A 1153433-nucleotide genomic window follows, 5' to 3' on the forward strand; every position below is an offset into this window, starting at 1 on the left:
AGATCCCCCGTATAGCCTTAACATACTGTAGGGGCAAGTTCTGTTAGCGAGCACCTATAAAGGCCGGAACGGTACACGAGGGGGTGGGTGGCCAGCACCACGCCCGGCCGCCTTTGTCTCCCCCAGTGTCGATGTTTACACACCGCACCAGGTACTCATTTGAGGCTGAGTCGACCTAGGGGAGGCCCAGGACCGGTTCAGATAATCGTCACCGGGTGTTGGCCGTTAGCGGGAGTCGAACTCGGGTGGCCAGGTTCGTAGCGCAGCGCGTTAACCACGACATTGCCCCAACCTGTTCAAAGACGTTTGGGCTCGTGTGGAAGAGTAGACCAATACACCCTCCAGAATTCCCTCGAGTGGAGGAGGCCCTTCTGTCAGCAGTGGCGTGAACAAGCTATTGCAAACTCTTTGGTTCTATTCGGTAAAGTCACGTAGGTAAAAAATAAAATAACAAAAATCACGACGTTTCGGCCACAACACAAGTGGCCTTCATCAGGTGAAGGGACCGTGCTGTCATGATGACAGTCATGAGGACAGTACGGTCCCTTCACCTGATGAAGGCCACTTGTGTTGTGGCCGAAACGTCGTAATTTTTGTTATTTTATTTTTTACCTACGTGACTTTACCGAATAGAACCAAAGAGTATGGATCCTTGCAGTCACGAAAGCATCAAATCTAGAGAAGCTATTGCAAGACTGAACCTTTAGCTTCTATCTCTCTATAACAATATTGCGTTGTATGAGTTTACCCGTAAATATGTGTGTGTGTATTTGCCACTGTGAACAAATCTTTTACAAATCCACGTTTTTTTCAAGCTACGTATATACGATCGAATTCCCGTCGTCTGTCGATGTGTAAAGCAGAAACAATGTTTCCCCCCACCCCTAACAACCTTTCCTTGCTGACTTATGGACAAGATGGCGCCGATGATGGCAGCCTCGGCCGGTTGGTGCGCCCTGTTTTGTCCAGTTTTGTCTTGTTTTGTCTTGAGAGGGGCTTGCTGTTCAACACACTCGTGCTGGTGAGAGAGGCCTGCTGTTCATCACACCCGTGCTGGTGAGAGAGGCCTGCTGTTTTGGGGCCTGCTGTTCATCACACCCGTGCTGGTGAGAGAGGCCTGCTGTTCAGTACACCCGTGTTGAGGGGCCTGCTGTTCAGCACACCCTTGCTGGTGAGAGAGGCCTGCTGTTCAACACACCCGTGCTGGTGAGAGGGGCCTGCTTTTCAGCACACCCTTGCTGGTGAGAGAGGCCTGCTGTTCAACACACCCGTGCTGGTGAGAGGGGCCTGCTTTTCAGCACACCCGTGCTGGTGAGAGAGGCCTGCTGTTCAACACACCCGTGCTGGTGAGAGGGGCCTGCTTTTCAGCACACCCGTGCTGGTGAGAGGGGCCTGCTGTTCAGCACACCCGTGCTGGTGAGAGAGGCCTGCTGTTCAGCTCACACGTGTTGAGGGGCCTGCTGTTCAGCACACCCGTGCTGGTGAGAGGGGCCTGCTGTTCATCACATCCGTGTTGGTGAGAGGGGCCTGCTGTTCAGCACACCGGTGCTGGTGAGAGAGGCCTGCTGTTCAGCACACCCGTGTTGAGGGGCCTGCTGTTCAGCACACCCGTGCTGGTGAGAGGGGCCTGCTGTTGAGGGGCCTACTGTTCAGCACACCCGTGTTGGTGAGAGAGGCCTGCTGTTCAGCACACCCGTGTTGAGGGGCCTACTGTTCAGCACACCCGTGCTGGTGAGAGGGGCCTGCTGTTCAACAGACCCGTGCTGGTGAGAGGGGCCTACTGTTCAGCACACCCGTGCTGGTGAGAGGGGCCTGCTGTTCAACACACCCGTGCTGGTGAGAGGGGCCTGCTGTTCAACACACCCGTGCTGGTGAGAGGGGCCTGCTGTTCAACACACCCGTGCTGGTGAGAGGGGCCTGCTGTTCATCACACCCGTGCTGGTGAGAGAGGCCTACTATTCATCACACCCGTGCTGGTGTGAGGGGCGTGCTGTTCATCACCCCCGTGTTGGTGAGAGGGGCCTGCTGTTCACTTCCATGCTGGTGAGAGAGGCCTACTGTTCATCACACCCGTGTTGGTGAGAGGGGCCTGCTGTTCACCACTCCCATGCTGGTGAGAGGGGCCTACTGTTCAACACACCAGTGCTGGTGAGAGAGTCCTGCTGTTCAGCACACCCGTGCTGGTGCGAAGATGGCGCTGATGATGGTAGCCTCAGCCGGTCGGTGCGCCCTGTTTTGTCTTGTTTTGTCTGTCAATTCAGTGTTTTGCCAAGATTTTCGGAGTTCTCTAACAAGAGACGAACTTTTAAATATCAGGGAAACAACTCCTGTGGATTTAATTCCTACTTTTCTGCTTCCAGCGGCAGAATTAGTAGGCATTCTAGTCAATGCCGCGCTAGGCTTTGCTCAAGCAACGAAACGCCGCCCAAGGGGTAAACGGTCGGGGGCTCTAGTACGGCTACGCAGACGCGGGATCCGAACAGTGCTTCCGAGCTTCTTCCTCTCCAACGTACGTTCACTGTGCAACAAAATGGATGAACTTCAGCTACTGATGGTAAAAAACAAAGACTTTCTTTCAGCTTCTGCATTGTGCTTCACGGAAACATGGCTGTGTGATTTGATTCCGGACACTTCGCTACAACTAGCAGGATTCCATCTTGTAAGATCGGATCGTGACATAGCACTCTCCGGCAAGACGAAAGGCGGTGGTATTTGTTTTTACATTAACAGTGGCTGGTGTGTAGATGTCACAGTGATTCTGCAACATTGTTCTCCACTCCTTGAATCAATTTTTATAACCTGTAAACCGTTTTACTCGCCTCGCGAGTTCGCGTCGCTCATTTTGGTCGGAGTTTATTTGCCGCCTTGTCCTCAGGTTAAAGAGGCCCAACGCATGCTCGCCGATCAGATTCTGAGTGTGGAGCGAGCAAATCCAGATTCGTTGGTTATCGTACTTGGCGACTTTAACAAAGGTAATCTCAGCCACGAACTCCCCAAATACATACAATTCATTAAATGCCCAACCAGAGAAGGGAACACTCTGGATCACTGTTACACTACAGTCAGTAGAGCCTACCACGCCGTCCCCCGAGCAGCACTAGGACACTCTGACCATGCCATGGTCCACCTGATTCCTGCATACAGGCAGAAACTAAAACTCTGTAAACCTGCTGTGAGGACATCTAAACAGTGGACCAGTGAGGCTGTGGAAGATTTGCGGGCGTGCTTAGACTGTACTGACTGGGATATGTTCACGACTGCTACCAATAGTCTGGATGAACTCACAGAGGCTGTGACGTCCTACATCAGCTTCTGTGAGGACTGCTGTATCCCAACACGTACCAGGGTGAACTTTAACAACAATAAGCCCTGGTTCTCAGCAAAGCTCAGAAGGTTGAGGTTGGAGAAGGAGGAAGCGTTTAGGAGTGGAGATAGAGACAGATTCAAGGAGTCGAAGAACAGGTTTAGCAAAGCGGTGAGAGAGGCTAAACGACTGTACTCAGAGAGACTAAAACACCAGTTCTCTACAAACGACGCTGCTTCTGTCTGGAGAGGGCTCAGGCAGATCACCAACTACAAACCCAGAGCCCCCCACACCACTAACGACTCCCGCCTAGCCAACGACCTGAACGAGTTCTACTGTAGATTTGAAAGACAATTGGACTGTCCTGAACCACCCCTTCCAACCCAAGAGGCCCCATCCCCCACCAATACTACAGAGACGACTATCTCCTTTCAGGAGGGAGAAGTTAATAGACTTTTCAAGAGGCAGAATCCACGCAAAGCAGCCGGGCCGGACTCTGTCTCTCCAGCCACCCTCAGGCACTGCGCTGACCAGCTGTCTCCGGTGTTCACCAACATCTTTAACACCTCCCTGGAGACATGCCATGTACCAGCCTGTCTCAAGTCCTCCACCATCATCCCTGTGCCCAAAAAGCTAAGGCCAACAGGACTAAATGATTACAGACCGGTCGCCCTTACATCTGTGGTAATGAAGTCTTTTGAGCGCCTGGTCCTGGCACACCTCAAAGCCATCACAGACCCTCTCCTGGACCCCCTTCAGTTTGCCTACAGAGCCAACAGGTCTGTGGACGATGCAGTTAACATGGCCCTCCACTTCACCCTACAGCATCTGGACGCCCCAGCATCCTACGCCAGGATCCTGTTTGTGGACTTCAGCTCTGCCTTCAACACCATCATCCCTGCCCTGCTTCAGGACAAGCTCTTCCAGCTGAACGTGCCATACACCACCTGTAAATGGATCACAGACTTCCTGTCTGACAGGAAGCAGTGCGTTAAGCTGGGAACACAAGTCTCTGGCTCCAGGTCCATCAGCACCGGAACTCCTCAGGGCTGCGTCCTTTCCCCTCTGCTCTTCTCCCTGTATACCAACAGCTGCACCTCCAATCATCTGTCCGTCAAACTATTGAAGTTTGCGGATGACACCACCCTCATTGGGCTGATCTCTGGTGGGGATGAGTCTGACTATAGGTGGGAAGCTGACAATCTGGTGACCTGGTGTAGCCAGAACAACTTAGAGCTAAATGCTCTAAAGACAGTTGAGATGGTTGTGGACTTCAGGAAGAATACAGCACCACTCACCCCCATCACCCTGTTAGACTCCCCAGTAAAAATTGTAGAGTCCTTCCGCTTCCTGGGCACTATTCTCTCCCGGGACCTCAAGTGGGAATTGAACATCAGCTCCCTGACCAAGAAAGCTCAACAGAGGATGTACTTTCTACGGCAGCTGAAGAAATTCAACCTGCCAAAGACAATGATGGTGCAATTCTATACAGCGATCATTGAATCCATCCTCACCTCCTCCATAACCGTCTGGTACGCTGCTGCCACTGCCAAGGACAAGAGCAGACTGCAGCGTATCATCCACACTGCTGAGAAGGTAATTGCCTGCAATCTACCGACCCTCGAGGACCTGCACACGACAAGGTCTATGAGGCGAGCGAGGAAGATTATGGCCGATTTCTCCCACCCTGGTCACTCTCTGTTTCAGCTACTCCCCTCCGGCAGAAGGCTTCGGTCCATCAGGACCAAAACCTCACGCCATAAAAACAGTTTCTTCCCATCTGCTGCTGGCCTGTTAAACAAGGCCAAGGGCTAACACTGTTTTTAACATTTGATCTACATAACGACACGTTGCTGATATTAACTATGTTTCCCTATTTGTATTTTTAAATTATATCTTAAAGCTATTTTATATTCGATATTTATTTAATTTTATATACTTCAGCCCCTTAGTGTTAGACTTTTAACCCTTATTATAGTAAGACTTGTTTAAAACTTATTTAAGATTTTAGATTCCTATATGTTGAATGTATGCACCATCCTGCCAAAGTAAATTCCGTGTCGGTGTGAACTTACATGGCGAATAAAACCCTTTCTGATTCTGATTCTGAAACTTAAAAGAAACGCGCTTATGTAGACTACAATATTCAAAACGAATGCACGGTAACGTGCTTATATGCACTACGCAATCAAATGAGCCCCTTCTGATCGCGAGGACCAACCGGCAGCCTAGCAACAGGCGTCCCTTAGCAACGGCTGGATGGAATGAGTGATTGAATAAGTGATTGAATGAGTGATTGAATGAGTGATTGAATGAGTGATTGAATGAGATTGTAATGAGAATGAATGAGAGAAATTAGTGATTGAATGAGTGATTGAATGAGTGATTGAATGAGTGATTGAATGAGTGATTACACGAGTGATTGAGTGAGTGATTGAATGAGGTTGTAATGAGAATGAATGAGAGACATGAGTGATTGAATGAGTGATTGGATGATTGATTGCATGAGTGGTTGAATGAGATTGTAATGAGAATGAATGAGAGAAATGAGTGATTGAATGAATGATTGAATGAGTGATTGAATGAGGTTGTAATGAGAATGAATGAGAGAAATGAATGGTTGAAGGAGTTATTGAATGAGTGATTGAATGAGTGATTGAATGAGGTTGTCACGAGAATAAATGAGAGAAATGAGTGCTTGAATGAGTGATTGAATGATAATGAATGAGAGAAATGAGTGATTGAATAAGTGATTGAATGAGTGATTCCAGGAGTGATTGAATGAATGAGGTTGTAATGAGAATGAATGAGAGAAATTAGTGATTGAATTAGTGATTGAATGAGTGATTGAAGGAGTGATTGAGTGAGTGCTTGAATGAGTGATTGAATGAGTGATTGAACGAGTGATTGAGTGAAGTTGTAATGAGAATGAATGAGAGAAATTAGTGATTGAATGAGGTGTGAATGAAAATGAATGAGAGGGATGAGTGACTGCGGTAAGAATGAGAGGAATTGAGCGATTGAATGAGGTAAGCATGAGAACGAATGGGAAGTCCGAGTGATTGAATGGGGAAATAGTGAATGAGATAAATGGTTTAATGAGGTGAGAATGAAAATCAACGAGAGGTGCGTTTCAAGAGAGCCGTGGGTGTCTGCTGAGTGTCAACAGAATTGTGTTCGGCGAGTGTCATCCGAGTGGTGAGATGGTCAGGTGAGTGGTGTCTGGTGAGGGTCAGGTGAATAATAACTGGTGAGAGGTTCTCATAGGTGTGGTGAGGTGTCTGGTGAGTGGTGTCTGGTGAGTGGTGTCTGGTGAGAAGTTCTCATAGGAGTGGTGAGGTGTCTGGTGAGTGATGTCTGGTGAGTGGTGTTTGGTAGGAGGTTGTCGGAGAAGTGGTGAGGTGTCTGGTGAGTGGTGTCTGGTGAGTGGTGTCCGGTGAGAAGTTCTCATAGGAGTGGTGAGGTGTCTGGTGAGTGGTGTCTGGTGAGTGGTGTTTGGTAAGAGGTTGTCGGAGGAGTGGTGAGGTGTCTGGCGAAATGTTCTCATAGGAGTGGTGAGGTGTCTGGTGAGTGGTGTCAGGTGAAAGGTTCTCATAGGTGTGGTGAGGTGTCTGGTGAGTGGTGTCTGGTGAGACGTTCTCATAGGTGTGGTGAGGTGTCTGGTGAGTGGTGTCTGGTGAGACGTTCTCATAGGTGTGGTGAGGTGTCTGGTGAGTGGTGTCTGGTGAGTGGTATCTGGTGAAAGGTTCTCATAGGTGTGGTGAGGTGTCTGGTGAGTGGTGTCTGGTGAAAGGTTCTCATAGGTGTGGTGAGGTGTCTGGTGAGTGGTGTCTGGTGAGGGTCAGATGTCATGTGAGTGGTGGGTGACTGTGTGTAATGCCTCTCTCGACATTTCCCGAACGCTTCTAGCCTTGTTTTGGAGTAAAGATTGTCAGCGTAAGGCACTACCACTAGTGTTCAAGATATGCCACCGAACCATAATAATTTTATGGCGTTGCTAATTATTATTATTGTTGTACTCTCTACAAACCAAATCAGTATCACGGGGACAAATAGAAGCAAGGTGGACGTGTGGCGTGCCAACGTCAATTCTGGAACAGTCGTTTTGGACAACCTCATTTGGCAACGAAGACACATAATATAATGGCACGGTGCAATTTACATTAACTCCGCAGCGCTGTTAGCAGGACATTAACGTGCCCTGCTATTTGCGCGTTGGCCGTGGTGGTGCGTTTGGTTTAACGTAATTCTAATGAAAGCAATTATTTGTAGATTTGCAACTATAATTGTCCCCCCCCTCCCCCATAGATAGCCACAGGTGAATTTGGCCGGGTCACCAGGAACATTCCACAAACGTAAAACAAATGCAAATTTCTGAAGAAAGCAAATAAAAAATATTGCAATGTGGTTAAAACTCAGACTCAAGTTAGTGGATAGGCATATGGATCTCCCGTTCGAGACAAGTACACGCACAGTATTAGGATTAGAGTAGTGTTGCAATATTTTCTAGATTATAGGCTCAATTAATTTCCCCATTATTTTCATGCAAAAGTAGGTGGTGCCTTTTATAATCCAGTAGAAAGTGTTTACGTGTGTGTGCAAGTTTTGGATGCATCTTACTTTCTAGAGTGTCTTATAATATGGAGAATACAGTATTACATATTAGGATTAATGTCGTAGTAGTAGACCTTTAAGACCAGACGAGAGCTCATTAAGACCATAAATATCCTTTTCAATGGAGATCTAAGTCATTTTACTTGATACTATATTATATTTCCGAGGGATATACTTGTCCCCGCCAAAGCAATGTGGACTATACACCTCTGGCTCAAAGCCACCGTGAGAGATGAGCGCTGTTTGAGTTGGCAAGCATTTTTATTGGCTATCATATTTCACAGATTGTAAACCGAAACGCTTAATTCATCAACCTAAACACACCAAGAATATACACTGCGCTCAAAAGTGAAATCAGGCAATATGTCGACTTGAGCGTCACAATCCACGCGAAGAACACGATTTTCATTGTTGATCGTGGGGACAATATATTTGTCACCGTTTAGCATGAGACAACGCAATGTAGAGCTTTGGGCACGAGCGGTGACATTGTCTAGCGGTAGCGCATTCGCCGTTAGTTACAAAGGTTCATGGTTCGGATCCGGTGGCTGTCCCAATTACTTTGCTGATCACGTCAAAGAAAATGAACCTTCACGTGAACTCCGTACATTCTCCCAGTGGCTTTTGGCTGGCCATTGAACAAAGACGGTCACTGCATCGCGCGCTTTCGGATGTGCTTCTGGGGCCGTCTGGAACGCTCTTCCCTCCGATACTAGGAAGCCCCTGGGGCCATGCACTTTAAAATAATCATCTAGATTGACAAACGAATGTCTGTAAAACTGCTTTTTGTACTCGTTGGTTCTTTCGGTAAAGTCACGTAGGTATAAAATAAAATAAATCACGACGTTTCGATTGCAACACAAGCAATCATCATCAGGTGGGAAAACCACAGCAAGAATTGTGTTTGCTGAAGTGGTAGAAAGATGCCGTGGTAAGAGGTTATATAGGTGAGAAAGGGGGGAGGGGCACGGGGGGAGAGAGAGGGAGCCGGGGGGGGGGGGGGCGCTGCGTGGACGCTAGGAGAGGGACGTGAAAAAAGAAAATTGTTGCTGTGGTTGTCCCACCTGATGATGATTGCTTGTGTTGCAATCGAAACGTCGTGATTTATTTTATTTTATATCTACGTGACTTTACCGAAAGAAGCAAAGAGTATGGATTCTTGCGGTCACGAAAGCTTCAAATCTAAATAGCTTTTTGTGTTTAGTTTGTTGCCCTTCTCCCGCACCTCCCATTAGCACGGTTCGCTAGTATGGTACGAAAGAAGTTCAACATACATACTGCAGGTGTATTAACTTTAAATATATCCACCGTCTGCTCCACAGCGAATGGCAAAGATCCCATAATGCCATACACGAATGTAGGCCATTGTGTGTTGGCGTCACAGTCCACATGTTGCTAAATCGAGTAATTACCCACAAATTACTCAATTGGAAAAAAAAACATAGCAATCATATACTCGCAACTGGATTCTTCGAGTTATGTATAGACTAAACCACATCTGTACCAAACGTATACTTTCTAGGCCTGCTAGAACATTATTCCAATTTGCTTCACTCAGTCACGATTGTCCACATATGCACCTGTCGGCTTCAGTGTTACATTCTTCCAAAATATTTGAATATTTTTATACCATATTTGGAGGATTCAGTGCCATTAAACACCTCCAGATACAACCCTTTTGTCCGGCTGTGTTTAAAAACGGAAATGTCCAAAGTTTTGTTTCCCCCAAAAAAAGATTTAGATTTTTTAATCTAAAATCCTATTTGGGGATTGAGCACCCTTGAAAAAAAACATATCAAACAAAATATATTACTATCATGAGTCTAAGTTCAAAAACAAGGAGTTGAAATTTCCATCCAATGTTCTTTTTTGTGTGGGGGGTGGTGGAGAGGTGGTGGGTGTAGAGAAAAAAATAAAACATCAGTTTTTATCTTTCAAAATTTGATGTCAGAGATTCAGATTGTCCAGGTACAAACGTTTTGCGGGCTTATGTTTAATATCGAAAATGCTGAAAGCATTCCACCTTCAGTTTAACATGCAGTAGTGGGCTTTCGCGACCAATATTATCCATAACAGAGGTGTTTGAGTTACATCGCGTAAATATAAAAGTGTCGTTAGTAAGGCTTGTCACGTAAACAAAACATTCCAATTCGTTACTAGTTCAGTGTTGGAGAGCAAACCCACAACATCTACAATTCGTTTACTCTCCAACACACCGGTGTGTTGAACTAGTAATGAATTGGCATGTTTTGTTACTAATTGGCTGTGTGAGGTGGTGGCGAGTTTAACGACTCATTTATATTTACGTAATCTAACCAAAAACCCTCTATTATGCATTCCACCTTCAGTTTAGAACGCCCTTAGAATTTACATCACTCACTTCGCTCAGTTACTACGAGGATACATTGGATGCAAAACACTGGTTGAAGGTGCAGGTTGTGCGAGATGGATTATGGCCCAATAATTTGGATGTATGTGTGGGACGGTGGATGAGTGAAGCGACCTTATTCCGGCAGTGCATAGCGAACGGTTAATTCTGATTGAGAATGCATTTGTGAGCCGAGCAGACACGAATCTCTTAAAGTTGACATTACAAATTGCCGACACTCCAACGAAGCACGGCGAGCTACAAAAAACAAACTCGCGCAGCTATGTAAGCATGCGTCGCACAGTAGGTCGGGGTGGGGGGAAACACGAGGCATGCTGGGGCTACCACCACTGCCGTTGTGACAACTCGCACACAATGAAACACCGGGGGGGGGAGGGGAGCTGCGAGGTGTCTTCAAACTTCAGACGCAGTCGACCGCCACACAACAACACACGGGCTTTCACGTACGCACCAGTCGTTGTTTGTGGTGGGGTGGACCATTATAGATACGTTGCGTTGAGAATGTTGACCTTGTTTTACCTGCATGGCAATAAACCACCCCCGCGCCTGTGTCCACCCGACAGTTTCAATGGGAACGCCACAGTTAGTGAATCGGTAGGTCGGCACGTGGTGGAATGGAAGTGTGTGTTGTTGCGCACCTCACCCAAGACGTATGTCCAGCGTGGAAGAGTTGGCCCAAATTCATTGCGAAAGGTGCTCTTCTCGAGATCTTTCTCAACCACCGACTGTGGTGTGAGCGAGTCATCGCAGGGATGCATCGTTTTTTACTTTTTAATTGCTCATTGTTATTATTATTATCACATAGAGAACGTCTTAATTATAGCACAGGGATATGTCTATTGTAGTATACATTTTAATACAACTCATAGCGGATCATAATAATAATGATGATGACATTTTTCCAGAAAAGGATAAAATGAGTTTTAATATATTTTCTTTCGAGATCTTGGGCCAATTCCATTTAAAATTATTTGGCATGTGGGAAAATCAGGACACAGTATAAACACAAAAGAAAACCCATACACAAGATGGAATAACGCTAAAACCTTCGCACAGATTGATTCAATCCATTACTGTATCACCATCGCCTGGCATCCTCATATTCATGTAAGGTAACAATTTTTGGGGATTATCGTTATAGCAACATCGTGTTCACCGCTTGCCAGAATGGAAGACAAAACAGCTGCATTGTGGAATCTCCCCGTGGGCGTACGCTCGTGCGAATCGACTGCATATATTTAAAAGGACATTCGGCACACTTTGCTTTTTTGAGGCAGATTTTCTCACACAATTCAGGGATATCCTATAATAACAGCCAGCCGGGGCACCTGGGAGCCTGCGTTACATGTGGATCCGTGCCCAGGCCACCGTCATCAATAAAAGGAGCAGCTTGCAAATGTATGCAAAGCATTTTAATCTTAAAGTGCCAAGCATCCCGCTTTCAAAAATGTAAGTCTTACCTATTCCACTCTGAAAAGGCCATTTCTCTTCCAATTTTTTTTGGTTGCTATTCACGTTTGTTATCAACATTGAAATCACGGTGATTACACACAGGCTATTTTAATCACAACATATTCGTAATCAGTGGGCCCTATAAGCTGGCGGGTTGCTTTGAGCGAGGCCGTGTTAGCTGTGGTGTAAATGCTGTAAACACTATGCTGCAGCATGGAGATACGTGAATACATCATCATCAGCCTTGGTCAATCCACTGCTGGATGAAACCCTAACCAAATCCACAGCCATCTCCACAATGCTGTGTAGTAATCCACCCAGCACCTGTACGCAAGCTGACAGGTTCCATTCCTTGGCTGGCACTCTGCGATCACTCTTGACCATCGGCCACGATACCTTCGAGTTTACATGTCCCGCCCAAGCCCACTTACGTTTCCCAACAAGTTATCTTGCAATATTCTCGAGTCCATGTGTTCCTCTGTCTTCTCAGCGGGATTCCAATCACACCAAGCAAATGTGGATGCATTAAACCGCGACATGTGTTCATGCGAATCATGCTGCTCTAAGTTGGATACAACCGATACGGTGACTTAGGATTAAACCCAATCTGGAGTCCCTCAAAATCTGAACCTTCTAGCTTTAATGTAAACAAGCCCCAGAGCCCAGACCCTTGATTATATATGTTGGCAGTGTACATTTTATATTTCGTCGAGGTTTATGGATAGTGGTGGCTTCGGGCTATTGCGGTGCTTAGGTTTGATATTGATACAATCAATAATAATCATTGTCAGCAAAATGTCGCCACTTGCTTTCTGCTGCTTTTGCTTACGATTCTGTAGCCGCTGCTGCTTCTTACTGCACCTGGTTCAATATACAGATAGTCCCCGAGTTACGATGGTCCGACTTACGATATATTTGACTTACGATGGGGTCGTCGTAACGCATCTCCATCGTAAGTAGAGGACTACCTACAGCTTCTGCTCTACTGCTCTTTTGCTGCTTCCGCTGATACTGCCCTCACTTTTCGATTTAAAGCTTTCGTGACTGCAGGGATTCATCTTTTTGGTTCTTTCGGTAAAGTCACGTAGAAGAGAAATAATAAAATTAAAAAAATAAAACATAATAAAATAAAATAAAAATTCTCACGACGTTTCGGCCACAACACAAGGACGGCTGCTTGTGTTGTGGCCGAAACGTTTTATATTTGTATTATTTTATTGTTTCCCTTCTACGTGACTTTACCGAAAGAACCAAGAATATGAACACCAGCCGTTTCTTGCTGCTGCTAATCCTGCCGATCCCACTCTTGGTTCTTATATCATTACCACTTCTACTACCACAGCTGCTACTTCTGCTACCGCTCTTGTTTCTGACATCATCATCATCATCCTCAATGATCAATCGCATCGTCACTCGCTACTCCAATACCAACAGCTGCTTGAGCTGCTTCTTCGTCTCCTTGCCGCTTGCTTGCTCGCCGCTGCTGCTGCTGCTGCTCCTGCTACCAGTGCTGCTGCTGCTACCACCACTGCTGCTGCTGCTCCTGTTACCGCTCCTGCTACCACTGCTGCTGCTGCTCCTGTTACCGCTGCTGCTGCTACCACCACTGCTGCTGCTCCTGTTACCGCTCCTGCTACCACCACTGCTGCTGCTCCTGTTACCGCTGCTGCTACCACCACCGCTGCTGCTGCTCCTGTTACCGCTGCTGCTACCACCACTGCTGCTGCTCCTGTTACCGCTGCTGCTACCACCACTGCTGCTGCTCCTGTTACCGCTCCTGCTACCACTGCTGCTGCTGCTCCTGTTACCGCTGCTGCTACCACCACTGCTGCTGCTCCTGTTACCGCTCCTGCTACCACTGCTGCTGCTGCTCCTGTTACCGCTGCTGCTACCACCACCGCTGCTGCTGCTGTTACCGCTCCTGCTACCACCACTGCTGCTGCTCCTGTTACCGCTGCTGCTACCACCACTGCTGCTGCTCCTGTTACCGCTGCTGCTGCTACCACCACTGCTGCTGCTGCTGCTCCTGTTACCGCTCCTGCTACCACTGCTGCTGTTGCTCCTGCTACCGCTGCTGCTGCTACCACCACTGCTGCTGCTGCTGCTCCTGTTACCGCTCCTGCTACCACTGCTGCTGCTGCTCCTGCTACCGCTGCTGCTACCACCGCTGCTGCTGCCACCGCTGCTTCGCTCGCTTCTCTCTCTGCTCCTGCGCCCGTGGTAACCCCACCCCCTCGCGGGCGGGCGGGCGGGCGGGCTCAGCCCGCGATGATGTCAGACGGAGCAGGCGGCACCCCCCCCCCAGTCCGGGCACTGCGCTCATCCCATGCGCACTCGCCACAGAGCAGCAGCAGAAGAAGCCAGCTCAGCTCAGCCAGCTCAGCCAGCTCAGCTCAGCCGGCAGGCAGGCAGCTGACACTGCGCGCAGCCGCTCGTACTTCCAGCAGCCCGCCAGCCCGCCCGCCCGCCACCGTACGGTGAGGAGTATGACCAGGAGCACTGGGGTTAGCGGCGGGGGGTCCATCGTGTGTGAGGGGGGTGCTCCCGTTGCCTCTCATTCCGGGCGCGTTTGTGTGACACTTGCGCCGCGAGTGGCCTCGTCGGTGTGTGGTGGTCTCTGTTGCTTTTAACAAAAAATTTCATTGCCCTTTATTTAACGATGTGATGTGACAGTCCCACATCTCAGGCACGCTGCGAGAGAGGTAGAGAGAGAGAGAGCGAAAGCAAGGAACGTTCTCTCTGCGTTCTGTTACTCGCTCTGGGACGGATAAGATTAACCCTGCCTCTTTTGGCGAGTGAGAAACCGCTGCTTTATGCGCGCACTGCGAATGCCGAAACATTTTTTTTTATATATTTTTTTTAAACAAACATTTAGCGACGTTTCGGGCAGTCGCCCTTTTTCGTTGCAGAGACGATGTCTCCGCTGCACGTGTTCAGTGAGCGTCGTTGATTGCAAACGCACCATTGCCAAAGCAGCACGTTCGGTAGCGGCATCACAAACAATTGCGTCCGATGATTGACGGGTGGATGAACGGGATGCGTGTTCGTTGTTCAACCGTGCCCGTTTGTGTACATTTGCAATAACTGTGCGTGCGGATGTGTACACGCGCAAATGGTGTGCATATGCGTGCGTGTGCACGGTGTGAGCACGTTGAGTATGTGTGTGTCTTTGAGTGCGTAAGCTCTGTAATGAATACGCGCATGTGGGTATCGAAGCGCACGTGGAATGTTCTTAGAATGTACACATGGCCAAAGGTAGAGTGTAGGGTATATTCCTGCTCGCGTGAATGTACGTATGTATGCGAATGTAGTGTGCATAAGCTTGCCTATGGTGTGTATTGGCTACTGTTTGTATACTGGTAATGCATACGCGCACGCATTTGTGTGAATGTGTGTTGCGTGAATGGGGCAGTTGTAGCGGTGAGTGCTACGCTGCGCTACGGACCCCGGGCGACACGAGTTTGATTCCCGCTCACGGCCACCACCAAATGACGATTATCTGAACCGGTAATGGGCATCCCCTAGGTCGACTCAGCCTCAAATGAGTACCTGGGGTGGTGCGTAAAAAAAAAACATCGCCACCGGGGAGACAAAGGCGGCCGGGCGCGGTGTTGGCCAACTCACCTCGTGTGCCGTGCCGCCCTTCGTAGCTGCTCGCTAACAGCACTTGTCCCAACAGTCTATTAAGCCTGTACGGGGGATCTTTGTCGTTGTGCGTGTGTGTTGTGTATCAACGCGCCACCTCCACACGGCAATGCGCGTGTAACGGTGTGCCCGTGCAATGTGATCGAATGTCATCATCATCATCGCCACCAGCAGCCACGATTAATCCACTGCTTGATTTGAGGCTTCAAACAAGCCGTAAGCGTAACGACACCGCGACGTAGCGATATCACAACAGCACCTGGCACCCGGGGCTGCAGAAGAGCGGAAGATTGTGCCGAGGGTGCCGCGAGAGCTTCGCTCGGACCCGGGCACATTTCTTAAGGCGTTTTTTTAAAAAAAAAAATTGTTTCCTTTCTTTCTGTTCTCCTCGCAAGCGTTTAACTTCGAATGAGTCCCCAAATCCGAAGAAGGAGAAAAAAAATCCACGCTGGGCCGATTCGCGAACGCTATCCATCACCCAGCGTGTATGTGTGCGCATGTGGTTGTGTGAATCATCAGCACTTGGGGAGATAAAGGCGGTCGGGCGTGGTGGTGGTGGTGGTGTTGGCCACCCCACTCCTTGGTGTTTGCCATTCCTGAATAAGTGCTGGGTGCTACTTAAGCACTTAGCCCCAGTAGCCTGGACGGGCTTTCTCTGTGCGCTATTCGAGCCGGTTGTGTGTTATCACGAGCCGCGCAAAAATCCACTGCTGGATGAAGGCCTCCCCAAGCCATCGCACATCTCTCGCTTTCATGCGATAGTACATCAATCCACGTGGCCACCTGCGCACGAGCCAATTTCACCGCTCCATCTCTCTTCGATGGTCGTGCTCTCTATCGAACCCGCGTTCCATCCCTTGAGCTGCCTGCCATGCCACTTGGTTATTATTTTTGACCATCGGTCCATCAAACCCTTCTCGCGGCGTTGTTATTACCCAAGCCCACACACGCACTTTTACTTTAACACGACGCTGTATTTAACCCGCGCATATTCTCTAATCCACGTGCTCACGCATTGTGTATATAAGTCGCATTGTGCCTATGTGTGTGTGTGTGCGCACGAGTGTGTGTCAGTCGTGCTTACCCTGTGTGTATGCACGTAGATATAATGCATGCGCTACACGTAGGATTAGTGGAGTGCAACACACCGTACGTATCCTGTTGTACGGTTCTTACTGGGAGCGGTGGCGCAGCGGTTAGCTCACCGCACCGTGAAGCCGGCGACCGTATACGTTCAATTTCCACTCACGGCTAACGTCAGTGGCGGGTGATATCTGGGGAGGCTCTGGGTCTCTCCCGCCCATGTGCCGAACGGCACGAAGCAGCGTATGGCCAATCAATCTTTGACGACCGACACGTGGTGGGGACCCAGTAAACGTGGAACGTTGGGCCAACGTTGTTCCAACGATTTTAACCTCATGCAAACGTTGGCTGAACGTTTGCATGATTACTGGGGCGGCCTTCATCCAGCAGTGGATTGACAAAGAGATGATTTTTTTTGTTATAACGTGAAGTGAACTGCTCGAGTGTTAAAACGCTTCTTGAACGGGGACGTATCGTCTGGAACATTGCAAGACTTACGCAGACCATATGCGGGTTATACGACGCCCTTGTTTCCCTTTGCAATTTAATGCAAAAGTAGGGGGTGCGTCTTATAAGCCAGGAGGCGTGCGCACACGTGTGCGTGTGTGAGCAGATTTGTGTAATTGTATTTACAGCGGGCACAGGTTTGGGAATGTGCCCTACTTTCAAGAGCATCTTATAATCTGGAGAATACGACTATAATATAAACTATATATATTTTTATTTTACCAGGTAAGGGCCACTGAGCTATATAGCTCTTTTTTCAGACGCGACCTGGCCACAAATGATAGCTCAACGAAGTGGCTTATCACGTGGAAATGTATCGCAGCCAAATACCCGGAACGCGTGTCTCTAAACGTGGAGGGAAAACCGGAGGACCCGGACATCAATTCACGCGACCACGGGGAGAATATGCAAACTCCAAATAAACAGGCATCAGGGTTGAGATCGAACCAACGACCTCCTGTATACCAGCCAAGATAGATAACATCTCACCACTGTGACACCTATATGGTGTTAATGACAAGGAATAAATAATTTTCATCCTCAATTAAAATATATTTTTTTGGTGGCGGAGGGGCGGGGCAAAATATAGGCCGCAGAATATAACAAAAAAAACTTGAACGATAATAAAACAGCCAAAAGATTACGACTGCTGTTGATATACATACGGTCACAATTTCCACGTCAGTCATCGCCACTTGGCAAAATGTTCTTTTTTTTAAATCTTGTGCAGTCGCTGTGCACGTGGTAGGAATATAATCCGGTTGTGGTGTGTGCAATGTGAAATCCTGAGCCCCTTGCCTCCCTGCCACTTGTGTCGCTGATGCGGTGAGTGTCCTTAGGTTTGTTTAGATTTATACCCAAACACTGTGTTCATTCGTACAATTAAGGCGTGATTTATGTGCGTGCGTTTGTTTGTTGTTCAGCCTGCCTGAGATCTGACTGGATTGAAATCAGAGGTGATTGTTCATGACACGTCCAAATGCATTTGAGTTGGATGATATGCTCATTTTTAGTATATATTCATGTTTTGGCATTTGCAGATATTAAGCTTTGGTAGCTGGGGTTGTGGGAACACGAGTGCATTTTTTCGTGGGTAATTAATCTTATCTTAACGGTATTTCTCTAGCACCTCATAATAATGATGTTCAGCCGATTGTCAGTACACTGCTCGAGGAAGGCATGCCCACACCTTTCAGAGATGGAGGTTGTCTGACTATACTCCACCATGGGATCCAGTGCAGGTTGGTACAGGACTGGCTCAAATATCGGTGATCTTCGGTGTGGCTGGGAATTGGACTGAATTTGTTTGCAATACATCTTACACACCTTTGAGTGAACAAGCATGTAAAAACAAGAACATTACTCAAAGCTGCTCTGAATAATGCACTTGATAGGAGGCCCAAATGCCAGTGTCAATATGGTAGTTGACCTACTAGGCATGGTTAAACGGTAAAGGTGAGTGCAGCTCACGCCACTGCTGGTGGAAAGATCTCAACTAGAGAGGCTGCTTTAGAAGGTATTTTGGCCAACTTTCACCAAGCTGGCCCAACCATCTTGGAAGTAAGCAAGTTGGTAAAACTCAGGTTTACATAATGCATTTAAGAAATGTACCCATTTATTCAACTGCCGTGCCTGGGAGATTGAATAGAACTTGGGAACTCTGGAATGCAAGTCCGGTGTGCTCGCCGTTATACCACGGTGGCGTTACATATACATTCCCACAGCTTGGGCTGCATCAGGGAACCGAGTCTTGGTGCCCTTCAAATGAAAGGATACCCTCTGCGTGTGTGCTGCTTTTTCACTGATCCCTGAAACGATGATTGGTTTTATTTCAACATCTCTTCCTGCGGAGTGCGCAAAGAGAACGGGGCCTCTAAAAAATTGCATTAAGGGGGCAGTTCGGGGTGGAGCAGGGCGAATAAAAGAAGGTGACAGTGAAGCATGTTTTAGTCAAATATCTATTAGGCGATGCAACCTCATTTTAACAAATCACCTCATTTGTATGACAGATAGGATACATCATGGACAGTGCTGGTGTCTCTGCCCAATGTAATCGGGGTCTCGTGGTGCAAACCCCTCACTTTAATAATCCTGAGAGAAACGTGTCTCTTTTTAATATGTTCCTAAAATTAAGTACATTCAACCCTTTAAACGTAACATTTTTGAACTGTAGGGCTTCTTTGTTACCATTGGAACCAGAACCTCCTGCTTACACAGTGAAGCCGCCTTCTTTCCTGTGCCTTTAATGAGTATTATTATTATTATCCCCTGGAAAGCCGTTTGTCCCTCTGCAAATTAAACACCGGCCACTTATGGGCACACCCCCTGTTTAATTATTCCTGGACGTCCCGCCTGTTTTGTGCTGAAAACGACTTGGTGATTGATGTAATTAGACATAGTTACAAAATGACCAGTTATGCCTTAATGAGGATCCATAATTTATTTTGTTTATTTCTATGTATCGTGCTTCAGGATTTAGCAATCGCTTATTGATTGACTTTCCAAGCAGATCGCTGATGGTATTAATGCGTTCCTGCAGCTTTCAGTTGAAAATTCAAATTGGCGATTAGGAGCTAGGGGTGGGAGGTGCAGCCCACTGTGAGAGAGAGAGGATTTGCTGTGCATTTTTTTAGCAATCATTTGTGGCCAGGTCGCTGCTGAAAAAGAGCGGATAGCTCGGTGGGCTTTACCCGCTAAAAATATTGTTTTATATTTTTATTATTTTATTGTTTCCCTTCTACGTGACTTTACCGAAAGAACCAAGAATATGAATAAAAATAAAGTATTCTAGTTGTTTTTTTTGCGTGTGATTTGCTTCTCTTCCGCCTCACTTTGCACTCCTATTGTAGTTTCTTATTGTTTGTTGCTGTTGTAACCTTCTGACCCGTCACTACTGTACATCTGTAAAAAAAAGAGCTTCATAGCTCATGGGATTTCTCCAGGATAAATAAAGATTCTTATTCTGATGTATCGCGTCCGACACCGAGCAGCTGGAGGCTTTTCATACACGCTGTTGACGCTGCAATTCTTGAGATCAGGTGGTCTGACTTTATTACAAATGTCACTGTGACATCGCGCACTGGTCTCTCCCGACATAGGGGACCTCATCCGACACCTCTAAAAGGCCTATTCGGGCGCGTGACTCGTTTTCAACCGGATGTTCCATCTTGCCTTGCCCTGCGGTTGAGTGTCCAAATCAGACCTGGATCAAAACGTGACTGCACGTAGGCTCACCCAAGGGGGACGCCCACATTCAACCTGGTGCTGCTCACGGATCACCGCACTCGATGGGGACATGCCTATCCAGGAGGCCTGGCTAGGGCGAAATGTTAACTACCTCGCCTGCCACACAGGAGGTCGTAGGTTCAAACTTGACCCTGACGCCTATATATTTGGAGTTTGCATGTTCTCCTCGTGGTCGAGTGGATTTTTCTCCGGATCCTCCGGTTTTTCTACCTCCACATTTACAATCAACATCACGCGTTTCGAGTATTTGGCTGCTGTAATTTTCCGCATGATAAGCCACTTATTCGGGCTATCATTTGTGGCCAGGTCACTTCTGAAAAAAGAGATCTGTAGCTCAGTGGGCCTTACCCAGTAACATTTAAATTAGTTTAGTAGATAGTTTAGGATCGTGGCAGCTGGCGGAACATTCAGATTGGTCCATTGATGGCTCAGCGACTGCTATGACTGCTGCTGCTCTTTGGGAGGAATAGGTTTAGTGGCTTCTTTAAAAAAAAATGGTTGAGAAGATGACAAGCATTCCTGGGGTTTGCTACCAGTCTATGACGGCTCGCACTTTGAAATGTAGCAACTCGGAGGAACGGGTATGTGGATCGCGCCGCTGAAGAACAAAGCGGTCTGCTGCGCATGCAAGGCTGCCAAGTGCCTGTAGGAGGCAGATAGCAAAGCAGGTCACACGTGCATCTACGCATGCCGCCTTTTCCCTTGTTTGTTTCCTCCCAATGTACGTTAAAATGCAAAAGAGACAGGTTCAGAAAGGTGATGGTTACACGTGGATTAACCGGCGCTTTTCCAACATGTGCTTGTCTGTAGAAGAATCGAATGAGCGGTTGTCGGTGCAACATTCCGCGCGCACGTTTGTAAATACTACATGCCTGCTGTGGATTGCGTCTGCAAGTTTTTTTTTGGGCAGCCCTTTTGATCAATTTGGCATGTGTGTCAATTTAGTGAGTTCCAACCAGCAACGCGGCTTTATAGAAAATGTTGTTTATATTGGCTCATCCTTATGGTTACCCCCCTCAGCCCCACACATTACGTCGGACAGAGCTAAGGCATAAGAGCTTGAAACCGCAGCTGGAAAGCGTAACGAAGAAATTGGCTTAATATCCCAAGCAGGACCAAGAACTCCCCTTGGAAATAGTATTTTGACTCCGTTGAGGATTTTCTGGGTAAATAATTAATTACATTTTGTAACTTACTCTGTGTACACGAGCCACTTCAGGGATGTCAAGGTCCCAAGTGGGACCAGTATTTCCCCAGGTGCCAACCAAGTCAGACACTCTTACTGGCCCGGTGCACAGCTCTCACTCTCTCTCTTAGGCAGTCTCCAATGTGCTGTCGTAAAATGTGCTCGGAGGGAAGCCGGGCCGGGGAAGGGAATCCCTGGTGGCCACAGATTTCTCTGATAGGCAAGATTGGCATTGCCTATGCAGAGGTTAAGGTGTCTGTCAGCGTGACATTGTGCAAATTCTCTGCCTAACTCAGCGTCGGCGCTCCCACAGACCTAGGCAGAGCACCACGCTGGCTCCAAACATGGCACCAAACATTTGTCTTCCAGGAACTGGGAAGCGGGGAAGGACCTTTGGCAAAGCAAACAGCAGCGGTAATATTTTTGCAACAACAACAAAAACAGCTTAGAGAAAACGAACGCTCCGCACCGGCTAATGCTGGTAAAAAAAAAAAAAACTGAAGTACATCTGCGTTGGCACAATTAAATTTAACCCCCTGGTAAGGACATCATAATTTGGGGTGATACTTGCATTCGCGCTGGCGCACAAGCACAAATAACAAAAAAAAAACCGCAACACGTTCGTCAATAATAACCATGCCCTGGATATACATGGAAACCAAACAAATAATCGGCGATGTTCCGCGCATTGGCCCTCCGCGATGGTCCCTTTGCTGTGAAGAGCGTGGCCATTGCCCTGTGTTGAACAGATGGCCAATTTTGAGGTGTGGGTGGGGGGAATCGAATTCCCAGGGAGGGGATGTGAATGTGGCTTTCACAGCTGACGACAACGACTTAAGAGCGGCTGTTGGTAAGCTGTTGCTTGTGCTGGGGCCGCGGAGGAGTCTTAATTAATTGTTAATTCATCCACAGGGCACACGCTGGGCTCGGTCTCCTAAGCGATAAGAAATACCGGCCGTGTCCAGGTCGTACGCCCCCCACTCCCTCCCTACGTTTCCCCGCGGCACGCGACCGCTCCGCCGGCTGCCTGTTTGAAACTCGCCCGTGCCTTTGTTCAGCTTGTGCTTGTTAGTACGGCGAAGCTTGAGACGATCACAAGGGTCAGCAAGATCGGGGTTTTTCTATACACCCCTCTCTGCTTTCCTTTTCCATCCCGTGTGTCTCCCCCCCCCTCTCAAACCCTTTTAAAACCATGATTCGGGGAGGGGGGGGGGGGTGCTGAGGGGTTTGGGAATATCCTCCTTTATTGTTTGTCATATTGAAACAACAACATGCAACTTCATCTACAGCTCGGCTACGAAACCTGGAAGATTAATAATGACAGCGTTAAAGCGTGAGTGTAGAACGGAGGGAGATTTTAAATCGATAGCTATTGTGTAGCAGCTTCCAAGGAAAAAAAATACTCGTGCTCTAATCATCAGACACCTCACTAAATCCCTAAAGGCACACCAGCGCAAATTTACCATACATAGCCTATATTGTTCGTCTGTAAAGAGGTGCAATTACGTCTGCAAAGTTGTGCATTTAAGAGATAAGTCGAAATGCTGGGGCGTTTAAAGGGTATGTGCACTTTCATGCGGCAGGATTGCGAGTTAACCAAGATGCGTGCCACGCCTTAATGCCTTGATTTGCATTGAACAGCGAAGTAATTTATAAAACCACAAGGCATAAAAGGCATTTCTTTCAAAAGAGGACAATTTCTGTGACCACGAGCTTTTGCCAACAATCGCACTTATAATAAAATTGAACACCGTGAATATGTAAATGTTGAAAACTGCCATTCATTCCGAATACTTCATTATGCCCTTGGCTATTAATTTTAAATGCCAGTATTCAAAATAACCTTTCCACAAAACATTGAACTTTAAAGCTGTAAATGCTATCCACTTTTCATGACATATAACCGCGCTCATTTTTTTTTTCATTTAAGCCCACCTTGTCCACAAATAAGTGGATTTTATTAGCCGTGTAGTATGTCGGCTGACCACAATTAAACTTGAACTCGTGTTTTCTGATGACTGAGCCGTTTTTTTTGGGTGGCTTTTTTGGCGACAAATAATGAGGGCAAAGCGGGGCCAAACGACTGTTTCAAGCAAATGCGATAGTAGAGGAAGGGGGTCTTATTGTGAGAGGCTACGCATTGATCGCGACCTGCATCCGTTGAGCCGCACCGAGCGAGACGAGCGCCTTGCATTGGCACCCTGAGTGCTCATTCGCAGGCACGAAGCCGTTGCCGATAGCTACCGGCAGCTCACACGAGACGCGGGGTCTCCTCCCAGCCAGTCTTAGTTCAATGACAATGTATTTTTTATGTTGTTACGCTTAGAGCGTGTGTGCATGAGTTTTGCGTTTGAATCGATAAGTGATTTGTACTTTCAACATTTGCCCCCCCCCCCCTCCATCGATTTTGATGGCTAGCTAACAAATTGTGCGTGTGTGTGTGTGTGCGCGCACGTGTGTGTGCAGAGTTTGGGGTTTGCGGATGGCTTTCTTATCGGGGCACCTTTGTTTGTAGGTGGTGCATCATCCGTCTCGGCGATTACTGGCAAACAGCAAGCTGAGTCATTCTGACCTCTTATTGGGCCTGACGAAATGAGACATAAATTCAGGGAAAAGAAATAACTGCGTGCAGTATGGCACGTAAACAAAAATTTAAAAGAGAACATTCAATAAAAAAATATTATAGAAATCGTGATGATTCTAATTTCTCGGCACTCGCTCATTGTTTGCCTTAAGTAGCGTTCATCGCTTCAAGGCAGGGAATCCATTAAAAAAAGGATTTAGTGCTTGAGAGACATTTGCTTCTGTCGACGTGTGAAAAAGACTTTTGGGGTTTACGAGAACGGAAGTTAACGGGCGAGGACACTTTTCCGCAACTTTCAGATTGTCAGTTGCGATTTTTACTGCAAAGGTCTGCGACGCATTTGTCTTCCGTGCTACGATTGCTATGGGTATGGATATATATTGATTTTTATATAAAATATTTAATATGAGTGTAAGTCAAATTCCGCTTCATTCGTGGCACGCTGTGTCCCTCAAGATGCCGCATATTTCTTCACACTGTCCTGTAAAAGTGTGAGCTAAAGAGGCTTTTTAGGAGTACATAAGCGTTGCCCGGCGAATATCCAACTTGTCTTTTGAACAGCATCTGGTAAAGGTCACGTCGAAAGGGCACTGGGGACTCCTGCGGGTGTCCGAAATGAACGCAACTCGAAAGAGTTGGAAGAAGTGCACTTGCCTCAAGCTATAGTTCTATTTTATTCTGAAAACATTTTGGCAGTTTAATAACAATAAGTTATTGCATGCACTACATCTGGCGTTCCAACGAAGACCATTACTTATATTGTGACAGTGTCTCCGGGTGTGTACAACGTATACGTTTTGCATATATTGTATCCGGTAGATGGATTAAGTTGTTCACGGGCTGTTGACAAATAAAATATCCAACATTTGCGCATCAAAGCATGATCCCGTGTACCCAGTGTCTGGTAAGCTCCGAAAATGCGAGCTACCCGTAATTGGCCACGTCTGCTATATTTGTCTAAACTCCCCAGTGGAACGCTTGTTTATTTTTTTTGAGCCGAGATAACCGACCCTGGGTGGTCCTTTTTTCTTTTTTGGTGTGCAACATCCTAATGGCTTTTTGTGGAAATGGGGGGGGGGGGAGGGCAAATGTCTAAAGGTAACTTTTTTGACCGCCGCTATGGCAGTCTCCTTCAGCGGCGGAACGGTGATGTCGGGAATTTGCCTCCACGATCTTCCTGCAGGAACACATCGCGTGTCTATTAATCACGGTTGTTCAGGCCACTCCGACCGGCATTAATACAATCAATCTTTGGGGTAGTTGTCAGGAGAGTGCAGATTCTGGGTCATAAAATCTAATTTTTGTGACGCATGTTTCGTGAAATCTGATGAATATCGGCTATGATTGTATTAAAAAAAGATGCTTTAATGAAATAAGGCTATGGCAGTATGTTATATGAATGCAACGAGGCTTTAGTGCTTAATGTAATATTAAATCACGAGACCTAACATTCTGCGATGTTGCCTATTTGGCTGCAAAACTTTGTTCCTTGGCTTTATATTCATAAAGATGTGTTTAAATATTCACAATTTTCTTGAGTTGTTGTTCGCAAGAGTTATTTTAGATATTAAGCTTGCTAGCATGTGCCGAGTACAATTGCCGTTTAATGAGGAATAAATGTGAGCAACTACTGAATTACTACTGAATTTTCTGATATAAAAATGTAATTACTAATATAACAGATTTGATGGTCAGGCTTGGTCGATAGTTTTTGATAAAAAAAATCTTGTTTATTTTGAGAATGGTATTCTTGAAAGGAGGAATTGAATTACTAATATCAATATATTCTAGCGTTAGGGTTATGCATGGTCATTCATCCTTTTGACACAAACGTTTTGAAATGAATACCAGAGACTGAGAGATTACAGTTTTAAGTACTCCATTCAAAGTTAACTCTGCGTAAAAAAAGTAGGTATGAGTACACGTTTTTTTGTACATTTGTACATATAATAGCTGATGTGTTTAATCTAAGGATTTATTTCAGTGGAAATTGCATAGACTTTATACCCAGCACAAAGAATAACAATTAAAATGTACCGGTTGGGTGCAAGCCGATATCTTGTCTTCGGGAAAATGGCTGTTTGGGATAGATATATAATAAAAAAAACTCCATCATTCTTTGCATTTACAGTTTATTTAAGCGTTGTGCATGAATGTTACAAATATTAGTTAGCTATGCCACACACAGCGGGTTGCTGGCGGATCAATCGTCCGGCGTGGCAGCTTAATCAACGGCCGCACATTTCTTAAATCCCTTCCCTCCCCACCTGTGCCAAACCAGCAATATAAATTTGTAACATCACAGTTAAGCGGTCCGCGGTTAACCCGTCGACATGGTAGGGGAAAAGTGTGGGCGCTCAAACCTCTTCCAAGATGTCTGGTGGACATCAATACCCTCCGAAGGGGGCTTTGTAGAGCGCCCTCCAATGCAAGCCCCTTCCGCCACCTAATGCAAAGAAGGTAACATCAACCGAGCAATAAATTATTGGATATTTTTCACGTGTGGAAGGATTTGCCAAACAAAGAGAAAGCATACAGTCCTCTTCGTTATCATCCTCGTCGTCGCCGTCACTCCCCTTATTAATCGACGGCTTGGTAAGAACACAATTTAATAGGCGAGTGCAGGAATTGCGAATAAATAGATGACAATCAACTCTTTTATCCTGAAGAAGCTCCTAGGACACTGAGCGCAACATTGGGCGTTATGTCTGACAGCACCCGGTACAACACGAAACACACGGCCTGACGGTTCAACGGCGAACATTTTCATCATGAAGATCAGAAGTCATTGCCTTCTTACTTTCCCGACCAAAAAAATATATTTAATCAGAGAAGACTGCTTTAGATGGAATTCAGGTACTTTGCAGAAGGGTTTGCTGGGTTATCCTAGGTACATGAGGCATCGCACATGAATGAGAATTTTTGGAATCTGGTATTTATTCCTGACACCAGACAGGTCAACACCCTATTGCTCGACTTCACTGAACAGGTCAAAGCCCTTGACCTTTGCAGGTAGATGTCACCACACGCACGATGACGATGTTGACGTCTGCAAAATCCACCAGCCTCGACGCTGAGTTGCAGTCATGCGCCACCACAAAGTGAGCGATGAGGAGGGGAGTGAGGATAGTTTGAGAGCAGCGGGCAACCCCTTTGCAGGATAGCGGTGGTGGAGCGGGGGGGTGGACGCAGGGTACAGAGTCCCTTGCCACGCGGCAGACATTTTCACCACATCTAGCTGCGAGCTGTGGCAAAACAGTGCAACGGGGGTCTGTCAGATGCCTTTGGCGGCTCCGCTTGTGACCGCGCATTAATATTTTTGCATAATTTTTTTGTTGAGAAAAAAAAGAATAACATCTTCAAGCATTAGTCATTCTTCACCAATAGTTTCCAAAAGAGTACGAGGCAGCGCGCTTGACGCGAAAGAGCCAGCCTGTCTGCGGGTAAACACGTTTTGTGAATACGGTCGAAATGCAAATGCCAAGTGAGTGTTTTTTCGGTGGTTAATTGGGGTGCTTGCCTCTGACCATTTAACGAGGCCGTCTGATGAGCTTGAACAGATGTGGTTTCAAAACACATGCCAGCTTTTACCTGTGTTGTATTTGAAGCAGAGATGTTGCACTTACTTGTCTATCTGTGGATGTACTGTAATCTAAATTATTAAATTTGCATCAGTAGGCCATTGTCACCAATGTCCTTGCGAAATTAACCCACTGTGCCAAAGGAGGCACAACCCCTATTACTATCTCATTGTGATTCCACTTTTCAGTGCATTAAAAATATATGAAGGAGAGGGATTCTCTGAGGATTTTTTTTTGTATGACCCATGGCCTCCGTGTGAATTCATTGTGTGGGAAGCCGTTCACTTCTGCATGCATATTAAAGAGTGCTTAACAAAACATTAAAACATCACGGTGAGGCGTGGCCGATGACAAAAACTCACAGCGTGATATGGCCACTTTGTTTCCTCCCCCCCCCCCTTCGCTTTCTTCACATTACACGATATTTTTTTTCATTATTTAGTCTGGAATTTGCAAATGCCAAGGACTGCTTGTGGGATGAAATCTCGGGCGCGCCTTTTCCGTGCCGAGTCTCGAGTCAGCAGCCAATCCCCGAGGCAAGCTGCGCCTAAATAAAAGCGCATCAGTGTCACGCGGAGGCGCACATCGTGGTAAGCAAGGTGGGAGGCAGGGTTGCAGGTGGGCGTGGGTGTTACCGACTCAGTCATTGCATTGCTACAATCGTTGGGAAAGGTGGCTGTCAGCCACAGACTGCTGTGTTTACGGCCCCAAAGCCTGACCAGCGCTATTGTGCGGGCAGGGCAGCGCGCGAGTGCGAATGTGTTGATGCTTTTAAATGCGACCCGATGCTTGACTGAGAAGCGGGGTGAGCTGGGCCGGTCTTGTAAGTGTAAACATCTTATTACCGACCCCAGGAGTCTGCTGCGTGAATGAGGCATCACCTATGACAAGTGCTGCTTTGTGTTCGGTTCGAGCGTAATGGAGCGTATTTGGGTTTGGATGGTATAATGCTATTAAAAAAAAAAACATTGGTTAATGTATATATATAAAAACGTAGAACCTTTAGAGAATGTTAAGTCTCAACGATTCCTAATATACGGTGGAGTCGCACGTTGCTGTATCTAGCTACTGCGATTAAGCAACATTTTCCGGTATAATAATAATAATACAAATAGACAGTTTGCATTGCATCCGAGCGTTTGTGTCATAATTTACAATATTGCTGGGACAAATTGTTATTTCCATTGCGTTCACAAAGCAATTTACAAAACAGCTGACGTGCCTAAAATAACAAATTATACATTCCTCATGATTATTCATTATTCCAAAAGCGAGAAGGTAAGACAATCTTGTTGTTTGTCTGCGAAAGTGCTGAGTCGGCTTATCCTCGTTATCCTTCTGAGCTGCCACGGTAATTTACGTAAGATTTTCGTTTTAATATAACGGCTAATTGTCTCTGCAGGTCACAGGACAAATAGGTGATACAAAGGAGTGCGCAAACACAAGACCGACAGCGTAAGCGTCGTGCCGTGGAACCCCATTGATGTCACAGGGGTAATGCCGCACGCGAGCTAATAAATACTCGGTGGTGTAAGGTAAAAATAATAATAAGAAGAAGGCACCTTTGGTTCACGTTGTTAATTCGATGCAAGTAGGGGGACGCGTGGCCAGGGGAGCGTTATTGTTGGCTTAGCGGCCACCGTCTGGGCTAAATGCCTTAAGCAAATGGTCCCCGTGTGTAGAATTCACAATATAGCTGCAGTTTAGGCACCAAGAGGGGGAAACATAATAATCAAGATTTCAAAATGATCGAGAGTTCTCCAACATTCCGTTTCCTTTTATTCTCCAATGTGCCCGATCTCCACGGATCTCAGAAGCTAAGCAGATTTTTTGAGCCTGGATAGTGCTTGGATGGGTGACCATCATCAGGCACGCGCACAGACACACAGGTTGTCGTGTGAATTGCGAGGCTACGTGGGTAGGGGCAGCAGAGGGCAGCGGAGCAGAATTCACTGTTGTATTGTACTTCTGTGCTCCCCGACATCGCCGGCTCACAACGACTCAGCATTATGAATTATTGACAAACCAACCCCTACGACTGGACACGAGTGTGTGGGTGAAGGCTTTCATCCATTCGCGAATTGAAAATGGCTAGGGTTTTTTTCTTGATGTCGACTCTTTCTTTCTTACAACACAAAAGCGTGGAGGAAATGTGAGGGCGAGAGCCAAGGCAATTGGAATGGGGTTGAGTGGCGGTGGAGAGAGGGAAGAGGGAGTTGGAATGAAATAAGCGCAGCATGCACGGCCTGATGATGGCTGGATGGGGCGGTGCGATGCACAAACGTTGTCCAATAATGGGCTCGCTCATGTTGAGAACGGAGCTGTAATTAACTGACATAGCAACCAACATCCTTTTTACGAGTTTTTTGTCGCGTGCTATGACCTCGCAATCAATGGGGGGATGGTAGGTGGTGGTGGGGGGGGTATGCAATCACGCTGCGGCGAGGTGAGCAACCCTCTCTTACCCCTGGGGGCCATGCAATGCTCATCCTTCAAATGCACACAGATTTATTTATCAACCTCAACGTCAGCAACGAGTAGCAAGCACGGCGGCGGGCGGGCGGGCGGGCGCGATGCAGGTCACATGACCCACACGGGTGCCGTTCAGGCCTTAATAGGTGCTCGCCAACAGCACTTGCCCCAGTGGTTATATGAAGCCTGTAGAGGATATATTTTTATTTTATTTATTTTGGTGTTATCCCATCAACGTGCCTTCGAATCCTGGCCATGCGCGGAAGTGGAAGATGTAAATGGATGTGTCTGGTGTGAGATTCTCATGGGTTGGACTTTAAATGAGTGCAGTACAAAGTCGCATATCCATCCGTCACGTCTCCACGCGGACCAATTAACTGCCCACACCCAGCGCAGTTTATGTGCGTGGCGTAACTGTAATTGTTTTGGATTCATGTTCACACATCTTACCTCATTGCCTCGGCCTCCAAGCCAAGTTGGATATGCGACGTCGTACGTGTGTACAGGGTGGTCTAGCTATCTCGTGACATCCCCCTCCCCACAATTAATTATCGAAAACTTTCACGTAAAGTTTTTGAAAGCAAGGTTGATTTCAAACAGAAATGAATATGTGAAGGAAAACAACGAATGTTCGGGGATGTCAATTCATTGCGGGGGGTCACAAGACGCCTGGACCACCCTGGTAAAAAGTACCTGGTGTTGCTGTGCTCAAAATCAACACAAAGCACGTGGCATTGACCCCCCCCCTCCACCGCCTGCCATGCATGCTGGTGCCACCAGCATTAATAAATGATTTCCACCAGCGCTTACCGCTGAATACACATAGGCTTACACGGCGATTTATTTATTTTCAAAATTGTCCATATTGTACGTGCACAGTAAATGTACCAAGGACAAGGTCAGAGAGCAATACGCAATGACAATTATGTATTGTAAGAAAACGGTATTTTTGTTATTCCGCTCTCATTCATTTTCTGTTTAGAAATCAGTATCTGGTTGAATAAGAATAATGATGACAATAGGGCCCTTTACCCTTGAAATCCTAGGATGTTCGGACAATCCTATTGATGACTTTTAGATATGTGGAAGGAGGCTAGATTATCCAGAGAACATCTACACACATGAGGGGGTGACACCCCAAGCTCCACACAGATAGATTCACGAATCCATTACTCTATTGCCATCTCCTGTACCATTTTTCCAACAGTACTTGCAATTTGAAGGGGGTGATGAGGGCAGCATTGTAAATTGCATCATGATCGCCCATTGAAATGGATGCAGAAAAATGCAAAGACAAAGATTCCCCATAAAACGTGCATAGACTGCTGGGGCAAGGGTCGTTAGCGAGCAGAGTAAAGCCAGTGCTGATGTTTACACACTGCATTAGATACGTATTTAAGGCTAAGTCAACCTAGGGGAGGCACAGGGCCAGTTCTCATATCACTCACTGCTAACGTTAGCCGTGGCTAGGAATTGAACTTACGTTTCTGAGTCCAAAGCATAGCACACAAATTCCCCGTGTCACCCTTCCTCGCATAAATGCATGCGTGCACACACAAATGAATGGGTGCGTGTATATAGGTCATCATTTATCAACTGCTGGATGAAGGCCTCCTTAAGCCTTTTACCATCTCTCGTAGTCATGAGTACATTAATTCATAATATGGCACACGTGGTGTTCAATCTCTTCTCATAGAGCAGGGCTATCACAAAGGCGGCATGTCTCTCAGACGTATAATGTGACAGCAGGGGGTGACGTTGCTATGTGTAATCCAAATTTAGTAATTTGCAGCGTAATTATTCAAATTGTACAAATTTGGACCATAGCAACCAACACATAATGGCATACTCATTTCGAATGACATCGGGGTTGGGTGGTGGTGGGGGTCACTGATCATCCACTGTAAAGTTTGACGGAGTGCGTCATTTGTATGGTTAATACAACCTCGGTATTAACCAGGGCAACCTGCCGGATTCGAACCACGTACGCTCGCTGCGATGGGCCGCCCGTATGGGCGTACATACGAACGCTTGATCTAGTGATGGGCCGAGGCCAGAGTAGGTGGTGCAGTGTGCATGACGTTAAGCGCCATGCAATGCGTTTCACTCCTAAATCACTTCTGTGTCTGTGCCATAACCATGAATGGACACTTTTAAAGCCATCATTGGCGCTGCTAATTGTGTTGCGCTTGCCCACAGTCACGTGATGAGTCTAACGTACACGTGCACAAACCGTGCAGACACTTAACTGTGTATATATATTTTTTATTTGTGTGGATGGGAAAAAAACAATCTGCATCCCTGGTGTGCAAGAGATTTAGAAGTTTGTGCTTGGGTAAGCAGAATTTGATTTTTTTTTAAATCTTGCATTAATAACGTCCATGATTTGGTGTTTACTCTAAATATTTTAAAAAAACATGCAGTTAGCTGCTGTCGCAAGCATGGATTCATTAAAATATGATATTGAAACTTAACCTAGGAGACACCACGCACAAATACAATTAGCTGATGTGTAAAATCAATGCAGAGCAATGCAATTAAGATATTAGGATAACAAGCTGGGCAAGCAAGCTCAACGATTGGGCCTTCATTTTTTTTGTCTCGATAAATCCTTAACGATGGCATGCGAAGGAAATAGATATATCTCGGCATTTGGAAGACGGTCAGGGTTTTTGCGTGTCATTGCGATAACACGGGAGTTATGTGTCAGTGTAAGTTGATGTACAAAAAAGTAACACAAGCTGAAAACTTAGTATTCACTTTATATATAAACAATACAAAGCACTCATATGTCACCACCAAACAACACATTTTGATGTGCTGTCTCCAGGTCGTTTCATAGACCTTGGGCTAAGTAAAACTGAGGTCAGTTCAAAGACAAAGATCTTCCATCTGTTGGGGTGAGTGCTGTTAGCAAGCACGTTTGAGGCTGCCATGACTCACAAGGGGATGGTGGTGTGGTCAGCCGCTGCACTTGGATACCTTTTAACCACACTCAGTTAAGGCTGAGTCAACTTAGGTGGGAAGCCCATGTTGGCAGGCAAAAATGAACCGCGTCACTGAACACACGCGACGGCCTTTTTGTTTTAAATATATATATTCCCCTGCAGAGTAGAAAGAGAAAGATGACTCAGGCAGTTACAATGTGTGAATATTATTCGCGTATTTAACTTCGTGTCGAAGAGTCGGGTTTGCACGAAAGAAATTAACGCGTTTACGAAAGTGCACGGCGTGTGCATGCAAAGCAGTGCGCAGGGTGGGGGGTGGGGGGGCGCTGAGGTGAAGAATAAGATCCTTGGGCTGTCGACAGTCAAAAAAACAACATTCGACGCGACGGTGGATGGTGGGCCAGGAACGGTCGCATCGGGGTGCCACGCGGCTGCCCCGGATAGCGGGCGACCGTGTCGGAAGCACCCAACCATTTCTGCTGGGGCACTCGCTTTGTGCTCTGGCTCTGAGTGTCTCTCTCTCTCAGGAGGTGCATATTGGCCATGTTCTCCTGGCTTTGTGCTTCCTTGGCGATGGTAGATAAACTAAACTGAACTATATATTTTTTTTTATTTTACCAGATAAAACCCACTGAGCTATATGGCTCTTTTTCAGCAACGACCCGGCCATAAATGATAGCTCAACGAAGTGGCTAATCATGTGGAAATTTATAGCAGCCAAATACTCTAAACGCACGCTTCTAAATGTGGAGGGAAAAACCGGAGGACCCGGAGAAATATCGATGCGACCACGATGAGAGAGACACGCACGCAAACTCCAAATATACGGCAGGCATCAGGGTCTGCATCGAACCCACGGCCTCATAAATACCAGGCGAGGTAGTTTACATCTCGCCACCGGTGACCTTCGTGAACGACGTGAGGACACCGCGTGGACACTGCGGGACACTTTACGCGCAAACGACGCTCGGCCCCGCAACACGAACGAGCGGCGTCGCACGATGCGACGATTGAGCGAACGAGCGTCTCCAGGTACTCGTTTCCCAGAAATATCTCCGAGATTTACTCCATATCTCCCGAGGCCCTTTGACCTTTTGTGTTGTCATTTTCCCCGCACCTCCGTTGAGCACGGTTGGCTGTATACGGTGTCAAAATAAGTTCATTATATGTACCATGTATACGACTGGATAGCAAAACTCAACACCGTACGTTTAAATGTCCTTATTTCTCTATACGACATCATCATCATCATTTGCGTATACAGAACTGATTGCAGAATAAAACTTGCATTATTTGTGCTCTTCAGGCATTTATACTTACCCTGTGTCTAAGTTGTACTTAAATGTAATTGGCTTACCAACTTTTCCGCAGGCTTCGCCAAGAGTTGTGTACACTCACCAATTAGCACACAAACCAACGACATGATGAACGTAAAATGAATGTGTTTTTAATTTTTTGTTTGTAGCGCTGTACAACAGTACACGTTCCAGGTTTGCTTTGCCTGTTCACTGTTGAACAAGAATAGATGTTTGCTGCTCTGCCCTCGATAGATCGCAGTGCCTCTTCCACGTGTTTTTGTGCTTGATCACCCATCCAAGAACAAACTTTCGTCAGGCCGGCTTAGCTTGCGAGGTCTGATAGGATCGGGCGCACTCCGTGTTGATTTGGTCATAGGCACTTTAACACAATTAGAGTATCCATATTTTTATTGTTGAAATGTTTTATTCAGATACGCAACACGGCTACAACAATTGGTTCACGGCACAGTGACAAATATAATTGCGTACATTAATTTCAGTGGTCATTTAGAACACCACGGCACACCATTGTTACGAACTGTTGAGGAGTCAATTTCAGAGTTTTGCTCCAAGCATAGACATGGGTTTTTCTCTGTTTGAAATGTTAAAGGTTTTGTGTTGTTGCGATTAAGTTGAGTAAAAATCTGCTGAAATATTAATGGGAAAGTCATTATCGTTAGGAAAATGGTCACGGGAAGATATTATGAAAATAAATATTTTCACCCGTGGTCAATCCACTGCTGGATGAAGACTTCCTCCACGCTGCTATGGCCACCTCTCACGATCTCACGATGTGATTACTCTACCAAGCAACTGTTTATTGTGTGTCTTTATTGATTATTTTTGGCACGGGTAAAAACCCTTTGGATAATAAATGCTCCTTTTCGACGTGGACCTGGTTACACAATACAAACAGCACCTGCTCTCGTACTGATTTCACAGCTCCATCTCCAAGGTGGATTAATCTCTAATAGCTTGCATTCCTTGGCTGCCAAGCCTTTATTCCCGAACATCGACTTAACTAACAACGTGCTTAGACTATTGTGACACAATGACAGGGTACAAATTGGAACTTGCCGTGGAAGCGTGAGCATTTTGTTTCACGTGGCAGAAACTCAGCATGCACGGCAATAAAAAACAGAGACTCACAGTGAGTGTATCGCACAGGGGTGCATACCTACACAGGGACACTCACCGCAAAATGCCCATCGGGCTTTTGTGTCAGGTCCAATTAGAGAGCCTGATCATTGCTGCATGGTCTGCAAGGAAGGTGAGTGGGTGGCCAAATGAGTGTGTGTCCAGAACCATAAACAATTGCTTTTTCTCCTTAAAATCTGAAAATATTCAACCGGTTCAATCGGGAGTCTGCCATCACCTGGCACATTAGGCATTAGGGTGCCAATTTATATTGATCGAGCTGAAACCCAGGGCAAATGGGCTCAGCATGGAGTCTTCCGCAACATCTTGGTGGCGAGATATTATCCTCCTCGTCTGCTACGCAAGAGTTCGTGGGTTCGATTCCGACGCTGAAAATACGTGTATAGTTGGAGCTTGCATGTTCTCTCTTCACGTGGCCGCGCGCATTTTTTTTCCGGGTCCTCCGGTTTTGCCCTCAACATTTAGCAACAATATGCGTTTAGATTATTTGGCTGCGACTAGAAATTCGCACGTGTGATGATCATACTACATAAGCCATTTCGATGGGCTATATCACGTGTGGTCACGTTGCCTCTGAAAAAGAGCTGATAGCTCAGCGGGCCTTTACCGGTAAATAGTAAATAGTAGTAGCATGAAATGATGAAGAATAAGCTCTACATTTTGGTGTTGTATTTATACTGGTAGGAAACGTAGTGGACTGGAAGCCCAACCGGGATTAATTCACAGGAGGCAGGGGATTAATTGTGTATGTCTGTGGATGTCTGTCCACGTGGGAGGGGTGGGGCTGGATGGAGAGGGGAGGGTAGGGAGGGGCTGGGTGGGGAGGGGCTGGGTGGGGAGGGGCTGGTCACCCCGTGGTGCCCTTATAAAACTTAACGTTTAACCTACTCACGCCGGCTTGTGCCCGCCCTCACAGTCGGGTATATTTGCGGAATACACCACGTGGTGCCGCCGTTGACCCTGGCCACTGACCGAGTCACCAACGTTCCTACCAGCCCCCTCCGCAGGAATGTGTTCACGTGTTAAACGCACCCACTAGCCTCCAGTATAAACGCCGCAAATCCAACTCGCTGGGGTCCAAAGTTTCGGCGATTATGCGAAAAAGGTCAGATATCCAAACAATTCCGGTTACACCTCTGTGCACAAATAGGTCAAATGGACAAAGAGACATCAAGTGCAAACTGCTTTGAACATGGGGCAAATGCTTCACCACCGTGCTCCAGAAGTTAGAGAATGTTGCGCGCGCGGGTGTAAGAGTGCATTACCGCGTGCGGACACTTTGGCTTTGTGAACAGCTGAAGAAAACGGCAGCCATCGACATCGCCCGGGGGGGGGGGGGGGGGGCGGGGGGGGCGGGGGGGGGCAGCAATTCAAATGGCCAGGGCAGGCATGTGACGGATATGCAACCGTGCTGTGCGTTTCCATCTCGTGGAACACAGTTTGAATACTTGAATGTAATACACAGCTCTTTGTCAATTCACGGCTGGCTGAAGGTCTCCCCCATGCCGTGCTCGTCGTTTGAAACGTAAACTTCTCCGTCCCGGCCATTGTGGGTTGTTGGTGATGGTGGGTGGGAGGCTACCCAGCTCCGGGTCAGACAATATTCCTGCCACTGGGCGTTAGCCAGGGGACCTGGAATCGAGCTCAAGTCGCCAGGTTCATTGCACACCACGCACACCGCTGAGTAATGAGTCAGAAAGTAAAATTATGTTTAATATGCCGTACCAGCATATATAACCCTCAAAACACACATCTCTTTCCACGTTTAACTATGCAAGGATATCCCTTTCATATTCCGGACTGCATCAGCCCATGTTATGTGCATGTATAACTGGCAATCGATGATTAGGCAGAGCGATATGGGGCAGCGCTCCAGTTAGTGAAATATTTCACTCAAAGTCCACTTTCATCCCATCAACAATTATTACCGCATTGGGCCCAGGCCGTTGAAGATTTGCGCTGTGGCGTGTAAAGAAGCCTGCTGTCACTTGCCTGCCCTTTTTTTAATGATTCTGACTGACTTCTCTCGTAATCCTGAGAAGCTACCTCTGACTCAACCCCCACACTCGCCCCCCCCGGAGTCTGCCCCTCACCCCCAAGACGCCCACATCCTTCCGCTCCCTCCCCCACTTCCCCCCTCCCCCAGCCCTGATAAGGCAGTGAGCCAGCCTCAAGGACGCCAAGCAATTAGAATTTCATTTTAGCACGATGGACTGTTGAAACAGAAATTTGATATTTTGATCAAATTGTAATTTGAATTTTTTTTTGCGATATTGCATTCGTAAAGGTAGTGTTTTTGAAATGTAAATTAAATTGCATAATTTAAAGGGGACATTTCATCTTTGCATCTAAGAAATAGTTACATTACAGAACACAGTTTGTCATTTCAACAGCCTTAAATTGCACAATATAAGGACCTTAAAAAGCTTTTAAAGCATTTTGGGGTATTTTGAAAAGTAATCAACAAAGAGCTCAGACCGGCTATTTGTGTCTCTCGCAAGCATTATGACTGCATCTCTAAGCCGCAATTAAACCACGGTAATATCAGCACTGCTCAAAGAAGGTGCACAAAGGAGGCTTTTCTCTGTGAAATGTGGGTGCAGAACCAGACCACGTTATTGAAAGAGGGGTCTCTCGCTATAGTAGCTGCTATGTCGAGCATCTAGCACGGGGCTGACCCGTGCGCTGGGGTCGCCTGGGTCAGTGTGAGAGAACAGATGCTTTGATTGTGGTGCCTTCGTGGCTAAAGCTGCCTTGCAAGAGAACGTTTCATATCTTCTGAGGGCTAGGGCATCCGCAAAACGAAAATGGGTGGCGAATTTTTTTCTCATCTATCCAAGGGTTGAGCTAGAATCGGCAGATAAAAGATCTCCAGATGAAGGTGGAGGGCATCCCTGCTGAGTAATTATGTTTATGCCAGCCAGCGCAGCTGCTTAGGGGGTTGTGCTCGACGGCCAGACTTTTTAGCCTCACCTGAGACGAAGAAAAGTCCTCGCGAGGTGTGTTAAGTATCGGCAGAAGTGGGGTGCGGGTGGTGGGGGGGTCCCTGTTTACCCGTCTGTTTTGTCGTTTTAAAGTTTGAAGGCTCGAATAATCACTGACAGCAGCAGATAAGAACGGTGCCCTGAAAGTCTTTTGAACATATCCCGAGGTTAATGCTGCAATACCGACGGCACCACAAATGTAGGGGATTAAACGATAAAATAAAATGTAATGATTCAAAAAATGGGGGGGGGGGGGAATGGAATCGAATCTGAAAAGTGCGCAAAGAAGCGTGACTAGAGATGCATGTTTGGAATTGCATCGAGAGATGGAATGAGGAGCACGTGGATTAGAGAGCATGTGCAGGACAGGTTAAAGACATTCTTGAAACTGTTAAGGGAAGAAAGTGGATTTGGGCAGGACACATCGCTAGAAGGGATGGTGGCGGCGGATTGGAGAGGGCCTCACCCCGCGGTGGATTTACCATAGGTGATGATGATATGGCAACATACAAACCTATAGTGCAATATAAATCATTACAGTTAGTACATTTGAGAAAGTTGTTTGGAAGTTTGTATTTTCTGGTGGCACAGTGTGTAAGCTTGTTTACTGAAAGTGAATTTTAGCACGGTAAAATTGTTTTTTTTTATGTTACGTGCGTGTATCTATGAGCGTAAATTATTACGTCTGCTGCATGAGCATGGTATATGTCAGTTTAACACGCAGGCTTTCACGACCAATATTATTCATAATAAAGGTTTTTGGGTTAGATCGCGTTATTTATAAATGTGTCGTAACCCTCCACCACCCGACACGGGCAATCAGCAAAAAAGTGTCACGTTGGCAAAAGACAATTAGTTCACTACTTTAGCCCACCGGTGTGTTGAAGAGTGAATCCACAACATTTACAGTTTGAATACGACGTTTCGCTGGTAATTACATCCAGCATCATCGGGCAATTCGCCAGAATTGGTATATCTATAGTCGGATAACACACACTGCCTGCAATAGATGCATCTATGGGGAGGGCCGCATCCAGCAGTGTTTTGATTGTCAGGTTGTACATTTGCATATGCATGCAAGTGCAGCATGCCTATAACATGTCTATAACATGTATGCTATTTATCCTCAAAATACATTGAATGTTTTTTTGATTTATGCAGATTGTGCTTGATTTAATATTCTTTGTGGTAATTCTAGCACGTAATTTGCTTTCGTGCATTTGCATACACGAAGTAGCTTTTTCTGCTTCGTGCAAATACTCCTCCTGTGTGTTACAGGTCCACTTCTATATAGATGTGAACACAGTGCAAGCACGTGGTGCAAAGAAACTGAATTATTGCTTAATCTGCATCAATTACACCTGGCCACGAATGTAACAAATTAAACTCGATGGCTTCTACCACTGAGATAAATGTTCATGAATGATTTTGAGCTCTCACCCGAGGTGTTTCCACGTTGTAACGAAACTGCGCCTGTACCGGACAACTGTGCAAACCTCCTCAGTAACTTACTTTCATTGCAAATATTACGTTTCGTACAATCCACGTTTCGGTGAGAGCGCGTGTGTGTGTGTGCTTGCGGTGGGGAGCGGTAGTGTAGCAGTTAGCGCGCTGCACTGCTCTATAAACTCGGCGACCCAGGTTCGATTCCCGCACACGGCCAACACCAGTGACGATTATCTGAACCAGTCCTGGGCCTCCCATAGGTTGACTGAGCCTCAAATGAGTACCTGGTGCGATGTGAAAACATCGCTACTGGGGTGACAAAGGTGGCCGGTTGTGGTGTTGGCCACCCACCTCCTCGTGTAACGTGCCGGCCTTCATAGATGCTCGTTAACAGCACTTGCCCCAAATGTCTGTTGAGGCTATACGGGGGAGCTTTGTCTTTGTGCGCGCACGTGTGTATGTATGCAGGCAAGTGTGCTTGGGTTTTTGATGAATAGATATCGTGTTATCCCAGTTGGATCAGAGTCTGCACAGTTGTCCAATGCCTTGTTGCATCCAGACGTAGCCAAGGGCATTCATCTGAAACACTGGAGCCCTGGGATAATGGGGGTAGATATGGATCTAACCAGGGCTTATATATGTTTGTCTTTTCTCTACGTTTCTCGTTCACTATACATAGGAGCAATAGTGTCTGTATGCATGCGTGTGCATATATTAGAAGTCGAACGCTAAATAATTCAATAAATGCCGATTATTTCCCCAAGACAGACTCATTACACGTCGAGCAGTGCGTGTGTGTGTGTTTGTTTTTTAAGGAGCGTCCTGCTATATCGAAATGCTTGGCCGATGCAATCAATGAGCGTTCGGCTCCACGATGTGGGCAAGAAAGCCGAGAACCCGGAGAAAACCCACACGCTCGAGGGGACGGGGCTCATCGTGGAAATTTCGTGGCAGCCCCAGGCCTACAGCACCTGGAAAGTCCCGGTTGCTGGTCACCCATCCGAGTACGAAGCAGGCCCTCTGCCCTGCTCGAGCGGGTGCATTTGACCGATGTGGTTACGGGCGCCCGCAAGAGTGATTATCATAAGTCCACGATGCATGCGTCGAATTCTGTACACGTGTCACGACCGAATGTGTTCATGATGATGATGATTGTATTTGCGTGTGTTGTAATAGATTCTTGTGATCTCTGTAGCTGGCGCTACCATGTATTGCATCGTTAAAACATAAATAAATTATGGCGTCAAATTTCGACTGAATCAGCGCATTTCATAAAATTGCAGACACACCGCACACTGCTTTTCTGTCTTCTCATGGTGGTTTTGATCATCGCGCCTCAAAGACAGCGGCAGCACTGGGCTGAAGCGAGCCAAGCAAAATCGTAGGGCCCCAAGCAGCTCAAGGGGCCGTGGCTTCGTGCAACAACAACAAAAATGAGCAGCGGGAAATTCATGTCTTCATAAACATAACAAGCTAATTATCTTGAAACAATCAGTTCTTCACTGTCTTGTCTCATCTGCCCTTATATTCATATTTGTGTGCGTATTACTTATAGAACCAAAGAGTGTGCGTATTACTCTTTATCTCACTACGTATGTATATATCACTTGCCCATGTTATCTTCTGTCATGGCACCAGAATATTTACACATCGAATGGGGTTGGGGAGGAGGGTGGGAGCGGGGAAAAACAGAATGTCTCCTTTTTTGATTTAAAGCTTTCGTGCCTGCAGGGATTCATATTTTTGGTTCTTTCGGTAAAGTCACCACGTAGAAGGGAAACAATAAAATAATAAAAATATAAAACAATAAAATTCTGCTTGAGACCTCAATAGGAGATCACTACTGCCGCCTCCTCAAAAAGATCCTTGTGAACAGCCAACGCGTTTGTTACGCGATGTCTCCTCCTCCTCCGCAATCACATCAAGGCAAAAGGCTGGAGGATTAAACACGATGTGAGACGCAGGCAAATCCAAGCCGACTCCTGCCGGCCGAGAGGCCGACTTGCTCTTCTTACAATGATGCCGCTACCACTCCCCTTGTGTGTGCGTGCTCGCGTTGCGCACGCCACTTTCGTCTTCATGAGTTTCGCATCTTCACGCTGATGCGCGAGCTGGGGTTGTGCAGAGTATCCCCATGTTACGGTGGCCACATGGTCAGCTGGCTGGCTATCTGGGTTCACTGGATATGTGCGGGCAGTGCCGGATTGAGCTAGTGTGGGGCCTGTAGCATATGTTATGAAGGGGCCCTAAATAATAATAATAATAAAAAATAAATAAATATGAAAACAATTTTTTTTACTTGCATAGTAAAGAAATTGTATTTTTCCATTTGCTATACAGCCAGATAATACGACAAATCGCTAACCTTAAACACCCAGTCGTTCATAAAAGTTGAAGGCAGTATAGTACTATAGTAATAGAGCAAGTGCAGAATCAATGAACCGGAATTGATAGCTTGAAAGCATTTAGCCCGTGGCCCTTGAAAGTGCGGGTCCCATAGCTACTACTACATATGTAGCAGCTACTACTTACGTAGTAGCTACTTTTGCTCCTAGTGCGTGGGTCACTCTATCTGGCTGTGCGCCTCACTGTTTCTGTATGGCTGTCTTTGTACTCGGATGTCGTTGCAATGGTCTCTGTCAATGAATGATGCACTCTGTATCAATCGTCTGTGTGTAATTTAGGCTCTCCATCTGTCTGTCCTATATGTCTGCGTCTCTGGTGTGTGTCGTTTAGTACTGTATGTCTATCGATTGTCCTGTTTCTGTCTGTCATGTCCCTCAGTTTATCTGTCCATGTCATACAGCCTGTCGATTATGTTCATTTGTCTATTATTCAGGCTGTCTGTCTCTTCGTCAGTCTGGCTGTGTATTTCTCCGTCTGCATCTGTCTGTATGTTGAGCTTCTTTCACACTGTACGTATATATCTGTGATTCATTCGGTCTGACTGTCTCTAATTCGTGTCTGTGATTAACTCGTCTGTCTGTCTGTGATTCATTCAGTCTGGCTGTCTATTTGTCTCTAATTCGTGTCTGTGATTAACTCGTCTGTCTGTGATTCATTCGGTCTGACTGTCTCTAATTCGTGTCTGTGATTAACTCGTCTATCTGTGATTCATTCAGTCTGACTGTCTCTAATTCATGTCTGTGATTTACTCGTCTGTCTGTGATTCATTCGGTCTGACTGTCTCTAATTCGTGTCTGTGATTAACTCGTCTATCTGTGATTCATTCAGTCTGACTGTCTGTTTGTCTCTAATTCATGTCTGTGATTTACTCGTCTGTCTGTCTGTGATTCATTCAGTCTGACTGTCTGTTTGTCTCTAATTCATGTCTGTGATTAACTCGTCTGTCTGTGATTCATTCATTCAGTCTGACTGTCTGTTTGTCTCTAATTCATGTCTGTGATTAACTCGTCTGTCTGTGATTCATTCATTCAGTCTGACTGTCTGTTTGTCTCTAATTCATGTCTGTGATTAACTCGTCTGTTTGTGATTCATTCATTCATTCAGTCTGACTGTCTATTTGTCTCTAATTCGTGTCTGTGATTAACTCGTCTGTCTGTGAATCATTCAGTATGACTGTCTGTTTGTCTCTAATTCATGTCTGTGATTAACTCGTCTGTCTGTGATTCATTCATTCATTCAGTCTGACTGTCTATTTGTCTTTAATTCGTGTCTGTGATTAACTCGTCTGTCTGTGATTCATTCGGTATGTCTGTCTATTTGTCTCTAATCCATGTCTGTGAGTAACTCGTCTGTCTGTCTGTGATTCATTCATTCAGTCTGACTGTCTGTTTGTCTCTAATTCGTGTCTGTGATTAACTCGTCTGTCTGTGATTCATTCAGTCTGACTCTCTGTTTGTCTCTAATTCATGTCTGTGATTAACTCGTCTGTCTGTCTGTGATTCATTCATTCAGTCTGACTGTCTGTTTGTCTATAATTCATATCTGTGATTAACTCGTCTGTCTGTCTGTGATTCATTCATTCAGTCTGACTGTCTGTTTGTCTCTAATTCATGTCTGTGATTAGCCGTCTGTTTGTTTGTCGTTCATTCGGCCTGACTGTCTATTTGTCTCTAATTCGTGTCTGTGATTAACTCGTCTGTCTGTGATTCATTCGGTCTGACTGTCTGTTTGTCTCCCAATTCATGGCTGTGATTAACTCGTCTGTTTGTTTGTCATTCAATCGGTCTGTCTGTCTGAGAGGTCGTCTGGCAGCCGGCTTCCTGGCCACGTGCTCCCCGTTCTTTGCGTACAAAGTAACTGAGAGATCAACTGTAATACAAATCTATTGGAAGCGTTTCAATCCGCTAACAATGGTGTTTTTGGAGTTGAAACGCCGTGTGCTTTTAAAAAAAATTCTCATAAAAAAATGAATTAACTTTCAAACAAAAGTAACAAATGCTGACACATTGCGGGCGTCTCTGAAGGGCATGGGAGTATTCGGAAGTGCTAATAGTTGATGGGTTATGACGGGTACGCAACTGTTGGGAGCGCAACGTGGATGAGAATGAGTCCCGCATTGATTAATGCCGTTGTAATTGACTGCTTGTAAGCATTGGGCCCTGACAACTGCTGCGAAAGAGTTTGTGTTGCTGTTGTTATTGTACATCCACAAGCTTCCCTGGCACAGTCAACACCTTCACACGCATAGCTTTGAAGCTGGATGTTTAATTTCAAAAATGAGCCTTGCTGATTGTCAAATTAGCATCTTGGTACAGTGGCAACAGCAGCAGCAGCAGCCTTTGTACCTCCAATGTTGTAGGGAGGACTCTTCCCACACCAGTGCCATCTCTCAATGTCAGTCATGGGGTGGTGTTTTTTTTCTTCTTCACGCCACACTTTCACAAGCTGCACAGTGCGATTTGATGAAGAGAGATTTTGGTTATCCCACCTCTCGCTGAATATCCGGCTAGCCGGTGTGGGTGCCCCAATGCAGTGCGGCTGGCTACTCAGGTGCTGAAGGCTCTCAAACCTTTCTTGTGCCACATCGACATCATCAAGGAAGTGCCCCATCGAAAAAAAACAGTTGAAAATATACAGGGTGCTTCAAAAACAAAATGTGAACACTTCTGAGAATTTGCTACGACGCCACAAGAAATGTGCTGCTGCCTCCGGGCTCTGGAAACCACCTGGAGAGGATTCCAGGCCACGCGTTGACAACGATGGCGAACAAGTGGGAGACTTTTGATTGAAAGCTTTCGTGACTGCAGGAATTCATATTCGTGGTTCTTTCGGTAAAGTCACCACGTAGAAGGGAAACAATAAAATAATAAAAATATAAAACAATACAATTCTCACGACGTTTCGACTGCAACACAAGCAATCATCATCAGGTGTGAAAACCACAGTAAGAAATGCGAAAAAAGTGGCGTTTAAAAAAAATATTTTTTCACATTTTCTTGCTGTGGTTTTTACACCTGACGATGATTGCTTGTGTTGCAGTCGAAACGTCGTGAGAATTTTATTGTTTTATATTTTTATTATTTTATTGTTTCCCTTCTACGTGACTTTACCGAAAGAACCAAGAATATAAGTGGGAGACTCTTTGACTTTTTTTAAGCTATGGCCGTTACATTTATGATCATGTTACAATGTATTATCCGTTCTTTTTCTATTCAGAACTATAGTCCCATGCAAATGTCAACATATTTTTTGAAGCACTCTGTATTTGCATGTACCACCCCTCTCCCCTCTGGTCTCCGCAAACGGAATAGGCTCACAGTAATGACATTGCCGTTGCTTTATTTAAGACCGTAACAGGAGGACTTATTCACAATTCTGGACAATCGCCTGATGAAGCTGGTTGCTGTGATCGCCAGCGAAACGTCACAGCACTCGAAATGTGAATGCTGTGGGTTCACTCTCCAACACACAACCGGTGTGCTCAAGTAGTAACTAATTGGCACGTTTTGTTCTACGTTACAAACCTTACTAATTGGCTATGTCGGTGGTGGTGGGTTTAACAACACAAATTTACGTGATCTAACAAAAGAAAACTCCCTTTATTATGGATATATGCACGTACTGTATATATACGGCGCTTAAATATTGTTTTTGCACGTATATGGGACTATCGTTTTTAATGTAACATGACAACAAATGTGATGTTAATCGCTTCAAAAAGTCAAAGAGTCTCCCACTTGTTCGCCATCGTTGTCAACGCGTGGCCTGGAATCTTCTCCCGGTGGTCTTCAGAGCCCCGAGACACGTTTCTTGTGGCGTTGCTGCAAATTGTAAGAAGTGTTCACATTTTTTCGAAGCACCCTGTATATATCAGCCCCCTCTCCCCGCCGCCGCCCCCTAAATCAAGAATAGTAAATGTGCTCGGGGAAGACACATTGCTCGATGAGATGGTGGCCAATGTACGAGACTAGTAACAGAATGACATGCAAAGGGGAGAAACACGTTCAAGAGAAAATGACCATCGCGGAGATGGGGCGGTGATATCAGTTGACGTGCAGGAGTGAGATTAACGATAGCAGCAATGGACCGTGAAGGATAGTTTCGGCTTGGGGAGGCCTTCATCCAGCAGTGGATAGACAATGGCCGATGATGATAACGATGATATACTGTACGTGCATTTTGCTTCGACATTTTTAAAGCATTGCTCTTTCCCATGGAATAATGGGATGTCAGTTTGATTGATGAAGTTCTGCTATTGCTGTTATTTGTATATTCTTTAGGAACATGCATATGACACAGAGTCCATAAGAGGAGCAGTCAAAAGCTTTTAGCCCAGGTTATTGCCGGTACACACAGAGACTCATGAACATGAATAGAATCAGGGGAAGGATGAGTCACTCTCCGGGAATTGGATTCACAGCCACGATTTAGGGTTGCTTTTTTGATTCAAAATTAGTTTTCTTAATATTAAGATGACTTTTAGCGCCTCTAGTGCCTGCAAGGGTGTGGGTGAACCCTGAACATGCAATATATATATGAATCAACAATAATATTTTCTACAAAATAAAACCTTCAGCGATTGAGCACAAAAGAAAGTGTTTTTTTTTTCTTCTGCCTATTACAGCAGTTGCTTTTCGTTATTTTTGGTTAGTTATTTATTTAAACCACCAACATGCATTTGACTGCATACGGTATCTGTAGAGTTAACATTATCCATGTTACCATCCTCCCCTTTAGAATTATCTGGGATATTGTAAAAATTAAACATGATTTGATCCCCCAATCTCAGAATTATACTATGGGGGGGCGGGGGGGGGGGGGAGACTGTGTCATTCTGATAAATTAATTTTTCATGCTCATGCCGGGGTCGAAACATGTACCTCATCGGCCCTGGAACATTATCTCTATCCCTCCAAGGCAACTCGATGATTGTAAATCAGCACACTCGTTATTAAACGGCGGCGGCTCAATTTAACGAGCGGTTTAAGTGTGGAATCCTACACTTTCGGTCTTTACCAGTCCTGCTGCTGCAAAAAAAAAACATTGGCTGGAGTTTCTGCAGGAGATCAGGGTACCCCGCCATCGTTTTTTTTCTTTTTGCATTGAACAGGGCCCCATAGTTTACATTGAATGCTCTTGTCAATTGGATTTGGTAATTCAGCATCATTTCGTTTAACGAGCCCAAACTCAGTTGATGAAAATATCAAATAGGCCAACAACAAGTGCTTAAACAACATTAGCCTGGAAAGCCAACGGGCTGATGGACTAAAGTAACGTGTTAACTTTAACGTGAAGACAGAAGGGAGTTCTGCTTACATGTGCTTCTGCCACAGCGGGGCTGTTTGTTGGGAGGACACAGAGAGTACTCCTTTTGCTGAGCGCCGTTCAAAGTGCTGTCGAGGCGATCAAGCGATCTTCCAACAGGCCTAATGCACATCCTGTATCTGAGCCGTCAGCGCTGTCATTTTATTGAGTTGCATTTATATATTTCTTAATAATAAAAATAAAATATATGGACTGCAGGTAATGGTAGTTCGTTTTCTCTCTGTTAGCTTTAGATTTATTTTGCTTTTGGTCAGTGCAGAATTATTTTTTTATGAGACGTGTTATTTTTTGTTTCATTGCTCTTTTAAAATAATTAGTTTTTCATCATCGGATGATGCCTTTAAAGGTAAATGGAAAACTGTCCGTACCACTGGAGGCCTCAAGTTAATTCTCTTGTAACAGCTGGCAAGTAAAGCATCACAAAAACAACACCCAGACCAATTTGATTTCTTTAAAATAAGGTTTGCAGGGCTAGATATGACGTTGAAAGCCGCTACGGATGAGGAGCAGACGTTCATTTTCACGCTGGTAAAGGGTTTTGCTGAGCTAAAACAACAAGTAGCCAGTGAGTAGAGCAGACCATACTGCCAGCCACACGTGGTCGCTGAGCCGTGTAATTACCATTGCGCCTTTTAGATTTCTCTTTATATTTTGTGTTGTGATAGTATTTTTTTTACTTATTTCGTATTTATTTATGATTAGGCATGCGTAGAGTATTGGGGGAAAACTTTTTTTTTTCAAAATAATTATTTATTTCTATTCAGCCAATGGCTTCTTTCAAACATTAGTTATTGAAATTGGCCGAACGCTCACATTGCAGGAGCCTCCTGAATAATAGTCTCCAGACTCAATATCGCTTTCCTAGATAAATAAAGAGCGTTGATGGTCATCCTCCAAGAAATAATGTGTTGGTGCAAGCGCTTTCCAGGTCGTCGTTGTGCATGTTGTGTAGCCCGATGTGTGACGTTTTCACTCCACGTGTTGCGAACTGAACCAAAGCAAAACTTTTTACACGTCTTCTCAATCAACACAGGGCGCTTCCCGTAAAATACATCTGAGAGCATGTTTCTGTTCTGGCGACCAGCCTGTGTAGCTGTCAATGGTTAACCTTATCAAAACTTTTTTTTTACATTTTCTTTTCCCCGCTCTAAACATATAGAAATGCATTAAAAGAAATTTGAAATCGTTCATCTGCCTTTTAAAAATACATCCACCACGAGGCACACTGCTTAGTTATTTGCAAAAAAAAATTGTATTTTAAATGTCAAGCTTTTGTGTCATTGAAATGGGCTGAAAATAATTCATCGCAAACGTGGAAATTCTTACTGAAGCAGGGACGTTTTTTTCATATATATTTCGTGCTGTTGTTACCCTTGCTGCTACAGCAGAATTTTTTTGGACACAATGTATTGGTCCTGAGCAATTTCATACCTGCCTGGACGCGTCTCGTCATCTGCCGCCGTTCGTTCACAGGAGCCAAGGCCGTTATTGTTCTGCAGGCAAATGTGCACCGCATTAACTGCGCCCGGACAAAGAGGTCATGCATGCAGGAGTAGCGCCTTTGTCCTCGTTGGTGCCGCATCAGCAGATGTGTGGTTAGAGTAAAAAAAATGAAATATGGGATGGCGATCCAATACAAATATCGTATCATATGAAAATTGATTAGCACGGTTGGCTACGTACGGTGCAAAAGAAGCTCAACATACACACATACAGGGGTTGATGCTTTGTTTACGTGTTTATGGATCGCACACATAACCAAGTTGTAATGAAATGCGTGTGCAAGTTGTCAGCTATGCAGAAGGCTGATGCAAGTATTCAGAAAGTCAGCATAGCGGTTACCATGCTATGATGCTGGCTAACAATGTTCGATACCCGGCCATGCATATCTATCCAAACCTGGCATGAAATTCTCTCAGCTCTGCTCAGCCTAAAGCGAGCACTTGTGTGGGTCAACATCAGTACCGAGGAGACATAGTTAGCTAGCTGGGCTGAGTGTTGGCTCCATTGCCACCCCGTCGTGTGCCTTAATAGGAATTTTTGTTATACAGAACTTGTCCCAAACATTCTGGAAAGGTAAAATGGTGGAATTTGTATGTATGTATGTTGAGCTTCTTTTGCACCGTACGTAGCCAACCGTGCTAATCAATTTTGAGGTTGGTGGGTGGTGAATGCTTCAGATATCTGAGGTGGCACTGTGGAGATGCTGAGTTTGAATGCCGGTGCGCACACATTTTTAAGAAAAAAAAACCTCATGCTAGTTACCAATATCCACACACACACACAACAAAATACCCATCACGTTCGATTTGTGTTTTCACTCAATTTGGATGATTTCAACATGTGAGAATCAACAACATATATCGGGTTTGAGTGTCAGGCGATGAACATTTTCTCTGCAGCGTGGGGTGTGTGGATTAATACTGGTCACCTGAAAGGATCCAAGAAGACGTTCCGTGACATCAGCTTCCACAGTTAGTTATTTTGCCCACAGGCTCAAATCTATGTTAAAACTATCCACGCACTTCTTCTTTCATATGGCATAAAAAAAACTAAAATCGAGAGGCTACAATTGCATATTAAATGTTGTGAGCTCTTCCATGGCATCTGGGGGAGCTGAGTGGAGTCTGCGTGTTCCAACCAGAGTACACGTACTGTATTGGGCAGCTATCAGTAATGGTTTTCACCTGACCGCATTTATAGTTTGGGCGAGTAATTGATCTTCCATTCATGGAGGAGGAGATCCCCACCTTCTATGTGTTGTTTGGACACGGTTGAGGGCGGTTCACCGTCTTCGTGCCAGAAATAAATCAGGCTGTTCTTTCGATGGGTACTCAATAATGTCGTCCATGGTTAAATTGGGTTCTCGAATGTAAGTGGGATAATGGTTGTAAGAGCCATCACAACAAACAAAAAAACCTCATCTGATTAAATTTCGTTTTCCTCTGAAAATGTAAAAAATATCGTTGGGATGTTTCTCTGTAGCGGGGCATGCGGGAATGTGCAAACCTCCCCCCCCCCCCCCCCCAATTGTGTGGATTACAAAAGGTCACTTTAAAGGATCTCATAAGTAGGTCTTTGAAATCAGCTTCCACAGTCAGTTTTTCTTAAACACGGGCGATGCACTTGTCCTGTCGAAGTTGCCAAGGGATTCTACAATTCTGTGGCGCAATGCAACCGCACAAATTGGAATAAAAACTCAGTGGGGAGCAAAGGGGAGGAACGTTGTGGTTATTATTCCACATTTTTTTTTAAATTGAAAGTTAATCTTATTTAACTAGGTGAGAACTCGAGAGACCAGGATATAGTCTATCTTGCAACAATGATCCTGGTGACCAAAATTACATGTTGACTCTTGAATAATTTACAATGATATACGGCTTCAACAAAGTGGTTTGCTTTCTCTTTTTTTCAGCATATGCAGTGCTGCACTGCCGAAATCCATAACAATGTGAACCGGCTATTTATCGCCCGGAAAAGCAAGCGCTGGCACATGTTCTGGAAGCTTTATTAAAGATTATGGATCGTGTCACTTTATTTTGTTTGAGGAGGAAAATTCACTTAAATGCGTCGAGATGTTTGTGACACATCTCCTCTGGCCAGATAGTCGTCTTTAGTGAAACATGTGGAAAATATTATTTAACATGAAAGAAAGCATTACATCTCATGCTCGTGGTAACGTGATAATTACGACGAATATTTCTAGAGATAAATGTAAAAATGTTCTCGGTATATTCAAAACTGGATAATAAAGGGCACACAAAAGCAGTGCGGACATGGCAGGAGAGATGCGATCTTGACTTATTCTGCACGCTGGTGCTTGACAGTGTTCTGCCTTTGAGGTGGGGTGGGCTTAGCCGTCAGCGTGCTGAGTTGGCACTGCTGAGATGCTGGGTTTGGATCTAGGCAGCCACCTTTAATTGAACTGGGTTATCAAGTGCAGTGAGTTTGTTGGTCTTTCCCTGGTCACAAATGACTGCACACACACACACACACAAAACAACAACCCATTGTATTCAATTATTTTTTTTTACTTTATTTTGCTACATTTTAGCTCTGAAAATAAAAAGATGTGTTTGGCTGTAATACAACGAACATTACTCTCAGTGGCAGAGTGGGTGGGAAAGTGCTGCCCCCTGATGTGTGGAAAGGATGTCACTCAGAAGGAGCCCTGTAATATCCGCTTCCGTGGGCCATTCTCTAACACAAAGGTTCTCGGCTGCTCTGCGAGAGTTCTGAATGGATCCTTCATCTCATGCCATGACACTGGTAGCACACACTGTGACACAATTGGTGGAAACGGTAAAACAAATATTTATAGTGTGTGGCTTTGAGGACGTTCCAAGCACACATGCGAAATGTGAGTAGCTCAAAATGGGCCAAAGGAATAGCAGCTGGAAGCCATGCATGGATCTGCAAAAGCACGATCATCATTAGCAGTCATGGCCAATCCACTGTTGGATGTAGACCTCAATCTGCTGCAATCAGTCAGGATCCTTGTGATGTAAAAAACAAAAACAGTCATGCATACAGAAAACACAATAATGAGCAGAAACAATTTAGCATGCTTTGAATTCGAAATGGACGCACAGTCAGTCATTATCAATAATCACAAATGTTCTCTATTGAAAGCTCTGCAGGCAGTGAGAGTTTGTTTTAAGGACGAAGTGTACCCCTGAGAACCTGTGTGTTCATCTTCTTGCGGCAGCTGTAGCAGGGAACACGCTGCGCTATGAACCCGGTGACCCGAGATCAGTTCCCGCTCGTGACCAACACCAACAGCGACGATTATTTGAACTCGTCCTGGGCTTCCCCTGGGTTGACTCAGCCTCAAAACGAGCACCTGGTGTGGTGTGTAAACATCGCCACGAGGGAGCCAAAGGCGGCCGGGCATAGTCCTGGCCACCCACTCCTTCGTGTGCCATGCCGGCCTTCATATGCTCTCGCTAACAGCACTTGCCCCAATAGTCTGTTCAGGCTATGCGGGGGATCTTTGTTTTTGTCACATACCTGCCAAGGTTGCCACCTCCGGGACGTTAAAAACCTGGGCATATCATGGGAAGAAGACTTTCACAATACCACAAGAGGGGAGAGCACGTAAGTGCACAGTCTCCCGTGGTGTGTTACCACGCAGCTGACAAAAACCGGGACTTTCAATGAAGACTCGGAGATATTCTCGGACAGCACCTCTCCGGATGATAAGATGCTCCAGAAAGTAAGACTCAAAAGCAAACTTGTGCCCGGTGTCAATAAAGTTAGAAATCTGGTTGTGCACACACACACACACCTACCGGATTATAAGAGGCACCGCCCCCCCTCCCCCAACTTTGAAAGTCATGGGGAAAAATATAAATGCATTTTATAATCCAGATAACATGGTGCCTCAAAAAAACGCAAGGATGTCCTTGGAAAAACCAGGATGGGTGGCAACCTTACTGGGTTGCTGTCCGTTTGTGCGATAAAATAATATGCAGTACATGCATTTTTAACACGTAGGCTTTCGCGACCAATATTATCAGTAATAGAGGTTTTTTTGGTTAGATCGCGTAAATATATAAATGTGTCGTTAAACCCGCCACCACCCGACACAGCCAACTTGACAACCCTTACAAGTTGGCTGTGTCGGGTGGTGGCGGGTTTAACGACACATTTATTTATTTACGCGATCTAACCCCCAAACCCCCCCCCCCCCCCCACTATTTTACGTGTATTTTGTTAATTCAGCAATTTTGAGGATTACATAAACACATTTGAATGCTGCGTCGTGCTTGTTGTCTGTGGAAATGCTTAAATAGTGTACGGTGAAGCCGATGACTCCGCTGTTGAACAACGTTCGTTTCTCGAAAACAATTTCAACATCCATTCGTAAAAAAAAGATATACATATTTAAACATCCGTGATTGTTATCACAAGACATTTAATTGTTGGACTTCTATCTATATTCGTATAGGTTTTTGTTTTCATTCTGCGTAGCAGTTAAAATTCATTTGGTACAATAACAATAGAGCATATTCTTAGTTTTTTCGGTAAAGTCACGTTGAAGAGAAACAACAAAATAATAAAATATATATATAAAACAATAAAAAAAATTCTCACGACGTTTCGACCATAACTCAAACGGTCGTCTTCAGGTGTGTTGGTTCGCATAAATTTATTTAAAAAAAAATGTATGCGAACCAACCAAAAATTCTCACGACGTTTCGACCATAACTCAAACGGTCGTCTTCAGGTGTGTTGGTTCGCATACATTTTTTTTTTAATAATTTTTTTTTAAAATAAATTTATGCGAACCAACACACCTGAAGACGACCGTTTGAGTTATGGTCGTGATAATTTTTTTTATTGTTTTATATATATTTTATTATTTTGTTGTTTCTCTTCAACGTGACTTTACCGAAAAAACTAAGAATATGAATTACTGCAGTCGCGAAAGCTTTAAATCAAAACAATAGAGCAGTTAATTGCAGTTAGTTGATTGCATTGCAGTGAAAGCCATTGGGTACAATAATATATATAGCAGTTAGTTCATTGCATATAAGTTTGCAAACGAATAAAATCAACGGTCACACACTATTGCTATTAATACAGCATGAAATGCAGTCCGGGAACAGTCACACATACAGGTGTGTGTGTGTGTGTGTTTATTAAGCATACAATTCCACGTGGATGCAGATAAACACAGCATATATGCAGTGGCACATTCAAGCGTGGAAATTAACATCAAGGCTAACCTCCCCTCCCCGCGTTCCCATTGCCTGACTGCGCGATCTGCGGCTAATTATACCGGCATGTGCGTGCGCGTGTGTGCCTGCGTGCGCGTGTGTGTGTCTGCGTGTGTGTGTGTGTGTCTGCGTGTGTGTGTGTCTGCGTGTGTGTGTGTGCGCGTGTGCACTGTGCTTGTGTGTGTGGCGGGGACTGATTACGGAGCATTCCGTCTCTTGTTGCGCTTACAAGTCGTCGCCCCCACCCCCTTTCCCTTTCATCTCCGCCACCGGACTGTGTGCTCACGTTCCTCTTGGCGGGAGTTTCACATTCGCGGGTACGGGGAGTGATATTGTTGTTGTTGTTGCTGTTGTTGTTGTGGTTGTTGTTGTTGTTGCTGCTGTTGTTGTGGTTGTTGTTGCCTTGTGCTTTGCTTGCTTGCTGCCGCCGCTGCTTGCGAGGCTGGAATCCCGCTGCTTGTTCACGATTTAGGGGTCCGGCGCAGACTTCGCGTCTCTGCGGAGGTCGCATCCGTGACCCCTGCGTGCCGAGCGGTCACGACGGGCGGCATTTCGGTGTTGCGCTACAATGACTCGCATGTGAGACAGGCGGAGCGATGATGATGATAATAATACATGGGTGCTGCACGTGTACGACGAGTGTGCATGTGAGTGTGGTGCTGGCCACCCCTCGTGTGCCGTGCTGCTCGCTAACAGCACTTGCTCCAACAGTTCTGTTAAGGCTAAACGGTGGGATCTTTGCCTTTGTACGAGTGTGGGGAGCGGTGGAGTAGCGGTTAGCGCTGCGCTACGAACCCGGCGACCTGAGTTCGATTCCCGCTCACGGCCACCAACACCAGCGGCGATTATTTGAACCGGTCCTGGGCCCCCTCCCCGATGTCGACTCAGCCTCAAATGAGTACCTGGTGTGGTGCGTGAACATCGCTACGAGGGAGACAAAAGCGGTCGGGCGTGGTGCTGGCCACCCACCCCCTCGCTAACAGTACTTGCCTCAATAGTATGTTGAACCTACGTAGCATGGTATACTATTGCTTCATCTCATATATTGGCATACAAATGTAGTACATTTAGTGTTGCTCTTTGTTATTGGCATAGCTTGTGAATTTATTATTTTATGATAGAGCCATGCTGCCTCTAAGCCAGAATGTTTCTGAATCACTGAAATCCCTTTTTGAGTTGTATCAAGACCTGCCCAGACTCTCAATTATTTTGTTCAATGTATAGTGTCAACTCCTAACATTAATGCAGTGAACTACGGTTTTATTTTCCGAGCCTCAATCTTGTTGAATGTTTTGACAGGGTATCATCAAATCGCACTTGGGATATACAACACTATTGCTTTGCAGATATTTGAAGCAGAGGCCTGGAATTATCTCTTTGCATATAAGTGTCTAACCCTGGTAGGTGAAGTGGCCTGGGTTGCAATACATGTTCTCATTATTACCTATCATCCAGCCATGCTTGGCAATTCGTCATTGGTATTTGTCCATGTTTACTGGTTGGGGTGTGTGTGTGTGCGCACGCATCTGTGTGTGTATATGTATGTATGTGATGTGCATCTGAAGAATGCTTTGATATAATTGAGTCAAAAATTACGTACTTTAGGTGCATGACCTCCCTATCTAGCTGGAGTTCGATAGTCGGTCAAAAGTCACGGGTCATACTCACATCGGTGTTTTTCAATATTGCATGCGTTCACATTCCCATTTTAATAACATGACGTCAAAAGTAAAGTAAATTAACGCTGCCATTGAACTTTGATAAGCTAATTATTGTTGACCAATCGGGCAATGTCGCTGTGATGCCATTGATCTGCAATGTTAATATTAAAACAAATGTGAAAACTACAAGTTAAATGCTAAGAACTTCACCACAAACATGAAGTTGCCGTTTTTATCGCACGTACCCTTTGGTTTTAAAGGTGCAACTGTGATATCACTTAAGTTTTATTTCATTACATATGTTATATTACAGCAGAGAGTACTAATTTATATTTTTTATAGCCATAGATGCTCAGTGAAATTGGCTTTCCAGGTGTGAATTGGCAGATAAATCCCCCCCCCGCCCATTCCCAGCTCTCCCAGCTTATTTGATTTATTCAGCCCATGGCGCAACAGTCGCCCACACCCTGGGCTTGCAATCCAGAGGTCGCCTGCTCCATGTCCCAGCATCTCCGTATAAATGGGAAACACCGCAGTTATTCGATAGTCAGGTCACGTGTGGTGGGGCAAAGTGTGGGTAATCAAATTGTTTTTAAGACGTCTGGCCAGCTTTGAAAAGTAGGCCTGAGACATCCTCCAGAGGGGGGTGGGGGTTCTCTTGGAGCTCCCCTTGACTGGAGGCCCTCTCTGCCTGCACCTGCAGTGGAGTGAGGAAGCCACTGCGAGGTTGCACCTGTATCCTTGTTTTCGAGATGTTAACTACCTCGCCTGGTATACAGGAGATTGTGGGTTCGCTCCCGACCCTGACGCCTGCTGTATATTTGGAGTTCGCGTGTTCTCCCCCGTGGTCACGTGGATTTTTCTTTGGGTCATCATATTTAGAAAAATGCGTTTAGAGTATTTGGCTAATTTAAATTTCCACATGATATGCCACTTCGTTGAGCTATCATATGTGGCCAGCTTGCTTCTGAAAAAGAGTCATATAACCTGGTTAAATAAAAACATATTAGTATAACATATTACTCATATTTACAAAAAAATCGCGTACTATCATACAAGGAAGCAAACATAAATGCTAACAAACAAATGACATTTTAATTAGTTTTTTTGTATTTCATTTTTTAAACCTCCAACATTCGTTTTCCCGTCCCTGGCACGACCCACAGTATTTTCTTTAAATGTACTTCGCCCTCAACCCGACTTGTTTTTTAACAATATTTTTTCCCTTTCTAAATCAATAGCCACGTTGAGACCCTTGGCCCCATCCATCGTGCTCACGCCCGCACCGATGTAGCCCCGGCCAACGCCGCTCGCTGCTCACCCTAATGCCTCCATCGCTTATCGCGAGGATCGCGCCGCTCCCTCCTGTTTTGCTCCACTTAATGCGTCGACGTGGTTACGCGCGGTATCCGCCAGTTTCCCCCTCGGTCACCTGGCAAAGAGGTCATTATTTCCCCCCTCCCCTAAGCAAGGGCCTTTGGGGCAGCACCGCGTCCTGACGGGAGGCCGACTAAAGGAACGGCAGCGATCAGCGGGGACAGAGTCTCGGCGATAAATAAACAGGAGGCGAGGCATGGAGCTGGCGCGGCACGTAATTCAGGGTTGGCACCACCGGGATTTCGGAATTTACACTGGGGCCCTTTCTGCTTTGCGTGACCAACTTCAGGAGGCATACGGTGGGGGTGTGGGGGGGTAACCGGGCTAAATGGAGAGGGCATTGATCCCAAGCTGCAGTGTCTCAGCTACAGCGCGATGAAAACAGATACGCGCAGAGCTCTCCCACTGCATTTGTGCCTTTGTTCTAAATCTCTCCTCAGTCAATTGCAAGCGATTTTACCGAATTAATTACAAACAATCTAAATAGATTCGAGGCGTGCGTGCTCGATCGCTCGAGATTCCGATTCCTTTCGAGTGGATGACGTGGGGATGGATATATTGGCTTCGAAACGGTGGATACGCGATGGAGTTTATTTTCCGTGCGACACTTACAGTGGCATCGCAATCGCACGGATGGCCATCGGGTGGAACCATAAGTAGTTTGCGAGACTTCCCGAAAGTTTGAAATAATCTTGCTGCAATAAGGGGGGGGGGGGCGGAATTAAAATACTCGCGGGCACTACACATTGACGTTTGTTCCTGAGACACTCAGCAGTCTGTAACTCAACAGTTGGTATATAACGTGTCACTAGAAAATTCTAAAATAGCAACAATGGCAAGGGGAATTGTTTCACTTACTGAAACAAATTATGCCATCAAAATCTGACGCTGAAAGAGACAATGTGTGCACACATATATAAACACAGTATATTTATATATATTCACATTCAGTGTCTAAAAAAAAAAACCCACGTTCTTTTTCCACTGCTCGCAAATGTTCCTACCCACTTTTTCTGAAAGGATCACGTCCATGCGTTGTGTTTCCCCAACAATGGGGCATCATCTGACCCCGCAAAAAAATCTCGCGCGATCATACGTCTGCAGTTTATTTACCCTAGAAAATGTGTGTGTGTGTGTGGGGGGGGGGGGGGGAAATCCTCATTTCGATTACATCTGACAGAACAAATGATTGCAATCATATTTACCCCCCGGGACACTTGGAGGATTGCCACTTCCACCGCCCCCCCCCCCGTTCGGCGTCGTGAACCACGAGGACTTGCCAAGCGGCGGAGAAGAATGACGGCTCACCGCAGGAGGGCTGCTCACCCCCTCACCCCAGGGTATGCACCTTGAACTTCCACCGCACCGTACGTAGCCAACCGTGCTAGTCCGAGGCGTGCGGGGGAAGGGGAGGCGAGGGTCACTCACCGGCCCGATTGGAAGTGTCCGCTGATCGAGTCACGTGGTACATGCGCTGCCTCTTTGGCCGTCCACTGCTGGCTCGACATTTTCTCCCCACGCCTTGGTGGTGGTGGTGAAAGTGGTGGTGGTCGTGAAAGTGGTGGTGGTGGTGGTGAAATTGGTGGTGGTGAAAGTGGTGGTTGTGGTGAAAGTGGTGGTGGTGAACGTGGTGGTGGTGAAAGTGGTGGTGGTGAAAGTGGTGGTGGTGAAAGTGGTGGTGGTGAAAGTGGTGGTGGTGGTGGTGAAAGTGGTGGTTGTGGTGAAAGTGGTGGTGGTGAAAGTGGTGGTGGTGGTGGTGAACGTGGTGGTGAACGTGGTGGTGGTGGTGAACGTGGTGGTGGTGAAAGTGGTGGTGGTGAAATTGGTGGTGGTGAAAGTGGTGGTTGTGGTGAAAGTGGTGGTGGTGAAAGTGGTGGTGGTGAAATAGGTGGTTGTGGTGAAAGTGGTGGTGGTGAAAGTGGTGGTGGTGAAAGTGGTGGTGAAAGTGGTGGTGAAAGTGGTGGTGAAAGTGGTGGTGAAAGTGGTGGTTGTGGTGAAAGTGGTGGTGGTGAAAGTGGTGGTGGTGGTGGTGAAAGTGGTGGTGAAAGTGGTGGTGGTGAAAGTGGTGGTGGTGGTGAACGTGGTGGTGGTGGTGGTGAACGTGGTGAACGTGGTGGTGGTTGTTGTTGTTACTATGCTCGCCAGTGCCAGGTGGAGCGGAGACGTTGAGGGGTAAAAACGCAGGGCTCAGACTTCAGCCGGAGCTGTCCAGGGCTGAACTCTCGAGAGGAGCGGGATAAGTGGTGGGGGCGGGGGAGGGGGTTGTCAGGGTCCAGTAGATTGTGGGGGGTCCCAGAAAATAACCCATGCTCTGGTAAGAGGTAAAGGAGCAGCCCTGTAATTGGTAGCTCATGCCACTGCTGGTGGATGTGCCGTCACCCATGCAAGCTCGAGAAGAACCTTCGGTTTCCTCCCAATTGTATCATCATCACGATCCATGCGCAGACAACCCATAGGTGTCCACTGCACATTTCGGCATTTGTTTCCACTTTCATCGCTGTCGTGCCAATATGAATGTATGAACCCTCATTAATTTGGCTGACAATATTTTTTAATAAAAACCCAACGGAGGACCCTCCTTAAAAAGAGTCTTACTTCTCGGCGTGGCGTTCCTGGATTAATAATTCACAAGAAAGCAACGTGACGAGAACAAGTGCATTCTGGGTGAATTGGTCATCGGTGGTGGTGTTACACCATGTGTATATAACTATTGATATTTAATTAATAAGGTTAGCTCGTTATTGTCAGGTCATTATGGAGTTGTGGTCCCTTGAAAGCGCTCGTGATTTTATCACAAGGTATTGCCTGCTATACCCAGTGGCGGTGTAACGATGCATCGATTACATATTAATATACATTCCTGAGCTCTCAATACTCGCATAGCATTGTGTGTGTGTGTGTAAGAATCAATGTTTTTTGGTTTATATATGTCGTATGCAATGGGTCCATGGGACCCCCTGGAGCCACTAGTGACTGCTAGATTGATCACAATGCAAAAAAATGGATCGATCCTGAATCATGAAATTGCTGGTGGGGTGACTAAATTGTCACACCCATAATACCGAGTAACATTTCTGAACCTAAGGAGGATTGACCTCTCTGGCCTCTCCATGTGCTGTCAAGAAGGGCCATTGCCAAATTGTCACCTATTATATACTTTTTACTGTTAAGGCAGTGTTATTGACAGATGTGTTGAATTTGGCTAGCATGGACGAGTAGGCCAAAAATACCTTATACGCGGAGACCCTTCTGCCAGAAGTAGCATGACCAAACAACGGCAGGGCTGCAACTTTACTTTCTACCAAGATATCGCCTCTCAAGCGATGATTTTTACTTTGAACAATACCCAATATTGCGACATGGTTCGCATTGCAGCCGCGTCGCCATCTGGTGTCAAGGCGTCCCCTGTAAAGATCGGCAACACTTGAGAGGCGTAACTTTTGACAACACACGAGGCGTTCCGCGCACCCCAAGACGCCTAAGCCGGAGTCGCGATGCCTCGCTGCACAAACATCATGCGGTCACCCCTCGCGCCCGACGGCTTAAAGATTTGCCTCCCCTCCCCCGGGTGAAAAATCCAGCGGAGCGCTGTGATAGTCCGTGACGCTCTCCGACATGCCGGGAGGGGTCGTAGCCTCTTCAAGCGAGATCTTCACTCACCTTCACCCCCGCCAACCTCCCGCAACCCCGCATCTGCGCGAAGACGACACGGTGTCCTGTTGGCAACAATTAGGAGGAGCAAAGCAGAGCTCGCCCGTGATCGGTTATGTCTTGACTGACACCGACTTAGCGAAGGATGCGTGTATAATACCGTGACAAATAATAATTAAGTTGTCAGCCACTTCGTGTTAAAATTGAGCAGAAGGGATTTTTTGGGTCATTAAATTAAGTGATATATTTTTAAAATATTTTTTTTCAACTATATATTTTAGAGTAACACATTTTTACTTAATGTTTCTTGGCAGTCAGTGAACTTTTTAAAGTTTATTCATCACCCTCATATTCACGTTATTTAAAAGTGGTACAATTGAGGTTGTTTTGAATGCATGACCACTGGTCGGTGTTCGCAGATTAATGCATGTACAACGTATCAGTGAATCAATGGAATTTAATTTAATTTAACGCCCTTCATAATAAAACCGTCACAGAGTACTTCACGTGTAAACATAACGGTTACATGCAGTTCGTATTTGAGAAACACGAAGTAGCAAAAAAAATACACAGAGTTCTAAAAATTTATATATAAAAAGATAATTTAAAATACATATTTTGCCTATTTTTTGTTAAACCGCAATACCTTCCTTATCGGATGGTGCCCATGGTGCAGCCCTTTGTCAACCTACTGGGGTGAAGGCCTCTCCAAGCCATGTCGGTAGTGAGAGTTCTTTTCACCATACTGCATGATTAGTCTTCTTCTTGCGTATGTCCTTTGAGACACATTTATCTCAGGTGGTTTAAATGTACTTTTTCCACCTAAAAAAATATTGCCCGAATGCATCGCTTCCTGCCACCTGCTGACTTGGAGAGACTGGCCCACGCTTTTGTGTTATCCCCACTCGACTACCGCAACGCATTACTGGTTGGGACTCCGAGCAAAGTACTGGGTAGACTCCAGCTTGTTCAGAATGTACCTGCTCGAGTGCTTACACCACGTACACCATTCCGTGAGCACTTTACAGCAGTCCTCTTATCTCTTCATTGGCTACCAGTCAAATTCCTAGTGGATTTTAAGATTCTGCTATTAACCTATACGGCTTTAAAAGGTCTCACCCCACATTACTTGCAGGAACTAATACATTTATATATTCCATCAGGGTCCTTAAGATCTTCTGATCTCCAACTGCTCAGATCTAGGTTGTGCTCTTTTGGTGATTGGGCTGTTGTTAGCGTGGCACTTGAAATCAGATAATCACGGTCGGTAGATCGATTTAAGTCTGTTTTGAAAAACCCAACTCTTTAAACTGGCCTTGCCTCTTTAGTTTGGTTGGTTGCCCTGGTTCTGTTTTTGTTTCCTGGTTTGCATGCATTGCGCATTGAGACCCTTAGATGGAATGTGTATTATACATTTGAATTATTATTAGTAGTAGCAGATGAAAGATGTAATTTTGGATTTGCTATCCAATCAATTGTCTGTTCAGAAGCAGAAGTGGATCTCGTCCGTTCATCCTTTAAAGGAGTGATGACAGCAGCATTGGAGTGTTTACGACGCGGTCGGTGGTTTGGGATTCGTGAATCTTTGACGCGCCATTCGAGCGTCGGGTGGCCGCATTGGCAGCGTGGAAGGTTGAATCCGTGGAAGGGAGGGTCGGCGGTAAGGTCGGACTTGCTTCCATCTCTCGCCTTCATTTGTACTTGTGATGTGCAGCGAGGCTGCTGCGGTGATCCAGAATGGGTGGCGTGATTTTAGGCGAACAGGCGGCACTGGGTTTATGTCCCGATGTATCGGAAGGTGCGGGTTGATGATAATTATTTTTGTTAGTGAAGGTAGGTAAGTAATATAGGCGCTGGAGTAGAGAAATACAAGAACAACAATGGATTATTTTCTGCACTGTTTTCCGCCTACCACTTTTCCCTGCAGCCTACAACAACGAAGCTGTGCGTGGTGCTCACCCATTCAAGTGTTGTCGAAGTTCAACCCTGATTGGCTTCAGAGAGCTGATGAGATGGACGCATTCCAGCTAATTTGGTCATAGGCAGAATAATGCAAATAATCGTGCAGTGTTATGTATCCAGCTCCTTCATGAAGCCGACTGCATGCCATATATATGCAACGAATATTCCGTAATTCTGCATATATACACACACACATTCCTGACTTAAACGTACATTATTCACAAATGGTATTAAAAAAAATCACAACCTAGTGTTTTGATTGGTCACAAGGGACCACCACCATCGTCATCATCGCCGTGCCCAGAGAATTCAACTTTGCGAGTGAGTGAACCAGGGCATCCCTGGAGGCTGATAGAGCATAGCCGTTCTCTCTCAGCAATCACTGAACCTAAACTCTCAAGAGGAGGAGGCAAGTCTGTTTTCTAGGGGCTTGTGAGGAGACACCACATTGCATGTCGCCTATGCACAATCCCCGCACAAATGCACAGGAATTCACGGGAGGCCTTTCAAGCCAACGTGACGCCGGAAAACACAGAAGGCAAGTTTGAGTCGCACGTCTTTCGAATTTGCTTGTAAATGTTTAGACGTGTGTTAATGAAATGCGCGGTGTTTAATCAGGCTCGTTCGCTGTCACAAAAGGAGCGTTGATGTGCGGCTTTTGTTTGCTTGCAGATTCAACCGAAACTGACACACTATTGTAATGACTGCGGAAGTTCTTAATCTAAAAAGGGAAACATGTATTTATTTAATTTCATAAATAATACCCTCCCCCCCCCATCTAATTGAAAGCCTTCAAGTTTCACTGATTGCACTCTTAAATTAAGGGAAGCTATGCTCCTTCATTACTGCGGAGTCTACATTCTCAAAGAACGCATTAGCTCGGCTGATGAAGTAAGTGCTGTGGAATATGAGTGTTGGTTGATACCATCTGCCACCCCCTCCACGTGCCAGCTCCTTGCCACATTTGTTTACGGATGAAGTGCAGGTGAGGCCCTCTCCGGGGGGGGGGGGGAGGGAGGGGGGTGATGTCAAAAACAGAGTTTGACAGGACGGTTGATGTAGCAGCAGGCACTCAATCTGCTGCTGGGGGAGGGGACCTTCCAGACCCTTTGAGTCGCACGTTTTCACAACCACGCTGTGATGATGTTGCCCCCTAAAGCATCGAAATCAATCCGCATGCTTTGACAACCTTTTTTATATTTCGGTCTGCGCGGAGAGAGAGAGATGAGCTGCGTTAATCACGGCTCTGCACACGTGTGAGTGTGTATGTGAGTACGTGTGTGTATGTGTGAGTATGTATGTGTATGTGTGTATGTGTGAGTACGTGTGTGTATGTGTGAGTATGTATGTGTATGTGAGTATGTATGTGTATGTGTGTATGTATGTGTACGTGAGTATGTGTGTGTATGTGTGAGTATGTATGTGTATGTGAGTACGTGTGTGTATGTGTGAGTATGTATGTGTATGTGAGTATGTATGTGTATGTGTGTATGTATGTGTATGTGTGTATGTATGTGTACGTGAGTATGTGTGTGTATGTGTGAGTATGTATGTGTATGTGTGTATGTGTGTGTATGTGTGAATACGTGTGTGTATGTGTGAGTATGTATGTGTATGTGTGTATGTATGTGTACGTGAGTATGTGTGTGTATGTGTGAGTACGTGTGTGCAGCGGTTGTGCCACAAACCCGACGACCCGAGTTCGATTTCCGCTCACGGCCACCAACACCAGTGACGATTATCTGAACCAGTCCTGCGCCTCCCCTAGGTCGACTCAGCCTCAAATGAGTAGCCGGTGCGGTGTGTAAACATCGCCACTCGGGCCACCCACCCCCTTCGTGCGGCCTTTATAGGTGCTCGTGAAGAGCACTTGCCCCGAAAGTCTGTTATGGGTGTACGAGGTAGCTTTGTTTCTGTGTGTGGAGCGTGTTAGCACGGTACACGAATGGCCACGGCTAACGTCAATTGCGAATATCGTCTGAATTGATCCTGGACCTTCTGCAGGGGGACTCTATCTTAAACGAGCACCTGCTGTGATGTGTAGACATGCACATCGGGGAAGGGGCTCAAAGGTGGCCTGGTATATTTGCGAGCCATGCTTGTTATCCAGCCTTCATAGGTGCTCGCTAACATCACTTTTCCAGTCTATGAAGGCTATTGGGGAGATATTTGTATTTTGTGGTGCGTGTGTGTATATCGTAGCATTGCCACCTCCAAGGTACAAAAATAAATCGGACATTTGACGCAAATAAAAATAACTCACAACACCATCAATGTGGGAGAACTCCACGTGAATGCATTGTCTGGAGCTGTGTACTATTAAACAACGGACAAAAAACCAGGACCTCAAATAATGAAAAAAAAAATGTTCCGGGGGGAAGACTCACAGATTTCCCGGGGACAGACACCACACAATGAGAACAATGCTCAGACAAGCAGGACATGTGGCCATCCCCATGCGACGCTCACAACCCTGTTGTTTGTCACAGCCTTGCCCCTGTGCACAACGCAGGCTGCGTGCATGCCGTTCGTTTCGAGTGCTGCGGAAAATGCAGCGATAGGGGTCAGCATTTGAAGGCAGTGCAGGCTGGGAGAAGCCTCCTCACTTTACATCATCGTCGATGCTCTATGGTCGCAAGCCCCTCCTCACTTGATAGCGTTGTGCTGAGGCCTCCTCACCCGCACTCCATCAGGAACTGACAAATCGCCTCGTTAAAATCGTCGCCCGGCCTGTAGGAACACGCCGGCCAAGTGAGGTGGAGTTTCCGTTGCAGCTCACTCGTGCCCCCCCCCCGCCCCCCCCCCCCCACACTTTCACCCCAGTGATCTGCGCGTCGATCGCAGCCTCTGAGGTCCACATTTCAAGCGGCTTCAATCGGGCTCCGCGCTGGCTGAGGGCCCTCTCCTGGGTCATCTCGACTCTGAAACCTTGGCACCTCGCTGCCCCGCTGCTCACAAGAAGCCGATGGGGGGAGTTAGGTGGGATGAGAACATCGAAGTGGATTCCCACTGCGGCCAATTGTCCTACCATTTAAGGGAATGGTGTACCTCGATATATATAACTACGGTATTGAACAAATAAAATTATATTTTAAATGGGTTAGTGCAATTGTGCAAACTGTGCCCTTTAGCGAAGGCAGCTGGCAGCTAAACAACAGGTGTTCTGACTCGATTATATTTTGGGACGTGTTAATTATTTATTCCGTTTCGTGCACAGAAGTGACTGCGTCAGAATCTTAATTTATGGTGGAGCAATCCGATGAGCTATAAAGCTCTTTTTCGCAGACGTCCAGCACTCACTGGCGTGGTATTCTGCATTGGTGTGCAGCTTTACCATTTTATGTTTTGACTGCTTTGGTTGTGACACTGGCAAGCAAACGTGTTGCGTCAAAAAATAAACTCGAAGGCACACCTCTGAAGAAACCCTCATTTCCTTTCGTTCTGTTTAACGGGCGCAACCTAAAATGTGCTTTCACAAGAGAATATTCGTGAATGGATGACGGCGCGAGTGTAAAACGCCTTCCTGCTTATTCAGAGGATAAAAAGAAATACGATTGAGGTGGGAGGCTGTCGTGGTGCAACGGTCAGCAGCTCACTTCGATTTGCAATCCAGAGGCCGCCGGTTCGACCTCTCCGCACGACCAATTGAAGCAATGGGGAAAGTTGATTATAGCCTCTCACCTCTGGCACGTGACAGTCGATCGGTAGGCCCTGTGTAGTGGGGTAAAGTGTGGGACCCCAACACCCCCCACACAAACACAAACACACACTGTAATTGAGGTTTTTTTGGGGGGTTAGATCGCGTAAATGTATAAATGTGTCGTGAAACCCGCCACCACCCGACACAACCAACTAGTAAGGGTTGTCACGTAAACAGAACGTGGCCAATTCGTCTCTAGTACAGCACACCGGTGTGTTGGAGAGCCAAGCCACAACATTTACAATCTGAGCACGACGTTTAAAATTATGGACTGCTTTGACTTCCGAACGAACATTTTGTTTCAAAACACGATGCCGACGGCTCAACTTAAATAACATTTGGGAAAAGGTAAAAATATAATTAAAACAACATTAACATCAACTAATACATTTCAAATTAGAATAAGGGTTACCCCTCCTTTGTAGATGCAGTTACTTTGATAATAATTGTAATGTCGAAGAGAACAATTTGAGCAATCTGTAGTGTTTAAAAAGTTACAATGTGGCACATTTGAAGATGAAGCCTTACAGGGATTTCTTTTTTGAAACAGCGGTTGCTTTGAAATCTTCCAATTGAAATATTTATTTCATATTACTTTGGGTTGAAAAAATAAAAAAATAAAACATTATTTTGTGTTATTACCAAAGATCATACGGAGGATGAGGGAAAAATTGCCAACACTAGGCAGTCTGGCTACTGTTTGCTGTTAGCTAAGTATCTGGAAATGCTTTCAAATTAAGTTTAGAGTCACTTAAGAAGCCACTAACCCAATTCTTGTCTGGTAAAACTTCCACCTAATGTAATGTCCAGTTAAACAGAATAACAGAATAATTATCCAAAGCCACATTCTAGGGAATGAAAGAAAAGATCCGGGATTCTCAGGCCGGTCCTGTCAACAATTAAAACCACCTCCGCTTTTATAAACTTAAACCACTGTCAATGTCGATGATCACTTTCAAACCCGTTGCATATGTCAATAAAGTGCGAATTAAACTAAAATGGAGTACAGTTTGAGCTTTTAAGATGTTTGTAGCTCTCGTGTGGCACAGATGCCCTGATAGTTTGATTAAAACCAATGTCGTAGTTCAATTTTGACTTGGATTTTAACCTCATGATTTTTGGCTTAGTTTCAAGAGAAACGTTGTGTATCTAATTGCTACATTTTATTTCCAGAATTGTTATTCAACTCATCCCGCTGAGCTAAAACAATAACAATTTGGCGTGTTAAACACCTCTTGTATGCATGTACGTTGAACTTCCATCGCACCGTACGTAGCCAACCTCGCTAATCGGAGGTCCGGGAAAATGTACATTGTTGACGATTTCATTTGTTTGGCAAGGTCGAGCGGTGGTGGGTCTTGCGACGCATGCTTGCTCAGGTCGTTACGTTGGCCTCGCCAAAGACAATTAAACATGCCTGGGACAAAAATTTACGTGTCTTAGTCTTGGTTCAAAAGTATTGGCGAGGTGGATGGCTAGCTCAGGAGTCAGAGATTGATGGATTTTGTTTGTTGGCGCGAGTTAGGAACACTCGGCCGTAAGTTGTTTTGCAAGAACGACCCGCGGAGCACTGAGCTGACACTGCTCATTTTGAATCTGAGGAAGACACCTGTTTGCAAAACCCTGGGTTCTCAGCCCAATTCCCAATTGCTGCACATGCAACACATGTAAGCCACCACTATTGTCGACCGTGATCGATCCACTGCTGGATGAAGGTCTCCCCAAAGCCCACGCCATATATCTCTCTCACGGTCTGGAGATGCAACGATTCGTCTGGCATCACACGCGAGGCTGATTTCATCGCCCCACCTCTCGTTGATGGATCTACTTCAGGCGTTATATTCCATCATTTGTCTCTACCACTTCACCTGTAGTCTTGACCACAGGTCATCATCTCCTGGAGCGATGTGTCCTGCCCAAGCCCACTTTTCTTCGCAGTGAACGTGATGTCTCTAACCAATTCACACGCTCCCCATTGTTATCCATGTAATGCACCTTTCCACGGCGGAAGTGTCAGCTTTTGTTCCATTTTCTCTGTCAATGTAAATGTTTCTGATCTGCAATTCGTAGGTATTAAATACACATATATTATAGTTTTTTTTTAAACACACTTTCTTCGTGAGACACAATGGTATCCTTTTCATAAAGTTTAGCTTTCATAAAGCACTTGAGCCTTGTCTCATCTACCACCCCCTTAATCATTTTGATCCTGCTCTCTCCTCAATAACCACACTCGGTGCCTATACTCCACTGTGTTGTCCAGTTGTGTTCCTCCGGCAGATATATTTGATTGTTTAACAAACTGGTTTAACAAAAAAATATTAGAAGGGAATCGAAGTCTTGCACATTCACCAACGTTATTGATAGCGATATCAGAAGATGCTTTAAGATCATTAGTATTGATGGAACAAAGCCCTAACATAGTCATTTTGTCTTTTCACTACTGTGAGGGAAAAAAGTATTTGATCCCCTACTGATTTTGTACGTTTGCCCACTGACATATAGATGATCAGTATTTAATTTTAATGGTAGGTTTATTTGAACAGTGAGAGACTGAATAACAACAACAAAATCCAGAAAAACGCATGTCAAAAATGTTAAAATTGATTTGCATTTTAATGAGGGAAATAAGTATTTGACCCCTCTCAATCAGAAAGATTTCTGGCTCCCAAGTTTCTTCTATACAGGTAACGAGCTGAGATTAGGAGCACACTCTTAAAGGGAGTGCTCCTAATCTCAGCTTGTTACCTGTATAAAAGACACCTGTCCACAGAAGCAATCAATCAGATTCCAAACTCTCCACCATGGCCAAGACCAAAGAGCTCTCCAAGGATGTCAGGGACAAGATTGTAGACCTACACAAGGCTGAAATGGGCTACAAGACCATTGCCAAGCAGCTTGGTGAGAAGGTGACAACAGTTGGTGCGATTATTAGCAAATGGAAGAAACACAAAAGAACTGTCAATCTCCCTCGGCCTGGGGCTCCATGCAAGATCTCACCTCGTGGAGTTGCAATAATCATGAGAACGGGGAGGAATCAGCCTAGAACTACACGGGAGGATCTTGTCAATGATTTCAAGGCAGCTGGGACCATAGTCACCAAGAAAACAATTGGTAACACACTACGCCGTGAAGGACTGAAATCCTGCAGCGCCCGCAAGGTCCCCCTGCTCAAGAAAGCACATATACATGCCCGTCTGAAGTTTGCCAATGAACATATATGAATGATTCAGAGGACTACTGGGTGAAAGTGTTGTGGTCAGATGAGACCAAAATGGAGCTCTTTGGCATCAACTCAACTCTCTGTGTTTGGAGGAGGAGGAATGCTGCCTATGACCCCAAGAACACCATTCCCACCGTCAAACATGGAGGTGGAAACATTATGCTTTGGGGGTGTTTTTCTGCTAAGGGGACAGGACAACTTCACCGCATCAAAGGGACGATGGACGGGGCCATGTACCGTCAAATCTTGGGTGAGAACCTCCTTCCCTCAGCCAGGACATTGAAAATGGGTCGTGGATGGGTATTCCAGCATGACAATGACCCACAACAGACGGCCAAGGCAACAAAGGAGTGGATCAAGAAGAAGCACATTAAGGTCCTGGAGTGGCCTAGCCAGTCTCCAGACCTTAATCCCATATAAAATATGTGGAGGGAGCTGAAGGTTCGAGTTGCCAAACGTCAGCCTCGAAACCTTAATGACTTGGAGAAGATCTGCAAAGAGGAGTGGGACAAAATCTCTCCTGAGATGTGTGCAAACCTGGTGGCCAATTACAAGAAACGTCTGACCTCTGTGATTGCCAACAAGGGTCTTGCCACCAAGTACTAAGTCATGTTTTGCAGAGGGGTCAAATACTTATTTCCCTCATTAAAATGCAAATCAATTTATAACATTTTTGACATGCGTTTTTCTGGATTTTGTTGTTGTTATTCTGTCTCTCACTGTTCAAATATACCTACTATTAAAAATATAGACTCATCATTTCTTTGTCAGTGGGCAAACGTACAAAATCAGCAGGGGATCAAATACTTTTTTCCCTCACTGTATTTGTTCAAAATTCCACGTCTAATAATGGGGGGGGGAAAAAAAGTTAAATTCGACTTCCATGCGGTGAACATTTCTACAGCAGTGTGTTTGTAAAAGTGGCAGCCCACTCTGGTATGAATCAGAGGTCACTGAAAGGGATCTCGGAAGTTGTTCTGTGATAGCACCTTCCCCAGGCTGTAACCTAACATGGGGAGATGCACTCGCTCCGTGAGAGTTACAAATGGACACTTTGCCTGCTCAAGCAGTTTGCAGTTAGGGGTGGAGGAGGGTGGGCAGGGACTGGCCATCCACCCAATAAATAAATAAATAAATGTGAAAATACAAAAGGTGGTATTGTGGTAAAAGTAGGTGAGACAAAAAATGTAATAACAAAATAATTTCTCTACCCTCCGTAAGCTCGTCGCGACAACACAGCAGCATAACCTTGCACGACCCTTCTGGGGAGTGAAATATAAGCGCACTGCTAAGAGGCGCAAAAGTTAAACCCTGTTGTTTACAGCCATAAATAATAGAAAATGAAATCGCTCGTCGCTACGTACAGTATTTCACGTGAGCCGACTTCTGAGAAGCCCGGTTCGAATTTCCTTCGGCGGAAGCGAAGGGCCCCGACAACCCCCCTCCTTTAGTCTGGAAAAAAAACCGAGCTCATACTTTAAAAACCTGTTTGGAATCAAAAACATAAAAATTGGGGGCGTTTGTTTTTATTTGCGACGCGTTTCTTGTACGCGGGAGCAATTTCTCGACGTCCACTTATGATTTCCAACAGCGTTATAAATCCGTGCGCTGAGAGGGCTGAACATAAGGAAGCAGCGCGCTAACTTTGATTAATGCGAAAGGGCCTGATCCGGAAAGCGCCTACTCACCGGCTATGCCGAGATATATATTCAAAAAGTTTTCAACGCTCTGCTGGTGGTCGAGGATTCTGGGGTTGGCTCTAAAAAGAACTCTGCTTCGCTTTTGCACGTTTTGTGTTCCGGAACTGGAGGGGGGGGCTCCGTTAAAGGTAAAAAAAGTCAAAAGACACGCAGAATTTTTCCCGCTACGAATTTTTTTTCACCTTGTGAGCACCCAAAAGGAAAGCTTAAGCTGTGTACAGACCGACTGCTATCCTCAGGTCGTCACGCGCCTTCCCCAAACTTATTGACAGCAGTATTAGAAGGTATTTTCAGCAATTGGGAGTGGATAAACAGAGGCGTAATTATTTGCGGAGAAAATGTTCACCGTCTGAAACAAAAAATACATGTATCTCAAAACAGTTGTCGGTAACGCTGGCTTCAAATGAAAAGTATGCAAACGGTGACGTTTCGGGCAACTCATCCCTTTTCATAACACAGGCCACTTTTAATTTTGTTTTGTTATGTGTGCTTGTCCACCACTGCCAAAGTCAGTATCACCAAACAACTTGTTTGGTGAACCATCTCAGGTTTGTTGGCGACATCGTCTTGACGTTCGATTGGGAATGAGCTGCAGGAAACACCCAGACGAACCTAATAAAGGAGGCTGCAAAGTTGGGCCCAGGATAATATTATGGGTAAAACCAAAGTCGCATGCAACAAGTCCCGCTAATGTTCAACGTACGATCCTCTCTGTTTTTGCGTAAGGAATGCGGCGCCCCAAAAACGCGAGATATTCTTTTTTTTTACTTAAACTCGGTGCCAACCGCGTCACATCCCCCCCCCCCTATTACTTCCCGCGGTCTACAAATGGGCCACATCATGAAACGCCCTGCTGATTTGAACATGTAAAAGAGGGCTCTAGGCTTGGTTTTAAAACCATTTTCAGTTCTCCCTGCCGCGCGATTTCTCACAGAGCCTGATTCTGTATCGGCAGAAAACAGCACCCCCTCCCCAACCCACTTTTCTTTTGTAGACAGCGCCAGGCTGATAGGGTGACCATCTGGACTTGAGCCTGTCTTTCACCTGGCCCCGTTCCCCCTTGTGCTCTGACAGGAGCTCTTACAGGGCTTTCATTAAAATGCCAGCGCCATGCGCCTTGTCTGGCTGTCAGCGTCCTGGAACCGGCTCAGGCCACGGACATCGAGGCACTACCTCTGCACACGTTGGAAATAAATGGAAGGATCTATTTATCTGGCCAGCAATCTGGACGTCCTTGCATCCTCGTCCGGCCTCCCCCCCCCCCATGTCTGTTAATCCATCCGCCCTTTGTGGGTTCGTTTCGTGCATATAAACACGTTCCTGCCATCCGCCCTTTGTGGGTTCGTTTCGTGCATATAAACACGTTCCTGTAAGTGTGTGCACGTGTGTGTGTGTGTGTGGGGAACGGTGGTGTAGCGGTTAGCGCGCTGCGCGATGAACCCGGCGACCCTGGTTTCATTCCTGCTCACGACCAACACCGGTGACGATTAACCGGTCCTGGGCCTCCTCTAGGTCCACTCAGCCTCAAATGAGTACCTGGTGCGGTGTGTAAACATCGCTACTGGAGAGACAAAGGCGGTCGGGCGAGGTGCTGGACACCCACCCCCTCGTGTACCATTCTGGCCTTTATAGCTGCTCGCAAACAGCACTTGCCCCAACAGTCCAGAATGCTATGATGGTTGTCTCTTTTTGTATGTACACATGCACATATATACGTGTGTATGTGCTCATATTTGTACGTGTTGTGTTTAAGATTTTACTCTCACACAGCTTTTATTTCCAAATATTACCTGATGATGAAGTTTTACCATCATCATGTTAGCTATTTTGAAAATGTAATTCAAGTATATAGATAACTCATGTAAACCTCTGTGCATCTAAAATGTTCTTCCTGCCTGTTTGTAGTGTATGTCATGTGCGGTATAAGTCCGTATTATGTCAATTAGAAGTAGTGGGGGCAGTGGTTGGTGCACTGTGCAATGGACCCAGTCATCCGAGTTAGATCCCTGGTCACAGCTAATATTAGTGGCGAGCAAATATCTGAACCCACATTGGCCCGGCACTGACCTGCACAGGAGGGTAAAGTCACACGACCCCAATGACCAGCATGGCATGGTGGGGGGGGGGGGCTTAATCTATAAATCTATTTGCAAAGGCCTGTAAATTATCCTCACGATTTATTATTATTATTGCTGCTGCTACATCCGCATGCACCCATAATGCACGAGTGATGCTCGGTGGTGTGGTGGTTCGCACACCCGGGCTTGCAATCTGCAGGGTGACGATTTGATCTCCTGGCACGGCAGATGGAATCCGCGTGGGCAAGCTTCATAAATCCTCCCAGGTTTTTTGGGGAGGATACCCCCCTCCCCTCCTGTTTTGTGGAACATCTGGCCAGCACGAAGGAGTTGAATAAAAATTGGCGTCTGCTCGAGTCACGCCAGCAGTGGCATGAGCAAGAGATTGCATTTACTATACATTTGAATGCACTCCGAGCAAAGTGGCTTTGAACGGTGGAGAAGCACGGGTTGCTGAAGAGCGGAGAGATGCGTGGTCTCGGTGGTCGGCCCTGGCTGCCAAACGAGGCTGACGCACGTGATTTGAAATGAGATAAACGCAAAAGCTGTCTACCACGCAAGCAGCATTGGAGTGGACCCGGGTGAGCGTAATGGTTGCGAGGTGGGACAGCGCGTACAACACACGTGCTGTTTTGTACCTAGTGTCCTTTACCACTCTATTATTATTCCACTTTTCCCACTCACACAGTGAGATTGCATATGCCCTCTAAGCTAATACTGTAATAACAACAACAACGTTAAGCCCCCCCCCCAACAAGGATTGTGTGATCCTAAGCGAGTAACAAACAAGGCAAAAAAAACAATGAAAGTTAATTAAACAAACAATGGTGGCATTTATATTGAAAAGAAGTCCTGGCTCGTGACGTGTAGGCCAACATGCAGTAAGCCGCTTGGCATAATAGAAGGATGTTTATTTACGTAAAACAAAGAGCAAAAACCTTTCCATTTCATGAAATGTCTAATAATGAATCCGTACACGACGTCGTTTCTAACCCCAGGTAATTGTGCTGACGCAACAGCCAACGGAAAAATACTTAATTGATCGCTGCTATCATGCTGCCTGTCATATCTCGGGTGATCGTGTGTGGGTAAGGTATACGCGCTGTAAATTATCTTGCTCTGACCACTTTAAGTGTCTGGTTTTGTCTCCGCCTGTGAAATTTGACCAGTCTGATAAGGTGGTGGGCAGAGTTAAGTTCTATCTCTATGGTTTTTGCTCACCCACTGCAATAAAATATTTATCCAGGAATTATCGATCCGAGAATGCGGCCTTGGTATCATAGGACTTTCGGTGTGCATTCAACCACAACAATGCATATTGATTAAAATTATATACAGTAACATTATTATAGCTATTTTTTTTAGCAAACATTTTTTTTGTTGAAATAAAACATTTAGTTTAAATTAATGATGTTTCGCTACAAACGATTAGATATAGAATATATTACAATCATAGAAAATCTTTTGCAATTTATTTTTCATTTAATCTGTGAGTTGTTTTATGGATTTACCTCGGTACCTTTTTTACATCACATTTTACAATGTCATGGAAACAATTAAACTTACCATTTATAAATACATTTATTACAGCCCCTGAATGAAGGCCTCCCGGTGCCTTGTTGGTCATCATGGTTGGGTGCTGAACGTATACGGCGAGTGTGAATGTGAGTGTGGTGCCCGGCCACCCCTCGTGTGCCGTACCGTCCTTCATAGGTGCTGCTCGCTAACAGCACTTGCTCCAACAGTCTGTGGAAGGCTATACGGTGGGATCTTTGTGGGGAGCGCTAGTGTAGCGGTTAGCACGCTGCACTACGAACCCACCGACCCAAGTTCGATTTCCGCTCACCGCCAACACCAGTGACGATTATATTAATCGGTCATGGACCTCTCCTAGGTCGACTCAGCCTCAAATGAGTACCTGGTGTAAAGTGTAAACATCGCCACTGGGGAGATAAAGGCGGCCGGGCGTGGTGCTGGACACCCACCTCCCTCGTGTGCCGTGTGCCGGCCTTCATAGATGCTACTCGCGAACAAAACTTGCCCCAACAGTCTGTTAAGGCCATACAGGGGATCTTCGTCTTTGCCTTGACCTTACTTCACCTTGCCAGGAGTCACTGCATCACCACTAATCACTGTGTCACTTCGCCACCACACGATGTATACTAGTTTTCCCCGCGTTAACGATATAATTCGGTTTATATTTTACTCATCCCTTGTTCCGTGTTTGTATTTTTTCTCCTGAACTCTCTTGTAAGCAACACGTTGTTTCAATGGGCTCTCACCTGGCTCAGAAGGGCTCACCCGATTAATCGACTTAAATTAACTTTCAACATTCATCGCACGAGGCCTTGCCTATTGAGATATATACAGAGTTTTATGTAAAATTGAAAACACATATCAGGCCAAATTATTTGCGTGCCATTTCAATCTCCAGTGAAGCCCCATTGTATGCGTTTCCTTCTGGGAGACTGGCTGTAACTATAAATTGCCTGCACGCCACTCAGCGTGGGGATTTCATGGTGATTGTAAAACATTATGCCTCCAGCTGCTGTCAGCAGCACAGGTCTTTCGGTACGCAGAGTGCAACGTCCCGAGCTCGGAAAGAAAGTACAACGCCTCCAGTAATTTGTCCACTGACATTACATAAAGCGCACGCGCGCACTGCACGGACGTGAGCGCAGACGCGCGCGGACAAACACTTTCTGGCGCACGTCAAAAGAAAAACCCCAACGCGGATACCTTTGCATTGTTCGTGATATTGAAGCGTTATTTAATTACGAGTGAAAAGGCCTCCGTGCCGCCGTTTTATTTTTTTGCGTTCCATATTCACCACGAAGGTCCCCAGTGTTCGCCAGTCATCTGCGTGTTCTTCAATGCGAGGATTAACCTGAACTTCACCCCTGATTAGATGAATGTGCCAGCTCGGGTTTTTTTTTGTGTGTGTGTGTGTCCAAATTACACACGTCAGACGTGGCCAATACAATCGTTTGATTGATAGGTTTTTTTTTCTCTCTTCTCTGCGACTTTGACATCAAATCATTTGGTCACACCTGATGTCGGGCGCTCCTCGGAAGCTCCAGGCCTGGCTCATTTGGCTAATCGGAGGATGGTTTAAGTTAATCCCTTTGAATCCATAAACATAACTTATTCCAGCAGCATTTTTTTAAATTAAAGGTGAGGCGTGGGTCACGCAGGGTGTGCTTGGAATTAAAGCAGCTCGCTCAAATAGGCACGTCCCTCGTACCTGCTATGTAAATTAAGTCACGGTGGCAGATGCGCATTGCCGCTCTGATGGCCAGGTTTTATTTAAGAGATCGGCCCCTTTTCGGCACCGCAGTATGCTCATGCTTGCTGTGGTACTACATTTTGCATATCTGTAACTACCTACCAAGTTATTACGTAGAATACACTGGGAGAAGGCGCAGGAGTCATCCCCAGTCAACAACCGTGTTCTATCCACTGCTGAATGAAGGCCTCCTCACATCACCACAATGCCGAAAACCAATCTTTTTGCCACACATGAACTGATTTCGTCGCTCCATCTCCGCTGGTGGTTGTCCTTTTGAGTTATTTTTTTCTCCCTTGACTGCAATTCCATCACGAGACTTGAACCTTCGAGCCAACGATGTGTCCGACACAAGCCGACTAACTTATTTTAACCGTCAATATGATGTTTCTGACTTGTATTTATTCCCTGATTCATAAGTTCTCTCTGTTGATGTATAATGTACGTTAATATGTTTAACTTCTTTCGCGCCATGCGTAACAGCCAACCGCGCTAATTGGAGTTGCTGGAGAATCCCAACAAACTAAACACAAAAAAATCAGTAAAAACAATGTGTTTGTCAATCTAGATTGTTGAAAAGGGCACGGCTCCAGTTGCTTCCTAATATCGTAAGGAAGAACATTCCAGGCGGCCGCAGAAGCGCATCTGAAAGCGCGCGATGCGGTGACCACCTTCCTTTTTACGATGGCTTTCCAAAAGCCACCGGTGCTGCTGCGAGGGTGACCAGAGTTGGCGTGATTGTTGTGGTTTATGCCCCTTGACGAGAGCGGAGAGGTATTGTGGCTCATTCATCAGTATAATTGTCAACGAGCAATTCTCCGCGCTTCTTTGCACAGTTTAGATGTTTGTCCCAGCGTTTAGTATGTGTGTATGTTGAACTTCTTTTGCATAGTACCCAGCCTACCGCGCCAATTGGTGGTGCTGTCCTTGTGACTGAAAGATGGGGGAGAAGTAAAAAGGCAAACAGTAACCGGGCAAAATCTGCAATGACAAAAGGAATCTGGCGGATATTGGGCGCATGAGAATGGCACATCAAGGATAGAATGCATGTGCCCCTGTACAGCTGGAAAATAAAGATTAGAAATCGGGGGAAGGCAAAGTAAGAGAAGGTTGAATAACAAACAGTACCAGCATCGGTGCAGCACATATTACATTGATGACGGGTAACTCTTAAATGATTGCTCTTAGAGACCAAGGTGGAAGCGTGATGCATGATCAAGACATTTCCATAACAGCAGTGAAGGCATTTTATGCAGACTCCTTTATCGGAAAAAATCATAAATCCACAGGACAACAATCCTCAGTTGAGGAGGAAGAAATGTTGCAAGTAGCCATTTGCCCTTCACTGTTGTTTTTTTTTTTAAAGGGAAAGCTCCCAGGCCAGATGGGATAACTGCGGACATCATCAAAGAAGCGATGACCAGGTGTTGAAACGTGAAGGGGGTGTAGCTGAAAATTGTATAAAGTGGGGGGTCAACTGTCACGATCCCACCATTAACTCGGCGTGAATTCGCTGATTACTCCACTATTCGTGCTACACCAAAGTATGCACCTGTCACATAAAGGTCGTCACTTTCGTATCGTGGCATCATCTCCTCTCTCTCGCACCAGCTCGCACGCTCGCTCACCCACTCACCCGTACGCTCTCATGCGCAACAGCTCGCACGCTCATATAATCATCGTTCACCCTCCCGCAACGCTGTTCTGCTCACCAGCTCGCATGCTCGTATGCTTGCTCGTTCACCGACCCGCAAGCGCTCCTGTTCACCAGCTCACATGCTCGCATGCTCACTCGTCCACCCTCCCGCACGCTGTCCTGCTCAGCCACCCGCATGCTGGAACGTGGTGCTCAGCTCATTTCGCAATGTTGTGCAAAATGTTTGTAAGGAATTAATTTGCAGTAAAGCAAAGAATTGACCGCGATTCTATCGAAATTGCTTAATGATGCAAGGACTTTTTAATAGCGAGACCCGCTGTAATGTATGGCAATGACAGATTAATGTTACAGGGCAGGGATTAATGCTGTTTGTGCCATGTGAGATTTTTTGCAGAATGATGCTATTACTTTATGCGATGCCAATTTAGTGGCTGATATACGTTGATATCTTGCCTTGTTTTCTGCGACCCCACGCGGATATGTTTGGGGATTATGTAAAAGAGAAATGGCTTATTGTGTTCTACTCGGCAGCGTTGGTTGAAGTGTTCATTTATTTCCAAATTAACACGTCATCTAAGAGGCCACCTTTACAAAGATTAAACGAAGTTGAAAATGCCGACCTGAAGGCACCTGCAGGAACTCACAGGCCAGGGTTTATTAAAGTAAAACTGCGTTATGACAATGCGATGAAACCCAGCTCGTCATTAATTAAATGCTTGGAACTGTTTCTTTGTGATGTGCTTTGAGATACTTCAATGTGAAAGGCTCCTTATAAAATAGAGGATATTATTATTATTATTACACGATTGTAAAGGCAACGAGGACATTGGCAAATACGTTCCTGTCCTGACTCGTTCAATTAGCGCAGCTCACTGCGGTTTTGCAATTTCAAGCGTGGACTTAAATCCCCGCCTTATTTTCCAGCCGACTTACAAACGCTGACTTTAGCTCGGTCGGAAAGTCGCCTCCGCTCGCAGCTCTCAGGAAAAATTTACGATCGTCTCCGCAGCGGTAGTCAACCCTCGGCGATGCGAGTCTCTCACACGGCGGGAAATTTAAAATGAATACACTTTATTGAAAAAGAGAGATGGCCTCTTCTGATAGTTCCTCCGATTGCAATTCCCCCCCCCCGCCCCCCGCAGAAACCATCCTCGGAAGCAGCTACATGCAATGAATACATAATAATGAACACAACACGAACGATAATAACAATAATACTGCATTCTGTAAACATCGTTATTGAAGGGCCTCGTGTAGAAAGGAACGTCGCGCGTTTCGTTGCTCCGCACACGACAGTTGGGGCTTTGGATAAATAAATCCGCGAAGCGCTGAGATTCTAGTTCAGCTCCGCTGATGTCCATCCCTGGCCAGGCATGAGAGAATCGCTGGTTTTATGAGAATCCGCAACGGCTCGGAACTAATGAGCGAAAGCAAAACCAGCGGTGCCAACTCCAGATAGGGCACTTTCACTTGTCCACTTTTTTTCTTTATTATCCGAGAGAGACCCAGTGACCCACGCCTCCTTTTTTTTTACGTGTGTGAGTGTGGCCACGGGCGCGGCGTTTATTCAGAAGTGGACGTCCGTGCCTCGCCGACTGATTTGCTGGCGAACGGTGGGACCTCGTTGAGAATCTGGACATGCCCCTGGGCGTTCGCGCGCGCACGAAACACTTTTCCCGTGACTTGTCATCGCTGTTTGAAGCGGCCATTGAAGTCTTCTCACGGACGCGACGCTTCATTTATGCCGTGCCACTTCCAGGCCTTTTGTTTTCTGTGCACCTCGGAGCGCCGGGCCCCTTGCATACATTTGTCGAGGCTGCCGTCCCTTCGGAAACCTCACGCAGCAAGCAATACGACGTTGCGATCGTGGCGTTATATGAATTTAACAAAAAGGTGCCCGTTTCGTGTTCTGGCAATGCGGGGAGCGGTCGTGCAGTAGCGGGTTAGCGAACTTCGCTACGAACCTGGCGACCCGAGTTCGATTCCCGCTCACGGCCAACACCGGTGACGATTGTCGGAACCGGTTCTGGGCCTCCCCTGGGTCGACTCAGCCTCAAATGAGTAACCTGGTGCGGTGTGGTGTTGTTCGCCAACCCTCCTCGTGTGCCGTGTCGGTCTTCATAGGCGCTACTCGCTAACAGCCCTTGCCCCAACAGTCTTTTAAGGCTACAGAGGGAATCTTTGTCTTTGTGCCGACGATGCAGTTCGTACACCGCCCTAACTTCTAGGAAAGACACGGGTTCAATTCATGCTCACCGTGCACGTCAGTCGAAGCGATACAAATTGGAATTTCGTGAACTTTGCTCGTGTCTCTGGCTTACGAGCATCTGGTACATCCTCACATCTGCCATGCCAGCCTTCAAAAAGGTTATTTTTAATCACAATTGTCTTATTTATCTACTTATTTATTGCAGTATGTATATTTACATGAAGCCGCCGTGGTGTAAGGGGGCATTGTGTTGCACTCACAATAAGGTGGGAGGAAGGTCAGATTCTTGGTTCAAAGTGACTGGAACGCCTCGGGCAAATGTATACATGACTGGTCTGTGTTCACCGAGCAGTAAATGTACATCATTAAGTTGATTGATGGATGGCTTGTGGTGGGATAAATTGGAGGTACCTCCACCTCTTTCAACCCATCTGACCAACATGAAAGTGTAATAGACATAATCCCCGTTGCATGCTTAATACCCCCGTGTCTGCAGTGATTGTTGCACGCTGGGCTGCCTATTTCACCCTTCGTATCTACAGAAATTGCATTTAATTGTGAACATTTTTATTGCGCACTATACTTTTATTGCTGACTTGAGCATAAAAAAGCCACCGCATTTGGCAATGCACCATTAATTATCGTAGGTTGTGACACAGTATAAAATTAGTAATGTGACAGCAATTAAGCGAGAATAGTAGGTGTTTCAGCAGAAACAGCTCACCAAATAGATGGTAAGTGAGGTAAAAAAAGCGTGCGTCATTTATTCAATTATCACTGTGCATTATTGTACTGTGTGCGGTTAAACCGTTTTTTTGTTGTGCGTCCATTTACATCAAAATGTAAGTCTGTGAAATTGAAATGGCACGTATCACATTTAAATTAGCCTTAATAATATAAGCGGCGTTCTTTAAAATGCCGCCACATGTTTAACTAACGGCCACCCCTTTAAATAGACGCATAAGGCTTTTGGGCGCAATTCGCTTGCACTTTATTTGGTAAATGCTGCAGTGGAGAGGAACTAAATTTAGATAGCACGTCGTCGAAGTTGTTATAGTTTCTGTTGCCAGGCGACTGAGTCTCAGATGATGTCAGAGACTCGGAGACAAATTAAATAAATAATAACATGTTACAAATACTCCTTGCGTGTGTTACATAGCGTCTGGGGAATGTGGCGGTTAGCACGCTACCTGGCGGTTAATTCACTGCACTCTGATTATTGCTTTATCCCCAGCCTTGACACATCACACCCATGACAATCGTTGTCACAAGCCGGCTTGGACTCTCCCCTAGGTTGACTCAGTCTCAGGTTATGACTCAGTGCAGTGAGTCAGCTAGGGTTGTCAACTGTCTTGGGAAATGAAAGGCGGCAGGGTGGTGCAGTGGTTACGCTAGGGCCTCACAGCAATAAACATATTAGTTCGATTCCTAACACGGGTGCCTTTTCTGTGTGGAGTTTGTATATCCCCCCCCCCCCCCTGTTCTACAAGGGGTTTGTCTAGGTCCTTCAGTTTCTTCCCATAGCTACAAAAATACACACAAAGTAACTCACCTCCCAATGCGAAAATATGACCTGCAAATTACTCAATTGTGATTACACATATAGCATCATCGCCTACTACTGGCAGAACCCTCCTTTGAAAAAAAGTATTGAGTCTCAGTTGCTGAACAACAATGAAGTATAAATATATAAAAATATTATTATCAATTGAATTATACTACAGCACTCGAGGAAATACATTTTTCTGGTAGCGCTCCCTTCTTCTAGTACCGTCAGATTTTCCTCTTGTTGTGACACGTCTCAGTTTTATATTTTGTACCTTGGAGGTGGCAAAGTCTCGCATCGGCACTCAGGAAATGAAGACGGCCGAGTGCCGGCCATGAAACTCTGCCCATTTTACGTGCAGGTCCCCGAGCGGGTGCTCGCTAACAAGGTGCGTGCGAGGCAAAGCAGGGTGCCATCGTGGCGATATGTTCACTTCCTCGTGCTGTATACAGGAGGTCGTGGGTTCGATCGAGACCCCTGTCGCCTGCATTTTTGGAGTCGGCCTGCTCTCCCTGTGGCCGCGTGGATTCTCCTCCGGGTCCTCCGGTTTTTTTCCCTCCACATTTAGAACCGTGCGTTTGGATTATTAGGCTGCGATACGTTTTCACGTGATAAGCCACTTTGTTGAGCTATCATTTGTGGCCAGGAGGTCACGTCTAAAAAAAAAAGAGCTATATATCTCAGTGACGCCTTACCTGGTAAAATAAACATTTTTTACAGTTTTATCTTTCTCTTGTTGCCTCGCGTAAGTCGGTGTCACTCGCTCTCTGAAAATTAGGAATGAGGAATGCCGCCGGTGGCATTATAAGTTTCTGCACGTCTTCGCTCGCCGGCGTGCCGTTCCACCGACAGCGTTAGAGCGATTCTTGGCAACAACAAAAAAGGCTAAAGTGTCGAGGAGGCCGAGGAAGGAAGTGCGCACAACTTTGTAGTCTGAGCAGGCGCGGCCACGACGGAAAGCCTCACGGCGGGCTCGCGAGCTCGCTACAATGACACCAAAATAATATCACGAAGTGAAAGATCGATTTCTCGTAAAAAGGTGAAAATAAATAAAAGTGATCCCATTGACTCGTAGGTGTGTTAACTTTCACATCAGAATGTAGCCATGAAGGTCGTTCAATCGTTGGCACTTGCAGTGTACTTTATTTCACCTTGTCTGCCGTTTTATATGTTGTTCGGGGATTATGTTCTTGAAAATGGTACCGCTACGATGTTTTTCTTCTTCAAAGATCGAACATTGGGTTGGGATGCTGTGAATGAAAGATTGTCACAGGTGTGTGCACCACATTTGTACGCCAGAAAGGCACCTTGCCTCAAAACATTGGGCAGTTCAGCATTTATTCAAGCAAGCTTGTCTCTCTGCTGGTGAGACGCCGAATGTCAAACTGCTCATGAGTTTGCTCATACAGCATTGAACCAATGCTGCTGATAAAGATGCACTCCCGGAAGACTCTTCAACCGACGGGTTTCTAAAATAAAAAAAAAGTTTTACGTGGAGTGACAAATATGGGAAGGAGGCATTATTTACTTTGTAATGTACCACGAGTGTTTCACTCTTATTAAAATTTTGGCCAAAATATGTGCTGTCTCCCATCGCCAAGCACTGGAGAAATTTACTCAACGCATGCCTGGCCCGATGCCCCATCTACCGCTGTCCCCATCGACGTCTGTGCTAATAAATAATAAAAAAAACCTCTGTTCCCAAGTCAGCGCTGTTGTCTTTGCCATTTTTATCCGCATCCTCAGAAGACGAAAAAGAAGTTCAATAAATCCGTGCCGTAAGTCAAGATTATCTAAATCCAGAGGGCAATGCACCGCCCCCAGTGTCTTCCTTCACACTCTCTGAACCTTGCTCCCAGAAGTGCACTTGCTCTTGGATTGCAGCAATACCAGGGATCAGGCGCAGTGACGTCATGGCATTAAGACAAAGACCCCCCCCCCCCGTCCTGTCCCGTGTAGCCAGCATAGGCCGCTGGTGCAACTGGTGTTAGCGAACACCTATTCGGACTGGTACGACACACCAAGGGGGCCTTCGGTGTTACCAGCGCCACGCTCATTTTCACCGATGCTTGCACATTGCACCGAGTACTCATTTAAGGCTGAGTTGACCTATGGGAGTCACATTGCACGTTCAGGTAATTGAGAAGTCACGGATGCTAGCCTCGGCCATGAATCGAACCCAGGTCGCCGAGGTTCGTAGCGCAGTGTGCTTACCACGATGCTGCCAATCTCCAGGTAAGAAACCTTGCTTGCTGCTCCGGTGTCCACAGGTCAGGTTAGTAGACAATCAGTGGTGATTTATGCCTCCAGTGTAACGAGGCACAATTCGACTACAGTACTCCATAGGTGTTGGCATTTTCGCGGTACGGTTTAACTCTGATGTGTTTTCTGGTCATTGCCGAGTATTGTTCGGCATGAAGTCTGAAGTCTCGTATCGTGCCGGGAGCTTCGTCAGCAACGGAAGTGTAGTTCCTGAAAACACATCGGAGCGCTATTCATGACACACCGTCAATCAAATAAAGATAAATTACTATCAAATACAATTGTGCCTAGCTTTTGTAGATCGTGGAAAGGCATTTGGCTAAGTGGAAATTGATTGTCATCCAAGCTCTCATAAATGCATTGATACAAATGTTTTGTTCCGGAAACTATAACACAAACGTTTACAAAGGCGGCACAGCATCGCCAAGGTTGCGTGATGAAATGAGCTCAAATTCAAAAACAAAGGTCCTGAAGGAGCTCCCGGTGCACGTTGGAGCGAAACGTTGGACTATAGGCGGAGCTGGGCAAGATAAACTCTGTTTTCATTCACGGCTAACGCGATGCAGGCGAGACGCTGATGATCGGAGCGTGACAGTGCCGAGCGTAACAACGCATCAAGCGTTGCCGCTCCCACCCATGGAAGATGCTTTGATGAAGCCACTTGGCATTCCTTTTATTTATTCACTCGATTGTTCGTGGCACCTTGTCTTTCCCCATCACACCTTGTGTTGTCATTTCCTCCCCGCACCTCCGATTAGCACGGTTGGCAACGTACGATGCGAAAGAAGTTCAACGCACATCAATTACATACCTGAGGCTGAGAAAGCCGAGAGCCAGCATTGCCTCTCTCATGCGGCCACAGTCGTGTGTTGTTTTGCGACTTCGGCTGCTGCAGTGTATTTTCTCCTGCTCAGTATTCACCCAAAGCACATCTCCGTGCGATGACATTACTCTCAGAAGATGATGTTAAGCTGTTTCCATTATCCACTTAATTGTTTTATCCCCAGCCTAATATCCTGAAGTGGGATGAATTTCAAAAGTTTAACAATGTTTAAAAAAAATATTATTTAATGCAATTTCGTTTTCAATAGCATCAGACAGCAAAATATATATATAGACGCTACAGTCATGGTAGTGTACATAATACGAGTGCTGTAAGAAATACACTTGGTATGAATTTACAAATATATATTTACGAGCTTTATTCTGTTGAATATATTCGCGTGGGGTTTTTCTTTCTCCTCTTAACAAAAGACGAGAAGTAAAATGTTATATTATACGACATTTTTTCCTCTGTTAGAAAATTCCACCGATTGATTGACCGCGAGCGTATAGCTTCTACAGTATGCTGTCCCATAAGTCACGGGAAAATACCAGCTGAGACCCTCGGCTATTTCCTTAAACTACGCCGCCGTTAAATTATTAACAATCGCAGTAATTAAACGGCAGTACCAATTATAAAGGCACTTCTCTACGAGATCCAGCATCCCGAGTACGATTCCTGGCTAACATCGGTCGCGGAGTGATAACTTAATTGCAGGTGGCCTCCACTTGACCAAACTGCAATGACCAGCGTGGTGAGGTATGGTTAAACATCCCGCCCATAACTGACAAAGCATGGGGAGGCCTTCTCCCAGCAGTAGATTAGCAACGGGATGTAAACTTTTTTTTATCAGTATTATTGTTGTTGTTGTTGGGTCTTTTCAACGATAATAACGAACAGTGCGGTGTCTTGTAAGCGTACTAATTTAAGAGGCCGCTGGCAAGGCTCCCGAGAGGCAGCTCTGCTGCAAGGAGATAAACAATTGGCATGCAGATGATGAGCCCTTCGTATGAAAGCGCCAACACTATTGCAGAAAACCGATATTTGTTTGAGACCATGTGTAGAATATCGTACATGTACTTTTTGGTTTTATTGAAACCTGCCAATCAGTTTCCTCTCGTTAAATGACGTGAAATTTAACTATTCATGGCCCCGTGAAGAGGGAGCATCGAATTAGCGTTGGGGTTTCACGGTGAACCAGTCACGCAGGCGTGTCCCAGAATTGCTGTCACTTAGTTTTATTACAAAAAAAAATCTAAGCGAAAAGGTTTCTCGGACAAAAAGGGTTCACAGACTGGTTACGTGATCATAATAACAATAGTAATTTACAGCCATGTGTCAATCCGCTGCAGGAGAAAGGCCCATCCGTGTCATGTAGGTCATGGGGGGGGTTGTCTTGAGCGTACTTCACGACGATGGTGGGTGCGGCGGTTTTCGTGAAGGAGGGCAGGGAAGAAGGACTGGTTCAGATTTCACTCGCCACTGGCCACTAATAATAGCCATAGGCGGGAATCTAATTCAGGTTTCTGGGTTCATCATGGAGTGCTCTTTACCACTGCCCCGCCGCTCCCCCCCACCCCCCCCTGCCAAACACGATCGTGTCCTGCTCCATCTCCAGCTTGAAGACTTGGAGGAGGTGCATTCTTAGCAAGACGGGGCACTTCCGCGTTGCGGTTCGTGGCCCATGAGGTCATAGACAGAGATCCTCATCGAAAAAATGTGTCGGACAAAGAGCGACTAACGAGTGGCACCTTCGTTCACTTCATCTGACTCTGTGCGGCTTCTTTCTGTGGGGACATCTGAAGGAGAACATCTCATCATTAGAATCATCCATAATAGAGGGGCTTGTTTTGTTAGATCGCGTAAATATTGATGCGTCGTTAAACCTTCCACCACCCGACGCAGCAAATTTCTGAGGTTTGTTACGTAAACAAAACATGTCAATTCGTGACTAGTTCAGCACACTGGTGTGTTGGAGAGTGAACCCACAATATTTACGATTTTAGTACAACGCTTCGCCGGTAATTACAACCTGCCTCATCAGGTGACAACCAAAAAAAACTCCATTTGGATAATATTTGGTCGCGAAAGCCTACACGTTAAACTGATTACAATCGTCATCATCATCATCAGCCATGGGCCATCCACTGCTGGATGAAGGCTTTCGGTACCCCAAGTCGTCGCCTTGTTTCACGATCCTGTCCCGTAACAGGACACTTGGCGCATGCACACGAGCGTGATTAACCACTCCATCTTTCTCTGGTGGAAGTCCTCCCAGACGGCCTACGATTCCTGGGGGAGGTCCATTCCCACAGAATTTCAGGCCTGCGGCAACAGCAACGTTAGCATTGCGTATGAATGTAATACCTCCCGCCCAGATATTGTGTACATTAGCCCCTTATCAAATGTAGATAATGTCTTCAAGAAGATCATAGAGAACTGATTAATCGTCGATTTTGGGGCCAAGCAGCTGCAAGAGCAAGCTGGTTTTAGAAAGGGTTAATCTACTCATTGCCCGCATACGATCAATGGTATACTAGAGATGACAAATTAACGTAAAATACTGTTATATCAGCTTTTGTAGATTATGAAAAGGCATTTGATTCAGTGTAAAACGATTCACTCATTCAAGATCTCACAGTCCTAGGCTGTAATGAAATAAAATATCGATATTATTAAAACCATTTATAAACAAGGGGAACAGATTCACTGCGAATGCATGATGAAAATAACACGATAGAAACCAGGATTCAGGCAAGAAAACACACTCTTGCAAAGGCTATTGTCAGCAACACTATAATATATATACACAACTTATATTGTATCAAAATAGGAATAAAGATAAATGGTTGCAATATTAACCATCTCACATTTCCCGACGGTAGAATTATTATAACCACCCATGATAATATAATGAAAGATAGATGATGATGGAACAAACAAAGAAATAAGTTGTCAGAGCGAAAGGAAACTTTCTGGATGGACACAATTGAAACTGCAACTGGGTATGTGTATCGAGGGCAGTTAATCGAAGCTGGACTGGGATGAAAATAATGAAATAAAGAACCAAGCAGGAGTAGGATGGAGTGCTTTTGGAAAATGTAATTTATAATAAAAATGAACATATCGATGTAGCCAAAGAAAATTTTTCAATCAGCACATATTATCTACCATGACAAAAGGGTCAGAAGTTTAGAATCTGACAAAGAATATGGAACAAAAGCTTAAAAATATATACTCGGAAGCACAGAGAGATGCATGCTGGGAATTAATTATTACTTAAACTATTTTTTTAAATTTAATTTGATCAAATAAGGCCCACTGAGCTATATAGTTATTTTGCAAAAGCAGCCTTGCCACAAATGAAAGCTAAGTGAAGTGGCTTATCACGTGAAAATGTATGAGCAACCAAATACTCTAAACGCACGTTGTTTTTAATTGTGGAGGAAGAAACTGGAGGACCCTGAGAAAAATCCACGCGACCACGGGGAGAACGTGCATCCTCCAAATGTAGAGGCGTCAGGGTCGGGATCGGGATCGCACCAACGGCATCCTGTATACAAGGCGAGGTAGTCAACATCCCGCCACCGTGGCACATATTAGAGACACCAGAAGTGCCGATAGCAACTGGACAAGACTGTCACCACGGAGGGTGAGTGGTGAGTTGTTTACATGTGCAAGGAGTGGCTATGTACTGCGGCATCACAAGACCATGCCGGAACGTGGTCTCCGAATAATGATTGCGATGATGTACAATATCATGTTTTGTTATCAGGGCACTGCTGTTGATGACCATTAGCCTCAATCATTTTGTATCGGTAGCCGTTCTTAATACTAATAATAATGTCGGCTAAAATTGTGAACGCAGTTAAACAACTTAGAAACATTTTACTCACAGAATGAATACATAATTAAATGTATTACGTGTTAAAATAATTCAGGGACACACCGTAGATGAATGTCTCCGGAGCTAATTGCCCATATGGACTACCGCACAGCAAGACGGGAAAGTGGAGTACACAAGCTATGGGAGATATACCATTCTGCTGGTGGTGATGTATGGTTTTGGATCATCGTCTAGATCCACATCAGTGGTGATGTTTGTTCAAATGAGGTTAACGCTTCTGCAGATTTCTACTCAGCCCCTTTGGCCCTCCTAAAATAGTTGTCTGATACGTGAAACTCATACTGATTTAATAGTGCTTCCTTTTATAAATGCGTCTCTTAGAGCCATATCGGTATTTCACCTCATTACGTTTTGCGAAAATTTTTTGTGAAGAATATTTCCGATTGCTGTGTGTAATTAGCAATGTAAAAAGGTATAAATAAATAAGTGAACACTCCCTCTTTATGAATTGCATTTTTAAAGGCATCCTATAAAACCTATAAAACCTATAAAACCGAACGTCGTGCTTGAAAGCCGCGGGCTTAGAAATCGGATTTTATAAAAATTGGCGAAAATCTACAACGCGATCACTTTTTTTGATTCTCGATTTCTGGAAAACGTTCCTAAAATGGTTAATGCCGTGATGTCTCTGTGGGATATCTTCCACCATTACCAGTGTCAAATGGCAGGTTCTTTTGTAACATCTGTGGAGCTTAGACACACGTTAATTAACAGAAAGTTTAATGCATTTCATTAATAAATGCCCATTTATTAAATTTACACGAAAAAAAGGCAGTTACACATGCTATAACAATTTAATGCTCTAATTATATAGAATAGCCACAGCCAGTAACTAATTAAGTTAATTGCAAATGTATAAATTAACTGTAACAAGTTCACTTAGGTTTTAGTGCTTTATTAAACATCTCAATTTGAATAGCATAACATGTACAGTACTGTATTTAAGTGTGAAAGGAGCAGAGAACGGCAGTGTCCTGTAGATATATCGTCAATGAGCTGAACATATTAATTAATCTATCTTTCTCATTGTCGAAGCAGTAGTGGTTTTGCAGCATATTGGATGTACTTATATTTTTCGCGAACACGATCATAGGGGCTAGACCTCCGATGTGTTTTCTCGTCATACGCTGCGCTGTTCTGCATCTTGTTCCGACGTATTTTTCGCTCCACGAGGTTATTGTTGTTGTTTTGTTCAGGCTCCTTCAGGGCTACCGCCAATGTGCGGAGCGAAACGTCGAAAAAACCCCCCCCAAATAAATCGGCGAGGTTTCGAGCTCAGCCGCGAAGACCAACACTGGAGCGTGATCTGAGGCTGATACTGGTGGCTCGTTTGAGGACCATTCTCAGATAATGTCGTCAATAGTAGCGGCTGTGTGATGCTCTTAGTCACGGGTCAGCTGTTTGATGAATGACACATCATATCCTTAGGCAGATGGATGTGGAATGACCCCCATAGGTTCAAGTTCTCTGGGGGGTCAACGTAAGCCTCTCAACAACCGAGGCACTTGAAGTGTGACCGTCAGACCATGGTGATGCTCCCAATGCCGTTACTGCTCATTATCTTTATAAATAGAAAAACAAGATACAAAGTGCACCCGTATTTGCCGCTGCTGGCGAACGGGGCCCCGAACCAAGAGAGGCCCTCTAGCGGTTATTCGGCCTGCTCTTCCACGCCGGCCAGATGTGTTGGAAGATGTGGGAGTAGCCCACACTTTACTCCACCGCACGCGACCCGCCGCTCGACTTACTGTGGTGTGTCCATTTGTACTGCCGGGTGTAGCCAGAGGCAGTGGGGATTGACGAAACGTGCGCCATGATTTCAACTGCGTTGCCAGAAGACCCAATCAAACTGGTCACCTCTGGATTGTATGCTCACCATTAAACTGCGGCAGGCTCACCCTATTGCATACATATGTAATATAATAATATTGCAGGTGATCTAGAGAGAATATTTCATGGGAAATAGAGCAAAACGATGCTTAGCTGTTTTTTTTCAAATTTTGGTGGGAGCTTCTGTTGAATTGTTGAATAGTCTACCAATGTCAGCAGTACATCGCTTAATTAAAACTGGATATCACATGCTCTACCAAATAAATTTTTAACATATTTTTTTGTCGAAGCTGAAATAGGATGTTGTATTCCTGTAATCCAAAGTCCATCAAGCAAAATAGTAAAATAGTGTGAAGGTATGAAGGTATAATGATTATCAGGGACCCATTGAACTGCAATTCTTTGAATTGCAATCCCTTAATTATTGGCCATGAACAAATGGCACACTAATTTTTCGCCCAAAAAATGGTGGTAATGTTTTCCTACAATTGTGTTATACAGTACACGGTGATTTGTTTATAGATTGTGCACTGATTTCCAATTACCCCTTTTGCTTCTCATTGAATTTTGTAAAAAAATATCAGGCCAGCTTGGTTGATAAAGTAGAGCAGGAGGGTGATGATTGATATAATAAGCACACCGCTGCATAGCGGTTTGAAGTTGTGCTGTGCTTTTGGGTTTTTACTGTTCGCCTTGATGTCTGATGTTTCGCTGCACGTGCTGGGAGCTCTTCCAGGAACTGAAGTGCAGTGATATAGTTGGAGACATGCACTTATAGAGCCTTTGCAATAAAATGTTGCCGCCACCTGAGGACAGGATGCGTGTGTGGCGAACGAAACGTCGTGATATATTATGTTTCTACCTACGTGACTTCTCCGAAAGAACCAAAGATTATTATAATTCATCATTAGACCTCCTTTGCCAGTACCAAAATGCAATAATAGGGTTTTTCCCCTTTTTTCTGGCAACAAAACTGAAACCTTTTTACGAGGATTCATGTCTGCATTAACCACAATACCTGCAGTCAAATGCAAACGAAAAACATACTATGATAATATATGCATTGTCTTGAAACTGATTGGCCCACACCAAGGGACAGCTTTCTTTTGAGCCTCGACCCAATTGGTGCTCGACCAGATGACGCCAAAAGGCGTACAGCTCAAAGACAATGCACTATCAAAGTAATGAGGGCTCGGGGTGAGCATCTACATCATTAGACCTACTTTGCCAGTACCAAAATGCAATAATAGGGTTTTTCCCCTTTTTTCTGGCAACAAAACTGAAACCTTTTTACGAGGATTCATGTCTGCATTAACCACAATACCTGCAGTCAAAATGCAAACGAAAAACATACTATGATAATATATGCATTATCTTGAAACTGATTGGTCCACACCAAGGGGCGGCTTTCTTTTGAGCCTCGACCCAATTGGTGCTCGACCAGATTTATTGCATTTTGGTACTGGCAAAGGAGGTCTAATGATGTAGATGCTCACCCCGAGCCCTCATTACCTTGATAGTGCATTGTCTTTGAGCTGTGCGCCGTTTGGCGTCATCTGGTCGAGCACCAATTGGGTCGAGGCTCAAAAGAAAGCCGTCCCTTGGTGTGGACCAATCAGTTTCAAGGACAATGCCACATATATTATCATAGTATGTTTTTTGTTTGCATTTTGACTGCAGGTATTGTGGTTAATGCAGACATGAATCCTCGTAAAAAGGTTTCAGTTTTGTTGCCAGAAAAAAAGGGGAAAAACCCTATTATTGCATAATTATAATTCCCCCCCTATTATTTTAGAGGGACATCTATAAATCGGTCATCCTTTCTTTTGCTGTTCTACTGATGGGCTGTATGTTCATTGTAAGCAGAGGCTTGCTGTGCACACAATGGGTAAGAACACAAAAAAGCTGATTAGCAGAGTGCCGATGGAAGGTGTGTCCAAGATCTTAACTGAGCAATTTGAATAGACTTAAAGTCAATTGCATTGGCACTTCACAAATGCATTTCATCTACAGCTGCGCAGAGAAACGTATAATGCGGTTGCCCTCTCTGCTTTCAAGAGACTTCCATTTGAATCAGAGTTTAGCGAGTGATGGACATTTGGCTCTTTGATTCAGACGCCGTAAATTCTTCAGGGGATTTTTTTTTGCTTGCGAGCACTTGCCTCTCTTTTTATTTTTTTTTGGTGCGCCGTGATGGAGTGGGTGCCTACGCCGCGCTCAGCCACGCTTTTACCCCTCGCAATTGGCAATAGGCAACTTGTTTCAGTTGCCTCATGCCTTGGGTGCAGTGGATGCCCTCTTGAGGTAAAAAATAAAAAAAACAGCAATTGAATCTCTGGCATTTGAAAATGTTGGCCTCGGAGGTTCAAATTAAAGTGGAGATATACGCAGGAGGACCAGGCGCAGTGCTGCCAGCGGTGAATGGCCGTCAGCTTAAATGTAGTTAAAGCGCAGCGAGGCAGCGCAAGTTTTTTAAAACTCCTCGTCATTAGTGAGCAATTTATACATCGACACTTTTGCGTATTCCTCTCTCGGCCACATCTGGTGCGGGTAATTATTTAACATGCGTGGAAGGTCACTGAGCTGCTGCAAATTGTCGTTTAAGCCTCCACTGGCCAGGGCAGCCCTCTAGGAGATGTGGACGTGTCGGTGGGCGCAGTCAAACGAATGGAATGGATTAGCGGGGACTTTGATGTAATTCAGTAATTTTGTGGTTTCATATATAAATACAATTCCCAACTGTACTCTTTGGTTCTATTGGGTAAAGTCACGTAGGTGAAAATAAAATAACAAAAAATCACGACGTTTCGGCCACAACACAAGCGGCCTTCATCAGGTGAAGGGGCGAGACGTGACTTTACCCAATAGAACCAAAGAGTATGGATCCTAGCAGTCACGAAAGCTTTAAATCTAGAATTCCCAACTGGCATTGCATTTTTTTTTTCTTTCTTAAAAATGTATGCGGTGTGTGTTTCCTGAAATGTTATTGTGATGATTTAATTGGAAAGTATATATTCTAACGAGAGAATACCGAATCAATGTATTTATAAATTGTTCATTGAAACGTAATTAGATTAATAATAATGTTCAGGCATTTGTCAAGCCACGTCTGGCTGAAGCCCCACCACCACACTATATCGGTTATGGGGCTTATTTGACCATACTTTACAATGTTGGTCAGTGTGGGTTAGCTGAAGGGGAGAGTAAGAACGGGTTCAGATATCATTCACCATTGATGTTAGCTGTGGCCAGGGAACGAATGTAGGTTACTGGATTTCACAGCGAAATGTGCAATGCACTGACGCCACCACACCACCTCAAAATATTGATATTTGTTACCATCTTTGCGCGTGCAAATGTTTTATATATTTTTTTAAAATAAAATCATTGGCTGATGCGTCGAAAAACAAACAAACTAATTAACGATTTTACACATGTTATCTATCCTACCTTTCGTCTATCTGTCACGTAAAGTGTGGTTGATTATACTCAGTAATTGCTTCATACATTTACAAACACTATATATGTACAAATACTCACACGTGTCTTATATTAAGGGTGAAGCGATTCACAATTCCCAACTCCAATGATTTAGGGTCACGATTCAATTCGATCGTAAATTTCTTCAGGATGAGGTGAATTGGAGCAGGTTTAGCGGCTGCATGGGTCATTTTGACCTATTAAATGCAATGTACCATATTATACAAACACTGAATCATGCATTGTGAGTTTAAGAATCGATATTAATCGATGCATGAATGCATCATCCTACTGCAATATAAATATATAAAAAAAAAATTCTGATGTAAAATATGGGTAATTGCTCATTTTCAAACCTTTATGAAGAAACAGTTGGTGGTGGCGCAGTGGTTGGCTGGACTGTGAACCTAATATACCTGAGTTCGATGATTCCCAGCCATTGACTAAGATCAGTGGCAATTTATATCTTGGGCTAGTGTTGGGACCCCCCCCCCCCCTTCACAACCCCGCACTGACCGGCATGGCCAACTATGATCAAACAACTCCCGTAACCAATTTCTGTGTGGGGAGGCTTTCGCCCAGCAGTAGATTGACAAAAAGCGCATGTAAGTTGGATTGCAGACGCATAGAAGCGTAGACTAAATGCACCGCGGGAAAGGCAAGACCCCACCTGCTGTGGCGAGCATGCGATGTTGTATACCCATGGTCATTTCTAACCCCCCATAGTAATGCATACATTTATGAGCTACAAAGCACGTGGCATTTTCTGTGGGTGCTTTCAGACACGGTGTTCTGTCACGAGTCGTTTCTTGATACCAAGGGGACAGTGGGCTTTTACCTTGCTCCTCCCAGTAGAAAGATAATGAGGCAGCTACCCATGGATTAGTTTAATTTTCACATTCTGACCTCACAAATTCAATCTAAGAATCGTTTATTTTACAGTCTCATTTGTATTGTTTCTTGATTTTTTTGGGTGTGCTGTCTGTAGGGCTGTGTTCGCTGCTTTCACCTCATTGTGACAGCACATGTTACATTGAGACTCATGCCATGTGGGAAGTCTCTGATCCATTGGTGGATTGACAAAGGGCTGTATATATCATGTACACAAGGCAAAGGTGCAGCTCTGAAACGTCTTGCTCATGCCACTGCTGACAGAAGGGCCTTTCAAGAACCCATCTCAGGGGGGATTTGGACCTACTCTTCCACAATCACCAGACTAACCCCACCACGCACGGCCTGCCGATCATCTAATTGTCGAGTATCCCATTCATCACAAGCGTAAGAATCAAGTTAATAAATGGGTCTATGCATCGATACATGCCTGCATGTTAAGACATTTTCCATTCGCTGGATAGAGCATACGGTTCATGGCAATGCTCTTAATCTTCACGTGATCCACCAACGCCTCATGGGCAGCCTGATGCCCTTTGATTTAAGCCATCCCTTTTGCAACCTTCATCAGCTTCTCTGATTGTCTTCCTTTCACCCGCGATATTCTCCAGGCCGTCACTTGCTGCTTAAATTGCAATAGAGTGCTGTCGTTCGCGTGATGCTTAAAACTGACTCAAGCAGTAGTCTCAAGGGAGACACTGTATAATCGAACGCACCTCTTCGGCGTTCGTGTCGTGTGCAGTCTTTGTAATTTCCACATGAACGTAACTTGAAGTCACAAAAGAACAGGCAGCAACCACGCCTCTGTCTGCCATGAATTATATTGCGACAGTGGGGCAACGCCACGAATGAGAACGTGGCTTCCCTAATTGGCATGTTCAAGATTATTCAACAGATAGGGCGTTTCATTGCGCAAATAAACAAAGGCAATATTGTGGCTAGTTATTTGCGCCGATAAAGTTGTTGTTTTCAAAAGCGAATAAACTTTTTGCTTGTTTGCCTTAATGCTGCGTGCACTCCAGCAGTTTTAATGATAGAAATCTTTTCCTGTATTGTGCCGCAGATTGAGAAGTCGTTGAAAATCATTCAAAGAGCCGCACATGAGAGAAAGAAACAGAAGCCTCGGCAGCTCCATGTGAGGGTAGACAATTATAAGGAAACGTTCTCACTAAGTGCAATTCACGTTTTGTTATTCGTTTTTCCGTAAGTGTTTTTTTTTTCTAATGAATGAATGGATTGGGTCCACTCTTGAAAGTATTGTAAATGCTAAATTGATGACAATATGTATGCATTTTGATTTAAAGCTGTCGTGACTGCAGGGATTAATATTCTTTGTTCTTTCGGTAAAGTCACGATGAAGGGAAACAATACAATAATAAAAATATATAAAACAATACAATTCGCACGACATTTCGTCTGCAACACAAGCAATCATCATCAGGTGTGAAAACCACAGCAAGAAAATTTGAAAAAAAGTGGTGGTTTTTTTAACGTTAGCACCACGGAGAGCGATTTGGCAGTTATTCAGATGGACGAGTCCATCTATGTTCGGAAAAGAGGAGGGGGAGACGAAAATAATGGATGCGGTCTCAAAGCCACTATAAGCGTGAACAATCAATTAAGACCCGAAATGGTGTATCAAATCCTTCCAATGATTGCTAAGCCATAATCCATCTTCTTGGTTGAAATTGTCTCTGTGTTTGTATATGTGCATAGCCTCATGAACGAATCTCTCATGGTAGCCAGATGGCTTGCAAATAACCTCTGTCTTGGAGAAGTCAATGTCATGTGAACCTACTGAATTATAACAGTGATCTGCCATGGCCGAGGTGTTGGTCCTACCGTGTTTTAGGTCTGCTTTGTGTTCACATATGCGGTCCGAGACATGTCGTTTGGTTTCTCCAATCTTTTACAGACGGAACCAGATCACTGATTTTATGTAATGTGTTGAATCGGACCTGGATCTTGTGTTTATTCAAGATTTTGGAGATCTTTTTGTGGTTCACCGCAATGTAGGGTAAAGTGATGGTTTTGAAAGGCTCCTCAAGAGGGTCCTTCTTCATGGTTGGAGTGATAACTTTGCGGATTGTGTAGTCAGAGTAACCATTACCCTTGAGAGCTTGGTGTACGTGCTTTAGTTCACTGGCTATGTGTTCCTATGTGTACCATGCAAGTCGAAAAAGATGGCAAGCTACCTTTTTTGGATGTCCTAATAAAAAAGAGACCTGATGGTTCAATGAGGCACTCTGTCTACAGGAAAGCTACCCTTACGGATGTTTACTTGAAACCGGATTCCCACCACCATCCATCCCAGAAGAATTTCCTCATCAAGACTCTGCACCATAGAGCCCAATGCATATCCGACCAGGAACACATATCCAGTGAACTCAAGCACGTACACCAAGCTCTTAAGGCTAATGGTTCCTCCCACTACACAATCCGCAAAGCTATCACTCAAACCATGAAGAAGGACCCTCTTGAGGAGCCTTTCAAAACCATCACTTTACCCTACATTTCGGGGATCACAAAAAAGATCTCCAAAATCTTGAGTAAACACAAGATCCAGGTCCGATTCACCACATTACATAAAATCCGTGATCTAGTTCTGTCTGTAAAAGATGTGATTCCGGACATACAGTACCCTGGCGTCTACAAACTAAGTTGCCTCTGTGGTAGTAGTTACATTGGAGAAACCAAACGACATGTCTCGGACCGCATTCGTGAGCACAAAGCAGGCCTGAAACACGGTAGGACCAACACCTCGGCCGTGGCAGATCACTGTTATAATTCAGTAGGCTCACATGACATTGACTTCTCCAAGACAGAGGTTCTTTGCAAGCCATCTGGCTACCATGAGAGATTTGTTCATGAGGCTATCCACATATACAAACACAGAGACAATTTCAACCGAGAAGATGGATTCTGGCTTAGCAATCATTGGAAGGATTTGATAAACCATTTCGGGTCTTAATTGATTGTTCACGCTTATGGTGGCTTTCAGACCACATCCATTATTTTCGTCTCCCCCCTTCTCTTTTCCGAACATAGATGGACTCGTCCATCTGAATAACTGCCAAATCGCTCTCCGTGGTGCTAACGTTAAAAAAGAACACTTTTTTTCAAATTTTCTTGCTGTGGTTTTCACGCCTGATGATGATTGCTTGTGTTGCAGTCGCAACGTCGTGAGAATTTTATTGTTTTATTTTTTTATTATTATTTTATTGTTTCCCTTCTACGTGACTTTACCAAAAGAACCAAGTATATAATGTGTATGCATCTGAGCTTATTTATATAAAGTCATGACCAACGACGAGTAATGTACCATACAATGTTTTTTTTTATTAAGAGCAGGCGAAGTGTCTGTTGGAACCTAGGTTTAATTAAATACATCATAACAGAAAACACATTCTAGGGTAACAAATTTACATTCAGAGTTAAACATCCTAACAGCAAAATGCTATGAAACATTAAAAAATATTTAAATATAATACCAGCAAACTTCTTTAAATGTGACATTTGAATCATCCCCCTAAACTGAAAAAAACCCAATTATTTCCTGATTATGCTGTTGTCAAGATCTGCATCTATTTATTCCGCTAGTTTTATGATGCTATCGCACATTCCGCTTCCATCATGCTCTCTGAGGTTTTCCAATCGTGATTTACCACAAATCTTCAACTTCACTTTTTGCCGATTCCATGTTCCCGTTGCTTGTTATGGCGTTTTCAATTATTTTTGTGCTGTGCTCTCAATTTTTTTTCGTTGTGGAGTTATGGAGTTCTCTGCGTTCCATCGTTGGCAGATCCATTTTCTGATATTTCCTTTTTTTGCAGCGTGCGCTTTAGTTTCCGACGAGTGGTTGACCAACTGTACACATTGGATCCAATTTGGCACGGACGCCCTATGCATGCAATTAAAAACAAAAACGTAAAAAGTAATAGCATTGAGAGATGCATGCTTCGGAATTACACTCAGCGACTGAAAAGACGTGAATGGAGAACGAATGAAAAATATAAACGTCACGTGAAACTGTGAAGAGAAGTAAGTGGACTTTGGCGGCACAGGACATAAGTTGGGGATGATGACCGATGGGTGAGATTGGTGATCGAATGGCAGCCACAAAGGGAGGGAGGAGGGGGGGGGGCACGCTTGAGAGGACGACTGTGACGGAGATGGAGCGATATGATCAGCTCATTTGCAGGGCAGGAGGCCTTCGTCCAGCAGTAGATTGATTATAGCTTTTGATGTTGGACAGCGAGCACCGAAGCTGCAAGAGGTTCTTGATTTTTTTTTATTTAAAGCTTTCAAGACTGCAGTAATTCATATTCTTAGCTCTTTTGGTAAAGTCACGTTGAAGGGAAACAATAAAATAATAAAATATATATTGTTTTATATATAATATATATTTTATTACTTTATTGTTTCCCTTCAACGTGACTTTACCGAATAGGTTCAAGATTCTGAACAAATTTAAATTCAGGGGTCGGTGAAAGGAACAGGATCAATATTATTACTTGAGACCGCATCGAAGTGAAAACAAGATCCAAAATTTAAACAACAATACAAAATTAAGAATACAATAATATATAGTCAGATAAAAAAAGTAATACAAATATATTATGTTTCACATTTTTTCGTTGAAATCACGTAATTTTTTTAATGAGTTATTGTTTATTGTTGTGATGCTCATAAGCTCGTTCATAGCAATAATAATAATCATCTCAGTTATGCCAATTATTTACCCAGGAAAAGTCTCAATGAGTCCGAAGACACAATTAAAACATGTGCCACAGAGTGACGATGTGTCGTCTTCATATAATGTGTGTCCACCGTACACGGTGACATCTTACTTTTGTTTAACCTTTCGAGCATCCTAACAATAAAGGTGACATGCATCGAAATGCTCCTCAACATTTCATTTCGATTGCTGAGCTCTGAACCCAAAGGTTTGTCCCGGAGAACATTGATCACTTTGTGTTGTATCAGCGAACGTGACAGAGGGACCTAGGCCTGGGCTCCCTTTAGTCCATCCAGGTGATTTAAACACAATAATTCCTCTAATGTTCGCCTTTCTGTCATATATAATTCATTTCCTTTTTTTTAAACTACGTTTTCATACTTTGTCTGTATTTTTTTGGCAAGTGTAGGTTTTTTTCATTTTATTTTATATACGTACGTATAAACGTTCATTTGTATGTATGTTGAATTTCTTTCGCACCGTACGTAGCCAACCGTGCTAATCTGAGGTGTTGAAGGCTAATCGGAAGTGCATTTCAATGCAATTAATGGTCACTTAAAATTCTCAAGGACTAGTCCATAGCGACGATGGTGATAACAATAATATTAGTTTTAATTTATATTAATAATTTAATCGTACACATTATTTACTCATTAAAGCCTCACTGAGCCCTTTTCTTCCTTTATCCCCATGAGGAATGTTTGGCCAATTCCAGACAGGAGTGTTTGGAATTTGGGAGTGAAGTGAAAATCTATTTTGATGTCTGAAATTCTCCTCCCCATTTGTGGTAAATGCCAGAATTTTGCTTTGAATATGGTGATTTCACGAAGGTAATTCAAATAAAGGCGATGTCTGGCTTACGACGATCCACTTTTACGACGTTGATAGAATGGCACATTTACGACGCATCTTCCGACGTGACTCTTGTTTTTCGACCTCACTTGGCGCGGAGCTTTTGTTATTCTCAAGTCTTTTTGTGGCGTTTTACCAATTAAACCCCGTTAAAGACGGCCGATAAAAGGAAAGAACACACCGGTCAGTGATGTTTCTACTGTTTCAACTGTCTATGGTACAGTCGGGTCCGATTTACGACGATCCTATTGGGCTTTCAGCAACAGATTGTCGTAAAAATCGGGGATCGCCCGCATTATGAACCCTTTTTTATCTTGGCAGGCAGCATTGTAGTCTAATTATTACACCAATTACCACCAAATATCTCATTATCAGGAATATGTTGATATATATGTACTATTCCCTACTTATCAATGGAAGCAAACCGTTTTTTTCTCCATATTTTTCCAGGCAAACTGTAGCGACGTAAATTCAACTCCACTTTGGGCGAAGGGGCCCCCCTGCCTCAATTATATTACTATGATTAAAACCTACAGACAGTGATAAAATAAAGCATGAAAGATTATTGCTGGGTGTGTGGATGCCCTAGAGGTTGCCTCTTAAGACCAAGGTTGGCTCGTTTAAGCTGTCATCTGGGTCTTCTGACATTATCAAAAATAATCTCACCATCTGTTTGCTCGTAGGCGTTAAGGGCCGGGTGACAACAGCAGCAGTCCTTTGTGAGTTTGTGTGTCGCGGCAAAATAAATAAATGATGTGTCCGATATGAGGACTGTTGCAACGCGGTGCCTCCGTTGAAAAGCAAAGTCCGAATGTTGTGATCGAGTAACCCTGTACAGCGACGGACGATAAATGTACGTATGAACGTTGCACTTCTTTCGCGCCGTACTTCGCCAACCGTGCTAAATCAGAGCTGCGGGGGAAGGACAACAAAGAAAAGACAAAAATGAGGAAAGCAAACGCATAGTGTGTATAGGTATACATTATTTTTATGCACTCAAACGTGGAAATTCACTCTCATTAATCTCCATGAATTCTTTAGATGGCAGTCATGAAAATGTTAAAAAAATGTTTGTATCTTGTCCACAAAGAGAAGCAGAGCTCATTTCCACCTCTTAAGAAAGAGGCATAGTGATTTATCGAATAGTGATACTCGAATTTGTTAATTACGAAATAACAAAAAATAATAATCAGACATTCTCAGATGAATTGAGAATGCAGTGGTGCTCATCTCGTGAGGATTGCTCACGGGCATAAGACAGAAATCCACATTCCTGTGTTTTCATCGTAATGAACCATTCACTCCTGGATGAAGGCCTCATGCTGTTGCCAATGCCTCATGGTCCTGCAATGCAATAATCCACCTCAATCATGCACATTTACTGGTCTCATCACACTGTGGCCTGAATTTACTCCTTTGGCTGCTTTTCCACCAGCAGTCTCATCCACCAGCCCAAGCACACTTCCTTTTCTTGTTCGCCAAAATTATATCTTTGATTCGTTCCCTAATCCATGTGCTCCTATTTCTCTCTTTCAGGTTAATTAAGGTTAATTAGTTTGTAATGATTAAAAATCCGCTACCATCTCCATTTTTAAAAGGGACAGTGAGGTACCATTCAGCGATTGAGGAATTAATTTTTTGTGAAAACATTTCATAAATAGGTTCGCTATTTGCATTTGAACAGCTGTTCCTGCTTCTGTGATTACATCCACAGTTATTCCATCTGGTCCAGATCCTCTCACTTTTTTTCGTGTACACGCTGTGTGAAAGGGCAATATCTACCTCTTCACTTGCGACATCTGGAACATAATCCTTATCTGCGCAATGATTTTGTCCCGTGGAAAAAAATTGTCCTCCACTAGTTTTATGATTATGTCTCTCATGCATTATGGTTCGATCTTACTCTTGTATGTCGTCCATTTGTGATTTACAAATGCTCAGCATCAATGTTTTTGCTGCTTTTATCCCATCGTTTATTATACTATCTTCAATCACTTTGGTGCTGCGTTCTCTAATTTCAGTTGCAATTATTTTCCTAATACGTTTACACACAGGTCTGCGTTTTCCTATCATCAGGGCTCCCTAGGCCGCCGCCATCTCTGATGTAACAGTTTTTCTATGTCATAGTTAAATAGATCCATAACACCACCTCTGTTCACCTTCCAAAAAGTGATACTCATCTTATCGACCCCATAGGGATGAAGGACGGTGTTGACTCCTGACCAGAATTTGAACTCAAAACCTTCCAATTGAGATTCTAACGTAACAGACCACTGAAGAATTTTTTTTTTTACCTTTAAAACGTGAGAAAAAGTGAAGAGAATTGAATGCCTAAATTGGCAAAATGTACATATTTTACGAACAATAATGCCTCTGACACCACTCGCGTATTTCCTAAACTATTATTGGCTCAGTAGAACCTCTGTTTGAAGAACAAACTACTAACAAACCCCTGTGTCGAGGCAGACTGATATAATAATTTAATACCGATAATGTGAGCTTTCTTAGTAAGTTATTCACATCACATGACCTCCCCTGGAGCCAATGCGGATTTTTTTTTCACGCTGCAACAAATTATATAAACGCCGGTGATCCACTCTCAGGATTATTCTTATTTCCTTTATTTGCTTACTCAAACACTTAAGCGCTATATTTACATTTATACAGTGTTTAACTTTTAATCGTATTCAGCAACAACAACAACAATAATGCTTCTTAGCAATTAAATAAAGGCTTGTTAACCATTTTTTTTACGTTGAATAAAGGTTTGCTCTCGTTTATTATTGCTTATTTATTGCGCACTATTTCTGCATAATTTGTAAATTAGAGCTTGTGTCGTCGCATTGATATTTGAATAGCCAGCATTCACCCTGGGAGACATTCAGTGCTCACTTGCGCCTCTTGGCTCCCTGTGGAGCGCAAGGCTGCAACAAGCCCACGCAGAATGCCGGACGGTCTCAAGCAGCTTTCTCTGCTTCACCCCAAGACAGGCCCGTGGTCTTTAGTTGGTTCTGAGACACTCAATAGTGGTCGGTTATCTTGAACCCCACGTTGCATCTCAACCCGGTTGCGTGACTCCATTTCAACGGGCGGGGGCGGGGGAAACCCAACACAGTCGATGTTAAACAAACTTCAAACTAATGTGTTTCTAACTTGATTTGAAGCTTTCGTGACTGCAGGAATTACTCTTTGGTTCTTTCGGTAAAGTCACGTAGAAATTAAATAAATGAAATAATAGCATACGACGTTTCGATTGCAACACAAGCAACCGTCGTCAGGTTGAATGAATGATAAAATAAACCTAGTAAACTTAGAAATGTAACGCAATACAACACAGAGAGTCGGCTAACACAACAGTCAACACCCTACCTGGTTGATTACGTTCTTCCAAAGATTACGAAATTTGAGAGAGAGACAAAACACAGACACGGAGACACATAGAAAGACACACAAGCAGAGACACACACAGAGACACACAGAGAGAGACACACACATAGCCAATACTGTAAATGCATGTTTATAAATGTGGAGGGAAAAAACCGGAGGACCTGGAGGAAAATCCACTTGACCACGGGGGAGACCATGCAAACTCCCACAGTACAGGCATTAGGGTTGGGATTGAACCCATGACCTCCTGAATACCGAGCGAGGTCGTTTAACATTTCGCCACTGTGGCTAAAGGGCCGTGGTGGCCATGCACAGCTGCAGTCCAGCACTTTGGAGACCGAGGGTCGTATGTATGTTGCACTTCTTTTGCACTGTTTGTAGCCAACCACACTAACCGAAGGTTGGTGGATGGTGGGAAACTCCATTCCCGTGGATGTCGATGAGGCACCATATTCTGGCTCGCATTGAGAATGCGGAACCGCAACTATGGACTCAATATGCTCCGTCTGTGTGGGATAGAGTGTTTTCCCCTCGCACGCATTCATTCTGACTGGGTCTTCTACTTTCTTACCACACGTAAACACTCATTAATTGGCCAATAACACCTCGATATATAGAGGACCACGGAGCTTGGGCAATAGTTGAGAGCACCGACTCACCGTGTGGCTGCCTTTCCACCTTGTCTGTGATTCCTCCTCGTGCCTCTTGAGTCAATATCTCCCTTTCAGAGTGAACGAACGCTGAGAATGAATGTACGAATGTATAGGGGGGGCTCAACATTCAATATTGCGGGGATCAGCTCCCTCCAGTTCCACCCAAAATCCACAGGGGCTGCTGCGCCTTCGGTCGATGATGTACTTTGTCAAGTGGGAGAGGCAGAGCTTGCTGGGGCCCTACTTCCAACAAAACTGCAAATGGGGATTCCCCTGAGTGGATTGCATTTGTTTTGAAAATGACAACTCACGAGACCTTTCGGAGGCGGCCTCTCGCCCCTGGCATTCGTCATTACTGGTTGCCAATGGCCCCCCAGATGTATTGACCCTTTTCTCCTTCTCACCCTGTAGGGATGTTGTCCATTGCGGTCCCTACCCCTCCGTTTCTCACCACGTTGACTGGACACCCCCGGCAAATTGCTTACAGTTCCCAAACCATCCAACCCAGACAGCCATTCTCACAATTCCTGGGTTTATTGCCGTTGACATTATAATTTTGACATTTCAGGAATGCCGCGACACGAATGTTGCGTTTAGTGCTGTGTCACTCCGTGAAATGTTCGGAGGTGATTGATCTTTATCACAATAATAATGAAGCATTAACTGCCGGTTGAGCAATAAAATAGGGAAGGGGTGACATGGCTGACAGGTGGTGACATGGCCGAGCGTTGGTGCTTTTCCATGCCTTGTTGCAGGAGGTTCGCGGTTCGAGCATGGGTGTATCTACCGTGCAAATACACACACCATCTGCTTCACATTGGATATTGAATATCCTGTGATGCGAGACCCAAAAACACGAGGCCATGTGTGCCGGCGACAAAATCCAAGTTTGTCAAATCACCCACAAATTACGTAACCCAATTTGTTAAAACCATATGGCAACGTATCCCGACCCCCGCCCCCCCCCCCCACTGGAGCAAAACTACTGCAGACTATGTTTGTGAAACATAGTGACCTCCTCCCTCGTGATAGCCTTGCGCCATAAGATCGGCACGATGACAAACGCACGAGTCGTTTGATTTCACTTGGGATTGATACAGCAGTCGACATTCCACTCCTGGTGGCCAGCCCAACCCGAGGCCACTCGGACACGAGAGCATCAGCAACTGAGTGCTCAATATAAAATGCTAAAAAAAACAAAACGCGTTGTACAAAAACCCATATAAATGTACCATATTTGTTTAAAATGCACCGTATTTCTGTACCCGCATACATATATTCGTCTACACGTAGGCGCATTTATTTCAATGATATGTTTTAAAAAAAATGAAAAATTATTACAGCTGAAATTACTCGTAGGCTTAGCCTCATTAGCAGCCGTTTCCCTTACGAGTTGCAGGAGCTTACCTGACTACGAACGCGACATTGTAAACGTGCGCTCTTGTTCCAGGTACTTGTTGCGTTGCCACAGTTCTTAATTAAATGCGGACCGTGGCGGTGTTGCGACGGAAGAGCTCGTTGCAGCCAATCACATGCCGGTGGTTGTAATCGCACGGGATTTCTGAAGAATTCACTGAGTGTTGAGAGGTAAAAGCAGAATAATGTGTTATCTAAATTCTTGGTGCTTTCGGTAAAGTCACGTAGAAGGGAAACAATAAAATAATTTAAATATGTATAAAACAATAAAATTCTCACGACGTTTCGACTGCAACACAAGCAATCATCATCAGGTGTGAAAACCACAGCAAGAAAATTTTGAAAAAAGTGGTGGGTTTTTTTTTAAACACGCCACTTTTTTAAAATGTTTCTTGCTGTGGTTTTCACACCTGATGATGATTGCTTGTGTTGCAGTCGAAACGTCGTGAGAATGTTATTGTTATATATTTTTTATTGTTTCCCTTCTACCTGACTTTACCGAAAGAACCAAGAATATGAATTCCTGCAGTCACGAAAGCTTTAAATCAAAATGTGTTATATGTTTTCTATTAGAGCATGCTAGGTTTGTTTGCAGTGTTATTGGCTGCACATCCCCCATCCGCCGCTCTATTGTCCTCTCTTAAGTGACAGAGGTCATAGTAAAGGCGTCCTTCGTGGGATGCAGGATCCCCTAACCTTGTGGAACAACAATCCAACACAACAATACGAACACAGCATTACGCATGGACTGTGTGTACGTGTCTGCAAATCCACACATCTCGCTCCGAATTGGCGCCAGATCTCCTTCGCGTCTCTTCGCACCGTGATCAATCTGGGTGCATTATGCCCTGGGCAATTTGCGCCGCAGGGAATGTAATATTTTGCTTTTAAAACACGTTGGCAATATTTTTCGACTCCTCATGCGGACGCAGTGGGGGTTTTTTTCCCTTTATTCCAATTTTTTGTTTTGTGTGTTTGCGATCGCTTGACTTGCGTCGGGTGCACTTTATCTCTCGCTCGTGTGTCATTTCGGTGACCCACGCCACTCCTGCACATTAGACTCCTGTCCGGGTCTCTTGAGTTCTCACCACCTGGTTAAACAAAGTAAACTTTAAACTGGAAGCCTAGCAGGGTTGAGCCTTGTTCGTACTCAGAGGTGTTTTGCTGTCCCCGGAATACCCAGGTGTTGTAGGTTTGGGGCTTTGCCGTGCGCAGGAGATGGACGCACAGAAAATTGATTCTCCATCGGGGCGACCGTCCTGGGCCCCGCGCTTTGGGGGTGGGCGTGCTTTGACGTCAAGCTGTCAGATGTAATACTTCCCGTTTAGTTTGAAGGTGTTGGGGCGGGGGGCACATACAGCGTGATTGGCCCTGGGCACTGCACCCCCCTCCCACCACCCCCCCACCTATGGACGTCCCTTCCTGTGTGTTTGTGCGCTGGGTTTTCTCCGGGCAATCTTCACTTCCTACCACATGCGGCTAAATTCGAATTTAAAAAAAAGAGTTTCGAGGTTCAGTGAGGCTTGCTTGGGTAAATAAAGGACCTTACTTTTTATTATCATAATAATCATTACATTATCTTATTTTAATGAGCCCGCATGCTCAATGTATGCAGCAATAGTATCACCAAGGGTGTTAATGTGTGCGAACAAGTGATTTTCTGCGTAATGGCATCCTTACGCTATATGGCAGCAAAACATAAATAGAATAGTTGTAAGTATACATGTGTATGCGATTTAATTATACTACATACAGGTGTTTTATGGTGTTAGATTTAATTATTGAAGAAACATCGGTGTATCCTTATTTTAAATATATTAAGTGACATATATATTTTTAACGTACTCTTAATTGACAATAGGATTTTGACATGACTGCGGAGAAAGAGAGAGGGGGGTGGGGTGTTAAGTTTATTTTTCGGATGTATTTCTATTTATACATTTGCCCTCCCATTCTCATGAATGGCATCGTGTGCGATTAAAGCATTTCTACTCACAACTGTCGCGGCTAACAGTGCAACATCTTGTGTCAGAGAAAGAGTTCCAGAAAATAATGCCACAGAGCTACTTCTGAAGTTTCCAATAGGACTCTGTGTTCACACTGTGACTATGTTTTTCCAAGAAAAAAATCCTACATATTGAATAAGCTAAATTCGGTGAAAAATATTGAATATTATGTATTTGTGTGTGTGTGTTGCAGTCATTTGTGAGCAGGCTTTGTCCATCAATTCGCTATACTTGAGAACCCAGTTTAATCACGAGTGCTTTCGCCGATTAAAACACAGGCACTCAGTGCTTCTGCCTCAGTGATCAGAATTGGTATTAGCCCCTGAACCATCTGGCGAATTTTTAGTTAGCTCAGGGTGTAATGATGTCCATGGTAATGTCCGTGGCCATCTTCTTTTGCTTTCACAAACCAATATAGTTGACAAAGAAGAAGGAAAGTTTGGACAGTCGCGCTAAGTGTATACATTTATTTATATATTTATATTCCCACCTCTAGTTTATCCTGATTGTGCTATCGGCATCACACCATGAGTTAAAGTATCCATCCAGATCTCCCACAGAGCGGTGCAACTCTTTGTGTTCGATGAATGGCCTACAGTATGCAGATTTCACAGAGCTACAGTAGCTATGAGATCCCTTCAAGTTACCTCTGGTCCATGCAATAGAGCGATGCATTTTTTCCCCCGACCCACTCTGCATGACAGTCAAACCAAATATTTTATTCTACGAGCTGGAATTTAAGCCAAATAAAGCACAGGAAATAAAAGAATGGAATGGTTTTTGATTTAAAAAATATATATAGTAATAGCTTATGAAATGTACATGTTCTGAAAGAAACAAGTTATTGCCAATAACTTCTAGCAAAACAATTGCGGATGATATCTTCATTGGAGGTTTAATGTTAAACAATTTATTTCTCAGCCTCAGTGGATTAATACAAATGTTTGATTAGTTAATAAAAACAAAAGTTGGACTTCACATTCATACAATGATTGTATGATGCAAAACCACGTGGTAATTGCGACATTCGTGAGACCTACCTGGCAGTAAACTTATCCACTTTCACTGTTGTACGATGATGGCCATGTATACGGTATTTGATGCAAGATGCATCAAATACCGTATACACAAAATAATTACGGTCTCATTGATGCAGTCGTGGATTCAAGCCGGGGACCCACGAGGCCAAGGCTGAGGAGTTATTTTACGTTGAGGCCATTATGTCAAGGCCAGTCAAAGCCGGATCCTCTGTGCAGAGGCCATTGTCAAGGCGGGAGCTTTATAAGCCAAGGCCTGGGACCGAGGCCACCACTCCCGAAGCCAAAGTCAAAAGGTGAGGCAATGTCCTCAAGTAGGCCTCGCCCGAGGACTCGTCTCAAACATCCTCAACTGCTCATATGCAGACAGACCTGTGAACTGGCCTGTCGAGTAATGTGTGTGCATTTATCACCAGATAACTATATAATTCTTCGATAAAGTACTTCATAGTAAAGTAGTGCTTGTTGAAACAGGATTCATTTGTTCCGTATTACAAATGTCAAACTTTTCGTATCATATTTTTGGAAGGTCACGTCAAGGATGTGAACGCTTTCGACTTTTGGAGATCATTTCTTTGCACGCATACATTTTTGTGCGCACTGAATTGGTAATGTTTTAAAATACAGGAAAGTGTATTATTTTGTTGGTTAATCCAGTCTTTTTTTTCGAGGAGACTGTTTCCTTTGTATGGACACTGTAAGCAGTTTAGATTAGGTCAGCTTAGAGTATCGATCCAAATTACGCAGGCTATTTCACTGAGCTCACCTAATTTCCTCTGAGAAAATGGTTTTCCTTCCTTCCATTATGAGACCCTTATGATTCAGCTATTGAACCACCGACAATGTTTATGTGTGTTTAAAAAAGTGTACCCCCATCATCATCATCACCACCACCACCAGTCATGGTCAATCCACGGCTAGACAAAGGCACCCCTAAGCCGCCACTATCTAATAACAATCCGGCCATGTAATAATCCAGCTAGCACCAGCTGATTTCATCGCTCCATCTACTCAGTTGATGTACCCCTACGTATCACGGTATTTGTTGCTTGACATCAATTATAAACAACTGAAAGTTTTGTATTACTTAAGCAATGAGGTATACAAGTAGGGTTGTGTACCTCACCATGCAATTGTGGGGTTTCAGCCAGAAAGTCTGGATTCTTCCTCAATTCAAAATGCTCCAGTAAGTGGCCAAACATCCCAATGCAGGACACTGCTGAAGAAGTGCCTTGAAACTGAGTGAGGTCCTCATAGATTGTGATAATTATCAGCCAATGATCTAACCACTCTTGAATACGGGCCTCCTGAAGTCATCGTCGTATTTCACGGCCTAGCGATGCAACGATCATATTTAACTCCTGCCCACGAGCTGATTTCGTTCTGCCATCTCTGTGGTGGATGTCCTGCCGGGTGATTCACCTCCTTTGAGCTCTATTCTGTTGTTTGTCTCATCCATCTGCCATAATCCCGTCTCCGGATTTGTCCTGCTCACGTACAATTACGTTTCTTAGCAATCAGTGCGACGTCTATAATTTGCACGTTTTCTCTAATATGTGTGGTCTTGTGTTGCAAAAATCCATCTCTAGCTCCTACACATGAGCTGATCTCCACAGGGCGACGTGCCCTCAGGAGTGTTCCATCCTTAGGCTTAACTGCATGGCCAGTCTTGACTATCGGCCTTCATGCCTTATAGCGATGTACTGTAATATGATGCACGACTCCACGCATCTTTGCTCAGGTATCACTGTCCACTGATGCTAGCCGTAGCCAAGAATAAGACTCAGGTGACCGGGTTCATACTAGTGATACAAAGCAGTCCATATAGAAAATACACATGTCCACCTGTTGTGAATGTGTTCAAGTAAAAAAAATACTGCAAGGAAAGAATGAACTTTGTTCTCCCAATAGCCTTAAAACTATTGGAAAAGGAATAAAACAGCAAAGTGGTGGCATCCCACCATCAAACGCGATGGATTTATAGACAGCTTACTTGGCAGTGGCAGACTTCATGAAGAGGGGGATGGAGAAGATCCATACAGAGTACTTAGTTTCTGGAGGAACATTGGATGCATTTGCGGACCAATTTCACAGAGCATAGTTCTTTGCATCGCTAAGACACATCTTTAATCTTCGGGTTGAGATCAGCCTCTAGTTAATCGCTGGGTTTGACCATGATGTTAACCTTCTTGCATGTCCTTGAGGAATATTCTTAATGGATACCTTAAAGATTTTATATGCACCAGTTACGCGTTAAAGCAATCTGCAGAATATATTAAATTAAGTTTTTCACTCCCACTCCACGTTTTTTTTTTAAGTTTTAATGCCCGCAGGGTGTTGTTGAGGCTGCACACATGGTCGTTACACATGCAGTGACCTCTTCTTCCACCTCCTCATGTGCGGGCGAGCAGGTTCCACCGCCGAGCTGTTCACTCTGTACGCAGACATCGGATTGCATCCGCTGCCTCTTGCCCTTGTGTGATTAAAACAAAATTAAAATGTCCCGCTGGCATACTAGAATTCTCTTGCATTCATTTAGCTTTTCTTAATGCATGTTCTGTAAATGCTGTAAGGTACACTGATGTTGTATCCCACCAATGTGTTCACAATGCGCCCCCTTTTTTTTAAGCACAGCAATAATTAATTGGTTTTCCTTGCTTGATGGCGCGATTCGTCGACGCAAGTGCAAGCATAGCGCTCCGGAGATATCTTGTAAATGGGCCTGTCTTGCTCAAGCGTGCAATTTTGGTGGATAAAAAAAATAAATGATAATTCCACTGCACACTTTATTATTTTAGGTAGTTGTCATGCATTAAATCAAATCTGGGCCTCTGGCTCACTGTTGTGACTCTTGCCAAACTGACTCGGCAACCTCATCCAGCTTTGACACATTTGCTAGCCGGGGGCGAGCGATGTAAGCACCATGCTTAAAAACAAAAACGGACTTGAGACTTACATAAACACGTCGCTTGTAAACGGGGCTCCCGTTAACACTTTTTGAGCTCGTTTATTTATTTAATTCCCGCCCTACATTCTTCGTAATGTCGTTGATGCTTTTTTTTTACTTGCCTGAAACATCCAGCCGAACCGATCTCCGAGGCGACCTCGACTCGTCTGGCCAGGGATGGACATTTGGAGACGCACTTTCCGTGCATTGCATGCTCGGCAAGTCTTGGCAGCAGCGCCCTGTCCTGTTCCAAGCGACAATCCCGAGTGGTTCACGCCGTGTGTTTTAGCAGCACCTGTGCAACGAGTAGCCAACTTGGGAAGATTCTTCCCCCCCCCCGCTCCCAAAACTTTTTCACTCCCCCCTCCACCGCTCCTTGCGTCGGGGGAGAAAAAAAAATAATTTTAGGAAGGGGAACGCAGAGACCGCCCGTGCTAAGTGAATTGCAATCAAATGGAACTGTGTGGGTGGCTCGCTAATGCCTGTGTCAGCGTGAACTGCTAAAAAAAAAAGATCCCCTCTCCTGAATGACTGGCGCATGCATAACGGATCACGATTACTGGAGTGCAAAGAAGGCATCATCAAATTGTTCTTTATAACTCATTTTTTTCGATTTGAGAGAATACATACGTGAACAACAAGCAGAGTCTCTGCACATTAGGGCTGCTTTTGTGAATTAAAATTGCCCATCCGGATTTACTTGGCGATGGGAGTCTACAAAACTAATAATAGATTACGATTGCTTAGTTTAACTTTCAAAGCGCAATCAGGGTCTGTGTACCACTCCGCCTCGTCCATCCTGTTTCACTCCAGCTCAAAACAATGTCGCTCACGTGGGCGGATTGCGGACACATCTGTTCAACTCGCGTCACTGCGGCGTAGCCCTGCACTGCACAATCGCTGGGAATTCCCTGGGGGGAGGTTGGGGAGGGGACGGACTATCGGAGTAGGTACGAGCGGTCTGCGCTCAGCCGCGAAGTGCTTATGACACATTGCCACTATTTGCCGTGTGCCTCGGCAGGCCGTGAGATTAAGGCGTATTGTTTTAAAGGATGTTTTGTAAACAGTCTTGTTTTGGGAGCTGATGAAACTGTGTTCGGAGGGGGAGGGGAGGGTGGTACCTGACTGAATGGGGACAAACTCTTCTCTCTTCTTAATTCAGGAGTGTGCTGATTTGCAGGGATTCATTTTCTTGTTTTTTTCGGTAAAGTCACGAAGAATGGGGATAAAATAATAAAAAGAAAAATTATCACGACGTTTCGGAGGCAACACAAGCTTCCGTCTTCAGGTGGGACAGTCACAGCAAGATCGCTGTAACTGTCCCACCTGAAGACGGAAGCTTGTGTTGCCTCCGAAACGTCGTGAGAATTTTTATTTTTATTGTTATTTTATCCCCATTCTACGTGGTGACTTTACCGAAAGAACCAAGAAGATGAATCCCTGCAGTCACGAAAGCTTTAAATCGAAAAATGATTTGCAGTGGTTAATGTTTTAATGAAATGCATGTTTCCATGATACAGGTGTTTTGGGTTAGATCGCGTAAATATATAAATGTGTCGTTAAACCCGCCACCACCCTACACAGCCGACTAGTAAGGTTGTATTTTTTTGTTGTATTTACAGAATAAAATAAATAAATGAGTCATCTTTGTTGGCTTGTAACACATGAGTGCATCATAGCTCATTTCCGTCTATTCATCCGCGGTACAATGCACGGCTGTACTGTAATAGGCTCAATACTTTAATTTTAATCCAGATTAAAGAGGCTTAATATGTAATCTGATTAAGACGTTGAAAATTAAAACCTAAAATGGGACTAGGTAGCCTAAAGAGGATTCAGGATTGTGCGGATGGTTTTAATGAGAACTAGGCTTGTACTGTGCCAACATCCCCAATATTTTACAAATAAGTTGTAAACATTCTGCACCAAACTCTGTGCAGCGCTCAGTGGATGACATGAGGTTGTAACGCACATCACACTCGGCAGCTGAATAATTTGTTCCAGTCCCACTGTGAGATGAAGGCCTCGCCAAGGTTCCACTACCTCCCGTGATCCTGTAACGTTTAACACCGTGTGAAATAATGTCATTGTAATGTAACATCAAATAGTTGTTGGGTTAGTTCGCGTAAATATAAATGTGTCGTTAACACACCATCACCCGACACAACCAGTTACTACGGTTTGTCACGTGAACAAAACGTGCCAATTAGCTATCACTTCGGCACATGAGTTTAATGGCGAGTAAACCCACGACATTTAGAATTTGAGTACCCACATTTCCCCTGGTGATTGCAACCAGCTTCATCAGGCGATTTGCCAGATTTGTGAAGAAGCCTACCTGCTTCCGGTCTTAAATAGAGCAAGATGATGTCATCATCTTCTTGTGATGAGCTGAAGTTGTAGCTAATTGGCACATTATGTTCACGTGACAAACCTTATTGATTGGCCGTGTCAGGCGGTAGTGGGTTTACGCCAAAATTTATATTTACGTGATCTTACCCAAATAACCTTTGTTAATAATTATATCGGTTGCGAAAGCCGACGTGTTAAAATGTAATTGTATGTTGGCTTTAAAGCCTACAATTTCAAGTTTCATAATCACGTACAACAGAATTGTGAAACATGTCCTGTGTATTTATGTGGGTCCCATTTCTATTCCCGCAAGAGACAATGAATCTCACGAGCCTGTCGGATAATTGCATGTATCAGTTTCCAATTTGTATGCTTGTCTAGGAACTGAAAAATGAAAATCAAGTCAAAACAAAGATCTAAATCTTGATTTTTCAAGCAAATAAACAAGCAAGATAAACAAGCACGCGAATGTAGAATTGTACATGAATACACAGAATGAACTGTGTCCTTGAAATTCGCAGTGCTGTTTATTGGAATGACAAAGTTAGCCCTCAGGTGGAGTCGCCTGGTTTATGGTTGGCACACAGCCCTAGAGGATGGCAGGACCATTTATTTATTTATCTGGTTATTTACTTATATTTTTTGTGTAGCATCTGATGGATCGAGCCAGCGTGTAATGTGGCGCACAAGTAATTTGTTATACTAACACGTACTAGGTGCACCAACGGGGGGTAATGGTGCCACTTCTTGGCACCCTCTGGTGAACTCATCTCTTAATGTGCCGTCGTGTTTCACAGCCGCTCCCCACCCCAAAAAAAAAATAAACACTTATCAACGTTTTCATTTTCTTAGCCGTTCTTTCGTCGGCCGGTGGTCGCGTAGAACACTGGAACGCACGGCTCTCGGTTCGAAGCTTGTGAGTTTAAATTCTAGTTGGGGTTCCCTCTCATTATCATTAGAATCAGCCATTACCAATTCACTACTGGCCAGATGTCTTGGAAGAGGTGAGGGCACAAAGGCCTTACCCAACGACGAGCGACCTGACGGAAAGAAACAGGAAACATGACCATTGTTTTTAACTGCTATGCTGGAAGAAATAATTCGTGATAGACCTCTGGATTCCAATCCCAAACATATATTACAACCACAGGATATTACAAAAGCAAGGCATCATATTTATAGTGGCTGTTGAAGACTACCGGGTTTAAATAATGTATAGCAAAGTGTGCGAGTGTCATCGCCTGAGTACAACAATGTATAAGCAATTGCGAGATTGTGGTTCATCAGTTTATAACAAGTAGGATATTTTAAACCGAAGAAAATGTCACTCAAGCGTAGAATTATATAGTTCAAGAAAGCTGGGATACATTTCCGATGCATTTTTCATGAATGGGGCAAAAGTGGCACAGTAGTTAGCATGCTGCATTGTAAAGCCGGTGCTCTGAGTTTGATTACTGGCCGTGGCTAACGGGTGATTGATGGAACGGTCCTGCCACCCTCCTGCCTTGCCAACCTGTATTGGCTAATTTGGTAAAGAATGATAAAACAATCTTCACGTCCAACAGGAGGATGAAGGCTCTCATCCTCCACTGGCTTAACAAAAGGGCTGTAAATTATTGTTTAAAAATCACGTCCTGTTCAGCTTATGACTTTCCACTGTTGCTAGTCGTAGCCTTAAATACAATTCATCTCACCATGTTCGCAGAGCAGAGCGGTGCTAACCACTGCACCACTACTCCACCCAGGGTATATAAGAGTGTAATTAAATGCCACTGAGGGTGGAATACATGACGTGAAAATTGAGGTCTCTCTTTACACACAAATATGCTTTGTATGTTATTTTCATTTTTTTATCATCAGAGGTTGCATATACATTGATTGGGCCACAGAATTACTTTACTGCGGCACTTTATGAGAAAATGCTGAGCTGATTGGACAATTTAATTCTGGTTTGGATTTGCTGAAATAGATTAGTTGGTAATCCTTTGAATTTGAGCTCACTGTTCGTGGCACAGTGAGTGTGGTAGCTGACAAGTAAAGAAAATGGGCTTTATCTCGTCATTATTTGTCATTTTAAACATTTTGAAACCGCATACCGGAGTCATACCTTTTGATGCATTTGATATGAATGGTACCTGTCAGTGTGTGAGGGTGCAAAATAATTATATAATTTTTTTGCAGAAAGTCCGGTTAATAAAATAAAAGCTAAGAATATATAAATGCTGAGCAGATCGAAGAGCGGAGACATTAAACCATGTTGTGGCATCAAGTTGTTCGTGTGTTCTTTTTTTTACATCTAACAGCGGCTCGTCAATTATTTTAGCTTTCTTTTGGTTGAGGCGACAGACCAGTGTGAACACCTTGCCACGGCAGACCTTGAGAGGGGGGTAAGGCACAGATTTAAATTCTCCCCTCTGCAAAAACCGGAAGGCCCCTGTGGACTCGGTTGACAGGTGTGCGCGTACCGCACGTACCTGCAAAAGGTGTGCAACTCGTTCAAGTTCCACTCCGCTTCAGAGTGACAATAATATTGCAGGCATTTTATAATTATAGGGTTTTTTTAATTTACCTATTTTATTATTGTTTTAAAAATGAAAAAAAAACTGAACCAGGATTTAAAAAGGATTTCAATAGGTGGTTGAGTGCGAGTGGATCTTGAGTAGAATCTAGTTGTGATCGAAGCCAGGAAAGAGAAGCAGAGGGAAGATGGGGAAAAAATGGAGAGGAACAAAAGAGTGATGTGTGTGGGGTTTTATTTGAATGCTTTTCAACTAAGGTTGAACGCATGAATGCATTGCCTCTGTCCGTCTGTCCACCTGTGCGTCTGTTCTGCCTGTAAAGGGTAGTCATGGTAACTCTCGTAAAGATGATCCAATGTGAATACTATTTTTTGCGTGAAGTTGTGTTGTCTGAAAGGCAAGGGGTAGAATCTTGATTTGAAGCTTTCGTGACTGCAGGAATCCATACTCTTTGGGTCTTTCGGTAAAGTCACGTAGGTAGAAAAATAAAACAAAATAAAAAATAATATATAACGACATTTCGATCGCAACACAAGCGGTCGTCCTCGGGCGGAAAAAATAATCCAGCAGTGCTGAAGGTTCAGCAATTCCACTGCTGGATTATTTTTTCCGCCCGAGGACGACCGCTTGTGTTGCGATCGAAATGTCGTGATATATATATTTTTTGTTTTATTTTTCTACCCACGTGACTTTACCGAAAGAACCAAAGAGTTAGGGGTAGAATGTTGAGACGAACGTTTCCGTCTTGATTAAGGGCCCTTCTGTATTTTGGTTTGTTAAACCAAATGCGTTGAAGAGTACATCTGCTGTGTTCCTACATACAAAGCAAATATATTTAGAGGACGTGCAAAGTCAAGAATACATCGACATAGTTTGCTTCCCCTCTTTTTTCAATGAATCCAGAATCGTGTGGGTTACACCACAATAGACTGGGCCACACTACAACTGCCCGTGCTGCTGAATATTTCATATAAAAAACTGCACCCATGGGTGCAAGTCAACGGTGTCAGCCCTGCGATATCTTGCTTTACGTCGCTGCTGGCGACTACAGCGGTCATCAGCTGGGCAGCGGTCGGCTCTGCACGTGCCCTGGAACCCGTGGGCATCGAGGAGGTGCCCAATGCCCCCGGCTCCCCAGGAGAAGGCGGTGCAGCGAGTGGAATAATCGCCATCTGTTTTCATCTGTACGGGGATTAAGCGTTGCCCCCTCGCGCGTGTGGGTTTTCTCTGGGTGCTGCGGTTTCCTCCCTCCCACTTGTATAATAATCAACACTCATTGATTGGCTGAAAACATCTGAAAGTAAAAGCAAAACTCAATGCAGGACACTCCTCAATGAGAATCCCAAATTCTAAGTGTGGCGTTCGTGGATAAATAAGGACCTTTAATTATTTATCAGCTGGAAACACTTAATAATTGTCTTTGAATCTCGCTGTTGACTTTATGGTAACCTTCTTGGTTACAGAGAATGGAAGTCCGTGAGAGCTGTTTGCATTATTGCAAAAGGTTCAAGTGTCACTCTCCGGAGACTTGCGCTTATTTGTTGCAGGTAATTAATTTCGGCCATGACACTGCACGTGCACCGATAGCCTTCAGAACGTGGCATCGTGAAAACTCTTTTGTATTCAGGAGGACATCCGGCTTAACTTCGAGGAAGGGAGAATGACGGACAATTTTCTGCAGTGTCAATTGCAGTGAGTTTATATATTTCACATTAAAAAAAATAGCCGACTCCGTGCCGTGTGATATATTTGCTGGAATCTCTGAAGGAAATTCAAAATTCAATTTAATATTAAATCTGACTATCTACTGATTATTCGTTATTAACCCCCCATCGCTGGAGAAATTATATTTGACGTGGTATGATGTGCAAAGAAAACACACATTGATATTCATCTCCGCGGTGAGTGAAGTACAATCTGCCATGCTGCGACTTGCGGTCCGCAGAGAAATTCGGGGGAAATGCAAAATATATTGGTACAATCTAGATCTTCTCTCTGTCATCACACGACTGGATACAAATGTAACAATGTATTGGATACTCTTTGGTTCTTTCGGTAAAGTCACGTGGGTAGAAAAATAAATAACGACGTTTCGATCGGGTGGAAAGATACAGCAGTATAACTGCTGAGCTGTATTGGATGTTTAATCGATTTAAATTCGAAAAGATTGTTACGCTTATGATGAATGCATCGCCTTGTGAATGTAGTAATCGCTGTTCTTAGACTCGTCGTATATTCCATCGTAGCTTGTCATCACCACTGCAGCCACGCTATCATAGACATCGTCTTATGATGTAATGTTTTGTCGATTTAAATGCTGAAAGACATTTGAGCGTTCATGATTACACGCATCAAGTTGTGCAAGAGTCACTTTCCTTAGATGTGTATATTCCGCATCTGCCAGTCATCTCCGTCTGTCAACCCATGACACCTGGGGTCTGTCCCGTGACCTCCTGCCAGCGGGCGTTCGACACTTCACGTGGCCTTAAAGTGCCAATACCAATACCCCAGCCATTCGCCACTAAGTGACGGTGACTTCACCACGGCGCCTATGCCAGGCCAGGTGCGCTTTGAGGCCACGTGAAGTGTCGAAGGCTCGCTGACAGGTCACGGGACAGATCCAGCAGGTGCCATGGGTTTGGTGACTGAGATGACCGGTGCCAACTTGCTGCATTTTAGCCGTCCAGCGCTCTGCTCGTTGTTGCGAGTGTCGCTCCTCTGCCCTCCGTTGTTGCTGGAGGGCGACTGCCTCCAACTGCCCAGTAGCCTCCAGTAAAGTGCACATAGCATGGCACGGACGCCTTGGTGACGTCGCCGACACTTGGTGGCGAATGTTGGGTTGTTGTAATATTCCGTCACGTGTTCGCATCACGACTGCAGCCACGAGAGGTGCTAACATTCGCCAAAATCATTGCTTGATTGCACGATGCAACACGATTTTTGTTCCTGGGCAGTAAGTGTTATTTTTTTTAATTGCTTATGCCTCAAAAGTGCAAAAAATAGCTATTATTCCCCACAAACGTTGCTTATGTGACCAGGACATTACGTGAAGGAATGACACAAATGCATACCACGTTTTCTCATTGAAAATATGTTTATTTCATGGAACAAAAACAATTATTTTGTTACCCAGTGTTATAACTGCAGAAATGATCAAATCGCTGAGGTAGGCCAGGATGGGGAGTGGGGAGTAGGTAGCATCATCAGCCATGATCAATCCACTGCTGGATGAAGGCCTCCCCAAGCAACCGCAACCTCTCATGCCCTTGCGATGCAAATATCCGTTCAGCACCTGCATATGGACTGACGTCATCGTGGTGCATCCCAACGTAAACAGAACAATTCTGGATTGTTGTTTCGCGCACGTTGACGGAGCTTCGAGACTTCGAGATCAGATCCACCTCGGGTTCTTTGCAAGCCCTCGTTTGATGGGAACAAAAGCGATAGTCGCTGCTTTGGTGTGCTTCAAGTCGCAATACGACAACACGAGACACAAATGAATTGGCATGGTTTATCTGGCATATGCCATCCCGCTTTACTGTGAAAATATAAAAAAATATACCCCGTGTTAAATATATATTTAAGCAAGCACAACATTTGCCGGCAGCTAATTAAAGTGGGGAGAGAGAGAGCGAGAGAGATTGTATTATTGTGTAATGTGATTGTTTGCGTCTGCATGCGCTAGAACCGTGATGGATGTGAGTAGAAATTCAGTCTGCTAATAATAATACACAATTAATCTTAATAAAAAATTATTTACATGACTGCACGATTGTTATTTTTCTAATATTTTTTGGCAGCGTGTCATTGAATGACCTTAGAAAGATCAATAACGGATAGATTTTATTTTTTGCTTGACATTGTCTACAAAAAGCATGTGCAGTTGGTGTGTGGTGCCGTATTGGCTTCTGACCATATTATTTATTTATTAACAAGGTGTGTTTGCGTAATGTAAACATTATTTTAAAAATTTGGCAACGTTGTACGTAAAGCCTCTTACATGAAACCCAATGGTTATAATTTTCGTTGGAATTGATGATGCAATTTTAACTTGTATATGTTTATTTATTGATTAAAGGGGCGCGACGTGACATGTTATTCTTCTCGCCTGGTGTGCAGGAGGTCGGGGGTTCGATCCCGACCCTGACGCCTGTAAATTTGTAGTTTGCGTATTCTCCCCATGATCACGTGGGGTTTTTTTGATCCGGGTCCTCTGGTTAATCCCTCCACATTTAGAAACATGCATTGAGATTATTTAAATTATTTTGGTGCTATACTGGTCCAAATGATGGGGCCACTTTGTTGAGCTGTCATTTGTGGCCAGGTCGCTTCTGAGAAATAAGTGAATACCTCAGTGGGCTTTGTCTGGTGGGATGGGGACGGTTTTATTTGTATGTGTTTGAGTGATTTGTTTACTCTTTTTATACTTTGCACTACTATCATGTTTTTGTACTGTTTGTTGTTGTAACATTCTGACCCGCGCCTACTAGACATCTGTGAAAAAGAGCTTTATAGCTCATCGGATTCTTCCAGTATGAATTCATATTTTTATTCTGATAATAAAAATTTGCATTGCATGTTAAACTTTGAATCTTCAAAGCATTGTATGCCAACACTTCATGGTTATAGGACTATCCCTTATAAGTAATTGAGTGCAAGAAGCCAATTTATTCCAACTTTCCCAGCTGTTCAAGATTTATTTTCCCTCAGATACCTCAAAGGTTCACATGGGTCCAGGAATAAGAGAAACATTTTAAATTTAATACAATAATTATTTACTGCCCTTTGTCAATCCACTGCTGGATGAAAGCATGACCCAAGTTAGTTTACCCCTTTCCAAAATGTTCCTTAAAAATTATATTGACAAAACATGTTTTAAATATGAAGGGGAACAATTACAGAAGCACGGTTGCTGAATTTTCAATGGAAATGTATTGCCATGGGATATCCATGAAAGTCTTACACACTTTATTTTCTCCATGAAATTGCCAAAATTTGTGTTCACCTTTTTGCCTCGACCGTCCCTCAATCGATCCTAAAAAATATAAACACGAAGTGCACTCGGATCAATAAATGATGTAAATGAATAGGTGGGATTGATACAAAATGTACGATCCAAATTTGCTTATTCACGAATACGGGTACATTAGGCTGGGAGAACATGAACATATACACGAACATATAAAACAGATCTTAATAAAGTTTATTACCATTTTTACGTCGCATTAACCGACAGTTAGATTTATAACTGCAGTATAATTATGCATTTAAAACTCTTTTTTTTCACAATTACTATAGAACGACAGTGGCATTGTTTTGTTTCATGATAAGGCATACATAATAATATTAAACATATCTCACAGATAAAAACAGATTATTAAATGCGTGATTTACTCCACTGCAGGGTTGGGCAGTACACTCGGTTGAGTTCTATATAAATGTATCCCTGCACAAGCACTGCAGCATACCGGTTCTGCACACTGCGTGTTGGAGTATTAAGGACGTGATTCAATATTTAACATTTCCATAAAAAAAAATTTCCGTTAAATGTTACCGGATTTATTTCAGATGCCACGTGCAATACACAGGCTTCAACTCGCCGACCTATGCCTAACCTCATCCTGTCTCGTGCTAGAGGCAGTTACATTCGTCTATATTTTAACACCACCTGGCGCAAGTGGACGTAATGCATAGCCTATATATTATATATAGGATATATAATGCATATTATAGTACAGCGTGGTTGTTAAGATAAAGGCGCAGCCGTGCGTTGTGCTTGCTCACCCCACTGCTGGTGGAATGACCTCCATGGGAGGCAGCTCTGGAGAACTCCGCACCACAGTAGACATTATTTTGGCCTGCTCTGCCACACAGGGCAGATGTCTTAGAAGGGGTCGATGTCCCCTCACTTTAACCCATGACACACGACCTGCCAGTCGACTAACTGTTGTGTACTTATATATATTTATGCTTTGAGTGGACAGGGCTCGGATGGACTTCAATGCACCATTGTTTCAACTGCCTCGCTGACAGATTGAACCAATGACATCTGGATTGCAAATCCGGCGTGCTAACACATTGCTCCAGTGCAGCGTCACCTATTATAGGCATTTAGACGACAATGTATACGGTTATTTATAGTCGAAATAATGCATCTGTTCTATAGTATAAGCAATAGGAGACACATGTAATACATTTGTAACTGCACTATTTTGTGGACATTAAATGAAATAAGGTGTATTGGGGCCCCAGAGATTTGCCACATTATAGCACACTATCCAACAATCTGTAATGTGATTAAGCGTTGCAGTTCAAAAATGTGCAACAGCAATGGCATTGAACAGTATCGACAATGTGTTGTTTAAGATGTTTTTCACATTTCTAAACATTTGTGCACTGAGTGTGTATTGACTCTCGCGTGTATGAATTGGTGGTGATGGGTTTTCACGTGGAAAACCCGTGGAAGGCAATCAGCGGCAAAAGGTTTCCATTGAACTTCCAATGGACATGAGCTTGACCTTAAAGAGTTCAGTGGCAGGCTACGGAATATCAACGGAAGGCGAGAGATGTCCACGGAAATGCACTAACTTGTATGGAATTTACATAAAGTATGTAGGTAAGGGACCCTACTTCACCACGTTGGGTCAGTCCAAGTTACCAAACGGTATGGGGTGGTAGGTGGTAGGATGCTAGTTGTATTACTGGCGAAACGTCGTACTCAGATTGTAAATGTTGTGGATTTGCTCTCCAACACACCGGTGTGCTGTACTAGTAACGAATTGGCACGTTCTGCTTACGTGACAAACCTTACTAATTAGCTGTGTCGGGTGGTGGCGGGTTTAATGACACATTTATATATTTACACGATCTAACCCAAAAAACCCTTATTATGTATAATATTGGTCGCGAAAGCCTCCTGCGTGTTAAACTGGATGGTAAGGGGTTGCCAGGACAGATTCAGATGTCATTCACCACTGATATTTGCCACGAGCTGGGAATGAAACTCAGGTGGCTGGGATCATAGTGCAGTGCGCTAGTCGCTGCGTGATTACTCCATCCTGTGACGTACAGATGATGCTGGAGATACAATTCTCATTGCTTTTCAGTGAGTATGCTCAATACGTGCAAACTAGCAATTCTGCAATCAGTGAATATTCTCATCTAAACCATGAATTTATGTCATAGTTTGTGAAGAGATGTTGAGTCATAATTGAAATACATCACACGAACTGAATGATTACGTTTTTTTTCTGTCATATATATTATACGAGTTTATAAAGCCTGTCTTCACCAGACAAACGTTTTCACTCAATATAATAATTGACCTGCTATGATTTTTTTACATTTTTTTTAAATCTACGAGCAGACACTAACAACTACTCCAAAAGTTGGTATTTTTCCGCAAGAAAAATTGTTGACGACTTGATTCAACTTCTTATACTTAAAGATGTACCCCTCGGAAACCGTTCAATTTAAAGATTCCGTTCTTTTTTTATTCTAAAAAACTAAAATTATTAACTTAATACTCTATGCGGGGAAGCTCCTATCTTTTACCGTTTTCGAATTATTCAGATTTCAACATCATAACATGCGTATGTTTTCGTTCAAAACCATTTGAATCCGAAATATCTCAAAAACAATAAAATATAGAATGGTTCTCACTTTAATTTTACTTGCTGTTTAAGGCTCTATCAAACGAAAAAAACGTTATATTATATTTTGAACGGTTTCTGAATGATACGCACAAACATTTTTTATGGGACACTTAAAGTTGAGATTTTGGGGTCTTAAAATGAAAAATCTTGGATTTTCTGATTTGTCCTGTTGTTTGTGTCCAAAAATCTACCTATGCACCACATTTCAACTTTCTACCTTGTCAGAGAGTACCATACAAGTTTTTGAGACATACAGATTAAGGTCTTCATTTATATGCATAATATATAATATTGTATAATTCATATTTAATATTAATATCTCCATATATATAAAGCAAAGTTGTGATTATGTGTGTCTGTTCAAAATGTTTAGCGTACCTCCCGCCATGCAACAAACTTGAAATTTGCCATGTGGGTACTTTCCAGACTGTACACCATGCAAAAATTATAAAAATACACTTTTTTTTGGGGGGGGGGGGGAGCTCAATAATGCATTTATTTTTATTGCACGGCAAGTGAGCTGTGACGTCAAATCTGTCACGTGACCCTCGCATGTGAAAGCGTAACGCATTGTAGTGTAGTGGTTAGTGCGCTGTGCTACGAACCCGGCGACCCGAGTTCGATTCCCGCTCACGGCCACCACCGGTTACGATTATTTTAACCGCTCCTGGGCCTCCCCTAGGTCGGGCGTGGTGCTGGCCACCCACCCCCCTCGGGTACCGTTCTGGCCTTAATAGGTGCTCACTAACAGCACTTGCCCCTACAGTCTATACGGGGGATCTTTGTCTTTGTGTAGGGGGAGCGGTAGTGTAGTGGTTAGCGCCACGCTGCGCTACGAACCCGGCGACCCAGTTCGATTTCCGCTCAAGGCCAATACCGGTGCCTCCCCTAGGTCGACTCAGCCTCAAACGAGTAACTGGGGACAAAGGCGGCCGGGCGTGGTGAATCCAAGTCCTGGGCGAAGCCGGGTAGTCTAGCTAGTATATAATATATTATATAATTCATATTTAATATTAATATATTATATAATTTGCCAGCCTGTTGGCAATCCACTTCTGGGATAAATGCCTCTCCAAGTCATGTCAATCATGGAGGTGTATTGACCATACTTCACCAAACTGGTCACTACGGATGCGTGAAGGGAGGGTGACCCAGGACTGGTTCAGATATCACTTGCCACTGATGATAGCCGTGGTTGGAAATCTAACTCTGGATTCTGGGTTCCTGGCACAGTGCGCTAACTGTTGCACCGCCACTGTCCCACCACATACTGCCGTGCTGTCAGGGTCAACACACTGGACTTTCTTCAATCCAGAGGTCACCGGTTCGATCTCCGGGCGTGGCAGTTGAAACAATGGGGCAGGTTATTAAATCCCCCCCCCCCCCACCCAATGACTCTGGTCACCCAGCATCATAATGGGTTCACTAAAGTCGATCAGCCGATCACGCGTGATATCGTGTGGACACTCCCACCTCTTCTAAGCAATCTGACCAGCATGGAAAAATAGACCAACATTCCTTCCAGTACTCCCTCGAGTGGAGACCCTTCCACCAGCAGTGGAATGAGCAAGACATTTGAGGGAGCGCACCTTGACGTTGTATGCATACACCCGCCCTAACCTTGCGTTGTCTACGTAACACAGCGCATTTGTTCTTTAGTGATGGAATGGCATGTTTATTCTTCATGTCTGCCTTCAGTTTTACAATCATAGGTATTGTATTTTAAAAAGTTTGGCCCTGAGAGCTTTTATGTGATCATTGGAGAGTCGAATCGTTGGGCACGCCTGGGATATGGAGACGCACGTCACACATTCAGAGGGGATGATTTTTTTCTTTTCCCCGAGGTGAGCTGGGGGGACATCCAGGGGTCGTGACCTCACATCGCTTTCAGTGTGGCACTGCTCATAGCCCCTTCCTTTTCAGTGTTACTAGTCATCTGTCAGAAGGACTTTCTCACCTTCAAGGACAGTCAGCGTTTTCAAATCTGGAAGTGCTGGCTTGCGACAGAAACAAAGTTTCCCTGTTGCTCTTCACACTCGGGGTACCGTTGTAGTTTTTTTTCCATGAATCTCTCCGGCGTGTTTTCGGCTTGTTACCGTGCGCCGCCGTCCAGCATGGCGTCCGACGTTTCGCTCCACGTGCTGCGAGCTCCTTCAGGAATTGAATCGAGCAGCTTTGCGTTCTGTCCCTTGGTTTCCGTAGCGTTGCTCGCCGTCAATTAGTCCTCTCCGCTTCTTGACGCTCATCGGCTCTCGCCCTCTCTGGCGCGAGCGGGAGCGATGCTTTTTTGCTTTGCGCTTCGTCTGGGAGGAAACACTCAACAGCAGCCGTCAACCCCGTTTAATGTGTGTACGTTTGCATGTTGAACTTCTTTCGTTCCTCGTACCTGTTACGTAAATTAAGCCATTGCCGCTCTGATGGCCTTGTTTATTTAAGAGATCAGCCCATTTTCGGCACCGCGGTATGCTCTTGCTTGCTGCTATACGGTACTACATTTTGCATATCTGTAACTACCAAGTAAATTAACTGGAAGAAACTGGGAGAAGGCGCAGGAGTCATCCACAGTCAACAACCGTGTTCTATCCACTGCTGAATGAAGGCCTCCTCACATCACCACAATCTCTTCAGGGTCTTGCAATGCCAAAAAACAATCTTGTTGCCACACAAGATTGATTTCGTCGCTCCATCTCCGCCGATTGGCTGACCTCTTCTTGAGTCTGTTCTTTCCATTGACTGCAATTCCATCACGAGACTTGAATCTTAGAGCCAACGATGTGTCCTACACAAGCCCACTTACTTTTTTAACAGTTAATATGATCTCTCTCATTTGTTTTCATTCCCCGATTCAAATGTTTCTCTTTTGTATGTATATATGTTGAACTTCTTTCGCACCGTACGTAGCCAACCGTGCTAATTGAAGATGCGAATCTGCTCAACGGAGTTCCTTGAGATGCTCCACCCAAAACGTGGAGCAAAACATCGGGCATCATTCAGAACAACACTTGGTACAAACTGAAAACTCATGGGAGAGCCGGAGAGTATGGCCATGAAAACCCAAGCAATCGTGTTTTTTTTTTGGCTTTATAATAACCTTCGGTTGCCAGTTTAGGTGAATGCATAATTTAAATGAGAACGATTTCCACCACGTTTAACAGCCCCGAAAATACATAACAACACAGAATAAGAAAAAAGGGGGCCTTGTACTGTAAGGGTTATTGCAAAGTCTCACATTTCTTTCATGTGTTTACATTTTAAGCCTCGGTGGAAAATTCAACTCTGTTCATTTTACATCGGGTGCCCAATGGGATGCGTGCTCGCTCTGACATTTGTGTCACCAACTGCAAGTGCGCGGATGCACTTAATTGTCGTCGTGGTGAGAATCGAGTGGCGTACAAACGCAAGGGAAAACTGGTTAATTTATGAAACTTTCTGTCGCTCAATAGGGGCGAAGTCAACACATAAAAAGCTCGCAAATGCATTGCAGTAGAAATATTTAATAAGTTAACAAGGGGAGCACAAAAAAGATGGTTGTGTGCTTTTGTCTGCACTTTATATATGTATATTCCCGTTGATAGCAGCACGCACAGCCTTGATGCACTTTTGTTGGTTCCATCCAACGCGTTGTAGCCATTTCGTATGGCGATCATCTTCAATGCCTTGCCGTGTGATCTCCCACCCTGCCAGCGGATACGCGGCTCGTGGTCTGATGCGTGACACCCTGCGTGTGACTTTTCTTAGTCCCCGGAGCACATCAATGATGCTGCTGATTTTTGGGGAGCGTGGATTGGCATCTGCGTGCTGTGTGTATATTCTGGTATTAGTTTCTGCGTGCAGTGAATTTGCCAGGTCTTGCACTTTCACGCGGATCTTGACCTTTGGGGAGACTCCTCGTGCTCGCTTTTTGTGCATTCGGAAACGAAGCCCAATATTCAAATGTCCGAATATCTTCTCTCGACAACGAGTCGTGGTGTGCCAAATTGGCCATCTGTGCAAAGGAAGATATTTTCGCCTGCTTAAGAGACTCGCCGGAGAGTAAATGATTACATTTATTACTTGGCAGTCACAGAGTATGCAATGTAAACACATTTTCAAATATAAGTGACTGGAGGTTTATTGAAAACATTTTTGCAATTAATTTAATAGCCAGACATTACAAATATATTGACCAACAAGCTGTTTATGCAATATTTTGGATTCCTTTTCTTCGTAATCCATGTGAACGCTACAGAGCACACTCGGCTCACACGTCTGTCATCGCATACACATCTGATTACGCATTTATATGCCTAACCACTGCTCATGCAGGTTCCTAGAATAGTTCTGTTTTTGCAGAGTACATTAGTCGTGTTGGAGGCTTCTGTTGGCAAATCATGCTTTCTGTCACAGCAGGTTTGTCACACTTTGTGCCAACTATTTACCGGTTCCATGCCCAACATTATAAAGCCTTGCATATGTGCCCTCCAAATTTTGACCTTGTACGATGGGGACATACCATCAACGATACTTACGTACTTCTGTTAAGGCTATTTATGTATTTATTGAATCACATGCGGATGCACACACACTCATGTGTCAAACAAATTATACTTGCAAAAATTAAAATAAATTAACATGGCACTGATAAATAACAATGCAGGTTTTTAAATGCTTTCGCTGATGTGGCTTGATGAGTCTAAAATAAATAGGCTGCAAGTGGATTGTTTAGAACTCTAAAGCCATTTTATTGTTATAAAGGAACGTCGTGGTATTTGTAACACTTCGGGCAGTCGATGTCTCTTCAAATCTCGTATTATTTGCTCAGCTGTTAAGAAATGCTGTGCCGCAAGCAAGGCTTTTATACACCTTCCAAGAAATGTCAAAGGATCGAGCCGCTGGTACTTACAAATCTACTTCATGAAAGTTCATTTCCTCGTGTCTCGCCTGGAGCAGTAATTTGAGCCAAGCCATTGGTCGCAGTGGCAGAGTCATGTCGGCAGTATGCGCTGAATTAGGGCCTTGACTACGGCACCGTTAGTGGCAAGCTCAGCAATCAGGCATCACATCCCGATGCAGACAGCATCACTGTTACTATCGGATGCCTCGTTAAAATTCCAGTAGCCGGGCAATGATTTCAGCTGTCTTCTGGCTGCGATGTCTGCTGGCCACCAATAGCGTGGCCAGACGGTGCTACTACAAGTAGGTCTCCAAAAATCAATTAATATTCTTATTTCCCCTGCTTCTCTTCGCTCTTACTCGTTCAAACGGCTCGTTCTGCAGAAACTTTGGCGACGTCCGTGGCCGCCCACACCTTTTCTTGAGCGTTCACGAGCACAACACGAGTGAGACACAGATCCACCGGTATAGCCTTGGGGCAAGTGCTGTGAGCGAGCACCTATGAAGGCCGGCTCGGCACTTTTGAGGAGGTGGTGCGGTAAGCACCACGCCCGGCCGCCTTGTCTAACGAGTGTCAATGTTTTACACACCACTCCAGGAAAAAAACTCGTTTGAGGCTGAGTCGACCGAACACGAGCAACACACACACACACCGCGCTCGCAGCTTTGCTGAGCAACAAACTCTTGCAAACTGGGTACATAGCTAGTTTAATTGGACGCAAGCCCACCTGCAGCATGGGAGACATTTCAAGAGTATCCAATGAAGAACAATTTTACAATGTGCCTGCTTGTAGTGTGTAATAGGGCTTTTGTTTTTGGCATTTAATTTATATATTTTCTTTTTACGAATTCATATCTTGCCGCGGTAGTGATGCTGTTAATTACCTCGCCTGGTATACAGGAGGTTGTGGATTCGATCTCGACTGTATGTTCTTCCCTCGGTCGCGTGGACTTTTCTCCGGTTCCTTCGGGTTTTTCTTCCACATTTAGAAACGTGCGTTTAGAGTATTTGGCTTCTATAAATGTTCACGTGGTAAGCCATTTCATTGGGTTATCATTTGTACCCAGGTCGCTTCTGTAAAAGAGCTATATAGCTCAGTGGTTCTAACCTTGCAAAATACAATTAAAAAAATAGTTGCTTGCTTAGTTCTGTGATTTAAAGAAGTCTGTCATCATTGTTACCATGTTTTCCATAATCATTGTTTATCGTCATCATCATGAGCATCATCATCATCATTCAAGCATTGACGTGTTTCAGTTGAATCCTCCCAAGGTGTGCGCAGAAACTTCCACCCCCACCGACAAGTGTTCCTGGAAGGGAGCTATCTGGTAATTTAGTAATTGTCAACAATTTTCCCAACAAAAAGTGACACCCATGACACCGATGTCCAATAGCCACAATCTTGCACAAGATATTTCATGTCTCTACAAATTGCACGGCATGTGGCACAGTGGACCTCCATTTTTTAGCAGATGCATCACCAGTGAGCTGGTTGGAAAGGCTACGAGGCACTGCCTCCCGATGTATTTTTTTGTTGTTTTAAAATTTCAAGGTTCAAGTGCTCGAGCAGGCAATCTGTGGAATATCTCTCCTCTTTTCATGTGCAACTAATTGCATAACCTTGCTCTGTACATTTGCATATCCTTCTGTAATTCTTCACTGTGCAATAATGAGAAACAACACGGATATTTAATTTCGCGAAGGGTCTGTGTGATGAGCGCACTTTGCATAGCCTAGGTAAAAATAAAAGCCGTAATTGATTTGATTGGGTATTATGGGAGAAAAAAAATATGAAGTGTTGTGGGATTTATTTTAATCGAGGAGACATGTACAAAATGAGTCGTCCTACCCTTTCAAAACTAACCTCCAAAAACTGTTAAATGAACACTTACATTTCGTTGTTTGTTTTCATACCTAGGTCAAATTATGATGGGTTGGCATACTTTAATTGGCCTCTCAAGATGCGAGTCAAGCCGTCTTTATAAGCATACAAATTTAGTTTGAATCAGAACTTCTTGGCTAATTTGATAGAACTACACTTTACATTTTTGTGCCTACAAAGCAAATTGCTGCACGTATTTTTTTCTGTTTGTAAAGCAGAAATCCGTACGGATTAATAATAGATTTGTAGGTTAGTGCTCGTAATGATCTGGACATGTTTGTGTTGTCAAGACCCTCCACCACTCAGCACATCCAAAAACACAAAATTGTCCCGTATGCGAGCACTTATCAGACCAATTATTATTGTTGCAGCTCACCGGGATATGATGAAGAACAATTATCACAAGCAAAATGAATCTAACTTCTGAATTTGCTCATGAAAATTGCACTTCAACTTATATCAGTAAGCTGGAAATATATGTAATTGGTGTGTTAAACACTCGTGCATGTGACAATTTAATTTACTCGGCTGTTTAAGGTGGGGGATGTTCTCAACGCCACAAATTTGGCCAGATGCTTATGTGGACGAACCCAAATATAAATTATGAATCATAATACTGCCGGCGAAGTCTACATGTTTATGAAATCAATACGGGCACTGTCATCTTGGTTTCTCTGTTTGATTAACGGTGCTCCCCACATTTCGATCAGATTTCACGACCCCTGCGATGTTTACATTCCCCGTGCAGGCCGTCATCCTCGCTTTCATCTCCACCACCATTCCTCCCCTCGTTCGTCTATCCTCCAGCAACGAAAGCCGAGGAACGGAAGCTAAGTCACGGAAAACGTTAAAATTCCCACAACACCAAAACGCCGACGTGACATTATTTATTTAGCTGTTGTTGAGGTCGGGCCTGCGAGCGCAGGGGAGAGGTTGGCGCGGAATTTGTAAAGTGGTCGACTGATTCTGGATCCCTTCACGGAACGCTGCGGCTGATCATCTCACGTTCTGGGGCAGAGCACCCAGCAGCCTCCTGTAATGCCCATTCAGGCAGCATGCCCTGCTTATTTGATATTGCTGTTTGACACGAGCCCAAGGAATGTTGACTCTTGTGCTGCACTCTTGCAGCACCGTCAGGCCCATCATGATAGTTTTTTTGTAAGCAGGGTTTTTCTTTTCGAGTATATCTTGCTTTGCCTATATTTGCATAAGGGCTAAACATAAATGATGGGATGGGATGCAGGAGGAACACAATCAACTCAACCACGAGCATGCTTCGGGTTAGTAAAACGTTTATTCTCACATTATTCCCAAAAAAAGGGTGAAGGCAACTTTTATTACCACATTCATTGCAAGGAAATCAGGTTGAGAAAACACACAAAGAGTTGTTCCAGATCGACTTTTTTGTAATTATAACGGTGCCTTTCTCAATTAACCTTTACCACGAAATCGCCAGTTGTGAAATCCATCCCATTGTGAGCGTGCTTACTGCACGCTTACGTCTGTGGGAATGTTTAAAAGTAACTTGTGGCTCATGCGGCCAAATGGCACGAGTCAAAAAAAGGAAGAAGAAATCTCATCTGGCTATTCTGCTTTTACCTGCACATTAGGCTGAATCGGCTCAGCAGGAGCTTGAGGTGAAGTCGTCGATGATTGTAGGACGGCAATGTTGCTGGCGTGCGCGCCTCTCCTCCTAAGTGCCCGACGTTGTCCCTGACTGCAAACAGCTCCGGACTCTATTAATAGCGAGCGAAAGTGATTTATGACTGTACTCTTAAAATCCCCGTGCCAGGTGTGCCCAAAAGGGTTAATGCAACTATACTGCTTTACAGCCGCTCATTAATTAACTACATTGGCCACACTTGGCATGAATAATTTTGAGGATGTATAATAGATAAAGAATTAAAGCTTTCGTGACTGCATAAATTACTCATTGGTTTTTTCGGTAAAGTCACGTATGTAGAAATACCATAAAATTATATTAAAATTAAATAAATAAATCACGACGTTTCGACCGCAACACAAGCGATCTTCATCAGGTGTAAAAAACAAATAGCACATAGGATGACATCAACACAACACATAGAGAGCGTTAAACTGCACGGAGGTAAATACAACAAGATGAGAGACGAGAATTCAACAAACCTAAGACAAATTTACGTGATGCAAAACCAGTCAGGCCAACGACACAGTTAGACACTTGCCTGGCAGACCACGAATTTCAGAAGAGTGCTAAATTTCGTGTTCATCCTCTGGGTTGAACATACCAGCATAGACAGAGTGAACAAATACGAGGTATAAGATAGCAGAAATACATATACAGGAACACAAGAGGTAAGAAGAGGAAAGACGGACAGAGACGCAAGTAAAAAGGGGCCGGAGGGATGAACAGACAGAGGCTGATGTATAATAGATCACTCTTTTCGCTTGCGAGCGAAGCTAGACCCGTCTTAAAAGGTGTTTTGGCGTTTTTTTTGTTTGCCAGATTCATTGCAACGCAACGAAATTGCGGGGTGTTGCATTTCATCGTGCAAGTCGGTGGCCCTTCTGCCTGCGAGATGCTGCTTGTCGCGGTCACCAAGACGACTCTCAGCGGCGGGGGGCGGTGGGGGGGCAGGCAAAGGGCCCCGTGGGCCTTCAACACGAGGCTAAGGGGACTCTGCAGGTGCGGGGCCTTTCTGTGCCCTGATCAAACGCGCTTCGCAAAGATGAGAGTCCGATCGATAATAACGCCCGTGACTTTGATGGCAGACACTGGGGAGATGGACTGGGTGGTTTTTTTTTCCTTCTCCAAGATTGAGCTGAGCCGAGTCAAACTTGGTTAGATGCTCGTGGGAGCCAATTGTCACGAAATGAGTTTTACTTAATTTCACACGTAGCCTATTATCCGAGAAGATGGGAGCAACCAATACCAGACTGGTTGGCAATGTTTGATTGCAACGGGGCTTTAGACCCAGACGCTGATGAGGCACTGACAAAGACGGTGGCAGCATCAGCATTCATCGTGGGCGAACGTGTAAGTGGGGCCTCGATGTATGGAGCTGAAGGATGTTCGGGCTGATAATGAATTCTGCGGCTGTTTTTTCATTAAGAAAGTCATGCACACAGGGGTGTTTGTGCACGGTACTTTTATACAAATACTCATGCTGGAAATCCATTATTGTAGCTTTAATATAAAATCTGAGCCTGCTCACGCTTGATAACTGCAGATATGTTTTTCAAAAAAGTATCTTTCATCTCAATACAGATGGTTCAAAGGAGATGAAGATGTTGTCAGTACTCATCCAAATGGACGACGAGACACTTGTTTGTTGACACATAATTATTCCAGACTTTGGTAGATGTGAAGGCTTTGAAACATTATGTAACATTTGAATGCTTGCACACACAGGGTTAAACCAATGTGAGTGATATTTTTCAGAACGCATTATTCAGATTACGTTTGTTTACACTACTTTAAGGAACTTTACATCAAAGTTATCCAAAACTTTAATTCGAAACGTATCCCGTGAAAGATTTCACGTGGTTCGAAAAAAAAAATACTTGTCTGTAAGATGTTTCCTGGCAGGATTTAAACTCGCAGGAACCACCCAATTGTGCGCTACCTTTGCCATCCATTTTTCTTCCTCTGAGCAACAAGGAATGTACACCATCACAATACGACTGTGATATTGAGGACACCCTCCCAGATGCACACTCTGAACCCTTTTTCTCTCAACACCGCCTAATGGGATTTTAGCCCATTTCTGTTAGCAGCGTAAACAGGCTATTTCTTCGCCTCCACAGAAGTGAACCCATAACCTTTCCTTGTCCCGTTCCCTTACTTTATAGATCAGCAGCTTCACAATCAATACAAAACAAAACATGAAAGCAATATGAAACTGTGGTTCTTTTTTCGTGTTTTACTTAAGCCATTGCAGTGATCGATGCGCTGGATGGAGTGATATAATTTCACAAGATGGATGGAATTTTGGATTTCACTCAAAAATGGAAAGTGATTGCTAACTTGGGGCTAAATGATGTCCGCTGTTATTTAGGGGACAGATACATCATCAGTGAGCTCTCTGTCCTCAGAGGGAAATTTAGCCTGATGTCCCGTCTGTTTTCCTGGGATGTAAAACATCCCACGGTGGTTCTTGCAAGAGTAGGTTATTGTGTTCCAGGGCTGTGGCCAAAATCGGTGATAAAACTGCCCAGACGTGTCCGAATTTTCTATTAAAAAGTGAGACAGAAAGAGCCTTCTTGTAAACAAAGTGTGCTCTGCCTAACGGAGCTGTCCTCTACAGATGTGTTAAACAATTTAACGGGATTTCGTTTAATTAATGACCGTGTCTTTTATTTTTGTGCATTTCAATATGGCGCCATGCAACGTTTCTCAAGCAGCAACTGCACAATGAACGTGTGATTCCTGTTGTATTCCTAGACTTGCGCAATCACACGTACAGTTACAGGCGTCAGAGTTAAGTTTTAACATGCACACGTATGGACTGAAGCCAAACCACACTTTCCAAAAGCGCGTAAAATTGGGCGTTTCTATTCGAGCAAATTGAATGAGCGCTAATTTGTCTTGTGAAATTCACGTGGAAATCTATTGGCTCCAACCAGATGTGTCTTTTGACAATCGCAGCTGCTGTGTGTTTGTTCCACACGTGGACCAAAAATGTGACCCTGAATGAAACAGTCAACGAATATTACGTCTAAATGACATTTTGAGGTAGGGCAATTCCTCCTATGATGCCACGGAGTGACCCAACATAGATTTTTAATATCCCACATGCCAGCTGTGTGAGATAAAGGCAATGTTGAGTGTTGGCTTGTGCTGCAGAGTAATCATGGTAATTAACAGAGGAAATGGTCTCTGGAATTAACTATTGTGATGAATAAAATAACTCTTGCCGCTAGCAAAAACTTGATTATCTCATCATACCTTAGCGACATCACTTTCTAAAAACGCGTGTTTTTTTTTCACTTGCTTAAAGCGACCAGGGTAATGTATAAATTATACCGTTGTACAACATAGCGGCGTACATGTATTTATTTGAGTAGGGCTCATTAATGCTGTCGAATGTCCTTGTGTGATATAAGCCGTAATTATTCGTCAAACGGCTAAATATTGTGTCAGAGTTAAGATTAGGCTACTGTTTAAAGGGCCGTCGTTTAAAAAAAAATGTTCCCATTCAAGACTACAAATCAACAAAAGCTCTTGATACACGTACAGTGCTCAATATGCATACTATGTTGATGTACGATCCTTGTAAATCTACTGCTGGATGCTGGATCAGGGTCTCCCCTACTGTGGGTGGTTGTTTCACCATATTTTACCACGCTGGTCACCAAAGCTTGGTTGTGAAGGTGGGTAACATTGACAGGGAGGATAGAAGTACAATACTGTAATCCACCACTTTGCCTCACAGCCTAAAACAACCTGTTTGTGCGTGCCGGTCACCTATCCCAGTACTGTATTACAGTTTACCTGCTAAGCTTTCGAGATCTGATGAGTTTGGGCAGGTATTCTGGTTGATTTGGTAATACCCTCCGTAACAGTTGAAATCTCAGCGGAGATTCGAGGTTCATTATTTTGTACAGCTCTGAAGCCCAAAATGTACTACAATATTTATGACTCTTGTGTCCGGTGCAACATTTAAGAATGCTACAAACCTACAATGATACATTCCTTGCCTGGGGAGTTCAATTACTTAATTGGGCAAAACTGCATAGTAACATCAGACCCCCACTGCCAGACTTCACCCATCTGTGAAACGTTAGTACCATCATGATAGCCTTGTGCTCTAAGAATGGCGCAAATACCACACGTACGAATTATTTGGATTACAAATTGATTCTCAATTCAACCGTCACGCCTTGGACTGATACGTGCTGGCGAATTGTTTACTGTGCATACTTTGGGGACGACGTTTTTTTTAGTTGTTTTTGTTTTCCACCCGCGGATATTAATTGGCCCTTAAAATGCACGTCGATGGTTGGTAGAATTGGCAGTGGTATTAAAGGGTTGCCACGTTTGGTCCAAGGCTGTTGCAATCCATCTGACTCTTGAGGCTCCCCCACCCCCTCTCGTTCCCCAATAGAGTAGCTTGTCACACGTGCAGTGGCGGGCAAGCCAACACCGCCCTCTTCCCCTAAGCCCTCCTTTCTGGGGACCTCCATCGGTCCAAGGCTCAGGTGTAATGCACCTGTTTCACTCCCCCGCCCAACTGCACTACTGCCCCGAGACAATTCTCTGTATGCCCATTATACAACCTCAGGCAATACATTTATGCCACCGAATTGTGCTTCCTTAGCACAAAGCCCTTCCCTTTGTTCTAAAAATCTAAATCTCACGTTTTGCTCATTAAACAGAATTAATATTGCTGTAAAACACAGTTATTATTGTTGTTGTACGGATTAAATTATATTATTAAAAATTCTATTTGAGCTTTTTGTTGACGGTATCTTTTTCAAAAGAATGCCGTTCGCTGGCTTGCTATTTAAAGCGTGAACGGAGGAAGGTTGATGTGTAATTAATCCCGCAAGGAGAGCTGTGAACTGCTTCTGGAATTGATTTTTTTCGACCACTGGAGCCGACATTTATCAAGACTCGCTCCATTTTATATGTTTTACATTGCATTTTACTGCAAGTGCAAACCCATCAATACAAGGTGGTTTTGTGTGGTTTCTCAAAATCATTTTTGAACGTGCATTACCTGAGAAATCTGTCTCTGTCCGTTATGCATAATATAAGGCCCGTTGACTGCTGGTGTGCGCTGAAGCATACCGATGATCTGGCATCAATGTACAGAGGTGGGCGGTTAAGGGGGCAGATGGTGGCTCTCCTGAGGATGGGATCACTGTACCACTTTGCCGTCATGTGCTTTGGTCTCTGCGCCACTGATCTCCTGGCCGTCTCGTCTGATGGAGAGCACCGAGCATGACAAAAGAACAGCGCACCAAGCCCACGCGCTCTCCAAATTAAAGTTCTCTCATTAGGAATTCAAAGGAGGCAACCATTTTAACAATAAGGGTGTTGTTGTTTATCTTGACCAAATTATGCTCGACAGAAAAAGTTTGAGCGCTTGTTTTCGCCGACGTGCCTTTGAAGTCATTCTGGCTGGACTCAAATAGTTAAATCACCTTGCCGTGTTATTTTACGGATTTGTTTTTAATTGCCTGATGAGGGATCATTTTATTTCATTGCTGAAATCGCCATTTGCTGGTGGGTTATAGCGCTGCAGATGCTTTTAAGAGCTGAGGCAGGGAGCGATGAGACATTTTGGTTACGGAGCAGCGGTTATGTAACTTTGTTTCAGGTTTGCATTTTTCCTTACGTGAAGAATTACATTGTAAAAACAGCCCATTGCAATCGAATTGTTTAAATCATAGGAAATTGACTGATGTATACAAACATCTGATTTTATTTTTCTATTTTGTTAGTCTAATTGCTTCGAGGATTATTGTGTTTGTCATTTCTAGCTGTCTGTTAGTGATGTGTACATTTCACGTGAAAATATATAGCTTTAAAAGAGGGCACATCTGGCCATAATTAGTAAAAAAAAACCAACTCTTTACTTTTAACATCCCAAGCTGAAATGGATAATTATACTGCATAGTGTTAATTTATAATGTCATACAAAATTACGTAATTACGTGCTTAGAGTACGTAGTTTGGGACTCGGCTGTAAATAAAAGCCGTATGAAATTATAAATTCTCGAATGCCATTTGGTTTGATTTTCTTTGATTCCAACGTTGGTATGTCACTTGTTCAATTACGGTGCCTGTAAACTCTGCTTTTTTTCAGTAATCAAGGAATTTTTCATTGCCTCAGGGTAGCTGGAGGGCTTCGTGCCTGCCCTCCTGCTGCCAAGCTGCAGGGAAAGTGCAAAGACAAAAAAATTAAGCACGCAAAGCTCCAGAGAAGACTTTGTACCGGCTGTCCCGTCTGCTCTGGGCATTGGAGACTCCATGGCACCAGCCCCTAGGTGTCAGTTATCTCCTTCCTTGGTGCAGTGGCCAAATTAACCACCTGCAAGAAGTCGTATTCCATACAAACATATCACGAGCCCACCCACCCCCCAGATATATAGACAGGCTGTGTGTATCTTAATTGAGGTGCAGCTTGCATACTGTATTTAATAAGATAGCCATGAACCCAGAAATCATAATTCAGAAAATATTTTTTAATCGCAATAACATTTCACTCTGGGTGGAAAAGTAAAGTACGGTGAAAATGAAGAATGGAAATCTCACTATGAGCTTGGAAGAAACGTTACGGATAACAGGAGCTGCCCTGAAATGACTTGCTCATTTGACTGCTTGTAAAAGGGTCTCAATTCTGTGCTCTTCCACACTGGGCAGACATATTAAAATGTGTACGAGTACCCACGATTTACCCCACCACACACGACCTATCCATCAACTGACTGTGGTGGCCCCCGTTTCTACTGCTGAAATTGAGAACGATACCTATTGTTTCAGCGGACGTACCATTGCAACACGAGACAAAGTTCCTTATGAACAGGCATTGCTGATGTACAATGAATAAAAAAAATATAACGATCACTTTATATTGCAGTGAAAAACAAACTAAACATAATTACAAATGATTCTATTCATAATGCACTATGGCTAGATGTTTGGTTTCTTTTCACATCTATGGATTTTAATGTTTCTAAAAATATAATTGTCCTGGGGCACACCCTTTGGCCATTTCTAGTTTTCTGATATTCCCTGAATTGCCTCCATTAAATTTTGAATTGTAAGAAATATAATTTTCACGTGTCCCTTCAGGATCTTAAATACACTCGTTCATTATCAGTGTTACATGCAAATACATCATGCAATGAAAAGCAATCATATAATATTATAATTTTACACATGTATTGCAGGATACAATTTATTGAAGCCTTATCTACATTAACGTGTGTGTGTGTGTATATTTCAGGATTGTGATAACGCAGTGTATTGAAGATTCCTAATATATTCGAATAAAAAAAACATATCTGTGGAATGGCGACACGTGTGTATGCAAACATTGTTGTGGCTTTTCGGTTATTTCAGCCCTGTATTTAGCTTACAAAATACAAAAACAATTTGAATTCATGTATTTTATCCCAATGAAATTGCTTCTCAAGATGCTGTACAAACAGCAGGACATGCGCATCATGGGGATAGAAGGGAGGTAGTTACATGATTAAAGTAAGGTATGATTGGTTTCACCTTAAAGGTGGTCGTGGGGGGAGGGGAGGGGCAGTCAATCACAGGCAGAGGAGGGGAAGGTGTTGAGCCAAGACTATAGTAGGGGTAGGGATACAGCAGCATGGATGGCCAGGGGGAGTAATTAATATAACTCCGTTATATAAAAAAAAAATGTATCTATGAAGATATGTAGTGCCCTGGTGTATATCAGTGACACTATAGCTGACCATTCAAGACAGGCAAAGGGTGTGTGTTTGGCATATACGCTGCAAGAAAAGCCACTGGAGGTCATTAAGCTGGAGTGCAACTTCATAATAGCCGTGTTTATCCATATTTGGAGGGGGACTTTTTTTAAATAAAAGTGCTGATCACTCGACTGGCCTTAAATTGAAGTTGGCTGCTGATAATGCACACCTGTGTCCAGTTATGTAAGGGCTTTTGCAATGGCACAGGGAGCAATTTGAACGATGGTAATGTTGGGAAATTATATTCTGCAAAGGGGGCGACAGAAGTTGTAATCCTTCCAGCAGTGGCATTGCTGTTTGTTAATGCATCATCAGTATGACGCTTGCTCGCAACACAACCCCGATAGAAAGTATGTACGTTTCGTCGCGTATGCATTATTTTAATGGGTCGTCTTATATCCGCGTACGGTGAAATGTGCCAAAATAGCAAACTATGTGTTCGCGTTGCGGTCACAAGAGAAGGCCGATTCTGCTCGTCTCCATAACGAGTCATAAGGCGCACAGGACACGGTAACTGCCGAGTGTGTGCGTCACCGCTGTGCGTGCGTGTGCCGTAGTGGTAGCGGTTAGCGCTACGCTGCGCTACGAACCTGGCGACCCGAGTTTGATTCCCGCTCACGGCCAACACCAGTGACGATTATCTGAACCGGTCCTGGGCCTAATCTAGGTCGACTCAGCCTCAAATGAGTACCTGGTCCGGTGTGTAAACGTCGTCACTCGGGAGAGACAAAGGCGGCCGGGCGTGGTGCTGGCCACCCACCCTCTCGTGTGCCGTGCCGGCCTTCATAGGTGCTCGCTAACAGCACTTGCCCCAATAGTCTGTGGAGGCTATACGGGGGATCTTTGTCTTTGTGCGTTACCGCTGTACGTGTGTGTGTGTGTTTGCGCGATAGTGTAGCGGTTAGCGCGCTGCGCTATGAACCTGGCGACTCGGGTTCGATTCCCGCTCACGGCCAACACCAGTGACGATTATCTGAACCGGTCCCGGGCCTCCCCTAAGTCGACTCAGCCTCAAATGAGTACCTGGTGCGGTGTGTACACATTGCCACTAGGGAGACAAAGGCGGTCGGGCGTGGTGCTGGCCACCCACCCCCTCGTGTACCGTTCTGGCCTTCATAGGTGCTCGCTAACAGCACTTGCCCCTACAGTCTGTTAATGCTATACGGGGGATATTGTTTGCGCGTTATTACTGTGCGCAGTAATAACGTTGCCGCTGTACTTGCACACCTGTGCGTGTGCGTTACCGCTGCGCGCGCGGGTGTGTGTGTGGGTTACCGTAGTATGAGCGTGCGTGTGTGTGTGTGCGTTACCGATGTATGTGCGTGTATGTGTGTGCAGCCTCGCCAGGAGCCACCCCTACACTCGCCCTTGCGTTCTCCTCGTGTGAAGTGTGAAGTTCATTGAGCCACTCCGCACCTTTTTTTCCCCAGCCTGCATTACATAAAGCAAATTGCATATTTTATTTCATATATATATACATTTTTTTGTATAAAAAACTATTCATTCTAAATTACTGTTCCAAACTTTGGAGAAAAGATGAGTTGACCCTGGCATGCCCAGCGAACATCACGTTTATTGGGCACGATGGAAAATGACAATTGACTCATTTATCCTCGTGTGGAAGAGCGAAACTGGAAGCATGGATTTGAAATGGCTCAAATTGAGGTACATGTTAGAGTGACTAAGAGCTAAGCACAGCGTGTTGAGCTCTATGTAGGTAATCATATTGAATTCATTTACGTACAATATACTTTTAATATTGAGCAAATTAATATGGGTTACATCTGCAACTGCACAGCTGCATTTCACCAAGTACGCGTGGAAAATGTGATCAATCCCATACGATGAAATGCAGTTGCTGGATTGTGCCATTAAAAAAATCTTAGAATTTGATAACTTAAATATTTCACCTGGGAACAATCCCTGAAGGTGGACCGTCTCGTTTGCATTGGTGTCCGAGGTAAGGCAGTCGATGGCAACGTCAATCCGTACGTCAGTGCATTACGTGTGTGTAGGTGTGTGTGTGTAGGTGTGTGTGTGTAGGTGTGTGTGTTTGTGGGGAGGAGGTAGTGTAGCAGTTATTTCCCTGTGCTACGAACCCTTCGACCCGAGCTCGATTCCAGCTCACGGCCAACACCAGTGACGATTGTTTGAACCGGTCTTGGGCCTCCCCTCGTTCGACTCAGCCTCAAATGAGGACCTGGTGCAGTGTGTAAACATTGGCACTCGGGAGACAAAGGTAGTCGGGCGTGGTGCTCGCCACCCACCCCTTTGTGTACTGTGCCGGCCTTCATAGGTGCTCGCTAAAAGCACTTGCCCCAACAGTCCATCAAGGCTATACGGGGGATCTCTGTTTCGTGTAGCCTTGCCAGAAATTGCAATAAACGATAAATAACAACTACAGATTTAACTGACGGCCACATAACTATGCATTGCATCGAGTACGCTGCTCAACGTCACAAATGAATTAAATTGCAAACAAATGTTTTGTCTAATTACTTGGTTAATTGTCTAATTAATTAATTGATCGGTTGCAACGTTTGACAGTGCGCTGACCTTTAAATGTCATCCAACAATCTGGGGGTGCATAACCCCATGGCCTTTTATTACGGCAATAAAAGCCATGTCCAAGGTGCAGACGTCGCTTGATTTAATTGTTTGGGACTCGCCACGCTCCATCATATTAGAAGAGTTGCCCTTTAAAGCTGGCTTAGACGGTTGACGCCTCCGCGCACAGCCCGACCCCGCGATTTTTTCGAGGCGTCGAGGGAATGATGATGTTGGAGGAGGCATGGCAAAAAACGAAATTACGTAATAACGTGGACGCGAGCAATTTGACTCAGGCATGGGTTCAATTTACATTGCTTCGCGCGCCATATGTAACACGGACACCTCCCTGCGGTGCTATAATGTGTTAGTTAACACACTTCGTTGTTTTAACACGTAGGCTTTCGCGACCAATATCATCCATAATAGAGGGTTTTTTTTGGAGTTAGATCGCGTAAATGTATAAATGTGTCGTTAAACCCGCTACCACCCGACACAGCCAACTAGTAAGGGGTTGTCACGTAAACAGAACGTGGCCAATTCGTTACTAGTACAGCAACACCGGTGTGTTGCAGAGCCAAGCCACAACATTTACAATCCGAGTGCGACGTTTCGCCAGTAAGTTAGTTGTAATTACTGGCGTCACGTCGTGATCAGGTTGTCAATGTTGTTGCTTGGCTCTCCAACACACCAGTGTGCTGTACTAGTGACGAATTTACACTTCGTTGTGTTGGAATTATGACCCCCCACCCCACCCCCCTTCGCCTTTTAAAATTTGGTGGATGACATTCTAATTCAAGAAGAAGTAGAAGAAAAACCTCAATTTCTTGGCAGTGTGCATTATTCCATGGACTCACATGTTTGCAAGGGAGACCCGGTGCAAATGGAGAGCGTTGCCCTGTTTGTGTTCGCCAGTGGAGGTTTAGCTTATTGGGCAGACCAATTGGCAGACAGAACATGGGGGCAGAAGCTGCATTTGAGATTCAGTTGTGAGCGCCACATTGAATCCCAGTGCCAAACAACGTCTCCTCCCCCCCCCCCGCCCGAATTCATATGCAATCATGTTCACAGTGAAAGCCGGTCGGTGTATTTGTATTCAAGTGTAACAAGCCTTAATGGACAAGGCACTCGCAGAATAAGTGGCCGCGCAGCGGCAGCCAGCAGCAAGCTCGCCCGCATTTGCATGCCAGCATTTTGTGCGTGCGTGCCTGTTTTGTTATTGCCGCTTCCTTTCCCGTGCGTTACGCAGATAGCATGAGCGTGTAACTTGGGGCTTGGCACGTGCGAGTCCGCGTGACATGGACGTGAATGAGCACCGGCCGTACCGCTCGCTGACCCAGAGCCGCATGGGGAAGGAGCCGCGCCACCTGGGCCCCTCCATGGAAGCGCAGAGTTGCCGTGGACAGCCACCGCACCGGCTGCACAGCGAGGAGTGCGTCGCCCTGCCCAAGAAGTCCTACAGCTCCAGCGAGACCCTCAAGGCCTACGATCAGGAGAACCGCTTGCTCTACGACAGGGAGGAGGAGCTGTCTCACCAAGGTAAAGTGGTTGGCAACTCGGGTGACCGCAGTTGGGTATCGTGGTTGTTATTAAAACGGGAGGGGGCGGGGGGGGGAGATGACCCCGTCGATCTTAAATAAACTTGAAACAAATTGTTAAACACCGAGTGGAATGGGTAACGATGCGATCTGATTTTGTCTGTCGTGCAGTCTGCACTCGCTCTCACCCCCTGTGTGTGTATGGTCATATTTTGCCAGTTGATGGCATCAGGAGTAGCTTGATATATCGCGCGGTCGTACATCCTACGGGAGGGGGTTGGGGGGGGTGGCTGGGTTAACCGTGTCATCGGCGGGCGTCTGCAGGAGTGACCAGCCTCTCCGTTCAGAAGGGCCTTCCGCCGGTGTTCACTCGAAGTGATGCTGTCGATCGCGTTCCACCAACCCCCCCCCATCCCCCCAGCCCAAACCGCGTCGCTGATTGTGGTTCTATGGCAACAGAGCGCGCCCGTCAACCGGTGGCTCGGCACCGGCTACCGGTGGCGTCGGTCGCTTTGTCTTCTCGAAACCCCCGGCTGACGGCGTGAATTTCTTGAACGCGTCACAGCACGCTCGCGTTGACCGCGCGGACAATTTTGGAATTGGTGAAGTCACCCGCTGGACTCTTCTCACAGTGATGCTGCGCAGGCGGGAGTAAAGTTAAGCGACCTGATAAGAACATTGCTGGAAATGTCTTCGAGGGAGAGATTAAGACGGCTGTCGTTTTTGTGTCGTCGGGCCGATGTCCTTTTCATCCTTTTTTTAAATATATATTTTTGCATGTCCAGTGCATTAGACTATCGTGTATGTGTTTTTTTTTTAATTAAAGATGTGAATTGAAAATGGTTTTAGATGGAAAAATATAGCTTGCGCTTTTGTTGTTGGGAGGGTCTTTGCACGAGACATTATTGAGAGCAGACATTTTTGTAATGCATTTTTAAACTGAATTAATTATGTAGAGGGAATTAATCCACACACTGGGTAGTTTTTTAAGCTGTGCCCAGGAATCCCCACAGACCTATTGATGGTAAATTAGGCTTATTAGAATGATTCATTACGTATAAAGAAATCAATTATGTACACAGCTGGGAGAGTGATCAACTAACTCTTATTAAATTAATTTTGGGCTTCTTTTATGAATTTAACATGGACATTTTAGACTTCCCAAGTTGTTCCCAAATGCGTTCCGCTGTGCATAAATTCAGCATTCCCCAACCGGCTTCAGGTCTCGGGGCCCAGTAGAACACAACTCTCCGTGTTCTTGTTGGTCCTTGCACGGGCTTCATCTATCTTTTTCTCGAAGTGAAAAGATTGACAGTTCTTTTGTGTTTCTTCCATTTGCGAATAATCGCACCAACTGTTGTCACCTTCTCACCAAGCTGCTCGGCAATGGTCTTGTAGCCCATTACAGCCTTGTGTAGGTCTACAATCTTGTCCCTGACATCCTTGGAGAGCTCTTTGGTCTTGGCCATGGTGGAGAGTTTGAAATCTGATTGATTGATTGCTTCTGTGGACAGGTGTCTTTTATACAGGTAACAAGCTGAGATTAGGAGCACTCCCTTTAAGAGTGTGCTCATAATCTCAGCTCGTTACCTGTATAAAAGACACCTGGGAGCCAGAAATCTGTCTGATTGAGAGGGGGTCAAATACTTATTTCCCTCATTAAAATACAAATCAATTTATAACATTTTTGACTTGCGTTTTTCCTGGATTTTTTTGTTGTTATTCTGTCTCTCACTGTTCAAAAAAACCTACCATTAAAATTATAGACTGATCATTTCTTTGTCAGTGGGCAAACGTACAAAATCAGCAGGGGATCAAATATTTTTTTCCCTCACTGTATCTGCACGTATACGATAGTCACCCATCACAGGTGTTATAGGCAAGAGGCTGTTGGTCAGCAAGGTGGACAGCATAGGTCAGTGTAGCAAAATCCATTGTTGTGGTGTTACTTCTATACTCTCACATCTCTGCTCCCTGTCTCAAGCAACCCGTCATACTGCCCAGTGTGGTGAAGTAGAGTCATCATCGATCAGTCGATTGACACAGGGCTGTATATATACACAAGCTGAGCGGTACTAACTTCCTCATAAACACACACTTATATTTGCATACACCATATATATTGGCACAGTTGTCAACATGCCTCAATGCCAGCAAGCAGTGCTCAATCAACCTGGCCTGTATTGTACATTGACATTTCGCTGTTGTTATTAAGACCACCGAGACCGCAGTTCAATGTAAAGATTTTTCTTATGGTTTAAGGAATGATGCATGTATGAGCAGCAATGGAATTTTTAAAAAGCCACATTTAGAATGAACATGAAATCTAGATTTTTTTTTGTAGTGTCCATGCTACGTGTGACCACCACAGTTAATCCATAGAATTCACATTCCATGCAAAGAACACATCTGACATGTTGGATTGCCACCTCCAACATACAAAACATCTGGACATATCACAAGATGAAGAATATCCTACGAGACCAGAATAATTATATTGAGTTATGTAGCATTATGTTTGTTATTATTACACAACTGACATAAACCAGTACTTTTTATGTCCCAGGGAAAACTTACATATGTATGTGTTGTTGGGACTACTACTTTAAAAAGATGATCCTTGGCAAACTAGAACAGTTGGGCCCTCTAAGACCCACCTGGTTCATTATTATACTGCACTCAGACTCAACATTGATACTTTCATATTCTTGGTTTTTTCGGTAAAGTCACGTAGAAGGGAAACAATAAAATAATAAAAATATAAAACAATAAAATTCTCACGACGTTTCGACTGCAACACAAGCAATCATCAGGTGTGAAAACCACAGCAATATTTTTTTCAAATTTTCTTGCTGTGGTTTTCACACCTGATGATGATTGCTTGTGTTGCAGTCGAAACGTCGTGATAATTTTATTGTTTTGTATTTTTATTTTATTGTTTCCCTTCTACGTGACTTTACCGAAAGAACCAAGAATATGAATCCCTGCAGTAACGAAAGCTTTAAATCAAAATTGATACTTTCATTATTTATTCTCAAACCCAATGCTTTCATATTTAAATTAAACTGTGAGCTGCTGCTGGTAAGTGCTGAACACAGAAATTGGCTCGTAAATGCTGAACACAACTGCTGATGCACCAAACACGTGATAGCATAGTAATCAGATATCACGCTGATATCACTTACATCTTTCCATTATCAATACCTCATTGAATTATTGATCTCAATTTTCGTCACCGATAGAAAGGTACGCATATATCGGAGTGACCCCTGACGACCTTGTCTTGCGTCATGACACGAGCTCGAAAATCTGCAGCATTACACATTTATACGTTTCATTATTTAAGTAATAACAAATATCAATGTGTTCTCATTGCAAACCATGGAGCACTCTGCTTGTTTACCTCCGTGGGGAAAATTTGGATAGGATTTGGGACCCCCGTGGCTATTAAATTAAGAGTTTAAAAGTCAGCAAGCCAAGGCACTCGAACTAACAGCAAATGCCAATTGTCACCTCCTGCCGCGCTCTCCACACTTACCCCTCCCTCCGCCACCCTCAAACTTTCCCTGTTGTTTACTTCTGCCACGACTATCATCACATACCCCGTCACCCTGTCACCTTTCAACCCATCCTACAACTCTCACTCTCTGGTACCCCAAATGTGAAGCAATGATGAGGTCTCCAGCTATGACACATGCACAGCCTGCACGTCAGGAAACTTGTTTAAAGCTCAGTGTATTATTAACTATTAAATTGTACGTATCGAGCGAATACACACAATAATTTGAGGGTTGTTTTAAGGCTGCGAGATATTTTTAACGCTGGTTATTTTATGTACATTAATGAAAATGGTGCAATTTAGCCAACAAATTGTTACAGAATAAATTTATATTGTCTTTATATTCTCGCTATATTTCATGAATGAATATAAATTTCAGTGGTAGCATCGGTGTAATTGATAGTTCCTTGTACCATACAATCAGCCGCTTGAGTTCGATTCCCAGCCATGGCTAACATCAATCGCCAGTGACCTTTGAACTGATCCTGGGCCCTCATCCTCAAACCCACACTGAACCATCGTCATAAAATGATCCCAGTGATTAAAAGACGTGGTGAGGCCTTCATACAGCAGTGGATTGACAGAAGGCTGTAAATGACTGTAATCCAAGGCAGTTATTATAATATATATTGGGGGGGGGGGACACATCCCCTCCAATATTAAAATGTGCTCAAAATGTCCCCCCCAATATTTTGCTATAAAAATATAATTGCTATGCTATGTAAATAAAAATAACAATTTACTAAACCTTGGCCACAATATCTGGACTTGTCTTCACATAAATCAATGCATAGATTTCTGTTTATATGACTGTGGTTATGGTTGTACTTTATTCATCCCTAATCTCTGCCATTACATACAATGAAACAAGAAAAGGTAAAAAAGAAAAAAAAAACAGCAATGTTATACAATACACTATTAGACATTATTGTAAAAAATAAATGAAAAGTCCATCCCATGTGTTAGTGAATTTTTAAATATTTTAGGCGGGAAATTCGTTTTCAAATTTAGATATGTTTCTGGGTTGGGACCTTCAGACACCCTGGAAGATTTGGTCCCCCCAATGTTGACTCCATGGCTACAGCCTTGCTGTAATCAATATATAAAGATATAATAAAGTTTACTGAAATTATGCTTCTAAATTCTTAAATGGATTGCATATGTAACATGGCATTTCCGCAACTCTCCTTTAAAATTATTGGACAAAGAAACCAAATGCAAAAAAAAAACTTTAATTAACTTCATTTCCCAGTGCAAGTGCAATGTCCTGTTTTTTGTAAACCGACCTGAGTAATGATTTTTGAAATATCGATGTCACTGTGAAGCTTTGTACAAAACACAGGGCTCTTCAGCAGACAGGTAATTGTGTTCACGTGCCAAATTAAGACAAGGTGACTTGATCACTGAGTGTTGATCTTCACGCCTTGAGCTGTCGCTCCATTGTATAGAAAAATGCAAGAGTGAAAAAAAGTAAAACACAACTGCAATTCTGCTAAAAAAAGCAAATCATTTACGTGTAACTAAACTTACACAATAACATTTTATTTAAGACAATGCCTTGAAATTGCTATTATACCAATCCTTCGTGTATAGCAGCATAAATGAGTTGCACAATATAGATGTTGAAAGACAATTCTTATTTTTTATGATAAAAGCTTACACGTATTATTCTTTGGATTATAATATGCATCCAAAACGTGTGCTGGTGTCAACAGATGAATACAAATCTGATCTCACACACAAACGTATACGATAATAAGACTCACCAAGGACGTTTTGCTTTAAATGGCAGGGCGAAAAAAAGTGCGTCCTATAATCTGGATAATTAGTGTAACAATTATAGTTGTTACGTGAAATCTTTTATTGATACACAAGGAAGAGATATGGAGGAGAGACTTGGGATTCGTTTGCTGTTCTCACCCCGATGCTCGGAATACATTTTAAACCACCAAAAAGCGACGCTTTTAGCAATTTTGATTTGCGTGCAGGAAAAAAGTTCCCAACCCAAGTCCGAATTGGCTGAATTCAGTTGCCCTGCTGTGTCTGTGGCGCGGGGCAATGCCCCAAGGTGGTCCCAAGCGTGATGTTGACTTGCGCGACGCTCTTGACGTTTGTGTTTTTAGGCGAACAAAGCGGCGGGTAAACTCGCGAGCCTCACTTTGAAGCCGCGCTGCTTCAGAGCCAATCCGGTCGTTTATTCACACGATTGTTTTTTTGGGGTTTTACGTCCGCCTTGGGTGAAGTGCTGAAGTGTTCGCGGTTTTGTTTTTTCTTATTATTTTTTTTTTACTCGAGTGCTCGGCGTTGCGCGACCGTGCACCGTAGCGACGCGAAATCAAGAGCGTGGCGTTTAAAAAAACAAACACACACACACATTTTGAGGGGGTGGCACCGTCCTGAAACCTTGAAGGAAAAACAAAATAAAAAGCGAGGCCCTCTCTTCCACGAGTCTCGCCGCGTCTCTCGCCAGTACGGGGGGGGGGGGGAAGGCGCTTGTGGACACAGCCTGCAGCAGTAGTTGTTGGGTGCGTGGGGCAGAGAGGTAAAGGCGCGGCGCTGTGATTGCTTTGCGATACGTGACTCGCTGGCGGGGGAGAACTCTGGAGAGCCCCGTCTCACCCCTCCCCAACCCACCCCCCGACTCTCTAGAGAGTATTTTTTTGTTTGTTAACCGACTCTTCCACGCTCGCGGTTGTGGATTCGTATAGCAAATGAGGTGAGGACCAGTCACGCTTATACATTTTGTGCACGCTGTTACAATACCGGAATACAAATCGTAACGAAGGGGGCTTCTCCCTCCAGGTGAATGAATGTTGTGCGGGCATCGAGCATCTATATGGTAAAAAAAAACCCCAGCAAATGGCAATTGACCCTATTCGAAAAAAACAATTGGAATTCAGATGGGAAGGAATAATAGCCGTCACCTCCAAGTCCCCGTGCAGAATTGTATCCCTGCCCGTTTGGGAGTTCTGCACAAAGATCGAGGAGGCAGCAGCCAGGAGTGGAGGCAGCGGGAAGGGCTCCTGGCAGGCAGGGCTATCGCTTACGTGTGCCGATCACGCCCTAAATGCATTCGAGGGTTAATTAATTTCTTGTCACGAGGCTGAGTGGAACAAAATTACGCTTGAATGCATAAATAATGGCTGGCTTGAGTAGCCGTTGGACGGAAGAGGCGGTGGGTGGTGCCTTAAGCGTGTGAAGGGTAAACAATGGATAGGCGTTGAGGGTGATCTGAAAGTCACGCGGGGCAAGTGATGGTACAGGATGGAATAAAGTACAATTACAGCGTAACACGCGGTTCACGAAAAGTTAAAGTATCGAGGGTGTTAAGTCAATAAAATTCGACGATAGGGCTTTGTAGAAAGTTGGATAAACATCTGCCTACAAGTGCAATTTGAAGAGTTTATTTCAAGAAAATGTATGTGAGCAGCAATCCCTTTCACCAAAGTCTATTCGAGCAACCAAATATAATAAAAACAAATTATTTTGACAAATATTCATTTGTATTCATCATCAGTTTACACAAGTAGGTTTACAGTGACTGCAGGTTATATGCAGACTCTCTTGTGGTGTATATTCCTGATCTATGCGACAGCTGCAGTGACAACTCTATATACACGTAATATATAGTGTATATACATCTCTTCGTGACCACCAATTTACAATTCCATTAAACCGAGTCATCCAGGGAATTCAAAAAAATCACCAAAATACAAATGCGATTTTTTTTAATGGACTGAACTATTTAAATTCCGTCGGAGTATGAAATAAAAGACAATAATTATTTACGCTCCTTTGTCAACCCACTGCTGGATAAACGCCTCCCCCCACGCTGACGTTGGTGATGAGGGTTTGTTGGACGACGACCAGTGCAGGTGAGTGCAGAATAGAGCTTCGTTGGACGAATTTGAATATCACCCACCGCTGATTTAAGCTCCCAGCATGTGGAGCAAAACGTCGGACATCACGGCAAACAACACGCGGTTACAACCCCGAACGCTCGACAGAGAGCTAAGCATACCATGCAGGTGTGGTTTATGCATGCACGCACCAGAATTTGGCAAACTGTTAATCATAAAAATGGCCTATAAAGCTTTCACCTTAAATCACCTCAGTGTATCAGCGCGCGCTCTCTCTCTCTCTCTCCTGGTTTTGTTTGGAGACGAAAAGAATGTCAAACAAATTGCTTCTCAAATATAAAATCTTCAACGAAAAAATGTCTGCTGATCACATTCTGGCTCTTGAATGTAGATTTGAAATTATTGCATTATCATCAGTTTGGCCTTTTCTGATACGCTTGTAACATATATTTGTATTGTGAGCTCAATATTGAAGACATTTCTTTTTTACTACTGCCATTTCAGTCGTGCACAGAATAATGGAATGTATGAATGAGATGCTATTTTAGTAATTCCACACCACAAAAGCTTTTAAAAAGTTATCACTTTAAATTTTCGTTATTATTTGTTAGACAACTTGCTATCACTGACGACAATTTGACGGATTAACCTCTGTTCGTGAAATTCTTTCATTTTTTTGTGGCTGTGGCTCAATCTCATTCGCAGGCTCTCCTGAGAATTTTTTTTAAGATGACAAAGGGGGTCACTAACATCAGCTCAATAAAAAATGTAATGCTGCTCTAGGATTTATTTAATCATGACAACTGCCAAGCCTTCCTCATTTAAAATTGGATGATGAAACAAAATACATTTTGAACACCTTAAAGGAGCTCGGGAAATGGAGAGATGCCGACTGTATCAGGATCCACTGCATGGTTAACCTGGGCCATATAAACAATAAAATAAAACACTGAATAGGTCTTTGGTCGATCAGCCCAAATTTGATCTTAGAATGTGTGCATTGTTTATTCGAACATATCAATATCATCATTCTCATCTTCACCAGCATTGGTCAGTCCGCTGCTGGATGAAGGCCTTCCCAAGCCACTGCTCTCTCTCGTGACCATGCATGCAAGGTAACACATTCACCTGTGACCAAATGGACATTTCAAGGGCCCTACTTTTGTCCTGAACATTTAAATACATTGGATTTATTTGTTTGGTTTTCGAACATTCTTTAAAAAAAAAAATAACTCGTTGAAGCAACAGCTTAAACATATGAGAATGCCAGCATATGACTGCAGAATGCTGCCTTTAATTTGCATGGACTGCGTGGGGAAATGTGTGAATTTGAAATTCTGTTGTGAATAAACACCTTTGCCAGTGATAATTGCCATTTGTGAGAATGCATGGGAGCACTCTGCTAGGTTGATTCTCTTGACATAGCATCACAACATCGCTAAGGTCATGGGGGCAGTATGTGTTTCATTAAGCTGTATGTACAAACACATCATCAGTCGTGTCCTGTCCAATGCGGGACGAAGGCCTTGAGTCTTCAACATCTTCGCAGCAGCGGCCTTTACCTAACCATCGAATAAAGACGGCCACCGCATTGCACGCTTTCAGATGCGCATCTGCGGCCGTCTGGATCGCTCTTCCTTCCAACATTAGGAAGCCACTAGGAGCTATGCACTTTTACATTTAGTTTGATAACTCATTTCTATAGAACTGCTTTTTGTGTTGAGTTTGTTGTCATTCCCCCCGGCACCTCCGATTCGCACGGTTGGCTACTTACAGTGCGAAAGAAGTCCAATAAACTTTAAACCCTCACCGTGCCCTGTGATTCCACGGTCTGTCTCGCTTCTGCGCACCAGTTGCTCCGATTGCTCTTCCGCTGCCATTGTCCTCTCTCCGGCGTCCTTCCTCCTTTGGCTGCCATTCAATCGTCAGTTTCGTCCACCGGATATCAGCCCGACTCACGATGCATTCTGCCCAGGCCCCTTTTCATTTTACTATTATGTCATTCATTTTAGTTTGTCCCATCGCTTTTTTTTCAGCTTTTCTTCTTTGTCATATTCCATGTTTCCTGTTCATACGTCAAGGCAGGCAATGGCAGAGCCAGGATTTTCAGGTAGGGGGGGCAACCCCTCCAGCAATGAAAAATGATCGAGGAGTAGTTAGTAAGTAAGGACTTGTCCCTTACTTTTTATTCGACGCGTGTGCGGCGATGGCGCAGCCATCGATCGAAGGTCGAATTCGAACCGCGTTGTGATCGGCATCGCGCTCGCTGAAGTCGTGTACTGTATACGCAACTGTGCACAATTTTAAGTCACGTATAACTGCTTTTCTGTTACTTATTGCCAATTATGGACTCAGACTATTGTCCTATCATCTTATAGAGTCCCTGGCACGTAATAATATGCTACACAGTGGCAGTGGGCGTCTCAAAATGCCGATTTATTACTAATAAACCCCAATGATCCGATCGAAATTAGGGATTTCGATCGGATCATTGGGGGGGCACGTGCCACCCCCCACCCCCACTGGCTCCGCCAGTGAAGGCAAGTAATATGCAATTGTTTGAAACTTTGTTTCTTTACGTATATAGGTACGTTTTTTAAATTCTAAATTCAAATGTCATTTAACAAAAGCACTCCCTCCTGCTCTTGCTCATCTGTTTATTAAATTAAATAATTTTGATCCCTGTGTGCCTCCAATAACACTTTGTGTATTATATGTAATTAATATTACATAACAATACACATATATTACTTTGGGTTTATTTAAGTCGTGGATTTAATTATCCTTTGATAAAAAAATGTAATAATCTGCATCCATGAAAGTTTTTTTGGGATCGCGTAAATATAAATGTGATGTAACTAAAAAAGTAAACATTTATTACGGATAAAATTGGTCGCGAATACCTACGTGTTAAACTAATCTACATCCCTCTGCAAAGCCTCTGTACAGCACTCTCCATGTAAGTCATGGGTGTAGAGTGACCATATTTCACCACACTGGTCAGCTGGGAGTCCAGGATTGCTTCTGATATCACTCTCCACTGATATTAGCCATGGCCAAGAATCGAACTAAAGTTGCCGAGTTCATAGTGCAGTGCACCAACAACTGCGCTCCTGCTCCACGCGGTTTTTTTTTCGTTCCAAAACCGCTCTCATAGTCTGGAACGACTTTGCCTAAGTTGTCCACAATTCAAACATTCCCACGTTGGTGACATTTCAAATGAAAAAATGTTCTCTTCTCCAGTGCGTCGGACCTCACTTTTCCTGCATACGCAAGCTGCATCTCAGCATTCTGTTGCAGCTGTGTTGTAGTGGAAGTGTCAGCGATTTATAACGCAAAGCCTACATAAAAGGCTATGTCCTACTTATCGTCGCACGAGAGTCTAAGCACTTTTGACGTTTCACTGGTCAGTCTCAGCGGCAACTGGAAGCAATTGACTTCCAGAAAAAAATACTTTTAACTTTATTTTACAAATGAACGATGAGAAAATAAATAAGTACACGCTCTGTTTTGCTGTCAGAAAGCAATACACCTTAATATAATGTATCCACTCGTGTAAAAGATTTGGATCTGCTCTGTGTCAAGTGCACTTGAGCCTGCTATTTAAAGGGTTAATGTCACAGGGTTGTTTTCCCATTAATTTTTAATATTTCAAGCGGAATGTTACTAAGCTGGTTCCGATGTTAAGGGCCAATTAAACTGAATGCAGAGCATTTATATTGGGCACTGTGTGCCGTGCACTTAACACAGAGTGATTGGACAAAATGCACGCTTTAAATGGAGTGAATTTTCCTCTGCGAGAGGCAATACTTGAGCACTATCATTCAGAGCAGACCGAGGGGAGTGCAGTAGCAATCGAGAACCTGTGCACAAGGTGTTAATTAAGACAGAATATTTGCATTAAGCTCCCCCATCAGGATTATTCATTTTGATGTAAATGTACTCAATTTTCCTCAGATGTCTATTTTGTGTTCTCTGGAGCAGACTGTTGTTGAATGTTTCTGCAAGCTGATTTCTCATCCTTTATCATGGACATTTTTCTGATGTTAGGAAAAATAAATTGTGAATAGGGCCTGTAATGATTTGACTACTTTGTGGGGAAGTCAACAGTGTTTTTTCCTCCGGAGAGACTCGCCACCACCAGAGGAATGGGGAATCTTCACCACCGGCTCAGGGATGTGAATGGGAAATGAGAACGCCTCAGTGCTCATATGACACACTTTGACTCGACTTTGTAATGATTTGCCTCAGTTGCGATTGAATGAATTGTCACAATTCTCGGTCACAATTCAGGAATTTATTCTTTAAAAAAAACCATTGTGTTGAATATGGAATCTCTAGTGGCTACAGGGAACACACAAATCCCATTACATCCAAGATACACAAATACAACAAACCATTGATTTTCTTACTTGCACGATTCAATGGGTTTAGTGATTGTGAAAATCTATTTCAGTCGATGAATCCATGGCATCCTTACAGCCCCTAAATGTGAAGCATGACGTAGTGGCAGTGTAGGGGGAACTTCTGATGGAACGGTACTTTGCTAAATAAAATGATAAAAGATGGACGAGTTATGGGCAATCCATTTCTCTGTGAAAAATTAACCCCCCACCACCACCACCCCTAAAAACTAAAAAAGTGGACAAATAATTGTTTTTTTTCAATCACCCACGTTGACAGGAGAAGGAACAAGTAGCATTAGCATACTTCCCCTTGGATTGTTACCGTACACACACAATGTTCATCGTGGAGGCTTTTTTCCCCACTTGCTTGCAGCTTCTTTGAGCCACGCGTCTCCACATGCTGCTCTCATTTTACGCAGTAGGCGACAATGGCTGTTCACCTCGGGGTCCATTTTTATTAACTTACAAATGTTCCATTTAATTTGTCAATGAGCAATATGAACATAGAAGAGGGGAAAAAACATGCAAATGTTATTTTCATTACATGCTATATTTTGCGTGTCGAAAATCTACACTAATTATTAAAGCATAAAAAAGGCAATTGCTTAGTGTTCTGTATGCAAATACGTGTTAAAGCATGTCAGCAGTTATATTACACCAGCATCTTTGAATATATAGATAATTGCTATCAGAGATCAATATAAAACGGCTTTCGCTGATTAAAAATTGTGTCACGAGCTGTTGCAATGGGATTAATGACCCCCTGCATAAAAATGAAAGTAAAAACAATGTGAAGGGCGATGTAATGTCACCACTACCTGTCAGATATTTTAGAATCCTGACAAAAGCCATCACACTGCGCGAGACTTGTTCTTTCTGCAACATCGAACGTTTTTTTTCTTTCTCCAATTGGGTTCGTCTTGCTGTAGGTGGTTAATTATACCCCACCGTATTTACCTTTCACTGCGTCAGATTGAGAGTTGCAGTGGCGGGAGCATTAATCTGGGTTTAATTCCCAGTTCCAACACATAAGTTTCCAACAGTTTAATTGGATTCTAATTGCTTTCTTTATGCAATAGCCTTAAGCCAATTGCATACAGGGTATCATAACAGACCTCCGTTCAATTTATGCATTCATTTAAGAAATGAAATTACAGTTACATCGTAAGGATGTTCAACATAAAATGCATGTAATTTGCATGCTCAATTTTAAACAAAATACACACCATTGTAAATGTTTTACTATCGTTGGATTGATGGGGATGATTATGTTTGAAGACCAGTAAATGAGCTTTTGCCAAAACATTGGCCTACCCTGTATTTTCTGTTCTAGTACAGGGCAGTCTTAATTACGATTGTATTGAGGTGTTTTGACCAGGCATGTACACATTCACAACTATATCCCTCTTGTTTTTCTTCATCTTTCGCTCGTAACTTTGCAGGAGAACTTGTTTTATAGTTTTTAGCAATGTTGTTCGTGAAGTTTTGCGACAATTTAATGGAAACTGAGGCCTCGGTTATTCCCTCCTCTCATGGAAGTGCGTGCACGTGTGTAAGATGTGTGTATAGTTGCTTTTCCTAGGATAATTCAATAAGGATTGAGGCGCCATAAGGATGAACGGCATTATTAAAAAAAAAAACGGTTGTAGAAGGCCATGAATTTTTATAACCGCATTCAAAAAATAAACCTTATATCAATATAATTCGAATCTAAAATATTATATCGTAGAGGGTATTTTCTACTGGAAATTTAATGAGTTTTATGAATGCATTCACTACAACATAAATATGAAACATAACCAATGTAAATCTAACCCCCCCCCTCCCCCAACCAAAATTATATACTGCACAGTCTAAGTGTGTGGGGTCTTATTCCCCTGGTATATAAATATAACACAGATCACCTCCGCAGTGTTGCTGGAGGGGACTGAGACCCCCTCCCTCCGTGCTGAATGCCTCGGCACCCCCATTAACTTCCCATCCTCGGGTAAAGCATTGGTGTAGCGACATTGAGCAACACGAGTGGTGACAATTACGCAGTGGGCGTTGCAGTCTTTTCTCAAATAAATAAATATTCAAAATTCTGATTCTGAAATGCATAGGGGATGAGAATGTACGATAAAGGCAGATGATTTCTTGGGGCGCCTGAGGGGGCGAGATGTTATTTCCCTCGCCTGGCATGCAGGGAGTTTTCTTGGGTTCGTTCCAGACCCTGGTGATGCCTCTATATCTGGAATTTGCATGTTTTCCCCGTGTCCTCCGGATATGCCCTCCACATTTCAAAAAGTGCATTTAGAATATTTGTCAACTATAAATTACCACATATCATAAGCCAAGTGGCCACATATGAGCTATTAGAGTTAATAGCTCCGTGCACTTTATCTGGTAAATAAAATAGTTTAGTAAAAATGATTGAGCAGTTAACATTTCTTTAAAGTTAGTTTAAGATCAACTGTATCTATGTACATCACTGTCTGATCTGTATATCTCATCTCTTATTTCACTCCATGGTGCGTGAATGTACGAGTGCCCGGTACGCTGCGGGGTAGCCCCACCGTTACATTTATGGCACATGTAAACAAACTTTCAAGCTTACCAAACGTTTTGGGGTGTTATCATTTCCTGCTCATGATTGCCTGCCTTGTTTAAGATGGACCTGTAAAGAATGGATGAACCTCCACTATAATATATATGGGACATTCTTACAAGTACAGTTGTCCAATATCTGTCCGGTTAATACAGACATATATACTGCAATGCATAATCTACGCATGATCAAAGTTGCCGTTGTGATTGTATGCAAGATGTATGTTCGTTTATGTCTATATATGCAATGCTCACGTACATTTTTTATTTCTCATGCATAAAAAGGGAAAACTTTAAATTAGCTAATTGGTCTCATTAATTTGGAGAAAGAATACGGTAATGTGCTTGACTCACAGATAAGTGTATTATAATGAAGCTATACGGAGTCAATCATAGCCTCTGAATGAAGGCCATTATGATAGTTACATGTAATTGTCGTAATGAAGATTTAAAAGATTATTGACTTATTTTAAAATATAGTAATGAAAATGTTACTTTACAAATATGCAGTATAAACGTAGATGAATATGGCTCGTAAGTTGTCTATATTTGATTAACTTTACGGAAATGTTAAATGTCACCAGGGAAAGTGACATTTTAGGGGCATTATCATGGCATGCTCACCTTGTTGGCAAAATGATTTCCTCCCAAATATAAATTCATCGCATAATTCGTTACAATGGAGCATGAATGTGAGGCAAAATTATACACAACTGTAATAAGGCACTGACGTTCGCCTAGGAGATGGAACGGAAAAAAATAGCTTGTGTGCTGCTGCTGAGAGGTGACGTTAACTTAGGGAGGCCTTCATCAAGCAGTGGATAGACCCCAGGCTCATGATGGTGATGATGGTGGAGGCTTGGGGAGGCCTTCATGCAGCAGGCCATGGCTAACGACGATGACAACGACAATGATGATGATAAGACACCATGCTTGGTGATGTTGAGTTGCGTACATAACAGCCTCACAGGCGTATTATTTGAAATTATATATTTTTCGTGAAAAGTGGCATTGTGTACCTGCGTTAATGCCAATTAATTGTCTCGATGCATAAAAAAAATTCACATGACGTGACACGAAATATTTTGTATTTTCATTGGTAATATATTTACGGGCATAAATGTTTAGCGCAGCAAACCTTACGTAAAGCTCACACAAAAAATGTTATGTGCAGCTGTTGGCTATTTAAGCATGTGTTGGGATTAGGTAATAATGAATCAATCCATTTTCGTAGGGGTTAATCTCGATGCCTGATCCGCACATACAGATGTTCCTGAATAAATAATTCGCCATGTGGCGTGATGCTATATCTGTTCCTAATGTTTTCTAATAAATGTAGGCAGGCGGATAATACAAAAAAAAGAATATTAAAATGAAGTGCAAACTTCTATTTTGGTATGTAAATTTGTAAGTTTGACATTTATAATCATGTCTTAACATTATTGTTTTGTAGATAAACGAAATGTGCTTTAATTTTGGATAAAACTTTCATTTTAATATACCTAAGACAATCTTAATATAAATATTTAACAATTATTGTCCTATTTGCTGCGTGCAGTTTAAATTGATATTTTATTTTTCTTCTCATTTAATCTCCTACATTAAAGGCACGCATTTGGATTTGCAGCATTATTGGCAATGTTGAAGGAGTCCAGCGTTCAAAGATAAAATTATTCAATAACAAATGCAAGCATAAAAGAAAATCAATTATGCCTTTTTATCAATTAATTAATTATTTATGCGCCAGCCATTTCAGTTAGTTTTAGGTTTTAGCCAATAAAGCATACGTAAAAATATTTTTTTATTATGAAGACCGAGCAAACTTTAACATTTTTTTTTTAGTTGCTGATATATATTTGAGGTAAACGCCGAGGGTAAAAACGCAGCAAAATACAACGAGACGACGTACAACCGTGCACGACATCTCGCACGCGAGTCTAACATCGCTCGCTCGGAAGCGGGCCTGCAACAGGCCTCGATCCCAACATACCCTTTTCACGTGCCCTTCGCTGCGCGGGTACTTCGTCGTTTACCCCGAAACGAGCCCCATTGGCGGTCACCAATAAGGTGCAAAAGTAAACGCACAGAACTCTCCAAGACGGCATCGCTCCTCTTCATCGCTTCCACCCCATTTGCAGAGGGAGCCGCCGCCGAAACGTCGATTCTGCCCGCCGAGCGTCTGCGCGTGGCTTTCACTGGGCAGCTCTCGGTTGACCGCCCACGCGCCGGGGCCGGTCGATCGTCGATGCCCCCCTGCTCCCCGTGGCGCGTGGTGTGCCCGCGAGTTGCTGTCGGAGCGTTGCAGCCAAACCGCGGACATTTGTTCGGGGCTTTATTTTGGTGACGTGCCTCATCCTGAATGTTGATGGATGCCGAGTGTGTGATGCAGCCTGCAGGGGAGCTGGTTGGTGGTGGTGGGGGGGGTTTGAGCTCGTGGTGAGACCATAAAGCACGCGTCTCCCACTTTACTTTCTTGCTCAAAGCTGGCATGCGGTCCTCCGTGGTTGCGATGCAATGCGGTGCGGCGCTCTGAGATGCGCCGCTGGCGGAGGTGACCGATGGAGACTGGCGGAGGTGACCGATGGAGAGTCTACAATGCTCGCGGCCCTCTTGTTCTCAGATCGCCTGGCGAGGCTTTGGGGCAGGGAGGTGACGGGTGGAAACTCCTGCGTTTCCAGCCGAGCCAACTCGGTCCTCACTCTCACCGACACGGAACACGACAACAAGTCCGACAACGAGACGGGTACTCCTGCATTCACGCACCGAAGCCTAAATGTTTGCACCCAGGGCAGGGTTGCCAGACAGTGGTGGAGCAGCCCCAACGGAGGGGCCCTAAGCAAAAAATATTTTTGGGGGCCGCCTCTTTGAATTCATAAATCTCCGAGCGAGATGGCAAATGAGATATAGACAACAGATAGAAATGTAGCGAAATGAGAGAAGAAAGATCCAGATCAGACAGTGATGCAGTGATGCAACAGACATCAAGACAATGGACAAGGATGGAGTTCAATGAGCGAACGGAGATACAAGATGGGGATGAGAGAGTTGAATTAGCTTTATACGTGTTAATTCGCTGTTAATGTGTATTAAGGTTTGAATTAAAACTAATATTTGCTGTACCCCAATTATTTTCATGAAGATTGGCACCACCCCATGTTGCCACCGCCGAGGTACCAAAAAAACCCCACGGCATGTGATGGGAATGAGATATCTCACAATGCCAGAAGACGGGAGGGCTACATGTAGGACAAAACGTCTTGGAGTGCTGCATTATTACACAACTGACAAAAAAACGGGGACTTTTAATGTCCCCGGGAAGACTTATGGATCCCACGACAGCCATCTCGAAAAGAGCATGTCCTGGGAAAAAGCAGCACCAAGTGGCAACTCTAACTCAAAGGCAGATTGGACAGTGGCCAAGCTGGGTATGACGACATTGGCATTAGATCACCATGACCTCTTGAACTCAAACGATATGGGTTGAGCCTGAGCGACATGTAGGAAGGCTGTAACGTCAGCAGTCGATCTATGTCGTTACTCGATACCATAAGCTGATGCGAAAAAGAGAATGGGTGATGGTGACAACGTTATGATTTGATTTCGACGACAAAATATGAATCTTGTCCCTTTTGTCTTTGTACTCGTATGGGGGTTTTGTAATGTTTGTTGTTGTAACTTGCTCACTCGCCCCGACTAGACATTTGTGAAAAAGAGCTTTATAGCTCATCGGATTCCTCCAGTATAAATAACAGATTCTCCTTAACTGATTATACTATTGTGAGCATCTTTGCGAAGTGTACCAAATGCATTTTGTCAAGATGGTCTGCAGCAGGTAATTATATACATGCGGATGTTGTGTATGTATAATAATTAATCTGCATATATACATCTGATTGGTTTAATGTGATATACTAAATAGGTCCTTATTCTAGTATTGTATTTAAGACCTCACCATCCTCTTCACACGTACAAAGCACACATTCACATCTATGAAATGTCAGATATATAAATACATGTTATTAACATGTTGGGCCCTGTTTTCCAATCCACTGCTGGATCAATGCCTCTCTCCATACCGTGTCAGTCATGGAAATTGTTTTGCCATACTTCACCATGCGGGTCAGCGTGGGTTGATTAAGAGCAGAGTACCTTGGAACAGTTCAGACATCACCCCTAACTGATGTTCACTTATATCGTGACCCTGAATCAAGGCAATACATTGTATCAAAGAGGGGGGTAAATCATGAGGTGCCTAGTGGCTAGCTAAAGAATCCGGCCTCATTGTTAGGTTGAGGTCAAAGCACGCATTCACACTTTCAGAGCACGCATTCACACTTTCAGAGCATGCATTCACACGTACAGAGCACGCATTCACACGTACAGACCACATTCACACGTACAGACCACATTCACACGTACAGACCACATTCACACGTTTCGACCACATTCACACGTACAGAGCACGCATTCACACGTACAGAGCACACATTCACACGTACAGAGCACACATTCACACGTACAGAGCACGCATTTACACGTACAGAGCACGCATTCACACGTACAGAGCACGCATTCACACGTACAGAGCACGCATTCACACTTACAGAGCACGCATTCACACGTACAGAGCACGCATTCACACTTACAGAGCACGCATTCACACATACCGAGCACAAATTCACACGTCCAGAGCACAAATTCACACATACAGAGCACAAATTCACACATACAGAGCACGCATTCACACATAGAGAGCATGCACACAAACACGTGTTTGTGCATACACGTGTCTGTCCCAAGCTATTCTTAAGGCACAAACGGCCAAGTCGATTTCTGCCCCTCTTCTGTATTGTTTGTCAGGAATAAATGGGATGCTGGTTTCCGATTGATTTGTATTAGCAGTATCCTCGTGTAATATAATTAAAATGATAATAATTCATAGCCCTTTGTCAATCCATTGCTGGATGAAGGCCGCCCCACGCCATCATGGCGGTTGATGGATCATGGCGGTTGATGGATCATACTTATCCAGGCAGGGCAGTGCTGGTCGGTAATGGTGGGGTGTTGGGGGCAGGACTCGTTCAGATATCACTTGCCACTGATGTTTGCCGTCGCTGGGAATCACATTCCGGTCGCTGGGTTGATAGCTGAGTCTGCTAACCACTGTGCAAGGGTCAGATTGTCGCAGGGGCTTAAGATGCTGCAGACTGAGGCCTCACATGCAGAGGTGCCCCAATAACTGCATAACCCACGTGTCATGTTTGAAATACAATATTTGGAGCACTGCGATTAATCCTCTCGGTAATTTGGTAATTAAATCGATAGTATCACCATGTGTATTACCACCAGTTACGTGCCGAAATGAAAATAGTTTTGTTCTTTTCAACTTGTATGTAGCTTTGCAATTCGTATCATTGTTGTTTTCTGTCCGTAGATAAGTCCGAGGGACAATTATCTCCGTGTTGCTCTGTCGTGCGCTGCTCTCTTCCACTGCCCGTTGGACATCCTCTCTTGTGGAACACACCATCTAGTATCGCTGTTCTTTTCCTGCCCCTTGGGTTTTCCCCCAAAGCATCTTCCTTTGGTCACCACCTTCAGAAATCCGTCCCCCCTCACCACCACCACCACCACAACCACCACCACCACGTGCACAATCACCTCCTTCAGCAATCCGTTACAACCTCATCACCACCACGAGCCCCAACCAGATGTTCCCACTCTTCTTCATTGATCTAACGAGGTTCACGTTGTTCTCCTACCTGACGCAGCACCTCTCCGCTTGTTTTTTTTAATTGTTTGTTTCTTCCCATATAAAATGCGATGTGCAATACGTTTATCACATTTAAAAAAAACACACAACCGAATCTGAAATAACCAGAGGTAAAACGAGAACGGAGTATTCGACATCGGGCGTGAGCGGTGGCAACACAGGTAAAGGGAGGCAATAGAATGGACAAAGATTCCCCAACCTCGTCTTCACAACTCCGAAAGGTCCCATCCAACTTAAACAAGCCTGTCATTGTGCCACTACTCCTTAACATTGCCAGGGTCGTGCTCTCTTGAGCAAGTGTAGCCGAAACTCGCGCGCGTAATGTGCAGAGAACCATAGGGGTTTACAGTGACTCTTTTTTTTATTTGGAGATGTAGTGCCTTTGGGTGGGATAAGGTTGTTCATTGCCATAGGGAAGCACATCCCTAGGGGAAGACATATTATTCTTAAATAATTTAATAACCGCAAGTTATGGACCCATATACATGGTAAATTCAGAGAAAATGTAGACTATCACAACCACTGCAAGTGGAGGATTCCAGAGAAAGAATGCTCCATGTTTGCACATGAATCAAAATACCCATTAGTGGGCCGCTTTTCATAATAAACGGCACGCAGACGGAGAGCAAAGCATTGCTCTAAATCAGATTGGATGCTATTTAAATGTGGGTCCACCACGTTTATTGAGTGTGCCGCTTGCGGAGGCCAGTAAGTGCTTTCATTGTGGTGCCTCTTACAATGCAGCTTGTCAAAGCTGTATGTCTGCGTAAGGGTTAGCAGACACGTGAGGTATTATCAATGAGTATTATTGTGCACAACAATGCAAGAGCTTTTTTTAAATTATTTTTTAAATACAGCTTTTAGAGATGTGTGCAGATTTTAATGTGAACAGATATGCAGAAAATGTTAAACGCCCGCGAAGCATGTGGCCACGAAATTCAGAGGATGTGGTAGTTCAATTATGTGTATTTAAAGCCGCTCATTTTCTGCGTATTCTTATTTCCATGCGCACTCACATTATATTTTATACTGTAAAAAGAGGCATTTTAACCTGAAAATTGTATATACTAAAGCCGCTAACAGCTGTCAAAACTGAGCAAATGAGTTTGTGTTACAGTTTTCAGAGAAAGGTTGTTTAAATGTGACATAAGTTGTAATTACAGTAGTTGTAAACTTTTTATCATAACGACGCAAAGAATGGTGGCAGCTCTGGTTAGGCAAATGCAAAAATGTTACCGTAACAATAACAATCGTAACACTTGCTCTGACAATAAAATAAAACAATAGAATTCTCACGACGTTTCGGCCACAACACAAGTGGCCTTCTTTTATTGTTTTATTTTATTATTTTATTCTCATTCTACGTGACTTTACCGAAAGAACCAAAGAAGATGAATCCTTGCAGTTACGAAAGCTTTAAATCGAAACTTGCTCTGGCCTCAACAAAAACGGTTGCTCAAACAACTGACGCTAACCATAACACCTTAACCTTCAAAGGGAGGCTCAGAAATAGATTTACTTAGACTACAACGCCAACCACAAACCTCGAATTTAAATATTATCAAGTGATAACACAACTAATAATATATTCTAGGGGGGGGGGGGGCGGGGAGGAGGGGGGGGGGTAGAAATCCAGTGGTTAACGCACTGCACTGCAAACCTGGCAATCTTTAAATTGTTAAATTCCCAGCCATTGATAACACCAGTGAGAAACGATTAACTGATTCTGCCCTGGGGCCCCCTGCATCAACCGGCACTTTGACCGGCATGGTGAAGTATGGTCAAAACAACCACCATGACTGACATGGTGTGGGGTAGGCCTTAACCCAGAAGTAGACTCTGAAATAATGTCAATTATTATTTTTAAATTAACATGAAATCTATATTTTTTGTGTGGACAACATAGCATCTATATATTTACTCTTGAAATGTATTTAAAAGACCAGTATATATGTGTTCTGTCTTTTTGTGAATGAAAATAATACTTATATAGGTGTCAGTAATATATATAAATGGATATAAAATGACATATACTGTAGATGCAAATAAAACATTGTATTATAAAAGAGGAATTTGTCTAGACTCAGATGCCCTTTGCGTTGTAGGCTCCAGGTCTAATGGTGCATGGCAGTGCTGGTCACATGATACAAAAGGCAGGTCCAGTAAAATGATGTGCGTATTGTGCAGTGGAGGACAGGTCTCATTGTGTACGGTACAGTGACTGCGAATTGAAATTGGCTTATTCATTCGTGGGACATTTCTGTGTAAGTTCATTAGGAAATGCAGCAGTTGCAAAACTGCAGTGCGGGATATTACACCCATTTTTTTTTATTGTTGACCACAAGTCCATAAAATGTAGTTCAATTACAGTTAAAATAGATCCAGTTGTATTTCGTTTCTTTTTCTGCCTCCGTGGAATGATAGATACAGCAGTAATGTTCCACGCCTTTGCGTCCATATTTGTAGTTATAAATTCCACTGAGTTCAATGATTTATCATGCAATGAACATTTTGTCTTTGGCCAACAGCTGTAAACCACTCCCCCCCCCCCCACACACACACACACAATGTCTCAAGCTGATTTCATTTTGAATAACAAATGTGTGGTCATTTAGAGAATGGGAAAAATGTCACGGGTTCACAGCACGACTGACTTACTTTAAAGGTTACCTACGGAGACCGTGATGCATGCTGCTACACAGTGTGGTGAGATTGTTTAGACACTGTCTTGAGTTGGGTGGGAAACACGGATCAGTTGTATAGCCATAGTTGCCGTTCTTTTTGTTTCCTTTTTTATGCAAGAAACTATTTGAATACGCCTGATGTGAAATAAAGTTGTGGTCATGAACACCGGCAACTTTTCAATCATCTCAGCCGATGTCATACTCAGCATCTTAAAGAATTTGCTAAAAAAATTGTTACGGGCTTCGTGTTAAAACATTGCTGTTAATAATAATGGATTTACCAGAGCAACTCTAAAGATCAAAAGATAAATGTTAGAGATCATTTGGCAATCACCTATAAGAGTTAGGGCTATAGTATGTTGATGCTATACAAGTTTTAAATTCTAATTTGTATCCTAAAATGATTTTTTTTATTTTGAGATGAAAATGTTTTTTTTTATTTATTGCAGCAGGTAAGGGCCCAATGCGCTGATAGGGTATACAGTATGTCATGATCATCCTGCGATGGTACAGATGTTGTACAGTATAAATCTTAATTACAATTATGGTTTCATCAGTCGCAGTAAAAAAAACAGTGTCGGTATATGCTTTACACATTACAGGAGTAGGGAACCAGTAGAAAACGTTAAAAAGACCCCACGGCTACATTATATTACGAATACAAATAAAGGGAGGGGAAAAAATGTGATTTAACGGACCAATCACAATCGGTAACTGGGGAAGCTTAAGTACAATCCACACCGATTTGGGCTCACGCTTCTCTGCCGATTATTGATTACAGCTTCGTCTATGAAGGATCTACAGCCCACGGTGATCCACCTGCTGCTGTACCCGCATGTGAACATTGTGCTGCGATACAGTCAGCGCAGTGTCGGGGTCTCTGGAACCCAGTTACAGGCAGCAGATGTTTGGGGTCCATCCTTGATCCTGAGCCAGCTTTGCAACAGACTTAAAAGAGTGTTGTTCAAAAGGCCTTGCAACGTACGTGTGATCAGTGCACATTCGTGACTGGACTCATAAGGGCGCAAATAAAAGGTCTTCAGACCTAAATTTTGATTTAAAGCTTTCGTGACTGCAGTAATTCATATTCTTAGCTCTTTCGATAAAGTCACGTTGAAGGGAAACAATAAAATAAAATAATAAAATACCTGATGATGACCGTTTGTGTTATGGTCGAAACGTCGTGAGAATTTTTATTGTTTTATATATATTTTATAATTTTATTGTTTCCCTTCAACGTGACTTTACCGAAAGAGCTAAGAATATCTGTTCAGACCTACTTACTTACTCAACCCCCACATTTTATCAGAATATTTAATTATACTGGAGTAATCCGATGAGCTATAAAGCTCTTTTTCACAAATGTCCAGCAGGTTAAGTGTATATACACGTATATTTATATTTTTGGCGGTTTCCCCATATTGCACGTCTCCCTCTTCTTAAGCAGTGTTTTGAGATGAAGTTGGATTTACACGCTATGCCAACCTGAACATTTCTTTACCTTCATTGTAATTCCACCCTGCAATGCTGTGATTCGTGTTTGCTATGATATTTTCAAAGACGATCAATGCGTACATGATTTGCACTTTTATCAACAACTATGTGACACCGGAGGCTCCTGATCAAAGCACTATGAACAGGAATGATATTCAACACGCACACAATTATATTATATATTGTCATCCGAGGGTAACGTCAGAAATGAATTTAATTATTTTGTAATGGTGCAGCCCAATGTCTGATGCAACCTTTTCCCATGACACCTCATGGTTGCACTGTGAAGCCGCATTCTGGCCCATTGGCCTGTAAAGCAATTCCAGGGTACAATGCCATCAGCCACGATTACCCCCTGGAAACTTCAACTTAGATTGACGGAGATGTTCAAGCAATGTGTGTTGGAGATGGAGCGCACATCATGTGACCAAATATCTGTGAAAGTCATTGAATCATTATGGCGTTACTCTTTGAGGATTGACCTTTTTACCTCTCTGCATGCGGACAGACAGACATACAAAGACACAAAAAGACACAAAGGTACATTCAGACAACACACAGACAACACACAGACAAACAAACACAGAGACAGACACGAGCAGAAAAAGGCAAACACGCAGACATAAATAAACAAAGACAAATACACAGATAGACAAACATACAGGACACAGTAAGACAAATGCACAGACACACATGTGGATAAAAAAAACACAGACAAACTCACAGACAGACATACATACAGACATACATACAGGCAGAAACAAACACGAAGAAAAACAATCGTGCATACAGACAAACGTGTAGGCAGTGAATAGACAAACAACACCTAGACCGACAAATAACACTCAGACACACACAGAGACACGACGATTATTTTGCACCTGGCAATGTCTTCCCTGAAAGAGGCAGGGGTATGGCTCTGCATGCATTACATCCCACTGTCAATTTCGTCCAAAAAAAAGTGTTTGTGTGTTGAGCGTTATTGGCACAATGACCACTTCCCGAGCACAAAAAGCACGCCTTGCATATACTTGTTATTGCTTGTGATATGTGCAATTGTAAAAAAATATATGCAAGATGCAATTTCACTTTTGCCGGTGCATCCCGACTGCAAAGTGCACATGGAAAGAAGTTGATTGCACCGTCTCCGTCTCACACTATTGGCGTGTTAGCACACAGCGGGCACCCGGCATTTTGAGCCGTAAGAACAAGGGCACAATCTCAAAGTTTTTCGAATTGACATTTGCGTCAATGGATGTACCCTCTTGCCGTGGCGAAAATTTGCGAGACTTATGGTGTCGTGTGAAAGGGCAGGTATGAAAGGCATCAGACTGGGCCAAACAGGAGTGATTTTTTTTTTAGGATGCAATCGGCACTCAAGCATTTTCGCGCTCAGCCCCCAGTGCGAGCACAGTTCACATTTTTGGAGGCTGTCAGCACTGAGGTGCGAAATGAGCTGAGTTGCAACAAATTGGTAGGAGAGTGGATTGGACCACAGATTCGTGGTGTGCAAGAAAAGAGGAAATTTAATTAACCTCTTTGGCAGTCCGAAGAGTACGCTGAGATAATTGCACCAAGATTCAAATTGGCACTTGGCGATGTTTACAAAGGTGTTTTGAAATGAGTAGGTTTAAGCAACAAAAAATTGCACTCGTTTCTTTGAGGTGGCTGTAATCACGTTCATGTTTGAAAGGCGCCTACTAATGCGGGTAGGAAGTTACGCGCATGTCCATGGGCTTGCCGTTCTCAATGCATTCCTTCACAGCCCCTCAACCTCGTTGTCTGTTGTGACATTGAACAAAAATGTAAGAGGATGCAGCAACAGGGCACAGTGCCTGACCCGTTGCAAAGTGACAGACGGTGACATCGCAGAACGCAAGAGGTTAATGGCTTCCTGCGTTTCAAGGCCATTTTTGAAACATTTACACATCGCTGTGAGGTCCTTGGAACTTGATCCAGAAATAAAATTATAGCATAATTGGAGAAAAATCTATGAATGTCAGAGGGGAAATTAACACCCATTTATAGATATGCCAGGCTGCAAAGAACATGGGATGTGTTTTCCATTTGCTGTTAAATGGATGCCAATAAGCTATCCAAAACGATGCTTAAGAGACAGTCCAAGCACTGTTAGGGCAGATGCAGTGAGGCCGATTAAAGTTATATATAGCCAGACTGATAATATAGCACTCTTGGGCATTGCAGTAGTACAATATTCAACGTTTCCACACTCCGAGGCCCTGTACACGGGCTGCAGAGCATAACTCAGTTGGTGCAGTGGTTAGGGGCGCTGTGATCTACGTGGGCATGGCAAGTGAAAATACATAAAGTTAAAGGTGCAACCCAGAAATAGTTCCCCACTGCCGGTAGAAGGGCATCCCTGTTTCACGCTCATCAGACGTTTCGGGAACAGATGGGAGTGACCACAATTTATCTCACTGCATGTGACTTGCCGATCATTTAATTAAACTGCTCTGTGGGTAGAGGTGGGAGCGTTTTATAAATAGGCAGCATTGTTTCAACTGCTGTAAGTACTTCATTTGAAGCTTTCGTGACTGCAGGAATCCATACTCTTTGGTTCTTTCGGTAAAGTCACGTACGTAGAAAATAAAATAAATCACGACGTTTGTGTTGCGCCCGAAACGTCGTGATTTTATTTTATACCTACGTGACTTTTACCGAAAGAACCAAAGAGTATAAATTTCGATTTAAAGCTTTCGTGACTGCAAGGATTCATCTTCTTTGGTTCTTTCGGTAAAGTCACGTAGAATGAGAATAAAATAATAAAATAAAACAATAAAATTCTCACGACGTGAGAATTTTATTTTTCTCACGACGTGAGAATTTTATTGTTTTATTTTATTATTTTATTCTCATTCTACGTGACTTTACCGAAAGAACCAAAGAGGAACCAAAGAGTATGCTGTAAGTACGTTGAACTTATTTTGCACCGTATGTAGCGAACCGCGCTAATCGGAGATTCACCAGGAGATCGAGCGGCAGCCTCTGGGCCAATGTATTAGCCGTTACACCGCGACAGCTTCCCTGCTGCTGCAGGCATTGCATGCAAACAGCTCGCAACTTCACATGACGCCACAGCCACTGGTGCAAGTCACAGTGGAGAAATGTACTTGATTTCAAATGTTCGTGTCTTTGGTAGGATGATTATTCTGCGTCCATGTGTCCGTTCAGATGGTTTTTCTTTTCTCTCGCTTGCAGCGTTGAAGGCAGCCGACAGGGGTTTGTCTCTAGGTTGCCTTGTCTTCTTTGATATAAGCCACGAGAAATCTTCCATGACATTTTTGTCATAGTAGTTTGATAAGTTTGACAGCACACTAAATATAGGCTAACCGCCATACAATACACGGAATCATACGCTCAGAATGCACAGTATTCGGTATTGATCAAAGTTTGCGTTTAAAAAGACAAAAAACTAAAACGGAACACATTCGTCAATGATACTGCCCTAAAAGAAAACAAATATATAATAGGCGACATCTCATCTTAGAGAGAAAGAGAGGTCATTGGTCCCAATGGGTTCCCATTTTGTTATTAAATAATGCAATCTGTCTGTCCAAGTATACAATTACAATCATACTGGACTCACGACTACAGCTTAATTTCACGTTGGCTGCCTCGTGAAAGAGTAAAAAAAATGCCCTCATGAAACAACACAACCTGTGATTAATAGGTGTGAGGCAAATTAACATTTCACACCTGTTAACTGTGGAGTGTTTCAGGTTTGTTGTCGGGCTATGTTTTCCGTGTACTCTCTCCCCAGAGCGTTGGCGAGCATGCAAATTCCTGTATTGTTTTCGATGGCAAGTGCACACACACTCGGAGAGTTCTCACCTTTAAGAGTTACTGAGGAGGGAAAAAAAACACTAAGAAGGAGCAGGGGCCATAGGGGAATGACAGGGGGGGAGGTGTGTGCATGCACGTACGTATGTGCCTTCATAGGTGCTCGCAAACAGCGTTTGCTCCTGCAGTTTGTTCAGGCTATATGGTGGGTTAAAGTCACGTAGGTATAAAATAAAAAAAATTAAAATTATTGCTGTGGTTTTCCCACCTGATGATGATTGCTTGTGTTGCAATCGAAACGTCGTGATTTATTTTATACCTACGTGACTTTACCGAAAGAACAAAAGAGCGTTTATACCTGCAGTCACGGAAGCTTCAAAGCTAGATATATGGTGGATATTTGCCTTTGTATATGTCTTGGGGGATTTCATTACTACATTCTAATTGGCTCAATCAAAGCTACCACCGATCACATTGAGAACGTGTGCTCACTTGATTTTGTGACATCCAACACGATTCCTTAATATGTAAATTCTGGCAAAATTTGGCATTCTCATTTTTTCCTTGTCAAAATGTACCAACTGTATGAAAGTGAGACTGTATATCTTTTTGTTATTCTTTTAATCTCAAAACGATTAATGGAATCCTATGAATCCTACTTCGTTCAATGTGATATTATATCGCTCGTGAACAGGGCCACATAGTAACACAAAAAATAGGTACGAAAGGCAATCTTAAAAGCGAGACATTTTTATTGTTGTGAGTAGCATTTTGGTGTTCCGTATTGAATAAAAAAGTGCTACCACATTTGCAGAATGTAGTGCTATCATTACCTCTTTGTGTCAGTCATATCTTATTCCCATGACCACATAATACCGAGCGAGCCTGGATGACAAACTGGGAAAGTGGGCTCGCCCCAGATTCCCACAGCATCCTTACACCGGGCAAAGCTAGCCTCTCCTGGACCGTGTAGCCTGCCTTTTAGCTCGCCGCGTAGATTTATTTGCAAAGTGAGCGTCATGCATTTAGCCTGGCCACTGTCAGAAACAGTTGTAATGTTACGAGGTCAATGCCGATGAGAGATATGCTGTCACGAGTATCTCTCAACTTCAGGGCTGTGGTTTTGAAAGCCGCAAAAATGTAATGTGACATGATCACAGATGAACCTAATTATTATGTAATTGCATGGTTTTTAAGTATTTTTTTTGGAGAAGAATAATTTATATGCAGGGGCCTTGGTTGAAGAAAGGTGCTTTTAAAGAAATAAAGTTTGATTGATTGCAATGATAGGCTATGAGCCTGGACAGTGCTTCTGTGGGTGACTACCATGCATGGCTGTCGAAGGACGAGCTGGTGGTCAGAAGAGGAAAGTGCAACAAAATGTATTGTTTGTTGTGCTGGCCATGGAATGGCCCATTACCTCTCGGGTCTGGTTTCTCATGCCCGTGAGGAAGATGGCATTAGTGGACCGATCTAAATACAATATGGTGCTATCCATGCAGATTGCTTTCATGCTTTGACGTAAATGTGGGCATTATCCATGCATTCGGAAAAAAGACGTTTGTTGCATATTCTGCCAAAAACTGGTAGAATTACGAGCACCATAGCTACACGGATTAGGCTCGATGCCTACATGCTGCGCAAGGTATTAGCGTGTGTGTGGATAGAAGTGGCTCCATTTGTGTAGCAGTTATTAATACTCTGAAATATACATCCTTGTTGAAAATACCCCCTTATTTCGGTCGGAATGGATATCGCTTGCTTATGTGTATTGAAAAATGTTAAAACAAAAATACAAGATACTCGGATGCATTAATTCTGCTATGATGAAGTATAATGTCAACTACTGGCCATTCTGTGTATAATTACCAGCCAGTGTGCACCCATATGCACATATGGGGTGTTCGCCACATGCATGTTGCACGGGGATTCACACCCGGCCCAGGCATGAGGCTCCAATTAATGCCATTCCCAGCAGGCAGTCAGCAGAAGTGAAAGAACTCACAACGATGTTTTGTTTCCGAGCACAATTTCTCGATACGATATAATTCAATGTAAGGCATTCAGGTTGATGGATGATCCAGCACTCCCTGACTAACTCAAGTCACTCGCTTATCAGTAGTCAGTCACCTGCCTATCACTCTTTGATCACTACTACGACAGTTCCTGTGACCACAATCTTCACTCGATGATTCCACCTATCATATTTCATCTCATCCATGCTGTGTTCACTCACCCCACTGCAGGTCACACCGCTTTTCTTTCTGCTTTTCTTCTTTAGAATTCTCGAGCATCGTTTCCTTTCCCAAGTTCTTGTAACTGTGCTGACTTCCAGAAATTTATTAACGTAATATTACACTTTCAATAGTGCCGTACGTTGCAGTGCCCTTGACATTTTGGGGCTTTGGGCCTGTGCTTATAGCAACCATGATAAAAACAATCCGATGCATATTGGCTAACAGCTAAAGCTGCTTCTGTTTCTTTTTTTATGTACTCCTGCACATAGAGTTAAAAGTTAAACTGCCAAATGTGTAGCGGCACATTTTCCATAGATTCAGAGGCACGGGAAGCCAGACAAGTGGGAAGGCAACTAGAACCCATTCCGACAACTGCCCAAGCCGAGTGACCCTAAATTGCGATATGTGGCCAACCCGCATTAAATGCGGGAAGAAACCAGAGCAGGCGGAGAAAGCACACGCGTTTGTGAAGGAAACACTATACAAATGGAACAGATGGGAGTCCACACTTGCTCTACCACAAGCCTTTGCCAAGCCAGAGTATCGTCACCTCGACGCTCAACGGGAAGGGAGTTTCGCAACAACTGCGCGATCCGCCAAACTTCGCTGCTGCCTCTGCAGTGCTGCAGTACATGCGTGCGCCAGCACCGCATTAATCACTTTACATGAACTGGCAAACAAAGTTAAAATGCGTGGGTTGGAAGCAACCTTTTTTGTGCCGAGTGTTTTTTTTGCTCTCCACGGTTTACGGCAACAGAATGCCGATGTTTAAAAATTACACGTCTAAGTTTTTTTCCCCCCAAAGCATGGCATGTTCTGTGCGTGTTTGAGTGCGCACATCGTTGTGGTATTGTTATCCGAAAGCGCGAGCGAGCGGAGGAGGAGGGCGAGTGTCTGGCCGGCGCGATCTGCAGATGCCCATCCCTTGTGGGATGCTTCCTGTTTCGTTGTAGAGGATTGGCCCGGGTTGTGCTGTTGGGACGATAATTTTTCACTAAAATGCGAGGTGGCGGTGGGTGGTGGGGGTGGGTGCACATTGTGTGAGGGCCGGGGAAGTTCTAGCATACGAGCGGGTTCAACACAAACATCATTGGCAATATACTCTTTGGTTTTATTCGGTAAAGTCACGTAGGTAAAATAAAATAAATAAAAGAAAACAATTGAATCACAACGTTTCGGAGGCAACACAAGCTTCTGTCTTCAGGTGGAATAGTCACAGCAGATTATCTGTGTCAAGTGCACAGCTCTGAGACGATCGGGTTTATATATAGGTTAAGGGGGGGGGGGGAGGAACCAGAAAGGAACGTGGGTGGGTGGGAGGGCTGAGTTAAGCCGTTTTTGAAAACGAAATAAGCAGCTAAAGTTTGGCATACCACCACTGAAAATTGCTGTAAAAATTAAAAGGTAGCTAACGTTTGACTTGATTTATAACATCTTTCCAATGGTTGCTTAATTTGAAACCATCCTCTCGGTTGAAGTTGTGTTTGTATGTTTGTATATCTGGATGGCCTCGTGGACAAATATCTGGTAATAACCGGGAGGTTTGCAGAGTACCTTGGTATCAGAGAAAACAATATCATGATAACCCACAGCGTTGTGACAGTGATCAGCCACGGCAGAAGAATTCCTTGGCAGATTTCGTTGGCAGTCCATAAATACAGGTTTATTTGGGTGAGATCGCGTAAATATATAAATGTGTCGTTAAACCCGCCATCATTGGCGGTGTTGGGTCGCTCCTGCCCATGGCACGGAGGCAGCGTTGATCATCCGGCCCGTTGGAACGCCACCAAGTCAATGTTGTGCGCACCGAGGCAAGCTGTTTAATTTTAAATATTTGTTATTTTCTCGGTCGCGAAATTAAACCCACACTGGTGGCCGGGCGGAGGATCGAGAACAAGAAGACGACCCCCCCCCCCCCCACCCGCTGTCGCATTAAACTTTCTGATAATGCTCTTCGCGTTGCGAGACCCGGCGGAAACACGACGAGTCCCTTTGAAACCTTTTACATTATCATTTGATTTGAAGCTTTCGTGACTGCAGGAATCCATACTCAGTGGTTATTTCGGTAAAGCCACGTAGGTAGAAAAAATAATCGATTCACGACGTTTCGATCGCCACACAAGCAATCGTCTCCCACCTGAAGACGATTGCTTGTCTGGCGATCATTTGTGTACTTCGCCTGCGAATTGCTTGACATTCGACGAATGGTGCCCTGTGAAGATATGGGGGCTTTGCGGGATTGTCACCAGGGGTTGTGTTTGATGAAGGTCTTGCATACTTTACATAGCAAGGGCCAAATATCCGACTTTTACACACTGACAAGGTATATCACAATGCTGCACTGTTGTAACGAATAAATAATTGTCAAATTAACATTGAGGCAGTGGCCATCTCCTGTTTCTAGGCCTAAGCCAGTGGTGGAAGTTCCCCAATCGTATTACAGGGTGAGTCTTTCCAAAGGAAAGCCAATAGGCTGAATCAGTCCCCAAACAGGAAATTAACTCACAATCCTTGCGATTGCGAGCCAGCCACTCTACCGCTGAGTACTGTACTTAGAAAGAGTCAAATACACAACTATTACACGCTGGTATTGCAACGTTACACTGTTGAGATGAAATCAAAAATACATGCTTTTGTGTGGATATATACAGTATTCATAAAGAGTATCCCTTATTTGATTAAAAACGTGTTTGGATCTTTACTGCAATCAAAACTTAACACAGCTTTATCAATTTCTTGACAAAGTATTAACATATTCTTAGCTCTTTCGGTAAAGTCACGTTGAAGGGAAACAATTAAATAATAAAAAAAATAAAACAATAAATTCTCACGACGTTTCGACCATAACGCAAACGGTCATCATCAGGTGTGAAAACCCAACGGCAAGAAACATTTGAAAGAAGTGGCGTTTTGCATTTATTTATTTATAAACGGGTGTTTTATTTATTTATAAAAACCGTTAGCACCACGGGCAGCGATTTGGCAGTTTATTTAGAAGGACGAGTCCATCTATGTTCTGAAAAGAGGAGGGGGGAGAAGAAAAATTAATGTATGCTGTCTGAAAGCCACCGCAAGCGTGAACAATCAAGTAAGACCTGAAATGGTTTATAAAATCCTTCCAATGATTGCTAAGCCAGAATCCATCTTCTCGGTTGAAATTGTCTCTGTGTTTGTATATGTGGATAGCCTCATGAACGAATCTTTCATGATAGCCAGATGGCTTGCAGAGAACCTCTGTCTTGGAGAAGTCAATGTCATGTGAGCCTACTGAATTATAACAATGATCTGCCATGGCCGAGGTGTTGGTCCTACCGTGTTTAAGGTCTGCTTTGTGTTCACGAATGCGGTCCGAGACATGGCGTTTGGTTTCTCCAATGTAACTACTACCACAGAGGCAACTTAGTTTGTAGACGCCAGGGTACTGTATGTCCGGAATCACATCTTTTACAGACGGAACCAGATCACGGATTTTATGTAATGTGTTGAATCGGACCTGGATCTTGTGTTTATTCAAGATTTTTGAGATCTTTTTTGTGATCCCCGCAATGTAGGGTAAAGTGATGGTTTTGAAAGGCTTCTCAAGAGGGTCCTTCTTTATGGTTGGAGTGATAGCTTTGCGGATTGTGTAGTCGGAATAACCATTAGCCTTACGAGCTTGGTGTGCATGCTCGAGTTCACTGGCTATGTGTTCCTGGTCGGATATGCATTGGGCTCTATGGTGCAGAGTCTTGATGAGGGAATTCTTCTGGGATGGATTGTGGTGGGAATCCGGTTTCAGGTAAGCATCTGTATGGGTAGCTTTCCTGTAGACAGAGTGGCTCATTGAACCATCAGGTCTCTTTTTTATTAGGACATCCAAAAAAGGTAGCTTGCCATCTTTTTCGACTTCCATGGTAATCTGATGGCTGGGTGTATGGAATTGATGTGGTCGAAGAATTGGTCTAGAGCAGGCCGGCCATGTGGCCAGATGACAAAAGTGTCATCCACGTACCTCTTCCATAAGGTTGGGCGCAGAGTGGCAGTCTGGATGGCGTCAGTCTCAGATTTCTCCATGAAAATGTTGGCTACAACCGGAGATAGGGGGGAGCCCATTGGGGTGCCCTCAGTTTGTTTGTAGAAAGTTCCATTCCATAGAGCCCAATGCATATCCGACCAGGAACACATAGCCAGTGAACTCAAGCACGTACACCAAGCTCTTAAGGCTAATGGTTATTTCAACCAAGAAGATGGATTCTGGCTTAGCAATCATTGGAAGGACTTGATAAACCATTTCGGGTCTTAATTGATTGATCACGCTTAAGGTGGCTTTCAGACTGCATCCATTATTTTTCGTCTCCCCCCTGCTCTTTTCCGAACATAGATGAACTCGTCCATCTGAACAAACTGTCAAATCGCTATCCGTGGTGCTAACGTTAAAAAACCGCCCCTTTTTTCAATATTTCTTGTTGTGGTTTTCACACCTGATGATGATTGCTTGTGTTGCAGTCGAAACGCCGTGGGAATTTTAATGTTTTATATTTGTATTATTTTATTGTTTCCCTTCTACGTGACTTTACCGAAAAAACCAAGAATATCATTGTAAATGTTTTCAAGGCTTCCAAACGATATAAATTAACGCAAATGTGGCCCTTTCCTGAGTAAAACAAAATCATAATTTACAGTCCCTTGTGATTCCACGACTTGATAAAGGCCCTTCCACGACGCCATAGCGGTAGTGGCTATGCAGACCTGTTTGCCCGGCACTGTGGAGGCAGCGAGGGTTCGTGGATCACACAAATGTTGTGATGCTCCCTTCACACCTGTGCGCGTCGAGGTGACCATACCCTTATGAGCCCGGGGAAGGCGGTCCCGCAGAGTGTGACCTCATACCGTCTGCCCCTTTTGTATGGGATATAGTGTTGCCCCCTCGCACTTGTGGGGTTTTCCCGGGTACTCCGGTTTCCTCCTACACATGTTAATGGTCTGAAAACTACGATACAGGGACTCCTCTACTTACGAACGAGTTAGGTTCCAGAGGTCTGTTCATAACTTTTCTCCTGTCGATTCCAAACACGTTGTTCGACATTTACACGGGGAATGGCTTTAAACGTTGTATCATTTCCTGTAGATGTATATGCCACCGGTTCATCATGTTTTGCACTTCACGTTCTGCAGATGTAGATGCCACCACCGCCATCTATTGCGCGGCAGTTGAACTTACGATTCTCGATCTGTACAGGCAACTGGACATACGGACAGGTTTGTTCATATCTCTGAATGTTCGTAAGTCGAATGTTTGTAAGTAATGGAGTCCCTGGATTTTGTGAACCGCAAAGCGTGGGTAATTGTTGGCACCAGCTTACTGCCTGGTCTTCCTTCCAGCTTTTCTGTTTCCTTAGAGATTGTGAGGTTTAAATTTGCATGAACGACGCAAAACACTGCTCGGCATTAAACGGAGCCCAGGACCAATTGAGTTGCCACTGATATTAGCCATAGCTGAGACTGAAGCTCAGGCCGATGAGTTCATATTGCAGTGCGATAACCACTTTGCCACCTTTTTTGAGGACGATATTCAGTCTACTGTTGTATAAAGGCATCCTCACGCCGTGTCGATCTTGAGATTTTTCGACCATACTTCACTACACTGATCAGTGCAGTCCGGGAGGTGGTGGGGGGGGGGCGGCTCTAACTGGTTCAGATATCACTCGCCACTGACGTTAGTTGTGGCTTGGGAATTGAATTCAGCTCGCTGGGTTCATAGCACAGTGCGCTAACCACTGCGCCGCCACTGTCAGAGTCAGCAACGTTGCGTGCAAGTGCGATCGTACTTGCACCCAACGTTGTGCATAAACCTCGTACGTTCATCGTGGGGTCTTTCTGCGGCGATAAGCCACCGTCATGCGCCTCGCCGCGGTACGTACGATGGTCGTATTGCCGCCGAGAGGAAGTGCATAATTGAAATAGAGAACACGCATGGGCAACAGCTGGGCTCTGCAGGCCCTGATGAATGTTGAATTGTTACAGCTGAGCCGGGTTGTGCGGGGTCGATGGGTCGATTCCCGCAGTCGCCCGGTAATTTCTACGGGGAATTACCAAAGCGTGCTGTTTGCTGTAAAGTTGATGTTAAAGATCCTATGACATCACTTGCAGGAGTGTGTGTGGCATTTGATCCATTGTTGGTCTTGCTTGTAGCCTGCATACAAAGTAACCTTTCAATGTATTAATATCGGAGCTGCTCTTATAGCAATGGGAAAATCCTTCCTCCGGCTTAAATGGAGCGTTGTACTCTGGGCGGTATAGTTTGTGAATATTAAACCCTGGTAATGAAGCAATTACATAGACACGCAGTTGACCAACCCTGCCCTTTTGAAACCCCCCTTTTCAATTAATTATGAATATTTTCCTTTGTGAGTGCAGTAATTTGGCTGGCACTCTGGCAAGTGATGACCCAATCTCACAAAGAGTTTTCTGCAGGATACCCAGCAATCCGGGACTAACAAGTAAGCTAATTGTAACACCTCAACTAGCATATAGTTAATTTAAAAGTCCTGCGCTCTGCAGGCAGCTTTGAGGTCAGGATTACTAATGAACCTGTGTCATGCATGGTCGTGTCCTACTTTTTTGTGCATTACGCTGCCCCCTTTATCCCCTTTGTGTATATTATATATAGAAAAATGCTGTGTTACGAGCATCGGCGGCAGACTGCCAATAATACTGAAGGTTATGTTTCATCTTGCATTTCCATTTGGGAATTTATAAAGTCAATGGTTATTTTTAAAGGGTACAATGCATTCGTGGGCGCTGGCTGACTTGCGATAGCGCTGCTATGGAAGGGGGGTGGGGGGGGCGTAAGATTTGAACGCATCGATTTTTAAAGAGCCGAAAGACATGCCACTCGCCAATATTCACGGGGCTTTATGCCGTGAGTAAGAAACGGCAAATTGCATGTGAAATGACAAGGTAAAACGCAGCGTAACAACAACATTGCTTTGCAGCGTCGGAAGAAGGGAGAGAGAGAGAGAGCACGATGGCTTAGAGCACAGTGTTGATCGATTCATGGAGACACCTGCACACTCTTGGCTTGAGTTCCCAGTAATTTTCACACTAACTTCGCAGGAGTGTCTGTTACCACCGATTCAGTTACCTGATCCGAATAGTGCAATGGTGGTAGCAGCAACGGGCTTAGAAAGAGCTTCCACATTAAAGCGGGGATTAAGTACAATCCTCGCGTTGATGAAAGTGGAAGGATTTTTTTATTTTTATGGGGGCAACCATAATAGTGTTTTAACCGCACCGGGGATTGTATGATTTAGTAGAATAGGTATGAGCTGTGGGCCTGAATCGGTGCAAGGTTATGGAAGCATGACGGGCAAAATGGGAGATGAGGCAGGGGGGATTTTATTATTCTTAATTTTTTTGACATTGTACGGTTTGAGTTTCTCCCCAGAGAAAGATTAAATTGTATCATGCATTTTTTTAGCTCATAAAATGTGCGTTTATCTACCCTAGAGACAGTTGAAACTTTTGAGAAAGAGATGCTTGAAACAAAAAGTGGTGGCAATCTAATGTTCATATCCTTTTGAAAGCCACAATTAATTTTAATGTTTAAAAAAATGTTCGTGGTTTATTATCAATTACTGCTTACAATTTATTTAATAATAATAATAATTCAGGGTGGAGTGGTGGCAGTGGTGCGGTCAGTAGCACACTGTGCTCTGAACGTGGTGACCTGAGTTTGATTGCCGGTGATGGCTAACATCGGTGGCAGGGTAGGTCCCTCCCCACTCGCTGACAAGTGCGGTGAAGTATGGGAGGGTCATCATCCAGTAGTGCATTGACCAAGGATTGAAATTTACTATTTCTTGAAACGTATAATTTATACAGAAATCCACTATACGTGTGCGAGTATGTGTACGAGTATCTCTCCAATGGCTTTGAAGCCACACGGATTACCATCATTGTTTGGATTTATCTGGTAAAAAAAAGATTAAATTTACCTCATAAAATCGTGTTATAAGCACTCAGTTTGTTATCCCTAGAAATATAACAATTACGTGCATTGTTCTGCTTAGACTTTGGTACTCTTATTGGACATGTTCTGTTGAAGGTGCATGCTCATGTCTGGATCAGGACCCACCGCGTTTGCCTTTGGGTTTAATGCACGTATGGAGAGATTTTCAACCAGGTCAGTAATCGTATTTGACAGGCTTCTTCCTGCATCCCAGGTTCTTCTCATTGCTTTACGTTTTCTTTCGTGACCTGTTTTAAATGTAGCTAAATGCCGAAGTAGTTATTTCAAATAACACAGCTTACAAAAAAAAACACTTTTACAAAGCACAATAAAATAAAAAAATAATAATAACACGAAGCATTGCTTCTTTTGGAAACTACAAAGAATAGTTCTAATATTGCACATATCTTGGACTTCAATCCAGATAACAACGCAATAAAGAGCGCTCACATTTTTACGACCATTGTACCAAATTCATTGCGGAGCACGGCAGATGCCTGAGAATTACTGTGCATCACTTGCGGCGCATTCCATTTCCATCCATGACAGTGTGCTGCTATTTTTCCATGCTTTAAGAAGATGCACTTTGGCTCCTGTGTAAGGCTGACTTTATATTACATTTTCAAAGCAAACCAATAGCTTTCCTTTTGAACCAATGAAAGAAGGCTGCGTATGAGCCAGTGGCATGTCACATCCCAGCCACCAGTGGCTCTCCGGTGTGCTTTTGGGTTGTGCGTTTTTATGAATGCTCGCAACGCTTAGAGCCTAGGTTTATCGCGGGAAGGTGCACGTTGTTTGGCACGTTGTCCGATGTTTGGCTCCACGTGCTGGGAGGGAGCTTCTCCAGGCGTTCGCATTTCTCAGTTTATCCTCCCTCCTCCCCCCTTTCGTACGGCTGATGCAGATGCAGAGCAACAACTAAGATTTCACATGCAGGTGGTCCAGACAGACAACCGCGTCAGGAATAGTGGAGGTGAATCGCTGTGATGCCTCCTTCGCATTTGTGGATCGGGCATTGCATCATTATACGTTGCACGGTCTGTTCTGGATGACCACAGTCTCAGACTGGAGAGTTTTTAATTTTCCATTTGTGCTTCAGGTATCCGCATCTGCCATAGTTTCTGCGCATGCAGTTTAGCGTGCACCATGAGCTCCGTGGAAGACCAAACCCAGGGATCTTCTGCGTTGGGTCTTTCGCAAGATGTTTGTTTGTGAGTCCTTTTGAACTCCAGCTCTCCAAGTGTCATCGGGGTTAAGTTGGCATTGTTTTAAAATTAAGCGCATGGGATCCAAGACGGCTCGTGGTGCCGTCATTTTTTGAAGGAGCCGAACGTCACACGGTACAAAACTGAACACGCGCCAGGGAGCTATACGCAGACGCAACAAAAATGGCAAACCCCCACAGAGGGCGGACACTGCCAGTGGGCCGCTCATTTTGTCGGCGTGAACGTCGAGGGCCGGGAAAATGCCCTTTCCGAAAAACGCCACGCTCAAGATGTGGCATTTTGCAGCGGGTTTCCCCCCCCCCCCGAGCTCGTTAGAAATAACCGCAGCAGTCAGGGAAGACGCGTGCATAAAACGAAATAATTGCGCAAAGGATTCTGCCGTTTTAATGTGGCGAGACATTTTGAAAGGGGAAGGCATGAAAAGGTAAAGGACTTCGTAAGGAATTGGTAATCTTCAGTGTCAATTGCTGTCGACAGGAATTTTTTTTTTGACATATATACACCACTCCCATCTTTTTTGTATAACTTCTGCTCCAAACAAAATGGAATTGGTGCATCGTCCATGACTCAGTTAAATCTCTTAGAAATTTGTAGTGAAATTTTACAATTCGAAGTGATGCCCGTTTCACTGACAAGTGACCACGTTGCTGTATATAACACTCACCAGCAGCTACATGTCAAGTTTATTTGGTGTGGATTTACGGATGTTCCGAACCAAGTTACGAACCAAACCAAAGAGGAATTATTCATGTAGCAAACACTGCAGATGCCACTTTTCTGCTTTGTAAAGTTCCTAGGATAGCTTGAAAATTGTCTAAATGAACACAAAGCATGACAAGCGTGAGCCTTGCCAAGTGGCAATTCATCTTAATTCGAATGTAGAGCCAAACACCCCATTCCTTGCCACGTTGAATTCCATCAGGGATGCACTCTGAAAGACATCATCATAATCAGCATCATCACTGGGGATATCAGGAAAGCAGGCATACGACGTTTGATCCATTTCAGAGGGCATTTAATCTTCTCATCTATGCTGACCAGATGGGTTTACGAGGGGCATGGAGAGTAGGCAGGTGGTCATATAACCGGTATCTACCCTCGTTTACTGCACGGCGTGCCCATTTTGCCCAGTTTTTTGGACAGTATTCTATCTGAATTATTAAGTACGTAAGTAAATCCTGTAACACGCTCGCTTGATTTTAAATGAAGTCTCAATGAGATGGCAGCACGGCCCCCCCCTACCCTGTGGCCAGAAACGAGCCACAAAAGATGTTCCTGCGATCCAAACCGAACGGGGCCCTTGGCCAACGAGCATCTCCGATTTAATGCCAAAGCCCCCTTTGAAAGGCTAACTCCCTTCTCTTTGTGATCCAATCCCAGAATGCGTGTCACGCTGTAGCATTTTAAGGGATCATGTATTATTTATTTAACATTCTCAGCACGGCAGTTGAAACAAGGGGAGAGTTTCTTAAATCCCCTCCCTCCCTCCTCCCGTCCCCCCCCCATCTCTGTCCACCCAGCAGCACAAATGGGCATACAGTGCCACAGTTAATTGATCGGCAGGTCGCTTGTAGAAGAATAGGCCCAAATACCCTTTGGAGGGCCTTTCTAGAGCTCTCTTTAGCGGAGGCTGTTTTTGTCGGCAGTGGCACATGAAGGAATTTGCAGGGCTGCGCTCTCACCTTTACTTACATTTCAAGAAAATATTTCCCGGCTTCGACAACCGAGATGCAGCATTATTAACCTTCATTGTAACATTCGTTGTCTCCAGGTGGCTTGTGCCTTCACACTTCTTTTCGTATTTGCTGGCAGACGTGGCAAATAAGCTTGTGGTCAGATTATACAAAATTATCCCTCACGCAGTCTACCAAGTCAAATTCTTGCTTCTGTAGTTTGTAAGATGGACCATATACTAATGCTTGGAATTGTCCGTAAGCCTACAATTTTTGCTTGTGAGCATACCAAAAAGCCTACCATTTAAGATGCACCCAATTGGACGGCATGTTACATTACGTCATTAGCATTTAGACAGTCGGGCACTTACTTGAAAGGTTAATGCTGTCAATAAATTTTCTTTACAAAAATGAAAGTGCAGGGGAATGTGCTCGCCTTGCTATCAGTTGGGGGGAGTGGTAACATTTGGAATTTAAAACGGCTGGAAATCGCTATTCGCTTTGGAGATGTCTGATATAGGCTATGCAGTCGGAGCTAAATATGTGCACACTGATACTGCATTGTCTTTTCTGAAAGCCCCCCACTGTACTGTGCATGCACGAGTCAAATACAGTCAATAGACTTCTTTAGTACCGGCTCTTCTATCTGTAATGGCATCTGACCCTGGGCATCATAAGCAGTGTCACGAAATGAGTCCTCACATCTCAGCTGCAATTCCAAGTATGTTATTTGCAGTTGATACGTGCGTGCACACGGTGCAAGGTTACATTCATTTTTTACTGTTAATGTTTCATTGCGTCTTCATGCCCGGAACAAAACATAAAAACCCCGTAGGGAATCAATAGAGCTGCAGAAATAAGAACTGCCTTTTATTGATTCTAAAGAGCAGTGCATGTCTCTACATTTGCATGACCACGATAACTTTTGTATGAGCGAGGTTTATTTATTTATGATTTTGTACATGAAACGATACCGAGAAAAACAACAACAGCAAAAAACTGTGTACAATGCGCGCTCCGAAATAGGGAAGGAAGAAACGGGGCATATTCTGTGGTTCTTTTGGTAAAGTCACGTAGAAGGGAAACAATAAAATAATAAAAATATAAAACAATAAAATTCACAGCAAATGTTCTTGCTGTGGTTTTCACACCCAATGATGATTGCTTGTGTTGCAGTCGAAACGTCGTGAGAATTGTATTGTTTTAGATTTTTATTATTTTATTGTTTCCCTTCTACGTGACTTTACCGAAAGAACCAAGAATATGAATCCCTGTAGTCACGAAAGCTTTAAATCAAAACGGGGCATAGTTTGCTTTGCCCAAGACAGGAGGCTGCTGCCAAAAAAGCATCGCGACTCGTCTCCTCGTGTCCCCTGCGGCTCTGCTCCTGAGAGCGGTTTCGCCAGACTCCTGGGCCCTCTCGGCTCACTGTACCCCCGGTACGTTGCGTCCAGGAGGCACGTACAATTATTGATTCATTTAAGTTTTTCGCTGTTTTTAGCCAAACGGTTTTATATCCGCTCTTGAAAATTTAATAACCTCGTGATAGGCATCTCTGACAGCGTTTGTGAAGGTTTTAGCGTAATCGATGCTCTATATTTTTGTAGTTTACCACACACAGTCGCTTACGCCCACGCGCAGTACAATTTTCTCATTTTCGCTGCAAGTGGAGCGACTGACATTTAGAGGCAGCAGATTATGAATTTGTAGAAAATTTTTCTAGCGAATTTGTGTGATGTTAATTAAAACCACGAAAAAATGCATAACCAGCTCAGCTACAGCCTCCCTGGGTAATAGGCGAATGGAGTGCCACAGCGGTAAGCGCATTCCACTCTGAACAGCTCACCTGAGTTCGATTCCCAGCCACGGCTGAAACCAGTCACGATCAGTGATAGCTGCCTCTCCCCCGCCCCTCACCTCTGTCACGAGTGTGGTGAAGGATGGCCAACCGACCTCATGCTGACATGGTGGCTTGGAGAGGCCTTCGTTCAGCATTGAATTTCATTGCGAGTATTAACTCTTGTGTTTGTGACATGGTTTAGTGCGATGAGTATTGTAACAGCATTCATGGGTGAGAAGGAGAAAATAAACAATTATGGAACCCTAATTACATTTTACAAAGTTGTCTTCAGTATAATTCAATGCAAATGTAAGTGAACGTTTGATCTGCAGAGGCCATATCATGAATATATTAGAATCTATTGGTTTACATTTTTTATTCATAAAAATGTATGGTTGAATATGTAAGCTTGCGCATTCAACAATGTGTACCATGTTACACACTTTCTGAAGCAATTTACAGTGTCGCAACATTTTTTTTGCACACACTGAATCATTCCGTGAAAACACACGTGGACCGAACATCTGCAGTGTTTGCTTGCCTAGGGTCACATGACGATAAAAAGCCCAATTTGTTGGTTCCTGGTAGATTGGCTGGGTTGAATCAGGTTAGTCGTCGGATGGGTGACCATCAGGCTCTTGCCAAGTATTGTAGCTGTGAGGCTGCAAGATAGGCCAGGAGATGGCAATGCTTAGTGATGCCCTCTCGTCCGTATGGGGTTTCCCCTGGGTCCTCTAACATCCTCCCACATGCCAGACACTCATCCAATGTAGCAGGACTCTCGTTGAAGAGTAAGCCTTGAGACTCGGTGAGGTTTTCCTGGGTAGATAATTTGCAGTATTCCTATCACTATTCGTATGTTTATTTTCATTAAAGAAGCATACTAATAGGGTGTGGTCGACTGATGCAACCGAATAAGTAGAGAGCGGGAGGTTGGGGGTGGGTCATACTTCACCAAACTGGTCAGTTTGCACCAATGCCGTAGCCATCGAGTCAACATTGGGGGGGGGGGACCAAATCTTCCAGGGTGTCTGGGGGTCCCAACCCAGAAAAAGATCTAAATTTGAAGACTAATTTCCTGCCTAAAATAAAAAAAAATTCACTAACATATGGGATGGATTTTTTTTACAATGTCGAATAGTGTATTGTATTACATTGCTCTGTTTTTACTTTTTTACCATTTCTTGTTTCATTGTATGTAATGGCAGAGATTAGGGATGAATAAAGTACAACCATAACCACAGTCATATAAACAGAAATCTATGCATTGATTTATATGAAGACAATTCCAGATATTGTGGCCAAGGTTCAGCAAATTGTTCTTTTTATTTACATAGCATAGCAATTATTATTTTTATAGCAAAATATTGGGGGGGGGGCATTTTGAGCATATTTGAATATTGGGGGGATGTGTGTCCCCCAATATATATTATGATTACGGCCTTGGTTTGCACCTTTATAACCATTTTCATCCATTACGATTGTTGAATGGCGTTTTCCTCATTTAGTAAATATAAATAATGATCTAGTTTTTGTTTTAGAGTGCTGTGCAGTTTTCTGGCAAAAAAAAAACGATTTAAAGCATTATTTTTACTATTGTCAAACATTGCCGGATTTTTTTTTTTAATAAACATTGCTTTTGTGTGAGACTAGTCCAAACGCCATTCACGCTTGCACAGTCAAATAGGCAATCGTACTGTAAAAAAAGATAATCTGTAAAATAACAATAGCAATCATCATCTGGAAATCATTTCCCTTTCACCAATATTATGCAACTTTCTAATCCACTACTACAGCACTAAGAATTACAGAAATGTATTGGGCTGGCATTGACCTTTTTTTCTCTTCCGAGATATTATTACCTGAGGTTATGTCACAAGCACACGGAAGGAGCTATGTACTTTGGGGATACAGAATCGTTTTGTAGCATGCACTTAAAAAAAAAATCTACAAATATTTTCAGCACCTTGAAAACAGTTAATTGAAAGTATTCAATGAGAGGCTAACCGAAAAGAAATAATTAAATGTAGTTATGCGAATGCACAACGACATATTGTTGTGTGTTTGTGGAGAGAGAATTCTTGCGATGTCCTTGCAGTAGAATGAGTATGATTTGTTCTATGTTTCAAGGTCAAGACATGTGTCCTACTAATTCTATAGCTGTATTTGTTTCTCTGTTGCCTTGTCTGCTACAACAGAGTAAAAAAAAATTACCAGCGCTCACAGATACATTTCGTGATCAAGGTGTGAAAATGATGTCGTTTTTATTTACCAAAAAAGAAAAAAAATAGCTTTAATTTTTTTTAATATACATGTAATATGTGTTAAACTGCCACAAAGATTCATCAATCAAATTGTATCATCTACCAGTGTGTCTTAATTACAAAGAAGTGTTGAATACCAATACATATGAATATTAATTCAAAATTTATTCTACACAAAATGAAAAGGAGTGTGGATTGATTATAAGAGTCTTTAAAATTATCCACGCATGCCAATGCGTGGATAATTTTAATATAGATAACGTGACATATTTCTTTTTACGAAATATAGTGATTTTTGCTACACGTTCTTTGAATATATGTAACGCAATTTAAATGTGTGGATTTACACATTAGAATGTGAAATAAATAAATAAAGAATACAATATAATTTAGAAGGAAACCAGCAATATTGATCTCGTAAGTAAATTTATTTGAAAAATTATAAATTAATAGTTATTTTAACAATTCAATTTACAAGTGTGTTCCTCCTTTTTAAATCCAGAACTCTACAAAATGGCATGGCCTAGTGTACTTGACGGGAATTAAATTTCTCCTTTGTACATTTATCAGGACATTAAATATGTATGCTTTATTTGAAAGAGTCTTACATCATTAAACTTGAAATAAAATAAACACTTAAAAAGTACTATTCATTGCAGATTGCATCGTGCGTTGGTATAGTTACAGAAATAATACGTATTTTAACCTTTTCATAAAATCTTTTATGATTAAGTTTACCCTTATGGAAAGATTGCGACAGTGGTATATTATTAAGTCCGCTGTGGTAGCGTCTCTTTATCTCGATCGGCATCATTGCCACCGTGCGATGTGATTTTTTTTCTTTCTTGAGCCCGGTTGCGTTTGCGCCAACGTGAACACAAACTTCGCTAAATCGGCAACATTGCCTCAAAAAACCCTCCATGGAGCGGGTTTCTCCGTGGCTGTTTGGGCCCTTTGCACGAGACTCATTGCCGCCACGTTCGTTAGAAGTGCTCTATCAAGTCAGAGTGGCTTCCTGCTCACGTGAGCACTGTTGTCGTTCCCCCGCACCTACAATTAGCACAGTTGGCTACGTACGGTGAGAAATAAGTTCAACATACATGCGTACATTACAATTCTGCATTCTTGTGGTGGCAGCGAGTCTACCCACGGCACAAACATTGTTGAATTCCCCCAAAGTGGTGCTGATTTTATTGACGCCAAACGGACAATGCGCTGAGTCAAAAGCCAACCAGGATTTCAACTCGCTGAGCAAGCTGGCCTTGTTCGAACAATTGTTCCATCCGTATGCCGGAGAAAATGACCCCATTTGAGCATAACCCCACGATGAGAAACCGGAATCTGGGTAAATAATGACATTTTTGTATTCGGCTGACCTTTGAAACAAATTGATGCGCGGGCAGATATTAGAGAGCCAAGGTAGTGTGATGGAGTGTGGGCTCGTGCTGGAAAAAGTCGTCGAGCTTTTTCATTGATTACGCGGGCGCTCGGACAAATCTCGCACCTTGAACCTGCGCTCACATTTCAAAAATTAAGGCTTGAGCTGCACGGTGCAGGACAATTAATGGCAGCGCGTGCCGTGGTCCCGTTCACGACCTTGGGAGGCTTCGTGAGAAGAGAGGGGCTGCCCTCGTGAGGCCGCCATGCGCGCTTGTGACAAACGCTTTGTTTTATTTTCGCGAAATATGTACGTGAAATAAAAACGAGCAGAAAATAAAGTACGTGGAGGTAATGGACGACTAGATTTTCCAAGAGAAACACATGGACACGACTATCCGTTCATCTATGCCTCCATCTTTTATTTTTTCACGTTAAAAAAGAACGAAAGTGCAGACAAAAAAATATCCGCTTAGTTGTAAAAGGACTACATTAAGAATGTTCTCCAAAGCTTCCCGGATATTTAAAGGACCTCTGAAGATTATTTTTCACTGCTTATTGGTGGGAATGGTGGGGGGGGGGGTATAAAGATGAATGCTCCAAAAAGAGTCGGTAAGGTAAAATACAATCAGGAAAGCTGTAATGAAATTGGGATGACTGGTGATTTTTGGATTGTGCTCTCTGAAAAAAATGAGCCCTACAGTAATACAAGCAACTGGATTTTGCTAAAAGACTCTGCTGGGATTCTCAAAATTAGATTTAGTTTAATTTATTGTCGGTATTTGCGAGTGGAGCGAAAATTATTGTCGTCCCGAGCAGTGCACAAGAGTAATGCTTGCGGTAGTGAATAACGGCTCAGCGATAACCTTCAACCAACTTATATGCGCTTTGTATACATTGACGATGTTTCTCACACCGCCGCGTAGTTACTTAAAAAGAGATAGAGGTAAAAGTTACGCGAATAGATTTATAAACAACGCGAAAATATATCAGGGGCAATGATCAACCACGCGTTGTCTTTCTCTGAAAATATTCCCTCCCTTCCTCAAAACCGCAATCACACGACGTGCTCCTGTGTACAGTCAGACAGATCGTGTCCAGGGGTATTAAATACTTCAATTAAAAAGTCATTATCTTCATCGCAATGGCAGATAAAAATAGCAATTAAATTAAGAAACATTTGTACTAAATACTAATGTGTTACATGTCGTGAATGAGCGCTGTGATCGTTCGATGCCACGTGACAAGAAGAAACTACAGATTTATGATGGAAAAATTAATCTGACGCAATGCAATATAATTAAGCCGTGAAATATGAATTTCGGTACCTTTTGTGAAAATGCTATTCCGCTCGAGAAATGCCTTTCTTAGGTTGAACAGTTTGAGTGGCTAATCTTTCCATCATTGCCGTTGCAATTTGCAATACATACTCGGGGAAACATCGACGGCCAGTCCGCCCATTCCGTTCATTCCACCACTCTCAAGAGGCCATTGACACAACAGATTGCTTGCAAAGTAAACCCGAGGTAAATACAACACTCCACACCGACTGTACCGTGATGCACAATTAAAACTTCTTTCTTTGTTTAGTTCGTTGTCCCCCCCCCAATCTCCGATTTGCATGGTTGGCTACGTACGGTGCAAACAAACTTCCACATGCATAGGTACATAATATAGGTTTTTTTTTGGGGGGGGGGGGTTAGATCTCGTAAATATAAGTGTGTCGTTAAATATAAACGTGTCGTTATATTTACGCGATCTGACCACCCCCCCCCCCCAAAACCCCCCCCCCCTATATTATGGATGATATTGGTTACGAAAGCCTACGTGTTAAACAAATACATAGGTCCATAAACATACGCACATTATATTATTGGACCTTCGAAGCCCCAATGTTCATTACAACATTGGGTGCGGTCGAGCTGCACCACCGCTGTGCTTCAAGAGCGCTTCATTCCGAAGGCTTAGCAATGACCGTGAGGATAAATTGTTTAGGATTGGGCTACCAGTGTGCTATTGGCTGAGGTGCAAATTACTCTGCCGTGTATAGGAGTGATTGATTACCGGGTTCAGGTATGGACAGAGCTGGGTGAAAACAAAAAAAACCTAAAAAAAACATTCTTTGTGCTGACAAGTGTAAGGGAACCGCACCTACGGAGTAGTGCTTTTTCAGCGTGGCGTCTGCACGCCTACAAAGATGTTCAGTGCATGGACGCCGAATGGATTTCACGGGATTTTGGGGCAAGCGCTGTCAGCGAGCACCACTTGAGAGGCAAGCGCGGGACACGAGAGACGACGGTCGTGTGGCCAGCGTCACGCCTCGTCGCCTTTGTCTCCCAACTGTTGACAATAACACGCTGGCACGGGCACTGGTTTAAGGCTGAGTCGACCCGGAGGAGGTCGAGGATCAGCTCCAAATACCGCTCGCCACCGATGCGTAGCCAATTGCCGGGAATCGAAATCAAGTTGCCAGATTCACGAACCAATGCACTACTTTCTTGCCTACACAAAAGACAAAGATCCCCCGTATAAACTGTGCTGTTAGCGAGCACCTATGAAGGCCGGCACGGCACACGAAGGGGTGGGTGGCCAGCACCACGCCCGACCGCCTTTGTCTCCCTAGTGATGATGTTTACACACCGCACCGGGTACTCATTTGAGGTCGAGTCGATCTTGGAGATGCCCAGTACCGGTTCAGATAATCGTCACCGGTGTTGGCCGTGAGCGGGAATCGAACTGGGGTAGCCACTCAGCGTAGCGCTAACCGCTACCACTACGGCTTGCCCGACACACGCACACTCGCCAAATCAACATCACAAAGATACTCACAATTATTTGAAATCATAGGCTTTGCTTTTTATATAACAACACAACCCCCACCCCCCCCTGCACCACATCCCATTGAAGGCGCGAGAGCACCCGCTTGCCTGTCTGAGGTGTACCTGTTCAGCAAGCCTTCGCCACCGTCCCACTGATTAACGTCAGGTCAGCAATGCTTTCCTTACATCGTCGTCCGTTTCCATTCCGCCTTCATCTCCGCCGTGTGATGCGGTGCGTTCATTAAGCTACATGAAAAATGACTGCTGTCCCCAGGTAGCGTAACACACACACACGCGTACGCGCACGTGTGATCCATTGAATAAATGCGCGAGCGTCAGTGGGCATGAGCATGTTGGACTCGGCCGATGCTTGTTCTGCTCCGCGGAGTGAGAGACCCCCTCTTGTATAACCGCAACACATACGCCACGAGCCACAGCTGGCAAATGATGAAGGACTTCACTCAAAAGCATCTCTCTGCACAGCCGTATTAGTTACACGATGTTGTGCAGCGAGCGTTTCTCCTCGGTCCATTAAGTGAGCTTGCCGCGGAGTTTCACTCCGAAAACAATCGAGCGATGTTTTCTTCAATCTGTGCACTCGCGAAGCACTGTCGATCAAACCTTTGGTCCGACACGCTCAACGTCTAAGTTTGGCGGCTGTATTCCTTGTCGATTGAGCGACCTACAAGCGAAAGTAATCCAAATCTACAACGGTTAAATCATTGCGTGTTATCAGCTTCTAACTGTGAAAATATTTTTGCTGCGTGCATTTTTTTCTTCAAAATTGTATGTAACGTTTTGATTTAAAGCTTTCGTGACTGCAGTAATTCATATTCTTAGTTTTTTCGGTAAAGTCACGTTGAAGAGAAACAACAAAATAATAAAATATATATAAAACAATAAAAAATTCTCACGACGTTTCGACCACAACTCAAACGGTCATCTTCAGGTGTGTTGGTTTGCACACCTGAAGATGACCGTTTGAGTTGTGGTCGAAACGTCGTGAGAATGTTTTATTGTTTAATATGTATTTTATTATTTTGTTGTTTCTCTTCAACGTGACTTTACCGAAAAAACTAAGAATATGTATGTAACGTATTATAATTCACTACCGTTGTGTGTTGAAATAACAACAGCAACAACAGCGGCAGCAAAACCTTCCCATATTTCAATCCACAGCCCGATTAGTGCCTCTCCACGCACATGTGGGTCAAGGAGGTTGTTTGGCCATGTGGCAGTGGAGGTTGGCGAAGGCGGAGAGCACAGATGTAGAATCGAACAGTGCAACATTTGACTTTGCCGCTCCGTATGTATGCATGTATGTTGAACTTTATTTTTGTTCGCACCGTACGTAGCCAACCATGCTCATCGGAGGTACTGGGGGGGGGTGAGCTGCAACAAACAAAAGACAAAAATCAGTTCTGCCCTCTGCTGGCTACCACGTGGCCCCGAACGAGTCCTGTCACAACCTTTTTGTGCATGTGTAGTGGGTTCACGGGACACGGAGACGGTGGAGTAGAGGCAGCACTGTTTATTCAACTTAACAGGGGTTACACTGGAATGGGGTAACGGCCCCTTCACCCGTACACACGCTGGGACACCCCCTAGGCTATCTAGCCTAATTCCTATGCTCCCAGTTCCTCCAGCTACAGGCGCTAGAGGAGGCTATCTGATCTGGCCCTGGTCAAGCACAGATCGCGACACCCCACCAACCAGACCGGCCCTTAAAAGGGCTTCGGCTCTGAGGCTCTGGGACCGCACCACCGGCTTACCCTGCCGGCCCTCAAAAGGACTGCGGTCAGGGAAGTCCCAGGGTCTATCTTAGCCGGCCTTCCTTCTTCACTGGTTCTTCATTCTTGACCCCAACACACTGCCTCGAGCTCTCTGGCTCCCCGCCCTTTATACCCATACACCCCTGAGGGCGGGGCTATAGCGGACGTGGTTGTAGCCACCAAGGTGTGGCTGTGTGTTACCTTCCCACACTGTGTGTTTCCTTCCCACAACACCCCTACACATGTGGTCACCTATCCTGACGCTATCCAGGCTCGGGATCCTGCTTAGCTTGCAATGAATGACGAGATCCGACACGTCCTGGGTGATTCGGTTATAGGCCACCGTGGGCAATTAGACGAATTACATTTGAATAAAAACAGCACTTTATAATAATGTAACTGGCCAAACATCACAATGCAGGACCCTCTTGAAATAGTCTTAGCACTCAGTGGGTTTTCCTAAATAAATAACATTATTTAATCTTTTTTTATATTCTTACTGTGAGGTTTATATTTAATGAGTATCTTGAAGGAATGTCAGCCAGGTAAAATATCAACTTTCTCTTTTGCCCATCAGCATAGAATTAAAATATATATTGCAAAGGATGTTACATCCTATATATAATTTTTTTCTCTTCATCTCCATCTCCGGTTTGTCTTCCCCTTTTCTTTCCATCACCCGATATTGTCTGTCCTTGCTCGACAGCCAGACAAATTACGTATTTGCTGGACTGTCAGGCATCAGTGCTTTGCCCTGGACAGGTGTGCAATAAATTGTACCCAGTCACTCAGCCATCCAGCCAGTGATGTGTGTGTCTGATGGAGAAAACATCTCATTAGAAGACTCATTACGAGTCCCATTCTGTTGCCGCTTATGTGAAGTCCACGTTTAAATGAACGGTTTTAAACACTCATACGTTTAACATGCTCGCACTCTCATTTACAAAAACACATATGTGCACGTATTCAAACAAACAAAGACAAAGATCCCCCGTATAGCTTTAATATACTTTTGGAGCAAGTGCTGTTAGCGAGCACCTCTGAAGGCCGGCATGGCACACGAGGGGGTGGGTGGCCCAGCACCACGCCCGGTCTCCTTTGTCTCTCCAGTGGCGATGTTTACACACCGCACCAGGTACTCATTGAGGCTGAGTCGACCTAGGGGAGGCCCAGATAATTGTCACTGGTGTTGACCATGAGCGGGAATTGAACTTGGGCGGCCAGGTTCGTAGCGCAGTGCGCTAACCGCTACACGACCGCTCCCCCCACGCATGTACATACACACATGCACAGTCCCGAAACAGATGGTTGTACATTACACCCTCTGGAGAGACATATAATTAGACGTAAAAAGAAGCTGCTGTATACATTAGAAGTGATATATTAATAATTTGAGCGACATACAAAGTGGCATTGGGTTGCCCATTCTGCCAATCCATGTTACCCTATGAATATAAATCCATGTTATATTTGTCAAGCCATACTGTGGAAGCCAAATGGAGACCTTGAGAATAAAATCTGCCTGCCAAATGCCTATTGCGGGTCTGGGTGGGTAGAGATCACAACTAACTTTGCATTGCTTATTGTGGTTGTCCAAATGATGTTTGTTGTTGCTGATTTTCTATCCCCCAATCCAAAGATTGAGCCAAAGAACGTGTTCAAAAGAATGATACCCTTAATATGCATCCTGCGTGTCTTTGTTCTGTGCAACTGTTATAATGCAACACATTTTCAGACAAATGATGAATTCTTCTAAAATGAATTACACGCACGCAAAGATTTTTTTTCAATAATATTGCATTCTTGCTTTCATTTGAAGTTGTCTGCACGCTTAATTGACCTTCTATTTGCATTCACCCCAGGTACTCTTTTCATTTAGCTGTCACTCAGCCCAAGCTAATGATGAATCCTTTCACAATGTGTTGGTGTTTATGGATGTGTGCGTCTGGGTGCACACTCATTGTTCGGGAAGGCACAAAATCGTACACAACAGTGGAAACCATTTGTCCAGTGAGACAGCGGTAAAGCATAAAAGGCATATAAGATCACTGCGCAATTATTGCCGTGTTGCCAAGAGGCACGTTTTGGCTTAAAGGGAATGAATAAATTAATCAATGTATGTTGGAATTACGGGCAGCAAGCTCTTTGAAATATAACCCTCTGAACAAAGTGGATTTTCTTTCAGGGCTATTAACAACACTTAACAATATGTGTCTGCTGTTCACTGGCTGAACCTAGATGGGATAATTTCCTTAACAGCAATTCACTCTATTGCAATATTACAAAATATACTGTATATGTTGCAATTGTTTTACGAACGGATATTTCAGTCTCAAAGTCAAAGCAATTTATCGCCTAGTTGAGTATTCATCTACTATTTATAACAAGGAGTCAGTGGTTGGAATTCCACATTCCCATGGTGGGGGTAAGTCTTTCCATTTAGCCATCTGCTGTTGATTTCCCCACAAAGTGGTACTATTTTATAGACCCTCTCCCCCTCAGGGATGAAAGGTTTTACCTGGTAAGATAATAATGGTTTAGTTTCATTTCTATATTTTTAAGCGATTTCTTTACCTTTCCTATGCTCTGCACTCCTTTCGTGTTTTTGTATTGCTTGTTGTTGTAACGTTCTAAACCGCCCCTACTGGACTTCTGCGAAAAAGAGCTTCATCGCTCATCGGATTGCTCCAGTATAAATACATTTGTCTGATTCTGACCTCTGACCAGGACGTATAATTCCCACCCTTCTGATTTGAGAGCCGTGCGTTCTACCACTGCACCAACCCGGTTGGATTAAGCCTCCACGCGTCTTAGCAAAATCCTAATTGCGGTGGTTTTCACAGACGTGCTGTATAACCCTCGGATGCGTTTTCTGGTTGTACCGCATGTTGTATCTTAAGCAAACATTTTATTTTTTTGAAAATGTTTCATTATTATGCTCCCAGTCTGCCTTGTCGATGTAGTCGCTACAATATGACTTCAGGAGGCACGAAGATGATCCACAGCATTGTCGCTATGTTATTTAATTCGTGCAGTTTGAACATAGCCAGTTACGGACTATCCAGTTTTTTGTAGTAATTATTTGCCTGACTCGACAGAAGCTCCCATTTATTGTGAAACATTTGCATCGCTATGTTTGCACCGCATGGACACTACCTGAGTGTTGTTTACAGGCCTACAAGAAGATGCCTGTTACATAAAGGATATTTCTACAAACATCACCGTGTTGTAGGGTTTTCATACAATGGGAATATTACTATCTCGTTATATCAGAAGAGGAAAAAAATACGTGTGCGAATGCTGTACTTCTTTCGCACCGTACATAGCCAACCATGCTAATTGAACGTGCAATTAAACATGCAAATACATTTTTTAGTGGTGCATTATTGCACAGCTGACGCAAACTGGAATATTATTTATGTCCTGAGAAACCTTAGCAATTTCCAAGAATAGCAACCTCAACAGAAGGACGATACTTAGGAAACCAGAGCAGGTGGAAATCCTACCACCTGCACCTTTTTCTATCACACCATACTGCTGCAAATGTACTATATACATTTCTGCTTCCCTTAAAAAAAGCCATTCAGATTTTGTTAACTCCAAAAGATAAAAAAGATGGGGAAGAGCAGTGGTGCAATGGTTAGCACACTGCGTAATGAACCCGGCGACCTGAGTTCACTTCACGAGCCATGGCTAACATCATCTGAAGCGGGACTTATCGCCCCCCTCCAACAATCCGCACTGACCAGCTTGGGGAAGTATAGCCAAACAACCCCCGTAACTGACACAGCATCGGAAGGATTTCGTCCAACAGTGTGTTGGCTGAAAAAAAAAAGATCGTACATTAAAAATGTTTCTCCTGAACCTCATGCGTTGCTTTGTTTAAAGGGCGCACATCGTTTCAGGTTAATACCACTGAGGATTTATTTTTTTCGTGAGTCTTGAAAGACGTGAAGATGAAAATATTCACGATGAGTACAGGGGAGTTTGACGAGCGATTTATGGGATTCTCAGTGGTCGGTTGGTTGGTTGGCGGGGAAGGAGACGTTATAAGGCGGTGTAATACAAACGGAGCATGGAGCAAGAACAACGGCTGCGCATTCGCCATTGCGAGTGAGACTAAATAGATTCCAAGCCGAGTTAATCCTTCCCATGTAAATGAAAAACATGGTTGATGTCAGGGTGTAAAGAATACTAAACGTTTGTTTATTATTTTTGTTGAAAGATTGCAATTTAGATACCGCAGGAGTCGAGTGTAATCTCATCTGCAACAGTTCTTCAGAGCCAATAGCGCATGGCACAGAGCTGTCCTGGTGTGTAACTATTGGGTTTCTTGATTTTCTGACACAAAGCAGTCTCTTTACAGCCTCTGCCGAACATAATGGTATGCCAATTTGTGACAATCAAGATGCAAGGGCGACGTTATTGTTGCATTTTCAGCGCCTATGCATGTACCCCCTCCACCCACCCCGGGGTATGTGCAGTTGTACGTGACCAGGGTTATATGAGTAGTAATATTAATGCAAGAGCGGTGGTGCGGGTGGTTACTGCATTGCGCAATTTAATCGAGTGACCTGAGTTTCATTCCCAGCCCCAACTAACATCAGTTATGAGTGATGGCACAAACGTTTGTTGGCCCACTTCCTTTACCAACCCAAACTGATGGGCATGGTAAAATATGATCCAACGACCCAATGTACTGACATGGGGGTTGCTTATGAATCCTCTCCCAATGTGACAACTACTTCGTCAATGCTCCCACGTTGTTAATTTTATTTGTTATTTATTTTCTGGTAAATGTATTTTATTGAAGTCTCCGAGAGTTACCTATGGAATAAGTAGTTTAATTACACGGTGTGTCATCTCATTGTTGGGTGCATTATCCATCACAATGCACTTTTTCAGACAGTTTTTTTTCTGAATGGAATGTCATGCTTAAGTCAGGACTGTGAGCGGTACGGTAGGAGTACTGTTCTGTGCACACACTGGCCAAATGGTGGGATAAGACCACAACATTAATTGTATTGTCAAACTAGAACAAAGTTAACCTATATAAGAGCATTTTAAGAAACGACAAGTAAATGTACGCTTTACAGTAAATTGCATAAACATGGAGAACTTACATTCACCAGTGGAGATATTGCATTAGATCAGACTTTGAATAGGAACAAAAATACATCTGATGAGTCACACCTCCGATTGGCGTGGTTGGATATGTACGTTGCGAAAGAGGTTCAACATGATACGTTTTTAAGGAATTCATCATCTTCATTTTCCATGGGTTAAGCCACTGCAGGATGAAGGCCTTCCAAAGCCACTGCCATCTCTCACAATCTTGCAATGTTAATAATCCACCTCGCTCCTGCACATGTGCTGATTTGATCGCTCCATCCCCTCGGTGGAAGTTATCTGTGATGCGTTCCATTCCTTATTTCCTTCCTTCCTCGGAATAATTAATGCTTGAATATCCCACCCCTGTCTGATTATAATTTCAATGCAGAATTACCAAGGATTTACACTCCCTGTTGCATTGTCTGTAAATAGTAGGTTTCGTGTTTAATGTCACAGCCGAGGCCTACAGCATGGAAATTACTCACTTAAACTTTAAAATAGTCGTAAACACCGATAGTGTTATTGGACTACTAAACTTGCATACAGAAAGAAAACAAAGGTTACGAGAACTTCCTCCGTTGACTTATACGGACTTTTTAGTGATTAAAATGCTCATAAAGTATGTATTATTATTTGTTGTTATTGTTGTCTGGTTATTACTATTATTATTGTAAGAAAAGTCAGTGGGCTTGGGCAGGACATTGCCGCTTGAATGAATTATATTATCGCTGTGGGTCATGGATAATAGCAGCGGCAGCCGAGGAATGTAACACATCTGAGAAGATCGTGGGAGATGGTAGCAACTTGGAGATGTCCCATCCAGCAGTGGATTGACCATGACCAACGATGAGGATGATGATGCTGACGATCATAACATGGTTGTGCGTTGACGTGTGTTACGATAGTACCGTAAACACATCAATCAATCTGTTTTGCACCGGATCCAGGCTGAGAGTCTGTGCGTTTACAAAAAGGAGAAACTGTGCTTCTAAATCAATGGAGAACCTTCCGGGGATTGCAATGGGGGATTGTGTAACGGAGGTATACATTAAGCAGATGAGCTGCAATATCTTTCGTAGATTTTTTTTTAAAGGACTGGAAGAGAACACAAATACCTGGTCCGGGAACGCGATCGGTTGCTTTGTGTCCTTTTAGAGAATGACTAGAAGAAGCACAAACACAGACAAAAGTCAGTGTCATGTCGTGGACACTGCCTTATAATTTTGGAATCAGTGTACACTATAGGAAGGGTTATCTGTCAGTGAATGAATGAGGGCTATTACTCCAAATGCAGCGTACAAAATACATGTTTTTTCCGTAATAAGGCAGTCGTCATAGCTCACGCGAAGCTTTGTTGGGTGTGTTCTTGTGCACTCTTGCAGTCTCTACATTTTGAATTTTAAGCACCTGTTTCTTCTTTTAAATAATTGCACATTTCAGGTATGTTTCTGCTCACAAAGGCAAAGTGAAAGTTTGAGCTCGATAAAGTGTTTGCCCTCATTTCCCGTGTTTGTTAAAACGTACGACAGAATCGCATGTAGGATTTAAAAAACAAATGATGGTAATTGGAGTGGTCACAACACGCACGAAATTAAATATTCCTTGCTCACAACACGTGCATGACAAGCATTGTTGGCAACGTTTCTTTCAACTCAAACCAAAAAAAATGCTCGCCCATTTTTTTGTTGTTGTTTAAAGTCTCGTCTGACACAATTGCCTTTCAATTTATTCGCAGTGCACGTGGATGTTGTTTTTCACCGCCCAGAGTAGCGGCGGCGGTGGCGGCACTTTCAACGGCTCCTCCAAGAAACCCCGTCCTTATTAAAGCGGAAGTAAATTCCAAGGGATGGCGTTCCTTTCCCGACTTGTTCTTTGTGTCCTTGCAAAAGAAACACTATTGATTTCTGTTCCATCACGGGAATCCCAGGGTAAGCCGTAAGTAAAACAGTTACTGAGCAGATTTATCTCTTATCATCCGCCCCCCCCCCAAGTGGCTGCGAATGTCTGGGATGCCATCTGCTATGCGGCTGGGTCAGCGGGGACTGAGTTGTGATTACAACGTTACTGTCTGCGGTACACTCCCTGCCACGGATTAATGCTTAAGCTGCACCTCCCAGCAAGAATTGAGGCTGCCTGTTCACGTGTGCCGGCGGCCGGAGAATCGTCGTTTTCCGCTGAATATTTTAACCTTGCGAACGCCACGGCATCTCGTCGCCATTTAGATGTTCCCTTTGGACTTAATCTAAAATGGATTTTTAAAGTACATTTCATAGGGCTGCCACATCGAAGCACAGTTGTCAATTAATAAATACATTTTGATGTGGGAGTGTGTGTTGGATATAAAACACGGGTCAATCAGCATGCCCTAACTGCTATGGCACAGACAAACTGCAATCTAATAATACAAGGCATGCTCAGGTTGGGAGGCAAAGTGAGCAGAATCTTCGCACAGAATAAGATATCCCTTTGCACATTTTTTTTCACCCTGACAGTATTGTGACACACAATGCAAAGCAGTCCTTGCTCTGTCACAAACTCTTCTTTTTTTTCATTGTATGTTCGTTTAAATTATTTCGCACCGTACATAGCCAACCGTATTAATCGGAGGTGCTGGGCAAGGGAAACAAATAGCACAAAAAACATCTTCTTTGGTTCTTTCGGTAAAGTCACGTAGAATGAGAATAGAATAATAAATTGATAAAATAAAATAACACAATAATATTCTCACGTCGTTTCGGCCACAACACAAGCGGCCTTCATCAGGTGAAGGGACGAGACTGTCTGGTAGGACAGTCAATTTATTATTTTATTCTCATTCTACGTGACTTTACCGAAAGAACCAAAGAAGATGAATCCTTGCAGTCACGAAAGCTTCAAATCGAAATTTAAGCACAAAAAACAGTTCTGTAGAAATTAGTTTTCGATCTAGATTTGATACCACCAGTGGCTTTCTAATGTCGGAAGGAAGAACGTTCCAGATGGCCGCGGAAGCGCATCTGAAAGCGCGCGATGCGGTGACCACCGTCTTTGTTCGATGGCCAGCCAGAAGCCACTGCGAGGATGACCGTGAGAGTTCGCGTGATGATGGTTTATGCTCCTGGACGAGATCAGCAAGGTATTGTGGTTCATTTGTTGTAAGTACTTTGTGTCTAACGTATTCGTTCGGAAACTGGAAGTCAGTGCTGCTCGGCGAGCACCGGGACCGACATGGTGGGATCTTGCAGTACCCATCACGACGTGTGCCAAAGAATTTTGTACATGCTGCATTTATTTTGGGAGTTAATGATACGTATATATCTGTCCAGCTCGTGCAGCGGTAGTGTGTGCAGTTTGCAATCTGAAGGTTACAAATTCAATTCCTGGCCAGGAGATCGACTCAGTGCTTCATTCCTCTGGGCTTGATAAATTACGTACAGTACCACTCTATGGGAAAGTCAACAGTGGTTGTGTTATGGATAGACTGACCGCTGTCATAGGAATGTGGAATTTTCAACAATGGCTCATATATAAAAGCTGGTCCACACTTAATCAGGAAATAACTTTTTATTAATTAATAATAATGAAGCTAAAGGCAGATGTGCTCGCTCACACCACTGCCAGCAGAAGGGCCCTCCAATAGAGGAATCTCTGGAGATACCCTCGGGAGGGTGTTTTGGCCTACTCTTCCACGCTGACCAGATATCTTGGAAGAGGTGAGAGTACCCACAACAAAAGCTGCCATTCACCACTCAGTGGCGGTGACGTCAGAAACGGCTCTTGTGCCACACCAAGTGCACTTTGAGCACCCACACTTCACCCCACCACGCAGTGACTAACTGTGGCGCATCTGTTTATGCTGCTGCGTGGGCAGACGAGGCTGGATCAAATAAATTTGGCCATTCTTTCGATTGTCCTGCCAGAATATGGAATTAAACTGGTGAACCTCCGGATTGCAAGTCCAGTTCGTCAATGGACACGGGGCAATTGTCCTTCTTTAATTAAGTCATGATTACATTCACAATCTCGTCAGTTATAATCACCATTTTCAGAAAGTGCGTGGTTAAGTAGTTTATCTGTTGTGCCTGCAGGAAAAATAGTGGGCTATTCATTTTAATATCGCACACTTAACGCGCGTTATTAAGGAACCGAATGACTGTTATTAAAAATGTGTCCCAGTCATTGGTGGGTGAATGCAGACATTTGTTCTCTTTTTTTAGAAAATTCAATCCTCAAAATGAACCGAATTGCTGATGTAATTAATTCCAGATTAACTGTCAGTTTTGCTTTTGAAACCTCGCACTTGAAAAAAAATAATGACGCGTAACACCCTACCAATTTAAAAAAAAACTGCCTGGGGAAAAAAACAGTCGGTTTTTAACATATAACTTGAGCGCCGAGCCAACGCTTGTGTGCGCAGTGTCAAAATGTTTTCAGAGCTGTCAATGAACGTGTGACAGATCTCTTGCAACGAACAACACAGCTGCTTGAATGGCAATTGCATGGGATTAGGTGCAAAATTAACATTCGCTGAAGGCGATGCATTTTTGTACTTTTGCTTACGAGCATGCGTGCACGCATGCTCTGTGGGCACTAGTGTTGAACGGCAACAACCCTGTGGGTAATCTTTCGCAGGGCATTTGTCCTTGGTGCACCTGTAGCCGGTTGAGCTACATGCTGATAATGTGATGGACATCAATGAGCAAGATTCACTATTTACTGCCAGAGGATACGGAGACCAAGGGACACACTGGGAGTCGGTAGCAAGGCTTAGAAGACCGATAAATTCTACAAAGTGCTTGCGCCGGTTTGGAGGGCAGACTGCTTATGTAAGTCATACTCAATTATTTGGGGGACTGACTGTGTGACCTGGATTTCAGATTTTTTTTACATAGATTTCATTTTTAGATATTTTTTATTACTTTTGAATTGTCAAGTTTCAATCCAGTTTTTCATGATTTTCCCATTGTTATTATTGTTGTCGTCTTTTAATAGGGATTTATTTTACATTCACAAACAGGTTGTATTTCTGCTAAACCACATTGCGTTGGTTATATTCATCACACATGCACATGCTGATGGGTGGTTTAATTGGTAACTCGTGGCAAGAGCCACATAGAGATTGACCTTCAAAAAATCAGATTTAACCCAGGTAACCTTCAATGGCGCCAATAACACCAGCTTCTGAACACATGCTAGGGTTGGTTTCTTGCGTAACCAAATGACAAAGGTCTACATTTCTTCGTATGAGCATTTTAAAGTTGTAATGCACTTTATATTTAAAACATTACAACTGATGTTAACTACCTCACCTGGTATACAGGAGGTCGTGGGTTTCATCCCGATCCTGACGCCTGTATATTTGGAGTTTGCATGTTCTCCCCATGGTCACGTGGATTTTTCTCTGGGTCCTCCAGTTTTTCCCTCCACATTTAGAAACATGCGTTTAGAGTATTTGACTGCGATAAATTTCCACATGATAAGCCACTTCATAGAGCTATCATTTGTGGCCAGGTCACATCTGAAAAAGAGCTATATAGATCAATGGGCCTTACATGGTAAAAACAAAGTTTAGTTTAGGAATACACGGACTTATGTATTTCTAAGAATGCACCCAAAATATGCGAGCAAACGGATTCTATTATGCTGTCCTATGTTGTATGAAAAACGATGGGGGCGTAAAAGTAAAAGTGATGGCTTCACAAGAGACTCTTGCTTGGAGACATGCTGTCTCCAATGCTGTACACATCTCGGGCACAGTTATGGCCATTGCCCAGAGGTGGCTGGAAGCTCTAAATTACTGGAGCACCGTTAAAACACAGTCGAGGTCAGTGGATGTTCACACTGAGAAAGGCTCAATTTCAAACAATTGCGGCCAGTTTAGGCGCAGTGTGAATCCACCAAGGGCTTATAATGTTATTAAATGTAATTGGTGTTGCATCGGCTGACTGCCTTTTAACATGGTATATTTCTTGCATGCTGCTCTCAATGATTTTGGAGGGAGTGAGGTGGGTTGGTGGGCGCGGGGGGGCAGGGTAAGGTATATTGAGACATTGCAAGTCTTGGCAGCCAATCAGCACATACCACACAATATGATGTTGTCTACATGAAACCCCAATCAGAGCTGAAAAACACAACGACAGCATAGAAAAGCCTTCCGATAGCCTGAGATTCATCTAACCCTGCAGCTCAGAGGGTGTGACACCAATGTGTACGGTGTGTGCGTGATGTAATCAGGTCATTGAGCAATGTTTGATCGCTGTTTGCCACAATTGCTTTTGAGCACGTGTCATGCAATGGAAACGGGAAGCCTTAATACCAGCCCCGAGTAAGCCAACTCTGAATCACTTAGCTGTGCTGATAGAGCACATCGGCATAAGAATAGATGTGATAATATTTGCAACAAAGCAAGTTTCAGGCATGAAATCACAATCAAAAATGAATCATTTTCGCTTTACATAAGGTCTTACTTTCAAACAAAATTTTATTGGATTTTTTTCCAATGTTTACAATGGTTATTTTGCTATCCTGTCATAATATGAAGAATTAATTTCGAAATCTTGCAGAACAGTGTGTCCAATGCATCAGAGCAGAAGGTATTTTTACATAAATAAAAAAAGAGCTGTAGATGCCTTGTTTTACCCTTCACTCAGTAGGTATGACACTTTTCTATACACTCTGCGAGGAGATAGTTTGTTGCGTGACAGTGAAACGAATATATATAATTGTCAGAGCTGAAATTTTGACAAATGAAATGCAAAACCCAATTTAGTGTTGCTTGTCATTTTTGCTGCAATCAATGGTGATCAGGCAAAGACCATAAACTTGTTCAACTTGAGAACCCAGTTTGATGACTGTTGGCTGCTCAGATTAAAACCCAGGATCTCAGCAATGCCGAATCGGCTCTTTGATCTCTAAACCACCATGCTACCTCCAAGATAAAGAAAAAAATCGAAGTTGCTGATCACAGGCCCAAAGCCTAGAACACAGAGCAGCCAGCAACCGTATTGGAAGAACACATTCAACTCGTTGTGCTCTCACTGACATACATGTGGGTGGGGGGATTGCTATTCAACTTCCATGTAGTGGAAATATTGACCATGGCATTGTTAGTAGGCTCCATGAATTTGTGAGTGTGTATGTTGAACTTCCTTCACGCCGTACGTCGCCAACCATGCCATGATAATGGCTGATGAGAGATGGGAAGAACATCACTTTGTGGTGGATACTGCAGGAAGGCCAAAGAAGCAGAGGGAAGAGAGTGGAAGAGATGGCAAGGCGACGTTAAATAATTCATAGGCCACTACTGAACTGGAGCTACTCAGGAAAAGAAGGAATGGAAGAAATTGGGGATGCCTTTGCCCAACAGTGCGAAGTTACAGGCGGATAATTTCCAACAATGTCAATGAGTGGTAGCAAGTGGCCTACTCTGGTCAATGATGTCATGGGGTTTATATGTTCAATTTATCCACAATGTCATGTTTTGGTTATTTCCCCGGAGTTATTGTTGGAAATTAAGTAACCACAGCATGCGCGCTGGCTTGGTGTCAGGCATGCTATCCACTCGCCGATTCAGAAACCTAAAAATGTGGACAACTCTATTGATTTTCTGCAATTCTTGTTTACTTCTTGCTCAAGTTTCGCTCTCTTGGGAACCAAGGCTGCTGACGTTATGTCTTAGTGGCAGCTTATGCCACCAATTCAACTATGTAGGTCTCGATGTGTATATTCAAGGTGCTTAATAGCTGAGTCCTCCATCTTGTTGCTTTTCGACCTGGTTAAGTACATCTTATGCAAAAAAAGTGTAAACATTCATTACGGTTCATGTTGGCCGCTGATAGTATTTTAAACAGCCCAAGTATCAGACAGATAGAGGACCACATGCGCCAGAGATGAATCACAAATAAGAGGCATCATGTCGATGATTGAAATACCAGAGGACCAGGCGTTAGGGGTGGGATGGAAACCCACGACTTCCTGTATACCACGTGAGGTAGTTAACATCTCGCCACCGTGGCGCCCTAACGATGTCCGATGGTCAAGACTGATGATGAAGTGGTAGCCAAAGGATAGTAACATAAGCGCCCGACAGGATGATGACCACGGTGGAGATGGGGCGATGAGATCAACCGGTGTGCAGTAACTGGATTCATCATTGCATCAAGAGACCATGGGGCATGGAAAGGTCTTGGGTAGGCCTTCATCAAGCACTCCATGCATCGTGGCTGATGATAATGATGAAGTGTATCAAGCATTAATTCTCAGTCATATATTTGATCTTTTGGTAAGATTTAATAATAAAATAATAATCATTACATTCTGCAATCTAAAAATAATACACAAATGCAATGTAATAGCATTTTTATTTTTCTTCGAGGCTTTAAAATAATTCACTTGAACGTGTGGTGGAACGCACGTAATGTGGATCACATCTTTTTTTATGCTTCCCTATACTGAAGCCACCTGTTTCAATGCAATTGTATGAACATAGTTGGTGTTTAAAAGATGTGAAAAGCAGGCCATGCTTAAGCAATCATAAACAAATATCTTGGATTTGAGGTTTCCACCGACTTTGATTAAAATTCACATTTCAACTTCATTCGGCTGCAACTCCGTTATCAGTTGTGGCTCGTGGTGCTCTCCTTTCTCCCGGTCTCCGGAGATCACAAAAGTAGACAACGAATCCAAGAGTAGGAATTTCACAGGATGGTAAATTATTCATTATTGGTTTCTTTTGGATGATATCATGCAGGTATAATTCTATTTTATTACAGTACTGTATATATAATAGTTATTGTAAAACGACAATTCTTCATGCAATTTTTATAATAATTGTTTTTGAAATTATTACAAAAATTGGCATTATGTTTAATCGACGATCTAACCCAAAATAAACTTTTAGAAATAACTCACTTGCTTAGTGTAGTTGCTGACAAAAAATAAAGCTAACCAAAACAAACGAATTATGAATCATAATATTGTTCGTGTACCAGAGAGTACAGATTATTACTCGAAGATTGCGACGATGTATGAACCATTTGATGTCAACTGAAGTTCCTTTTGTATCAGAAACAGCAAATATACAGCAGCAGCTGCAGCAGCAGCAACAGTTCAGTACATGAAACCTTTGGTATCAGAAGCAAACATTTTCAGCTTTGATTTGAAGCTTTCGTGACTGCAGGAATCCCTACTCTGTTTCGTTCTTTCGGTAAAGTCAACAGTTCTCCTGCTGTGTTTGTTTCACCTGATGACGGTTGCTTGTATTGCGATTGAAACGTCGTAAATCTACGTGACTTTACCGAAAGAACCAAAGAGTATTTTCAGCTTTGTTGTGAGTGGTTACACGCACACTGTAGAAATCTGGTACAGCCCTACTCGAGTAACAATTCCAAAGCGCAAAGGTATGAAACTATAATGAGTTGTTTTGTTGTTGTTGCAAGCGTGGAGAATATACATGCACACGGGAGATACTGTGTTCATCGGGTTATAAGACGAATGTTTATTTTTCCCCTGCACTTTGAAATCAAGAGTTAGGTTTGCGTATTATATTTTAATCGGTGAATGAGAGAGATGAGACTTCTGCAACCGTGTTGATGCTGGGACACAATTTGGACTGCATCTTACTTTTTTGTAGTGCTTTAAAATCTGCACAATAGGATAATTAATTTGCTCCAAACATTAACAAGGTTTGTTTATAAAAAGAAAAAAAAAACACGTTAAAATATTTGACCTATATTATGCTAGTTTAGTAGCATTTGTATTCATCTGCGTTTGTATTTAAGGTTGCCTGGGGATCGTTACAAAGACATTTATAATGTTACATCTTTTTTTTACTCGTATTATTGTTGATTCGTGCTTTTGTATTTGCCGATTATTTGTTTACTTCGGGGAATGAATTGGTCAGGTGTTTTTCACATGTATGTGATCTACAAATTTGAACTAAAATAACACATCTTTACACCTCGTGCCGCTTTTGTACTTTTATTGGCTGACCTTTTTAAGGAAAGAAACGCACGCAAAGCAGTTTAACACGTGGGAGGCTTTCGCGACCAATATTATTCATAATAAAGGTTTTTGGGTTAGATCGCGTGTATTTATAAATGTGTCGTAACCCTCCACCACCCGACACGGCCAATCAGCAAAAAAAGCGTCACGTTGACAAAAGACAAATAATTCACTACTTTAGCCCACCGGTGTGTTGAAGAGTGAATCCACAACATTTACAGTTTGAGTACTGTGGCGTTTCGCTGGTAATTACATCCACCATCATCGGGCAATTCGCCAGAATGGTAAAGCCCTCGCTTGCTCCCGGTCTTAAATAGAGCAGCAGGGTGACGTCATCAAGCAGTAACAAGTCTGTGACGTTCTGCCGAGAGGATGCGGGCAAGAAAAGCATTTTCAAATTGAGCTCGTAGGCGCGTCGATACCGTGGATCAACAACTCTCCGCTTGTCTTCATACAAATCCATTACGCCCCTTTTGTCGCGAGAGCACGTGGTTTGATGGCAATAATTGAGTTTGTAAAGATGAGCAATTATTTAAGATCTTGAAGTGCTTTATGTAGAAAGGACTGATTTAATTTTGCCACAGTGCAGCCGGCATTGTAGTTGTGCACTTTCCGCTACGTCCTGGTAAATCTCCTGCATATTCCGTCAGTGCCTTTCAATCACCCCGTCCCTGAAGGAAATGAGAGAGCCTCTGACAACAATGTCACTGCACCCTCTACGGATCCACCCAAATTTCTGAAATGCGTCCTTCTCTTGCAAGTGCTCTTGCTTTCGGCGTATTTGCATTATTTATCCAAAAGTAATGTTGCATTCAACAATTTCTACGTAAATATGCCTGATAGACCACCAGGGAAGCTTTTAGTACGAGTGCTAATACTGCGGTTGACTTAAAAAGGTAAAAGAGCCGGCGGAGGAAAGGAAATTAGGGCATTAAAATTCCTTCGGCGCCCGCCGTGAGAGTTTGTGTGGCTGTTTGGTTGACAGCTGCGTTCAATGACAACCTATGCACCGACAGTCTATAATTTTGTTTATTTTTGCAGTATCAGGGGGGCTAATCAAAAGGTGCACCGAGGCATAATCGTTTTCACGCTGTCCGTAATGCCCCGTCTGCATTTAAAATATCAACAACTCTGCTCCTGTGCGATGTACTGCGCGGTCATGTGCAGGGGTTAAGATTGTCCAGACGTTGCCTTACGACGACAGTGGCCCTTCAACTTTCAAAACGTCTTCGCATCGTTGATTAGGACACAGAAACGGGAATGCTTGCACAGTATAATGGCACATATTCACCTTGCTCGGGAATGAGGTACAGGCAAACGTGTGAGAAGGCGGGATACGTGAGCATCTTTTGGACAATGGCATGTATGTCGCGCACGAACAAAAACCTTTCGCTGGGTGTGGGCGATTAAGTGGTCAGTGCTCATACGTGACAGTCAGATATGCGACCTGGTATTCCGTTGCGGTGCCGTGCAAGTCATGCTCAGCTAAGATCGAATAATCTGGCCACTTCGACAACTTCCCCAGTGTTGTAAAAGCTGAATGTCCCTGTTCACCGCAACAATAAGACGCGGTTATGAACATTCACGAGATACATTCCTTTAAAAAGGACGAGAGACAGGAGTTTTCCTCACAGCAGTTTATTGCGAGGCCTCAACATTGATGGATGCTTTTTCAAACCTTGCCAATGTGGCGTTCACTTCATGATTATTCCCACTGTTTCGCTCTGCATCCCTGTACTTTTTAACATTTTAGCGTGGCCTGATTCTATCAAGTGTGTGCTATTCAAGGGTTTTTTGAGAGCTTTTGCAAATCCTGGAGAGGAAAGAATACCGACAAACACACACACACACACATTTCTATGTTCATATATGGTACTTGGAAATGTTTCCACTGCCTGAGGCTGATGTGCAGAGGCAGAATTATTAACCATGAGTCCATGTGAGCCAATTTGTACAACGTCTGTTACATTGCAGCTGCCAAGATCAACAGGCCCACCTCACTGTGCACTCGTGGCTGCTGCTGCAGAACTCTTGTCCAATGCCTCTCCAACGGATGGCTGCAATACCCACGTGTGGTCCATTTCCCTTGGCAACGGATCATCGGATCTCTGCGTCTTTTATCTACGAGGACATATCAAAGACAAACTTGTTTACCGTACAGCTCAGCCACGTTGGAGAACAGGCGGGAGAGGGATGTACAGCATCAATATCGTCCACGCTCACGAACGAGGCCAGTTTTCCTGTCCGTAGCACAGTGGCCCACATCAGTATACTCCCGTAAAAAAAGTGTCGTGGATTTTTCTTTTATAAATCCAATGTATCAAGGTGCACGTTCGTTTACAGTGCATTCTGTGTTACATGTAAAGGCGCTGCCCTGCAATTCCTATCTCGTGTCACTGTTGGTGGAATTGGCCTTGACTAGAAGGAGCTCTGGAGAGCCCCTATAGAAGGCATTTATCTTACACGCAGGCCAGACATTCTGTACGTGCTATAAATTTAATATTATAATTTCATATTTTTCATCTCTACATCAATCTGCTACAGGATACCGGTCTTCTCACAAGATGTTAGATCGTGGGGATTGTTTGACTATACTTCACCTTTTTGTGTTTTGTTTGTTGTCCTTCCACCCGCACCTCCGATTAGCTAGGTTGGCTACGTACGGTGCGAACTAAGTTCAACATGCATACAGACCTGGTCAGTAGAGATCGGTGAAGGGGAAGCGTCACGATAGTTCAGATATGTCTTGTTACTCATGTTAGCTGTGGCAGGTCATAAAGTTCACAGCACAGTTCCCTAACCACTAATTTACTACTCCACCCCTATCGAAATATAATACAGTTATTTACAAATATGTGTTGATGTTATTGAGTGTCCATTCATCGCAGATCGCACAATAAATTAGCTATCTAACATTTCATCAATCTGAAATATATTTATGTTCATGATAAATGCATACAATCAATGGATGTAGGAATTGATTGCTTTAATTATTTGCTTGTATATTCAGCACAGCGCATGTGTTCTTTTTTCATCGCTTGTTGGAATTCCTACAGCCATCTTAGAGTCTACACGAACCACAGCAAACAACAAAAAGGAATCAATTTTTGAATTGAATCTTGGCCCTGAATCACTACAATGCATTGTGGCGTGGATTGCGGTAAATCATTAGGTACCAAGTTGTCGAACTAAAGAATTCGGCTTCATTGTTATGTAGAGGTCACGGCGTGCATTCAACACGTTTGCGTGTGTACACGAGTGTGCCTGTGTAAGCTGTTCTCGGGGTACCAATGGCCAAGGTGATTGCTCCCCTTATTTGGATTGCCTTCCAGCTACCAATTGGATACTGGTTCCGACTGATATATATTATCAGGGTCCTAATGTAATGCAATTATAGTTTTGATTATGGTGCTCATGCGATATACTAAACTAAACTAACTTTTTTTTTATTTTCACTAGGTAAGGCCCACTGAGCTATATAGTTATTTTTCAGAAGCGAACTGGCCACAAATAATAGCTCAACGAAATGCCTTATCACGTGGAAATGAATAATAGCTCTTAAACGGCATGTTTCTAAACCTGGAGGGAAAAGCTGGAGGCACCGTAGAAAAATCCACGTGACCACAGGGAGAGAGACACGTAAACTCTGAATATACAGAGCGTCAGGGTCAGGATTTCACCCACAACCTCCTGTATACCATCAATACACCGCTTGATGAAGACCTCCCTTCTCTGTATTGGCAATGGGGCCATTTCACTATACTTAAGCATTGTTGCTCATGTGGGTTTGGAAGCGGGATTAGGAGTGGGGGGATCCGAACCATACTCTTTGGTTCTTTCGGTAAAGCCACGTAGCTTGACGGAAAGATCCAAAGAGTATGAATTCCTGCAGTGACGACTGCTTTAAGTCAAGGATCCGAACCAATTGAAACTTTTGCTGATATTAGCCAGAACTGGGAATCATACTTGTAGTGCCAGGTTCATCGTGCATGCGGTGTGCTGACCATTTCACCCTCTGCTCCGCCGCTATATATTGCGGATATTTTACATATGTATGCACTTTGCTGACATTTATGTGCTGTGAATATGCATGTAAACATATTACGTAATTTATTTCTGTTATTTGTGGAGTGAATCACTATCATAAGAAAAAAGAAACGGTGCTAATGGGGTCTGTCTGGATGTACTATCTCAACTCAAAATGGAAGCATAGAGGTGAACGTGGTGTTTTTGGAGTCTGCAAGAGTAATCAATTCATCAAAATTATTGGTCTAAAGACACCTTCTCTTGCCTCTGTTGCCTTGCTGATCAAGATTGATAGTGTGCGGTTCTCACGGCAGCTTGTGACAAAGCACTTGTTTGTAATTGGATGTACCGCCACGGTGGCATATGCCACAGATATGACATGCCCCGCGATGCAAAAGCATTCTAATTAAGAACGGTATTACGGTCGGTATAAAGAAGGTTTCATTATCATTGCAGGAGTTTAAAGTCCCCCGCTCGCTCTAATTTTTCAGCAGCACATGGAATTATTAATTTGCGGTTTATAATAGGTTACTGATTGTTCTCAAAGACCCTTCCGATAATTAAGGTGAATAATTGACACTCTTTTGTGTATGCTTTTTGGAAATCGATTAGATGAGCTTCCAAGGAAGTGGCTGAAAGGTATGTATGTTGAGGCTGTGTGCTTTTGTTCGGATTGATGACACTGGTTCGTGCACTGCACAATGAACCTGGCAAGCTGAGTTTGATTCCTGGCCATGGCTTAGCATCAGTGGTGAGCAATATCCGAACTGGTGCTGGTCCTCCGATAGGTTGATACAGCCTTAAATGAATACCTTCAATGAGCATTGTGTAAACATCAACACAAATTTGCCTCGGTGTGTGGTATCCAACTAACCCCCATTAGGGTTGGTTGCATCGCACATTTTTTTCTATTTTCTTACGTTCCACTTGGGCCCATGTACAATAACACATGTGCGTGTGTGTATTGGGGGAGTGACAGTGAGCAGTTAGAGCACTGCACTACGAACCTGGCGACTGGAGTTCGATTCCAGCTCACAACCAACACCAGTGATGATTATCTGAACCGGTCCTGGGCCTCCCCTGGTGCGATGTGTAAAAACATTGTGACTAGGGAGACAAAGATGGCCAGGCATGATTCTGGTCATCCACCCTCTCGTGCACTATGTTGGCGTTCATTAGGTGCTAACTAACAGCACTTTCCACTACAGTCTTGCAAGGCTAAGTAGGGTATATGTGTCTTTACCTCTGTATGGGTTGGCTGAAAACACACCTCTAGCCGTCCTGCAGTGCGAAACGGCGCATATTTATTCAAGTGTCTGAACTGGAAATTGAGCGAATCCACTCTTGAAATCTATTGGCTGGTAAGCACAATGTATATATCGAGAAGGAATTTTGGTGATAAATGAATCACATTACACTTGTGTTAATGTGGAATTCTAATAAGAATGTAACTTGCAAATTAATTTAACGTGAACTATTTTAAATTAAAAATGTCTTCTTAAAATCCACTGCTCTGTCAAATCATCTCTGAATGGAAGTTGTGACAGTCATGGTGCTTGATTGACCATTCTTGACCATACTGGTCAGTGCGGGTTGGTGAAGGGAGCTGGGTGACCTGTTCAAGAATGGTTCAGATATCGGCACCACTGTGGCGAGATGTTAACTACCTCGCCTGGTGTACAGGAAGACGTGGGTTCCAATTCTGACCTTGATGCCTGTATATTTGGAGTCTGCGTGTTCTCTCCGTGGTCGCCTGGATTTTTCTCCAGGTCCTCCGGTTTTTCCCTCCACATTTATAAACACGCGTCGAGGGCATTTGGCTGCTATGCATTTCCACGTGATAAGCCACTTCGTTGAGTTAGCATTTGTGGCCATGTGACTTCTGAAAAACAGCTATATAGTTCAGTGGGTCTTACCTGGTAAAATAAAACTAGTTTAGTTTTATATATCACTGCTGATGTTAGCCATACCTGGGAATTAAACTCGCGCCACGGGACACTAAGCGCAGTGCGCTAACAACTGCCCTACAATGCTACCCCCCTCCGCAAGAATTACACTCAATATCATACATTATGACAGACACAGTATAATTCCTGGTAGAGAAAAATTATAAACTAAATGACTGGTAGCACTATTGCTTGAAATTATTATGATGTAAATTTCAGCAGAACGTAAGAAAAGCAAGGCATGGCTTTTCAATGTCAGTGCTTTTCTTTTCTTTTCATAAACCAAAGTTGTTAAGTCGTTTTCCAAACACAAATGCACTTGAACCGCTATTCTCACTACTTTGTTGTCTCGTCAACACCGGGATCTGTGAATTTGTACGAGTTTGGGGATTTTTGGTCTCAATCATCGTCGTGGGGTTGACACTTATACAATCACTGCCTGAAAAATGAGGGACATTTAACCTCAGGGGGCTGAGCGATCACGATTTGGGGGCCAATGAGAAGGAATTATACTCTTTGGTTCTATTCGGTAAAGTCACGTAAAAGTATAAAACAACATCAAACAAAAAATAATTAAAAGATAAAAATTCACGACGTTTCGGCCACAACACAAGGGACAGTCTGGTCCCTTCACCTGATGAAGGCCACTTGTGTTGTGGCCAAAACGTCGTGAATTTTGTTTTTGTTTTATACTTTTACGTGACTTTACCGAATAGAACCAAAGAGTATGGATCCTTGCAGTCACGAAAGCTTCAAATCTAGAAGAGAATGAATTAATTAATGCGCAGTGTTTACATTTTTACAGTAGAGACCGAAATGTTAATTTAAAAAAAACAAATTCCATTTCGCACCACCCTCTACGATCCATTTAAGCATTTATTCATTTACATTCCCTTTCAAGCAACGGTTCACTTAAAATGAATTCATAGCGAAAACGCTGAGTATTATGTTATGTTTGCCGTGAGCGGATGTTAATCTGCAGCAAATGTTATGCATAAATTGCAATCACTTTGCTTTGCCGTTACGTACTGTAATTGCGGTGTTTATTCTTTATCCTTCACTAACTTCTCTGTGCATGAATGTTAGTAATTTTGGTCTGTTTATGAACATTTTCTTTAATGTGTTTTGTGCAGTTAACAAATGTTCCTCTTTAGATACAAGGCATTAAATGCCTTTAGGTTATTCAATGTTAATGTCAATTCGTCGTCACAGCTTCGCAAGACAAGTGTCGCCTTATGCAGACACGTGAACGCGTTTTGCGGTCTCAAACTTTGTTTTAGATTTGTTTTTTGTTCGGAAACGGCATGGGCACAGCGAGGAGGCTCGTAGCTGACTCGCTCGCTCCACAGTTCCAGAACAGAGCATTCTGTGCCTGGATGTCCCAGTGGACCTTCGTGATAAAAGAATAGCAGCTCAGAGAGCTTAGATTTAATCAATTTGGATAAAAAGTGCTCGTTTACAAAATGTTGATTAAAAATAATGAAATGAACAACATCTTTAAAACCACGTAATGACATCACCCCCCTTACTAACGGCACGTCTGTGAACATAGCACCTTCATGATCGTCTCGTGCCATAACATTGGGGCAGATACCAAATGTACTAAGTTATTTTTATGATGATGATGATGATCATCATCATGTCAATTCTTCCTTTGGGTGTTTTTGATCAGCCTGTCAAATGGTGCACGTGATTAAACGCTGCAATGCTACTGATGAGCACAATCAAGGCGGGGAAGCATGCTTCAAGCAATCAAGTGGGGCTCAAAGTTCCACGTTTAAATTTTCATATTTTTTGCACTGTGGGGAGTAACTGTCTTGGATTTGCATGGCTTTCTTGTTGGCCTGACATTGTTCCAGCAAGACATGGAAAGCCTATTAATAGGGTTGGCAGCCAGTATAAATCTAAAAAATATATATAAATAACGTTTGTGAACAGAAATAAAGGCTGTCCAGCAAATCCCAGTTGATTCACAGCATCTCTGTCTTAAGGCCATCCTTGTATGAGCATGAATTGGAACGTTATGAAAATATTAACTTAGCTCATTTTAACAACCATCGCATTATTTGTGAATCTACGCCATGAATATCAGCATGGTGATGTTAATGCATTAACTAACATCGCACCGTTTAAAGGTTCCTGCCCACTAAAAAAATAAGTGTTTATGAGGGGAGATACTCTACATAAAATCGTGAAAATTTAGATTGGAAATTTTCAGGGATTTTTTTTTTACGTGCAAAATTATTTTGATAACACCAATGTTTTTTTAATGAGGACACGTCAAATAAAAAATGAACAATTTCATAAATCTCCATTATAATTGTTTAAATTCCCACCCTTGTCGCATTTAAAAAAAACGTTGACAATCTCATTCAAGAGATGGGCTTGTGGTGCCATCTAATAGCTCTAGAGGTCATGTAAACTAGTTACTTGAAGCAGCATCATCAACCATGATCTATTTACTGCTGGATAAAGGTCCTCCCCAAACTGTCACCATTCCTCATTGGTCTCACGACGTATCAATCCATCTAACGACTGCACAGGAGCTCATATCATCACTCCAACTTCACCGTGCATGTCCTCTTGGGCAACTTCCCGCCTTTGTTTCGACGAGCAGCCATCTTCCCTTCTAAGCGACGTGTCTTGTCCACACCCGCTCACTTTTCTTAACTCTCATTTGAAGGTTGCTCGTTTGAATTTGTTCTCTGATCCATTTGTAGCTCTCTCTGCCATTATAATTCCAAGCGAGCACCTCTGTGCGCCGCTTCTTTGCGAGCTGTCGGGCTTTTGTTCAGTGCCCGCGATTGTCACATCTTCCGCATACGATAACGCGAAGAAACATCCGGCAGGGCGACACTTTCGCCCAATTTGTTCGCGAAGATATGAGAAGATGTTTTTTTTTTTACAAACATTGTATTGGAGAAACGAAGGCGTACGCATGAATGGGGAAATGATGAACCATTTCAAATTAATATTCTTGGTTCTTTCGGTAAAGTCACGTAGAAGGGAAACAATAAAATAATAAATATATAAAACAATACATTTTCTTGCTGTGGTTTTCACACCTGATGATGATTGCTTGTGTTGCAGTCGAAACGTCGTGAGAAATTTATTGTTTTATATATTTTTATTTTATTGTTTCTCTTCTTGTGATAATTTTATTGTTTTTATATTTTTATTTTATTTTCCCTTCTACGTGACTTTACCGAAAGAACCAAGAATATGAATCCCTGCAGTCACGAAAGCTTTAAATAAAAATTCATTTCAAATTTGCTCATGACATTTTATATATATAAAACAACCAATGTAAATGGATTACAAGAAATTTTTCGAAGTGTCAGTTTGTTGCCAGATAAAAGGGTAAAAAATACAATTATTATGAACGAAGAGCTTCATAAAGAAGGCTGCAAATCTGCACTAAATAGTTGCGTACGCAAAACATTTAGAAAAAAAACACTTTTAAGACAATATTCGAGGGACGAAAGTGGGAAAACACATGAGAGCATGTGTACCTCGAACAATCACTGAACGTGAACCAGGCTCAAATTGATGAAACACAGTTACTGTATATGCAAATCTAAGATAATTCATTCACATTACACACGACTCCACATGTACATCGCGAGCGTGAGAATCGATTTTAATTTATGAACTTTGGCGTTTCTTGCCCTACAATGAACTCCCGGCGAGTGCTGCCCGCCGAAGAGATTGGCAATTGTTGTTCTACCGCTTGTGTGGAACGTGAAGGCCACACAAACAGAGTTTACAAAGTAATGGGACATGGGAGTTGGGACTTGATCAAAGGTGGTAAGAAATTGCCTGTTAAACAAATCTTCTCTGCTTTGTCACTCCACGTAAAAACCGCCTTTGACGCGTCCCCTGGTATGGCAGCGCACGGATAAATTATTATTACGTTTCAGCATTTAATGCGTCGGGGTCACCGTGTTGCACGTAGCTCGGGGGGACACGCTGCCTCAAGTGCAAGCCCCTGCCACCGCCGCCGCCGAAATGCGCCCGCATTCTCATCCGCCAGAGCCCGACGCGTTTGCACGCGAATGGCCCGGAAAAATAAGAATGTCTACGATGGCACTGGGAGTGTCCATTTACATACGAGGCATCGTCATTCTCTGAGCAGAAAGGATGAGTTGCGTATGTATTTGTGTGTCCCGTGCTGGCCTTCATAGGTGCTCGTTACCAGCACTTGTCCGAACAGTGTAGGTATGTAAGTGTAGGCGTATATATGTGGGGAGCGGTAGTGTAGCGGTTAGCACGCTGCGCTACGAATCCGGAGACCCGGGTTCGATTTCCGCTCATGGCCAAGACCAGCGACGATTATGTGAACCGCTCCTGGGTATCCCCTAGGTCGACTCAGCCTCAAATGAGTACCTGGTGCAGTGTGTAAAAGCATCGCCACTGGGGAGACAAAGGCGACCGGGCGTGGTGTTAGCCACCCACCCTCTCGTCTGCTGTGCCGGTGTGCGTGTATGTGCTACGACCCCGGCGCCCCTAGTTCTATTTCCATGACAAATATCTCAGCCTCGAATTAGTAACTGCAAATATCGACACTCGGGAGACAAAGGTGACTGGGTATGGTTATGGCTACGTGACCCCCTCGTACACCCCTCTCAGCCTTCATAAGTCCTCACGAGCATCATTTTCCTCAACGGCCTGTTAAATGCTATAAGTGGGATTCTTGTAATTGTATGCGTGGTTGCGTGTGGGTGTATGTATGTGTAGTTGTTTATATGTGAGTGTATGTCTATATGTATGTGTGGGTGTATGGCCTTGTAGCACAAGTGAGGAGGAAAGCTGTTGACAGAAATGGGTCACCAGAGGCGAGCCCTGAGAATGGCCATGTGTCAACAAGATCAGTCAGTCTTTCCAACTAGCCCAAGCTCTTGGGCAATTTTCACTGCTGGGATGTGCAGAGGTCCCATGTGGGACATCAGTTGCTCCTAATCTCATCTCAGCGCTCCTGCAAAAACCTGGAACTGAAAATGTGAAAGGCGGCCAACATAGTGCAGACATTACCCTCCTCCGGAGTGGATGTTAAGCCGGCTGTCCAGTTAGCATGTGGACATTAAAGATCCCATGACACTCTTTATAAGAAAAGGATATGTTGTCTCATGGCCAAATTAGCAACCTGCTTCAAGTCGTATACTTGGAAATGGCCAAAATCTGGGCTTTGTCATGATGCCCGCTATCTTTTCAGGAATGGATTTTGGTTGATGAATATTGCCTTTTGGTTTGATAATGGGTGGAACAGCGGTGCATTTGGTTTCACGGACTGCGCTATGCAGCCCAACGGCACAAAATCAATTTCTTGGTCACGGCTAACGTCAGTGGCGAGTGATATCAGAATAAGTCCTTTGCCATCTTTCACCAACTCACGCTGACGAGTGCGGTAAAAATATGGTAACACATTTTTTTTACATTAATGGATTAAAAATGATGAGTTAAGTGATGACGTCACCCTGCTGCTCTATATAAAACCGGGAGCAAGCGAGGGCTTTACCATTCTGGCGAATTGCCCGATGATGCTGGAAGTATTTACCAGCGAAACGTCGTACTCAAACTGTAAATGTGGATTCACTCTTCAACACACCGGTGGGCTGAAGTAGTGAATTATTTGTCTTTTGTCAACGTGACACTTTTTTTGCTGATTGGCCATGTCGGGTGGTGGAGGGTTACGACACATTTATAAATAAACGCGATCTAACCCAAAAACCTTTATTATGGATTGAAAATGGTTGAAAATTATTGTTATTTGAATATTGCAATTTGTTACTGAACGATAAGAGCTACTACATATTAAATAAGTCCTAATATTATTTTTTAGCTTAAGCCAAAATTGCAAGTTTTTGCATTCACGTTATTAATTTTAGTGAAGGAAGCCACTGGAACTATGCACTTTTAAATCCAGATTGATTTTTTTAGAACCGCTTTTTGTGTTTAGTTTGTTGTCCTTCCCCACACCTCCGATTAGTATGGTTAGCTATGTACGGTGCAAAAGAAGTTCAACATGCATACATTTAATTATGAACCTTCCCAAAAAACTGTTTATATTGCCCTAATTTTAATCCAATACTTAATTTGACCCCAACAGTTCAATTAAAACGAATACTGCCCTTTAAACAATATTTTTTTTACGTGCTTGTGTCTGTGTGTGTGTTTATTGCACGTAATGCACTTTCATTGCATTATCTTGCATACTTTACATTCTTAAGAACGTTTGCATTTACATTGTATCTAGTTATATTTCCTCATGTTGTCATGATTAGAATGAAATAATAAAATAGTCACGATGAAATCAAATTGTGTGCAGTGAACGTTGGATCACAACATTGCAGGATCGTGAGAAGATTGACTATGCTGCTGATGATGATGATAGTGAATGATGTAGAGTTCTACGTCACTCCACTAATGGTTGAAGGCCTTCCCATGTCATTTCAGTCATGGGGTGTTTGTTTGACCATACGTCATAACACTGGTCAGTTCAAAATGACAAATGTGGCCCAAACACCGTTTAAACATGTCACTCACCAGTGATGTTATACATGGCTGAGAATCGAACTAATCAGATCACCAGGTTCATGGGGCAGTGCACAAATCACTACACCACCAGTCCCCACCGTGCTCGAAATAATATACTTCATAAGCCCCTATATATAATGCACTTTTTTAATTTTTACCTACGTGACTTCACCGAAAGAACCAAAGAGTATATAATCCACTATTCATAAAAAAACAAATTTGTTAAATAGCAAAAATAGTGCTGCAGTCCAATGAAATTGGATTGGTTTCACTGTCGATTGGCAGCCTGATTTTTACGGTTGCCATGCTTTGGCGTCCATTTATTTTTTTCTTCTGCACAATGACTGTTCGACATGAAGTGAAAACAAGTAGGTGTTTCCGATCTGACATCTTGGCGTTGATGCATCACGTGTGTGTGAAAAATAGCATGCCAAAAATATGTTTCAGAGAACCTCGGTTTTGACACGCATAACAAATTCTGTCAATCAGACTTTACACAGCCAGAAAGTGGCCCAGACTCAAAGCATCATGTTGTATTTTTTAATGCTTGTTTGCTTTGCTTTTAAGTCCTTCATTTTTCATCGATAAACAATTAAACGGTGACATTTTGCTGCCAGCAGCACACACATCTCCCGATTAGCACGGTTGGCTAGGTGTTGTGCGAAAGAATTTCAACATGCGTACGTACATCATTAATAAGTAGACCGATTGTAACCCTCCTCGTGATTAAACCTCAGAAGAGTCTGACCAGATAGTTGAGCCCCGTCTTCAGAGTAGTGAAAGAGCGAGGCAGGCTGAGCACCCCCTGGTGGAGTGAATTAATGTTGATGGCAATAGCGGTCTGGTTGCACAAGTGTTAATTTAGTCAACCTTTGTCATTTTAGTGGTAGTCCTTGTCTTCTAGTTGACTCCGATCTGTGGAATGTTTAGTCAGGACTTAGTGGAATTAATTTAATCACTTTCTTCGTCGTTTAAACAAAAGTAGTCTAAACTGTAGTTCGCACTTAGCGATTAAATGTTGCTTTGAGGGTCACACGATTCTTTTTCACACCACACACAGTATTATCAGGTGAGCCAATCGGTGAACTCAGTAAATCACGTTATTTACATATGCAGTTAGTTACCATTAAAAATATATATAAAAGTCTGCATATTCGTTGACACCTGAATGTCGTCTCTTCATCGTCAGGCACGCTATGTTCTCTCATGACGAGTCATAGGCGTCGCCACGCTTGACGAATGTCCTCCACTACATAGTCAACTATTGACTCATGAAATAGCATAAACACTTCCTTGACAAACGTTTGCATCGTTGATTTAGTTTCCTACTGCTAATGAATTAAGATTTTTCTCACTCGTCCTTGTGATACTGAACACCTGAAGGTGGTTTATATGATGAGGCCCGTCGTGCATTGGTGCGCATGCATTTGATCAAGAATGAACCCGTTTATTCAATGCACTACTTGCTCAGGGATACTGCTGTGGTGAAAACGGTTTGAACACTGCGCTTGCAATCCAGAAGTTGCCAGTTTGATCCGATCTCTCCGCACTGCAGTTGAAACAATGGTGCAACGTTTGTTGAATCACCAAAAACCTCTGTCCACACTCAGCAACATGAATTTGTAGGACGGTTAATTGTGGGCATCCCCACCCCTTACGAAACGGTCTGGCCACCGCGGCAGAGTGGTCGGTCAAAATACTCGGTAGAAGTCTAGAGGGCGCCTTTTGAGCTCGAGGGGGCCCTATAAAATTACCTCCAGGGGAGAGTCAGCCAGCAGTGATGTGAGCGAGAAATGTCAGGGCTGCACCTTCACCTTTTACTATTTGCATCACCATTCTTTTCGTTGCTGTTCTGATGAATGGTTCCTGCAACCAGGTCCAGTCGCAGTCATATACTGTCATTTAAATGGATTTTTAATTTTTGATTTAAAGCTTTCGTGACTGCAGGGAATCATATTCTTGGTTCTTTCGGTAAAGTCACGTAGAAGGGAAACAATAAAATTATAAAAATATAAAACAATAAAATTCTCACGACGTTTCGACTGCAACACAAGCACCACGGAATGGTGCTAACGTTAAAAATAACCGCCACTTTTTTCAAAATTTCTTGTTGTGGTTTTCACACCTGATGATGATTGCTTGTGTTGCAGTCGAAACGTCGTGATAATTTTATTGTTTTATATTTTTATTATTTTATTGTTTCCCTTCTACGTGACTTTACCGAAAGAACCAAGAATATGGATTTTTAATGTTTAAAATAATATATATATATAACCCAGGAAACGTGTTGCTTGAAAATATTGTGAAAACAATTTAAACTGTGAAAGGTAAGCAGACACTGCATTTTTTTATGCAACAGATGCTTGCTCCGTAGCCTTAGTCAGGCTGAATTCTCATTACATTTTTTTTATAAAGATGTGGTGTTTAAAAAAATGAATCTATTCCTCCGCACCAATTAAAAAAAGTGCAACAATTAACACCGGCAAATGTTGGGGATAGAGTTTGGTGTAAATGCTTCCATTGACAAAAGCTTAAATGTTTACATTGGGTGTTGTTTTCTTGTTTTTTTCCCCTTTCGGTTTTGTATAAATGTAGTGAAGGGTTGTTGTTTTTTTTGCACGTGTGTCTTCTGCATCTCTCCTTCGGTGTTTGTCCTGTTAATGCAGTGAAAAATAAATAAAGGACCCATGTTGTGCCACAATTTCACAGGAACACAGTGGGTTCTTTCTGTTGGCCTTGGACACCTTCATTTGAATAGCCACTTTATTTGTACCTGCATTATCCGATTTTTAAAAATCTAATTAACAGGCAAATGCCTACAGTGTGAACTGCTAATCCAGAAAAAAGCACCATTGGCTAATTTCAAAGTCAATATAATCAACAAAAATCGAATTTAGATTGGACGCTGTTCACATGAAATAAGTCGGCAGATATCCGCGCAAAATTAATGAGCTGTACTATTTTTCAACGTGTTTGCAATGGAAAACATCAACACTTGTGTTCACCATCTCTTCGATGTATACTTACTCATCTGTAGCCACACATTGAACACATCAAAATGTCACATTGCTTGTAAGCGTGTACTTACCAATTCAGCAGCCTCAGAATATATATTTTAAATAATGCAATAACAGAGACACCGGATAAGGCTTCACATGTACCAGCACAACAATGTCCTTTGAGCATATATGGTATATCTTGAAAATTGTACGTGCGTATATAAATTATGTTGGATTTTTTTGAGACTTGGTAGGCTGAACGTCGCATATTTCTGTAAGCTATTTATTGAAAGTCTGTGAACTGTAGCCCATTTTGTGTTGCTATATGTTATGGATATGATTACATTTTACATATAAACAAAATGGTAATGTTTAAAAAGTATTGTAAAAAGACGTATTATTTAAGTATAAATCAACATTTATAAAATTATAAATTATGGTTACCTGCTCACATCGCATTACTCATCTAGCCTGAATGGATATATTACAGAGTACCTAAACTACAATGATTAAATAAGATGTTAAAACACCAAACTGAAACCTTTTCCACACCAGATACAGCTTTCGAAAGGCCTTTTGGCGTCCTTTGGTCTAACACCGTTTTGAGACGAGGCTCAAAAGAAAGCTGTCTCTGGTGTGGACCAATCAGTTTCAAAGACAATGCATATATTATCAGAGTATGTTTTTTTTGTTTGCATTCATGCAGACGTGATTCCTTGTAAAAAGGTTTCTGTTTGGTGTTTTAAGATCTTAACACCTGTTTTGTTGCCAGAAAAAAGGGGAAAAACCTATGATAATATTTTGGTACTGGCAAAGGAGGTCCCATGATATATATTAATATTAACTAAACTATATACATGCATAGTATCACATAATCGTTAAACAGCAACAAATAGTCATTTAAATGCAAACATTAACAATCATCTTCATGAAATGTAATCTAGTGTTACGCATGATTTTGCTTATGAAACGGAAACATTTTCTACTTGCAAAGAAGGAACTGAGAATTCAAATCATCAATTCTCTCTCCAATTGTTTAAAATTGTTATGATTTGTTAAGGGTCCATTTTAAATATCATTCAGCAATGCAATCGCCAGCAGCTTATATTTCTTTTTCTCAGTGCCATTTTAATTCTCTTGTATTATCGTAGCCAATTAAGAAACATTGATGCGGCAATTAAAAATTCCTGTTGATTTATCAACCGTTATTATCTCATGTGCATGTTTTATAAGCCATTGACCATCGTTAATATTCATCAGCACATAATTGCCAATGTGCCCCGGCACAAATGCTTTACGTTCATGTAATTACGTTTTAAGCACACGTGGATTTTAAGAATAGGGGTTTTCCCCTTTTTTCTGGCAACAAAACTGAAACCTTTTTTTACGAGGATTCATGTCTGCATTAACCACAATACCTGCAGTCAAAATGCAAACAAAAAACATACTTTGATAATATGTGGCATTGTCCTTGAAACTGATTGGTCCACACCAAGGGACGGCTTTCTTTTGAGCCTCGACCCAAATAGAAAGAAAGCCGTCCCTTGGTGTGGACCAATCAGTTTCAAGGACAATGCCACATATATTATCATAGTATGTTTTTTGTTTGCATTTTGACTGCAGGTATTGTGGTTAATGCAGACATGAATCCTTGTAAAATGAGGTTTCAGTTTAGTTGCCAGAAAAAAAAAGGTGAAAAACCCTATTATTATATTTTGGTACTGGCAAAGGAGGTCTAATGACACACGTGGATTGTTGTGTGAAAGGGTAGTAAAGACTTGGGGAGGTCCTCATCCAGCAGTGGATAAATCATGGATGATAAAGATGATGATGTCACCTTGATGGACAAGGAAGCCGTGCCAGAGTCTGTCCATAAAAAAATGCTGATGAAGCAAAAACAAACCACTAAATTAAATAAAAACACAATTGGTGGGGGCAAAATTAACCATGTTTAATTCATGATACTGCGCAAATTAAAATGAGGCTTCCTGCTGAACAAGAGGCGGACATCAGTGATATCCTGCATTCAACTCTGAGAAGATTAAAGCGGGTTGTGATTAAACGGAGTTTTTACAGTGCAGTGGATGCTGTCACCAGTGATTGTGCAAAATGCACATTACAGCAACATGACATTGGCTTTAATTTAAGCCTTGTCCAGCTTTGGAAGGTGCTTTATTATAATAGACATCATATACTCTGGATAACACGCATGCCCCCCCCTTCCCCCTGTATTTAAAAAATATATATATGTATGGGTGCATCTTATTAAAACAAAAATCCATTGGGTGTGTGTGAGAGACCAGATTTTTTTTTTTAAACGTTTTATTGAAAACGGGCGAAATTATTTGGTTGTGCCTTACTTTCCGAAGTTATCTAATTACCTGGACAATTCGCTCGAGTGTGACCGATGTGGAAACTTTCCTTGAGAGAGCATAACGGAGCAGTTGATCTGTGACGGATAACAGGGACATGTGGGTATATTTTCAGGACCATTTGCTTACACGATGTGGGTGTTTTTTCTGACAGAATTATTGTAGAATGTGTTGTTGGTTTACCTCACAACTTGACTTCAGTAGCACTACTGCAATGCAATTAATGACAACATTCCAAAGTATGATTTGAAATATAATCTTCGTTCCTTCGGTAAAGTCACGATTGCCTGTGTTGCAATCGAAACGTCGTGAGAATTTAATAGTTTAATTTTAATTATTTTATTATTTCTCTTCTACGTAACTTTACCGAAAGAACCAAGAATATTAATCCCTGCAGTCACGAAAGTTTAAAACCGAACTTTATTATTTGAAGCTTTCGTGACTGCAGGAATTAACCCTTGGTTCTTTCGGTGAAGTCACGTAGGAAGAAAATAAGTTAAATAATAGAATACGACGTTTCGATTGCAACACAAGCAGTCGTCATCAGGTAGAACTACATGTGAGAGAGAGACAAAACACAAACACGGAGACACACAGACACACAAGCAGAGAGACTCTGTGTGTTTATGTTGTGTGTCTCTCTCTGTGTGTCTCTCTGTTGTCTCTCTCTGCTTGTGTGTCTGTCTGTGTATCTCCGTGTCTGTGTTTTGTCTCTCTCTCAAATTTAGTTCTACCTGATGACGGTTGCTTGTGTTGCAATCGAAACGTCGTACTCTATTATTTAATTTATTTTCTTTCTCCGTGACTTCACCGAAATAACCAAAGAGTAACTCCAAAGTATCTAAGGAACAATTTATGTAATTATTAGCAAACTGACAGATTTATGATTGGCTTGCTGGTAATTCTTTTCAGTTTTGTTTACTCGGGAGAATAGTTTTTTTTTTATATTATTAAATGCATATATATAGTTTACAGCTGTATATCATTGGCCTCGGTGGGGGGTATTTTTATGTATTCACCTTCCCAGTTTGAGGGTGCATAACGACAATCATGAGTTTAACGTGTGTCGTTGTCTCAAGGGCGCCGCGGTGGTGAGATGTTAACTCCCTCTCCTGGTATGCACGAGGTCATGCGTTCGATCCTGACCTTGACGATGCCTGTATATTTGGAGTTTGCTTGTTCTTCCCGTGGTCACACGTATTTTTCTCTGGATCCTCCGGGGTTTCCCTCCTTATTTATAAGCATGCGTTTACAGAATTTGGCTGCTTTACATTTCCACATGTTCATCCACTGCGTTGAGCTATCATTTGTGGCCAGGTCGCTTTTGAAAAAGAGCTATATAGCTCACTTGGCCTTACCGCTTCCCTACCTGATGATGGACGCTTGTGTTGCGCCCGAAACGTCGTGATTTAGTTTATTTTATTTTTTACCTACGTGACTTTACCGAAGAAAACAAAGAGTATTGATTCCTGCAGTCACGAAAGCTTCAAATCAAGATTGGCCTTACCTGGTAAAATAAAAAATAGTTTCGTTTACGAAAAGTTGCATTGATTAAAATAAAGTTTTCAAATGTATAGATTAATATTGTAATGGGATTCATGTTCCAAATATCAGCAAGATTTCAATGTTTATCGTTTGTTTATGTCTTTACAAAAGTTAAATTCAATTAATTTTTGAAAGCTAATTCATTTTAATTACGTGAAAATGTCATACCTGGGTATTCAAAATGTTTTCTCTTATCCTTAACTCCCATAGGGTGATGAACATTTATCTTTTCCACGTCGGGCACTTTCATTATCGAGCACTAATAGTGTTCCCATAAACAAGGGCATATCTTTGCTGGGCTCACTAACTCTACTGAGAGGCGAAACAGTTGGCTAATAAAGTGCAAAGCCGCGTGTGCTTGTGGAATTACTGAGCAGATGTGTGAGCAGTAAAGTTGTGCAGAGTAATCAGCTAATCTCTGGAGAGTGCACCTTGTAGAGGCTTGCACAGTGCTCGGTCAGTTAGTGATAATGTGTTGGCCTAGCAGTACTAAAACGAGACAGGCCAACACTGGCATATATCCATTATCAGACAACTCTTATTAAAGGCGTAATTACTTAAACAAACCTCCACTACACTCACGAACAAATAACTTGCAAACTTTTACCAATCCAAACTAAACCCTCCTCCCCAAAATCCATAAAGTTGTTGGAGGCATTGTTGGAGTGTAATGATATCTGGCGAGGGATGAATGAAAAGTCTGATGCAACTGATAGCATTTCATGCCCAGGTTTCACCTGTTATTGTCACACTCACCTTGACTATACCACACTCCTTTGCCCTGTTTATTAGACCCTCGGCTTATTTTTCCGTTTCACGTTGCTACGTCCGTTGCTTATATTTTCTTTGGTAGGAGGTTTCTATGGAGCTTGCCATTACATTTCTGGGCATCGAGTAAATTGGCAATGAGCGAGCTTGGCTGTTTACTCAATGGGTGCACAGTATCCCATGGGCATGTGTATTTTGGGCATTTCACAAGCTTTGGATGGTTGGCAATGAAGTAGTGCATGCAGCCAAAGCTTGCTTGGTGTACCACATGACCGTGACTGGCCATTACCCCCCCCTCCCTACCTTCCCGCAGTGAGTAAAGCCCCCGACACACTCTGTGATTTGGGCACCGTCAATGCCTCACCATCCGATTCCACTGAAATTGAAACGCAATTGGTCACACGCCCACTTGCTCTGCCTGCCGCCCCATCTCTCGCTTAGTTTTTTTACTCGCCGTTGCAACAACAAAAAAAGTAGAACCCAGGTGAATTTTGTGGAATAAGTATGGTGGTTTCACTTTTGGTGGCGAAGTGTAATATTTTTTTTGTTGGTTTTCATGTAATGCATGATTGCTATGGGTGTAATGGTTAGCACGCTGGACTTGCAATCCGAAGGTCGTTGGTTCGATGAGCATCCTCTGGCGTGGTAGTAGAAACAATGGACGAGTTTTTAAATCCCTCCACCAACTGCCCACCACTCTCTTTCGACCAGGAGGTCATGCGTTGGTGTTCAGCGTGCAAGTGTAGATCAAAATAACCCGATAGAACTTCCTCGAAATGTAGACCCACGTGCCAACGATGGTGTGAGAAAGCATTTGCAGGGCTGCGCCGTTGTGACACGCCTCGTGGGAGGAGTTGCCGCCGTTGTCTGTGCCTGCTTTATGGTGACTTCTCCATCTCAAGGACTGTTTGTGCTTCAATGAGTTCATTAATGTCAATTTGCATTCACTTAGGCAAGGTGTGACACAGGAGACCAGGTTTATTAATGTCACTTCATGACAATTGTGTGATTGGTATTGGTCTGTGGGTGTATTTATTTTCTTCGAAGTTTGACATGTATTTTTTTATTTTTTCCAACAGTTGTTAATGTTCACGTTTTGTCATGTGATGAACAGCTCACTCCTCAGGATTTTGATTAACGATGTTATTTGTGGAAATGTAACAACCCACACACTTTACAGTTGTTTTCAGTGTCCTTAATTGCTGGGGTGAAGATTGAATAGATAGTGTATTACAAATGAAAAATAAATCACAAAAAAAACAAGTTCCACCACACCAATTTAGGGAGCGTGTTCATCAATATAGACGCATTTACCATCCACGCCAAAGTTGCATTGATTGATATTGAGTGATGTGATCAGCGAGTACGTGAGAGCCAGATAGATTGTGGCATGGCAAGATCATGAGAACTGGCAATGGCTTGGGTAGGCCTTCATCTTGCAGGAGATGGGGCATAGATTTTTAATGACGATAATATCAAAACAAAAAACACAAAGTGTGAAGAAGAAGAAGAAAACAACCCCAAAATGCTTGAGTGTAGGTCCAGGTAGATGCTGCATGGATTTTTCAGGTAAAACCATCACACACACACACACCTACGCCACAAGAGAGCAAGTGTCCACGGGGGCCTGTCATAGATTAGCTTCAGGCGAGGAAAACCGATGGGGGAGGGGCAGGGGGGGGTGTATTCAGCTATAGATGTCGCTGGGCGCAAGAGCCCCCCCGTATTGCATTGCCAGCGCTCTATCACGCACAACATTCTGTTTGCGTGACTGCAGACAACGTGAACATCCTCCCTAAAACAATTTGAAACCGTTAACCTTCTAGCTCACAATCAATCATCGTCGTCGTCGTCAGCCATGATCAATCCACAGCTGGATGAAGGCCCTCCACAAGCTGCCGGTCCACCTTTCGCGATCCTGTCATGTGATGTAATAGTCCACCCTAGCACTTGAGCGAGAGTCGATTTCATTGCTCCATCTTCTCGGTGGGTTGTCCTCAAGGACGCATTCCATTCCTTGGCTGGCGCTCCGTCTCTATTCCTGACGATTGGTCCTCATCCCTGATAGCGATATATCCTGCTCAAGCCCTTTAAACAAATTAAGATCAATGGGCCCAAAAATGCAGCTTTGTCGAAGGCATCGATAATAGTTGTTTTGGGTTATATAATAGAGTTTTTTTGGTTAGATCTAACGCTAAAAAAAACCTCTATTTATGCATGATATTGGTCACGAAAGCCTATGTGTTAAACTGTTGAAGGCATATTTATAAATTTGTAAAATTTGTGTGATTTTGTTTTCGTTGCAGCATAGTTATTTAGAATATATTTTGTTTTTGTTTTATTTTCATTTCAACCGCAATGTTGCCTTCGATTTCCTCACTGCGCATTAGGAATGCGTGCAGAATGTTGAAAAATCCAATAGAAAATTCCAAAACAACAGCACCACACTCTGAATATGTAATGAGCCATACTGATGTAAAGCTACATCCACAATGGGGGGATGAACCAGAAGCACATCAGACTCGTTAAACACTGCCGCATGTATTAAGTTATTGCCTTTAGGCATTTCAGCGTCGGTTGCTAGGTTTTTATGCTGATTGACATGTTTGGGTAATTTTTGCTGAAAGTTTTTTTTTAATCAAGTTAATTTGACAATAAGCAAATGTATGCATACATTATTATCACACGGATAGATTAGCTACAATAGTGACTAGCCCATGGCAAATGCAGTAAAATCATTTATCGTGGCTTTAATAAAGGTGTTCTAGTATCGCTTCGGGTGGAACACGATATGGCAGTGTGCAGTGGTTGGGTTACCGTGCTCCGAGTTATATTCCCTGCCACAGCTTTCATCCTTCCGCCTTAATCACCTTCAGTGTCCAGCAATATAAGGAGGAGTGTGCGATTGAAAGAGTTGACACATCATAATACAAGGGAAATTTCAAATTGCTGGTGGTATAAGTTTGCGTGCCACTTTAGAGTGATGTTCTGGCAGATGGCCTGTATTTTTTTGTGGGTCTTTGAAGGCTGCCTCTGGCTGTTCCCCCATAAAAGTGTACTTGCTCTTCTGTTTGGTCAGAGACGCCTACGTTGGGTACACCAGTAAGATCGAACGTCCTCTCTTAAATGGAAGCGCATGCATAATTTACTCCACTTCCTAATGCAGAAAATTCACTGCAGCGTAATTCCAAATGGCCTAAATGGTGTAGATAAAACAAGAATTCAAACCACAGTAATTTAATTCAGTAATTACCAGTGTTGGAAGGAGCTGCAATCGTAACTGGCAGTGATATAAAAATTAGATCTTTGGGGACTGGTGCTGCACAGTCGTCCGACTTCAAAACCAAACATCAGTGCATTGAAGTCTCTTCCAACAGCTGTCAGATGCTTGCTATACCACTAGAGCTTCCCATTACAGGACCAAAAACTGTGACAGTGAGTGACTACTAACGTGCTATTGCAATTAGTACAGTAACATTTATAGCGTGTAATGATAATCATTTATAGCCTTCTATCAATCCATTGAGTGATGAAGGCCTCCCCATGCTGTATGCCCAGGACTGGTTCAGATATAACGCACCAGTGATGTGAGTCGTGGGCCTAGGAATCAAATTCAAATTGCTGGATTCACAGCGCAGCGCACAAATCACTGTGCCATTGCATAAGTCATAGATCCCCGGTATAGCCTTAAACAGACTGTTGGGGCAAGTGCTGTTAGCGAGCAGCTATGAATGCCACCACGGCACACAAGGGGGTGGGTGGCCAGCACCACGCCGGGACCACCTTTGTCTCACCATTGGTGATGTTTACACATCATACCAGTTACTCACTTGAGGCTGAGTCAACCTAAGGGAGGCCCAGCACCGGTTGAGATAGTCGTGACTGGTGTTGGCCATGAGCGGGAATCAAACTCGGGTTACCGGTTTCTGAGCACAATATGCTAACCACTATGCCACCGCTCCTACACTGCAAAGACAGAAGATCCCCCCTGTAGCCTTAACATACCGTTGGGACAAGTGCTGTTAGCGAGCACCTATGAATGCCAACACGGCTCACGAGAGGGTAGGTGGCCAACACCACGCCCGGCCGCCTTTGTCTCCCTCGTGGTGTTGTTTTACACACGGCACCAGGTACTAATTTTAGGCTGAGTCGACCTAGGGGAGGCCCAGGACCGGTTCAAATAATCGCCACTGGTGTTCGTCATGAGTGGAAATCGAACTCGGGTGGTCGAGTTCATAGCGTAGCGCGTTAACCGCTCCACTACCGTTCCCCACTGCTCAACCGCTATCACATACATATGTGCTTTTAACATGCACACGTGAACATTCATGCATTGTTTAACAAAAAAACATATTGGTGTCTTATTATTGTTAAAATTTGTCAAGGCACCATTATAGTTTGAAAACATTTGCAAAACAGGCATCAGGACGAGCTGGCAAATGTGATAGCCAAGCAATGTAAATATCGGTGGTGTATTAAGCCATGCCACAATATTCAGTAAATCACGACTACGAAGAATCTACTCAGGGTGGATATCGCAATGAGGTTACCGCAAGAGTTGATGCAATGGAAACCAACACACAGAAAGACAAAATAAAAGAGGTGAACACCTAGGCTGGGATGGAAAGACACATCAGACAGATATGAGATCAAACAAAAAAACAGCGGCAGAGAGACGGTGTAAGATTGTAAAGAGGTGGAAGAAACTCGCATTGACAACACAAGCAGAAATGCATAACGCTGCCTTATTATGATGTTTGATGATATTCAGTATTGAACCTGCTGAGGTGCTTGAGACAGCAGCAGTAAGGGCTGGGAGTAACGGACTGACATCAGAAATAGTGCACCTAATGTTACATCTGCAAAACTAAAGCAACCTTCACATTGCAGGTGAGGCACGTAGCTCGTATTTTGTAGTGCGTCATCTTTCTTTTGAAGGGATATAGTTTCCTACTTATTTTGGCCACACGGGTAAGGAATGTGGTGGTGCCTCGTGTTTGAATAGTCGAGGTGTACAATTTTAAATTCTGACCCATATTATGTATCTCGGGCAGTCAAAAGAGCGTTGTGAATGAGGCATCGAAAACATCCTTGGACTCGTAAATACTCGTTTGATTTTTAACACGTACCACCAATCAATATAAGTATATATATAGAATAAGAAAAACTTTTCTTTTTAATATATTTCACCTGGCAATATATTATCGCAAATAAACTGACGATGGGGTTTCCATTACCGTTTTTAGTGCCTCATTTTCACACCATTTCGACCATTATGTGTTTTTTCTGCCCCCCCCCCCCCCCCTCTTAACTAGGACGATCATTTAGCCATTTTTAATGCGTTTTATATGAAGTGCCCCCCATTTGTATGGCACCGTTTTGATGTGCGGACGTCAGCTGAAGCTCGCAGGGATTCCACACGTGAGTAATTAAACAGCAGACAGTGAGATTGATGGGCAATCACTTAGAACATAAGCTCTCTGTTGATCAGGATGCAGCACCCCCCCCCCCCCCCCCCCTGCTACCCACCCAGAAACTGGCCCGGGCGCGCTAAGGGCCACGAGTGACATTATCTGCAGTATACAACAAGCAATTAAAAGACACCATCTATTATGGTTAATGACGAGTGATGGCTGCGATTCACCTTGAATCCTGAGACACCCCCCCCTCCACCCACCCGGGGTGCTTTATAGTCAATCCTGCACCAGTCGTCAAGTCGACACTTTTATCACCTACGGCGCCGTAACATCTTGGTGGCTGGCTGGGTCACTGCGCGCGCGAGCCTCCGAGTGAGATCACTACCGGCTCGATGCCCCGTCGGAGCGGTCGCGCGGCGGTGGTGCGCGCGATGATTCAGGGAGATGGAGACGCGTTCATGCCAGCTATTCTTGAGCCTGCGGACGTGACGAAGCCCCATTCGCCTCTCGCGAGCGGCGAGCCACCATGTGCTGGTGTCACGGCCAATATCGTCATCCGAAATGAAAGAAGTATATATATAACAAAAAATATTGCCCGAAATGATCCCGGCCTTCGGTAAACAAGCTTCGTGCTGCCTATGGAACTGCCGTGCGTAAAAAAAAATGTCAAGTAAAATAACGGGAACCGAGACTGTCAATCTGCGATGGTCATGCGATGTGCACCATAGCCAACAAATCTTACGCTTTGTCACTCTTTAACAATGCATTATATGGGATGCTTTAAAAGGAAGGAAAAAAAAAACAATCCTTGCTGATACGCATTACGGGTTTTTTTTGTAATCTTTCTTTTTTTAAACCACTCAGAAGGCCTCAGCCAGGTGGGGCTGCAACACCGGAATCACATTTTACGCCATATAACGCCACTCAGTTCTTGATGTTACGTTTGAAACCCAGTTTTTCAAAGGCCTCGCCTTTTTGATGATCTAAACAATATCTTCTATTCATCTGCCGTTGTCTGTTGTGCATTGTGAAGTGTAAATACAGTACAATGTGATATATATATATTTTTAATCATCTGAGAATATATGTCGCTGCAAGTGAGAACCATTCCAGACCAAGCAGGCGCCATCCGTTTTGCGCGTGTCCACCCAGCACTTGAACTCATTATCTCAGTGTTGCTGGCTCAGTGCACTGACATGGTGCTGTGCAATCCCTGAGCCACCCCCTGCCACGAAGGTCCTGTCTGGTGCACAACATTTTATCAGCACTTAATTTTTTTTTGGTTCCAGCAAGACCTTTTAAAATGCAAAAAAAAGTGTGGCTTTTATGACATCAATTCTCATCGATTTGTCTGAACTAGTGGCCGGTCAAATTGATTTTATTTTATATATATACAAATATGTTACCTGGTGATTGTGTACTTTACACAACATTTAATTCAGTGGCCGAGACTTTAACATAATTAAACATAACAATGGTATTAGTTGCTCTATCATAGCATCGTTTGTTGATCAGGATGCATTACCAATTTTCCTTCACCTGTTGGTGCAATTTGGTACCAGTTCATTGTTTTAATTCAACAATAGTTTGACATTGTTTCTGTAATGCTAAATTGTAAAATAGCCAAAAAAGATGTTAAACATATGATTATTATTGCACGGCACTTTGTCAAACCACTGACGAAATAAGGCCTATCCATGCTCTACACGTCACGCGGGTCGCTTGACCATATTTCATCCCACCAGTGAGTGTGGGTTGGTGAAGAGGGGCTACCCAGCACTGATTGAGATGTCACTCGCCACTGATGGTAGCCATGGCCGCGAATTGAACTCAGCCTGCCGGGTTCAAAAGGATGAACTGCTGTGCCACTATGCCACCCACATAAAGAATATCTTCAGGAGAAATTTCGAGTATTTTTTTAAAAGTAAGATTAATTATACCTCCTTTATAGTTAAGAAAAATGTATTTGATGGTCCGCTTTCATTAAATAATCATTGTGGCAGAATCAATTATAATCAGGGGCGGAGCCAGGGGGGGTGATAGGGGTGACATTCTGCGTATAAGTGTACGTGTGTCGCCAACCGATGGCGTCTAGTTCAACAGCCTGACTCTCTAATCATTCTTGAAATTTAAAATTGTTGAATGTCACCCTGGCCTGAAATCCTGGCTCCGCCCCTGATTATAATATAACTTCATTCGCTATAATTATGTTCCAGAAGACTTTTTTAAATAATGTTGAATTGCTTTCCATAAAGCTAGTATTATTTTACAAATACATTGCTATACTGAAGACTTATGGAACATATATAACAGTGTACAAATTGGCAAATTACATGATTGTAAACATATTACGTGTGCTAGCTAAAATAGTCACGATATCACATGTGGGTTCTCCAGTCCTCTGCAAAGAGGTGACCCAATTCTTTTACGATTGCCCAGCGGTATGATGATCTCATCCCTGCTCTGTAGACTGGAGAGATTGATGCCTCGCCGAGTGGTGATATGCTAACCATCTGCTCGGCACTCTATCTGGAAAGTTAGTCTGGTCTTTTGATGCAAAATTTGACCCCCAGCAGTGAGAGTGAATTCCCAGTCTACCAGGATAGATGGGTCAATAATGCGATCATCAGTCCTGTGTGAACTCAAGGCATTGCGTGCACGAGATAAACTTTTTTAAAAGCGAGTTGATGAATAAGATAAGTGTGTAACGATATTGAATGCATAAGTCATTGTTTCTTGTCCTTAGCCCAGCTCAGTGTATGCTGGATTGAGATAATCCATGTGTTTACAGGAAGCTATTATTAGTCAAATAACAACATTTCAATGCATGATTGTGGAATAACAATGGAAACAGAGCTATTTGCTAAACGATTCATTCTTTATGATAAATAATTATCCAATCATCCATAACAAAGACATTTACTTTTTATTATATCTTGACAAAGGAGGTCAGAGTACATGGCTGATTTGTCGAAAGGTAGCTTCAGAAGGAGGTCGCTTCATGTTTTACCTCCAGACTCACCGACTGAAAAGTTCCAATTAAATCTACAAGGCTGCTTGACCAGAGCAAGGTACAGAGAGTGGACTTTACTTTTGTGGTGGTGGTGGTGGAGGCAGCAAAGGGGTGCCTTGTGTGTGATTGTTTGTGGAGCCAAATCAAACAAAGGGCACGACACACAAACATTTTATGAGAGTGAGCTTTTGTATTTGCTGGCGTAATAGCCGAACGATCCAACCCCATAAAAGAGATGTCCCAAAATGAGAAATTCTTCATTGTGAGAAAGCCCAGCTAAGCCTACTGTGCACGTCCTGCTTAATGATATTTGGCAGTAATTGGTTTCATTCTCACAGATGGGCACAGGAGGAAGCTCACAGAATTGTATTTTAGGAATTAGATGCGTTTCAATCTTTGCATCCTAAAAGTGCCTATAACTTTGAAGTCCGCAAAGGCAGCCTCAGCAGCTTTAGAAATAATTCATAACTGTGAATAATAAAACCCAATAATTATGACCGATGAAAGTTAACACATTTTTTGTGAGCTGTTATTTTTTTTAAACAGATAGAGGGATATTACCACAGCTCAATGAAGCTAGCTATTCTCCACTAAACGTTAATGAATGGATCATTCGTGGAATATCCCCCCCCCACCCAGGCAATATATCTATGCAAGGTCAGCTCGAGCGGATGTGTGTGTGTTAATAACAGCAAAAATATGATGCTTATGCATTCTAACATTTTTTCAAACATCTCTTTATGTGCCGTAGCACAGATGCATGTTGTATGAAGTAGGGGGGGGGGGTATTCTGAAATAATTGCAAATTTAATTAAAAATCAGAAAGGCAAATTGGAGGATATTGCGGCCAAGCCACAGAAAATTCTCAGCACTTGTTTGCTTTGATGCTCCTTTCATATGCATATAAATGCTATGTGGGTGTTTAGTGAGATAAATTAGTGCTCTGATAATCCTTTGGCTCAGGCCCCTTGTGTGTGCTGTAAAAATAAGTTGCACGCTGATTTTGCCTTTTGTTCGAACATTATTTTATCATTATTATTGTAAGTCATGTTAGTAACCGGGGCAACGTAAACGCATATGGTTGAATACAGTATTTTAATGTTCAATTGCACCCCACATAGCTTTATTTAATCCAAGTTTATTCCTTGTTATTGTCTGCAAGCTTGCTGATCATCAGTCGTGCTCTATCCACTGCTGGCTGAAGGCCTCCCTAGGTCACGGCCAATGCCACGTTATCCTGCGATGCAGTAATCCACCTCGCTCTTGACCTTGAGCTAATTTCCCCACTCCTTCCCTGCAGTGGTCATCCTCTTGGGTATGTCCTCTGCTTTTGCTGTCATTTTCTCATGAGGAGTCCTGTCCATCGGCCATCATCCCTTCTTGTCATGATGTGTCCTGTCCCAAGTCCACTTACTGTACTTTCATGACATCAACATGGTGTCTTTGATTTGTGTTTTTTCTCTCTCCTCGATGTATGTGCTTCCCTTTCTGTTCCTCCGTTTCTCTTTCCCTCTTGTCAGAGTAATTCCCGGAATGCGTATCTCCATGCTTATTTGTGTACTTTTGAGTTTTATTTTTGTGAGCGTCCATGCAACTGATCCACGCGGCGTAGCAGGCAATATTCCCTTATTTAATTTTTTTCTCCGTTTGAACACATTGATATGCGCATGTGTTTTTTTTGTTCTATGGTCATTTCTTTGAAATAAATATAAACAACGGCAAACTTATTCTTGGTTCTTTCGGTAAAGTCACGTAGAAGGGAAACAATAAAATAATATGTTTTATATGTTTTATATATTTTTATTATTTTATTGTTTCCCTTCTACGTGACTTTACCGAAAGAACAAAGAATATGAATCCCTGCAGTCACGAAAACTTTAAATCAAAATTTAACGGCAAACTTATTTACTTCGCGGGTATTTCGTATTTTACAGTCCTTAGTCAAACCACCGGTGGATAAAGGCCTTACCATTCTGTGTTGGTCATGGCGCTATTTGACCGTGTTCTGCCATGCTGGTCAATGAGGGTTGCTGAAGTGGGGGTAACTGGGGGGAGGGCAGGGGGCAGGAGGTGACAGGACTCGCCAGTGATGTTAGCCATGGCTGGGATTCCAACTCAAATTACCGGGTTAATAGTGTAAAGTACTAACCACGGTGACATCACTCCACCTCAATAGGCGTTTAGATGATATGTGGAATGGGTTGCTTTATTCCACAGAGAGCCCACCGTAACACCGTTGTTGTTTGGTTCTGAGGTCCTTTCTTCTGCACACTTGACCTACACGTGAGAATTAAATTTCGTCCGATTAAGATTTTTTTTTACTAAAATTAAAAGTGTTATGATTTCATTATTTAGTTTCTGAACCATTTCAAAATCGAATCAGCTTCCGTCCTCATTATAGCCATGCTGCAATTGAATTTGTCACAGCAATTGGTTTGGCCATCCCGCTAGTTCTCGTTGTTCAAGGATGGCACGAAGATTTTCTCTCGACAGACTTTCGCACCGTCTCTCAGGCTCTCTCTCTCGCCTACTCTTTCGCACTCTCTCACGCGGGGTGTTTGCAGCGAGTAACTTCCCTTCCAATGCACTTACTTTTAAATGTATCGCACGGCCTTGGTGTGTGCTCGTGTCACTACAGCATTCACGGCAGGTATTTCTTTTTTTTCGAATTGCAGCTTTCGCGCTGCACGCATCAATGAGGATGAGACAAACTGGGCTACGGTGTCACTCACAAAGAAGGCTCACGTTTTCAGGGTCCCGCACGGAAATGGGCCCGTCACATTTTGTGCACGATGCTTGTGTGCAAACGTGAAGAAGAAAATTGGAATTGGACGAGTGATATAATCAGGAATGTGTTTTTATTTGCTCATATTATTTTCATTACTCTGTAAATGATTACATGAGTTTTGAAAAGGGACGGTTTAAGAGATCGGCACGTGCCAAGTTTTTGATGCCAAAAGGACCCTTTTAAATACGTGTGCCAATTGTGTTCATACAAAAGCGTGTGTAGTATAGCTTTGCGTGTAGCAGTCAGCATCACCATAGCCATGATCTATCCATGATCTGTCCACTGCTGGTTGAATGCCTCCCTATGTCACCATGATCCCACATGGTTTTACAATGCCCTAATCTAGCTCACGTTATCGCTCTACCTCCACATACAACCACCATTCTCATCCAAGCACGGCTTTAATCTCCGCTGGCAATGTGTTCCGCCCCAAGTCCACTTCCTATTGTTAACCTTTAATGTGATGTCTCTGAATTGCATTTGTTCTCCCAGCCCGTGTTCCTCTTTCTATCTCTCGGTGTATTTCCCAGTGTGAAACTGTCTATGATCTCTGTATTTACTTATTAGTTTTTGTTTCATTACCTCTGTCAGCATCCACGCTTCCAATTTATATTGCATTATCTATATGACATTAAGTCCATTTTGCAAAAGCACTCCAACCTACTCTCTCTTGTTTCATTTATTTGATTATTTTGATCCTGATCTGCCTTCTTGTTATGTATATCCAACTCTTATTCATGTTTCAGAGAAATCTAATGTCGTTTTCATTTATTTATTCTGATATTTATCTGCAGCCCGACTCTGCAGCATTCTTTGTTGAGTTCTTCAATAATTAAATGCTGGGACAAAAAATGCCTTAGAAACAAAAAAATATATACTTGACTGCTTTTTAACATCTTTAGAAGTTATTGAATAATTTCCTACAGTTAATTGACGTTTGTTTGTTAAATGATTGTCGTCAGCAAATTTTAGGGGATTAAATATAAACGTCTGGCTTAAACAATCCAATCCAGTTTCATGAAAATAGCTTCTAACATCCATTTGAATACGTTTGGTGAGAGTGGATATCCTTTCCTGATCGCCTCCTAATGATTTATATATTTGTTACTTCCTACATGCATCGCAGTGTAACTGTCTCATCTTTAAAAATGGTTTTGATAAATTATCTCGATATATATTTATTTCGGCCTCGGTTAGTGAGGGCCTGTATAATATATGTTCTCATATTCTACAAACAGCAGGCGTTCGTTTGTCCTCTGTAGCATTTTATTGGGAGTTTGTGGTCATTGGTGGAGGGGGAAAAAACCTCTCCTAAATCTAGCTTGTTCATGTGACTGGTTGGCCTCTAATGTGTCTATTATGTGGTTGTCTGTGATCTTTATGACGCTTATTGCAAATGTAAAATGGGTGCATTGTTGCATCGCAAGACGTTGGAAATGGTGATGATTTAGAAAGGCTTTCATCCAGCAGTGGATTGATCATGGCTGACGACGGCGATGATGATGATGATGATTTTTAACAGATGATGAAGGCATCGTTCCACATTCAATTCTTTCTACGTCAACATGTGTTTCAAAAAAAAATCTGACCATCATGTGGCGAAGTATGCCTAAAAAATACCCCAGCTGTCCTCACAAGCGACAATACATCCTAAATCATAGTCCCCAGCGATTCTGGTTCCACCAGCCACAGCTTTGGCTGATAGATGAAGGAGCAGAGGGGAGCTAAGATTGGCTGGGTACAAACTGGATTTGGTTCTTGCTGAATATAGTCAAGGCACAGTATTATGTGATTAAATATGAATGAATTACCGAATTAATTTACATTTATAGAACACCTCGGATTAGCACGGTTGGCTCTGTACGGTGTGAAAGAAGTTTACCGTTCATATGCACATTCATAGTCTGCACTTTTGCCGAGCACTGCCAGTTGTGCATGAGAATTGCTCTGTCAGTTATTTTCAAATGGGAGTTAAGCAACGTTACTGAAATGAAATTCCGTGGAATAAAGTAGTCTGCCATGAAAATAATTTAACATTGCAATTACTGCACGACACGTATCATTATCGTCAACTTGTAAACAACCAAAAATTCTTGGTTAATGCTTCTGCAGATTGCTTAGCGCCAACACGCTTGCCATTCAGCAGAGAGTGTGATTTGTGGCTCCTCCAACAATCAAATTATAGTTGCATGGATTACTTCTATCAATACCAAAGAACATCGATAGCAAACTATAAAGCAAAATATGGATCGATACTTTGTTTTAGGACGCAAAGAAAAATGCGACTACAATTTGTCTCGTGATGCATTTTTTCCGAAAACTTAAAACAAATTAACGTATTGATTTTCACTTTCTTGTTATATGTATGTATGTTACAAGTCTGCAGTTGTACAGTATGTTGAAATGACGGTATTAGTATTATATCTAAACAGCTGTAAATAATTTAGATATACAAAATCATCATCAGTCTTGCTCAATCCACTGCTAGATGGAGGCCTGCCCGACCAGCCACTATCCCTATGTATGTATGTATGTTAAACTTCTTTCGCACCGTACGTAGTCAACTGTGCTAATCGGAGGTGCGGGAAATGGTCATGCGATGGTATGATCCACCAGGAGCCACGCAAACACGAGTTGATTTTATTGCTCCATCTCTCCCCATCGAACGTCCTTTCGGACGCATTCCATTACTTTGCGCCAAATCCTTATTATTCTGGACCATCTGCCACCATCCCTTCAAGTAAGGTGCCCTGCCAAAGCCCACTTACTTTTCTTAACTGTTTAAATGATGCCATTAACCTGTGTAATGCTCTATAATTTACATTAAACGAAACTGATTAAAGCCGTATATATTAGTCTTGTTGGAGACCTGGAGATATGCCACGTTTTGCCGTGTGCCTTTTTGTGACGGGCTTGTTACCTACGCACGTGTGTCACTCAAACCAGTGTGATGATGCGGACATTGTGAGGAGTGTGTGTCAAATCTTGATTTAAAGCTTTCGTGACTGCAGGGATTCATATTATTGGTTCTTTCGGTAAAGTCACATAGAAGGGAAACAATAAAATAATAAAAATATAAAACCACAACAAGAAAATTTGAAAATTTTCTTGTTGTGGTTTTCACACCTGATGATGATTGCTTGTGTTGCAGTCGAAACGTCGTGATAATTTTATTGTTTTATATTTTTATTATTTTATTGTTTCCCTTCTACGTGACTTTACCGAAAGAACCAAGAATATGAGAGTGTGTCTCAAGTCTAGCGACACGGTGCTCTTCCACAGGGCATGGACCAGAATGGATTTCACGAATTTAGGAGAATGTATGATGACCCTCGCGGTGAGGATAGCATGCAAAAATTATTGCAAGCTGCGCCTGAGGCAGGTTCTGGCACAACACTGTACTTATTAATTATTGCATAACATCGCACGCGAATCGAACGTGTGAGCTGTCAGCGGATTCGTTCGGCATGAAATTATGTTTGGAATAGAAATTGGAATTTAGGGGGCGCGGTTCGGGTAGCTCACGGGACTGGCAAGTACCGTAGCGATGGGTTAGTCAGCATTACCGAGATGATGGATTTAGAACCATCAGCTGACAAATGTGTGCATAATTAATCAGGTTCTCGTTTTCAGTGAGTGTTATTGGTGGTTGCGGCAGAAAGGCACTAAGCAGCCCACTTATTTGTCTCCATAGCTTAAGAGGGGATAGTGGTTAAGGAAGCCCCTTGATGGATATGATGTAAATGGCTGCGGTGTCACTTGAGATTGATCCAACGTTGTGGCCATGTTGCAGCAATTCCTCAAGGTAAAATACTTAACTCTTTTGACTGCATAATTGCACCGCAATCGGCATGTGTTTTTGTGAGAGAAAAAATACAAGTTTCGCAATCAGAAAGTGCCTTGCACTGCCTGTAAGAGCAAATATACATTTAAAATGTTTTATTTTGAATAGAGGCTTTAATATACAACAAGAAGGCCGCCGACCTGGGTTGTAGATAAACAAGAGAAAAAAGACAGCAACCTACAACAAGTCAACAAGACAATGAGGTTTTTTGTTTGGGTTACATCGCGTAAATATATAAATGTGTCGTTAAAACCCGCCACCACCCGACACAGACAACTAGTAAGGGTTGTCACTTAAACAGAACGTGGCCAATTCGTCACTGGTACAGCAACACCGGTTGTGTGTTGGAGAGCCAAGCCACAACATTTACAATCTTAAGTACGACGTCTCGCCAGTAATTACAACTAGCTTCATCAGGCGACAGACAGATTTGTGGACAAGTCCACCTGTTTCCTTCCTTATATAGAGGCGTAGATGTGGTGACCACACTTCTGCACTCTTGCACAAAGTGGGGGGGATTAATGAGTCAACGTACATTATGCATGCACATTTTGCGAGCCCAAAGAGATGATATTTGTTCGATGGTAAAAACTGTAAAACATAGCAATGTGCGATCAAACTGATACAGTACTTTGGTAAGGGCTAACAGATGGAAATATAAATGTCCAGGGCGCTGGGGTGGAAAGATGTTAACTACCTCACCTGGTATAAAATAGGTCATTGGTTCGAGCCCAACCCTGACGCCTGTATATTTGGAATTTGCATGTCTCTCTCCCCCGTGGTCGTGTGCTTTTTTCTCTGGGTCCTCCGGTTTTTCCCTCCACATTTAGAAACATACGTTTAGAGTATTTGGTTGCTGTAACATTTAGACATGATAAGCCACTTATTTGAGCAATCATTTGTGGTCAGGTCACTTCTGTGATAGAGCTGAATAGCTCAGTGGGCCTTATCTGGTCAAATAAAAAAAAACGTTTAGTTTAATTAGATATCATATTGACTGTTCATGAAAGTAAGTGGGCTTGTGAAGGCCGAATGTGATGTGAATGGTGATGGAATAGCAGCTCAAGGAGAGAACATGCCTGAGAGGACAGCCACTTTGGAGATGGAGCAATAAAATTGTCTCGTGCAGACGTGAGATGGATTGTGGCATTATATGTATCTTGAGAGATGGTGGCAACATTGGAAAGCCTTCATCCAACAGTAGATATAAGGCCGGAGATCGAAGAGTGCGGTCGTATCACTACAGTTCTCTGCGGTGAGTACAATGTCTTTAAAAACAGCGGCGCTGTGCCTCTCTAAATAAAATTAACGCTAACCGCTCGCACGTTCCGAGATTCAGCGGTGAACGGGACCCCCAACCCTCCAACATGCAGACGTCTCAAAATGGGAAAGGGTTAATATTGTAAAGGAGCAAGTACATAGTTCACGTGAGGCGTTATTTAGTTAACATCCTGCATCAAAAAAATATCCTCTTTACAAATACGGTCACGGAACAAACGTAAATAGATTGAGTCAAGTGATTTCCTTCTTGGTCTTCCAAAGTGTTCCAGGTGCCTTTAAACAACTTGGCTGACTTTTTTTTATTAAGTATTTGTTTCCAGTAGAAAACACAGCACTTTTCGAGAATGCAGCCAGGTTTTAAGCCTTTAAAAACTAAATCGTGGTGATGCACATTCAGTAATGGGATTCAGCTCGGTGATTGTATTTTACCTCCCATAAATTGGACTGCTGTGTTCAGCAGCCTTTCCTCCAGCCTGGTAACCACACTCCACAATTCAAATTGATTATCAGTCACCACAACACAGCGCTCTCTCAACTCAGCTAATATGAGTGGGCATGCCGAATGCGTGTTCCTCGAAACGGGTGGCTCCATCTCGCGAGATCGACTTCACCGATGCCAAAACGTTCAGCGGAGTTATGTCTCGCGTAAACCATAACACCGTTGCTACCACTTTGAAAGCAGCGGCGAACGAGCCTTTGGCTGGCTGTGTGAGAGGGGGTGGGGGGGGAGGAGGGGGGAGTCAAAAAAATATGTGTCTGTTGCATGCTCGTGATGCACAAGGGAACGTGTGAATACCTTTTGGGAACGAGTTATGGTGGGAAGAGGCTCGCAGGTCTGACGTAAGGTCATTCGGCCAAAAAAAAGTGTGATCTCCTAACTTTATCCTTCACTAAGTTCCTTGACATTCATGGTACTTCTAAATTCAGAAAGTACATTGGTGAGCGGTTGTGCACGTTTGCAATATCTCGGACAGCAATTTTTGTTTTGACAGCCACTCATGCCAACTTGCACGTTGCATGAGGCTCGCGATATCCGGTTGCAAGAAGCGGCATACAAATCCGCCACATTTTTACACACAAAAAAAAGGAATAACATTTACCATGACCATCTGGCTACCCGCTCAGCCTCCCGCCACCCACCTCTGAGAAAGCCCCCTTAACCCAGGAGAGATGGGCAACCCACGTTTTCTAGGCGCTGTATTATAATCGCCTCAATTCTCTACCTGTCGCTTATTAATTGAAACCCACTGGGAAATGTGGCATTACATACAAATGTTGTTTACAAATATCTGCCATTTGAGAGTTAGTCTCCTGTTAAATGAGGTGGTGAATTATACAAAGCAGTACAATACAAATATATGTAAATCAGCATTTTCCATTTGTGAACCAAATGTACATTTCATAACAGGTTTCCATGCTTTATATTATCCACAACAAAATATGCAAAAGAGGCTGTCTATGAAATCCCAGCCAAATCTTCATAACATTATTTTAGATTTTTTTTTAAATCCTATGCTATGTTATTGTACATATGCACAAGCATGTGCTTATATGACCAATCAGCATTACTTCATTCGCTGGACAATAAAAAAAAATTGGCTAAGAAATAAAGGTGTGTGTTTTGATAAAATTCCATCTCTCTTCTCAACACATTTGTCAATAACAATTGCATGAAAGAGGTAACAATATATGTAAAAATATTAAATAATATGAGATCATACTATAATTAGATGATCTCTCTGCTATGAAGATGAGCCATTGTTAAAAACGTCAACTATTATATCATAGTTTCCTTTTAGGACAGTGCTATTGACGCGTGTTGAGTTTCTATTATTGGTGCTTGTGTACCATTTATCCAACGCGCTAATTGTTTTTCTCTTTTCTTCAGATTCTGATTAGTAAAATACAATGTACTTTTTAATGCTGTGTTTAACGGCATTCATATTAATTGAAACCATTTCAGTGTTTACATTGTACACATTGCGTGGATGACAATGCCAGCGGTGCTCAAACATTTAGAATTTGTTATTCATACAGATGGCTGCTATTTAAATTTCCGGATATTGGACTTCATAAATGGATAAGCACATCAGCGTAGCTTTATGTCGACCTGTACAATTACTACCCTCTTATTATCAACATCGACTTAAAGGATTTTTCTCTGCAGGTCTCATCATTTGGGCCGTTACGAAAAAATCCATTGGACAGATTACATGTATCCCTCTCAGGCCATAATATATAGTATGTTTCTTAATGCCACCACATTATTTGGGTGTCAATTTATCATCCAAGGTTATTGGTGTTTAAATCTGCCCACAATCATGTCATGTGATGGATATCAAATACATTATAGCCTGTTCTAATTTTCAGAATAATGTATGCCAGTTTTATGCATTACTTATGTGTGGTACGAGTTTATTTGCAACTATTAAAAGTCCGGCTAAATGTGATGCCTGCAAGCGTAATGAGTAGATTGCACTGACAGTGACTCAATTCCAAATATTGTGCGGTGGTGAAACCATCCAAATGCACATTTTTTTCAGTATTTATGAGATTTCTTTTTAGGTGGGGTGTTGGCACAGTGGTTACCAGGGTTGCCAGCTTTTTGGTAAATAGCGCCCAAACTTATGGACAGAATAGCCAAACATTGCTCCATGTGCCAGAGTAAAGCCCAAACAAAGAATAATGGGAATACATTTTGTAAAAGTATTTTATTTTATGAACCACATTTGACAACAACTTTAACAAAAAAATACCAGTTGTGCACAAAATTGCACAATTGAGTCTGGAAGGGCACTGTGTAAATATACAAAAAGCTATTTTCATGGTAAAATAATAACGCAGTGTGGAAAACAGTGGAAACTTTCATAAAATGTGTTGCATATATAAATTAGGCAACATTTATCTATCTCGATTTGAAGTTTTAGTGACTGCAAGGATCTTTTTTTTACCTACGTGACTTTACCGAAAGAACCGAAGAGTATTTATCTATCTTCTTCACCATCATCATCAAGTCTTAATGTAATGCTGGATAATCCCCTCAACTATGCTATGATCAATGCCCACAATTGCAGAGGAGATTCACAGTATTTATATATATAAACACACACGTGTGCCCTGATTTTATTTCATTTTTGACATCCTTTCACGCTTTTATCTCCTTGCCTTCATTGCCATTCATTGTCGTCTCGCTTAGGCCATGAGGCCGTTATTCTGACCATGCAGGGCATGACCTGGGCATTTGTTCGCATGGCTTTTTGTGCCTTTGTGTTGCCTGCGTGTCGGTTGCTGTACATCGCATCTGCAAATGCCTTTTGTATCTTAGAAAATAATAATAGCAATGTATTCTTGTTCATTATTGGGATGCTGTCGTGGTGTAACGGTTATCAGACTGGACTTGCAATCCAAAGGTTGCCAGTTCCATCTCCTGGCATGGCAGTTGGTACAATGGTCTGGAATCCCTCCTGCCTCCCTTCACCCAGCATTAAAAACGGGTATACTCCCTGCACTGGAAGTCTTTGCCGGTGGGGTGAGCAAGCAATTGCAGGTCTTGCACCTCGCTGTTAATCGTACGATTTTGTTTTGCTTTGCGAGGACACTCACCTCAATTTCCACCGGCACGCAGGTGCGCCCTTCGAAGAGGAGGGCATCTGCCCACATACACAGAGACACGCTTTTTTTATTTGTCGTGTTGCCCCCCCCCCCCCAACTAGAAATTAACCATTGCAAGTGCACGACAGCTCACGTCCTCACTGGGGCTATCCATCAACGGCCACCCTGTAGAGCACGCTCAGAGAGGCCTCACCTACCGACCCCCCTCCTCGCCGCGTAGTTCAGACCATAATCTCATCGATTGCCATCTGTTCCCTCGGTTGAAGGAGCACCTTTACCAAGAGGCGATCCTCTGTGATAGTGGCCAAGTTTAAATAAATGCCTGCAAGAGGGAGCAGTGAGCCATCAAACGCCCCGGTATCGATGTCGTTCTCAGATTGTGTCGTGGACTCTGCTGTGGGCAGTGGCTGCAGCGGACTCTGCCTGCCAAATGCTTGCTGGCTCGCCTTGTTAGCCAGGAAAGTAATTCAATCGTATCTGCCGTTATATAACTGGCGTTTATGTAATTGGTTATTTTAATGTGTTTCCGAGGTCCGGGTTCCACGTAAAGATGAAGACAATTGGTGTTTGGAGAAGGGAATTAACGTAATCGCCGGATTATGAGATGCTCCCGAAAGTCATACTATTCAAAACTTGTACCCGGTGTATATAAAGTTCTTTAAATCTGCTCCCGCTACACACACACACACCTGCTGGATTGCAAGACGCACCGCCAAAGTTTACTTTATAATCAAGGTGAAAAAAGGTGTGTCTTATATAAAATTCGGAGAATATGGAAAGTGTAATATAGAGCTTGACGTTGGAATCGATGGCGTGTTAAAAGTGGGAAAGCAGTCTAAGTTTCACATAAATGCCGTTTTTCGTGCTTGCATATATGTTAAATGCATGAACACATTACCGTCGAAGTTGTAATAATAATTCATTGAGAAATAAATTACTCACATTTATAGTTTGTACACGCTGTATACAATTATGTTAATTGTCCACGTATGTTACTCACGCGATTTCTCACGGGAGCAAGCGCTTCAATTAAAGCATTGGACATGACAGAGGACCGGAGTTTGTAAGGGAAACCAACATCACTTTTCATTCAGTGATGTTTGTAAATCGATGACTGAACCTGAATGTGTAATATTGTTTGTAGCTTGGAAACAGACGGAGGACCCTGCTATCCTGCTGTTGTATTGAGGAGACCATAATGGTGGTCTGTTCTTTGTGTCTCAAAACCATATTCAATTAAGCGTTTTATTTTGATACATGCACAGCGCCTCGCAGTTTAGAAAAAAGCTTGGCCAGCAAGTCAAAGCTTTGGAGTCTATTGTTATTGTCATATGTTTTATTTCCATTTTCCGCTTAGCAAGAAATCTGTAAAATTATACTCTGTTTGGGATAGGGATTCAGTGGTTTCATTACACACATTTGCCTATGGCGCTGATCTGCCAGGCGTCTGTACTAGCAAAATAAACTTTCACATTTATTTAGATCACAATTTACTGAAGTCCATATTTTTTTTCAGATGGAAATAGGTGTGTGCAATGTTGTATGAATACTGTATTAACATCAATGCAACTTTAATTGTTTATTGCTATATAATATGAACACACTCCTTCCACAATACGCAGCCATTTAATTTTTTAGTTCAGAATATACAGTACGCACATAAAATATGTATCTCATTTTGAATAATTGTACCACTTTTTATTTGTATTCATTAATCACAGGAATGAACCTTATACTTCATATTTAAGGAAACTACATTTTAATTACTTTATTTGCAAAAGGACATCGAAAATTCCCTACATTTCTAGAAAGGTTTTATCAACCCAGTGCATGCTCACACAATGCATATATTAAGATAAAAAATATTGTTATGCTCACTATCCTTCCTAAAAAGAATACCTAACGTTTATGCGGGTCACATAATTGAGTTGTGGTCTCTGCGGAAGCATTGCAGCGAGCAGTGGTTAGTACACTCTTCTATGAACCCGGCCCCCTGAGTTTGACTCCTGGCCGCGGCTAACCGCATTTTGGCGAACGATATCTGAAGTGGACCTGGGCACCCCTTTCGCCCACTCACACTTACCAGCAGGGTGAATTATGGTCAAACAACCCCCCTGCCCGACACAGCTTAGAGATGCCTTCATCTAGCAGCGGATCGACAAAGAGACGCAATTTATGGTTATTATTCTTATTATTATTACAAAGACACCAAGGTGCATTATCTTGTCTCATCAGAAATGTGATTTCAATTTCAGCCGTCAGGTGTGGGTGTTATCGGCCATCACTCATGTTGAACTTACTCCTTCTCCAGCTCTGCTTCCACTTGTAGCCTCGCTGACATTGTTTTTTTTCATTCGACCTCTAAGAACAGTTGCATGAATGCGAGGCGTGTCATCAGCTCGGACATTGTTTATTTATTCATTGGTTTGCAGAAAGTGTCCAGCATTCGACACTTATGAAAAGAGTATTTGTCCATGCAGTTAAATGGGAGTTGCAATAAACTCTTTGTAGTGGCAAGAAAAGCATTGGCTTTCAAGCTGAAGTTATGATATCTGCCACAAACACAGTGTCGGGGCTGGCTGCGGTGTTCAAGCCAGTGTGGTTGATGCTGTATGTAGGTTTATATTTACATGACTATGTACGTTTCTGGCCAAGAGCAGGATGCGAGAAGCGTGCAAAAATGTTTTTTTTATTTTTAATTGATACAAAGTGTGTGAGAAAAGAAACAGAAAAAAAATCTCCCCCCATCAGTAGCAATTTCAGTTTCCATCTCTAACTTGTGTTTCTGCCGTGTACTCCGCAAAGTGGTTCATTTTGGATATAAATTTGCGGCGGCCCGTTTGTATTGCGCACATTATGCAGCCTAATCTAACCTCTACCTGCACCTGATCTCGAGCGCTGTCGCGTTGATGGATGACTGTTTGGTAAAGGCCATTTTTTAAAAGAAATATGATGCTAAAAATGGAGCTTTGTTCTCAGCTAAGGCATTGATGCCCTGCCTTCTAGACGCACCGATTTGAGTTTGCAAATACTAAACATTGTTCACTGACGAGGAATAGAATTGCATCTATTTACTCATGTTGACTATTTTGAAGTAAAAACGTGCATGTTGTGAAGATCCTACTTTTAAAAAAAGATTTAAACATGTAAATTGCTGCGCGGAGGAAAATATTACATAAAGTGACAAGTGGCAGGTAGTCTAATATTGGTGAAGGTTGTGAAGCATCTTTCCTGTAAGCGATGGTTCAGGCAAAGTAATAAATTATAAACAAGATTAATAAAATGTTGCTTCTGTGGGCATGTGCAGAAGGATTTTTCAGTAACAGTAATGAGCATTGATGGACAATTAATCACAATCGTCACGTCAATGCTGGTCAGCCTGAGATCCATTTGCTTTGTTATTTGATAGTAAATTTCCCCCATTGCTTCTGAAATGGTTCGTCTATCTGTATTTTCATTACAGGAGTGCAAGCATGGTTTATATGGAATTTATATTTACAACTTTTTTGTATTCATAATTAGTTTATTTTGGGTTAAATTGTTTAGGTCTAATGTAATATATTTTTATAACCCCTTCACCACCTTACAGAACCAATCAGATCAAGTTGTCACGTGGGCAAATTCATTTGATTTCTCAGATCGCACATGACAGTTGAGCTTTTTTCAGACCTGATGATGCTGGGTGTAATCTCCATAGAAAGGACAACATTGTCTAAAATTCTGCTGGCTTTTCAACATTCCTCCGGTTTTGCTAGAAAACCCCACAATCAATGGGCATATTTACCCGGATGACAACTGGATTTTATTGGTTCTGTTGGGTGGTGAACATTGTACCTGCACAACGATCTAACCCAAAACAAACTAATTATGAACCATAATCTTGGTCATGAAAGCCTACGTATAAAAATAAAACATTGGACATACAGCAGAATTAAAATAAAACGATGATATGCATGGGAAATTCAAATTTTGTGGTGACTTTTGCCTGAATTTAGATTTTTGTTTGTGTATTTGAAGTTACGTATATGCCTTCCAGAGAGTCCTTCCAGGTGGTTTATGAATTTTAAACAACATTTTTAAATGAATTCGGCTCCCGGGGAAAATAAAGGAGGCGCTTGGAATTCTGTGACAGCAATTGAATTATAATATTATTTTTCAACCAAAAATAATAGTCGCACAAGACATAGATTGGTGACACTTAAGGTATTTGAAATGTTTTGCTATTTTAATTTTCCTCTGAAGATCAATGGTCCATATTTACAAAGTGGTTCTAGTGTTTTGAAAACCAGCCTTTGAGGCAAGCACCTTTAAAGTGAGGCCTATTTTACTTTCATAAATGTTTGCCTTAGGCAGTGGACTAACACTAGGCCCAATCATTTTGTTTGTTTTGTGATTCCGTATTTATAGGTTTAAAGTGGTCCTGATATCACTTTCGGAATACAAATAATAGAATCTCTCTCGACACATGCAGTATGTATATAGGACAGTCAGTTACAAACGGTGCACAAACCGTTTTTTATTCACTATAATAACTCCTAAAACGAACCTGGGTTTTTGTCATTCAAGTAAAGCGTAAATATGAGGTTAAAACAAGTGTACTTTAGTTAAAGTGAGTTTTTAAGTATCTCACGATAAAACTATATCGCTGTTTGTCACGTATGTTGCATACCGTTCTTAGAGAGGAGCGATAGCATAGCAGTTAGCGTGCTGTGCTACGAACCTGGCAACCCGAGTTCTATTCCCGCTCACGGCCAACACCAGTGACGACTATCTGAACCAGTCCTAGGTCTCCCCTAGGTCGACTCAGCCTCAAATGAGTAACTGGCGCAGTGTAGAAACATCGCCAACTGGGGATACAAAGGCGGCCGGGCGTGGTGTTGGCCACCTACCCCCTCGTGTGTCGTGCCGGCCTTCATAGGTGCTCCCTAACAGCACTTGCCCCAACAGTCTGTTAAGCCTATACGGGGGATCTTTGTATTTGTCGTTGTATAGTTCTATATGAGCATTTATAATGTGAACATTTTTATAGTGCCACTTTTCTGGGAAGTCGTGAAGTCTAATTTTATAGTCATGTTTGGAGCTGTCACAGAGCATTGGGTGTAGAACACAAACACTATTTTTGACCATCTTTTGAGCGTGTCAGCTCACAAATTTTCAATACATACTTTCGTGCGGGAGCTTTTAAAATATATATATGAACTCCGTTACATTAAGAGCCCCGAGTTTGAAAACAACCGTCCACCATGCCCTTGTTCCTGTCGCTTCTCAGACCCGCTGACTCCATCCAGCCACCAGCAGCCGTCCACGATGCGCCCGCCGCTGCCACCGCACCCCAACGAACGCGCTCAACACAAGCTCGTCCACGCGCCGAGCCAGCACCTTCCGCACACCTCCAGCCCCCAGCAGTCCTTGCACGCGCCCCATGCCGCCACCAGCAAGCACCACAAGGCGCCTGGGCTGCAGCAGCAGCAACAGCAGCAGCACGGCCGGCGCGCTTCGGGCCAGCTGGAGCAACAGCAGCAGCAGCAGCAGCAAGCCTCCTCCGTTGCCCCCGCGCACCACAACTCGCTGGGCGCACGCAGTTCCCTGCGCGAGCGACGCGGGTCCCGGCAGGTGTCCGTGCAGCCCTTCCGGGCGCCCGAGCCCCTGCACCTGCGTGAGAGCTGGGAGCTCGTGAGCATCCCTCTCGACAGCAGGTGCCGACGTTTTGCTGCCTCTCTTTTGAACTCTTTTCAAATTTTTTTTTTATATATATAAATCCTACTCCGCTCTGTCCGCTGTGGGTTTTTTTTTTTTGGGGGGGGGGGGGGGGTTGTGCTGGGTGTTCGGCGTTAACGTCCGATGGTTTTTGCTCTGCGTGCTTGCTAGCTTCCGATTCTAAAGAAGTTCCTGAATAAACTTCCCAGCATGAGAAGCGATGATGATGATGTCTGACAGTTCGCTCAACCTGCCGAGAGCTCCCAGCACATCGAGTGCAATGTTGAACCTCACTCCAAGCGACATGCAGTATGCTCGGAAAACACATCAGAGAGCCATTCGGGACTACCACCAAAACTTGCGCAGTCGAAATCCTATTTCTTTTATACATTTTGCCAATGTATCATCACCACTTGTGGCAGAGAGGAGGTTTCATTATCCGTGAGAGGAACTTCCACTCTGAATAAGACATGCATCAAATTGTTGGAAACAACCCAAGATTGGCAGAGTAGGACGAGGAGTTAGGTCACTACCTGTTGTGCTGCTTATGTCACTTATGAGCTGTGAAGCAAGTTACATTTTTGCTGCTACCATCATCATCACATGTTGTACCAAAAAGTGTACATATCTATTTAATGATATGAACAAATCTGGCTGCCGCCTGATGATACCGGTTGTAGTTACTAGCAAAACGTCATACTCAGATTGTAAATGTTGTGGATTTGCTCTCCAACACACCGGTGTGCTTTGCTAGTAACGAATTGGCACGTTCTGTTTACGTGACAAACCTTACTAATTGGCTGTGTCGGGTGGTGGCGGGTTTAACGACACATTTATATTTACGTGGTCTAACCCAAAACATTTTTTTTGAAAATGTTGCCACTGATAATTATTTCCTTACCCCACCCAGGACTGCCTAGTCTGTGAACACATCACGTTCAGCGAGTTGGCTATTTGTTCACAGTGGACGTTGAAGATCGCCTGATATCATTCCATGTGACTGGGCCGTTGTGCGCTGGCATTAGAGTCCTCATTTGGCAAATTCTAAAAAAGACACGCACATCACTCAATCGGGAATGCACATGGCAACATCGCCGCCCGGCTGTGAAACTACGGTAGAATGCAAATCCTTTTTTTGTTGGATGAAGAATGTTCTTTTTGCGTGTGTTTATTTTTTCTTTCATGTTCACATCCAGCAGTGTGCTTCCTCGCGAGCGTATTTTGCACGGCACTCAACTTTATGCATCCTGAGAGCCGTGTGTTTTAGGACATCTACTTCGATCCTATCCACAGGCCTCTTCACTTGTCCCTTCATGTCCACGAGGAATGAATGTGTATAAAAAAGCGGCCAGAGAACTTCTACGAACAGGATACTGCTGACGTTAAAAATCGAATTATGATCACGTTGCAGTCACGTGTTTTATGTATCCCTTTAAGTTCTCATATCCAAATAGTTAGTGCATTCTTGATTTTAAGCTTTCGTGACTGCCGGAATCCATACTCTTTGGTTCTTTCGGTAACCAAAGAGTACAGTTAGTGCATTCAAAAATTAGAAGTGATTGTGACTGTATGTAAACTGGAATAATCCGGTTCTCAATATATTTTCACCAGCCCTTGTGTAACTAATTCAAGTGATATATTGGAGAAAAAAAAGTATTGCACACAAGAACCTTTATAAAGCTATACATGCCTATAACATACATCTATTTTCGGGAGTTCCTTCATTTACCAATCATAGCAATACATGATAAAATCGCAGTCACATCACCAATGGTGATATATTCTGTGGACATATTATACTGCAAGTGACATTTTATAGGATTGCATTTAATACAAACACGTGGTATATTTACTACGTGTGTGGGGATATATATAGGTACAAAATTAAATCACTGACCTAGAATTTTTTTCTGAAAGGTTGAAGTATTCCTTTCCAAACTGTTCAATTATTTGCCACAACCACATTCCCTGCTTGATATCAGGCATAGCTGGAAGTGAATGCTTGGGGCAATCTGTTGAGCCTCCTTGAATGCACGGAGACACATTAACCCTTCTTTGGCACCCACACTCAGCCAGGCACGAGAAGGACACCCTTGTGATGGCAAGACAAGGCTCTTTGACTTTTGCTCGCTCTCTATTCTAAAGTCTCAACTTGGCAGCCGAAGAAGTCGCCTTTCTCAAGTCTGGCACTCTGATCCCCATGCAAAGTGACCTTGCAGATTGATTTGTCTCTTTTTTTTCCTTCATGCAGCCAGATATAATAATATTACAAGAGAAAATATATACGGCGGAGTAGCGAAAGGTTTAACCGCGATAAGATAGGGTACAGTAGATAGCATTGGATTGGTTGATGCGCAGGCCAGATGAGATAATGTATAAAATTGTATTTTTAATATCATAAATAGAATTACTGATATCATCGGTTCTAAATTAAATGCCAGCCCTACTTTCCACTTTGATTGAACTGTACTTATATGAGCTAGAACATTAAATTCTCAGCCAGTGATGTACAGTAGTTCATGGCTGGTTTGTCACAGTATTCTAATTATGGCCTTTGGGGCTCTGGGGTAAAATACTTTTTTTATGATGCACAGCACTTTTAGCTATAAGTCAACCAGAGCATGAGAAAACCTTTCATCTATAACTTTTCCCCATTGAGAGCAGTGAAAGGAAGAAACGTAGCACAGAGCAGTGGCTCATTTACATGCCGCTATGAAATACATTGTTCATCATCCATAGATTGAGTTTTCCTGGCCCAGTTTTAGAATAAGTGAATTGTCTTTGTTCATGCAGGGATTGAGCTGGGATATGTAAAAATATATATACGAAGGCAAATTGGTCAAGTCTACAGCTTAAGACTTCAGTAAATTAAAGCTTTTTTCAGCGAGTTTTGACAAATTGCAAAGAAAAGTAATGCATAGCCATGGCGGTGATGTAATTTATGGGGATGGCAACCTGATAAGCAGCCTGAGAGGCTGCAATCGCAGGAAAAAAAAGACTGGGCATTCCTGAAGGATCATCTGGCAATGCAAACCACCTATTGCTTTTGCATAAAAAACGCCAAATAAAATACACTCACTCTATATTTCATACCCTAGCAATATTACAAATTTAACGTGAGTGGTCATCTATATGAGACGGAGAGTGTGGTGAGACTTTTAAACACACACTTCCCATCATGCAACGTCTTTCTAAAATGAGCGCACGGTGCAATTTTCATCGGAACTGTGTTGAGGAGTGCTGAAGCCAGTCGCTCTATTTTTGCAATAAGCCACCCAATAATGAATTCTGGAATTAAGGAATTAAGCACCGGAATTAATGTCAATAACTATTAATTGAGAACAGCGTTGTTGTAGCAAGGTAATTAATACATGTCAGCTGGCCAGACACAGCACCGGCTGCACATGGGAATGGGTTTACACTTGTTCATCCCTGGGCCATATCCAATGTGAATACAGAGACGTATTGGATGCAGACCTGCTTTGGGATCGGTTCACCAAAGCTCACCTCTCTGCCCATTCATGATGGGGTCTTTTCTTGCCAAATGACAGAGAAATGGTTTGGTAGTTTGAACGCTTTTAGCATCAATTGTAAATTATCCCAAACCACTCTGGGAATTCACATCGGTGCCAAGAAATTGTGGAGCTCTTATCTGGAAGGAATTTCTTGTTGTAAATGCTTGTTGCTGATTAAAACTGATCCCCCGCAGAAAGCCTCGGAGGTTGTAATATTTTATGTTATTCCTCGTTATGTTTTTACATAACGAGGAACGTTTTTCGCTGCCAACAGTTAAAAAACGCAACTTGTACCAGGCAATTGTTTGCACTTAGCATATCAACTATAGTGTTTATTTTTTTAAATTCTACCATGTTGTGAATACCACAAAAAAATCATCAGAAGTCTGTTGTGGAAAAGTCTAAGACATTAACATGAGGCGAATGATATTCTTAGCAATGTAATTATGTTTTTAGTGAAAAAAAGCAAGGTAGCATATCATAATACATTTACTGTACATTCAATAATAATACTAATACCGTAAATGACAAGCAAGCATGTGTTTTAAGATGTCAGTGTAAATGACAAAGATCCCCTGCGTACGCGTTAACAGACTGTTGTGGCAAGTGCTGTTCGCGAGCATCTATGAAGACGGGCACGGCATACGAAGGGCGTGGGTGGCCAACACCACGCCCGGCTGCCTTTGTCTCCCCAATGCCAATATTTACACACAGCACCAGGTACTCATTTAAGGCTTATTTGACCCAGGGAGGCTCAGGACCATTTGGAATATTCACCACTGTCATTGGTCGTGAGCGGGAATCGAACTCGGGTCACTGGATTATGTAGTCCAGTACACGAAAAAGCAGGTGCATTCCCAGGCAATACTGGAGGGTGTGTATATGATAGAGAGGCACTTGTTAGAAGCTTGGATAGTTTTTTTTGTCATCAACACTAAGGGTAGAATTGCATTTACTCATAAAGCAGGACCAACACTGTCAAGTCCACACCTGATTGAGGATCACAGTTATCATTTGATGGGGTTCTGCTGTGAGATTCACAGCCACACATCATCCTCTGTACCCTGGCCCAGCCATTAAAAGAAGCAGAGAAACAATCGTACGTTTTGAGAGCAAATTAGTCATTTGGCATGCGACATCACTATTAGGGTATTTATCAATCGTGACACACAAAGCTTTTAGCAAAAACATTGGAGCCGTTTTAATTACTATGCGTGAGATTTACACGTAATGAACATTCGGAAGCCGCATTCACGGCGGAACATTTCTGTAAAAAAAAAGTTAAATATCGCGAACATTCTCTGCACGTGAAACATTAGTTTGATGAGTAGAACTTGACAGCATTTTAAAATTAGGTGATTAAATACATTAACAAGTTTTGTTTAATCTTTATACCTGAATTACGTGTTACATTATGATAAACTTGTGCTCGCAGACATTTATTGGTAGTTTAGTTTTATATTATGATAGTGTAAATATCCGGTGCAAAATGTGATTATTAAAAAATAGTTTTTCGCTGATTAAGAGTTCATTGTTATTCACGTATAGTACGGGTAATTTTTTAGCATATTTCTAAAGTAAAACAAATGTGTACACTCCTGCATGTGTGTGCTGATGCACGTCCGCTTGTGGGGAGCGGTGACGCAGTGGTTTGTGCGCTGTGCTATGAACCTGGCGACCCGAACTTGATTCCCGCTCATGGCCAACACCAGTGAAGATTATCTAAAACGGTACTGCACCTCCCCTAGGTCGACTCAGCCTCAAATGAGTACCTGGTGTGGTGTGCAAACATCCCCACTGGGGAGACAAAGGCGGTCGGGTGTGGTGCTGGCCACCCACCCCCTCGTGTACTGTGCCGGCCTTCATAGGTGCTACTCGCTAACTTCGGTTGCCCCAACAGCCTGTTAAGGCTATTGGGGGGCATGTTTGTATTTGCACATGCGCTCTTGCTGATCAAACGTCTCTCTGCGAGATCCAATTCTTCTTGTGGATAGAAAGCAAGGAAACAATTGCAGTGCGTGGCACCAAATGGCATGATGCTTGGGAAAGACAATTGTTTAGTTGAATTGGCAGCGTCCATAATATGACCAAGTAGATAAGCACGAACGTGAAGTAACTGTGAATACAGTATATATGTATACACGGCTCGCAGAAAAAATATCCTGTTGGGCTTGAAGTCACTGCTGAAATAATGCTCCTACTGACCATATTTCATGCAGGTAGAATTAAAGTAGTGTTAAGTGTTAGGCTCATATAATAAAAATGGGAAAAGCAAAAGGAATTTTGCATTAAATACCAACTCAGCAATTCATGAGCGTTATCAGATCAGGACGTGACCTTTCTAAGTCCGTCCCGTTACTAATCAGAAAGCGCTGGGTGGAAGGGGGAAAAAAAAACACTCAGTACCAGCCTAAACGATCAAATTCGGGCGCGCGCGGTGTGAGCCACGAACGCGGAGGGCAGTGGTGCTCGCAGCAAGCACACTGCGTCGGCGCAAAGCGGATGGCTTGCGCAGATGCAGCGGAGCGAACTTACTGACCTCATCACTCCGCCAGTGCTCGTGAACTCTGGAAAGTCACGGGGAGGGCCACGTCTTTTTTTTGTTTTTTGCGCTGTGTGGCCACCGCACAGGCAAGGAGAGGAAGCCAAGAGTTGTAAATGCATCGAGGCGCGTGAAGGTGCCGCCAAAGTCACTGACTGCATGGGAAAAAGAGGAAGTTGTTCATGTCCTCCCATGTTAAAATGACACACTCCACGTGTCCTGTAAATTGAGCCCTGGAGCACGATGAGGACACGTGACATGTATTGCACTTAATTTATCTCTCATCCGTTCACCGGTCGCTTTAGCCATTAGGTGCGCTGAGGGAGTCGGGGGGGGGGGGCATCCATACCCAGCAGTTTTTTTCTATTTATCTCACAAGCTGATTCTCTCATGGTCAGTCCACTGCTTGACCAAGGCCTCCCTAAGCTGCCTGCCATCTCTCATGACCTTGTGAAGAAACGAATCCATCTAATACTTGCACAGGGACATGTTTTCTCCCGGGGTGAGCGTCTGTCGTGAACGCATTCCATCTCGAGGACGCCGCTTCGCCATTATTCTTGACCGTCAGTCATCACCCATCCTGGCGACGTGCTCTGCCCAAGCACGCGTGTTCTCTTACCAGTTTTAATGATGCCATTAACTTGTATCGTGCTCTCGAAGCCACGTGTTCCACTTTCGGGCTCTCTCAGTGCAATCTGAGCATGCATCTCTCCAAGCTTCATTGGGCACTTTTCACTTTTTAATGCGTGTGTTTTGCGTGCATGACCATGTCACCCAAAGTCTGTTGTACTCCAAAATAATTGCTGCTGCTCTGATTATCTGTGGTGGTATCACAGTTTGTGTGGTGTGTCTTGCAATGGAGACATTGTTTGCCTGTAATTATCTAATCCATCAAGCTGCGTATTCAGATGGTTTCCTGAGAAAACATTGCATAGCTGATGACAAGAATGCATATCCACAAGTGCATATTTGTATGAAAACGAATGATAATCACAGCAATGTGAATGCTAAGATGCAAAATAATCATTAATGTAATGACACATGACTTAAATATAGACATCAAGCAGATATGCAATTCATGCAAAATTATAAGCAATGCTTAACTCGTCATTATCTTTCCGAGTCATCGGAGTAAATCCCAATTAGTTAAATAGTTTTGACCGAGTTGTTCATGCTGCGATGTTACCTGGAAAGGGGAATGTCAGCATTCCTTTTTAACAGATAACAAGAATTACTTGATATGTAGCATACGTTAAATGCAAGCACATGCGTTCAATGAAACTCAAATCAGCATTGTGTTCATATCGAGAGTAAGTCCACATGGGAACAAATGGAGATACGTAACTAGATTCATCACCGGCTTCCGGGACTTCATATAAGTCTTAATAAACCGATCGTGGCAACGCTGCAGTCTAACGCAGCTGGCCACACGACCAACATTCGAGCTTGATCTTCTGCCCTCATTCTCTCTCCTTCTCGCTCCTTCCCACCCACACTTCACCCTCCGAGCATACGAGTCCCGACCCCGTACATCAAGCTGAAATGATGCCCCTTACGTGCCCCCCTGGGTAAACCATTGGCATCACGCCACCACCTCCACCTCCTCCTCCTCCTATAAATTATCCGGTGCACCTTCCGTACCTCCCGTTTTCATAATCCCTAGATGTGCCACTTGTCCCTCCCTTCCTGCCCTCTCTCCCTGCCCACCCTCCCCTCTCTCCCTGACCTCCCTCCCCTCCCTCCATCCCTCCCTCCCCGCCCTCCATCCCTCCCTGCCCCCCTCCTTCCCCTCCCCTCCCTCCCCTCCTTCCCCTCCCCTCCCTCCCCTCCTTCCCCTCCCCTCCCTCCCCTCCTTCCCCTCCCCTCCCTCCCCTCCTTCCCCTCCCCTCCCTCCCCTCCCCCCATGATTCCCTCTGCTATAATGAAGTGGTGCCTCTCTTCTGCACAGTCCTGTTTAATAACCCTTGGATTTCCCTTTGACTGTCATCGATGCAGTATATCCTAGGGCAGTGCGACTGAGAAAATGCTCTGCCCTGACAGAAAACAATTGCTTCTCATATCAAATATATGTTTTGTGTTTTATGTTGGGAATAAAACTATAAAGTTTATATTATTGCCTCGACGATGCTATATCAACAAAACACATTGACAATCCTTGATTTAATATTGTATCAGAAGTGTGTGCCATATAGATGAAACAGATATATTTTTCAATACTTATGAGAAACATACATTTTCCGGATGGCTGCATTTGAGCTGACCATAGCCTGCAGGATGAAAGAAAATTAATCTTCTGCCGCGAAAGAAACACAACCCAACATTCGTGAGCAATGCCATGCTGGCCGCTAGTCTCACGCACGTGCACAAATATACATGCCACCACAATGAGCTTCAGGTTGGATTCTCTATCTTGACATCTTTAATCGCCATATTTTAATGTAACCTTTTCATATATACTGGATACTCACAATGCATTCAACGTTTCACATATGTGTATATTTGTATTCCTGGAAGGTTGCTGAGCATAAAAATTAATATTGTGGCAGAGACATAACTGGGAAAGCAACATAGTTTTACATACGATGTTGCTTTTCCAGTGTATACACTATGTTGCTTATATATTTCTCTCTCTCTTTAGGGCTGGAATTAAGAAGGACCGTGAGCTAAATAATTAAATAAAATTCTCAATGAAAGTTGGTTCGACTCATTCTGGGGAAAAAGACATTGATTTGCTAATAAAAAAGCAAAATAGCAATGTACCCAAAAGAGTAGAGATTTCAATCAGTACGTACAACCTGTGACGACATATGGATCGGAAACATGGACATTGACACGTAAAATGAAAAAAAAAAACGGAATATTGCACGAGGAAGGGTGGATAAATGATTCCTTGGAATTGCAATGAACAACAGATAGAGGAATACGTGGTTCAGAGAACAAATGTAATTTCGAGACACATTGACTGTTTTCAAAAGTGGCATTACGCGGGGCACCTGACTACAAAGGATGATGGCCAATGAATGAGACTGGTGATGGAATGGGAGCCAAGAGAGGAGACATGAGGAAGAGGATGGCTATCTGAGAGATGGAGGCTAGCTATTGGCCCATGAAGGAGCTAGTGCTAGATGGATTATGATGATGATAAACTATAAATTATTTTTTTATTTTACCAGGTAGGGCCCTCTGAGCTATATAGCTCTTTTTCAGAAGCGACCTGGCCACAAATGATAGCTCAACGAAGTGGCTTATCATGTGGAAATGTGTAGAAGCCAAATATGCAAAACGCATGTTGATTAAAAAAATGATGATTTGGTCATGACTTAATTTAACAGTGGATTTATCATAGTTGTAGTTGATTATTGTTTTCTTTCACTCACTATATTTATCAACTAACCTTGAATTTCCCATCATATTTAGGGCTTAACTTTGTAAGCTAAGAAAGCAATGACTGCTTTCTCCGGTTGAAATATCCAGTGTAAGGATGTTCAAGCTACATTTGCTGAAACAGTATTCCAGTCAAAAGTAATCTATTACAGTATATTGTTTGTTGATACATTTTCCATTATGTCTTAAACAAGTATAACATTTCTTTTTCTCGAAATGAGTAATCTCCGTGAACAGAATAATTACAATTCGGTAAATGGATAGAAACAAATACGTTTCAGATGGTATTCACTCATATATCTTAGCACACGTAGTTTAATACACATGTAGGTCGTGTGTATCGCCACGACTTGACCACTTGAAACATTAACCATAGCCCTAGACAATTACATTGAAGTCGCATATTTCCCTAGGCAATCTACTTTCGAAGTCACTTTTAATTTTTTCATTGCATAATGTTTCCACGTTTCCCATAACCTCGTAGATTTGCATTGTTCAGCCGTTGATATGTAGGAGGTCATTTGAAATACTCGACGTTTTGTAACCGTTGTCTTCCATGCTTTTTGTTGTTGTTGTTTGGTCGTCTTTTTGGTGCGAAGTAAAAACATTGCTTTTTGTGTGCCCTGCACAAAGCTTCCGCTAAGCCAAATGCACAGCTCAGAAGGACGATGTAAAATATTCACCCATCTTTTGTTCGGTTTATATTGTTTTTTTTAGGTCCCATTCTCTATACTTTTTTCCAAGCTGGGCAACTGTGCGATTGTTCACGCCTTTGTTTACAATGTTATCCTCACGAAAGCACAGGACGGACTCATTACAGCCAGTATAGGCAAAAGTACATAAACAAGATGCATTGCGTAACATAAGAACGAGCCAATAAATGGACGATGTGCACTCCCCTGTGGAGGCCCGAATAGATGCTGGCTTGCCTGAATGTGCCACAAAGTGAACGCTCGTCGTCCTGCAGAGCGATGGCCAGGCCACGTGAATGTAAATAGCAGCCCATTGCTGCCTGCATTTCTATCAAAAGATACAAAACGTGTTTCTGATTTGTCTGTTTAAAAATCAAAACAAAAAAAAAACCCACATGGTTGTAAATTCGGTTTGTAAGAGCATATCTCTGATATTTGCATGCACGTTGAATATGGGCTTGAATTTATAGGCCCATTAACAGAGACCGCGATAATGAACATACTGTAAATGGAATACATTGCAAACTGTTATGGCCATATTATTATATGGGGACACAGCTGTAATGGTGCAACATTAGCATGACATACTTGGTCTCTGAACACATTTTCCTTTCAAACTGCTGATTTTGTTGTTGTTTATTTGTTCAGTTTTGTCTTTTAACCCACAAAACTACACGCAACATCTTTGTAGTATGGTGTTCACGCTGCTGTTAAGTGGAGAAAGGGCAGTCAGCTTTGTTTTACAACAAGGGAGCTGGCAAATTGTCTCGGGACATTTCTTACACTACTCTCTGGATCTTCAAAATTATGCTTTAAAAAAATGTTTCCCCGATATTGGATTGCCAGTACTACACATAGGCCGAAATAACAAATAACTCAATACCTCCGCCAATAACACTGCCCTAAAAAGGAAAAGAAAAATATATAATGGATGATGTTTCAGGAAATGGTCCTTTTTCATAATAGATATATCGCGGATAAAATACCCTTAATTCAGATGTAGGAGCCTTTGGCATTCACAACAATCTTAAATATCCTGGGGATGGTCACGTATCGACTTGAGCAACTTGCAGTCTTCTGTAAAAAAAAAACACTGGTTGTGAATATTTTTTTCTTCAATTTTTAAAACTAATTTTTAGTCATCAGAGTAGTAATATGTAATACTCGTCTCTTGCATAATCCATCATCACGCGAACTCCAGTCGTCCTCGCAGTGGCTTTTGGCTGGCCATCGAACAAAGACGGTCACCACATCGCGCGCTTTCAGATGCGCCTCTGCGGTCATGTTGAACGCTCTTCCTTCCGATATGAGGAAGCCACTGGGAGCTCTGCACTTTGAAATCTAGATTGAATACTCATTTCTTTGCGACTGATTTTTTGTCTTTAGTTTGTTGTCCTTCCCCCGCACACTTAGTGCTCGCATGCTGTGGCTTCCCCATGCACCACCACTACAGTGGCGCTGCTTCGTGGCAGACCTCTTCCCTTGTTTGAAATATCAATTCTTCATTTGCAAGTTTGTAAAAACTACAAGTGCCACTTTGAATTTCTGCATGCCACAAATTGAAGCTTGCGTTTGCAGGTAATGTGTGGATGTAGCAGATCGGACGCAGATGTACAGTGTAAAGATAACGGTGTATCCCCTGCAATTGCTTGCTCACACTACTGCTGGAACAATGGGCCCTCCACTTGAGGGACCTTGAGTGAATCCCTCTCGAGGACTGTTCGGTCGACTCATCCACGCTGGGCAGATTTCTTGGAGGAAGAGGTGGCAGTGCCCACACTTCACCCCACCAAACACCCTGATGTTCGATTGTTGTGGTGTACACATTCATCGATAGGTGGACATCGAGGAGATGGAACAAATGGCCTAACCATTACTCTGTGGCATCATGAAATATGTATACAGAAACTGAATGTGTATCTGTCAGTGGGAAAAATCATAATAAATAAATGAAATGCTATATATGACAACATATTGCTTAGCACACATTGGGATCATTGTGTATCATTATACACGTTCCATTGCATCATCATAGCGCACTTTTCCTGTAAAAATTTGTATTGATCCCATAACCAAGCGTAGTTATATGACTTTGCATTGCTCGGAAAGTTGTTCCAGAAAGACAGCATTGGTTTCATTTTTACAATTCAATCAAATTGATTTTTACCTCTTAGCATATTTTTCATGTTCCTTAAAATCACTTTTGCTTGTTTTTTGTATTATTATTTCTGCAAATTCGCTATTAAACCCCAGGTAATGGATTGCATCCGGTGAACGGAAATGCTTGCAAGTGCATTTTTTGTTGTAAATGTCTGGACATGCATATTTTCGACATTATAAATTTGCAATGTTTGCAAGGGGTATTTTTGTGCGTTTCCTTAAAGGGCCAGTACACAGATCGTTAGCCGATGAGATGAAAATATGTTGTGCATTTTAAATGCCCAATTTGCAACTTCCTGTTGTCATATGTACAGCACTTGCTGGTTACAAATCAACCACACGTGTAGATTATGTTAATTGTGCAGCCAGCGCGTCTCCAAACCTTAAGGTAATGTGCAGTGTATGTGCATATATATGTACACGTTGGAACATGCAACGCTGTAATGTATACATCATGTCTGGTTAATGTGCACTGCACACATTTTTAGCGAGAGTATCAACTCCAGCAGCGAATCTTTGCTTTGATTTTCTTTACTTGGAATTCATTTTTTTTACTTTAGCTTGTGTTTCCTCTTTGTGATTGTGGGATACGTTACATGTTACATGAGGTTGTTTGGCATTTAGGGTGTTTGCTTTATAGCAATATAAATACCTTACTGTCAACATGAAGAACCACAGCCGAGGGTGAATTATGAAAGCAGTGTAGGAGTAACCAACCGACCTGTGTCATCATGATTGCAAGAGCTATACCTAATTATCATGACCGAGGCTGAATTAGTTTTTTTTGCAAAAAATAAAATGTAATAAGTAACCAGCAGGTAGAAAATAATAGGACATACATGGGTTCCCGGAACACATCATTAGATCAACACTGGCTTTTGATGTGTTTTCTGGAGTTATTGATTTTTCTTAATGGCTTTTGGTCATGTTGTAAAAGTATTACTGTGTCTTCGGTAAAAAGGTTCACCAACGTGCACGTCACTTGAGAGTTTTATGGAAGTGTTGTATACGATTCCCCGCTCCGTGTTGCACAGCATGACCTCCGATTTTTTTTCTCTCTCCAACATTTTAAAGTTAGTAAACCGTCTGCTAATTCCAGTTATTATGATACTTATTTTTGATGTGATTGTAAACACAGTATAGTTATAGCTCATTCCATGAGGGTGGGGGGGGGGGTAGGGGCTTGTAACTAAATGCGGTTATGAGTTAAGATTGTAATAATAAGTGTCCTGCTGATAATACCTCATTCTAAGTGGCCATTTAATGGCAATAACACGTTGATGAATGCTCCGGTACTTCAATAACAGTTCATTAATACATAATGAATTTGATCGTAATGAACCGTTATTATGCATTAATTATTGAATTACAAACCTGCTATTAGGGGATTTAAGATTGTAATAGAACATAAGAAAAAAATGTAGTGTGTGTATATATTGTATATACATTCAAAAACGCACATGCAAATGCATAAATATAATTGCCATTATCCGCTGGAGACCTTGCAACAGCTATTAATTGTGCCTCATTTCATAATCTTTCCCTGCGTCTGCTTTGTGCCGGTGAACAGTCTGCACGTTTCGCATTGTGAGCTCCCTTCTCATCGGACCGGCTGGTAATTCCAGGCTCCGTGATGTACCCAGCCAGGGGAATATTTGAGCTGTTTGCCGCTGATAATTGGCACGCAAGAACGTGTCTTTAAGCAGTCATCATGCGAGACCACCTTTGCCAGTGTTTCTCACAAGTATTCACAATGTGACGAGAGGAGTTTTTGAATGTTTTTTAAACGAATGGGGAGGTAATATATAAGGGTAAAATGTGGGGGGGGGTAAAACGGGCGGGGGGGGGTAAAATAGAGCGGAGTAAAATGGGGGGGGGTAAAATGGGGGGGGGGGGATGAGACAAATGGCAGTGGGTGATAGTTTTAGCTCTGCTAGTTCATCCCCTCGGCCTCCCCAGTGCTATGTCACAGCACGTTGGATGTCACAATAATTTTGAGACTGAATTAACGGTACTTGTAAAAAAAAATATCCACAATGCTCATTACAAGGTCAAGACCTTGTGTGTCATTGTTATGGTGAAGGCAACGCTATCGCAAATTCCCGTTTTTTTTCGTCCCCAGTGGGAATATTCCTCACGTGTCACCTTCTGTCATTAAAAAAATGTAATTATAAAATAATATCTACAGCACAGCTTTATAGACATTAGTATTTGACTAGTGCAATGTAAGTTACACAGATTGTGGTAGGAAATGCTGGAGAAACTACTTACAAAACCAAGAATAAATTCCATGATCATGCCCATGCATTCAACTTATAATAAGAGATATGCTGCCGTGGTGCAATGTTTAGCACACTGGAATTGCAATCCAGAGGTCACCGATTTTATGCGATGTCCTGGTGCAGCAGTTGAAAATAATGGGCAAATGTATTAAATTCCTAACTTCTGTCCACCCACCAGTATAAATATACCCATAGTCGTTGGGTAAGTCACGTGTGGTGGGATAGACTCTTGGCACTCCCACCTCTTCCAAAATGTCCGGAAAGCATGGAAGAGTAGGCCAAATACCCTCTAGAGGGGCTCTTTAAAGCTGCCTTTTGCGAAGGCCCTTCTGTGGGCAGTGGTGTGAGCAGGGCTACGTCTTAACCTGTTTTTTTTACGTTTTGTGTTATTAAATTAATTATTTAAAAATACATACTTTAACTACGACCAATCCCTTGTCCTCCCTTGAACACTGACCCCTCCTGTGACCCCCGTTGTGCCCACCGACTCACATAGGACGACGGGGAAGCAGGCAGGCATGGAGAATGGGCAGGAGGGCCTCATAGAGATGGCTGTGTTCTCTCCGGCATACCAGGACCTCAGCTACGGCGATGGGTACGCTGCCGTTGGGGCAATGTCTGCACCTCCTTGAATGTCACCTCATTGTCAATTGTTTGCATCATGCAACAGTGAGCAAAGCAAGAATCAAAACTAAATGTCAAAAGTTTTTCCAACTCACTGTCCGATGTGTTTTTTAGGTTGTATCTTGTGCTGTACGGCATGATGCCAGCCAGCTCTTTCACTCCATGTGCCGGGAGCTTTTTCAAGAACTGAATTCAATTCTCCCAGATTATGAAACTTTGGACATCGTGCCAACCAACACGCGGTACTACCCAGAATATGTTCAGCACAAAAACAGTGAAAACCTACGCAAGGGTGGCCCCACTCGATGGAGCATTTAGAGGGCAGGGGTGGGGATGCACTCATGCCCCATTTTCCAGCCCTAAGCCAGCAGTCAAAATGCTATATTCCTATGGTGGGGGGTGAATTTTTAATCGGATAATCCCTGTTGACTTGCCCATACATTGGTACTCATTTTGTCAACTCCAAAAGGCATGCATGTTCCAGACCGTGAATGTAAGCCACCACACTCCACCGCTTGAAAACCTGATCGGCTAAAGCAAGAATATTCGATGCAAAATATAACAACGCCGCCAAAGTGACATATTAACAACATCCATGGCAGTCAATTAAGATGAAAATAAAACAACAACGCATTTTATTTTAAATGTTTGATGCGTGCTAGATATTCATGATGCATCCCGAGTCACATGATCAAGGCACAGTGCATCGCGCAATGTCTCCATCATGTTTAAAACATTTATTTCCATATCTGCCTAACCTCTTTACATATATAATCATATTTTGACTGCTTGTGTTGTGGTTATTGCAAACATGATGCCTTGAATAAAGGTGTCAGTTTTTGTGCCAGTTAAAAGGGTAAAACCTATTCCTATATATAATCATACTTTAACTATTAGCCGGAATTCATATGTACAGGCACATCACTCCGTGGTTTGTTTGCTGCTCGTATTGGCATATGCTTGCAGTCCCCTTTCCTCCACGTGGCATTGCGCAAAAAGCACAGCAAATGTAAAACAAGCGTAAAGCCACTTGAGAGTCGGTTGCTGCGCGTTGAGTCTGATTGACATGCTGTACGGTTGTGCAACGTTGTATCAAGTTTATTCTTGCATTGAAAGTGTTGTTGTTTTCGCGCTCGTAGACTTACGATCATGGATTCATGGATCCATAGCAAGTCTCAGCTTTGCAAGTAAACTTTAAATCCAGAGCCACATACAAGCATGCCCCCCCCCCCCCCCCCCCCCGGAGAAGGCTTTGTTTGAAATAAATGTGTGTGCAAGTTTTGGATTTCATGGCACTAGAGGTTAGCCTGGGTTTTTAGAGAAAACACTAGTTTATATGCAGTATTATACAATGTAAAAAAAAAGTGAAAGTGAAAAGCAGTATTTGAAGATTGAATAAATAGCGCATCGACCCGGCAAGGCTTCACACCGAGCGACTCCCGCTAATGATCTCACAGGAGAAAAAGGTGTATTTTCCCATCTTGCTGGTTAATCTTGAAGTTCTCGATTCTCCAAAGGGCCACACGTCGTCCACAGCCGCCTTGAAATAGTTTGTATGATTGGAGCACTGGATGCACCCTGCTGATGCAACCTAACAGGTTTAAAACGCTGCTGTTCGGAGCCAGACACGGTTCCAACGGTACAGGTTGCTGGCGAACACAATATCCGCTTAGCGATGTTTTCCTGCTTACTTTGAATTTTGGCCCAACTCTGCAGCATATAAACACACACACACTATTACGGGTATATAAACAAAATTATTCTACCCTTTCACAGTCCTCAAATGTGAACAGAAAATGTTAATGTCACCATATTTGCTGGGTTTTTTCAATATATAAAATATAACTATGACAGTTGTCCGTCACGCTCTATCCACTGCTCTATTAAGCCCCCCCCCCCCCTAAATCATCGTCACCCCTCTTGGCGTGGTGACACAACAGTCTGCATAGCTCCTGCACGTGAGCTAATCTCATTGCTTGATCTCCACAGTTGACGTCCTCTCAGGAGTGTCCCTCCTTCGGCTATCTCTCCATCGCCGGTCCTGACCATCGGGCATCGTTCCTTGCAGTGGTGTGTCCTGCCCCGGTGTTTTTCCTTCTGTCTCTTCATGATTCTTTTGCACATTTTTTTTCAGGCGTTGCTTCATTTGCTGTGTCGGAGGTCCATGTTTCCCAGATATACGTCCTAACATGCAACACGAACTTATTAAATATTTTATTCTGTAGGCACGGTGACAAAACGGGCATTGGAATTGCATTTCATCATCAACTGCCGTGGCAGTTGAAACAATGGACGGGTCTTTTTTTTTAACCTCCTACCCCTGCCTCTGTCCACCCAGCAGCATAATGAATGTCCACCACAGTTAGATGATCCGCAGGTTTCGTATCGTGTAGCAAAGCATCGGCATTCGCACCTCTTCCGAGATGTATGGCCGGCGTGGAAGTGTAGGCCAAATAGCCTTTAAGGCTCTCTGGAACGTCCTATAGTGGAAGCACTTTTGGACGCGGTATGTATGTACGTGTGTTGAACTTCTTTCGCACCATACGTCGCCACCCATGCTAATGGGAGGTACAGGGGGGGGGGGGGGGGTAAGGACAGCGGTCAGGCAAGCAGGGGAAGCAGGGCTGCACCTTTATCTTTTCCTCGTTTAATGAAGCACAGCAGAGTCCTTCCTGGGTTTTTTTGCAGGTAATCGTCAGTTCACGCAGGTCCAGGCGAGTAGATGCTTACAGCGTCATGAGCTGCCAGGAGATGGCTGGGATATCCATCTGTAAACCCAGGTCCTTGAACTGTCAACCCCCCCCCCCCCCCCCCTATTGAATATATTCTGCTTCTCAGTTACGATCTGTGAACGTTGTATTTATAAACATATAAATACGGCTACCCATTATTTTGCCTCTGCTGTCTACATGAATAATGCCAAAGTAATGCTGTGTTTGTGTGCGAGTCTATGTGTGTGTGCTGGGGGCTGTCTGCGGCATTCCTGGACCTATTTGCCAAATTAGTCCACACACCCTGGGTTTGTGTGAAAAATTCTGCAATACTGCATTATTTTTCTTCCAGCAAATTGGGTCCCAAAGAACGTGGGTTTAGGTAGCCGGTTTTTGGAGACTTGTCTCAGAGGCAACATGCCCCTCCCGAAGGCCAAGGTTCACTGCTTTAAGTCTTCATCTCGGCCCATAGTGCATGGCCTGTGGGCTAGCGCAGCTTGACGATGTATATGTACACCACCATCATTCGGAGGCGTTCCTGAGCCAAACATGTTGTGCATGCATCACGTAATCCCACGATGGTCTTTACACACGCGAGTCATGGTGGCTAGGGTTGTGTCATTTCCAAAACGAAGCACTTCCAACAAGTAAAATTCTGCGCTTCTCATTCCCCCAATGCGGGTTCTGCTGCAACTTAGAATATTCCTCTTAGGTGGTCTGTGTTGCTCTCAGGGGTAAGAGGACTGAGACAGCACTGCTGACATCCTGAGTTCAAATCCAGACAGCCAGCTGTGATTAAATCCAATGTTCTAGTGTTGCACATTGATGGTCTCAGTCTGTTCACAAATGGCTGGACAAAAAAAAACCCCATAATATTTGATTTGCCTACGCTTCAGCACTGAGAACTAAAAATATTATTTAGTGTCTCATCTGACAATCTCATAATATAATTTATGGAAAAATGCAACCCCATAGTGTAAGAGATAGGGCACTTTGGCTGTATTTTTGGCAACAGTCCTTTGAAAATATATTTTACAACCATTTTCTAAATCGTGGGGATGCGAGATTCATGAATAGATTCTTCAACCCACGATGCGATTTTCTATCGCACAATGGGATTTTTAAAAAAGACGAAATGAAGCCATGTTGTTCTGGCTTGGCGTGCAATGTTAAAAACCAAACATTCGTACCAATGAGGCTTCCCATTTTGATAATATTTTTCAAAATTCTTATACTTCCACCCCTTCCAATAATAAAATATAGACTTGACCAAAGCTGCTTAGCTCGTACATTTTTAATCATCGTGTTCCATGTTTAATCTTGTTGTTTTTTTACAAAGGCCATGTACTTCCTGCCAATTAAGGCAAAGCTAATGTAAAACATCAAGGGAACAAAGGTAACAATTTTGTAAAAAATGTGCACATTGTACGAGATACTTTAGTTTTACAATACTGTATTGTGAGTTGGTCTACTCATAAAACCCACACCCCCACACCGGCTTTTAAATATGCACACGTAAGCATAGGAGGGATCGGTAGTGCAGTGGTCAAATCATTGCATTATGAATCCAGCAATCTGAGTTTGATTTCCAGCCATGGCTGACATAAGTGGTGAGCAATACCAGGACCTGTCCTAAGGCCTCCCTCCATCACTTCACCAACACGCACTCACCAGTGTGGTGACGTTTGGTCAAATAACCTCCATAAAGATTTGGTGTGAGGGGGCCTTCGCACTCAACACCAACAAAACATTTAACTTTTCTTGACTCGCAGGTCTGTTAAATAATTGTTGTAAAACTACAGTGCAGGTTTATCTTGCAGAGTACACCCAAACTCTGAATTAAACATCCTGGTGCATCACAAACTAAACCCATCATTTTGTTTTGTTACGAATGACGGTTGTGAATCGCACGTCAAGAATATTCACCTTTGAGTTTTTGTCAAACTTTTGAAGTTTCGATGCCCAACATCTAACAGGTTTCCCGTGTTCGCTGTGTGGTGGCAAACTTGAGGGCAAACGGAGGTGGAATCTGTCCAGATTCGTGGGAAGTGAGCGAATCTGAAAGTAAGGAAGGACCCCCCCGCTGAGTTTAAGAAGCTTGTGGAGAAGCGCACAGTCTCCCATAGTTAAATGCGTTGCGCCGGCGTGCCGTGATTGCTTGTTGTCCAAATAAAAAAAAATCCCCCTGTGGAAAGGTTATGGGAAAGATGGTGTGTGTGTGTGTGTGCAAATTGAAACGTAATGCATGGTGCATGCAGACCTCCCTCGCGAATAACGAGTCAGCTCCAGAGCAAGAATATGTTTAGCGTGGTCTTGCGGGCGTTAACCCTCCAAGCAATGCCATTTGTTGCGAACCTGAAAAAGCATATTTTGACTTTGGCCAAAAGAATTCCTCATACTTTGCCCGTTGGAAAAAAAAATCTCCTTTCTTTGCTAAATTAACATATTTTCAATGCCTGCTGAGTCCCAGTGGCTCTCTGATCAATGCATAGGTGATTGCAACGGTTGCGATTAAACTCAGGGGGGTATGTAGATGTGATTGTATGTGCGGCGACATTGCGATTTTCTTCTTTTATACGTATAGGGTTGATTGTGAAAACGATTAACGGTTGAATTAAAAAAATACACTTTTTTTTTATTTTGCTAAATTAGAAATGGCTGCCCACTGTTTCAACCCTGAGAAAGTCTATTTGGTTGAGCTATGGCTACAGCTTGTTATGGTTCATGGAATGTCTATTATTTTACCAATGTTTCACCCTTAACACAGTCAGAAACATCAACAAATTTTCTCAAAAGATAATTAGGAGGTTGCACACGTGCGCACACATAATTTATCGAAGCTGGATTATTTACTTTAAGATGTTTTCTTGTTCGTGTTTTTGTTTTTTGTTTGTTGCGGTTGCACCCGATTCAAGAGCCGAATGGCTCACAGGGCTATACCAAATAAATGGAACTATGAACTATTAAATAGGGTTCATGTCCCTAGCCAAACACTAAAGCTCAACGGCAAATATTACACACATGGATATCGTGTATACGCTCACCTAAGTGTAGCCGTACTTAATTTGGGACGGTCCATTTTTACACGCTGGATCAGGCCGTGAGAACATGGCACCATACACCCGACTCATCTTGGCTAATGGTATGGCTTCCCAATCATTATGGATTGTCAGACCAATGACACGACCTTGAATTTTTTCAGCGTGGCTACATTGTGGTGCATGATAAACGACTCGTCCTGCTTATCGGCTAATTTACATCTCTCTAGCTTGCGATACTTAAACACCGTACATCTTCAATATTAACAATATGTAATCTTAATAGGTGATTGCTATGATTGTAGTTTTGCATACTGCCTTTATAAAAAAACATGATGCCAGTAGGAATGAAGATGCTGACCTACAAAATCATAATGCTGACGATGATGTCTTTGATTTTGTAGTGAATCCGAAAGTGATCTTTGGACGTTCATTGTCAATCGATTGCTTTGCGAATTGTGCAACATTAATTCGACAGAACAAGCACTTGTGTGATTATTTTTCAAGGCTCCAAGGGTACGCAGCCTTAACATGTCACAACTCCCGGTTACAGGGCTGCTGTGGGAATAGCAGGTGTACCGTTACCTTGTCATAATTAAATTTCATCCATCTCCTCCCGGGATTTCTGGGTGAATGGGTTAATAACAATCAGCATTATCAGACACTTGTTTAACGTGACTTATGTTTTCTAATGATTAATTTCTGCGCGGTAAATTTGCTAAACCTACTTATAGATTCAGTTCAACATACATATATACAGAACGCCTTAACAAGACACTTTTGTAAAGATACCCCCCTTTAATACTTTTATACTTTTAATTTCGGCCTGGTGGCTAAGGGGTTGAGCTAGTAGCATGCAATTGGAAAATGTTGAAGTAACAATCCTAGTTGGGGGTTAACTGAACCACTTTCAGGAGAAATAAACAGCAGTTGTCCTACGGAGAGACTCGCCTTAGCATTGAGAACAAAGAATTTCCACGACTGGCCCAGGGCCTGTAAGCAGGAGATGAGGACTGCCCAATTGCTCGTTCGAACAAAATATCACCTTGACTTTACTTTTAAACTTCTTTGGTTCTTTCGGTAAAGTCACGTAGAATGTGAATAAAATAATAAATTGATAAAATAAAATAACACAATAATATTCTCACGACGTTTCGGCCACAACACAAGCGGCCTTCATCAGGTGAAGGGACGAGACTGTCTGGTAGGACAGCGCTGGAGTGATGAAGGCCGCTTGTGTTGTGGCCGAAACGTCGTGAGAATATTATTGTGTTATTTTATTTTATCAATTTATTATTTTATTCTCATTCTACGTGACTTTACCGAAAGAACCAAAGAAGATGAATCATTGCAGGAAAGCTTTAAATCGAAATTTACTTTTAAAGATTTAACTTTCAATTTCAAGGCCCAACCATGCTTCCATCACCATCATCATCATCGAATAATTATTTCCTTTCTCTCTTTTTCTTTGTCCACAGCCACTTTGCATTTAAGGTGGGCACCAGCTCCACCCCGCTGTTCGGCACAACGGGGCCCGGGTACCCGCTGGGCTCCAACACGGTCTACTCCACCCCGCCGCGCCCGCTACCTCGCGGAACTTTCCCCCGCGCCGCCCCCTCGCTCAAGCCGGCGCCCAGCGCCTGTAGCTGGAGGTGCACCGCCCTGGTCGCCATCACGCTGGCCCTCGCGCTCACCATCCTGCTCGCCTACTTCGTCGGTGAGCGCCCCGCGGCTTTGCTCTCGATCCCTGCGGCCCTGCGGCCCCGTGTCACGCGCGCGTGTGGGCTCGTCGTGCGAGAAGCCGAACTGGTTCCTAACCCTCTGCTAGTTCGACTCGGCCTCAAATGAGCACCTGGTGCGGCGTGTAACCATTCAAAGTGGGGAGAATGGCCATAAATTGATTGTATTTTCTATACCAGTTTATTTGGATTTTTATAGTTATTATTTTTGCAATACTCCATGAAATGTGGATGCCAATTCTTGGTGAGGAGTAGAAATCCTCTCCAGTCCCGGTGCCTGGTGCCATGCTAAACCACACCACTAAAAACGGTAAAGGTGCAGCCCTGCAATTGCTTGCTCACACCACTGCGGCCAGAATGAATTCTGCTAGATAGCCCCTATATAGGGTAATTAGCCTACTCTTCCTTGCTGACCAGACGTCTTGGAAGAGGTAGAAGTACCCCCACTTTACCCTACCATGCGCAACCTGCCAATCAGCTAAGGTTGTACCCATTTATTATCCTGGGTGGACAAATATGGGGGAGGAGGAATAAGCAAGTTGCCCAATGCCCACAACTACTGACCTGGAGATCAAATTGAACTGTTGACCTCTGGATTGTAACTCCAGTGTGCTGACCATGCACCACAGGAGCATCCCAACCACATGTAACTCGGGAAAATGGCATTTCTTATGGTGCCTGCTTAATGGCACCTGCCCTGGTAGATCAGCCAAGTTGGCCAGAATTATCCGCAATCGTTGACATGCTGTGCTCTCACGGTGGAGATTCATTGATATAAGTTCCTCCAGTGTTTTTGTGACATTACTTATGATTGAACCCAGCCCGACCTAGCCAAACTTGCACCTCATAGAGGGGCCCTTTTGAAAACCTGATATAAAACGTTATTTTTTCCCTGTTAACCGCCCCAAGGGCTTGAACCCGGGATCAGAGAGTTCCTGGCTCAGTAACCTGACACGAGATTTAGATCTGCCACATTCAAGGCCACCTCTAGAAGCGACTTATCCTTTCGGCATTTATTTCAAATCATGTAGCTCCTTACAGGCTAGAATGAAAGTCAAGTTATACGCGATTGCAAGAGTGTAAGTCACTATTATAACTATTTGTTTCTGTGATTCTGGTACGCGGTTGGCATAGCGTGCTTGGCATAGGCCTTGATTTATAGAATAAAATGGGGCCTCACCAATTCACCCTCAACCCCCCAGTCCCTTACCGTAGCCCGGTGCCTGGGGCCCTCTGGCCTTGTGGAGCCTCTGTGCAGTTGTGCCGCCTGCACACTTCGATAGCTACGTTGGCGCAGACGCTGCCAGGTCTCAGGTTTTATCAGATCTGGACAAGGCTTAGTTCGTTCATGTTTTTGTTGTTAAATATTTGCATTATATTTTTTGCGGCACACAAGAACAAAGGCCCGCCGCAGGACGTTGAGGGCGACAAAAGCAAAAAACCACACGCGAATATCCGCCAGGCCCCATGTACTCGACGCGTCCTGGTTGATGGGGGGGGGGGACAGTCAACCTGGGGAAGGGGGAGTGGCAGATAAACTATTGTCTCATTTACACAGAAGAATACCGCAGGTAGAACATTGGTTTTTTTGTAACGTAGGGGCGGGGCGGGGCGGGGGTGTGGGAGAAAGTAAAAGAGAAAAGGGGTAGGGGGAGCGTGGCAGGGGGGTGTGTTTAACATACGGGTGGGGATCAGTTTGTTCATATTTACGCACGTCACAATGTATTCGTTGATTTCGACGAAATGCTTCCCTACGCTTTACGGCGCTTTGAATTGTGCACGGTTTAATTTCGTACAAAACACACGTGTGCACGTTACATTTCGCCTCGCAGTGAAATAAACTGTACATACAAAGCAAAGTAAAACAAAATAAAACAAAGGAGAAACAGTACAAACAAGATAGCAAAAAAACGACGATGAGGATTAGAATCTTAAATTACATTGTGACAATACTCTTTGGTTCTATTCGGTAAAGTCACGTAGGTGACTTTACCGAATAGAACCAAAGAGTATGGATCCTTGTAGTCACGAAAGCTTCAAATCTAGAATACATTGTGACAAATTATTGCATCTCCGGGGGTTGGAGGTGAAATGTTACTTACCTATAGATGGTGGTCAAAATTAAATTTGAGTTTCTGGATTTAAAGACAGCTAGATCTCACTGAGATAATTTGTCCATGTTTGCAAGGGAGACAAACACAGATATGGATATTGAAGATAAAACACGCTTTAAATTCTAGCAGTTTGCCTCCTGTTACAACTTGATATCCATGGAAATGTATCGGTATTAGTGAGTGAACGAAAGTGGCTTTCCGCCGTCACCATTTCCCACACCCGTCGATCTTCGTGATTTTACGATCGGCAAAACATTTGACGGTCTAAAGACCAGATCAGCGCAACATTTGTTTAAACGTCATTCAATAATGCACGCTTTTGTGAATGCGCTAAAATCTTAAACGGACCCCACGGTCGTCGTTTTTGGTACAATAAGCAATCAAGAAGGCTCGGCGCCGCTTGAAAAAAATAAATAAAACGGCAGGCATGGCAGCAGGTGGTAAGGGCAAGCCAACGTTTAAATAATGCAATTAACCTTTTGCATTGCGGCTTAGGAAGTCTAAGCCCCGTTCTCGTTGCCGAGGAATGACACCAATTAGGGGGTGTCACTTAGGCCACAGCGTATTTTCTTGACATTTAATATTTATACCAAAATATACGTGACCAGTGATGCTTGCAATAGTAACAACACCGCCGTCGGAATATGAGGTCGCTTAATTCTGCCACAGGTTTTTTTTGTGAGCCTTCAAAAAATGCACGGAATTTGGCAGTTTATCGATTTCTTTCGATGGGGACAGAAATACATTTTCCCATTTATATTCGTGCGCCTTGACAATGAAAGGGATTTTTTTTAACGTAAGGGTGGTAATTACTGTGACACTTTTGTATTCTCTCATGCTTGATGATTTTGATTACTTTCACGCGTGGGATTTCCTAGTGTGTGTACTTTCATGAGAGTGTTAGCGTGCTAAAGCAACAACGATGGGATTCCGAGGTGAGTGGAATATATTTATTCGTACTGGTGTGGATGTTGGCATTAACATTCACTTTCCACGCGCGCGGAAAGTGAGTAGCGGGATATTTATCAGCTCGAAGCAGACTTAGCAGCTCGCTTAATGTTCTCATTCAAGGATGTCGAGCTCCATGTAGTTAAACTTCACTAATCCTAACGTCCCGTGGGATGCATGCGTCTTCAAAATTGTGATCACGTTGGGGCATAATGAGGGTGCGAGACTGCGTTGATGGTAATAAAACTTGGGGCTCTTTGTCTTCAATGTTGTAAGTTCGTGTTAATCCTCTAAGCCTCAAATGTTAGCCCTCACATAGTTCACCCCGTGAGGAAATCCCACTTTCCCCGAATTAAAATCCATTGTCGCTGGGAAATGCGAAAAGGATATCATTAGTCAGACTCGTTTTCCATGCTTTCTGCCAGCACTATTCAGCACACCAGGGCCACCCCCCCCCCCCCCCGGAGCGCTGAATTGTGGCCCATAAGTTATGAGCTGGCAAGATAGGGCCAATGCGGCCAAGGCTTTAATTAGTGCATTTGCAATAAAATGATGGGCCCGTGTGGTGCAATGGGAGTTTTGTGTGTGTGTGTGTGGCCCACAGAGGTGGTTTGCTGTGCTTGCACTAAATAAGGATAACATGCGCTGTATGGATGCCATCATCCACTTAGAGCAGTGTGAATGAATGTTGCAGGAGTGTGTTCTATAATGCAGGCTTATTTGGGTCGTCCTTATTGACAGCATCAGGCATTGCCATCCCTCTCTGGTTCACAGGAGACCCTCCAGGCGTTTGGAACACATCTTGACACGTCCTTAATGCTAGGAACCGACATCAATCAATGAACACCGATTTAAATTAACGTTCTGAGACTCCGTATCTGTGGTCTCGTGGCGGTGAAACTATAACACATCACGAGTACGGCGAGTTTTGTTTTTTGTGCAGATGATACGATTTATTCTTGATTTGAAGCTTTCGTGACTGCAGGAATCCATACTCTTTGGTTCTTTTGGTAAAGTCACGTAGGTATAAAATAAAATCAATCACGACGTTTCGGGGGCAACACAAGCGTCCGTCATCAGGCACAACACAAGCGTCCACCTGCTGACGGACGCTTGTGTTGCGCCCGAAACGTCGTGATACGATTTATATTTACTTTAAAGTGTGCTTTTCGGAGGATCAAAGGGTGACCTGATTGAATTCTGTTCATTACTGGGGGGGTAGATTTGAGCTCAGGTTCTCCAGCGAGTCGGCGAGTCTGAGTTCTTATTGGGAGCGAGCAGAAATTAGTTCCATTGCAGGTGTGTGCCCTCCTTGCAGTGCATGGTTATTTTAAAGCGAGACTTGCATTGAGCAAATTCACATGAGCGAATGTAAAGTGTGTCACATCATTACTAAGTTGTGTAGACTCTCTAAATATGTAGTTAGGCGTCTGGCACACGAAACAAGGCATGTTTTTAATGCTGCTGTCAACTACTTGTGGGTACGTTCTTGTGTTTTCTGAATTTTTTATCGTGAATATTTTTTTAATCATGAACTCAAAAGCACTTGAACAACTAGCATCATGTGTAATTATTTTGTATTGAACATGCAACATAATGGTTAGGAGGCATTTGAGATTAATGATATTTAATATGGGCATAATGTGAGAGTATGAGAGTAATTAGATATATTAGAGGTGTGTTGGAGGCATATGAGATTAATTGCAACATTCTGTCTCATTATCTATTTCTTACATTGTCATAACAGTATAGTGAATTCATTTATTCAGCCTGCGGACTAATAATCTGTTTCGGTAAAATTTAGTTTTCTTGTTTGCTTGGTTGCCCCCATGCATTAATGTGGTAATTGGCACTTCGTGCTGAAGTAGATCATCAAGACTCCGAGTTCGAAAAACGCATTTCACACGGCCTGATTCCTGTTTGTTAAAGAGAAGAACCATGACAATGCCAGGAGATCCGCCGTGGGATGTTGCAAAGCAGCCTGGACGTTTGGAATAGGTTGAGTGCCACAATTTAAAAACGGGCGATGTAATCATGTGGAAGGCAATGTGTGTTCGGCATGGAACAAGGGCCGGTTACGAAGACAGCTATTGAAGTGGCACCCAGTTTCGGTGGTCAAGCCAGAGACTATATGATAACTGTGTGAGCAGGCCTCGGAGGCTGAGTGTCAATCTGCAACAACAACAACAACAATAAAAAATATATTATGTTCTAGTGGAAGGAATGCAGCAATGATAAGATGTTGGTGGTGTCAGCAATAGCATAGGCTTGTTGGGTTATATCGCGTAAAATATATAAATGTGTCGTTAAACCCGCCACCACCCGACAGCCAATTAGTAAGGTTTGTCACGTAAACAGAACGTGCCAATTCGTTACTAGTACAGCACACCGGTATGTTGGAGAGCAAAGCCACAATATTTACAATCAGGCGACAGCCAGATTTGTGGAGAAATCCTCCTGTTTCGTTCCATAAATAGAGGGATAGATGTGATGGCATCACTTGTGAGCCCTTCTTGAGCGAAGTGGGGGGTAGGGGATTAATGAAACCTTCCTAATTAACTGTCTCGGGTGGTGGCGGGCTTAACGACACGTTTATATATTTACGCGATCTAACACCCCCCCAAAAAACTGTGTTATGGGTGATATTGGTCACGAAAGCCCCCTCCGTGTTAAACTGATGTCAGCAACATTTGCCGTGGTGGCAAGTGCACCTTCATCTTGGTCGTCTTCACAATGGCCATTTTCCATTGTGCCCTCTCATTCGCAGTCATTGTCATGGTTATACCACTGCTGATGACGGGCAACACGAGACCGAAAGAGAGATTTCATTATCTTACATTTTCCAGTCAAGGTCATTCAAAATTAATTGTCCCGACATCCCGAAGCAGTTCGCTTAGAAAAATGAGCAATTCAGAGTAATTTCTGTGATTTTAAAGTAGGTAGGTAGGTACGGCGAGGAGGTGGGATGAGTTTTTCTTTTAATCTTACGAAGCGAACAACATGTAATTAATCTTCTCTTAGCGGCATCCAGATTAAAGTCCCTTGGTAGCACCTATATAAACAACAATTTCCCGTTTTTAGATAGATCAACTTTGTTTTCTTTTGGCAATTAACACACATTGCCTCCTTGCTTTTTTGAACATTCATAATTTCATTGAACGAAATTTTTAAAAAACGTCCTCCGAAATGTATTGGCTAACGAACTGTTAAAGTAATTGGTAAAAGTGCAATCTTGCAATTACTTGCCCACTTCGCTGCTGGCAGAATGGAGCTCTGGAGAGCCCCTCCAGGGCATGTGTTGGTCCACTGTTCCATGCTCATCAGACGGCTTGGAAGAGATCATGGGACCTCCCTTGCCAGTATAAAAATATAAGAATGGGTTGCAACCTTTTCTGGCAATAAAACAGTTGTGTTAAGGTGTTAAAACACCAAACTGAAACCTTTTTCAAGGAATCATGTCTGCATTAACCACATGTACTTGCGGTGAACATGCAAACAAAAACATGCTCCGATAATATATGGCATTGTCTTTGAAAATGATTGGTCCACACCAGAGACAGCCTTCTTTAGAGCCTAGTCTCAAACAGTGTTAGACCAGAGGACGCCACAAGGTGAACAGCACAAAGACAATGCCACTATCAGGATGTTGAGAGCTCAGTTTGGTGTTTTAACATCTTAACACCTATTTTATTGCCAGAATGGGTAAAACCTATTCTTATATTATGGCTTGGAAGAGGTCGGGCTATCTAGACTTTACCTCGCCAGATGCGAACTACCGATCAACTTAAGAAAACATGTTCATCTACAAGTGCCTTTGCTCATATACTTTGGAGCAATTTTTGTATCGTTTCAATCTAGTGTTCAATAATTGTTTCGCGAATGTATATTTAACTCAGTTGTTATTTTTGTAGTAGCAATTGTGTGCCTGCCAGTGCTTGAATTGTTTGATTATCCTCAGTTGGATTGCAACAAGTAATTTAATAACATAATCCTGCTGGGCAGCACAAGGTCCCCCATGTTATTCCACAGACAGATCTACAACGACGGGCAGTGCAAACTGCATGTTCGTTTAAGACGCATTACACAAAAAAAATGTGCTGCTCAAATTCTGTACGTTACGTCGCCTGCGTTTATATTCGTATCACTGGCCAGCGAAAGATTGGCGAGTTTCTTAGAATCCCCCCTGCAGGCATTTGTCAGAAAGGTTAAGCGGCTCTTGCATCCCATGTTATGGTGCAGAATGGTGGACCATCTGGTAATGAAAATTAGTTTGTAAAAAAAATCTGATTTTCTTTTCCACTGTTATTGTTTTCTTCTGTTAGCCTATGTGCATTAAAAAAGAGACATTGATGCAGTATAATTGCATTAAATCTATTACCTTGGTCGGTTGGAGAGAATGTTGTTGCCATATGTGTTTGAGCGTTTGAACGATGCGTTAATAACTGGACAAGATTTTCACTGCTGTAGAGAAACTTTGAAAGGGGAGGAATATTTACAAGCAGTTATAAATGGACCAAATATTTGTTTTTCCTATTTTATGTTTTTGCTCTCTGTACTATGAGTTATCCTCCCATCACTTCTATCTGAATTGAAATGTGTTTACTTCATATTTTAATTAGTGTATATATTTGAAAAATATATCTGATCTATTCTATGAAACAGAAATAATAACATTTGCCAAAATTTTCCTGCGTTTTCTTTTTACTGTAGATGTATTTTTTTCCCCTCTGAAATATGTAAGGTTTTGGCATTAACCTGGGTATTGTAATAAAATTGTCAGATCTTGAGCACCATGTCAGGTGTCAAGTGCAAGAACACATGGGTGAGTGCGTCTTACAGTTTTCTTTCTTGATTGGCTTCTTACAAGTGGCTTCGTTTGATTACCGTCTGCATCGTAAATACTTAACAAACAGATACCGAATTCACCAATCGTGCAAAATGGATTGAAGGTAATATTGCTCTGCCTTGGAACTTTGGCATTTCAACTGATGGTGAAATGAGAAGGCAAGTAAAGATCGAAAAAAAAGAGACGATGTAAGGCAGAGATGATGAAAACACAATTGGCTGCCACAGTGACATAGTTGTCCCTGAGGATGGACTGCATTGCTCTTGAAGCTGCCAAAAATCTTGGGGAATATCAGGATCTGTCAGATAAGGGGGCACATATTTTTGATTTGAGCAAAGCTGAAATCGTACTTGTTATAGCTGTACCACTCGGAAGCATGCTAGAAATGGGCCGCAACACCACCGCAGAAGCGTCACGGTGGGGGTGAGAAGGCATTGAACTTCATTCAAAAGGGGGGAGCCTCTTAGGGGGATCCCATACCTCGCAGAATGAATAGGCAATTAAATGGAGTTAAAAAAAACATCACCAACTCATTAAAATTACCTTCGTTTCAGTTAAGGGTGTGTGCTAAAGGGAGGGCCACGAGGGAAACAATTTTAAAAAAGTATAATTGTTGTCCACATATATTATATCTGTATCATTTTATAATGGCTTGCATGGGTGAATTTTCTTTTAAAAAAATATAAAGGTGAGAAAGGTAGCCGTTGTAATTCCTGGGAGGGGCTCAGATATGATGCACACTTGTATGCCAAGCCCGAATATAGTTTTTCTTTACTATTAAAAATGATCGTTCCATTTTGCGTGAGTTTCACCGATTAAAAAAAACAGGTTTATGTTTACCAACTGGAGTGCTTGCATTTTGCCTTTTATTGTCTTAAATAGAAGGGAAAAAAAATCCCAATTAATTCCAAGGTGTCATGTCACGAGATAAAGAATGCATTTGTAAATCGCACATGTGCCAGAGAGGAGCATTTGTCACAGTATTTCTCCCGTCTTTAGATTTTACAAGATAGAGATGGAACATCTCTATCTTGCACTCTGCAATGAGATTTTGACATTACGTCAAGGCAAAATATATTTATAATTTTGGAATTTATCCAAATCAAATGCAAAACCAAATTTAAAACGATTCCTTTAAGAATCGTCCAATTGTCGAATCATCAGAATTAAATATGATTATTTTGGGAATTTCAAAGCTCTCACCTTGGGGGACTGAATACCATACTCAAAGCCAGGATTCAAACCGAATTTCAGCAGCGCTATCTCTGACCTCTTGGCCACACGGTCACTTCTTGCTCTTTATCTTCTCATCATGTTCGATATCTGAATATAAATAACTAAGCATCATACCTGAGTCACAAAGCTTCTCGCAAATGTACTGTATCTTATTTTACTTCATAATGTAACTTTCCACGGCACCAGTTTAGTATTTCTTTTTTATAATTCGCAATAATGCAATAAATTGACATTTAATCATGCCCAATAAATGATCTAACGTCATGTTATATTCAATGTAAAAAAAAACTGGTCAAAAACATAATTACTTTGAAGAAGCTTCATGGCAAATGTACAGCATTAAATATAAAGTAACATTCTGACTATCATTTTGACACTCTTATTCTTTCACCTTTGCGGCATACGCATATATTGGCAACAATATTAACACCGTTGAAGTTTTATAATGAAAGCGATGAAAGCAGAAAAATAGAACTCAGATTGTCCTCTTCATCTCAAAGGTGAGGGCACTAAAAAGGTAGCGTGCTTGCCTCAGGCCACCGACAAAGAGATGGCCTCTTTTTATCCTGATGAGCAGAATAGCACAGCAACCAGCGGGGATATGGGCAAGTCACTGAAAGCACAGAATTAGACTGCGAGCAGCCTGATTGATGTTCGTGTAATTATTGGAGTTCATTGAAGGGCATATTTTGTAATCAAGGTTTGTAATATAAAAAAAAAACCAAATCAAAGTTGTTGATTTTATGCAACAATCTCCTAACGTGTGCACTTTTGTAAATATTCGTCACTTTGCAGTGTAATATTTATTTTTCTTCCAGGCATTGCTTTGTTGATGAGGTTGGTGTCATACTGGTAAAAAAAAAAAACAATTGTTAGACACATCATTACTGTCATAAAAAGTGATTCATAAAAAAAAGCCAATTGTTAAGCTAGCCTTTTACAGGTTTATTTCAAAAGCCCTTGAAAGAAAATGGCCCATTCGTGCCTTTTGAATGTTGCTGTTGAATGTGAGTCAGGAAGGATTCCTGTCAATTTTAGCCATAAATATCCCTGAATATCCACATTTCTGTGCTTGCCCATCACCTGCCACGTATGAAGCACATTGTCTGTCAATCCAATTTATTCATGGTACCTACTGCACCGTCCTTCATCAAGACCTAACAAATAACCGTAGCCACAATGATCCATGAGATATTTTTTTTGGCGTAAATATTTCGAGTAGAGGTGCAGCAGTGGCACATTTGATTGGTGCACTGCACTGTGAACCCGGTGACCTGAGTTACAATCCCGACCACAGCTAGCATCAGTGGCAAGCGATAGCTGTACTGGTGCTGTGGTGAAATATGGTCAAAAACCCCGCTTGACTAACATGGCATGGGGGAGGGCTTTTTCCGAGAGGATGAATCGACGAAAGCTGTGAATGTATTTTAAATTGAATTATGTAACAATTATATTTACGAAATATAAGTTAATTCGTGTACGCAATTGCAATTGTGAATGGTGTTTCTTGACTGGGGGTGTGGATGTTATTGTCGTGAGCTTGTGGTCATCTGAGCAATGGAAGCCCTGAATCTAGTGATTTACAAATAAATACTGTCATCCTCATGAGCGCAAAGTAGATCAATTCCTGAGAGAATAAAATCCAATACCCACTTGAAATAAAACAATAACTCGTTTGGTGTGCAGCAGATATGTTTGGACAATCGTTTAAATGATGTTTTGAGATGCCAACTAATGGAGGAAACACGTACAAAAACATTCATACAGATTAGATATATCCATCTCTCTCACTTCTCTGCCCAAGGGCAGCTCTATGGCTGTTTGGATGAAAATCCCCATCTTCAAGTTTTCAGCACTACACTCCATGCCAGTGTTCTTAATCCATAGTCAGAGAGGTTGAGATGTTTGCGCTTGCTTTCCCGAACACTGCGCGTGTTTTATTTATGTGACACCGATCGCGAGATGCAGTTTACCACCTGACCCAGGACGTTTACACATTAACTATAATATTCATCAACATAATGTGTTGGTATGCTAGCAACATTGAATGATTTGGACCACTTGACAAAGAACATGCAAGCTTTTAGAGCTACGAACATGCATGTTGGTAGCTTTAAATAAATAGCTAATATATTATCAGCTCGGGTATTTTTTTTGCTTGAAATGTTAAAATATGCTAATTCATGTTTTATTCTCAGAGGAATGACATTTTTGATCTCGTGTTATTTTTGTTTCACATTGGTATTTAAATTCAATTAAAATGATAAATGAAGCCACCATAACTTTAAAGGCATGAAAGAAGCCATTAATCTTAAATTTGCCAGTTTATCTTTATTTCTTGGATGCTTCACCGTTGTCATTATCTGTTCAAGGTCTATTAAAAAATAATCAAATATATTTAATGAATAATTTACCTTTAGGAGTGTGCACCTTTGCAACCTATCGTGAGATGAATTTCGTCTGCTACCACCAAAAACTAACAAGCCACTCCGTCTAGGAATGAACTATTCCACATCCACTCGGAGATGATTCGTTGCAGGCTGAAAATCGTAATTAAGTAGGCGAAATAATGAATTTTAATTGCACCCAATGTTTTGGAATTGTTTTAATGAAATTAATGTATTACATGATGGATTAATAAGCCAATTAAATGTAATTTTTTTAAATTATACAGCATAAAAAATATATATCTGTGATTGGCAGCATGTTTAATTTAAAATGTGTCGGTTGGATTAAAAATGTATTATTCAGAAACTGCTTTTTATCTTGTCTCCAGGATAACTGCAGTATTGTCATCATCTTTATTTATCCTAATGGAATTGATCAAGGGTAATAAATTAAATAACCATTTTCCATCTCATAGTTATGCACATCGATTCCAGTCGTTCGTGGAAAACCTCCCCAACACTACAGCTATGGTTGTCTACAATTGTTAATAATTACATTTATTTTTAACAGACATTTAATTCACTAATCACGTGGTTATTACCAAACGCCATGCACATATGTAACAAACGACTTGTTTGGGTTAATTAAACATTTAAAAAAATAAAACATAGTCTAACTGGGGGGGGGGGGGGGGGTGTGATTAGTGAAACTGTGCTGTGAACCCAGCAACCCATTATAGTGCTCACCCCTTCACCAACTAGTGTGGTGAAGTGTGGTCAAACTACCCCCCCCCCCCCATGACAAATACAGCATGGGGGAGGGTCTTCATCCAGCAGTGGCTTGATAAACGCCTCCCAAATATGACTGAGTAAAGTAGAATATATCACAGCAAAACACTCCACTGCTCCTGATGCAGTTATCTGGCTTGACCGCCTAAACGTGAAACTGTGCTTGTTGCTCCGCATCTGCATCAACCATACGAAAGAAGAAGAAGCAGTGTCAAAAGAACCCGCTGAAGAATAAAATAAAGCGAGATTAGCATAATGAAATATTAAACTACAGTACTTAGCATAGGTGTAATTGAATACAAACATTGATGCCATCATTGGCAAAATATGTTGTATTTTAAGCCTCGTCTGTTTATATTGTAAAATTCACAAATATGTGGTTAACATTTTTTAAAAAATATGTGGTTAACATTTTTATAAATTACAAGTGCCTACATTCTTTTGAAAGTAATTTCCAGCGGCAAGCACTGAAAGTGCTTCGGTTTCGCTTGACTGGTCGTGGGAAAAAAAAACGAGTCAGTTAATTAGCTTCAAAATGAGCAACACATGAATGTCTTCTAATCATTATTTTGTGAGCGCATATAAAGTGATGTGCGCACTGCTACATCTGTGCAATCGCAGTGATCGCGCCGCCAGATCACTTGATATGCACCCTCGCTGCTGGAGGAGGGAGCTGGTCCCCACATGAGAGAGCTGGTCCCACAGGAGAGAGCTGGTCCCCACATGAGTGAGCTGGTCACCACATGAGAGAGCTGGTCCCCACGTGAGAGAGCTGGTCCCACAGGAGAGAGCTGGTCCTCACATGAGAGAGCTGGTCCCCACATGAGTGAGCTGGTCACCACATGAGAGAGCTGGTCCCCACGTGAGAGAGCTGGTCCCACAGGAGAGAGCTGGTCCTCACAAGAGAGAGCTGGTCCCCACATGAGAGAGCTGGTCCCCACATGAGAGAGCTGGTCCCCACATGAGAGAGCTGGTCCCCACGTGAGAGAGCTGGTCCCCACATGAGTGAGCTGGTCCCACAGGAGAGAGCTGGTCCCCACAGGAGTGAGCTGGTCCCCACATGAGAGAGCTGGTCCTCACATGAGAGAGCTGGTCCCACAGGAGAGAGCTGGTCCCACAGGAGAGAGCTGGTCCCACAGGAGAGAGCTGGTCCCACAGGAGAGAGCTGGTCCTCACAAGAGAGAGCTGGTCCCCACATGAGAGAGCTGGTCCCCACAAGAGAGAGCTGGTCCCCACAGGAGAGAGCTGGTCCCCACATGAGAGAGCTGGTCCCACAAGAGAGAGCTGGTCCCCACATGAGTGAGCTGGTCCCCACATGAGAGAGCTGGTCCCTACATGAGAGAGCTGGTCCCCACATGAGTGAGCTGGTCCCCACATGAGAGAGCTGGTCCCCACATGAGAGAGCTGGTCCCCACATGAGAGAGCTGGTCCCCACATGAGAGAGCTGGTCCCCACATGAGTGAGCTGGTCCTCACATGAGAGAGCTGGTCCCCACATGAGAGAGCTGGTCCCCACAGGAGAGAGCTGGTCCCCACATGAGAGAGCTGGTCCCCACAGGAGAGAGCTGGTCCCCACATGAGAGAGCTGGTCCTCACAGGAGTGAGCTGGTCCCTACATGAGAGAGCTGGTCCTCACATGAGAGAGCTGGTCCTCACATGAGAGAGCTGGTCCTCACATGAGAGAGCTGGTCCTCACAGGAGTGAGCTGGTCCCTACATGAGAGAGCTGGTCCCACAAGAGAGAGCTGGTCCCACAGGAATGAGCTGGTCCCCACAGGAATGAGCTGGTCCCCACATGAGTGAGCTGGTCCCCACATGAGAGAGCTGGTCCTCACATGAGTGAGCTGGTCCCCACATGAGAGAGCTGGTCCCACGTGAGAGAGCTGGTCCTCACATGAGTGAGCTGGTCCTCACAGGAGAGAGCTGGTCCTCACATGAGAGAGCTGGTCCTCACATGAGAGAGCTGGTCCTCACATGAGTGAGCTGGTCCCCACATGAGAGAGCTGGTCCTCACATGAGTGAGCTGGTCCCCACATGAGAGAGCTGGTCCCCACATGAGTGAGCTGGTCCTCACAGGAGAAAGCTGGTCCCACAGGAGAGAGCTGGTCCCAAAGGAGTGAGCTGGTCCTCACAAGAGAGAGCTGGTCCCCACATGAGAGAGCTGGTCCCCACATGAGTGAGCTGGTCCCCACATGAGAGACCTGGTCCCCACAGGAGAGAGCTGGTCCCACAGGAGAGAGCTGGTCCCCACAAGAGAGAGCTGGTCTTCACATGAGTGAGCTGGTCCCCACATGAGAGAGCTGGTCCCCACAGGAGAGAGCTGGTCCCCACATGAGAGAGCTGGTCCCACAGGAGAGAGCTGGTCCCCACAGGAGTGAGCTGGTCCTCACATGAGAGAGCTGGTCCCCACATGAGTGAGCTGGTCCCCACATGAGAGAGCTGGTCCTCACATGAGTGAGCTGGTCCCCACATGAGAGAGCTGGTCCCACGTGAGTGAGCTGGTTCTCACAGGAGAGAGCTGGTCCCACATGAGAGAGCTGGTCCTCACAGCAGAGAGCTGGTCCCACAGGAGAGAGCTGGTCCCACAGGAGAGAGCTGGTCCTCACAAGAGAGAGCTGGTCCCCACATGAGAGAGCTGGTCCCCACATGAATGAGCTGGTCCCCACATGAGTGAGCTGGTCCCCACATGAGAGAGGTGGTCCCACAGGAGTGAGCTGGTCCCCACATGAGTGAGCTGGTCCCCACATGAGTGAGCTGGTCCCCACATGAGAGAGCTGGTCCTCACATGAGAGAGCTGGTCCCACAGGACAGAGCCCATACAGATGTCCAGTATGGGCTGGTAAGCAAGTTCCAACAGCAACTAATAAATCAATAAACTGATAAGGGTGCAAAATAAAAAGTAAGCAGTTCACTAAATATGAAAAAATATATATACATTAATAAATTAATTACATTTATTCGATGTATCATGCTTGGGCAAGACAGCAAGAACGACAACAAAACAATCCCAGACTCCACAATAATAACACACGGTCCCTCAATAAAATGGCACATTGAGCTGTCGATACACAGGCAAGGATCAAGGTTACAAATCACATTTGCAAATGTGATGGTGTCCCAGCACTAATCTTCTGCTTCAGGATATAATATCACCATTAACCTCATCGAAAGCCAGTTCTGTCCTGCTCAAACCAGCACGATGTAGTGCTCTGGTATCCCTGAACAAGGTCAAGGTCCAGTGACAAACTTGGCCAACGCCACCATGCCACCACATCTCGCCATCACCTCATCCCTTCAGCAACATCTTGCGGGTTTCACCAGACCTTGAAGAACCACTCTTACAGTATCCAACCATCTGGTGTAATTGTCTTCTTCTAGTTAACTGGCTACGAGTTGTGGATATTTCACATCCCTATAATGAGTTGTTAACCCCCCCTCCCTCTCTGGCCTTCGCGCCTAATTGGCTCACAAGTGACGACATCACATTTATCCCTCAATTTAAGACCGAAACAGGAGGATTTCTCCACAAATCTGCAAGTCGCCTGATGATGCTGGTTGTTACTCCTGACGAAACGTCGTACTCCAATTGTGAATGCTGTGGGGTTGCTCTCCAACACACCGGTGTGCTGTACTAGTGTAGTGGAGTAGAAAGGTGCGTATTGCATGGAAACAGAGGCAGTGCGGTTTATGTTGGGTCAGCCTGTTGTGAAGGCAAAGTCATTGGGGTTCATGTTGGGTCAGCCTGTAACGAAGGCAAATACAGTGCAGGTTATGTTGGGGCAAATAAGCTGGGAGAGCCAAGGACGGCTGTGATTGGTTGGTGCTGTTGCCGGGGCCGGAGAGGCGTCTGGAAGTCTGGCGAGAAGCAGGTGTACGGATCACGTGGGGTGCCGTTGGGACGCGGACTAATTAATTGGGGCGTAATGAGAGCGGGGATAAATTGGGGGGTCGGCAATTGGAGCGGGGGAGTTGGAGTTTGGAGAGCTTGGAGTCAACAGGGGGAATTGAAGTGTGGAGAGTTTGAGAGACAGAGTTTGAGAGACAGAGTTTGAGAGGCAGAGTTTGAGAGGCAGAGTTTGAGAGGCAGAGTTTGAGAGGCAGAGTTTGAGAGACAGAGTTTGAGAGACAGAGTTTGAGAGACAGAGTTGGGAGAGAGAGTGGAAGGGAGATGGAGTTGGAGACGGAGCTTGGAGAGAGCGTAGCGATAGCGAAGCTGAACAAGGACGAAGTAGTTAGCGGTGGAGAGAGCGTAGCGATAGCGGAGCTGAAGACGAGAATAGCCCGCAGTGGAGAGAGCATAGCGATAGCGGAGCTGAAGACGAGAACAGCCATCAGTGGAGTGAGCACAGTGACGGTGATAGCGCGGGAACAGGGATGAAGCAGTTAGCAGTGGAGTGAGCATAGTGACGGTGATAGCGGTGAACAGAGATGAAGCAGTTAGCAGTGGAGTGAGCATAGTGACGGTGATAGCGGTGAACAAAGACGAAGAAGTTAGCAGTGGAGAGAACATAGCGACGGTGATAGCGGAGAGCGGAGACGAAGAAGTTAGCGGCGGAGTAAGCGAAGTAATCGTGGGGAGTGGAGAGACAAAGGTGGCGAGCGAGTCGAGTGGAGCAAGGCGAGCGAGCCGTGGCGACCAGGATACTGTGGAATGTGGAGGACATGCTGAGAGTTGTAAATAAAGCGGTGTTCGGAGAAAGACAGAAGTTGTCCGAGTGATATCGAACACTACACTAGTAACGAATTGGCATGTTCTGTTTACGTGTGTCGGGTGGTGGTGGGTTTAATGACACATTTATATTTACGTGATCTAACCCAAAAACCTCTACTGTGGATAATATTGGTCGCAAAAGCCTACGTGTTAAACTGACCAACCTCTAGTTGTGGATATTTCACATTGCTATAATGGGATGAAACAAATTTATGTTATGTTGTCATATATGAAGTATAGGCAATGTATTAATTACACTGTTACATGCAATTGATATTTTTAAATAATATATTCCCGTGCAATTAAAGAAGAGTTTTTTTTGTTCACATGTTTAATGTTGAGAAGTCTGTTTTGATGCCTCAGTGGTTTTGGACGTGCAATGAATGTACAGGTGTAGGTGTGGATTTCGATTAAATTATTCCTCTAAAACGTATTCATTTCCCACTAATGAGCCCCTAATGGGCTCCTGGTGGTAATGGCAATGATATCCTAGGTGCCATGTATTTAGTTACTCAGGATTTCAAAGTGTATGTCGAAGACGGTCCTCATTAAGTATTAATTGTGTGCGAAAAATAAAGCTGTAAAAGTGTTCTGAAACCCATAAGGAAATGCTCTTTTTGAAATAATAAAATAAAAGTCTGCGGGGAAGGTTTGATCTCAATTTTTAGTAGTTATGAACATTCTATTTTTTTCTTTAAAAAATGTAAGTTTTCTCCAATAAAATACGAGGAAATATGACCATCAGCTTTACGTGCTGAGATGTATTTGATACGTTCGGCAGAAATTGCAATTCATGTATGAATTTATAATCACTGCATTGCTAACAAATAGGTCTGACACAGTTCACCTGCCAATACACAGCAGCTCATAAATATTAAAGAAAATTCCATGAATATGACATCCACAACAGTATCACAGAAAGCATTTAACAAATCCTGTGATATGGCAATGAATAAAAAAACAACAGATTTCCCTTTCGATGCAGAGAAATAAACTTTTTCTATTCCACGTTGTCATCTCACGGCGCAATTCATGCTGCCTTTTTATCGTATCGTGCTGTATTAGCAGTAAGTTTGCTCGCTGGATTCCTGCCTGGATTCCTGGCTGGTGCGCTGCCAAGTGTGCGGTCAAGTCACCGTGCACATGGAAGCGTTGTGCCGTGTCCCAGCGTTGTTGTGCCGTGTCCCTGCGTTGTTGTGCCGTGTCCCTGCGTTGTTGTGCCGTGTCCCTGCGTTGTTGTGCCATGTCCCTGCGTTGTTGTGCCGTGTCCCTGCGTTGTTGTGCCGTGTCCCAGCGTTGTGCCGTGTCCCTGCGTTGTGCCGTGTCCCAGCGTTGTGCCGTGTCCCTGTGTTGTTGTGCCGTGTCCCTGTGTTGTTGTGCCGTGTCCCTGCATCGCGCGAGCGTAGCGTCACCCCGGCCTCCCACCCTCTACCCCGGCTATGTATCCCACACAAATACGCGGGATACCATCATATAATATACTGCGTAAGAACAAGTTTTGCCCGCTGGCTGAAGGGAGGGAGGGGACGGTTACGTCTAAAGGACGCAAATGCGATAGGCAACAGAGATAGAGCGGAGCGATGAGGGAGGTAGGGAGGGAGATAGAGGACGGATATAGAGGAGGGAGGGGGAAAAAATGAAGAGGAATGTGGGAGTTAGAGGGGTAGGGAGAGGGTGAAAGGGAATGAAACGGAGAGGAAAAAGAAAAACTGAAAGAGGAGAGCGAGCGAAAGTGACGAAACAGTGGGAGGATTGTGGAGAGGCAGGAGAGATTGAGAGGTGGGAATGAGGAGAGCAAGGGTGCGGGGGTGGACGCGGGTTAGATAGAATGGAGCGGGGAGAGGGATAAAGGGGGAGGGAGAGGTATAAGGGGACAGAGGAAAAAAGAAAAAACAGAGGCAGAGCAGCAAGAAATTGAGATACACAGTACAGGGCTGGCGAGAGAAAGGTGGAGAGACTTTTGACTTTTAAACAACTTTTATTGCCGCCAGCAGCAACAGCACTGGAGGCGATTTCGATATGAAATACGCAAAGTCACCAGCAACACAAATGAAAATAAACACTACAAATCCACGCGCTGTGGCGCTAAAAAGCACCACGCACAACACGAAAGACAAGTCACGTAGTTGTGGTGGTCATTCGCGCACGCCACGTTGACGAGCGAGCGCTTCAGAAGGTGAACACGTGGAGGGTGCCGTCCACGCTGGTACAGAGAGGGCCTTTTCCAGCTCCCCAGCGTTCGAAGAAGACGTGCACATCACCGATATTTGTGTGGTACGTGGCGTGCTCCAGCCGGAGCCGCGCCTTAAGCAGGCCTCTGAACACTGGAAGCACGGAGCAGCCGTCAGTGTCACCTTCCAGCAAAGGATAGCTATAAAAAATAGTTTTCTGGCTGGCTGGGAAGAATGGATGGACTGTCATGTCCAAACGACGTGCGGGTTGCTCGTTACATTTTAAAGTGCACTGTCGTATTACATATGAAATGTCATTTATGCATGCGATGTATGGGGGGGGGGGGGGAGGGAGGGTTGCAAGGATATTTTCAGTCCCGGTCTTCTCCTGTACTGGAAATTGTTATTGGACTTGAATCGCTTTCTTCACTGACGCTCGTGGTGCTTCCCGTGCGTGTTCCCCCGTGCAAATATTGGTGCCGGTGGTGTCGTTTTGGCAGTGCTGCACGTGTATGGGCTTGACTGGCGCCTGCAGCGACCCGTGGGGGAGGGAGCTGCCGGAAGCCCTGATGGCCCGACCAGAGGTCCCGTCGTTTTCCCCGGAAGAGGTGAGACCCAAAGGCCCGGGGGGCACGGAGCACCACGCACATCGCTCGTTTGCACAGCGCCTGGGCCCGTGCCACTCACTGGGTGGGGGGTTGGGGTGGGGTGCTTTGGATCGATGAATCTCCCCCGTTAAAAGCCAAAACGCCTCCAAAAGCAACCACGCATCGCTTCCCATGTCACTTTTCTTTTGACGGACTGTTAACTTTGTCGTCTTCTGTTGCTAGCTTTTGTGCCACACGGAGCGTGCATGGCAGCAGTGTTTAACTTTGGGGCGCCACTGTGGCGAGATGTGAACTACCTCGCCAGGTGTACAGGAGATCATGGGTTTGATCCTGAAGCCTGTATATTTGGAGATTGCATGTTCTCCCCGTGGCACCGGTTTTTCCATCAACATTTAGAAACATGCATTTAGTTGGCTGTTATACATTTCCACATGATAAGCTACTTCGTTGAGCTATCATTTGTGGCCAGGTCGCTTTTGAAAAAGAGCTATAACGTTGAGTGGGCCTTACCTGGTAAAATAAAAAAGTATTTATAGTTTAGTTTAAATGTAAGAACGCAGGATTCTCACCTCACAGATCCTTTGCTTAAATCCAACCAATTATGATTAAAGCGCATTCTCATGCATTTTAATGGTAATTAGTCTGTTCAGCGAAAACTGTACACAAAAACAAAAACTATGGCATAAATATATATATATTTTTTGTCATGATAATTTCGAACAAAATTCCATCTTTCAAAATTTCATATCAGTTTCATTGTCATGCGCGGAAACGTTACACTCGTATGCAGAGATGGTGGGGAAATGCGTCCCTTTGTGTGAACCAGGTGTTGCCTGAAGGGATCTCCCAAGGTAGCTCTGGGGGGAGGAATTACATCAAACAACAATGCACGGCTTTTTTCGAATGAAGTTTAATTCTCCGTGAATTCATGATTGGTTTTCAAATGAAAACCCCTCCCCCGTGTATATTGTCATTGCATACCTTTGCATTATTTCGCAACATGCGCCATGGAGCTCATTACTGCAGGACATATTTAGTACTGTTGCATGAGCCACGGTGCAAAAGGTCAGACTGACTGGGCACCACCAATCCATCCTCCTTCCTTACTCACAGTTCCGCCCTTGCTCTCTCACGTCAACATGACTATTCAATTAACAGGATCCCGCGGCATACTCTATTAAATCATGAGGGTGTGCTGTGTGTCTAGCCCGCCGCTCATTACTGATTAAGCGCTCAGCTCTGCCCACCTTTCAGTTAAATAGCCATTTAAGCCATACTTCCCTCCTAATTGTTTAGTTTACAAGCCACTTTTCTGGCAATTGATGGCTGCACTCCCAGTGATATAGCATTTCCTAATAGTAAAGAGTTATTCTGTTGTTGTAAACCATTGCCCTCTCTGGCTACAAGCCTCAAAATCCCATAAATACGCGCTGTGGGCGTTCTGAGATCCTCAGGGCGTCCATAGAGTCAGCGAAGGCTGAAATTTTGCACTGAATCTTACAGAGCGAGGGAAGGCGAATCGCGGCTGTGGGATGCTTTGGGCCAATTGACATGTGCCTGTTAGCGGTCTTCCGGTCTTGTGCCCGTTATGGAACGTTGAAATGATAGGTAGCGCAGTGCGCTACGAACCCGGCGACCCGGGGGTCGATTCCCGCTCATGGCCACCACCAGCGACGATTATTTGAATCGGTCCCGGGCCTCCAACTAGGTCGACTCAGCCGCAAACGAGTACCTGGTGCTGCGATGTGTAAACATCGCCACTGGGGAGACAAAGGCGGCCGGGCGTGGTGTGTTGGCCACCCACCACCTTCGTGTGCCGTCCCGGCCTTTAAAGGTGCTCGCTAACGGCACTTGTCATTGCAATCTCTTCAGGCTATACAGCAGATCTTTGTCTTTGTGTGGCACATTAGGAATGGACCACTCTTTTAATAAGTCCTTATGTGCTGTGCATTACATCAACGCACGTGTGTACACCAGCATGATGACTGAGTTGGGCCTGTGGGGTGGGGGCTGGCAGGGTTAATGATTAACCGGACTTGTACACCAGTCACGTGGTTAATGGTGAAGATTGCTGTGCGTTCAGTTCAGTTTATTTTGGTATAGCCCTGTGAGCCATTCGGCTCTTGAATCGGGTGCAACCACAGCAAACAAAAAAACTAAAACACGAACAAGAAAAACATCTTAAAGTGACTATGTGACTGTGCAAACAGAAAATCCATGGAAAAAAAACAGCAAAAATATTCCTGAAAAAAGCACCGTACACCAACGCTGTGTGCAAAAAATTCCAGTGGGATGCAAGTCAAACAACAACAACCACAAAAACTTAGATTAAGGCCATCAGTCTAACTCCGTACTACAACAAAACAAACATGTCCAAACCAAAAAACGTTTTCCAAATCACCAAAAAATAAAGCCATAATTGCAACGTAACAGTGATCACAAGGACTGTGACCGAATTTTTACAATAAACTACATAAATAACATGTAACACCAAACCCTAGAGCCATAGCTGGCTGCATGAGTTACTCCACAACAACAGAAGCATCGGTCGGAGTATCACATTTTTCAATGGACCTTTAAGATCAGCACGCTAAATGAAAATACAGATAATACTTTGCAGCATCATCCGGAGCGAAACATTTTATTTTATTTTACGCCAATGAATAGCAGTGGCAGCTAGGGGTGTACAACTCCTCTAGAACAGTTTTGAGAGAAGATCTCATTGGTAGCGATTCAAGTTGCAGTTTATTGGCAATAGCATTCCAGACCCTGGGGGCATCAATAGCAAAGGCCCTTCCTCCGGTTTTTGCCCGGCAATCCAGTTTTTGTACGGCAATGACACACGTGCTGTTGCATTCTACAGATTAAACACAATGTGTGTGTTGCCCTCGTTATGGAGCACCTGCCCAACGTCCTTCATTTCGAGTGTGCAACATTTGTTTCAAGTCGGGTGTAACCTCAATACGTCCCATTAACGCTACACCCCTGTATCAGCAGCGAACGGCCTTGGTGTGACAAACGGCACAAATCAGGCCGTACAGAAGTTTTTGGGGGGAAAACTTCTAGGTTGGCGGAGACGTTGGGAAAACGAACAACAACAAAAAAAGACGAGCTGGGTCGTGGTTAGCCACTTTAGTTGCTGAGGCTGTGTGTTTGTTAGCGGCGTCATGGCCGCGTGATGAATGTGCCGGTTCCTGCCGACCTCCCCACATGCCGCCTGCCACCTCAATTAGCGGCGCCCGTGCCCCCCACAGGGGCAAGTGTTTGCGCGCACTCCCCGCTTCTTGCGATGGCTTTAAGCATTAAACGTGGCCTCCTTTTACAGTGACCAGGGGTGTGGAAAAACCCCGATTTTTTTTTGCCCGACAAATCGATTGAAACCTGGTTTTATTATCGGCGTCTCGTGCACACTTAAATCCTGCTCCTCGTCGTCGTCTTCGTCGTCGCTCTCGCTGCTGGACTCCTCGGTGTTGTCACCGTCGGGCGTCTGGTAGTCGTAGAACGCTTTGAGGTTCGACTTAATGAAGACGCCGCTAACGGGGTGCGTGCGACTGAAATCCCGACTTAACTTTAATAAAACCGAATAAAACCGGATTTGGGCAGGATCCAGGTGCTCCGGTTTTATATAAAAACCGATTAAAACCCGAATGAATAAAACCGGGCACGTGCCAGCCTTGTTTTCCACCCATTTCGCGTCGTCGATTTACACCGCCCCCCACCCCTTCCTCGCAACAAATGTACACGTTCACGTTCGCAGGTATTAACGGTGAAAACACTAACATTTTGATTTAAAGCTTTCGTGACTGCAGGGATTCATATTCTTGGTTCTTTCGGTAAAGTCACGTAGAAGGGAAACAATTAAATAATAAAAAATATAAAAAATACAATTTTCACGACGTTTCGACTGCAACACAAGCAATCATCATCATTGTTTTATATTTGTATTATTTTATTGTTTCCCTTCTACGTGACTTTACCGAAAGAACCAAGAAGGTGAAAACACTCTTTGCCTTTTATGTTTGTTTCAGCTACGCGAATGTAGTTAACTCGTTGATGTTAACAGCAAGTGTTGAAGGGGGAAGTGCTTTAATTTTGTTAATTAGGGAGAAAAATTAGTACATTTATTGCCTTGGTATTACAGAGGCGCTTTGGGTAATCACTCCAATCCATGGCAGAGAGATGTTATCATTTGTTGATGTCAATTTGCTTTTTTCGATTTAGTTCATAAAACAACTAAAATTTACAATCTAACTTGAACTGGGCCAACATCCCAAAGCTGAAACATTTAGCTGTAAATTCCTCAATAGGGATTACACACAACAAGCCACTCTATTGAGCTATCATTTGTGGCCAGGTCACGTCTGAAAAAGAGCTATATAGCTCAGTGGGCCTTACCTTGTGGAATATAAATAGTTTATGGTTTATTTATATAGTGTATATACAGGTACATAATTTGGGATCAGTGTTGTATCGGTTAACACACTGCTGTGGAACAGATAACCTGAGTTTGGTTCCTGACCACGACTAACATAAGTGGCAAGTGATATCTGAATCAGTCCTGTGCCCCATCTTTGCCAACCAGGACTAAATAGTGTGGTGAGTAATGGTTAAATAACCCCCGTGACTGACCCTGCATAGGCTTTGGTCATCCAGCAAGGGATTGTATGTATGTATGTTGAACTTCTTTCACACTGTACCATGCTAATCAGAGGTGTGGAGGAAAGATAACAAACTGTTTAACAAAGGGCAGTAAATTAGCATCGCTATTATTATTTATCTGTACACAATTATAAAAGGCATCATTCATAAAAGGAAGTGTGCACTATTTGAGCTATGCTTAAAATTATATAAAAGCCTAGGCAATGGCCTGAAAACCCAAACCAACATTCGACTCAATCTGCGTCTCCGTGTACACAATAACGTCATCACCCTTGTTCATTAAATTGATTTGTAAACTTGAAAGTTTTCAGAGTTTTCCATCTTGACCGACACTCGTGCTACATCATGTAGCCTGGACAATGTGTTCCGGGAATCATGCTATGAAGTGACATTTTAAAGCTTAGCACGCATGGGTGCAATTTGCAAGACATTTTTGTTCGTTCTTATTTTTGTATTTTGTTACACTAGTTTTACGACTTGAACCTCAAAATAATGGAATAATATTTGAAAAGGTCAGGTGTCGGGCGTTGCTTCAATGTCCTCGGTAGATGTGATGTTGATACAATTTCAGATTGTTGCAGGGTGGCCGCAATGATAAGACTCATGCCTCACAGCAAGAAGGGACTTGAATGGATTCCTGACTCGGGTGCCTTTCTGCGTGGAGTTTGTACGTTCTCCCCCTGGTTCCCATCGGTTCAAATTCGATTAATTACGTGCATGCTATTCGCATAGCAATCATTGACCCCCTACTGGCAGAGAAATACACATCGACAAGCCAGCCATTAGGTACATTTGTGCCGTACAGGGACAGCTCCTACCAGGGCAGTGTTTCCCTAACTTTGTTTGGCCCGCTGACCACTCAGACCTCCCATGCCTGGTGACAAAGCTCATTCACTTATGTCTCTAAATACCAGTAATACAAAATGATTCATATGACCGGAACGTACAAAACTTGTTTCGTTTTATGCAGCTACAGTTTTTTTTATATAGGGGGAGGCATTTAGATCTTAGGGTGAGGGTAGTTTAATTAATTATTTATCATGAGTAAAACATTACCTTCCGGATCAACCTGCGTTTGCATCACAGCCCCACGCACCACCTGGAGGACCGTCGCTGACCTCCTCCGGTGGCCTTGAGACCCACACTCCGAGAACCACTGCACTAGGGGGGGATCTGCGGTTGGAAACGTATGGTTAGGTGATAGAACGCCATATGATTGGACGTTCATTTATCAAACATACAACACACGTGCATGCCAGCACTCATATACATTAATTAACACGACCCTTTTTTCGCATAATACACCTAAACTGAAGAAATACGTTTTTAATTAGCACCTTTAGCTTGTAAATTGGATAGACATGAATATTTATACAGTAATGATGCAATCATTGCTCACTAACAGAATTCCTACATTAATGGGGTCAAGGCAATGATGTTTTACATCTTGTAGCTTTCAGTAATAACCCTGTACGTGAAGGTATAGACTCAAATACAAATACAAACATGCAATAAAATATTAACGTATTTATATGTATGCATTGCCATGATAATTATATATATACTTCTTATAAGTAGAATGCGTGGTAATGTAATACAACCCTGGAGCATTGCGAGTTTTAATTAAATTTTTTGCTCTTGTCAAAAAAAAGTGAAAGTGATAATATATTTTTCACTCAATTTAGAACTGAAGCAGTGCTCCTCATTATTTACAGCCCTGAGCAGCAGTTAGTAATTTCACACTCCTATAGTGAGGGCGAGTCTCTCCAGAGAAGAGCCATTGTTCACTTTCCCACACAGTGGTACTTCTTTTATTGACCCCGGTGGGATGATGGGCTGACGAGGCAGTCGTCAAAACATGAATTTGAACGTGCAACCTTACGATTTTGAGCTGCTCGCTCAACTTGTGAGCCAACAGGTTTGTTGTTGGATCAGTCTCTTCAGAGCAAATACTTATAATAATTATATATGCTGTGCTGGAAATACTCAAAACACATCACTTCGATAAGATAAAATGTTTTTTTTTTGTCAGAATTTGCATGTGTCACTATGATGACACGAAATTATAGTAATTTTTCACACATTTCCTGGAATGGATGTTTTTGTCACCTATACTTTGAATAACAAGTGAGAGAGTTATGGGTTTACAATGTGTGGGAAATTATAATGTGAATGAGTAACAGATGGGTTATTGTGGCAACCAGAATTGCCTGCACAATGCTGCGCTGGACCAAGGGCAAGTGGTATGAATCAACGCTGCTTGTGGAGGCCATCGCTCGTGCTGTTTACAACAAGCTTGAGTGGACTGTCATCGCGGTGGGGTTTTTTTTCCCTCTCTTCTTTTTCCTGGTATGAAAGGTCGCACGAATGTGGTTGTGTTGCTATGCAAAAGAAACATGACAAAGGTTTCAAACGAGAGGGAGGGTCCATTTGGTTCCGTCTGGCTTGTCAGATTTCCTTCTACCCTTAATTGGAATATGCTTCTTGTGATGGACATATCCATAGCCGAGGTGTCCACTTATTACAAATACCCATTGGGAATTTTCAGTCCCAAGAGATGATTCCTGTATCTGTAATATTTAAGTCAGCATGAGCGCTGAGTTCTGGCTCAAGCCTGTCAAGTTGTTTCATGTAAATTAAGGCGTGCAATATCATGGAATCAGCAAAAAACATTTTCAGATGCCACACGGTTCATGCTGTTGTAATGCAGCTGCCTCACTGATGATTTGTCCCACTGAACTTTTGTGAGCGCTGCTTAGTCATAACCAAAATTGGAAAATTCAAAGACGGTGCAGTGTTACTTTAACGTATATATGGTTCGTTGCTCTTGAACATTGCTCACAGTCTGATCTTACATTTCGTTTTGCAAAAGAATTGGACATACCACTCAAAAGTGTGATTGGTAGTTGAGGTAGTCATCTTCAGCCATGACCAATCCACTGTTGGATGAAGACCTCCTCAAGCCATCACCATCTCTCATGTAATCATTCACTCTTGATTTGAAGCTTTCGTGACTGCCGGAATCCATACTCTTTGGTTCTTTCGGTAAAGTCACGTAGGTATAAAATAAAATAAATCACAAAGTTTCGGGCGCAGCACAAGCGTCCGTCATCAGGTGGGAAAGCATGATGCTAGGACAGTGATATTTAGAAATTGACCTAATTTCAATGAGGAAACGTGTGCATGTGTGTCATGATGCTTTCCCACCTGATGATGGACGTTTGTGTTGTGCCCGAAACGCCGTGATTTATTTTATCTTATACCTACGTGACTTTACCGAAAGAACCAAAGAGTAATCATTCACTTTGTAAGAATTTAAACAAATACAGAAAGTGGCTATTATTCCCCACAAACTTTGCTTTTATGACCAGGACACAAAAGCAAAGTTACTAATCCACTCCATTAATAACACTGTGTAACAAATTTATTTATTTTTGTTCCTGGGTAGTAAGTGTTATTTCCTAATTGCTTATGCCTCAAAAGTACAGAAAATTTTGATTTAAAGCTTTCGTGACTGCAGTAATTCATATTCTTAGTTCTTTCGGTAAAGTCACGTTGTTGTTTTCCTTCAACGTGACTTTACCGAAAGAACTAAGAATATGAAGTACAGAAAATGGCTATTATTCCCCACAAACTTTGCTTCTGTGACCAGGACAGTGATATTTAGAAATTGACCTATTTTCATTGAGAAAACGTGTGCATTTGTGTAATTCCTTCACATAAAGTCCTGGTCACAAAAGCAAAGTTTGTGGGGAATAATATCCATTTTCTGTACTTTTTAGGCATAAGCAAATAGAAAATAAGACTTACTACCCAGGAACAAAAATAGTGTTACACAATCCACCCAGCACCAACAGCTATACCCGCGGCTGCCGAGGTATAGCTAACTGACATTTCAATAAAGTTTTAACACCTACAACAAAGCAGTATATAGTTTGACTCACGTCCTGGCTTTTGCAGATGTTTGTTGGTACGATTTAGCAACCAACAGTAATTTTTCTCATCAATTCCCACCAAATGTAAGCAGACAGATTCACATTTGGTTGGAAATTATTCACCAGCGCAATTGCCAGCTTGGCTGCTATAACTTGGGCATGGCCAGGGTGACCTTTGGGTGGAGCCAACACAATTCCCAGAGCTGGAGAGAAGTTACACTTACATGAGTGATGGCGACGCATAGAATGGTGGTGGCACACAAACCGCGGTTAACACTTGAATGGCCGGGCAACATAGGCACTCCGTAAGTGTGCTCATTCGGCTCCCGGGGTTCTCTTGGATTCCCAGTGGTGTGATGTTGTCACCCGCCACCACCTCTGGCAGCTGTCAAAGCACACTTGCTGCACCGTTGGGGTGGCAAGGAGTGGGATGTCACCGCAAACTCGGCCGGGTACGATGCAAAGTTTTGCACTGATTTTAAGTTTTTTTGTTTGTTTGTTTGTTTCAAACCTGATCTTTGCGGCAGCAACCAATCACGCTCGGCGTTTGGCCTCACGTAATCAAGTCGCTGCCAGTTGTGGTGGGTCCCGCCCATCTCTGGTTGGCTGGTGGTTAATGTGCCGTCAGATTAATCGCTGCATTTTAAGGATGCAAATCTGTTACTGTGCAGAAGCCAGTGGTAGGAGTGTCTTAACAGGGAGATTAATCGCGCCCCCCCCGCCCCCCCCCATATTATGCCGTCGTGACAAAATGCAGCTATCATTTAAGTAAATAGATAAGCAAAACAGTTCGTTTTCATCTCTGTATTGATCAACTGCCAGGTGACGGTTTCCCCACGTCATGTTGGCTGTGAAGGTTTTTTTAACAGACTGCGACAGTGCGGGTTGACAAAGGGGGGCCCAGCAGCAGTTCAAATCGTGGCTCGCCTCTTGATGTTAGCCATGGCCGGGAATGTAACACGGGTAGACGGCTTCATAGCGCAGTGCGCAAATCTAAAACATCACCACTTTCGCCAAAGTCTGTATAAGTGTATATCGTGGGTTCACAACTTTTGCATTGATCAGATTTACGTAACATGCAAAATAGGGTAATTGTGCATTTGTCACCGAGACACTCAAAGCGCTTATAATTGTGACATACAGCAGATTATTGTTGTTGCAAGCTTCAAAGTTGGACATTTACGACATACTACATATACACATCTGTAGTCAATGAAACATTTTGTTTGACAGCAAGGGGTCCTTTTATTCTTACACATATGGAATTTTCCCGCAGGGATGTGTAAGTCAATTAAACTAACTTAATAACTTGCCATTTTGCACACGTTAATTGAAATAAACTGGTGCTAGACATAGCATGTTATTATTACTTCAAACATTTTTGAAAGACTAGTTGTGTAATAGATGAGCTTTGTGAGAAAGTCATACTCAAAAGTACATTTTAAAAGTTGTTCTTGTGCAAAATAGAATTGTGCATGAGCGTGTAATCCAGTGATTAGTGTCAAGTCAAAATCTGGTCAGAGATAATTATGTACATGAGATCAAAAACAATTCAAGTTAGTCGAAGAACGAAAAAGTTTAAACGCATTTTTTCGAACGTTAGATTTTTTTCTTCAGGCTGCGCTGATTAGCCTTTTTTTGTCCATAACATATTTGGACCGAGGAAATGTTGTTTCCTAACTCTTTCAGACACGTGTTACCTTTTATATTTAGTTTTAGTGTGTGAAATAAATATAATCGTGTTTGAACATCACATGCTCTTAAATTGACTACGCATGCCTCCTTATGAATTGATTATGAATTGACTACGCATGCCTCCTTATGAAAGCATGCATTTTATTTAAATGTTGGACAATGTTTATGTAGTTTATCTAAGGAAAACACCGATTATATATTTAAAGTATAAGTTGAGCTCTTCAAAACAGACAGTGTTCTCTCACACGAAAACATATAAATCTGTAGCTACATTTTCCACACACAGCAGGAAAGAGTTTTGCCACTTTAAGGCATGAAGAAACATGAAGTTGCAAGCCAGAGACAAACACAAAAAGGTCATTACTCCATTGAAATTCCTTAAACGTTTTTTAACAAGCTCTCCTTCTGACACTTTTGCTCGAGATGCCGTGCTGTTTAGTTTGTAACCATTTTTGCCTATGAATTGTATTTATTGAACTCCCACCTCCTCTCGATCAGTTCCATTCATTACATACAGTGAGGGAAAAAAGTATTTGATCCCCTGCTGATTTTGTACGTTTGCCCACTGACAAAGAAATGATCAGTCTATAATTTTAATGGTAGGTTTATTTGAACAGTGAGAGACAGAATAACAACAAAAACATCCAGAAAAACGCATATAAAAAATGTTATGAATTGATTTGCATTTTAATGAGGGAAATAAGTATTTTACCCCTCTGCAAAACATGACTTAGTACTTGGTGGCAAAACCCTTGTTGGCAATCACAGAGGTCAGACGTTTCTTGTAGTTGGCCACCAGGTTTGCACACATCTCAGGAGGGATTTTGTCCCACTCCTCTTTGCAGATCTTTTCCAAGTCATTAAGGTTTCGAGGCTGACGTTTGGCAACTCGAACCTTCAGCTCCCTCCACAGATTTTCTATCGGATTAAGGTCTGGAGACTGGCTAGGCCACTCCAGGACCTTAATGTGCTTCTTCTTGAGCCACTCCTTTGTTGCCTTGGCCGTGTGTTATGGGTCATTGTCATGCTGGAATACCCATCCACAACCCATTTTCAATGCCCTGGCTGAGGGAAGGAGGTTCTAACCCAAGATTTGACGGTACATGGCCCCGTCCATCGTCCCTTTGATGCGGTGAAGTTGTCCTGTTCCCTTAGCAGAAAAACACCCCCAAAGAATGTTTCCACCTCCATGTTTGACAGTGGGGATGGTGTTCTTGGGGTCATAGGCAGCATTCCTCCTCCTCCAAACACGGCGAGTTGAGTTGATGCCAAAGAGCTCCATTTTGGTCTCATCTGACCACAACATTTTCACCCAGTTGTCCTCTGAATGATTCAGATGTTCATTGGCAAACTTCAGACGGGCATGTATATGTGCTTTCTTGAGCAGAGGGACCTTGCGGGCGCTGCAGGATTCCAGTCCTTCACGGCGTAGTGTGTTAGCAATTGTTTTTTTTGTGACTATGGTCCCAGCTGCCTTGAGATCATTGACAAGATCCTCCCGTGTAGTTCTGGGCTGATTCCTCACCGTTCTCATGATCATTGCAACTCCACGTGGTGAGATTTTGCATGGAGCCCCAGGCCGAGGGAGATTGACAGTTATTTTGTGTTTCTTCCATTTGCGAATAATCGCACCAACTGTTGTCACCTTCTCACCAAGCTGCTTGGCAATGGTCTTGTAGCCCATTCCAGCCTTATGTAGGTCTACAATCTTGTCCCTGACATCCTTGGAGAGCTCTTTGGTCTTGGCCATGGTGGAGAGTTTGGAATCTGATTGATTGATTGCTTCTGTGGACAGGTGTCTTTCATACAGGTAACAAGCTGAGATTAGGAGCACTCCCTTTAAGAGTGTGCTCCTAATCTCAGCTCGTTACCTGTATAAAAGACACCTGGGAGCCAGAAATCTTTCTGATTGAGAGGGGGTCAAATACTTATTTCCCTCATTAAAATGCAAATCAATTTATAACATTTTTGACATGCGTTTTTCTGGATTTTGTTGTTATTCTGTATCTCATTGTTCAAATAAACCTACCATTAACATTATAGACTGATCATTTCTTTGTCAGTGGGTAAACGTTCAAAATCAGCAGGGGATGAAATACTTTTTTTCCCTCACTGTAAAGGATGTGAAGTATAATGAAGCAATGATTTATGGCTGTGTAAAAAAACAGCATTGTGTTCATTAAAAAAAACTCCCACACACTAAAAATAGGTTTTAAAACTACTCCGCAAATTCAGAGTTCAAAAACGCACAATTTCCGAAATGGTTAAACCTGCCTGAGCTTGTGCTGTTCGTGGCCTTGTCTATTTTTTTATTTACGCCATTTCTGCTTTGCATGGACGAAAGAATCGATAGTTGCCCCTCAGCTGGCCCCGAGGCATGCCTTAGCATGGCCGTGAGCTCTCTCTGATGAAGCTAGTTTCTGACAACATCCTTCTCATTACCACAAAAATATATGCAAATTACCTGTTGCCCATGCCCCCTTTTTTTACTTGGAGTCATGTGTGCTGGCAGGGCAGAGCTCTGGAGCATAAACACTCCCAAATGAGACAGCTGGCAGGATTGGCCCACTTTTTTGTACGGCGCATTTGCTTTGACGTGCGCCTGACATGACTTGATCTTGCAATTTTAGTCACTGTCTTCTTGGACAAGTTTTCGTTTTTGAATCGAGTGCGCAGAGCACTCGATACCTTACAAGCTCCAAGTTTCCTTCCATATTTGTTTTATTTTATTTTTAAACTATTTAAAATATTTTTTGATTTACCAGAGACACACACAATACGTAAATAATAGAGATATACATTTATTACAGTATGTAAACTCTATGTGTTGGCATGTCAGTGAATTCATGTTACTTTCTCATTTCAAAGGCTAAGAGTTACCAGTTTCGGTAGCTTACAGTGGTAACAGTTCTGCTCAGCGCCATCACACTGCACACAGGCAACGATTCATCGTGATTGTGTGCAGCGCAGAGAATGCCTTTTTGTGCATCTCACTCTTACAACTCTGCAGAGATGGTTCTATTTGCAATGGTCCCATCACACCTGAATGTGCCAGTCAAAATTCTCGAGCATCCATGTTACATCGGCACATCAGACACTCATCAGGTGACTGATTCTTGTCGAATGAGTTCATAATTCACCAGCCGTTTTTGAAATGGGATATGCCCATCACGCTATCGCCTGTTCTTGTGAAAATGTATCACGTTTTACGTAGAATTAATGCATTTGTTGTCGTAGTTTGTGTACGCGTGCCATATGGCGCATAATTAATGCAAGCAAAACTCACCGTGGGAATGTGGCTCGTGTTTAAATATTGGTTGTTGATACTCTTTGGTACTTTCGGTAAAGTCACGTAGATAGAAAAATAACTAATAGATCACTACGTTTCGATCGCAACACAAGCAGTCGTTCTTCAGGTGAAACAATACAGCAGGCGGAGAGGCAGGAAGAAATGTAGCGAGAGAGCTACTGCAACCAAAGGTTATATACGTTTTAGCTGGGTACATCCCGAGGGTAAGTGCTGTATTGTTTCACCTGAAGACGATCGCTTGTGTTGCGATCGAAACGTCGTGAATTATTAGTTATTTTTCTATCTACGTGACTTTACCAAAAGAACCAAAGAGTATGAATACCTGCAGTCACGAAAGCTTCAAATCAAGATTGGTTGTTGAGTTTGCTGACTTAATATGCAAATCTTTTTAGTTCAAACTCAAACACATTGAGACATGACAAACGGTTAGGTACTGAACTGAACTGTTTTATTATTTCGATTTAAAGCTTTCGTGACTGCAGGGATTCATCTTCTTGGTTCTTTCGGTAAAGTCACGTAGAAGGGAAATAATAAAATAATACAAATAAAACATCATGTTTTATTTTTGACAATAAACTAATTGATCAATAACACTGCCCTATACAGGAAACCACTAAATAAAAGGTGGCGGTTCAGGCAATGCCTAATCTCCAAAGGTAGAAGTGTCAATCACGATCTTTGCTGTCTTTGTTATTTGTGCTTGCGCACCATTAACAAAGGAGTATCACAATTTAGTATTCTTAATATTAATGGGAAGACCGATCTACAGCTAAAACAATCAACTTCTCACGAGGGTCCCAGAAGGAAAGTTTAACTTACCAACAGTTTTTTTCGTGTGATATCATCGGACCTTTTTTTGCTCATATCAAATCCACAACATTTACAATCTGAGTACGACGTTTTCCCAGTAATTACAACTAGCATAATTTTTTTTATTTAAAGCGTTCGTGACTGCAGGGATTCATATTCTTGGTTCTTTCGGTAAAGTCACGTAGAAGGGAAACAATAAAATGCATATAGATTACAATGGGTATCCATTGTCGGTTGGGTGATTCATATGGTAATCAACATACCTTATGCATGCACATTATGCATGTCCCTCCTGTCGTTTGCGTGAAATAAAATATCAGTACCTGTTATTGTCTCCGTACAGGTAATCCCCATTCATTTAAACAATATTATTTGATGATTCGCTTCCAAGCGGCACTAAACCTGTAGCTATCCGAACAGTTAACATGATTTTTATTTCTCTCAATTTCGATAGATTAGTCTTGGCCAGACGTAACTAGTTTTGCACAGAACGTCAACATGATAAAAATCAATTGAGTGTCCTTGTTGGCACGTGTGTTCTGCCACTGCCGACAGTTGTGTTTGTGAGTATTTAATAATTGAATTTGACTCGTTGACCAGAACCCTTGTGAACAGAAGTCACATCAAAACTTACGATAATAGCATTAGGGTTAAGCGTAATATCATTAATTTTATTTACGAGATGTTCTGAGTTTTTAATTAACGAAGATGTCTGACTGATGTAGGGCTGTATTTGTTTCGTTACGTATAATGCTAATTTGTATGTGGCACAGCCTATTGTAATAAGTATCAGTCTTAATGGGACATCAGGTTTGTGAATCTTTGGTAGCCCATAACGTCTTGGTGGTTTTGACGCCCTTGGTTTGATCAGGTATTGCTATTCCTTGGGAATTTATGACTTGGCAATGATTGCCGTTGTCTTACATTCCAGGTATCTATTTGGTGATTGAATATATTGACACCTGTTTTATTGCCAGAAAAGGGCAAAACCTATTCTTATCTTGATTTGAAGCTTTCGTGACTGGAGGAATCCATACTCCTTGGTTCTTTTGATAAAGTCACGTAGGTAGGAAAATAAAATACAGTGAAACCTTGGATTGCGAGCATAATTCGTTCCGGAAACGTGCTCGTAATCCAAAGCACTCGTATATCAAAGCGAATTTCCCCATAAGAAATAATGGATACTCAGATGATTCGTTCCACAACCCAAAAAATATTCATGTAAAAATTATTAATACAAAATACTATACCTTTTTATATTTACATTTAATATAGAGTAATCAAATGTATTAATTAAATTTAATCGTGGCTGGTGTGAGGGAGACAAGACAGAGGAGAGGAGGAGGGTTATTGTGTAGGACGACTTTCACTTGCAGTACAGTTTACTAAAGAACAGTCACTACACTTGGACACAAAATAAAAAAAAGCTTTACGCACACACATGTGGTCACAACACTATAGTAAACAGTATACACGTGGTCACAACACTATAGTACTGTAGTAAACAGTATACACGTGGTCACAACACTTTAGTACTATAGTAAACAGTATACACGTGGTCACATTACAGTACTGTAGTAAACAGTATACACATGGTCACAACACTATAGTACTGTAGTAAACAGTATACACGTGGTCACAACACTATAGTACTGTAGTAAACAGTATACACGTGGTCACAACACTATAGTACTGTAGTAAACAGTATACACGTGGTCACAACACTTTAGTACTATAGTAAACAGTATACACGTGGTCACATTACAGTACTGTAGTAAACAGTATACACATGGTCACAACACTATAGTACTGTAGTAAACAGTATACACGTGGTCACAACACTATAGTACTATAGTAAACAGTATACACGTGGTCACAACACTATAGTACTGTAGTAAACAGTATACACGTGGTCACAACACCATAGTACTGTAGTAAACAGTATACACGTGGTCACAACACTATACTGTAGTAAACGGTATACACGTGGTCACAACACTGTAGTACTGTAGTAAACAGTATACACGTGGTCACAATACTATAGTACTTTAGTAAACAGTATACACGTGGTCACAACACTATAGTATTGTAGTAAACAGTATACACGTGGTCACAACACTATAATACTATAGTAAACAGTATACACGTGGTCACAACACTATAGTATACAGTATACACGTGGTCACAACACTATAGTATACAGTATACACGTGGTCACAACACTATAGTACAATAGTAAACAGTATACACGTGGTCACAACACTATAGTACTGTAGTAAACAGTATACACGTGGTCACAACACTATAGTACTATAGTAAACAGTATAAGCTCGTACGTGTGTTGACTATACGAGTGAGGCACGCCGACTGAGACCGAGCACGGGAGACGATTACCCACAATGCCGCAGCGAGAGAGAGAGAGAAGAACCATTGGCTCAGCTGTGATCACGTGATGCTCGGTAGACAAAGCGTTATACTGTAACGTACTGCTCGTATTGCAAGACATCGCTCGTTTATCAAATTAGTATTTATTTAACAAATTTGCTCGTCTTGCAAAACACTCGCAGACCAAGTTACTCGCAATCCAAGGTTTCACTGTAAAACAGAAAATAATATATCACGACGTTTCAATCGCAACACAAGCGGTCGTCCTCAGGTGGAAAAAAATAATCCAGCAGTGGAACTGCTGAACCAGCGAGAGAGCTGTTACAACAAAGTTATATATATGCAATTTTTACCGAAAGAACCAAAGAGTACCTATTCTTACGTGAAAAAAGGGCTTCATAGCTCATCGGATTCCTCCAGCCTCAAGAAAGATTCTCATTCTGATAAAGTAATGTTATTCTACAGTGCAGGGATGGCTTCTAGCTATTGAAATATCCGTTTTATTCCATTTTCCACCGACAACATCACTTTGCATGCTGGGAGTTGAGTGCAAAAATTCAAGTAACACTTTGGGGCATTTTTTTAAGCCATTGAATAGTGGCAAACTTTTTTACAGTTGATATGCCACATTGGTTGTTGTGTTGCTTGTCTATACTTTGGGCCTGATTCAGAATCATAATCTTTATTTATACTGGAGGAATCCAATGAGCTATGAAGCAATTTTTCATCAGATGTCCAGTAGTTTCACGGATGTCAAGTAGATGAAGGTGTTGGCATATGGCGATGCATCAATTGGTCAATTGCAATGGATTCTTACACTCACAATGCATGCATCCAATTATTCGTGTGAGGATTTATTATTTACGATGTCTGCAAATTGTTCGACAGTAAAATCCTTGTGCTATATTAAGGCTAATTGAATGAACAGAATGGTACAAATGGGGATAGAGCAATGTTTCTAGTGACAGAGACATTGGCACAATGCACCCATTACTAACAACATGGGAAAATGTCTAGGTGATGTGTTTCAGCCATTGCAACCACAATGTGAATCTGGCACAAAATTTCACAACCAACGTGGTACAGTGGGGCATTTGTGAGGACACCACACAATGATCCCAACCACCAGAGTTTAATTCTCAGCCACAGCTGACATCAATGGTGAGTGATATCTAAACCAGTCCTGTGGCACACTCCACCGATGTGCACTGACCAGCATGGTGAAATATGGTCAAACAACTCCCCATTACTGACATGACGTGGGGAGGCCTTCATCCAGCATTTGATTGACATTGGGCTGAACATTTTATTTTAATTTGTTCCATAACTACCCATGATGCTTGCTTATAAAGTCCAATGATTTACCTCTATTGTACCTGTATTCAGTAATATGCATCAACCTGAATTCGGTAATAAAATGTAGAAATTTAAATATCTACAGCAGTTATTAACAAATAATACACTATCTTGCTCAGGGGCGGAGCCAGTATTTTAGGCCGGGGTGACATTCAACAAATTTTACTTTCAAGAATGATTAGAGAGTCAGGCTGTTGAACTAGACGCCATCGGTTGGCGACATACTCTGACATGCAGTTGCACGGAGTCCGCCAGACCGAGTGTCGTACACTTATACGCAGAATGTCACCCCTGTCACCACCCTGGCTCCGCCCCTGATCTTGCTGGTCTATAGATGAGCTCTAGGTCTGAGTCTAGGAGAACACTCAATTACGTGTGTGTGTGTTTTATGGTTGTGGGGAGCGGTGGTGTAGCGGTTAGCATGTTGCGCTTTGAACCCGGCGACCGTAGTTCTATTCCTGCTCACGGCCAACACCAGTGACAAATGTCTGAACCGCTCCTGGGCCTCCCCTAGGTCGACTCAGCCGTTAAATAAGTACCTGGTCTGGTGTGTAATCATCGTCACTGGGGAGTGGTGCTGGCCACCCACCCCCTCATGTACCGTACCAGCCTTCATGGGTACTCACTAACAGCGATTGTCCCCAAAAGCCTGCTAAGGCTATACAGGGGATATTTGTATTTGACTTGTTTAATAGAATTGTCATGCTCAGTACAGATAGCTACTGTGCGGTGGGTTGAGTACAGAGTAAAAGGCAATTGCTTGGAAATTGAGTAAGTAAATTCTCTGAAAATAAATACTTACATTTGTACATTTTTATATTACGCATTTGATTTACAACTTTAAGTACACATTGGGTGTAAAGAAAATGAAATACCTTTTTTTATTTTGAAAGTAAGTCATGAATCAAACAATGCATTTTTTTACAATACTTATTGTTGAATGTTAGACTCAATTGTATATACATTATTACATTCTTGTTACGAACCATAGCACATCAAACGGCTCATTCTATAAACCCTGAATGTTTGAATCGTGATGATTTTTTTTTACAAGCCTTTGTTAATTCATTCGCTGAGTTCCTGGGGCTTGCTCCAGTTGCAATCAGCAAACCCATTTGGGTTCTGTTACATTTCATAGCTGTGACAGGGATGTGTTCCAGATAACTGATTGGCAATTGATTTTATAAATGTGCTTTTGTGTCGTAATTAAACAAATTCATTTCAGGTTCATTAGCTGCTTTCATTAATCCCAAATTCTGTAGTGTAAGCGATATATGTGTAAAAAAAAAAACCTGTCTTTCGTCCCTTGCTATTCTATAGCAAAACATGACTGTCAAAACATATTGGTGATTCTGAAATATTTTCTCTTTATGAAGAGACCCCGTCGTTTAATCCGTAACTGCGTTTATGTAAAACTACATAGGATTCCATCTTTTTTGAAAATCTACTTTGTAGTCTGGGTTTCTTTAATGATGATGTTTTTTAAAATATATATATGAAGATAGTATACAGGATGAGATTTGCCATCAAAATTTGATCGCTGCTAATAGTGTATCTCCACATTTAATTTCTGCTAAAAATGTTTGAATGGCAAGCATATGACATTGGATATTTGTAATATTGTCGTGTGCTTAAAGCAACTGCGTATAATTGACTGTTTCTCTCTCACTCTCTCTTCAGGGAATAATTAAATAAATAAACATACATCCTGCCACTAGGATTCCCATGTTACACTATTTCTATGCAACACCTCGAGATGCCTTTGTATTGAGAAGTTATATATATATCCAAATTGTGTAAATTATAGTTCCTCATATATATGGCTCTAAATGTGTTGTATTCCAACCTTACGTGTGTAAGGTGCCCAGCACGTGAGTTTTAAAGTGTGTCACTGGAAAAAAAAGATGAAGCCTTGGCTTCACATACATTATTTTTTACAGACAGTTGTTGAACCGTTCGAGTAATAATAATAATGATAACGATAGTTTGCAGATTGTTGTCTATCCACTGCTGGGTGACTGTCTTCCCATGCCCGGTCGGTTGTGATGGCTTTGACCACACTTTATTTTGCTGGTCAGTGTGGGTCGGTGCCGGGAGGTGGGGACCAATGACTGGTTCAGACATCACTTACCCATGACGCTTGCCATGGCCGAGAATCATACTCGGGTCGCTGGGTTCAACGTGCAGTGCACCGAGACCACTGCACCACTCTTCCACTCCTGGGCTCGTTGAGGAGGCTTAATTATATCTTAGGATTTACTCGGGCAATGCACGCCTAACTTCTCAAACAAAATATTGGAAGTCAAGGAACGTGTTGTGCTAAATCCACATCAAAATGTCGGCACTGTGCAGGAATACAAAGCAAGACTTTTGATTTCGATGTGTTCGTTATGTAGTGACTGACATGGAGACGTCACTTCTTGGAGGCAATTATTTATTTTAAACACCGAGCACACTTTGCCCACTTTATACAATACACACCCTATACTGTTACACTCTCTCTCGCTTATACGCAACTCTAAACTGGTTGCTAGCCTACAACACAACGCTAGCCGTCTGACACTGACGGCGCTGAACCGAGACAGCCAACTACGTCTAGCAGCGCAATTATCAGCGACGAAATCACGAGACGACAACGGCGATGGCGACGATCTTCAACAGCGACGACAACGACGACGGGGATCCCACTCCAAACGACAGCACCGAGCTCCCGCTCGGGGTCCCCTTTTATCCTCCCAGCGTGGCCTCGCTCCACCCTGGCCACGCCCCCCTTTCTAGAACATTACTAGCGGGTTCCCGACGTGTCCCTTCCGTAACCTTTCCCCTAGATCCCTCTCGGGTCTATCACGTGGCCTGCTGTCAGTCAGGGCTGCTTCAAGTTGCAGATCCCCTTCCCTGCCAGCAGCCAGCACTATGCTACGTAGTGACCAATTCAATGTCACTACAGTTAGTTCGTTAATCCTCTTCATCCCCAGTGGGACACGAGGCCGCAATGAGTTCCCTCCACTTCTTCCCGTCCTTGGCAACATGTTGAGCCTCGCCCCGAGAGACGTCGATCGGTGCTAACGGCTCGTCCTTGACGGTGCAAAGGAAACCAGGGTCTCCCAGGTTTCCTTTTGCCCAGCGGTGTCCATGTAAGGGCAATTTTGGTGTACGGTGCCTGGTCCGTTCTGAGAACATGTCCGAGCCATCTGAGTCGCCGTCTCTCGATGTTTTGTGCGATATTAGGACAACCGGTCTTCTTGCACACTTCGGTGTTGTGGATTTCGTTTCGCCAGAAGATGCAGCCAGCCTATTCTCCTGAGTCATGTGTCATGGAAGGGTGCCATCCTCTACCGTGTCGGTCTTGCCATCACGCCAACTCTCCAAGCCGTACAGCGGCGCCGGTTTGACGTTGCTGTTATACGTCTGGATCTCAATGTGCAGCTTGTGCTTACTCCGTTTCCCAATATTTTATTTAATCTCTATGTTCCTGCAGCGACCTGATAGCCAAATACAAGCAGATAACCAATGCGTCATGTATCGTCGCCAGAAGTGAGGTTTGACATTTTAACATTGATGGGAAAAAATTTGATTTAAAGCTTTCGTGACTGTTGTTTCCCGTCTACGTGACTTTACCGAAAGAACCAAGAATATTGATGGGAAAGACAATGTGTTATTTATACAGGCATCCTAATGGAATAGAATGCACTAAAAATACTTATCGAGCGCATGCTGTGTTGACCATGGAGGTTGTGTGACCATACTTCATCATGCTGGTTAGTGCGGGTTTGTGAAGGGGTGTTAGGGGGGGCATGACCAGTTCAGATGTCACTCACCACTGATGTTTCTATAGTCATGCATTTAATTATTTTGGACGTGCATGCATACGTGCTAATTGTGGGGCACAGTAGTGTTAGCATTCGGCCTTCATAGGTGCTCCCTAACAGCACTTGCACAAAAAGTCAGTTAAGGCTATACGGCCGATATTTGTCTTTGCTATTTGTCAGATAAATAATTCCTCTGCTGGAGCGAAAAACTTCAGTAGAAGTGGCCGCTGTCAGAACAGTAAGCCCATTTGGTTGCTAAACCTATGAAGAATGACCCTTTGATACCATCAGAGCACTCATAGGAACTCAGCTCATGAGAGTTGAAAGGAGCATCTTTGTACAATTTATAAGAAACAGAGCCAGCATATGCTGGAAACACAGTATGGTAAACATACACATGCTGTTCATTACAGGGATACAATAAGTGAATCGTACTTTCATGCAGTTAGTGTGGATAACAATGAAAGGAACGGAATGAAAGGACAATTTACGTGAGTAAGCTGCTGGTACCGAGTAACGCCTCCCATGAACTCATATTGCCAAGGGGATTACCGTTACACATGATCACCTACTGATGCTCAGAAGCTCATACGATATCAAACCATAAGCAAAGGCAAACAGTAGATGCTATTTGCTCAGCGGGCGCCATTTAGGTTTAAGGTGAATGGCATTATAATTTCCCAATCGAATTTTGAATTAGGGAACCCGTTGGAGTGTGAAAGCATACCCAGGCACAGGAGAGCAGATCATGTCACGGAGTTTAAATGTGTGTCCGTGAGCTGCGAATGAAGCGCTGATGGCTTATTTACGTGTACGAAATGCTATTTTCCTGTCTTTTAATCCAATATCCTTGTAGCAGCCCCAGCTGCTCCGTATCGTCGTGTGGCTGGAGGGAGCTGAGCCCCTCCTACACCCCATACAAAGACAAAGATCCCCCGTTGTTAGCTTTAACAGCCTGTTGGGGCAGGTGCTGTTAGCGAGCACATATGAAGGCCGGCATGGCATGCAAGGGGGTGGGTGGCTAGTACCACCTTTGTCTCCCGAGTGGCGATGTTAACACACCACACCTGGTACTCGTTTTAGACTGAGTCGACCTAGGGGTGGCCTAGGACCAGTTCAGATAATTGTCACTGATGTTGGCCGTGAGCAGGAATCGAACCCGGATTTTCGGGTTTGTAGCACAGCGTGCTACCCGTTGCACAACCGCTTGCTCCCCACGTGTCATGACAACAACAGCCGGCATTCGCCATGAAGTGGTGGTGAGGTCACCACGATGCTTGTGCCAGGCCTGGTGCACTCCGAGGCCACGTGAAGTGTCGAAGGTTTGCTGACAGGAGGTCATGAGACAGACCATGGGTTGACTGACGGAGATGACTCGCAGATGTACCAGCTGTGCCCCCTACAGTACCAACTTGTTGCATTTTAGTCGCCCGGTCCTCCACTTGTTGTGATTGTCGCTCCTCTGCCCTCCGTTGTTGTAGCCTGACTCCCTCTAATTGCCCAGTATGCATCCTTCATGAGCCTCCTCTGTAGAGGCCGATCTTGACACCGCTGGTGCTGATCTTCGGCAAGTCAATTCAGCTCCACATCGTACCAAATCAGGCCATCTCTTTTCCAGCCCGTGTCATACCCGTTCAGCCCTCTCTAAACATCCAAACAGAAGCTGCTTGGGCATTCGGTGGCTGGGCATGTGGGCTACATGACCCAGCCAACACAGCTTGGCCCGCAGGAGAAGCTCACTGATGGAAATGTGTCCAGATCCTTCAAGGATTTGTGAGTTCCTCACACAATCCAGCCTGCAGGTTAAACCCAGGATGGACTGTAGGGAGGTCAGCCTGAATATTTCTAACGGGCGCAGATGTTCCATTAGAGGGGGTCCACATTTTGCAAGCATCGAGGAGGGGAGGGCATGACTGTGGCCAAAAAGACCCGAAGCCTCGTGCGGAGCGACATATCAGGTAGCTTTCGCACAGCGTTACGCAGCTGATGGAAAAATAATGCCCTCGACTGATTCTGAACTGAGACCTTTGCTGTCAAGGCAGAGCTGCTGACGTCATGAGGCCACCAATAGCACGGACATCTTTCCATCAATTCGACCAGATTTCTGTAGGGTGCATCCCTAATAGGAACACAACTTCATATTGCATTATCTCTACGGGAGTTACCGAGCGCCCCCCCCCCCCCCCCCACGTTACAGGAAGGACAGGAGCTATTGCCTTAACCCCTTTCAACCGTAGTTGGAAAGCATTACGAATGGATGAGCAGGGAGTTGTTTCGCGGTACAGTTTTGGATGAGCTGCCATGAGACGGGTCTCGGCAATGTTCACGTTGCATCAAATTTGACTATCATTATAATCGGAAAAGCAGCTTGTAATTCATGCTGTGTTTAAATGCTATATTAAATACCATACGTGTGCTCGTCTCGCGAGTGTCATGCATCATATTATTTTGGATTTCTAGATATATTTCCCTCGTACAAAGTTCAGGTTAGTTGATCTAGCCTTGTATATAAAATCTCCTTCCTTTTAAATTTTGACTCAAAACATTTCGTGACCACAGGAATTCATATTCTTTGGTTCTTTCAGTAAAGTCACGTAGATAGAAAAATACACCCATCTCTAAACCTTTATAAACAGTTTACCTTTAGAGGCTAACCCCCCTTTTCCTGATGATGACCGCTTGTGTTGAGATCGAAACGTCGTGTTTTTTTTATATTTAAATTACAGAAAGAACCAAGAATAAGTCTACATTATAGACTGCCAGTACGCTCACTCAGTTTAATATCCATTGCTACAGTCGACATCATAGACTGCCAATATGCTCATCAGCTTAAAAAACAGGCTACAGTCTACATTATAGACTGCCAGTACACTCACCGAGGATAAGAACCAGGCTACAGTCTACATTATAGACTGCCAGTACACTCACCCAGCTTAACCATTGCTACAATCTACATTATAGACTGCCAGTACACTCACCAAACTTATAACCAGGCTACAGTCTACATTATAGACTGCCAGTACACTCACTCCGATGAACAACCAGGCTACAGTCTACATTCGTGTTTTTTTGTTACTTTTTGGTTTTTTCGGTAAAGTCACGTAGGTATAAAATAAAATAAATCACGACGTTTCGATCACAACACAAGCGGTCGTCCTCAGGTGGAAAAAATATAATCCAGCAGTGGAACTGCTGATCGAAACGTGATTTATTTTATTTTATACCTAGTGACTGACTTTAGCGAAATAACCAAAGAGTGTGGATTCCTGCAGTCACGAAAGCTTCAAATCTTGATTGTTTTTGTTGTTGTTTATTGTTCTATCTTTATTTTATTATTTATTTTTTATTCACTCTATTTTTTTATTTTTTTCTATCTACGTGACTTTACCGAAAAAACCTAAGGATACTCCTTCCCTTTGTTCTATGGAACCCCTTGTAAAAACGCTCCTTTACCGTGTAATGTGCTTGCTACCGAATCAGTTGTTTTGGCGTGGTCGCCATTAACAAAAATGGCGTCTTAGCTTCGTGGGCCTCACCCAAAATAAAAGGGCTGACTGAAATTTCGTGAAAAAAAATCTCGAAATTAAAGGAAGCTGGAAAAGTAGGTCAGTTGAGAGAAATGCATATTAGAAGGCTCTTTTCAACTTTTGCTAAATTACGATATCCACCCCTCGACTATTCGGTTGCACTTGGATTGGATTGCTCGAGTATTTATCCACGCACATGGGCTCAATTAAGTTTCCATATGCAGGCAAAGGCTTCATCCAAGTTTCTGGATATTTTTTATTCTCTTTCTGAGCTGTACTATTAAGCACCATATGTAGCTTTTTGTAACAAAATAAAATTCCCAGTGGATTTGGCGCCTTTCTACAGCCGTCTTCGGTATTGACAAAACTGCAGCACATTTGTTGTCAATCAATATTCTTGCTGACTCTTACCAGAAACTACATTAGCGGCACATATGTCCGTGAAATAATGGCATGATCAAATTTGCATATATTTGTACAGCATTATGGATTCCTTGCAACTCCCGTTGGATACTTTTCCTGCACGATGCACAATTTGATTACTATTGAAGGCGTTTCATTATTAATGTACACTCACAATAATATGGATTGTTTATATTGAAATCATAATAGAATCTCATCACAATAATTACGTTTGTATCAGACCTTAATCACATGACAGCCTATGACCAAATCACCTGAAAGAAAAAAAAGATATTGCTCTTGTCAAAATCTCACAGGGTTGAATCTGGATGGTGCTTGGATGGGTAACCGCCATGCACAAAAACAGGTTTAGTAGGCATTGTGGGCATAAGGGGGCAGTGCAGCATTAACATTGTTGTGTACCTGTCCATCCTTAACAAACCTACACAGCCACATGTGGCGAGGTATGGTCCATCTATGCACACTAGGCATGGGGAGGCCCTCATCCAGCAGTGCATTGACAAGATGGCCTGTACGTGTGTGTGATCTGGTACAATTACATCTCAATGAAGTTCGCCTCTCAAAATGTTCACTCGCCTCTGCATTTTAATGTTTTTAATTGTATTAACAAATGTTTATTTTATGCATTCACTCAATCAATCATTGTCTGGAGATGAATGTATTTTATTCCTATTTAATGACAGACCAAAACATTAATTTACAGCACGGTTGAAAGTGTTGTAGTTATTTATTAGACCACTTTACATTTTTTTGGGAAATTCATTTTTTTTATTGCAGGATATTCATATTTATATTATCAGGAAATACATATTTAGATTATCAGGAGATACATATTTTTTCCAGCCATTTTTGCAATTTATTTGTGGTTTACATTGATTCACTGCACGTAATAAATATCACTGCAAAGTATAAAAGAGTACTTGATTATGCAAACTATTTAAATACTTTGAAGATTAACAAAACAATTCCCCATTATATTTAACAATGTTTACATACAAAGCGTCATTATTTTACGAATCACAATAACTACGTTTAAATAAGGAATGTGTGTGGCCCGCACATGGACAAAGCAATCGCTGCTTTGTAGAAGAGATTATCTAACTTTAGAAATATGTCTTGTCATCCTACATCGGCTGCTGCCACATTGTAATAGTTAGCACACTGGACTTGCAATCCAGAAGTAGCCGGTTTGAGCCCCTGACATGGCAGCTGAACTGATGGTACAATTTTCTTATCAGCATCGGAATCTTTATTTATACTGGAGGAATCCGATGAGTGATAAAGCTCTTTTTCAGAGATGTCCAGGAGGGTCGGGTCGGAAAGTTAGAACAACAAACAATACAAAAACACGATAGGAGTGCAAAATATAGGAAAGGTAAACAAATCACACACAAAAATAAACTAAATTTGTATTTGTAGTAATAGGTTTTACCCTTTTAACTGGCACACAAACTGACACCTTTATTCAAGGCATCATGTTTACAGTAGGCAAAGCCTACTGAGCTATGCGCTTATTTTTTTCGAAGCGACCTGGCCACAAATGATAGCTCAACAAAGTGGCTTTTCGTCACGTGGAGATTTATAGCAGCCTAATAATCTAAATAACTGGTCCCACCGCTATCCACCTAGAATTTTATCAGCAGTTAGTGTATGGTGGGATAAAGTGTGGATTAGAACGGTTGGCTGCATACGGTGTGAAAGAAGTTCAACATACATACATAATGGAGGCCCTTCTGCCAGAGTGGCAAGGAATTTCAGGGATTCAACTTAATATTTTATCCTATGTCGGATTCTCTATAATAGGTCAGGTATTTTGTGTAATTGGATTTTGTGGGGGTTTTTTATATACATGGTATAATCAATGTTTCTCTTACATATCTAAGCCAATTTCAAAACATACCAAGTGGAATCTTTTCAAATTGCATCCCATTACACAGTGGCATTCTTTTCTGTCGGCCAGTCATCTTCACATGTGCTGCTGCCCTCCTTTTTGTCATCTTTGAATCATATCTAATTAAACAGAAGCTTGCATGGTTGACGTTTTCTCAAGGAATCATTGAAACTGCTTTCACAAGAAGCTTCCTGCCAAGTTCAAATTACATAGTAGTAATATTTCCAAATAATTAGAATTTGCTCATTATCCGCTATTGTTCAGGTTTTTTTGTGAACTGTCAAAAGAAGGATGGCGCTATAAGGCATGAGCACAGATTGTGAGCACGGTGTTCAAGTGCAGCAATGCATTCTAACGTTTCCCGCCTTGCTTCCAATGAGACCAAGTGCTCTTCAGTTGAAACCCAAATCACCAAGGGTATTGTTGGTGTACATTTTCCACACAACAGCCAGCTGTGGTGAAGAGCATTGCTCTACAAGAAAGCAGATAGAAAAAGCAGCCCTCTGTGGACGGCACTCCTGTTGATAACGTTCCCGTAACACAGTGCCAGGAGGAGAGAGCCTTGTTTCCAGTCGCAAGGAAGCGATGGCCATGCCGCCTACATGAATAAGCAAAGGGCGCCGTCTGAATTCAGAGTTCCAGAAGGGCAACTGGAACTGCAAATTAACCGAATTAAACAAAAAAAATCGGCAATGCACATTTAAAAATAATAATATACACGCATAATGTATGTTGTTGATTAACTGTAAATAACTCAACTAGTAATACAGATCCGTTGTAATTTATATGACTACATTAACCCCCCCCCCGCTCCCCCTCTGGTCTTCGACCTGATTGGCTCACAGTGACGACATCACGTTTACCCCCTCTATTTAAGACTAAAACAGGAGGATATCTGCACTATTTTAGTTGTCACCTGATGAAGCTGGTTGTAATTACCGGTGAAGCGTCGTACTCGAATTGTCAATGTTGCGGGTTTACTCTCCAACACACAGCCGGTGTGCTGAACTAGTAACGAATTGCCACCTTTGGTTTTACGTGACACACCCTTACTTATTGGCTGTGTCGGGTGGTGGCGGGTTTTTTTTTTCGACGCGTTTATATTTTTACGCGATCCCACCCCAAAAGAACCCCCCTCCATTATGGATGACTGAATTGAAATCGTATTGAGTGTGGATGCGCGAGAGCAATGGATCGGTGTGCGTTACTTGACCGCCGACGCACATTAGCACACAGGCAGCATTTAGTTGGGTGAGTGGGGGGGGAGAGAAATGTGACATCTTTTGAGTGATTGCAGATTACGCTGGTTTTGCGGCCTCTTGTTAATCCAGAACCCTGCCACAGGGTGAATTTGGTTACATTCCCAAATGGGATCATGGTCTGCGGCTCGAGATTCAGCTCCCACCATAACCCTCGGCGACGAGCATCAGCGGTTCGCTTGAGAGGGAAGTCAAGCGACGAGACCCACGTGCTAATTGAAAATGTTCACAGAATTGATATTGCTAAGCTCCTTCAAGTAAAATGTGTAAATATAGAAAACTTTCTCCGGTTAAAATTAATAACAGATTCCTAATTAGAAATCGACCGCAATGTGAGATTACCGTTGTGTTAATATCACAGCAAGAGGACACTTAATTTTCATATTAGTTGATATGTGAAAAGGTGTGAAGTGGTGTTGCGGTGGTTAGGGCACTGCATGACGAACCCGAGGACCTGGATTTAATGCCCGACTAAGGCCAATGATTAGTGGCAAGTTGCATCTGAACTAGTCTTGCCTCCCCAATGCCCCATCACCAACCTGTACTGCCCAGCATAGTGAAGTTGGCTAAAACAACCCTCGTGAATGTATAACAAATGGAGACCTTCATTTGGCAAAGGGCTGTAAATTTATATTTTTATACATATTTTAAATCACACCTTTGTAATGAATATAAATGTACATTCCATAATTATGTTTTTAACACAATCTAGAATGTCCTGTGCTAAAATTTTACAAATGCCTAATCATGTGCAAAAATAAACTCTCCCACCATTTACAAATGTGCAAGTCAAGTAATGATAGCCTTCTTCAACGACTAATGTTGTAAATATATATTCCTGCAACTTGTAATGAATGCTATTTTAATATTACTGATGAAGTATTTCCATTCAGATGGAGCTGAACCAACCCATGTGAATTTAAACGTACAATGATTTTGCACATATTCTGATATTTCAATGTTTTGTTGTTTTTTCTTGTTTCCCCCAATATATTTCAATTGTGCTGTCAGAATGGTGTCATGAGATTAATAATCCATTTATAAATATTGCAGAGTGGTGTGCTCCGTGGACCTCTGAGCATGGCAGTAGATATGTCCACAGTACTTCTGAAAAAAGCATTCAAATTTCCTTTGTATCTTTTCCTCAGTTCGGGGCACACTTCTCCATACACTCCGCTGTTGAACTGTTTGCCATATGACAAAGCAATATTTAAAATGTAACAGAGCTGTAATTTGCCCAAAATAAGTATATGCATATAATTTAATATCATGGTTCTATTTGTGCAATCATTGAAGATCAGGCTGAAACCATCAACAATTTTCACTTTCGAAACTGTTTTAATGACAGGTGGCTAAAACCCATATTCAAACCCAGGATCTCAGCTGCACCAATTCAACACTCTGATCTCTGGGCCACCCGACTACCTACAATATTAAAAATGTTTGTGCATGATATCATACTGGTGAAATGTCCTAAATCCTCCCCGCCTCTGTCCACCCAGCAATTTATATGAGTAATACAATAGTTAGTCTATCGGCAGGCCACGTGTGGTAGGGTAAGGTGTGAGCACTCCCACTTCTTCCAGGACATCTGGTCAGCGTGGTAGAATATGCCACAACACCCTCTAGGGGAACGCTTCTGAGAGCTATTTCTGGTGGAGGCCCTCCCGACAGCAGTGGCGAGATGTTAACTACCTCGCCTGGTATGCAGGAGGTCGTGGGTTTGATCCCGACCCTGACGACGCCTGCTGCTGCTGTAGATTTGGAGTCTGCGTCTCTCTCTCTCTCTCATAATCATCATCATCACGGTGGCTATGAGATGTTAACTACCTCGCTTGGTATACAGGAGGTCGTGGGTTTGATCCCGACCCTGACGACGCCTGCTGCTGCTGTAGATTTGGAGTCTGCGTCTCTCTCTCTCTCATAATCATCATCATCACGGTGGCTATGAGATGTTAACTACCTCGCTTGGTATACAGGAGGTCGTGGGTTTGATCTCGACCCTGACGATGCCTGCTGCTGCTGTAGATTTGGAGTCTGCGTCTCTCTCTCTCATCATCATCATCACGGTGGCTATGAGATGTTAACTACCTCGCTTGGTATACAGGAGGTCGTGGGTTTGATCCCGACCCTGACGACGCCTGCTGCTGCTGTAGATTTGGAGTCTGCGTCTCTCTCTCTCATCATCCACATCACGGTGGCTAAGAGATGTTAACTACCTCGCCTGGTATACAGTGGGTCGTGGGTTTGATCCCGACCCTGATGATGCCTGTCAATTTTGAGTTTGCGTGATCTCCCTCTGGTCGCGTGGATTTTTCTCCGAGTCCTCCCGATATTTCCCTCCACATTTAGAAACCTACGTCTAGAGTATTTGGCTGCTATAAATGTCCACATGATCAGCCACTTAATTGAGCTATAATTTGTGATAGGCAGGTCCTTTCGGAAAAAGTGATATAGAACTCAGCGGGCCTTACCTGGTAAAATAAAAATTGTTCATGTTTTTTATTTTTTTATTTTTTTGCAGTGTCACGAGCAAGTAAGTGCAGAGCTGTACTTTTACCTAATGCATTTATATCATGCTTTCTTTTTCACAGGCAAGGCTGGAGGCTCCTCAACAGAGGTTTCCCTGGACAGTGGGAGGTTGGACCCGGGGCAGGTGGTTGTTCAGGATGTTCCCCCTGGAGAGTTCTGGAGGTCTCACCTGCACGTCTCCCAGCCACACTTCTTCAGCTTTAACATTTCAATCGACCTGGACGCAGCACTCGGCTTCTATGGACGTAAAGGGCTCCTTCCCACGCACACACAGGTGAGTTTGCGCACGTACCTGGGCACCAAGGCTCGCTGTTCCGATAACAGAATGAACGCTATTGTCGGCTGTGAATTAATATCGTCAGTGTTAAAAGCCAGCTGCATTGTTTACAGGTTGGCTGTCACATCAAAACGATGATGACTGCTGGACGATGATGATAATTATAAGAAGATAGACCAGAAAGTTGATGGGTTCGCATATGACTGACGAGCCCAATGGTGGCTGCAAAGCATTTTCTGCACTCTTGACGGACATGGACTCACACATGCATGTGTGGTTATCTAAGTAATTCCGTTTTTTTTGTCCTTCCCCTGCACCTCCGATTAGCACAGTTGGCTACGTACATTGACATGGAGTCTCACATTGCATCTTTGGTCAGAGGTGTTTTCTACAGTCTCTTCTGCTTGCTTTCCTCGATGCGTTTGGATTCAAAGGTTGCCACATCGGCCTGAATCAAGGCATGCCGTTTACCGTGATCCATTAGTGCCTTTCTTTTTTTCAAGTTGTCTGTGTCGATGTCGCATTTGTATTTACATAGCCGCAAGGACAAAGTACGATAACGTGACACAATGCATATTCCGAGAGCAGTGTTCTTCCTCCACCAATGCATCGATGTGCGTAGAGATATCTCGGGAGATGACACAATGATGCAAGCAGTTTGCGTATTACCGACTGAAAATGTATTGCGCTCGCCTGATGTAGATGCACAGAAGACTCTTGTGGATTCCTATATATGTTTACATCAGAGCTGTCTGCCCTTTGCCCATGAGAAATTCACCAACTCCTCATAACGCTGCTATACTGCACCACATTTACCTGCGTTTACAGGGATGGCAGGCAAAGAAAGCAGCAGTACTGATCACAACGATCACCACAGTTAGTACCTCTTACCCATGCGCTACTCTTTGGAGGTTGTGTTGATGTTCACAGGTGTATGACAGTAATTGCGAAATGAGCCATTTCTTAGTGAAGTGATCCTTTAAACCACCCACTTGTGATGTATGCCACTGCTGCTGCAGTGAATCTGGCAGCTCAGAGACAGCGCGGTGTGGAGAGGGATTGTATAGTTCTCTTCCAGATATGACATTAACGGGATTGGATTACTTTTAGCAAAAGGTTGACGGTCCATTGTTTGTAGAGAATGTATTGCTCGGATGCAGATATTGGATGCAGAATCCTTTTGTGAAGCTGTGTGCTGACCTTAAGATTTGCGGAAGCTGTAGCGTGTTTAGATATGCATCCCAAAATCCTTTCGAAACATCATTATAATTGGATGTAAATAAGGCAAGCCAGCAAGCCAGCCAGTAAAGAGAGTATCTTCTTGAACATGGGCATACAATTGCTCGAGCAAATTAATTTGCTCGAGCAAATTAACGTGACATTTAAAGCAGCTTGGAAAAATAATATCCTTTAGTGCTTATTTTTAAACATTGCTTACAAAGATATGGTGGGGGGATACATCAGCTTGTGTCTGCTAGGTGGATTATTATATTGCAGGATCATAAGAAATGGTGACAGCTTGGGATGCCTTCATTCAGCGGTGGATTGATCATGGCTGATGATAATGATGAATAAATAAGTATATATTGGCAGTGGTGCCATGGCATGGACACGCATCTCACCCTCAGAATATTTCAAAGTTCAAATCCATTCACGAGTTGATTCAGCTTCTCACGGCTCCAAGGCAGAAAACATTAATACCACTTTGTAGGTAAACAGTGTTTTTTTCCAAAGGAAAAAAATTACGTTACCTTCAGCATCACAATGCGGAATTTCAAACACTGCCCCGAAGCTGTGAACACGATATTGACACCCCCCCCCCCCCCTATAAATGATGTATATCGTAACGTTATCATACGTTGTAATTGTTACCTATATGCAAACTAATGATTACAAAGCGTATCTTTTGTATGAAGCCCATAATTTGCTACTGCAGCGCTCACCCATTTGCCAAAATTATATTCCTGTGGCATATCAGTCGACTGTGGGTTCCAATCCCACTTTCATAATGCCTCTAATACAAATAAGACCCCTGGGCACCTGCAACATAAATCAAGCATCTTGAGGGCTTCATGAACAAACGGAGAGGTATATCTGTGGTGGCTGAACTCTAAAGCGTACGTTGGGTGACAGTTTTCTGGGGGAGCTCCGCTGTATTTTCAGGTTTGCACCATTGTTGTTCAGGGTATGCTTGTCCGACGTTTTTCCTCCACGTTCTGGGAGCTTCTTCAGAAACTGGGCTACCAGCGTGTGCAGCAACGCGCCGGGCATCGTGCCGAACAACGTGCGGTAAACATCAATCAGAGGCCTATATAGCACAACCGCGAACAGCTACGAAGCAGAAATGTTACGGACGGCCATCACTAACGTGAATCCCTCCAATGCCACCATTTCGCATCATGCACATATTTATTAACTTGCATAAAACTTCACGCGGAATTGAGGGAATGGTTTCGTATAAGTGATGAATGCAGGCTGGCTTGAATGTGGTAAGGTAGTATTGGCGATTCATGGTACACTAACCGGTGTTTGTATTGGCTGGGTAGTTGCAACGCTTTCCCTGGTCTCTGTACGTACGCTTCATTTGGTGCTCATGATTTCCACTTTTTGTAGAAGATGGAACGTTTCTTTAGTGTGTGAACCCACTGACCTTGCAAGCCTCACCCTCCTGTGCTCATGAATATAGCCATCAGACGTGTTGATGCTTGCATTTGCAGACACATTTACAAGGCTAAGTTCATGACTGCTAAGAGCTTGCTGAAGGGGGGGGGGGAGAATGCACCACTGTCAGTGCCACCAATTCCATTTTATTCCCTCAATCTGTATGCCGAGCAATCGGCCGTGACGCTATACTTAATCCTGGTGAGCTGTATCTTGAATTTGTGAATATATAAGAAAAAAAAATCGCGGCCGGTTTTGACGCCTTAACGGCGGCTCTCGAACGGCCCCTTCCATCGCCGCGACGTAATCACCCCAGCACCCCCCCCCCCGCACCGCCTGTGAAGCTGCGAGGAAAAATAAATACTTCTGTCAAGCCCTCGAATGACCGCCTCGCACCTGGGCTCGCGTAAACCACGGCGACGTGGGCGAGGGGGGCCCCTCGCGGCCACCGCCTCGCGGCGGCCACGCACAGCCCCTGCCGCCCGCCGCCTTCGCTCCCGTTGCGCGCAAGAGCGGCGATCTCGTGCAACTCAGCTTCGCCGATAGATTTAATGAGCGTTCCCCCCTTAGGGTGCAAGGACAGGAAAGCCAACATGTTAGTGCAGATAATAAAAGGACACATAATAAGTTCATAATTAACACGTAATTGAATTGTGTGCGCACGCGCGTGCGTAGTGTGGGTCTGTGCACGTGTGCAGAGTGTGTTCCCGGGAAGGATGTATGCGTACATGCATTGGCCGTTGGGAAAATATGATCCAATCAAACCCTGCCGATGGGCTTCAGGACACTTGATGGTTAGCCTCAGAGAAGCAGCAGTCCAATTAGGGTTTATTGCCTTCATCTTAAAGATTGTGCCGCTCCAAGATAATTAAAGTTCATTAAAGATTATGTTTTTTTAAAGTTCTTTTTTTTCCTTCAATAATAACCTTATGTACACTTGAGATAGCACAAGTCGCTCGCCGCTGCAGGAGCTTCTGCAATAGCAATTGCATGCACGGCATTTAAAATCTAAAAAGCACAAACAATTTTGTAATACTTTTTTTTATCACAGTTAAATTTACAATCGCGAAAATAGCATGCAAATCCCAGCAGGATGATGCCCACGTGTTGTTATTTTTTTAAAGAGAAAAGTTTACTCGCAATGTGGCAGGACAGACCTCACCGACATCTTTTTAAGATTCCGGCTTCATCGCCACATGATGGTGGAAATAGAAACTCCTGTCCATGTTGACACCTGCCTTAAAAAAAAGAAATATCGAGGGCAGGGATTTGCCCATAGATGATTGCAATGTAAATAGCTGGAGCGCCACTGTGTGCACGCTGATGACTGATGGCAGCCTGTCAGACGTTAGATGAACTGCAGATAGACGGCACGACAATGTTAATGCAATAAAACAACGTGTCACAAAGTTTGCTAATGATCGCATGGGTTTTTTTCAGAACTGCCATACAAATAAATTGTCTGATGCCTACAATTCCCCTGGCAGGTCATTATTGCGTGCATATTTTTTTTATTTAAAAATTCCCCCTTTCACCGCGTCTTTTTTCATGCCGTTCAGTTTTAACCTTCAGAATGAATGTTTTTTTACTGATCCTTCCCCGTGAATTTCACGCGGCAGGGTTGTGACTCACTGCCCGTTAAAATTAGTTTCAATCAGCTTTGGTAAACCTCGTTCTCATCCATCCAACAGATCATATCCATTTGGATCACATTAACTCCCTCACTTAAGAGTGCCAAACTCTGGCGACAATATGAAAATATGACAGGGTAGTAATGCACATGTTTACATTGTTAAAGTGTCTTAATAGTGGTCCACGCGATATTAATAAAATTCCTCTCCGAGTACATTTTCCAAGGAAGCAATACATTTTATAGATATACTTAGCAGTGTAGATTACAAAAAAATACTCGCCCAGAAATCCCATGGGTGAAGTGGTTAATTGAGTGGCAAGGTGATTGCACACTGAAGTGCTCAGGAAAAAGGCAGTTGAGCAGGTGTCTGATGGTAGCAAGAATTGTTGTAAGTGGGTCAGGAATATAAGCGCTGATTCTCTGTGTTTATTGAACTGTCGCCGCTAATGGCTCCTGGAGCAAGCGCTGAGTGACCGACCATTGCACCTTCCCCCCCTCACCCCTTCATTATTTAAAATTACAAGGTAAAGGAACGAGTTATATGGGTGCAATTTCTCCACGGTATGCATTGATTCACACCAGCATTCTGAGTCAACGCACACGTGTCCCAGAGACGTATTTGTAAAAAAAAAATGCTTTATTAAAAGCGTGATTTATCCGCGCGCACAAGTGATAATACAGTAGTTATTTCCCCCAGTATGGGGATATACGGTAATTGGTGAACAAACAACCAAAGGAAATAATAAACCCATGAACACACGCATCTCATGGGGGCATTGTACAGGCCATCCTTGTGGCAAACCAATGAGATGTTTGGTTGCTAAGTCCTCCGGTCGAACGCTCTGTCACAAAGCATCAGGCGTGCTTCATCAACCGCAATGTTCCCTAATAGGCAGCAGGAGCACCTGGTCACCTTGGATGCTTACAATAAAACAAGCTTCTCTATAAATAAAGCAAAATATCGATTATAATGACGGTATGAATACAAATTAAAGGGTTTCTGCACGGTGCCCTTTATGGTTCCCTTGTTTTAATCCACGGTGCCATTCGTGCTCTGCGTGGCGCGGATTTCGCTATTTGACTCGAGTCCTCTTGAGACTCGTGTAATCGTAGACTCGTGAGGACCGCCGTCGCCTGCCTCGCCTGCGACTGCGGCGTTGTGCGTGAGCCGCGCGGTTACAAATTGCCGCGAGGATTGTTTTAGTCGGGGGGGTCAAATTGGAGGGGTGGAAACGTTAATGTCAGGCACACGGCCCCGTAATTTTTTTTGAAATCGCGGTAGCTACACACACTTAGAATGTCTGACCCCACCCCACCCCCACCCCCTCCCCACCCAATGTTCCATTTAAGCCAGGCTAGCGTTCGCATTAGCTTCTGATTTATTTTATTGAAATCGGATGGGGACTGGCATCTTGGAGTAGGGGCAAAAGTGATTTTTTAAAATCCAATTTAACAATTCATTTGGCTTACATCTGGGGGAATGTGGAGCTTGTTCGAGAGGGTGGTTCCAGTTGCTAGCCGGATTAATTAGAACACAAGCGCCGAGATGAGTCACGAGCCCCCGTGTGTTAAACATGCGTTGCAGTTGGAGGCACGTAGGCCGCATACACTGCTGCGAATCACGTTGGTGAGATGAATGAGATTAACAATGTCCAATGCAGTTACGTGTAAAATACAAATACACGTTTTATCCATTCGTCTATATCCAGGTACGAAGTGTGAAAAACGAGCGCGCACTTTTACAATACGTTAATATTACAATTTACAACGTGCATCTTCGACGCGTCTGAAAACGCGACCACATCTCAAGACGCTGCACGCGTGCCCACGACATGTACATAGAAATAGTCTGAAGAAGAAGAAAAAATATATTTTCTGAGGACACAGAGAGAGAGAGGAAAAAAATAATCGGTGGAAAAGGAAAGACATTTCAGGGACAGTGTGTGGTTTTAATTTTGGCGAGGCTTGCATGCAGGGGGCTTCCGTTAGATGGAGGGAGAATCGCATCTAGGAACAAGCAATGCTATTCAGTATTGTTGTTGGGGGTACATGTGATGCGCCTAATCTCTATTGCATTGCTTGAAAATGGTTTGACAGGCAGCAGTTGGTAACAGAGGTAAGTAAATACGTACTTTCTCTGATAGTGATTTTCGCTTCAGGCGTCTGAGACCACGAACTAGTATATACTCGATAGCTCACTGGACATCGATAACCACCAGGGCTGTGAAGTGACCAAGAGATGGCAGGGTTGTTTTCTGCCCCCCCGTGCTCCTCATTCATGTGGTGACTTGTAGTTCGGCATGATGTCCCACGTTTTGGGAGCTTCATTGGGAACAAGTTCGCAACATGTAGTGTGTCAGACATCATGCCAAACAACACGAGGCACAAGCCTGAAACACATCGGAGAGCTGTACACACAATTGCGTAATTTTCATGAACGTAATTGTCCAAACGACCCAAAATAGACCTACTGAGTAAACTATTATTTAATTTATAGATTGTAACCATGACAGCACAGCTGCCAATTAGGCTTTACAGAAGGACAGCCATTAAATACGATACAATATTTCTTTTTTGAAGACGTAGAATCTGCAGGGCATTCGGCAGGGTTCAAGATGGGATACAGGGCACATTATAGATGAGGCTCTCTTGGATAAATAAAAGGTATTATCATTCATAACCATTCATTGACGCATGCCAAGAATGCCTGAGAGGGTGTTGTGACAGGTTTTATACCATAACTACATTTGTCTGAGTGAGAACATCCAGTTACCCTCTGCATTGCCGAAATGAGGGTGCAATATCATTTTGACTGATTGTGTTCATGGAATCACAGCAATAATATATATGTATATGTCTTTGTGAAATTTCTCAGGGGAGAAGCTTTGATAGGCAGAGTCTAATAATGTTTTTACCCCATGTGCATTGGAAGCTCTGAAGATTGTCTCTAATTGTATTTACTGCAACCTGGCAACAGCCCACTCTGCTGACAGCATCTCTGTTCCGTCGTTGTGTGTTGTACGGTTTGGTGAGAATATTTCTACAAATGGATGACAACAGGTTCATGCCAAGTAGGAGTCATTTTGTAAAAAAAACATCTTGCAAGGTAAGGATAAAGTAAACCTCACACAACATTTACGTATGTATGTTGGAATTATTTCGCACCGTACGTAGCCAACCGTGCTAATCGGAGGTGCGGGGGTAAGGAGAACAAACTTAACGCTTTCACAACACACCTGCTGTGTTTTAATGATGCTTTTAAACTCTTGCACAATTTCCGATTTCAGGTGGTGGCAAGTGGGGGAGAGGAATATGTCCTTGGTCCTGTGCGGGTCCACAAAGCTCCTCCTTATGTGTGACTGTGCACGTGATCTTGCGTGGTTCTCTCCCTGTCAATCACTGACGTTTTAACATTCGGCTCATTTAATCTCCCCACAGCGTATAATGGCACGTTGAGAAATCGCCACATTTTGTGACGCCGTGCAAGAGGGGTATTTACCGTTGCAAACAAGCGGGCAGTGACAAAGAAAAAAAGAGAAAACAAAAGGGGTTGTTAAAAGATTACGGAAAAAAAGTTGCACCGGAGAAGGTTGGAGAGCTGCTTTTGGAAAACTGAAATTGATCATGAAATACCAAAGCCCCAATCATGGATTGGAAACACAGACAGAGATGGAGAAAGTGGAATAAAATCTCAAAAGTACACAAAAAAATAATTGAGAGGCCCTTGCTTGGAATTGCACTGGGTGGCAGTGCAGGAAGAGCACATGGATCAACAAAGAAAAGGCAATGCCTCGATTAACAATATCTTTGGAATGTGTGTGTGGCCGTCCTCCACGGCGTGGTGCTGGCCACCCACCCCCTCGAGTGCCGTGCCGGCCTTCATAGGTGCTCGCTAGCAGCACTTGCCCCAAAAGTCTATTAAGGCTATACGGGAGATTTGTGTCTTTGTCCCCCGCAGTACGACTTTGTGGAGGTGCTCGACGGCAAGCGGCTGGGCCGGGCCAGGCGGAGTGCCACAAGCGGCCCCCATGCTGGCTTCACGCAGTACCTGCAGGCCGGCGTTTGGCACCTCGCCCTCTACAACGACGGCGCAGACAAGGAGCACGTGGCCCTCGCTGCCAACGTCGCAGGTCAGGGGCCGCGTACCTTTCGGGGGGTTTTTTTTTTGTTTTAATTTTTTTTTTTATCGCTTTGCCAAATGAGTCCCGCTGCAGAGCGCAAACCACGACGTCGGCAGGGGGGGGGGGGGAGGGGCGCAGAAACTTCGCGGGCAGAAGTCCCCAAAAACTCTACGCTCCTGGGGTTTAGAGGAAGGGGAGAAATTGGGCTCACTGCCTCACCTAGGTGGGGACTGCAAGCGGGAGGAATGTACTTTTATACGGGGAAGGGGGAAGGTAAGAGAGGAAGAATGAAAGTGAGGGAGTAGAGGAGACGGGGAGAAAAAGTGGGGGGGGGGGGGGTGGAGGCGTTATTTATTAAAATATAAAAATAACACCTCCGCGCGTTATTTTTATAAATAACGAAGCCGTGGGCTGTGCTTGTTTCTATATATCTTTGGGGGTGTGACGACGTGTCAATTCGTAGAACAGATTTGATTCTGAAGTGCGCTGAATCGTACACATGAGCATAGACTATTTTCTATTTGCGTATATATAGATGTTGTGTTGAGGGATATAATCGACAGAGCTAAATAGAAGGAAGGCCATGATCGGCGGCGTCTTTGTGAAAGGATGTGGCACGTAGAGACAGATGAGTTATATGTAATTGGCTCACCCTCATCCCTGTAGCCACATATGATGGTGATCATTGAAGAGAGACCTTGATAAAAAACTTTAAAAAATAAAATAAAAATGAAGTTGCACTGGAGTAGGTTGGAGCGCTGCCTTTGCAAAACCAAAATTGACAATGAAATTCAAAAGCCCCACATAGAAGAGAGTGTTTTAAATTCGTATATATTACATTCTATGACATGGATTTGAAACAGAGACTCAGATGGAGAAAATGGAATGAAATCAGAAAAATACACAACAAATAATTGAGAGGCGCTTGCTGGGAATTACACTGGGTGGCAGAAAGAAGAGCACATGGATCAAAAAGGAATGCAAGTATATTGACAGATGCCTGTGAACAAATCACCCATAACGTGCCCAATCTTGTCAGATCTCAGAAGCTAAGCAGATTTTGAGCCTGTACAGTTATTGTATGGGAGACTGCCATGCGTAACAGGTGTTATGGGCCGCAGGGCTACGTGGTTGACAGCACAGGACCATGCAGGGAATTTAATTGTTCTGCTGTAGCTTTAATGCTCCAACCTCTCTGCCGGACATCTTCACGAACCTGCACCGAACTAGCATGGTGAGGTATGGTTAATCATAAACCCCATGAGCTGCGATGCGTGCAGAGGCCCTCATCCAGCAGTGGATTGGGGAGGAAACATCACGAGAATGTTGATGGCAAATGGTCGAAACCAACGATGGCTTAGCGGAAAATGGAGGGAACACGTCCAGGAGGATTTCCACCCTGGAGATGGAGCGAAGAGAGAAATGCTTGTGTAGTTCAACTGAGTCGCAGACGTACTCTTTGGAGGCAACACATTTATTTAACACCAACACACGGGGTAACTGCCCCTTAACAGAATAACAACCTATGGTGGTGACCACCAGGATAACTACACTAGTTACTACGTGACTGGTGTAGTTAGCCAGGTGGTGACCACCAGGCTAACTACACTAGTTACCACGTGACTGGTGTAGTTAGCCAGGTGGTGACCACCAGGCTAACTACACTAGTTACCACGTGACTGGTGTAGTTAGCCAGGTGGTGACCACCAGGCTAACTACACTAGTTACCACGTGACTGGTGTAGTTAGCCAGGTGGTGACCACCAGGCTAACTACACTAATTACAACCTAACTGGTGTAGTTAGCCAGGTGGTGACAGGTGGTGACCACCAGGTGGTGACCACCAGGCTAACTACACTAGTTACTACGTGACTGGTGTAGTTAGCCAGGTGGTGACCACCTGGCTAACTACACTAATTACAACCTAACTAGCTGCAACTGACCAGACAACATGTCGGGTCCAGGTCCACGTGTTGGAGATTCTGTAGGACGTAGAACTTAGACGAAGGTTTCTTCAGTAACCTTCAGGATGAAGAAACCTGGGGGACCCGGCTTATATCCTCTGTGGCGGGGCCGGCTCCGCCCCTCTCGATGACCACCTTCCAGAACCCTCGAGCAGGATCTCGACCCGGACCACGTGACCACCCCAGTGCCCACTTGGGGCCCCTCTGTAGACTTAACCGGTCACGTGTCCTCTTGGGTCAACCAGAGTGCACGGCCTTCAGTAACCCCTTCCCTGTGGCCAGCACTCTCACAGCCGATCCTCTGGGGCTGGCATTGCACGCCGAGCTTGATGGCATCCGGCGCTGTCAATCAGCGCCGACCGAGCCCCTCTAGGGCCGGTACTGCACCCACATTACAGTGGTGTCCGTGATGTCAAGACACTGCACGCCGTGCCTCTCTAGGACCGGCATACACAGTGACATCCCGCGATGTCACCACACTTGTACAGGGTCTAGATGGATTGCAGCTCCGAGCGAACATGATCCTCCCACCCCCCCCCCCCCCCCCCCCCACATTTAAAAGCATGCGTTTCGAGTATTTGGCTGCTATACATTTCCGCGTGATAAGCCACTTTATTGAGCTATCATTTGTGGCCAGGTCGCTTCTGAAAAAGAGCTGTATAGCTCAGTGAGCCTTACCTGGCAAAATAAAAACAAATGTAAAAAAAACGCGAAAAACATAAGGGATGACAATCACTTGGGGAGTTATTCACCCAGCAGTAGATAAATTAAGGCTGAAGACGAGGTTGATTCTGCCAGGAGCCACATTTTATCACATTGTTTAAAGAAGAATACGTTCCTTAATAAAATCGTTACCCAGAATCACGACAATTGAATTGCCACAGGGGTGATTCACTACATCCCTACTTTATGTGTATTAAATGCTTAGATGACCAACTTTTGTTATGCTGCGATGGCTAATGCAGCCAGTCCCTTAATTGATATGCATTTCTGGGCTAACTCGATAGTGTTTTATTTTATGCATTTATTTTCATTTTATACCTGGTTATTGCTCACACTGCAAACATTCAAAACACAATTTCTCAGCGTGGATTTTTTTTTTCCCCAGGCCAAGAAAGGGAAGTAACTCGTACAGTGATTTAATCACACCAACTTTGTGATTTGGTGGATAGTTGAATTATTAATGAGAAACTTGCAGCAGCAAATATGAGGCAATTTGGATGACATATGAAAAACGTCTCTGAAAAGGAAATATATTACCCACCTGAATTAATTAAAGGGATTAAGTGCAGAATATATTTCTCATAAAAAAGTAGCTGAGTCAGTGTGCTATAATTTGACGTAGACATTCGTATTGAATTGATGTAGAATACTTTCTCAGGCAGATCATGGATTTGATTAACAAGATAGCTGTCTTTTTCATTCTGTGAGAGTTAATTTAAAGAACGAAGTGACTATATATACACTTCCCCGGAACATGCCATCCTATCCATATAACACAATACACTCCAAAGATCTCCATTGCAGGGAAACCAAAAGCCTGGACTGAGCACGAATCTCTGAGGTGAGGTGGATACCCAACACAATCCACCAAAGCAGAGTTGGAATAATCAGTCAGAAAATTGTAATCGGAGATTTTTGTGTGGTCAATTGTTCGGGCGACGTTAAGAATGGTGGTCATCCCCACATCGTGCCTCGGAGGTGGCAAACCCCCACAATGCAAGTCGTGGCCAGCTTGACGTGACGGATGATGCTGATGATGTATATTTAAAACTAAAACGAGTTAAACTAAAAAAAATTCCAGGTGAGGCCCATTGAGCTGTATAGCTCTTTTTCAGAAGTGAGCTGGCAATCACAAATGATAGCTCAGCGAAGTGGCTTATCAAGTGGAAATCTATAGCTGTTTATAAATGTGGAGGGAAAAAACCGGAGGATCCAGAGAAAAATCCACGCGTTCACGGGGAGACCATGCAAACTCCAAATATACAGACATCAGGGTCGGGATCAAACCCACGACCTCCTGTATACCAGGCGAGGTAGTTAACACTGTAGCGCCCAGCCATGGTGGCAGCGCCCATCACCTCCCATCCAGCGGCACATGTGGACCAGAAAGTGAGACTTTTTCCAAACTAATTTCATGCCGTTCGATGAGGTGAGCATTCGAGCGATAATCGGCAGGGTAACTGAATCCTTAAATAAGCAGATAGCCCAGCTCTACACCAGATGATTGCTACCTCTTCAGGCTTTTTGAGTCAATGTTTTAAATGTAAGCCAGTCATTAACACACACTGCTTTTTCCCTCACATTGCCACCATTCCTGATTTTTTTAAATATATAATTTACCTTTAAACAATGGGTGATTATTTCTATCGTAAATATTTGTGGTTTACCAATGTATGATGTTTTGGAGGCATCTGCAGTAGTATTGTCACTGTTTGAGAACATCACTTTCCTTAATTCGTTTTGAGAGGAGGTTACTTGACCCCTATTGCTTAATTAACATAATTGTCTAAGGCATTAGCACATTGAAAAGTACGTCAAATATTCACTCAATTACTTAAATTCAGTGAGAAGATAATTAGGTGAAATATTTTTTGCTAGAGGGAGACCTCGGTTACCGTAGAGGGATGATACCATTAGCCAGACAGAAAAAACTGCTGTCCAGAACTCCATCAAGCAAGTGAATCAGAGCCGTAGTCTCCGAGCCAGCAGCGTACTCAGCATTTCTCTTCAAAGTACTCTGAGTTTTTAAGACCAATAAGAGCGTCAAGGGAAATTAGATGAATGGAGTCGACAAAACTTTTCTTTTTAAAACTGGTCACCTAAATCACGGGAAACTTGACACGTAAACATAACACACGCGCCTTGCGTGAGTCATCCGTGTCATCCCAACAAACGCACATTGCAGTTTTGAGTTTTATTTATAATTCTTCCAATGCTCGCAGTTTGCCAAAGAAACCTGCTTTACGATGAAAAATGTGGCGCCGCTACTTTTAAAGCGATGCATATGTGGCACGTTGGCCGGAGTCGAACCATTAATTCTTGCAGATATCTTTTCTCGATCGATGTGCGAACGAGTTCTGACAGGGACAAGCTTGTCCACGGTGTAATGAAAACAATGGAAGATTTTGCTCCCCTGAATTATTGAGCGTCGCCGACTGCCCCAGAGCCTTGCTGAGATTAATTGCTTTTGACAAGTCTCCCACATCATTTAGCGGAGAGGAGGGGTGTCATTCTCGCAGATGTTTCCATCGGTCTTATTGTGTGAGAGATATATATATCACTCTTCCATGTGTGCTGTAATTTAAGCAAGTTTTTTTTTATGAGAAATCCATGTTATTCGGTATAGCGGAAGGGGGAGGACTTTAATTGGCGTTCACTAACATTATGACATTCTTCTCATGAGTGATATATGATGAGATCTGCGTTTGGGGGAGGGGGGAGTGCGGGGGGGGGGAAGAAATAATGGTCGCTATGAAATGATTGCCAATCTGGCAAGAGCAAAATTTTGACTTCAACATAATGAGTGAACACTGCACGCTCACTTAAAAGAGATAACTGAGGAGGCCAAATGATTGTTAACGGCATTTACCATATTGACCACACCCCGACAGAATTGCCTTGAACGTGCCACCGATTATATTCTTATATCTCTTTTTTGTTTTTAGAATATTTGTTCATCTGAATTGATGCCACAAGTAGATACCATTGTCAACACATTCTTGTTTGTATGCGCATCACACCCGTGTGCGTATCGGGATGATGCATTTTTTTCAGTACTTGGTCTTATTCATCTTCGTGCTCATGATGGCATGTCGCAAAAAAAATGTAAATTGCAACAACCGTGACAGTTAAAGCCTAAATATAAGCAAGAGCAGAATTGGGAATGGGTTTTCAGTTTTTTTTTTTGTATTATACGAATTCCCTCAAACCATTTCGTTACATATGATTTTTTTTAAATCATAAAAAAAACATCTTGACATTCAACTGTCCTGCATTGCCGAAGTATCCAGGTTTTTTTTGTCGGTGGTCTAACAACTGCAGAGCTCAAGGTGAACAGGACTTGGCTTCAAGCGCACTCAGAAACCCTTTCAAAATGTTACAACTGTTCATTTGTCACACGCACAAATGTGGCAGACAGGTGAACATTATTCACAGGTCAGACCTTTTCATCAGGCACATCCCATTTAAACGTGTGTATGCATTTGCATAGAGAGATGTACATATGTTGGCACTTGTTATAGACACGTGTTTGTACGTACATTGTGCATACATATTCAATCACAAAAAAACACACACACGGCCACATTTGCATAAGCAATGTAAAGCCGTTGTAACGGATGTGTTCAAATGGTACACCGCTCCGTGAGAACGGGCAGGCGCGATTTTATTTGAAGCCTTTTAATCTACGAAGGCTGATAATTAGGCGCCGAGTAAAATTGAAGTCGGACTACGTGCAAGTGAAAGTCATCGGCGTGGGATTATGACTTGTCAAAACGGCCTTCGTGGACGTTTGTGTACAAAAGCAGATCTTAACAATCGCTTGTAACTGCAGGGAGCTCATAAAGGTATCATCCATCATTACAGAATTATAATTTGACCACAGTTCTAGTGAGGTCAATCAACCTCAAAGACAAAGATCCGCCGTATAGCCTTAGCACACTGTCAGGGCAAGTGCTGTTAGCGAGTAGCACCTATGAAGGCCGGCACGGCACACGAGGAGGTGGGTGGCTAGCACCACGCCCGGCCGCCTTTGTCTCCCCAGTGGTGATGTTTACATACCACGGATTGTAAATGTTGTGGATTTGCTCTCCAACACACCGGTGTGCTGTACTAGTAACGAATTGGCATGTTCTGTTTACGTGGCAAACCTTACTAATTGGCTGTGTCGGGTGGTGGCGGGTTAAACGACACATTTATATATTTACGAGAACGAACCCAAAAAAACCCTGTATTATGGATACCACACCAGGTACTCGTTTGAGGCTGAGTCGACCGAGGGAAAGCCCAGAACCAGTTCAGATAATTGTCACTGGTGTTGGCCACGAACGAGAATCGAACTCGGGTCACTGGTTCATAGCGCAGCGTGCTAACCGCTACACTACCACAAGAAATACATGGTAGGGGGAGACACTGCATCCACATCGCCACCATGGAATTCGTGCTGTTGATGATCTCTCAAGCGTTTGGTTGAAACAAGCTCAAGTATGTGAAGGACACCTCTGCCAACATCTCATCCACAACATTCAAACTTGCGATCGTAATTGCCTTACAGGTTTTTTTTTCGTGGTTTGTGCCGCTGTGCAGCTTCCAGCGAAGTGTCTTTTTTGGCTCCGCGCGACGTCCGACGTTTCACTCAAGAGCCTCAGTTTCACCGCAGCACGGGCGTCGCAGAAAACGTCGGCCATCACAGCGAACAAGACGGCAAACTTGCCCGAAAACAGCTACTGGCCGTCTTTAATATTTGCGTGCCAGATCGCTCCGCTTGCGACCCGCGCCGCTGTGTTCGTCCGCAGTTGCCGATGCCTCAGCAAAGTGCCCCCACCGCCGTCCCCTGTTGCTGTTCCAGCAGACACAGTCGGCTTTGTTGCTGTTCCAGCAGACGCAGTCGGAGGCTGTCCTGGAGGCTGCCACGGCAACGGGGTGTGTCTGGCTGGGATCTGCCACTGTAACCAAGGATTCCTGCCTCCGCACTGCTCGCGAGGTGAGGCCGGAGAGGGCACCGCAGCCTTGCCACCCCCCCCCCTTCCTAACACTTACAGGCCAAGGGGCAAGTGGTGCCCCCTAGAGAGTTTGGCAGCTTCTACACTCGGGGCCGGAGTTATGCAATGGGGGGTGGGGGGGGGGGCTTTAGGGGCTTTAGCCTGGGCCCTTGGATGTTGAGGAAGGGGAGGAGGGGGGAAATGTATCGACCGCTTTACAATGGTTGAAACGTAATGCGGTGGGAATAAGAATAGGTTTTCACCCTTTCTGGCAAATGAAACAGGTGTTAAGATGGTCAAACACGAAATGAATACCTTTTGCAAGGAATCAAGCCTGCATTAACACTGTGATCCTAAAGTGTAATTACGTCCATAGCATCAGATGTGTATTACTACCAGTTACGTGCCAAAATCAAAATAGTCTTGTTCGCTTTCACTTTGATGTAGCTGTACAATTCGGAACCTCACATTTCAGACCAAAGGGGCAAAAAGCCAAGGTATACATAGCAATGGAGTATTTGGCATTGGGCACGTGTGGTAGTAAACCAGTAAAGGGAAGGAAATGAATATACAAAGAGGGGTCCCTGAAACTATAATAACCCCAGGCTCCCATCAAAGTAAATATCGCTCTGTCTACAACAAAAAATGTTCCCTCCTGCCCGAGTTTCCCCAAAGTGCCATCGCATTGTCATTAGTGCATCTGATTGGTAGTCTGTTGTGTGCATCAACGTCACACCTAAAGACCACACAGATTCCTCCTGGCGTTGTTTTCACATGGAGTGTACATATCCAAACTAGGTAGAAATCTCTCTTCCTGTCCTGCCCGTTTAAAAAGATCACTGGGTCAACAAACTTCCTGCAGCAGCAGTTCTTCACTGTTGGAAATAATAATTTCCCATCGATTTTGTACGTTTCCATGTCATTCCACTCCATGTTGGTGCCTCGTCCTCTACACCATCACTACATCTTTTTCTCGATCATCCTCTGTCTCTGTTACCTTCCACTTGCATCGGTCTGACATTTCCATGTGATAGCAGTCTGCATTGATCAATTATTTATGTTGTTTAAATACGTACTTGGAAAATGTGCACTTCCTGCGTTGTGTTTATATGTGTGTGGAGCAGTGGCTTTAAAGGAAGGGTTTGAAATATGGGTGCTCAGTTTAGGTGCCTCAATGTACGAGTCACTCGTGTCATATCACATTTGTTTGAGTGCAAGACCACTTTCAAAGTAATATAATCCATGAGCACCAAGCAATTATCAACTTGCATAACAAATCTGTTAAATCTTGACTTAAAGCTTTCGTGACTGCAGGAATTAATCATCTTTGGGTCTTTCGGTAAAAGTCACATAGATAGTACTCTGTGGTTCTTTTGATAAAACACAGACACGGGAACAGCATAGGTAGACACACATGCAGATGATGGTTGCTTGTGTTGCAACCGAAACGTCGTATTCTATTATTATTTGATTTTATTTTCTACGTGACTTTACCGAAAGAACCAAAGAGTACTATCTACGTGACTTTACCGAAAGACCCAAAGAATATGAAATCTGTGAAAATTAAAAAGTTAAAGGGGTGTCAAATTGCTTGTCCGTTTATGACAAGACAGTGTTTTTATTATCACTAAACTCAACTTAGGTTGTGAAATGGTTTGGTCTCGGAAAAAACAATATCATGTGAGCCCACTGCGTTATAACAATGATCAGCCACGGCAGAGGTATTGGTTCTGCCATGTTTCAAATCTGCCTTGTGTTCACGAACACGGTCCGAGACATGTCGTTTCGTTTCCCCAATGTAACTGCTGCTGCAGACACAACTTAGTTTGTAGACATCAGGGTATTGCATGTCAGGAATGACATCCTTCACAGATGGGATCAAATCACGGATTTTGTGTACTGTATTGAATCGGACCTGGATCTTGTGTTTGTTTAAGATTTTGGAAATCTTTTCGGCAACACCTGCTATGTATGGCAAGGTGATGGTTTTTATTGGGTCCTCAGATGGTTGTTTCCCCATGGTTGGGGATACAGCTTTGCGGATTGTGCGGTCTGAGTATCCATTCATCTTGAGGGCTTGGTGTAAGTGCTCCAGTTCACTGGCTAGGTGGCGCTGGTCGGAGATGCAGTGGGCCTTATGGTGTAGTGTTTTGATGAGGTAGTTCTTCTGGGCCGGATGGTGGTGGGAGTCAGGCTTTAGATAGGAATCTGTGTGGGTGGCTTCCTGTAGACGGAATGTCCCAACGAGCCATCAGGCCTCTTCTCGATCAAAACATCCAGGAATGGTGCTTGCCTTAATTTTCCACTTCCATGGTGGACGGGTGTATGGAATTTATGTGGTTGAAAAATTGGTTCAGTGCTGGCTGGCCATGTGGCCAGATGACAAAAGTGTCATCTACATACCTCTTCCACAGGGAATGACGTAGGGTGGATGTCAGGATGGATGGCATCTGTTTCAAATTTATCCATGAAAACATTCGCTACCACTGGTGATAAGGGAGAACCCATTGGGGTACCTTCATTGTGTTTGTAGAATGTACCATTCCAGATGAAGTAAGTGTTGGTAAGGCAGTGCCTCACCATTCTCACTCTTGTTACACATAGGGCCACAATACACCTATTTATCTCGCATACGGGATAACTATAATTGGGTCAGAGCAGCTAACGTGCTGCCTGACCCACAATGACGTAGACATAACACTTGCGTTCCACTTCACCTGCAGACAGCCTTGGTCGCATATCGGGGCTTCCCTTTTATCTCTCTCGACGCAGCCTTGCTCCATTCTCGGCCGCGCCTACCTCTGGAATATTCCCGACGGTTCCAGGCTACACCACACCTGTTCCCTCTCTGGCTCTGCCCTTAACCACGTCCCCCTTCGGGAACTCTCCAGACGTTTCTCAGCTACTCTTCCCGTGTCCCCTCGTTCACCTTTGGCCCACATTCCATCACGTGCTTAACCCGTTGCCGGGGTGATTCGTCCTCACATGCCCTCCCCGGCCGCCAGCCGCCCCCACCACACTCCCCCAGTGGCCGACTCTGTGGCGATTACCTGCGGCGCTGGTGGAGGCTGTTATCCCCTACTTTGTCGGTAGGACTCATCAGGCTTCCTTCTGCTTGCACCCAGTACTATGCCCCTAGTGGTTGCACGGTGTGTTAGCCTCTGCCCATTTCCACGGCACTTGGCGCTACACACCGTAGTGACCCATTTAACATCACTACACATATACTATATCACCTCTGTGGCACATTCCAAGGACCCAAAAATTTGTGCTATAAACACAAGTGCAAAAAACTGTCAGCAATCGTTGGAATGATATCCTCGCAATTGGGTATCAAAATATTTGCTGTTTTATTTTATTCGTCACGCATCTGCGCCAATTCTGACAATTACAGTAGGTTGACCATTTCCATCTTCGATGGATTTTTGACCATCCAGTGTCGAGAGTATTTTAATGGGCACTCCTGTGGTTTGTAGCCAACACATTTTGGTTCGTAATTTAGTGAGAAGGAAAACAAGTGGTGTAAACTCTCATGAGTGCAGCTGTTTTTAATTTGGCAATCAGAAATGACAGAGATGCTGTCATAACCGTGGGCGATACAAGTGATGTAGTTAATAATGGGTGCCGTAGAAGTATGGTATGGGGACTTAAAGAAAGATATGGTGATTAATTGCAATGAAATTTTGAGTAATTAGGTGATTTATATAATGGGCATTTATAAATAAAAGTTGTGCCAGTATGTTGGCTAGATAGTATGGTGTTATGCCAATTAGTCTCAAATATGTTTTTCCATTTTGATTTAAAGCTTTCGTGACTGCAGGGATAAATATTCTTGGTTCTTTCGGTAAAGTCACATAGAAGGGAAACAATAAAATAATAAAAATATAAAACAATAAAATTCTCACGATGTTTCGACTGCAACACAAGCAATCATCATCAGGTGTGAAAAGCACAGCAAGAATTTGAAAAAAGTGGTGGTTTTTTTAACGTTAGCACCACGGAGAGCGATTTGGCAGTTATTCAGATGGACGAGTCCATCTATGTTCGGAAAAGAGGAGGGGGGGAGACGAAAACAATGGATGCGGTCTGAAAGCCACCGTAAGCGTGAACAATCAATTAAGACCCGAAATGGTTAATCAAATCCTTCCAATGATTACTAAGCCAGAATCCATCTTCTCAGTTAAAATTGTCTCTGTGTTTGTATATGTGGATAGCCTCATGAACGAATCTCTCATGGTAGCCAGATGGCTTGCAAAGAACCTCTGTCTTGGAGAAGTCAATGTCCTGTGAACCTACTGAATTATAACAGTGATCTGCCATGGCTAAGGTGTTGGTCCTACCGTGTTTTAGATCTGCTTTGTGTTCACGAATGCGGTCCGAGATATGTCGTTTGTTTCCCTTCTACGTGACTTTACAGAAAGAACCAAGAATATATTTTCCATGTTTTTCATTTTAACCTCTTGATTTTTAAATTCTCACAAATACATTCAATTATGCATGCCATACGACTGTATATAGTTTGAATGATGTACATTCAGGCTACTCATTTTATTTTTTTATGCAAAGACATTTGAACATGGGACACATTCAAAAAAACTTTTTATTAATATAGCCATACTTTGATATGTAAAGAATAAATGAGCATATTATTATTTAATCTGCTGTAGTTCATTACCTGGATATAATTTAATATTTTGGAATGTAGTTATTATATCCAAGGCCAAAGACTTGCCTTTAAGCCTCATTTGAAGAGGTCTGTGCATTTAAATATACGTGCATAGGATTGAATGTTACTGCACTATAATAACAAGGGGTTGTTTTTTAACACTTTCCGACCAAAGTTGAAAGCGTTGATGCATTTTCTCTGTCCGTCTGTGTATCTGTAACATGGGATCACGATTGATTTCGAAGAATATCTAATACAAATTACATTCTATTATAAAGTTTACTTGCTATGAGGGATTTATTGTAGAACAAAAATGGTCAAATTGATGCAAGTGCTGACAAAAACTTGGCGATCAAAAACGAGTCCTTATAAAAAGATAAAAGCCTTTTTCAGTCCGAGTGATGACATCATTACGTGTGAAATCACGAGATTATGTAATTACGTGCCAAATTATGCATACTGTGTGACGAATCTCGTTGGGAGGCTTAGAGCATAGCATTATTATCGCGAGGACGAACGCATGTTGAAAAGAGTTGCACATTCCATTTCATTACAATTTTTGTTAAGCTTAAGGAAAACTATTTAAGGAGGAAAACCATGCATGTGCATGGATTTTGTCTCCTCAGTGACAATTTTTTTTTTTACATTTAGTTCTCAAAGCAATTAAATCTCTACTTGCATGCAAACTTTTCTGCGAATATTGGAAGTTACGCATTTGTCAAGCGGCCACTGAAATAACATTTTGCAACATAGTTGCCAACATAAATATGCCGTGCTCGGTTTTCTTTGGAGCGCAGACCTGCGAAATTTAAGTGAACGTGAGATAATTGCGCTTTTTTCTAAATAACTAAAACGCGTGTTGTGAGGCACCATGTCTGGTTTTGGTGTGCTTCAGCATAGGGGCACGATATGCAGATGGCTCACAATGCAGCACAATGCAGCACATTGTGAGTCATCTAAATAAGGGAATTAGTACATGATCATTTACAATGTATACAATCTTGATTTGAAGCTTTCGTGACTTCAGGAATCCATACTCTTTGATTCTTTCGGTAAAGTCACGTGGGTAGAACAAATGATAATAGATCACGACGTTTAGATCGCCACACAAGCAACCGTCTTCAGGTGGGATGGTTGCTTGTGTAGCGTGATCTATTATTATTTTTCTATCTACGTCACTTTACCGAAAGAACCAAAGAGAATGCATACAATACAATTACAATGTTTGCATTACCTAAAATGCAACCTCATCTCAGGACCCTGCACAAAACAGTGCAACAATGGCTATCCTGGAGAAAGGAGGTACTGTATGTAAAAACGTATATTTTTAAGTGACAGTGACAGTCATTCGTAGGCAGGAGAAAAAAGAGGAAGGTCGCCTGGGTTTGAACAGGGGCAAGGAGTCCAACAACACAGATGGCTGGGGGAAGGGAATTCCAGACTGCTGGGAACACAGAAAAGCAGATCGTGCGACCGGCCACTGAGTGGAAATTGACTATGCGTATGTCGATTAGGCCTAAAACTATCCCTCAATTTATAAAAAATTGGTTCGAACGCTGCTCACAATACACGAATAGAATTGCACGTGCAAGTAACCGATTATAGAGAACTAATGCGCAATGTTACATTTTGTCTAAAGGGAGCAAACAATACCACAACATGAGACAAAAACCAAGACAATATAAGCAAGATGGTAAAAATGAGACCAACATTATTGATCCTTGAGCCTAATCAATAATCTTATTATGGTTCAGGGTAGGTTTTTAGGGAGAAGAGGGGCAGTGTGGGTATGAATTATTACGTGGCCTATTTTTCTTTACCAATATGTGAGCAATGCACATCTTTACCACATATCTTAAAACCACAAGGTCACCTGCGTCCAATGTCAAATTCACCCATTTTCTAAAGTGTGAAATGTGAATGCCAGGGCTGTTTTATATTTTTATCAACATTCCGTTTCTTTGAGTTCGTGGTCTGGATAAGGCTGAGTGCTTTTGTGCGTGTTGTTAAGTCTAAATGCCATCGCAGAGTATTCATACACGGTCCATTTAGTAATAGTTGTCCTTGATTATTTTAGTTTGTTTTGTTCCTTCATATGACTTTCATTGATTGGCTCATACATCGGGAACGTGTAAAGTGATCTGGACATGTGTCGGTGAACTGAAGAACAGAATTGTGAGACCCAATTAATTCTGTAAATGCGCTTCACCTTGGTACAAAATAGAGCACGGTGCGTAGGAAAACATTAACTCGCTGTCCTTGAGCAGCCCTAATAGAACCGATATAGGTTTTGCTTTGTGACGGGGAAGCCATTTACATTCTATTGAGGCGCAACAAGGGCTTTTTCTTTTCTTTCTGGGCGAGCCATACATTACAAAGCTTCTGTTCTGCTCCACCACTCGCGCGCACCTATTCACAATTCTTTGCACGCCTTTGTGGTCAGTGATTTGGAGGCCACTTGTTCATGGAGGATGGGTGGGTGGGGGGTCAGCATTTCAACACGCAAGTGTCACAGCGCCCCGTCCGCAAGAACGTCTGTAAATGCCCGGCCTCCTGGCTGGGTTAAAAGAGGACGCTGCCTCGTTACGAGTGTTATAAATAACAGAAATAAGACCGTCGTGGTTAGTTATCATCGTTACTCTCGGTCATCTATAATTATTATCAACGTGAGCCGCAGTATCATTCGTCAACGTTGTCCATTTTTTTATCATCGCTCTAAAATTGTCTTTAAAATTCTTCGCGTTAAAATGCCTTTGATACAGAAACGATGCTATTACCATCTGATTTCGAACGGAGTGCTTCACGTTAAAATAAAAATTTGAGATTGTCGTCATAAGTTATGAATATTTCAGTAACAATTGTGTGAACGCACACGAAGCGCGTTTTGAAACGTGTCTTATTTGGGATTAAAAAAAAATATATCTTTAAATATTTACTCATTATTTCCCTCAGCTGGCCATTCTTTAAATTGCACATTCCCCCACCCAATTTTTTTGCGAGCACCTTTCCCGTCGAGCCAACCCTGCTACGCCAACACGCTCTCAGACATTCCAGAACATACTCGTCATTTCTCGCTCGCCTCATCCACGCGACTCTTGAGACACAGCCATCTCCTTCACACACACACACACTTGTGCTAGCCCCCACAGCACACTGACTAAAAATCGGATCGCCACCCCACCTGCGTAGGTGGCCACGCTCCGTTTATTATCCACCCACTCGCGAAGGCGCATCCTCAAGCATGTCCATGAACTCAACGCCCTCCTTCGCTCATCCACCTGCTCTCATCCACTACTCTGCTGCATATTGCCCAGCTGTTTAGCACACACAACCGATTTGCCCACCGGACTGTTAACAAGCTTCCAAGCTCATTCACATGATTACACCAAGCCCCACCTGCCCAGCTGTTGCTCCAACACTCCAATCTCCTGGCCACATGCTTTGAAGACATGCTCGGGTGCCATCTCATCACCGCCTCACTCAGCACTCTGGTAGGTGTCTCGTGCACGTGCCAGAGATGTCGCACGAAATGTAGTCTTGCGTGAAGCTGCATGCAAGATTTTAAGCCATGTTGTCAATTTTATTTCACTTCACTTCTCTGGAGGAAGAAAAAAAAAGCAAGCCGCACAAAGCTCCGAATGAGCCACAATTCTTGAATTTAAATGGCCCCACTGCGCATACAAACGTGTTTTATCAGGAACCATTGCCACACTCTGAATGACTTCGACACAAACACACACACTGAATATTAAAGAAAACTTACCAATTATGCCGTCAGAGAGCAGTTATCACGTAGACATGGCTGTAACTTACACAGCTACAATTGTCAAATATTGATCAAATATTAAACATTTGCGTACCAGATATTCATTTCGGTGATTTTTCCCATCTGCCATGGCTTTGCAATTCCATCACTCCACATATTTTACGTGTTTGGGCACAGATATTATTTTGGAAGAAGTGTTGCCTGCCTCAGCAAACAAAGGCATGTGTGTTCTTAGAAAGCAGATGAATCATCCAGAATGCCTTTCCAACTTAAATCATGCATCACTATAACGTTACGTACGTGCAGCACTGAAATTACTTGACATACTGAACTGTAGAACTCATGCAAAGTATAATAGTTGTTATCAAATTAATAACTTGCAGCCGGATGCGTGCTTGTTGATTCTGTCGATTCCACCAACACCTCTGAACTTTAGAGACTTGCTGAGTGTACTTGCAATAGTGGTATTTTCTCGAATGCTGCTAAATTCGAAGCCATTCTGATCGGCATCAGAGAGCGTCTCACCACACCCACGCTCCCTTCTGGCATTTTTTTCGCTGGCTCCACTATCAAATTCTCCGACCAAATCAAGTTCCTCGTTGTGATTCCCGACTCAACATTTTCCTTTGACGTCTACGTCAACCACATCGTCAGACCTTGACAACTAACACCTCAGTGCCCTCCGTCATTTACGTCCACTTATCACCACCGAAATCGACAATACCTTTTCCCTGCAGCAAAGTCAGGCCTGGGCCTCGACTGTTACAGCTCCATCATTGTTCGACCAGGAAACTCCAATGCTTGCAATGTAATACATTCTCGTTCACATCATCCTCGGCATCTGTGATCCTCGACTAGACTCCGTCGCCTGCCTCCACTGCCTCCACGAACTTCCCATCGCCAGGAGGGTCAGCTATAATATTGCCTGCCTGTGCCACTGCGCCTCGCTTGCTGTCGTCCACCGTACAGTATCTTTCTTTTCACCTGTCACCCTGCACTGCAGCTCATGGTAGAGCTCTCCACAGCAGCGCAACTCACGACCTCGTCTCTACACCCAGGGCCAGGGCCACTGCCAGGCGTCGTTTCTCAATGCGGCCATCACTGCTACACATTCGCAGCTTTTGATCTACACCGACTTTTTAGGGACTCTGAAAGGCCTCCGCCTCTTGCTTGAAGGCCGTTCTCTTTCACCTGGTTTCTGAGTGACACTGAGCTTGGCTCCATACATCAGAGTCATTCATTCGCATACTGAAATTCGGTAATGCGAACCGTTACACCATGACAGTAGTTAATGCAAATAAATAAACATGTCGGTATCTGACTTTAACTGACATTGGTAGAAATGTACATTTAACACGTGCTTTGGCTTTGGGTCATTTACTCTGGATATGCACTCCAACTTATTTCACTTCATGCCTTGCGCTCACCGATTGAGCTGTAGCTGTCAGTCTCTGCAAACACGAGCACACACAGCCAAAGTGGTGCAACGCAAGCGCTATTAACGGGCTCCATTTCCAACAACATTCAACATACTGTAAATGTGTGATACTGCATTGACAGTGGTACACAAGCACACATAACAAAAAAAATCAAACACACGCGTCATTAAAACTACCTTCATAGCAGAGAGGTATGAAGGCAAGAGACGTTGAGTAAATATATAATATAGAGATTGAGTGACTATTTACGAATTTCATGCTGAGTGGGCGATTTTTGGTGGGAAGTGCAGATTGTATGGGGGGGGAGGGGAAGCACCAACTCTGTCCATGATGATATTTATTTCAGCAAATGCAGTTTCCTTTACAAGGCATCTCTGTCATGTCAGCTGATGTTTTAATAACATAAAGTGCTGCCCTGTTGTGACCTTTTGGACGGTTGAGGTCAGTGTTCTTGACCATTCTTTTCCGTGACCAAAATATCACAAAGTTCTGCCTTTATGAAGGCCACAGAGATCATTGTATTATATAGTATGATGCTTGGCAGTTGTTGTTATTATAGTGGTCTTGAAGGTTTAAATCGTGATGATTATATTTGAGCTTTCACAGCTATTCAAGGCATTCTTTTTGGTTGACTGCCATAGATTGGTCATTTTGTACATCGTACAAAGCAACACAATATTTCACATTCGGACGGCCTAACGGTACAAAATAAGGTTTTTTTTACAGAATGTATTTTCGATTTGCCAATGGCGAGTCCTTTGGGAAAATAGGCTTGTTTTGTCACGTTTGTAGAATTGCATCTAGAGCTTGCAAGTACAAAAAAAATCATCAAAAATATGAATGGCGATCATAAACGCAACATTTCAACTGTTTTGTGAGCACATACACAACTCGGGAAGAAAACATGAGGGCCTCTGATGCACGTGCGTGTGTGGCTTTGTGTGTCTGTTTGTTTGCTTTTTTGAGGACAGAGATAATGGATTTTTGTGTAAGCAAAAAAATGTTTGAGTTTTTAATCCTGTTTGCAAAGCTAAAAGAAATTGAAAAATAAGGGCTAATGCTCCCGCACCATGCTGAGCGACGGGAATATGATTCCATGCAGGGACTCGGGGACTCTTGCCATTACGAATTGACTTGCCTGCGGACATAAGAGAATATGCGTCTGCATATCACCCGAAAGATGTGTCATGGCATGTCATGTCTTTCCCCCTTAATTTTGAGTGTCATTTTCGTAAAGGATTGTCCTTAGCTTATTTTGTTCACGTATTGTTTTTGTCCTTCAGAAGATGGATTATTAAGGATTGCAATTACCATCTGCTGTGAATTTTTATTTTATTTTTACACTTGGAAAATGTAATCTTAATGACAGTGTTTTGGTGAGATTTATATATTCAGCATCCCATTCCCAAGTAGATCAAATACTCTTTTATGTTAATGAGCAGTTTATAATCCTTACACAAATGTAATGGGGTTGAAAAAATCTAAACACTAAAAATGTTTTAAATGCATTTGACACTATTTTGCACACGGGCTGTCACAAATTGCCTTTCTAAAACATAAAAAGTATTGAGCAATATTGTTTCAAGATGTAAATTGTAAAATAAGGCGTAGATGTCAAAACATATTAAGATGCAAATGTAGTACATGGTGAATACGAAGTTTAAATTGGCCCTGAACACACACCCAAAACGGGACAGAGCACAAGCACACACAGCATCCAAGCGCACCGCATATTCAGCTTAGCAGCAGCATTTTAAATGTAATAACACTCATCAACAGCCATGGTCAATCCACTGCTGGATGATAGCCTCAACATGCCACAGCCACCTCTCACGACCCTGCGATGAAAGCGGAATGCGTACGTCAGAATGTTTTACTTTGCCTTTGTAAAATAATGAAGTGACGTGCAATGTAATTGTTGGATGACATTTATTAATTTAGTTTTTGAGGGGCATGACGGAATTTGACAGGCAACATATTAAATACGCTCAAACTGTATGAAACGGATTCATATTTATTTTAAGCTTCACAAATTTTCAGTTTTAGTCTTTAAATTACAATGCTTGCTGCTATTGTCATCAAACCATGCACTACTGAAAGGAGGCAGTGTAAGTCCCCCTGCACCAAAGTTAATTTCACTTATTTTAGCTTTATGATGTTTTTTTAATTCTCATTTATGGCCAGCGTCGGTTGTTGAAAGTGTTCATTTTCAGATTATGGTAATTTCACTATTAGGTAACAATCGTGGTAAATTATATTTGAAAACAAAAGTGCAATGAATGTCATACATTTCAAATACTACTCTATTGACAGCTGACATGTCTTGAGGTATGTATGCCTAAATCTACGGTTATCATGCATCGTTACCTTGCCATTGTGCAGAATTTTATTTAGTGTGACTGACACTAAATGTTCATCGTGTAGTTTCCACGGAAAAACAACAGTCAGAAATAATTGTGATGTTCAAAGCCACGCAAAGGTGGAGCTTACCCGTCTCCCATCAAGGCTTCCCTCCTGCCACTGCTGACCTCCACAGAGATCCCGTCCAGAAGGTCACGCTGAGCCGCAGTCTCTCTCTGTCTCCCTACACCACGTGGCAATGTGTTCCACTTAAAACCAGCTGGGATACCTGGATCATATGGGCCAGTAGTGCTCGACGCAAAAAACCATGTTTTTTTAAGAATGTATGTTGACCTTCTTTCACACCGTACGTAGCCAACCGTGTTAATCTGAAGTGTGCGAAAAAGGACAGCTCACTAAACACACGCTACCGTATTTTAATGGGCTTCTTCATATGAATGTCAATTATAATTTGACATAACATACGACGGGTGGAAGTCCGTTGTGTCTAATGGTCAGCACGCTGGACTTGCAATCCAGAGGTCGGAGGCTCGGTCTCGCATTAAATCCCCTTGCCTGTCTAACCAGCACTGTAAATAGGCACACCACCGTTGGCTGATTGTCAACTCTAGTGCGGTGAAGTAATTTGCAGGTATTCTGACGTCTTACAAGACATCTCGCCAGCAAGGAAGAGTAGGCCAGATACCTTCTGGAGGTGCACCTCAGAGCTCGATCTCGTGGAAGTCCTGCCTTCTGTGGCGTGAGCAGGAAATTTCCAGGCTGCACTTTATTTGCATTCAATAAAGAGGTGCTTAAAACCAGAGATGCAATGAGTCATTGGCAGCCAAACCACCGTACCAGCGATTTAATGAATTGTCATGATTCAGATTTGCGATTCAATTGAGCAATCAATTATTATTTAATTTGCATTTTGGTGATGTTTCTGCGTTTAGTGGTTGGAACCGTTGACATACAACATATCCAAGTAAAAATAATCACCCAGTCTCACATGTGCAATTCAATACGCATGTATTGAGTTTAAGAATTTATATTATTTGATGAATCAATGCATGGTTGCACTGCAAGCTTAACACTAATTAGACCACATACAACAATCAGAATAATGTATAACTAATGAGGTTGCGTAGAGTCACTAAACTTACTTTAGATTGATTAAATATACTATATTTGGTATGTAAGTGTGGCTTTATATAAGAGATATTCAATTTGTTTTCCCCATAAAAATGTAAAACAAATATTCATGCAATTATTGCCGTTATCAATATTGACTATAATTGGCTAGCACTAAAATAATATTTGAACAATGTTAAGATATTCAGAAGTTATGGGTTTTCTTGGCTGTTTAACGTTTTACTTTGCTCTTGTGAAAGTTCTGGATCATCGTATTCCTTTGAAAATATCTTATCAAGTACCTAAAAGTTTTTACTTTGTAATTTCTCATCACAACCCATTGTCATATAACACAGATTACACATTTAATGGCGTTTAGCACAAACCACATTCATAAAGCATAAAAATTGTCCAAAGAGCTACACTTCATTAAAGTTGTCACGAAACTCTGTGCGCTGATTCAGTGTGAGAAGTTACACTTTAAAGTCATAAGGGTATCGCGAATTCTTTAAATTCTTTAAATTCGCGATACCCTTATGATTAATTTGTATTATTTATATGCATATATTTTTCGCGTGTATTTGATAAAACTTTCAAAATTAATTTTCCGCATGCGTGACTCGAAGCTTTTCTATTTAAATGCAACAAAAGAAGAGGATTTTTTTAATATTCTTTTTTAATATCGAGAATTTGAGTTTCGGCATTTCTATAACTGTTGGATGACTTTTCTGAATAAATTTGTACCGGGAAGTATAAAATAGGTATTTACAATATATCTGGGCCCTTGGGAAGGTCAGTCAACATGACTTTTAAAACCATTGTCTTCAAAGATGATAAGAAAACGTGACATTGCTAAAAAAAAAAGTGACGTACTTTTTTGTTTGTTTGCAATAGGCAAAGGAGCCTTCGATGTGTTTCAACATTTCCACTTCTCTTACGTCCACCGTAAGCACCTTGACTGGCCACTGAGCACGTTCTCCAGAGAGATAAGGCAATTGGATTGTGCGCTTTTTCTCGAGACGCGCCTGCCTCTTTCAAATACAACTTTGCACTTGAGCTCTCTCGCAGGGAGCTCAAAGAGGATATACATTTTCCTGGTCGTTCACAGGCATTAAGTTGGATTCCTTCTCAGGATTTAAAAAAAAAATCCTTTCAGAGTTTCTCGCAGAATTTGGTCCTTGGGGGACCAAGCCCCTCATCGTGACCAAGAAGAAGTTTCCAGCTTTCAAGAGCTCACTATGCATGACTGAGGAGAGACCTGCTTATTATTTTATTTTTTATTGTGACGAACACCATCGGGCTGCGCATGTTTCTTTCGAAGCTCGATACAACGGGTCGTATTTTTCACGCGTAGCCTTTTGCGACCAATATTATGACTCATCGTCGCTGTTGTTTTTTCGGCCTCAGTTAGTCGTCCGTAAACCCCTCCACGTGACACAGTGTGACGTGAATCAAGGGTGCCAATTTGCTTCGTGCTTTTAGCAGCACCGTTGCGGGAGAGTAAACTCACAACACTTAAATGGGTAACGACGTTTCGCTGGAGATTACATCCAGCGTCATCTATAAAATTGAACAATAGTGTCTTAATATAACTCAGGCGTATAAATAAATAAGATTGTGACGCGAGATCTGAGCTCACGTTAGCGACCTCATGATGCTGGATGTAATCTCCAGCGAAACGTCGTTGGCCATGTAAATTTTGTAAGTTCGGTCTCCAACAACAACAACAACGACACCGGTGGTGCACCTGAAGAAGTCATGAACTCGGACTCGTTGGATCCACGTGACACTTTTATTAATTGGCTGTGTCGGGTGGAGGAGGCTTCAACGACACGTTTATTACACGACCTCGTACAACAAAAAATATTATGAGCGTCAGATTTTTGGTTCTTTTTTCCACGACTGAGGCATTGCAAAGATGATGACGGTTAAAAAAAAAAAACAATGGTCCATTGAATCCAAAATCATTTACAGCGTCAACTCAAAATCTTCCGTGGCGAAAGTTTTGAAAATGTTGGCAATTTTGCACAACTTACATTTTTGTGCATCTTTCCACTGAATGTGCACTCCAAATATATAATGCGTTGCAAACATTGTGTGTTCCCTCATAATAGGCACCTGTAATTATTTCATTGCGATTGTAAATGTGGGTGTTAAATTGACAAATAATATTAAGATGTCAGCAGTGGTTCCATAGCGAGTTCGTAATGCATCGTTACGTTTGGAAACTTTTTCTTTGCTTATAATCCTATTGCAAAATATAGCGTTATATATTTACAATTATCCTACCTTGTGTTCCATTTGATTTCACTTTATTACACAAAATGTGTGCTCTACATTATTCATTTTTCCTTTGCACCTCTCGTTGGCCTCCCTTTTAAAAAGACTCGTGCGTGGTTTAGTTATAACATGGTGGTGTACACCTGCAATCCAACACTGCAGAGACTCGGGTCGGTGGATCGCACACATATTTTGAAACACCCCATGATGGTCGAGGTGCCATACCCTGGCTGTCCAGGAGAAGGCAATAAAGCAAGTGGACTCATTGCCATCTGGTTCCACCTGTACGGCAATGGAGTGTTGCCCCCCTCAAGATCGTGGGGTTTCTCCACGCACTCCGGTTGTCTCCCATTTGTATATACTTTATTTCATTGGCTGAAAACATTTGGCTAGCCATTGAACAAAGAAGGTCACTGCATCACGTGCTTTCAGGTGCGCTTCTGCGGCCGTCTGGAACGCTCTTCCTTCAAATATTAGGAAGCCACTCGAGCGAAGTACTTTTGAATATAGATTTGATACTAATTTATTTAGAACTGCCTTTTGTGTTTAGTTTGATGTCCTTCACCTTCATCTCCGATAAGCATGGTTGCCTACGTATGGTGCGAAAGAAGTACAACGTACAAAATAAAAATCCAATTCGGGACCCTGTTGAAAAAGAGTCATACGCCTGTGTGGCTTTCCAGGATAGATACTTTTTTTATCTTGTAATTTGCTTCTTTTTTTAAAGAAATATACAACAGAGTGTGCAGCAAAGGGAGGGATGGCACCAGGTCGTGGGCACGGCTGTCAAAGACGGAGATGGCTTTTGGAGGTCTTTATTCAGCGGTGGATTGATCATGCCGATGACGATGGCGATCATCGGCATCATCAATCCACACTCAAGCTAACCCTAACCCTGATGACACATGAAGTAGAGTTTAATATTTTTTGCCAAACCATGAATAAAGTTTTACTATTATACCACATTTAAAACTATCGTTATTCGTGAATATTTTTTTTATTTGCAGTCCTTGGGGTGGAAGTTCATGAATGCGGATCAGTCCTATTCAATTGGTGCTATTTACTGAGCAAGCCGTTCCATTACAGGCTTTTATTTTGTTCTAAATATCTCGAGCACGAGTGATTCCTTGGTATAAAGATATTAAATTACCCATCTCAATGTGTAAGTGCATTCGGCATTCACGCCATTCTCGTAGCACAGAGGCTATCATTAGCACCTGATGGTTGTCTGTCTAATGGCAGCCTCACATGCTGTTGTCTTCTGCTGTAGATCTTTCAATGTACCTTTTATTTTAATAAAAGGCTTAGGATGTCTGCAACAACTCAGCTGGCTTCCAATTATACGTTGCTCTATCAAGAGTCAGATCATTTGCTTCACCTAGTGTAGTGTCGGAAAAGAACCCAGAAAATGACGATTGTGTGTTTTGAAAAATCCATTATTTAAAAAAATATAAGTTAAACAATTTAAATAAATGGGTGAATGTTTAATTAAGATCTGCTGGATCGTTGCATGTTACGCTGGGTACAGCTAGTATATTTTATTGGTTCTTTGCCATTGACTGATTATACAATACCCTACGTTGAGAATACAACACAGGACACACTTTCATTTTTTCTCTCTCCTGATTTTGCAATGTTTAGTGAATGGGCTGACACCAACTAGATTGCCAGACATTTTCCCCTCCCCATCATCTTGTCAAATGTTCCCGCTTCTTCAACGTCATATTTTTGTAACAGTAAGCAAATGGTGTCATCATTTTGTGTTGACGATGAATAACAGGAGGCAAAAGCCAACACAAACATTTCATCTGACCAGCCTCTACAAAATATGATGAATCTCTGTTGGCCACGTTTCATTTCGCAACGGTTTATTTTTTCTCCAACTGATATTTATTCCGTATAGATGCTATGCTTTTTTTTCCATCGCCTTTTTTGTCCTGGGGCTTGACCCAGGATCAAAGGAATTTTACTCCTGATGTCAAGTAGTGAAGGTTATCAGTAGGGTTAGGTTTGAGATTTGTTTTTTTTCGCTCAGAAACATACACATGTACCGTTTTTTATATATAAATACAAGAGGAAATGTTACTCCAAAGTTGATTGCACGGATTATTCATCTTAGATTGAAATTCTATTTTTTGTGTAATTATAAAATTGTTGTAACATTGTTTTCTACGCATTGGCTTAAAAGCTATGCGTGCAATTCATTGCAATGCTCTTTAACCATTTGGGAGTCAACACAGCTGGCTCATGCATGGTGACGAGCTTCAATCTGTTGTCATTGTTGCCTTTTTGCCCTACAGACTTGCAACAACCTGGTCGTTGATGCAATAGAGATATGGAATCTCTTGACTCTTGTTTTGAGTGTGTTGTGCTTACTTTGAATGATTTAGGCATTTTGATAACGGATGTCCAGTAGGGGCGGGTAAGAATGTTACAACAACAAACAATACAAACACATGATCGTAGTGCAAATTACAAGAAAGGTAAACACATCACCCAAACACATACAAATAATAATGTCATTAAGAGGCTTGTAGTTTCTGTCCATGGAGCACTTCATAAAAAATATATTAATAGTGTCTTCAGAGAATTGACTCATGAATAAATAAATACTTTGACAAACAGGCTAAATTACATTTTCTTCCATAAGAATATTTTTTTTAATCTTCACAATCGATCTGAAATACTCTCCGCAACGTTTTCCTATCAGGGACAGTCGATCGGTGGGGTAGAGTGTGGGTACTCCCACCTTTTCCAGGACGTGTGACCAGCGTGGACGAGTCGGCTCTATAGCGCTCCCTCTTGTGGAGCCCCTTCCGCAAGCAGTGACCTGGGCAAGAAATTGCAGGGCTGCGCCTTTACCACATTGTATACTTTACCGAGGACTAGAGCGAGGAGTTAAAAAGTCCTTATAGCTTGGAGACTGAACCAACTTTATATGAGGCAGTGGCTTACTTTCCACAAAGTTTACAGACCATCTGAGGGGTTTTTTCTCCTTTTTTTAAACAGAAAACTGATCTAACCAGAAACGCAACAGAGAGAGCGCAGGCATTTGGCAGCACCATCATAAAAAAAAAGTTACGTAAGCTGATTTGAACCAACGTGGATTTTTCAAAGTTGCCCACGCCAAGGGTGATCGGTGGGCACAACTGGAGAACGTCTCTGTGTACCAAAAGCCTTCACTTTAAGTCTTTGGGCCACACCTAGCGTAGGGAATTGAGAAGGCATTTGACAGAGATTTCGTGTCTCCCAAATGGGTTGCTCCGCAGCTGGTGGTGTAATAACGTAGTCCTTATCAGTTACCGGCAGTGTGTTTAGAAATTAAATATGCAATTCGAAAAATTCAAAGTTAAAAAAAGTGAAATTGTCACAGCGTATGTATGCATATCCATTATTTCACTTGAAAGCTTATTATATCCCTGCTTAGATTAGTGTAAGGTGGTGCTTTTTACTGTTTACAACACTGAGAAAGTAATGTAAATTCCACATTGTCATGGCAGTGGGGGAGTCTATCCTCACAAATAAATTTACGTTGACTTTCCACAAGGAGGTACCCATTTTATGAAACCTCGCTGAATGAATGGATGGTTGAGTTGACTCTGACCGGTATTTTAACTTACAACATTGTGATTGTGAGCCATTTCTTGTTCCCATCGCATCACCCGGCTTAATTTAAGAAAAAACATATTTCATGAATACAGTAAAGTTATTCATTTTTATAAATTAGTTTCACAAGATATGCGTTTTCATTCTATAGAATTTGATTATAAAACGACGTTAATGTACATGTTACTGAATGGGGAACTGTACAAATTCTAACAAAAAAATTGTATTTGAAATGTTTTTGTCACTGCCATTTATTGGAGGTGAGAATTAATTGGAAAATTGAGCTCACATGGCCATGCCATACATAACTCATGATCCCATGATGCTCCAAGGCAAGCCTCATCACGTAATGGTAAATATTGCAACAACATAACAACATAAGCAGTCCCTTGACTCATTAAGGCAATGAAGGGAAGCTTGTGCAGATGTTTCCTTAGACCGGGCTTGTTTTCCTCTCCTGCACACATCCGCAGACGGTCTGTATGTATGTATATGTATGTATGTTGAACTTCTTTCGCACCTCGCATATCCAACCGTGATAAATGGAGGTGAGGGGGAAGGACACGAAACTAAATAAAAAAGCAGTTCTAAAGAAATGAGGTTTCAATCCAAATTTAAAAGTGCATAGCTCCAGTGGCTTTCTAATATCGGAAGAAAGAGCGTTCCAGACGGCCGCAGAAGCGCACCCGAAAGCACACGATGCAGTGACCGTCTTTGTTCAATAGCTCGACAAAGCCACTGTGAGGATGACCGGAATTCGTGTGATGGTTTATTGCTCCTTCACAAGGACGCCCGTAGTTCGAGTGACGGTTTAACCTCCTTGACTTGATGGTCTGACTCTCAGCCACCTCTCTTCTCCGATTGCCCCCCCCACCTCCCCCCCGTAGCCTCGTGCCCGGTCCTGTGCAGCGGGCACGGGCAGTACGTGCGCGGGCGCTGCCTCTGCCACAGCGGCTGGAAGGGCGCGGAGTGCGACATCCCGGCGTGGCAGTGCACCAACCCGGCGTGCGGGGGCCATGGCTCCTGCATCACCGGCGTCTGTGTCTGCAATTCGGGCTACACGGGCGAAAGCTGCGAGGAAGGTGAGCTGAGCCTGTCCACCACGCCTACGGCCAAAAGTCCGCCGATGACGCCCCCACCGGATAACCCTTCAGCGAAGGAAACATTAACTCTGGCCGGCGGCGACATTCAAATTGACTCTGCTGGCTCTCGGTACCATTCAGGCCTCCGTGCTAAAAGCCACGCCTGCTCGTGTAGACCTTCTCCCGGTTTTAGCTTTGCCAGCCCCATAAAGAGGCTTTTCATTCGTATTGAATGACAGGTGTGCGCAGGGCCATTGTCTCATGGCCCATTATATTTACATATCGGGGCACCATTGCTGACCTGTCTAACGCAAGGCTCACAGCAGCGTGACAGCATTGCCCGTACTCGGAAACGTTACCCTCCCTTATTCAGTCTTTCGCCATCGTGCTTTGCGGTGCGCATAGAAAGGGACGGACGCAGGAATTTGCTGTTCACAGCACATGGCATGTGTCAGCTTGCCCCCCTCGCCTGTGAAGCACGAACCCTTGTCAGAGCGCAGAGGTGTGTGAGACGCAACGTCTGTCCCTGCGCCACTTTCTTCGGTGTGTGTTTTCCTCTCGGCCTTGGTAGACTCTGGGTAGTTGAACTTACCATCTTGCACGCCACTCATGCAACCGCCACCCCCCCCCCCCCCCCGGGAGCATTTTTTGAACATGTTGCCCATCAGTTTGATTCGTGGACACGCGGGCACAAGGTGGGCAAGTGAACACGGGCAGGACCTGGTGGAATAAACAAAGTAAGTGTGGAGTGTCTGTGTCACGGTCCCCGTAGTGAATAAGAGGCAACTTGCTGCTAAATAATGCACAGGGTTGGGTCTCAGGCAGTGGCTGGCTCCTGTCCCACAGCTTTTCCTCAGATGTGGCTGCCATCCCACCCCCATTCCAGCAACAAGACAAGATTCCCTTGCTTCATGTACACAAAACGTAGACTGTGGCAGAACCAAATAAAGAGATTCATTCATTATTGAATGCTGTAGTTACTGGCACGTGACACAACGGTGCACTTCCAGAATAGATCATGTTTAATTTCAACAAAATGTGGCCCTTTCGCTTTTCTGTGATGGGCAAAAGTGTACTCAAAACGCATGCTTCCTTCTTCCAATGGCCCTCAAATGTTGTGCCTCACGAGAGCTGAGGAGTTGATTTGCATACAGGAGTGAGCCATTAATTAGCGATCGCTCTCTTTCGAGCTTAGAAGACGTACCCTGTCCTTGATACACGGCAAACATGGCCGCTTTGCACACGCCACTTGAGGGACGCCCCTCCCCCCCCCCCCCCGCATGTCTCATTGAGCACCGTAACGTCGAGTGAATTTGCCCACTTTATGGATGCGCCGACCTTAGGTCCCGCATGCTGGAATGGTGCCACGGAGGCTTGGCATCATGAACATTGAGAGCCGGCATTTCGTGCCCCTGGCAGGCATCCCACAATGCCATTTAAGCGGCCGAGGGTGCTGCCTGGCGGCTCACCCGATGCTCAAGGTGCTCGTTGCCGGTGGAGCCCCCTTCGGTAGTAGATTACGCAAGCCCATTTCTGCGGGCCATGGCCGATGGGCCCCTCTGTCGTTGGGTAAGTTGCCAACGAGTGAAATCCGCTCTATAACGGCTGAGTGAAGCAGTTGACCTTTGGCACAGACCCTTGGCTTATTGTAAAATAGGAGCTAAAGCTGCCCTGAGTGCTCTGGGCTGTATTGCATATTTTGTGTCTTTTTGTGCGTAGGCCATTGTTCGGTTTTCCCATGTTGCTTGCATGCAACGATGTAAAAAAAAAGTCAAATGATTATTGAAGCAGTGCTCATTATCTCCTGTGCATAACCCTGAGGCAGTGCTAGAAATTCCTCCCTCCTATGGCGGCGGCAAATTCTATCCAAAGGACAGCCACAGTGGACTGCCTGGCAAAGCGGTGCTCATTTTGATTGACCCTGGAGGAATGATGGGCTGAGGCAACCCCCAACCAGAATTTGAACTTGAAACCTTCCTTTTGCGAGCCGCTCACTCTACTGCTGAGCCACGATGACTGATCGCTAACTGGCGGCAAAAGCTACTTTACATGAAATCGTGTACCTCCTCGGGCATACAATCTGGATATTTTCACGACCCTCACATCCACTCTGTGGGTAGTGTGTGCCAGTGCGTTTTGTCAAAGTTGATGCATACAAGTTGAGCGCTCCATGTGCCCCTTTTTTTAATCTTATGAAGCTTTTTATCGAAGAACGTTTTATTTCCTGTGTCCTATTTCCAGTTATTTAACAAGCTTTACATTTCTATGAATGGCACGTAAAAAAAGAAGAGTACGTATTAGGAACGAGGGGGAAACAACTATAACAAGACATATCTTTCTTTAGAGCCTGCTTTGGAATTATGCAATTGATCTATGTACAGAGTGATTATGTAATCAGTGCCTTTGTGTAGTTTTGGTAGAGGGGCATTTTGTTTCGTACAGCTGTGGAGATAAGAATGAGTCTTGCTCCTGCACAATCAGTTCCATAGAACCCAGGCTGCGATTAGATAAATGAGATGAGGAGGAGTGTAAAGACATACAATCAATGGGACGAGGGTTAGTTATAGCTGTGGGCGAGCAAAAACAAAGGAGGGTCGTTAGATAGAATGATTAGCCTGCCAAATGTGGCGAGAATTGCGTCTGTGGAGTGTTAAGATGGAGATATGGGTGGGAGGGGGTTTGGGACCTCTGTGGTTTTATCGTTGACTGCTCGCAACGGAAGGAATGAATGCTGTGCGTTGAATTATGCACGCTTGTAGTACTCACCTTTCATTAACAGCATTATAATGCCTCTGCATCCCTTTGTTATGCAAAGTATTACGTAAATAAAAAGAAAACACATCGTAAAGAAAGTTGAATGAGGAAGAAAGTACTGGGCAATGTTACGGCCAATTGGTCATGGTTGTCGCAAAATTGGTGACTGCGTTGGATTTTCCTTCTGTACTCAATTATTTTATTAAATATTTCTAATTAAAAAAAAATTACCCCCTGTTATTTAGGCTAACGCCTGCTGCCGTATTAGAAAAATGTCATTATGATTTGCGGTAAATATAAAATGTAACAATGGTATTCGATCAACTATGCGGATGCAGAGATGGCTTTTTCTGAAGTTTCCCTTTCAAGTGGTGATTGAGCATTGATCAAACGTCAGGAATTAAAATTGGATGTTATGGATTTAAGAAGAAAATATGTGTTCTTTTCCTTTTTGATGATGATAATTAGATATTCCCATGACGGATCCAAGCCCAACATTCATTAAGCTGCGAGCTATTTTAGTTCTCTCGGGCACTGAGTAGTGCTGGGACTAAGTGACGATGCCTGGTCCGGTCAGAAATGAGCACAAAATCCCAGGCCTATAACATTATGATGATGCATGTGCAATAAAAGTGCACACACTGCATTACATACGGCAAATATTCTTTATAGCCCAGGGCATGCCTAGAAAACACAGTGGTATTGGTGTATTTCGTTTCTTTTTTCACGCAACGAATGAAGGTGATGTAAAAAGTACAGCTCATATCGAAATATATTTTTTTCTCACAAATTATTTGCTGTTTCTAGGCTTTAAATAATATACTTGCTTTGTCTCTGGACTGCTCAGAAAATTCTGCCGATCTCCAGCATGCATTATATATTTGAGTTGGTGGAATTCTGAACACTTCCCATTGTTCAGAAGATTCTAAATTTGCAGCACACGCTGTTCTTGTTTGTGCTGAGCATGAAGGCGCTCTTGTCCTGCTATGCTCCCATGTCTCGTGTTCTTTATCTCACTGTGAATATACAGCAGGGTCATCAGTGAATTAAGTATCGACAACTTGATAAGCAACTAGATTGCAGATCAGCACCTTTTCCCACCAGGCTTCCATTATGGATGGAAGGGGAAGATTTGCGGTTGTGTTATCACATACATACATTTTGATTATTATTTCCATAAGGGTGTCCACACAACAAATCATATGTGCAATCATATCACATTGTCTAAATATATATGAAATGATTCTCAACGTTGTTGGATATTCACATTCTGAGAGAAGATTAATCTCCCATTGTTGCGATTAAAAAATGATCTCCACCTAATATAATACATGTTGTGGTTAGAACGTTGCTCCATTGTTTGGAGTGACTCCCATGATGTGGATTAAAAATGTAACAGTGTTTCAACACATTTAACGTCAAGTGTTTTACCAGTATATAGATTTATACATATTTTGAGATCAAACGTACGATTTAACCCAGGACACTGTTGCGAAAAAGGTAATGTTTACGTTGTCTTCATAGGTTTTTATCCACCTCCTGGTGAAATTAAAGTTTGCCACTGCTGCTGCAGTGCTGTTGTCATTGTGTAATGCTTAGCACACTGCACTTGCAATTGGCTGGATCATTCTCCCAGCACGGCAAGTTTCTTAAATCCCCCAATCTTTGTTCACCGAGTAGCAAAAATGGGTACAGCCACAATTAGTCGATTGGCAGGTCGTGTGTGGTTGGGTAAGTGTGGGTCCTACAGGACTATTCCAAAACGTATGGCCAGCGTTGAAGAGTAGGCCAAAAATACCCTCTAGAGGTGCTCTCTAGAGCTCCTTGTAGTAGAGGCCCTTTCGGCCAGTCGTGGCATGAGCAAGCAAATTGCAGGGCTGTAACTTTATATTTCATCCATAATACAGGAACCTACTCACGTGATGCGCCTGCTCACCGTGACCTCTCTCTCTCTCTGCTCCCGTCTCTCCTGTGACCGCCGACCCCATCTCTTGCAGTGATGTGTCCACATCCAACGTGCTCTGGCAAAGGAGTGTGCGTCCATGGGACGTGCATCTGCCTGTCGGGCTGGGGAGGCCCCAGCTGCGAGACCCGCAAGCCGATGTGCGCCGAGCAGTGCTCAGGACACGGCCTCTACCTGTCAGAACTCAACACGTGCAGCTGTGATGCCAGATTCACTGGCGCCGACTGCTCGACTGGTAAGCTTTTCGCATCACGGGCGGTGTGCACTCGCCGCTTCGAGCACAGGTTGCCGTGAGGTGTCCAAATTTGGTAAGTGCCCTCTGGTCTACAAAGCAGAGGGCAGCACTTTCCCACCTGCTCTGCATACGTCACATGACAGTCAGGCCGATGTATTTATTCATCAGAGCAAAAATCTTTGCCAAATTAAGCGCATAACCAAATTTTACATGATATACTTTTTTGCGTGTGTGCACTCATTAGTAACTGGGCTGGGGCCATCAATTCACGACTCTTTAATCACCAGGCGGCCATCTGGATTAGAACACGAGATCTAAGTGGTGCCAGTTCGGCGCTCTGACCTCTGAGCAACCCTCGCTACACCGCAAGTTGAGCTGGGTGGGGGGGAACTCATGGCCCATGAATTAATTTAAAACTGCTCACCATATGAGACTTACCACTTTTAAATGGCACTCAAATTATGCTGATCCATCGCGGCATCTTTGCCGCATCTTTAGTTCCGCATCGTGGCTTCGTATATGTATACACGTATGTTGAACTTATTTCGCACCGCTCGACATCAGTGTGTTAGTGAGAGGGGAGAGCAACTGGTGCAGACATTGCATTCGTGCTCTAATGGTGACAGCCTTCGTTATTTTTATTGCGTTATTATTTGATAAGATTCAGGCTTGTGTTCAACATGTGTGGCCTGCCAAAGGTATTTGATAGTCCTATTCGGCCCTCAGGAAAATGGCTCCCCACACAGTCCTGCTATGGAGAATTTTAATTGGGGAATTAGTGCAGGTTCAAGGTTTGGCTCTGCCATGCTCGACAAACTCACACGCTCATCATACTTGATCCAGCGGTTTTGTAACACTTTTTGTACATCTGCTTTCTAGGAACGCGCAGCATAGGCGAGATGCGCTGCGTTTGAACAAGTGTACACGTGTCGTGCAGCATTCCCCTCGGGTGACTCATTGTACCTCCAGCCCTCGTCAAAGTACCATGCTGTGTGCAGTTTTTCCATTATAAGGCCATCACTGTCCGTCCGTAGACAAACTTGTTACTCTACTGTGAAAAAAAAAAAACACATTACAGCCCTCTACCTAAAGAGGCCCCATGCTGTGCATCGGCATGAGTTGATGTTATGGAGAGGGAATCACCTCCAGGAGCGTAAAAGGATCGCCTCTAAATTAGCTCGAGTCATCCTCTGACCGCGATGGTATCGGAGTGTTGGCGCACAGTTTCCTCATGCAATGACTCCTGCTGTACTCCCGATGGGAACATTCCTCCGGCACACTGAGTTCTGTAAATCTCTGTGCCGACCAGGAATTAGGATCGTTTTTTTTTAGTTTTGCACATCTCTCCAATGCAACACCTGAGAGTCAAACTCAGGTCACGTTTGGCTGCGTACCGTGCGAAAGAAGTCCAATGTACATGCGTACAACTTTAAAACTGGCTTTAATGGAATAAAATGCAAATTACATTGGGTTTCTTTGGAGTGCTTACATGCACATAAGAGTGGCTTCACTGACTAAAAAAAACAGAGGGGAATGGGAGAGAGGTAAGAGGTATAGCATCATGAGGAGGAGAGGGGCAGTGGTTAGCACGCTGCACTATGCAATAGCAACCTGAGTTTGATTCCTGACCATGGCTAACATTTGTAGCAAGTGATATCTGAATCGGTCCTCCTTTACCAACCCACACTGACCAACGTTGATAAAGTATGGCCAAGGCACTGAGGAGAGGCCTTTGCCCAGCTTTGGATTGATAAAGGGCTGAAAATGATTGTGAATTTACTATTTTATAGGATGGGGAGACTGGATTGTTAAACCTGTACTAAGTAGGGGCCTACTGCTCATGATGGTGCTGTTTGTCCCCAGTACGTCTGGCTATAAAATTGTTTCGATGGTGGGTAAATGGATCACGTCAAATTCTGGTAATTGCTGTTAAATATTAAACATCAGATAATTGATTCGTTTGTGTTTTGCTATGAGTGTTTTGGTAATTTGATACTTAGATACCAATTTGGGTATTTTGTCAATTCGTTTAAAAAAGTCCATCTATGGGGTTTTAATCAGTGTGCACTGTCATGCTGTGGCATATGGTTCAGAAACATGGTCGATAATTAAATATCTCCAAAAAATGGACATGTGCACAAAGAGGCATGGAATTGTATTTAGAGATAGAAAGAATAACACATGAGTTAGGGAATATACTATACGCAATTTAATACATATCTCAAACGTATATGTGTTTAGAATGTAAGTGAGCTTGGGCCCGACATTTCGCTAAAAGGATTGATGGCAGATAGCCAAGAATAATGATGGCAGCTAATGAACAGAACGCATTTGAGAAAAATGCTGCCCAAAGACATGGAGCAATAAAATCAGCTCTTGTCCAGGTGAAAGGTGGATTATTATATTACCAGATCATAAGAGACGGCAGTGGTTTGGGAAGGCCTTCATCTAGCAGTAAATTTACCATGGCTGGTGATATTGTTGTTATAACGTTCTGACCCGTGCCTACTGGATATCTGTTAAAAATAGCTCTATAGCTCATTGGATTCCTCCCGTATAAATATTCTGATTCTGAATGATGATAACGAGGTTTCTAAACATTGCACCGAAGAGTTAAAGCATGCTTATATACTACCTGAGTACAGTATAAGGCTTTTCATTGGCTCTTATAACTGGGGAAAACATAGAATATCCGGAAATACAACTTGAAATACCCTCTCAATGTTCACCTGTTCAGAGTTTGTGTCGGTACACTAATGACACGGGAGCCTGAGTAGTGTAGTCTGTCATCAAGCCTGACATCGCTCAATGTCAGAGAGCCTCACTCTCGCGAAAAGGCAACAGTGTCACATCAGCATATTGCTTACTCCATGGCGGCAACCCACGGTCTGTAGGCCTCTATTTGCGCCTTTCATTTGTCCATCCATTATGATATGTTTTAGCAGCCAATGTCTTCCTTTACGTGCATAGGCCGATTACGTCCCTGCGATCCAAACTTGTCCTAAAGAAGCGATTTTAATTCTCAGATCGCAAGACGTGTCGACACGTGTTAGTGCACCCATGCATACGATTTTAAAAATAAACGTGTTTGCACCCTTGTTGCCTATTAAACGGCAGCGATTTGAAAGCTTCAGTCGCCGTGTAAAGTAATAGCATTTGAGAAATGTGATGCATGTTATTCGGTGGAAATGCCACTCTTTAGGACAGTCATGCTGTGGTGTTGCCACAGGCATTGAAAACAGCTTTGATGTTCTGTTCTGGCTCTGGAGAATGTTGCGTTTCCTCAATGCAGGTTACAATGTTGACGCCGTGAGAATGCTGTTGTTTTTGTTGCAACGTAAGCATGCCCTTGTGGGCTCTTCTCTTCAGTGATCACACCGGTGGACATTGTTATCAAAATGATCAAGACAGCACCACGGGTTTGCAAGAAAGTAAAACCAAATAAATGGATAAACATGAAATATATTTTGGAAAGTACAAATCACATGCACTCAAAAAAAGGGAAACTTCTGGGAAATTGCAAAAAACTGAAATTTTTTCACGCGTAAAAAAAACCTACGGATTTTGTGATGACTTAGCCCCAAGGCAGTAAGAAATCACAGGCCCTAATTATAAGTTTCATAAATGAGCTCTCCGATTAGGGTCATGCTGAGCAGCAGCTGATGTGTTTTACCGCTTTGCTGGTCTGGAGCTGCACAGACTGGACAGGCTACACTGCATACATATGAGGCAGACCAAAGGAAATGTTTGGAAGCACTTCGTTTTTCCCAAAAAAAAAGAAGTGGTCGTTTCATAAGTAATTGTTTCCATGAATTGTATATATGTAAATAAATATGTTAGAAATATGTAGACTTTACATTTTAAAAAAGAAAAGTCAAAAAATTGTTTGATACTATTATCCGTGAGGGTCTTGTACTCCATTGGAAACCTCATTTGCCAGTAACAAAATATGATCATTGTTTTTTTACCCTTTTATCTGGCAACAAAACTGACACCTTTTTTTACAAGGAGTCATACTCTGATGGTGCATTGTCTTTGAGTTGTGCGCCTTTTGGCGTCTTCTGGTCCACACCATGTGAGACGAGGCTCTAAAGAAAGCTGTCTCGGGTGTGGACCAATCAATTTCAAGGACAGTGCCACATACATTATCAGAGTTGTTGTTTTTTGTTTGCGTTCCGACCGCAGGTATTGTGGTCTTGTACTCACCATACACACCACATATGTCGAACGGGCGTTTCAGTACAACATATCACGGTCATCTTTTGTTCATATAACATTGGAATTCCCATGCAATTTTTTTCAGAAATGTAAGTGGGATACAAAGGTTATCAGCAACTTGCAATACACTTCCAAACTTGCTGGTATGGTGTTGCATAGTCCTAGGACTGTATAGTATACAGCATTTGCTACATGTATAGTATATAATATAAATAATATACACAAAAGCAAACTTTAGAGGGTATTTGGTCTACTCTTCTACATTGACCAGAAGTGTTTTAAGAGGTGAGAAAAAACACACTTCATACCATATATACTTATAGGTGTGTGTGTGTACGTAGTCCATGCGTAGCGGGGAGCAATAGTGTAGTGGTTAGTGCGCCGTGCTATGAAACCAGCGATCCGAGTTCGATTCCCGCTCATGGCCAACACCCGTGACCATTCTCTGAACTGGTCCTAGGCCTCCCTTAGGTCGACTCAGCCTCAACTGAGTACTCAGTGTGATATGTAAACATCTCCACTGGGGAGACAAAGGCGGCCGTGCGTGGTGCTGGCCACCCACCCACCCCCCCGTGCGCCGTGCCGGCCTGCATGGGCGCTCGCAAACAGCACTGCTGTTATAGGCGATACGAAGGTCGTTGTCTTCGTAGTCCATACCACCGGCAAATCTCCTGAGAATTCTGCAGTGAGGTCGACGCGGGGTGCCCATATGTATGACCCGAGGTCGACTTGGCGCCTCTTCCACCTGACCGCATCTGTCGACGTCGGCCCTGCGCGCAACTCCGTTTCACTCCGCCTCTCCGAGGAGGAACCGAAAATCGGCGCGTTACGTTGACAAAGCCCTCGTGGTGTTGTTTTTTGGTCTGCGAGCGCACGCCAACACGACGCTTGACCACCGCGGCAAGGCCCCCGTTCGTCATCTTACTTGTGCGGCCGCCTCGGCACTCGTCCGTTCGTTTGTTGGGAAAGCAGCGACCGTCATTAGCCACTTTATCGCAATGTTTGCTTGAACTCCTAACGTGCCCTCTGATCTATCACTTTATTAAAGGATGCAGCGGCAGCAACAATAGCAAAAAAGCGACGCGTATCGGCAATTCGCGTTGGATTATCGCGTCCGCTAGACAATCCGCGTTGACAGATGCATCTCAATAAGAGAATGAGTTACGTGCATCAATCGGTGGCAGAAAATTGCTTTCCTTTCGGTACGTGTGTGCCCCACCGTGAAATATGTGCGAATTTATTGTGTCGTGCAGACTTGCCCAGGGGATCGCTGTGCCGCTTCCACTGAGTCAGGTGGCCGCGAGCATGTACACACTTGGCCGTGCAAGCTCCCAAGTGCAGGACCGGTGCACGAATTCCACATTTTGCACGCTGCTCCATGCTTTTTTTTAATTAAGGGCTTCTCATTATTTAGACATCTGCGTACACGGCAATTAAAAACGAAAGTGATGATAATTGTAATGTAATGCAGATTATGATTAGTAATATTTTAAAATCGTGTTGAATTGGGTTATCAACCAAATTATTTGTGGCTAATTTTACCATTTACATATTAAATGACAAATACGTCCTCGTTCTTCAAGCTGTTGCAGTATTCTTTCCTAATGGACGTGAAGACAGCATCGTCGCCTTGTAATTTGCGATGCTGTGTGTGTGTGCACGTGTGCTGAAATTCGTTCACGCCGTACGTAGCCAACAGCGCCAATCCGAGGTGCTGTGTGTCGGCAAGGGAGTCGGACGTTTCATACTTGTACGCTTGTCCTGTAGACCCCCTCCGTCAAGTTTTTCACCATCAAGTCTCGAGTGCAGACACGTTTTTGTTGTATTCGTGTGACATTCGATTGTGAGGCACGGTGGTTGGCACACTGTGCTTTGAACCCTTTATCTTGAGTTCAATTCCAGGCTAACATGAACAGTGAGTGATATTCACCAATGCACACAGACAGCATTGCTCAATTATAATGAAATAACCACCAAACAGCGTGGGGGAGACCTTTATCCAGCGGTGTATTCACAGAAGGCATTACGTTACTTTACTTATTATTTATTATTACAATGAACTACACGGCATGGAGAGCTCTTCCTCCAGCCGTGAATTGACAAAGGGCTGTAAATAATTTATTGTTATTGGATTGGATGTCAATTTAGTCTCACACAATATCAGTACTGGACATGCATGAGTAAGAGCGAAATTACATAACAATTGTCTCCACAATTAAAGTTGTGCTCTTGGTATGCCCACATGCTGTACATAAATCTGTGAGCTCATTGCTCAAAATAGTGATGAATTTTGTGTCTTTTCTACCCTAACTTTGCAAAAAAAGTGCTGTCCGCTGAATTTATTTTTTTGTTTTGTATACATCATCGATAAGTTTTACAAATATCTTGGCAAACGGAAACCAATTTAAAATGATTGCAATTCAATTGAAGCTGAAGTTTAATGCAAATATAATTTACAAACATTCGCAAGTGCAAATATAAATTAACGTGGTTCAAAGTTGTGATTTAAATGTCTCCCTCTCAGTGCCGTATTAAATTTCAACATTTCACGAGAACAGAGCTTCCATTCACTAAATGAACTTAGGCAGTGTTTGTAGCTAAATGCGTTTGCAATGAGGTGTTGAAATAATCACTTGATTAATGCATGTATGATTCCAAGATCAATTGAAGCAGTAACTGCTTTTACAACACATTTATCCCACGTTCGTTGCCGCTTTCCTTCTGAACAAAATAGCATTTTCAGATGTAATTGTTTGTTCGTACGTTGAGGTTATGAATGGTATCTTTTTTCCACAAATGTCAAGAAGTTAAAATGTGATTTTTTTTACTTCTCAGTTTCAGTAAGCTCTTGTCAAGCCCAGGTTTTTGGTCTTAATTAGTTAATTGATTCTCTTTTAATTATCTGAGCAGGAGGCTATTGTAAAGAGAAAAGATAAACAATCTAAAATTTTATAACTGGTTTTTTCTTCATGGAGTCGGTTTAATAATCATAAATTAAGCAACGCTTTATTACCACATAATTATGCTAAGAATAGGGATGTGTCCTCTAATATATTACTAATGATGTCCACAACTGTGCTTGGTTTTATACAAATTCACAGTAGGTCATTGTAATGTTTCTTTTAAGATTATTATTACAAATAGTTCTCTGTCATCTATTTTATGTTCTTGAAAAATTATTGCAGATGCTGTTATAGACATTAATGCATATGCATTATACAGTTTATTGCATATGCGGTTAACTGCTGTTGCATTGATATATATTCTGCATTGCAAATAGAGTCAGTGTGAAGAATGTTGATTACAGTTTATTTAAATTTATATAATGACGCACAACTCTTAAAAATATATAGAATTATAATAATGTACAGCCCTGTCATTCCACTGCTTGACAAAGGCCTTCCAATGCCATCTCAGACGCTTAACAACTATGCTTTGCCATCGTGGTCAGTGTGAGCCCATAGGGGAGGGTCCAAGACTGACACTTATGTTAGGAATGGCCTGAAATCAATCGCAGGCCATTGGGTTCGTAGGGCAGTACGCTAACCACTTCTCTATCACTCCTCATATATAATTATTGTAAGGATTATGGATGAGTTTTATGTTTTTAAAAATTAAGATTTTTCGGATTATATAAGGACAATGTGGATTTATTTTTCAGATCATGAACAAAAGTGTCATCGCCTTAATGCCACGTGGTTTTGGGCAGAAAAAAAAGAAGTGTCAGATTAGTGACTTCACTTTTGGTTTGGAATCAAATCCAAATGACATTTGGATCTTCCAAAATCTGTTATTTAGGCCAGACTTTCAGACTAATTTAAATGTCGGGAGAACAACGTTAGTAGAGAAATGAAGATCACGTCCCAGGAGGAATGCATTCCAGATTTTGGGATGAATCCACAATATCTGAAAATATAACATTGAAGATGGTATGAATAAAATAGTTTCGGGTTGATTGTAAAATATAACATCACGGGAAGTCATGAATCATATGATAATATCACACAATGTAAATGATCTGAAAATCCCCCAAAACCAGAAATGATCCTTAAAAACCCAAAATAATGTTTTTTTTTAATAAAAAAATATGGAATCCCTAACATATAATATGTCGCTAATATTGCACATAATGTTTGACCGCAGATGGAATTTCACAATTCAATGCCAAGGGCGGTTGTTGTGTTTTATCAGTGCTTCCTGTGTTCTCAAACATAATTGTGATGAGAGGTTTGAGACTGAGACTCTCGCCACTCTTGGGCCATTCCATGAAAGAGAGATTGCACAATTTCAGCATCTTCCAGCCAGGTGGCTGAGCAGCTGGCTCAAACGTATTTTTTTGTCTTTTGCCACGGGTGAATTTGTGACCTCCCGGGGTTGTTGTTAGAGAAGGCAGCGTGGAGCCAGCATGTTGCCTGACCTGAGTGAATTACACGATCCTTGCATATGCAAACCAGGCAATATCGGTGCATGAGCGAAACTGTTTTCCAAATCCGAATATTATATATATATACACTCAAATTATGATATACAGCTGTCACTGTTATTTTCACCTTTGATGGAGTCAACAAGTCAGGATGGCATGAGGAGGTGATGTGTAATGAGATTTGTCGAGAAGAACCACACAGCTGTTCTACGATATGTTCACCTATTTTGTTCATCGACCGTGTTTTTGCTGTCTTCCAAATGTAATTCATACTGGACACCTAACTCATGGTGAAAAACACTTTAGATTGGATGCCTGATATAAACATAGGTTGAAGGCTAGGTAGCAAGGCTTAGTACCATACTTTTAACCTCATATATGATAATATTTTAACAATAGCTGAAATATTACTCTAATCACATTACATTAATTTTTTGGAAATATGTCATTCTTGGCATGCCGCGTTGGTAAAATGTTAACTACCTCGCCTGATATAGAGGAGTTAGTAGGTTCGTGGGTTCGGTCCCAACTCTGATGCCTGTATATTTGGAGTTTGCATGTTCTCCCCGTGGTCACATAGAATTTTTTCTGGCTCCTCCGGTTTTTCCTTCCACATTTAGAAACATGCATTTAGAGTATTTGGCTACTTTACATTTCCACATGATAAGCAACTTTGTTGAAACAGGTCGATTCTGAAAAAGAGCTATGTAGCTCAGTGGGCCTTGCAAAATAAAAATAAAATGTTTCATTTACTCTATTTATCCATTCACAGTAAATTAAGCACTTCTTTCCAATGGACAGTTGCATGAGATTTGGCTCAGTGGGATTGAGAGTTAATTTTCTCTCCAGCCCATTTGGTTATTACATTTAGCCTATAAAAAAGATATTCGTATCAACAGTATTTGCCTATGGATCTGGCTTTTGATCCGTGGCAGAGCGAGGTTAAACAGATAAATGGCTCTCACACGTCCCATAATACTCTGTTTTCATGTTCGAGCCTGATAAATGTATTTTGTCCTTGCACGTGTTTCTCTAAGCTACGGTTATGAAACTACATTTGACAAATAGACAGGCAGTGAGGGTAATTTTGGTGGACTTAATGGTGCACCCTTACTACTATGGAAATGAAGTGCCGTGGCATTTTATCAATTTATGGGCATAGTTCGCATGGTATTATTCGTATTCTTGGTTCTTTCGGTAAAGTCACGTAGAAGGGAAACAATGATATAATAACAAATATTGTTTTATATATTTTTTTTATTGTTTTATTGTTTCCCTTCTACGTGACTTTACCGAAAGAACCAGGAATATGAATCCCTGCAGTCACGAAAGCTTTAAATCAAAATTTGGTATTATTGGTGTTTGATGTGAAGCAATTCCAGCTCTCTGATGGCTTTGGATATTATAATGATGTTCATGACCATTTCCAGAATAGCGGAATGTGCTCCAATGAATATCACACTGCGTTATAAACCTGGCAACCTGGGTTTGATTCCTGAACACGGCTAACATCGTCACCTCACCTGGGCTCCCCTTTCATCAACCTGAGCTGGCCAGCGTGGGGAAGTATGGCCAAAAAGTTATCCTTGACAGGCACAGCATGCAGAGGCCTTCATCCCGCGGTGGATTGAGAAAGAGCTGCAAATTACTTTACATTGCAGGGATTAAAAAAAAAAGCATTTGCTTCTTGGACCAGAGAATGATACAGTTTTTTCAAGAGCGGTTTTTGATGTGGCTGAAATATACCTCTATTTGGTTATGTATTAAGATAATGATGAATGTTGAACCGTGGCAGTGTTGTTGCATGAGCATATGTTTGCATTATTTACAATCTGTTACTTTGAAATTTACTAAATGAATCGGGGTAAACTTGGTATGCTTGTCAGGACAAGAATGAGCAGCAGTATTTAATATATTTCATCAAATATCATTTATATGTGCATAATGAATTATATATGAGCACAAACAGTAAGCGTAAGCAATTTGTAAATGTCAGAACACACCTTGTGTATTTATTTATCATTGTGTCCATACATTCTATTATACGTTTAAAAGTATTTCTTTTTCAATATATCATTCCTCTGTGATGCGATGCCGTAACACATCTAATATGTACTTAAAGGGGTGCACGATGGACTGTTATTATTTTCCTAAACTTGATAGGTACATAATTTCCATATTTAGTGTTTTTACAATTTGTCCCACTTCAGTCCACATTGTAAAACTGAGCAATGATCGTTATAGTCTTTAGAATATAGCAATGAAAAATATGCATCTGTTTATCTGCCCAACATTTGTATCATTAGGGTTAGAAATAAGCATCGCTTCTGAAGAAACGCCACTGTCTATTGTTAATATGTTGAGCGTGTATGCTGTGTGGTGTACGGTTGTTAGGTTTATTTTTTTTTACAAATGATACATAACTGCAAATCACCTAGGCCTGAAGTTAATTGTATTATAATGATCTTTGGCTATTTATAACCCATCATTCCTAATGACAGCATTATGGAAACAAAGAGTGAAGTTGAATATGTGTAAATACAGAGAGCCACCAGAGATACAAGTGAAAAGCATCGAGATACACGGAATTCAGAAAAAATGGGTTTCATGTGAATTCTTCTGAGGCTGTGCAAATGCAACGTCTATAAACCACAATGTGGCTCACTATTAAACGCCTGCAAAATTGGAGAATAATTTTAATAAAAATTGAATGAAAATGCTTTTGCATTAATAATAATTTCAGCTCGTAACGTGCACAGGTATTCGCTCACTCTGGAAGAGAGAGAGAGAACGACTTGGAGGGTGTACTGAACTGCAAGTAGGAAAGACAGCCAGGTTGGTGAGCTGGCACCAAATTTCCTCCCCCAAGCTCTGGGGTCCTCTGTCTATTAAGGTGTTATTGGCCAATTAATTTAGTGTGTATATGTGGGACAAAACCAGGGCACCTGGAGAAAACCCACGTGTGCGAGGGATAAACACTCAATCTCATACAGATGGAACAGGTGGGATCCACGTTTGCACACCTCTATTTATGTACGTATGTTGAACTTCTTTCACACCCGTACGTAGCCAACCGCGCTAATCGGAGGTGCGGGGGAAGGACAACGAACTAAATACAAAACTATTCTAAAGAAATTAGTTTTCAATATATAAAATTAGTTTTTTTTATCATGATGCCCAGGGGAAGGGAGTTTCACGACATCTGTGTGATCCGCGAACCTTCAACGTCTTCACAGTGATGGATTACAGGCATGCGTACCCGCTGCACATATTCCTTCCACTAGATGTGCTACCAGTCATAGGAAAAACATTATATTCAATATTGAACAAAAGCTATTGTGATTAGGAGGTGATTTAATTTGTTTGTGTTGCTGCAATAAAAAAATCTATTTTCATCCTGAATTTGGAACAATCTTTTTTCCTCCTTTAAAACCTAGTCTATATTGCTCATTCTGCACAAAGGGATTGGTATGCGCAGTGATTATGTGAACATTGTCAAAAGTTTGTTTATGTTATATTTGGATGCCTGAAGGCAAAGTTTATCTAAACTAGTTAGGCAATAGTGGCTCAGTGGTAGAGCGAGCAGCTCGCACAATCGTAGGTTGCAAGTTCAAATCCTAGTTGGGGATTGACTCAGCCCATCATCCCGAAGGGGTAGATAACATATGTACTACTTTATGGGGAAGCCAACATTGTTGGCCTGAGAGATACATTTACCCCTGCTATAGGAAAGAGATGTAAAGAGGAGATGCCTTCGTGCTCGTTGGAGCAGGAAATCATTTAGACCTTTTTTGCCGGATTTTCTGTAATGATTAAATCTCGCTGAATAAAGTACCGCACTTACAGCTTCCTGCAAGTTTTCCCATATACCGCTTGAGATGATGAAAGTGAATAATTATATTTTTCGTAATTACATTACTTTCAGTAAAAGCAATAAGCTTGCTCCCGAGCGCTATATTCGTTTACGTAAACACAGCTTTAATAATGAGATAGGAGTAGCATGCTGGGCCATGACCCTGCGCATCACGGAGATCTTTGCTTCCCAGCAAGAGCGTAATCATTTTGTTTTTGGTATTTCCCTCTGTGTACCATCTCGGGCTACATTTTTTTTACAACTGATAGAGCTTCAACATGCAAAGTGATTAAACACTTTAATCACAAGTCAGCACTACATGTGGAAAACCAAATGACTAATTAACGTAAAGCAATTACGGGGATTAAAAAAAGAAGCATCGTTATGAATATAGACGTACAGGTAAGCAACGGGACAGGTAAACAATGGAATTCGGTCGCCAAATGAGTTCATAATCATCATGTTCTAATACTCAATCGGACTGAAATGGATTCGTATGGATTTCGTGATATTAAAAATCAGCATTTCCCGCTGTAATCGTGAGATATCGCTCAATATGTTCCGTTTAAATGGAAGGAGTGTGCAGAGCAAATGCTCGTATTTATCAGCACTTCTAGCTTTAGCCAAGATAATTCATTTCGGAAAAAGAATCGGTGGACAACTTGAGCTGGGAAATGTAATTTGCCCCCTTAACATTTCCAACTCAAGAAAGCACAAAGTACCAGGTCTAATTGTAATATTTTTTCATGAATCCATAATTAAGTACAAAACTGTAGACATAAAATGCACGATTGCTGCAGGCCATGCTCAACATACCAGAAACACAATACCACCTCAAGTTAGAGATGAGAACCGATATCTGTAGGTGGAATTCACCGAAGAGAACGGCACAGTTGATGTGGCCCAAAAGGTCTTCGAGAATTTACTATGCATAAAAAAAACTAACGTAATGATTCATATCCCTTTGTCGATCCACTGATGAATGAAGGTCTCCATATATATGGAGCGCCACGGTGGCAAATTGTTAACTACCTCGCCTGGTATACAGGAGGTCGTGGGTTTTATCCCAACCCTGACACCCACTGTATATTTGGAGTTTGCGTTGTTCTCTCCCGTGGTCGTGTGCATTTTTCTCTGGTCCCTCCGGTTTTCCTGCCACATTTAGAATTGACGTGCATTTTAGAGTGCTTGGCTGATAGAAATAGTCACGTGATAAGCCACTTCGTTGAGCTATCATTTGCAGCCAGGTTGCTTCTGAAAATGAGCTATATCGCTTCAGTGGGCCTTACCTGGTAAATAAGATAAAATAGTTTTTAGTTTTCAGTTTTTGTCACCTCAGTGATGAGGGGTTTTTGACCGTACTTTACCAGGCTGATATCAGCGTGGGTTGCTGAAGGGAGTGGTAGAGGAAGGTTGGTGCGGGTGGCTTTAGATTTCACTCACCAGTTATGTTAGCCATGACCGGGAATTGACTTTACATCACCGGGTTCATAGTGCAATAATCACTATACCACCCCTCCCCCGCTCCCCCACCACGTCTGATGTTCCACGCAATGGTCATCAGCCCTTCTGCTCTGTTAAAGGACCGTTTTCATGTAAACATCAGCCAGTGCCCAAACACGAGGACCGTCGGGCCAAAACAGCAAACTTTTCTGTGGAAATTACAGTGTGACTGATGAATGCTGTAATCCTGTGTTTCTGTTTGCAACGATGCATAATCGTGCGAATGTGTACACTCTATGTACATGTCTAATGTACATGTGTACACTCTATGTACATGTCTAATGTACATGTGTACACTCTATGTACATGCGTACACTCTATGTACATGTCTAATGTACATGTGTACACTCTATGTACATGTGTACACTCTATGTACATGTCTAATGTACATGTGTACACTCTATGTACATGTCTAATGTACATGTGTACACTCTATGTACATGTCTAATGTACATGTGTACACTCTATGTACATGTCTAATGCGCCATTTTGTACCCCGACTGTTAAACCTCACTTTGAGTGTAAGTGCATTGCTGTCACGATCTGCCTCGCGTCGCACAGTGACTGTGTGATAAAAACGAAGCTTGTTTCTGGTGGTAAGATACCGCAGAGCAAACGTTCATGAGAACACTGAGGCATATATACAAAAACGCAATATATATCGGCGTAATGTTGAATTACGCTGCTTAGTTAAAAATGGTAGAATGATTTGAATTTGTTTAACAAATATGCTTTCAATCATGGGTCCGTTGTTCGATGCACAAGTGCACGGATGTGCAGGTGAGAGAGACAGAAAATAAGAGAGTGTGCATGGTTTACATACGTATATAGGACTGGCCAGTGCTGTGTTGGGATGCTATTGTGGTGTCATTATTAGCAACACTGCACCTGCAATCCAGAGGTTTGCTGGTCAACGTGGGCTGGTTATGTGAAGGGGAGGTGGATACCCATAGGTGGAGTTTGACTTTTATATTTGGGGTAGGGGGCAGTGCTTCGCTTTGTCACACACATTAGGAATTGTGGGTGCATATAATTAATTAATGCCTGTTGGGTTTTTTGTTAATTGTAAGCTACTGAAAACACATTAATAAAGGTGTCCAGTTTGGGGGGGGGGGGGCATTGCCCCCCTCCATGCCCATCCGCAAACTCTGCCCATGTTTATATCCCAATGCCTGAACCACTGCACCACCGTTAACAACGCTTTGTGTTTATTGTCAATGACAAAGGGGAGCGGTGATGTAGTGGTTAGCGCACTCTGCTATGAACCCAGCGGCCAGGTTCGACTCCCAGTCACTGGGCGCACATGAAGGTGGCTGAGCTACACCTCCCACCTTTGAGCCATGTTGCCATTCAAAGGTGCTCGCTAACGGCACTTGCCCCAACAGTCTGTTAAGGCTATAGGGGGCTTATTTGTCTTGTTTATTGACACTGTGAGAATTATGCTGGTGGGGATTAGGACGAGATCCATGTTAATCTTGAATATCCAGGTCACATTCTGCACTCATTCTTCCTTGACATGCGCTCATTGAAATTAGTTTACCAGCAGAATATACCCAGTGTAACTCAACTTTCATGGACGAATGTAACGAATAATTAGGTGACCTTTCATCGTTTCCATATGTCATTATAGTGAGAGAAAATGTCAGTTTTATAGAAAATTGCAATGGAAAGTTCCATCGAGTGAAACAAAATCGATGGTTGCATTGTGTGGTGCCCTCATTGTGTGGCTGCTAAAGTCATGGTCAATAACCCCTTATCATGAACGCGGAAATGGAGATGGAATAATATATATTTTTTAAAAAAGATTGAGTGCCTCAGATTGTGGGATGAAAAAATGCCGCAGTTTGAATTTCTTTTAAGTTTCAGCACGCATCTTGTGGATTTCATGCATGGTAGAATGATTTCAGACATGTGCCATTTACAGCTTCACATTGCTACACCTGTCATCATTGGGGAGGCAGGGTGGTAACACTCATGCCTCACAGTCAAGAGGGCTTTGGGTGCGATTTTCAACATTGGCTGCCTTTATGCGTTTATTTTGTTTATGATCTCCCCCAGTTCTGCATGTGTTTCCCCCCCAGGTTTGTATGTGTGTACGTTGAATTTCTTTCGCACCGTACGTAGCCAACCGTGCTAATCAGAGGTAAGGACAACAAAACTGGTTCTCCGGTTTCCTCCCATGGATAAAAAAGGGCCTATCATCTAACTAAAATTGACATTATCCCAATGATTAAAAAAAAATCCCTGCAAAATTACTTAATTGGGATCACACATAGCAACATCGGCCTCTACTGCAGAAACTTGGCAGGAACCTTCTGAAAAGAGAGCCTTTGGACTCGGTGAGGCTTTCCTGGGTAAACAAGCGTAGTGATAATAACAAAAATAATGGTTTATTAAGAGCGTGAAGGATCGAAGTGTCAACACAAAGCACCGTTTAGTTATCTCGTTTTAATTGACAATAAACCATTAATAGCAATGTCACTTCAAATGTTTTCAAATACACTTTTTTTTTACTTCACTTAAAACTTATCTTTATATTGCCTCTGTAACCCATTAATCCTCTTTGATGCATGTTGCACGGCTTGATATTTAATTGAAGAACAATGCGTATTAAGGGCATAAAACAACGGTATCTATCGCGTGCTTCAAAAAGCACTTTTTTAATGTCACTATGAGTAACATCCATGGGCTTGAATGAGTCCACCCGCTGTGTTTAGCGCAGACATCAAACCAATATGTGGACCTCTGGGGAGAACACATCCTTCATGCGGCAGTGTTATTATGCTTTGTGTTTTACTCTATTCTTTTTTATATGTACAATTCTACCAACAGCTGTGCCCGTGCCGTCATGTCGCGAGATTAAGAATCCACTCGGAAACTTTCGCATTGTGGTTTCACATCATCCCATGATAGAGGATCGTCTGCGGAAAGAGATATTGCAAAATTACATCTGACATCTGTCATCAAGCTCAAGTTAATCTTACTCCACCTTAGGGGATGGCACTTTTCAACCCACCTGCCCTGCTTTTAGCGAGCAATGCTTGCCATATGATAGTGAAACTGATATATATATTTTTACATCATTAGACCTCCTTTGCCAGTACCAAAATAAAATAATAGGGTTTTTCCCAATTTTTCATGGCAACAAAACTGAAACCTTTTTTACAAAGAATCATGTGTGCATTAACCACAATACTTGTGGTCAAAATGCAATTAAAAAAACACTATGATAATACATGCATATGATATATACATTCTCAGAGCTGGAATTAGCCAAATGAAGTACAAAACCGATTTATTTATGAAAGGATTTTTTTGCATCGTCATTGGTAACCGCGAGATATGATCTGCATTGGCTCCTGGTTGCCGAACGAATACGTTCTAAGTTTACACTCATCACGCATAAAGTGCTTGCTACAAATGAGCCACAATACCTCTCTGATCTCGCCAAGGAACATAAAACATCAAGTGAAGTCCGGTCATCTTCGCAGGAGCGGCATTTTGGTTAGCCTTCGAACAAAGACGGTTTCCGCATTGGGTGCTTTCAGATGGGCCTCTGCAGCCGTCTGGAACGCTCTTCCTTCTGCTATTAGGAAGCCACTGGAGCTGTGCGTTTTCAAATCTAGGTTGGAAACTCATTCCTTTAGAACTGCTTTTTGTGTTTAGTCTGTTGTCCTTCCCCCACATCTCTGATTAGCGCGGGTGGCTAGGTATGGTGCGAAAGAAGTTCAACATACATACAATGACTGCGCAAATGACAGGTGCCTGCTTGGATTCAAACCCAGGCACTCAGCGGCGCCGGTTCAGGTGGCCACATTTGTGTTTTACCACAGTTCGTCGATCAGCAGGTCATGTGTGGTGAGGTAACGTGTGGGAACTCTCATGTCTTCCAAGACGTCTGGCCATCACGGTGGCCAGATGTTAACTACCTCACCTGGTATACAGGAGGTCGTGGGTTCCATCCCGACCCTGACGCCTGTCTATTTAGAGGCTCCATGTCCTCCCCGTGGTCGCGTGAATTTCTCCTCCACAATTATAAACATTCATTTTAGAGTACTTGACTGCGAAATTTCCACTTCGTTGGGCCATCATTTGTGGCCAGGTTGCTTCTGAAAAGGAGCTTTATACCTCAGTGGGCCTTACCTTGTAAAATAACAAGTCGTTTTTGTTGTTTAGTTCAGAGTAGGCGAGGCCATATGCAATCCAGAGAGGATCCCTCGCGAAGTCGGTCAAATGTACCACTCTCGAGGTGATCTCTCGATCTCCCTCACGTGGAGAAACCTTCCGCCAGCAGCGGACGTGAGCAAGCAATTGCAGGGCTGCGCCTTTCCCTTGACGTTATCGGGTCGGCATAAAACCCACGCGCTCACCTCCTCCCGAATGCTGCGATCCGAACTAAAGTACAGGCAGGCAGCATCGCATTCATTCGTTTTCCCCACAGCGGCTAACGCGGTTTACTCGGGAGGCGGGTGGTGGTGACGTGGAGTCGCACGGTGTGGAGTCACGTGTGTCCCCCGTGCCTTCCAACGCCCGTCGCTCAAATGCTCAACATTTCCAACAACTTGAGGGCACTGCACGGGTCGTCTCAGCCAATTGGAATGGCGATGCCCCGTCACTGGTTTTTTGCATGCGCCCGCCGCAAAAACAAAAGGCTCCCAAACCGGTAACCGCGGTGGTTGTGGGTCATCGCTCCCTTTGTGCGCCGAGCTGTGAAAGACATTTTCGCGAGCGCCATTTGAACCTTGGTGTCCCGGAGAACTACGCGGCTGTGCAATTTTCAGCCACGACTTAATGTATTTTGAACCTATGTGGAAATTCATATCTGCACACGGTGGTTTGTGCTTATTTTTCGGGAAATGTCCAAATATATATCTTCATGGTGTGATGAATCCATAATTCCAATGCTATATTAAATTAAAATTTTCTTCTGCCAAACTGCGCATGTATTCAGTCTGCAAAGACGAGACCTTGTCCGACATATCATCTCTAGAAGAGTCCAGGGTGTTGTTTTTTATGACTTCTGCATCAAGCCTTAACTGATGCCACTAGCTGGTGTAAATCCTCATAATCGGATGAGTTAATCAGACACGGCTCTCGTCACATTTCTAGTTCAGTGGTATTTACTGCATCCACTTTGACACCAGTGACGTTCGCTGGACATGTGCTCATCTTTAAAGCGTTCGCAATAAGGTGTGCTCGACCGCATCCACACCATCCAGTTGTGGCCACGTGCACGAGCGCTGGACCTTGACTGCGCCGTTATTAAATACTTACAGTTCGATAGCATGGGGTGAAGCGATGGCACACTGCTCATCGTACCCTACTAATAACCCGGTAACCTGAATTCGATTCCTGGCCACGGAAAATATCAGTGGCGCTTGAAATCTTAGCCGGTCCTGCAATTTCCCCTCGCCCCCGCCCTCCGTCTTCTGCCTTCAACAACCTCCCGCAGCAGACTCAGCAGCGTGGCGAAGTACAATCAAACAACCCCCATGACCGACACGGCACGGGGTGGCCTCTATCCCCCAGTGGACTGACAAAAGAGCTGTCAATTATTTTCACATTAATTAAACAAAGTTTGAGCCCGACCGGTGAAGCTATAAGCACTCCGTCGCTTGAATATGTTTCATATAATCGGATTTCATCCCTCAAAGCCTCCACATATAAGCCATGGCGTTGGCAATGCACATCGTACGGAGATTTTAGAGCGTTCCACATGTTTGCCAATGGTGTGATGGTTTTGAATGCTTCTATTGTGCGCTGTTGAAGATCATTCAAGCCTTTTTTGGTATAATGAAAAAAACTACTTAAAATTTTTAATTGTTTATTAAATATGTTGGCAACATTTCAAACGCACAGTTTGAGCGTCAGATTAATTTGAATTCTTTAATCATAGACGACACCTCTATGGACACCTTGTACATCGATGACTCCATAGGGAATTGCCTCTTGCTCTAAAGGGGAGCTCGATACCTTAATTCAATATGCTTACAACTCTGATCACGAGAAGACAGCGTTTCCTTTTTGGACATCAGACTGTCAATACGGGTAGATAGCCCTTCCAACATACTTTCCATACATATATAAAGACTTTTAGTCATATACTTAACGCGTGCATCATCTCACCCTTCTGGCATTGATAGGACAGTTCTGTTTTCACAATTCCTCCATCTCTGTGGCATGTGTAGTGATGATGACGATTTCTGCAATAGGGCAACGATAAGATGGAGAGGTTTTGTCGCTGCTCAAATACCCCTGGAACAATTGTAGATGGTGTCCACCAATGGTATCACTTTGCAGGACTGGTAGTGCAACTGATTGTTTAAGGGCGCTTAATCAATTATCATTATTATTATTATTGGTCTGCCGAAGGACTGTGGACAAGTTTCTGTTTGCGGTGATGTAAAAAGTTAAGGGAGCAGCCCTGCATTTTCTTGCTCATGCTACTGCTGGTGGAAGGGCCTTCAGTAAAGCGAGCTCTAGAGAGTCCATCTAGAGGCTGATTTGGCCTAATCTTTCCATGCTAGCCAAACATCTTAGAACAGGCGGGGAGTGGCAATATGTGAACCCGCTACGCACGACCTGCAGATCGACCATTGATGCTGCTGGGTGGACAGAAACGGGGGATTTAATAAACTTGTCCTTTGATTCGACTGCCATGCAGGAGATTGAACCGCCAACCTCTGGTTTATTAAAGTTGCTTTTGAAGCGAACTTCCACATTGGATGGTGAACGAGTTAAATGTAGTGCTAATATTGAAAATGTGAAAAAAATTGTTTTAGATTTTTTTCCCCCAGCTTGTACAAGAACTTGCTCTCTCTCGCGTTTTTTATTTTTCTACCGCGTGTTTTTCGGCACAATGTCCGACGTTTCGCAGCACATGCTTGGAGCTCCTTCAAGAACTGAATACTTTTTTTAGAGCACAACTGTAAAAGCCTTTGCAATCATATTTTGTCGATGATTTCTAAGTGAAGTACATACTAAATGTGACCTGCTAAAATGTTGCCAGTGAAGATATCGTAGAAGAGAATAAAACTAGCGTTTGAGTTGTCCCTCCTCAGGGCAAGTGACTTTTTGAGAATTGCAAATGACTTAGCTGTGATGTTCAATTTCTGTATCCAGTCCGTGTAGCCAGCCCCAGTGGTGATGCTAGCCACTGGAAGCCCCTAAGCAGAGATTGTCTTTTTGGGGGTCTTCCTTTTCAATTTATAAAATTCATGTCAGGTGACAAGAGAGTTATATACACCAAAAATATAGATGTAATGAGATAAGATAAATGTAGTGACTAATTAAGGAAGAGAGATGTAGAAATGTATAAAGATGAGTGAGAGAGTCATTGTCGTTTTCACGTGAATGAGCTGATGTTTATTAGTGTTCGAATTTGAGCTGATATTAGATGCACGACTATTCTTTTCATAAATCTTGGGGCTCTCAAGCTACTTGAGGCCTGAAGCTGTTGCTTGGTTCGACTGCCCAGCGCCCTTCCCATAATGCAGTTCTGCAGTCTCAAATTAATGTGTATTTTTAATTTCCATGTGATTATGTTTTATCCGTGTTTGAATTTTTGAGGAATTGTTTGCTTCTAAATACTCCATTCTTAGAGAACTGTCCATATGTCAGTTCACGTGTCACATTTCCGTAAGGTTTTTAAGGCACCAAACTGCAAAGTGAAATATTACACAACAATAATTCAGTTAATCGGTCTGCCCCCTATCTGCTCGAGAGAAGGGCCTTTGCTCAACATCTTTACCCTGCTTCACCATTTACGTTACACTGCAGCATTAATGACAAATGTGGCGAGATTTTTTTTAAATGTGTTTTTAATGCATGAGGTTATCCTATTCAGTAGAAAATCTTCATGTTTTCCATTTCTTTACAAATTGTCTACTAAGCCTCTTTCATCCACTATCTTTATTTAAAATGACTTATGCTTGGTGTAACAATTTGGTCCTATTTAAAAATGTATGAGCAAGTATTTTATATGCACATGCTTGTGTGTAGTGGAGTATATTTACATAGTAATTGTATGTTCACCTCTTAAGCTGCCTAACCATAAGCACTGCTTATTAATATCCCCACGCTACACTGCTTCACAAAAAGGCGAGAGCTTGATTTTTTTTGTTCAGGAATATTTCATCTGATGAGCTAGTTCAGAAGGTGGGTAGAATATGAAGCACTCTCTACAATGTAATACGTTGCTCCTGTTTCAAGCGATACGCACATGTGCAGTTCATCTTATCTAAGACCGTAGGCTGTTGAGGATTCTATTTTGGCAATGGTTTATTTAGAATTGTGCCACGATATAAGAATTTTTCTTACGTGTCTTTTTGCTTCTCTGCAGTGAAATATAACAATTGTCTGAAGATGTTAAAGTCCCAATGAAATAGACGATTTTGTGTAACATCGAATGAAACTTTGTACATGCTCTTCTACAAAAAATTATAAAGGTATGGAAGTGGCATGCTAATCCTCCAACTGCAAGTGAGGACATTTTTAAATGTGTGTTTAATATTGACGCAACACCATCATGCAGTTTTGGAATTGTATGCACATTCAATCTACAGGCCCTGTATAGATATATTTGTTTCATGGTTTGTTGCTCTGTAATATAATATAATTCCTCTTATCTGTGTTCATGTTGGATTATGTTGGATTATGGATGTGAAAATGTAGTTGCAATAATTTGTTTACGCTTTAAGTTTACCATGAATTCTTCAGAATGCATGAATAATAGGAAGAATTGTGGACCCCACGTACAGTATAATGCATGTATTGTATAAGAAGATGTCAAACAACAGAAGCTGCGCTGAATATTCTTTTTTAAAATTCATGACTCAAAAATAGAGCACAATAGTGTAATTACAGATGAACTGCATGTTTTGTCCTGTTAGTATTTCACCCTATCTAGCTCAAGATGTCATCAAGGCCAATCTCATGCCATCGCACCTCGCGCCTACACTTTCTACCCGCTTCCAGATCCCACAGCCGCTGAACAGTAGACACGTGACCTCCAAGATCTGCGGAAACAGTATCCCAACCATTAGGTCTTAGGTCTCGGTCACTGAACTCGTTTAGCACTAAATCGGAGCTCTTGTTAAATGATGGGACCCCCTCAGGCGGTGTGCAGTTAATCCTTTGGGCGAAGCGAGCTCTTAGAATTAAAACCAAAAATATCACTGATGGCAGCGGCTCTGGCAACATTCAACAACAAAAATACTTCCGCAGTCTTTGTTAAAATAAAGCTGTAGTCTGGGGTAAATTAACAGGATGCGGGGGAGGGGATGACGGTCAATTGCAAATATAAAGGAGATATATATGGTGGGACATATCTTTGTCAGGGATGCTGCCATGGTGTAAAGGTCAGCACGTTGGACTCGCAGTCCAAAGGTCACCGGTTCGATCTCCCGCTGTAGCAGTTGAAACATTGGGCAAGTTTTTTTTTTGTACAAATTTTAACCCCCCCCCAACCCCACCCTCTGCCCTGCCAGGAGCATAAATGTGTACACCACAGTTAGTCGGTTGGCAGATCGTGTGCGGTGGGGTAAAGTGTGGGTACTCCGATCTAAGATGTCTGGACACTGGAAGACTAGGCCAAAACAAAAATACTCTCCGGCGGGGCTCCGTGGAGCTCTCTCAAGTGGGAGGCCTTTTTTTCCGGCGGCGGCGTGACCCAAAAAAAAATCGCAGTCCCGCACCTTTTTTGCCACCTTTTATACGCCACTCGGGATACAAAAAAAATAGATGGATAGAAGTTAAACAGTCCGTATAAATATTGTTGGTTCTTTCGGTAAAGTCACGTAGAAGGGTAACAATAAAATAATAAAAATATAAAACAATTAAATTCTCACGACGTTTCGACTGCAACACAAGCAATCATCATCAAGTGTGAAAACCACAGCAAGAAAATTTGGAAAAAGTGGCGGGTTTTTTTTAACGTTAGCACCACGGAGAGCGATTTGGCAGTTATCCAGATGGACGAGTCCATCTATTTTATTGTTTCCCTTCTACGTGACTTTACCGAAAGAACCAAGAATATGAATCCCTGCAGTCACGAAAGTTTTAAATCAAAATTTAGTCCGTATAAAGTGACAGTGTGAAGACTCGACGCACAGTTCTTATTCGACTGTGGCTTGTAACGAAAAGGGTTAACGATCTCTTTGCTACCTGTGATGTGCGATGCGGCAGTACAGGCATGGCAGAGCAGAATGTGCCACATATCTCTTTGCAAAAGCAATAGGGCTGAAGAGTGTGATCACCAGTTCATGGGTTTCACACTTGTAATAGAAAACATAAATTAGTTTTCCATTCAGAGCTTTGTGTTAGTTTCCCTCGCCTTTGACAACTGTGCTATCACATTGTGGTCTCTGCTGATGGAACCCACATTAAAGCATTACATTTGGCTCCCCTTCTTTGTTTTTACGGCATATGTTATAGGTGAATACCCAAATGTGCATTATAAAGCACATTTAGTTTTAACTATGTACTAAATTGCGGGCGAATTTTTTTCACGTTATGACTCTCAATTCCTATGCTACCACGGAGAATTGGAAATAATATTTTTCCTGAATTATTTTCATCACAATTGTGATCGAAACAATATTGAACTTTCAGCCCTGAAGATGAACGGGTTGTGTTTAAAATTTAAACAGGACCGTTAGGCAAAATAACTTTGACCTCAATTGAATTGGTGATTCAAGTATTAGCTTTAATTAATTGTTGAAGATATTTCTGATCAAAAATATATCTGCTCACAAATGCACAAACATGCCTGCACATGATTTTTGCATGGGTATCTCGGACTCACAGGGGCTGACTTGATTTGAACGAATTAGCCAGTTATGGGAATTTGGCCAGACCAGGGATTTTATTGGCATACAGTGGAATTTTACCAAGGACACCAGAGCTGACATCTCTGCTCTTATCAAAGAGTGCCGAGGGATCTTTAGTGTCCACAGAGTGGAAGATATTTCTATTTAGTTTCTCATTTGAATGACAGTACCTCCTACACAACAGTGACCCCTTAGTCTATGCTGGGGACATGGCTGCACCCTGTCCTACGAAGCAATCAAGTCTGTTTTCTCCCTTATTGCTCGGTGGTGTGTACCCATCAAGGTAGTGATGAAGCTTAATTCGTTATGCTTAGATTCTGATGAGATCATTCTCCAAGGTGGTTTGGCAAATATTGATCACCTTGACATACATATCAAAGCGTGTGAAAATCTAACCATGCTCTTGTCAGGTTTATGAGATTCCTGTGAAATTGGAATGTGCTTTCACCGACCATGAATATATTTGGACTTGTATGAATTGTTTATCGTTTGCCATGCATGCAAATGTTGTTAAACCCCAAAGTATGCATATTAAATATAATCAGAGTTATTCAAATACATGCAGACTTACAATAACGATTAACATTACATTTGTGTGTCTTGTCCTGCTTACTGATGTGGTGAAATAAAACATGTAAAAAAATAACATTTGCTATGTTCCTCTGGGCTAGTTAAAGAGTGTCCTCTACATGACTTTAGAATCACATGCATTCCACTAAACATTTTCGGAGTGCAAAATGTGTATATTATTTATTTCTTACATAATTCCACAGGGGTGTTTATTCTAATTAGCAAGGATCGTCAGCCACAGCACAATAATAGTTTGATTTACAAACTAATTACGGGTATTTTTGTTTTAATTTGGCAACTTTAGATCACGAATTTAGCGCTGAACAGCCTACTTTTTTTTCGTGAATTGTGTTTCAATGTTTGTTTGGTTCATTTCTTCTACATTTCGGTGCATGCAGAGCAACGTCATGTGGACAGCAGAACTGATATTACCGAATCCATGAAAATTGTCTCAGTGTAAAGCATGCCGACCACTCTATCATCGAGTTGCAAATTAAAATACGTTTTTTTTTAATTAGAATTATTTATGTGTAGACGCCGACTTGTTGGACGTTAAGCGCACCCTCCAAGAGTGAGATTTACAACTGCAACGTAGTGAGGGCCTCTCTTAGATCAAAGTGACCTTATATGAACAAGAGCCCCCTATATTTATAGCATGGGGGCAGGTGATAAAGATGGCCAAGTGCCCGGAGATACCACCCACTGCCTGCCAGCCACTAAATAAATGCATACGAGCAGTGCTTGCCCTACAGTAAAGCCATGGAATTGCTCATCCCTTTTGTGAATATCTGCTGCCCTCAGGTTGTGCTTGAATTTAAATGATGAATTCATATCCTCCCTTTCAGTGCTGCAGGCACAACGATTCACGTCACATCGTCCCCTTGTGGCATAGTCTGGCCGAAATGGCGGCGAACTTTGGATAGTCTTTTCGTGCGATGGGGAAATGCTGCTGTTGTGTAAATGTTAAGCGCACTGGACTTGCAATCCAGAGATCGCCAATTCGATTCAGTATCCCCGTTAGGCAGTTGAAATGATGGGTAGGATTCTTAAATCCCCCCCCCTACCTTTGTTCACCCAGCAGAATAATTTGTCATACCTCAGTCCATCGGCAGGTTGCGTGTGGTGGGGTAACTTGTGGTTCTCCCACCTCATCTAAGACATTTAGTGGAGGCCCTTCAGCGTGACCAACCAATAGCAGAGCTGTACCTTTATCGTGTTCTGTTTTAATAGTACAGGTTGTTGTTTTTTTTGTTAAATATAGGTAGGTGATGAAATGGCTATGGCGCTCACTGCGTAATTTTTGTTCACAATTTCAAATCCTCTTCCAGGCAAGCAATTGCAGGGCCGCACCTTTTACCGATTCTGCACACGCGCCTCGCCCGTGTGGGTGACCCTCGTGCGGCGCTCCGTGTCTTCCCCCGTCTTCTTTTTTCAGAGCTGTGCCCCGTGGACTGCGGTGCCCATGGCGTGTGCATCGGCGGGAGCTGCCACTGCCAAGAAGGCTGGGGCGGCGAGACGTGCGACCAGAAGGCCTGCCACCGTCACTGCGCGGAGCATGGCGCGTGCCGGGACGGGAAGTGCGAGTGCAGCCAGGGCTGGAATGGGGAACACTGCTCCGTCGGTGAGGCTTTCGGGTTTTTTTTTTTTGCCGTGTTCTCGTTCGCGACTCGGGCGTGGAATCTCAAATATGGACGGAACAAAGGTCACCCAAGTTTTCATTAGTCGAACTTTTGGCACGTCTCTCAAAAAAAAAACAAATGGATTACGCGAGCGGGATCTATTTCGTTTTTGAGTGCTTCCTCAAATGTGGTGTGCAACGAGGTCAGTGGCAAGTTCACTGCACCTCCATCCCCAGTGCCCCCCGGTCTGGGATAGAATATAGATTGGCGAGTCCAAAAATTCAGGTGCCATTTATTTTGGCTCTTATTCGAGGTTCGAGACCTCTTACCTCCTCGACTCAGTTGCAGAAGACAACATATTCCTGCTATTGTATGTTTTTGCAACGACAGCTAACCTCCACGTGAGGCTTTGAAACACGTGCTGACCTGCATGGAAAATTAGTCCTTTATAATATGTGCATGTGCTCCACCTTTGGCCTATTGGTGTAAGTCCAAGTATGCGCCTCCAAGTTTATTTGTGCACTCTTCACCTTTTGTTAAAATGTATTTATCAGTATTCTGGTCCACATGTCATCGCAAGTTATAAATACTGGATGCAAACTTTAATCCTTCGGTATTTTGGTATGGTGCTTTTCTAAACTAAACGATTCAACTATTTTTATTTTACCAGGTAAAGCTCGCCGAGCTCTATAGCTCTTTTCAGAAGTGACCTGGCTTCAAATGATAGCTCGACGGAGTGGCTTATGTAGAAATTCATAGTACCTAAATACTCCAAATGCGTATTTGTAAAAATCGGAGGACCCGGAGAAAAATCCATGCGTTTAGTAAAAAAAAACCGCTGCTGCTGTTGTTGTTGTGCCCTCTGAAAAAGGGGCCACCGGCTCTCTCATGTGTAAACTAAAACCAAACTATTTTTAATGTAACCAGAAGCGACCTGGCCACAAATGATAGCTCAAAGAAGTGGCTTATTACGTGGAAATGTATAGCAACCAAATATTCTAAACGCGTGACATTGATTCTAAATGTGGAGGTGAAAGCCGGAGGACTCGGAGTAAAATCCACACGACCATGGGGAGAACATGCAAACTCCAAATATACAGGCATCAGGGTTGGGATTGAACCCACGAACTCCTGCATACCAGGCGAGGGAGTTAACATCTTGCCACTGTGGGAAATACCATCTCATTGCACCAAGAAACACAACGATGAATGCATACATCGGAAAACAAATGCAAGTTACAGACATCATGTCGACTAAAGGAAAACTAGTGGGCTTGGACAGGCCACATCGCTGTAAGGAATTATGATCACTGGTTGATACTAATGATGGAGTGGCAGCCGAAGGAGGGAACGCTACAGAGGAGATGCCCATCATTGTGATGGAGCAATATTGTGTGCAGAAGGGAGATGAATTGTTGCATTGCGTGACTGTGGGGGATAGTAATGGTTTGGGGATGCCGTCATCCAGTGGTGGTTGATGATGATCATGATTATATGTGTAGTGTATGAATGTTATCAGCTTGCCTTGCAAATTTGTGTTATTTGACCCACGGTCTAATAAAAATATTTTTTTTGTATTATTATTGTATATGTTTTACAGTAACCATAATTATTGTAAATACAGAACATATGTTTCATATATTCACAATTACTAGGGGTGTGCCACCAGTTTGGAATTGAAATTCACCTGATTTTCGGCTTAACGAGGGTGTCAGTTGAGATTGACGCAAACAGCGTCGTGCGTGATCGGAACGGAGATCTGATCACGCTGATTATGTTAGATCGATCACATCCAAACCAAATACTAATTAACTTAAATAAATGGCCACAAGATCAATAAAAAGCATAACAATTCCACCTGATTGTTTAGCACGTAAAGATACGGTAAAAGCACCATTATGAATCCATAAAACAGGCATTAACCATTATAACATTGCAGCTAACTTGGTCTCGGTGAGCAATGCATTTGTGCTTTGCCTCGCTGAAGCTGCAGAATGCATTGCTTAGCGTTTTCTCCGATGTTGATACAGAGCCTTTGATTTCACGTAAAGTTACAGCCAATTGCTGTCAAAGAAAAACAGTAAAAGTGGAGGCCCTGCAATTGCTTGTTCATGTTGCTGCTGGCAGAAGGACCTCTACTTGGATGGAGCTCTTGAGAGCCCCTTCTAGAGGGAATCTTTCGCCTACTCTTCCACATTGGTCAGATGTCTTTACCCCACTACTACGCATGACCTACTAATCAAATTACGTTGGTATACTGGTGAATGTCGGGCAGTGGTGGGGCACGCCTGTAATCCAGCACTGTGGTGGCAGCAAGGGTTGGAGGATCAACCGCGCAAATGACAAAATGTTGCAAAACTTCCTTCCCGCGGGGATCGAGGTGCAATATCCTGACATGCCAGCAGAATACAGTACAGCAAAGTGTGCACTGACATAAGCTGTCCCTTTTCCATGGGATCGAGTGTTGCAAGGGTTTTCTTCGGGTGCTTCGGTTTCCTTTCACATGTGTAAACGGTCACTAATTGGCTGAAAAAAAACTTCAATTATAGAGAACTGCGGACCAGTTGTTGGCGCCAGCTCACCGCCTGGCAGCCTTCCAGATTGTCGGTGGTTCCTTAGCGATGTTGAGATGCAGTTTGCATTAATAACGCCGTAAAATACTAAATAATTCGATTTTGTTGAGATTACTGCTGGGTGGACAGACGAGGGGAAGGATTTTAATCAACTTGCCCTTGCTTCAGCTGGCACACTGAGAGATCAAACCGTTGACCTCGGTATTGAGAGTCCAATGTGACAATCACACTAGGAAGCCACTGGGAGCGATGCACTTTTAAAATCTAGATTTCAAACTAATTTATTTTGAATAGATTTTTATGTATTTAGTTTGTTGTCCTTTCCCCGCACCTCCGATTAACGCAGTTGGTTACATGCGGTGCGTCGAAGTTCGACGTACATACATGTAGCTACGTCAGCATCCTCAATTGCTATATTTATGGATAATTGCAGTACATTGTAGGCATACAATTCATTCATTTAAACACATATCAATACTTGAAATATCATAGGCGTCAGACGTTATGGTCAATCCCCTGCTGAATGACATCCTCCCCATGCCGTCCGCCATCCCTCGTAGTCTTGGGATGCCTCAATCCGTGGTATTTTCGGCTGCAAAGGTGCTATTTTTAATTTGTCTCTGTAAGACTATACCTTGAAGTGTTGTATTAACGGGCGGATAATCTTGCGGCCTCATCAGGATTTACAGGCAGGACCACTCCCCAGGTAGACATGCCATCTGCTTCCAAAACCCTTTCACCTGCAACCCCCTGGAAACTGGGTAGGAATAAAATTACGACATCGTCGGTTTCCCGCCTTTGTTCCTGGCAGCTGTTAAGCAATGTGCAGCCTTACAATATTCAGCATTATCATGCAAGCAGCCGGGTCTTAATTAATTTTCCAAAATTGTCCAAAAGCATTTCAGTGTAGGTGACGTCTGAGACAATGCATTAATGCCTTCAGTGAGAACAAGCTTATGCGTGTTAGTGTTTATTAGCCACAGTTATTTATATACTTAATGCCATTAAGTGGGCCGTCGAGGCCCCGAGTTAGCCGAGATTACATTACACATTATAAAAGTTAGTTGCGATCCTATTTAGGCTCAGTTTCTGCCCGAGTGCATTGATCCGCGCTGTCAGCTTTTGCTATTGCATTACAGTGGCAGCCGTGTGATCGAAATTGCTCACGTTTGAACCTGTGCACCATCCAAACAGCCGTGCGTGTTTGTTCGTGTGCACACGTGCAGTGTCTGTCGACATCTCACGTGACCTCAAATGCATCTAGCCTGGCACACAAGCACCGTGGTGTCGTCACCGCCACTTAATGGCGAATGGCGTTTAGATTTAGTTATGTTGTGTCTGTGTGTACCTGTCAAGGGCGTGCAGAGGCAAAGTGCTTAGCGCACTGCGCTACCAACCCGCCGATCTGAGTTCGATTCGCAGCCACAGCTTACATCAGTGGCTCAGTAATATTCGAACCGGTCCTGGGCTCTCCCCTAGGTCTACTCGTCCGTAAATTAGCACTTGCTGCAATATGGAAACATCAGCAGTGGGAGACAAAGGCGGATTTGCGTGGTGCTAGCCACACTAAACACTAGTGTATAATTCCAGCCTTGATGTGCTATCTCACAACACGTCTCCCAAAAATACTGCATTATTATAAAGGGGGGGGGGGGGGGGGGTGGGGACCTTTATCTTTATGTAAGTGCCAGTGTGCTTATGGACGTGTGCTCGTGATATTGATCAACAGTTTGGACTTAGGCAGTCTGAGCCCTAATAAGCCTATTTTCCAGAGTGTGAAGCATGAACGTGGTGACACGTTTCTCTCTCCTGTACGCTTTATTTACATTCACTCTAGACATAATTGTGTGAGGCGAGAGAAAGAGAGAGAGAGAGTCAGAGAACAATCATCATTGTCCTTATCCCTCTTTTGTGATGAGATACATTTGATGCACAATTAGATACTGTACTTTCCCAAGCTCACTTACGGCTTGCGTAAGACATCGTATTTCATCGCATTTTACTCCCTTTTGCTCCATTATCATCATCATCCCATCAACCCACTCAACCCACTCCCCCTGCACCAATCAAATACTTTAATACGTACCAAGGTCCCGTGATAATGTATCATCATTGATGCTATCACTGCTTTGTGGAACAACAGATTACTCTCCAAGCTTTTTCTTATCAAAAAATGATTTGTCTATCTGCCCGTACACCTTAAGTGTGTTATCCATCACGTTACATACAATTTTCTCCGTTAATGGCCTTTGTTGCTAATGACCGTTCCCTAAAGGTAATTCATTTCATATACTTAAAACAAATCTAAATAGAGAGAATACTGCATGGACAATTTAGGTTAATGTCGTACATGTGGAACATTTCTCATGGTTATGCCAAAGAGCTGATTATTAACTCGAATGACGGGCAAGTTGAATTAATATGTTGGACCTTCAGATGTCTTGATTGTCCACCAGAAATTGTCAGACAGCCACTGTGTGGGTCTCATTTATCTGCTAAATGTTAACATGGTGATTAGCAGTGGCTGTATTAAAGTTGTTATCAAATATATATTTATCGAAATGTCAAAGAGATTTTTTTTTAGGGGTGCAGGGGAGTAGGATGATGGAAATATTAGAAGTAAATCTGTACGCCAAACACGAATTAACAAACGCACAAGAATGATTTTGCTTGGTCAAAATAAACAATAACAAAGTAAATCAAATTTGTGCACTTGTATCGATTAGCCCTGGCTCTCAGTTGAGTGGATTTCTTGCCTGTGCCCTACACATTGTGTACATGCCATTGAGCAGTGCATCTGTCGATTGGCACAAAATGTAAGCTCGTTTGTGCCAGGTAGACTGCAGTCTCCAAACCCGGTCTGCCACCTCTGTGATGCTCCCATCAATGCACCCTGTTGCCGATTAGGCGCATGGATGTATTTTACATGTCTTCAACTGTTTCCCAAAAATATTCTCCAAATTTAAATTGTGGTATTGTTTTTTTATTGTACGTTATTATTCGTATGTATCTCCTATTTTATCCCAATTGTGCTCTTGGTGTGATATCGTTCGGCAAAGTATTTAATTGTATGTCTCACAGGGCAGTGCAACCTTCCCATGTTAGAGGATGATCCACGGAAGCACATATCAGAGAACTACTTCTGAGATCCCTTTTAGGTGGCAGCACATTCCCACTTGCCCTGAGTAGTGTACGTCACATGACAGTCAAACCAATATTTGAATTCTCATGTTGGAATTTGCACAAATAAAATTATAAAACGCGATTTTCTATGATGGATCTTTTAGCGCGGTCATCTTGGACCAGGCTTGAAACCTGAAACCTCAAAACATTTGATAACCTAATTTTAATCACATACGGCTGCCCTGATTTGAACCCAGGATCTCAGCAGTGCCAGCTCAGCACTCTGACCTCTGAGCCACCTGGCCACCTCCAACGTTTCTCTGCCTTGTTTTGTTTTGCAGAAGGTTGCCCGGCAATGTGCAGCGGTAACGGAGAGTGCCGGCTGGCACAGGGCAGCTGGCTGTGCGTCTGCGTGCCTGGCTGGAGAGGACCAGGCTGTGACACCTCCATGGAGACCAACTGCGGGGACGGAGAGGATAATGACGGAGGTGAGCCAGCCAGACGGCCATCCCGACGCCGGATCGTAGATCAGGGGCAGGTTGCACGGATGGGTCAAACCAATGTGCATCCAGTGACTGCCATCGTGAAGGGAAAGTGTGGCCTTGGTTGTCCCTGTCCGCATGGATTTTCCGCAAAATAATTGTCGTCTGGCCAGCGCACCAGGTGCACTGAAATTAATTTGAGTGAATTGAATGGGATGGCGAGATCTGCAGGCACAGCTTTTGGGAGGTCTTGAGGGTTTTGCATTCGTTCCCCCTTTTATTTGGCACTGTTGTGCCACCCCATGCTGCCTCCCGATTGGAGTTTCAGGCACTGCAGCTGTCCGATTCTGTAACCTGTTTAGACGTGATGTCACTACTTCCTGTGGTTCCCACTGCCATTGCCTCATCTCCAAATCCTCATAACCCTCCTTGAACAAAATCCAGGATTTTGCCCTTTATCTGACAGTGACGTATCACTTCGCCACTGCTTAATGTCATCACTGCCTCATATATGTGTTTGTTAATGCCTTGCCTACTTTTTCCACAAGTCATAGTCCCCATTAAGGATTTTTGGAACTATTTAGACTAATTTGTTTTTGTTTTCTGTTCAACTCTAAAACTTAACAACAAAAGGTAGAGCTTTTAACTGGCAACCGATGTTAATACACAAGTATCCATTTAAATGGTTCATCAAAGCAATGCCATGTTTATTATCTTCATGCTAAGTTTTTTTTAAGTGGCAGTTTTGCCTCAAGGAATGTATAAAAAGCTATAATGTAAACATAGCATGTGCATAAGGTCACGTGAAGGTGACACCCCCTCACATGAAGTTAGCCGGCAGATCGTGGCGAACATGCAGGTGGTATCAGGATTATTATTTTTTTTGGCACCGTCTGTGCACAGCCGTTTGTTTTAACCGCTGAAGTGCATCAACCCTTGTGACCCTCGTGTCAGAGTAATGTGTCGTCCGGGGTCACAGGTCACCTCCGCAGTTTACACAGTGAAGTATATTTTGCGACACACACTCACCACCAGCTTTACGGTCAGGATCCCCGGCTTCATAGTCCGCATTCAACGCCGGAGGTACACCCAAAGTGCCGTAGGCTTAGCAGCATGGCTGCACAATAGGCATGCCAATTTTACATAATTGGCATGCTCGTGCTCCTAGAATTGTCAACCCTTTTGCTCGCGAAGTAATGAGATTAAACGTCAATGCGCTTGTGTAAATTGTCATGCTCTCTTGCATTGTGATGGCTGGCAAGGGTCCACCCCCTGTATGGAATAGACCCATGCTCACAGATATGAAGCCAATAGATGTTTCCATCTTTGCCTTGTGATGCCACAAACATGCTGAAACACGGCTTGTAGTTGCGCACAAATGAGGCTCGTTGAGTTCGCGTATAGGATAGATAATGCTCACCAAAGGAAAATCCTAGGCAGGTTTTGTTTAGTAAAATCTTGCAATGTGACAGGCCTCATTTCAAGCTTGTGTTGTTTGGTGTGTTTTCATATCTGTGTGTATGTACGGGAGAACCTTGATTATCGTGGGTTTATCGCTCACGGTTTTGACCTATGACGGGCAACCTATTTGTGTACCAATTTAGCTACAGTGAGGGAAAAAAAGTATTTGATCCCCTGCTGATTTTGTACGTTTGCCCACTGACAAAGAAATGATCAATCTATAATTTTAATGGTAGGTTTATTTGAACAGTGAGAGACGGAATAACAACAAGAAAATCCAGAAAAACGCATGTCAAAAATGTTATAAATTGATTTGCATTTTAATGAGGGAAATACGTATTTGACCCCCTCTCAATCAGAAAGATTTCTGGCTCCCAGGTGTCTTTTATACAGGTAACGAGCTGAGATTAGGAGCACATTCTTAAAGGGAGTGCTCCTAATCTCAGCTTGTTACCTGTATAAAAGACACCTGTCCACAGAAGCAATCAATCAATCAGATTCCAAACTCTCCACCATGGCCAAGACCAAAGAGCTCTCCAAGGATGTCAGGGACAAGATTATAGACCTACACAAGGCTGGAATGGGCTACAAGACCATTGCCAAGCAGCTTGATGAGAAGGTGACAACAGTTGGTGCGATTATTCGCAAATGGAAGAAACACAAAAGAACTGTCAATCTCCCTCGGCCTGGGGCTCCATGCAAGAGCTCACCTCGTGGAGTTGCAATGATCATGAGAACGGTGAGGAATCAGCCCAGAACTACACGGGAGGATCTTGTCAATGACCTCAAGGCAGCTGGGACCATAGTCACCAAGAAAACAATTGGTAACACACTACGCCGTGAAGGACTGAAATCCCCCCTGCTCAAGAAAGCACATATACATGCCCATCTGAAGTTTGCCAATGAACATCTGAATGATTCAGAGGACAACTGGGTGAAAGTGTTGTGGTCAGATGAGACCAAAATGGAGCTCTTTGGCATCAACTCAACTCGCCGTGTTTGGAGGAGGAGGAATGCTGCCTATGACCCCAAGAACACCATCCCCACCGTCAAACATGGAGGTGGAATCATTATGCTTTGGGGGTGTTTTTCTGCTAAGGGGACAGGACAACTTCAACCCATTAAAGGGACGATGGACGGGGCCATGTACCGTCAAATCTTGGGTGAGAACCTCTTCCCTCAGCCAGGGCATTGAAAATGGGTCGTGGATGGGTATTCCAGCATGACAATGGCCCAAAACACACGGCCAAGGCAACAAAGGAGTGGCTCAAGAAGAAGCACATTAAGGTCCTGGAGTGGCCTAGCCAGTCTCTAGACATTAATCCCATAGAAAATATGTGGAGGGAGCTGAAGGTTCGAGTTGCCAAACGTCAGCCTCGAAGCCTTAATGACTTGGAGAAGATCTGAAAAGAGGAGTGGCACAAAATCCCTCCTGAGATGTGTGCGAACCTGGTGGCCAACTACAAGAAACGTCTGACCTCTGCCATTGCCAACAAGGGTTTTGCCACCAAGTACTAAGTCATGTTTTGCAGAGGGGTCAAATACTTATTTCCCTCATTAAAATGCAAATCAATTTATAACATTTTTGACATGCGTTTTTCTGGATTTTTTTGTTGTTCTTGTGTCTCTCACTGTTCAAATAAACCTACCATTAAAATTATAGACTGATCATTTCTTTGTCAGTGGGCAAACGTACAAAATCAGCAGGGGATCAAATACTTTTTTCCCTCACTGTATCCGCGGGGGTTAGTTTTGGCCTTTCACTGGTATAATGTACACGGTAGGACTGATCATTGGCTGGTACCGTGGTGCAGGGCGGGGTGGGCGAGGGACGTGAGGCAGTGGCACCTCGACCTTTGCCGTGCAGGCATCTCACGGACACAGGCAAAGATGCCCCTATAGCCTCGTAACAGACCGTTGGGGCAAGCGCTGTTAGCAAGGCCAGAACGGCACACAAGGGGGTGGGTGGCGAGCACCAAGCCCGGCCGCCTTTGTCTCTCCAGTGGCGACATTGACACATAGCACGAAGTAATTCACTAATGCTGAGTCGACTTAGGGGAGGCCCAGGACCAGCTCAGATTATCGTCACTGGTGTTGGGCATGGGCGGGAATCGAACTCGGGTTGCCCACTCGCAGTATTTATGCTACGATTTATTGTCTAGGAATGTTTTTTGCATTGGGTTTTTACATGTTTATTTCAATTATTGTTTTTAGTTTATTTGCCATACAGTACTTATTTTTATTGTGTCTTTTTTCGGTTGCTGTGTACCTAACCTCATTATTTAGCAAAGAAATAAGTTTTGCATATCGCGGTTGTGGCTTTCGCGACATAGTCCAAGAATTATAATGCCCGCGATATTCAAGGGTCTCCCGTATATATATAATTTCACCTTTAGAGCATAAAAAGAATAGTAATATTTGTTCGTGTAAAGTGAAAAGGGTGCAACCATGTAATTTCTTGCTCACTACTCTGCTGGTGGAATGGCCTCAACTGGAGGTAGCTCTAGAGGGCCCTTCTCGAGGGTGCTTGGCCTACTCTTCAACACTGGTCAGTCATCTTCTTGCAATAGGTGGGAGTACCCACACTTTACAACCGTCATGCAACCTGCCGATTGACTAAATGTGCAGCTGAATTGGGAACACATTTTGAATAGTAACTTTATTATCATATTTATGGAAAACGTGATTTGCATCGTTAAGTAACGTGTCACGATTTCAAACTTGAAAAGTCATCCCGAGTCTCATGTCAGACTTACAAACTTATCTGAAGATACTGTTCATATGCTTTTACCCCATGACATCAGACCGCGTGTAGACAGAGAGCGAGTCTCAATTGCAAAGTTGCAGGATTCACTTGCTGCTATAGCCAGGCGGTTGCAAGATCAGAGGTACTATAAGAGCATATATGCAGAGAGTGAGTCTAAGGTGTAAAATTCCAAGATTCGTTGACCATTACAGCCAGGTGGTTACTATAAACGTACTTTTATTGCAGTTTTTTACTGTGCATTCAATATTTAAGAGCTTAAAACTGCAAGGGTGGACGGCGGTGATATATTGTGGCCTCAGTAAGGGGCTTTACTGAGCGTCACGAGCAAAGTGGACTCCTTGAAGGAGTAGGGCCCAGATTCCATAGGGAGTTGGTAGCAATTTCTAGAAATTTCAGGCTTTTTTTTGTTAGTCGCATAAATATTGGATTTTTTCTTGCAATATTTTTTGCAGATTTTTCAAAGTATTTCCAATGTAAAAATTGGCCGTCCTTCCCACAAGTGTATGCAGCACGGCACTGGTTAATGTCTTTCCTATCACGTTATACCCATTTTTACGTTCATTTTTCAACAACCCATTAAAGTCGTTAAGACGCCGTTCTTGGTGTATTTCATGTTAGACGCAGTGTTCGGTATTTTATAACCTTATCAGCACCCCCTGAGCCATGTTCTATACCTAAATTAAATAAATCTTAGAGACAGTAAAAGGTGATGGGCCTTTGACCCTAGCAGCCTTTTTCTTGGCCACTGCTGCCCTCCGGTGATATCAATTAATTCGGCACAACCGTGGCCTGGGGGCTCTCGGCGTATTAAACTGCCAGGCGTTATTTACTTTATTTTGTGTTTCTGCGTCGGTTAGAAGAAAAACGAAGTAACAGAGAATTCAAATGATGCGGATAAACGCACAAGTTGGGCAACGTTTCACTTAACGCGCATTCATCGCGACACAAGCTATAACACGTTCCATCAGCGGATTAAATTGTTTCTTTATCAGAGAGTGCGAGAGGACTCCGTAGAAATCCTCTATGTTTGCGGCTGGGATTTATGGCGTTTGGGTGTAATTTGCATCGTGCTCAATTTATTTACATCAGAAAAGGCACGCGTACATACATTTCAATCAACAACAAAAAAATGCTGAAATTAACCATATGGTCACACCGCGCATTTCATGTTTTAAAAAAAAAAATATCCGACAATTATTTTCCACTCTGCGTCATATTTTGAGTCTTGAAGCCTGGTGTCTGAATTACTTGAGGGATGTAAGCACTGTGCTTGAGTTTTGCCTGCCAAATGCCAAGATAAGTCCCTTTAATCTAGAGTCCCTGAGTAACAGGAAACGCAGGAGAGTACATTGTTGTTTTGTATTCCCTGAACAGCCAAGGCACGACAGACATAAAATGCATCGGCTCCCATTGGTAAAATAATACTCAAGTTTTACCAAATTTCAATATAATGAGAATTTCTATGTAAATGGCCACATGCTTCCAATATGTATTCATTTATTTAGACCATTTGGAAGTGTTCGAAAGTGTTGTTGGTGTTGTCTTGTCTGTGTGGCAAAGGCAACACATTTTCTGATAGCCATGAAGGCTATTGGGGAAAATTCTCTATGCACAAGCTCCTGTTCAGTCCAGCACAGCAAATGAAGTGTTGTGGCCCCCCACCATGTCCTGCTAATGCTGGGTGTTCACACACTACTCTCTCACTCCACTGCATGGGAGCTGATGCATTAATTTGCTCACTGCACTATGACGCCAGCAACATGAGTTAAATTCCAAACCCATGGCACAGTGGCAAATAGTATCCAAACTCCTCTTGGCCCTTGTCTAAGTCGACTGAGCCTTGATGTAGTGCAGTACTTGTGCTGTGTGTAAGCATCAGCATTTGGAAGACGAAGGCAGCCAGGCATGTTGGTGGCCACACCACCTATTCATTTGCCATTCTAGCTTTAGTAGGTGCTTGCTAACAGCACTTATCCCAACAATCTCTAACTCTATATGGAGGATCTCTGTTTTTCTATGTGCGTGTACATGCATTTAAAGTTACGTGTTCTGCTTTTAATGTGGTAAAACAATGAATTCTCGCTTTCTTAGATGGCCTGGCGGATTGCGTCGACCCGGATTGCTGTGGCCTACCGGCGTGCCAGGCTCACAGCTTGTGCCAGGGGTCCCCAGACCCAAGGGCCCTCCTTCCTGAGCCTCCCATGGCCTCTCTTAGCCGGCCACCCCCTGGGCCTGCAGCTACCTTCTATGAACGCATGCGCTTCCTGCTGGGCACGACGCATCTCATCCCTGGCGGGAACCCGTTTCTCGGCCGGTGAGAGACCTGCCACAAGGCACTTTTTTTGCCCTGTGAGGGTCACATAAATGTAATGTGTAAGGTTTCTTGAACAATATTAGTCATAGTAAAGGTTTATGGGTTGGATTTCATAACTATAGGATAACATCACAACCCCCCCCCCCTCACTCTCGCCCCACAATCTCATGTGGAAAATGCCTTGGTATCCCTATGAGTCAAAAGTTGAATGCCGCTACTGGCCTGCAAATTCGTATTTGTCTACAGATAGGTGGGCAATGTTTTGATGTGTTTTTTTCCCAGTTACATTTGGAAACAAAACGTACCGTGTCATCGGCACACATAGCCTACTCTGTATCGAATTACATCACGGGAAATTAAAATTGAGGTTTGGCTTTACAATACACAGGCACCCCTGAAAAAAAAAGTCTTGTTTCTTGGAGCATTTGTAAATTGTTTATCATTTATTTTCTCCGAACAAATTGTCTTGACAGACCACATGAAAGCTGATCTAATAAAGCGTTAATTTGTTTTGAAAGTTCACCAATTAATATAATCTTGTACTGTTGGCATTGCATATTTGCTTAATAACGTGTCATGCTCATCTTGAACAGTTTGTTTGTATTATGCCAACGTCTCGTTCTTCATTAGCAACACGTATATATATTGCATACATTGTATATTTAATAATTCCAAAACAATTTAACAATCCATAATTAGTTTAAATATACATCTTGTACTTAGCTCTGTGTGTTTTGGAGTAATGAATTCGGAAAATAGCAGTAATGCATCTGTGATTGAATCATTGCAAATGCATCCGGGCATTTAAACTCCCTGCAGCACCAATGTCTGTTGCTTTCCATCAATGAATCCACCCCCCTCCCCGTGTCCCTTCCCATTCTGCAGAGGGGAAGAAAAAAAACTACCTCTTCCTTTTATTTGTTGATGTCGCATGGCTTTAGGAGCTATACTGCGTCTTGATTTGTTGACTTATTTGTGTGCAGCCGTCTGTCCCCTTAAGCCTTTTTGCCTTCTTTCGAAAACACAAAAACTGTGAAACCTGGAAAAAAAATGTGTTTGAGGAAAGAAAAGAAGAGGAGAAAAAACCCCTATCACCCATCCGCCATTGATGTGCTGTTGCAGGAGTGCCGTCGTGGTACGGGGAGTGGTGCAGACCTCGGAGGGATTTCCTCTCGTTGGCGTGAACATCACCTTTCTTAATGCCCCACAGCACGGCTACACGCTCACCCGACAGGACGGCTCGTACGTACCGCACCGCACCACACTGCACCACACCACCTCACGTCGCCTGGCCTCCCATTCCAGAGAGAGGGCGGCAATTTCGCTCACAGCTTTGCCGCTCTCCGCATCTTTGTCCACACATCTCTCCGCTAGCGTCAAAGCTCATGCATTTCAAAGCCACCGTAGTTACGTCAATGGCACGGCACACAGATGTTGGGTTTGTGGAGTGTATTTTATACTCACTATCAGAGATGCGAGGACGCACGTGTGAATTGATTAAAATACAATTCTAGCATTCGTGATATGTGCGTCTCAAATGGGGCGTATACAACATTTTTTTGAATTTGTGGAAAATATATGCTAATGTTACATTTAGGTCAATGCATTGCACCACAATGTACAAATGAGATGTAAAAAGCTGACAAACAATCACAAACAGCACCGTTAAAAGGGGATACATTAATTGAATCACAACCACGAATCATGATGATTAATCAGATTTCTGTGTGGGGAAACATTGGAGTACAAGCCAAGTTACTATGCTGCTAATACCTCGTGGGTTTTTATTTTGTTTGGTCGAATGTTTGCTGTTTATGTTCTCAACTCTCCGATTTAGCATCTTGATTTGAGCCTCTCTCCAACCTCACTTGAATACATCTATTTTTAATTTCAAAATAAAAGCCATGAACCATTGGTCAAGTTGTTGAAATGAAGTAATCGGTCCTGGTAAATGAATCTTGCCACTAAAACGCTGAATAGTTTATAAAGTCATTCACAGGGAATATTATTGGCAAACGAACATAATTAGGAGGCACCCTCCTTGACTCCGATGCATCTAAACTCAACTCTTTTTATTTCACCAGGAAAGGCCCACTGAGCTATATAGTTCTCTTTCAGAAAAACGGGGGGACCCGGATAAAAATCCACATGACCACGGAGAGAACATGCAAATTCCAAATATACAGCAGGCGTCACGGTCGGGATCGAATCCACGACCTTCTGTATACCAGGCGAGGTAGTTAACATCTAGCCACTGTCATGCCCATCTGTTGAGAAGTGCTGCGTACTTTTACAGTACTTGGAATTTGGTAAATAAAAATAGGTTTGGGGCACAACAACTGCTTATAAGAAAGCTGCCCAAAAGAGACCAAATTCTGCAACTGCAGAGTGACAAACGTGGCTTGAACCCACTTATTATACTATTAACGTGGTACTTTGTGTACAATTCAGCTGCCTATATTGAATGAGAATGTGTTGGGGGAGGGGAAACATTCATATCACGCCCACTCACAATCCAGGCTCAAACTGCTTGGCTTCCGAGGGCTTAACAAGATCGGATGCTCTCCGGGTGATTTGGTCTTCGGCACTTCTTAATTGATGATGTTGGTCGCGAAAGCCTTCGTGTTAAACTGACTCTTAACTTGAGCGCAACCTACGAAACTACGCTCCTTTATTTATTTATTCACAGCACCCAGGAAAATGTCACTGAGTCCTGCGACGTTTTGGCGATGTTTTGGCCGAAATAATAACCCCACGCATAGGAGGGGGGTGGGGGGGGCAACACTCAATCCATTTTGCTGGACTGCCATCTCCTTTAGCTACCATCTCGCAGCCCACGCTTAACACATTTGCCATTCCCAGACAGTCTCCTATCCAAGTACTAACAAAGCTCCGCATAGCTTTAGATAACTTATGAGTTCGACTCAATTCGGGGTTATTGGTCATAGGCTTATGGGGTGTCAAGATGCATGGGTGAATACTGACCATGTGATGCATTAATGCTGCCTTTTAAAATAGAAATATGTAATTGGCTAGCACAATAGTTTTCAACTGGTGGAATTAAAGCTGTAAGGCAGCATCTCACATGTTCTATGGTGGAATTGTGCAGACATTCTTTTTTTAAACGTTGCATAATTCCGCCAATCTGAAATGATTGCATTTTAATGATAGTGACAGCATTGTTCACTTCTCAAATGCCATCACCGCGGCATTGGCGTCTAAAAAGGTTTGAAAATACAGTACTGCGATTGCCATTGACGGGGTGGAGGAGTGGCACAGTGGTGAGGGCACTGCATTTTCTTTAAACCGGGGAAAACCTGAGTTTGATTCCCGGCCACTGCTAACGCCAGTGGTGCGTGATATCTTAACCCGTCCAATCTCACGCCCCTATCCCACCTCCTCACCTTCACAAACCTGCACTGAACAGTGTGGTGAGGTGTGATCAAACAACCTCCACGACTGAAGCAGCAATGGGAACATCTCTTATCTAGCAGTGAGTTGACCATAGAATGTAAAGAAGAAAAACAAAAGATGTGTAACCATGCAGCTGGGTTCTGGCACACTTTTATCGGGCTATTTCAGTAGTGTTGGGCATGACGACATTAAATGCCTCCCCTGCAATATGACCTCTGCATTGAACCACCCTTCTCTAAGCTATGCAGAGATATATTCATAAAAAAGATGTATTATTAAAATAATACATACTTTTTGTGTATTATATAAACCCATTTTCTGCATTTATGCCATTCATTGATGGCGTTCGCATACGTGCACATGCAACCATTTTCATCATTTTTGCTTTAACGTTGAACAGCTACACATATCTGGCTTGGCTGTTCCAAAGCTAAATCTTTGAAAGTCTGTGTTGTGTGCAGTTTGTTAATTTCTGCTTGTTAATTGGGGCTCATAGTCAGCAATGCGTGAGTTCATATGCCAGTGATCTCGTGTGTAACTCATTAAGTTGAATGTCATTTGAGCTGCCCGTTGGATTATTTTACAGCCAGAGGGGGCAGTGGAAACTCAAACCATTCATCTCGGCCCTGTAAATGAACCTCACCTCGAGATATGGGATCATTACTCTAACATCGGAGACTCGCAAAACCACCCATCTGTTCAATAAATCAGTGAAATCGCAGATAAAATTTCGTTTTGGATTGCTATAAGTGTACCTTAATGAAAGTAAACTCTTTTATACCATCGCCCATATGTAACTACGTGTCAATTTATAACGGTGTGCATTCACATTGCTGGTCACGTCATAACATTGGCGTCCTTTATGGTATTGAATCCCGCCCAAATGCCAAGTGCCGTTGACGTTCAGCCGTGCAATCTCTGCGGATGCCACGTGGCGCTTTCGGTTGTGTCTAGAATTTACATCCCGCTATAGCAATCTCTCCATCAGAATAACTGTCAACGGCGTATTACCACAAAAGCCATCCATACCTGAAATTACATCAGGGGAATGACTCAGGCCGCGGTATTTGAAGTGTTGTTGACGTGTATTTATGACTTGTACCTTGAAAAATTGCAGGGCCGCCGTTTGCAATTGGTGTGCGTGTGGGTCGAAGCGAAATGATGCTGTTTTATGCGCACGGCTTTCGCTTTCGCGATCCCTGTAATGACTGCAGTATTAATGGTGCTGGTGGACATTACAAATCATTTTCAAATGGTGTGTTTTGACACAAATTATATACATTCTGCTTGCGGCTTTCCTCACACTCGGCTGCATTGAGATGTCCAGCATTATTAAGAGGCGTCATCCGAATATTTCTTGTGTATGTTTTTTTTTTAATGCAAAATGCACGTAATTGTTTTGAAGGCTCGTTAATTTAAATGGTAATTTATAGGACACTTAAAACTGAGAGGAATACGGGACTTGCTAATTCATAGGGAAACTGACAAAATGCGTTTACATACACCACAGGGTGAATAGTGATGCAGTGGTGAGCGCACTATACTCTGAATCTGGCGACCTGAGATAGACATCAGTGGCGAGTGATATATAAAGGAGACCCTTGCTTGACCAATTCACACTGACCAGCGTGCTGAAGTTTGGTAAACAACCTCCATGGCCTACACAGGCCTTCATCCATCAACTGATTAACAAAGAACTGCAAATTATTATGTATATTGGATCAGCACGGTTGGCTAAGTACGGTGTGAAAGAAGTTCAACATCCATACATACAAAATATTAACAAACATTTGGACTCGTACATTGGTCATTCAGCAGTGGTTAGATCATAGCGGCTGATGATGATGATATTTGGCTAACCCGAGGCTCATCTACAGTACTCAAAGCCAATCCCACCATTGCAAGGAAATGCATTTTCCTTCAGTTACAAGACAATTTGCATAAAAATCTGTACTGAACAATTGCTAATATCCTGTTCTGTAAAGTAGCAATTGCTAGATATTTCAGGGTATGCATAATTTTCCAGGTGATCTTAACTCGTTCATATAGAATTTGTGAGAGTAAGTTTACTCCGGCTGTGTGCACTTGCCCTCCTTGAGTGAAGAGCCTCAGTACATCTCTTCGCTATCGGATGTATATGTTTTGTTGTTGCATCGATAATGTCAATTGCTTCAGTGCTGATCCACTCAGCACATCGTGTCCCAATTTCCTTTACACACACCAGCTCTCCATCAAGACGCCATTGCACCACATAGACACGTGTATGTTCATCGCGACTCCATCACACCACACAGACGCGTGTGTGTGTTCATAAACGCAAGAAGGTGACACGCTCGGCGGGATGACACAAAAGTGCAACGTTGTGTTTGATGCAAGCAATCAGCTGACACATTTTACGGCTTTCACGTACGTTTTCATTTTTTTGTCAGCTATTGCAAAGATCCGTCACGCTTAAATGAAAGTGTGGATGTTTTTTTTTTACACACAGACACACACACGTGCACACACGTCAGTTGTTCCGTAATATATTCATGTATTCGGTTTATAATGGGTTGCAAAGCAATTGCATTAAGGCACCAAGTATTTAAATGGAAAATGGTAACGAAGCCAATCATAATAATTAATTACAATAAACCAATAATGGGCTGCATCTGAATCAGGTCTGATTTAAGAATTGTATAAGCTTGCTATAATGATATGCTTTAGTGAATTAGTCATACCGGTTCTTATACAACATTGGTGACCGTGAAAAAAAATCAGTATCATCTGGAAAGCACTGCAATGGCAAATGTGAGAACAACAAACACATCAAGTAAATCCCTCACTTAAAATTGTCTCATCACGAGAGATGCATGAAGTGAAATTTCAGTTGCCCTTTTTTCTCTCTCTCTCGGTATTAATGTTTAATTCAACCCACTGTCTGGCAAGTACGTAGGAAGGCCACTCTTGTGTGACCACCACATTTGAATTAATAGCACTAAGTGTTTTTTAAGTGCATACCAACATGCGTAATGAAAATACATTTTCATTGCGCCAATATTTATTTATTTCAAATCACAATTATGGGCATTAGTACCGACGACTTAATTGCATCGGGATCGCCTGGTGTCAGGTGGTTGCGCCACACGGCCATTCTGCACGAGCTCTTCATTCTCATTATGCTTTGTCCGAGCTCTCAACTGCTTAATGGGCTGGCTCCTGGCTTTTGATCGTTTTTTTTTTCTCGACCCCGGGCCCAGATTCGACCTGATGGCGAGCGGCGGTGTCGCGTCTACCCTGCGGTTTGAGAGGCCGCCCTTCCCCACGCAGCTGCGAACTCTCTGGCTGCCGTGGGACCACTTTGTCGTCATGGAGACTGTGGTGATGCGGCGAGAGGAGAACGAGATCCCCACGTGCGACGTGAGCGGCTTGCCGCGGCCCTCGCCGCTGCTGCTGCCCTCTCTGCTGCCCTCGGGACCCGGGGCGTGCGAGCCCTCGGGCACCATCGTGCCCGAGATACAGGTGTGCCCCGCTGAGACGTGCGTCCTAGGATGAAAGGGACAAAAGATTAAAAAAAAAGGAACAAATATATCGTTGATTTGAAGCTTTCGTGACTGCAGGAATCCATACTCTTTGGTTCTTTCGGTAAAGTCACGTGGGTAGAAAAATAAAATAAATCACGACGTTTCGATTGCAACACAAGCAATCGTCATCAGGTGGGAAAACCACAGCAATATTTTTTTTTGGGAAGGATGTTATTAACCAGGTAAAACCTTAACTGCTTTATGGTTGTTGTCTATCATATCTGCCGGGTACTGTTCTATTTTTCCGAGTTAACTTCCCCCCTGCATCCCCAGCTCCATCGGCCTCCCACTTCCAGCCCAGCCCACTCCACCTACCCCAGCCTCACGCAGCGCTCCCCCCTCTCTCTCCCCCCCCCCTTGCCCCTCCCCCTTCTCTCACCTATATAACCTCTTGCCACGGCAGCTCTCTCTCCCACTTCAGCGAAAAAAACACATTCTTGCTGTGGTTTTCTCACCTGACGATGATTGCTTGTGTTGCAATGGAAACGTCGTGATGTATTTTATTTTATACCTACGTGACTTGACGGAAAGAACCAAAGAGTATACATATATAGTTTTTTTACATCATGTATATATATTTTTTTTTAAATGGAAGCTGCTGTGGTGTAATGGATAGTCCCACTGCGCTTGCAACCTCAAGGGTGCCGTTTTTATTCGGTCTCTGTCTGTGTTCACCCAGCCGTTTATGTAACTTGCTGACCCTGCCCTACTGGACATATGTGAAAAAGAGCTTCATAGCTCATCTGCTTCCTCCAGGAACAAATACATATTCTGAGTATAAATGGCTGCACCAAAGTTGATCGATCGGCAGGCCACATGCCGTGGGGTGATGTATGGGTATTCCACCTCTTTCAGGATGTTTAGCCACCGTGGAAGAGTAGGCCAAATTACCTTCGAGAGGGGCTCTCTCGAGCTTCCTCTGCCGGCAGTGGCGTGAGGAATAAATTGCAATTCTGCACCGTTCCATTTTCACTTTATAAATATATATTTTTTTTAATTAAACATAACAACACATCGTCCTTTACCAATCCACTGCTGGATCAAGGCCTCGTGTCGATCATGGGGGTTGTTTGACCATACTTCACCAGCTTGGTCAGCTCAAGTTGACGAAGGGGTGGTTAGTGGAGGACCGTTTTAGATATCGCTCACCACTGATATTAGCCAAGCCAGGGGAATCAAACTCAGTTCACCGGATTCATAGTGCAGTGACGTTAACGCCCTCGCCACCGCTCCACCCCCATCTTACATTAATCCAAGCGTAGTCCCACAATGCATATTCACGCGTCGTTAACCTGAGTAAATTAAAATAAATACCCACGATTCTGAAAATTTACGTAAACAAAAATACATTGTACCAGTGTCCCCCGAAGGGACAAACTCTTGTGAAGTCTTCCGGCCAAACATCATTTGGCAGTACTGAGGGACTGCGATGCTTTCCTTGGAGAGCCTTCACGAGCCAAAGGCTTCTGCCACAACTGGCCATGTGGGACGGCGTGGACCGGTTCCGACTTCTGCCATCTGGCCGTGTCCCATGACCTCGTGTAAACAAGCCTTCATCACCCTGCCGTGGTCTTAAAGTGCACACAGCCCCGGGCAGATGCTCTTCTGATGTGACTGTACAATGTGCACTAGAATGGCGGTTGTTGTTGTTATAATTTGTTGCCGGAGACAATTTTGTGCATAAAACCACAACTTGAAATTAAATACTGTGTTGTACTTATTATATTGTCAAAAATATAATTTAAAAAATAATAATAAAAAACCATTAAATATTACAAGTCGAAAAAAATGCATGTCACTTGGTATATCATTCTCGATTCAAGATAGAGGGAAAGCAATTTGCTGCTAAACACACGAAACCGAATAATGAATATGCGTCTTACTGAAAATTAATGTCTTCAGGTTCACGGGGTGGCTCTCTTCGACCATTTCCTCATGAAATGTTCTTCCTCTTCAACTATAATAACGACTCGGCCGTGAAATTATAAATAATTCATGCGCAGTGCAACAAAAAGTATCTGGCGGTGCAAACAGTGACGGAAATAAGGCCGCTGATGACAATGGTCACCGCAATCGCCATGACAACGGACTGAAGGTTGTTGTCATAAATTTCCCAATGGCGTCACTTGACTGCATTATGCCAAGCAAGTTTGGCTGCCACGTCACTTCACATCGAGACCTGTTATTTATTGTTGTTGCTATAAACAGCATTGGCATTCAGAAGTAAATCATTGTTGTCTGATGGCTATACACAAATTGCATTTGTGGGGGGGGGGGGGAACGGCGGGGTGACAAGAGGAGACACGTGAGTGAATATACACTTTGATAGTTATGTGATTAATAATGGACACAAGTACACAAGATCTCCATTGCCTGCGTGAGTGTGATCAGAAATGCACCTCGCCACTGCGATAACGAAACATGGCCGCAGTGAACTGCTCTGAAAGCTGAACTATCTTATACAGCTGTCAGCTGATGGGTTTCAAGCTTTAAACGGAAATGGCCAAACATCCCAATGCAGGACCCTCCTTAAGAAGAGTCTTGAAACTCAGTTATGTATTCCTTAATAAGTAAAGAACATCATTATTTCAATCTAATGCTAAGTGAACCTACGAACAAATGACCGAGAATGCATCCGATATCGTCTGATCTCGAAGGCGAACCTGGTTTGTGCCTGGGTGGTCCTTGGATGGGTGATCACCATGCATAAAGCATATTTCTGCGGGGCTATGAGAGCCCCACAGAACATGTATTATTGCACTGCACTCCAAATCTCCCACATCCATGCTCCCCATCTTTACCAACCCACACATTGACCATCACGATTAAGCATAGTAAAATAACCCCCATGACACACACGGTGTTGGGGAGGTCATTATGCAGCAGTAGACTGATAAAAGGGCTGTACGTGTATGTGTGCACGTGAACATGCTAAGTGTAAGGCAGGATTATAGGACACTGGTCCACTTTACCTAAATGCACAGTCTTACCATCTGCATTTTTACTCTGCTACTTTCCCACCATCATCTACCTTCTTCCTCCGTCAGGCTGTCCAGGACATCATCGCTCTACCCGGTAGCGACCTCCAGCTGGTCTACCTGAGCAGCCGTGCAGTGGGCTACAAGTCTCTGCTCACCATCATCCTCACGCCAGCCTCCATCCCCTTCAACCTGCTCAAAGTGCACCTCACCGTCGCGGTGGAGGGCCGGCTCTTCCACACGTGGTTCCCGGCGACGCCTGGCCTGCGGCACACCTTCCAGTGGGACAGCACCGACGCCTACGGACAGCCCGTCACGGGACACGCGCAGGCTGTGGGTTTACATGCAACACCACCCACTCGCACACCGTCCCCCCCCCCCCCGCCTCCTACGCTTTCCCCGTCAGAACGAGAGCATCACCCACACACACCCCCCCCCCCGCCCCGTGTGTGCCCCCCGCAGCTGGTGTCCGTGGGCTACGAGTACGAGCCGTGCCCCGCGCTGGTGATTTGGGAGCGACGCAGCGCGGTGTTGCTGGCCCTCACGGTGGACTCGGCCAGGCTAGGAGGATGGACCCTCAGCAACCACCATGTGTTCGATGTACACAGCAGTAAGTGCGCATAATCCGTCAATTGCACACTTCGGGATATGTACGTATATATTTTGCATCTGGTCGACATTGGATTCAAGGCTGGAACCCGTGAGTTGAGGATCGAGGCTGAAAACCACAATGCTGAGGTCAAAGTTGAGTGTAGCAGCCACCAGGTCAATGCCAAGTAGAGGGCAAGGCCCGGAGCCTTTTATGTTAAGACCAGTCAAGACAAACATCTAAGGTCATCTGACATTTCAAGTTAAATATGATTTACACAAGCATCATTTGACAAACATTTACAGATGAAGATTACCATAATTTCCTCATCTCATAATTGTAATGCTTGAAAATCATTCAGTTTTCAATTGGTTTATCAATCCTTTACCTGCAGTTAGATCACCTGCATATTTTCTTAATTGTATGTATGTATGTAGAACTTCTTTCGCACTGTATGTAGCCAACCTCGCTAATCAGAGGCGCTTTGCTGCGACCGTACGATCCACGCATGCGTGCCATAATTCTGCGGCAAAATATACTGGCACGTCTCATTCCTGAATGGCGGTGGGCTGACATATAGGACTTTATTTATCAAGGTATCAAATCAGTCTCGCTGAGATTCACTCAATTTCGGTTTCTTCACGGTTCGTGTCATACGAATTCTCAGCGAGCAATATACATGCCTGACCGACAACCGTTCTGTCCGCTTGGCCCAGGAGGGATGGTGCAAGCAAATGTGCACGCTTTTTGGATGTGTCGAGGCATACATGACCAAATCTTGCATGACTACCGTAAAGCCTGTAAAACAGCTCTTTGTCCTCTTCAATCAAATCTTGTTTGTTGAACTTCTTTCGCACCGTACGCAGCCAACCGTGCTAATCGGAGGTGCAGGGGAAGGACAACCAAGTAAACACAAAAAGTCCTATTTTCTACACATGGAGATTTCATATATGGAGATTCCATGTATGGAGATTCCATGAATCTCCATACATGATCAAATGCTCTTGTGGTTGTGTTACTATGAGGGTTAGTTATGTTACATAACTGGACGACTCATGATCCTCCTTAAATAATGGAACAGCTCAAACAAATGTGTAATTTGGTTTCTATTAACCACCTAGGTGCCCTTATGCAGGGGTCCTTATCCTGTTGTATACATTTGCAGAGCCCTTTTTTCTGTCCTTTTCACTTGGATTGCTGATGGCTTTGAGATCAGAGTTGACCCCCCCTCCCTTGCTCTCCTCATTCCCCTTTTCTGCACAGTTTAAACATTTATTATGTGACCCGGTTCATTAAATAATCATTCAATATTGTCACCATAACCGATCATGAATGTGTCGATTCGATGCACAGAAGTGGTTTCCAATCATCATTATAAGTTGAAACTAATGGGGGTTACCACATGACTCGGAATTAGTGATCATTCTGTTTTCAGTTTAGTTGTATTTTTTGGTTTAGGCTGGTTATTTGTAGCTATATATGAAGTAAAAAAAATGTTGCAATGAATCGTAGCACCTCTATTGGCTTCTGCGATGATGTGAACTCATTACATTCAACATACATCGATCGTAAACCATTGATCATTACAAAAACAATTATGTGCAAGTATTGTGAATTTGAGAATACACATGAATCGATTCATAATTCAACCCTACTTGCCTTGATAGCTGCAGTACATAAGAGTAAACGATGGTTATTATAAACAATGGAAGACGTAGTTTATAAAATAACTTAAATATGATTAATGTTATATTCTTTGGTTCTTTCGGTAAAGTCACGTAGATAGAAAAAATAACAATAAAATAATAAAAAATGAAGTGAATTAAATAATAATGATTAATGTTATTTTAATTGCTAAACACTACCAACAACAACAACCGCCATTCGCCACTAAGTGGCGGTGACGTCACCATGATGACGCTTGTGCCAGGCCATGTACACCTTGAGGCCACGTGATGTGTCGAACGCCCGCTGGCATGAGGTCACGGGGCAGACCCAAGTGCCACGGGTCGACTGACTTAGATGACTGGCTGGTGCACCACCTGTGCACCCTCCTGTGCCAACCTGCTGTGCTTTAGCCACCCAGCGCTCCGCTCGTTGTTGTGAACGTTGCTCCTCCGCCCTCCGTTGTTGTTGGAGGGCGACTGCCTCCAACTGCCCAATAGCGTCCTTCACGAGCCTCCTCCACAGAGGCCGATCTTGACACCGCTGGTACCAGTCATCGGCAAGTCCACGCAGCTCCACGTCCTCCTGTACCACATCACTCCTCTTCTCTAGCCCGTGCCGCGCCCGTTTAGCCCCCTCGATCCGGCCAAACAAAAGCTGTTTCGGCATGCGGTGGCTGGGCATGCGGGCTACATGACCCAGCCAACGCAGGCTTGCCTGCCGGAGGAGCTCACCAATGGGACCTTGCCCAGATCTTTCAAGGATTTGTGAGCTCCTCACACAATCCAGCCTGGTTAAACCCAGGATGGATCGTAGGCAGGCTAGCCTAAATGTTTCCAACCGGCGAAGATGCTCCATTAAGGGGGTCCACGTTTCGCAAGCGTAGAGAAGGGAATGACCGTGGCCGAGAAGACCTGAAGCTTAGTGCGGAGCGACAGACCAGGTAGCTTCTACACAGCGTTGCGCAATCGATGAAAAGATATTGCCGCTCGACTGATTCGGAGTGAGACCTCTGCTGTTAAACTGGAGTCGGTCATAAGCACACTGTCCAGGTATGGGAAACTCTCCACTCTCTCCACAACTGCCCCATCACCGATTGGGAGTTGTGGGGGTGGAGTGTCCGATGGTACAAAATACCCAGGCAGGTACTTAGTTTTGGTGGGGCTGATGGTAAGGCCCCATCTCTTGGTGGCACACTCTATTCTCAGCAGCAGCGTCTCCAACTCCTCTTAATGAGCAGCTATTACCAAATCATCGGCATACATAACGTGATTGAGCGGGCCCGCTCACCATCATGAAGGTCCTTAATGATCGTGAGCAGAGGGTCAGGGACTCCAAAAGCACGAAGAACAACCCAGAGCCCAGGCCTACTGATGGTATCATAGGCCTTGACCAGGTCAATAAAGCAGATATGTAGGTCTTGTTGGAATTCCCTACACCTCTACTGTAGCAGACGAACAGAAAATATGACATCTGTGAAACCGCATTGGGGCTCTGCAAGCCTCTCCTCAGCGTGCCTGGCAAGGCAATATTGAATAATCCTTGCCAGGACCTTCCCCGGCACACTGAGGAGTGAGATGCCCCTGTAGTTGTTACAGTCTGTGTGGTCCCCCTTCTTAAAGAGGGGGACCACCAGGGCATCCTTCCAATCCTGCGGAACCTGTCCAGTGGTCCAGACTGTTGTTATGATGTCATATAGGGCACTCTGTGCACAAACGCCACCCTCCCTCAGCATTTTGCTTGGGAGATCGTCTCTACCCGGTGCCTTTCCTGGTCTCAGACTCCGGATCGCCCTCAGTACTTCCTCAACAGATGGCACCTCACCCAGCCACTCACAGTGGGTGACTTCTTCCAATATTTGAGGCACTGCAGCCTCAGCGGTGTCATCCCCACTTTGTGCCACGATGTTTTCCTGGCTGAGGGATTTCCCCTCCCCCAGGACCTCACATAAATGCTCAGCAAATCTGCAAACCTGTTCCTGGGGGTCGGAGATTGGATCACCGTTTTTTTCCCCTAATGATGGTAATAGGTGTGGCGCTGCAGGTTACTTTTTTGATGGAATTAAATAGAGATTTGTGATCACGGGCCACTGAGGCAGACTCCATCTCCTCAGCAACCCGTGACCACCACCCATCCTTGCAGCGCCTCACGGCTCTCCGAACCTCTGAGCGGTAAGCCTCCTCATTCTCTGACGTGGGATTCTGTAGCCGATGACAGTGGGCCTGTCGCTTTTTCTCAACCATCCTGAACACCTCCTCTGTCAGCCAGGGTCTCTGGGGAGGTCTGGACCGCGTACCCAAAGCAGCCATTGCAGCTGCATGAGTCACAGTCCTAAACCTCGCCCATTTACCCTCGACATCAGGAGTAGTGGAGGACGATGCCAACCCCAGCCGCAAGCGATGATGAAATTCTCGCTTGCAACTTTCATCAGATAACTGAGACCAGGCCACTTTAGGTTGGAATGGGGTCCTGGGTGTACACCCACCACCGGAGTGGAAGAATAGCAGGTGCATCTTACAGATGACTAGTCGATGGTCAGAGGGCAGATCAGCTCCACGGTAGGTCCTGGTGTCAAGAACATGGGCTCGCATCCGCTGGTCCGTCACTATGTAGTCCAGCAGATGTTCCTGCTTGGACCCGGTATGCATCCATGATGTTGTGTGGATGCGCCAATGCCAGAACAGCGTGTTGGTAATTACAAGCCCATGGGCTGCACAAAAATCTAGCAGCCTCCTACCGTTGTTATTGAGCTGATCTGGCCCATGCCCTCCAATCACTCCAGATCAGGTGCCAGCATCATGACCAACTCGGGCATTAAAGTCACCCAACAAGATGACTCTATCCCGAGGGGCCACTTTAGCCAGCACCTGTGACTGTAGGTCATAGAAGGCATCTGACTCATCGGCTTTGCCTGCATCCCTCCACGGATGTTCGTCTTCGGTGGGGGCATAAGCAAACACGGCCACCACTCCTCGCCTCCGGTTGATGGGAAGGCGAGCCCAAAGTAGCCTGGGGCTTACAGCTTCCCACACCTCACCGCCACGCTCCCACGCCCCCTTCATTATTTTGTTCAAAAGAAGAGCCACACCCTGTTGTTTAGCAGTCTGCTGCCCCGAGTAGAGGACTGTCCACCCCTCATGGTGGCAGGAGCCAGAACCGGTCCACCGGACCTCCTGAATGCCACAGAGCTCCAGGCGGTATCGGTCCAGCTCCCGACAGAGGACTGGCAGCCTCTCCTCCGCAGTGAGATTTAGAACATTCCACGTGGCCATCGGTAGTGGCTTTTCATTTTTTCTGTAGGAGCCCCGAGGGTAGAGATTCAATCTCCTGGCTCCGCCAATTGGGGTTTGGCCAGGAGACGTCATAGACGCCTGTCCCCCCGGGGCCTCCGGCACAAGCTTATTAGTTACATATTATAGTCGTAGTTTAGTGGTAATTAATTGAAGGTGGAGGGGTTACCAGCCCCTCGCACCCGTCCAGAGCCCCCATTTAGCCACTGTGGTGGTCACAGATGTCATGAGGGGAGGAACCAATCGGAATTGGCCCTCCCCCCACAGCACTGTCCACGACAGAGTTGCCCATCCGGCACCGTGAGGAGGTAGGGGGTTGTATTGCCGGACACAAACAAGCTACTACCATGCCATGTTACGGATGGGATTATTTTTTTCTAAAATACATTTTTATCAGACTTACAGCTCGAGTTGTCTAGGGTTGAGCTCTTGAAAATATTTATGTCCCCCCCCCCCACTCCCAGGATATATTCCCGGAGAAATGAACCTTCGGGTAACTACACATACTTCGTAAGACGTAAGAACGATAAGGAAGCTGCTGCTGCTGCTGCTTTAACCGTGGCGTCGTGCTGCTCTGCTGCAGGCACGGTGCACAAGGGCAGTGGGGAGAGCGTGCTGGTGTGGCAGCTGCCCCCTGTGATCTCCAGCGTCATGGGCAACGGGCGCCGGCGAAGCATCTCCTGCCCCAGCTGCAACGGCGTCGCCGAGGGCAACAAGCTGCTGGCCCCCATGGGCCTGGCGTGCGCGCCCGACGGCAGCCTCTACGTCGGTGACTTTAACTTCGTGCGACGCATCCTTCCTTCGGGAAATGTCACGAGCGTCTTTGAATTGCGGTGAGGTGTCTCAATCTGACCGCGGCATCGTTACGTATTTGTACTCGCTGCATCAACACTTCTTCTTCTTCTAGGGGATGGTTAAAAACAATATTTTTTTTAAAGCACAAGGAGATTGAAATGATCCAGGGCAATGGAAGAAAAAAATCCAATACATGTGTTAAAGTAATAATAATATTTGTTATGTATTGGGTAGAGAAGACACACATGCTGCGTTAATATCCAGACAACAGCCCGTTCTTAAAGAGCTTTTTTACATATATAGTGATATAATTGATGGCAATGCCCAATAACGAGTTAATTCATTAACAGACAATGACATGGGGTTTTTTGAGCATCATATAGCCGAATTCCTTGTGGATACTGCGATATTATTAAGTCAGATAGCGTTGATCCAAGGACATGGATGTTTCCCCACCACTCCTAACATTGCGGCAGCTGTGACAACAGCCTGATTCATTATACCGAATGTGGCTTTTTTCAAAATAATCTTTCGCATTTTATTTCACCGTTCCCAAGAGACAATATTTTTCGGTTGTTGGTCATTATTTTGTGAAGGTTGTATTCCCCATCACTCTTCGCCACGTCTGGCGGATTCCACCTCTGCCCAGATTTCCATGGCGTCACCTCTGTAGGTCCAAGTTGCACACAGACACTGTCTCATGTCAACTAATGCCAATTAAGGAATGGGAGCGGAGAGTTTGTATGGCTTACATTGTACCACTGTAAGCAGGAATCAATTTCTCGTGGAATATTTCCCAGGGCCCCTCAACCCTGCCCACCCCCTCCCCTCCCACCCTCCAGACAATCTTGGAAAGGATACATTTTCTGGAACTCTGCCCCTGACAGCTCGGGCTGAAATTAAGCCCTGGGAGTAATATTTCAAGCGTAAAGGGCCTTTTTATATTAAAGATTTTGCCCACAAGTATTATTATCTTTGCTTTTTTATTATCTTGGCCACCCGATATTTTAGTAGGGGGGGCTAAAGTGTCTCATTTTGTACAAAGTGGATGTTATTCTTTATAAAACCTGAATTAAATTTATTTGAAACCTTAAGCTTCATATGGCCTGGCATATCTGAAATTTTTTCGAACTAATCAATTAGTTCCCAGCAACGATGCTGGTGCAACTCGAAATTTCTGAAGACAATTAGCAATGTAATTACGCAGCGCTAATGAATCGCAAAACGGATTGTGTGGTATGGTCATACATAACGATCACACATTTTTTTTCTAAATGTTAATGAATAAATGATTAATGTGATGTACTTTCACAGGAGATCAAATACATTTGCAGGTGGCGTAATTTAGTTTAAAAAAACTGTTATACATGGTATTTTTGAACAGTTGTGTGTAATGGAAAAAAAAATCGAAAAATAGTTCATAGCTAAAAACGTATTCTTTGGTTCTTTCGGTAAAGTCACGTAGATAGAAAAATAATACAAATAAAGTGAAAAAAATACAAATATTTTTATACAAATTATTTTATTTTATTTTTATAAAAATATATTTTTTAATTCACTTTATTTTCATTATTATTTTTCTATCTATGTGACTTTACCGAAAGAACCAAAGAATATGAATGCCTGCAGTCACGAAAGTTTAAGTCCAAAATGTTTAAGCTAAAAATGTAGCTTATGGAATTTGGTGTCATGTAATTTTTTTTAAATCCCTAACTTCCTCAGACCTTTTCTTGCTGCAGTGAACGCATATGTGAGATCGTGAGCATGGAGTTGAGTGGGCATGTGAATGGGTGAGTGGGTAAATGGATGGGTGGGTATGTGACTGGGTAAGTGGTTGGTTGGGTGGGGTGAATAGGTGATTGGATGGTTGGGATGAGTAAGTGGATGGGTGGGTTAGTGAGTGGGTGGTTGAGTGGATGGGTGACGAAAAAAGTGGATTGATCGGTGGGTCAGTGATTGTGTGGATGAGTGAGTGGGTAAATGTATTGACAGGTGGGTAAATATATGGGTGGGTGAGTGGATGGGTGAGTGGGTGAGTTAATGAGTGGGTGGGTGAGTAATTGAGTGAGTGGTTGGATTAATATATGGTTCTGTGGGTGAGTGGGTGGGTGAGTGTGTGTACTTTCTTACTCGTGCTTGATCTATTGCCTCCTCACTAAACTGTTCCTTGTTGTCCTTTGTTTCTGTGCCACTGCCTTCCCTGTTTTCAGGAATAAAGATTTCAGGCACAGGTAAAAAAAATACATTTCAATAGATTACATTTTAGATCTATTTATTTATATTCACCAACTGTGCACAATTAAGCCTCTTGGCACGTCTGACCATCTTCACAACAAAACAGCATTCATATTGTGGGTCCTATGTAGCCAGAAATGCACACATTACACACACACATACACCTATATAAAACGTGATCAAACTGTTTGAAGAACTGTAAGTAATAATTACCATCTACTTACTCTTCAATGTAGTATTTGATTGACATATCAAAACAGGAAACTTCAATATAAACCCAGCGCTAAGTGTGTGCAATTAACTTGCAGTACAGGGTATCAATACAGCTATCGTGCATTATTAATTATTTTTAATTACACGACGATTTGTAATTGGTCAATATACACTGTACGGCACACGCACGTTGTCGTATGAGTATTACGTTTCATCCCTCTTATCATCCACACGTCCACCATGGCATTGGTAACACAACTCATATCCAGATTTGAGATGGTCCCAGATGTTTGCGCGAAATCACAGTCGTGATTGTTTCAAATGCTTTCGAAATAAGTGCTGATTTTTTTTTTATCACTCAAGATCTTAGTTGTTCACTCTGTCTTTTTTTTCAAAACTTCACAATTCAACCACGCAGTTCAAACTGTACTAATTACAAATTTTTCTTTCATATAATTGCTCGATACCTTCATGCACTCCCTGTATCATGTTTTGTAAACATGTTGTTTTTAAATGTATGTATGTATAACCATACATATGTGCACGCACACACACACACATTCAGAAACTAACTTTTAATGATCACACCAGTCTCTATCAGCATGGCTGCAACACTACAGGACAGTGTGTCTATACCATGTCCTATTTCCTGATTTATTTCCATCGTCTTTGCACCTTCTGAGTATTGGATTTTAAATGTCAGATTGTGACCAACTAAATAGAAAGAGAATGCCATTTAAAGATTACCGTAGACTCCCACGAATGTGATCAATTTGTATTCGTGTTTTTATTTGCAGGGTTCACACGTGGTCTTTGAGAACGCATTGACCTTTAATTGCAGAGGGTGTAGGCAGCGCCAATATAAACGCTGAGACATTTGATTTGAAACCCGCATAGTCTTTTCAAAGTCGGCCATATTCACCCGTTCACTTGATCAAATGAAGCAATGATCCTTTCCTAAAATGTAATCAATAACAATATGTATCTGGATAAAAGGATCTGGTATCATGGTAAGGAAATTCAATGAAAGAAGAAAAAAATGAAGTAAAAATTTAAACGACCACAGATTATACCTATTACCAGCGTGCGCCCTTACTGTGAAAACCCATCTTTGCGTTGAGAGTTATTTTTGTCTCTCACTTCACCTAAAAAAACAATCCTCAAACTTACCAAAACAATACCAGATGCATAAGTGAGCAAATTGCTTGGAAGTGAAAAGTTTATTTTAAAATTATGTAACCCAGAAAAACATATATATATAACTCGCACACGCATGGGAATGAAAAATGACATTGGCCAAAAAGAGAGAATTACTGCTGGGATTTGTAATGGCAAAGGATAGACCTCAAGTAAGAATAAGGTGTAGAACATTTAAATCACTTGGTATGCATTGCTTTTTATCATTGATCATTTTTATCAAGACAAACAGCAGCAGGCTGCTCATATAAAGGTGTGTTTGTGCAGTAATGTGAGTTGCGAGGAAGACATTAAACACAATGCCATAAAATATTTGGTTCTTTCGGTAAAGTCACGTAGATAGAAAAAGAAGAATGAAAAATAAAGTCAATGAAAAGAAAAATTATATAATTAAAAAAACCATTAATGTAGACTGTAGCCTGGTTCTTAATCGGAGTGAGTGTACTGGCAGTCTATAATGTAGACTGTAGCCTGGTTCTTAATCGGAGTGAGTGTACCGGCAGTCTATAATGTAGACTGTAGCCTGGTTCTTAACCTTGTTGAGTGTACTGGTAGTCTATAGTGTAGACTGTAGCAATGGTCATTAAGCTGTGTGAGTGTACTGGCAGTCTATAATGTAGACTGTAGCCTGGTTCTTAACCTCGGTGAGTGTACTGGCAGTCTATAATGTAGACTGAAGCCTGGTTTTTAAGCTGGTGAGTGTATTGGCAGTCTATGATGTAAACTGTAGCAATGGTTATTAAACTGAGTCAGCATACTGGCAGTCTATAATGTAGACTTATTCTTGGTTCTTTCCATAATTTGAATATAATAAAAATAAAAACCACGACGTTTTGATCGCAACACAAGCGGTCGTCATCAGGAAAAGGGGGGTTAGCCTCTAAAGGCAAACTGTTTATAATGGTTTAGAGATGGGCGTAGCCCAAGTGTGTCAGCAGCATGGACGGGGCAGCTCATGTTAATGTAGGAGAAAGGAACGCCAACGCAGTGGGTCTACACCAATCAAAGAGCCGCCAGGCAATCATTTGCACCTCGCTCCACATACCCACACTGCTGATAGTGGATGTTGACAAGAAAACACAAATCAAGTCATGACCCAAAGTGGTTGATGACATCTTTTTAATGATTGCTGAGCTTATTACCATCCTCTCGGTTTAAATTGTGTCTGTATATATGGATGGCTTCATGAACAAATCTTTTTTGATAGCCAGTAGGCTTGCAAGTAACCATCGTCTTAGAAAAATCAATTTCGTGTGAGCCAGCCGCATTAAAATAATGATCAGCCACGGCAGAAGTATTGGTCCTACCGTGTTTCAAATCTGCCTTATCCTCACGAACATGGTCCGAGACATGTCGCTTAGTTTCCCCAATGTAACTGCTGCCGCAGATACAGCTTAATTTTGTAAACGCTGGGATATTGCATGTCAGGAATCTTGTCCTTCACAGATGGGATCAGATCACGAATTTTATGTACTGTGTTAAATCGAACCTGGATCTTGTGTTTGTTCATGATTTTGGAAATATTTTTGGTTACCCCTGCTATGTATGGCAAGGTGATGGTTTTGATTGGATCCTCAGATGGATCCTTCTGCGGATTGTGTAGTCAGAATATCCATTCGCCTTGAGAGCTTGGTGTATGTGTTTGAGTTCACTGGTTAGGCGTTCGTGGTCGGAGATACATTGAGCTCTATAGTGTAGCGTTTTGATGAGGGAATTCTTCTGGGATGGATGGTGGTTGGAATCAGGTTTTAGGTAGGCGTCATTATGGGTTACTTTCCTGTAGACAGAATGGCTCATTGAGCCATCTGGTCTCTTTTTGATTAGGACATCCAAGAAAGGTAGCATGCCATCCTTTTCTACCTCCATGGTGAATTTGATTGCTTGGTGTATGGAATTGATGTGGTTGAGGAATTGATTCAGAGCCGGTCGGCCATGTGGCCAGATGACAAATGTGTCATCCACATACCTCTTCCACAAGGACGGGCATAGAGTGGATGCCTGGATGGCGTCCATCTCATTTTTTCAATAAAATGTTGGCCACAACTGGAGATAAGGGAGAACCCATTGGAGTGTCCTCAGTTTGTTTGTAGAATGTTCCATTCCAAATGAAGTATGCATTGATGAGGCAGTGTCTCACCAGGGCCGGTACATCAGCATTCAATCCTTGTTGGACAAAATCTTCAATGATTGCAATGGTATCGGCCACAGGAACTTTGGTAAACAAAGAAACTACATCGCAACTAACGAGCAAATCACCTGGGGACAGTGAGATGTCTTTAATTGACGATACCAGGTGAGCTGAGTAAAGGACAGAAGAGGTGGTCTTACCAGTGAATGGCTGCAAGGTCTCAGACAGAAATCAGGCCAGCTTGTAGGTGGGTGAGCCAATGGTGGAGACGATGGGACGAAGGGGTGTACCTTCTTTATGGATTTTTGGTAAGCCATATAATCTGGGTGGTCTAGCAGCAGAAGGTTTTAAGGAAAACCGTTTGGTCTGTTCAATTAATGAAGCTGAATCAGTGATGATACTGTTCGTTTTTGTAACGATGCTGTTGGTGGGATCTCTTTTAATTTTTGTGTAGCTACTATCATAAAGTAGGTCCTGAATTTATTGTACGCGGTTTTGTCCATGATGACCATGGCATTGCCCTTGTCGGCTGAGAGGATGACGATATCATCCCTATTTTTTTATCGAGATAACTCAAAGCCCTCATCCTTACTGATATTGCTGACTGGTATCTTAGCGCTTTTGAGGGTTGCAGCATTTTCAGACCTTGTCAAGTCTGTAGCGATGGTGCCCCAAACCCTTAAGATCTGGGCAATAATGTCATCCACTGGTATGTGTTTGGGGGTGACTGCGAAGTTCAACCCTTTAGCCAAAACCTTCTTTAGACCATCGGAAATTGGGCTATTACTCAGATTAATAACAACCTTGTCAACGTCTAACTTATTCTTAGTTTTTTCGGTAAAGTCACGTTGAAGAGAAACAACAAAATAACAAAATATATATAAAACAATAAAAAATTCTCACGACGTTTCGACCATAACTCAAACGGTCATCATCACACCTGATGATGACCGTTTGAGTTATGGTCGAAACATCGTGAGAATTTTTTATTGTTTTATATATATTTTGTTATTTTGTTGTTTCTCTTCAACGTGACTTTACCGAAAAAACTAAGAATATGAATTACTGCAGTCACGAAAGCTTTAAATCGAAATTTAACGTCTAACTTTTTAATGTATGGATCTGGTTTCTTCTTGGAAAGGAGGTTGAACTTGGAAATCAGATTATCTTTACATTTAGCTGACATTGTAGCGGCTGATGAAGCAGCCATGTTATCTACATGTTCCCAATCATATGTAGACATTGTTTCTGTCAATGTTAAGTGTGATTTCAAGAGTGTTTTGTCTACATGATCTAGTTCAGTACGGAGCAGTCTAATTCTCTCTGAGATCAGGGCCAAGCTAGCCCTGAACAAAATTATTTGGCATTGGAAGATGTGACAGCAGCAGAGGTCAGTATTAATGAGATCGGTATTACCTAAGAGTTGCGGCATCTCTTCAGAAATGTGAGTGACTCGATCAGATGAGCTTTCTTGTCTCGGAGTTTGTTAAAATATCTTATGGGTATGTGAAAACCCTCCCCATAGAGGCGGTTAAATTTTTACTTTAAACTTTTTTATATATTTTAATTACTGAAAGAACCACGAATAAGTCTACATTATAGACTGCCAGTATGCTCACCGAGGTTAAGAACCAGGCTACAGTTTACATTACAGACTGCCAGTACGCTCACTGAGGTTACGAACCAGGCTACAGTCTACATTATAGACTGCCAGTGCGCTCACCCAGCTTAATAACCACGCTACAGTCTACATTATAGACTGCCAGTACACTCACCAAACTTAAAAACCAGGCTCCAGTCTACATTAGTGGGTTTTTGTTTTTTATTATTTTAATAAAAAAATATTTTTTTCATTCACTTTTTTTTCATTATATTTCTATCTGCGTGACTTTACCGAAAAAACCAAAGAATATTCATTCCTGCAGTCACGAAAGTCACAATGCCATATGTGGATTTTTTTTTAGTCGTCTGAATTTTAACTTTTACAAAACACATTTTCGGGTTTGTTATGTTTTCTGGAAAGATGTTCACATTACTACTCATTGTGGGGTTACATGTGCTGGATGCCAACATACTCAGTGCTAAAATATATCCTCACACACGTATATTTACTGTAAAAAACACACAAATTGTAACGTCTTTACTTTTACCCAGTTTGATTAAAACTACTAAAATGCTATCTTTCAATCAGCAATAGCTGTCCCCAGTGGAAAATGGATGTAGAACTATTCCTGGGATAAAAAAAAAACATAAGAACCACTTTGTTTTATCATTTAAATTGCAATCATAAGAATTGAATTCAGAGAGGGGGGGACCTGGTGCTATCCTAGATCTATCTACAAAACAATCTCACATGCCTTTTGCCAAGGACAGTAAATATTTTGTAATGATAATATACTGCACTCATTGTAAGCAAATTATAACCTCTCATCCTTGTACGTCTTGTGTGCACGTTGCTATTCGGATTTTGATCAATGTTTTGTGAAAATGTCCATTGTCACATCTGAGAGCATTGGAGACTTACGTTTCAAATTATTTGCCATCATCAGCACCGTTTTGGGTTGCACCTCCTTAACCACAGAGTAGAGTCTGGGGCAAACAAGCAAACGGTACACCGCGGAATGAAAGAGTTCGGAGGCCACTCATGGACAGGAACTGCACAGGCAAAGGAAGTGATTGAAGAAAATAGGGAAGGCCTTCACACAGCTATGGGAAGTTACGAGGGTTACAACAAAAACAACATTATTCGGAAGCAAATTGCCATTTTTGGAAGAAGTTGCTTAGTCTAGTTGCCCACACAGCATTGTCCGTCCACACGTGACTGGAGGATGCTGAGAAAATGAGCGCCACTCTCTACCTTGTCGCGGTGGGGCAGAGCCATCGTGACCCCCATTACATTTCTGGCCAATGGGAGTACCCAGCTGATGACTCTGGTTTTTTTTGTTGCGTTTGACATTCACACATTTTGAAAGTGTTTTTTTTTGTTGCAAAAAAAAGCCATCTGAACTAAGCTGGAGAGAGACACTTCGAAATAAAACACAAATGCTGTTACCGCAGGGACTAAAAAATAATACAGTGTATTCTAGATTGGAAAATAAGTGACAGCGGAAAGCGGAAAGTCTGTCATATGACTTGGAAGGTTATGATGATTACATTCTATAGTAAATATCTTCTATGTGTTCACGGATTAACGTTGACAATAATTTATCCTTCCAAGTTTGAGATTAAGCGCACACAATCCTGTCAAAGTAACTAGACTTATTTTTTCCTGGCAATAGTCAACACGGCAGATATATATGTATACACAGTATATACTTGTTATGTAAATACCATATTCTTGGTTCTTTCGGTAGTCACGTAGAAGGGAAACAATAAAATAATTAAACATATATAAACAATAAAAGTCTCACGACGTTTCGACTGCAACACAAGCAATCATCATCAGGCGTGAAAACCACAGCAAGAAAATGTATTATTTTATTGTTTCCCTTCTACGTGACTTTACCGAAAGAACCAAGAATATGAATCCCTGCAGTCACGAAAGCTTTAAATCAAAATGTAAATACCATTTAACTTTCTAATTACCTCTGGATACTACATCTTTGATATAGCATAAATACTTAGTACTGTATTTAAACAGTTTTTTTTTGCTGGAAGTGTTCATTCATAAACAATTATAAATATATACTTAAATTTGTGGACTTAATTTTTAATTCCTATCATTATTAACATAACTAGCAGCAGCAGCCATGTATAACACACGGCTATATTGAAGATCCTAATTCTACTGACGCAACTATTTCAATCCATTTGCTCACATACCCGCAGTACACATACCCACAGTGCACATACCCACAGTACACACACCTACAGTACACACACCCACAGTACACACACCCACAGTACACATACCCACAGTACACATACCTACAGTACACATACCCACAGTACATACACCCACAGTACACACACCCACAGTACATACACCTACAGTACACACACCCACAGTACACATACCCACAGTACACACACCCACAGTACACATACCCACAGTACACACACCTACAGTACACACACCCACAGTACACATACCCACAGTACACATACCTACAGTACACATACCCACAGGACATACACCCACAGTACACACACCCACAGTACATACACCCACAGTACACACACCCACAGTACACACACCCACAGTACACATACCCACAGTACAAAAACCACGGTAAACCTGCAGTACACACACTTACAGTATAAATACCTACAGTACATATACCCAGCTTTCATCACCCTCTCGCTCGGTTTTAAGAAGTGTAACGTATAGCTGTACCGCATATTGTTCCGGATGATGTCTGAAGCTCCACTCCACGTGCTGAGAGATTCTTCAGTAACCGAATTCCTGAAAAAAATCTCCCAGCATGGTCAATTGAATGCCATTAATTGGTGCAGAACCTCCACGCACGCGGAGCGAAACGTCGGACATCGTGCCAAACAATGCGCGTAACAGCCGAAAAACGCATCGGATAGCCGAACAGCGCGACTGCAACAAAAAAAATCGAAAACCCCACGCAACGAGTAACATCGGGATTAGCGGTGCTTCTCCGTAGACACGAAAAGGGGCACTGATGATCCTCCTTTTTGCTCATTCCTGCAGCACAAATCCCACGCACCGCTACTACCTGGCCGTGGACCCGGTGAGCGGCTGGCTCTACCTGTCAGACACCAGTAGCCGGAAGATCTACCGCGTGCGCTCCGCTGCGGGTGACGGCGCCGACCCCGTGTTGGGCGGGGAGGTGGTGGCTGGCACGGGCGAGCAGTGCCTGCCTCTGGACGAGACGCGCTGCGGAGACGGCGGCAGGGCCCTCAACGCCTCTCTCGCCAACCCGCGGGGTAGCTGCCACCAAACCACACCGACGGGGTCACGCACGCCAGCTGTTCCACGATGCAGTCCTTAAAAACTTTGTTTTTTTTTACTTTCCCCTTATTTTATCAGGTCGTACGCGAGACCGTGCATGACTTGCTGCTGACGTTCATTCGGGCATTTTGAGCTGCGAATATTTCATATGTTTTCACCACTTTAGCAAAAACATCTTGAATATATATTTACTCGCCTCCCCACCGTCCCCAATGTTATTCCAATTGTGCTATTGCCGTCATGTTATGAGACTGAGTATCCGTTCGGATCTCTCACAGAGCAGTGTGGCCCCGTGTGTCCAGAGATTGGCTGAAGAACAGATTTTAGTTTTTTTTTTCCCCCCTATAGGAATTCTCCCGGAAAAAAATCATTCAAGTGTCCTTTTTAAGTCAAGAATAAAAAGCATTGACATCTGCTCTTCTCTCCACACTTGTATTCTACGTTAAGCTGACATACAGATCATGAGCTGGCCGTGCTGAAAAGGCTAAATCCGAGCTTAGCTCAGCCGTGCAAGAGCATCTTTAGGGCGCCACACGGCAGGTGTCAGGTCAAGGGAGAGAGGGGGGGTGTATGAGACACGGCCACCGCGGGCATTTAACAGGAATTGCTAAACAGCAGCGCATTAAGTTGCGAGGGCAACGCTTCATTTTCAGCGCGACCTTTTACGGTGCGGCCAAACGTTGGCCCGAGTTGCGAGATAAATTCTGGGAGAGCGTCTTCTCGGAATGGAAGAAGACAAAATCCAATTTCGACGTCCAGCGCGGGCGTGCAGTTGGCGTGCTGTGAAAGGGGGGAACCTGCGCTCAGGCGAGCCACTTTATGGGTTTCCCTCGCAGAGAGGTCAGCGAGTGTAACTTGCGAAGCAGTGTGGGGTTAATAAATAGACAAAAGTGTCAACCGGTGGCAATTGGGTGTGTCGGAGACAAAAGTGCTTTTGAAAAGTGTAATGTAAACAGCAGTTTGCACTCCACCAATATGGAAAAAGGAGCTCAAACTAAATTTTAATTGCTCTATAATAATCCGTTGAACCAATATGCGTCGTGGTGTTCCTTACAAGACTGCAAGTGTTTGAAATTACGTGTTGGTTGCTCCTCTAAGGATTTGTTTGTGTAACTCCCACTGACAGCACCCGCTGCTGCCTTGCATAGTTTATTACAAATGGAAGAGCTTGTGTTTGCACCGTGACTGCCAATGCTGTTTGATTTTGATTTTTTTTTCCTTTTCCCAGGGATTGCTGTGGATAAGCATGGTTACATTTTCTTTGTGGATGGGTCAATGATCAGGAAGATTGATGAGAATGAAATCATTTCGACGGTGATGGGATTCAATGACCTGCAGGCTGGCCTCTCACTCAGCTGTGATTCCACCATGGAGATGTCGAAGGTATTGCACTCATTCCCCACACGAGGCATTTACGAGGTTTTTTTATATATTAATTTACTCGTTTATTTCTTGGCTTAGGTTTGTTTTTGTAGCTTCGTGGTTTAATACACAGCAATATGATGTCGCATTGTTGTCCGTGAGATATGTAAGATGATGAGAGTCCCGGGACGTTGCCTAGGCGTAATGGTGAGTACACCAGAGTTGCAATCCAGAGGTCGCTGGTTCATCCTCCCAGTGCAGCAGTTGAAACAAACGAAAACATATATACATTTCCCACCCTCAAGTTTATCCTGGTTGTGCTTTCGGCATCTGTCGAGGAGAAGTGCAGCCCAACGTGTGTGAGACAGCAGCGATTTTACGCAAAGCAACCTCTGAGTTTCCTTCAAGTGACCTCTAGACCTCACAGTAGAGGGCAGCAAGGTTGGGAAAGTTTCTTGAAGCTTCGCCACCTCTGTCCACCCAGCAGTATAAATGGGTAACACCATCTTCTGGGTTCTTTCGGTGAAGTCACGTAGAATGGGAACAAAATAATAAAAATAATAATAACAATAAAATTCTCGCGACGTTTCGGCCACAACACAAGTAGCCTTCCTCAGGTGAAGAAACAGGACTGTCCAGAAGACAGCGCTGTCTTAATACACAGCGATACGATGTCTTCCGGACAGTCCTGTTTCTTCACCTGAGGAAGGCTACTTGTGTTGTGGCCGAAACGTCGTGAGAATTTTATTCTGTTATTATTATTTTTATTATTTTATTCCCATTCTACGTGACTTTACCGAAAGAACCCAGAAGATGAATCCCTGCAGTCACGAAAGCTTTAAATGGGTAATACCAGTTAGGTTTAATCGGCACTTTGGGTTCGGTGGGGGGTAAAGTGTGGGTACTCCCACTTCTCCCAAGACATCTGGACAATATGGAATAAAAGGCCTAAACACTCACTCACAGAGAGTATCCTGCAAACAATGGCACGCGCAAGACATTGGAGGTTGCACCCTTGTGTGTACAGGATGTTTGTTGAACTTCTTTCGCAGAGTACATAGCCAGCCGTGCAAATCGGAAGTGCGGGAGGGGGGGGGGGGAACAACAAACTAAACACAACAAACTAAACACAACAAACTAAACACCTATAACTATTAGAGGCTCAGGGTCCATGGCCATCTAGAAGAGGGCAGCCAAAAGCAGACAAACCCCAAGTTCCTGCAAGGGGAGCACGTGCGGGGAACCGAAATGCACGCCTACATCCCCGAGTCAATCACCACCACTGGCTCGCGTACGAATAGCCGATAAAAAAAAAAAACAATAAGCGTTCGTCCACAGACAGTTTCCATTGGCCCAGCGGCTATTGGTGAGATATCACATCGGTAGCTGTTGGTAATTAGATGCTCGTTCTCCGACGACATGATGGGAAGCGTTTTCAGTCCCTCGAGAGACGGTGTGGGAAATTGCATTAAACTTCCTTGACGGCAGGATAGCACCCGTGCCCGTGGCAACTATCCCACCCTGGGTCAAGAATCGCCCGTCCACAAATGACTGGACAATGAGCACCTTGTCAGCGAGGGCCCACGAATGTTGACCCCTCACGGGCCTGTTTCTTTGATGAAGACATCTTGCGTCCGCCGGGAGCCCCGCTGCAATGTTTCTGCGGAAATAGATTATATGCATGCATGTATGCATGCATGCGCAGTAGTAGTATGCAACGTTCGTGTTGGACAACAATGTGGCATTTCATTTGCCATTTATGCTCACGTGGCTGCTTGGCCGATGCTTGCAAAATGCTGAACTTTCACATTGGTGCAAGTATAGCGTCTAAAAATGATCTGCGTTTTGTTTATGCATTGTACGGTCAGACTTTCTTTGTGCATGTACATCTGGTGCATAGCGGAGCAGTAGGTGTAACCTGTACGCATGTACAGTGGGGGTGGGGGGGGCATTGTAAAGGGAAGGGCTGTGTACCTACGTGGTATGTGAGGCATGAAATCGCACAAGCTTTGGTCTACAATTTCACGGTAGCAGTTCATGCTGCATACGGCACATGCATCGCACGTTCCCTTTAGCAAGTGCGTGTTTCATAATGGATTTTTTTTCGTATGCACACCTAAACATTTGCATTCAACAGGCCTCGCGTTATATACATGCGAGCATTACGATAGCTTTGCTCCCGAATCCTATCACAATATAATAATCTGAATCGCAGCTTATTTTAGATGGATGTAAAGAAACGTATTTCCTAATACAATATAGTCCCAAGACGGCAAAATGTTACTTTTTAAAGGCACTGCCAAAGTTGCCAACATTAGCATGCTGTTACATCGCTCCTCTTACATGTGTATTGACCGAATCTTTCACTTTCAGGTGCATCAATCATTCAAAACTATTCGTGCACTCAAAAACTAATTTTATTGTCACGCCATTGAGTCGGTAATTATACGCTTGCTTATTTTTTTGTCAACATTCATTTTATTGTGTAAATACAACAGCACCTGTGTCGTAATTTGAGAGGAGAGCTTTTTTTTATAATTCCCTGCATCTCCCCTACGAGCTTTGGGATGTAAGCGTGATTAATAGGAGGGCACCCATTGAGCACCACAACTACACCCCCAAGCTCCGGTAGACAAACGAGGGGCATAACAATTAATCAACCTCCCCCCCCCCCCCTTCATGCCACTGGCAATTCCATAAATTGTCAGAAATCCAGGCCGCTATTGGATTCAAGAATCAATTCTTATTTTTGTCTCCCCTTTAGCTGCATTCAGGTGCAGACTATTGCACCTCGCTTGTTTTGTTTCATTCGACGGCTCTATGATTAACAAAGCGGCAACTTAACCAGCCATATATAAATGAGCTCTTTGAGTATGAGATCTGCTCCATGCAGGCTGTGGTCTGACATACGCTTATTGTGCTGTATACATATAACACCTCGCGTACGAACATTAAAATTCCGTCCACGGTGCTGTTCACAGATCCGACTGGAGTGGCCTACGGCCTTGACCATTAGTCCTCTGGACAATTCCCTCTACATCCTGGACAACAACGTCGTACTGCAGGTGACAGAGGACCACCAGGTCCGCGTGGCCGTGGGCCGCCCCGTTCACTGCCCGTTCCACTCGACCGAGCAGCCGTGGCCGATCCGCGCGGCTCGCCACGCGACGCTGCAGGCCCCGACGGCCCTCGCCGTGTCGCACGCCGGCGTGCTCTACATAAGCGAGACGGACGAGAAGAGGATCCACCAGGTGTGGCAGGTGTCCAGCGATGGCGAGATGTCGCTGCTCGCCGGCGCCACCGTGGACTGCGACTGCAACGGCGACCTGAGCTGCGACTGCTTCGCCGGCGAGGAGGGCTACGCCAAGGACGCCCGGCTCAACTCGCCGACCGCCCTGGCCGTGTGCCCCGACGCGACGCTGTACATCGCTGACCTGGGCAACATCCGCATCCGCGCCGTCAGGCAGAACCGCCCCGCGACGGTCGCCGACGGCAAGTACGAGATCGCGTCGCCCGCCGACCAGGAGGTGTACGTGTTCAGCGAGGAGGGGCTGCACCTGCGCACGCAGAGCCTGGTGAGCGGCGACGTCCTCTACAGCTTCAGCTACAGCGCCGAGCGGGAGCTGCTTGGCGTGAGCAGCAGCAGCGGGCGGACGGCGAGGATCCGCCGCGACTCTGGCGGCGCGCCCCTGCGCATCGTGCTCGACGACTCGCTCTACCTGACGCTGACGCTCAACGTGAACGGCGCGCTCAAGGGCGTGGCCGCCCCGGGGGCCGAGCTGGCCTTCCTCACCTACCACGGCAGCTCCGGCCTGCTGGCCACCAGGAGCGACGAGAACGGCTGGACCACCTTCTACACGTGAGTCCGCCCCGGTTGGAGCACCCGCAGAAGCTGGCTCGTCGTGCCACTGTGACACGAAGGGTAGAGAGGTTATGCAGCTGCTCTTTTTTTTCATATTATTGAACCCAAAACAACATTCGCAGCAGAGGACACATACAGATGAATTAATGTATGTTGAACTTCTTTCGCAACGTACATAGCCAACTGTACTAATCTTAGGTGCAGATGCCGATAACATCAATATGACAGGGGAATGTGCTCTCTGGGTAGGCTTTCGTCCCTAACCAGGAGCTAGTTAAGGTGTACCCAGGTTCGTTTTCTAACCTCGGCAGGGAATGAGGACCACAAGAGGGGCGAGAGGTGGACAATTCAATTCAAATTTGACTTTTGTTGTATCGCAGAAGTTGCTAATTGTGTCATGTCATGAGACGTAGTCTGCTGGATGAAGGCCTTCCCACGCTGTGTTGGTCACTAAGTTCGTTTGACCATACTTCACCATGCTGATTAGCGTGGGTTGGTAAAGGGGCTCCTCAGAACTAGTCCGGATATCACTCACCACGGATTGTTAACAATGGCCAGGAGTCAAACTCGGGTCGCCGGTATCGTCGTTCATTGTGCAAACCACCATACCATCATACTAATATTTAAAAAAAATCATATGCCTCGAATTTCATCACTGGCTGCTGCCTAGGCTCCTCTCTCTACACCCCAACAACAACAAGTCTATTGTTAGTGGCTGCGGGCCGTTGCCACTAGCTGGGTAACTGGCTCAACTGGATTTTCCGTGTAACAAATTAACATCGAATTGAATTGAAAGGGCGGAAGAATTTCAAAAGGCAATTAATAGAGATACTGAAGAGGTGGGAGTAACGAACACAGAAGACTGACACGGTTAATTTTAGATGTCTCTATCTTTTTCAATTTGTGCCCCTAATAAAGTAATAATTTCAATCATTTGTTTTATTCGATTGAACATTTTTTTTACTCATAATTAATATTATAGTGCAATTCATTGGATAATGGAGCAGATTAATGCTCGTGCTCTGATTACAGGATTGCGAGAAGAGCATGAAAATGACAACAATCTCTCATTATCTGTTGCAAACCAACGGAATATCTACTAGTGAGCAATAATAATGTCAAATTACAAGTTCACTTATTACAGTGCTGATAGAGCTTGAAAAAAAAAAACCTTGTAATGCCCTAACATCGTCTGTATGTTGGGCCTGCAACAATACAAGAATCTCGGCTTACTACTCTGCATATGTGCAGATATTCTTGCATGCTGCAAAGAGGTATGACAGTATCAAATTATGCAAAAGGAGACTCACATTTTAAAGACTGAAACGGGGCAATGGCTAGCTACGGCAATTCTTTATTGTGTATTTATTTTACAAAACGTTTTGAGCACCCATCTTAGATGGGCACCAACCATAACATATGCTTATTGTGGGAGTATTATCTTATTATGTTAAACATTGGACAGAGTATCCGACATTATGTCCAGTGGCAGACCAGTTGTGAGTTTTGAGGAGCTTTTTTTGGATGAGTGTTAAATGGATATTTACATTTTCAACGTTACGCTAATTAACGGGTACCATGCCTCGCAAATCTTACCTTTAAAAGTCATTTTTTGTGTGTCCGTCCGTGTGTCTGCATGTCTGTCTGCGCGGGTACCTAAAAACGTTTTTTAACTGAGAAACTGTGGGGTTTACGTATCAAAAAAGTACACGGATACCACGCCGTATGCTCCGGGACGATCAAAGCGCTATTCGTATTTCACATCTGTCAACTTTGAAGTAGTTAAATTAACAATTTTTGTTACTTTTATAAGCACAGGGTGGCGCCAGAACATGCATCTGCGCATGCGCGAGAAAGACGACTCTGTGGTGGTGGTTGCCCTAGCAACGCACAACACGACCGGTGGGGGGGAATTCTCATCCGCGTTAAAAAATGCTAAATAAATACACAACGCTGAGGTTAATGCTTCACAGTGTGATGTCCTCTTCTCCCCAATGTGTGCATAGGGTCGGTAGATACTACTATTATAGTCCTTAGATAATATTATTGTAGAGCGGGTGGGGGATGGTGGGGGCGTAGCAGCCCAGCCCCAGCCTGCAAAGGTGCCACCTCGGCTGGCTGGGCAATCTAGGCGAGGCAAGGGGGCTCTGCACGGGACTAGGCCTCACCACTACACTCTGTGAAGTTAGTACTATTATTGAGTTTGTATAGCTACTATTACAGCCAGTACACACTGCTATAGAGTTAGTATAGCTACTATTACAGCCAGTACACACTATATAGTTAGTATAGCTACTACTACAGCCAGTACACACTGCTGTAGAGTTAGTATAGCTACTACTACAGCCAGTACACACTGCTATAGAGTTAGTATAGCTACTACTACAGCCAGTACACACTGCTATAGTCAGCAGATACTACTATAGAGTCAGCAGGTACTGCTATAGTCAGCAGATACTACTGTAAAGTTGATAGTTACTACTATAGTCAGTGGATACTATAGAGTCAATAGATATGACTACAAATTCCATAGATACTATAGTCATTAGATACTACTGTAAAGTCAACATTTCTACTACAGAGTTGGTTGATACTATTATAGAGTCAGCAGATACTACTGAGTCAGAAGATACTACTACAGTCAGTAGATACCACTATGGTCAGTCAATACTGCTACAGTCAGTAGATACTGTGATACAGTCAGGAGATACTACTATAAAGTCAGTAGATACTACTGTACAGTTAGTAGATACTACTGTCAGTAGATACTACTAAGGTTAGTAAATACTACTACAGTCAGTGGATAGTACTATAATCAGTAGTTACTATTATAGAGTCGAAACTACTATAGAGTCGGTAGATACTACTATCGAGTCAGTATACACAATACTACAGTCAGTAGATACCACTATAGTCAGCACGCTACTACAGAGTCGGTAGATACGACTATAGAGTCGGTAGATACTGCTGTAGAGTCAGTATTTACTTCTATAGAGTTGGTTTATACTACTATAGAGTCGGTAGATACTACCGTGGGGTCAGTAGATACTACTATAGTCAGTAGATACCACTATAGTCAGTATATACTGCTGCAGAGTCGGCAAATACGACTATAGAGTCAGTATATACTGCTATATTCAGCAGATACTGCTATAGTGTCTGCAGGTACTACTATGCAGTTAGTAGTTACTACTATAGTCAGCAGATACTACTATTGAGTCAATAGATAATGTAGAGTCAGTAGGTGCTACTACAGTCAGTAGTTACTACTATACAGTCAGTAGCTACTACTGGACTCAGTAGATACTACTGTAGAGCCAGATCCTACTGTAGAGTCAAATACTACTATAGTCACTAGATACTACTCACTCTATTGTATGTAGGGTGTGTAGGTATATATGCCTACGCGGGGGTAAACATATTTTTTGAGGGGGTGGACTGATCGACAATTTTCTGAAATATTTTAGATCAACTATTTACCCCCCACTTTCTACAAATGTTTGGACTTCTGCAAGCCTCTTATAATTTTGTTGATGAACAAATGGACAGACAAATGGCATGCCGGGCTTTCGCAATAGCTTAGTATTTGTGTATGTATATGTTATGTTTTTAAGCGTAGTTTTGAAATATATTTTCCCCCTGGGCAACGCCGGGTACTTCCCGCTAGTGCTATAATAAAGATACTTAACACTTGCGAGGCCTCTGTTGCCAAATGTATCAAAAGAGCATTCACACCCCCCCACCCCCAACTAATTTAAGTATTCCTGACGAAATCACCTCATTAACCGAAACGTTAACCAACTTCCATTTTTATTTTTCAGGGTCAATGTAAAATGTGGCCTGTGGTTTAACGTTGGTGAAAGGACTCCTTAATTTATGGAATATGAGAAGGGCTTTGCAGTGTGCTCATTTAAATATATATGCACTGCTGTGCATACCAATACAGGAGTTGCAATTCCCAGCACAAAGGCATACACTGCGATTGTTATTGTTTTATAATACGTGGATTTTTCTTCAATTTAAGACTTTCAGAGTCAGTTTAACACGTAGGCGTTCGCGACAAATATTATCCGTAATAGTGTTTTTTTGGTTTAGATCCCAAGAAAAACCCCAAAACCTCTCTTATGGATTTCAAAGTCAAGTTGCACGTTTATTTTGTACCAGGTGAGAATTCAAGAGAGCAGGAACCAGGAGTCTCATTTGCAAGAGTGGCCTAGGTGACCAAAAGGGCAAAAGCACAACCGATTAAATAAAGTATCGGCAATGAAGCAAATATAAATCCGAAACAAAATTAACTGCGTAAAATGAAAAATTAACACGAATATATTTTCACGGGCGTGAATCAATATTAAATAATGCATTTCCTGTAGGGTAAGTCAGCTTGGGACAAAAAAAAATCTACTGATCATAATATAATTACAAAATTAAGATTAAAAAACATTTATATGTAAATAGACAACGAAATTTGCAAATGCAATTTCAGATTATTAGTTTTTCTTCTTCAGATTTTCAGCTCATTTACAGCAAACAAAGTATTCATGCTGACGAAACAACAAATTAGATCATCATAAATTTCATATCTTGGCCCAGTATTAATATTTTTTTCGCTTCATCTGAAAATCTGGAATGCACTGTGGTGCACACCAGGAGTTTGTGTTATATGAGTAGTGGTATGTGTGGTGTGAATGGTTGTGTACACACTGTGCACACTGCAAGCCAGTTTGATGTGTTTTTTTCACATTTGGTTCGAGCCCAACTAGTCGTTCTCCAGACATCACCCACTCAGCAAACGATTGTCAACATATGCATTTAGGAAAGATACTGGTGAAATCAAAATGCCATAGTCATACACAAGGAGAAAAGCGCACACATACTGCACACCACTTGTAGTTATTATGGCGATGCTCGTTTACCCAGGAAGGCTTCACTGAAACCTCAAGACTATCTATCGAGAGGGCACTGCCAAGTTTTCAGAGTAGGGGGTGATGTTGCTGCTGTATAATCCTAATTGAGTCCTTTTCAAGGTATTTTTTCAGCATTGGGATGTTTTGACTCAGGCCACATGTGCACGAGACGGCCCAGGCATTCCGTGACAGGGCCTCCCCTCCTTTTCAGCATGTTGGCAGGTTGTGCCAAATGAAACCGTTCTGTCAGTTTTGTTTTATCTGGCAAGATCCGGCGACAGAAATACTTTCCTTTCACAGCTCACAATTACTAGTGGCATTTTAAACAAAGGATGTGAAGGTGATCACGAGGCGGCGTCTGCTGCTTGTCAAATCAATGCCACAAAATGACCATTACACTGACAGCGTTGATGTTTGTTGATAAAGTTCACCGCCCCTTTTACGGGACAAATCTATGTAAAGGTTTTTCAATTTCAAGAAACAGGCATGAAAAATAATCCTTGAAATGAAATCTTCAAAGTAGTTTTTTTTCTGTCTCATCCTCTCCTCTTTTGAAGCTTTGTATCAAGTGCATCATGCATGTAATTGATTCACGGACATAATTTGCCCAACCTTCATATATATTTTTTATGCGTAACAAAAAGCCTGCATTGGTACAGATGTTTTGACAGGGTAGTGACTGGAGAATATTGAGGGATGGTTTCTGCCTTTGTTCATTAAGAGACGCATGCAGGAATTCCATTAAGTTAGTATTATTATTAAACGTTAATCATATTCTATAAAGACTAGGATTTCTGGATAGTGCAGTCTCTTTGCGCATCTGCGTTGCGAGCATCGTTGAATGACTCCACTATTTTTTGACAATTTCTCACGCCACATTTGAGCGCAGTGCAGCACTACGCCTGTGCTTTGTCCAATCACTCGTATCCGGTTCACTTGAAGGAGCTCAGGCCTGGTCTGCATACAAATTGTTTTATTATTATTACTATCATTACCATTGTATTACCATTCCCTGGGTGGAGCAGTGGGTGAGTGGTTAGTGTACTGCACTGTGAGCCCCGGTTTACCTGAGTTGGATTCCCGGCCGTGGCTAAAATTGGTGGTGAGTTATTTTGTTGGAGCCAGTTCTCACTGATCAGCGGAGTGAAGTATAGTCAAATAGCCCTCATGACTGACACGGTGTGGGGTGGGTGGCCTTCATACAGAAAAGCATTGATAAGAGCTGTAAATTATAAATTAGTTGTATCACCATGACCACACTAAGTAAATAAAACAGTCCGGAACCATTTTAATGCCGCATTGCAGTAATGGTCTTATGTTCCAACGTGTACGCTCAACATCCACACATATAAGCAATGTCTGCTTTTAAAGGGAACAAAAAAAAACTCGGAATGGAAAGTTAATGAATTATATTATTCATGTTCATTTTTATTAAAATATAATGAACGTTATAGTTCCGAAAGGCTCAATGCTCATCTTTTTCCTCCCTATAAATACATTATCACGATCTCTTTCAAAACCTTTGCGGATGTGCTCACCTCTCGTGTGTTACACGAACGTACGCATCGGTGTAAAGGCATCAACACCTCGTTTCATCTTCACTCAGGAGCAGGTTCACTGAATCACGCACACGTTATATTACCTTTATTGTCACGGCTCCGCACCTCACATCGCCTGTTGTGGCTTTGCACACTCCTCATATTTTAGCTCTCACGGTGGTAACATTTTGACTTCAAACTTTCGTGACTGCAGGAATTCCTATTCTCTTCTCTCCACCTGATGAAGGCCGCTTGTGTTGCGATCGAAACGTCGTGGGTTTTTTGCTTTTATTATTTTCATTTTATTTTATTATTTGTTTTTATATTTTCTATCTACGTGACTTTACCGAAAGAACCAAGAGTAATGGCTCCCCAACGCACGTCACCTGTGCACGGCCTGCCGAGGACAATGGTTTGTCCAGAGCCACTATTTCATGCCTGCCGAAGCTCCAGGACTGGAGTCGACTTTTGTTACATATTCATATTGACGTTTCAGATGCTGTTTTCACTCTGCTGCCAACAATGAGCATGAGATCGCCATGTCTGGTTCATATAGCGAATTGCAATTAGCTAGCCATGTGAATATGCCTGATGTGATTATAGGCTGGAAGGTGACCAGGTTGCGATGCTACTGCAATGGATTTTCAAAGCTATCTGTGCAGAGGTTTGAGTGTTATTCTCTTGTATGCAATGGGGTTTTTTTTTCCTGGCAATCTGGTTTCATTTCCAGTTCAGTGGCTTTTCTGCCTTGGTAAATGTTACCGAAATACATTTAGCCAAAAAGGTTCACAGGCAGATAAATGTTATTTAATATTATTTTTCCTAGGCAAAATAAACTCGTGTCTCTTTATTTGTTATCTTCGCTGCAACTGCATAACTGCACCGCAACAGAACCCATCTCAGCGGGTAAACGTATTTTCACATGGGCGGCACGCTAAACTTTTTGTTTCGAGTTAATCACACATTTTTTTTCTCCAGTAAACGAAATGTATATTTGCGTTGACGTTTTCTTTATTACCAAAAAAAAAAACCAAGAGAGCGAGCACGGGGTGACTCCCGAGCAGAGCACGTGGTAGATTGACACGCGAGGGCGAAGGTTCACCGTTTCGCAGCCGGCCCACCGCACGCTCTGCGAGTCGTGGCCTTGTGCTCCCGCACAGAGACCGGCTGTGGGAGGTTTTTTCTGTATCGGTGGTCATCCTCGGCTGGCCATGGAACAAAGACGGTCACAGCATCGCGCGCTTTCGGATGCGCTTCTGCGGCCGTCTGGAATGCTCTTCCTTCCGTTATTAGGAAGCCGCTACGAGACATGCGTTTTTAAATCTAGATTGAAAGCTATTTTCTTCACAACTGATTTTTGTGTTACGTTTCTTCTCCTTCCCACCGCGCCTCCGATTAGCACGGTTGGCTACGTACGGTGCGAAAGGCGCTCAACATACATACATTCATACATGAATAAAAGCTAGTAAATTAAATTCAGGGGCCTAATGCTTGCTGGCTTCTTAGCCCCCGCCCCCCCCCCCCCGCCGCTCACACAGCTGCCACGCAGACCTCGCTAACCAAGCTGCGTCCGCCGTGTCCCTGTCGCGCACCGCCCACAGCTACGACGGCACGGGACGCCTCACCAACGTGACCTCGCCCACCGGCGTGGTGAGCAGCCTGCGGGCCGAGGCGGGCGGCTCGTGGCACCGCGTCCACGTGGACTCCTCGGGGGCCGACGAGGACCTCACCCTCACCACGAACCTGTCGCGCGTCGATGTCGTCTACAGCCTCGACCGCGGTGACGACGCCCGCACGCACCGGCACGCTCTGACCGCATCGCCCTGCCCAGTGGGGGCACGGCCACCCGGTTACCGACTCGGGGTGTCCTGCTAGCGATTGCTTCCCGGTGGTTGTTGGCCAGCGGTCCCCAACCTTTTTGGCACCAGGGACCGGTTTCGTGGAAGACAATTTTTTTCACGGACCGGGGGGGGGGGGGGGATGGGGGTCATCATTGGGTCTTTCACCCCTTTTCAAAGAAGCTCTCCAGCGACGTTTGTTTTTTAACTCATTGTGGTTACTAGAAGTTCGCTTGTGGGCTTACCAAAACTGTGACTGAGACAAGTGCGCAGTGCGGGAAAGAGGCGCGGATGGAAGTGATAAATAATATAATAATAGACTGGCCACGCGCGGACTCACCGCTCACACCTCCTGCTGCTGTGCGGCCCGGGGATTGGTGACCCCTGGAGTAGACCACAGATGGGTTTTGTGAAGTCATCAAAGAGCATACACCATCATCACGCGATCTCCGGTCATCCTCGCAGCTGCGGTGACCGTCTTTGTTCGATGTCGGCCATCGAACAAAGACGGTCACCGCATCGCGCGCTTTCAGATGCGCTTCTGTGGCCGTCTGGAACGCTCTTGCTTCCGATGTCAGGAAGACACTGGAGCTATAGCACTTTTAAACTAAGATTGAAAACGAATTTCTTCAGAACTGCTTTTGGTGTTTAGTTCGTTGTCTTTCTCCCGCACCTCCAATTAACACGGTTGCCTACGTGGAGTGTGAAAGAAGTTCAACATACATAAAAGTTTGCACCCCACCACCGCCACTTCATCAATGTTATTTATATTTAAAGTTCAAAACATAATAGGCCACGTATTTTCGATGTTTTCTTCGTTCGGGCAGTGCTATTGATGAAAGCATTGAACTTTTGTCGTTTGCCCTTCTGCACCCTTTGCGTAATTATTGTAGTAAATCTGCGCCTTCTGCTGCTGGCTACTAGCTCAGTACTTGAGCCGACTGTGCGCCACCGCGTGCTTAAATGTTCCATTGTCAGTCAGCGTAATCAGAGTTTATGTCACCTTGCTGAACGGGGAAAAACACTAACTCTAACATAATGACTCCAAAAGTTCCAGGTGTTGCAGATGTCTCTTAGCCATGTCTGAGCAATTGTCGGTGCCTGGATACCCACAATACTCTCAACTAAACTTAAACTAAGCTATTTATTATTTTACCAGGTGTAAGGCCCACTGAGCTACATAGTTATTTTTCAGAAGCGACCTGGCCACAAATGATAGCTCAACGAAGTGGCTTATCATGTGGAAATTTATAGCAGCCAAATACTCTAAAACGCATGTTTCTAAATGTGGAGGGAAAAACCGGAGGACCCGGGGAAAAATCCACGAGACCACGTGGGGGAACTTGCAAACTCCAAATATACAGCAGCAGGCGTCAGGGTCGGGATCGAACCCACGACCTCCTATATACCAGGCGAGGGAGTTAACATCCCCTAGCCACCGTGGCGCCACTCACAGCGGCTGTGATCCTGCTCCTCAGTGCAAACTTGCTGCTGCAAGGAAGCATGTCTGTTTGTGGCGGGACGGCTTAGGTGACATAAAGTGGCAGATTAACCGATAGTTGGTTTTATTTTTTTCCTATTATTAAAATTGTGTGTGGTTACTGGAGCAGCTGCAAATATATGCACGTAGAGGCCCCAATTATCATACCTTAAAGGAGACCACAAAACCGTAAGACTTCCCTAAGCAGTACTCCGAGGTGGTAGCAACTTAGCCATACTTTATACTGGTAGGAACCTCCTGGTTACACCAGCCCACAGGGGATTATTGTGTCCGTCCGTCCGTCCGTCGTGCATCCAAAAATGGGAGGGGTCAGGCTGGGTGGAGAGGGAAGGGTGCGGAGGGGCTGGGTGGGGAGGGGCTGGGTGGGGAGGGGCTGGTCACCCCGTGGTGCCCTTATAAAACTCAACGTTTAACCTACTCACGCCGGCTTGTGCCCGCCCTCACAGTCGGGCATATTTGCGGAATACACCACGTGGTGCCGCCGTTGACCCTGGCCATTGACCGAGCAACCCAACGTTCCTACCAGCTCCCTCCGCAGGAATGTGTTTTCACTCGTTCAGGTACATTTTTTTCCATTAAAACTCACAACAGCACATTGCCGTGGTGAGATCGAGGGCCCATACCCACTGTTCTCTGCTCCCGGCTATTGCCCTTCAACGTTCAGGTTCATCAATGGAGAATGCAAAACAGGTCTAATTTTACACAAGTGAACTCTGTAAAACTGCAGACCGTGCTCATCAACGCTCTTCCTGCACTTTCCCTCAATGCACCGCAGATATCCTTGAAGTCAAATTCCCCCGCGGTTTAGAAAAAAAAAATAAACTCAGAAAAACATATTTTCTTTTTTTCTTCTTTTCACTGAGCCATCACCCGGTAAAGTGTTCCCCTTGCCGAGCCGCCTCGCGCCGCTGCGAGCCTGCGGATGTCAAAACAGCAGGTTGCAGGGGATGGTCTGAATTAATTTTCCCTCGATATCTCCTCTTCACACTTTCACATTAATACGATTGGCGCCGGGAGCGCAGGGCGTTGGAAGAGAAACGCTTTGCTCAGCAAGCGACCTCGCATCTGGTCAGCCGTTGGCGGTGCTATTCCACTGTGATGCACTCCAGCCGGTCCAATGGACCTTACCCTTCCCCGACCCCTTTTCTTTGTCAACTGGTAAAATATTACCGATTGGGCAGTTGTTCACCAAAAGCATAGCTGACTGTGTGTAGTAGCACTTGCAATGCTCCCTTTGTGTTTTCCACCTCTGCTAGAAAATATTTTACTGCCTTTAAAATGTTGCTCTAAGTCGGGGTTCAGAAGGTAGGTTTAAATTCTTATGGGCTTTTATTTTTTGCTAAGACTCACTACATTGGCACAGTCCATGCCCATTTGTCTTGCCAAGCTATGGCCTAAATGCAAATGTGCAGTGTAAGCACTGATGAGCCCAATAACTTAATCATAGTGACAACATTCCCAATTACATGAGAGAATGTGTTCTCAGAATGAAATCCAAAAGGGAGTTTACACTTGGCATTCTCTGGTCTGTGGGTGTTTCATTGACTTTGTACAAATTAAAATTATATCACATAGAAGCTGGCCATGTGGAAGCAATTCCAGGTGTGTTCATATTCGATGTGTGCCTGTATCAGAAGTTGCATTTGGCATTCTCACCCTCCTCCCCCCCCCCACCAGCATAATGTATGGATGTGTTGCTTATATGAGAACATAATCTCTTGCTGAAATGAAGACATCTCCATGCTGTGTCGGTAACGGACGTTGTCTGACCATACTCTTACCACGATACATAGCAGAGGGATTTGGAGAGATGGATATATGAAGGCGATGCATTGTCAGCTTGTATATATTTTCGCATGCTCAGTCATGTGAGGGTTCATGATGGGAGTACCTAGCACTGGTTAATATCTCACTCCCCACTTAATGTCAGCCATAGCAGGGAGTCAAACTCAGGTAGCCTGGTTCATAGTGCCACGAAGTTACACGCTGCACCACCGCTCTCTTTTCCTTTGACTTTGTAGTCAGAATTTGCGAATGCATTCCTTTGGAGCGGTGTAGCCCATTATGTCTCATTAGACTTTTACCTCCGCTTTTATGGATTCACCGTTAATTTAAGATCGCCCATCAATATCCGATTTTTTTTTCTATTTACGAGCGCATTTTTACTCCTCGGTGAGTGGGAGTTATCTGTAGTGCGTGATTTTATAAACTGGCATTAATGAAACATCGGTATCGTGATAAAAAAAAAGTTATTCGGTACAATACGTTGCGACAATAGTGCAGGTTGCAGCGTGCTCAACACAGAAGTCATTAATGCTGCCTCGCCGATGAGACGCACGGACTAAGCGGTAACGGCACTGGCGCTTAACGCCATTGATTGGGCGGGTTTTTTTTCTTCTGGTGACTCTGCATCGCTTCAATGGTGACTTTTGTTGGCAGAAAATACTTTAATGAACTACACCCACTCGAGCCCCTTACATCGTACATTGTAGGTAGAATGCTTTGTAATTCTCTAGCTTCCTCCCGTCGTCGCTTTGTTACTCATTCGTGTTTTTTTATTTTATTATATTTATTTAACACAATATCCTTCATTGTAATTAAAACTTATTTTAGCCATATTTCCCGTATAAAATATACATCTCGTGTATCAATAAGTTCCCATCTGGCTTAATTAAATGTATCTGGCTCTCTGCCTACCTATCTCCTGTCTGTCTGTCTGTCCTACAGCTTTGTCTGCATATGTCTGTCTGCGCTTCGGCCCGTCTATCTGTATATATGGATATCTGTTTGGCAGTCTATCACCCTGTCTGTCTTTTTGCACCTATTCGTCTATCTGTAAATGCCTGTCTGTATGTATATCTGTCTGTCTGGCTTTCTTTCCGTCTGTTTGCCATTCCACCAGTCGATCTGTATCTGTCCATGTTGGCTTTTATCTCTGCTTGTGCGTCGCTGTTTCTGTCTGTATCTGCTATTCCGTCCACCTGTATGTGCTATTCCGTACCCCCGATTAGCACGGTTGGCTACGTACAATGCGAAAGAAGTTCAACAAACATACACCTGTCTGTCTACCCTTCTGCATGTCAATTGTCTGCATCTGTGTACCCCTGTCCGTGCTATGCATTGTACGAGAACAGCGTTCTTCAATGCTGTGCGGCCCCTAACAATACACACAAATTTGAGCAAGCCACTTGCGGGCAGTGTGGTGGCCCTCACGCTGATGATGTCTCATCGGCGAAAGTGGCTCGCCCCCCCCCCCCCCCCCCTCGGAAAGTTAGTGAAGGACACTGCGCTGCAAAGCGGCGCTGTGCCGCGCTACTCCTGAGCCGCCGGACTCACGCTCCGCTTCTGCTGCGCGGACCCCCGCAGGCACGATGAACACGCGCTACGTGATGGGCTACGACGGCTCGCTGCGCATGCTCTACCCCGACGGGCTGGAGCTCGGGCTGCAGATGGAGCCGCACGTCCTCGCCGGCACCAGCAGCCCCACCGCCAGCCGGCGCAACCTCAGCCTCCCTGCCGACGGCGGCTCCAGCAGTGCCGAGTGGCGTCTGCGTAAAGAGCAGAGCCACGGGCAGATCGCGGTGCTGGGTCGCAAGCTCAGGGTGAGACGCCGCCACTGGTGGTATCCACCAGCCAACCTGCCCCCCGCCCGATCCCAGTGTGCTCTATTAAGCAAGAGAGCGTGCGAATCAATGGCTCTGTGAATATATTAATCAATCGATTAGTGGCTCAACCGAGAAATTAACCGGTAAAAATTGATGTGCGCAAGGCCAGTTGTTTATAAATGTCACACTCAATCTTCCCCGGATTGACGTAAAAATTGTTGCAGTTAAGGCGAATTTATGATTCGAATAGGGATCGTTTCATGAAGGTTGGGTACGTGTGCATGGTTTTTCTTATATGATGGGATCGGATGGAGAGCACTGAATACCCGTACTAAAACAGCAGCTGTGACAGGCCACTGTGCCCCCCCCCACACACACATACAGATACACCCCAGATGAGACGTAATGCACACGTGTCCAAACACTTGTACATTATGCGACACAAAAAGAACATTCCATCATTTGTATGAATCTCCCGCCAGTCGCTGCTATCCACGCGTGTGTGTGTGTGTGAAAAGAGACTGAGTATTGCACGCAGAGTGAGTTGCGCAGAGCCGAATGTGAATGTTGATCATAAATATTGATGCCACGCACACGCGCGTTGTGATGGCAGCTACCAGACTCGGCCTGGGAGACACCAGGGACCACTTTCACTCCTCTGCTTTGCTGTAGGATGCATTGCGGCATGGACATTACCCCCCCCCACTCCCCAGAAAATGCAGGGGATCAGTGCAGCGAGCTCTGTGCTTTCGTTTCACGGACCTTGGCCCTATGGCAGGAAATACACATTTTGAGATGCTTCTCGTTGGACAGTGAATATGGATGGTTATCCATTGTATAGCATGGGCTTCATTTGTAATATGTATAGTGAGTGTGTATATATACACAAATACTTAAACGGCATTACAGGAATAATAAATATTACACACTTCATCATCTGCTGTGCCAATGCTCGTGGCAAGAGAAGTAAAATAATTTACATTTTCAAGATCAATAGTTTTTTTTAAGTCAATCATTATGATGATTACCATCGCAATACTGTACAAATTAAATTTTAAAGTAGGATTTAATTAAGTAATATAGATCAATGTATTAGTCTCGATTGGGGCGACTGTGTAAAACTTGTTTAATTTTCACTTTTTGAGGGATGATCCCAGGAGAAAGAGATGGTCTCGCTTGAAGTTCCATTTATAAATAAATCAAGCTGACATCATGCTCAGAGCTGTGAGAGAACAGGTGGGCTGTGTGCCCAGAGAGAAATTATTTTTATATTGAGTCTCTTGACAGGCTTCGGAGCCTTGAAGTGGGTGTATCGTTGTTTTTTTGTCCTCGGCTGTTAAAACCCCGGCACAAATAACCTTGTTACACAAATAACTATTAATGGCACCTCAGCTCAATTAATTCTCACTTTATCTCACTGTGGTGGTGAAATATAAAAGGCTGCTGTCTCCCCAGGTGTGAGGTTGCTAAGTGGCTCCAGTGGTACTCTTTAACGGAATTGACAGCTTCTTGGACAGTCGCTCTGGGTCTGGTTCCCACCACCGCAGGGAAGGAGCTCCGCCGGATAAGTTGAGCCTGGAGCACGGATAAAGAATGAGAACTGCTGGGAATTATTTGGCCAGAGTTGCTTGTGTAGTTCCCTTTCGAAACATCTTGCGCCAATACATAATTTTCTCCAGTCATTTCTTTTATTTAATTTATACAAAAAAATATTAAAATTGGGCTGGCACTGTGGTGTTTTATTATTACGTGGTTTGTCGTGGCTATGCCGCTCTTGATATTGGCTCTCTGAGTTTTTTGGGCTTTAATATTTCACCACAGGAATCCTAAAGGAGCCTTAGTCTGACTCTGTGAACTTCAATCAAAACAATGGGTCCCCAAGAATTCTGAAGGTGCCTTCGTCTGGTACTCTGGATGCTAGCGCATCATGCATGTGTGTGCAGTGACTAGTCATGTCCCCATAGTAATTTGTGTCCAAAAATCGAAATATTTGACAACAGTAGGAATTAAAACATGCCTACCAGATGCCATCACATTACGCAAGCTTTGCCATCGGAAAGTCCGTTATGCCATTGACTCTTTGGCAACAGAGATGACACTTTAATACTCTTTGGTTCTTTCGGTAAAGTCACGTAGGTATAAAATGAATCACGAACTGCTGCACCAGCGAGAGATCAGTTACAACAAGGAGAGGTTATATATGTGGCGATGACCCTCCCTAAGCCCTCTCCCTAATCTCCCCCATTAACACAACTGGCGTGCTTGCGTCCGTGGATGGAATTCCTTTCCAGCTCAGACCCCGCTTGCTTGCCCATCGCCGCATAAATAACCTCTCCTTGTTGTAGCAGCTGTCTCGCTGGTTCAGCAGCTCCACTGCTGGATGATATTTTTTTCCGCCTGAGGACGACCGCCTGTGTTGCGATCGAAACGTCGTGATTCATTTTATTTTCTACCTACGTGACTTTACCGAAAGAACCAAAGAGTATGGATTCCTGCAGTCACGAAAGCTTCAAATCAAGATTATGACACATTCATGTAGGTAATTATGTTCTGATGCTTTGCCATGGTATAATGGTCAGCAGACTGGACTTGCAATCTCGAGGACACCGATTCGGTTCAAATCTCCCGGCACGGCCGTTGAAAGAATGGGAAAGTTTCTTAAATACCCCCCCCCACCTCCACTTCGATCCACCCAGCAGTGAAAATAAGTTCACCACAATCAGCCGATTGTCATGGTGCATGTGGTGGGGAACAGTGTGGGTACTCCCACCTCTTCAAAGCCATCTTGGTCAGCGTGGAAGAGTGACGCTCCCTTTCATGGAGTCCCTTCCGCCTGCAGGGGCATGAGTAAGACATTTCAGGGCTGCATCTTTATATTGTACATAAGTTTAGCGCCTTTGTGTAGACAAAAAGTCACCTGAAGGGATCTCAAAAGTAGCCCTGTCATATCACCTTCCACAGGCCATTCTTTAACATCGGGGGGATATATTGCTCTGTGATCATTCTAAATAGCCATGTCATATTTTTCCTCATGACATAATGGCAGTGACACAACTGGCATAAAATTGTGGGGGAAAAGGCGAGAGAAATTAGATACTTTGAAATAATAATCTTGTCTTAATCTAGATGTTACATACATCAAGCCTACGCATGGCAAAAAAATATCCTCATAATACAAGGGGATCTCTGTCAAAGCAACTTATATTATAACAAGTCCAGAAAAGTGACACACTCACATGGATAATTATGCAACGCTTACCAACGTGGCTTTGTATTTAGAAGTATGTCATTAGAAGTGGGTAAGTTGACAGGTAGCTGTCAGTGCAAAATGCATTTGAATATTTGCAAATAGTCCTATTTGCTCGAGTTTGTGTCTATAAGTTTTGGGCATCCCCTTAATCAATTCGGCCAGTTTTATATGCGGTAACTCCCTAATACTCTTTGGTTCTATTCGGTAAAGTCATGTAGGTACAAAAATAAAACAACAAAAATGTCTTTACTACCTACCTGTCAGCTTACCCAAAGAGTATGGATCCTTGCAGTCACGAAAGCTTCAAATCTAGAACTCCCTAATAGGCACACAGCTGCATACGACAGCTTTGTTTATGTTGGACGGAAGGACAGTGCAAATGCATGAAATCTTTCAACCTCAGTTGTAAAGCATAAGCAAACACAGATCATTTAAAATAAAACATTAAAATAAAATCAAACTTTCCCACATTACTCCCAAAGAAAATTATTACATTATTGTTAACCATACCTGTCATTTTGCGACAACACGCCAGGTGAACGGACGAAACATCCTGTCCATCGATTTCGACCGCGAGACGCGGACGGAGAAAATCTACGACGACCACCGCAAGTTCCAGCTGCGCGTGGTGTACGGCCCGCTAGGCCTGCCCTCGCTCTGGCTGCCGGGCGACAAGCTGACGGCGCTGAACGTCACGTACTCGGAGCGCGGCCGCGTCGCCGGCCTGCAGTGGGGCTCCATGGTGGAGCACGACCACTACGACAGCCTCGGGCGCGTGGTCACGCGCGTCTTCGCTGACGGCAAAACCTGGAGCTACACCTACCTTGAGAAGGTGTGTGCGTGCAGACCCCTACCCCCCCCCCCCCCAGCACGGTTGGCTACGCATGGTACGAAAGAAGTTCAACGTACGTACAGGGAATCCTCTACTCAGGAACATTCGATTTACGAACTTTCAGAGGTACGAACAAACCTGTCCGTATGTCCAGTTGCCTGTTTGGCCCGAGAGTCGTAAGTTTAACTGCCGCGCAATAGATGGCGGTGGTGGCGTCTACATCTGCAGAGCGTGAAGAACCAGTGGCATCTACATCTGCAGGAGATTATACAACTTTTAAAGCCATTCCCCGTGTTTAGTGTACTGCCCTCTACCACCCACATGTGGACCCATAAGAGATATCAACCAGCATGTATGTACGTTGTACTTCTTTCGCACCATACGTAGCCAACGATGCTACTTGGAGGTCCGAGAAAAGGACAAATTAAACACACAATAAGATGGTGGTCACCCATCCAAGCACTATCCAAGGTTAACCCTGCTTACCTTCTGAGATCTGACGCGATCGAGCGCAATCCGGGTGAGTTGGTGTCACAGGCCTTGAAGAAGGTAGGCAGGTTTTTTTTTATTTATCCCTTGCTTTGCCATCATCCCTAATATTTGGCCACCTTCTCGCCCCCCACCCCTCCCCCGCAACAGTCCATGGTGCTGCTCCTGCAGAGCCAGCGGCAGTACATATTCGAGTTCGACGCGGCAGACCGCCTGGTGTCCGTCACCATGCCGAGCGTGGCGCGGCACACCCTGGGCACCGTGCGCTCCATCGGCTATTACCGCAACGTCTACCTGCCGCCCGAGAGCAACGCGTCGGTGTTCCAGGACTTCAGCGAGGACGGGCTGCTCCTGCAGACGGCCTTCATGGGCACGGGCAGGCGGGTGCTCTACAAATACGCCAAGCAGTCCCGCCTGTCCGAGGTCCTGTACGACGGCACGCACGTGACCTTCTCGCACGACGACGCAACCGGAACGCTCAAGCTCGTCAACCTGCAGGACAGCACGTTCACGAGCGCGATACGCTTCCGCCTCGTGGGGCCCCTGCTAAACCGGCAGATCGTCCGCTTTGGGGAGGAGGGGATGGTGAACGCGCGCTTCGACTACAGCTTCGACTCCGTCTTCCGCATCGCCAGCATGCAGGTGGTGATCAACGAGACGCCGCTGCCCATAGATCTCTACCAGTACGACGACATCTCCGGCAAGGTGGAGCAGTTCGGGAAGTTTGCAGTCATTTACTTCGACATTCACCAGATCATCACCACAGCCGCCATGACTCTCACCAAACACTTCGACTCGTTCGGCCGACTCAAAGAGGTGCAATACGAAGTCTACAGGTCGCTCATGTTCTGGATGGTCTTGAACTACGACGCCATGGGTAGGGTGGCCAAATGCGAGCTTAAAATCGGGCCCTACGCCAACACGACAAAGCTCGCCTACGAGTACGACACGGACGGACAGCTCCATAGCGTGTCCATCAACAACCGGCAGAGCTGGAAGTACAGCTACGACCTGAACGGCAACCTGCACCTGCTGAACCCGGGCAACAGCGCCCGCCTGACGCCGCTGCGCTACGACCTGCGCGACCGCGTGAGCCGCCTGGGCGACATGCGTTACGTGGTGGACGACGACGGCTTCCTCAGGCAGCGCGGCAGCGAGCTCTTCGAGTACAACTCCAACGGCCTGCTCATGCAGGTGTACAGCAAGGCCAGCGGCTGGAGCGTGCAGTACCGCTACGACGGGCTCGGGCGGCGCGTGTCGCGCAAGACCAACTTCCGGCAGCACCTGCAGTACTTCTACGCCGACCTCGCCAACCCGGGCCGGGTCACGCACATGTACAACCACACCAACTCGGAGATCATCACGCTCTACTACGACCTGCAGGGCCACCTCTTCTCCGTTGAGCTCAACAGCGGCGACGAGTACTATGTGGCCACCGACGGCATGGGCACACCCCTGGCCGTCTTCGACAACGCGGGGCAGGTGGTGCGCTACCTGCAGTACACGGCCTACGGGGAGATCTACTCTGACTCCAACCCAGACTTCCAGCTGCCCATCGGCTTCCACGGAGGCCTCTACGATCCGCTCACCATGCTGGTGCACTTCGGCTGGAAGGACTACGATGTGCTCACCGGCCGCTGGACGTCACCCGAGATCGAGCTGTGGAAGGAGGTCAGCGCCCAGCCGAAGCCGTTCAACCTCTACATGTTTCAGAACAACAACCCAGTGAGCGTCGGGCGGGATGCCCACAGATACGTCACAGGTAATGACGCCGCGTCGCTCGTCGCGTTGCACAAACAGTGGTGGAACAATGTGCAGGTGTTGAGTAGCCGTCGCGTTCCTGCGATATGATTGTCCACCATTCGACACGACAGCGGTGTTCACGCGTTGGCATTTACCGCAATATGAGATTCCCTTAAATTTGTAACATTTTTATCGTGTTGTTTGTTTGTGCTCTGCTGTATTTTCAGTAAGCAATTAAATGTACTTCAAAAGCCCCTCAACTGTAGTTCACTCAGCATGAGACTGTCATAATATTGTAATCATTGCAACTTTACATTCTCCCGTGTTTTTTAGCACTTATGTTGTTAATTACACGGAAATAAACAATGAGTGTCGACGATAGTCTAGGCGTATTAAGTTGTGATGCACGAAAACTAGCGGGTATATTTGGCAATCCAGAAATATATATTGTATCAAATAATCACGCCAACCCTATTACTTTGAATATGTTTTTTTTTATATAAATAGAAAACGTTAACATAAAAATAACATTCCGCCGTGCAATATGACAACGGTGCGCCATGTTGAAGTTGCGCGCTTGCCTACTCGCCTCGTCATTGATCTGGAATGGTGTTTTGCTTTCTGTAGACGTGAACAGCTGGTTGCAGACATTCGGCTTCCAGCTGCACAATGTGGTCGCTGGCTACCCCAAGCTCAGGACAGAGTCCTATGAACCTTCCCACCGGCTGAAGACAACGCTGGCACCTGCGAGCTCAAAGGTGACTTTTCGGATGCGGAGCTGCGCATATCGGGGACAGTTCTTTAACGGTGCTGCCGCGCGGGGCTCTCTCCCATAGAAGTTACCCAGCTGGTCACTGGATATTTCAGTGAATTAATCTCTCGGGCCAGGCCAGCCAGAATTAGCATTTACTTTGATCAATATTTCAACAGCCGCTGCGTACGCCTGCCGTGCATCTCAGTATTTTCACTTTCAGGCCACTATCATAAATTCTTCAACATGGTGTGCACATGACAAGAATACTCCATGAGTTCAAGCACTATACTTTTCTTCCCTTTTTGCATCTGGATATTGAACTTTAACCCTTCGTTCTCGACATGGTTTCAATACATTTACTGAATAGCTAAAGGCGCTGCCCTGCGATTGCCTGCTCATGCCACCGCTGGCAGAAGGGCCTCTGCTAGAGCGAGCTCTCGAGGACAGTACCCACACTTTACCCTACCACACACGACCTGCCGATCTACTAATTAAGGTCCACCTATTTAGGTGCACCTATAGGCGGGGTTCAAGAAACATGGCCATTGATTCAACTGCAGGCATCGTAAGATCGAGTCGATCCAGCAACCTGTAGAATGTAAAACTATTTCAGTACGCTGACGATTACAGAAACTCCCCATTGACGAAATGGTGAAGTTTATTTATTTGGTAAGAGATATGTTTTTGGGTTTGTTTTGCAGTCCTGTTGCTCTAAAACGTCGAGGTATTTTTCAAGACCAAAAAATGTTAAAACTGTTTTTTTTTTATGAAAACACCTATTGATGTTGTGTAGCAATTAAGTAATGTCATGATGGTTCCAACATCTATAGTTGTTAAATGCTGGATTCCGAGAAAAGTAAATAAAAAAACCTTTTTGGAATTCAAGATTATTACATTTTGCTCACCAGCCATCAAATGTTTCAAACGCTTTGGCAGTATTCCATTATATAATGTGTGTGTATATACTGATTGTTCGTGTATTTATTGCGTGTTTACATGGGGAGCGGTCGCAGAGCGATGAGTGTGCCAACACCGGTAATGATTATCTTGAACTAGTCTTGGGCCTTAAATGAGTACCTGGTGTGATGTGTACATATCGCCACTAGGGAGACAAAGACGGCCGAGCGTTGTGCTGATCACCCACTCCCTCATGTGCCATGCTGGTCTTCATAGGTGCTCGCTAACGGTACTTGCCCCAACAGTCCATTAAGGCTGAGACTGAGTCTTTTTAACTTTATCTTTGCAGCGGACATCAGTTGTTGTAAAGTGGCAATAAACGCTCCTGTGTTGGTCGCTCTGTGTCAGTGTAATAACGAAAATTACAGACGTTAAAAAAATCTCTCTCAAATAAATTGCAAATATATATCATTCTCATAATGATAGTGGGATACTTTTATGGCAACTATTGGAGGTTGCATGTCTAAAGTGCAGCAACTGAGGGATGTGGTCGAGGGTATAAAGTGTTGGCGATGAGGTCTGGTGGCAAAAATGACTTTGGCCTTGATGACATCTTGATCTTTTAATCTTTAATGTTCCCTTCAATGTAAAGTTGTTGAGGTCTCCCAAGTAAACATAAATATTCATTTGGTTCTATGTGCAGTAGTAGGCATTATTGGTTGAGATGTTCCCTTCAATGTAAAGTTGTTGAGGTCTCCCAAGTAAACATAAATATTCATTTGGTTCTATGTGCAGTAGTGGGCATTATTGGTTGAGATTAATTGCAAAACGTGGATGTGTTTTTCAGAGCCTGTCCTGGGTGGAGTGTCTTGCGAACAAACAGCTGAAGGCCTTCATGTCGCTGAAAAGCCTTCCTCCCCACTGGGAACCGTGCCGGCCTGGCCAGAGACAGAAGTCCTCCCAGCGGTGGTTCACACCCATGAGCTCCCTTCTGGGCAAGGGCGTGATGATCGCAAACAACCACGGACAGATTTACACGGACATCATCAACATCGCAAGCGAGGACTGCCGAAAGATCGCCACGGTCCTCAACAGCTCCCACTACCTGGAGCGCTTCCACTTCACAGTGGACGGCAAGGACACGCACTTCTTCGTGAAGAGCGGCTCGTCCGACTGGGACCTGGCCGTCCTGGGCGTGAGCAGCGGCCACAAGCTGCTGGAGAACGGCGCCAACGTGAGCATCTCGCAGTCGACCGCCATCGTGAACGGTCGCAGCCGCCGCTACATGGACGTGTCGCTGTCGGTCGACACGCTCCTCCTCAACGTGCGCTACGGCGCGTCGCCGGACGAGGAGCGGGCGCGCGTGCTGGAGCAGGCGAGGCAGCGCGCCCTCGGCCAGGCGTGGGCTCACGAGCAGCAGCGCGTGCGGGACGGCGAGGAGGGCGGCCGCCAGTGGAGCGACGGGGAGAAGCGGCAGCTGCTGGGCGCGGGACGCGTGGCCGGCTACGAGGGCTTCTACGTCCTGCCCGTCAACCAGTTTCCCGAGTTGGCCGACAGCGCCAACAACGTCCAGTTTCTCCGGCAGACTGAGATTGGCAGGAGGTAAAAAAAAAATAAAAAAATGGGGAGAGGAAAAACAAAAAACGTGCGCGTGAGAACGTAGTGAAAATGTTCCCTGCCGGCATTCAGACATGCCAAAGACAGCACCAGGTGGACTGCACAGAGTAGTTGCACAGTGTGATGGGGTTTATTAAAAAAAAAGCACTACAGTTTTACACTGGTGACTATGAGTTTAACTAATTTAGTTGTGATGTAAAAATGACGTATATATACTGTATATATATCACCTGGCACTTCGTTGTTGAAGTTCTGCAAATATGTAAATGTATTTTTACAGCAGAGAAACTGTGGTGTTACTTTTTTCAGGGTAGGGGTGACGTTATGCTTTTGCCTTCAGCTAAAATAGATGTGTATAATACTGTAACTGGTTACACATCAATCAAACATGTTGGAAATAAGGGCACCTGACAAACGGGGTTTACGCCGAGGCGGACTGCATTGGCAGTAGAGGAAAAATCCCTGACGGTTTCCCCGCTCAATTATTAACCTGGCACCAGTCGACAAAAGAAGCTCTAATCAACTTGCTGTGGCTGCTCTGTATCGAGGTGAGAGATAGAGGGGGGGGGGGGAAGCTGAGGATGAGGGTGGGTGGTTTCTATACCGACTGGATGACTCGTGACACAAAGAGCAAGAATCCTAAAATATTGAAAACAAATTCCCAGTCACTCGTGCCGACTCCCAACTCCCCACTGCGCCACGTGTCATCACGCGTCTCTCACAAGTTCCCAGACTTCACCAGCGTGTCCTGCCGTGGGTATCCAATAAATAGAATTGAAAGTTGGAGCTACTGCACACAGCAGAAGTGTGGCTCCGTGCCAGACTGTTTTTGATTACTCTGATCCACCAAACACATGTCAGGCATACGCACTCGTCGCCTGTATACACCTGATAGAATCCCCAGACTGCTTCAGCTTCAGCGCTTAAGAGAGGAGTGTGCCACTTTGTGTAGGGGTGACTCAGGAAATGCATTTTTGATTTATAAAGCCATGCTGCATGTTTGTCAACGTGTTTGGTGGACCCGTAACCAGATGATGGGCGTGTGAAACCCTGCGTCGCCCCTCCGTGTAGCTGAAGAAGAAAAAGATGCCACGACTCAACAAGGCAATGCATAACCTTTCATCTGCGCGAGACATCTACTGAAAGACGTTTTCTAGTTCCGGGTGACGCAGGGCCGGGTGAGATTTGTAGAACCCTTGTGTGTGTTTGGCTTTTTAAATTCTACAAGAAAATACTGTGATGGCACTTTTTATGTGTTAGGTGCTTTAAAGAACATTACATTGTAAAAAAATTAAATCAATCTGTGTGTATGTGTTTAAATTACAGTGAGCTTTGCACCTAGAAACCTTGTTTTTTCTCGTGAAATATTATCGTCTAATTTTGGGGAATTTAAAAGCTTTGACTTTGTGATAACATTAGTGCAGGCGTAAAAATGTTCCAAGAAGAACTGAACACAGTTCAGCAGCATATTTTGTGAAATAGTATAGCCTGCAATATCTAATACCACATGGTGCACATCATGCATACATGCACATAACCAATTCTCGATTGCAGTGGGTGGTTATAATTTCTACACTTTTCTTAATTCACAAATGCGATGCAAAACAAGACACTTGACAAACTGAGAACCTTTAATTAAGATGCTAAATCACCACCAGTCTGAGCATGGCTGGAGCTTGCTGTGAAGACCTGTATATCCTTTCAGTATAATTATATTATCACTAATCCACAGACTGGATATTTGCAGCTTTAGAACTCCAACCACAGCGAATGAGCCCAAAGCAAATTAACGTATCGTTGATTTCTTTCATTTAACAAGCACAGCGACTTTTTCAAGATGTCGGGGTGAGCTCGTTTTATTTTAGAATGGTTTTTGTTGAGCCATTTTTCAGGGCGTTTGTCTTCGAGAATAGTAACCGCCAGTTTAATACACTGATTTAAAAAAAAAGATGTTAATATCAAACTTTGGCACAATATTTAATAAAATCCAGTTATTCACGAACACATTAACGGTGAGAAAATAGGTGTTAGGTTTCATCTGCAAGCTGTGGCAGGAAGATGTTTTCAATGGGTGGCTGCTTACGCAATGATATGCCTAAATGTACACTTGTGTATAGATTTTTAATTGCTTTCGGAATCTCAATCAGGTTAGAAATATAGTTCCAAAAATAGAAAATCTTAGGAGTGTTCAAAATGTGTTTTTCATTGGAATAGCTGTCCATACTTTTGTTGAAAAATTTCAAGTTGGTTTTCATTCACCGGTAGCTCAATGTGTAATATTTTGTATAAAAAAAGTCTGGAAATGGCAGTCAATGGATCATTTGCCATTTTTTTTACTAGGATTTGCCAAGACTAAACATTTTGTAAACCATTGCTTGTCATTAACATGCTACTGCTTCATTATGTTCATGTTAAAATGCCGTACTTAAAATAAAATATTTAAGGAAATGACAAATTGCCTTCTTCCTCCTAACGGTGTATTCTGACGTTGCTTATTTGAACTCGAATGAGCGCGTCGCGATCGGCCAAGGAGTCGTCATGGTGCGGGAGAGCACAGCGCTTTCGACGACCACTGATAGATACTATTCTTTCGACGACCACTGATACATTCTATTCTTTCGACAACCACTGATAGATTCTATTCTTTCGACGACCACTGATACATTCTATTCTCTCGACGACCACTGATACATTCTATTCTTTCGACGACCACTGATACATTCTATTCTTTCGACGACCACTGATACATTCTATTCTTTTGACGACCACTGATACATTCTATTCTTTCGACGACCACTGATAGATTCTATTCTTTCAACGACCACTGATAGATTCTATTCTTTCAACGACCACTGATAGGTTATATTCTTTCAACGACCACTGATACATTCTATTCTTTCGACGACCACTGATACATTCTATTCTTTCGACGACCACTGATAGATTCTATTCTCTCGACGACCACTGATAGATTCTATTCTTTCGACGACCACTGATTCATTCTATTCTTTCGACGACCACTGATACATTCTATTCTCTCGACGACCACTGATACATTCTATTCTTTCGACGACCACTGATAGATACATTCTATTCTTTCGACGACCACTGATAGATTCTATTCTTTCGACGACCACTGATAGATTCTATTCTCTCGACGACCACTGATAGATTCTATTCTTTCGACGACCACTGATTCATTCTATTCTTTCGACGACCACTGATACATTCTATTCTCTCGACGACCACTGATACATTCTATTCTTTCGACGACCACTGATTCATTCTATTCTCTCGACGACCACTGATACGTTCTATTCTCTCGACGACCACTGATACATTCTATTCTTTCGACGACCACTGATACATTCTATTCTTTAGACGACCACTGATTCATTCTATCCTTTCGACGACCACTGATACATTCTATTCTCTCGACGACCACTGATACATTCTATTCTCTCGACGACCACTGATACATTCTATTCTTTCGACGACCACTGATACATTATACTCTTTCGACGACCACTGATACATTCTATTCTCTCGACGACCACTGATACATTATATTCTTTCGACGACCACTGATTCAGTCTATCCTTTCGACGACCACTGATACATTCTATTCTCTCGACGACCACTGATACATTCTATTCTTTAGACGACCACTGATACATTCTATTCTTTCGACGACCACTGATAGATTCATTCTATCCTTTCGACGACCACTGATACATTCTATTCTCTCGATGACCACTGATACATTCTATTCTCTCGACGACCACTGATACATTCTATTCTTTCGACGACCACTGATACATTCTATTCTTTCGACGACCACTGATAGATACATTCTATTCACAAGGCGGGGGATGGGGTAGTGGATGCGAAATCACGAGGCTGCAGCGCCACACCGTGGATCAGCAATGACCACTCGCAAAAGGTAAGGAAGGGGGGACATCCATTTAGTAGGCACGCAAAAAAATCTGTCAAAACTTGACGGCTCCCCTCCTCCCTGTACGCACGCGGACTATTTACCCCCCTCCCCACCTGCGTACGTACAGCTTGACGTAACCCCCCCCCCCCCCCGAATCCTATAGAACGGCCGATATTTAATCCACGCAGAAACGAACAAGGATTAATAATATTAATGTGTTTAAGCAAACAGTCCGCCGCCAGACTAACTCATTTGAAGACCAATGTCGACAAATTATTATCGAGGCTTCCCCCCCCCCCCCACCACCGTTTCCTATGTGTACAATGTCAGTAGACCCCCCCCCCCCCCATACGCAAGTGTAACGCATTTGGGTTAACCCCCCTCCATGCGTGAGTACTCAATGGATGGCCCCCAACGTCACAGTATAAAGCTTCCATTAGCAGAGCTTTTATGAGAACTGATATCTTCAAGCAGGGAAGCCAATGCGTAGGCAAATATTGGCAGGACAATGATGCATCACTGGCATTACAGGAACTCCACTCGCTCCCAACGTACTCCCAATGTTGTTTCCCCTTCAACGATTCTTTGTAACGAGAGCCAAAAATGGCAATGTTGTAAATGCTAAAGGTAAACTTTTTATTTTAAAGGTTACCCTTACAGTACTTTGTCACTAATGGGCAACATGGAACCGTTTTTAATCTCTTTGTAGTTGAATTTTGAGTGGAACGTGCACGTGAACAATTTTGCATGCAGAGGTAAAATGTGTTATAAAAATAAAGGTCAAATAAAATGAAATACAAATCATACCGCTTGGTAAAAATGTGGCCACTGTCTTCAAAAACTGAAATTTCTGAAAGTTATCGTAGTTGTTGATAATGAAGACATTTGATTAAAAGCTATTTCAGGAGTTTCTAACAACACGCAAATATGTGTAACATGCAGCCAGTGGATTATGCAAAAACTTGTCAGCATTTCCTGATGAACTGCATTGTGGTCTTAGGTCACCATCAAAATAAATTAAATTTGAGCAAATGTGGCTGACTGCATGTTTTTTTTTCATTGACAGATTTGAAAACTTTCAGAATAATAAATATATTTTTCTTTTTAATGGACGATTCGTTAAAATCTATTTTATATATAATTACAATTGCTAAATGTATGCATCAAAAACGCATTACTACTTTCAGAATGAATAAATGTACTAATACAAATCTATACTTGGCAACTTTTGGTTCAAAATATAAAATTAAGCATGTTTTTAAAATATTTACAAGTTTGAACCTGTATTATATTTCCTTAAATCAAGGCCGTAGCCATGGAGTCAACATTGGGGGGGGCCAAATCTTCCGGGGGGTCTGGGGGTCTCCCCACCAGAAAAAAATCTAAATTTGAAAACGAATTTCCTGCTATTGCCTAAAATATAAAAAACACATGGGATGGACTTTTAATTTATTTTTTACAATGTCTAATAGTGTATTGTATTATATTGCTGTTTTTCTTTTTACCTTTTCTTGTTTCATTGTATGTAATGGCAGAGATTAGGGATTAATAAAGTACAACCATAACCACAATAATATAAACAGAAATCTATGCATTCGTATATGAAGACAAGTCCAGATATTATGGCCAAGGTTTAGCAAATTATTTATATTACATTATCGTATAATTACGGCCTTGCAATAAATATTTAAACGCATTTCAAACTTGTGCCAATTTTTTATCATAGAATAATTTTGGTCGAAAACATTTAATGTTTTTGGAATAAAAGCGTTTTCTAATTTGCATACAATATGTATTGTTTTCAGCTTGATTACATTATCGTTTAGGTTGTTTCGTTCATTTAAATGTTAAGTTAAGCGTTTTCTCTTTGAAAAATTACATGACTGGGGGCCATTGTTGCTGGAGGGGAAAACCGGTGGTTGCTATTAAAACCGAAGATTTTGCCAAGGCGATATATCAATAAGAGCAGTAAGCCCAGATGGGGAACCGCGGTGGGAAGGAGATATATCCCTCGCCTAGCATGTCATAAGTTCGATCCCAAACCTGACGATGTCTGTATAGTTGACGTTCGCATGTTCTCCGTGGTCGTGAGGATTTTCCCTCCACAATTTATAAACATACGTTTAGATTACTTAGCTACGACAAATTCCCACGTGATATAAACCACTTATATGCACTATCGTGTGGCCAGATCGCCGCTGAAAAACAGCTCATAGCTCAGTGGGATTACCTGGTAAATTATCCAGAAAATCTTCTCTTAACATTCTTAGGTAAATAGGAACTGGGATGTTCGCACATGGCAATTTATGTAGCGCAGAAAGCGGGATTGTGGGGGCACAGGAAGGAGATCAGTACTGAAAAAGAAATTAGGATTTTCAGCACCATTTGCAATCGGAAGAAAAATCGAATTTTGATCTCGCCTGAGCCAACTGAAATTATTTATCAATACAAGTCTTCCAGCTCTGGTATTAAGATATCAAGGCAGGATTTCCATAATCTTTCAAATTTACCATTCATTTTGTATTCACCGACGGCAGGAGTTTACCAGGGGGTCGAGGAGGTTCCTAAAGTGATGCGAGTGCTTACAGGACCAACATCACAAACACAGAAGTCATTTTGTACACACTCCTTTGACACAAGAAATGTTTTCAATCAAAACTCTCGAACAAGGACACAACTACAACATGTCTACATAAGATTATGTTTATTCAGCTCCAGCCATAGTCCATGGCTGAAGAAGAGGAACCGAGTTATTGCGCGAGGCGGAAATGATGCAGAAAGTATGAACAGCACAATGCACATCACTCATAGCAGGCTGATCAATGTTAGCGTGTTTTGCCAATAATCCACTTGTCATTTCCGTTTATATTTTTATACAAGTTTAGGTGAATTGCATGCCATAAGGCTTTCTGCCGCCTGAGAGCCTGTCCACCAACTGGCACCGGTCTCTACTGGGGTGGCTTGTACGCAATCTTCCTCGACTTGAGTACGGACCATCGAATGCGCTTCATGTAGTAGAACAAAGGCAATACGATGCTCATCAGCATCATGAGCTGTGGGAAGACAGAAACAGGCTCCTTGGTTATCCCACAAACATTTTATTTTACAGCTAATGCAATTGTACCTGGCAGCAACAACTTGACCAAAGGAGGCATTAAATCACCAATAATGTATTCTCAACACGAGCCATATAATTTTTTAGAGTACATAACTGCAACACTAATCATTAAATGGAGACCTTACCTTCAGGCCCATGCGCTTGCGAGTGTCATGCTCCGGTTCAGCCGCCCAGCGCAGGAAGGTGCACACATCCTTTGCTACCTGGCTCATGCTAGCTGGTGTCCCTGTATTATAACAAGAGATGGCAACTCATTTCTGCAAAGATAACTACATGCAGGGCAATTTTACCAGTAGGTCCTTTACAAGAATATAACTTACACAACCCTCAGTTTGAAATGTATTTGGAAATGATCACTTGAAAATCTATAACACATTCTTTTTTGGAATTATTTGTATGGAAGTGTAAAATGCTGACAATTTATTTTGCTCCCATTGACACTGTTACGCAGTGAAAGATTGTGATAAAAAAATTCACACAGTGCATATTTTATTTATTACCCGATGAAAGCAAAAATCAATATCGGTAGCTTAAAATATACTGAGGTTGCACAAAAATGTAAATAATTATTGTTTTTATATTTTTATTTTATTGTTTCCCTTCTACGAGACTTTACCGAAAGAACCAAGAATATGAATCCCTGCAGTCATGAAAGCTTTAAATCAAAAATAATTATACTGTTCATTAATTTGAATTTATATTTTGTATTGTATTATTGTAAGTGCAATCATTGAAGAGAGGTGAAACTATTTCACTCTGCTCAGTGGGCCACATGTAATAAGGGTGGGAGCACTCAACCAGAACCCTTGAGAGATCCTTGGTCGAAAAACAGGTTTTGGATGCACGTGTTTAAGCCGGTTTCTCAAGTATAGGGAATGAACTTAGCCTGATCAACAATTACTGTGCAAAACTACTACCATATTACAATTTATTTTTCACTTTAGTAAAAATTAAGAAATTGCAGTATGGATTTCACTGCCAACTAAAGCACTTATCTACAGCAGGGCATGTGTGGATATGTAGTGTCAGTCGTGTGGATAAAGAGGGCACTTGAATGGTTCCCAGAAGTAGTTATGTGATGTTTCCTTCCACTGGCTGCTCTTTAACCATAGGTGATTCAATTCAATGCTCGACAACACACTTGGTCTCATGATAACATTGACAGCACAATTGGAATACAATTTTAATACATATATTTAAATACGCTCAAAATAACATAAAAAAATACATCTGTTCAAAACTAAAAATACAGATCTAACATTATCATTATCAATACAATACGTAGAAAAAAGCATTACATACCATCTTCATATTCCAAAATTTCATTGTAAAGAGGTGGAGCCATGCTGATAGCTTGTCCAGGGAAGTATGGGTTGAAATGCATGCCCTCGCGTATGGTCACACCAGCTGGAGGCTCGCAGTATCCGGTCAGCAGTGAGAACACGTAATCTTCTCCTCCGTGGCTACACGCGTACATACAAACAAGGCTTTGCTAAAAAAAAACTGTTTAAAAGACCGATCATAGCTAGCCTAACAACATCACTGGGTAGGCGGTGTGCCATGAAGCATCTCAAAATTTAGGCTAACGCCAACTTAACAGACAACGCAAAAAGACAAATATGAATTTCCACAAGTGTATAATTTACACAATTTTCATGAGAATGAAGCGAAGTAGGTTCCGACACCACTGCACAGCCCCACACTGATGTCCTGGCCTTCAGTGCCACTCACAGCCTTGCCACTCTATATAACCCTGGTATGGGTGGACGAGCCACTGGGGGCCACGCAGACGGACATCAGGAGACCACCGGAGCAATCGGCAGAGCATTCACGCCCAAATAGCACGTCTGGCTGCTACGTACATTGTGTTCTACCAATCACTGTGACCACATATAGGCCAAGTACTGGCCCATCATCGAGCTAAAGCTAGCCCATCATACCAATCAAGTACTGGCCCATCATCGAGCTCAAGATGGCCCATCATACCAATCAAGTACTGGCCCATTTTCACGCTCAGGCTGGCACATCATACAAATAAAGTACTGGCTCATCATCAAGTTCAAGATGGCCCATCATACCAAACAAGTACTGGCTCACCATACCAGTCAAGTACTGGCCCATCATCGAGCTCAAGATAGCCCATCATACCAATCAAGTACTAGCCCATCATCGAGCTAAAGCTAGCCCATCATACCAATAAAGTACTGGCCCATCAGAGCTCAAGCTGGCCCATAATACCAATCAAGTACTGGCCCATCATCAAGTTCAAGATGGCCCATCATACCAATCAAGTACTGGCCCATCATCGAGCTCAAGATGGCCCATCATACCAATCAAGTACTGGCCCATCATCAAGCTCAAGATGGCCCATCATACCAACAAGTACTGGCCCATCATCGAGCTCAAGCTGACACATCATACCAAATACTGGCCCACCATACCAATCAAGTACTGGCCAATTCTAGATTTAAAGCTTTCGTGACTGCTAGGATCCATACTCTTTGTTCAATTGGGTAAAGTCACGTAGGTATTTTATTTTTTATTTTCACCTACGTGACTTTACCCAATAGAACCAAAGACTAAGTACTGGCCAATCATTCCAATGAAGCTGAGAAGTCAATGACAATAACTGGCCCATCAGATGAAGACAACTGTGGTCCATCCTTTCACTCAATTATGATCACCAATCATTCCAGTTACAATAACCATTAACATGATGGCTGTAACCGGCTGTGGTAGCTTGTGTGAGGGGAATCATATGGCTGCTATTTAATTTTTTCTCTGTTTTTATGTATTAATGAAAGGTATTTAATAATAGGATTTTTCCCCTTTTTTCTGGCAACAAAACTGAAACCTTTTTACGAGGATTCATGTCTGCATTAACCACAATACCTGCAGTCAAAATGCAAACAACAAACATGCTATGATAATATATGCATTGTCCTTGAAACTGATTGGTCCACACCAAGGGATGGCTTTCTTTTGAGCCTCGACCAATTGGTGCTCGACCAGATGTACTTTGGTATTTTGGGGGGGGGGGGGGGGGGAGCGCATTAATGCATCTATTTTGCACGGCAAGTGAGCTGTGACGTCACATCTGGCATGTCACCCGCGCATGCGTAGTGGTTGGCGTGCTGCGCTACGAACCCGGCGACCCGAGTTTCATTCCCGCTCATGGCCACCACCAGTGACGATTATTTGAACCCGTCCTGGGCCTCCCCTAGGTCGACTCAGCCTCAAACGAGTAACTGGTCTGGTGTGTGAACATCGCCACTGGGGGGACAAAGGCGGCCGGGCATGGTGAATCCAAGTCCCGGGTGAAGCCAGGTAGTAAAGCAAGTAATAAATAAAATAGTATTATAATTAATGTACTGCACACCTTCATATGTATGCACAATTATTTTACAAATCAGATGTTAAATGTTTACCCAAATATATAATCCTTAAAAAAATACTTAATCATCGTTTGATACTTAAAACACAATTCTAACGTCACAATTTAAAAGCTTGCAGGCCATAAGCTTTTTTCCCTTTTTGGCAACAGGAGTCACTTGTGGGTTTTCATGCAAGTCCACAACAAGCCTGTCCACGGCAGTTAATCATGTAAATCCATTCAACAATTTTAGCATGTCTGTACATAACACAGATAAATGAATGACCACACCTAACATTGAGCACACTGGGGATACCTGAGCACTCTTATAAAACCTGGTGCTAAGCAAAAGAAAAGATTTAGAATCGTCCTTGTCCGTGCGGGACTAACTTACCGAGCATTGACGATGAGGCTGAGGTCGGGTGGTAGAGCTCCATTGTTGGCAGCGCGAGCTGCTTGCTCATTGGCGTAGGGCTTGGGAAAGTAGTCCGATAGTTTTCCTGGTCTTGTAAACATCTCGCCATTGTCATCCGGCCCATCGACCACCTCAAACTAAATGACAGAAAAATGCTACTGTCAAGAATGTCTTGTTTTTTTACTATTTTTGCAATAACTAAGGATACTAGTTAAAATAGATTACCACAAATTATGAAATCTGTAAATATTTAATGAAAAAAATTGTGCAAGTCAGAAATCCATACATTTAACATTTTATATAAAAATGTGCACTCTTGCCTTTACACACCATGCAAAACCAAAATCAGTTCCTGAAGAAATGCATTGTGGTCCTGTGTGTTGTTTGAAGCATATGGTGTTTCCAGCCAGCACTTACTAGCTAATGGCCCCCAGAGTATATGTGGCGACTCTACATGTTGCCAAGAACAAGACTTTGTAGCAGTGAGCATTGGTGACTATACTGTACTGATGAGTCCTAATAAGGAATAAACCAGTCTACAGTAGTCTGTGTTCCATTGATGCTCACCAGTGAGCAGTGAGCCACATTTGCCCAAATTTATTCTGATCGTGACCTAAGACAAGAGGACCATCGTGCATATTTTCAGGAACTGCTGATAGTTTTTTTACATAATGCACAAAGGCCAAGTTCTTTTTGCACATGGTTATTGTGTTGTTTGAAACCATATAATTAAATTACATTTCACTGATCCAAATTTAAACTGCTTACAGTCTACACTATGATAAAGTATACACTAAATTCCTTCTAATCCATCTCCAATACCTGGTAGCCTTTTTCCACAAGTGAAGTGGCCTGGTTCATGAACCTCAGTCCAGATTTCCTAATTGGGCCAACCATGTAACAACAGGGCCATGAGGCTCACTTTAACAGACAGCGTGGCTCCCTGTCCCCAGAAGCAACTGTGATATCATGGGTGTGGTTTATTTACATTACATTTAGGGCTGTGATTTTTGCCTAATCCAAACAGCTATTTAACATTCTTTAAAAAAAATCCATGATTTCCCTTCAGCCGCAGAAGAAGAGCAATGCAGACAACTTAGCAAAAGGGGCCCAACTCACAAAGGTGCGTAGCTCGTAAAGCACTGAGACAGAAAACAACCAACGCCGGACCGTTCATGAAATGGCCAAACATGGTGTGTTGGGTGGGCCTTCTAATGGCCCAGTAAAAATAACACAAATCTGGTTCCCTCTACTACTCGTGTGCAGTTATCAGCATCAGACCTAAGAGCCACAAACTAGCTGAACTCAAATCCTTGCAGAAACCAATATGGCTTAAATTATGTTTCTCTGGAACATGGCAGTGAACTCACCTCCTCAGCAAGTGCCTTGGCCTCTTTTTCCGTATGTGTCACGTTCACCAGGTTACGGAAGGCTACGTAGTCCATGCTGTGGCATGCCGCGCACACCTGTTTGTACACATAGTATCCCCTGCGCACACTGCAGAAACACACCCAATTAAATTAAAATTGCCCCTGTTACATGTCATCCTTAAACTGCGCTGCACGGTAGTTATCAATAAACTCCCCCTCCCCTCCTCGCCGGTCTGCACATGTTCACCCCCTCTACACCGTTCATCATGCTAAGTCCGCCAATTAAATGCTAATTTTTATGCTAATTCCTTTGTCAAGGCGCTCTGTTTCCTCTCACACAGCTTAAAGGTCGCGGTCTGAGCTTGGCTGTGTTCGCTCCAGCGCTGTCCTCGAGACAGTCACGTCCCTTCACCTGATGAAGGCCACTTGTGTTGTGGCCGAAACGTCGTGAGAATTTTATTGTGTTATTTTATTTTATTAATTTATTATTTTATTCTCATTCTACGTGACTTTACCGAAGGAACCAAAGAAGATGAATTACAAACCCATTAATCAATTACTGTTTAGATTCCAGGGATTAGAGAAATGGTGGTAGTGGTTAGCACACTTTACACCATATCACTCAGGAAAATGCGCACATCCAGGCAGGGTGGAGTTGTCTTCAAATATAATATCACTCATCCATATGGTATTTATGCCGTTCTTATAGCGCAAGGGTATCATAAACGTGATGCTTCGTACATGAGGATAATTTGCGTACGAAGTAGGGGGCTATATTGCTGTGTGGTTTTACCCAACAAGGGAATTTGCAAGTAATGTTCTAATTTGGATTGATGCCAGCAGACATGGCCGATTATTTCTTGAATAACGTCACAGGATCTTTAAGGTCCAATGTGAATTGGACAGCTGGTATGCTTTGTTAATATACCCGCGGTACTAGGCGCGATTGCTGAGCTTGAACCATGAACCTCTGCGACAAGTGGCAACAGCGCTACCACTTTTGCATCGTCATACCTGGCTTGGTCGAGCGCGGAAAGAGGGCCGTTGTGGTTCCACGGGTACTTGGGCGCATGCAGCTCCAGCTCTTCGGCCTTGATGGTGTGGTGTAGAGCCAGCGCAAGCCCCAGTCCGCCGGCCGCCACCACGCCGATCGTGGACAATGCCACCTTTTTTCCACGGGAAAGGCTCGCGAAGGACATGCCGGCCTGCAGGCGAGAGTACCAATTTATCCACAAGTTAGATACGCTCCCAATGTGCTACCCCTGAAAGCATAGTGGCAAAGCTCCCCCGTGTATCCTTAGAGAATCTGATTAAATATCATATACCAAAATAGGAGAGCTTGCCTATAGGCAGTCGTCAACCACATATCTTCAGTGAGTCCCTATTATTGCTTGCCCATTCAGTTAACAAGTTGAACAAAACATATCACTGCTTCAAGACAAAAATGTAGACATCTGATTTTTTGTCATGTACAAAAACAATGTCGAAACATAATCAGTAGTCATACAAACGCATTTCAGATATTTTTAAATAAACCCAAGCAGTCGGTACAGAAACATACCTAAACGTCAGCCGCGTAGATATAAGCTTAAGTTATTTAACCACTTTGGTGACAGGCATTTTACCATTTGGGTAACATTTAAAACGGAACTGTTATAAAACTACCAAGTAACATGTCAAAAACTGCAAATATCCACGCTCAATTAACAAGTAAATCGTAGCGTGTAGAGCGCCTTGTCCTTCAGGCGATTGTTACACAAGTAGCAATGTCAAAGTCCACGAACACTACACTGAATGATACGTTAATTACTTGGTACCTTTAATAAGTGGTTAAACAAAAATGAGCAGTGATATTACAGCCATCAAACTAAAATTGCAATGCCCACTAAAATGCCCTCTGGTATTCCAGGGTACAGATCCATTACATTGGAAGGACTGGATTTCACCTTCCTTTACAGCAAGGTTCAACCTCGCTGGCGTTTAACCCTTAAACGCCATTTCCGCACCGCAAGTATGTAAATAAAAAAGGGTATATTTCGATTTAAGCCTATAGTAAAATTGCATCCACAGCGAGGTCCTCCTAATCGAATGAGCTTTGACCCAATGTCAAGACAGTGTCCATTCGTCCCCAGACCTTCCAACATTCAAGCCCCGGATTGAGCACACACTTTACGCACGTAACTCTAAAAATAAGCAAATAATCGGCGTAATTAAAAAAAAATGCTCTTCAGAGTGAAAAACAGACCAAGCTTCGCAAAAAACACCCTCACGTACAGTCCACCTCCCGTCTTCCTCATCCGAGTTCAGAACCCAAAGAATCGCACTACCACTCCGTTACACAATGCCAGCCGCGGTGGTGGTGGTGGAGGTATCTCCGATTTTACAAGCAGAGGTCGCGACCCCGAGGTTCTAATTCAACTCAAAAGCCCCGTCGGGACACGCAATCCAGAGTCGTGGAAGAGCTTTCCCCGTGCTCCCGAGGAGCCCGAGACGTATGGAAAGGGGAAGCGTGAGGCCGAACCCCCCGTGCCGGAGTGACCTTGCCTGAGCAGGTGAAAGGGACCCGTCACCACCAACCACCACCACCACCCATCCCTTCCCCCGCCGCTTAACACGGGGGGGGGTCTAACGTGCAGCGACGGTGTCGACCTTAGGTGCTCGGTTCAATAAAACGTCGCTTACCTTGGGGGTCGTGAGCCCCCCGCCCGGCGCCTGTAGAAGGAGCCGGCCCGTGCAGCGTCCCGCAGCTCTGAGCGCGGCCATCTTCACCTCGAGCCGAGAAGCAACGGAAGGGGGCGGAGTGTGACTCTGACACGCCCCCCACCCACCACCGGCCACCCTCGACGAGGAACCCACCAATGACAACGCCGATGACTCCGCCGGCAGCCATGTTGCTTAGGGAGGCACTACCCCCCCCACTACCCCCTCACTACCCCCCACCAACACTACACCCCCCCACTACCCCCACCACCACTAATAATACCCCCCCCACGCCCCACTACCCCTCCCCTCACTACCACCCCACGACACCCGTTGCATTGCAATTATGGCTTTATTTTTTGGTGATTTCGAAAACTTTTTTTGTTTTTGCCATGTTTTTGTTTATTGTAGTACGGAGTTAGACTGATGGCCTTCATCTAAGTTGTCTTGTGGTTGTTGTTGTTTGACTTGCATCCCACTGGGAGTTTTTGCACACAGCGTTGTTGGTGTACGGTGATTTTTTCAGGAATATTTTGACGTTTTTTTCATGGATTTTCTGTTTGCACTTACCCCCCACTTACCACCCCCCACTCACCCCCCCTCCCCACTTACCCCCACCGTACGCTTACACACGGACCAAACGAGGGCTCCGCGTTGCGTCACCCGACAGCGACAGATTGGCGACGTCCCTAAATAAAAGCCCGGCGGTTCGTACCCCTTACAAACATGGCCGCCGATGTGTCGACTACATGACGTCACGCGCAATCGAGTATCTCACCCCCCCCACACACACCTCTCCACACCAAGTCTACGGATGACGTCGCCGTTATATTTACCAGAGCGGATAGGGGGAGAATCGGCGCAGAGCGCGGGGGGGGGGGTGCCCAATCCACGTCGCCAGAAGGTGGGAAGTCACGTGGGCCGGGCGCGGGCGAATCGTGAGGCGTCTCGCGACTTCGAGAAGGCGTCTATGCGTTGTGTGAAATGTAAAGGCGGGTGTCCGAGAGGCTGTCGGGTGAACTTGCGAAGGCCTTGCCTTGCTCAGCGGTCGTTAATTAAACGAAGTTTGCGCAAAAGCCGCGAATGGTAAATTGACCGGCTTAATTGTAATTTAACAACAACAAAAGCCGCGCGTGAAAGAGGAACGCTTAAAATGTATTGCGATTTTCCCCCAGCATTGCCCGTTCGAGTGCGCGCGTTCGCATTGCGTTGAATGAAACGTGAACGGGAGACGGACGCGGAGTGCAATCGGCGCTGCAACTCGTACAAACTAGCAAAACATTTTTTATAAATATAAAACATAAACCACACCCGCCTGCTCCATTCATTTACACATTAGGATTCACAGCCAATCTCTGTGCGGTGTGGTTGCTGAAAGATGTGATCTTAAGAGGTTTTTTTGGGATGATTGGATGGGGGGGTGCTACAACTAAAAGGTTAGCCACATCGTGTGGTTACAGCGGCGCATGATTGTGAACCCGTATGTGCGGAGCTGGTATGTTGCGAGATTTCTTAAAATGCTCCGGGATCTTTCCACACTTAAGTTGAATGCACATGACGAAGGATTCAATTGGCAAAGTAATCCCAAGGCATGCCCGAAACTTAAATGGTCCTCAGATACAAGTGCATTACATCTATGTTCACGATACGTGCATTGAAACTTGCTTGTTCGAAAGATACATTTTCCAATTGTACGTTTGTAGTTGAGTGATGTAAAGCGCCACAAGAAACTGATGGCCAGCCCTACATAGCAATAAAAACATCCGGGATCAAATTTCAGCACAATTATGACAATGTATTGAATCACATTGTCACAAGACGATATTATATACAGTACTGTCCTGACTCTGTAAGGTCACTGATCTAGTTCATGGAAAACAGGGGTTAACTTGGAAAATCACATCAGGGGTTAGGAAACATCACCTATTATCTATTGAAGCAGCAGTAGCACAATGAGAAGCAGGAAAATGTCCTATGGAGAGGATGCTTTCCACCATGAGAACGTGACATTTTCTCCACTCAGAATTAACAATGAGGGTTATGTTGTCAGCCCGTAACTTTCCACTGACGGGTCAAGACCTTCCCCCTCCTACCCCGATTTTACTCTTCCTTTCTTCCCTGCTGTTTTTGTCCAGTAGTGGCATCCAAATGTGTTTTTTATTCATTTCACCTAACAATGCAGGTGAGCACCACCAAATGCTCGTATTATTTTCTGGGCATTAAGACGAGTTTAACCAGTTCTGAATATAGACCATCTTCCAGTGTGTATGGATGCAATTCATTAATGTCAAAAGGATTTTAAGGTGAAACATGTTTGCAGTCCACTACCAAGTATATGTACTTATGCATTACGTACTCAACCACAGTAACTTATTTGCTGTACTTTATTAAGACAAAATCTTACCGGACAATACTTACAAACGTACATCCCAATATGCCAATATTTTTGTTAAAAAAAACAATAATTCAACAGGCACTTCACAAAACATCCTAATGGAGGAATAAAATGACCAGGTGGTTCAAGGGTCAAATACCATATCGGAGATCATTGCTGGAACTGCTGAGATTCTGGAATAGATTCTCATCGGAAGTTGTGCGAATCAGACTTGATTTTAATAGCTGCACATAAAATATTAGCTTTATCAATTAAACTTATTCCAGCATGTATAAATAACTTATTTTTACCACACGACAAAAGTATCTGTGGGTAGTGACATGGGCAAGCAATAGAGCATTCACATTTCAAGCACAATCAGCTGCTCTTATTTTTACCGTGGATGTATTAACTTTAAAAAAAATAGATACAGTCTGTTTTACAGTGGGCATTGCTGGTCCCATGATGTGATTCACCGATGTGTGCCAGTCATGGTCCAGATTTTCCACACTTAAAAAAAATACCCGAAAAGTACACAAATTTGATTAAACACGCCAACTCTCACCAACTCTGAAATTACAATCTCCAGATTACAAGTCCGGTGTGCTATCCATGACCCCCCATGGCAGCATCCCTATCATTAGAATGATAAATGGGTACAAACACAACAATGCTGATCCAGTAGTACTCTGGTTTCAGTAACCAAGCTGGGACGTGGCCTCCTGCAAGTGCTCGCGCACCACACGGTCCAGCACGGCGTGCACATCCTTGCAGGCACGTGTGGCGGCCTCCAGTACGGCTGGCAGGTGGTCCTGGTGGAGCCGTGAGTTGAGCTCCAGTAGTGCAATCTGCTCGCTCTTTGGAAGCAACGCAAGGGCGAGCTCTGGTCCCCCCGCCGACTCCTCCACGAAGCTGATGTCCACGAGAGGAGTGTCATCCACGAAGCCCACCGAGCAAGCACAGACGTAGTCCTTGAGCGGGATTCCCGCGTCCACCAGTGCGAGAGTGGCTGCATTAACGCAAGCGCAGTAGTTGCCTCCGTCCGATTGCAGGATCTGTGTACATGACGAACATTTGTTTAATATGACAGCCGAACAGTAGAGCATTTGCTGCTTGTTACAGAAGTCCATGGTATATAGCCAGCAGCCGCCCTGATTTATACCGCAGGTGTATCAACCAATAATGTCGTTTGCTTCACAGCAGACATTAAAGATCCTGTGATATTATTAGAAAGAGTAGGTCACGTGCGCTGGCATCACCATGCATTGTTTCTGAACTTAAAATATTCTTGTAAATTATCTACTTGGGCAAAGCCACATAGAAGCATTGGCTCCGACAGTGAAAATACTGTAGACTATGACAATCTATTAAACCGTAGTGGTGTTGTGATGCCATATGCTATGATAATGTACTAATTTGATTGTGATTTTTTTTTCGTATGTGCACATTAAATATATAATACAAATTGTAAAAAAAACTTTATGCTTGCATTGGTACAGGCTTTAAGTTGTGATGTTTATGTTGACGATAACTATACACATTACATGTTATGAATGTATTCTCAATCACATATGGCTCATACATTACCTTGCCTCTCTATCACTTCCCTCTCTATCACTTCCCTTTATAGAAATGCAATCAAAACTCATCTAATACGTAGATTGTAACAATCATGTATATGCTCCTGCTCAATGTGTTGTGACATTTGAATAAAAAAAATACTCATTATAGGCTCAGAATTTTGGAATCACCAGGCATGGGGCTGGACGGACCTAGATGGGTATATTTTAACCAGAAAATAAAATAATAATTACTGCAGGAATTGTCCAGGGTGGTATTGAAGGTATCAATTAGGATTTCTACAGAAATCAACCAGCTCAACGTAACATTTTGTACATGTTTAAACATTTTGGAAGTCGGCAAATTGTAAAAATGAGATAGAAAAATCCTTGGCAATACGGTAGATTTAAAAAATATATACTTTTTAGAAACGGACTATATTAGTAAATATCAATAATTCATAAACGCAAAAATGTTTAAAAGCGTAATTCCAGATCGCACTGCACGAACACCGCAAATGAAATGCCACGTATTCACACCTGTCAACCCCTTATCAGTGCCTACCTTATTGCAGACCAATTCAGACCTTATCGGTCACCCCATGCCCTTATAAATCTCAACGTTCATCCTACAAAGTCCCATCACAAGGTAGACACACAAATAGACACATGTTGCTCGTATTGAAACGGCTGTACGCCATATGGACCTGAAAACTACATTTCCCTGTACAAGAATATGGGGTGAACCGTATGAGTTGACGTGGTATGCGCATTGTAAAGGAAGCAGACGCACTTGCACGTAGATGTCAATCTGGGAGCGTGGGTACTGCTGCGTCATGATCGCCGCCTCGAAGGTCTGCCTCAGGTGCATCGACATCTCGATTGACTTGCGGTCACCGTGAGGCCGCCTCTTGCGCTCCCCCGTGCTGAAGGTGGCCATGCTGTACTGGCAGTTCACCAGCGCTCGGTCGTGCATCGCCTTCCCTCTGTTGCCACGCATCTGAAAAGGGGGCAAAGTGACAGGCTTCAACAAGGAGGCCCAACAGTTTAGTTTGTTTAAACCAGGTGAGAACTCAAGACGCCATAACAGTCTCCTTTGCAAGAGTGACCTGGGACATATTTAACATCGGACAGCAACGGATTTTTACGGTAAGTATTATTACAACAATATAGCGGCCACTGGATTCGCGCTACTGTTAGTTCACGACACCGCCCAGGTGATCGGTGCCACCAGAAGACAATTGAGGTTAGGAGGCTGAACAGACACACCTCGTGGGTGACAGAGATCACAGAGGAGATAGACCAGGAGACAAGATCATCGAGACAATAAGACCAAACGGACGCATTCTGTGGGATCCATAGCCCTCTCGAGAGGGGATGGAGAGATGCACGAGAGATCAGCTGCCTGATGACACTTGGAGCCCAGACATCATGGAATCGGTAGAACACTGAGGATGTGGCCAAGGCGTCTAGATTGGTGAGATCAGGAAGCCAGACATTGGAAGACACATCGACCACAGATATCAGAGGAAGAAATGCGATGGAGATCAAGAAGCCGGAGGAACCAGGAGACCATGGAAACAATGATAGACACCTCAGGAGAAGCCCATTGATTAAACACATGAGAGAAACCCATCGAGATCAGGAAGCGATGGAGATTGATCGACGAAAAACCCCGTGGGTCCCATTCGCCTGCACAGACACACAAACGACACGACTTGAGATCAGGAGACCAAAAGTCCAGAGACACGTCTTCGGGTTCAAGACACCACAACCACTGCAGTGTCCTGGGGTCATAAGAGCACGGTGAGCAGAAAAACCACAGCGATTGAGACACACCTCGTGGGGACCGTAGACTACGGCCAGGGCCTTGGTGTTGCCCTGCTCCACGTAGGCCGAGCCGTCGGCCTGCGCGAACACTCCCATGCGACACGCGATCTTCCTCAGCTCGGACGCCTTCCTGCCGTCAATGCGGTAGCCCTGGTCTGACAGCAGCTCCAGCCCGGCCATGCTTTGTTACCTGTACGTAGGGACGCTGGAACTTATTTCGTACCGTACGCACCCAACCGTGCTAAATCGAAAGGTGCGGGAGACGCAGATAGGACACCTGGCGTGTGCCGGAGTTTTGAGTTGATGTGTGCGAGGGGCTCAACGTGACCTATGAGACAACTGTAAGCGATGTCTACGTTTGTGCAAGGGATCTGTGTTCGATCGTAAGAGCTGTGCCCGACTCGAAGCCGCAGTGCGTGGTGGCCTCCTTACAGTGCGCACTGTAAATCCACGTGCGCGTGCGCGGGTGGGGACCGGATGTGACGCATTCCCAATTTATAAACAATCGACAAAACATAAAAAATATATATAACATAATAATAATCGATAAAACATGAAAAACAGAACAACTATAAAACCATAATCATAATAAAACAATCTATAAAACATTACAAACTACAAAGCATAATTTAGACACTTTTTTCATTAAATAGAGCGTATACATTTTCCATTGTTTAAAATCAATTAACTTAGATGGATCCACGCACTAACGTTGTATTAAACCTTAACAGTGCAGACTGTTTCAATTTGTTATAAGGGTACGAGATACTGCAATGTTCTACAATGGATTTTGTGCTACAAAGGGTCATTGCCCGAAACGTCGCCTCGCCATATACGATACTTGTTTTCTTTCAAGGCCACGATGTTATTGACGAATGTGAGTTTTTTTGTGAGCGGTTTCCATCGTAGTTAAATTTGTGAACCTTTTTTTATTTAAAGCTTTCGTGACTGCAGGGATTTATATTCTTGGTTCTTTCGGTAAAGTCACCACGTAGATAGGGAAACAATAAAATAATAAAAAAATATAAAACAACAATCCACTGCTGGATGATGGGGGGGTCTGTGAGCCGATGCCATTCTCTCACAATCTTTGCGATGTAATTTATAAAATATAATCCACGTGGCACACCAAATTTTATTCCATACCGTGTCAACCCATCACGGTTTACTCCGTATTCTGTACAGGGAAATTGAGTTTTCAGGTCCATACGGAGTACAGCTGTTTCAATAAGGGCAAACAACAAAAATAATACATTGTCTATATTTTGTGTTTCTCACTTGTGATGGGACTTTGTAGGATGGACGTTGAGATTTGTAAGGGGCACGGAGTCACCAATAAGGTGTGAATTGGTCTGTAATAAGGTAGGGGCACTGATAAGGGGTTGACAGGTATGGAGTTGGTGGGCAGGTGAAATGAAAATAAAGTGTTGGTTGTGTTTTTGTGTGTGTGTTGACGAGATAGAACATTTGAAATCAGGAGAGGTGAATCAGCATCATCACCATCATACCTGTCAACCCATACGGTTTACCCGGTATTCTTGTACATGGAAATTGAGTTTTCAGGTCCATACGGACAACAATCATACGGCCTAATAAAAAAAATCAGAACCATTGGTGACTGATTCTGTAAAGTATTTCTGTTGAGGATTCCCAGAAATGTGTACAAACATGATTGGGATGTTCATGAATGATAGTGTATTGTTTAACCCTTCGTAATTGCGTTTTTAAAATATATTTACAACATGAGTGTGTGCATCCACATATCAAGCAAACAAGCAGCATGCAAGATCACAGACAGTAGCATAATAAGTAGCATCATTAACACCAATCATCAAAATGAATACGTAAAACTGTTTTTCATAATAAAGGTTTTTGGGTTAGATCGCGTTTATTTATAAATGTGTCGTAACCCTCCACCACCCGACACGGCCAATCAGCAAAAAAAGTGTCACGTTGACAAAAAGACAAATAATTCACTACTTTAGCCCACCAGTGTGTTGAAGAGTGAATCCACAACATTTACAGTTGGAGTACGCCGTTTCGCTGGTAAATACATCCAGCATCATCGGGCAATTCGCCAGAATAGTAAAGCCCTCGCTTGCTCCCGGTTTTATATAGAGCAGCAGCAGGGTGACGTCATCACTTAACTCATATCAGGTGCAGTGATTAGAGGCGGAGGGGGGTATTGTAATTATATAATTGATTAGTAATCAGTCATTGGTTATGATTAGTAATGAGTTGTAGATTAGTAATTCTTTAAATCAAAATGTAATGTGTATTATTTAATAATACGCTTCCAGGCCGCACTAAGCCTGTAGCTGTCAGAGCGATTAAAGTTATTCTTGTTTCTCTCAATTTTAATGGATTCTCTAATTAGTCTTTGCCAGTAATAATTAGTTTTACACACCACTGCAACATTGTCAAAATCAATTGAGTGTCCTTGTTGACAAGCATGTTCTGCCACTGCCGACAGTTGTGTTTGAGATAATTTAATATTTCTCTGATGTTCTTTTAGTCTTACGCTGATGTTACGTCCCGTCTGTCCAATGTAGCAGCTGCCACATAAACAATTAATCCGATATACACCTTCTGTTGATAATTTAGGTAATGCGTCTTTAGTGCAAGATACTAGTTTTTGAATTTTGTGTACTGTACCAAATCTTACTGTAATGTTTTGCTTTTGCAAAACACGGGCTAATTTGTCAGTTACTCCTGAGATATATGGAATTTTTATTGTTTTAACAATTTGGTCGCTTTCAGCAGTATTGCTTTGCGATCGTGATTTGGCATTCAGTGCTCTGTTAATTTGAGCATTATTGTAGCCATTCTGTCGTAGTGCGTCTTTAACGTGTTTAATCTCTCTCACTAGACTCTCACCATCTGACACTGTTTTAGCCCGATGTATGAGCGTCTTGATAAGAGAGGATTTCTGAGCTGGATGATGATGTGATTCTACATTCAGATAGGCATCAGTGTGCGTTTGCTTTCTGTAAACGCTGTGTGTTATTTTACCGTTTAGGCCATGTCCAAGCAAAATATCTAGGAATGGGAGTATGTTATTCACCTCCATTTCCATGGTGAACTGGATGGCCGGGTTTTGTGCATTGAGATGATTTAGAAAATCATTAAGTGTATCTTTACCATGTGACCAGACAACCAAAGTGTCATCCACATATCTAAACCAAAAGGATGGTTTTAATGTGCTCGAGGCAAGTGCTCTTATTTCAAAGTTTTCCATGTACAAATTTGCTATAGCAGGGGATAAAGGAGAACCCATTGCTGCTCCTTCCTTTTGTTTCAAGAAATCCCCTCTCCATAAGAAGTAAGTGTTATTTAAACAATGGCCAGCAAGTTTTTTTGGTATTCTTTAGTAGTGTATCAAGTAATTTAAGCGATTCGTCCACTGGAACCTTAGTGAATAGAGAAATTACATCAAAACTTACCAGAATATCATCAGGAGTAAGTTTAATATCTTTAATCACATTCACAAGATGTTCTGAATTTTTTATGAATGAAGATGTCCTACCGATGTAGGGCTGTATATGTTTGGTTATATATTTTGCTAATTGATATGTGGCAGAGCCAATTGTACTGACTATGGGTCGTAATGGGATGCCGATTTTATGAATCTTTGGTAGCCCATACAGTCTAGGTGGTTTTGAGGCCCTTGGCTTAATTTGGTATTGCTCATTTTCAGGGATTAATGAATTTGCAATTATTGCAGTGGTCTTACGTTCTAAAGTATTAGTTGGATCTCGTTTAATTTTAATGTAGGTACTTTCCTCTAGTAAATTTCTAATTTTATTATCATAATCGGCTCGTGACATCACTACAGTAGTGCGGCCTTTATCAGCTGCTAGGATTTGGATATCCTTGTTTACACGCAGCTCTCTTAAGGCTTTTGCCTCGTTAGAGCTAATATTTACTTTTGGAACTTTGCTATTCTCAATTATTTTAGCAACCTCATGTCTAGTCATCTCTGCCTCATTATGTGGAAGGAGTCTAACTGCTGATTCTACCTCAGCAATGATCTCATCCACTGGAATTGTGCGTGGGGTAACGGCAAGGTTAAGGCCTTTAGGAAGGATAGAGACCATGTCACCGGTTAATACAGTGTTGACGGTTTTTGCCGCGGTGATGTTCACGATGTGACGATTATCGTGATATCAGTTTCCCCTTTGTAGTTGACATTTGTATCGAGCCGTTATTGTGCTCTTTTGTACTTTCAATAACATTAAACATCGTCGCATAGCTCGTCGGGGATTAACGGCTTACCGTGGTAGGCGATATATCGCGGTAGGCGATAACCGTGATATATCGTCGATATCGCGATACCCACGTTATGTCGCACCACGTGTTTCACGATATAAATGTTAAAATATCGCGTCGTAAATATCATGGTAAGTGGTTATCGCGATGTCCACGATATATCGTCGATATCGCGATGTCCACGGTATATCGTTATATCGTGGACATCGATACCGTGGACATCACGATAACCGCGATATATCGTGGTTATCGCGATGGCAACTATATATCGTGGACATCGCGATAACCACGATATATAGTTGCCATCGCAATAACCACGATATATCGTGGACATGGCGATAACCCCCTCCAGCACTGCAGAAAGGCATTTTGAACGCGCGCCTTCAATTACGGCTCTTGTGGGTGGGAGTTCCCACGCGGGCCAATCGGCGTTCGTTGGAAGGGGGACGTTTGTCTCAAATTCCCCTCCAATTAAAATCACCATCATAAATTACGCAAAACGAGGAGAGTGGAGGGAGATGTGGTTAGGACGCAGCCAACCACAACCACCATCAGCAGCAGCAGCAAGCGGTTGTGTTCGTGGAGGCTGCAGTGTTGTGGTCGCTGACAGTCTTGGAGGTGGGTGTTCGCTGTTGTTTATTAAACAAGGCTGCGGTGAATGCGAGATGACGAGAGGGTCCTGTGTTTGCATTGTTCCTGCGTATCATCAGCACCATCATCACCATCCAGACAACTCTTAAACAGATACGAATAAATGGCACGGGCACTTAAATTTCCGCGGCGGTCATGCGTGCAATATCTTGATGCACACGTGGCAAAGTGTGTGTCATCATCGCCAACTGGCTTCACTGTTTTGCAAGACACGCGTCAGGCCCCGGTGCAATTTAAACTCTATTGCAGCAAACTCGTCCACTGACCACCGCCAGCGTGCGTGTTGTCACGTAACTCCCCACGGCAGGAGAGGCCCTCGTCCAGCAGTAGATTGATCATGGCTGACGATTATGATACACATGCTGATTGTATGTTGTTGTACACTGTACTCGCGTTTTGTACCACCACCCCCCCCACCACCGCGGCAATTCTCACCGCCTTCGCCAACCTGCAATTGACCAGCGTGGTGAAGTATGGCCAAATTACCGCCACGATCCTGCAATTAACACAGAGTAATAGTTGAGTGTGGCTCCCTGTGTGTTGGGTGCTATTTCTCGTTTCCTGACCCCAATGGAAACTCCACATTCACAAACCACGCACTTTCACAACCACGTGGCGACCCAACCACGTGGCCCTCTTTAATTAAAGGCGAACGACGCCACCTGTATCATAAACCGAGACAGCTTTCTTTCTTATTCTTAGTTTTTTCGGTAAAGTCACGTTGAAGGGAAACAACAAAATAATAAAATATATATAAAACAATAAAAAATTCTCACGACGTTTCGACCATAACTCAAACGGTCATCTTGAATATGAATTACTGCAGTCACGAAAGCTTTAAATCCAAGCTTTCTTTCTGTTTCTCAGTCCGGAAACCGTGCGACACAATCGCATCATCCCTTAAGTCTTAAAAATAAAACCACTCGGTACTGTTTGCGCTGCAGCCTGATCAGATCGCCTGGGTAAAGCTACAATTTAAAACATCTGCAAGCGAACTACAACAGCACCCATTACCACGTGGCATTGAGTGACGATGCTTGCATTCAGAGTGCCGTGCTGCGTATTAGCCACAATTGTGAAAGCAAAAGTGTGCGTTGATGTCGTCGTTCGTGATGTGTATTTATCTACTGGATTCAGCCCCCGTTGGCCGTACACTGCCTCTCATGCATGACCTTGCGCAAGTGCAACGTTTAACAGTTAAACTTGTAACGCGCGGTACAGTATTCAATTACCGAAGCATAGAGTACAAATTCAAATGAGCGAGGGAGGAATCAAAGACAAGCGTTGAAGGCAGCCAAACGCAATGAACCAACAATTTGCCCGAGCTCTGCAATTCCTTTCATTAAGGTGTTATCGACAACAACAACAACAACAAAAAGTGTGTTTACATGTCGGAGGAAACTGGAGCACCTTCAGAAAAGTCTGGACGTGCGAGAGGGAAGCGCTCTATCCTATACAGAAGGAACACTGGAGTCGACAATTTTTCTGGAGCGTATTCTGGCCAGACATGGTTATATGGCTTCTCAGTGCCCACGGGAAGGAAGTTGAGCTACATTTGTGCGATCCACCAACCCTCGAACCCCTCCACAGTTCTGGATCACAAGGCGCATGCATAACGTCACAGAACTGTAACGTTATGAACGCAGATTGTAAACATTCATGTAAGATATTTATTGATACCGCACTGATTTCTAATGACCCTGTTATTTTCTCAACAGCCTATTGAATATTGTCAAAGTGATGATGACTATGCTGGGTAAAGTCAGAAGAGTGTTCAAAGATATCACGAGTGCGTTGAGATTGGTCAGAAATATGTAGAGACTTTGAATGAAACTTTAATAATGTTCCATTATTTTAGTGGTGTATCCAAAAATCGATCACCCTGTTTAATATTAAATGTCTAGACATGTCAATTTACATTCCAGTGGCAATGTATCTTCATAGCATTCGAAGTGCATGCACTGATATACTACAATATTCATGACCTCGTTTTTAAAACGAATGCCCATTGGTGATCCAGGCCCGCAGTCTGGTAAACGTGGAGTTACATAAAGAATAGCTGCCACATGGTGCCTCTTGGCTGCACTGCAGCAGGGCAATGGAATGGTTGAGATTGAGATATGATGTAGGGAAGGGTGCTTTAAGTTGCTGAGGTGTTTAGGTATCCTATACATGTACATCATTTTCCTTACCCATCATGCAGTCCATCGGGTTGCATTAGGAAGATCTGGAAAAAAAACATTCAAGAAAAACGTGGATAACTTTTTTGCAGTATCTCAACCTGGAAATTGTGGCATTGTTGGCACATTCTTTGTTAATAAATGACACTTCATGTTACCGTGTAAATCAGAATGTGTTGCTTAACAGATTTCCATCAATTAATAACTTGTGTACTACTATTACATTAAGATAAGGCACAGAGCGACTGGCCATGCAACCCAAACTTTAGACCATATTGTAAAACACTGTAGTCTGTGTTCCTTAAATGGAGGAAAAGCAAAACCTTCTCGTGGCAAGTAGATCTCAACATTGGCATTCAGCTCCTGAACATATTGCCATACGCAAACATACAATTTACATTATAGGAGCAACGTCTATAGATTGGTCTTTAAATTTTATGGAGTAAACCACTTGTGTCTTTCGATGGAAAAACCTTGAAAAGCTTAAGTGCACTTAATACTTCCTATGCATTTTATACAATAGTGAAACGGCCAATAGTGCATATTACTTAGCTGTACTGTTACTGCACGCGATAGTCATTTTAAAGCAATTGTGCTGTATCGCTGCCTTTCAAAGCGGTCGGTGGCATTCCCTGGAAGTGAGCCTAACATGAACGTAATCTTCAATGGAAACGTAAGAACATAATCTTCAATAGAAACTTCAGGACCATGGGGCACCCATTGGTGCTTGCGGGCGTTTGACTGTTTCGCCGCCCGCGCTGCGAACGTGATGGCAGTATGGCGACGCCGGTGACGGCCAAGGGGACGTTCCAGTTTGCCATCGACCGCGGCGGCACCTTCACGGACGTGTTCGCACGCTGCCCCGGTGGCCGAGTGCGTGTCCTCAAGCTGCTGTCCGAGGACCCCGCGCACTACCCTGATGCTCCCCGCGAGGGCATCCGCCGCATCTTGCAGGAGGTTCACACTCGGCAGCATCATCACCACCACCACGTTCATCATCGTCGTCACTGTTTAAATTTAACTTGTAAATATCTCACCGGCAAACGCTCACTGAATCTCAAACTCATTCGTCAAAAGGCAGTTTCACCAAACATACGCTTGTCTGCTTCAGAGTGGAGGTTAACAGATGATGTGGGATTAATTTAGCAAAGAGTAGGTCACGTGCTGGCATCACTGTCCAAATTTACAAACAAATAAAATGACTAGAAAGCTGCCTCATAAAAAATATATCACCCTATACTGTGAATGTACTTCAGCCTATACAGTACTCATCTGTAAAATGGTGCCTTTGTGATAGCCTTGTGTAATAATGATGGCATGACTAACAAATATACCAATTGTTTTATTTGATTTTACTGAAAAAATATCGGTAATAATGAGTATAATTTGCATTTAAGCTAAACACCGCACATAAATCAAAGCGATTTCCTGAATAATTCAGACAAAGAGTTGTAAGTCGCTATTCATCAATTTGAACGCAAGAATACGTATAAATATGAGGTGGCTTTTTTACGTGGCCCTAAAATTCAATCAGGACTGTAATTCAGATTGATATAATTTGTCCACCTTTTGTGATGAGGGAAACATCCTCAGAAAATACCACAGTGTCAGACGTTCTTAGACAAACTGACATTTCGTCCACATTGGCACAATAATTGTGCATTCAGTTTCGCGTGTGTCAAACCATTGACTTATTCTATAGGTAATATACATTTTCGAAACCTAGATAATTTCATTCGAAATTTAAACGGAATTTATATTGCGCCTTAATCAAGGCACTTTACAAATAATTGAGAACGGTACGTGTGTGAATGTAATGGTGGAGATGAGGTGAATAAAATAGACGAGAGGATGCAATGGGCATATCTGTGATGCGTGAATTCTGTGAAAGCGAACGTTGATGACAGTAGATGATGATGAATGGATTGAATGAATGGGGAATGAGTGATAGTCATATCATGAGAGTATGAAGAGGGAACAGTTAAGGTGGTGGTTATCAGGGGGAGATTAAGGGGATGTGTGGTTAGCTATGGAAAATAGTGAGTTTTGAGTTAGGAGTGGGAACTAGTGAGCGAAGGTGACTTTAATGGGGAGGGAAAGTTTGTTCCATTGAAGGGGGGGGCGAGAAGAAAAAAAAGAGCCAAAGCGTGGATTGAGCGCTAGAAGAAGGAAGAACAGACGGCAAAGATTGAGAACGTAGAGTGTGAGAAGACACTAGAAAGATACAAGAGTGGCAAGATATTGGGGGTTCAACAATTCCGAGGGCAGTTTCGCAGAGGTTGTGGCCCTTTAACAACAAGTCCCTGGGAATGAGGCGACTGGAGACCTTCGCCGACCAATCCTGTGCGACTTAACCCGTTGGAACTCGCAGGAGACGGGCATGGCAATGCCCGCGGGGCTGCCCCTGGACACCGCGGCCGTGGAGTGGATCCGCATGGGTACCACGGTGGCCACGAATGCGCTGCTGGAGCGCAAGGGTGAGCGCATGGCCCTGCTCATCACGCGCGGATTCCGAGACCTGCTGCACATCGGCAACCAGGCCCGACCCAAAATATTTGACCTGGTACGTGATTTTGTCAATGTATGCACTGTGTGTTTCAACTTCTTTTGCACCGTTGCGTGGTCAACCGTGCTAATCGGAGGTGCGGGGGAAGGGACAACAAACCAAACACAAAAAGCTGTTCTCAAGAAATACGTTTTCAATCTAGGTTTAAAAGGTTTAAAAGTGCTGCCTAATATCGGAAGGAAGAGCGTTCCAGACGGCCGTAGAAGCGCATCTGAAAGTGTGTGTCGCAGTGAGCATCTTTGTTCGATGGTTGAGGGGCACATAGGTGGTTAATAGAAACCAAGTTACACATTTGTTTGAGCTGTCCTTTACGGAAGGAGGATCATGAATCATCCAGTTATGTAACATAACTAACCCTCGTGGTAACAAACCACAAAAGCATATCCTCAAACCACAAATTCAACCTTTTCACATGCAGCAATATGTTCTTAATCTCATGTATATTCACTTATGAAACACAGTAAAACATTTTCCCAAGTTTAAAGCAGTTTGTGATTTATTTGTTTCTAGTAACCTATTTGTGCATTATATAACAAACTTTCTAAAGGTGTACTCAAATCCGACCTTTTCACATATCCACCTATACCTGGGCCTTACCTGGCAGGCCCCAGCAAAGCAAGATATGGAATGATGTATTGTACAGCCACTTGTATTTAATGGAGTAAAATAACTATTCGAATAAAAAATGCATTCATGAAAATAATTGTATTATTTTTGGTTTCAGGTGAGAACACACTGATGTGAAATAGCATGTTTAAACTAAACTGATTAAAGGTTGAATTAATATTCCACTGTTTTCATATTAAATTGTATATCCTAAAGTATTGTTTCAAACGGCTTTCTGCATCTCAGCTAATTTCCCAAGTGTGTGGTTTCATGAAGACCGATGTGCACATGAAAGCATTTAATCTGCAGTGGTTCTTTATTGATGGGAATCATTGTGGTTGAAGCTATTTTTTACTTGCACCCCAAGGGCCATATTCATTAGCCACAAAAATGTATATTCTGCCCTTCAGTCAATTTTGCTTTTCCCAAAAGGAAATCCGAATGCCCGAGGTACTCTATGAAGAAGTAATCGAGGTGGAGGAGAGAGTGGTTCTCCAACAGCAGAAATGTCAGCTCCCAGGAAAGGAAGCACATCCGATTGTTACAGGTACGGTGAGTCCTCGCTTAACGCGTTTTCGCTATAACACGGTTCTTCTATTAGGGAGCGCTATTAACACAACGCGGAAAGCACAAACCGTTATAATGCGGTTACTGGATCGTGACATTGCATGGGACCGTGATGGATGGTAATGACGCGGAGTGGTCTTCATGTTGCATTGGATAGAAATTGCCCTGTGATAAGGACTAGACAGTTACTTAAACTGCTCGCAATTCTTGTGCATTAGTAGGCATTTGCTGCTGAGCCTTCGACAGAAGATGAATTCGTTTCGCATGGTGGGTGGAGCAGGTTCGACCGGCGAGAAACTGGAGGTCTGGAAGGAGGTCGATCTCGCTGACCTGGAGGAGAAGCTTAGCAGAGTGTTGGCCCGGGGCATCAGCAGTCTGGCCGTGGTGCTCATGCACTCGTACACGTACGTGGGGCCTCCGCCGGAACGCCTCTCCGCGTCAACACCTGAGATTTAAAAAAACAACACTGACCCTATATTAGACACATTGATTCGTCAATTCTCAAACTCATGTTATGTGCATCGAATCATGCGTTTCGAGAATTATCTGCACAAAACCGTACAATCGATGTGCAAACAATTTACTTGCATTACAAACAAGATAGGGAAAATAATGCAACAGAAAGAAACATTTTTGAGAATCGTGACCTCGAATGTCAAATATCTTCTATTCAGTGTTTGAGTGAATCATATGCCCAGAATGGAACTGTGCGACACTAATACCCGACACTAGATGGAGCCGCTGTCACCATTACTGTACCGCTTTATCAACTTATGCAAGCGTAGTGAATTGGTAGTCAGTTATGGCAGCCATATTAAATCTGATTTACAAATTTTGGTTATGATTTTGTTTCAGGTCCCACTACAGTCAGAAATGTTTTCAATTGAAGAGATTCCTTCCGGCTTCTTGTATAATTTATAATTTGAAGTCCATCATAGATGTTCAATGACAGTACTCGCATACCTGCCAACCCCTTATCAGTGCCTACCTTATTACAGACCAATTCAGACCTTATTGGTCACCCCGTGCCCTTATAAATATCAACGTTCATCCTACAAAGTCTCATCGCAAGGGAGAAACACAAACAAATAGACAAAAAAAATGTTTGCCCGCATTGAAACGGCTGTACGCCATTTGAACCTGAAAACAAAATTTCCCAGTATAAGAATATGGGTAAACCGTATGGGTTGACAGGTATGTACTCATACCAATACATATGCCTATTACAATGTACAGCCATACACCCAAACGGAATGCCGAGAGAAAAGTGAGTCTGCATTGGTATTTTGGATTAGCGTTAAGTACTTTTTGTATATAAAAAAGCTACAGGAATGTGCAGTAGAACAGTTTTATTATAGATTAAGAGTAATTGCTGAAATTGGTAACCTTTGATATCCACACAACCTAACACATAGACACATTCTTGGTTTTTTCGGTAAAGTCACGTAGAAGGGAAACAAAACAATAAAAAATATATAAAGCAATAAAATTATCACGACGTTTCGATTGCAACACACGCAATCATCATCAGGTGTAAAAACCACAGCAAGAAATTTTGAAAAAAGTGGCGTTTTTTTAACATTAGCACCACAGAGAGCGATTTGGTAGTTTTTCAGATGGACGAGTCCATCTATGTTCGGAAAAGAGGAGGGGGGAGATGAAAATAATTGATGCGGTCTGAAAGCCACCGTAAGCGTGAACAATCAATTAAGACCCGAAATGGTTTATCAAATCTTTCCAATGATTGCTAAGCCAGAATCCATCTTCTCGGTTGAAATTGTCTATGTGTTTGTATATGTGGATAGCCTCATGAACGAATCTCTCATGGTAGCCAGATGGCTTGCAGAGAACCTCTGTCTTGGAGAAGTCAATGTCATGTGAGCCTACTGAATTATAACAGTGGTCTGCCACGGCCGAGGTGTTGGTCTTACCGTGTTTTAGGTCTGCTTTGTGTTCACGGATGCGGTCCGAGACATGTCGTTTGGTTTCTCCAATGTAACTACTACCACAGAGGCAACTTAGTTTGTAGACGCCAGGGTACTGTATGTCCGGAATCACATCTTTTACACACGGAAGCAGATCACGGATTTTATGTAATGTGTTGAATCGGACCTGGATCTTGTGTTTATTCAAAATTTTGGAGATCTTTTTTGTGATCCCCGCAATGTAGGGTGAAGTGATGGTTTTGAATGGCTCCTGAAGAGGGTCCTTCTTCATGGTTGGAGTGATAGCTTTGCGGATTGGTTACTCCGACTACACAATCCGCAAAGCTATCACTCCAACCATGAAGAAGGACCCTCTTGCGGAGCCATTCAATACCATCACTTTACCCTACATTGCGGGGATCACAAAAAAGATCTCCAAAATCTTGAATAAACACAAGATCCAGGTCCGATTCAACACATTACATAAAATTTCGTGATCTGCTTCCGTCTGTAAAATATGTGATTCCGGACATACAGTACCCTGGCGTCTACAAACTAAGTTGCCTCTGTGGTAGTAGTTACATTGGAGAAACCAAACGTCATGTCTCGGACCGCATTCGTGAACACAAAGCAGACCTAAAACACGGTAGGACCAACACCTCGGCCGTGGCAGATCACTGTTATAATTCAGTAGGCTCACATGACATTGACTTCTCCAAGACAGAGGTTCTCTGCAAGCCATCTGGCTACCATGAGAGATTCGTTCATGAGGCTATCCACATATACAAACACATAGACAATTTCAACCGAGAAGATGGATTCTGGCTTAGCAATCATTGGAAGGATTTGATAAACCATTTCGGGTCTTAATTGATTGTTCACGCTTACGGTGGCTTTCAGACCGCATCCATTATTTTCGTCTACCCCCTCCTCTTTTCCGAACATAGATTAACTCGTCCATCTGAATAACTGCCAAATCGCTTTCCGTGGTGCTAACGTTAAAAAAAACGCCACTTTTTTCAAATTTTCTTGCTGTGGTTTTCACACCTGATGATGATTGCTTGTGTTGCAGTCGAAACGTCGTGAGAATTTTATTGTTTTATATTTTTGTTTATTGTTTTATTGTTTCCCTTCTACGTGACTTTACCGAAAGAATCAATAATATGAATCCCTGCAGTCACAAAAGCTTTAAATCAAAACATAGACACATGTTCTGAGCAGACCTGGGGCCAAATATAATTACAATTACGGCAGCATCGTTAGATGACATTCCACTTGTAATTACATTGTTATTGGATTTCATTACACAAGATACATTTATAATTGTAATTGACCCCAGGTCGGGTTCTGAGATACAAGAATCAATTCCCCTGTCTGCGTGTCCCTTATCACGTGGGTGACTTCCATCGTCAGGTCATCCAGGGTGTGTGAGAGTTGTTTGCATTCAAAGTAGCACAGCTACTGTAAGATGTGTATTGTCCAGTGCCTATATGCAGCCAGTTCTGTCTATAAGCGACCTGGAATATGTTTTCATACTTGGCACACCACATCCAATAACAATTCTTAAAATAACTGTGGCTGTGAGTCAAGTACCTAATCCAGTCTGCCAATGACCCAGACAATATTTGGTGACAAATGTGAACCCCTGGCACTGCCTCGAGCCAAACAAGGCAGAATGTCAGATCTCCGATGTTAAGCAGGGTTGAGCTTGCATTAGTGTTTGGATGGCTGACTCCGTAGGCTTTACTATGTGGTAATCAGCAGAGCGCAGTGCAGCCAAATCCATTGTACTAAACTTCTTACTCCCACGTCTATGCTTCCTGCCTTCACCAACATGACCAACACGCTCCGATAACCCCCGCGTCCAGCATGGAGTGGAGAGGCTCTTATCCACCAGGGTAAATAAATGCCTAGGTTTAGTTGGGTTGTGCTGTATAGTTCTCCGATGCGTTTTCAGGTTGTACCGCATGATGGTCGCCATAATCTTCCGACGCATCGCACGCTGTACAACCCACCAAATAACACACACCGGAGAGCCGTACACGTACGAGTTTGGTACCAGTGTGCGAGCCAGTGCCAAAGCAAACGCAGAGCCTCATGGTGGCGTCCAGGTGGGCGGGACACGAGCGGAGCGTGGGCGAGCTGGCACGCCGCATGGGGTTCCGGCACGTGTCCCTGTCGTCGGACATCATGCCCATGGTGCGGGTGGTGCCGCGCGGCTACACGGCTTGCGCGGACGCCTACCTAACTCCGTGCATTCAGAAGTACCTGTGCGGCTTCACCGCCGGATTTCGCAACGAGCTGCAGGTGAGCGCCTGTTGCACGGGTGACGGCGTTCCTGTCAGGTGGCGGGTGTCTGGGTGGCCCGTTACGTTAATCTGCTGGCATCCACATTTCATCTACTGGACATCTGTTGAAAAAAGAGCCGTTACGGATCATCGGATTCCTTCAGAATAAATAAATATTCCGAGTCTGATCAGCAGCTATGAGATGTCCATTGTTGGAGGAAAGCTTCACCCGAGCCGTCGCCATCTCTCATGGTACACGTGGTACACGAGAGATGGCGACAATGCAGCCGCCTCCTGCACATCGCTCCACCTCTCATGTTGCACGTACTCCCAGCCTTGTTGCCTTCTTTGGCTGCCACCAAACTTATACAAGTACAGCACAAATTGATGCGTCGATGCATCGTTACATACCTAACATCATCGTTGCAGGCCTAACATTATTACATACCTAACATCGTTGCAGGCCTAACATTACATACCTAACATCATCGTTGCAGGCCTAACATTATTACATACCAAGCATCAGCGTTGCATGCCTATCATCATCACAATGTAATTCCAATTATATTGTGATGGTAGTTCATTACGAATGGCACAATTATTATTTGTTTTGCATTGCGTGGTTGCGACTACCGGTCGTTATCCCGTCCAGCGAAGTGTTTCCTGCCCAGGCCCACTTAGGTTTATTAACAATCACGATGTTCTCGAACTTGCATTTATTCCCCAATTCGTGTGTTCCTCATTTTTCTTTCTCAGTGTCCCTTGTCCACACTTACATCCATGTAATTTAGGTCCTGCTTTAATTTTCTAATGTCTCAAGAATAAATAATGCATTTGGAGGTAGTCTTTTTTGGCAATGGTGCTCTTCGTACATTGTGTCTTTCTTCTTATTAAGAAATATTCCTTGGCTTACTTGGCTACTATTAACTTAAGCGCTTTTGAACTATGCTTAATATCAAGAGCTATGATCCATCTTCATGTAATTTAAGTTCTGTTTTTAAATCTTGCGCTGCAGTGATGCGATGACTCTGCTCTCTCTCATGGTCGCCGTTCCCGCATGGCTATGGAGTTGGCGGCGCGCACCTCCCCCTTTGTCGCCAAAGCCACTTTCTTGTCCCTGTTTATGTTAATGCTTCCATCTCATCTTCGGTCTTCCTCGAATCTCTCTCTGAATGACTTTGTTTATGATGTTTCCCCTCCTCACTCTGCATCACAGGGAAAAAAACCATCACCGTCTTGCTTCCCTCGCTTTGTCGACAATACTTCGTACCAACCAAATTGTTTACCGACGTCCTTGTCAGTCACACTTTCTATCCGTCCCCTCTTCTCCACCCTCTGTACGCATCCCCCCCCCCTCCCACATCCGTGGTCTTCCGTCCGTCGCCAAAATAAATTTACCCAATGGCCGGCCGTCACCGCCAATGCTCTCTGCAGGACGTGCGGGTGCTGTTCATGCAGTCGGATGGCGGGCTCACCCCGATGGGGAGATTTAACGGGTCGCGCGCCATCCTGTCCGGCCCAGCGGGCGGCGTGGTGGGCTACGCCGTCACCACCAGCACGGCGGACAAGTGCCAGCCCGTCATCGGCTTTGACATGGGCGGTACGACCCGTGGCCCCCGGGATGGGGGGGGAGGGGATGCTCATCCACGAGCCCTCGGGCAGCATCAGGCCGAGTTGAGGGCCGTGCTCGGAATTTCCGCGAACGGATAGAATTGCAAATACGGCGGCGTGTCGGATGCGATTTAAGAAAGAAAAAAGATCTCGCGTTTTGAGACGTTGCAAAAAGTAAACGGCTAACTTTATTTCGCGTGAATTTGGCTGAGTACTGCCAAGTGCCCAGGGGCGGAGCCACAGTGGGGGCTGGGGGGGGGGGCTCAGCCCCCGCTGAAATTCTGGGAGAGTCGGTAATCGGGATAACCGGATATCCGGCTGCTGCAAAATGCTGCAGGCTGCCACCTTGTGCTGCCCTGCAGGCTGCTTGAGCGGCAGCCTTTCGAACTTATTAACCACATCAGCGGCTCCGACCTATTAATAAACTCCGCGTTCACATCCAATAAAATTTGTTTTATACATTTGTGGCGCCCATTGGAAAACATACACTGGATATCTCAGAACATTGAAGTCAGCCCTCCCCAAAGTCAAAATCCTTGCTCCGCCCCTGCAAGTGGCCCAAGTATATGGAATACACTTGGCTGTGAATAACTTGGCGTTTTCAGAGTATAGTTGTTAGACTTGTAATAATGAATCTCCTGGTGCCTTGGAATAAGGTGCTATCTAAGATAAGATTTGATCAATTGTCATGCGTTAGGTTGCTAATTTGATTCAATAATCATATTTGGTTTCATTATTTCTGTATCATTTGTATTTCTAGGTGTTCTGTTCTGAGTTTACAGTTTTGCTTCATTGCCATAAATGTAACAGGAGATATATGCATATACAGTACTTTACATAAATAATAAATATATCATTCTCGTAAGGAATTATTTAATGCATGTGTCGTGAGCTTAGGAATAGATTTTAGTTGATGAATCGATGCGTCATTACATGCCTAGCCACATCGTTGCATGCCTACTATCGTCGTTGGATGCCTAGCATCACTGTTGCATGCCTCACAACGTCGTTGCATAGCTAGCCACATCGTTGCATGCCTACTATCGTCGTTGCATGCCTAGCATCACTGTTGCATGCCTCACAACGTCGTTGCATAGCTAGCCACGTCGTTGCATGCCTAGCATCGCCGTTGCATGCCTAGCATCGTCGTTGCATGCCTCACAACGTCGTTGCATAGCTAGCCACATCGTTGCATGTCTAGCATCGCCGTTGCATGTCTAGCATCGTCGTTGCATGTCTAGCATCGTCGTTGCATAGCTAGCCACATCGTTGCGTGTCTAGCATCGCCGTTGCATGTCTAGTATTTGCGCAGGTACATCGACGGACGTGAGTCGATTTGCCGGCTCGTACGAGCACGTTTTTGAGACGACCACGGCAGGGGTGACGATCCAGGCACCGCAGCTCGACATCAACACAGTGGCAGCGGGTGGCGGCTCCATTCTGTTCTTCAGGTGTGATATAATAACTGCTTTTAGTGTCGACTTTGGTGTCTTTCCCCCCCCCCCCACCTCCGATTAGCGCTGTTGGGCTATGGACGGTGCGAAAGAAGTTCAAACTACATCTGTTTTGGCAGCGTAACTTTACTTGCTTAACTTGAATTGTCGGGCGGCATAAGGTAAACCTTTCCCCGTCGATCATGACCAAGTGAAAGATGACGCAGTTTGTCGTTTACATTTTTAATTGACCTGAAAACAGACAGAAGAAATAAAAAAAAACGTAGTGAGGCTTTTGCTGTGGCATGGTTATTGAGTGCGGGTGGCGAAATTACACTGGGGCTCATGGGCCAGAGGGGCCAAGGAGGTGAGCCACGAAGAGAGAAGGGATATTGAACAGGGGGGCCTCAATATAATTCCTTGCACCAGGGCCCATGCCACCCATGCTACTACACCACTGGGATTGAAGGTGATAGAAATGTGGAAAGGATATATTGCTTGATGTGTTCATATTCTTTTGGCAACGCAAATCATGGTTCCGTCAATGGAGCTCGTAAATATGAACCCTGCAGCTTGCTCACGGACATTGTGCACATGCCATGTGTGACAAATGCTCCTCCAGGGCTGGCATGTTCGTGGTTGGTCCGGAGTCTGCTGGCGCTCACCCTGGCCCAACTTGCTACAAAAAAGGTGAGAGAGCATTGTCCGATGTAGGAACAAAAGCAATTAGAATCAGAATCTTTATTTAGACTGGAGGAATCCGATGAGCTATGAAGTTCTTTTTTCACAGATGCACGGTATGGGGCGGGTCAGCAAAGCTACGACGAGAAACGATCCAACAAAAATACATATTACAAAGTGTCCCATTGGGAAAGGTGTAACACAATGTCGCTGACAATTACCTGCAGTAAATTTCTGAAAAGCAGAATATTGAGGATTTATTTTGGAATGAACTACTTCTTGTAAGGCTATGATCAAATAACCCATAATGCACCGTGTTTAATCAGATTTGAGACGCTGAGCAGAGTTGAGCCTGGATAGTGTTTCGATGGGACACCATCATGCATTAAGAACAGGTGTTATAGGCTGCTGCGGGGCTATGGTGTGGGCAGCAGAGGGCAATGCAGCAAACTACATGTTGGGCTGACTCAACACGGCCCCCAGCATGGCCTGGTCAGACAAGGGGCAACTGTTGTTCCCCTGGAAACCAGGTGGGCCGCTCACCGTGACCGACGCAAACCTGTGCCTGGGTCGGCTGCTCCCGGAGTTCTTCCCCAAAATTTTTGGACCGGATGAGACGGAGCCTCTGGGCAAGAAAGAGACATGGACCGCATTTGCGAAAATGACGGCGGGCGTGAACGACTTCCTGGCTGCACAGGCGTCTGGGAGTTCGCAGGCGCCCCCCGACAACATGAGTGTGGAGGAGGTGGCCATGGGTTTCATTCGAGTGGCAAATGAGGCCATGTGTCGCCCCATCCGGGCACTCACACAGGTACCGTCGGGGATTACATTAAAAAAAGACAATTTGTACTTGAGATTTTTTCACGTTTTTCGCTTGCCATTGATAAGATGGCGCTTGCAACCATTGTTGGGTGCAATGCCCCTGATGTCACCAATGTTTGATGGTTAAATGTGCCGCTATGTGTCGAATCACCCATTAATATTGATTCTAATGCTCACGATACACATGCATCGAATCGCATGTAACAGTCATTTTTGTTTGTACATCTATGTCATGGATTCACATCACCCCTACAAGCGACTACAGACTGTTTCGTCACAAAGTTAAAAATAAATATTTGATTCTTGAAAGGACCCTGAAAACTCATCGCCACATGCAGAAATGTGTTTTATTTTTATTTTATTTTAACAAGTGGTTTCGAGAACCATGTGGCTTCAAGGTTCGCCCCACAGCACTAGGCAGAATTGTACAAAAAACAAACGTGGTTCTCACTCATTCTCTGTTAATGCCCCAAACACCTGGAATTCCATCGCTTCCAAAATGCCCTGGATTGCGCTCGCATCTAAATCACAATAGGATACTAAGCTGTTGAATCTTCATGATAAAATTCACTTGCAATTGCATTTGACATGTATAATCTGTTAACGGATAGTGTCTATTGTAGTGATATGTAAAAAAATTACGTAATTGTATAATGATCAGTCGAAAAATCAACTGTTGAGTGGACTTGAGTTACGGGGAATTTATTATTTTACGTTGATTTATGTTCGTGCAATAGTTCCGATTTCTCATGTGACCGTTATTTTGTTCTGATTTGTTTGCTTCATTGTTTTACTTTATTTTTCTTTTGTCAGTTTGTTGACCCAGGTCACTTGCAAACAAGACTCTATACTGGTCTCTCCAATTCTCACTTGGTTAAACAAAAATGAGTCGACTTGACTTGTTCATGTACACCCACTATTTGCTTCCTTATCAAAACCTTTAAAGCCAGTACACTTTGCTGAAGCGAAAAACGCCTTAAAACCAACCCAAACGAATGTTTACCTCGAGCATCACACCATGCCTTGTGAATGCATTTGAATGTTTGCCTTTGGGTGGCTGGTGCCCAGTGCCGACAATGTTGTCCCGGGGGCCTTTGTTGCTGTGCTAGGCAAAGGGTCACGACACCTCCCAGCACGTGCTGGCATGTTTCGGCGGCGCAGGAGGACAGCACGCCTGTGCCATTGCGCGCGCCCTTGGCATGAGCACAGTCTTCATTCACAAGTCAGTGGCCTGCACCAGCAGAAATAGAGGCGCGACACTTGGGACATTCGGTAGCTCTTACGAACCCGCACCTCCGATTAGCACGGTTGGCTACGTACGATAGCGAAGGAAGTTCAACATGCATGAGGGTTGGGTGGTTCGCAGACATGTTTGAGAAACTCAAACCTGCTGGGCTGTGAGGTGGACAGCAGATGGCAGTACAGCAAGTGGATTGAATTTTGTTTAAAGCTTTGGGTGCTACCTCCTCAAAGCCATGGGTATTCTTCAGATATTCCCATTTCCTCCCAACATTCCAAACATCAATGAAATTGGCCAGATATCCCAATGCAGAGACTTAAGTGCAGCGTCGCTGAACACACAAAGGGCATTATTGTTACTTTCAGTACACTCGGGTTCATGTGATCGTCATGATGTGTAAATTGTCACTGGTAATGTTGCAATGGTTTATATTTGTACATCAACTGCGCTTCACTGACGCTGCGTGTTCACCTGTTAAGCGTGCTCCCCAGTTATTACCGTTGCACACGCGCGCCCGCATCCTTTCGCCCACACCGCTTCAAAGGTATTCTGGCATCCTGTCCGCGTACGGCATGGCGCTGGCGGACGTGGTGCACGAGTGCCAGGAGCCGAGTGCTCTCGTGTACGGACCGCCCGCCTTCCGACGCTTGGAGGAAAGGATCACAGCGCTCGATCAGCGTTGCGTGCAGGAGCTGCGGTCTCAGGGCTTCGCCCGGTAAATTTACTATGAAACTAAACTAAACTTTTTTATTTTGCCAGGTAAGGCCCACTGAGCTGGATGGCTCTTTTTCAGAAGTGACCTGGCCGGAAATGGTAGTTCAACAAAGCAGCTTTTCATCATGTGGAAATGTAAAGCAGCCAAATGCTCTATAAATGCGTGTTTCTAAATGTGGAGGGAACAACCGGAGGACCCGGAGATAAAAATCCACGCGACCACGGGGAGAGAACACGCAAACTCTAAATATACAGGTGTAAGAGTTGGGATCGAACCCACAACCTCCATACCAGGCGAGGTAGTTTATGCATTATGGCCACAGATGTCCAACAATAATTGGAATATCCTGATTGCTAATCTCTTCAGGGGTTTGTAAAAGTGGTACTAATCAATGGGGCTTCAGCATTCAGTGGGAAGATGTCCTGTGGAGATATATTACCACCATATGAACGTGGCATTTCTGCAGTGGGACCTCCAGCAATGAGCACCATTGAATGCTGTAAAGAACACTGCAGGCCTGATGTTTGTTAAATAATGAACCGATAGGACATTACAATCGCTGGTTTTGTAATTAAATTTGTCTACGTAAAAAGACCATGGTGGGAGAGATGGAGTGGGATGAACTAAGCCCAGGGAGTTTCGTAACTCAAAACGTCTGGAGACAAGGATTAGAGCCATGCTGTCGATCCAGAATTCGTCCAGTCTAAGTAAAGATTCTGATTCATTTTGATTCTGAATTGTCATTGCCGGGCTGCTGAGCCTTCTTATCATTGATCGGGAAAATGTTGCATGTGTTTCTATTCACTGCTAACCTGGTATTGCTCCCTCTTCAGGTCCCAGATCCACACGGAGGTGTTCCTGCACATGCGCTACGAGCGGACCGACTGCGCTATCATGTGCTCTGCCTGCGGTTTCCCTGGAAACGAGGCCTCTTGTAGCTACGGAGACTTTCTTGAGGCCTTCACGCAACGGTACACTATCAGACCTTCATTTTCATTGGCAGCCCTCGGTCGTGGGAGATGTAACATTTGTGGAGCATAAACGGAGAATTTCTGTTAAGGTTTTTCGTCGTTGTGCTGTGTAACTCTCCAAAGTGTTATTTGTTGTACCGCGTGTTGTTCGGCATGATGGCCAATGCTTTTGGTTGTGCCAAGGTGGCAAGATGTTAACTACCTCACCTGGTATACAGGAGTTTGTGGGTTCGATCCTGACCCTAATGCCTGAAAATTTGGAGTTTGCACATTCTCCCCGTAGTCGTGTGGAATATTTTCTCCGGGTCCTCCAGTTTTTCCCTCCACATTTATAATCAACATGCGTTCAGAGTATTTGGCCGCAATACATTTCCACATGATTAGCCACTTCATTGGGCTATCATTTATGACCAGGTCACTTCTGAAAAAGAGCTATATAGCTCAGTGGGCCTTACGTGGTAAAAAAACAAATAGTAGTTCATGTTTTCTCCATGTGCTGCTGGGAGCTTCTTCAATTCAATTTGGTTTTCAAAAAAATTCAGCATGTGGAGCGAAATGTCGAGACATCTTGCCCAACAACATGGGGTTTCAACCCGAAATCACATCGGAGAGGTACATCAAGACGGGAATGGGGGGCGAGGTGGGGGGGGGGTGGCATTTGCACCCACGTCTCGAGAGCGGTCTATCACCTGCCGCAGGTACAAGCAGGAGTTTGGCTTCACGATCCCTGGGCGTGCGGTGGTGGTGGACGATGTAAGGGTGCGTGGGGTCGGCAAGAGTGGCATCCACATGGAGCCCGAACTTCCTGCCAGCAAGGAACCGCCGCCTCTCAGGAAGGCAAGTTGCGTCTGCCGCCCGTGACCCCTGTCGCAGGTCCACACAATAATGAATAATCACGTAAAAGCTCATCCTCTGATTATGTGAATTGTTACGATTCACGGTCATGATCGGAGAATCATTTCTTCATCTCATGTTTACTGTCTCGTGTTTTTCATTCTTATCCCGACCTCCATAGCTTTATGGACATGACCGATTAAAGCCCTGTCCGCTGCATTGCGTGTGGTGTTCCACTACGCTCCTGTGTTAACGCCGAGTGATGCTGCGTCCCTCATTGGTGGTCGTGTCGTACAGGTGACGCGTTGCTACTTTGAAGAGGGTTACCTGGACACAGGCGTGTACCTGCTGGAGGAGCTGATGAGCCAGCAATCTATCACAGGCCCCGCCATCATCATCGACAACAACAGGTGCGGGCAGCTAGCATGCCCTCGGGTGCACGTGGAAGCGGCAGTTGTGGTCTCCTCCGTAATCGTGGCATTGCTGGCATGGTGTGATGGTGCGCACACTGGACTTGCATATCCAAGCGGCAGTATAAATGGGTAGGCCACAGCTATCATTGTTTGGAAGTTCGGTGTGGTGTGGTATAGTATGAATAGTTCCAAGCTGTCTGGCCAGCATGGAAGGGTAGGCCAAAATACACAAGAGATTTAGGTTTATCGAGTGGAGGCCCTTCCGCCAGCAGTGGCTTAAGCAAATAATTGCATGTGCGCACCTTGATCTAACTTTGGGGTGTTTTTTTCTATCCCATTTACTATGTTCATATTTACATCATGGGACCTCCTTTGCCAGTACCAAAATATGAAAGTAGGTTTTATCCTTTTTTCTGGCAACAAAACAGGTGTCAAGATGTTAAAACACCAAGCTGAAACCTTTTACAAGGAATCATGTTCATATTTGTCAGAAGAAATGGGGGTATCTGGAGAAGCCCACCCAAAAGAGGGGATAACGCTCATAGGTTCCCACAGATGGTTTTCACAAACCCACTTGCTGTACTGCCGCCACCTAACAATCTTGCGTGCCAGTGGGTTTGCGCGTTTCGCAAATCTCATAGGATCTGCCAAAGGGCCCTTGCTACTAAAGCGCACGTCGCAATTAATTCACGTTCGATTGTAAGATGTTATCTGCCTCGCCTGGTAAGGAGGAGGTAGTGGGTTCGATCCCAACCCTTGACGTCTGTTGAATATTTGGAGTTTGCGTGTTCTCTCCCCGTGGTCGCGTGGATTTTTTCTCGATGGTTCCCTGCACATTTAGAATGAACATGCGTTGAGAGTTACTCGGCTGCTAAACGTTGCCACGTGATGATAAGCCACTTTCGTTGCGCTATCATTTGTGATAGCCAGGTCGCTTCTGAAAAAAAGCTACGCCGCCCAGTGGGCCTTGCCTGATAAGAAAAAAAGTTTTTAGTTTTTGTAAACCCCCGCGCGTTTTTTTCTCGGCCGCAGCACCGTCCTGGTGGAGCCGGGCTGCACAGCGAGCGTGACGGAGCACGGGGACGTCCGTGTGGCCGTGGGCCGCGCCTCGCCCTGCACGGTGGGGCCGCGCCTCGACGCTGTCCAGCTCTCCATCTTCTCGCACCGTTTCATGAGCATCGCCGGTGGGGTCACGCAGGGGTCACGAGCGGGGTCATGCGGGGTCACGTGCGGTCGTGCAGGGGTCATATGGGGTCTTGCGGGGGACACATTCGGTCACATGGGATCATTTGGGGTCGTGCGGGGTCAAGCGAGATGGTGCAGAGTCACGTCTGGGCATTTTTTGAGCCACATGGCATGCGAAGGCACGGCACGTTTGAACATCCAGAGAAAATTACAGTTTTTGGTAGCTGAGTAACGCGCTGTATGATAAAATACCTTTTCTTAAAAAATATCTTTAAATTACGAATAAAACGTGTTTAAAATATGCAAAGCATTTGGGTAAGAGTCGTACTACAAAACAGGATGATGATGTGAGTGTATGTGTGCATTGAATTGTGCAGATAAAAGAATCGTACAGTACTGTGTTTACATGACTCCTGTTCGATCTGCTACAGGCCACTACATTCACCGTATTGTAACAAAAAATGTATTTAATTGAATTGCTACGCTGAATCGCGAAAATCTGTTGAATTGAGAGGGGGAACGTGAATCATTAAACCCCTGTTACTCCACTTCCATGTTTCCTGCCCCACGCGCCTCTTGGGCTGTGTGCTCCATCTTTGGACAGCCCTGGTCAGCTTAGTTGTACAGTGGGAGAGTGGAAAAGTGGTATAAAAATCTCACAAGGCACATTGTCGTCGCCGGCTCACTGCCTGGCTGTCTTTCCCGCTTGCTTGCGGTTCTCCCCACCCCGGCCTCCTCGAGTCGTTCTCTCTCGTCAGCGTTGAACTAATGCATTGTGGCGTGTTGCAAGCTGAAATTATTATAACACGAGAATTTACATTCCCACCACAGAGCAGATGGGACGCATTCTGCAGCGCACGGCCATCTCCACCAACATCAAGGAGCGCCTGGACTTCTCGTGCGCCCTCTTCGGACCCGAGGGGGGGCTCGTCTCGAACGCCCCCCACATCCCCGTGCACCTGGGTGCCATGCAGGAGACGGTGCAGTACCAGGTACGGCCGGCCTCGCCACATCCCGACTTAATCCGCCGATGTAGAAATGGGCAGCAGAGCTTGAGGGAGCGGTTGTGCTCTCGTTGTGTGAGCAGGGATGCTGCGGACACCAGACGGAAAAAAGGAAAAAAAATACCGGCTCGTATACAGACATTAAAGGTTGCTAATGTAAATAACCTGCGATAAGTATGTTGCACGTCGAATTATTCTGAAATGTAAAAAAATAAATTAGCGACTCGTATATAGACACTAAAGTGAGTTGCCCTTTGGCCTGCTGATTGAAAAAAGGATCACTGCAGGGGCATCAGCAGGGTGTCCCTACAGTGATCATGATGATATTTATACAGATATGTCTGCAAAGATGCCATAACCTGTAGTGGTATTGTCCTGTATGTTCCCTATGCTGGTGTGTTCTCGTGGCTTGCCCTGCACTTCAGATCAGAAACCTGGGAGATGATATCAAAGAAGGCGACGTGATCTTGAGCAACCACCCGTGTGCTGGAGGGAGCCACCTGCCTGATCTCACCGTCATAACCCCAGTAAGTGCTGGCCCTGCTTGGCCCAGGGGCCAGATTCAGATGCCTTTTGAGGTCCATTGTATTACGGTTTGGTTATGGCTCAGCACAATATCTAGCGGAAAAGCACCCATGCCAGCAGGGTCCTGCACTGGCTCGGCTCAGATGTGCCAGTGGACAAGGGGTGTTTGTGTCGTGCGGTGACAGGTGTTCCGGGCAGGCGTGGATCGGCCTGTGTTTTTCGTGGCAAGCCGCGGGCACCACGCAGACATCGGGGGCATCACACCGGGCTCAATGCCACCAAATTCCACCACGCTGCAGCAGGAGGGGGCTGTGTTCATCTCCTTCAAGCTCGTGAAGGATGGCATCTTCCAGGAGGAAGGTGTGGAGCAGGCGGTGCCTGTGATTCTTCTATCGGTGCAGCCACCAACAGACTGATGGACAGACACACTCCTTGTTTGCACAACTACTGATGCCGGGCACTGCTGGCCCAAGAACTGTCCAGTACTGGATCAGGAATGGCCACATGTTCTGAGGTCGTGTCTCCATGCCTGATTAGCCATGAGGCTCCGTGGGCTTGGACTGTCCCACTCTGTTCCATATGAGTGATTTCACAACTGGTTTCTGGATCAGCCAGGCTCTAAGGTTTGATTATGGAACTCCATTGGATTGGTTTGGCCAATTCGTGATGCCATGAGAACACTGGCTGACTGGCCCAGTCGATTACAAGAGTGCATTTGACTGCATCTGTATGTGTGGGTGACCCAGTAGATAGCAGTGGGGAGCAGTGGCACTGTGGTAAACATACTTCTACAAACCCGGTGACTTTAAATTCGATATCCAGTCACAGCCAACATCAGTGGCAAGTAGTAACTTGTTCTGGCACCTCCCCTAGGCTGACTGTCATATATGAGTACCCAGTGCAATCTGTAAACATCAGCTCTGAGAAGACAATGGGCCCCAAGTGCCTATCAAAGCCAGCAACGTTCCCAGTTGCTGGCTTTAATTGGCACATGGGGCTGTAATATCACATTCGTCACTTGTTGCAGAGGTTCGTGATCCATCCCCTGCAGGCCACTCTGGTTAATACTGTAGATGTATTAACTTAAAGGTCCTGTGAAGTCATTTAAAAACAATAGGCCATTGTCTCTACACCTGTTGAGAGCCATGGAAAAAAAAATATTTACCTGCAAGCTAGTCAACTGCAACATCACCCCATCCTGTACAGTGACCGCAGACTGCGTGAAACTTAGCGCCTCCGCGATCGCCTTGTGCAATAAACAACGGCGCAAATACCAAAACGTGCAGAATGATTCTGGTTACTCCATACTCACAAACAGCACTTGCCCCCCCCCCCCCCCCCCCCCGCTTGACGATTTTGGCAAAAGTTGTACAAGAGACGTCTCGAGCCGAGTGATTGCCCACGCGCCCTCCTCTCTTAACACTCAAGCGGTGACCGAAGCGCTCGTGGCTCCCAGCCTCGTGCCCGGCAGCAGCGGCACGCGCAACCTGCAGGACAACCTGTCGGACCTGCGCGCCCAGGTGGCCGCCAACACCCGCGGCATTGCGCTCGTCGGACAGCTCATGGACGCGTACGGCCTGGCCACCGTGCAGGCCTACATGCAGCACATACAGGCAAGACCGGCTGAACGGCGACCTGCGCCCCAGCCGCGGGCGATATTTGCAACCAGTCCCAGGGCACTCCGTTCACCAACCGGCAGCGACCAGCACGGTCAGGTAGAGGCATGCACATAAACCCCCGCAAGGGTCATGGAGAGGCCTTCATCCAGCGGTGGCTTAATAAAGGGATGTACGCTGCATTATAGACCTTACCAAAAGATATTTTGTTTTTCACTTTGGTGTTCAAAATTTGGACCTTTTTGGATTTAGTTTACTTGGTCCATACTATGTGAATGTAGGTAAGTATCCATAGCTTTCCTATGGTCTGTCAAGATAGGCCTTTGTTAACTATAAATGTATCAATAAGTCATTTTTAACCAGGTGATATGCAAATGAGACAGGAGACCCTCATAAAAAGCAATACAGAGTACCAACAAATCAATACAACGGTAAAAACATCAGGAACCATTTACACATAAGTTCATAATTGAATTCGACAGTTAAATGTACAAACCTGGTGAGGTGGTCTGGTGGCTTATGATCCAGAGCACTGCGCTGGCAACCACTAATTAATCATTAAACTGAGGTCTTGCGGGTTAATAGCCTCATGGGCATTATGTAATGACTGCGCACAGGCATCACGTGAAATGTGTTTTTCATTTCATTTGGTAAAAGTTCCAGGACGGCTTCAAAAATCACTCGGCACTAATGTAAGCCTTGGCCGAGAATCAAACCCATACCACTCCACCCAGTGCTATTGTACCACGCGTATTATTATTTTGTCGGCTCCTGCTCTGCAAGCATGCCAAGCATTTGCTGCTTGTTGCAGATGCACACGGCTCTAATCCAACAGCCGCCCCGGTTATTACTGTGGTGTTCATTAAACGTAAAAAAACAATGAACGCTGTTTGCTTCGCAGTGAATGTTAAATTACACCGTGGCGTCATTGGCAACAGTAGACCAATGTTTGCCGTTGTCATGATCCAAATTTGTAAGTTAACCACAAATTACCCAATTTTAATATATATAGCAAACATCGCCCCCTCCATTACAAAAACTTGGCAAGGGTCTTCTGAAAAAGATTAATGAGACTCAGCGAGGCTTTCCTGGGTAAACAAGCATAATAATAATTCAGATGGTAAGTCCTCCCTTAGCGTGTGTTTCATAACGCGGAACATGCCCGCTACAACGTGGTTATCTGAGCGGTCGACAACAAAAACTACTTTCTAGAGCTGTATGGCTGAGCAGTGTGATACAGTACGCGGAACGATACAGTATGTTTATCATGTATGTGCATGTGGCTGGCCCATTTAGTCGACAGTTGGGAGTGCTGGCGCAGTGGTTCACATTCTATGCTACAAACCAAGCAACTTGAGTTAAATTTCCGACCCCAGCTTATGTCTCCTTTGTTTTTACTCTTAATCATTTGCCCTACAGAATAATGCAGAGGTGGCAGTCAGGCAAATGCTCAAGGAGTTTGCGCTCGGTCTCTTGGCTCCCGGCAATGAGGGGCCCCTTCGGGTGGAAGCCGAGGACCATATGGATGATGGAACGCCTATCCGTCTGTCGGTGGAGATCAACCCTGCCGATGTGAGTGCTGCGCCGCTCTGCGTAGACATTTATTTGTTGTTCGCCTGCCTGTGAAGGCCGTGATACGCGAGGGCAATCGTCACCGGCGACCAATTACCGTTTGGCCCCATAGAGAGATCTCTGTGCCATAATGATGCATCAGAGTAAACAGGGTTTGTAGCCAGTGATTTTTACCCTTCATGTAACATGGCCTTAAAGCATTCAGCTCTGGCAATGCAGATGTTAGTGATCCTCACTAATGAAGGTGTGGCCTGCTTGTGATATATATGTATATTTGCTTACACAAATCTGGGAATCTCCACAATGCCAGTACATCACACCGCCATACAAGAGTTGAAGGTGTCTTCAACCATGTATGTGTGAGTGCTACCATACAATGCAGAGGTGAAATACGTTACGATGAACAGAAAAGTGCGTGCAGCATGGACTCGACTGAAACAAGTCATGCACGATTTAAAGCTTTCGTGACTGCAGGGATTCATATTCTTGGTTCTTTCGGTAAAGTCACTTAGAAGGGAAACAATAAAAGAATAATATAAAACAATAAAATTATCACGACGTTTCGACTGCAACACAAGCAATCATCATCAGGTGTGAAAACCACAGCAAGAAAATTTGATGATGATTGCTTGTGTTGCAGTCGAAACGTCGTGATAATTTTATTGTTTTATATTTGTCTTTTATTGTTTCCCTTCTACGTGACTTTACCGAGAGAACCAAGAATATAAGTCATGCACGCTTGTGGAAATTTAAAATGGAAATGAGGCGTGCCCTGCCAAATTTGGGACGAAAACCCATTGTATAGGAAGTAAGGTTTTTTTTCGTGAATATGAATGTTAAGTGCGTGGCTTGAGTGAATTATTAAATTTGTGGTGCAAATGTCTGTTTCTTCCATTTGCGAATAATCGCACCAACTGTTGTCACCTTCTCACCAAGCTGCTTGGCAATGGTCTTGTAGCCCATTCAAGCCTTGTGTAGGTCTACAATCTTGTCCCTGACATCCTTGGAGAGCTCTTTGGTCTTGGCCGTGGTGGAGAGTTTGGAATCTGATTGATTGATTGCTTCTGTGGGCAGGTGTCTTTTATACAGGTAACAAGCTGAGACTAGGAGCACTCCCTTTAAGAGTGTGCTCCTAATCTCAGCTCGTTACCTGTATAGAAGACACCTGGGAGCCAGAAATCTTTCTGATTGAGAGGGGGTCAAATACTTATTTCCCTCATTAAAATGCAAATCAATTTATAACATTTTTGACATGCGTTTTTCTGGATTTTGTTGTTGTTATTCTGTCTCTCACTGTTCAAATAAACCTACCATTAAAATTATAGACTGATAATTTTTTTGTCAGTGGGCAAACGTACAAAATCAGCAGGGGATCAAATTCTTTTTTCCCTCACTGTAGGTGGTGATACAACGAAACTATCCAAAGTGTGTGTTCGTGTGTTTTAATCAAGCCAGTGTGATTCATTTAACATTATCATCTCTTATGTGGATTATAAAAAAAATATCTTAAGACATCCCCCCGCCAGCATATCAACAATTTATTTAATTATTAGTGTTGCATTTCACAATCTTTGTATTTCGCTTAGTACCCAAAGCCTTTGTTATTTACGTCATTTCTTTGGAATGCTTCAAGAAGAAACAGACACATTGACTTCTTCAAACATTAAAACAGAACTGGTGTCAGGGCGCATTGACAAATTGAGCTCACCCCCCCCACTCCTCTAACGCTCGGTTTATTTACATTATGAGACCTCCTTTGCCAGTAGCAAGATATAGTAATAGGTTTTTACCCTTTTATCTGGCACCAAAACTGACACCTTTATACAAGGGATCATGTTTGCAATAACCACAACACAAGTAGTCAAAATGCAAACAAAAAATACAACTCTGATAATGGTGTCGGTTTTTGTGCCAGATAAAAGGGTAAAAACCTATTACTATATCTTGTTACTGGCAAAGGAGGTCTCATAATGTAAGTGCTTACCCCGAGCTCTCAATACTCTGATGGTGCGCTGTTTTTGAGTTGTACGCCTTTTGGCGTCTTCTGGTCCAACACCAGTGGAGACTGGGCTCTAAGAAAAGCCGTCTCGGGTGTGGACCAATCAAATTCAAGGGCAGTGCATATTATTATCAGTTGTCTTTTTTGTTTCCATTTTGACTACTTGTGTTGTGGTTATTGCAAACACGATCCCTTGTATAAAGGTGTCAGTTTTTGTGCCAGATAAACGGGTAAAAACCTATTGCTATAGCTCGGTTAATTCTTGTTGCCTTTAAACTCGTCACAATTGCATGCCCTGCAGGGTAGTGCAGTCTTTGATTTCACAGGGACCGGTCCAGAGGTGAAGGGCAATTGTAATGCTCCTCGTGCCATCACGCTCTCCGCACTCATATACTGCCTGCGTTCCATGGTGGGACAGGACATTCCTCTAAATCAGGTCTGTACAGCTTGACATTGCCCAAGCATTGCCCATTTAGAATCAACGTGCGTTTAAGAGTATTGTCGCTGCTATACATTTCCACACGTTGAGTTGTCATTTGTGGCCAGCTCGCTTCTAAAAAAGAGCTATACACCTCAGTGTGGGCCTTACCTGGTAAAATACAAATAGTTGAGTTGGACAAAGTTAACCAAGCTCTCTAATGTGTTTCCGGGTTGCACCGTGTGTTGCCCCCACCACTGTGCGTGTCCACCGGGCGGCAGGGCTGCCTGTTCCCTGTGAGGGTGGTGATCCCGGAGGGCTCCATACTGTCGCCCTCTCTGGGTGCCGCCGTGGTGGGAGGGAACGTCCTGACGTCTCAGCGCATCGTCGACGTTATCTTCCGAGCCTTCTCTGTGTGCGCTGCGTCGCAGGTGGGTGGAGAGGAGAGAGAGAGATACGGCGATGGGCAATTGTTTTACATGTTTTTTTTTCATACCTCCGATTAGCACGGTTGGCTTATGTACGTTGCGAAAGAAGTTCTCCACCATGAATCAGAATCTTTGTTTAGACTGGAAAGATCTGGTGATCTATGAAGCTCTTTTCACAGATGCACAATGGGAAATGCATTGCCACAAAACGTGAACACTGCACATGGTTACATTTTAACTTTACATATTCTCCAAATTATAAGACACTGGAAAGTAAGACGCATCCTTAATGCATACCTGCTTTCAATAAAGTTTTACAAACATGGTCACACATATGCATGTACTGAAATGTAAGACGCACACCCCCAACTTTTACTTTAAAATATATGGGGAAAAGTGCATCCTGTGAATATGGTAACATGCAATATTAACCAGGGGTGCGAAATTCATGGCACGCAGGCCAAGTCGAGCCTCTGACTTTGATTTCATATGGCCTGAGGCCACACGATGAGACCTACCACTTTTAACAACCCGTAAACAATATTTATCTGCCACTGCAGGCAATCTTGGTCGCACTACTCTGGTATTATAGAGGAATATTTTCGAACTCTGCTTTGAGTGCGCTTAATCACTTCTGTCACTGCAATGGTTTTGTTATACTCGGTCGACTTGTACATTATTTTACAACACTTTATTATTGTAAGGTGCTTGTTACTGTGTGAACTGCCAAAGGTATTTAAATGTCCTGAAGATGGAGTGATGAAATCAGCTTGTGTATAGGTGCTAGGTGTGTTGTCTGTACGTGTGTATGTTTAACTTATTTCGCACCGTACGTCGCCAACCGTGCAAATCGACGGTGCGGTTGTTACATTGTCAAACGGTGAGCTGAGAGGCCTTAATCTCATTAAGATTTAAGATAATCGTTGATGATGGCGACGACGATGATGGAAGTAAAAGGTTCTGCTTCTCTGGTATAAACGGAAGTCTGCTGTACGGTGTCGCCAATGGCCTTTCCAGGGCTGCATGAACAACATCACGTTTGGAGATGAGGAGGTCGGCTACTACGAGACGGTGGCGGGTGGCGCTGGCGCCGGCCCGCACTGGAGCGGCCGCAGCGGGGTCCACACCCATATGACCAACACCCGCATCACGGACCCCGAGATCCTGGAGAAGAGGTGCACTCCTCAGCACCGCCTCACCCACCCCACTTTCCCCTCTGCCGTCGCCGCGGCGGCATGGAAAGAAAAGCACCGATCTAGAGTGGAAGAGCTGCGTCTCGAATTTGTATCGATTTATGTCATCTATAAGTCCTCCCGGGACGTTGACATTCACTGGTTTTTGCCAGTTTGTGATGTAATACGCCACTCAAGTAGTAGTTACTCGCCCCTCTTCTTAGATGTTAACTACCTCGCCTGGTTTACAGGAGGTCGTGGGTTCGATCCCGACCCTTGACGCCTTTATATTATTTGGAGTTTGCATGTTCTCCCCTTGGTCGCGTGGACTTTTCTCCGGGTCCTCCGGTTTTTCCCTCCGGATCTAGAAACGTGCGTTTAAGAGTATTTGGCTGCTACACAATTCCCACGTGATGAGCCGCTTCGTCGAGCTATCATTTGTGGCCAGGTCGCTGCAAAAGAGCTCAGTGGGTCTTACCTGGTAAAATAAAAAAAATGTTTTAATAGTTTTAAATAGTTTGTACAGTTTCTTTCCGATATGCGAGATATACTCCTCCCACGATGTGTCCCAGATTTGTTGTTACCTGAGAGGTGGCAACCCCAACTCAAAATGGCATCTCCAAACCAGTAACAAATGCTTCTGCCCAGGTATCCCGTCGTGCTGCAGAAGTTCGCACTGAACGCTGGGACGGGGGGAAAGGGGCGGCACTCTGGCGGCGATGGAGTGACGCGGGAGCTGCTCTTTCGCCGCCCCCTCCTGCTCTCCGTGCTCACAGAGCGCCGAAGCTTTGAGCCGTACGGGCTGAACGGTACAACGAGTGCTGTTACCCCCTTTGCCCTTTGCCCTCTGCCCGCGTCATTTCCAACGGCAAGCTCGTCTCCTCCGCACCAAGGCGACTAAGTCGATAAGTCGGGACATCTTAACACTGCTACAACAACATTTGTATATTAAATGAAAAAAAATGTGATGCTGCATTGACATGTTCATAACATTGCCCCTGAAAGTAAAAAAAAAAAGTAGAAATAATTGACAAGGTTTTGGGCAAGCTGCGAAGAAGGGCCATTGCCTGAAACGTCACCTAATTTATATAACAAATGAGAAGTTACTGACGAGGTGGCAAAAAAATGCCAAAATTAAATCCTTTCACGAGCCAAAATTGAGATATATTTATAAATCTTTGGAGTTGAATTGTTATGCCAACGAAACATGCCCAGGACTGTAGTTCGACATTTACATGAGCCGTTTTCACATTCACAACGATGGCATTTTGAGATAATTCCTTTCATAGTTTATATATACGTGTGTGTGTGTTTGGATCACGTGAATTGCCTTAAACTAAATAGTTGACCCTCGATTAAATATCGCGTACCCACATACTTATGTAGTGACCCGTTGTGCCATCGTATCCGCCGGAAGTTTTGTCTGCGATGAATGACACCTGAACTTATGGAATGCCCTTTACCAGCCCGCACTGATCAGCATGGTGAGTTATTGTCACAAGAGACCCCCCACCACCATTATTGTGGAGGTCTTCTTCCAACAGTGGACTGACAAAACGCTGTAAATTATTATCACGATAACTATGGAAGCATAGTGATAAATATTGAAGTCAGTTTGCTGGTGTTTTCTTCCATCGTGTTAAATGTTTACAATGTACTGCAACGATACGTAGAACTAGCATTGAATTGCTGCACAAAGAGACAGAGAAGGCAAAGTATTGTAGAAATGTGGTCCATAAATAAGCAAAATTTTTTTAAATTTTGCTATTGGTAGACGATTACTGTGCGTGGTTGCTCATTCTCCTCTACAGGCCCCATAGCCACTCGTGCTGTCGACTTCTGCTCGTGTTCAAATCCAGGCTCAAGACCCCTTCCCCTTGTTCTCTGCCCGTGACTGAGGGTCTGTCTCTCGATCAAATAAAAACTCTACATATGCCTCTTTTTCCCCTGGATGCCCAATGTCGCAGTGTTCTGTACGGTGTCGAGAGTTGTGGTTGCTCAAACGATGTACCCTCCCAAAGCCCACTTGTCGTTAACCTACGTACGTTCTCTAATCGATGATGTCGAAGGCAAAGACAGCGGCAGCGAAAAGATGAAATGCACCCCGAGAGGACGTCCACCTCGTACATAGAGCTTTGAGATCGGCTCGTGTGCAGCAGGCGCTCTGGCTTGTTGCATCACAGGACCATGAGATGGTGATGGCTTTGGGGAGGCCTTCATCCAGCAGTGGATAGAGAGCTAATAACAATACACCTCCCTTGTGATACAATAAATTGCAAAGAATCAGTTATATTCCAACAGATTATGATGATAACGACGACGACGATGAAATTCAAATTGTATTGTTTTTCACTTGGGTTGTGCCATTGGGACTGCAGGAGGAGCTCCTGGAGCGACCGGACGGAACTGGTTCATCCGGGCGAACGGAGAGAGGCTCGAGCTGGAAGCCAAATCCTCCGTGTCCGTGCAGCCCGGGGTGAGGAATCTCCACCGCCAACACTCTCTGCAGGAAGCAATTCCAATAACACGGCCACACACATTGGCATTGGGATCCCAAGTGTCATGACAATAACGTTGACCGGCAATGCAGATGAGTGACAGGCACGGGGCTTTCCACGATTAAGCGAGGATGAACAGCTTCACATGGGAGCTTGCGGCTTGCTCCTCCAATCAGTGGAGAATCAAGGAGTTGTCTAATTGTGAATGCGGTGCGAAGTGCAATCCATCACTCGCAACACTTTTCACTGAACAAAACATACAAACGTTGTTTATCCCTGTTCACGAGTAGGATACCGATATCTTTTTATTTGGACAATGTATACGATTGTATCTGGCCTATGGATTTTACAAACAATGTGTTTTCAAATAAATTGCACTTACAGTATTCGGATAAAACAGTGACTTTTATCAACAGAAAAATTACGGAACGTTGTGAGACGGATTGCAGTGGATCTGGTGTGACAGGTCTATTACAAGTAGCATCTGTACAGTGATCACCAACACGACAAAATGCTGAAAATTACTTGTCAGACATCTGCATACTGGGGATGTGCTCCAGATTTTTATATTGATAAAAATAAAATCAGGCCAAGATATGAAATATCAGGAGATCCGAAACAAAACCATTCTTGTTTTGGATCGATCCTCTTACTGGACACGACATCACTGATATGACATCACTTCCACACTTTCCCGTCGCGTGACATCACCGTTGTTCCCAGGAAGATAATTTGCATAACTCCAAAATGTAATCCGAAACTCACCCTTACTCTTACACCCTTGTTGTTTTGAAAATACAAAAGGTTCTATTGGACCCTTTCCAACTGTTTTGCCTCTGGGGTTTTCATACAACGCAATGGTAGAATCCTACACCCCACAAGTACTCTTTAAAATGTCACCACACCGGTGGACACGTGCTCTGTTGGTCAGATGAGACGTGGAAATTGCAGCCGTAAGAGTAACAGCTGCAACCGAGTTTTAAAACGCGGCAGATAGCATCGTGCAAGCAATGTGGTGATCCACATAATACCGAGTGCCAGGGCATCACGGTAGTTGTTGGTGAGCACACCTTTGTGTTGTTAAGCCCGATATTTTGTTTGCTGATCTTATTCAACTCAATGGTGATTGCATTTTGGAGGTGAATGGGTGTTCTTTCAAATAAACTTGAGCATTTTAAATATAGTGATGAGATCACACACACACAAGGACATGTCAACCCCCAAAGGGCTCAAAATCGGTGAGATGACGACTGAAAAACCTTGGGAAAACCCCAAGAAATTGAGGCTAGTGAAACATTTAATACATTTATACATTTTATTTGTGAGCGCTTTTCTGAATACTCAGACAACTTTACATAAAATTTAAAAAGCAGCAAAAACAACATCAAACGGTAAAAACCACTAAAAACACATCAAACTTGGCTAAACGTTAAAAGCAATTTCAACTGTGACGCAGCAGGCAAGAGTGAGTCTGCTTTTGAGGTTGTTCGTCGATGAGTTTGTGTAGCGGTGGTATGCTTATGTGCACCGCTTAGTGAACAATGCCGTAGTAAAGGAAGCAATAATAACCTTATATAGTTATGAGTTTTTTTCGCTTGTTTCCCATAGAAAAGCTGTAAGTAAAGTAAGTAAAAAAACGTTTGGAGCTGAACCCCTTTTATATGAGATCTGAACTATATCGGTAGTTACCGGTGCGCGCTGCAGTTATCGGAGCCAGGTGCAGTATTTGCAATGGGCAAACAACCAACCATTGTGAGAATCCATACCACGGCAGGGCGTGAAACACTCAAAATAAACGTGACACGTTATGCACATAGAAGACTTCAGCCTCGAGGATCTATCCATGCAAAATCAACAATCGTGCTCATTTGCTTTATGCTGAAATAGGCTTTTAAAACAGGCTTTTCGCGACGCTACTAATAATAAGGCGAGAAGCCTTAACAGCAAGAAAATCAAATGTCATCTTCAGGTGTTGGGTTTTTTCGATTAAGGTGTTTTTGGGCTGTTATAAAAATAACCTGAGCCAGTGGTGTTGCAAGGTGTATGGGTATAATGAAAATGCCGTGTCTTTCCATTGACAACATTAAGTGACCTTGCCTCAATACACATTTTTATTGAATAGTCATGCATGACGCAGCATTTTAAAAAAGTACATTTGACAGTTATTTGTGTACAAAAGCATTAAAAGTGTTTTTTTTTATTTCAGCCCTTTTGCCATACCCCTCTTGGAAGGAGGCCTCACCACACCGTTTTGGTCGTGGGACTGGTTTAACAATGGGTCACCATGTATGGGGTTCCAAACTGGTTCAGATATCACTCGCCACTGAGCCATTTCCAGGAATTAAACTTCCGCATTGCACGGTTGGCTGCGTACAGCGGGAAAGAAGTTGAACATAAATTTTGATTTAAAGCTTTCGTGACTGCAGGTATTCATTAATATTCTTGGTTCTTTCGGTAAAGTCACGTAGAAGGGAAACAACAAACTAATAAAAATATAAAACAATAAAATTGTCACGACGTTTCGACTGCAACACAAACAATCATCATCAGGTGTTAAAACCACAGCAAGAACATTTGAAAAAAGTGGCGTTTTTTTTTTGCTGTGGTTTTCACACCTGGTGATGATTGCTTGTGTTGCAGTCGAAACGTCGTGAGAATTTTATTGTTTCCCTTCTACGCGACTTTACCGAAAGAACCAAGAATAAGTTGAACGTACATAAATAAAAACGCAGGTTCGCTGGCTTTGCAGCAGTGCTCTAACCACTGTACCACCGCTCCACACTGAACAATTACAATCTCGTGAATATAATTTATATATTGAAGCACAGTTCACGCCTCACACGTGCGTACAATAATATACTTCACCCCTTGCCCATCACCAAATCACCCCAGAATGCACAAAATTTCATCGCACCTCAGAGCCGGGGGATAGCGCTTGCACAGGTAACCACCGAGTGTGGACGACAGGTGCGTTGGAAGATGATGTGGTGAGGCAGTGCGTGGCAGTGCGTCAAAATCCGTGGCTCTTCCCTCCTCCCCTCCCGCCTTCACCAAATCGCACCGCGTGAAGTGCGATCAAATATCCTTCATGGCCCTGAAGGTGTGGCGGAGGCCCCTCATCCAGCGGTGGATTGACAAAACGGGCCCGTACCTGTAAGTGCATTTCGCCCTGAGGCAGCGCTGCAAGGCGATGCACGCACGCAGCACCTTTTTGCATTAACAGCGGTGTTGTTGGACCCTCCCCCCCTTTTCCCAGGACACGTTCTGCCTGCAAACACCAGGAGGCGGCGGCTTCGGAAAGCTGGAAGCCAACGCTGACCACGACGGCGGCGAAGAGCCGCGTGCCGCCCATGGGCGTGAGCCAGCCAGAGCTTTTGCCGAAAGAGGCAGCTTGTTTGACTACAAGCAAGCCCAGGAATCCGTTTAAGTTGTTCGCAGCACCCACAGCTGGCTCAGCACACCTCGCCTGCCGACAGACGCCGCACAACAATGCATTGTGATGTTGTAACGCAGAGGTGGGGAACCTTTTTTTTCTGCCAAGGGCCATTTGGATATTTCTAACATCATTCGCGGGCCGTACAAAATTATCAACTTAAAAATTAGCCTGTTATATTTGGTCAAACGTTTAATTAACTCGCCCCTAATGTGATGGCTGGAAATGCTTCTCTTTGGCGAGGCGTGTGATGATGTTAGCTGGTATTGACGATGTTAGCTGGTATTGATGATGTTAGCTGGTATTGATGATGTTAGCTGGTATTGATGATGTTAGCTGGTATTGATGATGTTAGCTGGTATTGATGATGTTAGCTGGTATTGATGATGTTAGCTGGTATTGATGATGTTAGCTGGTATTGATGATGTTAGCTGGTATTGATGATGTTAGCTGGTATTGACGATGTTAGCTGGTATTGATGATGTTAGCTGGTATTGATGATGTTAGCTGGTATTGATGATGTTAGCTGGTATTGACGATGTTAGCTGGTATTGATGATGTTAGCTGGTATTGATGATGTTAGCTGGTATTGATGATGTTAGCTGGTATTGATGTTAGCTGGTATTGATGATGTTAGCTGGTATTGACGATGTTAGCTGGTATTGATGATGTTAGCTGGTATTGATGATGTTAGCTGGTATTGATGATGTTAGCTGGTATTGATGATGTTAGCTGGTATTGATGATGTTAGCTGGTATGGATGATGTTTGCTGGTATTGATGATGTTAGCTGGTATTGATGATGTTAGCTGGTATTGATGATGTTAGCTGGTATTGATGATGTTAGCTGGTATTGATGATGTTAGCTGGTATTGATGATGTTAGCTGGTATTGACGATGTTAGCTGGTATTGATGATGTTAGCTGGTATTGATGTTAGCTGGTATTGATGATGTTAGCTGGTATTGACGATGTTAGCTGGTATTGATGATGTTAGCTGGTATTGATGATGTTAGCTGGTATTGATGATGTTAGCTGGTATTGATGTTAGCTGGTATTGATGATGTTAGCTGGTATTGACGATGTTAGCTGGTATTGACGATGTTAGCTGGTATTGATGATGTTAGCTGGTATTGATGATGTTAGCTGGTATTGATGATGTTAGCTGGTATTGATGATGTTAGCTGGTATTGATGATGTTAGCTGGTATGGATGATGTTTGCTGGTATTGATGATGTTAGCTGGTATTGATGATGTTAGCTGGTATTGATGATGTTAGCTGGTATTGATGATGTTAGCTGGTATTGATGATGTTAGCTGGTATTGATGATGCTAGCTGGTATTGATGATGTTAGCTGGTATTGATGATGTTAGCTGGTATTGATGATGTTAGCTGGTATTGATGATGTTAGCTGGTATTGATGATGTTAGCTGGTATTGATGATGTTAGCTGGTATTGATGATGTTAGCTGGTGTTGATGATGTTAGCTGGTGTTGATGATGTTAGCTGGTATTGATGATGTTAGCTGGTATTGATGATGTTAGCTGGTATTGATGATGTTAGCTGGTATGGATGATGTTTGCTGGTATTGATGATGTTAGCTGGTATTGATGATGTTAGCTGGTATTGATGATGTTAGCTGGTATTGATGATGTTAGCTGGTATTGATGATGTTAGCTGGTATTGATGATGTTAGCTGGTATTGATGATGTTAGCTGGTATTGATGATGTTAGCTGGTATGGATGATGTTTGCTGGTATTGATGATGCTAGCTGGTATTGACGATGTTAGCTGGTATTGACGATGTTAGCTGGTATTGATGATGTTAGCTGGTATTGATGATGTTAGCTGGTATTGATGATGTTAGCTGGTATTGACGATGTTAGCTGGTATTGACGATGTTAGCTGGTATTGACGATGTTAGCTGGTATTGATGATGTTAGCTGGTATTGATGATGTTAGCTGGTATTGATGATGTTAGCTGGTATTGATGATGCTAGCTGGTATTGATGATGTTAGCTGGTATTGATGATGTTAGCTGGTATTGACGATGTTAGCTGGTATTGATGATGTTAGCTGGTATTGATGATGTTAGCTGGTATTGACGATGTTAGCTGGTATTGATGATGTTAGCTGGTATTGATGATGTTAGCTGGTATTGATGATGTTAGCTGGTATTGATGATGCTAGCTGGTATTGATGATGTTAGCTGGTATTGACGATGTTAGCTGGTATTGACGATGTTAGCTGGTATTGACGATGTTAGCTGGTATTGACGATGTTAGCTGGTATTGATGATGTTAGCTGGTATTGATGATGCTAGCTGGTATTGATGATGTTAGCTGGTATTGATGATGTTAGCTGGTATTGACGATGTTAGCTGGTATTGACGATGTTAGCTGGTATTGACGATGTTAGCTGGTATTGATGATGTTAGCTGGTATTGATGATGTTAGCTGGTATTGATGATGTTAGCTGGTATTGATGATGTTAGCTGGTATTGATGATGTTAGCTAGTATTGATGATGCTAGCTGGTATTGATGATGTTAGCTGGTATTGATGATGTTGCTGCTACTCGCAACTGCTTTTCCAGGTTTGCTCCCAGATTTATTGAATTTCGAGTCCCGCCTGCGGTTGTCTTGGCAGGGCCAAACCGAATGATTTCACGGGCCTCATACGGCCCGCGGGCCGGACGTTCCCCCACCCCTGTCGTAACGTAAAGCGCCAAGTGAGGCCAACACTGTAAACTGGGTTGTGCAACAGTCCCCGGCGCTCCTGTTTAAAGAACAGGGATGTTGCTATGGTCACGGGTGCCCGATTTGCATTGGATTTAACAAAGCGGGAACTTGTTAAATAAAAGCATGCGGAGTGTTCAAATAATCCTTGTGCGTTCTACAAAATCCAGCTTAGCGTCGGCCTTTAAGCGTTAAAACGTGCATTGTGTTGTGTGCGTCTCTTGGTAGGCAAGGGTGTTGGCTGAAGCAGTTTCCACTGCCATGTCCGGTGAAGCTAATTGAATAACCGATAGCTTTGCCTGCGAGCCCCATACAAATCATATATTCGCAAACACCAAGAAATTCTATGAAATTACATTTCAAATCTACCTCATGGGGCTTTAACCCAATAGTTCCAATCCAAATAAGCTTGCTATCACTCTCACCGATGTATTTTGCGTGTCTGTATGCAACACGATTATCAGTTGAATAAAAATCGCTCACACTTGTAATGTTACTGTGCATTCGTCTGTTTTGACTGGGTCTTCAACACTTGCAACATCATAAAACAGACTTGGCAAGCAATATATACACATGCACGACAGTTGAAAATATGCATTTAGTTAAGTATTTTAAACGAGGTTCATGCTGTTCCAACCCCTTAGCATTTTGATCGAACTGAGGTAAGCTCCTTACAAATCACCTAAACGCGTTGGTGCACAAGACTGTTTTTCTGTTAACCATTGTTTTATTTTACCAGGCAAGGGCCCACTAAGCTATTTTCAGAAGCAACCTGGCCACAAATGACAGCTTAAGGAAGTGGCTTCAGATACTATTAAACGCACGTTTCTAAATGGAGGAAAAAACCAAAGGACCCAGAGAAAAATACACGCGACCATGGAGTGAGACGTCCGAACTCCAAATATACAGGTGTCAGGGTCAGGATCGAACCCACGACCTGTATACCAGGCGAGGTAGTTAACATATCACTACCGTCTTGTCACGGGCATTATAAGTATTTGCATGTCTAGTGATGAAGATCCGGTTTACTTTTCCCCATTTTGTCAACCAGGGTGTTCATGCTGCTACGTCAAGATTGTGAGTGAAACGTCATCTTACACCAATGGGCCCTCGATTATTAGAATGCACTCAACCATCAACACAAAGGCCTTAGTCACACCAATGTTGGGTTTTATTTCCAAAACAATACTGGACGTGTCAAATTAAACACCTTGTTTGTTGAAAGGTGGAGTACCTTGACAGAAAAAAATGTAATAGAACAAGTTTTGGTCTTTATTTTTTTAATAAAGTTACATATTGCAACAATCATTTAACAAGAACATTACTCCATAGGCTACTCAAACTTGAACTAATTTCAAGGTTTACACAGGTCGTTGGCTCAATTTGAAGCAAACATACAATGCGTTTTTATAACTTTTGCAGCTTTAAAATAAATGCGATTTACAACAATACACTTTACACAATGGCCAAAGAAGATTCACAATACCACGTGCAAATAATTTTCATTGAAATAACATCGTTTAAAAGATACTGTACTTTTTTTTTACAGAAATCCACGCAACAATAATACGTAATTATGTGCGTTCATAGCACTATACAATTTTGTTTGTCCCAGGGAATGAACCCAACAGGTCAAGCTTCTTTCTTTAAAAAATTGTCCATTCAAAATTGGATATTTGTTTACTACAATTGTTATGTAGCAACATTAACAAGTCAAGCCTTTTATCGTTGCTTGAAATTCTAATATCCGACGATTACAATTAAAGCAAATCTGTGTGTGGGGGGAGGGGGGGCGGTTGAGGCCTATTCCAGCGATGCAATGCGGTTATTGCGTGGAACTTTTAACCGACAGTGGTTGGGATATCACTCACCACTTAGCCATGGCAGAGAACCAAACACGGACTTTGCGAGGTTCATAGTGCAATGCACCAACCACTGTGCCACCATTCCCCCACCACCTTTAAATGCTAAACTACAGTAATATCAAACAAATTCACGAAATATATTTAATTGTCCTTGGAATTGTAAATAATACAAAGCAAAATGCTTGCTCTCATCAACAAACACTGCTGCACATGAGATTAAATTTTAAAAATTTGCGACTTCTAACGTTATATTCACATTGCTAACGCAAGTGCTCAAACTAAATCTGGCTTCATATTCTTTGAGTCTTTCGGTAAAGTCACTTAGATAGGTTCAAAGAAAATAACAAAACAACTTGTGTTGCGATCGAAACGTCGTAGTTTTTTGTTCTTTTCTTTGAACCTATCTACGTGGTGACTTTACCGAAAGACCCAAAGAATATGAATGCCTGCAGTCACGAAAGCTTTAAGTCAAGATTTAAATCTGGCTTATTACTCACGGACAGGATATTTCCGCACCGCGGCATTCTACGCGCCATCTGCAACATCGCAATTACAAATATGCAATTCATTACAGGCAGGACAACCATTTTTGTACAGAAGCCAGGCCCTTTCAGTGTTGCACTTCAAATGAGGTGAACACAGGTGGATTTCAGTAGATGTGTTTCTCTGAAGCTCGTGGAAATTCGGTTTGAAATTTTCCCTTCAAATTAGGAAATGAGATTAAAATATCCCAATGTTGCACTGTGCAGACGTGCAGATTTATGTCATCACGGTACAATATCGGAACCCACTAATTGCCGCGAGCCCGATAGTAAATTGCACGTGTCCACGTGGGCGTGAAGTGCTATACAAAGAAGGGGCTTGTGTCACATCACTACGTCATCATTTTATACCGAGACAACTTAAAAAAAAATCTGCAAAACACAAGCAATTTTACATTTAAAGTGGAACAATTAAGCTTCAAGGAATCGATGCTTTAGGTTTTGCCATATGCTCCTTATAACTATTTGGCACAAATGTCAAGAAGATTAATTCCCCGACTGTTCGATGAATCGCCGCGATTCACGGTTGTGATTCGATTGTGCAATCGATCATTAGTTGTTACGTCTACCCACTGGGTTGAATCTAGCGGCCACTGGTGGCTACAGGTGGGGAGGGGGGGGGTCACGTGAACCCAGTACGTACAACGCATACAAAGGTGAAAAGCATTCACTCTAGCGAGATTCGATTTTGGTGAAATTATAAAATCTTAAAGACAAAACTGATATATGTTACTTTTGACCATTGTCAAGGAGAACAAAACTTTAACCAGATAACCTACTTTATAACCACGTAGCAACGCAGTCCCCCACCCCACCCATGCATCTCGGCCAACCTCATTATTACCAAAGACAGCAGTGTATAATACAAACACACTCTTGGCGTGTTCACATTAAGTTTATGATGGATTAACAACCCTACCAAGTTGCAGTAGTAGTCATATTTCATGGAAAAAGTAAACAGGTGAAGATTTTCTTCACTGAAGATTCATATATATAAAACGTTTCACATTTCACTCTGACCATTATCAACACTCCTCTTCCAAAAAACTTGTCCTGTTTAAAACATCCGTAAACAGATACTGTTTGATGCCAAGCCGTCAATAGTGAACACCGTCTGTACAGTTAAGAAATAATACACGCGAGTCCTTGTGATCATTATGGTACAGGTAAGGGTGCAAAGCTCTGCACATTTTTTTTCTCTCACCACCTCCACCGCTGGTGGAAGGGCCTCCAATAGAAGAAGCAACGAAGAGCTCCTCTCCAGCAGGTACTTTTGGTCTCCTCTTCCACACTGGCCAAGATCGTCTTGCGAAGTGCGGGAGGAGAACCCACACTTTCCCCCAGCACACGCGTTGACGAGCCGTTCGACCAACCGATGCACCCATCCATGCCGCCGGGTGGACCGAGTTGGAGGGGTCTTTCGGGGAAAAAACTTGCCCGTCATGAGCCCGAACGTTAAGATTGGGCGATGATGCTGTTTATCCACTTGGTGAATGCGGTGACGCGGGTGTATACGCCGGGCTTGTTGACCAGCCCGCAGCCAACGCCCCAGCTCACCAAGCCGGCGAGGAACCAGGAGCCGCGATCCTCGCACACCAAGGGACCCCCCGAATCGCCCTGTTGCAAGAAAAAAAGCTGAGTGCATGCAGCAGCAAGAACACGACAAAGAACAACGTGGGTTTGCTCAGTTCATCTTTCAGGGCACGTGCCATTATAGCACGCGCCCGGAAATGACCGGGATCATTGCCGAGTGTTTGGTCTTGCTTTGCCAGGCACGGGTTTTGTTGGCTTACATTAGATAGACGTCAAATAATGAATGTGGGCATGGTTGAGAGGTTATCTCAAGTGTGTGTTGGGATTATAGCCACCATTGCTATCCAACGCGCTTAAGTAACTTACATCACACGGTACATTACTCCCTCTGCACACACCATTTACTATCGAGGCACAGAATTTAAAACAAACCTAATTCCATAAATAATGCCTTTGGCACGTAGGAAGCACAACCCATGGCATGCTTTTAGAGAAAACGATATCGTACGTGCCGAGCACACGAATGAATCGCGTGGCCAAAACTAGACTTGGGGCCACCTTTGTCTCCCTCGGGCTAAGTGTCTGGGGCCAGTCGGCCAACGCTTTTGTTCATTGGTGCTGCATGTGGCATGGAATGAAACCCGATGCCACTGCAGCGCGTAGAGCGCTCTGCTCAGGTTGCCGTTATATTGTTTTTTTTTTACAAATATAAAATTGTCACAATATCAGATTCCTGCAACTTTATAGTTGTATTTTACATTCACATTGTTTTTGTGCTTTGCTGCATTTCCTGTACAGTACATCTCACACCTCCGATTAGCACGGTTGGCTACGTACAGTGCGAGTGGCTTTCTGTCCTGGACCTCCGGGGACCTAAGGTCAGCCTTGAACCTATGCAAGTACACCAAGCCTACTTGTGCTGAACATCCATTGGTCTCACCTGGCACGCGTCCTTTCCTCCGTCAGGGTAGCCGGCGCACAGCATGCGTGGCGTTGCATGGTCGTAGCTGCCTATGCAGTCGCTCTGGCTTATCAGGGGCAGTTGGACCTCCTGCATGTTGTTGGATAGGGAGACTGGAACAACAACAACAAAAAAAAACCTTACGAATCATCACGAGGTCCATTTAATCAACGGGCATGCACACAACAAAGAATAATTCCTAGACGCCCTTTTAAAATCAGTCACCGTTAAACGGAGGTAACGATCTAGCGCGTGTGGCGGCAGCATCTGTAATGCAATGGTTCTGGCAATAATGGCTCTTGGCTCGAACTACAAACTCTACATGGAGTGCAGGCACCCATCTGGCGCAGAAACACCGTTGGAAGTCACTGCAATGGCATTTAAGTTCATTCGTTTCCCTGCGAAGATTTTCTTTTTTAAACCCATGGCGCAGGTTGCGGCTCCAAAAAGTGTAGTCACTGGGCTCTGTCATGGAATTGTGCCCTATTTACGCTAATTATGTTCTGTTTTGCCTTTGACGGATTGCAACACAAGCAATCATCATCAGGTGTGACAACCACAGCAATACATTTTACTGAAGTGGGAGAGAAGCCGGAGTCAAGGGATTTATACTGGGCATGGTGGGGGGGGGGGGGGGAGTGGGCGGGGCTGTAGGTGTGCGCGGGGGGGGGCTACGCATCTACAACGATTGCTGTCAAAACGGATGGTGGCACTCACACTGCTGAGCGCTGAGGACGTAATTAACTCGGTAAAATAGACTAGTATCCGGTAAATAAGATGGAACTGTGAACTGTTAAATTTTACTTGGTTAATAACATCTGTTTCAATGATTGCCAAGCGAGGTTGAGCAGCTGACAGTTCTGAAGTGGGTGACCACTACGCACAAATAGATAGCCATAGGGATTGTTGGGGGGAGGGTGGTGTGGGAGGGGGGGGGGGCAGCTATCTGGTCGGTAGCACCACCGTTTCCATCATGCCGTTTGGTTGCTGGGCCCGCTTGGCATTTTGGGATTTTTTTTTTACCGGTGTTCAGCAATTGTGGTAAAAATGATATGTATACATGCATGCGAGCCATGTGTCGAAACTCACATTCGTTGCCTATGACAGTCCCCCAGCCAGAAACCCAACACATCTGTCCCGGCAGGAAGGCGTGTGACGCGGCCGGCATGCACACGGTCTGCACTTGCTCCGTGAGGTTGACGGGCGAGTCGAGTTCTAGCAGCGCGATGTCGTAGTCATTCTCCGAGCTGACGTACTGTCTGTGCACAACGATCTGACGGATCGAGCGATGCTGCTCCATCGGGCCCTCCTTGTCCAGCAGCAGTTTCCCGAAGAAGAGCGTCCAGTCACTCAGGGCCTCAACCCTACAATTTCCATGGAAAAAAAACAACAAATATGAAAAAAAATTGTTTCATTAATGATCCGTTTCACTTTCAATTAATAGGGGATCAGTCAAAATGTCTAATCTCCATAAGCCATGGTCAATTTGATGAATGTTTAAAAAAAGCAGGCAGGGTTGTACACGTCTCAATATTCCGCGTAAGTACACATTTTATTTGCGCCGTTCTCATACAGCGAAGAAGCTACGTTTAGCAAGACAGTACAGAGTCTGAAAGTAGTCAGAGTCGGTATTGCTATGTGGCTTTACACAAATAAATAATTTGGTGGGAATGTTTTGCAGTAATAAAAAATATTATATTCAAATGTTGCATGTATTGGAGGTTCACATCACCACTGCAGCCACACAAAAAAAAACACATTATCCTTGACATCTCGACCCAGAACGGTGGCAATTCATTGAACTGCCACGAGAGAGTAGATGCATCGCCCACGCCTTCAGTGATGCAAGCCGGCTGCTGTCGCAGCCTCATTGCGCCACACGGTCAGAGAGGACACGCCGACAAGACAGAAATGTACGCACTTTCCGTAGACGCAGTGCGCGGCCGTGAGGACCCATTTCGGGTGGATGAGGGAGCCGCCACAGTGGTGGTTCTTGGTAAGGCCGCTCCACAGGCTGGCCTGCCATGGCCAGGCACCCGCCAGGGCACTCTCACCCCCCACGATACGGCTCTTCACCATCCGTTTGCCGCAGGCTGAGGGAGGAGGTGGAGCGCGGGGGGGGGGGGGGGGATAAGAAACAAAAATTGAGAGACGCCGATGAGAAATGCTGAAGAGAATTCAGAGGTGGTGAGCTCTGGACAGTATTTACATGACCGACTGCAGCATGCAATGCCTTCCATGAAGCATCAACCACCAGTCAGCTTCCCAAGTCATTTATGGTGATGCCGATTTGGGCAAAGCTCCTTTCAACATATATATTCTGCAATTTTACCCCTATGTCATGAGACGTAGTGTCCATTCAAATCCCTCTCACAGCAGTGCAGCCCTTTGTGTTAGAGGACGGCCAATAGAAACAGCCACTTCAAATCCCTTCAAGTGGCCTCTGGTCCACACGGGAATGGGCAGCACTTTGAAAGTCAAACAGATATCTTTATTATTATGATTATAATAATAATGATGATGCTTGTTCATCCAGGAAAACCTCACCGAGTATCACGACTCTTTTTCAGGACCCTCCTGAAAAAGTCATAAGACCCCAGTTTTTTTTGTATGCACAGGCAGCTTCCTAGATTCAATCCCAGGATCTCAGGGGTACAGGCTCATCACTTTCACCATCATTCCCCCCCCACCTCCGAGCCAACCGGCAGCAAAGCTGCTTTAAATCAGAATCGTTCAGACTCATCCATATTCGACATCCATCGACATGACAGAACAAAGTTAACGTCATCATTCTTAGTTTGTTATTCTTTTGCGCAGCTAAAAAAGGGATGTGTGTGTGGGGGGGGGGGGGGGGGTGTGCGGTAAAAATCTGTGAGCGCAATTAAATGAAGAGGATCAAAAAGAACAGCTGCTGTGGGGGGCGTGCTCACCACACGATTGCTCATCGGAGCCATCCGGGCAGTCGCTGTGGCCGTCGCACTCCGGGTTCGGCTTGCGGATGCACTGTCCGCTGTTGCAGTGGAATGTGAACGCACTGCACAGGACCTCTGCCAGAGGACAAGCACAGGGGGAGAGCAAGTTGTAATGCATAAAATAACAAATGTGGATTCTGTTCATGCCTTCTAGTTGACCGGTTGACCGTTCACCATGAATCACCACCTCCCATATGCCCAATAGAGAACTCTGTTCATGGGCAACATCTATCATCATCCCATTGATTGTTAGAACTGAGATTGGTCAACCCCTGGCCTACTTTTCCAACAAGATGAAAACATTGACGCAGGTTTGTGGCAAATCTCTCATTAACAAAGTTTGATTCTGGTCGAATCCCAAAAAAATGATAATTTTATGGGTCTTCGCTATTTTATACGATATTCATTGCATGACATTTCTTATATTTTGTTGCATTATTTCATTCCAGTGGTTTTTACGTTGAATGTACTTATTTTCTTGACACATTTACCACTGGTGAGCTAGTTTTCTGGTGGTTATGTATTATACTATTCTTTGTCAAGTATAAATGATGAAGATAATGGTAATAATCGTGCCTTAATTTCAGGCAGAGCTGTTTAGGGCCGAGTTTGGGGGTGAGGGAGGTGGGAGGTAAAATATTCTGTAAAAAATTAAGCCCTTTGATGGTGATGCTAAAACCTAAAACTATAATAAACAAACTGCAAGGTGAGAATACGTTTTCCCCTTTTTTCTGGCAACAAAACAGGTGTTAAGATGTTAAAACACCAAACTGAGATCTTTTACAAGGAATCATGTCTGCATGATTCCTTGTTACCACCGTTGGAGACTAGGCGTTTACACCGTTTGAGACGAGGCTCAAAAGAAAGCCGTCTCTGGTGTGGACCAATCATATATTATCAGAGCATGTTTTTTTGTTTGCATTCTGACCACAAGTATTGTGGTTAATGCAGACATGATTCCTTGTAAAAGGTTTCAGTTTTGTGTTTTAACATCTTAACACCAGTTTTGCTGCCAGAAAAAAAGGGGAAAACCTATTCTCATATTTTGCTACTGGCAACGGAGGTCCCATGATGAAACTGCGAGGTTTTCCCCACAATGACCCAGTCACAGTCAGCCACTCGACGCCTCACAGTGGGCCGTGAGATTAGGCACGGCAGCGGCGTGGTACGGGACGTAGCGCACCTTCTCCGAGACAGCTCTTCTCATCGTTCCCAGAAGCACAATCGGCAGAGCCACTGCAAACGGCGGACAAGGCCACACACTCAGCGCCTGCTGCACATTGGAACTGCATGGGACAGGCTGCACCGCAGATTGTCGGAGAGGAGAGGGCGTTGGGGGGGAAAGACACAAACAGTATTCTCTTACACAGAGTCCAATGTGGGGAAGATTTATAAATAACAACAAAATGTAGTTAACGTGTGAATAGGCGAGTAAAAAAGCACCACCAAACAAGTAAAAAAAAGTATCTCAATCCACTGCTGGATTAAGGCATGTCCCAGACCATGTAAGTTATGACGGTTGTTGACCATATTTCACGATGTATCGAACCAGTTCAGGTAACCCGCCCCACCCGGTGTTAGTCATGGTTGGCAATCAAACTTAAGCAGCGCACTGCGCTAACAACTGCACTTCCACTTCAAGTTGTAAGATATAGTAACAATTAAAAATAAAATAAATATAAACAGACGTCAGTACTGTGACTCCATATACACAAAAAATACGGTTATCCGTCTATTCGCTCTTTAGACCAATATCATCACTCCAGCATTTTGATTAAGCAAATAAAATCCTAGCCCGGTTTTAATTTAAATCGGCAGCAGAGTTGGGCTCATTAAACACAGGAAGGCGTTCAATTCGGTAGGTTCACAACGCTTATCGTTTGCCCAAACAATCTGTTGGTGCAAAAAGCTCACAGCAGTTCATCTCGTCGCTCTTGTCGGGGCAGTCGGGGATTCCGTTGCACTTGGTCACGCACTCCGAGCTGGAGCCGCACAGGAATCCTCCCCTGGGACACGCTGCTCACGACACACCGCACACCGCACTGGTTGCGCAAACAAACTGGGATGCCCGGAAGGCCACTCACAGCATGACGTTCCCTTGATCATCAGCATCACCGTGATCCATGGGGCAGATAGCCCGTAAGGTGTCCCACAGCACATTTCCTCATTTGTTTCCACTTTCCTCCGTCTTGTGCCAATATGTTTAAGGAATGCACATCTTTCCAGGCGCTTAGATGTCAAAAGGAATAAGAATTTGCATTTATTTGTGTGTTTCAGCAACTCAAAGTGCCTTACAATCACATCATCTCAACCATTCAATCGCCTTAATGCAGTTTAGCCGACAGGACCTCCCCCCCAGTGGCAGCTGTCCCTGTGTGCACAAAGTGAACACCGGGCCTGCAAATGCGTACATGGGTATTGGTTTACCAAAAAGGGTGGTGATGTTGCTCCATTTTTTTTTCTCCAAATTAAGTCATTTGTGAGCAAGTTATCAAATATGGACCAGGATGCCAACACACATGGCCTACTCTTTTTGGAATGGCTTTACGGGATATTATGGTTCTCTATTTATTTTTTTTTTTATATTTCAATCGGAGCCCAGTACAGACCCCAAACCGCGACGTAGGGAGGGGTGTATAAAAACTCCGCGGCTTTACGGGATCTTTTACATTTCACTGTGAAGCAGACGGCGTGTATTTAATGTTAACACATCCTCGCATTTTTAATGGGGGCAGCAACTGGCTCTCAAACCGTGAACCCATTAGAGTTCCATGTTCAGTGTTTCTGCGAGCTCTTTGTAAAGAAATACAAAAAAAAAAATCACAACTTTTTAAGAGACCGTGAATGTTGCGGCGGGCGGCTCACGGTTGTAGATGTCGTAGACATCGACAGCAGCTCTGATCCCGCCGCGGGTGTGAATTCCCTGCGACGTGAACTTGACAGAGACTGACAGCATCCCGGTGGAAACACGCAGGATGCGCGATCCACTCACGAGGCCCCCACAGTAGCTGCAACCAAAAAAAAGGGAGCGCAGGCGGGGGAAAAAAAACGAAACGCGTGAGACAGGACTGTGGATATGACATCGTATTCTTATAAAGGTTAAATGTGCAGCCCCGCGAATTGCTCGCTCACGCCCACTGCTGGCGGGAGGGCCTCCAATAAAGGGAATTTCAAGAGAGCCCTTTGAGGATATTGGTGGTCGACACTTCCACACCGGTCGGACCTCTCGTTCTGGAAGAGTTTGGAGTACACGCACTTTAACCCCGCCACACGACCTACGTATCTGGCCGACTGTGGTGAACCCATTTATACTGCAGGGGGGATTTAATCAACTTGCCCCGTCATTATAACTTCCGGGAGGGGAAATGAAAGCAAAATAATGACTTCAAAAAGATATACGGGCAAACAAACCACAGGGTTTGCACATTCTAAGCGGCTGCTTTAATCATCTTTAATGAGAACATGCTAAAAATACCATATTCTCCAGATTATCAGATGCTCCTGATGGTATGACACCCAAAGCTTTTGCCCATTGTCAATAAAGTTATGCAAATTTGGCGACCCACATATACTCTTACCGGATTATAAGATGCACCTGCAACTTTTGCTTTAAAATACAGAGGTGGGTAGGGGGGAAGCATGTCCTATTAACTACCAAAAAAATACGGTTCGTACTTTTGTCCGTTGATGATCCACAACTCATACTGGCATGGGCTTGTTGACGGTGACTGTGCTTGCAGCTCGTATCCGTCAAAGTTTAGAGAAAGCCCAAATGAGTCGTTTGGCATCTGCAGACACACACACAAACGCACAGCAAAAAAGGCTTGTATAAAATGTCAGTAGCATATCTTGAGCAAGGCTTGCAGAATTTTCTTTTGTATCCCCTCCCATGCCCTTGGCTTTTGCCATCTCCCCTTGCTTCCGAACCCCGTGGGCTGACAGCCAATAATCTGCTCTGGCTGACGAGTAATTGGGCCCCGAAAGATATGGCTTACTTAAAGGTCATCGTCTGATCCGTGGCTCATCATCGTTGTCTGCCGTGGGGAAATTTGGAAGTGCCACTGGTCTCAGCACCCTCCCCAGACATGCCTGGCACTATGCCACAGCATAATTATAGCTCATTTTCAAACAAACTATCCCATTGTGTTTCATTTCCTTGACAGAAACTCTGACCTGGAATCAAGTGGCTGTTGACTGCTTTATGTCGGTAAACAGAGCAGTGTTTATACAATCATATTCTCGGCACCTCCTCCGCAGTTCAAAGGTTATATTTTATGGGCACAAAGATTTGCTGCAGGACCCCAAAAGTGATAGTAACACTTTTCATGCTTCTATTAACAGATATGTATATGACCTTTTCAACGGTAAATATTTGCAAAAGATTTTATAGGTTCATAATGTATATGTCAATGCACAAGACCAAGTATTACAACTCAGGTCTGATCCGTTCCCACGGTGAGGCTTCATTTGAACAAAATCGGAGAGGAAAATATCCTGAACACATACCCCAACCTTGACTACGGGGTAAAGATTCACAGGTTTGGTGGATAATGTTTGATTTTTTTCCACCCTCCAATCACAATTCAACCATGTTATTGGTATGTCATGAGAAAAACAGTTTCAGTTTCATTTATTTGGTATATAGCCCTGTGAGCCATTCGGCTCTTGGATCGGGTGCAACCGCAACAAACAAAAAACAAAAACATGAACAAGAAAACATCTTAAAGTGACTATGTGTGACTGCAAACAGAAAATCTAGGAAAAAACATTTTCCTGAAAAAAGCACCGTACACCAACGCTGTGTGCAAAAATCCCAGTGGGATGCAAGTCAAACAACAACAACAACCACAAGACAACTTAGATTAAGGCCATCAGTCTAACTCCGTACTACAACAAAACAAACACATTTACATTCTGAACAATGGAGCTAGTTGTGTATCACCCTGTGTCAGAGAACAGCCCACAGAAGATGAATTAAAAAAACACTTCAGAAGTCACTTCGAATGGCCTCTTCATTCCTATTAGGGGTACAACTATTTCATGCTCTGCAAAAGACCGCTTGTTGTAATTAAATCAAACTAAAATTCTTACATTTCATTTTTGGAACCAGCCAATTAAAGTGAAAATTACCGATTTATTTTGTTTACAGTCCTTTGTGACCGAGCTTCTATTTTCAAAATGAAATTCACCAATGACCAGATGGTTTTTTTTTTGTAAATGGAATTTATTAACTATTAATTTCCATATAAAATGTTTATTCTAGTTTCCAAACGATGTGAATGAAGAACATAAAAGCGTTGTGCCAAGAGCAATGGCCTGAGGCGGCGCTGGTTGTTTTCCATTAACCATGAAAACGCTGGAATGATAAAAGGTAAAAGTGCAGCACTGTTATTGCTTGCTCAGATCACCGATGGCAGAAGAGCCTCCACTATGTAAGTATACAGTAAAACCTTGGATTGCGAGTAACTTGGTCTGCGAGTGTTTTGCAAGGCGAACAAAATTTTACAAAAATATTAATTTGATCAACGAGCGAGGGTCTTGCAATACAACTAGCACGTATACGCTTTGTCTGCCGAGCGTCACGTGATCACAACTGATTTACGAGTGCTTTGATATACGAGTGCTTTGGATTACAAACACGTTTCGGGAACGAATTATGCTCGCAATCCAAGGTTTTACTGTATTTGCTGAACTTCCTTCACACCGTACGTAGCCAACCGTGCTAATATCGGAGGTGCGAAATGGAGCTCTGGAGGGGCACCTCTAGAGGGAATTTGGCCTTTGCTTCCACCCTGCCCAGACATCTTGGAAGAGGTGGGAGTGCCCACATTTTACCCTACCACAGGTGACCCGCCGATCGACAAACTGTGGCAGACCGGTTTACACTGACGGGATAGACAGAGGCGATTGGGGGGCAGGGGACGGGGGTAATTTAAGAAATCTCCCACGTTTCAACTGTCGTGACAGGAGCTGGAATTGAACTGGCGACTCCTGGATGTGCAGGGCGAGAGCAAAACCTTACCATGAACGTCCAATTGCAGCTGAAATATGGGGGGTAGAAGTCCGGGTAGAAAGGCGTGGACACGAAGCCCTGAGGTTCCATGGTGGGGAGCAGCTGACGCACACCCCCACACTCTGGCAAGGCAACACAGGTCGAGCAGTCAACGTGATGTGGGTCAACGGGGATGTGGATCAACGGGGATGTGTATCAACGTGACGTGGATCGACGTGGTATATGCGAGCTGAAGGCTTACAAATTCATACATCAGAAGGAATGCATCATGTTATTTCCCACCGGCAAGTATTAACTTGTGCAGGCGTTTCAAAATACTGACACAAGTTCTTTGTGGTTGAGTGAACAATGTTTTACTGTAAAGTGTCGAGTTTAACCAGAATGGAATGCATTTGAGAAACTTTAAACAAACTTTCATGATGTCAGAGCAGAAAAACAGCCATGGGCTAGAATGTTGAGAAACGTGTCTCTTTTTTCTGAGCGCAGTTTCAACATCTTGTGAATTTGCTAACAATTGAGCAACACCTGCCACAGTATATATATAAAACATGTAATCTTGTCAAGTCATCTCAGGACTAATGGCCTTGCCTTCAGAAGTCTGAGAGCATAATGTCTTTTCTTGAGATTTACAACATATTTAATGCGTTCACTACACATTTCCCATTCAAATTGAAATGTCTTAAATGAACTCTGCTTTTCATGATTGCCTCTGCCACCAGCACCAGAATTAATTAAATTTGCACCAGGCATACAGCTTCCCAAAGAGCAGGTTTTTAGGCCGAATACTGCTCGACTGGGTGATGACCATGTACACAGGTTGGTAAAGCCGCAATATCAATTATTGTATTGTAACGTCTACGCTTCCATATCTCTGCTCCGCAACCTGCACCGACCAAGTAACCCCCCCCTCCACCTCCCGCACCCCCCCACAAACCACACTGTGTGGAAAAACTAATCCAGCAGTGCATTGACAAAAGGCTGCATATCTTCGAGAAAACATGCCTAACACAGTTAGCTGTGTAGCTTGTACAGGAGTGGAGAGTCTTAAATCATGCAGCGCATTAAAACTAGCTATTTTTATTTGATTTTACCAGGTAAGGCCCACTCAGCTATAAAGCTCCAGAAGTGATCTGGCCACAAATGAATGCTCATCAAAGTGGCTTATCATGTGAATATTTATATCAGACAAATACTCTAAATGTATGTTTCTAAATGTAGAGGGATAAACCAGGGGACCCAGAGAAAAATCCAAGCGACCACGGGGGAGAGCGAGAGACACACACAAACTCCAAATATACAAGCGGCGTCAGTGTCGGGATCGAACCCACGACCTCCTGTATACCAGGCGAGGGAGTTAACATCTCCTAGCCATAACTGCGGCCGATGCAAGTGCAGGAGTACCTTGTTTTTTCACAGCCTGGGCGACGGCGTCCAATTGGTGGCCACCGCCACTGCCACCGTTGGCGAGATTGTGCCACACCAGCAGCAGGATGCGCCCAGACGAATGGAAAGATATCGCCCCAGAGGCCGGGGTGCACGTGCTGCCAACGGGAAACGTTCTCAAATTATCGCAGTGTTCTTAAGCTTACAAACACTGGTGCCAATCCACCGCTGGGGGAGGACACCTTTCACACCGAGCGGGTCGTGGAACCTATTCGACCATAGTCCAGGGGCCGCTGAAGGCGTGAAGCATCGACGTGGGAACATATACCGTACGGTACAACAAGTGAATTCTGATCCACTGCCCACTCTGCTTACCACCACGTAGCGCAGTCACACGGTCGCCTGTGACAAGCTTGCATGCATTTGTGGTCACCCATCCAAGCACTATCCAGACTCAAAGCCTGCTTCGCTTCAGGGATCTGAAGAGATGGGTTGCATTCTGGGTAATTTGGTCATGGGCATCAAAACGTTTATATTGTCAGAATATTCTAAATCCACTGTTACACGTTCTGTACTCCTGTTGTGCCAAAAAATAATTATGGAAGTTGATACAATTTTACATGGGCGGCGTATATAACAACAAATTGGTTGCACATTCCAAGCAATTTAGTTTAAATAGGTTTGATTTCCAACTTAGTTCATCAGTAAAATAATGATACAATTTCCAATTATTTGTCAATTCAATTCTAGATGAAGGCCTCCCCTGCGCTGTGTCGGTGATGGGGATTGTTGATCAGTGCGAGTGCGGGGGGAGCATAGGGCCAAGGACTGGTTCACAGATGACGTTTAGCACTGATGTTAGCCGTGGCAGAGAAACAAAACTCAGATCAGCAGGCTAATACCACTCAATACGAGAAGAGGGGATAACTATGTATACATGCGTTGTCTTGAGTGGTGTATCTTAGGTTTTCCCAGGACAGGTGGCAACCCGAACTCCACCCCAGGAATTCTATAATACACCATTGCCACTTGCCAATCAACGAATCCCGTTGCCATTTTAATCATTGAACAGACCTTTCTACTGTAATCAAACACAACTGTAAACACACACCCCCAGCAAGTAATTCGACCCAGAAGCCACGGGGGGGGGGGGCCCCGTGGTAAATCTGCAAGTGCGGCCAACTCTTTGCTTACTCTGCGACGAGGCTGCTGTTAGCAGGGAGGACCCCATCATACAAGGCGACGGCATCGGTGCAGATGGTCGTGGAGGGGTCGGCCTGCAGCGCAAGTTGGACCAGGGAGCCCTCGGGCGCCACAAGCATCCATGCGCACGACTTTCCGGCCCGCGATGCCACCGACACCGTAGAGTCGGCACCCAAGTTCACGACCTCCAGACAGTCTGAAAACCAGGACCACCTCAACGTGCAACCAATGGACAAGACCTCGCAATGAAAGAGCCAATTCGCTATACGCATTGTTGTGGCGCATCATTGTTAGTCAATTAAATTAAAACCAAAACAAAGTAACTCGTACTGGGCAAAGATCCCGATGCTCAAAAATGATCTGCCAAGTTGGGATTACGCAGAGTAACATTGTCTTCTGCTGCGAAAAAAAACTTAGCAAGACCCACATGAAAAATAGTCTTGAGACTCAGTGAGGATAAACAAGCAAAATAATAATCATAACATTGTGCTGGGATGCCAGGCGAATCAGAATCTATACAGTAAAACCTTGGATTGCATCATTCGTTCCGGAAACATGTTTGTAATCCAAAGCACTCGTATATCAAAGCACTCGCATATCAGTTGTGATCACGTGACGCTCGGCAGACAAAGTGTATAGGTACTACTCGTATTGCAAGACCTCGCTCGTTTATCAAATTAATTTTTATTTAAAAATTTTGCTCGTCTTGCAAAACACTCGCAATCCAAGGTTTTACTGTATTTAGACTGGAGGAACCTGATGAGCTATGAAGGTCTTTTTCATGGACGTCCAGTTGATGTTATTGGCAAGAGCCTAGAGCCCCTTGCAAACGAGATAATCAAACTGAAGGGATTATCCAGCGGAAATATTTGAATTGAAAAAAAAGTGCACACATTCTTTTCGTGGAGCATTATTAATTAAAGGATATATAAAGCAGAATTCCATTCTGTCTCCACATATAGATTTATATTGACTAAAACACATTTTTACATGTGGAAAGAGAATGAAATTTTGAAAATATATGCCGATGAGACATAGAATATTAAAACCGGTCTAGAGTTTGCGTATGTCAAGTGCTGTTGGATAACATTGGTCTCGAAAGCCAACAGGGTGATTGATGGACTGGATCATTGTTACGTGGAGGCACATAACAGAGGCCTGTCTGTATATGAGCAAGTTACAAAATTTGGCAATAAGGTTCAGAGCAGAAATGTGATTGTGTTGCTGTGCATGTGAAATGTTACCTGCCACGATATCCAAATCTCCAGTCTTTCCATCTGGAATAACACATTTATTTTGCATTAAAGCTGTATTACGCTTTATGAGGGTTTGCACGATAGCACACAAGAGAGAGAGAGAGAAAAACACACACATGCATTCTGAACGAATAAAAGCAGCCAAAGTGAAATAGGGCTCAGCCTCTTAAAGTTAAGTCAATAAAGGAGTCAAGTTTGATCCAGTTGAATGTTTAACTTTGCTTACTTTTGTATAAACTTTAGTAGACATGACATCTTTAAAGAAACTACTCTTTTTTGCCCATTCACAGTTTTTTTCTCTCTCAGATATCACTTTTTCATATTTACATTTTTGCAAAATACTCCAATACTTTAACCACAAGCGAGGTTTTTGGGTTAGATCGTGTAAATATAAATGCGTCGTTAAACCTGCCACCACCCAACAGCCAATTAGCAAGGTTTGTCACGTAAACAAAACATGTCAATTCGTTACAAGTACAGCACACCGGTGCGTTGGAGAGTAAACCCACAACATTTACAATTCCAGTACGATGTTTTGCCAGTAATTACAACCAGCATCATTAGACAACAGCCGGATTTGTGGAGAAATCCTCCTGTTTCAGTCTTAAATATAGAGATAAATGTGATGTTATCACTTGTGATCCTGTGGTATTGTGTTGAACTTCACTGCAGTCTACTGCACAGTTGAGATAGAACTTGACTGACTGGGAAATATCTCTGGGTTTTGTCTATAGCGGAAAAGGTTGTAGGCAGAGATGACCGCCCCCACACCCCAACCCACGCTATTTAGCTCTGCTCGTTGTGATTTTAGCCGAGATTACTGTGAGATGGCCAATCGCTAACCAAGCAGAGCTGGCGACTTTGGCATCGTGCATTCCCGCTCAGCTTTCTGAGATTTTTAGGCGAAACCAGAGACGGCACTTGCCGAAAACCCACGCACACTTCCCGAAGCAAAGTCGATCGACGCGCTCGTACCAGAGTTAATGGCGATGGAGCCAGGGTTGATGCTCGTGCCTGTGGTGACATCGTAGAGGTCACCGCCGCGGAAGGCGTCCAGCACGTTCTGGCGGGTCAACTTGTTGCTGTCGAGCGACTGGACCGCGAACGCCAGTAGGAACCGCACCACCACGCTGCCGCTGCTGCATCATCATCACACAACCACGCGCGCCTTCACGTTGCAGACAATTGCTGCGAGCCCCACAAGATTGTGATGGGCGAAGGTCAGGGTGATGACGTGTTGCATGTGTGTACGTTGAGAGGTGGAGTGTGGAAGGGCGGTGGTGGTGCTGGTGATGGAGAGGTCGATGGGCCGATGTTGTCGAAGCAAACTCTTTTAGCAGGCAAAGGATAGGGATTTCTGAGCAAATTCCTCAAATTTGCTTTGGGATTTGATCGAGGCATTACATCGTGCAGCCCAATATGTAACTAATTGTTGGTGAATGCGCAATGTGCTTCGCAGTTCATTTACTTCGCCATCTATACATTCAAATGACGATGCCAGTTGTGAATACATGTGATTTTCCAAGCAACTTTGAAAGAACAAACCAAGACTTTTAGAGGGCATTGCCACGAATAGCTGATAAGAATCATAATTTGTAACGTTACACAACATCAAGTTTAAGTACTTTCTCCTTGCTAAACAAAACAATTCAGCAGCCAGAAGTTAGGATCTCTGCTGCGTAAATTAAAAATGCCCACAAGATTATCTTGTTATTGAGTCAGTGGCTCTTACCAGGCTGTGTGTTTGTAGAATATGTATGGGAATGGTGATGTCTTCTTGAAAGTCAAAGAATGTCGATATGCTTATTAAGCTTTGCTGGTGAAGTCACATATATATTGACGTTAAACAACACACTTCTCTTTCTACATGAAAAGGTTTGCATTAGTCACCTGAAGCCCAAAACTTTACTTTCTTTGAAGTATGGAGACAGCACTGATGACTGGAACACTTCATCGATCTGAGGACAAAAGATTGGCCATTTGATTCCAGCAAAAGGCATAAATACTCGCTCTGAGAAATTATATTTTATGGGCCCTTAACAGTAAATAGACATGTAATCTGTAATGAATAAAGTGGCTGAAAATAATATTGAGGACAAATAAATGTCAGCTTTTATTTTGCCTGCCTTTAAATCATTTTCAGTCAAACTGCTAAATGTTCTGGATTTCACAAAGTCAGGGTTATTCCATCTGTGAGGATAGCAGAACAACGGCCTTGATTGTTATGGTAAAGGTCACTTTGGAAAACAATTAACAATTGGGCCTTCAGATGCCCAAGCCAATTCCGAAACATAATGCGCACTTGAACAGGAATTAAGTTAATATAGCTGCTTCGCTTGAGCAATGCGCGCATGCACAGTAATGGTTTGAGTTCATGACGTCAATTTTACCACGATTACCATCTGACAGACTTGCGCTAAATACATTCAGGAACAGCTTTCCAAGTAGTCGATTGGTGCAGCGCTATAGAAGCCACGGCCGATTTTGACTAGGGGGAAAAAAAACCATTGCTACAAAGGGTATTCATGACAAGTGAATGTTAATGCGGCGATTGTTTCCTTGCCAAACCTTCTCTACCACGACCCTCTCCTCCTCCCCATTCTCCCATCGCTTTTGATCTTTTTGATAACTCTCCTACACAGCAGCCTATCCATATTCAACAGCACTTAGGACTGTGTTAACGTTTGCTTTTAGTAAAACACAGCGAGCTTGCGGACAATACATTAGCAGTAATTTTTCATTTACTGTTGAAACCAAGCACAATAGCAATTGTTAGGGGGGGGGGGGGTTTCCCATGAGGCAAAAGGAGTTAATGTATAAAACTAGTAAAACTTGTCTACGTAGGCCGTCCCGAGGAAACATGTCCAAAATGATAATCCAGCTCATGGGATGTGAAGAATGACAAGAGGAAATTCTAGAGTTAAAGCGTATTATTTGTGAAACATTAACGCCAAACCTGGCAGAGCAAGATAAATGTCATGTTTGTGACAGGAAAGAAATGACTTGTTGAAGTACATCTGAACGTTTAGTAGAAAGTACAGCGTGCCATGAAGCAGAGGGAGTTTATAACACGAGAGGAAAAGATAATAATTTCACACGTTTATAAATAAATGTGTTATGTTAATTTAGAATATTAATCAAACACTACTTATGCTCGTCTGTTTTGGCTTTTAAACAGACAAGTGTCCGGAAAATGTACATCTAGGTTCACATCGGACTACAAAGTCTTTTAGCCGATGAACCTAAATGATACTTTATTGTATGTTATAAATTAAATGATAATGAAACGGAGTACAAGTGTTTTTAGTTTGAAAGCTTTTACTTGGTAAAACGTGGTCATCATATTCTTAGCTCTTTCGGTAAAGTCACGTTGAAAGGAAACAATATATTTTATTATTTTATTGTTTCCTTTCAACGTGACTTTACCGAAAGAGCTAAGAATATGAATTACTGCAGTCACGAAAGCTTTTAATCACGTGGTCATCGGTTAACACCAAGACATTGTGCTCGTGGAAGTAAACTGATCATTCACCCAGTCCAACATGAGACCATTTAATGGACATTAGTGGCATGCACAGCAGAGTTTGCTTCTAAGATTACAGTTGAAGACATTTTTCACGCATATCTAAATTGTTTATAACGGAACGAATGTGTAGCACTTGCGAACTGTAGAGCTTTTGTTTGGTTGGGTCGCTGCAGGTTGAATGTTTTAATGATGGTCTGCCAGGGGACCCAGGTATCGGCATGCACACAACGATGGACGTGCGGTCTTCTTCCAAGGTATGTTCTATTTTAGTCTCAACTCCAAACCAAAACTAAAAATGTTTTTACTTTACCAGGTAAGGTCCAATGAGCTATATAGCTCTTTTCAGAAGCGACCAGACCACAAATGATAGCTCAACGAAGTGGCTTATCACGTGTAAATGTATAGCAGCCAAATACTGGATATACACGTTTCTAAATGTGGAGGGAAAAACCGGAGGACCCAGAGCAAAATCCACGTGACCACAGGGAGAACATGCAACCTCCAAATATACAGGCGTTGGAGTCGTGATCAAACCAACGACCTCCTGCATAACAGGCAAGGGAGTTAACATCTCGCCATCGAGACGTATTACAGTAGAAGTACACGCCATGCACGGGAGCGTGCCCATCGTCCTCCGGACACGGGGGAGACCGTGGGACGTGGGTGCGTGCAGGGTTTAATGTGGGGGGCAGAGGGGGGGGGGGGGGCTTCCCCCAGACTGCTACCTAACACCCTGTGCCACAAATGATAATTGCTTAGGGAGGTTTAAGTCTCTGGGTCCCTCCGCTCCTCTTTCCTCCCCTCATTTTTCCACTCCCACCCATCCCCCTCCTATGTTTTGTACTGTATATAGTATTATCTTTAGGTTTTATTTTGGCACTGATAAATCCCATAGAAACCCGGTTTACAGCAAACGATACACACAAAAAATTCAATGCAGTGCATCAACTATAGTACAACTAGCACACAAAAAAAGACTATAAATGAAACGAACTCACGATTCCCTCTTTATTGTGTTACAGTCGCCTGACGTTCGACTCATAAATGCTCGTTGAAAATTCCTTCGGCGTTTGGTTGGCGTTTAAAGAAAGTGTAACAAAAAAAACCACGTACATTACCTGATGTCCATTTAGGAAATTTCAATGCGCGACAAGTGAAGCGAGCGCCCTTTCATTTTTATTCTATCTACGTGACTTTACCGAAATAACCAAAGAATATAAACACACGTGTTTTGCTTAACCATAGAAAGCTGGGGAAGGGAACGTTTAAAATCACAATGTACAAAGTAAACCACTTCGTGTGACGAGAGAGAATTGATCCCATGATGGGAACACTCTTCGCTTTATGGTGAACTAAACCTCGATGTTTTATTTAGCTTCAGATCTACAAATGTTTTGATGAGGAGTGGAAAGGATGACGAACAATGATTCACTCGAAGCTCACTAAGGAGCTAAGTCCTGTGCTGGAATTGTTGCTCTCGGCAAGTCCAGCCTTTCAGGAACTGAGAGCTGTATCAATCATCTGCATGGCAACTTTATATTGACAAGTGTTTATTATAAAGTGATGAACCACAAGAGTATTCAATTTAGATTTTAAAACGGAATTTTTTTTTTTTTGCTATCGAACACTGTGTATAATGCTACAAGGCTTTATTTCCGTGGGAGCTGTCCAGGCCTGGGATCCAGAATATGTCCCCACCACCCGCCACTGTCAGCAAGTGGAGTCCAGGTTTGGGGACCCTTGAGAATATTCCATGAGCAATTAGGGGCTGGCCACAAGTACAATGGAATGGTTTTGTGTTTCTGCTATAAGGCAATGTTGATGACAAACGCACGCCATTCGATGTGTGCCTTCTTTCTCAAAAATGCAATATGCTAAAGGATATAAACTAAAACTATTAAACTAAACTTTTGTTATTTATTTTACCAGGGAAGGACCAATGAGCTATATAGCTCTTTTTAAGAAGCGACCTGGCCACAAATGATAGCTCACCGAAATGAATTAGTGGAAATTTATAGCAGCCAAAAACTCTAAATGAACGTTGGATTCTAAATATGGGAGGGAAAAACCAGAGGACCCGGAGAAAAAAACCAAGTGACCACAAGAACATGCAGACTCCAATAATACAGACGTCAGGATCGGGATGGAACCCACGACTTCCTGGAAATCATGCGAGGTAGTTAACATCTCACCACCCCTATGCACGACGTATACTCCAAAATGTGTTTTTAGATCTGTCAATTTCCTCAACAATGGAATTTAATTTTAAAAATTTGTCGAGCCCAATATTTCGAGATCGAGTGCCACCCTAAGTGCACCGACAATAAAATGCACTTTTAGAGATGCAACATCGGACTGACAACCGCCACTTACGTAATGAAATGCACCCGACTGCACCTACAGCAGACATGCGGGGAAACCCCGAAGCAACGTGCAGGCTCATTATTCAGATAAAATAGAATTTGAGAGTCAAATCTGATTATTTTTCAAGTCCAGCCTTATCCGGAACTGAAAATGGTTGTAGTTCATTACGTCACAAACACACTGGCCAGTTGAATCAATAAAAATATCAGCTATAAAGCTGTGTTAATGACCATTGTTGTTCTGAGCCTTTTTTTTACGAGCACTCTTTCCCCAAATGACAATTCTGTTAACAGGCATGCCACCAAAGAGCAACAAGCAAGAGGCACTTGTACAGAAGTGTAACATCACATTGACAACCGCCATTAAATTTAATCAAATGCACTTACACAGGACAGAGCAGACACGTGGGGGGCAAGCCCAATTCGACACGTGGGCTCAGTTTTCACAACAAGTCCGATATTACCCCCCCCCCCCCAACTTTGAGCAAGAGCGCAGAAGTGTTGTCACCACATCTACGCCTCTATATAAGGAAGGAAACAGGTGGACTTGTCCACAAATCTGGCTGTCGCCTGATGAAGCTGGTTGTAATTGCTGGCGAGACGTCGTACTCGGATTGTAAATGTTGTGGCTTGGCTCTGCAACACACCGGTGTGCTGTACTTGTGACGAATTGGCCACGTTCTGTTTACGTGACAACCCCTTACTAGTTGGCTGTGTCGGGACGTGGTGGGTTTTAATGACACATTATATATTTACGCGATCCAACCCAAACAAAAACCTCTACGGCCGATTATATCTGGTACGCTTTCTTCCCCGCCTTCTCTTCTGAACACCACGTCATCTCTGTCTTTATTCTAGTTTTACAGTTTTATGTCAATTTGCTATTAGCATCACATCAAGGGATGGAGTATCACTGTGAATCTCTTGCAACAGAGGTGAATCAATCCGTATAAAAAAACGGCCTGTGGAATGAGCTCAAAGAACTACTGCCGAGATTCCTTCAAGTGACCTTATATCCACACTAAGGGTGCTGCATTTCCCCCACATGCCCTGCAATAGAAATGTTCATCACAATTCATAATAATTCATAATAAAGGTTTTTGGGTTAGTTCATCACAATGCAGTCCATTTGAAATGTCATGTTGTTTTTTTAAGTTTCACAGCTAGAATTTTCCCCAAATTTAAGTGAAAACCTATTTTAATATAAAGGTGTTTTTGTGTGTGTGTGTGTGCATGCATTGTTTAATGGGCTGAGGCCATGAACGCCATACACTTCAGAACGCGGTTCAATCACCGCATTCAAATCCAGATTGATCAGCGATACCACCTCAAGCCACATGGCCACCTCGATCCCCGTCATCGCGGATTTATGGACACACCTTGGCTTGTGTGGAGCTCGCGAGGGCCCGGAACTTGCCACTGGACGGGTCGACGAGCGGCGCTTCGAAGGTGGCGTCCGTGATGCTGAAGGAGCCAATAAATCGCACCGCCACCGATGGCTCAGGGGAGCTTTGGTCGCGAGCTGCACAAGCAAACCGGGAGAGGATAGGGGGTGATGAATTGTGTGGGCCAACAAAACATTAAGTTATACTGTCCAAGTTTTGTATATGGCACCTCACAATAGGCTGGCAATAAAACAGGTGTAGGCCAATCAAGTTTAAAAAACAATGCATATCCTATTCTTATTTTTCATTACTTTTTTACTGGCAAACAGGTCCCATGATAAAGGGGGGGGGGGGGTGGGTTAACACGCATGTGATATAATTTCCTTTTTGACATCATCATCAGCCATGATCTATCTAGATGAGGGTGTCCCCAAGCCTAAATTATCTATTTTCCAGAAGGTACTCCATTGGGATGTTTAATAAATGTTGTCTCCTACAACATCAGAGTGCAGCACCACATTAAATACGCACTACAATGACAATAGTTTAAAGCGATTTGAAGCATGTTTTTTTTTTGGGGGGGGAGCTTTGTGACGTCATATTTGAGGGGGGTCTGACTTTTTGTGACGTCGTGTGACGAAGGGGGGGGGGTCAAAAATCGTCCAAAATCGCGTGACGTCATTTAGGGACGGTCCCTTATTTCTAAATGTATTTTGGTTTGGCAATCCTGCGATCAAACGATCAAATAATACAACAATACCTTCACTTACAATTGCATTATTGTCAATTGTTTATTTGGGCAGATCGGGAGAATGGACATAAGATTACTGCAGAGCATAGCATACTATCATAAACAATGTAGACTCACGTACAGATAGCCTACGTACAAACATCAGACAATCCCTAAAGCAATGTGACCATCACTTCAGCAGCTATCCTGTACCACTTCTTAACAGTACCAACATTCCCCTTATGCTTCACGTTTATGAGTAACTATCTCATCCAGGAAGAGTGAACATGTATTCACTATAGGCTGCAACATTAGAAAATGTAATTATTTCATATTCTTAGCCCTTTCGGCAAAGTCAAGTTGAAGGGAAACAATAAAACAATAAAATAGATATAAAACAATAAAAATTCAACGTGACTTTGCCGAAAGAGCTAAGAATATGAATTACTGCAGTCACGAAAGCTTTAAATCAAAATGTAATTATTTATTACATCCCACTTGCCTGGGTTACCTCAGCACACAGCTACGCCTTCAACTAATCCAGAATTATGCCCTTAGACTCGTTATCAAACTCCAGAAATCATCCGCATCATCCAAAGACTAAAACACTTACAATGGCTACCAATTAAACATAAAATACACTTCAAAGTAATCCTATTAACATGCAAAGCAACGCACAACAAAGCTCCACCTTACATCATAAACCTCAGAGATAAAAAAACAACGTATCACTTTGCTCCTCAACCTAAACAATCTTCAACCACCAACAACAACAAAGTACACAACCATGGGGGACAAATCGTTCTCATTTGCAGCAGCACACTTCTGGAACAAACTCTTTGAGGCAATACGCACAATCGACTCCATCACCGCATTCAGGTGACAACTCAAAACACATCTCTATCCGCTTGCATACCACAACTCACTTGCAGCCATAACTTTCTTTGGATTCTATTTTTTTTACTCTAGAGAATTGCGTATTTTTTATGTTAATGTATGCAATATGATGGCGTTTTGGGTGGCAGACTTGTGCCAAAAAAAAGGTTGCCACGTGTTCAGAAAAAAATTAATTGACTTGACATTACTGTCTGTGGAACTGCGTGAAAGCCCCCAAAACAAATAATTGTGCTTGGACTGCCTTCCAACGTGTTTATTGCCTCGTGTTTATTGCTTGGCCCTAGTTCTGTTGAGTCAACAAAACAAAATCAGACAATGATGCATACACCTCTTTGCCATATTTGTCCATTCACTAAAAGCCAATAACATCTGCACATCCCATCAGCCACCGAGGCCTTTTAGGAGACCATCATTTCAGCAGCATTGGGTCAAGATAAGCAAACTCGAGACAAGTATCAACATTATGCATCTCATCGGCAGTCAAAGCTTGCTTGAACCAATACTGGTGAACAATAAAATGTGTAGAGGAAAGGATAAGAGTCCCAGTTTGACACAACACATATCATAGATAACGCAAAATCATCCTCCTTATCTTTGCTTCAAAATAATAACTAAACATTCACGTTTACTGGTACTACGTGCAACAATCCCATAGATCCTGAAGTTTACAGTAAGGGCTCTACAAAGAGAGTCTAGCAGTGTAGAACCATATTCTTGGTTCTTTCGGTAAAGTCAGGTAGAAGGGAAACAATAAAATAATAAAAATATAAAATAAAATATTAATATTTTAATTATTTATTGTTTCCCTTCTACGTGACTTTACCGAAAGAACCAAGAATATGAATCCCTGCAGTCACGAAAGCTTTAAATCAAAGTGTAGAATAACTTTTCATAAATTGTATAATTTCAGGCTCAGTGTTAAATTTTATGCATACCTTATGCATATGAACGAAAAAAAGCATGCTTTAATAACACTAGAAGTAGGTTTATTTTTTTCAAGTGTTTATACATGTATGTTGAACTTCTTTTGCACCGTACATAGCCAACCGTGCGGGGGAAGGTCAACAAAATAAACGCACAAAGCAGTTCTAAAGAAATACGTTTTCAATCTAAATGATTTCAAAGCGCATAGCTCCAGTGGCTTCCTAATATCAGAAAGAAAAGGGTTCCAGACGGCCGCAGAAGTGCATCTGAAAGCACGCAACGTAGTGAGTATCTTTGTTCAATGGCTAGCAAAAACATATATGTAAATACTATATTTTTATGCCATTACACACTTTAGAGGTTCGTGCTTCTGCACTCCTATATACACTAATCTATATGGGGTGGAGCAGTAGTACAGTGGTTAGTGCAATGCAGCACAAACTTGGCACAACCTGCATTCAACATGGCATGGGAAGGCCTTTATCCAGCAGTGGAAGGAGAGCTTAAAACTATTATCGTGTATAGTGGAGCAGATAACAAACAATCGTAGCAAATTTGGCAGGCATTACCTCCTAGGGTCACTTAATAAGAAAGAAACGTTTGTCACCAAAAATAAAATATGGCCACCACCAAATATTGTGGTCTTCTGGGACAAATAGAAACTATCTTTGATGTTTAGAAGGCTAAGCTTTTTTCGTTTCATTGTGAATATTTCTAGCAAGTTTCATGCTTGTATCACACACAGTTCCGGTGAAAGAATGCACTTTTATACTCCACTAAAGTGCTGGAAGTGTTATAATATGTATTTAGTGGCACATGGTAGTTCTTATTCAGGCCATACCATACAATATAATCTTGCCATGACCTTAACGCAACGAGTTAAGTGACAGGTGAATTGGTAGGAATTCCCTGCATTACACAATTCACAATGTGTTTGTGCTCGAATTCTAAAGAGCATGCAAAAGCACATTTTTGGGTTTTTTTACCATACAAGTAAAGGTTAAAGAAGGTTCTGGGGCATTGCCACATTGTGTAAGATTGAGCTTGCGTAATATATTAAATTGAGGCAATGTAAGACTGAAACAATGTCTAACAATTTGCACATCGATCAAAATGAAGATATTTATTTTACGGAGAAGCCTTACCAAGTCAGAACCCACTTTGTTATCGGGATTTTGGCCCAAGAGTGACGTTTGAACATCTCAGAATCATTTTATTTATCACTGAAAGTGATCTAAATGTCAATGCACAAAGCACATCCAGAGGCATGTGCACACAACATTTAGAGAGCACACGGTTGTCTATGGACTGACGGCTTCAAAAGACTTGTCAAAAGTCCAATAGTCGCCACGTAGGTCTCTCTTGAAAAAAATGCTTAGAAATGTGTAAGTACACATATGTATGTTGACCTTCTTTTGAACAGTACATATCCAACTGTGCTAATCGGAGGGGTGGGGGAAGGACAACAAAAATAAACACAAAAAGAAGTTCAAAAAGCAGTAAGAGGCAGCAGACATGAGATGCACATGACCAGACAAATTACTGACGGGTCATTACAGTACTAAAGTTGGAAGCCTATACCAACCTTCAAAGTGGATATGAATTATATACTATATACGTGTATATATTTGTACTGACACTTCTAATGTTATTGTTTTATACGAGGAATTGTATGGAGTAGTGGCACAGCGGTTACTCGACCGTACTATAAGCCTGACAACCCGAGTTACATTCCCAGCCCAGGCGAATGCTATGTAAACCAGTCCTGGATTTTCCCCCTTCTACCAACCCATAAGGACAAGAGCATGATCAAACAACCCCCATAATCGACACAGCGTAGGGAAACCTAAAACCAGTGGGTTGACAAAGGGCTGTTATAAAACGAGGGTTGATCCACACCTAGTGTTTCGTTTTTTTCCCCCCAGCACCAACTGTTCATTGAAATGATACCACATAGACGAGTTCATAAAAACAATGTCTTACCCATTTTGCTGCCTTTTAAAAATGTTCTATTTTTTTGTGTCAACAACGAACCAATAACCAGCATTTCCATGATGGCAAAAGGATTCATAAGGATCACTAAACCATCTGTGAACAGCATAGCAGCAGCTTTTGGCTAGCCATTGAACAAAGATGGCCACTTCATTGCGGGCTTTCAAATGCGCTTCTCGCAGCCATCTGGAACGCTCTTCCTTCTGATATAAGGAAGCCATTGGAGCTATGCACTTTTAAATATACATTTAAAACTCATTACTGTGCAAGATAATTTAAACATACATACATCATCCTGCACAGTAATGTCAATTTAAAGCATGTGTTCTTTTGTAGGCCATAATTCAGAAGATCCAACAGATTCAAATATCAAGCTACCAAATCTGAGCTGTCTCGGCATCGTAGTGTTAAGAGGATAAATTCTGGCCACATTCACAGAATACAGACTTGAAATTTCCTCAGCATCTCAAAAACGTATGTCACATTTTAGGAGAAGTAAAACGTGACTCGTGGAGTTGTATCTCTCAGATAAACTCTTTCAACATGCCTACGACTAAATCACCCAGAATACACCCAATACCATCAGACCTTAAAAGCCAAGCAGCTTTGAGCCTGGATAGTGTTTGGATGGGCAGCCACAATGCACAAAATCAGGTGTAGCAGGCAATGTGGGCAACAGAGGACAGTGTGGGGAAATACAACTTTTTATGGACTTCCCCCACAATCCCCAACGTCCATTAGACCAGCATGGTGAAATGTGGTCAAATAACCCTCATGGCCTGCACACCATGATTAATCAGGCCCTCATATAACAGTGTATTGGGAGATACTAATTTAGCAGTGGTGCATCGGCACATATAGCAACAAAAACGAATCACATGCATCAATTACACCGCCTTAAAAGGAAATAATACATTGACAACTTGTATGGTAATGGCCTTTCTTCATAGCAGATGAATTATTTACGTGCTATAAAGCGTTTGTTTTGCTATCGTCTAGCAGTGCACTGACAAACGGGGCCGTGCCTGTATATGTCCACTGTTTATTTATCCTACATGGCTAAGTTAAATGTTACAGACATTTTACAAAAGCATTTCACAAGAGCCTTGCAAACTTGTCACTTTATATGAAAGTTCTAAGAGAGTAAAGTTTTTAAATGAGCGAGTAAGTTGCTGCGCATAACTTACCGACAAAGTACCAGATGATAACCCCAGCGCCTGCTAGGACCAACAACGAAAAGAGCGCCAACAAACCGATCGCCACCTTCCAGAAGATCCGCTTCGTAGGCTGCATAGGCAGCACCTGCAGTCGACACACATTGGTCAATTGAAATACATTCATCAACAAAGCTTGACAGGAAAAGGTAAGAAAAAAACGAACAATGTATGTATAATTGCAGTCACTACTGGCATCATAAAAATTGATCAATCCACTGCTGAATAAAACTTCCTCACAACATTTCGGTTATGAGGGTTGTGTTTGACTCTATAGTCCACGGAATATTCTGAAACGTGTGGAATATTTGTGGGGTATTTTCTATGTAAACAATTGCAGAGCACAGGTGTAAAGGCCCAAAAGGTCAAATGGCCAGCACCTATCAAAGGTGGTCGTGGGTTCGATCCCGACCCTGACGCCTGCTGTATATTTGGAGCTTGCGTGTCACTCTCCCCGTGGTCGTGTGAATTTTTCTCCGGGTCTTCCGGTTTTTACCTCCACATTTAAAATTAACACGCGTTCAGAGTATTTGGCTGCTATAAATTTCCACATAAGCAACTTCGTCGGGCAATAATTTATGGCCAGATCGCTTCAGAAAAAAGCTATATAGCTCAGTGTGCCTTACCTGGTAAAATAAAAAAAAATAGTTTAAATAGTCTAATTTAAGTTGTAAAATATAAAAGTTAAGACGTTTTTTTATGAGCAACATTATAAGAGTTTTAGAAAATATATGGTGGGAGGGAATTTGCAAGCATCAAACAATTCAAATATAAAATTGAAGGAAACCCATCAAACGTCAAATAAACTCGTGCAGGTACGATAACTAAGACAAAACGTGCACTTTGTGTTGTTGAATACACATAATTTTTAATTAAATGTTTTCTAGAGAATGCCTCCCCTTGTTTCAGTGGCGTGTCCATCAAGGCCGTAATTATAATATATATTGGGGGGGGACATATCCCCCCCCAATATTCAAATATGCTCAAAATGTCCCCCCCAATATATTGCTATAAAATAGATTTATGTTTATATGATTGTGGTTATGGTTGTACTTTATAAATCCCTACTCTCTGCCATTACATACAATGGCAGGAAATCCGTTTTCAAATGTAGATTTTTTCTGGGGGGGGACTCCCAGACCCCTTGGAAGATTTGGTCCCCCCCAATGTTGACCCCATGGCTACGGCCTTGGTGTCCATACATTGATCACCATTCATAGTACATATTTTATATTATGTAGAATGGAACACGTGTAAACAGGGCGATACATGTAGATACCCCAACAGGGGGTACATTTACCGTACAGTAACAGAGAAAACAATATTGTATTTTAACACAGGCATTCCGCGAGATATGCAGCCATCGATTCCACAGTATATAATCAGCTGTTGAGAAGACAGCATAGCGCTATTACAAAGCAGCAGCTGTATCGGCACACTAATCACTCTGCACTGTAACGTGCATTTATAGTATCGATTGACGCGCCTCAATTACATTAAAGTCGCGTCTTAAAAAGAGCACCGCATAATTTTGCACGGGTATAAAGCAACAATTAGGCAGCATTAATTGTGGATAAGTTAATTGACCAAAGTCGGTAGCGAAATGACCGTTGCGTTAAGAGCAGCGCGGTTCAGGCCGCCACTGCGCTGAGGGAAGAAAAAAAAGTTAGAGAAAAAATGTTAAGTGTGTATAAAAAAGTCAAGTGTTAAAAAAAGTTAAGTGTAAAAAAAAGTTAAGTGTTTAAAAAAAAGTTAATTGTCACAAGAGGCAAATTAGGGGGGTTTGGCGGTACGCATCGTGGCTAGGCCAGGTTGGTTCAACCAACGACGGCCGACACCGGTGACCGAATTGCTCGGTTGGTGGGGTGGTGTGGGGGGTAAACGTTCGAGACAGCGATCCACACCACCACCACCACCACCGTGGGAGAGATGGAGCGATGGAATCGGCTCGTGGTGTCGAGACGGAGCGTCGCCGTGGCACAGAGCGCGGGAGTTAAGGGGCCGACAGCTTGCGGAGAGAGAGCCCAATAATCCAGCGGTGGATAGACCCTCCACGACGACGACGCTCGCCGCAGTTAAAACGATCCGATGGGTGTGGGCCAATAACACCCGAATCTTGCAACCCAATTTCCCTCGTTTTTGTTCTTATTGGTAAATCTACAACGTAATCGATCGGGTGCTCAATTGGTTTTGCCCCACTGCTGTGCGTGCACGCGCGCGCGCGCGCGCTGTTGTGTCTATTCCGCCGGCAAGGTGACAGTAAACATGGGGAGGAAAGAACAAAAGGGCCATTTCGTCTTACCTGCACTACCGCCGGCATGGTTTCTTCCGTCGTGGTCTGGCTGCTCGAGAAGAGACGCAAAAAAAATGAGAAAACGACGGCTCGCCACACCACACCTGTCTCTCTCTCGACGACGACGTGGTGTGGTGTGTGTGTGTGCACGACACTTTTAAGGGTTCGAAGCTGTTTCCTTTGCGCGTGAGTGCGGCGCGTACACAAAGAACGCGGCCGGCTAAAAAAAATATATATAATAAACCTCACAGACGAGTCTTGAATGCGGGACGCGTGCCGTGTCCGACGACAGCAAGCGTGCGCGTGTGTTGTGTGCGTGCTGTTGTACCTGGGAGCATTCGTACACCTGAGCGAGGCCACCCCCCCACCACCACCCACCACCACCCCCACTACCACTCCTACCCACCACCACCCACCACCACCACCGCGTGAGTGTTCGGGGTAGAGAGGCGTGGTGCTCGCCAGAGATGGGTGGGCAGAGCCTCATGCCGCGTCAACCCCTACGGGTTTATATGCCTCGGGGTACCCCCTTTGGCACGGGTAAATTGAGTTTTCAGGTCCATACGGCGTACAGCCGTTTCGATAGGGGCAAACAACACAATAATTATACGGCCAAATACAAAAACAAAGTCAGAATTATCGATGGGCAATGATTATGTCAATAATTTATGTTGAGGATTCCCTGAAATTTGTTTCAAACAGGATTGGGACGTACATGAATTATAGTGTATTACTCGACCCTGAATAAATGTCTGCGTTAATTGTTGTACATTTACAACGTGTGTACATCCACATATCCAGCAAGTAGCAGCATCGGCTTACAATATCACAGACAGTAAGCGAAAGTAGCATTATTGACACCAATGATCAAAATGTATACATAAAGCAGTTTTGTTTTTGTGTTTCTCCCTTGTGATGGGACTTTGTAGGATGAACGTTGAGATTTATAAGGGCACGGAGTGATCAATAAGGTCTGAATTGGTCTGTAATAAGGTAGGGCACTGATAAGGGGTTGCCAGGTATGGAATCTGCGGGCAGGTGACATGAAAATAAAGTGTTGGTTGTTTTATTGTGTGTGTTAACGAGATCAAATATTTAAAATGAGGGGAGGTGCATCATCATCCAACATGATAAATCCACTGCTGGATGGACTCCCTAAGCCAGTGGTTCATAAACATTTGAATGCAGCCTTGCACCCCTTTGGTTCTAAAAAGTTAAAAATATATATTTAATTTGAATAAATACATAGGGGTTTGATTAAACAAAGTAGGTATACTTACGCGCCCGTGCTTGATTTGTGTTTTCGATTATTGCCTTCTGCAAAAATCTGGCCATGTCTCGCACCCGCAGAAAGGGCATCTCGCACCCCCAGGTAAAGAAGAAGCCCAGCCATGAACAGTCGCCAGCTGACACGATCTTGCCAATGTAATATCTCGTTTTGCGAGACTGCTTTCGCAGTGGTGCACAAACACATACTACAGAAAAACTCAATACATTCGTCAATAATACTGCCTAAAAATCAAGGCCGTAATTGTAATTTATATTGGGGGACACACATCCCCCCTATATTCAAATATGCTCAAAATGCCCCCCCCCCCCCGTATATTGCTATAAAAATAGATTTCTGTTTATATGATTGTGGTTGTACTTTAGTAATCCCTAATCTCTGCTATTACATACAATGAAACAAGAAAAAGTAAAATGGAAAGGAAAAAACAGAGCAATATAATACAATACACTATTAGACAATATTGTAAAAAAACAATTTTAAAAAGTCCATCCTATGTGTTAGTGATTTTTTTTTTAGATTTTAGGCAGGAAATTCGTTTTCAAATTTAGATTTTTTTTCTGGGGGGGGGGGGGACCCCCAGACCCCCTGGAAGATTTGGTCCCCCCCCAATGTTGACTCCATGGCTACGGCCTTGCTTAAAATTATATTTGGCGACGTTTCGGGCAATCGCCTCAATAGCACACACGTGCTATGAAATCCTGCTTCGTCGAAAGTGAGTGCGAGTTCGTACACCATGACAATAATTAGGTAGATCGGGAGCTGAGAACTGATGTCCCAACAATATTCAAAACATATTCTTGGTTCTTTCGGTAAAGTCACGTTGAAGGGAAACGATAAAATAATAAAATATATATAAAACAATAAAAATTCTCACGACGTTTCGACCATAACACAAACGGTCATCATCAGGTGTGAAAACCAACGGCAAGAAACATTTAAAAGAAGTGGCGTTGGTTTTCACACCTGATGATGACCGTTTGTGTTATGGTCGAAACGTCGTGAGAATTTTTATTGTTTTATATATATTTTATTGTTTCCCTTCAACGTGACTTTACCGAAAGAGCTAAGAATATGAATTACTGCAGTCACGAAAGCTTTAAATCAAAATATTCAAAACAGTCAATTTGTAAGCCTACTGGGCGGCGTCAAATTGTTTTCGCAAACCAGGGTTGCGACCAGATTGTGCGCGTAATTGACGGTGTGATCTCACCAACAAAGCATTGTCAATACGACTGCAACATCTCGTTTGTTTAAAATTGCACCCCGCTCCCCTTGCCTCCCTGATTAAATCGGTGTTTTCTAAGACTTGTCGCCCATTGAGATGGGCACACTTCGTTGGAGCATTCCGACAGTCGTCTTTTGTGGTGTGGACGTGAACAGACGGAAAAGACACACACACATTCAATGTGATTTTTGTTGTTTTATTTTTTACCTACGTGACTTTACCGAATAGAACCAAAGAGTACACACACACACATCCACTGCCTTGCCGATATGCGGACAATTACAAAGGCCAGCGGCACTCTGCCACTGTTTGCTAAAAGCTGCTGACTGCTGCTGTTACGACGTGCCGCGAGGATGTCACCCCCCACCGAGGATGTCGCAATCAACAAAATAAAGTATTCGTTGTTCATATTCTTGGTTCTTTCGGTAAAGTCACGTTGAAGGGAAACAATAAAATAATATAAAATATATAAAACAGTAAAATTATCACGACGTTTCGACTGCAACACAAGCAGTCATCATCAGGTGTGAAAACCAACGGCAAGAACATTTGAAAGAAGTGGCGGTTTGTATTTATTTTTAAACGTTAGCACCACGGATAGCGATTTGACAGTTTATTTAGATGGACGAGTCCATCTATGTTTTCGAAAAGAGGAGGGGGGAGACGAAAAATTAATGTATGCTGTCTGAAAGCCACCGTAAGCGTGAACAATCAATTAAGACCCGAAATGGTTTATCAAATCCTTCCAATGATTGCTAAGCCAGAATCCATCTTCTCGGTTGAAATTGTCTCTGTGTTTGTATATGTGGATAGCCTCATGAACGAATCTCTCATGGTAGCCAGATGGCTTGCAAAGAACCTCTGTCTTGGAGAAGTCAATGTCATGTGAGCCTACTGAATTATAAGAGTGATCTGCCACGGCCGAGGTGTTGGTCCTACCGTGTTTAAGGTCTGCTTTGTGTTCACGAATGCGGTCCGAGACATGGCGTTTGGTTTCTCCAATGTAACTACTACCACAGAGGCAACTTAGTTTGTAGACACCAGGGTACTGTATGTCCGGAATCACATATTTACGGACGGAACCAGATCACAGATTTTATGTCATGTGTTGAAACAGACCTGAATCTTGTGTTTATTCAAGATTTTTGAGATCTTTTTTGTGATTCTCGTAATGTAGGGTAAAGTGATGGTTTTGAAAGGCTCCTCAAGAGGGTTCTTCTTCATGGTTTGAGTGATAGCTTTGCAGATTGTATAGTCGGAGTAACCATTAGCCTTAAGAGCTTGGTGTACGTGCTTGAGTTCACTGCCTATGTGTTCCTGATCGGATATGCATTGGGCTCTATGGTGCAGAGTCTTGATGAGAGAATTCTTCCGTGATGGATGGCGGTGGGAATCCGGTTTCAGGTAAGCATCCGTATGGGTAGCTTTCCTGTAGACAGAGTGGCTCATTGAACCATCAGGTCTCTTTTTTTATTAGGACATCCAAAAAAGGTAGCTTGCCATCTTTTTCGACTTCCATGGTAAATCTGATGGCTGGGTGTATGGAATTGATGTGGTCGAAGAATTGGTCTAGAGCAGGCTGGCCATGTGGCCAGATGACAAGTGTCATCCACGTCAGTCTCAAATTTCCCCATGAAAATGTTGGCTATAACCGGAGATCGGAGGGAGCCCATTGGGGTGCCCTCAGTTTGTTTGTAGAAAGTTCCATTCCAAGTGAAGTATGTATTGGTTAAGCAGTATCTCACCAGGGGGGGTACCTCAATCTTGAATAAACACAAGATCCAGGTCCGTTTCAACACATTACATAAAATCCGTGATCTGGTTCCGTCTGTAAAAGATGTGATTCCGGACATACAGTACCCTGGTGTCTACAAACTAAGTTGCCTCTGTGGTAGTAGTTACATTGTAGAAACCAAACGCCATGTCTCGGACCGCATTCGTGAACACAAAGCAGACCTTAAACACGGTAGGACCAACACCTCGGCCGTGGCAGATCACTCTTATAATTCAGTAGACTCACATGACATTGACTTCTACAAGACAGAGGTTCTTTGCAAGCCATCTGGCTACCATGAGAGATTCGTTCATGAGGCTATCCAAATATACAAACACAGAGACAATTTCAACCGAGAAGATGGATTCTGGCTTAGCAATCATTGGAAGGATTTGATAAACCATTTCGGGTCTTAATTGATTGTTCACGCTTAAGGTGGCTTTCAGACAGCACACATTAATTTTTCGTCTCCCCCCTCCTCTTTTCCGAACATAGATGGACTCGTCCATCTAAACAAACTGTCAAATCGCTATCCGTGGTGCTAACGTTTAAAAATAAATAAATACAAACCGCCACTTCTTTCAAATGTTCCTGCCGTTGGTTTTCACACCTGATGATGACTGCTTGTGTTGCAGTCGAAACGTCGTGAGAATTTTATTGGTTTATATATATTTTATTATTTTATTGTTTCCGTTCAACGTGACTTTACCGAAAGAATCAAGAATATGAATCACTGCAGTCACGAAAGCTTTAAATCAAAATGTATTCATTGTTCCTTCAGTCGCAAGGACAGGCTTTACACACACACACGTGTAAAACTGTGAATTTACTCCGGTGTGTTTTCTGGTTTGGATCATTTGACGATTTACTCCCCGAGCCACGTACGCGTCTGCAGAAACTGAATATTTAATTTCAGTTCTTGAAGAATATTACAGTTGTTTCTGAAGCTCGCAGGACTTGGGAGTGAAACGTCGTGCATGATGCCGAATTAAAAGTTAATGACCCGAAAACACATCGGAGCTATGCTGTAACAGCACGAGCGTGTTCATTCCCTACTCCATCTGCCAAGGGAGTGTGGTGACAAGTCTGACTCAAACCATCCCTCTCCCAGATTTGTTTGTATATATTCCAATGTAGTTACGTTCTAACGTGAACGGGTTTCAATAATACGATCGGTTGCACGTTCTATAGACAAGACATTTAAATATTGTATTGGGCATCGGGGCATTTGCTTCCCAGCACTAACCAGTGCGGCCTAGACCAGGTTATTCTTGTACATACTCCAGTCCTCGCAACCCACCATGTAATACTGCCTCTCCCATGTTTACAAATCTCCCTCATTCAAAAACAAATTCTCATCTCACGCCGCACGCGTCTGACTGATTGACACTTTCCACGTGCCATACATAGCCCTGATTACAATTAAGAAGCTTTTCATGTCACGTGGGACACAAGGAATACTAGAGGTAGTGACTTTCGCTGATCGACACCCCCCCCCCCCCATAAATTCCCATCTCCCCACCCGAAGAACAGCGTGCTTCTTTTGTCTATTTTGTCTGACGCATGAAGACAATAACAAAAGATGAGCGACAAATCCATCAGGATTTGAATGCCTCTCACATTTCTGTGCTGTCAATATTTAGTCAGCATGTCCTTGTTTGGTCAGAAACAACTCCACTATGCATGCAAACATTTGCTCGTTAATACACGGCCCCAGGTGCTCGCAGGCAGCAGGTTTGACCAATTACGGACGCTCCCATTCTCTTGGAAATGCTGGTGTGAAATATCAAAAGCAACCTTTTTTTAATAAAAAAAAATCGTACTCAGCAACTGCACAAAAAAAATGCGTGTTTATTTTACAGTAAACACAGTGCTAGCGCAGAGGTTGGTGCACATAAGTACGAACCTGGTGATCTGATCGAATCATGGGATACCTGAATGAGCCTTAGGCCCCCATTTCAACCGATACTTGCGTGAAGTATGGTGAAAGCACCGACGTAACTTAAAGATGTGGTGAGGCCTTCATCCAGCAAAGGAACAAAAAGCTGCGAATAATTACTTTTAAATAAACATATTGATATCAAAAGCAAACACCTAGAATGTTTGCGTGTACGCAGATGTTTCACATTTTGTACATTTGGACATTTTCTGAATACAGTAAAGCCATAAATGATCAGCTGTGAGGATCCTGTATTCTCCGTTCCTTGTTCTGTTATCGTTTACAATTCCGACCAGCTCAGTTGGCCACACGAGGTAAGAGTGATGAATAACAAACAGCACTGCCCCCCCCCCGCCCCCCCCCAAAATGCTTTAACACCCCCTCACTGCATAGCCTCATCACGTGTCACAAAATAAACATACATCGTACAAACCAAACATCCGTCAATAACAATATTTTTTTTAAATAACTTTCATAAAATATATATTACTATGTGCATTAAATGACGCAAAACAATTATCGAGAATATCGCAATGTTGTTTTTTTCCAGTTTAAAACCCGATATGCACAACAATGGGCATATAATGATGGATTCGGCAATTATAATACATCCTGATGCTCACAATACAAGCATCGAATCATGCGTACTTGTGTTTATAATTTATATCTGTAACAATAGGAGTTTATAAATGTAACAAAAGCAAAACATTTGTATCAAACTTGCATAAATCAGAATCGATTGTCACATGAATGAGTCTATGCACGTATCAGGAGTATACACATTCATTTTAATAGTTGAATACATTCACATTGTGATAAGGTTGGGGGTTTATGGTGCTTTATCATGTTCACATGTACAAGATTGCAAATTGTGAGGTTAAAAAAAAAGAGCGTGAGATTGTAGCAGAGTAGCAGCAATGCTACGACGGTTAATGTTCTTAATGAAAGATAAAGGTGTGACCCCGGAATTTATAGCTCATGCCACTGCTGGCATTAACGCAGCAACTAGGGGAGGCACTATACAGCCCCTCTAGGTCATTTGGCCTCCTCGTCCATGCTGGCCCGACATCTTCGGTGACTACTCATACTTTTTCCCACAAGCCAGCTGCTGATCGACACTTATACTGTTGGGTGGATAGATATGGGGGCATTTAAGAGACTGCTCATCGTTTCAACTGCCAAGTGTTTAATATCCCTTTAAAATGAAATGGTCTGTAGCTCGAATATAATGTGTACCGGTTCATAAACACTTATACTTGTGCACGTGCTGCGGCAATAAAAGCTATTTATACAAATCCCAAATTGAACATTGCTTCTGAACTCGTTGTTGGTGGGTTTCTATCTGCTGTAGTTGTGTGTTTGTTGTTAGATTTGAGGTTCTTTGCAAATATTAAACCATGCTTGAGCATGACAATGGACCTCTCTTGCCATCGGATGGTTTCTTCTCTATTCTGAAGCAGGGCTTTCAGGCGGGCCAACTCCTCGTCCTTCTGCGACAGTTGCCTCTGCAGGCTGACGATAACCTGAATGGATACAAAACATTAACAAAGGTCATTTTTCTTTTCTTAGTCTTAGCTAGGCGCTGGTGGCCCACGCCTCGAATCCCTGCACTGTGGTGGATCACACAAATCCTGAAAGTAGCAATCCTACTGAGCTTTGAGGTCACAATCCCCTGGGGGTTGGCAGGATATGGTAGTACAGCAAGTTGATACATTTGCATTTATATTCCACTTGTATGCATAGGGTTTTCTCTGGGTACTCTGGTTTCTTTCCACATGTACAGTCTTTGTTAATGGGGTTGGCTAAACGCCCCAATATAGGGACACAGAGCTTGGACAATTATTGGTGCCAGTTCTGGCTGGTTTCCCATGCCTCTGAAATCAATCTGTATTTTCTGTATTTTAATTAATGAATAATGTTGATATATAGCAGAGGCTGGATATAACCAAACCTTATATGAGGACAGTTCTCAAATAAGCAACACATGCTTACTTTACACTTGTGGGGGCGAGGCGATGGGCAAACTAAACACACTTTAGCACGTCTGACCTTGCAAGAAGCAACAAGCAGATATTCAGCTTCAGCTGGATTCGCATCCTTTTGTACTCGTTGGGAAATCTCATCACACCGTTTACAATAAAAACTATTGCATCCTTGTATCAGAAATTAGTATGATGCTTATTTTCACTGAATCTGAAGGCATTTTCAGGAGGGTCCTTGTCAATGTTTTGCAGTAGAGGGAAATGTGACTGCGTGTCATCCCAATTGAGTAATTTGCAGGTAATTTCTCAAACCTGGGATGTTTATGCCAATGCCAGTTAAGTTTTTTTTTTTTGGGGGGGGGGGGGGGGGGGCTATGGGAGGAAACCAGAGAAACCCATGCAGAGCTGGGGAAGAGCATACACAATTCCATACAGAAAGGTGCCCGAGTCGGGAACCAAACCCACAAACGTCTCACTGTGAGGCACTGTGCCACCCTGCTGCCCCAAAAATTACCAACATTGATGCCCAACCAGGTTTTTTTTTATTCTTTGCACCAAACAATGGCATTAACTGCGTTTTCCTTCAATAATGGGTATCGCTTGCATGGAGCCCACACGTCTACAACCTGGACAGCTTAAACTCCTTAAAGCCTCTGTCCTGCTGGTTCTTCATACTCTATACCACCTACTGTGTCTAACACCCTGTACTTTTGATGTGGATTTAAATGTGTAATTATTAACTAAAAATATGTTATATATGTTTTAAATACTGTCGAATGTGGAGACAGATGTATGAAGGGGACACATATGCTCGTCCGTTCTGTTATTCATATTCTCCACGATGACGCCAACATTGAAGAGACGTGTTTATCAATGGTCTACGTAAACATTCACATGCAATGTTTGGGACTGCATTGGCATAAATTTAGAAGCATTGACAAAAACACAAACACTTTTGTACGATCTTTAAAAGACCTCCTTAACAAACAAATAATATGTAACGTAAGGCCTACCTACAAAAAAGAAAAATGGCCACTGTCGTAAGAGATAAGATTACTTGAAATGCGATACTCCTGACTGAACATTCCCATTAATGAACGTACACAGACGCTGCTTGCGATTTACGACTATTGCGCAACACTGCACTTCACAACAAAGAGCGGAAGGGGTGCTTGCCTGGTCCTTGTTACCAATGAGGTCTGTGGTGAGGATGTCTTGCGGGTTGGGACGCGCGGCAGGGTCATCCTGAGTCAGGAGGCCAATGTACTTGGCCTGTACGGGCCACTGTGCTGTGAAAGGGCTGGAGACAACTCCACCCCTAAGTTCCTGGATGGTCTTCACACGCTCCATCTCTGTTCCAAACGGTTGGAACAGCTCAAACAGCACGATCCCTACACTGTACATGTCCGACTGTCACACACACACACAGAACACAGTGGAGTGTTACTGCTACGGAAAGATCTCACTCCACATGCCGGGAGCTTTTGAAGGAACTGAATTTGGCTCCCAGAGCGTGGAGCGAAACGTTAAGACATCATGCCGGACACAATGGGCGGCACAACCTGGGAAACATGTCAGAGCTAAACAGTGGAATGTTTACGTGCCAGGAAAATTGGCTGTATACTGCTGATGAAGACTTTTTTTTTATTTACATAAAGGATCACTCCTGAAATAGTGTTTCACCCATATAACTCTTCAGTTACATTAATGTTCTTAATAATACACATGTAAAGCCCTTTTTGTCAATCCACTGCTGTATGAGGGCCTCCACATGCCATTAACGTTTTATGGAGGTTATTTCACCTTACTTCACCACACGGTTAACTGCAGGTAGGTGAAGGCGGGAGGAATAGGTGTGGAGGCACAGAAGTACAGTCCAACAATAGATTTTTCTGCACTGTAGTCCACTGACCACCAGCAGCCCTATGACAATCTCTTTGTGCATGGTGGTGACTCATCCAACCACTATCCAGGTTCAAATCTGCTGAGCTTTGGGAAGCTGTGTAATGTATTTTATAGTTTTGCATTGAAACCTGACCCTAAAAATGAGAGAGCGTTCTTATTTAGAACATCTGACAGTTCACCAGCATTGGTTTAAGCAAGCCTAACTGCTGATGAGATACTGCATGTCAAAACCGGTGAAGGTTTTTTTAAAATATTAAACCAATGCTGCCTGAAAAGCATCACTTCCAGAAGGCTGTGTGGTGAATGGGAACTTCTTTCGCACCATACGTGAATAAATGGATATGAAGAGGCATATTGTCTGTATCGCGCCCTTTCAGATGCGCTTCTGCGGCTGTCTGCAACGCTCTTCCTTCCAATATTAGGAAGCCACTGGAGCGATGCACTTTTAAATACAGATTTAAAACTAATTACTTTAGAACTGCTTTTTGTATTTAGTTTGTTGGCATTCCCTAACACCTCCGATTAGCACGGTTGGCCACGTACGGTGCAGAAAAAGTTAAACATATATATGAATATTTATTTAGTTGGCTCTCAGGATATGACGAGATTTGGCCCATTCTGGGTGATATGGTTACAGGCCGTTTAAAATGACACCACCATAAACGTATACGCATCGTGCAGAAGAACAGAATTTATTATTTTTAAGCATAACTTTACTACAATGGCTGCAGGTTATACCCAGAACACATAACCATGCCAACTGTCACAAGAGAAGGTCAAGTGCCAATACAGGTAGAACACGGAATAACATTTAAATTATGTTATGTTAAAATGCACTTATCTTAACCATTCATTGTCCCATGCAAAAACCCTGTTTTGCAACTATGGGTGTGCCCCCGAAAATGTTGTATGGCTTAGGCGATATACAAAATACAGAGATGTGCAAACATTGTTTTCCCATTCAACTTTGTCGTGTGTGCCACAATGGTCAAATGCAAACACAAAGGTATTCTTTGCAGATGTTTTTTCAGCAAATGACCAAACTGAGCAACTATATTGAGAAACACGGCACACACAGTGGTTGGGATGCTCAATCCTATGGCCAGCAGCTTCTCTTCTCCAATATAACGCTGTGTATGGGCCACACCAGATGCAAACACCAATTCCAAGAGCTAACAATCAAAATCTGAGCAATTAAAGTTACATCACAATAGGTTAGCACGGCCAAAAAGTATGCAAATAAACATGCAGATATGAGTGCTTGGAATTACATTGAGGGAAGAGGAACGCGTCGATTCGAAACCATAGGGAGGTTAAATAAGTCGGTTTATAGCAATATGATGGCTGATGATCAACAACAGTGATGGGAGGGGGCATCTAAGGAATGTAAAACATGCGAAGTACGTCCACCTGACTAAGCTTGTGTGCAGGTGCTCGGTGGACTGTTACGTCTAAGCAGTGGATTGACTACGGCTAATGTTGTCCTTCCCCTCCCCCCGCACCTCCGATTAGCACGGTTGGCTACGTACGGTGCGACAGAAGTTTCAACGCACCTAGATGCTGATGACGATGATAATTATGCGACCACACTTAAACAAATACTGGGTCGGCTGTTGCCAATGTCATCCCTGCTGATGAGAGAATGCGGAATCATTCTTTGGCCCACCTTAAAGTCGTAGTGGGAGCCCGAGAGCTGCTCGGGAGCCGCGTACAGGGTAGTGCCCACCCCTGACGTGTGAGCGCTACCGACAACTCCAGCACCTGTCAAGGCACAGAAGTGCATTGTATGGCAGGCGGGTAATAATGGCGCGACATCGAAATGTATCTCGCTCGCTATTAAGCTCTTATGTTACGGTCCGTTTTACAGATGGGATCTTTTTTTTTTGTGTGTTCAGACCATTGGTGGTGTTGCACACGAATGATGCTCAGCAGTTGGTGTTTTGCTGGTAATTTGAGTGGAGATTAAAGACTGAACAACTGGCTCCTATTATGGCTCATTAAATCAATCGCTATCATGCTCAAATTACCAGAAAGACAAAATACGAGTGTGTTATAGCTTCATTCTTCAGATGCTACCTTAGAGGACAGAGCGGCTTGCCAATGCCACAGCATGATTATATCTTGAGGCAAAGAAAAATGTATTCTGTGCCAATTTCTGAGGTCTATAAACTTTGGAAACAGGTTAACATTGAAACGGAAGCCACGACAAGCTATTCCACACTCTTCGTGTACTCATCCTATCTTACCCTAAAGCAAAGTCAATGCTTAAGGAAGTGGGCATGTCTCCTGCCCAATATATTTACATATAACGAGCCATTTTTGTTGCTTCGAATGCTAACCCTATCCCATTGTCATCAAGCCTTGTTTGAGGCGCACAGGTATCATTGTGCTCAAGACAAGTTTTCAAACAACATAAACAAGAAACTGGACAGATTCCTCATGATGATGATGATAACGGCTGCCAATTGCAAAAGAGGTATGCAAACAAGTTGATATCTGTTTCTGCGTCATTCGTCCTACTTGATATCTTACATTACATTAAAGCACGGGAATAATTAGAATGTTACTTTATTAGAACAGCATAAATTAAATGAACATAAAACGTTGCATATGTCCACTCTTTTGAATATTACAGAACAGAATGAATATCTTATTTTAACAAAGATTAAGCTTTCACTACACTCATACAACACTATAGAGAGGATGACTCTTTAATTTTGCATCCATGTTTCATGGACATCGCTTACAACTGTCACACGAAAGTATGCATTACTCAATGCATTATTAACAAGAGGCATGCACGTCATACCTTTGCATGCATTTTTAATGCACGTTTGTCTCTGCAACGCTATCAACCCGCTTAGAAATATAGTATAATAAAGAAATTACTTTTTGTGCAAAATCATGACCTCTGCACAGTGAAATAATTAAGTTAACTGTTTCGCATGGCTAAGATAACAATAAATGCTCGGTCGGTTAAGGGAGGGCATGCGCGCACACTGGCATATAACACACTGGCTATGGCCACAGTACGGCACATGTGTGCACACTGGCATATAACACAATGGCTGTGGCCACAGTACGGCACCCACACACACTGGCATATAACACAATGGCTGTGGCCACAGTACGGCATGTGTGCACACTGGCTTGTAACACACTGGGGCTGTGGCCACATTACGGCACCCACACACACTGGCTTGGAACACACTGGCTGTGGCCACAGTACGGCACCCACACACACTGGCTTGGAACAAAATGGCTGTGGCCACAGTACGGCACCCACACACACTGGCTTGGAACACAATGGCTGTGGCCACAGTACGGCATGTGTGCACACTGGCTTGGAACACACTGGGGCTGTGGCCACAGTACGGCACCCACACACACTGGCTTGGAACACACTGGCTGTGGCCACAGTACGGCACATGTGTGCACACTGGCTTGTAACACACTGGGGCTGTGGCCACATTACGGCACCCACACACACTGGCTTGGAACACACTGGCTGTGGCCACAGTACGGCAAGTGTGCACATCAGTTGTTGACGCGTGCCATCTGCGTTCTCCAGGAAGCCTACTTGGGTGAAACGATACGACAAATTCCAATCTCCACAAGCAAGAAATATCCATGCGAGTTTGGCATGTTGGCAGCGCAACTCGTCATACTATCACAACTTGAAGGTGCGAGTACAAAAATAAATATATATTAAAATTTTACATCACATCCCCACGTCCAAAATGTGAATGTTCTCAACTAATTTCATAGGGTGCTCCAAAATAATTCTAAACGAAAAAAAAATGCTTAGAAGCAATGATAAACAAATTCTGTTTACAAATACATATAACACTTTTCTATCCACTGCCGTGTTGATTGTGAAAGATGTTTGACCATATATCACCATGCTGGTGAGTGCGGTTTAGTAAAGGGGAGGCCCGGGACTGATTCAGCTATCACTTGCCACGAATATGAGCAGTGGCTAGGAATCAAAACACAGGTGTGGCTGGGTTCATAATGGAGTGGACAAACCACCATGCCAACCCCTCTACCCCGTTTCCAAAATAATGTTGGCATATTGTTTGTCTACCACATTCAGAACATTTATAACATCGTTAAATGTATTGGATTGTATCTGAGCCTGCAGCTATGTGTGTGTGTGTGTGTTTTGGTACGACGCCATAAGAATTAAATATATGATAATAGATCTTTACCCTTTTTCTGGCAACAAAACAGGTGTTAAGATGTTAAAACACCAAACTGAAACCTTTTACGAGGAATCATGTCTGCATTAACCACAATGCTCTGTGGTCAGAATGAAAAAAAAACACTGATAATATATGCATTGTCCTTGAAACGGATTGGTCCACACCAGAGACAGCTTTCTTTTGAGCCTCGTCTCAAACGGTGTTAGACTAGAGGACACCTAATGGACTTGAAATACAAATAACTGGAACAATTTAAATCTGCATAAGCAATTTCTGTAAATGCTTACTAAACTTTTCAAACACTAGGTAGGAGAGACATTTCAACTTATTCTCTGGAATGTACATTTACGTGAAGGAGCAAAGCAGCATAATACTACTAAGCCGGTGACTTCAGGTTTTTATTGCAAGAGGTTTACCGGCACGTATGAGCCTGGGGTCTTCATATACAATGTCCTGGCAAGCCAGCCCAAAGTCTCCAATGCGCACGTGGTGGTCCGGTCCATGGAGAAAAATATTCCTTGGCTATGAAGGAGAAAGCTTTTTGTTTACATGAGAGTCCCCAACAGTGGTTAATTTTACAGACACACACATGCTGCAGAATGGTTCAACTTAATAGGTTCACAATGGGGGGCAACTATCACAAATACAGAGGAGCTGGATGAAATAAAAACCCTGCTGGGCAGTGGTACACATTGTAATAAAAGTGCCACGGGCGATCGAACAAAAGTCCTCACCGCACACTCCCAACAGCAGCAATAACAACCAACATTCGGCACTAAGCGGTGGTGACGTCACCACGGCACTTGTGCCAGACTAGGTGCACTTTGAGGCCACACGTTAGTACATTCACAATTGGTCTAATATTGTTGTAAGTCAGCCCTTCAAGATTGTATCGATGAAATACCCCAGCTCAAGTTTTACAATGTGTTGTGCATACAAGTACAATGCAGGCACATTCGTAATTACTATTTCAGTTCACGCAATAAGAGAGACGATGCAATCTGGAAACTGTGAACAATGCGATAAATGTTATTGATGCACGTCATGCCATGATGAAAACACAATGTGTTTGTAACAATGGATGATGTGCTCATGCAGCTGTAGAAGACAGGCAGATTTTGTAAAGAGGATAATGCATAGTGTTTGTCAAACCTTGAGGTCACGGTGCATGATACCCCTCGAGTGGATGTAATGAACTCCCTCCAGAAGTTGCTGAAACATTCGAGTGGTCTGCTTCCCATCCACCAGTGCGTATCGCCCTGTACATTGCCAAAATAAAGAGTGAATGGTACACGTGTTCATGATTAGGATGACTGACTTGTAACAACAAGGATATAGAAGGCTGCAGAAATCAAACTTTCCTTTAACACTTTTTAAAAAATCTCATCAATTGTTACATCAATTATATATGCATGTGTCACTATATAGTAGTAATCACCATCATCATCCATGTTCAATCCACTAATTAAGCTGTCCCAGATCTGCTACCATCCCTCATGGTCCTGCGATGCCATATTGGTAATATGTAATATATGTATAGTATACTGTATGTTAAACATTTTTGTTATGCCCTTTGTCAATGCACTGCTGGATGAAGGTCTTCCCACATTGGGTTGTTTGGTCACACATCATCATGTTGCTCAGTGCAGATTGAAAGGGAGCAAGAAGTATGAATTAATATATTTTAAAGAATTGTGTGCTGCCTCTAACTTGTAAAAGAAAATGCTAGTTTATTTTGCATTCAATTATAAAAAATATTTAAAACAAATTTGCCTGTTATTTTCAAATTATATTATATTTGGTGAAAAATATACTCAGTGTCAGCTAATGTATAAGGAACTGTATGGGTTGTTGTATTGAGGGACCATGAAAGATGGTGACAACTTAGGAAGGCCTTCAATAAGCAGCGGACAGAACATGCCTTGTGATAATGATTGTTAGGGGAAGCACATTTTGCCTCAATTTAAATTCAATTCATTGTCACAATTCAGCGTCAGTGTTCGATTCAAGAATCATTATTTGAATTTAAAAAACTGCATTAAACGTTGTGGCCACTAGTAGCTGGGGGTGACTTATGTAATCCCATTATACATGACATTCCAAATCAAAGACTTTGGACCTTGCACAAGAAATGTGATGCATGTTATAATGAGCTATAGGAATTTATGTTAATTGATGCATCACTTGACCTCTAACCGCAAGTGTTTGAGAAGCTTTTGTAAGTTACAGTAACGATGTTCATATATATGGCTGTGTGGATACAAATAGGCTAAATGTGCTAAAAATGTTGAACCTCAAACCATTTACAAAAAGGTTAATATTTCTACTATTCATGAAAGGGGTCCCCCGGGATTAATCCCAAGAGATTAAATGTGTCTGCATAGCTGGAGGTATACATTTAAAATATACTCTTTGTTTTTTTCGGTAAAGTCACGTAGGTAGAATAAAATAAAATTGCTGTATCACTTGATACAGCAATTTTGCTGTGACGGTTTCCACCTGAAGACGAAAGCTTGTGTTGCCTCCGAAACGTCGTGAATTAATTTAGTTGTTTTCATTTATTTTATTTTACATACGTGACTTTACACAGAGACATGCTTTCAGAAGGAGGGTTAAATCCACACTGGTTTGGGTGGTCTGGCTCTTAAACGACATCCAAGACAATTATTTTTCCAACCGAGAGAATTGAAAGCAAAGCAAAACGAGTAAATTACGTCTTATTTTATACAATTCAATTTATACTCTTGTTTAAAGCTAAACGGCAGCTGTAATAATCATGTTTTATTCTCGGACATGAGGAATTATATAACACGAACTTTTTATTACAAATCATAAAATGCCCTGCAAATTCATAACACGTTAACAGGACCACAGGGCGGTTTAGTAATCCTTCATAGCTGTAATAGTGCCACGGGGTAACGCAGTAACTTGCCAGAAAGGGCAGTGGCGCCCTCTGCTGTGTTCTGGAAATGCTCACAAAGGGCATTCCGATCCATGAGCCACTCTTTGAGTGACCTTTCACACAGCTGCATCTGGATGTAGAGGACGAGGTGAAGGTCCCGCTGCAAACGAGATTGGGCTTTAAAACCTCCATCACGGCCACAGAGCGAAACCGTCGCACTGAGCTTGCAAACGCCTGCTTCATTCGTAGCATAGGAGAATTAAAGATATATTTCATTCACAGGAAGTAGCTGAAACGAGCCTAACAACCATTGTATTAAGTAGTACACTAGTAAACCAGATCCTATATTATCCATATTTACATGAAATAGTCTCAATTGCTTTATTAGTCTTATTAGTCGAACGCCAATAAATGCGCATGAGTGCATGTTTACCTTCATAAAAGCCATCTCTCGCCACGAACTCCCATCTTTGCTGTCAGACCCTGGAGTCCAACTGGTGTTGCTGTTTTCAGAATGTTCACTATTACTCTCAGAATGTTCATAATTACTCCCAACATGCTTGCTGTTGCTCTCATACAATTCCTTTCTGAGGTTTGTGGGTTTGCCATTGCTCCCAGAATGCTCGCTTTTTCTCCCAGAATCCTCGTTTATACTATTCTTATTGTGGCCGCTGTTGTCGCGGCTCTCACTGTTTAAGCCACCATGGGCCTGGACCAGAGAAGGCACGTGACATGAAGAAAATCTACCAGGTGGACACCAGCCAACATTTCTCTGGCAACCTGCCTCTGCACTTGGCAGGCTGCGAGACGCCAGCAGCTCAACACAGTTTTGATTTAGGTCCTTATGGTTCAAGGTCTCTTTATTCTCTACTTGCTTCACACGCTCAGGTGGATGTTGCAGAGTTGGACCAGGTGCAATTGCTGGTGGTGTATCCGTGGTCTGTTTCTCTGAGGATTGAGAGGCACTCTGGAAGATAATGCTATCGGAGCTGGCATTCATTATCTTTGCTTCACTGCAACAAGAATACACAAAATGAATGCCATTTAACACAGATTAACGTGATGTAAAACAGTACACGTTTTGCAACTACTACTACACGACGCAATTAAATATTAATTTCACGGACAAACAAAAAACAAATTTCGAGGAAAAGTAAGATGAACATTTTGTTAGTTTTTTTTTTTTAAATCAGACATTAATTGTGTTACGACTCTTGTATAGTTTTGCAAGCGTGCTGTATAGCTCACTTTTGTGTTTTTGGTTAGTACAGTATGTCGCTCAAAATGTCCGACGTTTTACACCACATGCTAGGAGCTGGAAAAAAACTCGCAGCATTTGGGAGCAAAATATCCACATCATGGCGAAGGGCATGCCGTGCAACCCGAAAACACATTGGAGAGCTATTGCATGTTTGTGTTCAGGTTTAACGCCGTGCTTACCTCTCACTGGCCGGGTCCAATGGACCACTGACAGCCAGAACATGAGCGGACGACGATGCAGTGAGACAGCCTTCAAACCATACAAAAGGAAACCCCTCTCAGTGTTAAAAATTCCCAACAAAAGTCAATGTGATTAGCCTCAATGTCAACATATGACAATGATTTTTTATCTTCAATGAAAAGTTCACATTACACAATTATAATTGGTGTTGATCGTAACGTTATGTTGTTGTTGTTGTTGTTTTCCTCGCACTTTCTGTTTATAGGTGGCGTTGTGTCGCCACTTTAGAAGGGTTTAGCCAGAGATCAATCGATTAAATTTTTGATCCGCGTTTTGGGAAACTGAGAAAATGGGAGACGTCTTCTGGCGTTGCTTGGCACAAAGGGCAGCAGCAGTTTGGGGCGTTTGGGTCGATTCGATTTTGGTAATCGGCTAGCATGGAGCAGTAACCTGAACGGGGTTGAGCCATTTTTGTTCGAGTTGCCCGGGTCAGGAATTTTCGTCGTCTGCTGTGGGTGGGGGCCAACCCCCTAGCATGACATTGGGGGCTTGTAGGCGTTCAGGCAGTGCATGGTGGCAGCGGTGTGCAAGTGCTTAAACATTTATTTGGTGGTGCTGTTTGGTGGAAGAGCGTTTAAAGTCGATTGCACGTTAGCAGAGCTGAAGGAAAGCATGGTGGATTTTATTTTCCGAGCAGGTGCAGGGGCTTTGAGTAGCTTTGTGCAAGGATGCGTTGTCGAGTGGCATGAAGCCAGATATTGTAGACGTTGATTATAGTGAGTGAGCCTAGATGGGATTTGATACGGACGCTTAAGACTTCTGTGGTGATATCAGAAGGAGGCATTGGTATTTTTATTTCTTCAAATTGAATGCTGTTATGGATGAGGAAAGCTAGACCGCCACCAGCTGTCGGTCCGTCTCGACGGAGGAAAGTGAAATTTTGAAAGTTGGGCGGGCGAGAAGTGGATTAAAATTTTGTTTCTTGGATAGCGGCTATATGAATGGACTTTTGTTGTAGGAAGGTGCTGAGTTCAAGAGATTTGTTGTTGATGCCGTTGATGTTTAGTTGAAGGATTTTTAGGTCGTTTCTGTTGTGGATGTTTTGTTGTGGTTGAAACGGTGGTTGCGATGGATGGGGTAGTGGTGCTAGTGTGGTTGTGCAAGCTGGAGTTGTTGGAGTGGATGATGTACAATATTTGCGGAACCAGCCAGAATTTGAACTGGGGATGCGGGCTAAAGTAGTGCAGCGTTTGTGGCACCAAGCTTCACAACCGTTGCACAATTGGATCGAATTTGCATTGACATTCTCGTCGCAGCCGCCACAAGGGAAAAAAACTGGCCTGGATTCAAATCGACGTCCCCAGCAATAATGAGAAGCCAGCTCCAGTATGCCGGGGGGGGCCTGGCCTGGCTGGCGAAAAAACAGGAAAGTGCGAGGGGTGATGTTGCCATTCGCAAGTGCTTTCCTAGTACTTGGTCTCTCCACTTCGAACAAGCGACAACACTGGAGAGGTCTTCAGGATGGTCGGCTTTTAACTGTTTCTCCAGTCATTATATCATGTCAAGCACCTGCTAGAGTAGGAGGTTGGAGCAACTCCAACCATGCGCCGTGGTAGCCCACAATGCTCAGGTGCTGCAGCCCGGCCAGCAACTTTACCTCCCGCAGCACCTAACACACAGCGTCAAGTTTGAAGACCATTGTAAAATTACCTATTTTGCATTCTACACCCGAGTCGTTCTGGAGCCGTGCCGAACCAGCCCGGTGCAGCTCTGGAGGCACACGTTTTATTGCTTTTCTTGCAGATGCCGAGCAGCGACAATGATGTCACATGCAAAGAAACGGGTCAAGTCACTTGCGAATGACGTGCTGATCCTATGTCCTCACACTTTTATGAGCGATGTTACATGCGATAAGACTCATTATTAGCCCCACCCCTGGCCCTGTTTGGCCCCCCCGAGTCAGATTCAGATGTCTTGTGAGGACAGGATATTATGGTTTAGCGCTGGCACGGTATGGCTAAGCGCCAGTGGAAAACAACCTGCACCGTAACGGCCCCATCCATGATGGCTCGGCTGTGCCAGAAGAAAATGGATACAAAATAATATTGGGCCTTGCATTAGTTTTCACAAGCAACTACAGCTTTAACTGCAAGGGAAGAAGGTAAAATGGTTTTGAAACCGGTATTCACAAAATGCAACTCAAGAATAAGCCTTTATATTCACCAAAAATGTTTCTTCATGCAACATTAACATAAAGTTAGGACGTGAGATTTGTTTTGAATAATGTTGATGAGGAATAACCTTTTTGCAAATACTTTCGCCGGATCCCTTGATGAGCACCTTTTTGACAGCGTACAGCTGTCTATCCAACTTGTTGCGCACCTAGGCCACAACACACAAAGGTATGTTCAGAAATTAATGCAAACGCCAATTTGAGCTTGCAGTTAAATCCTTGGGTTTCGAAAAAAACATTGCCAAACATTTGTGATATTCTTCGGGTCTTTCGGTAAAGCCACGTAGCAAGAAAAAAAATAAAAATAGAGCAGTTAGAGCTATATTTTTTTTCACATAATGACGATAGCTTGTGTTGCGATCGAAGTGTCGTGATATTTTTTATTATTTTTCTATCTACGTGGCTTTACCGAAAGACCCAAATAATATGAATTCCTGCAGTCACGAAAGCTTTAAGTCAAAACATTTGTGATCCAAACACCACCTTCTGGCAGGACTTGAAGAAAGTACAACTGTCTAGATCATGCTACACAGGCATACAAGTAGTCATACAACGCTGGCCCTGATGTGAGTCAAATAGGGAGTTTTACGACCATTAATGTGTGCCTGGTAGCACAACGAAGTGGGGAGTAGGGGGGGCAGTGGTATCTGCACAATCTGCTCGGTACACAGCGACTGTCATTGGATTCCCAGCCAGAACTAACATTAGTGGTGAATGGTATCTGGATCGGTCATGCCCCCCACCCACACCCCCCCCCCTCCCCGTTGCCCCCCTTCGCCAACTCACGCAAATCAGGTGGTGAACTTGGTTAAACGTCTCGTGAGATTGATACGGCATGGGGAAGCCATCGTTACGGAGAGTCGTAAAATATTAATTGTATTAACAAATGATTAGGAAACATTAATTGTGGATGGTGTGGGACCAATGCATACCTTGAAGACCTGACCATAGCCCCCGCGACCAAGCCGGCAAACCTCTTCAAACTCGCTCAAGTAACGCGATGTGTGCATGTGGAAAGCTTGCTCTTTCTGCCTGCAACGGTTGTAGGTCACAAGTTAAGCATGTGCGGAGTGTGTAGCACGCAGGCTGGGTATGTCCATGCTATCATCTCATGTTTATGATCCTTAGAAAGGGGAAAGATGCCATTACACCACCAAATCGATTTCATAATTTAATTTAATTATTCCACACGCTTGGAGTACCAGAGCTGTTTTGGAAAGGACATTCTTAGTGCAATGCAAATTACATTTTTATCAATTATTCAATCAACAATAATAAACCATTCCCGATGTTGTCTGAACAAGCATGGGCTTGGAATTTTGTGCATAAATGTAATTATATTTAATGAACTGAACAATATGAATAGGAATTAAAAAGTCATGTGTCTATATCAGCACAAATCTGCTGAGCTATTGTACAAAGCAGAACAGACACACAGTGTGGGTGCCAATAAGACAAATTATTCATACAAATGTTTTTGTATTACAAAATGTTGACCTCATTTACATGGACTATATATCATGAGCACTCAAATGACTCTTCAAACAATGAGACCTGGAGCTGTTTAAGAGGAATTATCCAAATAAACATACCGATTAGTCACTCACATCAATGACTGATATATAATCGGTATATAAGTTTGCAAACAACAGAATTGTACAAAACATAACTAATACATGACTAAATTCGCCCTAATAATACCTGGAGGGTAGCGCCAATGGGCGTGGACAGTCTTCAGGAAAGAGAGCCAGCTGCGAAAAGACACGCGGACATTTTATTTGTTCACTAAGCGTCACGACACAGACATCGGGACACATGCAGATGGGCAGAAGAACAAATGTCTGCGCCAATTTTGCTCACAATGAACACAGTCGATGGCAATATAAAAAAATATACAGAGAGTAATGATATACAAGAGTCACATATTATCACGTTATCAGTGCCATTTGATATTCAACTGTGAAACCATTATGTTAAAAGCACGACAATCACTTAAAGAAGTTGATCCAATTATAAAGATTTCACAAAAAAAAACAAGATAATTACTGTAAAATACATTTTATTTCACAGCCTCTACACGTCACCCACCAATCTCAATAAGCTCATTGAATCTCTGTGCACTTTCCCTCTATAAGATGCGAAGCTATCGTTTTCACAATCCAGTATTCAATTGCATGATGAGAAAAAAGGGCATAATGAGGATTCCATGGGATATCTACCAATGGATCACCATGTACATTTATTGCAAATTATTGTTTCCACTGAGGCCATGCTATCAAAAAAAGACTTGCAATAATGTTGTTTCTTAATAAGCATGAATGCTGACAAAAAGTGCAGACAAAAGGTGTAGAGAAGTGGTTCTCAACCTCTCTGAACCTGCAAGCCACCCTCAACCCTCAAATAAAAATGTGGTGGACCACCACAAAAGCAACGACATATTTATCAATTACAACGACTCTTAATCAGAGTATCTGCGAGAGTTCCACAGACCATTTCCCTCAACCTTGTGACCCATCAGTGGTCCACGGACCACAGGTTGGGAACCACCAGCGTAGAGGATACTAAAAGTACCTCAGTGTGCAGGTGGCTGGATCCAGAGCGCAGCAGGTCACACAAAGCCTTGCTGTACTGATTCCGCACCGTGGCAAATTCATCGCAGAAGGATGATGGAGAGACCAGCTTCAGTTTGATTAGGTGTGCACCAATGGCTGTTGGCATGCATAGGAACATAATTTAATACGTTGAAGGACCTCCACATGCCATCACATCTCGAAGAGCATGCAAAAGGCTTAACACGTGAACTAAATGCCCACAGGACTATAAATGCAACGTGATATTACTCAACAAAGATACATGTACATAAACACAATATAAGAATATTTACATTCGATATACTTCTGTCTACTTCAAAGCTAATTTTAAAATTGCAGTCTTGAGTATTTTCTTGAATTTATATAAACTTAGTGAAGCAGTGGTGTGATCACAGACCATTCCATAACTTCAGCGCTATTATGTGCCACAATTCAGACGTTGGTGTGAAATACCAGTCATTTTAAGAACTTTGTTTATTTCTGGGTCTAACAGGGCATTCAGGTATGTATGGTTGCAACAAGGTAGATAAATACGATGATCTACTATTGTGCAGTAACTTGAATGTGATAACCAGTACTTTAATTTTACAATGGTGGGTAAAATAGGCAACCAGTGTAAATCACAGAGCAGAGGAGTTAACGTGTTCATGCTTGCATTTAAAATGTATTTATTAGCCATAGCATTAACTAAATAAAGCCAATGATCTGTTTGTTTAAAACACAAACAAATACGACAAGTCCAGATAGAGAAATAGGTTCCGTAATAAGGCTGGGGGTAAGCGAGTGTAATACTCTAGCTATGTTAATATAAAATGGAAATAAGCTGACCTAAGAATAGTGATACAATGAGGCTCAAAAGTAAGGCCAGAAACAAGCCCGACTGTGAGGTTCTTGGACACACTACAGACAGGAAATATATTGACAGAAATATGCGGTACATCAATATTAATAACTGCAAGACACATTTTGGTCCAAAATGTAGAAGGCAATGGTATTATTAACACTAGGGTTAAGCCACATAGATTCAAACTTTGCATCAGCATTCGCCTAAAATTTGTCGAGCCTGCTCAGTCTTTTAAACTAGTAACTACAATTAATGACAATATAATACATTTATTTAATAACATTCAGTATATTAGTACACTAACTATCCGACATTCAGGTACATTTCACTTACATGTAAAATATGTTATACTTGGCCAAGTCGTGTACTTTAGATTTGCCAATTTATTTGAAAACTTTGCACCTTTTATATAGTTTGAGAACTACCACCGTTACCTGAAATTATTCTAATAAATACGGCGATTACACACGAAACAACTTTACTCAGTTTGGCGACATCCAGATCTACGAATACTCAATTAATATTAGAAATTGGTGCATCTGGCACAGAACAACGTGCCACAATCTAATCTATGTCACGCATTTATAAAGCACGACAATTCAAGGGAAGGGATCTGTGAAGATCAATCTCAATCAGATGTGCATCGATGTATTTCCGATTTCAAAATTTCCCATCAATAAGATATTTCCGGATGGGTAGTCTAGACACAAGAATGCTTTTGCGTCATTTCACTAGACGAAAAATTGCAATCGTAAAACATAATACAGAGCCGCGAATCACGACACCACGTACAAACCGTGAATATCTGCGTCTGCATAAAACATCTATAAACCCCATAAATATATAAAATAGAACAAGTCGGTAAACATTATAGAGCAATCCCATTTCACTGGCAGATACTGCAAGATCAAAAATTATGTTAACCATTGCAAATTATTTTAATATTTACAAGAGAGGCATATCAATACCATCAACAAACACTCAGTGGCACAAAATTGACCCTTGTATGGCATGTTTGTAATAACCGTGAAGCTGAGGAACCGTTATGTTTACAAGCACCCTCTGCCAGCAATTATAATTGTGAAAATTTGAAATGTACGATTGAAATACAAACAGAAAAAAAACATTTCTGCGTAGATGACTTTACTAGGACATTTTCCAGTTGTGCCATGACCTATGAGTTTTAAACCGAATCCTGGAATTAAATGCTATCAATATAACTTTAGTAAATTAAAGACTCATAATGAGTAATTCTATTCTATTCTGCGTATGGAAATATGTTCAGGAGCTAAATGCCATTGTCGAGGTTTGCTAGCCACGAAAGGGATGCAGGAGAGAGTTTGTGTTTTTTTGCAATTCGTCTTTTAAAGGAGATCAGACTATATTGGTTTAATGTGGTCTACGGTTTGAGCTGCATGGCCATAATCGCACTGTGAATTGACTTTAATTGTCCTTTCATAAAAGAGATGCGGTTGATGGTCACACCAGTGTCTTCGACGAATGTCAAAGCCAGGAGGTGCCATGCTTAGATCACGAATTACATGTTTATTCTGGATGTTCGCTTTGCTCCACTCTGTTCGCCACCATTATTCCGGATCTGTGTAAGAATCAAGGATGTTTGACAGCACGATCTCAGCAGGGGTTCGGGACTTGAGTACATTGATGAGGTTTTGGTTGATGGATAGGTCATTGCCAAGAAAACGTGTAAACTCCTTTGCAGTTTGCATGTCTCTGCGCATATTCGTTGGCAGAATGTTAGCCAGAACAGGGGGCCCGAGGATTGGTGTCGGTTTCAGTGTTCCGGTTAAATGTGCATTGCATTATTCAAGCAGTTTTGAGCATGAGCTCCCGGACCAGGCTGGTGCACAGCGACTCTGCCACTGAATCGATCAGTTAGAGTTGTCTCAAGTCATTCCTGCAAGCATCTGGAGAAGGATGATTTTTTATTTGGTCTTTTCACAGATCTGTTTAATGTGGATCCTGAAGGTAAGGCTTATGTCCGTGCTAATCCTTAGATATCTTGGAGTAGGGTCATAGCACACTGGGCTACGACAGAAGAACACATCAAGGGTGGCATCTATAAGTGTTTTTTTTTGGGTTAGATCGAGTAAATATGTGTCGTTAAACCCGCCACCACCCGACACAGCCAATTAGTAAGATTTGTCACGTAAAAAAAACCATGGCAATTCGTTATGAGTACAGTACACCGGTGTGTTGGAGAGTAAACCCACAACATTGTAAACCCACAACATTGCAAATGTGTTAAACTGAAGGGTGGCATTTGCTGCACGATTGTTCAAGTGGTGGATTTGTAAGCATTTGATCAGAGTCTAATATGCGTCCAATAAAGTTAGATCAGCTTTTAAAAGTTTTCGCAGTCTTCCCCAGGTTTGTGCTCTGAGCAGCAAGGGCTATGTCATGAACTTGCGAGATGATGTATATGACGTGTCACATATATATCTTAAATAATGATAGGTATAGAGCCTTGAGCGAGGCCATTGTTCATAATTCTCTTGCGAGTAATGAAAAGAATTACATAAAATAAGTAACAAAAATATATCTTAATAAGCCAACATTGGTAATAATATAAATAATTATAATGATATTAATTCGAAAACATACTTCATATGCGAATTGACTTTGTTTTTTTAATGGCAATCTTTAGAGCATTAATGGACATGTGTTACTGCTGTGTTTTTTCTAAGCAACAAGTTGAGGTCTAATAAATTTCCTAATAATCTCACCAAGCTTCATTCTTCTGCCCTGAGACCAATTGCAGTAAAATCAACACGAGTGACACGTTATCTGTGTTATGTAAATGTAAACGCAGTTAAACTAAGTGCTGCAGTTCAATATAAAATGTCGTGTGTCACTTAACCGTGTTCCACTCTTGTTAAGCCTCGACGGACGAGGCTACGTACCGTGGAAGAGCGCCTGCTTGTTTATGGGATCTCGCTCGTACAATGAGCATAGGTGCTCCAGCAGCGTGACCAACAGCAGCTGGTTGGACACAGAGTGTCGGAGTCCGCGTGGACTCAGGACGCCATCCTCGACTGGGCCTGCCGGGGCCTCCGTCATCGGGCAGTCCGAATCTGCACCGTGCAATACATGAGCAAGAGACAGCACGAGGGTCATCACTGTTCCTCTGTGTAAAATATGGAGGCATGCTTTCAAAATATTCAATCGCCTGTTGAAAGTATACGAAGCGGGTCATTATAAATGGATCACCCTGTATTCAGAAATTAATATACGATTAATAAAAGGTGCATCTTACATTCGAGCATGTTATCGGCGACTGCGAATGAAACACGTGCTTTTAATTTAACCAAGGCATTTTTGCAGCATACCATGTGTTACCGATACACACAGCCACGTGCCATGCAGTATGCAAGTTGATCATTTTCGGTCGATTGATGAGTTACCAAACTGGGTTATACTGACCCAGTGCCATGAAAAGGTTGTCCCAGAGAGTTATAGCCTTAGTTATGTAGAAAAATATATATATGCTTATGACGTACTCATAAGAATTGGCGCTATTCACAGGTGGTACAGTGGGAAGGCGGAAAGCAAGCATGTTATATAATGTTCTGGAATATTAACAAACATTCAAATTAGGATTACAATACTGATATATGTTTGGCAGTCTAATTAGTGGGATGAAAGCAAGAACTTTGTATTATGTTCTGTAATATCTACAAAACATTAAAATTAAGATTACAGTGGTATACTGATAACTCTATTGCCAGTTTAATTATGTATATCTTAATCAATTATAGTTTCTTAAGTTAAAAAAGCATGTTGCATGTAAAAAGTAACAGGACTGCCTCCTACCGCCACTAGAGCCCGCTAGGTGCATCGCAACGTTAAAAAAGTATACATAATCGATTTCACGAACTGAATTTACACAGGTACAATTACTAAAATCATTGGGACGAGTGTATCACAACAATAAGAGACACCACCTATGATTATGGAAGAACAAAAAACAACCGCTCGTGGCATGCTAGGTGCGCTTCATGGCACAGCACACACACACACAAAACCTCACACCCAGGGCTCAGCACACACACCCAGAATCAAACCCGGATATTATTCGCAGTTAGCTTAGGTCTACCAAAGCGTAGCAACTACACTGTAACAACGGTCAACACAATTGCCACCCAGGTGCTGGTACGAATTCCGATTCCTGACAACAGAACACAGATGTGTTCAACAGATGTGTTCTGGACATCTGGAGATCTGTGGACGTCTGTGAAAAAGAGCTTCATAGCTCATCGGATATCTTCAGTCAAAATAAAAAAAAAAAGATTCTGAGATGTCAGTCAGCAACTATAACCCGCATTCAGGACACATCAAGCCGCGTGCAGGCCACGACACGCAGCACCAACACCGAGGTCACAGTAGCCTGCACAGAGCACCCACATCAGGCAAAACAGAATCATATTTATTTTCACTGGAAGAATCCGATGAGCTATAAAGCTCTGTTGTCACAGGCGTCCACTAGGCGCGGGTCAGAATGTTACAACAATACAAAGACACGATAGGAGTGCACGGGGTCAAATCACTTAAAATATATACAAATAAAACAAAACTATGTTTTACCTTGCCAGGTAAAGTCCACTGAGCTATTGGCTTGTTTTTCAGAAGCGACCAGGCCACAAATGATAGCTCAACAAACAAAGTGGCTTATCATGTGGAAATGTGGAGCATCACACATGGGCCAGACCACAAGCACGCAGCATCAATCACACAGAACGCACACCCACGGCACAGCACACACACAGCACACTCAGAACACAGCACACCAAGGACACAGCACACACACAGCACACTCAGAACACAGCACACTCAGGACACCCAGGACACAGCACACACACAGCACACACACAGCACACTCAGAACACAGGACACTCAGAACACAGCACACCCAGGACACAGCACACACACAGCACACTCAGAACACAGCACACCCAGGACACAGCACAAGCAGGACACAGCACACACAGGACATAGCACAAGCAGGACACCCAGGACACAGCACACTCACGACACCCAGGACACAGTACACTCACAACACAGCACACCCAGGACACAGCACACACCCAGGACACCCATGAAACACCAGACACAGTACACACATGACACAGCACACACACAGCACACTCAGAACACAGCACAAGCAGGACACCCAGGACACAGCACACACCCAGGACACCCATGAAACACCAGACACAGTACACACATGACACAGCACATCCACGACACAGCACATCCACGACACAGCACACACAGCACTCAGAACACAGCACAAGCAGGACACCCAGGACACAGCACACACCCAGGACACACCAGACACAGTACACACAAGACAAAGCACACCCACGACACAGCACACTCAGAACACAGCACAAGCAGGAAACTCAGGACACAGCACACCCAGGACACACAAGACACAGCACACACATGACACAGCACACACATGACACACCAGACACAGCACACCCAGGACACAGCACACCCAGGACACAGCACACACATGACACACCAGACACAGCACACCCAGGACACAGCACACCCCACGATACATCGCACCCACAACCAGGCAAAGACAGCGGCAGCACCAGGCCTACGAGTAAGCCGAGAGGTACCAACGGGGGAAGACGTAAAGGCGTGGGTGATACGGGGCCCACCACTCTCTCAGCGACACAGGGGGCAGTGGTTACCCGCAGCAGAAACCCACCATCGAAGCGTTGTATCTCCTCGCCATGGCCAGCTTGGAATTCAATGCTGGCCTTGCCTAAGACGCCGGCTAAGGAGTCCGCCATGCGAGCGACGGGATAATGTTGTGGTGACGTCATCGCGCACAAGTCTGAACTCGGCGTTGCATCATCGGCGGCGCGGGGACGTCATCGCGCAACGAGGCTTCGCCGCGGGTGTGACGTCCGCGACGCGATGACGTCGCGCCGCCTCGCGCGCGCGGGGGGGGGGTGGCTGTGTTTGTGACGACGGAGTGATGACGCGAACCCACGTGTTTCGCAACGGGGTGGCTGAGCGAGGGGATGAGGAAAGAACAAATGCCTTCGATGCGAAAATGTTGATATGGAAATGTAATCCGATCTTTATTCCATAACTGTGAACCCCTGATCAGTGCCCTACCTTATTACAGACCAACTCAGACCTTATTGGTGACCCCCTGGCCTTATACATCTCGACGTTCATCCTACAAAGTCCCATCACGAGGGAGAAACACAAACATATAGACAAAAAAACACATTTTTTTGCCCGTATTGAAACGGCTGTAACGCCGTATGAACATGAAAACTGTACAAAAATACGGGTAAACCGTATGGGTTGACAGGTATGGCTAAGGAAAGAACGAAAGCTCTCGATGCTAAAATGTTGATATGGAAATCTAATCCGATCTGTGTTCATAGAGCGCCTTTCACTCAACGCGCTTGACGTACCGCATTTCTCCCGAGTATAAGTCGTACACCATCCTCCCCCCCGCCAGCCCAACTTTCGCTTCAAAATAGAGAGAAATTGCATCTTATATTTATGAGAATATGGTGCTACAACGTTGAGAGAGAAAAAAAACTACACATTTCAGTTGTCAAGCTTGCATTACACTATGAACCCAGTTGCTCTGTGAAAAAAAAACTACTGCTTTATAGCTCATCGGATGCCTCCAGTATAAATACAAACTCTTGATTCGAACTCCTGGTCACGGGTAACATTAATTGGAAAACGAGTCATATCTTAACCAATACTGGGTGCCTGCCCCCCCCCCCCCCCAACATTCCAACTCAAAACTGTACCTCGGGTACGACGAATTGGGGGAGACCGCCTCGGGCCCCGCACTTTGGGGGGGGGGAAGGGCACGCTTCGACGTCACAGCCTCGGGCCCCGCACTTTGGGGGGGGGGAGGGCATGCTTCGACGTCACAGCATCAGTGGCACAGCGGGGTTTGCCCTGGGCCCCGTACCCACCTACGGATGGCCCTATTCCTAGCTTCACCAACCCGCACTGACCAACGTGGTGAAGTATGGTCAAAACAAATCCCCATGACCGACACGGCATGTAGGAGAATTTCGTCCAGCAGTTGACTGGTGGAGGGCACAGGTTCAGTGTGAAAGTCGGCCCAAGTCTATCAGAACTGTTCAACTATTCAATTAAATAACGTGCAACACAGCGCAGTATCACTAGATCAATTCCTGCTACCAGAACACAGGTGTCAATTCCCATATTGTCTAGGTGAAACGTTATGATATCACTTGATTTGCTACAAAACTTCACTGTGTCTCAAGACTAATTTTTCGCAGTGGAGAGGGGGGAGTAGGGTGCTTGCTGCTATGTGTAACGTCTGTCGAGTAATTTGCAAGTGAAACAGGCGTCTCGTTGTTACCCCGGTAATCTTTCAGCATTGGGATGTTTGTCATTTTGTTCAGCTATCGTAGGAAACCAGAGAACCCAGAGAAACCCCTTGCACAACAGAGGGAGAAGATCAAAATTCTACACAGAAAGTTGCCCGAGTCGGGAATCGCAACCAGGAACCTCTTGTTGCGGGGCAAATAATGTCAAATGTTTACGCAGAATTGTAGAATGATTATTCTGTTTTAAAAGTTTAGGATGGTTAAACATGATACATGTAAATGTACCCTTTTGTCAGTCGACTATTGAATGAGGGCCTCTTCACACCATGCCAATTGTGGGTATCACTTGACCATACTTCACCATGCTGGTCAGAGCAGATAAGTCCGCCAATCAAATGCTAATTTTTACGCTAATTCCTTTGTCAAGGCACCTTAATCCCTCTCACACAGCTTAAAGGTGCACTGCCGCGTCCTACACCTTTCATCATGCTAAGTCCGCCAATCAAATGTTTATTTTTTATGCTAATTCCTTTGTCGAGGCACCTTAATCCCTTTCACACAGCTTAAAGGTCGCAGTCTGAGCTTGGCTCTGTTTCAATCCAGCGCAGTCTTCGAGACAGGCTGGTCCCTTCACCTGATGAAGGCCGCTTGTGTTGTGGCCGAAACGTCGTGATTTTTGTTGTTTTATTTTTTTACCTACGTGACTTTACCGAATAGAACCAAAGAGTAAGCATAGAAGCTGGCACATAAATAATTTAACATTTGATACAAAAAAAATATCCAACTTGCGCGCATTCAATTCTTAGTTCCTCTCCAACGCATATGCATCAGTAATGCCAACAATGATTCTGACCGTAAATGTAACCCTTGCCACCGGTTCCCATCTGAGCCAAAGTGCCACCAGGCAATAACAGTACTTGCGGGTGGAATGGATGATTTAAATCATTGTCATTACAACACTGTAACTAATAGCTGCAGATGACGTGATTTTACAAAGGGCAGCTTGGATTGAGTGGCATTGCTTCGTGGAATCGTGTTAATTGCATTAAGTGCTGTTCAGTTCTCAAGCTGCAGTGTATCGTTTGCGGCGAGTCTGCAATACCATTGTCTGGCGTGACTGTGTGAAGCTGGAAACCATTGCTAGGGCATTTGAGACCTACCACAGCATGTTTACATAATTATTAAAACATATATATGATCGGTCATGATCAAGCATGATCCCCCCTCCCCCTTATTTATAGGCCTCATTATCAACATACTTCTTTCCAAAGGTGCATGCTTTCAATTACACAGAGAGACAGAGAAGGGAATACATAGATCAGGGAACAAAAAGAAATTAATCTTGTGAACAATTTAAAGTAAATGGGCCTGGGCAGGACACGTTGCTAGAAGGCCTGAGTGCCGATGGTTAACACTGATGACCAAATGGTAGACAGTGGAGAGAACTGTCCAAGAGAATGACTACCGCGGGGATGATGTGATGGGATAATTTCCTTGTCAGGAGTGATATGGATAGTGACAACACGCTCATGTGATGGATGGTGACAGTGTATGGAGGCCTTCATCCATCAGTGGCTATATAATGGCTGATTATGAAGAAATAAATCAGGATAAGGTGGGAAATAGCTAAACTGGTAGAGTGCCAGCACTCCTCGTTACTTCCAAGTTCAAATCCTGGATAAGGTCCACTCAACTCAGAATCTCTCAAAATTCGGAAAAAATGAGCATGTACCAATTAGTGTGAGGTGAACAATTCTTGCTATCTAGATCGATCCCTGCCATGCAATTACAACTGTCAGCTCACCAACAAACAATCGGTTAGGGAAATGAGCATCAGTGGAGTTTGGAACCTCTCAACTATTGTTTGTGTAGGAACTTGAAATCAAGGTGGTTTGGATTGTTAATTATTATCATCAGATATCAGATACAGACAACCCAAATAGAACAAACAATTTTGATTTAAAGCTTTCGTGACTGCAGGGATTCATATTCTTGGTTCTTTTGGTAAAGTTACGTAGAAGGGAAACAATAAAATAATAAAAATATAAAACAATAAAATTCTCACGACGTTTCGACTGCAACACAAGCAATCATCATCAGGTGTGAAAACCACAGCAAGAAAATGTTAATTGGAGTATGGAATAATACATTCTTGTTCACAAAATGTGGCATATTACAACTCTGGTTACCATAATAAAAATGTCCACAATAGGATACGTATGATACTATATTAATTTTCACGATATGACAAACTATCATCAGTTTCCCATAACATTGCAATTGTATTTCACAATTGTGTTGCGTTCTTGCACTTTTCTCTATCTTCAGTACAAATAAAGCTTAGTTAAAAGTCCTTTAACTGCAGTTCACTCAATGTAAGCCTGCCATAATTATTCCAATCAGTGCATCTTTATATTGTATAATGCTTATAAATTGCATGCTGCTAGTTACGCTAAAATAATGTAATAATTAAATTAACTATAACAATTATTACAACTGTGAAGAGTTGCTTCAAATTGATACAATACCAGTTATGCAATACTTCTTTGGTTAAACATTACGTATATTGTGCTGACGTGGAGGGGTTTTGTCAAGTAAAAATCCAAAACGGGAATAAAAATTCATAGACAGCAGTCTTTAAGCTCTTCATTAAACCCTTTATTCTTTTATGAATGCAATTTAGTCACACTTTCAAAAGTTACACAAAATATGTTACGTGATGTACTTGGTTTCCCCTGCGCTTATACAGTATATACATTTACACAATAATTTAGTTGTCAAAAATCTTCCACCTTCAATGTTGAAACAATTATTTGAAATAACTCTGAATGTTGCAACACAGCACCACCATTGCCCTGTTTGGCCACAACTTCTAAGCCCGGGGGGGGGGGGGGGAATACCAAACATACCACAGGGGCCTGTGGCTCTCTTTATTTATTTACTTACATATCTTTCCAGTGCTGGCAATGTGAATTGCAACACATCTGACACACTGTGTTCCTGGGTGCGGGAAGGAATGTCATGTTTGCAGCGTGGACGCCAAATGCCTCGCGACCTTGGTCATTACCCAAGACGCTGCTGTCGTTTAAAGTGCTTTCTTTATCAATGCACTTCTTAGTTTCTCTCACAAAGTTCTCAATGTATATACGGATGTTGAACATCTTTTTGGCACCGTACGTAGCGAGCCGTGCTAATCGGAGTCCCGATGCAAACTTTTGCAATAGCCCTGTCCTGAGATCGTGGATATTTGGCTCATTCTCTTTGAATGTATATGTTTATACTATATATATTAAAAAAATAATGAAAATTAATTCCAACAATTCTGAATTCACCAATGGACAAAAATTTCGCCACACCATGCCGGTCACTATGGTTTTGACCGTACTTCACCACACAAGTCAGTGCAGGTTGATGAAGAGGGGGAGGGCAAGACCACTTCTCATATATCACTTGAAACTGATTGTGGCCAGGAAACGAACCCGGCCCGCTGGGTTCGTACTGCGAGCCAAAGTACCACCGCTCTATTCCGTTTATGCATACAGTGCCAAATGCTTAGTCAGGAAAGCCTGAATAAGTCTCCAGACTCTTTTAAGGAGGGTCCCACATTGAGGTGTTCGACCAATGCTATTAATATGTTTTGCCATGTAGGGAAACGCAGAAGTACCTGTAAAAAAAACATCCAAAACATACAAGGGGGTGACACGGACAACTGCTATCTCCTAGCCTGATGCCTTTACCACTTGCTAAGCCCTGGTGGTCAACCATCCAGGTATTATACCTGGCTCATTCCTGCTTAGCTTCAGACAAAATGAGCACATTTAGGATGGATTGGTTCTAGACATGTGTGAAGGCCACTGGAATATCTGAATAAAACCTATGCAATGCATATGTATTTGTGTGAATTTAGTTCAAGACTCATCTTCAGGAGGGTCCTGCAAAGTTTTAGAGAAGGGGGGCGACAATTTGCGACGTATTTCCCAATAAAGTAATTTTCGAGTATTTTTTTTTTACTTACCAAATTTGAACCATGACACCAGCACACAATTGCCTGCTCTTATTCCGAAACACGCATCATATAATAACATCCACTGTGGAGCAGCAGACAGCGCATACTTTAAGGGTAATACACCCAAAATATGAATCGTGGCTGTGAGCTCAAACCACGAACCTCTGGAACAAGCGGGAAAACGCACGACCGCTGGGCCAATGGCACTTCTCCATATGAGAGGATAATGCTCAAATCTGCAACATATCATACGGCGATACGTGTGCTGCGTGGGAAACCAATTCGTATTTTAATCTAATCCACATTAGACTAAATGTGCGAGAATTTCCAACCAATAAGCACGGGGCACGGAAGAACTTTAACACATACCGTCTAATAATGTGCTCACAAGAAACACATGATGGCATTGTCCGGATCATCCCACAACTCAAACCCCAATCCAAACACTGCCACAGCGTCACCCATAACACAGAAATACCCACCCCACCACGACCACCATCATCACCACCAATAACCCCAAATCCTTCCTCCAATCACATAAATACAGGGCAAATGGCAGACTTGAAATTAACACTGCTGGCTTTCTTCCAGATTAACCAAGGGTCATACTTGTAAGTTAACTGTGAAATATGAACAAAGGCTGACCCACTTCAAACCTACATGCTACATACATAAAAACCCTGTGTCATAATCTTTGCCCTATTTCACTATTTAATATACGGTAAAATCCCTTTTGTTAACCAATCATACCATTGGGTGGCAGCTTAGGTCCAAGGTATCGCCATGCCTGCCCCATAGTCTCAGGGTCACTGGCATTGAACTTTACTATCGCGTAAGGCAAGTGATGCCCGCAACAACTAACATTGCTTGTACAGTAATAGGTTTTTACCCTTTTATCTGGCACCAAAACTGACAACTTTATACAAGGGATCATGTTTGCAATGACCACAACACAAGCAGTCAAAATGCAAACAAAAAAGACAACTCTGATAATAATATGCATGGTCCTTGAAATTGATTGGTCCACACCCGAGACGGCTTTTCTTAGAGCCTAGTCTCCACTGGTGTTGGACCAGATGACGCCAAAAGACCATGCATATTATCAGAGTTGTCTCTTTTTGCTTGCACTTTGACTGCTTGTGTTGTGGTTATTGCAAACATGATCCCTTGTATAAAGGTGTCAGTTTTGGTGCCAGATAAAAGGGTAAAAAACCTATTACTATATCTTGCTACTGGCAAAGGAGGTCTCATAATATTGCATGTACAGCCCTGCGATTGTTTGCTCACACCACGCCACTGCTGGTAGACAGGCCTTCACTAAAGGCACCACTAGACAGCACCTACATGAAGTCCTTAACACTGGTTAGACTTTCTTGAAAGAGGTAGGAGCAGCGGCGTCACTATATATTATATTTTGTATCATATTTTGTTTGTTGCGGTTGCACCCGACTTAAGAGCCGCTTGGCTCACAGGGCTATACCTAAATAAATGAAACTTGAAACTTGAAGGGGGGTGTGGACCGCACCGGGTGGTGACACCATCAGAGGGGGTGACACTAACATGACTGTCTATAACATTTTGATTTAAAGCTTTCGTGACTGCAGTAATTCATATTCTTAGCTCTTTCGGTAAAGTCACGTTGAAGGGAAACAATAAAATAATGAAATATATATAAAACAATAAAAAAAATTCTCACGACGTTTCGACCATAACACAAACGGTCATCGTCAGGTGTGAAAAACCGTTTGTGTTATGGTCGAAACGTCGTGAGAATTTTTTTAAATGTTTAATATATTTTTAATTATTTCATTGTTTCCCTTCAACGTGACTTTTCCGAAAGAGCTAAGAATATGTCTATAACATTTTTGTGCAGTGTTTCAGCTGAAATTCATTAAATATATAAAATATCCCTGTAGTTAGTTACAGTATAACAACAAAAAAATGTTTTCGTAAGACCAGCTTACATGTACTGTATCAATATACCGACAAGGCTAAAACTCTATTCGTATTTACTCTTTGAACCTTCTAATGAGCTCCGGTCAGAGCTGTCATTGTTACCCAATTACGGTGACGCTTCGAGTCACGTGGTTTCGTCTGCACGCGCTACGAGCACGTGCTGTTGCGTTCGTCGCTGCTCGTGTTTTTATCGTCGCTGGTTTTGTCAAATTGTCTGGTGTTTTAGCTACAACACTGTGGTAATTAGTATTTGTGAACCTATATCAATAACTTTCTTGAGAATGGAGTAGTAATTAAAGGAAAAGAATAAAAAAGGCTTCCGCTCAGTTACTAATAATATTGTAACTAATGATGTTGAAATTCAATGTAGAACATTTTTACAAAGCAATTTTGTTGTTGGTATTCATATAATGTAAGAAATATTAAATTTCAGCAATTTACAACTATATCACATATTAGTCTATGATTAAAATAGATAATAAACTTACATGCAGAACAATTATTGATTATATAACTCTTTGATAACTAAATAGAGAAATTGACAATTTCAAACACGAAGTGGTGGGAAATGCTATGGGTTTTTTTTTGTACATGTTTAGAAATATAACTTAAATCTTAATTTCAGTTTTTTAATTTTAGTCTTTTTTTAATTTTCTTTAAAAACATCAATATCTTGTAAATATATATCTGATTTAAACCTTTTATGTTTTGACGTTTTTTTTTACTTCGAATTCTATTGGGTTTTTTTACCGAATTTTCACTTTAACCACGTGAAATTATGTAAAAGTACATTTAGGCTGTACGTATGATATTGTAATTTAAAGGTGTAATTTTTATTTTGATAGTTTACGTCACTACTATTGCCATTACATTCAGTGATATACGGTAATTACGATTTACGAGTAACAGTACAAAAAACATTACTAAGAATTTTGTATGGTCTGGTTCGGGAGGAGGTCCATGGGGGGTGACACCACGAGTTACCACACTGGGTGACACCAACCCTAGTGACGCCCACTGGGTAGGAGTACCTCCTACACTTTACCCCCACCACATGCAACCTGCCGATGGACTAACGGGTATACCCATTTATTCTGCAAGTTCGACTAAGGTAGTGGAATTTGAAGAAACTTGCCAATCATGGTACTTCCTTTGCCAGTACCAAAATATGAGAAAAGCTTTTCCCCTTTTATCTGGCAACAAAACAGCTGTGTAAAGATGTTGAAACACCAAACTTAAACCTTTTACAAGGAATCATGTCAGCATTAACCACAATACTTGTGTTCAGAATGCAAACAAAAAACATACTCTGATAATATATACATTGTCTTTGAAACTGTTTGGTCCACACCAGAGACAGCTTTCTTTTGAGCCTCGTCTCAAAACGGTGTTAGACCAGAGGAGAAAGCTGTCTCTGGTGTGGACCAATCAGTTTCAAAGACAATGCATATATTATCAGAGTATGTTTTTTGTTTGCATTCTGACCACAAGTATTGTGGTTAATGCAGACATGATTCCTTGTAAAAGGTTTCAGTTTGGTGTTTCAACATCTTAACACCTGCTTCGTTGCCATAAAAAAGGGGAAAACCTATTCTCAAACTTGCCAATTGTTTTGGTCTACCGTACCCGGGGAGATAGAACCGGTGACCTCTGGATTGCAAGTCCATTGTTCTAACCATTACTGTGTGGAAGATTCCCATATGTGCGGTATAGGTCATTAAAACACAGGTCATAAAGAAAAAAAACCCATAGAGAATACAATATTTTCTTTCTGAGTATCAATATTAGGGCCAGCAGTGATGTTTTATGAATTTACTGAGAGATAATCCTACTTTATGAGTGTTATCTATTTGGGCGGTGGTCCAGTGGTTACAGCACTGCACTGCAAACCCAGTGATACACGAAAGCCTACGTGTTAAACCAAACCCAGTCATCTCACCCACAGCTAGCATCAGTTGCGAGTGATATCTGAACTTGTGCTGGCCGTACCTCAACATGCTGGTCAGTATGGGGTGATGAAGTTTTTTTATTAGTGTTATTTTATTATTTATTTAGTTTCTTTAAATATTTTGGTATAGCCTTGTGAGCCGTTCGGCTCTTGAATCGGGTGCAACCACAACAAACAAAAAAACATGAACAAGAAAACATCTTAAAGTGACTATGTGACTGTGCAAACAGAAAATCCATGAAAAAAAACAGGAAAATATTCCTGAAAAAATCACCGTACACCAACGCTGTGTGCACAAAAATCCCAGTGGGATGCAAGTCAAACAACAACAACAACCACAAGACAACTTAGATGAAGGCCATCAGTCTAACTCCGTACTACAACAAAACAAACATGTCCAAACCAAAAAACTTTTCGAAATCACCAAAAAATAAAACCATAATTGCAGCATGATGATACATAACCTAAAAAACCCCAAGAGCGTTGTGAAGTATGGTTAAACAAATCAACCATTACCAACACGGTGCGTGGAGCTTTCACCCATCAGCGGGATTTCAAAGGGAAAAAAACTCATTATATCATGAATAATGAAAACAAGCAAGACGAAGAAATGCCGACAATTTAACCAGCAGGAAAGCACATGATCTCGTCAGATCTCGGTAGCTAAGCAGGCTTGAGCCCACATAGTGATTGGATGGGTAACCGCCATGCACAAACAGGTTGTTGAAGGCTACGTGGTGGGCATCAGAAGGTGGTTCAGCAGTCAATTGCTGTGCTGTACTTGCACTGACCAGTAATTCATATTCTTATTTTTTTCGGTAAAGTCACGTTGAAGGGAAACAACAAAATAATAAAATATATATAAAACAATAAAAAAATTCTCACGACGTTTCGACCGTTTGAGTTATGGTCGAAACGTCGTGAGAATTTTTTATTGTTTTATATATATTTTATTATTTTGTTGTTTCCCTTCAACGTGACTTTACCGAAAAAACTAAGAATATTTGCACTGACCAGTTTGGTGAAGTATAATCTAAACACCTTTTGTCAATCCAGTAGTGGATTGACAAAGGGTTGTGTTTTTACGATCCAATACCATACAATGCATATCAATTCAAAGGTAATCTCCCTAATACTACGCCATTATTATAGATACAACATCACATGCTCGATTGATATATTTTAATGTCCATAAATTCGGGAAAAAATGAACTACATTAAAAATATGACACTAATTGTCACATTCTAGACGCAAACCATTAAATATTTGCTGCTTTTGTTTAGCGAATGCTTTTGTGAGTCCAAAGCGTCTTTCTAGCATTGGATTATTGTGGTATGAGTATTATCATCATACTACAATGGAGCAAATATGCGTTTGTTACTCCGTCTGTCCGGATTTTTTTGAAAGCCCATTTTTGATCGCATAACATTTGTAAAACAGTATTATTCAAATAATTATCGATTTAATGTCCTTTTAAATGTCAGGGAAAATGTTGATTAAAAAAATTGGGAAACATTACATCCAGTTTATGATAGTCCGATTTGCGACGCACATTTATGACGCGTTTGTGTATGTGTATATATTTTACTTCTTTCGCACAGTACAGAGCCAACCGTGCTAAATAGAGGTGCGGGGGAAGGACAACAAACTAAACACAAAAATCAGTTCTCAAGAAATTAGATTTAAAAGTGATATAGCTCCAGTGGCTTCCTAATGTGGAAAGGAAGAGCTTTCCACACGGCCGCAGAAGTGCATCTGAAAGCGCGCGATGCATTGATCGATTTGCGATCAAATTATGATAAATCTTGATTTGAAGCTTTCGTGACTGCAGGAATCCATACTCTTTGGTTCTTTCGGTAAAGTCACGTAGGTATAAAATAAATCACGACGTTTCGGGCGCAACACAAGCGTCCGTCATCAGGTGGGAAAGCTTGGTCTGCTGCTGAGGCGGACTCTTTGAGAAAAATGATGAGCAATCGATTTACGACACAAGATTTACGGAGAACAGTGTGAAACCTTTCAAGTAGCCTCTGTGAAACTCTGACGTATTGAGGATGGTAATGAAAAGGATCGAGTAATGGAAGAAGCCAATGCCATAATATTTGGGCCTCAACTCGGTGATGTATTTGCCACTATCCTCCTCTACTGCACTCCGGCTGAACCATTGATCTTTGGGAACAAATGAAAGTACGAACTTGGAAAAGCCTTGATGCACAACAACAAAACGAATTAATTCACTCCACCCATTGAACATACGGTGCTCCTCCATCTTCAAGAGAGAGAGTGGGACGAGAGGGTCTCGATCTTAATGTAAACTTCTCCTTGCCTGTACCTGATACCAAAACGTTGTGCGGCAAGCTGAAGTCCCAAGAGTCATCCGGGAAGAAACCAATTTTTATGAAGCTGAACTTGAGGCCAATATTCAAAAGAAAGTTGCCCACTCTCAATCACAAACAAGGAAAAGTGTATGGCCACATCATGGAACCGATTGCATCAGAACAAGGCAAAGTCTTTGGCCTTAATGCAAGTGGAGGCACGAGGAAAATGGAGAGGCACCTGTGGTTACATTACTTGGCCAATTCAAAACTGAAATTCCAAATGAAAACCTACTTCCATCTGAGAACCTCAGTGATTCCAGTGATTTCGTCTTTGATGGCCTAAAGGATAACTTAAATGATGATAAATGGTTTGCAAACCATGCCATCATTGCTCCTATAAACAGCGCTGTTCATGCAATAAATACAATGGAGATGTACCAATTTTCCTGGTGGAGAAAAAGTCTAAAAAAGTCAAAATAGAGCGTACAATGAATACATCTATCATATTGAATTCATCAACCAGCTCAACCCATCTCGACTTCCACCTCACTTGATCAAAACTGAAGGTTGGCTCCTGTATTATGCTCCTTTTGGATTTTGATTCGAACAATGGAACACGTGATGTCATGTTTCCAATGAACAATCACATTATCGAAGACATGATTGAAAGTGGACCTCACTACAAAAAAAACTCATCATCCCTCAGATTTCTCTGGCTTCAGCTGAAAACATATTTCCATTTTCGATTACACGAAAACAATTTCCAATTCGTCCCGCTTTGGGAGTCGCCGCCAACAAAAGCATCGGGCAAACAGTGGAGGAAACTTTAATCTTCATCCCTTGTGGCATATTTTAGTCAAGGCCAATACTACACGTGGCAAACTCATACGTTGGAGCCAGCAAAACCATCAAGCTTTTAGTAGCTCAGAGTAAGTCTTCGTATCCGGGCAAGGATGGAAAATACGCGGATAATGTGGTCTATAAAGTGGTTTAGTAAAATTATTACGTTGCTTTTGAAATTAAATCAAACATATTCCTGAAAGTTTCGTGACTGCAGGAATCCATACTCTTTTGTTCTTTCGGTAAAGTCACGTAGTTATAAAAGAAAATAAATCACGACGTTTCGGGTGCAACACAAGCGTCCATCATCAGGTGGGAAAGCTTGCTTAGGCAGATCATGCTTTTTATTTTATACCTACGTGACTTTACCGAAAGAACAAAAGAGTATGGATTCCTGAAAGTTATTGTAATTTTTTTTATTTTTACATATAAGTAAGTACCTAAGCTTAGCCCTCCCCATGACCTAGGAGATGAGGGCCCCAAATCTTCTAGTAACAGTAATAGTATTGTTTGCATAGCAATGTATATCATTAAGTTTGATCGTTTAACAAGCATCGTACATGTGAGCAATACATTTGCTGTGCACTTTCAAAAATGCATTGAAAACTCATTTCTTGAGAACTGCTTTTTTCTGATTAGTTTGTTGTCCTTCACCCGCACCTCTGTTTAGCACGGTTGGCTATGTAAGGTGCAAAAGAAGTTCAACATACATATATATTATCGCCTTTCTCCACCCTTAGGGCAAACAGTTCAAGAAATGTCATAGATGCGCGCAAACGGTGGTCAGACTGGAAGCGTGGAAAGTCTCCTGCGTGAAATCTGTTGGTCCAGCAGCAGTCTGCCCGTGTTCACTGCCGCTTCCTGTCTGCGGAAACGTTGCAGAGCAGGGACAGGGACCGTTTCCTTTAAAGTGCCACCTCACGCGTTCGGCGTTGTGAGGACGTGCCGGAGGAACGTTCCTTAACAGCTCTTTTTTTGTTGTTAGCACTGCTCCCAAAGTATGCATTTGGTTCCCCAATTTGAATCTCTTTCTAACCGTGGAGAGAGCGAGACATCTGGACCGCTTCATTAAAAGGACATCGCAGGCTCGTGAAGGGGAAAAAACCCGTTAAAGGTCTTTGTTAAATTTATAAATAATCTCGGTCACCACCCATAAAACTCTCGCAAGTTTTAGATCTCTCCTAGGTTCACACGAACGTAAAACATGCATTTTTCTGCCAAACTCTATTCCAAGCAGCTTTATCGATAGATCGAGAGGGCTTACTTTACAGCAGAGTAATTTCTGGTAGGTCCAATAAGGTTATATTGGGCAATTACACATTATCTGGGTACGCTTTTAGTGTGACGTTTCAAGGTTGAGCCACACACCCACCCCACTCCATCCCACCCCACTCCATCCCACCGTGCTCACCCCCACTCCTGCCCCCCCCCGCACCCCACCCTCCAATTGAAACAAGACCCCGAGTCCACCCCCAGCCCTATCACCAACCTCTGGGATGCATTATATATACCGGGCACCACCGGGTTTGCAGAATTGCACCAAACGCCACTTCCCCGCGTGCTCTGTGACCGAACGGGCAGAATCGTCGGTCCGTCGAGCAAGTCCGAACCGCTGCAGACCCTCAAAGCCAGGCACCATGCACGCCGCAGTGACACGCGCGCTCGCCCTCTCGCTCGTCCTCTTCCTGCTGGTCAATATGGAGGTAAGTCGTCTTCGGGGTGGACACGCGAGCGTATCCTGCCCGTGTCTGTCGGTGCACGGTGCGTGACACCGGGGTTACTCCACGGTAATGGGTTGGTAAATCGTCGAAACGCAAATTAAGCACGGGGCACGGAAGTGCAAGTACTTTGTTTCATTAAACCGATGTGGTTATTAACATTATACATGTTTTAAAGATTGGGAACCAATGGGGTGTAAGGCTGCAGCAAAGATTAAGAACCACTGCTATGGACTTATCTAGAATTATCAGCATCATTATCATCAGAATCATCATCAGCATCATCATCAGCAGCAGTAGCAGCCATGGTCAATCGACTGCTGGATGAAGGCCTCCTTAACCTGCGATGCGATAAAGCCCATAGAGCACCGTTCACACGAACTAATTTCATCGTTTCATCTCCACGGTGGACATCACTCTCAGTTTCATACCCATTCCATTACAGAAAGCACAATCACATCTGCGACTTGCTAAAAGTGCTGTTTTACAAAGCTGCCACAGCTGAAAATGTCCAGTGGGGTGCCTCTCTCCCGTCCCTCTCTCTAAGTAACTCAAGAGATAGAAACGTGTTTCATTACATAGTCTGATGTTTGCTGCCGCAGGGATATGCAATGACAGGGAAGTGTGAAATCTCGAGGGTGGATTGCAGCAGCCACAAGTCGTATCTGAGATTTGGCACCAGTCCATTCTGTATCGTTGCCCATGTCCAAATATAAACACATCGATGTCAATCCACGTGGTGTGCTGCTCCCTTGTTAAGCACCCATGTCCGAGGTCAGGAGAGTGCAGTGGTTAAAAAAAAATGCACGCGGCCAACTTTTGTGCACGTGCAAATTAATCTATGAATCGCTGCAAATTGTGTAGACTTGTGAAGAAACACACTGCTTGTTTTTACATTTTTTTACATTTTATTTTAAACTCGTGCACGTGTTTTTACGCAACATTTCATAATATCTGAGCGATAACTGCGCTCTAATATGTTACGTGAAAAATAAACTATATTTAGATAATTGCTGTATGTTGTACTTCTTTCGCACTGTGCTAATCGGAGGTGCGAATGCACACAGCAAATTGGCGAAATTTTTAAAACACAGATTTTTTTTGTATAAAGACATGCCAAACAGATAATGTGAAAAAGCATAAAAATGTGTTTAACGAATTTGATAGCTGCCACATGCCACCCCCCCAAATATTCATTAAATGTGTAAATATTGCCATAACCAAAACAGTGTGTGTGAGGGTACATTTCAAAGTTGAAGTAATTAGATCCACTGTTAAAACACTTGTCGCGGTCACCATTCTGATTTCCAAATACTTTTTTTCGTCTAATTTCCAAATACTTAATCAATCATTGTTTTTGTTCTATTTGAATAAATAATTAAGGAACAGCGGTAAATTAATTGTTAAGATTTAATTGGAAAAAAAGTATTGTTTATACACCCTTCACTGAAACTGAATACACTTCTTACAACGATGAAATAAATAGGTCGTCAAAATATAAATACTTTTTGTTATTAATTTTGTATTTAAACTACTTCGTCTTGTAATACAACAATTGGTTTTCCAAGCCTGACACTGCTGATGAGACCCAGAAGGTCAAAACTAGTTCAGAATGTGTCTGCTTATAGAAATGCTATTATGAAACATTTAGTTCATTGGCTGATGGACTAAAATTATTATTTTTAGAGGGAGACATATCTCATTTTAAAAAATATATATATTTGATTCTAGGTGCTGTGTATTTTTTTTAAACGAGCATATGATGTTATACTCCGAAAATAAATAAAACCGTATTGGTATTTGTTTGGCGACAACTCGCTGATGAAATCAGTTAAATAGCTAACGCGCAAAAAAATATATAAACGTTTTTGGTACAAGATGCTTAATTAATTTGCCTCTATGTTATGGTCGGTGCTCTAATTAAGCAATAATATTCTCGTAAACTAAGTGCAATTATCATCATTGTGAGTCGTGACCAATTTACTGCTGGCCTCTGCAAGTCATTGCCATTTTCTATTAATTGTTTAATCTTGTGATGTCTATATTTTTCCAATTAAACCTAGCAAATTGACAAATAACACAATGTAAGTGCTCACATACCGAACATTTTATTCTATATCGTTGCTCTGCGTGCATTATCAAAAACGAGTACACATTGATATAGTAATAGGTTTTACCCTTTTAACTGGCAGGAATCTATCTACGTGACTTTACCGAAAGACCCAAGAATATGAGCACACATATGGCACAGCTCTCCAATGTTTTTTTCGGGTTGTCCCACGTGTCGTTCGGCATGACGCCTGACGTTTCGCTCCACGTGCCAGAAGCCGGGAGCTTCCTCGGGAGCTCAATTCACCCCTTGAAGGAGCAACCCATAAATTCAACGCACGCGTCCGTGCCGCGTCTAGCCAACACCCGTTAATGCCCTCTGCGGCTCTGCGCCGTGCTCCGTGCCACAGGGACAAGGGGCGCCCGTGCGAGGCGCCTCCGAGCTGGTCCATCGGCAGAAGCGCCTGACCCCGCTGTGGCGCTCAGTGTTCCAGTGGAAGCCAAAAGGCTTCGCCTGCCGCGCCAACTCGGAGTGCATCACCCGCCTATGCAAGTACGTGCTCGCTGCTTCCAGCATGACATGCGTCCGTCACGCTGGACGTTAACCGTGGCTGGAAACACCACCTGGAGGTGTAAATGTAGTAGGGCGACGTTTGTGTTAGGCGCACTCTGATGTCCACGCCAGAGCCGCGGACTGTGAAGTGGCTTGGTCCAGTAACGTCGCTAGAATGGCCGTGGTTGAGACGAACTACGGAGTGGCAGCCAAAAGAAAGGAACGCCTCGCCAATGAGGAGATGCACCGCGGGGAGGGAGCAATGAGATCGGCTCACGTACAGGAGTGTGGACGGATTGGCCATGTCGCGAGACCGTGAGAGATGGTGACAGCTTGTGGAGGCCTTCGACCAGCGGTGGATAGATCATTCCTGACAGTTATTGAGACACCAATGTGACGTTGGTTGCAGTCAACAAATATTTTGGCAGCTTCACATTGGGTGTTGGGAAAGGGCTCATCCATTTACCTCATAGTATGCACTGTATTTGCAAAGCACATGGGTTTTTAATCAGAGGAGACAAACAATTTGGGTATTTTGCTAATTCCTTCCTGACTGCTCAGGGTCATGACGAAGGCAGCAGGACAGAACGTTCACTTCTTTGCGTAATCTCAGCACATTTGAAATGCCTGTATTTGATAAGCCACAAGCCAATGAAGAAGCACTCAGGCTTGGACAATGCGATGCAATGTTGAGATTTTCACATTTCGTTGTTTTCATAAGGTCGAACCTGAACTGCATTATATTTTGTCTGTGCTGTTCATGTTGTCCACGCAACAAAATACAAACAATACTACTTTCTTTTCAGACAAATATTACCAAGCAGCATTTGTTTATTCAACCGGTTTTGACCTCTGAGGAAATTGCTTTTTTAAGCTGACACTCATGCACTACATGTATGTATATGTCCACTGAACATCTGTGAAAACCCACTGGACGTCTATGAAAAAGAGCTTCACAGCTGATCGGATTTCTCCATGATAAATAAAGATATTCTGATTAAAATTAATCTGTATTTAATACGTGTCATGTTTTCATTTTGCAGAGAAAAGAAATGTTCGGTTGCCAACTCGACTGGAGGCGATAACACGTTCGCTTGAAGCTGCGTGCAATAACGCTGCGTCAACTCAGGCGATCTCAGCTTATTCGCAAATGGACATTAAGCGCCACACGGGCGCGCGGGAGGAGGAAAAAAAACCCCAACAGATTTTTACCTTTCGCGTCCCAAGTCTTACGAGACCCTCTCACAAAAAGGGCCACGTGTGTAGCTTGCAGCACAGAAACTGTCGCGTTTCGTTTGACACGCACGCACACACACACACTACTGCATCGCTCAGGTTATCAAATCTGTACACAGTTAACACCATGGTCTGTTACATGGCTATATTCTGTCTTCTGACCGACACGGGCCAAGCACAAACCTCACACTAATTGCTAATTGCACCACTGACGTTATCGAATGAGATGGTTACCAAAGATGAACCATTGCGATGAATTTAGGTGGGTTGCACAGCCATCTGGCGCACATTTTGCATTTCACGGGTTTGAACAAAAAATGATCAAATATACATATTTTTTTCTACAATATTTTCTTAATATATTACATTTCACAATTAAACCAATTGTAGTGGCCTGATGAGAACACGTGAAGAACAAAACTGGCGCTTCGCGTCGGCCTCACCTGTGCCAATGAACTGACGCAGACGGACACTATCGCTGGAAGTTTTTGTTGTTGTTGCGGGTAGTGCTGTAAAACTCTCCCACGTGTGTTCGGACTGTGCACGTGGTACTACGACCCAAACACACACATCGGGCAAGGGACGACTGCATTTGTTTTGTGTCGATGGCTTTTCTGGCGATGTGATCACAATGCTAACCACGTTGCTCTTGGGTGTCAAGTCATACTCATGGCGGGGTCACATGGGCTGGAGAGTCGTCAGCTGGATGTTAGCACGGTTGGTTACGTACGGTGCGAAAGAATTTCAATATACATACGTATATCGTCGTTTCTATAGGGTGGAGCTGTCACACATATACCCCTTTTCCACTAGCACGTCCGAGCCAAGCCAGCATGGAGCCTCGCAGTATAGGTGATTTTCCACTGGCTATTTGCCATACTTAGCCACAGGCATTCTTGCTACACTGGCCTCACACAGATATCTCTATCTGGCCTGCAGCAAAGAGGGGCAAGGGCTAAGAATGTTCACGTCACTAAATACGACTCAACACAGAGTGTCATCGTGGCACGGGTCGAATATTGCAGAGGAAAAAAAAACCTGGTCCCTCTGGAGCCGTGTCGGGCTAGCTCGGCATGGCCCCCCCCAGTGTAGTTCGGTTGTGTAGTGGAAAAGAGGTAACTGGGCCCTGTGTAGCTCAAGGGGATTTCTGGAAATTGTGATTGTCACATAAAATGGTGCTCTGTGCAGAATAAGATATTACCAAAGATAATTCCTTTTTCTAACTTATTTATAAACATTTATCAAAATATATCCTAGAAAGCAGAAGTAAAAAAACAATCTAAAAGTGTAAGTTTAACGTAAGTATATTTGCTATTATATTTATAATAAACTCATCATTAACTGGAATTGATTGCAAATGAAACTATGCTAAAATAAAGTGATGAGCCACATGGGGTTTGAGCTATATAACTTAGTTTTCTGCACATATAGTGGATATCATTAGATTAAACATTTATCCAATGTTAATCCATCCGGCTTGCAAGTATGTGTCTCCTCATTTTGCTCTTCCTTTTATCAGATAATGGCATTTCACACGCTTCTGTTAAGCTTCATGCTGATGGCTACTTATCTTTTAGGCAGACTATTTTCTATGGTCATCTGCAATATATGGGCAACTGTTATATCCAGAATAAACAAAAATGGAATCATGGCAAGATAACCAAAATCCACACGCATTTCTCGCTTGCATTCTGCATACTGTGGCGAGCTTGATGCACGTGACGATCGGAGCTTTTGAGACAAAAGTGTGGATTGTAATGATCTTGTGCATTATGATGATCCTGTGCCTATGATCCAAAAATACAAAGTCATCATGCCCATTTCATAGGGGCATGCATGGGGCTTGTTCACGTTGAGATTATGAGCGTGCGTGGTGTGCACCCTCGTGATCTTAGCTGACACATTTCTAAATCAGAACATGAGCTACATTCCCAAGAAACAGCCCGCGCCAGGAATGTGGCTGCTGAGGTTGCAGAGACGCAATGCTGTCTCACGGGTGTGAAGCTCGCTGCAAGGCTATGCTCTCAATTATTGTGAATTGTTTTTGCTATAGACAGACATTCCCTATTCCATGCCCTGTCCATTAAAAAAACAAAACGCGTTACACGAAAAAAAATGTAAACCAATTCTTTGTCTATACAACTAAACCCATTTAAATGTATTGACACCCTCCATTTAACTTTAAGGAGAAGTCGTTGTACTTTTTAGTTTTAAGATTAACTATTATTGTATTTCGGTATGATGCCCATGATCTAATCACCCAATATGCGCCTGATCTCATCATATTTCAGAGGCGAAGCAGGCTTTGAGCCTGATTAGTACTTGAATGGGTCAGATGTTGTAGGTGTAATGAGCAGGAATTGTAAGTGTTGTGTGCATACATGGTGGGGTTTCCCTGGGTACTCCGGTATCCTCCGATATACCAAGCACTCTTTATCATGGAACTGGGCAAACATTGCAATTTTAACCCTTTCGGATAAAAGTCTAGGAAGTTAGTGAGGCTTTATATATAACTGGCTGAAGTATTACGTCATGATTCAAGGCTATTGACGGTCGGTAATATCACCACAAATATTTATTTGAATTGACTGCAAACGGTTCAATAGGTATACTGTACGTGTAAACCGCAGAGCAATACGAATTGTCCCACTTGCATTTGGTAAGATTTTACAAGTACCAGGAAAAAACGTGTTAAAATTCTGGCGACAATAATGCAGACCGAATTATGATGCAAAAGGGAAGAAGCCGCCCGTGCACATGTGTACAGAGTGAATAATTCTTACTGACCAAACTGTGTTTGGGACAATACAGCTTGCCGATGTGAACAGCAGCCAGCAAACTAATATGAAGGTGAACGCATGCTGAAATGTGCGTAATAATAAACCTCAAGATTTACAGAGCATTGCGGGATTATTTTATTTCTTTCTTGTCGAATGTCAAAACTGGGCATGCATCACTGACTTGTGTTTTACGAGATGCAGATCTGGCAGTTGCTACTCAATATTGTGATGACAATGTGGTAATTCATGGATTAAAATACATACTTATGTTCCAACATACATTTCTCAATCATGCATGTGAGAACCATAAATGATGTGCAAAATAGAATGTTCATGTTACATTTAGGATAATGGCACAAAACTGTACAAACGGACTGAAAAAAGTGAGAAACAATATAAATAAGCCACAATTGATCGATTCGAAGTAAATGTCCGAAGCGTGACTGTCATAGAATCACCGCGAGGGAATTAAACCACTAAACATTTAAAGCGTACGACCCAAACGTTCATCACGATGTGGACGATGCACCTTGTGCAGAATGCCGTGATAAAGCGGCACCATTAGCAGAGGGCATGAGAGTAAACGTGCGACGAGAAATGTCCAGCTCTTTTGCTGAGATGGTTGCAGGTTAACACAGTGGCCAAACAGATGCTCTATTATGATTCTGTTCCGCTTGCTGTGTTTGCACATTTGTTGAAGGCTCATTAATGTCCACAATAAATGAAAAGAATATGGAACGTTGGAGTCTTGCCTGTCTTCATAAAACTGTTGACAGGACCTCTCATTATTTGCAACAAAAACTTCGTCATCATCATCATCATAATGCGCCACGGTCTATCCACTGTCAGATGAAGCCATTCCTAAGCCATTGCCATCCTTCATGGTCCCGCGGTGCCACAATCCATCTCACTCGGACACTTGAACGAATCTGTCTTGTGTGTCAATGCAGACACATACGTGAACACTAACATGGACGTTACATTGACACAACAAAAATACCTTATGTATAACACTGCGTTAAATTAAAAATATATATTTCACGCAGTGTAAAATTGTGAATAATGTATTCATTTAAATAACCATTTTATTTAAATAAATAACCCAACCGGCAATGGATACCCATAGTCATTTATATGCATTCATTAATCCCCCCCCTTCACGCAAGAAGTTCTCACAAGTGACCTTTTCACATCTACTCATCTATTTAAGGAACGAAACAGGAGGATTTCTCCACAAATCTGGCTGTCGCCTGATGAAGCTAGTTGTAATTACTGGCGAAACGTCGTACTCAGATTGTAAATGTTGTGGCTTGGCTCTCCAACACACCGGTGTGCTGTACTAGTAACGAACTGGCCACGTTCTGTTTACGTGACAAACCTTAATAATTGGCTGTGTCGGGTGGTGGCGGGTTTAATGACACATTTATATATTTACGTGATCTAACAAAAAACAAAACCTGTATTAAATAATTTTGTGAACATCCCAGGGGTAAATTTTACCTTGATGTGCGCCAGCCAGCCAGCCAAAGTTTTTACAAAATAGTGTATGATAGTACAGTTTGATGTAAGGATTGGGGTCCTATAATCCAGTAGGTGTGTGTATAAACTTTGTACAACGTCACTGACACTTTGTACAAGTTTGGGGTGCGTCCTACTTTCTGCAGCGTCTTATAATTGTTGTACTTGCATGCGAATGCATTCGGAATAATTTCACGGTTTGGGCGAAGACATTTTCATGTCGTACAAAGTCTGATGCGGGTTGAAAAGAATGCGCAAATCGGCCATACAATTTACATAACACCCATCCTAAACATTCAACGTGGCACCAAATTCAGTCAAATATGATACTCGCTTGACACTTGTCCCATTGATCAAATCACGTATATTCAAATAAAATGTAATTTCCCCCCAAGCTTATACAGACTCTGCTATCAGCGTGAAGAACCCGTTGGAATCTACCGCAGGGCAGTGCCACCTTTTACGTTAGAGAACGGCCCTGGGAAGCAGATATCACAGAGCTACTTCTAAAATATCTTCAAGTGACCTCTGGTCCACATCGTAGATGGCAGCATTTTCATGCCCACTCCACATACGAGAGTAATCTTCATTGCATGACAGCTGGAATATAGGCATTGAAAGTGCAGGACCAAATTTAATGTTATTGATATTCGTGCCAGTGACCGGGCTGAGACCATCAACTCGTTAATATGGAGTAATCAATTTATGTATAAGAATAGGTTTTACCCTTTCTGGCAATAAAACAGGTGTTAAGTTGTGAAAACACCAAACAGAATAATTTTGCAAGGAATCATGAACTGCATTAACCACACGTACTTGTGGTGAACATGCAAATACAAAAAAAACATGCTCTGGTGATAGATGAATTGGCAAGAAAGTTCCCAGGAATAAATTTACCTGCAAGTGACACTTGCATTTGAACCCAGGATCTCAACGGCGCCTCGTCAGCACTCTGACCTCTGAGCTACCTGGACAGCTTTCATCGCCCACATTTTGAACGTATGTCTTCAGTCCTACTCCCTAGCAGTGTGTACAATGCCTACCGGTGCGTACTTGTATCTTGCTTTTCTGCAGTAATTCTCGGTGACATACCAATGACGCTCATTACATTTCAGCGTCGTTCATTTTGTAAAGGAGACGAGTGTTGTAGAAGTCAATACATCAAGTTTCCAACCCACCCGAACAATGCATGGGAGAAACCCAAAACAAACCATATGTGAATTACAGTATTGGCCAATAATCCGCGGATAAAAATGTTATCAACACAGAGTGTTATATAAAGCTGTTAAATGAACTATAGGGGGAAAAGATAACTATTATGGCATTCGTACCACATGTATGAGAATTCACAAAAATTGCCACATTCCGGTAAATCAAAGCAGCTAAAATAAAATGCAAGTTGTATGTTCCAAATGAACGTTAAAACAATGTCTTTTAAGGCTTGGAAATATGACTAATATCACACATGTTAACTACAGTATAAAGCAGCGTCATTGCTTGTCACCTATTATATATTTTCTTATTGTTTTGAGACCACACTGTTATTGACCAAATATGTTGAGTTTAACACGTAGGCTTTTGCGGCCAATATCATCCATAAGGTTTTTTTGGGTTAGATCGCGTAAATATATAAATGTAAATGTTGTGGCTTGGCTAACCAACACACCGATGTGCTGTACTCGTGACGAATTGGCATGTTCTGTTCACGTGACAACCCTTATTAGTTGGCTGTGTCGGGTGGTGGCTGGTTTTAATGACACATTTATATATTTACGCGATCAAACCCAAAAAAGCGTCTATTATAAAATATGTTGAGTTTGTTATTGCTTGTGCTTGTGCGTCACTGCCCATGCAGTATCGCTGAATAATTTGATGAACTATATAGTAATCACTTTCTGGCTACAATTATAAACATCACCATTTAATGTGGAGACCTTGGTCAATTAACTGATGCGGATGAAGACCTTTATACACCTTGTTGGTCCTGAACGTTGTTTGACCTCACTGATAAATGTGGGGTTAGGGGTGACGAGAGAAAAAGATCCGACATCCCTCGCCACTCGATTCAAGCCACGGTCAGGAATTTAACTCAGGCCGCCGGGCTCATAGCGCAATACGCTCACCATTGCACCATAGTTCTACTCCAAATTATTAACATATCAAACTGAGATTTAATCCAATGAGGAATGAGCCAGCACTTAAAGCAAGCAGAAATAAAATAGCCGATTGACGGATCGACTTACGTACAACATTCCAGCGAACAGGAATTTCTAGAAATGTGACTGCATGCAAAGGTCAACCGCGCACTCATGTACCAGATCCATCCAAATGCATATTAGAGTGCCATTGCCATGTAACCTCTCTGACACCTCTGAAAGCCAAGCCCACAAAGCACCACCCCCCCCCCCCACCCCCATTTAAGACAGCCGCCACTCATTATAGCCACGCTCGCACTTCTCTCTGCCCACTATGGCAAGTGACTCACAACTCTCACCTTCCGCCCATGCCTGCTGCTAAGTGCGCTGTTATTCAGCACCGGCATGACCGTGGCCCGACGACATCCACTGTGGCTGGGAACACCACGACGGCTGTTTTTCTTTCGAGGAGCGACACCGTTGCTCGTGCCAGACACGCGCACGTGCACTCGTTATTTGTCCGCGTGCCTTTCAAACCGCATTCAAGGTCGGAATCTATTTTGGTGAGATGATAGGAATGTGCCAGGCTTGCAGATGTATTTTTGACATCTTAATTTTACTACTCTCTACAGGATGAATTGCCCTTTTTTATATAGATATACATATGGATATGCCAAGGATTTATGAAGCCTTTATGAACTTCTTTTTGTGTTTCCTTTATTTTCCTTCGCCAGTACCTCTTATTAGCACGGTTGGTCACATACGGTGTGAAAGAAGTTCAACATACTGTACATACAGTATGGTTTCATCATTGTCATTATCTGCTTTAACCTATCCACTGCTCGATGAAGACCTCCACAAGTCACTGCCATCCCTCACAGTCTCACGATGCAATAATCCATCGAGCGCCTGCACATGAGCATTTTGAAATTCGTTATATACAAATGGAAGAACGGTGGGATGGTGGTTAGTGCAGTGCTTTATGAATCTGATACCTGAGTTTGACACCCCACCACAGCTAACATCAGAGGTGAGTTTTCGTCTGAACCACTTTTGTCTGTCCTCACTTTACCAATATGCACTGACCAGCAAAGCGAAGTATGGTAAATAAATACCCCTATGACCAACACGGTGTACAAAGTCTTTCATCAAGGAGTGCATTAGAACGTTCTAAATCATCATTATTGTTATTACCATATACACAAATGGTATTGTAAGGGAATGGGGATAGGGAAAATATAAATGTGCATGCCACGGTTTACTCAAAATAACTTTAGTTGGTCAGAGTTTCCAATCCACAAGTAGACTGAACAAATGGCTCAACATTGTCTCGGAGGGCCACGCATGGAATTCGATGGGCCACCCACTGTGAATGTTACTGGGCTCTTTGGCAGCTCTGTAGCCCAATAAGGCATCCACGATGCTTTTGGGGGGAAATTTCCATTTTGGCACGAAAACCCAAATAACGTTCACCAAGCGCTGAAGTGCAACTCAAAGGCGCAACTTATCTTCAAAGCTTCAAATACACTGCAAGTCAATGTCTCCAAACGCAAACGAGCATCTTCATTGGCCCCCCGGCACTCATCTTCGTTGACACTGTGCCAGTAATGAAAACTGCACATTTTCATCATCATCATCATCACCACCAAACACGGTGGCATGAAGCCCTTCACAAGTCACCATTACCCACATTCCCCGGCGCAACAATTCGTGTAATAGCTGCACACGAGCTGATTTAGTTGTTTCTATCTCCACTAAAGGTGTGCTCTCGGTCGAATTTTCCCTCCATTGGCTGCCACTGTTGCGAGTCTCGACCACTCGCCACGTTGCGAGAAAGAGCACAGAGAGAGAGAGCAAGCTATCACGGGACGTGTAGAGAATTTCGACTGCTTGTGCTATGTTGATTGGTTCAGCGCAGGTCATCTGTACAGAACAGCCCCACTTCAAACACCAATGCGCCACGTTCCTGCACTTATCTCACTCAAGACGGCACTGCAAGTCACACACACTCAGATAACGACAAATTATTATCCTCCCGACATTAGTTCTGCGGAAACTTTTCATAATTGGCCCAAGCTGCATCGTGTCATTTGACAACAAAGCATAGGAATATGCGTTTCCAAACTAATGGTCGGCTTATATAATTAAAGGTCAATGCAATTTTATAAATACATGAGTAAATGCACCAATCTGTTGGACTTTAGGCTTTGGACTCATTGATATCAAGTCCAAGTGTAAGTCAACTATAATTGCACCTCTTACATAAAGCATGAGTGGAATGGTGGCGCAGTGGTTGGCAAGCTAAGCTAAACATGCTGCGACCCGAGTTAGATTCCTGGCCACGGCTAAAGAACATAAATTGAAAGTGATATCAGAACCAGTCCTGGCCTCTCCCCCTTCACCACACTGTCCAGTGAAAGAACCAAGAATAGGAATCCCTGTAGTCACGAAAGCTTTAAATCTAAATTTGGTTCAAAGCACTTCAAGACCTCAACACCACAGAGGAAAACTTAGTGGAGAATAAATGGGACATCAAGAAAGCCAACAAAGAGGCAAGCGAGAAAATTATAGGTTACAAAAATAACTCAAAGCCATGGTTATTGGACTCCATTTGGAATTTAATCAAAGAAAGATCGAAAGCAAAAGGAAACCTGCCCAACACTCAATCTGCTCGGTTAAAGGAAAATAGGAAAATTGCATACAAATCATTGGACAAAGTAGTCACAAAGAAAGCAAGAGCTGATAACAGAGCTTACCTTGAAAACAAAGCTAAACTTGCTGAAGAGGCAGTGGCTGTAGGGTAAATAAGCAGTCTACAAAATCACAAAATAACTTTGTGGAACAATAAGTAAAACTCCACCAGTCAAAGAAAACTAATGCAAGACCATGGCCACTCAGAAAGACCAGGCAGAAAGATCGGCTGAGCATTTTAAAACCGTCTAAAAACATACCTTAACCAATTTCTTCATTACAAGATGTCACATATGGCACACCACTACAGATTGATTCAGACCCCCCCCCCCCAACTAAAGAAGAAGTCAGCAAAGCCATATCCACAATGACATCTATGCTGAGGTGCTCAAAGCAGATTCAGAGACTGCGGCAAATGTACTTACAGACCTGTTCCAAAGCATCTGGGAGAGGAACAGCATTCCCAAGGACTGGGCGAAAGGCCTAATCGTGAGACTCTCAAACAAGGGAGAGCTTGGAAACTGCGACAACTGGCGAGGAATTACAGTCCTTTCGCTTCCTAGCAAGGTCTTTTACAAATCCAGTTCAACAGGATTAAGTGTCCTTGACCAGACCCTGCAGAAATAGCAAGCTGGCTTTAGAAAAACGAGAGGCTGCATGGACCACATTCACTCTACGCAATATCAATTTCATTGATTTAAAGAAAGCTTTCTATCGAGGTTATTTCAAAGATCCTACCGACAAATGGCATCCCACTAAAACTCATTGAGCTGATGAAGAGCTTCTATGAAGAATGTGTATGTGCCAGCCTGGTCAACAACACGACCTCAGACCGGTTCCCCGTCACGTCAGGGGTTACCCCCAAGGATGCATCCTTTTCACCGATGATCTTCCTGGTTGTGATCGACTGGGTTACGAGATGCACCACGAGAGACTTCCCAAGGGGAATCCAGTGGACCCTTTTTCTCAGTGCTCGAAGATCTTGTTGATTTTGCAAGATGACTTCGCTCTCTTCTCTTCTCAACAAACCCGTACGCAGGAGAAAACAACTCGGCTGAGCCAGTTTGCTGACCAACTAGGCCTGCAGATAAATGTAGAAGAGTTTAAATTTAACACAACAACAAATACAGCAATCAAGGGAAACCCACTGAAACAGGTTGAACGTTTTACATACCTTGGCACTGTGATAAGCAAATAAAACTCCACCTCAAAAAGACATCAAGTCCAGACTAAACAAGGCAAGACGCACCTTCTTCCAACTGAGAAACATCTGGAAGTCTGGCCAATACAGTTTAAAGACAAAGGTATGAATCCATAACAGCTCCGTAAAAGCAGTACTGCTATACGATAGTGAAAGCTAGAAAACCACCAAGATAGACATGAACTCCCTATCAACCTTCCACAACATGCTGGGGAAAATCTGTCGAATCTTCTGGCTAAACAAGATTTCAAACCGGGTCCTGTATATTGAAACCAATTCAAGAGGTGTAACGCTGGGACATGTGCTTAGAATGGAACCCGAATCCATAGCGAAAACTGCCTTAAGGCAGACACCACGGGGCAGGCCGAATGGCGACGCAGCATTCAAGACCAACTAAAGACCATGGTTCTGTCTTGGGGTGAAGCAGAGGAAGTGTCTAAAGACCGTCCGGCATGGTGTGGGCTTGTTGCGGCCTTATGCTCTATCGGGAGCGAAAAGGATTAAGTTACGTTAAAAAAAAGTATGATCGCCAAGGAATGGAACGTGTCAGAGAGTACCTCTACTAAGGAGATGGAGCAATGAAATCAGTTCGTGTAGACGTTCACATCGCAGGAAACGTGGAAGGTCGCAGTGGCTTGGGCATATCTTCATCCAGCAGTGGATTAATCACGGCTGATGACTTCACCATTACACATCCAAAACAATACATATATTGCCCAAAGTAATTTTCAAGTTTGGCAATAGTTTATTAAAATCGAGGACACAACACAAACCATTACCGTTTCAGCATTGGAAATAACTGAGTACCTTTTACTAAATACTAAACCCATAAGAAAAAGTAAGTTCAAATCGGCTCGACTTGACACCATGTTCAACTTAAGCTTGAGTTCAGACTGGGTAAAAGTAGTACCCCTTTAAAATCACAACAGCAGAAAAACGAAATTCGTTCAATTAAACATGTTCTTTAGCAATTAAGATTACATTTAAAACTGGCAAGAGTTATGATTCTGACGCATGCGAACTATTACAGAGTTTATTGCAGTTAGCAGCTCGGCATAGGTCTGATGGAGTGGCATAAGATGCATTAAGATTATTTCAGAGAGCAGTATCACTTAGCACATAGGCCATTATAAAAAAAATTCTCGATAATTTTACATTCAGCATAGTGGTTGAATTTACATCAATCTAAAAAACATGTATAAACATACCAAAAGTTGTTTATTTAAACTGCATTAACGATTTACGGTTCATTAACCATCCCATCAAACTGCACACCATTGCATTAATGTGAAGTTACATTAAACGTTCACTAAAAGTTTAAAAGGACCGATCACATTAATAATTTCTCCAAGTGGAAATACCTTGAGTTGGAGTGTTGGAGTGTTGGCGCAGTGGGTAGCGCAATGTGCTAATAACCCAGTGACCTAACTTTGATTCACAGTCACGGCTTAATTCAGTGGCGAGTTATATCTGGAATGGTTAGGGCCTCCTAACCCCTATCCCCTCATCCAGCACTGCTCAGGGTAGTGAAGTATGGTCGAATAACCCCCCCCCCCATAATCGACACGGCATGGGAGGTCTTCATCCAGCAGCGGATTGACAAACGTCTGTCAATTATTACGAAAGGAAAACTCACATTTTGTGCGTGCTAATTTTCTGCAAAAAGGGCAACTTTTTTTTTATTTTCTATTAGATTCCACAACACCGTGCATTCATGAGGAAAAAACATGCAACATGAAAACATTAGCTTATTAAAACTATACACGCAGAAGTTGGTCAAGTGAAGAGGTTAGCTACACCTAGAATATGTGCAAGATGTGTAAACCGCCACATTTAAAAAATGTTGGCCTCGTGCTTTGTGGCTTAAGAAAATACCCTTATGATTACACAATGCGGTGATACTGCATTGACAGTGTTACAAAAAGACAATTAACATAACATTTACACATTCGGCAATAACACTGTGGCATTAAAAGGCAAAGATCTAACGCGGAACGATTTGGCCATAAGAGTTGGGAGACTGCATTTGACAGTATGGGGACTCATAATTAGAGTGTTCTTTAACAGTTTCATTTATTAAAATGTGAACTGTTAATTCCTTGATATGGAACACTTACTTTGCAAGGTTGTCCAGTGACACAGTGCAAACGAATCCAACACAAAGTTAAAACAAAACTTACAACTACTAAAATTTGGTCGAAACTGAATGTGTCTAATTTGTTATTTAAAAACTAAAATAAAGATTTTGTAACACTGATACCAACCGAGATCAACAGATAGTTTATGCTTACAAAATAAAGATTTTGAGTAGAATAGAGACCCACAAAACATCAGTATGAAATTTTTCATACACCTGAAAATTCAACCTGCTTACACAGTGAATAACTGTTAAAGACCCCTCGTCTACATTTTTTTGCTGGAAATGGTCAAGGAAAGCATTCCCATTTTGCAGAGGAAGCAGATACATCTCTTGCCACAAGAAAAACACAGATGCATTCTACACCGAGGCTATGCCAGATAACCAAACCAACTTGAACTTTATACCGAGCCTTCCTATTCAACGAATCCTCGCTTTTCGGGGGTAGAAATTAAATATTTTTGCATGCAGTGCATTGTGGCAACTCTGGCATCTGCATGTGGTCGCGTATACAACGTTGCAGTAACTGAAATTTTGATCACATACAAAACGATCCCGCAATGTGTATCGCGATTCGATGGATCCGGTTTTTTTTTTTTACGAATATGCCATCACACCCGACTTTACACACGCTTAAGCTGAAGCCGAGCAGTGGCTATTGAATTTAAGGTGGGTCAACGCCAGAGCGATAATAGGTTGCGCAATAAAATCGCGCAACTTACAACACCCGCTTCTGCAGAGTCGTCCACGTGTAAAGTAAATGCGCTTGCAAGCAGCCGCGTGGCGCAAATGACCGCGCGGGTGTTCACCCGCCGTTACACTCGCATCACCGGATGAACGGGGCACTCTCAGAAGGGAACGAAGACACGAGTGCGGGGCATTCGTGGAGCATTGCCCCGGGGGATTGCGCCCTCAAGTTCCACACGGGACAGTGTTCAAAGCCCTGTGGACAAGCGCACGTCTCTAAACGAGCGGGCATCTTCAATCACACACCGGAATCGTCTTCATTTGCGCACCGCTCACCGGCGGTGATGTTGAGGGACTCGGCATTGTTGATCCGAATATCCGTGATATCAGTGATTTTTCTCTCAAGCCCCCCCCCCCCCCCCCACGTCCGCAATCCGCAGATAATGGAACTAACTTGCTGCGGCTCTACACTTACCATACGAAATTTTTTGTTTAAGTTTTGCTGGCTGGTTGGCTGGCTGGCGCGCAGGCGGGCAAGTGCGCGCGGGGATGACGTAACCTGCATCCCACAGCGTTGAAGCGGGTACGTGGGTTGAGCTGACATTACGCCCACCCCCCTCCACCCTGGCCCGTGTATTCCAAACAAAATACGTGGGCAGTGCTAAGGCTGTGAAGAGATCTACAAATAGACAGCCACTCCTCAATGCAGATGTAAAAAAAAATGGGAACAATCGAAGCACGGATTATAGATCAGGGAACCTGCCCAAGTCCAATAGGTCATAGGGCAATCCTCCTTTTAGGGGTGTTTCGGGGATATTTGTATGCCTGTCAAATGGGTTTCAAGAAGCAGAGAATAATAATTTGTTCAACACGAGTCACAGGTAATAACGACTGTGGGCCAGAGGAGTTCTACTAGAATGCTACTTTTACGCAGCATACAATTTGTGTTTGTTTGTTACATTGAACACCCGATGAAGTCACCGAGCTGCAGAGAGGTCACCAGATTAGCGAGGCTGAGCAGAAGTCACCTTACACGTGTCAGTGAAAGGGCCGCGTACGATAAAATGTGCAAGAATCAGATCGGCTATTTACACAAGCACTCCCACACGGTCCATCTTAATAACCACCGGCCACACTCTTCTCCACGTTTGCAGTAAATGACGTGGCGCTAAACTAATGAAGTGCATTCGTCGTGGAATCGGCTTCACTCCCTTGATGCAACCCAGTACCCCGATGAATGGGTTATGAAGGCTGTTAAATCTTTGGACGCGTTTTTTTCTTCTTACAATACACCCCCAGCAGTAAAATTGGTGCAATGTGGCAAGATAATGACTTAAAGCGATTAAATTTTTTTTTATAATTCTCTGATTCTTGATACCCATCTGACCAACATTGCCGAAGCGCCCTAAAAGGAGAACGGACCCATGATTGCAGTGATGTGAATTATGGGTATATGACACTCAAATGAAACATCGCTTTTGTTTAGATTTGAAGTTTTCGTGACTGCAGGGATCCACACTCGGTAAAGTCACGTAGGTAGAGATAATTTATTTTATGCCTACGTGACTTTATCGAAAGAACCAAAGAGTATCGTTTTTGCTATCTCTTACTTTATCTGTCATTTAACCAGGTGCTCGACAAACATAGGTGGACCCGAAACTGACACAATGTGTATTGCACTTTGATATGATCGAATGTGAAAAAAAAAACGTGTTCAACTGCACAGACATGAAATATTAAACCGCTTACAAAATGAATGCACACGAAGATCATCGGGGTCTTGGAGCCACCGGCACAATGGGAAAGCAAGCAGTAGGACATGAGGTCCGGCAAATAAACCAATTCTACAAGTTCAGAGCTAAACGAGGTAGCCACGGTCTTCCTGCAGTGCGGGTGGCCATTGGGTTGAATAATTATCCATCGCAGGCAGCAGCCTTAACAGAGACAGTCGAGACCAACTAATAAGGGATTGTACCCGTAAATATTACATTTTATACACAGGGATTATCCCGTGATGTTAAGGTTTCCAGTTTTATCTCTTGGCATGGCAGTTGAACTGATGAAGCGTCTTAAATCCTCCTCTTCTGCCCACCCAGCAGTATAAAAAGAGTACACCCCAGTCAGTTGATCGGCAGGTCACATGTGTTGCAGAGTAACATGTGGGTACCGACTCGCACCTCTTACAAGACGTCTGGCCAGCATGAAAGTGGAGGCCAAACACCCTCTTAGAGGGCATCTCTTGAGCTCCTTCTCGCGAAGGCAATTCTGCTAGCAGTGGAGTGTGCAAGATACTTCTCGGCTGCACTTTAAAATGTTTACCTGTGAGCTTGCTTTGTAAATAAAAATGTACTGCCAGTGTCAAGCAAAACAATGCAACGTTCTTTAAGTCTATCAAGTTTCAAGGTGTGCGATGAAGGTTGTGGTTGAGAGGTTTTGGTCAACGCCTTTATCCATCACTCCAATTTGCAGTAAATAATAACCCATGCAGTAGAATGCAGGGAAAGAACCCACTCAAAACTACACACAAATCAGTATCATGCTTGCCATCGTGCATCGGATATAATAAAAAAAATCGTGAATATTTTTTTGCATGCAAACTATGAAAAAAATGCATAATTATCACTGACATTGCTTTGTTTAAATTCAGTAGTTAGGCAAAGTGGTTGAATCTTGACGACCGATGGACGGTGACTTAACACCTCCTTAATCTGGGATCGGCTCATATTCGGATACATTCTGCAAAAGACAAGTGACACAGAGGTGGGGTGTAAGTTAATTAATTCACAGCTGATTTTGGTCATCTAAAAATTGACACTGCCTCCCCTACCATGCAGTAGTAACATCTCGAGGGTCCCTGCGGCAAGAGACACCCAGCAGCAGCTGAGGCACAAGGGGAACTCGGCGTCGGCCAGCAAGTGGGTATTCCTTTTCCAGTAGACTTCGGCATTCATGGCCTACTCTTTTTCGATCTTTAACATCCCAGCTGTAAAGAATCAAGTTCAACGTAATTTTTTTTAATCTAGCAAAAACGCAAGAGACCAGGTGAAGTCTCATTTGCAAGCACGAGTTGGAATGCGTAACGAAAGATTAAGGAAGACATCTCTAAATATTCTACTCAGCGGATAGCACAATACGACAATTAAGAATGTTATCATACTCCGTCCTTTACCCTCCAACTGGACCAGCGAATTTCTTTCCGTCATCAAGCCACTTTTATTACTGCCCGCTAACCCCCCCCCCCCAACCCTGCCCCCGTTTTAACGCTTCGTGTCAAGGTAAGGGGTTGAGGTTAGACAGTGCGCAATATGTGATGACAAAGATCACGTCTGGGCCAAGTGAGAATTTGCACTCTTGAGCCGTGGAGCTACCTGGCCCTTCCTGCTCCAAGCGCGGTAAAGCAGGCCGGTGGCGACGAGCGCGAGCACGATGGAAAGGGCCAGGAGGACGTAATGCAGGTTGCTCAGCAGGTGCACCTCCAGAATCTGGCTTCTCAGCTGCGCTGCCGAGTCGTCCTTAATCAGAGCGCTCTGCGTCGAGGTGGGGAGGGGTGTGGGGAAAAGGCACGCGGGGGCATTGAAGGGCAAAATGCAAAAGGTGGGAGTGCCCACACTTTACCCCACCACGCACAACAACTTGCCGATCGACCAACCAGTAAAACTGCTTGGTGGTCAAACGAACACTTGTTTGTAGAACCAATGAGTTCCATTAATACATCTTTACAAAATCAAAGTGGATTAAGTGTGCAGCGGGGCTCATCTCCCGTTTACAGGCGGTGGTGAAAATTCCACATTCCCATGGCAGGAGACAGTCTTTCCATTTACCAACCACTGTTGACTTTCATGGAGTGATACTCATGTTATTAACCATTGTAGCATGAAGCACAAAGTCGATCTCCAAGCAAAACATTTAACTCGCAACCTTTTGATTGCAATCCACGCACTCTATCAATGTGGTACCCAGACACACGTTTCTATAACACAGATTGCAACATTCGACCAGGGATATCTCACCTCATTTATGAAGACAACAGGGAACAGAAGGGTCCTCACATTACCAGTTTGCCTGCAGGAAAATTTTTTAATGCAAAGAAGTCAACAATACCAACAGCAGGACTGCTAAAAGAATTCCCCTACATGCATTTACTTTTGCATTCTCAATCGTCACGTTCACTAAAACATTCCAATTTGTCGCTCATTCCAGTGTCCACCCAAGCCCATACGAAAGCTGATGGATGCCCCCCCCAATTACACAAGTGATGAGAACCACAGCTGCTACCAATTGGTGAAGCGTACGTGCGTATGTGGGCAATTCAAACATTGTTCTACTGATCGGACATTTCAACACAATGACACCAGATACAGCAGCAGGCACAATTAGGAACCCAACTGAAAATGACGGGACGTGCCATTGCCAAATGTAAAGGCCAATTAAATGAGACTGCAATGAGGACGGGTCAACCTTGAAGCAGCAGCACTGCCAAACTGTCTGCAAGAGTCACAACGTTGATTATAAGTCGTTTGCGAATTGACTTTCGGGAAGTTCTGGGCAAGACTCTAAACGTCACGTGGAAAGTTCAGTCTTCCGTGGTGTGAATCGGCAGTCATACGTTTCCCTCCCCTACAAAGGGTCCCATTAATCTAACTTGGCCGAGAGAGAATCTGGTTTAAACTATTGAACTCGGAAAACGGGGAATCGCCCATGAAAAGAGACGCATGGAAATCGATTACTTATACGAGTCATCGTGGGTGAAAAGTCAGTCGTGTACGTACAGAATGTTGGGAGCCCTTTGCACATGGACATTTATTTGGACTTTCTTCTCTGCCCTCAGAGGGAATCCTGTAACCTACAGAACAGAAAAGCGTGCAAATGTCAGTGGGGGGGGGGGGTGGAAACGAAATCACCAGTGAGACTGTAACCAATACCTCTTGTGCCTGCATTAAACACAGGTCCAAAACAAACAAACAAACTAACCCTTGTGGTCGATGCCAACACCAAGCAAACAACACCAAACTTTGAACACGTTGCTCAGAATTGTTAACCTCCTTTATGATGAGGCTGGGAGGGTTAAGCTGTATTCGTTGAGCGAATTTACCTGCCAACTCTGCACAACCTGCAATTGCCATTTAAAATTGCCGACTTTGCACAAGTGCATCTTCTTGATATCGTTTACACACGGGCAGTGCAAATACCAGTTAGTGCAAACAGAGATAACTTCCCCAAATAGGACGTCATTGTTAACGAAACCTCTTGTGGTCCCCTTGGTCATTTGGTCAAGGCATCTCCTTCCAGTGCCGTCTCGGCTTCTCTCTGGCCAGCGCTGCTCCATTGAACCGAGGTGGTTTCTACCCCGTCCAGCGTTTGATGTTTGACGTCCAAGCAGATCACGGTGTACTTCTTTCCCAAGCACCTTCGAGCGTCACCTCCATCACTCTGATTCAGCAACTGGTCGCCATTCATCCTGGTGGTCGTGTGTCCGACATTATAATTTCAGCTCGTGGCACGCAACAGTATTTGTTCACTCAAAGAGAGAATGACTTCCGAGGCATGAAAGACCACAGGCAAGTGGGAAGGCAGCCAGCAACGCAAATACTGTATTGTGCAGTTTTGAGTGCCAAGTGTATTTATGATTAATCTATGAGTCAAAGGCTATGTTAAGATGTTATATATATAAAAACTCCTGAATGTCTAAACATTGACGGAATAAGTTTCTGCTGTTTGTCGCACTTTGTTATGTTATCGTCGAGATGAAGATATAAAAAAAGCCACAACAACTTTTTAAAAGGGGTGATAATAATGTGCAGCCATTTGTAAATCTATGTCCATACTTCACCACTCTGGACAATGCGGGTTTTTGAATAGTTTGTAAGAAGCAGAAATAATTGCACTTGGGTAGGGCCCGGTTGCAGCCATCATTCGCCACTGATGTTAGCCGTGACGAGGAATCGGAATGCAGGTCGCTGGGTTCATAAGCCGGCGCCAACAATCGCTCAAGCTCTGCAGTCCCCTATATGTTAAAATATTTTTTAGTCAGTTGGGAGGAAACCTGAGCGCCCGAAGTAGAACCCACGCATGCGTGGGGGAAAATACCCCATCCCATATGGATTAAACAACACCTTGATAGGGATTACCGGTTGCTACGGCTATTTTAGTACACACACAATCGACAGGAAGTACAATGGGCTCGCATAATGCGCATGCACAATGCACATCGATTACCATATCAATATCTCAAACGGCAATGGATGCCCATTGTCATTTATTCAATAATCCCCCCCCCCTCCGAAAGAAGGGCACACAAGTGTTGTCATCACATCTACCCCTCTATTAGAGGAATGAAACAGGAGGACTTCACAAATCTGGCTGTTGCCTGATGAAGCTAGTTGTAATTACTGGCGAAACGTTGTACTCAGATTGCAAATGTTGTGGCTTGGCTCTCCAACACACCGGTGTGCTGTACTAGTAACAAATTGGCAGGTTCTGTTTACGTGACAAACCTTATGAATTGGCTGTGTCGGTGGTGGGGGGTTTAACGACATATTTATATATTTACCCGATCTAACCCAAAAAACCTGTATTATGGATGAATGAAACAAATGGGAGTCCATATTTTTTGCTGTACTGCATTCTCCTGGCAAACCAGGGTATGGCATCTGCTCGATGCCCATAGGATCAGCATGATTGGCTATGTACGGTGCGAAAGAATATCAACATACGAACATACAAGGGTGCTTCACAACATTTGTTCGATCCACCAAACATCAATTCACCATATTCTTGGTTCTTTCGGTAAAGTCACGTTGAAGGGAAACAATAAAATAAAATATATAAAACAATAAAATTCTCACGACGTTTCGACTGCAACACATGCAGTCATCATCAGGCGTGATGATGACTGCTTGCGTTGGTTTTTCACACCTGATGACTGCTTGTGTTGCAGTCGAAACGTCGTGAGAATTTTGTTTTATATATATATTTATTACTTTATTGTTTCCCTTCAACGCGACTTTACCGAAAGAACCAAGAATATGAATATCAATTCACCAGTCCTGGATTTCAGGCATACACCATCACCACCCGAAATATTGCAGGTTCCTGTACTTCACCTTACTTAAGAGTCCAGATATTTATCGAGCATACAGTACTGCCTTTTAAGCTGGAGTCGTGGTGCAGTGGATGTGCACTGCACTATGAACCCAGGAGACCTGCGTTCCGATTCCTAGTCACAGATATCATCAGTGGCAAATGATGGCTGCAACAAACCTAAGTGCAGTTACTATTGCTCTTAACAAAATATTTTAAAACCCACATTGTCGAGCGTGGTGAAGTATGGACATAGGTTTACAAACGGCTGCAAATTATTATCACCTCCTTTTAAAAATCTGTTATGGCTTTTAAAAAAATATCTGCATCTTGATGATGACATAAAAAATGCGACGAACATCAGAAAATGATTCCATCAATGTTTAAATATTCAGGAGTTTTTTTTTTCCCCATAACATCTTAACACAGCCTCGGGCTCGAAGATTAATCATAAATACACTTGGGACTCAAAATTGCACACCACAGTATTTGCATTGGTGAAGTCATAAGCAGTAAACAACACTTGTCGATAAACTTCCTTATACTCTTCATATATACTTCCTTATTGTGTGTTGTCAGAGGATTATGAGGGATCGATCAGCAGTTACTTGGGAACCATAAATTACTGTTACCCAAGTTAACTGGGGACTGTGCTTCACTGCCTGTAACAACACTCACGGACTGCACCTGCTGCCAATAATCACCCCACAGTTCCGGAGAACTACCTTCTCCTGAATTCACGTTTGGCTCCAAACACAACGCATATGAATAGAGTTAATATATCACGAAAAGTTGTGCAGTGTAACGTCACATATCCACCCTTATGAGGAAGCCAATGGAGCTATGCACTTTTTAATCCAAATCTAAAACTCATTTCTTTCAAAGGCAGCTGCATTTTGTAAACTAAAGTCCTCATCAAAAATGGTCATTCATCCTTAAAGGTTTTACGGCCGGGGATATCAAGGATCATGGTCAGAAAAATAGAAGTCATCTTACGTGGAATTCTCTTTGCGTAACTATGCTAATGTCCATCAACCAATTGTGCCGCTAAAATGGTTTGCAGTGTATGGCACAATTATAGTTTCTGGCAGGGCTGGGGGTCCAGGACTGGGCCCTGCACCACCACCAAATGTCCCTTTGGCACCACCCAAGTTAACTCTCCTCAGCAGTACATCACTCTTACGGTGAGCCCCACCCCCCAACACTATACCTCTGCTGCCCCCCCCCCCCCAGTCCAAGAGGAGCTGGAGCCGGGCCTGGTTTTTAGGTGTCAAGGAGGAAGCAAGACAAACACTAAACAACACGACAAAAAAAACACACCAAGGCAGATTTTTGTCGACCTCAGCATCAGATACCCGGAGCCATCGTGACCTTACAATCGTGAGACATACAACGCATTCTGTAAAAGGTCAAAACTCCACTCAAGTTCACACAGGCAGTGGGCCATGCCTCAAATAATGCGAATGATTACGTAATAGAGCATAACAAGCAAATGTATCTTAAAACTGTTGTTTTTTCACTTCCTTATCTTGTTTGTGAGCCATTATCTAGGGCAATTCGGTTGAACGAGCAAACGATCTTCAGGCAAGTGACATTAAACGCATAAATATTGCTGCAATTATTTAGGCAATAGCCGCATTGTCACCTACTTCACTTTAATGACGTGGAAATAAAAAAAAACTATGGATTGCTCCACGTTGTCCCAGACATGTCGACCTTCTGCGTGACTCTGCTTATGTAATCCATGCACGTTTAATTTAATTCATGGCTGCAAAAGAGGCCGATCAAAGTTGAGAGGGTGGTGTTTATGGAGAGTCTGCCAATACATTTCTATCTATACCAGACCAGATATAGAGTCTGTCTATATTTTTTGGAAAGGTCACCAAAATATATATTATTGGATTATAATAATCAAGTTTAGTGCACAGCAGTTGCATTTGTTTCAAAGCACAGTTTCTAAGCACAGGCCCAAAGGTCCAAGATGCCAGGAGGCCAGCAACAAACGCCACTCATGAAGGTGTACTATATTATGGAGTAATCCGTTTCTCGAATTAAGAAATGTTACAAGAACGTGGAAAAAGAGACAATGGGAAGGCATTGCAAAGTCCAGAGCCTGAACGGTTCATTGGCAATGTGACTCAGGTACATTTTTAAGAAAATGGTGCCGGTCGCATTTATATTTCCAGGCGATATGTTCCCTTTACAGAACTGGCAGCTCCCCCTTGTGAATTAAATTTTGCCCTCGCGAATCCTCCCGTCTCGGCGGCGACCAAAGCAACGCAAGAAATCCTCCGTCTCGGCGTCGCGCAGGTGACGAGCAGCCGCCCGCCGACCTGGGCAGAGGCGGCCGGCTGCTTAGGAAGGCCTAGAGGGGAAGTGTACCCTGCCCCCCGCCCGCGCTGAAAAGAGCGGTCGCCACGTGCACACCCGGGCCTCGCGTGTGAACGTGCGGCGCGCGTCAGACGCCGCCCCACTGACACGTCAGATAGGCACTGCCCACCCCCTAAATGGCAAACACCTTGGGCCAGAGTCCCTCGGACTAATCTCACGGTTGGAATCGACGCGCCGAGTTGCGAGTGTGGCTGACTACGGGTTTTTATCTTTGACGCAGACAATCGACACTTTTTCAATAACAAAGGCAAACGATTCAATCTGAAGACGGACGCTTGTGTTGCGACCGAAACGTCATGTTTTCTTTTATTATATTTTCAATCTACGTGACTTTACCAAAAGAACCAGAGAGTATGGATTCCTGCAGTCACGAAAGCTTCAAATCAAGATTGATGCAATCTAACTTTTGTTCTGCACAAAAGAGGGGAGAAAAGTGATAAGCTAACCAAGGATCAAAGAATATTTGTCATAGATTTTTTGAGTATTTGACCGCCATATATTTCCACGTGACAAGCTACTTCGTTGAGCTTTCATTTGTGGCCAGGTCGCTGCTGAAACAAAGCTATATAGCTCTGTGGGCATCACCTGGTAAAATAAAAAATAGTTTAGTTTAATGTATGTTAAGAATGGTGGTCTTCAGAGCAAATATTCATGGTGTGTCAAGGATATGCATGTCTCAGGAACCGGTGTTTTTGCTTTGTCACGATGTATTGACATTAGGCACGGCCTCCCAATACTCTTCTGACATTGTATTCATTATAGCCACGTAAATTACCAAATAACTATGAATATACCAGATCAGGGAAGGGGTGATGGGGAACCCACACACACTCGGACCAACGGACATAAATACTGTACAGCACAGGACTTGGAAACATGCCAGACCATAAGTACTTTGCAATTGTTGGTCTTTTCAATAACACACACGTACACTATACACGGTAATACATTTACAGTCATACAAATATCCCCCTTATCGCCTTTCAAAGACTATAGGGGCAATTGCTGAGTGGCCAGCACCACGTCTCCCTAGTGGCGATGTTTACACACCTGCACCAGGTACTCATTTGAGGCTAAGTCGACCTACGAGAGGCCCAGGACTGGTTCATATAATTGTCACGGGTGTTGGCCACGACCGAGAATCAAACTCGGGCCCCCAGGTTCATAGCACAGTGCACTAACCGGTGTGCCACCGCTCCCCACATGTACATGCACGTATATAGCAATAGATTGCTGCTGCTGTTCTTACATCGATCTTAATTAGTTCAGCAGCTAGCTGAACTTTTCAACTCACCAGACAAGGGTTCCCCCTTTTTTTTATCACACACGTAAACGGCCTGTCCTATGGCATGGCTACCTAACACTCAGCTGACACTCACCTGACCGTTGCAACGGATTCACCAGTCACCTGACACCGCTCGCAGTCATCACCTCACGTGACCCTCCCCACTCAAGCGTTTGGGCAACATAGCGGAATTCCCATTGAGATTCAACGTCAAAATGTTAAGAGCAGGTAGGCGGCGCATTGGCAAATGATACAAAATTATCAGATCAAAGGTCAATATTTTTTTATATCTGATCTCGTGCACAGACACTACAAAGCACAAGCTTTCAAATGATTCCTCAGTCATTGCAAGTTCGTAGCACAGCCTAGCACAGGTTCTCCAGAAAAAACGCGCAAGCAGGCTCCCCCCCTCCCCCCTTATTAATACAGCTAACGAAACGTAACCAATTGTCACCCTCAAATACGATTCAAGTGTGTTCACACAGATTGCGTGTGCTGCGTCGTTCTTACGGGCTCAACGTCGAGGAAGGTCTCGTGCTTGGCCTTGTCAGGATGCATCCCTCCGATGGCATCCACGTACGCGGGATCCGCCTCGTAAAAATGCGGCGACGACAGGAAGATGGGAGCCCCTGTGCCGCAAGGCGACAGGCAGACTGGACAGTTGCCACCGGTACACGCGTAACTAACTTTTTTTCATTTTACCGGTTAAGGCCCACTGAGCTACATAGTTCTTTTACAGAAGCGACCTGGCCACAAATGATCGCGTGGAAATTTATTGCAGCCAAACACCCCAAAACGCACGTCGATTCTAAATGTGGAGGGGGACCTGGAGAAGACTCCACCCGACCACGGGGAGAACATGCAAACTCCAAATATATAGGCGTCAGGGTCGGGATCGAATCCACGACCTCCTATATACCTGGCGAGGTAGTTAACATCTCGCCACCGCAGCCACCTGAATATAGTTGGAAATCCTTCATTTAAAGATTAAACCAAATGTGAACTTGCTAGCTCATTTAAATTGCCAAGTTGGGCGCATACCTTAGTGAAGTCGATCAACAGATAACGTGTGGTGGGCTAAATAAGTGGGTACTCCCACCTCCTGCAAGATATATGTACAGTGTGGGAGAGTTGGTGAAACAGATTCACGAGGGTCTCTCTCGAGCTCCCTCTTTCTGCCTGCAGTGGTGTGAGCAAGCAAATGGACGGTTGCACCTTTACCTATTACCACAGGATTTCACGTGTAAATTGTATTTTCACGTGTAAGGGGGGAATGTCCATGCAGATTCATTAATACATTTCGAGTCGCCAGTAGGGATCAATATTTCTCAATCCAAATACCATTGCAGTGGGTTCAGGTATCTCCTGCAGCCACTAGAGGCACTACCATTCACCACAATGTTTCATAAAAAAATGTGATTCTTAAATTGATACCCGACCCCGAGTAGAACAGAGATCATATATCAACTCTGGGGAGGATGGGGTGAGGGGGGAGGGGGAGTGAAACGTCCAACGTCTATGACATATATGCATTTGGAATCTGTTATTTGCATATTCATTTGAATCTACTTATAAACTACGATTTTGTTTCATGTCTGCATTTTCTCCTTTGAGTAACATTGACTGATGTGCAATTCAATATTTTGCCTTCGGTCTACCTAAAAAAACCTGCCATTAATAATGTATGTGTTGAATTTCTTTCACACTATACATAGCCAACCGTACTTACAATCAGTCTCAATGGCGTCTTAACTGGTTATAAATTAAGTCAACCGATATTAATTTAAACCATATGCATTGCAGCATAATCAAGGTTAAGCTTCGATTTATTTTTTTTTGCTCAGGATTGGTTATGAAAGTCATTAGTTCGCTTTGCAACCGAGTTCTTGGTATAATCATTAATAAGGTGTTCGATTTCGAAAACAAATATCAGAAACGTGCGCCACAGCAATGAGAAACAAAGAAGAAAAGGAATGTGTACACATGGGTGCTGGAATGCTTCCCAACTTGCGCTTGTCTTCGGGGAGTATTTACCGAGCGACAATAGGATTACATTCTATGCGGCACAACGGCCAAATCGATCGTTTGATCGAAGGGCAACGCTTCGACCAATGTGGCCGGTTTGCCATTGGGTGAGTCCTGAATAGCAACAAGATTTTATTGTAAACTAATATTTGTATTGGAAGATCTTTAGGGGAATTACAACGGCCCCCTGCTACAGACAGACAGGTGGAGAGAGCTAATGCATTGACACCAGCAACCTTATTTGGAAAGCATAAAAAAATCAACAAGATTACATTTAATTGTGGATTCTCTAAATTGCAAATGAAAGATATTTTCGACCACCAATATCATCGATCCACTCTGTGGGCACCCATTGCAGATGTGCACGTCGATTCTTCTTGTCGGAGCACCTCGTTTGTCAGCCAGCGACGTAACAAATTCCCTATTAAGTGCCTAGATCTGTCTCTCGAAGTCCTCGCACGCAGGCTGTCCTTTATTAAAATATGCTAAAGCAACAGCGTGCTGTGCGCATTGCATCGATACTCTGAACTTCTCGTCCAAAGAGACTCATTAAAAGGGCATTAACAACAACTATCGATGGCTGGACAATGGATTTCTTTAAAATCAGGCAAGTGAGATGAACAACCCGCCACCTTCACTTGAGCCAGGTGCAGTCAACACAGACGCAGTCGGGTAGAAGCAAAGTCTCTGGCGTCCCCTACTGGACGCACTCAGTATTAGTCAAACGGTTACAGTGTAATCTAGATTTGAAGTTTTCGTGACTGCAGGGATCCACATAATCTTTGGTTCTTTCGGTAAAGTCACGTAGGTAGAAAATAAATTAAATCACGACGTTTCGGGTGCAACACAGGTGCCCGTCATCAGGTGGAAACAACCACAGCAAGAAATAATTGCTGAGGTGGGCGACTTTTGTTTTTGCCCACTTCAGCATTTTTTTCTTGCTGTGGTTGTTTCCACCTGGTGACGGGCACGCGTAGTTGCGCCCGAAACGTCGTGATTTAATTTATTTTCTACCTACGTGACTTTACCGAAAGAACCAAAGCGTACGGTTACAGTGTAGGTTTTTCCCCTTTTCTTCTGGCAACAAAACAGCTGTGTTAAGATGTTAAAACACCAAACTGAAACCTTTTACGAGGAATCATGTCTGCGTTAACCACAATGCTTGTGGCCAGCATGCAAACAAAAACACTCTGATAATAGTGAGGGAAAAAAGTATTTGATCCCCTGCTGATTTTGTACGTTTGCCCACTGACAAAGATATGATCAGTCTATAATTTTAATGGTAGGTTTATTTGAAGAGTGAGAGACAGAATATCAACACAAAAATCCAGAAAAACGCATGTCAAAAATGTTATAAATTGATTTGCATTTTAATGAGGGAATAAGTATTTGACCCCCTCTCAATCAGAGAGATTTCTGGCTCTCAGGTGTCTTTTATAAGGTAACGAGCTGATATTAGGAGCACACTCTTAAAGGGAGTGCTCCTAATCTCAGCTTGTTACCTGTATAAAAGACACCTGTCCACAGAAGCAATCAATCAGATTCCAAACTCTCCACCATGGCCAAGACCAAAGAGCTCTCCAAGGATGTCAGGGACAAGATTGTAGACCTACACAAGGCTGGAATGGGCTACAAGACCATTGCCAAGCAGTTTGGTGAGAAGGTGACAACAGTTGGTGCGATTATTCGCAAATGGAAGAAGCACAAAAGAACTGTCAATCTCCCTCGGCCTGGGGCTCCATGCAAGATCTCACCTCGTGGAGTTGCAATGATCATGAGAACGGTGAGGAATCAGCCCAGAACTACACGGGAGGATCTTGTCAATGATCAAGGCAGCTGGGACCATAGTCACCAAGAAAACAATTGCTAACACACTACGCCGTGAAGGACTGAAATCCTGCAGCGCCCGCAAGGTCCCCCTGCTCAAGAAAGCACATATACATGCCCGTCTGAAGTTTGCCAATGAACATCTGAATGATTCAGAGGACAACTGGGTGAAAGTGTTGTGGTCAGATGAGATTAAAATGGAGCTCTTTGGCATCAACTCAACTCGCCGTGTTTGGAGGAGGAATGCTGCCTATGACCCTAAGAACACCATCCCCACCGTCAAACATGGAGGTGGAAACATGCTTTGGGGGTATTTTTCTGCTAAGTGGACAGGACAACTTCACCGCATCAAAGGGACGATGGACGGGGCCATGTACCGTCAAATCTTGGGTGAGAACCTCCTTCCCTCAGCCAGGGCATTGAAAATGGGTCGTGGATGGGTATTCCAGCATGACAATGACACATGGCCAAGGCAACAAAGGAGTGGCTCAAGAAGAAGCACATTAAGGTCCTGGAGTGGCCTAGCCAGTCTTCAGACCTTAATCCCATAGAAAATCTGTGGAGGGAGCTGAAGGTTCGAGTTGCCAAACGTCAGCCTCGAAACCTTAATGACTTGGAGAAGATCTGCAAAGAGGAGTGGGACAAAATCCCTCCTGAGATGTGTGCAAACCTTGTGGCCAACTACAAGAAACGTCTGACCTCTGTGATTGCCAACAAGGGTTTTGCCACCAAGTACTTAGTCATGTTTTGCAGAGCGATCAAATACTTATTTCCCTCATTAAAATGCAAATCAATTTATAACATTTTTGACATGCGTTTTTCTGGATTTTTTTGTTTTTATTCTGTCTCTCACTGTTCAAATAAACCTACCATTAAAATTATAGACTGATCATTTCTTTGTCAGTGGGCAAACGTACAAAATCAGCAGGGGATCAAATACTTTTTTCCCTCACTGTATATGCATTGTCCTTGAAACTGATTGGTCCACACCAGAGAACGCTAATGCAAACAGTTTGGCGTTTTAACATCTTAACACCTGTTTTGTTGCCAGAAAAAAAGGGAAAAAACCTATTATCATATTTTGGTACTGGCAAAGGAGGTCCCATGATGGGTACAGTGTAGTTGTGTTGAGCGTGTGCGAACCAGGGCTGGCGCGATAAGGCGAAATGATATATCGTACGATATAATCGTTCCTACGTTTTGCCAAGCGTCGTAATTTTTCACGATTATCGTTGCTCATTTTATGCCTATAAATTATTTCTGAATTTCTCCAACAACAATGAATGATATAAAATATGCATTCATATTATGAAGCAGAGCAAAGTAGAAAAACTACCAAAAGAAAAATGCCCAATACAAATACAACTTAGCTGTGGGAAAATTACAGCGCGATGATCGCCACATCAGAAACTGATGCGGGCATCACCAAAAATTATACGGCGGCAACCAGAGTGGCATCGCAGGTGGTCGACGGGCATCAGCTGACCTTGCTTGCAGACGCTGATGTTCAGGACACCCGAGCCGGGGCAGTGGGAGGGCGTCGTGCAAAAGCCGTGGTTGGCGGTAGAGTTGGCGAAGACGCTGGCCGGAGTGGTGAACCTGTAGGTGCTCAGCGCCTTGACGGACAGCTCTTTTTCGAAGGAAACGTAAATGGACCTGCAGGGGAAATGCACATCGCGCACGAGTCGGATGAAATGTAAAAATATGAGTGTCAATCGCGTTAATGTAGAATATTTGTGTTGTTTGTAGAGAGATTTGATGAGAGAAAAAAAAACAAGTCCGGATTAGACACTGGCAGAAGGCAAACGGAGCAGAAAAGATGATCACATGACATCACAGAGCTTGGAGGCCACTACGAGACAGGAACATGGAAGGCATGGAAGAAAATGGGGGAGGCCTTTATCCACAATGGGACGTTACAGGATAACAACAACATGTCTGCTGACTCAAGTATGTCACAATCAGAATCTTTAATTAGACTGTAAGAATCCGATGAGCTATTAAGCTCTTTTTCACAGATGTCCAGTATTTTCAAAGATGTCCAGTATGTTAGTACTTATTCAGACGTTTTGGAACACCCATTGCTGGAAGCAGAAATAACCTGGCTGAGAAGGATCATGGCAATACCGATACTACAAAAGGAAATGAGACAAAAGGAAAGAGCTGGGCCAGCAACAGACTTTAGTGCACCACGCTGATCAATACCGGTCAAGCATATATGTATGTTGAACTTATGTCGCACCGTACACACCCAACAGCGCTAATCGGAGGTGCGGCTAATCGGAGGTCAGCGCGATTGAAAGGCGGAAGGAAGGTGAACGTGGGAGCAGAAAAAAATATAGTACAATAAAGAGTTTAGCTTCAGTGCCCTCTGCTGCCCATCACCAAGCCCTGAAGTCTTTAATGACCTGATGGGCATGGAGCTCACCCATTCAAGCACTGTCCGGGCTCAAGCCTGCTTAGTTTCTGAGAACTGACAGGCACATTCTAGGCGATTTGGTCACAGACACAAGCAATTCAAGGTCGATTTTGTTCGTGTTTAGAAAACTGTTTTATTGATTTATTTATACAACCCGGTACTTGGCGATAATGATGATGGCCACAATCATTATCGTTATTGTGAAGATAATCATGATAATTCTTATGATTATCTCTTTGCAATCTTTCGGAAACAAACGTAGACCCATGTGAGCACACTTACCTACAGAGGTCGGAGGAGAAGAGGTAGAGGATGTCATTTTTGTTGATCAGGGGATGGAAAGTGGATCCGTCCGTGCCGTTAATCTTGTTACACGAGTCGGTGGTCCACCAGTTCAGCGAGCTGTGAGGGAAAGAGCAGCGATAATTTTTTTTTGGTAAAAATGTTTCTTTTAATGCGCACGCTTCAATTTGCACAAAAAATTATAAAATAAAAATGTTTGACCCAAGAATTAATAAACTTTGCTTTTCTGAATAAGAGTGGGTGGTTTCCTTTCGATGTAATTTTTTTCACTTGTATTTAGAACATCAAATTTGGTTAATTCTGGGGTCAAAATAATGTATTTTCTATTTTTGAGCACAAATAAAAGTGTGCGCATTTAAAAACTTGCTTTTTACCATTTTTTTAATTCAAATTTAATCTTGTACATATTCATTCAAAGATCTCAATCCAGAGAATAACAAGTTCATTATTGTTTGGATAATTGCCATATTTTAAACAGTGCAATAAAAAAAACATTATTTAAAAAACACCAAGAGGCCGAGGATCGTCGGGATCCAGATGGATTCTTTAAGCAAATTCTTGAACGGACACGCGAGACGACGAGACTGTGTACTAAATGTCAGCTCATCAGGCTTCGTAGTTAAACACGTAGGCTTTGGTGACCAATATTATTCATAATAAAGGTTTTTCGGTTAGATCGCAAAAGTATAAATGCGTCCTAACCCTCCACCGCCGGACAAAGCCAGTAAGGTTTGTGATGTAAACAACGTGCCAATTAGTTACTACTTCAGCCAACCGGTGTGTTGGGAGAGAACATCCACAACATTTACGACGTTTCACTGGTAATTACATCCAGCATCATCGGGCGTCAAGGATTTGAAAGAATATAAACAGACAACAGGACAAGTTAAATAAAAGTGCGTAAAAGAAATCGAGAGCAAACAGACCCGTCAAGTCCAGAACACGGTGTAATACTGCATGTCAATATTAACAATTCTCCTCCTCGCGGTACGATGAATCGTCATGATGAAAGGTCGTGATTTCGACTCATTAACAAAATATTTTTTTGTTGTTGGGTTATTGCGGTGAACAGGGGGGTTTATATGAACCAATTACATACAATGTACATGAACTGAAAACAATGGATTCTTAAACGCACTTTGATTTATCGCGAGCATCAATAAAATGATGAAGATTTCTCTTCAGGGGCGTCCTGCATTGGCAAGTTTGGATATTTCCATCAATGAGTGTTTTTGTTAGTTCGAGGCAACTGGCGTAGCTGAACAAAGGTCACGCACACACAGGGGTGACATCCAAAGCTCTACACACACACACAGATTTAAGAATCTATAGCCGTGCTGCTATTTTCTGACTGCCTCACAAGCCCAAGCTTACAATACCTTGGTATTCCCAGTCTTTCATCCAAGTGCTAAACGGGCTCAAAACATAAATGGCGTCTGTGACCCCATTGAGATCAGGTGCATTCAGAGTGATTTGGGAGGCTTACCTTTCTCCTTTCCACAGAGCGATCTTTGCAAAATCTGTCGACTTATTCTGTCCCGTGTGAAAGAGGTAAACGCCATCAGCAGAGCCATTCATCTAAAAGGAGAGAACCACTTTAGCACAGCTACACCATGGTAGTAAATAAATAAAAGGTCATGAATCATCGAGTTTATGACAGGTCACCATCCTTTTTAAAAGTCTTTTAAATCATTTGTTTTAAGTTTTAGACTGCTTGTACAAACTAAAATGGCATTGCATATTCAAAATAATACTAATAAAAGTTAACTAAATTAAATATGTACGTATATTGAACTTTTTTCGCAGCGTACGTAGCCAACCATGCATGCTAATTGGAGGTGTAGAATACTGCCACGGGAGAATGGTTAGTACACTGGACTTACCATCCAGAGATCACCATTTCTACCTCCTGGCCTGTCAACTCGGCAAGGTAAATGGGTGCACCACAGTCAATCGGCAGGTCGCGTGCGATGGGGAATCGTATTGGTACTTCCACATCTTCCAAGACATCTGGCCAGCATGGAAGAGTAGGCCAACATATGGTAGGGATATCCTCTAGAGCTCGTGGCAAGTCGAGGCCCTTCCACCAGCAGTGGCATGAGCAAGTAATTGCAGGGCTGCACCTTTGCCTTATTTTACCTATTATATTAACTCTTTCCCGTTCCGAGACATTTGCAAGTTCCGGAGTGGGTCCCCGTTCACTGCCGATTCTCCGGAACGCGCAAGCGTTCATTTTATTCAAAGGCATAGCAGCGCCGCTGTTTTTAAAGACATTGTACTCACCGCAGAGATCTGTAGTGACACGACCGCACTCTACGATAGATGGCGCCAAAACAGGGCCACACGCCCTCTCGCATGATCTTTTTACTTCCGATTCCATTCCGATGACGTACAAGTACAACATCAGAACGAAAACTGATGATGTACACGTACGTCATCGGAATGGAACGGGAAAGGGTTGAATACACCATCTCGCTCAGTGTAAGCACACGGCTTACCCCGTAGAAAAGCCCGAAGTTTGGGTTGACACTGTCCAAAAACTTGTGGATCTGGGCAAGGATGGGGTCCTCGTATCCCCAGAGCAGCTCGTGGACGGTGCGAGACTGAAACAGCGTCTCCTTGTGCATTATGGCCACCACGGTGAGGATTATGTCCAGCCACTTCTGTGGTAGGAAACTGTGCCTGACCATCTCCACCAAAGTCTGCAAGGGAACCACGTCACACGCACGCACAAACAGAAACACGAAAAAGCGCTCCCACGTATCCTTCAAGGACTGCTGCTGTAACGAGTGCTTTGCGCAAGGAGCTATTAAGGCTGGAATGCAACACAAGGGGGGGGATAATGTGGCCAGTAGTCCACGCCTGACTGCCTTCGTCTCCCCGGTGCTGATGTTGACTCGCTGCATCACGTGCTCATTTTGATGCAGAGTTAACCTTGGGGAGGAGGCCATAAACTGGTTGCGATAAGCACTCATCAATGATGTTAACGTGGATGGTGATCAAAAACCTTGTAATCATTCTTGTCCATCACGAGACTGTCACTGTTGCCATCCAGTGGTTGTATAATATCATAATCCATTCTTAGGAAAGTCACAGTACAGGGACTCCTCTACTTACGAACGAGTTAGGTTCCAGAGGTCTGTTTAACACGTAGGCTTTCGCAACCAATAATATACATAACGGTTTTTGGTTAGATCGCATAAGTATAAATGCGTCGTAACCCTCCACCATCCGACACAGCCAGTAAGGTTTGTGACGTAAACAACGCGCCAATTAGTTACTACTTCAGCCCACCGGTGCGTTGGAGAGTACTCAAATTGTAAATGCTGTGGATTTACTCTCCAACACACCCCGGGGGGCTGAAGTAGTGACTTACTGGCACGTTATTTACGTGACAAACCTTACTAGCTGTCGGGTGGTGGAGGATTACGACACATTTATACTTACACAATCTAACCCAAAAACCTTTATTCCAAAGGTCTGTTTGTAAGTTGATTTGTTCATAAGTCCAACTTAACTCCTGTCGATTCCAAACACAGTGTATGGCATGTACACTAAACATGGGAAAAAGGCTTTAAAAGTTGTATAAGCTCCTGTAAATGTAGATGCCACTGGTTCTTCATGTTCTGCAGATGTAGACGCCACCACCGCCAGCTACTGCGTGGCGGTTGAATGTATGACTGTCGGTCCGAACAGGCAACTGGACATACGTACAGGTTAGTTCGAAACTCTGAAAGTTTCGTAAGTCGAATGCTCATAAGTAGAGTAGTCTCTGTAGTATTGATCTAGTTCAAATGTCATATGGTGGTACATAGCTCATCGTCAACACCATACTCTCCTAGGTTCCGTCCGGTGAGAATGATCCAAAACTCGACTCTGTATAAAGAAGAAAGTTACTCAAGTGTATGAAGAAAGTTACTCAAGTGCTGGGCCTGACAATTAAACTGTGTAAAAAATATAGAAAACAATGACAACAGTATTTCTATGCAGAAATAAAATATGAACACTCGACTTTTAATTTAAAACTTTTGTGACTGCAGGGATTCATATTCTTGGTTATTTCGGTAAAGTCACGTAGAAGGGAAACAATAAAATAATGTTTTAGATTTGTATTATTTTGTTTCCCTTCTACGTGACTTTACCGAAAGAACCAAGAATACACTCGGCTTTGTTAAATAAGCAGCATTATTTAGATCACTGGTATCACGATTAACATTTCGACCAGAAAAAATGCTGTTTATTGAATAATATATATTTTCTACAACATAGATAGAATCAATAGTTTATACATCCAAAAACCTATCACAGATAAACATCAATGGTATTTTATATATTTTTTTCAACAAAAAAATTAGAGAAAAGAGATATGATGAGAAAGAGTAAATGGGTTAAATGTGACAAATTCCATTCATAGCTGGTTTCTAATCAGGACTTTGTACATCAAACACGTAAATGGATGAGAAAACCAATTATCTGTACATAGCGCATAAATCATAGCACACCTATGTCGGTGAGCTGTTAAGAAAAATAATTATGTTTTGGAAACAATAGGCCTCTCAGCTTATATGTAAAAGCATATACAAGCAGAACTCTGCTCTATGTCTGCTCAAAAATGTTGAAGTCCATCAGCCTATTGAATAAATAAGTCCATCATCCTATTGAAAAATGGCCAATTTTAAATATTATTTTTCTCCTACTTCTCAATAGTAACTGAGTGCACACTTATTAAAATCACATTAAAGGATTAAGATAAACTTCATAAGACAAGTCTGGGAAACCAGTTATATAAATGATGGCATAATATATGCGTGTTGAAACTTTGCCGGGACAAAAATTCGAGAATTTGTCTTACCATGAGTGGAACGTTGACGGTGGTGATTTTGTCTGTCATTGGGTCTCCCACAGACTGCTCAGGAACCAGCACGTACGACTTTGGCAAAGTGGCTGAAACTGTGTGATTTTCGTAGAACACAATATCTTGCCTGATCCGCATTTCCCTAATCACACACACACACAACACACAAAAACAAACTGACATTCGTGAGTGTACTTCGCAAAGAAAAAGGTGGTCGGATATGTTTCGTTTGTTATTATTTTAAACACGTAGTTAACATTTTTATATGTCCGCAAGACGGACATTTGTATGTACGGGTCGGTCAGAAAACAGCGATTGGCTTGCTCGTCGTATTCAATAAAGCTTCATTACAGTGGTAGTGACAATGACATTTAACATGTATTTAAATTTGCCCGCAGTATTCCTTCAATGGGGAAGTGTTGCAGGGTGTGTAAGGTAGGATGAACAGGTCGGTTAAATTTGGTGCCGAAAAGTGGCTGTGCTTCGACCAAGCATGACATTGCTATTCCATGGCTGTCGAAGTTTCATGACACAGGAAATCACGGCCTCTCTCACTCAGCCGTCCCCGGACGGCTCGCATTAACGCACAAACACACGCTGAAGCACAATTGATCACACCTCGCTGACCCAAACAAATTGTGCGTTAACGATACAATGATTATCGACGATACGTCACGTGCCACTGACCGGTAGGTGTAGGGCCCACGCTCTTGCACTAGTGGCTTCTCCCCAGCGAGCACCTCCTTGGGATTCACCAAGTGAAATAAGGTGAAGCTCAAGTAGATGTCTGCTGGGGGGTTCTTCCAGTTTTCGTAAACCGTCGAGTTCAGCTTCAGAACCACTTGCTGCAAGTTAACAGTTTGCACGCGGCACACAGCGAACATGTTCACTTCTGTAAACTTTATAATAAACGTTGATATGGCTGTCATAAACAAATAAAGGCAGTTAACGTTTTACAACGGTCCAAAAAATGACGGTCCACATTTACGACCGATTTTAAGACGCAGAAACTTGATTTATGACGAATCTTCCGATATGACTCCGAACACATTTGAACAGAGTCAATCTAGTGTCCAATGTGACTTGGCGTGGAGTTATTATTCTCAAGTGTAATAGTGCATTTTTACCTTTTAAACCCTGTTAAATATGGTCGATAAAAGGAAAAACACACCAACAAGTGATGTTTCTACTGTTTCCACCGTATTTTGGAAAACAGGGTCTGGGACCGCCTGTACTGTACGTGGCTCATGCCCCACGCAGTGCCCATTACGACAATAAAGAGTGGGGTAAACGGTCCGATAAATTACAGTCCACAATTACGACCGATTTTAAGGCGTAGAAACTTGATTTATGACGCATCTTCCGATATGACTCCGAACACATTTGAACAGAGTCAATCTAGTGTCCGATGTGACTTGGCGTGGAGTTATTATTCACGCCACTTCCTGTCCACGCCACAGCTGGCAGAAGGGCCGCCTCACGAGAGGAAGCACTACAGAGTACCTCTAGAGCAGAGGTCAGCAACCAAAATAACAAGAGCCTTTTTTCGTCAAATTCGGTATTAAAAAAACCCTCAATATTCCAAGACTTCATCGGGAAGCCCCTGGAACCCGCTAGTGGGTTCGAGAAGGGAGGCGTGGCCAGAGCAGAGCCAGGCCGTGCCGAGTAGAATAAAAGCAGCGGAGAGCGAGAGCTCCGGGCTGCCGGTTCTGGGAGTGGACTCGTCTTGCCGCCGCAGTTATCATCTTCGCTGCCTTCGTCGCTGCCGCCTTCACGTGATAGTTGTTTGGCGGAGTTGTTGGTTGTCTCGGTCAACGCCGTCGGTGCAACGCGGTTAGGGTTGTCTAAGCTGGGCTGTACGGCAACGGGAGCGTGAAGGAGGCGATCCTGGGTGTGAACGGCTGAAAGGTGTTACAATAAAAGGTGCCTGCTGCAACGACCTCGTCTCCGACTTGTGCTACACTACATATGGATTGATACAACCCTAGCCACAGGAACGTGGAATGCCCACCACCAGCTGTACGCTGTAAAGAGGAGGAAATAAGCACCGTCTCAATGCTCATTTGAGCGAGCAAAAAAAAAATCCTGAATTAAACTTTCGACTTGTATATTAGACCCATTAACGGTGCTGTTTGTTGCTGGCCACTTGACGTTTTTGGGTCTTGTCTTAACAAACCGTGATTTATAACAAAACAAAATAAGAAGAGAGACTGGCTACTGATGATGATGGCGATGATGATGATGACCAGCCTGGTGATGGCACTCACCTCCTTCACCATGCTGTGGGCGAGATTGGGGAAGACATCGAGCGTGAAGAGGATGACCCAGGTAATGCCGATGCAGACGGCAGCGGTGCCAGCACAGATGGATCCTTTCCCGCACCACATGGCGGGCGACCACCACACCAGCTGTGTGTGGCAGACCAGAGGGACCAGGCACAATTCAGTTATTTTTAACGAACGTGCTGGGTTGTCTTCCCCCTGCCCAGCGGTATATACCATTAGTCATCATGTGCATGACCTGCATAGCTGTGCTACGTGCCAATAATACGACAGTTAGCCACCTGCCCTCCTTTTGCAATAGACAAAGGTCACCCCCCCCCCTCTGTAAAAACAATCTAGTAACCCAAACAAGCAAAAAGATATGAGGCAGAGCAAACGACATTTGTTCTCCTTCCTCCATACCTCTGAGTAGCACGGTTGGCTACATACGGTGCGAAAGAAGTTCAACATGCATACATACATGGGGGGGGGGGGATGTGGTGCGTACTCCACGCCTAACTGCCTTTGTCTCCCCAGTGCTGATGTTGACTCACTGCATCAGGTGCTCATTTTGATGCAGAGTTAACCTTGGGGGAAGGCCAGAAAGTAAACTATATTTGTTTTACCAGGTAGGGCCCACTCAGCTGCATAGCTATTTTTCAGACGCGACCTGGCCACAAATTACAGCTTGACGAAGTGGCTTATCATGCGGAATTGTATAGCAGCCAAATACAGTTGTCCCTCACTATAACGCGGTTCACCTTTCGCGGCCTCGCTGTTTCGCGGATTTTTTTTAGTGTAATTTTGCATGCTTTTTTTTCCTGAGTACAGTATGAACGCGCATTGTGTTCGACGTCCTGATTGGCTAAGGGAGAACCGCACATGTGTTCTGCATCCTGATTAGCTAAGGGAGTACAGAATGCGTTCGGCTAGCCAGATTTACAAAAATGTTTGGGCTTGAAAACAGGTTTTGATCTTTGGTTTCATTTACTAATATTGTACTTATTTTTTTTTAATCTGCGAAAGTTTGAACTTTGAGAGTGTTTAAATAAGAGAGAAATGTGAGAAAATGTTAATGCCTGTCTGAGAAAAGTGTATAAAAGTGTGTGGTTAGGGGTTTTACGGCCTTAAAACATGTATAATAATTGTAAAAAATAAAGCTGATTACTTCGCGGATTTCGTCTATTGCGGGTTATTTTTAGAATGTATCCCCCGCGATAAACGAGGGACCACTGCACTCTAAGCGCGTGATGTTTATTCTAAATGTAGAGGGAAAACCAGAGGACCCGGAGAAAAACCCACACAATAACGGGGGGAGAGAGAGAGATGCAAACAGCAAATATACAGCAGGCGTCAGGGTCGGTATCGAACCCACAACCTCCTTCATACCAGGCAAAGTAGTGAACATCTCATCACTGATCTAAGCAAGGGATGGGAATACACCCAAGGCCCTCGGATCGGTCGCGCGGCACAACAACCACCATGCCACCACAAAGATACAGATCCCCTTTAATACCGTTTCACAAACAAGTTCGGGCGAGTGCTGTAAGCGAGTAGCCGCAAGCGCCTATGGAGGCCGACACGGCACAACGAGGGGGGTGGGTGGGTGGCCGTCACACAATGCCCGGTCGCCAAGGAGGAGACGTCCACCTGGGGAGATGGAGCGATGTGAATCACGTGCTGGTGCGCTCGTCGTTCTGCCCGGGTGGACGAGTCAAAGACATCGTGAGATAGAGCTGGCGGTGGCGGCGGTTTGAGGCCCCCTCCATCCGGCAGTGGATTTTGCATACCTGTCAACCCCTTTATCAGTGCCTTACCTTATTACAGACCAATTCAGACATTATTGGTCACGCTGTGGCCTTATAAATCTCAACGTTCATCCTAAAAAGTCCCATCACAAGGGCGAAACACAAACAAATGGAAAACAAATGGAAAAATATAAAAAAAAATGTTGTCCATATTGAATGAAACGGCTGTACACGCCACATGGACCTGAAACCGTACGAGTTGACAGGTATGGGATTATGAAAAAATAAGAATAGGTTTTACCCTTATTGGCAATAAGATGTTCAAACACCAAATAGTAAGCCTTTTGCAAGGGAATCAAGTTCGCATATTCACCACACCTACTTGTGGTTGTAAACATGCACAACCACAAGTTCTGTTAGTGGTTAATGCGAACTTAGTACCTTCCAAAAGGTTTATAATTGCCGCTTGAACATCTTAACGCTTCCTGCTTGATTGGCAATAAGGGTAAACCCTATTGTTATTTTTTCAGATATGGGATTGACCACCATACACACGGCAGCGAAACGACACGACGCTACGCTACGCGCATTTTACTCGCCGTGTAATATTAGTTGTGTGATTGGGGGGGGGGACAGCGGTTCCGGACCTCCCCTAGGTCGACTCAGCCTCAAACGAGTAACCTGGTGCAGGCGTGTAGCGAGGTGCTGCTGGTGGCCACGACCACGGTGCCGGTCTTCATAGGCAACTGCTGCTGCTCGCTAACAGCACTTGCCCCCAACAGTATGTGAAGGCGTATACGGTGGCGAGGTAAATTCTGTATCTCTTTGTAACACAATTAAAGAGGCTCGCAGATTATAACAGCACAGCGTTCGAAGCGTGCGGAGACGCAAAGCTTAGAGGGGGGAGAATCTTGATTTGAAGCTTTCGTGACTGCAGGAATCCATACTCTTTGGTTCTCTCTGTAAAGTCACGTAGGTAGAAAATAAAAATAAATCACGACGTTTCGGGCGCAACACAAGCGTCCGTCATCAGGTGGATAAAACATAGTCTGATTTCGATTTAAAGCTTTCGTGACTGCAGGGAATTCATCTTCATGGTTCTTTCGGTAAAGTCACGTAGAAGGGAAATAATTAAATAACTATATATATACACAACATAATAAAATATAATTGTTTTGGTACCAAACACTTGAGGGGGGGGGGGGGACCTCAAGTGTTTGGTACCAATGCGAACGCAACGGTGGCTGGGACTTTCTTTAGGTGGCGAAGGCAGTAATCTCTCTCTGCACGTGTTGCACGCAATGAATCACCACCCCCCCCAATCGCCCTTTAAACACAACAGTTGGGGGGCCACCTATGAAAGTTACCGGCACTGTGATACACGAGAGGGGGGGCGGGTTGGTGGCCAACACCACGCCCGGCCGCCTTTGTCTCCCCCCCAGTGGCGGTGTTCGCGACACACCGCGCCAGGTGAACTGGTTCGAGGCCGAGTCGACCTAGGGGATGAGGCCCCAGGCCCGGTGCAAGACGATCGCTCGCCGGATTGCCGGTGGCCGAGGTACCGTGTCGCTCGCCGCTGCCGCTACGACTGCCGCTCCCCACGCACACGGCGAGACGAGACGAGGTCGTCGGCGTCGTCAGTCGTAAAGGCAACGAGAGAAAATTTACGGAAGTTGCAGCCAGATGTCGCAACATCGCATTTCCTAACCCCAACTTTACATCACCACCAAACACCACAGATTCTCGAGCAGGACTGGCTTAGGTTAAGCGCCACAACACAAGACGAGCGGCACTGAAACTCGCCTCCGAATGTGTTCCTCACGGACGACGACAACAACAACAAACATACTTGCAATGATCTTTTTTTCTCTTGTTTGCTCGAATGAAAGTCGTTGATGTTCATCCGCTGTCAGCCAACACCGTGTTTTAGTTGTTTTTGTTTGTGTGTGTGTGCGCGTGTGTGCTAAACGTAGCCCAACACTTGCTCGGAGGAAGCCGTTGTGCTCTGTTGTTGTTGTAACGCAAGTTCCGTGCGTGTCACACCAAACCCCGCCGACGTCAAAACAAATGCGTGCGGCCCGCTTCTCTTTCCGGGATTTAAAACGAAATCCTCCCTTGAACTGCGCATGCGCGCGAACACGCGCGCGCGCGTGTGCTCGCGCGCGTGTGCAGTTCGCCTTCCCACGCGGCCAACCGATGTGGCACCCCCCGAACTCTGCCACCAGGGGGAGCAAAGTCCTGACTCGAAACCAGATGTAGGAAATAGGTTTTACCCCTTTTAACTGGAACTAAAACAACTGGCACCTTTATTCAAGACATCATGTTTGACTAGAAACCAGCTGTAGTAATAGGTTTTACACTTTTAACTGGAACTAAAAAAACTGGCACCTTAATTCAAGACATTATGTTTGACTAGAAACCAGCTGTAGGAATAGGTTTTACCCCTTTTAACTGGCACCAAAAAAACTGGCAACTTAATTCAAGGCATCATGTTTGACTAGAAACCAGCTGTAGGAATAGGTTTTACCCCTTTTAACTGGCACCAAAAAAACTGGCACCTTTATTCAAGACATCATGTTTGACTAGAAACCAGCTGTAGGAATAGGTTTTACACTTTTAACTGGCACCAAAAAAAACTGGCACCTTTATTCAAGACATCATGTTTGACTCGAAACCAGCTGTAGGAAATAGGTTTTACCCTTTCAACTGGCACCAAAAAAAACTGGCACCTTTATTCAAGACATCATGTTTGACTAGAAACCAGCTGTAGGAATAGGTTTTACCCCTTTTAACTGGCACCAAAAAAACTGACACCTTTATTCAAGGCATCATGTTTGCTAAGAATATACACAACACAAGCAGTCAAAATGCAAACAAAAAGACAACTCTGATAATAATATTCACTGTTCTTGAATTTGATTGGTCCACACCCGAGACGATTTTTCTTAGGGGCCCTTAGTCTCCACTGGTGTTGGACCAGAAGACGCCAAAAGGCGTACAACTCAATAACAGCGCACTATCAGAGTATTGAGGGCTCGGGGTGAGAATTTACATTATGAGACCTCCTTTGCCAGTAACAAGATATAGTAATAGGTTTTACCCTTTTAACTGGCACAAAAAAACTGACACCTTTATTCAAGGCATCATGTTTGCAATAACCACAACACAAGCAGTCAAAATAGAAACCAGCTATGAATGCAATTTTGTCACATTTAACCCATTTACTCTTTCTCATCATATCTCTTTTCTCTAATTTCTTTGTTGAAAAAATATATATATAAAGTACTGTTGTTTATCTGTGATAGGTTTTTGGATGTATAAACTATTGATTCTATCTATGTTGTAGAAAATATATATTATTCAATAAACATAATTTTTTCTGGTCGAAATGTGAATCGTGATACCAGTGATATAAATAATGCTGCATATTTAACAAAGCCGAGTGTATTCTTGGTTCTTTCGGTAACGTCATCGCGTAGACGGGAAACAATAAAATAATAAAAATTATAAAACAATAAAATTCTCACGACATTTATTTATTTCCTTATTTCCCTCATTAAAATGCAAATCAACTTGTAACATTTTTGACATGCGTTTTTCTGGATTTTGCTGTTGTTATTCTGTCTCTCACTGTTCAAATAAACCTACCATTAAAATTATAGACTGATCATTTTTTCGTCAGTGGGCAAACGTACAAAATCAGCAGGGGATCAAATACTTTTTTTCCCTCACTGTATATGAGAACAAAATTTGATATATACCGCGGTGGGCGACACGTTGCGCGAAAGAAGCTCAACGCACACATAACCCTGCTCCCAAACAACATCAAAAACGAATAAACAAATTTAAAAGTGTCACCAAAACCAACAAAACAAAAAACAGGAAAAAAGTTATTAAAACAAATAAATGTGTCCATTAGGTCTACACATCCCAGACTACAATCCCAACTTCCCAACCGAGCCAGGAAACCTTCACAGAGTGCAGCGCCACATTAAATACGCACTACAATGACAATAGTTTGAAGCGATTTGAAGCATGTTTTATTTTGGGGGGGGGGGGGGGGCTGAGCTTTGTGACGTCATATTTGAGGGGGGGTCTGACTTTTTGTGACGCCGTGTGACGAAGGGGGGGGGGTAAAAAATCAGGCCCACTGAGCTATATAGATATTTTTTCAGAAGCGACCAGGCCACAAATGATAGCCAAACGAAGTGGCTTGTCAGGTGGGAATTCATAGCAGCCAAATGCTCTCAACGCATGTTTCTAAATGTGGAGGGAAAAAAACGGAGGACCGGTAGAAAAATCCACTCGACCATGGGGAGAACACGAAAACTCCAAATATACAGCAGGCGTCAGGGTTGAGATCGAATCCCCGACCTCATGTTAACCAGGCGAGGTAGTTAACATCTCGCCACCGTGGCACCGTGGGCGTGATTTCGTAATCATCAATCATGGTCAGTCCACTGCTCGATTAATGCCTTTCGTCCAAAGCTGCCACCATCTCTCATAGCTTCGAGGTTGTGTTAATCCACCCATTACCTGCATGGATGCAGCCGAAAGCTTGGCAATTCAGTCGCTTTGAAACTTTATTTTTTTTGAACGAGCACACCTACCTGCACAATTGTGTTTTGCCGCAAGTGTCGGAGAATTAATATATGCTTAAATTTATGCAGAACACACTTGGTTTAGTTCATATCATAGATGCCCATTTTCACAGACTCCCACCAGGGCCTGGTTAATGCAGGTGCTTCAAGGGCCACAGCCCAAGGCCTCCGATTATTTTGGGAGGTTCCAAAATATATAAGCTACTGTTAAGCGACTGCAATATTGTTGCACCATAATACATGCTGATCTATAATATTCATTCTTTTAAATAATAAACGCTAACAGTAGCCAAGCTCAAATTACAGAGAAATGGGAACGACGCACGCTTTGGCACTTGGTGACGTCGCTGCGGATACTTAAGCACGGTCAGATGAGGCAGAGCGCTCAACTATTATGTACTAATATTATTTTACGTTTTTAAAAGGTGCAGGAGACCCTTTTTTATCTCATTAACCGATCAAGTTCAAAGCAGTTTGAGAGAAACGTATGTGAATGTTGAATGCAGTCATGAAATGTCTTATGCCACTGGCGAGGAGCTTTATTGGTCAGAATTTGATTGCTACGTTGTTACGTATAAATATATTTGTAAACATGAAAATTTTGTCGGATGGTGGACCGTTAATGACAATAATTATGGCATAAAACTACCACGTGGCCTAACCCAAAAAAAAATCCGGGTCATTTCATGGGCTATGAAAACATACGGATTAAGTTACAATAAGTACTATATGTAAATTGGTCATTAAAGTCGCGTGATATAGTGGCCACTTCTTTCACAACCCAAACCAATATGTACTGGAAATCTCCTGTCACCTTAGTTCTGTAAAGATATGTGCAGTATACCGTGCTGTGATGGAGTGCAACACAGTACCACCAGATGTCGGTACAAATCAATTCCAACAACGACCGCAAGTTGTATCTATGTTGAGCTTCTTTCCCAAACCCCCTAAAGAGCATCGCTTAGTGAATTGAAGTACTCCCAGTCATGTGCGCTAACTTTGAAAAAGGAATTGCTTGTTTTAACATGATTCATTTTTATAATTCGAATATCAAGTTCAAAAACTCAAACTGAAATGACCGAGGTGAACAAAAATGGAGTTGCATGGATGATTGTAAAATAGTAAAATGGAAAGAATTGAATACACGAAGAGTGCCTCCCAAATACCAATGCAACCAAAAGCCTCGGGGCCCCATCCATCTTCATGTATCCCTGCACCCGCCCACATTCAGACACATCCACCGCGTGCTTGCTGATTGTACACATTCCTTGTCTCACCCTCCTATTCCCCTTCACCCAGGCCACTTTATCTGAGCCTTGCAAGTGCTAATTTTACATGTGTATTTGCAGACTGGCATCTGAATGTGCTGAAAGTTGGGCTGTATATTGAGTGGCGTCAGTATACATAGCCCAGATGCGACAAATGTCTTATTTATGCTTAGAGAGGCAGGGGTTCATCCGCTATGAGTCTTCAGTTCCGAGTCATATTCTTAAGCATGGTTAACATCAGTGATGAGTGACATTGAACCGTCACTCATCAGTCATCGACACTCATCAGATTATTCTGATCTCCCAACTTACACCAATCCACATTGACCAGCATGGTAAATTATGGCCAACAATCCCCATGATCAACATGGCATGAGAGGCCTTCATCCTGCAATGGATGGAGAATAAAATTGTTATAAACTAGATGATCGTCCATGCCATTCTCTCCAAACTCCCTATTGAGCTCCAGATTTATTTAAACCTAATGTGATGATGGGGAATATCAGACATGTTGATTTTGATCACATACAGTAGCTGTAATTGAATAAAATATTACTGGTAGGAAACGTAGTGGACTGGAAGCCCAACCGGGATTGATTCACAGGAGGCAGGGGATTAATTGTGTATGTCTGTGGATGTCTGTCCACGTGTATCCAGACACCCGGATAAAATGGGAGGGGTGGGGCTGGGTGGAGAGGGGAGGGTAGGCAGGGGCCGGGTGGGGAGGGGAGGGTGAGGAGGGGCTGGGGAGGGTGGGGAGGGTGGGGAGGGGCCGGGTGGGGAGGGTGGGGCTGGGTGGGGGGTGGGGAGGGTGGGGCTGGGTGGTGGGTGGGAGGGGTGGGGCTGGGTGGGGAGGGGCTGGTCACCCCGTGGTGCCCTTATAAAACTCAACGTTTAACCTACTAACGTCGGCTTGTGCCTGCCCTCACAGTCGGGCATATTTGCGGAATACACCACGCCACCGTTGACCCTGGCCATTGACTGAGCAACTCAACGTTCCTACTACCAGCTCCATCCGCAGGAATGTGTTGGTGTGTCTGCCTTTGTTGTCACCTGTTATTGTTGAGTGTTCTTGGTCAGAGTATTGGCAGGAGTCTTGAGACTGAGTAAGGCCTTCCTGGGTAAACAAGCATAGTAATAACAATTCGGTATGTCTCTGGGACACATCTGTCCAGAGCATGGCTTTTAAATGTTCATAGAAGCTCAAGTCGTAGCACATAAACATGTATATTTCAGGTAAGAATCTGTTTAACCATGAAAATCAAATACAAGTAACTCTCAAGTATACTTGGGCGGATTATCCAAGTTGCAGTTTAACCGTGCTTGTGATATAATATTTACGCATTTGAACACTGCCGATTTCAATGTTCACCACTCCTCACTCTGCCGGTGTCAGTGCATTAGTGCCCACGTGAATGCGCACACGTGCAGGCACGTAAACGGATTACTTCAAGAAACAACGGAAAACATTGTCATACGCTGTCTTTGACCACATTCCACGTTGGTTAACTATAAATACACAAACTCTTTGGGTCTTTCGGTAAAGTCACGTAGGTAGAAAAATAAAAGAAAACAAAAAATAATATATCACGATGTTTCGATCGAAACACAGGCGGTCGTCCTCAGGTGGAAAAAATAATACAGCAGTGGAACTGCTGAACCAGCGAGAGAGCTGTTACAACAAGAGGTTATTTATGTGGCAATGGGCAAGCAAGCGGGGTCTGAGCTGGAAAGGAATTCCATCCCCGGACGTAAGCACGTCAGTTGTGTTAATTGGGGAGATTAGGGAAAGAGAGATTAGGGAAAGAGAGATTAGCATGAAATGAGCTTCCGTCGCTGCATAAGAGTATCATCCCTGCATATGCGCACAACAGCAGTGTTAACGGGAGATTAGCGCTATGTTGATGGGAGAGATTCGGCAGGGAGATTAGGGGATTAGCAAGTTAATGTCATGTCTGTGTGTATACAAGCTGCTGCGCTGTCAACTGGGCTGTGAGGCAAGCGCGTCCAGGCAAGAGAACCACCGCAACCGTGGTCACGCCAGTGAGATACACAGCCCATCACACAGCCAGAACCATCGATACATCGAGGCTAAGGGAGCAGAGGTGGCCATGTTAGTGAGACCCCAGCCTGTTAATGCAGAGGCGCCTAACAGGGCAATGCAACTCAGAGAGTCGGAGATAACAGCCAAACGGCAGGGAAGAATGGAAGCACACCACAGCAAGTTACGACTTTACTTGGTTAATAACGTTCTTCCAATGATTGCTCAGCTTATACCCATCTTCTCGGTTGAAATTGTCTGTGTTCAGAGACTAAGGTACTCTGCAAACCGTCGGGCTACCATCAAACCATCAAAGATGTGTCCATGAAGCCATCCAGATATATAAAGACAGAGACAATTTCAAATGAGAAGATGGGTATAAGCTCATCAGGTGCCTACCTTTCAATCACCAAATTATACGGGCAAAGGTCGCATCTTGGTTGGCATGGACGTCCATGGTGCTACTCTTGGGATCTTAGGAATGGGTCGTATTGGCCGTTTGGTGGCGGAGAGAGCCCGCGGTTTTTACATGTCCATTCTATACCACAATCGCACAATAAGGTATGTGTGGTGACCTTAAAAAGGACAAATTCACTGTGGGTCATGTTGTTGATGTAAATTGTAATGGTGCATTAACATTAATCAAAAAGGTTTTTTTTGCAAAACATGTCGAAAATTACTAAAACAATTGTAATTTACCGGCAACGTTTTACTCATAGCACACCACAGGAAAAGGTAAAAGGAATGGAAAAGGGAAGAGAGAGGATTTAGAATGGGAAATAAGAGGAAAAAGATGGAAAATTCATTAATAAACCGAGCTAAAGGGCCCAGAAAGACGAGGATAGGGAGGAGTAGTATATATAAGGGCCTTGACGTTGCACGTAGCAGAGTCTGTTTTCATATAGGGTGGAGAGAGGAGGAATTGAAAGTGGTGGTGGCCACACAAGTCACGTGATTTACGAGAGGCTTCAGCTGATTTAGATACTGTACATATATGTTGCATTGCTTGGTCTCAAAATACCGGCACAGACTTTGATATCATTGTTCAAGGATGCTTGTGTGTAATCGCAATTCAAGTCCCAGAACGAAGTGTTAATGTCTCAATGTAATGCTGATGGACAGGCATTGTGATAGACCAAGCTGCTCTCGTGGAAGCTCTCCAGAACAAGTGGATCAGAGCAGCTGCTCTTGACGTCACCGACCCAGCGCCACTACCCAGGTACAATGCATTTTTATTCATTTAGTGTCATAAATATAATAATGTACGAAGGTGGAGTAGGGTTGCCACCTGCCCTGGTTTTCCCAGAATGTACTGTCTTTGAGATAACTGTGCTGGGAAATCTTCAAGTCTTCCCAGTTCTGTTTTTTTTGTCTGTTGCACAATAATAAACATCACTCAATAAAATTCATTGACATGGAGTTCACCCCTCTTCCGGTATTATGAGAGATTCTTACTCTCGTGACATGTGCTGGCTTTCATATGTACTTCAGAGGAAAGAAACACCATCACCTGCATGATGTAGATGTAGGAAGACCTTAAGACAGCAGTGCAATTGACAAAAGCTAGAAATTCGCAATGGCTGGAAATATCACGTATTAAAGAAAATGTGGTTTCAACAGTCATTTTTAACCATCAGTTTAACACGTAGGCTTTCACGACCAATATTATGAATTGTTAACCATAATTTACCTTAGTAACTGTCTGTCGTAAAATAATGTACACCACAATAATACATTATTCTATTTTCTCATAATTCAATCGTGATTTGAAGCTTTCGTGACTGCAGGAATCCATACTCTTTGGTTCTTTCGGTAAAGTCACGTAGGTGGAAAATTTAAATAAAACAAAAAATAATCAATCACAACGTTTCGATCGCAACACAAGCGGTCGTCCTCAGGCGGAAAAAATAATCCAGCAGTGGAACTGCTGCAAAAGCCCCATATTATTTTTTGTTCTATTTTATTTTTCTACTTACGTGACTTTACCGAAAGAACCAAAGAGTATGGATTCCTGCAGTCACGAAAGCTTCAAATCAAGATTGAACCGCCTCTACGGGGAGGGTTTCCACACATCTGTTAGAGCTTTAACAGACTGCGAGACAAGGAGGCTCACCTGATCGAGTCGCTCACCTTTCTCAAGAGATGCCGCAACAACAAGGTAATACCGATCGCATTTACACTCACAAAAAAACGCTGGTTCAGCAGTTCCACTGCTGGATTATTTTTTTCCGCCTGAGGACGACCGCTTGTGTTGCGATCGAAACGTCGTGATTGATTATTTTTTGTTTTATTAAAATTTTCCACCTACGTGACTTTCTCATAATTGTTTTGGGCTGTCAACTTTGTGGAACGAGTTGGAGAAACTACAGCAAAGCATATCGCGTACCCGACTTCCTGGGGACGAGGCTACAGGTCGAAATGTGAACGTCTTAATAAAATGTGTTTTATCATGGACAAATAATGCGATGGATGGGGGTGGTTAATTGGCCAGGGTGGATATGTGAGTCGGATATGCTACGTTGTACTGGATTTATTTCAAAAGGTATTAACAAGCACTTTTGTGGAACTGTCCTTCCAAGGGATCACCCTCTGCTGCAACTTCCAAACGTGATCATCACTCCTCACATCGGGGCCTCCACGATTCGCACGAGACGAGAGATGCTTGAAAGTGTTGCTGCAAATGCCCTGGCAGCTGTGCAGGGCCGGCCCATCCCACACGAAGTGAAACCTCATCAGGGCTGAAACCCACTTCTTGAGCACAACCCAGCGGCGTTGCTATATTCAGAAAATGCCGCAATGTGGGTTGCTGCAAGAACTAAACCTTGCTTCGCACCTAACTGTATTAACGACATGCTGACTAGCACCTAGCTGCATGAACTACACACTGATTCACACCTACCTGCATGAAGTCAAATCGACAAAGGAGTTTACATATCAACTCCTTTGTCAAGGCGCTTTGCTCCTCCCACCCAGCTTAAAAGACGCTGCCAAGCTTAGCAGTGTTCATTGAAGCGCTGTGGTCCCGAGAGTTCGGTTCCTTCACCTGAAGGCTACTTCTGCTGTGGCTGAAACGTCGTGAGAATTTTATTTCATGTTTTATTTTTATTATTTTATTTCCATTCTACGTGACTTTACCGAAAGAACCAAGAAGATGAATCCCTGCAGTCACGAAAGCTTTAAATCGAAATCCGCCAAAGGTGTCCATTTAGGTGAATTGTGCAGTCATCTGTGAGAATATGCCATGATAAAAAAACGATCAAAATATCATTGTAAAGTTGTTCAAGGAAGATTGCATGAGTTATTTTAAATATATAATTTCATCCAGGACACCCCTACAATCATAGACTTAACTTGCCATCATGAAATATACAAATGTTATTAAAAACTTTGTACTCAAAAACCCTTAAGTGATCAGAGCTACATGCAAAATACAATATCACAGATCGATTAACAAATAATATCTAATTCACACAGAAAATGAAAATGTTAACATTGATGTACTTAACTGCATGATATCCAATGTGAAATTAAATAAATTCTGATGCTGCTTATTAAAAAAGAAATACATGTTAACTGTGACTGGAACTATTTTATAACCAGTAGTATTAATGTACGCATGAATTAAATTTTTTAAATAGGCAATGCACTCAGTGATACTGTTTTCCCGGTAATTTTACGTTATAATCTATAAAATATTAACTTATTTATCCAGGAAAGTCACACTGAGTCCTATTACTTTTTTTCTGGAGGGCAACACACTATCACCGTACTGATGGAAACAGATGGAGAAAATTCGCTTGCTGCACTGCCTTCCCATGGCAAGCCAGGGTGTTCATGCCTCTGCCCACGGGAAGGGAATTTCACATTCGGGCGATCCACCAAACCTCATCTTTAAGCATTTCGCCATGATTCATAAACCAAACATTTGCTTCGTGCAAGTACATAGCATAGTTGTTTATTTATAACGCTTGTTTACCCAGGAAAGCCTCGTTGGGTCTGAGGACTTTTGCGCAAGGGTCATGCCGAGTTTTTGCCGTGTAGGTCAGAGGTCACGTTAAGGGACCACAGCCAGTGACGGACTGAGACTAAATATCGGCCCAGGCATTTGTAAACACACCGGCCCAAATTTACGTGCGACCTCATTGACCCATTTGGGCTGGTCCAAAAAATATAAATGGGCTGGTGAGGAAGGTCTTTGGGGCTGTCGAATATGGGAATTAATTCCAACTGTGAGCGTAAATAAGCAACGAAGCGTATACATGGGAGAAAATGAAATATGATAATACGTGTAATTGCCCGTCATATGATGGGTTCATAAAAAATATATTTAATGAAAAAGACATTTATAAAATTGTATTTTGGATGTTTCGGGTGCTGGTGGGTTAACACACACAGTCACGTCGGGGACGCCGAGCTGACGTGAGGGAATGTGGTTTTTTGCTAGACGGTTGTGACGCTTCAGTTTGTCTTGAGCAGCACTCGTGGGTGAGCATTCGAATATATCACCACGTTGAAGTTACATACAGTAGGACTGTTGTCCCTCAATCCGGAACGTTGCCTTGACACGAAGCGAGGAGTGTAACGCAGCAGAGCGACTCGTTTGTCCCCCGAGTGATTTTAGCCGGCTGAGACTCGCAACCGCAAGAGCACACATTCTGTACCGGAGCTGTCAACGGGACAAAGTTAGGTGGGTTACATCAGTGACAAGTGACACATCCACCCAACAGCGTGTGAGTTCTGCGTGAGTGTAAACTGTGCGTGAGAATGTGTGAGAATGTGAGTGAGAATGAGCTGTGTGTGAGTGAGCCGTGTGTGAGGGTGAGCCATGTGAGGGAGACGTGATTATAATACTTGTGTGTTGTAAGGGCCATTGTTAGTGTGTGGTATTTTTGTGGTTGCGGCAAATTGATTATCCAGTAGTGATTTGCTACTGTGGTGTAACGGTGTCGCTTATTTTGTGTTTTGGTGGTTAGTGAGCATTTTCCCGGTGGGCGTAACTAGGTAAGGCCGTAGGCTTTCAGTTACCGTAACGGCCTCGTGCTTTACCGGGTAAGGTGAGCTTTCCCCGGCGGGAAAAACTAGTTAAGACCAGTTACTCTAGCGGCCTAGTGCGTGCTCCGTCCACTGCTGCCCTGAGAGAGAGTCGCGCTCTCTCCACTGCTGCTGCCCCGAGATGTCGCGGGCGCTGCCCCAGAGCAAGGAGGCGCTGCTGCAGTCGTTGTAACAAGCGGTTCAAGGACGACGCGCACTCCATCCTGGAAAACTTCACGGAGATCGTCAAGACGGCCAAGGGTCGTGAATGAAGAGTCCCCTGTGTGGGCTTCAGTGGGGCCGTCTGGACGGGCAGCAGAGACACGAGAGGCCAAGAAACGACATTGCAGTCGTGGGCTGCGCTCAAGGAGGGCTAGCTTGAGCACCATCCTGTGGCGGGGAAAGGAGGCGGTGCAAGCAGTTCAGCCGAGCCCACAACAGCCAAGAATCTTCTGTCCCTGTCTGGGGGGGCGCTGTTCCACCCTAGCACGTGGGCGAGAAGCCGTGCATGTGTGACGAGTGCGGCAAGACGTTTTTCTCGCGCTCGGCCTACAAGTATATTTTTTTTCTTTTCCGCTTGTGTGTTAATCTGTGTATACCCCGGATATTTAAAGATGACAATTCTGCTGTGTATCATACTGCTGTCCCTCCCGGCCATATCAAGTGCCACACTCAACTCTACAAATGGCTACCTCCGTTACTTTGCGTCCATACTTGTTGCTCGATTTGCCACTACACCTGCTAATGAAACAGCTCATAGACACTTCTACACTCCATCATTGTATCCTTTTAAACCCTATCATTGTCCCATTACTTCACCAGCACTCCTTCCAAACTTCATTCTGCTCTTAAAAATAACACCATCTGCGAGCTGCTGCTATTCGTCCAAGGTTCACCGCTCTTCATCCTTTCACACAAAATACTTGTGCAAACTATTAATTCTACTTTTATTATTTCTGGGTGGTATTGAGCTTCATCCTGGCCCAAATGTAAAGAACTCGTATAATTCTGTAGATTTTTCTGGCAGGAAAGGTGTTGGTGTTCTACATGTCAACATCAGAGGGCTTGTGATTAAATTAAGTCAACTAAAACTAGAAGTGGCAAATCTTGACCCGGACATTTTTTGCCTAACAGAAACATTTCTCACTCCTGCCGTCAATGACTTGCAGATTACGATTGACAACTACAACCTTTTTCGGCTTGACCGAGGATCTAAAGGAGGTGGAATTGCCATCTATGTTCGTAATACTATTGCATGTTCACCAGCTCACTCCTAGTTAAAAAAAATGTTGCCTTGAAGGTTTGGCTATCAGAATAACTCTCCCAAATAATCAACAGATATTGGTAGTGTGCTGCTATAGACCGCCTAGTGGGAAGGATGTTGAAGCTGCATCTGCTCTGAGAGAGCTTTTTGGGGGCCTCCCTAAAGGTGAAATAGTTTTAGTGGGTGATCTAAATTGGAATTGGCTAAACCCGCCGGCCATGGCCACAAATTTTACAGATGAATTTAACCTGTTTCAATAAATAAATGTCCCCACAAGACCCAACCTAAAAAATCCGGGACAGTGAACTCTGCTTGACGTCCTATTGACAAATGCCCCTCACAATTTTGCACTGACTGGTGTTATGGGTAATAACCTTAGTAATCACTCCTTCATTTTTGGGGTGAGATCATCAGCCAGACCCAAAGCCCCCCCTAAATTGGTTGAGAAGCACTCTTTGAGGCACTTCAGCACTCAGGCATTTACTAATGATGTGCTTCACTCGGATGTTGACAAGGTCTGTGATATCCCCAACCTGACTACGGCTTGGGAGACTTTCAGGTACGCGTTTCTCCAAATTCTTAACAAACATGCTCCGTTGGTTAGATTTAAAACTAAAGGCATCCGCCCACCATGGTATGATCCTTTGATTACAAAGCTCATGAAAACTAGGGACAAGGCTTGGGCATGTACTCAGAAAAATAATTTGGTCAATGACTGGCTAGAATACAGGATTTTAAGGAATAGATGTGTCAAAAAAATACGGCATGCAAAAAATGCCTACTTTTCCTCCACTCTCCTGGAATCACATGTAAATGCCAGGATTTTTTGGAAAGCAATCAAATGTATCAAAAAGGCATCCAAAACAGACAATCTGCCCATTGAGCTTAACCGAAATGGGAAATATTTTTCAGATCCCAAAAAAATAGTTGACAATTTGAACATTAATTTTTCTGAAGCTGGTAATCTTTTTGATAATGTATTGGGAGTCACCCCTGCTCATGCAAATTCCTACACCCCTGTCTAAACATTAAACGAATTTAGTTTCCAGCCAATCCACGAAAATAATGTTCTGAAACAACTGTCCTACCTCAAAGGGTCCTCCTCTACCGGAGCAGATAGTATTCCCGTCTTTGCTCTACTGTTGGTCACCTAATATACAAACCTATAGCCCATATTTTCAACCTGTCCATCAAAGAAGCATCAGTTCCTCTAGAATGGAAACATTCCTATGTCTGTCCACTTCACAAAGGGGGCCCTAAAGATGATCCCAATAACTACTGACCTATCTCAATTTTGTCCCCATTGATGATTTTTTTTTAAATGATTGAACTACCAAATTAGCAGTTTCCTGTCCACCAACAATCTACTACATCTAAAACAATCTGGGTTCCGAAAAAAATACAGCACCACATCTGCTGCATTAAACTCTCTGAATCAAATTTACAGTAGCCTTGATAATAAGCAGTACTGTGCCTGTCTTTTGACCTGTCCAAAGCTTTTGATACAGTAGACCACAACACCCTGCTTAGTAAACTAAGTTGCCTTGGTTTTTCCAAAAACACAGTAAAATGATTAAAAATGTACCTCTTTTCTCGCACCCAAACTGTATTCACAGATGGTTGGAGGTCAAACAGTGTTAAGATAACCAAAGGGGTTCCACAGGGTTCCATCCTCAGCCCTCTCTTGTTCTCTCTTCATGTCAATGACTTGGGCACTGACCTGGATCATTCCAGGGTAAATCTTTTTGCAGATGACACGATACTGATTACTGCTGGCCGCTCTCCGGATGACGTGATTGCTAAGCTCCAGGGTGATTTTAACAAACTACAACTTCAGCTAGTTGCTCTTAAACTAGTCCTGAATACCTCCAAAACCAAGGTGCTATGCTTCTCACCGGGACTAAAGCAGGAAGTTATTTTTCCCCAATTACATTCCTTAAATAATTATCAAATAGAGCAAGTCAAGATCTATAAGTATCTTGGGGTCATCCTTAATTCCAAACTGAATTTTGAAGATCACATTGATTATAATGGTAAAAAGACAAAAAAAATTGGTTTTCTGTATCGACACAAGCACTGCTTCCCCCCTATGTTCCCTTTGGAATTGATAAAAGCTACCATACTGCCTCTACTTGATTACTGTGATATCGTGTATAAATCAGCCCCAAGTACTGTACTGAAGAAGCTTGATTCCATCTATCACTCGGCCTTAAGATTTGCATTGAACTGCCCATATAGGACTCACCACTGTGATCTCTACATTGGGTCAAACTTAACATCTCTTAATGTTCGACGGATTGTGCACCAGATCTTATTTATTCACGATGTACTTACAAAAAAATCCTCAGACTACCTGCTGGATCTCCTCTGTTTCAAAGAACAAATTTGACCTCAGGTCTTCGCTCATTTACCAGCTTCACATTCCCTATTGCCGTACAAAAACCGGAGGAAGGGCCGTTGCTATTGATGCCCCCAGGGTCTGGAATGCTATTGCCAATAAACTGCAACTTGAATCACTACCTATGAGATCTTCACTCAAAACTGTTCTAGAAGAGTTGTACACCCCTAGCTGCCACTGCTATTCAGTGGCCTAAAATAAAATAAAATGTTTCGCTCCGGATGACTGCTGCAAAGTATTATCTTTATTTTGATTTAGTGCGCTGTTCTTAAAGGTGCATTGAAAAATGTGATACTCCGACTGATGCTCCTGTTGTTGTGGAGTGACTCATGCAGCCAGCTATGGCTCTAGGGTTTGGTGTTATGTGGGGGCGAAAGTCCCCCGCCATCACTGAATTGTCGGGGCCGTTGCCCACCGACTCCCCCGTTCCATTCATACCGCTACCCCCCGGCTGCTTTGTCAGGTCCAGACTACCGACCCCTAATGTCTCGCCCCCCTGTACCTCTGCCTGGGATGTCGACCGCGTTTGCATAGCTTAATTAGCGGCTCGTACGCTTTGTGCTTGCGGCGCGCTACGCTGCTCAGTGGCGCGTGCCGCGGGGAGCGCGCTCGCCAGTAAAAATTCCGTCCCGCCCGTAAACAGACAGGCGCGGTGCGTGTTTCCCTTCCACCCACGCTCCACGTGCTCTGGTAATAACAAACACGCCTCTACCCTCTGCCAAGCCCCGTACACCAATCGCACGTGAGGGGGGTTGGGGCCGAGGGATGGGTGGGCGGGACGTTTGCCGCGCGCGCCGCTGATTGGGGAGGGTCACTCAGCTCTGAGTTAAAGGGCCCGTTCAAACAGTCGCGCGAATACGCGCGCGCTCGGCGCTTAGCTCGCTACTTCGCGATTAGACAATCTTGCGGGCGTGCGACCGCAACACAGCCACACAGGTACGCGATCACTAAGCACTATTGTAAGCAATATTACAGGTACGCGAGCGCTGGACACCACCGAAAATTGCCACGTATGCCCGCACGCGCCGCACAGTACTGTACACAATCGCACAGGTGCGCGATCGCAACGCAGTCACACGGGTACGCGAGCGCTACGCGCTATTGTAAACAATCGTGCGGGTACGTAAGCACCAAACACTTCGTCTCGTGGTGAACAACCGCGCATACACATAGACACCCAGCACACTCTGCACTCCTCCCCACGCTCCCAAAAGACCACACAACGGTTTTATCCCCCGCTAGTGATTTTATTTACCGTGAGCAACCCGTTTAAAGTTTGAGAATAGTGTATGCGTCAGTGGCTACCAGCCTACTCTCCCGGGGATTCTAGGCCGAGCTTACTCGGCCTATCGCTCCGCTCTCTACGCTCGATTAACTCACTCCGGACTCACTTCTCTCACACACGCTTACTTCCCCTCTGCTGCGCTGAATGCTGTAGAAGGAGGAGATTGTAGGTCGACCCCGTCGAGAGTGGAGCCTGGCTGCGTTGGAGTTCGTCACACGGACGTCCCGAACGGCTGACTCTGCTGCTCCGTGGACCGTGAAGATTTTGAAGAAGACTCTCTTGCTACCCCCAACCTCTGCCTTTTTATCCACCCTAGCGGCATTCTGTTGTTCAGGAGCGTGCTCACCCGGGCTCTTTCGTATGCAGATATGTGACCTTTCCTGGAACAATAGGCACTCAGATGCTTGCTTCCGCCCCCGTGCCTGCCCTGTCCATTCAGGTGTTGAGTTATTTTCGTCCCTCTTACATGCAGATCTGTGACCTTTACCTGCAACAACAGCGTTCCGCCGGTCCCACGCCCTGTGCTGCCTTGTCGGAATATTCCTAAGTGCATCTTTTGGTGGAGTCCCTAATGGCATCTATAATAAAGGCGTGCTGCGGTTCTCACACCCCAGGTGGCCCTGTCCATTCAAATGTTGGAATGCTATTTTGCATTGTTATTGGGGGGCCCTAATGCTACCTATGACAAAGGCGTACCGCCGTTTTCACGTTCCGTGCCATGTGTGCGTAACTGCACCCGCGGCGGCCATGCGGCCTCCGCTGTGACCACGTAACTTTAATATCTGGTCATGGCGCTGCGGTGCGTATCAGCTGCGGGGGGAGATCGCCCAATTTCCCGGCCGCAGGAAACCATGAAACTTAATCCCATTAGGGGTTTCTGGAAGAAAACCTATCGGCCAGGTGATCTCCCCTTCCGGCTCTACTTAGGGTGTGTGTGCGTTCGTGTGGGAGAGGGGGGGGCGGGGAGGAAGCGAGGCGCGCCACGTCGGCGTTGTCACCCACCGGTGGTGGTGTCGCGGCGGTTGGCACAGTCCCCGACGGAGCTACTCCGCTGCGGTGACACCGCAGTTACATGTTATTTATGTAGTTTATTTAAAAAAATTCGGTCACAGCCCCTATGATCACTGTTACATTGCATTTATGGCTTTATTTTGGTGATTTCGAAAACGTTTTTTGGTTTCGCCATGTTTTTGTTTGTTGTAGTACGGAGTTAGACTGATGGCCTTAATCTTAGTTGTCTTGTGGTTGTTGTTGTTTGACTTGCATCCCACTGGGATTTTTGCACACAGCGTTGGTGTACGGTGCTTTTTCAGGAATATTTTGATGTTTTTTTCCTGGATTTTCTGTTTGCACAGTAACACAGTCACTTTAAGATGTTTTCTTGTTCATGTTTTTGTTTTTTGTTTGTTGCGGTAGCACCCGATTCAAGAGCCGAATGGCTCACAGGGCTATACCAAATAAATGGAACTGAACTGAAATTTGAACAGGTTCTCCCCCCTTCCTCCCCCAAGCATACATCAATTTACATTGGCCAGCGTGGGTAAGGTAAGGTCAACAACCCCATGAAGTGACACGACATGGTGAGGCCTTCAATACTGTTATAATCGTTGTGTGGGATGTCATTACTTATTAGGCAGTTGCATTCAACATGGTTGAATACAGTACTTTTTGTGATGCAGAATTGTACTTCATTAAGCGCTAGTTTACTCCTTTTGTGAGCTTTGACCCTCCTGTTTTATGTAGGTAAGTGAAATCATATTCATACTTTATAAGGTTCAAAGTGACAAGGAATTCAGTGAAACGTACCATTGTGAGTATATATATACAGTGAGGGAAAAAAAAGTATTTGATCCCCTGCTGATTTTGTACGTTTGCCCACTGACAAAGAAATGATCAGTCTATAATTTTAATGGTAGGTTTATTAAAGGGAGTGCTCCTAATCTCAGCTTGTTACCTGTATAAAAGACACCTGTCCACAGAAGCAATCAATCAGATTCCAAACTCTCCACCATGGCCAAGAGCTCTCCAAGGATGTCAGGGACAAGATTGTAGACCTACACAAGGCTGGAGTGGGTTACAAGACCATTGCCAAGCAGCTTGGTGAGAAGGTAACAACAGTTGGTGCGATTATTCGCAAATGGAAGAAACACAAAAGAACTGTCAATCTCCCTCGACCTGGGGCTCCATGCAAGATCTCACCTCGTGGAGTTGCAATCATGAGAACGGTGAGGAATCTGCCCAGAACTACACGGGAGGATCTTGTCAATGATCTCAAGGCAGCTGGGACCATAGTCACCAAGAAAACAATTGGTAACACTACGCCATGAAGGACTGAAATCCTGCAGCGCCCGCAAGGTCCCCCTGCTCAAGAAAGCACATATACATGCCCATCTGAAGTTTGCTAATGAACATCTGAATGATTCAGAGGACAACTGGGAGAAAGTGTTGTGGTCAGATGAGACCAAAATGGAGCTCTTTGGCATCAACTCAACTCGCCGTGTTTGGAGGAGGAGAAATGCTGCCTATGACCCCAAGAACACCATCCCCACCGTCAAACATGGAGGTGGGAACATCATGCTTTGGGGGTGTTTTTCTGCTAAGGGGACAGGACAACTTCACCGCATCAAAGGGACGATGGACGGGGCCATGTACCGTCAAATCTTGGGTGAGAACCTCCTTCCCTCAACCAGGGCATTGAAAATGGGTCGTGGATGGGTATTCCAGAATGACAATGACAAAAACACACGGCCAAGGCAACAAAGGAGTGGCTCAAGAAGAAGTACATTAAGGTCCTGGAGTGGCCTAGCCAGCCTCCAGACCTTAATCCCATAGAAAATCTGTGGAGGGAGCTAAAGGTTCGAGTTGCTAAACGTCATCCTCGAAACCTTAATGACTTGGAAAAGATCTGCAAAGAGGAGTGGGACAAAATCCCTCCTAAGATGTGTACAAACCTGGTGGCCAACTACAAGAAACGTCTGACCTCTGTGATTGCCAACAAGGGTTTTGCCACCAAGTGCTAAGTCATGTTTGCAGAGGGGTCAAACACTTATTTCCTTCATTAAAATGCAAATCAATGTATAACATTTTTGACATGCGTTTTTCTGGATTTTGTTGTTATTCTCTCTCACTGTTCAAATAAACCTAACATTAAAATTATAGACTAACCATTTCTTTGTCAGTGGGCAAACGTACAAAATCAGCAGGGGATCAAATAATAGTGTTACCAATTGTTTTCTCGGTGACTATGGTCCCAGCTGCCTTGAGATCATTGACAAGATCCTCCCGTGTAGTTCTGGGCTGATTCCTCACCGTTCTCATGATCATTGCAACTCCACGAGGTGAGATCTTGCATGGAGCCCCAGGCCGAGGGAGATTGACAGTTCTTTTGTGTTTCTTCCATTTGCGAATAATCGCACCAACTGTTGTCACCTCCTCACCAAGCTGCTTGGCAATGGCCTTGTAGCCCATTCCAGCCTTGTGTAGGTCTACAGTCTTGTCCCTGACATCCTTGGAGAGCTCTTTGGTCTTGGCCATGGTGGAGAGTTTGGAATATGATTGATTGATTGCTTCTGTGGACAGGTGTCTTTTATACAGGTAACAAGCTGAGATTAGGAGCACTCCCTTTAAGAGTGTGCTCCTAATCTCAGCTCGATACCTGTATAAAAGACACCTGAGAGCCAGACATCTTTCTGATTGAGAGGGGGTCAAATACTTATTTCCCTCATTAAAATGCCAAATCAATTTATAACATTTTAGACATGCGTTTTTCCGGATTTTGTTGTTGTTATTCTGTCTCTCACTGTTCAAATAAACCTACCATTAAAATTATAGACTGATAATTTCTTTGTCAGTGGGCAAACGTACAAAATCAGCAGGGGATCAAATACTTGTTTCCCTCACTGTATGTCACTGTTTCAGTATACTCCTGGCTACATTTGAATTATTCGTTCCTCGACTTACGGAGGCATTACATTACTGAGACCCGTTCGTAAGTCGATTTGTTCTTATCTCGGAACTCAAAATGCAATTGTACATACGGCCAGTGTTGTAAAACGTGTCATGGTTCAACAAAAAGGAAACATTTTGTTTCACTCATAAATAAGAAGAAAAATTGTTAATTTGAATGTAAAACTGTAGTAAATATTGTGTTCATTCTTGGTTCTTTCGGTAAAGTTACCTAAATAGAAAAAAATGAAAATAAAATACAAATAATAGGATAAAATTAAAATTTAAACAATTAAATTAAAATAATAAATTAAAAGTAATAAAAGCAAAAAACCCACGACGTTTCGATCGCAACACAAGCGGTCTTCATCAGGCGGAGAGAAAAGTGGGGGCAAGCCTCCAAATGTAGCTGCTTGTAAGGGTTCCAGAGTGAGTGGGCGGGGGAAGGGGTCGCGCAAGCAACGGGCTAATTTTATCTTATTTTCATTTTTTTATTTTTTGTTTTATATTTACGTGACTTTACCGAAAGAACCAACTATTTGAATTCCTGCACTCACGAAAGTTTTAAGTCTAAAACTATTGTATTGTAAATAAGACGTAAAACTAAATGAAACAAAATCAGTTTTATTTTAATTTACCTTGAGTCTTGATGCTTTCTTCCTTGTCACGCAGGGGACCGTCTGTATTATTTTCATTTTGGAGTCATACGGGTGGAAAGGAGATGTGTGAAAGGTTACAATATATTTGCACAACAAAATGTTAAATCAAAGGGAGTTCTAGATCACTTTTTTCACCATCGAAATAATGTTTGCCTTCTTGTGATATTTCTTGTTTCTCATAGACCAAAACGTCAATTTCTCACCCGGGGAATTGTTTCTGCCATGGAACATTTGCCATACATGTTGGTATCAGAAAATATATCTTCAACATACAATCAAGATGAAGTAAAGTGCATCACTAAATACTTCAATGTGGTGACTTTAACGAGTATTAAAGAAAACAAAGGCTTGGCAGGAAAAGTCGAGGCCATCGGTATTTTATGCTGGGAACTTGTGGTCACCAAAGACCTCTTGGATAGTCTTCCTAACCTGAGGACGGTAGCGAGTTTTGGAGCGGGGATTGACCATCTCGACTTGCCTCTGCTCTGGAGCCATGGCGTCTCTGTGTCCCACACTCCGGATGTTGTCTCTGCCACCACGGCCGACATGGGCATGGCCCTGCTACTTGCCTCTGCCAGGGAGGTGGTGAATGGTAATTCACTGCAGGGAAACCATGACCACCAGCAATCTGACACAGCCATGATCCGACAGTGACATGGTCTAGCGGCAGCATGTTTTCCACTTATTGCAAAAGATGGCAGTTCAAGCTCAACGGCCACCCTAGTTAATACACCTGCAGCATCTCAGCGTCCATTGTGAAACGGATGGCTCATGGTTAATACTGCAGGTGTACTAACCATAAACCAGCTGTTTCACAGTGGACGCTAACATTCTTATGTTATCCGAAAATGTAGGCCACGTGTGCCAGCATTATGGTTCACATTTGCCAAACTAGATAATTGGAAAGCGATGGAGCAACATCACCAGGCAAAAGCATTTATTTTGATGATTTGGATGAGCCAAGAGTCTGGACATTTGCATAATTTGTTGAACCGGCCTGAACTTGCTGATAGGACTCAAAAGTTAAACTAGTCTAGAGTTTGCCTGCCTAAAAATACAGCCGGGAGGCATAGGTTCCATAAGGTCTGTGGGCTGATGAACTAATATTTGTATTCTCAATGGAAAGATAACCTCTTGTCCTTTACTTTGTGGTATTTATAGACCTAAGATGATGTTTTATTTGGTTTCCCATCAGGTGCCTACCTTACAAAATCACCGAATTGTATGGATGGAGGTCACATCTTGGTTGGCGTGGACGTCCATGGTGCCACTCTTGGGATCTTAGGAATGGGTCGTATAGGCCGTTTGGTGGCGGAGAGAGCCCGTGGTTTTCACATGTCCATTCTATACCACAATCGCACAAGGAGGTACGTGTGTTCACCTTATAAAGGATGCATTCACTATGGGCCATCTCCCAAAACCAGCCTCATGACAAAGTGATTCGGCCCCATGTTAGTAACTCTCGTGATAAAATCCCCCAACCTTGTCAAGTACTCAATCTCATGGCTCAGCTGGTTGTGGTATTAGCCTGTCCAATCTGTTATATTCTGAAACCAAGTTTCTTTTTGTAGCCCCCTCAATGGTGCCATGTAGGATGGATTTGGATAGTTTTCCAGATCAATCGATATCCTCAAAAACACTGCAGTTTTTTTTTTTACTGAATAGTGGCTTGAGGTCATTTATCCTTACTGGGTGGTAATTGTGCTCCTTGAAAATTTGTGCTGGCCATAAGATTTGTAGTAACTTCAAAAAGTATACACTATGGTGACAAATTCTGTAATTTTAACTAGATTCGAAGCTTTCGTGACTGCAGGAATTACTCTTTGATTCTTTCAGTAAAGTCACTTAGAAAGAAATTTTATGAAATAATAATAGAATACGACGTTTCAATTGCAACACAAGCAATCATCATCAGGTACAATTGAATGAGAAAACAAACCTAGTAAACTTGGAAATATAATGCAATACAACATAGAGAGTCGGCCAACACAACAGTCAACACCCCACCTGGTTGTGTATGTTTTGTCTCTCTCTCAAATTTAGCAATATTTGGAAGAACGAAATTAACCGCGTGGGGTGTTGACTGTTTTATTGGCCGACTCTCTGTGTTGTATTGCATTATATTTCCAAGTTAACTATGTTTGTTTTCTCATTCATTTGTACCTGATGATGGTTGCTTGTGTTGCAATCGAAACGTCGTATTCTGTAATTTAAACCATTGGTTGAATGCTCCTATTTTGGGTGAATTACTTAATAAGAACATTAATTCCTGATGTAAAATGGTAAAGGTACAGCTCTGCGATAACTTGGTAATGTTGTTACTGGTGGAAGGGTCTCCAATAGAGAAAGTCTGTCTTGAGAGTATTTCATCCTATTATTTGGGTCTGTCGGTAAAGCCACGTAGATAGACAAATAATAAAAAATATAATTTATAATTATAATGTATAATTTTTCTATCTAATTGGCTTTACTGAAAGACCCAAATAATATGAATTCCTGCAGTCACGAAAGCTTTAAGTCAAGATTTATTTTATCCTACTCTTCCGAGTTGGCCAGACGCCTTCGAAGAGGTGAAATTGCTCACATTTGACCTCACCACGTGCGACCTGCTAATCGACTGTGGTGTAACCATTTGTACTGCTGGGTGGACACAGGAGGAGGGGGGGGGGAGAATTTAATAAACTTGGTCATTGTTTCAACTGCTGCACTGGGAGATGAAGAGGCAACATTTGGACTGCAAGTTCAGTGTACTAACCGTTATACATGAGTTTGCTTTCAGACCAATACATGAGGAGACAGCCTTGGGTGCTCAATACTGCCAAAATATTGACGAAGTCCTGGAAAAATCTGACTTCCTCGTGATCGCAGTCGATGCAAACCCAGGAACAGTCAAAATCATTGGAGGGCGGGAACTCAAGCTGATGAAGACCAATGCCACGATCATCAACATCTCCAGAGGTATGACAATGGATTAAGTGAGACTTTCCAATGTAGACACAGGCTCTTTCTTTTAATGAAAATATTCATTAAAGAGCGTTTTCTTTAAACATGCAGCACAGTACTAACACTCACACGATTGTCATGTACTAGCAACGTTTTACTCATAGCACGCCATAGGAAGGGGAGTAGACTCAAGGATGTATTGCATGGAAAAGGTCAAAGGAATGGGGAAGGGAAGAGAGAAGATAGAGAATGGGAAGAGGAAAAGGATGGAAAATGAATAAATAAACCGAGCTAAAGGGTCTAGTAAGACAAGGATAGGGAGGAGTCTATATAAGAGCCTTGACGCTGCGTTGTGCAGCGTCTGTTTTCACAGGGGGCGGAATCAAGGTGGTGGTGGCCACACAAGTCACGTGATATACGATAGGCTTCAGCCGATTTAGATGCTGTATATAGATGTTGCATTGCTTGGTCTCAGAATAAGGCCGCAGACTTTGAAAGCACTGTTAATGGATGTACGTGTATGGTGGCAATTTAAGCCCCGCGTTTTGCCACGTCAGAACGAAGTGTTAATGTCTCAACGTAATGCGGATGTCCAGGTGTTGTGATAGACCAAGCTGCTCTCGTGGAAGCCCTCCAGAACAAGTGGATCAGAGCAGCTGCTCTTGACGTCACCGACCCAGAGCCACTGCCCAGGTATAATGAATGCATTTGGATTCAGTGTCATAATATTAATGTACGGAGGTAGGGAAGGGTTGCCACCTGCCCTGGTTTTTCCCAGAAGGGTTCTCTTTTTGAGGTAGCTGTGCTGGGAAATCGGCAAGTCTTCCCGGGACATTAAAAGTCCCGGTTGATGTTAGTTGCACAAGAATAGTAATGGTTATACACCACTCAGGACAATTCATTGACATGTAGTTCACCCCTCCTTCCCGTATTGAGATTCGTCTTCTTGTGACATCCAGCTGGCTTTTATTTGTACCTCAGACATGGCAAACCTGAGGGCAGGTTCTTGCAAAGACACTCCATGAGCAGTATGGTGTAAATGTAGGGAAACCTGAGGACAGCCCTGCATTGACAGAGGCTGGAAATCTGCAAAGGAATGGGAATAGCACATATTAAAGAAAAAGTTCTAACTTTTATTATTTAACCACACATTTCCTTCGTATTTTTGACTGAAAAATAATGTACTGTACAGTGCAGTGATACATGATTGGATTTTATCATCATTGGTTTGGTTTTTCTCAACTTTGTGGAACGAGTTGGAGAAACTACAGCAAAGCATATCGCGTACCCGACTTCCTGGGGACGAGGCAACAGGTTTAAATGTAAAAGTATGTAGAAAATTAGGTATACCATTGGCAAAAAATGCAATGGTTGAGGGCGGTTAATTGGTCAGGGTGGATGCGAGTCGGATATGCTACGTTGTACTGGATTGTTTATTTCAAAAGGTATTAACAAGAACTTTTGTGGAACTGTCCTTCCAAGGGATCACCCTCTGCTGCAACTTCCAAACGTGATCATCACTCCTCACATCGGGGCCTCCACGATTCGCACGAGACGAGAGATGCTTGAAAGTGTTGCTGCAAATGCCCTGGCAGCTGTGCAGGGCCGGCCCATCCCACACGAATTGAAACCTCATCAGGGCTGAAACCCACTTCTTGAGCACAACCCAGCGGCGTTGCTATATTCAGAAAATGCCGCAATGTGGTTTGCTGCGAGAACTAAACCTTGCTTCGCGCCTAACTTTATTAACGACACGTTGACTAGCACTTAGCTGTATGAACTACACATTGACTTGCACCTAACTATTAACTACACACGGACTCGCACCAAGCTGCATGAAGTAAAATCTAAAATATTTCACTTGCGTAATACTGGTAGGAACCTCCTGGTTACACCAGCCCACAGGGGATTATTGTGTCCGTCCGTCCGTCGTGCATTCAAAAATGGGAGGGGTGGGGCTGGGTGGAGAGGGGAGGGTGGGGCTGGGTGGGGCTGGGTGGGAGGGGCTGGGTTGGGGAGGGGCTGGTCACCCCGTGGTGCCCTTATAAAACTCAACGTTTAACCTACTCACGCCAGCTTGTGCCCGCCCTCACAGTCGGGCATATTTGCGGAATACACCACTCCGCCGTTGACCCTGGCCATTGACCGAGCAACCCAACGTTCCTACCAGCTCCCTCCGCAGGAATGTTACAAGCGCAATGGGTGCTGCTCATGATCGGGCACGTACTCACAGGTGTGCAGAATTTTTCCCCGACAAAAATGTGGAAATGTTTTGCTCAACACTGCGGTTTTACGCCCTCTAAATTTTACGGGTCATGAAGTCAGTAATTTGTTTCAATTGAAACATTTCATGAAACAGACATGAAAAATCCATTGTAACAGCTGAGATTTAAAAAAAACATTTTATTGATACATAACACCAACATTTTTGAAGGGTGTCCTGGGAAAAAAATAATCTCCCAAATGTTTATCGTTAAGTTGGTAGATTAATTGTTGACAAAGGTGATTAATTACAGTAACGTAGAAGGGAAACAATAAAATAATAAAAATATAAAACAATAAAATTCTCAAGTTTCGACTGCAACACAAGCAATCATCATCAGGTGTGAAAACCACAGCAAGAAAATTTGAAAAGTGGCGGTTTTTTTAACGTTAGCACCACTGAGAGCGATTTGACAGTTTGTTCAGATGGACGAGTCCATCTATGTTTGTAAGAGAGGTAGTATTAATTTTCCGAACATAGATGGACTCATATTCTTAGTTTTTTCGGTAAAGTCACGTTGAAGAGAAACAACAAAATAACAAAATATATATGAATTACTGCATTCACGAAAGCTTTAAATCAAAATAGATGGACTCGTCCATCTGAACAAACTGTCAAATCGCTCTCCGTGGTGCTAACGTTAAAAAAACGGCACTTTTTAAAAATTTTCTTGCTGTGGTTTTCACACCTGATGGTGATTTCTTGTGTTGCAGTCGAAACGTCGTGAGAATTGTTGTTTTATATTTTTATTATTTTATTGTTTCCCTTCTACGTGACTTTACCGAAAGAACCAAGAATATGAATCCCTACAGTCACGAAAGCTTTAAATAAAAAATATTAAAATTTAATTGTAAAGTTGTTCAAGGAAGCTAGCATGAGTTATTTTATATATGTAACTACATCCAGGACACCCCTACAATCATAGACTTAACGTGCCATCATGAAATATACAAATGGCATTAAAAAACTTGTACTCAAAAACCCTTAAGTGATCAGAGCTACATGCAAAATACAATATCACAGATCGATTTACAAATATCTATTTCACAGAAAATGAAAGCGATGTACTTAACTGCATGATATCCTTTGTGAAATGCAATAAATGCTGTTGCAGCTTATTAATAAAAAAATGTTAACGGTGACTGTAACTATTTTATAACCGGTAGTATTAATGTAGGTATCAATTAAAATTTTTACATAGGCAATGCACTCATTGATACTGTTTTCCTAGTACAGTAAAACCTTGGATTGCGAGCATAATTCGTTCCGGAAACGTGTTTGTAATCCAAAGCACTCGTATATCAAAGCACTCGTATATCAGTTGTGATCACGTGAGGCTCGGCAGACAAAGCGTATACGTACTACTCGTATTGCAAGACCTCGCTCGTTTATCAAATTAATATTCATTTAAAAAATGTGCTCGTCTTGCACAACACTCGTAGACCAAGTTACTCGCAATCCAAGGTTTTACAGTAATTTTACATTATAATCTATAAAATAACTTATTTATCCAGGAAAGTCATATTAAGTCGTATGACTTTTTTATGCATTGCATTTTATTTGACGATGTGTTCTGCCAATTATTGAGTGTTTATACAAGTGGGAGGCAAATGGAGCACCTGGAGAAAACCCACTCGCGTGTGCGGGGCAACACACTATCACCGTACTGATGGAAACAGATGGAAAAAGTTCGCTTGCTGCACTGCCTTCCCATGACGAACCAGGGTTTCTATGCCTCTATGCCCACGGGAAGGGAATTTCACATTTGTGCGATCCACCAACCCTCACCTCCAGTGCTGGATTATATAGTCGTGTGCTGCTGCCACCACCCAGCTAATATCTGGCATGTCATGCAGCATAAACACTGCTAGCTCATGACATGCCACCGTTTTGCAAACATTACCGCAAATTTGATGAGGTTTAGGGTCATCATTAAGCATTACGCTATTATTAATAAACCAAATATTTGCTCCGTGCAAGTACGTAGCATTGTTGTTTATTTATTACGCTTGTTTACCCAGGAAAGCCTCGTTGAGTCCGAAGACTTTTGCGCAAGGGTCATGCCAAGTTTTGCAGGAGGGAACTGTTGCCATGTGCCATTCAAATTCAGCACTTTTCAGGGAATTATTCAGCATTGGGACGTTTGACCACTACCGGTTACATTCGAGGTTTTAATTAGTTACGGAGGAAACCGGACAACACGGGAGGATATTCATGCAGAACAGGGGGAGAACGTACAAACTCCACACTAGAAAGGCACCTGAGTCGGGACTCAAACCCAGACTTTTAGTCAGCATGACAGAACACCCGCGAATCATTGAGAGATTAGTCAAAGAGAGACTGTAGGAGCTGATATGATGTCTTTATATTAACTTCAGATCCTGTGAAGACAAAGATATCATCTCTTATTTATTCAGTAGTATACAGTAAATAATCGAGGTGCATTTGTTCATCAATTAATATTAATTCACAAGCTCACAATACATGCACACGGTCATGTCATAATGCATTTTCTGTATAGCCACCAGTGGCTTATTCATAAACTACAATGTTAAATAAAGTATTGATCCTTGAATTTGCACAAAAACCTAAATCATAAAAATATTTATCATTTAGAGGGTGAATATCTTTAACCGTAGTAATAATTTGTTTTGCCCATGAGTATAGTACAGCCAAGGTTAGTTGTAAGTACTGTTTTGATATAAGCAACACATCATTACACTGGTGGGGGGAAGGCAAAGGCCAACACTTCTGCAACACTTTGGGTATAAGCACACCTGAAATTGCTCCCTGGTGAGTGCTTAGCTTTGACCGTATTGCGGTTTTGTTTATTGCTATGAAGCATGGATAATTTATTTTACATGAATATAAAATGGACTGCTATGAACAGAGCATTAGTTAATGATTCCCTGTTATAGAAGTTGTCATGAGTGAACACCTCACCCTGTGGTTGTGGAAACTCCTCACCAAAACGCTTCCTGAATGCGGCCGCTAAAAAGTAAAAACACACGGGAGTTAAATTGGCACAGAGTGCTAAATATCCACGAAAGAGTTTTGCAGACACGTTTGCAAAAATATACATCTGTACCCTAAAAGAAAAAGTGGAAATCACGTTCGTCTTTTTGGCTGGAGATGCTGTGTATTTTTGTAAACGCGTGCCATCTAATCATTGTTAATCCATGGAAACGTGACACCGGATGTGCAATCCAGGTCGCCGGTTTGATCTCCCGGCGTGGCAGTTGTAACGACTGGCAAGTTTCTCTCATCCCGCCGTCTCCGTCCTTACCAGCAGAATAAATGTGTACAGCCCAGTCAATCGGAGGGCCAAATTGCCTGGCCAGTGTGGAAGAGAAGGCCAAAATACGCACAGGAGGGGGCTCTTTAAGGCTCCCTCTAGCGGAGACCTTTCCGATAGCAGAAACATTCGCGTTTTCAGAGCTGCACCTTTACCTTTTACCGAGTGGGAAACGTGGATAATCAGGAATAAACTATTTGTGTTTTTCCAGTTAAGGCCCACTGAGCTGTAAAGGACTTTTATGAATTTGGGCTAGTCGGATCACTTTTTATCCGTGTGAGGTTCAAATTATATGAAGAATTAAGAACCAATTCCAGGTCATTTCAGGTCAAGTCAAGTCAATGGAAGGGACAGTTAATGAGATGAATTTGTAACCAACTTATTTGTCACTTATCTGAATGACATTATGGCAGTAGCATTGGTATGGCAAATTCAGGGAGACTGTTTACCACAAATAGGAATTTTTGGTGTAATTGGTAATCTAATTACAGAGCTTTTAATCTCAATCCCAAAACTCTAACATAGAGGCAGAAATACGAAGCTGAGGACACCTTTGGACAATACTTGTGACTGTTGTTAACCCATGGCCTGGAGTTGAACCCAGTTTGCCAGGATAAAAACAACACCCTATATAAAACACCAGCTTACAGTCCCATCTTATAGATCACAGACATAGTCATTAAATAAGAAAAACGTTTTAAAAGCTGCTAGTTTACCAAAGATACATGGACAGAAGTATATTTGGAGTACGTAAAACCAGTAGACGAATGAATAAAGAATTAGAGAAGAAATCAGGGGCCACCGACGTTGTGAAAGCAAAGTAAATAAAGTCGTAACAGGCTGGACACGTTGTGAAAACAACTGACGAGATGTGGACAAACTTGATGTGGAGTAGATAAAGAAAGAATGCAAAAAAAGGGGAGGAATTGGGTTAGGTAAAGTCACGTAGAATGAGAATAAAATAAGCTCTGTCGTCCCGACAGGTATGTTCCTTTCACCTGAAGACGGCCGCTTGCATTGTGGCCGAAACGTCGTGAGAATTTAATTGTTATTTATTTTTTTTATTCTCATTCTACGTGACTTTACCGAAAGAACCAAAGAAGATGAATCCTTGCAGTCACGAAAGCTTTAAATCGAAATATAATTGAGTTAGATCGCGTAAATATAGAAATGTCGTTAAAACCTGTCACCACCCGACACAGCCAACTAGTAAGGGTTGTCACGTGAACAGAACGTGCCAATTCGTCACTAGTATAATACACCGGTGTGTTGGAGAGCCAAGCCACAACATTTACAATCTGAGTACGACGTTCCACCATGAATTACAACCAGCTTCATCAGGCGACAGCCAGATTTGTGGAGAAGTCCACCTGTTTCGTTCCTTACATAGAGGCGTCGATGTGGTGACCACGCAGCTGTGCTCTTGCACAATGTGGGGGGGGAGATTACTGAGGCAACGTACATTATTGCATGTGCATTTTGCAAGCCCAATAGCCCTATCAACGGTAATCCCTATCAAAGTACGCTGCCCTTTGTAGGCATGCACTTAAACAATGTATTATTTGATGATTCGCTTCCACGCAGCACTAAGACGGTAGCTATCCGAACGGTTAAAGTTATTTAGATTTCTTTAAATTTCGATAGATTCCTATAATTAGTCTCTGCCAGTAGTAGTTAGTTTGGCACAAAACTACGTTATCAAAATCAACTGAGTGTCCTTGTTGGCACGCGTGTTCTGCTACTGCTCACAGTTGTATTTGGGATAATCTAATATTTATCTGATGTTCTTTTAGTTTCGTGCTGATAATTTGGCCTCTTTGCCCAAGATAACATTTACCACACATGCAGTTAATCCTGTACACACTTTCTGTAGATAGCTTCGGTAATATATCTTTTGTACCAGATATGAATTTCTGTATTTTATATACCGTGCCAAATCTGACTCGGATGTTTTGTTTTTCCAAATATCTGGCGAGTTTATCAGCTACTCCCGCAATGTACGGTATTTTGATCGTTTTAATTACTTGGGCAGTTTCAATGCTCGTTATTTGATTTGGTTTTGGTATTCAATGCCGTTTTAATTTGTGCATAATTCTAACCGTTTATTTGCAGCGCTTCTTTAACATATTGAATTTCACGTCTCAGACTGTCACCATCTGACACTTTCTTAGCACGATGCATTAGCGTCTTGATAAGAGCAGATTTCTGTGCGGGGTGATGGTGTGACTGCATTCAGATAGGCGTCAGTATGTGTTTTCTTTCGGTAAACACTGTGTTATTTTACCATTTCGACCCCGTCCGAGCAGAATATCCAGAAATGGTAGAGTTCTGTCAGCTTCCACTTCCATGGTGAACTGGATAGATTGGTTTTGCGAATTGAGATGATTTAGAAATGCCTTCAGTCTATCTTTGCCGTGTGACCAGACCACCAATGTGTCATCCACATATCTAAACCAAGCAGATGGTTTTAGTGTGCTTGAAGCTATTGCTTTTGTTTCAAAATCTTCCATGTACAAATTCGCTATCACAGGAGACAGAGGAGAGCCCATTGCTCCTCCTTCCTTTTGTTTATAGAAGTCACCTTGCCACAAGAAAAAAGTGTTCTTTAGACAGTGTTCAGCTAGTCTTGGGATATATTTGGCTAAACCTTTGTTCGTTACCAGAGTGTCGAGTAATTTAATTGACTCGTTGACCGGAACCCTCGTGAACAGAGAGGTCACATCAAAACTTACGAGATGATCAATATTACAAAAGATGTATTATTGAAACTATAAACAGAAGGTGTGTACAGGATTAACTGCACGTGTGGCAAATATTATGTTGGGCAAACAGGACGAATGATCAGGACGAGACTAAAAGAACATCAGAGAAATATTAAATTCTCCCAAATACAACTGTCAGCAGTAGCAGAGCACGCGTGCCAACAAGGACACTCCATTGATTTTGATGTTGAAGTTCTGTGCAAATCTAGCTACTACTGGCAGAGAGTAATTAGAGAATCTATCGAAATTGAAAGAAATAAAAAAATAACTTTAACCGTTCAGATAGCTACCGCCTTAGTGCTGCGTGGAAGCGAATCATCAAATAATACATTGTTTAAATGCATCCCTACAAAGGGCAGCGTACCGTAGGGCTATTTTAATAAACACAATAGATAGGAAGGACAAGTTCAAAGGGTCTGGATAATGCACATGCATAATGTACGTTGCCTCAGTAATCCCCCCTCCCCCTAACATTGTGCAAGAGTGCAGCTGCGTGGTCAACACATCTACGCCTCTATATAAGGAACGAAACACCAAGACTTCTCTACAAATCTGGCTGTCGGCTGATGAAGCTGGTTGTAATTACTGGTGAAACGGTGTACTCAGATTGTAAATGTTGTGGCTTGGCTCTCCAACACACCGGTGTGCTGTACTAGTGACGAATTGGCCACGTTCTGTTTACGTGACAACCCTTACTAGTTGGCTGTGTCGGGTGGTGGCGGGTTTTAACGACACTTTGTATATTTACGCGATGTAACCCAAAAACCTCTATTATGGATGATATTGGTCACGAAAGCCTCCTACGTGTTAAACTGAAGTGGAGGAAGACTGCGGAAAAGATAGCGAGATGAAAAGGAAGCCACTACTGGAGTAAATGGAAGAGAATTGCAGTATTTTCCCAGCGGTGGGAACTGACAGACTGACGACAACGGAACAACAAAATAAAAGGGGGAGACACTTATTCGACTCAAGTCAGAGCTTTCATTAAATTTGTGCTCCAAAATTTCCGTGGCTGTACACAGAGGTTTAACTCACTCAGCTGTTTGTGCCTCTTCAGCTCTTTGGCGAATGTGAGCCCCTGATCTTGTGCAGAAAGCCCAGCCATGAGGTCATGACACATCAGCCCCTGTAGGAGTGACAGCCAAATGTTTTATGTTATTAGTTTTTCAGTTATTCGGTTGAGAGTGGCTTTGTCGCTGCTGTGGTTATCAACCTTTTTGGCTGGCAGTCCCCCACCTCCCCCTGTCCAGCCAAGTTACAAAGGCCACATTACACTGAGAAATCGCATGTCCAAGCCTCTAGTCAACGTGGCGTCAGTAGGGCATGTTTCATTTGTATGTGTTAGTGTGTATTAGTGTGTTTCGTTGGTGTGGGGAGAGGTAGCGGAGTCGTTAGCGCACTGCGCTACGAGCCCAGTGACCCGGGTTCCTGCTCACAGCCAAAACCAGTTGCCATTTTCTGAACTGGTCCTGGGCTTCCCCTAGGTAGACTCAGCCTAAAATGAGTACCTGGTGCGGTGTGTAAACATCGTGCCTGGGGAGACAAAGGCGGTCGGGCGTGGTGCTGGCCACCCACCCCCTTGAGTACCGTTCCAGCCTTCATAGGTGCTCACTAACAGCACTTGCTTCAACAGTATGTTAAGGCTATACGGGGGTCCTTTGTCTTTGCTGTCGTGGCACTGATGTTTACAGATCACATCCAGAATTTCCCCTGCACGGTATACATGCAGCAGTACGAGTCCTCCTTAAAGGCTTTTGTTGTGCCCCCCGCCAGCGAAACACAACCCACAGGTTGAGAACCACTGCCTTTGTGGAAGAACTTAAGAAGAAGCGTTAGCAGTGCACGGGAATGACACCTTCCCAATTGAGCGCAGCAGCATTACGTTACGCCCATTCAGACTGTGTACTTTCGCACCCACCGGTATGTTCTAGGGGCAATGACCTTCCTAAAAATGACTGCCCACACAGCCTCCCTGACGAATTGTATATTCTAGGTTCAGGCTTGCCTTGCTTGGCCGTGTGTACCTTTTCATTTTGTTTCTGTTCATATACGATCAAGCGGCTTAAACTATGGAATGTCTACGTTGACATTCACACTTTTTTGCACCAGAAATTCAACAGCCGACAATGTAATTAAGCATGTCACAGGAGGCTCCAAAATACAACTCAGTGATATAACGGAAGCGACACTGGCCATAGTGCAACACAATGACAAACGCAGTACTCGCTCACCTGACACGTGCGCAGTTGTTTATTTATTCTGTCAATTTTCTTGGCCGACTGTTCAATTATGGGTCTCATCTCCTCTAATCTGCAGGGACGTGCACACAAAGATACATGCACACAAAGATACATGCTTCTTGTGTTCTCGTTTAGGATTAAATATGCACCCGTAAAACGAATGACGAGTGATAAAAAGTACGATTTTCAATTGAATGAAAGGTTTTGGAATGTATCACTTACTGCTTTGCCACTGGGGTGGCCACTTTGCTTTGTTTTTGCTCTGAAGCTTTGTTGATTTGTGGACAATTGTTAATAGTAGGGCTAGACTCAGTATTTATCTCTAGGACAAAATGTACACAAAACCAAACCCACATTACAATGCATATTAGATTGCCTATAGGCAGAGCTAAAGTTAGATAAAGTTAACTGAGATTCACAGCAACGTACTGTACGTTTATATTGAGTTGTAAACTTTTTAATCGATTCAATAACTTAACAGCGTTAAATCTCAAGTCAAATCTTATATGGTGCTGTTTTTTTTTCAATGTATGTAATGTAACTCTGCAAGTACTGCAGACATACTAGGCTTTAGTGCTCATTTCAAGCACAGTTTCCTTAAGCAGCCAGGGATCTGAGTTCTGAAGTCATGCAAGGTTATTTGACCATACTTCACCATGTTTGTCAGTGCGGGTTAGTGAACATCAAGGGGCAGACGGCCAGGACTGGTTCAAATATCACTCGCCAATCACGTTAGCCATCGGCGTGAATCAAACTCAGTTCCCTGGGTTATTTGCGCCGTGTGCCAACCACTGTACCACCGCTCCATCACCATCTACGGTTAAGCGTGAACAATTGTCAGACATAACAGCAATATCTGCAGATTGATTGCAAGGTGTAGATAATAGCAACAGGGGATTATAGGAAGGTGGATCATCATCGCTTATTATTTGTCACTTTCCATGCAATACACAGAGACGCCTATGGAATAAACGCAACACGTGCATCAACAACACTGCCTTTAAAGGAAATAAACTCGTTTTAAAAAACAACGTTTTCATTAACAACTTCGTTTAACTCACGATCGAGAAGTACGTCAGTGGCGCCTGAGACACGTGGCGTCTGCGTTTTGTTTGAGCCGATTCCACAGTTTAGGGATCGCGGCGTTTTTGACCGACACAAATATATAAATAACAAGGCGTCCATACAAAATGTAAATTGCTTTGAAACAGCGAATTGATTCATTGATGCCGATTTTGATTCAGGCACGCATTGTCACCGGATCTGAGTACGTGTGCAAAATGTGGAATTGATTGGACAACGGGAAGTGGACGAAATTTTGATTACAAGATTTGACCACGACAAACAGAGGAATCAAGTTAAGTAAAACCGTTGATAAAAAGGGCAACATTTCAGGCAATTGTCCTTATTGAAAGCACATCAAATACATAACAGCTGACGTTGGGGACAATGACCCTTTCTTCATGGTCCTAAGCAAAAAAAAATGTTTTTCCCATTTAAGGCAGTGTTTAAGACAAATGCATGGAGTTTTTTGTTTTGTTATTTTTACTTGTGCACCACTGCCAGCATAATCACTGCCATAATTTGTGGCATACTCAAGATCCACCGTAAATGTGTGATAAGATGTGGATGAGGGTGCACTTGCCTGCTGCTTTTCTGTCAAGGGTTGACAAGCTGTGTTGACCGTCCTCGGACGGTGTCTGCATGATGGCCGAACACTCATCTAAAGCAGTGGTATTCAAGAATTCTTGAGGTCTCTTTAACTTGTTTGTCCACGTGTGTATAGTGCAAGAGACAAAGGTGAAAATGTAAAATGCACTGCGGAGCGGTCAAGTTTTATGAAATAAATATTAAAACTCGCACAAAACCTCAAACTACAGTAGTTTTTTTTAAACGATGGTTCCTATTGCTTATTTATGTCACAGTCAATTCTATAACTTAATTTACCATAAAAAAATAAACTCACTCCATAGGAGGTTTTTTTTTTGGGTTAGATCGCGTAAATATGTGTCGTTCAAACCCGCCACCACCCGACACAGCCAATTAGTAAGGGTTGTCACGTAAACAGAACGTGCCAATTCGTCACTAGTACAGCACGACGCCATTTCGACTGCAAGAAGATGAATCCCTGCAGTCACGAAAGCTTTAAATCGAACAAAAAAATACTAAATTATGTTCAAATTAAACATTTGGACAGATTTGTTTATGCCTCCCTCAATTATCCATCCCTCTATATACATCTTATCGTATCTATGATTTTATAAAGCTCAACAACATGTTTTCAAACCTAAATTCTATATATATATTTTTTTATAAACACTGTTGTGACATTTCAGAGCATTTAAGGTTGAATGCCTCACCGGAGTGGAAGCGAATTCTTTATGCAGAGACCTTGCAATACTGAAACAAAATTAAGTACAACCATCAAATATGAAATACAGAAATCCTGGCACTGCATCTGTTCAATTAAATAAGTGAGCATTGTTTAATTTTGATTTAAAGCTTTCGTGACTGCAGGAATTAATATTCTTGGTTCTTTCGGTAAAGTCACGTAGAAGGGAAGAGGCTATCCACATATACAAACACAGAGACAATTTAAACCGAGAAGATGGATTCTGGCTTAGCAATCATTGGAAGGATTTGATAAACCATTTCGGGTCTTAATTGATTGTTCACGCTTACGGTGGCTTTCAGACCGCATCCATTATTTTCGTCTCCCCCCTCCTCTTTTCCGAACATAGATGGACTCATATTCTTAGTTTTTTCGGTAAAGTCACGTTGAAGAGAAACAACAAAATAATAAAATATATACAAAACAATTTTGTTGTTTTTTATTTATTATAAAATTTATTACACGTGGGCAAACAAATTTATTTATTATATATAAAACAATTTAATTGTTATATATATATTTTATTATTTTGTTGTTTCTCTTCAACGTGACTTTACCGAAAAAACTAAGAATATGAATTACTGCAGTCACGAAAGCTTTAAATCAAAATAGATGGACTCGTCCATCTGAATAAACTGCCAAATCGCTATCCGTGGTGCTAACCACGGGGTGACCAGCACATCCCCACCCAGCCCCACCCTCCCCACCCAGCCCCACCCTCCCCACCTAGCCCCACCCTCTCCACCCAGCCCCACCCAGCCCCACCCAGCCCCACCCTCCCCACCCAGCCCCACCCTCCCCACCCAGCCCCACCCTCCCCACCCAGCCCCACCCTCCCCACCGAGCCCCACCCTCTCCCTCCCCACCCAGCCCCACCCCTCCCATTTTTGGATGCACGACGGACGGACGGACACAATAATCCCCTGTGGGCTGGTGGTGTAACCAGGAGGTTCCTACCAGTACTAAACACATCAATCAGTTGTAAATAAATGCGACTTCCAATCGGTACGATACAAAAGTGCCGCTGTATAATAGCTCCAAGTGGCCGATACTAACATCGGGAAGGTTTCCGAGCGTTCCAGACGGCCGCAATTCTGAAATCGCGGCGCGATGCACTGACCGGGGTCCACTTTCGTCCCATTGAATCTTACTGGCGCGCCGGGGAGATGGAACGGAACCCTCTCGGCGGATTGCCAACACTTTAACCCCTCGGCAGTACTCACAAGACGGATACTCTGACAACGGGCTGTGGTCGATACACGAACGGACGTCTCAACAACAACAACAAATACATTTTTGATTTAAAGCTTTCGTGACTGCAGGGATTCATATTCTTGGTTCTTTCGGTAAAGTCACCACGTAGAAGGGCAACGATAAAATAATAAAAATATAAAACAATACAATTCTCACGACGTTTCGACTGCAACACCAAGCAATCATTATCAGGTGTGAAAATATAAAACAATTAAATTCTCACGACTTTTCGACTGCAACACCAAGCAATCATCATCACCTGCTGATGATTGCTTGTGTTGCAGTCGAAACGTCGTGAGAATTGTATTGTTTTATATTTTTTATTATTTTATTCTTTCCCTTCTACGTGACTTTACCGAAAGAACCAAGAATAACAAATAAGTAATATAAAAAACATTTTAAAAAAACAACACGTTTTAATCAACTGTACCGTACTAGTAATGGCAGAAACTCCACGACTCCATGAAGTGGCCTCGAAGTTTGCCACAGCTTAAGGCGACCCAAGACGAAACATAACATGTTTAACAATAGCTTTAATTATAAAATATAGTATCGTCATCAGTGTGACATAAGTATACCAAGTTTTCAGTCGATACAACATTGGGAAGCGGGTTAAAATTTCGTTACAATATTTCAGGATATAACAACAGAGCGAGTTAAATAGAAAGCGTGTAAAATGATCGTTTACAAGTGTTTATATTTGTTTTTATTGTCATCAGCATGACACAATTATACCAAGGCTTGTGGCGCATTCGTACTTTCTACGCGGTTATTTTAACTTTTAGCGGCTTCAAATAAAGAGGGCCTCCCCCATCCTCCAAGGTCCCCGATAAGACTGGCCTAAAGACGTCTGAGGTTGTTGCGACTTGTAAACAATCACGGGCATCCCTCAAAAACCTTTAACGCCTTTTAGGTGATTATAGCAGCGATTAAATGTGTACGCTTTTACTCCACTGTACTCGAAATGAGCGGCGCAGCAGTTCCAAGGCAGCTCACACGGCGAACAATAATTTAACCACCATCACTCACATTTCATTTTAATTTACGCGATGTAAAAGCTGACCAACAACTTCAGCACGGCAACAAAAGTTGTGGCTTGGATGCGAAACCAATCGACACGACGGGAATTCCATCTGTTTTGTTTGTTTAAAAGACAGGAGAAAAACACCAACAACAACACCACCAACAACACCACCACCAACACGCAAACGAACGCGACCCACCTTCTTGTCGTCCTCCGCACTTCCAACTCCATCTTCGCCCTGCGTGTGTCGACTCAAGGAGGTGACGGCAACCTCCCAGCTCTTTAGCGACAGAGAGAGCGAGAGAGAGATTTAGATCTTGACGATCGTCGTCAGTCACACCACGACCACCACCACCGCCACCCCAAGTGCCTCCTTCACCTTGCCGTGTGGGGCACGTGTCTGCTACGGCAGGGCGGGCACCACCTCCCGTCCGCTCGACTTCCTCCGTGGGGCATTCGGCAGAAGCAGAGGCGATGGGCAAACTCGAACGTGTGTCGTGGAATGAACGAGCATCCACTCACTCGATCTCACTCAATCTCACTATATCTCACTATATCTCACTCACTATCCCACTCACTCTATCTCACTCACTATCTCACTCACTCCATCTCACTCTCACCATCTCACTATCTCACTCACTATCTCACTATATCTCACTCACTCTATCTCACTCTCATCATCTCACTCGCTCGATCTCACTATCTCACTCGCTCGATCTCACTATCTCACTCGCTCGATCTCACTATCTCACTCGCTCGATCTCACTCTCTCACTCTATCTCACTATATCTCACTCAATCTCACTATATCTCACTCTCACCATCTCACTATCTGACTCTCACTATCTCACTCACTATCTCACTCTCACCATCTCACTCACTATCTCACCATCTCACTCTCACCATCTCACTCTCACTATCTCACTCACTATCTCACTCAATCTACTATATCTCACTCACTATCTCACTCTATCTCACTCTATCTCACTATCTCACTCACCATCTCACTCTCACTATCTCACTCTCTCATCTCACTATATCTCACTCACTATCTCACTCACTCTATCTCACTCACTATCTCACTCACTATCTCACTATCTCACTCACTCTATCTCACTCTCTCTCATCTCACTATATCTCACTCACTCTATCTCACTATCTCACTCAATCTCACTATCTCACTCAATCTCACTATATCTCACTCACTATCCCACTCACTCTATCTCACTCACTATCCCACTCACTATCTCACTCGCTCGATCTCACTATCTCACTCAATCTCACTATCTCACTCTCACCATCTCACTCTCACTATCTCACTCACTCTATCTCACTCACTCTATCTCACTCACTCTATCTCACTATATCTCACTCTATTTCACTATCTCACTCACTCTCACTCTATCTCACTATCTCACTCAATCTCACTATATCCCACTCACTCAATCTCACTCTATCTCACTCTCACCATCTCACTCTCACTATCTCACTCACTCTATCTCACTCACTCTATTTCACTATCTCACTCACTCTATTTCACTATCTCACTCACTCTATCTCACTATCTCACTCAATCTCACTATATCCCACTCACTCTATCTCACTATCTCACTCTCACCATCTCACTCTCACTATCTCACTATATCTCACTCACTATCCCACTCACTCTATCTCACTCACTCTATTTCACTATCTCACTCTATCTCACTCACTCTATTTCACTATCTCACTCACTCTATCTCACTCACTCTATTTCACTATCTCACTCACTCTATCTCACTCACTCTATCTCACTCACTCTATTTCACTATCTCACTCTATCTCACTCACTCTATTTCACTATCTCACTCTATCTCACTCACTCTATTTCACTATCTCACTCACTCTATTTCACTATCTCACTCACTCTATCTCACTCACTATATCTCACTCACTCTATTTCACTATCTCACTCACTCTATCTCACTCACTCTATCTCACTCACTATCTCACTCACTCTATCTTATCTCACTCACTCTATCTCACTCTCACCATCTCACTCACTCTATCCGACAAAGTCACCATCACAAGGGAGAAACACAAACAAAGAAATACAGGAAAACTCAATTTTCCTGGACAAGAATACGAGTAAACCGTATGGGTTGACACGACATTTCCACAATGTGGGGCTGTTGTGAGTGACTTCTGAAAATGTTCTAATTAAGAAAAAAACCTCGTCATGTCATTGGCCTTCCCGTGAAATCTATAGAACTGTCTTATCTCTCAACGGTAGGCGTTTGTAAACATTACGAAACAAAACAAAGCACTTAAATGCCGTTCCCATGACCCTCAAGTCCACTCTACGCAGCCACTTTGACATTAAATTTCGATTTAAAGCTTTCGTGACTGCAAGGATTCATCTTCTTTGGTTCTTTCGGTAAAGTCACGTAGAATGAGAATAAAATAAAACAATAAAATTCTCACGACGTTTCGGCCACAACGCAAGTAGCCGTCCTCAGGTGAAGAAACATCACTGTGTATTAAGACAGCGCTGTCTTCTGGACAGTCCTGTTTCTTCACCTGAGGACGGCTACTTGTGTTGTGGCCGAAACGTCGTGAGAATTTTATTGTTTTATTCTCATTCTACGTGACTTTGCCGAAAGAACCAAAGAACACTTTGACATTGGCAAAAAGTCGTGACCTTTATTTGCACAGTGCAACTTCGCGTTGTGACATCGTCTCATCACAGCCATGGGCGACTCGTTCACGGCCCTGAATGGGTCTGAAACGGCGTGGCCAAAATGCTGGAAACTAAGAATGATGGGGATGGATGCCTCTCACTCGGGACACCTTCACAATCGTTCTGAGACAAATCAAGACTGTGGCATTGCCGCGGTTTCTAATACGAACAACCTAAATTGTTACCTTCATTAGGCTCACACTCGCGTTGAAAAATCATTACATTAAAAAAAACACGACAAAACTATTTAGAGAAAAGTATTAGAAAAATAATTTCTCATCTCCATCGGCTTGGTGGGGCGACGCCTCAACGCCCGTAGTGGACTTGCCGCGCCTGCCCAAATGATTGATTTAGTCACTTACATTATATGGAGTTTTGAGTTGTAACATTTATTACCGCTGAAACCCAATAATTCAGTAATTTATGTACAAACCTCCGAGACATTAATGATTGTGATATTGAGTTGACAGTGGAACCAAACCAGAACTTAAAAGCTCAAAACTTTACCAATTACACTGCCTTAAAAAAGGAAACAATACATAATAGGCAACGTTTCAGGTAATTGTCCTTCTTTGTGGCACATACCTTACCGTATATAATTTTGTTTGAAATACATTTTATGTACTGCAGTTATCATCTCAGCAACAATGGACGAGAGATCGTCACGGCTAATGGCGATATTGCTACCCCACCACCACATTCATAATTGTATTCTCAATATTGTAGTCCTTATAGACTCGACACCTGAAAGTCTCCAATAACGCCAACTCATAGTACCTCCCATGGGTACTGCACTGCCTTTGGCTCCCAGTGGCTCCCAGTGTGCACGTGTGCGGCACGTACTACTGTTCTCACAAGTAAAACTCTCAATCCGCCGATAAAAAAAAAATGAAAGTTGACATGACAACTACCAAACGACATGGGTTCATTGTTGTGTAGTTGTTGAGAGGTGATGTATGTTGAACTTCTTTTGCACCGTAAGTAGCCAACCGTGCTAATCGGAGGGTGCGGGATGGCCGATGATCAACTATGGCTGATGGTCAAGAATCAGCACCGCGTAGCATTGCAGGACCGCAGGAGCACGCGACGGCTTTGTGAGGCCTTCATCCAGAATTGGAATGGGGCTGGTGATGACGGCCACTACATTAGGTGTGTAATGATGCCCTGGAGCTTAAATTGCTGACGCTCATCAGACATATGACCCAAGCGACTTGCATTCAATGTGTTCTGATAACGCCTCAAGCCACAAGGAATTACAGGACGCCAGTGTCAAAATAGTCTTGAATCGGACCCTTGTTACAATTGATCACGAGGGGTGGGTGACTTGCCTGCATGGATGTAAAATCAGGTTAAGGATGGTAAATCCAACAACAAATGTATCGGTTGATGAAAAAGGCAAAATTCAAATGTGTGTACATTGCAATCACGTTTATTAAAATCACTTTATAAAAGTGTTATTACAGTAGAATGAAAAATCAGTATTTTGCATATTCATTTTGACAATCTTGCCATTTAAAAGTTGTACAATTCATAAACCTAATTGAATTTACTTAGTGTTCATATAAGCAGTGATAGTGTACACAAATTACTGATCGTGTAAATACCACTTTAGATATCACCTGGAGACTTCATTTCATGAGTTCAAACTATAAAGCGTGTTTCAATAATCCATTTGATTTAAAACTGAACAGAGTAAATATTGGACGCAATTCCAAGCTCTCTCCAGCGGAGGCCCTTCGCCATGCCGTGATGGTTACGTGACCAAAACATTGCTGGGCTGCATATTTACTTGTCATAGTTACAAAGGAGATTTGTGAATACACGTTCAATCAATACATCGATAAATGAATACATTTTGTTCTTTGGCACAACTGCGTTTACTAATCATTTATTATAGTCGTTCATCTGCCCTTGATTACGAGTTGGCACGGTGGTCTGCAGAACTCATAAGCGAGCGATACTCCAGTTGATTACGGCCCATGAGCATATACACCTTGTACTTCCTCTCATAGAAGCTGCACACATCACCAAATCAATATTTTAATTATATGAATGGCATGTCAGGCACTCGTGTATATCAAATTAAAATATGTTGACAACTGCAAGATTTTTTTTTTATTTCACATAGGCGACTTTTAACACAATGTCTGCTACAATGTATCACTAATATGTATCTGCATTCACAACAGCCTGCACACCACAATATGATGGTTAATAAAAATGTAAAGCCCTGTAAAGCCACTGCAGGATCAAGCTTCCTCACCATGTGTCAGTCATGGGGGTTGTTTGACCATATTTCACCACACAGCACGGTGCAGGGGTTGAGGACAATTTCAGATATCACTCGCGACTGATATTAGCTATGGATGAAACATTAACTAAATTTTCTGGCCTCATATTACAATGTCAACAACTGCACGATTGCTCCATCCCCGTTAGTACACTTAAGGGGCCAGATTTATATTTTGATGAAAAGGCTAAAGCACACGGACTCCGCAAAATGCCCAATTGTTAGTAAAGAAAACGTGAACACTTTTTCACCATTTTTACAAAAATGAACATTCTTTATAGTTTGATTCTGGCCCGTCGAGTTTTCCAAATGAATTAAACAAGTAACTCTTCACCTACTACTTTATATACTGTATACATGTAACTGGCAATAAAAGCAAGCGGTGCTTTAAAGGCTTACTGCACTACTCCTGGTCTCGGCTCTAAATCTATACGAGAGCAAGTTTTTTAAGCGTATAATGGCTTACCTTCTTACAGCAGGGTCTGGATGAATCACCTTGCCAACCCTTACCATGTGCTGCATTGCCTCCTGAAATTATGCACATCAATTAAAAGTTGTCAGTGCTGCGATAAAAGCTGACTGATCTATAATTATTCATGATTATATTCGTAATTTAGCACCGTCAACAGAAAAACACAAATGAGCCTCGCCTGCATGGATGTAAAATCCTTAGAGGCGCAAGCTCCCAAGATGGCTGCCCCAACCACCACAGCCTCGGCCTCTGCTGGAAGCACAACAGGGAGACCTGCCGGCCAGAAACAAGCACAACTTACCAACATATCGAGCACAAGCTATACATTTACTATCTCAACTGGTAGTGGTGTGTGGTTGTTTTACAAGACCGCAGACATACATATGGTTTCTGACGCAACTGAGCATGGGGTGATGCCAATCTCCTATCTATAACCCTGATCTTTAAGTGGGATTCCACATGGTGAGTATTTTCATTGAACAAGTCCTCACAAAGTAGTACTAATTTCATCGAAGCCAGAGTGATGAAGGGCCAAGTTGACCCCTGACTGGATTTATAACTCACACCGATTGAAAGCTGTGCATCCTACTGATAAAAAAACCCCAACATTTATTTTTCCTTAGTCATTAATATCCCACCACTAGTCAAAGGCCTCCGCTATTTTCTTACATTTTTCACAACTTCTTGTCACCTCCATCCAGTGTTCACATCTCAAGCCATATAGTGTTACGTAAACAAGATACACAACGTTTGACCAAAGTACGACGGTACATCACGCAAATGAGACTTCAATACGTGCAAAAGCCTGGGTTGCCACTTTTAACCATACACATTTATGAGAGGGTCCACCATGCACACGTTTAATGAGGTAATCACCCGTTTCGGACAGGTTCATGGAGACATTCCAAGCAGTGTATGGGAATGTTGGCTTACCTGTGGCATCTGCATGTGCCTGCACGTACAATGAATTTTTGCTCAGCCCTCCACACATGAATATTGCGCTCACATTGTGGCCCGATTGTGTCATCGCATTAAGAATGTGGCGTGTCCCAAGCTATGGGTGGAAGACACAAACAGTTGGCATTATTCCTTTAAAAAAGGTTATGCCGCCGTAATCAATTCATATTTGTAAAAGAAAAAAAACTTCAAAAACATGCTTGTGTTAATGTAAATGTATTCCCATAGCAGCTTATATTTAATTTTATTGTTTTTATATGCTTTTAAACATTTACCAGAACACCAGGTTTGCAATTCAAGTTATATTTGTACAAGTGCCATTTTCTCTTATAATGACTGTTTGGAAATGTAATAATGCAGATACAAATATGCAAGTCCTTAAAATGTTATTTAGACTTAAATCTTTCGTCACTGCAGGAATTCATATTCTTGGTTCTTTCGGTAAAGTCACGTAGATAGGACACAAAAATCAAAATTGACAGCAAAAAAAAAAATGTCAAATAAATGCCATTAGGACAGAGTGAACACGTTTCAAGTTGCAATACATACTAGAGAAGCCACGTTGAAAACAACACATGAACCATAGCACAACACCAACAGTAGCTGCTGCGTAGGCTTTTGCGAATGCGTCACTGTATCTCTATTCGATGCATTTTCCGGTTGTACCATGTTGTTCTGCATGTCCGACGTTTCACTCCCAAGTGATGGGAGTTTCATTATGCAGAACACTTGGCAAAACCCAGAACTACATCGGAGAACCAACCCGTGATCGGCAAAGTAGCTTTCAACTCACAGCAAGGGCTTGGAGGGTGGCCAAGTAGAGTTGCACCAGGCTATCACATGTGTGGCTCAAGTCCAAACCAATCACCTGAAGGTACAAGACAAGATGGGATTTCCCCATATTTAGCCGATTGCATTGGCGTTATTGTATGAAGAGTACACCAGTTTAACATGATGCATCAACACCGCAATGAGAACAGCATGAAATACCAAGTAAAAAATACAACTGGACCATCAGTCACAACTCATTACATTTTGCCCACACAACAATAGCCCAATCTGATAAGTAATCCCTCTCATTTCGCACACACAAGATGGTTGTGCAAAGTCACGAAGAAATAGGTAAAGTAACCAAGACATAATTTAAAATGAGCGTGAATAAAACAAAATAATTTCCACAGTTATTGTTCGCAAATGATTCCACAACGTGAAGCCTGTACAGTTCAAAGCTCATAGTTGAACAAGACTTTGATGGAAATGTATATATTAATAACGTAAAACCGTACCATTCCCTTGCGGGAAGAGTCGGCTAGCGGGGATCGGTTGCCATGGAAATCCGGGCACACGTGGAGGTCAGATGTCAAAGTAGCAGGTGCAGCTCCCTCAGTTGCCATAGAAACCACTCGTCGATTCAGCCATTCATAGGTTGACTGACCGCTGGTATAATACAAAAGGATTAAAGTTAATATGTGGAAGGTGTATGGATTTTATTATGATGGCACAAGTGCATAGGTTTATCTTAAGATATGGCAGAATTAAATTTGTACTTCTGTTGTGATGAGGTGCAGTTATAAATCAAAATTGATGAAAATGTCACCTGGCATCAGCAATTTTCTTCAGCTCATTGTATGCAGGGTGACCAGTCACTATATGTTCAATCTGTACACGACAAGACATTCACACACACAAACAAGTATTCTTGCATACACATGCATGCCGGAACACATGCATACAAAGATAAAGATCCCCCGTATAGCCTTAATAGACTGTAGAGGCAAGTGCTGTTAGCGAGCACCTATGAAGGCCGGAACGGTACACGAGGGGGTGGGTGGCCAACACCACACCCGACCGCCTTTGTCTCCCCAGTGGAAATGTTTTTATCCACCGCACCAGGTACTCATTTGAGGTTGAGTCAACCTAGGGGAGGCCCAGATAATCGTCACTGGTGTTGGCCGTGAGCGGGAATCGAACCCGGGTCGCCAGGGTCATAGCGCAGCGCGCTAACCGCTACACTACCGCTCCCCACACGCACACACACACACATGCAATCGTCAATGTCATTCTGCCACAGTTGTGTAATGTATGTGATGGATGGATTAGAGACCAGGCTTCCTGTGGCACTCTGTCCTCCCTCGTTGAGCCAAAGTCCAGGAAGCACCACGGAGAAGTACGGACCCCACACACCACCCACAAACAGCGCCTTGTCGCTCAGCTGTGTGAACAGCAGCAGCAAAGAGGATGATGGTGAGCCAGGATAAGAAGACTAAAGATGGTACAGCAACTATTCTCGATTACAGACGTACGTCTACATGCATACACAAAACTTTGTCGATCCATTTCTGGACGAGTGCCTCCCCACGCTGCGTTCGTCGTTTTTGTAGCCCAACTTAACATGCTGGTCAGTGCAGGCTGTGGGAACTTATAAGTAAAGTACAAAAATGGGGTTTGCTGCTTGTTGTGCTAATGTTGGTCACCCACTATTAAATCACAGATCATCACACAAATGTGTAGCTACACACTAATGGAACGAAAAACAGAATCATCTCGAAAATTAGACTGAAAATTAGTTTTTCTTGAAAAGAAAATGTTTTATCCTAAATAAAAAAAATTCTCACGTGTTTGTAAAGCACAATATTACATTTGAAAGTATGTACCATTTTACGTATAAAATATTGTTTATAAGCAATACATTTGGTGCCAAACTTACAGCCATGTGACAGGTTGATGTGCCACCAATCATTGATAACCGTGCTGTGATTGGCTGGCTTTCACAGGCCAGGCCCAAGCCAGTGACGTCTCCTCCAATCACACCTAGGCAAACATTGACAGCCTCACACAAATGAAAATGCCAATTAAACTTTACGGTTCTGTAGGTTCATACTCGCCCACATTTCATCCACGAGTCTTTTTTTATTACCTACATATAAGGTCGGCATTATTTCACAATAAAAGCAGCTAAAACAATCCTTCAATATCCTTGGGATCATAGGGTTATGTGAAAAGCTAATTACATCTAAATTGTGTTTTTGTTGTTGTTGCAGAGACACCCTGCAAATGTATGACAAAAGAGTTAATCCCAGGGGCAGTCACTCACCGATAGTGCCGGCATGTGCATCTATGAGAGCAGCTCCCACAGCAGTGCCAGGGTGAAGGCCCAGCTCATCGGCTGCATGCGTGGTCAGGCCCCCTGACAGGGGCTGGCCAGGTCCCAGGAAGTCAACACCTGCATGGGTCAATGCACGCACGTACGTACGTACGGATGGATGGACGACTGCAGCTATGTGCTAATACATTTGCTCGCACACTCTGTGGAGTCGTTACTGTGTATGCCTCCCACCTATTCTTGAATATCCTTCTTGGCAAATGTCAGATAATCCAATCTCATCCCAGAAAGATTGATCCCATCCACTGTCCACGTTGTAAGTCCATTTGCACACCACACAGCAGAGAGATCTGCAATTGCACAACGGAGATCTTTTATGCATCACCGTGCACTAAATTAAACATTTGACAACACAATACGAAATCTTGTTTGAATCCGAAATTTAGCCAAGTAAACACTCGTTATATGCACAAGAGCGAACGATGATGCCTTATCAACTTCAATTAAAACATTCACGCGAGTTTACGTGCCAATATTCTCCAGTTGGTTCATCAGTACGTTGCTCTGTTTACTGCGCTCATATTAACAAGTGATCTCGTGGCCTATCGCTTGGATGGCTGCAAGAAAACTTCCGTCTTTTTTTACATTTAGAGTGGCATACTGAAAGGCTATTCGCAAAAAAACATCACTTGGTTGGTGCAGACGTTGATAAAGGCTTCCTCCACTCGTGTACTATATGATTACACCCGTACAGAAGCATATATTGAGTTTTTGTTCTTATTCAACTCAGAAAAGCAAATTGAAGGAGCTGGCCTCTATATTTCAAATACAGTTTCAAGCATGGACAATATTCGGAGGAGATGCAAAAGTCAGTTGATTTTTTCACTTGGTACAGTCATTTGTATGTATGTTGAACTTAATGGACACCATACATAGCCAACCGTGCTAATTAGAGGTACGGGAAATAGTAGGAGATTGCAAGTGGCATGGTGATGATTATGACCTGGTCAGAGATCCTGTTGCCTTCCACGTCAAGAAATCCGGAAGATCAAAAAAATGCCGTGCCTTCTTCCACGAGTCTGGGAGATTCTAAGGAATTAAATTAAATCATGGTACATAACTGTTATGTAATATATGCAAATACTTATTGCTGAACTTTTGATTTGAAGACATTAAACAAAGAGAGCACTCCTGCATTTTGACATCTGCAAAGCTTGTGTTTCCCAGAAAAGTCCAAAGCGAAAATTAAGTTTCGTATATTAGAAAACGCCTTTACAATCAGTCAGGTGCGACGTACGACAATGTTTTAGTGTCATCACTGCAATTATGTATTCACATCAGAACATCATACGTACACTGCAGTTACAAATGGGGACTCAAAGACACTCCACAATGCGAAAGTGGTGAACCTCAAATGATGGAACATCTCTTGAACAACTGTTCAATGTTACTCATTCCTCAGAAACATCTCAGGGACTTACTCTGCATCTTTAAAAACTCTTGACTGGATATACAAAACTTATCATGATCCAGTCAAACGTTGATATTTCTCCAGACGACATCACTGATGTTTTCAAATGTATGGGTATAGTTTTGCAGTGATGTAAATGGGAGTTCTGAAATGCATTGTTTTGACTTGTGTTCACATTAATGAAGCTTAATACAGTAAAACCTTGGATTGCGAGCATAATTCGTTCCGGAAACGTGTTTGTAATCCAAAGCACTCGTATACCAAAGCACTCATATATCAGTTGTGGTCACGTGACGCTCGGCAGACAAAGCGTATACGTACTGCTCGTATTGTTAACATTTTTGCTCGTATTGCAAAACACTCGCAGACCAAGTTACTCGCAATCCAAGGTTTTACTGTACTTGTGTTTCACAGTCCAGGATACACATTTTAGGTATCCATCTACAAGATTAAGAGATATTCATTTTCTTAGTTGTATATTTAGTCCTTTAACAGCAAACATTATGCACAACTTACGGGTGGTTGTATACGAATCATCACATAGAATCAGAATCTTTATTTATACTCGAGGAATCCGATGAGGTATAATGCTCTTTTCACAGTTGTCCAGTACGGGCAGGTCTAAACGTTACAACAACACACAATATAGAAACCCGATAAGAGTGTAAATGATAGGAAAGGTAAGAAAATCACTGATTAAAATATACAAATAAAACTAAACAATTTTTTATCTTTTACACCATTGGAACCTCCTTTGCCAGTAGCAAAATATGATAATTGGTTTTTTACCCTTTTATCTGGCAACAAAACTGACACCTTTTTAACAAGGAGTCATGTTTGCATTGACCACAATACCTGCGGTCGGAATGCAAACAAAAAACATAACTCCGATAATGTATGCACTGTCCTTGAAAAGCTGTCTCGGGTGTGGACCAATCAATTTCAAGGACAGTGCATACATTATCAGAGTTATGTCATGTTTTTTTGTTTGCATTCCGACCGCAGGTACTGTGGTCAATGCAAACATGACCCCCTGTAAAAAAAAAAAGGTGTCAGTTTTGTTGCCAGATAAAAGGGTAAAAAAAAACAATCATCAATTTTTATCTTACCAGGTAAAGCCCACTGAGCTATTAGCTTATTTTGTCTCACCCGTTTAAGCCACAGCAGCTTTGGGGGCTGCATCTCAGGAGACATGACCCCGCCGAGTGATGCCAAGGCCGCATGTCGCGTGCAATTTATCTGGTCCGCCTCACCGATGGCACGGTGGTCGCACCACATCACAATATTACGGCACCTTTCCCCTGTGTAAGAGGCATCGGGGTATTTCGCCATTAATGTTGTCAGTCAATGTTGGGAGTTAATGTAAGAGATCATTATTACAGCTTCGTCCATTGCCGAACGTTAACGAGCACGCAGGTGTTCCGCCTCCTGCATTCTGTGCACTCATTCTCCTGCTCATGCGTGTGCAATAGTATAATGATGAGTTTTAAAGTCACGTTTGTAACACTTTACTTGGCACATTTGCCATCAGTACAAACAAATAGGAAATAAATACACCTATGGTAGGAAGTATAAAATTAAGACCAAAATGCAGAAGTTTTTATTTGTTTAAAAAAATTGTGCCGTGTATAAGTATATCAGGCACTAACCTAAATAAAGCAAAGTGTCGGTTAATTTTAAAGGTGCCAATTACCTTCTTCATTTACTGGAAGCGGGCCAAAGTCTTCATCCAGAACCACCAGCGAGCATGTGGCATCAAAACCTATCCCACGTATCTGATGCACGTCCACATTTGTGGTCACTTGCTGCATACAATGAAGACGTGGCAAAAGTGAGGTGGGAAAGAAAACAAGAAAAAAAACAAGGGATATTAATTTGGTAGTAATTGCAGTACTAAAACCCAGGCATTGAATATACTGCTGCACTCAAATGAAATGGTAAAAAGGTTCCACAAAATGATGTAATATTAACAGTAACTTAATTTATATGTTCACATGCTGAATTCTATATTGGAAGTCTGTATAAGGGTCTGCATGAACACGGGAGGCACATTCTCACATTCGGCATACTCACAATTTAATGAATTGTCACGATTAGGGGGTCATAGATGTGTAATATTGTGCCAGGGCATTTTGTGAGAAAAAAATCTAAGTGTATTTACGAAAGTGCCAATTGTGAACCTTATACCATGGGAAGCAAAGAACAGCACACATACTCATATATATATGCAATTCCATGTGTTTGCAGGATGCAACTTCATTTATTGATTAGGGAATGGAGCTCCCAACCAATATGACCAAAACCACAGCTCTGTTCAATTGTTCAGATTTGTCTACATCACACCTGTGCAAAATGGAGTACTGAATATTAAACAGCCTACACCATTGCAGATGTTACAGACAAATAGTAATGTGCGATATCATGTATTTTGGAAAGGGGTTTACAAAGCAACCAACCCTTGCACAGCTAAATAACCCTGGCACAGCTGGGTATACAAGACTATTCACATTTGTTTGAGAGTGTAAAGGTATCTGCAACTCAAGACGTTGCACAAAGTAAGAGGACATGTCCATTACGGGGACCACCTAAAAAGGCAGGCATGTTTCTAAGTGTGCGATTGAACACACACTTCTATAAAAGTAAGTCTTCCACTTGGACTTGGAATAGTGCTGGAGAGTTGTCAACATTTACGGCTAACTTGTTAAAGTTTTACCTACATGACTTTACCGAATAGAACCAAAGAGTATACATTCGTTGTACATTAAACTTAACTTTTCAGGCACACGCATGACTAATTACAGAGTAGCAACCGAAGGAGGGGAAGAATCCCAACGGGATATCAAATGGAGTGTTGAAAATGGCACCGGTGTAGAAGCTAAACGGAGTGTTGCATTGCAAGACCATGAGAGATGGCGATGGCTTGGAGAAACCTTGACACGATGGAAGATATTCTTGGATCTTTCGGTAAAGTCATGTAGAAGGGAAACAATAAAATAATAAAAATATAAAACAATAAAATTCTCACGACGTTTCGACTGCAACACAAGCAATCATCATCAGGTGTGAAAACCGCAGCACACCTGATGATGATTGCTTGTGTTGCAGTCGAAACGTCGTGAGGAATTTTATTGTTTTATATTTTTATTATTTTCTTGTTTCCCTTCTACGTGACTTTACCGAAAAAAACTAAGAACATGATTCCCTGCAGTCACGAAAGCTTTAAATCAAAACGATGGAAGATGTTCGGGTGCAGCGGTTACCCTGACGACGTGACAACACGCCCGCCACACGTCCTGCGAGTCTTGCTCATAGCGGCCAGCCTGCGGCTGATGGACGCGTATCTCCTCTGAGGCCCATGCGTGCACCATGCCGTCGCGATCGACCAGGCCGGCCCGCACGCTCGCAGTGCCAACGTCCACCCCCACGTACCATGCCATCGGCAGCCTGAGGGACAGCATCCACGCCGTTATCAGTGCAGTTTGAGAACAGGCACATATGTCCACAAACCGCTCTTGAACAAGACGTAAATAGCTCTCCGATGTGGTTTTGGGGTTGTAACGCGTGTGTTGTTTGGCATGACGTCCGACGTTTTGCTCCAGGTGGTGGAAGCTCCTTCAGGAACTGAATGGGGCAGTTCACATTATGTAATTAAGACTGTGCAGTTGCTGAAGCTCTGGGCACGTGACGCGAAGTTTTGGACATCTCGAAAAACACGAAGTACAACCAGTAAACACATCAAGAGAAGCTATGCAGCACAACAGTGAAACCCCATTTAATAAAATGTAAATAAAAATAATAGGCTTACTTTATTTCCTGTAGGTACCGAAGTTGAAAATGCATTGATCTTAGCTCGACCCTTGCAATAATGTGACATTTATAAACGCCAATTACTCACTGTAGGTAGGAGAGCCTCAATCATTCTCAGGACTCATGTTCAGGAGGCCAGCAACCCCAGACTCGGTGGCTTGTGGGATGCTACGGTACCGGGCGAAGCCCCGTGCACATCAGCGGGTCACACGCTTCACACAATAATCACTCCCTCTTGGCCACTATCCCATCTCCATATATGTATAAAAGGCAAAGTTGTGAATATGTGTGTCTGTTCAAAATGTTTAGCGTACTTCCCGACATGCAACAAACTGGAAATTTGCCATGTGGGTACTTTGCAGACTGTACACCATGCACAATTAATAAAAATACACTTTTTTTTAGGGGGGGGGGAGCTCAATAATGCATTTATTTTTATTGCACGCCAAGTGAGCTGTGACGTCACATCTGTCACGTGACCCGCGCACGTGGAAGCGTAACGCATTGTAGTGTAGTGGTTAGCGCGCTGTCTGTGTGTGTCTGTGTGTGTGTCTGTGTGTGTCTGTGTGTGTGTCTGTGTGTGTCTGTGTCTCTGTGTGTCTGTGTGTGTATCTGTGTGAGTCTGTGTGTGTGAGTCTGTGTGTGTGTGTCTATGTGTGTGAGTCTGTGTGTGTCTCTGTGTGTGTCTGTGTGTGTGTGTGTCTGTGTGTGTGTCTGTGTGTGTCTGTGTGTGTGTGTCTGTGTGTGTATGTGTGTCTGTGTGTCTGTGTGTGTCTGTGTGTGTGTCTGTGTCTATGTGTGTGAGTCTGTGTGTGTGTCTATGTGTGTGAGTCTGTGTGTGTGTCTCTGTGTGTGTCTGTGTGTGTCTGTGTGTGTGTCTGTGTGTGTGTCTGTGTGTGGTTAGCGCGCTGCGCTATGAACCTGGCGACCCAGGTTCGATTCCCGCTCACGGCCAACACCAGTGACGATTATCTGAACCGGTTCCGGGCCTCCCCTAGGTCGACTCAGCCTCAAATGAGTACCTGGTGCGGTGTGTAAACATTGCCACTAGGGAGACAAAGGCGGTCGGGCGTGGTGTTGGCCACCCACCCCTTCGTGTACCGTTCCGGCCTTCATAGGTGCTCGCTAACAGCACTTGCCCCTACAGTCTGTTAAGGCTATATGGGGGATCTTTGTCTTTGTCTTTGTCTGTGTGTGTGTGTGGAGCGGTAGTGTATCGGTTAGCGCTACGCTGCGCTACGAACCCGGCAACCCGAGTTCGATTCCCGCTCACGGCCACCACCGGTGACGATTAATTTTAACCGGTCCTGGGCCTCCCATAGGTCGACTCAGCCTCAAACGAGTAACTGCTGCGGTGTGTGAACATCGCCCACTGGGGAGACAAAGGCGGCCGCGCGTGGTGGATCCAAGTCCCGGGCGAAGCCGGGTAAGTATACAGCTTAGGTCTCCTTACACAGCTGTTAAAAGTCCAGATCGTGAGTGCCGCCAATTTCTCGGGGAACAAAAAAAACAATTAGGGTGAATAAACCCCGATTCGCGTCTCCCCCCCCACACTTACGTCGCTGACAAGCAGTATCCATTGTGCCCTCCTCCTCTCTCGATATCCTCCTCTCTCGATATCCTCCTCTCTCGATATCCTCCTCCACCACCACCTACTTACTTACCCCCGTAAATCGCCGCTTTGATTTCACGTCGTTTGGAATATTGCGTCAGGAACGCATCCCCCCCTCCTCCCCCGACGTATAGCGGGGACTACTGCTGCGTCTCTTGTGTGTGGGGGGTAGGTGGTCTAAAGTTTTAGGTGAAACTCACACGAGAAGTTACTTTTAAACGTCGCGTGTGTGTGTGTCTACGTCCAAGCGCCCAAAACCCCTTCTTTCTTAAATCCGCTGCTGGATGAGGGCCCTCCACACGCCCTGTCGCCCTGGATGGTTGTCTCGACCGTACTTCGCCACGCGGGTCGGTATCGAGGTGGCGTGTCCAGGTCACGCTGAGATATTGACTTTCCACACCGACGACGAGACCGCGTGCACAGTCGAGCGCGCTAACCACTGCGCCACCGCTCCCCGTCCCCCCCCCTCCCTCCCCCACTCAGTACCCTACATTGCAAGTGAATTGGATAAACAAAATGTTTTAAAAGGGCAACTTTATAGAATCGCAACGGTGCCCGGTTGGCCACAGCACGCTGCGTGCGCGACACGTTTGCAAGGAGACACACTCCACGTTCCCAGACCGAGGACCAGTACAGTTCGACAAGGCAGACTCCGCCGGAGCCACCACCACTGCAAATCTGTCAATCGTCGATTCCAACTTCTCGTTCGTTTCCCACCAATGTACACATATAGCCGTGACATCTTTATACGTAACAATCGCACGTGCGTGTAACGTTAAGCGAGCGCCAACGTTACCCTCCCTTTTGAAGGCCGAGTCGGGACAACTTTCGACTTGGCCGGCAGCGTCTTCCCGAAGACTTTACTCCAGCAGGCGGAGGGTTTCGTTTTTTATTACTCTGCTTCTTCTCCTACTATTGTTTCTACATGTTACGTGACTTTACCGAAAGAAGCAAAGAGTATGGACGGATTCCTGCAGTCACGAAAGCTTCAAATCAGGATTCTTCTTCTTCCTCCTCCTCCTCCGTGTCGTTTTTGTTGTTGTTGTTTATCCGCTCGGTAGAGGCCTTCCGGAAGCGGTAGAGAAACATCCAGAACGTATTCTTAGCTCTTTCGGTAAAGTCACGTTGAAGGGAAACAATAAAGTAATAAAATAAATAAATTTATGCGAACCGACACACCTGATGACGACCGTTTGTGTTATGGTCGAAACGTCGTGAGAATTTTTTTTATTGCTTTATATATATTTCATTATTTCATTGCTTCCCTTCAACGTGACTTTACCGAAAGAGCTAAGAATATGAATGATTACTGCAGTCACGAAAGCTTTAAATCAAAATCCAGATCGTGGTGAGAATAAGTCACCGAACCAGTAACCACTCTTATTCTTTGGTTCGCTCTGTGAAGTAACGTAGATAGGAAATAAAATAGATAGAAAATAAAATTAAAATTTTTTTGTAAAGTTTATGTATTTTTATTTTCAATCTACGTGACTTTACCGAAAGAAAAAAACATAGAAAAAATAATTCCTGCGGTCGAGAAAGTTTTAAGTCAGAATTTAACCGCCACAACGGGAGCCACTCTCTTTTGCCGAATTGAAATGTATATATGCCGCAATAATAAAGAAGTGTAACACGCAGCAGGCTTTCACGACCAATATTATCCATAACAGAGGTTATTTTTTTTTTGGGGGGGGGGGCGGTTAGATCGCGTAAGTAGGAATGTATCGTTAAACACGTTTAAGTTTACCCAAAGAACCAAAAATACACATTTATGTTCACATTTACCCAGCCAACGCAGCCTTGCACCTGGACACACTGGCTGATCTCGCCGATCCATCTCTAGGGTCGACGTCCTTCGAACGCGTTCCGTCCCTTGGCTGCTACGCTGCCACTCGTGGCACGAGTCGCGGTGACCTGGTCCAGTGGTAACCCGCACGCCGCTCAGAGGTTTCACGGTTCGAAACCCCGCAGCCGCCCTGGTTATTGCTGCGGATGCATCAGCCGTACAAACACGCGTCGTCTGCTACACAGCGGACGTTAAAGATCCCACAATATCATTCGTAAGAGTAAGGTCATTGTGTGCCGACCTCACGGTCCAAATAAAAAAAATTCCTTAAATTACTCAATTGATATATTTATACCTACTGTATAGTAATAATCGCCCCCAACTGCAACAACTTGGCAGGACCCTCCTGAAAAAGTCAAGAGACTTCCATGGGTAAGCAGGTGTAATAATAAAGTCTTAACCACCAGCAATGATTTTTTAGTGATGTATCTTGCCCAAGTCCACTCTTAAGTCAAAATGTCTCGAACTTGTGTACATTCTCGAATCACAATCATCGTGTTCCTCTAATTCCAGTCATGACCAAGTACCAGATATATTCGTCGATATCCATGTACTCTATATGATCTACATTTCATAGCAGATATAAACGATACTCAACGTTTCTTCATAAGCACCCTGGTATGTTGCTTTTTATTGAAAAGTTAAGTTTTACAAAAGCATTCCAACCTGGGCTTTGCTTTAATAAATGTAATTCCAATCAATAACTGCGCTACATATACAGGACCATGCTCCTGATTCAACAGACATTTTCCTCCTCACCTCGAATTAGCACGGTTGACAACGTACGGCGCGAAAGAAGTTCAACATACATATGTAGTGAGATATAATCGGTCACGTAGCAGCAGAGCGCTGGCTGCTGGCAGGGAAGGGGATCTGCAGCTTGCAGGAGCCCTGACAGCAGGGCACGTGATAGACCAGAGTGGGATGTAGGGGAAAGGTTACTGAAGGGACACATCGAGAGCCCGCTAGTAGGTTCCAGAAGGGGGGCGTGGCCGGGGCGGAGCCGGGCCACGCCCCCCAGTATAAGAGGCGCCCCGGGAGGGGACCTCGGGGCTCTCGTTTGGAGTGGGATCCCCGTCATTGCTATTGAAGATCGTCGACATCGTCGCTGTAGTATCGTCGCCTTCATCGCTGTTGTCTTCACCTGATATTGCGCTGCTAGAGTGTAGTTGGCTGTCTCGGTTCAGCGACATCAGTGTCAGACGGCTAGTGTTGTGTATAGGCCAAGGCCATAATTATAATACATCCCCCCCAATATTCAAATATGCTCAAAATGACCCCCCCCCCCAATATATTGCTATAAAATAGATTGTGGTTATGGTTGTACTGTACTTTATTAATCCATAACCTCTGCCATTACATACAATGAAACAAGAAAAGGTAAAAAACAAAGCAATGTAATACAATATACACTATTAGACATTATTGTAAAAAATTAATAAAAAGTCCATCTATGTGTAAGTGAATTTTATTATATTTTAGACAGGAAATGGCAGGAAATTGTTTAAAAATACCCCCTGGAAGATTTGGTCCCCCCCAATGTTGACTCCATGGCTACGGTCTTGGTATAGGCTAGCAACTTACGTAGAGTTGTGTTTTAAGAGAGGGAAGGGTGTGTACCAGCGTAGGGTGTTTATTGTGCAAAGGGTGCTCGAGTTAATGAAAGAACTGCCTCCAAGAACTTGCGTCTCCAAGTCAGTCACTACACATACACAGTCGCAGGGATTTCGCTACGTATACATACTGTTTTCCATTTATCCCTCCAACATATCTTCTATCTTCCATTGAACGTATTGAATGTGACTTGCTTTGATCAAATTTATCTTGAGTCTCACTTTGCACCCATCTTTAAGTTTTAACTGTAATTTCTGAAATGTATTTTCATCAGCTGTTATTATGACTGTCCCCAGCAAATCTGAGAGGGTGAATATTTTTTGGATACAGGATAAACATTTTCGCTAAAGTTATGCACGTAAAAATCCAGTGTTTTTAAAATTTTTACTGAAACAATGAATGCATATAAATGTTGAAAAACATAAATTTGCATACATTGAAAAAATATTTGTAAACAAGCAAAATGATACATGCACCATTAGACCTTAACATTAAGCGACTAATTGATGCACCATTACCTATTTTTCACCATATTCCTTGCAAAATTGCAACCATTTCAATCGAATTTTATCTTGACTAAATAAACAACCAACTCAGGACAAAGATGCACAAATGTGTTTAACATTTTAATAAAAGACACAGTCCCGTATATCCCATACGTGGGCCACACTTTGGGGCCTCCTGGTGTAAGAATCGCAGCAAGGCCACGTCAATGACAATTGCTGAGCAAAAATAAATACCAAAAAGGAGGGCCCACTCATTATGCACCACAACATTTTTCTACATTCCCCACCCACACACCTGCAGGGGGATAAGGCAAGAATAACACAACATACACCTGCTGAAAATATTTTATGTTAACGTATTCAAAGTTTGGGGATGCAATCAGAGAGAGTCGTTTTGCCTCATTACCATCCCGTTTGGATTTTCTTGCTAAAATTAACAAAATTAAATCTCTATTTCGCAGTTTTGTTCACTGTAAAAAAAATTCAACCGTCCATAAGTTGTAAATTGATTCTCACACGCACGATTCGACGTCTCGTATTGTGAGGATAAAGTATGTGAATCTAACAGACCCAGCGTTACATGCCGAGCGCTTACTGCAGGTCTAAACTCAGCAGCAATATCCCAGAAATTATTTTTACTGGCTGCCTGTCACAATACGTGTTATTTCACAGACTGACATATTATTATCCGAAGACATGGTCAATCTGTTGCTGGATGAAGGCATGCACAATTCGCCACCATCTCTCGCGATGCTTGCGACGTCTTTGCAACGTGAATGTGGAAATGGTGAGCTTCAACTGCTGCAAATACGTCCACGTTCATGGACGATAACATGACACGTTTAAATGAGCTGAAGAGATTAGCACATAAATGCGAGAATTGTGGTTATTAATATTCTGCAGACATTACTGGTAAACTTGTAGCACTCGTAAGCTGCAAATTGCTCTCGCCGAGATAGCGAAGCATTTAAAAAAAATAACTTTTGCTACACATTACAAGAACTGGGAAGTGCTACTTACAAACACCGCGATGATAAAAATCGCTATTTCCTGTTTAATTCAGTTTAGAGAATGTTTTTTTAAATAAAATACAGATTAGCAAAAAATATAAAATACAGATTAGCAAAAAATATGAACTCCAACCATGCTTATAACAACACCCAAATGAAAACTACGAAATGACAAATCCTTTTAGTGTTTACAAAACGGCTAAAGACAGAAATTTACTCTGAAAAAGTATTGCATGACCAGTCTGGCAAATCCTCAACGTGTAAAAAAAACTTCTCTTAAAATGTAACTTGGAATGAAATGCAATTCTGGAGAAAAATGATATATTATTTAAGAATATATTATTTAAGAATTTTACCTTTAAAAAAAAGTGCACATAGCATCTTCACTGCTTTGCAATTAAATATATCCTAGGCAAAGTGGAGTGGTATACAATATTTCAAGGGGATGCTGCAGGAAACAATTAAAATAGCATAAAACAAGATAATATCTATTCTTGGTTCTTTCGGTAAAGTCACGTAGAAGGGATGATGATTGCAGTCGAAACGTCGTGAGAATTGTATTGTTTTATATTTTTATTATTTTATTGTTTCCCTTCTACGTGACTTTACCGAAAGAACCAAGAATATGAATCCCTGCAGTCACGAAAGCTTTAAATCAAAATTTAAGGTAATATCTGGCAATATTCAACCAAGATCAAAGATCACGATGTCACCATAACCAAAGCCAATGATGCCACCGCATGTCACTGCCAAGGTTTTCTACCCTGCGCCAGATCGTGCATCTGCTGGACAATACATATTGTAATCTCCCAAGATGTGCCTTAACAGTATCTTAGGTCTTCCCCTTAGTTGCCAGATTCGTGGAGACCAACTCCAATGTATGTCTTGACAATCGGAACCTCACCCATCCTGCACGCATGTCCTACCTGGCACAATTGTATTTTCCGAATGATATCTGAGGATGTTTGTCTTAGTCCAGTTCCCATTATAAACACACACAATTCGAATTATTTCCAATGTTTCATGTCATGCCGAAACCATTGCTTTGTTATGGATAAGGTGATCAGTTAAAACTCCAATAATCTCACAGCCTACCTCTTGACCATTGATGAGGGGATAGAAGAGGTCACCGAATACCAGATGGAAAAGCAAATTCTGAAAATATAAAAGATACTTCATAGTAAAGGTTTTTGGGTTAGATCGTGTTATTTATAAATGTGTCGCAACCCTCCACCACCCGACACGGCCAATCAGTAAAAAATGTCAGTTTGTTATGAGTAAAAAATGTGTTACGTTGACAAAAGACAAATAGTTCACTACTTTACCCCACTTCTGATTTCTGCACATGATTGGGTATAGTATTTGGGTTCAGTTATTAAATAATACAGATTACAACTAATTACTAATCTAAAACTGATTACTAATCATAACAATTAACTGATTACTAATATATTCTTGGTTCTTTCGGTAAAGTCACGTGACTTTACCGAAAGAACCAATAATATGAATCCCTGCAGTCATGAAAGCTTTAAATCAAAATTTGATTACTAATATATTTTATTATTACAATACCCCCCCTCCGCCTCTGATCTCTGCACCTGATTGGGTTAAATGATGACGTCACCCTGCTGCTCTATTTAAGACCGGGAGCAGGTGGAGGGCTTCACTATTCTGGCGAATTGCCCGATGATGCTGGATGTAATTACCAGTGAAACGTCGTGCTCAAAAATTGTAAATGTTGTGGATTCACTCAACACACCGGTGGGCTAAAGTAGTGAACTATTTGTCTTTTGTCAACGTGATACATTTTTTATGTATTGGCCATGTCGGGTGGTGGAGGGTTGCGACACATTTATAAATAACGCGATCTAACCCAAAAACCTTTATTATGAATATTGGTCGCGAAAGCCTATGTAAAGCTGAGATAATTTTAAAGTGTTATCTAATGGTGATCAAAACAATAACGTTAAACATCGTACATTATTACAACAGCCATTGCGATAACGATCATAACCGTGGGAACATCAACATAATAATAATTTAGAACCCTTTGTCAATCCACTCAGGATGCAGGCCTGCCTATGTTGTGTCATGCATGGGAATTGTTTTTTTACCGTACTTCACCGCAGTAGTGAAATAACCAGGGCAACCGTTGGGTTCGAATTGCAAACTCCCTGCAACAAGCGGCAAATGCGTCACCGCTCGGCCATGTCGCTGTGTGAATGTGTGCATGTTAAACTTCTTTCGCACCGTACGTAGCTAACCGTGCTAATTCGAGGTGAAGAGGAAAATGTCTGTTGAAGCAGGAGTACGGTCCTAGCTGGGCAAAGTGGGGAAGGGCTTGAGTCCCATCTGCTTGTTCAAGAGAAGCTTGTGTACGATGATGTTGGCGACGGGCTCTTGCGTGGGCAAGGAGGGGCTGTAGGTGTCCAGGAGACGGCGAACCTTGGCCGTGCGAGTTGGCTGCGTCAACACGGACTCGTAGTCCTCCCGCATGATGAGGTTGCGTGCCACGAGGGAGTCCAAAATTTGGTTGAGGCAAGCCTCTGTCATCTGCTGGATGATCAAGTCCCGTCTTTGCATGACCCACTCGCACACCTCCGGTAAAGGCACTGCAAAGAGGCGAGAGGGGGGGATACGTAAAAATATGTAACACATACAGGGGGTTTCCAATTCACTTGATGAAAATGAGTGTGTTTAAGTCAAAGGGCATTTGGAAAACAGGATGGATATACCCGTGTAACATTTGCCAAAGATGTTTGCTACTTGCGAGCAGAGAGCGAAAACCCAGTCACAACTTTGGCCACAATCGCCGTCAGCTTTTTAACATCGTCATCTCAGGCATAGAGCAACCAATCGAAAAAAAATGCATCGCTGAGCGACACTTTTCTTTCTTGGGTTTTGTTTCCAGGAGCACGGTCGCTTTGAGCGCGCGCTCAGGCTGGCACTCACCCATGTCTTGGACTGACATCGAGTAGCATCCACTGAGCTGCTGCTGCTGCTGCTGTGCCTCCTCACTGATGGGCACGGGCAGGGACTCCGTCTCGCCACTTAGGCCCCGTGCCATGCGAGCCGTCTGGTACGGCATCACACCCGCGCCTGCGCCCGTGCCCTGCCACGCGTTGCTCCCAGGCCCCGCGGTGCTTGCGTTGTTGCTGATCTTCTCCTCCTCCGCCGCCTCCTCCTTTGCCTTGTTCATGTCGGCCATGCCTGTCGGAAGAGACGGTAAACGGCCCCTGTTCACAAGCAGCTCGCAAAGGGGGTGTGGTTACGACGTCGTCAAAGCCCGCAAGATAATTTGTACGTACCATTTTCGGGGACAAAATGTGCAGCCCTGCAATTGCTTGTTCATTCCATGCTGACGGAAGGGCTTCCACTACAGGGCTCGAGGGACCCCCGAAAGAGGTGGCAGTGGAAGAGGTGAGAGTACCCACACTTTGCCCTACCCCCTGCTGATCGTCTAATTGTGATGTAACCCATTTATACTGGTTGGGATTCAAGAAACTTGCTCCATTGTTCACACTTCTGTGCCGAAATTAAATTGCTTCTTCATTCGTGTTCCTGGAATGTATTAACAATGTCCAATTTTTTACACTTTTTTTCACAATGTGTCATAATGCTCTTTATGAAGATATTCTGTATGCATCGGCAAAATCTATCATAACGGAATTACAGCATGGAGCTCAAAACAGGATAAAAAAAATACTTGCACATTATTTGGATTTTGGGTGGTTTAAGAGTATAAATGTTCTCATACAGAAGCTTTACATAATACGTATATTCTAATGTTATTGTCACGTCTAAATGCAAACCCGAGTGCATTGTTCTTGTAATTGTTTCTGTGAAATCGACCACATATGAATAAAATATGTATTCGGTACATATAATGTTAACCCCTTACACATTTACTTGAACAATACTTCTCTGTGAGACATTTTTCACGAACTTAATGTGAATAAGTATCGAGTCGCATGGCTCCCAAGTGCTCCTTCTAGCAGAGGCCCTTTGACCAGTGTGAGCGAGCAATTGAGGGGTGGCATCTTTACGCTTTATTATCTATTGACATTATTATAATGAACGATCATATTGTCATTCGCGAAGGCAGGCTGGTATGCATGCGTGCGTGCGTGCGTGACAAACTTATGCTGGCCGTGAGTGGACGTGGCATCGGGCAACTTTGTATACGCAGATCCGTACTGCATCCTTGTCCACTGGCCGCCTCCTTGCCGGCTTCCAGTATCCCAGGGGCAGACTTTGGGTGTTGCAGGACACACGTCCTGGGAGTTGGAGACCTCAACTCGGTCACTGGGCTGCACCCTGGAGTGGACCGAGGCACGGCTCCGATACCGACCCTTGGCATTGACATCTCCCCTGCCACTGATCTGCACCCGATGTTCTCGTGTCCGTCCAGAGAAGGAGGGATGCTGGGACAGCAACGAGATGAGCTGAGAATGTTGAATTTGACTTCATCTGGAAATAGACATCAAATATACAAAGGACAAAGGACTTACTGCACATTCTATATATATAGTTTTTTTATTACACCAAATGTAAAATGTCCATGTAACGTTGAAACCAGCAGGAGTAGGAATGGTAGGACGTACCACACGCCAGTGCGCGGTCCTGCTGCACATATGAGGATTGGGGCTGGCTACCGTGGGTATTGTTGGGCTGTGCATCTTGTGTCATCTGAATAACATGAAAGAACAAAGAACATTTTTAAATAAATTAGGTGCTTCATTATAAATTAGATGGGAGACTGTCTGGGAGGTTGGACAGCCAAGTGAGCAGAAGATTGGCAGTACAGCAATGGATTCATTTATTTTTGAATGCAGCTAAAAGTGTTATCGCCTTGCTTGCACGGATTTGGGTACTCTGGATTGCTCCAACATGCCAAACACTAATAAATAGCACTGGCCAAACATCTCAATGCAGAATCCCTTAGGACTCGGTGAGGTTTTACTGGATAAATAAAAGGCATTATTGCTATGATGATTTCTTCACTTTTGTCATTGCACCACCAGATGCTGAAGTGGTGTCGTTAGTAGCACACTGGCCTTGCAATATAGAGGTCACTGGCTTGATCTCCTTGCACGGCAGTTGAAACAACGTGGTAAATTTCTTAAATGTCCAAGCAGCAATGTAAATCGGTAGACCACTGTTAGTTCATTGGTAGGTCACTTGTGGTGGGGTCACAAGTGTGGTTATTTCTACCTCTACCAGGACATCTCGCCAGCATGGAAGAGTTGGCCAGTTACCCATTTTCGAGCTCGTTCTAACGGAGGCCCTTCCAGCACCAGTGCCACGAGCAAGTAATTGCAGGGTTGCGCCTTAACTCTTTTCATTCCCCTGTTCTTACACTTCCCAACAGGGGCCTCAAATACAAACTACGGTGGTGGAAGGACAGGCAGGTGGTGATGTAGCACTGTACCGTGAACAGGTTGGATGACAGTTCCAGGTTGTCAACCGCTGAAACTAGACTTTTTCCATCGTGAGGAGATAGCAGAAAACTCCGCTCTGCGTTCTCCTGACAACGGCAACGCGAAGAAGAAGGACGACATAAAACGAACCGTTGCGTCTCCAGTGTAGCGACAGAAGCACGCATTAACTCTTGTAAGGCCAACGAGGCTTTTACAAAAGATCAAAATAAGGCATGTATACTCGTGCAGCATAGTGGCCATATTCTCCATAAGGTCACGTACTATGAAGAGGGGCCATTACCTGAAGGGTCACTGATTATACACCGTTACTTTTCAGGCAGAGTTATCGACGATCGTGTTAAGTTTTTTTAAAATGTTTATTGTGTTTGTACACTACTGCCAATGCATTATAATTTTTGTTTTTAATTAGGTATTCATTGTTTGGGGCTACCTCTAGCAGGAGCCCTTAAATGAGCATTCCTGGTCATGTGACCATCATACATATAAATGTCAAGAACTTAATAATGTATTCCAAACATTGGTACCCTAATACGCTGCACCAGTCAAATGCACATTACATCACTGAATTTGCGCATATAATCTTTTGAAACCTGAAACATCTGAATTACTTTTCTATTTTGGGGAAAAAAAACATCCAGTAAGCCAACCTTGTGCTCCACGAGCTGCACAATGGCGATAGCCAAGTCACGTGGTTGATAGCCTCTTAGGAGCTTCTCCATTTCTGTGCTGCATTCTAGGCAACAAAAACATCAATCACACAATTAAACCATGAGCATACGGATGGATGACAAATAATATTCTCGTGCTGCAATGTTATCATGTGTGGTGCAAAATGGTACAAGTGAGGGCTGATCATTAATAATGTGTGAATACAATTCCTGAGAAAGTCAGACCCTTCCAATTCAATTAATTTGTCAAGATTCGGCATCGTGAATCAGTTCAAGAATGGATTACTTTGTTAATGTTGCATGTAAATCTAGCACCTCTATTGGCACATATAACTTGTAAATGTACAGATGAAGACCTCCTCAAGCCATGTCGGTCATGTGAGTTATTTCACCACACTTTCTCACGCTGGTCAGTGTTGGTTGGTGAAGGTGAAGTTGGGGTAGGGGGTCAGGGGTTAGCCTGGACCAGTTCAGAAATCACCACTCATGTTAGCCCTGGCCAGGAATCAAAACTCATTTGGCGGAATCATAGTACAGTGCATGCCACTGCTACATTTACAAGAAAATGTACAGTATAGTTAAGTGCATTTGCGTTTTTTTTTTTAAGCCAATCGATGCATCAAAAAACAGTCATCGATTCTGGCACACATTATTTAACACGTGGATTGTGAGATGGAAATATTGTATTGTAATCTGATTAATCGGAGTGTCGTTACAATATTAGGAAGCCAGGAGAGCTATAGCACTTTTAAATCTTGATTGAAAATTAATTTCTTGAGAACTGCTTTTTGTGTTTGGTTGTCCTACCCCCACGCCTCGAATTAGCACGGTTGGCGATATAAGTTCAACATACATACCTACATGCCCAGTGAACACCCGGTTCCCTTCCATCTATCATTTAATATATTTGCGCTCCGAGACATTCGGTACGCTATGGGATATGTCACGAAACATTAAGCTGCTGTTATAAGTGAGCGGCGGCTAGCAGGTGGGAAAAGTGCAGGCGGTAAGTAGGTGCCAGACCGCGACGGGACAGGCCGCGCGGGCACTGTCGTGGGCGCCCGCACCGTGGAAGGAGGGCCTCTGCTCGGGGTCCTGCGCCCAGCACCTCTGCACGAGTGCGAGCAGCGGGGCGCGGTGCGGCGTGGACAGGGGCAGCGTGCTCTCGGACGTGGAAGGGCGGTTGCCCCGGAAGACGCTGAATATCACCTGCGTCGAGTCCACGGCGTCTGGGGGAACAGAATGGTGGGGTTGAGCGCAAAGACGACGGTGCAGCCTTTACTGCGTCTCACATTTCTCCAGATTATGAGGCGTCGTTTTTTTTCTTCCCCTCAACCCCTCTCGTATATTTAAAGCTAAATTTGGGTGTGCGTCTTGCAGTCCGGAAAGCAAATGTCCCCCAATTTTAAAGCGGCACATTCATAATCATCTTCTGGAATACGGCTCTACATATTACCATATTCGCCCCATTATAAAACACACTTATCCCCTACAGCAAACTTATATTCAAAATGACCCCACAATTTGAGTTTGCAGATTACTTTCTAAAGCTCCCTTTAATCCAGAGAATATGATAACAGGCTGTTGGGGCAAGTGCTGCTAGTGAGCAACTATTAAGAATGGTGTATGACTAATGAGTGGGCTGTGTGGCCAGCACCATGCCTTGCGGCCTTTGTCTCCAACGCTGATGTTTACACACTGCACCAGGTACCCACTGAAGGTTAAGTCAGCCTTGGGCATGCCCAAAAACCAGTTCACTTAGAATTCGCCACTGTGACTGAGATTTAAACTCAAGTCACTGTGTTCACAGCGCACTAAATTAACCACTGCGTCACCACTCCACCCCACAATAAAGTGTATACTTCAGTAAACTGCATTTGTGCCTTCATGATTACATTTTTACAATTTGTTTTGAATAATGATTTCGTATGGCCAATGAAGAGCAACGAATGGAAATTCAGTTCTAAGTGATTTAGCCATCCAATTGCTTAGTCTGAGGGTTGGTAAATTGTAGCTGCACCGCCTTCTAATTTATATTCGGGACAATGTGGAAGTTTTGTGGTCCATAGTTTGGTGATCGTAGCCGCGGCCGCACAAAGTAAGGTCTATTATTCTCCGTCTGTGCATTAGGTAACTATTTAAAAACGGCAACACAAACAATTAGGAAGGTGCCAGTGTGCTTCTCGATTCAGTGTTGTGAAACCACGTTGCAATGGTAAATGTTTTCCTGTATGTGGTAGCATTGTTCTGCTGTGCAGACAGCAGCAGAGTTGAGCTCAGTCCGTGTGTATTTGATGGGAGTCCACCGAGCACTGTTCACCTTGACTACAGGTGTCGTCACTTTCCATGTGCCATTGCAGTGAAAGAACGGTCGCTGTGCGCGGTGATGCATGCACCCTTGTTGCATGGGTTGCAAACATTTCGCTGCAACATTTTGTTCCCCATTGCGCTCAATCACTCTTATAAGCCAGGTGTGCTTATAACCACGGGGTAGAAATTGTTCTTATACAGGAGATTGTGTTCTTATAGCTCGAGGGGGTGTTCGTGTGGGTACGGTTGGAGGGGCGGGCGGGGGGGGTGTGTGCTGAAAATAGCAAAGCTAGCTTGGCGATAGTATAGCAGTTAACGTATGGTGCTGGGAACCCGGTGACCTGAGCTTAATTCACGCTCGCAGCCAACATCAGTGACAAATGCATCAACCGTTTCTGAGACTCGCCTAGGTCGACTTAAATTAGTACCTGGTGTGGTGTGTAGCCAATCGACATTGAGGCGACACAGGCCACACCACTCCCGTCTCGGGCCAAGCAGGCCTTTATAGGGCTCACTATCAGCACTTGGCCCTAACAACTTGAAATGGATATATGGGGATATGTGTCTTTGTATATAGTTAGCAGGGGTGTAACATGGTACGTGCATTAAATGTGTTGTATTTATTGTAATTATTGCATTCACGTGACCCATGCAGACAATTTAGGCCCTACTGTGCATCACAATGGGCGCTAATGGTTTTCTTGTAACTCAAGAATTGGGAGGGGGTGAATCGTTTTGGGCCTAAGAGCCATTTTCTAGCCAATCCTGCATGAAAATGTCCATAATGGACTTGCAAAACCACAGTCAATCTCACTCTGTCACTTCACCCCACAGCAGTCATCCTCCTTTGGCTGCCATTCCATCTCCGTCCAACAGCGTGCCCTGTGCCTATGTTTCCTGAACAGTCAAGAGTGATCGCTCAAATTTGTAATATTTCCCTGTTCTGGATTAATGCACTTATGTACGTATCTAAGTATGTATGCGCATTCTAGTTATGTGAGTATTTAGCAAGAGATTTACAGCAATTTATACGTTTAAGGTGACCTGCGCTGAGGGTGAAACCAAACTGGGCAATATTCATTTTATTCTTCTATTCATAAGCAGACTCGACTATAATTATGCCAAATTTCACATTTTTATCCCTTCTATAACTCATTAGAATTTACATCAGTCACTCAGTCACTGTAATCTGTGGGTTATTTGTAATGTAGCTGTTGTGAATATGATATAATGCCCATGCGTACGGAAATAACAAATCTCTACACTAACTCTGAAATAATGCGACTCGTTTTATTTTATTATCGTTGATGTGTACGGAAAACAATTTGCAAATTATGTGATAACAGCAGGAAAAAATAGGATAATCATCACTAGATAAAATTCATCCCATAAACTACCATCTGGAAATTAGGTAAATGCTGCACATTGGGATATGTGAAGTGATGTGTACAGTTGATTGTAGATACAGCCTAACCGAATGTATAAATATGTAATATCCACAAGGACTGAAATGTATTTGCCATTCCAGGGTTTGGGCCATGTCACGGGATTTTTAATGATGAGCCTTACCTAACACAATGTTTGCTTAACCAAGCCCGCCTACAAAGTAACCCTAAGAACCTCATTAATCTAAGACACACAGCTATTTTGCCCCCACTGCCATTCGTATGTATGCGTGTTGAACGTCTTTCGCACCGTACGTAATCGGAGGTGCGGCAATGAATTTCCACAACTTTAGGACCAGAATCTTGACTCAAGAATGATCTCTTTTAAACACTGTGGTGAACGTAGCAGCATGCTAATGGCTGGAGGATCATGTGAGCCAATTACGTGCAGCATGTTGACAAAATGCGATGCTGTTTATGACCGTACATCGCCACGCTGGTCTGTGGAAGTTGGGGAAGATAGATAAAAAAAAGTGTGTCAAGAAGCATGTGAGAGAAGCATGCTGGGAGCAGGGACACAAGGATCGTGGAATGAAAGAAAATACGAGACATCACGGGTCTGGTTCTTCATAACAGTAAGTGGGCTTGGGAAGGACACATCGCTAGAAGGGATGACAGCTGACAGACGATACTGGTAATGGGATGGCAGCCAAGGGAGACAATATGCCCAAGAGGTTGACCACTGTAGAGGCGCAACGGTGAGATGGGCTCATGTGCAGGAGCGAGGTGGATGTGTGGCATTGCAGCACTGCGAAAGATGTCAATGATGTGAGGACTTTATCCAACGATGGATAGAAAATGGCTGTTAGGAATAAAAAATAAACATCGATTCTGACATTTTCAATTCAATTAATGCATCATCATCATCAGCTGATAAATGAACATTAATCAATTGTTACAACCCCAGACAGTACAAAATGTTTTGAATATGTTTATCTAGTCGTAACAAACATCTAGGCCAATGATGTATGTTCCATGCCATTGATTGCTCTGGGGTGCATCGGTTCACAGTGCAGTCATCAGCTCACCACGCTATGAAACCGGCGACATGAGATCAAATTCCCAGACAGGGTAAACATCAGTGAGAGTGAACTCTGCATTGGCCCTGGAGCTCTGACTTAATCAAACCCGAACCGATCAGTGTGTGGAAAAAAACACAACCTCCATGACCGACATGATGTGTGTGTGTGGGGAGGAGTCTTTATCCAACAGTGGATTGATACCGGGCAGTAGACTCTTGATTATTCCAATTGTTACATACTATACATGCAACGTTTGCCATTGCATTAGCTCTGCTAGCCCTTGAGCAAGCCTCTCGTTGTCACGGTAACTTGCGTCGTCTTAAAAAACGAGTCCGCGTACGCCCGGAATTATCCAAAAGCCAACGATGCTTGTGCGAACGCAGAGGTTTTTCGCGGTTGTATGTACCTATGTTGTATGTGTGTATGTTGTATGTATCTATGTTGTATGTATCTATGTTGAACTTCTAATCGGAGGTTGTGTTGTAGAGTTCGCTCTCTGATGCGATTTCGGGGTTGTACATCGTGTTTATTTTTTATTTTTTTTCACCATGAAGTCTGATGCTTTTGTCGACGTTTGTATGCCTGTTGAAGCTCTTCTCTCGCATCGTACGTAGCCTACCGTGCTCATCGGAGATGCGCGGACGTTTCATTGGACATCATTTCGAACAACACCGAGGAACAAACCTGAAAACGTACCGAGGAGCTAAACGACGCTTAAGGTTTGAATGTACCTTCTCTTGAGAAGCTGAGTAAAAAGACTAAATAAACACTGGCTGCGGTTTCCCTGCGTCTGAGGTCGCTGTCTCTCTTCGACGGTGAGCAAATACCTGAGCAGGGCGCTTTAGCAAGTTGAAAATCATTGTCACGCATCCAGTTTTGAACACGGTCCCAACCGTCCGACACACAACGAACCAGCGTGACTACTGAAATGTAAACTTTCACTGCCCGGTTCAGAGAAAGCGTTGACGTCTACCATCTGCGTAACACTGCTCAAACCCACATCTGCAAAACCGACAGATCCCACTTGGCGCTGCGCAGCGGAATATTAGTTTGCTGTAGGGGATATGAAATCCGAAAGCGGTGGCCTGTTATGGTTGGAAAAATTCCGCCTTTTCTACTGATGCGGCCCCTTCTTGCTTGTTTGCTGCAATAACAAGGGCAGCATTTTTTAAAAGCCTGTGTCTGGAAAAGTCACCGTCGACAGCCCCCCCCCCCCCCACTGCCCCCCCCCCCCCCCCCGGGAAAGTGGGGCCATGTGAACAATCATGGACTCCACACGCGCAGAGTAAAGCTGCACTATGCCACCAAGCGAACGCAAGCTGCGAAAGCAGGTTCCTCCTGGATTACATTTCAAGCGATCGTGACCTCTTCACGGTTGTTACGAAATCAGTTATGAAATGTGGATCTGACAAATGCAACGGTGTAGGGGGGGGGGGTTACATATGCCACTCGCCGAATACGGACATTCGACTTGTTCGGGGTCTCGCGAAATGTGGGTTTACGTAGAATTGCATTAAGAAGTGGACATGGGGATGGCCCTGAACAGGCATGAGTGGTGAAAGAGTACCGGGAAGGCAGACCACGCACACATGGGTGGGGATAATAACAGGAAGAAGATTAAGATGCACTATTACACTGAGAAGGAATGCAAAGTTGCCGAGGAGTAAAGAAAACAGGAGACATTGCTTTTCTTTATGGTACACTTTGTAGGTTCACTGTACTATGCCCAAATCTGGCTATTCCTACACACAAGTGGACTTCTCCTTTGTGTTACAAGCGTTGTCAATTTGTCAGCTGAGATGTGGGTCAGGTGTTTTAAAGAGGAACATAGCTGTCGGGTAATTTGTGTAAAAAGAAAAAAGAAACCCCCACTCTCACTCACCCTCAAAAGAGCGCTGGCGTGTCAGCACCTCCCAAGACAAGATGGCGTAACTGGAACAGAAACCACGATCAAAGGGAAGGGTCAAAACGAAAGTCCAGGGAGCAGCACGCGAGCGTTCGATGAACACGGCGATAAACGCGCCGGGTTCCGACTGCTGTGGACAAAGCGGTCAAACGGCGACTGCCAATGCAAATTTATGCGCGTACATTATTACTGAAGAAAAATAAATATACATTATTACTGAAGAAAGAAAAATAAATATACATTATTAGACGTGAAACAATTTGTCTTCCCTTCCTTGCGGTGCAATGAACCGCGTGGCAAACTTAGGTTTGGCTGTGGGGTTACCACGTGACTAAAGTGAAACCGTTACGTACAACATGTACAAATCGAAAAACATCAATCCTTACGCACGCGATGCAATGCATGCATGGCGAGCGTCGGAATTTATATAAATTATTCAATGCATTGTCACCCCCCTCCCCGCCTCCCTAACGCTGGGCGAGGCGCTAGCATTACCACTGTGCACCAAACACCCCCTCACCCAGGCCGGTACATTTGTCAGCGCGAGTTTTTGTCCCAGGCACGGCGCACCGACCTGTAGACGTCGTACTTGATGGAGGGGCGGTAGTGCATCTCGAAGGCCTCGGGCGGCATGTAGAACACAGTGCCCGTGCCCGCCTGGGAGTGCACGGAGGAGCACGCGAGGGACAGCTGCCGCCACTTGGCCAGCCCGAAATCCCCCAACTGCAGCCCGAGACAAAGATCCCCCGTGTAGCCTTAACAAGACTGTTGGGGCGAGTGCTGTTAGCGAGTCGCACCTATGAAGGCTGGCACGGTACACGAGGGGGTGGATGGCCAGCAACCAAGCCCGACCACCTTTGTCTCCCCCCGTGGCGATGTTTACAGACCACACCAGATACTCATTTAAGGCTGAGTCGACCTAGGGGAGGGTACCAGCACTGGATCAAATATTTGTCACTGGTGTCGGCCGTGAGCGAGACACGAACCCAGGCCGCCGGGTTCGTAGCGCAGCGTGCCAACAGCTCCCCTACCACTCCCCACGCAGCCACGCACGCGACATACTGTACACTCCTCCGGGTGGCACTCTGTGTTGAAATTACGATGTTAAAAATGCTGTAACGGTGAGTAAATAAGTGTACATTCGCATACGGTGGCAACAGAATTGGAGGATCACTTTAACTGGTTGAAAATGAGGTGATATTTATTTTTGAGTTTCGTATTTGCAAGTTACTATCTGTTAATATAACAAGGCCAAATGCCCTCCAGATTCAATACAGTTATACCAGGTGAAGGGTTGCTCCCGTGCTGCTGTAATGGTGAGAATATTGGATTTGCAATCCAGAGGTTGCCGATTATATCTTTGATCTCCCAGCAAGGCCGCTGAACCGTAGTCCTCCAAGAGGAATATGGACGCACGGGCGGTGGCTGTGTTTGCGCAGCTTCGGGTCCCGGGCATGTTTTGCTAACCCGCTGCCGCACAAATTGGCCCCTCTAATAAATACAATGATTAACTCAATTACGACCCCAAGAGCCGTTATTTTTTTTCTCTTTCCTCCATGGCTCTGTAAACGTCTCGACTGTTGAATGCCACCGGGGGGAGAGCGCGAATGGAATCAGACAACGGGTTGCCCCGCATGTAATTTCACCCAAAAAAAATCCCCCAATATGACTGCGCCTTTGTGATGAAAGCCAAGCCTGGCGAGTGCTGTTCTACCAAGTGGACACACCCATAGCAGTGCGCACCACCCTCACCCCTACCCCTCCGGTGCCCGACTGCCTCTCCAACGCCCACACGCATGTGCAGTGGTTTCCTGCGCAAAATGCCTTACACTTGTGCAAACTTTGAAGGTTCCACCGAATTCCACCGTCGTCGTGGCACCTTGCCCTCAACCGAGGGGATTCCTGAAAGTAAGCTTGTCTGAGTCTGTCGGAGCCAGATTTTTCCAGCCAGCCAGGACACTGGTGGACCTAGCTACATCAAATGGTGTGGGTATGAATACAGAGTTTTTTTTCTGTTTGTATAAAAGATAAAAAAATGTAAAAGGTGCCACAGAAAAAAAAATACTTGGCCATGCCAATCCTGGAAAAAGGGCCTCCGGGAGAGGCAGCTCTCGATTTCCTCTTGGGAGGGCATTGGGCCAACTATTATTTTGCCTTGAACATTAAAAACGTCCTTTTCATGGAAATCAATTACGTGCCCATTGTGCAACATTAAATAAATAACCTGCGCCCCAATCGTCAAATCCAGAAAAAAATATATTTTATTTTTAGTCCATGAGCTCCTGAGCTTTCTGGACCAATATTATCCAGCAACTTTTGTTTAAGCAAATAAACCCTGGACTGGTTTCAACATTTTGGGTCTCATCATATAAAACCATTCTGAGACACTGATACCTTTTTAGGTTTCTAGTGAGGAGACTCAAATGGTCAAAATAGGTCCAGAGTTTGCTTGCTGAAGCAACTACTGCTGGATAATGCTGGTATATGGCAAACCCTGAGGCTGAAAGATGAAAATAATACTTTATTTTTAAGTGGAGAATTTAATGTGTCATTTATAATCCATAATACTCCACAGCACTCCATCATGGTTATTTAGAATAGTTTCGCTGATCAGGGCCCAGTTGGTGAGATGGAGTACTCTTGCCAATAATATCTGGCAACCCAGCAGGATTTGTTCAGTTCCGTCTCTGATGATCATTATTAAAAATAATTAAACAGTTTGCTGGATTCAACAAATGGTGCTTGATCATATTGGACTGTAAAGCCCACAGGCTCGTAAACTAAAACACATTTGACTTCTACGTGGACTGACAAATGAAAGGGTTTCTACATTTGAAGACTTTATTTTAAATTTTCCAACGAGAAAATTCTCCTGATTGTGATCAGCGACCTGAATGCTGTGCTGCCAAGAAAAAAAATGCACAATTAACTGATGAGTCTAGAGTGAAGTAAAATAATAATTGAAATACATTTGAGATGTAAATATAAGTCTCTCTGGACTACAGATAACCTGCATTTCTCCGTTGCGTGCTCTACTAACAGTGGGCCTCGACATCGATATTCAGCAGATAACCTTCTGCTCCACATGGAGCTACCTCTGTGGTGATCCCTTCAAGTGAGCTATGCTCCATAAGGTGGAGGGAAGGACTTTCTCACCCGCTCTGCATTTGGTAGTAATGTGTGTTGCATTACAATTACTGACATTTCATTCTCAGAGAGCTGGAATTTAGCCAAATTAAGTGCAGAACCAAGTTATTATTATTATTATTATTTTTGTGTGCAGTCAATGACGACCAAGCTGAAACCATAAGCGCACGACACTGGGGAACCAAGATTAATCACAGCCAGCTGCCTGGAATTGAAACCGTGGATATCTCAGCGGCGCCGGTTCATCGCTCGGACCTCTCTGCCACCTAGCCACCTCCCTACTTTTTCACAGTTTTAATTAAGAATCCACGAGCACTGAGCGTTTGCTCACCAACACGTCGGGGCAGGCGCACGGGAGCGGGCGGGCCCACTCACCTTGACGTGGAACTCCTCGTCGAGCAGCACGTTGCTCGCCTTGAGGTCGCGGTGTAGCAGCGGCGGCTCGAGGCTGTGCAGGAAGTTGACGCCGAGCGCCACCTCGTGCAGCACGCGCAAGCGCAGCGGCCACGGCAGCTCTGGGTACACGGCTTTCTGTGCGGGCGCAGCGGGGAAAGGTAAAATTGTCCATTTTGTCTCGAACCCCTTTTCTACTTTGCACAGCCGAGCCGCGTTGGGGGGGGGGGGGGGGGGGGTGGGGGGGTGGGGGGTGCTTCTCGTTGAGGACAGCCTGGCGTCGCTCGGGAAGAGCCGTGGTCGTTTCTCCAACGCGAAGGTTCGAGCCGTGCGTCACGCGCAACGAACAAGCAAAGACGTGCGCAGGCGACGCTGTGTTTGAGTTGCGTGCCAGCTGACGTCACATGCAATGAAATGAAGCGTTACTAGGCCCACTTCTGTCCCTGCTTTGCCCCGAGCTAGATTCGTATGTCTAGTGAGGCCAGATCATCACGGTTTGGTTCCGGTTCGGGGTGACAAATAGCCAAAATAAAAACGCGCGTTCGGTGAGGGGCGCGTGCTGGCGCGTGGCTCGGATGTGCCAGTAGGAAAGGGGCACTATAGATTTCAGGGGAAAATTACTGTCTGCGAACACCTATTAAGGCAAGAACCACTTATGAGATGGAATAGGAAGCACCAAGCTCAGCATATTTGCCTCCATTATACAAATATGCACATGCCACACTAGAGATGCAGCGTTAGGCATGTGATACATATTTTTTAAATACCTTAAATTTAACTTTATCCAATTATCTCAATTAGAAAGTGCTGATCGTTGTACGTGGTTAATTTTGTACTTGTCAACAGAACATATACTCAATCTGACAAGTCAGGGTACACACTGATGAAAGAGTAACGATTGGTCACATAAAAAGAAACCGTTCAATATTTTCACTATTGGATTGCATACATAGTTCAACTGCATTATGTTCTTAATGATTAAATGGCACTGGGCACTGCACGTGAACAAATGGCATGCACTAGAAATCTGGATCGCAGTCTATTTGTTCTGAAATCCTAAAAGTGCTGGTCATAACCTTTCAAATGAAGAATGAAAAGTCGCAGGGATTAACCCCTTGAAGGCAAGCACTGTGAACAGATATTTGTTTAAATTGCAGGGGCTCACAGCAAAAAGGCAAAATCTGCACAAGCCAAATAAAATAATTCCTACTTTTTTGGGACTCATGGGGCCAGCCTGCCCCCAATAAATAAACTCAACCCGGCAGAAGAAAAAACCACAGGCGCTGCGTGATCAATCACTACCGCTGGTTAAGCCGTGTTGGGGACATTGGTCTTCCAGGTGGGAGGTTTCAACCACAATCGGACGTCCAAGTGACAGCGGGATCTGTAACGTCGATGTACGGTGGGAAATTAAACATTTTGGCCGTCACCTGCACGACTGGTTTGCAGGCTTGTGAATGGGCTTAAGATTTGAGCGCTAATCATTAAGCCCCCAGTGCAGATCGCTTTGTTTGTCGAGAAGAACGCCTCGTAATTGATGCTAGTTCGTTGAATGCCACCTCATGCCCCTCCTCACCCAGCAATTCGATGAAATGTCACAATTCAGGGTCCTGATTCAATATAAGAATATATAAATTTTTAACGTTATGGCGAATATTGTGACCTCAAGCTTCCAAAGGCGTCACACACAACACAAATAACGAACGATCTTGCACACACTCAATTCTATGCACCTATTGTGATATAAACATTAATTATATGAAACGATAAATTGTTACACCCTTACGATTCACGAACGAGAACAGGGAGAATGAGAATAAACCTCGATGAACGGGTCATAAGTGGCAAACATTAGGTTGTCGCAACGCATCAGGCATACATGTGGAGTATAACAGAGAACGGTGACGAATGGAACCGAGATGACATAAGTCCCCATGCTTCCACAAATGTTTGGGTCCAAATTGGCACGAAAGTACCAGCCATGGGATTTGTCACTTGGCCCCCCTTTGGCGGGAAGCGATTCAGGGAAACTATCGTCAAGAAATGGTGAGCTGCAGCGCATGCAGGCTTTGCAAGAGCATCTTGCTCGGCCACCGTGCCACACAGCAATACTCCCCGCGGGACAGCGAGACACAGAAACACGATCTGCATGCCAGCTGTCTGAGGCTGGCTGCCGGCGTCTCTGGGCCAAGCAAAAAAGAAACGGAAGTGGTAATAACAGCAGCAGTTAGAAAGCTCCTTTGGCAGGGACAAAACAAAAACTTTAGCAGCTGGGAGCCTGGCCTTCTGTTACGCTTGTGATCCTGGTCAGGTCATGTGGACTCCAGCACTTTCCAAGCACAACCAGGCCAGGATAAATATATTTTTCTTGCTTTTGCCACATGGCGATGGCAGTGGCATGGGGCCAGATCATCAGGACAATTTCCCTATTTCTAGATGAACTTGAAACTCATGTTTTGATGATCCAAATGTACATGTTTCAGATTGATCTGAAAATATTACGTTTGGGGAAGTAATGCCATTTGTAATATGACACGGCCATGTATTTCCCGCAAAAACGTCCATTATGTGATCCTACTTTTACTTAAACTATTTAAATAAAGCATACTTTAAAAAAATGCAATATTTTTGTTTAGCTTATTTCAATTAAATTATTGACGTTCAAAAGTATTTAACTAGTTAAACATAGCTCTTAAAAATACAAATGATTAAATATATATTTTTTCAAAAAAAATAATCTAATATTCAAAACAGCGAAATCGAAAACCATGAAATACCTGGTGAAGTAGGGTGTCAAGTGAGCCGTTGGGCATGTACTCCATCACAATGCCCAGGAACGTGGGCTCATTGCAGATGCCCAACACGGGCAGGGTGAACTGAAATCGCGCGCGGACCATCTTCTCGGCCTCCGCTAGAAGGCTCTCTCGGTCCCTGGGAAAGGCAGACAACAAACACACGAATGTGTGTGCACACGCACACACAAAAGGTGAATTAAAAAAACCGAATATCCCTCGTGTAGCCCTACACAGGTAGACGGAGAGTGTGCGTTAGTGAGCACATATTAAGGCCTGTGTGGCACACGAGGGAGGTGGTGTGTCCTACACCGTACCCAGCTGCCTTTGTCTTCCTAAGTGCCGGTTTTTACACACTACACCAGGTACTCATTTAAGGCCAAGTCGAGCTAGGGAAGGCCCTGGAGAGGGTCCGATATATGCCACTCATGCTGACCATGAGTAGAAATGGAATTCTGGTCACCAGATTTTTTTGTGAAATGTGCCAACCGCTATGCCACCGCTCCCCCATGCAGGATGCTCGCGTACACACACACATACGTGTGTGCATACCAACACACACACACCGGACCTCAATTAAAATTCCACAACTTACAGCAACAAGAGCCTTGATTTCTCAAACTAAAACCCATCAGGTACAGAGGGCAGTTAATGATGTGATCAATGAAAACGATCAAGCATTAATTTCACTGTGGTGGGCCTTCTAGAAACAGTGGCTAATAAAATGCATAATGGTGCCACCGTGTTGAACGTTCATTGTACGCTGTCCCAGAAGCATGTGTCAAATGTAAATAGGTCTCTAACTCATATTCTTAGCTTTTTCGGTAAAGTCACGTTGAAGGGAATTACTGCAGTCACGAAAGCTTTAAATCAAAATTTTAGGTCCCTAACTGGCCAATCTTTTAAAATACGTGAGTGAATGATAATTTGTGGGGATGGAGTGGCTTTGAAAGTATTTTTGACTTATCTACGTTATTTTGGTGGGGTGTCTATAAATGGATCGCCACATATTTTGACAGTATAGTATCAGAAGGATCTTAGAAGAGCCACCAAAAAACGTAAAATTCCATAATATAATCGCATCAACCCGACGTGATACATATTTTGAATCTAGAGTCTATTATCTTAATTGTATAACATTACAAAGCACTGATGTGAGAGCATATATGTTCTGAAAACTCGAGTGTGGAGTCTATACCTCTGAACAGCTTTTATTTACACGCAAGCATGCGTAGGTACACTTGCGTCCTGTGAACACGCACACTTGTACAACGCGCATATTTCATCTAGCTCGTAGATTAAAGCTTGCAAAACGATTCTAATTGATGGCAAGCTACCGGTAAATTACAAATTCCATCCATTTTAATAAAATAACGGCAGCCCTCAATGGGTCCAAATGTGGTTTCAATCATTTTCTTTTAATGTTTGGGTTAGCCTTTTATTGTTGACTTGCGTACAAATTCTAGGGTAAACCGTACCGGTGTAGAAGTCCGAGTAATGATTCATATTGCTGTGCGGAATTTAGAATTGTACATTTTAGTGTTCCTAAAAAAAATTAACAATTCTGTGGCAAAAACATAGCTGTACTGTAATAGCATAATTTTATGGTACGGAGAGGGGAATTCAAAATAGCATTGTTTGCAAACGCCCACGGAAATGAATAATGACAATTACGAATTATGATTAATTACACGCGAAAAAATGCACATGTGGTGCACTATTTGCACGGGCACAGCTGTTGCTACAGAAAGCCATATGGCCGCTTTTTGCAGCCGCTTGTGCCGTTTGACCTTACCATGGTTTTAAATATTGTGCATCTCATTACCCAAAAGGGTTGTCCGCACACTCACCAAAATTGTGTTACTCGTCGAACAATACCCCTGATCAGTTTTTGACCTGTACCACTCCATGAGCAGGTTCGTACGGAGAGGTGAGCGTTCACCGAGCAACTCATGGTCAATGCTTCTCCCATAATGCCCTAGCTGCCTCCTCCCACTTTCGGCGCACGCAATGAATTTGCATGTGAAGCTACGCACGATTACTTATCTGAATTCAGGCAGGACAAGCCACACATCAGTGCTCAGCGCGACGCTTGCACTACTGGATCACAGAGTAGTGTTAAACGATCGTATTGAACGCATTGCGACAAGGAATTGAGGCCTCTCTCTCGTCGTGTGCATCGCTTTGATATGGGTGTTCAGCAGTGCCGGATTATGCCAGTAGCAAAAGTATCTACATATGCTATGGGCCCCGCACTTTCAAGGGCCCCGCACTAAATGCTTTCAAGCTATCAATCCTTGTTCAGTGATTCTGCACTTGCTCTATTAATATAGTACTATACTGCCTTCAATTTTTTTTTTTATAAATTGAGTGTTTAAGGCTGGCGATTTGTCGTATTATCGTGGATGTATAGCAAATGAAAAAATACAATTGCTTTATTATGCAAGTTAAACATTTGTATTTTAATATTGTGTTTTTTTTAAATTATGGGCCCCTTCATAACATATGCTACAGGCCCCGCACTAGCTTAAGCCGGCACTGGTGTTCAGGGGTACAGCACAATTGGGGAGGACTACACTCAATTCTAGTGCTTATTGGCCAACTCGGCCACATTTCAAATGGCTCAAATGGGGTTCTTCCACTATCTCGGTTGTAGGATTACTGCACTGCAGCAGTGTTTGAGCTTATGTGTAAGTTGCCACTAAAATTGTCATATTAAGCACTGTTATTTAGCAGCAATTCAGATTAAATCAAGCAGAAAATGCACCCACTGCACAAAGCAACAGCTTAACACTCTCGATTGATTAAAATAGCTCTAAACTTGTCCATGTAATCAGCATTCCACTTACCCAACACGTTTGAAGTCCTTAATCATGCCTGTTCATCAGTGCAAGTGACTCAGATTTACTCCATAGCCTTATAAATGAATACAAATAATATTATTGGTTCTTTCTACGTGACTTTACCGAAAGAACCAAGAACATGAATCCCTGCAGTCACGAAAGCTTTAAATAAAAATACAAAGAATGTTTCACAGCCCTTTTGTCAGTCCACTTCTAGATGAAGGCCTCCCCCAGTTTTTTCATGGGTCACAGCAGTTGTTTGACCATATTTCACCACGCCGGTCAGTATGGGTTGTGAACAGGAAGCAGAAGGCCGTTTAAGGTATCACTCACTACTGCTGTTCGCCGTGGTTAGGAAACACACTCAGGTCATCAGGTTCTCAGTGCAGCGCATCAACCTGCACTATTCACCTCCACTTTTAACAATTACTGTATTATTATACGTAGGTTAAAGTGTGTTAAATTCATGGCATTTTTAAAAAGATATTCATCAGAAATGGCGCTGTATAAATCCGAAATAGAATAGAAATAACCGTTTCCAAGTATGTATCCTGTATTTAAACCAGGAGATAAAATTAATTGAGATGCATGAAACATTGCCTCCCTTGCAAAGGGAAAACCTGATCCATTGCAAGGAACACTTTACAAAAGACAATACATTTTACATCGCAGGATTCTGAAAGAAGACAGCTGCTCAAGGAGGCCTTTATCCAGTAGTGCATTTACCATAGCTGATGATCCTTATGCAGATGGCATGCCTGACAAAAGAAGACAAATTATGTATGCGGTGTGCGCAAATGACAACTGTGCGAGGCTTACTGTTGAGACACGGACCCGCTGAAGCGCAGACACTTGATGGCCACGGAGATGTTCCAATCGGCGTGACGTGCCCGGTACACAATTCCAAATCCGCCGTGATTTATCATGTGCAAGCACAGCAACTTCTGGTAGGGCACCAAGGCCAGGCTCGATTCCGAAGTCCCAGAAGCCATGGCAATTTATATCCTCCAGTAACGGAGGTAGTTGGGATGTACAATACCAATGGCCAGGCCTCGGCGTACAACCTCAGAAGTGAATATCTTTAAATCTTGTCGTTCAGAATGAATCTAAAGGTTGGCAATTGCTGCCACGTGCAGTGTTTTCGAATGCTAAGACTTTCCGACCGGGATGTGGTGAGATTTCAGGTGGAGCGTTGATGATGAAGAGCGGCAACAGATGTAATGCGGCACTCAAATAAGACCACGGCACCTTCTGCACAACATCTGTGACCAGCTCCACTCACATTTCATAACCGCTGCGATAGATTTGCAATTACGCCTAGTTTTTCTTAAATGTTTCAGATTTTTAAAAAAGATTTCCTGGAATATTTGTATTTAACTTACAATACAAATATTCTGCAAACACTGTCGTCTGTAAAAATGTGTGAAATGTAGATTTTTTTGTTGCCAAATATTTTGGGTGCAGTGGTTAATATTTCAAATAGCCGAATTGTTTACCAAATATATTAAGATGTACACCTGCTCTTGATGCAGTGCAACTTCCATTTTAGATCCATCACAAAAATATCCAATGCGGCATCCCTGTTGAAACAAACAAAACATTGAGACATCTATTGTTCTGCAAAGTTATAACGAAGCAATCCATTTTCAATATTTGGTGATGCTGCAATTTTCAATATTTGGTGATGCTGCATTGGCAGTGGTGCACAAGCGCAAGAAAAACTCAACACATCCGTCAAAAACACTGTGGCATTAAAAGGAAGAGCATGTATAAGGGGCGATGTTTGCGGGCAATGGCTCTTATTCATAGCAGTGGTGATGATATTTTTTGTTATATTTGTTAAGAGGCTGCTGTGCATTTTAATTATGCAAATTTGGGAATGCGGAGCATCGACATTTTTTTCTTGTGACTACCAAGCAAATCAGAGGATAGGATACCCAAATAAAGTTTGTGGTTCTCTGAAATTGTACGCAACATAAACTTTTTTCATAACTATCAATAAAGTTATAATACAGTAATATACAGCCTTTTCTGAAACCACTGCTGGATGAGGGCTTCCACATGCTGTGTCGGCCTTGGCGGGTCGTTTGGCCATACTTCACCATGCTGGTCAGTGCGGGATGATGAAGGCAGAACCCAAGACTGTTTATCACCCATCACTGATACATAACCTCGAGCTAGCATTTAACTCAATTCGTCAGTTTCACATTAATGACACAAAAACACATCAGTGGCTTGCATGAATGTCACACCCAGGCGAAACAATGTGAGAAACATCATGAGGACATCAAATTACTATTACAGGTGGCTTGCTTATACAAACACTGCGTTAGGTAGCATTCATCAATAAGAATAACTTGGCACGGTCCTATCAATGGAATAGCCAATACATTTTAGTCCTTGTGGGGACAGGTGGAGATAAGAGACGCGAATTACGCTGGTAATAAGAGTGCAGGATGTGGAGTTCCATGGCAGGAGGGCAAGAGGCAGAAAAGAAAAGTGAGATGGGTGTGATAAAGGAGGAGATGGGGAGGTTTGACATCAGCATGGAGCTGGAGCAGAAGGGGAAAGTAGAGCAAGGATAAAAAAAACGCAGGGCCAAATAATGGGAAATTAGGCTGAAAAAAAATAGTTGAAACAAACTCTGCGAGAGAAAGTTGTGGAAAGGTCCTTCATCCAACTGTGGATTTAAAAATGGCTGTTTTATTATTTTGGTTAAACATAGGTTCCACAGATGATTGTGGTTGCCTGATGTTAATTATCGTGATGTTATACAACGGCCAGTGTGCTTACATTTGGCACACAGACCAGTCTTTTGCTTGTACTCAGTGGTCAAATGAGAGATTTAGTAGAACTGGTTTTCTTCCATCGTGTCACAATCTTCAGAATGCAAAGTAATTGGTTCACTGGTACTGGGTATCTAGCAATTTAAGTGTTAAGCACAACAATGAAAGCAGTGTTGAGATTCCGGCAGGTCTTGTCATCAAAACAAAATTTCAGAGGTTTTTTTCGTGGCTTAATTTGTTTTTCTCGTTCCAGTACAAGCAGTGGTCAAAATGGACCGGTACACGATACGTGCACTTCTCAGAACACCAAGCACGTGTACCGGCACTTTTCAGAATGGTTGCTATTCCTATACTAAAATGTTTCTGCAGATGGGGAACGGCAGTAAACATGGGCTTAAGGACAAATAGGTTTCACACTGAGACTTCTACTAAATCTCTAGTATAGAACAAACAAACAGGCTAATTAAAACAAAAATACTAATTACTTTTCTCTATTCTGAGAAAAATGTTTTGGGGTTTTGGCTGACTGACCCTCTTGAGGAAGGGTATGGCTGACTGACCCTCTTGAGGAAGGATATGGTTGAAAGTACAGCGCTACATAACAACTCTTTACCCAGGAAAGCCTGAGCCCCAAGACCTCTTCCAGAGGCTCCAGCATTTGGACGTTTGGCCAATTCCGTTTACAAGTGCTTAGGGGCCGCCCATAAATGACGTCACGCGATTTTGTACGATTTTTGCCCCCCCCCCTTCGTCACACGGCGTCACAAAAAGTCAGACCACCCTCAAATATGACGTCAGAAAGCTCTGCCCCCCCCCCCCCAAATATAAAACATGCTTCAAATCGCCTTAAACTATTGTCATTGTAGTGTGTATTTAATGTGGCGCTGCACTCTGATGTTGTAGGAGAAAACATTTATCAAAAAGTATATTTAATTAAGTAGAACGTGTTGTCTATATTTATTTAAAGTTGCGCATTTTGATGTGACGTCACATTTCTCACCCCCCCCCCTCTCGTCACACATCGTCACCTGTCTGACCCCCCCCACCCCCCTAGGTGCGTGACGTCATTTATGGACGGCCCCTTTAGCTTGTGGGAAGGGACCAGGGCACCGAGAGTAAAATCAAACAGAGGAAGGGGTAACACACAACTGCCATTTTCTATGTTTCTTTTACCAGGTAAGGCCCACTGAGCTATATAACTCTTAGACTTGATTCGAAGCTTTCGTGACTGCAGGAATTACTCTTATAATAAAATAACATAATTATGTTAAGAAGAAATAATAAAATAACATAAATATGTTATTTCATTATTTCTTATTTATACGTGACTTTACCGAAAAAAAACAAAGAGTATATAGCTCTTTTTCAGAAGTGACCTGGCCACTTCCACATAAGCCAAACAAAGTGGCTAATGTGGAAAATGTATATCAGCCAAATACTCTAAACGTACGTTTCTATATATATGTGGAGGGAAAGATCTGAGGACCCGGAGAAAAATCCCCATTACCACGGGGAGAACGTGCAGACTTAAAATATACAGCAGGCGTCAGGGTCGGGATCGAACCCACGACCTCCTGTACACCTGGCGAGGTAGTTAACATCTCACCACCGCAGCCCCCTGGCCACCTGGCTACCCCACATCCACAAACAATGGCAGTTACCCATACACCAAGCACTGAACAGGCTCAAATTTGCTTGGCGTTTGAGGTCCAGCGAAATCAGGTGCAGTGGTTTGATCGGAATGATGTCAGGTGTCCAATCGCTGATTACGGTACTTTTGGTTGCATTTGAATTACGGTGTTCTGCGGATTATAAGACACAGTCCCACTCCCCCTGTATTTTAAAGCAAAAGTTGGTCTCCGTTTTTGTAAAGGGGCCGTCCATAAATGACGTCACGCGATTTTGGACGATTTTTGACCCCCCCCCCCCATCGTCACACGGCGTCACAAAAAGTCAGACCCCCCCTCAAATATGACGTCACAAAGCTCTGCCCCCCCCCCCAAAATGCTTCAAATCGCTTTAAACTATTGTCATTGTAGTGCGTATTTAATGTGCCGCTGCACTCTGATGTTGTAGGAGAATACATTTACAGTATTAAAAAGTCTATTTAATTAAGTAGAACGTGTTGGCTATATTTATATAAAGTTTCGCATTTTGATGTGACGTCACATTTCTCAACCCCCCCCCTCGCCACACATCGTCACAAATGTCTGAACCCCCCCCCCCCAGGTGCGTGACGTCATTTATGGACGGCCCCAAACTGATCAGTTTATGAATGTTTGTACGTGTTCACATTTGTATAAATGTATTGACACTGGGCACAAGCTTTGGGGTGCGTCTTTGGGGGCGGGGGGGGGGAATGTGTTTGTGTTTGGAGTCATATCGTGACGCAAGCTGTGATCTTTACTGCAGTGAACAAAAAAAAGACACGTTAGGGGCATGGCCACGTGCTTTCTTCTTCTTCTCCATGTGGGTGCAAACAAGAGAACTGGGGATTTCCAACTCTACAAGAATCACAGTCCATTAATACAAGTACGATGTGCGTCATGTGCATAGCTTAGAGATAACAGTGCAAGGGCTGTTCAGATACACAGAGCTCCGATATTGCATCATTTGGCTATGCTCGATGTAAAGATATTATCACTCACTATACCCTTGTAGGACAAGAGGGAACGTTTTTGCTAGCTCGATTATTATTACTTAACGAATTCACACGTTCATAAATCCGCGTAGCCTGGTCTTTCTGTGTCTTAACACACTAGTCGAGCACAATCATGAGGATAATCAACATCGTTGTTGTCTTCATCCGTTACCTACGGCGTGAAGGCTTCCCCCCCCCCACGCCATGGCCAAAAGCCCAAATCCGTCTCGTTCCAGTGTAACGGGTTCACTATCTCCAATGTGACCATCCTATTTCGCAGCAGCCGTTCTTATCAACCTTCACTGCAGCCTTGCGCACCCGCCCTTAGGTTCTCAATTGTAAACAAATTATGTTGATAAGCGCATATGGGATTGATTAAACAGAGTAGTGCTTACGCGCCCGTGCTTTCGATGATTTACCTTCTTACAAACATCTGGCCATGTCTCGCACGCCCAGAAAGGGCATCTGGCACCCCCCAGGTTGAAGAAGATTTTCTGGAAGTTTTTTGCTGGGTTTTTTTTTCCCCCCGAGATTTTTCTGTTCGCGCATAGTCACTTTAAGATGTTTTTTTTTCTTGTTCATGTTTGTTGTTTGTTGCGGTTGGACCCGATTCAAGAGCCGAATTGCTCACAGGGCTATACCAAATAAATGAAACAAGGAAGAAGCACCACCGATCTGGATACAAAGTCTCGCCCAAAAAGGGGACGAACATCATCACCACCTCCTCCTCCCCAAGCATAGTTCTGAAATCCACCTACACGTGTGTCACTCCGATCTTGCCGTGGGATGTAATTCAAATCACGCACCAATGTTGCACTCTAAAAAAAAAGGTTTCCACGTTTGTGTGATACTCAGGGGGGATACGTATTGCACCGTACTGTATGCTGTGTTGCAGCGTTGTTTCATGTATGTGTACGGGTATTTAAAGAAGAAAACCCGCTACTTGTACACGCCGATTCTTAATCTTAATCTGCTGAAGACAACGCTTCGTGCGTAACTTGTCAAGTTTGTAACAACAACATCATCATCAGCTACAACAACAAGAAGCACCACCACCAGAATGACCACCGCGCGTGTAATAAATATACTCGGTGAACAGAGGAAAGTCGCGCAGTTCCACTCGTACCTACTTGTAGCCACGTCCGCCAGCTTCTCTCGGTGGTGGACACGCGTGGACGGTGTCAAACGGCTGCAAATAAACAAACGACGGGCGATAATAGATGTCGAAACAAGAGCGCGACCCATTAACTAGCGTAAAATGAAACCGTGGTCCTTCAAGACGATTTTTACTTCCGAGATGACCCCTTCGGTGACGTCCGCATTTTTTTCCCCTTCCCGGTGACACGCGAGGCGTAGCCACGAAACTCACACACGCATTTAAATGCAGACACAACACAACACACGCACAACACCACACAACACATCACACACACACAACACACACACAACACCACACACGCACAACACACACACACAACAGCACACACGCACAACACCACACACACAACACACCACACACACATCACACACACAACACCACACACACACACAACACCACACAACACATCACACACACAACACATCACACACAACACCACACACGCACAACACCACACAACACATCACACACAACACCACACACACACCACACACAACACTACACACAACACCACACACACACCACACACAACACCACACACACAACACCACACAACACATCACAAACACAACACATCATACACACACAACACCACACACGCACAACACCACACAACACATCACACACACAACACCACACACACACCACACACAACACTACACACAACACCACACACAACAGCACACACAACACACCACACACAACAACACACACAACACCACACACACACAACATCACAAACACAACACCAAACACACACACAACACCACACACACACACACCACAACACCACACACAACACCACACACACACAACACCACACAACACCACACACACAACACCACACACACACACAACACCACACAACACCACACACACACAATACCACACACACACACAACACCACACACACAACACCACACACACACACAACACCACACACAACACCATACACACAACACACCACACACAACACCACACACACCACACACACACAACACCACACACACACAACACCACACACACCACACACACACACAACACCACACACACACACACAACACCACACACACACAACACCACACACAACACCACACACACAACACACCACACACAACACCACACACACAACACCACACACAACACACACAACACCACACACAACACCACACAACAACAAGCGCCATTCGCCACTAAGTGGCGGTGACGTCACTACGACGCTTGTGCCAGGCTATGTGCACCCTGAGGCCACGTGAAGTGTCGAACGCCCGCTGGCAGGAGGTCACGGGGCAGACCCAGCAGGTGCCACGGGTCGACTGACTGAGATGACTGGCTGATGCACCACCTGTGCCCCCTACTGTGCCAACCTGCTGTGCTTTAGCCACCCGGCGCTCCGCTCGTTGTTGTGAGCGTCGCTCCTCCGCCCTCCGTTGTTGTTGGAGGGCGACTACCTCCAACTGTCCAGTAGCGTCCTTCACGAGCCTCCTCCACAGAGGCCGATCTTGACACCGCTGGTACCAGTCATCGGCAAGTCCACTCAGCTCCACGTCCTCCTGTACCACATAACTCCATCTCTTCTCTAGCCCGTGCCGCGCCCGGTTAGACCCCTCAATCCGACCAAACAAAAGCTGTTTCGGCATGCGGTGGCTGGGCATGCGGGCTACATGACCCAGCCATCGCAGCCTTGCCCGCCGGAGGAGCTCACCGATGGGACCTTGCCCAGATCTTTCAAGGATTTGTGAGCTCCTCACACAATCCAGCCTGGTTAAACCCAGGATGGATCGTAGGCAGGCCAGCCTAAATGTTTCTAACCGGCGAAGATGTTCCATTAGGGGGGTCCACGTTTCGCAAGCGTAGAGAAGGGAGGGAATGACCGTGGCCGAGAAGACCTGAAGCTTAGTGCGGAGCGACAGACCAGGTAGCTTCCACACAGCGTTACGCAACCGATGAAAAGATATTGCCGCTCGACTGATTCAGGGTGAAACCTCTGCTGTTAAACTGGAGCCGGTCATAAGCACACTTGCCCAGGTATGGGAAACTCTCCACTCTCTCCACAACTGCCCCATCACCGATTGGGAGTTGTGGGGGTGGAGTGTCCGATGGTACAAAATACTCAGGCAGGTGCTTAATTTTGGTGGGGCTGATGGTAAGGCCCCATCTCTTAGTGGCACGCTCCAGTCTCAGCAGCAGCGTCTCCAACTCCTCCTCTGAATGAGCAGCTATTACCAAATCATCGGCATAAATAACGTGGTTGAGCAATAGGGAGCCATCTCTTGACCGCACCCGGGCATCGATCAGCCTCCCATTATATCTGTACCATATGGAGATTCCCCCGGTACAGCTATTGAAGGCTTCACGAACTACGTGGTCAAAATAGATGTTAAATAATGTGGGAGCCAGAGGACATCCCTGTCGCACCCCAAGGTGTACAGGGAATGGCTCTGACTCCCGGCCACGTAGTTTTACCCAGGCCCGCTCACCATCATGAAGGTCCTTAATGATCGTGAGCAGAGGGTCAGGTACTCCAAAATCACGAAGAACAACCCAGAACCCAGGTCTACTGATGGTATCATAGGCCTTGACCAGGTCAATAAAGCAGATATGTAGGTCTTGCTGGAATTCCCTACACCTCTGCTGTAGCAGACGGGCAGAAAATATGGCATCTGTGCAGGACCGCCCTTTCCTGAAACCGCATTGGGGCTCCGCAAGCCTCTCCTCAGCGTGCCTGGCAAGGCGATGTTGAATAATCCTTGCCAGGACCTTTCCCGGCACACTGAGGAGTGAGATGCCCCTGTAGTTGTTACAGTCTGTGCGGTCCCCCTTCTTAAAGAGGGGGACCACCAGGGCATCCTTCCAATCCTGCGGAACCCGTCCAGTCGTCCAGACTGTTGTTATGATGTCATATAGGGCAGTCTGTGCACAAACGCCACCCTCCCTCAGCATTTCGCTTGGGAGATCATCTCTGCCCGGTGCCTTTCCTGGTCTCAGACTCAGTACTTCCTCAACAGATGGCACCTCAGTCAGCAACTCACAGGGGGTGACTTCTTCCAATATTTGAGGCACCGCAGCCTCAGCAGGGTCATCCACACTTTGTGCCACGATATTTTCCATGCCGAGGGTTAGGGAGCCATCTATTTAGTACGTACGCATGGAGAGGAGAGGGTTAACCCAAATGCGTACGCTTGCGTATGGGGGGTCCACTGACAATGTACACATAGGAAACGGGGGGGGGGGGGTGAAGCCTCGATAATAATTATTTGTCTACATTAGCCTCCGAATTAGTTAGATAGTCCGGCGGCGGTGGACTATCTGTTTGCTTAAACACGTTAATATTATTAATCCTTGATGGTTTCTGCGTGGATTAAATATCGGCCGTTCTATAGGATTCGGGGGGGGGGGGGGTACGTCAAGCTGTACGTACGCAGGTGGTGGGGGGGGGGGGGTATAAATAGTCCGTGTGCGTACAGGGAGGAGGGGAGCCGTCAAGTTTGGACAGATTTTTTGCGTGCCTACTAAATGGATGGCCCCGTAGCGAGCAACCTATGAAAGCGGGCACGAGCGTGCACTCGGCGTGTTGGTGTAGACAGAAACCACGCCTCGCCGCCTTTGTCTCCCCAGTGCTGATGCTCACCGCATCAGGTAACTCACTTGAGGCCGAGTCGACCTAGGGGAAGGTTCAGATGATCGTCACCGGTGTTGGTGGGGAGCGGGGATCGGATCTCGCGTCGCCGGGTTCGTAGCGCAGAGTGCTAAGCATTACGCGACCGCTCCCATTTCAAGTGCAAGCGTTACACTTGCTCACCTGTCGGATTATAACAAGCACCCCAGCCCCCCAAACGCGTCTCTACCTGCCTTATAACAATGTAAGTGCGGTAAATGTTATATGAATTTACTCCACAGTGCTTGAGCACCCCTTTAAAGGAACCATGGCAGACCGGTGACGCGTCTTACTGCTGATGTTTGTACGCATTAATATCAGCGCTGTGCTACATATTGCCAAGGTATCTGATTTCTTAGCCCGACAAAACACCGCCGAATGAAGTACAATATTTTATTTGGTTTCTGGTAGAAATACAAACATCAATATGCGCAATGCACCTAGCAGAGAAAATAATTTACACCTCGCAAGATAATAGTTCAAAAAGTCAACACGTTTGTCATTAATGTACGACCCTAAAAGGACAATTACAGGTGAATGAAATAGACGACGTTTTGGGTAATGGCCCTTCTTCATAGCAGAGGTATAGAGAAGCTATAAGGCCAATTGTGCCCCGCCGATTTTAGTTAATTCACTGACTTGTCACAGTTCAGCGACCGGCGATTTAAATTAAATAATTTATGCTTTTTTGTCTCTTGTTACCGTCTTGTTTAGATTTGTTTCTCTATGTTTTATGTAAAATAGGCCTCATCCTATCAGCCTTAACGCAACAATATTAACTTTTATACGATTCGAAATCAATAGAAAACATCACTTTAGTGAGTGCATCACGAACCCCCAAGAATGTATTTTAATTCAAATCGCATGTATTATAATTCATGCGATTTTTCGCGATTATTGTATTCATACATTATTTAGTTTTATTCATATGGCACCACTTAATTGTTAAGTTCATACAATACTTCACGGGGTCTTGGGTCTTCAAGTTCGTGCAAGAGGATTTAAAGAAGTTTGTACATATTTCAGTTTGCACTTCGGAATTTTATTTTGGCAGTATTGGTATAGCAGGGATAAGGTAGATAAAACACACTGCCTGTGGTTATGCTCTATTTTCATCAGAACGGATGGCTTTCCGTTAATTTAAAGAGCATTATCGGAACAAAGGGAAAACATTCCGAGGGTTTATGTTGTGCCAGAGAAAGAGAACAAACCTTGATAACCTCGCAGTCACTATGGTATCCACGTAAATTTTACGACCTTAATGATCAGTTCATTGAATGAACAGTTGGGGGCAGTGCAGGTCCATGTCTTCAAGCTCACTGCGAAACATCTGGAACTCATAAAGATATCGTTATTTGTCCTGACTATTCGTGTTGGTATTCACACAACTTAGAAGGCGGTTTCACAAAGCAACGTGAGTTCTGATTTTTTTAAAATGCCAGTTGGACTTTTACATTCAAAATGATGCAGTTATTCATGTATTCATTTATTTGATCTGCTCATTGATTTGAATGACAAGTCAGGTCGGCTGTGCCGTTGCAAACACAGTTGTGAAATATAGGAGCACAGTTGCATGCAATGATGGTACCTTGCTTTATCTTATACAGTATACGTTTTTCTTATGATACATTCTGGTACAGTAGCATCACATATACTATACTAGGGGTGGCCACATGCGCTTTCCAGGTAGTTTAAGCGAAGCTCAACAAAGAGAGAGAGACTCGAATAACGTTTAACTTTTCAATATAACTTCATTTAAAACAAAGCAAAAAATCTGCAGAAGCAGGATCGAAACTGGGCACTCAGTGCAGACATAAAGACTCTCGGGGTACTCCCACAGATTACTATATGGGCATTCAAAACTCCACATCGATCCAGCACGATTGAACCGGCTACGGTGGCTACCCCATGCGACATGTGTGTGTCTTGTGGCTCTTGGTCACTGGGGAGATTTTTGGTATGCCATAGAGGTCAGGACACCCCTTGAATATACTGTACACATAAAGCCCAGAATAAATTATGAGTTCACCTTAATTGCACTTCTCCCTTGTTGCTTAGCTTGGTCTGAAATCAGTTGGGCTCGACTCAACGAACTGAAGTTCTTGGAAATTGGAGAGGTGTAAAAGTAGCTACCCAGGCGTGATATTGGCCACCACACTTATTATATTGAGTCAAACTTAAACCGGAGCAGTGTTATGCTTTTTTATGAAGTCTAGAATTTTGGAAGCTATATGGAATACTAAAATTTACATTTTAAGAAATATATTTTCACGTGTGTCGTGCATAGGGATGGGCACCACCAAGGCTTAATTTCAGCTAGAGCTGTCCAGGGCTGAGGTCCAGAAAATATGTTGCTGCTTTCCCCCTCCACCACCACCCCTGTCAGGGAGGGGTGTGGGGTGGGTTTGTGGAGTTTGGGGTTGAGGAGGCTCTGGGAAATATTCCGTGACAAATTAAGCCCTGGGCACCACTAATTCTTTGCCAGCCTTCATAAAACAGTCTTGAGATTCAATGTGGTTTATCCTGGTGACTTAAATAATAAATAAACAGGGCCCTGTCTGACCGCAGAAAACTAAAATAACATTTTAGTCCATCAGCCTGGGGCCGTTTATAACAATGTTTTCCAGCAGCATTTGTTTAAAAGGCAACTTTGCACTGATTTCGACTTTCTGAATCTCATCAAGAGTCAGATATTATAATATTAGTAGACAAGGAGATAGAGAAGGGCCATGTCCATCAAAATCATTGGTTGTCCAGATGTTTTCCAGACGCAACGGACTTTAAAACGTACTATATGCATCAAGAACGAGTCCTTGGGGAAACGTTGGATTGAACCGTATTGTCTCCCTGTACAAGCTTGAAGACTGCACCCACGTTTAGTGCATTGAATGTAATGAGCGCGACTGTGCACTGATAGGCGCTGCAATCCGTGTTCGAGCCGTGACAGTGAACAGGGCATCACTGGGAGGCAGCATTAGCGGGTCGACAAAATTACTCCAGAGGCGTTTCTCACACTCGACCACACGACCACATCCACTTCTTGCAAGGTGTTCAAGTGAGTAAGCGGAATCACGGCCATACGTGACTACACGGGCATTATTGGCATCTGCACAGGGTGTGCGCTTGTGTGCTGTCACAACATTCGATCCTGCCCTGCGGATGTGAGAAGCCACACGGGCGGATTAATACCCTACCGTTAGAATCATTTCCCGGTAACGTGGTTGCTGCTCCTGCTGGTAATGATGATGCATCTATGATGCATGCACTTTAATATATTTTGAAAACAGTGCCGCATTTTCCTGCAGTCTGGTGTATCACGTGTCTTTGAAACGTTGATAATAAAGATGACGATTGAATGCTGATGATGCTTATTGCTGATGGTAACAAAAAAGCTTGCATTAGCAGGAGCTTTACGTTGCACGTCAAATTTATTTGAAACGTTGATGACAAAGATGATAATTTATTGCTGATGATGCTGACTGCTGATGGAAAGAAAAAAAAACTGGTATTAGCCGGAGCTTTGCCTAGCACGTCATCAAAGGGCAATGCAAAAACGCCACTACAGTTAAACTTTAAGGGTAATTGTGTACACAATTAACATTTTATCAAACCAACTTGGGGTAACCAAGTGATAAAATGACAAGATCCACACCTCTTCCATGAAGACACGTCTCGTGTCTGTAGGATTTTCTTGGTGTTACTCTTAGCCATATACAGTATATAGTTCCAGTCAATATAGAGGGCTTAGCCCTAAGGCTACTTAGTGGCGCCGTCAAAACTGATAAGTCGATATCCGACTTTGGTGTGACAATGCGATGCTAACGCATGCATCAGGCCACGTAACGTAAAGGCCACGGCTCGGACAACTGACTCACGATCTGCAACCCTTCCAAGTCTGAAAGTCGCACAACTTTGTTTTTAATGTTGTGATAAATGCAAGGCTACTTGGTCTTTGCCATTTATGACAAATAATAGGAGCAAAGTTGGTACTGTCCTCATGAATGACTCGTGCTAAATGAGTGGGGCTGGCTATTCTTTGTTCACAAAGCAAATTAAGCGTTAGGCCACTGAAAGAGGCCACATCACACCTCATTCGGCCATAATTTTCAGGGTATTCTTTTCGATTATTTTTGCTTTGTCCCAGTAGTCTCGTCCTGAAAGAAATGTAACTGTACTTTATATATAAGACTTATAGCAAGTATTATTCTGCGGCAGTTTTGGACCAGAGGGAGACCCAGTTCAGATCAAGAAAGTCTCGCCTCAGAAACGCATTTAGTAAAATCATATTGTGGTCATACGGTACCATAATCATGGATGTTATTTCAATTCACCATCATTTAATGTAACCAAATCAGAGACTGTTAAGTGTCAAGTAAAAATGTTCATGCTATTACTTCGAAAGCATTATTACATTTATTTGAACAATTCAGTTGCAAGTACAGTACTGTATATTTGTTTTAAATATTTTATTTTATTTTAGTTATGCCATAGTACACAATGGTCTGTTTTTTTGGAACGGTTTCACATGGTTCTAATGTTCATTTTACAGTGGGCAGTAGAGTTCATTTGTGGCTCTACAAAGATGGGAATATTAATGTTTAAATCACGTGCGAAAATCTGTTATTTTTAAATAAATTGAATGTGCATCACTAAATTGAGCTCTGCATTTTAACCAAGGTTCTTAGCTTATGCAGTTCCCGGACATGAACAAATGTTCATGAGAATACTTGTTTTAATCATCATTGTTAAGCAAGGTCCACATTGTGAAATGTATTACATTTTTGTGGCACCTTCTGCCATCCTTATCGGCTCTGAGGGCAGTTTTGTCTCACAACATCATATAACACAAAATGTGCCCCGTAATCACTATGTATCATTCCTATATTATTCTGTTTCCACACGATGTCCATGATTTTCAATGCAAAGGTGTATGCATTGGCCAATTTATTCAGACACTTGGAGAGTGCTCCAGGCATAAGTGTCACGTGTTGATGATGGGTTGTAATGTTAACACATATATTGATGCATACACGCATACTTAATGAATGGGTGCAATGTTATGGAACACTGTAATATCTCAATCATAACTCAGTTTTTTATGTCCTATATAATCAGGTGACAACAGCGTTCAGTCTAAATATATATATTTTTCGAAGGGAGACCTGGGTTCCAAGAAGAGCTGGGATGACCAAGTCGATCGATCGACAAACATTGTAATCGGCCTTTGTTTTGTGGTCGAATACTTGGACACATTTAACAATTGTTGGCTGCTCTGACATTCTGCATCTCGAAGGCGAGAAATCCCCGACAATCCGCACCTAGCGTGAAGTGGCTGCCCCAACAGGCACACTTGGGAATAAAGATGCAATTTCCCACCCTCCCTCCCCCAATTATATTCGTGTTACCGATTACGATTAGTCGAGTAATCGAACCGACAATCGGCAGAACACAGTAATCGATCATTTAATAGTCAGACGTCCCAGCTCTGGTCCAAAATAAAGCAAGCTTCAGGAAGAAAAATAACAATTTTCACTTTGCTGTCATCCCCGCTTAATGAACGACGAAGGTGGCCAAGCATTCCAAACCCACGTCTCCGCTGAATTTAATGAAGTCTGCCTTAATAGGGGGTTCTTTGAGCCGGCGGACTAATAATAAATAATGGGGCCCCGCATCTGCCAGCTGACGGGAGTGGCCTCTCATCGCCTCGCCTCCCCCTCCCAGAGCCCACTGGCCTCCTTGTTCCTCCCTTCTCAGAGCAAATCAAGCGTCTCGATCCCACACGAGCCCTCGCTCTTAATTGCCCCGCGCCTGTGTGTGCGTGTGTGAGTCTGTGCGGCGGTGAGCGGTGGCGCAGTGGTTAGCGCGCTTCGCTCTGAACCCCCGCCACCCAAGCTCGATTCCCGACCACGGCCAACGCCAGTGACGATTATCGGAACCGGTCCTGGGCCTCTCCTAGGTCGACGCAGCCTCAAATGAGTAACTGACATGGTGTGTAAACATAGTTACTAGGGAGACAAAGGCGGCCGAGGCGTGGTGCTGGCCACTCAACCCCCTCCTGCGCCGTTTCCGGTCTTCATAAGTGCTACTCGCTAACAGCACTTGCCCCAATAGTCAGTGAAGGCTATACGGGAGATCTTTGTCTTTGTGTGCAACGCCTCCATCCTCTCCTCCATCACCCCCCTAGTGCCTTTTGTCTATTTTGGTCTTGCATTTGGAAGCGAGCCAAACCTTGCGTGCATTTTACAGCATTCGGCTGCCAGTCTCTCCTTGCCTCCTTCTTTGCCTGTTTAGCGTTGTGTATTGTACCTGCAACATCGTATATCCTTGTGATGATGCATGTACGGTATTCACCGCCCGGTGTATGATTACGTATCGTTTATACACGTCGTGTGCCTATGTGGCAGTGCTGTGGCGGTGAGTGTTGTGTAGTAACCGGACGTGCAGATGTTCTATAGACATTTAGTCATCATCATCAGCCATGGCGATCAGTCGATTGCTGGATGAAGGCCTCCTCCGCAAGTGGTCATCTCTCACCGAGCATGCGACGTGAACGATACACCGGGCAGCAACTGGCAACACGCATTGCAGACGAGGTGCGCAATGGCATTGCATGGCTGTGTTATTGAGTGATTGAGTAAACGTTACTGCAGTGCAATAACACATACACACACACACGGTCTTATGTTTAATGGACTGAATTGCACATAAGACATATAGGAGACGCTTATCATTGGTTTAAATACAGGGTGGCACGCGGTGAAATCTATATTCACTCGGTGAATATATGGTGGGTATAGATTTCTTGTATTTTTTTCTTCTAAATTTCACTTGTTTTGTGGAATACATAGAGAGCATGAGCGTATTTACATAGCCCCTATCATTTAACGAAGACTAACAGGCGGAAACGGATAATTTTAGGTTAGCCTTCGCCACAGGGCTAAAGTATTAGGTTTACTTTCACTTATTCCAGTATCTATGAATTGATCGTGAGTCCCCTTCACTCACACGTACCGGTCACAGTTGTGAAGTATGCTTCGTCCAGCAGTGGATTAACCACCAATGCTTTTGTCGTTTAATGTGCCAATATATGCAAGCGTGCATGATTATCGGTACAGTATACGCAGTAGAGTATATTCAACTAAATGATGGCTTTATGGAACTATTGAGTGCGCTCTGTTTATAACACAGTACACAACGTATAAAGTATGTGCGGTGACAATATACAAACATACTGGGGGGGGTGGTTGCCCCCTCTTTGCCTTCACCAACAACGGACCTGCCCAGCGTGAGCGAGGAATGGGGAAAACAAGCCGTGAAACAAAGCAATAATCGCGGCAGCGCCGGCGGCTCTCATCCAGCAGTGGATCGAACACGGGCGTCGTCCGTGCGTCTTTGCACCCCGAGGCCCCCCGGACGAGTGGCACTGCTGCCCACGTGCGCGTCCGGCCCACGCCGCCGGTGCCCCCACAGGGCACAAAGGAGCTCGCGTCAAGCGAGACCGTGGTGCTGGGTGGGTGGAGTGGGTGGGGGGCAGGGAGAGGGACGTAGTGGGGGGTGGGAGGGAGAGGGCCGTAGTGGGGGGGGGGTGTGGGTGGGGGGTAGGGAGAGGGCCGTAGTGGAGGGGGGGTGTGTGGGTGGGGGGGTGTGTGGGTGGGGGGTAGGTAGAGGGCCGTAGTGGGGGGGGGGTGTGTGGGTGGGTGTGTGGGTGGGGGGTAGGGAGACGGCCGTAGTGGGGGGGTGTGTGGGTGGGTGTGTGGGTGGGAGGGTAGGGAGAGGGCCGTAGTGGGGGGGTGTGTGGGTGGGTGGGAGGGTAGGGAGAGGGCCGTAGTGGGGGGGGGTGTGGGTGGGGGGTAGGGCCGTAGTGGGGGGTGGGATGGTAGGGAGAGGGCTGTAGTGGAGGGGGGGGGCCGTAGTGTGTGTGTGGGTGGGGGTGTGTGGCGAGACAGCGGTGGTCAGCAGTAGGAGGGAGCGTGTGCGTGGGAGAGGAGGGGGCTGTTGGGACTCGGTGTGGGTGGGTCGGCTTGGATGTGCGGTGGTGTTGCGGGGTACGCGATTGTGGATGTGGCTCTCGTTTGGTGGGTGGAGGGCAGTGGGGGGGTAGTCGCCGAGCTGGGTAGCGGGGTTGTTGCGAGTGTGTGTGTGGGGGGGGTGTTGGTTGAGACATTGGTGTAAGAGGTAGGGGGGGGGAGGTGGTAATAAGGGGGTGGTGGTGGAGGAGGAGGAGGAGGCAATGTTTCTCGCCACAGTTCATATAGCCGCGCGCCATGCCCCCTTCGTCTCCCAGCGCCAGCCAAGCACAGCCGAGATGACATCCCCATGCAGCAGCGCTCCCATCATCATCATCATCGGCGTGCACAGCCTGCTGCTGCTGCCTTGCCCACACCGTGGACTGTCTCCGTAAGAGATCATCGCTGCCCGCTCGTCTCGTAGCAAGCAAAGCGGCGGCGGGGAGGAGGAGGGGGTCCTCTGTGCGAGCCGAGCTTTCATGATTCGCAGCATCAGCGTCGGCATCCGTCGGAGATCCGTGGACCTCGATCGACGGCGAAAGGCGGCAGCGATTGGGAAGGCTGCCTTCTCGTCTTCCCTCCAGCCCGTGCCGTAGACAGGGTGGCTTGCGCCAGCGGCGGCTGCGGCTGCTGCTGCTGTTGTTGTGGCTGGGAGGGGAGGGGTGGTGCGAGAGCCGTGTCTCGCCTCGGGGAGGACGAGGAGGAGAGGAGGAAGAAGACGACGACGACGAGAAGGAGGAGGAGGAGGGAGGGTTGCCCCGGGGGTGGCCGTCTCTTGCCACAGCGATGGCAGGATCTGCCGGCGGCGGCGGCAGCGGCGGCGGCACGGAGCGACGTGCCTCGCTCCGTCTGCTGTGCCTCGTGTACGCGTGGATTACAGCCTGGGGCACGGGCTGCCTGGCGGAGGATGCGTTCAGCACCGAGGTACCACCACCACCACCACGCAGACAGACGCACCGCACGGGTTCTGGGGGCGAACGTGCATTTTGCCGGCACCGATGTACGTGTCTGTCCATCATGTGAAGTGCGTGTGCCTAATTGTCGATGCCGTCATAGAGGGAGGGAGGACACGTGCGTAGCCAGGCACAGGTTACTGACACTCTACGTGGATACAGGGACAGCATGCCGCAATAGACACGTGGATAGCCGCGCACAGGTTACTGACACTCTACGTGGATACAGGGACAGCATGTCGCAATAGACACGTGGATAGCCAGGCACAGGTTACTGACACTCTACGTGGATACAGGGACAGCATGCCGCAATAGACACGTGGATAGCCGTGCACAGGTTACTGACACTCTACGTGGATACAGAGACAGCATGCCGCAATAGACATGTGGATAGCCAGGCACAGGTTACTGACACTCTACGTGGATACAGGGACAGCATGCCGCATTCGACACGTGGATAGCCAGGCTCAGGTTACTTACACTCTACGTGGATACAGGGACAGCATGCCGCAATAGACACGTGGATAGCCAGGCTCAGATGAACATGCAAACCAAAAAGAGTCGTATGTATTCCTATCCACCGTACCATGTTCGAGGTAGGTGGTAAGAATCGCAGCTGTGCATATGCATGTCACAGAAGTAGACAAGGTTATCCAAGTGTTCCAGCGTACATGCCATCAGAGAGGGACACGTGAATAGCCACCACAGAGATACAGCACATATGTCCGGCACAGGGGTTACATGTTCCTACCCGTGATATGATCATTACATGTGCCTGCCACAGTTGGAGAGGCATCTCCATAATGCTATCATAGAGGAACATGTGGCTGAGATAAAACACCGATACGGTATCTATCACGGACTTTACACGTGAGGTGCAATGTGCATAGCCATCACCGAGGTACACACATGCCTGTCAGTTTTCGGAATCTTTATCGGAATATTTATTTATACCGAAGAGATACCCGTGTACAGTATATCCATCAGAGGTTCTTATGAGATATCAATCGAATATGTACATGAGGTGTCCATCAAAGATATTGCGTAAGAGATATTATAAATCGTTGGTACATCGCAGCGTCACATCTGCACGACCATAGCATCACTAACGCGTATTGTAGCATCACTAACGCGTATTGTAGCATCACTAACGCGTATTGTAGCATCACTAACGCGTATTGTAGCATCACTAACGCTTATAGGGCAGTCAGACAATAAACGATGGAATCTCGGTGTATTTCATACAATATAGATGGCACGTGTGTATAGGACGCGATGTGTATATATACACACACACATTGTGTACAAAGACAAAGATCCCCCCGTATAAGCTTAACAGACTGTAGGGGCAAGTGCTGTTAGCGAGCACCTATAAAGGCCGGCAGGGCACACGAGGTGGTGGGTGGCCACCACACCACGCCCGGCCGCCTTTGTCTCCCCAGTGGCGATGTTTACACGCAGCTACGCAAGGTACCCATTTGAGGCTGAGTTGACCCAGGACCGGTTCAGATAATCGTCAATGTTGGTGTTGGCCGTGAGCGGGACTGCTCCCACAACACGCAATAGACAAAAACACACGTGGGGACTTTCTCCCCTTGCACGAGAGACAATGGGATCTCACCGTGGCTGCAAAGTCCGGCTCAACAAAGGGGGAACCTCTCTGCAATGTGTCGGGTCACAATTTCTGCCGGCCGATTGCAAACGTAAGCGCCTCCTCCTTTTTTTGTTCATCCGTCCGCAAATGGGATGATTGTGCTCGGGAGCGAGGTGCCGTTTTTTTGCCGTGAATCGCGACGTTGAAGGTTTCTCTCCGCCGTGAATCGACGTTCGCCCTCGTGTGTTCAGTCATTCAACACGCAGGAGCAGCATCAGCATGAGCACTCATACCATAGCCTAGCGTGGGATGACCGGATGATTGGGGAAGGTGGGTAGGGAGAAAGCGGATAGATGGAGGGGGAATTTGGATGATGATCCAGGATCGTGTCTGTTACAAACCTGGCCGCTAATGTTATTTGGGGGTGGTGGGGCAGATAAGGGGGGTTGACTTGGTGATTTGTGTCGGCAGCAAGCAAACACCGGAGTGGAATTCACTCTAATCTCATTGTCTGGGCTCTAAATGCCTCTGTAAACGCTGCTCTGCAGTAACCAGATGTCAATTATTAATTTACATGTTACACAGTCAGTGTGTGTGTGTTTTATTTGCTTGCTTTGCTATTTCCAGCTTGTTTTTGAACGTGTTTCATAATATGCTTTTATGTGTTTTTTTTGCGGCGTAAGCTGTGCACGATCAGGATGTGTACGTTCTCTCTCCAAGGGCTTTGTTTACTCCACGCTGACCCATATTTTCAAGTTGCATTGTCCTGTTGTTGTTTACGTTTGTAATTGCATTGTGTGTATGCCACACGAAACGTACGTCTTATTAACCTACTTGTTACAGCACTGTTCATGCAAAAATATAATAAACTGTCATAATTACATGGGGACCCTCTTCTGTGTTTTAAACCGATGTGCATACATGGTCATTATATAAGCTAAATGTTAGCCAATTGTCACATCATCCACTGCTGGATGACAGCAGTGTGACAGTCTCGATCACGAGATTTGTTTGACCACACTTTTCCCACGCTGATAAGTGCGGGTTGGTGGTGAATGGGGTTGCTTCAGATACCACTCGCCACTGACGTTATCCGTGGTAGGGAATCCAAATTTGGTGTGACCGGGTGCAGAGAGAGGCTCAGTGCGCGAATCACTTGCGCCACCGCTCCCATCGCAATGATGATAAGAGAGTTAGTGACTGGCTGTATGTACTCATTGCTCTAGGTTTAGAGCTACCAGGATCTCCTGCTAGCCAGCCCAGCTTGGCGTGTTGCGAAGTGATCTAGACGAGCCGAGTTGCATTCCCATTCACGGTCAATATCAGTGGCGAATATCTATCTTAACCCAGTTTGCTGGGGACTCCCTTGGGTCTAATCGGCCTTAAAATTTGCATTGTGTAAACAGCAAACGCTGGTAAGACAAAGAGGACTGGCGCGTGGGAGTTTCTCTGTCGCAGCATCCACCCCCCCCCCCCCCTTCTGGCACTGCCCGCTTTCACGTGGCCTCGCTAACAGCCCCTTGGCCCCAAGCAGCCCGCACAATAACCGGTGGTTGTGGATCCCTCTTTGTCGGTTCCGTCCAATCTTGTGAACACTTGATATGGGTCCCAGCTGTAGAGCTCGTGTGTGGAGAGCACAGACAAGGCGCTGGCTGTAAGGGAGACATAATCGCATTTTGCTGTTCCCATTAACGAGCCATTGCTAACATGCATGGGGGGGGGGGGGCCTCTATTGTTGTTTCGGTGGCCTGTTGGCGTCCTTAAACACGGTGTGCTCCCGAATATATTTACAGGAAGGCAAGGCGTGCATATTTATACGTCAGCCAGTGTTTTCTTTTGTGTACGGCCTTGTTTACGTGCAGCGTTTAAGGCGTGTTATTAAGCCAACGCTGCGTGTTAGCTGATTGCAAGTCAGGAGACGCTTAATATGTTATTTTGGTACAAAGTCACAGAATTATCGAATGTATATTTTAATAATTATTTTCGTTTGTTGTCCGTGTGCAGTGGGCTATTGTTTTGCCTCTGATCATAAAGGATTATATGCAAACATCCCACGGAGGGACACAGACTATTACGTGTGTCTTGTGTGTCTGTATATAATGGGGAGCGGTAGTGTAGCGTTTATCGTTAGGCTACAAACCCGGCGACTCGGTTTCGATTCCCGCTCACGGTCAACACCAGTGACGATTATCTTAACCTGTCATGGGCCTCCCCTAGGTCGACTCAGCCTGAAATCAGTACCCGGTGCGGTGTGTAAGCATTACCACTGGAGAGACAAAGGCGGCCGGGCGTCCTGTTGGCCGCCCACCCCGTCGTGTGCTGTGCCGGCCTTCATAGGTGCTCGCAAACAGCACTTGCTCCAACAGTCTGCTCAGGCTATACGGGGGATCTTTGTCTTTTTGTGCGTGTCTATATATAGCCTGCATTACAAGCAGGACCTTGGAAGAAAGCAGGCTTCAAAGAGCATTTCATACATCACGTGTACCAAAACAATCGCACACCGATGATGATCATGCAATAGCACAGGACACTTTACATTTATACATTCGGCATTTGCTGATACATGGACACCAGTGTGTGTTTTTTTTGTGATCGTTGCAGCCAGAATATATGCTTAAAGTTGCTTCGTACACACGCACACACAGCGCAAAATGTTGTGCCACTCTCAATCAATTGCCAGATAAATGACTACTGCGAGGATTGTATACCAGTTATAGACATTAGAGTTGTCCTCTGCTCTCTCAAGCGTGGACTCGCAAGGGACGCTGCTGGCTCAGCATTCACATTTTCTCGAGTCCGGGACTCCAGTATTTGTGGCTGGCATTTTCACGTGTGATCTCAACACTGCCTGTCGTGTATAATCAATCTAAATGTGCCGTTTTGCAGTATATGCACATTCGTCTGCTGTGTTGCCAAAGCCAGCCCTTTGTATGATGTATTGACCTTCTTGTTTTAACCCCTACACAACAAATAAACAGCATTCATTATTTACATTCCCTTTGGAGGGGCTGTCATTACCATATTGGGATGGCTAATATATAGTGCGAATGCTGCCCGTGGTTGTGATCGTTAGCACACCGGACATGACATCTAGAGGTCACCAGCTCTATTCCTATCTCCTGGCACGGCAGTTGAAGCAATGTGCCAATTTCTTAAATCACCCCTCCTCCTCTGTAGACCCAGCAGTATACATGGGTTCATCTCATACTCCCACCTCTACCAAGATGTCTGGTCAACGTGGAAGAGTAGGCCAAATACCCTCTAGATGGGCTCTCATAGCTCCGTCAATAGTGGCGTGAGCAAGAAGGTGCAAACCTTATTTTCTCTATTAGTGTCAATACATGTACATTATATACATGTAGGCGAAATAAATGCAGTACGCACACGGATGTGATGTGTGTACAGTATTTATTTAACAGCTAAGAAGATTAATATTGATAATTAAGCTTCGGATACATGCATTGCACTGTGTTAGAATACAGTTGTATATGGTTGTATGGGGTGGAGTGGTGGCACGGTGGTATGCACACTGCCATATTTACACCTGGTGACCTGAATTTGATTCACAGCGTTTGCAAACGTCAGTGGCAAGTGATATCTGAACTGGTCCTGGTAACAACACCTTCACCAACCCACGCTGATTGAGCGTGGTGAAGTATGGTTAAGCAACCCCTATGCACAACAACATGCCTTGGGGGAGGCCTTCACCAGTGGCTTGACAAAGGGCCATAAATGAAACATCTCAATAACTCCCGATGTAAATTTTCATATCACCACTGCAACCACTAGGGGCGCTATCATTATAATAAAAAAACTATTCTTAAATTCAATCGCGTCAAATATGCTGCTTCCGCTAGGGCGCTGAATAATTCCAACCATAGCTGATAGCGCGGTGCAATTATACACACAACTCTGCACGTTGTACACTTGAATACGGCACAGTATAAGGGTTCCCCTCTCACCGTGGCCTGAAACATTTAACAGGATTGAATTTTCACTGCCTGATGTAATGATCTCACTCTTCAGGGAGTGTGTGGTCATCCTAGCGCAGTGCCACTTAGCAGTGCGTGCATAGCGCCCTGCTCAACGCTCCGTGTTATCACATTACCCCTTACCCGCGTGTATCTTACCTTTTGGTCAATACCAAATTGTGATATAGCTTATGGATGTTGAGTCAGACTTGCAAAGCACATCAAGGAATCATAACGTAAGGGACAGGAATGTCCGGGAGAGTGGGGAAAATATATTATTGGTGGGAAAAAAAATATTTTTTTTGTTGAAAAAACAATTCCTGATTTTAAAAACTAACTTGAAGAGGAGACCAATAATGATCATATCAATCAGCCATCCAAGCAAACAGGGAACTTCTGGGCCAATTAATTCCAGCTGAGTAAATACAACATAAGGTGCAAACCTGAATAAATTGCTCACGCTACTAATAGCAGAACGGGCCTAGACTAGAGGAGGCTTTAGAGAGCCCCTATAGATGGTGTACTTTGGCCTACTCTTTCCACGATGACCAGACATGTTGGAAAAGTTGGGAAAAACCAACACTTTATCCAATCACATGCAACCTGCTGATAGACCAAGAGTGGTGAACCCATTTATACTGCTGGGTGGACAGGCGGTGGGGAGTTATTAAACCTCCAGAACGCTCATTGTTTCAACTGCCGTGCCTGGAGATCTTAACCGGTTGACATCTGGATTGCAAGCCGAGTGCGTTATCCACTACGCGACTGCAGCATCAAGAGACAAACCCAAAAGAGGAAGAAGAAACTTAATCTCATCAATCTTTTATATGCGTGAATATAGCATTGTTAAATATCCTGTAGGTTATCGAGGTAAAGACCGCTAATTTGCAATATTGGTGAGAAGTTATGGGCCCTCTAGTGTGGCATTTACAATATATTCGTATGTCGTTGCATTCAGGTCTTGCAGACAATCTTGCTGGCTGAAGTACTTTGGACCTTTCTGTTAAATACCTGAGTTATACTTTAAAAGCTGGGTTTGATCACCTTATGTCAACAAAGCATGCCACCACTGCAAAGTGCAGTAAATTGCTGAGCACAAGAAACTAAAACAAACCCATTTCAGATTTTTTGTACTCTTCTAATTCCATGAAATCACTTTTCTCCATTTCTGGCGAAAGTAAATGTTAGCCATCGGTTTAATTATTAAAGGTCTAATGTTGATATCGACAGAATCAGAAACGACGTTTGCAATTAATCAATATGAGCTGTGGAGGCACAGTGCAGGTTAGCACACTCACCTTTCATCGCTGCTAAGTCAATTCCAGTGACCCGAGTTCATTTGAAATCTCACGATTCCCTTACTTGGATAGGGCCCATTAGGAGTGAGTGCCTCTGGTAGGGATTCTGCTATAGCAAAAGGCCCCAGTTTTATTTTTTTCCTCCCCATTTGGGGCCCAGCTGCTGCTGTTACAGCTTCCTGTGTGGTTGCTTTGAAAGTCCCTGTGTATAGCCTCTGCATGCCCCGTTGGCCATTTTTAACGGCGTTCGACTGCTCATTGTTTGATTCCCACGCTGACGTTTGACCAACTTTCTTGCTAGTTTTTTTTTCTAGAAAAGACCTGAATTTGTATTTATTGTACATAGAACTTTAATAGAGTATTGTTTAAATTTTATTGTAACTGATGCAGGACAGTATTGCCATGTTGTGAGATGCAGTACCAGAAATATACACATTAATACCTTGGATAACGTATCCACTCTTGGCACAGCCACTAGTTCCCATGCTTTAAAGTGATTGAATCCCCGTTTTACTTTGTGGATAATTTCCATATAGCAATCGCTCTTATTATAATGAGTTAGAATCTTACAAGATGTGCCGGAAGGTCATCCATCAGTTTCCACTGCTGGATACGACTGCATATATGCCATTGCTTAATGGGTACCCTTCATAGTTATTGTTTTGGTAATCCCAGAGCCTTCTTTTTATTTACAAGGGTAAGTGGACTGGTTATTGAGTGCACTAAGAGGACAATAGTAGGCAATTGACACATGCAGCCTTGGAGTTTCATGTCCTTGACATAGCAGACGATAAAGTAAAATCAGGCCAAATAGTTGGGGTTGTTTTGGTATATCATGCTTAACTTTTAATGAGTGTGTGTGTGCTCTGTGTATATTTCCAAGACAAACCTTTTTTTATATATTTTTTATTCTAGGTCACTCTTATTCAGATTTCTGGGCCACACTGTGCTGTCCAGGATTTAATAAGTCCTTACCAGTAGCCTACCTCTGTGCTTGCTGCAGAGCACGCCTGCTTATTTTTTCAGTTATAACTTCTTTATTGTATTTGTGCACATGTGTTATGTATTATACATCTTATTCATTGTGTTGAGACGAAAACGCTAAAACAAAAGAAAGTGGCAGATGACAATTTTCAGCGTGTAGTGTGTGATGTATAAAAAAAAAAACGTTTATTTAATGTAAACATTTTATCTTTTGTTTACTTTTAATTAACTAGTGTAATGCCTCCCTTGGATAGGCCAGGATTTGTACCGCAGGTAATTGTGAAGATAGGATAGGAAGTATAACAAATTACACTGTTAAATTTAAAATCGCATCTAAAATTTGTTGAGTTATTGTCATGCATTGTATTTTGTGATTGTTATTATTCTACATTCAGTTTGTTTTATCTGGTGGAGTGGTGGCACAGTTATTGACACACTATGCTATGACTTCAGTGACCTGAGTTCAATTCCCGGCCATGTTAGCACCAATTGTGAGTGATATTTGAACCGTTCCGTGGCCTTTCACCCCTTCCCCTTCAACAACACTAACCAGCATAGCGCATTTGGCTACGTACGGTACACATACAATAGAAACCCCATGTGTGACCCAGCTTGAGGAGGCCTTCATCCAGCAGTGGATTGACAAAAGGCTGAATATTTATTTCATGACATTGCCTCTCAATGGTCCATTTGTGCCAGTGGAGTTGTGAGCTTTTGAAATTCTCCAATGAGATTGGGCAGCATGATTAACATTCTCTCCCAAGGACAGGACAGTATGGGAAGATTGTTGCATTTCATACAAAATCTGATTGGCTCATTTTGAGTTTCAATCTGATTAGCCTTGGATTTAGGGAAGCACACATTTAACATGAGCCTAATGTTACCAATAAAGGGAAAGAGATATTCAATTTAGCAGTATAATGTCGACTGCTTTCATTATACCGTAATTATGAAACACCCTGCTAAGTTACACTTAAGCATCAAAAACAAAATCCCACCAGATAGAGATAGCAGTCATTAATTAGCCTGTGCCAAAGGCAAATCGATTTTCACTGAGCTCTTTCACATTTCAAGTATTCCTTAAATTGGACAATAATCTTCATACAAAGACACATGTAGTGTTTTCGATCCTTTCCCCTGATGAACCAAAGTGTTGTGCTATGATAGTTTGCCTTTTAAAAATTATATAAATCCTGTCATTTATGTAACATGTGAACTTAAATACTTTACAAAGTCCAAACCACAAATACAAAGCTTTCCTTTGGGTAATTGCTGTTAGCGAGCACCTATTGAGGCCAGAATGGCATGTGAAGGGGTGATGTAGCCACCACTTAACCCGGCCATGTTTGTCTCCCCAGTGCTGATTTAAATACGGCATCATGAGCTGAGAGTCTCATCCCTGTAGTTCCCTGTTGTGGTGCCACAGCCTTTACCGTATGTCCCCTAGATTCCCTTATACATGGGGCAATATATGCATAAGGATTGTGTTCCAATACACCTATACACCACAATAGGTGCTGATTTCAGGCCAAGTCAATCATGGTGGAGATATCACTTTCGAATGATGTAATCATGTTCAGGAATTGAACTTGTTTTTCTGTAGTCCAGTGTGCTAACCACTGCTTGACCGTTCCCCAAGCACACAGACAAAGACAAAGATCCCCCGTACAGCCTTAACAGACTGTTGGGGCAAGTGCTGTCAGCGAGCACCTATGAAGGCCGGCACGGCACATGGGTGGCCAGCACCACGCCCGACCGCCTTTGTCTAGTGCCAATGTTTACAGATCGCACCAGGTACTCATTTGAGGCTGAGTCGACCTAGGGGAGGCCCAGAACCGGTTCAGATAATCGTCACTGGTGTTGGCCGTGAGTGGGAATCGAACTCGGGTCGCCGGGTTCATAGCGCAGCGCCCTAACCGCTACACCACCACTCCCCACGCAAGCACACGTACACACACACTATCGACACATGTGCAGTGCGCTGAGCTGCTGCTGAACAGGAGTTAGATTCAGCCTGCATGTCGGTATTCAAACCCTCCGTAAGTTGCAGCCTTTGAGTCAAGGCATGCTCAGCTGCTCAGAATGTGGCTTTAGCTTCTGGTGGCTGTTCTGTGTGCAACGATAGATGTGTACCAAGTACAGGGACGCCGCCACGGTGCAATGGTTAACACACTCGACTTGCAATCCAGAAGTTCGATTCAATCTCCCGGCGAGGCAGACAATGGGTGAAATCTTAAAGCCCCCATCTCTTGTCAACTCAGCAGTATGAATTGATACACCACGGCTAGTGGACGGGCAGGGTCACGTGTTGTGGGTGTATGGTGTGGGTACTCCCACCTCTCCCAAGACATCTGGCCACAGCGGAAGAAGGGGCCACCTATTCTCTTGAGGGGCTCCCTTGAGCTTCCTGTAGAGGAGGCCTTTTTCTAGCAGCATTGGTGAGAGAGAAAAAAAAACAATTGCAGGGCTGCACATTTACCAACACAAAGTATACTTGTCTTTTTTACCGAGAGTGTGAGATATTCCACACTCTTGTTACATTATTGTGTGCCCTTTTGTAAACTAGACTTTAATTTGCCTGCCCTTTGTGGTCAGACCAATTTATGGTGGTAGTGGCCTGCTGACCCAAAAATAATCTTTAGTTTAATTAGCAAACTAAAACACACTTGACACGTAAAGTTGTGTAGAGAGCAACCAACGTGTGTTAGTTGTTATTATTGTTTTAGATATATGCTGCTGCATTTGTCAAATATTCCAATACCAATCCATACCTGTCAACCCCTTATCAGCGCCCTACCTTATTACAGACCAATTCAGACCTTATTGGTCACCCCGTGCCCCTTATAAATCTCAACGTTCATCCTACATAGTGCTATCACAAGGGAGAATCACAAACAAATATACACATTTTTTTGTAGGGGAAAACTTAATGTCCCTGTACAAGAATACGGGTAAACCGTATGGGTTGACAGGTATGTTAATCGTGCATTTAGATTATTTTGATTATTTGCTGCGATAAATTTCCACGTGATAAGCCACTTCGTTAAGCGATCATTTGTGGCCAGGTCACTTCTGAAAAAGCAGCTAATATAGCTCGGTAGGCTTTACCTGGTAAGATAAACAATAGTTTAGTTTTATTTGTCATACAATTTCTTAGTTATTTATTTACCTTTCCCATACCTTTCACTCCTATCGTGTTCTTGTATTGCTTGTTGTTGTAACGTTCTGACCCATCCCTATGGACATCTGTGAAAAAGAGCTTTATAGGTCATCGGATTCCTTCAGTATAAATAGAGATTATAATTCTGAATTCACTCAGTCCTGGAACAATGAGAATGAGGTGTTACGTTTTGCAGTATATGCACTTTTCGCCCCTGGCAGTTCCACTTTGGTCTCACAAATGGGAATTAAAACCCCATAGCCTATAGAATAAAGTTAATAATTCATTGATTAATTAAAACAATGCACAATATGTATCTTCATGCTGTGCGTTGCAGAAGGTACTTTTGCCGTGTCTTGTCAATACTGTAATAATGTTTTTCTTCCCATAGCTACATTCAGCTATCAGAGCGTGCCTCAGGCATGTTCCGATAAATCTTAAAAAATCTCATAAAAACCCATTAAATGATGTCTGATGGCGTTAGCCCTTTTCCCTTGAAGTACAGAACTTCAATTATAGATTTCCATGTTTAAATTGCATGCATTCCCATGTTTAAACTGTAATAATGCGTATAATTCCAATTATCCATAAATCTTTTGACAACACACTCAGATTCAGAATCTTTACTTATCCTGGAGAAATCCGATGAGCTATGAAGCTCTTTTTCACAGATATCCAGTAAGGGGTAGGTCAGAAAGTTACAACAACAACAAACAATACAAAAAAAATCATCGGAGTGCAAAGTATCGGAAATGAAAACAAATCACTAAAAATAAATACTTGAAATACTCGTGCTGTATATGACCATGTGATTTGCACTGTATTTACAAAACCGTAAGTACAAATTATGATCTTAACGAGTTATTCACTATTCTTTGGGTCTTTCGGTAAAGTCGTGTAGATAGGTTCGAGGGAAATAACAAAAAAGAACCCCTCTCTTCCTGATGACGAACGCTTGTGTTGCGATCGAAAAGTTGTAGTTTTTTTTTGTTATTGTTTTGTTCTTTTCTTTGAACCTATCTACGTGGTGACTTTACCGAAAGACCCAAATAATATGAATTCCTGCAGTCACGAAAGCTTGAAGTCGAGTTATTCACTCTTTGAGGACGAACTGAACTTAACACTCAGAATACTGTTTTTGGAGTCTTCCGATCAGCAGTTTGGAACATTTGCCGCAATTCAGTGCCATGGGTCTATTCAAGATTGGCTTCCTCTTTATCATCTTTCATTGCATTACTTACGATTTGCGCAGTGTCGGATTAAGCTAGTGCGGGGCCTGTAGCATATGTTATAAAGGGGGCTCTAAATATAAAAAAACACATAAATATTAAAACACTAATTTTTTACTTGAATAGTAAAGTAATTGTATTTTTTTAATTTTCTATGACAGCCAGATAATACGACAAATCTCTAACCTTAAACACCCAGTCGTTCGTAAAAGTTGAAGGCAGTATAGTACTATAGTAATAGAGCAAGTGCAAAATCACTGAAGCGGAATGTATAGCTTGAAAGCATTTAGCGCGGGACCCTTGAAAGTGCGGGGCCCGTAGCTACATGTGTAGATACTTTTGCTACTGGGATAATCCGGCACTGGATTTGCTCGTCCGAGTTCTCTGCAATGTTCTTTCGGATCATTACGAAAAAACTCCACATGGGCATATTTATATGAATAAGAAAAACGTGTACACTCTTACACGCGCGCGATTCAACGCACGGCGCTAGGCTTAAGAATCCATGTTAATCGATGCACCGCTACAATAGCGAATTCGATTATGCAACCTTCGCATGCACTTAATGACCTTCAATGTCAGAGCGTCCGCAGTCTCTAAACTGAGTGTGCGCACAGTCGACATGCTGGGATGTGGCGTCTACCCCTTAAGGAGTACTGTAGTTGCCAATTGATTTATATAGCCCAGGCTCATAGGCTGACTATGTAGGGAGCTTTGTTTATATGCTTTGACGGTTCTGCATTCCTTGTAACTAAGCTGCACATGTATATAGCAATCTCAGGCGTCGATTGTACGCCTCTTGACACCCCTCTCTCATGGTGCTTTGCAAAGTTCTGTTCGCGACAGTGGTCAAAAAGGGATGGGTCGCTTTTTCTTTTTTTTATTTGTTCAATGAAGTTTACTCTTATATTTGGCTGACTCCAAACCCCACCCCACACATTCATCTTTTGCACCCCAGTGAGTGAAGGGCGGTGTGAATGTTAACAAATTAGTGCCCTAGCCTTTGAATGCCACTTCCCGTAAACTGGGGCACTTGAGTAAGAACAGTAATGGTCGCTGGGTAGACAATTATGCACTTTTTTTTTGCAACAGGTGAGAGGCTCCAAGCTTGTCCAAAATATTTTAATTAGTTTAAAAAAAAATAACAACCGAAAAACCGGCCCAAAGTGTTTCAAAATGTTTATTTCACAAAGTCTATTTGAATATTTCATTAGAAAGCGCTGGTGTCTCATTTGCATACTTTGATTCCGAAGAGATAGATACAGTACGATCTTTATTTGGTTTTATTTCTGCCGTTTTTATGTTGGAGAGGGTTTTTTTTAAACATCTGTAAAGAGCTTACCTACAATTTTGATTGAATTGAAATAACTATGCACTACATCGCAGATTTCTTTCCTTTTTGTTTTTTGCTCATCTATATTTTTGCCGGTACTCTCTTTGCGTTCCAAATTGGACATGGTTCTGACACTGGGCAGCTAAGATATATATAGTCTTTTTTTTAACCCTCCCCGGAGGGATTTTCCAATAGAATGTGAATTTCCCGCAAACCCACAAGCGCTGGCATGGGACAACTCTGTGTAACGTCTGAGCGGCCGAAAATGTGGAGGGTATTTACGCGCACAGTATGTTAGCAATTAGGAGGCTATCCGATGTGTTTTCGGGTTGTACCGCGGTGCTTGTTTCGGCCCGACCGTCCGACGTTTAGCCCCAATGTTCTGGGAGATTTTTGCCAGAAAACTCAATTCTCCAGGAAGTCTCTCAGAAAACAGAGTTCGGTTCCTAAAGAAACTTTCGGGCAAGTGGGGCGAAAAGTCAGACATTTTGACGAACAACACCGCGCTGCAGCCCAAAAACACAGCTGTCATGCACAACCGCGAAAAGGCCACGCAGCACAATCATAAAAATTGAAAACGAATTTCTTTCGAGCTGCTTTTTGTGTTTCGTTTGCTGTCCTTCCCCCACACCTCCGATTGGCACGGTTGGTTATGTACGGCGTGAAAGAAGTTCAAGCGTACAATGCATACGTAAGGCTGTTTTTCCTTTTGTGGCTGCTGACGCCAGACAAATGCGTGTCTCCGTGGTGTGTGTGCGATGGTGGCTGTGCTGCGGGTACTGCAGGCGTGGCTGCAACGGTACGGCTACCTGCCTGGGGGAGATGCCCGCATGTCCACCATCCGCTCGCCGGGAGTCATGTCGGCCGCCGTCTCTGCAATGCAGCGGTTCTACGGTATCAACGTCACCGGCACTGTTGATGCCGACACCCTCCGGTGAGTGGGCAGTCGCCACTCTGCTCTGGCCGATGGGCTGAACTTTAAAGAACAATGACTAAATAAAACATTTCTCGAACTGGTGTCGTCCATCTATCGCGATCTTCAGCGTCGTGGAGAGCGCCATCCAACTGCAGGCATCGTCCTGCCAACTGATCTGTCTCCTTCCTCATCCCCACTTCCCTTACATTTTCCCTTGCAGAATCAGTTGAATCGAATTTGCAAACATGGGGTGCTTGCCACAGTCCGGTGTAGCATGCGCTACATGTGTGGCCATTATTGCACGTGCAGTAATTTGTTTTAGAGATTTATCCAATATCAGTTCTTCCAGGCCCCTTGGGATCAGGCCACTCTTTCTCATTAAGGGTTTGGAAATCCAATCTCTTACTCGGACACACCATATCTCGGCCGACAATCAGAGTAATCAGGCCCTATCTATGAAATCCATAAATAAGGGTTATTTTTTCAATACTAGTCGGTACCAGCAAGGCACACATTGATGCAATACAACGTTGTGCCTTTTTAAAGGTCACCTAAATATTGTTGAATAAGATGTTGCATTTTGTATTCATATTTACATTTTCTCGCCAAATAATGTGCTTGTGTGTGTATATATTTTTTGCCAGCTGAAAGCGACGTGATGGAAGCATTTGTTGTTTACTTGAGTTGCCATGAGTTTTTGGTGAGAAAAAAAACAACCCTAGTAACTTGCACCGCATATTAGTTGATTTCCTGCTCACATGAGCATTGAGGAGGTGCTCGTTCCTTTGTCCCCAGCCCTGAGACAGTGGTGAAGATACTCATTGCAATGGTGGGGGCCAAGTAAAATCCATAGGCAACCACCATTGAGATCCCCACATGATGGTAACTCCCCTAGAGGGATGATACACCGAATCAAATCCCAGCCAGGGCTTGAACCCTCAACTGCCTGGTGGTGAGCCGCTCGCTCTACCACTGAGCCACCTGGCCGGATGTGCCGTGTGTGGCTATAATTATACATTATTATAGATAAAAGGTGTTCTTAGCAAGGACAGGCTCGTATAATCGTTGCACATTTGAAGCCGGTTTTATTAATATATTTATTGTGCATTATAATTTGGAAGCACCATTTCACCGGCTTTGCAAGTGTCACGCTAAGAATAGAGGATTGAATGGAATAGGTGACGGAGTTCATTCGGAGTGGTAGAGCGTACATGCTCTCCGGGCTGTTACCTGTGCCTGCACATAAGATCTGACCACTGTTAATGCCCCGAATTACAATTATAATAACCGCGGCATGGAAGTGCACTGAAGCGTGCCTCGAAGCAGCTGATTACAAAACCACACAATGCCGATAGCACCTTCTGGCAAGGAGTAATTTACCCTTTACTCTTAGCAAACCCACCCGTAAAAAAAAAAAATCACGTGCGAACAGTACTTACGTAAGCCACTTATGGGCGCATGTTAAACTTTGCTGAGACATTTGTGGTAAAACTTCTGGTGGGTTTTGTGTTATGCATGTTCCAATAAGCGTGTATATCTACATGTGGCCCGCATATGCTTCTCATGCGACGTGCGATCAAGTGACCTCAAGCGTGGTTTGGATAGTTATAAGCCCGGGGAAATTGCACGTGAACACCATGCACGTGTGTGGTAATTGGTGAAGCTCTTCCTTATTTAGCCCAATTAAATTTCAACACTTGCCATGAAGGGCCCACTGACATTTCATTGAAGCATGAAACAAGTAAATGGTTAAGAGCCAACTGTTTCAATTCTAGATTGAAAGCTTTCGTGACTGCTAGGATCCATACTCTTTGGTTCTATTGGGTAAAGTCACGTAGGTAAAAAATAAAATAACAAAAAATCACGACGTTTCGGCCACAACACAAGCGGCCTTCATCAGGTGAAGGGACGAGACTGTCTGGAGGACAGCGCTGGAGTGGAAGAAGCCACGCTTAGATCACGACCTTTAAGCTGTGTGAGAAGAAAAAGACCACGCGCCTTGACAAAGGAATTAGCATATAATTTAGCATTGAAATGACTGTTTCAGTTGTAACGTGGCTTGGCTCTGCTAATGCAACTCTGCTTGTGGACTTTTCCCACTCTTGGGATATGGCATAGTATCTCCTGTATGATCCCTAAAGTGCAATCGAGCTCGACCAATCAAGTTAATGAAAATGAGATGTGTACCGATTCAAAATGCATTTACTTAATTCTGCGGCGACTCAGAAAAAGGGCTTTGATAACAGCTTGCGGACAGGTCGCTAAGCCATACCAGTTGCATGCAGCGAGTGAGGTTTACACTTTCCAGCGCAAAATTAATCACCAGTAATGTCATCGTCGCAACCATTGCCTGGGGGTTATATGCCTTAACGTATAGTGGACAATGCGCATCACTCTTTGGGTAATATATGTTCATCATGAATACTTCAAAACGATTGAGCATTTTTTAGTTTGTGACGTCACCATTGGTAGATACAATTGTTCATATTTGCCTGTGTAATGTTATTACTGTTAACCACGCGGTTATCTGTTTAACACGTATTTACTTGATTAATTTGTCTCCTCTACCCAAGTCACTTCAACACGGAAAACCACGGGGAAAAATAATGAATTTGGTGGTGCTTCGGGAAACCACTTGGTGGATACGAGCGAATGATAGATGAATGTTCTGCCACTTCCGGGTTAACCCCTCTTCATCCTCATCATCATATATCACAGCATCCTGCCTCCGCCTGGGTTGATTTAGCAACAACGTTCCTCCACATCCCTCTGTTTTCCAAGGCTCACTCTATCTTTTGTTTAATATGCATCATGCAGTATTCCCCCTCTCTTCTTTTCCAAGTCTCTTCTGTCATCTTCCATCTCTTCCATGGCTATCTTCTAGGACTCTTCCCTAGGGTCCTCATTTGACAAACCCCCGTCATGTGGCCATTGCCATCAACATCTCGTCTGTTATGCCTCATTAGTGCCTCCACTTTTACCATGATCTTTCTTATTTTGTCTCGTCTATTTTTTCCCCACGATGCTTCTCACAATCCTAATTTCTGCTGCCAGGGGTTTACTTATCCTTCTTGCTTCCGTTGTCCACGTTTACATCGCATATGTTAGGATTGGTACGAAAACTCGCTTAATGTAAGATCATCCAGATGAGCCCGGATCATAGGATGGATAAATATTATATTAATAGGATAATAGGATTTTTTTTTCAGATTGATTCACGGGTGTGGATGACAGGAAGATCGGACGATAGGGACACGCATAAGCGGAGATTCCCTGTCTACACAAATTCTTATGTAACGTAAAGAAAGAGTGTCTAAATTTTGACTTAAAACTTTCGTGACTGCAGGAATTAATATTCTTGGTTCTTTCGGTAAAGTCACGTAGTGAGAAAATAAAATTGCAATTTAAAATAAATGAAGATTAAATATAAAAGCAAAAAACCGCGCCGTTTCGATCGCAACACAAGCGGTCTCCATCGGGCGGAGGGAAAAGAGGGAGCAAGCCTCCAAATGCAACTGCTTCTAATAAGGGCTTTCAAAGTGAGCAAAGCTTTGCGGCGTCAACAGCATGGGCGGGGCAGCCAGCGCCAATGTCGGAGCAAAGCACCACAAGTACCAAGTAGCACAAGCAGAGCGAGTACGTTAGACAATGGGGGAGGTAGGGGGCAGAGATAGGGGGAGAGAGAGAGAGAGAGGGGGAGTAGAGATAGGGGTGGAGCTGAAGGCGAGGGCGCAGTCCAAGTGTGTCTACCAAGAGGGAGGACCAATGAAATAAGCTTGTGCGCAAGTGTAAGCGTGCACTGTTAGATTGTGGGGAGCCATCGTGGTTGCGGTTAGCGCTGCACTGCGATACGATCCCGGCGGCCTGAGTTTGATTCCCGCTCACGGCTAACACCAGTGACGATTATGTGAACCGGTCCTGGGCCTCCCCTAGGTCGACTCAGCCTCAAATAAGTACCTGGTGCGATGTGTAAACATTGGCACTAGGGAGACAAAGGCGACCGGACGTGGTGCTGGCCACCCACCCCCTCGTGCGCCGTGCCAGCCTTCATAGGTGCTCGCTGACAGCACTTGTCCCAACAGTCTGTTAAGGCTCTATGGGTTTTTTATTGTCTTTGTTAGATCGCAGGACCATGAGAGATGACATTGGAATCCATGTTGAGGCCTTCATCTAGTAATGGATTGACCATGGTTGATGATAATAGTATACATTCTTTAATTTAAAACATATATTTCATGTTTTACTTCTCATTGCACTCATGAAAATTTTATTTAGTTTTGCTTTTCAGCACTTTCCGTGATAGCAGGAGAGTTTGGAGTGGACCCTGGGTCTTGGTAAGCAGAAGCATTTTTTGAGGTAGCATCAGAGGTGGCTGCGGTTAGCAGTGTGTTATTCTCCAAATCAAATGACTTTAAATATTTAAAACCCAATTCTAACTCAAGCTGCATTGAGACCCCTCTTGTCACGGAGCACACAATCCTTCGGAATAGACATGAAGCCAAATTTCCCATACTTTGGCAATCTCTAAAATAGTGGTCCTTTGTGTCCCAAGTGTCGTAGCCCAAATTCGCCCCTTTGCTATAAAAGGATTTTGTTTCGCAAATCAAACAAGCCACTCTTTGTGACCAAGGCATATGCAACTCATATGGGTGGCTCCGTACATAATGATGTTAAAATAATAATACAGTGGAGTTTTTGTCGGCTGTCCGGCCTGACTGCTAATTGATGATGTTGCTTTGTCTCTGTGAGCCGAGTGAAGAGCCAACACGCCATGGCTGCTATCGTCTGCCATTTAGGACTGTTATAAATTAAACGACACTTGCATCCTCGTGCATTGCTGCTATTAGGAGTGGAATGAAGCTTTGATTCCTCGACTAGTTTTGAAAGCTTCGATTCCTAAGCCCTTGATCGAGGCATCGAATTGCATTTGAAAGAATCATATTTTGAGATGTGTAATGGGTGAGGGAGACCATTAATTCTGCAGCCACTGATGGCACGACAATTAACCACAAATGTAAAAAAAAAGATAAGAACTCATTCTGGAATCAAACTGATCTTGCACTGTGAATATTCATTTAACTGCCAGTGGAGGGTGAATTGTTCCACCTCTGCTGTTTACCCTGCAGAGTGCTGAGCTTCTGTCCCAATCAACCTTTTCTCCACAAAATGAATTAGATGGCCCAAGCTTTGCTCTTAAACTCACCTCCCACATTGTGAACATCGTTAGAAACAGAGGTGTAGAGGCAGCTATTGCTGAAGCTGGCGGCATGGCCGAGACAACTTTTTTTGCCAACTCCTGCAACCTTCCTCCTTTGCGGCGTTGCACAACAAAAAAAATGCACTGCTAATTTCTGCCCTCTGTTATTGCAATGAATGCCATGGGAAAGCCTCAAAACTGAGGAACTGGTTCCCATCACATTCTCCTCTGTTGGCAGGTCTCTCCGTGTGAGAGATATGCTTCGGCTTCACTTGCGGAAAATAATGATACATCTCAATGGGCTCAGTCCTGGTTGAATAGAGGGCATTGATCATTGAATGGCGAGTGAATTGACCCCAGGTATGCCTGTATGGCCCTTTTTGCCCATTATGACACTAAATGGATAAAGGCCTAGTTAAGTGCTGGTTGTATTGGTTGGTGTTTGCTCCATTCCGTTAGACTGGTCCAGAGTGCTTACTGACCCCAGTCCACCCACTGGTTCCCAGAAAGCCCCTGGGTGTTTCACATAAACCACTTTTATGGCCCATGCAGTGTGCAGTGTGCAGAATCCTGGATTAATATGGATTTATCATAAATTTCTCAAGTGCGGTGTTGTGTATTCATGCGGCCAAATTTCGTCAGCAATCGATTGGTGCTGATTTTCAGATGAATGAAAATGGAAGATTCTAACAAGTTATTCCATGTTGATTGATGTAAATGCAAATGTTAGGCCATGCAAGTTATGTTATTTGAGCTGTAAGAAAAGATATCTTCTAACCTTAAGCAAATAGTACCTCATCGTAATATACCCACGACCAGCTGTGCATGCATGTAAATTTTACGGGAAGTTAATTACAATATTTTACAACGGTTTAACTAAGCTCCACCAGCTCATTTGGGGCCTGGTCGTAATAACAGCAGTATGTCACGTGCAAAGTTACACATAGACAAGAGAGTATAATTTAATGTTAACAAATATTGAATCACTAAATTGGGTCTCCGCTTAAAAAAGAAAAAATCCCACGACATCTGACTAAAAGCATTCTACAGACATTGCGAAAATGACGGTAGAACGGGTTGCGCTAACAAAAAAACAAGTGAAAAGTTAAAGGTTCAGCCTTGCAATTTACTTGCCCATGCCAATGCAGCCTTCACGAGAGGGAGCTTTGAAGAGCCCATCCATAGGGTACTTGGCCTACATTTAACTACTACGATTCCACGCTGTCCAAACATTCCTAGAAGAGGTGGGAGTACCCACACTTTACCCCACCACACGTGACATGACTATTGACTAACTGGTGTGCCCATTTTTACTACTGGGTAGACAGAGAGAGGCAGGGGGGGGGAAGGCTTCGCTCTAGAAACTTGCTTGTTATTTCAACTGTCCCCACTGCGAGATCAAATCATACCGACGACCTCTGGATTACCGGTCCAGTGTACTGACCGTTACACCACGGTGGCATATCACGTAAAAAAGTTAATAAATGTCAAATGGAAAATGCCTAATGGAGTTTAAGTGCAAGTGTGGAAGGTGCAAGTGATGAATCGCTTGCCAGTCTGCCTAACCCCAGCTTTCACCTCTCTGTGGTTAGCGTTGGGTGGAAGGACAGCTGGTTAATAATACCCAGATTAAATAAGCTGTTACAGGATTTGCATGCTAATTATAGTGCAGAACAGGGATCCCAGCAGAATGCGTACAGATTCCTTAATTGGTATTAGATTAAAACAACTGTATTAGGATGTGGTGTTAATTGCAACATCTGCAGCCCAAGGGAGTAAAATATGATGCTGTGTTTCCTTTGATGTTCAGGTCAATCAAATAATTTTAATTACGCGAGGTCTTTTTTTGTGTGCTGAAAGTGCACGACAGAGTGCTGTTTATTAATCTACAGTGAGGGAAAAAGTATTTGATCCCTTGCTGATTTTGTACGTTTGCCCACTGACAAAGAAACAATCAGTCTATAATTTTAATGGTGGGTTTATTTGAACAGTGAGAGACAGAATATCAACAAAAACATCCAGAAAAACGCATGTCAAAAATATTATGAATTGATTTGCATTTTAATGAGGGAAATAAGTATTTGACCCCTCTGCAAGACATGACTTAGTACTTGGTGGCAAAACCCTTGTTGGCAATCACAGAGGTCAGACGTTTCTTATAGTTAGCCACCAGGTTTGCACACATCTCAGGAGGGATTTTGTCCCACTCCTCTTTGCAGATCTTCTCCAAGTCATTAAGGTTTCTAGGCTGACGTTTGGCAACTCGAACCTTCAGCTCCCTCCACAGATTTTCTATGGGATTAAGGTCTGGAGACTGGCTAGGCCACTCCAGGACCTTAATGGTCTTCTTCTTGAGCCACTCCTTTGTTGCCTTGGCCGTGTGTTTTGGGTCATTGTCATGCTGGAATACCCATCCACGACCCATTTTCAATGCCCTGGCTGAGGGAAGGAGGTTCTCACCAAAGATTTGACAGTACATGACCCCGTCCATCGTCCCTTTGATGCAGTGAATTTGTCCTGTCCCCTTAGCAGAAAAACACCCCCAAAGCATAATGTTTCCACCTCCCTGTTTGACGGTGGGGATGGTGTTCTTGGGGTCATAGGCAGCATTGCTCCTCCTCCAAACACGGCGAGTTGAGTTAATGCCAAAGAGCTCCATTTTTATCTCATCTGATCACAACACTTTCACCCAGTTGTGCTCTGAATCATTCAGATGTTCATTGGCAAACTTCAGACGGGCATGTATATGTGCTTTCTTGAGCAGGGGGACCTTGCGGGCGCTGTAGGATTTCAGTCCTTCACGGCGTAGTGTGTTACCAATTGTTTTTATGGTGACTATGGTCCCAGCTGCCTTGAGATCATTGACAAGATCCTCCCGTGTAGTTCTGGGCTGATTCCTCACCGTTCTCATGATCATTGCAACTCCACGAGGTGAGATCTTGCATGGAGCCCCAGACCGAGGGAGATTGACAGTTCTTTTGTGTTTCTTCCATTTGCGAATAATCGCACCAACTGTTGTCAAAATTCTCACGAAGCTGCTTGGCAATGATCTTGTAGCCCATTCCAGCCTTGTGTAGGTCTACAATCTTGTCCCTGACATCCTTGGAGAGCTCTTTGGTCTTGGCCATGGTGGAGAGTTTGGAATCTGATTGATTGATTGCTTCTGTGGACAGGTGCCTTTTATACAGGTAACAAGCTGAGATTAGGAGCACTCCCTTTAAGAGTGTGCTCCTAATCTCAGCTCGTTACCTGTATAAAAGACACCTGGGAGCCAGAAATCTTTCTGTTTGAGAGGGGGTCAAATACTTATTTCCCTCATTAAAATGACATGCGTTTTTCTAGTTTTTGTTATTGTTATTCTGTCTCTCATTGTTCAAATAAACCTACCATTAAAATTATAGACTGATCATTTCTTTGTCAGTGGGCAAACGTACAAAATCAGCAGGGGATCAAATACTTTTTTCCCTACTGTTGGTTGTTTCAGAATGTGCCAAATTCGGAGCGATACTGCTATTCAATGTGGCAACCTCACATTTCAGATATTGCCGTATTGGTTATCACAGTGGACTTTCAATCCTGAGAACGCCAGTTCGAATCGATCTCTCCCAGCTTGGCAGTTGAAACAACGAAGAAGCGTATTAGTTCCCCTTCCTCTGTCCACCCAGCAACATTAATGGGTGTAACACGCTTAATCGATCGGCAAAGTCACATGTGGTGGGATAAAGTGTGGGTGCACCCACCTCTTAAAAATGTCTGCCCAAGTGTGGAAGAGTAGGCCAAATACTCGATACAATGGCCCTCTTGAGCTCCCTCTGAAGAGGGCCCTTTTGCCAGCAGTGACGTGAGAAAGAAGTTTCAGGGCGGCACTTTTGGCATTTACCATTGCCCTCCCGTAGTAGGTGATCCGTTCAAAATTAACGCTCCTGGCTGCATTCAGCCGTCCCGTGAAGTATTTCATGGATGGATCCACCGCGCGCACTGCACCACCCACAGATGCTCTCTGCTCGTTGAGCCCCTGACTCAAGGCCTCTCTTTCTCAGCGCGGGCCAACCCAGGGATCATTAAACAAGGAGCGAGCGAGGAGCAACTACTGCATTTCGGGGGGGGGGTTCACCACTGTCGTGTGTAGGGGATCATTAAACGGCGAAGCGGGCAAGGTGGAACTGCTTCATTTGAGGGATCACTGCTGCCGTTTCAGGAGATAATTAAAAGGTTGGGGTCGGAGGGGAGAGGGCTGGGGTGTGCACGCGTGGACTCCGCATCATTCGGAGTGAATCGTCAATTGAGGACTTAATTGCGCGACAGATTTTTATGGGCTGCGCGTGGTGGTGGTGGTGGGGGGGGCGGCAAAGTGAAATACGGTGCTGACGCGGCTTCACCTGGGAATACCGCAGCCCCCCCACCTCCCGATTATAAACTGTAAGAGCAAAGGAAGCCCCGCTGTTGGTGTAGACATTTCAGACGTACACCCACTGTGGTCGAAGACTTATGGCTTTCGTTTTAATTAGTGATAATATTGCTCCGAGACTGCAAATAATCGCAGCCAATGTCAATCTGAGAACTTGTTGGTGGCCAAAAAATGTTGGTTACTGCGTTACAGACAAGACAGAGTGCAGACATTGTCGGCGAGATAACAGACCAACCTGCATAGACACTCACATCTCCAAATGCTTACGTTGACTGCTAAAGAAAAAATATGCCAACGTCAGCAGTAAGTGATGTAGCCTTGCTTTTTTTTTAACAGCGCTTGCAGATAAAGCCCCGTGCCATCTATAACCACGTTTCGCATCAACTTTGGCGTTGACAATCGATCAGTTGATCAAGTGGTCAGACTTCACAGTCGATCGCATCGGAACGTTTTTCCACGTGATCGGTTAACGCACGTGCTCTTCAAGAGTCTTCATAGAAGCGTCGCAGCAATTCGCATTTACTTTAACTTTTTTTATTTATCGAGGTGAGGCATTGCCCCTTTTGTGGCCAACGTTAGCATGTGCCAGGTTCAAGTGGCACCGGTGAGTTTTGAATTAAAATGTCAAGCCCCTCGTGAAGCCGTCTCGATCTAGTAAACATTGTTCGAGAGACGTCGGAACACTTTAAATGGCCCTCGACGATCTTCTCGAGGGGGTTGGCCTTAGCAGTGCGGACAATGCGCACGGCCGAATAAGCTCGATCCTACTACGGTCACCGCCACTGACAACATCATAACGCAAACGCCCGAGATGGCGCAGGGAACCGCACGCGCGTGTTTTGTGATGCACTGCTTATTAAAAGTATAAGCGCCACGGAAATTCATTATGGCCATCTCTCCACATCAATTTCTGCTCTGCCGCAGGAGCTGCGGCAGCAATTAGTGTTTGCGTGTCGATAAAATGCGCGCGCGTGCATTGGGCGAGATTGCGAGATGTACTAATTGGAATTGTGTCTGAGATGTACTAATTGGAATTGTGTCTGATTGCCACGTCTGGGCGCTCGCTTCGGCGAGCAGTGCAGCATGTTGACCGTTAATTGCGAGTGCGCTCATTGCATCCTCGTAAGGCTTATAAATAATACACGGCCTCAATTTGCGCACGCGATGGCCAACGCCGTTGCTGGACACGCGCGCGCGCGCGTGCAGACAAACTGGTTGCGCGCGTTTGCACCACGAGACGTGCATTGTCTACGAGCTGCTTCGTGCTCGGTGTGGTCGGCATGGACTGCCATGGCATCAGGGATGGCTGAGTAATGAATCGGCAGTAAGTACAGGACACTGAACAGTTATTGATGCTGTTATTGAGCTCCGATACACACATGCGCTCCAGATTTACGCCGTCGATTGGCTGCACTGCGCGTATATTAGGCAGACGTATTTCCGCGCTGTGTTTAATCACGGGGGGGGGGGGGGGGGAGTTGTTCAGTGCACTTTTCACGGACCACGTGCTGGGATAGCGTACGTCGTGAGCACACTATGTCGCAATGTGACTTTGAGCGGCACGTGTGACGTTTGGGTGCTGTGTAGACTTATGGCGCTGCTCAAGTAAGGTTCTGTACAAGTTGACTGCCCACCTCTGTGTCATCAGTTAGGAGCCAATAGAGGGATATCCGCCCCTTACGTGCAATACGATGCGGTACAATGCGACGTTGAGATATGGGTGTGCCTAAAGGTGCTACGTAGGCTTACATGTCGCGACGCTGCTCAGGTAAGCCTTTATACCAATTGACTGTCCACCTTTGTGTCATCAGTTAAGGGTCAATATAGTGATATCCTCCCGTAAAATTTTAACTGCCTTCCCTCTCTATCTCCTAATTATGCAGTCAGGCACCTCGTGAATAACAACATTGCAAGCCACACACCACGTCTGTTTAAATCTGTTCAAAGTGGTTGGTCACATGAACATAGCCTCTATGGGTATCAGAAAATCGATCTAACCCCAAAACACCTCTATTATGGATAGAATGTATTGTGTTTGTCTAAAAGCTTAACAAAAAATATCCAGAGCCAGCGGGGTGCAGCGGATGACAACGCCGCTGAATGAACCCGGGGAACCTGAGGTTTGATTGACGGCTATCACGAGTGACAAGTGGTGATCTGAATTGGTTCTCGTGGCCGCGTCTCCCTTCGCCAACCTTCCACTGACTAGTGTGGCGAATCAGGACCATTGCCAACACGGTGTGGGGAGGCCTTCAAACAGCGCTGGGGTTTGCAATCGGCGAATGAGTCGGTAATAGTATGACCCGTTTACCTCGCACCCAATGCCACGACATTTTTTTTCGGGGGCAAAAACTGTGGGGGCCAGGCGTAGGCACTGAATATTTCGGCAAGCAAACAACTCTGCCGATTTTGAAGAACGTAGACCAACGTTCCGAGCAGGACCAGCTTCAAGGAACGGATGGGCACGTGGGATAAGCGCATGACATCCACGCAATGCAGACCTCTTCAATCCCTCGGTTAATAGACAGGCCCATTACATACGTGTAACTTCTGAGCTTTGTGGTTTTTTTCTTCTATTTTTGACTATCCTCATTTTAAGGTGAATTTTTACTGTCTTGACTTTGCCTTCCCTGCAACCAAATGGCACACGTTGATTTATTTCATTGTTGGTGCACGGTAAACGCGAGAGTGTAAATTCGTTTTGTGTAAATCAGCGGGTTGTGGAATGCAGGACATACATATTTATACGTGTATATGCCTATTGTTGAAAGTCGAAGTGCTGTCTGTATCTCACAGTTCATCCAGGCGATACAATATGCATACGTTTAATGTCAGGATTTTTATAGATAGTGTACAAGTAAATACTGACTGTAATTTATAATAAATTTTGATTATTATAATGGATGCATTTTTTATTCTAATACAACTGTCTATCCGATTGTACCATATCTATAGAAAACACAGTTTTCACCAATTTTGATTATTTTGATGTATTGTGCCATCGTTAAATGATGCAAACATATTTATCTTAGATGCATAACCCCTTTCCGAAATATTCCACTGATATCAAGGTTTAAAATGGCATTATTCAGAACTTTTTCAAAGATAATGTTGAAAAAATTTTGATTTAAAAAGGGCTTCAGAGATCCCAGATGGCAGTATATGTGTTTCAAAGGCCTTTTTTGGTTCCTTTGGTGATAAAAGTAGCATAGGCTGTAAATTATATGCAATGTTGGACTCTGATGTCATAAGTAAACCTTTCCTTTTATTTTTGCACATGCTGCAGAGATTCACAGTCAAAAAGGTAAGAATTACTGAAATTAATTCCTTTTTTTTGGCTTGATGTTGCTTTCATTGGTGTCTGTGGTCATTATTTTCACTGTACAACAATACATACATTTTCGTGCTTTGTGGTTGAATGTTGACCTATTTAAGCATTTGGCTTAAAATGTTCATTGGAACCAAAGCTTCACAACGTTACTTTTGTTGAGATGGCAACGGTGTCTCAGAGTTCAGAGCCCTGAGCCAGCACCGCTGAGATGCTGGGTTCGAATTCATGTTTCAGCCACTACCTGTCCATCGGTGGACATAATGGTCTCATCAAAGTTGCTGAAAAAACCCATCGTACTAAATTTATTTTTTTCACCTAATTTGACTAACTTCCAGCTCTGAAAATAGAAAAATACATATTTTTGTCATGTAACAAACTGTCACGTAGTAAGGTATATGGGAAAGGGTAATCCCAACTTTGTAAAGGCCACTGGCAAAGCTTTCCAGTACTGTGAATAATCTTTCTCAGCTGTTGTTTGACGCAAGAAATGCCCTTGCTCAGTGAGATTTCTGAATGGATGAATCATATAATCCAGACTTATTTTTTGTAAAATGACCGTAGGTTAACCACAAACCACTGTATTCTTGGTTCTTTCGGAAAAGTCACGTAGAAGGGAAACAATAAAATAATAAAAATATGAAACAATAAAATTCTCACGACGTTTCGACTGCAACACAAGCAATCATCATCAGGTGTGAAAACCACCTTTTTTTCAAATTTTCTTATTGTGGTTTTCACACCTGATGATGATTGCTTGTGTTGCAGTCGAAACATCGTGAGAATTTTATTGTTTTATGTTTTATTTTATTGTTTCCCTTCTACGTGACTTTCCCGAAAGAACCAAGAATATGAATCCCTGCAGTCACGAAAGCTTTAAATCACAAAACACTGGTTAACCTGTGTGATATTTTAATACAAGTCAAAAGTAATTGGCAGCACTGAACTCGAGCATTTAGCCAACAAGAGTGGCAAGCAAAATATGTTGCATATTAGGGGAGTAAGGATGCACCATTTGATCAATTAATATTGATTGTTATGCTAATACATGCATCCGATTGTGTGGAAGAATTGTTGTTTTTCAATTACTTGAGTGGTTTTCATGTGTCGTGGGTTCATGTGACCCATCTAGCCAACTATAGGCCCACCACATTCACCACATTGTAAAAAATAATAATTCATTATTAAAAATAATAATTGATTATATTATTAAATCAATGTTCCACCCTGAATGGCAACGGTTCATTTAATCGTGAAGGGAGCGACTCGTTACACACCACAGAGTTAACACGCTCGTGTGTAATATCTCTCCCATTTTTCGACCCAAGACAGTGAAATGCAAAACGATTTTTAATTACCATACTGCTTATCCCACACGACGTGTAATGAATGGAACGCTAGTTGTCAGCTACACATCCCCGCTATTAGCACAATCCAGTTTTGAGCATCATCATTTTTCATTTACATGAAAATATGCATAATTTACATATTGATTTTCATTTAAGCAGTGATTTACTTTTTATTGACTTTGTCAAATAGTAAAAAAAAAACAACAAGCCTTCATCATTATTAAGCATATCCAAACTGTTTTTTGTCAACAAATTATTTGTCATCAAAGCACATAGGATTAGTTTGGCTGATTCTTAAAACTGTATTCAAGGCCATACACTATTACAAACTGGTGGTTTTATGGATCGCCTGAAGGACCCCCTTACTTACTGAAGTACCCACTGTAAACCAGACCATTTATGCTTTTTTTTAACAATGTATTTAATTTTCTTTAATTGTATTTTTGAGACCATCAGCTTGTGGTGGATTACAGAGACCAATACGTCTCTTCAATCAGCATTGATCAACAAGTGCACAGATATATTTTTTAAACTCTCACAGTGCACACTCGTCGACACTTTAACAGAATATTGTTTGCAACAATAAAACGTACAATTGTGACTTTTAAAATGAATATTTAATCCCGCTTGTTAATGATACCAATGACCAATATTGTCATTTACTTTTTACTTTAGTTAAAAACAAGACAGCTTTACTGACTTTTTCAGAATCGATGCTAAGAGTTGTCTCAAGACCCGATACCGTTAGTCTTCACTATAGGCATTACCAATGGTGTTAAAAGTGCGTACATTTACTTGCACCTGTACTTGCTTTGAGGAAATGCTGTGAGTCTTGTGTTGCTACCAGTTTGGGGTGGGTTTTACATTCTTGACACAATTCATTGCTCATCATAGCTGCCAACATGGCTTCAGATTCACAATGGAGGTGCTCACCGAGTCATGGAAAGAGAGGCCCTAACTTTTCTGTGAGAACAATCTGGTATGCATACGTACATTCTAAGCTACAAATCACATTCGTGCACTTCCAATTTGAGCTGTTTGTTCGGCCGTGGAATATAATAGCCACTGTTTTAATGCACCTGTGCATACCAGAATGGGCTCATTCACTGTAACATCCAGACTGGGTCACACCTCCTGCTGAAAAAGAGCCATGTTGACAGGTATGACGCACACACTTGCGCGCACCTCGGCTTTAATTTGCGACAGTGCAATTCTCGCCGCACACGTTGGCACGTGGATATTTGCCGTATGGCTGCGTACGACCTATGCTCCCGAAGTGAAATGACATCCTCTTAATATGAAACCGTTGGGCATCTCGATCACTCCCCCTTCCACCAACCTCGGGGTTGGTGATAATGTAAAATGCTGGCTGTAGTTTTGCACATCGAGCAGTCTGTATTTTTGGGTGGCCAGGATTAAGAATCAGAGTTAAATCGATGAGGATTTATTCACGATTACAGCAATACCGATAGTATCGGTAGCAGCTGTGCTCTGCAGGAGCGTACATTGGATGAATATTTAGCTGTGGGCTGCTTCTACTGATGTGGCAATATTTTCCCATGTGTATCATAATCCAGTATCCAATAAAGGTGTTGTGATTTGATAAATTCAAATAAATATCAAATCAAGATCGAGATCGTTTATCTTGATTTGTTAAATTCAATAAAAAAATGACATTCCAAGAACAATAATGAACAGTAGAATACGTGTCTCAGTCGGATATTAAAGATACACTTTCTAAATTCTTGCGAGGCTGACATTTTACATGAATTTAAATTGAGGTTATTTCAGTGACATTTTTTTCCCATGTTAAAGAATTTACGTTAATTCGAACAGCGGCCCGGGCATGGTACACATTCCAATATGGCCACTGACTGCACAGTCTGGGCTGTGTGGGAATTAGGGTTGCCACCTCTGAGGTACAAAAAGAAGATGTGTACATACCATCGAAAAGAAGAGTATCTCAAAATCCCAGAAGAGGGGGGGGGGAACTTCATGTCAACGCATTGAGCGATGTATCACTATTATTATCCTGATGCGTATAATGAAAACCGAGATTTTTAATGTCCGTGGAAGACTTGCAGATCTGCCAGGACAGCTACCTCAAAAAATAGGACGACTCTGGGAAAACCAGGAAAAGGTGGAAACCCGAGTGGGAAGGCCCCAGTGGCTGAGCGTCGCACTTGCTTGTGGTTTTTAGTTTTCGTTCGTCCTTTCTGTCGTGGCGGACTGACCGCAGGTGGATGAAGAGGCCTCGCTGCGGCGTTCCCGATCGGATCGACCAGGGCCTGCAGGCCGGCCTGCGGCGCAAGCGCTACGCCCTCACTGGGCAACGGTGGCAGCAGAAGCACATCACCTACAGGTACTGCGCCTTCACCATCCTGTGTTCGGTCAGAGCGGGGATAGCATTGGACCTTAGCTGTGGGCTGCTTCTAAATTTGTGGCTGTAGCCTGTAATCGTGTCGCATGATGGTGTTGTGATTTGATGAATTAAGATATATTTTGTCCCATTGCTAGGTCATAATGAACAATATAACGAGTGTGTCGCAGTCCTAAGTCAAAGATGACCTTTCTAGAGACGTGCAAGGTTGATTAAGGTTTTCCCTCACAATGGATCCCCATGGTTGGCATGAGAGTGGGTGATGAGAGTCATCAGGTCATCAACTTCAGCCATCCTCAGTCCACTGCTGGGCAAAGGCCTTCCCAAGTTTTTGCCGTCTCTCACAGGCCTGCGGTGATCTCTTCACGGCCCGTGTGAAAATCCAACTCGCAACGGATATAATCAACTGGGTTTCCCGTGGTGGACGTCATCTCAGACGCGTTTCATCCCTGAGCTGCCACTCTGCCATTATCCCTGATCATCGGCCACGGTCCATTATCGTGAATCGTCCTCTCCAATTCACTATAATGGTGTCATTAGCCTGCGTGTGTGCTCTCATATGTATTCCCCTTCATGTCCCTCAATGTAAATACCAGCGTGCATCGCTCCATGATTATTTACGCACTTTTCAGTTTTTGTGAAGTGCTTTACCAAAATTGGACATGTAACAATATTCATAAAGCCTACGTGTTAAAATGTAACAATATGTGATGCGTATTAGTGTGGTTTTATCTCGTGCATCTGAGAATATCCACTCTGAATAACAGGTTTAGTCTGACCGTTAATAATGATCAAGGATACTCTGCATCTACACCTAATCATGTGCCTGCTCTACAAACTCCTCGTTCACACAGTGTTTTGAGAAATCACTTTATTTTCTTGTGCGAAAGAGTAAGGACATACCGGTAGATTTCTACATTGTTGAAGAGCTTCCAAATTACATTCTGCTTGTCAGTAGAATGCTGGTGGTTTTATAAGGCGTAGAATGTTAGAAAAATATGAACCGAGTGTAAGTAGGTTTTGTGTGGTGGGGGTAAAGTGCGGGTACTCCAATCTCTCCAATATCCTTCAAATCCATCTGGTCAGGATGGAATCAGCAACATACCCTCAAAAAGGGCTCTCTAGAGCTCCGTCTTCAGCCAGCAGTGGCATGAGCAAGCGATTTCAGGGCAGCAGTTATGAACTGTTTTGTTCAGTGTTTGTTCATCCCTACTTTCTCCCATTTTCTGCCCTTTTCACTGAAAACGTTGCCACTTTTCTTGCGCTTCTGCACACATGCCTAGGGCACGAATGCCAGTATAACGATGCCAGGCAAAGTGCAACGTTTAAATGAAAATAAATATCTGGAAAATATGTTTTCAGTTGTTTTAGCCATGTGAGTGGTCGGCGCTTTCGTGGCAAAACTGTACAGGACAGAAAGCTTTGCCAGGGCATGATGCCAAACCACGGCTTCTAATAATGAATTGATTCGTGTCGTTATTGGCACCATCCCTGATCCACGAAGCAGCCGTGCCCGTGGAGCCACACTTTCCAACCTTTTTTTTTTTTTCCCGGCGGCAGTGTTTAGAGCGTGGCTTGTTGTCCACAATTCACCCCTGTAAATGCACGGCAACGGCAAGAGTTGACCTTGCTGTGATGCCGCTCTATTCTGCGATTGCCTAGGATCGGGGCTCGGCAACTTGTGGCTCTCGAGCAGCGTGCCGCTCTTTCGGGAACAGATTTGTGACGTCGTTCACACGCGTTGCGGCCCTTGAAATATTTTGAGTTTATTTTAATTATATATATATTTTTGTTATTTTCTTTGAACTTTTCTACGTTACTTTACCGAGAGACCCAAAGAATATATATATTTTTTTCCCAATTCGAACAACAACAAAAAATGGCTCTTCTTGTTATTTTGTTTGCCGACTCACTGACCGAGATGTCGATCAGTGACATGAACATAATTTAAATGGCAAACAAATATTCTTATACCAAAAAATATTTCAAGATATGATAGATTGTGACTAAAGTATGCAATAATTTACAGCCTGCCACTCGATTAGGCCCTGAGAGTTAAATTAATTGTCTCGATGGATGGTTGCGATTTGATTCAGAAATCAATTATTTTATTTCACGTTTTTGGTGAACCTGTAACCTCTCGTGGTACGAACTGAAAAGCATAGATTCTTACACAGTCAATTCAATGCATCTTTCGGTAGTTTAAGAATCAATGATACTCGACGATGGAGTGTTCACCCATATAGATATTTCTGTGGTGGTTGCTGGTGCAGTAGGAGAGACATTTATGCAACAGATTGAAATACCTCATCTGACACTGCTGAGAAACCCGTGTTTGGCATTTCGTTTGCTAATTTTTTATTGGTAATGATAATACGACTTCATTATACCTCAACGCATGCACGTGAGTGGCAGTCAAACACTTCGAGAGAGGATATTAAAAGCTGACCCAGACAAAGTGTTTATTGTTTATTTTTTATATACATTACAGTCAGAATCAGAATATTTATTTATACTGGAGGAATCCGTTGAGCTATAAACTCTTTTCCACAGATGTCCAGTAGGGGCTGGTCAGAATGTTACAACAACAAACAGTACATACACGATAAGAGTGCAAAGTATAGGAAAGGTAAATAAATCGCTTAAAAATAGAAATATATATGCACATACAACTTTTTTTATATTACCAGGTAAAGCCCACTGAGCTATTCATTTACTTTTCAGAAGTGACCAGGCCACAAATGATAGCCCAACAAAGTGGCATATCATGTGGACATTTATAGCAGCCAAATAATCGAAATGATCACGTCGAAGTGCTCCCCGTAGTAGGAGTTGGTCGTCGCAAAGCCACCCGTGCGTTGTATCGAACGTCCCTCCAGGTGTCGTGACCCGTTGCCCGTAGCCGGGCCTCCTGGGTAGACTTCATGTCCGCATCATTGAGGGCGGTGATCCGCGAAGCGCCCAGCTTGAGCGCGGGGAGTTGAGGGGGAGGGGTCCCTTTTTGGGAGCCCCACGCTCGCTCAGTTTTCAGGGCAGGTTTAAAAATGTTTACTTTTGGTGTAATTCCTCTCATTATTCATGCACCACATCACCGTATCGCTGATTAAATGTTAACTTTAATCTCAAAATTAAAGCACTCGTTTATCATCAGTCTTAAAGGTTATCTCATATCTAATGTCTGTTCATGGAAAATTATCCAAATGCCAAGTGGGTTGTTTTCCCCGTCACATTTCACAGCATATTTAGGATGCGATCTTATACACTTCTTTCATCAAGTTAAAATCACAATGTTATTTCCTCCCATGCTGTGCTGGCTGCTGTTCAATCGGTTTGCTGATAACATTTTTTGTTATTATCTCGGCAGTGGTAAAGTATTTAATGTCCTATATGTGATTTTGAAAATGATGTAACTTTGTACAATTTATTTTGTGGGTAGAGTTTATGGCTCTCCAGCAGAGGATTGAGGATTCAATTTGTTGTTTAGGGTGTCGATTGAGACTTTGACTTCTCCGGGGTCAATACAATAGTGCTAATGTGGAGTTAGTCAACAGTGTTTTTTTTGTGAGTTAACTCATGCACGCCGTGGTTTCCTCAGAACTGCTTCTTATGTTGAGTTTATTGTCCTTCCCCCACACCTCCGACCATCACGGTTGGCTACGTACGGTGTGAAAGAAGTTCAACATACATAGAGCACAGAGTAATGTGGAATTTCCACCACTGAGTCAGGGCTGTAAACAGCACACTGGTGCTGCTCCTTTATGCCCTCCCAACCAAGCCCATAATCATTTGAAGGGAAACTACTTGTGACTTTTTTTATATATATAGTATTTAATAAGGCTGTTACGAATCACTAACATCATCCACCCCCCGTTTCCTCCTCCTCCCCACTGCCATGTTTTAATGACCTGGTGAGATGCAGGACCACAATTACGTTCAGGATTTGACAGTTTTTTTTCCATCACGTGCTCTGTCTCGTTTTTACAGTCATCTTCACTTCGCTGGCCCCCTAGACGTTGCGTTGGCCTACCACTCACAGATCATTTTCACGAGTCAAACATCTATCCTCGCGCGCGCGCGCGACGCGACTCGTGTTCCACAGCACGTATCGGCAGCCATAAGAATCGCCGTTCGTCAAGTATCGAACCGCTATCTTCGCTCGAACGGGTGCAGCGTGCAGAACTACACGCCCAAGGTGGGCGAGGCGGACACGCGGCGGGCGCTGCGGCGCGCCTTCGACGTGTGGCAGCAAGTGACGCCGCTCGTCTTCGAGGAGGTCTCCAACCACGAGATCCGCAGCAGCCGGCGCGAGGCCGACATCATGATCTTCTTCGCCTCGGGCAACCACGGCGACAGCTCGCCCTTTGACGGCGAGGGCGGCTTCCTGGCGCACGCCTACTTCCCCGGCCCGGGCATCGGCGGGGACACGCACTTCGACGCCGACGAGCCCTGGACGCTGGGCAACGGGAACGCTGGAGGTGGGTGGCCGGGCAGGGAGCATTCCCTTGGCGCCTCGGTCCAGCAAACGCGACGATAGCTGTCGCCGAGTCCATTGACGATGCTCGTTTCGCTCATGGTCATTGGCACCGCCGCTGATTCGCACGGTTTGCTACATATGATGCGGAGGAAGTTCAACATCCATAATATAGGTTTTTTTTTTGGGTTAGATCGTGTAAATATATAAATGTGTTGTTAAACCCGCCGCCGTCCCGACACAGCCAACTAGTAAGGGTTGTCACGTAAACAGAACGTGGCCAATTCGTTACGAATACAGCACTAGTGTATATATATTTTATTATTTTATTGTTTTCCTTCAACGTGACCTTACCGAAAGAGCTAAGAATAAGAATATAGTGTATAGTAGTGAGGTGTATAGTAGTGTATAGTGTAGTGTATAGTAGTGTAGTGTATAGTGTAGTGTATAGTGAAGTATATAGTAGTGTAGTGTATAGTAGTGTAGTGTATAGTAGTGTAGTGTATAGTGAAGTATGTAGTAGTGTAGTGTATAGTGAAGAATATAGTAGTGTAGTGTATAGCGTAGTATATTATTAGTACAGCAACACCGGTGTGTTGGAGAGCCAAGCCACAACATTTACAATCTGAGTACGACGTTTCAACATGCCTACATCAATCATCTTTAATCCACTGCTGGGAGAGGGTCTCTCCAAGTCTCCGTCATCTCTCGCGGTTCTCCAATGCAATCATCAACATCGTACCTGCCCACGAGCAGATATCATCTCTCCAGCATTTCGGCTCGTTTAATGCCCAAGGCTTATTTATTTGCAGTGAAGCTTTAGAGATATCTGGAGGGGTGTGGTGGTCGCTGGGGAGTTGTAATTAGTGGAAGGCCGGAAACTTAAGCCTAGACTCAAAGAGAGGCTCGATTTCCTACCCCACAGTCTGCAGATGTTGTGACTGCGGAGCAGCTTTTATTTTCTTAGCACACACATTGTGCCGAGCAGTGGTGAACGGAGTGCTCCTGAGACCCACCTGTGAAAATAATTATTTTGTTAAAAATAGCATTATGGATTTTGAATATTTTTGTTCACACCGACTTGCAGGTACGTGATTGCATAGCAATACACAATGCTAGCAGTTGTTGAAAAGGAGGCCAATACCCTAAGAGGGGACTCGAAGAGCACTTTCTAGTTTAGGCCCTTCTGCCAAAGTGGTGTAAGCAAATCATTGTAGGGCTGTACCGTTACCTTTTAGACAAAGTACATTTGAAGTTTGGCTGATTTGGCTATGGAAGTGGTCTCTAGCACAGCGTTTCATTCCATAAAACCCTGGTAAAGCCTTATTTGGCCGCGGAACATCTGCATGAAGCTGATTAGTAACAATAATAACTGACACACATACATCCACAGTTAACCTTCCCAGGCAAAACGTGTATTGTCTTTAGCCCGTCTGTGTCATCTTATTGGATTAGATTGTTTTTCCCAAGAGGAAAAGGGTTCTGTCATCCTCCAAAGTAATGATAAGAAGCATCTCAACTGAGAAGCAAATTACATAGCTTTCTTTGTAGTATCAACAATGTGCCTTCACTGTACCAATAGTCCAATGGGGCATTCTCTTTCGATAATTTTCAGTATTAATTTACAAACATAACATTTTAGTGGCAATTCATGATCATCTTCTGTACACAGAATGTGTGCTAATTGAATACATATGTTTTTTTTATCCACTTGCAATTCAGCGATGGTACGTAGAATTACCATGTGTATAATAGGCATCTAATGGGCACGTTGGTCCAGAGATCTACTCTTAGGCAGCTACACCAATTGATTGCACTTGCCATGAGTAGTTCACATTTTCACTACATTTTTTCCAATATTCATATTAATGGTATCATTAATATGAGACTGCATTCCCCGAAGGAGATGGAGCGATGAAGCGAGGCTCATGGGGAGGTTCTAAGTGTATTTATACATTGCAGGTCCATGACGAATGGCTACGTGTGGCCCGAGTACAATGTCACACACACACACGTGACGGTCGTATGTTCGCCCTGAACAAATCACCGTCCCCACTCATAGTCGCTATGGAAGGAATTACGAGCCACGTGGTCGAAATTGACAGCCAAAGGAGGAGTGGATGCGACCGAGAGGACGGTCGACTGCGGGAGATGGAGCGACGGGATCGGCAAGTGCGGCAGGAGCTGGGGTGGATTGCGACATTGCAGGGACCGTGAGAGATGGCGACAGCTTGGGAAGGCCTTCATTCAGCAGTGAATAGATCATAGACGACGATGATGATGACGATTGTTATGATTATTATTATTATTTCCTGTAATGCATTACATATTTGGGGGCATGATTTATGTTGCCATTGACCGTAACGCTGAAACACCAACCAAAAACTCGACACGGTCATTGTTGGCCCATTGAGCCGGCGCTCAACAGCCATGATGACGAGAAACAAAAAAATGTGCCTGTTGCTCTCTCCCAGGTAACGACCTGTTCCTCGTCGCCATCCACGAACTGGGACACGCGCTGGGCCTGGAGCACTCCAACGACCCCGCAGCCATCATGGCGCCATTTTACCAGTACATGGACACAGAAAACTTCGTCCTGCCCCGCGATGACCTGCAGGGAATCCAGCAGATATACGGTGAGCTGCCGTCAACCGACGTGAGACAGCCTCCCGTCATCGAATCACCGTTCATGATTTGATATTCATGCCATTCCTATAGCGGTGAGGCTATCGGAGGAAGATCTGTGTTTCACACGCATAGTTTGCAGCAGTTTCACAAGAGGCATGGGGAGGGAGATGATTGCTCTGTGTTCTCCAAATAGAGCAATGTGCAGGTAATTCTACAGATTTGGCAATTTTTTACCATCATGCTGCTGTGGCTGATACATGGATGTATACAGCTTAGGTCTGAGGGTTGCTCCTTCTGAGTAAGAACTAAGAATATGTACATATCACGTCAAGAATATTTTTTTCGCAATACCAGAAGAGCAGAGAGCTAGATGTACATCCATTGTCAACTGATGAAAAATTTGACTTTTAGTGTCTATAGATTTTATGTCCTGAGAAGACATAGATTTGCTTCGGACAGCTACTTCAAAGATAATGGTCCTGGGAAAACCAGGACAGGTGGTAACCATAGTTGAACAGGGCAAACTACAAGGGGATCCACTTATATGCAGCCCACTGATTTCTGTATGCATTTATGTTCAACTTCGTATGTAGCCAAGCGCGCTAATCAGAGGTGCGGGGGAAGGGCAACAAAGTAAAAACTACTGAACCTCTGACGTTCTTCTTGACAGATGATTGAATCGTGAGAGCAGTGGCTCAATATGTTACAAAGGAGGCTCTTAAAATGTTGAATAAGTGTATTTGAGATCGGTGGAAGACATGTAGAGGCTTTCAAATACAATGTTGTTTTCTCTATTTCTCGCTCTTATTTCAGTGGGGACTGTGATTAAACTGAGTTCTCAAAGTGTAAGTGAGTTCATGGCCACAGGCCCAGTCACAAATTACTCTGCACAATAAAAACATCATTAAAGTTGGTTTGGGGACTGAATTTGGCAAATTTGAACTCAGATAGTTAAAAATATATCTCAGTTTTCACTCTCATCAGATACGCTCAAGTCCTGTGAACAATGTTCTGGCCTCCAGTGGCCACAGAGGTCGGTTGAACCCTTTTACGTGCAAAATATACAAATGTTCTTGACTCTTACAATGTACGTATCATGATCTCAAGACTCGATATTCATTGATGAATCGATGCATTGGGTCCACCGCTATCTGTCTCTCTGTTTAACTACCAAACTATTTCGCTGAATGCAACAACAAAAAGATTTAAAGCCAATTGGCCCATTGGCTCGAAGTTGATTTATTTGATTTATTACCAATAATGCTCCACTGAAGCAACCATACGTTTGTTTTTTGTTTCTGTGATTCTGTTTTGCTTTGATAGGTGGTTTAGACGTCATTGGATCTTCTGTTATTGTTGTGTTTTGTTAGTTGTGTATTTGTTGTTTTTGCTGTGTTGTAAAAGTTTTAAAGTGTGTCTGGTTGTTTTTTTTAATATATATTTCCCAACTGAATGTGCAAGTGTCCCACTGGGTGCAGTGTTTGTTGGCTCTCGAGTATTAATTGTACTTGGGTTTGTTTATCACCTCATTTGTAAAGGGCCCTCTGGCGTGCTTCATTTCAGTCGTCATTTTTATAAATGCTCCCAAAGTGTTTATTTTTTGACACAGAGGTTTTTCATATGACAGTTCCACGCTAAAAAAACCCACCAACGGTAGATCTATTCCCCTTTGGCTGAATGGTGTCTAAAATAAAATTTAGTGACACCTACAGTGTTTATTCATGTAAAAAGCAATACACTTCACACACACACGCGCACATTAAAATTGATAAACAGTGTTATTATAGCGGTATCTATGATGCGTAAAATGATAGAACAGTTAGGTGTTTAGTTACGAAAAGTCATACTCTATATGAGCATCTAATAATTGGTAAACTAAAATATAAAGCTGTACTATGCATATATAGTAGTGTGACACAGGGGCGGAGCTATGATTTTGACTTTGGGGGGGCTGACTTCAATGTTCTGAGATATCCAGTGTAATGTTTTCCAATGGGCGCCACAAATCTATAATTATTTTTTATTAGATTTGAACGCGGAGTTTATGAATAGGTCGGAGCCGCTGATGGGGCTAATAAGTTCGATAAGTTCGAAAGGCTGCCGCTCAAACAGCCTGCAGGGCAGCACAAGGTGGCAGCCTGCAGCATTTTGCAGCAGCCGGATATCCGGTTATCCCGATTACCGACTTTCCCAAAATTTCAGGGGGGACAGAGCCCCCCCCAGCCCCCCCTAGCCCCCCCTGTGGCTCCACCCCTGGTTTGACAGTTGATGGGTCACAGGCAGTGAGATATCTTGTGTGGACTCCTACCTTTTCCGAGATGAACTGACCAGCGTTGAAGAGTAGGCCCCTGAAGAGGCCCTCTCGAGTTCGCGCGAGTGGAAGCTCTTGCACGAGCAGTGGGGCGAGCAGGCATTTGCAGGGCTGCGCCTTTACCGTTCACAATTCGTGCACCAACGTGACTTTCAGGTGTTTTTTTTAATTATTCTCACAAAAAAATGTAATGACACTTTACGCATACCTTACAATTGGGTGCAAAAATATAAAGAACGACTATGTGTAGCTTGAGGGCCCTGGTCATTGAGAGCTATCGCTGGCTTGCACGGTCATTATTTGCACAGTGTGGCCTTTTTTGTGTTGCCTTCTGTTTTACGCAACATGCCAGCTGAACGTATACACTTAGCCAGCAAATAAGCCACAGCACACACCAGTGGCGCTACCATTTAGGAACATTGTGCATTTCTTGTGTTGCCTGCCGTCAGAATGAACGGCTTATTCCGAGTCGACCAGTCTTCGCGGTGCCTGCACAGTGGAACTCCTTGCTTAGCTCCAAACGAACTGGACAGGAGTTTCCAGAGCACCGCTGCAATGGGCGTGGCAATTTCGGGATAATTGAATGATTGCTTGCGTTTCCACGAAATGTACATTCAATCCTTTGGCCACATCTGACATGGAAAAGCTGCACTGACTCATTTGGCTGTCCCATTAAATTTCTGTTACGTGACCATGCGCATAGCCCCTCCGTTACCTTACCTTCCCTTCCCACCCGAAAAAAAATATTCCTAACTCTTACTACCCGTTGCCTTCCATATTAAAACATTTGATACAATGATACCTTTCATGTACTTAAAAATATGTTCATTCCAACTTTCATATACAAATTTGGAAGTTGAATATGCTTTTCTGCCAAAGTTTTAAGATCCAATTCCCATGTTGCCTTCAAGTATTTTTTTGCGTGCAAAATTTTGCTTGGAAATACAGAACAGTTTTTTTTTTTACACAAGTGACATGAACGTGGACATATACAGGGCTTGACCATGGTGGTCAACACCAGGATATTAAGCGACACGTGTTTTTTTTTTAAAACGTTGATTTATTACAAAGAATAAGGTACAATGTTATAACGAGCTTCTCATGAAGTAATAAATGAGCATACACCAAGCAATGTTCTACAAGAACTGTCAAATATTTTAAATAATATATATAATTTGCATAATAGGATAGTTTACATTTTAGATACCAGTTTTTTATACTTTATAGTCATTTCGTAGCATCTGCAGATATTTGGAAACTTGAATTAGCTTCTTCAAAATATACTGTACTCATTACTGGAATTAGTTATTATACCTGGAGTAGGCTTCCCTTCAGGTTGACTCAGCCCGAAATAAGTACAGACAGCGCTGGCCTCACCAACAGCACATGTGATATTCAGGTCTTAATAAGAGCCTATGGAGGGCCCTCTGCAAGAATGGAGCTATTAGAGAACCCCTCTAGGGAGTATTTTGGCCTACTCTTTCACACTGGGCAGACATCGTGGAAGAGGTGGTAGTAGCCACACGTTACACTACAACACAAAACCAATCCGGTCGACAGGCTGGTAGCTGGGTGGATAAAGGCGGGGAAAGGGCGTGGTGTGGATTTCAGAAACTTGGCCATTGTTTAAACCACCACGCCGAGAGGTGGAATGGATCCGGTGACCTCTGGATAAGTCCAGTGGGCTAAACATTACATTACGGCAGCACTAGATACGAAAACTTCTATTTATATTTTACCAGGTAAGGCCCCACTGAGCCACATCGCTCTTTTTCAGAAGCAACCTGGCCACAAATGATAGCTCAACGGAATGGCTCATCACGTGGCAAATACTCTAAATGAATGTTTCTACATGTGGAAGGAAAAACTGGACGACCCGGAGAAAAATCCACGCGAGCACGGGGAGAGAGAGAGAGAGACACGCAAATTCCAAATATGCAACAGGCGTCAGGGTCGGGCTTAAATCCACGACCTCCTGTCTGTGTCCCCTGGCAGGCCCAGCTGAGCAGGACAAGGTCCCCTCGCGACCCCTTCCGACCCCACCTCCTCCCCGGCGGCCCGAGACCCCGCGCCGCGTCGACAAGGTGCCAAAGCCTCCACGCAGCCCCGACCTCGGCGTGGATCGACCGCCACCGCCGCCCGGCACCACCCCCGACATCTGCGAGGGGAGGTTCGACACCGTGGCGATTCTCCGTGGCGAGATGTTTGTCTTCAAGGTGAGTTAAGGACTGAGGTGTCGCGGTGTATTAACGTGTGCGTGAAGTTTAAGATCGAGGATGATTGGATTTAGTTTTGTAATGAATTGAGTTTTTTTTTTATAATGCTGGCTGTGTTGAACAGGAATCAGCACATACATGTGCTCCAGTTTTCTTCTGGAGCATAGAAGTAAGACTTGTACTACTGCCTCGGCTTTCACGGTTGTGCTTGTGATAAAGGGGGCACAATTTTAACGTGTATTTACAGTAGAGATAAAAGCTAATTTATTGAACTGGCTCGCCAGTTTAGTTTTCAGTCAATAGACCTTAGTGTCCATCATGATTGGCATGTGTTTCAATCACTCTATTCAGCATTACTTAATTTGTTTAAACTCGCTCACGGAATGCAAAATCAATTCTCGTAAAATACTTACATCGAATGTGGGTTGATATTTCAACTGATTACGAAAAAAAATAACAACATTCAGAGCTTCATTGCTGCTTCTCAACTTAGAATGTAAATGGAGGTGAAGTTGTGGATTTAGTTGAAATCAACTGCAGTGACTATTGCTGAATAATACATTGCTGAGTCAGACTACTGTTTATCTAATATGTTTTTCACTCGCATTTTTATGTTTAATTAATATGATAATAAATATAATATAACCTGTAATCAGACATTGATGTAAAATTAAAGTAATTTCAGTGAAAGCTACACCTAGTTTCTAAGACCTTAAAATGCTCTGAGGGATTATATTCCATTGTAAAGTAAGTTAGCTTAAATGAGCATGTCTTACTAACTTCACAGAGAACGATGTAAAACTCGACTGGTGCACAGAACCGAGGTCACAGGGCTCTTAGGAATCATTTTGGTGGGGAACCCTGAATTCAGAATTACTTACATCATTTGCCAAGATTTACAGTTGGAGCACAGACACGAGTGTGATGGTAATGTACTTATGTGAGTTGTGTTTATAAGTACATTACCAACCTGCACTGATCGAAATATATCAATAACACTGTGGCCTTAAAATAAATAATATATTCTCTGTTACATGTTGGGCAATGGCCCTTTTGCCATAGCACATGACCAGCGTGGGTAAGCATGGGTCAAAGCCCCTTGATTGGAAGATGTTGGGAGGCCTTCATGAAGTGATGAATTGACAAAGGGATACTAATAATAATAATTGCGTCGTTATTGCTGGCCGGATACAAAAATTGGTTAAGCTTCACGAGTTGAACAACTTATTTGTGTGTCAGTAAGATTCTCTGCGTTCTTACATGATGATGTGATGGCACATGACATTCTGACACTGAAGGACCGCTGGTTTTGGCGCGTACGCAACAACCGCGTGCTGGACGGCTACCCCATGAACATCGGACATTTCTGGCGAGGACTGCCGACCAACATTGACGCCGCCTATGAGCGGCCTGATGGGAAATTTGTCTTCTTCAAAGGTGCGTTGGTGTGAAGGGGAAACAGCACAGCAGGCGAGGGAGTTAACATCTCGCCACGGCGGCGCCCTAATGCAAATTCAACAACCCTCTAGGGTTTTTTTCCTAGAAATAATTTGGGGAAGGAATAAATGAATTAATTCGTTGCTGTAATAACAAACAAATTTGATCGTGCATATCAGAGCCCACTTTCCTGTTTATGGAGTCATGTGCATGGTTTTCGTTTCTAGAGGCTTTGGTGAAAACATAAACCGGGGCAATTGTCACCGTCTGGAGGCTCCCATTTACTTTAATCACTACTGGAAGCAGACCACCCACTGTATCAGTGAACTCCCATCAATTAAATCCGTTAATTATGAAATGGATGCTACATCAATGTTTCTTAATGAGCAAAAAATGTGCGAATCTATATTTTGCCCAAATTCCTGCAGGCGTATTGATTGGGAAATAGTGGCAAGTGTATTTTACTAGGTTCTTTAAATGTCTTTCTTATTTTTCCGTAAAAAACAAATGTTCAATTTCACATTTTGGATCTGGAGCCTATGCTTTTACAGTGAAAAGGAATGATGCTTTTGAAGAAAAATATACTTGTGAACCATTTGCCTAATGGGGCTTAACAAACTTAAGTTCTTATGAGCACGCTTTGAATCATGACCTGGCAGTTGCTGGGCACTCGTGGAACTACTGGACAGATGCATCCATGCAGCTAATTTTAAAGTTTAATTCATGTAGGCATTCAATACAATAAGCCACACACCTATGACAGCCAAAAAAAAACCGGTGTTGGCAGGACAAAAAACAACTGTTTCGGGAATCCTAAATGGTAGTTTGGTCATTGTTCATAGTCTTGAATGCCAAACGGTCTCCCCAACACATTATTACATTCCATGTGTGTTGTTTTGCTGTTGCAAATCTCTGTGGCTGCACGATCACTGGTGTTTACACAATCACTGCTGTTTATATACACACACACATATAAGGAGTTGTTTTTTTTTAATATATATGCCATGCATGGCAGGTGGTGAAATGGTAAAGAAAAGCTTCCATGGATATGGGCACTCTTATACCTTCAGCACAGTGTACGCATTTTCATTTGACACTCGGATCTGGTTTGTCTGTGTCAGGTGACCAGTACTGGGTGTTCAAGGAGGCAATGGCCGAACCCGGATATCCCCGCAGCCTGGCTCAGTTTGGGAATGGCCTGCCCCACGACCGCATAGATGCCGCACTCTGGTGGGAGCCCATGAGGAAGACCTTCTTCTTCCAAGGAGATAGGTAAGCAATGGCCAGGAGGAATCTACTTCTCCCAACTGCGAATTCATGCCGGTCGCTCGCTCGCTCGCTGGCGGTCAGTTGCCTTCTTATCTCTCTTCAATTACCGTGGTTGTTGTTCCCGTGAACCTCGCTCGCTGATTCCTGCTCCCGTGTTAAGGACTAGGTCCACCTGACTGTTTCGTCTCATCTACACTCTGTTCACTCGCCACACTGCAGGTCACAGCAACAACTCCCCACCCACTCGCCACACTGCAGGTCACAGCAACAACTCCCCACGCACTCGCCACACTGCAGGTCACAACAACAACTCTCTACCCACTCGCCACACTGCAGGTCACAACAACAACTCCCTACCCACTCGCCACACTGCAGGTCACGGCGCTGCTCGACTTTGGTATTCCCTCCCATTGTCTCTTTTCCTAAGTTAGTTTAACCTGTATTAATTGAACGGGCATATTAACTCGTATCTCTTACAACCTTAATCGTGCTGATTGTTTGTCGGTCGTTTGGCATTTTGGATCTTTGTGCCTGTGCTCAGTAATAGTGATAAAAACAAATCAACATTAGCCAAACTTCACTTCTTGTGCTGTGCTATTCTCATGCCTACTGTGTGTGAATTAATCGAATTTGAGGAATTTTAATGGAAATCAAAGACGTGGGGCCATCATGAGACTTGGAGGTTTTGTGACTTTCTAGAAATTTACTGGTTTCATGATTGGGAGGTATCATTATCACTGCCTGCGATTCGTTTAGCGAGAAATGTTCGCAACAATGTAGGATTTAAAAGCCACATGGATTTAATGAATGTACATGGTGATCCACTTGTAAATACGTCACTGATTTATAATGACTGAGATGCAGCAATGAAATCTTTATGCTTCATGAATGGTGTAAGCAAATCACACTGGCTATGTTGGACACAGTATATCAGAAGAGCATTGAGAGATCGACAAAACTTGTGGTGAGATTGGTTAACATATGGGGGCTATGAATAAATGGATCATCCAAAATCAGGGAATCATTATTTATCTTGGAAAAATCCGATGACCTATGAAGCTCTTTTTCACAGATGTCCATCAATGATTCGTGACAATCACTACTTGTTCATTGGTGTCAAAGTGAGGGCCTTATTTTGTTGCTCATTGCACCTACCTCCCTGCTAATGGCTATACAAGATTGTGTTGCGGTGCCCTGTTCTGCACGGTACATGACATGCTGCTCCTTGATCCAGGTACTGGCGGTTCAATGAGGATAACCACGCCACAGACCCTGGGTATCCGCGGTCAGTCACAGTGTGGAAGGGCATTCCGGACGGACCAAAGGGAGCTTTCATGGGTCGAGAGGGCGGTAAGAATCCACATATTCGCTTCTAAACATTTACTGCCTGCTCTACAATCATTGTTTATTTTGTCAGTCTTTGGCTAATGGCTTAATATCGATATTGCTTTGTTTTGATTTTCTCTGTGCTATAGCACAAAGGAACATAAAAATTAGTATCGTATTTAAAGTACAAAGGGCTATTACTATTACTGGATATGTAAACACGAAGTTTACTTCAGGGGAGGCAAAGTGCAAATAATGAGATGATAATAAAATTGTATGTGCATGATCGATGATATTAACATGATAATTTTTGAATATTGTAAGAGCTTAGGACAGAGCAAATCTGTGAAATCCATGAAATATTTTTTACCAACATGTAATTTATTCTTGGAAGGAGCAAGAACACGCTTGCAAATAACTGTCCAGGTACACACATATGGATTTATACCACTTAAGTTGCATTCCATGAAATCTTACATTCTTTTTGCACTTATCATTGGTGCCCACATTTCACTCATACCCAGGCCCCAACGATCGGTGCAGGATTTGCGAAAGTGGTGCGCTGCAAAAGTTGTTCGGGTTTCTTTTTTTTACTTATGACATGAAATGGTGAAAAATATAGCTGTATTGATTTCAGCCGGAAATGATGACCTGCTGCATTGAGAACAATCTTTTCCCATAGCCTATTTTAAAGAAGATTTGAGACTTTTGATTGGAAAAGTGGAATGAAGATTTTATGAATTGAGTTATCGATGACACTGGGGCAATAATGCAACGGCCTTGTAGAGGCAATACTCATTTATTCAACTTATATATTTTTTCCCCAGAGCTTTGAAGAATATAAATGCATGTATTGTGTATTGTTCATCTAATGTATATCTCTAAGCATACACACTGAAAACATCCTGGCACATTTAAAAAAATAAAGTGGATGCAATACGTTCCTAGTTAGAAACGATCGTCCGAATGTAAACATTAATTATTTCAGAATTACGTACATACAACCTTCCCATGACCAAATCACCCAGAATCAGAATCTTCATCCTGGAGAAATCCAATGAGATATGAGCGTTTTCACATATGTCCAGTAGGGGCGGACAAATTATAGAATGCGCCCGATCTTGTCAGATCTCGGAAGCTGAGTAGGTTTGAGCCTCGGATGGGTGACAAACCCAGCGCAGCAGGTGCTCTAGGCTGCTGCAGAGGCAGCAGTGGACCGTTGTTGTATTGTACTTCTATGCCCACAAACATCTATGCTCCCCTCCTTCACCAACCAACCCACGCTGACAAGCATTGCAAAGCACGGACCGAATAACCCTCACGACCCGCACGGCGTCGCGAGATCTTTGCCCAGCCGTGAATTTGCAAAACAAACTCTCCACGTACGTACGGGCGACTCATCAGCAGAACGCTCATTGTTTCTACCCCACCCTCTCTCTGTGGCTCCTGCTCGCTCATGCAGCCTACACCTACTTCTACAAGGGCAAGGACTACTGGAAGTTTGACAACGAGCGGCTCTCGGTGGAGTCCGGTTACCCTCGCTCCATCCTCAATGACTGGATGGGTTGCGGCGGCGGCGGCGGCAGCGGCGGTACCGGAGGCCCAGGAGGCCCCGGTGGCCCCAGTGGCCCCGGTGGCCCTGGCGGCGGCGTTTCCGACGACAGCGACGGGCGGCGGAGACACCGCCCTCACGGCGACGACGTGGACATCGTGGCTCGCACGGCGGCCGCCAGCGGCGTCAACGCCATCGCCGTGGTCATCCCCTGCATCCTGGCGCTGTGCATGCTGGTGCTGGCCTACACTGTGCTGCAGTTCAAGCGCAAGGGCACGCCGCGGCACATACTGTACTGCAAGCGCTCCATGCAAGAGTGGGTCTGACTGGCGGGGGGGCCCCGCTCACCTGCCAACTCCCCCCCCCCCCCCACTGCCTCCCACCACACCCCGTCACAGCAGCAGCAGCAGTCGCACGGCCAAAATATCCCGTCAAAGAGCCCTGGCGAGGAACGAGCAATTTCCTAGAACTAACAATGAAATGAAATTTTTAACATTGATTTGAAAAGGAGTAAATAAAAAAGCGCAGCAGGAGGAGGGAGGAGGAAAACAAGAAAAAAAGGCCCACTTGAGGGTTTCCTGAACTATGACAAGGCCTTGAGACGAGTGCCTGCGGTCTTTATGCAGACCTGGTCGCCGGAATCTCTTGTTTGTGTCTAGACAGGGTTTTATGAGAGGTACTTGAGAGATGAACAATCCAAGGCCATTTGAGCGACCCTACCACGCGCACGACAAGGTTTTTGGCCACGCTTGGGTTTTAGACAAACCGGACAGCGGAATATTCCAAAATGGTTGCTGGCGAGTGGACGAGCCGGCCGTACCTAATCGTTTCGCCAACCGTTTTCACGACGCTTCGGCGGAGACGTGCCACTCTGTGAACTTCAGCTGAAATAATGACTCTGGGCCAAAAAAAAGCCTTAAGATGATTTTCTCTCCGCTGTAGCAGCTTGCAATTTGGTACACGACGGAGGGAGTAATAAATGCGGCTGCACTGTAATGTATAAACTACCTAGAGAGATTCCGCCGTTACTTGGGGCAAGAGTTCTTTGTGCATGCATTGCAGGCAAAAAAAAGAAGTCCGTATACACTAATATAACCTCTCAAGCGAAACAACCTGAAGGAATTTCATTCAAATTAACAACTCTGAGATTTGCAGTGTGTCGGCTATGTTCGAATCAAGAGCTTAACTCAGCTAGAAATGGCATAACGAAAGGGAATTCGGGCTACAGCGGTTTCTGCGGATGAACCAACACAGTCTTAGGATATCTGACATTCAGTTCCACTTTATTTAAACATTAATAATCAGAATTTAACACTGGGTCAATTATGATATTTGCTTGTGTGTTTTTTTCCCAGGTGTTCACATATCAAGTAACATTTCAATTAATGTCGCCAAAATTTTGCAGGGCTTTGCAGAAGGTTATAATAAGCATGGGCGCGTATAGTGCAACATTTTTGTTATTGAACTTTAATTACTTTTTACTCACTGTTGTTTTCATGACTTGGGTTATACTCTGTCTAATAATAACCTTTAGATTTTTTTTCTCTCCTTTTAATGCATCCGTTATATGAACAGAATCTTTCATTGACTGATAGTCTCATGATGCATCCAGACACACAACAACAACAACGAAAACTTGTGTGCTGTTAAAGGGGATAATTTTGGCGTAACCTCATGCTTGATTAAAGTGCATGCCGGAAAAGAGGAGCACATGTATGGGAGTGTAGTAGGAAAGGCCTGGACATATTTGAAGATCACAGTTGATAATACAGTCACTTTTCAGCTTTGCATAATTCTAGGTTACATTTATAAATAACCATAATTTTGGCTACATATAATGAAGTGTTACTTACAAAAAAACATTAGCAAGGTTTGACCTAATTAACCTGATATATTTTGATTTATACATATGAAAAAAAAATCACAATTCAAAGATTGGATTCCATATTTTGAAACCTAAATTAATGACTTCAAACTAATATGTTATAACCAACAGACATGGTCAAAAGTTGAATGTCCACAAAAAATGATTATTCACACATTTATTTACAATGACCCTATTCTACAGTAACCTGTACTAGTATCAGTTTATTTTAACAAAACTTGTACAGTTACTGCTTGAAGAAAAAATATGGATTAACACGAACCATCAAAACAGAAGTGTTATGTACAAATATTACTATACTTAATTTAAGAGCTTGTTAAAGGTGCTTAATATGCTATAGGTTCTAACTGCATTGGCCCATAGTAGGCCTATCAAGTTATTTAAGATTACACTAAGCTTATCTGCTTTTGTTGAAATGATAATTTGCTGAATTAGCAAAATCACATAAAAAGGAAAAATGTAACAGAGGTGGAAACTGTGAATTGTCAAAGCTACTGTGGGTAGCTGAATTGTTTACATCGAAAATGTCAGTGCAAATTTTTTATTTTATTATTTTATTGTTGTTCTTTTTCAAAAACCTTCGTGGCATTTGACCAACTGAAAAAAAAGGCTTCAGATTTAAAGGCTGTTACAGTTTTAATTATTTTGCACTTTTTGTATTATTTCGGTGCTTTTCAATGTAGGAGTTACGTGGTTTTAGTGGTTACTGCATCTCACTGATGCAGGTTTTTTGATAGCATTTACACGGAACAATGTGGAGCGACAAGGTGTAGAGGCGACCGATTGTCGCTCTGTGTGACTGGAAGCCATTTTACTGAAGGCCTGAAAATGTTAGATTCATTTTTGAATCTTACCAATTTGGTTTCTCATAAAATGCTAAAAAATAACCCACACAAGGAAATCAATATAGACCAATTCAAATTATGGAATTGTACTAAAATTGTATGTTAGGTTCTATAATTAAGCATCTTTAACTTTTGAAAACTTTATTCATTTATGATTCTGAAATCAGGTTTATGTGTAATCCCACACTAGCATTGCTGTGTTCACCCATTCGCCCCTGCTGGTCAGGTGTGCCAATACAGTATATCAAGTGTTGTCAAATTGTTTGGCAGACTTAAAGTAGCCTTATGTTATAAATGTACATTATTTTGGAGAAAAAAAAAGATCTTTGAAAAAAATGATGATTTGTTATAATATTTTTTTTTAAACAATGAACACATTCTTCTGTGGATGAGTTCTCATGTAATATGTTTGTTTAAAAAAAAGTGAGATTGGTAGACAAAGCATCTTTGGTTATGCCAGTTGAAGACGACTTCACAGACAAAGTATATTAAAAGGATCAATGTACATTATCCTTCATTTTATCGACTCACAAAATCACCCACAGAAGCCGCAAAATGCGCAATATTGTGTTAATGTAAAAATGTCACTGAATGAAGTCAGTACCTTCTAATTTAATTGTTTTTTTGTTTTATTTTATATGTTGTTATTTATTTTTTTATTTTTTATTTTTTTAAAGTTCTCCAGAGCCTTGAAATAGCATTCTGAAATACGTGTCTTGAACATGTCAATTCTTGTCAAGCTTATTATTTTTGAATAAAATAACAAACATCCAAACTTGACAATAATCCGTGTACGTTTGAATTTCTAATACAAACACCTCGTGCCAAGCCTGCGCATTGTACCACACGGGATGCAGCCCTGCACTTCCAAATTCACCCCGCTCTCTTAAGTTTGTTCGTATAACCTTGATTGCAGTGTTAGTGCACGGTATAAGCAATTCAGGCAAAAGCGTAGGGCCCCAAGTAGATCAGGGGGTCCCAGATTCATGCAAAAAAGGGGTGACTCAAATATCAGCTAAGTGAAATTTCCGAATGCACATATAGATATAATTGACAATAAATGAATCTCTTCTGATACCTATCGGTACTAAATTAATCTCTTCTGATACCTATTGGGACTGCATCGCTCTTCTCACATCTCACAACATCTCTATTTGTGTGTACAGTTATCTTACCCCACTACAATTATATCTTTCGTCTTTATCTCTTCTGTCATCTAGCAAGCATTTAATAAACTGAAAGCCCCCTCCCCATAATGTCTGTGATTAGGTCCCTCGTGGGCTACCACCACCACTGCTTGTTCAGTCTGTCTCTTGGTCAGAACATGACTCCTACTTTGGGAAATTATTGAATCGGCCACAAGTTGAGGTGTATTCCAATACAAGTTTAGAATAGGTTAGCATATAATCACAGAAATGGATGAAACAAATGTATCTTGGCTGAACATGAGTCATTGGTCCGCAATGGGGGTTCTCCACTGAGCCTCTTAGAGAGAGGTGTGTGCCAGAGAGGTGATTTTACTCTGCAGCCATTGGCTATAATTAGGTACATTTTGCAATTTCCTTCTTTCACATGAAAGCATTTTTCAATGAGAAACATGGGTGCCGAGGAAAAAAAGTGTGAGTGCGTGTGATTATTCTTAAGCCTGCTGCTCTCCGGAGCTAATTAATGACATGCACACCTGATAGTCAATTAACACACCTTCAAAGCTGGCATCTCTGTAAAATAACAACATTGCCAAACAGCATTTAATGTGCCCAACACCATAATTGGTAACTTCAAGCCCAAATATAACACTTTCAACCCTCCCCTTGGCATGAAATCCAGCACGACATTTTTTTTTGTAAACGGAAAAGTGTCAGTTTAACATGTAGGCTTTCACGACCAATATTATTCATAAAGGTGTGTTGGGTTAGATCGCGTTATTTATGAATGTGTCGGAACCCTCCACCACCCGACACGGCCAAACAGTAAAAAATGTGCCACGTTTACAAAAAACAAATAGTTCACTACTTTAGCCCACCGGTGTGTTGAAGAGTGAATCAACATCATTAAAATTTTGAGTACGACGTTTCGCTGGCAATTACATCCAGCATCATCGGGCAATTTGCCAGAATGGCTAAAGTAGTGAACTTTTTGTCTTTTGTAAACGTAACACATTTTTTACTGTTTGGCCGTGTCGGGTGGTGGAGGGTCACGACACATTTATAAGTAACGTGATCTAACCCCAAAAAAACCTTTATTATGGAAAAGGTGTCAACTCTCCGGTTACGTTTTCAGGTTCTACCATGTGTTGTTTGGATTGACGTCCAAAGTTTTACTCTGCGTGCTGGAAGATTATTCTGCAACTGATACTTCCTGAAGACTGGATATTAATGAACTTGTGGGAGGTACTTGCTTTCTGAATTACAAATGTCCGAAGAAGCTGCCAACACGTGGAGCAAAACGTTGAACATCACGCCGTATAAGGTTGCGGTACAACCACGAAAACCTACCCTGTTTTAAAAATATGTCAATTCGACTTTAGAATTCTGTTTTAACAAACCCAGGGAGAGTGGATGCCTGCATCTGGTTTTTCCCTGGCGTAATGAAGAGCGGCGGACCGGGTAATATGATAGAGAGGTTGGGTTGAACATTATCCCAGCAGTATTTGTCCTAGTTTTTCCAATTTTCAATGTATTAACTGGGACAATATTACACACTATTTGAACGTAATGAACTTTTAATTGACAGTATTAAGTGTTCATGGGCTGAAGGCTGGGTATCAATTAACTAGTGGGTTGCCCGTTTTGTGTAATCATTGTCCCAATTGGAGCATTGCCTAAAAATAGTCACGGATTTCATTTGCCGGTATTGGTCATAGGGGTTGACGATATTTATTCAATGTTTATTTTACACTTTGTGCAATTGTTCAACATTTTCTCAATTCCGTAGAATGTGATAATATGTTGTCATTGGATATTTCAGTTGCATCCTTTGGGAGGTAATCATGAGTAACCACAATGCACTGGAGATTGTGGCAGTCTATATATATAAAAAAACATACGCATACATAAAACAGTAAAGATAAATATATGTGGATGTCCACACCATTGCACATCCCATAAGTAATGAAGCACAGTACAAATTATGCGAATGATGACATAGTTTCTCAGTGTGTTCAAGAGTCTTTTTGCATGATTAATTCTGCATATGCACTGATTCTACCTTGTTATTATTCGTGGAAAATAGAACCGCTTTGTTCAAAAGCCACTGACAATCGGTGGCCCAAGTGTAATGAGCAGATTCAATTTCTGCTCATTCTCTGGGTGGAGAATAAACTTTACCTCACGAGGCACATGCAAAGATGGAACTGGCGGTTGTGTTTCTACAAGACTAGTTTGGTGGTGAGTTTTTTGTTGTTATAAATCTCCTACAATTTTTATTGTATTGCTTTTTCTCATTCCCACACCACCAGCGAGAGGACCTTATATATATTTTAAAGCGTTTTTACGTCCACTGTTAGACCAGCGTCATAATGAATGTTGTTGTAGCCTTCTCAAGTTGCGTCTGTGGACTGCTTGTAAAAATTCATTGCTCAGCCATCATTAATTGTATCTTCCTGTTTTTTTTTAGAGTAGGTGAAAAACAGCATTCACCCTGCACGGGGTATCTGTTGAAAATACAGAGCAAAGTGTTGTCGTTTCAGAAACGGTGTAAAGCATTGAGCTCGTCGGATGAACCCGATATCCTTCCACACCAATGTTATTATTTTTTAGTGTATCATGCTATTGATGTTCTAAGGGGTGTCAATTTATAAACATAAATAAAAGATGTATAAAAATGCGGTAAGGAGAATCACGTGATTATCCACCCCACTGCGCTTCCCATAATGCAGCAAGTCAGATTTATCTGCAGCTGGAGTTGGATAGACAGCGGTGAAACCGTTTTTCAATCCATGTGGCCTTTTTTATAAAGAAGGCAGGCACCTCTTTCACGTGTGGTTTATTTTTCAATTTAAGTCACGATTTGCTTTTCCTAAATTGGTTCAATGAAATTATCAAGGTGGCTTAAAAAAAGTGAAGGATACATCCTGAGCATGAAAATAACGACATTTAGTTTTTTTGTACTGTGGTCATATACATAGATTGGTATTAAAATATGGAATATCACCAACACGTTTGGCATGGAAAAATATATACAGTGAGACTATAAATTTTAGTCTTCATAAACATGGTATAAAATATTAACATTGTTATATATATTTTATTATTTTATTGTTTCCCTTCAACGTGACTTTACCGAAAGAGCTAAAAATATGAATAAGAATATTAACATAGTGTTAGAGGTTTAGTTGGGGAGGAGAAATCTCAGGAATCTAGTATCATGAAAAGTTAAGGTCACCTTTTTAATGACAATGAGACTGGAATTGAGTAAGAGGAGTCAGGTTTTTTTGGGGTTTGGACAATTACACCCCTTTTACCTAAAGACAATTTTTCCTCAAATGACGAATAGACAGCAGAATACGCCTACGTTGGTGGCATGCACAAGGGTGACCTTCATCACAACCTTTCGAGATCTGCAACCGTACCTTAAATGGTTGCCATTTGACCTGGAGCAAAACATGAATGCAACCAAATTACTGTTGGGAGACAGTCGTTAAAATAAAAGCAAGCAAGCGACGTTTTTTTTGGAGGCGATGAAAAACAAGCCAGCGGTCACACAAAACAATCGTCAATGACTGCTGACGTTTAAAAAAAATAAAAAGCCACTATAAACCACCATGGGATATAAAGGGCGCTGGTGTAAGTGTCCCCCCGCAGTTCGCAAGCGACGAGGCCTGAAGTGTTCTTTTTTTTATTATTGCCCCTCCGTTTACTACCGCTTTTTTTATCACTTTGCAGCCTGGGAATTCGTTGGGCTTAGCGGCGCAGGAAGGGTGTCCGGTGCCCACCCAACTCCTGAAACAACCCTGTGAACGGCGAACCCAGTTGGGGGCTTGTGCTGGCAGTAGACGGCTGCTGCCGCTGAGTGCCACTCCCCAAAGGCATGAGTTTCTGCCTCGATCCCATTTGCCACCTCTCAAAAAATGTGAGTTCTCGTCTCAGGGGTTAGGGTTAAACGAAACCAATAGCGGCAGTTTCTCGCCGTTATCAATGTCACATCGCTTACCCCTTGTCCTGCCCACATTTCCACCGGAGTAGAGAGCCTTTGAGGAGTTCCCATGGAACTATTAAAAGCCGTCATGAGCGGGGAATGGCTATTGTGCTTGCGGTCAGCTTGCCTCTCAACACTTGCGCTTTGGCAAGGGTGTGATGGTGGGTGCAGTCATTGGTGAAAAAAATAGCTGTAAAGAGCGTAACTCTGTATTTCTCGAAATAAAGTTGGATATACCCTTCAGAGGGTCGAGTTGTGTGTGGGAGGAGTGTTCGCTTAAGTGTAACAGACCTGCAGCTATTTACTCTGTGGTTGTGCAGACTTTCATACCTTTTGCATGTGTCATATTTGGTAGATTTTTTTCCCCCTTGAATATGTGTTAATCGACAGCATTTGTTTAAACATGAATAGCCTGGACTTGTTTCTGCCCTCTGGTTCTCATCGGCAGAGTCAGACTTGCTGGACAAATACTTTACAAATGCTTTACACCATGGGAAGTGAGCACAAGAAAACACAATTGCATAAACACTCACAGAGCACAGTTGTCCAACATTTGTCTGCAAGGCGAACATTCTAAAAGTACGTATCGCATTCATCTGGCAATAAAGAACAAAAGCTTAATCATGTGCAGTCGATTCTCATATGACACATGTTGTCCGAACGCGAATTGGATAAAAGGCGATGAATGTGTTGGGGAACACATTTTGTATGACGTGGATACGAATTTAATATCACGCGATTGAGTGGATTGAACTCAGTCTTTGTTCAGCCTGCATACGCACCTCACGTGTTATCGGGGACTGTGCTTTACCCAATATCATATATTATTTATTACAACGCGATTTTTCGATAACGTGTTCTTCAAGAACGCAACTACCGCGTTATAGGAGAATACGACTGTATTTTATTTAGTTATCCAGAATGATATGCAACAGTGCTCCGTGAGTTTTTGTTGTTGTATGAAAATGAGTTGATAAAATAAAGTAGTAAAATATATTTCAATAAAAAACATAAAATTGGCACTGCCAAGTGGCTCATTTGTAATGTATGCAAGGCTTCACCACTGCTAACACATCTGGCCAGGATGGAAGAGGAGACCAAAACAATCTCTCGAACCATCTCTCTGGAGGGTGAGCCTATCCGCCAGCAGTGGCTTGAGGAAGCAGCTGCAGGGCAAAGACCTTTAACCTCACACCGCCGAATTAACAAATGTGAAAACAATAACCTCGCAAAGATATTCATCCTTCTCATTTGCTCGCGTTACTTCGCGGTGACTCCGCCAAGAACTCAGAGCAAGAAAAAAGTCCCTAGAGTTCAGCTTTTGTGTCTCATTTAAATTCGCGACGCTTTTCTTCACTCAAAGAAATAAAAGATTGTATTTTTTTATACTTTTCATAATGTGAGATTAAACATGTATATATTGTTTGCGCCAACTAAATAAATTTTTGGGCTATTTGGGGGCTGTGAAGCTGTGTAGGGTAATCCCATTTAAAAAAACATTTCATGCTCAATTAATGGTTGCCTCATTGTTTTACAATGCGAAAATTTTGCATATTGTGCATTTTTGTTTTTCCTCCACAAATGTTAAATCCATCAAGGTTCTTTTATTTGCCTTAATTGAAGCTTAAATATCTGGCAGCTTGAATTATATGCGACAAAAACATCCTTAGATATGCTCGGATAAAATCAACAAAGGCCAACCACTGCACAATTTAACATCGGCCTAATTGTGCGGAAAAATACAATATTTGAAATTGTACAAATATAGCATAATTAAGTACTGTTTATTCTTCAAACCCATGTAGTTGTATTCCACAGTTCTGCGTATTAATTACAAAAAAGTGCACATAACCTACTGTGACATTTGGATGAGTAATATGGACACTGACAAATAAAATGGAACAAAAGGTGAAAAGCTTGAAAATGAGTGTGATGGTAGAAGCACAATTTAAATTGCGCTTCGAAACAGAGAGAATAACACACGGAGCAGGGAACAAAGGCAAGTCGGAGACACATCGCTGGAAGGAATAGACAAGACTGGTGATGGAATGGCAGCCAAAAGGAGTGAACCCTCCCAAAAGTGTAACCACAATGGAGAGGTGGAGCCGAATTTCAGTTGGTGAGCAGGAGTGAGATGGATAATTAAATCATTGTAGGGCCACGAGGGCTGTCAAATGACATGGGGAGAGGCCCTCGTCTGGCAATGGATAGACTGTGGCGGACGGTGATGATGCGAGGGAGGGTGTGGTCTTAACGTTCTCTACCTTGTGGACTGCCCTGTCACAACAGCTCTGAGTGTGTTATTCTTGCACCGTTCCAATAAAAAAACGAACAAACATCAATTGTCGCCTTGCTGCTTTAAGACATCTGCAGTTTTTTTGTTGCTAAGAATGCCAGTGTGCGCGTAAAACACCCTTTTGTCAATGAAACTTGGTGGGAGTTAGGCAATTAAAAAGAGCCCTGTTTCTGTATTTGTTTGTGGGTATCTGTCACTCCCTGTGATGTTGTCTTGATGCCTAACAGAAGGGAAATTTCTTGTTATGCAACCAAGTGCTGTAATGGGGTTTCCCTTAATTTAGGGTGCACATTTTCCCCAATTTTACCCCGATCTTGGTAATCAGCATCATACCATGACACAAAGGTTACAGAGCAGTGCAACCCTTCCTGGTAGAGAACAGCCCACAGAAGCAGATGTTACAGAGCTACCTTTGACATATATGCAAGTGACCTCTGGTCCACACAGGGGAGGGCAACACTTCGCTATCCCCTCTGCATGTGAGAGAAATGTTTGTCGCAAGGCAGTCAAGCCAATGTACATTGACATGCTAATCTCTCACAATACAATGGCCACCTCTGCAGCTTCGTCGTCGTGGAGGTAGCTCTCCGATCTTACATTGACATGCAAATTTCTCACATTAACATAACTAGCCCCGCCCACTTCGCTTATGACCCTTGGTGCTACACCCATTTCAAACCTTTAAAAGAGCCTGCCTCAGCAGCTTTCCCGCTTTTTTTTTCTCCTGATGACGATCGCTTGTGTTGCGATCGAAACATCATAGTTTTTTTGTGATTTTGGTTATTTTCTTTGAACCTATCTACGTGACTTTACTGAAAAACCCAAGAAAACCAATGTACAGTGTTCATTCTCAGAGATGGAATTTAGACAAATTTTGTGCAGAGCCAAATTTAATGCGATGGCTTTTTATTTTCGTGCAATCATTGGTAACTGGGCTGAAAGCATCAACACACCACACTTGAGGACCCAGTTAAATCACAGACCCTGGTGGGGTGATGGCCTGAGTCGATTCCCAACCAGGATTGGAACTCTCAACCTTCTGATTGCGAGCTGCTGCTCTACCACCGGGCCACCTGGCTGGATAGGCACAGATATGTCAAATAATTTCATCACAGCAATTGCCAACAAGCCCTGGACACAACAGCCTCCATATTCTGGAAAAGAGAGATGATTAAAATCCTCCAAAAATGCGAAAAGGTGGCTCTGATTAATTTTTTTTTTTAAATTGCTTAGATTTTTGTAACCGATTGTCTTCTTCTTAATCTCTCTGAATGATAAAGGTGTTAATGTTACATTCAAGCGGAGGGTTTTAGTTTCCTCTTATGAACACCCCACAAAAAAGGCACACGATGACATCTTCAATTACACGGCTTATGCTGATCATGTTACAGTTATGCCTTGACATTTATTTTAAATAGATTGCTATTTACGTGCGGTTTAAATCAATTGAACTACACGATGCAATACGCCGTATTCATGTGGAAAGAAATTACCAAAGTACCACCTGCCAAGGCATGACTGCCACACTCCCACACAAGGCTTTTATGTAAAAATGTAGTGTTAATTTTGTTCGAGCCAATAAGTACAAAGGTTCGCATTTGCGGGGGCAATGCGCATGGCAGTTTTAACACTTGCGCTGTTGTATTCCAGTGTGCTTATGTTGGAACTGGCCGATGCTAGAACCCAATACCGCTGTGTTACCGTATAATAAATACTCTTATATAAGCGCGCAACTTTATCAATGTGATGAACGCTCCACTTTGCGTCGTTTTCATGCAGGGGGCGTTGCAAAGCTACACGCACCCCCTGCATGAACGACGGAGGCGCACGGACAGACGTTCGTTCACGTTGGAATCGATCTGCAGGCGGCGGTCTTCTCGCACGGCCAGCAGCTCCGTGTCGCCTTATCTCGACCCCGCAATCCCAAGCAGGTGAATGTCCGCATCGAACCGAACCCCCCCCCCCCCCCCCACAGCAAGGCCATCGACTTAACGACGAGAGAAAATTCACACGAAATGTCGTTTTTTTTCAATTAAGTCTTCCGGATGCAAAATGATGTAAGCTTTTAATGAAGAAATACAGTTATCTAATTAAAAACGTAACACAATTCAAAGATGTTTCATTTCGAAACTTCAAAACGGAGCATCGGGTGCTTGCGTGAATGCGTCGTTCGTGTGCACAATTTTTTTCGCGACTTTCCTGGCCGAAGGCCGTAATGGTTGTGAGGGGCGGTGTAGGCGCCCCCGACAAACCCCTAGTTTGTAAATGCCCCTGTTATACAGTGTATGCAATTATTTTGACCAAAAAAAATGCTACTTTCTTTTTAAAATAAAGCACGCGAAAAAAATATGCACTCATTGCCATATTTTTAAACAAACACAGAATTCTAATGTAGTCACAATGTTTGTTAAATAAATGTTATATGTGGGATATGCTGCACTAGACTTGACAAGTCGTTGGCTGGTTTGATCTGTTGGTGGTGGCAGTCGCAACAGTGGTGCAACATTCTTAAATGCTTCCCCTCCCACGCCTTGGCCCACTCAGCAGTATAAATTACCACGAAGATTAGTCGATTGACAGATCGTCTGTGGTGGGGTAACGTGTAGCTAACTCACACTCCTTCAAAGACGTCTGGCTGGCGTGGAAGAAAAGACCAACATAGTCTCGAGAGGGGCTCTCCAGAGCTCCTTTTCACGGAGGCCCTTCTGTCAGCAGTGATTCGAGCAGGTAATTGCAAGGGCTGAAGCTTTAACGTTCATTGTTTCTTCATATTTGGGCTGCGTTCCTCAATTTTCACGTAAAAACCTGCCAAAGTGGTTTTGGATTGCTCTAATTGCGTTGTTTCATCGTAACGCTCACAGCGGAGGATGTTTTCTTTGGCTGTGCCACTGCACAGCCAGGAAAGGTTTTTACATCTCAAAATCTGGCAGCGTGCAGGCAGCTGGGATGGTGAAGGGCCGTCTGAAATTATAAAGCGCTAAAGGGGAAAAAAGGGCCGAGCTTGCTCATTTTTTTGCACCAGTGCTTCCTTAGACGTGCAAAAAAAAAAATAAGCAAGTGTGACGCTTCAGAGAAGTTTGCTTGGGGTCATAGGTCAGGTGGGATTTGATTAACATTATTCAGCACAGTTTCAGTGTCTGTATGCCAACAATTCCAAAACCTACCTGACTCACTGGTTATTTGGCATATATATAGAATGTGTTCAAATCCTGACGTTTTGACACGATGACCAACATAATTTGCATTTTAATAATAAAGCATTGCTTTGTTCGTTTTGTTCATGCATTACAAAATTAGCTAAATAAGTTTAGTGTTTAAGTACTGAGCACCATTTCTCCCCTTTTTATTCTGAACTAGAAAACAACCAATATTTAAATGATCAGGTCCAGCCAGTTAAAGGTACAACCCCTCAACTGCTTGCTCACAACACTGCTGGCAGAAGGGATTCCACTCTTAGGAGCTCTATAAACCCCCCTCTCAATGGTGTTTTGGCCTACTCTTTCACACTGGCCAGGTGTCCTGGAAAAGGTAGGAATACTCAACACTTAATTTCACCACACATGACCTGCTAAACGAATGTGCTGTGTACTCATCTAGATTATGCTGTGTCGGGGACATTGAACCGGCGATCTGCAAATCCAGTGCAGTAACCATTACATGGCTGCATTCACATGTTATATCCATGTATTTCTTTATTTTGAGTGGTATATTCGACGAGGTGCATCGCATTAGGACCCGATGGGATATTCTCATGAGTGTCGGGGGGATCCTTAGCCTCCCCAAATGGCTCAAGGTCCGCTTCGGTGGAGTGCACTCTCCCCTGCCACATGGCTTCAAGTTGCCAAATTGAGCTAAAAACACGGTGACCCACAGATGTTGAGCTGAGCAACCACTGCCTTTGAGCTTGCCAAGCTGAAAATAAATAGTGCGCGAGCACGAACCTACATGGAACTACTCACTTCACTTCTTAGTGCCATGACCCCCCCCCCCCCCCGATGGTTTGAATGCGGCGGACGAGTCGAACGTTTCTGCTTTTTTGTTTCTGTTCAGACGACTACATGGGCGAGTTGGGGGGGGGGCGGCGGCAGGGAAGATGAAGTTTAAAAGAGAAAGGGAGACCCGTTAACGCACGGTAGCTTTTGTTATCTCCGATCAAGTAAAGCAATGAAGCAATCAAAATGCAGTCGGGGCAGGTGATTTTTGATCACCATTGTATTTCTTTGAGAAATGGCGAGCTGTGTTCTTCCCCGTGTTTATGAGCAAGCGTGCAATATAAAAAAATATATATTTCCATTAAATGCCCTTCATGCAAGCTTATCAAACAAATATATGAACATGCTGCAAAGGTTAAGGTGGCAGTCTTAATTTGGGAGCATTTCTTCAATGGGTGCACACGCACAGCGCCCGAGATCAAGCGAGTCTGCATCGTTGCCCAGCGGTACCAGTGCAAGTGATGCTCTGGATCATGAGGCCAAGTTGAGCCTTCTTTTGTAACATTCAAGTTCTGGCTGCCTTTTTTTGGTATCGTGGTGTTCGAGAACAATCCTCATGCAATAAGAAAATAAACCATGTTCCCTGAAGCTTGGCTACTTAACATCAAGAAGACCCGCACTGAACTGCAATGAGTCCGCAGAGAGGGCTGCTTTGTGCGTGAATAAAACCAACATTTGCACATTTATTTCAGGAATAGATCTGTATTATTCCACGCGCTTACGATGCATTACTATTGCGCTTCCATTAACGCGGCTCACATCTTTAAGTTTGATTTGGGTCATTTTGCCCAAAAATACTTCCTTGCCTAAGACAAAAAAATAAGATAACAGTGCAAAGAAGCACATCCACGATTCACGCTATAACAGCAGCAACATCAGGTCTAAATCTTGTGGCATTATTATTATGAAGTTAAGCATCAGTATCGGCAATGCAGTCTTGTGTCCCAAAGGGTTCAGAGTCCTGTCTACTAACCCTGGATTAACCCACTCACGTGCCTCCGTTTCCAGCCAATTACTAATGCGGCGATCACACAGGCTCTGCCCCTGATCTCATGATCGCCTGTGCTGGTCTCTTTACCTGGAGCAAGAAATTCTGCACAGCCTCTCCGCTGGCTTGGGTCTAACTCTACCTTGATGGCTCTGACGAATCTTAGGAGAAGGGGGGTGGGGATAGCAAGCTGAGGAGGCGAGCGTGCGGCTTCCCAGAGGTCAGATGTCACCTCTCTCCACAGCTTTTCGGGCAGGGAGAGCGAAAGGCCCATTTACACTTGTGTGAAAACGTTCCGCCCAACACAGCGGAACTTAAAGTGCACACCCTTGTCAGCTTCGTCTGCTGGGATTTGAGAGGCGGAAACAAGGAGCAAGAGTCAAGGGGGGGGGGGGGGGGTCATTTGATGTTGTTCTGGTGTAATGGCAACTTTGGCGAGGCGTGAGAAGCTTGTTGGAGCCGACATGGAGTTGGTCACACTCCGTGCCTGCCCCGATGATTGCCATGGCGATGTTGATATACTTAGCCAATATGAAACTAAACCATGTGAGCTTGTCAGGTGGCTCAGGGATCAGATGCATGCATGTATGCGTGTTGAACATCTTTCGCACCGTAAGTACATAGCCAACCGTGCTAATCGGAGTTGCGAGGAAATATGTTGCCATTGTTGAGGTGGATGGGTGGCTCAGAGGTCAGAGCACTGAGCCGGCACTGCTGAGAACCTTGGGTATGAATTCGTGGAGGGCATCGGTGAACATGGGCTTCAAGTGTAACGAGCTTGATGGTATCAGCCGAGTCACCGATGACTGTTCAAAAATAATAATAATAGCCGTGTAGAATTAGCATGTTGTTGTTGTAAATTTGGCCACAATTCCAGCTCTAAGAATGAAATAAAAACACCATTAGTTTGATTGTTATGTGATCAAGAAAAAACACATTTGCCGGGGAATATAAAAAGTACATCGCTTGTGTGGATGAAGAGGTTCATTCAAGTGACTTTAGTATCATGTATGAGGTGCCGTCGTCTTTTGAGGATGGCAACAAGAAGATATCTCCACAACTCTGGATGCCGCCTGATGATACCGGTCGCAATTACTGCCGAAACGTCGTACTCGAATTGTAAATGTTGTGGGTTCACTCTCCAACACACAGTTTGGTGTGCTGTACTCGTCACGTATTGGCATGTTCTGGTTACGTGACAAATCTTACTAATTGGTTGTGTCGGGTGGTGGCGGGTTGAGCGAAAGATTTATGTTTACGCGATCTAACCCAAAAAAAGACTCTGTTATGGACGTCATCTTCCAGGTCTGTTCTCTGGCACGGGGGTTATGCACGGCTTAGCTGCCAGGTTTCCAATTGTTATTTCTGCATCTTATCGCACGATGAAAATAGCGCATTTGTAATAATAATAATAAAAAAATATATCACTGTGAAGTAGTCTCTATCTAACCTTTCACTTTTTTATATTATCATGTTATTCTAATGCCCCCCCACTGACCATATAGGTCCACCAGGTTGTTGTTGTTGTTGTTGTTGTTTTGTTGTGTGTGCAAAGACTTGACAGTTTCCAATGGTATCTTCATTAACTCGCACAGCAGGGACTTGCTTCCTGGATGAGCACGTGACAGGGTGTGGGAAGGCAGGGGCTCCCCCGTGAGAAGGGCTCTCTTGCCACATTGCCACCTTGGTTGTCAAGTCTGAACGAATTGAAAGAGTCTGGGATAGCAGCTGGTACGTAAACAAGGCTACATCTTTAGACACGCCTGCTGCGGCGCCTCAGCGGTCGGGTTGCCAATTCTGAGATAACAAACGCACACAACAACAAAGTAAATGTCATGGGATTATGCATATCTCACAGTGCAGCAGCGGAAGAGGGTGATAAAAACGTACGCGTTGTCTCAAGCGGTGTATTATCACGCAACAACTGACAAAAGCCGGGAATTGTTTATGTCCTGGGCAGGCACCAGGTTGAACAGGACAAATACGTCAAAGAGAGAGGCGTGCCCTGCGCAAAAAAAAAAATCTATAACAGGTGGCAACCCTTCCGAGCAGAAAAACTCACCCGATACATAATCGTCTCGTGTGGACTTCGCGTGACCTCTCGTTGCCTCTACGGAGAGATTGGCCCTTTGGCAAAGCGCTGGGTAAAATGCGACGTGACTCGTGTGAGTTGAGCTTGTGTTGTGTAAATCTGCTTTGACGGTGCGACTTAGTCGCTGCTGCGGCTGTGATGGTAAAGGTGGAGCCCCGCAGGTGAGTTGCTTACAACACTGCTGGCAGAAGGGCCTCGGATTGTATGTTGACCTCCTCTTCCATGCTGGCAAGACATCTTAGAAGAGGTGGGAGTACTCGCACTTTATCCCGCCACACGTGACCTGCCGATCTACGAACTGTGGTGCACCCATTTAAACGGATGGACCGAAATAGGACGGGTTTAAAAAAAAAATGAGATTGAACGAGCGATATCCGCATTTGGACTACAATGTGATTACCATTTACATTACGGCAGCATCCCTGCAGCTAAAAGTTTTGCTAAATATGAGCACGCACGGAAGTGCTGCAACACTTAACAGACACTAAGCGAATTAAACAGTGCGTTTAAAGCAGTATCTCCAACCACTGCTTTCAACATTGTGAGGTCACTGAACCTCATTCACTTGTAGTGTGCTCAACCATTTTTCCTGTAATCTCAACAGAATTAAAAATCTCTAACAAAAGCAATATATTATATTTACATCAAAGCTCATCACGAGATTATATTTTGTCTTCCTATTTAATCCGAGAAGATTTATGCTCTAATAACGCAGCAATTTCATAGTCTGAGGCTCACGAGATATTGGATGCAGACAAATAATTGAGTAAGTTTCCAACAGGGTAGTTTCTGAATCAAGATTATGGCACAATCACTGTAAGGACATGGCAAGGTTATTACGGCAAGGTTGTGGACTTAATAATGACAAGTAAACTCACCAAGTTTAGAATATTTCACAAAGCAGTTCATCGTTTAAACTAAAAACTTTACGATATTATTAACACAGGCTGGTTACATTCCAGTAAAGGACATCCAAAAATGAAATGGGAAAATGATTGGATGGTAGAATTCGTGTAACCTTTAACAACTTTAAAAAAATACTACGCTCTGATCAAGCAGACGATAGAGAAGAGGCTGTAATCGTTGGACAGGTGAATGATTTTAATTTAAAGCTTTCAGACCGCATCCATTATTTTCGTCTCCCCGCTCCTCTTTTCCGAACATAGATGGAATCGTCCATCTGAATAACTGCCAAATCTCTCTCCGTGGTGGTAACGTTAAAAAAAACGCCACTTTTTTCAAAATTTTCTTGCTGTGGTTTTCACACCTGATGATGATTGCTTGTGTTGCAGTCGAAACGTCGTGATAATTTTATTGTTTGATATATATTTTTTTATTGTTTCCCTTCTACGTGACTTTACCGAAAGAACCAAGAATAGGTAAATGATTATGAACCCAGACAGAAACGCCCGGTGCTTAATTTAAGCCAGACTCTTGTTCTGATCATTAGTTTGGCACACCACGTCCATGTCGCCTTATTCATGTCCATCTAATTAAACAAACCTGTTCATATAAGTATAGGAATATAGGGTACAATAATTCTATCGGATGATTATGGATAGGTCTGCTTTGTACTCTATGTGGTAGTGCCGTGCGCAAATAAGCCCTGCATCAAGCCAGCCTGGCAGCGTTCCGGAAAACATCGAGCGAGAAATGAAGCCTTGACAACACCGTAGTTGGTAACACACGTGCACAGAGAGGGGAACAACACGGCAAGTCGAACGGCAGAAAAACAGACGGATGAACGTTAAAGAAAGATCCGAAACATATTGGAATTGAGCAAAGTAGCGAGGCGGATTCAAGACAGGAGATGGTGGAACAGCGTTCGGGTCGGCCCAAATCGTCAGTGTCGAGATGGGTGCAACCGAACTGAATGAGATGAACAACTTGTCAACAGTGCAGCCGAGTTTTCTTCAATAGCGAGCAATAATGCATTTAGCGGCCCCTTGAGCGCATCTCCTGGGCATTACTGCCTAACCGCAATAAGCAAGGTTAAATATGGTTGGTGCAGCTGAGGCAGCTGTGTTGATGCTGAATATATATTTGGGGCCACACAGCCCCCCGCTCAGTATGTGAGCTCGTGCGTGGTCAAAGGCCATGCACGCATTATTTCCACGTAATAATGCGCGCATGGCCCTTGAGGGTGGTGCGAGGTGGCGCAGTGGTTAGCACACTACACAGTGAGGCCGGTTGACCCGAGTTTGAGTCCTGGCCACGGCTAGTGTCGGTCAGTGGCGAGTGATATCTGAACTAGCGCTGTCCACCCCAGCCACCCATCACCAACCCCACGTTGACCAGCACGATGAAATATAGCCAATAGCCCCCCCCCCCCCCCACCTTGAGTGAAAGTTATTTAAATACATCAGTGCATTGACCAAGAGCCGTAGATAATTAACGCTATTGCTGTAAAAAAAAACAACACTACATTTCAAAAGAAAACTGCATGTTTACACAGAATGGTTTGCAAGCTTACATTTTGGAATGCGTTTTTTTTTCCTCTGCCTGGCTTTAAGTCGAGTGCAGTTGCTCTTGTGTGGCGTTGCAGTCCGTCACGGTTTTCCCAGGACAGTCAAGTTTTTGAGGCAGCTGTCCAAGGAATCGGTTAGTATTCCTGGGACCCTAGACGTTAAAAAATGCAACTTTTTTTTGCCACGTCCGGTGCCGCGTGATATTCTCATTCCCATGATACGTCCTGGGGATTTTTTGTTCTTCAGAGGTGACAGCTCCCCACTCATGTCAGACATTGCGCAATAACCAGCACTCGCCAGTGCTGCATGGATGCATTCCTAATTGTGTAGCCAGCCCTCATTGTTCATTGCAGAGCGCAAGTGTCACTCTGATGGAGGCACCTCCTGGGAGGCACTGCTTTAATACGGAGCGCTTTGTCAAAAATAATTGTCCATTAAGTGTTTTGCCAGCAGAGTAACTTCAGAGATGTAACAAGATTCCCTGCCCCGTGTGTTCTCGAGCCGTATTTTGTTGTTGTTCGGCACGTCTGACACTTCGTGCTGGGAGATTATTCATTAACATCGGACGTCGTGCTCGAAAGCACACGACACAACGCAATAACGCGTCGGAGAGCTATACGGCACAACTTTGAAAACCTACGCGGCGGTTTGCCTCCTCGTCCAAAGTCTGTAGGCTCACAGCCCACTCCTGCCCCGTAACGCCGTCCGAATGAGCTTCGTACGGTGTTTTTAAGCCCATTGGTGTTTGGGTTTGTGCATCGAGACAGCTTTCCTTTCCACTCTCAAGAATTAAAGGAATCCGCTTTTTCTTCAGTGGAATTATACCATTGTGTGCCTGTGTCATAGCCAATTTAATTCCACGCATTCTCATGGGGTTAAGCAGTGTCTTTAAAGACATTGCATACTGTGCCATTGTGCTTCCTGTATAATAATCATGGACCAATGCAACCAATTAATTAAACAGCACATAGTGACACTTGAATTTAATACTAATAATACATGTTTAAAACCATTTCCAATCCACTGCTTGATGAAAACCTCCCCATGCCATTGTAATGAGAGTTGTTAGATCGTACTGCACCACCTACATCAAAGCAGTTGAATAAAGAGGAGTTTGCCCAAGACTAGTTTGGATGTATGCATGTTGAACTTCTTTCGCACCCTACATGGCCAGTCGTGCTAATCGGAGGTGCGGAGGGGTCGACACGTTCACAGATTCACGCGGTGTCACTCATCGCTGATTGTATCCGCGGGCAGGAATTTTACTTAGGAAGCGAGGTTCTCCCTTCCGCCGATGGGGGCCCGATGATCAGGGATCGACAGATCCTGTAGTCGCAGCTCCGTGCTCCGCGTGTTCACCAATGGGCCGGGTGGCGCCCTGGGTCGTCGATTGTGCCCGCGACCAGGCTGCTGTTGCAAGCAACCTCTGTCTCTATCGAAGGCGATCGTGGGCAATAGTCTCCGACGAATTGTTGCCAACGTTGCAAACTTCATCAAGTTGGCCTTGAGGATGTCTTGGAAGTGCATTCTCTGCCCTCTTCTTGAGCGTACGCCTTGACTGAACTCTGGGCTGGGAGGAGAGCACTTGCCTTGGGAGCCTGGAGAGAGACCATCCGGACGACGTGACCAGCCCAGTGAAGTTGATGTCGGATGATCTTCGCCGTGATGCTGATCGTCGTGTTTGCTCGAGCTGGCTTTGTGGTGGAGTGCGCTAAACACTGCACCACTGCTCTCCACTGCATTGATACTAATTGACAATACATCCTAAGCGCACATTAGATTAATAGATAAATAAAAACACGTTAAAACAAAAGGAAAACGCACAATTTTATAATTTCACAGAATTAACTATTTTATTTGTTGCGCTGAGAAATACAATTTGAAACAAGATTTTTTTTTAAATACGGCTTACAATTAATAAATAAAAAAAATCTAAGTGCAATAAGCAAGCATCGTACATTCAGTTGCAAGTGTGCTGAGGTGAGTAACAATTCCCGATGGGTGAAATCGTTTAAAAAAAAACCCCTGACTCGTGGAGAACAATGGCAATGAATGCAGATAATTTATTAATACATCGTTAATAAACCAAACAAAGTCGCTGGGGAGAGGTGGGAAGTGGGATTATGGGAAGGAGGGTGGGGAACTTATTTCTGGCCTTGGACTCCCAACGCATTGCACATTTGTCAGAGAGGTGCTAATTAAAGTGTCTGTCCCGATCTTGTTCAAAGGACAGCTGTTCGCAGCCAGGCTCTTAACCCCACAAGTTTTTGCTTGGAAATGCACGAGGACGGATTGGAGGGGGGAAGAGCTAAACTACCCTCACGTGTAGTTTTACACGGGACACGTGGATCCGTGGCAGTTGCTAGAGTACGCATGCACGTGTCTGGATTAAACTTGTGTGTCTATCAGCCAAGTGGGTATACAGTCTTGATTTGAAGCTTTCGTGACTACAGGAATCCATACTCTTTAGCTGTATACCCATACTCTTTAGTTATTTCGGTAAAGTCACGTAGGTATAAAAATGAGAATATATTATTTTTAGTTTGATTATTTTTTCTTATTTTTCTACCTACGTGACTTTACCGAAAGAACCAAAGAATATGGGTATACAGCTTCCACGTGTTTTTCTTTTTGTCAATTAAGTATGTGTTTGTTTGCGGAATCAAATATAATATTATTTTTAGAGGATTTTTTTAGACGTAATAATGAACCTTAGCTGGGAATCAAACTCAGGTTGTGGAGGTTCATAGTACGGTGCACTAACTATTGTGCTAACACTGCACCTCCGGGCGAGATTATTTCAGCTAAAATCCATTTATATATTTTTTAACATTTATTGGAACATAGCACCAAATGTATATCCACACACCGAGGTATTTACTGCTGTGTTGCAAATGATCCACCTCTGATAAACAATGATTTTAGAGCAAACCACTTATTTTACCCATTTCATTCACAGCGAATGAAAAGCCGAGAGGTCGCCAGCGCTCAGATCTTAGGATTGAAACTAGGCAGTCGTCTGGAATCCAATAAGATTCTCAAGTGTAGTGCACAAACAAATCATCACGTCAATTTAGTTATGAACTTCAGTTGTCTAAATTCCAGCTCTGATAATTCAATATTCGTTTGTCGTGTGATGAATATTTATCATCAAGTGCAGAGCAGGTGGGTTAGTTATTCCCTCCAATGTGCAGACGAGAGGCTAGTGGAAGGGATATCAGAGGGAGCTCTGTGATCTCCACTTCCTTGGCCCATTATCTATCAAGAAGGGTTCCACTGCTTTGCAAGAGATGCCAATGGATATTTAATTCGATGACATGAAACAGACAGTGCAGGATAAGAGTAATGGAAAGCCTGTACATTGCACCACAATGCAGGCAACATTTTATAACAACTGTGTTGTTTTGATTTAAAGCTTTCGTGACTGCAGGGACTCATATTCTTGGTTCTGTCGGTAAAGTCACGTAGAAGGGAAACAATAAAATAAAAAAAACATATTAATTATTGTTTCCCTTCTACGTGACTTTACCGAAAGAACCAAGAATATAACTGTGTTGTTGAATGGCTATTGAATCGTGCAGCTCTGTGTATACCTTTCTCCGTCAAAGCCCAGTTTTTACTACCTAGAGGCTACATCAGAGGCAAGCTCACACAAAACGATTTCGCGCATGAAGCTTAACTTTAGTTGTCTGACATATATTTACACGCATGTGGGATATATACAGTATATATGTGTGGGGAGCGGTCATAATTTTAGACAGCTGGGATATTGTCTGCAAATGGGGAGTTATTTTTTTATATTTTCATCGAAGTTGACCTCAAGTCAAGTGGGCACCTTTCTCGCACAAATTTACCATCCAAAGGGCCGTCAGTGCATTTGTTAAAGACATTACACAGAGATGCGGACACTAGTTAGAGTTATCATAACACGCAGCCCGTGCTCCTACCATCTAGACCAGCGGTCCCCAACCTTTTTGGCACCAGGGACCGGTTTCGTGGAAGACAATTTTTTCACGGACCCTTTGGGGGGGGGGGGGGGGATGGGGGTCATCATTGGGCCTTTCCCCCTTTTCAAAGAAGCTCTCCAGCGACGTTTGTTTTTTACTCATCTTCAAGTTTCAAGTTTCATTTTGGCTACTAGGGGTTAGCTTGTGGGCTTACCAAAACTGTGACTGAGACGAGTGCGCAGTGCGGGAAAGAGGCGCGGACAGAAGTGGTGAATAATAAAATAATGGGCGGGCCACGCGCGGACTCACCGCTCACACCTCCTGCTGCTGTGCGGCCCGGGGGTTGGGGACCCCTGATGCTAGACCATAGTCACGTATAGGTCATAAAGATAGATGCAGCGTTGCATTTGCTTTCTGACTCTGCTTTTTGCAGGACCTCCACGAGAGGGACCATCGGAGAGGCACCTCTAGAGGCTATTTGGCCGATTTTCCCAGGCCGGACATCTGTGAAAAAGAGTTTTTTTTTTATCGCTCATCGGATTCCTCTAGTATAAATACATATTCTGATTGATTTCGTATTGGAATAGATGGGAGAAACCACAGTTTATCTTTGTGGAGTACCCATTTCTACTGCTGGGTTGACAGAGGCAAGGATTCTAAGAAACCTGTCCATTGTTTCAAACTGCCACACCAGGAGATTGAACCAAAACGGCGATCTCTTCATCGCAACCATGACCCCAATGCAGCATGTCTCATACACATAGACTGTATACACTATCTATACAACGTGAATTACTTTTTTGCAGACACAATCTAAAATTGACCACAACCCTGCCGTGCAATGATCATTTTGTTTCCCCATTTAGCTTCATTCATCGTGTGACTTTGTCTTCATTACTAATCCTGGTTTTTCCACTCTACCCTCTCAACAGCCCCAGGAATAGGCTTGCAGATGGCACGCGCTGTGAACATTTGTGAAATGCCATACAGCGCTGCCGTTCGTCAGAATCTCTCTCTCGCCTAACTGACCATTGACTAAACTAAACTATTTTTTTATATTTTAGCAGGGAAGGCCTACTGAGCTGTGTAGCTCTTTTTTTACAGAAGCATCCTGACCATCACAAATGATAGCTCAACGAAGTGGCTTAATCATCACCGTCGATTATTTATTGTCTCTCTAGTGTTTGAGCAAGGTTTGCCGACAAAAGGGATTAACTTTACACGACTTGATGGGACTTTTGGCTGAGGGTTCACAGCGAATATGGGTGGACGCACTCACCGAGAAGACACTCGCTCCTTGGCATCGCTAACAGAGTGGGCGATGGGGGGGGGGGGCACTTCAGGGACCATGAAACATGCGTCTCGTGACAGCCTCACGAGAACAGAAATACTTCCTAGAATTTGCGATGGAAACTGAAAATGGGCACTTTTATATATATGTTAAATAAACTTCAAAGGACTGCGCCATTATTTGCTTGAAAAGTTCTGCATCCAGGGACCCAAATCCCAAGCTCACCAGCTTACTGGAATACGGAAAATTGGGCGAGTGCTAATTTTGGAACTAAGTGCTATCTCTGGTATGTAAATCGCATACTGTATTGTGTTCGGAAATTACATTGGCTAACTTGCATTTATCTGTTTAGAGCCACTCAATTACCGGAATGGAAATGGTACTTTTTACTAAAAGTTAACAATATATGCGTTGCATGGAATCACGTCTTGTGCACATTAAAAATGTCGAACTTTTTTTAAAATCATGAATTGTTTAATAACTAATAATACGTGAAATTAAACTTGCAAACCCATACATTTGCATTCATTTAAAATTCTCATCGTTGTGCTGAACTCGAGGAACTGTATGAGATGATAATAACAATAATATAATTATCATGTGTGAGCTTTTAAAATGTATAACCTTGAGCCGTGTGCACGGGGAACACCACTTCCAAACTCTTTGTGCATCATGACCCTGCAACGGTGGCCAGTGGCACAGCCACCCTGAGAGTCATTCAGTGTCTGGACACCCCCTTCCCCCCCCATATCTGTTTGATGTTGTAGGAGACACCCAACAAAAATGTTAGACAAAAAAAAATCGCGGTATTAGCGAGTCCATGTTTTTCTCTCCCAAGGTAATATGAATGCTTATTATGCTCATGATGGGACCTTATATATATTCACAATAGCGAACAAACAGTAGTCTCAGTATTGAGTTGATTGCCAGTATCTTTGTAGATTGAATGTATTTATGGTGCAGGAGAACTAGTCTTATGCATGATGGACTTCATGGATAAGTTGGGAGTGAACTTTATGGGTACTATTTGTAATCGACCCACAAACGACTGGGAACCATTAGCTAGTCGGACACCGCGAGCTTCTAAAGTTATGACTGTGCCCCTGATATGGACCCCTCAGGCACCATAATAGGTTAAAGTCTCGTGTGGGCTTGTCCAAGTCCTCCCCATAACACCTGGTGAATGTGCTTCACTCTCATACTAGTGAGCTACTTATTTGGACTCATCATAAGAGTGATTTGCATCTATAATGGCGCATTCATTTTTAAAATTGACAAACGTGTCTTGTTTCCATTATTTAACATGCTTCTTCTTGTACATATTGTTTTGGCTGAGCCAGACCACAATGTGATTGTCTGTAATGTTTAGCACTCTCAGCGAGTCCCTCGATCCAGTCTGGTCAGAGGTCAATCCTACGCAATGTGCATCACAGTCTACACGTATCTGAATGTACACTATGGACTATCCCGTAATCGCCATCTGATCTCGTTCGCCATGCAACGACCTTGTCTAAGTTTTCATGACCGCTGTCAACTGACTACCAGGCTAGGAAATGGCCCAGGGACATTATCAGGGCCCGGGCCCGAGTTTCCATGAAGCTCCATATGCTCAGCTCCCTCCTGCTCCATCTCCATTTACTCTGTTGCCCCCAGCCTCTTCATACTTTTTGGTAGCATGGATTTATATGAGTTTCGGAATTGTTGTGTAACAAGAAGAGTGATAAATGAGGGTCCATTGTCAATTGACTGCTGGATAAAGTCCTCCCCAACGATGTCACCATGGGAATTGTCAGTGTAATGGCCATCATAGTGGTCAGTTCAAGTTGGTGAAACAGGAAGGTGGGGGGGAGTGGGGAGGAGGACCAGGTTATGGTTATCACTTGCCACTGAAGTTACCCTCAGTTGCTCATACCAATTCCCATCGCTGAGTTAATAACGTGGTGCGCTAAAAAAACTATGCGGTCACTTTGCCCCATGCTAAATAGAATAATTAAGTTAAATCAAGTTTTGCGGTACTTTTATGCCGTATATATTCTAAGCACTCACACAGCTGTGAACTGAGCGAGTGACATCACAGTGCAAGAATGTCGCTTCCGAGCTGACCTTGTGATGTCATGGCCAGGGCTGAAGAGAGGGAGAGGCAGGCGGAACAGTTGGCCCTGGGCCTCCGATTGGATTCAGTTTGTGAACAGAGGCCATGAGTGGCCTGCTCGAGGAATCAAACCGATTGGGATCAATTGAGCCGCGATGGCAAACTGTCTGCTGCGGGGACATGGACTGTCCTCCACTGCCTACTTTGTGGCAGCACCAGGTCCCAACAGTTGTCGAAATAAGGCGACAGAGGCCTCAGTCCCTTTAACACGTGCCCTAAGACGATGTGTATCTTCTCTTACTTGCTCTTAATTTAAAGTTATTGTTTTATTGGATTCTGCATCCATGGCCGGAGAGTGCCCGTTAATTTAGCAACAGAATGTGGACCCACGGGTAACACAGAACCTGATGCTCAACAAGACAATGGTACGGTTCGAAAGACGTTCAACTTACACACATACAATATAATTTCGCAAATTAGGCATCCACAAAATCTCACAATACAGCTGGATGTTGAATGACAATATGAACCGTTCGTCGATCCAATGCCACATGAATGCCTCTCCCCACATTGTGTCAGTCGTTTGGGTTGTTTGACCATACCTCACCGTACAGGTGAGGTATGGATTGGTGTAGGTTGTGGGCCCACGACTCTCCAGGATAATTGTGCAGAGCGATAACGGCTCCACCACCCCTCCACCCCAACTTTGAGCTATCCAGAACGTACGGCTCCATTCTGGCATTGTTCAAATGTTGACGACACGTCAGTGTAAGTGTTCCATCACCAGTACACTCATCCTTCAGCCAAGAAACATCGCACTGTGCTGAGCACAGATGTTTGCACAAGTGGCGGAATTCCTAAACAACAAGTCTCTTTTACAAACGGTCAGAATTTTGGCTCCAAAAATGCTCTGCAAGGGGAAGTGGGTAAATCATAATGTGTATGCGCGAGTCACTTTCTTTTGTCAATACTTGACTTGTCGTGGAATATAATTGTGATCAGTATTGCTGGAGCGCTGTCCGCCAGACAGTCTCGTCCCTTCACCTGATGAAGGCCGCTTGTGTTGTGGCCGAAACGTCGTGAGAATTTTATTGCCTTATTTTATTTTTATCAATTTGTTGTTTTATTTTCATTCTACGTGACTTTACCGAAAGAACCAAAGAAGATGAATCCTTGCAGTCACGAAAGCTTTAAATCGAAATCACTTTTTCTATCACCATCATCAATAACCATGATAGCCATTATCATCACCATTGTTATAATTGCACTCATTCCAACGTGACTTTACCAAAGAACCAAGAATATGAATCACTGCAGTCACGAAAGCTTTAAATCAAAATTTATTACTATCACCGTCATCATTAAAATAATCATCGTCATCTCCATCGTGAAAATCATCATCAATCATTATCATCACCGTTATAAATCGTTTTCATTGTCACCATAATCGTCGTAAAAAATATTGTCAACAGCTTTACGATTGTCATCACAATCATTGCAAACATTATTATCGTCGACATTTATTGCAATTTGTATAACATGTTGAATGTCTTCGTAGTCTGTATTATCGTGGTCATCTTCAGGACTATATTTGATTGTTTTGTTTATGTAGTTAATTTAGGTGCATTACAGCATCCAAGCAAATTCACACATTTATCGAATATGAGACAACAAACAAGCAGGCTGGATATAACGTTATTTAAAATTAGTGGCTAAAACATTTTTTTCCAGTTTGATAGCTAAATATAAAACTATTCTCGCATAATGAGCAAAATTGAGCTCCATCTCGCTGATAAAAGCAAACGGTACACACATCTGGTGTGGCTGGCTTCAGTTCGAATATGACGTAATTGACAAGCCAAACACACATTTAATTATCAAAAAACTCCACTGGGACAAGTAGTTGCAATTTGAATAATTGGGGGGTCAGAAAATAATTAAACCCCCGTTCCGTTCTACCAATATGCTCATGGATTTGGACCAATTTGACCGCACAACCTTGATTTTACTACATGCATGACTCGTTATTTGTTTTTTTTTACTAACGTAAGCATGGTGTTTTAGCAAAGCTGCGTTAACAATATTACATTGACATTTGTAATGCATTAGGTATGAATGCTGTATTAAACAGATCACAAGAGTGATCTCGGGGGTATTTACCTATGCTGTACCTTTTTTAAGCAACTAAATATGAAACGATAGAACTGGGCATGGTCAACCACAATAACAAATTCAAATCCATTAGGCGTACAACATAAATTATATATTTGTGTGTGTTTATTAAAACCGTGATAATTTAGAAAACTGGGGAATGTTAAAATTTTCTGGGAAATAAGTCTACAGTAAGGCTAAAAAGTGTATTTTATTTCTTGATGTTTGAAATATATTTTTTTTTATACAGCTATGTAAATAACATTGAAGGAAGTTGTGGGCAGGATTGACCACATTTAAGGGAAGACATTGAAGCCCTTGGTCTGTATTAAACTAATGATACTGGGGCCATGTATGGAGTGATTCAAGGTTATAAATAGCGTATTTTTTTTTAGTTAAACCTGTTCCTTTCATTGTGTATGTGTATAATCTTTTACTCTGTTCACTTGCCAAAACCTCCCCCTCGTTATTACAATGAGCCTCTGTTTCACGGGAGAACTTCGTAGAGTATAGCTCTATTGAGCTGCATGCAAATTGTTTACAAGCTGACCCCTGTTCATTTTACTTGAACATCTGTACCCAGTGTGGCTCCGTTAAGCCGGGTACAGCTTGTTCGTGAAGAAAGCTGGGTTCGCATCATTGACTGTCTGTCCACACTGCTGGTGCAGCATCATTAGGCGGTGTACAACTTAATTAAAAGGAAGATCTCTTTGGGTTTGGTATAATTTCATATTTATTGTGAGCGATTACATTGGCTGTGGTAATCAGTGCTAATTCTTTTTTTTTCAATAAAATTGTGTGTTTGGATATTTATTGTCCATAAAGTGGAGTGAGCAGTGGTGCAGGGAAGTGGATAGAGTTCAATTAATGGCCATGCTAATTCCTAGCATATCCTATATTCGAAGGCCAGAAGCCTTTTTTCAAGTTACTTTGATCATGTCCAGCTCCCTTACCTGTTTAACGTGGCCATAACGCTGCTTCAATCCCTCACCTCTTAACGCCGAAGTTATCATTTGCAATTTTCCAAAGTGGTTTATGTACAGTAATTTATCCAAATCTTACCCCACTGGTCAGACATTTCTTCTCTTCCTTAATTCCTAAAATCATTCCACAAATGCACAACGTCCTCTCAATTCCACATTCTCAAAACCAACTCACAGCGGTGATGAATATGTCCACCCTAAGCATTGGCATTCTAACCACTGCCGAATTGAATTATGTTAAGACACCTGTGTCCAGCCACTAAAATTTTCAAAAAGTTACGATGCCCTAAGCAAGGTCCCAGCTCATGAACCTGTATCCTCTCGGTTTTAACACAGTCCAATTCTCTTCCATTGGTCGGTTCTGCCATCTATTATTACCACCTGACATTTACTTAGCCCTATGAATGAGCGTCTTGATGAGAGCGGATTTCTGTGCAGGGTGATGGTGTGACTCCGCATTCAGATCGGCATCAGAAGTGAAAATAAACATGTTAAAGAAGCGCTGCAATTGAACGGTTACAATGATGCACAAATCAACAGGGCATTGAATGCCAAAACCAAATCAAATGACACGACCATTGAAACTGCCCAAGTAATTAAAACTATTAAAATACCGTACATTCTGGGAGGAACTTATAAACGAGCCAGATGTTTGGAAAAAACAAAACATCCGAGTGAGATTTGGCATGGTACATTAAATACAGAAATTAATCTCTGGTACAAAATATATATTACCGAAACGATCAACAGAAGGTGTATACCGGATTAATTTAACTTGTGAAAAATGCTATGTTGGGCAACCAGGACGAATTATCAGCACGAGACGAAAAGAACACCAAAGAAATTTTAAATACTCCCAAATACAACTGTCAGCAGTAGCAGAACACGCGTGCCAACAAGGACACTTAATTTATTTTGATAATGTTGAAGTTCTGTGCAAAACTAGTTACTACTGGCCATGACTAATTAGAGAATCTATGGAAATTGAGAGAAATGCTAATATTTTTAACCGTTTGCTTGGAAGCGAATCATGAAATAATGAATTGTTTAAATTCATGCCTATACAGGCCACCATACTTCATGAGGAATTACCGTTGGTACAGCTACTGTATTTTAGTACACACAATGAACAGGAAGTACAAGATCAATGGGCTCGCATAATGCGCACGCATAATCTACGTTGATTCATTAACCGACCAACCACTTCCCGCGAGAAGAGCGCACAAGAGTTGTCAACACTTCTACGCCTCTATTTAAGGAACGAAACAGGAGGGCTTCTCCACAAATCTGGCTGTCGCCTGATGAAGCTAGTTGTGATTACTGGCGAAACGTCGTACTCAGTTTGTAAATGTTGTGGCTTGGCTCTCCAACACACCGGTGTGCTGTACTGGAGACGAATTGGAATGTTCTGTTTACGTGACAACCCTTACTAATTGGCTGTGTCGGGTGGTGGCGGGTTTAACGACACATTTAAATATTTACGCGATCTAACCCAAACAAAACCTGGCTCATTGATTGTGTAGTTGAGTTAATTTATAGATCATAACTTCGTTTCAGTGATGTGGTAGGGAGCTGAACGATGCAAATTAAGAAAACTTATTCACCTTATATTTCTGTTTTTTTGAAGCCGCTGGTGTTATATTGTATACAATTATTATCATTCCTTTTCAGTGTACTGTATTATATTAGTGAAATGACGCGATGCATGACTTGTTTTTTTTAAATATTTAATTCCCCTGGCGAATAGGTGGATTTTGGTAATTAATTTCCACCACGTGATGTACATTGTACAATGGATGTACCTTCAAACGAGGCTAGGGAAATTTCAGCGATTCTAACACCAGGAGCAGACGGATAATATTCCACTCACGTGTTACAATCCCTACACATTTTTTTGTCTAGACTGTCATTTCTGTGGTTATTTTAAATGCAAATTTACAAATCATTTTTGATTCTGCCGTTAGAAATTCAGCGAGAACATTTGACATGAAATTCCAGTCGTTTATAGGAAAATCCACTTTAAAATAATAATAAATTAATAGTATAGAAGCCTTTTTCTAGCCACTTTTGACAGCATAGCTTGGAGGCTGACGAATCCTTCATACTCTTGATGCCAGTGTTTTCCTTCTGAACCTCAGTGCATGCTTATTAGGGACGGAAGTCTGGGACACTTAATCAAATCAAGAAATCAACTTATCAGCATTGTATGCAAGCTTTGGGCTTTAGATGCTGGCACATCTCGTTTGTGCCAAGGAGCATTTTCAGAAGCGGATATAATTCCATACCGTTTAAAATTTCTTCAGGGCGATTAAAAGTTATGGCGAATTATTTTTACCTTGTTGAAAAAATCACAGTCAAACGGTAATATTCCAAGGAACCGACCACATATTCGTGTCAAATTTGCTAAGATCATCCTTCTTAATGGCCTCTAATTTAACAGGAACGCCTTGGGGGAGACATGTCTGCAGTGCCTGACAATACTGCCCCTCTTGGATCAGATCACTCTCCTCTCTTCCTCTGCTTCTCTTTTTGCCCCATTGACTGAATTTTCATGTCCACCTCATTCGTTCTTTTTGTCGTTTTCTTTTTCTGCCACTTCCCATTTTCATTCATACGTCCATGTCATGTTTCCTTTTGCTTTACCACCTCCCAAAAAAAATCTCCTACTTGCCTTGTTAATTGTAATTCTTATTTTCCACTGTTTCTTTCCCACAACTCCACTACTATGCTCTTATTCCAGCTCTCCAACCATCCACCCACCCACCCACCCCATCCTCCTCCTCCTCCTCTAACCCCCCCCCCCCTTAGGGCTATGAAAAGAAAAGTTGCGACCAATTTGAGACGATGCCGAACTCAAAGGGCCAAAGTGGCACTGAGACGAAGGAAAATGCTGCTATTGTGCAGGTTTTCCATGTGACCCTCTGCTTAATGGACAAGGGGCCCTCCGTTGTGTGAGTTTCTCTAATGAGCGGAGCGCTGCAGTCAAATTTAGACTGTACCACCATTGAGTCTCTTTTTTTGTTGCAACACATGATGCCGTTCACACAGAGGGAAGGATTATCCATCGAAACGGTGAGAGTGGTTTGCGCCTGGGTATTATGGAGATTACTGCTCTCTGGCTTTAGCCTCTCAGCTACATTTAAAACAGAAGCACCTCTCTAACCCGGTCTACTGCAATGAATCCATTACCTGTTCCAAATCATCTGAAAATGGCAGGAATTTATTTTAATTTGTCCTGCCCCATGATTGAGCATTTTATGTAAATTAAACATTGGATTGTATTTAATCCAAAGACAACCTCATTCTTCCACCCTTGATTTAATCTCACAAATGTTTTTTTATCAACAAATGCAAATAAGAGAAATGGGAGTTGACAGTTTATGCTGTTCCTTTTAAAATACGAATTATTATGAACAACTTTGTTCAGACTTTGATTCAAAATCGGTAAAGTTGTTTTTGTTTGAAAATGCATAAATATAAATGTGCAGCTTCGACAGACTTGCTAATGGAAATTCGATTGCTAATCCATCTGCTAATTTATATTTAGCATATCTTACAAAACACTTAAGGACATTAACACACTGTTATACAATTAGTTTGATTACAAACAAAGTGCATTTCAAAACATCGTCAGCAATTAATTGAATTAGTTTATAATTAACTCAACTGTTATTACATTAGTATTATTTTGAATTTAAGAATCATACGATGCACCAACAATATTGCCAATACTTTTGCGATCTGCAAGAGAAGTAATTTTGTCATAGACAAAATACTGTAATACATTTGAGGTATAAATCAGCATCTGGCCTCTGAAAATGTCTAAATGGTACACGTAATCTGCCCCTTAGTAGAAGCCCATTGGGCAAATTAATATAAACAAATTGTCTATCACAAAAATGAACTAAAATACACGAACTTTGTAACAAACATTAATTAGACTGCTGTATATAGGGAAGATTTGTGGAACATGAATACCAAAGATAAGACTTTGATTTGTCATTTTGTTTTTTATCAGTGGTATTAAATTGCCCTATGAACCCGTGCGACTTGAATTCGATTCCTGGCTATGGCTAAACATTTGGTGAGTGATTTCTGAACCAGCCCTGTGCAAGTCCTTGGCCATCAATGACCAGAGTGATGAGGTATGGTCAAATAACCCCCATGACTGACATGGATTGCCATAATCGAGAAATGGATTGCCAAAGTCCCGTACAATGTTATTTGTCCAATGGTATATATGCTATTTATATCATTATTCCACAATATATTTAAATAATTAATTGATTCATGCTTTTAATCACTGGCGGAGCCAGTGGGGGGGGGGGGGGGTATTATGTGCCAGGGACTCTATGAGATGATAGGACAATAGTCCATAATTGGCAATAAGTAACGGCAAAGCAGTTATAAGTGACTTAAAATTGTGCGCAGTTGCCTATACATGACACGACTTCCCTGAAGGCATTCACCTTCAGCGAGCGCGATGCCGATCACAAACGGTTCGAATTCGACCCTCGATCGATGGCTGTGCCATCGCCGCACACGCATCGAATAAAAAGCAAGGGACAAGTCCTTACTTACTAACAACCTCTTACTTACTAACAACTCCTTACTTACTAACAACTCTTTACTTACTAATAACTCCTTACTTACTAACAACTCCTCGATCATTTTTCATTGCTGGAGGGGTTGCCCCCCTACCTGAAAATCCTGGCTAGGCCATTGCTTTTAATTACATTGTAATAATTCAAATGCTTGACCTTTGATGAAAATTCTGAATATAAAATGAATGATGAAAACTTAATAATTGATAAAGCACTCAAGGTGACTTTGGATTTCAAAGCTCCGCTGCAGAACGTACAATAAATGTGCACTATGAAGGTATTGGAATGTAACAGAACACACCATTTGCCGCGAATCCAATGTAATTTTTACCAAACGTATGTAATAATAAAGGGTTTTAGGATTAGATCACGCAAACACAAATGGGTCGTTAATCCACGACCACGCAACACAGACAATTAGTAAGGTTTATTATTACTGCTTCAGCATACCAGTATGTTGTAGAGTAAACCCACAACATTTACAATTTGAGTATTTAACGTTGCATTATTGTCATGAATATGCCACTAATCTGATTCGTATATTTTCCTTGGCACATTCATAATGTCCTATTAAATAAACGCTACACAGAAAGCACAAATTCAAAGTCTTGCTGTTTTCACTAAAGTCACGAAGGTAATAGAGCTACGTTTTTCCCATTTAAACGTATTCTCCCCTTATTCCGATTGCACCGGGAGAGCAGTGGAAGACAGAAATAGACGATATTATTCTGGGAGCTGCAATTCCACCATCACTGGTGGTTACTTAAAGATGCCAAACCCACACTACAAACTGTTCCTTCTGCTGCAACAATGGGCAGTTCTGTAGGCCTTCCTTTAAGCCGTTTCAACTCCTGCAGTTAAATTGTAAATAGCCCCGCTGTGGAGAGACGCCCCGCAACGCTCTACAGGAGGTCTGCGAATCTGGAAATGCGTCCGAGAAATTCGGCATTTATTGTGGACAGTCTGTGAGGTTGTTGTGTGTGAGTGGGGTATAAGCTGAGCGTTGTAGAGAGCCTGCGATCAGACGATACGTTTAGCAAATTGTGTTCCTTCTCCGCTGTCCATTTTCTTTATGAGACATATGCAGCGTCGCATTTAAAAGTTCTACGAGGATAAAGTATTGAACATTCCTGGCAAACTCTCATTCTATTCAATTTAATCACACATGATCTAGCATGTTAATTGAAGTTAAATTGAGCAGCAACTTTTAATTAATCCAGCAATTGACCTTTTTGCCCAATTAAATCAAATAACCAATTACCAGAATGCACTGCCGTGGTCTTATGCTTTAATCTGGCTCACAACAAATTTTACAATTACAGAATGCAACGAAAAGAATGATGCATAACGTTCACCAAAACACATACAAAATTGCGATGTGTGCCAGTGGTTAGCAGGAGGAACGATTGGGAGACCACTTAATTTGAAAGTTAATAAAGCATTTCAAATCGACAATAACAGTAATTGTAAATTGTATATGAAATTAATATGCGAATTTTTAATAATAACCATCAAATTTAAAGAGTGCATAGCATTGCTTTAATTGTGTATTGAGATTTTATTATATAACACAAACGAATCCTTAAGCATAATTGTGGAAAATGTTAATTAGAAAATAAATATGACGTTTTCCTCCTTATTGTGCATTGCCACAATGCTTTCGGGCTGTGAATCTCATCAGCAGCATTGGTTCAAACAAAGCAACCTCTGGGAAAGTTTCTCATCGGCAGTCAGGCTTGCTTGACATATCTGCATCGAGTAACATCTGAACTGGTCTTATATATATGTATGTTGAACTTCCTTCGCATCGTCCGTAGCCAACTGTGCCAGTCGGAGGTGCAGGGAAAGGATACTAAACTAAACACAAAGCAGTTCTAAAGAAATTAGTTTTCAATCTAGATTTGAAAGTGCAGAGCTCCAGTGGCTTCCTAATATCGGCAGGAAGAGCGTTCCAGACGGCCGCAGAAGCGCATCTGTAAGCGAGCGATGCGGTGACCACCGTCTTTGTTTGATGGATAGCCAAAATCGGCTGTTGCGAGGATGACTGGAGATCCCCCCACCCACCCCTTCCCACCCTCCCCTCCCCCCTAACCCACCCCTGCCACCTCTTCATAAACCCAAATCAACCAGGGTGATGAAGTATGGTCCAACAACCACCATGGTCAGTATCACCGACATGGGAAGGCCTTCATTCAGCAGTGGATTGCCCAAGCGCTGTCATATTTATAAAGATTTTATGAGAATGTTTAATCTCCTTGCACCTCCGATGAGCACGGTTGGCTACGTACGATGCTAAAGAAGTTCAACATGCATACAATCTAAATATGTGTAGGATTGCTGTATGAATCTTGTTTAAAAAAAATATATACAAAAATCTGGATCAACCCTAAAATGTATCCGGCAAGGAAAAATGCGACAGATTATTGTGTATGTCCTGTACTGGCTTAAAACGGTGAGGTGAATGATGGAGGCTTGTCTGGCGTTCAGGCTACTTAGTGCCTCAATGACACGTCTTCAATTAGAGAAATGGATGCAATCCATTTATGGCTCAGGCTCCAGCAAACAAATCACTTACATTGATGCTGTAGATGTATAGAATGAATCTTGCAGACAGTCAATGCTTCATGGGCATATAATAGACATATGTGGATATGCCGCAGCTTAATTTAATTGTGTGTGGGTTTTTTTTTACATTTCTTATTATAAACGCAGCAAATTGAGCACCCGCATATACAAGATCGCACATGAACACACGAACAAAGAAGCTACTTTAGCCACTAAGCGCACACAATGGAATGGCAGATTTAATCACGTAAATGGCTCTGTCTGCTAAAAAAAAATGACGTATATTTTGCATCCCAAGTGTGGGAGGATCAGACTAGTTAAACATCTACTGGCAGTAACACATAATTCTAGGATGTTATTTCCATATTGCCATATTAAGATGTGTGCAAACTGCAAATAGATGGTGCAGAAACGTACATGTTTAAATGTTCAGATTGTGCCGATGTGTTTTATGGTTTTAAACAGCTGTACTATTCAGTCGCATGACAGTAACATTTTCTTACACGGAATGCATGGGCCAGTTGTGGCTTTCTGATGTGGTCTTGGGTCGTACCCCATTAGAACGTCTTCAGTTGCTGAATTCAGTTATTGAACAAGAGAAACGACACCGTGCTGAAACAACGTGCTACAACCTGAAAACGCATTGTATGTATGTTGTATGTATGTTGAACTTCTTTTGCACCGTACGTAGGCAGCGGTGGTAATTGGATGTGTAAGAAAGGACAACAAAAACTAAACACAAAAATTAGCTCTAAATATGTGAATGTTCCATCTAGATTTCAAAGAGCATAGCTCCACTGGCTCCCTATAATATCGGAAGGAAGAGCGCTTCAGACTGCCGCAGAAGTGCATCTGGAAGCGAGAGATACCCGTGGCCGTCTTTGTTCGATGGGGCTAGCCAAGAGCCGCCGCTATGAGAATGACCGGAGTTCACGTGCTTGACGAGATGAGCAAATTTGTATTTAAAGCTTTCGTGACTGCAGGGATTCATATTCTTGGTTCTTTCGGTAAAGTCACCACGTAGAAGGGAAACAATAAAATAATAAAAATATAAAACAATAAAATTCTCACGACGTTTCGACTGCAACACAAGAAAATGTTTCAAATTTTTCAAATTTTCTTCTTGTGGTTTTCACACCTGATGATGATTGCTTGTGTTGCAGTCGAAACGTCGTGAGAATTTAATTGTTTTATATTTTTTATTATTTTAGTGTTTCCCTTCTACGTGACTTTACCGAAAGAACCAAGAATATGAATCCCTGCAGTCACGAAAGCTTTAAATCAGAGTCCATCTATGTTCGGAACAAACTGTCAAATCGCTCTCGCTAACGTTAAAAAAACGCCACTTTTTTCAAATGTTCTTGTTGTGGGTTTCACACCTGATGATAATTGCTTGTGTTGCAGTCGAAACGTCGTGAGAATTTTATTGTTTTATATTTTTTATTATTTTCATTGTTTCCCTTCTACGTGGTGACTTTACCGAAAGAACCAAGAATATGAGATGAGCAAAGATATTGTGCTTCATTTGTGACATGCACTGTGTTGAGCCGGGCAACACGGCCGTGAAAAACCGACGCAGCAGTCACAGCCTTGTTGAGTCTCGCGGTGTTTTCGTCCATGTCCCCGGCGTGTGAAGCAGACAACAGTGTCTAATCGTTTAATCCGAGGAGAGGAGGGAGCCCGTGCTCGTCACATTCAGGAGCGAATCGCTCAAGCATCCAGCAGGTGTTATGCACCACAGAAGGCCACTTTTTCTCAAATTAGTTTATCATCAACAAAAGGATTAAATTAAATGTGCATTCTTCCCTTAGCTTGAACGGCATGCTGACACTTTTCTTGGACACCTGTAGCTATCATTGTGCATTTCCAATTAAATATTCATTACCTGAATAATTTACTGTAGTGAATAATTTAGTAAAAATTTAATGAAATGCTATTGGACCCATGGGCTGGAGCCACTTAATTATGCTTATACACATTTGTCACGGTACAGTACAAAAAGGAATACGTTATAAGAATAATTTGGTTAGAACAGTACAGACAGGCACGTGTATTATTTTTTCCAAAAGGCCTAATTTTTATTTTGACAATAATACAAGTACAGTTCAGTATTTTTTTCATGTGGGTGATATATGTTTTAATGTAATGTTACAGGCAGCATAAAACAACGAAATGTGTATTGTTATTTGAATTTGCTGAAAGGGGTTTGAGTTAAGAATGAAAAGTAAAAAAAAGAGAATAAACATTGTTCAGAATTATTTGAAAAGTTTTAGGGGGAAAAAATATCACAATAAAAGTAACACATTGTTTTGTTTTGCACTCAAAAAGTTTAATAATACGTATATAATGCATGCTACAAATGTCTCATTAAGTAGAAAAGTATGTGTTCCTTCAAATACCACTCATTAAGGTACACTTCGAATGATGGCACTATTTAAAAATGTTCTCGTTTTAAACCTCAATTAAAAAAAACATTGGTCCTGGATTTGCTCGGAGACATTCTTCAAAGTAAGATGTCCCTCTACAGCACGTGAATAACTTAACAAGTAAGGTACTTGGGCATGACATCATAGTCCTCTTTGAAACAAAAGTGTACGATTTGCAAAGGTGTTGTTTACCATCTCATTGTATTGCATTGCAAAGAGAACTGGAGAAGCAACGCTTTTTATGACAACATCCTCCGATGCCTTTTGAAGTGACTGTGCAATGTTCCCGCAGACGAGAGAGTAAACCACTCTGTTTATAATCATCACGTTGCCTGTACATTGCTTACTATCGCTCTATCTCCGTGTTTAGTCAGACAAATGGTTTTACGGGACAATTTCGATTTACACGACATCTAAATGCAGTCGCATCTCAAGATGCTGTGCAGACCAGTAGGAATACGGATGTCCTTGGGAAAGGAGGCATATGTATTTATTTAATAAGTGAGAATGAGAGGCAGAGGAAAAGAGGAAAAAGGTCTTGAGCCTCGACTTTTTGGCAAATATGAATTTGAATGGAGACATCTGTGAAAAAAGAGCTTTATAGCTCACGCGATCCCTCCAGTATACATATGTATTATGATTCAGACTCGAACGGTGGTAGGGAGTCGACAGAATGGATGGCTGGTGGTGGGGGTGGAGGGAAGGAGCTCCAAGCTATGGTGGAAGCAGAGGCAAAAGAGCGACCTGCTACTGAACGAAGGTTGACTGGGGGCTGCAACAGAAAGCCTTTGTTGCTGGAGTGGAGAGAGATAGTGGAGAGGAGTAGAGAGGCGAGAAGGGAAGGGTAGGCATGCAAGTCCATCACTCTCACCACCATTGGAAATATTCTTGTAAATGGCGAGGTGGAGAGTGCGGCTATGGGAGTGAGTGGAAGTTGAGCGTGGTTGAAAGATCCATGGATATTAAAAAGGAGCGTAAAATTGTTCAGATGGAATTCGATGCAGGATCAACGTGAATGTTGAAATGGCCAGAAATCAGTGTTTTAGATAACGGTTTGGGTCTTTGAAATGTATTTTTCAGAGGGTAAAATTACTTTGAAGTCATGGGTGATTAACATAACTATCCAATCTTAAAATGCAAACTTAAAAAGTATGAATAAACCAGAGCATTACATTTTAGATATTTTCTAACAACCTGTTCAAAACCACGGTCTTACAAACGAAAGACATTTTCAAAATAAGAACATTTCAAAAACTTTATTTTTTTATTCGAAAAAAAAATCCTAACGCTCACGTGACGGCTGCATCACCACACACGCATCAGTTATTTGTTTCGTCACTCGAACAAAAGCTGTGAAGTAAAATAGTTGCGTGTCTTGTTTCGCAATTCATTTTAAATGTAAGTAATTCGTGTATTTAATGAATAAAATAGCCAGTATGATGCTTTTCTGCAGCGCTGCCAGTAATGACGAGTGGCGAGGAATGACTGATGATCAAGAGTAGATCAGAACATTTGGACAAAAGTTTGGGGTTGGCCTTGGATGGTGGATAACAGAGTTGATTCTTTCGGTAAAGTCACGTAGGTATAAAATAAAATAAATTAAATCACGACGTTTTCGGGCACGACACAATGCGTCCATCATCATACCTACGTGACTTTACCGAAAGAACCAAAGAGTATGGATCCCTGCAGTCACGGAAACTTCAAATCTCAACAGTTTTAGGTTGGAAGAGGGGCAATAGATGTTAAGAAGAAAGATCCTCAAAAGTGCTAAACATTTTGGGTTTGTGGTCGAGAATTAAAATCCACATTTATTCAAATATACATTTAACATATTACTGAGCTAATTAGAATTCCATTAAGTTGATAAGTTATGGGACAGATGGCCCACTATAATAAATATATATTTTTTAAATGTAGGGAAATTACTCTCATGCCCCATATGTTTATTCTTATTGGAGGTCTTGCTTTTTTGCCGTGAGATGGGATATTCTCCAAAAGGTGTCCTGCTATCTAATGGAGAACTGTAACCAGCTTTGATTGAAAACGAATTTATTCGTAAAATATTTTTGTGTTTATACTCTTTGGTTCTATTGGGTAAAGTCAGGTAGGTAAAAAATAAAATAACAAAAATCACGACGTTTCGGCCACAACACAAGCGGCCTTCATCCAGATAGGTGAAAGCCCTCCCCATAGAGGTTATCAATTTATGATTTAAAGCTTTCGTGACTGCAAGGATCCATACTATCTGGTTCTATTTAAATCTATAATTGATAACCTCTATGGGGAGGGCTTTCACCTATATGGATGAAGGCCGCTTGTGTTGTGGCCGAAACGTCGTGATTTTTGTTATTTTATTTTATTTTTTACCTACGTGACTTTACCCAATAGAACCAAAGAGTATGGATCCTTGCAGTCACGAAAGCTTTAAATTTAGAATTTTTGTGTTTAGTTTGTTGTCCTTCCCCTCCCCCCCACCTCCGATGAGCACGGTTGGCTATGTACGGCGCGAAAGAAGTTCAACACACATACAGCTTGTTTTATTCACTTGTGAACTTCAAAGTTCCCCAGACAATGTTCCCGAGATTCTGACAATGTGCACCGAGTGTCAGGACAAATTAATCGACGTTAATAAGTAAAACATCTTCCGCTCCATCAAAGGATGCTGGTCTTCAAATAAATGCGGCACTGCAGCTAGCTGCAGAGCAATCCTGTGGCGCAGCAGCCAAATTAATACGCGAGTTACAATTGTTCATGTAGCAGAGACACATTTGTAAAACAAATATATAATCAGATGCATGTTGCAACCACGCATGTTTGGTAAAATATTTTGAAAATGTTCACCTAAATTGTAATAGTTACATTTTTACTGTTATAGTTTTCTTACGTAGCAATAGTACAGTGTACAAAGAATTAGTGACAATGAAAAATGACAAAAGGTATTGTGGCTTATTGTGGTTTACGAAACAAATCCAAGTTGTAAAGGTTTCTCATTTGAGGACATATGTTTTGACTATTTTAATTAAAATGCAATGTAGCATGCTAAGTGCACACTGGTTTTGATCCTTAAATATCTTAATTGTTTATGAAAAGAACACCTCAAAACAGTGCACATCTTGTAGTTCACACACAAGCTGATTAGAATATGAGTGCAATTAATATTTTACCGTGGCAAATGTCATGTAATTCCAGTCTCATTAATTATTAAAGGTGTAAAGCTGAGTAGTCAACATTGTCACACCAACAATTAATTTGTTATGAAAAATAAGAATAGGTTTTGCCATTTTTTGGCAATGAAACAGTTAAGATCAGTTTAACACGCAGGCTTTCGCGACCAATATCATCCATAATATAGGTTTTTTTGGGTTAGATCGCTTAAATATATAAATTTGTCGTTAAAACCGCCATCACCCGACACAGCCAACTAGTAAGGATTGTCACGTAAACAGAACGTGGACAATTCGTCTCTAGTACAGCACACCGGTGTGTTGGAGAGCCAAGCCACAACATTTACAATCTGAGTACGACGTTTCGACAATAATTACAACTAGCTTCATCAGGTGACAGCCATAATCTGCCTGTCGCCTGATGAAGGTGTTAAGATGTTCATGTCACCAAATAGATATATTTTTCAAGGAATCAAGTCTACGTTAACCACACGTACTTGTGGTGAACATGCAATAAAATGTTCTCTGATAATATACTTGCATTGTCTTTGAAACTGATTGACCGATATTGATAAAAAAAGGTCCCATGATGGTTAATTTGGTGTTAATTTCCCTACCTTGGGTGCTATTTAACAGCGTGTGTGTGTGATGGCCAAGGACATAAAAGTACACGTGGCCCTAACTTTCCTCATATCTTGTATGGAAGTACATTTTTTTCATGTATGCTGCTGTGGTGTAATAGGTAGCACATTTGACTTGCAATCCAGGGTATCAAATAACTATAGAGCAATTTAGATTTGAATGTCAATCACCATCATTCAGAAGCAGGTGAACCGGAGCAGACATCGCACCAGCGTAGAGAGCTCTGTCCCTGCTACCGGATCACCGGTTCAATATCATGGCACGGCCGTTGAGGAAAATTCACTAAATCTCCCGTGTCTGTGAATTCAGCAGTAACACATGGGCACACAACAATTCAGTCGATCGGCAGCTCGTGCTTGGCAGGGTCAGAATCAGAATCAGAAAGCGTTTTATTCACCATGAAAGTTCACACCGACACGGAACTTACTTTGGCAGGATGATGCATACATTCAACATATAGGAATCTAAAATCTTAAATAAGTTTTAAACAAGTCTTACTATAATAAGGGTTAAAAGTTTAACTAACACCAAGAGGCTGAAGTATATAAAATTGAATAAATATCGAATATAAAATAGCTTTAAGATATGATTTAAAAATAAAACATACAAATAGGTTAACATAGTTAATATCGGCAAGGTGTCATTATGTAGATAAAATGTTAAAATCAGTGTAAGCCCTTGGCCTTGTTTAACAGGCCAGCAGCAGATGGGAAGAAACTGTTTTTATGGCGTGAGGTTTTGGTCCTGATGGACTGAAGCCTTCTGCCGGAGGGGAGTAGCTGAAACAGAGAGTGTCCAGGGTGGGAGGAATCGGCCATAATCTTCCTCGCTCACCTCATGGTCCTTGTCGTGTGCAGGTTCTCGAGGGTTGGTAGATTGCAGGCAATTACCTTCTCAGCAGTGTGGATGATACACTGTAGTCTGCTCTTGTCCTTGGCAGTGGCAGCAGCGTACCAGACGGTTATGGAGGAGGTGAGGATGGATTCAATGATTGCTGTATAGAATTGCACCATCATTGTCTTTGGCAGGTTGAATTTCTTCAGCTGCCGTAGAAAGTACATCCTCTGTTGAGCTCTCTTGGTGAGGGAGCTGATGTTCAGTTCCCACTTGAGGTCCCGGGAGAGAATAGTGCCCAGGAAGCGGAAGGACTCTACAATTTTGACTGGGGAGTCTAACAGGGTGATGGGGGTGAGTGGGGCTGTATTCTTCCTGAAGTCCACAACCATCTCAACTGTCTTTAGAGCATTTAGCTCTAAGTTTTTCTGGCTATACCAGGTCACCAGGTTGTCAGCTTCCCATCTACAGTCAGACTCATCCCCACCAGAGATCAGCCCAATGAGCAAACTTCAAGAGTTTGACGGACAGATGATTGGAGGTGCAGCTGTTGGTATACAGGGAGAAGAGCAGTGGGGAAAGGACGCAGCCCTGAGGAGTTCCGGTGCTGATGGACCTGGAGTCAGAGACTTGTGTTCCCAGCTTAACGCACTGCTTCCTGTCAGACAGGAAGTCTGCGAACCACCTGCAGGTGGAGTAGGGCACGTTCAGCTGGAAGAGCTTGTCCTGAAGCAGGGCAGGGATGATGGTGTTGAAGGCAGAGCTGAAGTCCACAAACAGGATCCTAGCGTAGGATGCTGGGGCGTCCAGATGCTGTAGGGTGACGTGGAGGGCCATGTTACCTGTGTCGTCCACAGACCTGTTGGCTCTGTAGGCAAACTGAAGGGGGTCCAGGAGAGGGTCTGTGATGGCTTTGAGGTGTGCCAGGACCAGGCGCTCAAAATACTTCATTACCACAGATGTAAGGGCGACCGGTCTGTAATCATTTAGTCCTGTTGGCCTTAGCTCTGTGGGCACAGGGATGATGGTGGAGGACTTGAGACAGGCTGGTACATGGCATGTCTCCAGGGAGGTGTTAAAGATGTTGGTGAACACCGGAGACAGCTGGTCAACGCAGTGCCTGAGGGTGGCTGGAGAGACAGAGTCCGGCCCGGCTGCTTTGCGTGGATTCTGCCTCTTGAAAAGTCTATTAACTTCTCCCTCCTGAAATGAGAGAGTCGAATCTGTAGCATGGGTGGGGGATGGGGCCTCTTGGGTGGGAAGGGGTAGTTCAGGCCAGTTCAATTGTCTTTTAAATCTGCAGTAGGTCGTTGGCTAGGCGGGAGTCGTTAGTGGTGTGGGGGGCTCTGGGTTTGTAGTTGGTGATCTGCCTGAGCCCTCTCCAGACAGAAGCAGAGTCGTTAGTAGAGAACTGGTGTTTTAGTCTCTCTGAGTACAGTCGTTTAGCCTCTCTCACCGCTTTGCTAAACCTGTTCTTCGACTCCTTGAATCTGTCTCTATCCCCACTCCTAAACGCTTCCTCCTTCTCCAACCTCAACCTTCTGAGCTTTGCTGAGAACCAGTGCTTGTTGTTGTTAAAGATCACCCTGGTACGTGTTGGGATACAGCAGTCCTCAGAAGCTGATGTAGGACGTCACAGCCTCTGTGAGTTCATCCAGACTATTGGTAGCAGTCGTGAACATATCCCAGTCAGTACAGTCTAAGCACGCCCGCAAATCTTCCACAGTCTCACTGGTCCACTGTTTAGATGTCCTCACAGCAGGTTTACAGAGTTTTAGTTTCTGCCTGTATGCAGGAATCAGGTGGACCATGTCATGGTCAGAGTGTCCTAGTGCTGCTCGGGGGACGGCGTAGTAGGCTCTACTGACTGTGGTGTAGCAGTGATCCAGAGTGTTCCCTTCTATGGTTGGGCATTTAATGAATTGTATGTATTTGGGGAGTTCGTGGCTGAGATTACCTTTGTTAAAGTCGCCAAGTACGATAACCAACGAATCTGGATTTGCTCGCTCCACACTCAGAATCTGATCGGCGAGCATGCGTTGGGCCTTTTTAACCTGAGGACAAGGCGGCAAATAAACTCCGACCAAAATGAGCGACGCGAACTCGCGAGGCGAGTAAAACGGTTTACAGGTTATAAAAAATGATTCAAGGAGTGGAGAACAATGTTGCAGAATCACTGTGACATCTACACACCAGCCACTGTTAATGTAAAAACAAATACCACCGCCTTTCGTCTTGCCGGAGAGTGCTATGTCACGATCCGATCTTACAAGATGGAATCCTGCTAGTTGTAGCGAAGTGTCCGGAATCAAATCACACAGCCATGTCTCCGTGTTTTTTACCATCAGTAGCTGAAGTTCATCCATTTTGTTGTAAATTCTGGGTTCCTCCACCTTCCAAAGTGGCTGGGCTACGTGAAATAGTTGGACAAAATATCTTCCAGGGTGGGCTCTCTATGGCTATCAAGAGCTCCTTCTTGCGGAGGCCATTTCCCCAGCAGTGGCATGAACAGGCAAATTTCAGGGCAGCGTGATGCTGTTTTGCTCACAACAATGAGCACATAAAGCCAAGGGTTATAAAATACCTCTAATGTATAATAATTAAAACTCTAATTAACAATGCAATTCAATCTGACGACCTAATGTGCCGATCCCTCATGGACTAATTGTTCATTAGTAGTTACCAAAAATAACACCGATATACCGAGTTCTCTCACGTGCAAGGACACATGTAGTCATAATGAAATAAAGTAATCTAATCTACGGGGCTACTTTTATGCCTTTATACTTGAAAGCAAGAAATATTTACATTATTTTTGGGAATGATGTGATGTCTCCGTAAAATTAACTCTGGATGCCTTTCCAACAACTGTATATGGAATCTAATTTAAACATTTTCAAATTTATATTCTTGGTTCTTTCGGTAAAGTCACGTAGAAGGGAAACAATAAATAATAAAAATATAAAACAATACAATAAATAATAAAAATATAAAACAATACAATTCTCACGACGTTTTAGAAGGGAAACAATAAAATAATAAAAACTTAAAACAATAAAATTCTCACGAAACGTCGTGAGTTTACCGAAAGAACCAAGAATATGAATCCCTGCAGTCACGAAAGCTTTAAATAAAAAATCTTCAAATTTGTTCTGATTGTGTTCTCAGCATCACGACGCGAGATCGGTAATCTCACAGAGCAGAGTGCACCCGTGCTTCAGAGATTTGCTGCAGCAGAGATCATTCACACGACTTCTGATGAATCGATCAAGTGGCCTTTTTACACCTTTGCAAAGCAAGGGTCGCACTTTCCCATGCACCCCGCTATGACGGTGCCATACGACATCGCACCAGTGCAGAGGGGCCCTGTCCCTGCTGCCGGATCACCGGTTCAATCTCACAGCACGGCGGCGATTAGCACGGTTGGCTACCTGCAGTGCGGAAGAAAGTCAACATACATGGCAGTCAAATTGATACAGAATATCCCCGTGCTCAATGCCAAAGTTTTAACCAAATTAAAGTGACGAACTCAAATTCGATGAGTTATTTTTTTCTTTGTGAGCAGTCATTGGTGAATGCGCTGAGACCATCATCTCGCTACGTTTGAGATCCGAGTTGAGTCGTGAGTGACTGAAACCTTAATTTAAAACCCAGCACCTCTAATTAGCGCGTTTGGCTACGTACTGTGAGAAAGAAGTTCTACATACATACATACATCCCGGCAGCTTTGACTCAGTGTTCTGGCCTCTCACATACCCAGCCACCTGGGCAATTCTCTTTTTTGAGACGGGACTTGGTTCCGCATTCAATGGCCAAAGCCCCTATTGTGCCTCGCATCTGTTTGCTTTACACTGCACAGGTCCATGTATTTAATTTGCTCTGGCACAATCAAACGCAACGTGAAAATTGCAGACAGCCCTTTTCGAATTATTATTATTTTTAATATGAACAATGTCTTTTTTTGTCTTCTGTAGATATCTCATCAAAATGGTGTGCAATTGCTGTCATGATAGGATTATCCCCGTAGATTTCCGCTGTTGTGCTGTAGAGATATGCGATTTCCTTTTTTACTTTACCGTGTATTGTTCAATGCAAAAATTGAATCAATTCAGTTTCTAAATAAGCTCCCAGCATGTGTAGCGAAAGGTTGGACATCATGCTGAACAACATGCCGTACAATCCAATATCCCGCGATATCGGGGAGTATCATTCCATTAACGTGAAAGTTAGCCAATTACACGTTAACAAGTCTTTACTGCTATTTTCAAGTACTCTTTTGTTTCATTATTAAACAAAGTAATTTCTTTGTAAAGTGGAGTGTTTTTTTTTTGGGTCGCCACGTAACTTATTTGTTGGATTAAGATAGTGTATTTTTTTAGATGTGTGTGTGTGGCACCAAGAGCATAGCGATGTGCACACCTTGTGACTCTCATTGGCAGCATCGTCAGGCTATTAAAATGTTGGTCTTTGTTTTCTCCGAGACCAGAATAAAAGCCGTGAGGCTGTGAAGACACCTCGACATTGAGTCGGTCCGAATGTCAGTCTAAAATGTAGATGTGAACCACTTCTCTCGATAACATGGGGTCATTCTTACATATATGAGGTCATATTATGGAGAATCCCCCTAAATAGACCCTTCATGATATCGAATTACACACAAACAAGAGATGTGGTCATGAAGGTTCGAAGGATGAGGCATTCGAAAGTCACACAGACCCAATTCTAAGCTTAATCTGAGAGACCACATTCATGTAACATTGATAGAACTGAATAAGTGTATTACACAGAGAGTATGTCATGTTTTGGAAAACGCGGACAAAGGCTTATATATTTAATACCCTTTTATTGCGAAATTATGTTTACATTTTTTTGCACGTGCCATAAACTGCTTCCAACATTTTTTTTTGCCAAAGGATGGAGTCACGCACAAAAAAATATTTTAAGTGGAGTTACGTACGTGGAAATGAATTTTGTCGTAAATTAACAGTTTGTATAGAAAAGATAACCAAAAGGCAACAACAGATCTCTTCTAAGAACTAAACTAAACTATTTTTTTTTATTTTACCAGGTAAGGCCCACCGAACTATATAGTTATTTTTCAGAAGTGACCTGGAAAAAAATGATTACTCAACGAAGTGGCTTATCATGTGGAAATGTATAGCAGCCAAATACTCTAAACGCACGTTGATTCTAAATGTGGGGGGAAAATCCGGAGGACCCGGAGAAAAATCCAGTTAACCACGGGGAGAGAAAACATGCAAACTCCAAATAAACAGCAGGCATCATCAGGGTTGTGATCAAACCCACAACCTCCTGCATACCAGGCGAGGTAGTTATCACCTCGCCACCCCTTTCATTGAAGGAAACACCTCGCAAGATAATGAAACTTCTACAATCGAGTCTCAAGCATACTTTAATATCCCCTTGCCCATAACCATCACTGCCTTAATCACATTCTCCTGCCGATGCTGACCCTTCCACCTCACCAACCACTGCGGTTCTGCTTTTCCTCCTTTCTACGTGAACCATGCTCCTGTTTGGAGACATAACAATGCAAAGCAAGGATGACAACAGTACGATCGGCATAGTGACGGCTTCGTTCGCGTTTAAGCGATGACCAGAGTGGCTTAGGAAACGGCTTCTTGTTGGAAAATGAACTTTGGCATTTGACGGACGTCCCAAAGCAGTGACCCCTGTCTCTCTCCATCTCATTCTCAGTCTACAAACCTTCCACAAGATTTACACTCCCCCCTCAGCAGATGTCCTTTATGGAAGGCGCCGAGGCAGTCTGATGGGAATGGCTCAAAGTGTCTGCTTTGATGGCAAAGTGTGAGGAAATGGGGGTGGGGGTGGAAGGGGGCAGCAGTTAGTAGCCGAGGAGGAGGATGAGTTGGTGGCGGGGTGGGTGCTGTGCGTGTGTAGAAAGCGGGAGCGATGCAAAACGGTGGTCGTGGGCTTGTTGTGACAGAGCTGTTGGGTCACGTGAGCAGGTTGTGAAATAAAAAAAATACCAACTGCCATGGCTTGGTTAACACAAGATAATGTCAACACTGAATTATTTTCAGCTGCCACCGTGTTTCAGCATCTTGTTTTTGCAACTGGCAAAATTAGTGCACAGTGTGAGTATAGTTTTAATGTTTGAGTGCAGGAGAGATGAAGGTTTATCAGTTTCAGTTTATTTATTTTGGTATAGCCCTGTGAGCCATTCGGCTCTTGATTCCGGTGTAACCATAACAAACAAAAAAACAAAAACACGAACAAGAAAAACATCTTAAAGTGACTATGAGACTGTGCAAACAGAAAATCCATGAAAAAAACAGCAAAATATTCCTGAAAAAAGCACCGTACACCAACACTGTGTGCAAAAAATCCCAGTGGGATGCAAGTCAAACAACAACAACAACCACAAGACAACTTAGATGAAGGCCATCAGTCTAACTTCGTACTACAACAAAACAAACGTCCAAACCAAAAAACTTTTAGAAATCACCAAAAAAGTAAAGCCATAATTGCAACGTAACAGTGATCACAAGGACTGTGACCGAATATTTACAATAAACTGGCTGCATGAGTTACTCCACAACAACAGAAGCATCAGTCGCAGTATCAAATTTTTCAATGCACCTTTAAGATCAGCACGCTAAATCAATGTAAGGGGGAATGATGGCATAGTAGAACAAAGGGCACTTGATACACATACAAACACTCCACATTTAGCTACACACTTCTTTACAAAGGAACATATTTGACAGGACATGTGAATATTGCTAAAGAAGCAGTGGAAAGAAATAGTGGCCTTTAGAAAAAAAACCTATTTTTTATCCTATGTATTACACTCTTAGTGTTCCATTGCAAGACAAAACTATAACATATTCCTTAACTTGCATGATGTGGTAAACAGTTCATCACTTGCGGGGATAGCATACATTTTCTATTTATCCTATATTTTCTGTATTCTTAAAGTTTTGAAGATATAGCTTTTGGACGAAAAATGACACCGGTTTCCCGAAAAGGTCGAGTGTGAAGATGAGAGATTGTCAGATGATATGGGAGTTCCATATTGTGGGGCAGAAGGGAGTGAAGGCTAAGAGGTTGGTGTTATTCACGGAAGATGTTTGCACTGCTTGGCAGCAGAGTTATTGTGCAGTGCGCACGGTCCAGTCTTTCACGTCATTTTGACAAAACGAGGTTGATTTTGACCTCACACATACCCCGTTTTGAAGTAGTGGCACCGTCTGAAGCTGTTCTCCCGTGCTTGTTCAGCAAAATACCCACACTAGAGTTGCATTGAAAATAAACCCATGGTACATGTATGCCGTGAAATGGAGCTATAATAACAAAAAAAAACACACGAACCGTATGAAGAGTTCTAAACTTACGGAACGTTTCCACATTGTGGAGGGGGTGGTACATGTACAAGCAGAACTATTATCGTAGTGTCAACTGAGGCCGCTTTGATCACCACGGTAATTTTGAAAGGTGGCTGTAAAGTTTGCTGTCCGTGACTTGCTAATTATCAGTCCGGAAAGACTAAGCCCCTAGAAATGTTGCGTGGGTCACCTCTCCCCACCAGCGGGAGTTTTGAAAGGCAACCAAGGTGTGACTCCGGGTGGAGGGGGAGAGGAAGGGGCAGAGTGATGGGACAAAGATCACTCCTTCTGGGACACGTCGACAGCAACTCATCCTCGCAACAAAGAGAATCTCCCCCTCCCCCCTCAGATGGCAAACCTCAACAGAAAACTCCACCTTCAAGCCTCCCTTCTGTGTGTCCTGTCTCAACACTCGCTACGACTCATGCCCTGTAACCTCCGTGCGGTGTTGTTGCACGGTCGTGCTTCTTCACATTCTGCTGCAGTTTTTTTTCTGCTATTCATTGCAATTGTCTGAAATGCTCTGAACCCGGTCTAACCTGATGGCTCCCTGCCTCCGATTGAGTACGATTTTTTTTCAAACAAGATTAAAAACTGTTTTCTTCTTATTATTATTATTGTTATTATTCCTCTTCCAAAGAGACTTACTGCTGTGTGTGATCAGTGCACGCTCGTGATGGACCGGGCTCACAAGAAGACTTACTCAAGTTGAATCTTACTTAAAAATCAAAATAAGAATGATCGTCATTTACTTAGTAAAGCCTCAATGAGGGTCTAGGCATTTTTTTTTCCAAGTGTGTACTGCATTGGGATGTTTGGCTTAAAGCAATAGAGAGTGTTTGGCTTCATCTGGAATAAAAAAAACGGAAAACACGGAGAAATCCCCCACGTCTTTGCGGAGTGATACTTAGCACTGCCATATCATGTCCATCTCACTTTGCAATGTCTACAATGCCTGTGGCAAGCTCTGATGGTCACCAATCCAATTAATTATCAGGATCGAACCCCTTATTCTCTTCTGAGATCCATTTACATCCGTGTCCGATGACACTGTAGGCACACTATTAGTGCAGTGTTACGACAACACACGTTTGTTATGTTTTTCTATTTTAATCACCTACTTCTGCTTAGGTATACTCAGCTGCAGCCGGTGCTAAATGCTCGGTTGATAGTTCGGAAGCGTCCATCTGACCCGACCACGACTTCGCTACGAGACGAGCTACGCTGGCTACCTATTTAAACACAGGATCGCTAACATTGATCTGCTCCGTCCTATCCTGCCGATCGTCGCGAACCGGTTTTCAACAGGCCCACGGTGATCTTGCGGTACCCGCCGCCATACGTGAACCTCGGTGTGGCGGTACGGCCAGTGAAATGAGTTAATCGAGGTTTTTTTTGGGGGGTTAGATCGTGTAAATATATAAATGTGGTGTCGTTAAAACCCGCCACCACCCGACACAGCCAACTAGTAAGCCTGAGCCAGTTTTGCAATAAACTTAAAACAGCGTCGTTCAAAAGAGCTTACCGACTACGTGTGATTAGGGCGTATTCGTTATGAGCTGGACTCATAAGAAATGCTCTGACTTGCTTACAGACATACGAGGGATACTCGGATGCACCCTTCTCCCCGCCAATGTGGGTCATTGTGTGTCGAACTACTTTAAACGTTAAGCATCTCAGTTAATCATCAGCCAGGATCAATCCATTGCTGGATGAGGCCTTCCTAAGCCGTGGTGACTAGCAGTCTCTAATGGCTGCATGAGTCACGTGAAGTCATACCATAATACATATACAAAAATCGATTTTTACACAAGCGATTCAATGCATGTATTGTGAGCTTACGAAGCAATATTAATCAACAAATCTATGCATAAGTTCACCCCCTATAATGCAGTCTTTCAAATGTTTGTTTTACTTTCCACAAGATTCGAAGTAATATTTTCGCAATATTGTCTGCTTGTATTCAGCACACATCTTGTTTTTTTATTTATCTAATCACCTGTAGAAAAAAAAGTATCCAGTGGAATGTGTTTCTGCATATCCACAACTCTTCGTGTGAGGAATTGGCTCTTAACCTTCCACTGCCATAATATAAATGTGTGAGTATGTCCCCATGTCAAAGTACCTATGGTGACTTGAAAAAGCTGCTTTTATAAATTATGGTTAAACAGAGGTGACTGAAACCGAGTATTGATTTTAGATGAGGTAATTAAAGAGCATATTTTAGTTTCAATAGAATGTTTAATTATTATGAACAAGGTAACTTGTAAAATGGATGACGTTTGGTGGTGCAGTGGCTAGCACGTTGTGCATTGAACCCAGAAACTATAGTTTGATTCCTGGCCACGGCTAGCATCAACGATGGATGATATATCTGAACTGGCCATGGGCCTCTCCCTCACCAACCAGTGTGGTGAAGTATGGTTAAAGAAACCCCCATGACCAACACAACATTGAGGGGCCCTCGTCCAATAGTGGATTAACAACAGGGCTGTACATTCCTGAGCGTGTTGAAAAAAATATCTTCTGCAAAAAAAATCTAAGTATTCCCATAGAGCTTTCATTTCCTTGCCACCAGATCTTACTGGTCTACCCAAATCCAACACCCCCCCCCCCCTCAGCAGTGTTTATATTGACAGCCTATCTATATGCTTATCTCAAGTCTGCTGCTGGGCTATACAGATGGAGAGTGTGTGTGTGCAAATGTTAGAAGTATACATATGTCCCCTTAAGCAAGGGAAAACCCCTAAATATCACTTGAATATGAAATATGGCCATTGTTTGGATCACGAGCTATGTTCATGGTGTGTGGGAATATATAAACTTATCTGTAGACCGAAATGAGCTTAGTCAGATGCACCAAGACAGGATGAAACTGGCTGTGTGGAGCAGGACAGTTTGTTTGTGTGTGAGTGCGTTATGGGAGCCTGTGGAACAACAAACTGGAGCCTATGGTTACATCTTGTTTGGCTTTGCCGAGTGAGGTCTTGTGTAAGCGTATCTATGTTTATTTTGAAGGGCTCATTATTGACAAGCATGCCCCCCTCCCCTACACCAATGGCTTATCTGTGGTTGTGGAGAATGCAGACCTTTAAGCCTGGACTGAATTAAGAGGCAACAACAGTCAATGGTAAAGGCTGTCAATGGCTGTTAAAATAAGGCATGCTTTAAATGCCACTTAATCACAGGTATCCATCCAGTGCCATATTTTCTGAAATAGGCCTGAAAAAATATTCTGAATAATTTTGGATCCTTTTTATTTCTTATCTGCTCACAGAATAGAAGATGTACGGTGCGAAAGAAGTTCAACATACATACGTAGAACATAGGTTTTATTTAAATAAATATAGTGGCATGTTTAATGTGCACATTTTGTGGTTTACATTGCACATTTAGTACTGTGGTTCATTTAAATTGTTACTTTGTTGTGATAATTTCAATGCAGGCGTTTTCTGTAATTGGCGCGGCCAAAATGGGTTGTGGTATTCGTTGTGTCCTTGTGCTCATTGGAGCTTGTTTAACCTGCTAATCACAAAGGTCGCTGTAAATGATGATACAATTGGCTATTTGAACATGCTGTTAATCACAACAAGACACTCTGCGTGCGCGTCACAGAATAAATAAATAAATAAAACGCACTAAAATAGTCAACACAGCAAGGAACAGCGAGTGACAGTGAAAAAAGGTGGGTATACTTTGAAATGGAATTAATATTTGTTTACAAAACAACAGATGGTTACTGTGGATTTACGTTAATCCCAATAAAATACTGGTTAAGGGTATTAAGCACCGGCTATTTGTTACATTGTTATAGTATTGGATACAATTTAAGCCTATGGCATTTGATAGAAGATGATTAAAAGTGAACTCTGTTATTGGACTATTTAACACCCCCCCTGCCCACCTCTCCATTTCAAACCAATGCCAGATCTCCAATAAATATTAAACGGCATCTACATGTAAAAAGCAGCATAAACGTGCTAAACATTCCTGTTTCACAGTTCCCTGTCTTGTTGTAATGTAGATTGCAGTGGGCATCTGTTATTTAATTATAAAGCTTGTTGTTTTTATATATAAAGGATCGTTTACAAACGTGTTTATACTTGATTTGAAGCTTTCGTGACTACAGGAATTACTCTGGTTCTCTCGGTAAAGCAACCGTCATCAGGTAGAACTTAACCCACCCCCCCTCTCTATTTAAGGCCTCTATGTTGTGTGTCTCCCTCTGTGTGTCTCTGTGTTGTCTCTCTCTGCTTGTGTGTCTGTCTGTGTATCTCCGTGTCTGTGTTTTGTCTCTCTCTCTAAAAATTTAGTTCTACCTAGTGACGGTTGCTTGTGTTGCAATCGAAACGTCGTATTCTATTATTTAATTATTTTCTTTCTACGTGACTTTACCGAAAGAACCAAAGAGTAAATGTGTTCATATTAAATGCGTATAAATATCTCCACAAATAAATATATAGCAATGCTTATAAATTTCGCTTAGAAATGTCTTATGAATTACAATATATTGGTAACGTGATGTATCCCCAAAACGCATTTTGTGCTTTATTTTTGTGCTCCTTAAGTAATGTACAGACATGAATTCGTAGCTTCGCACTCTGTCTGTGTGCCATGTCCATTCGCGAAGACATTGGCAATCATGGCCTTCCATGTAGCTCTGCCCATGATGTTGCTCAAGAACATTGCATCCAATTGTCCATTAACTTAATTTGCTCTCTTCCTGTATCTATTAGTTTCCGAGTCAAAACAGTATACTCAGGCAATGTAAAAACAAGTGGCTAGTCTCTCTTCCTGTCCAGCTCCTTTACGGACGCTGCTGGGTCAGCAGCTAGCAGCAGGAGCTAGCGGCAGTATCAGCAGCAGCTAGCAGCAGCTAGCAGCAGCACAATGATCATCATAAACTGTCTGCTGATGATCATCTGTTGTGGATGGTTCCATGCCATTTATTTCCCTTCTAGAGGCCCCTCTTCCACTCATCAGTTTGAACAAGTATGTATGTTGAGATTTTCTTTGCAGTCATCAGTGGCACTTTAATTTAGTAGCAACAAGTCCATGCTGACCCTTAATGAGGTGTATTAAATTTTGACTTAAAACTTTCGTGACTGCAGGAATTCATATTCTTGGTTCTTTCAGTAAAGTCAATCTATGTGCCTTTACCGAAAGAACCAAGAATATAGGTGTATTAATTCATGAGTAACTATCCCATTGCCTCTAAATATTTTTCATTCATGCCTTTTTAAAATGATGGCGATGTCTTATGTAAGATCATTTACGTATCATTTAAAACGTTCATGGGACCAATCCACTTACTTTAAAATTGTATTTGCAAAGGGATTTAAGTGAACAATACAAATCAGGTAACTGATCATTTAGATATATATTTTCTCATGAGCAGTAACAACGTAAAAAAAGACTAAACAAGCAGTCCTTTCTCACAAATTGCAACCTTTTCAAGAAAGACTCTACAATATAGAGCACAGAAATTGTTCCACCAGAAAACGCAATTTTGAAAAACAATACTTTTTGATCTCTCACTGCAGTTCAACAAAAAAAGGGCTTTTACTTGCAAATACGTTTAACGTTTAATTTGTGGGCATTCAAATGAAATTGAATGCAGGACTTGTCCCTCTATGCAATGGCAAACATCAAATGTATTTAGTTTCATCCTGTTGTGAGTTCATTGGCTTGTACAACAATCCCCTCATGCATAATTCTCTGCAATTCACTCAACAGGCAAACTAAACACACGTTGTGTGAGAGATGTGTCAGTTTTGGGTCTTTGAGGCAGTCATCGGCTTTAAAGGCCGACTTGAGGACATTGTCTCAGCTATTGTCCTTTACTTTGACCTCAGGAGTGTGGCCTCAGTCCTAAAACTTCGCTTTAGAGGCGAATAGCCTTGACACAGGCCTCAGCTTAGAGGATCTGACTTTGACTGGCCTTGACACAGGCCTCAGCTTAGAGTATCTGACCTTGACTGCCATTGACACTGGCCTCAGCTTAGAGGATCTGACCTTGACTGGCCTTGACACAGGCCTCAGCTTGGAGTATCTGACCTTGACTGCCATTGACACTGGCCTCAGCTTAAAGGATCTGACCTTAACTGGCCTTGACACAGGCCTCAACCTAAACACTCTTGGCCTCGATCTGAGCTTGGCCTTGCGGCTCCTTGCCTCGACCTCAACCTTAACCTCGTGTGTCTTGAACGTCAGACTGAAATGTGTGGATGCTTCTCCCCCGTAGCTCCACATTGCAGTCACAAGCAACCCAGTCACAGCTTCAGTGCAGTCTGTGAGTTTGCTGGAGATGTTGACACGACTAAACCGTGGTGGCTCAAAAATTGCAACCTGGTGACAGTGCTGCGCTCCAGCGCCACAAATCGTCGACGGAATGTTACACCTTGGTTCGAAGCTTGGTATTCTGTAAATGAATTGAATGCAGTACGAGTGGTGGACTGTGCATTCAGAAAAGATGCAAAGGAACGTTTAGTGAAGCTTCGAGGTTTCAGGGTAGAAGACCGATCAGCAATATCTGATATATTTTCAACCTCATTGACTCATAATAGGAAACGGATTTTTAAAAGGTTTCTCTAAGCCTTTGCATGTTGAGAATGTAATTATCTGATATGTACCAATTTTCATTAATATTTGGTCAGAATTAGTTTGGATAATTTGCCTTGTTTGTGAGGAAATTAATTTGTAAGAAATTAGTTGAGATACTTCTCAATTTACTGGTACAGAATGGCCTCCCCACACATGTTTGTCTTGGGGATTCTTTGACCATACTTCACCACGCTTGGTCAGTGCAGGTTATTGAAGGGCGGATCATTGGCCAATTCGGATATCACTTACCACTGTTAGCTACGGCCAGGAATCGAACTCTGTACAGTGATTATGTACCGTATGATATATGAACATGTGCTTATCTATTAATGTTTCTGTCTGCACGGTACATAATCATATATGAAACGTTTTGTAATGTGTGCAGCAAATTGTTCACACAAGTGTTTCAGGTTCGTGAAGTTTTTTTTATATTTAAGCAGGCACGTAAGGCTAAAGATATATATGTTTTGTATTATTATTACTGTAATTGTGCCTGGTTTATTCGAATGTGTTTGCTGTATCCTCACTAGTGTCTGGTTGTTTGGAAGCACATGCATGATGAATTATGACTATCTTGTTAAGGTGTTCGTATATATTGAAACCATTATCACTAGCACGTCTGATCTATTTGTATATTTTGTGTTACCGTCATCAACTGTAATTGTAAATGATTGTTTGCTATATATATGTTGTGCCATCACGAATTATTGATATGATGTCCATTTATGACATATCCTGAACATCACTGTCATGCTGAGGTATATGTTGTTCGTTTTGGCTGAGTGATGGTGTGTGCCCATGTTCTTATCATTAATATGAAGAGCTAATACTTTTTGTGTTCAGTTTGTTGCAATTGCACCGCACCTCCGATGAACATGGTTAGATACGTATGGTGCGAAATAATTTCAACACACATTCACACAAAAAGGCAAATGAGTGCAAGTGAAATAATCCGATCAGAGGGTACGGACACGATTTACAGCACTGTGAACACGTCTGGCTTTTGGCGTGTTCCTGGGTCACGCACATATTTACCGCCTCTGGGCAATATCGCACAAGGTATAAATAGAAAAAAGTCATTAAAAAAGATTTACATCTTTAATTTAATTGTACGCATTGTGCCAACACGTGTGTGTGTGTGTGGTTTTTAATAGAGGCGGCCGGTTTCAAAAAGGCTTAATATTTCAGTGAATGAGAAGCACAAGTCAGAACCTGATGCTCTCGGATAGGAAACTTGGGGCACATGACGCACACGAGCACGGAGGGGCATTTAAAGGGGGCCTGTGTCCTGTCGTGCGATTTTAGAAAGCAAATTCGCCATTGACATTTGAGTGTGCATTCTGGGGGTTGTTGAGAAGTAGATCGATAGACCGACGGAAGGTGACATCAAGAAAGATGAAGCGACCTTCATAAAGACGAAGACCAAGACGCAGCAGACAGGAGCAAGGGCGGATAAGTAAATAAATAAATAAAACATCTGAAGGATGGAAGGGTCCCTGTTTTATGACTCTCGCGGTGTTGCGATCCGATAGCCCCCGCATTTCCCCTCGACGTCCCCACAACCCTCTCACCCCCACCTCCCCAGCACACCAGTTCAGCCTGGTGACACGAGCTGTCTGTTAAAGCCAGCCCATCCGTCATTGATAAGCCATCAATTTAGGCCACCGGCACCGCTGGAGATGATGTGCAGACAGCTTGCTCTGCCAGTCGCATCAATCTCACGGGAGTTGCTACAAACCACTGCTCCTATGCTCACGGTTAATGGACACCCATGGCCTCCCTCCCTGAACTGTTTCTTCCCTTGAGCAGAGGGAGGGAGAGAGGAAAAGAAGCGGACATGAGGCCATTTCTCTGAAAGTCACACATACATATAAAAACAAGACAAATACATTCTTTTGGATTAAGCGTTTTTTTGGATGCCCTCATATGCTGCTGTGGCGTGTTGGTTAGCACGTGGGTCACCGCAAATGTTCTTTCTCCGGGCGCGGCAGTTAAAACAATGCTGCAAGTTGCTTCAATCTCCTCCCACCCCCAGCTCCCACCGCCTCTGTCCACCCAGCAGTTCACATTAGTGCACCACAGTGAGTTGATGGGTATGTCTCTTTGCGGTAGGGTAACGTGTGTGTGTGTGTGTGTGCGTGCTCCCACCTCTTCCAAGTTGTCAGGCCAGCGTGGAAGAGCAGGCCAATTACCATGGGAGCGGTGGTGCAGCGGTTAGCACTACGCTGCGCTATGAACCTGGCGACCCGGGTTCGATTCCCGCTCACGGTCAACACCAGTGACGATCATCCGAACTGGTCCTGGGCCTCCCCTAGGTCGACTCAGCCTCAAATGAGTACCTGGTGCGGTGTGTAAACATCGCCACTGGGGAGACAAAGGCGGTCGGGCGTGGTGCTGGCCACCGACCTCCTCGTGTACCGTTCCGGCCTTCATAGGTGCTCGCTAACAGCACTTGCCCCTACAGTCTGTTAAGGCTATATTGGGGGTCTTTATCTTTGTCTTTGCTCCCACCTCTTCCAAGTTGTCAGGCCAACGTGGAAGAGCAGGCCAATTACCCACGAGAGGGGCTTTCTTGAACTCCCCTCTTGTAGAGGCCATTCTGCCAACAGTGGCAAGCCAAAGCAATTTCAGGGCTGGGAGGACAGAGGTGGGGTAGATTTAAGATACTTTCCCAAAGTTTAAATTGCAAGTCTAGCGTACTAACCATTACCCCTCAGCAGCATCCCTTCCAAATTGATACGCAATCTGTCTTGGCCAATCTTTGGGCTTGGCATTCGCATGACCCATCAGTGTCCTGTCTCCTTTTATTTAGCGTTGGCTGCAGACTGCATTCACGTCTGGCTGAAAGAGCGACTGTGTGGTGCATTTAAAACATGGAGCTTTTCGTACACCGTGACGATCCTGGTGCTCACTTTGTGCACACGTGGCGTCACAAAGTAAAGATTAGCCGTCGCTGCAGCAGATCAAGTTGGTTGGCTTGGATTTCCACTCTATGCAAGCTTACAGTGGAGGGAAACAAGTATTAGATCCCCTGCTGATTTTGTACGTTTGCCCACTGACAAAGAAATGATCAGTCTATAATTTTAATGGTAAGTTTATTTGAACAGTAAGAGGCAGGACAACAACAGCAAAATCCAGAAAAACGCATGTCAAAAATGTTATAAATTGATTTGCATTTTAATGAGGGAAAAAATTATTTGACCCCCTCTTAATCAGAAAGATTTCTGGCTCCCAGGTGTCTTTTATACAGGTAACGAGCTGAGATTAGGAGCACACTCTTAAAGGGAGTGCTCCTAATCTCAGCTTGTTACCTGTATAAAAGGCACCTGTCCATAGAAGCAATCAATCAGATTCCAAACTCTTCACCATGGCCAAGACCAAAGAGCTCTCCAAGGATGTCAGGGACAAGATTGTAGACCTACACTAGGCTGGAATGGGCTACAAGACCATTGCCAAGCAGCTTGGTGTGAAGGTGACAAAATATTCTTGGTTCTTTCGGTAAAGTCACGTAGAAGGGAAACAATAAAATAATAAAAATATTAAAAAAAATTCTCACGACGTTTCTACGTGACTTTACCGAAAGAACCAAGAATATGAATCCCTGCAGTCACGAAAGCTTTAAATCAAAAGGTGACAACAGTTGGTGCGATTATTCGCAAATGGAAGAAACACAAAAGAACTGTCAATCTCCCTCGGCCTGGGGCTCCATGCAAGATCTCACCTCGTGGAGTTGCAATGATCATGAAAACGGTGAGGAATCAGCCAGAACTACACGGGAGGATCTTGTCAATGATCTCAAGGCAGCTGGGACCATAGTCACCAAGAAAGCAATTGGTAACACACTACGCCGTGAAGGACTGAAATTCTGCAGCGCCCGCAAGGTCCCCCTGCTCAAGAAAGCACATATACATGCCTGTCTGAAGTTTGCCAATGAACATGTGAATGATTCAGAGGACAACTAAGTGAAAGTGTTGTGGTCAAATGAGACCATAATAGAGCTCTTTGGCATCAACTCAGCTCGCCGTGTTTGGAGGAGGAGTAATGCTGCCTATGACCCCAAGAACACCATCCCCACCGTCAAACATGGAGGTGGAAACATTATGCTTTGGAGGTGTTTTTTATGCTAAGGGGACAGGACAACTTCGCCGCATCAAAGGGACGATGGACGGGGCCATGTACCGTCAAATCTTTGGTGAGAACCTCCTTCCCTCAGCCAGGGCATTGAATATGGGTCATGGATGGGTATTTCAGCATGACAATGACCCAAAACATTCGGCCAAGGCAACAAAGGAGTGGCTCAAGAAGAAGCACATTAAGGTCCTGGAGTGGCCTAGCCAGTCTCCAGACCTTAATCCCATAGAACATCTGTGGAGGGAGCTGAAGGTTCGAGTTGCCAAACGTCAGCCTCGAAACCTTAATGAATTGGAGAAGATCTGCAAAGAGGAGTGCGACAAAATCCCTCCTGAGATGTGTGCAAACCTGGTGGCCAACTACAGGAAACATCTGACCTCTGTGATTGCCAATTATTAAGTCATGTTTTGCAGAGGGGTCAAATACTTATTTCCCTCATTAAAATGCACATCAATTCATAAAATTTTTGACATGCGTTTTTCTGGACTTTTGTTGTTTTTATTCGGTCTCTCACTGTTCAAATCAAATTACCATTAAAATTACAGACTGATAATTTCTTTGTCAGTGGGCAAACGTACAAAAACAGCAGGGGATCAAATACTTTTTTCCCTCACTGTATGCCATTCATAGAATATTGACGGCAAAAATGAACAATTATTTATTGCACCGTGTCAATCCACCGCTGGTTAAAGGCCTCCCCGCGCATGTCAGCAATGAGAGCTGTTTGACCATATTTCACCATGCTGGTTACGTTCCTGCGGGTTGGCAAAGTGGGACCAACACAGGTTCAAACATCGCTCATCGCTGTTCGCCCTGGGCATCGAACTCAGGTAAGCCAGGTTCATCGTGCAGTATTCTCAGCAACTACACCGTTGCTCCAACCCGGATGACATTCAAACCGGGTTTCTATTGTGCTCAGCATAATTTGACTCCGATTGAGCGGACGTAGCACGAGTTAGACCTGGTGTTATGCAGTGGTATAGATCCACCCTGTTCACCTACTCTGGTTGCACCTCATATAACCATGAGTTTGCTGCACCCAATATGTTATTCGCAGCAAGGCAGTGGTTATCTGACGGTGATGTAAGCAATAGCATTGCCAATGCGGGATAATAATCAAATTTTCGGCCAGCCGGAATTATTGTTGGAAAGACTTAATTTAAAATAGGAAATGCAGTTTAAAAATGTCATATGTCAGCCAATCTCGCTACTATCATGGGTACTGTTATTTTGGAATGTTAGCTAGATTCCCACTGACTTAAAGCTTTCGTGACTGCAGGGATTCATATTCTTGGTTCTTTCGGTAAAGTCACGTAGAAGGGAAACAAGAAAATAACATTAAAAATATATATTTTTAGTGTTTTAATATTCTTTTATTGTTTCCCTTCTACGTGACTTTACCGAAAGAGCCAAGAATATATATTCCCACAGTACATAGTTCTAGTTTGTTTATTGGCAATGTTGGTAACAGCTGGCTGCTTTTGTTCTATGCAACTCATGTAAACGGTCCGTTCCCATGTAATGTTCCCGCTACCATATCAGCTGTTTTTGTTTTACCAGGCTGCCATTGGAAAATTGCTTCTTCGCTTAACGGGCGTCTTCCGAAATAAACTGACGTGGATGAGTAAAAGTTCACTGTGGGGCCCGTTTCTTTGGATTTGCTTCCGCCTAGTGGCCCGTATGTGACTGATGACGTTGGTATTTTCACGGAGTCAAAAGTTTGGTCGAAGACAAATTCTACCTCTGTGACGATGCAATGACAGCAATGCACGTGTAAACGATCGCCCGAACCCTCTCTTGTAGCATGCCCACTACGATGCACCGCTATAATTATCAGACTGCTATGAAATTCGATGAAACATTTTAACATATCTGGTGGGGGGGGAGGGGTCGGGATTCCTTTGACTACTAAGGTGACACTAAACAAAAAAACAATATTTTGGGCACATTTTTAATTATTCACGCAGAGGAGAGTTAAAACACTTACTTTGTAAACTCTTTTCCAAAATGAATCGATGTAATATTTTAGCGTGCTCGTGCAGATTAAGAATACCGTTAAGCTTGAGGTGGCCAAGTGGCAAAGCTGCTGGAGCACTGATCTGGTGGCTTGAGTTGTTGCTCTGGAGACCGGGAGATCGTCCGTCGATGTTCGGTCGCCGGGTTGATGGCATTGGTCGTGAATTCTCACGTAACAGAGTCAGGCCGTGTGTGAAGGCTGCCGTCTTCCAATACAGTTATCTGGATCAACCACATCAATGTCCAATTATAGTTGTTGCTCTACATCGACGTCAGCCACACGTAGAACAAGACTGAGCTGGTACCGATGGGAAAATAATAATAATAATACTACTGATAATACTATTTATTTAGCTCGGAAAGCCTCAATGATTTTCAATACTTTTTCAGGTGGGACCTTTGAGTGTTTGACATGTTGAAGGAAACTGAAGAATCCTGAGGAATCTCATGCATATGAAGAGATAATACTTCAAGTTCTACACAGATAGATTCCATCCACAGAGGAAATCCAGCGAATGGACCAAATCTAGCTGCAGAATATTCCCACCACTAAACTGTGTTGGCATCTGGACAGCCAAATATGCTTAAACTGGGTTCTCAACTAAAGTAAAGAATGAAAAATAAGATTAGGTTATTATTATTAGCGTGTGTACTACGTATCGAGCCAACGAACAGCATCATCTTGAGCACGGTGAAGCGCCGGTAGTCCACCGTCAAAACATGTCAGTGGACAGTCGTTCACAATGTGTGACATCGTCTGTGATGCTCCACAGCTTCAGGTTGGGTCAGTGGCCTGACCCCATCGGACGAGGTTGACCACGCAGCGACCTCGTCCCGTCCGGAATCGGTTCAGCGTTGCTCATATTCGTCGTGGAAGGTCGAAGCCAGGGGGACGGAGACACGACAACATCGGTTGACAACATCAGTTGAGTGGTTGACAACATGAGTTGTCGACCACTCGGCGCTCCATGCCGAATTAGCTTTCACGTCCTCCTGGCGGCGGATCCGACCAGGCTGGGCGTCGGGAAGAACAGGTACGCTGCTGGATGTGACAAGATATCTGCATGTAGCGGTAAACTTGTCACTGGCATGAACCGTTGTCAACAGCTTGGCTGTTCATAATAGAGGTTTTTTTGGGGTTAGATCGCGTAATTATATAAATGTGTCGTTAAAACTCGCCACCACCCGACACAGCCAACTAGTAAGGGTTGTCACGTAAACAGAACGTGGCCAATTCGTCACTAGTACAGCACCACCGGTGTGTTTGTTGGAGAGCCAAGCCACAACATTAACAATTTGAGTACGACGTTTCGCCAGTAATTACAACTAGCTTCATCAGGCGACTGCCAGCTTGGCTGTTGCTTCCTGTCGAGGGAGGTGTGGCGGTGGGATGTTGCTGACTGCTGGCAGCCACGGTAGTGGAGTTGGGCTTGCAAAGAATCAAGTCTGCGTTAACCTCCTGTGATTGTGGTGAACGCACAAACTTAACATGCTCTGATAACATATTAAACCCTCCTGTTTTATTGCCAGAAAGGGTAATAACTATTCTTATTTTTCGTACTTTGATACGGGCATAAAAGGTCCCAAGATAGAGTGAAGTATTGATGCTTTAGTCCTTTATTTTTGTTGTTGCTGTGTTCACGCACCACAATAGCCGGGCCACTGGATAATCCGCGTAACAAAGAAAGTAAAATCTTGATTTTAAGCTTTCGTGACTGCAGGAATCCATACTCTTTGATTCTTTCGGTAAAATCACGTGGCCATAAAATAAAATAAATCACGACGTTTCGATCGCAACACAAGCGGTCGTCCTCCTTTATACCTACGTGACTTTACTGAAAGAACCAAAGAGTTAAGCAAGTAAACTGAAACGTAAATAAATACAATGTATAGTTTCAACCTCTATTACTGACTGCATAATCATAAAATAAATGCGTGGTTTTTTTGCATAATTGTCTATGTCGGCTCCCAAAGTAAAAAAAAAACCCAAACAATTTCATTGCCATATGAAAAACATCATTTGCAGTTGCAAAGGTGTGAGTGTAGCTATGGAAGTCGATTGAAACGACACCATAAGCAGTTGAGTGTGGCGTTAGCTCCTGGGGACTCTTACGTGACACAATGCTGTGCTTCGCTAGCTGTCAGAGTTTCGCGTGGAAATATCATTCAACTGACGATACGAAATTGGTAGCACGTTTTTTTATTTAATTGGAGAAAGCAAACATAAATTAATAAGAATAAACGAAGACAATATAAGAGAGATGCAAAAGGAACACCGTAAGCTTCTGACAAACAAGCAGCAAAATTAAATAGGGAATTGAAAAGACCCCGACATGCGTAAACGTGCAAGTGCACATGCCTCGTGCGTGTGTATGTGTGCACCCCTGTGTGTGTGTGTGTGTGAATTGCGTGTATGTGTGACCACCCCTACACATGCATGATAAATGAGAGGCTACAAAGGCTGGGAGGCCGGATCACAGGCTAAGTCTCCCGTGACATTCCCCGTGTTAGGAGCTGCACTTCAAAAGCGGCAACATGGGCACCGGCTCTGATGGCTTGAGCAGGTGCAGGAGAGCATCTTGGTACATTCTGCACTCTAACCAGTGCTTGTTGTGTGGCTTTGAGCTTGATGTGCATATTTATTACTTATTTACTCACCTGTGTGTGTGTGTTTTTTTTAAAGCAATGCAATGCTCTTCAATCGCGGCGTATCAGCCGGGCGATCGAGAGACACTGTCGTTCTGCAGCGATGACAAATCTGGACACCGAGTACAAATTTAGCCATGATGTAGCACACTCCTGAAAGATTAACAAGTCTGGGACAATTTTTTTTTCTGTCCACGAGGAATTTTGAATGCTGGGTGATGCAGGTATTGATTAAATATATGCAACTCATGGGCTACTTTTTATTTAGTGAATTTGGATCCCTAGCCACCTCCAATAAGTGCTCTAGAAATGTACACTATTGTTCCTCTCCGAGAGATATATGCAATTGTTGAGTCAACTCGCTTTGTATAACATTTGTTTTGCTCATGTTTATCCTGATCCCAAAGTTGTCGCTTGCGCCTTAACATTGGAGCGCCTTTTGAAAACTCAATTCCGTAATGAAAAAGCAACACACTAAAATGACTAAAGAAGGTTAAAACAAATAATTGTATGCTATTACAGTACATTATCTTTTGTGGCATGAGGATTTGTAATATAAAATGGAACGAGAGGTCAACAGTGAAATTACTCCGAGAGATGGACAGAGAAACGTTATAGATCGGAGAGTATAAGCCGTTGAGAGACACCGTATTCTAGATTTGAAACTTTCGTGACTGCAAGGATCCATACTCTTTGGTTCTATTCGGTAAAGACACGTAAGCAAAAAATAAAACAACAAAAATCACGACGTTTCGGCCACAACACAAGCGGCCTTCATCAGGTGAAGGGACCAGACTGTCTCGAGGACAGCGCTGGGGTAAAACAGAGCCAAGTTCAGACCGCGACCTTCCTTTGTCAAGGCACCTTAATTACTCTCACACAGCTTAAAGGTCTGAGCTTGGCTGTGTTTCACTCCAGCGCTGTCCTCGAGACAGTCTGGTCCCTTCACCTGATGAAGGCCGCTTGTGTTGTGGCCAAAACGTCGTGATTTTTGTTGTTTTATTTTTTTACCTACGTGACTTTACCGAATAGAACCAAAGAGTATAGACACCGTATTGACGACCGTGGGCAGGGTTGAAAGGCAGGTGGGCGAAATTAAAGGGGCAGCCAGAGGACTGAGATCAACGCCTGAGAAGCCATCCAACGGCGGAGATGGAACGGCACGATCAGCCCTTGTGCAGGAGCTCTCTGGATTGCTGCATCGTGTGACTGAGGGGTGACAATGGCACGGGGAGACCTTCAGCAGTGGGTAGATCTTGGCCCATGAGGTCATGATAATTATTTTTTATTATGCACCAATGTGAGTCTTGTGAAGGGAGAATGCCACAGAATGTTTTAAAACATTTTAAGTAATCGTTGGCAAGAGCCACGCATCCAGCAATGGACTGACCAAGGCATATACTGTACATGTACATGATGAAACATTCGTTAAATGGGTCGTGATGAAGGTTAATGTTCAACAAACGGTGGGTTGAGTTCTTTCAACACAAGGAACAACGTCTACACCACTCGGATGCCAAACTTAACGTTCTTGCAATGAAATCGTTTCTTGACATATGTGTGCAGAGCATTCACTTTGGTACAACTGGCCCAAAGCACATGTTCAATCATTTTGCAGTTTTAATTAGAAAAATGTATTACTTTATAATGATTGCATTACTTAAATAACTTATGTGCTACATAATTTAGCTTTGTATTTTCAGGTGAACGTTAAACATGCTGATGGATCACTAATAGACAATATATAGACTATTACATTCTTCGCATGAAGGCATACAAGAACATATTTTTTTTCTGTGTACATTGCACATTGATTCACTGCTGGTTAAGTGGGGAAACAATGCATTTAAACATGCGCAGTGGGATTCACGGAGGCACACACTTGAACTTGGAGGCAACACGTTTATTCTAAGACCACAACGGGGTAACTACATAACCGGGTCAGTCAACTAACACACCGCCTGGCCCACAATGCCGAGCGTGACGACCGAAGACCGAGGAACGAAGAGACGTAGCACCAACGGGTTTCATTCCAACGGACAGCCCGGATCGGACCTCGGGACCTCCCTTTTATGCCCCTCAGCGTGGCCTGGCTTTTGCCTCGGCCACGCCCCCTTCTAGAACTCACTAGAAGACTCTGAGCCGTACATCACGCGTCCCTTCGGTCACCTTTGGCCCAAATTCTTACGCTGGCCTGGTCACTTGCCCTCTCGGGTTCACCTAGACTGTCACATCCTCAACTGCCCTCTCTCTGACTGTCACCAGAACCATGCCCCTAGGGCCCCCTTCCGTGCCATACTTAGTCTGGTGCCAGAGAGAGGCTCTAAACACGCACAGTTACACTCTTCTCTCAGTAGCTGGCACTAAACGCCGTAGTGACCCAATATACGTCAGTACACATGTATAATGAAATAAATTAGTCTTGTTGAGTAATAATAGACCATTCGGTAACACGTTAGTCACACATAGAGAGTACATTTGTGATCACTGCTGTGTAGACCACTAATGTAAGAATGCAGATGCAACGTACGGTGCCAGAGCACTGAGTGTGCACAACTGAGTTTTAAGCTCACGATAGATACCTCTAATTCCTTGTTTTGGAATTAAACGTTGTTAGATTCACAATATGTTGTATGCAATGGACCCTTGTAAATCCTTACAGCAATGAGAATCATTACCATTCCCTTAAATGTTACAAATACAATTCCTTGAATCAAATCTTAACAGTTAATTGGATCAGCAGCTGCGTGTGTGTGAACTCGAATTGTTTCAACGTCGCATATATATGCACGTGTGAATATTCATATGAAATACACATAGCCTAAACATGACTTAATTAAAGTGGACAATTACTACTATAATGAGCCAAGAATGTCTGTGTGGAACGAGCGTGACGTCACTCCACATGCCGCACCCCCCCCCCCCCCGTCATTAATATTCATGAGCGGGTGGATTTTTACACTCAGGCAGAAGGTCGAGCGGAAATACAATTTTTTCTGCAAATTCGCTTTAAGTTTGACATTTCTTTATTGAACGTGAATCTAATAAATAATTATACGCAGCAACAAAGTGTATTTGGTATGTTTATTTATTTCTTCAGCACTTGAGACGAAAGGTAAGTCTCATTTATGCTTCTACATTATGGTAAAATAGACATTTCTCGGTGATTTTCCAGATATTTGATCGAATTCCAATTTATTTCAACCCCAGCGACCGAAAGCAGAAGGGAATAAAGTATCAGAGCAGTGAATTTGAACAAATTGAAGGTCCATTATATACAGTGCTACAGTGACATGAAGTGAGGTGTTTTATGACTTCGTTTTGTGCAAGAATCACTGCCATTAATACGGTACAACAATGAACTACAGTGAAGTGTTTTATGACGTAGTTTTGTGCAAGATTCACTGCCATTAATACAGTGCTACAGTGAAATGCAAGTGAAGTGTTTGATGACGTACTTTCGTGCAAGATTCACTGCCATTAAATTTACACAAGATACAATTATACTCTGCTCAATTTTTTCGTAAATATTACAGCTTCCTTCCTAGGATGGGCAAACAAGCTAGTCTATAATAATACCACAGTGTTTCACATTCTTAATTGAGAACGGCGTTGAGGGACCATTCGCATAGGAAGCTACTACGCCTCAACAGGCCACTGTGAATTGTGGCCATGCCTGGGGGTTACTGGCTTCATTGATGAAATCAATCTAGTTCTATATACAAATATATAGCTACATTGACTTAAGCGGAATTAAGCGAGGCCGTGAATTGACGTGAGCTTGCCCCGTCCCACTTATTCCACAAAATGTTTTCAGGAAGAGGTGGCTTATTACGATGTATATTGCATAACAGAAATACTCGCGACAACGGGGCAATGTACATCACACGTGTAGGATTTCGCGTGACAATTAAGTACCAATAATAATGTGCATCCCATGTGTCAATCCACTGCTGTATGAAGGCGTCGCTATGCTGTGTTGCTATTGGGCATTGCTTGCCCATCCTTCACCGGGTTGGTCAGTGTGGGTGAGTAATGCCAGAGGCGTAGTGGTTTGGATCAACTAAGTAAAGTACAACAATGGATTTGTGGAAATAGCTCAGTAAACATGCAACGTTGAGTCAACGTTGGCACGTGCTTGAAACCGTTGAACTAACGTTGCATCAACGTCATCCCCATTTTCCATGTTTACTGGGTGCATTATTCTGCCCACAACATAGCCAAGCAGCCCATAACATCTGTTATGCATGGTGGTCATCGGGGGTTAACAGCGGATTGTGTCTGGGTCAGTGATCATACCCAGGACACCACATCTATGATAACTCTTCCTTCGGCCGTAGCTTCTCGTCCCGTGCCCTCTCCCAGAAGATGAGTGCTGGATACAGACACGTCTGCAAATGGCATTTGTAACGTTGGTCCTTACCTGTGTAGCGATAGTTCAATGTTAATGTGGAATTTTATTGAGGGACGATTGGTTGGTGTGGTCTGGGAGTGTTTTGTTTTTGTTTTTGGTACAGTGCCCACGCTTGTAAATCGGACTTACATATAATAATTATTTATTGATACTTTCTTACTATTTTCTCTATGATGCACTCCCATCGTTTGTTTTCTGTTGTAACTTGCTGACCCGCCCATCCTGGACACCTGTGAAAAAGAGCTTCATAGCTCATCGGATTCCCTCTGTTGTCTAAATAAAGATTCTGATTCGGATTATTTTCACGAAAGAATGCCACGTAATTTTGTTAAATACAAATCATTATTGGCGAGATTCTCATTCAGCAATGGACTGACAAAGGGCCGTACGTGTACTCATATTAGGTTTTAATCCCAGACACATTTTTAAACGCATTCTAATCTTACTCGTGGCACATACACAAGACAGCTTGAATGTGGCTTCAGTTTTTTTTTCCCCTACAGTATTTGTGATAATGATATTCATCATTGATGTGTTTCACAGTTGTGAACAAAACCTTACCACAGCTGCAAAAAAAATGTGGTTGTGCGGGCCATGTTCCAGCGCTCTTTGATTATTAATGTCCTCTCTGGGATTGTTTTAAACCAACTGCTGAGCGTGCCGTATGTTAATCACGTAACTTATTAAACGCTTTAATAATTTCTTTCATCCATCAGGCAGTGGCTTCCACCTCTTGGACTTCCCCCCTACCACCGGTAACTCGCAGTGCAGATCTTCCTCCATTCTTCAAACGTGTCCACGCGCTGCAGAAGGTTAATCTATTGCCGGCCCCAGCACCCTTGTGGAAATGGCTTCTCTCACCTAATTGCAGACTAATGTTTTCATTAGTTATCCCTTTCCTGTCACAAGCTCTCGCTTTGTGTTGCGCTGATTGTTCCAAGCATCTCGCACAGCACAGCTTACCAGTTCTCGGTTCACGCGCTTTGTTGTTTTCATGGACTTAATTGTAATCGTGGGGTTAGTTTGTCTCTGGCCGTTTCTTCAAAGAAACGGCCAGAGTAATACAGTACTCTCATTAAGCGAAAACTATTATCAGGCACACGCTCAATCAACTTTTAATTACAGCACCTGGTGTTCACTGCAATTTAAAGAGGTTTAAAAAAAATATTTTAATGACGTCTGATTGACACCTTCCACAACATTATCACTCTAAGCTTAGTCACAAAAATACAATTAGGTAATGATTTACCCAAACTGATTACCTTCTATTAAAGTGAATTGAACTTAATTACGGTTCCTCTAGAGCATATTAAATGCATTACAATGCATCTCCTTTATACGTCTCAATTTGATGTTTTTATTTAATGAATATAAAAGAATGCCGCTTAGGTGCTGTGGTTTAATGCATTGTGAACCCATAAACTCAGCTATAATTCAACATTTCCAAGTACTTTTCTATATTTGTCAGTAAAAAACACTCCACTTGTGTGTTTAAACAGGTAAACAGAACGTAACATGCTATATGATTAGCAAAAACACTGACAATTTCCAACCTTATCTCTAGAAGGGCCCTCTAGAACGCCTCCTAGTGGACGCTCCTCCGCCAGCAGTGGCGTACGTGATTTATTGGACGGCTGCACCTTTAACCACCTTTACCCTTCGATAAGCTTTCGTGACTGCAAGGATTCATCTTCTTTGGTTCTTTCGGTAAAGCCACGTAGAATGAGAATAAAATAATAAAATAAAATAAGACAATAAAATTCTCACGACGTTTCGGCCACAACACAAGTAGCCTTCATCAGGTGAAAGAACATAACTGTCGGGATGACTGTCGGGACGACAGTTCTGTTCTCTCACCTGACGAAGGCTACTGATGAAGGCTACTTGTGTTGTGGCCGAAACGTCGTGAGAATTTTATTGTCTTATTTTATTTTATTATTTTATTCTCATTCTATGTGACTTTACCGAAATAACCAAAGAAGAAAAAAACACCTTTACCCTGTGACCTATTAACATACAATGATTATTTATGGTAAGGCACGGCTTTATGCATTTTTAATCCACGTTAAATTGCATTTTTAGCATTACTGTACATGTAACTGAACTGTAAAATCGAGGTATCATTTACACTTCGATTTTATGAACATTTATATGGAGTGCAGTACTCTATTGTACGTATTATGCTGCTGAATTTGTATGTTTGTGTTATCCTCATTAGCCATGATCTGTTCACTGATGATGATTATGCCTTCCTGTTTGCTCTTGACAGCTCCTGTGGCTACGTATGCTATGTATGCACATGGAATAGTGGAACAATTTAAGAGCATGATGTTATTAAGTGGCATTGGTATTATATTCGGCTGCAGTGTAATTGGTATTCCTGTAAAGTAATATTGTAAAACGTAATTATGGAATTGCTTTTAATATAATGCATTTTACATACTCAAATAATCTTCATCATCCTTTGATGTACTTTGGCAGTGTGTGTGTTATTTCCAGATGCACTATTATACCGCTTGTGTTGCGATCGAAACGTCGTGGGTTTTTTGCTTGTATTATTTTCAATTAATTTTTAATTTGTAATTTAATTTTTTTATAATTTTTATTTATATTTTCTATCTACGTGACTTCACCGAAAGAACCAAGAATATACAGTTTATGCGTTTTTAAAAGAATTGGCTGCCGTAGATAGTTTTCGTCTGTGTGTAACGCACGTGACGTCACTCCACGCCCACCAGCCCCCCCGTCATTAATAATCATGACCGGGTGACGTCACTCCGCATCAAGGCGGAGCAGAAACGAAAATTTGTTTTACGCAAATTAGCTTTAATTTTGACCTTTCTTTATGGAAAGTAAAGCTAATAAAGAAATAATGTAACGAGCCAAAAAGGGCTGTGTGTGTGTGTCCCGCGCGTGAGGACGGGCGCTTGTGTTGCGATCGAAACGCCGTGATTAATTTTATTTTATACCTACGTGACCATACCGAAAGAACCAATGAGTAATAAAAATAAAGTTAATAAAACATACAAAATAATTAAAATAAAATAAACTGCCAGTACGCTCACCGAGGTTAAGAACCAGGCTACAGTCTACATTATAGACTGTCAGTACACTCACCCAGCTTAATAACCAGGCTACAGTCTACATTATAGACTGCCAGTACACTCACCCAGCTTAATAACCAGGCTACAGTCTACATTATAGACTGCCAGTACACTCACCAAACTTAATAACCAGGCTACAGTCTACATTCTACCAATACACTCACCCAGCTTAATAACCATTGCTACAGTCTACATTATAGACTGCCAGTACACTCACCAAACTTAATAACCAGGCTACAGTCTACATTATAGACTGCCAGTACACTCATATTAAGAACCAGGCTACAGTCTACATTTGTTTTTTTGTTTATTTTTATTTTATTTTTTGAATTAACTTTGTTTTTATTATTTTCCCATCTATGTGACTTTACCGAAATGACAAAATAACATGAATTCCTGTAGTCACGAAAGTTTTAAGTCAACATTTAATCATGAGCGGGTCATTATTTTCGATTGAATACTGTATTTCTGATTAACTGCAATACACCCGTCCTTGGACGGGCTATCGTCTCGTATATTATAATAATGATGATGGTCGACATCTGTGTACGTATACGTGTCTCATGTTTTGAATATCGTAAATGTAATCTCATGGCTAAAATAAGAATTCATATTTAAAATCGCTTTGGGACATTTTGACCTGCCAGTAACCCTCCCAGTGGCATTTTTAAACTCTTCGTGCAAAACGCTGCTCCGTGTGCATTGCCGCTCGGAAAATAAAATAACCACGGTGTGTCTACGTCGGAGCTGTTGGGGCCAATGGCAACAGGAAGGCGACGATGCTTTCTATGTGAAGGCAATTTTAGTTTACAATTTCAGGTTACCTAGGTAGTGGCTCGTTTATAAACCACTGGGTCGTGACACAACAAACCCACCCCGAGGCCGCGCGAATGGGATCATGTTAAGATTTTTGCTGGCCTGAGCCATGACTCCGTCTGTCCTCCACTGGTCCCCTGACATTGTGCTGCCCTTGCAAAAGGAGGGCCTGGCACTCAAAGTAAGACGGATTCCACACCCTGAACCAAGAAGAAGAAAAACACCTGAATTCTTTTCAATTTCTTCTTCCACATCGCCAGGCTTCTCATCTGCACTTTCATTGCTCCCATTACTTATATATGCTACGGATTTGATAAATATATATGCATTAGACAGTTACGGTTTGTATATCTACAGTGCATGAGTTACTTTTTTCATTAAAACATTTGTAAAGCACTCTCTCTTAAATTTTTATGTACTCTCACTTTAAATATTTAATGCACAACTGTATGCCGTTGTCTCAGTTATGTCGGTTCAGAGTTACTTTCCGAGGCCTAATTTTATACGATTTAAAGCGGGCTCTAAAAGTCATGTAAAATGCGTGTTTCTGATGAATACATTGAAATTTACATGAGCTTGCAGGCAGATGTTAAACTCTCGTCGACTCACTGCTTGATGAAGTTCTCCGCACACCATGTCGATCATGGCAGTTGTTCAACCATACTTCACCCTGCTGGTTAGTGCAGGTTGGTGAAGTGAGAGGGAGGAGTGACCATGAACGGGGATCAAACTCAGGTCGCAGGGATCGTGAACGATTTCACCACCGCTCCACCGTCACAACGATGCGAATTGACCACATGAGTCATGCCATGGCCAAATTTACTTTCCTTAATCGATACATAACCTTCCCTGAAGCTACTTAAAAGCATGCTTGTAATACAGAAGAGTTTTTAGCTCAAATGGTCGTGAAAGGAGAAAATTATTTTAATACGTGTTTTATTTTGTTATTACATTTTATTATTTATGTGGTTAGATTATATACAGTATTAAAAATAAATCTAGGCCCATTAGTATGGCACCCGTAGGTTATGCGACACACCAGGAACTCCAAGGATGCATGTTCTTCTGCTATTTAGGAAAATATATTCGAACGCAAACTATCCTTGTCAGTAATAAAAGCATAAAGCAGTTTTAAAGGTCAGCAACAATCTCATGTTACCTTGTTTTTTTAGTGCACATGGGGTTTTATAGGGCCTTTGAAAATGTGAGTTAGCATTTTAAAAGTTTGATAAAATGATGATTGTAGAAAACACCGCTTAAATTTCAGCCTTTGGAATCAAAATAATGTTGCACAAATGAAACAACATACACAAATAATGAAAACAAACTCGAGTGTGTGCAATGGGAGTGGATCGTGATATTCTTATTCATGCAAAGTGATGAAATGAGGCAATGCTGTGAAATTACGGGAAGTTACAGAAGCAGGCGTGAGTGTAAGAAACCAGGAATTTTCCATATCAGTTTCATGATCCGTGTCACGTTGGGCCTTAACACACTCGCATTCGCGTGCGTATGCGGTGAGCGTGAACCTGAACGAAATCAGATCAGGTCACCAGAGATCTGCTCTTGAAATGCGAGAAGCAATGGCACAAGGCACAACTTCAAAGCCTCGACTAAAAGAAGAGAGACACGACCATCACTAATGATTTCTGGTGTCACCCACGGTAACAAGATCTCAGGCCACATCAGCCATGGCCAACCAAAGCCATTTCCTCTTTGTAAGGTTTTTAGACGCAGCCTCGTGCAGCCTTGTTCCGGGTGTCCAGTTAAAATAATCAATTTTCCAATGATAAGTGATCTGGCGATGGCCTTTTCATGTTAGCCCACAGCCGGTTTAGCTATTAGGCAGAGATGATACGCATGTTAAACAAGCCGGCCCCTCCAGTAGAGGGCTGACCACATGGTCGGAGAGGAACAATGCATATGCTCCTGAAGAAAATATCAACCGCAATACTTCACTCTTTGCATTTCAGTATCGTACTTTCTGGCTACATTTATGGTATTCATTGTCTCTGCATGGTTGCTGTTAATTATTTTTGGTGATTTATTGCGCCCTCTCTACCCAATGGCTTAAATCAAACTTGAATAAGAGACCTTTCACATTCCGCAGATTATTTTTTTGTTCTTTACATAAAAAAACGGACATTATAAATGAATGCTATTCCAGCAAAGTTCACGAAACTCTGAAAACTTTGGCGACTTTTTTTTTTTAAAGCCTCGTTGAGCAGAAATGTGACAAACGGCATTGCAATAGGAAGCCAGGGCATTTGGGCAACACAACAGCTCAAAACATTATTTTCGGGGGGGTGGGTAGGGGGAAGGAGATTCATCACTGCTATGAAAATACTGACTTTTTAATATTTAATATATAAATAAAACATACCAATGCCAGGGAGTATACATGATTTTAAATGTATACTTTATGAGCTGCCTGTTAAAGGAGCGGTTCGGCTAACTTCCGCGGAGAGAATCGCTCAAGTTCATGAATAAGGCACAACTCATGAAGCTCCAGGCTTCCGTGTCTATAACATTAACATGCGCCAGTCAGTGGCAGACTGCTTTAACATTGTTTCTTTTCGGTTTATGTTCATCACGTTTTAATATTTGTATTCAGCTCTCCGGTTTGGTTCCCGTTTGTACATCCGTGCAACTGGGCCCAATGCCGCGACGCTATGCATGCTGGAAGATTATTGAGGAACCGATTCAGTCTTTGACGAAGATCCCTAGTTCCTGAAGAAACTTATAGCACGTGGAGCGCAGCGTGAGACATCACACCCACGTCGGAGAGCTATACAACACAACCTCGCAAAAATTACAAAGTGTTGTAAGTGTTTGTTCATATTCATCAGTATTTTTGTCATCGGTATATTTTAAACGTATTGTGTTAATTATACACGATAAAAAAAAGTGTGCTCGAAGCTAGTGTTCTGTAACTCATGTGGAATTAGAAGGTCAAGATGTACCACGTAAAAAAATATGAGTTTCAAACTGTGTCAGACTAGGTCCGTGAAATACTTGGCATAAATACGTAAAACTCCCCCAGAGAACTTTTAAAAGAATAAACATTGCACAATCACTTTTTAACAAATAATAAGCATTTATTTTAAGTGTGTGTGTGTGTCAATAAGTATAGTGATACATAATCCAACCTGGCCCTACAAAACTATATCACTTTGGGATCTGTAAACAATTATGATCTTGTGGAAGAGACACTCCCAAACAAATAACAAATAAATAATCCCATTGTGCTCTTGATGGAGATGACTAATTTACTGTGTGACCTCATATACAAAGACTGCAAAGACTGTCCCAAGGTACATTGTGGTGGATGCTGCCGTGATGTAATGAGGAGCACACTGGGCTTGGGACCCAGAGGTCGCTGGTTCAATTCGATCACCTGCCACGGGAGTTGAAGTAACGGAGCAAATTTCCTAAATCTCCCCCACCGCCTCTGTCCACCCAGTAGTATAAATGCGTTCACCACAGTTCATCGACAGATCGTGGGTGGTGGGGTTAAGTGTGGGTAATGTGTGTCTTTTCCAACACGCCAATGTCTTCAAGAAGCATATATATGGGCTGTCTTGAGCACTTTCTATTAGAGACCATTCTGCCACTAGTGGCATAAGGAAGTCATTGCAGGGGGACACCACCAATTATATTGGGGTGGTACAGGAAGGGAATCTTAGGTTAAAAATTGAGTAAATATAAATAATCTATTGAAAAAAAACCACAGGTGGCCAGGTGTGCTCAAAGGCCAGAGCACGGAGCTGATGCTGCTGAGATCTTGAGTTAAAATACAAGTTTATTCACTCGTGATTACATACATTTTTATTGAGTTGTTCTCAGCCTGGTAAATCAGTAGAAAGCTTAGTTTCTGTCCCTAAATTGGATACATTTCAGCCTTACAAATTTTTTTTGTTGCTTTTGGTTTGACACTCTCACAGCAGCGCATACGGAAAAATGTTCTTTCCACTGCGTTCAGGATGAGAATAACCCTTAAAACATATTTTTCAGAAGTCCTGTGAAAGAGATTTCCCAATTAAATATTTAGCTCATTGCATGATGATGATAGCACAATAGGAGTACATTTTAAAAGAACACTGATAAAAGTTTATTTAATAAATATGAAGAGGAATTTTCCTTTTTTGTTTGATTGATTTGTGTTTTTCGTTTGTCATTTATTTTGCCAGTCAGTTGTTTTTACATCTACATTATTAGTTCGTTGATTTTGTTGTTGTTGTTGTTGTTATTTTTTCACGAGTAAATTTCAAGTATATAGCGCCTTTTAAAAAAAGTAAATATAGTTAACTCGTGTACGCACATACTCTGATCAGTTATCATGGACACACAAAGCGGTTGCAAAAGAGTTTTTTTTTTACCAAACTTCCAGTTTAGACTGTGAAATAAATTCACAATCACGTAAAAAAACACACATGCAAAACAATGCCTGTGCACTAACCACTAGATCAACATATCATCATGGACCAAAGCCATTGATGTCACCCTGGTGTGGTGTTTCATGGCTGCAATAAGACACTGGGCGATACGGCACTCTTTTTCAAGTATTTGTGGGAGCCATTGGCCACCTTGAAGCTCCTCTGCCTTTCGGAATCAATAGATTACACGGGGTCCCACTACCCTCTTGTGGCTGCCACTGGCCTCTGAGAGACTCATCTGCCTTTGGCATAACAGTACAACCCCAGGAGTCCCACACCCCTAAAACTGTCCGTGCCCCGCACCTCCTATTAGCACTTTTTGGCTACGTACGGTGCGAAGGAAGTTCAACATACGTACGTACAAACCAGAGCCCCATCAACTGCCACTTTTAGAAACACATACTCAATGTTAAATTTTGATTTAAAGCTTTCGTGACTGCAGTAATTCATATTCTTAGTTTTTTTTCGGTAAAGTCACGTTGAAGGGAAACAACAAAATAATAAAATATATATAAAACAATTAAAAAAAATCTCACGACGTTTCGACCATAACTCAAACGGTCGTCTTCAGGTGTGTTGGTTTGCATAAATTTATTTGTAAACGGCGCAGTTATTTATTTATTAAAAAAATGCGCCGTTTAAAAATAAATTTATGCAAACCAACACACCTGAAGACGACCGTTTGAGTTATGGTCGAAACGTCGTGAGAATTTTTTTATTGTTTTATATATATTTTATTATTTTGTTGTTTCCCTTCAACGTGACTTTACCGAAAAAACTAAGAATATGAATATACATACTCAATGTTGTTCGTCTGCCACGACGAGGATTTGGATTTTTTTAGAGACTGTGGTGATCAATTAATTGCAAATAAATACACAGAGGCATGAATGGCATCCTTGATCTCGGTGCTAAAAGCTGAGGAGAGATGCTCTAAATGAATTTAAATAAAATTAATCCAGAGAAATGTATCGGGTATGATACAGTGTATTGCTGTGGAGAGATAAAAATAGCTTTGTTGTGTACCACATTAGTAGTTCATTGTTGGGTCTGACCCCAAGTGTGAACAATTTTCACAATTAATTTCAGTGTGCAGAGTATAAAAAAACACAGCATATAATATTCATAACCTCATTGCACATAAAAATCTATTAATGATTAAGTTTGTATTGTATATCTCAATATCCAACAGACATTCTCTCCTCAACCAAATATATTTTTAAGATATAAAAACACATTCATTTGACATGTTTGCTCAGGTGCATAAATACAGAATAGGAAACACATCCTCCAGATTTAGGAACAATATTTTTTTCCGATCGATAAAATTGATACCTTTAAAAAAATAAAACAACAAAGATAATGGGGAAAAATATATTCAAACTATAGCACCGCGATCTAACACGCTGGGGTGATGGTGGAAGGTAGGGTAGCAGCTATTCGTGTGAATAGGGTACAGTTGTTTCTGCTGGGAGAAATAGCAAGAGGGCCTGGAGATCTTCACGGCTAGACGGCCATATTTATCAACATTTCCCAACTAATGATATCCTAAGGGAACACCATATGCAAGCGATTCAGCTTTTTGCGCCGCTTTCCGAGGCGAGGCTGTCCGCATTAACATTGGTTTTGCACAATTAATACACACATCAAGTTCAGTCACTGCACATTTTTTTTCTCCACACGCAAATTACACTACTGTCTGTGCGTATAATGGTGCGAAATTGGCTATAGATGTATTGTTATGTTCAAGCAATCTATTATTTGCAGAGGTACAAATATGATATTTTACTCCCCCCCCCCCCCCCAAACTGAATCATGCCAATTAATGCAACTGCCAGCTGACTGATTGTGAGATTCACGGAGTTAGCCCCTGAACTCTGCATGGCTTCTCAATGATTCCTTTTGTAGTTCTCTCTTTCTGCTGCCTTCCCAACCAGGCATTTTTATTCCTTTCAAATTGGAAGCTGATGCGTTCATGTTGAATGCAATTCTTTTCCAGCCCAACTCCCCAACACCCGATCGATGTTTCGCAGTTAGTGATCCTGTACGAGCGTATATATATTCACGCCGTTCAGCGATTCATTAGAGCACAGCGTGGATTTGACTTAAAGACATTAAAGAGACTAACATTAACTTTTAAGTAAAATGTTTATCACAGTGTGTGAGGTAGGTACAGGTGCAGCCCTTCAATTGCTTTCTCACTCCACTGCTGGCAGATGGACCTTAACTAGTGGAAGCTCTGGAGAGCCCCACTTTAAACGATTTGGTTTATTCTTCCACGTTGGCACCAGATGTCTTGGACGAGGTGTGAGTACCACGCATTTCGACTTCACCACGCATGTGACCTGCCAATGGTATAATTGTGGTGTACCCATTTACACGCAACTAAAACGAAACTATTTGTATTTTACTAGGTAAGGCCGACTGAACTCTACTGCTCTTTTTTCAGAAGCGACCTGGCACACAAATGTATGTATGTTGAACTTCTTTCACACCGTATATAGCCAAGCGTGCGAATCGGAGGTGCGATGATAGTTCAACAAAGTGGCTTGTCATCATGTGGAAATGTATAGCAGCCAAACACTCTAACCCGAATGTTGATTCTAAATTTAGAGGAAAAAAAACCGGAGGACCCAGAGAAAAATCCGGTTAACCACGGGGGAGAGAAAACATGCAAACTCCACAAATACAGGTGTCAAGGTCTGGATCGAATCCACGGTCTCCTCTACACCAGGCGAGGTAGTTCACATCTCGCCACCGTGGCACCCACCCCGCTATTTATATTGCTGCGTGGACAGAGGCAGTGCATTCCATACATTTGCCATGCCCATAAATCGAACAGAATATGCCGCATCCCTGTGACTCGTCAAAATGTTTCTATTTATTGTGTTCACTTCCCTTCTATTCTTTTGCTTTCCCTTGCTTGTATTTTCCTTAAAATGCATATTTTATACTTGATATATACATGTGCGATTAATAATGCATTGCGGTCCTATGTTTAGGCTCTGCTTTTCATGTCTGAAATAAAGTGAATACTGTACATTCAAATAAAACAATAAAAAATAGCAGTTCATAAGAGATCATTCGACTTCATGCCATGCCTATATCAAGCGTAAAATATAATCGTATTTTTAGTCTGAGTCATACACAGTTTCGCGCACGATTAGGTAAACTAAATATAACTACGAATGATAGCACAACAGTGGTTTAGCACTCTGCACTATGACTTGGATACCTACGTTCAATTTCCAGTCAGGGCCAACATCAGTGACAAGTGATATCCAAACCGGTCCTGAAACCTCACCCTTTTGCCAATCTGCAATGACCATTATACATGAAGTATGGTCAAACACTTCCCATTACTCATACGGTGTGGGGTGCCGGGAAGGCCTTCATCCTGCAGTGAAATGACAAAGGGCTGTAAAGTAAATATATAAATATACTTTATTAAATTACCAAATTGTGTTCAGTGAGGGTGTACAGATTAAGGATTTTCAGGGATGGCCATACCGTGATCTAAATGTGATCTATAAATATAACGTTCATGCACTGTTCAATCACGTGTGACGGGCAGTCGCCCACACAGCGCACGTGGATTGCTAATGATGCAAAGCTCGGAAGGCAAGGTTAGCTCCGTATCAGTAAATCTCCCTGCATCCACCACCCCCCCATGGAGGTTATCGCTGCCACAGATCAGCATTTTTTTTTCCCTCCAAGAGCACAAACGTCAAGGTTCCAGATTTAAATGCACGTGCACGCTGATAACACTTCCAATGGTAGCGGACCCAGGATTAGTGATTTGTATCATAAATCAGAGCAGTGTTTTTAATTAAGAGGCATTCTGAAACCACAATGTCATTGTGTGCACCTGCTTTGATGCCACACTCAGGCAGCGATGACTGCATCGCAGCAAATATTAAATGCAGCAAGTTCTTCATTTTCACATCACAACTGTTTGAAATTTTAACCGGTAATAGCGCAGCCCTGCAATTGCTTGCTCACGCCGCTGTTGGCAGAAGGACATTTACTAGAGGGGGCTTTAAACAGCTCCTCGAGAAGGTTGAAAGTGTGGACTTTACCCCGCCACACATGACCTGTTAATCGACTAACCGTATTGCACCAATTGATACTATAGTATGGACATAGGTTGGGAAATTTCAGGAACTTCCCAATTGTTTCAACTGCCGTTGAAAATAAAAACATCAACTCACGGACTTTCAAAGTAAAACAAAAATATTACGTGAATTTATTCAACCTGCAATTTATGAAAATACATATGAAAACAAGATCGAATTTTATTTTCGGAGCAATATTTTAGGTTTTTCATGATGAAACGTTTTTATTTCGTTAACTTATTTCGGAAGGGAGAAAGTAGACCGCAAACATGTATACGTTTGTGTCAAGGTTGGTGGGTGAGCCAGTGGATAGCTTCAGGAGTAACCTCATGGTAAAAATCTTAAATCCTGCGGCAAACGATCAAATCAGGCAGGTGCATTTCTATGCGTGGGCCATGATGGTGTGAGATATATGTGGATTTTCATGGACTTTCATTGAGACCCACGGACTCGCATAGACACCAACGGACTCACATGCAGAGCCATGTTAATTAAATAGACACAACTTCAGGCATAGCCAGATTAATCTATGAAATTATTCAGTGAACGTGCAGCCAAGCTGTCAGATATTGTTTATTTTCTCATCAGGGTAAGAGATAGCCACATCTGCGTGCGATGTTCTTAGCTTGACTCAAAACAGCTCAATAACATTTACGTCTGTTTTTTTTTAGGTACGGCAAATTAATACATTAGTTTGCTGCTGTAGGTAGCGAACAACATGTTTCCAATAAGAGAGAGGAAAAGGGCATGATTTGATGCAAGATCTGAGCGTTGCATCCTGAAGTGGGTCAGCATGCCACTGCAGTGCGTGACTTCCAGCTGCTGGTGCTGATCAGCTGCTGCTCATTGCAGTCAAGGAAATGTCCATGTTCCTTGTTGGGCACACATTTATTGTAGAGGCATTGTTAGAGGCATATCGAAGTGATCCTTGCAATTAAAACATTGAGATATCAAGATTAGTATATTTTTTGAGGACCAAAACAAGGATTGTAAACTAAATAGTCAGAGCAAGTATTGTGGACAGGATGTGGATACAAAGCAAGCTAAATAATGTGTGCATTTTTGGTATTCTCTCCCAATTTTATTCACGGTGCACTATCAGTATAATGTCATTAGACAGAGACTCCATTTGGAAATCTCACAGAGACGTGTTACCCCATGTGTCCGAATGTGCAAGAGAACGCATGTGCAAGAGGTTTAAGCAGAAATTCAGGAAAACCCAAAAAGTGGCCTTATTATCTCTCTAACAATACCATTTTTCCACACACTCTGCTATGAGATCGGCGCTTTTCACATGACAGTAAACCAATGTTTCCATTCTTACAGCTGCAATTTTAACCAAATTAAGTGAAAACGATGATTTTGTGATGCTTGAGCGACGTTTTATGTTGCAATGCTTTGGTGACCAAGCAGACGATTGGCTCAAAACCCCGGATTGAAACATAAGGATCTCAGCAGCCATGGCTCAGACGCAGACCTCTGGGACACGCAACCTCCTCCTCGTATTAATGCATTTAACGTAGCCCCTACAATCACATCACTTATATTATTAGGACACACCGGAAACATGTAGTTTAAACATAATTGTTAGATTAGGTTAGAGCTAAGAAGTATTGCTATTACATTCTGTAAACTCGAAAGCCACTGTTTCCACAAAGCCTTGCACTTTTTATATAAATAATTTCGACATATCTCTGATTCCATGTTGGGAAAAAACAAATAACACAAAAAAAACTATTTACTCTTAATCCCTCTATTGCTATGAAAATGTTTATGCATTCGTGCAGCCTAACAAATGTCATTGTGAATCAACGTTTGTGTAATGTCACTTTTTTTAAATGAACTCTATTTTCGACACCTGGCACAGGGACTCTGGGAATGCTTCAATGCATCCCAGGTGAATTCCCGTTCAGTGTCGATAGAGTCTGCAGCCGTACGTTTGCACGTTTCATCGACCAGCAGTACTTACAAAGGCCAGATCTATTTGGGTCAATTGGTTCTCAGCCATGGCAATTTTATATCACCTGTGAAAAAATGGCAAACTCCACCTGGTCAAATGCCGTCGGGCACAAAATGTTGAGCAACGTTGATGTTTTTCTTAAACCTATTATATTTTCCCCTATAAACAAGTGTTCTAACAAAGCAATGTAATTTTCTTTGCAATATCCAGTGACCTTTACATTTGTTATATATATATTTTAAAGAAATTATATTAAAAAGGTTTGAATGTGACAATTAACTCAACAATGTAGAGTAATTGACGAATATAGATTGGTGGCCAAGTATATTTGAATGTTAGAATTTGCATGTGTACAAGTGTACACTGTATACTGTACATGCTTACACATAACGTACTGTCCTTTATATTCTTGGTTCTTTCGGTAAAGTCACCACGTAGAAGGGAAACAATAAAATAATAAAAATATAAAACAATAAAATTCTCACCAATGTTTCGACTGCAACACAAGCAATCATCATCAGGTGTGAAAACCACGGCAAGACAATTTTGAAAGAAGTGGCGGATTTGACAAAGGCTTCCACATGAGGGATTTGCCATTGGTTGCAGAGGGTCATGTTTCGAGCACCATAAACCATCCTGGTTATATACACTTAAGGAGTATCCCAAGACTTTGAGCAAAAAAAAGTATCTAAATCTGCCAACGTTGACATATATAGCTCATAAATTGTTTACTTGAGAAAGCCACACAACGACATCGCCTCCCTACTGGCGGACTCATGCCCACTTGCTGCCCAATGCTGCTTTCACCTCGTGCCTCAGAAGGGACAGCTGCCACCGGGGGCCCCCTACCGCAGGACGCCTCAATGTACAGCACGGGAAGCACAGTACAAATATGAAGTGACGACGACGACGATGATGATGATGATGATGTTGTGTCGGCTGTTGAGAGGTTACACGTTCATGCTTAACGACACTCGACACAAAGAGTACTTGCAACCCCGCACCTCCGGTTAGCACGATCGGCTACGTACGGTGCGAAATAAGTTTAACAAACATACGTTCCTACTGCCCATAGACTCAACACATCCCATAGACTCAACACTGCACATCGACTCAGTATTGCCCAACGACTCAACACTGCCCATAGACTCAACACTGCACCTCCGATTAGCGTGGTTGACTACGTACGGTGCGAAAGAAGTTCAAACATACATACTTACATAGGAGTTTTTTTTGGGTAGGATTGCATGAATATAAATGTGCCGTTAAACCCACCACCACCCGAGACAGCCAATTAGTAAGGTTTGTCACCTAAAGAAAACATGCCAGTTAGGTTCATAGTTCCATTTATTTGGTATAGCCCTGTGAGCCATTCGGCTCTTGAATCGGGTGCAACCGCAACAAACAAAAAACAAAAACATGAACAAGAAAACATCTTAAGGTACTATTTCAGCACACCGGTGTGTTGGAGAGTAAACCCACAGCATTTGCAATTCGAGGACGATGTTTCGCCGGTAATTACAACCAGCCTCATCAGGCAACAGCCAGAATAGACAAATACAACCCTTCCAGGCTTTGTATTCATGAATCGGGTGACCAAAGTTAAAATTGCTGCTCGTTGTCACACTTATTGCAGTGATGCATTGGTCATATTTACGTGGTTCAGTGGCCTACTTTTATTTAGTGAGGTATTTGAAATGTTTACAAAGTGTTGAATATTAATTGTCAGGAGAGCTTTCACCTGTAATCTGCCTGTTCATGCTGAGACTGGGATTGATTGAAGATTGACCTGTGTATTTGCATTCACAAGCCATGCATCGTATTAATAGCTGCATGTGAAAAATAGGGCCGTGGCAACGTATCAATTACAGCCAAATAAATTCACAAACACACAAACAAATCACATGTCACAATGTAAACAGAAATAAATAAGGTTAACAAACACACATACACATTTGCCTACCACGTATACAAAGACATTTGCATATAATGCACGCGTGAATAACTCACACAGATATATAGGAAAAATAATGAAAAAATATATAAATACCGAAGTGTATGAATAATGTATAGCTACATATGTTGTTGTTAGGCATAATTGCCCATCAAATGAGCTATGTAAAAATGCTATTTCCAAGTTTCTTCCCCACCAGCCATGTTTCCCCAAGAGGGGCGAGGTGCCACGTAGTTTCTAGAGGCTTCCCGATGCTCAGCACCTCCGACTGGCACGGTTGCCTACGCACGGTGCGAAATAAGTCCAGCATACATACCTATAGCAAAAATGTGGAATCGTGTGGGAGTCTACACGCCAGCGAGGAGCCCCTCTAGAGTTTCCTGTTGTTCAGATGGCCACGGCCTCCTGATAAAGGATGGCATCGTCTCTTAGCATTCCTTACCGCTGTGTAGGTTTCCAGGGTTGTGCTGTACAGCTAGCTCTCCGGTGTGTCTTCAGGTTGTACTGCGTGTTGTACAGCATGATTGTTGTTGCTCCACGTGCTGTAAGCTTCTTCAGGAACTGATTTGCTTGAGTGTTTCATAACTGTGTTTTGTTTTTAGTATGAATTTTGCCATTCTCGTGACCCAGGTCACTCCTGCAAATAAAACCATCCTGACCTTTTGGGGTTCTTACTTGCCTAAATCAAATACATCCAAACTAAATTGTGCAGCGCACTTTCTCACTCGATTATATCGTATTGCCCACTCCTGCTGTGGTTGCCGATTCTGGATGATCAGTGGCTTCAAGGGTCTGACGTAGGTCGGCCAATGTGTTTTGCTGTCTGGGAGGAACCATTCTTTGTTTATAGGACATGTTTCAGGGTCGCTTTGAAGCTGAAAACAAATAAATAGCTGCACAACTCGAGAAAGTTTAGAAATGTCCCATCGTGTTGATGGGCTCATGTTGAATATGTTGCACTTTAGTAGGTGTGAATTCACGTAAAAAAAAGCGTCAGCGTTTCTTACATTTTGAGTTTGTCCTCCCAAAAAAAATATCAAAAACATAAATAACATGGAGACATAGTGCGAAGACACATCAACAGTTAATAACTTGATCCTGGAAGGCGACTCTCCTTCAGCTGGTCATTGCCGCATTAAACTCAACCCAAGGCCACAGTTCAGCCATAGTTTATCGCCTTGGCAAAATCAAATCTCTAATTTTTTTCAACTTGTTCGTGGCTGAGACAGTCATTCATTAGTTCGATGTGTGTCCGCTAACAGAGAGACACATCTTCTACACTCAACATTCCAGGCAGCATAGACTTTTGGCGAATTTAACTTATCCCCAGCAGGATTGAGATAGATATTTCAAACTGGAGCTGGTCCACACTTGTTCACTGCTTCATTGCACGGAGGCTCAGGGTTGTTTGGGATTTTTTTTTTAATTCTTGGTTTGATGTCACATTTCAACAGACAAGACCAAGCACAAGGGTATTCGCTCCCAACCTAGGCAGGTTGCTTGAATATCTTCCTGGCGGAAGTTTTTTTTTCCTTCTCCTGTCTGCGAGTTCCACGACTCTGGCATGCGGGCCGGGTTCCCTTTGTTCGTTGCCTGTGTGTGGTCCATCACGTGGTGGTCCATCATGGCTGTTGTTGCCGCCGCATCTGTCGCTTTGATTCGGGGCCAATCCGGCATTGCGGAGCAAAGCTGAAAGCGACCAGTCCTATCGTTCACCATCTGCGTCAAATAAATTGATGAAATGCGATGTAATGCAAAGATTAACGCATTTTTACATGCAAGATATTTTAATTGTTTTATGGATATATACCCCCCACCCCATGCTCTGAGCAAAAGATAATGAACTTATTGTTGAGAAAGAACAGAGTTCGCCAGAATTATATCATCATCAGTTGCCTCCACATGCTGCTTCTATCCCTCATGGTAATCTGTGGTGGCAGTCCTATTGGGAGCATTCACCCCTTTGGCTGTCATTCCATCACCAGTCTCTTCCATCAGCCATGATCCCTTTTGTCCGTGATGTGTCCTCGACGCTTTATAAATCTAAATTGTATTGTTATGCCTTCGATGTTTCACTTACAAAACATTGGGGATTATTGGCGCCGTCCTACTGGTCATCACAACTTTTGCCGTGACATTAGAATGTGGTCATGCATTTATATTTGACTTGGCATATATTGTACCTTTTCATGTAAGTAAACCATAGTTAATTAGCAGTATCGCCACATATAGATCCATTTGAAAACTAACTTTTTAAAGGCTTCGTGTTATAGGGGAAAAAAAGTTAAATAACTCTTTAAACGTTCAAACTGTTGCAATTATGCACGGTGTGAATGGAAGTTCTATTCACGATTCCATGAGATTAAACTTGAAAATGCACACAAAACACATTGCAGGGCATGTGTATGTATGTATGTATGTCGAACTTCTTTCGCACCGTATGCATCCAACCGTGCTCATCAGAGGTGTGCACGTATAAAGTCACGGGACTGGTGTTGAGAAGAATCGGTATCTTCTGAGAAGCTCTGTCTCTTGATGTTTGTGCTTGTGTTGCTGCATTACACCCAATTGGAGGTGGACTATCCCATTATTTGAGTCGTCTATTAATCTATCGCTGATCAATATAATGACTCAACTAATTGGATAGCAAGACAATAGTTGGGAAATAAGGGAACTGACCTCTGTTTCTGCGTTTGTCACTGACCTGGGTGTAACGGATAGATTCCCATGTTGTTTTTGTAGCTGAAGAGGTGCAAATTAACGCATTATTAAAGGTAGGTGCGGTACACAAGAGGGGCTGTCGGGAGGGTATTAAAGCAGTTTGATTATCGAGCCAGTTACTGCAGAAATGTAAAAGATGTGAGCAAATGTAAATGTAATTATATTATTTTAAAAACAATCAAAAGGAATATTCAAAAAGTGGTACGTTTACATAACTTTGCATCGCTCACAGTATCAAAAGTACAACTTTTCCAAAAATGTACACATCGACAAAGTTCAATCCCCACTCCACGAAAATCATGGGATGTTGTGGAAATACAAACTTAGTTTTTGGTAAATTTATTATTGATCCTGACAGTTACACTTGGTGTGTACCAATTTGGTTGGGGGAAAAAAAAAACTGGGCACGAACTTTGGGAATCAATTATTTTAAAATGTAAGAGGCAGGTTCTGGAAGGCACATTTTTCATATGAAAGGCAACGAGCCAGTTGTCGGCCAACTGTCGCTTTGCCCGACAAGCTTGTTTCCCTGTGACATGAAGGCTCAAATCATTGTGTGAATACAGCACTGCGGTATACTTCTGCAGGTATATCAGGGTGCTCAGCTGCCTTCAGTTTTAAACTATCAGATTCCTCCAGGACCTGATAGGGTGATTACATATTGACCACACAGTCACAATGGCTTGCTGGGAATACAGCCAAAGGTGCATTAAAGCCAGAGTCTGTCTGTTTCTATGGATTTTTTTTCTTTATTCTGTTGGCAAAACAACAATTTTAGTTGTGTGTTACTAGAATTTCCATGATCGATTTTTAACAGAGTCGAGATCAATTTCATTTCTCAGCGGTAATTAAATGCCCATCATTTTAAGACTTCTGAAATATTCCAGTCTTATTAGAGTTCACATGAACTTCACGTCAATTAAAAATCATCTGTGGTCCAACATTTAAAATCACATTTGTAAGATATTCAGTGAGCAATCATAAGTGGGGAGTTCGTCAGCTACATGAAGGCTGCGGGTACTACCCATTGCAGCGTAGCTTTACAATTACGAAAGGACACCATGGCACGCTTACGACTTATAATCAGTGCATATCCCTGTCACTTATTCACCAACATGCTGTGGTGCTTTGCTGCGCACAGAAAGAGTATAGACTGCAGTGGACGTGGCCACATCGCTGGAGCAGGAGTTCTAACTTTTTATTTTATTTTATTAGGATTTTATGAAACAACAAAAGCATGGGCCCGTAACAACGCTTTAGGTGACAGAAAAACTGGACTGGGACAAACTCGGGGCCCTCAGACCCGACGCAGCCGGTCTAAATAAGACGGGGGTATTTAACCGGGTTCGGGGGGCAGGAGTTCCAACTTTAAATGAGCCCAAGCGGCAGACGTCTTTCGGCACATGCAAATCATGTCTGCCGGCGTGGCTTTTTGGTCAGGTTTTTTTTTAATTCAGTGACTAATTCCTGTGTGGCAAGAGAAACACAGATGATGAGCATGTGGCACAACCATCTGGAAGAGCGATGGAGACTGACTCTCGTCATGTTGGGAAGCAACAGGCATTCACGTTGCCATTAAGGACATTACAACAACAATCGAGGCATTATCGTGAACTTGTGTAACATTGGAAACGCGTGTCAGCTCGATGAAATGTAGATTAACTGACCAAGAGTGTGGTTCACTCATTTGCATTTGCCAGTCGTGGCAGACCTAGAAAGTAGGTGTGGGAGTTTCCAAATAAAATATCTACAAAACTGACATTCCAATGATTGATCCAAGGATCCATACTCTTTGGAATAGAACCAAAGAGTATGGATCGTTGCAGACACGAAAGCTTTAAGTCTAGAATTATCCAAGGATGTTTCACTGGGTCTTCAAGGCTCTTTTTTTAAGGAGGGTGATGTTTGGCCAATTCCATCAGGAGGTATTTGGCATACTGCTGCAAACCGGAGTACCTGGAGAAACCCATTTACATATGAGGGGTACCACTCGACACTGCCAATCCCATGTCTTCAACACCTGGCGAGCCCTGATGCTCACCCATCCAAATGCTCCACTATGCTAAGTTTCTGAGATCTAATAAGATTGGGCTCATTTACAATGCTTCGGTCATCGGTAGATCTTTACTATACAGTATAACCCCTCTTAACGACAGTAATTGGTGACGTGAAACTGATCGTTAGGGTTCGGTCGTTAAGCAAGGATAGGAAATACCTCTTAAAGGCTTAATTCGTTCCGATAGCTCCCCAAAAACGTACTTTATAATATAAAGGAATGGATATAAATACATAAAAATACAGCATTGTAAATACATAATGTTAAAGTAAACATGTTTAATCAATGCATTGATTAATATTTACTGTACCTACAACAGCATGTCGTTAACAGCGGAATGGTCGGTAAGTTAACACATCGGGATCTATGGGGGCACTACACTACTATACACTACACTATACACTACACTACTATACACTACACTATACACTACACTATACACTACACATCGGGCTCTATGGGGGCACTACACTACTATACACTACACTATACACTACACTACTATACACTACACTATACACTACACTATACACTACACTACTATACACTAAACTATACACTACACTATACACTACACATCGGGCTTTATGGGGGCACTACACTACTATACACTACACTATACACTACTATACACTACACTATACACTACTATACACTACACTATACACTACACTATACACTACACATCGGGATCTATGGAGGCTCGTAGTTAAGCGATTAGTCGTTAACAGGGGTGGTGGTTAAGAGGGGTTCTATTATACACTACTATACACTACACTATACACTACTATACACTACTATACACTACTATACACTACACTACTATACACTACACTATACACTACTATACACTACTATGCACTACATTATACACTACTATACATTACAATACACTACTATACACTACACTATACACTACACATCGGGCTCTATGGAGGCCCGTCGTTAAGCAATTAGTCATTAACAGGGGCGGTCGTTAAAAGGGGTTCTACTGTCATTGTTGCTTATACGAGTCGTAACTATAGTTGTATCTTGCACACAGCTAGGCTATGTTTGCGAGAACAAAGCACGTGTTTTACATTCCTTCGTAAATGAAATGGGCCAACATTGTTGGAGTCGTTATGGCTTGCCAAAAAATAAACTTACTCCTGTGTTGCAAATGAATATCCATCTTTTAAAGGTGAAATATCTTGTGTTTGCATCCTGCGACAAGTGCAAGTATAATCTGCAGTGCAAGGTTTTAGGTGATTTTCAGATACGCCTTTGCCAATAGTGGCATCGCATTTGGACATCATTGAATGAAGTTAAGGAACCGTGTCTGGGGACTGTCACCATTGAGTGATATTTAGGGGCAAATGATGGTGGTGCATGTTGGTTGATTTGGATTGTAGAAAATTATACAGAAAAATTAATTACTTGACTTTTCAGTCGTTGAAAATAATTACAGTTTCTGCAGCAATACTGAACAATTACTATTTGCGGACTAGAAATACACATGGATGTATATTATCTATATTTTTATATCTACGTATGAATACTGAACTATTCCTTCAAATGTTTTATATTTATATGCTTATCAATGTACTGCCACAAATTAGTGTATGTAGTCTCATATGCATGTAAAAAGATAGCATATTTTAGGTAGCAACATTTTTTTTGCAGCTATATACCATGCAAAATCGACACACTGATTGCAATGCGTCTCAGGCAATAGCTGGTAAAGTGTAAGATGGCTGCAGAAAATGTGGATGCACTGAAGGAGTAAATTCTGGCCCCACAAGAACACAACTGGCAGGAAAATGCCGAGCATTCATCATCTCGTTTGGGTTGTGACAGTTGGCTGTCGGATAGGAAAGTGCCTGATTGACAGTGAAATATTCAAAAATGGCAGGAAGGGCATGGATCTTGCTCCCGCTAAACCCTCCAAAATATGAGCTCTCATTGAAGGTAAATTGGTAGAAGGAGTGAGTGTGGTGGACATTTTCCACATTTGCGCGCAAATTAAAAACAAAACCATACACGTTTTATTTTGCCACTGAGTAATATAGCTATTTTTTCAGAACGGATCTGGCAACACAATGATAGCTCAACGAAGTGGTTTATCACGTGTGAATGTATAGCAGCCAAATGCTCTGAAAGCATGTTGATTCCAAATGTAGAGGGGGAAAATCCTGAGGACCCGGAGAAAGATCCACGTGACCACCGGGGAAAACATCTCGCCTCAGCGGAACCCTATTAGGTGCTCTACAGGGGAGCATGAACAACCACCAATTCTTTTTGTGGTGCGGGAGTCATCAGGGAAAGATGGGTTTCGTGTTTTTGATCAAATCAATGTTTGTAACACATTTAATTAGCTGGTTGTGTTGACTTTGTGTCATATTTGCGTGTGACTTTTTTTAATACTGTGCAAAATACTTTTTCGCTGCTGATGTCTGTTGCATTACCCCTGAGCAACCAAATAGGAATCTGTTGATGGATGTGTGGGCTTGTGAATATGCCTATTGCATACAAAGTCAAAGTGAATTCCTCCTGCTACTGCTTCTTCTTATTCTTCTTCGTCGTGTCTCCTGTCCAACCTATACGGGTCTAGTTCCCAATATTCTGCACATCAACCGCTTCTGGTGTTGGCATTGCCAAATCTTGAGGAGTGCATCTTTTGTTGCTGCAAGGCAACTCAGGAGATGATCCATGTGGTTTGCTTCTCCTGACAAGGAGGTTGGTCGATTGTTTTGAAGCCCCACCACCACCCCCATGATTTCATGAGAGAGTTGCATCTTGCCGAAACCCTCTCTCTCAGTCTGTTTAGGCTCCGCCATGTGAGCCATTTGAAATTGGAGCCAGATGCGAGCTCCTCACTGGGGGTGATTCCTCGCCGGCTCCATTCGGCAGTTTTGTCAGCTTGATTTTTCCCATTCTTTTGCCAGAGGGAACTTCTGGCAGATTCCGGAGATGTAGGTCAGTGGTACGGTGGAGCACGAAAAGCTGTTTCTCGATGAGAGACGACGGTGGTGCTGGCTGATGGCCACGTAGCGGATGGCGGTCGTGGTCACCCGCCACTTTCCTGCTGATGTTAGGGGTCGCTATGCCAAATAGTGCCGATACGACAGGGAAGGGGGGGGGGGGCTCTCAGGCACTCTGTTACTATTCTGCACGTGTCATTGAGGGTTGCGGTGTCGACATGTTGACTGTGGGTTTGATCGAGCCCGAGGTAGAGCATGCATATTCAGCCACGGAGGAACAAATTGCCGAGGCAGTTGCGCAGAAGGTGGACGGATGTGCTCCCCACCTTGGATTTGCGAACTTTCGTAGAATGTTGTTTCGCGTGTTGACCTGGACTTCGATTTTCATTTCCAGCTCGAATGAGCGCCGAGGCAGCGCTCATCTGCTGTTACAACCGTGAGTCAGTCGTGGAAGTTCCACAATCCTATGGTGGCGGTGAGTCTACCCATAGGACACTCACGTTCGACTTCCCCACAAAGCGGTTAACGTTTCATCGACCCTGAAGTGACGAGTTAACACCCGACCAGGAATTGAACTCGCAACCTTCTGATTGCGAGCTGTTCGCTCTATCGTTGTTAGCCATTAGACGGGACATATTATTACATTACCACCACAGGCAACATATGTGTATGCATGTTGAACTTCGTTCACATCATATGTAGCCAACGGTGGTAATCGGAGGCACAAAATGTGGATCAGATTGGTTATATTATAAATGACACCTCCCACTCCATCCACCCGTACTCCACCTCCCTCCGTCTCTATACTTGACGATGATCGTGATTTTTTTTATACCCCTTAAAGAATATGCTGCTCTCATTACGCTGTGAAGACCCTACATTCATCGATGGAAATAGCCCACGTACTCAATTAATGAATCAATGTAATGCTTATGAAAATTTTTTGCTTCGTTTGACCCATATGAATATTATAATAAAAACATGCAGTCACCATGTGCATGCCTTGCCTATGTATGTGTGTGAAAATTTAAAAGTGATTTGTGATCACGGGCCCCAGAGGCAGCTTCCATCTGCTAAGCACCACGCTGCCACCACTCACTCTCTGAGCTTATGCTGCAGTAAGCCTCCTCATTCTCAACGGTGCAATGTTGTAGGTGGTGAAAATGGGCCTGCCACTTTCTCTCAGCCAGCTGGAACACCTCCTCTATCAGCCAGGGTTCGTGGGGAGGTCTGAACCCATTCCCCCCTCAGCATCGGTAGGAGAGTGAAAAATTATACTCTTAGCTGCAAGCGATGTTTAAATTCTCACATTCATATTTAACAGGTGGCTGAGACCAGGCTATTTCCGGTTTGAGGTCCTACTTTAATAACTGCCTTCTCATTGGAAAAATGGCAGGTGCATCTTACAGAGTATAACTGTGCCATCCATAATAACAAATTTTAGGTTAGATCGCATAAATATAGAAATGTGTCGTTCAACCCACCACCACCCAACACAGCCAATTAATAAGGTTTGTCACGTAAACAGAACTTGCCAATTCGTTATTAGTACAGCACACCGGTGTGTTGGAGAGCCAAGCCACAGCATTTACAATCTGAGTACGACGTTTCGCCAGTAATTACAACCAGCTTCATCAGGCGGCAGCCAGATTTGTGGACAAGTCCTCCTGTTCCGTTCCTTATATAGAGGTGTAGATGTGGTGACCACGCTTGTGCGCTCTTCTTGCGCGAGTTGGGGCGGGGGGCGAGATTAATAACTGTATCGTCTACTAGACAGGTTCCACAGCATTGGGATTATTGCATGATGGTCCCCTTTTAATATAAAGCGAGCCACACTTATTATAACAACTACCGGAGCATTGCCCCACTCAGTGTGCCAACATCAGCTTGTAGGCACGTTGAGGAAAAGCGCGTGGAGCCACAAAGTGGTTTCAGACAGGTTCGGTCCTTTACATACCCCATATCTTCTTCCATCTGCTGCAAAATAGGTGGAAGAATTCAACGAGACCTACATCTCTGCTTTATTCACCTGATCAAGATCTATGTTACCAAGAAAAGGCCAAGACTTTGGGTTGTTATTCGTGCTTTCGGGGTCTCTGATCCTTGGCTTAGCATTCTAATAATTGGCAGGCCCTGGTAAAGCTTCATGGCTGAGAGTTGGAGTTATTCTTCATTAACATTGGGGTGTGATAGGGATGTCATTTGGACTAACAAAATGTAACATATTTTTGACCATGTAGTTTGAGGATCCTTTCATGACTGTACCAGATGAATATACATACTGTATGCAATGGTTACAATTACTCATCAACAATGTTAACTATACTGTTGACTGGTTAATTGCTGATCACTCTGAGATGAAGTTAGAAACTGTTTATGAACCACAAGCTTGCTAAAAACGGTGTAGTCTTCCCGTCAGCTCCCCCGAAACACCTGTCTGGGTACGATATGTTATCAAACACTCCGTCTTCTCAACTCCCTATAAGTAATAGAGTGGTTGTAGAAGGTGGAGGAGTTCCCAAACCTGGACAGTGTTCGGTTGTCCTCGGCCGCTGATGTTAGCCATGGACGGCGATCAAAATATGCATGATTAAAACTCAGGTGGTTGAGTTCATAGTATCGTGTGCTCACCACTCTGCCACATCAACACAATTATATTTAGCGTCCAACACAAGGCGTAGCAACATACTTAATTTAATCCATGAGTACAATCCACTTTTTAATTTACCCATTACTGTTACGACGAATAAAAATGTACAGCCATTTGTGAATCCAGTAGCGGATGAAGGCCTCCCTATGCTGTTTCAGTCATGGGTGTTGTTTGACCATACTTCACCGCAATGGTCATTTTGGGTTGGCGAAGGATGGGGCAGGGGCAGAATCGGTTTCAGATATCACCTGCTATGGTCATGGCCACGAATTGAATTTGGGGCGCCGGTTCACAGTGCAGTGCGCAAAAACGCTACGTCGTCACTCTCCTCCCCTCCCCATCACACTGCACATGGTAGTGTAGCCGGTGCGCCCTGTCCAGGGGCGGAGCCAGGATTTTCAGCTCAGGGTGACATTTAACAAATTTTAATTTCAAGAAGGATTAGAGAGTCAGCGATCAGAGACACCCTCCACGTCACAATGGCGATTAGAGACACCCTCCAAGTCACAATAGCCATCAGAGACAGCCTCCACGTCACAATAACAATCAGAGACACCCTCCACGTCACAATGGCGATTAGAGTTCACCCTCCACGTCACAATAGCGATCAGAGACACCCTCCATGTCACAATGGCGATTAGAGACACCCTCCACGTCATAATAGCCATCAGAGACACCCTCCACGTCATAATAGCGATCAGAGTTCACCCTCCACGTCACAATAGCCATCAGAGTTCACCCTCCACGTCACAACAGCCATCAGAGACACCCTCCACGTCACAATAGCCATCAGAGTTCACCCTCCACGTCACAATAGCCATCAGAGTTCACCCTCCACGTCACAAGAGCGATCAGAGACACCCTCCACGTCACAATAACGATCAGAGTTCACCCTCCACGTCACAATAGCGATCAGAGTTCACCCTCCACATCACAATAACGATCAGAGACACCCTCCACGTCACCATAACGATCAGAGACACCCTCCACGTCACAATAGCCATCAGAGACACCCTCCACGTCACAATAACGATCAGAGTTCACCCTCCACGTCACAATAGCGATCAGAGTTCACCCTCCACGTCACAATAGCGATCAGAGTTCACCCTCCACGTCACAATAGCGATCAGAGTTCACCCTCCACGTCACAATAGCCATCAGAGACACCCTCCACGTCACAATAGCCATCAGAGACACCCTCCACGTCACAATAGCCATCAGAGACACCCTCCACGTCACAATAACGATCAGAGACACCCTCCACGTCACAATAGCGACCAGAGATCACCCTCCACGTCACAATAGCGATCAGAGTTCACCCTCCACGTCACAATAGCGATCAGAGTTCACCCTCCACGTCACAATAGCCATCAAAGACACTCTCCACGTCACAATAGCCATCAGAGACACCCTCCACGTCACAATAGCCATCAGAGTTCACCCTCCACGTCACAATAGCCATCAGAGACACCCTCCACGTCACAATAGCGATCAGAGTTCACCCTCCACGTCACAATAGCCATCAGAGTTCACCCTCCACGTCACAACAACGCAGCTCCATTCCTCAGTCCGGAGTCAGCCCAAATCTGAAATTGGAGGCGTTTCCCGTTTACTCTATTGTGCACGTGGGCGCTCGGGATCCAATCCTTGATCACCATTGCCTTCTATTAAATAAAATAATAATAATAGAATCCGCACCTGGGAAGAGTGCGCAATTATACTTGTGATTAATCACAGGCGAGCTCACACCGGCTACACTGGGATAGATTAAATACGCAATCAGGTTAATGTTAACTGCGATAAATGTGCGAAATAAGTCATATTGTTGAAGAAGTACATATTCCTTGCGGGCGATATTTAAGGTTCGAGCTCATGGAATACGCCTATGATGAAGATGCATCTCACATGCGTCTCGTGAAATTGATACCTTCAGCCTGGAGAGGGCATTTATTCTGCATTGAGAGTGCAGTGCGGTAAAAAAAAAACAGCAGCAACGCGTCATTGGATAAGTTTTGTTGTCAGGAGACAAAGTTTGGATGGAATTGTAGCACGTGTTTCTTGCACAATTTAAGTTTGGCACAAATTAATTCTGGGAATTACAACCCAAAAACACATTAAGGCCATGCCATATTTAATAAACACAGCTATGACGTGATTACTAAGGCGGAACCAGTTGCATAACAAACAGCTATGCCAATAATACACTGGCCATAAACGTGGAGTGCTTGACAATAGCTCAGTCGCTTGCGTGTTGTGTATAATCGCACTGAGGAATCTTGCATATCACAGAATCGACTAGATGGTGGAAGGGACGACCTCTTACATTTTCGTTGAAAATAACCTCCCTCCCCTCCAACCCCGTGCTCCAGCTGACCGTGGCAAGAACATTGCCGATGTGCACCAGTGTTCGGATAACGGATGGAGCCGCTCTTTGAATATTTAATGAGGCCCGTTGATTTAACAAGAATTGCGTGTAAAACAATCAGCCCGTTAACTATATTGACGAAGAGATAATTTGGTGTGGACTCGAGAAAACATCGAGTCGGTCATGTAATAATTCAGCTAAGCCTCGAATGAACAATTTTTTTCACCCTTCTGTACACATTTTCCTAATTTAAAAAAAGCTTCAAAGTATATTTAGAATGGAAGCAATTATGCACTTTGCGGTGTGAAGAATTAACTTCCTTGCAAGCCCCTTGTAAGGGTGCTGATTTGAGATAATTACATGTCCTCGTGGTTTGGCTGCCAGCTGTGACATTTAGAAGCTGAAATTGCCCTGTGTACACTTATGTACGCAAGTCACATGAAAAAAAAACTTTTAATACTGCTCATTCCTTGGCCGGGGAATATCAATAACTGAAACATGCGTGATGCTTGCTGAAATGTGTACGGTACTTCATCCAGATATGGGCTCATTCCCCGGATTTCTGAAAGGATTCGAAAATGCGAGGGTTCAGTGGTACACTGTCATCCGCTGGCATAAAGGTACATCAGTTGCCTTTTGCAAAATCAACATTCCCGCGTTTGCCGCTTTTGACCGTAAACAAAAAAAAAATCTGAGTTTGGTTGAGCAGGGGTGAGCACTGCGATCGCTGGTCCCAAGCAACACACTCATCACAAAGTCGCTCAGCAGCCATGGTGGATTCATGAAGGTATTTCACACGTAGACTGGCTCTGGTAAGGAGGATGTGTGCAAATAACTGGCCCAGATTCATGTGGGCATGGTAGTTTTTTTCCAGGCCAAGTAACTCTGTGACTGACTGGCTTTAGACAACTGGTAACAAAATTCGTCCAATTTTATTCTGGGTATGTTGCAGGCGTTGCGTCAATAAAATATGAATCGTTAATAATTGAAAAATATTGTTATTATTTTACTTGAAAACACGTAACCGTAATTGTGCACTTAATAGCGCAGATAAGTTAACCATTGGTCACTAAAACAACATGCAATATATCGGTTATTGTTAATGAAAAAAAATATTTAATACTGTATCATTCAATGTACGGCAATCAGGTTGAATGATGATGCAGCACTCATTGATTTACTCCAGCCACTCGCTCCCTGGCAGTCAGTCGCCTCATTTTCACTCTTCTATCGCTACTACCATGGTGACCACTCCCGTGAACTTCACCCATTGATTCATCGTCTATCCATCCCGAGGACTTGGTCTATCAGACTCTCAGTTTCGTTATATCCACATTGTGTTCAACCACCACACTATGTAAGCCAACACACTTCTCTTGCTGTTTCTTTGCTCACACTGCTCGATTTAGGCAATGTATGCGTGTACGTTGAACTTCTTTCGCACCGTACATGGCCAAACCTTCCTAATCGGGGGTGCGGAAATGCCCTTCTATTGTCTCTTTACCCCCAAGTTCTTACGAACTTTGCTCAATGCACGAAATGTATAAACTCTTAATTTAAAACGTGTGTTTTCTTGGCCAATGCAATGGCCCATATTTGGTTTCGGGTGGGGCCACGTGAAAGTATTTGCTCATATATTACACATTATTTTATAATCTTTGTTGCTTGTCACTTATCATTTTGGGGCCTTTGGGTGTGTGTTGAGCAACCACGAATTTAAAAATATATTGTGCATCGTAAAGTCTGTCACAAACATCTTAAAACGCTTCGCCAGTCTGACCTTTCACAACACTTTGAAATGACGTGCACGTGCCTGCAGTTAACGATGGGCGCCTCAAAGTGAGTACCCAAGTGTCGTGTGTCACCGTGTCAATAAAAAACAAAAGACACGCGCACGGGACCAGCATCTTTATGCTTTTCTACAAACTCAAGCGCACATTTACCTACGAGTCTCTGGTAATCGTCCAATAATATTGATTGCACTTTTACGTCGGGTGCCCGTGTAGTTTACAATCGTGCTGCCGTTCCTTTACGGCACCGTATTGCATTGGAGGGCAGTGTGCTTGGGCTATAAAGTTAGTGTAGCAAAATAAAACACTGCCCAATATTTATATAGTACAACAGCCGAGGGCAGCATATCATTATAGCGAGAGGCTGCAAGACCTTTGGGTCTTCGCAGTGGGGATCACATTAAACTGTTGAGACGTGTGCTTTGGAACGCATCTACACCGGGAAAAAAAGTTTACAAACATTTTCCAACAACATTTATGAACGCACGGAAGCGTAATTCAGTGGGTGGGGGTTTACCAGCCACACAGTCGTTTTTAGCAGTCCCTGAACCTGGCAGACAAATTCCTCCCTTACGGACATATGCACCCACTGCCTGCCATCCAAACATGAATTAATGATCGCGTTGACGTGCCATGCAAAGTGAAATGTCTTGCAGCGAATATCACGTGCATGGACCCATTCCAACGTGCAAAATGGCCAGCAACTCTGTTGCTGTGTTTGCTGCTGCTGCTGCATCGGGGAAAAGAAAAAAAAAACAGTGAGCAGATGTGGGCTGCGGTGTGCAACATGCCGTGTAAAGAGTGCGGTGTGTAATGTGTTTCTGCAAATATGTCCACGGTGGAACACGGTGTGCGATAGTACGCGCATTATTACCCTGTGGAGTGGTCAGTCAGTCAGTCACTGAAAATCAAATACAATCCCGTGGGGTTTATAAATACTGTAATGAGACCGTCATCTGTAACATTTTAGCAGTTCCAAAAATCCCTTGCGTAATAAAAAAAATAAACGCCCCTCCAATATTATAGTTGTCTGCTTATGCCACTTGCATAAGAGCTCTGTGGCGGGTTATATACAGCGACATGGTACCATATGTTAAATAGTGGCAGATATATACGTACATATGTAGCCTCTCCTGTAATACTTAAGATCCTTACACATAGCACCTTTGTAATAACCTTGGTGCTATACCAATGGATAATACCTAAATATGCATGCTTTGCAACTGTAGTGTATGGCATCATATTTGTTGCTACGGTTGATTAATAATAAGAATTTTAATTTATAAAGCGCCCTTAAACAATCGTTTTCGTTCATAATGTTTCATATGTACAACAAACGAAATATTAATTCAGTTTTTTATACATTGTTGATGATTGATATATATTAAATACGTATATTAAATATGTTGTCAATGTTTTTTACAGAAATAAAGAATGGAACATAGCAACAACTATCATGCTATAGGTATGGCAGGATGTATCACGCCATATATATGCCACAGTAGTGAGAACGGTGGAATCCCACCCAATACCTCTCCAGGATCTCAATATGCTGAGCTTGTGGGATCTGCCAAAAAGGTCGTAAGCATTCCAGATGATTTAATCTAAGGGTGTTACACAGGGGCGGAGCCAGGGGGGTGACAGGGTAGACAATTGTCACCCCCGATAAAAAATATAAAACATCGAAAATCTGAAACATTCTGCGTATAAGTGTACGACACTCGGTCTGGCGGACTCCGTGCAACTGCATTGTCAGAGTGTGTCGCCAACCGATGGCGTCTAGTTCAACAGCCTTGACTCTCTAATCATTCTTTAAATTAAAATGTGTTGAATGTCACCCCGGGCTGAAAATCCTGGCTCTGCCCCTGGTGTTACAGGCTGCTGTGGTGACAGACAATGCAGTGGGCGCAAGAGGGCTGTGTAGCTAAGTCTATTGTTGTACTGTAGATCTATACTGCCCCCATCTTCACCGTACTTCGCCACACACCTGTGTGGCGAAGTACGGACTCACATAGCACGGGGAGGCCCACATCTAGCAGTGGATTGGGAAAAAAAAGGGCTGTACGTATGACAGAAATGGGGTGGAGCGGTGGTACAATAGCAAGCAAACTGCGTATGGAACCTGGCCACCTGAGTTCGATTACCAGGCGTGATTCACAGCAGAATCAAGTGACATCTGAACCGGTTTTGAGTCCCATCCCCGTTTGACAATGACCAGAGTGGCGAAGTATGGTCAAACAACCCACGTGACTGACATGGCATGAGGAGGCCACCATCCAGCAGTGTATTCACAGATGGCAGATTTTGTATTCTTTATGCTTAAAAAATGCGTTACTGTACGACGTCACGTTTTAACATTTATTACGCTGCTATTACAATACAGTTGTGCAATGCTATCTCATCTCCAGCACCGCGATAGTTAAAGATTCATGAAAGTTCCTATTTTTTTTAAGTAACTCATTCATCATATTGACTCGTGCAATATACGTCTTGTATAAAGTGTAATTTGCACTTTTCGGTAATTGGTAACATAAACCAAAATGACTTCTCAATGAAGCCGATTGTACATATTTTAAGCGAGCCCGAGGCAGTCCTTTACTGAACACCAGAAAAGCTTCTCAACATTAAACTCTCACGTCGCACGCATCCACTGCCCTGTTGTGCGGCCTTAATTTTAATTATTGCTGATACCCATTAAAGTGATTCGCGAAAAAAATCATTATGCAGCATGGAACTATTAAATTGCTTACAGTGAATTAAGCAAGAAGCCCTTTTCGCTTTGTTCCAACGCCATTCGACATTTATGCAGCCTTGCTGCGTTGGTTTGCACACTCGTACTGCATAGTTCACCGATGTCCTTACGGCTTGTACCGCTGCGTGCTGTTCGGGACGATGTCCTGTGTTTCTTTGCACGTGCTGGAGAATTCACCTCTCGAGGAAGTTCACAGCCCGTGGAACGAAACGTCGGAAACGCCGAACGACCGAAGAACGGATTGGGGGAACTTTTGCAGCCTGTTCACTCGGAGGCAATTGTTTTGGGCAGTATGGCTGGAGGCCGAGTAATGATTTATTAATTATACCGGGACGTAAAAGTCTGGCTCGGGTTTTAGGGAAACCCAAAAGCGGAACATTAGTCCTTACAACACTTTACTGATTCTGTTTCTGACAACACAGCACTCGAATCGAAACAATGTGTGGAGCTGTTGACAGGTCTATATTACATGGGCCTTCATTTGTCACGCACAACACAGCTTGGATATACCCGTTTCAACAGAAACTCACCGCAAACTGTTGAATAGCATTCTGAGTAAATGCATGCGTGAAGCTGTTTTTGGTCACAACATGAAAGATGGAGCATGAGCCTATCGACCTACTGGATCCCCAGACTTATTTTCAGAATCAGAATTTTAAATGTAACCTCTCTTTCACATATTTCCAGTAGGGGCGGGTCAGAAAGTTACAACAACAACAACCACTACAAAGAAAACTCATCGGAGTGCAAAGTATAGTAAACGTAAGCAAATATGTCAGAATAAACTAAACTATTTTATAGTTTACTAGGTAAAGCCCACGAAGATATGCGTTATTTTTCGGAAGCGACCTGGCCACAAATTCTATTGTGAACTCTCGACTGGTTTTGACATTATTTGCCTCATCAGCAGTCAGGAACGTGGTTTAACAGATGCTGCTCATTTATATAAGCTGAGAAAAGCCGAACGACTAAAACTATATATTATTTAATTTTGAGATAGAGGAGGGAGGACGATTTATTACGCTTTTCCGTAATAGTCACGTTTGATAAAGTTAAATGAAATGAAACAATGTCGGTTGCCATCCCACCTTTAAATTCTCATTTCTTTCCTGTTGCAGATCAGTGGTTAGAAAGGACACGCTGTGCTCTGATGCCAGTTCTAAGCCTTTGCCAACTCTGAAGTCGTTGTGCATTTTTGCGAAGTCCAATCCTTCGTCCCAATTTCATTTCAAGACAGTTAAATGCGGTGGTAATTGGTCACTTTAGCTGCGAGTCCACAATCGCCTCCGTAGTCATTTCATTGCTTCCCCCGCCCCCCGACCTTCCGCCTCCAAAATCAAGCGCACATGTTGAGTAGAGCGCTGTGTATGGCCTGCACGAGCAGCCTCTGGAACGATGTTATGCCTCAGGCAAAAACAAGTGTGTTTGTGTTATTTTCCCCGAGTGGAGGAATCACCAGGTCGAGCACCCCGTGCCCGTCGATGATCGCAAGAGTAAACGGCTGGTTTGGTAAGGAAAGTAAAGGCACCGTTGGCGCACGTGATCGTCAGCTTGATCTGAGTTGAGGGCACCAGCGTTCCGCGAAACGTCCTGTTTTTTTTTTTAGCAGGAAACGCGGTGCGTTTGCAGGTGACACGAATGGAAAGTTCACTTTATCATCGTGTGGTGGGGGAGGCGGGAAGCTGGTGGGAGGGTTTCTCGGATGAGGGAGAGTAATTTTAGTTAATCCTGCAGGGTGTCGCTGCCAGATTACACCAATGGATCTCACATGACCCACAGATGTAAGCCAGTGACTGTCCCTCACGAACCGCTGGACTGAAGTTTCGCACGACTGGCTAATGATTTACAGAAGCCTTATCCCAAAGCTCACGCTGGGTGGTACACGTCGGTGTGAGGCTACAAAAAGCAACACAGGCATCTCTTGAAGGTGACTTGCGCAGGATGCACGGGTGTTTTCAAAAGACCAGCCACTGTGATGAAGTAAGTTGTGGAAGAAAAAAAAAGATGAGGGAAACAGTGGGTGTAAACAGTGCCGGATTATCCCAGTAGCAAACGTAGCTATATATGTTACGGGCCCCCGCACTTTCAAAAGGGCCCCGCGCTAAATGCTTTCAAGCTATCAATTCCGGTTCAGTGATTCTGCACTTGCTCTATTACTATAGTACTATACCGCCTTCAACTTTTATTAACGACTGGGTGATCAGGATAGCGATTTGTCGTATTATCTGGCTGAAAAGCAAATGAAAAATACAATTACTTTACTATGCAAGTAAAAAAATTCATGTTTTTAATATTTGCTTTTTTTGTATTTAGGGCCCCTTTATGACATATGCTACAGGCCCCGCACGAGCTTGATCCGGAACTGGGTGTAAACACGTAAAACAACCCACCGCTTGCCTTCACACATGTGCTTGTGCTCGGCAGTAGCATTAGCGTATCCATAATAAGCGTTTGTATTTCGGTCGACATAGGCATGTCTTCAAATATGGATTGTGTGGGGGGGGGGGGGGGGGCGCAAACAAACTAAACTGCCTTTTTGTAATAGGGTTTCCCCCTTTTTTCTGGCAACAAAACTGAAACCTTATTACAAGGATTCATGTATGCATTAACCACAATACCTGCAGTCAAAATGCAAACAAAAAACATACTATGAAAGCCGTCCCTTGGTGTGGACCAATCAGTTTCAAGGACAATGCATATATTATCATAGTATGTTTTTTTGTTTGCATTTTGACTGCAGGTATTGTGGTTAGTGCAGACATGAATCCTTGTAATAAGGTTTCAGCTTTGTTGCCAGAAAAAATGGGAAAACCCTATTATTACATTTTGGTCCTGGCAAAGGAGGTCTAATGATGCTTTTTTGTGTTGAGTCTGTCCTCCCCTCGCACCCACACCTGCGATTAGCACGGTTGGCTACGTACGTTGCGAAAGAAGTTCAACGTACATAGAGGAAAAAAAAGGTGAGAACGGGGATATGCTCGTGGAGCTGAGATGTGACCAAAACATGCATTGTGTTTGGTTATTTTTTTATTATTTCACAGACATTTAAAACGAATGTGCGCATGGGAGGTGGCAGCCTGGATCGGAGGCCATAGTGCTCAGCTGGTACTACTGAGATAAGGGGTTTGAATCACAGGCAGCCCCGCCTGTGACTAAAATTGGTTCTAAATTTGGTTCCGCACTTTCAGTGAGCTGATGGTCTCAGCCTGGTCATCAATGACCGCACACACTAAAAATTATCACGTTAAATGTGTTTTTTGTATGCACTTATACGGGGTGCTTCAACATGGTTTAACACTTCTGAGAATTTGCAACAATACCACGTGACATTTCCATTAAAAACGATAGTCCCATATAAGTGTTAAAATCATTTTTTGAAGCACCCCGCTTTATGTGTCTCAATTCCAGCTCTGATAATAAAAAAATATCGGTTTTGACTGTCATGCTATAAGCATTGCCCGCGTTGGCAGGGCGGGTAGAACAATTCTGTGTGGACCAGAGGTCACTCGAAAGGCTCTTGTGATATCAGCTTCCGTGGGCCGTTTGAAACACAAAGGTGCTGTACTGCTCTGCCCTGCGAGAGAGCAGAATTGATACATCTATCCCATGACATGATGCCGATAGCAAAATTGGGGTGAAAACAATTGGGAGGAGGGGGGTGGGGGAGAAAAATATTAAGCGTAAAAAAAGGCGTGCGTTCATCCTGTTCTTCTTTCTGTGACAGTTGATTACCCGAGACGACGAATAGTAGCTCGGCGTGCTTCTTACCAAGTGCCGTGGTGGCAAATTCCTGGCTTGTTCTGATCAAATGTCCTGCTGGCGAAACCTGCTTGTAACGACACGTTGTTATTTTGATGGAGATGGGGGGGGGGGGGTGTAGCACTGCAAAGCAGTAGCTCATAAATTACTGGCATTTACAGAGAGTCTGAGACGTGGTGGCGACCCATTAGTGTTGCAACTTCACCGCCACGAGCAATGAATGGTTCACATTTTTGCACAATAAACTGAGAGCATCGGCTCGTTTATAATGTTAATACTGTTCTCAGAAATGAAAAGAAAGGGCTGTATTTTCAGGGATTTCTGTAACCAGTGTGTGTCAAGGGGTAATGAAAATGACTGATGTAGCCATTTTAATGGAAAAAGAATGCAATTTTTATTTTATTTTATTTCCTGATTTAGCTTTTGTTCCACTTCGATAGCGCAACGTTCCAAAGTTGTTCTGAAGCAATTGCCCACGCGATGTGAAAAACTTTGTGAAATAGCCCGCTCCGGCAAGAAAAACACAACTTCACCATATTTAATTGTTATTTTAATTAAGCATTGGAGGAGCAGTGGTTAGCGAACTGTTCGTTGAACCCAGAGAACTGGTCCACCCACTTGACCCCTGCCATGCCCAGAATTCACCAATGTACGCTGACCAGCATGAAGTGCGGCTGAACGACGCCAATGATGCCAAAACACGGGGAGACCTTTATTTAGCAGGAGATTGACAAAGAGTTGTTTGATTGTTTTCATAAAAAATGTATGAGTCATTGATAAAAATATATTTCGCTCAAAATACACACGTATTTGTGATTGTTTTAGTCTAAGAGAACTATAAAGACAGAACAAGGAAAACATGAAACAGACAGTATGAACAAGACCAAGATGATATTGAATTGTGAATATGCATATAATTGAGAATGAGTTTTTCCCCTTTTATCTGGCAACAAAACGGTGTTAGACCAGAGGACGCCAAAAGGCGTCCTCTGGTCGAACACCGTTTAAGACGAGGCTCAAAAGAAAGCTGTCTCTGGTGTGGACCAATCGGTTTCAAAGACAATGCCATATATTATCAGAGTCCGGTTTTTGTTTGCATTTTGACCACAAGTATTGTGGTTCATGCAGACATGATTCCTTGTAAAAGGTTTCAGTTTGGTGTTTTAACAACTTAACACCTGCTTTGTTGCCAGATAAAAGGGGAAAAACGAATTATCATATTTTGGTACTGGCAAAGGAGGTCCCATGATGCATAGAATTGCCACGGGGATGAATTCAAGTTTGTATCACTGCACATAATGGGCATGCTTCTTGAATCCTCCAGTCGGTCGGCAGGTCTCTTGCGATGGGGTAAAGTGTAGACACTCCCACCTCTGGTCAGCATAGAAGACTTATGACGTGTTGTTGTTGTTGCTCTGGAGACCAGGAGATCGATGATCGATGTTCGGTCGCCACGTTGATGGAATTCGGCTGCGTGAAGGCCCGCCATCTTCCACTCCAAAACACATTACCGTACTCCCCATACCGGGAATTGAACCCGAGCGACATGGGTGGAAACCAGGATTGCCATGGGGCGCTCCTGACGCGGTTGTCTGACTTGGCCACCTGAATGTGAAATTGTAGTTGTCGCTCTGCGTCGACATCAGCCAGACTAAAAAAGAAGATGCATAGAAGCCTCGGTCTAGGTGGGTTTATCGAGAGCTCCCCTTTAGTCGAGGCCTTTCTACCAGCAGTAGTTTCAGCAGCGAGTTGCAGGGCTGGACCTTTATCTATTAAACATGCTGTACTTTACGTCGACCATTGTTCATGTCAACTGCAGCAGGCGTACTTACTTGAACAAGGTCTTCAGGAAAGTTGAACAAATTGTCCTTTTCAGTTAAGCAAATTTAAACACATCGTGCAGAGCCAAGATTTGCCACAGTGCACTTTGGTGGACGTCAGAGACCGCAGACAGGTACTTTGGAATTTTGATAGTGAGAGTTATCTGGCGCAGATTAATGCTGCAAGTTGATGAGGCGGTTAAAATACAACTTGCATGGCGCGTGCCTAGGGAAGAGCAACAGTGTCCGGCTATTAGTTTGCTTAATGGCTCGCAGCCGGGTTAATGGAAGGAGATTCCTAGTCCCAAGCATATGAAGCCCTTCCCAATTACTTATCTTTACATTGTCAAGCAATCTGCACCGTTAATGCCATCTGCCAATATAGCTGTCCACAATTTATTTGAGCTCAAAGTTAATAGAGGGGTATATTGCAGTTTGAAAATAACCCCCCGTAATGTTGATGTGCTTAAATCGGCTGCAATGTTTCCTCGGGGTATTGATGTGATGCGTATCGGTGTTACATTAAAAATTGTTAAAATGTAATCAATGTTTAAAACAAAAAAGTTTGCAACATGTTTCGTTTTTTTGGTGTCTAGTTGAACATGTGACCTTGTCAGGGAAACATAAATAACAAGAATATTAATCCGTCTAACTGTTCCGATTTAAAGCTTTCGTGACTGCAAGGATTCATCTTCTTTGGTTCTTTCGGTAAAGTCACGTAGAATGAGAATAAAATAATAAATTGATAAAATAAAATAACACAATAAGTTCATCCGACCATGGATGAACGGGACCCGTAGCTATCCGTGTTGCTAAAGTTGAGGGTAAGAATCCACCCATTTTTCGCCATATAGCATTGTGATATATAACGACTTATTGTTGGTAGCTTAGCTGATTGGAGAATACAGAGTTTATTGATAACATTGAGGTAATTTATATTTTAGTATTTTTTATTGGTTCACTATATAGTATTCATTATATATTGTATTGTATACCCAGTTACTGTGAATAGCTCAGATGTGTAGGCCTTAACTTCAACATAGCCATTTCAGTGACCAGTCACAAGCTAATCACTCAGTTATTTCAATGCTGAATTCGCCTAGTTATTTCAATGCTAAATTCTCCTGTTTGATTTGTGCTAGGTGCCTCGGTGAATGTATATGCTCTGACTTTAACATAGCTATTTCTGTGACCAGTTACAAGCTAATCACTCAGCTATTTCAATGCTAAATTCTATGCTACTTCCTTTGTCAAGTAGTGCCTCTGCGGATGTGTATGCTTTAACTTTAACATAGCCTTTTCTGTGACCAGTCACAAGCTAATCACTCAGCCATTTCAATGCTAAATTATATGCTAATTCCTTTGTCAAGGCGCTTTGTTTCTTCTCACACAGCTTAAAGGTCGTGATCTCAGCGTGGCTTTCTCACTCCAGCGCTGTCCTCCAGACAGTCTCGTCCCCTTCACCTGATGAAGGCCGCTTGTGTTGTGGCCGAAACGTCGTGAGAATATTATTGTGTTATTTTATTTTATCAATTTATTATTTTATTCTCATTCTACGTGACTTTACCGAAAGAACCAAAGAAGACATCTAACTGTTCTCGATGCATGTAGTTTTGGCCAGCTAAAATATGGTATCGAGAAATGTAATCTGGAAACATAAATAATGAAACGAATTAGTATGTAAATAATAGATGTCTCTTTTTTTATAAATATTAATTATTCCAATCTGTGTTTGTATGTTCATATTCGTGTTGCTGAGTGTTATGTTTCAGCACCAGCAGCTGAAACACAACTTTCTTATCAGTGAATAATACTGTATTAATAAAAATGAATCACATTGGCGTTGCTTTCATACGGGAAACAATTGAATAATATCTCAGTATCGAAGCAATGGTTATTCTGATGGCATTTGCAACAAGCTTGCGTTCCACTTTGGCTCATTTTTCCATGATTTTCCATTGCCTTTTCGGAACAAGTTGTCCACGATTCATCAGCTCTTCTTAGCCAGTGGCGAGTCCCGCCAAAGGAAGAAACAGTGGTGGAAAAGCCCCCCCCCCCCCCCCCCACAAGTTAAATTTCATCAGCCAATGTTTTCCGAGATGCCGCCGCAGAATGTTTGGCACTTCTGGCGCGATTTATAAATGCTGAGCCGCACCGCCAGCCGCCAGGAGCACCATTTTAGTGGCACTGGTGCCACAGTCTGGCCGGGAAACCACCGTGTTCATGAATCCACGGCCTTTCCCTCAAGATAACTTAATCTTCCTACATGTGAACAGCGGTCAGTGCCAGTATTATAGATCAACGGTGTACAGAATTATGAATCGACATGCCATCGTTTTGACGTATTTTCTCAACGCAAGGCCCCGGGTTGAGGCGTGGTACCGCACTGTGTTCAATGCGTGTTTACATCAGGCGAGCAGGCGGAAGACGCATGGGTGTGTGGTGCTAGTTATTATGATTATCATCGACGGATGAATGCTTCATCCCCAAGCTGCTGGCCCATCTCACAGTCCTGGCATGTAACGCGCTTCCAATTTAGCATAGTTGGCTCCGTACGGTGCGAAAGAAGTACATACTGTACGTAGTAATCCAACTATGGCACCTGCACGTCAGTTGATTTTGTCACTCCTTGGCTGCCACTCTATTATTATTCTTGACCACTGCGGTGGCAGTGCCCTCCATGAAATGTAAACCACGGCCATTGGAGGAACGGCAGAAGAAATGGAAATGTGAGGGTTGAAGAGATGGGAGTGACTTTAAGGGTTTTAATTGGGTGGGATGTGTACATTTACCCAGTCATCTCCTGTTGTTAAATTGGAGTGAAATTAACATTCACACGATTGAAAACGTTTCCAGAAGGAGTCACCGAAACGCAGAACTCTTTTTTATGTATATAAAGTATGATTTGACAAACAAAATAACAAAATGGAACAAAATAAGAAAAGTGTGCAAAGAATCATTGGGAGGTACGTACTTTGAATTGCACACAGAGGGAGGAAGAAGCATAGAGGGATTACATTACATATGTATGTTGAACTTCTTATGCATCATGCGAAGGCAAACTGTGCTAATCAGAGGGTGAGAGGGAAGGACAATAAACTCAACACAAAATGCAGTACTAAAGAAATTAACTTTAAATTTAGATTTAAAAGTGCACAGCTCCAGTGGGAGGAAGAGTGTTCCAGACGGCCGCAGAAGCGCATCTGAAAGAGTGCGATGCAGTGACGTGTTTGTGTTCGACGGCTACCCAAAAGCCGCTGCGAATATGAGTAGAGATACATACCCAAGTCATAGAGGTCACATTTACTGTTCAGAAATATACGTGGGCTTGGGAAGAACATTTCTCTAGCATGGACGGCTGGTGGTTGAAACTAGTGATGGGGTGGAACCCACGGAAGGCTACACCCGCAAGAGATGGAGCGATAAGATCAGCGCATGTGCAGGAGCTTGGTTGATTTCCATTGTAAGGCCATGAGAGATGGTGACGGCTTGAGGTGGACTTCATCCAGCAGTGGATGGACTTTTCAAAAGACATCCGGCCCGATGATGTAGTAATAGAGTGCACAGGTTGGAAATTTGAAGGTTGTTGGTCAAGGTTCAACTCGGATGAGTGGCTGTCCCATGGAAAGACGTCTCCCTGTAATAGGAGTGTGTAATGACTACCCCTGGCTTTTGGATGTATACAGGAGACGAATGCCACACCGTTGTGAGTGTATCAATAAACTGTTTCCAATGGTACTTCTCACTTGTGAATACAGTGTTTATGTATATTATACATATTTCAATTTTACAGTTAACACCTACCACAATAAACACTACTGATTTGAAGGAGGAAAAAAATATGTGCGTTTGCAAACAATGCGTTGCATTTTTGTAATTTGATTTGATTCATGAGCTATTCTTACAACATAACAGCTGTCCTCTCTAGACAACGTGTGAGTCTTGCTGTAGCCAATCGCTTACACCTATGATGAACGCTGTCTCATTGAGATGTGCACTAATCTCTCACTGCACATGTGAGAGCCATTATATCAATAACTTCTTCATACCTTGAAAACATAGTATTCTGGTCTCTTTAAAATGCAACTTCACCCGGCATGTTATACATGCAGCAGCTTCCAGTCTTCTCACACATTGGAAATTCCCATATATATTTTTTTACCAAAATGGTTTATCCTAACACACCAAACCTCTTTGATTTAAAGCTGATGATTGCTTGTGTTGCAGTCGAAACGTCGTGAGAGTTTTATATTTTTATTATTTTATTGTTTCCCTTCTACGTGACTTTACCGAAAGAACCAAGAATATGAACACCAAACCTCATTTACATCCAATACCATCCTTTATATCTGCTCCCATGACATTTGTCTGCAATCTACACCTGTAAGGTTTGACCGCTTTTGTCAGAAGCGAAATTTTAAATCTTCCTGTTTTTAAACTGGAAAATAAAATTTTGAATAGTTTTTTTTCCGTAATTCACCGTAAATAGAAGACCACTCAAATTGTCTTCCTGGTGCCCAAGTCTTAACCTCAACTCCCACATCTTGAATGTTGTCCAGCTATTGTTAGGAAGATATTTGGAAGTGCAATACCTCCGTGGGTGATGACATCGCCGAGCAGTCGGACGTTTCTTCTGCTTGTTGCCGATGTTCGTGGTGCTCGCCCCCCGTGGCTACCCTGGCTAATGCTGCGGATGTATTAAGAATAAAAAATACGTGCTGTCTGCGTCACAGCGGACGTTATAAAGATCCTTGCGTTGTTGTTGTTAAACAAGGGAAGGTCTCGTGTGCCGATGATACGCTCCAAATAATAAAACAAAATTACTCTCAAAATTAACCAATTAACAAAATGCATCGCGACATCACCCCTTGTTGCAAAACCTAGCAGGCCTCCTCCCAAAAAGAGCCTTGATACTCAGTGAAGTTTTGGACGTAATTAAATGCCATCGAACATTATCAATCAGCACACGAACAAGTAGGAAGGCAATGCATTAAAATTAAATAAACCAAATTCTTATTCTTGGTTCTATCGGTAAAGTCACGTAGAAGGGAAACAATAAAAACAATATATATAAAACAATAAAATTTTCACGACGTTTCGACTGCAAATTCTATTATAAAACGATGGATGCTCAGATGCTGGATATCACCCATCTTTTTTTTGTCTCACAGAAGCTGACTTTATGTTCGCCCACGCTGCAATCACAGCAGTGAATGAAACTTGCAAATGTAATGTTAATTATTGCCAAGTGTTAACTATTGGCAAGTGCACACACACTGAAAGAGAACGCTCGCTAACCACGCTGTGTGGTCTCTCATAATTCTAAGATCTTATTTTATTTTTTTCAAATCTGTAAAAAAAATTCCTTGTCGAGTTATTTGCATGCATGTTCGCTCCTGTATTATTACCTTAAGTCAAGAAGTGATTAATCTGTCTCAGCCCTAGTGGCACCGTGGCATGAGTGTGTGTACATTTTTTTTGTGCGGCTAGCAAAGGGCCGTTTCACTCATGTTTGCGATACTGTACAGTGAGACAGGAGCTTCCATTGAGGCAACCTATGGTTTATTATGGTGCCTGGTGAGAAACCCAAGTATAGTTCGATTTCCTCTAGTTCAAAAGTACATAGGCGAGATGTTCATTACCCTGCCTGGTATGAAGGAGGTGGTGGGTTGGATCCCGACCCTGACGCCTGCTGTGTATGTGAAGTTTGCGTGTCTCTCTGCCCGTGGTTGCGTGGATTTTTCTCCGGCTCCTCTGGTTTTTTCTCCACATTTAAAATCAACGTGCGTTTAGAGTAAATTCGCTGCTGTAAATTTCCACACGATACGCAACTTTCGTTGAGCTGCCATTTGTGGCCAGGTCACTTCTGAAAAGAGCGACGCCGCTGAGTGGGCCTTACCTGGTAAAAAAAAGAAAAAATCTTTAAATAGTTCAGTTTACATCTGCCCCTACCTTTTCATACAACCAATCATTTTCTTTCATTAAACCAGGCGCGGAACCATTCAGAAGAAAAAAATAATGCTTTGAAAGGAATCTTGGGCCACCATAAAATGAAAGAGCCATTATTATTATTACTTTGAATTTTGAGATTTGTCCATCTTGGTGGTGATATGGCACATACTAACCGAACTATTACAGATGATGTCAATAGGCCTCCCGCATCCGCTTTACAGCACATGGCACACTGTGGCATGCACGGCAAACACGACGGTACTGGGTGAATGTGGGGATTGAACCATTGATTCCATGAATGCTGGCTCTTCTAAGAACGCTGATCACGAAGCTATTCATTCCTACGGTTGGGTAATAAACAGAATCACAGAAATGTATATGGTATGTGTCAGTAGTCGTATATTTTATTGTAATAATGTATGAAATATATATATAATTAGCTCTGCCATGTGTTTTGGGTTGTGCTTTGTGCGTTATGAACTGAATTGTGTTCAATTGAATGAAGCGACTCGTCAGATATCATGCAGAGCAACACGTGATACGAACTTAATGCACCTCACAGAGATATGTAGCACAACCACGAAAACCTGCACAACAGTAATAATTACAACTGGTGGGGTATAATTTAAATACTATACGGAAAATGTCACATTGTTCATCGTATCTTCTTTAATTATTTCTACATTGACATAATTGCTGTATTTAGTGTGGTAAAATTGACACAATTAAAGTTAATTGAAGTAACAGCACGGCACAGCAATGCATAGTACATTTTTAGCATTCGTATGTACAGAATGAGGCATATTGGAAATTGCAAAATGTATGGAAATAAATGTGTTTTTAAGCAAATTATACTATTGGTTATTTCATAGGAATAGGTTTTATCCTTTTAACTGGCACAAAAACTGACACCTTTATTCAAGGCATCATGTTTGCAATAACCACAACACAAGCAGTCAAAATGCAAACAAAAAGACAACTCTGATAATAATATGCACTGTCCTTGAATTTGATTGGTCCACACCCGAGACAGCTTTTCTTAGAGCCTAGTCTCCGTTGGTGTTGGACCAGAAGATGCCCTCAATACTCTGATAGTGCGCTGTTTTTGAGTTGTATGCCTTTTGGCGTCTTCTGGTCCAACACCAATGGAGACTAGGCTCTAAGAAAAGCTGTCTCGGGTGTGGACCAATCAAATTCAAGGACAGTGCATATTATTATCAGTTGTCTTTTTGTTTGCATTTTGACTGCTTGTGTTGTGGTTATTGCAAACATGATGCCTTGAATAAAGGTGTCAGTTTTTGTGCCAGTTAAAAGGGTAAAACCTATTCCTATATCTTGTTTCTGGCAAAGGAGGTCTCATAATGGTTATTTCATGTTCCACTTTCAAAGATGAGCAATGCATTTCGTCGTTGTCATTCATGAAATGTGTTTTGGTGCAGTGTGACGTCTATCCTGTCGATAGAGCACAATTACACGCACGCACCATGTGTACACGCGCGATTTAAAACATCACGTGTTTTTCTACACCCATATAATTGCACATCCTTACATTCTGGATGCTACCCAAGTGTAATGGTCAGGGCACTGAAATCCAGAGGTCACCAGTTCAATCCGATCTCCCAGTGTGGTAGTTGAAACAATTGTCATAATTTTAAAATACCCCCCCGCTTCTGTCCATCCATCAGTAAATATTGGGTTGACCACAGTTCGTTGATAAGCAGGTTGTGCCTGATGGGATAAAGTGTTAAGAATGTTTTAACATTATACATTGAGTATTAAATGTGTTGGCACTTTGAGTGGCAGCTTCATGCCAGAAAGGTTCCACGTAATGTAAACAAAAGATTACATTGCCTTTTCTTGACCTCTTTTAAAGACGACCGTAGAAAAGTCGGACAAATATTCTCAAGAGGGGCTCTCTAGCGTTACATCTGATCAAGGCCCTTTTGTCAGGAGTGGAGTGAGCAAGCGATGCCAGGGCTGTACGCTTACGTACCTCTTACAATGTGATAAACTTTTAGTTGCGGGGATGGTTACTTTCACACGTGCCAGAGACGTACCTTGTCTCGCCTCCATCCTTGTGTGTAGCTGTAGGAAAATAAAACAATGTCCGTAATTCTGCGACAAGGCAAATTTCGATACATGTAACTGAACGCAGACTGAACCCATAATTTTCAAATTTAATTCCAAAAAAATCACGCTGCTTGCTGGTGTTACACACACTATGAAATGAAATGTCAGCATGTTGCACAAAGCTATAAAAAACCCAATGTAAAGGATTGTATTGGACACAGGGGTTCATTCCTGACAGCATATATTGTAGTACGCATTCACAAATCCTTTTTAAGCATGCGTATCCTATTAAAGTAGCTTAGAATTCAGCCAAGCAAGTAATAAGCTAGCAACAAGATTTATGCATTGCTTCTTGAATCAATGTCATGACCTGGTTGGTTGCAATTTAAATAAAACCAAATTAGCTGATCTTTTTACTGATTTTTTTTTGTAAATACAATGCTGTAGTGCACTTGCTTAAAATAACGATAGGGCTGTAAAAAAATATAAAGTAATATTTATTTATTTTAAACATGCCAGGTGTTTGAGCTTGCTCCCTAGTGGTCCCCATGATCAGTGGGATGGCATTTGAAATGTTGTACGAGTGATGAATGGCCAGCGTGTAACATTGGTGTGAATTTAAATTGGAGATGTGTCGCCCGGGCCCTAACACTTGGTGCCGAGAGAAGGTTGAGCCGTGCGACAGAGCAATGTGTGTCATCAAGTGCTAAAATAAAATGAACAATGTTGGGGCTGACGTTCAAGCCAAAGTAAAGTCATCAAATATAAAATGGCAATGGCTCCGTGTTGATAAAAGGTGATGTCTGTTGTGGCAACTTAACAATTAGTTGTTACCCACATAAAACTTTAAACTTTTATTATCTTATGTTTGAAAGGCAATGGCGATTCACACATCTTGGATGTCATGCCTGGCAGAAGGACCTCCAGTATAGGGAGCTCTAGAGAGCGCTTAGAGGGGGGGGGGGATTGTTGGCCTCTTCCATGCTTGGAATAAGTGGGAGTACCCACACTTTACCCCACCTCACATGACCTGCTGAACGACTATTTGCGGATATCCACTTGTACTCCTGGGTGGACAGAAGCGATCGATTAAAAAAAGTACGTGCCCCATTGTTTCCATTGCCGTGCCGGGACATCGAACTGGCGACATCTATAAGTCTCGTGAGCTAAGCATTGTATCTTAGTAGGATCGTTTCTTCTTTATAAGTATTGTATATGCTCAATACGATCGCATTTGTGTGCATAGTAGAGGTAGAATTATTCCTATTAAACTAAACTGGATCTAAACTTTAAATTTTACCAGGTAAGTCCCGCTGAGCTAAGTAGCTCTTTTTCAGAAGTGACCTGGCCACAAATTATAGCTCAACAAAATGGCTTATCACGTGAAAATGTTAGGCAGCCAAATACTCTAAACGCATGTTTCTAAATGCGTAGGAGAAAACCAGAGGACCCAGAGAAAAACTCACGCGACCACGGTGAGACCATGCAAACTCCATATATACAGGCGTCAGGGTCAGGATCGAACCCACGAGCACCTACATATCAAGCGAGGTTGTTAACATGTTGCCACCATGGAAACTATTAAGGCAGGTGTGACGACCTTCCCTGTCTCTCCTGCGATGTACTAATCGCCACATTGCACCTTTTTGGCTCACCGAAGCACCTGTGAGGCATGATTATTACAGGCACAAGTCGGAAATAATCGTCACATCTGGGTGAGAATTAGAAAATATCCTCAAGCAATATTCATGATAATTACCTGCAGCGAAGTCAACAGTATATTTTCTTTAAAATATTTTTGGACTTGTTCATTTTAAACCGACACATCTTTGTGAATACGTTTTTTGGGGATATATCGGCACGCTAAAAGCAAACGTTCCAATAATGTGTTAAAGCAGTGTTTGTACCAATAAACGTAATTTCTGAATTGGAATGTAAGTCTATATGAACGTCAATTTGTAACGAACAAATGAAGCTCTTGTGTTTAGACAACAGATGGCTGCGTAAAGGTGAATTATGGTAGTTCTCAGTTTCAACAAAACACAAATTTCAGGTTAATACATGTCTTGTTGTGTTATGCATACGTTTTACCACGTGCAGTCCTGGTAATGGATTGACTGTGTACAGGTTTTAGTATGTTTGTATATTGTGCATAGAATTTACATTTGTAATGGAAAAAAATATAAATCAATGTGTGGCCCGAGGATGGCCACCATGAAGATGGAGTGACGAAATCACCTCTGGTGCGGTGCTATATATGGACTGTCACACTGCAGGACCATGAGATATGGTGACGATTTGGGAGTGGCATTCACTCAGCAGTGGACTGATCGTGGCTGATGATGATTATTATCAGATGGTTACACACACCGCTGTGTGAAATGGTGAACGTCATTAAATTATGCCAGAAACATTGTGTGCTCCCATGTAGTCAAGGGGCACAGTTGAAGTTAATATCCAAACTTATCGTAACAATAATTTTGGCATCAAACTACTACGGCCTAACAAAAAAAAACAATGGATCAACCTATTTTCGTAACATGTAAATTTAAAGATTCCCTAAATTTGGATACAACATTGTGTTATTTCAAGGCCAACGCAACATAAATGAGTATGGGCCTCAGCGTGCTCCATTTGCTTCATTTTCCCAGTGCTGCTGTTGCTCGGAATCACAGTTCTGTACAGAATTTCTTAATTTACACCCGTTTTAGTTTTTATACGTCAAATACCCCACAAAGCGGCGCAGAGCTGAGACACAGCGCACACCGCTTGCATGAACTTGCTTTCCGATTCAATAGGGAAACATAGTTCTCGTTCACGGTGCAGTGTACCCAATTTACATAATATGGTCTACAACCAAAATGCTTCCGAAATAAATGTAGTCCAACTTTACTAATTCTGGATCACCGAGAATAAAAATGATGCTTAAAATTGTTGATTGACTCTAGTCTTCAAGATATGCTACTGGGTCAGTATATATGACCCTTGACTTGGAAATGGCGGAGGATAAGTGAGTTATAAAGGGAAGGGATCTCAATTTAAACCATAAATTACTAAAATACATATTTGACTGGATCTATGAATAAATCTACGACTGGGTTTGGACAGTACAGGTAGTCCTCTACTTACGATGGGGATGTGTTACGACGACCCCATCGTAAGTCGAAGATGGCCTAGCCTACCCAGGAGTCTTAAAGAATGGTGATGATTTAGCAAAACAGAGCAATTTACAGTACCGTACTGTATAAACTATATACTGTATGTATTTATTAATTACAATACTGTATTGCACAGTAAAATGCAAAGTAAAAAAAAGGTAATTTAATATAAAGTTTTTTCAGGAAACAATCCTACCTGCTATAAAAAAAAACTTTTAACATGCATTGAACGTATCGTATCGTGGTAACCATAAAATGAAATCGCTAAAGCTACGTATCATACATGCATTGAACGGATCGTTCGCTGCTGCATTTGCCTGCCGCGCAAAATTAAAAATATTTTACAATTTTGTCGTATAGCTATCGCCATCATAACATCGAAATATCGTAAGTCGGAATATCGTAACTCAGGGTTTATCTGTACTTGCTTTTCGAGCAAAACAATGAATGATGCAATCTGAACCTGGTATTGCATCATACATGATATGAATTGCATCATGTTATTCCTAGAAGTCATGGATGATGCAATCATAACTAGGGTTACATCCCTCTGCTGAACAAATTGCCCTACACCAGCTCTAGAAATCATACAGTGTCGTGCTCTCTTATTTGTCAGTGTTTGATTTTGCAAAGGGACACATTTCTGTTTAGCCAAAGTGAGCAGAGATGCCTTGTACTTGTGTGAACAAAGCAGATAACTTCTACTATGTTTGTGTTAAAGTGACTTTTGCATCACAAAAGCGCAGTATAACCACAATGGTTAAGAAAGCCTCTCACCTTTATTTTGGCTGCAAAATTGAAGATCAGGACAAGATGTGGGCCCCACACATATGCTGCAACACTTGTGCAACACATTTTCGCCAGTGGTTAAACAGGAAAAGGGATTATATGCCTTTTGTAGCGCCAATGATTTGGAGAGAGCCAACAGATCATATCAGCAATTGTTACTTCTGCATGTTGCCTCCAGTTGGGAAAGGTGTGTCAAAGAAGAAAAAGTGGACTGTGCATTGTCCAAACATTCCAGCAGCTATACGCCCAGTACCCCACGGACAAGGACTGCTGGTTCCTGATGCATCAGAATCATTCTAACTTGAGTCAGACGAGGAAGAGGATGAAACTACTGATCCTGAACCATCAAGGTCACATGACCCAGATGTTCTCCCATCCTCCTCCTCTGAACCACACCTCATAACACAAGGTGAACTGACGGACCTTGTCAGGGATTTGGAACTACCCAAGAGTAAGGAGGCAGAGCTGTTGGGCTCCAGACTGCAGCAGTGGAATCTCCTGGTAGGTGATGTTCGGGATTCCATGTTCCGTGACCGTCAAAATTATATTGTCCCATTCGTCTTCATGGAAGGTGATCTTGTAGCCTGCAAGAACATCGAACGTGTGATGGCAGCCCTCAACATTGTTCATGATCCAGATGAGTGGAGACTGTTCATTGATTCATCGAAGATGAGTCTTAAAGCTGTTTTGCTGCATATTGGCAATGTTTTGCCATCAAATCCAGTTGGTCATGCAGTCCATATGAAGGAAACCTATGACAACATTAAACAATTTTTGAGGTGCATAAACTATGACGAACATCAGTGGCAGCATTGTGGCGATTTGACGGTTGTTCCTTGCTTGATAGTCGTGCGAGAGATTCCCACTACATCAAGATATATTGGCCACTCCGACAGTCATTGGAATGAAGGAAGATTTTGTTACCACCCTTACACATCAAGCTGGATCTGATGAAGAACTTTGTCAAAGCCATGGACAAAATACAAGGCTAAGTGAAGCTAAGATAAAGGAAGGTGTCTTTGTTGGTCCTCAGATTCGTGAACTTCTTCGAGATGATGCATTTGATAGTGCGCTGCGTGGCAAAGAAAAGACAGCATGGAACGCCTTCCAGTTAATGGCAACACATTTTCTCGGAAACAACAAGGCAGACAACTACAGGGAGTTGGTGGAAAACCTCCTCAAGGCATACACAAGCCTTGGTTGCAACATGTCACTAAAGATAATAAAAAAATGTGCACTCTCATCTAGATTTTTGTTTCCCACCGAACTGCAGAGTGATTTCACCAGGACATTGCAACAATGGAGAAACGCTATCAGGGCAAATGGAGTCCACCAATGCTTGCAGACTATTGCTGGACAGTGACAAGTGATGCTCCATTTAATGAATACAAGAGACAAGCCAAGAAGCACCGAGTAGACACTGAATAAGGAATAAACTATGTACTTACAGTGAGGGAAAAAAACTATTTGATCCCCTGCTGATTTTGTACGTTTGCCCACTGACAAAGAAATGATAAGTCTATAATTTTAATGGAGTGGCCTAGCCAGTCTCCAGACCTTAATCCCATAGAAAATCTGTGGAAGGTTCGAGTTGCCAAACGTCAGCCTCGAAACCTTAATGACTTGGAGAAGATCTGCAAAGAGGAGTGGGACAAAATCCCTCCTGAGATGTGTGCAAACCTGGTGGCCAACTGCAAGAAACGTCTGACCTCTGTGATTGCCAACAAGGGTTTTGCCACCAAGTACTAAGTCATGTTTTGCAGAGGGGTCAAATACTTATTTCCCTCATTAAAATGCAAATCCATTCATAACATTTTTGACATGCGTTTTTCTGGATTTTCTTGTTGTTATTCTGTCTCTCACTGTTCAAATAAACCTACCATTAAAATTATAGACTGATCGTTTCTTTGTCAGTGGGCAAACGTACAAATCAGCAGGGGATCAAATACTTTTTTCCCTCACTGTATATATACATAATAGTTTTTTGCCTATTGTTTAATAATAATACATTTTTATATTACCCTTTTGCTGATTTTGTAAGTATTACATGAACAGGACAGATGACATGTTTTCATGTAGAGTAACCATAAACACATGAAAAGACATAGCTTTACAATTTATGAGTAAAACTTTACTATCTACACAACATAAATAGACGTAAAATGTAAAAAAAAAACTTTTATATTTTGGGAACAGTAGCCTATCAGTTGTTTAAATTGTCATATTTGAATTCGGCACATAAACATCCATCATAAACAGCACATTTCATCTCTGAAGCAGACGACGTCTAAAAATTGTAGACCAGTGTAACCTATGCTTTGATAAAGGACGATATTTGCTTGGATGTTTTCGATCATAGCATGAATATTACTGCTCGTACAGACGGGCGGCATCTGTGTTGAACATGACCGTGGGTTTTTTTGCCAACTGACACAATTGTGCGCATATTTTTTCTCTCTCCCAAAATTTCATGGGTCGATCTCATTGCATCCGTCTCTTTGCTTGGCATGTATCGACGTCTCAGAAAGGATGCTATCTTTTAAGCAAAACTTCGATTTCCAAGACACATTGAGCCAGTGCTGTCTGAAATGCATACCGCTTTACCGAGTAATAAATTGTGAGTTATTTATGGCGACAGTGTTGCGATGCACCATACTGCACTGTACGGCAGTCAACACAAATCGCAAGCATAGCACACACCGCACATAAATTTGTATTCTAGATTTGAAGTTTTCGTGACTGCAAGGATCCACGCTCTTTGGTTTTTTCGGTAAAGTCACGTAAGGTAAAAAAAATGTTTTAGTTGTTTTCATTTTTTACTGTATTTTTTTTTACCTACGTGACTTTACCGAAAAAAAGAAACCAAAAGAGTATACATTTGTATGTTTCCAGGAATGAGGAACGCGACGTAGATCGGCATGTCGGTGCCACAGTGTTATTGTGGTTAAAAGTGTCAGAATTGTGTTATTGGTACTGCCTCAGAGTACGTGGCCCACTCATCTACAAACACATTTAAGCCAATCTCTCCTCTCCGTTACTAGAAAGATACAAAATAAACCACATTCCACGTTGCAAAATCTTTAAAGCCAAGGTTGTTGCGCGTAACATTAATGTTTAAAAGTCTAATTGGTAATACGGTGAAGCCGTGATTCAGTGGATGGAATGCTATGAACCCTGTGACCTGATTTCGATTCCGGGCCATGGCAAACATCAATAATGAGTGATATATGAACCAGTCCTGGATCTCCTTCCCCACTCGCCTAACCCACACTTACCACCATGGTGAGGTATGGTCAAAAACCCTCATAATAAACATGGAGAGGGGAGGCCTTCGTCCGGTGATGTATTAAGAATCGGCTGGAATTGTTTTTTGCATTACTCAGTATCATTGGATTATATTATTGGTAATGCATCCTCATGCAGTTTATCGTCATACAAGCAACCTGATTGGCATTTTCATTGATACATTCTTTTCTAGGCCATTGGAATTTAGTGGAAGGAATGTTAATCGTAGCAACCTTTCCTTACTTCTTACCACTTTCCTTGGGATACTGTATTCAGTAAAAAAAATCTGTTCTCCTACCGTCCTGCTATTGAATAATAATTAGACCTTCCACTATAGGGGTAGGGTAGGAGTGTGGCAATAAAATGTTCCAGACAGCCAATATAGCTTACCCCATGCAGGGGAAAGAGTCATTTTGTAAATTAGCAATGTGAAATAATTTTGAGTATTCCTTTTAACTGTAGGAGGGATTCTGCATTAAAAAAAAATGCACAGTCTTATTCTTAGTTCTTTCGGTAAAGTCACGTTGTTTTATATATTTTATTATTTTATTGTTTCCCTTCAACGTGACTTTACCGAAAGAACTAAGAATATGAATTACTGCAGTCACGAAAGCTTTAAATCAAAATTTTATGCACAGTCTTGTTCGAAAATATGGTGAATAAACTCACAGCGTCATGCTTTTTTAAGAAATATAAAAGAACAATAAGATAGATCTGAAAATGCTGCTTGTTTTGATTATGCTAATTGTTCAATCAAGATAATAAGAAAAAAAATACTACCCTTTGCAAACTCACTGCAAGATGAAGATGTCCAACTTGGGAATTGTGTGACGATACCTCACCACGTCAATCCACTGCTGGAGGAAGTCATCCCCAGGCTGTCAGCTATGGGTGTTGTTTTGACAACTGAAGCAATTGGCGGGACCCCGGGGTCCCATCACTGCTGCCCGGGGTGGGAAAAACCGCGTAGCGACACGAGTCTTGTCTTACCGACAACAAAACTAGTGCCAATCGATTGGCCTCGTCGAGAGCTACTCGGGGCACTAAGTTTCGTAAAAAGTTGAAAAATTACATAAACACGTTAAATTCACTGCCTGGGGGGTGGCGGGCTCGCCTTGGCAAAGAAGCCGAGGATCGACGGCTGACCGGAGGGCGTCGTCGCCGCGCGCGACTGCGGCGGACGCCCCCCGGGGCTCGCGTTTGACCGGTGGGGTGGCGCCCATCGTGGTGATCGCCGCCTGCTGGTGGCGCTTGTTGGTGCGAGTCTGGGCAGGCGGCGCGTTGCTGTCGGGGTCACGAGTGGGCGGACTGAAAAATAATAATAATTATTGACCTGATTTTTGCGGGACCCCGGGGTTCCGCCAAATGATTCAACTCTTCACCATACTGGTCAGCGGGACTCGGGGTCAGTTCACATGTTCCTCGGATACTGATGTTAACTGCGGCCAGGAATGGAACTCCGGTTGAAGGGTTAATAGTTCAGTTCACTAACTGCTGTGCCACTGCTCCAGCCAATTTTTATATAATCATATGCGTTTTCTATTATCGTAATACAATAACTGTGCATGAATCATTAAACCAAAAGCATTCCTTAACGTACCCTCAATAATGACAAAAGTTATTTAATTTGATGTGAATAGCATATATCTGAGTGGTATTTTGTACGCGACCTAACGGATTGCATTTTTAAACGGATGCTTTGTGCTATACCTTGATAAAGATGTAAGTTTCATTTGATTACCAGGTTTACGGGTATTATGTTTTTTTAAATTTTGTTATTTCATTTCAATACATGGTCTCCCGTTCGTATATTGCGTTCTGCAAAGTATCGCCTTCGAGCAGCCCCCCGATCAAACTATCTCCGCAATATTTTGAACGGGGTGAAGAATGACCTCAATTTGGGAGGGTTATAGAACAAATTACAGAATACTTTTGGTCACGATACCAGCACATGCCAAGTGCTCTCTTCAACATGGTTGCTGTATTTTGGATGTCTGTAAAGGAAACGGACATGATAGGAGGCTTAGCGCCTCCACGGATGGACGCTGCTGCGGTTGATAATGTGCTTGGAACATTTATCAGTGTGGCCATGCCTTAAAAAAAACGAATGATCATAAGCAAGGCCACATTACCTCTAGATTGCACAACTTCGCCAAACATCCGGCACAACTATGTGTACAACAAATTTTCACATATGTATTTCGTATGTTAGGAGGCTGACCTGATGTACGTGCATTAGCGCTGTTTACTGGTGCGTTTTTTTCCTTCCAAAATAAGTGAACCTGCTGCTCATTTTCGAAACCATTCGTAATTCAAGTGTTGCTTAAAGCGACAGATTGTGAGTTTTATGCTTGATAAGAGTGTCACAATATCTTCATAATTAACTGTTGCGGGGCTCATTTTTGAAGGCCATATATTTAAAGTAATGTAGTTGCAGTAATCGCTATATTCTTGAGGATAATTCTCTAAATCCTTAACAGCTCACAATATCCATAATAGAGGTTTTCAGGGATAGATCGCGATCTAACCCAGAAAACCTCGATTATGGATTATATTTGTCGCGAAAGCCTACGTGTTAAGCTTACAATATCATTGCATTTCCACCGGCAGTTAATTGATTGCAATTTTAAAGATAAGTTTCTCTCCTTGCGGAAATTGGCACCCACGTGAATTCTTGCAAATGATCGGTGAGAAAGCTCCCCATTGTTAAGTTTAATAAATAAATAAAACATTACATGGCCCAAAATGTGCACTTACATCGCAGGTACTGATGGGCAATCCCTGTTGCTCAAGCTGTGGCTGCAAACACTTAGCATGTGCCATGCCTCGCCTAAACATGTAGGAATTTTGGGCGGACGTAATTAATGATGTTACTTCTTGAAACTGCACCCTTGGTGATATAATGAGACAGTTGTGTGATGCAACGCTCACAATGGGTTGTTATGTTGGGTGGATAGTGGAGTGTTGAAATGGGAACTTGTTCCATGACATTATGTCACGCTCGCCTTGAACAATGGCGAGATTTATACGTGGCTGGTGTCAAAGTCACGCTAGCCGCAACTGACTTGCCCCGAAGGCTGGTTCTGGAATCCAAAGTTCAGATGAAATAATCTTCCCAGCACGTATCATGCGAGCACAATCATACGCACTGTGGTTGGCTAATTGCACCAAAATTACTGCCGGCAGGATGATCGATTACTCGATAGCTGTGCAGATCTATTCAGCACACAGCAAGCATTCCGAGACCATGCAAATAGACGTGGCCCACAAAATATTTCGTTTCATTTTAGGCACACACATTTTATATGTTATTATGCCGTCATGCTTAAATCATTTTTCATTGATGAACACTTCTTGAGCTAAATTTTGATTTAAAGCTTTCTTGACTGCAGGGATTCATGTTCTTGGTTCTTTCGGTAAAGTCACCACGTAGAAGGGAAACAATAAAATAAAATAAAAATAAAACATTACAATTCTCACGACGAGCTGTTATGACACAATATAATCGCAATTAGGGATTTACAAGGTGTTTAAAAGCAAACTGCATCTCGGGACGCTGTATGGGCATAGCGAGACGTGCATCACGGGGAAAGGAGGCATAATATATATTTCTATGAAGACACAGATACAGGCATAGGTGAGGAGAAGAGGAATGTCTTGCAGTGACAGTGAGTGAGACAGTGCAGATGGCCAGTGGGAGGGGATGACCTGAGTTTGGCTCCATGCCATGGTGAACATCAGTAACAAGCAACGGAGTAGGAGTGACTTCCTACAGGTAACGGTTGTTATGAAGGGCTTTTAAAGCAGTACTCGGTTACTGAACGCCACTGCAGTGAGATTTTCGCTATACCTAAGGCCGTTGGTTCGATCCCGAGTCTGACGCCTGTATAATTTGAAGTCTGCAAGTTCTCCCCGTGGTCGCGTTGATTTTTCTCCGGGTCCTCCGGTTTTTTCCTCCACGTTTAGAAACACGCGTTTAGGGCATTTGGCCGCGATAAATTTCCACGTGATGATAAGCCATTTCATTAAGCTTTCATATGTGACCAGGTCACTTCTGAAAAAGAGCTGTATGGCTCATGTGGGCATCACCTGGTGAAATGAAAATAGTAATAAAAAAGAGAGGAAAAGCTGAAGAGAAATAAAGTAAGATGAGAGTGGAGAGGAAGACAAGCAGGGGTGACTCAATGTGATATCCTGAAGCCAGTGAGGGTGATTGTGTAGTTCAGTGGCTTTTAACCTTTATTACAGTCTTGCACCCCTTTGGTTCTCAATCGTAACAAAAAATGTGTAATGTTAACAAATACATAGGTTTGATGAAACAAAGTAGGTGTACTTACGTGCCCATGCTTAATTTGTGTTTTCGATGATTTACCTAAAAAAAAAATCTGCCCATGTCTCGCACTCCCTGAAAGGGCATCTCTCACCCAGAGGGGGGTGCGTGCACCCCAGGTTAAGAACCACTGGTGTAGTTGATCCATGATTGTATTGGGGGCCGTTGAAGGGTTCAGAGTATTTGGGTGATGTGGTGTTATTTATACACGTGTAGTGTAATAGCGCCAGCTGGTGGACAGCAGCCACTACGGTGGTGGACAGACAGCACACATGCCGGTGAGGGTGTGCACGGGGTGTGGGCAGAGAGGAGGAACTGGGGCAAGGGTCACGGAGTACCACGTCTGGAGGCCCCTGGAACCTGCTGCTAGCGGGTTCTAGAAGGGAGGCGCGGTCAGGGCGGAGCCCAGGGCCGCGCTGGGAGCATAAAAGGAGCCGAGAGCGGGGGGCTCAGGGCTGCCGGTTCTGGGAGTGGACTCGTCTCGTCATTGTCGCTGTCGTCTCGTCGCCGTCGTCGCTGAACGTCTCCGCTGGATGTTGCGCCACATAGGATAGTAGTTGGCTATCTCAGTCAGCGCCGTCAGTGTTAGACGGGCTGTGTTGTGTACAGGCTGGGCTGAGCTTTCTGTGGAGAGTGTGCGGACGAGACCGCGAAAGTTGTTAATAAAGAAAGTGCTTCCTAGAAACTCTGTCTCCTAATCGTTGATGCTACACGTGTGTAAATAAGATGTCTGGCTGCGATATTTTTCCAGGATATATATTGGGTTGTTTTATTACAATAAGGTTCATAAAGTGTGCAAATGCAATTGAATTTCAAGATGCTGCACCGTGTAGAAAGAACATTCAGCTGGGGAAAAAGGTGATGATCATAAAAGTGGAGGCAGAGTTTTATGTTCAGCAATGATTTAAGTGGTAAATATAAAAAATAATAATACGATGCAAACCATCTATATGTTTTTATTGTGGCTGACAAAGATACTGTATAACAGACTGCATTTCTCATTGGTTATCTTAGTTGGTTCCCACCTCCGCCTAATGCATCATGTAATATTAACGTACAGGCCTTTAACCAGTGTATTGCTGGATGAAGACCACATTGCTTCGGATATGAGGGTGTGATCATACTTCATCGTGCTGGTCAGTGTGGGTTTCTGAATGGGGGGGGGGGGGGGCACAAGAGAAAATTGAAAATCAATCGCCAGAAATTGTAACTGCGGCATGGGGTTAAACTCACGTCTCTGGGATCGTAACAATTTGCAAATCGTTGTGCCACTACTCCGCCCAATTTTTTTCGTTTGTACTTTTTATCGTAGTAGTTTAAGTTGTTTTGTTTACATTAGTACTATGTATATACAGTCATACGTCGTGTTTTGACTAGAAAAACATTGCTTGGGATACGACGTCTTGTGATACGACGTCTTGCTTGTGATACGACGTCTTGCTTGGGGTACGACGTCTTGCTTGGGATACTTTGCGCTTGCTAGAACTTGTCTGGATCGAGATAAGTCGCCCCGTCCCCGCGTAGACCCCGTTCACGACTGAGACAAAGCGCCGCTCCTCAGTCTTCCTGTAGATCTCGTTCAGTGCACAAACCCTCTTGCTGTAACTCTCCGTGAATTTTCACGTGTTGTAATTTTAACGTGAAATTTCAGCAAGGAAAAGTGATGTAAATGTTTATTTCAATTTATTTTAATTTATTTATGCATTTATTTTAATTTATGTTTGCATTTTAGTAATAAGTAGTGTCTACATTAGTTTATACAACCCCATTAATGTATAATATGCCATGTAAAATATAATTTCTTATACTCTGGGAAAAATTCGTTTGGTATTCGTCATTTTCGTTATAAGTCCTCCTACCCCTTCTGGAACGAATTAACGACGTATACCGAGGTACCACTGTATATGGATGGAGTGGCGGCGTAGAGATTTGCGCACTGCGCTATGAACCCACGATGCCCCTGGCCAGCGATTCTCGGCTGTGGCTCACCCGCACCTCCGATGAGTACGGTTAGCTACATCGGTTGCTAAAGAAGTTGAACACACATACGTATCAGTGGCAATTGATATCTGATCCAGCCCTGGGTTCCACATCCCCAACGGCCATCTTCACTGAACCTGTACTGGCCAGCATGTTCAAGAATGGTCAAACAAACCCTCGTGACCGACAAAGCATAGGGAGCCCATTATCCAGTCGTGAATTGCCAAGAAGTTTTGAATTATTTTCTTTATTTATACGTCTGTGTTTGCACTTCATTACTTTAGAAATCACAAGAACTTGTGCTCAAAGTAAAAGGGACCACGGTTTCCTCCTAAATGCTGACCTATTTTATCTTCAAATTACACGTACAAAAGTTCACTTCTATTTCAGAAACTTACTGAATAATTATCTGTCACCTGAGGGCATTCTCTGAAAGCATTGATGCGCAGCACTAGCAGGCCGTGGCATGCAACGGTCAATGGGATTACACAGCACACCATTGCTTTATCTGTTCGTTTGATAGACTAGCTTGACCTTCAACTTGGTGTAGAGAGTAAATGGTGGATACTCTTGTGATTTCTGTGCCTGTCTTCCTTCGCTGACATGGATGAAACTCATAAACTCCACACTGCAAGCAGCTGCATTCATCTGGCATCAAACGTTTTTGATGATTTACCATCTGTCTTAGATGCACACACCCACTGACACGTCGGGATTTTAAAATATGAGGCGTGTTTCAGTGCAGCTTCGCGATAAAATAAAAGAAAAGTGTATTTCCTTATCAGCATTGTATGATTAAAGTGGGTCTGATACAAAGCAGGTCAGGGTGGGGAGTGTTTATTTTTGTTCCTGCTCTTCAACATCTCTCTGCTAAGTTCGATGTCAGGTGTATTTGGTTGCCAGGGGAGTAGCGAGAAAGAGTGAGCAGAAGATGGTCACTCGCTCGCACTTTTACTATATCTCATCTCCGGGCTACTTTTTAGGAGACACCAAATATATTTATCACCCCACCCTCTTGAGTGTACTTAAGTTGTAAATTGGAGACTTGGAAAAGCATCTAGTTTACCATCCTGCCTTAAAGCCTTTGCTAGTCCCCAGGTGTATTTTTGGCCCCGACTTTGAAAAAAAACCTACCTCTATTATCTGGCACTGCTTTGATGGAAAAATCTGGCACTAAACATTAATTTAAAATCACTTTATCTCTGCTTGAGAATTTATTATTTCCTGCTTCACGCTACGCTAGCCTAAAGCAAAGACATCCAGATGGTCGAATATGTTTTTTCGTCTTTAAAATCTATTTGCTTGAATTATACAAAATAATTGACTACACTAAAGGGATCATTTGGACATAGTGTACTTCTTAAAAGAACACAATCTAATTCTTGAATTTTATATTTATTAACTGCTGTAAAGTTTAGGCAAAAATGTAAAGTGTTCAATTTCAACCGATAATGTTTTAAATAAATTGGCTATTGTCATGACTGACAAGTAACATTGCCATGGGGGGGGGGGGGGGGGACCGGTATAATGGTGGTTTGCTCTGAGTATTAACACGATGACCTGAGTTTGATTTCCAACTGTCGCTAAGATCAGCAGTGAGTGACACACCAAAGTGGCCAAAGTGTTTAAGTATCGACAAACAATTCCTATGACTGACATTCTGTGGGAAGGTCTTCATCCAGACATAGTGGAACAAAGGGTTAATATAATGTTTTAGTTATTAACATTGCTATATCATATTCACATTTTTATCCACGCAGACTACGCATTATTGCATTAACTGGATAGAGGCTTGAGAATGTTTGTTTTTATGAACCTTCATTATGATTCACACATTGTAATTGATAATACTATCAATAATAACAAAGTACAAGGTATGCATAATAATACCTATTTTATTTAGAATTAAGGTCGTGCTTAAGAAACATTCATTTGTACCATTAATTTTAAAAGAGTGTAAGAATGAGGATGTGCAGCTTACACACCTTACTAAAACAGCGCTGGCTTTTAGGTAATGTATGGGGATTGCATTTGTGATCAGAACGGATACATGCTATAAGGATTCACAACAATTCAGTGTGGCCTCGTTAAATCTCACTTCCTCCACCAACCCAGAATAATAATAATGATCAGTGAAGTAGGAAGCAATGGGGTGCCCTCCCAGTCAATTACTCTCACTGTGTTTGACTAAATGATTTTGCATAGCAGAGATTATAACACCTAAATATTGAAATCATAATGCACACTTTAAAATATTGAACGCATCCCCAAAGTCACTTTGTATTTTAATGGTTTGAGTTTATTAACCGTAAAAAAGGTAATGTGCATTTTCATTGATTAAAGTTTTATGCGTTCAATAAATTAAAACAGATGAAGTTCATTAAAAACAAACAATCAGCAATGTTGTTAACCTTGGCCCCCGCAATTTCCCGTATACATGCAAGCCGAGAAATTACGATGGAGAAAACTTATTTACTTAAAACCCGAGCCGTGAGGCTCACGGCATTTTTATTGACGTGAATTTCTAATCCACACACTGCAGCAAACCCATTGAGTATTTTTTTTGTGGATGGAGCATTATGGGTACAAGCAAATATAAGCAAAAGCCCGATCTGCAGCCTCACACATTCTACGTAGCGATATATTTTAGTCCATCAGCCTCTTAGATTTTCAGACCAATATTATCTGTCTAAAACACAATGGAAACATGTCTCAGCAATTACTTTGCTATGAATGATAGAATTACCTCAACAATCACATGCCCCGAAATCCACTCACACAAAATGTACAGGAGTCGTCACTGGAACGTTGGCATGTCAATACGGTGAATGTGAATTCAGGGTTAGTTTCACTTTGATATTATTTGAAGTGACTAAAATGATGCAGGGCACACAAACTTGCACACGATACAAGTTGCAAGCAGCCGCCTGGAAGCTTCTATGTGAACAGGATTGAAATAAAGACATGTTGTGAACAAATTGACAAACCAGGTTAAGATTTATTTACGTCATGGGATATAAATTTTACGATGATGCTGAAATAAGGATTTTACAAATGTGGTTATCATTTCATCACGGGACCTCCCTTGCCAGGAACAAAATATAAGAATAGGTTTTACACTTTCTGGCAATAAAACAGTTGTGTCTAGGATGTAAAAACACCAAACTGAAACCTTTTGCAAGGAATCATGCCTGCATTAACCACATATACTTGTGGTGAACATGCAACAAAAAACATGCTCTGTTAGTATATTCGTTGTCCTTGAAACTGGTACACACCAGAGACAGCCTAGTCTGGCACTCTTTGAGACTAGGCTATAAAGAAAGCTGTCTCTAGTGTGGCCCAATCAGTTTGAAAGACAATGCATATACTACCAGAGCATATTTTGTATTTGCATGTTCACCACAAGTATATGTGGTTAATGCAGAAATGATCCTTGCAAAAAGTTTCTGTTTCCTGTTTTAACATCCTAACACCTGTTTTATTGCCAGATCGAGTCACTCACTTTGCTGAAGAGATGCCGCGACACTAAGGTAATACCGATCGCCTTCACACTGACATCTGCTGCTGTTTTAACTTTTCCTAATGCTAAACGGATCTTGTTCAGGGCCAGCCTAGCCCTGATCTCAGAGATTGCTCCGATTTGAACTAAACAATTTAGACAAGACCCTCTTGCAATCACACTTAACATTGACAGAAAAAATGTCTACATCTGATTGGGACCATGTAGATAACATGACAGCCTCTTCAGCCACCTCAATGTCAACTAAATGCAAAGATAACCTGATTTCCAAGTTCAACCTCCTTTCCAAGAAGAAGCCAGATCCACATGTTATAAAGCTAAACGGTGACATGATTGTTATCAATCAGAGTAACAGTACAATTTCCGACAGCCTAAAATCTGTTCTAGCTAAAGGGTTGAATTTCGCAGTCACCCCTAAACACATCCCAGTTGATGATATCATTGCCCAGGTTGACGTAGCCCTTTAGGGTTTGGGACACGTTCCTGCAGATGTGGCAGCATCGGAAATCGCTGCAATCCTCAAAAACGCTAAGACACCTATTAGCAACATCAGCCAGGATGAGCGCTTTGAGCTTTCTCAACTAAAAAAGAGAGACGACATAGTCATCCTCTCAGCCAACAAGGGCAAGGCCACTGTCATTGGAGAAAACCACATATAATAACAACATTCAGGACCTACTTAATGATGGCAGCTATGCCAAAATCAAGAGATCCTACCAACCATCTGGTTACGAAAACCAACGATATCATCACTGATTGGACATCTTTAATCGAACCAACCAAGCGGCTTTCCTTAAAACCCTCTGCTGCTAGACCACCCAGATTTTATGGCTTACCAAAAATCCATAAAAAAGGTACACCACTCCGTCATATCGTCTCCACCATTGACTCACCCACCTACAAACTGGCCCGATTTCTGTCTGAGACCTTACAACCATTCACTGGTAAGGCCGCCTCAGCTGGACTTAACTGAGTTCACTTGGAATCTTCAATTAAGGACACCTCACTATCTGCAGGTGATTTGCTTGTCAGTTTCGATGTAGTATATTTATTAACCAAAGTTCCTGTGCCTGACACCATTGCAATCATTCAAGATTTGGTCCAACAAGGACTGAATGCTGATGTACCGGCCCTGGTAAGACACTGCCTCACAATTACTTACTTCACCTGGAAAGGAACATTCTACAAACAAATTGAAGGTACCCCAATGGGTTCTCCCTTAGCTCCAGTTGTAGCCAATGTTTTCATGGAAAATTTTGAGACAGATGCCATCCAGACATCCACCCTAAGTCCTTCCTTGTGGAAGAGGTAGGTAAATGATACGAACGTCATCTGGCCACATGGCCGACCAGCTCTGGGCCAATTCTTCAACCACAACAATTCCATAGACCCGGCCATCAAATTCACCATGGAAGTTGAAAAGCATGGCAAGTTACTATTCTTGGATGTTTTGAGTGAAAAGAGACCAGGTGGCTCAATGGGACACTCTGTCTACAGGAAAGCCACCCATACAGATGCCTTCCTAAAACCTGACTCCCACCACCATCCATCCCAGAAGAATTCCCTCATCAAAACTCTACACCATAGAGCTTGTTTTATTTCCAACCATTACCACCTAGCCAGTGAACTGGAGCACGTACACCAAGCCCTTAAGATGAATGGATATTCAGACTACACAATCCGTAAAGCTATCACCCCAACCGTTAGGAAAGAACCATCTGAGGACCGAATCAAAAACATCACCTTGCCATACATAGCAGGGGTTACCAAAAATATTTCCAAAATCATTAGCAAACAAGATCCAGGTTCGATTCAACACAGTACATGAACTTTGTTATCTGATCCCATATATGAAGGATGTGATCCTACAAACTAAGCTGTCTGCGGCAGTAGTTACATTGGGGAAACTAAGCGACATGTCTCGGACCGTGATCGTGAACATAAGGCAAATCCGAAACACGGTAGGACCAATACCTCAGTCGTGGCTGATCATTGTTTTAATGCTGTGGGCACACACGAAATTGATTTTTCCAAGACGAAGGTACTCTGCAAACCCATTGGCTATCAGCAAAGATTCGTTAATGAAGCCATCCAGATATATAAACACAGACACAATTTCAACCGAGAAGATGGGTACAAACTGAGCAGTCATTGGAAGGACGTTATTAACCAGTTTAAGTCATAGCTGGCTGTGATGTTTCCATCCCACCTTCCGATGTTAGCAGTTATTTTCGACTCTCTGAGTTGCATTACCAGGTTAAATGTCTTTACAATAACAGGCTAAATGCCTCACTAACACAACCACCATTGCTCGTTTTCCTCGAAGTGGTAGTGGCTCTCATTTTTTTCTACATTGACATGCTAATCTATCAGGTTAAATGTCTTTACATTAACACGCTAAATGTCCCACTTACATTGCCACCGTTGCTCATTTTCCTCGATGTGGCGGTAGTTTTCGTTTTTTCTACATTGACATGCAAATCTCTCGCAATACAATGGCCACCTCCACAGCTTCGTCGTCATGGAGGTAGCTCAGCTCTCCGATCTCACATTTACATGCAAATTTCGTCTCTAGCCCTGCCCACTTCGCTTATGACCCTTGGGCTACACCCATCTCAAACCTTTATAACATCCTGCCTCAGTAGCTCTCCCGCTATATTTTTTTCACCTAATGATCATTGCTTGTGTTGCGATTGAAACGTAATGATATTTTTTTAAATAATTTTTCTATCTACGCAGCTTTACCGAAAGACCCAAAGAATATGAATATAAACCCTATTATTATATGTAGTTATCGTTATTGTTATCATGCCTCAGTTTTGTTACATTGCAGGGCAGTGAGAGACGGCAATGGTTCTGGGAGGACTTCGTCCAGCAGTGGATTGATTATAGCGACTGATTAGCACGGTTGGCTATGTACGGCGCGAAAGAAGTCCTACATACGTACATGATGATCCCTCAACTACAACCTAACAGCCAATTGCATTAATATTTTCACAAGGGACAAAAATCATTTTTGTTGTTGCCTTGCTCACCTTCAAACAAGCGGCAAACACCATATATATGTGACAGCTTGACAACTGCTAATTGCACACTGTCGTGTGAAAATATAGAATTCTACATCTTTGCCTCCAAAAAAGGGTTTACGCTTTTTTTTTAAAACATCATTAGAAATGTTTTTATTTGATTTAAACAGCTCCCACCAGCGAAGCGAACGGGACTTGCAGCTTTATTCATCGGTAAAGAGTGGGGCATGCAGTGAGTGACGAGCGAGGACACGTGACAGTGATAGCCTGGCTTTACAGCTGAATTACAAGCTGGCCACTGTGTCTGCGGGGAACCCATTAAACACGTGACCCACCGGTCCCCTAAACGTGCCTCGTGTAATTTGGGAGTTGCGTTGATCTGTTAAACGAGACAAGGGTGTGCTGGTTAATGCTCCTTTTTGTGTCTGGTGTTATCAAAAATCACCCGTGTTTATTATTGCTCATTAAATGCCGTCAACGTGTTTTATGTATGTGTTTATTAGCTATTCCAAATAAATGAAACTGAACTGAAAACTATTAGCTATTCTGTTAATTGATTGATAATGCATATGAATATATTTTACCCAAGTACGTGGTTAGCTTATTTACAAGGAGTGACAGTGTGGGTTTTTGTGACAGCATAACGGTGCACGTTCCTTGGCTTTTGTTGCATTGACAATTTTGAAGCCTCGTTTAAGTGAGGCAAGTTACTGCATTTACTAAACTCTGTTTTTCAGTGTTGATGCGATCACCCATACATCTACGTTATTGCTCATCACTCCATCTCCTGATTGTTAACGCTACTCTGTTGAACGTATGTTTTGAACCCCAAAAGCTGATAGAGCATCGATATAAACGGTAAAGATATAGCCCGACAATAACTTGCTCATGCCACTGCTGGCAGAAGGGCCTTCACAAGAGTGAGTTTCGTGCTGGCCAGATGTCTTATAGGAGCCGGGAGTGCCCACACTTCCCATCGACTCACTGTGATGCACCCATTTGTCCTGGATGGACAGAGGTAGGGGCATTTGACAAACTTGCCCATCAATTCAACCGCGGCGCAAGGAGATCGAACCGGCGACACCTGAATCATTATATTGTACAAAAATAGAAACGAGGCAGCGTCATTAAACATCGAGTGGTAATTCGCATGTTTTGCTAATGTGGGGATGAAGTTTAAATGTGCCAGCTGGGCTTACACCATCTGAAGACTTCCGTTTGTGGAACTGTGAAAATGCTGAATAAACACAACAAAGTGATTTCTAATTTATTCTCCGGAATTTTCCAGCAACGTTTTGTGTTATTATAGGCGGAGTCCATTTATCCCAGAAAACAAACAGAAAAAAATAATCTCAGATGAACTATGATGCCAGTAGAAGCATGGGAGTCACGAAAATATTAGATGCCTTCATGAACGACAGTTCACATTTCCAATACTTTGCATGAAAATGGCATAACAGAGTAAATAACATATTTAGCCACGTTTTTCAAAATTTCTTGCTGTGGTTTTCACACCTGATGATGATTGCTTGTGTTGCATTCGAAACGTCGTGATAATTTTATTGTTTTACATTTTTATTCTTTTATTGTTTCGCTTCTACGTGACTTTACCGAAAGAACCAAGAATATAAATAACATATGTTAGGATAAATTACGTATTATATATGCAGGACATTGTGGGTCATGACAGCTATGCCATTATACGTGCAGATCATTCACGAACCATTTGCCTTTAAAATATCTTGCTCTCTCTCTCTTCTAGGTCATACATGGTGGGTGCACTCTGGCATATGAATGTCGATGTGATAGTCCCATTTGAAGATAGAGGAGCCCCACACCTTTTCCTGCCCATCTAATTGATTTTTGAGGCAATTTTGCTGCCATAATTAAATAGAGGCAAGAGTAAGGTTGATGTCAAACGAAAAATAATTGCATTGTGTGCCATTCAAAAGAATAATTAAAATGATATTATGGTTCAATGAACTGTTAGTCACTGCGGTCTTTTTTATTTTATGTATTCCAAGAACATTAATTAGGTACCAAATACTTCATATAACATTTAAGTTAATTGATAATAATGTGCCAAACCGTGTCTTTTTTAAATCTCAAATTTTATTTAGTAAATAAACTGATGCTGAACGGAGCGCAATATTTAATGGAATGCCACATTACATTGCAGCTAAAATAGTGTACATTAAATAAATCATCATAACAAGTAAAATACATTCCATATTTCTTTATAAATTAATATTGAATGTAGTTACTTGTATAAATATATATTGCCATTAAGTAAATATTTTTTTCACTTAAATGTTATAACGTACAGCCCTTTTCAAATTCGCTCCTTTGCATGATGAGGGCTATCCCGCATTGTGTCAGTCACGGGGGTTCATTGGCCATACTTCACCCCACTGGTCAGTTCGGGTTAGTAAAGGTGCACCCAGGATTGGTAACCGCTGCTAGGATTCTAACTCGAGTCGTCACGTTCTAAGGGTTGGTGACGTTTTTTCTGCTTTACTGGTACCGAAAGAAAAATACTCGGTAAAACCGGTTACCGATTTACTGCACAAATAGAAATATTCAGAGCAATAACCACAACATAATTACCATTTTACCTGATAAATGAATGCAGCTGCCACAGTGGTGTAATGGTTGAACACTGTACTTGCATTCAGAGATCGTCAGTTCAATTCACTCTCCCAGCAGTTACACTAAGCAGCATTATGGGTACTCTATTGTCAATTGATTTGGCAGGTTGCGTGTGGTGGGATGCAGTGTTGAGTATGCGCACCCCTGCCGGCACGTCTGGTCCGTGTGGAAGAGTAGACCAGATACAGTAGCCCTCTTAAGCGTCTTCTAAAGAAAGCGTTTCCACCACCAGTGCTGTGAGCAAGCAATTAAGAGGGCCGCACCTTCCACCTTTTTACCGATGTATCTGTGAGAAGACCGTAGCACCGAGGGGACTTTATTAAGCTGCCGCCGGCATGGCCACTGCGAGACAGCTGCCCTCTCACAGTTGCACGCGCCATGCGGTTTGTTCGTTAGCGCGCGCCAATCATTGCATTCATTCCTAACATTCCACAGGAAATGGTGAATGGTTCGTGACTTTTTGAACCGGTAACCGATAACAGTCACTGGTTTAACAACCCTACCCTGTATTTCATCGAGCTGTGGGTTAATCACCGTGCCGCCAATCCACACCACTGTTTTTTTTACTTGTGGTTTCAAAACAAAGGCTGATAGAGAGTGCGGATAACATATAAAGATGTAACCCCTGCAAATGCTTGCTCATGCCACTGCTAGAGGGCTATTAAGAGCCCCTCTAGAGGGTATTGGGATCACGACACCTTGGGGCTCTACGGATGAAATGCGCCGTACAAATACAAATTATTATTATTATTATTTCACCTGCTCATCAGTGGTGAGTGAAATCTGAACTCATTGGGAGCCCAGCAACCCTCTCCAGTCCCAACTAACCAGGGTAGTGAAGTATGGTCAAGCACATTTCCAGGACTGACAAGCTGTGGGCAGATCTTCATCCAGTAGTGGGTTGATAAAGGAACGTCAATTTTAAGTGTTATTTTTGTATGTGTATAATTAAAATATTATTTTAAAATATTATTTTAATGACAACCAAATTAATGGTTTGATTCTCAGTGAGTATTACTAGTAATGAACACCATTATATATTAAAAGGGTACATAAAACCAGGGGCGGAGCCAGGATTTCAGGCCGGGGTGACATTCAACAAATGTTAATTTCAAGAATGATTAGAGAGTCAGGCTGTTGAACTAGACGCCATCGGTTGGCGACACACTCTGACAATGCAGTTGCACGGAGTCCGCCAGACCGAGTGTCGTACACTTATACTCAGAATGTCACCCCTGTCACCCCCCCTGGCTCCGCCCCTGCATAAAACACATTTTGTGTACATTTACATCAAGGCTCGTGCATGGCACAGTTGAGTGGTACAGGTACGATAAAATTACACCGTTGACATTTATAAAATACCCTTATATGATTAATGTAACAGCGTTAAACAATAGATATTCTTTCAATAAAATCCATTTACTACCAATGATATTGTGTGGACTTGCCACTGACGAAACCCATAACATGTGAAGAATGTTGTGATAAGTAATACATATTACAGTATTGGTCTTTGCCGCATCACCTGTGTGGAAATTTATTTTAAAAAGAAAATTCTTCCCTCCCAATGATTCCCATTCTCAATTGAAATACCAAGATGAACCGATTGCATTTACTTAGATGAGTCAAAACAATTATTGGGCTGTTTTATAAATGCAGAGCACCTTCTGACTTGAACATCCATGAAATGTCCAAATGATTCTCGATTTTTTTGCTCAGCTCAAATTAAGTGTGTGCATAATTTTGTCGTAACGCGAACAGGCCGTGTGTGCCCAACGGAGTTTGGGGAAAGTGCAAGCTAGAGCAACATAGAGGGCTCTAAAGACAAAAGAAATGGGGCATTTAAAGTCGATTCTGACCGACATTAAATGACCTTTGGCAGGAGCAGCAGCGAAGCAGTGGCTTGCGGAGTGTGCTACGTGCGAACCCAGTGACCTGAGTTTGATTCCTGGTCACGACTAACATCAGTGGTGACTAATATCTGAACCTGTCCCTGAGCCCTTATCCAAACCTGTCCCTGAACTCTACTCTGGTCAGCGTGTTGACGTATAGGCAAATGACCCCATTCCTGACACGGCATGGGGAGGCATTCAGCCAGCAATGGATAAAAGGCGAGCCCCGACTTATAGTCTTCTAGTCGGGGCGGCTGCGATCTGGAGTGGAGCTCGTCGTGCTGTCGTTGTCGTTGTGATCTTCACCCTCTTCAAGCTGTGGGTCCGGCAGTATGTTGGCTGTCCCGGTTATCCCCTAAAGGCTGTCAAGGCCAGAATAAAAGATAGAGAGTACCTCCTACTAGTGTCCGTGAATTAGTACACTGCACAGGAACACTACCAAACGTGAGTTGAATAAGCGGTGATATATAAGAAGCACTGTGGATTTTGATGAAAACAAAAAAAGACGTGCTTCACATTACTACTATAATAGCCCAGAAATGTGTGTAACGCCCGTGACGTCACTCCACATCCCGCACCCCCCCCCCCCCGTTATTAAAAATAAAATAATAATGAGCTAGTGGATTTTTACACTCACGCGGAAGAAGGTCGAGCGGAAAGATATATTTTTTTCGCTTGAAATTCGCTTGAAATATGACGAAGTTTCTTTACAGAAAGTGACGGTCAAAAATAAATCTACGCAGCATAGTTTCTACATCCGTACGTGACGTCACTGCAAAAGAGGCCCCCCCCCACCCCCTCATGGATAATCATGAGCGGGTGGATTTTTATACTCCCCCAGGTCGAGTGGAGAAACATTTTTTTACGCAAATTCGCTTTAAATTTGACGTTTCTTTATTGAAATATTATATATATAAAAAAAATTACGCAGCAGCAAAGTGCTTTTGCTGTCTTTATGTATTTCTTCAGCACTTGAAACAAAAGGTAAGTCTAATTTTTGCTTTTAAATTATGATACTATGTACATTTCTCCGTGATTTTCCAGATAGTGTATCGAATTCAAACTGATTTCAACCCCAGCGAGTGAAAGCAGAAGAAAATAAAGAAAATAAATAAATCAGAGCAGTGATTTTTTTTTACTATTTGAAGGTCAGTTAAAAACAGTGCTACAGTGACATGAAGTGACGTGTCTTATGGCGTAGTTTTGTGCAAGAATCACTGCCATTAATACAGAACTGCAGTGAAATGCAGTGAAGTGTTCAAAATATCGTGTAGCGCGAAATCTTCCAAAGTCCTCAATTTCATTAGAAAAATGTATTTACGTGCAACAATTCCTAAAAAAAAATTGTACAATCGCACAAAAACACGTGAATGTACATCTTTAATATTACAGCTTCCGTACTCGGACGAGCAAAAGGCTACTTCATTAATGTTTTGCCAACACTGAATGTAGAAAGTTGCAGATGCGATTCCGCCCATCTAAAAGTCTGCGTCAAGACATGTCACCAATTCTTACACATCACAATTTATATTTTTACGCACATAATTGGTTGTGAATTACTATCACTGAGTGTCTTGGAACGTGACAACACCTGCGGTTTTATTTTGCCAGCTTTAATTTCAACATTACTGATGACAGTTACAAATGAGTTATTTCTCATTGCTGGAAGGGAAAAAAAAAGCTTTTAAAAAAATAACTCATCCGTCACCTTCCGACCTTACACCTCCTTCATCTGACCCTGCCTCTCCAAACCAACTTCAAAAATAGCTTTTGTCGCATTTGTTGCTCACAATGTCCCTTAATTGCGGTGGCACTCAAGAGGCCAATCATTATTGGCAGCATGGACGGTGGTCGTGGTGGGGGGGGTGTCCCCTATTTGTTGGGGGAGTTCTGTATTTTGGCGAGGTGCGTCGGTGAGCGGCATGTGAGGGCATGGGTCGATGGGCCCTTGCGGGTACGCGTGGGCCGTTTTTAGCAGCGTGGTTGGAAGCGTGGCAAGAGTGGTGTCGTGATGGATTAGGCGACCGTCTGGAGCGGGCCCTGTATCTATCCCCCGCACTATCCGGCACCGTCTCATAAATAATGGAAGGCAGCCCGTTATCGCCCCCCCCCTCCCCGCCCCCCCCCCTTTGCCCATGGCCAAAGAATGACAGTGCACGCAGCGCACGCAAGACACGCGCTGGTGCCAAGGCGTACAGCCGCTCTGCATGCCAGCTCACACACATGCCCAAAGTGATGGTTTAGAGAACGGGAGGGGGGGGGAGACAAAGAACCATTGCGTATGCAGCCGAAAGCCATTTCTACCGAAGCGAGATGTAGCCATGGCCTCATTTGTTCAAATAATCACGTTGTGCGAGGGCAGATTTCGAGTTTGAGTTTGATGGGTTTATTCTTGGTAAAGCAGCCTCTGCGTCACGTGTCGGTTTGACTTTTTCTAATATAAATTTGCCGGATTATTTTTTTAATTTATATATATCCATCTGTCTGCCTTGTCGTTTGTCAAAAGTGGTGTGCCATCCCAGTTTTAAAATCAATGCAACATTTTTATGGAAAAACTTTAAAAGAAATGTGCACCTTGAAAATTATATACAATCAAGGCACTCGCTGGCGGAATGAATCAGGAATTTGGTGAATAAACGTGTGTGTTGAGAGGCAAAGTATTTTTACTTTATACTTTTCAATGTTATAGATTCATAGTTATACTTTGTTGCTTTGAGACGAATTCACGTTAATTTAATTTTCCTCAATGTATACGGCATAGGGAGTCAGCACGTGCACAAAAACATCCTCTTTGAATTAATTTCACATTTCTGAGCTTGAGGGAACAGAACGTTCCACCAATAACTGATCTAAGACTCTTTAGCAAAGTGATTGCCATACGTTAGCACCAGTACTTTCTACGCTCTTTGAAGTTGACATAAAAAAGCAATCATGGGCACATCGTGTTCGCGGGGCTTGTGAAAGGAGGCTTGTGGGTCACATTGAAAATGTATCAGAGCACAAACCTTAGTTCATCAGCTGCAGCTACGTGATTAATCCGAGCATGCAGATTCGATGACCTCGTGTGTATTTACCTCTTGAAAAACAAACACTTAATTGCGATGTCCCGTCCGACTCAAATGACCTCGATCGCACATAATTGCCGTCAGTTTTTTTTTCTTTAAACACGTGCACTATTGTTGAAACACTGTGGCGTTAGAGCATGCGGAATTCGGGGCCATCTGTTTTATAGGTTCCCCATTATAAACGGTAGGTAGACATTATAGAGCGAACAACAACATTTTATTTCAAAGCCCCTACACATCTGTCGTCAATATCATTGCACTCATTTTAACGTTTGACACTCTCCTCAGACACTTTGTCTGACAGCATTCAATGGTGCATAAGCTGAGGGCATTGCTATCTCATAGTTAAGGTCTTTGATATTACCCTACAAAAAACCACCACGAATAATTGCAGCGTTCTGACCCGCCCCATACTGGACGTCTGTGAAAAAGAGCTTTGCAGCTCATCGGATTCTTCCGCTATAAAATCAATATTATCATCCTACGTTGTCTCGTGTAACAAATCACGCACTGCAAGAGGCCAGGGTCATTAGCCATCATTGGGGTGTCTGTACATGAGTCACCCTGTATAACGCAGGACATTACTGTGCGGATGTTACACAGCGCACAACACCATTTTGCAATTGCAAAATATATTCAAGCATGTGCATCTCCAGCGTTGGTGCCAATACAGCGATAAGCGAGCCTAGCACTGTACGTAATATGTCCACGAGGACTGCCACCTAGGAGACGAAGTGACGGAGTCAGCTCGTGCAAGATGCATTGTTACATCACAGAACCATGCGAGAGGGTGATGACTTGAGAAAGGGCTTCACCCATCGGTGGATGATCATAGCTCACGATGACGAAGACCAATTTTGGCTGAGTTCAAATATACACGATAAGGAAGGATGCAAATACAGCGAGTAAGAGGGGAATGGTATTTTCAAACCTTTGTCAATCTATTGCTGGATGAATGCCTTCGGGGGTAAACAGGACACAGATATCACTCGCCACTGTTAGCCGTGGCTGTTCTTGTCGTGCAGTGTGCTAAACGCTCTAAGTCACTGCCCCCCCCCCCCCCCCCCCGGAGGTAATTAACTGGTTTTAATTCAGTTTGGATTCAATCTGGGGGAGGAAACATTTCAAGCAGAGAGTCAGAGGGAAGGAGTTATGGACAGCGAGGGGTTTTGAGGGCTCAAGCGGGGGTGGGGGGGGGACCTCCCACAGAGTGGAGGTTTATGTGTGGATGAAAACGCGATGGAAGAGGGGGTTATTGGAATGTTGTGAACGGGGAGGAAAATAGGAGGAGACGAGGGCAGTGAGATATGGAGGGAGCGAGACCTTGGAGGATCTTAAAAATGACATGGGCAATTGTATAGTGGATTTATAGCACGGCTAAACTGCCAGCGGATGACCCGGACAATTGGGGTAACTTGGTATTTTAATGGAAAGAAAAAACGGTAGAGGTGCAGTGCTGCAATTTCTTGCTCACACTGCTGCTGGCAGAAGAACCTTCACTGGAGGGAGCTCTCGAGAGTCCATCGAGATGAAATGTTTTGGCCCTTTCTTTTCCTACGCTGACCAGATGACTTGCCAGAGATTGAGAGTACCCACATTTCACCCCACTACACACAGCTTGCCAAACGAATAACTGTGATGCGTGCCCATTTAGATGACCTAGTGGACAGGGAGGGCCGGGATAAAAAAAAAAAGGCCCCGCTGTTTTCGACTCCCGTTCCGGGGTGATTGAACCAACGACCTCTGGATTGCAATTGTAAATGTTGTGGGTTTACTCTCCAACACACCGGTGTGCTGAACCAGTAACGAATTGGCATGTTTTGTTTTTGTGACACACCTTAATAATTGGCTGTGTTGGGTGGTGGCGGGTTTAACGACACATTCATATATTTACGCGATGTAACCCAAATTTGTTTTATTATGGATTACATCCCTGTCAAACTGTTGCACATTATTAAACTAATATACAATATGAAGAGCAATATGAGTCTTAATACATTGGTGCCCTGCCATTATGTAATGGTTAGAACATTAGACTTGCAATCTAGAGGTTGCTGGTTCAATATTCCAATGAGGCAGTTGAAACAATTAGGCACATTTCTTAAATCACGCCGCCTCAATTCACCCCACCAGTTAGTTGATCGGCGGGTCATGTGTGGTGAGGCAAAGTTGTAGATACTCCCACCTCTTCAAAGACGTCTTGGCCACTTTGGAAGAGAAGGCCAAAGTAGGATGTATGTTGGACTTCTTTCGCACCGTATGTGGCCAACTGTGCTAATCAAAGGTGCGGGAGAAGGGCAATAAACTAAACACAAAAAATAAGTCCTAAAGAAATTAGTTTTCAATCTAGAACAGTGGTTTTTAATTGGAGATGCGCGCACCCCCTGGGGGTGCCAGATGCCCTTTCAGGGAGTGCGAGAGATGGCCAGATTTTTTTCGAAGTTAAATGATCGAAACACACATTAAGCATGGGCACGTAAGTACACCTACTTTGTTTCATAAAAAGCTATGTATATATTAACAATATAAAAACAAATTCGATTCAGAACCAAAGGGATGCAAAGCTGCAGTAAATGTGAAGGACAACTGATCTAGAAGCCAAAGAGGGACTCTGTAGAGCTCCCTCTAGCTGAGGCCCTTCGGCAAGCGGTGACGCGAGCAAAGGGATTGCAATGGGGTTACGCTGGACAATGTTTGCGGGACCGGAGCGGATTCGGCATTGCCACGTGCGCGTTCCCTGCACGAGCAAAAAAAAATCGTCGCGCGAGAGGGGCGAAGTGAAATGCCCCACTTGGCTGAGCGTGGGGCTGAGACGGCGCGCGCGAATCTGCTCGTGATTATTTGGCAGCTTCGCAGCACGAGCTGACACCTCTCACCTGCCCTAGGGTTACGCCAGAAACCGCTTCCAGAGTAATTGGGGATGCTTTGTCAGCTTTTTTCCTCCCCTCCCCCTCGCTTCACATTGTGTCTGTTGATTTAGATACATTTTTCTCTTACTTGATCTTCCTTACATATCCGTACACAATTTCACATATTGTATAATACACGTCATGCACATTGCTGATTCGACAAGCGTAATGTACTGCGCAATGGAAATTGTATGAGCTGAAACGAACGAATGGCCAACCTTTGGGCTCACAAGCCTTCAAGGTCAACATTTTTCATTGGCAATTGTTCAACACAGCATATTTGAACCAGAATGCACTCTTAACACTCATCAGTGAGCCATAAATAGTCACTCAATCAAACATTTTGATCTTTGATTACTATTATATATCCGTAAGGTTTGAGTGTTCCTTCCTTTTAAGCAAATCGACCTTCCTATGCACTGTATACATTCATGCACACGGAATGTATTCCGACAATGAGCGATGATATACACCACAACCATTCCTAGTGCAGTAAAAAGTAGGTAATCCCATCTCTTCAAAGAGGTCTGCCTATTATGGGACCCTCAAGACCAGTGATTCTTAACCTCCACTGCAGCCTTGCATCCATCTGTTTCTCAATCGTTAAAAATGTATAATGTTAATAAATACATCGGTTTGATGAAACAACGTGCTTACGTGTCCATGCTTAATATGTGTGTTTCGATTATTTACCATCTAATAAAAATCTGGCAATGTCTCGTTACCCCCAGAAAGGGCATTTCGCACCCCCAGGGGGTGCGTGCACCCCAGGTTAAGAATCACTGCTCTAGATGGATTATAATCTTGATTTGAAGCTTTCGTGACTGCAGGAATCCATACTCTTTGGTTCTTTCGGTAAAATCACGTAGTTAGAAATAAAAAAAACAAATCACGACGTTTCGATCGCAAAACATGATGACGACCGCTTGTGTTGAGATCGAAACGTCGTGGTTTGTTTTATTTTATTTTATTTCCTACTACGTGACTTTACCGAAAGAACCAAAGAGTCTAAATGGATTCTGTAGATTTCACTCTAGTGGTGGCCCTTTAGCCAGCAGTGGCACAAACATTGCAGGGCTGTATCTTACACTTTTAATATTCCCATTGTTTAGCTGATCCTCTAGCCTAAAAATCTGAAAAGGCAGACTGTGGTGAAGTGACCACCACTCTGACTTTCGTTATTATTTCTAATTGTTCATTTACAGTGTCCGCCTTTTTCGATTCGAACAGCCAGCTTTTTATGATCGATCGCCAGCACTCAAGCACGGCTAAATCTCTCTGCCGCTCGTGGTGGCTGTGGCATCGTGTCAGCGGATGGCTATCCCCAAGAGACCCAAGGTTACTTGTGGCCTGACAAGAAGTCCAAAACCTATGGTCAATAATAGACCTCTGCGATAAGCGATGGTTCCCCAATCCATTTGCTTCCGCTAAAGACCATTGGCTCACCTCGTGAGACGTTGTGTATGGGATGCTCATGACTATCTCATTCATAGACAGTCAGGTAAAACAACGGTAATTGTATTAAGTCCATGTAATGTTACTCAAAAAGTTAAACGACTATTCAGGAGAGTCTTACACTGTGGGATGTTGTGACCAATTCCATTAACGAGTGTTTGACATGTGGGCGGAAACCAGAATTATTGTGTACAAAGGGAAAGCGTGGTTTAATTAAACATTTATGCAAAATAGTTTGCAGAGGAAATGCATGGATACGATGCACATTAAAAGCGCCACACAGATTTAAAAAATAAATCCATCGCTCGAGTGCCATCTCCTGGCCACCTACAACACCTATTATTATTCCCAAACAATCTCCCAAACAAGTTCCAGCTTTCATGATCTAACGAGGTCATGTGCATTATGGGTTATTTGCTTATACTGAGCTATGTAATATATTAGGTAAGCTAAGCATATACATTTGTATAGCAAATTAATGTTTATTAAAATAAGTTATCATAATTATGAATCTTTGCACATTATTCTGGCGTGTCAAATAACATCTGCATGTTAGTCTCTAATTTGTATCTGCTAAAACAGCAGCATCGCACGCTAGTTTGGAACATCACAGTGTGTGTGTGTGCAGCAAGAACATTGGGGAATGTGGTTGCTTGGTTGGGGAAGACTTGCCTGGCGGTCATCCCTTCCATTCCACCATCGGTTGGACAAACGTGGCACTGTTCTACCTCCGCGGAGTGCCCGTGCCCTCACCCAACATCGGGTTGCCCTACGGCTGCTCATTCAAAATGGAATTCGCCCTGCGCGGCACTGGGACATGAGGCCTTTTTTTCCCCATGTCAAGGAGGCAATGCTTATTTATTTCACTCATCCACCCTGGAGCTTGAACCCAGAATCTCGGCAATGCTGGCCCCAGTGCCCTGACATGCCGCATTAGCCCTCTTTAAGTGAACCTGCCACCTCGCCGGCCATTTTTAATAACGTTCCTCCACGTCTGCAGTTTTGGGTCAGGCCGGGCGAGCGAGACAGCCTCGAGCTGCCTCAGCAAGGTGAGTTGGAGGCCAGCGTGACCGACTCAGGGCCGCATTGGAAAATCGCGAATTTACAACGGGAAAGAACGCGGGACGACGCGGCCATTGAACACATCTGCGTTGCGCACACTCAACGGTGTTGCACCACCTGACTGTCTGTGCAGCGTCATGTTTGTGGGGTTTTCTCTGGGACCCTCCGATTTCATCCAATCTGCGAATATAACTTAGCGATTGGTGAAACATCTCAAGAAGGTCTCTTCGTAAAACTCTCATGGATGAATAGATCATTATTACCGGAGTATGAACTGAGTGGCGTTTTGGTCAATTAGGCTGATTTCGTCATAGCAGGAACATAAACCATCACGCGAACTACAGTACAGTCAACCTCGCAGCGGCTTTTGGCTGACCATTGAACAAAGACGGTGGTCACCGCATCGCAACGCATTCAGATGCACTTCGGCGGCCGTCTGGAACGCTCTTCCTTCCGACATTAGGGAGCCACTGGAGTGATGCATTTTAAAATCTATATTGAAAACTAATTTCTTTAGAACTGCTTTTGGCGTTTAGTTTGTTGTCCATCCCCCACAACCTCCGACTAGCACAGTTGACTGCGTACGGTGCGAAAGAAGCTCAACATACATACAATATATGTGCTCCATTATGGGTCTATAAAATAATAAATCATTCACTGTTCTTTGTCAATGAATTGCTGGATGAGGGCCTTCCCATGGCTTGAAGGTCATGGTGGTTGTCTGACCGCACTTTACCGCACCGTCGAGTGTGGGTTGGTGCAGAGGGAGTGGTAATCCAGGACCGATTCATGTGGCACATTAGGAATGGACCACTCTTTTAATTTTTTCCTCGTTGCAGCAAGGGGGTAAAGTGTGGTTTTGTGAAAGTCCTTATGTGCTGTGCATTACATCAATGCACGTGTGTACACCAGCATGCGATAACTGAGTTGGGCCTGTGGGGGTGGCTGGCAGGGTTATTAATTAACCGGACTGGTACACCAGTCACGTGGTTAATGGCGACTCGGTTGAGGATTGCTGTGTGTGGCACACGTGCTGTTGCATTTGACAGATTTACCACAATAAATGTTTTTGCCCTCGATTTGGAGCATCTGCCCACGACGTCCTTCATTTTGAGTGTGCAACATTCAGACATGACTCAATCCTGATGTTACCCATGGCCGGGTATTGGACTTAGGGAATTGGGTTCAAAGCACGCAGCACATTGACCACTGCGTCTATTTTATACTCCCATATATTGCATTGCGCTGTGTGTGTATGGCATACCGGACCGTATCAAATTTTCGTGTGAAAATAGTTTTAAGGAATCTCTGGTGCCTATCCATTAACGAAACGGCCCAACGACAAACAATACAGGGGTAGTAAATGGCTTGAAAAGCAAATAGGGAAGGGGCGGCAAATAGTTCATTGAATAATTTACTCGCTTCCCCTATATTCATCAGCTTAGCTGAAAGCAATCGTGTGCAGCGCACCAGAGGCAATGATTTTCAGGGTCACCCTTAGGTTGTGCCACAGGTAATGGAGGGAACACCTGTGCACTTCTTCATTCTGGAACCGTGGGGGCTGCGGGCATGGCTGGATTCTCATGTGGATTTATTTTGTGAACATAATAAGCCTTTGGAGTAGATGCCTCAATGTGCTTCTCCTCAAGCCGAGATTTACAATACAATTTGAATTTATATGGTGCCTAAATGCGACCACATCTCAAGATGCTGGACAAATACATGAGGGATATTTATTTTATGGAGGGAGGCAGTCAGTCACAGTCGGAGGAAGGAAGGCAGGTCTTGAGCTTGGACTTTCAGCAGGGAGCCAATAGCGCAGATGAGGACAGCGGAGGGGAATGAACGACCCCCCCAAGGTTTACTGGGGGCTTCGATGGTTGATGCAGAGGGAGGGTCAAGTGAAGCGTACCACTGATTTAAACGTTATTTTCCGTCATTGTTCAATTATTAAAGTTGCCATCTTCAATGCCGCTGCAGTATACAAGATCATCATGGAAATAAACACATGTTACCTGAGCTACACGTGATTCTAATCTATTATCCCACAACTGGTATGAGTTAAAGTACTCGTGCGTACATATTTTATATACGTGTATTGGTGCATTTAAAAGCTGGTTCTGCTTCGGATAAAGTCTTAAGCTTGGGGAAAATATTACCTGTCGTGGTTTAATGATTTGCCCATAGGCATCGCACATCATTGTGTCATCCTTTTGAAGGGTGTCAAAAGACGTTTGAATGCTTGGAATGGGCTATCTGGCTCAACTCGCCTTCTGTGACACGGCCAACACAGCTCTGGGTTGAGTCGAAGGACCGTGGTTTAATGTGTTTTTTTTTTAAACTGAAAAAACCTCAGGCTAGGAGGCAAGTGTGCTATCTCTTAGCCGATTCTGGTCGCCCTAAATATTGTGTCGTGCATTTAAAAAGCATTGTATTAAGCAATGTACGCGATAAAGCATTGCCCTGTAATATCACGGGCCTCGACGATCGTACTAAACCCGTGCAGCAATTACAGCCTTTAATGCATTTTCAGACCGAGAAACCCTGCTGTCATTGCCTGGTTTTAGTGCTATCTTTTTCTCTCTCTCTCTCCCATATATAAAAAACAAAAGATGAAACATTTAAATTTGGAGGAAGAAAGTGAACCCGATCGTCACACTAGAAGTTTTGCTGCTTGTTTACATCGTTGCTCTGCCTCAGACTGATTTCTGAGAACAACCTAAATGTTATCTCCGATGTGTTCCTCTGGTTGTACTGTGCATTGTTATTACCCCGTAAAATACATCGGAGAGCTATACTGTGCAACGGCGAAATCCTATGCAGTAAACCGAAATATTAATGTGACGCTCAAGTTGAATGCGGCTGGTGCCAGCAGCATTTAACAATTTAACTTTCGGTATATGAGTTACTCAGTCATACTTTTGATGATTTAATGGGTTGTCTGGTGCTCCATATCTACTCTTCGGTAACGACTCATATGCTTATTTGAAATGTGGTCATGAGAAAGCTTTTTTATAATGCAATTCTCATCAGGCCTCGTGGTGCTAAGTGCAATCAACAACCCTTACACATTCTAACTAAACTCTGGAACTCCTTGCCTGTCGAGGTCAGGACTTTCGAGACACTACAAATCTCGACTAAAAACGTGTCTCTTTAAAATGGTTTTCTCTCTTTAGATATTTTTAACCGTCTTTCTCGCCTCTTCTTTACTTGGTTGTTAATTATTTTTCGCCTTGCCATGCATATCGCCCTGAGAACGATTGTTTAATGGATCATTATAACTTTAAATAATTATTATTAACTCTATGGGCTCTCCGTTTATGTGCTATGAAGAAAGGCCTTTGCCTGAAACGTTGCAGATTATATATGTTTTAAGGTGCACGTCAATTTATTTGTTAATTGTGGTTGTGCATCATAGCCAAGGCAGCACTACCAAATACTATGTGTATGGTAAGTACGGGTCATTTACAGAGAGGAAAAAAAGGCGTGTGATTTTGTTTTGTTTATCAGGCCTTTCCTCTTAGCCTGGACTTTCTCACGTAGCCTGGGAAGTCGCGTGTCCCCACGCGTGTCCTTCACCCCACCACAGCGGACTTCCCACCCGGTCCAACTCCCATCCCTGCAACCTTCCATCGACTACCCCCAATCCCTTTCCTACTCCACCCCTTTTTTTCCATTCTCACTCCACTGTCCCCCTTAACACCGTAAAGCCGTACAAGATACAGTGGCCCAAAAATTAGGACACATGGGGTTATTGTATTTACATTAATAAATCGTATCACACCCTGGGTATTTGATTAATTGACACGTTCCATGGTTGCAATTTAAGAATCAATTATTCTGTTGTCTCACTTGTCCACTAATTTTTTTATTGTCTGTCTCATATGTACTGTGACCGGTGTATTTTTGTAGATTCTGCCTCGTTCCTGCCATTCAACTAAATAGAACATTTGTGTATAATTTGTACAAATTGTCATTCTACGTGTGTTTCCTTGGCATGACATTAGTTGTTATTTTTTAAGGTGGGGGAGGGGGGAGTCGAGGACATCCTCACAAAGAGAAGACTTAATAATATAATGATATGTGTTCAAATGTCTGTGGATGTCTCTTAGCCATGTGTAGAAAATGCTGGGGGTGTCCGCACACCCCCAACACTCACAGTGGCCACACCCCTGGTCCTTAGCACCCCCCCCCCCCAACCCAGCTCCTGTCTTCTGTACAACATTTCCTCCCTATCCCTACAATGTCTCCACAACTCGTGCGCCCCCCATGATCACTCAGTGCTGCTTCCTCCAACTCCGCACTGTAAGCGATAGTGCCCAACAACAAAACAAATCTCCATGACACACAAGAAATAACAACGATGATAATAATAACAATTTCCCAGCAGCGTATCATTCCACGCTGTGAGCTGGTCTGGTGAAAATCCACACACATACACGGGGGAAAAAAAATCTGCAGATTCTGCACAATTTTTACCTATTAACTTTTCCCATGTTTGTGACACAAAACAAAGACTTACAACTTCGTCTGACAAAGAAACAGCATTGCTCAACTAATGCCATGTTAAATAAATATATATGAAAGTATGTTATTACTTTTTCAAATATTTCATGTTATAATATATTACTGCAGTATGCAGTATGCATAAATTGTAAACTCTGTTAACAAAAATACATAAAGAAGGTATACACCAAGGCCACCTCAGCTGTACTTAATTCAGCTCACTTGGTATCTTTAATTAAGGACATCTCACTATCTGCAGGTGATTTGCTTGACAGTTTCGATGTAGTATATTTATTAACCAAAGTTCCTGTGCCTGACACCATTGCAATCATTGAAGATTTGGTCCAACAAGGACTGAATGCTGATGTATCGGCCCTGATTAGACACTGCCTCACCAACACTTACTTCACCTGGAATGGAACATTCTACAAACAAGTTGAAGGTACCCCAATGGGTTCTCCCTTAACTCCAGTTGTAGTCAATGTTTTCATGGAAACTTTTGAGACAGATGCCATCCAGGCACCCACCGTACGTCCTTCCTTTTGGAAGTGGTATGTAGATGACACGTTCGTCATCTAGCCACATGGCCTATCAGCTCTGGACCAATGTTTCAACCACATCAACTCCATACACCCAGCCATCAAATTCACCATAGAGGTTTAAAAGGATGGCCAGTTACCATTCTTGGATGTTTTAATCGAAAAGAGACCAGATGGCCCAATGGGACACTCTGTCTACAGGAAAGCCACCCATACGGATACCTACCTAAAACCTGACTCCCACCACCATCCATCCCAGAAGAATTCCCTCATCAAAACTCTACACCATAGAGCTCGATGTATTTCTGACCATCATCACCTAGCCAGTGAACTGGAACATGTACACCAAGCTCTCAAGATCAATGGATATTCAGATAACACAATCCGTAAAGCTATCACCTGAACCGTTGGGAAAGAACCATCTGAGGAACCAATCAAAACCATCACCTTGCCATACATAGCAGGGGTCACAAAAGAGATTTCCAAAATCATGAGCGAACACAAGATCCAGGTTCGATTCAACACAGTACATAAAATTCGTGATCTGATCCCATCTCTGAAGGATGTGATCCCTGACATGCAATACCCCAGCGTCTACCAACTAAGCTGTGTCTGCTGCAGTAGTTACATTGGAGAAACTAAGCGACCGTGTTCGTGAACATAAGGCAAATCTGAAACACCGTAGGACCAATACCTCAGCCGTGGCTGATCATTGTTATAATGCTGTGGGCACACACGAAATAGATTTTTCCAAGACGAAGGTACTCTGCAAACCCACTGGCTATCAGCAAAGATTCGTTTATGAGGCCATCCAGATATATAAACACAGACACAATTTAAACCGAGAAGATGGGTACAAACTGAGCAATCATTGGAAGGACGTTATTAACCAGGTTAAGTCATAACTGGCTGTGATGTTTAGTAGTTATTTTCGTCTCTCTGGTGTTACATTAACAGGTTAAATGTCTTTGCATTGACAGGTTAAATGTCTCACTAACACAGCCACCGTTGCTCGTTTTCCTTGATATGGTGGTGGCTCTACGATCTTACATTGACATGCTAATTTCTCACAATACAATGGCCACTTCCGCAGCTTCGTCGTCGTGGAGGTAGCTCACCACTCCGATCTTACATTTACATGCACATTTCTTCACTAACCCCGCCCACTTTGCTTATGACCCTTGGGCTACACCCATCTCAAACCTTTATAACATTTTGCCTCAGCAGCTCTCTCGCTATTTTTTGTTACCTGATGACGATTGCTTGTGTTGCGATCGAAGCGTCGTGATATTTTTATTATTTTTTCTATCTTTGGTGGCTTTACCGAAAGACCCAAATAATATATATTAATTTTCACAAAAAGTTGGTCAAAAGGTTTTTTGTTCTGGCTTGGTCAAGTGTGCCATTATTTTGATCGAATATTTTTTTACATAAAAAAAATAAGATGATTAAAAGATGTGATGTTCTTCGACTTTGAGACTTGATGGAAATAAAGTGTAGTCGTATTGGTGACATACAAGTCAAAGTCACAGTGATTTCCTTCCCAAATGAACATTGGGCCGTGTTCATCTCCCGTTTACAGCCTGAGGTGGTGGTGTACATTCCACATCGCCATGACGGAAGTGAGCATATACACAAAGTGGTGATCACTTTATTGGCTCTGGAAGGATGATGGGCTGAGTCAACCCCCAACTAGGATGTGTTTGATTTTGAGCCACTCTCTCCACCGCTGAGTAGCCACCCGGTCGGTTAATTTGACGTAGTTACTGTAACCACAAAATATGCTTTAAATAGATTGTAAAAAAAACTAACCTAATCTATTATGTGAAAATTCGTAAAAATGCCTGTTATTGGCAACAACTGCCAAACGCTTGTTTTAAAAGCGAGCCTTCAACATGATTTCATAGCTCTATCCGTATTATTGGTTTGTCCTTGCCAATGAAAGCTCCCAATTCATTGCGGCTCAGTAATTAGACATCTCAGTGTGAGGTGCCCTGTAACACACTCTCACCCAGTATGGCACGATGCCCAATTAGGAGACAATTAATGCCATTTCAAATTACAGCTTAAAGAACTTAATTTTGAACTCTAGACCCCTGAAGCTTTGGCACTGCATTCTAACCACCACAGTGGTTCTTAATGCAGAAAGTAGTTTCCAATCATTGTGGCCAGTGACATCTGGCCATCTGTTTCAGTTTGCTTCCTATAAATCTCGCAAAGATAATGCTTTTGCACTTCCGTGTTTTTAGATAAGGTTGTGAACTTGAGCTTGTTAGCTCTATATCCTACTGGTTCCTGTTAGACAATCTGGGAACAGTTGGACAAAACTTATTTTGCATTTTCATTTTAAATATTAAAAAAGCCCTAATTATTGGTGCAATCTCAATGTGAGGGGTGAACATTTAGAACCGATCAGCGATAACTTGCAAACTTACATTTCTGTTAGAGATTACTTTTATAATCTGCGAAATGTTTACAACAAACTTGATGCTTAGCATCTTGGCATTATCAACCCATGCAAACAAAAGACAAAATACACCGTAGAGACTTAAATGAGACCAAACATTCGAGAACAAACACAGAAATTATTTAAGATGTTACCACAGCCAATGAGAGCCTGAAAGCAATAATAAAAAGGAAGTTGATGATTGGTAATATCATGGGACCTCCTTTGCCAGTACCAAAATATGAGAATAGGTTTTCCCCTTTTTCTTGTAACAAAACAGGTGTTAAGATGTTAAAACACCAAACTGAAACCTTTTACAAGGAATCATGTCTGCATTAACCACAATACTTGTGGTCAGAATGCAAAAAAAAACATACTCTGATAATATATGGCATTGTCTTTGAAACGGATTGGTCCACACCAGAGACAGCTTTCTTTTGAGCCTGGTCTCAAAACGGTATTCGTCCTCTGGTCTAACACCGTTTTGTTTGCATTCTGACTGCAAGTATTGTGGTTAATGCAGACATGATTCCTTGTACAAGGTTTCAATTTGGTGTTTTTACATCTTAACACCTGTTTTGTAGCTAGAAGAAAGGGGAAAACCTATTCTCATACTGATGATTTGTAAGTTACAAATAATAGCAAGATGTATTCCTATCAAACTATAAACTAATTATGCTATTTCTATTTTACCAGGTAAGACCTACTGAGCTATGTATCTCCTTTTCAGAAGCAACCTGACCACTAATGATAGCCCAATGAAGTGGCTTATCATGTGGATATCTATAGTTGACAAATACTCTCAACGCAGATTTCTAAATGTGGAGGGAAAATCCGGAGGACACGGTTAAAAAGCTACGTGACCACGGGGAGACCGTGCAAAGTCCAAATATACAGCCGACATCAGAGTCGAGATCGAACCCACGACCTCCTGTAAAGCAGGCGAGGTAGTAAACATTTTGCTACTAGCGGAGACATTTTTTTCAGATGTCTACAGTAAAAAAATTCACATGTGAAGATATTCCAGATTTCACACTATGAAATGGGAAAGATTTCGTGGTATTTGGAAAATTGGAAGACATCATCAAAAATGGGGGACCAGCTGTTATTTGATAAATGTTCGCACAGGAAAAAAAATACCTCAATTGTGGAACGATGCCTAAATAATCAATATGTTTAAGAAGGGAAACAAAACTGATTTGAACAATTGAAAACCTATTATAATCTTATCACATGTATATTACATTTTCACTAAAAATGATAGTTCAACTAATAGTTAATATATAGGGCAACTAAACATGTGAGCGAGTTTATTTTTTTCTATCTTTGATAACATACATACTATCAGTCATATTCTCAAAAAAGTTAGTTAAATTCAAACACCATTTTGATTGGCTTTTGTAGACTAAGAAAGGGATTTGATTCAGTGGAAAGTGATGCATTAATACAATCTCTCGCAAATCAAAACCTTATAAATTATATATGATTCATCTTCTTGGTTCTTTCGGTAAAGTCACGTGGAATGGAAATAAAATAATAAAAATAAAACATTATAAAATAAAATTATCTCTATTTTATTTTATTAAGTTTTATTTTTATTATTTTATTTCCATTCTACGTGACTTTACCTTTACCGAAAGAACCAAGAAGATGAATCCCTGCAGTCACGAAAGCTTTAAATCTAAATATATATGATTCATTAAAGCCATAGGCATGAAGATTGACCATCTCTCCACTGAGAGTGCATGAACAAAGTAACAAAACACAAACCATAGTAGTCAGACAAGGATACACGCTCTAGACAAGGCTTTTTAGAGCAACATTGCAATACATTTTTGAAAATGAGATTGCCGAAATTACGGGGTAGACATAAATGCAGATAATGATAACCATCTGAGATTTTAGGATCACACTGTCATCACATCTATCTATGGAAATGAATCACAAGAAATAATTATCGAACCTAATAAAGAAGGCTGTAAAGTTGTGCTAAAGATAAATATAATCGAGACAAAAGTCACGTACGAAACACAGCTCACTGAATAAAATAAAATAACTGTTAGAGAGACACAACTGGGTAAAAATGAGAAAACATGCTTATTCAGTGATATCCATTGAAGGTGGACTGGAACAAAAGAAGGTTGGCATAGGGAGGCGAGGAAAAGCAGGATATATTGCTTCAGGAAATTTGTATTGAATTATATAAAGCAACATTCCATTGTGCCTAAACAGGAACATTTTCAATCAGTCTGTATAATATGCTACAACGTATGGATTAGAAGCATGGACACAAACAAACAAAATGGAACAAAGAGGTGTTACTCAGATGAAGGGTATGTAGAGATGCATGCTGGGAATGACATTGAGACACCGAGAGAAATGCACAGAGAATGAATTCGAGACGTATTGACTGTTAAGGAAAATAAGTGGGTATGGGCAGGGCAAATCACAAGGGTTGATCGCCGATGGACCAGGCTGGTGATCGAGTCAAAGCCAGGGGAGCGATCGTGTCCAGGAGGTCGACCACCGCGGAGATGGAGCCATTTAGGAACCGTGGGGAGTGGTGACGATGAAGGAGGATTCATTCATCAGTGGATAGACCGTGGGTAACGATGATCATGATGACCATTACTTTAAACTGAAAACACAACAGTACAGAAATAAGTATACGAACAAGAAATAACTGTTGGGCTGCATGTTTAGCTGCACCATATCCTTCACTATAACACGCAATGAGGTGTTAATGCAATGGCTTTTGCTCCACTTTAGACGATGACCAAATGTACCGCTGAATTATGAAAAAAATTGAAAATGGCCTAACAGCATTTTGTATCACCGACTAAACAAAGAAATCTTTGATACGTGATGTCATTGCTCATAGTGAAACTGAACATCAAGGTAAATCTCTGGCTATCTGGCTCTAGATTTGTTAAAGGTTACTCATCTGACATTGTGAGCTGGGTAAGCAGAGGAAAAAAAGCAGTTGGCATTTCTGAGCCATTTGACAAGGCAGATGATGGCCAAATGCATACCGACCTCTGGGCACTATATGCCAGAACAATCACGTCACGTGGAAAATGCCATGGAAAAATTGCGGGAAGTGTGCCGTGTACATCCTGCAACACGCGTCAAGCAATGCACAGCATTGTTGTAAAAAAAATTGAAATAATGGTATCGTTAAATTTTGATTTAAAGCTTTCATGACTGCAGGGATTCATATTCTTGGTTCTTTCGGTAAAGTCACGTAGAAGGGAAACAATAAAGTAATAAAAATAAATAAAACAATAAAATTATCGCGACGTTTCGACTACAGCACAAGCAATCGTCATCAGTTGTGAAAACCACAACAATAAAATGTGAAAAAAACTGAAAAAAGTGGCGGTTATTTTTTTACGTTAGCACCACGGAGAGCGATTTGACAGTTTGTTCAGATGGACGAGTCCATCTATGTTCGGAAAAGAGGAGGGGGGAGACGAAAAATAATGGGTGCGGTCTGAAAGCCACCTTAAGCGTGATCAATCAATTAAGACCCGAAATGGTTTATCATATCCTTACCATGATTGCTAAGCCAGAATCCATCTTCTCGGTTGAAATTGTCTCTGTGTTTGTATATGTGGATAGCCTCATGAACGAATCTCTCATGGTAGCCCGATGACTTGCAAAGAACCTCTGTCATGGAGAAGTCAATGTCATGTGAACCTTCTACGTGACTTTACCAAAAGAACCAAGAATATGAATGGTATCGTTATTCTTTAGTGTTAGGCTTTTAACTCATCTGGTCAGATTGCCCTATAACATCATGTGTCAATGTATATTTTAACTGAATCCCACTAAGGAAGCTTACTAATGGAGCCAGGTATCCATACGTTGTACTCAGTTATTCCCTATTGGCCAATGCTTAGCCTCTACTGCCACAATGTAAATATTTGATCAGCTAATGCAAATGTGTTCACCTGTTTTGTCAACGCACTGGTGGGTGACGGCTTTCCACACCCTGTGAGACACGGCGGTTATTCGACCATATTTCACCACGATTCTCGATGCGGGTTGCTGAAAGGGAACCCAACATCAGTTCAGATATCGCTCGCCACTGCCAGGAATCGACCTCGGGCCGCTGAGCTTGAAGTGCATCAACGTAACTGCTCTGCCATCACCTCCCCCCAGTTGTGCCGTGCCATGCTTGACTTTGGTTCTGCCTCGTGCCTCATGAGCCTCTCTCTCTCTCTCTCTTTGAGAGTGAGTGAATATCGTGCGGTGCGTTTTAAAGTTTTCATTATTGTTATGCATTTTATCAAGGGCATTTTTTGAGAATGCAGAGACATAGACTAGCAGTGAGCCTTTTTTTTGTAATGAAGGTTTATCACCTTGCTGTTTTTTTGTCACAATTGATTTCCTCCACAATATTTTAAAATGTAATGGTGTTATTGTCATCAGATGAAGACATGTCCATTGTGACTACTTTGCAGCTAGTTGTGCATCACCCTGTGTCAGAGAATAGTTCTGGAAGATGATATCACAAAACTACCTTTCAAATCACTGCCTCTCTATCCATACTCGGGGCACACATTTCCTATCACTCCCAAAGGTTGGTCGTCGTGTGTCAATGAAATGTATCGTTCTAATCATTTCGGAAAGAGCAGTGAACTAATTTCTTGCCAATACACAACATTACAAATGGAGAGTGGATTTTTTTCTCTCCAAATCATGGTTGGAGAGCAACACTATCCGAGCTACTGCAGCAGTCCAATAACTTCACGTGTCAGAGGACGCTGATGGGTGAGTTATCCTGCAGGGCACTCACGTGATCGAATCGGTCATGGGAATAGAACTGTAGTAGGTTGCTGAGCACAGGCCCTAAATCCCAAAATGTCAGGTGGCAAGTAACAAACTGGACTCTTTATGGTGTAAGAGATAAACGTGAATATTTTTTTTTTCGAATTGAGCAAAGGTTGCATGAACTGGGGAAAGGAGACGATGAGAGAGGACCACAAAGTGGAGCAGTGCAACAGAATCAGAATCTTTATTTAGGGTGGAGGAATCCGATGAGCTGTGAAGCTCTTTTTTCACAGATGTCCACTATGGGTGGGTAAGAAATAAAAGGGGCAGAAAGAGGCCTGGAGTACGGTGGTTATAAACAGTTTGAAATAGCTCAGTAATTGTCACTCCTTCTCTCTCTAATACGCATTTTTTTGACAAACCATTCACCCCAGGGCCTCCAAATTAGTGATGGTATCACAAAGGCAACGCATACACTCTTGTCAAACAGAGGCATGGCCTGAAATATGTAATGTCCCTATGTGAATATAATTTTGGGGCGAAAAAAAAACACTTCTTCAACTATATAAAGTAGTTTTTTTGTAGTGGCATCCAATGTTTTGCTGCGTGCCACGTTCGTACTTATTAATGTACGTAGTCCACTGGAGATGTAATGTATATGCATTTTAAAATAACTTAAAGCAACGTGCTGTTTCGCAAAATCCTTTCATCCAAAAAAGTGACATTTAAGGACAATGTGTACCACAGAATGTAGCATTGGGTATCACCGCTCACATTGCGAATGTCTCGCAATGTGTGGTCCTGCAGGAGTTTGTGTTGAACACGGGATGGCGTTTCATGCGTTTGAACTCCTTTTCAACAACAGCCCAGCTCTACGGGACTCAACCGTAGTTCCGTCAACAAGGCAGGCTCCTATGAAATTGAACACACAGCACTGGTACCCTCTCAATTAAAACCTGCGTTCGTTTTGCATTCGCACGAAATTTTTTTTTTTAATGCAGGGCACGCAAATTATGTGAAGCCACGGTCCGCTGGCCTTCCGTAAATCCGGGCGCTGGCACTACGCCAGAGGGCAAAGTAACGAGTTGGGAGGAAGTGCAAAGGAAGGTTGCAGGATGGGAGTCACAGATGAGAGTGGTGGTGGTGGTGGTGGGGGGTTTAGTGGAGTGCTTGGATGATGAGATGCATTGTCACTCTGTGTGGTGCTGGCAATGATATCGAGCTACAGAGGCCCGGGGGCAGTCCTGGGGCTTTTGAAGTGCCCAGCTGGAACAACTGATGGGTACCATGCTCTCGCTGTATTCATAAGAAACACAAATGCATTTGTCAATCGCTACACAATGAACATTTGCGTGAAGACAACATGTCACGTTTAGTTTTCCGGATTGTCAGTGCGAGCGCTATTTGTGAGCAGCTATCAAGGTAGGCATAGCGCACAAAGGGGTGGTGGTGAGATTCAAATGGACACTCGCATCTCCCCAACTCCCAGGCTGACACTCGATTCCAGGCCAATTCTTCCACAACTTTCCTTCATTTTCATTTTTTCCCATGAATTCAAACAAATGCAAGCGTACATGAATTAAGCTCACGGATAAAGTAACTGCACCCAGTAAATAAATAATCGCGTTTTCTCCAAGAATGTATGTCACTATTTCTATGAAAGCAAAGGCTGCTCCCGTTATGCTAAATAATAATGCACGCATGCATTATTTAGCACCTCTCTATCCCTATTAAAATGTGGAGGTTCATGACCATTTGTATGGTGCGTGTGACTTCCTCTGGTTGTCTGCCTGGATTACTTCAAGGTTCTACACAAAGGTTTATTGTGCCATTAGCAGTTCTGCTCGTTTATGCGGTTTTGGGAATGCCATACCGTATTCATGCGCTGTCGGGGTACTAGGTTATGGTTGAGGCGCGCAAGAATTGTTCCCTCCTGCATCCTTGGTCGTTGGGTCATGTGACCCGTCAACGATTTATAGCATTAACGCTTAAATTTCAGCCCTCCTTCTAATCTATTCTGCTTTTCAAGTGCCCGCATATTTCGATGGTCCTTTTGGAAAGTGAGACGGTATGCGACTATCGGAAAAGCAGGATTTTGCATATGCCGTGTTCTTGCAGGTCAACAATTCACCTGAGTATTCTAGATTTGAAGCTTTCGTGACTGCAAGGATCCATACTCTTTGGTTCTATTCGGTAAAGTCACGTAGGTAAAAATAAAATAACAAAAATCACGACGTTTCGGCCACAACACAAGTGGCCTTCATCAGGTGAAGGGACCGGACTGTCCAGAGGACAGCGTTGGAGTGAAGACAGCCAAGCCCAGGTCGCGTCCTTTAAGCTGTGTGGGAGGAAACAAAAACGCCTTGACAAAGGAATTAGCATAAAATATGTACTGGACTGGCACGGTAGGGAGGGGGGGAGTTTACATAATGTTGGTGTGAAGGGAAATAAGCTGCTGTGAAAGTTTGGGATATCACTACTTGAAAAAATATACTGTACCTGAGTATCCCCATCATGATTATTTTTAAGTTTTGTTCATAGAAAGCCAGGTTGCCGTCTAGTGATGATAAACAATGTGTTTGAGATGTGGAGCTGGTACCGCTTGCTAATTGGAATGTAAATTTGGAGGCAAAGATAAAAATCCAGGCACTGCTGTTTGCTGAACACCAAAGCGCCTTGCAACATTTGCATGGAGGAGACAGGGAAAAAGCCAAAGGTGGCATCGTGCTTGGCTCTAAATACATCGCTTGACAGGTTGAGAAATAATTGCACTGCCTCGTTTATGCACGTAATGGGTTTGAGAGTTTGGTAAGCGCATTTGTACATTTGCGTGTACGCTCTATGTGCAAATCAGATACGTACGATTGGTGCTGTCTGGTTTTCATGATGAAGATGCTATAAATACACAGGGTGTCCCTGCAATCATCTTGCAATTTACGACGTACTTCACATGTGGAGTGATTTTGTGTCTTTGCTACATTAAGTGTACATTTACTACTTTATTTACCCAAGAATGTCAGTGTGTAACGCACGTGACGTCACTCCACATCGACCAGCCCCCCAACATGAATAATCATGAACAGGTGACGTCCTCCAAATGGACACCCCCCCAAACCGCCGTTACTAATAATTAGCGGCTGACGTCACTCCACATGGGGGGGGGGGGGGGGGGGGCGAGGCGCCTCCTCCCCCCTCCTCGACGTCAACTCACAACCCTCACGACAAAGGCAGAACCTTCACGTCATCACGTCATCTCCGTAACGTTATTGAGACATCAAAGTAAAAAGGACGTTACGATGAACAAGGGATTATAACCTTCAAATGAAATAAGTCTGTGTCACAACTGCCCTTACAAATTGCACACGCATTGATGCAATGAATATCACGTTGCGGTCTGATTTTCGCTTGCAAGTTTCAGATTTACTGCAATACACCCGTCCTTGGACGGACAAAAGGCGAGTTTCGTATAATTTAGATTTCACTTAACTGCTTAAGTTTGCTACAGTGTTTGGCAATTATCATTGCATTTGCTCTTCAACAATTAAACTTTCAGTTTGGCATTTATTTAATGCATGTTATGGTGCTTAATAGTACTTTGTAGTGAAATATTATTCAAACGATATTCGTTAATATTCATTGTAAATTGAGTTGTCATATCTTTCAAATGGTGTTTTCTGCATTGTTTCGTTTACACATTTAAATTGGTTTTTGTATTTTGTTGTTTTCGTTTAAAGCAGTGTCTCACTGAGCCCTTGATAAGTCGTAAACAAAACCCATCTATCGTGTCTCCGTAATATTTAGTTTACCATGCAGCTTGAAATAGCACAAATCACACAGTCTTTTAACATACTGCACGTGCCCTTATGCATTTTCCTATGACCTGCACCAGGTTATAGAAATTGCACTTGTCTTTTGAAATCGAGCTGTATGCGGCTCCAAAGGATTCAGTTGCACCAGTTAAATGTGTAATAAACAAAGCTGGGCATATGAGTGAACGATCTGTTTGGAGACAAGAAATTGGTTGGAAACAAGAAGACACGAAAAGGGGGAATTGAAATGTGCTCCATGAATTAAGTGAGATAAGTGAGGTTGGTGTGTTTTAGACATGTCCACAATTTTACCCGTTCCACGTGTTCTTTATACGTGTATTATTGCCAACACAAATGAAAGTTGATGTATTTTTTTCGTGACACGCTTTATGCATGTGTGTAAATACCATTTACAAGCGGGCATGTAAAGATTCGCTGCTTTCCTGATTGGATGGGGGTGAGCATTCGATTAAAAATAAATGTATTCTTTCTTCGTGCATCGTGGTCTGCGTGATGCATTGAGTGGCTGCAGGGGCCACATTAACCCATTACATAAAACATTTACATAACGCTTGGCATAAAACATATACACAACGCCTGGCATGAAGCGTATACCATAACACATGACACAACATATACGTAAATCATGACGTCAAAGATATACGTAACCCATTCCCATGCTTCTCACGCGCATAATGCAAACCGTGTATTGTGAGGGTAATAATTGATTTTACTCAATTAATTGATGCATCATTTACATGCTTGCAAACACGCGGTGTGTCTAAATAAAATGTAATAAATGACCTTGACACACAAAGATCCAGTTGCCCCACAGCTGCACTGCATTGGCACATCCGCAGTTGTCTGGAAAAAATTCCCTGCGATAACCTTACTCTGTACCATGCCATGTCCACGTATAATATCTGCAGGTGCAATGCTATTTATTTAGTCACTCGTCATTTAGTTTTAATTCAAGAAATCGCGTGATTATTCTATTTTTCTAAATCCGTTTAATTACAACCGTGGTTATCCAGGCACAAATTCTCACTGCTCTTTATTATGTACAGTTCATATTCACAAAGCAACAGACGTGTTCAATTTGTAAATACCGTGTTTGCATATGATTATTATTAATTTAATGTATAAATAATGGACTGTGTGCGGTGCGAGGATGATAGTTAATATGTTCACGTTCTACCACGTCTTTATTTATTTAGTTTAAGCACTTGTTAAAATAGAGATATCGAAGGGTAATGTAGGATTTCTGTTTAGATTGCAAAATATATACTGTCCAGCATTATCCCGATGTTAACCGCTTTGAGTAAAAGTCGTTTTTCTATGTTTGTTTTTGGCTGCATGCATCTTTGCTTAGACGATCTGCAGATATCCACTGGCATTGCTGGTCGAGGTTGATCGTGGGCTGAGCTACATTGTGGGGACCATGGGGGAGGGGGGGGGGATGCCTCTGGCTTGAAGAGCAAACAAGCGGGCAACGAAATCGGGATGGTGGGAAAAGCTCTTGCAGGATTTATAATGGGGACGGTCAACAACAGGGAAAAACAACAACAAACTCGCGCAAATGCATTGCGATGCAGGTGTAGTTATGGCCTCTAATCTACCTCGGTGCCATCACGCCGCTTCTTGCCCGGTGGAAACGTGGCAGCTAAACGCGGCGTCGCTAAATAACATCGGTCAGCTTTGCGGTTGGCTTGATGGAGGTTTAATTAAATTTAAACAAAGCGCAATTAATCAACGAGAAGCCTGCCTGTCCTGTGGTTTTTTTTTTTACAAAGAAAGTAATTTTTAAAACGCTCGGTTAAACCTGCAGAGAGCCTCTTTCTGACCGTGCATGCTCCATTATTTGCTGCGGACGCATAGGCAGCTTCCGTTCTTAATAAAGTTTTCATGGGCTCGGGAATGAAAGGGCCCCCTGAACGCCTAATTGAACGTGACTGCTCCATCATTCACTGTCACGCTGTCTTGACCATGGCGCCTCATTTGTATGAAATGCCACGGACAGAGATCATGCGCAATATTCAGAAAAAAGACACCGTAGCTCGTATTTTGCAGCTGCTGTCGCGGAGAATTGTTGGCGAATAGCAAATGTAACAAATATCGTGTTACGTAAGAGATCACAGGAATAGAGACTCCAAAAATTGTAAAACAAAAATAATGGCATTTCCATATACGTGGACTGACAAGTATGAAAATAGGGCATCTCAATACAACACATTATTTGGTGATGCTGCGTTGGCAGTGGTGCAAAAGCACAATGATAAAAACAAAACTGAATACATTCGTCAATAACACTGCATTGAAAAAATAGGTGACGTCTTGGGCAATTGCCCTTCTTCGCAGCTCATTTGTAGTGTTTTTTTCTCTCCAAACAATAGTATAATTACTTGCTGACGTTACCGCTTGCTGGCAGAAGGATCTCCACTCGAGGGAGTTTACAGAGCCCGTTTAGAGGGTATTTGGCCTACTCTGCCATGCTGGGCAGACATCTTGGGAGAGGTGGAAGTACCCACACTTTACCCCACCACATGGAACTTTCCGATCGACTGCGGTGTACCCATCTATACGATTTAAGAAAATCGCCCATTGATTTTTCAATTGCCACGCTCTGGAGTCGTGCTAACCATTACACCACAGCAGCAGCAGCAAGGACACAATCCATATTTCCACGAATATTGTCTTAAGAGCATCACACGTGGGAGCTTGTCCAATGCGTCTACACGCTATCAGGTGATTAAGCAGCCATCGATCAATGTCCACGACTGCTGATAACGCGTGATGATGCCTCGAAGTTACCAGGCGGTGTTTCAAGAGCGTGCTCCCCTATCAAATGAAAGGCTGAGGCCCCCCTCCGTCTAAACTCCCCCGATAAACACAGCATGGCTTATTCATAAGCACGTGTCTCTCCGGGCAAACACTAAAAACCTCGAGCAAGTCCACACCCTCGCTGGTGCGAAATGTTCTCGTGAAGCCCTTTAGGAGCCAGCCATCATGCATGTTGACGCTGCACAGAGGGCAACACATCTACCGACACACAATGCCCTTTGAAGCGCACAGCGAACATTGCTAAGGGCTGCGCCATCATTGTGCACGCTGTTTCCTGCACATTTATATGTTGCTTCAAAAAAATATTTTGAACACTTACATGGGACTATCGTTTTTTAATGGAAATATAACGGATGATACACTGTGACATGATAACAAATGTAATGTTAATAGCTTCAAAAAGTCAACAATTTTTCTAAGCGCCCTATACATACATGCTGCGCATATATATTGGTGTGGGGAGCAGTGTCACAGTGATTCGTACACTTACACGCCACTGCACCCGGCGGACGTGAGATCGATTACCAGCTGTGGTTAACTTCTGCGGCGAGTGATATCCAAACTGATGATGGGCACTTCCCATTCATCATCCTGCACTGACCAGCATGGTGAAGTATGGTCAAGCAAGCCCCATGATAGACATAGTGTGTGGAGGCCTTCATCAAGCAGTGGATTGGCAAAGGGCTGTATACATTATATAGTATGTACCTCTGGGTCACTATCTCTTGTCTTACTTTGTTTCAATCACTGTCTGCATCTGTACGTCTATATATATCTATGCCTCTCTGTATTTCTATTTCTCTTTCATAAACTTGATATTTGTAAGCAACCAAAGGTACATTTTAATCTAGGCATTGTAGGTGAGTTGACCTGTGGGTCGTACTCCTAAGGACCCAATTTAAACTATCCAAATGTCTGCAAGTTAATTATCCTTTGTGTAACGCATTCCATTGCAAGTCCAACAGGGATCTTTCCGTGTTAAAATATGTGTTAAGGCAAGGAAGGTCCCCTTGTAATGAGATGAAGGCAGGGCACATTATTTACATTTTGTGTAGGAATTCAATAAAGAAACATACAAGGTGGGTGTGGAATTAAACAAGTAAAACTAGATCATAAATAATGAACGGTTGGTGACGATACACACGGAGCAAAGCGTTAATCGGTGCAATTAATATAAATTAAATATTTAATTCGATAGCTTCATTCTTCATGGTAGCTTTGAAATCTTAAAGACATCCATGCCGATTATAAAACTCGCATCACATTATACATTATGTCTGCATTGCTTTATGTTAAAGGGAAAAATATCGGAAATTACGCCATGACATTGCACGCATCTGAAACTAATCTCCGTGCATTTTTGTAGCTGTTAATTAAAGACATTACGGGAATAATTAATTGCATTACCTAACCCTTTCTGCATTGTTAGTTCAGATACACTTTTACGTATGTAAATTAGAGAACTGTTTCTGTAATCCCCAATACAAAGACACTTAAAACTGTGCAAACGGATGCACAGTTGCACAATTGTGACATCCAGAATGGCGTACATACACACGAATGTATAGAGATCTACGATGCTGTTTTTTGGTTGTGCAGTCTGTTCTCCTATAACGGGGTCGTTGTTGCATTCCTGAAAAACACCGCGTTATGGAGAAAATCACGTTATGATGAATAATATATAATATAGGGTAAAGCACAGTCCGCGATAGCATGTGAGATGCGTACGCAGGCCAAACAAAGACTAAGGCGCGTGGGTAGCATCTAGAAGCATCCAGCAGCATCCCGCCGTGTGCGATGCTACGCCGAGGCAGCCGTACGACCGCTTATTCCTGCTCGCGCGACGTAGTTCGGTTCACTAAATCGCGTTATATCCAATTCCTATCCACGTTATGACGAAAAAAATGTGTTCCCTAATACATGAATTGCGTTATATCTAATCCGCGTTATGAAATCGCGCGTTTATAGGGTGACCGGCTGTACATCGTGTTGTTTGGCGTGATGTATGACGTTTCGCTCCACATGCTGGGAATCTTGCGAGGAGATTACAATTCCTGAATAAGCTCCCACCAGCACGTGCAAGCAAAACGTCGGACACAGTGCTGAATAACACACGGTACAGCCCGGAAATACATCAGAGAAGCCGTATGGCACAACCACAAACAACATGCGCAGCATGAGATATTTTAAGTCGCACGCTTGTGTAGCTACTTCCATTAACGCACGTGTTTACACGTAGACAGGAAGGCAGCCAGGATGCTGTAGATAACTTGAAATGTGTTGCCAATTGTAAGGCCCTCTGCGCTTTATCAAATCAAGCCCATGAGAAATGACACCAGGGCTTATTCAAAGCAGGGTGGATGCTCCTGTGAGCCAGAGGAAATTGTCTCGGCTAAGACCTCAATTCAGAGAACGAGACTTAACTGTGGATCTTAAAATTGTTTTCAATTTTTCATATTTGCTCATAAAGAACATCACCTATTTCTCTTGCAGCTAGGCTGTTGTCTTATTACTTTACGGCCACGGGTAGAGGGGACGGCAAAAGCACATGAGGCGGCAGTGGGGCGTTAGTGGTGAATGCCCGTGTCTCACAGCAGGCAGAGCCTGGGCTCGATTCCCGAGGCGGGAACATTCTGCGTGGCGTGTGTACGTCCTCCCCCTCTTCTGCATCGCTTTCCTCCAGGTTCTCCGCTTACTCCCATAGCTAAACAAAAAAAAACATACAATGCAATTAATTCATTGTGGTACCGTATTGGCCAAACATGCCATTGCGAAGACCCAGTTATGATTTCTTGAGTAAACAAATTGTACCAACAATACTACTACTACTACTACATATTAAAATGCACATTCTGCAGCTTATTGCATGCTTTGTTGATGTTCTGTTTTGTAAAAAAAAAACAGTACTGTATATCCTGATATATATATACCGTACAGTAAAATATAAAGGTGCAACCCCTGTAGTGTTTTCCTTTTTGGCCACTGATGAGGCGGAAGGGGCTTCGACTCAAGGAATCTTCAGAGAGCTCTCTAGCTCCGTGTTTTGGCTTTCTCTTCCACGCCGGCCGAACGTTTTTCAGCCCGCCTCATGCGACCTGCCGGTCGCGTTGCCGTGCTGCACCCATTGACAACTGACGGATGGACAGAGCAAGGGTGGCTTTAAGAATCTTGCCCATTGTTGCTTTACAACCGCCACGCCGGGAGATCGCAAGTCCAGCGAGCGAGCCGTCACACCACGGCAGCATATCCCCGTGTCGAGTGTTGGCTGTTAACATTGGCTTGCGGTGTCTACCGCTTCGCCGCTGCGTTTCTCTTGGGGGGGGGGGTTGTCCGTAGACAAGAATAAGAGGGATAAAAACAAGTAACGCTAAGCTCAATGTCGGCTCCGGATAATGGATCATAAATATACACGGTGGAAATACAGAGGTGTTTGTCTAAAATATGTCATGCACTTGAAATAACAGTGAGTGTGTGTGTGTTTTTAAATTGGGTTTCATGTTGACTATATTAGACCATTGCAAAATATTGTCAGGAGAGGTTTATTCAAGTAGAATAACACAATAGTGAATAGTAGCAGTCTCCTGAATGGTATAGCAGAGGCATTGTGCTGTGTCTGAATGCAGTAAAGTGTGATGAAAAGCAGATTCATGGCACTGCCACAGTGAAGTAACTGCAGCGGCAAAGTCATCGCAGTCCATATTTACCATTTAAACATAAAGGATATATATGCACCATCACCAAACATCTTGAAATACAGTCGCACTTAGATGCTTTATGAATCCAAATAAATGGACTCGGGCAGGACACATCGCTGGAAGGAATCATTGCAGATGGAATATGTCCAAGCGGACATCCACCGAAGTAATGGAGCAATGTAATCAGCTTGTGTGCAGGTGGATTATATCGTAGGATCGTGTGCAAAGCGGCTCGAGGCGCCCATCGTCCCTATCACCTCCTCCTCCACGTCCTCTTTAGAACTGCTTTTTGTGTTTAGTTTGTCCTTCCCCTGCACCTCCGATTAGCACAGTTGGATATGTACGTTGCGACAGAAGTTCAACATACAGACTTATAATGGCGACGCACGATCCTGCAAATCCTTCATCGAGCAGTGAATTGACCATGGCTGTCGATGATGATGGTTACTCCAAATTGTAATTGTAAAGAATTGAGCTTAAAGAACTCTGCAAAATGGGTTTGAACCAATGCATTTAAGTGCTTGGTAATACTCCGTATAGATCTGATATTGATCTCGCTGACTCAATATTGGGCACAAAGTTGATGGCATTGGTTTCTGCAGAAGATCTTTTAATCTGCCGATAACAACACAATGCATTTTGTGGAAAACGACTGAAAGAGTTCCAAGAATTGACCACAAACATTGTGTCCTCCCGCAAAGGTTTTGACTGGTAGCTGTGTCCTGAGGGCTCAAAGTCATCATACCATGCCAGCTTGTGATTCTGTACACTATGATGGATGCTGGTTTAGTGCATCTCTGTGCAGTAATATATTATGAGAACACTATTAAATGATGAAATGCCCTTCACCATCATGGCAGCCTTAAATAGTGGCTTCTAATCAGGAAGAATCTCGCATTATGAAGATGATACCTACTACACCTCCTTGTCATCCCAGGGAATGATAGATATTTGTCACACGTAAATTAACGTGTGGCAAGAAACGAATTTACCTTTTCACACGAATTTCGGTGATGATAACAGTTGACACGTAATATTGTTATTATAATTTTGATATCAATTTCTATCTTATATTGCATATTTTTTTTTAAAAAACTGTTAGCGCAAGCTAAATGTCATTTAGCATTGCATGCCCTTCGTGGCTGATTTCAGGGGGTAAATAAGATAAACGTATAACCATGCAATTGAATTGATAATGCCACTGCTGGGGAAAGGGCCTCCACTAAAGCAAACCCAAGATCGTTTTTTTGTCTGCTCCTGCTGATTGGTCAAATGTCTCGGAATTTGTAGGAGCACCCACACTTTATGTCAACTAGTAGTTCGGGGAATATTAATTTAAAATATGAAACAATAAATATCCATGGCAGTAACAGTATTATTTGATGGATCACATGATTTTGATAGGTGGTGACGGCTTGGATAGGACATTCATTCAGCAGTGGATTGACGATGACTTGATCCCTGCAGATACTTGAGGTGCTACCATTCTGTGCCACGTTAAAAAATAATAATCTCTATTTGAATCGGGACGCATAATAAAATTCGTCAAATCACTCACGGTCGGTGCTGTGAATGAATTAATTAGTAAACCATGCATCTCATGCTAGGGATACACATCATATATTGAAAAGTTTTCTACCGTGTGCTGCGAATGTAAAGTGTGAAATTCTGCATGACCTTGATGTGTGTCACGTTTAGCAGGAACCCTGCAGGAGTTTTGATCAGATGGCTTGAGAGCATTTATTTTTCTGCACTCCAGTCTGCCTTTGGGATACATAGCCCCAGAAACGGCGGCGCTCACCTGTAACCCGGCACTTTGGAGGCGAGGTTTGGTCGATGGCACACATTTGTGAAACTCGCAAACCTGCTGGCGTGCAAGGTGGTAATACAGCAGGTGATGGCAGTGCACAAAGTGGGTTGAATCCTTCTGTGTGGCGCTTTTAGTGTTATCCCCTCCTGCATGTGTGGGGTTTATCCGGGTACTCGTATGCATGTTGCTTTTTATTTTATAGAACTTGGCCAAACATCCCAATGCAGGACCCTCCTGTGCGAGGCTTTCCTGGACAAACTTAAGGGCAATATTATATTGTTATTATTACGTATAATATCTGTGAAGTAGGAAGATGAACAGTACCTGTAATAAAAAAAAAACAATCTTCAATGAGAAAGACATACAGTATCCCAGAGCAGACTGGGGTCGGGTGTACGCACGTTATCAAGCCCTGAGTGCCTTTAATTCACCACAATCATCAGCAATCTTGACTCTCTCAACATTTTTGTTTTACATTTAATGAACACAAACAATTAGGTGCCATTTTAAAATCCGATAAAAATCTTTTGAAGTTTACATGATAAAAGACCTTTAATTGTGGCTGTAAATGAATAGAAAATAAACACGCGGCTTTTTTTTGTTTACCACGCTACTGGATTGTGTATACTGTTATTTGGCTACCAATATCCCTAATATGAATCGCACTCCTTGCCCCCTACAGTTTAGCATAAATAAAGTGCATCGTGATTCAGGGTGTTCTTGTCCATCGGCCACTGTCATATCTCAGCAGGCATATTTTATACTTTTTGTTGTTGCTTTTTTTCATTTTGTAAGAAGCTAACATAGGCAGCGCAAATAGTTAACAGCCACAACGGACAACATAACTCTGTTTCGGCAGGCAGAATAATCCACTCTGTGATTTATGTCACTGCAAGAAGCCATTCTCGATACGACAAATAACGTGAACACATGGTCATGCCTGCCCAAATGCCTGTCTGGCTTCTATTAACAAAACAAGTGGCAATGTTGCTCTGCTGCTACGGACCTTGTAAACACAAGTTGTTTGGTTAATGCACTCTTTATATATGCTTTAGAACATCTACATAAAATTGATCAATCTCTACATATATTCTACAGTACGTATGCATAAAGAACTCTTTGAAGACCGGTCCATTAGTTTCAATGAATGAGGAGTCATTTAAAATGCATGACATGTACATGTATGTTGAACTTACTTTACAATTACTAAAAATTCCCAAAACAATAAATAATTTGGTCCGAAAATTTAACTGTTGGCTTATCGGCCCTGATGCCGCTTATCTATTTTACCTATTTACAATAGCCGGATGCACGATGCTAGCCCCGTTTTAAAATAATGAAATAGCCGGTGAAGCGATGTGTAGGGACATGGGGAGCTTGCAACCTATCCCTTGACGCACCAAGGAATTGGCCTGAATCTGTTCCTGTTTATGACTCATTATTTGTTACAAATAAAGTTCACAAATATATAAGCAAGATTTTTTTTTCACTAAAAAAATACTACATTTTGGCATTAAACTCGGAAAGCGATTTAATTTAAAACTGTTGAATATGAATTGACCTTCCGATATCAATCTCGTACTGCGTGAATGTCTCCTCACGCTGTTTCGGTCATGCATATATTTTTTTTTACCATACTTCACCACGTTGGTCAGTGCGGAGTTGGTGAAAAAGGGTGCCCAAGATCGTTTCGGACATCATTCACCGCTGATGTTAGCCATGGCCGAGAATCAAACTCAGGTCGCCAGCTTCACAGCGAGGATGCTCACCAATGTTACCACTGCCCTCCCTTTCCATGAAACATATTCATTAGCAATTGCCTTCTTACAGTCATTGCATTTTTTCTTCATCAATTCGAATGCACGTTTTTTTTTGTATATATAATTCGTAATATTGATTGTATCCAGCTAATAGTACCAAAAGCTTAATAGCAAATCCTTAATCTTAATGTTTAGCAGACAATGCTTAAATTTTCCTTTATGATAAATAATGTTTTATACGTAGAAGTTCGTGACTGCTTCACATCAAATGCAGGTCTGCAAACTTCCCACAGGGTGGGAGTGGTCCTGAAAATTCAAGCTTTTTAAATCGGGCCCAACAATTAAAATAAAATAAAAAGTATTTTCTCTGATAATTGAATCATTTGGCGGGACCACGGCAGGTCAATAATTATTAATTTTTTTCAGTCCGCCCACTCGTGATCCCGACAGCAACGCGCCGCCCGCCCAGACTCGCACCAACAAGCGCCACCAGCAGGCGGCGATCACCACGATGGGCGCCACCCCACCGGCCAAACGAGAGCCCCGGGGGGCGTCCGCCACAGTCGCGCGCGGCGACGACGCCCTCCGGTCAGCCGTCGATCCTCAGCTTCTTTGCCAAGGCGAGCCCGCCACCCCCCAGGCAGTGGATTTAACGTGTTTATGTAATTTTTAAACTTTTTACGAAACTTAGTGCCCCGAGTAGCTCTCGACGAGGCCAATCGATTGACCACTAGTTTTGTTGTCGGTAAGGCAAGACTCGTGTCGCTACGCGGTTTTTCCCACCCCGGGGTAGTGATGGGACCCCGGGGTCCCGCCAATTGCTTCAATTATCAATACATTTCCAATTTTCCGGGTCTCAAGGGTTTGTTCAAATGTGCAAAAACTGTGTTTACATTTAGTGGATACAGACAGCTAGGAGTAATGAAACAAAACTTGTAGTGTGTTATTTAGGCCAAATATTCTACTCATTACACTATGTAACACGATTTTCATTCCTGGGTAGTAAGTGTTCTTTTCTCATTGTTATGCCTCAAAAGTATAGAAAATGGATATTCTCCGCAAGCTTTGCTTTTGTGGCCGGGACATTATATGAAGGAATGACACAAATGCACACGTTTCGTCATTGAAAAGAGGTAAATTTCTAAATATCAATGTCCTGGTCACAAAAGCAAAGATTGTGGGGAATAATAGCCATATTCTATACTTTTGAGGCATAACAATGAGAAAAGAACACTTACTACCCAGGAACAAAAAAAAAAGAAATTGTTACACAGTAATTTATTGCTTCCTTGTGTTTGCAAGTACATGGTTTACTATCTTACATTTATATAACGCGTTATGAAAAGCATTAGAGGAATAACAAGACTTAATTTTAGCCCATCATGTAGCAGTTTGAAGGGACGTTTTGTGGCCAGCATTTTCATCTTCTTGAAAATCTCTACTTCCTCAGTTCAATTAACAGAAACGTCCCTGGCTTATTGTGCACATCCCTAAGGCTATTCATTTGCGGCGTCTGGATACGTCTGTCATCTCTTCATCAGTTATTACTTTGGAGTGGTGTGGCTAAACCTCATTCTACAGAAATCCCTCAACGCAGATATCCTTTTTTTAACTAAGGTGAAAGCACGTAGAAACGAACCATGGAGAGATCAGAATGTGAGTTTGATGTGGTCTCTTGTTCGGGTGCAGGTGAGGTATCTGACAGTCACAGTTCACGACAGTACAAAGTATCGATGAATTTTATGCTTCATAAACATGAAGTATACACGTGAATCGTAATCTTTATTCATCCTGGAAAGATCGGATGAGCTATTAAGCTCTTTTTCACATGCCCAGTAGACATCTCAAATAGATGTCATATATTGGCCATGGCGCCACCACACAACAAGCTTTGTAAAGGCCTTTCCTAGGATTACTCTTATTGCACGTTATTTCTTGGTAGGCATCATATCAACGTGGTAAACCAATTAGAATCGAAAATGTTTTAGCTATAAATACTTTGTTTTATTTCGTAAATGTATATTTTTTAAGAGTTCGTGATAATTCAGATGTTAGGAAGTCACTGGAGCCATGCACTTTTAAATCTAGACTGACAAAGTCATATCTTTAGAACGGATTGTTGTGTTTAGTTTGTTGTCCTTACTCAGCACCTCCAATAACTACTGCTAGCTGTGTGACTTCACCATATAAAAAGCCACGCATTTTTGTCTTGAGCTTGACTGCCTGCAGTGCAGTATGGATACAGTTTTTTTATGTGCGAAGATCTTGAATTAGATCCCAGCAACAGCAAAAAAGTGTCCACGGCCATTTGTCATCCTCGTGGATTTAAAGCTTACAGGAAATCACCCTTCGTATTATATCCGTGATGAAAGATGAGCAGGTGATTATTTTCGTGTGCGGTCGAGTCCCTGATGTGAAATCCTGTCTGGCTGTGTTGGCTCAAGATATCGCTTTGGGTTCATTACGTTGTTTGCTCAAATGGGGCAACTGATGCCCTCCAAAGCCATTCCAGTTTTAAATCAAATTGCATTTAAATATTTCTCCTGCCACCCTCCTGTCTGTCCATGCAAATTCCAGGCTGTGCCTGTTTGCCCAACGGTGTTTCTGTCAGTCAATGTGTCTGCTTCTGTGTACACTTATCTGGTAAATTGTTCACTGACTTGTTTGCTTTATAGCTGCAGGCATTGGGTTAATAAAGCGCTCTTACAGTTTTACACGCAAAAACTGAAGGTGCAGCGCTGCAATTTCTTGTTCATGCCACTGCTTGCACAAGGGCCTCCACTATGGCAACGCTCTAGAGGGCAGCTCTAGAGGGTGATTTGACCTCCTCTTTCATGCTGGTCGGATGTCTTCGAAGAGGTGGGACCACCCACACATTACCCCACCACACCAGATCCGCAATTCAACTTACCGTGATCTCCACACGTATGCTGGCTGGTGGACAGAGAGACGGCGGTGGTGGGGGGGGGGGGGGGTAACTTCCCCAATGTTGCAAGTGCCGTGCTGACAGATTGAACTGGTGACCTATGGATTTGCAGTCGAGTGTGCTAACCGTTGCACTGCAGCAGTACCCCCATTCCGTTTCTCTTATGTCTTTTGGTGATGCCCGCTGAGATATTGTCATTGCCGGTGCGCGACTGTATACATTGGTTTCGTAATGTCGTGGCTCCATGGAAATTTAGCCCAGCTAATACTTGATTTTAAAAATCAATTGGTGACGGTGACAGAATAATCATGAAAGTATATTGTTGCTACCTACAGTAGCCCCTCGTTATATGCAAGGGATACGTTCCAGAGATGGTCGTGAATGGCAAATTTCACGGCTAATCATATTCTTTTTGAATTGCCTTAAATAAATACGTAAATATGCTATTAAATACATCACTTTACTCATCACATTCCTTCTCATCGCTTTATCTCATCACTTTTTCTCTTTCTCGATGCAGTCGTGTAGAGCTCCAGATGCGATTCGTGGATAGCCAAAATCGCGGAAAACAAGACCGTGAATAACGAGAGAACACTGTTTTTTATGACATGATTGTTGGCATGCATTATATATATGTACTTGGAAAAGTGTACTGATGCTCAGTTGTAATTACCATGGTGTCTGCTCGCTTTACACACAGCTTTAGCAAGTGGCATTTTGGCCAAAGGCCACTGCCAGGCTTGCCAGCCGCTCATGAGTCCCTGTGGATGTATTTTTTATTTTATTTTAAACTGCATGTGGTAATACACATTTTTGGGAGACAATTCCACAGACGATGTTTGTTCGACACAGTAATGGCTGGTGATGGTTAGCGAAACTTTTCAATGGCTGTTTGCTTTAGATACTGCAATCTAGGGAAATCAGTAGAAACCACCTCTCTGAGTGGTTAAAAACAAACATAAACAACCAATGTTGGCCAAAATAGCCAACATCTTGTTCCTATTTTATATAGAAATGTGCCATGTTATTTTCATCACTCGTTTGTTTTAGCTTATTTGTTCTTTTCGTCTGAAGAGGAACTTGTTTGCTCGATTTAAATGTCTTATTTGCTGATCAAGTAACACAAAGATTGTTAAAGGTCAAATGTAATTGCGAATAAATCCCCAACATTGATTGAAGTGCCGTCCGAGTTTGACCATAAATCTGACAAACTTCCTATGGCTCTAATAGGTGATGCTTTCCTTTTTGCAAGGCGGTTCCTTTTTTTGCTTGCAGCTTTGATTCCGCTGGGATGGTCGCCATCGTGTGATGGTTACAACATCGGACTCGCAATCGAGAGGTCGCCACAGTTTAATTTATCCGGAATAGCAGGCTGAAACTATGAGCAAATGTCTCACATCCCCATGCCTCAGTACACCCCAGTAGTATAATTGGCTTCACCACAGTTAGTTGATCAAGCATGCTGTGCGTGGTGGGGGTACAGTGTGAGTATTGTCATCTATTTTCATTCCCATCTCTATGATAACTTCACTTGCAATTGCATATGACACGTATCCTTGTCTGTTTACATGTTAGTACAATCGTCAACCTATATCTAGTTAAGCTTTCATGTCTCTGTTGCTTAGTTTATTTAAATATGTGATGTGGTCACTCTGGAGGTAATTTGCCTGAGCCAATTTGCACTGCAGGGAATTTCATATTTAACTTTGATTTACCTATTAAATATTTTTCATCCTCATACGATTTTTCTTCTTTTTCGTTTCTAGTCTTATTTTATTTTCATCCGCTCAGCTTTGCCGAGCCAGCCGACATCGGCTTTCATCTGCAGCGTCGAGGGGGGTGGGCATTGTGACCACCGTTGAGTCCAGTCATCCAGTCAGGGGCCACTCGTCACCAATGTGCGACATAGTTTCTCGCCGACTACAAACCACGTTGTGCCCCTGTGTGTGGTTAGTTGCACACGGACCCTGGCTGACACAGAGGCTGTTGAGCGGGGCCCATGACCGGCATTGCAGCTCGTAACCAGGAAGATGAACGGTGGGGTCGGTGATGATGAAGAAGTGGCTCTTCGTGTCTTGGGTGGACCATTGCTCACACCGCCTTGATACCACCGAGTCCCAGTGTGGCATTGATTTATGTATGATGAACTTCTTTTGCACCGTACATAGCCAACTGTGCTAATCTGTCGTGCGGGGGGAAAGACAACAAAATGTGTGGGGGGTGGGGTGGGGGAGGACAAGTTGACACGAACAATCGAGTGAATAAAGAAAAGGAATGCCAAGTGGCTTCATCAAAGCATCTTCCATGGGTGGGAGCAGCAATGCTTAGTGCGTTGTTACGCTCGGCACTGTCACGCTTTGATCGCCAACGTCTCGCCTGCATTGCGTTATCCGTGACTGAAAACAGAGTTTATCTTGCCCAGCTCTCCAGTGCGTTTTCTGGCCGTAGGGCCGTAGGGCCAGATAACGCACCGTTTCACTCTGCAGTGCGCTGCATATTGGTTCATACGGGGTGTCTCGATAACGGGGTGCCACGGTGGCGAGATGTTAACTACCTCACCTCGAATACAAGAGGTTGTTGGTTCGATCCCAACCCTGATGTCTATGTATTTGTTGTTTTCATATTCTCCCCGTGGTCGCGTTGATTCTCCTCTGTGTCCTCCGGTTTTCTCTCCACATTTTGAATCATGTGTTTTGAGTATTTGGCTGCTATACATTTCCACTTCATTCAGCTATTATTTGTGGCCAGGTCGCTTCTGAAAAAGAGCTCTATGGCTCAGTGGGCCTTCCCTGGTAAAATTAAAAAAAATAGTTAAAGGTAGTTTACAAGCGGGTCGAACGTGTACAATTGTACAATGAAGACTTGTATTTGCACAGACCTTCTCCACCATCTTGGCTATTGCCTCCTCAAGGCAGATGCGAGGGCCAGCGATGTTGCTCACCACCGGCAGCCACCACGGTGGGTCGGGTCGTAGCTACGTCCCTGTGACGGTACGCAATGGTTGAATGAAGTTGGACATCGACCAGCTTTGTGTGCGTTGGATCAGCATTCTCGTTGTGTTGAGCTCTCCGTCAACACCGGAACCTGTACGGGGAAGCTAATGATCCAGCCTCGTGGTCCGCATTCCTCAATGATCATTTGCCAAAGGATAACTTTGGCATAGTGCCACCCTTTGACTTACGAGCCATTGGGCCGGCACTGCGAGTTATTTAACTCAATGTTTGAGGGTCTGTCGCAGCGTATTCAGCGATTTTATAATAATTTCTGTGCTTTTTTTATATTTGTATCATTTTGATGATGACGTTCACTCTTGCAAATGAGGCTATCCTGGTCACTTGATTTCTCACCAGATTCAACAAAATAAACTTCAGCTCTTCGAGGACATCTGACCAACATGGAAGCGAAGGCCAAACGCCCTCAGAGGGCCTCTCCAGATCTCCCTCCAGTGGAGGCCTTTCTGCCAGTAGTGTCATGAGCAAGGCATTGCAAGGCTGCATCTTTACTTTGATGAAATTATTTTTTCTTGAAGTTGGTATTGATTTCTTTTTAAGTGAACTTTGGTTATGATTCCATTTAATATGTTTGTAAATAAATACATAATGCAAACAAATTAAATTCCCATGGTTTTTCTGGGATATTTGAATTAAAAGACAGGTTATGGTTTCTCTCCCCATTCATTCAGAATGTTTTCGCTCATAATTATTACTGGCCATACAAAGGATCATTACATGCCAATTTTTTTATATATATAAATCCAGTGCCAATGTACAATCACAGGAAAGAGAAGAGCGGTGCTTTATGTGTGTGAACATTTTCCTGGCTAAACGTTGAGCTTCTCTTGTAAGGGCGATGGTAAGGCCATTTCATTGTATGTGACCAAACGGAAGTTTACACTTATTAAGTTTACATTTGGAAGAGCATGTCCAAGAGCTGGAAAAAAAGTAGATTCACATAGGCGTTGTAGGGGAAGGGGTGCATTGAAGTAGACAAATAAATAAATTATTGTTCAAACACGTGACACGAATAAGTACGATGCCACTGTAGTGTTTCCATCCTAAAAGCAGCACAAATATCATCCCCTACTGTTTTCAGGTAATTTGCTTATACGGCGTGTTGGAAAAGAGCTGATAAAACGTCGTGCTATCTTTACTCACTCAACATGTCACCGTTAAACAAAAACAATACCAATTTAAAACGCGGATAAATACCCGCTGATTTTTTTTCAAAGCACTTAGAGTGATCACTTTTGTAAGATTTTTTTATGTGGGTTTAACCAAAGAGTAACCAAAAAAATATGAAAATGTCATTGCTGGTATGAAGGTTAGAATAAAGGCAATTAAAGTTTCAATCCATGAAAGAGTACGGATGGAAAGAAAGAACAAGTGTTTATTATTATTTATTGCACTGGTTTACGAAGGAAATATCAATGTTTTATCAGGAGGGTCCTGCCAATTTTTTGCAGGAGGGAGGCAATGCTACTTTATGTAATCCCACTTGAATGATTTGCAGTTAATATATGTTTTAGCATGGGGGTGTTTGGCCAATTCCCGTTACATTGCGTCTTTCATTTTAGCTATGGGAGGAAACCGTCGAATTCGGAAGAAACCCATGCAGAAGACGGGGAGAGAACTCTATTCAGAAAGACGCCCTAGTCGGAAATCGAACCCAGGCCCTTCTTGCTGAGAGGCGCGAGTGTTGCCGCCGTGCCACCACCCTGCCACCCAAGTGACGAGTAGAAGCTCGAGGGACAGGACCAGGGAATTAATGCACGTGTGCTCAATGGAGTGTGGTCACAGACGCAAGGGAGATCATTGGGTCGCCACGGTGGCGAGATATTAACAACGTCGCCGGGGTATGCAGGAGGACTTGGGTTCAATCCCGAGCCTGACGCATGCTGCTGTATATTTGGAGTTTTCGCTTCTGAAAAAAGAGCGATATAGCTCAGTGGGCATTACCTTGTGAAATAAAATAGTAATAGTTGATTTAATAGCGTGATATTTTAGGTTCGAATGAAGTAGGAAGTTACAAACTAAAAAAAGAAAGAAAAGTCAGACATGCGCGTATGCATATTGGAAAGCGTTACATAATATATGTCCTTGGAGCAGGAAGCGGTGCATCCAGAGGCCGCAGAGAGACATCAAGGCTCAGATAGCTGCAACTCCCCTCGGGATTGTGCAGCAAAGCCGGCAGGGCTGCAATACCGAGGTTGGGTCTTTTTGCGCATCACTTTGTTTCTCCAAGTTTTAGGAAAACCTTTGGTCAATTTGTCCAGATTTCTATCCAGTAAGTGTCGAATGGCAACACGACATTATAAGAAAGTTTGGTTCATAATGGACGTTCTTTACGAGAGATATTGTACCCCTACCTCCACCCCGATCTCCCCCCCCCCACCAACCCCCCGTTACAGACAGATGGACAGACGGACAGGCGGATGGACTCACACAGTTCATGCATTAACGCTTTTAAATCTCACTTTGGAAAGTGTTAAAACAAAAACAGCTTGAAAGAACCATTATGGTATGTCACAATGAAGGGAAATGGCAAGTGATAGCAGATGTGATACGTGAAAACACCAGTCCGGTATGCAAAGAAATGCCATTACAACATTTGTACAAACTCTATGTAATACTCTTTACATATTAATGAAATGCCACTGCTGGATTACAGCATATTGCATGACTGCATAGAGTAAGGAGCTTTGGAATTTAATGTGGAATATTATCTCGTATTACATCTTTACTTACACCCCCGTACACATTCTCTTATTGTATATAAAATGTGAATAGGGCGTGTGTGATTAAATTTAATTAAATACAGAATGGAATAAATGAAGCATGGCGTTTTTCTGCATTACAGAAAAGTGCATGACTGCACGGAGCAAGGAGCTCATGTTTTATGTCTGTAGTTCACCATCGTCATCATCATCAGTCATGGTAAATTCACTGTTGGATGAAGGCCTCCTCAAGCCGTTGCCACCTCCCATGATTCTGCGATGTAATAATCCACCGAACATCTGCACGTGAACTGCTATTATTGCTCCATCTCCTCCGTTGGGGTCCTCTCAGACGTATTCAATTCTTTTGGGTTGGCACTCCCGTTATTATTGTTGACCATAATCCGTCGTTCTTTCTATCTATCTATGTTGTCACCGCGTATGATTTCATAAATGCCGATGTATATATGAAAAAAATCACCATCATCATCACCACTAACAAAATCTTGCTCAGATTTGTACCTGAAAAATAATTGCCATTTTTGAATGGCTTGTACCCACATTGTTCACATGAAGCGCCATCCCTTCGCCAAAGGTGCACTACACAAGCCACCAAGAACCAGAGCCCTGGGTAGCGCTGTTATCGTCGCCAAACGTGGGCAGCCTGCGCATGCTGGAACGTCAATACCGAGTGTCAAGTTACCAATGGACGCAACATCGGGCATCGTGCAGACCTGTTCAATCTCAATTAACGTCAGCTTGGGCACACAAAATCTGCTCTGTTGTTCGACAGGCGAGTGAGCCTAATCGCAAGCGGTGTTGCCCGTGGCAAGCAACAATGCCCACTTCGGTTCTGTCTGAACGTGAACCTTCCAGGTTGAATTTGGCGAGGCAGACCAAGTTATCCTTTAAAATTGGTATTGAAGGCACAGCGTGTCGGGACACTCTTCTACAACACACCACTCTTGTGCACGTGTCTTCTACTGCTGTAGTGCTTTCAACTCATGCACTTATCTCGGTGGTGCTGATGATGTACCACGGGCATGGAAAAGCACAACGTCTATTTGTGGGCTTTATTCTAGCAACACTCAAAAGCGTTGTGTGCTAACTGTTAAGAGTTCACTTCCTGCAGTGGAGGTAGAGGCGCAGGACCTGCAATTGCTTACACACCGTTGCTGGAAGAACGTTCTCCAATAGACGGACTTTCAGAGATCTGTTCGAGAGAGATTATTTTGCCTACACTTCCATGCTGGCCAAATGTACAGTCAAACTCGGTTCATCCGTGACTCCAATATACGTGAATGTTTTTTTCAAAGGGTCGGTAAATGTCGATATCTCTCTGGCAAATACTTCCAATTGTCTGGGGTGGAGACCACGTATACACGGAGTTATTCGTCAAATTCTTACAAATATCTGGGGTTGTCCGGGGTAAAGTTGGTGATCAGACCCCAGGACCGCCTCCTGCCACCAAGTCAATATGGGTGCAAGTGCCAATGCAGCACTTTCTGCACTGCGTTGTTGTGGAGCTGCTTGTCCTTTGGAGTCTCTCCGAACATGATGGCAAGCAAGATCCCTTTTCATACCCCATCCCTCGGAAGCAATCACCTGATCGCAGCAGCGGCACTCGTGTTGCATTGCATGCAGTGCCGCTTTCACTCTCAGCCACCAGTCCTTCGGGGTATTCCACTGACATGATGGCAAGCAAGCTCCTTTCCCATCACCGGTTGGCCACGTACGTTGCGAAATAAGTTCAACAATCATGCAGTACAATAGAAGTGCTGCGGCAGGTGGGCAATTGCTTCCGAGGGATGGGTATGCGAGGAGAGCTTGCTTGCTATCATTGTAGGGGAGCCTCCTTTGGACTTGGTGCCTGATGGAGCAAGCGCCTGATGATTGTTTGCCTCGTTCATGGGCCTAAACTTGCCATGTGGGCATGCCCCGTTTGGTGACGCGGTCATCACGTGTCACAGGTGGGCGGAGCTCTTCCAATTATACGCGGTCAGGACCACGGATAAACGGGAGGGAGTTATTTGGCAAATTCTTCCAATTATCCGCGGTTATCCGTGCCCACTCCCCCCGAATAAACGAGTGAATCCCCCGGATATTTGTCACTGGAATAGCCGTACCCCTGTTGACTCTGACTTAATGGAGTTGGAATGTATAGTATTGAAATACGTGGAAGTATTCCACACATCCGACCTTCTGAGAGACTGTCCGGAGTTTACCTATTTATACTGCAAGGTCCACAGAAGTGGGGGAGGGGCGGGGGCGGGGGAAGTTGGCCATTGTTAAAACTGCCATGCCAGGAGATCAAACCAGAAGCCGCTGGATTCCAAGTCCACTGTGCTAACCATTATACCATGGCAGCATCACCACCCTGCTGCAGATGGATAATATTCTTTCTTCAACAACATCACGCCTCTTTTCAAACCTACTGTTTGCAGCTTTATGTAAATGTCACGTTGAAAGACGCTCAACCCAAAGTAATTATAGTCTCGTTTATTCACGTGAGACAAGATGCTTCGTGTAGTTAATTTATGATTAATTCACAAAAATATAATTTATGCTACAATAACAATCTTTGCAAACAAATGTGATGCGATCGCATAAATTTAGGTATATTGCATTTCAGTGGCGTAAGTGACTTTTAAGGAAAACAAATCTGAGATGGTAAATAAATGGCAGAATTAAAATGATGGCACCTGACAATTTAAACTATCTTAATGAAAGCTGGAATCTTGACAGCTCTTGCATTTTATTTCTCAACAAAATATGACTTCCATATTAACAAAGACAGTCACCACATCACGCGTTTTTGGATGCGCTTCTGTGGCTGTCTGGAACGCTCTTTCTTCCGATATTTGGAAGCCACTGGGGCTATGCACTTTTACATTTAGATCGAAAACTAATTTCTTTGAAACAGCTTTTGGTGATTAGCACGGTTGCGTCGAGAGGCATCCATGATGCGAAAGAAGTTCAAGCTACATGCAGAAAGTAAAAAATAACTCAAGGTATCGCTGATTTAAACTTTTGTTTTTACACTGGCTTTTACATTCAGGATTTGGACACATGTGTTGGTTTTTATTATGATATGAGCTATGTCAGGAACCACACTTATTATACTCTGGCTTTTTGACCGTCTTTATTTCAGCGCTTATCATGTTAGACATGTAGTGAGAAAATACTCAGTTTTAAATCAGAAATTATATTTTACAGACAGGGTGATGAACAAAATTCATAGAAATTCATGGTAAATAATGACAATGTCTACCTTATCCAACAGGCTCGGAGATGCCGGCCTTTCAGCCTCGAACTGAGCGCTTTGCAGGCAGAGGTGGGTGGATCACTCAAATTTGTGAAACTCCCCATCCCACAGGACTGCGAGGTTACCATGGGATGGCAGCACAGCAAGTGGGTTTAATCCATCTCTATGGAGCGTTTAGTGTTATACCCTGTCATGCATGAGTTTCTCCAGGATGCTCTTGTTTTAGTCACCCCATTCCATCAATTATGAATGGAATTGGCCAAACATCCGAATGCAGGACTCTCCTAAAAAAAATCAGTAAGACTCAATGAGGCCTTCCTGGCTACATATAGGGCATTATTATTATTTAGATGCAGTAGAAACGAGCTTGGCTACATCACAATGTATGTGAAACGTCATATAAAAAATGTATTTCCCTCCTGCAATCTGCCAGGCTAACTGGGTTTTGCAGCTTTCAAGGTCAGACATGCCCAATATAATTATAATAATGATTAATAGTTTTACATGCCACTTTCATTAATCATGCTGACCTCGGCTAACTTTTTTTGTGTATATATGAATCCAATGGAGCCGGAATTTCCGTTTGAGAGAACCCATATCTTTATTCAGGCCATAGAGCGAAATGTACCCATTGTATTTATCCAATAAAGATGCCATCCTCTATTCCGACTATTCTTCGAAGCGCTGTGGTCCCTTTTGGGATTTGGCTCGTGGCTATTTACAACGAACGTGATATGGCGATTGAGTGAAATGTGATTGACTGAAACATGGCCATACCAATTGTACGCATAGGAGTTGAGGGCCACATCATCAGCTCGTTTTAGCACCGGAGTGTTTTATGGCACAGTTTCATTACGCAATTCAACTAAAAAAAATATATTCATTTTATGCCCTGATACAATTTGTCTTGCCCCCTGATAGCATGGAGTTGTGGTAGTAACAGCAGCAGCGCAGCAATACAGTGCTCTGCATATTCCTTCAAGGGCATGCTTCCGTCACAAAAAATATATTTATTGAGGGACCACGGGACCTCACATTCTGTCTGAAGTGAACGTGGGGCTTGGGATTTGGCTGCCTGTGTAAAAACAAACATTTTAAGCTGGACAGGTGGGAAATTGGCTGTGACATTGTGATAAACATACAATAATCCAACAAAAGCTTAATCACAAGTGAAAAGCGCATTGAGCTTATTGGCTTTTGAATTATTGTTATGATTTTCAGCAAAGCATGTATTTATATATTTTACACTTTATTAAGACTCATACATTCATATTAAGTAAAATCCATATGGAGAGTTCATATTTTTCTCGAGTTAATATCAGCAGGTATGGCACACTTAATCTTCCTTTCTGAATATCTAAGATAAGACGTTGGGATGATGCTTCACATCTTGCACTGAGATTTACAAAAGTTATGCCGTTTAATTTTTTCCTTCTGTTATTTTAAGGGTCATCCATATTCATTTTCGTGGGTGGAAAAAAAATGTGATACATTACTTTGTCAAGTTCTGACACCATATGCAAATTCGTGACATTTTAGTTGTGAATGTATGAATGGAAATGGGTTGCAGGGATGGATATGAATAGGGATAGGGCACGGGATTTTTTTTCTTCTTCTCCTGAAGCCTGTCAAACCCGTTCGCAAGAAAACAGGACACTTTACTCACTCTTCTGCACCTCTCCTAAAAAAAAAACCCTTGCTGTAGTTTGTATTTAATATGTAATTAATTCCCATCACAGGGAATTTGTACACACTCAGAGCACCAGGCTTCGCTTATTTGGGATTAAATAAATTTCAATGTTTTATGAAATGTAATTTTCTTTTACTTCCGCGACCTACTTGAACAAGCAGCAGGAGCCTGTTGTTGCCTGCAGACTCGTGTGTCTGGCGAATGTGAAGGTTCAGCGAATGCCACGCAAAAGGGTGGTTATTTTGGAGGGCTTTTGGGTCAGATCAAGCGCCCTCCGAGGGATAAGACAGGTCCATTCAACAAACAACATGCTGTTGCTATACTCCGGTGAGTGTCCACAGCAGCTACGCTCGCATATTCGATGGTATGCTTTTATGCAGGCATCACAAGAGTATTTCAGCGGTGGACATTTTCGGATGAATAATTTGGAGCGCAGCTGCACTGAGCATATTTGAGACGGCTGTCTTGCTTGGTTTATGTTGGATACTTTTCCACAGGGCAGCTAAATAAGGCTTTGTTTGCAGGGAATAACAACTGCTTGTTTTCCTAAACATGTTTGTACATCGTACATATCTGTTAATACTCTTTGGTTCTTTCGGTAAAGTCACGTTGGTATAAAATAAAGAATATGAAAAATATAAAATAGATTGAATCACTGTGATTGTGATTCAATTTATTTTATATTTTTTTATATTTTGTATTTTACACCTACGTGACTTTACCGAAAGAACCAAAGAGTATGGATCCCTGCAGTCACGAAAACTTTAAATCTGGATGTCTGTTAATCTTCATGTATATACCGTGCCATATTAAAGAATACCTCATTCTCGTGTTATGAAATACCTTTTGACAATACATGTTTATCTGTTTTGTTAAAGCTTGTTTAGAGCGGGGCTTCGTATTTTGCTGTGATGGCTTAGCAGCAACAGTGATCAAATCTCTGCCACTGCAGCTAGTTTTAAAAAGCTTGACGGTCAAACAAATTCTGAGATGTGAAACGTGCTGTAAACTTCGGAATATTATGGAGTGTTTGTGCTATATATGCTCTACATAAATCAAAGGATAGACTCTACGATTAATCTACTTATAATTCGTTTATTTGTAATAGTCATGGCGTTGAAGCTTGGGAGGCTGTAGAGATGTATTGGAAAATTATACCCTTTTTGTTTCTATAGTAATTGTTTCGTTTTGTTACAGTGGAAAAGCATTAAGGCTGGGTGGTTGCTAAGCACTGTATTTGGCGTAATTACCTTGGCGAGAGAACAGATCGAGAGTAAGTGCATTCTGAGTTAAACGCTTGGGCAGAGGCAATTCAAAAGATCTATGATTAATCAGTTAATTCATTTCCTCTGGGTTTCAAAGTGCGGTTTGCTCAACTGTGTCTAGGAAATGGCCTCGGTGGAGCTGAATCTGACCAGTGTCTTCATTCGTAGCCAAGACATGGCTGATCCGATCTGATGAGCCCCAGTGGGGCACTCTGGGCCATAACGTTTCTGAGTTGCAGTTAAAAGAGACGCTTGTGTGGCAGGATGCAAAGGGATTAGGAGTCGTTTCAGAGGTCGGTGTGGAGCTTGGTGGGGGTGGGGTATCTCCATGATATATTGAACACATACAAACACTCTGATGTGTTTTGTTCAGAACGAAATTCCATTATTTCGCTCCGTGGGCTTGAATCTTCTTCAGGAACTGAATTGGAACTTGAAGCTCCCTGCACAAGGAGCAAAGTGTGTAATATTATTCTAAACACCACGTGGTACGACTCTAAAACATACCAGAGAGTCATACAGCACAACCTCGAAAAAGAAGTACCACTAGAGCTATATTGTGAACAACTTAGGCTGTAGGTAAATATGGAGAGATAAAAAAAACTATTAAATGTATACATAAGCTTAAAGCTTTCGTGATTGCAGGGATTCATATTCTTGGTTCTTTCGGTAAAGTCACGTAGAAGGGAAATAATAAAATAATAAAATTCAAACATTCTTTTTTATTATGTAATATTTTATTGTATTATTTTTAATATTATACATAGGCTTTTACGACAAATATTATGATTCATGTCAGTTTATTTGGGGCTCTATCATGTGGGTATTATGTACATTTGTTTTACTATAGCCCTCCACCACCCAACATTCCACTTTATTGGAAAAACCCAATCATTCGCACATTTTCCTACGTAACGACTTGATTTGACTGGCCCTGTGCGGTGGTGAAGGCTTATAGCTAAAGCAATTGACATTTATACCCGCACGATTTAACCCAAAATAAACTAACGAGAATCAAGGTTTTTGATTAATGCAACGGTCTTAGGTCAACATGCACGCGTGTGGTCACAGCAACTGCCTCACGCGAGCATTCGGCATGTCACGCCACCAGAGCACAGATGAAAAAAAATAAGAATTCGCCAATGAAATACCGTGGGGTTTTAAGAGATTCGTAACAGCGTTTCTTTGCATTCATCGATTCATCATGTGAGACTGGCTCTTGATGAGCACAAGTCAAAAAAGAGAATTGTCATATTCAAGCTATCCAAAGTGTTATGCTGACAACGGGACAGCAACCCAAATGCCCTGCTGGCCCATGCTGCTGCTGCTTCTCGTGTGATTAATGAGTGGCGAGTTTTGTTGGGATTTGTCCATCCCTACATCAGCAGAAATTTCAGACCTCGTGGCAGAAAGTGCGACCGGGCTTTGTAATAGCGGACGGAGTTAGTTTATCGATACATGGAAAGCGCAGTTTCCAGGTTGATAAGTTAAATCTGCAACATGTTCTGTCGTGCAAGACATTGACGCTGCAGACCACTCTTTCTCATCATTCTCCGAGATCACTGCTTTTGATATCATAGACCACTCCATGACTGTGTAGGCATCCTATCCGCTTCTATTTCAGCTTTCACCTCTCAAACGACCCCTTCAATGTTTCTCACGAGTCCTCTTTTCCTCTCGAAAAAATCCCGTTGAAAATGGTGTCCCACAACGTTCCACCCTCGACCTCCTCCACTCTCAATGAAGGCGCACGTACTGCGCTTCGAGTGTGCACCTCCTCAACTCTTGACACTTCACTAGCAACAGAGTTGTGAACACTTGAAGTTGTCATTGAGCAGGACCTCGCATTTGCACCACTATTTTGGCGGCGTCCGCCTTCATCGCGGCCCCAACCTCGACTTCTGAAACTCTGCGGCCTACCCCCCCCCCCCCCCCCCAAAATAAAAATCCCCTCGTCTCCAAAATTCAGATGATCCGGAATGTGATTGCCAAACTTCTCACCCACACCTGTAAATGAGACCGCACTCCAATTCCTAGCATGGGGGTTCCCCAATCGAATCTCGGGTCGCCTTCAAGATTTCCCATGGACTCGTCACTGCCTACCTCTCCGCACGTATCTCAATCTACTCGGTTCCTGCAACCAAGGTTATCTTGACGTAGTAACTAATTGACACGTTTTGTTTACGTGACAACCCTTACTAATTGGCTGTGTCAGGTGGTGGCGGGTGAACAACACTTTTATATTTATGGGATCGAACCCCCAAAAAACACCTTTATTAAGAATGAAATTGACTCTGAAGTGCGGAGTCAAACCCAGTGTTGCTTGAACACCACGAGAAAGAGGTGGGGCCGGACTCTTAAGTGAAGTTATAGATTTAATGTATTCCTGTGCCTCTATTGTATTAATTGTTCAGTGAACAATGATATGTTTATTCTATGCATACCGTTAAGGGATGCTACAGTGATGTAATGGTTAGCACACGAGATTTGCAATACGGAGGTCACCAGTATTACGTACCAGTTCAAACAATGGGGCAATGCCTCTTAAATGCCACCACCGCTGTTCATCCAGCAGTATATTTATGCCACAAGTTAGTCGATAGGCCAGTTTCGTGTGGTGGGGTAAAGCGTGGGTACTCTCACCGCTTCCAAAACGTTTGGGCAGCAGGGAAGAGTAGGCCAAAATACCTGCTCGAGTGGCTCTCTAAACTCATTCTCATGGAGGCCCTTCCTCTTGCAGTGCCGTGAGCCAAGAATTGCACGGGTGCACCTTTACCCTATTCACTTTAAGCATGACGTAATAAATACACTTTGCAGCAAATAGGAACATTAAACTTTACATGTTATGCTATCTGATTTGTACTAAAAAGAGCATACCTTTCCCCAAAGCGTGTGTCTTCAACGTGAAAACCTGAAAATGTTAATTAGCCGCTCACACGCATCACCGTGAATTCTTCAAATGCGTCTCTAAATGTGGTGAAGTTTGTGAAATGTTTCCTCAGAGCCAGCTACATTATTCTCTATTTTACATACGATATTGTCATGGGACCTTTTGCATTTTCAAGCGAGCAAAAAAGTCTGAAAGAAATAGAGCATTTTTTAAAACAATTACATTTCACTTTATTCAGCTGGAGAAAAAAAAGGGAATGTTCCATCTTGATGAGTTGTAGTATTAGATTTGAAAGTTATATATTTAGAATGCATGGCAATAAATGCAAGGTTCGTAGAATACAGTAGATTAAATATTTGATGTTTGCGTTGCACGTAAAATTGTCAGCGTGAAAGATTCCGTGCTGCTTCGTTTTCTTGTGAAAAATGAAATTGCAAACATTTGCACATCACAGTACTCATAATTAAACTCTCATGAATATCTGTTGCCTCGTTTAATATAAAAGTTAGTGCACCTGCCAGCAACACTTACCTGTCCATAATCAATATAAAAGAGACCGATTTAATGTTATAGCTGCAAATAAGAATGCTAAAGAGGCAATAAGATCAATGTTTACCATCTACCTCATGTCAGCTCCTGGGATATCTGTGACATTCACCTCCAACCTTCCGACCTGAAACAGCAGCAACCCAAGGCAGACTGTTGTATCCGCGGAACCATCCCTGGAGATTGAGTTAAGATTGATTGGTGTGTTTTTGCAAGGTTTCATTGGTACCGGAAGGCAGACACGCGGAGAGACAGACAGAGGTGATGGACAAATATACCGCAATTAATTACTCCTGCTCACCCCTACTCATTGCCCTTTGCAGTGATTTGGAAAAAAAAGGCTCTAAAGCACACGTCAATTGCAATTAAAGGCAAATGCCTTGACTGGAGAGAATATATCCAAATCGTAATTGCAAGACTCATTGTTTACAGCCGGCGAGCACCATCGACCAACAGTGGAGAGACGAAGAGTGGTGGGGGAGGGGGTCGGGCTCGGGCTCGGTTAGGGTAAAAAAGGATGGCAGGGAGTCGGGGGTAGGGCAGGGCAATGATCCATTCATTTTCTGGTGTCATACTCCCCTGACGGACGTTTTGCGAGGAGCACTCGCTCGTGGAAGACTGCGACTTGCTGATCTCGCGGAATTCTCACCTCAATTCCTAAGCCTCTTAATTTAAAACCTGCCAACCCTGCCCGGGGCCTGTCACACTATTTCCTCCACACCATTCCCATGCCGGCCCCCTCAACCCATCGTCTCACTCCCTCGGCCACACCGTTGGCTGTGACCAAATCACCCCGAATGCACCCAGCCTCATGGATCTCGGAAGCTAAAGTGAGTTCAGCCTAGTTACTGCTCGGATGGGTAAACTTCGAGTGCCGACCAGCTTCTTTGGTCTTTTTTCGGTAAAGTCACGTAGAATGAGAATAAAATAATAAATTGATAAAATAAAAATAACACAATAAAATTATCTCTTTGGTTCTTTCGTGACTTCACCGAAAGAACCAAAGAAGATGAATCCTTGCAGTCACGAAAGCTTTAAATCGAAAAATGCCGACCAGCTGTTGGACTGCCAGGTGGCAAGGAGCGGTAGTGGTAGCGGTTAGCGCTACGCTGCGCTATGAAACTTGCGACCCGGGTTCATTTCCCGCTCACAGCCAACACCAGTGACGATTATCTGAACCAGTCCTGGTCCTGGGCCTTCCCTTGGTCGACTCAGTCTCAAATGAGTACCTGGTGCAGTATGTAAACACCCACCCCCTCGTGTGCCGTGCCGGCCTGCATAGGTACTCGCTAACAGCACTTGCCCCAACAGTCTGTTTTCACACCTGATGATGATTGCTTGTGTTGCAGTCGAAACGTCGTGAGAATTGTATTGTTTTATAATTTTATTGTTTCCCTTCTACGTGACTTTACCGAAAGAACCAAGAATATATATGGGGGATCTTTGTCTTTTGTCTTCTGTGCGTGGGGGGTATTCACTGGGCTCTGGTTTCTTCCCACATCAAGCAAATCCCTCATTGGTGGTATTGGCTAAACATACCGATGGAAGATTCAACTATAAGAGGGTCTTGAGACTCGGCGAGGCTTTCCTCGGTAAATAATTAGAATGATTATGATTGCGACTTCATCCTCCTCTTACAAATTCGGTCCTGGAAGCCACCAACACAAACTTGCAAAATACAAACTCATTATGCATTGTTATGGAGCATTGTGAGCAATTCCATACATGAGCAGGCCTCAGTTCTGTGTCTACACAACTACCAGTATCACATTTCAGTCCATCGGTGTATTGGCTGTTCAGACCAATGTTATCTGGCAGGATTGGCCGTAGTAAGAACACAACCTGTGGACCAGTTTCCACCTTCCCCATCTCATCAAGCAGAGTCAGACTTGTAAGACAAATGCTGTTGGTTGGCCCGATGTTGCTGACAAGAGCACTCCCGCTATAAATGAGGGGCTCCTGCTCAACTCAAAAAGCCACATTGACACATGCATTGTGGGATTGCTGTGGAGCATCACGGGTAACCACATATGTAGGCAGACCTCCGTTGCTTCTGCGGTGCAGTGTGACCAGCCCGGGAAGGAAGAGGGAGGGGGGGCACGGAGGGAAAAGGGGAAATGGCAAAAAAGTGGAGGCTTCAGGAACCCGCACAGGGAGGCAGGAAGGATGCCATTAATCGGCCGGAGCAGGGTCAGCGTGATGCCACAGCGGAAGGAAGCCCAGAGCTCTCCCGTGCGTGCGAAAACTTTGGTGTGTCCCGTACACATTTGCAGACGAGGAAAAGGGATTGGTAATTGTTTATTTGAACAGCCAAGCATTTATGTGCATTGCTTTTTTTTTGCAAATCGGCATAAATTCTCCAATGAGACCTTGCAATGAACCATGGTTTGTGGTGTGTTCTACATGCACGTCCCCTTCTCTTTACGCATGTGTGCGTTGCTACACGTCTGTCATTGAATTGTGCGTGTGTGATTTTGATTGTAGTGTGTAGTAATGTGAGACATTGCAATGAATCATACCAGTGGTTTGGCCGACATGTACATCCCATGTCTTGTTGTGTCCTCATGCATGCATTGCTGCAGTTCTGTTGCTGATTTGTGTGTATTTGAATTTTATGAAAGTATGTAACTAAGGCATTGCAGTGTTATAGTGGTTAGCGTGTTGCGCTATGAACCTGGTGACCTGAGTTTGAGTCCTGGCCAGAGCTAACATCGGTGGCAAGTGACATCGGAACCCTAGCCTGCCCTCTTTCACCAACTGACCAGCATGGTCAAGTATGGTCAAACCCCTTCCCCTTCCTTAATCGATGTGCCGTCGTGAAGTCGTTTTTCATTGGTAGATTGAGAAAAGCTGCAGTCTCCTTTATTTTTACGTAATGATGATCTTTTAAATCGTTCATGTGTATGATGTGTATGAGGTTGTGGTGTGGTGAAAGCACAGATTGAAATACTCGTTTCAATTGGCATTTGACCAAACCTCGGCCTCCACTAGGTCAACTCAGCCTTAAATTGGTATCTGGTACTGTGTACGAAAATTAGCATTAGGTAGACACTGTTTTGACAATGTGTTGGTTCAATCACTCCTTCGAGTGTAGTGCAAGCCTCACTAGGTGACTCTAAATAGCACTTACCCTGGAAATCTATACAACTATAGTTAATGGGGGCTTTGATTTATTTTCGTCTATATTTGTGAACCCAGACGAATGCATGGTGGCATTTTAGCAGAACATTGCTCATGGTTTCCATTTAACAAATCGCCGAGTATTGATGTCACTCTGCTCCACTGAAGTGTTGTTTGTTGAAGTTACTAAAAAAAAATCTTTATCACAGCTCTCAAACTTTACATCTCGCACATCTCCGCATTTATTTTTACGTTCCCGTCCAATTTTCCACATTGGTGTTGTCTTCCGAATGGCCTTCAAACGTCTGACTATTGTAATACGAATACATGTACAGCCCTCTGGTCAATCCACTGCTGTATAAGGGCCTCCCCCATGTTGCGTGAGTCACGCCCCTTGTTTTCTACAGGCAAGCCTCATTGAGTCTCAAGACTCTTTTTCAGGAGGGTCCTGCATCGAGATGTTTGGCACGTGGGAAGAAACCGAAATGCCTGGAGAAAACACAGGCTCATGAGGGAATAAACCCTCACATTTTCGACGCAGATGGATTCAACACACTTGCTCTACCGCTATGTCCCTGACTCAGTCAAGCACCCGTGCGTTTGGGAATCTCGCAAGATGCGTGTGTGTGTGATAGAGGGAAGCGGTGGCGCGTTGCGCTACGAACCCGGCGATCCGAGTTTGATTCCCGCTCACGGCCAACACCAAGTGACGATTATCTGAACTGGTCCTGGGCCTCCCCTAGGTCGACTCAGCCTCAAATGAGTACCCGGTGCCGTGTGTACTTGGAAGACAAAGGCGACCGGGGCGTGGTGTTGACCACCCACCCCCTCGTGTGCCGGGCCGGCCTTCAAAGGTTGCTCGCAAACAGCACTTGCCCCAACAGTCTGTTAGAGGCTACACGGGGGATCTTCGTCGTTGTTCATCCACCAACCGAAGCGTGGGCCCACCACACTCAGCTCTCGCTCAGCATTGGGTCTCACGCTAATGTACCTCTCCGCTTGCTCGGCGTAATTGTCTCTTTTTTTCTTCTGCATACCGTGTTTATTTTATTGGGAAGAACGTTATTTGGCTTTCCCTTTAACAAAGGCGTGTTCCGTGATGCTTTGCGATCGCCTGAGGCTGGTGACCCTCCAAGAGTAAATCACGTGGGGACGTGTTATCCTTGCAAAGTTTGAGTTCTCCGCACTGAACATGAATAAACAAACTCGTAGATTAATAATCAAGGCCCTATAAATAAATCCTGTACATACCACCTTCGTGATACGCACTTGGTGTCCGATATTTAATGTGTATTCGCTGATGGTGTGGGCAGAATAGTTTTTCTCATTAACAGGGCTTCAACTGTTCCACCCCCACCCCCCTCTTATCCCCCTCCGCCACAATACCCCCCTAACTTAACCCCCCCTACTAACCCCCCCTCCACTTACCCCCCTCTCACTAACCTCTCTCACAACACCCTTCCCCTACTACCCCCCACTAACCCCCCTCCCACTTAACCCCTCCTTGCCCCACACCCCCCACTTACACCCCCCCACTTACACCCCCCCACTTACCCCCCCCCCACATACCCCCCCACTAACCTCCCTTACCTCCTTCCACTAATCCCCTTCCCCACTAACCCCCCCCCACTTACTCCCCCTCACTAACTTCACCCCCCCCCCACTAACCACCTCCCCCACTTACCCCCCCCCCCCACTAACCCCCCACTTACCCCCCCTGCCCCTCAACCCCCCCCTCCACCCCAGCATTGGGCTCACACGTCTTCACAATCATCGACATGCACACGCCCTAGGTGCACGGCTGACCTCGCATAGCCACATGCCACGGCCAAATAGCCACCAACCCACATTCAAAATAATTAATAAGGCAATTGTTAGCGAAGAAAAAATATATAACAGGCAGCACGAAAGAAATGATGATCGGTACACTTATACAAACATACATATGCACGTCTTGTCGACGTGCCCGTACTAGTGGCAAGGACTTTTGAAGGATGTTGCAGCTGCGACAGGACTTTGCTTACCCTCGCAAAGCCCCGGTGGATGGATGCACTCACCAAAACATTGTAAATTAGAATGTGGTGATATTGCCTGTGCTTTAGAGGAAGGGGGAGGGGGGGGGAGTAATATTTAACGAAACGTGCAAATATATAGTGCATGAGGAAGCATTCGCACAAACATTGTGGGTAGTGCGGGCGCTTATGTGATGCTAAAACGTCAATAAGTGCGACATCGCGGTGCAAATGACGTGCAGAATGATGTGAGAGATGTACAGAATTTATGGCGATTGCCGAACCCTAGCCACAGGCATTGGGTCATCAATTTCAGGCTCTCGTTTGATTATTGCACCGTGTTCGCATTTATCAACCTCGTGACGTTATGTAAATGTTCACATTGAACTGCGCTCGCTTCTTCAAGCACTTTCATGACTAATCATTGAAGGTGATATTAACATCTTTTTTTTTAAATGTAAGGAACGAAGTGCGACATGGTCCATCCTCTTTGGTTCTTTCGGTGAAGTCACGCAGGTAGAAACATTTAATAAAACCAAAAATAATTTATCACGACGTTGCGATCGCAACACAAGCGGTCGTCCTCAGGCGGGAAAAATAATTCAGCAGTGGAACTGCCGAACCGGCGAATCGCTCACTGAATCAGGTTGTGGTACAGTTCCAATGCTGAACCAGCGAATCGCGATTCGCAACGTTGTGAGATGTTATTTTTGCTTTCCTTTATTTTTTCTACCTACGTGACTTTACCGACAAAGCCAAAGAGTATGGATTCCTGCAGTCACGAAAGATTTAAATCAAGATACAACATGGTCCTTCAGGCGTAGAAACCTGCAAAGGTGCAAAGTGTATTTTCAAACACCGGTACACAGCCATAGCAAGGCACTGATTGATTTAATTATTTGATAATTCAAGTATAACTTCAGAGAGTGACCCATGCAGAGCGCTGCTGTCATCTAGCGGTGCTATTTGTTTTGGCAAGGTTATTAAGAAAACAAATAGTCATATGCAGGAATATGAAAACCCGTGCACTCACATCAGGCCAAAGCGCTTGGGGGGGTGAACGTTTTAATTTATTTTGGAACCAAATGATGCGCACAATCAACCAAGAGCTCTGGGGATATTGAGGATTGATGCTGGATTGGGTGTAAGGGGGCATTTGAGTGGGAGACTTCCCTCTGGCCCGGGTACATAATAGGTTTGGTAATGGAGCAGCTGCCTCGAACTGCAAACTCGACAAGTCGCGTACGGTACCAACAGTACAGCCCGGCAGATGATGATGATGATGGTGTCACCGCGATACAGACCAAGTGTACCACAACCTGATTCCGTAACCTTTCTCACAAATCGCCTTCCACATTGTAAAGTGCATCCGTACTGCGACGAAGGCATCCAGCGCGTATCCCTGGATATGAACGGCTTCCTGTGCAATGAACAATGAGGTCACGTGTCGCGTACCGGGGTCTGTGAACGTGTGCAAGCGCATGTGTCGGATCAGTCGCGGGCCCCTTCATCTGCACGTCTGACACTGACATTTAAAAAATAAACTTTGTTCAACGTGGTGGGTAAGTGTTCTGAGAACAACAAACTTTATTCATCACTGTGAGTGCAGCACTCTGATAACCATCGTTTCAATGAGAGATGAATTGTATGATCGTGGTGGAGTATTGCCACAGTAGTTCGCACCACGCACTTTGAATCCAGAAACCTGAGCTCGATTCAACGGCCATGGCTAATATTGGTGGTGAGTGATGTCTGAACTGGAGCTGGGCCCCCTCCTTCAGCCTTCGATTAGCACGGTTGGCTACGTATGGTGCGAAAGAAGTTCAACATACAGAGTGTACGTACATGCGGCACTGGCATGGAGTTGAGAGGCCTTCATCCAACAGTGATTGACAGATGGCTGTAAATTATTATTATTATTGAGTTTCATGGGTATGTAAACGGTATTCTTTGTAATGTATATAAAATACATATATACTTACAATTTAGATAGGCACATACTAAACGTTAGGTCTCCCAAACAAAATAAAAATACGAAACTGGCCCAGTAATTTTACCATCCCACAAAGTTATTGTGTAGTCAGTGTCACATGTGTCCAATTCAGTTAATGTAAATGGCATTAATAATAATTAAAAAAGCATCAATTATTCAATCAACTGTATCGGACACAACTGATCGCACGGGAAAATCTGTGCTGGCTCATATTCATAAACTAAACATCGAACTCAAAAACAAAAAAATGCCTAGCTATAGACTAGTATTTAACATAGTTATCTTTATTGAATCAATAATGTTAAAGAAAATACAGCAAACAACAATATGAGGTGATAAAAAAATAAACACTTTGGTCTTAGGCGAGGCCCCGGTGCAGCACTTTTTTTTAAAACAACAAAACAATCGCACGGGCCCTCTCAAACGTGCATCTCTTAATTGTGCACATTGTTACATTGATACATGTTGGTACTGTTTGAGCCGCAGACACATCCGCTAATTTGCAAAAGTCATGAAAAAATAAAGAACACGGTTAACAAGAAACTGAATGCCTCATCACTTCCACCCTGGGCTGCGTTCACGTGCCCAGCTGGGGTGACGAACACAGGATGTTCGGCTGCAGATGCGTCGAAGGAAATGTGCCGATGTCTTACGAATACTGGCGGCGTACCTCACGTGGGCGAAACATGTTCAGCGCAAATGTCCCCCGTGCCCAATGCGCTCGTCTGTGTCGCCCGGGATGCATTTTCTTACAACAAGACGCCATCGGAAGCGTCATCACTCGAATGTCCCGCCTCTGAGGTGCAAAAAAAAATTCGAATATATCATGGGAAGAAGAATATTTCCAAGTGCACTGGGAGGGCAGAACTATACATTTATGCGTTGTCTTTAGTGGTCCGCTATTATGCAAGTGACACAACAAAACTGGACTTTTTTTGTTAAAAAAAATCCCTCACGAATGGCGACCTCAATAGGAGGAACGTCCTGTGGAGGGGGGTAAAAAAATAACAGGATATGTGGCAACTCTAGCCAACACCGATGACTGTTTCAGTGATGTCTGGTCACACAGCCGGCTCCACGCAATGCCCCTGAACATGCAAACCCAGGTTCGCTCCGCCTTCCCCCCGCCCAAGCGAAGCGTGATCCTTGCACAGTGGAAAAAAAAACCACGTTGACGTCCTCATTGATGATCTGAGGGCCACGCATGTGGTCCCAGTAGTAGAATGTGCTGTGGATCACCTCCTTATATGGACAGATGGTAGACTGCTTGTGACTTAAGATTAAAACAAGAGCAAACGTCTGCGCCGATGTCAGTATTATATCCTCAGCATCAAATATCCCATGGTGGTTTGGTGCAAATAAGTAATGAAGCAAATAAATAAAATAATAATGATGAATTGTCGAGTCTAGACCTGCAGTTGTAGAATGCTGCCAATCCTCTTGAAAATATTCCAAAACGGACATCTCTGTGATGAAATGACTCACTGCAGACACTTTTCGTGTTGAATACATTTTGAGCGTGTGTGTGTGTCAACTGGCACCAGCGTCGTGGTGACGTCACCGCCACTTAGTGGCTGTTGTTGTTGTTGTCGACTGTGACAGCTCAAAAAGAGGAATGGGAAAGCTGATGATTTTTTTTTAAGAAGTGGGATGGAGACAATGAACTAATGGCAATAAACTTTTGCTGATGAACACGAGCCACCAGCTGCGTTGGAGAAATTCCAGTCACAACTTGGAATCGCGACACGTTGACCACATCAGTAGACAACTGTACATGGGCAGTAAAGAGACTGGAGTGGAATGGTTCCAATGACTGCGACATTATATCGTCGACAATGAAGCGGACATGAAACGTGTATGAGCCAGCAGTTTATTATCCTTCGTTGTGGTGGAAACCCTAGGCAATAAGGCTGATAAGTCACGTGGTCAAGGGGTTTACTGACTTCCATTGTTAACCAGCTGTGGAAAAAAATAACGAAAAGCACAGCTGCCGAAGGAATCGGCACACCGAGGATCAGCCAACGATGACACAAGAGGCACGTGTTCTGGTAAACGGCATATCACTGAGGACAGGAAAGGTCCCTACCATCGATGTGGATACTGTGTATACATATTGATTCCGCCAAGGCTGTATCGGAAACAATTGGATCTTTGATATCCGTCAGAATGTGGGCTCCCAAAAAGCATTCGGTAGCTCTGACGCAGTCATTGTTTTTTGCCGTCAAGCCGCTCTTGTTTGAACTTTAAGAGTGAAAACACGGGACCGCATCTGAATTGTAAAAGATGTGACAAGCGTACAGCATATCGTGTCATACATCAGTGTGGAAAAGCTACACTATTGAGACTGTGTATGTCGTGGCCGAATGGCAGTGTTGACGTAGGATTATTGATGGACCAACATGGGCATTTCATTGATATCACTGGATTCATCATCGATAAGCACAAACCGCACATGAATATGAAAATATGGTGACGACAGCTGTTGAATGGTGGTCTTTCAGTTGACTGCCAATACGTTAATGTTCATGTTATTTGGTAAGAAACTGACGAAGGTGAACAGCAAGATCTGCAAATATGTGGTATAAAATAAGATAATATTAACGGTCAGTTTACTCTTTCGCATTAGGTACATGGACTTGGATCACTTAAGAAGAGCATAGGTCTTTATGAAGAGGAATCTACATATACAAATACGTCTGTATTTTTCTGACGTGAATGTCAGTGGTGGTGTCATAAATTATGGTCATACATTAAAAAAGGTATCTCCTCATTTGCTCGTGCAGTGATGCTATCTTTTGTCTAGTCAAGATGTTCAATTAGAGGGACTCAAAGATGGCAATAATAAGTGACATCATTGCCTCCCTTTAAATATGCCCATACATTACCATTCTCAGTTCTGACACACAATTATCTATGCACAAGATAAATCTAAGAATCATATGTATTTTATAAGGATGCTTGTAAATATCTGGTTACAACTTTCGTGTATTTAAATAAGATCACTGGACTAATTTATCATTGTTTTTCACGCGAAAATTAACATATAACCAGAGTGCTTCTTTAAATGATCCATTTTGCCTTTGGTTGTACATTTCCTGGGACCTGTCCAAAATGAAATTTACAAATGCCACACGTTAATTATATTTTCTCCAACTGCCCCACATTGGAATGAAATTAGGGTTTCCATCACGACGCATTCCTGACTCAGTAAATCTTCATTTACGTGGCAGTTATGTTAAACAGCTTCTATGTCGCTCTTCCAATGGAAATCTATCGCTTGGCTTCGCTTATGATTTAAATTTAGATTCAGATTTCTGCTTAAAAGTATTTAAAGAGTACACCGCAAATGTGCACTTGGTGTCCGTGTGAATTTTGCAATCCAATGCAAGTGTATGTGTGCTGTCTTTGAGAAGCCTGGCTCCGTGTATATGTAGTCGCTTCTGCAAACGAGCTATATAGCTCAGTGGGCCTTACATGCTAAAATACAAAGTTTAATGAACGCTGTGACATGTGCCAAGAAATGTATACAGCTGGGTGGCAACCGGGTAGAAGTGTAGTGGAGTAGATAATGCGCATAGGAATTGGCCATATACAGTACATACAGACAGACAAGAAGAACGGGTCACACGAGGTCGAACAGGTGGTCGAGTCGCGAGTGGCGTAAACAAACCCAAGTAATTAAGGTAGTCGTGGAACGGGGTGTGATTGGTCGAGAGGCTGTTAGCGTTAAGTGGTGGCGTCTGGATGTCTGAGGAAGGGGACAGGTGCTGGCTGGCGGGAAACGGCCAGCGAGCCACGTGGCAATTAATTAAGGCTAATGCGAGAGGGGATAAAACGCGAGGTGGTTTGAACGGAGAGGAGTTGCTGTTGGAGAGTTGCTGCTGGGGAGTTGTTGCTGTTGGAGAGTTGCTGCTGTTGGAGAGTTGCTGCTGGGGAGTTGTTGCTGGAGAGTTGTTGCTGGAGAGTTGTTGCTGGGCAGTTGTTGGCGAGAGGTGAAGAGATACGAAGAAGACAGCTGGAAATGTTAGGGAAGAATAGATAGAGAGCCGGACCCCAAAGACAGTAAATAGCGATAGGAAGAGTCAGCGTTAGCGGAGATAGATAGAGTCACTGTGTGTGAATAGATGGAAGTCACTGCGTGTGAAGAGATAGCGGCGACACTGTGTGTGGAATAGATAGAAGACGAACCACTGTGTGTGGAAGGGAAGACACTGTGTGTGAAGAGATATGCGAAGAAACACTGTGTGTGGAAGGGGATGCACGGACGATGCTGAAGTAAATCGAAGTGTACGAGTTGGTGGAGCACCGAGATAATTACTGTGTGTACGGAACGATGTAATAAAAGTGACGGCGGAAAAAGAGACGGTTGTCGTCCGAGTGAATTCACGGCACTACATTTGATGTCAGAAAAAGTACGGAACACGCCACGATGGCAAGGAAAGCGGCAAAGAAAAGAAATGTGCCAGTGGACTCAGGCGGCGACAGTGACAACGACGATTTGCAGCTCGGCCAGATGGCCAGCAGTACTCCGGACGGTGACAGCGGTTCGGGTGGTGCTGAAGGCCCGGGATCGCCGGAGGATTGGCGAGTCCTCATGACCCAGTGGGAGGCCAGAATGGAGAAGTTGTCGGAGGAATTCCGACAACTTCTCCATTGGTTGCCGCTCAGCCGGAGCGGTTGGAAGATTCTGACGACGAAGACGACCAGTCGGAGGGACCGCCACGATGGCTACACGTACAACGATTTGAGGCCAAAGTGGGAGATTGGACGGCATTCATACGAAGATTCCGTGCGGCTTACGAGTCCCTGAAGTGGACGGAGAGTGCCGCGTTACGAGCACTGCCGACGGCATTGGATGATGGCTCCTTGGCGACTTTTAACGGACTCCCTGCCGCTGTCAGAAAAACATTGGATGGTGCTATTGCGGCAATGAGGAAGGTCTACGAGCCGCGGTCGGTCGCCAAACGTCGATTTCAACAGAGGAAACGGGAGGCCACGGAGTCCCCCCTGGCATTTCGCAGCGCCTTGCTGGCCCTCGCCCAGGTTGCGTACCCGGCGATGGACAAGGAGGGCTGGGACTCCCTGCTGCAAGAGAAGATGTTACAGCTGGAGAAGGAACTGAAAGTCGTCTTGTCGCTCCCGGACAAGGATGATGACGACGACGTGTCATCGTTGCTGATCGCCAGGAACATACAAGTCAACCTTGATATACGAGACGAACCAGCGGCGGCGGTAGCACAGCTGTCGCTGACGACCCCGGGGCTGCGAGCACGGTGGCGGTGGTGGTGGACGAGGTGCCGCCGATGGCAGCGGCGGCCGGAGTGTCGACCGGAGACCGACGGCGTCGTCCCGGGGCATATGGAGATGGCGTGCATCGGACATGCTACGAGTGCGGGCGGAGGGGTCATCTCGCCCGCGACTGCTGGAGACGAAGAGGTGGTCCTCCGTGGGCGCCGAACAACTACGGCGGTCGGTTCCCCCAAGACCAAGGATCCCGGGTGAGTCGAGATGCATTCAATACACGGCCGCCCTATCCACATCACTCATCCGCGTCATCTCAACCGTATTCATCGGGTTCGGACAGTATGCATGGCTGGGATATGTGGGGCGCGTTGGTACATCGTGTGTTGGGGGCCGCGCCGGAATCGTTGGATGTGATGGCATGTATTCAAGGTGTTATGGTACGGGTTATTGTGGATACCGGGGCGTCGGCAACTCTCATTTCGTTGCAAACTTTTCGGTCGCTGCCGACGTCGCCTGGATCGTTAGCGCCAGTGGAAGGGCCATGTGTAGCGGCAAACGGGGGTAGTTGGGCATTATGGGCTGCGTAGTTGCGACAATTCAGATTGGGGAGGTTATTGTGACAGGAAGTGTTTTGGTTTCAACGGCCTTGGCGGTACCGTGTTTGTTGGGCACGGATTTTTTGCAAAAGATGCCAATTCAGATTTCAGTGGAAAAAGGTTGTTTGGAATTACCGTCGGGGAAATGTATGAAATTTTTGGGGACGCCTTCGAAATTTGCGGTGGCGAACGCTGTGGTGCAGGCCGTGGTGAGCCGCACCGTGCGCGTCCCGCCTGCATCGCATTGGTACCGCTACGGTTAAAGAAGGAATTGCCTTGGGATGAGCTACAGGAGGGAGTGCTGTTGACACCCTCAAATGCTGTGTCGAGAATGCCCACCGTGGTATGAGCTTTGACCATAATACCAACTTATTGTGATCCCTTCATTCAAATTGTAAACGCGGGGCACGAAGAGGTTGTTATTCAAGGGGGCACTACGTTGGCGCACGCAACGGGTGCGCCGGGTCCAGAAGCAAAAACATGTTTTGCTACGGGGCAGGATGAAATGTTGTCAAGGGAGGAGGACGATCCGGAATGGTTAAGGGATCTTTACGAACAAAACCCAGAGTTATCGCCTGTGCAACGGTCGAGGTTGCATGCGTTGCTAGTGGAATTTAAGGATGTGTTCAGTTCAGGGAAATACGACGTGGGTCGAACCACGTTGTTGCAGCATCGTATTGACACGGGGAACGCACCCCCGATCAGGTTAAATTCGTATCGTGTAGGTCCTCTTGAGAAAGAATGTATTCGGCGATCTGTTAACGAAATGCTAGAGCAGGATATTATCGCCCCATCGTCCAGCCCGTGGGGAGCCCCTATTGTCCTCGTTAAAAAATGTGACGGAACCATGCGATTTTGTGTTGACTATCGGAAATTGAATAAAGTTTCGGTGGCGGAAGCGTACCCGCTTCCACGAATTGATGATTTGCTGGACGCCCTGTTCGGCACCAGAATCTTTTCGAGCCTCGATTTGTTGTCGGGCTTTTGGCAATTGCCCCTGGATAAAGAGTCAAGACCTAAAACGGCATTTCGGACACCACAAGGATTGTATCAATTTAACATGCTCCCAATGGGACTCCACTCAGCGCTGGCGACCTTCCAGCGATTAATGGAACTCGTGTTGTCGGGCCTGCAGTGGGAGTCATGTTTGATGTATTTAGATGATGTGATTGTTTTCAGTAGGAATTTCGATGAACATTTGCAACGGCTGCGCGCCGTTTTTGGCAGAGTGCGGTGCGCTGGATTGAAATTTAAACCACAGAAGTGCCAATTGTTGAGAACATCGGTGAAGTATTTGGGGCACATCGTTAGTGCGTCAGGAGTGGCCACTGATCCGGAAAAGACGAGGTGTGTGCGTACATGGCCAGTGCCGAAAACAGCAGGGGAAGTGCGTAGCTTTGTGGGCTTTGCGTCGTATTATCGGCGGTTCGTTAAGGATTTTGCCACGATTGCTCGACCATTGCATACGCTGACCGGGAAAGGTGTAAAATTTCAATGGGGGATTGCTGAACAAAAATCGTTTGAAGCGTTGCGGGCCGCACTGGCGGACGCACCGCCGTTGGGATACCCGGATTTTACGAAGCAGTTTATACTTGACACGGATGTGACAAAACCGCGCATAGGCGTGGTTTTGTCACAAATGGTTGATGGCGTCGAGAGAGTGGTGGCATATGGCAGCCGGGTGTTATCGCCAGCGGAGCAAAAATACTGTGTGACGCGTAGGGAATTATTGGCGATTGTCCATTTTGTGCGCCAGTACCGACCGTATCTATACGGCAGGGAATTTTTGATCCGCACTGATCACGCGGCGCTACAGTACTCGCTGCGCGTGGATCAGCCATCGGGGCAAATGGCTCGCTGGATTGAGGAGTATTCTTTCACGATCCAGCATAGGAAAGGGACGCACCATGTAAACGCGGATGCTTTATCGAGGTTGCCGCGACCGGCTGAGACGTGTCGGTGCAAAGAGGGCTCGCTGTGTTGTGGCCCGCCGCTGCAGGAGGTTCCGCAAACGGTCGCTGCAGCGGGTTCAGGGGTGCCAGGGATAGTCCCTGGAGCAGAAATTGGACTGTTGGGGTTGTCATTGAAGCAGTGGAAGCAACTGCAGGTGGAAGATTCCTCGCTGACCAGGATGAGGCTGCGTGCCTCTCGTTCAAGGGGATCGGAGGATCACCCATTTTTGATGTTAACGGAGGGGTTGCTTGTTCGCTGGGATGTGGAAGCACAAAAATTTTGTATTGTTGTCCCGAAGGTGTTGCGGGGGAAACTGATTAACGAGGTACATGAGAAATTGCTGCATCTGGGGGAGAAGAAGACCGCGTTGATGGTGGGGAGTGAATTTTACTGGCCAGGAATGTTTAAAGATGTGAAACAGCATGTAAAAGCGTGCCAGGAATGTGCACGGAGGAAAGCGCCGGCACGGCCATATCGTGTCCCTTTGCAATCGATTCAAGTTTCGAGAGTGAACGAAATTGTGGCACTAGGTATTCTGGGTCCATTTCCCGTCACCCCCCGAGGGCACAGATATTTGCTCGTCGGGGTGGAATACTTAACTCGTTGGCCGATGGCATGGCCGCTAGTAGACCAGTCAGCGACGTCGATCGCTGAGGCTTTCTTGAATGGATACGTAATAGATAAGGGGGCCCCGGAACATTTGCTTACTGACCAAGGCAGACATTTTTAATCGAAATTGATTAAGGACGTGTGTGACTCGCTGGGGACCAAAAAGATTCGGACGTCCCCATACCACCCGTAGACTGACGGGATGGTCGAGCGGCTGCATAGGACGCTGACGTCCATGCTTTGTCACCAAGTAAACACCGCTCAAGATGATTGGGATCTGCATGTTGCAGCGACGCTGGCCGCGTATAGATTGGCCCCGCATGCCTCAACGGGGTACTCGCCATTTTTTCTGATGTATGGACGGGAACCGGAAGCGCCGGCTATTGTGAAATTGGGAATTCGAAAACGGGAGAAATCTACGACGGTGCCTGCTCCGATGCAGGTGGCTTTTGACCGTCTAAGGGAAGCCCGAGAGGCTGCATTGCAAAATATGGCACGACGACAAGCCGCTAACAAAAGATTGTACGGCAGGCAGCGGCCACGAGAGCCGTGGAGTGTTGGAGATAAAGCCTGGTTGCACTGCCCCATGGTGCCGGTGGGAACGTCCCCAAAATTTCACCACCCCTGGCAGGGGCCCGTTGATATTGTGGAGGTTTTATGGGATCAGAGTGTGCGAATAAAATTCGGTCGTCGGACATGGTTTGTTCACCCATCGCGCCTGAAGAAATTTGTGTTACTATATGATGCGTCATCCCCCATCCGAGAGCGGCCTGTATTGGATGTATCCGACGAACCTGTGGGGAGGTCACAAGTGCACGTGTCCCAGAGATCTGCCCCCCGTGTGCCTGCAGGATCGCCCTTTTTGGGCAGGGTTACCGACCGGACGCCGATTGAACGGCCACAGATCCGGACCAATGGCCATCCCGACCGTGAACGACGGACAGCCCTGCCAGCTGAGTGTCGCGGGGACAGGGATGGGCGCAGGGTTCATTGGCAAGACGAGCAAGGGCCTCCCTTACCGAAGAGATTCCCGTGCAGGGGAGATGGACCGGCAGCAGGAACCCGTTCCAGGAGGAATACAATACATTGACTTTGGGAGTTGGGAATTCTGTATAAAGGTGTTGTGTGCGCATCGTTGCGTGATTGTACAAAATGGTTGTATATTGCAAGTGCGTTATGTATAAATGTTGTCATCGTTCCATCCGCTTCACTCCACTACTCCAATTCGAGTATATCGCAGCCGGGGACGGCTAGGTTATTTCATCACGGGGGGGGGGGGGGGGGGCTAATGTAGTGGAGTAGATAATGCGCATAGGAATTGTCCATATACAGTACATACAGACAGACAAGGAGAACGGGTCACACGAGGTCGAACAGGTGGTCGAGTCGCGAGTGGCGTAAACAAACCCAAGTAATTAAGGGAGTCGTGGCACGAGGGCTGTGATTGGTCGAGAGGCTGTTAGCGTTAAGTGGTGGCGTCTGGATGTCTGAGGAAGGGGACAGGTGCGGGCTGGTGGGAAACGGCCAGCGAGCCACGTGGCAATTAATTAAGGCTAATGCGAGAGGGGATAAAACGCGAGGTGGTTTGAACGGAGAGGAGTTGCTGTTGAAAAGTTGCTGCTGGGGAGTTGTTGCTGTTGGAGAATTGCTGCTGGGGAGTTGTTGCTGGAGAGTTGTTGCTGGGCAGTTGTTGGAAGTCACTGCGTGTGAAGAGATAGCGGCGACACTGTGTGTGGAAGAGATAGAAGACGAACCACTGTGTGTGGAAGGGAAGACACTGTGTGTGAAGAGATATGCGAAGAAACACTGTGTGGAAGGGGACGCACGGACGATGCTGAAGTAAATCGGAGTGTCCGAGTTGGCGGAGCACGGAGAGAATTACTGTGTGTACGGAACGATGGAATAAAAGTGACGGCGGAAAAAGAGACGGTTGTCGTCCGAGTGAATTAACGGCACTACAGAAATTCCAGTCATATCTGCCCAATATAAGGTTGATTTGTGTATTCTGTGGACTAATTGCACTATCTCTTGTGCCTTTAAAAATATTACGACTGTCAGAAATCTGCTTTCCAAATATTTCTTATAGATTTCATACAGAATAGTAACCCAATAGTAGCATACTTTTTACCTAATTGTTTTTATAGGAAATTTACCTGTTCATAAATGTGAGTGTGTTAGAGTAGATACAGGTGAAATACGCATTATTTTGCTACTCTTTGTTCCGAGAATTTCATCAAGTCATTATATGTGCAGGTTGAAACAGTGCAATGTACCCATTGTGATCATGTGCATTTGGGAATATATTTCTTCCACAACATATACAAACACTTCATAGTAACGCCTTTCGCTCCAGCTGCTTTGCTTGAGGACGTGAAATATCTCATGCCAGCTTTGAAAATGTGGATTTTTTTGCGTGACGAAATTAACAAATAAAATTGTTTACAGAAGTGAATCCACAATATGAATAACCAGAGCGCTGATCGGTACCGCAAAAAAAATCCTGGGTTAAAATCCGGGCAGCCACCAAGAGTAGCGAGATGTGGGTCCCAGTGACTGCACATAAATATCTGTCATATTTAACTTAGTTTTTCACTTAATTTGGCTTATTCCAGCTCTGACAGTTTGAACGTCATGTGGCGAACGTTAATTACACGGCGTTAAAAGGGTTGCCCGTAGCGTGGATGAATAGCCCTATTAAAGTGACCTAAGAAAGTATGTTTTACGACATTTTGTGAGTCCGTTCTCCGGCACAGAGTTACACACTTTTATCTGCAACAATAACACAATTGTAACATCATTGGACAGATGATTAAAAGAAAAGATAAATACCTTAATTGGCAACCTTTTTATTAGCAAAATGACGTAAATAAATTATTACTGTAGTGTAGTTTACACACTCAGCATCATTTACATGTCTTATAATGAGAGGGATGCAATGACAGTCGAATAAATGAATGGGCTAACAGACAGGCAAATTGTTTCTGAGACAGGCCTATATTCTGTGTGCGTGGACACCAAAAGGCTATACAGTATTTACACGCTTTACCCATTCAGTACAAAATGTTTAAACAAAAGTAAATCAGCAGGGTTCAATTCAAACATGCGCACAAATCCTTCCAAATCCTATGAAGAGGATTTTTGTAAGGTATCGAATAGAAATACAAGGGGAGTGGTGGTGTAGCGGTGAGCACGTTGCATTACGAACCCGGGCCCACCCAAGTTCGATTCCCGCTCACGGCCAATACCAGTGACGAACCGGTCCTGGGCATCCCCTAGGTCGACTCAGCCTCAAATTAGTACCTGGTGTGGTGTATAAAAATCGCCACTGGGGAGACAAAGGCCGTTGCGCGTGGTGCTGGCCACCCACCACCTCATGTACCATGTCGGCCTTCATAGGTGCTCGCCAACAGCACTTGCCTTTAGAGTCTGTAAATGCTATACTGGAAATCTTTATCTTTTTCTTGTATAGAAATATGACTTAGTTTATGTATTTTATTTTTTCATTTTCATCATCAGCTATCATCACAAATCGTAGAAGGAGCAGGGTTCACTGGGGAACCCACGTCAGCGACAAACGTCATTGTAAACTATAAACTAAACTACGATCAACTATATTTTACCAGGTAAGGTCCACTGAGCTGTATACGTAGCTCTTTCTCAGAATCGACCTGGCCACAAATGATAGCTCAACGAAGTGGCTTATCATGTGGAAATTTATAACAGCCGAATATTCTAAGTGCATGTTTCTAAATTTGGAGGGAAAACCCGAAGGACCCGGAGAAAAATCCACACGACCATGGGGAGAGAGGCATGCAAACTCAATATATACAGGCATAATGACTGGTATCGATCCCACGACCTCCTGCATACCAGGCGAGGAAGTTAACATGTCACCATGGTGCCTCTCAAGTTACATTGTGCCATCAGACTCCAGGGACTCCTTACCCAGTCAGCAAATGACGTGCAAAAATAAGTCGTGTCATTTCCCTGTCACCTTCGTCATCAGCAGGTCAGTTTCCGGTTAGGGTTGTGCGGTAACTGGGTGCAGTGGTGGGGGGGAGACAGCATGAGGCGAGGGAACAAGAGGCCATGGAGGTTATAGATTATGGCGAGGTGAAAGCTTTTGCGTTTTTTTTACTCCCTGCCTCAAATCGCTGGGAGGTTGCCACTGTGTGCCTTCGGGTGGCTCGCTAGCTGCACCGGGTCGTGGCCAAGCCTGGCTCCACTTGCCATGGCCAGGGCGAATACCAAGAGCGATGACGATGTCCTGCACAATTTAACACTGCGAAAATACCAACAAGAACGTGTGTGTGTGACGAACAGGAAAAGGCGAGCCGTAGATTCATGTGCACGGGGTTTGTGCACATTTGTCGGAGGTGACGTCGTAATTTTAGGCGTTTGTATTAATAACCAACATCTTGTGCTGAAAAAATGGAAAATCCCATTAACATGTGGTGTCAGTTACGGGAAGCTGACAGGCCATCGTTTTGTCAAATAAAAAAATATATGATTGTGTCGTCGATAGAGCTGCCTTGCATGCAAATGCTGTTATTTTGCATAGAAAACAATCTTCCCAATTATCTGTGCCAGTAATGACTAAATAAATATATATTTACATTTTCCACATATTCTAATTGGTCCAACTTGCATTTGGAAATGTAGAAACACTACTTAGTTAAACAGTTTTCCGTGTGATAGCCTATTATGAATTTGTATGGATATCGTAAAAAAAAACCCCGTAGGTTTATTCAAATTAAAGGAGATATTTAAATAGCGTAAAAAAATCCAATGTCCTGTTAAACATACGAACAAAATGTTAGCCACAATATCAAATAATAAAGCTGTGAATGTCAAGTGGCTAAGGGATAAGCTTTTTTCAAGACCGGCATCATTCCACAGGACAAATTGAATTAGCGCGTGCTCGAGGCCCATCACCTATATCATATAATATACATAGTTGCCTATTACACAATTGTGATATTTTTTTTTGCATGAAACTACCAAATTTCCTCAACCAAATAAACAACTGTGGCTCATTGCATTGGCTATAAAAACCGTGACGTCAAAAATCAATAATTGTACCGTTTACCACACTGGAGAACAACGCGTTTTCAAGCAACCACTTTAAAGTGCGGTGGGAGGTGGGGTTGGCGAGGGTTGTAAATTATGTTTTTTTGCGAACTACAATGTGAGTAAAGAGTTCTTGGCACAGAGACGGACCTGGCCTCTTTGGTCACGCTGACACGCTACATCCCGCCGTTGTCAAGCTGCTGCAATGAAACATTCTCGACAAACCCACTTGGCACCCGCGTATACAATTATTACATATTTTGGCCAGCGATAACTTCCTGATGGATGCCGCTACGGTGTAATGGGTGGCACATTTTTTTACTTTGCAAATCCTGAGGTCGCCGTTGCAATCTCCCGGTGCCGCAGTTGAAGCAATGGGGCAAGTTTCTTAAATACGCCGCAACCCTCACCGTCTTTGTCATATTTTCACAGTTTTTCTTTTCTTCCAAATGTCACCTTATACAGCATGGCTGCATTAGATTACGGTGACTTAAGAACCCATAAATGAGTGGAGGACATTTGTGGGTGCCTAGTAGGGTTGCCAACTGTCCTGGTTCTCTCAGAATGTCCCCGTTTTAAATCGTGAGCTCTGTAAGTCTTCCCCGGGTACATTAAAAGTCCCTGGCTTTCGTCAATTGCGTAATGATTCACCACTCCGGACAATACATTTGCGCGCAGGTCTCCATTCCGGTTTTAAGAGATTATACCTCTCCCCCATGGCGTGAGCCGATTTTTCTTGTTCCTTGGTTGTAGCAACCCAACTTCCTTGCTGTGGTGAAGCATCACCACCCGAACGGCATTTCACTGCATCACCAATACAGACTGACTTGTTTATATGGCTTCATTGTTCACGGATCTTTGACGTTTTGCCATGATTGCAATTGTTGCACACCTACGATGGGAGGCTAATTGGGTCAGTGTTTATAAGGAGAGGGAGGTAATCGGGTGAAAGTGCAAGCAACACAGTAATTACCTTGAACCTCCGCCACTCCTTCTGGAGCTCCCGTCTCGCAAACTCATCATTAACAGCTTCCTGTGGGGGTGTGGAAGGTGGGTGAATGGAGACGTTTAAAGTATGAAGAAAATGTATGGTTCCATTGTAAGCAAAAAATAAACAAGTTAAATGAATGTGAGAATCATGTGACCGAGGTAATAACAATAATAATTATAAAAGCAATTACGGTAAAGTTATCTTTGAGTGTAATGTCATGAGAGTTGGTTCAGTAAATAATGTATCACAAGTCAGTGCGCCTTCAGGGATGCTGCCATGGTATAACAGTTATCACACCAGACTTGCAATCCAGAGGTCACAGATTTAATCTCTTGTCTCAGCAGTTGGAACAATGGGCACATTTCTTAAATTACCACCCCCACCCACCCCTAAGCCCTCCCCCCACCACCACCATCCTTCCCCTGCCAAATCGCCTCTGTCCACTCAGCAGTATAAATGGGTACACCACCGCAATCAAATCGATCGGCAAGTCACGTGTGGTAGGGTAAAGTGTTGGTATTCCCACCTCTTCCAAGGCCAAATGCCCTCTAGAGAGTCCCTCGAGAGCCCTCTCTTGTGGATGGCACAAATTCACCAGTATCGGCTTGAATAAGTAATCGCAGTGCTATACACAATCAGTGGAGTCGCCAAATGCTAATATTCAATGGAGGGTACTCAACCACCAGTGACAATTCCATGTTCCCTTGACGAGGGCCAGTCAATCCATGAGAAAACCACTCAGCGCTGTTCACATGGTGGTACTCGTTAACGGTATTTGAACTCGCACTTCAATAAACTAATATTGTCAACCATCAGACAGCAAGTTAAGATGTTGTAAACCATAACATCGTTTTCACAGAACAAAAATAGTCAACAGTTATCATTATTAGTCACCGTTCTCATCCGAATGGAAAACGAATTTCTTTAGAACCGCCTTGTGTGCTTGTTTTGCTGTCCTCCCTCCCAGGCTCCTGCGATTAACACGGTTGGCAAATTGCAGTTGTGGTGGAAGTTGAACATATAACACATGGGGAACTGTACTTGCATAGCAACACAGATATATACTCTTTGGTTCTATTCGGTAAAGTCACGTAGGTAAAAAATAAAACAACAAAAATCACGACGTTTCGGCACAACACAAGTGGCCTTCATCAGGTGCATCTCTTCTTGCAGTGAAGTTGCACGTAGGTAAAAAATAAAACACCAAAAATCACGACGTTTCGGCACAACACAAGTGGCCTTCATCAGGTGCATCTCTTCTTGCGGTGAAGTTGCACAAGTTTGTCAGTATTCCCATACTGGACCCAGACTATCATGGACATGCCATTTGTCTGGGACAGTGAGGCACGAATAAGGTTAATGAAGGTGCACTGCATATATTACAATCACTTCACAGCAGCGGTGAAGCTGGCAGATGCCTGTTAGTGCTAATTGCACGTCAGGTTAGCGCCGTGGATATTTAGCGTTTGGTCTACAGAATAAGGAAAGAGAGTATGCTGTGAAGCAGAACACCTCAAATGTGATGCATGCTCACGATTTGTTTGAAAATAAAATATTTGTTGACATCTCCATGTTATTGTTTATAGACAGCAGGGTTTTTGTTTTGCCCAGAGCAGCCAATGTGTGGAACAAACCACACATACAAGGTTAGGTGTTGGATTGAGTAAGTCTTCATGAGAAAACTAACTTGGCAGGTTATTCAGTTTAACACGTAGGCTTTCGCGACCAATAGCATCCATAATACAGTTTTTTGGGGGGTTAGATCGGGTGTGTTGGAGAGCCAAGCCAGAACATTTACAATCGGAGTATGACATTTCGCCAGGAAATCAAACTATCTTCATCAGGCGACAGCCAGATTTCAGTACTAGTAACGAATTGGCACGTTCTGTTTACGTGACAACCCATATTAATTGGCTGTGTCGGGTGGTGGCGGATTTAACGACACATTTATATATTTACGCGATGTAATCCAAAAAAAACTGTATTATGGTTGGTAGGTTATGTTTCACAAAATTAAGTGTGTGGTGGTGAAGTGAAGTCATTTTTTTATTTGATTATTCTTCTACTGCACCACCTGCCCCTGTGTGTACCACCAAAAGTCACAGTTTGTCTTGACCTTGGCACAGACAATGGTAATTGTCTTACAAAAACAATAAAAATTGGACTTCACGTTGTTAGACAGGTTTCCCAAATCTCCAGAATGTACAGACATGGCTCATCATCCGAGTCAAAAGTCTTAGAAAAGCAAAGTGATGATCACGGTTGCAATACAAAACAAGGACGTTTTTAACATATCAGCATTAACCATATTGAATAAACGGTTTCCACCAAATATTACTAACTTGGCTAAAATATTCTAATTTATGAGCCATACTTGACTTTGTTTCCTGTAAAGTCAATTAGGTTGTGGGTCCTTTGCTGTAGGTTTTGTAGGAATGGTGATGATTTGACGATTGCGTGTAAAAAAGTGTACCTATATATTAAACAATGTAAAGAAAATAACTAAATGTTTATCATGTCAATTAATTCTGAGCGTTTATAATTAACGTAGTACAGCAAGGTGGACATTTAGAGGAGCACTTAATTGCTTTGCAAACTAGTTTTGTATCTCACACGATATATTGTGGGGTTAATGACCATTGTATATATCACAGGCATTTTATTGTAGCTCCGAATCAAAGTCCATAAACAACATACTAACTTGTCTATTTATTATAGATTTGAAGCTTTCATGACTACAAGGATTCATACTCTGGTTTTTTCAATGGTCGCTAAAAAATTCCAAAGAAGTAAAGATGCAATTGAGGATAATGTAGACGGATTACTGTGCCCAACCTCTGAATTTAAAGAGCACGCGAACGGTACATTCTGTGCAGACGGATTGCATTGTTGCTGTAATATTGTCATTTCCATTACATAAATTAAAAAAGGAGCAGAAAAAGCTGCATTTTTTTTTATCAGGACAATGCAATTTTTCGTACAAAACAAACAAGGAAGGACGAATCTCCCGGTTCCCAAAATGTTTTAGTCAAGCTATTCATTACTCATGGCCAATCACAGCTTACAAAACTCAATGACCTATCCTCAGTGGCAGTTTTTTTTGTTTACCAGGTTAGGCCCACTGAGCTATATAGCATTTTTTTTCAGAAGCGAGCTGGCCACCAACAAAGTGGATTATCACGTGGAAATGTAGAGCAGCCAAATACTCCAAACTTATATTTCTAAATGTGGAGGGAAAACCCGGAGGACCCAGAGAAGAATCCACGTGACCACGGGGGAGAGAGACATGCAAACTCCAAATATACAGGCGTCAGGGTCGGGATCAAACCCACAGCCGCATGTATACCAGGCAAGGCAGTTAACATCTGGCCACCATAGTTAACATCTCGCAACCCAGCATTAAACGCTGGGGTGCGATTGACCAATACGTGGCCACCAAGGAGGCATGGCCATGTACTACGTTGGCCATGCACAGGGGGATGATTCGAGTTAATTGGGGATGGTCTGGGAACAGTTAAGATGTGACTCGCACACTGATGTTAGCTGTGGCCAGGCATCGAACTGAGGTCACCTAATTACTAATGCAGTGCGCTAACACGCTATATATCAACGCTCATCCACAATAATGTATGAAGTGTCGGTAACTGGACAACATGTACGTTGTTGAGGGGCTGTGAATACCAATGTGCATGTATTCGTGCATTGCCACGCTAGTGAATGGTCCGGCCGCCATTTGTAATGGATGAACAGATAATTTATATGACAGTGAATATGAGATGAATCAAGAGGCCTTTGGGGGGTCAGCTGTTCATTTGCAGGTGACATGTATAATGTATTAATAGCAGAATTAATTTCAAAGTGCCCCCTCAAAAGGTTGCACCTCCCCGCCCCCCCCCCCCCGTGTTGCCATCACTGCCCCCTAGAAGCCCTGGCGAGAACTCTTCACGCGCGGTAACCCCGAACGCTGGCACCGACTTGGAACTCGCCTTCGCAAGTCATCTCGCAATTTACAACCCTCTACGTTAGCCCCCCTTCAATCATCCCCTTCAGGTCCACGATCATCGGCCGTGTTGTGAGATTGTAAGGTGGACCAGAGCTGTCACGGGAGCCTGCTGTGCTGTAATGGATCAGCAGGCCAGACTTGCAACACAGAGGTCGCCGGTTGAAACAATGGTGCAAGTTTCTTCAATTCCCCTGCCCCCATCCAGCAGTATAAATCAGTGCAGGCACACCACAGTTAGTGAACTGACAGATCATGTGTGGTGGAGGAAAGTGCCCTTTGCTCCGACCTCTTACGAGATCGCTGGTCAGCGTGGAAGAGAATAGTCCAGCAATAGCTCTCGGGACGGAGTTCTCTGAAGCTCCCTCGAGTGGAGGCACTTCCGCCAGCAGTGGCGCGCGGAAGCAATTGCAGGGCTGCACCTTTTTAATTTTTACCAGTGGTGTTGGGGGTCTGTTCGTTTAAGAGCTATACGAACAAATCCCGGAATGGTCAGTGCTCTTCACCAGTTTCGGGGGGCTTATGCACCTGTGGATGTTTGAGTACACTGCAAGCATCGCTCAAACAGGAAGGTAGCAACGGAACAAAAATGGGTTCTGCCTACAGTGAGGGAAAAAAGTATTTGATCCCCTGCTGATTTTGTACGTTTGCCCACTGACACAGAAATGATCAGTCTATAATTTTAATGGTAGCTTTATTTGAACAGTGAGAGACAGAATAACAACAACAAAATCCAGAAAAACGCATGTGAAAAATGTTATAAATTGATTTGCATTTTAATGAGGGAAATAAGTATTTGACCCCCTCTCAATCAGAAAGATTTCTGGCTCCCAGGTGTCTATTATACAGGTAACGAGCTGAGATTAGGAGCACACTCTTAAAGGGAGTGCTCCTAATCTCAGCTTGTTACCTGTATAAAAGGCACCTGTCCACAGAAGCAATCAATCAGATTCCAAACTCTCCACCATGGCCAAGACCAAAGAGCTCTTCAAGGATGTCAGGGACAAGATTGTAGACCTACACAAGGCTGGAATGGGCTACAAGACCATTGCCAAGCAGCTTGGTGAGAAGGTGACAACAGCTGGTGCGATTATTCGCAAATGGAAGAAACAAAAAAGAACTGTCAATCTGCCTCGGCCTGGGGCTCCATGCAAGATCTCACCTCGTGGAGTTGCAATGATCGTGAGAACGGTGAAGAATCAGCCCAGAACTACACGGGAGGATCTTGTCAATGATCTCTAGGCAGCTGGGACCATAGTCACCAAGAAAACAATTGGTAACACACTACGCCGTGAAGGACTGAACTCCAGTAGCGCCCGCAAGGTCCCCCTGCTCAAGAAAGCACATATACATGTCCGTCGGAAGTTTGCCAATGAACATCTGAATGATTCAGAGGACAACTGGGTGAAAGTGTTGTGGTCAGATGAGACCAAAATGGAGCTCCTTGGCATCTATGCCTATGACCCCAAGAACACCATCCCCACCGTCAAACATGGAGGTGGAAACATTACGCTTTGGGGGTGTTTTTCTGCTAAGGGGACAGGACAACTTCACCGCATCAAAGGGACGATGGACGGGGCCATGTACCGTCAAATCTTGGGTGAGAACCTCCTTCCCTCAGCCAGGGCATTGAAAATAGGTCGTGGATGGGTATTCCAGCATGACAATAACCCAAAACACACGGCCAAGGCAACATAGGAGTGGCTCAAGAGGAAGCACATTAAGGTCCTGGAGTGGCCTAGCCAGTCTCCAGACCTTAATCCCATAGAAAATCTGTGGAGGGAGCTGAAGGTTCGAGTTGCCAAACGTCAGCCTCGAAACCTTAATGACTTGGAGAAGATCTGCAAAGAGGAGTGGGACAAAATCCCTCCTGAGATGTGTGCAAACCTGGTGGCCAACTACAAGAAACGTCTGACCTCTATGATTGCCAACAAGGGTTTTGCCACCAAGTACTAAGTCATATTTTGCAGAGGGGTCAAATACTTATTTCCCTCATTAAAATGCAAATCAATTTATAACATTTTTGACATGCGTTTTTCTGGATTTTGTTGTGTTTATTCTGTCTCTCACTGTTCAAATAAAGCTACCATTAAAATTATAGACTGATCATTTCTTTGTCAGTGGGCAAACGTACAAAATCAGCAGGGGATCAAATACACTTTTCCCTCACTGTAAATAGCCCTGCGATCCATTTTTTCGGTCGCACTGCGTGTCGTGTGGCATAATGTCTGACATTTGCCTCCGCGGTCTGGGAGCCTCTTCGGGAAAATGATATTTATTTACATCATTTGCCAGCCGTTCCTGGCGTTTGATGGAGGCCAGCCAATGTTGTGCATTAGCTTTGCCACTTGTGCAGAGCACGTGAAGAGGAACGAAGGGCATCATCATCGTGCTGAACAGCACGGGGTACCACCCGCAAACACATCGGAGAGCTATCCAGCACAGCCGTGAAAACGTGCGTAATAGCCCTGCCTGAAGGTTTGTGAAATTCACTCATTTGAGTCGAAGTGCAAGACAGCTTCACCACATACTTTGGTGGTTCAAGTAAGTTCTGTCAGCATGAATAAAGGTAAACAAAAAACATCCTTGAGGCAGATGAAATAAAGTATCAGATTCTTTGCTTGGTTTATGAAGTCGTTGATCGGGCTTACCTATTCAACTGCATTTAGAATGTTGACAAAGAAGTCTCTGATCAGTGTTAACTGATATATTATCAGTGGGTCTGTGATGTCCAGAAGACCCATAAGGAGCCAGAGAACAGCTTCCTCTTCCATTAATACTGGCCATGAAACTCGCATTAAGCGAAGCCTGAGAATTGATGTTTGCACTGGCAAACTTTGTATGTGTAAAAAAGAGTTGGTCAGACCTCTGTACCACCTGACGACACCTGTGACTTAATTTACATCAAGTTTAAGAGCATTACCTTCGAAGCAGTGATGCTCCTTCGGAACTCAAGACAACAGCAGGTGATGGCTAGGCTGTACGCCACAGGATGCTCGAGTCTAAATAATACTCCGCAGCACCAGTGGTATTTAAGTCTTCTGGTTTATTAAACAAAACTGCAAATTCAGCATTATTAAGGTATAAAGGCAAATACAAATGAAATGGTCCGTAGGTCTAACAATTTTAAATGTTTTGCATATGTGCTCGATTGTGTGTGCACTGGTGCTTTGTTCAGACAGCGGGGTGCAATGCAAGTCTGTGATGGCGCCCGGCTGTGAGCGAAGTGAACCGGTTGCCTTTGTCTCGGCCAACGCTGTGTTCCCGAGCACTTTTGAACACATTGTACGAACCGCTTGCGAGATCACCCTGCAATGTACATCCAGGGCAAGGATGGGGGCACTCCTATCTCTAACCCATGCGTCAACGTGTGGGGGAGTGAACTGGACACTGCAGATCTGGTGTGGTCGGGACAGGTGATTAGAGCCAGTGTGTGGTGAAGGACAGACAAAGATCCCCCGTGTGGCCTTACAGACTGTTGGGGCAAGTGCTGTTAGCGAGTAGCAGCTATGAAAGACGGCACTGTGGGTGGCCAATACCACACCCGGCCGCCTTTGTCTCCCGCGTGGTGATGTTTACACACTGTAGCAGACACTCATTTGAGGCTGAGTCGACCTAGGGAAGGCCCAGGACACCGTTAAGATACTCATCACTGGCGTTGGCCGTGAGCGGGCATGGAACGCGGATCGCCGGGTTCGTAGCGTAGTGCGCTAACCGCTGCGCCACCGCTCACCACAGGACAGATCCCCACCCCTCTCCCACATGATGTCATCTGGAGTGGTTTCCTGCGCACATCACAATTCATTTCAAAGTCAGTGAGGAATTTGAACCCCCTACCTGGGTCAGATCTCCGAATGTGGGCTTGGCTGTCTGCAGTATCAGAGCTTTGGTGATGGGATCCAGGCAGGCGAAACAAAGGCATTCAACACATCAGGCAAACCTGATTGCAAAACTCGACTGCAGCTCTGACTAAAACGCATACGTACACACACAGTTACGTATTTTCCTTCCTTTAATTACCATTAATACATTGGGCAAAAGAATAAACGCTTCAATGTTTTTGCTGCTTGGCAATTATTATTTTTTTGCGATCAAGGATCCTGATGTACCCATGAGCAATGGATTCAAGCGTAAGCTGCTTTATTGCATTTTTAATGTGTTTTTTCTGCACGTAATTACGTGTACAATCCTCTTCACCTATTGCAGCAGTCAATATTGCTGTACGTTATATTTGGAGCACGCTAGTGCCGTGTTTCTTTTTAACGAAGTACACGCTTGTTTACTGGCATTCTCGCCCCCCCCCTCCCGCCAACTCTCTGCTTGGAGACACTGGGCACGAATGCTAAGTGCTGCGCAGGGCATCCTAGACAAAGCTCGGGGCTATTATATGTTTAGATGGATGAATTACCTGCAGACCAATCTATTTGTACTCGACTGTCAAGTGTGCGACATATTAAATCCCCCCATTTTTAACAGCCCCACTGGCTCCTTTCATTCATCTTTCGTTGCATTCCGAAACCAGAATTCATAATCTGCTTCCTCTGCCTTCCACCGTCCGTCTTGAGCGTTCACTTTGGTTATCTCGTAGCATGTGCATATTCATATTATTAGGCGCTAGGGTTTTTTGTGTGCACGCTATATTTAACAAACAAACTTGCGTCACGTTTCGTTAAAGAATATATACTTTGTTGATAAAAAATAACATGATGCAATTTACAAATTAAAATTTGTACAAAACAGAACATTGTAAATCATTAATAACACTTGCAGTAGAATTGGCTGTGTCTGATCTCTCCAGGCTACGATGATTTACATAAGAGAAGACGGATCTCTCTGTGCTGAGCACTGGGCACGTAACAATTCACCCCCTGGCTATTTGATAAATTGTCACAATGCAACAGGAACTATTCTTTTAGTCTAGTTATTATTGGCTTATTTGTATTGTTTATAATTCATTGGTCTCGAGTGTTCAGTTTGGTCCCCACTATTATCCTAAATGCAAGATGAACAAATTATTTGCATGCAGTTGACATACATTGTAATTAGTTAGTTCCCAAACGCATGATTTGATGCAAGTATTGTGAGTGAAGGAATAACATTTTAATCAATGTATCATCATGTACGTACTGATAATCATAAATCGATATTATACTATAAGTCCATTTTTTAATCACATTTCTTTGTTAATGCATTTTGAAAACGGGGTCAGGGACCTGGCAAAATCCACCATATATTATTAAAACAATTCGAAATGTGATTGCGTTGGATTTGCTTAAAATTGAACGTACATGAGTGCAAAAGCTTTTAAAATGCCAGGCAAGAAATCAAGTATGCGAACAATACAACACGAGACGGGAACTGGTAGCTCTTCTTCAAAATGTAAGTCACATAAATGTAAAAAGAAAAAGTGTCCACCTTGATTCAGAAAGCATTAGCACTCTTGAGAGAATGTTACAATTGATGGCTTCATGCATATTTTGTGGCAGTGTTCTGATCATCTCCAGCACACTTATCTGCCACTTCCCCCAGTCATATAATCTTTCATAAATTCCTCTTAATTTTTTGTGTCACTTCTAGTCATCAAGTCATTTTGGAAGGCTGTTATCCAGGCTGGGTCTGATGTAAAATTGGCAGCTTCGATGTGATTGCTATGCCCCTTCCACCATTCAACGTCAGAGTGGGCATTGAGGTCTCTGAGTAATAACTACGTAATTACTAAGCAATTACAAAGCAGAAATGTGAAGTGGACTATATATTACGATGACCAAAAATGGTCTTCCTGCCCATCTGATTTCACACTGCTAAAATCACAACATGCTTTCGCTGTATCACTTTCGACACGGTTCATTTCCTTTCCACCAAAGTCAAATTCTTATTTTCTTCAAGAGAAAATAAATAAAGATTTCGTCGCCCAGCTTAGACACATCTCTTCTTCGCCACAAAAGCCTATTGTGCACTCTGTCTCTCACAAGGGGGGGGGGGGGGGGGGGGTCAGCGTGACGGGTGATGCATACGAACAGCTACACGAGGACGTCAAATAGTGAGGGTACATCTTGGTGGCCTCGCCTCTTGTAGTGGCATCCGAGATTGCAAGGGAATTGTAAATACCCCCCGCAATGGAAATAATGCCCTGTAGGCAGGCATTGGTGACATCTGCATGAAAAGTGGAACACTTTATGGAGGCACTCAAGAGCTTACAGTTTGCGTCTATACATTTCTGCTCACGTGCTTTCAATTCTTATTTTTACCCCTCACAACTCTCTCTGCGGAGTCCATCTCTTCACCACGGGAAGTTCAACTTTCCATACAGAGCGGTACAGCGAATGAAAAACAACACACACCTGAAGAATAATAGATCTTTAAGATTCAGTGGGTAAAAACAAAAACAAAAAAACCCGTTACACAAACTTTTCTCCGGGACACCACCTGGGGCTGCCTCATGGCACGAAACGACTGTCGTGGAGGGCGTCAACGCGTGCGGGTCGATTTTTTTTTTGAAAGCGAAAGGGCCCCTTGGGTAGCACGGCGCTCCTTACCGTTCATGGCCCCTGGCTGGAACACCGCGAGCCGGACGAGCGCGCGAGTCGCCGGCGTGCATGGGGAGACGTGTCGCACGACCAGCAGCAGGCTCGGCTCGCCAAACGAGAGACGCTCCATCGCCACCAAGCCTCCGTCGCGTCGGCTGACCACCAGACACGTCGCCATCTCGCTTAGTGTACGGCAGCTTCGTGATGGAGCCCCGTAGAGATTCAACAGTTTGCCGGTGCCGCGTCTGTTTGCCGTGATTTGTTTTGTTTAGCCAGGGTTCACATCACGCTCCTGGTTATTTTTATAGTGTACGTAAGATAAGCAGTGCAAGACCGACAAGCCGATTCAGTGATTTTTTTGTATACACTGAATTATGAAGGCAAGAGGGATTTTTTTTTATTTTCCTCCTCTGAATATTGACCTCGTTCATATGAGATGCCTAACATCAGCTAACGAATCGCTCGTTTCTTGAAATGAGTGGAGCGGTCAAAACTGAGTTATACTGGTAGGAACGAAGTTGTAAACTGAGTGTACCAGCCTGCAATAGATTAATGTGTCCGTCCGTCCGTCCCCTTTCAATACTTTAACGAAGTGAAATCTCGTGCTGTTGGGTGTAAAATCAGCAATAGACAGCGCAGAGACTTGTCCTACCAGCCCACCCTGCAGGGACCTGTTCCAGGCAAACAAACACACGGATTAGCAACCGATATCATACACACGAAAATATCACGCATGGGGCAATCTGTTTAATAATAAAACGCACATTTTAAAAGTTCTGAGAAATGAATTTACGAGCATAAAAGTTCGTATTGTTTTAATGTGAATATAAAATTAGTTTGTGGTAACTTTACATTGTGGGTACGAAACAATGCACTTAGTTCCTCAAAATACAAGTATTAAATCTTGCATATTATAATAAATTATTTGCTATTTCTGAATGTGTGCGCACCAACTTTTTGGCAATGTTACATTTATATGAATGGAGTGAACACAGCTTTGCAAAGGAAAAACAATAGCAATGAGAAGGTAAACATTTTACCAAAATGAATTTATACTCGAGGGGAATTGCAAAATAATTGTGACCTTTGATCAAATCACTGCGGTGTTGGTGTCTCACTGTAGCTCGTTAATGCAAGATAATAGCGTACAGTGTTTAGTATGTTGCATAACTTTTCTGGATACCCTCGTTGATTTTTTTTCTAGTGTTATTTTTACTTGCAATTACTACCTGCATCTGCTCTGGGTCTCCTGTTAAATGACTCGGCATAAAACAAGCACTGTGTTCTACTTGGTCTGGCGTGGTTCAACATAACTACTGGGAGGGAGGGGGGGACCAAAGGCAATAAACCTCACGTATGTTGCCAAAAGCACTTGCCCTAACAGCTTGTAAGGCTAATTGGGGTATCTTTACATGTAGTTTCCACAGAAATATACAATGAAATATCGGTTGTTGTTTTTTTTCTGCTGAGAGGCAAGAATAAATTAAATGTATTTGCTGATTGGCCTTCTTCCAATCCCACACTTTTTCCTCTGTGCGAGCAGCAAAAACAAATGTTTTTTTTAGTTAGCCGTGGAACAATTTGGTAATGCAGTTATTGTGGATTATTTGGTCACGTGATACCACCCCCTCGTGCGTCGTGCTGACCTTCAAAAGTGCTCGCTAACAGCACGTGGCCCAGCATCTTTGAAACAGCCTTTACTGGGGATCTTTGTCTGGTGGTTTGTGTACAAAGACAATTGAAGGCATAATGCAATATACGAATGTTGCACTGAATCTCAATTACTGTATTTAAAGATGTGTCAATGCTAAACGAGGAGAGCAACCAGACGTTTTGTGTAATTGCTTTTTATGAAGATAAAGTGTACACGGGCGTAGGGTATTGAATACTGCTGATGGCGAGCCTGCCCGAAAAAGGTCCTCGTAATCAGCCCAATTGAATCAGAGGGCCGGGTGTATGGGGCCTGATAACCTCTTCGCTTGCGTAACCATGCATTTGTAAATGTAAGAGACCTTGTACAAAAAAAGTTTCAAGAAAATAATATAATTGAATGCTAATCTTTTTTTAGACATAATATGTAAAAGCAAATATCAATGATCGGTGCTACAATATTTTAAGCACTGCACTATAAACCTGGCTACTTTGGTTCGATTATGGCCACGGCTAACATCAGTGGTGAGTCATATCTGAGCCATTTCTCTTCCCCCGGCTGCCCACTCTTACTGAGCTGCACTGATCGGCGTGGTGAAGTATAGTTAAACAACCTCCACGATTTGACAGCTGTAGATTGGCAAAGGCTATCATTTATTTATTTTTAGCAAACGTCAAAAACAAGAAATGTATTGAATATCTATAGACACGTTTCGATTCAAAAATTGCTTCTAAGCTCAGTCGGCCTTATCCAAAAATAAACGGACTGACTGCTATCATTATTTTGAGATTTTCTCTTTGTAAATCTATCACTTTTGTGGACTAATTGCGTAGAATACATCTGTATCGGTGGCTATATTTAATTTTAAGGTGTCGGTGTAGATACATTTAATATAGCTATTAGTTATGCACAAGCAAATACACTGCATGTGTTTCTTGCCTATGCACATTCTGTCAAGAGACAACTTCATGTTGAACATCGGAGTCATCCCTGTGATTTCTTCATTTTCAACAATTCCACGTGACTCAAAATAATTTGTAAAAAAATTGTAAAAGATGCAGTGTAACTTATTTTTTTATAAGTTAAACTTGGAAGTCATGCAAAAAATATAACCAGATACAGATGTTCACTGTAAATTTACGTCAAATAAAACAAATGCAGAAATATTTATTCGTCTTCACATTTCGTTTTTTTTTAATCATGATGGTTATAAACACAATTCACCCGCGCTTAAATATCAGCCTTAACATAAAAGTAACATAAACCTCCGTCATTTTGCTCAGATTATAAATATTTAGGAAACCCTAACAAGTCCCCTTTCTTGGTATTGGATGGGCTTGAAAGGGTCACAGCATGCTCTGTTTGCACACGAGGAGCTCTGTTTGTGAATGGAGAACGGCCGCCTTTGTTCCCACGACTCGGGCCGAAGGGTTTGGCCCTGGCCCCGTTGTCTCCTGCAGGAATCATCTGGGGTCCGGGCCGCGCCAACATAAACAGCCAGGAAAGTGCCGAAAGTGGCAGAAAATGTGCACCCAGCGTCAGTAGATAAAGGGGAGGCCAACTGTGAGAACAGCTCGCACGCTGCGGGGTGGAGAGGGTAGTAGTGGGTGGGGGGGTACCTTGCAGAATATCGGAAGATCATTCTAGAAGGCAACAAAGCATGGAAAATCGTGTTGGAACGTGGAACTCCCTCCGTCTGGCTATCCACATTTGTTCACGCTTATTACACGCAAAAGTGCTTGCCACAAATGAACCGCAATACCTCGTTGATCTCGTCCAGAAGCATGAAACCCATCACCCAAACTCCGGTCATCCTCGCAGCAGCGGCTTTTGGCTAACCATCGAACGAAGACTTTACAACGGGAAAGAACGCTGGACGACGCTCCCATTGAACACATCTGCGTTGCGCACACTCAACGGTGTTGCACCACCTGACTGTCTGTGCAGCGTCATGTTTGTGGGGTTTTCTATGGGACACTCCGATTTCATCCAATCTGCGAATATAACTTAGCAATAGGTGAAACATCTCAAGAAGGTCTCTTCGTAAAACTCTCATGGATGAATAGATCATTATTACCGGAGTATGAACTAAGTGGCGTTTTGGTCAATTAGGCTGATTTCGTCATAGCAGGAGCATAAACCATCACGTGAACTACAGTACAGTCAACCTTGCAGCGGCTTTTGTCTGGCCATTGAACAAAGACGGTGGTCACCGCATCGTAACGCAATCCGATGCACTTCGGCGGTCGTCTGGAATGCTCTTCCTTCCGACAATAAGAAGCCACATGGAGCTTTGAACTTTAAATTTAGATTGAAAATTCTTCAGAACGGCTTTCCATGTTTAGATGGTTTTCCTTCCCCCAAACCTTCGATTATTACGATTGGCTTCTCCTGCACCTACATTTCTGGATATGTACATGTAGTATTCATTTGTCAAGTCCTCGTCCCTGGTACTATTCTCAGATTAACGTTCCCCCTTCACCTGTAAAAAGGATAAACTTTCTCTTCCCATCGATTACATTCAATAAATGTATCTCCTTTCAAACAGCATCTTGAGATGCTGCTTCATTTGGGCACTTTATAAATGCAAGTCGTATTGCTTTGTATTTAACGATGCCACGTGAATTATTGTGTATATTATGCAGCTGTGAAGCGTACATTTTGAGTCATTTTGTAACTTTTGAACAGACCGGAGGATATACAATTATTCATTAAAACCACACTTCCATAAGCCAACTTCTCTCTGCTTATGAGCCAGGAGGCCTGTGGTCGAGTTAGCATCTGAACGCATAAGCAAGCTATGAGACCCTCAACAGTCCCTGCTTGTATCCAATAACAACTACTCTTATTAACATGGGTGGCATGTCTTTGATTTAAAAAAAAAATTCTCTTTCCTGTAAACTTATTTTGTCCACGACAACTTTCCGCTAAAATCTGGCTGGCATGAGCTCATTGCCGCCGAACACACGAGTCGCACAGCTGGATTCACGAGCATTTGAGTCATCTGTTGCATAAGCCAAGGACGGCCACTGGCAGTCACACGCTGTCTTGTTGCCAAGAATACCATTCACACAAAGGGTTCTCCTTGCGACTCATTGCATGCGCTTTTTGTGAAAACGTCTCACTTGTTTAAATAAAAGGGCTCGTGTAGAGCATCCATTTATTTTTTTGTTGAGTCAGGCGTTTTCCCTATCTCGCGGCCACCACACTCGTGCGTCATGGCCATCGCTGTTGGTAATGCGTAACGTTAAGGGCACGCTTGCAAAACAGCTAACCAACACTAATCCAGCGCAACAACTTGTCAACAATGCGCTTGTGAATTAGTTGCGTAATTGATTAATACGTGGTATACACTGAATGTGAAAAATGCGTTACATTTATTTACAGATTGTGAGATTAAAACTTAACGATGATCATTAGTTACAGTTACGCCAACCATCTTGTGATGGGAAAACACAACGCAACGGAAGGGCATTCGTTGTGATGTAGCTACTAATGTGCATCAACGAAAATTATTACTTTTGTATTTTATAATCGTATGTCCTCTGGGCTGTTTGAAATCTACATATGGATAACACATTGGACTTGCAATCCGGAGGTCCCCGGTTCGATGCAATCTACTCCTAGGCTATACATTTAGTAAGATACATTTTATGAGTTAAACTATGGATTCCTGCAGTCACGAAAGCTTCCAATCAAGATAGTCATTGGTCTTGAGCCTTCGCACTTAGCCACCAGTGCTCATCAGAGGTGATATATTGCGGTATTTGAAACTATACAAGCTAACACAATGCAACCACTGAAGAGTTCACAGCGATATGCACTACTACAAAACAATCGCAATGTTATATGCGTTACTACTTTGATTGTCATCAATTATTTTGCAGTGGATATACAGTAAATGCTTCAGAGGGATGCTGCTGCCGGGGTGTGGGATGGTCAGCGCACCGGACTTTGAATCCAGAGTTTGTCGGTTTGGTTTATTCTCCCTTGGCCGCAGGTTGAAACAGCGGTCCAAGTTTCTAAAATCTGCCCCCTCCCTGCCTCCCTCGCTCACCCGTCTCTGTGCACCCCGGCAGCTCAAAATGAGTTCGCCACAGGTTGCGTTACATCGGCAGGTTGCGTTTGGAGGGGCGGGTCAAGTTTGGGATATGTCCAACTCTATCCAAGAAGACGTGTGACAAGTGGCGGGAGAAATTTTTATTTAAAGCTTTCGTGACATGCAGGGAGAGTTGGCTCCTCCCGCCAGCTGTGATGTGAGCATGAAATAGGAGGGCTGCATTTCATTTCCTTTACCTGTAACATTCTTCTGGGAGGTTTTTTTTTTCAATCTGAGTGGCGTACATCGGGCAAAGTGACACCTTGATCTAATGACCAACATGTTTTTTTTTTTCAGGTGAGTTATTGATATCATTGAACATCCTTGACAAGACAGTTGTAACTTATGAAATGATGCCAATGATAACTTGAGTGGAAAAATATACAACATAATGACTAATTACTCACCTCACTTCAGCTTTGGTGGAGGAAAACCATGATTAATCGCGTAAATGGTAACAATTTACTCATATTTAGATTTTATTCAATCAGTCGCAGTGACTGTGTAAGGAAACAACCAACCTCTAAAAGAGTAGCGTGGGTGATTGATGATGACGATTTGTGGAAGTTGGAAAAAAAACTTTATTTTGAAACTCTATCTGCAGCTGATACATGTAAATCCTGGTTAGGAAGACATTTTACAATGATTAGTATTTTAATTGCTCGCAACACATAATTACTAAAGTGGTTAATTAATCATATTGGAAAGTTGGTTCCCACAAGCCATTTGATCAAGCAAGCTCCCTGTGTTTGTGATGCCATTGCATGCAAGGCTTGCGCGCATAGATCTTGCACGAGACTCTTAAGGAGGGGAGGAATAATACGCCGGACCAATGGATTGCTGACAACAGTTGGATCACATGTTCATAAAACCCGATAATAAAATATAGAGTAAAAAAAAATATATATATGTCTAGGCCATGCTGTAATGCGAATAACGGTAGTTTTTAGAATACAACTTTGTTTTGTTTAAAGATAAATGCAGATATTCTTTGGGTTTTTCGGTAAAGTTACGTAGATAGAAAAAATTTTACAAATAATAATACAAAAATCACGATGTTTCGATCGTTACACAAGCAATCGTCCTCGTCTTTTTTCACCTGAGGACGATTGCTTGTGTTGCGATCGAAACGTGATTTTTTAAATTATTATTTTCTTTATTATCTTTCTATCTTCGTGACTTTACCGAAAGACCCAAAGAGTATGAATTACTGCAGTCACGAAAGCTTTAAGTCAAGATACAAATGCAGATGTTTAAACATAATTTTAGATACACAAAATAAATCAAATTTCTTAAAGTGTTATGACTCTCGGGTGTGTTTTATGGTTAAAACATGTGTCGTTCATCATGACGTCTGATGTTTCACTCCTCGTGCTTGGAGCTTCAATTCCTGACAGAGCTCCCAGTTACTGAATTAATTCTCAGCGTCAAGCACCAAACGTGAGACATCGTGCCAAACAACAACTTCGGAGAATTATAATAGTTTAAGAATCTTATATTTAAATTTTCTGCACATAAACAATAATACGAAAACAATTGCATTTGTTTAAAGAATAGACGTTTTCTGTTTAATGGAATCTCACCAATTCTAGAGACTTTCACTCAAAGGCAAAACACTGAGGCAAATGCAAATAATATTCATCATGCGGGATCTCGAAAATCAATCAAACACTCAGTAATATACAATATGGCAATACGTTCTTTTTTTAATCTCATTTTCCATTACAGCTTGTTTGATTTTCTTTACGAAAAAAAGGTGTTCATGATGAGGAATCATTACATTTGATTGGCTGAGCACCTTGCCACTCTTGCAAATGAGACTATCCCAGTCCCTTGCGTTTTCACCTGCCGAGTCTGGTAAATATATCGACCGGGCACCTGGGATGCACTGAGAAAACGTGAAGCGAAACTCAACACGCAGTTATGCTAAACAGGTCCATAATGCCTTTATTTAATTGCACATCCCTCAAAAAAATGTATCACACTAAAATTATTTAACAGTGTGTGTGGCCCTTTAAATGTTCTGTTCAATAACATTTTATTCAAACTGTGAAAAAAAGTAAATTCTTGGGTAGGATTTGTCGCTCGAGGGGATGACGGTCAATGGCTAACAATATGAAAATGTTCTTGGTTCTTTCGGTAAAGTCACGTAGAAGGGAAACAATAAATCAAATTTTCTTGCTGTGGTTTTCACACCTGATGATGATTGCTTGTGTTGCAGTCGAAACGTCGTCAGAATTATATATATATTTTTTATTGTTTTATTGTTTCCCTTCTACGTGACTTTACCGAAAGAACCAAGAGTATGAATCCCTGCAGTCACGAAAGCTTTAAATCAAAATATGAAAATGATGGAGTGGGAACTAAGAATGGGACGCATCAAAGAGCACGTTAATCCAGGAGATGGAGCACTGCAATCCGCGTGTGTGCAGCTAATAGGTGCAATAATTATATGACAAGATTGCAAGAGATGGTGGGTGGTTTGGGAAGGCCTTCATCCAGGAGTGCATTGACCATTAGCTGAATGTGATGCACATTTAATGGAAGGGAAGATTACACTCTTACCTCTATACATCACTTAAATACATGTGCCTCCTAAATAATCTCGTGTTTACAATAATATAATCTTGGCAGTGCACCTATGCTTAAAATTGGATGTCAGTTCATACCTATTAGTTTATTCATGTTCTTTACATGTTCATTGGTAGGAGAAATGCTGCACTTGGTTAGCACACTGCATTCAATCCCGGTCAAGTATAACATAAGTGGCGAGCGAAACGTCGGACGGCATGCATAACAACACGCATTACTTGGAAAGCGAGGAACGAATCTTCACTCGAGGGGGTGTTCCATTTGTTTCCCCCGAAAGCTTTAAGCAAAATCTAGTCGTAAAGATAACAGGATATGTGGGTTCATTGTAATCGAGAACAACAGTGTTACATGCCATAAAGATAATAACCACATCTCACTGTGGCTTGTACTGTGTCGGTTGATTTATATTTGGCTAAACTGCTGCTTGAGGGTGCCTGATAGTTGCACAAAGGTCCAATGTGGCCCTACGGTGTAAGCACGGCTGTCAGGAGTGCCTCACTCAGGACAGACAAAGCATACAATCCAATTCAGCCATGGTGCCAAGCACACGGGAATATGGGATGAAAAAGAGGCATTTTAATTCAATATCCCGCCCGAGGGCTGCCATAATGTCCATTTAGGTTGTTATTCTTTTTTTAAGCCTCAAACTAAATTCCAAATATAATTGAGTTAGTGAATGATCTGCAGATTTATTGACAAATCCTTCCCACTATGATGCTGCCTGTACCAGATGTTTTGGTCATTCTCAAGGGTCAACTGTTTTAAAGAGTAACGATTAATTCTAGATTTAAAGCTTTCGTGACTGCTAGGATCCATACTCTTTGGTTCTATTGGGTAAAGTCACGTAGGTGAAAATAAAATAACAAAAAAATCACGACGTTTCGGCCACAACACAAGCGGCCTTTGAACAAACACTGCATGGCTCCTGACTATTTTTGTTAAGAATTTGAACTTACGTAACATTTGGTACATTATTTGCAGAAAAAAAATCCACCTCCGTTGCCAGACTACTACCCCACTACTACAAATAGTAAAGTACAATCCACTGCTAGATGAAGGCCTCCCCACGTTGTGTCAGTCATCGGTGTTGATTGACAGTACCTCACAATCCTGGTCACTACAGGTTGGTTGAAGGAGGGCCTAGAATTGATTCAGATATAACTTACCACTGATGTTTGCCATGGCCAGGAATCAAACTTTGGTCGGCAGATTCAGAATGCACAGAATTAACCACTGTGTCGCACACCTCCTCCCACTACACTTCAATGCAATATTTAACGGTAATGCAAATGAACGGCACTTAAATCGTGATTTCATGAGGTGTGTGCCATTTTTTTTATTTAAGCATGTCAGGGATTTTTCTAATCCTTTCGATCAGTAGTTCCAAACCTTTCTAGACCGACGGACCAGTCAACCCTCGTAACATCTTCGCTGACCACCAAGCGGTAAAATATGTTTCGATTTAAAGCCTTCGTGACTGCAGGGATTCATATTCTTGGTTCTTTCGGTAAAGTCACGTAGAAGGGAAATAATAATAAAATAAGAAAAATAAGACAATAAAATTCTCACGACGTTTCGATGGCAACACAAGCAATCATCATCAGAGAAAATTGTATCGTTAAATCAGAATTATTTAATTATTTCCCTTCTACGTGACTTTACCAAAAGAACCAAGAATAAAAATATATGTTGTTTCCGAAAATGAAAGTGTACCCGCAATAATTACATGGAACACTTTCCATGGCCTTGCGGATCACCAGTAGTCCACAGACCACAGGTTGAGAACCACTGCCGTCAAGAATTTCAAAATATGACTTAAACATGTCAGAAAGTGTTATATGCATGCAAATATTGAGAAAATTCTTATGAATAGAGACACCAGTGGAATGTGAGTTATTCTTTAAATTATATGATTGAAGAAAATAATTGAATATAAAAATATAACAAATATATCATGATGCATTTAAAATCTGTCAGAAATGTAAATGTATCTAGATTATCCACGAATTTAATATATTACAAAACCAAGGTGTACAGTGGGATTTTTTTTTTTTAAACAAGATACTCGTGCGGGAATCTAGCTACAGTATATGTCGTCCATCGGTTTGTAGGATTATGGATGGTAGGGGTTTATGGATGGTAGGGGTTAAGTTCAGCCTTCATATTCATGTAAGGTATCTCGGTGTTGCAATGACAACTGCCTTCGCAAGATGACATGTGGTCCTTTTCAAAATGATAAGCAGGCCAATGGAAGGGAAGACAATCAAAACTCACAAGAGTATACCGAGGACGAGCCAAATTCATCAAACAAGAATGTGGCAATTCTTCCCACACACACTATTTTTAAGCATAACCTTTGGGAGTCACAAATTATTACTGCGATATTATAGAGCACTATGGCATTTATGTATGTGCTATTTTTAATCAAAAGACCCGTGACTGTAGCATGTCTGAAAAATATATTATTTTCAAATGAAACAAATCATGCTGTACTCAAACTAGAGGGCTGGAAGTAAGGTAAAGTCGTAATAAACAGATACGTAAACACATTATAAAATACTTTAAATCACAATAAGACGTGTATGCATTTCGTTTGGGGTTACGGGACAAAGAATTGTGAGAACACTAATCTAGTTATAATACAATATTTATATATTCCATAAAAATAATTAAATCAATTTCCTGCCTTTGTTGAGTGGCAGTCTCAGGAAGAAAAGATCTATATCATTCATTGCAACAGGCCCCCTCATTCGTTATTAAATCTATTGAATGAAAGCCTTTTTTTCGCTGTTTTATTTTTTAACAATGTGTGTGCATGTGAGCATGAGGGAGGGCCAAGGCTGGGTAGCGGTAGTGTAGCGGTTAGCACGCTGCGCTACGATGGCCAACACCAGTGACAATAATCTGAACCAGTCCTGGGCCTCCCCTAGGTTGACTCAGCCTCAAATGAGTACCTGGTGTGGTGTGTAAACATCTCCACTGGGGAGGCAAAGGCGGCCGGGCGTGGTGCTGACCACCCACCCCCTTGTGTGCCGTTCCGGCCTTCATAGGTGCTCGATAACAGCACTTGCCCCAACAGTCTGTTAAAGGCTATACGGGGGATCTTTGTCTTTGTTTGGGCCAAGGCTGCCAAGCTTTCGCAATCTCTCTCCTCCCGTCAAAATAAACTCCTTCATCATCATCGTCCATCGTTCTGTTATCTTTTCACAAATGAAATTTACATTTGGTCATGTAGAATATTACATTTTAATGAATATACAGTCTTTTGGGTTTCACAAAAAAAATATTGATGGGCAAATAATCCACAAGCAAAAAAGGAGGTGGGTAAAGAACCCCTGCATCGTTGATAATTCAATGACCTCATTTCTGAGTAAAGTCATTGGTCATAACATTGACAAACACACAATCCTATAATAAACTATACTGCAGTAGTGAGTGAACTGATCCAGAGAAATGTGTACTTGAAGGGGTCAACACTGCCATACAACGCGTCCTTAGCAGGTGGGGCGAGACATCTCTTGATGGCTATATGCTGTACATCACCAAGGGACACTACTCTAGCGTCAGTATGGCTTGAGGGGGTTAAGCCCCCCTTCCTACTAAAGGATCAGCCCCGCTTCTAGATTATTAAAGTCAAGTCAAAAAAAGACCGTTGGTGCAAGATCGACAAATAGTGGAATTAAGCGATGAGCATTGTAGACTTTTTTTATGCACACTGGGGGTGAGAGCTATAGCAGAATGCGCAATAGATGAACGCAGCTCTTATCGTTACTTTCCACGATGGAGAGATGGTAACTACCTCGCCTGGTATGGGGCAGATCGTGGGTTCGATTCCGACCCTGATGCCTGCTGCTGTATATTTGGAGTCTGCGTGCATCTTTCCGCGTAGTCACGTGCATTATTCTTTTGGTCCTCCATTTTTTTACCTCCACATTTAGATTTAAACATCGCGCGTTTAAAGTTATTTGGCTGCTTTAAATTTCCACTTGATCAGCCACTTCGTTGAGCTATCATTTGTGGCCAAGTCGCTGCTGACAAAGAGCTATATATAGCTCAGTGGGCCTTACCTGGTAACATTAAAACAATATTCTTGTTTATTTCGGTAAAGTCACGTAGAAGGGAAACAATAAAATAATAAAAAATATAAAACAATAAAATTTTCAAGACGTTTCGACTGCAAAACGTGAGAATTATATTGCTTTATATTTTTATTATTTTATTGTTTCCCTTCTACGTGACTTTACCGAAAGAACCAATAATATGAATCCCTGCAGTCACGAAAGCTTTAAATAAAAATATTAAAACAATAGTTTAATCGTTTAGTTTAATAGGCAGCAGCTCAAAGGAACCCAGATTGTGTGTTTTTTTAATGTGAGCAGCAGAAGGACAGTAATGCAAACTCCACACTGGTTTCATCCTTGTTAATATAATTTACTTCATCGTGCTCTTTTGCATTTAACATTTTGTTAAGAGTTTACACCGGTTGTGTTGTGCTCCCCTTGGTTATATGCCCCCCCCCCCGTTCCTTTAAACAAGAGTTTCTCAGGAACAGACGTCTCAAACTCCACAAGAGGAAACACAATCGCTGTCACTTGTTTCTTGGCCTGGCACTGGCTGTGGATTGCCAGCACTTACCCTCGCGACCGGTTTCCACGTTTAATGTTTAGCAAACAACAACAACAGCAAAAGCTCATACGTTGAATAAGAGTGGATTAAAGCTGCCAAATATGTGCACTCGTTAATTTGTATGCAAGCCACAAATACGATGCAATTTTCCAGTATTAGCCACTGAGTTACAGCTTCCGCTCGAGCCCAAATGGCCATTAAAAAGTGCACTATTGTATATGAAGCCAATGCATAACAAGATTTGTGTTCACAATGTTTGCTTTACCCAGAGAAGCCTCACTGAGTCTCAGGACCCTTTCTTAAAGATCTTGCCGAGGATGTTAGACTAATTCAAAGTACTATGGATGAGCCACCCACTTGATGTAGTCTTATACAGACCACTTCTCTTGAGCCCCCTGGTTAGGTGCCTCACAAATGCGATCTCTGCATGACCCACCAACCTCGCGTATAACTTTTACAAACAATATTTCTGCATAACCATGCATTAGTTTTTATATATGGTCTTTTTTTCTAATTTACTAAATTTCATGGTATTGGCATCGTGTGGGCAGCAAGGCGGTGCGGTGGTAAACATTTGAGCCCCACGGCAACAAGCAACTGGGTTTGATTCCCGACTCGGGAGCCTTTCTGTGTCGAGTTTGCATGCTCGCCAGCTGTTTCCTCCGGATTCTCCAGTTTCCTCCCATAGATAAAATATACAACGCTAAAGGTGTTGTTGTTGTTAAAACATCCCAATGAAGCACCCTCTTGAAGGAGAGACTTCAGACCTAATATGTGGCTTCAAACGCCGAATCCATTCAGAAATTTCACAGAGCCGCGCAATGCATTTGTCAGCGAATAGCTGCGGGATTAAAAAAAAAATTCACAGGACTTTGGAAAAAAGCATTCTAATGGCCTCTTTATCCCTTAGAAAATAGCAGCCGCACTTTCCCACACATTCTGCTATGGGATTGTCTCGTGATATGCAAATCGGTGCAATTAATTGTAATAGCTGTGCTTTAGTCAAACATGAGTACAAGAATAATACTGCTTGCTTCTACTCAAATTAGATTCAGAAAATGAAAAAAAGTTTTTAAGAAATGTGGGTCACGACAAATTGCTTACGTCATACGAGATCACGTATAGGATTCTTATGACTCACTGCAAATGGCACAAGTGCAAATTCATCAAAATATCCCAAGAGGTGTGGAAGAAACATCCCAACCCATCCTGTGTGGCCGTCTAGTTTTATGCAGTCATTGGTGAACAAGCTGAAATGACCAACTCGCTGCCCTTAAGAACTGCGTTTAGTCACAGGTTGCTGTCTGGATTATATACCGATGTCTCGGCAGTGCTTGGCTCAGCATACTGACCCTTGAGTCACCCCGGCCGCTTCTACACCACCATGAATATATGCTATGGAATGCAATTGTAATTGTCGTTCAGGAAGTCTGCGTATAAAGCGATGCTGAGTAAAGTTTTGGTGAAATAAAATAGTGGGAAACTGAACACTTACACAATCCTCGGGAATAATGGTGTGGCAGAACATGATGCCACAATTCTCAACAATCTACACAGAAAATCCAACAGCAAAGCAAGAGTGAGAGGCAGGAGTGGAAGGGAGTACACCTGCAAGCAATATGCGCAGGAGCCAGCAATGCTGTGAACCGGAATATTATTTATAAGCCAGCAAATCCCCGAGACGTCCTTACATAACCGGAAGTGTGGACTACAGCACTTGGCTTCATTGCTGAGGTCATTGGTTCCTCTAGGTTTTGGCACGGAGTCTCCAAAGCTTTGCAAGGTAACTGTTTTGCGCGTCCCTGAAGGACAATCTATAAACAATAGATTTTTGTTTTGTTTGCCTGAAGAATTTGCAAATGCTTTGAGTCAACATCAGTAACTGAAAAAGTGTTGCAGACTTTGCACAAAACCTTGAGAAGGGCAGCGTGAGAAATTTGCGAACATGCCCTTTGGAGGGGGCTTAAAATAGAAACCTTACTCTTCTTGGCACACGGCGGTAGCTTCACTGCGCCTAAGTCCATCACTCAGGATCACAGCGCGTGCCTTAAACTATACAGGTAAAGATGCGGACCTTCGTTTGCATGCACACACCACTGCTGGTGGAAGGCCAGCCCACTAGGGAATATTTTGGCCAACTCTTCAACGCTGTCCATATATTCCGGGAAGAGGTGGGAATATCCATGTGTATCTGGCCACACGCGATCTGCTAAACGATTCATCGTTGTGTATACAGTTTTACTACTGGGTGGACAGAGGCGCAGGGGTATTTACAAAACTTGCCCGTCGTTTCGGGCCGGCACGCTGGCAGATGGAACCGGTGACCCCTCTGGGTTGCAAGTCCAGCGTGGTCACCATTATACCACGGCAAAATGCCCCACATCCGCTTAAAAATACCAAACTATAATCACGCACGGAGAGACTTGTTTCCGTGGTGCTTCTTGACAGCAAGTAGGTTGCCAACGGGCCAGGGAAGCTTTGTTAAGTATCCAAAACTGTGTCAATGTCAGGCAAGCAGCAGAAAACTGACAGCCACATTGAGGGAACTCAGCTGACAGAGTGAGGTTTTTCACCAAATGGAAAGTTACTCACTGCCGCGTCCAACTTTTCAGTGCACGTGATGAAGCGAGGTTTTGAATCGACCAATCTTGTCACCATGCCTTCACGCGTAATGGAAACAGTCTGACCGAGGCTTTATTAAAAATCGCTGCCAATTAACGTTAGCGATGCGCAACACTCTCAATCAGTTTCATTGCAGTGCGAGAAAACGACCATTGCAAAAAAACAGCTGAGCACATGTGCTGGCCAGGCACAGTGGGGTACTTGAACCTCGAGCATATGTCATCGTATAGCAACATAATACATTATTCATACAGAAAACATACAGCACAAAATAATAATGCATAATCATTTACAGCTGTTTGTAAATGATCTGCAAGATGAAGGTCTCTCCAACAGCAGGTGAGTGGTTGGGCTTTTTGACCATACTTGACCATACTTCTCAGTGAGAGTTTGTTAAAATGGGCCCAGGGCCAGTTCAGATATTGTCTCGCCTCGCTGACGTTGGCCGTGGCCGGGAATCAAACTCGGGTCCAGTGGGTTCACGGTGCGCTAACCACGGCGCCGTGACTGCGTGACACAGAAAGCTTGGGGCTGTGGAAATAATCTGAAGTGTAAAGGTGCAGCCTTGCAATGTTTTGCTCATGCTTCTGCTAGTGAAGGGGCCTTCACTAGAGGGTATCTCGCTTACTCTTTCACGCTGACCACACACAACCCGCCGATTGAATAACCATGCTGAACCCATTTGATAATTCATAATAAAGGTTTTTGGGTTAGATCGCGTTTATTTATAAATGTGTCGTAACCCTCCACCCGACACGGCCAATCAGCAAAAAAAGTGTCACGTTGACAAAAGACAAATAATTCACCACTTCAGCCCACCGGTGTGTTGAAGAGCTAATCCACATTTACAGTTTGAGTACGACGTTTCGCTGGTAAATACTTCCAGCATCATCGGGCAATTTGCCAGAATGGTAAAGCCCTCGCTTGCTCCCGGTTTTATATAGAGCAGCAGCAGGGTGACGTCATCACTTAACTCATCAGGTGCAGTGATTAGAGGCGGAGGGGGGGTAATGTAATTATATAATCGATTAGTAATCAGTCATTGGTAACTGACAAATTAGCCCGCGTTTTGCAAAAGCAAAACATTACAGTAAGATTTGGTACAGTACACAAAATTCAAAAACTAGTATCTTGCACTAAAGACGCATTACCTAAACTATCAACAGAAGGTGTATATCGGATTAATTGTTCATGTGGCAGCTGCTACATTGAGCAGACGGGACGTAACATCAGCGTAAGACTAAAAGAACATCAGAGAAATATTAAATTATCTCAAACACAACTGTCGGCAGTGGCAGAACATGCTTGTCAACAAGGACACTCAATTGATTTTGACAATGTTGCAGTGGTGTGTAAAACTAATTATTACTGGCAAAGACTAATTAGAGAATCCATTGAAATTGAGAGGAACAAGAATAACTTTAATCGCTCTGACAGCTACCGGCTTAGTGCGGCCTGGAAGCGTATTATTAAATAATACACATTACATTTTGATTTAAAGAATTACTAATCTACAACTCATTACTAATCATAACCAATGACTGATTACTAATCGATTATATAATTACATTACCCCCCCATCCGCCTCTAATCACTGCACCTGATGAGTTAAGTGATGACGTCACCCTGCTGCTCTATATAAAACCGGGAGCAAGCGAGGGCTTTACCATTCTGGCGAATTGCCCGATGATGCTCGAAGTATTTACCAGCGAAACGTCGTACTCAAACTGTAAATGTGGATTAGCTCTTCAACACACCGGTGGGCTGAAGTGGTGAATTATTTGTCTTTTGTCAACGTGACACTTTTTTTGCTGATTGGCCGTGTCGGGTGGAGGGTTACGACACATTTATAAATAAACGCGATCTAACCCAAAAACCTTTATTATGAATAATATTGGTCGCGAAAGCCTACGTGTTAAACCCATTTGATAATGTTGGGTGAATAGAGGTGGGTGCATTTGCTGTTTCAATTCAAGGGTGCTAAGCATTGCACTGCGACAGAATCACCTGCATCAAATACGAGTGCATATTGCTGCCAATATGTTTATGTGACTGCTGAGAGTTGCATCTAGTCCTAAAGGATGAGTGTGACCTTCCAGCTAGATGTTATTGTCATACCGGGCTTGTACATTTAAAAGGCTCTGTAAGGAAGTTTATTACAATAGTGGCACAATTACATTAGTTATGCGACCTCTTACATTCCTCTCACTGCTTCCTCGCATTCATTACATCCATGGCCTCGGCTTATGTTGATAACTTTATGGACTCGGCTTATATTAACTCTGCGCTGTTTGCAGGGCATTGAGAGTGTGGCAAGCTGCAGCATTGAGTGGCATGTGCATTAAGAATGCTGGACATTAGCCAGGACCTTGAACAATCTGTTTTATCCGCCACGTCCTGACGAACTATAATCCGACCCTAGATCATATTTCGCACGTGGTCTGAATTGGCTGTGCTTTAGATGCGGGTAGTCCGAGTGGCTATGGCTAGTGCACTGCAGTGGAACAAGTTGATTTTCACGACCTTTTCAGTTCAACATCTGGAAATGTGTAGCTGACCACCGGCACTTTAAACACTGTGGGAAAGGAGTATAATGTTGGTCTTGGGTGTCTCCTAATTGGTCGAGATAAGAAGTGAGAGTATACAAGGAAAATAATTGTACCTTTAAAATGTTAATAGTATACAATCTAGGTCTACATTTTTTGCTCTATAAAAATTAAGGGGTGGGGGTTCAGTAGCGCAGTGGATAGCGCACTACACTTTGAACCTGGCCTTCCATAGTTAGATTCCCAGCTATAGTGGTCAACGCTATATGAACCAGCCCTGAATGCCAACCTCTTCACGAACCTACACTGATCGTCATGGTGGGTGGAGTACGATAAAACCATTCCCATGACCAAAGTGACATAAGGAGGTTCATCAATTAACATAGATTTGTAAAGCTCATGATGCATGGATGGAATCTTAGTCATTATATAATTAATTATTAATGGTATACTAAAATCAAACACTTTTAACAAAACGTAAAAAATACAAACAGTTATAAATAAAACAGTAAAAATAAGTGAGAAAGAAATTGTTCAATTAGTCCAAACACTGCTACATGACTTTTATAAGTAATTGCAGCAGAAGTGTAAAATCTGTCAGAAGGTGTTTGGATTTTGACAACATTTCTGAATAGAAGGTCTTGTTTCTATATACTCACACTTGAATGCGTTTATTGTGCTTCATGGTAACATTGAAGTGTATCCCGAGACCTATTATGGACCGTAAGCCTGCTGATGTTAAAGATCCCCCGATCTTCCATTGAAAACCCGTGATTGTGGGCTGTGGTCCCAGACATATAAATCACTCTCTTCACTCACAATGCGTGACCTCCAAATTACACGTTATCCACATTTGCTATTCAGTTATACATACAGTTATTATACATTAAATCAAATATTTAGTGTTATATGTGTGGTGATTTCCAAGGTTGCCCTAGGTCAATAACTATTAAATTGTGCAGCACTTGTCTTTCATCCAGACATGCATTCCAAATCCCTATAAGATTAAAATGCCCAGATACAAATTGAAAACACCAACACAGACAGAAATCTACAGTTTAGCCTTGAAGACTGAAGGGTAACCACCGTTAGCGAGCACATACCAATAATGCCAGCACAGAAACACAAGGGCACTGGTGTGTTCTGAAACATGCCCAGCCACCTTTGTCTTCCATTTAATGACATTTTCTTGGGTTTTTCTTTCCCCCACTCCCGTGGGGACTTCCTTACAACTCCTTTTTCTCCACTCATTTCTGTCCTAGGCCATCATCGCCACGGCCACGCCAGTCCTTAATTTTCTGGTTCACCCTTTAGAACCAACCTCTCTCTGGGCCTCGCTCTCAGTCTCCGCCTCGGTGCTTCCAATGTGCAAAGGAGTTCCAGCCCCAGGTGAGTCTTGAACTCTGTCTTCATTACATCTTCCACACAGAACATCACACATTTGGGAATCTCTCCGTTCAGGTGCCATGAACCCCCTTCTATCCGCCCCTTTTATTATCTCTCCCTATCCTCTCCGGAACTTTCCACGACCCCGTATTTAAATTTAGTTTCCCCTGACGACCAATACGATTTGAATGTTCTCCACCCTCCAAATCCGATTGCGTGCCCTCCGTTAGACCCGGCAAGTGTGTATTTATCGTTCGTTCGTTTCGCAACCCGCTGTATATTTACTTGTTTATGCATTTCCTCAGACGGTTTGCCTCTCGGCATCCCTTACACATGTTCATCCCGTTTCCTATGCACGCGGCCTGTGATCCAGCATTGTGGCGGCAGCGAGGGTTGGTGGATTACTGCACACACGTGGTGAAACCCCTTTCGCGTTGGCAATGAGGTGCCTTACCCTGGATTGCTAGAAGAATACAGTAGAGCAAAAATATGGACTCCACCCCTGTTCCATCTGTACGGGATTGAGTAATTCCCCCTTGCACGCATGAGATTTCTATGGGTCCTGTATGTACATGTGTGTTGCACTTCTTTCGCACCGTACATAGCCAACCGTGCTTATCGTAGGTGCGAATCAGGTGCTTCAGTTTCCTCCCACGTGTATACCACACCTTAATATACAGAGGACCATAGAACTTGGGCAATTGTTCATGCCAACTCAACACGTGGCCGCCGTCCCGCTTGCCTGGGGATCCTCACCCCTGTGAGTCATTATCTCTTCTTCTAGACAATTAATACTATGCGGCGTGTTACAAATTGAAATTATTTTGAAAGTCCCTGCCATCTGAGTCGACTTTTTGTGTCAGCTTGTCTGAGATGGATACCACTCTGACCTTCTTCTTGATCTGTTCATTTAATCTTGGTCTTCCTGTCTAGACCAGGTTCAGATATGTTTTTCAGCCATATTATAGTCAATGTTTCCAAGGCTTGCTGCGCTTCTTCCCTGCTTTTTGCACATCGCTCAATGCCATTGGCCAACAACGTGCACCAAAATGCTTCTTGTATTATTTTTCTCAGGGTGTCTAGGACAGCTACAAAGAGGAAGGGGCTTAGTGGGGAGCCCTGATACACTACGTCCTCCAATGCTAAGTCTGTCATGCTTCCACAAGTGGTATTCATTAAGGCAATGCATCGGCAATTCACCAACTCTCAGACAAAGCAACTGAAACTGAACCTAGACTCGTTGCACTTCAATGGAGATGTGAAAGTAGACGAACAAGAGCTCTTCACAGTGACTCTTGCTCTGTCATACGTGCCTTTTATCTAATCTCACTTAGGTTTTATGGAAACTCCTTATTCTCACACACCACCAGGTTCATTTGCGCTTGGTATTCGCTTATACTTCTCTTCCAGGTCCACAAAGACCGGGTTAAGATCTTTTTCTCGATTGAGAATATTTTCTCACGGACATTCTCGCCGGGAAAATGGCATCTGTTGTCGCCCTTTCTAGCACGAAGCCCTACTGCTGTTCTGAATTTTCTTTTGATCACCTTGTCCTTAGCTTATTGGGATGGCTTGTCAGTGGGGCCCCTAGATAGCTTGCACCCTTCTGGATGACTCTTTATATCATGACGCATGATACATCAACATTCGTACTTTTTTTCTTCCAAATATATGTTTCATGTAATTGTGTCACATGTCCCCTGCAGCTGCTAGTGGCACTGGCGGAGCCAGTGGGGGGGGGGGAGGTGAGGTGGCACGTGCCCCCCCCCCCCCCCACAATGATCCGATCGAAATCCCTAATTTCAATCAGATCATTGGGGTTTATTAGTAATACATCGGCATTTTGCGACCCCCACTGCCACTGTGTAGCATATTATCACGTGCCAGGTACCCTATGAGATGATAGGACAATAGTCCGAGTCCATAATTGGCAATAAGTAACGGCAAAGCAGTTATAAGTGACTCACAGAATTGTGCGCAGTTGCATATACAGTACACGACTTCCCTGAAGGCATTCACCTTCAGCGAGCGCGATGCCAATCACACAACGTGGTTCTATTCTAGATTTGAAGCTTTCGTGACTGCAAGGATCCATGCTCTTTGGTTCTATTCGGTAAAGTCACGTAGGTAAAAAATAAAATAACAAAAATCACGACGTTTCGGTCACAACACAAGTGGCCTTCATCAGGTGAAGGGACCGTGCTGTCATGAGGACAGCGTTGGAGTGAAAACAGCCAAGCCCAGGTCGCGTCCTTTAAGCTGTGTGGGAGGAAGCAAAACCCTTTGACAAAGGAATTAGCATAACAATGAGCATGATGTACGTAGGAGGTGGATGGGCCATGATGGACCAAGAGCGGGTGGGGACCATGACGGACCAGCAGCGGGGGGGGGGGGAGTGAGTGGAGTGGGTGAGTGGAGTGAGTGAGTGAGTGGAGTGAGTGAGTGAGTGGAGTGAGTGGAGTGAGTGAGTGGAGTGAGTGGAGTGAGTGGGTGGAGTGAGTGAGTGGAGTGAGTGAGTGAGTGGAGTGAGTGAGTGGAGTGAGTGAGTGGAGTGAGTGGGTGGAGTGAGTGAGTGGAGTGAGTGAGTGAGTGAGTGGAGTGAGTGAGTGAGTGGAGTGAGTGGAGTGGGTGGAGTGAGTGAGTGGAGTGAGTGAGTGAGTGGAGTGGGTGGAGTGAGTGAGTGGAGTGAGTGGAGTGAGTGAGTGGAGTGAGTGGGTGGAGTGAGTGAGTGGAGTGAGTGAGTGAGTGGAGTGAGTGAGTGGAGTGAGTGGAGTGGGTGGAGTGAGTGAGTGGAGTGAGTGAGTGAGTGGAGTGGGTGGAGTGAGTGAGTGGAGTGAGTGAGTGAGTGGAGTGAGTGAGTGGAGTGAGTGAGTGAGTGGAGTGAGTGAGTGGAGTGAGTGAGTGGAGTGAGTGAGTGGAGTGAGTGAGTGGAGTGAGTGGAGTGAGTGAGTGGAGTGAGTGAGTGAGTGGAGTGAGTGAGTGGAGTGAGTGAGTGGAGTGAGTGAGTGGAGTGAGTGAGTGGAGTGAGTGGAGTGAGTGAGTGAGTGGAGTGAGTGAGTGAGTGGAGTGAGTGAGTGGAGTGAGTGAGTGGAGTGAGTGAGTGGAGTGAGTGAGTGGAGTGAGTGAGTGGAGTGAGTGAGTGGAGTGAGTGGAGTGAGTGAGTGGAGAGAAATAAGCAGCTGTGAAAGTTTGGGATACCACTACCTGAAAAAAATGTACTTTACCATTGAAAATTAGTTTAATGTTTGGTTTGATTTAGAACATCTTTCCAATGATTGCTTAATTTGAAACCATCCTCTCGGTTGAAATTGTGTCTGTGTTTGTAAATCTGAATTGCCTCGTGGACAAATCTCTGGATGTTCTGTTTGAGAGGAGACCTGATGGCTCACTGGGGCATTCTGTCTACAGGAAACCCACCCACACAGATTCCTACTTGAAACCTGATTCCCACCACTACCCAGCTCAAAATAACTCTCTCATCAAAACGTTATACCACAGGGCACATTGCATTTCGGACCAACACCACCTGACCAGTGAATTAAAGCATGTACAGCTGGCCCTCAAAAGAAACGGATACTCTGACCGTACCATCCGCCAAGCTGTTTCTCCCTCCATACAGAAACAATCACTTGATACTCCGGTCAAAACCATCACACTACCATATATAGCAGGCGTTACTAAAAAGATCTCCAAAATTCAAAAAAACACAAGATCCTGGTCCGGTTCAATACAGTACACAAAATCCGTGACCTGATCCCATCCATGAAGGATGTCGTTCCTGACTTACAGTACCCCGGGGTTTACAAATTGAGCTGCACTTGTGGTGATTGCTATATCGGGGAGACGAAGCGACATGTCTCTGACCGAATTCGCAAGCACAAATCAGATTTGAAACACGGCAGAACGAATTCTTCTGCCGTAGCTGACCACTGTTACAACGCTGTGGGTGATCACGATATAGTTTTCTCCGATACCAAGGTTCTCTGCAAACCCACGGGCTTTTTATCAGAGATTTGTCCACGAGGCAATTCAGATTTACAAACACAGACACAATTTCAACCGAGAGGATGGTTTCAAATTAAGCAATCATTGGAAAGGTGTTCTAAATCAAACCAAACATTAAACAAATTTTCAATGGTACAGTACATTTTTTACAAGTAGTGGTATCCCAAACTTTCACAGCTGCTTATTTCTCTCCACTCACTCACTCCACTCACTCACTCCACTCACTCCACTCACTCACTCCACTCACTCACTCCACTCACTCACTCCACTCACTCACTCCACTCACTCACTCACTCCACTCACTCACTCCACTCACTCACTCCACTCACTCCACTCACTCCACTCACTCACTCCACTCACTCACTCCACTCACTCACTCCACTCACTCCACTCACTCCACTCACTCACTCCACTCACTCCACTCACTCACTCCACTCACTCCACTCACTCACTCCACCCACTCACTCCACTCACTCACTCCACCAACTCCACTCCCTCCAATCACTCCACTCACTCCACTCACTCACTCCACTCACTCCACTCACTCACTCCACTTACTCCACTCACTTACTCCACTCACTCACTCCACTCACTCACTCCCCCTCCCCCTCCCGCTGCTGGTCCGTCATGGTCCCCACCCGCTGCTGGTCCATCATGGCCCATGCACTTCCTACGTACATCATGCTTCCTCCCACACAGCTTAAAGGACGTGACCTGGGCTTGGCTGTTTTCACTCCAACGCTGTCCTCATGACAGCACGGTCCCTTCACCTGATGAAGGCCACTTGTGTTGTGGCCGAAACGTCGTGATTTTTGTTACTTTATTTTTTACCTATGTGACTTTACCGAATAGAACCAAAGAGAACGTGGTTCTAATTCGATCCTCGATAGATGGCTGTGCCATCGCCACACACGTGTCTAATAAAAAGCAAGGGACAAGTCCTTACTTACTAACGACTCCTTACTAACAACTCCTTACTTACTAACAACTCCTTACTTACTAACTACTCCTTACTAACAACTCATTACTTACTAACGACTCCTTACTAACAACTCCTTACTTACTAACAACTCCTTACTTACTAACAACTCTTTACTTACTAACAACTCCTTACTCACTAACAACTCCTCTATGATTTTTCATTGCTGGAGGGGTTGCCACCCCTACCTGAAAATCCTGGCTCCGCCATTGGGTAGTGGCTTCCATATTCACTGCAATGTTTTCTAGAAAAATATATATTTTTGAATCAAATTGTGACCCTGAATCGTGACAATTCAGGGAATTTCTGGGGGTGAGACTGAATTGTTTAACTTTTAATGGTTATACACTGCGCCAAGCATATATTTTAGAGGGAGTCAACATACGGGAGGCTCATGTTGGAATCATGACCAGAATTCAAACACGAGTTCACTGAGGATGACGCAAACGCTTTTGTCAGCTTACTCGCCGCTCATAGAATTGTCAAAATTAATACAGACACCTTAGGCATACAGAGCCCATTTGCCAGATGCTGTGTGCGGTAACGGTCATGGTGAGCGATGCCTTGTTTCCATGAGGGCATCAATCTCCACGTTGCGATAATAACTCGTGATAGCACTTTTACTCTAACAGAGCCAGGCCCTACAACACACAACCACACAGCAACCCGTCCTGGTTAAAACCATCCCGATCCATTCCAAACACTGCACTGCTGGAATTGTCTATAAATACACAAATGTATAACTGCATTTTTTTCCCTGTACCCATCCCAGAGCAAGTCATGAAGCCACGGCGAAACGAGCGGCATGTGCCAAGACTCTCACTTAGGTCAGCTTCCCAGCCGTGTTTGCGTAAAACAAAAATGTACACCGCAAAACATAAAAAATATATAATTTTACAACGAAAAAACTGTGCAGCCAAATGCATTCCTCTGTTAAAGCCTGAGACTGTCCTGTTTTCAGAAAGGTTGTCCCCGAGTCTCAAGAGCATTACTGAAAATCTGAGTTTTGTCCCAGTTTAAAATGTTGTATTATGTTGAACTTCTATCGCACCTTACGTACGAGTGTATGTTTAACTTATTTTGCAGCGTACGTAGCGAACCAAGCTAATCGGAGGTGTGGGGGGAAGGACAACAAACTAATCACAAAAAGCGTTCTAAAGAATTGAGTTTTCAATATAGATGTAAAAATACAAAGCTCCAGTGGTTTCCTAATGTTGGACGGGAATCATGTTCTGACCTCATGCTCCATTCAAGATGCAGGCAGAGGGTGTGGGCCACCAGAGTAGTGGGCGGTGCCTATGAGAAGTAGGTGGAGCCAATGTCAGATAGAGTGTGGGCGAGGCTAGTGACTGAGTGGGTGTGGCAAATAAAAGTAGGCGGGGCTGTTGTCGCTCTATTTTCAACCCTCTACGACCAGTAATGGAAATGAATGGGGCTATAAGGATTGATCAAACAGAGGCTGAGCCCGCGAAGCACCAATACTTCTTGAGCGAAGTGGCTCATTCGTCATTCGTTGAGCCGTTCTTGGCCTCTTCCTGGGCCAGAGCCGCGTAGTCATGCGAACAAGGCTTAAGCAAGGGATGGTACAATTATCTTCTTCATGTGTTTTCAGCACTGAATGTTTGGAATTGAACATTTACTCCCCGAGTAAGCTCCAGGCGCGTGCGGTGAAACGTCAGACGTCACACCGAACAACCTGAACACGCATTAGAGAGAGCTATACAGCACAACGGTGTGAGCAGACGCGGCGGGACCATACCTTGTTACAGTGAGACACCTGCCTCAGCACGTCGCAGCAGCCCGAGTGGATGTACTCTGCGAAGGGAGAGACCTCCCCCTGTCTCACTATCACTGAGCACACAGACGGGCAGACACCCGGCAGGGGTGCAAGCAAATAGTGAATAAAGGCCTGGCACTGAAATTTATATTGGCGTCGCTAGAGCATAGTGGAACGTAATAATGGATGAGGTTATTTTGTAGTATATCTGAGCAAGATGCTATGAGTATATATATTTTTTTTACATACATGATATATATTTTTACATAAATGAAAAATATTCTACCTGATTATAAGCCTAAATGCAAAATGTATTTACGCGACATTCACAAGACAACAAAAGCAACAAAAGTAAAAACAATTAAAAATAATAATGCACATTTGCATTCGGTGAACACAATGATAGCAGAGTACATGATACAAATGCATCGTTGTGAAGGTTTGGTGATAAGATACGCAAGCCACTACGCTGCGCATGAAACAACACTTTTAGATTTGATTTCAGGATCAGTGATCTCCCGGTCTCAGTGGCGCTGGATCAGGGATTGCAGCGTGAGAACTGGCACAGTTCCATGCCCCTTCAGGAGAACAATCTCCAAGACAGAAGCTTTCACTTGCGTCATCACAGTGGAGGTGCACGCCTGAAAGCACTCCATCAAAAAAAACAACGTGTACTCCATGATACTTATGTAGGCTCACGGTCGGCTTGCAAAGTTGAGAGCCGTTCGATTTGGGACATAGAAGGCAGCGAGTCAGCTACAAAGAGGAGGGAAGCTAGGGAGGCCATGGAGCATATGAAGTGCAGACTTTCAAGCCGACTGGGAGTTGTTTTGTTCATCATTAGATCACTGGGGCTTATCCACAGTCACACAAACCCCACCTGACTGACAGGCTTACAATGTGCCAGACCACAATGTACTGGAACAAGGGAACGTATAGAAGGTTTTATTGTAAAGTTGTTTACTTCGGTATTTTTGTTTTGGTCCATTCACATGCAGGAGTGAGGTCGATGGTAGAATGTAAAGTTGTGGAGCGGCCTTCATCCAGCAGTGGATAGGCAATGGCTGCTGGTGATAATTTACTTCTACTCGCAAAAGATTAAATATATGATCCATAATGCAGGCTTTTTTTATCTATGTAAGGAACGAAGCATGAGGATTTATCCACAAATCTGGCTGTCGCCTGATGAAGCTAGTTGTAATTACTGGCGAAACGGCGTACTCAGATTGTAAATGTTGTGGATGTACTCTCCAAAACACCGGTGTGCTGTACTACTAACGAATTGGCATGTTCTGTTTACATGACAAACCTTACTAATTAGCTGTGTTGGGTTTAACAACACATTTATGTTCATGCGATCTAATCTAAAAAAAAAACGTATTATGGATGATATTGGTTCGCGAAAGCGAACTGAAATGCATACGTTTGTACAACATGGAATTAAAAGTCACTGGAAATGTGTGGGTTTAAGGTCACGTTCGTCACTTCAGTTCGCATTGTGAAATACTTTTGAGCGCGATAATTGTGAATGGTGTACGTAGGTGTGTTCTATGTCACGTGACTCACTCATCTTTTCGCACTGTGTGGGAGGATGGAAACCGCTGCGCGCACGTGACGGGTAGAGGCTGTTACAAAATTACCATACTGTAATAAGCTTAATATAGTAAAATAATTAGCACTTTACTAAATATAATTGCCCAAGGCTGCTGAATTCAAACCAAAGCACCCCCGTGAACAAAATCACATTAGATGTGCTGCTTTAAATGGGCTCTACAATATCAAAATCTAGAGCGCCTCCTTATTTCTAAAAGTTATTTAGCTGCAGCTTACTGCCTCGTGAATCAACATGTTCCTCCATCAAATACAATGGCCATGTTATAACTGACTGTAATTACTTTGCTGTTTTATAATAAGGCAGATGAAATTGGTTTGCACCATCGAGGCTTATAATAGCCGACAAACCAATTAGCGATCTCTGGCAGTGAGATGCAAATGAGATGCTATTAAATTGGAACCACAACTACTCATCACCCCTAAGGAGGACGAGCGTATAAAGTTTAACCCTTTTTTACTCCCAGCAATGGCACCACAGTGCAGCACCCAGAGCCTGCATTTGGAGGAGCTGGCATTTGAATTTGATTGATGAAATGTATTTAACCATATGAGTGTGCATTGAGATTCGTTGTCCGTTGGTATAATATGAATATAACTTAGAGCCTTTGTCAATCTACTGTTGGATGATTGCCTCCTTCCCCATGATGTAAATAGTTGTTACTGTACAGTGTCTAGAGATGCTTTACGTCATGAGATGCCAAATATACATGTTTTTTTTATGACGCCATGTTGGCTATGGGATTTGCATGCCCATATTTCACCATGTTGGTCAGTGCAGGTTGTTGAAGTCAGTGTTGGGTGGTGTTTGGTGGGGGGGGGTGAGAAGGTTCAACACAGATTCGGATGCCACTCATCACTGCTTGTAACGATGGCCTGGGATAAAACAAATGCAGGGCATCAGGTCTGAAGTGCGTTGCACAAACCACTGCACCATTCCCATGGGATGTCTTCAGGATGCAGATGTACGCACTGTGTTGGGGCGGGATGGTTTTCCAATGGAGGAGACCAGCCAAGTGAGCGATGGGAAGCGCAGGCCAGTCCTCATATCCAGGGCAGGCCTGGATCAAACTCCTCTTGGCCATGCGATCCTGCGTCGCAATGCGCTGCCCACATGCAACGGTCAGATTTAATTCCACCATTCCATTCACCGAGTGCCATTAAAGTTTATGATGAACAGGCAGCGGACATGCAAATAACAGATGAGAGTTTCAAATTGCTTTATATGGTTAATCTGAATCTTTATTTGTACTGGAGGAATCCGATGAGCTATGAAGCTCTTTTTTTGCAGATGTCCAGTTGGGCTGGTCATAAAGTTACAACAACAAACAATACAAAAAAACACGATAGGAATGCAAAGTATAGGAATGGTAGGGAAAATCACGAAAAAATGTGGGTGTCAGTTTAAATGCTGTTGCAATCCATTGTGTCCATGTCTGATGTGGAACTGAGAGATATTGGCATGCATACATAAAGACAGGTTGACCTTCAAGTGTTCGTCCCACTGCATCACACTCCAAAGCACAATTACCATCTCTCTCACAAGCCATTCTATAGATACCGTTCCTGCTAAATTTGTTTTCTGTGAGGGACAGACAGGGCATCAGAGGTGTCTGTATCAAGGTTAATCTATCGCCATTTGTAAATGTAAATCATGTCCCATAATAACTAAATTCATCTCATAGTTCACTTTAAGCTACTGGGTGAGTGGCTCTAACTCTAATCATGTTTACGATTCTCTCGAGAAACAGAAGCTCTCTTCTCTCGGGTTCTCGTGAAATATATCCTTTAATACAGCGTGCTCCAAAAAAATGTTAACACTTACATAGGGCGAGCGTTTAAAATGGGAAAAGAACGGATGATACACTGTAACATGATAACAAACGTATGTTACTAGCTTCAAAAAGTCAAAGTCTCCACTTGTTCGCCATCGTTGTCAACACGTGGCCTGGAATCTTCTCCAGGTGGTCTCCAGAGACCGGAGGCAGCAGCACATATGACGTGGTATTGTTGCAAATTCTCGGAAGTGTTAACATTTTTTTGAGTGCCCTGTATATCATGACATTATAGTTCCTGATCGGTTAGAATCACAACAGTTTGCAGTCATGGAGAAATTACAAGTGACTTAACTTTGAATTGTTATTAATTCCCATGTACATTGAATACAGAAGTGTATTAGGAGCCCTTAATATAAATCTGACGTTAAAAAAGGTGGGTGTTAACTTTCCATTTCGTCGGATCACCGTTGTGGTCATTTAAAGAGGTTATAATGCATTTGGAAAATTAGACCACTGAACTCACGCTAGATTGCATAACTGCAGTCAAATGGCCATGAACAAAAAAAAAAGTTAAAAGTCTTTACTGGTTTCTTCGTTTCTAAAAAACAAAGTGCCTTTCATTTAGTGAAAGTGGGCAGTGGCCTACATTTCCCGTGGGTTCTCAATCATCATTATTGAATTCGGTGTAAGACTCAAAGGACTTAGAAACTTCCAGGTGGCATTATTGCTTCCCAACAGTGATCAAAGAGTTTTTTTTTTTCCCACTAAGCCAGTAGAGGAAACTAAAAATGGCAATCAAATAAGCTGTACAAGGATAGATTTATCTTCCAAATTGAGACTCCACACACATTCATTTCGTTATTTTTACTTAGATTGATTGGCACAAAGAGTGGCCATTCATTTGTGCATGGTGTAAGTTCTCGGAACTCTGCTGTGTGTTATTTAAGTTACAAAAAAACATTTTTGCAATAGATGAATTTTCTATCATGACCAGATTTACATCTTGATGACACAGCCATTGCATATAAGCTTGGCAATAAGCATCATTGTTGGTGTTGGCAGTATTGATAGTATTGATAGAGTATTAATACAGTATTGATATTAAAACTAAATCGTTTTGTTTTCTGTGAGGGATAATAAATAATAGTTTTAATTTGATAACAGTTTTAATTGTTTAAGGAGATACATTTTTGCCAAAGATTACAGCACTCCAATGGAACCTCTTGAGCCTTACCTGGTAAAGTAAATATACTGTAATTTTTGTTTTGAATAGAACATAGGTATTCGAGAGAGAAGCCTGGTAGATGATAGCAAGGTTCACAATCCGCCCATGCCCCCGTGGATAATGTGGAACTTCTTCAGGAACACCGTTCAATTTCTGAAATAGGTCCGAGGATGTGAAGTCAGACATCGGACAACATGCCAAACAGCACCCAGCATTAACCCACAAACATGTTGGAGAGATAAAAGTCAACGTATAAATGTGTGTATTACATTTTTTGCACGTACTAAATATTTAAATTATGTACAGGTAGATGACACATTTCTCAAATTCTATAGAGGATCCCGAATCTGAATGTTGATTGCCCGTGCTCTATGATCTATTACATGATAATTAGGTGGCGTGCAAAAATCGTCTTTGCAGAGATGACAGTTTTTCTTGATTAGATGCCTCGTATTTTAAAGGGATAGCGAGACAAGGTTGTAAATCACTTATGACACGTGAAGGAAAATAATTTGAATGAGCTGTGCTTCTGTGACCGTTAAATTAATAAAATTTTGAAAACGTGCAAATTGAATTTTAAGCGTAATGGTTTGGATTCGCTTCAGCTTTGACCCATTTTTTATTATTAGAAATTATTTTGAGTTAGATTTGGAAATTGTGCATCGTATCTGGTATGCGACACGTGTTTTTATGCATATCCATTACATGGAGGTGGGAGCGGTGGCGCAGTTGTTAGTGAGTTGAGCTATGAACCAGGTGACCTGTGTTCGATTCCCAGCCACGGCTAAAGCCAATACCGAGTCATCAGAACTAGTCCTGCCCTAACCCCCTCACTACTTCACGAACCCGCACTGACCAGCACGGTGAAGTATGGTAAAAAAAAATCCACATGACTGACACGGCATTTGGCCGAATTTTCTCCGCTGGCCAAAGATATTGTGATGACGTGCGAGTACCCACACTTTACCCCATCGCGTGTGACCTGTCGATTGACGAATTGCAGTGGATCAATTTACTATGCTGGGCAGACAAGAGGCAATGGAGGAGCTGGAGCGGGGGGTTAAAATGCACCATTGTTGTAACTCGTACAGCGGGGGGGGGGGGGGGGGGGATAACACCGGCGACCTCCAGATATTACATCATGGTAGCATCCAGTGATATGCTTGATGCATCCAAATCGTTCGCGCCCGTGTGTACATGCGAGAGTTGCACCTCCCGCATGCGGACGTATTCGCTGGCAGACACCCGCATCAGCTCACAGGGCGACTCGGTGGTGACGCTCAGCACGCGGCAGTCGGACCGGCCACCGTCCCTCCACTCGGGCGAGCTGCACTCCAGCGAGCCAAAATACTCGCCCTGACCCATCTGCACAAGCGAACAAACGAACAGGCGAGTGAAGAAGCTCGCCAAACGTCCGGCTGGCACCCGCGCAAGATATCCCCGAACCAACAATTTTTTTTTTTACAAAGCTGCATCAGCCAGACTCGAATAGACATTATCATCAAGCACCCTGATGCCTGTGTCTTCGCGGTTGTGCTGCTCTGTGTTTTCGGGTCGTGCAGCGTGATATTCCGCCTGATTTCTGACGTTTCTCCTCCACACGGCTTGAAACTTCTTCAGGGCTTCTTTAAGGCCTTCTGCTACCTGAAGAAGCTGTTGCCAGCAATTCTTAGAGCGAAATGACCAACATCGTGCCGAGCAACACGGGGTACCAGCCGAATTCACACCAGAGAGATATTCTCGTGAAAACACCTGGCCATGCCGCAGCATGCAGCAAACACAAAGTTTGGAGAGTCAGTGAAGGTCACGTGTGTGTGGATGCTATTGTAGAGGTGTTACGGGAGGGTGACACGCGGTTGTAGGGTGGGACCCGGAGAGCTGAGGGGGAGTTCGACTCAAGCAAGATGAAGAGCCAGTGAAGAAAGAAGATCGACTAGCCAGGCCCTGGAACTCCTTTGGCCCGCTGTCCTTTTGAGGGCCGGGAAAAGCAAGCCAGGGTGTGCGACATACAGAGCCACGAGGCCCCATGTCCTTCTGAGGGCCGGACTCGTGTGGCTGGTGATCGGGACCTGCGCCGAAGCTGGGCCAGGTCAGAGAGCCTCCTGAGAGAGGACCAGGATAGAGGGAACCAGGGAGCTAGCGTGGGCTAAAGCTCGGGGAACGTTCCCTCTGTAGAGTACGGGTGAGGAGGCCGTTACCTCTTCAAGTATCAGATTCGCCACTGTAATTGAAGCGTCTGTAATAAATACGTGTTGCCTCCAATGAACAGTCTCCGACGTCAATAAGGCCACTACACTATTGTGGGGATCGCAAGCACCACACGAAATCTGTCGGTGGCATCTGTTCATGTGATATTTCCCAGGACAATAGCCTGAGATTTGCCTCTGCATAGAAGATGTATACATTTTTAAGAAAGCACAATACTTAGCAAAATCCAATAAAAAAAAATATTTTTGCTGTAATTATAACATGAAAAATGTTACAAATAAATGGTTTCTAACGTGTTGGTCTAATTTAGTTCCTGATATGGTCAATGTGGGTGAAAAGTAATAGCTTACATTCTATGTTATTTCAACTTCTTCGTTTGTTGTTTGATGAAATGTAAAAGATGGTGCAGCAGTTAGATATACTAACATTCCACCCACACAAAGATCACTTTGTTAGCTTTTGTAAGCAATAATGCGCACATAATATCTGGCCAAGGTAACAAAACAGTTAGAACATGATTAAATTATCCTTTGATAATTTGAAATGTTTTATATAAAAGTATAATTTTAATTTTAAAAAATGTTTACGTGTTTCACATTCCCGTCACTCGTGCAATAAGCCAACATTATTTCGCGCGTACAAAATTCAACGGTGGACTCTTGCGATGCAGAAAATAAACAGTGATCTGATATGGTATTAGGCTCCTAAGCTATCCAGCTACCCCAGGGAGGTTGACGTGTACATTCATGGCTACCTTTAGCACATGGAATTATTTAGCTCACGACCATCTGCTTCAGAGTATTTTACTGCCTTCATTTCGATTATGAAAACAACATTATTTGCAGCCATTTGATGTCAACCTTTATAAACTCAGTGGTGTTAACAAACATAATTATTATCCAACTATATTCTTGAATAGTCCTGTAAACGAGACAAAACAAAGACGAGCAGACACATACACACACACAGAGAGAGACAAACATGGAGACATGGATGAGCTGCCACACATTGAGACTTGCATTACAGGCATACAAAACGTTACAACAAGCAAAACAAAAGACATTTCACACGTTCCTTGGTGTGGGTACTGTGGGACAGTACGATTCCCACTCACGACCAACAACAGTGACGATTATCTGATTTGGTTACTGAGCCTCCCCTAGGTGGACTCAGCCTCAAATGAGTACCTGGTGTGGTGTGTAAACATCGCCACTGGGGAGTCAAAGGCGGCCGGGCGTGGTGCTGGCCACCCACCCCCTCGTGTGCCGTGCCGGCCTTCATAGGCGCTGCTCGCGAACAGCACTTGCCCCGACTCTGTTACAGGCTATACGGGGGTCTTTGCCTTTACAGCACGGTACGCGGAGTGGCACAAACACAACGTTGCATATGATGATGTAACCTCGAATATTTCGAACGTGAAACTTTTTTTTTACCACGATTTTCCTGGTGGCAAAATTAACGAGACCGCTGCTGAGACGACACTCATGGGCGAGCTTGTGCGACTTGGGGAAACGAGACAAGAGTCCCCACGGCTTCGTGCTCTCTTTTTGCTTTTTGACAGACACATAAATGCGACATAAAGTCACGGAGTTTTATTCTTTTTAAAAGCTCGGCAGTTGTTGATCACAGTAAAACGAAGACGGGTGCACTGTTGGCAAGCAGCCCACAATAATCCACCAGCTGGACACACAAACGATATATATTTTTTGTAATGTATATACTCAGTGACAAAGCGAGCGCAAACAGTGGGTCGCCAGAAGGAGGTTTTGTATATTACCTTAAATGTCCACCATTCTATATATTGCATATTCTATTCCACAGGATGATCCATGTATGCAGTATGTACCCCACAATAATAATAGGTAGAAATGAGAAAACAACATATTAGTACAAATCTGGATGCAACTCTTACATCTTTTCACACCCTCCTTTTCAAGACGCGGAGCTATTGCGCTCACATCATCCAATCACTGGGGGGAAAGTCGTGCCGAGCAACCATTATATCGTATAATACATTTTCACTTTGACGTATAATCCAGAAATATCTCATCATCCTCCCCACTTTGGAAATGGTAAAATTTTGACCGCCCAATACGTCAGAGCTGAATAACACTTGATGTGTTGTGGCAGTCAATTTGGGGATTTTGTCAAATAAGAAACATTGCAAGAATTTCACAACTTCAATCCATGATCTCTGCTGAACCGGAGACTCTGGAGGATGTCCTGCTTGAGAGAGAGAGAGAGAGAAAAAAGTAATGTAAAGGTTAAGACATTGCTTTGCACAATGATGCACTCTATCACAGGCGGACAGAAAAGGTGATAAGATTCCACTGCAGCAGAGAAGGGTGCTTCCTGCACATCATCTCCTGGGTTGTAGATTGTTTCCCAGACCTGTTTTGAGCCATGAACCCTTTTGCTGAAGGGAAGAAGAAAAAAAACTCGTATGGAATCTATGTACAGTGTTAATATGTGCGGTGTGCATTTGTAATACTATTTGGACGTTTGTGGCATCTCACATCTCAGTCCATGTATAACAAGAGAATATATGTCGAATGTTAAAAAGTATTGGTGCAGCACTGCAATTCCTTGCTCATACCACCGCTACTGAAAGGGCTTCCGCTAGACATCTCAATAGCGCAACTGTAGAGGGGATTTGGCCTTGTCCCACACTGGTTTGGTCGAGGTCGGTGTACCCACACTGCATACCCATCACACACACACAGCCTGGTGATCAATTAACTGTGCCATTCCCAGTTTTACTGATGCGTGAACAAAGGCGCACGGATTTAAGAAACTTGCACTGTTGTTTCAACTCCCACTCAGGGAGATTGAATCGAGCTGGCGATTGATGAATGCGTTGAGTTTTTTTCTTACAATTGCAGTATGCGAACCATTACACCACGGCACCAGTATATATATGCCTCTGTGTATGTATGCACGTCGAACTGCTTTCGCACCGGGCTAATCGGAGGTGCGGGGGAAGGACAACAAACTGAACACAAAAAAAGCAGTTCTCAAGAAATTAGTTTTCAATCCAAATGATTGAAAAGTGCATAGCTCCAGTGGTTTCCTAATATCGGAAAGAAGACCGCACCTGGACGCCCATGCTTGAGTGTTTAACAAGATTTTGTGTGTGTGTGTGTGGGGAGCGGTAGTGTAGCGGTTAACGCGCTGCGCTACGAGCCTGGCGACCCGAGTTCGATTCCCGCTCACAGGCAACACCAGTGACGAGTACCTGAACCGGTCCTGGACCTCCCCTAGATCTACTCAGCCTCAAATGAGCACCTGGTTCGATGTGTATACATCGCCGCTGGGGAGACAAAGACAACCAGGCGTGGTGCTGGCCACCCACCTCCTAGTGTGCCGTGCCGGCCTTCATAGGCGCTCGCTAACAGCACTTGCCCCAACAGTCTGTTAAGGCTATACGGGGGATCTTTGTCTTTGCAGTCATTGGCTATGGGGTTGCGACCATCAACTCACTACATTTGAAAAGCCAGCTTAATCACAGGCATCTCACCGGAATTCCCACCCAGGATCTCAAAGGTGCCCATCTCAGCCATGTGACGATCCGGGGCTAACCCGGCCAACCCCCTCCGTACTCACTTAACGTCTAATAATGCGTCGCGGAAGGAACGGCTGGATCGTAAAATAACGTCAAAGAAACAAAAGTAATAACCGCTGTTGCGTTGCGGTTGTAAAACGACCGATATGACACAATCACTGAGTTAGGAAGGCAGGCAGGAAGGAAGGATGTTAGTGCATGTGCCATGGGAGGGAGGGGGGAATGATGAAGCCGAGCGTACAGCCCCATGCAGCAGCCTGCCTCGAGGCCGGGAAATAAAATCAGCGGAAACCGTTGCTGATCCTCTCCAAAAACACAGTCTTTCCTGGGGCAACCGCAGAAGGCACGGAGGCAGTGTGACCCTAAACGGGCAAATGTGAGGGCTTGCATCGAGGCCAAGTTTATCTGGCAATGCCGCACAGGGAGGCGTTGAAGGTAAAAGTGCAGACCTGCAATTTCTTGTGTTAGGGCCTCCGCCACATTTGTGGCCTTTTGCAGTCGGCAACGCATTATACAATGGCCACATTTGTCTCCGTATGAATTTCGCTACAGGAAGCTCAAGGGAGCTCTTCGTGAGAGTATTTGGTCTCCTCTTCCAACATGTCCGGCCAGCGTGGAAGAGGTGGGAGTATACACACGTTACCTGCCCAAAGATGACCACGCGCCGGGTTGGACAGAAGTGGTGGAGTTGAAGACATCTGACCCATCGGTGCAACGGCTGCGCAATGAAATCGAATCTAACCGAACCGATGGTCTCGCGATTTGCGGTGCCGATGCGATAGCCGTTGCACTCCGGCAGCATGCCTGGGTTGTGCGGGGGACGGGGTGGGGGCTGGCGGAAGGTCAAAGGGTGTAGGCTCTGATTTGAAAATTACGCTGTCGCATCGGGCAATAAAAACATCTGTCAGGACATATGGTGCCATGTCGGAGGATGAAAGCATCCCACTGAGGTTATACGCCTATGAGAGAATCTGACAAGGTGGAAAGGCATTGTAAGGACATAAGGGACACGTCAGGATTGAAAAGGCACTTGTTGAAGGCGCAAGGATGCTGCACGAGGATGGGTCGGGAAGGCACGTGATTGTCCCTTGGTGAATCGGAGAACTTGACAGTTATTTTTCTTCATGAATATCAAGTAATTTACAGAATAACAAATGAGAAAATGTTATCTTGTAAATGAGTGCGGCAGATGTCATTGATTTACTTATTGCAGAGAGAAAAAAAAAACACACAACTGTATGGGTTTATGAAAGACAGTGACATGTCACGGTTTGTTTTCTGTAAATATTGGACCTCGCATGTTGGCTGGGGGAGCGACATTTTCCAGACCAATATCGAAGAGCCCGTGTGGCATGATGTCGAGCACTCTGTCTTTCACCGTAATTGTTTTTCTTTGGTAAATGCACCACTTCGGAGATTTGACTTGACAAAACAAACAAAATGGAATGAGGGGGGGGGGGGAATGCGGAGAACTCTTACATAAAGAAAAACAAATCTGCTATTTTATTGATTCGTGTGCACTCGCCATCATATATATATATTTTTAAAGCTATTTAACCGGGAGACGACTTGAGATGGCACATCTCATGAAGGAGCATTCGCAGCGGACGCGGCAAGAGTGACCCGCGCGACCACCTTGCTGGCTTCCCCCTGCCGGGTGTTGGCAGCGAGTAGGATGGTGTTTAGGGAAAGCTTACAGGGAGGTCCTCACACCTGCGTGCTCCACCCATCACATAGCGGCGCGGCTGGGGATGAAAGGGAGCAAACTGATATACTTTGGCACAATCGCCGAGCGTGGCCATGCCAAGGAAGCTTATGCGCTCATTTGTTTATCCGAATGTTATCGTAACCCACATTCTGACGTGGACTCTATTGGCTTCATCAAAAGCAATTGTGCCCCTGCTTCGCTGACAAGACGCGTAGAGGGGCTTCGATTGATGTGGTGTTTTTTGGTCGTTTTTTTGTTTGTTTTGCGGAGTCTTTGCTTGATTACACCTGAAGCTCATTCCGCTGAGCTTGGGGTTAGTCGTTCAGAATGGCTAAAAGTGCGCGAGATTGGAGCAGCGCGGTGGGCCGAGCCAACACATTTGCAGAATGTTACCGCAATTCACGAGCCACAATTTTCTTTGCCGGTGGAATCCTGTCATTCCACACAAAGGGCGGGTAGCCACTCAAGGGGTTTGTGGGTGGAGCATGGAGGCCCACACCTCGCTGTCTACATCGCATCCCGCTACGTAAATTCTGATTTAAAAAAATAACGCCAAGAAGCAACTCGACGGTCATTGATGTGGCACGCAGAAGTAGAAGTCAATGATCAAGAAGGCAACGGGATTTTATATTGTCTTTGGTTATTTCGGTAAAGTCACGTAGATAGAAAAAATAACAGTAAATAAAATAAAACTACGGCGATTCGATCACAACACAAGCGATCGTCATCAGGAGCATGACGATCGTTTTTGATCGAAACGTTGTAGTTTTATTTTACTTTATTTACTTTTATTTTTTTCTATCTACGTGACTTCGCCGAAAGAACCACGAACGTTTTAAGTCGTGATTTTGTATTTGAAACAATGACAGAAACAACAACAAATAACGGTGTCACCAAGACGATGGTTGAGATCTCTTCTTAAACTTATGCTAGAGCGCAAAGTTACCCGCTGTATCCATCCACTGTTGGGAAAAAAGTGCCCTTTGTGTGCACCCATTAGGGCCGGCACGGCACACGAGAAGGTGGTGTAGCCAGTACCATGCCTACCGCCTTTTTCTTCCCAGTTGCTGATGTTAACACACCACACCAGTCACGAGCTGTCCAGGTTGAGCCCAAACGAGCCGAGGCCCAAGATGAGTTCACAGATAGTCGGCCACTGATGTTGGCTGTGAGTGGGAATTGAACACAGGGTTCGCAGCGCAGTGCACTGACCACGACACCACCACGTGATGGACACACATTATCATTTATACAAAGATCCCCTTCACGTACTTTTATGGTCAATTCTATTAGAAAGCGCCATACTCGGCTGCCTTGTCTCTCTGACAGTGATCTTTACGCAACTCATCAGATACTCATTTGTGGCCGAGTCGACTTAGGGGAGACACAGGACCAGCTTTATATAATCGTCACTGGTGTTGGTAGTGAGCGGGAATCGATCTCGGGTTTGCTGGGCTCGTAGCATAGCACGCTAACTGCCATGGACACGTGTCTGTGTATATATAATTCAAGCATAGTTGTGCTCTACTGCCTTTCTTATGTAAGTTGCAGAAGGGGGGGGGGGGGGGGTTGAGAAAGCCACAGCGAAGGCACAGCAGTGGCTTTCTGCTTGCGGCTGCAGAATGCGCGATAATATCCAGAACATTGTGAAATAGATCCACAGTGGCAAAGCAGCTCCACCAGGGGAGGAGATACAGTATCGACAAGCACACGTACACGCGTGTGCAAACGTGCGCGTGTGTCAAATGGATCAGAGCCTTTTTGTTTGGCACCGTCTATGGGTGGGGTTGATTTAATGCCACTTAGCGATGGTGGAATCCCTGTGCCCTGGATCTATATTGTAATTAGCTCTCGGGAGTGTTGTGTGGGTACCACATGGTGGTTCAGCACGATGCCCGGCAATTCCCATGCGCGCGATGGGAGCTTCTTCAGGAACGACCGTGACCAATGAGTTCCTAACTGAAAGCTCGCAGCATGTGGAACGTCGCGCGTGGTACGTTTCACTCCACGCGATGGGAGCTTCTCCGAGAAATTTCCTTTAAAAAAAAACAAACGTTTCCGTTCCTGAGAGAGACACCACGCCGAACGACACGCAACCCGAAAAAATAAAAGCACGTCGGAGAGTTTAGACGGCACAACCGCGAAGAACTCCACCGTGATGATGGTCTGTCAGACCGGCGCGCCTTCGGCCCATTCCTCCTCGCAAACTGGAATGAAACTCCCACCCATGAAAGTGGCGCTGAGACCTCCTGGCTGGCAGTCCTCGCTGCAAACGTCACATTGATACCTTTAAAAGGGAGTCCTTCCGACGGAAGGAAGCCAGCGGAGCTGTGCACGTTTAAATCTAGTCTTGAAAACTCATTTCTTGAGAACTGCTTTTTGTGTTTAGTTTGTTATCCTCTGCCGCACCTCCGATTAGCACGGTTGGCTACGTACAGCGCTGAAGAAGTTAAACACGTCGAACTCGAATGGTAAATGTTGTGGGTTTACTCTCCAACACACCTGTGTGCTAAACTAGTAATGAATTGGCATGTTCTATTTACGTGACAAAGCTTACTAATATTGGCCGTGTCGGATGGTGGTGGGTTTAACGACACATTTATATTTCCGCGATCTAACCCAAAAACCTCTATTATGGATCAAATTGGTCGCCAAAAGCCGAGGTGGTGAACACAGGTACAAGAGTCGTCCTGGCAAGGGAACATCATTGTTCCGTTCAGCATCCACAGCAACGCGTGCAGGGCAGGCCGGCCCTGGCGCGGACACTAACAGGGCACAAACGCTCTTCTTGACTTCAACCTTTTCTCCACAGAGCCCTAGGAACCTTATATCGACTCTCTTCCTCTCCTCCTCTGTCCCACCAATCTGTATCTTTCGGGGGGGTTTTTTGTTTGTCCCCCGCCCGCCTCTCAGTCCCCTTATCCCCTTCTTCGTGCCTTTTCTTGAATGATTCCTGTGGCCGTGCTCACCTCGTCCTTTCAGTAACCCTCCCCCCGCCCCCCATCGTTCAATCCCGGCCGTGTTCACGCACTAAATCTGCACCTCGATGAGTCGACCTCGTAAGCTGTGATCACGCATTGAGAAGGCAATTTTGCCTAATCGCCGATGAAGGCTGGTTGTTGTAGCCACCAGCAAAACGTTGTACTCGAATTGTCAACGCTGTGGGTTTACTCTCCAACACACCGGTGTGCTGAAGTAGTAACTAATTGGCACGCTTTGTTTACGATACAAACCTTACCTAATTGGCTGTGTCGGGTGGTGGCGGGTTTAACGACACCTATTTACGCAATTTAAGCAAAAAAAAAACCCCTTTATTATTCGAAGACATGTGTACAAAAATATAACTTTCAATGTAAAATGGTTTTATAGAAATGTGTACTCGTCTTTAGATGTGCCTTTTTTTACAACTTTGGAGATGATTTATGGAACACATCCTGATTTTTTTAAATTCAATTTTGTAACAGGATGCATAGAAATGTGACAGGACACACAAGGCCCATCCTGCACAGGGATGTTTGGCCAATTCCAGTAATGAGTGCTTGGCTTGAGGGAGGAAACCAGCGTACCTGGAGGAAGCTCACTCATTTGACAAGGTTGTGCACAATGGCCCTGCCATGGAAATTCACGTGCAATGCCATTGACAAATGCGTTGATTTGTTTTGTTAATTGTGCTTGTACCCCCACTGCCAACGCAGCGGAATCACAATCACAAACTAATTTCTTTCATTTTCACACATGTTAGGTTAATAACGCTGACATCTCCACACAGATAGATGCAATAATCCATCGCTCGACTGCCATCTCCTGTCCACCTGGCTGCCCATACAAGCTGCAGTCCACATATTAAGCCTGGTGAGCTTCCGACATCTGACAAGATCGCATATTCTAGACAACTTTGTATAGGCAAGCAGGCAAAAATTAAAACAGTGCACAAATAAGGCAACAGATCAATGAGACAATATATGTAGATTATCCACCTTCTGGCCTGCCAGGGAGATTGGTTGGGAGGGGGGGGGGGGGCTCACTGCTGAGACCTTCATCAGTTGCATTTGATCTTCACACGAATGAGAGTGTGGAAAATGGCTAAGCGGTTTGTGCCACCTACAACCAGCAACCCTTCGCGTACCACGTGAGCACAGCATGCAGTCACGTTGTCATCATTGGACTGACAAGTAAGAGGTATGTTCACAGTGCCCACAGCTGGACTCACACAGCATACAATTTGAACGTGTTAATAATGTAGTATTGCTTTTCATTGGTGGTAAAACGAGAATTGTGCTGATTATATGTCTGAAAGCTATCTACTCTCTACAGTGCATGTATTTATTTATTCTCTGTGAAGATAAAATCACGAGTGCTAGCTTTGATGTTAACCTTCAGACTGCTCAGGATGTTCAAAGTCAGAAAAATAACAATAAACAAGTATATTTATAAACAAATTAATATAAAATAAGTATCTAAATAAATAGCACCACAGTGATGCGCCTTCATATGTATTTTATTCACTCTGCTTTTTAATTGTATTCAATTACGTGATCTATTTTTTAAATCACACAATCGTTGAGCTCAGACTCCAAAATGCTACACGATCAGAAAATAACATCACTGTAGAAGGGGGAATAGCTACGTGGTAATTCATTTATTTAATTCAGCAAGTTTATCATTCGAGAAAAAAAGATGATGGGCAGGATGTAATTGACAAAAGCAAAAAAAAATCTATTTAAAGCTTTCGTGACTGCAAGGATTCATCTTCTTTGGTTCTTTCGGTAAGGTCACGTAGAATGAGAATAAAATAATAAAATAACACAATACAATTCTCACGACGTTTCGGCCACAAATTCTCACGACGTTTCGGCCACAACGGCCGCTTGCGTTGTGGCCGAAACGTCGTGAGAATTTTATTGTGTTATTTTATTATTTTATTCTCATTCTACGTGACCATTACCGAAAGAACCAAAGAAGAAAAAGCAAAAAATTCAGGATTGTATAAATTACTCATGTATTTACACAGTTGCAACACATTTGTTTAACATTTAATAAAATCCTGAATTTCCTTGCCAATGCACTATGACGATTTTTTGCCTTGTTAAAACAGTTGTATTGTCCTGACAGCTTCCATGGGAATCCCAAAAGATATTAAAAGCCATATTCACACGGCTGCGTGGGGTGTTCCCATGTTCGCTCTGAAGGAAAGGGTGTGGCTGTTCACAATGCGGATTGCTTCAACCTAAAGCAAAGCACTCACAAGAAAACACCGTCTCCTCTCACCAAGCAACAATATTCTCGTGATTATTATTAATTTCAAGTGCTCAATCTTAAAGAAGGAAACAACACACACCCGAAGTTCATCGTAGCAAAGAAGCAGTTTTTATTCAAAGCAAAAAACTATGTTTGAGAAAAAAATTGTTTCTACTGGATAATGTAAACATAACTGCACAGTAAGTACATTAATTGGGATTGTTATATTCAAGTATGTCACGGTAAAATTCTGAAATAGACGTGAATCGGCGGTGGCGCAGTGGTTAGCACAATGAACCCGACGAGCTGAGTTCGATTCCTGGCCAAGAATAACATCAATGGCGAAAGATATCTGAACCAAATCTGGGCCCTCCTTCACTAAAACGTACTGACGAGCATAATGATGTATAATCAAACAATCCCCATGACTGACAGAGCATGGGGAAGGCTATATCCAGGAAGGGTATATAAGGTTGTCCCTATTTCACATTTGTTTTATTTTCCTTCTTCTTTCACCCTCACCTCGCCGAGTCCAAATATATCCCATTTTATTTTCTGCCAATTCTGCTTCTAGTTCAGCAAGGTTCGATTCACCCACGACAGACCCGTAGCATTGTGCAGAGCGTAGCGCCGGTTAAATACAGAAGGTGTTCTTGCCTACGGATGGAGCCGGGCTCGCATGGGAATATTCCAGCGAAGGTTGTGACGAAGCTGGTCGCAAGAAACAATGCCTCGCGCCTACCCTCTGGCGTCACCTCCACCCAGCTCACTCACCCGAGCTAGGGGCCTGCACGGCGGTCTGGTGGAGATTTGCAAGGAGTGCCGCACCGCCACGAACGGCCTCTCGCTGGGCAGGGCATTGGGCACGACTGCCCCCTTGAGGATCACGTAGATTCCGTGGTCTCCGGTCACAGCCACCACACACGGACGCACAAACAACGCGTGCAAACACGACAGGCGGGAGCAGCTGGTCCATTAGGCGAGTGCGTGTGGCACTCGAGATGAATGGCTCACTCGCAGGCATTATTTAAGCCGACGTCGACGCTTCATTTGAGGTGTCTGTGAATCTGTTGGGAGGAAATAAGGTCCTTATTAAAATTTACGATGTGGCCGTAAATTAGTTATGGATGGGCATATGTGTACTTGCAAATACCGCCTCTCATCCTTCGTTCAACGCTCCATTCTTACTGGAAGCTCAAATAACCGTGGCCTCTGCTAGATTGTATTTGTACCATACATAGGAAAAATTACATTGGTGGGGGGTGGTGGTGGAAACAATTTTTGGTGGAAATCTTATGACAGGTTTAAACATGAACACAAAACGTATATTGTTGATAATAGGTTTTCCCCTGTTTTCTGGCAACAAAACAGGTGTTAAGATGTTAAAACACCAAACTGAAACCACAATGCTTGTGGTCAGAATGTAAACAAAAACACACTGATAATATATGCATTGTCCTTGAAACTGATTGGTCCACACCAGAGACAGCTTTCTTTTGAGCCTCGTCTCAAACGGTGTTAGACCAGAGGACGCCAAAAGGCGTACAGCACAAAGACAATGCATTCTCAGAGTAATGAGAGCTCGGGGTGAGCATCTACATCATGGGACCTCCTTTGCCAGTACCAAAATATGACAATAGGTTTTCCCTATTGTATATTGTTACAGTGTTATTGAAGACGTTGCAATAAACATTCAGACACAATAAGCGATCAAATATTTTATACGCATGGACTTGTTCCCAAACATGAAGATGTTTCAAATAATACAGCATGTAAATCATCATGGGACCTCCTTTGAAAAACCTAGTATCATGTAAATCATGTTGTGCATTTGCAGTGCTTACATGATTACGCACACAATTACATCTCCTGAGCCACAGAGGGCAAGAGTTATAATCTACAGTAACTTGGCCTGTCCTCACCCACCCACCCACGATCATGAACACATAAATATTGCACTCTTTAAATAAACTTCTGGAAGATTATGCCAACTTTCAGAATGCCACATCATATGTCAGCTGAGGTGAATCCCAGATTGCTGATTTAAATCATAGTTTGTGTAAAGTGAACATCTAATTTAAAATCTAAACTCCGGCTAATGTGCAATAGCATGCTCAGTCCTTTCCATTTAATCTTCATTTTGATGTTTAACAAAACCTTCAATCAAGGAAGTGCGCATTGATCATAATTAGTTTGTTTTGTTATTGCATGCAAATGCAATTAGCATTCTTTGTAAACATATCTACTGAAAACCATATCAGAGTTATGTTAAATATTTTTTCATCAGTCTATTGTATCCACTGCTGGATGAATGCCTCCCCACGCTGTGCCGATCATGGGAATTGTTTAACCATAATTCACAACGCTCGTCACAGTGTGGGTTGGTGAAGTGGGTCCCACCACTGGTTCAGATATTACTTGCCATCAAATTTAGCCATGGCTGGGAGATGATACAGTGAGGGCAAATAGTATTTGATCCCCTGCTGATTTTGTACGTTTGCCCACTGACAAAGAAATGATCAGTCTATAATTTTAATGTTAGGTTTATCAGGAATCTGGCTTCATGGTCCAGTATACTAACTACTGTGCTCTGGCAGCTCCTTATTAAAATGGATTCTGTATTGCAGCTTTTGACACCCGTGCACACATTATATGGTAGATAAAAATAGTTAGATTTTGTAGATCCCAAGGTAAAAAAAAGTCTCAACTTCCAAGTTTGAAACAAGTGTACGAAGCTCTCAATTGATATACTCTTTCAGACTACTGTATATGTAATATTCATAAATTAGTGTTCAACTAGTCTAATTAATGACATCTCAAACAGTCTTTGCTATAGAGTAAACCCTTCATATTCGCGCCGTCGGGTAGTAATACGTCCCAGCGAATATTAAGGGTTACAGTAAAGCCAACGCACCTCAATCCATGTACATCAACGCTTACTATGGGAGCAGCTGGACAATTTTCCACCCTCGCTATGTTTCCATGAATGCCTTCGAATTCCCACCTGCCTACTTCAAAAGATATTTACAGTTTAAGGACAATCATCCAAAAGTGATGACACGATTTAAACTGTCAACAACTCTGCACAGTAAATGTATAAAAAAAAACCCTAACCCCTCCAACAATTTCTCTGAGCACAATCAGGTTCAATAAAGGTGTATCAATGTATTTATAAATCAATGCGCGTCGCAGAATACTCACGAGAAAATAGATTGCGGGAATTGGACATCAGACTGATGACTCAGAGTTGCACATAAACTAGCTGTTTATCGCGGAAAAGTGAAATGTCTCGCTTTATATGGCTTCGCCACTGCAATTGAGTAAGCTTGCTGATGTAGGGCAAGATACTTTACATAACAAATGTCCATTCGTACGACATAAAACGATCACTGCTGCGAATATTTCCCGAGCATAAATTGATAAAAAGCCATTTCATGGCTCAAATGAACATTTTGTGTTCCTTTTTAAGATGGTGGAAACAGTGATAACACGCTTTCATAATATACAAACATTTATGACTGTACCATCAAAGGAAAGGGTCAATGAAAAAACTTTATTTCATGTGCTACTAAAAAATAAAACTCTGAAGGTTCCCTGCGAAAATGTCATCCAACATGATATCGAATGCATTTGGCAGCAAAAAGGCCAAAATATCTTGACAGTTTGCGACTCGAGATAAACTTTCACGGAGCCTCTCTATGTTGATGGAAATGAAACACAAATCATCTGAAACGGTCTCTGTCGCACGCAGGTTTATATGTACTGCGTATATGATGCCGCCCGGTTCGCATAGTGGTAGAGCGTATGGCTTGCTGGCAGGAGGTTGTTTTGGGCTCAAATCCTGGATAGGGGTGGACTTTGCCTTTCATCACCAGAACAGAAATACAAATGTAGCATCAATTTTTTGCTGAACCTTATTTTGAAATGAGATCCGTTGGCACTAATTGTAAGATCAGAATATGTATTGACACTGTAGGAAGCTCTTTTTCACAGATGTTTAGTAAGGGTGGGTCAGAAAGTTACAACAACAAACAATACAAAAACGGTTAGGAGTGCAAAGTATAGAGAAAGTAAGCAAGTCACAAAAATAAATAAAAAATATGTTCAAAAAAATTGCAATATAAGGAATTAATTAAATTAACTGTAAACTAGTGGACACTAATTGCATTTTAAAAACGTTTAAAGTCCCAGTTGTATATATGTATAAACGCTAAAGATATATAATGTTGGAGCAACCATAATTGTATCTCCCTAGCAGGAACAAAGTGAAAGCATAAAACCCATGAAGCATGCAAACGCTGCCTTTGGGAGGCGTGTAAAATGTCGCAATTCATTTATATTCCAGTTCTGAGTGTCGAGAGTGAGAGTACAGTGAGGGGAAAAAAGTATTTGATCCCCTGCTGATTTTGTACGTTTGCCCACTGACAAAGAAATGATCAGTCTATAATTTTATTGGTAGGTTTATTTGAACAGTGAGAGACAGAATAACAACAACAAAATCCAGAATAACGCATGTCAAAATTTTTATAAATTGATTTGCATTTTAATGAGGGAAATAATGAAGGAGATTTTGATTTAAAGCTTTCAAATTTTCTTGTTGTGGTTTTCACACCTGATGATGATTGCTTGTGTTGCAATCGAAACGTCGTGAGCATTTTATTGTTTTATATTTTTATTATGCTATTGTTTCCCTTCTACGTGACTTTACCGAAAGAACCAAGAATAAACAGTGTGGTTAAGTCACGTTGAAGAGAAACAACAAAATAATAAAATATATATAAAACAATAAAAAAATTCTCACGACGTTTCGACCATAACTCAAACGGTCATCTTCAGGTGTGTTGGTTTTTTTTTATTATACATAAATAAATGCGCCGTTTAAAAATAAATTTATGCAAACCAACACACCTGAAGATGACCGTTTGAGTTATGGTCGAAACGTCGTGATAATTTTTTATTGTTTTATATATATTTTATTATTTTGTTGTTTCTCTTCAACGTGACTTTACCGAAAAAACTAAGAATATGAATTACTGCAGTCACGAAAGCTTTAAATCAAAATTTAGTGTGGTTAAGTTTAAGTCAAACAACAGCTAAGACTAAAATGGCGTGGGGCAGGGCAATGCTTTTATCCCCCCCAAAAAAATCAATGGGATATTCGTTTTGTATTCTGCATACAGAGCTACATCCAATATAGCATTAATTTGACTCGAGGGCTGTGGTAACGCAGTGGCTAGCAACCCTGCATCATAAACTCCGGTGAACTTAGTTCCATCGCTGACTGTGGCCAACATCAGTGGCTAGCAACCCTGCATCATAAACTCCGGTGACCTCAGTTCCATCGCTGACTGTGGCCAACATCAGTGGCGTGCAACCTCTGAACCAGTCCTGGACACCCCTTTTCACCAATTTGTATTGACCACCATGGTGAAGTAAGGTTAAACAACCACAAAGCCTGCAACAGCATGGTGAGGGTAAATATATAAATGTGTCGTTAAACCCACCACCACCCGACACAGCCAATTAGTATGGTTTGTCACGTAAACAAAATATGACATTTCGTTACTAGCTCAGCACAGTGTTGGAGAGTAAACCCACAACAGTTACAATTCGAGTACGGAATTTCGCCGATAATTACAACCAGCCTCATCAAGCAACAGCCAGAGTTGACTTCACAAAAACCTAAAGAAAAACTTTATTACGAATAATATTGTTCGCATGGAGAGGCCTTCGCCTAGCAGTAAATTGGTGACGGAGTGTAAATTACCGTGTCTTTAAAACCACCCTGGTAAATTAATATTTAGACACTCGTGCAAATTCATATTAATGAATGTTGTCGTTGCTTGCAATGCAACATTAAATTAATTATATACTTGCAAATTAACTTTATTCTTCGTTAAAAAAAATTCTATTTCCTAAGCTTCAGGTGTTACATCCATTATGAATTGTTTATAATCCTTTGTTAATTAACAAAAAAGTTAACGACTCTGATGTTATATGTTTACTTGTTTACTTTCTCAGTTCAAATATTATTTCGCTGAATATTACAATGACCTTATTTAAAGGTGTAAAATCAATGTCAACCTACTTATTAATTGCCAAACAGGCAGATGGTTTTGCCGAGTAATTAACACATTTGACTTAAAGCTAATTTACATAGATTCAGTGGATTTGAATTCCATCACCTCCTGCCAGATGTACTGGGCACTGGCACGACATCGATAACAGTACCTGTTATATAACAATGCTAACATTAAACATAGGGCTTTGCCATGTATTCGCAGAAGTATAGTTTATTTCCAACAACACGAAAACAGTGTTAAAAGCACATAGCCTCTGTGCATTCCGCAATAAAAACCATCAGCACTTTCTGCAGTACATTGTGGCCCTTTTGTCCTACTCTTGTCTTAGGTCACCGTCAAAGTTAATTTGAACAAATGTGACCGACTGACAACAACAGTGGACTGGTTTTGTTCTCTTTTGGACTCATCAGCACAGTGAAATCACCAATGCCCACTGCTCTCAGCATTGGCCTGGCTAATGCTGACAATAATCAAATCTGTGAATGATGAACAAAACCTATTATAACAAAATAATATTAATAATAAGCTTTAGGCCACCATAGTGTGGAAGTGGATACTCCGCATATATAGTTTCAACTTTAATACACAACTCGAGATGGCTTGCTCTAATAAATGCTACATCTGCCTTTGAAGCAACAAAACACCCCCACATTAGTTTAAAAATTCTGAAAGCACGGGGAAGATTTTACGCTTCGCAATTACTGCAATTGAAAAATACATCTTGGCATGTGATTTAATATCTCCTCTCAAAGATGGTTCTCCAAGAGAAAACTTAAGGGGAGAGGCGAGGAGTAAGAAAAGACATCAGTCGGTGGGATAATGGAAGCAGTTGGATGGAGCTCTCCATGAGAGACGCTGACGATCGTGATAGATAGAAAGTATATATCATGGGCATACACCACAAGTTATGACGATGACTATAGACACACATAGACTACCCTCCTGGCCAAAGTTGCAGACTGGTGGTTTATATAAATCAGCGTTGATGGTCGGGTCATCCGATATGACTGTCACAAGAAAAAACATGATACATGACTTATTTTTTCTCTCAAAAATAAGCCTTTATATTTTCGTTGTATTACAAAAACTGTATTACTTTCAACGGTGTCTTTGTTTCCAATTCTTCCACAGGAGTTTTCAATGACGCATTAATACATTAACTGGGCGGGTGCCGAATGCAATGGTGCAGGATGTTAATCTCTTATGGGAGGGCTTTTTGACAGACTCATTGGAGTGATACAATTACTGCATTTCTTAAGAGATAGCCCACTGCTCAACGTAGTGCTGTCCCAATAAAATCACGAAACTAGGTCAAGGAAATCAATTATGTAATTTCCTTAAATGACACTGGTGCGCAATGGTCTGCTCTTGCACATGGACTGCCAATGCTGTTAGCAAATAGGATAGATAGCAAGCGTAACACCCCTTCCACAAGATAGGGCATGATTTTGCTTTGGCTGCATAGTAGAGACAAGGAAGAAGATACCAGCCTAACGTTAAATCGACTGGTTCGCAATCAGAGCAGCGGGGCATAAAATTGTAGAACACAAAGTCTAAAAATCATCCTCGGTAGCTGTTTCACCAAAAAACAAAACACGCATTACTTGAGCAAGAGAAGCTGGGGAAAGGTTGCAGAATTGAACAAAGAGCTGCAGTACAACTTAATTATCATGGCTCAGCATCGCGCTGACAAATTTGATGCACAAAAGGGGTGCAAATTGTGCCGACTATTACCCCTGATGAAGTTGGTTCCTTCAAATTCCGTATTCGTGCTTGGAATACTCCAAGACAAAAGCAATGCGCATAACCAAAATCCCTTACTATGGCGTGCGCCCACAGTCATTGGGAAGTTGTGCTGGCTCGATTTGATGAACCGGAAACCGGGCAGGCTGGGTTGGCTGACTCGACGTCAGTGAACAGGCCTGCCCACACCGATACCCCTTTTCCACAGACACGTCCGAGCCATGCCAGCGTGGGGGGGGGGGGGCTCGACGTTTAGATTATTTTGCTGCTATAAATTTCCACATGATAAGCAAATTTGTTGAGCTGTCATTTGCGGCCAGGTCACTTCGCTGATAGCTCAGTGGGCTTTACCTGGTAAGATTAAAAACATTGTTTAGTTTTAGTCGTATATATATTTATTAAAGTGATTTGTTCACCTTTCCTATGCATTGCACTCATATCGTGTTTTTTGTGTTATCTGTAGTTGTGACGTTCTGACTCACCCCTACTGGACATCTGTGAAAAAGAGCTTAATAGCTCACGGGATTCCTCCAGTATAAATAAATATTCTCATTCTGTAAGGATGATTTTCTATTTTCTTTTTGCTGAGTTCAGTCAAAATAAAGCCAAATATCTGAATCTGGCTCAGGGTCAAGCATCAATCAGTACTCTCGACCACGTGATGCTGACGTCGCACCTGCATTGCACGTGCCGTCAATGGCACGGATCAGCATCTGCAGTGGAAACAACCTGGTGTCTTCACTTGAAGCTGCCCGCTTTCAACCAGGCCAGCCCTGGAACCAGTCAACGGGTCAACGCAGACAATGTGATGTGCAGTCCAGTGCTATCCATCGTTTTGTTCAACCTCCCCATAAAATATGTGGATAAAAAAATCCAGGCTAGGCGAGGAGAGTGGTGGTTCAATGGTTAGCACGCAGTGTAATGAACCCAGCAAGGCGAGTTCATATTCCGACCACGGCCAACACTAGTAATATCTAAATGAGGCCTGGACCCCCTTTTACAAACCCACACTTATCGTGAAGTTGAATTAGTCACACATCCCCCATTGCTGATAAGGTACAAAGAGACATTCACCCATCAGTGGATTGACAAAGGGCTATAAAGTGTAATTAACCAATTCATGTCACCGAATTCATACCTTTCTTAAATAATATCCAGCTCCATTTCCAGTGATGGTGGAAGCATAGAATGGTACTTTGAAGTGCTGTGGTCTGTGCATGCTATTGACGAGTTTAATTCTACATTATCACTAAACTTTGTTTGGCTACCAATTCATCGAGAATGCAGCACGATCTAGTCAGATCTCGAAAGCTAAGCAGGCGGGAAAGCCTGGGCAGGGCTTGGATGGGTTAACAGCATCCAGAAAAACAGGAGTGGTAAGTAAGCATTGTGGGAATGCAGAAGGGCAGTGCAGAAAACCCCCCATTGTTATCCGACAAGCCTCCCACCTTCACCTACCGGCACTGCCCTGCATGATGCGGTATGGTCAAAATACTCATCACGGGCTGCAAGGCATGAGTGGAGAGAGAGGCCCTCTGTTCGGCAGTAGATTTGACAAAATGGGTTATGCGTGTACATTATTTGACATTTAAAATATATATATATATAATGTGCAGTTATTAATCTTGATTCGAAGCTTTCGTGACTGCAGGAATCCATACTCTCTGGCTCTTTCGGTAAAGTCACGTAGGTATAAAATAAAATAAATCACGACGTTTCGGGCGCAACACAAGCGTCCGTCATCAGGTGGGAAAGCTTGGTCTGCTGCTGAGGCACTGCAGGAGACCATGCCTCAGCAGCAGACCAAGCTTTCCCACCTGATGATGGACGCTTGTGTTGCGCCCGAAACGTCGTGATTTATTTTATTTTATACCTACGTGACTTTACCGCAAGAACCAAAGAGTGTGCAGTTATTCCTTTGTCTTTGTACATCTGCATAAATACTTGTGCCGTTGTGGTTTATGAAAAATGTCCTCACCTGTGTGGCAACCTACAAGCCCTCAGCAACCACCATCATGAGAAGATCGGAAGATTTCATTCAGGAGCAGTCAGCTTCGTTCAAGCATCAACTGTAATGGCCAGTTTGTAGGTTAATTTGCAATGCACTGAAAACTCTGTGGTGTGTGACGGATTACTTTATGACTGCAGTCATTAACTGCCCTCAACATTTATTTGACTGGTCTTTGCACTAAAGGTGGACAATATAATGGCTCTACCTCTGACATGTTAAATCTAAACACCAAGCACACATTCATTTGAAAAGGCAACGTACAGAATACGGTGCAATTTTTTTTTTTTTCAGAATTACAGTACGACGGGACGAAATGCATCCGGCAAAATCGAATATGTTCATTTGGTTTACACATCGCTCGGCTTATTTTCGTACACGAGTGTCAGGACACCGAGAGAGGCCAGAGCTGTAACGTCATTACGAATTGCAGAGAATATTATTGCATTAGCTCCAAAGCTACGTTCATTTATGCAGACGTGCTGCTGTGGCGTGTGTTTCCACAATGTGTTTATCACGCGAATAAAATACCTGTAAATCTTGAGGATACAGTAAAACGATGATACATGGCGCTTGGCTAGGAGCTAATTAGTAGTTTGAAAAGTCAGTAAGGAGGCATTGTCAGATTCAGGCTTTGAAAAGCGTGTGTTGTTTCCGTGCACTATGAAAGATATATTGGAATTACGTGAGATTTTTTTTACACTTGTCACTTATTTTATATTTTACAAAACTTCCTTAACATCACACAAGCCTTTGAATTTTTTGTTAGATTTGCCGAGTATCTAAAACGTATGGTTTATCTGCGACATATAAGACGTGTGTGTATTTGCCAATCACTCAGTCACCCATATCTGCTCGACCTCATCGTATCTCTGAAGCTAGGCAGGCTTGAGCCTGTTTAATACTTGGATGGGTTGACCACCAGGGTTCGCCAAGCAGTCAACATGGAGCTGTAAGGTGACGAGGAGCTGGAAGTGCTGTCACGCTTTCCTATTATGTGTGAGTTACCTGCAAGTACTCTGGCTTAATCCCATATGCCAATCATGCCGAAGCAGGATCCTGCTGAAAAATAGTCTTGAGGCTCAGTCAGTCTTTCCAGGGTAAAAATAATTGGAACTATTATGTATCTATGTTGGAACTTCTTTCGCACCATACGTCTCCGACCGTGCTTATCAGAGGTGCGAGAATCAAACAAATTAACAACAAAAATAAATGTAGGCAAATATTCGTATGGTAAGGGTGTTGCCGACTGTAGAGACCGCCAATGGGGATAAAGTCTCTCCGATGTGTTTGTTGCTTTGCGCCGACGGTCGTTGGGCACCGTGTCCAACGTTTTACTCCACGTGCTCAAAGCGTCTTCGGGAATTGAATGAACATGCGAAGAAACCGGTTCTAATTCTGTAGGGAAATGCAAAAAGCTCCCCAGCACCTGCGGCAAAAGGTCAGACGTCACGCCAAACAGCGCGTGAGAACACATCGAAGAGAAATATGGCACAACCGCAAAAAGCCTTTGCAGGACTGGACAAAGTCTCTTCCAAGGGCGACGTTATGAATATTGTAATGTTGCGACATTTAATCTGGTAAAGGAAATTGCTCTTGATGCTGTAAGATTTAGCGCTCCAAAGGTTACTGTGTCCCATGTCCACATAGGAACTCAATGTCCCCACAACGGCGGTTTTACCAGATTGTGCGCAATGGCCACATGGTGCGGTCCTGTCACTGCCCAATTTCCATCGGCGCCACGTGCTATTTGCTTGCAAATGAGTCGCGTTGAGCTCAGGGCACTGAATTACCGTTCATTTCCGTGGTCCTGAGACCACAACATTTAATGGGTTCCACTTCACCGCACATCATGATATCTGACCTGTGCCACTCCATGGCATGGAGAGGATGAGGCAAGCATTGTGGTTGACCGAATATACAGCGTCCTAATCACATTGCTGCACATTAACTACAGCTGTGCGTATCTCACTGATGCCTGTGGCATAAAACGCTCGAGTATGCATGAATTAATGATGTATTAACGTTCAGGTCATTCATGCAAAGTGAATGTTATTTTAATTAACGCCCAATAGTTGTAAACACCACCGACAAGGTAAACCAATTGCAATAACTTTACAGTAGTTATTAGTGCTTTGTAAATCTATTGTTGGATGAGGCCTCGCTAAGACCCTCAGATTGAGTGCGATCCACTTTCTGTACCGCTAAGCCACCTTGTTGGATTTGTTTAAACGCTTGTAAAAGAGGACCAGTTCAGATAGCACTTATCACTGATGTTAGCCACGGACGAGTAATAAACTCAGGTCACTGGGTTCATCGTGCAGTGTACAAATCACTGGGCCAACACTCTTCCTCCCACCTACTCTAAAATATGACCTTAAAGTAGCAATCTAATCCGGGATGTGCAATGTTTTAGCCAATGTACATCTTTGTTGTTTAGTTTTACCGCAAAAAAATAAGAATGCGTAATCCCTAAGAGCAAGAAAACCAGACCATGCCATTTATCTGTAGCATTCTATTTGATAAATACACGAGAATATGTTTTTGTAACTGTTGTTATAAACACAACAAATTAACAGCAGAGATGATCTGATTAGAGTTTGACTTTTCACCAACCATTTGTTTCACAAGAGGGCTTCATAAGAATATTTAAAAAAGTATTTATTTTTATTTTTTTCTCTTGTTTTCCGATGTGTTTTCTGGTCGCACCGCATGTTTTCGCACTCATTACATACAAAGTGCTTGCCATAAATGAACCACAATAGCTTGCTAATCTCGTCAAGGAGCATAAACCATCATGTGAACTCCAGTCACCCTCACAGCAGTTTTTGGCTAGTCATCTAACAAAGACTGTCACTGCATCGCGCGCTTTTTTCAGATGCGCTTCTGCGGCCATCTGGAATGATCTTCCTTCCGATATTACATCTAAATTGACAACTAATTTCTTTAGAACAGTTTTTTTTTGTATTTAGTTTGTTGTCCTTGCCCCGCAACTCCGATTTGCATAATTGGCTACGTACGGTGCGAAAGTTCAACATACACATATGTACGTTCAGCACGTTTGTGTACAGGGAGGCCAACTGCAATACCTACTCTCAGCAAAAAATCTAAGCAGAAGGACAAGAGGAAGACAAAGACGGACGTGGTGGGGGAATGATATAAAAGAGTAATCCCAGAATAAGGAGCATTATGGGAGGAAGTGCTGGCATGGGTTGACTGCTGACCTCTGAACCCGTAACAAACGGATGGATAAAAATACAAGCAGAGATCCATTTTGTGTCTTTATATAAAGTTAAAATATTATTTAGTCTATCAGTCTTTAGGCTTTGCAGGCAAATATTATCAAACAGGATTCGTTTAAGCAAGCTAATTATGTACCGATGGTTGGCCTTCCAGGTCTGATGAGCAGACAGGATTGTAAATCAAATGCTATTGGATTATGATATGTTATTGGCAAAGAGCACTCCATGTCAAACATGGAATGCTGTTCACCGCAAAAAAGCAATGCAGTACAGATGGATATATTTTTGCATGCCCTGAATTGAAATCGTCATCTCACAGTTTGTCTTGGTTGTGCACGGTTGGCTGCGTCCAGTGCGAATGAAGTTCAACATTCATCTATACGGCTTGTGCCGATGATTTATGCAAGGCCCTAATGTGAAGTGAATACTCAAGAGTCTGACATGATCATATCAGGGAAGATTACGGCTTGCTGCTCACAAAAAAAGCACACAATCTGTTTACATGAATTCCTTAAAGATAAGCGCTGTGTAAGATAACAAAGCTACATATTTGCATTTAATTGTATTTTACATAATGTTTTGTTCGAGATTGGGTTGGTTCATTCCCATTTGCAGAAAGCAATGCTTTGTTTATAGAGCCCAAAAATAAACAATCATTACACGTTGCTGGATCTCTGTGATCTTTGTGAACAATTTACATCCACTCGATAGGAGGATAATTTACAGAACTAGAGTCCTTTGTTAATGCCGGTCATGAGGGTCATTTGCCCATACTTTACCGCGTTTGTCAGTGCGAGTTGGTGAAGGGTGTCCAAGACCGGTTCAGACATCACTGATGTTGGCCAAAACGGGGAAACGACCTCACTTTATCGAGTTCAGAGCGCTGTGCGATCACCAGTGCACCAGAGTTCCCCCTTGAGAAAAGGCTATTGGGTCCATATTACTGGACATCTGTGAAAAAGAGATGCATAGCTCATCGGTTTCCTCCAGTCTAAATCATTATTCATTCCGATTAGTTTCGTCTCCTTTTTTTTTACACGGAAGAAAGATTGATATGTCAATTTGTGATTTAAGCATTTCAAGTATGCGTAACTATTTAGTGAAACGGGCCTTCTAATTTTGACCAGACAGATGGTCCTGCTTCGTTGACGATGTCCGCAATTATTAAATATAATTTGAAGGCTTTTCTGTTTTTTTTTATACCGTAAAGGGCAACGTTTACTTCCTGACAAAGGGCTGTAAATTGACAAGAACCTGGATTGACAACAGGGCTGTAAGGCATTATTGCTATTGTATTCTCGTATAGTTCTAAATAATGAAGGAGATTTTGATTTAAAGCTTTCAAATTTTCTTGTTGTGGTTTTCACACCTGATGATGATGGCTTGTGTTTTGCAGTCGAAACGTCGTGAGAATTTTATTGTTTGATATTTTTATTATTTTATTGTTTCCCTTCTACGTGACTTTACCGAAAGAACCAAGAAAAATGAAGGAGATGGTGTAAACCACCCTGCTGAGTTAACATTGTTCCCATCTTGAAGTCATCCACTAGTGCGTGGCTCTTCGAGGTATAACAACAGACACAGTTTATTTATCCCCAGGTCCATAACTACTCTGCGATGGTTTTTCATTTTCCGTCAGCTTTCCTGTAAGCTTACAGTGCACGAGCACAAATGTTTGTCTTTTTTTCAAAGTAGAACATCGTATTACCATATAAACACTGGCTGCTGTTTATTTTGCTTTCAAAAAAAGGGCAAACCCCCCCCCCCCTCACAAATATAATTCGTGCGACTTCATAAAACAAACTTGTATCGGTTCAAGCTAAGGCCTTGAAACAGAAAATAAAGTTTATCATTTTTTTGCGAGTGCTCACGTAAAGGGCACGGCAAGAGCATGATAATTTCTCAGAAGGGTAAGTATTGGCCTTTAATAAAAGTCGAGACTCATGAATTGGCAATATTTGTGTCTTGAAAATTTTCGCAAAAATGCATTTAGGTTGCAGCATTTGGAAGCTAAACCACATGCCATCAACAATTTTAAGCAGGACTTAATTTCTCACTTTAATACATTCCGGGTCACAGGTAGACTCGAATAGGCACTTAACTCGTAGCCACAACTATAGCATGGGAGGTATACTGGATGTGTTATGTGGGTATGTGGGTATACTTGGGTAGTTTTTATATATAAGATTGATTGATTATCTTTTATTTTATTTTTATTTCTTGTTTTATTTATTTAAATGTATTAATGATGTACTGACTGGTGAGCACTTTCAATTTCGTTGTACTGGTGACAATGACAATAAAGGATCTATCTATCTATAGCTTCAAAAATGTGTTTTTTTTCCAGTCATCGACCTGCGACCGACCCATATTGTAAGCCCTGGATAAAGCTTAACTTTAAAGCTTTCGTGACTGCAGGAATTCATACTCTTTGGGTCTTTCGGGAAAGTCACGTAGATAGAAAAATAATAAAAGAATTAAACAAAAATCCAGAGCAATACAATGGCTTCTTCAACACCGTAGCAGTGGGGTTACATTAACAGACTGACATGCTAATCCCTAGCAACTCAATCGCCGAGGTATACCTAGCTCTGCGATCTTACATTTACTTGCAAATTCCATCTCTAGCCCCGCCCACTTACCCTTGGGTTGTACCCACCTCAAACCTATACTGTAGAACCTTTGGCTGCAGTAGCTCTCTCACTATATTTCTTCCTGCCTCAGCAGGCCGCCTGCTGTATTTTTTTCACCTGAAGACGATTGCTTGTGTTGCGATCGAAACGTCGTGATTTTATTTTATTTTTAATTATTTTTCTATCTACTTGATTTTACCGAAAGACCCAAAGCGTATTAAGCCCTAAATATTTGAAACTTCTCAATGAAAGGGATGGCTTGCTCACACCAACTGTTATGAAATATCGGCACTTTCCCACTAAATTTTGTGCAGATGTGCATGGATCATCCGTTTATAGCCCTGATGCTATGGGTGAAATTCCACATTTCTATGGTGGGGGCGAGCCCTTCCATTGGACAATCAATGTTGACCAGATAAAGTCAGCATACCGCAAACTGACAATGAATGAGCTTGACTGACACCTCTGGTATTTCACAACCTGGTCCTGGCCATGGGATCCACATGAGTGGAATGATCTTTGTTAGGCAGGGTCAGAATTGAAAATTAACTGCCTTAATTATGTAATTTATATATTGACTAGCTTGCAGCTGGGATTTTAAAGGTGGAGAATTGGGTAGAGAGGTGTGATGGGGTCAAGACACACTGAAAGCAGATCCTGCCTTAGTACCTCTAATGAGCGTTTGTCAGACCCACAGAATGATAGTATACTCATTCTACTCTTTGTTTTTTTTCGGTAAAGTCACGTAGGTAAAATAAAATTTAAATAAAAGAAAACTAAATCAAATCACGACGTTTCGGAGGCAACACAAGCTTCCGTCTTCAGGTGGAACAGTCACAGCAAGATAGCTGCATCAAGTGATGCAGCTGCATCAAGTGATGCAGCTATCTTGCTGTGACTGTTCCACCTGAAGACGGAAGCTTGTGTTGCCTCCGAAACGTCGTGATTTAATTTAGTTGTTTTCATTTATTTTATTTTACCTACGTGACTTTACCGAAAAAAACAAAGAGTATGAATCCTTGCAGTCACGAAAGCTTCAAATCTAGTATACTCATTACCAAAGGAACCAGAGTGAGGCCATGGGATTTTAGGACGAATTAGTTTATTTTCCCATGCAAACACGTTCATTTTGTGCAGGATCATCAGATAACAGCTGTGCAGGACTGGAAAGTTCCACTGTGTGGTAAGAAGAGACTGCAATGACTCAGTCAGGGCTTAATATCTCATGGCAATGTTCTGCCCCCCCCTCCTCCCCCCGCAACTTCTCAGAAATGTTTTAGAGAACGCAGCACTGGACAGCTCCAGCTGTAATTAAGTTTTGCGCATAGATAGTGGTGATGGTGATTGTTTGCGAGTGCAACTGCTGTTGATGCTACTGATGATGGTGATGTGAGTTGCCATCATACTGTTGCTGTTGATATGTAAAGTAGACGCACGAGTCATGACTCGTAATGCTCACCAACATTATATGCAGTTGCTGCTGATTTTGTTTCTTCTACTGATGCTATTGCAGCAGTTGCTGTTGCTGCTGCTGATGATGATAATATTGCTATTCATATGATGATGGTGATACTCTTTGGTTCTATTCGGTAAAGTCACGTAGGTAAAAAATAAAACAGCAAAAAATCACGACGTTTTGGCCACAACACACGTGGCCTTCATCAGGTGAAGGGACCCAACTGTCCAGAGGACAGCATTGGAGTGAAGAAAGTCAAGCGCAGGTCGCCTCCTTTAAGCTGTGAGGGGGTAAACAGAAAACGTCTTGACAAAGGAATTAGCATAAAATGTACTACTGTGAAAACTTGGACATTACACCACCGTGAGAGTTCGGAATGCCACTACTGAATAAATATACTGTACCATTGAAAATTAGTTTAATGTTTGGTTCGATTTAGAACATCTTTCCAATGGTTGCTTAATTTGAAACCATCTTCTCGGTTGAAATTGTGTCTGTGTTTGTAAATCTGAATTGCCTCGTGAACAAATCTCTCATAAAAACCCGTGGGTTTGCAGAGGACCTTGGTTTCGGAGAAAACTATATCGTGATCACCTACAGCGTTGTAACAGTGGTCAGCTACGGCAGAAGAATTCGTTCTGCCGTGTTTCAAATCTGATTTGTGCTCGCGAATTCGGTCAGAGACATGTCGTTTCGTCTCCCCGATATAGCAGTCACCACAGGTGCAGATCAATTTGTAAACCCCGGGGTACTGTTAGTGAGGAATGACATCCTTCACGGAAGGGATTAGGTCACGGATTTTGTGCACTGTATTGAACCGGACCAGGATCTTGTGTTTGTTTAGAATTTTGGAGATCTTTTTAGTAACGCCTGCTATATATGGCAGTGTGATGGTTTTGATCGGAGTATCAAGTGGTTGTTTCTGTATGGAGGGAGAAACAGCTTGGCGGATGGTACGGTCAGAGTATCCATCATTAAACTAATTTTCAATGGTACAGTATATTTATTCAAGTAGTGAAATTCCAAACTCTCACGGTGGTGTAATGTCCAAGCTTTCACAGTAGTACATTTTATGCTAATTCCTTTGTCAAGGCGTTTTCTGTTTACCCCATCACAGCTTAAAGGAGGCGACCTGCGCTTGGTTTTCTTCACTCCAACGCTGTCCTCTGGACAGTTGGGTCCCTTCACCTGATGAAGGCCACTTGTGTTGTGGCCGAAACGTCGTGATTTTTTGCTGTTTTATTTTTTACCTATGTGACTTTACCGAATAGAACCAAAGAGTATGGATCCTTGCAGTCACGAAAGCTTCAAATCTAGAAAAGATTATGGTGATGCTGTTATTGCTACTCATGCTGCTGATGATTATGATGACGTTGCTGCTACTGATCATGCTGCCGCTGATTATGATGATATTAAAAGCAGATACAGTACAACAATGGCCCATGATGATGACGACGGTTTGATAAGGAAGAACGGAAAATAAATTACTAACGGCAGAGTAATGTATGTAAGGCTGTGCGAAACGCACTACATTGAGCACTGCTCTATACTGGAGTAGAATTTATTGGTAAATTTGGCCAGTGCACTGGAATAGCCAGAGGGCCTCGATTACCCCACCACTCCCCCAATGGACGCCTATGCCGACCACATTGATTCAACTTCCTGTCGATGGCCGAGCCTAAATGTTTTTTTTAATGGCAGCCAAATGTTTCGTCTTTCTTTTTGTGCACAAAATGTCCTTCTCGTGGTTTACATGGTACGCACGATTCTCCCCTGGTATCAGGAGACACTTTTTTTTTGCCAGGTGCCCCCATTGATTTGCAAGGTCTCTCTGCCCATCTTTACAGAGCTGCGCATTTACTAAGACAAATGACAGCAGCACGACAATAAGCTAACGGCAATGTCATTTGAGGTGGGGCGGGGGCAGAGGAGGAGGAGTCCACAATTTCTGTGTATTAGGGGAGTTGTTTGTGAATATCCCCTGGGTTTTTTCATTGAATGACATCCAAAAGGTGTTTATAATAAGAACCAGAAATGTACAAGCGGACGCATTTGGTTGTCAATAGTTAAAATAAATGTATAATGTTAATACATACATGCGGTTTGATGAAACAAAGTAGTTGTACTTGTATGCCCGTGCTTAAATTGCGTTTCGATTATTTACGTAAGAAAAAATCTGGCCATGTCTCGCACCGCAGAAAGGACAGCTCGCACCCCCTGGGGGTGCGTGCACCCCAGGTTAAGAAGCACTGCTCTAGACGGGCTATAAAGAGCTCTCTCTCTATTGGAGGCCTGTGTGCTGGCAAGGGCGTGAGAACTTGCGGGGTTGCACTTTTGCCTTGTGTGACGAAAGCTCACTGATGAACACTGGTGTTTGAAGGCCGTTGGTCAAGCTTTAGTTTGCATTAACTCAAGAGGGGGTTTTAAAGTCAAGGATCCAATACAGATCATTATATTTAAGATTGCTCCCATGCGTTGCATGTGGTAAGGGGAAACTCGCTTCCTGTGCCCATTAATTTGCGCGAGGAGCAATCATCTCCCACTGGGTATGGCTGAAACTTCACATCGCACGTTCAACAGCCATTTCCTTTTTAATTTAGTTTTCATTAATCGGCAGCGTTTATGAAACTGCATCTCACAACGCTTCGCAAAGCCGCACCTCCGATTAGCGTGGTTGGCTTCGTACGGTGCGAAATTTCAACGAATGTACGTACATACATACGTACATACACCACGGAGACGCGTAGATTGAGACATTTTTAGACAATCAATGAGTGTTTGTACGTGTGCAAGGAGCACCCAGAGAAAACCTCACACTTGCGATGAGGCAACACTCTATACCAGGCAGATGGTGCCTGGTGAAAACGAGTCCACACTTGCTGTACCACCTTCCTTCCCCTGGCGAGCCAGGGTATGGCTTCTGTACGCCCACTGGAAGGGAGTTTCACAACATGAACGCATCACCGTCACCCAACCACGTACAGTCATGTGAATGTCTATCCTTGAGATGCATCTACATTTAGGTGGTACATACCTTGACATTTTTGTCGTTTGCTCAAAGGGATAGTATACACGTTAGTCACCTTATCTGGAGTTACATCTAATAATTTTGTTTTACAGCCATTGATCAATCAACAGCCGGGATTAAACTTTAAATCTTGACTTAAAGCTTTCGTGACTGAAGGAATACATATTCTTTGGGTCTTTCGGTAAAGCCACGTAGATAGAAAAATAATTTTAAAAAAATATCACGACATTTCGATCGCAACACAAGCAATCGTCATGAGGTGAAAAAATATAGTGGGAGAGCTGCTGAGGCAGGATGTTATAAAGGTTTGAGATGGGTTAGCTTATGACCCTTGGGCTACACCCATCTCAAACCTTTATAACATCCTGCCTCAGCAGCTCTCTCGCTATATTCTTTCACCTGATGACGATTGCTTGTGTTGCGATCGAAATGTCGTGATATTTTTTTATGATTATTTTTCTATCTAGGTTGCTTTACCGAAAGACCCAAAGAATATGGATTAAACCTTCCCACACGGTGTCGGTCATAGGGTTTGCTTGACCAGACTCCTCCACCCTGGTCATTGCATGCTGATGAAAGAGGATCCAGTTCAGACTCCACTCATTGGTCAGTGTCGGTTGGTGATGGGTAACCAATACAAAATATGTTATTTTAGATAGAGTTGTTTTGCTATGTACACAATCACCAACCCAAATGCACCAAAATTATGTAGCATATCCACCGGTAATTAGCTGATTAAGCTTTTGCACGTGCACTCCGAAAAACAAGGACAGCTATATTTGTATAACAAATGTCACTGTGGTTGTTCCCTTTATTATTGTCTTTCTGTTGGTAACAATAATTATTTTAATGCTGGCATAACACAAAAATACTAAAAGCCAATAATATGAGCAGAATTATATATTACATGTAGTAGAGTTAAGCTATAAGTGTGCACACAAGTCCTTGCCATTATTATATATATATTTTTCTGGCTGCATTGCAGACAATTTTTCAGTATTATTATCACTACGCTGGCAAGCTAAAGCTCCGCTGAAAGGATGCATTTCAGGATGGAGAAATATATGTTGCATACAATCTCCGTATTTCGCGACACGTCATTTGTAACAATTTCATGAGGAGAAAATTAAATCGCTTAAGGGAGATTTGTAAAGTGAGCCAACGCCGTTATAATTCCGAGCAAAATATTTTAATGAAATTGGCTTTTTTTTTGCCTTTCTTTTAAAATTACACCTTCACCACATTTACACTGTACAAGCCACAAAATGGAAGTTCCGTGATTATCAGCCACGCCAAGTCGGTTATCTGTCCGCGGGTTTTTAGCGCCGCGCACGAGGTCACGGTGCCGAGTGGGTGGCCAGCCACCGGGGGCATTATTTATAGGCTGCAGTCTGGCGCATACATCACATGCACAATGCGACCCTTAAGCGTGCCAAGGTGTGTTAATCCATTGCCACGGTGCATTTATACATTCCATTACGTTTCTGTGCTTGCGATTCTTGTAGCCACCAGGCTGTACAAACCGAGCTGAGAGAAAAAATATGGCACAAGCAGGACAGGGCCCAGGATATCATAAATTTGAAGAGACGTGGAGGCAAAAACACCTTTCCAGGAAGAGCAGCCCTATGAAACAAACAGTTAATGCCCAACACATTTCTTAAACAAATGGAGATATGTGTCAGTGACACAACTGTAAAACATAGCAGAATATGTATTAATTATGTTTTACTTTGCTTGTTTACCCGGGAAAGCCTCGCTGAGCCTCAAGAATATATTACAGGAAGATCCGCACGTACATTTTCAGCATTGGGTTGTTTGGCGGATACCACGTTCTGTACATCGCATGTGGTGTTTAAGTCATGGGAAAAATTTGGAGACAAACATACAAACTCCATACACGCAAGGAGCCCACGTTGGGAATCGAATCCAGGTGTTACTTTCTGTGAGGCATAAGTGTTACCCCTGCCCAAGCCTGCCAGCCATCAATTACACTTTATAGCCTGTTTTTCTTAATAAAATAAAGACTTGAGTAACTCACAACAGTGAACAAGCTGATGTTGGTAACATTTATGAATAAGCGAGTTAAAGGTTAAAGTGACTATTAGAGGCTCTGAATTAAAACCACTGCTGGCCACTGAAGCAGCATCTAGACTTTACCATCACAATTTTCGAACATTAACCCACCACCAATTCACAGCATTCAGATAATAATTTATCCCCCTAGAGGCAAAAGGCTGCGAATTATTACTCTTAACAACATTTGAACCAGCATTTCGAGCTTTCAAGAGCTTGTAATTCTTTACTATAATTTTGTTAAATGTTGCCTAAAGCAGGAGAGGAAAATAGAGCAACGCCTCCTTCTGCACCGTGGTCCTCATACACACTGTGTTTATATTAAACACAATTCTCATATACAGTATATATTTCAATGCGACGCTGGAGTACATACACAGACAGTATGTTATATATATGTGTGTATATATCAGAATATTCATTCATACTGGAGAAATATGATGTCCTATAAAGCTCTTTTTCAAAGATGTCCAGTCGGGTCAGAACGTTACAACAACAATCAATACAAAAACACAATAGGAGTGCACATTATAGGAAAGGTAAGCAAATCATTAACAAAAAATATACAAATAAAACTAAACTATGTTATCTTACCAGGTAAAGCCCACTGAGCTGGTAGCTTCTTTTTTCAGATGTGACTTGGCCGCAAATGACAGCTCAACGGAGTGGCTCATCGTGTGTGTAACAGCTGAGAGGAGAGTTGGTGCACGGGTGATTGTGTAGTGGTCTGTGTTACCATTGACCAGAGTTAAATTCCCAGCAACAGAAAATATCGGTGGTGGACAATACTGTAACTATTAACCAGCCCCCCCCCCCCACCTTCACCAGCCCGTACTGACCAGGATAGTGAAGTATGGTCAAGATAATTTGAATGACTGATGGAGCATGGGGAGGCCTTCATCCAGCAGTGAATTACCACAGGGCTTTAAATTAGCATTACTATTTCACAGGATTCTTGGTTACAGAGCTGAGAGCTGAGGCAAAAAGAATCCTTGCCTGTATGATAAATAACTGTGGTACTGAAATAATTCTCTGTATGTACGTGTATGTATAGTGAACCTCCTTCGCACCGTATAATGCCAACCACACTAATTGGAGGTGCAAAGGAAGGACAAGAAACTAAATACAAAAAGCAGTTCTCAAGAAATTAGTTTTAAATCTAGATTTACAAGTGCATAGCTCCAGTGGCTTCCTAATGTCAGAAGGGAGAACGTTCCAGACAGCCACAGAAGCGCATCTGAAAACGCGCGACGCTGTGACCATTTGTGTCCGATGGTTAGCCTCAAGCCGCTGCCGCGAGGACGAGACAATAGCCGTGAAGAGAAGAGCCATGACAAGCAGACCGATACGATGGCTTTTTAACCCATGACTGCAGCTTGCATTCACGAGTGTGCGGTTGGTGCACGTGACACTGTGGTTCTTACCTGCGACACCAGCGGGCCAGCTCTCCAGAGTGATGCCGCAGCTCAAGGTCCTGAGCTCATCAGCGCTCAGCTTGGAGGACAGCTCAGGAATGGAGCGCCCGGGACACCGCCTGGCGGTCCGCCTCAATCCGTTCAAATGGGCTGCGTAACGAATGCACAGGTACAATAAGGGTTTCAAGAGCTCGAGAAACGAACACAGAGTCTCAATTGCATGGGTGACCTGGGTCACCGAAAAGGCAGACTAACATTCACAAAAGTGATCATTGATGCCCTTTGAGCATAGGTGATGCCGTTGTGGTGCTTGTGCCAGGCTCCGTTTATTCCGAAGCCACGCGTGGTGGCTTAGTCTCGCTGACTGAAGGCTGATGGGCAGAGAGAGATGTTGTGGGTTACGTGATTAATTTCCCATGTTTTTTCTTGCAATTACTTGCAGTATATGGTTATGCCATGACTTTGCATACTGACACACGCAATTAAATGCATATACACATACACATCAAAAACACTTTACTTTGGAATAGAGTAACGTCATCATCCAGAGGGTAAGAGAAAGTTGCTTGACGTTGAAAGCATTTACACACTCAACTGTAATTCATTCATTTGAATGATGTCTTTGAACTCACCAATGCAACTATTTGGGCACCAAATTAAATACAGGGCAGGCTTTTAATATTCCTTCATCGTGATTTGATGCGACATTAAGTGCGAGTTCGTCAAACGGCAGGTTTTGTGTATAGTGGGGTAAAGTGTGGGTACTTCCACCTCTTCCTAGAAGTCATCATGGAAATGTAGGTCAAATGCCCTTAAGTGGAAGCCCTTCCTCCACCAGTGGTCTAAGCGAGAATTTCCAGGTTGCACCTTTACCTTGTCAAGTTGGAACGCTCTTCCTTCCGATATTAGGAAGCCACTGGAGCTATGCACTTTTTAAATTTAGATTAAAAGCTAATTTCTTTAGAACTGACTTTTGTATTTAGTCCGTTGACCTTCCCCTCCGCACCTGTGATGAGCAACGGTTGGCCACGTATGGTGCGAAAGAAGTGCAACATGCACACACAGACACACATACCTTGTGCTGGCTCCAGAATTGTGTGTGCTGTTTCATGACCAAGTTAGATTTTCCCATTACCCAGACGGTTTATATATTTATATGTTTTATTTTTTTTTAAGGGCAGCACAATTGACGTACGTTCGCGCCTTGCCGTGTGGTTGGGTGTTATGACGCCACATCGGAGCCTGAAAGCATGACCCGTAGCTCCCAGGGAGATTGAGATTTTATTTCACTCCACGAATGAAATGATACGCTCGAAATAGGACACCTCGCACAACCGCCATAAGAAACCGCAATAAGCTGCACGCAGACCCACGGTATTTAATGTTAAATACACTTAATGCTATTTTTTTTGGTAAGCATTGCACATTTGATCAGTTACCATAGCTGTAGTGCACTGTTTTTGCCAATAGCTCGGAAGAGGCCCATTTGGGGAATACAATGGAAGGGTATACAGTTCCCAACACCTGCAGTTTCAGCCAGTCCAGGAGACACGTAATAAATTAAGTTTCGTAGTCAAGGAATGGGATATTTTCTCAGCAGCCCCGTAGAGCTATAAGATTGCTCTACTTAGCCCTTTTTTAACATCATTACGTAATTGCACATTTGTCGTGCCAAATTTATGTTAAGAGTGCCAAATTACAATTGTGATATTCTCAAAAGACAGTTTGCAGTGGCAACAGTCATAATAAATGAAGCATGTTTCGTTTTATTTTTTACAATTTTCTTACTGTCATTCTTTCAATCAGAACATTGTGTTTTAGCATAACTCACTCAATAAAACGTTGTTAAAATATACACAAGTAGATATAATCTGAAAAAATTATGGCAACTCTGTTAACATTTATTTTGGATAAATGAAGGATTATTTTTTAAACAATAACAAAATCTCACTTTCATAGTGCTCTTGACAACTCATTATGCCAATGTACTTTACAATATAACAAAGTACAACAACTCTAAAAGTTACTTAAGTTAAAATAAATAAATGCATGCTTGATAGAGGAAATAAAATATCATCTGATGATGATTGCTTGTGTTGCAGTCGAAACATCGTGAGAATGTTATTGTTTTATATTTTTATTATTTTATTGCAATCATCATCTGATGACGATCATCTGATGATGATTGCTTGTGTTGCAGTCGAAACGTCGTGAGAATGTTATTATTTTATTGTTTCCCTTCTACGTGACTTTACCGGAAGAACCAAGAATACACAATAAATACAGTTGAGAAAATTGGCAGATTAAAAATAACCACGTGTTTACGCATGACGTTCATACCTCGATTGACTTACAGTCCCAGTTTGGCTTGGGTATTAAATCCCATAAATAATTGTATTCAAGACAACCGTTGCGTTATAAAAATATATATATACCTTTTAAAGAAAGTAAATACGTAATCGTGGTGGGTCCCTTCATGAACTAATTCCAATTTTGAGATAATTAAATATAATCATTTGTTTATCAGATCCGCTAACCTCAGCAGTGAAATACATTTTGATGAGGCAATCAGAATAAGATATTAAGTTCAAATTATGAAGTAATTAAATAAGTTAAATAGAATCTAAATGTGCCATAGTGACAAAACATAAATTCATTTGTGGATCAAATTATATCCCGGAATTGTGACAATTCATACATTTTGTAAAGGGATTAATCGTTTATGATACGCACCCACTTTGCCATTTGTAATTGTATTTATTGATAGTCGTGACAAAATTATTAAAAGTTAGCTGATCAGCTAATCGAAAAGTAACCTAATTTATATACAACTTGGTCCCATCATCCAATACAAATCCTATATTTTTGTAAATATCGTTAAATTCAAACTTGGATTAACAGTGCACTGCTGGTGTTAGGTTGCATTAAATGCACTTCCAAGAGTTTCATATTTTTTGGTTGATAAAGGTTTAAAAGTTCATAATCGTGCCCTGCTGGTAATGAAGAGCTGTTTCCACTTTTAATTATTATTATTTGCTAATTGAAATTACTTAAAATGTATGACGTTTAATGAGCGTATAGATGTTTAATTCGTTTTATATATTGTTCTGCTTCTCTGTAATGATACAGCATTTGTGTGTAATCATCAGCAGCAATTAAAAAACAATTTCAGAATATTCTGAATGTGTTAAGGCTGACAGAAGAGGATGTATATGCAACAGACATGAATTATTAATTGGTGTAAAATATTTTAATTTCCAGTCTTTTTAGGTAAAACCCACAATATTATTACATGAGAAAAGAAGAGCCTGAAGCACATTGTTGATTTAGGTTCATGGTAAATGAAGACTATGATTGTCTTTTGTTGATTCAACAAATATAGACACAAATTAAATTAAATGAAGAACAAAACACATCCTCTTTATACGTATTGGGTTCATCTTCTTTGGTTATTTCGGTAAAGTCACGTAGAATGAGAATAAAATAATAAATTGATAAAATAAAATAACACAATAATATTCTCACTGAGAATAATATTCTCAACCAAAGAAGATGAATCATTGCAGTCACGAAAGCTTTAAATCGAAACGTATTGGGTTGTTTATATGAATACCTAAGGCGATACTTCTTCTTCGTATGGCTGATGTTAATGTAAAACAACAACAATTATACATTTACATTGAGGTGTTTTACCCAAATTATTACTTCAGGAGTAGCGGAGCGCATCGCTGTGATGATGATGCCTTTGTCATATTTGTGAATCAGCCTTTGAGTGCCATGGTCTGTTCTGGGTGACACCACATTTGTACATCAAGTATCCGCATCTGCCACACTTTGTGCGGATGCAGTTGAGGTGAAACGCTGAAGGATCGGCCCACGCTAGCAGCTAGTCCAGGGCCACCTTCTTCCCCATGCGTCTTCGGCGAGTCTGTCTACCTGTCTGTCTGTTTCACTGTTAAGCTTCATCTTTGCATATGTCATCTCTGATTTTGTCTATCCACTTTCTCCTCAGCCATAGTTGTGGTCTTGTCCCATGTCCCATCATTGTTACCAGACGAGATAATCTTTGGGAACCTCTCCCTGCTCATCTGCACCACATTTTCATAGTCAAATTGATTTGTTGCTCAAATGAGCATTTAGGTTTACAGCTCTGAAGTCAGTGGTTCCATATTCCTCGGGCACCGCTGTGGCGGGATGTTAACTCCCTCGCCTGGTATACAGGACGTCGTGGGTTGGACAACAACCCTGACGCCTGCGTATTTGGAGTTTGCACGTCCGTCTCCCCGTGGTCGTATGGATTTTTCCCTTGGTCCCCTCCACATTTAGAAATATGCGTTTAGAGTGTTTGGCTTATATAAATGTCCACATAGTAAGCCACTTCGTTGAGCTATCATTTGTGGCCAAGTCGCTTCTGAAAAAGAGCTATATAGCTCAGTGGGCCTTAAATGGTAAAATAAAAAAAACAGTTTCTCGTTTAATTTATGTTCAGGGATTTGTCTACCCATAGGATAACCACAATTCACTTTGCCACAATGTACTGCTTTTATCGACCCCAGAGTGATAATGACTGAGTCAACCCCCAACCAGGATTTGAACTCGCAACCTTCTGATTGCGAGCCACTCGCTCTATCACTGCTCCACCTGGCCAGGTGGTATTGCAGACATTTCTGTTGTACATTTATAACTAGAGTACTTTAAAACTACATATTTTTTAGTCTGTTAAAAACATACACTGTAAACCGATTTGAAAATAGGTAAGTTGTCCTTTGCAAAATACACACTGACTGGCTATTGGAGCGGTATGTGTCCCTGGCTACTCGCTCTGTGTACAGAGAACATGCTACTTGTGAGTGTCGCAGACTGCATGAAGCTGACCTTAGACAAGGTCATCTCCTCCCACGACTACGAGAATTTTGATGACAAACAGAGGTCAATAGTCCATAATAGAGTCTTTTTTTGTGGTTAGATCACGTAAATATAAATGTGTTGTTAAACCCGCCACCACCCGACACAGCCAATTCGTAAGGTTTGTCATGTAAACGAAACATGCCAATTCGTTACTAGGTCAGCACATCAGTGTGTTGGAGAGCAACCCCCCCACAGTAGTGGAGAAATCCTCCTGTTTAGGTCTCAAATACAGGGATAAATGTGATAAATGTGACCAGAGTTCATCAATTCCTGGTCATGGCTAACATCAGTGGCAAGTGATATTTGAATCAGTCTTGGGCACCCCCCCACCTTGCACTGACCAACATGGTGAAGTAGGGTCCTTTATCTCTATGACATTATTATACAAAAGTGGATTAACAAAGGGCTGTAATTTATTTGATTACATCACTTTATTAGGATACACATTGATATTTGGAGGTACTGTGTGGTGGGTTTTATTGTTTAAAAAAAAATGATCCCTTGAACAAATGACCAAGCACAATGATCAATGTTGAAAAACACGTTCTTCATTGACAAAGCATTAACCATTTATCATTCAACAATGCTGATAAAAGCCAATTGGCCAAAGCACTCACTGACGTGACTATGTCATTGTCAGGTTAAATGTGTTTCAAATGTATTTTAAGAGTACCATTCCAATGGCACGGTGCTCAGAAAATTAATTGGTGCGAGTTTCCCAGAATACACGCGTTCAGCACACTCAAATATGCTGAATGAAATGTTTAGCAGTTTGCCAGTCATTTAGCGTTAATAATTTTGACCTGATGCGGATGCGTGTGAAATGATTCACGCGTGCATTAGCCAGAATGTGTGCACTCGTGCAGCGATTCAACGAGCACTATAAAGAAAGAACACAAAAAGTTACAGCTCATTGTCAAACCGCCGCTGAATAAGGGCGCACACTCTCATCCCGTCGGTCAGTCGGGGTTTTGTTTGACCGTACTTCACCACTCTGGGGTTGGAAGTCACAACTCATTCAGGCATCACTCACCAATGATAGTTAGCCGTGTTCATTAATGTATACATACAAATTTCAATTCAGTAGCCGCTTCACCACCGCTCCTCCCAATAAAAAAAAGGATAGTAAGCTGTGCACGTTGTATTTGAAATTAATACAGCATGCGGGCATATATAAGCCAATTTAATTCGTGCAGGAACGACCACACCGGTATATGGTTACTGTCTTCGTCTTTTAACTGGGCCAAAAGTTCGCAAGTTATATTACACACAGTTTGACTTTGGTTCATTTTGTCGATAGCTGTGACAAAACACGACAAGGTAATGTTTGTGCGAGCAAATAACTTACGCTGAGAGCATCACACATTACCTCCACCGCTTGCACAGTTGGTGATTCGATTGATCCAAGACTCGAATAAAAATGTGAACACGTTCTGTACTTTTCAGCTAAATTATAGACGATGCTCACACGATGGTTCCATCAGTTGCTCTGTGGCCATTTTTGTGTTTCTCTGACAACATAACAATTGCTCGCAATGGGTTGTGTAACAAAAAAACATTGAGTGCTTACCAGCCTTTTTCCACCGAAAAAATGAAATCTTTTTGATCGCATTGAATCAATGAACAATGTAAAATTTTAAATGTATTGGGTAAATAACACATTCGTTACATTTGTCATATGCTGAGGACGTGTGTTTTTTTTTGGGGTTGTTATGGCTAATCCTGTGTTACAACTGGAGGTCACGTGCACCTCTGAGACCCATTCAGACGGACGTGTGCCTGCTACAGCGTTTCCACAAATATGATTTCGATTTTTGCTTCTTTGTTTTTTGAAAGGCCAGGTTTATTTCCAGTTCTGTGACTGATGTGACCCTATTACTAACTAATTCTCCTCACTACAGGGTTTTTTTGTGTTCCGAGCAATTTTGGTCAACGTTTAAAACGATGTGGGTGAACTTACCGTTAAATACAATGGCTGTTCTTGACCACAAAATCTCAATTTATTTTGCCCTTTGATGTGAATTCCTTTTTCTAACTATGGTATTTGTTGGCCGTTGTAGTGGCAGCCTTTGAAGCGATACAAATAAAATGGCATGTAGAAAAAGTTATAAAAGTAAATCAAACGTAAGCGTACTGTAACATTAGCACTATGTACCAATGCATTGTCCTCAAGACGATATTTAAAGGTTACACGGTAAGTTGAACTGCATCGCGTGCTTTCAAATGCGCTTCTGCGGCCGTCTGCAATGCTCTTTCCTTTCAATATTAGCGAGCCACTGGAGCAATGCAATTTTAAATCTAGTTTGAAAACTAATTTCTTTAGAACTGCTCTTTGTGTTTAGTTTGCTTTCCTTCCCCCGTACCTCCGATTAGCACGGTTGGCTATGCACGGTGCAAAAGCAGTTCAGCGTACATACACATAACACATCTCAAACCGTTGCCATTTTTTGCCCATGATTCTTATTATCTGAAGCCAGTATATATCCATTATTAAAAAAAAAATGCATGTGGATGATTAATTTGTCATTTGTTCACAGGCAAGCGTAGTGACCAAGAATTTGCAGAAAATTCATCCTATTTATCCACAACATTCGGATAAATGTACAGATTCAAGGAATTATTTTCAGATTGGCGCCAACAATAGGGCCGGCTAATAGTGTCCCCGTATCAATTCACCTAACAGAATAATCCACGAGAATATTTAAAACCAATTTCATTGTCTTAAAACTTAACTCCCTGAATATGTGTTTGCGAACAATATTAACACAGCCCAGCCTCGGTCAGCCTTAAACCAAATGCTGCAACAACAAAAAGTGATCAGCAACACGCACAGTATTAAGTGTTCTCATTAAAATCATGTGACATGTTGCGCCCATCCCATTACGTTATTATTCCATTATCCCATTTTGCCATTATGCAGCGTCTCAGCTGCGCTCTGTGACAAGACGATTTAAAAGTGACTTAATGCTCAAATGTAACAGCCTGTTTTATTAGTTGTTGTTTTCTCACACACAGAGGAGTGATGCAGTTATGCAGCAGTTAGCTCATTGTGCTGCGAACTTGGAAACCTTCGTTGTATTCCTGGCTGCGCCTAACACCACTTCACCAACCCACACTGACCAATATGGTCAAACAAACCCCCATAGCTGCCCATTATCCAGCAGTGGATTTGCATTTTTTTCTCGATATATTGTTCTGACAGTTTCTTGTCAACGTGTATCCTTAAAGGGGTGTATTATATAGTGGTAGGTTCACAGATAGTCAGATAGATAGGTGAGCAGATAGGTATATTGGCAAGCAGGCAGTCACGCCAACAGATTCGAGACATTAATCAATTGCCCCCACTCTCCACTCGATTCCATTCGTTGTCATGATGCGTGGGTCACCAGTTCGAGTCAATAATTGGTTCACTTCCCATCTGTGATCATTTTAATTGTCTGTAATGTTTTCTGTTTTGTATCGCTTGTCTCGTGCATTCAACGGTTAGCACGCGCTTATAAAGATTTGCATTAAATTTTCTTAAAACACAACTAATTAACTTGCCGCATGCATAAAGCACAAGGACCAGTTTTAATTGGTGAATTAGAGGAACCATTATATGCCTAGAAGGTATAAGGGACAGAGAGGTAAAATAAACACTTAAAGGTTCAAGAATTATAAGCCACATGTATCGTATTTGCACAATCCATGTGCTGTGTCGGCATGAGGACTGTGTCAGACCACACGCTGACTCTGTAATGGCATTTCCAGATTTATCACCCACACCCATAAATGAGATCACATCACTCCAATACCTCAATTCCTCCACTGGCTCCCAACAGAGTCCCAGATAAATGTTAAGATCACACTCGCTATCTTTAAGATCCTCCAAGCAATTGACCCTTGCCGACTTCTTGTCTCTCACCTCACTCTACTTCTCTCCACGTTATTTCCAAAGGTTCTTACCTGACTACAAAGGTTTTTTGTGATATCCTATTTACGTGTGCATTGAGATACACGTTAAGAGTCCATTCATATTAAATATTTTTGACTGGCCAGATACTTATGTTGAATATGTTCTATAACTAAACATATCCCTGCTATTCAGTTGTTTTCCCCCATTGTATTTAGACACACGTCTCAGCTTAAGTTTCAAACCATACGCAAATATGCGCAAAAAGCACACAGGCTTTGCTCATACAGTGAGGGAAAAAAGTATTTGATCCCCTGCTGATTTTGTACGTTTGCCCACTGACAAAGAAATGATCAGTCTACAATTTTAATGGTATGTTTATTTGAACAGTGAGAGACAGAATAACAACAAGAAAAATCCAGAAAAACGCATGTCAAAAATGTTATAAATTGATTTGCATTTTAATGAGGGAAATAAGTATTTGACCCCCTCTCAATCAGACAGATTTCTGGCTCCCAGGTATCTTTTATACAGGTAACGAGCTGAGATTAGGAGCACACTCTTAAAGGGAGTGCTCCTAATCTCAGCTTGTTACCTGTATAAAATACACCTGTCCACAGAAGTAATCAATCTATCAGATTCCAAACTCTCAACCATGGCCAAGACCAAAGAGCTCTCCAAGGATGTCAGGGACAAGATTGTAGACCTACGCAAGGCTGGAATGGGCTACAAGACCATTGCCAATCAGCTTGGTGAGAAGGTGACAACATTTGGTGCGATTATTCGCAAATGGAATAAACACAAAAGAACTGTCAATCTCCCTTGGCCTGGGGCTCCATGCAAGATCTCACCTCGTGGAGTTGCAATAATCATGAGAACGGTGAGGAATCAGCCCAGAACTACACGGGAGGATCTTGTCAATGATCTCAAGGCAGCTGGGACCAGTCACCAAGAAAACAATTGGTAACACACTACGCCGTGAAGGACGGAAATCCTGCAGCGCCCGCAAGGTCCTCCTGCTCAAGAAAGCACATATACATGCCCGTCTGAAGTTTGCCATTGAATATCTGAATGATTCAGAGGACAACTGGGTGAAAGTGTTGAGGTCAGATGATACCAAAATGGAGCTCTTTGGTATCAACTCAACTCGCCGTGTTTGGAGGAGGAGGAATGCTGCCTATAACCCCAAGAACACCATCCCCACCGTCAAACATGGAGGTGGAAACATTATGCTTTGGGGTGTTTTTCTGCTAAGGGGACAGGGCAACTTCACCGCATCAAAGGGACGATAGACGGGGCCATGTACCGTCAAATATTGGGTGAGAACCTCCTTCCCTCAGCCAGGGCATTGAAAATGGGTCGTGAATGGGTATTCCAGCATCACAATGACCCAAAACACACGGCCAAGGCAACAAAGGAGTGGCTCAAGAAGAAGCACATTAAGGTCCTGGAGTGGCCTAGCCAGTCTCCAAACCTTAATCCCATAGAAAATCTGTGGAGGGAGCTGAAGGTTCGAGTTGCCAAACGTCAGCCTCGAAACCTTAATGACTTGGAGAAGATCTGCAAAGAGGAGTGGGACAAAATCCCTCGTGAGATGTGTGCAAACCTGGTGGCCAACTACAAGAAACGTCTGACCTCTGTGATTGCCAACACGGGTTTTGCCACCAAGTACTAAGTCATGTTTTGCAGAGGGGTCAAATACTTATTTCCCTCATTAAAATGCAAATCAATTCATAACATTTTCGACATGCGTTTTTCTGGATTTTGTTGTTATTCTGTCTCTCACTGTTCAAATAAACCTACCATTAAAATTATAGACTGATCATTTCTTTGTCAGTGGGCAAACGTACAAAATCAGCAGGGGATCAAATACTTGTTTTCCCTCACTGTATACAAAAATCATCAGCATTTCCTGAAGAAGTGCATTGTGCTCCTCTTGCTCTCGGGCAACTATCAAAATGCATTTGAGAAAATATGATCCAACTGACAGAAACAGTGACGTGGCGATAGACGACCACAGTGCACTTCTTCAGCTAAGGATGCTGGCTTTTGAATATGCACAAAGGCTGTGTGCGTTTACCATATGGTGGCAATAAAACAGGAGGTGTATAGATGTTCAAACACCAAATAGAAACCTTTTTCAAGGAATAATGACTGCATTAACCACACACGGTGCTTGTGGTGAACATGCAAAAAAAAATACTCTGGTAATATTTCCATGTCTTTGCAACTGAATGGACTACACCAGAGACAGCCTTCTGTCGGGCCTAATCTCACCAGTGTCAGATCAGAGAACGCCAAAAAGTAAACAGCACCTGTTCACCTTTTGGCACTATCAGGGCATTTATGGCTCGGGGTGAGCAGAAAGAGTAAACCCTATTCTTATTTTTTCATACTTTGATACTGGCACAAAGGTCCCATGTTGTTGGTGTGTTGTTTGAAACTCGCGGTGTTCCAACCTGCACTATTATATAGAGATGATGGGGTTTTTTTTTTCATCCACTGGCTCACCCACCAACCTACACATGAATGTTGATGCTGCACTCCCTGCTATGTGAAGAAATCTTTGCTTTTTGTGTGACTGAGGTGACCGGACTTAGGACCCCCAAAAAACAAGTGCAATAATAATATTACACTTTTTGTAATATTACACTTGTTGTAATATTGTTATTATTAAAATGAGTCTCAACTCTTTTTTAGGAGGGTCGTGCCAAGTTTTCACCACAGGGGGGCAAGGTTGATATGTGCAATCAAAATTGAGTAATTTGCAGATAATTTTTCGACATTGGGATGTTTGGCCAATACCAGTGACATTCATCATATGTTTTAGCTAAGGGAGAGAACCGGAGAATCCGGAATAAACGTATGCGGAAGATGGAAAGACACCTAAGTTGGGAATTGAACCCAGGCGCCTCCTTGCCATGAAGAACAAATGTTACCACTGTACCACCCTACCGCATTCGCGATGATGCCCACATTCTCTCTGTTCACATTGCACATGCATAGGTATCACATTCCTCCTACGTGTATGCTAAGTCTCCCTTTTGTAATGTGTTCTGACATGTCAGATGCTATCCTTTATTAATATTAACGTGCAGATCTACACACACGCACGATGTATAGGTGTACACATTTGGAAACAAAAGGACATACACTATCAGTAATCTTAGCAAGCAAAAAGTAAATATCGTGACCAAGTTTTATGGAAATATAATAACTTTGCAAACTGCTATTGCATGTACTTCTTCATGAGACTACATCACAAAGGCTCTTCAATCTTTATACAAAACAATAACAGAGTACAAACAGATCTTATAAAATATATGATGTGAATCTAATGTCTCATTCTCTTTGTTTCATTGGAATGTCTATATAACCCCCATGTATCCCTTCTCATAATATTGCTTGTACTGGTGCTGAATGATTGTTTCTTGTCGTTAGCCTTTTTATTTATTTTTTACTCTATCTCTCGCTTCAGTGTGTTTTTTAATTATCGTTGTGTTTATATTTCTACATTTTCGTAGAATTCCTTTCTCCCTCCATTTTGTCTGCCTGGCCCGTCTGGTCCCCTGTCCAATCTATGCAGACCCCCATGAAAATTTCATAGCCATGACAGAATCGGGGGTCAGGTCACCTCCGCCAATGATTTCACGCAAATAAAGACTTTTTTTATTGAAGCCCTCTCTTACCTCTTTCCCCCTTCTACCTATCTTATTGGGCTCAACAGTTGCAACCGGATAGTTTAATGTAATTTTTAATATTGGAGCAACAGCACTTGTTTTTTCAAGCCATTCTTAAACCTGCTCCTTGTCCATGGGTGGTAGGGTGGGTGTGGCAATGGAAAGAAGCCACGCAGATTAAAAAACACAATTTAAGATAATGCGATACGTAGGAATAATGGTTGCGGATTAATAAAAGTGGGCGTTTGGGTTCGAACTTACAAACGGGTGCTATGCTTGCCTTTCATCTCCTTGTGCCTGTGGGCGAATGGAAGGGCCAGCGGCCCTGACAAATGAAATTGCTGCCGCAGTGCTGACTCAGCCGGCCTTTATTTTCATCAGCCTGATATGTCCTAACCAATTAAGACAAGAGTCAAGGCTGTTACTCCCAGCCAACGTGACCATTAAGTAAATGAATGTTCCTAGTTGCTCTAAAATGTCCCGGGTAAGCTCTACTGCATTTGTGGCCAACCATAATGCTGATTTTATGCATTTTTTTATTATATTGTTTAATGCAATCATAATTTTTCAGCCGTGACTTTGAAATTAAATGAACGATACCTTGTGAGAACATTTATATCTGTATATTTTGTGGGTTGATTTGTCCAGACAGCAGGAGACACGGAAGCTGAGCAACTATTTGAGTTTAGAATGCTTGTACAGCGAACCCAAATAGTTTTTATTAGATCGAGAAACAAAATTGCTAAACTGTGTAACTATTACAGAAATACCTTTGCTCAGGAACCAGTGCAAACCAATTAAGGGGAGATAAGGGGGAATATTATTTTAGATTTTAAAAAAATATTTACCGATTATTATTTTGGCGATATTATTTTTGCAGCCATCAATATATTTGTTGTTATTTTATTTAACATTTACTTACACATTGAAAATGCATGACGGGAGTACCGTATGTAAAAGATATGAATTTATTGGGAAAGCATGTTTTCCCACATCATCCCATTTAAAAACTAATAAAAGAACCTGAAATTACAAACAAATTAATTTCTTTATGACTTTCACTTTAAAATGCAATTTCTCTGCCAGTTAACTTGGCATTAAATTGATCATTTATGAGGCGAAGCAACACAAGCACAAAAATGGGAGATCTTTGCAATTACATATTTTCAGTGGATTGCAAAGCTTTTGACGATTTACTGTTATGTGCCAGAGAACCGTAGAGCCACACTGAGGTACCAGTGAAGCTAAATAAAATACCCTTTGGGAAATTTACCAACAGATGTACATGACACTCACGAATATAGATTGTTACACTTCAATTACCACTCGCCCGGGCTCACCAACAGGCCAACAATTGCAAAGAATACACAATAAGAGCCCACACTCCTCTCCGTTGCACCCTCCCGGTGCAGCAGTTGAAGCCATGGGCGAGTGTATTAAACCCCCTTGCCTCTGTCCACCGAGCAACAGAAGTAAATGGCTACGCCACAATTCATGCGGCGGGGTAACCTGTGGGTATTGCCACCACTTACAAGATGGCAATTGGTGGGCTGTACTTTTACCTTGTGGCCAGTGAACACACGAGGTCTTTTGTAATATTCTCATTTAAATTTACCCTCCTGCTTTGTCTGATGGTGTCCAGGGGACGTGTCTCCAATGCGCTGATAATGCCAGTCACGTCGCTCCACACGCAAAACTAATGACATACTCTGAGGCCGACATTTGCCTATTCACGGTTGAATAAGGAAACTATCTTGAGTTTTACATTTCTATACAGAGTACTGTAAACCATCGGGCAGTAACTTCATCCTCAGTGAAATTCATCAGAACTGATGTGACAGGCACAATGGGTAGATCAAATTTACCTGAAAATAATTCTTCCCAGCGATGTAGTTATCCACTAATAAACACAGATAATACGATAAATTTGCAGAACATTTGAACAATCGTGAGAGACATTATTACAGGAGTTTTCACTGATCAATTCATGAGCATGGATAATAATAGCAGTTACAGATAATAGGTAAAACGTAACTGTGCAGCATTGCACTAACTTTCTCACACCACTGCCAGCTCCAGAGAGCCTCTCTCGAGGGGATATGGCCTACTCTTCAACGTTGGCCAGGATGTCTTGGAAGAGCTGGGAGTAAGGCACACTTTACCCCCACCACGTGAGATCTGCCAATTAACTGCGGTGTACCAAATGATATCACTGGGTGGGCAGAGTTGGCGGGGGGGGGGGGGGAGGTGGCAGGGGATTTAATATATTTGCTCGTTGTTTCGAATGCAACTCCAGGAGGTAATAGGCCCATGGAGATACTTGTTTTAAATGTACTGTGTTTTATCGTGTCCACAAAATTGTGTCATTTCCTTAAATGTGGTTTTTAAACAGTTGTTTGCATCCTCGGAAATGGAATAAAAGGAGGGATGCGGTATAAAGTGGAGAAAAGAGAAAGCACGGTGAAAGATAAATTAGCCTTGCAGACTGCCTTTAGAATAGGTTTGAAAGGATGAGATTTGACCAGCTGATCAGGGCCCATGCATCAAAAGGGCAATTGGCATCTACTGTTAATACACACGTTGAATACTGTCAACCAAACTTTTATCACGGGCGCACCACCCACTAGGGATCCCGCACTCCCTCCCATTTCCCAAGATGGTCTCAATAAACATTTAACAAATTGACTAATCTGGCAATGACTCATTCCCATGTGGTTATTTGACGTTGGGATAGATTCAGCTAATTCTCAGGCTACTTGTTGTGAACCAACTGCTCTGAACGTGCCTCCACTGTGACTTGAAGTAATATATTTGCATGTTAGTGAAGTTGAGGTTGTTATTATTTGTTGTTTCCATCAGTGCAAAAAGATAGAAAGGTGCCCCAAAGAAGGCTTAATTTCCCACCGTATGCATGACGATGTATTAACACTGCTCAAGTCTGTCACACCACGAGGCTATATACACCTTGCCAAAACCCTGACCGGTGATATGTGTGTGGACAAAATGAGTTATTCATGGCTATGATCAAGTCTTTGAGCTGCATTGAACCAATGATTATGCCGATTAGATGTACTAATGTCTGATATGGCTATTGTTCACAATTGCACCGAAGAAAAAAATCTAACCAATAGTGAACGCGATTATGTTTCATAACATTTAAATCAGTTGTATGTCTTGCGCATGCCACTGCTGGCAAAAGGACCCACTGGTTGAGGGAGCGCTGGAGAGCCCGAGTGAGCCTCTCTGGATGGTGCTTTGGCCTACTCCTCAAAACTGGCCAGATGTCTCATTGGAAGAGGTGGACGTACCCACAAGTCACCTCACCGCGCAGGCCTGCTGATTAATGCACTGTGCTGCACCCACATATACTGCTGGGTGGACAGAGGTGGTGGATGTGGTGGGGGTGGGGGAGGGATTCAGGTAGTGAGTATATTTATTAAGTTGCCAGTCCAAGACATTCACTGTGTTTGGCATACACCAAACTCGTGTAGTTTTCCTCATCTCTAGAGAGCCCCTTAATAACATGCACTAGATATTTTGATTTAAAGCTTTCGTGACTGCAGGGATTCATATTATTGGTTCTTTCGGTAAAGTCACGTAGAAGGGAAACAATAAAATATATATAAAACAATAAAATTCTCACAACGTTTCGACTGCAACACAAGCAATCATCATCAGGTGTGAAAACCACAGCAAGAAAATTTGAAAAAAGTGGCGGTTATTTTTAACGTTAGCACCACGGAGAGCGATTTGACAGTTTGTTCAGATGGACGAATCCATCTATGTTCGGAAAAGAGGAGGGGGGAGACAAAAATAATGGATGCGGTCTGAAAGCCACCGTAAGCATGAACAATCAATTAAGACCCGAAATGGTTTATAAAATCCTTCCAATGATTGCTAAGCCAGAATCCATCTTCTGGGTTGAAATTGTCTCCGCGTTTGTATATGTGGATAGCCTCATGAACGAAAAAAAACAATATCCCACCAATAGCCTCGTCATACAAACCAACAAAATCATTTCTGATTCAACCGCATTAATTGATCAAACCAAACAGTTTTCGTTGAAACCTTCTGCTGCCAGGCCACCAAGATTATACGGCTTACCAAAAATACATAAAGTAGATACACCCCTTCGTCCCATCGTCTCTACTATCAACTCCTCCACCTACAAACTGGCTCGTTTTCTGTCTGAAATCCTGCGGCCTTTCACTGGAAAAACCACCTCTGCGGTACAAAATTCTACTCACCTGGTATCGACAATCAAGGGTATTTCCCTGTCCCCAGACGACCTGCTTGTCAGTTTTGATGTAGTTTCCCTTTTACCAAGGTTCCTGTACCTGACACCATCGCAATCATTGAAGACTTGGTTCATCAAGGACTAAACACTGAGGTACCCCCCTGGTGAGACACTGCTTAACCAATACATACTTCACTTGGAATGGAACTTTCTACAAACAAACTGAGGGCACTCCAATGGGCTCCCCCCTATCTCCGGTTGTAGCCAACATTTTCATGGAGAAATTTTAGACTGACGCCATCCAGACTGCCACTCTGCGCCCAACCTTATGGAAGAGGTACGTGGATGACACTTTTGTCATCTGGCCACATGGCCGGCCTGCTCTAGACCAATTCCTCAACCACATCAATTCCATATACCCAGCCATCAGATTTACTATGGAAGTCGAAAAAGATGGCAAGCTACCTTTTTTGGATGTCCTAATAAAAAAGAGACCTGATGGTTCAATGAGCCACTCTGTCTACAGGAAAGCTACCTATATGGATGCTTACCTGAAACCGGATTCCCACCACCATCCATCCCAGAAGAATTCCCTCATCAAGACTCTACACCATAGAGCCCAATGCATATCCGACCGAGAACACATAGCCAGTGAACTCAAGCACGTACACCAAGCTCTTAAGGCTAATGGTTACTCCGACTACACAATCCGCAAAGCTATCAATCCAACCATGAAGAAGGACCCTCTTGAGGAGCCATTCAAAACCATCACTATACTCTACATTGCGGGGATCACAAAACAGATCTCCAAAATCTTGAATAAACACAAGATCCAGGTCCGATTCAACACATTACATACAATCCGTGATCTGGTTCCGTCTATAAAAGATATGATTCCGGACATACAGAACCCTGGCGTCTACAAACTAAGTTGCCTCTGTGGTATAAGTAACCTTGGAGAAACCAAACGACATGTCTCGGACCACATTCGTGAACACAAAGCAGACCTAAAACACGGTAGGACCAACACCTCGGCCGTGGAACATCACTGCTATAATTCAGTAGGCTTACATGACATTGACTTCTCCAAGACAGAGGTTCTTTGCAAGCCATCTGGCTACCATGAGAGATTCGTTCATGAGGCTATCCACATATACAAACACAGAGACAATTTCAACCGGGAAGATGCATTCTGGCTTAGCAATCATTGGAAGGATTTGATAAACCATTTCGGGTCTTAATTGATTGTTCACGCTTACGGTGGCTTTCAGACCGCATCCATTATTTTCGTCTCCCCCCTCCTCTTTTCCGAACATAGATGGACTCGTCCATCTGAATAACTGCCAAATCGCTCTCCGTTGTGCTAACGTTAAAAATAACCACCACTGTGGTTTTCACACCTGATGATGATGGCTTGTGTTGCAGTCGAAACGTCGTGAGAATTTTATTGTTTTATATATTTTAATTTTTTTTAATGTTATTGTTTCCCTTCTACGTGACTTTACCGAAAGAACTAAGATTATACATTATACACCATTACAAATGACCCTTATAAATTGTGAAGTCTGTTACAGAAGAATTACAATTATTCAGATATACACACAGTACATAAATAACATAAAATATATTCTTGGTTCTTTACCGAAAAAAACAAGAATATGAATCCCTGCAGTCACAAAAGCCTTAAATCAAAACATAAAACATGTCAAGATATAACAAGTATCTAATCTGTTTGCATTGTAGTGCGCTTTGAAACCAGTAATCTGAGTTCAATTCCCAGCCACAGCCAACGAGAGTGCAGAACAACATCTGAATCAGTCCTGCCCCCCCCCCCCCTTCCACAACCCCCACGTGGAGATGCTTTAATCCAGAATTAGAGTGACAAGGATGTTATATATTCATATTGTTCACTGCAATTATAAGTTTAATATTATTTACAATATTCAACCGTCCAAGTATCAGAGCAATGATGAGTATTAGCTCCAAAATCTGCAAATGCAGTCTTACTGTGTTGGTGTTGGTATATTTTGAGAAAAACAATGTTGTTAAATGCTATTTTTTTACCAGTAAATAACCACTTGTATAGGGTGCTCGTGACTCAGGAGTCCTTTGCTAAATAATTGTATTTTCTATGATAATAACTTCCTGAGGGCTGAGCCATCCCACACCACTATCCCCTGCATTGTTAAAAAAAGTCATGGCTTCACTTATTCAGAGACGTTACACCACCCAAGATTAGGCTCCAGAAAAAGAATCACAAATTCGTCGTTCACTCACAATTCACAAAATGTACAAATAATAATCTATTATGGGGTATGTGTCAAAATAAGCTTTGTTTTCCCCAACTCGCACATCACTGTGGAGGTTTTGTAACGTCTGGCTTTAAAGGATAAAAAAATCTAAAGGTATCGCTCGCATTGAACAAAGGCAAGCTATCTCTGTGGATGGTATTGTTTGACATTGTTAAGGCTTGCACCCATAACTGTTGATTCCATTGTGATAGCGATAGAATACACAATACATAAAAACACGGCACATGGTGCCCAACTGGCATGTGGCCACTGATCTTAACCAATGACTGCAGGTAAGTGGCACGTGTTTGCTCGTGGAATATGACAGCATTCAGCCTCACCAGTGGGTGTTCTCAACTGGCAAAAACTGGAGTATGACTTGAGCTGGGTTGATTAGTCGTTCAGGTCAATTAATCGACCACTCCAATTTCTTGCGGTCAATTACTCGGGCCCTTTAAAAATGATGGGGTCCCTACAAGCCATGGCCAGTGTGAGGCGACCGAGTGCTTAACGGTGTCCCCAACCCCGCCCATCACCTCCCGTCCAGCGTCACAAGTAAAAAAGTTGAGGTGAAAAATGTTTCCCCAAACAATTTTACATCATATGATTTTTGGAGTAATTGACCTGATAATCGGTAAAGTAATCAATTTCTTAAATAATTTGATATCCCAGCAATAACATGACATCTCTCAGGAACTTTCATTAATTGTATAATCCATTGTAATATTGTAGTAGTGCAGTGGCACAGTGCTAAGGGCATTTGGCAGCTTGAGTTTGATCCCTGGCCGTAGCTAACATCACCAGCAGCAAGTGGCATCAGAACTTGTCCTTGGTATCCCACCCCTATTCACCAAGCCGCACCGACCAACATGGTAAAGTATGGTTACCTAACCCCCACCCCCCTTAACTGTCGCAATGTGGCAGGTCTTCATGCAGAAGTTGATTGATAAAGGGTTGCAAATTATTTCAAATGAATCACATTTTACTGTATTCAAATTTTTAACATCAATAGGTGTTCCAATAAACTCTTGTACTTCTAAATAAACTAAGTGTTGACTTGGTGCACAGCAGAGAACAAACATTATAAGACCAAAATACCTCAACATATTTATCAATAAGGCTGCTTTAAAATGAATGTCAGAGAGGTAGAGTGGCCTTTGTGCTGTAAAGAAAGGCTATTGCCCAAAACATTACATATTCTCTATTGCTTTCTTTTAAAGGCAGTGTTATTGACGAGCTTGTTAAGGTTTTTTTGTTGTTATTTGTGTTTGTGCACCACTGCCAACAGTACAGTATCACCAAATAACTTGCTTAATATAAGACCAGAGAATACATGATTTCAAATCAAATTTTAGACTTCTTTTAACATTTTATTTTTGTTATCCCATTTGTCTAACCTGAAAGCCATTTTTGTTGACGCATATGAAAAATAATTGTGCAGTATTGATGTTCCATGAATGCAGCCAGCACATTTCTTCAAGACAAAACGACCCACCATTAAGCCTCTTAATGGCAGGCCATTAAAACAAAATGGCCGACTCAACATCATGCCCAAGAGTAGATTATAGCCTAAAAATAATGGCAGCAATTTATCATGACCCCTTTTACTCGATCAAACAATGGAAATTCTTCTAATGAATCTAAAGGTTAACCTCTTTTGCTTATACCAACGTAGGATTTTAAGAGAACGATGTTGCAGTATCTCACTAACCTGGGCAGTTCAATGAACTGTGAATGATAATTATTAAAGACGTTTCCATATACAATGCCCCTTTTACAAAAAACGTGTTTTTTTGTACAATTTCATATAAATTTTTAAGAATATTAAAATGTATATTCTGCGCTCACCTATTCCATTGCTCAGATTAATGACTGTCTAATGGAATGTTTTTTTTTTCGGGAAAGAAAAACATAAATTAATATCTATATTCAAGGGATGACGTGCACATTTCTAATTTTCGGATTTCAAGTGTTTTCATTTTTGATGATAATTTTCATATATGTACCAACAAAAATTGACGTCACCTGATTGGCGAAAAAAATCGATCTTTAGATCTATTGGATTAATTCAAGAATTGGGGAGCACATCCTGACTACATATATAAGTAATTTACCAGGGTTGGATGTCCTTGTATTGATCCAGAGTTGCTACAGTCAAAATTGGCACAAAACCGAAGTTGACAGACCGTTAATGTAATGCAAAGTCATACACATGTGTATAATTAGTTATTTACTTTTAATGATTTATCATAAAATGGCGGAATAGTGATGCAGTGATTGTTTGAGCAGTGCGCTATAAATTCAGTGATTTAAATTCGATTTCCATAACGTCAGTGACGAGTTATATTTGAACCAGTTCTGCCCCACCCCTCCAACCCCACATTGACCAGTTGTAAAGTATAAAGTATATTCATTGGCGTGACTTAGTAAGGCCTTCGTCCAGCAAGAGATTGATAAACTTGTTGTTCATTATCCTTGTATTATTTTTAAAAGCCTTTATCCATTACTGTGTGAATAGTCTTTTCCATTGAAACATACCAACCAATTATAACTATTATAAGTGTACATTTCTTCAATTGAATAAAATGTAGTGATACGTCCCATCACACATAAAAACCCGTGTCACAAATATAACAGAAAATAATGTCCTTTTTGAACATTTATTGTAAAATAAATTATTCCGTATGTATTTATGCACGGGTGACTGTAATAGTGTATTCTGTAGGCATTATGGATCAATTCATCGATTCAAACTAGATTATATTCACAACACAGGTATGTAATTGCGTGTGAAAATCAGTTACGATCTCTACTAATAATGTATATGTTCCATTTACGGTATTAGAGACTGAACAAAACCGTGCAAACGAGAGAGAAACATGCGAAATCATGCAAATAAGATACGGTGGTGCAAATGCGACGAAAATAATAAACTCCTTAATTGAATCGTGCCCCAGAATTGTGACGTCTTATTTAATCACTTGGTGGGATTATTATTTTTATCCCAAGTAGTGTGTTTTTTTTTTCGCAGTGAGAAGAAGCCTTGTTTTTCAAAAGCGTAAAAAAAACACAAGCGATTATTTAGGCAATGCGCGTATGAATCCTAAAGCCGGAAAGAACACTGACGTCAAGTGTGTTCCTCTTAAAGCTCACTTAAACCGAACAACATTCAGTCGGTGTATGTAATTTGCCTGCTATTTGCAATCGGTTGTCCTGGAATACAACAATTGAGCAGTGCAGACATCTTAATAAGTTATTTATTTACGTGCTACTTTTCACCGCATAAAAATAGCACGGTAGAATTATTCTGAAAGTTAACCCGGAGTTTCAATTGACGAGTATGGTTTAACTTTTCAGAAAAAATATTTTTTAAAAAACTCCCGCCACACTTTCATGAATACATATTATTTCATTATTAGTTTAGGCACATTCTACTGGGGAAAACAATTAAAACTAAGACAGGCGGTCAGAGAATGCAGGCACGATTCTACCAATCAAGATCTCTTGCAATCTTTGGCAGATTTAATCAGCTTTTTTTTTCGAATGATTCACTTTTGCACCAGTTTTCCACAATACTATTGACCCGGTTACCCTTTTCGAGGGGCTACAACCACTTATACCATGGGCCCCCCTCTCTCTGTGCTGCCCTTTGACCCAGACTCCCGTGCCCGCCTTGCACACGCACAATGGTGCCTTACAGCATCAACAACAGCAACAACAACTGGCCGAGTTTGTTTGGGTGGAAGAAGGAAGCGGGCAGAGGAGATCCAGGTGACCCGTAACCTCATACAGTCCCACCTGACTCTCACTAAATGTGAGAGAAACCCGCTAACCCACACCCTCAGTATTTGGTTTCTTGTCAACGCAAGGGCTCTCTCGGTCAAGCGCCAGCCATGATTTATTGATCCGCTGGACCACAGCGACGTCACTACTGTTTTGTTGGTGGAACTTAACGAAGGCCTGCTTTCCTGTCCCTGCAGCTCCTTTTTCGGGCCTGTTATGGGTTTTTTTTGTTTTGCACTTTTCATCCATATGGATTTCATCTACACGCTCGTCTCTGTTCGTCTGTTTGGAACGAGGATGGGTCGGAGCCGTCGCTCGCGCGAAGCTTTGTGAATTTCAATAAGATGTACGAGCGCTGACACGCACACCATCACACAATAACCTACGTCTGAAAATACTGTCATATGTTGCTGAACTTCGCATGTTGAACTTATTTCGCACCGCACGTGCTTATCGGAGGTGCCGCGTTAATTATATTAGCAACAAAAGCATTGGCACTCAAGTGTATTTATTTCCAATGACTATGAGTGTATGAAAATCGTCAAACATGATGACTACAGCGACCCACCAAAGTCCGAAGCACTGCTGACTATGATGGGACGAAATTAACGAGTGTGAATGAAGAAGCAGACTGAGATCATTCAGAAACAGAATTAGAGGCTCCGTGCACTGAGCAAGACCAAACATAGACAATGGCTACCCAAATATGCATTATTTACTGAGTTCGCTAATTGGCTGACCTGTAATCGGGGGAAAAATGTTGTGCCCCCCAAACCAACATTTAAGAACTTTGAGTGGACTACATATTTTACTGCTTTAGTCAACTACACTACGAGAAGGACTAAATGACATCCACAGGTTGTCATCATCTAAACTAACACTTTTGAGAGAAAAAAAATACTCACTAAATTCACACTTTAAAGTCAACTTTTAGACCTTTTCTAAATCCCCAGTAGCTGCATGACTAGAATCGACAACTTTATGCTTGCTACCGAATGTCAAGCCTCATACACACACACACCGTAAGCATTAGTACTTGCTTAGTGCTAATTACATTTTCATAATGTGAACACTATTTAATTAAAAGGCGTCTCAACATGCATCTTCGAGCTAATATGATTGAGAACATGCCCAGTAAAAAAAATACCTCCAATTAAGTAGCCTAATGCCATTCTGAAAGGCACGTTATAAAGAGTAATCCAAAAGAGGTGTAAATTAATAACAACTTAAGTGCTTGAGCGGCAAGGGGGATTGAAGACATTCCGAAGTTGTTTTGGTGTGTTTTTCTTTGAGTCCGATGTAATCAAGTAGGATCACACAAAGAGGGTGGAATCAAGGCCGCCCTCAGCACTTTCCTTTTCTCGTGATGTGTAACAGGCGATAGACTGCTCAAGAGACATTGCGTCTTGCATAATGATATTAACCCACAACCCATACGATCGCTTATCAGGCAAAACCGATTCATGTATGCCATGTGCCCAGTTGTATCGTGTTCTCATTTGACCATTTGGTCTCTCTATAATTGTATATCATTACCATAACGGTGTCAGTGTTTCTTCTCTACCTGGTAGTCGTATACTGTGCCAGTTTCTCAAAAAAATGTAATGAGATAAAAATGCATCCCATCAAATAATTTGAATGTGTATGTAGCCCCCATTTGTAAAGTGATTTCATATGTGGTGAGATTTAAAACGCTTTATAATCCCAAATTGTTTGAAATCTTATCATTTACTGAGGAGCCTGATTGAGACACAGACAGATTCTGATTGTTGAAATTTTTTGGCGAGTCAAAATATGTCCCTCATGAGTGCTCAAATTTGATGGCAGTCGTAAAGGATAAGGGGCAGAGGAGCATTGGCACCTTTGGATGGTAAAAAAACAGATTGCAAATAATATGACTGTTGACTGCAAGAAAAACTTCATCCATTCACAATGTTAAAAAATCAACTTGCGGTGTTGCCATCTTCGGTGTGGAAGCAATGGTGCAGTGGTTATGGTTCACGCAGTGCACCATAAACCTCGCTACATTAATTTAATTCCTGGCAATGGATACCATCAGTGGCAAGTGAGACCTAAAATGGGCCTGTCCTCCACCCCACCCACCCACCCACCCCCACCAACTCCGCCTACCCACGCTGACCGCTTGGGTGAAGTATGGTCAAACAACTCCCATGACTGACATGCCATCGGGAGGCCTTCAAACAGCAATGGGTTGACAAAGAGCTGTAAATTAATGTTGTCAATTGTATTACCATATTCATTAATGCTACTCCATTTGGGATTGGGGGAAAAAAACAATGAGTTCCGCATGCTGGTGCAGATGTATGGGCATGAACCCCAAATTTTTTTTTTACTTTTCCACGTCTCTGGGAACATTGGCAGTAATGACAGGAACATTTAGTGCCCAATTATTTCAACCACTACTGTTAGTTTTAGGAACATCATGTACGCCAATAGATTACAAACAGTAAGCTATACACTTTTTTTTGTTAAATAATGATGTCACATATGCGTTTATCTTTTTTTATAGTACAGACGATGATTTTGGACAGCTCCAGAAATGTTTCCGCATCACAAATCAAAAGGCGCATGAAATTATAATTGATGTACATCGTGTTCGTACTCCTGATTGAATACAAACTGTTCGCCTCACCAGGAGTGTAAAATTTGGAACTCAATTCTCATTGTTAACGCGTAGGCTTTTTGCGAATGAGTTAAATGATGACGTCACCCTTCTGCACTATTTGAGACCGGGAGCAAGTGAGGGCGTCACCATTCTGGCGATTTGCCCGATGATGCTGGATGTAATTACCAGCGAAACGTCGTATTGAAAAAATTGTAAATGCTGTGGATTCACTCTTGAACACACCGGTGGGCTAAAGTAGTGAACTATTTGTCTTTTGTCAACGTGACACATTTTTTTACTGTTTAACTCAAAAACCTTTATTATGAATTCTCATTGTTCCCAAAAAATGTTCCTCTCCTGCTGTGAATACTTTCATCTCCTTTTTTCATTGATATAGATTAACAACTTAAAGTGAGAAAATTAACGTTAGTACTTACAGTTGTTTATTTATTTATTATTCTTCCCCGCAACGTGAATACATGGCATGCCAGTCCTGAATGTGGCAGCCGATATTATCGTGTCAACTATAGCTTTTGCTTATTTTGCAAGAATTTTCAAAGCGGTTTAAATGTACAGCCGGCACCTAGAAAAATAAAATATTGCCGCTAAGTTGCTGTTCCTCTGCTTATTTATGGCTGCTCTCTATCCTGTTGTGTCTGACCATGTGTGGTTGTTATTTTTTGCCAAATCGTTCACTTATGCCCAGACATTTAGAGGCACAAAAACCGTGCAACGTGGCGATTTCACCTGCAGTCGAGTATGACTCCAGACAGTGAAGTAGAATGGTACTGAGCTATTCCTTCACCAAGCTGGTCAGACGAATTGCTGAGTGAAAGCTTGAAATATAGACACACGAGTATAGAAGTACAGTGCATCAATGTATTTGTCTGCACTGCCCACAAAAATCACACCACCATTACGGGAATATATGCTATGCGCATACAGTATTGCTTATTTCCAATCATGGTGGGCCTCGTTTAGGGGCTAGAGGATAACTCAGTTATTCCATCATCAGTTTGGTCAACCTGTTGTCAATTGTTCTCGGGATATTCCTCGGCACGTTCTCGCCATAGCAGTGAGCGCGATGTCTCGAATTCACGTGCGCCCATTCCTTGAGTGTCTCCACCTGTTTGTCCCCTCATGTGTTTCCAGTTTTCGTTAGTGATTGGACTGCCGGAGTTGAGGCACAAACCCATAATCAGCAAACGTTTTCTTATTAAATTGACCCAATTGTAAGCAAAGGAAAATATTCTCCCCGTATTGCGCCTGCAATACATGGTACCACATTCTTCGGATCAAGAGATCCCGCAGGAAAATAGGACACACCGTAAACGTGTCAGTTTGGTTCTTTCGGTAAAGTGACTTTACCAAAAGAACCAAAGAGTATGGATTCCTGTAGTCACGAAAGCTTCAAATCAATATTATCAGTTATACAAAAAAAGAATGAGCTCACACATGCACCTACCAAATTATTAGGCGCATCCCCCAACTTTCGTTTAAAATTACAGAGTGGGGGGGGGGAAGCCATCTCATAATCTGAGATATATGGTGACCTCATTGCAAAACCCCATGCTTTTTCAGCCATGAGACACATGCGAGTAAAGTCAATTGTGTGAAATTTAACATAAATTGTGCTGAATCGTATAAGGGGAAAAACACACACACGCAATTACACAAGCTTTATGCATTGCCATGTTGAATCAGTGTGAGTGAACATTAAGTCCAAATTTTGTGACTGAGGGTTTTCCTGCTCGCTGCCCATGTGTGTTCCATAATCATGACGTGGAATCTTTTCATTTCCCTCACTTTCCTACCGTGCAGTGCGTTTATGATGTTGCGAGCCAACTGCTAAGAGGCACACAGACAAAGCACTCTCGCAGAGCAAAGGTTAAAGCTCAGCGATGTAAACTCAAATCAAGGCTGCAGAAACGTTTCTTACAGTGAAGCATTTGCTAAGGATATACATTCTGTACCACGGGAGAATGGTGGCACGCAGTGGTTAGCGGATTGTGCGTACTATGAACCCGGCAAACCAAGTTCGATTCCTCAGTGATGGCTCAAACATACAGTGGTGAAAGGATATCTCAACCAAACATGGGTGGTGTCCACCTTCACAATTTAAACTAAACAATGTTTTCATATTTTACCAGAAAAACCCATAGGGCCTTTTTTAGAAGTGACCTGGCCACAAATTATATCTCAACTAAATTGGCTTATCATGTGGAAATGTAGAGCAGCCGAATACTCTCAATGTATGTTTCTAAATGTGGAGAGAAAAACCGGAGGACCCAGAGAAAGATTCACACGACCACGGGGAGAACATGCAAACTCCAAATATACAGCAGGCGAGAGAGGGTCGGGATCAAACCCATGGCCTCCTGTATACCACACGAGGTAGTTAACATCTCACACTAGCCAACATGGTGAAGAATGGTCAAATAACCCCCATGACCAACGTTGTGTGGCTATGGCGTGCTTTTTTTGTTGGAGTAGTATTCATCATTGCATTTTCAGATTACACTGTGTAACATTTTTTTATTTATTTTTGTTCCTGGGTAGTAAGTGTTATTTCCTAATTGCTTATGCCTCAAAAGTACAGAAAATGGCCATTATTCTCTAAAAACTTTGCGTTTGTGACCAGCACAATGATATTTTGAAATTTACCTATTTTCCAGAACATTCCAGATAGATTCAGTGCTGAGTAAACTTGGAGTAACCTCGAGAACATTCTACAACTTTACAGTAATATAAATAGTAGTATAAATACAGGGGGCTTAAGCCCACCTGTTCAGTTTAGTTCCAGCTGCCGAAGTGGATACATATCTGTATTTTTCTAAGATGGCATCAAGAGGCTGCAAGCATCCGGCAGATGCATTTTGCTATGTCTGCGCAAATTTATCAAGACAAGAGTGAAAAGTACTGTGTGGAAGCATCCGCTAAGATGTGTGAGGCCTACAAGGCATATTTCGGCATGCCTGTCAGGGATCAAGACAAACCCTGGGCACCTCATTTCACCTGCGAACAAAGCAACAAAACTCTGGAAGGTCAGATGGACAGTTGTTGCTTGGAATTGTATGTTATAAAATTTGCTACAATTTTTTTAATTGTCCTTCAAAGTCCATTTCCTTGATGCTCACCTTGATAAATTCAAGGAGAACATGGGAGCGTACTCAGAGGAGCCAGGCGAGCACTTCCACCAGGATATACTTGACTTTGAACGCCGCTACCAAGGAGAGTACTGTATAATGAGAACATGATGGGAGACTACATTTGGGGGCTGATTCGTGAAAGTGATTTTCAGTATAATCGTAAATCTCGAAAAACTACTCCCTTCTAAATCTTTTGTAGTAATTTTTGTATTATTTTAGTATAAATACATGTTAATTTTGAGTCATATGTTGTTTTTTTCTGACTTTACGTGAAAGAACAGACACAAATTTGCCCGTTTTCTCATTGAAAATAGATAAATTTCTAAATATCACTGTCCTGGTCACAAAACCAAAGTTTGTGGAGAATAATAGCCATTTTCTGTACTTTTGAGGCATAAGCAATTAGAAAATTACACTTACTACCCAGGAACAAAAATGTTGTTACATAGTGTTATAGGATTGCCATTGCCTTTAATCAAGCAGAGTTTTAAAGTTAAAATGTGTTTTATCTGGCTTTGCTGTGAGTTAGAACCAGTGCACTCAGGAGGAATAAAATAGCCCCCCCGCCTGCCCCCTCGATATTGTCCTTTTAAACCCAGATGATAATTCTTTTTTTAAATCAAGTTTATTAAATATACTATTCCGCACTTGGAATAATCGTTTCCGTGTCTACTTTTATTGTGGCACGTATTTTTTTGTGTACAACTGCATTTAGAGCTCTAACAACCCATCCACTCTCTCTCCTTCTCCAGGCATAAACTGAACTCTTACCTCCATTTCCACCACTTGCCCTTCAACTGCCTCAACTGCCGAGACCCTGACCCCTTTATATTTGTATCTGCCCTTCAACTGCCTCAACTGCCGAGACCCTGACCCCTTTATATTTGGAGTTTGCATGTCTCTCTCCCGCTCCCCGTGGACGTATGATTTTTTCTCCAGGTCCTGGAGAAAAAAGTATTTGATCCCCTGCTGATTTTATATGTTTGCCCACTGACAAAGAAATGATCAGTCTATAATTTTAATGGTAGGTTTATTTGAACAGTGAGAGACAGAATAACAACAACAAAATCCAGAAAAACGCATGTCAAAAATGTTATAAATTGATTTGCAATTTAATGAGGGAAATAAGTATTTGACCCCCTCTCAATCAGAAAGATTTCTGGCTCCCAGGTGTCTTTTATACAGGTAACGAGCTGAGTTTAGGAACACACTCTTAAAGGGAGTGCTCCTCATCTCAGCTTGTTACCTGTATAAAAGACACCTGTCCATAGAAGCAATCAATCAATCAGATTCCAAACTCTCCACCATGGCCAATACCAAAGAGCTCTCTAAGGATGTCAGGGACAAGATTGTAGACCTACACAAGGCTGGAATGGGCTACAAGACCATTGCCAAGCAGCTTGGTGAGAAGGTGACAACAGTTGGTGCGATTATTCGCAAATGGAAGAAACACAAAAGAACTGTCAATCTCCCTCGGCCTGGGGCTCCATGCAAGATCTCACCTCGTGGAGTTGCAATGATCATGAGAACGGTGAAGAATCAGCCCAGAACTACACGGGAGGATCTTGTCAATGATCTCAAGGCAGCTGGGACTATAGTCACCAAGAAAACAATTGGTAACACACTACGCCGTGAAGGACTGAAATCCTGTAGAGCCCGCAAGGTCCCCCTGCTCAAGAAAGCACATATACATGCCCATCTGAAGTTTGCCAATGCACATCTGAATGATTCAGAGGACAACTGGGTGAAAGTGTTGTGGTCAGATGAGACCAAAATGGAGCTCTTTGGCATTAACTCAACTCGCCGTGTTTGGAGGAGGAGGAATGCTGCCTATGACAAATGTAAACTTCGGATTAATATGATGGAATTAAGCTGTGGTAACGACGTTAAATATATGAATGCATGCGGGGTATATGGAGGTGCGGGCTATCTGAAATTTGTTTTCCACAAAACGCTATTTTTGTATATGCGTCTGCGGGTTATATGCGTATGCAGGCTATATGCGGGAAAATACGGTACTACGGTGCATAGCGCCAAGTGCCGTTGAAACAGGTGCAGAGGCTAACACACCATGCAGCACTATTCAGTGGGCCACTAGGGGCATAGTACTGGGTGCTAGCAGAAGCAAGTCTGATGAGTCCTAGCGGCAGAGTAGGGGATTGCAGCCTCCACCAGCGCCTCAGGGAATCACCACAAAAGGGCCACTGGAAGAGTGCGGTGGTAGGGGCCATGTGAGGATGAGTCACCCTGGCACCGGGTTAACACGTGATGGGCCGGGGTGAGTAAATTGGGCCAAAGGTGCACGAGGGGGCACGGGGGGAGTAGCTGAGAACGTCTCGAGAGTTCCCGAAAGAGGCGTGGTTAAGGGCGGAGCCAGAGAGGGAACAGATGTAGTGCAGCCTGGAACCGTCAGGAATATTTTCGACGTAGGGTGTGGCCGAGGGTGGAGCCAGGCCACGCCGAGAGAGATAAAAGGGAAGCCCCGATCACAGATCCGGGCTGTCTGCAGGTGAAGTGGAACCCAAGTGCTACGGCTACATCTTCGTCCCCATCTTCGACATTGTGGGTCAGGCAGCACGTGGCTGCTCTGACCCGATTATAATTGTCCCGATGCAAGAGAAATAGGTGTATTGTACTGAATCAGACCTGGATATTGTGTTTCTTAAGATTTTGGAAATCTTTTTGGTAATGCCTGCTATGTATGGTAACGTGATGGTTTTGATCGGCGTCTCAGGGGGTTGTTTCTCCATGGTTGGAGAAACAGCTTTGCGAATAATGCGGTCCGAGTACCCATTCATCTTGAGGGCCTTGTGTACGTGTTCCAGTTCACTTAAACAAACACAAGGTCCAGGTCAGATTCAGTACAGTACACAAAATTCTTGATCTAATCCCATCGTTGAAGGATGTCATTCCTGACATGCATTATCCTGGAGTCTATAAACTAAGTTGCACCTGTGGTGGGTGTTACATTGGGGAAATGAAACGACATATCTCGGACCGTGTTTGCGAGCACAAGTCAAATCTGAAACATGGCAGAACCAATACCTCCGCCGTGGCTGACCATTGCTATAACGCTGTGGGCTCTCATGATATTGTTTTTTTCCGAGACCAAGGTACTCTGCAAACCTTCGGGCTACTATCAAAGGTGTGTTCATGAATCCATCTAGATATATAAACATAGATATAACTTCATCCGAGAAGATGGATACGAATTGAGCCATCATTGGAAGGATGTTATTTACCAGGTAAAACCTTAACTGCTTTATAGTGTTGCCTTCATTTCCGCATCTCCAGCTTCTTCAGCCTCCCACTCCGAGCCCCGCTCACTTACCCCCCCCCCCATCCCCGGCATGTTGCCGTGCTCGCACTTGAATCCCTCTTTTGTCTGCTCATCATCTAAACGTTCTCGCAGCACTCCCTTCCCCCCCACCCTCTCTATCTCGCCCCCCTTGCTCCTCCCCCCTCTCTTACCTACATAGCCTCTTGTCACGGCAGCCCTTTTGCCCACTTCAGCAATTGTTTCTTGCTGTGGTTGTCCCACCTGATGATGGACGCTTGTGTTGCGCCAGAAACGTCGTGATTTAATTTATTTCATTTTATACCTACGTGACTTTACCGAAAAAAAACAAAGAGTATGGATCCCTGCAGTCACGGAAACTTCAAATCTAGATTGATAATAGGTATATTTAGTCCCGTGTGTAACGGTGTTGCGTAAAGTGTAGAATAAACGTTGTTGCCTCCTAAATAGTGTCTCTGAATGACTCACTAAATATGTACTGTATTATATGGTGTGTATATGTGCATGCCTATAGACACACATGCACAGGTACACGCTTGGTAGAAAAGCATTGTTTTATTCTAAAATGTTGAACTGGGTCTGCCACTAATTAGGGTAAAACGTCAGGTACTGACTTTGATACAGAGGAGCTTGGCTTTAGGTACATCCCCTTTCAACGTGGCAGCGAATTGCTCACGTGACATATTCAAGCATGAACACATGTGGAAACTTGGGATTACGTCATAGAAGCACTGTATAAAACAGTAAATGATCAGGATGCCATCATGGCCAAAGCTGCTGATGCCACCACACCTCACGAAGGCTTTCTACCCTCTGCCAGACCCCCCAGCTGCTGCACAGGCGACACGCGGCCCCCACTCTCGGTAACGGGACCCACCACAGTAACGTTCAAAGCCCAATGTGTGGCACATTAACTCCGGAGTGCCCTGTGTCTATTACTGAATATAGAAACTATTTTTGTGAGCACTCACTCCTCTCGCTATATTTTCCAGGTGGCACCATACCTGCACACTTCCTCCAGCCTTCTTGTGATTACTACGTCGTGCAGTAGGTCCTCCTCGTCTCACCTCTTGCGAAGGACTGGGATTATGTCCTCTTCCCGGGTGCGCGCGAGAGCTGTTCCGCCTTTCTGCCTGGGGCGGCCGTCTTGGCGGACACACGTGGCCTCCTCGAACTTTTGCTGCTCCCGCCCCGGCTCCACGAGCATCGCCAAGGCAAAGTGATCGAAGAGAGTGGTTGCGGAAGAGAAAGATGAATCAGGACGGAGTGGCGAGAGAGGTGAAGGTTTTTGCTTGGGATGCAGATTGGATCTCGTGTTCATGTTGCAACGGACGGTGCTGGCCAAAGAAAAAAAGACGTGCTCTGATAAGTTGCCAACGTTGTGTTTTTTTTTACGTCTTTCGGGAAGCCAGTGAAATCGTCATGCACAATTAAATCAATGTGGCTCCCAATGACTATTAATACCCTGAAATGAATCACACCACCCAATCCACCACCATTAAGAATTCCGACAGTTTCCCATAATTGGCTTCCTAGTAAAGCAGCATTATTACACTGTTAGCCTCTATATTTAAAATATGCTTTTGGCATGAAATTGATGAGTCTCGCCTCAAGTAACGAATTAAGTTTTGCCACGCCGCATGTCCTCTGTTTGTTAAAAAAGTCGGTAATAACGGCGTAGCCCTGCAAATGCTTGGTCATGTCACTGCTGGGAGAACGGCCTCACCACTAGAGGAAACCATAGAGAGCTCGGCCTACTCTTCCATACTGGCCATATGTCTCGAAAGATGTAGAGGTACCCACACTTCATCCCACGACGTGCAACTACCGATGGGCTCACTGTGGCGTAGAATTGGGCCAACAGAGACAAGGAAATTGAAGAATCTCGACCGTTGCTTCGCAGTTTAAATGCCACGTCAGTAGATCAAACGGGCAAGCTTTGTATTGCAAGCTTTGTATTGCAAGCGCAGCATGCTAACCGTTAGACCTAGGCAGCATCCTCCTTTTATTTGATGATCCTAAAATGACGGAGGGTTTCTTACACTTTACGTTTCCCATGTTTAATCGTTTTCAGATACACCACCGCCACCGTTGTCATCCTAGGGCGGAGACAGAGACGGCACAGTTTGTTACTTGACCTGTGTTATTTTGACAGGGCAAGACCATTAGACCTGAGGGATTGTTTACGTACGTACGAGGACTCGAAAGAATTAATCAAATCATAAAATCGATGGCTCGGCCATAGCTTGACGGTTAGCATGAGGTTGAAAATGATGTGCCCAATTTCCTGGCATGACAAATGAGAACAAATGGGAAATTGCAGGAAAATTATTAAATCAGATAGTCAATTACGACAATGTATTCATTTGTTTTGTTTATCTACACTGTAGCATACACCCCTGTGCCGGAATGTTCAGTGGTGTGGAAAAACTGTGGTGTTTTGACAGTCGTTAAACCAACGACACACAGCTGTTCACGTTCATTGAGGGTGTGGTGCAATTTATTTTGTGTTTAATATCGGTAAAAAATAAATCTCGTGAAAAAATAATGTACAGTTGAAACACCCCTATAAAACATGCCATATTCCACAAATCGTAGGTGTGAGACACCGCCAGATTTACTGTCTCGCACAATTTAATTTAGTCAGGCACTATATTATTTGAAGGGTCATGTTGATCAGAGCTATCCAAGTCGTCGAAAATTAGATACCCCGGAGTTCCAGATTGGGGAATGCAGAGAACGTTTGAAAACTTGAAGTTCAGTTAATTTTTGTGACAATATAATTGTTTCACTGTACCAACTGAAAGCACAGACAGATTCTGCAAATCAGTGAAGGTGTGATTTTTAAATGCCATATTAGTGGAGGTGTTTGACATTTTTGCAATGGTACATGGTTGGTAATGGCCAGGATGGTAAGCTTGTGCCACATGAAAGTGAATGCTTTGTGGAATGCTGTACCCACAGTGTGGCCCACTTAGAGAAATGCCTTGTATTTACATTATGCAGAATTCTGCAATGGTTAACTGCAAAGGAAATACATCTGGCTAAGTCGTGTGTGGCCCCATGTTCGCACAAGGCGGCGTGTCCTGCAGAGGTGTATTGAAGCATGTTCAGTGTAGGAATTCAAGAGCCCTTTAAGGACATGGTACACCAAAGCTCTCCATGCTAGATGACGAGTGACTTTCAAATGTTTCCTCTGCTTCCTTGCGTTACGTTGATTTTCACAGGAAATTTTGCAAAAATGTACGTATTAATACCACAAAAAGTACACACATTTACAATTTCTAAGCGCAGAGCATTGTTCCAGCCCCTCCAATACCGTGGTCATTTCTGTACAGCCATCGTGTCAAAACAGTCAACTGTAACGTCTCTCGCCATGCCCGGTAAAACATTTAGAATAAAAAAAAAAATTTCCCCGAGCTGCGGAGGCTTGTGTAGACATCAGTATCACCTTGACAAATTGTCCGCGTCGTTCCGAAGGCTGCATACAACTCGGCTAGACGCGAGGCAGGCGCTTGCATTTCTCGTCTCGTTCGCCGCAACACGGGCAGTAGAGGCCCTGAGCAAAAGTGCAATGCAATAATTACGCCCTCTCCCCTAAGTCTGCCATGAGCCGATTAAGAAGCACATGGTAGCGCACGCAGCGAAAACGAGCTGGATGTATAAGCACTTTAGTCTGTCTCTCCGCCAAGCAAATGACGTTCGGAGGCCAGAGGGGGTCATCTGTTCGTTGAGTCGGATTTGCGGCGGAGATGTCCCTAGACATCGTGGACTGGAGGCCCTTAGGCCTCCATCTCCCTTCAGGTTGTTATCACAATGCAGGCGCCTTCTGTCAGCTCCGATAAAGTCACGTCTGAGGCTAGTTTCACTTTCTTTTTCATCACTCGTTTGTGGATGGGGTTTTCTCCCCATTAACAAACAAACAGGAGAGCCCAAGGATCAGAAGGTGTCTCAGAGAGAAATGTTTTTGGGGGAAAAAAAATTGCTGGGCGACTGAGCCACTAAATTAAGTAAATAAGGCCTTCAACAGAAAAATACAAAACTTATCTGACAGCACCTTTCATTACCAGGCATTGCATTGCAGTGTCACTTCAAAAAGCTGACGCAACCTTTGAAAAAGATAAACATTTACTTAACGGCAACAGAATTAATTATTCTTCATTATTGAGAACGTATTCCTCATAATGAAATGTGTACAGAACTATTAATAACCAGCTCGGTGGCTCAGTGGGAGAGCGAGTGGCTCGATATTTTCAAGTTTGCGAGTTCTAATCCTGATTTGGGGGGGGGGGGAGTTGACTCAGCCCATCATCTCTTGGGATCAATAAAATGAGTTCCACATTCGTGGGGAAGTCTACAGCGGTTGTTCTATGAAAGGACATGCCCACCCCACCCCCACCCATGGTGAATGTGGACTTTTCTCCATCGGCTTAGGGCTGTGAATGGGAAAAGAGCATTGCCTCCATGCTCATTTGAGCAGAAAACCGCTCGTGAATATACGAAACATCTCTCCTCGACTGTTATGCCCAAGGGCAGGTCCGTGACTCGATTCCCCACCACACCCCATCCCATCTGACATCGTCCCACCTTCCTGCCTCCCTTACCCATTCGTCTTCACCTCGCAATACCACGCACCACACTCCAGGAGACCATCGTATGTGTGTGTATATATGTGTGTTTGTGTGTGCGTGGGGAGCGGTGGTGTAGCGGTTAGCGCTGTACACTGCGCTACGAACTCGGCGTCTCGAGTTCGATTCCAGCTCATGGCCAACATCAGTGACAATTATCTGAACCGGTCCTGGGCCTCCCCTCAAATGAGTACTTGGCACGGTGTATAAACATATCCACTCGGAAGACAAAGGCGGCCGGGCATGGTGCTGGCCACCCACACCCCTTCATATGCCGTGCCGGCCTTCATAGGTGCTCGCTAACATAAAGTACATATATCGCTTAAATGCAAGGACAAAGATCCTTTATTTCGCATGATAAATTGTCCGGGCATGTTCTGCTAGTGAGTACCTGCTAAGGCCAGCAAAGCTCATCAGAGTGTTGTGGCCAGCATCACACCAAGCTGTCTCCCAATGTCGACTGCACTGCACCAGGTACTAAATTAAGGTTGAGGCAACGTAGGGGAGACAAGGGCCGGTTCAGATAATTGCCACTGATCTGAGCCACCGCGTGGAATTCAGAATCAGAATATTGAATCATACTGGAGGAATCCGATGAGCTATGAAGCTCTTTTTCACAGATGTCCAGAAGGGGCAGGTAAGGACGTTACAGGTCACCGGGTTTGTAGTGAAACGTGCTGGCCACTCGATATCCACTTCCCACAACACTTACACATACCTATACACACATACATACACAGGCACATTTAACTTTAACACTTAACAATCAAACCGGGAAGGATAATGGAGTGAGCCAACCTCCAACCAGGATTTGAACTCAGAACTTTCCGACGGGGAGTTGCTTGCTCTCCCGCTGAGCCACCTCTCTGGTTATTAATTTTAAACGTAACAATCCAACATAGTGGAAAATAAATTGTCACAACAACAAAAAACATTTTAGCAATCACTTTCCTAACATATGTTACAATGTTCAAAATATAAAGCCGGTGGCTGGATGCAGTAGCAATCGTAGCTATTGTGCAAGTGCAATAGGAAATACGAATGGGGAACACATTGTCGGCGACGGCATGCAGATGATGACTGTTGCACTCATCTCAATGTGACAGCCACAGACATTGCCACATTGCCAAAATTGTGGGGCTGTGTCAACTAATTTACCTGAATAAAAAAATACATGTATTCTCTACTTTCTGCAGCATTTGACCGTGTAAAACATATATTTAGCCTTTTCCAGTTCGGAATGCTGCTCTTGCTCAGGACAGTGCTAGGCACAATCATGATATGTGTTTGAGTGTGTGTGTGCAATGTAATGACGTAATTGTGTTTCCTTTAAAAATGGAGATGCAATGTGATTACGATGGATGCCAGGGCTCCATTAATTTATGATGATAAAAATGTATTCTCAGAAACATGGAAATGATTGCTTCACTTGTCCGCAAATAGCCATTTGTATTTTTAATACATACACAGGGGATATAAAAAAAATGCAATGAAGCGTTCTTCCTTTTAAAATGCAAAATTAGGTGTTACTTAATTATTTGTTTAAACAATTAAGCATGATGTGCGGCTGCTGTTTTTAGAACCTCAGTGACAAAATATGCGCATACTTTCGCGAAAGGAAACTTTCGTCACCAATATTTAAGCCCAACAAAGGTGGTGCATTCGTGTTTAATGTTTCGTCGCGTCGAGAACAGATTTCTAATGTGGGTTTAAATTTCTAATGTGGGTTTAAATTTTTGTTATTTCGCGTTACATTAATGAGAGCAGGTGCTGGAGAGAAAATACAACAATCACAATGCCAAGTTACCAGAAGCAATAAACAAAGCTATGGATTCCCAATATTAAAGAAATATAAACTCATATTATAATTTAAAGACTGATATATAAATATACTCGTGTGTAACATGAAGAAAGCGTTAATATAGTTAAAATAACATTGTATATCTTAATATGGCTTGAATTGGTAGAATAAGCAACATCTGGTGCCTGGATGGAGGTCTTATAAATGTAGTTTAGTTTGAATGATTCTGGTTATGAACCGGTTGGTATATTTGAATGTTTTTTCTTCCCAAAGAAGACAATTAGCTAAATAATTGTTTCGGCTTTTTGTGCTTCGGTTTGGCATCATTGTAACATTTAATGTATATTTCCTGCATTAATCAAACACAAAAAAAGACAAAAAAATGGTCTGTGTGCACCTGATGAGCCAATTATGCGTGTTCCACACATTATCGTGCGCGTAGTAAGGTGGCGGACTAATTATTGTTGGGCTTTTTTAAATGCTGTAATTACTCATGAAGATCTTTTTAATTTCACACTTTGAAAAAAAATGTGTTTTCTCTATAAAAGCGTTCCATTTATTTCGGATCTAACTATTTATAGCCACCTCTTACACAGACGGTCTAATGTGTCCTGGTCTTTTTTTATTACTGTCCATTTAAATAAATAAAAATTGAGTAATAAAAACAAGGTACAATGTATAGAAGGATATGAAAAAAGAGAGGCAAGAAGAGATTTAAACAGAAAATCCATGGAAGTAAAATACAATTTCTTCCATTCAATTGAGCTAATAAAGAGACTTTTTTATCGCCCATTTTAAGTTTATATATGGAATATCATTTTTTTTTTTACAATTTTGCTCATTGAATGATGCTAAAGCTGTTGGGTAATTTCTGGAACTGTGCAAGAAATCATTGGAGAATTTTTTTTTATTAATAAAGAGACACTATTATGTTTAAAAAAACCTGCGAAAAAACACTTCCAGCTTGAGCGTTTTCACAACACTCGTGCTATGTCATGCTCTTTATATTTATCAGCAACATAGAAGTGCTGTTGTCAATGTCATGCCAAATATTTGTAGTTAAGAGAGACGACCACAGGAAACTACAGTCATCAGATCATTACTTTAACCCTGATGAGATGTTTTGTTTATATAAATACAAAATAGAACTGGAACACAATTACAATTCCTCTTCGTCGATAAGTTCAAAGAAAAATATCCAAAGATAAAATTTCGCAACAACTCAAAGATATATAATTATGCAAGGTGGGAAAACCCCGAATTATTGGTTATTATGAGAATGAAAAAAAAAATCCTTGACAAGAATTTGATTGAAAAAAAGAAATCGTACATATACAGGATATACAAAATAAACTAATAACATTGCTTACATACATCTCTCGAAGTACAAAAATTAAATTTTCTCCCGATTAGTCCATGTATGCAAGGCACGATTTTCTGTCTGACTATGGGAAAAGGATATCACATACATAGCCCTTAAATGATTCAACGGACAGGAACTGTGTCAATCTGAGTCAGCCCTAATCAGACATCCACTTATTATGCTTAAACCTCTCATGCACAATTTTCACTGTGGTGGACTTCTGTGATTTATACGATAGCTCTGAAAATATATGAAAATTTTGTTAATGTACTTCAGGGGTTCCTTCAGCTCTTGGAATCACGTTAAAATAAAAGAAAAATGGTTATGCTTTTGATAGAATTACAGACAGAATGAAAGCTAGTAATGTGTAAAATCTGTATTTGACTTTCATGTATGTGGGGCTTAATCTCAGCCGGGTCAGTCCTGGTCAGCTACCCAGAAACTATCCACACCCGTCACACCACCTCCAGCCATACTTCTCGCTATGGCTGTGACGACTGGGCACACACCTGCTCCAGTCTTTCTAGTGACCCAAAACATATTTGGATGAGAAATTAGGGCCTGCAAGTAATTTAATACGTATTTTTAAAGTGTGAGATACATCTAAAATGTGCTTATAATTATTCGTGTGAGTATTGTAAATGGAGCCTATCGGTAGACCCGAATGGTTGTCCACTGTCATTGACGTATCTTTCGAAAACGGGCACAGAACATAAAAGTGATTTTGAGACATCTTTGAGACCCTTGTCTCAAGGTACATTATCCTATCTCATTTTGCTTTAATCAAATACAGAAGCATGTTCATAAGAGCAATAGATAGCACACAGGCAGTTATCTTACATTTTCAATTTTAATAAGCTGCATTACTCATAAATTAGCTTATACCTATATATACATTATGTCAAGGTAAATATATCCACACAACCATTACAAATGGAGCAAGTGCTCTTCGTGAAGACCTCGTGTCTAAAATGACACGTAGTATTTGTTTTTGTGTATCAATAATCGCTGTCTGCTCATCGTATTTTCTGTAATTTACAAGTGCAACTCAGGTGCTGCTGCCATCTTGCCAGGACCTCCATGGAAGTAAGATGTGAAAATAAAGAATACAAATTATTTTAATACTGTAAATAATGAATAGGTGATTTGGCAAGCATCACACGTAGCCACTTGCGTCTCCCCATTGTTAATATTTACCACGTACCACACCAGGTCCGAATTTAAAGCTGAATGGAATTACAGGAGGCCCGGGATAGGTTCAGAAATCACCAGTGTTATCCTTGGTCAAGAACTGAACAAATTATTATTTTTTTATCATTCTTAGCGTATGCTTGTCTTGTCGAACCAGGTGACGGATGCTTCATCAGCAGCGTGGAGGAGGAAAGAGCCCGGGAGTCCTCGTCGAGGCCAGTCAGGATGCACTCGTTGACGGTGTCCCACACGGTCTCACGCTGACCACATCCAAAGAATGGGGGGGGGGGGGGTGTCATGAACATACACGTATATGTATGTCCACACACACACAAGGCACTAAAATGACACATCTCCATCATTGCGCAGTCATCATAAAGGAGCATGACAAGCGCAAAGCTCTTTTAAATGGATTTTAGCGGTCACACGTCATTTAAAAGCCCTTGATGGGTACAGATCAGTGTGGCAATAGTTTTAAGCACACATCGGATTGCTTTTTGCCAGTAGCAGGAAGCACAATTAAATCAATATAATGCGGTCGGGACTTACTGTTGGCGAGGAGAGCATTTTAATAGTCAAACCAGGGTATCATTACACACCACGCTACTGTATTTATAAGCCTGGAAATGTTGGTGTCGTCCTAAGGTCATCCTGAATATATGGGTTACAGGGTTGTGCCGTTTATGCACTTGTCCTAATAGTGTCGCTCACTCCCTGAAAGATTAATGAATCTCAATTGTTCCAGCCTGACTGCTTTCATTACATCAACGATTCTGCTGCCGTACGCAAAGATCACACACACGCCCACAGAATTGCTTGTCCGTGCGTGTCAGTGAGCATGCGACGCGAAACAGGGCCTCGGGCTCCCAGTGCTCCTGCTGTACTCATATGATTGCTTTCATTGGTCTGGGTCAAAAGAAAAAAAAATGCACACCGGAATTCATCGGGGCTCATTGTCTGATACAAGCTCCCTGTTTCAAATTATAACCGTTATAATTTAATGATAGTGGTGAACACGATGATGGTACTGGTCATTATGACATAATTATATATGTTTTAATTCACGCTATTATCGTTATTGCAATGGTTATTATTACTATTGTTGATGTATCATTTTATATTATGAGCGCGTCTACTCTATGTACACTTAATTGCTTTGGCCATCAGTATCAATGAATTATGCCGCGTAAAAATGCTTTTAACTGCTAACCCCCCTTAAAAGGTCACCCGATGAAGTGGGGATAATCGTTTATCAAGCTGCGGGACATCGACTCAGCGAGTCCCACCACCCTTACTGTCGTTGCTGTTCTGTGCCCCTCGGAATCCTGGGAGCTGGAGGCATCAGCTTTCGGAAGATGCTCGGGTAGATCCGCTTGAACTCCCACGTGTGCTTCTCCCGAGCCACTCTCCCCGGTGCATCTGCATACAGAAAATGAAATTTCACTGCATGTCACTTGCAACCATTTGGTGTGCATGTGCTAGCCTCCTTTAATGGAATTTTTTGCTCGTGCCACTATTGGAGGAAAGGCCTCCACAAGGGGGAACTATATAGAACCCCTCTCGTCTTCCAGGCTGTCCAGATGGCTTGAAATAGATGCGAGAATCCAATCGACTAACTGTGGTGTAACCATTTTCCTATTTGTTGTATTATTGGCATTTTACCATGCAAGACCCACACTGAGTTATATAGCTATTTGTTATGAGCGACCTGGCCACAAATGATAGCCCAATGAAGTGGCTTATCGTGTGGAAATGGATAGAAGCAGCCAAATAGTTTTAACGCATGTTTCTAAATGTGGAGGGAAAGACTGGAGGACCCGGAGAAAAATCCACACGACCACGGGGAGAACACGCAAACTCCAAATATACAGCAGCAGCAGGCGTCATGGTCGGGGTCAAACCCACGACCACCTGTATACCTGGCGAGGTAGTTAACATCTCCTAGCCACCGTGATGATGATGAGAGAGAGAGACACGCAAACTCCAAATATACAGCAGCAGGCGTCATGGTCGGAGTCGAACCCACGACCTCCTGTATACCTGGCGAGGTAGTTAACATCTCCTAGCCACCGTGATGATGATGAGAGAGAGACACGCAAACTCCAAATATACAGCAGCAGGCGTCATGGTCGGGGTCGAACCCACGACCTCCTGTATACCAGGCGAGGTAGTTAACATCTCCTAGCCACCGTGATGATGATGAGAGAGAGACACGCAAACTCCAAATATACAGCAGCAGGTGTCATGGTCGGAGTCGAACCCACGACCTCCTGTATACCGGGCGAGGTAGTTAACATCTCCTAGCCACCGTGATGATGATGATGAGAGAGAGAGTGACACGCAAACTCCAAATATACAGCAGCAGGCGTCAGGGTCGGGGTCGAACCCACGACCTCCTGTACACCAGGCGAGGTAGTTAACATCTCCTAGCCACCGTGATGATGATGAGAGAGAGAGACACGCAAACTCCAAATATACAGCAGCAGCAGGCGTCATGGTCGGGGTCGAACCCACGACCTCCTGTACACCAGGCGAGGTAGTTAACATCTCCTAGCCACCGTGATGATGATGAGAGAGAGAGACACGCAAACTCCAAATATACAGCAGCAGCAGGCGTCATGGTCGGGGTCGAACCCACGACCTCCTGTATACCAGGCGAGGTAGTTAACATCTCCTAGCCACCGTGATGATGATGAGAGAGAGAGACACGCAAACTCCAAATATACAGCAGCAGGCGTCATGGTCGGGGTCGAACCCACGACCTCCTGTATACCTGGCGAGGTAGTTAACATCTCCTAGCCACCGTGATGATGATGAGAGAGATAGACACGCAAACTCCAAATATACAGCAGCAGGCGTCATGGTCGGGGTCGAACCCACGACCTCCTGTATACCAGGCGAGGTAGTTAACATCTCGCCACCGTGAAGCCACTATACTGTTGGGTGGACAGAGGTGGAGGGGTTGAAGAAATCTGAAACAGCTCTGGATATGGTTAGATATTGTTTTTTGTCGGGGCTTTTTTCTGCCAATTGTATCCTGATTGTGCTATCAGCATCATCTCATGAGACAACTATCTCGTTGGATGTCTCACAGAGCAATGTAATTCTTCATGTAATAGAATAACCCACATAAGTTAATATCAATGTGCTACTTCTAAGATCTCTTCGATTGAGATGGCCCATAAAGTCGAGGGTAGCCAAATCAAGTGCTGAATCAAATGGTATGTGAAGTTTTCCTGTACAGTCATTGGTTACTGGGCTAAGATCATCAACTAAATACACATTAAAACCTGGTTGAATCACAGATAGCTAGATACAAATGCAGAACCGAACTCAAATGCAGAACCGAAGTCGTGCCAGCTCAGCACTCTGACTACTAAGCCGCATGGCCACCTCAGATAGAGACATTCTTGAGAATGATCAGGATTGAGACTTGATTCGAAGCTTTTGTGACTGCAGGAATTACTCTTTGGTTTTTTCGATAAAGTCATGTATAAATAAGAAATAATAAAATAACATAATAGCATACGACGTTTCGGTTGCAACACAAGCAGCCATCATCAGGTACAGAAGAGCTAAATTTACGAGAGAGAGAGGAAACACATAACCCCAGATGTATATACAGACATCCAAGTAGGGGGGAACTAACACAGATACAACAGGGGACACAGAGAGAGAAGCATACCAAACAAACAGGGCTTAGCAAAATTTGGAAACCATATAAAGCAACACAGACGGTCGGTCAAAACACAATTAACGCATAGTCTGGTTGATTACGCTATTTCAAAGATTGCTAAATTGCAAGTTAAGTATGAAATTTTAAATACAGACCGCGCACACACACATAGACATCCAAGTAGAGCCAACTAGCACAGACACGCACACAGTGAAGTCGCCTTAGCGTAATCAACCAGACTATGCGTTAATTGTGTTTTGACCGACCGTCTGTGTTGCTTTATATGGTTTACAAATTTTGCTAAACCCTGTTTGTTTGGTACGCTTCTCTCTCTGTGTCCCCTGTTGTATCTGTGTTAGTTCCCCCCTACTTGGGTGTCTGTATATACATCTGGGGTTATGTGTTTCCTCTCTCTCGTAAATTTAGCTCTTCTGTACCTGATGATGGCTGCTTGTGTTGCAACCGAAACGTCGTACGCTATTATGTTATTTTATTATTTCTTATTTATACGTGACTTTACCGAAAAAAACAAAGAGTAGATCAGGATTGAGACCGATGTTCCTCGCACTTTGAGAACCTATCTTATTATTGTATGTGTATGTATGTACACAGCCCTTTATCAAATCACTATTTGGATGAACATCTCCCTACACCATGTCAATCATAAGTAATGTTCGACCATACTTCACCACGCTTTTCATTGTAGGTTGGTGAATGGGGGGAGAAGCCCCAGAAGCGGTTCAGATATTAATCGCCGCTGATGTTCGCCATGGCCAGGATTTGGACTCGTATATTGGTTCCAAATTCTAGCAGCAGTGTGCCAACACCTGTGCCACTGCTCCTCGCCATCCTATATTATTAGAACACCCAAATAATAAGCATATTGGGTAATAAGTTCGCAACAAACCACATTTGAAATTGGCACCATATTGTAATTCATTGACTCATACACTCCTTTCTTATTATCAAATTGCTTTGGTCTAGAATGTCTCTGTTAGATTGCTCGTCCATTAAAAAAAGTTATACATTTTGGAAAAGATAGATACCCCTAAAGTGAAATACATAATCAGGAGTGTGAATTTAATGGAAATACCAACAATAGAGAATACTCAATTCTTTATTAAAACCACTAGTTCAAGCAGAAAGTGTCACCTGGACATAGTTTAAAGACATAACTGCTCGCCCATTGCCTAGAGCATTACGTATGTACTGTATGTTAAACTTATTTTGCACCGCATATAGAAAACCGTGCTAATCGGAGGTGCGGGGTGGAAGGACGACAAATTTAACAAAAGAAGCAATGTGTATTCACTGCGTTGGCATGGGTTTTAATTTGCTGCCAGTATCCAGATGCTTTTGAAGTTTTTAAATACTTAAGAAACAGCATTAGCACCAACATCTCATTTGTTTGGTAAGGAGACAATGTTGAATTGTCTCGGCAGTGCAAATCGCCGTATGTAAGTAACGTGAAAGAGAATGAGGTTCAATTATATCTTTCCACAATTAATTTTCTCCCCAGAGGTTTGTGAAATTGCAGCAGTTGTAAGGCACAAGATATGAGAAACTCGCAAAGGGATAAAGGCTGCGTCAGAGTGGATGAGGCGCTACCAATGATTTTAAAAAGCTGGGATTGTGCGAGTAGAGCTCCATACATATGTATTGTATATTGTGATGGCTTAGTATATGTGTAGTGGCATAAAAGGGGTCACAATGGCGTCAGCGCCAACTTCCGTCACGAGAATGGAAATTCACGTCGGGAGTTTCTCTCTCTCTGCCACCAAAATAGGGTTGACCTGGAAGCGGGCCATTGGGGGCATAGTTCTGGTGAGGGTCGGAGAAAGAGCAAGTGAGGACGTGCTACTCTGTGTGAACCCGAGAGGGCACGTGACCGGGACAGGGTAGCGAGGGACCCCCGGAAAGGGGGCTCGGGGGACACGTGATGAGGGCCGAGAAGCTTCTGGAGAGATCCAGAAGGGGGCGTGGCCGAGGGCGGGGCAAGGCTACGCTCAGCGGCATGAAGCCGGGGTCCTGAGAGCGATCGAGGCTCTCTGGGGGAAGTCGGCGCGTCCTACGGTCTTCGGTACTTGCTCTTCGGCCTTCGCTCTGGGTCGTCGGTTGAATACGAGACGGGATGGTTGGCAGTACGTTACTGACCGACCTTGTTATGTAGTTGCCCTGTTGGGGTCTAGTCAACCCTTGTAACGTTGAGTAATAACCCTCCATGTGTTGCCTCCAAGTTCAAGTGTGTGCCTCCATGAAGAACACTACATATGTAATTACTAACTGCAGTATAATGTAATATAAATAGACTACTATCCATCTATCCACATCAAAAATAAAATTTGTTTTTGTCCATCAGCCTATGTGCCATGTGGACCAATATATTTCAACAGCATTTGTTTCAACAGGAAAACTCTGGACTGACTTTGACTTCTCAGAGTCTCATCAACAGAGTTGATTTCACGTGTTTTCACAAAAAGTTAAAATCTGCCAGAAACCTAGATCTGTTTCTGCGCTGCGTAGCTGGTGGCAGTGCTGCGTGTGCTAAAATCCTATGAACCAGCCATAAAGGTAGCAGAGAGGCTCACAGCTGGCACGAATGAGATCTAGGATTTGAATCTGGGCAGCCACCTGTCATTAGAACTGTGCTCTAAAAGTACTTGAATACAAAGTATATGGTTTCATCCTGGTTACCAATTGCTGAGTAAAATATGAGATACTAATTTTTTCACTTAATTTAGTAAATTCCGGCTGTGAGAACTTTCAATATTGATTTTACTGGCATGAAATGAGCATTCTTCTCTTGTATGGTGGGGTCAGGAATGTGCTGCTCCTAGCATGGTTAAGATGTCACTTGAAGAGAGTTTAAAAAAAATAGTTCTGTGATATCTATTTCCACGAGTTATTCTCTGACATGGGGTGATGCGCTACTTTTTGAGGAGTTGTGCATGGATCCTATATCTTATGCCATGATGGCAATAGCACAATTAAGATAAAATGGGGGGGGGGAAACTAATATAAACCTGGAATAGACGAATGTTGTCCCATGATAAAACTGAAAACTATGCTTCGAATGCAGCCATTTAATCAATTATGCTTCCCTTATTCAATATCCCCGTGGTTTTGTGCAGCTCTAGCATGCTTGCACTTGGGAAACGGTCGGTGAATTAAGTTAGTTCAATACACAGCAAGTGCAACATCCAAATAGAAGCTTAACTTCCTCATGGCCTAATTCGTACACTCAAGTCGATAGACGTCACCTTTAATCTCAGAGTGGGATAACTGATAGGCTATTCCGCCAGTACTGCTCTACATCCAACTGTTTAGAAATGAATAATCGAAAATCCCATTGGTTCTTGTTTTTAACCACATCCAGTAATAAATAAATTGTGTCTAGTTAAACATTTTATATAGTGCACCTTTTGGAAAATAATTGTCAGTAGAAACATCTACGACTTTCAGATAAAAATTTTATATCATACTGTGGGATTTTAGCTCCAATTTACCCACCACAGAAAATCCCTGGTTTCCATCTTCCGGAAAATCGTATGTGTAACGATAAGCCACATCCACATAATACATGGCAAATGCGGACACTTTGATGCACAAATGGAAATTAAAAACTCTCCAGTGTTCGACTGTGGTCACCCAGAACAGACCATCGAACACGTGGCAACTCAATGCCCGATTTAAAAAAAAATACAAAGGAGGTAACATCACAGCGATACCACTCTGCTACTCCTCATGCAATCATCATCTGACTTAACCACCTCAGTGTAAAATTATAGTTGTTGCTCTATATCAACATCAGCCATACGAATTAGAAGCCCGAATAAAAAAAAAATATTTCGTATAATTTTATTCATAATGCTTCTGGTCCATCAGTCACATTATTTTAGTTATTTTTTACATGCACTATTGTGCCTTATAAAGTATATGATATATAAATACAGTGAGGGAAAAAAGTATTTGATCCCCTGCTAATTTTGTACGTTTGCCCACTGACAAAGAAATGATCAGTCTATAATTTTAATGGTAGGTTTATTTGAACAGTGAGAGACAGAAAAACAAGAAAAAAATCCAGAAAAACGCATGTCAAAATTGTTATAAATTGATTTGCATTTTAATGAGGGAAATAAGTATTTGACCCCTCTGCAAAACATGACTTAGTACTTGGTGGAAAAACCCTTGTTGGCAATCACAGAGGTCAGACGTTTCTTGCAGTTGGCCACCAGGTTTGCACACATCTCAAGAGGGATTTTGTCCCACTCCTCTTTGCAGATCTTCTCCAAGTCATTAAGGTTTAGAGGCTGACGTTTGGCAACTCGAACCTTCAGCTCCCTCCACAGATTTTCTATGGGATTAAGGTCTGGAGACTGGCTAGGCCACTCCAGGACCTTAATGTGCTTCTTCTTGAGCCACTTATTTGTTGCTTAGGCCGTGTGTTTTGGGTCATTGTCATGCTGGAATATCCATCCACGACCCATTTTCAATGCCCTGGCTGAGGGAAGGAGGTTCTCACCCAAGATTTAACGGTACATGGCTCCGTCCATCGTCCCTTTGATGCGGTGAAGTTGTCCTGTCCCCTTAGCAGAAAAACACCCCCAAAGCATAATGTTTCCACCTCCATGTTTGACGGTAGGGATGGTGTTCTTGGGGTCATAGGCAGCATTCCTCCTCCTCCAAACACGGCGAATTGAGTTGATGCCAAAGAGCTCCATTTTGGTCTCATCTGACCACAACACTTTCACCCAGTTGTCCTCTGAATCATTCAGATGTTCATTGGCAAACTTCAGATGGGTATGTATATGTGCTTTTTTGAGCATGGGGACCTTGCGGGCGCTGCAGGATTTCAGTCCTTCACGGCGTAGTGTGTTACCAATTGTTTTCTTGGTGACTATGGTCCCAGCTGCCTTGAGATCATTGACAAAATCCTCCCGTGTAGTTCTGGGCTGATTCCTCACCGTTCTCATGATCATTGCAACTCCACGAGGTGAGATCTTGCATGGAGTCCCGGGCCGAGGGAGATTGACAGTTCTTTTGTGTTTCTTCAATTTGCGAATAATCGCACCAACTGTTGTCACCTTCTCACCAAGCTGCTTGGCAATGGTCTTGTAGCCCATTCTAGCCTTGTGTAGGTCTACAATCTTGTCCCTGACATCCTTGGAGAGCTCTTTGGTCTTGGCCATGGTGGAGAGTTTGGAATCTGATTGATTGATTGCTTCTATGGACAGGTGTCTTTTATACAGGTAACAAGCTGAGATTAGGCGCACTCCCTTTAAGAGTGTGCTCCTAATCTCAGCTCGCTACCTATATAAAATACACCTGGGAGCCAGAAATCTTTCTGATTGAGAGGGGGTCAAATACTTATTTCCCTCATTAAAATGCAAATCAATTTATAACATTTTTGACATGCGTTTTTCTGGATTTTCTTGTTGTTATTCTGTCTCTCACTGTTAAAATAAACCTACCATTAAAATTATAGACTGATCATTTCTTTGTCAGTGGGCAAATGTACAAAATCAGCAGGGGATCAAGTACTTTTTTCCCTCACTGTACTCTGACCTCTCTATGTGAAATTAAGAAGAGCCATTGCCTAAAATGTCACCTCTTACATATATATTTGCTCTATTAATGCCACGTTGCTTTTGACGAATGTGTCAAGATATTGGTTTTATAAAGTATACGAATCATTTGCAATATTGTACATTTTAACAGGGGGTGTAACAGAGTGGTTAGCACACCACACAATGGATCCCGCAACCTCGGTTTGATTCCCAGCCGTGGTTAACATCAACGGTGAATGATATCCGAACTGGTCTTGGCAGGCCTCCCTCCTTTACCAATCTACCTGCACTGACCAGCAAGGTGAAGTATTGTCAAAACAGCCCCTCCCCCCCCACCCCATCCCTAACACAGGTATGAGGAGACCTTCATCCAGATGTTGATTGGACAAGGATCGTGTCATTATTATCTAATAGTCGGGAAGGGCTCTCTATAGAGAGCGTGAATGGCCCCGCCGTGTTGGCAATTTTCAACTTGAATGAAACCATCCGACACAGTGGTTCATTGTCCTCCTCGCGGCTCCCAGCTTCGAGAGCTCAGGTGGCACATCTGCAACGCGTGTCCAGCGTGACCGCTCGCTACGCACGTGCCCGGCCAACTCAACCCCGGATATTTTTATTTTATGTTCCCCAAAAAATGAAACAAAGGACTGGCAGACGGGAAGCTAAAACTTGCGCGTGTAAATAAACCGAGCTGACATATATATGTGTGCAATTTGAAATCTATTTAATCTGAAAAATAGCTTTAAAAAAAAAAGAGTCATTGCACAATCGAAGCATTTAGTGCAATAGAACAAAAAATATATATTTTTTTAAATGCTTTGCAATCACTTTTGCCAAGTTAGTAATGCAAGCAGGGGGTGCTCTAGGCGTGGCGCACATTATCTCGCTCCATTTGCAGATTATAATAAAGTGAAGGCACAAACACTCGTATGTGCACACGTATGTTGGTTCAGCTCTAACAGGCAAATTGAAAGGGACTGATCTACTGAAAGCATCAGCCGCTGTACCGCTCTGCATAATTAACCCAAAATTCCGTCACATCTCTGTGTATACTCTCTTATTTCTTGAATTGCTTAGAAGAGTCTATTCTGCTTTAGTCGGTGAAGTTCAGTGTTGAAAAATACATATTTAAATGCCTTGATTTTCCTTGCACATTTATTTTTCGTCACGTGCAGTTGAAATGGAGAAACTACGCTCCATTAGCCCTTAAAGTAACAATATTCGCGCGAAACGATTTAAACTGTAAACAAGTTACTTGACACTTTCGTCAATAACACCGTGGCCTTAAAATGAAAGAGTAAGTAATCGGTAACATTGAGAGCAGTGGTCCTTTTGTATCGCACGTCTCATGCATAGCACAGAATGTTCTTCACCCTTTATGAAACGTTACATATTACGTATTTTTCCTTTTGAGGCCACTATTAATCACACATGCGTTAAGATGTACGTTACCCGTGCTTATGCACCACTGCCAATGCAGTATCACCAAATTGTTTGTGAAATCTATGAAACGTGAACACACCATTCTATTCTTTGAAGGAACACTGCAGATAACGATGCTCAAATTTGATCTTGGTCAAATGCTAGAATAAGATCACAGTTATTAGTTTGTTTAATTATGTATGTTAAATAATAACAATCACCTGTTCCTGCCAAATATCCATAACGTGTCCTCTTAAATTAAACAATGCTTGCTTACAGAGCAGTTTTTAAGGGTAAAAACTAACTTGTAATATCTAAAAATAGGTTTTAATGGTCCACCAAAATACAGCACTTGTGACTGGATGCATATTCAAAAGGAATTAACATTGAATCGTTATTGATTAAACACATCATAGTCCATCACACACAGCTTAATGATGGCTCTTGTGGTATTACATTTAGCTCTTAACATTACGCTGCATATTTTACAGTAGAAATGCGTACCGTAATGTTTATCCATAATGCATATCAACTCATAGGGCCCCTGTTTAAGATGTTTGCCTAGATATTGTTGCGTATGTGTTTTTTTTTAATGTGGTATGTGCAAGGGAGTAACAAACTCCACACAACTACATAAGCAAGCTACTTTTGGTACTTCCTGAAAATGCCATGATTACCCTCAGGCACTTTAAGAGCAAATTCTGCTTGAAATTGTCACTAACAACCCAATCACTCTGAACAGCCAGGTGGGGCAACAGCATATACGGAGTCCAATCTAGTGAATAAAAACAGACATCTAACCAATGAGTTGAAACTAACTGATGAAAACCTTGTTTGTTTAAAACATGTGTTTGATGAGTAATGAGCATGCAACCTTGGTGAGTCATGTGATCTCTCTGATTTGATTGGATGTTGCCAACTCAATTGCTCACCATAAGAAACGGTAATCATATTTAAGTAGATTTATTCAAACATTATATTTACAATAGTGTGATATACCATTACTGCCTTCTCGTTTCCATAATGCAGGTGTGCCAATCCACACTTGGAATTAATACAATGTGATACACTCCATGCACTGAAGCCCCAAATATTGCATCGTTCCAACTCAGAACCCCTAGGTTATGTTGAAATTTACTTTGAACTTTGCAAAATATCCCATCTCTGAGACTTCTTAGAAAGATTCACTCATCATGCCCCTTGATGCTGTGAGGCAGTTGAAATTTTCTGTTCCAATTGAGACACATAATCAGCTGGATTAGGTGGTAATAATCAGCTGGATTAGGTCGTACTTAATCCAGATGAAAATGATAATTCCTCAAATGGTTTCTGCAAGATATGAGTCACAAACGAAGTGTGAATTCTGACATGTTTGCAGACATGGACTGGCCACAGTCGCTCCAATGTAAATAGTAAATCACACAAATTACAAGTCCCAAGATAAATCTCAATCTTATCATTTATATTTCTATTGTTAATGTTTAAATCTTGTCCTCGTTGATTATCTTTTACAGTATTTTATTCGTTTACACCCTGGCATATACATTTTTAGCAATGCACCTTAGTACGGTTGGCTTACGTATACATACTTACAACATGAGCTTTCACACTGGACTTCTCAGTTATCATTACATGGCATATGATAACGGGATCCTGGGAAGGGTGTCATGGGATTTTTCAACATCTATAAGCTGACAGGACAGATGCTTTTATTTCACCTCTGAAATTCAGCACCAGGACGTCCTGTGATTAGAGTTTGAATCAGCATCCCTCAGGGCCAGAGGTGAGTGTGCTGGTGCTGAGCCTGCTATTCGGCTCATTGACAACTCTGTATTTATGACTTGAGTTGTAAGATGCACCCCTGCACACTCAGTACGCTTTAATTAATCAACTTTGCGTGAGATTTTATTCACGCCCCACACCGCACTCTTGCAGAGAGAGCGGCTCACTCTCAGGAGTCTATTGGTTCGAATGTGCTTGCCGGTTGACTCAGCCCATCATCCCTCCGGGGGTCTATAAAATCAGTACCACTTTATGGGGAAGTCAGCAGTGTCTGTCTTATGGGTAGACTCACCCCCGCCATAGGGATGTGGAATGTCCACCACTGGGTCAGGGCTGTACACGGTGAGAAAAAAACACCTCAATGCTCATTTGAGCGGGAAATCACTGTTGACTCTCGTACATTCCTTCGGAGTCAATTTACAGTCAAGTTTCTCACGTGCTTTTTCTTTCACCAGTCATACCGTGCGATATTATATAACGTTGTATAAAACATTACACAAGAGTAAATGTAGTGCAAATCAAAACAATGCGATAATCTGTGCACTATTTTAAATATATTAAACACTATAT

The 1153433-nt window shown here is 43.2% G+C and overlaps 12 protein-coding genes and 2 long non-coding RNA genes across 36 annotated transcripts; 5 read left to right on the plus strand and 9 right to left on the minus strand.

Moving 5' to 3' along the window:
• Window positions 1–14064: 14064 nt before the first annotated feature.
• On the plus strand, window positions 14065–470798 carry LOC116944204 (teneurin-3-like). Of its 5 annotated transcripts, none has more exons than XM_076068250.1 (30): window positions 14065–14236; window positions 145142–145431; window positions 162462–162584; window positions 257296–257722; window positions 272795–272893; window positions 280150–280388; window positions 300111–300218; window positions 331872–332083; window positions 340339–340510; window positions 348064–348168; window positions 368282–368476; window positions 373228–373428; window positions 400260–400445; window positions 406481–406627; window positions 412941–413163; window positions 414286–414405; window positions 419817–420078; window positions 423188–423451; window positions 423581–423728; window positions 429246–429495; window positions 431668–431688; window positions 439891–440126; window positions 441380–441534; window positions 444495–445372; window positions 453419–453597; window positions 458523–458758; window positions 462547–462843; window positions 463483–465094; window positions 465703–465833; window positions 467574–470798. In XM_076068250.1, the coding sequence occupies exons 2-30, from the start codon at window positions 145191–145193 to the stop codon at window positions 468330–468332; spliced, it is 8226 nt and encodes a 2741-aa protein (XP_075924365.1). In that variant the 5' UTR covers window positions 14065–14236; window positions 145142–145190; the 3' UTR covers window positions 468333–470798. The 5 variants fall into 5 exon arrangements, with proteins under 5 accessions (XP_075924365.1, XP_075924368.1, XP_075924366.1 ...); XM_076068251.1 differs by having other exon boundaries at window positions 14066–14236; window positions 348067–348168; XM_032957716.2 differs by lacking the exon at window positions 14065–14236 and adding an exon at window positions 92569–96728.
• Window positions 431153–439884, minus strand: LOC116944206 (uncharacterized). Its single transcript, XR_004403057.2, has 3 exons — window positions 439567–439884; window positions 437755–437819; window positions 431153–431657 (listed from the first exon to the last, which is right to left on the minus strand). It is a non-coding gene; the product is annotated as an uncharacterized LOC116944206 (long non-coding RNA).
• Window positions 443913–447822, minus strand: LOC142925352 (uncharacterized). The gene is made up of 2 exons (XR_012942330.1): window positions 446972–447822; window positions 443913–445421 (listed from the first exon to the last, which is right to left on the minus strand). It is a non-coding gene; the product is annotated as an uncharacterized LOC142925352 (long non-coding RNA).
• Window positions 470799–474967: 4169 nt separating the features above from the next.
• Window positions 474968–483371, minus strand: CYC1 (cytochrome c1). Its single transcript, XM_032957715.1, has 7 exons — window positions 483239–483371; window positions 481571–481761; window positions 480557–480683; window positions 479166–479323; window positions 476701–476861; window positions 475524–475624; window positions 474968–475333 (listed from the first exon to the last, which is right to left on the minus strand). Exons 1-7 carry the CDS (start codon window positions 483317–483319, stop codon window positions 475229–475231), a joined length of 924 nt encoding a protein of 307 aa, XP_032813606.1. The 5' UTR covers window positions 483320–483371; the 3' UTR covers window positions 474968–475228.
• Window positions 483372–485966: 2595 nt separating this feature from the next.
• EXOSC4 (exosome component 4) lies at window positions 485967–489357 on the minus strand. Its single transcript, XM_032957714.2, has 3 exons — window positions 489029–489357; window positions 487983–488189; window positions 485967–486685 (listed from the first exon to the last, which is right to left on the minus strand). Exons 1-3 carry the CDS (start codon window positions 489197–489199, stop codon window positions 486326–486328), a joined length of 738 nt encoding a protein of 245 aa, XP_032813605.1. The 5' UTR covers window positions 489200–489357; the 3' UTR covers window positions 485967–486325.
• Window positions 489358–493672: 4315 nt separating this feature from the next.
• On the plus strand, window positions 493673–531872 carry OPLAH (5-oxoprolinase, ATP-hydrolysing). 2 transcript variants are annotated; one of them, XM_032957712.2, is made up of 27 exons: window positions 493673–493906; window positions 496896–497076; window positions 498491–498682; window positions 499724–499838; window positions 500139–500262; window positions 503895–504090; window positions 505506–505671; window positions 506995–507133; window positions 507738–507805; window positions 508327–508607; window positions 509728–509840; window positions 510403–510573; window positions 511407–511544; window positions 512243–512381; window positions 512676–512788; window positions 513824–513975; window positions 514808–514968; window positions 515406–515507; window positions 515691–515865; window positions 516934–517220; window positions 518541–518693; window positions 520994–521128; window positions 521392–521541; window positions 522556–522713; window positions 523359–523519; window positions 525089–525186; window positions 528465–531872. In XM_032957712.2, the coding sequence occupies exons 2-27, from the start codon at window positions 496897–496899 to the stop codon at window positions 528633–528635; spliced, it is 4038 nt and encodes a 1345-aa protein (XP_032813603.2). In that variant the 5' UTR covers window positions 493673–493906; window position 496896; the 3' UTR covers window positions 528636–531872. The 2 variants fall into 2 exon arrangements, with proteins under 2 accessions (XP_032813603.2, XP_032813604.2); XM_032957713.2 differs by having other exon boundaries at window positions 493674–493906; window positions 516934–517118.
• Window positions 531873–532529: 657 nt separating this feature from the next.
• On the minus strand, window positions 532530–564788 carry LOC116944200 (transmembrane protease serine 6-like). 2 transcript variants are annotated; one of them, XM_032957710.2, is made up of 19 exons: window positions 564678–564788; window positions 564438–564477; window positions 562109–562223; window positions 556373–556515; window positions 550995–551062; window positions 550080–550243; window positions 549093–549125; window positions 547840–548044; window positions 546664–546803; window positions 545272–545384; window positions 542925–543037; window positions 542115–542257; window positions 541164–541265; window positions 540433–540549; window positions 539208–539324; window positions 538199–538370; window positions 537367–537641; window positions 536257–536390; window positions 532530–535400 (listed from the first exon to the last, which is right to left on the minus strand). In XM_032957710.2, the coding sequence occupies exons 1-19, from the start codon at window positions 564764–564766 to the stop codon at window positions 535239–535241; spliced, it is 2445 nt and encodes an 814-aa protein (XP_032813601.2). In that variant the 5' UTR covers window positions 564767–564788; the 3' UTR covers window positions 532530–535238. The 2 variants fall into 2 exon arrangements, with proteins under 2 accessions (XP_032813601.2, XP_032813602.2); XM_032957711.2 differs by having other exon boundaries at window positions 564757–564785.
• A 5761-nt stretch (window positions 564789–570549) lies between these two features.
• Window positions 570550–594655, minus strand: EIF2AK1 (eukaryotic translation initiation factor 2 alpha kinase 1). Of its 2 annotated transcripts, XM_032957709.2 has the most exons (15): window positions 594501–594655; window positions 591682–591852; window positions 587897–588033; window positions 587027–587076; window positions 586258–586357; window positions 585394–585474; window positions 584662–584761; window positions 583092–583161; window positions 582085–582664; window positions 581682–581811; window positions 579902–580008; window positions 579166–579271; window positions 576211–576305; window positions 573816–574049; window positions 570550–572180 (listed from the first exon to the last, which is right to left on the minus strand). In XM_032957709.2, exons 1-15 carry the CDS (start codon window positions 594616–594618, stop codon window positions 571944–571946), a joined length of 2316 nt encoding a protein of 771 aa, XP_032813600.2. In that variant the 5' UTR covers window positions 594619–594655; the 3' UTR covers window positions 570550–571943. The 2 variants fall into 2 exon arrangements, with proteins under 2 accessions (XP_032813600.2, XP_075924369.1); XM_076068254.1 differs by lacking the exon at window positions 585394–585474.
• A 14055-nt stretch (window positions 594656–608710) lies between these two features.
• Window positions 608711–616273, plus strand: LEAP2 (liver enriched antimicrobial peptide 2). The gene is made up of 3 exons (XM_032957708.2): window positions 608711–608902; window positions 611377–611519; window positions 612563–616273. The coding sequence occupies exons 1-3, from the start codon at window positions 608837–608839 to the stop codon at window positions 612615–612617; spliced, it is 264 nt and encodes an 87-aa protein (XP_032813599.2). The 5' UTR covers window positions 608711–608836; the 3' UTR covers window positions 612618–616273.
• Window positions 616274–623802: 7529 nt separating this feature from the next.
• On the minus strand, window positions 623803–654223 carry SCARB2 (scavenger receptor class B member 2). 4 transcript variants are annotated; one of them, XM_032957706.2, is made up of 13 exons: window positions 653948–654223; window positions 650357–650497; window positions 648777–648934; window positions 648087–648231; window positions 645733–645936; window positions 644721–644812; window positions 643214–643333; window positions 641999–642168; window positions 637171–637289; window positions 630674–630747; window positions 629915–629966; window positions 629273–629431; window positions 623803–628640 (listed from the first exon to the last, which is right to left on the minus strand). In XM_032957706.2, the coding sequence occupies exons 1-13, from the start codon at window positions 653999–654001 to the stop codon at window positions 628608–628610; spliced, it is 1521 nt and encodes a 506-aa protein (XP_032813597.2). In that variant the 5' UTR covers window positions 654002–654223; the 3' UTR covers window positions 623803–628607. The 4 variants fall into 4 exon arrangements, 2 of the variants coding, with proteins under 2 accessions (XP_032813597.2, XP_032813598.2); XR_004403056.2 differs by lacking the exons at window positions 623803–628640; window positions 629273–629431 and adding an exon at window positions 631149–631362; XR_004403055.2 differs by lacking the exons at window positions 623803–628640; window positions 629273–629431 and having other exon boundaries at window positions 630674–631362.
• A 10197-nt stretch (window positions 654224–664420) lies between these two features.
• On the plus strand, window positions 664421–679487 carry LOC116944193 (putative 2-ketogluconate reductase). Of its 2 annotated transcripts, none has more exons than XM_076068255.1 (6): window positions 664421–664695; window positions 674773–675182; window positions 675786–675957; window positions 677370–677548; window positions 678130–678226; window positions 679016–679487. In XM_076068255.1, exons 2-6 carry the CDS (start codon window positions 674813–674815, stop codon window positions 679176–679178), a joined length of 981 nt encoding a protein of 326 aa, XP_075924370.1. In that variant the 5' UTR covers window positions 664421–664695; window positions 674773–674812; the 3' UTR covers window positions 679179–679487. The 2 variants fall into 2 exon arrangements, with proteins under 2 accessions (XP_075924370.1, XP_075924371.1); XM_076068256.1 differs by lacking the exon at window positions 664421–664695 and adding an exon at window positions 670956–671531.
• Window positions 679488–696894: 17407 nt separating this feature from the next.
• Window positions 696895–710260, minus strand: FGGY (FGGY carbohydrate kinase domain containing). Of its 7 annotated transcripts, none has more exons than XM_032957698.2 (16): window positions 709990–710260; window positions 707035–707218; window positions 705468–705579; window positions 704924–705075; window positions 703307–703392; window positions 702538–702653; window positions 702295–702423; window positions 701908–702011; window positions 701305–701412; window positions 700798–700859; window positions 700487–700637; window positions 699994–700068; window positions 699177–699297; window positions 698422–698516; window positions 698238–698299; window positions 696895–697496 (listed from the first exon to the last, which is right to left on the minus strand). In XM_032957698.2, exons 2-16 carry the CDS (start codon window positions 707209–707211, stop codon window positions 697397–697399), a joined length of 1650 nt encoding a protein of 549 aa, XP_032813589.2. In that variant the 5' UTR covers window positions 707212–707218; window positions 709990–710260; the 3' UTR covers window positions 696895–697396. The 7 variants fall into 7 exon arrangements, with proteins under 7 accessions (XP_032813589.2, XP_032813591.2, XP_032813595.2 ...); XM_032957700.2 differs by having other exon boundaries at window positions 710136–710255; XM_032957704.2 differs by lacking the exon at window positions 704924–705075 and having other exon boundaries at window positions 710136–710254.
• Window positions 710261–713266: 3006 nt separating this feature from the next.
• On the minus strand, window positions 713267–743037 carry LOC116944190 (receptor-interacting serine/threonine-protein kinase 2). Of its 2 annotated transcripts, none has more exons than XM_032957696.2 (13): window positions 742694–743037; window positions 736956–737716; window positions 733279–733432; window positions 730484–730639; window positions 727536–727684; window positions 726938–726987; window positions 721346–721507; window positions 720258–720343; window positions 719601–719696; window positions 718774–718858; window positions 718310–718639; window positions 717122–717379; window positions 713267–716781 (listed from the first exon to the last, which is right to left on the minus strand). In XM_032957696.2, the coding sequence occupies exons 2-13, from the start codon at window positions 737126–737128 to the stop codon at window positions 716486–716488; spliced, it is 1995 nt and encodes a 664-aa protein (XP_032813587.2). In that variant the 5' UTR covers window positions 737129–737716; window positions 742694–743037; the 3' UTR covers window positions 713267–716485. The 2 variants fall into 2 exon arrangements, with proteins under 2 accessions (XP_032813587.2, XP_032813586.2); XM_032957695.2 differs by having other exon boundaries at window positions 742690–743037.
• Window positions 743038–752602: 9565 nt separating this feature from the next.
• Window positions 752603–807212, plus strand: LOC116944188 (matrix metalloproteinase-24-like). 5 transcript variants are annotated; one of them, XM_032957691.2, is made up of 12 exons: window positions 752603–752973; window positions 754665–755310; window positions 769694–769842; window positions 782716–782733; window positions 786346–786468; window positions 790657–790961; window positions 793432–793593; window positions 797892–798112; window positions 799411–799549; window positions 800671–800821; window positions 802053–802168; window positions 803607–807212. In XM_032957691.2, the coding sequence occupies exons 2-12, from the start codon at window positions 755173–755175 to the stop codon at window positions 804020–804022; spliced, it is 1938 nt and encodes a 645-aa protein (XP_032813582.2). In that variant the 5' UTR covers window positions 752603–752973; window positions 754665–755172; the 3' UTR covers window positions 804023–807212. The 5 variants fall into 5 exon arrangements, with proteins under 5 accessions (XP_032813582.2, XP_075924373.1, XP_075924372.1 ...); XM_076068258.1 differs by lacking the exon at window positions 752603–752973 and adding an exon at window positions 752987–753890; XM_076068257.1 differs by lacking the exon at window positions 752603–752973 and having other exon boundaries at window positions 754585–755310.
• Window positions 807213–1153433: the final 346221 nt, after the last annotated feature.

This window comes from Petromyzon marinus, chromosome 20, assembly GCF_048934315.1.
Source record: "Petromyzon marinus isolate PM22_M1 ecotype Great Lakes invasive population chromosome 20, UKy_Petmar_22M1.pri1.0, whole genome shotgun sequence".
NCBI lineage: Eukaryota > Metazoa > Chordata > Hyperoartia > Petromyzontiformes > Petromyzontidae > Petromyzon > Petromyzon marinus.

Excerpts from the sequence above, each read along its gene's own strand:
- LOC116944193 (XM_076068255.1), top strand. The coding sequence starts at position 674,813 with ATGGAACATTTGCCATACATGTTGGTATCAGAAAATATATCTTCAACA. Across the intron at positions 677,549-678,129 it reads GATCATCAACATCTCCAGAG|GTGTTGTGATAGACCAAGCT; the intron begins GTATGACAATGG and ends GCGGATGTCCAG. Across the intron at positions 678,227-679,015 it reads GACCCAGAGCCACTGCCCAG|GGATCACCCTCTGCTGCAAC; the intron begins GTATAATGAATG and ends TGTCCTTCCAAG.
- LOC116944188 (XM_032957691.2), top strand. The coding sequence starts at position 755,173 with ATGGCAGGATCTGCCGGCGGCGGCGGCAGCGGCGGCGGCACGGAGCGA. Across the intron at positions 790,962-793,431 it reads GGGCAACGGGAACGCTGGAG|GTAACGACCTGTTCCTCGTC; the intron begins GTGGGTGGCCGG and ends GCTCTCTCCCAG. Across the intron at positions 793,594-797,891 it reads GGGAATCCAGCAGATATACG|GCCCAGCTGAGCAGGACAAG; the intron begins GTGAGCTGCCGT and ends GTCCCCTGGCAG.
- SCARB2 (XM_032957706.2), bottom strand. The coding sequence starts at position 654,001 with ATGAACATCAACGACTTTCATTCGAGCAAACAAGAGAAAAAAAGATCA. Across the intron at positions 648,232-648,776 it reads CGTGGGCCCTACACCTACCG|GGAAATGCGGATCAGGCAAG; the intron begins GTCAGTGGCACG and ends GTGTGTGATTAG. Across the intron at positions 642,169-643,213 it reads TTCTCCTCCGACCTCTGTAG|GTCCATTTACGTTTCCTTCG; the intron begins GTAAGTGTGCTC and ends TTTCCCCTGCAG.
- LOC116944190 (XM_032957696.2), bottom strand. The coding sequence starts at position 737,128 with ATGGCTTCTGGGACTTCGGAATCGAGCCTGGCCTTGGTGCCCTACCAG. Across the intron at positions 726,988-727,535 it reads ATCAAGTACGACGTCTACAG|TTACGCCATCTTGTCTTGGG; the intron begins GTCGGTGCGCCG and ends TTTCTGTTCCAG. Across the intron at positions 718,640-718,773 it reads GGACCGCGCACTGGCGTGTG|ATGAAGTCAAATTCAACATT; the intron begins GTACGTCCTACC and ends GTCTATTTCCAG.
- FGGY (XM_032957697.2), bottom strand. The coding sequence starts at position 707,232 with ATGCTGTCCCTCAGGCTGCCGATGGCATGGTACGTGGGGGTGGACGTT. Across the intron at positions 702,424-702,537 it reads AGAAGGATATTCAAGAATAG|GTGTTGACTTCCTGGGACCT; the intron begins GTGGGAGGCATA and ends TGACCCATGCAG. Across the intron at positions 697,497-698,237 it reads CCAGACCCTGCTGTAAGAAG|CTTCTATGAGAGGAAGTACA; the intron begins GTAAGCCATTAT and ends TGATGTGTGCAG.
- OPLAH (XM_032957712.2), top strand. The coding sequence starts at position 496,897 with ATGGCGACGCCGGTGACGGCCAAGGGGACGTTCCAGTTTGCCATCGAC. Across the intron at positions 504,091-505,505 it reads GATTTCGCAACGAGCTGCAG|GACGTGCGGGTGCTGTTCAT; the intron begins GTGAGCGCCTGT and ends TGCTCTCTGCAG. Across the intron at positions 517,221-518,540 it reads GCAGCGACCAGCACGGTCAG|AATAATGCAGAGGTGGCAGT; the intron begins GTAGAGGCATGC and ends TTTGCCCTACAG.
- EIF2AK1 (XM_032957709.2), bottom strand. The coding sequence starts at position 594,618 with ATGACGTCACCACAACATTATCCCGTCGCTCGCATGGCGGACTCCTTA. Across the intron at positions 583,162-584,661 it reads CCAACCTCCTACTCTAGCAG|GCTGTCTCACTGCATCGTCG; the intron begins GTGCTTGACATG and ends TATGGTTTGAAG. Across the intron at positions 574,050-576,210 it reads GCTCCCACTACGACTTTAAG|TCGGACATGTACAGTGTAGG; the intron begins GTGGGCCAAAGA and ends TGTGTGTGACAG.
- LOC116944204 (XM_076068250.1), top strand. The coding sequence starts at position 145,191 with ATGGACGTGAATGAGCACCGGCCGTACCGCTCGCTGACCCAGAGCCGC. Across the intron at positions 162,585-257,295 it reads CAAGTCCGACAACGAGACGG|ACCCGCTGACTCCATCCAGC; the intron begins GTACTCCTGCAT and ends GTCGCTTCTCAG. Across the intron at positions 465,095-465,702 it reads TGCCCACAGATACGTCACAG|ACGTGAACAGCTGGTTGCAG; the intron begins GTAATGACGCCG and ends TGCTTTCTGTAG.
- EXOSC4 (XM_032957714.2), bottom strand. The coding sequence starts at position 489,199 with ATGGCCGGGCTGGAGCTGCTGTCAGACCAGGGCTACCGCATTGACGGC. Across the intron at positions 488,190-489,028 it reads TAGTCTACGGTCCCCACGAG|ATGCGTGGCAACAGAGGGAA; the intron begins GTGTGTCTCAAT and ends CCCCCTTTTCAG. Across the intron at positions 486,686-487,982 it reads AGATTGACATCTACGTGCAA|ATCCTGCAATCGGACGGAGG; the intron begins GTGCGTCTGCTT and ends TCATGTACACAG.
- CYC1 (XM_032957715.1), bottom strand. The coding sequence starts at position 483,319 with ATGGCCGCGCTCAGAGCTGCGGGACGCTGCACGGGCCGGCTCCTTCTA. Across the intron at positions 481,762-483,238 it reads GGGGGCTCACGACCCCCAAG|GCCGGCATGTCCTTCGCGAG; the intron begins GTAAGCGACGTT and ends TCTCGCCTGCAG. Across the intron at positions 480,684-481,570 it reads TCCGCGCTCGACCAAGCCAG|TGTGCGCAGGGGATACTATG; the intron begins GTATGACGATGC and ends GTGTTTCTGCAG.
- LEAP2 (XM_032957708.2), top strand. The coding sequence starts at position 608,837 with ATGCACGCCGCAGTGACACGCGCGCTCGCCCTCTCGCTCGTCCTCTTC. Across the intron at positions 608,903-611,376 it reads TCCTGCTGGTCAATATGGAG|GGACAAGGGGCGCCCGTGCG; the intron begins GTAAGTCGTCTT and ends TCCGTGCCACAG. Across the intron at positions 611,520-612,562 it reads TGCATCACCCGCCTATGCAA|AGAAAAGAAATGTTCGGTTG; the intron begins GTACGTGCTCGC and ends TTCATTTTGCAG.
- LOC116944200 (XM_032957710.2), bottom strand. The coding sequence starts at position 564,766 with ATGCTCCCAGGTACAACAGCACGCACACAACACACGCGCACGCTTGCT. Across the intron at positions 548,045-549,092 it reads AGATTTGGATATCGTGGCAG|ACTGTCTGGAGGTCGTGAAC; the intron begins GTAACATTTCAC and ends CCTGGTTTTCAG. Across the intron at positions 539,325-540,432 it reads GAAGAGCTGTCTCGGAGAAG|AGGTCCTGTGCAGTGCGTTC; the intron begins GTGCGCTACGTC and ends GTCCTCTGGCAG.